Source organism: Callithrix jacchus, chromosome 7 (genome assembly GCF_049354715.1).
Source record: "Callithrix jacchus isolate 240 chromosome 7, calJac240_pri, whole genome shotgun sequence".
In the NCBI taxonomy this organism is placed as follows: Eukaryota; Metazoa; Chordata; class Mammalia; order Primates; family Cebidae; genus Callithrix; species Callithrix jacchus.
The window spans coordinates 96,252,857-97,406,289 of record NC_133508.1 but is presented as its reverse complement, the minus strand read 5'-3'; the positions used below and the strand labels follow the sequence as shown (position 1 = coordinate 97,406,289).

General features: G+C 38.8%; 4 protein-coding genes, 3 long non-coding RNA genes and 3 pseudogenes across 39 annotated transcripts; 5 read left to right on the top strand and 5 right to left on the bottom strand.

Annotated features, from left to right (window-relative positions):
* Positions 1 to 95,815: 95,815 nt before the first annotated feature.
* LOC100895294 (ras-related C3 botulinum toxin substrate 1 pseudogene) lies at positions 95,816 to 96,548 on the bottom strand (annotated as a pseudogene).
* Positions 96,549 to 155,147: 58,599 nt separating this feature from the next.
* Positions 155,148 to 204,263, bottom strand: LOC144577161 (uncharacterized). Of its 2 annotated transcripts, XR_013520503.1 has the most exons (3): positions 204,079 to 204,191; positions 159,255 to 159,279; positions 155,148 to 156,823 (listed from the first exon to the last, which is right to left on the bottom strand). It is a non-coding gene; the product is annotated as an uncharacterized LOC144577161 (long non-coding RNA). The 2 variants fall into 2 exon arrangements; XR_013520504.1 differs by lacking the exons at positions 155,148 to 156,823; positions 159,255 to 159,279 and adding an exon at positions 164,787 to 166,118 and having other exon boundaries at positions 204,079 to 204,263.
* Positions 204,264 to 296,401: 92,138 nt separating this feature from the next.
* On the top strand, positions 296,402 to 378,459 carry C7H1orf87 (chromosome 7 C1orf87 homolog). 2 transcript variants are annotated; one of them, XM_002750886.6, is made up of 12 exons: positions 296,402 to 296,455; positions 297,474 to 297,606; positions 315,223 to 315,457; positions 328,288 to 328,428; positions 329,229 to 329,492; positions 331,178 to 331,293; positions 335,579 to 335,744; positions 343,601 to 343,698; positions 358,871 to 358,935; positions 367,027 to 367,106; positions 370,385 to 370,592; positions 378,020 to 378,459. In XM_002750886.6, exons 2-12 carry the CDS (start codon positions 297,500 to 297,502, stop codon positions 378,178 to 378,180), a joined length of 1,641 nt encoding a protein of 546 aa, XP_002750932.4. In that variant the 5' UTR covers positions 296,402 to 296,455; positions 297,474 to 297,499; the 3' UTR covers positions 378,181 to 378,459. The 2 variants fall into 2 exon arrangements, with proteins under 2 accessions (XP_002750932.4, XP_008999596.4); XM_009001348.5 differs by having other exon boundaries at positions 335,576 to 335,744.
* A 61,452-nt stretch (positions 378,460 to 439,911) lies between these two features.
* CYP2J2 (cytochrome P450 family 2 subfamily J member 2) lies at positions 439,912 to 467,382 on the top strand. 3 transcript variants are annotated; one of them, XM_009001346.4, is made up of 9 exons: positions 439,912 to 440,168; positions 449,593 to 449,755; positions 452,339 to 452,488; positions 452,893 to 453,053; positions 454,710 to 454,886; positions 456,702 to 456,843; positions 459,664 to 459,851; positions 463,147 to 463,285; positions 466,849 to 467,382. In XM_009001346.4, the coding sequence occupies exons 1-9, from the start codon at positions 439,971 to 439,973 to the stop codon at positions 467,025 to 467,027; spliced, it is 1,497 nt and encodes a 498-aa protein (XP_008999594.3). In that variant the 5' UTR covers positions 439,912 to 439,970; the 3' UTR covers positions 467,028 to 467,382. The 3 variants fall into 3 exon arrangements, with proteins under 3 accessions (XP_008999594.3, XP_008999595.3, XP_035107539.3); XM_009001347.4 differs by having other exon boundaries at positions 439,912 to 440,184; XM_035251648.3 differs by having other exon boundaries at positions 439,912 to 440,267.
* Positions 467,383 to 483,953: 16,571 nt separating this feature from the next.
* Positions 483,954 to 548,181, bottom strand: HOOK1 (hook microtubule tethering protein 1). 5 transcript variants are annotated; one of them, XM_054236325.2, is made up of 23 exons: positions 548,106 to 548,181; positions 547,735 to 547,883; positions 540,742 to 540,827; positions 534,751 to 534,823; positions 531,725 to 531,775; positions 530,370 to 530,502; positions 528,503 to 528,570; positions 527,008 to 527,070; positions 526,006 to 526,089; positions 522,564 to 522,730; positions 519,120 to 519,260; positions 517,780 to 517,981; positions 517,120 to 517,230; positions 502,149 to 502,236; positions 501,794 to 501,854; positions 500,463 to 500,603; positions 498,013 to 498,106; positions 496,295 to 496,329; positions 495,694 to 495,776; positions 494,991 to 495,091; positions 492,309 to 492,410; positions 489,186 to 489,254; positions 483,954 to 487,499 (listed from the first exon to the last, which is right to left on the bottom strand). In XM_054236325.2, the coding sequence occupies exons 2-23, from the start codon at positions 547,798 to 547,800 to the stop codon at positions 487,329 to 487,331; spliced, it is 2,190 nt and encodes a 729-aa protein (XP_054092300.1). In that variant the 5' UTR covers positions 547,801 to 547,883; positions 548,106 to 548,181; the 3' UTR covers positions 483,954 to 487,328. The 5 variants fall into 5 exon arrangements, with proteins under 5 accessions (XP_054092300.1, XP_078189149.1, XP_054092301.1 ...); XM_078333023.1 differs by having other exon boundaries at positions 547,735 to 547,880; XM_054236326.2 differs by having other exon boundaries at positions 548,141 to 548,181.
* Positions 548,182 to 593,379: 45,198 nt separating this feature from the next.
* Positions 593,380 to 1,032,646, bottom strand: FGGY (FGGY carbohydrate kinase domain containing). 23 transcript variants are annotated; one of them, XR_008472954.2, is made up of 17 exons: positions 1,032,547 to 1,032,646; positions 1,008,630 to 1,008,844; positions 992,724 to 992,835; positions 984,619 to 984,770; positions 959,956 to 960,044; positions 879,344 to 879,459; positions 824,625 to 824,753; positions 789,438 to 789,541; positions 743,431 to 743,538; positions 732,187 to 732,248; positions 721,933 to 722,080; positions 706,474 to 706,548; positions 700,039 to 700,159; positions 693,756 to 693,850; positions 686,935 to 687,056; positions 598,019 to 598,080; positions 593,380 to 593,601 (listed from the first exon to the last, which is right to left on the bottom strand). XR_008472954.2 is itself a non-coding variant. In XM_078331999.1 (17 exons), the coding sequence occupies exons 3-17, from the start codon at positions 1,008,828 to 1,008,830 to the stop codon at positions 593,520 to 593,522; spliced, it is 1,677 nt and encodes a 558-aa protein (XP_078188125.1). In that variant the 5' UTR covers positions 1,008,831 to 1,008,844; positions 1,009,942 to 1,010,063; positions 1,010,925 to 1,014,244; the 3' UTR covers positions 593,380 to 593,519. The 23 variants fall into 23 exon arrangements, 22 of the variants coding, with proteins under 22 accessions (XP_078188125.1, XP_008999589.2, XP_002750929.2 ...); XM_078331999.1 differs by lacking the exons at positions 686,935 to 687,056; positions 1,032,547 to 1,032,646 and adding exons at positions 1,009,942 to 1,010,063; positions 1,010,925 to 1,014,244 and having other exon boundaries at positions 693,756 to 693,871; XM_009001341.5 differs by lacking the exon at positions 686,935 to 687,056 and having other exon boundaries at positions 693,756 to 693,871; positions 1,032,306 to 1,032,646.
* LOC103794466 (HIG1 domain family member 1A, mitochondrial pseudogene) lies at positions 623,069 to 623,409 on the top strand (annotated as a pseudogene).
* LOC108592611 (uncharacterized) lies at positions 675,463 to 738,142 on the top strand. Of its 2 annotated transcripts, XR_013520136.1 has the most exons (6): positions 675,463 to 675,535; positions 682,313 to 682,355; positions 724,026 to 724,118; positions 724,983 to 728,452; positions 729,955 to 736,372; positions 737,607 to 738,142. It is a non-coding gene; the product is annotated as an uncharacterized LOC108592611 (long non-coding RNA). The 2 variants fall into 2 exon arrangements; XR_013520135.1 differs by having other exon boundaries at positions 724,983 to 736,372.
* LOC108592610 (lysosomal-associated transmembrane protein 4B pseudogene) lies at positions 984,790 to 992,711 on the bottom strand (annotated as a pseudogene).
* LOC118143244 (uncharacterized) lies at positions 1,032,204 to 1,081,369 on the top strand. 2 transcript variants are annotated; one of them, XR_001912820.5, is made up of 5 exons: positions 1,032,204 to 1,032,358; positions 1,033,398 to 1,033,530; positions 1,034,059 to 1,034,218; positions 1,049,360 to 1,049,544; positions 1,051,302 to 1,053,107. It is a non-coding gene; the product is annotated as an uncharacterized LOC118143244 (long non-coding RNA). The 2 variants fall into 2 exon arrangements; XR_013520137.1 differs by lacking the exons at positions 1,049,360 to 1,049,544; positions 1,051,302 to 1,053,107 and adding an exon at positions 1,080,353 to 1,081,369.
* Positions 1,081,370 to 1,153,433: the final 72,064 nt, after the last annotated feature.

Below are 1,153,433 nucleotides of genomic sequence, written 5' to 3'. Positions count from 1 at the left end.
ATGAACACAGCAGCCCTGGTGACTCATTTTAGACTTCTGACCTCCAGAATTATAAGATAATAAAAATTTGTTGTATTAAGTAAGCCATTTAGTTTGCAGTAATTTATTACAGCAGTAATAGAAAACTATACAGAATTCCAATAAAAACTTTATCCCTGGAAGTGGTAGAGAAAAATGGACTTTCTAAATTTATACACATAACAGTGATGATGTTTTGAAAGTAAATGTCTGATACTGCCTCTTCCTGAAACTAGCATTGGATATAATACTCTCATTTTCCTCAACTGTAATATAGGAACAATAATAATGGGTACTAGAGTACTAAATAGAAGTGTTTTGTGGATTATGATACATCAGTTAAAGTCTGTTATTGCATTAGGTCATTCTTGTGTAGCTATAAAATAATATCTGAGACTGGGTAATTTACAAAGAAGAGAAGTTTAATTGGCCCATGGTTCTGCAGGTTGTACAGCAAGTATGGTGCCAGCATCTGCTTGTGGTGAGGGCCTCAGAAAGCTTTCAATCATGGTGGAAGGTGAAGGGGAGCCAGTGCATCACATAGTGAGAGCAGGAGCAAGAAACAGGGAAATGCCACACTCTTTTAAACAACCAGATCTCATGTAAACTAAGAGCAGGAAATCACTTATGACCAAAGGAATGATGTTAAACTATTCATGAGTGATCTGCCGCCATGACCCAATTGCCTCCCACCAGGCCCTACCTCCAACACTGGGAATCACATTTCAATATGAGATTTGGAGAGGACAAACATTCAAACCATGTCAGCCATTATTATATATATGAAGTTTAGAGGTAGTAAAGTGTTCAATAGTGACACCCTGGACAGTTTAGCTGTGGGTTAGAAGATATGCTAAAAATTTAAAGAGAGAAACTTACATTAGAGAAATTTTAGTCCAAATAAATGTTTTTAAGAAATTTCTTCTTTAGGCTTAAATGGGGGTGTCTAAGAAAATGTAAAGAATACTCCAAATGTATTAAAGTGATTGTTAGATGTATGGAATTGTAGACTCTCACAGTTGGAATGGACCTTAAAGGATCCAGGATCCAGTTATTTGGTGAATGCTACATTTTCTGTTATGCATACCAGATAAAAGATTCATGGGGAAACAAGACTGCTCATTTGCATGGCATGTTTGTATATCTACCATTTCTTCAGTGGCTAAATCATTGGAATCCCACCACAACCCTTTGAAATAGATAAAGCCTATAGCAATGGCCTCTTGTTTAGGAAGAAGAACAGGCAGAAAAAAAAATAAAGCTTCTTGTCCAAATTTATACAATTGGTTAAAGTAATCTCAATTTCTAGGCAAATCCTTTCATGGCCTGGTTGCACTGTGTTTCATGGAAACCTAGGGTTCTATAGAAGAGCTGGGTGTGCTGTGTGAGGCTGGGTAATCAATGCTGAGCAAAACAGGCATAGCATTTGTCATTGTGGAATTCATAGACTAGTGGAGAAGACAGATAATGAAGCATATACAACACCACACAGGAATTTCAAGTAAACAGACCCAGTAGGTGACGTGGAATCACAGGTCAGTAAAGCCTCAACTCCTAGAATTTTGGTTCCAACTCCAGGTTATGATTCTTATACAATGTACCCTCTTCCAGAAGGCAATTAATTCACCAACTTGTCAGTGATTGACCTATTTGTGAACCTCATTTGCCTGTTCTCTTCCTTGGAGTGTGTGTAATGAAAGCTAAAATAATGGCAGAGGCAGGCATGATCAAGCCTAACAACATTGCCTAAATTCAAGAATCACTCCAAAGAATTCTACAGAATTAAGCATCCTGAAGACACTAAGAGATTTTTGTGGTGATGGACTCCTTGCAACTTGAATTTCTTGAAGTCACCAAGTTAGATAAGCTCATTCCTGGTGTAGGTGAAGGGAAGGAATAGTACTTTCTTTACATCTGGTTTCTGTGTTAAGTTGCCCAATGGGTACAAAATTATAGTTGGATAGGAGGAATAAATTTTGCTCTTCTATGCACAGTAGGGTGACTATAACTAACAATGCTGAATTTTATATTTCAAAATAACTAAAAGAGAAGATTTTGAATATTCTCATTGCAAAGAAATGATCAATGTTTGAGGTGACAGATATGCTAAATAACCTAACTGATCATTACACAATGTATACGTGGATTGAAACATCAGACTATATCCCATACATCTGGACAATTATTATATGAATTAAAAATAAAATAAAACTTTAAAAAAATCTCATGTAAACTCAGAGAAAGAACTCACTTATTACCAAGGGAATGGGCCAGGTCATTCTTGAAGAATCCACCCCATGATCTAAATACCTCCTACAAAGCACCACCTCCAACATAGGGGATTGTATTTCAACATGAGATTTGGGCAAGGGAAAATATAATTCTGCCATGGCCCCTTCCAAATGTTGTCCTTGCTACATTTCAAAATATAACTACTCCTTCTCTAAGTCCCCCAGAGATACAATGGAGTTCATGGCATTGCATAAACAAAAGGGAGAAATTAGCTAATAGACAGGGACTATAAGCTCCATATAAATTTGAAACCCATCAGGACAGTCATTAAATCTCAAAGCTCAAAAACAGTCTTCTTTGACTCCATGTCCACATCCCAGCACACTGCTATAAGGGGTGGATTAAGGTCTTGGGTAGATCCACCCCTGTGGCTTTGCAAGGTTCAGTCTCTAGGGCTGCTATCATGGGTTAGAGTTGAATGCATGTTGCTTTTCCAGAAATAGGATACAAGCTGGTGATGGATTTACCATTCTGAGGTCTAGAGGACAGAGATCCCCTGCTCACAACTCCACTAAACAGTGGCCCATGGGGTACTGAGTGTGAGGACTCCAATCCCACATTTCCCCTTGGCACTACCCTATTAGAAATTCTCTGTGAAGGCTCCATCCCTGCAGCAGCCTTCTGCCTGGCCACTCAGGCCTCCTCATACATCCTCTGAAACCTAGATGGAGGCTGCTAAGTGTTCTTTACTCTTGTCTTCTGAGCACCTACTGGCTTAATACCATATGGAAGCCACCAAGGCTTACAGCTTGTATTCTCCAAAGCGGCAGCCCAAGCTGTACATAGGCTCCTGTGAGCCACAGCTGGATCTAGAGTGGCCATGATGTGGGAAGCAGTGTCCTGAGGCTGTGCAAGGAAGAGGGACCCTAGGCCAGGCTTACAAACCATTTTTCCCTCCTACACCTCTGAGCCTGTGACAGAAAGGTTTGCCTCAAATGTCTCTGAAATGCCTTTGAGGTCTTTCCCCATTGTTTTGAATATTAGCCATTCTCCTTTTTAATTATGCAAATATCTTTAGCAAGTGGTTGCTCTGAAGCTTGCTTCAATTCCTCTCTTAAAAAGCTTCTTTTTTTTTTCTCTACCACTGGCTAGGCTACAAATTTTTCAAACTTTTACACTCTGCTTCATGTTTAAATATATATTCTAACTTTAAATCATTTCTTTGCTCCTACACCTAAGCATATGCTGTTAGAAGCAGCCAGGCCATATCTAGAATGTTTTACTGTCTAGAAATTTCTTCCCTTAGATACCTTAGGTCAGCACTCTCAAGCTCAATTTTGCAGATTCCTAGGGCATGAACAGAATGCAGTCAAGTTCTTTGCTAAGGCATAGTATATATGACCTTTGCTCCGGATCCCAATAAGTTTTTCATTTCTGTCAAAGATGTCAGCCTGTATTTCACTGTCCATATCACTAGCAGCATTTTGGTCACAACCATTTAACTAGTCTTCCAGAAGGTGCAAACTTTCCCTCAACTTCTTGTCTTCTGAACCCTTCAAACTCTTCCAACCTCTGCATATTACCTAGTTGCAAAGTCATTACCACACTTTCGGGTATCTTTATAGAAATGCCCACTCCTTGTTACCAATTTTCTGCCTTAAGCCATTCTTACATAACTATAAATAAATATTTGAGACTGGGTAATTTATGAAGAAAAGACATTTAATTGGCTCACAGTTTTGCACTCTGTACAAGCATGCCACTGGCATCTGACTGTTTTCTGGGGAGGTCTCAATGAACTTTTACTCATGAAGGAAGGTGAAAAAGGATCACATGTCTCACACAGTGGGAGTGGGAGCAAGAGAGAGAGAGTTGGGAGAGAGGCACCAGACACTTTTAAATGACCAGATCTCATGTGAACTTAGAGCAAGAGCTTGTTTATCACAAAGGGCATGGAGAAAGCCATTCGTGAGGGGTTTGCCTTCATGACCCAAACCCCTCCCACCAGGCCTCCCCTCCCACATTGGGGATTACATTTCAACATGAGATTTGGGTGAGAACAAATATCCTAACTATATCGCCCAGTCTCCTCTGTTGGGGCTATGGCTACAAACCCGCTTCAGCATATTTAAAATTTAGATTGATTCTTGACGCTGTCCTTTGAGAGTGGACAAATGCTAACATTGCTTAATTAATTCTGTAGATTAAGATAAGCTACTTTGGTTGCCAGTACTTTTCCCAGTTTCTAGGAATCTCTTTTTGACAAAATATATGTATGAAAGATATATTGAACAATTGAGTCTTTATATCTCCAAAGTGTTTGCCTCCCTGACCCTAGCCCAATTGAAGAAAACTAAAATGTAATATTAAGACAGATGTGATTGCCCTTTGCATTCTAATTTGGTATAGCACAAGCAACAGGGCATAGTGATTTCTTTTTCTTCCAAGTGCGCAAATTTCTCCACATGTAACATTCAAAAACTTGTCTATTTTGAGGATAGGCTCTTAGGAAATGTTCACTTATTCAATATGGTTTGAAATGTCATTGTTTTCGATTGGAAGATATACCTACTCATTTTAGAGCATTTGCAGACTACAGAATATCCCCCGACATATAATATAATTAAATAAAAACCTACTACATAAATAACTATTTTCCTGTGAAAGTATTCTTTGAGTGCTATTCTGTACCCACACATTGTTAGGCACTAGACAACAGCAACAGAACAGATATAAAGTTGTTGCTTTCATGGAGTTAGTAGAGGAGAAAGGAATTATATAAATAAAGAAACAAATCAATGATTAATTGTGATTAAAATTTGTGAAGACAGTAAATAAGGTGGTGTTTTTCAAAGTAATAGCAAACTAGATAAAATGGACAATATGCACTTTCTAACGTGGTTTCTGAGTGAAATCTGAAGAAGAGAATGAGACATCCATAAAAAGAGTTACGAGTAGCCTTTCTGGTGGTGGAAAGAGCAATTGTGGTTTAGGAGACAGAATCTTGATAAGAAAGAGAAAGGAGGTCAGAGTGCCTGGCATGTTGCATGCTGGGGAAAAGGATACGAGATTAATTTACAATGGGGGAATTAACATTTTGGGGTGCATCCTTCCAGTCTTTGTTCTATGCATAGGTATAACATTTTGTTTATCACTTTATCATGACAGGAAATGTTTTCCTGAAATGACAAAAGGCCTTAGCCAATGCACTGGGAGCTTTGGAATGAATATTGCCTGTCGGAGTTGTCCCTTGCAGGTACAGAATAATCTGGCCAACATATTCCTGATTTGCTCAGTCGGTTAAGGTGGAATACACTGGGAAGAGTGTGACCTAGGCTGAGGAAGACCCTGGAGGAGCTGACAACAGCAGAATGCTGTCTGGTGCTTACACTCAAGCATAATTAAGAGAATCAGATGAGACAATATGTAAGCAAGTGTGTAGTGCTAAAACTGCGTGTAAATGTTAGCAAAATCAATAAAATAATATCAAAGACATGCTCATATTTCTCAGCTTTAAGCTTTATTCAATATTACCCAAAGATGTATCTGTTAGCTTTTGGTACCTTACACACATCCTCCAAATATAATGATTTAAAACAACTATATTTAGCTTCTGAGTCTGCAGCTCAACTAGGTGGTTCTTTTCATCCAGGCCAGACCTGGCTGATTTCTAATGGACTGTCTGTGCATCTGCCATCAGATGGTGGGTTGGGTAGCAGCTAGTTGATGTAGAAGAGCCTTACTATATGTCCAGAAATCTGCAAGCTAAAGAACAAGTCTAGGCTAGCCTGCTAGGTGACAAATAACACATAGCTCAGTCATTTCCATCACTGAGTTGGCATCTCCATCACCCAGTAATACCCAATAATACCATTACTGGGTGTGCACCAGTAGGAAAATAAATCATTCTACCAAGAAGACACATGCACACATATGTTGATTGCTGCACTATTCACAATAGCAAAGAAGTGTATTAGCCAGGGTTCTCTAGAGGGACAAAACTAATAAGACACATATATGCATACAAGAGTTTATTAAGTATTAACTTACATGATCGCAAGGTCCCACAGTAGGCTGTCTACAAGCCTCAGGAGCAAGGAGAACCAGTCCAAGTCTCAAAAATGAAGAAAAGCTGGAGAACTTGGAGTACGATGTTCAAGGGCAGGAAGCATCCAGCACGGGAGAAAGATGAAGGCTGGGAGGCTAGGCTAGTCTTGCCTTTTCACATTTTTCTGTCTGCTTTATATTCACTGGCAGCTGATTAGATGGTGCCCGCCAGATTAAGGGTGGGTCTGCCTTCCCCATTCCACTGACTCAAATGTTAATCTCCTTTGGCAACACCCTCACAGACACACCCAGGATTAATATTTTGTATACTTCAATCCAACCAAGGTGATCCTCAGTATTAACCATAACAATATGAAGTCAACTAGGTGCCTGTCAGTGGTGGATTGAATTCAGGAAATGGTATGTATACATCACAGAATACTATGCAGCCATAAAAAAGAATGAAATGATGTCCTTCACAGCAACATGAATACAGCTGGAGGTCATAATAATCCTTATTAACACAGGAACAGAAAACCAAATATCATATGTCTCACTTACAAGTGTGAGCTGAACATTGAGTACGCATGGACATAAAGATGGGGGAAATAGACACTGCAGATTACTAGACAGGGGAGAGTGAGGAGAGTAAGGGTTGAAAAGCTACCTATTGGGTATTATGCTCACTACCTTGGTGACAGAATCATTTGTATACCAAGCTTTAGTTTGGTGCAATTTACCCATGCAACAAACCTGTACACATGCTCCTCTTTCCAAAATATAAGTTGAATTAGAAATTTTTTAAAAAAATTTTATTTGCCTCTATAAGGAACTGGCTTTGCAAAATAATCTCTCTTTCACATTCATTGCCTTTCTAAAAATAAGAACAACACTAAAAGCACATTTCCTTCAGAGTAGTTGTAAGGATCAAATTAGGTGTATGTAAAACAGCTGCACTAAGTTCGTGTTTAATGCATTTAGTAGATAGCACAATGCAGTAGGACAAATATGAGCTTCAAAAATCTAACAGATTAAAAAGAGTTCAGCTCCCAGCTCAGCATCTAACTGTGGATGAGGCGTTCCTCCTCTGAGCCTCAGGCTCCTTATCTATAAAATGGGAGAAAGAATTTCCCTCTCTCATGTAGGTTGTGAAGTTGTGGTGAAATCGTGTCTAAAATGCCTTCTCAAGCAGCACACAGTGGGGCTTATCAAATGTGACAAGAGATAGTGCACACCTGCTCTGCTTACCTAGAGAGTGTATCAACTTTCTTTTGTTGTCTTGATCTGATCACTTTCCTAGTTTCTCTGAAGAAGTGGAAGATGTGGCAGGCATGAGCTGGCAGAGGGCTTGGTGCTAAACTGCGTCGTGAAGACGTGTCATCCATTAGGAAGTCAGTTGCTTTGTAAATTCTCAGAGAGAATGTTCCCAAGAAAACCCAACCCCTACCCGCGGGCGCCTATGCACAGATTTTCAAAACTCTTTAACATGCAACTTTCATAGTGAGTAACAAATAGGTATTTTTATTTCTTCTATTTTATCCTGGTCACTGGAGTTCTCTCAAACCCCGGCCTGAACAAAATTTAACCCCGGTTGTGCAGAATTAGTAGCTGCATGAACATGTGATCTTCCAAAGGGGCACCCATTTTCTATCCCCGTTTTTTGCAAAATGCTTCACCAGCAGGGGCTTTGGGAAAACCTAGGTTCAATGCCCTGGGTGTGGCTTCTCTGCCTTCTCACACACAGACGGAGAAAGACAGGTCACAGAAAAGGCCAGCCTGGTAGCTACACAGCTCTCTGCTCTTGTCACAGGGCCATGCAACACGCCTGCTTTCTCTTCAACGCATCTTAGATGAGAAAGAAGCAAACTGCAGGGAGATCATCTCTTCTGCCTCAAGCCAATTACTGAAGATGGTAAGATGGGAGAGTGGCAGAGCCAGAAAAAGAAGCTGCCTTGACTCTGCCAAGCACTCATTCCTGCTGCCAACTCCAACTCTTTGTCTGTAGACAGTCTGTGCAGCCGACTAGGACCTGCCGCAAGCACCGCATCTGCCCGGGGCTCTTTCCCAGTATAGTTTCCTGCTCTCCAGCCCACCCCGGAGGATGTCACTTTCATATCTGTCTCCCAGTCCTCTGCGACAGCTTCCTGTCAGTTGACTCTCCCCCACAAGTCTTTTTTGACAAATCTCAGAGATGCAACAGCTGGTCACCCTTCAAGACTTCCACATGTCTCTGCTGCCACTTACACAGATTTCTTTCTTCCTTATTGATTTTTTTTTCTATTTCTCTTCTTCTGTTTTGTGGGTAATCAACTAACAGTTTACAGTTTCTTGTATTGCTTGGTTCTCTCTATTTAAAGTCCCTACCTTGTGGCAACTCCTGCACATATGGACCTTCCAATTATAAAATTTTAAGGAATGGTAATAGATATTAACTCGTCTCTGTTTACCTTCTGTTTTACTGTTAAAAAGGTATTTGTTCAAAAAGTATTTGCACAAGCAGTTGCATTGTAACTTCTCTTTGAGATAACCTCCTGGTGCAATTATTTAGTTTTAAATTTTTATGAAAGATCAAATAGCTTCAAAATAATAATTATAATGTCTATTTAATTTTATTTTTTGGGATGGACTCTTGCTCTGTCACTCAGGCTGGAGTGAAGTGGTGTGATCTCTGCTCACTGCAACCTCCGCCTCCCAGGTTCAAGCGATTCTCCTGCCTCAGCCTCCCAAGCAGCTAAGATTATAGGCTCCCACCCACAATGTCCAGCTAATTGTATTTTTAGTATAGAAAAGGTTGCGCCATGTTGGCCAGGCTGATCTAGAACTCCTGACCTCAGGTGATCGCGTGCCTTAGGTTCCCAAAGTTCTAGCATTACAGGTGTGAGCCACCACACCTGGTATAATTTCTATTTAATTGTAAAAAGCGTCCACGCACCTACCATCAAACTTATGAAACGGAATAGTATCAGCTCCTCTGAGTACCCAGGAACAGTTCTCTATCTCGGTGTCCTTCTCCTCTCCCAAAAGTCATGGTCATCTGGATCTTGAGTTTATGAATGCCTAACTTTCCTTTGTAGTTTTAAATATGTGTTCCTAAATAATTAACATCTAGTTTTGTTTATTTTGAAAGATGGGATGTAAGTAAAATTATACTGTTTGCATCTTCTCAAACTGTGCTATTTAACATGATGGCCACCAACCACATGTGACTGAGCAGTTGAAACATGACTAGTTTGAATTGAGATGCCCTGCACATATAAAATTCACATTAGAGTTCCAAGATTTAGAACAGAAAGTAATGCAATATATATCATTAATATTTTTATATTGACTACATGTTGACATGATAATGGTGAACATATTACCTTAAGCAAAATATAAATATATTGTTAAACTAATTTCATCTGTTTCTTATGTTCTTAATATGGCTGCTAGAAATTTTAACATTAAATATGCATCTCACATTTGCAGTTTGAATCATACTTCTATTAGACAGAGCTACTCTGGAACTTCTATTTTGCTTATTGCCTTCTTTATGAGACTTGTTTATATTGCTGTCTATAGCAGTATTCACTGTGTATCATAATATGTTTTATTCTTCTATTGTTGGTGGATGTTTGGATTTGTTCCATTTATGAATACTCCTGAAAGAATCAGCAAGAGTTTCCTAGAGTAATTCTAGGTACTAGGATTTCATCTTACTAGATAGATAAAATTGCTTTCCAAAGTGGTTGTGCCATTTTCATTCCTACAAGCAGTGTAGAACTCCCATGGTTTTTGTATCAGGTTCAGCAAACATTTTCTGTAAAGTATCACATAATAAATGTTTTAGGTTTTAGCATCAAGAGGCAAAATTGAACAACTATTCCCTGAAAAGCTAATAGTCTTTTTAAACTCTTCATTTTAAAATGTAAAACCGTTCCTGGCTCATAGGCTATACAAAAGCAGGTGTAGACCAGATTTGGCCCGTGGTCTGGAGTTCACCAACTTTGGCTCTACATCCTTGACAACACTCGATATTGTCAGTTTTTAATTTTAGCCCATCTTATGGATGCAGTGTGATATTCCCCTGTGTTTTTAATTTTTATCACCCTGATTACAAAGGAGGATGAGCATCACTTCACTGGTTTATTGACTTGTGATGTTTCCTTTTCTTCAAAAATGTTGGTTTAAATCTGTTCCCCATTTTTATTGATCTGGTATCATTTCATAGGCAATGGAACTTCATTTGCCTGAGAAGACAGACCACATGAATGTTCTAAGATCCCATGGCTGGAAGGAGAAAAATGTAAAGTTATCCTTTTTCCTCTAACTATAATGTCTTTAACACTCTCTTTAAAAACAAATTAACAAAAACCTCTAACACTGTTGTAGTGATTTACACTCTTGTTTGATACTGCTATTCACTTTACAGATAAATGTCTTGTTTTCTTAGCTTCTAGTAGATTTTCTAATGCCTGTTTGGATAACAGTAGTTACAGTTATATGATTCGAGGTGCGCTTTAGAAGCATCATATTGCTTAGACAGTGTAGCTGATTTTCTCATTGCCAATTTCACACTCCACGTCTTATCTAGTCTCCATTTACTCCTAATCAAGAAAGTCTAACTTTATATGGACAGTACTTTGCCCAGTGGAAAAGTCTGATTTTCCAGGCTGTCTTGCACCTTGTGATAGCCATTTAATATACATGGAAGTCCATTAAGTGGTCCTTCCGAAAATGATTTTGTTTCCCTGATACAAGAGAATATATTTAAGAAGCACTTTTGGTTCTTCCTCTACTTCTGCTTGGAGTTTAGCCTCATGCCCAACAGTGCAGGAGCCAATTTCAATCACAGAAACTAGAAAGTTCCTGGATTCTCAGTGGCTTCCTGAGCACCTGCACTAGCCTTGGACTACCTCCAGATGTCTTATTACCAAAGAAAAATAAAGCCTCTTCTACTGAAATAAGTTACTGTAGTCAGGCTTTTGCCAAAGCAGCTAAAGCCACTCTAATTGATGAAGGCAGAAACATGGGCTTGCAGAAGGTCTAGCTCGTGTCTGAATCACTTTTAGTGACTATTTTTTCAGGAAAAAAAACATATTCCAGAGAAGACACATCATATGAAGTCTTAAAAATCTTTATAGAATTATCATAATATTTGCAGAAAACATTTTCCATCTCCCTGACAGCATTTGCTCTGTAAAAACTAGGAAACTAGGCTGTAATACGAAAGAACACGGTGACTTAATTTTTTTTGCCTTTAGTTTTCTATGAAATGAATTCAAGACTGCAAGAAGAGTATTTCTAGAATCTGGGATGAGGCATTGGGTCACCATCTAAAATCGTAGAAGGAGATAAGCATGGTATTGGAGAAAAAGTATGGGATTTTGAAATTGATCAGACAGACCTGTATTCAAATGGTGACTGAATCATTTAGCAGCTGTTAAGTCTTTAGCTTTCATAGATTTATTTAGACAGAACGTTCTAAGGATTAAAGGCCTTTTCAACATCTATTACTTCTCTCAGGTCATCTTTCTTCTTCTGGGAGTGATTTTGGTAAAACAAACATACAATGAGTAAAGAATAATGAATGCTAGACATAACACATCCTGAAACAAATTGCAAATTGTTGTAAGGATACCTGACAATTAAATGATTAAGTTAAAAATAAAGAAACATATTGATTGTTCTTCAGCCTTCATTTTTGCTGTTTCTGATACTTAGCAGGCTTACATAACAGACACACCACCAACTACCCCTCCACATACACAGATTGTCTCATTAACGTCTTCTAATCCCCACTAATTCTTCTAGTCTCAGCACTGATTTCACTCAGGGGATGCCTTGCCTGGAGCTCTCCAACACCCCACCTTTTCATTTTGCGTTTATTCCTGATTTGTATCCTAATTTCTTGAGTTGTAATTGCTTGCTTACTTTCTGTTTTCTTTCCTAGACTGGGAGCTGCCTGAAGGCAGGGAGCATGTTTAAGTCCCTAATACCAAGCACAGTTTCTAACACAGTAGATGTTTAACAAATACTTCTTGAAAGTGTGAGTGAATGTTTGACTTCTACATGCCAGGTATGGTTCGGTCCACTAGTATGCTAGGTCAATCCAACTGGATTGCAACTAAAGGAGTTCAAATGTAATCGTGTGCGCTGTGAATTAACCCATTTGTGGAATGATTACATAACTGAAGGCAAAAGCATTGTATGAAGCCATGAAAAAACAGAGACAGAGTAATAATGTGAGGCTGGGTGTGGTGGCTCACACCTGCAATCCCAGCACTTTAAGAGGCTGAGGCGGATAGGTCACCTGAAGTCAGGACTTCAAGACCAGCCAGGCCAACATGGTGAAACCCTGTCTCTACTAAAAATACAAAATTAACCTGGCATAATGGTACATGCCTGTAATCCCAGCTACTTGGGAGGCTGAAGTAGGAGAATCCCTTGAACCCAGGAGACTTGGAGGTTGCAGTGAGCCAAGATTTTAACATTGCAGTACATTCTGGGCCGTAAGAGCAAAACTCCACCTCCAAAAAGAAAAGGAAGAATGTGCCTGTGTTCCTCCATTCTCCATCACTCTAGCACCTATCACAGGAATGGGAGCTCTCATTCAAAGAAACATAAAGGAGACTTCAGCAACAGTATCACTAGAACCTGAGATTTGAACATTCCTTTCATTAAAGAGCAATATTTACTTAGCAGCATTTCTGGAGCACGACAATCATATATTAAGAAACAAATGTGCCATTTGTAGGCTTGATCCACATAGTAATATAATATTTGCATGAAGATGATAAAGTAATATAAATAAAATATGTGTAAATACAAATATTTATGTTTATAAATCTATATGTATAATATATAATAAAATATTGTTTTATAGTTTAACATACTAATATTTGTATATTAATAGATTGTTTCATGTTTAAATTTTTGGTAAATTAACAGGGAGTAACCTTCTTAAAATGGTCTCTTTGTGTCGTTTGTAGGGACATGGATGAATCTGGAGAACATCATCCTCAGCAAACTGACACAAGAACAGAAAATGAAACACCACATATTCTCACTCATAGGCGGGTGATGAAAAATGAGAACACATGGACACAGAAAGGGGAGTACTAAACACTGGGGTCTATTGGGGGGAAAAGGGGAGGGCCAGTGGGAGGGGGAGGTGGGGAGGGATAGCCTGGGGAGAAGTGCCAAATGTGGGTGAAGGGGAAAAGGAAAGCAAAGCACACTGCCATGTGTGTACCTACGCAACTGTCTTGCATGCTCTGCTCATGTACCCCAAAACCTAAAATCCAATAAAAAATTAAAAAAAAAAATGGTCTCAATCAGAATTCTAAGCAGAAAAGCCCTATAAACACAGATATCTTCAACATCTCCTTCTCCATCCTGGTCTCAACTAGACAACCATTAAATATGTTAATATATTATAATAGGCAGAAACAAGTGTGTTAAATTTGTGAAGAAAGACTAAAATTGATCATGCACAAGAAACTATTAAGAATTCCTAATAAATATATAGGAATAATTCATGTACAAGAAACTATTAAGAATTCCTGATAAGTATATAGCTGTAAGGAAAAGTCTGAGGAAGAAAAGTTTTTGATGAACTTGGTATGCTTTACCTCTAGAATAATAACAGTGGGGTCAGAACAGTAATACGAGGAAAGCCTAGGAGATCTCACATCTTTCAAAATAAATTTCCACTGAGCTGAAAAGCTACATGTTAAAATAAAATAAAATAATAAATATGGTAATTTAAAAATATCTTATCAGAAGGGGAAGCCTTTCTAAATTTAAAAACATCTTAGGAACAAGAACAGAATAGTGAAAAAAACAGTAAATACAAACAGGTCCTAAGTTAATATAACCTATTTCTATTTCAATTGGCAATTACAGACAACAATAAAAAAAATTAAGAGAAATATATTTTAAATCATGACATAAATTATTTTACCAAAATAAATTTTAAATAGATAAATATATGATATATATAATAATCTTATATATATAAGAAGAGTTTAGCGAGGAAATCTGTGCAAATGGAGGGGTAGTTGGTGGTGTGGTTGTTACAGTCTGCCAAGTACCAGAAACAGCAAAGATTAAGGCTAAAGAGCAATCAGTATGTTTCTTTATTTTTTAACCGAATAATATATCAACATACAAAATGAGAAATAGATTGTGCATAGAAATAAGGGTCATAAACAAAGTTAAAAGGAAATTACTAATTGAGAATTTTTTTTACCACCTTAGATGCAACATTAATTATATTATTTAAAATATACTCTTATAGACAGAATAGAACAAGTCGATTTTGAGAAATGATCGAAGGGTATGACTCTCTGGTTCCCAGAAAGAAATAAGAAGACTTGTAAATGACCTTAGGATCTATGAGTAGATGTTCATCACACACATAATTAGGGAGATGCAAGTTAAAAGCAGGATAACTTCTTTTATTTAGAATAAAAGGCTTGATAAAACCATTCTTACCTAAAGAATAGGGAGACAGGTACTCAGCAATGTCTAAGTAAAATCAGTATGATCATAGTGAAGGGAAATCGAGCAATTTCTAATTTTTTTTTAAATGAGTACTAGGCTTAATACCAGAGTGATGAAATAATCTGCATAACAAACCCCCATAAACAAGTTTACCTATGTAACAAATCTGCACATGTACCCCTAAACTTAAAAGTTTAAAAAAAATGCATACTTGTCTTTTGACTCAGCAATTTCATTTTTAGAAATTTTGACTGCAGCAGTAACAGATGTGTTCACACATGTAAAAGAAAAATTAACAAAGATGTTTATTGTAATTTTGCATGAAATAGATGGTAACTGACAATGATGTAAATGTCAATTATTACAATAGAGGTACATCCATAGTATGTAATATTATACTGCTGTAGAAAAAGATTAAGTTTTTAAAAAATTAACCATATCTTATGCTTATTATGTGATGGTTAATCTTCATAACAATTTTATGAAATAAGTACTATCCATTTTAAAGATGAGCAAACTGAGGGGCAGATAGGTTAAATAATATGTTCAAGGTTGCAAAAGTTATTATGTGTTGAAGTCAGAATTCAGTTCTGGCAGCCTATCTTTAGAATTTGTCCTAATCACACAATAGTTGCACACAAAAGCTGCCTGTGAAAATTATATTGCTCATGTATACTTTTCTATAACAGTGCAGAATATGATTATCGTAAGCCCATTTGTATTAAATACATCCATATACATATATGCTTCTGAAGCAATTGATATCTCTGGAGAGATACACAAGCAACTAGTAACAGCAGGTATCTCTAAGCACTATGTTGGTAACATTTGCATTTATTGTTATAGTAAAATATTGGAAGAACTCAACTCTAAAAATATTTAGGCTATAATATAATGGAATTATTGTGGCCATTAAATTTTTTGCTTAAAAGAATTCACAGTAGTGAGGGAAAATGCCTGTATTATCACATCAACACAAAAATAGCATATATAGTATGTTCATGACCATATTACGTGGAAAAAGCGTACTTAAAATTATTACAGTAAAAAATGCACAAAAAATGACAGTCATTTCGAGGTAGTCTAAGGATTTTCCAGCTTTCTACATTTTTGTATTTCTGAATGTTTTCTATGTATTACTTGTAGAGTAACATACATTTTATTTACAAAAATAATGTTACCAACTCTGGGAAAAGCAGACTTAGAAGGCTTATGGTTAGCCTTGGGACTATAGTTATGTCATTAAGATCTATTAAAGATGGTATTCGGCCAGAGGATTTCAGTAATACCTGCCTCCCACTTCCCACTTTGGCCCTATGATTTCAGTAACACCTGGCCTCATTCCCCACTTTGGCTCTGTTGTAAGAGATCCCTCCCCACAAGGTCTTGTAGAGGGGCGGACAGGGGAATATATGTATAAGGAACTATGGCTATGCCATGAAACCTCTAATAAAAATCCATTAACTGGAAAAAGAAAGCCCAGGGCTAACATAAAGCATCACAGAAAATTCACTCTAAATTGAAACCATATGTGTTGGACGATGTTGGTCTAGATCATCAGAACAAAGGAAATGCCACTGCAAAAGAAGGCTAAAGAAGGAACTTTCTCCATGTTCCTTGTCAAAGGTTCTAAGATAAGTTCTGGCAAGAATTGCATGTCTTCGTTACATTACTTACCAGAGCAGCATATGGCTGTTTTGTTAAAGCCACATAGACATACGTCTGCTCAAATAAATTAATGTTCCCATCCCACTGGATGATTTGGCAGGAATAATACACTCCACAGCCAATGTGTAGACTGACCCACACAACTTCCCGAATGAAGGAGCTGAAGTGGAACATTATATATTATGTGTATACGCAGCTAAAAGCAGTACATTTTCTTTTAAATATTTTTCATAGTAACATCTATTGAATTTTCCCTAGCATGCAGTTTAGTGCACTTGTGTTAGAATTTGAAAATTCAGGAGAAGCTCTGGGAAATGATGCACAAATTGGGAAGGAGGACAAGATATGTGTTTTAAATTAACAGAATAAAATAATAGGCATCTCACTGCTTACCAAAAAAGAAAACTTTGTTCAAAAGGTGAGATGCAGGTGCACACACACACATCCACATTATATATTTATGTACATGTACCACTTACTGACCGTTTACCTGGAAAGTTTAAATGGATCTATATTATTGGAGAATGAACAAAACATATTTTGTATTAGGACAATTTTTTATCCATGCTTGACAACTTCAATTCTTTCTACACCTTATTGCTGGACTAAGCAACTTAAGGTATCCTCTGTTCCCTTCCTCAAGGGAGTATCAAAGTATTCTGTGGTGTCAGTGTTTTCCAGTTATCTGTTCTACTATACTGTGATAAATTGCAGTGTGCTCACTCTCTGATTTGCATGGGAATCACTATATAACTATAACTAAATATATTTGCTATGTATAGTGCATGAACTGAGAGACATAGTTATATTTCAAAAGGAGCACAAATTCTGGTATCAAACCTCAACTATTATAACCCACTACAGGATAGCAAAATGAAAGCTTGAGTTCAAATTCTCACACCTTTTCTTACCAGCTGTACGATTTTGGGTTGTCCCTTTATATTCTGAGCTTGATTCCTTTTTGGCAAAAGGAGGGTAAGTATCAAGGTTAAATACAATAGTACATATGGGAAATTGTCAAAATGCCTGGCACATATTGGTAATTCAGAGACAGGGTAAAAGGCTGGGGCACATTGAAGAGTAGGGCTAGTGAGAGTCATTCATGACCATGTTCAGGATTCTCAACTTTAAAGATTTAACATCCTTAAACTTGGTTAATAAACATGTTAAGGATTTTTAACACAATCTTAAGGGCATCAAGAAGCTGCCATTAATATCCAGATGCACTCTTAAAAGGCTTTTTTCAAGGAATATTTAAAAGGTAGCTAATGTGCAGTAACACTTTTCTAGGCACTACAGAATACAAGATAATCAATCAGTTGGAGCATCTGCTCTCAAACTGTCTGAAATTCAATTTTACTCAAATTTCCAATTTTACACCATATTAAGTATTTTGATGCCAACCAAGACATCTCTTTCCAATAAAACTAGTTTTTAAAATATTTTAAAGATAATACACCTCTCTGTGTCTCTGTCTCCATCTCTGACTCTGTCTCCTCCCATTCAATCCCCACCACCCCATCAGCTACATGCAATTTCCTGTCCTCCATGTAATGAAACCAAATCTCTGCCATGGTCTTTGGCTGTTGATAGTAATGTGTTTCTAGAATGTACTCATGTATCTGGTTCTGTCAACATGATTTTGCTTTGGATTACCATTTTTGGACTGGGGATGTGATTTAAAAAAAAAAATCTACCTTGTTCTTGTGCGTCCATAATCTTTCATACCTTATGAATGCTTTAGACTCTGAAAGGTAAAGCTCATGAAGAACTTGAGGTTTTAATGATACAACCTCAGAGCTTCAGAAACAGTTACTAAAAAACAGTGACTCCACCCAAGTGAATGAAGTTTTATTACTTTAGGACTGGACAGAGAAACTTAGGAGAGGAAACATTTAGACTTGAATTCTTTTGAACTTTAATTAAAACTACAATTTAATTTTTGAAATTTGCTTTCACTTTGGGAATTTAATAATTGATTCATATTGTTCAAACTAGAGGACTTTTTGTAATCCAGGCAATGCATTAATATAAGTATTTTTGTGTTGTCCTTTGAGCCTTTTACATACTCTGGTGTACTGTATCCAGAAATGTGCCTCCATATAATTTGAAATGTGATTCAGAACAGAATGAACTTCCAGCCCAGGGTGCAAGGTGGCCTTTAATCAATGTAATTGATGTACCCTGCTGATCCATATCCAAAAACGTATCCAAGATCCTTCTGGCTAGAGGGCTGTTGTGTGGGCTGTACAGATTGGGGGTAGGGATCCCTATTTACAGAGACCCTCATGTGAATGATGCTCCCTAGAGAAAAGTCTTAATGATCATTCCTGCTTCTGGGGCTAAAAGTTGAATTACCCACCAACCATCCCAGGAGCAGAGGTTGCTCTCGGTGGGAGAACCCCTCTATATGCTTTTAATATGGCCTCGCTAAACTTCAGACCTTTGCCTCAAGGTAGACAATCCACTGTGAGTTGACTTGGGCTTGAGTTAAGATCAATGAGTTGAGGACCCAGAACTTAAAGTATAATAATACTTTTTAAAAGTTAAAAATAAATAAAATAAGTTGAAGAAACAAAATTCAGGAATTATAGGAAGCGATGTTTTTCTTTCTCTTTGTTCTTGCTTCAGCCCATAAAATAGAAATCCTTTCCCTCTCAGAAATACTGAGAAGCAGCCTCTGTCATCCTCCCCTCCTCTTCCACCCCATGGTGGAAGAAAGGACCAAACCATTTTCTCCATTACAGCTTTATCTAATGACTGACATTTTGCTCATTAAAAGTTAATGCATCTGCAAAAAGGTATACAATTAAAAATTTTTAAACTTCATTCTCTCCACCAAAATCCCAGACATATTCTTTCCAGAACACTTCCCTGTAGATAGAAGTATTTTTGTACATATAAAACAAACATCTTGTACCTTTAGTGTATGAGAATCTTTGATCCTCAAACCCTCAAATATCATCAAGTTAGTATGATTATGAGGAGCTGTTAGTTCTAAAGAAGAGTTGATTTCTAGGGCTAGATGTTAACATAAACTGGAAATTATCTAGGACTCATGAAACAAGTTGAGGTGCTGTTGCCACTCTTGCTCTATAGAGGAGAAAACTGAGGACCAAGGAGATTAAGTGACATGCTCAAGGCTTCTGTGGCCAGTAAGTGGCTAGAACCCATGATTTCTAAAGCCAAATATTGCTTTTAGCTCTGTCACATTGCTTCCCTCACCTCTGTATCTTTCACTTGAATTCACAGAATAATCTGAGAGACATGAAAGGCATGATTCCCCTGTTATATTTCAGATTTGGCTTAATTGTCCTCCGTGTGCTTTAGTTAGGGCTACCTTGAGATGAGGCTGAATGATCAAATGTCTCTGAAGCTATTTGCTGCTTTACATAAATCACCACACAGAGGGGTCTTCCATTACAACCTCTCTAGCATATCATTAAAGGACTGGGATATTTATGAGAAGCTGTTATTTCTTCTAAAACAAGAGTTGTTCCCAGCATTTGAGGTGCATGTCTCCTCACCCAAATGTTTCATGCTAGAGCACCTGTTGGTGGCAGAGTAGGAAACAGTTGGCAGTGAACTATAAGTGTAAGAATTTGAAGGTAACTAGGTCTTATTACCGTATGCCTGCATACAAATATTATTTCCCTACTGTGGATGGAGGAACAGAAGCCTTGTGTCTGCAAAGATATGAACATTTGTTTGGGAAATTTATGTTGATATATAACAGCATATGGTCTTTTTCATCATGGATTTATATACAGGAGGCAAGCTTCATGTTCACAGTTAGAGGCATTAAGGCTGGGGCCACGTGAAGTGACCTTGCGCATGGTTGCCTTGGCATCTGCAGTAAGAAGCACTGTGCTTGGCACATGCAGGCTATCAACCACTCTCCCAAAGAGAAATGGTAAACATGACTCATTAAGATTTTGATTTTTGAAATTATCAAAGGGACACTTACATTACCCTCAGATACTGACTTTAGAGAGAACAATATCCCCAGTGTGTAAAAGAGACACCATATTTTAGAGAGGTTTTCTAGTGCTGTGGCCCAAACAAACCACATAAAGCTAGGAGAAGCAAGAATACCTTACGAGGTTTTGCCAAAAACTCAAAAATACTCTTTACGCTTGCATTTAAAAGTCAGAAAGTGGGAACCAAGAAGGTCTCTAGAAAAATAAGCTTGCTAATGCTTATGATTAATAAGCTTTGGGGTTGTGATATTAATTTACTGGTTTTCTGTGGTTGTTACGTTTTATCGATTTTTTTTGGTTCATGTTATTAGACAATTTAATATTTATTTCCGTTTTGTTTTTCATATTTATGCTATGCATTCCGCAAATACTTGTGGTGCTGAGAAAGACTGGTTACATTTAGAGGATGTCGGGCTTGAAAAATTAGAAAACCTGGATTCAAATTCCAGCTCAGTTATTTCCAGTGGTATCTGAGAGTAATTTATAAATTCAGAACCTCAGTTGTTTTATCCATATAGTGAGGTTAATTAATTGGCCTGCCTTTTAAACAAAAGTGTTATAAAACTCAAATACAGTAATATATATGAAAGTGCTTTTGGATTGAGGGAGGGAGGGAAGAAGGTCAAGAAGGGGTGGGGGGAGAGAGAGAGAGAGAGAGAGAGAGAGAATAAATGTGGCTATAAATATAAAAGTATGTGAGTAACCATTAGTTTCCTAGAACTGCTGTAATAAAATACCAGATTGGGTGGCTTCAACAGGAGAAAATTGTTTCCTCGTAATCCTGAAGGCTGGAAGGTACTAGCAGGGTTGATTTCTTCCAGAGCTCTTCTAAGGCTCTCTTTGGCTTGTAGATGGCCATCTTCTCACTGTGTCCTCAAATGGCATTTCCTTTGTCCACACAGATCCCTGATGTTCCTTTTTGTGTCCAAATTTCCTCTTCATATGAGGATGCCAATCAGATTGAATTGGGGCTCATTCTGAGAGACTTGTGCTAACTTAATCACCCAGTTCAAGGCCCTATCTCTAAATCAGTCACATTCTGAGGTACTGGAGGTTAGGACTATCACATGTGAATTTGCGGGGCACATAATTTAGTCCATAATAATACTGCATTTTTATTTCCTTCCCACACTGTATTTTGAGTTTCTGGTTTTGTGTAGGCATTTCGGCTTTCTGTTATCATCATTTATAACATAAAGAACTAGGCCACATGCTCCTTCTAACAATTCCATTTATGACTACAGGATAATACAGTATCAGTTTTGTTAAGAAATATTAATGAACATGGAGAGAATGAACATGGTAGCTTCGGTATGAAGCAAATAGAGAAAAGGACTACATCAATACATTCACAATCTGTGTAAAATTATTGTTGTCACATTGATATGTTTTTCATAAGTCCTATGAAGAAAACCTATTTGGGGAAGCATACAAGAAATATTCCATCAGAAACTTCACATTAACAATTTTAATGATAAAACACTCACTCTTTTACTGCTGCATTCTGTTTGATGTCACAAGGCTAACTCTCCTCTGCCTCCCATTCTCTGGCTGCATTCTTCTGGTTCTACAACTGTATGTAGGCTTCTACCTCTACATCCCCCTACCTCACACCTCCCCTTCCTCACCTCATGGCATGGTTCTTCCATAGACAGGGTGAAGCCAAAGACCTGCCCCAACCCTCTCTGGTCTCTCTTGGCACCTAGAATCTGCTGTGCACAGTCTGGCCCTAGATGTAAATCTAAGTAATTGTCTAATTTACTATCCACCTGCATTCATAGATCACGTACATGGAAAGCTACCACCAGGTTTACACAAAGCACTTACTTGTCCTCTCCTAGGTTTTCCTAGGTTTCCAATTTGTTCCCCCATATAGCGCCTGTACTTCTCCTTATATTTCCTCTATTGGAACCCTTGCCATATTGCATGTAATTACTGTTACAATCTCTGCCTTCCCTGCTCACAGTAGCTCCCTGGAGACAGAAAGCATATCTGCCTTCTTCACGGAGGTTTCCATTTAATTTAGCACAGTCTCTGATGCAAAGTGGTTATTGATTAACCTTCAAAATACAGGGTGATATAACCATTTAGAACAAGTATCCTGGAGTCAAACTGCCTTTATTTCTGCCAACCTGTGATCTTTAGTAAATTATTTATCACCTTTGTTGTATCTAAAGTGGAGTTAATAATACTACTTACTTGGCTGGGCATGGTGGCTCACGCCTGTAATCCCAGCAATTTGGGAGGCTGGGGCGAGTAGATCACTTGAGGTCAGGAGTTCAAGACTAATCTGGTCAACATGTCAAAACTCCATCTCTACTAAAAATACAGAAGATTAGCCGGGCATGGTGGGAGGCGCCAGCAATACCAGATGCTTGGGAGGCTGAGGCAAGAGAATCGCTTGAACCAAGGAGATGGAGGTTGCAGTGAGCAGAGATCATATCACTGCACTCAAGCCTGGGTGACAGAGTGAAACTCCATTTCAAAATAATAATAATAATAATATTACTTACAGACTTGTGAGGATTCCATAGATTAATACACCCAAGAATTTAGAACAATGCCTGGCATATAGAAAATTTCAGAAAAGTTTAGCAGCTGGGTATTGTTGTCAGCAGTTAAATGACTGAACAATGAGTTGGTGGGTTGAGGGAATCAATGGATGAACAAGTTTTAAGTCAATGTTTGGCAGTAAGTCTCCAGATTAGTATCACTAATATAGTTTGGAGTATATGTGTTTTTTCTTTAAAGGAAAGACATCTATAATGTCATTAAAACATGGTACATTGTGCTTCACTATCAAGTTATAATATGTGGTCTGTCAGAATCAATATTCTGGTATGAATTTTTAAGGGAATGGGCTAGGATACAGTTTTCCCTTAGCATTTCTGATAGTATCTGGAATACATTCACATCAGAAGTTTCCCTTTCACTGTATGTTGACTTTTTATCTTTTAAAAACTGTCATTCCCTATGGTGCTGGCACGTTGTAAGGTATTCAATTAACAATTGTGGAAGGAATGAGTAAATAAGAGAGGGCAAACAATTTGATGAATTATTACTGTTCATAAAGTTCACTGCTAGAAAACGCTGGAAAATTGCAACTGGCGAATCACTGGAGATGACCTTGGGCCCTAACTTTTTGAATGTATGAGGTTGGGGAGCTTATTTATAGTCTATGAACCTTGGTTTCTCTATGATAAAATAAAGATCATTGTATTCATTTTACAGTGGTATGGAAATAAAATGATATTATTAAGTTGAAATACCTGCTTTATCTGTAAAAAATTATATTTCCTTACCTCTGGTTAGTCATCAGGAAAATCAGGACATATTTTTTATATGTTTTTTAGTTTCTCACTGTCATGAGGGAATGGTGATAATTACTGAGACACTGTAATTATTGGTGATGAATATTTTCTATTTCTTTGAGACTAATTTTTAAAAATTTTCCAAGTTAAAAATGTTGGCTTTATGATAGAAAATAAATGCCAGGAACAGAAAAGCGTTTTCCAAAATATTAGAGTTTTGACCAATTGTTTGAATTTGAACTCTTGATTAGTTCGTAGATCTACAGATCAAAGAGTGTCTGTGAACCTGATCAAAACTTGAGGCCTTCAACTTGAAACAGACTGTCGCAAGATCAATACAAACAAAGCATAAAATTGGTTCTATTGCATTTGAAATTGTATTTACATTTTGACCTAGTTCCTCTTTAATTCTTATATACAAAAACAATGCTGTTATACATGTACATCTGTCAGCTGATGATGGCTATTATTGCACGTCAGTCAAAGGAAGTATGATATCCCGGGATGATGTAGACACGGGTTCCAGTTCTTGGTCCATCCTGATTAGTTGTGCACATCGGTGAAGTCATAGCCTCAACCTAATGGCCAGCATGAATTCAGGGCAGACTTTGTCCCCAAAGACATGAGGTTTTGTATAAGGAATGCCCATTCTTTCCTAACATGTTCCAAAAGCCCTTGAGGTAGAGAAGCTCAAAGAGGCAAAAGCTATGAAACCAGTGAAATTTTTAAAAATAAGATGGTTGGATTCATTTGTTGATAACTATCACAAGGAATAAGACATATTCAACTATTAATCTGATTCTAAATTTTTATTTTATTGTTGAGCATTTTTCTTTTTAAAAAATTACTGAGACAATACAGTGAAATGGAAAAGACACTAAGTTAGAAGGAATATTTTCTTGCTGGACTCAGCTTTACCATTTTCTTAGCATATTTATTTGGGCAAGTCATTTAATCTCTCTTTCTCTCTTTTTTTGATAAAAATGAATCAATTTTCTATTCTATGTAATTCATATGTCCTTTCTGAACACCAAATGTAATTTAACTTAATTTTGTCCATAAGGTGCTATTAGAAGGTGCCAGACACTGTTCCTTTATAAATAGTTTTATTGTTACATTCAACAAATAGTGCTTGGCACTCATCATTTGCAGAATACTATACTGGATTCTAGACTATTATTGTAGTAGTTATAATCTGGTGAGGAATGGTGTGTAAAATACTATGCAAGAAGTGTAAATATATCAAATAGGAATACAAGAGAAAGGATGGTTAATTATTCCTGGGGTAGTGACAAGGTCACCAAAGGCCTCAGAAAGGGGATAACATATAGGATGGGTCTTGAAGCATGAATAGGATTTTTCTAGGTGGGGAAAAGATTAGCAAAACAGAGAGTAGACATGAAAATACTTGGCAAAATGTGAAATTGTGAAATATTACTGCTATTATTTTTTAAGCTCTTACAGTGTTCTGTTCTGGACCTTGCAAACAACAGTGACTGTAAGTCTATCTTAATTAATCAACTGGTCAGGATGACAAACGAGAAAAGCCATCTCCTTTGACCATTCATTTTTCTTCTTGGTTGAGTATCCATGTGTGATCACTATTTTGGAATTGGTTGCACCAATTGCTTCTCCATTGTTTTTACCAATTGCTTGTATCATTGCCTCATTAACATTTATGAGGCACCTGTTATGTATAGGCATAGGCTATGTGCATAGCCTCTGTGCTGAGTGCTTTGCATATATTATATCATCTTTTTACTTACTATGATCGAATGATGGCGATGTTTTTATTCCATTCACAGAAATAAAATCTGGTGCCTTGTGGATTGATGTGACCTCACCAATGACATAGAATTGGTTAGTGATGGGTTTGCAAAACTGATGTGTCTGAGTCCAGTGCTCATGCAGCTTCCATATTTTGCTGATTCCCTAAAATTGGGTGTATAAGTCTATGGCCTAAGATATTGGGTATATATAAACATGTATAATCTGTAGTGAAGTCTGGTAGATTAGATAACCCTTCTGTAGCTGACTGGTCTGCAATGTTTTTCCCCCATTTTTTTAGAGTCGTTCCCTTCACAGAAGTGAGACTCCATTCCCAAGTCTTTTTGATGTGATCATGCCCCCTTGCCCAAAACTGACTGGCAAAGTAATAAGTTTCTTCCCCTTTGCATGCATTTTTTTTTTCTGTTTGTTTGACCTCAATGTGGGAACTAGTTAGTCTCTGGTGAAGACACCCACAATATATAACACTTAGAATTTGTCAGGGCCATTTACCTCAACCTGGGAAGAAAGTCATTCTTTTTTTATAATACTAGCTTTGTTTAGATATAATTCATGTGGTATAAAGTTCACCATTTTAAAGAGTATAATTCACTGGTTTTATTATATTCAGAGTTGTACAACTATCATCAGAAATTCTAGAGCATTTTCACCACCCTAAAAGGAAACCCTGTACCCAAAAGCAGGCTCTTTTATTTCCTCCTTCCCCCCAGCCTTAGACAACTATCCATTTGCTTTCTGTCTTTGTGATTTGGCCTATTCTAAATATTTCATATAAATGGAATCACATGAATAAGCTATTCTTTAGTAGAAGCGACTAACGTTGACACATAGAAGTACAGATAAGAAATAGGTATAGATGTATATATAGAGATTTTAAAAAGCATCTGCCCCTCTAATTTCAGTTGCTCTGAAACACACTTGCATTCCTGTTCTTTCTACAATTGTGTTGTTCAGACTGTCCTTTGATAGTCTGAGAAGATTAACTTGTTTAACTCAGATGTGCTGTTAAAGTTATTTTACCTATAAGTAATTTGAACATCCTCCTTAGCCATTCATTATTAATCAAGAGTAAAAGCTGTCCAATACAGTTTAAAGCTTGGTCTAATGCAATAATGTGAAACATCAGTTTAGCTAGTACTCAGACTCTTTTGAAGAAACATGCAAATCCTTGGCAATGTGAATCCTTTGGCTTGGTGGAGAGGGGATGGGCTTTGGAATCAACTTGTGCCAGATTTAAATCTGTGTTCTGTCACTAACCAGATAATCATCTTGGGCTAGTCACATCATTTATTCGATGCACAATTTCTTTTTCTGATAGTCAGGATAATGCTAAACAGAGCTTTTGGAAAGATTAGTAATTTAATACATGAGAAGAAGCTAAGACAGTGCCTATAATAAAGCATAAATGCCATTTCCTTTGGGAGTCTAGGCATATCCAGGGAATGTATGAATGGCAGAGTCTACTAGAAAGTAGTATTTCCCCCTCAGTAGTGTGGAATTGTTCTTTGCAAACTGGTTATGAGCTAACCATGAGCTCTCTGGTGGAATGTGAATGAAAGTGTATTACCCAGGGCCAGGGTTTAAAAGGAGCGGGTGTATCTTTGTTCTCTCTCTTTCCCCTTAACTGGCTCAAAAGTCCTTTGGGATGGCAGAGGTATAAGACTGTAGGAACTGGGTCCCTGAATTTCTGCGAAGGGAAAAACTGCATGCCAAAAAGCAGGAGGAGTGTTCGACTCTCATGTGAGTGAAGAATAAACTTTTATTGTATTAGGCCATTGAAATTTGCAATATATTGATTATAGCAGGTAGCATTACCCTGATTAACACAACATTCAATAAGCCCCTATCCTTGGGATCTCATTGAGAGAACACAAATTATAATATCCTAGGGTTCATGGCTTTGTTTCTTAATGGAATTCCAAATTTAATTCATCTGAAGAAAATGACATTTATGTTGTCTTTATGAGAGCATTTCTCAGAAAGATCAGTGAAATAAAACTACAAAATTCATGAGGGTATTCCATGACCCTTGAATTATTTTTTTCTACCTTCATTCAACATTCATTCAACAAACATTTATTGAGCACTTTGGTTAAGAGAGAAGAAATAGTGAAGTTATATCTTAAAAATCGATAGAAATACCATACTTGGTAATTGGAGGGGTAGTGCTCAAAGTAGGCTGTAGATCATAGGTGTATTATAGCAGCCCTTTGGAAAAATCCACTGACTTTTCAAGACATGTTTGATTATTATGCCCACCTTTAAGGCTTTAGCTGTTGCTCATCGGGTAGAATATCTTCTAATTTTTAAAAACATTTTTTCACCCCAACATCTTAAACCCGTGAAAATCCATTGTCAGAGGACTTTCCAGGGACCATGAGTAATGTAGTTATTGAGGAAACAGAGACTTTCCCCATCAGCTGAGTTTTATGGAAAGAGTGAGGCCTTGGAGCCACTGAATCCTGGGTTCAAATCCCATTTTCAACCTTTCTGAGACTCATGTTTCTCTTCTGTAAAATGGATAAATTAATGGCTATTTCATAGGGCTTTAGAGAGGATTTTGAGTCATTTACATACAGTGAGTATAGCATAGTAAATGTCCAATGAATGTTGGGAGGTATGGTATTGCTCCAAGAAGTCCCATCTAATTCACTACTCCAGATTCTCTGGTGACCTCATGACTCACAAGCTTTCTTATGCAATTTGGCTCCTCTGTTTTTCAGATAAACAGAGGTCTTTCTGACCAAGTCTGACATCAGTATATGGATGTATACACACATGTATGCATGACTGCACATATACATACACATACATATTCACATATGAACACACATGTGTGTGCACATACAAATGTGCACATATCAGTTCAGGGCACCTGCTCAGACACATTTTTCTTCTGTCATCATTCATGATGAAGGGTGTAATTTTTATGACCTGAAGCTTCTAAATATTCTGCTGTTTCTGCCTACACATGAAAGTCTCTACTCAGCTTCCTGAAAGATATTTGTTCATTTGTTTTCCTGGTACATGCTTTAGGTTTTTAATTTTCATTATTTAATCCCACAGAGGGGGAAAACTCAGTGTATCAAAGGTCTAGAATATTTAAAAAGTTGTCTTGATCAACACTCTATAAATAAGCTAAATTAGAATTCTTTAAAAATGATATGATATTTCTGGGAATTTAAAAGCCCTAGTGGAATTGACTGTTCCTTGGTTTTCTGTAAAAGCACTTGAGCTGGTGAAGTGCTTAATAAATTTTGACCTTTGCTCTGAAAGTATGTATCTTCTCTGGGTATGCTGTTAGCTCTTTTGTGCCCATATTACTGAAAGAGAAAAATAAAGGAGGGGATGATTTAGTTGGAAAGTTTGTTTGTACATGGTTGTCAGGTGGGAAAGCCCAATTTAAGACATAAAATAGTGGGGACAGCATTCCATATGCCTCTTTCCTGTTTTGTCTCACTTCCCTGACTGCCTTTCTGCATGAGTATAGCCTGAGTCTGATGGTACTTTCAGATTTAGGAAAGTTAAAAATTTAGTCCACTAAACGTACAGGAGAAAAACCACCCTCACTTTTCTGGATTTTATGATTCTGCACCCCATAGCGCATTCAATAAAACCAGTTTCAGAGGAAAGAAAAATCATCGCGCAAATGATCAGGACTAGTGTTTACATAACACTTATTAAGTAAGCATCTATACATTTTGAGCATCTCATTTAACTCCCAATATTACAAAAGCACTCTGAGGAAAATACTATTATTATTCATATTAATAGGTAAAGAAACAGAGACACAGATTAAATATTTATTTATTTATATTCACAGTTGAAACAGAAAAGTGGCTTGATCACTCCTTTTCCTTCAGCTCCTCCACTTGTATCATCCATGAAGATGTGGCCAATGCTCCACTCCTGGAAGTCCTATCTCAGCCCTGGACAACTGAACATCCCTCCCAAGCCAAAGGAGCCCCTGCTGTCGCAGACCAAAAGAGAGAAGAGAGAGAACATAGTACTAAGAAGATATACATACCTCATGGTGGACAGTATGTTCAGCCTCCCAGACTGCACTTCAGGTCAAAAGGACTTCTTTCTCCAAATACTGTCAACCTTCTCTCTTGACTGAAGACAGCTGCCTTGACCAGGGTTTTGCCTCTTTCCAGGGCCACGCTGTATCCAATGAGTAGTTGATAGGGAGTGACAATATCACCCCAGCTCAAAGGGCCATTCAATGTCAGAGTTCACCATAGTTGATTAAAAACTGAATTTCTCCCTGAAGTTCAGTTCAACCTGATTTTCTTCCACTTCTGTAGAGGTATGGATCCCAAGTAGTTCTAATACCTTCCTGTACCTACTCCCTGTCCCCGAGACTGCTTTCTAGGTAATCCAGTTTACAACAGATTTCTTCATTCTTTTCGCTGGTGGTTTTAAAATCATGAGCTTCAGCCCACTGGCCCCATTGTGTTCATGACTGTTTCCACAGAGGAAGGGCACCAGTTATGCAGGTAATAACGCACAATGGAGACTGTTGAAAAATGAAATGGTAGTGAAAAAATGGAAAGACAAGAGTCTTTAAAATCATGTAGACAAAGTGTACCTCCAACTGGTGCTATATGGTCTTGAGCAAAGCACAAAACCTCTCGGGGCCTATCTTACATACTTCATAAGATTGTTGTGACAATTACATAAGATCGTGCAAACTGAGAGCCTAGGGCGGTAAAGGGCTAAATTATTTGTAATTTCTACTAGTAGCCACAGTTTGCTTGATTCATCTTTTACATAAATGTAGCCGGAATAAGACAATGTACTTAAAGTATGTACTATTTTTCTAATTATCTGCTGGAATGTGATGTCAATTTAATGAGTTTCAATTAGGCTGCACTGGAATTACAGGAGGGTCAGAGAATTGAATTCTAATCAGCCAGAGCACATAGTTTCAATCAGTGTATGTCTATGACCTGGAATTGCCTGTGCTCTTATCTTAAGGGCTTCAACTGACCAGAGTTGATTTCCTTTGCTTCCAGTCCCTTGCACTAAGACTCAGTTATCTTAGACAGTATCCCTGCAGTAGTAGGGTAAGGGACATTGTAATAGAATGGAAAAAGCCCAGACTTCTCAATTATATTTGGTTTCTAATTCTGCCTCTGTTACGAGCTATACAGATTTGAAGTCATATAACCTCCCTGAGCATCAGTATCTCGAAATTGTGGTGATATGGTAATTAAGAGGATCTCCTTGATTTTGGTCCTTAGCCTTTCAGATTCCTATTCTGGTCTATTCCTGGAACAATTTTCTAAAGTATAAATTAGACCATGTTTTTTCTTTGTTAAAACTCTTCAAAAACTGGCTGCATCAGTGTTAGTTGTTGCTGGTGATTGTGGGGGATGTTGAAAATACAGGTTCTCTGCCCCCGTGTCAGACTTAGTAAATCATAATCTCCTAGCATGGGGCCAGGTATCTATCATTTCATTCAGCTTCCCTGTGAAACCGAGTGTGCACTCATTAGTGTTACCCCTGCATGGTCTGACCCCAGCCTACTGTCAGCATTATCTCACCTCCTCCGTGTCACTGACTATCTGTGGTCAAACTGACTGCTGACGGCTTTTGATATGCTATATGTCTGTCCTTGCTCATGCAGCTTCCTCTGCTGGAATGACTTTCATATCTCACTTTTCTATTTGGTAATCCCATGCACATTTCACAAGGCTTCACAGAGGAGATCTGTGAGGATTTTCCTGCCCCACATCCAGGAAGAACTGATTATGTACTCTTTTCAGACTCCCCAGTATGCTACACAGATTCTGAAAATTAAGTGCATAACTCCCTAATATAAACATTTGGCTTCTTGCTTGTGAGTCTGTAAATGGCTAGATATGAGTAGTATTATTTGCCTTTATATCATCAGACCCTGCACATAGCATATGGCCCAGAAAATTTTCATGAAGAAATACAGTCTACCTTTTGAAATTATGAGCCTTCTTACAGAGATGTGTAGGTTTGATGAATGAGGGCGCAGAACTGCAAGTTGTAAAAGATCCCTCTGCCTTTGTTATGGTAAGAAACAAATCAGTCACTCTCTGTAGATCATTAAACTTGGCCCATTTCATTTGGGGCTTTGGAGAAGCTGTGTCTATTGAATGCTGCCTTCTCCTCTTTAGGGCAGTTAGAGGTTTCAGTCTGCAGCTGTGACATTAATACAGGTGCTGACATATCAGGATGCTCAAAGAGAAAATGTTTTTTGAGTGGGAAGAATACCAAAGCTTTTCATTTTAGTCCAACCCACAGGCACAGGGATGATCTAAATAGCACGCTATTTTATCCATCTGCGATTGCCCAGGGAAGTGTGCTGTATTTTATGGACAACCTCATGGCAGGAGATATATTATCCAGTGGTTTTTCTACCTGCTGTTTGATTCACAATTGAAGGTCAGATATATTATGGCTCACCTGCCAATGCTAACTACCTTTCATAAAATTATGGTCCTGCTGAATGGATGAATGCCCCTTAATACACACTTTACATCAGAGTTTTGGAGGCAACGGTTACTGATGCCAGTTGGTTCTTGGCAACAGCAATAAACTTCAAACCATAGACAGTGAGAACCCTTGGACCTTCTGATGTGTGGCTCATGCCTTAAGATCTTTACAGGGAATACGAATGGTGATGCTAAATCAGATTGAACGTTCTCCTACTCGGCTTAAGCCTCTTTTCCTCACCAGTGTCATGTTTTGCTGCTATAAAAAAGTTAAGGATCTGACAAGTAGATATTTATTCTTTGCTGAGTCAGAAACTCACTCCATAACCACTCCATATTTTTTACACTTTTTCCATGTAGTAACAATGATTTTGGACTCTAGTTGGGTGATGAATTCTGTTGAGACATCTTATATGAAGAGGGTACATGCAAACTAAAATTAAAGTATAAACTTGGATATTATTTGGGGAATGAGGGACATAGGTTCACAATCCAGCAACTGTCACATTTCTATAGTTCTTGACCTTTTATTAATTTTTACCACTTGCATTCTGAAAAGTGATGCAGTAGAACGTTGTCAGCGTGTACTCTAAAGCTAAGCATAACTGAGTTGAAATCCTATCATTTCCACTATAAGTGCATGGCTTTGAGTGAGTTATACTGTATTCCTGAGAGATAATGGTGACAAAGTACCACATAGAGCATATAGTAAGCACTGAGTAAATATTAGTTATTTGTAATCATTTTATCAATGCCTACCTTCTTTTATGGTTATTAATAATATATTAATCCTTAATGTATGTCTCTGCCTCAACATTATAACAAGACAATAGTTCTATATTGACCATTTCATCTACAATTCTCCAAAACTATGCATATTGGTATTTTGATTATACTACTATACAGCAAAAGTTTGGTTATACTTTGATAGCATTCTAGTATTATTTCTAGAAATACAAGAATACAAGTTTCCTGGAAGTGACTTCTCTGGATGTGTTATATGACAAAGCATGTATAACAGTTTTCTACTAGGAAGACTTTGTGTTGCTCTTAACATGTAGCAAGATCCAGGAAACATTGAAAATGAGTTTGGGTTACAGCCCGACTTAAAGCATGGTGGCCACACCTTGGCTCCTTTAGTTATATTCTGTATACATTTGGGCCAATTAACCTTTCTAAGTTTTAGTTTCCCTTTTTGCAAAATGAGAACAATGAAATGTAACTACTTTTAGAAATTTATTGAGAATAGTTTAAGAAGAGCACAGGTGAAACACTTAGAATAATGTCTGACATACAGTAATTAATGAATACATGCTCACATCCAAATACCAGACTTGACCTGAAAATATCCGAAATCTAGTAGCTAAAGAGATAGACAAAATAGGAACAACAACAATTACAACATTCTTAGCAATAAGTGAGAATCTATAGAAAATGTTCACTATTATTTTCTAGCATCATTTCAAAGAACTTTCAGATTCCCCAGTGTGTTGGGGAAATGCCATTTGAAAAATGTACAGCAAAGTGTATGTGGAGTATTAAATAGGACTTATTAGAAATATTTTTCATTTACAGGCTTCATTTGCAGGCTTCCTAATAGTGATCCCCCAGGTGTAAAGTGACACAGCACAGTTCAGTGTTGTGGTCATCTGATCCTTACACTTCCACAGCCATTGCTGACCAAGAAAGAAATGAAAACTGAAATGTGGTCACTGGCAGGATGAATTTCTCAGTTGCCTAGTGACATAACCAAGAAATGACATTGAAAGTGAGAAGTCCAGATTTTTAATTTAGTGAGATTAATGCTCAAGAACTGGCCTACCCTTGAGTACTTCTTTGATTTAGCATAGCAGAACACAAGCTATGAAGGTGCTAATGAATTAATAGATGAATGAGTAAATAAAATGTGGAGATATTCAACAAAATCTACTTATATCATATGCTTTGCCAAAGACAAGAGTTCTAGAAATAGTTAATTCATTAATTGGTTAATTAATTGGGAGATTGGGACAGGTGACTCATAAACCCCAATGACTCAGGAATAATTGTAAATTGTCTTCATTATTTGAAAGCATTTCTCAAATAACCTTTGCTTTTTTACTGAATAATTTTGAGATTTTTCCAAATATTTACCAGCCAAAAAATGTCAGCATCTTTTCTACAACTTGGGCATTACTATAATGTGCAAGGAGAAGGGCAGGCTAATTTTTAAGATGGAATGTGAGAGTTTCCCTGTGGGGGATTGAATCACCCCGATGGTTCATGGTTCTTAGTGATTGATGTAAAAAAATTATTTGAGGTTGAAAAACTGTATATATTTTTTATTATACTTTAAGTTCTGGGGTACATATGCAAATCATGTAGGATTGTTACATAGATATACACACACCATGGTGGTTTACTGCATCCGTCCCCCTGTCATCTACATTAGGTATTTCTCCTAATGTTATCACTCCTCAATCCCCTACCCCCTGCTATCCCTTCCCTAACTCTCCCACCCCTCAACAGGCTCCAGTGTGTGATGGTCCCCTGTGTCCATGTGCTCTCGTTGTTCAACAACCACTTATGAGTGAGAACAGAACATAAGTGTCTGTTCTTGAGTCAGTTTGCTGAGACTGATGGTTTCTAGCTTTATCCATGTCCCTGTAGAGGACATGAACTCATCCTTTTTATGGGTGCATAATGTTCCATGGTGTATATGTGCCACATTTTCTTAATCCAGTCTGTCATTGATGGGAATTTGGGTTGGTTCCAGGTTTTTGCTGTCCTAAACAGTGCCACAATGAACATATGTGTGTGTGTCTATAACAGAACAGAATCCTTTGGGTATATACCCAGTAATGGAATTGCTGGGTCAAATGGAATTTCTGGTTCTAGATCCTTGAGGAACTAACACACTGTCTTCCACAATGGTTGAACTAATTTGTACTCCCACCAACAGTGTAAAAGCATTCCTATTTCTCCACATCCTCTTCAGCATCTGTTGTTTCTTGATTTTTTAATGATTGCCATTCTAACTGGCATGAGATGGTATCTTAATGTGGTTTTGATTTGCATTTCTCTAATTACCAGTGATGATGAGCATTTTTTCATATGTTTGTTGGCTGCAAAAATGTCTTCTTTTGAAAAGTGTCTGTTCATATCCTTCTCCCATTTTTTGATGAGGTTTTTTGTTTTTATCTTGTAAATTTGTTTAAGTTCTTTGTAGATTCTGGATATTAGCCCTTTGTCTGATTGGTAGGTTGCAAAACATTTTTCCCATTCTGTTGGTTGCTGGTTCACTGTAATGATAGTTTCTCTTGCTGTGCAGAAGCTCTGAAGTTTAATTAGATCCCTTTTGTCTATTTTGTTTTTGTTGCCAATGCTTTTGGTGTTTTAGTCAAGAAGTCCTTGCCTAAGCTTATGTCCTGAATGGTATTGCCTAAGTTTTCTTCTAGGGTTTTTAGGGTGTTAAGTTTTATGTTTAAATCTTTAATCCATCTGGAGCTAATTTATGTATAAGGTGTAAGAAAGGAGGCTAGTGTCAGCTTTCTGGACATGGCTAGCCAGTTTTCCCCTATGTTTTAGTTCTCACCCTTACCACTAGTCACAGCAATATGCCTAATTTTTTTTCTGCATGTAGGCCTTTAAGAAAAGTATCTTTATCTAAAATAGACCAATGATATCTTGACTTATTTTCCTGTCTCCTTTTAGCTTCAGGTTTTTAAAGGTTGGGGCTTCTTGTGTAGACCTTAGTCCTTCCTTCCTTCCTTCCTTCCTTCCTTCCTTCCTTCCTTCCTTCCTTCCTTCCTTCTTTCCTTCTTTCCTTTTCTCTCCCTCTTTCTTTCTTTCTTTCTTTCTTTCTTTCTTTCTTTCTTTCTTTCTTTCTTTCTTTCTTTCTTTCTTTTTCTTTCTTTTCTTTTCTTTTCTTTTCTTTTCTTTTCTTTTCTTTTCTTTTCTTTTCTTTCTTTCTCTCTCTCTCTTTTCTTTTTTTGAGACAGACTCTCTCTGTTTCTCAGGCCGGAGTGTAATGGCAAAATCTTGGCTCATTGCAACCTCCACCCACTGGATTCAAGTGACTCTCCTGCCTCCACCTCCTGAGGAGCAGGGATTATAGGCACCCACCACCACATGGACTCAGCTAATTTTTTGTCTTTTTAATAGAGACAGGATCTTACCATATTGGGCAGGCTAGTCTCAAACTCCTGACTTCGGTGATCCACCTGCCTTGGCCTCCCAAAGTGCTGGGATTACAGACATGAGCCACCACTCCTGGCCTTTTACATCATTTTTAAGACATGGTGTTCTTTTAGCCATCAGAAATAGTCAGAAACCTTTTGTGCTAACTTCAAGCATGTATGGGAACATTGGCTATCATATCTGAAAATGAAGTTTGCATGCCTAGCAAGGGATTAATTAATTAGTTTAATTAACACATTGAAAATGATTACTGGAATGAGATACAAAATTGCAATACAGGTCATCCCAGAAATGGTAACTCCCAAAGCTATAAAACTATAAAAGTATAATTTTTTTATATATATAATAGGTAGAAATGTTTTCTATGAGAATATTATTAAACAAAGACTACTGAAACTTTGAATTGGTTTCTGCTATTGGAGTTTTATATGTACTTTGATTCACTTAGGTTTTCCCACCCTTATTAAGAAAGTTCTATTGGCTAACCTTTTTAATACCAAGAATACATTATGCTGGTTTATAAAGGTCCATAAGCATTGTAAGAGTTAGTTAAAAGACAGATGGGAAGCCAAGGCAGGAGAATTGCTTGAACCCAGGAGGCAGAGAAGTTACAGTGAGCCAAGAACATGCCTTTGCAGTCCAGCCTGGGCTACAAGAATGAGACTCCATCTCAAAGAAAAACAAACAAACAAACAAAAAGACAGAATGTTATGACCCATTACTGAGGAGTCTAAAGTTGCACTGTCCAATATAGTAGCCCCTAGCCAAATGTGGCTATATAAATTTAAGCTTAATTTAGTTAAAGTAAGCAAAATTCCAAATTCAGTTTCTCAATCACAGTAGTCACATTTCAGGCACTCTACAGCTACAAATAGCTACGATATTGGACATCACAGTTTCCATCAGTGTTGAACATTGCATTGAACAGCACTAATCTAGGGTGACCAACAGAGGCATCTCAAATACAACAGACTTAATTGAGATCTGAAGGGTAAATCACACGATGGCACACTCATCACCGTTAGCTCAGGAAATCAGAAGAAAATGTATTTATCCTGAATGACATAGAGCCTTCCATAGTCAATTACTTGCATGTGACAGTTTTTGTCTTCCATGCTGCTCCCATTTCTTCAATTAACTCTTTGTTTCTCAAATATTTCTTTAAGAATGGCGGCACACTGTCTGATATGGGGTAAGGAGAGAAAGGAAAAAGGATTAGAAGGTACACTAATGTCTAAGCAATAAAACCCCAGTATTTTGGGTTGAGAAGTTCTCACATTGTAAACTCCTTACATTGTAAAGTTCTAAAGTTTCAGTTTGGAAAAAATAAAGGACTCATTACAGGGTTGATTTCTGCTTTTCCTGGCAAACCTTAACTTCCTGGTTTAAAGAAAAGACATGTATAAATGAGGCCCATAAGAATTCTTTGACATCAAATCTCTCTTACAGCATAACATTTTGATAAGTTAAGTGTAAATGAACCAGAAACGTATGGATTAAATTTCCCCGTGATAGTAAGAAGTTAGACAAATTGTGGAGGAAAGTGCCTGGGAAAATGCATTTGGGGGCTTGCTGGGCCCTTGATGCTTAAAAATCAGAGCATATCATTTTTCTGGAAGCAAAATGTAAAGTAGAACCAGTCACTTCAGCTCTGTTCCTTGTGCAAAGCTTCTGGGGGAAATTGGAAATTACAGTTGCATTTCCCTTTTAGCTGATAGGAATGATGATGTAGGTTGAGAGAGAGCTGGCATCCATACCTGGCACAGTGGTGGGAAAAGGGGAGTGTGGAGTGGGGTAGGGTGGAGTGGGGTGTTCCCTTCCTGTGCCAGTGAGTGTGAGTCAGCTGATAAGGTCAGGTGGCCACTGAGAAGAAGCAATATTTTGTGAAAGGCAGTCCTCTTTGTACTTGGATACATAAATACGGTCTTTCTGCCTCTTAGGTGCATCTGAAAGGTTTTAAGCTGGGGAAGTGACATGATCATGTCACTCAGCAGTCCTGGGGAGTGTGGCTATAGAGAGACTCAAGTAAAGGAAAACAATTCAGGAAGATTAGACAGAATTTAAGGAAAAATAAAAAAGTATTTGGGAAAAAAGAATGTTAGGGGTTTGTGAACCACTTGATATGAAAGGTGAAATAAGAACCTGAGGAACGAATTAAGTAATTTGCTCCAACTCACACAACTTTTTCACATCCAGCTCTTTTCACTCCCAACTTTCTGACATATAAATCAAGCAAGCAGCTCATTCGTTCACTCGTTCATTTGATTATTGGTAAGTACTTACCAAGTACATCCTATGTGCCAGACACTGTGAGGTGCTTGAGACAATGATGCTCAGCTTCGAACTGATTATGATTGTTGCAGGAATATTAGCTCACTACTATCTTCTGATATTGTCATCCAAAATCATTCCTGGAAACAGACCAGATAATTGGTGAAACTTAAACCACTCACACTTCAGCTAGACATATTCAGAACTTCTGATGTTATAGTTACAGTTATAGTTATAATTATAGGCTGAAGGTCTGAAAATAAAGCTGCCTGCTATGCTAAATCAGTTTGTCTATCTCTAATGAGCCCTTGGTTAGGGCCGCTTGGCTGGCAGCAATATCCTGCGTTAGAGGAAATTGCCATGTTAATACTTATAGGCCCTTGTAAATCACTCTCTTCATGCAAGATCTTAGGCTCAAATGCACGAAGTCATGCCATTGCCTCCAAGAAGCAACTTATTCTTTCAAAAAGCAACACATTCCCTTATCTTGTCAACAGAGTTTACAACACTTAGGTTCATGCCTGGCCTTTACCAAGAAGAAAAGCACCTCTGTTTTCCTTTTGATTCAAGATCATACAGTTTGATGAGTTCTCCTTTAACTGAAACTTATTTAAAACAAGGGCTGGAGGGATGACAGGAGGAAGTTAGGAGGATCTCCAGAACTTATTGTGCTGACCCTTGTACTAAAACAATAAGAAAGTGGTAGAGCTGGAATTTGAACTGTCTATATACCTTTCAAATACTTGCTCTTTCCACACCAACACAGTTTGTTGATTTGAGTATATATAAGCCAAATTAATCAAGTTATTCACCTCTCCTCTAAATTGTCTTGGCTAACAGGTGCTATAGAGAGAGTGGCAGAGAACAGACAGTCTGCACACCAAGAAGTTAAAAAAAAATGACAAGTCACCCCTAAAAGCTAAAAACTTCTTTACTCTACTACAGTTTTTCTAACACAGGTGAAGCATAGACATAAAAGACATGAAAGCCTCCTAATATATAATATATTCGCTGAGAATTTGATGATGTGGGGATTCTTGTATTCTTGACTGTGACTCTCTATGTGTTCCATATTTGGGGAAAGATTGTTACTTTTGCATCACTGTCAGCTATCAAATGCCATGTTAATATATGTTAGGTTCATGTTACCTACCTATCTTCTATGAGGAGAAAAAAACTATTTTTTCTTTATACAAAAGAAATGAGAATAGGCCAAGATGGCCAAGAGGAGAAAACACCAGAATGCAACTCCCAGCAAATGAGACACAGAGGGCTAGAAGACTTCATGATTCCAAGTGTGGTGCTGGGCTCATTTTGTGGGGACTTGAAGGACTCTGAAAGTAGCCCAGGGAGGGAGCCAAAGCAGGGCGAGAGCTGCCCAAGGAGAACGAACCAAGACAGGGCAGGGCATGTCCCCACCTGGAACTTGAAGCTGGCTCAGAGGGTCCGGGGACTTCACCCCCTTGGTGCTCTGATTCGGATCCTGTGCTTACTTCATCCCTCCTGTAACCCATGGTCCACAGGAGCCCTGCCAAACTGAGGGGCACTGTGGGTTGTTGATGCAAATCTGAATGATGCGCCTGCCTGGTGCAGTAAGTTGTCAGCCAGACCAGATGGAAGTTTGGATTAGTGCGAGTGGGATGATGTTCCATAGAATGAGGCAGAGTTGAAAGCCGGGAAACAGGTCATAAGGCCTGGAAATCCCCATCCCCTACAAAACTCAAACTGAAGCCTGTGCCAGAGAAGTTGGCAGCAAATCCACCAGTTTGACCCCAACCAAGAAGACTGAGCTCAGGGAAGGAGAGATGCCACTGGGAAGGCGGGGCTAATTTCACTGGCAAACAAACCCCAGGGGAAGACCACCCACCCAGCAACCTGACTGAATCTGAGGCAGCTCAGCAGCGCTGCTACAGGCCAAAAAACATATAGCTCCAACTGCAACAGAAAGGATGTCCACTCAGAGATTTCTCCCCAAAACACCAATTTCAAAGATCAAAGCGAGATAAATCCATGAAGATGGGGAAAAAAAACCAGCGCAGAAAGTATGAAACCTTCAAAGACCAGAACACCTCTTCCCCTTGCAGGGATCACAACTCCTCACCATCAAAGGAAAAAAACAAGACAGAAAATGAGTGTAACAAATTGACAGAAGCAGGCTTCAGAAGGTGGATAATAGCAAACTTCTCTGAGTTGAAAGACCATGTTCTGGCCAGGCGCTGTGGCTCAAGCCTGTAATCCCAGCACTTTGGGAGGCCGAGGCGGGTGGATCACAAGGTCAAGAGATCAAGACCATCCTGGTCAACATGGTGAAACCACACCTCTACTAAAAATAAAAAAAATTGGCTGGGCATGGTGGCGTGTGCCTGTAATCCCAGCTACTCAGGAGGCTGAGGCAGGAGAATTGCCTGAACCCAGGAGGCGGAGGTTGCAGTGAGCCAAGACCGTGCCATTGTACTCCAGCCTGGGTAACTGGCTAAAACTCCGTCTAAAAAAAAAAAAAGACCATGTTCTAACCCAATGCAAAGGCACTAAAAGAACTTGAAAAAAGATTAGATGAAATGCTAACTAGACTAACCAGCTTAGAGAAGAACATAAATGACTTATGGAGCTAAAAAACACAGCGTGAGAACTTTGTGAGGCATGCACAAGTTTGGACAGCCGAATTGATCAAGGAGAAGAAAAGATATCAGAGATAGAAGATTAAATCAATGAAATAAAATAAGAAAGCAAGATTAGAGAAAAAAGATTTAAAAGAAACCAGCAAAGCCTCCAAGAACTATGGGATTATGTGAAAAGACCTAATCTACACTTGATCAGCATACCTGAATGTGGCAGCAAGAATGAATCCAAGTTGGAAAACACTCTTCAGGATACTATACAAGAGAACTTCATCAATCTAACAAGACAGGCCAGCATTCAAATCCAGAAAATACAGAGAACACCACCAAGATATTCCTCAAGAAGAGAAACCCCAAGGTATATAATCATCATATTCACCAGGATTGAAACAGAGGAAAAAATGCTATAACAGCAGCCAGAGAGAAAGGTTGAGTCACCCACAAAGGGAAGACCATCAGACTCATAGTAGATCTCTCAGCAGAAACTCTACAAGCTAGAAGGGAGTGGGGGCCAATATTCAACATCCTTAAAGAAAAGAACTTTCAACCCAGAATTTCATATCTGGCCAAACTAAGCTTCATAACTGAAGAAGAAATAAAATTCTTTATGGACAAGCAATTGCTGAGAGATTTTGTTGCTACAAGACCTGCCTTACAACAACTCCTGAAGGAAGTACTTAACATGGAAAGGAACAACCAGTACCAGTCACTACAAAAATGTACCAAGTGGTAACTAAACATAGAAAGGGACAACCAGTACCAGCCACTCCAAAAACGTACCAAATTATAAACAGCATTGACACAATGAAGAAACTGCATCAACTAATGAGCAAAACAACCAGCTAGCATCAAAATGGCAGGATCAAATTCACACATAACAATAATAACTTTACATGTCAATGGGCTAAATACTCCAATCAAAACACACAGACTGGCAAAATGGACAAAAAGTCAAAAAACATCAATGTGCTGTATCCAGGAAACCTATCTTACACACAAGGACACACAGAGGCTCAAAATAAAGGGATGGAGGAAGATTTACCAAGCAAATGGAGAGCAAAAAAAAAAAAAAAAAAAAAAAAAAAAAAAAGCAGAAGCTGTAATACTAGACTCTGATAAAACAGACTTTAAACCAACAAAGATAAGAAGAGACAAAGAAGGGCATTACATAATGGTAAAATGATCAATGCAACAAGAAGAGCTAATCCTAAATTTATATGCACCCAATAAAGGAGCACCCAGATACATAAAGCAAGTTCTTAACAACCTACAAAGAGACCGACCCCCACACAATAATAGTGGGAGATTTTAACACTCCACTGTCAATATTAGACAGATCAACAAGACAGAAAATTAGAAGGATATCCAAGACTTGAATTCAGATCTGGACCAAGCAAACCTAATAGACATCTACAGGACTCTCCACCCCAAATCCACAGAATATACATTCTTCTCAGCACCAAATCACACCTACTCTAAGATTTACCACATAATAGGAAGTAAGTCATTCCTCAGCAAATGCAAAAGAATGAAAATCACAACAAACAGTCTCTCAGACCACAGTGAAATCAAATTAGAATGCAGGATTAAGAAACTCACTCAGAACTGCACAACTTCATGGAAACTGAACAACTGGCTCTTGAATGTTGATTGGATAAACAATGAAATGAAGGCAGAAATAAAGATGTTCTTCAAAACCAATGAGAATGAAGACACAACATACCAGACTCTCTGGGACACATTTAAAGCAGTGTCTAGAGGAAAATTTAGATTAATAAATGCCCACATGAGAAGCAAGGAAAGCTCTAAAATTGACACCCTATCATCAAAATTGAAAGAGCTAGAGGAGCAAGATCAAAAAAAAAAAAAAAAAAAAAACTCAAAAGCTAGCAGAAGACAAGAAATAACCAAGATCAGAGCAGAACTGAAGGAGATAGAGACACAAAAAACTCTTCACAACATCAATAAATCCAGGAGCTGGTTTTTTGAATGGATCAACAAAATAGACCACTAGCCAGATTAATGAAAAAGAAAAGAAAGAAGAACTAAATAGATGCAATAAAAACAATAAAGGTGATAACACCACCAATTCCACAGAAATACAAACTACAATCAGAGATTACTACAAACAACCCTATGCACACAAACCAGTAAACCTGGAAGAAATAGATAAATTCCTAGACACTTGCACCCTCCCAAGCCTAAACAAGGAAGAAGTTGAAACCCTGAATAGACCAATAACAAGGTCTGAAGTCAAGGCAGCAATTAATAGCCTACCAACGAAAAATAGCCCAGGTCCAGATGGGTTCACAGCTGAATTCTACCAGATATACAAAGAGGAGCTGGTACCACTCCTTCTGAAACTATTCCAAACAATCCAAAAAGAGGGAATCCTTCCCAAATCATTTCATGAGACCAACATCATCCTGATACCAAAAGCTGGCAGAGACTCAATAAAAAAAAGGAAACTTCAGGCCAATATCCATGATGAACATTGACACAAAAATCTTCAATAAAATACTGGCAAACTGATTGCAACAGCACATCAAAAAGCTTATCCATCACGATCAAGTAGGCTTCATCCCAGGGATGCAAGGCTGGTTCAACATACACAAGTCTATAAACATAATCCACCACATAAACAGAACCAAAGACAAAAACCACATGATTATCTCAACAGAGGCAGAGAAGGCCTTCAACAAAATTCAACAGTGCTTTATGCTAAAAACTCTCAATAAACTACATATCAACAGAACGTATCTCAAAATAATAAAAGCTATTTATGATAAACCCACAGCCAATATCATTCTGAATGGGCAAAAACTGGAAGCATTTTCTTTGAAATCTGGCACTAGACAAGGATGCCCTCTCTCAGCACTCCTAATCAACATAGTATTGGAAGTCCTAGCCAGAGCAATCAGGCAAGAAAAAGAAATAAAGGGTATTCAATTAGGAAAGGAGGAAGTCAAATTGGCTCTATTTGCTGATGACATGATTGTATATTTAGAAGAACCCATTGTCTCAGCCCAAAATCTCCTGAAACTGATAAGCAACTTGAGCAGTCTTAGGATACAAAAATCAATGTGCAGAAATCACAAGCATTCCTATACATCAATAACAGACTTAAAAGGAGCCAAATCAAGAATGAACTGCTATTCACAATTGCTACAAAGAGAATAAAATACTTAGGAATACAACTAACAAAGGATGTAAAGGACCTCTTCAAGGAGAACTACAAACCACTGCTCAGGGAAATAAGAGAGAACACAAACAGATGGAAAAACATTCCATGCTCATGTTTAGGAAGATGAATACTGTGAAAATGGTCATACTGCCCAAAGTAATTTATAGATTCAATGCTATCCCCATCAAGCTACCTATTATCCTCTAGACAGAACTTGAAAAAAACACCTTAAACTTCATATGGAACCAAAAGAGAGGCTACATAGCCAAGACAATTCTAAGTAAGAAGAACAAAGCTGGAGGCATCACGCTACCTGACATCAAACTATACTACAAGGCCACAGTAATCAAAACAGCATGGTACTTGTACCAAAACAGAGATATAGACCAATGGAATAGAACAGAGGCCTAGGAGGCAATGCCACACATCTACAGCCATGTGATCTTTGACAAACATGTCAGAAACAAACAATACGGAAAGGATTCCCTGTTTTATAAATGGTGTTGGGAATACTGGCTAGCAGTGTGCAGAAAGCAGAAACTGGACCCCTTCCTGACACCTTACACTAAAATTAACTCAAGATGGATTAAAGACTTAAACGTAAGACCTAACACCATAAAAACCCTTGAAGAAAACCTAGGCAAAACCATTTGGGACATAGACATAGGCAAGGACTTCATGACTAAAACACTAAAAGCATTGGCAACAAATGCCAAAATAGACAAATGGAATTTAATGAAACTCCAGAGCTTCTGTACAACAAAAGAAACAATCATTGGAGTGAACTGGCAACCAACAGAATGGGAAAAAATTTTTGCAATCTACTCATCTGACAAAGGGCTAATATGCAGAATCTACAAAGAACTAAAAGAGATTTACAAGAAAAAAACAAACAAACCCATTCAAATGTGGGCAAAGGATATGAATAGACACTTTACCAAAGAAAACATTTATGCAGCCAACAAACATATGAAAAAATGCTCATCATCACTGGCCTTTAGAGAAATGCAAATCAAAACCACATTGAGTTAGAATGACAATCATTAAAAAAATCTAGAGACAACAGATGCAGGAGAGGATGTGGAGAAATAGAAACACTTTTACACTGTTGTTGGGAGTCTAATTTAGTTCAACCATTGTGGAAGACTGTGTGGCGATTCCTCAAGGACCTAAAAACAGAAATTCCATTTGACCCAGCAATTCCATTACAGGGTATTTATCGAAAAGATTATAAATTGTTCTACTATAAAGACATATGCACACGTATGTTCATCGTGGCACTGTTTACAATAGCAAAGACCTGGAACCAACCCAAATGCCCATCAATGATAAACTGGATATACACCATGGAATACTATGCAGCCATAAAAAACTATGAGTTTGTGTCATTTGTAGGGACATGGATGAATCTAGAAACCATCATTCTCAGCAAACTGACACAGGAACAGAAAATCAAACACCACATGTTCTCACTCATAGGCTGGTTTTGAACAATGAGAACTTATGGACACAGGGAGGGGAGCATCACACACTAGGGTCTGTTGAGGGAGACTAGGGGAGGGACAGTGGGGGTAGGGAGGTTGTAGAGGGGTAACACGGGAAGAAATGCCAAATATAGGTGATGGGGGATGGAGGCAGCAAATCATGTTGCTATGCATGTACCTATGTAATAATCCTGCATGTTCTGCACATGTACCCCAGAACCTAAAGTGCAATAAAATACATATATATATATATGAAATGCTAGGGAACATTAAAGATCATTATACTGATATTCTTGCTATTTTCTCTTTTCTAAAACTTCCAAAGACTACCTATTATTTCAGAAACAAAAAATAAATATAAGTACCTTAGAGAGACAGAGTTCCTCAGGACTAGTGCATGTAATACAGAGAATACAGAGCCCAGTACTTAACAGCAGGAATATTAGCTCTGAAAATAGCCCCAGTTTGAGCCTCAGCTCTGCCAGTTTCCTACTGAGTAAACTTGGTCAAGTCACATAATCTTTCTGCCTCTCAGTTTTCTCATTTATATAATGGGAAAAATAATGGTGCTATGACATAAAGTCATGTGAGGATTAAATGATTTATTATACGTAGGGTCTTAGAACAGTGCCAAGTACGTAGTTAATACTCAAATGACCACTATGACTCTTTTCTCTCCTGAAGGAACTCCCAGCTGCCCCACCGACTACCCTGTGCATGAGGCTGAACTGCTTTTCATCAGTGCTAGTCTGTAATTGTCATTTCTTTCTGATACACATATTATTTTAAAACTCAGTAAAAATATAGGCTTTTCTAAAAAGGCTTTACTTGAAGATTTATCTCAATAATAGAAATTTTATTTGTATTTTTTCAATATTGTATCTTTTCTATATTTTTCACATTTTTTAGAGTAATAAGGAAACCCTTCAAATACATTTCTTGCTCAACTACTATTATTTCTGCTACTGTTAACTCCTGCTGCTGCTGCTGCTGCTGGCTGCCATTTCTTGGGATCTTACTCTTAGGCACTGTGCCAAGCACTTCATATGCATTATCCACTTTAAATCTTATGAAAACTTGAGGAGGTTAGTACTATTCATTCATTTAAATCATGTTTATTCAGGGATTACTTTGTGCATGTCAATGTTCCAGACACCAAAAATATATCAATACTGGTGAGCAAAACAAAGTTCCTATCTTTGTGCAAACTTCTTTCTGTTGCTCCCATTTTAAAAGGTATCTGAGTCTTGGGCAGTTCACAGAGTGGAAGAGGTATTACCCAAACCCAGAGCTATTGATTCTGGGTCCCATACACAGCCGCCTTTTCAAGGTGTCATTGAGAAATTTAAGTTTTCTTTCAGTTTCTGTTTTCTCCTTTTCCTTCCCAACATCTTCCATTTTCTGTTTGGAGATCCACAGGGATCTGAGGAAACTGATTCTATCTTAGCTCCAGGGATGGAGAATGTGACCTAGTCTAAGGGAAGTAGACCATGACTTTAACTCTGCAGACTAGAGACTGGGTCAGGACTACGAATGTGATCCAAGCTGGTCAAATCAATGAATCAACTTTTCTTGGATTAAGGGACAAAAGTACTCTTTCTTTCTGTGGATAGCATAATGTTTGTACATGAAGCCTGAAACTGCTATAGCCAATTTTGCCTCCATGAGAGAAGCCAGTGTGAAAATCAGTCAATTCATGGAGGAAGGCAGAGCCAAGACAGTTTCAGAGAAAAGAAATTAGAGTTCTAATGACGTTGTGAACTTCTGGTTCAAACTATGCCTAAAGCTCCTGTATTTCCGAAATTCTAAGAATCACAAGGCAACAAACTCCGTGTATTTTTAGCCAGTTTTATTTTAGTTGCCTGTATTTTAACTTTGTCTCTCTTTGTAACTGAAAGCATCCTAAATGATAGACAAAACAAAGGTCAGTGCCTGTTCTTCTCCTTGGCCCCACTCATTACTTTCATCTCTCCATCATCTCATCTTTACTTAGTATCTTTTTTAACTCCCCTTTCTTCTCTTCTTTTTCCTACTTCCCCACCCTTTCATTGTCCCAAAATTCATATGGCTCCTATCAACACTACTTGCAGGCACATTAACAGATGTAATAATGAACTCACAAAATATTTATTTCATAAAAAAATAGATAGGGCCAGAAGGGACTCTGAGAGATAATGTGTTCCAGCTCCATCCTTCAGGTAAGTAAGCTATTATTATTCTCACAAGGCAGATGAAGCCCAGAAAGATTACAAAACTGTTCAAGCTGGTTAGCACCAGACTGGGAAATCAATCCTAAATCAGAGCGTCAGAGAATCACAGCATTCCAAATCTGTAAGGCTCTCAGAGAGTTTCTGGGTTCAACCAACTCATTTTATACTGTGGGAAACTGAGTACTGGTGAGGTTTAGTGACTTGCTTAAATTCACATTGCTAATCTGAGGCAGGCCTAGGACAAACATAAACTTTCTGAAGCCCTCTCTAGTGTTATTTCCGCTACATTAAACTGCTTCTGCTTTTTAAAGTCATTTTTAAAACATGTTGGGTAATTATTGAAATTAATCTGCAGTACTTGAGGTGATTCAGTGCTTTATCCAAATGGCTTGTTAAATCCCCTCTATTGCCTTGATCTCGTGGGAGCTGGATTCATTCATAACACAAGGACCCAAGGACTCAGAAACAACTTTAACCATAAATCTCTAATATTCTTTTACACTTTGTTTAAATCAGTTAGTTTACTCAAAAAGTATTCTTAATTAATTTTTAATACACAATTTTCTTTCTTTCTTAAAATTAACTCCAGTATTTGTGGTGGGACAGGGGTTTGGTTAGTAAAAGCTAACTTCCCCACCACCACAGCACTTACATAGAACAGTCTGGATTTTTCTTATAAAAAGACTTCTCCAAGTAAAACACAACCACTTGGGGGAATTTTCTATCATTACAGCTGTTGAAACCTTGTTTCCATTGCTTTTGGCTTTAGTACCCAGAAACAATCTAATCCTATGACACCCAAAAAACTAAGCATTTTTCTAGACCAGTGGACTAGGCCCGATGCTGATGCCTTCAAATTACTGAAGCAAAAGTAACTGTTCTCTCCATTCTCCCTTCATCTACAACTAACACCACTGTGGATCAAAAGCTCTTATTCAGTCTCCCTTCCAAGTCCACAACTCTCAATTTTCTGGGTGGGGAGTTGGGAGTGGGAGGGATACTCCATTCCTCACTAGTCTTCTTAAGCATTCTTCATACTTGATGGTCTTCTCTAATGAGATAAGTTCTAATATACCCAATTGTATCTGCTAGGACTCTTATGTTAAGACTGCATACCAAAAAACACTCCAACTTCTCACTTGAATAAAGCAAGCAAGGTTTTTGTTTTGTTCTGTTTTCTGCTCATTCACGTTGCATATGCAATGTTGTCATCTGGAGATGCCCTTGTGTGTCCTCATTGTATGTGTTAACTACACAGACTGAAGGAGAAATCTGATGCTGCTGTAGCAGAGGGAAAAGAGCATTCTAGAAGGTCTAACCACAGGTGATACTCCAGCCCAAAAATAATGTATACATCACTTGTGTTCAAATTCATCGGTCAAATAAAGTCAAATTACCATCCTTAATTACAATCAGAGTGTAAGAGAGAGAAATGCACAATGTTTTCGTACCCTAAAGAACCAAAGACTACCATGCAACATTTAAATGACAATGTTTTTTGAAAAAATATAAATTGGCTGAGGAAGGCAGAGAAGGAGGAAGAGAAAGAAGGTGAGTGAACTTTAAGAATTTTCTTATGGTGCTTAAGTATTGTTTTGCTACTGCCTAGACTTTCCTATTGCAGCCATATAATATTTACAGATGCAGAACCAAATATTAGTTTCACAACTAGAATATGAACCTCTGGCTTTTACTGGGAGATAGGGAGCGTTTAGGAGCCCACCAGGTAGGTTTCAAAGATTGCTAAGTAGCCAATAAGAAAATTTAAGACCTCGGTCCTGTTTACCTCATTTTTTTTTTCTGTTCACTGCTACACTCTGTCCAAATGAAGATTCTTGAGTCCTTTTTTCTTTATTAGTGTTGTATTTTTATTTGTTATAATTATTTCAAATTTTCTCCAACCATTTTCTTAAGTCAACATATAAAAAACCTTATCAATTGAATGATTACGTTAAGATCTGCCTTCTGTGAATGAAATTGTTTTCTTACCTAATGTTATTTTGTTTTATAAATCTGCATTCAATTCAATACAGTACTTTAGAACTCTGTAGATTATTTTTAATCTATCATACTTACTAAACAAACATGTTTGGAAAATAATTAGTTTTATGCAAAAAAGGCCTATAAATTATAGATAAAACCCAGCACTTTTCCATCACTAATAAAGGTGACAATCTTAAAAAAGCTTTTTCTGGCATTTTCTTGACATTATTATAGGCCTCTTAATCTTTGGATATCTGTTAAAATTAAAAACCATTATAAAAATCACAGCCTCAGAGACAAATCATCTTATGTCACTGGATTATTGTTTTTAGTTAGTGTTTGGTTTTCTCATCTATCAATTCCTATTATTATTCAGCTTTTCTTGTATAATCACTACTTTTATTTTACCTAAATTTTAAAAACTGAAGACCTCCTCCTGAGGTTCTTAATTGGAGGCAGCAAACCACATTGCCATGTGTGTACCTCTGCAACAATCCTGCATGATCTGCACATGTACCCCAGAACCTAACATATGATAAAAAAAAAGAAGAAGACATACAAGTGGACAACAAACATTAAAAATGTCCATATCACTAATCATCAGAGAAATGCAAATCAAAACCACAGTGACATAACTCATACCAGTCAGAATGGGTATAATGAGAAAACAAAACAAAACAAAAAAAATAGATGCTGGTGAGGCTGCAGAGAAAAGGGAGTACTTATGCACTGTTAGTGGAAATGTGAATTAGGTTATCCTCTGTGGAAAGCAATTTGGAGATTTCTCAAATAACTTAAAACAGAACTGTCATTTGACACAGCAAAGCTATTACTGGGCATATATCCAAAAGAAAAGAAGTTGTTCTACGAAAAAGACACATGCACTCATATGTTTATCACTACTATTTACAAGACATGGAATCAACTTAGGTGTCCATTAACAGTGGATTGGATGAAGAAAATATGACACACATACACACACACACACAAACACACACACTGTGGAATATTATGCAGCCATCAGAAAGAATGAAATCATGTTCTTTGTAGCAACATGGGTTGCTGGAGGTCATAATGCAAAGTAAATTAACACAGGAACAGAAAAGCAAATACTGCATGTTTCACTTACAAGTAGGAGCTAAACACTGATATTCGTCTACATAAAGATGGCAGCAAAAGACACTGGGAACTACTAGAGAGGACGGGGGGGCAAGGATTGATAAACTGCTTGTTGGATATTATTCTCAATAACTCAGTGATGTGATCAATCGTACCCCAATTCTCACAATCAGGCAATATACTCATGTAACTAACCTGCTATATGTACCCCATGAATCTAAAATAAAAGTTGAAAATATTTAAAAAACAAAAACCAGAAGCCACTTTATACAGAGTCATGTATTAGAAGCAACTTAGTCACTTACTCTTTCAAACTCCCTTGATGCAGAAACAACCTCTCCATTATAAAAGGGAAGCAGACATCTGCTGTCTTTAAAACTCATCAAGTGATGGAGAATTTTCTAACTCAAGCATTTAGTATATTTATTTTTTTGGTGTAGTTGAAGAGAGACAAATTGAGGTAGGTTATAATGTTGAAATGAATTGAAATGTCACAATACTTATATTCAAATAAAATCTACCCCCATGCACCTCCACACATTAATCTTAATTCTGCTCTTTTTGCACACACAGAGCAAGTTAGGGATTCCTTTTTTATATTTTCTGTTCACATATTTGAAGTTAGCTGTCATGGCTCTTAAGGTTTTAATTTTCTTAATTTGTAATGTAAAGAGTCTTCAGATTTTTAAAAAATTTAAGATGGATCACAGTTTATATTGTTATCCTTTGGACACAGATGCTTGTCATTGTCACTCCTGAGGACACAGTGCTGCATGTGTGAATCTTCTTTTACTGGAATTGCACAATAACCTGCATGATGAGTTACTCTCATCATGCTTGGAGTATACGTGCCTTAGACAAACTAAGCATAAAGATGCCTTAGATAAAATTTTGTGGTCAAATGGGAATTGACTTACTCATTTCTTTCAAAAGGTGGTGTGGAGGTGGATTTGAGTGTAAGTATATAAATAAAATACAGAAAAGGGAATATTAGTGTCTGAGGTTCATAAAGACTGGACAATCTTTAAGACAAAATAGTAACTCCAGTAGTCAGATGACACCTTTGAAAACTCAACAGGCCCTTCAGTATGTATCCATGTAAAGGCAGGTATTTCCATTTTCTGCTGGACAGATCTTTTGTACTAGCATATACTAGCATAGGCTATATATTGCCTTTCTTTGGGTGCCTTTCTTTGGGTGGGATGCACACTCCTGGGCCAATAAGGCATGGTCAAGAGAGAGTTGGGACATGTGATATAAAACATGGCTTCTTTTCAATAAAGAGATAAATATAGTTTCCACCTTATAAAGAGCTCTGGTTACTGTGGCACTGAAGAGGAATTTTAAGTTTTGGGGGGATTAAAGGAAAATGGGCAGAAGAAGAAAACAAAGCTATATACTTGGATCAACAGACTGACTATAAGTAGTAATAAGACAACTTTTCAGGGCCTTTTCTGAGGACAACCCCCTTAGGCCTTATAAGGTAGGACCCTCCTATCTGTAAAGAAGGGCCATTGATTAGAAATGTGTTAGGTAAGGGAAGAGTCAATGGTATCACTACCTGGTACAAGAAAAGCTTCATGAAGACAGAAACAATCAGAGATACTTCTTTAAAGTATAAGCCCAATACTGAGCACATATATATCATTTATATTCCTTTTCATTATATATCCCTTTTTCCTCTTCCACTCAAATCAACTGAACAACTGTACCTTCATATCTGTTCAGATTCCTAAAGAAATCTATTTGGTCCATGAATCATTATTTTCTGCTGGACAGATCTTTTGTACTAGCATATACTAGCATAGGCTATATATTGCCTTTCTTTGGGTGGGATGCACACTCCTGGGCCAATAAGGCATGGTCAAGAGAGAGTTGGGACATGTGATATAAAATAAATGTTTATGGATTGGTTTAAAACACACACACACACACACACACACACAAAAGAACCCTTAAATTAACAACTGAGGGAGGCCCCAGGAATGCTTTAAATAGACGTTTCTAAAAATAAGAAAATTCGACCGGGCGCGGTGGCTCACGCCTGTAATCCCAGCACTTTGGGAGGCCGAGGCGGGTGGATCACGAGGTCAAGAGATCGAGACCATCCTGGTCAACATGGTGAAACCCCGTCTCTACTAAAAATACAAAAAATTAGCTGGGCACAGTGGCGGGTGCCTGTAATCCCAGCTACTCAGGAGGCTGAAGCAGGACAATTGCCTGAACCCAGGAAACGGAGGTTGCGGTGAGCCGAGATCATGCCATTGCACTCCAGCCTGGGTAACAAGAGCGAAACTCCATCTCAAAAAAAAAAAAAAAGAAAGAAAGAAAATTATTTTTTTCAATAAGGGTTGACATTGGCCAACTAGGAAGCAGGAGGCAACACTTTATGGCATCTGATTACCTAGTTAACATAGCATCACTTAGATTAAATAATTGTTTTTTTTTTTTTTTTCTAAAGAGTGGAAAAGTCAGATAGTTCAGTTGTCTCAGGGCATATTCTTGTATATATTATTTTATCTTAAATATTAAGCTTACTTTACATCATCTTGAAAAGTAGAACTTAAGACAATGGACAGAGGTTAAAAGAAGCCTGCCTTCACTTTAGTTTTTACTTTCTAGTGGTCAGAGATTTTAAAAACTGAAATAAGTATTTTAAGAGTAGAGCCTCTATCTCCAGAGGACTTCAGTAGAGGTCCCCTGGAATGTGTATTGTGAAGTGAATTCCAGTATCAAATGACTTTTAGGGTCCTTCTGACCTTCAGTGGCTCGTTTTCTTTTATTCCTATTCATATATTTTTTGTCTAGATCAGTAATGTCAAATACCTGACTCAACCATTATCAATCCTTTTCCCATACTCATGCCAGACATCACTAATAAATTACGGCCACTGTCAGATAAGTGGAGTTAGCACTGAGGATGAAAATTCTTTGATACTGACCTCAGCCTTAACTCATATCTGATTCTGTAGCCTCATTGTTTCAAATTCAGTATTTGGTAATGTTGGGTGTTTTTTGCCAAGATACTACAGTCTCAAATATCTCAAATTAACATTTATCGTGAAATCATTAGTCTTGGTCAGTTTCCTAATTCAATTATTTTACATTTTGACTTGTTTTTCCTTACCTATTTGGTGCAGTATCTCTCTCACTGTCTTTTCTTTTCTTCACGATTAATCTATAGATTTCCCAGCTAAATTAAAATCTATGTCCAAACCTCTGGAACTCAGTTTTATTCCCCAGATTGTATACTTTTTCATATTGTAGGAATTGAATGCAGTATAGCTGAAAATGTCATTTAGCATAAGTGCTAAAGGAGTATTTCTGTTCAGCCATAAATCAAGTGCAAAAAACAAACTGACTGACTAGGAAATGCATTCAGCTGATTATCAATAGAAAAGAGACCACCTATGTAAAAGGCATCTATTCACCAGGCAGGGAATTTCCATAATCCCCAAATTGATCATCTCTGCTGATCTGCTGATTTTGTACAAGCATGCACATGCGTGTACACAACACACACACACACACACACACACACCCGTCTGCTGGTTGTCTCCATCTGCATGTTTCACAAGAATTTCCAACCTAACATGCTAAATGTGGAATTCCATCATTTTCCTTTCTAAACTATCTCATCTTCCTACATCTTCTGTTGTTAATTAATTCAACAAACATTTATTGATAATTCACATGTGCTAGAAATTGCACAACATGCTGTAAATATACCAAGGGCTAAGCAGACCTAGTTCCCTGCCCCGTGAACTTGTGGCATAGTAGAATATACAGAGTAAGCAATTACACAGGTGATCGATTGATCACTAAAGCTAGAAACAGAGGCATGCACACTTCTGTCTTGCTCTCATCCCTAACGTCTAATAAGTCATTAAGTTCCTCCATATTATATCACCTAAATTTAAGTCAGAGCTTTCATATGCAATTTTATTTTGCCTAGCAGGGTATTCTCTCTTACCATCTCTCACCTGCATCAATATCAGGGTCACTGATATTTTCTTCCTCAAATGAACTTCTCACATATCCATCTCCAAAATGATATTTCTAAAATTCAAAGCCCATCTTGGAAATCTCTAATTATTCCTCATTCCTAGAGTACAATTTCCAATTTTTTACTAAATTTACAAGGACTTTTAAGATTGCCTAATATGCTAGCTTCTAACCTATCACTTATCTCACATTTTATATTCACACAAGAAACATTTTCCATGTGTAAATAATTCATGACACTGTGATTTTGCTCATGGTGTCCCTCTGCCTAAATGCCTTGCTCTCTGTTTGACATCACTAACTAAAAGTATCTCTAAAACTCAAAATTTATTTCTGAAACTTGTTCTGATTCTCCAAGGATGACCCTGGAGTTTCCTCATTGCACTTTCTGAGCATCTAGATATGTTTCAATCATTGCACTCACTCCTGTGTACTAAAATTGTCTGCTTATAAATCTGACACCCTCATTTGACCTTAAAATCCTTCAGAACAGGGACCCCATCTTTAGTAACATTGGGCCCCAAAACCCATTTTAAAGTTTAACAGGTAACAGGTACCCTAGAAATATGTTTAATGTATGGATGAATTAGCAGGTTGTAAAAAGAAGACATTCATATTTTGGAGATGAAGTATTTGTTGGTTGAAAGCTATCCATTTTTAATCGCAGCTCATCTGTCTGTCCTGCTCACATGCATAACAAATCAAGACTTGATGGCTAGGTTTCATGTAATCCAGTTCATAGTCGTTATGCAGGCAGGGCAGCTCTTTGGTTAATACACTGTACCTGATTAAAGAATCCCAGCTGATCTTTTAAAAAATGCACTTTTGCATCTGTTTTAACGTACTGTCAAGCTGTAGCCTATCCCACTTTATACTGACTGACTTGATTCATTCCTGTGCACTTTAAGTACATTGACTTCATCCTGCTCTGAATCCCTTCACCAATCAGTCCAAGTTGTGCCCACTCTTGAGTTGGTCTTGAGATCTACTTTGTCACTCAAACATATGCTATTTTGATATCTACATATAACTCTGCCATTCATAGAACAAACCAAATAAGAAGGTCAAAGATGGTTGTTCAGTGCCCATCTTCTTTCAGGTTCATGACAGGTACTATTTCCAATCTTCCCAGTGGCACAGATGCATCCTGTCTACTTATCTTTGGATGTCTTCACACCTAATTATGCCTTTGATGATTGAACTGCCAGTCCAACAGGCAGCCCTTTTAGAAATAACCTTCAAAATTTTGTAGAGAAATCACTAGACCATCGCCTAGTAATCATCCACCCATAACTCTAAGATGTAAATATCTACTTCTTTTCATATACATAATTTCTCCCAAGTAAACAGCAAAATGGCTGAAGTGATTGGCACCAAATTATTTGCTTAAAGAGAACTGTAGTCACCATTTATTTCTTCTTTTTGCTCTTTTTTTTTGTTTTTTTTTTCAATCTTAGCTCTGTGCTCAGAATTTCATGCAGATTATCTCTTTATGTCTGAAAAAGAACACTATGTGTTATACACTAGTTACTCACTTTACAAATGAGAGAACTGAGCTTTACTTTAGCAAGGTTAATTTACCTTACTGATGAGACACAGTTGATAATTCATAGGCTTTGTTAAAAAAATATGCAACTCTAGCCCTGCTAAATGGAGGCAAAAGAAACAGACATCAATAAACTCATTTATTTTAAACTACATTCTTCTATTGGGATAATATCTAGCATGTATAAAAGTTCAAAGTCATAGACTATGGAAAATGTAAATTACAAAAAAAAAAATCCTTTTGACGAATTATATTTTCAAAAAGTATTAAACATTTGGAGACATAGAAATTGTGTAGTTGATATAAAATAATATATTAAGTAATTCATTCCAGTAGGAATTTATTAACAATTTGGCAGTAGAGAATCTTACCAAAATTGCCTGATGAATTATGATTTCATTTTAAGCCTATTACTCATCTGCCAACAAAAATTATTTCAATTATATATATGTCTGTATGCTCATTTCTATGTTGTATTATATGTCAATCTATCTGTCATCTAATGATATCCTCATGATATTACCATAGTCATCTGATATGGTTAATAATATAAAGATAGAAAAGCTTCACGTTTGAATCATCATTGTTTGTAATACTTTTCTAACAGAATTTTACAAATAAGGTCTTAAGTGCAATTTCTTTTTGGGTAGCAACATGTTTATCACACTGTCTCAAGCGAAGTGATGTGATGATACCCAAGCCAGCAAGGGAAGATGAGGGAAACGCGATGGATCCTGAAACCAGAGTGAAAGCCAGGTTGAGCAAAGTGTTAAATATTACGGTTTGGGATTGAAGACTTTCTCTTGTTAGTCTCAGATTTTCAATTGCTGAGACTGGCTTTTCTAAAGTATGCTCTCTATTTGAAGTCTTCTCTTCATAGTTAATGTTCTTTTTATATTTGACATTAACTTTTTAATATACCTAATATTAACATATTGTATACAGATACTATGTACCATATGATAAATTCCAAATGAACAAAGATAATATTTTATTCATTTCTTTACTCAGTAATTCATTTAACAAAACATTTTTAAAAATCACCTTGTATGTGTCAGTCAAAGTTACAGACTTCAAATAACTTGCAATCTAGTTAGGAGACTGAAAAGTAAATCTACCCAACAAAAAGTTATCCATTCTCAGATCTGAGTTGCATGATCGGTAGGGCTGATAGGGGAGGATGCTAACTTAGGGTTAAAATGGATTGTGTTCAGGAAAGGAGTTTCCGGGCAAGAAGGCTAGTCCTCAGAAACACTGGGGAATTAGAGTATACAGCACATTTCAAAAGGTTATTTCAATAGAGTTCACCAGGTAGAATGTATGTAAGGGAATGCAGTCAGAAACAGAACTGGAGACAGTCAGTAATGGATTCCAGATAGATACAGATATCATGCTAAGAGTTTGTGTTTTAACCCAAATTAGGTAGGGCCACTGAAAATATAAAGAATGAGACTTGTTATAAAATGATCTCTCCTGCATCAGAGTGGAAGGTGTACTGGAAGAGGTTAGACTAGAATTGAAGAAACCACTAAAAGTCTCTGGAAACATTGCGGAAAAAATACAGATATATGTATTTTTAAAAGCATTGGTGGAAGGATTAGAAAAGAGAGGACAGAATCTCAAAATACTTAGGATTAGAACTAATGTAGTTTGCACATGGTGGTAGGAGGTTGAGAGCCAGGGATGAATAGTTCCACTCTCAAGGTCTAACCTCATGCTTGACACACAGAATCACTCAGGAAGATGTTTGCAGAAAGAATGAATAGAAAAGTAAATGAAGCCTAAACACCATCATTACCATCTCATTATCATCAATACCATTGACTAGAGGCTGATTAGACACCATGCCCTTATTAAGTTACTTGGATCTATTAACACATTGAATATTCACAATAACTCTGTTATGGTGGGATTTTATTATGCTCCCATTTCATGGCTAAGGAAACTGAAATTGGCTGAAGTTACTTAGTAAGTGGAGTCATAATTGGAGACTCAAAAGTGCAACTAGAAAATTCTGTCTTCTATAGCATTCCAGTAGGTTGACATTTATCTACTGTCCTTTGAATGTTCAACAGTGCTATGAAAAGCTTGTTTCAATTTTTTTAAGGAAATTCCCTTTACTTTTTTTTACTATGAAATTTTAATTTTTTTATTTTTAATTTCCAACTTTTAAGTTCAGGAGTACATATGCAGGATGTACAAGTTTGTTACACAGGTAAATTTGTGCCATGGTGATTTGCTACACAGATCATTCCATCACCCAGGTATTAAGCCCAGCATCCATTAGTTATTCTTCCTGATCTTCTCCCTCCTCCCACCCCCAACCCTCCAACAGGCCCCAGTGTATATTGTTCTCCCAATGATGTGTCCATGTGTTATCCGTCTTCTCCCACTTATAAGTGAGAACATGCGGTATTTGGTTTTCTGTTCTTATGTAGGTTTGCTAGGGACAATGGCCTCCAGCTCTATTCATGTCCCTTCAAAGGACAGGATCTCATTCCTTTTTGTCTGCATAGTATTTGCATATGTCTATTGCAGTACTATTCACAACAGCAAAGACATGGAATAGACTGGATATGAAATAGACTGGATAAAGAAATAGCCCACAAGTAATAGACTGGATAAAGAAAATGTGGTACATATACAACTTCAATATTTTACACAGTACCTTAGATTTTGCAGTCAGAGAAGTTGTCAAGATGGAATGCCATAGAATATGAATGGAACTCTGTCCTGGTGCAAGCCTAGAAACTCGGGAAAATACAAGATACATATGATAGATAGCAGTGTTTCTTTTCTTATGTGAAAATTAACTCATAGGAAAAGAAAACTAAGAGAAAAGTAAAATGGTGCTTTGTATTCAGTTGCTCCACTGTCACTAAAAATAACACAAGAGATGGTGCATTTTTCTTTTCTCCATAATGTATGACCTAACTGCATTTGGTAATTGCATAAGGCTGAAAATAATTTAATTGAAAATGAACTGTGGCTTTGCTTTTTGCAAATGCAGGCACCTTGGTTTTCGAATTAGTGTTTTATGTTTCTACCAGACCTTGCCCTTGTTTTTAATAAAAGGAGATCCCTCAACTCTTTGGAAATCCATGGGATCATAACTGACACCATGAATGTCAACAAGCCAAATGGTCAAGAGAGTTTAATGTTTTCTGTTGAGCTTTTTCACTTTCCTATTAACTAAAAAGCAATTCTTCATCATCATGATATCATCATCACAATTCCTGTACCATGTATAATGTTGGAGAATCTACAAAGCAGTTCCATTTATAATATCTCACTTGATAGCTTTGAAAACATATCACATGAGTAAAACAGATGTTTTATTGCTTATGAGAAAATAAAATTCAGCAAAGTTAAGTGACTTCCCTAGATGGCATATTTGAAGAGCCAAAACGTGAACCTAACAATCTAAATACAAATATTTTTCTACTGATTACTGGCCTACCCAAAGATTAAATAATAAGGAACACTCATAATATACATACCTTTAAGATGGATGAGGAAAGTTGCCATGAGGAATAGGCTTTATTATAATAAAAACATTTTGATTTAAATATTGAGGGATATTTCCAGGTTAAGACGATAGAATAAAACTACGTCAGGATTTTTATTTTCAAGAATACATAGTAAATGCAATAAAAATAACAAAGCTAAAAATTAAAAATAATCAAAGAAATCATCATCATCATCATCATCATCATCACCAGCACCAGAAGCAGCCAACAAGAAGGATAAGAAAGTTAAACTGAGAATCAAAAGATGATGGCCAAGGGCAGATACAGAAGATTCAGCACAGCAGGCTGAATGGTGCAGCTTCTTTTCTGCTCCAAACATTTTAAGCAATACTGAAGATAGAAGTTGAACAGGTATAATTGTGAGAATTCACACCTGTGTCTTCCAAATTGGAAAGAAGCAGACTGATGGAGAACTAATGAGCAGGCAGCCCTGGAAGATGTGAAGTAGTATTTCATTTAGGTATATAACATGTATTTTTCTCTCATTAAAAAAAATGTGTTAAATATGCATAACATATCATTTCAATCATTGTTAGGTGTGCAATCCAGCGATACATTCATATTACTGTGCACAATCACCACCGTCCATCTCCAGAACTCGTTTATCTCACAAAACTGAAGTTCTGTACACACTGAACAACTCCTATTCCCCAACCGCTACAAACCCTGAGACACCCATTCTATTCTCTATGATTTTGATACTCATTACCTCATTTAACTGTAATCATATAGTATTTGTTTTTAATGGTTGTTTATTTCATGAAACATATCTTCAAGGTTCATCCGCATAGTAGCATATTCCTGAATTGAATTTTTTCCCTTTTAAGGCCTATTAATATTCCATTGTGTGGCGTGTGTGTGTGTGTGTGTGTGTGTGTGTGTATAGATACACATGACATTTTGCTTATCCATTATTTTGTCAATAAACACTTGGGTTGCTCCCACATTTTACTCATTGTAAGTGAGTAAGTGCTGCTATAAACAGGGATGCAAATACATGTTTGAGTTCCGACAGACAAAAACTCAAAATATATGTTTAAATTCCGACAAACAGAAACTTAAATACATGTTTGAGGTCTGACATTTAATTCCTTGGAATATACATCTAGGAATAACGTTGCTTAATCATATGATAATTCTATTTTTAATCTTTTGAAGAAGGGTTAAAATTTACACAGTGGCTGTAATATATTACATTCTCTCTAAAAGTACACAAAAGTTCTAATTTCTCCACATCCTCACCAACATCTGCTATTTTTCTGTTTGTTTGTTTTTGTTTTTGTTTGCTTACAGTGGGCTATCCTATTGGATGCAAGGTGGCATCTTGTGGTTTCAATTTGCACTTACCTAATTATTAGTGATACCAAGCATTTAAAAATGTGTTATTGATTATTCATGTATCTTCTTTGGAGAAATATCTATTGAAATCCTTTGCCCATGTTTGAATCAGGTTTCTCCCATATTGTGGGTTGCCTTTTTCCTCTTTGAAGTGTCCATTGGCTTTGGGAGGCCCTGGCAGGAGGATTGCTTGAGCCCAAGAGTTTGAGACCAGACTGGACAACAAAGGAAGGCCTCATCTCTACAAAAAATATAAACAAAGTAAGCTAGGCATGGTGGCATGTACCTGTAGTCCTAGACCAGGAGGAAAAAAACTCCCACAAGATTATATGACAAGCTACAGGCAGAGCTGGTTAGAGGACTAGAGTATAAGTCATATTGGGAGGATAAAATGTAAATGTTAGGGAAGTTTTTATGTTTGATACAGTTTTTGTTATCAGTGACCAACCAAATACCTGGCATATATTAAATGTTTAAAAAAGTATTGTAAAAATAAAGAAAGATGCTGGGCATTGTTGTTCATGCTTGTAATCTCAACACTTTGGAAGGCTGTAGTGGGTGGGAGTTTGAGACCAGCTGGGGCAACATGATGAAATGCTGTCTCTACAAAATACACACACACACACACACACACACACACCAGCTGGGCTTGGTGGTGTGTGACTGTAGTCTCAGCTACTCAAGAGGCTGAGGAAGGAGGATCGCTTGAGCCCAGGAAGTTGTTGAGGCTGCAGTGAATCAGGATCTTGAGTCACTGCACCCAACCTGGGCAACAGACTGAGAGTCTGTCTCAAAAAAATAAAATAAAATAGTAAAGAATAGAAAAAAGTAGAATATTTAGAATATTCACAGAATATAAAATAGACCCAAAATCCAAAGTCAGTATTGTCAGCCCAGAAATAACTAAGGTCCCTTGTCTTCTAAGGCACTTCACCTTTGGCTTGATACCTTAAGTTCTCAATATACTATCCGGAATGGCAAAGGGAGAGAAGGGCTTAATTTGGACTCTTTGAAATTGAGAAGAATATTCCATTCCGGAAACCATAACTTAGTTATCCTTCAAGCTGGCCACTCAGGACCAATAGACCACAGGAAAATCCATTTTGAAAAGAGTCAAGTGAGGTCCATGAATAACAGAGGGTGCTGAGGAAAATAGGGCTGCAAGAAATTACTGACATTCTTCTGCTCTCCCAAACCTGTCTTTAGAGGGCCTCATATTTAATCTATGATGCAGTTTAGATTCTAAAGATAATGAAAGCTGGACCCAAGTAAAAGTGTATCTGTTTAGAATAATTCAATCTTGAGAGAACCAAATAGGAACTTAGTTCCAGACATCCAAGAATTATTAGGCACCAAGTAGGTGCCAATGGCAATGCAGCAGGAGATATATTGCAAAAGTTCATGATGGAAGGTGGCATTTACAGAACAGTTAGAGTAAGAACCTCCAAAAATATGTCTCTCCAAATAAGCAATGTCAGCATTGGCAAAAATGGTCAGAACCAAATTTTTCTGCACTCTGGAAATTAATAAAAGGTTTATAACAATCTGAGGACTTTTTTTCAAGAAAGTGGATGCATATTAATAAGAACAGTAAGCTTATTGATATTTTTACTTACCCTATTTCCATCTCTCTTATCTCAACCTTGAAAACCAACAGACTTTCAACTACAATCGCTGTGAAAACCAGCAATCCAGCAGCCTTTGGAAAGTTCAGAATTTTCTTAAAAGCTCCATCTCCAGCAAATTGTCACTCTTTAAACTATCCAGAAACACCTGAAAAGCTATATTTAACTCAGGTCTTGATCTGTGTTAATATCCCTGTGTTCAGTATGTTTGTCAAAAATAATCACTGGCAATTGGTTAACATTACAGCTGTTTGAGGTGGCAATATCAATTGAAGCTAAAAGAAGCCGGCGAAAAGAATTTAGATAAATTAGAGAATACAATGCCCCTAGGGTGCTCTGAAAAGCTCTGACATAGTCCGAGGAATCTAGAAAGTCACATGCATAAGCAGAGCTGTGTGTATGCACAGGAAAAGTCATAGAAGACCCTAATTTCCCACTTCTGGCTTACCTTGAAACTTTGCACAGCAAAAGGTGAAGATTAAGACATAATTATCAATTGCTTACCGGAGCCTTGAAGCCATATCTCAACACACCCACAGAGGCCCTCAACAAAAGTTAATTGGTTCCAAATAGTTAGGGATCTTGGTTCAATCATTAGCTGGCCACTAAGCTAATTAAAAATACATGACAAAGAATACAAACTTTACAAAATTAGACCAGGAAAGTCACTAAACAAACAGCAGGAGCTACTACAACACAAATAGCCCTAAGGAGGAGGAAATTTGCTTTATCTATTTACCACATTATATTACTTGGCATGTTCAGTTTCAACAAAAAACCATGCAACATGCAAAGAAACAAGAAAATGTGCCTGATACACAGGGGTAAAAACAAAATCAAACCAACAAACTGTCAAGGGAAACTATTTCTGAGAAGGTCCAGACACTGAACTTAAGAGATAAAGATTTTAAATCAGCTATTATAAACATGTTCAAAGAAAAAGAAAGTCATGTCTAATGCGTTAAAGAGATTATGAGAACCGTGTGTCATCACATCTAAAATATCAATTAAGACATAGAGATTATTTACAGAAAAGGAGAATAAATAAATTCTGGAGTTGAAAAGTAAAATAATTGAAATAAAATATTCATTAGTGGAGCTCAAGAGCAGCTTTGAGCTGACTGAGGAAAGAATCAATGAATTTCAAAAAATGGCCAGTTCAGATTTACTAGTGAGAGGAACAGAAAGAAAAACAAATGAAGAATAATGAACGGAACTTCAGAACAGAACAGAACTTGTAGGACACCACCAAGCATATCAATAAATATACAATGAGACGCTCATAAGAAGAGAAAGAGGCAGAAAGAATATTTTTTAAAATAAGGGCCATAAACTTCCTAAATTTGATGAAAAACAATCTGCACATTCAAGAAGATTAATTAACTCCAAGTAAGATAAACTTAGAGAGATGGATACCTCAGTGATGGATGGATAGTCAAACTGCTGAGAAATGAAGACAGAGAGAATCTTGGAAGCAGCAAGACAAAAGTGATTTATTTATTACAAACAGGGGATCTTCAATAAAACTAAAATCTTACTTCTTATCAGAAACTAGGAAGGACAGAAAGCAACGAGAAGACATATTTGATGTGTTTTGTCAACCAAGAACCCTATATTCAGCAAAACCATCCTCCAAAAATAAAGAAAAATTAAACTATTTCCAAATAAACAAAAACTTAGAGAACTCATCACCAGTACATTTCCCTACAAAAAATACTAAAATAAAAATAAACAAAGTAAGTGTTTCAGATTGAAATAAAAGAATATTAGTTGGTAATTTGAATCCACATAAAGACAGAGAGAACACTAGGTTAAGATAACTACATAGATAAATACAAAACACAGTATACATTTACTTTTTACTTATAACCCTTTTATTATGTAGTTTAAAAGATACACAAAGCAATAATAATAAAACTGTGTTGATAGGCATGTAAAGTATAAAGATATAATCTGTGTGACAATAAAAGCACAAAGGAAGTGGTTAATGGAGTTACATTGGAATGAAGTTTTTTGTAGTATATTGAAATTAAGTTGGTATTAATATTTTAAGATATTAATTATAGTTCATAGACAAAAGATTAATAACTCAAAGATTTATAATAAGATAAACAACAAGGGAATTAAGATGGTGTACTAGAAAACATATCCTTAACATAAAAGAAAAGAGTAAAGGAGAAATAGAGAAACAAAAAAATGTAGGATATACAGAAAACAAATAGTAAAATGTCAAAATGTATTCCTACCTTATCAGTTATTATATTAAAAGTAACCGAATTAAGCATCTCAATCAAAGGTAGAGATTGACAGAATGAAACTCAAAAACCTAATGTTATTATACTTTTTAGATTCAAAGTCACAATGTAAAATCTGAAGAGACTCCCTTTAGTTTCAAAGGCACAAATAAGTGAAAGTAAAAGGATGAAAAATTATATACCTTGCATATCGCAACCAAAAGAGAAATTGAATGGTTATACTAACTTCAGACAAAATAAACTCTAAAAAATTTTATTAGAGTTTTAAAAAGACATCTGATAATGATAAAAGACTCTATCAGGAAGATGTTACTATTATAAATATACAGATGCATCTAACAACAAAGCTCTAAAATACATTATACAAAATCCAAAAAAATTGAAGGGAGAAGTAGACAATTCAACAATGGAAGTTGAAGATTAAACTACTTTACTTTCAATAATGGATAGAAAAATGGGCAAAAGATTAATAAGACAAAACAAAACTTGTATAAAACCATAAATCAACTAGACCTAACAGAAATCTGTAGTTCACTTCAATCAACAACAGCAAAATGCATGTTCTTTTCACATGCATATGGAATATTCAGCATCTTTCATCACACACACACACACACACACACACACAGACACACGGAATAGAAAGCAATATCTTCCACTTGATAAAGACTATCAAACTCCCACATTTTTTTGCCATTAAGTATTATGCCGTTAACATCTTTCAAAAAAAGAATGAAAGATGTCCCTGTAAACTTAGAAATGCAATAAGGATGTCCACTTCTATTTAAGGTTGCACTCGAGTTTCTAGCCAGGGAAATTTCGAAAGAAAAAGAATTAAATGCATCCCAATTGGAAAGCAAAAAGTAAAGATGTTTTTGCAGGTCTTTTATATAGAAATCCTAAGGAATCTACAATGCAACTATTGGAAGTAATAAATGAGTTCAGTCAGGCTGCAAGATACAAGATTAGTATCCAAAAATCCACTGTATTTTTAAACACTGGTAATGAACAATCTGAAAATGAAATTTAGGAAAATTTAACTTATGATGGCATCAGAAAGAACAGAATGCTCAGGAACAAATTTAGCTAAAGAAGTGTAAGATATGTACCATAAAATATTATTAAAAGAAATTTTAAAAATCTAAATAAATGGAAAGATATCTCATGTTCATAGATCAGAAGGCTTAATTTATGTACAACACACCCAGCACAATCCCTATTAAAGTTCCATCTCTCTTTTCTGAATGCATTGACAAGCTAATACTAAAATTTTTATAGAAATCCAAAAGACCCAGAATATCTAAACAAATCTTGAAAAAATTAATTAGGAGAATTCACATTACCTGATTTCAAAACTGACTGCAAACCTACAGTGCTCAAGATCATATAGTACTGTCTGAAGAATAAATATATAGATAAATGGAAAATAATTGAGAATCAAGAAATAAACCCAGATATTTTAGACTCCCACTTATAAAAAACGTTCATAATAGGGAAATTCATAGAGAGAGAAAATGGATTAAGGACTGAGGATGAGACAAAAGTTTCAGGCAGTGACTACTAATGGGTTCAAAGTTTCTTTTGAGGGGGACAAAAACGCTATAAATTAAATAGTAATGATGGTTACACAACCCTGATAATATACTAAATAATATTGGAGTTTATACTTGGATTGACTGAATTTTGTGCTATATAAATTATATCTTGATACAGCTGTTATTTAGAAGGTAGGTTGACAAAAAATCTAACAAATAACAAAATAACAAAAAAAAGTTATACATATTTGTTAAAGAAGCTGTAAATGAATATAGGATAGTTTGACATAAAATTTAATATTCTCTAAATTTAGTATAGCAGTCACAATACACTTTATTGAGAAAAGGTTTTATTTTCCTCTTCCATATTCCTCACTCTTTTTTCATCCAGTCAATGAAGGTCCACTACTCTACTGTACCTGCCATCTCTACTCATTTCTACCGTCTTACTTTTGGTTCCTTTCCTCTTTCATGAGGATCTACTTTTAAAACAAACAAGTCAAGGAAATAGGATCTATTTTTTTTAAAGTCTTAGTTTGCTTTTTCTCAGACTTTCCTCCAAGAACATTCTCTGAAGTGACTCATTTGTCAGGAAGAACCTGCTAGAATGCGAGGAGGCTGAGGGCAACGGGTATGAAGGAAACCGCATTCACAATTTATCAAGGTAAAAGCATGGACACTGCATGTTCCTTTTAGAAAGATAAAGAATTAAAGAAGGAAAGAAAGCACTCTCATTGAAGTTCACATACCCTTTTTTGAATTACAAAAGAGGAGACAGATAGAGAGGTGGGTGTGAAAGTGACTATTGTAGCCCTGAGGTTGGAAGGACCTCAGGATTATTTCCTTCACCTCCTCATTTGCAAATGAAACTGAGGACTAAATGACTTTCCATAGTGACTGGGCAAGTTACTGAGAACTTCCAGTTTCTTTTTCAGTGTCTCTTCCACTTTATCCTTATAGCAAACATTCTCGCCGTTGCCAGTATTCATTTGTTTCCCTTTACATTTGGGAAGAGAATCCTCCGGGTTTTATAGAACACATGACCTACCACTATAGATATTGCACTTCCCAGTAGGGGAGGCTGGGAGATACGCAATGTATGCATCTCTTCCCTGAGGGGAGTCAGCTGCCTTCCATTGCTTTTGTTTTAGTTATTTTCAACTGTGATAAGGAAGAAAACTTCCTAGGAAATGACAAATCCATAGAGAGAAAAAAACTGCTTTTAGGTACAATTTTATGGGGCAGAGGATCCCTAACAGAACTCTCCAAACTGTTGCATGAAAAAAAGAAAAGAAAAAATACTTCTATCTTACCTAAGCCACTGGATATTGGGGTCTTTTGTAGAAACTTAATCTATACCTAACAAGTAAAAACATGAAAGATAATTTCTTTCTTCATGAAAGAAGTGCAGTCACTCATGCCTGTTACGCCAGAGCTTTGAGAGTCTGAGGTGGGAGGATCTTTGGGGGCCAGGATTTTGAGGTCAGCCTGGGAAACACAGCAAGAGCCCATCTGTATAAATATTTTCAAAATTAGCTGGGCATGGTAGCACATGCCTGTAGTCCCAGATACTCAGGAGACTGAGAGGATCGCTGAACACAGGAGTTTGAGGTTTTAGTGAACTACGATCGTGCCACTGCACTCCAGCCTGGGCAACAGAGTGAGACCTCATTTCAAAAAGTAATTTTAAAGAAACATATCCTTGGGAACAAGGAATGCACGTTGCCTATCTTAGCCTATTCTGCTACTATAGCAAAAATACCATAAACAGGGTGGTTTATAAACAACAAATATTTGTTTCTCATAGTTCTGGAGACTGAGAAGTCTAAGATACAAGTGCTGGTAAATTTAATGTCTGGTGAGGGCTTTTTCCTCACAGACAGCACCTTCTTCCTACATCCTCACATGGTGGAAGGGATAAGGCAGTTCTCTGGGGTGTCTTTTACAAGGGCATTAATCTCATTCGTGAGGGCAGATCTCATATGACCTGTTTTCCTCCCAAAGGCCTTACCTTCAAATATCATCACCTTGGTGGTTAGAATTCAACCTAAGAATTTTAGGGGAACACATTGAGACCATAGCACCATCTTTGCACTCCCAATGTTTAGCAGAGTGTCCAGTACATGGCATACATTTAATAAAGGGCACTCAGTAAAGACAAAAGTGAAATAGGGAACAAATAGGAAGGCTAGAAAAGAGAAAATGTATGTGGTGAGCAAAATAACAAAATAACTCGTTTGTGAAAACTAAAATTGCTTTTAGGGGAACAGTTCCATAGGACTTTTTATCTTTCTTTGCTAATTCTCACAATTTAAAGAGTCCACAGAGTTAGCTAGACTGAGCTGCAGAGGCATTTTGTTTTTGAGGAATTCCCCTGGTTTTCCCTAGTGGTTCCAGATTGCTTGCTTGGCCCCAATCCTGGATTTGAATCTTATCTTTTAACGGAAAGATACATTTGTAGTTAGTTTTTAAGAGTACTGCACTTGGCATTATTACAAACCACCTGAATCTCAGGAAAAGGTCCATCTGCTCCCCACAAAACTCATGATTTTCTTCAGCCTGTGACCAAACTTGTGTCTGAATACAGATAAATCAGACAGCCAGGCCTGGTCCATGAACTGATGATTGAAGCCAGTAAGTGATACCTCCAGTCCTTTCAAGGCTCCCCAGGGGGAGCTGATAAAGATGTTTGAATGTCCTCCCATCATCTCAATAGAAGACACATAATGTGCAAGAGACAGATCAGAGCAGAGTGTTTTACTCTGACCCTGAAGAGATGTATTTTAACTCTAGACAGCACTTTCTGTATTAATATTCAGCCAGTGAATGGCAGTGCTTTGAAGAAAGTAAAACTAGTGAAAAATAATTATTTTAAAGAAGGTAACAATCAAAACTTAATGCCCCAAAAGTTGTGCTATGGAAAGTAGGCCTTTAAGGGACATATCAATTTATCTGGCACATCCTTGGCCACTAATGGATTGTTCCCTGGAGCACATTTCCAATTATTTTAACCAGGCTACTTTTAAATGACTCAGGTGGAGAGGATTTTTACAACTTCCATTGGGGGAGAGTATTCTGCGGTCTGATACACATCACTGTTTCGAACTGGTTGGTTTGGTAGGAAAATTTCCTTTTAAAATGTATTTGTTTTGTTATTTTCCACTGAGAACCTGCTATATTGGGAAGAACTAGGTTACCACATGCTGCTTTTGTATCCTTTTCATTTCAGTGTGAATCTCTGTTCTCATGAAGTTTCAATCACACTTCTGGATATCACAGCCTGCTGCATCAATTCTACCCAGTCTCAAGATCCTTGGGTGAAACCCCCTGAGGAGAGACTCGCAGTTGCCATCAGGAATGATTTCGATCAACACCTGCAGGCATCCTTCTGGCTGATCCATTCAATTGTCCCCCTCCTCCTTCTCTAAGGGCTGATCCCTCCAGACATTGCCCTCTCCATACACAGAAACTCCAAGTGTTTTTGTGACAGTGTTCTTGAAGTTTCAAAGACAATGAGAATATACAGAATTATGAAACACTTGTAACAACATTTAATTAAATACTGCTACCTAGGTGTCTGTCAAACAGTATTTACTTATTCTCTCCAACACAGATGTCATGGGCAAGAATCATGTCTTCTACTTTTTTGTATCTCAAGTTTTTGTATGTCTCAGAGTTTGTATGCCTGCATGTAGCAGGCACTTGAGATGTAGTTTTAAAAAATGTAACTGAAAGATTGGGATTATCTGGATTTTTTCATGATTGTTCTAAGACTCAGGATATATAGTTGAACTGTATCACCTTAAAAAAATAGCCAGCATGTTGCTGTCTTCAAAATTAATTAATATATCTTCTAATTAAATTTGTATTTATACCACAGTCTCTCTCCAATGAGTTGTCATAGTATTAAAAAAAAAAATAAGTAGACCTTGAATTCAAACTGTCTTTGGTTTGTTATCTACTCAAAGTTGGCTAGATCATCTAACCTCTCTGAGCTTCTGTTTCCTTGTCTTCAAAATTAGCATAGCAATAATTATCCCATGACCTTGTCTTGCAGATTAAATAGGATCTCTTATTTGAAGATACTTAGTCTGGTGCCTGGCCTGTAGTTTTTAAGTTGAATCAATGAAGATGCCTTAGTACATGACACAGAAAGTCAAAGTCAAAGTGGATTAAATGGTAAGGAAAATTTATCTTATATTGTAAGAAGTGTGCATGAGGGCAGCTTCAAGCTCGGTGAATTTAATGACTCAACAATGCTCATGCTTGTGCTTTGTACCTTTCTGCTCCACCATCCTTCGTGTAATGGCAATATCTCTGCTTAGAATTGCAGAATGGCTGCCACATGTGTGCTTACAGAGACAAAAAAAAAAAAAAATAGGAGAGTCATTTCCTCTTGTGTATCTTTTCTTTATTAGAGAGTAATTTTTTTTTTTCCAGAGCCACCGACATATCTTTTCTTCATTTCCCATTGGTCAATATTGAGTTGTATGTCATGTCCCAGAGGTAAGAAATCCTGGAATAAGAGGTTTCTGTCATTTTCAACCTTTCTGAAGGAAGCAGAATCTGCCAGATAGGAAAAAACTGGGGAAAGGCTAGTGAGGGGCAAGGCTAGTGAGTTCTCAACCTCTTACCTCTCCAGGTCAACGACATGTCGACATATCCTATTTGATAGGTATACAGTAGCTTGATATATGCTTTAATGTTTACCAATTTTGTTCTATACCTGGGGAAATGAAGGAGATGATTATGTAGAAACACATAGTCAACCTCAATTGTAAACTAATCCCAACCCTGTAATGCAGAAAAGAACTCTAGAACTATACATTTAAATTATTTATGTGCCTACACATCTTCTTACCAGCTATGTAACACTGGGAGCCAGTCCTTTAATCTCCCTGATCCTCTGTTTCTCTAGCTACATGAATAATTAAATAAAGCCCTTGTCTCATAAGCTTATGGTGAGCTTTAAAGAAGATAATATTCACATTGGCATCTAAAATTGTAACTGACATATGATAGCCTTGCCTTCACCATGGATTCAAACCAAATCAAAGAGGTCTGTTTAAAGGCATTTGCCTTTTCCCCTATTATAGCTATTCTGAAAATCAAAATACATCATAGAAAGATGACTACTGAGACTGTGGACCCAAATCCTGTTTCTAGCTCCACTGTTTGTTCATTTCTGTGATCTTAGCAGGTAGATTTTCTGTCTCCCTGTTTCATAGGGTTGTCATAAGAAATTATATGGACCAGTCACTGTGCCTTGTCATGTAATAGGCACTTGACTAGTGAATGGATGACATCTTTGAAGTTTTATTTTCTTTTGGTAAGAAAGATGGAAAAATACCAGGTGCTGGTGATGTGGAAAAATGAGAATGCTCATACACTGCTGTAAAAATGTACAAGTTTGGAAAATAATCTGAGTTTCTACAAAAAATAAACATACCTACCACATTATTCAGCCTTTCTCTTCCTAGATGTTTATTCAAGAGAAAAGGAAATACGTATCAACACAAAGACTTATATGCAATATTTATAGAAGCTTTATTTGTAATTGACCCAAGCTGAAAACAACTCAAATACTCATCAACAGGCATAAGGATTAACGAATTGCAATATATACCTACACAATGAAATGCTATTTTGCAATATAAAAAGGGACTATTTATCCATGCAAAAACATGTATGAATTTCAAAATATGCTGAAAGGATTCAGTCAAAAAAAGAACATGTAATATATGATTCCATTTATATAAGCATGTAGAAAATGTAAACTAATTTCTAGTGACAGAAAGCAGATCAGGGATTACTGGTGGGGGTCAGGGAAGGACAGGATGGAAAGATTACCAAGGGACATGATGAAACTTTAGGAGGTGGCAGGTACATTCACTATCTTGATTGCTGTGATGGTTTCACAGTTGTATATATATGCCAATATATATCTGTTGTATACTTTAAAATGTGCAGTTTATTGCATGTCAATTATACCGCAAAAGCTGTTTTTTTCTTAAAAGATGTTAAAAGTCATAACCCAGTAGGTGCAATCTTCTGAAGCATAGAGACACAACCAAATGATTAAGTTAAGTGGACCAGGAACAATTACCATGTAAATGCATTTGTAGGTCAATGACTAACAAAAGTCTAATGAATTATTTTAACCTACATGAGAACTTTCAAGGAAAAGTGGCTTTGAAGCTAGGATGTGGGTCTCAATTAGAATCTTAAGCAAAATAGGGCGTGTCTAGACTCACAATTCTTACCTTACTTAATTGAAGTGAGTCTTGCCTTTGCTGTGGAGCTGGGAGCTTGTGCTTTCCATTGTTCCCATTTTACTTGATCCAAAGATCTTGATTTACTGTTAATCCCTCCACCCCCTTGCAATTGGATGGCCATGTTCTACTTCTCAAGCACCTCTCTAGCTTATTATTTCTTTAATTGCACCCCTTACCCATGCTGCTCTCCTTGGTCACATTTGCTCAATTAGTTTCTTAATTCTAGACCAGGGACATCACAGCCTTATATATCACAGTTTTTTAAATACCCTGTACACTCATGATAAATGAGGAATGTAAATACCTTTAACAGAAGGAGTTGCTCCCATTCCAATGTCAAGACAGACTTGCAATTTTTTAGATGCTCTTGTAAACTGGTATCTTATTTTAGAGGGAAAAAAGCAAAAACTAATAAGGTACTAGAACAGGGAAGAAATATAGCTTTCAGCATGGCCCACATGGAAATACAGGACAGATAGAAAGCCCAGATTTCAATTGCAGAAACATACAGTCTGCATGGAGCTGCCTATCTTGTGCTCATAACTGCAAAAGCATTTTCTGTTTGGACATCCTTTGGGAAGACATTTTATTTCCGATGTGCTTTAGGTTGCCCGTATCCTTTGAAAACAATCATCATTCTTTCCTCTCCTGGCAATAAATTGTGATAAAGAGAAGAATGTCAAGGTTCTGAGAAGAGTCGAAGACAGATAATTCAGAAGCCAGAAATAGGAGGTAACCCCTAGAAGAGGTGTCTAATCCCAGAGCCAGGATATCTTTTTATTCTGCAGGCACCATTTCCTGCTTTTCAAAACTCTTGGGGCAGGGAGTGTGTTTCATGAACTTGGAGTGTGGTCTTAAATTCTATTTGAAATCAAAGAATCTTAGAGATGTAAGAGTTTTTACTTAATCCAAACATTTTATCTTATGGGTGAAAAAAAACCTAAAGTTTAAGGAGAGAAAAGTATTTGCCTTATGTCCCACAGTTATTAGGAACAGCTGAAAAAACTGGGAGAAGAGAAACTTTTTTGACAATAGAAAACTAAGACAGCAAGCTGGGCCCATGACAGCAGGATGCATAACCAGCAGCTGAAGTCTGAAGGGCAGTGTGCAGGGAGCATAGGCTGATACTTAAAGCAAGGACAACAGAGGCTGATAGGGATTGACTGGACCAACCCACTGCTGGATGGGTCTCTTGTTGAATGTGGTTTCCTAATCAACCATCTCTAGTAAACTATACAATGAGAGCAAATACTCAAAATTCAAATCGATAATTGTTTCCTCTGGACTGTTGAGACGCAAAATTTAAAAATCCCCATAAATCTGGACTCCCATATGTGGTTCTCAGCTGGTGTGAACCCCTGAATGAATTACATGCAGCCAGAGAAATTAATGCTATACACATGGGGGCCCAACTTGAAAGGGAGAATTGCATCTAAGAAAAGTGCCAGGCATTAAGGAACACTGGAAAACAGAGAGTCCACATTGATATGGCATGCTACAGAGGACCCCCAGTGATGTTATGATCAAGCACAGGAATAATGCATAATAAATGAGAAATGACACAAATTGAAAGAAGATCAAAAAAGCAATAATAGAATGCCTTAATATTCAGCCTCTATTAGTTGGGTGGAACTAGGTGGGTGTTAACTCTCACTTTCCTGCCTGTCGGAAATGCCGCCATGTTTGTGTGAATTTAATGCTCTTTATATCAGTTACAGCCTGGAGCCAAATGATTTACAGTGACCCCTTTCCTCCTGGCCTCCTACTAATTGACTTGAGAGTGAGTTACAGTCCCCACAGAATAGCAGCCACACACTGGGTATATTTTTAATGTCAATTTCTGCAGGAGCTTTTATGCAAGGAAATTATTGTAACAATGATTCTGTCTATCCTAGGTCCTAAGATAGATATTGATTTTTAGCCCATTAGATGGGGGAATGAATAGATGGGAATATGTAAATGGAAAATGGGATGACAGTCAGTCACTTGGGTCTTTATATAAAAGAGTGATACCCAGATATTCAGGTGGTTGTGATTTTTGACCCCTCTTTAGAGAGTCCTATAGATTTGGAAAGCTGGAAAACAAGAAGGTTAAATGATTTTTATGGCTATTATCACAGGCTGGGAGGTAGAATAAAGGTTAGCAAACTCAGAAGTAAGGAATATCAACAAGTGATTACAGAGAGGCTTTCTTTCTGTCATTGATGGCGGCATTTTGCATCTATGTCTCAAACCTAAAAGTTAAGATTATTTAGATGTCCAGGAGACAGAACTGCTGTGGTGCACAACTCAAAGGACACAAATCACTAGCAAGACTGGCTGGAGCAACCACAGATGCTTGAGGATTATGTCCTGTAGTACCTTTTAGGTCAGAATAGAATAAGGCAGAGAAGGCATTTTTAAGATGTAATCCAATGATGTGTTAAAAAATTGAAATGAAAACTCCAAAGTTCAAAACTAATTTACTTAAAAAGAGAGCAAAAGTTGATTAAAGGTTTTCTGTATTGTGATATAAATATATTTTCATTTGTTGTTTTTTTTTTTTAAGCAGATGGAAGTGAAAAAGTGGAATATATTACCCAAGAGAGAGACAGCTTATGTAAGTTTTGGTCAGAGGACACCAAAAAAACCCTAAGTTACTAAAGGAGGCAACTTGAACAATATTGGCTGAAGAAATATGGACTCTGATGAACAGAAACAGACATCCATGGTACAGAGAGAAAACCAGAGCATATTTCACATCTTATCCAATGTCTATGTCCTAAAGTGGGTGAAGGGCCAAGTCGTAGAGGTCAATCAGAAACAACCTTTCAGCCAGGTCTCATGGCTCATGCTTGTAATCCCAACACTTTTCAGGCTGAGGCTGGCAAATCGCTTGAATTCAGGAGTTCAAGACCAGCCTGGGCAATATGGCAAAACCCTGTCTCTACAAGAAGTACAAAAATTAGCTGGACATGGTGGCATGTGCCTGTAGTCCCTGTTGCTTGGGAGGCTGAGGCAGGAGGATCACTTGAGCCTGGGAGGTTGAGGCTGCCATGATTGCTTCACTGTACTCCAATCCGGGTGACAGAGTGAGGCCCTGTCTCAAAACAAAGCAGCAACCAAAAAAAAAAAAAAATTACAACAACAACAACAAAACCAAGGAACTACCCTTACCTTTAAATAAAAAACTCAATTTTACCAGTAATTCCTAAAATCTAAGTGAAATGACAGTCCTGTTCATTGTGAGATAGCACTAGATACCTCATCTGGAAATGAGGAGATATAGTATTTTTGTCCAAGGTCATAAACTTAGTAATTGTCAGAAGCAAATGAAGAATCAATACTATCTAGCTTCTAACTCACATGATTTCTTCTGCTCCAGCACAGTCTTCCTACTGCAGAGGGGGCAAATCCCTGGCACATCACTTCCACATTATCCTCCAGGAGGTAGCTATTTCTTATCCGTCATGGTAGATATTTCTTATCAATCGGAATCCTCTCACTCAGCCTTGATATCTTTTCAGAACAGGCTTTCAGCAGCTGCTGTCATTCAATGGGAGGTGGCATAGGTGAAGAAAACTGTCTCTCTTTTTTTTTTTTTTTGCCTTAGACTAAGATGCCTTCATAATTTAAAACCAGGTTAATTTTTTTGCCCTTTTCACTTTCCACTTTGTTGGGATAATAGAACTAGATTGGTCAGCATCATTTGTGCTGATTTTACTTTACACCACTCTTACCAGCCTAGGGTTTTGCTGGAATCTATGATGCAATGGGGAAACGTTTAGCTCTTAAATAGTATTTCATACATCCTGGAGAGAAACCTGAAAAAGGGCATGAGAAGAGAAGGCAGCCGTATCTAAAATCATTTCTCTTTAAGAGTAACCAAATTTCCTTTTAAAGTATCAAATTGTAAACAAGGGGCCTGCATCCTCTGAGATTTTATTCTGAATCTTTAAATATAGTGTAAAATAATAACTGCCTATACCTTGCATCAGTCTGAACAGTACCTCCACTGGTCTCTTCATTGACAAATGAGTACTTCTGAAGAATGAGCTTTATTTACAAATAAGCTAAATAATAACTGATAAAGTCTTATGAAGAGAGGCAGAACAATGTGATAGAAAACAGTGAATGCAGAGGAAAAAACTGGTGTTTACACTAGCAACAGAGTCAGCTTTGTGCATCTGACTAATGGGAAAGGCAGTGAGGATCAAAATGAAGTTACTTTTACAATATATATAAGTCCTTATCTTAGTTATCATCACTATTATTTACTAAACTTTCTTTTTACAAAAATTATGTGATAATGAGGGATAATGATTTTCCTGCAAATACTAAGAGTCAGGCAGAGCTGGCATTTTCCTCATCACTGAGATGAGGAATCATAGGCTTAGAGACATTAAGTTATGTGGTTAGTAACTGGGGGAGCTGGAATAAGAATCTAAATTATCTGCCTGCACAATCAGGGCTCTCTCTGCTGTGGCTTGGTATTTTAGCATACCCGATCATAAGAACCACCTGGAGCTCTTTTTAAAGTAGAGATTTCTGGGCTCCATGCCTAAGCTTCCAAATCAGCATCTCCTAGAGTGGGATTTGTGTATCTGGTTGTTTCTCTAGTTCAAATAATGATTAGCCAGGTTTAGGGACCCAAGCTGGAGAATTTCTGTTAGTCATCTAATTACTACCACAAGATATTCTCATGCTGTTTACATTCACACAATTTGGAGCAGGCAGATAGAGGAGGGGTGTGACCTGTAAGGACCACCAGACTGTATACAAAGGACTTAAGTTCTGCCTCCTAACAGGCTGGGCAACCGCAGGCAATTTCATACATCTTCCTGGGCCTCTGTTTCTTAATCTGTAAGTTGAGTAGGTTAAACTAGATATTTTCTCGAGGACTCTTCTCACTCTTGGATCCAAGATTTTCTGAAAATAAATAAGGGACCAATTGCTAATTGTATTTACTATGCTCTAATAAGACGAGGTGCACACTCTGTTGGGGTCTTTGAGGACTGCCTGAAAATGATACCCTTCTTCCAACTTATGCTCCATTATCATGCTCTAGCTTTTTTCTGCTGCATGAGCATGCAAAGCTTTTTCTTGCTCTATGAACTTTGCAGTCTGTGACTCTCCCCAAAATACAGTATTCCTATGAGCTTTGCATGGCTGACTCCTTTTCATCATTAAACTCTCATTTCAACAATTAACCAATCAGAAACACTTTCCCTGATCACGTTATTCACTGTAGCCCTCTTTCAGCAAAACTGTGTCATCCTGTTTTATTTTTTTCCAGAAAATTTATCTCTACAGGAAATTATTATGATTATGTGTTTCTTTTTTTTTTTCACTTAGTCTACTGAAAGTTAAACTTCAACAGGAACCTTCACCAATGTATTCCCACCATATAGAAGAACCAGACACATAGTAGGTGTTTATTACACTTTTGTTAAATCAGTGACAAATCTTCTTAAATTTACTTGAATATGCAAATTAGCATATTACTCATTCTTACTGGCCTTTTTCATTTTGCTGGTTCTTCTTACCTTTTGGTCTTTGATTGTCCACTGAGGTTTAAACTGGAAAGCCTAGGGAACACATATGCATTTCCTCAGCTATTTTACAACTATATCTGCTTGATTAGGTGGATCAGATGAGCAGAATTTTTGGAGTGGCATTCTGTGAGGTGGTGCAAATGTAGCACATGGAGAGCTTCTCTCTCAGATGATGTGGAACCTGGCTTTGTCCTGCAGAACTACCTCCACCTTCCAACCACAGCAAACACCTCAATGAGGAAAGCGTGAGGGATGTCAACACATAAAACTTTCTCCTAACATGCTCTATTTTTTTGGACAGGTACTGTCTCGAATTTTGAAAGTGAGAAATGCAGTTGTCTATGCTCTTTCCAGGGAGAGGAGGAGTAGGATGAGGAGGAGGAGAAGGAGCAATTTGTCTTACTGCATATTCCTCCTCCCTGCTGCCACTTAAAGACCTTTACAATACCCATATTGTCATCCATATGTCTCCTATCCTCTTCTAAATTATGATCCAGACCTTCAGGGTTGCTGACAGACAGAATGGCTCCCATTTTTATATTAGAGTATCTAATGCTAGCTCTATTAGTCAATTTTCACACTGCTGTAAGGATACCACCTAAGAGCGGGTAATTTATAAAGGAAAGAGGTTTAATTGATGCACAGTTCTGCACGGCAGGGGAGGCCTCCAGAAACTTATAATCATGGCAGAATGGGAGCAGGCATGTCTTACATGGTGGCAAACAAGAGAGAGCTTGGGTTAGTGCAAGAAAAACTGCTATTTATAAACCATCAGATCTAGTGATAATTCACTCAGTATCATGAGAACAGCATGGGGAAAACACCTCCATAATCTAATCACCCCCCTCCCCGACATGTGAGAATTACAATTTGATTTGACATTTGGATGGGAACACAGAGCAAAATCATATCACTAGCTGTTTATGAAATCTCAGTGGCGTAACAAAGTAAACATCGGTAGTTGTTCACCTCACAGGCAATTCCAGTCAGTGGCTCTTCTCCAATAGTGACTGGATGCACACTCCTTCCATCATGTGGCTCCTCCACCTCCAGGATTTCCAAGATTTTGTGCTCTTAGAAAGTGGGCAAAAAAAGAGAGCCCCTGAAGTGGGTTGCTTATGATGCTTCAGGGCCAGGCTGGAAAGTGGCAAACCTCAATTTTGCCCACACTCTCTTGGCCAGAACTCAGTCAACCTAACCAAAAATGAGAGGGAAACAAAACATTCCAACATGCTAGAAAGTAGAAATATGCTTAGTGATTACCTGGCCAGTTGATCAAGTACTATATTGCAAGCAACAGCATTTCCATTTGCTGTATTTACCAAACTTCTCTTAATATTTTTGACTCATAAATTTGTTGAAATTCATTTTCCTCACCTGTAATGAGTTTTTCCTTTTCAAACTTATATTTTTTAATCTAGGTGAGATAAGTAGTAAAAGAAGTGTTTAGTCTGTTTTATCATCTTGAATTGAAATAAAATATCTCAATTTTTAAAGTCACTCAACCCTTCCCAGCAATGAGGATTTCTCATTGACTGTATTTCAGTCTTAAGCCTCTAGCTCAAAAATTTTAACTTTTTCTATCTCTACAGACTTTTTTTTCATGTGCACTTACTTCATCCATACATCTTTTCCTCTTTTCTCTCTCTGTCTCTCTTTTTTGGTAACCTGGAACACCACAAATTTTTTCTTAGGTTATAAACAAGGACAATTTTATTTCTTCTTCATGACTCTACTTTCCAGACCATCATCTTGGGGCTTAAGTTTTCACAATCAAAATGCATTTCTTCCACAGCATTTCCTCCTGACAGAAAATATGCAACTCCGCGCACAGGTAAGAAAGTTGAATATGTAAAGGCTCTGACAGTAGATCACAGAGAACTCTGTGTGTGTACCAGTGAGGAAACAAGGCTGCAGAGAAGAGATTGGAAGCAGTGGCCTTAGTTCCTGGATGACTTTTATTCTCTAGTTTTAGTGATAGCATGACCAAAATAAATATACTAAAATTCAATATTTGGAACTTAGAATATGCAAGAGAATTATAAAAGAATTACATATTATGAAATATTATAAGTTAGGCATTTATATGGTTTTTTTTTTTTTTTTTTTTTTTTTTTGAGACAAAGTCTTGCTCTGTTGCCAGGCTAGAGTGCAGTGGCACAATCTTGGCTGACTGCAACCTCCGCCTCCTGGATTCAAGTGATTCTTGTGCCTCGCCTCCTTAGCAGCTTGGATTACAGGCACATGCCACCACCATGCCCAGCTAATTTTTGTATTTTTAGTAGAGGCAGAGTTTCACCATTTTGGCCAGGATGGTTGCAATTTCCTGACCTCATGATCCACCTGCCTTGGCCTCCCAAAGTGCTGGGATTACTGGCCCAAGCCACCGTGCCTGGGCTTAGCTGTTTTCTCATTTAATCATTCAGCTTTGTAAGATCTATATCATTAAGTGTTATAGACTCAAATAATTTATCTAATTTTTAAAACCACACGGATAGTCAATTACAGTTTTCCTGTTTTAATGCCTGTGGACACTTTCTTCAACACACTTCAACATGTTGCTTAGAATCTGTATTCTGACATTCCGGACTGGTATTAAAATGTGATAAGAATAAATACTAGAATTCTGCAGCCAGAGAGACCTTGGAGCAAGGTCCAGGCTTGTAACTTACTATGTGACTTCGGGTAAGTGACTTGAACTCTTCAGTTTATTCATATATAAAATGATGAGGATTTTAATGACTTCATAGGCTTGAGATGGGGATTAAATAAAATGTAGAGAGACTAGCATAATGTTTAGGTTCAGAAGGCACTCAATAAATGTTAGGTATTATTATTTTTTTCCATCCAAGTATGAATTTTTGGCTCAAAGAATGGAAACATCCTTGTCAAGGTTATAACACAGCCAAGTAAATGACTGACCTGGGATGTGCAGCATTGTCTTCAAGCACCAGATAAACTCCAATCTGTCTTCCATGGCACTTTCTGCTATACAGGCCTTCAGCTAGCATTTTAACAAATAAAAGAGAATTGTCTGGCCCGGTTATAGATATTGAGCTGAAAGAAATTTGCAGACACCATTTTTATTCCATGGACTCATCCTTGGAAGTGCTTTAACATAATAGTTTTTCTCCTCTGTTCAAAAGAGTTTAGATGTCAACCTTTTTAGAAACATAAAGACATGGTAAATGAATTCTTAAGTGCATCTGCAGATACAGGAATATGAGCCTAGATTCAAAATAGACATGTTGTGTTTTAAAATTAGAATGGAAAGGCCTATTTGTTGAGCTTCAAGGACTAATAACTGGACATTTTATTATGATCAAAAGATTTTTCACAGGACTGGAAGAATACAAGTACCAACCACCGTACCCCATACTTTCTTTTTCTGATAATCCAAGGTCCACACACATACACACAAAGAAGAAAGTATATAAAGTAAAAAGTGCTCTGATAGAGGTATGTCTTGTACATGTGCACAAGCCCTGCCTGCCTGCCCACTCTCACTGGTGCCCATCCTCAAGCCACCTACATACACTCTTGGCAAAAGGAAAAAATAAACCCAAAAAACAAAACAAACCAAACAAACAAAAAACGATTTAAATATTTTTATTCATCTTTGTTGAATAGCTTTCTCCACCTGGTTTCCAGAATTCTTGTCTAACAATTATGGGATTCAGCCGAATCATTAAAAAAAAAATCCTGTCAAATTCTGTCATACTTCAGAGTTTAGAAATTTGTGAAGTAAAAATAAGAGCATAAATGAGAACAATTTAACTGACCTAAACTTACTGAGTTAACAGTGTGTTGAAAGATAAGTATTGGAAAGGGAATCATATATTTGAGATTCTGGACATTCTTTGACTTAAATTAGTCACTGTGGAGCAATTCACATCTTCTTTGGGTTTCAATTTCCTCATCTGTTAACAGAGTATCCCAATAATACTTCCTTCCCCATAGAGTTTATTCATTCATTCTAAAGCTTTGTTAGTTCCTTTTAGCATCTTCTTTATTCTAGTGACTGGACTGATTTCTACAGATACAACATGAAGTAAGACACAAATAGTTCTCTGAAGTAGCCCACAGTCTACTGGAAGAAAGTATATAAAGTAAAAAGTGCTCTGATAGAGGTATGTCCAGAGTCCATACGGGATCAGACACATCTCAAGGGATGCAAGTAATATAAGTGCATAGAGCGCTAGGTAAGAGGAGAGTGGGATATGTGTCCCACCAGTGTCTTAGCTCCTAATAGAGCTTCAGTTTCTGTTGTCCAGGTCTTCTTGGCCCTAGCAAGGCTCGTCCTTCTATGTCTAGGGCCCCACACCAGATTCTGGAGTCTTAAAAGTGGTCTGGACCGTTGAAAATGGATAGAAAAGGTCTCCAACGGATGGACAGACAGGAAACTGATGTGTTGCTGGGTGATGGGCAATGATGTAGATATTGTCAGCAAGTCATCCTCAACAGACTTCAGCGAGAATAAGGGTCAGCTCATTTTCCAAGAGATGCACAGTGCTTTCTCAAGCAGAAAAGGCTGCTATCCCAGAAAGCCCTTTGACGGCTTTGTGCTGTTCCCTGGCTCCAGCAGCTGCAGGACATTTGCTCCTAGTGAGTCAGCTTTCTCCCTATCTCTGCCTGACTGTCTTCTTTCCTGTGGAGGCTTCAGATAGCCAAGGGAAGGAACTGATCTCTTGCTCTTAACACCTTGACCATAGATCTTTAAATTGAATAACAAAGAATTTATCAAATGGTTCTGATCTAAAAACCTGCTCTGGGATGAGGATATGAAGAAGGGTAATTCTTATTTACCCTACCAAGGGAGATGGGGTAAATAAGAATTGAACACAGTGGTTAATTCCAAATATCATTCCATCATATGAGCTGTTGTTATTTGTGGTATTACTAGCAGCCAGATCCCACCATCTTCCCTAGCAATTCATTTAGCCCCTAGAATCACAGCTTTAAAATGGAATGGGGTACATTTCAGAGACTCACAAAAATCCAGCCTTCTTTATGTAGCACATTTATGTAAGTGATATGATTATTCATATTCATACAGCAGAACCAAGGGCAGATGTCGCTTTCAAGTTCTCTCAGATCAATTACTATTTTATTATATTATTCCAGACTAACATTTTGTTAACTACCAATGTCTCATTTGTTGCACAATCTTTAAAGTAAAATTGTTTTCTTATCCTGGCCTCACTATTTGCTAGCTGGTGGACTTGAGCAAGTCACTTTACTTTGCTGAACCTTATATTCTAATCTGTTAGATAGAGACTCTTATCTGGGAGAAATAATATATACTCCTTAAAATCAATGTGATGATTATATGACTTAATTTATATAAAGGTTTTAGTACAGTGACTTGTATATGATAATTGCTCAATAATCTCTTTTAACATTTTAGATAGAGTTTTTTTTTTTAGTGTTCACCTGGTTCTTGGTTTTTTTTCTCTCTTCTTTATAAATATAGGTATTATATGTCAATGTGACTGTTTTAAACACTATATAAGGGAGACTTTTTAAAAGAAGATTATATGTGATAGACATTATTTTCTAGGTTTTACGAATAAGAAAGTAAATATTTACTGGGTATATATCCAAAGGACTATAAATCCTTCTACTATAAGGACACATGCACACGAATGTTCATTGCAGCACTGTTTACAACAGCAAAGACCTGGAACCAACCCAAATGCCCATCGATGATAGAATGAACTAGGAAAATGTGGCACATATACACCATGGAATACTATGCAGCAATCAAAAACGATGAGTTCGTGTCCTTTGTAGAGACATGGATGAAACTGGAGAACATCATTCTCAGCAAACTGACACAAGAACAGAAAATGAAATACCACATATTCTCACTCATAGGTGGGTGAGGAAAAATGAGAACACATGGACACAGGGAATGGAGTACTACACACTGGGGTCTATTGGGGGATGGGGAGGGACAGCGAGGAGGGGAGCTGGGGAGGGATAGCCTGGGGAGAAATGCCAAATGTGGGTGAGGGGCAGGAAGGCAGCAAAACACACTGCCATGTGTGTACCTATGCAACTATTTTGCACGTTCTGCACATGTACCCCCAAACCTAAAATGCAATAAAAAAGAAAAAAAAACCAAAAAAATAAAAAAATAAAATCCGTCACTTTCTACACACATACCCCATAAGTATGTACTAATATGTAACAATGAAAACATTTTAAAATCCATCATTTCACAATTGCTTTACTATATTTTATTGCTATGTTTTTGAGGTTATTTATGTCTATTTTAAGCTTATGGTAGAATAATTATATAATGACATACTGCTGTGAATCTCTTTTCCATTTCATGTTCAATGGCATTACCTTGATTTTGAAATCATCCATGGTGGGAATATTTATGCCATGAAAATTGACAAATGCTATAAGTCAGGGCTTGATTTATTGTTTTGTTGATTTCTCTAGACTTGATAGGTTAATAAAGCTGTACTCTGTGACTAGTGAGTCAAAAACAACACAAAGAACAGGAAATATTTTTCAGTATTCAAACACTATCAGTGGATTTAACAAAGATCTGTCTGATTCCATTAACAAACAAGTGAAGCTTCAATATATGCTCTTGTCCATTCACTTCTTCGATCCTTGTTAACATAAATGAAAATATCAAGCAACATTCACATCACAATCACACTTGTTGATCAATGAAGTAACTTTTTTGATGAACCAGACAGTATTTAAGCACTTATTTGCAGCCTGATATTGCTAAATCATGTTTGGATTGCAATAATAGCTTGGCCATGAACACATGAGTTCAACAAAAATTCACTAACGTATTCCGTGAGAATGCATTAGCTATATGGAATTTATAGTGAAGATTATTATATCTTTTATACATATATAACATGTAAATTGTATTTCATGTCCTATATATCAGTAAAATTTATAATAAACTTATGTACATGTACATACATATGCACATATTTTCCCTCCAGGCAGCTGGTTGTTAAATATTTATTAGCACACTATTTCCCCCAATTTATATCTACCTTCTAGTCATCACCTCTCTGGCTTCTGAGCAGATCATAAACTCTAGAATCCAGACACCAGCCAGTGCAGTCTTCACAAGCCCTGCAGTACTTCTCAGGACCTGTTTTCCCAGGATGACCTTGTGTGAGCTGTGAGTCATCAAGACCTGGTTCCTTTGATCTGCCCTGGGGAGAAGGGAATTATTTATGTCTCTTTAACATGGACAAAACTCTCATAGGACCTCAGCTTGTAAATAAAGGATTAAGAGAAGTTGAAATTCATTGACATTCTGCAAGCTCAGAGCTAACAAAACCTGTAAGGGTCATCCCTTCCAGAACTTTCATCTTTATAGAATGAGTATCAGAACAGGCCAGTCTCGGGCTCACGTCTGAGTGATTTATCATTTTCATTCATCACCTCTAAGGCTGTGCGGGCCCCATTTTCCCTTGTCTGGGCTATGGATGTCCCCTGCTGGAAACCAGAGCTCACTGCAGCTCAGGGAATTAGAACAAATGCTGCAACTGCAGATGCATTGTGTGTATGTGTAAGAATACACTCGCTATCCGAGTGCCTCTAGAAGGAAACCACTCAGGAAATTCACTCTCTTGTCCTGGTTTTACAGGCCTGCCCTCATTTACTGATTTCATGTCCCAAATGATTGAGAATCATTATCAAGTGTTTTGCATAATGCCCACCACATGGTAAGCCTTCAATAAACATTTATTGAAAAAAATGAACATAAACTTGTCAGGTACATTATGCAAGATCTCATTTCATTCATAGAACAATCAAATAAAATAGGAACTATGTTTAACTCCTTTTTGTGTTCAGATATTGAGAATTCATGCCTAGAGGTTAGGTCACTTGCATAAGGTCACTTAGCGTGGATGTGATAGCATCAACCTTGGGGCATGAGTCTCCCTGTCTGCAGGTTCACTGCCCTTCTACACAGCCTGCCATTCAGTCTCCCACAGTTTCTTCTCCACAGCTTCTCCAAACACAAATACATGCTCGTTTTTGCTTTCATACTTCCCCACCCCCAGCATTCACCCAGGGTGAGTTTTGTCCTTTGTCCTGCTTGCTGGACCTTGGCCAAATCCCTTCCCCTATCAGAACCTGAGTTTCTTCATCAAATAAAATAAAAGGGATGGATTAACTGACTCTTAATTTTAAAACACCGATTCTAAAATGCCGACGCTTTCTGAATTTAATTTCAGGATAGACATGCTGAGGTCCAAATTGCTAGGGATTTCCTCTCTGGCCAACGAAACAAAACTCAGTCATGTACTGCTTGTGAGTTTGTATCAGGAGGATGAAATTAAGCCCCAAAATCTTCATTGCCCTTTGGGAACGTACTTTTCAGATCAGAAGCCAACGGTCACTTAGATGAGAGGTTATCAGTAGATGGACAAAAAGCACCATTTCTCTCTTCTCTTCAGTGAGCCAAAGCATGGTTGCCAATTCAGACAGCCAGTTGGGAGTTTTCAACATGTGACAAGCCCAAAGGCATTTCTGAAGCTGCCAGCACAGAGGCCTGTCGAATCTGCTAAGGAACCAGATGCAGCAGATAAATATCTTCCACAGCTTGGCATCTGGGGCCTGTGCTTGCCAGCTGAGCGAAGGGGCTGCGTTGCACAGTGCTGGGGGTGGGGATGGTAGAGAGATAGCAGCTGAACAAATCACAAACATTTCTCATTGAAGTAGGAAAAAAAGGCAATTCTAGAGAGCATTTCAAAATTCTGAAGGACCAGATTAAATATGAATGGTTACATGCAGGTTATTATTGTATGCGGGACTGAATTATAAATAGGTCAGTTATATACTGTGGCCTTTGACACCATTGTTTCATTCAGTCTGTTGATATTATTTTGCATTTCTACAATGCAATAGTCTTTATGCAATTACATTCACAAGACAATCTCTCTCTGTCTCTCTGTCTCTCTCACACATACACACACACACACACACACACACACACACACAAATCTTGGATATCTAGTTCTGCACTAAATAAAAATTACAGACATTAAGCATTCTTTTCATCATCAGGCAATAAAAGACTATGTGTTGAGTCATATGTCCAGACTTTGTTTTTTCAAAAATATATTTACCTTTTAGATTCTTCAAATGAATATTCAATTTCATTTATTTCCTCTCAATATAATTTGTAAGATATTTATTGAATGCCTACAATGGGCAGGACATTGCTTGGTGCAATTATTATGAAGACAAAGAGACAAACTGTTTTCAAGGAGCTTATAAAAATTCCTGGCAAACTAATAATCAATGAAATCTTCCTCAACCTCAATCTGATTAAGGGCATCTTGAAAAACCTCCTGCTAACATCACACTTGGTGGGGAAAAACTGAAGCCTTTCTTCTTAAGTTCAAGTGTAAGGCTGTCTACTCTCAACACTTCAATGTCCTATGAAGGTACTAGCCAATGCAAGAAAGTCAGACAAGACATGAAACCCATTCAGATTGAAGAGAAAGAAGCAAAACTATTTGCAGACAGCCTGGTTGTCTAAGTAGAAAATTCTAAGTAATCTACAAAAATGCTACTAAAACTAATATGCATGTTTAGCAAGGCTTAATGATATCAAGTCAAAATAGTAGTTCCTTCTTATCTGCAGGGGATAAGTCTCAAAACCCCCAGTGGATGCCTACAATAATGAATAGTACCAAACCCTAAATATACAACATATTTTTTCTTTTTTTTTGAGACAGAGTCATACTCTGTCTCAGAGGCTGGAGTGCAGTGGTGTGATCTCAGTCTGCAGATTTAAGCAATTCTTCAGCCTCAGAATCCCAAGTAGCTGGGATTACAGGCAAGTGCCACCATGCCTGCCTGACTAATTTTATATGTTTAGTAGAGATGGGGTTTCACCATGTTGTTCAGGCTGGTCTCAAACTCCTGACCTCAGGTGATCCTCCTGCCTTGGTCTGCCAAAGTGCTGGGATCACAGGCGTGAGCCACCATGCCCAGTCCAATATATTTTTCTAAATATACATATGATGAAGTTTAGTAAATTGTGCAGAGTAAAAGATGAACAATAATAATATAATAGAACAATTATGTCAATATATTGTAACCTACTGTATTAAAAGTCATGTGACTGTGACCCTCTCTCTCTCTGAATATTCTATTGTTACTATATGCACCTGTTTTCAGAACAAGGTTGACTGCAGCTGACTGAAACTGAGGAAAGCAAACCTGTAGGGGAAGGAGGACCACTGTGTATAAGAATTAATTGCATTTTTGTATACCAGCTGTTGTGGATTAAATTGTGTCCTCATAAAATTCATATGTTGAGACCTTGGTCTTCAATGAGGGTGTATTTGGAGAAAGGGCTATTTGGGGGTGATAAAGGTCAAGTGAGGTCATAATGTTGGGCCTTACACCAATAGAATAGGTGTCCTTAGAAGAAGAGGAAGAGCTACCACAGGCATATCTCTTCCCCTCCCCCTCCTGAGTATACTGAGGAAAGGCTGGTCACATGAGGACACAGTGAGAAGGTGGCCATCTTTAACCAGGAAAAAAAAAGCCCCGCTAGACACGAATCCTGCTAGCACCTTGATTTTGGACTTCTACCGTCCAGAACTGTGAGGAAATAAATTTCTGTTATTTAAGCCACCTAGTGTGTGGTATTTTATTATGCTAGCCCAAACCGACTAATGCACTAGCCACAAAGAACATAAATTTTAAAAAAAGATACAATTACAAAACATCAACAATATGAAATACCTAGAAATAAATGTAATATGCATAAACATGTAACATACATGTATAATCTTACAAAGTCAATATACAAAATTTCCAATATGCAAAATTTAGTCTCAATGACTGAGCATTATGAGTGACGTTCCCCTCTACATATTAGAAAGACAGAAGTGGATGGCTATAGATAGTAGAGAGTTACCATGAAGACTCACAGAGCACTGAGGAAGCTTGTGAATGCAGCTCAGTAGCCATAAGAACACCTGTACAAACCAAGTGCTTTGGTCATAGTATTCATTCAATTATACTAATTTCTGAGTATTTTTGGAATGAATGTGTGAAATCTTCCTATTTCTTGATATTTCCTCCAGCTGACCTCAACATTCCAAGTATTAATTAATTTAGAAAAGGCATCGGGAACCATGCCAGAGAGACCGTTTGTCAGAGTCTGATTATTAATCCGGAATGACAAGTAAGTTTCAACTTGAGAGCCAACTCTGATAGATTGGTAGTGACTACTTAGAGCAAAAATGTTGAAAAAACGATTTTGAAAAAACTTTATTTGAACTCAGTAGCAGGGAGGCCTATGGTCAGAGAGCTATGCATACTGTGAGGGTATCAATAAGCATACCTCATATTAGCCCTCCCTACCTGAAACCTCAGTGGATCCAGAAGGCAGAAGGAGGTTCTCATTTGGCATTAAATAATGCTACATATGATTAACTGTGACCTTCAGTGATCATTCAGTTTAGTTGCTATGTGCAGAAGAATCAAGATTTTTCTTGCCCTTTTTTACAATTGTTAAACCATTTGATTAGTTATTTTGCAATGTTACATAAATAAAAAATCCTGTTTTTTAATTTGTATACACACAGGGATAAACACACACACACACACACACACACACACACACACACACACACACACGCACAGAGGGGAGAACTAGGATTGACATACGTATCCTGACTTGCCCAATCAGGCAACGGCTAAATGACAAACCCAGGTCTAAAATTTAGTTATTTTGTTCCAAGTTCAGTGTGCATTTCAATGCTCCAAATATCTTCAATTTATAAGAATTAGAGCCACATATTAGAGCAAGGTGATTTGTTGAAAGGTAGAAAGTTATTGACTTGCCAAAGAACTCCACTGACCAATCTGGTTAGACATAGGATCATTTTTATTTTACAGTTAGGAGTCCTTTATGGGACATTTCCTCTACCCTAAAATGTTTCATGATGATGTTTGTAATTATCTATTTTCTTGTCTCTTCCCAACTCAATCATAAGCAACCTGAAACATTCCTTTAATCTCTATCTCTGTAGAGCCTAACACAGCACCTGGCAAACTGTAGGCACCCCAAACACTTGGTAAATGCATAAGTGAATAAATAGAAATTATTTTCAGTCTTTTACAAGATTTTGACAATTGTCAAGAAAGCAATCTGGGATTTTGAAGAAAATGTAATATTAAACCTCCATTGATTTAAATATAATCTATCATTTATTAACATCTGCTAGAGGTCCATACTTGAGTCAGGCACTTAAATCTGCATTATTATTCCTTGTTCACTTACAATGTTCACATAAAATGGATTTGATGTTGGTCTTTTGTGTAGATGAAGAAATTGATGCTCAGTGAGAACAACCAATAAATCTTATGCCACACAGTAAAATCCAAATATTTACCTTGAAAGTCCAGCTCCTCTTTCCAGCATAATACTAGTTAAACTGGGGGAATACAAGTGTGTTTTAAGAATTGCCTGGAATACTTCTTATGCTGATGGTAATCAGTATTCTCCATAGTTTCTTCAGAGATAAATATTTCAAATTATGAGATCTAAGAACATATTTGTGAAATATTTATCTTCCATTTTTAAACTAAAGCTTTCTTTGTATCTTGAAATTTAAAGTAAATTTAAAGTAAAACCTAGCAATGTCCTAGCAATATAATGTTTTCCTCTCCTAAGCCCTGAGCACATTCAACCACGTTGTAATTCAAACTTACAACAATTTTCCACTTGTACCATACCTTCCCTCCCCATTTTGTCCTTTGGATAACCTCATAATGACTTTTACTGTATTTGTGCAAGATCTTTCCAATTAGCCCATTGGAACTCTCAAATGGAAGAGAAACAGAAAAGAATGAAAAGAGGAAAGAAGAAAAACGATGATCTGGGGTAGTGTTTAACTAGCAGGAGCTTTTCACACTGTCAGGTCATAGAAACGTGGAAAGTCAGAAGGTCCTAGAGTTCTCATAATCCAGTCCCATAATATTTACAGATGTGTTTACTTTGGCATATGCAAAAGAACACAGGGTTCATAGGCAGTCAATCTGGGATCAAATGCTGACTTTGTTGCTTTCAGCTTTAAGAGTTTTGGTATGTTACTTAGTCTTGTTTTCCCTGATTATAATAGGAATGCTGACATCTAACTCATGAAATTATTTTGAAGATCAAATATGGTAATATGTAATCACTTATCCCGTGTATGGCACATAGGAAGGGGGCTCTTAGATGTGAACCCCTGTTGTCATTATTCTTGTAATACCGTGGTACATCATTGGACAATTCTAAATTTATAATCGGATGAGCACTACTTGGAACCAGCCCACAGATAGTCTTAGAGTTGTATGTCTTGCCTAATTTTACATTATCTTTGAGGCTCTACATTGTAACACCTGCCAATTATGCTTATGATTATTGGAGATCCAGCATGGCTTCATCCTTTGAAATAAAATAGATTTTACTTATTTCAATAGTAAATTAATGAGCAATTTAGAAGAAATGTGGGAGACGCAATTCCTGCTTGTATGGAGAAAGCAGGAAAAATTACCACAAATCCAAAACAAAAAATTCATAAAAGAAGCATATTTGTGATGTCTTATTATTGAGAAATAGACTGGCTCAAAAACAGTGAAAGAGGTATATAGCAGCAGATCAGTAATTGAAGGATATTTCCCAGGCGAAGAGAAAATGGGGGATTCAGCAAACATCTTTTTGTTCTGGAAATAACAGTGGATAAACTGAAATACTGGAAAGTGAAAAAGCGAGACATGCATTTACAAGGGAGTTGAGGCTTCTGAAGCCAAACTGGATTTATGCGAAGAGGAGAATAAGAGAGAATACATCAAAGAAATCCAGAGCTAACTGACCTAAAAGGTGAAAACAGAAAAATGGAGGATGTGGGCTGAGCATGTCTAGTTTATTCTTCCCAAATTCACCAATCAAATAAGTCACTCACCTTCCCTTGGAATATATTGAGTAAAGGGGCAGAGAGAGGTCAGAAGTAGAAGACTAGCTGAGATATCACCACCTGAAAGAAAATAAAAGCAATGGAGAGAGAAGAATTTTCTCCTAATACCTAACAGTGAAACATGTACAATAAGATGAGTGAAATAAGTAAAAATATAAGATTAAAACTCATGAAAGCATAGAACAGAAAGCCTAGTAACCATTAGTGTTGAGATAATTCATATATCTAATAATTGCGACCGTTTGGTTTATAATTTAGCAAAAATTTCCCTAGAACCTACTACATACAAGGCACTAGGCTAGTTACTATAGATGAATGGATGTAAAAGATATATTTCTACTTTCAGGCGCTTACAGCAAAATGATGAAAAAGTATATTAAGTGAATAACTTAAATATAATGGGTAAATGGTAATAAAGAGGTATTCACAAGGGGCTTTAATTTTTTTAATTTATTTTTTAATCATACTTTAAGTCCTGGAATACATGTGCAGAACATGCAGGTTTGCTACATAGGTGTACACATGCCATGACAGTTTGCTGCACCCATCAACCCATCATCTATATTAGGTACTTCTCTTAATACTATTCTTCCCTTAGCCCCCACTCTCCAACAGGCCCCAGGGTGTGATGTTCCCCTCCCTGTGTTCATGTGTTCTTATTGTTCAACTCCCACTTACAGGTGGGGGCTATACCTCCCCTAGTACCCTCCCCCTCAACAGGCCCAGGTGTGTGATGTTACCCTCCCTGTGTCCATGTGTTCTCATTGTTCAACTCCCACTTATAAATGAGAACATGTGGCATTTGGTTTTCTGTTTTTGTGTTAGATTGCTGAGAATGATGGTTTCCAGCTTTATCCATGTCCCTGCAAAGGACATGAACTCATCCTTTTTATGGTTGCATAGTATTCCATGGTATATATGTGCCACATTTTCTTTATCCAGTCTATCATTAATGGGTACGTGGGTTGGTTCCAAGTCTTTACTATTGTGAATAGTGCTGCAGTAAACATACATGTGCATATGACTTCATAGTAGAGAGATTTTAATACTTTGGGTATATACTCAGTAATGGGATGGCTGGGTCAAATGGTATTTCTATTTCTAGATCCTTGAGGAATCACCACACTGTCTTTGACCATGGTTGAACTAATTTACAATCCCACCAACAGTGTAAAAGTGTTCCTATTTCTCCACATCCTCTCCAGCATCTGTTGTCTTCTGATTTTTTAATGATGGCCATTCTAACTGGTGTGAGATGATACCTCATTGTGGTTTTGATTTGCATTTCTCTAATGACAAGTGATGATGAGCTTTTCTTCATACATTTGTTTGCCACACAAATGTCCTCTTTTGAGAAGTTTCTTTTCATATCCTTTGGACACTTTTTGATGTTTTCTTTTTCTTGTAAATTTGTTTAAGGTCCGTGTAGATTCTGGATATTAGCCATTTGTCAGATGGCTGATTTCAAAATCTTTCTCCCATTTTGTAGGTTGCCTGTTCACTCTGATGATAGTTTCTTTTTGCTGTGCAGAAGCTCTTGAGTTTAATTAGATCCCATTTATCAATTTTGGCTTCTGTTGCCATTGTTTTTGGTGTTTTAATAATGAAGCCTTTGCCCATGCCTATGTCCTGAATGGTATTGCCTAAGTTTTCTTCTAGGGTTTTTATGGTATTAGGTCTTACATCTAAGTCTTTAATCCATCTTGAGTTAATTTTTGTAGAAGATGTAAGGAAGGTGTTCTGTTTCAGTTTTCTGTATATGGCCAGCCAGTTATCCCAATACCATTTTTTTTATGATTCAAGGATTTATTAAGGCATACATGCAAAACATAGTGCTAATTGCATTAGCAAAAGATCAATGTAAAACACTCCACAATTCTGCAACTGTCAATTTAAAAAATGTTGTAGTGGCTGAAAGGTCCAATGTTGTATTCTTGCCAGTGAGTTAAGTTGTACAGAACATCGTCAGCACTAGCACAGTTTATAGAACCTCACAGACCCAAAGGAACATCATTAGTCAAAGCAACTACAGGAAGCGTGTGTCCGCGTGGGCGAGGTCAAGAGGGTCAGTATTGGTCAAGTGACAGTGTCGGTAATCCGTCAAGACAGTGATGTTAAGAAGGTTCATAGTTTAAGAATTATCTAAAATATTTTAAAAACTATAAAGCTGCAACGCATGATTTTTACATTTAGTTACTAGACAACTAAGGAAAGCGCTTATTAGCTCTGAATAAAGTAACATGGAAAGCACTTTTACTAATCTACAAAAAAAACTAATGCATTATCAGAAAGATTTTATAATACAAGGAGGCATATTGCTCAGTAAGAAGGGGTTCTATAAGAAAAGCACTTACTAAGTTAGCAACTAAGGGAACGACCAGTTTAAAGATGAATTAAATGCCCAATATGGGGAAGGATGGCAGGTGCAAGAGAAAGGAAAAGCTTAAGAAAACACTTCCTGATAATACCAACCTTTCTTTCATCATCTACTGCATTTGACAGAAATTAACCTTTTAGAGTTTTTACCCGTGACACTTTTATTCCTTGTACAGTGTAGTGTAACTCTCCACTTCGTATTTTGTCAAAATACCGTCTTCGTCCTTTGATCACACACACCCCTCCTGGCACACCCACAACCAAACAGAATACTTCGTTAGAGGAAACACATGAGTTCTGTTCAAAATCTCAGCAAAAGCTGATCAACTAATTTTTAGAAAACTCACTATGAAATCAAAAAGATTGATCCAAAGAACTGAGCTGTTTACACCCATTCCATTTCAGTACAGTGTTAGGTCGTGAACATGGGCTGATACATCACTGGTGAGTTTAATGGCAACGCTTCATTTGGGAGGCTGTTCTGCTTTGCATCTGGAAACTACTTAGAAAGTGTCTGCATCTCCTAACTGCAGAAGCTACGGTCTTCTGAAAGACGAAGGTCTTACACAGTTTAGTGCTCGGTGTTCTCAGCACAACAAAGCAGCATAGTTCAGAAGGTATTTTGACAACTCTTAATCTGAGCAAGAATAGGGGCTTTTAAAAAATAAGGCTTTAAGAAGGCTTGTCATTTTAGGGCTAAATTTTAATAGAATATGAGTCTGAACTCTTACATTTAGAACAAACAAAACCTTAAAATTACTGATTGGTTCAAAGTGGTTTTATGGAAAAATTAATCTGTAACAAAAAGTTGGCATTCAGTGCGAAGGCTCCACCGTTTTTTGAGCAAAGTGTACAAAGGTTCCAAGGGACAGGGCAAGAAGAAGGGACTGAGACATTTACAGCAGCAGGCACTTCCTCTTCCTCTTCTTCACGGGAGGTGGGCAGAGAACTGCTGGGATCGCTTCGTCAAACACTGTCTTGAGGCCTCGCTGTGTGAGCGCCGAGCCCTCCAGGTATTTTACAGCACCAATCTCCTTAGCCATGGCTAGACCCTGCGGATAGGTGATCGGAGTCAGCTTCTTCTCTTTCAGTTTCTCGATCGTGTCTTTATCATCCCTAAGATCAAGTTTAGGTCCCACTAGGATGATGGGAGTTTTGGGACAGTGGTGCCGCACCTCAGGATACCACTTTGCACGGACATTTTCAAATGATGCAGGACTCACAAGGGAAAAGCAAATTAAGAACACATCTGTTAGCGGATAGGATGGGGGCGTAATCTGTCATAATCTTCTTGTCCAGCTGTATCCCATAAGCCCAGATTCACCGGTTTTCCATCTACCATAACATTGGCAGAATAATTGTCAAAGACAGTAGGAATATATTCTCCAGGAAATGCATTGGTTGTGTAACTGAGCAGTAGGCAAGTTTTACCTACAACTCCGTCTCCCACCACCACACACTTGATGGCCTGCATCTGGGCCGCTCGCTGGGCCGCGGCGATGCGGCAGCGGCAGGGCGCTGAGAAGGGAAGCGGCAGGCTCGGGGCTCGGCGGACGGGCACGCGGCTTGTGGGCGGCTGGGGCTGGGCGCTGGATGCCGGGGCCGGGCGCTGGATGCCGGGGCCGGGCGCTGGATGCCGGGGCCGCTGTCCACGCCGCCTCGCCCTCCGCGGACTGGAAGCCGAAGCCCGGCAGCGGCCACCACCCAAAGCTGAGGAAAACTCCCCAATACCATTTATTCAACAAGGAATCCTTTCCCCACTGCTTGTTTTGTCAGTTTCGTCAGACCAGATGGTTGTAGATGTGTGGCGTTATTTCTGAGGCTTCTGTTCTGTTTCATTGGTCTATATGTCTGTTTTGGTACCAGTAGCATGCTGTTTTGGTTACTGCAGCCTTGTAGTATAGTTTGAAGTCAGGTAGTGTGATGCCTTCAGCCTTGTTCTTTTTGCTTAGGATTGTCTTGGCTCTATAGGCTTTTTTGGGTTCGACATGAAATTTAAAGTAGTTTTTTCTAAATCTGTGAAGAAAGTCAATGGTAGCTTCATGGGGATAGCATTGTATCTACAAATTACTTTAGCCAGTATGGCCATTTTCACAATATTGATTCTTCCTATCCATGAACATAGAATTTCTTTTCAGTTCTTTGTGTCCTCTCTTATTTCCTTGAGCAGTGATTTGTAGTTCTTGAAGAGGGACCTCACATTCCTCACAAGGGGCTTTGAGAGCACTTAACATAATCTAGAAATGGCTGAGCTTCAGAATTAGCTCTCGGCTTCTTGGCAGCTAGGGGGAAGATATAAAAATGGTGAATTTAATAAGGTTTAATATAAAGAAAAAATAGCACAAATGTGTCTCTTTTTTTCTGGCACTACATTGGAAAGAAGCTGTTTATGTGAGATTTTGTAAGAAACATTGAATGATGGAATGGGTAAAATTCTCAGCATCACTTATTCACCCCTTGCAAAAGTAGATATTATCTACTTGTCTTCATGAGTTTTGATGACAGCAAAGAAAATATTAATGTAGAATATTCATTAACAAATTTGTTGCAGAGCAGAATCATTTGGTCTTTTAAAAAATACATACTCCTAGGCATCATTAAATAAGTTCACCCTCATAATCTTAAATTCTCGGTTAACATTCTGACAATACCTCACTCTTTTTATCTTCTTTTACACTTTTATAACCACTACAGCTGTCTTTAGACGTTATAGAGAATGCCAATTAATGAATCTTTCCATTTCTTCCGAGTCTGTTAATTCTATCCTTAGTTCTCTTTCTTTTCCTGGGTGATTACTTGAGCTACTTTCTTTCCGGAATCCTCAACTCCTTAAGCTACTGTAGAACTACACTTCTTTAGCCACTACGTTGTAAAATGGTAACCCCTCTGTGACTTCTTTTTAATGGAAGTTCATAAACACATGGATGGAAGAAATAATTTCAGAATTGATCAAATAATGTTAAATTATCTTTAGGAAATGTCTCCAAATTATGAGTGAGGATATGATAATGATAAAGAGCACAGCAATGGCATGTGACACCTGCTTGCTATTTATGGAATATAATGGATTGAAAGATATGTTTGCAACATGCAAGTTACTTCAAATTGAGAGATAAGAGTAGGATGTACTCACTTGTATAATAGTCCTTTCCATGATGAACTGGAGGAAATAATAGGCTACATGAGGAGATAAAACAGGTAACAACAGTGAGACTTACTGAGCATCCACTAAATTAAAAAGTTTATGTTTGTAATGACTAAGCTTCACAATATCCCTATTTATCAGGTAGATTTTGCTATATCAACAAACTATTTCAAAACCTAGCAGCTTAAAACAGTCATTCTCAAAATGTGGTACCTGAACCACCTACATCAACATCACATGGGAACTTACAGATAAAGCAAATTTAGAAACCTTCATGCAAGACAAGACCTATAAATCAGAAAATCTGGAAGTCCATTGGTCTATTTTAAGAAATACCCAAAGTGATTCTTACATAAGCTAAAGTTTGGTAATTACCAACTTTAAAAAGCCATATGTATGTATGTATGTATGTATATACATGTGTGCGTGTGTGTGTATATACACAGTTCTGTGAAAAAGAAGTCACAGAGGTTTTATATATGTGTGTGTGTATATATGTATATGTATATCTCTCTATATATATATACACACACAGAGACAAAGAGAGGAGTGAAAATTGAATATATATGTTCGACTTTGTATGTATGCATGTATGCATACTTTGTAAGTCCAATATATACATTGGACTTTGTATGCACTCATGTAGGTATTTGTATATACATACATACATATGGCTGTTTTAAGTTGGTGGTTTCCAAACTTCAACTTGCATCAGAATATACATACATACATACATACATACATATATATAGTGGATGATTCTTCTCATTTCAGCTATGTTCCCTCATACATCTGCTGATGAATCAGCTGGGATATGGCTGATCTACAATGTCTTCAATTAAGACAGCTCACCTCTGCTCCATGTAGTCTCTCATGCATTAGGAAGGTAGCCTTGGCTTGTTCATATAACATTTGAGCAGGTTCTAGGAGAGAAAATGGGAGTCCACAAAGTCTCCTGACTCTAGAGGTCTATGTTCAGAACTAGAACACTTTCACATTTGTCACATTCTCTTGGCTAAAGCAAATCTCAAGAACAGCCTAAATTCAGGGAGTAGGAAAATAGACTCCACCTACTGATGAGTGAGCTACAAAGTCACAATGCAAAGGACAAAGATAGGGTTTGAAAATTGAGGCCATTTTGCCAGTGGTTTACAGCATGGTAGATATTTTTATACTTAATATGTAAGAACAAGAAAATACAGCTCAGGAAATTTACAGGGTTATCCATTTAAAACGTGGCAAATATCAAATTTAAACCTAAGCCTATTTGATTCTGACTGATCAGCCAATGTACAAATAGCTATAATATAACATAGTATGTGCTAAGTAGAATAATTAGCCCAGAAGAGAGATTGTAATAGTTCAAAAGACAGAGAGATGATTTCTGGCTGGAGATGCCAGAAAATTCTCAGTGAGAACAATGAAGTTTGAAGGATGAGCAATGTAGGAAGCAAAATAAGTTTGAGCATAAAACAAAACATTTGTTGAAAACTACCAAACTTCCATTGGTAAATACAGGAGGCTCCTTTAGCTGGAATTTAGGGTATTTAAAGAGAAAAAGAAAGAGTTACATTTAGAAAATAGTCGCTAATGTGGAGAACCTTGAATGCCAAGGTAAGGAGTTTGAACTTGAAGACTTTTGAGCAAAACTTATTAAAATAAAGTGTTATCATGTAAGTTCCAATTATATTTATCTTCATACAAATTATCTTTTTGTGGCTGTATCCATGGAAAACATTTTACTTTGGAGTGACTTTCCATTCACAATTTTCCAACTGCCTTCCATTCTTTTGAATGAAATATCATTTAGCGAATACAGATCTAAAAAGCTAATATGGCCTTACTCAGATCTGACATTAAATAGCTGGGGGGTTGAGTTAGGTCACACTTTCCTTAAATCAAAGTTTTCCTACTGGGCCTATGCAGTGTAACTTATGATTAATCGTCTCAGCTGGGAAACCATACTGACTCCGGAATGGCTGAAGGCCCCTTGGGTGGTTGCTTCAGGCCAAAGACTACTGTGTTTCTTCATTTTAGTGTGCTGTGTAAACATTAAGCATTATTATTTTCTGTGTATTCTATATGTATAAGTTAAAAGGCACCACCTTAGAGGCATTCTGTGACCAGGCTCACAAAGCACAGGGGATGGGGGAATATCTACAATGCTCCATAACTATGAAGAGACCCTGGGTGCATCTCAGAAATGTGTTTGTATTTTGAAGACTCCTAAGTAACTCTAATAGCCCACCAAATTTGTGAATCACTATTGTAGAAAGCTTCTATCCAGTAAAACTTGTCTCCTAATTTCTGGCTTTTGGTTCACAACAAACTATAATGGGGAATGTAATGGGTCCCATGCCACTCCAATTCTGACCTCAGCCCACATAATGGGTTTTCTCACTAAGCACCTACAAAGGCATTCCGTTTCACCTCCCTTTGTGCTTGTACTCCATGAGCCACACTTGGGATAACCTGAATTCTCTGAGAAGGCCAAACTTGGAAAGAACACTAACAGATATCCAAACACATCTTTTGATTTGTATGTGGCCCCACAGCCTCATGAAAGATAGCCTAAATCCAGACCCGTAGCTCTACACTAAACTGGAGCATTGTGAAGACCCCTAAACTGATGGAAAATAAGTTAACTTTCCTGAGAGAAAAATCACACCAAAAGAAGTAGCCTGGCAGAAGGAGACTGACTGGTGGAGACAGCTGTGGTTTCACTTATACTTGCAGATTCCATTTGAGCATGCTCACATCCAGAGCTTCCCTCACCACCATTAACTTGAGTCACCTGTGCATTCTGGGAAGAAGACTCATTTAAAGAGAAAAACAGTGTCACTAGAGCACATCAACTCTGTTTTAGAAGCTCTCATTGGAAAAGTTGGCTTTGTGAAATGGAAAGTGTTGACCTGGTGAAGGAATCCCAGAGGTAGATGCAGGGAAGAAGCAAGCAATAGGATGAACACTTGCCTCAGAGGGATGGGGTGCTGTTGTCTAGAGGAGGTCAGGAAGGGCCCAGGTCATGGCAAAGGCAACAATTTGTGGGTGGCAGCATGATGATGAAAGAGATTGCCTTCCCTTCCAAAAGGGGAATGGTGACTGTAGAGGATGGTGGAACGAAGGTTATAAAGATACAGGAAGCTTCGATCATATTTATTATTAATTTTAATATCAACTATGTATTACATGATTTAAAAGGTACAAAGTACTGTTCTAGGGTATGGATTTGTGTCAGCAATCAAAATTCAAAACAACAGAATATCTGTTCTTATGGTATTTACATTTTAGTAGATTTTTTATATGGAAAATCATGTCTCTCTGCAATATCCAGACAGAATAATTGAATGTAAGGACCTATGGAAGGTAGTTGTAGAAGGGTATGAGGTACAGCTGTATTTCTGGTTAATCAAATTACTTGGAGCTCAAAGCTTTGAGACCCAAGATATTATTACTTGCCAATGAAAAAAAATAACAAATTTTAATATTATCCCTAACAAAACACACTTTAAAGGGCAAAAATCTTTAAATCGTGATATATTCTAGTGTGTGATCCAAATATTTGGGGATTATCTCTTATGGATTATTTCAAACACTCATTACTGTATAAATACATAGAAATAACTGACTCAAAATCTATTCTAGCCATGAACTTCGAATGAGTCATTATTTCACTCTGTGATAAGTATTGGGAATATAAAAATTAACAGAACACAGCCCCTACCTTCAACAGGCTCATGATACATGGCATAAATCCATAGGAAATTCAAGGAATATCTATAGAAATTCATTTGTTCTGATTAAGGTATGTGCAAATTTCACTCTATCTGTGGGAATTCAGGTAAATAGCTGGTTCTTGAAAGCACAACCCAAACTGAAGTCCATCTGTCAGTAAAGGAGAAGAGTATCCCTGCCCGGAGAAACAGGATTTGCACAGGAGTAGTCATATGGAAAAATGTGGAATATGCAGAGAACCACAAAACAGTTTAATATGGCTAGAAAAACTGGGTACATAATATCTTTTCCCTAGATTTCTCCAGGCTTGCTTCAGTGCAATACAGGTTATGACCCTGAGATGTATCAATGATAGGCAGTTTTGGGTTGCATAATATTAGAAAGCTTACTTTGAAAAGGCTTATTTTTACCCAATATTTCATATAGAAATTTTATAATTTGAATGTCTATATTTTCTGTCTTGCATATATTCACATGATATTTCAATAACAATGTCATGATAAGTACTTTATGGTTACCATCCTATCTGCTGAGTAGAAGTTCCTAGTAGATTGTTCATTTGCCTAGTCACCCAGAAACCACATCTGAACACACCTATGACTAACCAAACCTTTTCATCATTAGTTAGAATGACTGCAGGGGCTACTAAATTGAGGCAGTGCTGTTTTAAGACCAGCAGGTGTAAATACATGTAATAAATCACAATGATTGCACTTGGGGAGTTTTTCTTCTTCTACCCCCATTTCATCACTTCAAGACAGAGTTGAATAAAGATGGATTAAACAGTACTTTAAAAGTGGAATGACAGGGTAGGACTGATTGGAGATTTCCTAGAACTTCACTCCAAATTATAGCTCAAACATAGCAATTAGGCTGGATGGAAAAGAGCTGCAGCAACCGTAGAGTGTTATGAAGACAGGGAGAATGAGTTTTATTTGCTATTTATAAAACACTTCTCTCTAGACTTGTAGTGTTTAATACAGCAGCTACTTACCAAATGCAGCTGTTTAAATTTGAATTTGTATTAAATGGTATTCAGTAGAATTTAAAAATCAGTTGTCAATTGCATTGTTTCAAGTTCTGAATAGCCCGATGTAGTGAGTGACTTCCATGTTGGATAGCACCAAAGTGGAACGTTTTTATCACAGAAAATTTCTATTGGGTAGCCCTGCTCCAGATTATATCTTTTTTTTTTTTTTTTTTGAGACGGGGTTTGGCTCTTGTTACCCAGGCTGGAGTGCAATGGTGCGAGCTCACCGCAACCTTCGCCTCCCGGGTTCAAGCAATTCTCCTGCCTCAGCCTCCTGAGTAGCTGGGATTACAGGCGTGAGCCACCATGCCCAGCTAATTTTTTGTGTGTGTTTTTAGTAGAGTAGCGGTTTCACCATGTTGACCAGGATGGTCTCGATCTCTTGACCTCGTGATCCACCCGCCTCGGCCTCCCAAAGTGCTGGAATTACAGGCTTGAGCCACCACGACCGGCCCAGATTGTATCTTAAATGAGGCATTCATTTATGTATTAGATTAAAAGGGAAAATGGTATACTTCTATTGTGTGTAGACCAGGTACATTTCTATTGTGTACCTATCAACTATGTTTCAGGCTCTGTGCTCTACAATAGGAGCACATGCGGGGGAATGGCAGAAGAACGGACATGTAGAGGATCCCATGTAGATGAACTGTTGGATTTTTAAATAGTTTTGGTTTTTGCTTGTTTGTTTTTTAACCTCCTTGGGGCCCAGGAGCATATTACATAGTAAAAGTTTAATAAATGTTTGTTGACAAATGTACCAGTTGGTCTAAAATAGTGATTTTCAATTAAATCCTTTCTTGACCATTTTAATATCTAATCTGCTGCAAAATCCATTAGGACAATCAATTGAATCATGTTGTAAAGACATCAAAATCCCACTAGATCACTTATTTTTCAATGCAGAACTTTTCACAGGACAAATGCCACACTGGGAAAAAGATATTAAGAGATATTGGATCATTTTCCTCTTATCCTCCTGGAGGATGCCATTATTCTTTACGAAGGCCTTGAAAATCACTGCATTCCCAGCCTCATCTTCCATGAAAATGGCTTACTCACTCATGACAAATATACCTTTCTCCCTCTTACCTCTGAACACCCCCTCACACAATTCCCCTTCCCTAGTATGTTTTATATCCCTTTCCCCAATTTCACCTATAAAATATACTATTCTTTAAGGACCTGGTCATCTCTTTACTTTCATTGAGTTTCCTCCTCCCTCACTTAGCCTAAAGGAGTCTCTTCCCCTCTAATTAAATCTCTGCTCAACAGGGTCTCCTCAGCATTTAGCATAGGGTCTTACTCATAATTAGTCCTTAGTAGATATTTGATAAATGAAAGTATATACAGAACTGAAAAATAAGTTTATAATTACAAATGTTGATACTTTTAAGTTTTTGAAGTACTTTTAACATATATTGTTTATTGTCGCAAAATTTCTCTGAATAACATTTTACTATGTCCATTTCACAGATGAGAAAATTGAGGCTCAGGCAGAAGTGTGTCAGTCTCTGTCTCAACATAAATGTCACACTCAGTGGGCTATGTGAAGAGAGTTGAATGAAGATATTCTGTGTAGAGTTGTGGGCAGGAATAGGAAAGCTCCTGAAGATTTCTATATAAGAAGCATTAACACCCTCACACCTGAAAGGACAAGGGGAGAAAGATATTATAAGAACCTGGTAAAAGCTATACTTGTAAGAGAACCACACTCTCCCACCCAGCTCCCAGAGCAGAGAGCTCTTAAGGCCTGGTCCAGTAGTTTGTAAGCAGTTAGGGGAAGATGAAGGAATACCTTGAATTCTTTACTTTTCTCTGATGCATCATATTCCCTAAGCCCAACAGAAAACAGATAGCAGGAGAGCCTAAGAGATGCAGTGCTTGGAGACCAGCCTTGTAGGACCCACAGAGAGTCATGGGGATGGGAGTATTCAGAGGGAAAATGGATGTAGAAAGAAAACTAAATTTTATCCAGTGTTTAGTCATGCAGCTATTGGGTTACAGATCATAATACAGGACCCCAAACTTCTGTTCATTTTACTATGCTTTAGCTTTGGCACATAAAAAAATTACTCTCTGTCAAAAAAGTATTTGTGTTTGTGTGTGCATGTTATATTGTCTCATTTAATTTAAAACTTCCATAAAATATAAAGATCATTGTGTGACCTTGAACAAGTGACTTAAATATATATACATCAGTTTCCTTATCTGCAAAGTAGTATCAATAGTACCTCTCATGGTGTGGTAGGAATTAAATAAGAAGATATTTATTAAATGTTATCACGGTGTTTGGCACAGGGTAGATGCTCCATATATTTCAGTCCTTTATTATTTGTATAACCATCCTAGATTCTCAGTAAATATATATTAATCAAATAGAAATTAATCAATCAAAAGAAACAAATCAAGAAATAAATATGATCAGAGTATCTTGGGAATATTGAGAAAGAAGTTTCTCACTATGGCCAAATTATAAGATTAAGTTGTTGCAGGTTGTTTCTACAGAAATGATGCCATGAAGGGAGTAGATGATCAGATATGATCCCCTTCCTTTAGGAGTTCTCTGTCTATCAGGGAAGAAGAATATTTAAGCAGCCTATTACAACATAGTTTGAGAAGTGGTTGAAAATAAGAAGATGAAACCTGGAAAGGGGAGAAAGTGCTTAGGGAATCAAAGAAATTGTCAAAGAGAAAGTAACATTTGAGCTTTAGAGAATGAAATGTGGCACATAAACACCATGGAATACTATGCAGACATAAAAATCAATGAGTTCATGCCCTTTGTAGGGACATGGATGAAACTGGAAACCATCATTCTCAGCAAACTGACACAAGAACAGAAAATCAAGCACCACATGTTCTCACTCTTAGGTGGTGTTGAACAATGAGAACACATACACACAGGGAAGGGAGCATCACACACTGGGGTCTGTCAAAGGGAAATAGGGGAGTGACAGCAGGGGGTGGGGAGTTGGGGAAAGACAGCATGAGGAGAAATGCCAGATATAGGTGATGGGGAGGAAGGCAGCAAATCACACTGCCATGTACCTATGCAACAATCTTGCATGTTCTTCACATGTGCCCCCAAACCTAAAATGCAATAAAATTTATTTATTTATTTATTTATTTATTTAAAAGAGAGAGAGAGAATGCGTAAGAGTGTGTTTGAACAATGAATGAGAGAGGGTAAAAGAAAATTCCAGAAAGAGGACAAAGATGAACTGTGAAATTAAAGGAGAAAATGTGTGCTAGATCATGTCAAATTTTCCATTAACTTCACTAACAAACATAAGTGAGAGAATGGTCCAGAAATATAGTTCTAAGCACCCATCATGAATGCAGTTTCTTTGAAGAAAGTTTTATCTTAAAATATTATGCCAGTCTTGCATTCTGTGCCACAATATCTTAGTGTTTTAATAGAAGAAATTGTTTGTTCCCGCATTTTCTTTTAAAAAGATGGGACAGATGTATAAGGTTTTTATAAGCTCTTTAAAAATGTGAGTTACATTATTATTTACAGACTTTAAACTAGAGTTGGAAAAGTATGGTCAGTCACTCTGGCCTTTTTAACCCCATGAGAAAAATGGTTTCCATGCTCTATTCTTCCTTCCAGAATTGGTCCAAGTTCAGTGATCCAATGGCTTATCGCCATTTAAAGCAAGAAGGAGAAAGTGCCTCTCAGTTTGGCCATGGAGTTTGGGAATTGGCCAGCCCAACTGACTTCAGCGATTTTAATGCAAAGCACTCAGCAAATTAAACTTGTTGATTATAAAATATTTTCCATTTGCCCCCACTGTTGGCACTTTTATGGAAAGTTTTACTTCCAATGAAAGAAAAGTGCAAACTAAGAATATGTATAGTTTCCAAACTCACAAGGACAGCCTTGAGGCAAAGGGCAAGATAGAGTGGTGCAACAAGTGGTCTGTCTCTTCCATCTCCAGTCCAAGAGAAAATCTCATTGAGTAGAACCTAAGCACGGGATTTCCAGTCCTAAGATAGGATGTAACTTAAAATGTAAGACTTGTCATCTTTCATGAGTTTATTCACTGAATTGTTATTAAGTAATATTTTTGGTACCAAGCATTATGCAGAAGCTGAGAATGCAAAGATGAGTTAGGATTAGCTTTTCAAGGAACTCACCCTATAATGGATGAGACTCAAAAATCAAATATTTATGAAATAATGTGGTAATAGGCATTCAGCACTCTAGGGCACCAAAAATAAGCAACTAGGCTAGCATTTGTTCGGTAGTGAAAGAGTGAGCTAGTACTTTAGTCCAGCTAGTACTAAATCGCTGGACATATTCAACCAGAAGCTGAAAAATTCAATATCAAGGTCACTGTAGAAAAATTCTACTTTGGGAAGAATATGAAGTGGATTAGATGTGGTTTTGTTGACAGCAATGCTATTGACATTTTGGGACGAATCATTCTTTATAGTGGGAGGATGTTCTGTGTGGGGGCATACGTAGCGGCATCTCTGGTCACTACTCACTATATGCCAGGAACACCTACTGTGCTATGGACTGAGTGTCTGTGTTCCCCTCACATAAACCCTAATGCCCAATGTGATGGTGTTTGGAGATTGCAAAGTGGCTTCTGAAAGACAAAAATCACCTTCAGTTGAAAACCGCTAGACTAGATGGTCTCCAATATTTCTTTTATTTTTAGCAATTGGACACAGTGGCCATCTGGCACTGTTGTAATACTCAAGGAAAACTTGCTTCTCCTGGCTGATATCGCAGCTACTTAGATTTGACCACAATTCTGACATGCTCCTAAGGATACAATCCTAATCTAGGAGAAAAACTCAAATCATTAGTCTCAAAGCCACGAATACCGTCTATCTTCAATGTCATCAGGCAGTCTTTGCTTGGTCAATGTAAATTGAATAATAATGTCCTGTGTTCAAGTAGTTATGCTTCTTGGAAACCACAGTTACTGACTGAGAGGAATGGCATTGTTACTCGGGCACAATCAGTACTTGGAATAAAAACATGCATTTAAAAATGTGCTCTATGTAACCCCTCCTCCCATCAGAGAAGTTCTGTCCTTTATCTGTTTTATTCATCTATCCTTCTGTGCTTATGTTAAGAGAGAAAACATATGGAAAAATTACTGGACTTAGATTTGAGGCCCTGGCTTTTGGTCCTAGTCAGGTTATTAAACTCACTGTGTTAATTTGGACAAATTACTTCATATATTGGCTTGGTCATTGAACAGATTTTTTCAAGTGCCTGCTTTACATGAGAAGCTCTAATGGCTGGCTGGAGATACACAGGGGATGACACAGCTCTCCCACTCACAATAGAAAAGGAGAAAAAGAACGCATCACATATTGCACGGGATGGTGTTGGTATATCACCCCTGCACCACTCACAGGGGAACTGCAATCAGTTGTTTGCTCCCACGTTGCCAAGTTTTTCCTTCCTGACGCATTCTCCATCAAGGTGACCAACATCCCTCTCTCTCTGTCTCATCAATTCATGTTAATTGGCGCTAACCATGCCCAGTAATGTCAGTGGACAGGTTATTCATCTGATGTGGTGTCCACACTTAAGCTGGTTCTGTGTTGTAGCTTGTTCTGCGTTTCTATCATTTGCTCCCTGGCTCCCAATGAAAATTTCTTGTTCTGCTTCCCAATTAAAGGAATCCTCGTCCAGTCCCCCCTACCTTCTCTCATCGAAATCACTTTTGCGTATTTTCTTTCTTTCCCCCCAATCTCAGAATTATCTAACCTCAGGAAATCTGAGTTTATACTATGGCAAATATGAATCTGAGAATTCTAGAATCTTCCTCTCTTTGAGAGCCCCAGCTAAACTGAGGTTTTTGTACCAGAGCAGCTAGCAGCCCTACCCTAATGAGAAATAAAATGGAGCTGAACATGAGTACTCACAGCATTTATTTCACAGGATACCTCTTTTGCCTGGTGGGTGGCCTAATACCTAGTTGTTCAACCTGTGATCCAGAGGCCCCTCATGAAAGACATTTGTTTATAATGGCAGATGCCCTTTTGGCTCTTGTCTCATCTGTGTCCAATTTATGCCTGCTTGACCATTGCTATGGTGCTGGGGGCCTGATCTTTTGTTCTCCATAGTATGTTGGGGAAAATTCAGCCTAGGAAAATTCCTCTTTCTTCAGATAGAAGGCACAAATTCAGTGTACCCTCACCACCAACGGAAAACAAACTCAAAGATTTTTACTTACAGATTCTGGGCAGGGAGGGCTGAATGAGTCTGCAGGGTAGTCTTCTGTCCCCAGGTCATGGGTCATGGGAGGCAGAAATGAAAAGACAGGAAGAGAAAGAGACAACGCACAGCAACTAGTAGTATATATAAGGAAATAGGGTGTGGGCCACTTAAAATTTGCAGGCAAACACCTAAAAGTCTATTTACAGGAGGTACAGAAAGCAAGGGGTCTAGTTTACTCGGAAGGAGGGATACCATTAAGTTTTATCTTTGGCCACTAGCTTGAACCATTTGTGTGTGGTGTGGAACTGGAAACTGTCAAGGGTGACTGAGTGCTGCTCTTGGGATGAGAAACTTAAACCTGTATTCAAAATGGATGCTGACTCAACTTAAAATTATAAGAATTCACTACACTGTCTCACAGAGGCAGTTTCTTTGAGTTTTAATTTTTGCTTCATTTTGAACTAGAAGTAAGGAAAATTATTCCGTGAGTGAATGGAGGATGAGGAAAATGTCCAGAAAACAGTGAAATAACTAGCAAGGTAGAACCATAACACTCTTGAGGTAAATGGTGTCATCAGCCAGCATGGTGAGCTCAGAGGCAGAAGTCCCGTGGCTCTTCCCAAGAAATGGTAGTTGGCAACTTGACCATCAATTCATACTGTATGTACTTTTTCTTTAGTGGCCAAGCACTGGTTCTGACTGATGTGAATGGATCATTGAAAAGTTATTGGCCAAGACTTCAAATAGCTTTTCATCTTCCCTTTCAGGGCCTCAAATATTCCCAATATGAAAATAAAACATTGATTAGGAACTCTCTCAGATCTGTGAGGGCATTAATATTATATTATTAGTATGACTGGAATTCCTTTTCCTATCAGCATCCCTGCTGCACCTTTCTCTCTTACTTAAGAATTACTGCTTGAGGCCGGGTGCAGTGGTTTACAACTATAATTCCAACACTTTGGGAGGCCGAGACTGGGGGTACAGGGGGAATCGCTTGAACTCAGGTGAGTTTGAGACCAGCTTGGGCAACATAGTGAGACCCTGTCTCTCTACTAAAAATAAAAAAATTAGCCAGCTGTGGTGGCACATGCCTGTAGTCCCAGCTACTCGGGAGGTTAAAGTGGGAAGATGGCTTTGGCCTGGGAAGCAGAGGTTGCAGTGAGCCAAGATCTTGCCACTGCACTTCAGCATGGGATACCACACCAGACCCTGTCAAAAAAAAAAAAAAAAGAATTGGTGCTTGATCCAGATTTGAAGGCTGCAAATCTAGGTAAAAAGAAAAGCAGAAACTCCATTTCTTAATTACTGGGTAGGTCCTCCTGAGCCTTTATCCTCTGGGTAGAGAATTTACCTGCTTTCAGAGTTTTTCTCTGAGCGGCTTATTCACCATCATATGAGCATTGCTGTCCTTTGTGATTCTGTATCATGGACTTGAAATCAAACCTGGGTTGATATCTTGGTGCCTCGGTTTACTTAGTATCCACTGTGATGCTGGACATAGCAACTGAGCTTCAGCTTGCTCATCTGTGAAATTAGAAAAATAAACATACGTTGCATGGTATTTTCAAGGCAGCCCTAGGTACTTTTACCCCTACCTGCCAGCATCCAGACTATAGTAGGCATACATGAATTGTTAGCTGCATTTACCTCCCACTTCTTAGATTCCCTTTTTATAGGGGGCTTTAATAGGCTTTTGTGTCAGGCCACAGAGATATCTTCTTCCTACCATAATTAAGCAACTTGAGAAATCCTGTGAGGTCGATAAATTTGGAAAACGCTTACATAAAACAGAATATAAAATGGCAAGCCCTGCCATAAGAAGCCAGTAAAAGTCAATTGCTTTATGCGACACCTCTACAAATGGCATTATGTCATTGCATAATATTAGTAAGAAATTGTAAGATTTTGTTCAGGCCTATAAAATGTAATGAGTCTCACATCATCTAGCAGTATAAAAATAAATTGAAAGAAAGTAATATTTAAAAATGAAAAAAAATAAACCAAGCTTCCAACTTCTTGGCTTTGTCTATGTTTGAGGAAATTTAGTCCATAAAGCAATAGATTGAAATGCTCGTTATTGTGGTTGGTTGGCTTTTTCTTTCTTTCTTTCCTTCTTTTTTCCCTCTTGATTATTTAAAATTTTCCTTTTTGTCTTTTCCATTTAACTGTGAACACACAAAAACTCTGTTTCAGAAATCAGGTGGTCTTGGCTGAAAAATTCTCCCAATACATAAAAAAGAAACATCAAATGTTCAAAAAATGGAAAGTCTTCCTGGTGCCAATAAAGAGATGGATTTATTCATCTGGGCTAAAGTTCAGGACATTAACTTTCTCAGATGCAGTGGTTCATCCAGAAGTTTATGCTAAACCAACCTGAAAAGTCTGTGCATCCAATAAAATGAGTGAAGGCTGTATGAGTCTGAGCTAGCAGTGGTTCTTCCTTTTTTTTTTTTTTTTTTCTGGTAACAAATAGTGATAGGGGAATCCAAAAGCTTACAAGTAGCATTTCTCTTAGGCAAGGTTGAATGCCCCTTGGTTCTGGAGCAGAAGGAACTGATCATTCTGATAAAATTATGCCACATTACCGAAACCCTGTCTTGCAGCTCTATTAAATATGATTTGGAAAAATAGAGGCAATAACGTCACAGCTCTTCAACAGTGAATTCCCATGGATGTGAGCAAACATACCCACTAGGAATAATATATAACAAGAGCTAAGCCGTTGGGCTCTCTAAATAAACTGTCTGCAAATTTGGAGAAGTGAAAAACAAATGTGATATGTTTGGCTCAAAGAATGAGCTGGGTTTTCTTCTTTGTCAACATTACCATTCAGTGGTGCAGGCAGGAAGGAGACCCCTGGAGGCAGGGGTACTTTGCTGGCTCAAAGTAGAAATAGCATGGAGTAGTTTAAGCCAGGAAGGAAGGCTTGGATTCATGTAACTAATTCAAGTCACTCATAGACTGAGATAAATTCAGAGTTAAGTTGAAACCTGTAGGTCATCTCTTCAGCCTTAACCCAGTGCTGAAATAGCATGGAGTAGTTTAAGCCAGGAAGGGAGGCTTGGATCCATGTAACCAATTCAAGTCACTCATAGATTGAAATTCAAATTTGAATTGAAACCTACAGGTCATCTCTTCAATCTTTAACCCAGTGCTGAAATCCTTTCTCAGATGGCTGAAAGAGGGCCATCTAGCCTTTCAGGTGGACATTTTCCAGGGACAGGGAGCTCATTATCTGTGAGTAGCTCTGAGCATAATGCTTAGTGTTTATTATTATTGTCATTGCCATGTGGATCATTACTATTTTAAACAGAACTGCAACAGTAGCAATAATCCCCAAGGAGACACAAATCTAGGATGGCTGTAGAAGCTCATTTCCTTCTTCTCTAGCTTTGCAAGAGCCATATCAACATTCCTGAGCTCTACAAAAACTGTCTGATACCAGAGGTTAAACTTGAACAGCCTCACTTTATAAGCAGGAAGTCACTGAGGTGACCCTTCTTTCTCCTCCCTTTGTGTCAAAACAGTGTTATGGGGGCAGGGTTCCCATCTATTGGAACATGTTTTGTGGTGTCCCCAGTAGTGCTGTCTGCCTGAGTCAACTCTCTATGGAATAAGGACCCAAGGCCTGTGTGTGCTTCCTTTCCACTTGTAAGTTTTATTCTCTATAAATCCTATTTCAGATTATACAAATGAAATATGCATGTAGGACCCCTTTGCATAAATCACTAACATTAACTGAGCACTTATAAAGTGTAGGCTTCAAGCTGAGCACTTTGGATTTATTATCATGTTTAGTCCTACCAAAGTCCTTTAAGCCTAGACACACTGATCCCCCATTTTGAAGAAGAGGAACCTAAGTCTCAAGATGACTCTTCATGGTAAAAGCTGAGCTTTTAGCCAAGGTCATGTTTTTAAACTCTGCTACATAGGTGGGCACTACTGGTTTAGTGGACAAAGGATAATCTTTAAAGTCAGTGAAGCCTGGGTTCACCTCCTCCTGCTTTTCCCCTTAGTGTCAGTGGCATTAGGCACTTTTTTTAGCCCTTTGGAGTCTCAATATCCTTGTCAACAAAATGGTAACAATATTTCTTCATATTTCTTTCATGAGAATTAAATGGGACCATGTATGTACCATGGACAGTAAGTGGGATATTTCTTGTTGTCCTCAAACTGGAAGACAGACCATCAAACAGAAGTAAATAGGCATTAAATTTCCAACATTACAGAGCAAAAGAAACCGAAGGGCTATCTACAACTGAGACTCTCTTAGGGCTGAGAAAGAAATAGGCACACAACTCAAGTACCACTGATGGTCACCTAGCTACCTCTCCCCACACCCCCAAAATTTAAGAAGGAAAATGATACAAAGAAAAAGTAAACATGATGAGTCACGATGAGTTGACCTAGTATGGAGAAAGCTGCTCACTTTTTCTCCTCATCCCAGAGGCAATGAAGGGCCGCAGGAGAATCAATGCTATAGAATGGGGGAGCACCTTCAAGAAGGAGAGACTTGCTTCTCATTCCCTAGGTAGACAACTGCTAATGTAGAAGATTATTTATTTCACCACTGTATCTTTGAGAAAGATAAAAGAGGGAGGGTAGGGAGGGATAACATGGGGAGAGATGTCAGGTATAGGTTATGGGGGGATGGAGGCAGCAAACCACCTTGCCATGAATGTACCTATGCAACAGTCTTGCATGATCTGCACATGTACCCCAGAATCTAAATTACAATTGAAAAAAGAAGAGGGTTAGAGGGAGATGGTGGAGTAGAGAGTAGAAATTTCAAACAGGTTCATGTCTACCACTTGATAAGGTAAGGATGGGGAAGTTTCCTGTGCATGAAGAACCCCCAGGAAAGGTGACTTGGATTGAATTATCTTGTCAGTGTCACCCAAGAGAATAATTCCACACAGGCATGGGGACCATGGCTGCAAGAGGCTGAAGCATGTTGCTGATGGTATTGCTGTAGGTATACTTTGTGGTGGAAAAACTGAGTAGGAACTGACTATTCCAATTACGAAACTGTCCAAGAACTCATATATGACCCCTATGAAAGCAGCTTTGTGTGGACAGCTGTCACACAGAATAATTTGTGTTAGCCTGAGGAGGAGTAGCAACATCCAGGAGAAGACACAACTGCAGACTCAATTAAATGTAAATGTTTTTCCCCATTTCCCAAAAACCTTTCCACCCAAGCAGATAGAACAAAAGAAGGAGAAGGACCACATCCCATCCCACATACACACACCTGCAATTCCCTGGAGCCATGGGTCAACCTTGAACTGGGAGAAGGAAGGGTGTAACTCATCAGTTTGGGAGTTAACTCTGTACTGGACAGAATTTTTAATAATTTAAAATAATTATAAAGTCATAGCACTCACTTCAGAAGTTAATACAAGATCACAATAAAAAGATTTACCATGATATATCTGGTGGTAGTGATTAGAAAAAAAATATTTTGTGTGTATACCCCAACTAACTTTATTACTGGTTTATTCAGTAAAATATGTCAAATACTGGGCAAATAATATCTCTTCAATAAATATTAGATTTCTCTTTTCTTTGTTATAGCATGTATTGCTTTTCTTCTCTGATTATAACATGAATTATAACTGTTTAGAGAAACAAGCTGGAAAAGGCAAAAGATACGAAGAGCACACTGAATGTAAGCCATAGCCCTCATCCTACCTTTAAAAGCACCATTGAGCAGCTCACATAGCAAGATTTTCCTTATTATGAACCTGCATCTGCTCCCTGAAATTCCCATCCATTGGTCCTAGAACTGCCTTTTGGAGACACAGAGATTCAGTTTCCTTCTTCCTCCATGTGACACTTGTCTAAATATGTAAAAGGAGATAGTTACTTTTGTTTTAAACCTCTCCCTTTTTTAATAGATGAGACATTTTAATGTCTCTCATCATTCTTTATAGATTCTGGTTTCCAGTCCTTTCCTATTCTAATCAATCAGTGTCTGAGGATTTCTTGCTGGGCCAATGTCACTCTTTAAATATGATACAGAACCAAGCCGAGCCCCCAACTTGACATGGGCACATTGTTACCTCCTTCATTTGAACACTGTTCTTAAATTTGTCATTAAGTACAGCCAAAGAACACAAAGAGACCAATTTGTCAGCTTGGAAATATTGCATTAGATTATGCTGACCTATTTTCTTCCTAAGAAAATCCCCCCCCCCCAAAAAAAATCCTGGTTGCTTGATTTTGAGATTTTACCAACTCAACAGAAGACATTTTGTCAGCCTCTTGAAAGCAATAGAGATTCCTGATATCTAGGAGTAAAAATGAATTGTTTCAGAAATATGTGCCAGGAGAGTTAGAAGTTCTTTTTTCTCCATGCAGTCATTCACTCATTGTAAATAAGAAGGATACATTCCACAGCTTATAGTTGACAAGTATATTTAAGGCTCTTTTCAAAACCCTGACCATGCCCATCACAGGCACAAGTCATCATTACCATCCTCATCATCCTCTCCACAGTAATCCCCACTGTCACTATCATCATTATTCACATTGTGAAGGGCTTGGCATGTACCAAGCCTCTTTCCATGGGGGCATTTATCACAGTTTTCTTCTCTGCCTTCTGCTTATATTAAAAATTATGAAAATTATGCAATTACTACTAATAAAGCACAATATTCATAAGAGTTTGCTAAGTTTTGCACAGGAACTATCTCATTTAAGTCTCACAGATGCCCAGTAAGGTGAGACTATTGTTCTCTTATCTTACAGTTGGGAAATTTGAGGCCTAATAAGAGCCAATAAGTAGTGAGCCAGTTTCATTCCCAATAATAAATGACATCAGAGTGTGCTCTCTTTTCCATACTTTAGTAATTTCAAGTGAAATAAAATATAGATGTGCTTTCAAGTATAGGTGGTTCAAAAAGATGTTAAATGCTTAAGGATGCTTCTAAGGTAAGCTGATTTACAAACCGATTCTTTAAAATAGTTGAAGGCAAAATTGAAAGTTGAAGGAAAATGGTCCCTGCCTCAATAGTCAGCTATGATTTGTTTTCTCCAGTGGTTTCCACAAGAAGCTGCAATTTCTGTAGCATAAGGGGGAATAATAAAACAGAGTAAAGATATGTGTTTTATGTGACTGGTCCACTCCTGTATTTATTCAACAATCTCATTTAAAGTGGACTACAACAATGCACATGCATGAACTATCTGAACTTGGAAAGACCATTTAAACGCTTTAAGTTTTGTTTTCCTCATCTGCAAGCTCAGTGTAATTAATAATCCCTGCCACGATTAACCTCAGTGGTTTTTTGTGACCATCAGATCAATTCATAGATGGGCAAACTTTGTCATTACTGAAGAGTTACATAATCTGTTTATTTTTGTTGTTACAGTCATCATTGTCACCAATATTATTACTTTAGGAGCCCTAAAGAGAAAGTAGAGGGAAAGTAAGTTCTGCACCATCAAGCCAGAAGACTTTACAATTTTTTTATTTTGTGCCTCTGTTTCCTCAAAATAACAATAAAATAGCAATTACAAGCCCAACATACCTCATAAAACAACTATGGTTATTCATGAAATTTTTTAAAAAATTGATTTAGAATTCAAACAGATTAACAATGTCTCAGTGCCTCAAGATATGCTGGCTGTTTACTGCAACAAGCTGGTTTCTTCAACACCATGCTCAGTTCTGGTTATACTCTTTATATCTAGAAAGGCCTAACTTCCCTTAAAAAGTCTGTTGGCTTGGCTGAGTGTGGTGGCTCAGGCCTGTTATCCCAGCATTTTGGGAGGCTGAAGCAGGTAGATCACAAGGTCAGGAGTTTGAGACCAGACTGGCCAACATGGTGAAACCCCGTCTCTACTAAAAATACAAAAATTAGCCAGGCATGGTGGTGCATGCCTGTAATTCCAGCTACTCAGGATGCTCGAACCTGCAAAGCAGAGTTTGCAGTGAGCCAAGATTGTGCCACTGCACTCCAGCCTTGGTGACAGAGTAGGACTCCATCTCAGGAAAAAGAAAATCCACTGGCTTCAACATTCTTGGAAATGTGTTTCCTGGCAGAGAGTGATTTTAAATGATAAAGGCTGCCATTTATTCAGTACTAATTATATATACCTAATAACATTTCTAATACTGTCCTATGAACTTGTTACTATCTTATTACTCCCACAAGAGGCTTCCATTTTAAAAAAGGAATGGAAGGCAAGGAAGTTATGTTTATTGAATATCCACTGTGTTCCAGGAATGTACTATATATAAATATAATATTTTATTTAATACTCATCATATATCTATGAAAGAAGACAGTGTCAAGTTAAATATATGGAAATTTTGTTAGAGAAATTAAGTGATCTGCCTATTTTGTCCTTCACTGAGCTAGTAAGTGCCTCAGTTGAGAGTCAATCCCAGGGCAGTCTAGGGCAGAGGCCATGCTCTTTCCATCACAGTGCCCAATGGGTGGTCGTACCATGGACTGTCTAGTTCAAATTCTGCACTTTACCCACCGTGCCCTTGAGGCCTCTCAAATTGTCCCAAGATGGAAGAGCAAGAGAGAGGCAGTTGTGGAAAAAGTCTTCTACACAGGTGTTCTGAGCCTAATTGTTGTGCTTCCCAAATTTATATGTTGAAGTCCTAACCCCCAATACTTCAAAGGGTGACTGTTTCTGGAAACAGGCTCTTAGAAGAGGTAGTTAGGGTTAACTGAGCCATATAGGTGGGCCCTAATCTGACTTGTGTCCTTACAGGAAGAGAAATTTGAACACAAAGAGACACCAAAGATGCTAGTGCAGAGAAAAGGCCATGTGAGGACAGTGAGAAGACAGCTCTACAACTGAGGAGGGAGGCCTCAGAAGAATCCAATCCTGGTGACACATTGATCTCAAACATCTAGATCCAGAATTGAGAGGAAATACATTTTTGTTGCTGAAGTAACACGGTCTGTGGTATCTTGTTATACCAGCCCTGCAAAACGAATACAGGTGAAATAAGAGAAGACGTGAGAAGACAGTGAGTGAGAAGGCTAGTTAGCAAGAGAAGGCCATTCATACACCCTCTGCCCTTCTAAATTTTCCTCAGAGATCATCACCCTGTCCTAGGTTCCATTAAAACCCTTAAGGGTAAATTTCCTGCTATTATCAATGTTTTAACATATAACAATTATAAAAAAATACCAAGCCATTCCCCCTGCCCTCTCCTACTCTGACTCCTAAGAAAGAAAGCCCCAGTCATATTGAGGTTTAGGGTTGGAGTAGAAAAGTGTTAATCTTAGGGGAGGGCACTCAGCAAAACTAAGAGAAACTAAATCAATATGCATTTTAACAAATGAAAGATACCAGGGATGTCATCTGTCCAGAGAGGAGACCTTCAGGATTGAGAAGAGTGCAAAGAGGAAAGAAAATGATGAGCCACTGCCTTGGGTTCTGAGACTTGGGCACCACTGACATGTAAAGCAGATTTTTCAGAACTTTCATTGCATGCTGTACACTGTATACACATAACCACTGAATTTTAAAGAAAACTTCAGTAATTTCTACAATACTTCTTGAATTAGATATTTGTTTCATTTTGATGCATTGCTTTGCTTTAAATGAATTAAAGACAATCCAGCATATTTAATTTATATACAAATATAATGATGGAAAAGAAGTTCTGTGTTTTTAATTGGAAATTAAGTCTTCCATCTTGGTTGTCTTTTCTATCATTGTATTGAAATGTCTGGGTTGTGTGTAAACTCTGTGAAGTAAAGGGACTGTATTTACTTTGAATCATCTAAGTATCCAGGCATCTAAATCCTACCCAAATGTACCTACTGGTTTCCCACTTAATTTATTCTACAGATAATTGTTGACAATCTACAATGCTAGAGATTATTTTCTATATAACAGATATAACATAAAAGTGTTTCCTGCCCTCATGCAGCTTACAGTCTTGACTAGATGGAAGATGGAAGATGTGTGGGGCAACAGTTCATCCAAATAAACATTCTTTGAAGAGAAATAAACTGGAATTTCTACAATATTATATACTTTGTATCTAATTTAATTGTCTCTTAAAACTGCTATGATATAGGTACTTAGTATGCCACTTACATGATAAAAATGCTGAAACTCAAAACCATTAAGTAATTTGTTAATTACACATCTAGTAGGAGGTAGGCTAGGTATAGTGTTCATTGGCAGTGTTCTTAAAAATATACCAATCTCTCTTCCTTAAGAGATTCCTTTGTCTTATACATTTTGAAATTCCTATTATGCCATAAAAAATAGCCCTAAAAGATAGGTTTAATTATTTGGGGTTGAATAACATCCTTTGCTAATAAATTATTGAAATCTCCTAGAGATTAGTCCATCTTTCTGGGATTTCTCTTCTCTACCTACATTAACTTCCTAGATTTTATCAAGTTCCATCACTTTCAACACATGATACCTACAAAATTTTTTACTCTAGTCATAACTGAATTCTGGACTTATATACCTAACTTCCTACTTGAAGTCTCCCTGGGATGGTTAATAGACATCTCCAACTTGACATGTTGAAAGAGAGTTCTTGATTTCTTGCTTCAGGCCAGAATTACCCCTTCCCACCCTGTTCTCTACTTTAATATATTCAGTAGTTGTGTTATTCAGGGTTTTGTAGTGGCACAGAACTAATGGAATGTATATATATATATATATATTATATACATGTATATATATATATACACACACACACACACACACACACACATATATGTATATGTATTCCTGTATTCCATGTGTATATATATATACATGTATAAATATACACACACACACACAGATGTGTGTGTGTATAGTAGGAAATACTCATGACAATTACAGTCCTTGTTTCTGCAGCTGGTCACATGGTTGTAGCCAGTATTGACGACTATCTTCTTCTACTACACATTCTGTATTCCCTTTGCCTTCAGCAAGCACCTCAGCTGGTCCCAGGTTTTTTTCCTGGTGACCAAATGAAGGTTTCCAAACCTTCATTTCTGAAGGGTATAGGTCATTTGTAGTCCTTCCTGGATTGGGATGTTGTAGTTTCCCATTGACCTTAATCACAGGGCATGGTAATATCAAGAGATACACTAATGAATCTCCTGTATTCCATGCATACTCTTCCTTACCTCCATCATGGAGTAGTAGACTGACTTCATCTTGATAGTCCAGGTCAGTCATCCCAGTCAACACCATAACTCCCTTATTACCCTGTTGACTTAAAGACAGGAGGAGCCCAAAGTGTTTAGGTGGCAATCTTAACTTCCAGGTTAATAGAATTGTTGTTATGAGTTCTTGTGGGTGCATTACTCCCCCTGGAACTAAGACCTCTAGGCCAGCAGAACATAATGTCACAGGAACAGGAAGCAAAAATTTTGCTAGTGGATCATGAGGGGTGGTCCACTTCCAATCCCATCCCTTGATTCCTGGACCCATGAATTCTGGCTATGGGAGAAACAGTACCATATATTGGACATGGATTCAGAGCATACATGGCCTTCTGGAGAACTTTGCCCCAGGCCTGCAAAGTATTGTCACCTAGTTGGCATTGTAATTTTAACTTCAAAAGGCCATTCCACCATTCTATCAATCCAGCTGCTTCAGGATGATGGGAAACATGGTAAGATTAGTGAATTCCATGAGCATGAGCCCACCTCCACACTTCTTTAGGTGTAAATAAAGTGAGTCAGAGGCAATGTTGCATGGAATACCATGACACTGGATAAGGCATTTCGTGAGTGCACAGATGGTAGTCTTGGAAGAAGCGATGCTTGCAGGATAGACAAGCCCATATCCTGAGTGTCTATTCCAGTGAGGACAAACCTCTACCCTTTTCATGATGGAAGAGGTCCAATAAAATCAACCTGCCACTATGTAGCTGACTGATCACCCCAAGGAATGGTACCATATCAAAGGCTCAGTGTTGGTCTCTGCTTCTGGCAAATTGGGCACTCAGCAGTGGCTGTAGCCAGGTCAGCCTTGGTGAGTGGAAGTCCATGTTGTTGAGTCCATGTGGTCACCCGGTCACCATAGCCACTTTGTTCATGGGTCTAATTGGGCAATGACGGGGTGGCTGGGGAAAGAGACTGAGTTGTGTCCATGGAACTGATCATTCTATCCACTTGATTATTAAAATCCTCCTCTGCTGAGGTCACCCAATTGTTGAGCACTCACATGGGATACAAATATCTTCAGTTTTTGGCCACTCAGAGAGGTCCATCCACATATCTCTTCCCAAATTTCTTTGTTATCAATTTTCCAATCATGCTTCTTCTTCCAAGTCCCTGACCATCTAGCCACACCATTGCCTACAGCCCATGAATCAGTATATAATTGCACATCTGGCCATTTCTCCTTCTATGCAGAGTGTACACTCAGGTACACTGCTCGAAGTCATGCCCACTGGGAAGATTTCCCCTCATTGCTGCCTTTCATGGATGTCCTAGAAAGAGGCTGTAGTGCTGCAGCTGTCCACTTTCAGATGGTGCCTGCATGTTGTGCAGAACCACATGTGAACCAGGCCCATGTCTTCTCTTCCTCTGTCAACTGATGATAGGGAACTCCCCATGAGGCCATTGGTGCAGGCTGGGGGAGAAAAGGCAGGGTGACAGGAGTGGAGACCATGGGCATTTAAGCCACTTCCTCACATAAATTATTTTTGCCTTCAGCACCTGCTCGAGCCTGATCACGTATATACCACTTCCATTTGATGAGAAAACGCTGCTGTGCATGACCTGCTTTATGGCTAAAGGAGTCAGAAATCACCCAGTTCATGATAGGCAGTTCAGGTCACAGGTGACTTGATGACCCATAGTCAAACATTTAGTTTCCATCAAAGCCCAGTAACAGGCCAAAAGTTGTCCCCCATGCTGTTCTGTTCTTGTGGTAGTGAATAAGTCTTACGAGATCTGATGGTTTTATCAGGGGTTTCCACTTTTGGATCTCTCTGCCTTTCACCTCCTGCCACGATTCTGAAGCCTCCCCAGCCATGTGGAGCTGTAAGTTCAACTAAACCTCTTTTTCTTCCCAGTCTCAGGTGTGCCTTTATCAGCAGCATGAAAACTAATACAGCTGTTCAAGCCAAAACCTCCTCATCATCAGCTTCCTTTTTTTTCACACTTTATACCCAGAGTATTAGCATATCCTTCAGGCTCCCCATTCAAAATACATCTTAAATGCTAACACTTCTCACCATTCACCTCTACTTCCACCTTCTGTATAAGCCAATCTTCCCCCTTCTCTCTTCTGGATGGCAGCAGTTACTTCTTTTTTTAAAAAAATTAATTGTTAAAAATTTTATTTTTAATTGGCAAATGATAATTACATCCATTTGGGGGTGCAATGTGATGTTATGAGGTGTGCTTATTTGCCTGCCTGCATCTGCTGTCACCTTCCCAGGGTTTATTCTCCATTCCCCACTAGAGTGTTCCTTTTAGCACAAAAGTCAAACCATGCCCTCTCCTGCTCAGAATAGCCCCATGGCTTTTCCTCCAAGAAATACGTTTAGTGATTCTTTAACCTTCCTGTTGAACCTCATCTCCTACCACTGTCTCCTTCGTCCCTTCTGCTCTTGCCACATTGGATTGGACTCCATGCTATTCTCAGAACACACTAATGTGATCTCATCTCAGAGCCTTTATCCTTACCCCTGTCTCATAACCAGACCCTACATTTTCACAATGGCTCCATTAAAGTTTCTGTTAAACATGATGTCCTCAAAACTATATATGCTTCCCTGTGTATATATGCATACACTACCGTAGAAGCATAATAAATGAATACATAAGATGTGTTAGGATCAGAAAATTTATGTACTAATTAATATTGGATAAAGCTGGATCTTCTTCTGTTGCTTCAAGAGCTCTTCTCTCTCTGCACTGTTGTGTGAGTGTTCATAATTACTCCTCTGCTACTTTCATCACTGTAGATCAGGTTCAGAAGCTGGCAAGGAGACCACATAAAACCTTACATCATCACTGCCTACAGCCAAGAAAGTAATGGTACATGTTTCCCAGGATCCATTTGCTTTTCCCATTTGTCTTTAGTTACAGAGTTGGCAGTCATGGGAGCATCGAGAACCTAGTTATGCTCTGGAATAAAACTGATTCTAGATGTGAGGTCAGAAAAAAGATGTGCTATTTGGAAAGGAGAAGTTTCTTGGGCAAAGTGCCAAAGTCAGACAGAGCTGGGCCATGTGCTGTTGTGAGGTGTCAAAGGAACATGCTTTTGCCTGTATCCTTCTTTCCTTCTGTAGAAGCTGAACAACACAGAATCAAAGTCACTTTCACACATTTGGATGAGATCCCAGCCTAACCAGCTGCATAAGAAAGGCAGTTTTGCTGTCAATCCTTCAGAAATGAAGTGTTGAAATACTGGACGTGGTACGGGCATATTTCTCCTCGTCCATTGTCTCTGAATTGTTGTGACATCCATTCATGGCTGGGTTGTGGTTGTGTTCTGGTCACAATGCATTTATCGTCAGTTCACAGGTTTACAGTTGACAGTTTGCAAGGCAATATACTTTACTCCTGGTTTACAGCTTTCTTTCCTCTAAAAACAGAGGGGGAGTTAATTAAGAAGTGTACCCAAGGGCATTTTTTAAATGTAAGAATTATTGAGCTTCAATTTTAATGTAGACTTTGGGACCAGAGAGTCCTGAGTTTGAATGGCTACCTCAGCACTTAAGAGCCAGAGGACTTTGGGCCTGTCACTTCTCTTGCCTAGCCTCTGTTGCTCCTCTCCAACAGGGTGATCTTGAGGTCTTAATAAGAAAGCACATGCAGGATACCTGACAAACTATATATCTTAAATCTTAAATAAGCATTATTTATATATCTATTTAACATTTTTTTACCTATCACCTACTATGGGCCAGGCATGGTAGAGAGCTAAAGACAGAAATAAACAAGACAAAGCATCTGTCTCACAGAACTTTAAATTCTAGTATGGAAGACAGACAATAAACAAGAAAAAACTAAATTCAGATTATATACATTAGTCTCCATTTTGCAGACCCTGAATCTTACGCTAAAATGAAAGTACCTCTGTTTACATGTGCATGCATACATATACATGCACACACAGAGAACCTGCTTCCCATCATACTCTTATTACTTCCTCATAGACAGAACTTGGTACTATTGTGTGTTCTTTTATTCTTTCATTCAAACAGTCACCTTTTATTCTTTCATTCAAGCAGTTGTTTTTGAAGATATACTATATGCAAGATACAGCATTGGCAGCTGGAATGAAAAGGTAATAAGAAATGTCTTTTCTGTCATTTGGCTCATGATTTTGTCGTAGAGACAAACCACTAAATACACAATTACAGTACCATATATTGCTTGTTCTGTGGAATGTGGTAGTACTCTGGTGACCTAGAATGTTTAGAAAAAAGTAAAGAACATCTCCTCATGTGACCCAAGAGAGGCCTCCACAAGAGGGTGAAATTTTTTTGTTTTTGGTGACTCAGATTCAAACACCTAAACAAGAATTTTCTAGGAACAGAGAAAAGTTTATGCAAATAAATAACATAAAAACAGTTTGATATGATTGATTATTAGGGAGCTTCCATTCAATTCAACATATTCTACTCCAAGTAATGTTCTGCCAGGGGAAAATAAGACCAAGGCACAGGGGAGTATAAAAGGCCAATGAACAAAGAGAACATTGTAATATGTGGGTGTTACAATACAAGGTAGCAAGAAAAAAAAAAAGTAGCAGGCCCCCAGAAGAATCTAAGATGAGAATGAGAAATTAGATGAAATTGTGGACATGGGGTCTAGAGGGAGAACTTTTGGGAAAGCGAGACTAACTCTTACAAGGAGTTTATAGTGGGAAACTGAGAAATTCCAGAAATTTTCAGTAATGTGTTATGACTAGAAAGAACTCATACTTCACAACTGAAATACCACTGTTTAAAGGAGGCTTTTCCTGAGCCTCCAGGCAAGCTAAGTGTCTTCCTCTATCCCCAGCTGGAAAGTGAATTCTGTGAGGATCAAGACTCTGCTTCTGTTTGATAATGTTCTCTGTTGCCTCTTGATGTGCCTGGCACAGAATAGTCTTCAATAAATACTGACCAAAAGAATAACTGGGGCGGGGTGCAATGGCTCATGCCTGTAATACCAGCACACTTACCCTAGAGAATAAACATTTTTAGGAACTCACTCCCAATATATGCATATTTGTTAATGTGTAGAATTGCATATTTTGCCCTAATAGATTATTTATGTTATAAAACATATTGGGTGGCCCCTCCAGTAGCAACGAAGAAAACCTGGACAAGTGGAGATTAAAATGAAAATCAAGAAAGTTCTGAGGTTTTACCTTTAACACGTTCACTAATGAGATGGGCAACAATGGGAAAATCACTCCCTCTCTGGGCTGTAGTTTCTTCATCTGTAAAATAAAAAGTAATAGCAGATGATCTCTAAGGGCCCTTGCAGCTCTGACATTTTATGGTTTCGATAAGGTATTCAGAAATTATTCTTGAGCTGCCTTTGTCAAAGAGCAATAAAATTTAATATAATATTTTAAAATCCACTATTCAAATACTAATGGACTTAATTGACAAGGGTGTTAAGAAGAACTAAATGAAAAGGTTCGGCTTTCTGACCTAATCAATCAACATAAATGGATGGCAGAACAGAGTATAGAGGATGGAATACTGAATATTATCAAGAAAAGTGACTTTTGAATTAGAGAGGCAAGCAGCCAGAGTTTACCAATTGTGAAAGATTCAATGTTAAGGATCATGTGACACCAGCTTCAGGAAGGGCAGGATGAAGACTCACAGGGGGCAGACAGTGATGAAAACAAAGGGGGAACAGATTTGGTAATGGAGGACAATGAACTGGGGATGTTCTGTGATATGAGAGGCAGAGTCTACAGAGCAGCCATGATCCAAAAATGCAGACCACTATGTGGCTGTGCAGACAGAGAGGAGCCTGCTGTTGGAATAGGAAGGCTTCCAAAGATGGTTAGATCTATCTTGCTGAACTCTTTCTTCGTCTGTTGGCTACTTTGAATGAACTACTCAACCCATAGCACTGATTTTAAATGATTACTTTATTTTAAAAAACTAATATACATAGATAGTGATAAATATAATGCATATGTGTATTTACACAAATATAAGTTCTGGACCATCTATTAATGTGCTTGCCTATTTTAGCATTAACATCATGATGAGCAGTAATTTAATTGCTGCAGCTTTGAAGCATTTTATCAGTTAGGAATTGCATTCTTCTTTGTGTAGCCTAATAACAGAAAACTAACGGCAGTAGCTTGATGAAATAGGAAGTTTACCATTCTCATATAAGAGGAAGCTGAAAGTTAGAGTCCAGGGCTGATGTGGCCCTTGTTGACATTAGAAACAGCAGTTTCTAACATTTTTCTCAAATATCCTTAGTGTGAGTTTCATCCTCATATTATTACTTTATGGTTGCCAAATGATTGCTTCACTTCTAGCAACACATTTCTGTTCCAGTCAAGGGCAAGAGAATAGGCTATAACATTACCTAGAAGTCTAGAAGTGACTTTAGAAGTAGCTAATGAGTAAAGACTGGAAGAATTATGATGTGCATGCTAGCAAAAAACCTAGGTTTCTGTGAATAAGGGATAATTCTGATAAGGGCTCAAAAGTAGAGAAAAGCTATTGAGAAAGCTTCAATATCCTTAAAGAATATCCAGTGGCATGAACATTTTCTTCATGGGAGAAATATAGATGGTAAAGGACATTCTGATAAGGTCTCAGATGAAAATGAGGAAAACATTATTGGAAACTGGAGGAAATACCATCCTGTTATAAAGTGGCAAAGAATGTGATTGAATTGTATTTGTGTCCTAGTGTTTTATGGAATGCAGAACTTTTGAGGGATGAAATAGAATATTTAGCTGAAGGGCTGGGCACGGTGGCTCACGCCTGTAATCCCAGCACTTTGGGAGGCCGAGGTGGCTGGATCACTAGGTCAAGAGATCGAGACCATCCTGGTCAACATGGTGAAACCCCATCTCTACTAAAAATACAAAAAATTAGCTGGGCACGGAACTCCGTCTCAAATATATATATATATATATATGTATATATATATTTAGCTGAAGAAATTCCTAAGCAAAGTGTGGAAGGTGGCTTCTCCTAAATGCTTATAGTAAAATTCAAGAGATAAACAATTTGAAGATGGAATTTTTAATCAAAAGGAAGCAGAGCATGAAAATTTGGAAATTCTCAGTTCCTATATATATGAAAAGAGCACAGAGGATGGAATACTGAATATTATCAAGAAAAGTGACTTTTGAGTTAAAGAGTCAAGCAGCTTTTTATATATATTGTTTATATAACTATATATTTAAATATATATATATTTGTTTGTTTGTTTGTTTGTTTGTTTGTTTGTTTTGTTTTTGAGGAGATGGTGTCTCACTCTGTCATCCAGGCTGGAGTAATCTCAGCTCACCGCAACCTCTGCCTCCCAGGTTCAAGCGATTCTCCTGCCTCAGCCTCCCAAGTAGCTGGGACTACAAGCCCGTGCCCCCATGCCCAGGTAATTATTGTATTTTTAGTAGAGACAGGGTTTTACCATGCTGGCCAGGCTGATCTCAAACTCCTGGCCTCAAGTTATCCACTTGCCTCACCCTCCCAAAGTTCTGGGATTACAGGCATGAGCCGCTGTGCCCAACTAAGCTCATCAGTATTGTAAAGAACAAGAAGTATTTGAGAGAGAACACGAAGGGTGTGTACATTTGATAAGAAGATTAGTGTAGAGCCGTGAGATATTTATTCATTGAGACAATGGAAAAATCATACTGAAGGCATTTCAGCATCTTCAATTCTCCTTTCATCATAGGCCTTAGGTGAATAATGATTTCAAAGCAGGCTAAGACATTAGGGCTTGTTATCCAGTCCTTCCTCAAAGCTCTCCTCTTCACCTTTCCATGCAGTATTCCTCAGTTGTTCCAGGTCTAGTTCCAGTGGGCCCAGATGTAGTGCAGGCCTTGGGGCCACACTTAGAGGATTCAGGCAGTAAACTTTGGCAGTGTTCATGCATGCTATCTCTGTTGGCATGTGGAATGTATGCTCCACGAGGATGAGGCCATCTCTGTTACCCCTGCCTGGATGAGCCACTTGCCTGTGATTCCAGCCTGGGAAAGCCTTAGGTGTGAGACTCTAACCCTAGAGAGCTGCAGTGGAAACAGGGCTGCCCAGTGTCACTGGGGCAGGCTTGTTGGCTCAACTCCTAATCAGCTAAGCTGTTGAGACTGGACGTTTGCCTCAGTAAACATGGAGGTGAGAGCATCAAATTAAAGCAAATTATTCCCCATCCTTAAAGTTTTAGACTTACTTGGGACTCATAATCCCTTTTATTTTTATTTTTCCATTTTGGAATGAGAATTTCATTCCTATACCTATGGTGCTATAGCATTTTGGAAGCACAAAACATATTTGATTCACAGGTTTACAGCTGGAGAGCAATTTGCCTTAGAATGTATTGTACCTTGAAACCCACCATATTGATTTAGATATTTAGGTGACTATATATTGATTTAGATATTTAGAGACTCTGGACATTAGACTAATAAGATGATGATGAGTTGAATTAACATTTTGGAGCTGTAGGGATGGAATACATGTATTTTACATGTAAGAAGGACATGAATGTTGGAGGGCCAAGGTGAAATACTATGGTCTGCACGTTTGTGACCCCCCTCCCCAAATATATATGTTGAAATCTTATCCCAAAGATAATGGTGAGATCTTTGGGGAGATGATTAGGTCACAAGGGCAGAGGCCTCAAAAATAGGATTAGTGTCTTTATAAAAGAGAATCAGAGAGTTCATTCTTCTCTTCTACCCTGTAAGGACACAGTAAGAAGGCACTGTCCATGAACCAGGAAACAGGCCCTGACTAGACACTGAGCTTGTCAGAGATTTGACCTTGGACTTTTTAGCCTCTATGAGAGTAAGAAAAAATTTCTGTTTTTTATATACTACTCAATTTATGATATTTTGTTATGGCAACCCCAAAAAACTAAAAGAGTGCTTGTCTTAGAAATAAGGTTAAGATTTCTTGTCATTTCAATATGTCCCTTTATATGCCAATGTTGGTAATTTTTAATTTTACTTTTATATCAGCTTTGCTGAGGTATAATTTAAGTGCAATAAATTATAATTATTTTAAGTGTACAGGTTAACAAGATATGACAAATAAAAAAAAAGCCTACGTAACCACTTGCCCATCAAGATACACAACATTTACCTCATTCCAAAAATTGTCCTCAAGATGCTTTTCAGTCTATTTCTCCACCTTCTGCCCTAGACAACCACTGTTTTGCTTTTCAACCCTTTAAATTAGTTTCACTTGTCTAAAAATTTCATATAAATGGGAGCACACTGTATTTACCATGTATCATTCTAATCAGTATAATGTCTCATTGTTTCAAAGAATCATTCTGTTTTTGAAAATCATTTATGCTGTTGTATGAATCAGCAGTGTGTTCTATTTAATTAATAAGTAATAACCCACTGTATAAAAAGACATAAATTTTTATTCATTCACCTAGTGAAGATATTAGGGATAGTTTCAGTTTTGAGCTATGTACAAAACTACAATGAACATTTGTGTACAAGTATTTCATGTACAAAATGCTTTGGTTTCTGTTTAGAAACTAATTAGTGCCAGAACTACTGGGACAAGTAGTAGTATATGGGTAACTTTATTTAAAAACTACTGACATTTTCCCAAAGTAGATAAAGTATTTTATACTCTTATCAGAAATCCATGAACCTTCCAGATGCTCTCACTTTTTGACAAGGCTTAGTTTTTGTAATTACTTTTAATTTTGGCCATTTTAGTGAATCTGTAGTGATATCTCCTTATGCATTTAACTTACGTTTTCCAGATAACTAATGACTTTGAGAATCTTACGTTTCCATTGGCCACATATACATCTTCTTTTGTAATGTGTCTTTTAGATCTTCTGCCTAGTTTTGAATTGAGCTATTTGTCTTTTGATCATTAATTTGTAGGAATTCTTTTTCTATCCTGGATATAAGGTCCTTGTCAATATGATTTGTACATTTTTTTTTCTGTCTCACAGCTTAATACTCCTTTTTTTGTTTTAAAAAAAATTTTTTTTTTACAAAATTTAGAATAATATGCAACACTTTATTTTCTTAATATCTCTATGATCAAAATTTTAAATTTTGATTAAGGCTACCTAATTATTATTATTTTATTTTATTTTATTTTTTCTTACCACATGTGTGGCTGGTAGCAATGCATCAGCCAAGACTGGAAGCACTGGACCTGGGTTTAACCCCTAGGCTCCAGGATAGCCCCATCCTCTGACTGCTTCTTGTCTAGCAACTCCTTTTTTTTTTTTTTTTTTAGACTGCCATATTGTATTTGTCATATCAATTAGAATTTTTTTTAAAGGAGAGAAGGAAACAAAGAAAAAAAAGGAGTGAAGGAGAGGAAGAAAGAGGAAGAAAAAGATGGAGAGAGAACGGGAATATTGCTTTATTCTAAAAATGGGTATTAATAATGGGTGATCAATACTTTGTGTATTTAAAGTGGAGAATGTATATTTTGTGTATTTAAAGTGGAGAGTTCTATAAATATTTATTGAGCTTACTTGTTCCAGATCTGAGTTCAAGTCCTGGATATCCTTATTAATTTTCTGTCTCATTGAGTCTAAATCTCTTTATGGGTCTTATGTATCTGGGTGTTAGGATCGTTAGCTCTTATTGTTGCATTGATCCTTTTACCTACCTTTGTTGCTTTGAAATCTATTTTATCAGATGCGAGAATTGCAGCTCCTGCTTATTTATTTATTTATTTATTTTTGCTCTCCATTTCTTAGGTAAATCTTTCTCCAACCCTTTTTTAAGTCTTTGTGTATCCTTGGATATGACATGGGTCTGGATGTAGCATACCGTTAGGTTTTGGCTGTATCTTTTGATTGGGGGATTTAGTCAGCTTAAATTTAGGGTTACTGCCATTTGATGTTAACTGGCTATTTTATCCATTCGTTGATGTAAATTCTTCTTTATGTTGATGCTCTTTACTTTTTGATATATTTTTAGAAAGGCTAATACTGGTTGTTCCTTTCTATGAATAATGCTTCTTTCAGAAGCTCTTGTAAAGCCGGCCTGGTGATAATAAAATCTCTGAGTACTTGCTTGTTCATAAAGGATTTCATTTTTCCTTCAATTGTGAATGAAGCTTAGTTTGGCAGGATATGAAATCCTGGGCTGAAAGTTCTGTTCTTTAAGGATGTTGAATATCGACCCCCACTCTCTTCTGGCGTGTAGGGTTTCTGCTGAGAGATCTGCTGTAAGTCTAATAGGCTTCCCTTTGTGGGTAACCTGACCTTTCTCTCTGCTGCCCTTAGAATTTTCTCCTTTGTTTCAACCCTGGTGAATCTAACAATTATGTGCCTTGGGGTTGCTCTTCTTGAGGAATATCTTTGTGGTGTTCTCTGTATTACCTGGGGTTGAATATTGTCCTGCTTTGCTAGATTGGGAAAGTTTTCCTGAATAATATCCTGAAGAGTATTTTCCAGCTTGGATTCATTCTCTCCATCACATTCAGGTGCACCTATCAAACGTAAATTAGGTCTTTTCACATAGTCCCATATTTCTTGGAGACTTTGCTCATTCCTTTTTATCCTTTTTTTTTTCTATTCTTTTCTTCTTGTTTTATTTCATTAAGTTGGTCTTTGACCTCAGATATTCTTTCTTCTGCTTGATCAATTCAGTGATTCAAACTTGTGCATATTTCGCTAAGTTCTTGTGTTGTGTTTTTCAACTCCATTAGTTCAATTATTTTCCTCTCTATATTGTCTATTCTTGTTAGCATTTCGTCAAACCTTTTTTCAAAGTTCTTAGTTTCTTTACATTGGGTTAGAACAAGTTCTTTTAACTCCCAGAAGTTTCTTATCCACTTTCTGAAGCCTACTTCTGTTAATAGAACACCGTCCTTCTCCATCAGGGCTTGTTCCATTGCTGATGAGGAACTATAATCCCCTGTAGAGGAAGAGGGGTTCTGATTTTGGGTATTCTCAGCCTTTTTAGGCTGGTTTCTTCCCTTTGTTATAAATTTTTCCATCTGTCATCTTTACAATTACTGCCTTTCTAATTAGATTTCTGAGTGGATGTCCAATTTATTGATTCCCAGTGCTGGAATCCGAGCAACCCACTGCGCCAGCCAAAACAGTGGCGTTAAGACTGGTGGTGCTCTTCTGCCCAGGAATCTCCAGTCTGGCTTTCTTCTTGAGTCCGTGATAAGCGGCTCTGCCTTCCCGGAGCTCCAAACATTGGTCAGAAAGGGAACCAGTCCCGTTTACTCTGCACCAAGAGCTGCCACGCCGAGGCATCAGCAAAACCGTTGCGCCCATCACAAGAGTCGCGCCGGCGACCTGTGGGGCTCCTCCACTGGGAATCTTCTGGTCCTTGAGCGACGAAAATTCATCTGAAAGTGTGGCATCCTCTCCTTCTCTGCACTTTCACTGGGAGCTACAATCCCGAGCTGTTAGCAATCAGCCATCTTGGATCCTCAGCCTATTCTTTTTTAAAATAGATAATTCTTTTCATGTCTAAGGGATCTTTGTCTAGCCTAATGTCACAATGAAACCAACCATACTGGTCTTTGTGCTTCTTGAAAAAGCATAGCTCAGGTACACCTATTAAACATAAATTAGGTCTTTTCATATAGTCCCATATTTCTTGGAGACTTTGCTCATTCCTTTTTATCCTTTTTTCTCTATTCTTATCTTACTGTTTTATTTCATTAAGTAGGTCTTTGACCTCTGATACCCTTTCTTCTGCTTGATCAATTCGGCTATTCAAACTTGTGCATATTTCGCTAAGTTTTTGTGTTGTGTTTTTCAACTCCATTAGTTCATTTCTATTCCTCTCTATATTGTCTATTCTTGTTAGCATTTCGTCAAACCTTTTTTCAAAGTTCTTAGTTTCTTTACATTGGGTTAGAACAAGTTCTTTTAACTCCCAGAAGTTTCTTATCATCCACCTTCTGAAGCCTACTTCTGTTAATGGCACACAGTCCTTTTCCATCAGGCTTTGTTCCGTTGCTGATGTGGAACTGTAATCCCCTGTAGAGGGAGAGGGGTTCTGATTTTGGGTATATTCAGACTTTTTGGCTGGTTTCTTCCCTTTGTTATACATTTATCCATCTGTCATCTTTACAATTACTGCCTTTCTAGTTGGGGTTCTGAGTGTACCTGAATACGATGAAGAGAATGAATCCAAGCTGGAAAATACTCTTCAGGATATTATTCAGGAAAACTTTCCCAATCTAGCAAAGCAGGACAATATTCAACCCCAGGTAATACAGAGAACACCACAAAGATATTCCTCAAGAAGAGCAACCCCAAGGCACATAATTGTTAGATTCACCAGGGTTGAAACGAAGGAGAAAATTCTAAGGGCAGCAGAGAGAAAGGTCAGGTTACCCACAAAGGGAAGCCTATTAGACTTACAGCAGATCTCTCAGCAGAAACCCTACACGCCAGAAGAGAGTGGGGGTCGATATTCAACATCCTTAAAGAACAGAACTTTCAGCCCAGGATTTCATATCCTGCCAAACTAAGCTTCATTCACAATTGAAGGAAAAATGAAATCCTTTATGAACAAGCAAGTACTCAGAGATTTTATTATCACCAGGCCGGCTTTACAAGAGCTTCTGAAAGAAGCATTATTCATAGAAAGGAACAACCAGTATTAGCCTTTCTAAAAATATATCAAAAAGTAAAGAGCATCAACATAAAGAAGAATTTACATCAACGAATGGATAAAATAGCCAGTTAACATCAAATGGCAGTAACCCTAAATTTAAGCTGACTAAATCCCCCAATCAAAAGATACAGCCAAAACCTAACGGTATGCTACATCCAGACCCATGTCATATCCAAGGATACACAAAGACTTAAAACAAAGGGTTGGAGAAAGATTTACCTAAGAAATGGAGAGCAAAAACAAATAAATAAATAAAAAAGCAGGAGCTGCAATTCTCGCATCTGATAAAATAGATTTCAAAGCAACAAAGGTAGGTAAAAGGATCAATGCAACAATAAGAGCTAACGATCCTAACACCCAGATACATAAGACCCATAAAGAGATTTAGACTCAATGAGACAGAAAATTAATAAGGATATCCAGGACTTGAACTCAGATCTGGAACAAGTAAGCTCAATAAATATTTATAGAGCTCTCCACTTTAAATACACAAAATATACATTCTCCACTTTAAATACACAAAATATTGATCGGCCATTATTAATAATACCCATTTTTAGAATAAAGCTACATTCCCATTCTCTCTCCCTCTTTTTCTTCCTCTTTCTTCCTCTCCTTCACTCCTCTTTTTTTTCTAAAAAAGAAGGAAGAAAAAGAAGAAGAAGCATAGCTCACTCTAAGCCTTGGGTACTTGCAACTGCTATTCAACCTGCCTGTATCATGGAATGCTTTTCCCCCAGATTTTTGCTTTCAATCAGAGTTCAATTAAATCAGTTTTCTGTTCAATATCACCATCTCAGAAAAACTCTATTCCTCCCAAGTTCTTCTGTTTTTCTATGTCCACTTCTAAAACCTTTGTGGTTTAACTCTTTAAGGTGTTTAAGGTGTGTTGATGATCTACTTTGTGTTAATGTTCTTATATGGTGTGAGGATAGCATCTAAATTCATCTGTCAATAAATTTGAGAAGAATTGCTATCTTAAAATTATTGAGCCTGCCAATCCAAGTCCTGACACAACTTTTAAAAACCATATTTCTAATTCTTTGTTTTTGGTGATACCATTGTGAATGAAATTGTTTTTTAATTTCATTTTTGGATTGTTATTGCTAGTATATAGAAACACAATTATGTGAGTGTATGATTTTATATCCTGATTGTGCTATATTCATTTGTTTTTTTGTAGATTCCTTAGAACTTCCTGGTTACAGGACTATGTCATTTGAAAATGAAGATAGTTTTATGACTTCCCTTCCAATCTGAATGCCTTTAATTTTACATATTTATTTATGTGTTATGTTTGTATGCATTTATTTATTGCCTTATTATTCCATCTAGAAACTCTAAAACTATGTTAAAGTAATGAGAGTGGACATCTTTGCCTTCTGCTGACATTTAATGAAAAGGATTTTAAAAACCTCTTTTATTATTATGAGACAGGAGTCCTCATCTAAAGTGAAAAATCTAATTTTAATTCCTTTCCTGTTTAAAGTTTTCAGAACTGTTTTTAATACTGACCAACATTTCTCTACCTTATCCAGCTTGGCCACCAGCAGCCATTTTAGTTTCAGCTTCATAAGATAGCTGGAGAGACTAGATTCCTTCCATCAGGCCTCCACCAGACATAGTAGAAAAAGAGGAAGCAATCTCAGGATTTCTCTCAGGTTCTCCCAGACACAAAACCAGGACTCAAGTGTCTAACCAAAGCAATGTAGGAAAAGGAAACAAGCAGAGAAAGGGAATGGTGCTTATGTGTTTTTAAAACTAGAATAAGATAACTTATATCATCCTGTCGGAAGTGATTCTACTTTATCCCATACTAAGTACTCGAATGGCAGCTTCTGATGTTGATATTATTACTACTATTATCATTAACCTTGTCATTACTATTATTATGTATTCACACTAAACTCTGTTCCCTGAAAAGGGGCTCAATCCTCCTACTTTTGTAGTAAAATAAAAACAGCCCATTAGAATTAAAATTTATTATGAGTATAACTGGTGGTGAAAATGTACAAATCTGTTGACAATTATGACTGCATGTCTCCTGTGTGCCGTTCCCAACCACAGAAGTGAATGGTCACCAGGGGAATGCAGGAGTGCTGACACTGTGAAGCCTCAACTCCATGGGCTGGGGTTGACCCCTCCCCAGTTGTGTGATGACAAAGCTGTCATTAGTTAGGGGAGCTCTGAATTCCAAGTGCAAGGACCTTATGCCATGCTCAAGAGATAGGAAATCACTCCTGTCAGCTGCAAGGAGAGTGGGCAAAGAGAGCCAAGGAGTGGAAAGTGGGAGGGTTTCTGTCCTGTCTGATCCTTGGTCATCTTCATATGAAGTTGCATGAAGTCTGCTCTGAGGATAATTGCACAGGCCTCCTCAGCAATAACAAGGAGATCTCCTCAAGATAAGGGCATTCTGTGGGTGTGAGCTCTCCTTGATTCCCTGCCAGGCAGCCATAATTTATTAAAGGTGGGTTTGTGAAGTTAGAGTTCTGCCTGGGAGAGATTGGCACAAGAGAAATAGAGGCAGCTAATTCTCAGGGGGTCGTCTTTGGCAAAATCCACTATTGAGGCCTCATGCTACTTGTGCTCATAGCTGTTGAAAACCAAGTGTGCCATCTGCAAACTGTGATTCATAAACACTCTGTCAGTCTGCCATCTACCCTGACATCATAAAATAACAAGAAGCTGCATTGTAATAAAGGGGAGGTTTGCAGCCTACCAATTAAACGCATCTAATTTATTTCTCTTACAGCTGAGGCTTTATTTATTAGTAAACAGCTGCATTTGTTACACTTTTTACTCAAAACGTGCCAACTGGCACTTTGGATGATCCATTAATCCTAAATAATCATCTGTGTGCTTTATAGATCCTAGATATATAGGTCTATATGTCTAAGAAGGGTATTAAAAAGCTAAAGCCTAAACTTGCCAGTCAGCTGGAGGGTAGAGCTCTAGGCATCAGGCTGGTGAGTTAGTGTGACATAAAGTATGTAGATACAAATGAGGTCTGGCTGAGATTTTGGAAAGATTTTGCATATAGCTTTATTTCTCCCTTTTCCCCAAGTACCTGTAGAGAAATGTGCATGTTAATTTTCTGCAACTGGGTATTGCTACATTCTTGTCAAAATCTAATTAGCTTGGTACTACCAGAAGCAGATTATAGGGTTACCTGTTTTTAATTGGCGGTGAAAGGATGCGGGATAAGAAGGAAAAGGTGTGTTCCCTCACCAGCTGAACTTTTGCAGACCCTGCTAACTGGTGTGTGCTTCTGAGGTTACAGTTATACCATTTTGGCAAAGTGAATGCCAGAACACACACAGTTCATTTATTTGAAAATGGCTATAGTACATGAGGATAAGATCCGATCTATTCCAGTTTTTGTTTGTTTCCTTGACACACAGGAAAACTAGGATATTGAGAATCATTGTCAGGAAGAAGAGTTGCATCAAGCAAAAGTTAAACGTTTTGCTGGGCCATCTTTAAAGGGAGTTTATTCATTGAATATTAATTTAGATGCATCCATAACCACTGATCATAAAAATAACGTTCCAGTTGCAGTGTTTTTTTTTATGCCAGTGGATTCACATTGAAATAGGTCATTGAAAGAAATATTTTCATCTCCAGAAAAGATTTGTCATCCTTCTGAATGTTTTGTTTTTATTTTCTGGGAAGTAATTATAAGTATAATCTACTCAGAGAGGTATAAATGACTGACTTTGGCCTACTTTAAACTCAATTAAATTAGAAGTCCTCTATAATGTGACACTGCACTTATAGTTGCTTAAATTATGTGGCTATGTGATAGTCACTGGCATATTATTTGCAAACAAATATTCTATTATGCTATTCTTGAATTAATGGGCATTGATGGAAATAATCAGACTTTCATTTGCTCTTTTGTTTTTATTTTTATTTTTGTAGTCATTAGCTTAGGCTAGGCATGCTATATAACTTAACTTAGGTTAAGCATGCTATATAATTTATATAACTTCAAATTTAATAAGAAACTGAAAAAGAAATATGGAGAGAGGATATAGATGAAAGAAACAATACAATTTGTAAGTTTTGATTTTTTATATCTTTCTCTTTTTTTCTTTGCTAAAAAACAAATTGCAGGTAACCTTTTTCATGGCCTACACTAACAAGATCATTACAAGGTATGTGCTAAAATCATGTCAGGAAATGAATGGATAACATCAACTATTCACATGTTTATTTGTTGGAAAACAATTACAAGTCAAATGTGCTATGTTATTTACAAAGCTGGTTTGCAGTGGTTAAAAATGTGGGGTTTTCAGCAAGACTTTCTAAATTATATTCCTATTTTATACACACTAACTGTGAGACTTTGAATAAGTTGCTTAATGATTCTAAGCTTCAGTTTCATCATTTAAAAAATGTAGTTAATCCCAATCTTTGTTTCAGGGAGTTATTACAGGGATTGGATGAGCTGAATCACGAGTGTTCAGTACAGTATGTAGGACACGTAAGCTATCAATAAACATTAAATTAACAAATAACTCAATCCCTGTTCAAGAAATAACCAGCAGTTAAAATTCCACAATGGGCCCTTTCTGAGGTCTCACACTGATAGTGGTTTTAAGTATTCAGGTGAATGATAATGTTACCAGGGTAACAGGTTACTTTACACAAGTCTCTTACATGACAGTATCTTCAATATAGTAGTGTGCTGGAGTACGTCAATTATGCTCATCTCTTCTTAATTCTGTGTTTAACAAAGTCTGTGTTTACTGACACCACAATGGTAGTTGGAAATTAGACCTGGTGAGATTATTCACACCAAGGAAATTAGCAAATGCTACAAATTTGAGACTTGTCCACTGCCCTGGTTTTAAACATTTATAGGTCAGCCTTCCTACATACAACAAAGTCCAAGTCTAGAAAATGAGCCCCTTAAGTAAAGCCACTGAGAAGACAATTAAAAATGTTGGTGGGAGTGTAAATTAGTTCAATCATTGTGGAAGACAGTGTGGAGATTCCTCAAGGGCCTAGAAATAGAAATTCCATTTGACCCAGCAATCTCATTACTGGGTATATATCCAAAGGATTATAAATTGTTCTATTATGAAGACACATGCATGGGTATGTTCATTGCAACACTATTTACAATAACAAAGATCTGGAACCAACCCAAATGCCCATTGACGATAGATAGACTGGACAATGGAAATGTGGCACATAAACACTGTGGAATACTATGCAGCCATAAAAAACAATGAGTTGGTGTCCTTTGTAAGGACAGGGATGAATATGGAAATCATCATTCTCAGCAAACTGACAGAAGAACAGAAAGTCAAACACCTAATGTTCTCACTCATAGGTGGGTGTTGAACAATGAGAACACATGGACACAAGGACGGAAGCATCACACACTCGGGTCTGTTGAGGGGCACTATGGGAGGGACGGGGGGAGGCAGGGAGTTGGGAAGGGATAACATGGGGAGAAATGCCAGATACAGGTGAAGGGGATGGAGGCAGCAAACTACATTTCCATGTATGTACCTATGCAACAATCCTGCATGTTCTGCACATGTACCCCAGAACATAAAGTGCAATAAAATATATTTTTTAAAAAAGAATTTCTGGGTAGTCTCCTACAGCTGACAATAACCAAATACCAGAATCCTCATAACCATCAAATTAATTCACAAGGGATTTTTGCCTCCCTGGCGAAATGTAGTCAAGAGATAGGCATTTGGATAGAATCATTTCAGGCACTTTCAGGGAACATGACTTGTGCCTCTTTGCTAGGAGCAATTACTGGCTAACCTGCTTGACAAGAATATAAAAGAGAGGACTATCTTGTTAGTTGAATTTATCTTGACAGAAAGAATTTGCTACATTGGAGGACATAATACAAGTAGGAACCAGCCTGCACGACAGAGTGAGACTTTGTGTCAGAAAAAAAAAAAAATCCTGAAAATGTGGAACCAACTTTGAAACTGGGTAACAGGCAAAGGTTGGAATAGTTTGGAGTATTCAGAAGAAGACAGGAAGGTGTGGGAAATTTTGGAGCTTCCAAGAGACTTGTTGAATGGTTTTGACCAAAAAAGTCCAGGCTGAGGTCGTCTCAAATGGAATGAGGAAATTTTGGGGAACTGTAGCAAAGATGATTCTTGCTATGCTTTAGCAAAGAGCCTGGTGGCATTTTGCCCCTGCCAAATAGATATGTGGAACTTTGAACTTAAGAGAGGTGATTTACAGTATCTGGCAGAAGAAATTTCTAAGCAGCAAAGTGTTCAAGAGATGACTTGGATGTTCTTAAAACCACTCAGTTTTATTCATTCACAAAATTAGGATTTGGAATTGGAACTGATGTTTAAAAGGGAAACAAAGCATAAAAGTTCAAAAAATTTGCAGTCTGACAATGTGCTAGAAAAGAAAAACCCATTTTCTGAGAGGAAATTCTATTTGGCTGCAGAAAGTTACATAAGTAACAAGGAGCCAAATGTTAGCCACCACGACAAGGTAAAAAATGTATCCAGGGCATGTTAGAGACCTTCACAGCAGCCCCTCCCATCATAAGCCCAGAGGCCTAGGAGGGAAAAATGGTTTCATGGGTTGGGCCCTGGACTTGTGGCTTTCTGCAGTCCCAGGACTTGGTGCCCTGCATCCCAGCCATGGCTAAAACAGGCCAACATACAGCTCAGGCCATTGCTTCAGAGGGTGCAAGCCCCAAGCCCTGACAGCTTACACATGGGGTTTGTCTTGTAGGTGCACAAAAGCTAAGAACTGAGGCTTGAGAACCTCCACCTAGATTCAGAAGATGTATGGAGACACCTAGATATCAAGGCAGAGGTGTGCTACAGCGTTGAAGTCTTCATGGAGAACCCCTGTTAAGGCAGTGTGGAAGGGAAATGTGGGGTGTGAGCCTTCACACAGAGTTACCACTGGGGCACTGACTAGTGGATCTGTGAGAAGAGGGCCACCATCCTCCAGAACCCAAAATGTTAGTGCCACTGATAGCTTGCACTGTGTACCTGGAAAAGCCGTAGACACTCAACACCAGCCCATGAAAGCAGCGAGGAGAGGAGTGATACCCTGCAGAGCCACAGGGGTGGGACTGCCCAAGATCATGGGAACCCACCTCTTGCATCAGTGTGACCTGGATGTGAGACATGGAGTCAAAGCAGATCATTTTGGAGCTTTAAGATTTGACTGCCCCACTGGATTTCGGACTTGCCTGGGGCCTGTAGCACCTTTGTTTTGGATAATTTCTCCCATTTGGAATAGTTATTTATCCAAGGCCTGTATCTCCACTGTATTTAGGAAGTAATGAACTTGCTTTTGATTTTACAGGCTCATAGGCGAGGGGACTTGCCTTGTCTCAGATGAGACTTTGGACTGTGGACTTTTGAGTTAATGCCGGAATGAGTTAAGATTGTGGGTAACTGTTGGAAGGCATGACTGGTTTTCAAATGTGAGGACATGAGATTTGGGAGGGGCCAGGGATGGAATGAAATGGTTGTGTCTCCACCAAGATCTCATCTTGAATTGTAACTCCCATAATCTCCATGTGTCATGGGAGGGACTCAGTGGGAGGTAATTAAATCATGGGGATGGGTTTTCCTGTGCTGTTATTATGATCATGAATAAGTCTCACAAATCTGATGGTTTTATAAAGTGCAGTTCCCCTACAGATGCTCTCTTGCCTGCCACCATTTAAGATGTGCCTTTCTTCCTCCTTTGCCTTCTGCCATGATTGTGAGGCCTCCCCAGCCATGTGGAACTGTGAGTCCATTAAACCTCTTTTTCTTTATAAAGAAAAAAAAATCCATGTAAGTGTCTTACTAAGGACAGATCTTGATGTTCTCGCTCATAGCATTATTACTCTAAGTTTTCACATAGAACTAACAAGTTTTATTATTTAGCATCTTTCTAACAGCACACTGGAAGAAGCAAACTAAAAGAGGCAAGGAAGTTGGCAATAGAGAAACACACACCTGAGTGACATGAACATTCAAAGACATAGGCAGTCTGAGGTTATTTGCTATAGGAAAAAAAAGCCAGGGTAGCTTAAAGTTATCTTCTCATGGCACTTCAAAACTCCTATGTTCACAATGAGCTCCTTAAATCAACAAGGAAAACAATAAATTATGTTTTAATTCTATTGCTTCCTCTGATAGATTAGTGTGAATATATTTAATCATAGTCTATGAGTTACAATACTAATGCTGACTGGGATCCTGGGAATCATCAAATCCAGCAGGTTTCAAATGTGTTAGCTATAGGACAATATTTCAAATAGTGTATTTATTACACGGAAGCCAAGCAGGTAAGAGAAGACAGCTTTGGTGGGAAAAGTGTTTCCATTTTGTAGTCTTGTCCTTTCACAGTGAAGCACGTTCCTTCTGTGAAGGCCTTTGGGCACTCGGGTATAGGCCCCAAAACACCCATGGAAACACCCACATTTTCTAGGCTTAGAGATCAGAGGAGATATTTATTTCAATCAACCATAATGTTTTAGGGACCCAATCTTAGCCTGACTTTCAGTTGGAGTAAGGAAACACGTGAGGTGAAGTTCCTGGGATTAAGCCAGGAATTGAAGATATTTATATTCAAGAAGTAACGGCATTGGGTTTGGATAATAGTTTAAGCTAACGATTGTTAATATTAATATAAATCATTGATATGTCACTTGCTGTATATCAGGCAGATAATCTTCAAGAATTCTATCTGATAATTACCATTTTAAATCCTATTTTACAGATGAGCTATCTGAGGCTTGGGAAGGCTAAAAAAACATCCTTAAGGTCACTCAGGTTAAGTGGCCAACTGCTCACAGTGACTTGAAAGCCCATGTCCCAAAAGAAGATGCTCAATTGTTTCCCCTAGAAGCTATGTTAACAAGGTGCAAAGTCTACCAATTGCTAAGATTGACAAATAAGGAAGGACCAGAGACAATTGTCAAATGTAGAATACAGAACTAGGGCATAAAGCTGGCAAGACAAGAGTGAGCTAAGATATTTGTATAAAGTCAGAAAACTAGGAGAATACTTGCTTTTATGAACTAGAAGGAGGAAGATACATACAAATGAGTTGTACTTAAAGAATTCAGATTGGATGGCAGTTTGTGGCAGAATTTTTGAGATGTTAAGAGACTTTCCTAGGGCCACATACTCAGTTAGCAGTCCAAGTCCAGTTGTTTATCAATTGCATCATAATTATGAAAGTCCTCTTGAAATTAATGTCATAATAGTAATATGCTTTGGAATTTAAAAAAAGACAACTTGACTTATAAGGAAAATTAATTTCTGTGAACCATATGAAGCCAAATAATTGAAATAATCCTTTGTCCCATTTTGAATTAGATTTAAATGTGTGTCACTAAATAATTTGAAATCTGGAGCATAGAAATCAATGTTTATAACCCTTTACTTGAATTAAGATTTTCGTCTATATTTATATTACTTGTCTTATCAGACTAGGAACAGAGGATCAGGAAAAGCGGATCCTCACAGTGGCCCAAACTAGAGGAAATTGCTGCCAGATAGTCATCTGATTTCTACTATCAAAACTGAATTAGGGAAATTTCTATATACCCTCTACACATTTAACAACACTAAAATTGCAGTTGGCCATAAATATTTTGCATTTTTCCCGAGAGTTCCACTTTAATATTCTGTATGGTGTTTAGTTCCCAGGTTACAGGTACAGATGAAAGAAAGTATATTCATCTGCTGTTTTGGCTACTCCTTCCCTGACCCTCCCTTCTGCTGATAAATTGTATTGTCCTAATCTAGTACTCTTTAGGTTTGATGGGGGCAGATGTGAGTGTGTTTTATAAAATCCAGCAGATTATCTTGCCCTTCTCATCTCACCATTTAATGGTAATCAGTAAGTCCCTGAAAGCCCACGCTGCCAGCAATATTGGTCCAATAAGTAAAGCGCACTTCCTAAACAGATGGGAATGATGTGTCTTTGCCACTGGGTGAAATTGCTTTAAAACACGTCAGCAACAAACACAGACGGAGAAAGATGAACCATTGCTGCTGGAAGTCCAGCAAATATAATACTTGCTGCTTAAAAATCCAATATTGCATTTGCTTCATTATAGTACTTTGTCCACCAGATCATTTGAGTCTATTAACTTAATTGTTCTTTATTAACAAATGGGTCATTCTTTCTGGCAGCAAAGCAAAGCTCAAATGCCAGTTAAATACTTTGATAAATGCAACGCCCCCTTCCATCCCTTCCATTCTGCTCCCTCCCTGAACATGCTGTGAATGCACACACACACACACACACACACACACACACACACACAGATGCTTAGTCAAATGTACTTACACAAAGGGATCATATCAAAAAGTGGTTTTTAAAGTTAGCAAGCAGAAAGGAAAGAGTTTATCTTTACAAGTAAATTCTACTACAATTGCGTATCATATTCCCTTTACAAATATGTGTCATGTCTTTGGTAAAAATGTTATCACTTTTTAAAAGGAGCTAATGTTTTGGCTAAAGTGAACAATGACAATAATCTGACAAGCTTTTTATAAAGTTCTCCTTTAAAAGCATGTGCACGTTTTCTAATTTTTTAAACTCAGTAAGTCTTTCTATTATTGTCTTTCAAAACTAAAATAAAAGAAAGATTTCCTATTGTCTTTGTGTATTTTGCTCTCCCTTTCCCTTTCCTCACAGCCCCCAACATACGTAGCCCTTCTTAGATGACATTATCCTACTCACCAAACCTGTAACTTTAACAGAGGGTGACAGGGTGACCTTGACGACAGATGTTTTTATGGCAACAGATGGCACTGGCAAACCCGAGAAGCTTCTGTATGCCGTCTCCGTGCCACCTGTGCCTGGTCAGATTGAGCCCATCAATTATCCAGGCTGCCCCATTCCCTGAACAGCCAGTCAGATGGATTGGCCCAGAGGGTTTGCTGTGTGCGTGACAGTAGCCAAGGGGCTGGTGAGGAAGCAGTCAGGTGAGAGGGTCCCCTTTCTCCTCTCTTCTATGTTTTCCACCACAACCCCCAAACCTCACTCACTCACTTATTTTGTGACTTGAGTGAGTCAAAGAGATTACACTCTTTTTTTCAGTGAGAGTTCACCAAATGACCTTTAAAGATAGCCAGCCATGAGGGTGGCTCACATGAAAATGAACAAATATTGCTATCACATTACACACAGGAGTGTATTTTTATTGTCCAGTGATTCCACCATGTTAGAAAGCTATTCTAGGAATAGATACATAATGTGTAATAAAGTTTTTGCTTATCATATTTTCAATTTGACTTCTTTTACATTCTGACCTTACTTTTGCTTTTAATCTTGTCTTGCTCCTCTTTGCCAAAGTTTAAGGAAATAAAGATGACTATGCAGATGAAAATGATAATAGTTACTACAAGTTTTCTAATCTGTTATGATGAGAAAGAGGTAATTTACTGGAGATTTTTATAGTCATAATCTTTAAGCTTTTCAACAAACGTACCATAGATATAAATATTCTCACTTTGTAGCTGAGGAAACTGAATTTCAGAAAGATTCAGAAACATGCCCAACATCTCATAATTAGCACATGGGTGAGGCAAGATTTGAACACAAGGCAGGTGGACTTTCCACTACAAAACGTACTTCTAGCAACCAGGGAAATCTCATGATTTGTTTGGTTAGAAATGGATTTGGGCCCCAACTCACATTATTAGCACAAGCATCTGGCTTGCCTTCTGCATTTTCAGCGACTATAATAATTATATTATTTATTAATAAAGCAGTATGTGATCTCCAGCAAGTAGGTCGGACATAAGTGTAACCTTTTATTATTTCTCTTTGAACAACAGGGTAGTTAAAGTCAAAACAGTTTGGCTTCTCTCTACCCGAAGAAAGCTGGAGTATTGTATGAAATCATCAGTAGACCTTAATCCAGATGGTGGTGTCATTTCTAAGAAATAGCATATGCTAGCTATTATGATACTTAAATGTAATGGTTTTATATCTCTCCAGTGGGCAAAGAAACCATACAACAGGTTTTAGTCTAGGAATTTTTAATGGTACTTTAGCCCTCAAAAAGAGTATTTACACAAAGAAATTCAATGGATAGAGCTTGGTTTAATAATAAAGGAACATAAATTTCTGTCTTGTTTCATGCAATAATAGGACAGCATCTGGATTTACTACTCTCTGAATCTGCTATTTTACGTAATGTTGCTGAATTGAGGATTATTACATGCTTTTTTGATTTTAGAAAAATTTCCTTGAAGATTATTTACACTCATCTTATAACAAAGAGGGCAATATGACTAATTTTATTCTTAGTGTGATTAGCCATGAGTCATTTCCTAAGAAATGAGTTTAATTAACCAGGGAAAGAAAGTTGTAATAAATCATGAAAGTTGACTGTTTCTAAGTAGGGTTAAAAACATCTTTTTTAAAACTGCCGTCAAATAAATCACAAACCCTAAGTTATTAAAGGGAAACATTTTTGGATTTTGAAAATTTCTGACAAAAGGGTAAAAAGAAGAGAAGAATGTGTGGCAGCAGAAGTAGGTTAAATTAGTTGGAATACTTTGAGAAACTGATCATACTCAAGAAACCACTGTGCTAGTTCAAGCTCTACTAATCAGCTGTGTGATTTTGAATATTCACTTACATTCTCTGTGATTTTTTTCTTTCCTTGTAAACAAAGGTGACTGAACTCATGGTTCTTAATCAGAGATTTTGGCATCCATTAGTGTTGTTCACAAATATTTCTATGTCTCCCTCATTCTAGGTAGATAGTGGAATTAACAATTCCCTACCACTTTGAAGGCTTGCTTTGGCCAGTGGAATAAAAGAGTGGCACTTCCAGACAGAAGCTTTAAGATCCAGAGCAGTGTTTGATCTATCTTCTTCCCACTGCTGTTACTGTCATAGTAGGATGTAACTTGATGAAAAATCCCAGTGTGACCAGAGTGATTAGTTTCGCTGCTAACCTTTATTTTCCATGTGACACAAGCAAACAATAAACTTGTGTTAAGTTATCAATATTTTGGTGCGTTGCTCTTTGTTGCTGTAGCATAACCGATCTTACTCTGTCTAATAAATGGGTAGATATTAGATTCACCTAGAGAGATTTTCCAGTATATAAAAGCCAGTGCTCATTCAGAACTCTTGAATCAGAATCTTCTGGTTTGAACTATCAATTTATGTGTTTTTCTTTAAAAGCTTCTCTGGTGATCCTGATGTATACCTTTCTTGGGAACCGCTGGAGATTGCATTTGTGAGTGGGTACATGAATTATAATACAGCTTTGATATAGTCTTTTAACTGCATATTACCCTACTGGACAAGCATAATCAAACCTCCCAATTGCATTTTGTGTTTCAGCTTACATAAGCACTTTGTGCTCCTCCTCTTATCTGGTAGTTAAACTATTAGTGAATTATAATGTGTGGCCATGACATCTATCAAAGTACTGATGATTTGAACCACTGATCTGACTTGCTGAGTTGGTCCCCATTCTTTCCCCACTAGCTGTTGTGCATTCTCTCAAAAATTGTCTGCTTAGTTGATGATGATACTCATCACAGTAATGGGAGACCTTTGTTCTACAAAGACAGAATAGTTGCCTAATCCTGCCTGTGGATTGGCTTTCTCTTTATGGACAACTGAAACTTACTGGCTAGGAACAGACTGTTCAAAATATTTTGAGTTTTGTTAAAAATATGTAGTTACTATTTCTATCTTTCTCTAATACTTATTTTTGGGACCTTCATATTTATTTTACTCCCTAGTTGTGTGTGAGAAACTGCCATCTTGAAAATGAAACAATTGAGCAAATATTATTAACTTGTGGTATCTTAAATACCACACTGAGGACTCCTAAATTTACCCCTGGCTTGCAAACAGAATGCTACATGTAATCTATTAAACTAAAATATATTGGCTGGCTCTCTATCTTTGATAAACCTTATATAGTTCTTACTATTTATAAGCAAAGATTATATATACTTATTCACACATATACTGTAAGTATAAGTAACACACAGACATAACCAAATCTTCCCTTTAATATTATCATTGAGGGTACAGACTCTAGAGTAAAACTTTGCATTGGATCCTTCACTTGCTAGCTGTTTGCCATTCAATAGGACATTTGAATTTCTTTAGCTTTTCTTTCTTTAATTTAAAAATAAGCATAATAATAGAATTTAACTTATGAAATTGTTGTGAAAGAAGAAAGGGAGAGAAGAAAAAAAGAAAGGAAGGAAGGCAGGAAGGAAGGAAGGGAAGGAGGAAGGGAGAGAAAGAAAGAAGGAAGGAAGGAAGGAAAGAAAGAAAGAAAGAGAGAGAGAGAAAGAAAGAAGGAAGGAAGAAAGAAACAAAGAAGGAAAGAAAGAAAGAAAAGAGAAAGAAAGAAGGAAGGAAGGAAGAAAGAAACAGAAGGAAAGAAAGAAAAGAGAAAGAAAGAAAGACAGAAAGAAGAAAAGAAAAGGGAAGGAAGGAAGGAAGGAAGGAAGGAAGGAAGGAAGGAAGGAAGGAAGGAAGGAAGGAAGGAAGGAAAAGAAAAGAAAGAATGAGAGGCTGGGTGCGATGGCTCATTCTTGTAATCCCAGCATTTTGAGAGGTTGAGGCAGGTGGATCACAAGGTCAAGAGATTGAGATCATCCTGGTCAACATGGTGAAACCCCATCTCTACTAAAAATACAAAAATTAGGTAGACGTGGAGGCATGCACCTGTAGTCCCAGCTACTCAGGAGGCTGAGGCAGGAGAATTGCTTGAACCTGGGAGGCAGAGGTAGCAGTGAGCCGAGGTCACGCCACTGCACTCCAGCCTGGCAATAGGCAACAGAGTGAGACGACACCTCAAAAAGAAAGAAAGAAACTGAAAATTAATTTAAGGTCAGATACCTTACCAAGCAACTTCCCAGAGCCTTGAATATCTAATATTCATTGTGAGTCTATTGAAACTTTGACCCTGGATGAAGGTGAGAACACTAGATTCAGGGAAGGCTTTCTGGAGAAAGTGATGCCTACGTTGCATCTGTAATTAAGGGAAAACATGTAAAAGTCAGAGAGAGCATGAAGCTGAGAGCTGGGCAGGGACCTGGGGCTGAGAGGACATTTCAAGCAAAGGGCGGGGCAAAAGCAGGGAGGTGTGAAACTGTAATGATGTATGAGGGCAGACTAAATACGTGAGCTTGTGAGGGCAGGGGCCAAGAGACTGGAGAAGTTGGCAAGGGCTAGATTTTAAAGAGCCTTGTTTTCCATGTAATGAATTTGAAATTTTCATCCTCTTGGCAATGGGGGGATGCATCAGTTGGGACCTTGGGAGGAAACAGATGGCACCTACAAAAATGTAATTGAGGAAATTGTAATGAAGGGACTGTTTACAAAGGAATGGGCAGGGCTAAAGGGAAACTACCAAGATCCAGGAAAGCATCCTAGGGCTAGCAACAGAGGGGAGGTAATACCTCCCTGGGCTTTAAAGAACAAAGGGATGAAAAACTTAACAGAATCTAGAGACAGCTCCGGACAAAGCTATAGATGAATAAGGTAGCACAACAGGAGCCATGGCCTTCAGGAGAAAAAGGCAGTTTCCATTTGTGTCCTGGCAAGGAGAGGATGGGAGAAATAAAGAGTTTACCTCTCTCTTAGTCTCTGGTGACAGAGGAGAAAGGTAGAAAGCAGTTAGGCTGGGGCAAACATAGAAAGTCCAGCACAGCCAGCAGAAAATAACATGGTCTGATTTGAATTTATATGAGTAACATTTGCAGCTATGTGGAAATTGATCAGAGGAGATATGAAACTCTGGAAAGGAAGACCTAAACTAATAGCCACACAAGAGATGAAGAAAGCCTAAGTCAGAGATACTCTACTAGAGAAAGAGTGGAAATAACAGATTTATAAGAACATTTGGATGTCAAAACTGGTGGAACTTGGTGACTGACTATGGCTAGTGGATAAGAGAGGTGATTTAAGGATTATTCTCTGATTTCATAGATTATTTTTCTAGTTTGATTGATAAAGTGACAAAGCAATATGGACAAATAACATGGTGAACACAGGAATAGAAGCGACTTTGTGAAATAAAGGAGGAATTCCATTTTGAACCCATGGAACTTGAGAGGCCTGATGAATGTTTATGTGGCGATTTGTCACAGGAATTTGGATATCAGACTCTGACTCCAAGTAAGAACAACCAAAGCAAGAGATACAGATTTACAAGCCATCATGCTATAACGCAGCCAAAACTATGAAAGTGGGTGATGTTCCCAGGAGATGCAAGTACAGTGATAAGGGGAGCCAGCCAAGAACACCAATATTTAATACCTGAATTTCACTGCATTTCTCTCGGGAACTTGGAAACACACTCAGTTCTTGGCTCTTCATTGCTGATCACCTAAATTTCCAGCAAGAGAGTCTCCTTGAAGTAATTGTGTTGGCCTGTTCTAGGAAGAGAAAGAGAGTTAATTTGCTGTGCCTCTGGCTTCTAGTGGAGACAGAAAATATCTTTATTTTAGACTTATTAAACTTAAATTGATGACTTTTTACAGGTCCACGTCACCTAAATGAGACAAATATTAATGAAAACATGTCTTCTTAGGTCTTAAAGTTTATTGGCTCCTTGTAATTAAGTTTTTAAAGAATGCCTCTTAAAAGTTCTGATCAGCTTGAGCCCAGGGGATAGAGGCTGCTGTGAGCTATGATCATGCCACTGCACTTCAGTGTGAGTGACAGAGACAGAGATTTTTGTCTCTAAAAATAAAAGGAAAATAAAATGGAAAGTTCTGATCACATGGTGTAGCAGTGGAGTAGCACGAGAGAGGCTGTCAGGCTTCAGCTCCTGTTCTCCTCACTCTCTCCCTACCCCATGCTTACCTTAGCTTTTCCCTACCTCCTGCCTGGACAGTTTACCATTGGAACACGTGAGAGCAATTATGATAACAGCAGCTATAGACTGGGTAACCCATGCATGCATGGGTTACTCAAAACCTCGCTTCAGATGGTGGAAAACAAAACAGTGTCTCATGAATATAATCATAGATAGGTAAATAGGTAGATAGACAAATAGATATAAATATTTATGTACATATGTATCTCATGGTTGTTTACATATATATGAGATCATATGTATTTACATACATGTGTACACATAGATATTAGCATCATGGATGTGCATGCATTCATGTGTATATGAGTATGAATATGTGTGCATATGTATGCCAGTGTGTTGTGTGTGGAAACGTGTGGGTTCATAGATGTATGTGAATATGTACTGATGCCTTTGAGAATGAACGAAGGCGAAAAACATGCCTGTCTTCCTGTGATAATGAGAAGACAGGAAAGGGTTAAAGCAATCACTTTGCAAACCATTTTCCAAAAAAGCTGCACCCTAAATTAATTTTGGCTGGTAATCTATATCGGGTTAAATAACTCCTCATTATTCTGTAACACAGCTGAGGCATCTCCAAATGTTTATCTTGTTTTGTAACTGGTACCTTCTGGTATATTCTAGTGCCAGCACTCCCGGCTCCTGCTATATTTCATTCTCACTATTTTTGGACCGAAGCTGCTGGTTCCAGGTGATTTAATAAATTGCTTTTTTTTTTTTTTTGGTGTTCCTTTTAACTTACCCATCTGCTCAACACATGCGTAACTTGCAATCTGTCGGCAGTTTGCAGAAAGACAAACTGTCAGAGCTGCATGCATTTGACAACTTTGTTCCCAATTAGATTAGTGGTAATTTTAACAGATTTCAGGGCAATGGAGAAAGGGATGGCATGTTATTAAAGCATCAATTCTGACAGACCCAAGCACATATGATTTCAATGTAAATTATTTTAAATGCTTTAATTAAAACTAGAGAAAGATTTACCCTTTTAAGCAGTAAGTGTTAGCAAGACAAATTTAAAGGGAAAGAGAGTAACCGAGTTTTCTAAATGGTTTATGTTGTGCAAGGCAGTCCAGCAGTCAAGATGACTGTAATCTATGGCAGTAATGTGGAGGCCGAGTTAATTATTCATTGCTTCCTCTCTGTAGCAGATGTGATTCAATACACGAGGTACAGTATTCAGGGCCTGGAACACTGTCTGTGAAAATCTCAGCTCAGGCTTCTTTTGGAGCCATCAGGAAATTGCCAGAATCTGTTTAACACGTTAAATATATTCATAAGAAGAAAAATCTTTTTTTTTTGGCTCTTTGTTATTCCTATGTTTCAATGCAGCTGCTTCTCTCCTTCACTAAACTCAGCATCCCCAGCATCCATATTCCCACCGCATCTCCGATCTAATACCCCTGAAGCACATGCACAGATGTACACAAGTGAGTAGATTAGGCAAACTAGGGGATTCTGTACCTTTGGTCACTTTACAGATGCACAACTCACCAGAAAATGCCCCATCTATAATTTAAATGTATTGCAGTAGTCACAATGCATGAGTGCAGAGCGTCATTGACTGAATGGACGGTGTTTGGGGAGGAAGGTCTCTAGAACCAAGGACACATATAGGTGAAAAGATTTCTCTGACAAATTTGACAATGTGCTTAATTTATTCAGCCATAAATCTAACCATTGGTTTAATGCTTTCCATTTGTTCTTAGACAACAGAGGGCATTTTATTATTGAAATCACCAATACATTAATTAAGGTTTAATATTTCCTGAACATAATTGCATAAAATTCTTTTAGTTGTACATTTGCTAGACACTTGGGAAGGGTTCACCATTTTATATATGGGTCTATTGAGTTGAGAGCTGTCTGCTTTTTAAAAATTATAGAATGGCTTGGCAAGGAAGGTTATTACTATCCTACATGTAGGTTTTCTTAAGTTTTTTCAAATCGTTTTTAAGTAGGTTATTGTATTGCATCTTTAAGGGCATCTTTTGGATAGATTGTTGAATTAGTTTGAATTCAGTTGAATTGATTTACACCTAGGCTGAGTTAGTTAGGATTAAATGTTTGAGGCAAACTGATTTTTATCTTCTCTATTAACATTACATATGAGAAGTGCATGTATTCACACTTTGCAGGAGAAGAAATTAGTAACAGCTTTTTTGAAGAATCAACACACAATAAATTTGGAGGATTATATGACCTGTGTATGATGAATCCATCAGAAACGTCATCTCAGGAATGATGTAAAATTTAGTATGCTGAATCAAGTTCGACAAACTGCAAACTTCTCTCCTTTCATTCCGAAGGACATACTGCCAAGCCCTTTCTCTGAATTTCAGACTCTCTACCACACAAAAGAGTGTTTTTCTTCTTTATGTTTGCGTTTCCATTTTTCTTTTTGTATTGGAAGAATATATCCATCAGCATCTGATAGAAATTTGCTGCTACCACCTCGTAGGTGAACGACCTTTGACAAGCTCTTTAATCTTACCCCAGGTTTTTCACCTGTGGGTGTAATGATGAATAGCTACATTGCAGACTATTTTGATAATTAAGTAAAATAATGCATTTCAAGTGTCAGGTATTTAGTTCATGTACCATAAATACAAATGTCCTCTATCCCACCAATCACATTTCACTGATGCTTTTACATAATTTTGTGTTTTTGTGCTTACATTTTCAGATGGATCAGAAAACACAAATAGGAATGACAAACTTTAGAGGAAAAGGGAAGTCATCCTTCACCTCTTCAAAGTGAGAATCACTACCTCGTAGGTATATACCTTCAGGACTACAATTAAACCAGTAAGTTGAAGCCAACTTGCAGCAGAAAGACAATATGAGCTTGTATATATTGCAATCAACCCAAGTTTCCCCTGGTGTACTAAACAACTTGGGCTATAAGAATGCCACACCTTAAATTTCTGTATAATCATTTAATCTACTTTCATCCTTTATTCTGCCCCAATTACAGTCATTATTGGAGCTCTCTTCTTACCCAATGTGGTAACCAGGCCTTGAGAGCCTGATACCTGGAATATTCAGGACAAGCATCCTGGTCTTTAGTCCACACTATTCACCCTGAAACACTAATTGCCTGAGACAGCATGGTCGTTTGCAGTCTTGGATCTCTGTTGTTCCCATCTTAAAGTTGGTCCTAGGGATTCTTGGCTGGCGGTAGGTGCCAAGGTGTCTAGTGTCTATTTCCCTTTGGAGATATGCCACGTTTCCAGGGTGTCATGAGAGAGGGAGGCAGAATCCTGGTTTGTTGCTACCTGGAGAACCTAAAACTAAATTTGTCTTCATCCAACAACTTTGGCCTTTGGAACTCCAAAACTTTCAATCTCCTCAGTTTGCACCAACCCATGTTGTTAAACTCGGGATCCCAGGGTTTAGTTAAATAGTAATAGTGACAACAATAATGTGTCTTAATGCTGAAGGCTGGTAAAGTGCTAGCTCTTGAGGAATCAAAACCCTGCTAGATCAGGCTGAGAGGAATGGCAGTGGCTCATTGCTGAGTCTTTCTGATGCTTCTACAGAAGGTAGAAGATAGCAAAACATGAAATTTAATAGCTTTCTAGCTTCACGTGTATGGTGGCAAGATTTGGAAAAAGCTCTTTATATATATTACAAAGATGGTCCTTTAAGTGTCACAAAATGAAATATGACATGAAGTCTTTATAAATCTTCCTAAAGTCAAGAATAGGGATGTTAGATATTGAAATTCCTCAGTAGCATCTTACATTCAATTGAATATAGTATTCACACATTTATGAATGTCAATTCTATTTCCTAACATTGATAGGGCATTTTCTATGTGCCAGGCACCAAACTAATAAAGTAAAGAAAATAAGCATATACACATACACACACACACACACACACACACACACACACACACACACAGAGAGAGAGAGAGAGAGAGAGAGAGAGAGAGAGAGAGAGATGAAGAGAATAGTAAAGAAATAAACAAAAAAAGAATAACTTAAATATGACAGCAGTACATATAGAGTGTTCTATGGAACACGAATCATGATATAATTAATTATTGCAGATAAAGAAAGTCTTTTTGATAAAGTAGATTGAGAATATGTGTCTTAATGGGTGACCAGAATTTTCTGAGGAATCAAGGTGTAATTAGGGGAGTAGAGATTTGAGATAAGATAGGGTAAATATTTAAAAAAGAGAAAATGCTTGAGCAAAGACACAAAACTGCATCCATATTTAAAGGACTATAGGTGATTTGGAGTATGATGAAGTGGAGCAAAGCAATACTGGATAAAAACCAGTCAGTGAAGAACTTGTTTATGATGAGAACATCAAAGGGGTCTGCAGAACTTGTAACACAGTGAACTAGTTAGGAGGCTTTCAGATCATGTGTAATGAAATAATCAAAAATGGCTTAAACAATATGAATTTATTATCTTAGATAACAACAAGTCAGAGGGCAGGCAGCCGTGGTTGGGTAATTCAGCAGAATTCAGAAGGCTCTGGGTCAGGTTCTCTGTGACTCTCTTAGATTTTGCTAAAGATTGCCAGGAGTCTGCTCACATCTAAGCATCACATGCCAACATGGTGCTATGAAAAGATGGTAAGCTTTCCGGTAGTGCATCTCCTTATACTGTGGAAGAGAACCTGTGCAGGAGCTTCCCAACAGATTTTTCGTTGCATATTGTTGACAGCATTGGATCACATGCCCTCTGGAAAAAAAAAAAAAAACTAAAAAATACTGTTATTAGCTATTGGCCTGGGGAGGAACCACATTTCTGGGGTATACTGCTATGCAATTCCTGAAAAATACTGAGGTTTGGTTAATGAGAAAGAAGATAAGAATGGTTAAGGGGTATCTACCGTATTTCAATACAACTGAAATTCAAAAAATGCTAACAAAATAAGATTTTACTCTTTGTCATTGGACTTTGGTTTAATTAAGAATTTGAAAGCTCATTCATTCATTCAGTCAGTCTCTTCATAGAGGTTATTTAAGCACTAAACAAGTGCCAGGCATTTTGGTAGGAGTACTAAAAGAATCAAAAAAAGATAAAAAGCATTTAAGAACCAGGGACTTACGTTTACAATGAAACAGAGAAGGTAGGGCATGTATGAGTCTACAATCCAGCAACAAGAGTGGCAAATGTCATAAGGAAGATGAATATGTGTGCTGGAATCAGTTCATGAAGACTGATAATGTCTAACTCTCCACACCTTTGCCTTAACTGCTTTCCTTTGCTAGTCGTAAATTGTTTGTGGCTGAAGAATTTACACCATAGAAATTGGCAAAAGCTAAAAATCAGAGCTTTAAAAAGTTTGATTTCTTTTCAGAGAGCCAGTTGCTAAATATTTATCAGCATGCTACTAGAGGTATAAATATTGTGTTAAGAGCATGTTTTGCAGGAGGGAAAGATCAATTATATTAAACATATTATCTCATCAACTAAAGCAAATGATGAAACAAACTAATGAACCAAGTCGAATTTCAGCTGAACTATTAATTTGAGACCCTTATAAAATGTTCTTTAGGCTTTTCATTTATGCTCTTGCAGCTCTGTACCTTTGTATGCTTGTTAGGCTGTGCTAAACATGAAGACTAGAAGTCATGAAAATCTCCAGGAAAATATTCACAAGAAAGTATATTCTTTCTAGGTTTCTGACCCAATTTGGCAAAACAGGTATCCCGGATTTCAGAAAACATATTGCTGAATAGATGTCTTCCAGCCCTTCAGCTGCCTCTATATTTACTCTGTCTTCTACATGCAATCTCAAATTGTGAATCTATTCCCTGTAGCAAGATCTCTCCTAATGGTTTTCACAAACAGCTCTGAATATTATCTGTACTCCAAAAAGTCATGGCCTCTTAGGGCTTACAAGGCCTTAAAGGTCATCTCATCCACCTCAATCTTCAGATAAGAACACTCTCATTCCTGGAGAAAACAGAGGTCATCTTATTTTGAAGACATATGGTAAAGAACATAACTTGCCTTTATTAATGGATGCTTATGATTAAAAAGCCTACATAGATATGAAATTCTTCCTTTGATCAATTTAAGTCTCGCGTTTTAGAATTCAATCTCTTCTTTGCTGCCCTGTGGGGATTAGAAAGCAGATGGTAATCATCCGGTAGTGTAAGAGACATTTAGACAGATGGATCTTCTTTTTCTGAAATGTTTTGGACAAATTACATTTTATAAATTTAATTGATTTCTATTTGGAATCTTCTCTGCATAAAAGAGAATCGGTTTGAGGGGTGACGAATCCTCTTGTGGAGTGATTGATTATCCCCTCATTTAGGTTTTATAAACATCAGTGTTCATATATTGGGTATTCTGAAAGCAAAGGCCTGTCTCTATGCTTGAAAACTTATAGTAAATCATCTTTACAGGATGAATAATTCTTGTTTCTTTAAGCCTTCTTCACAGATATCACTTTCTTACTACTTTGTTATCTGTTTTGCTAGGTGCAAATCCACATGTATAATAAACTTATTAACAATTTTGACTGACTTGATATATTATTAATGAAAGAAAAAAAATGGGAAATGATTTTATTAAGGACATGATTATATCCTGACTGACCTGGTTGGTCAACTCCATTACAGCAGATTATAAAAAATGATATTACTTAACACTTCATAGTTCTTTGTACTTTTTCTATACACCATCTTGTCAGATTCTCACAATAACTCAGTGGAAAGAGTAAGAAAATATCAAATGCACTTTGTGGATGAGGAAACTAATGTGAGCACATGTAGACTAATTCACTCAAGGTCACAGAACAAGCTAAAGGCATAGCCAAATTTAGACAAGTCACCAGTATTTTTGGTGTGTCAATAATATATCACATACTGTGCTCAGGAGCTCATTCATTTTCACAACATATCTATGAATTACTATTATCTACATTTTACAAATTGATAATTCGAGGCTTAGAGATGTAAAATAATATTTACATGTTTACATAGCTAATGTGTAAGAGAACCAGCAGTCAAACCTAGGTCTGTCTGACTCCAAGGTATGCAACCAGCAGGTACAGTGTGACTTAGGAGCCAACAGTTCTGGCAGCATCTTCCTTATCACCAAATTATACCTTAAGTGATGTGACTTTAGTGTCAACGTTGCTATGGTAGCTCTCAGGTGCCTGCATGAAGGATAATGTAGTGAGATCCTGGAACCAGCAGTTGGCCTAGTGGATTCCTGATGCTCTAGCTTTCTGATAATAGAAGAGGTAACAGTTCTCATGGAAGGCCAATTTTATAGTGATTTTGGAAAGTCATTCCTGTATGCCTGTCTTTTCAACAATGTCTTAAGAACCTACTTTTAAGTACTGAATAACTTCGTGTTTAAAACAGAGTGGTCTCTGTTATCTGAAACTAAACTCTAGATGTTAACAAATCTAATATTATTTTTACTTGTACACTTGGGCAAAGCCTCCAAAATTCTTTCATCTCCTCACATTAGTGAAACTAGAATATTATGTCATGCTCTGGTTCTCATTTGATTTGAATATGAAAGCAATATTTACTCCCGATTTCCATAGTTTTGAGTCAAGGGGTTAAGTCCCAAGCATGAACATAGTGTGGACAATTAGAGGATTGTTTAGAAAGGCAGTACCAGGAAGAAGGATCTCTGAGGCCATATTACTTGGAATTATCAGATATGGCTAATTCTATCAGCATTGCTGGTAGAAAGGCAGAAATTATTTGTATATAAGAGCTAATGCTACAGCCAGGATGAGAACAACTTGGAACTGATCTATAGAATAAAATTTAGAGATTAGGAATTAGGGACAAAACTGATCAATAGGATAGCAGAGTTCTAAATGAGAGAATGGATGGGCTTGAATTGAGGCAATTGGTTAGAAATGTTAAAAGATGCTTACTGAGCATGTATTGAACAGTATACTAAGTGCTGGGGACAAAGCAAGGAAAAACGCAAACTCCATCATTATTTTTGTGGACTAATAGTCTAGCAATAGACATCTTATTCTTAACGGCTAAATTAGCTGCCAAATCTCAGTATCCTTGTAGTCTCATGCTAACCAATTACTCTATTTTCATGCTGTGAATTTGCAATGTTGAATCACACTTCATTTATCTTCATTTGTGTTTTCAGTATTCTGAAATCCAGATGAACTCTGATTTTCTCTTTTGATATATTGTCCAGATTATACTCCAATGTTAGGAGCCATCTCTAAACTAATAAACAGATTCAAAATCCAGTTGATATGATGAATTGAGCAGAAGAAGGTGGGTAACCCTATTCAACTACCTTCCAATTCCATATGAAAAGTAGAAAGGATAGATGGACTATAAATAATAATTTCAAAATATATGAATGAGACTGGATATCTAAAACTAGGATCTTAAACTAGTTATCTGGATATCTAAAACTAGGATTTTAATATTTTCATAAAGTTATAGGCTCTCATGCACAGTGTGAAGTTGAGACTGACTTTCTGCTGTATGCTAGTAATGAATTGTCCCATGTGAGTGTTTATATCTAGAAAAATTCTACTTACCTGGAAATTTATCATCTGCTTTGATCTGTGAGTGAAGAAAGAACAACTATTAAATTTCAGAACCCAAAACTGATGCAATGTGTGGATGAAAATGTCCGAATTTGTACTAAAAAAATCCCATCTGAGAACACATTGGAGAAACACATAAAACCTAGAAAATTCATTACACTGGGTAGAATCAAGTAAAAATCCATTCATAATTATATATCTCCATAACCCAAAGCACAATTGCAAAAACTGAGCAAGAAATTTCTCAGTAAAAAATAGTGTATGGTTTATAAAAATGGTAAAGAATATGAGAAAACATACTACTGTAAACGAGAATTAGCAAATCAAATATGTGGAAAGAACTCTAACCTGAGTATTTGGAAATAATAAAATACATTGAAAGGAAACTTAAATATTTCAATTATGTTCAAATATATTAGGAAGGAAAATGTGACCAATAGAAAAAACTGGCTTAGGAATATAGAGGAGCTCTTTGTACTATCTTTACAATTTTTCTGTAAACCTAAAACTGTTCAACAGTTAAAGACATTATCTGAAAAAATAATGAGGCAAGTTCCTCAAACAAGAATAAGTCAATAAAAGAAAAACACAAGTAGGTTAGAAAAGAGAAATCAAAATTCTGGAAATAAAAAGTAAAGTAATTAAAATTAAAAATCAGTTGAATTATAGAGAGTTGAATTAGTTAATCTGGAAATAGTACTGACAAAGGATCAAAAATAGAAGAAAATACAGAAAATGTGAAGGACATATTAAGAAACATGCAGGAAAGAAAAGGAAGCTGCCATATAAATGAATTAATCAGGAATTCCAGAAAAAGTGAATAAAGAGAATGGGAAAGAACAAGACAAAAATAAAATACAAGTCATATAACCTGAAATAGGAGAGGAGCATTTAAGTAGAAGATGACTTCAAGTTCCTTGTCTTATTTGGGAAGATAGAGCTATAAAGTTTTCTAGTTGCTTACTTCATATCTATTTTTTCCATTTTTATTAGTTACATAAAGTGTGCTGAGATTGGCAACATGACTAAAGTTTCATATTTCCTAGCACCTCTTACAGCTGGGTGAACCTATGAATTAATACCTTGTCAATAAGAAATGAATATTTGTGAATTAATACCTTGTCAATAAGAAATGAACCTTTGTCAATAAGAAATGAATATATAAATATTTTGTGACATATTCATAAAGGTTTCTTAGGGGGATATGATTCAATTGTATAGAAAATCACTTTTTTTTTTGCCTTCACCTCCTCCTCCTTATTCATCAAGTGTTGGTAAAATAGCTCGAGTCCCAGCAACCACATTGAATGCTAAACTGATGTTACAGGTGGGAATTATACCCTAAGAAGATAGGATAGAAAAAAAAAATAGTCTGGGTACTCAGTAACCATGAATCTTCCACATCAGCTCTGTAAGGACCATTTCTGAAATCATTTTATGAGACAGATGGATATGGTTAGGCTTTGTATCCCCACCCAAATCTCAACTTGAATTGCAATCCCCATAACCCTTATTTCTCTAGGGAGAGACCTGGAAGGAGGAGACTGGATCATGGGAGCAGTTCCATCCATGCTGTTCTTGTGATAGTGAGTGGGTTCTCACAAGATCTGATCGTTTTATAAGGGGCTCTTTCTCTTTGATCCCACTTTTCTCTCTCCTGTGAAGAAGGTCCTTGCTTCCCCTTCATCTTCTGCCATGATTGCAAGTTTCCCAAGGCCTCCCTGAACCATGTGGAACGGTGAGTCAATTAAACCTCTTTCCTTTACAAATTACCTAGTCTCAGGTATTTTTTATAGCTGTGTGAAAATGGACTAATACAGAGATAAAACTTTGTGTTCAAACTGCTGCTAGTTTGGGTTTTCTCTCATATCCACCCAACCACAAACTTAACTGATACATAGAGAAGGGAAAGACAGATTAGCTTTAGAATTTTAAATATACCTGTATAGAGGAAACCCCTAAAATTGTAGAAATCATATGCAAAACTTCTAAATCAAAATTGAGATAAAAATGCTGCTGGGAGGGAGGTGCTTGGAGTATTAAAAAATGTGTTTATTTAAACAAAAATTAGGAAAAGAGAAAATAATGGCTCTTGTAATTGTAAAGACATTTAAGTCAAATATGCATGCAAAGAGTTCTAATAAAATTGTTTCACAAAATGTAAGCATGGAAAAAGCAATATGTGTAAATCATACTGTTATTTTGTATAATACATAATTTAAAAATATATGCATGATCAAATTCATAAATTAAATCTCATACTGTCCATAAAAACATACGAAGCCACGTCAGCCCCACTTGTTATTATAGTTCAGGACCCAGCTAATTTTTCCTTCAAACTCCTTCCTCTGCCATTAACATCCCTGGCTTTGAACTCTCCACTTATTTTCATACCTAATTTTAATTTCTCTTTGAACTTGTTGATTAATCTGAATTTTTCTGCCTTGACTCTTGGCACTCTGGAGACACTGGTTTTGAGCTCAATATATAGAACAGACAATTTTTTCAAGATCCACAATTTTATATTTTTTCTAAAATTTGTGCTTTCAGCCAACAATACTCAATGATATAGAACTTGAAAATAAGTATTTCATTTCTATTGAGTTATAATAGCACTAAAAGAAATGGGCTTTAGAATCAGACTAATTTGAATTTTAATCCAAAAAGATGCATGAGGCACATTTTAAGAGGTTAAGTATAAAGTCTGCCTAATAGAAATGTGGTAAAAAGTCATTAACAGGTAATTACTAAACATGATATACAAAGAACAAACAGATAGATAGATGATAGATAGATAGATAGATAGATAGATAGATAGATAGATAGATAGATAGATAGATGTTTAATCTTACTAGAGATTTTTAAAACTATAAATTGAAGTAAGGCAGGTTATCTTTTACTATCTCAGATTGGCAAAGGTTATAAAGCATGCTTCAATTCTGTTTTGGCAAGGTACGGAGTAGTCTCTGTTGCATGCTGGTAGACAGCAACCAGCTTTTTACTGCAGGTAATCCTTTCCTCTTAAGTCAACAGCAGGGCCATGTTTCTCTATATGCACACAGATATTCTGGATAATGACAAATGGCAGAAGTGATATATAACATCCCCTGACCTTCACCTGCCCCATCGCTCACCCATTGTATTAGTCCGTTTTCATGCTGCTAATAAAGACGTACTTGACTGGATGATTTATAAAGGAAAGAGGTTTCATTGACTTACAGTGCAGCATGGCTGGGAAAGCCTCAGAAAACTTACAATCATGGTGGAAAGGGAAGCAACCCGTCCTTCTTTATATGTGGCAGCAAGGAGAAGTGCTGAGCAAAAGGAGAAAAATCCCCCTATAAAGCCATCAGATCTTGTGATAACTCACTATCATGAGAACAGCATGAGGGCAACCACACCCATGGTTAAATTACCTCCCACATGTCCCTCCCATGACACTTGGAGATTATGGGAACTACAATTCAAGATGAGATTTTTGGTGGGGACACAGCCAAGCCATATCATACACATACAAATACATAAACATTTTTCTTTCCCTGTTGGCTGGATTTAGAAATTCAGGGAGACTTTGATATCATATATGGAAGTTGGCAGACTCCATCCACTTGGGTATGTCACTGACTGCATGGATCTCACAATGGACTCCATCACCAAATGAATTTTATTCAATTGAGAAATAAATTTGTCTTTTCTTAGGCCACTGAGATGTGGGCTTCTCAGTTTAAACAACTTACATTGCTTTAACCAATGCATATAATATGAAAGAATGTAAAAATTTATAGTAAATATAAAGGGCAGTCTGGTGATGTGTATACAATTTTACCCATGAATTTCACATCTAGATATCCAAGATAAGGAAACAATCAGATAAATGTAAAAAATATACATCTAAGGCGATTCATTTAGGCATTGTTTATAACAGCAAAAAGGAAAATATTGTAAATCTCCAAGAGAATTGGTGAATATATCATTGCATTCACATAATGAGCATTTTAATAATTCATTTATTCAGCAAATATTCAGTATATGTCATGTAACACCACTGTGATGAATACTAGGGAGCATATCTGTGAAAAAAGATAAGGCACCCACCATTGTGAAACCTATTATTTAAGAAATTATACTAACATTTATGATGTAATTTTAAAATTTGATTTATACCAAGTTGTTGTAAAGAAGAATGTGGAATGCTATGAAAGCATGTAATATAAAATGTGTAACCTGTGCTGTTGGTCAGGAAAAGCTTCCTAAATTAACAGATATGTCAAAAAATACAGCATAACTGAATAAAAATTATGTCTGATTTTCCCAATAATAATATTCCCTACCATCCAACAACCAAAATATTTCTAACTTACTTAAATATATAAGCTTGAATATATAATCGAAAGTTTACTTTTAGTATTTCATGTATTAATTTATATAATCAACTATAATATTATACGTATTAGGTAAAATAATAAGCAACATCAGAAATGTGACTTTGTTCCACTTTATCTTCATGGAACATTATACTGCCTGGGATTTTTTTTTTTTAATCTGAATTGATAATCTTTTAAGGTACAAATTTCAAATATGTAAAAATAGTTTCTACAAAAATGTCTTAAAAACAATTCTTGCCTCAACCCTAAGTAAAAAGGAGTTCAAAAAGTGTTAGAAAATTGTAATTTAGAGCTTATCCTCAAGCAATAGTAATAAAACCCCTTTTTCATATATATATATATATATAGTGGTTTGCTGCATCCATCATCTGGTCATCTACATTAGGTATTTCCCCTAAGGCTATCTTTCCCCTTGCCCCACAACCCCTGACAGGCCCCAGTATGTGATGTTCCATTCCCAGTGTCCATGTGTTCTCATTATTCAATTCCCACTTATGAGTGAGAACATGTGGTGTTTGACTTTCTGTTCTTGTGGGTTAGTTTGCTGAGAATGATGGCTACCAGTTTCATCCATTTCCCTGCAAAGGACATGAACTCATCCTTTTTTATGGCTGCATAGTATTCCGTGGTATATATGTGCCACATTTTTTATCCAGTCTATCATTGATGGGCATTTGGGTTTGTTCCAAGTTTTTGCTATTGTTAACAATGCTGCAGTAAACATACATGTGCATATGTCTTTACAGTAGAAAGATTTTAATCCTTAGGGTATATACCCATTAATGGGATTGCTGGGTCAAATGGTATTTCTATTTCCAGATCCTTGAGGAATCACCACACTGTCTTCCACCATGGTTGAACTAATTTGCATTCCCACCAACAGTGTAAAAGTATTTCTATTTCTCTACATCCTCTTCAGCATCTGTTTTCTCCTGACTTTTTAATGATTGCCATTCTAACTAGCACGAGATGGTATCTCATTGTGGTTTTGATTTGCATTTCTGTAATGACCAGTGATAATGAGATTTTTTTCATATGTTTGTTGACTGCATAAATGTCTCCCTTTGAGAAATGTCTATTCATATCCTTTGCCCACTTTTTGATGGGTATTTTTTTTCTTGTAAATTTGTTTAAGTTCTTTGTAGATTCTGGACGTTAGGCCTTTGTTAGATGGATAGAGTGCAAAAATTTTTCTCCCATTCTGTAGGTTGCCTCATTCTGATGATAGTTTCTTTTGCTGTGCAGAAGCTCTTGAGTTTGATTAGCTCCTATTTGTCAATTTTGGCTTTTGTTGCCATTGCTTTTGGTGTTTTAGTCATGAAGTCTTTTCCCATGCCTATGTCATGAATGGTATTGCCTAGGTTTTCTTCTAGGGTTTTTATGGTTTTAAGTCTTATGTTTTATGGTTTTAAGTCTTTAATCCATGTCGATTTAATTTTTGTATAATGTGTAAGGAAGGGATTCAGTTTCAACTTTCTGCATATGGCTAGCCAGTTTTCCCAGCACCATTTATTAAATAGGGAATCCTTTCTCCATTGATTGTTTTTATCAGGTTTGCCAAAGATCAGATGGTTGTAGATGTGTGGCATTAATTCTGAGGCCTCTGTTTTATTCCATTGGTCTATATATCTGTTTTGGTAACAGTACCATTCTGTTTTGGTTATTGTCGCCTTGTAGTATACTTTGAAGTCAGATAGCATGATGTCTCCAGCTTTGTTCTTTTTGCTTAGGATTGTCTTGGCTATGTGGACTCTTTTTGGTTCCATATGAAATTTAAAGTAGCTTTTTCCAATTCTGTGAAGAAAGTAAATTGTAGCTTGATAGGAATAGCATTGAATTTGTGAATTATTTTGGGCAGAATGGCCATTTTCACAATATTGATTCTTCCTAATCATGACCATGGAATGTTTTTCCATCTGTTTGTGTCTTCTCTTATTTCCTGGAACAGTGAGTGGTTTGTAGTTCTTTTTGAAGAAGTCCTTCACATCCCTTGTAAATTGCATTCCTAGGTATTTAATTCTCTTTGTAGCAATTGTGAATGAGAGTTCACTCATGATTTGGCTCTGTTTGTCTGTGACTGGTGTATAAGAATGCTTGTGATTTTTGCACACTAATTTTGTATCCTGAGACTTTGCTGAAGTTGCTTATCAGCTTAAGGATATTTGGGGCTGAGACAAAGAGGTTTCCTAAATATACAATCATGTCATCTGCAAATAGAGACAATTTGACTTCCTCTTTTCCTAATTGAATACCCTTTATTTCTTTCTCTTGACTGATTTTCCTGGCCAAAACTTCCAAACTATGTTGAATAGGAGTGGTGAGAGAGGACATCCTTGTCCTGTGCTGCTTTTCAAAGCGAATGCTTCCAGTTTTTGCCCATTGAGTATGATACTGTCTGTGGAGTTGTCATAAATAGATTGAATCCTAGCTCTGTCTCTTAATAGCTGTGACTTTCGACAAATTTTCTCACCTGTAAAATGGTGACAATAATTGTTACTATCATAAATTTTAGTGGTGATTTAGCTTTTAAAAATACATATTTAGAACAATTGCATGGCCTAGAATAAGTGCCAAGTAAATGTTAGCCATGGCAGTTCCTTTTTGTCTGCATCTTACCCTCTCATCTTGATTATCAATAGTGACATATGAAATCAGGTAACAAGCATCTTCATTTTTGCCTAAATCATTTGATATTTTTTACAACTTTAAGATGTTGTCACTGCAATTTTTATCTCAAGCAATAAATACTCATTTGCATAATGTTTAGCTAGTTTTAGTTCATTTATCCTGCAAGGTTACAGTCATTATCTGTACAATAAAGCAACTTACTTACTGTAGTGCTCTGTCTCTTTTCTTTCCTTCTCCCTCTCTATCATACTTCCTTTCCATTTTTCTAAATGCAATGTTTATTTTTTTGTCAAAGAAGATCTATTGATTGCATCTAAAAGTAAATATTTTGAATGAATCTTTTCAAGTAGAAGCTCATGTTTCATGTCCCTTTGATCTTCAATACCACCCCCATGCTACTTTTACCCTTAATTTATTCCCCAGATGAACGTCTCAACTAAATTTTAATTTATTTAGCTGTTTTATTCTCTATTCTGTATTTAGCTTCTTACTTCTAATAACATACTTATATTGCTTTTTCTTTATTTTTTCACTTTACACATTGTTTATTGACCTTTAGTACTAAAGACAACATTTTAGCTCTTTCACAATCTGTCCCACCTATCCTACATTTCTTCTTTTTGCATTCTCCTATGATGCATAGTTTTGAACAGTTTTAATAGCTAATTTTATATGGTCATACAATTATTGCTCATATCTGAACCATGTATAAAATTAAAATTACTTTTTCTATGTTGCATGAATGATAACGTTTTTTCAGAAAAAAGCTTTTTTTCTATAGATAGGGACTAGAAAAGGGGCTGCTCAGTGAGACAGAAAACTCTTAGATGATAATTGCACTACTTATTAAGATACTGAAGAAAACTGTGTGACCACCTTTACCCACACAAACAAAGGCCAAGTAGGGAGCCTAGATTTTCATTCTTAACAGGATATAGAGGGGACCCAATCTCTCCACTGGATTGGCGTCAGAGAAGTCTGAGTAGGGAGTTGGTACTTTCATTGTGCTGGGCAGAAAAGGGTTCTCCCCACTCTGCAGTTTTAGTGAATATAATCTGGAAGGCCTGGACTTAAACTCTACTTGTCAGTAACAAGTCACCCCTCTTCATGCATATTAGGGTATAGCAGAGAATGGCTAGTGGAAAGTCAGGGTTTTTATCACTTCCCAGAGGCAAAAAACATGACCACACATACATACACACATATACACACACACTCAGTGTTAATGGGGATGACATGGGAAATAATATAACACACTTCTTTGCCTCATATGCATCACAGAATCAGTGAAGCCCTAGTGGGGAGCCAAAATTCCCAACCATACCCATTAACCCCACCTTGGTATTAATGGGGGCTGAATGGAGAACTTATATTTCTCCTCACCTGGCAGTGATGAAGTAGCATCATTTTTCCTCTGACGGAGCAGTGTCAGAAGAAGTCAGATAAAACAGAACTTTTAAATAAGATCCACAATTCCATAGAATAATATCAAAAATATCCAGGTTTCACACAAAAATCATTCATCAAACCAAGATAAGGAAAAATTTCAACTTGATTGGAAAAAGATAATAAGTGTCAAAATTGAGGTGACAGTTAATTATGTTCAATTATCTTATCTAACAAAGATTTAAAGCAGCTGTATTAAAAATGCTTTAATGAGCATGTAAGAACATGTTTGAAAAAAAATTTTTAAGGTAAAATGCCTCAACAAAAATTGGGTGATGTGAATAATAACCAAATGGACATTTTAGAACTGAAAAGTTTAGAACTTGAAAAGTTCAGTGTATCCATTCTAGAGGACAGAGGAGAGAATCAGCAATTTTAAAGACAGAAATATAAATTACTCAATCTTAACAGAAAAACATAACCAGATCCTGGGAAACTGGTGAAACTCTAACAATAACAACAAAAATCTAACAATTATGTCATCCAGAGTCACAGAAAAAAGGAGACCAAGCTGAAAAAATATTTGAAGAAATAGTGGCAGAAATGTTCCTAAATTTGGCAAAAGACATAAACCTACATAATTGAGAAGTTGAGCAAACAGGAAAAAGAAGAAAATCCGAAGAAAGATACAACAGGATACTTAGTACTCAAACTTCTAAGAACTGAAAAGAAAGAAAAAAATCTGGAAAGCAACAAGAAAGAAAAATATACGTAAAAAATTACTTGGATGATAATGGATTTTTCATCAGAAATCATGGAGGCTGAGTACAGCATTTTTCAAGTGCTGAATGAAAAGAACTGCAAACTCACAATTCTGTACCCAGCCAAGTTATCTCTAAGGAAAGAAGAAATCAATGTATCTGTAGATGTACGAAAACTAAGAGAATTTGTTGCTATCAGACCTAACTTTAAAAATGGCTATCATTTAATTCTTAAACAGAATGAAAATGATAAAATAATAAATATTAGAAAATTAGGAAGAAAGAAAGAATGACAGAAAGAGTAAAAATATTGGTAAATACCATATGTTTTATTTCTCCTGTTGAGTTTTCTAAACTCTGTTTGATATTGGAAGCAAAAACGCTAACATTAATGTGGTTCTAAATGTATGTCGAACTATTTCAAGTAATTATAACTTGGGCATGGTAGAGATACAAAGGGAGGTAAGGATCTTTACACTTTTCTTCAATTGATGAAATGTCAAGAATAGTAAATAGTGATACATTATCCATGTATATAATATAATGAAATATCTATAGCTGTAGTTTAAGAACCTATACAGAAGGACACACTCAAAACCCCTGTTAAAATTCAGAAAATAGAATAATAAAAAAAGTTTAAATAACCTATAAGAAGTCAGGCAAAAGAAAGTAACAAAACGAAGAGAACCAACAGAAAACAAAACAAAAAAAATAAGATGACAGACTTAAGCCTGATTATATCAATAATTAAATAAACTGAGAATGATCTAAACTCACCAATTAAAAGATAAAGATTGGCAATGTGAATGCACTGGTGTGTTCATTGCAGCACTATTCACAATAGCAAAGACATGGACTCAATCTAGATGCCGATCAACAGTAGAGGGGATAAAGAAACTGTTGTACATACATACCATGGAATACCGTCTAGTCATAGAAAAGAACAAAATTATGCAGTTTGCAGCCACATGGATGCAGCTGGAGGCCATTATCCTAATTAATGCAGGAACAGAGAACCAAAAAACAATACCACATGTTCTCACTTTATAAGTGGAAGCTAAACATTGTAGGCACATGGACATAAAGATGAGAAAAATAGACGCTGAGCATTGAGGCCTACCAGAGAAGGGAGGCTGAGAGGATGGTGAGGGTTGAAAACTACCTTACCAGGTACAGTGCTCACTCCCTGAGTGATGGGATCATTCATACACCAAACCCTAGCAACACGCAATTTGTCTATGTAACAAACCTTCACATGTACCCCCGAACCTAAAAGTTGAGAAAAAGTAAATGAAATAAAATAAAAAACATAAACCAATTATATGTCTGCAGAAATTCAGTTCCAAATTAGCTACTTAAGTGGCTTTGCATAAAAAGAATTCATCCAAACATTAATCAAAAGAAAATAGGAATGGCTATATTAATATCAAATGAAGCTCCTTCAGAAGCAAAGAAAATTACCACAGACAGAGTAGGACATTACAGAATGATAGAAAGGTCAATCCACCAAGAAGGCATGGTAATCTTAAATTTGTATGCACCAATGCACAAGCAATAGAGCTGTAAAAGATGTGAAGCAACACTGATAAAACTGAAAGGAGAAATAGACGAATCCACAATTACAGTTGGAGACTTTGCCCCTCTCTCAGCAGTTGCTGGAACAACTAGACAGAAAAAGAGAAAAAATATAGAACTTGGCATCATCAACCAAGTGAATCTGGTAAACATTTACAGAATATGCTACCTAACAATAGCAGAATACACTTTTTTTTAAGTGCCTATAGAACATATAACAAAATAGACCATATCCTTGGCCATAAAACAAACCTGGGGAAATTTAACAGAAATGAAATGATGCAGAGTTTGTTCTTTGACCACAATGGCATCAAGTTGGAAAACAGCAACAGACAGATAAAAGAAAATGTCCAAACACCTCACACTTCAACAATACATTTCCAAAGAATTCAAAGGTTAAAGAGGACATCTCAAGAGAAATTAAAAAAATAAATTGAGCTGAATGAAGATGAAAACATAATATATGAAAATTTGTGTGACATAGTTAAAGGATTCTGAGAAGGAAATGTTTTACATTAGAAAAGACAAAAAATGAAATAAAAAATTATGTGTTTTCAGACTGAGAAGGTATAAAAAGAACAAAATTAACCCAAAGCAAGCAAAAAGGAAATAATAAAGGTAAGAGCAGAAATCAATGAAATTGAAACAGAAAATCAATAAAAGAAAAAGCTGGTACATTGAAAATATCAATAAAATGGACAAGCCTCTAGCAAGACTGACAAAAAAGATAAAGGACACAAATCACTAACATCAGGAATGAAACAGGGGTATCACTACAGACTCTGAACATATCAAGAGGATAATAAGGAACTACTGTGAACAATCTACAGATAAGTGTGACAAGCTAAATGAAATGAACCAATTCTTCAAAAATCACAAAAAACGCTATAAAAGATAGGTAATTTGAATAGCCATTTCACCATTAAGAAAATTGTATGCATAATTAAAAGAATCCCCCTGCCCACTCCAAAAATCTTCAGGCTTGCATGGTTTTACTAGAAAATCCTGTTAAACTTTTAAAGAATTAACTACACAATCTCTTTCATAAAATTAAAGAAGTAGGGATACTCTCAAAATCATTTTACGCAGCTAGTATTTTCCTGAAACCAAACCAAAACAAAGGGAATACCAAAAAGGAAACCACAGAATGATATTCCACATTAGTATAGACACAAAAAATATTTGTCAATAAAATAGAAATGAGCTATCTATATTTTTAAAAACTATATACCATGACCAACTAGGGCATGTTGCAGGGACTCAAAGCTAGTTCAAGACTCAAAAATAAGTTATACTAAACTAAATTATCCTAATTTTTTTCTGATGTTGAATTTGGGGTCTTTGTTTGTTTTCTAGCTACTAGATTGTTATACCTGAGGAGTTCTATATTGGTTTTAGAAGAGACTTTCTCTGTGATTTGCGACATAGTTGCTTACCTAGCCAAGAGTTAGGTATTCATCTACTCACAAATTTAGATACTCCAAAAGGTCAATATAAGAACTAAAGGCAAACCAAACTAATAAAAAAAAAGATGACTTTATATATAAAAAATTTGTTCCATTATGCAGGATAAATTTTAAGAAAAACACTGACCAACTGAATTACATTGAGCTGAGGACAATCAGGAGGGTAGTTTGTGAATTATATCTTGTTGAGTACATTAAAGGAAACTGAGATACTGAATTTTAAAAACAGGATGTCCAAGGAAGGCATGAAAGATGTCCTCAGACAGCAGAAAGGCACTTGAGTAGAAGGGAAGTTTTGTGTGGTCCACGGTCCGAACTAAGAGATTTTATATAATTACAGGTAAATTTTTCTAACAGTTAGAGCTGACAAAAACTTTTTTATGAATTAGTGAGTTTTGCATCTGCAAAAGTACTTGGGAAAATTCTGGAAAAGCACAGAGATATTATAGTGGGGCTCCCTGTTTGCGTGGGAGATTGATCTAGCTGACACCCTAAGATCCCTTCCAACACAGATTCTGTGATCTTAAGAGAGCAAGGAATTAGCTGAGTTATTCTGATTTTCACTGAGTAGGGAAATCTTAAGCCCTATGTCTAGCCTAAATTGTCCTGTTGCTTGATTTAAATGGTTTCAATTAGCTAATGTAGTGATGAGATTTAAATGATAAATGTTCACATTAACAAGATTCGAGATATGATCTTGACAGTTCTGCTAGACTGCTCTGCTGAAAAGCACTTCAGGAGGCCTACAAATAGCTCTCATTACTTTTCTCCATTTTAAAATGATGTTTATTTTAATTTCTCAGAATTCCGGGGTCTATAATTGCCTAAGGTTTATATGGCAGTGAACAGCCAATTAGTTAATTTTTTTAAGGCACTTTATTCATATTCAGTAATATATCCATCGCTTGCCTCTGGTGCTAACCCAAGTCCTGGAGTTCTTCCTCAAATTGCAGCTGATCCCTGAACAACAAAGGTTTGAACTGCACAGGTTCAGTTGCACACAATTGCCTTTCACCTCCACCACCTCTGATACAGCAAGACTAATCTCTCTTCCTCCTCTTTCTCAACTGACTCAATGTGAAGACAATGAATATAAAGACCTTTGATGACCCACTTCCACTTATGCTTTATAAATATATTTTCTATTCCTTATGATTTTTAAGTAACATTTTATTTTCTCTAACTTACTTTATTGTAAGAATTCAGAATATAATACTTATAAAACACAAAATATGTGTCAACTATGTTATTGATAAGGCTTCTGGTCAACAGTAGGCTATTAGTAGTTAAATCTTGGGACAGTCAAAACTTATAAATGCCTCCTAACTCCCACATTGTTCAAGGGTTAATGGCACAGTGCTTAACCTTTAATAATACTGGTTCATATAGTATTTCTTCCTCTGCTTCCTCTGATCTACCAAATTTAATCAGTGCCACGATCACCACAGAGAGGGACTGAGGTCTCAGTTCAAGAGCTGATGTGGAGAGATCGGTTTTGATCAGCTTTCATTTACAAGTTTCAGAGGAAACACAGACAAACCTTAACCCCAGACCTTCTGAAATGTAGCCTAGATTCAAATAAAAGTCTAAATAAGACTAGTGTATATTCTAAATTAACCTAATCGAATTTAATTTACTTCTCACAAAAGAAATGATTAACTATTATTTTCGTTTCATACACGTGAACACTGATGTTCACAGGGTTACATAACCTGTCTCTGAACACACTGATAGAAAGAAGCAAAGCTAAAGTTTGAACCTAGGTATGTCTAACGCGTCTCTGGAGATCTATAGAATTCTAGAATTATGGCAAGACAGAAATAAAAGAGAAATAAAACTTTTCAATTCATTATGAATTGCCTTTGGTACAACATTGTGTGTGAGTGTAGATATACAGGTACATGTTTTTCCATTGGAAACAATAATGTCACTGCTATGGTATACATTTTGTAGTAACATGCTTCTATTTCTAATTCTTTATATTAATACCTTTACCCTCAGCACCTGTTTTGTTTTGTGTACTTCAAAAGCATTGGAAAATCAGAACTCTGATTCAAAATATTTCCTTCATTGCTTATCTGGCTAAAGATCTGAAATCAAGCTCAGTTGATATAAACCATCTCCAAGACAATGCCTTGGCTATTTTTTTTCTTTGTTGAAATATTTTTTAAAATTGGGCAGAGAAAAAGTCAATGGACACAAATATCTTATTTACACATTTCTTAAACTTTATTCCTCAGTTTACCATTCCTAAGGGTTAGCTGTAGAAATGCCCCTTAAGAGCAGAGGCAGTGTTGCAAGCAGTTAAGCAGACAGTGGCTTGGAAATAGGGTGTATTTCTTAGGAGGCAAATGATCCAATCAGATCCAATAAGGTTTATTTCTTAGGAGGCAAATGATTCAATCAGATGATTGATCTGACTGATCCAATCCATCCAGAGGGCCTTAATGGCACAGTGGTGGTGACTGTGGCTCCTTCCTCTGCTTCTTTGGGCTGAGACATACAAGGCCTCTGTGACCTGGCCTCTGTTTACCTCTCCTCTCTCACCTGCCATGCTACTCCCTCCCACATAGTTTACTTTCCTGTTACACCATGCTGCTTCCACTCCTGGAACATAATCTTTTTTTCTCACCTCAGTGCCTTTGCACATAGTGTTCTCTGTGAGAGAAAGAAAAATCTCTACTCTTTTTGTGTCAGATATCTAAATATTCTTCAAGATTCTATTCTGCTATCACCTACCCTCTTCCTCCCTGTAGGATTTATATGCTCCTCCTCTGCATTCTGGTGGTACCCTGTGCTTACCTTGAAGAAATCTCTACAATACTATATTGTAATTACTGATTTACTGGTCTGATTTTCACATTAGATGCTAACCTTATTTTTGTTGTCCTAGCACCTAGCCCATCACTTGGAACAGGTTGAAAAAATAAGCAAAATTAGAAAGACAGTCTTTTAGCCACATACTTTTTCTTTGTAAAGCACAGCAGCCTGGGAGACCAGGAACCTGAATTTTAGTCATAGTAATGGCACTAACTTACTCTGTCAACTTTCAAAGTCACTCTTTGGGTGTCATTCCCCATCTGGAAAATGAGATTATTTAACTAGATAACGACTAGTCAATATTTTTGGTTAGCAGCAACACTCGTGTTTTTAACAAAATCATCCTGTAAAGCCCAAATAAAACACTGAAGCTATCCTGCATGGAAAACAAAAACAAAAACCTGTCTAGACCCTGCTCATATAACCTCCCTTTTCCCCTTGTCCCACTTCCATTCCCTCTTATGTTAAGAACATAGTTTGAAAACCACAGATCTAGGTGATACTTAATGTTCAGCACTTTCAGATCCCAGGCCAGCACTTTCAGATAATTGACACAGTGAATTGAACAGAACGCTTCCCCATGGCTGTACCCTTTCCCACGTTCTGAGGTAAATCTATACCGTAATTTGGTTTTATATTTGCAAACCCCAGTAAAAGAGTATAGAAGTCATGTGATCCTGGAAGTCAATATGCTTAGCTTTGGCATTCAGAATGTTTGTTGGCTGGTTTATTGGGATCTGTATTCCGTCTCATTAATGAAGAAAAGGAATGGCACATGTATCTTGGCTTTGAAATTGGAGCCACATTTTAGAATCCTGTGTGGAATCAAGGCATACAATGGTGGCTAGGAGCCAGGAATAGAAGAAATTTAAATGATTCTATATGCATAGTTTTTAATTCCTTGTGGTTTGAGAAAGATGCTAGATAAATTTATTATTAACCTAAGTAGTCAATTAAATGTTGGCACAGAAAGAACACCAGTGTATTCTTTTGTTATATGATGGAATAATTAAAATACCGTAATATGAGATCATTGTTTTTAACTTGCATCTGGTTGGTTGGTTGGTTGGTTCACAGGAGAGAAAATATTAGTTTAAAATTGACAGGAGAGAAATATAAGTAACTGTAGAATCTGCATCATTTTAAGCTATAATTTTTATCACTGCTAATTATGTGAATAGAATCATTTATCAGTCTTCTTCTGAGGACCAGGTTTTATATATCTGAATCCTTCTATTTGGATATATAAAGAGATTACTACTACTAGCCTCATAACATTAGTACTATTATGCACATGTTATAAATAAGGAAATTGAATCTTAGAGATGTTTAAGAACTTACTGTAGTTCACATGGCTTCTGAAGGTGGAATACATAATAGTACTGTCAATAGTACATGGAATAAACTACATATTATTTTTAATAGATGTTTTTGGTAGAGCAGTTTTAGGTTAACACAAAATCGAGAGGACAGTAAAGAGATTTCTTATTTCCCACATTTCCTATTCCCTTCCCCTACATGCTTAGCACCCCCTATTATAAAAATTCCCCACCAGGATGGTACATTTGTTGTAACTGATGAATCTTACATTAACACATAATTATCATTCAGAGTCCACAGTTTACATTAGAGTTTGTTCTTAGAATTGTGCATCCTATGGGTTTGGTCAAATGTATAATGATATGTATTCACCATTATAACATCATAGAGAGTTTCACTGCCCTAAAAGTCCTCTGCACTCTGCGTCCATTCCCCAACTCCTAACCACTGACTCCATAGTTTTGTCTTTTCCAGATTGTCATATAGCTGGAATGAAACACTATGTAGTCTTTTCGGAGTGGATTTGCTTTCATTTAAGCTTTTTTCATGTATTTTCATGGCTTGATAGCTCATTCCCTTTTAGGATTGAATAATAATTTTCTAGTATCTGGCTATACCACAAGTTATTTGGCCATTCCCCTGAAGGACATCTTGGTTGTTTTCGAGTTTTGACAATTACAAAATCAGCTGTTATAAATATTCATGTGCAAGTAGCTTTGTGCACGTAGGCTTTTAACTTCTTTGGGAAAATACTAAAGCAAGCAAGTGTTGGATTGTATGGTGACAGTATGATTAGTTTTGTAAAACATCTCCAAATTGTCTTTCGTGGTGGCTGTATTATTTTGTATTTCCATCAGCAATGTATGAGAGTTTCTGTTGCTTTGGCAGCATTTGGTGGTGTTGGTGTTCTGGATTTTGGTCATTCTAATAGGTTTGTAGTTGTATCTCACTGTTGTTTTAATTTGAACTTCTTGATGACATATGATGTGGAACATCTTTTCATATGATTATTTACCATCTATATATCTTCTTTGGTGAGCTGTCAAGATCTTTGGCCTAGTTTTCAATTAGGTTGTTTGTGTTATTATTGTTGAGTTTTAGAGTTCTTAGTCTGTCTTGGATAACAATCTTTATCTGATATGTGTTTTGCCAATTTATCCAGATCTGTGGCTTGTCACTTGTCATTTTATGATCTTGACAGTATCATTCACAGAGAAGAAATTTGTAATTTTAATAAAGTCCAGCTTATCAATTCTTTCTTTCACAGACCATGACTTTGGTGTATGTTTTAGTTTGTTTTGTGCTGCTATAACAGAATACCTGAGACTGGCTAGTCTATAAAAAACAGAAATTTATTTCCTCAGAGTTCTGTAGGCTAGGTAGTCCAAAATCAAGGTATTAGTATCTCGTGAGGGCCTTCTTGCTTTGGTGAAAGGCATCACATGAGTGAGAGAGAGAGCAAGAGGGCACCCAAACTCAACTTTTTATGAAGCAATCACTGCCATGACAGCATTAATCCATTTATAAGGATGGGGACCTAATGACCTAATCACCTTTTATGGGTCCCATTTCTTAACACTGCTGCATTGGGTACTAAGTTTATAATGCATGTTTGTTTGAGGGATGCATTTAAACCATAGCAGTTTTCTATCTAAAATGTCATTGCCAAATCCCTAATTATTTAGATTTTGTCTTTTGTTATATTCTAAGAGTCTTATGGTTTTTAGTTTTACTTTGGAGCTGTGATACATTTTGAATTAATTTTTGTGAAGGGTGTAAAATCTGTGTCTATACTCTTTTCTGCATGTGGAAGCTCAGTTGTTTCAGCGGCATTTGTTGAAAAAAAATTTCTCCACTGTGTTGCCTTAACTCCTTTGTCAAAGGTCAATTCTTTGTCAAAGATCAAATGGACTTGGTCTATTTCAGGGCTCTCTATTCTGTTTCATTGATCTATTTGTCAATTCTTTTACCAATACTATACTGTCTTGATTACTGTAATTTATAGTATGTCTTAAAGTCAAGTAGTGCCAGCCCTCTAGCTTTATTCTTCTCTTTCAATATTGTGTTGGCTATTCTGAGTCTTTTGCACATTCACATATATAAACTTCAGAATTAGTTTGTTATTATCCACAAAGTAACTTGCTGGAATTTTGATTGAGATTGCATTGAGTCAAACTGGGAAGAACTGACATCTTGACAGTATCGAGTCTTCCTACGCATGAATATGGAATATCTCCCCATTTATTTAACTCTTCATTGATTTCTTTTATCAGTGTTTTATAGTTTTCCTCATATAGATCTTACGCATACTTTGTCAGATTTATACCAAAGTATTTCATTTTTGGGCTTCCAATGTAAATGGTAATGTGTTCTTTCAAAATCCACTTGCTCATTGCTGGTCTGTAGGAAAGTGATGGACTTTTCTCTTTTAACCTTGTATCCTAGAACCTCGCTATAATCGCTTATTAATTTCAGAAATTTTGTCAATTCTTTTGAATTTTCTACATAAGCAATCATGTAATTTGTTAACAAAGGCACTTTTGTGTTGTTGTTCCAATCTATTGCCATTTACTCCCTTTTGTCTTACCACATCAACGAGGACTTCCAGTATGGAAAGGCAGTCATGAGAAGAGATATCCTTGACTTGTTCCGGATACTCGTGGGAAAGATTTGAGTTTCTTACTTTTAAGTATAATCTTAGCTTAGGTTTATTTTACATATGCTTTATCAAGTTGAAGAAGTTTCCCTCTATTCCTGATTTACAGAGAGTTTTTATCATCAATAGGTGTTGGATTTTGGCAAATAGTTTTTCTGTATTTGTTGGTATGATTATATGATTTTTCTTCATTACCCTTGTATTAGTTCATTTTTCTTTGCTGTAAAGGAATACCTGAGGCTGGGCAATTTATAAAGAAAAGAGGTTTATTTTGGCTCACAGTTCTAACTGTACAGGAAGCATAATGTTGGCATCTGCTTCTAGTGAGGACCTCAGGAAGTTTACAGTCAGCAGAAAGTGAAGGGAGAGCAGGCATGTCACATGGTGAGATAGGCAGCAAGAAACATACCAGGCTTTTTTTAACCAGCTCTCATGTGAACTAATAGAGTGAGAACTCACTCATTATTGTGGGGAGGGCACCAAGCCATTCGTGAGGGGATCTCACAATCTGCCCTCATGACCGCCTCCATCACCTACCACCTACCAGACCCCACCTTCCACATTGAGGATCGAATTTCAACATACTATTCCAAATATAGGAATATATTTGGATGTTTGGGAACAAACATCCAAACTGTATCAATTCTTTTGATGTAATAGATTATGTTAATTGATTTTTGAATGTTGAACCAGGTCTGCATACTAAAAATAAATCTCACTTGGTTATGGTTTACAGTTCTTTTCACACATTGCTGAATTCAATTTGCTATTATTTTATCGATGTCATTACATCTATACTCATGAGAGTTACTGACCTGTAGTTTTCTTTCCTTGTATTGTCTTTGTCTGGCTTTGAAATTAGGGACATGCTGGCTTTATAGAATGAGTTAGGAAGTATTTCTTCTGCACCTATCTTCTGAAAGAGATGGTACAGAATTAGTAAACTTTCGTTCTTAATTTTTTTTTGGTAGAATTCACCAGTGAATCCATCTGGGACTGGTGCTTTCTGTTTTGGAAGGTTATTAACTATTGATTCAATTTCTTTTATGATGCAGGCCTTTTCAGATTGTTTATTCTTCTTGTGTGAGTTTTGGCAGATCGTGTTTTTCAAGGAAGGGTCTATTTCATCTAGGTCATTAAATTTATGGACATAGATTTGTTCATAGTATTCCTTATTATCCTTTTAACATTATGGAATTTGTAGTGATACCCCACTTTCATTTCTGATGGAACAATCTGTGTTCTCTCTATTTTCATTTTTTTAGTTAGCTCATGAAAGACTCATCAATTTTATTGATTATTTTTCAAATAACCAGGTTTGGCTTCAAGAATTTTCTCTATTGATTTCATTTTTTCAATTTTATTGATTTCTGCTCTAATTGTTATTATTTCTTTGCTTCTGTTCACTTTGGATTTAATTAGCTCTTCTTTTTCTGGTGTCCTAAAGCAGAAGTGATTGATTTTAGATCTTTCTTCATTTCTAATATATGCATTTAATTGCAAAATGGCACTGATTTTTTTCTGCATTTCACAAATTTTGATGTTTGTGTTTTTATTTTACTTTAAAGTATTTTTAATGTCTTTCAAGATTTCTTCTTTGAGCCATGTGTTATTTAGAAATAGGTTGTTTGATCTTCAAGTACATTGAGGTTTTTTGGCCATTTCTATTATTTATTTTTAGTTTAATTCCACTCTGGTCTCTCAAGGTGCTTTGTATAATATTCATTCTTATTTTATTTGTTAAGGTGTGTTTTACAGTTCAGCATATGGTCTATCTTGATAAACATTTCATATGTTCTTGAGAAGAATGCATGTTCTACGGTTGTTGGATAAAGTACTCTGTAGATGTCAATTATATCTAGTTGACTGAAGATGCTGTTCAGTTCAACTATATCCTTACTGATTTTCTGCCTGTGAATGCACAGAGTCAAGAATTGGGGTTTGGGAAGCTCTGCCTAGATTTCAGAGGATATACAGAAACCCTTGCATGTACATGAAGAAGTTTGCTGCTGGGACAGGGCCCTCATTAATAACCTCTGCTACGGCAGTGCAGAAGGGAAATGTGGGGTTGGAACCCCTATCAGAGTCCCTACTGGTGCACTATCTAGTCAAGAAGAGGGTCACCATCCTCCAGAACCCAGAATGGTAGGTCCACTGGCAGCTTATACCATGTACCTGGAAAAACTGCAGACACCCAATGCCAGTCCATGAAAGCAGCCAGGAAGGAGGCTATACCTGCAAAACCAAGAGGCAGAGCTGCCCAAGACCATTGGAACCCACCTCTTGCATCAGCATGGCCTAGATTTGAGACATGGAGGCAAAGGAGATCATTTTGGAGCTTTAAGATTTGACTGCCATGCTGGATTTCAGATTTGTATGGGGCCTGTAGCCCCTTTGTTTTTGCTAATTTCTCCCATTTGGAATGGTTGTATTTACCCTGTGCCTGTACTTGCTATATATCTAGGAAATAACTAATTTGTTTTTGATTTTACAGGCTCATAGGCAGGAGGGACTTGCTTTGTCTCAGATGAGGCTTTGGACTCTGGGTTTTTGAATTAATGCTAAAATGAGTTAAGACTTTGAGGGATGGTTGGGAAGGTATGATTAGTTTTGAAATGTGAGGACATGATATTTGGGAGGGACCAGAAGCAGAATGATATGATTTGGCTGTATCTCCACCCAAGTCTCATCCTGAATTTGAGCTTGCATAATTCCCATGTTTTGTGAAAGGGCCAGGGTGGGAGATGATTGAATCATGGGGGCATGTCTTTCCCATACTATTCTCATGATAGTCTATAAGTCCCATGAAATCTATTGGTTTTAAAAAGGGGAGTTTCCCTGCACAAGGTCTCTTCTCTTGTCTGCTGCCATGTGAGATGTGCCTTTCACCTTCTGCCATGATTAGGAGGCCTCCCCAGCCATGTGGAACTTTAAGTCCAATAAACTTCTTTCTTTTGTAAACTCTCCAGTCCCAGGTATGTCCAAGACATAATAATAGAACTCATCCAAACAAGCACAAAGAAAAAGGTTGAAAAAATAATCAAAATTACAGTAACACGAGACACCATTAAGTATGCTAATGTACATTTAGCTGGAGCCCCAGAAAATGAAAGGGGATGGTCAGAAAAAATCATTTAAAAAAATAATGGTTACACTTTTAAATCAGTTTAATAAAGTCCCACATCCTTTTTTAGAAGCTAACAATAGAAAGATTTAAAAAAAAAACCCGAACGAAAAAATCAAATTGCTAAAAATCAGTAATTGAAAATATCTTAAAAGGAGCTAGGAAGGGGGATGTGGGAAGGCACATTACATTCATAAGAACAAAGAAAGAATATTTTAAAACTTTTCTTCAAAATAGAGGTAAAAAATACAGAACAAATTAGACAAATGGAAAATAAATAACAAGATGGTAGACTTATATGAAATCATGCCAATACATATATTAAATGAAAATGGTCTAAAATCTCCAGTTGAAAGGCAAAGAAATTCACACTGGATAATAAAGCAAGACACAATATTGTCTACAAGAAACTCATGCAAGTACAAAGATACAGACATAGAGTAATTGTAGCAAACAGGAGTAGCTGTATTATCAAAATAAAAGTAAGAAAGCTGGAATAGCTATATTATTATCAAAAAGAGTAGACTTTAAGATAAGGTATATGACCAGAAATAAGGGGCATTTCATAGTTATAAATGGGCCACCAACTCATTAATATGATGTAGCAGTCTTAATGTATATATATCTAATAACAGGGCTTCAAAATCCTTTTTGATGTTATCTAGAAGGATAAATAAACATATCCACAATTATAGCTGGAATTTTTATGACTTTTTCTCTAAATAATTAATAAAACGAGTAGACAGAAAATCAATAAGGATATAGAGGTCTTGAACAACACTATCAACCAACTTGACCTAATTTTCATTTATGGAACATTATAGCCAATGATGCAGAATACATATAGTTTTCAAGTGCACATTAAGCATTCATTGTAATAGATAATATGTTTGGCCATAAAGCAAGTCCATATACATTTCAACACGCTGAAATCACTCAGAGTGTCTTCTCTGATTACAATATAATTAAATTAGAAACAAACATCAGAACGTTTTATGAAAAATCCCTAACGTTTGGAAATTTATCTAAGGCAAATATCTGTGAAATAAATCTAAGATGTTAGGGAAAGTTAAGGTAAATTCACATTCAATAGCCTAATAATTCCAAACTAATAGTTATGTCTCCTCTTTACTGTCACTCATCATAAAACAGCTGATTTCCATGTATAGAGAACTCAAAAACTGCATCCATCCCCATTATTTGTACCAGTAAATACTGGTTTCCCAATTGGATATGATTTTATTTGAGAAACACAATTTAATGTTAAGAATATAAGAAAATATATGCACAGCTCACTTTATTTTATTTAAATATATAATTCTTATTATCTCATCCTGTACACTTTTTAAAAAGCACTCTTTTCTTTGTACCTCATTCATCACGTTAGTTAGAGTCATCCCAGTGTTCTAACCTATGGGAACTTTTGTATCTAATTTGACTATCAAATTGCCTATTATTTTCTACTTTGGGTCACCTTCTCATTTGAAAAACATCTTTGATTCTGCTCTCCTGTCATTAAAACAGATTTGTACAACCTTACCCTCTTCCCTTGGGTAAGCTCTTTCTCATGAGTCTCCTCAGACCATTGGGGGAATAGTTGTGACACTAGAGGTCTTTAAACTTTAATAAATAGTTCAAACACTTTAAAATCACAAAGCTATATTTCCCACATATTGCACAGAAGATGATCTTGAGATATCAACCAATCCCTAGCCAAAATCTTGATATACCAGTCTATGGCATTTATTTCATTTAATAGTGCTAGCACAAGTAGAAAAATGGGACAGTTGAGGGAGCGAGCTGGGGAGGGATAGCCTGGGGAGAAATGCCAAATGTGGATGAAGGGGAGGAATGCAGCAAAACACACTGCCATGTGTGTACCTATGCAACTATCTTGCATGTTCTGCACATGTACCCCAAAACCTAAAATGCAATTAAAAAAAAAGAATTAAGTCGTCTTATATAGCAGGTGTGAAGTACTTGTAAATTTGGAGTACTTTAAAGTACCAGTAACTTTAGAAAATGTTTATTTATTCTTCAATTACTGGCACACAGTGGCTGCTTAGTAAAGGCTTTTTGCCTAAAAAACAAAAAAAGACTGCCACCCAGCCACTTTGGGCTTCTCATGACTGAACCAACAGGTAAGTAAGGGAGTTACTGTAAAAAAAAAAAAAAATGGAAATCACTAGAAGGCAAAGGTGACCCACGGTTTATTTCCCTTTTATGTGTTAATTCAGCACTTTAAAATTCTGAATTTCTAGAAGGCTAATCTGTTGATTTTGTTTAGATTAAAGAACAATGCAGGCATCCTGTCAGATACTTTTTTTTCTCAGTGCAGCGTAGGTGAGCAATGGGTAAAGGATGATGGTTACACATTTTTATATTTGCCACTGGTTCTGAGATTGCTATCCATCTTAGGGGATAGAAATTTCAAAATTTCAAAACTAGTCACTTTCTAAAGCTTTTCAGACACTTATATTGGAGTGTATGAGTTAGAGAAATATTAGGGGTTATACTCAACAATGTGTGTTAGAGAAATATTGGCAGTTACACCAATATTAGTGTAAATTCCATCCACTGAGATTGGTTTCCCACTTTGAGAATGCCTAGCGGCTAGACTCATGGTCCTGTGACTCCTAAAGGAGCTTACATTTTTCAAAATGTATCTTTAGTCCAGAATAAAAAAGTGTGTGTTCTCTTCGGCTAATCTTAGATGTAAGACTTTCCGAGACAATGTATTTTAACAACTGAATTTTTAAGAAAGATAAACATGAAGCCAAAGTAATAAGATTCCCTTTTTATTTTATTTTAGAAAAAATATATAGTTTTAAAGTTATTGAACTGTCTTCTTTCTCTTTCAAGCTTTTGTATTTATACCATGAGTCATTGTTTATATAATTTAATTAACATTGGCTAGTGCTGGCAAACTGAAACACTGTCTTAAAGCATTTGCTTGAAAAGTCTCCTTGTCCCTGAGCTGTCATTTCTTAGCATGATGGATAATGGATAGAAATAATTACTCTGAACAAGGCTAGACAGCTTAAATGATTAGAGTTTCAAAGAATTAGCAGCCTTAGCTAAACATCTTATTTTTCAAGATGTATTATTAAAGGAAAATACCATAGAGGCTGTGATGAATCTGAAAACCTTCTTAAAACAGTTCCATTGTCTATGATGGGTAAGTTTACACTAAGTATATTTGCAGAGGCTTGTTTAAATCAGCTTGCCAAACAATACATCATAAATCCCTCCACCAAAGTGAGACTTGGGATAGCTCTGACTGTCCAGTGTCAATGCAGGACATACATGGAAATTCTGGGGCTTGTTTTATACATGCCAGAACCTTGATTTGTCTCTCACAGACAGCAATTTCTGTCTCTTCTGTAGGTCTAAATATGCAAGGGGTTTCTATTTGCCATGTGTGTTACAAGTAAGATTCAATATTATCCCATAACTAAGATTGTATTCCCCGACTCAGGCCCTTTCTCTTGGCTTGCATATAGAATGCCTCTGTACTGCCACTTGGAAAGATTTACCACCTTTATTTTATTAGAGCATTTTTATAGTTCAATAAAATTTTTTACTTTTATGTTCAATATTGTAAATGGTGAGGAGATGATGGAAAACTTTGAGGGCAATCAAATATCTAAGGGAGTAAGCAAATCAGTTTAATAAAAGCTGTATTATTTTCAGAATAATTTCTCAGACACACAGTGAGCAGAGCTACCAAAGGACATTTATGCTGATACTTCTTAATCATTTTCTTGGAAAAGAGAAGAGAATTCCTTTCCTCTCTATGGTCAAGAATAAGTCCTTTCACCAATTTTATGAACATTCAGTTTTAATCCCAACCCATTGGAAAACATTTTACAAATATTTAAGAGAAGTTCCTAGAATAAAAATTGAGGCCATGCTAGAGAAGTTGTTACCCGCTGACTTACGACTGTGAGGCCTGTTAATCATGATGTAATTTACTACATCTGTAACTATAGGCAAGCTATTGTCTTGTCAGAGCTCATGTTTCATTGGTAAGTGGGGAAGATAATATTTATTTCATATGGATAATCTAGGGTTCTAATTGGATTACACTTAGAACAGTATTTAGGCCACTTCAGGCAAAACAAGAACAAAAAGTTTGCTCACATTTTGTAATGAAAGAAATGTGATTAAAAAATATAAAACAGCATCTTGTTGAGATATAGAGGCAGTAAAGATTGCCCCAAGAAGAATTCAAAGACTCAGACATAATTTAGGGAGTATTGTTTCTATATCCATCTCCCACCTTCTAATGTATAATGCACTTATAAAAACTGTTAGTGTGCTTATAATTCTCTCTGATGATCAATCCTTTTTTATCATGAAGATCAAATTGGCCTAATACAATCATGATCTGTATTTCAAAATTACTTCTTGCCAGTTTATCTTCAACCAATAGAACTCTCCTTCCCTTAGAATAATGATTCTCAAATTTGGCTACATAAAGTAACTAACCTGGGGCTCTTTTAAAAAACAAAACAAACCCAAAAAGCCCAATGCCAGGATTCAACCCACAGAGATTCTGAGGTAATTGGTTTGGGTCTAGCCATTGGGATTTTTGAAAGCTCCCCAGATGATTCTAATGTTCAACTCAAATTGAGAACACTGCTTTAGAAGTTGATGTCAGGAAAACAATCTGATGGCTAATGCCAGTGGTTTTCACACACGAAAGTACATCAGAATAGTCTTGGGAGGTTTCTTAGAAATACCAATACCAGAGTATGTATCAGACCTAATGAATCCAAATTTCTGAGAGTAAGGCATAGAATATATATATATTTGCATGTCTCTCTGATAATTCTTTTTTTTGAGATGGAGTTTCGCTCTTGTTACCCAGGCTGGAGTGCAATGGCACGATCTCAGCTCACTGCAACCTCCACCTCCTGGGTTCAGGCAATTCTCCTGCCTCAGCCTCCTGAGTAGCTGGGATTACAGGCAGGCACTCTCAAATAATTCTTATACAGCCTGCACAGCACCAAAGTACAAGGAAATCTGATTACTCATTGTGACCAAACTATAAGTTGTATCTGTTTCTGAACACTGGTGCTTCCTAGTCTTTGTCCTTCCTCTCCAACTGCTAGCTGCTTAACATAGTTTATATGCATTATATTGCCATAGAAAGTAACAAAATACTGTTAAAAATTAACTAAGTTTTACAAAATGTTTACCAAACACCAAGAGTAGTAATGAGAAATTTGTGTGCCTTGTTTTATTGAATCATGCAATAATGCCGTGAATTGGGCCCATTTTATAGCACAGGAGACTGAGGTTTAGAGGAGTAAAGTGACTTTCCTATAGTCATTCAAGTGAAGGAACTTGGACAGGAACCCAATATGTCTAATTTCAGACAGTTGTTTTCAGTGTGGGACCCTTAGATCACCAGTATCAGTAACGTGAAAAATTATTAGGAACATAAAATCTTGAACCCTATTCCAGATTTACTGAATTAAAAATTCTGGGGTTAAGACCATCAGTCTGTGTTTTAACAAACCCTCAACATGATTCTGATGCATGTTAACCTTTGAGAACCACAAATCTATATCATACCATGCACCCACTGAAAAAACAATCTCTTTCTCCAAGGCACTGAAGAGCCTTTCAGTCTCATTGTCCTACAGAGACTCTGTGTGATTTTTCCCAAACAATTAGATGTGGCATGCATTGAGGTCCTAGATTCAGCTTCAGGTAGTGCAGACCAGATCTGTTAGAAGACAGGTGAGTGGAACAGAGATTGATGCCAATGTGAAAAGAAAAAGCTTAAACAAATTAATAGAATTTATTTGAGCAAAAAGTGAATCATGAATTGGGCCTCACTCTGAACTAATGGAGGTTCAGAGAACTCCACCCAGCAGCATGAATAGCAAATGTTTACAGGCCAGATGCAGAAGCAAAGTACATAAATCAACAGATTGGCAGCAGGTAGGCATCTGCATTGTTTGGGCATGCTGTAATGATCTAGTTGCCTGTGATTGCTTATCCAGCTGCTTGCAACTGGCCGAAACTGGGCTTTTTGTTATACTCCAAAATTAGGATTTAGTTAGTACTAACACTGCAGTTCACTACATAGCAAATCAGGGTATGGATTTAGCCTCAGGCCAAATTTAACTTGACACCACCTGACAGCAAGAAAAGGAACAAGAAGGGAGAAACAACTTCCTTCTCTCCTTGCCTTGGCCCCTCTCCTTAGGACTGTTTCTTTCCCCAGCTAACTCCTGAAATGCTGGAATTGGCAGAATACAAATGATAGTAATTATTTTCTTATTGCAAATGACTTACAATGTATGCCTAGTTATTAGAACACACAATAATAATCACACGCAGGATTATAAAAGCTTTTAGTTATTTCATTTCAGCCTTAAATCTTTCTCATTAAGGTATAGTCTCCCCAGAATCAGAATGTCTCTCATTATTTCAAACAGTTACAGTGAGCATGGCTTCTGGGTTTCTCTCTCTCTCTCTCTCTCTCTCTCTCTCTCTCTCTCTCTTTTCTATTCTCAAACTAGTCCAGTTAGTAGGGAGACTAAGGGAAACTAAATTCTACTCTATTCTCCTTTTTAAGAGCTGGCATAGTCATTGTAAGTGTTCATGTGTGAAAATGTGTGTAAGTATTATCACCACATATATATTTTTTCTCTGAGCTTAAGGTTACCACAATGATGTCTCTTCATTTTGGCCTTGTACTTTGAAGTCCTCCACTCTAGTGAAGAATGATAGATTATTCATGTATCTTGCAGAAAGCTGCTTTAACTGAATGTCAAGAGAAGGATGTGGGAGAGGGTAGTTTGCACATGGTAATGGATATCAGAAAACTCCATTCTTGCCTCCCTTCCCAGTGTCCTTTTAATGATGAAGTCACTGAATAAGTCTAACATTCCAGGACCATTTGAAATCTGTATTTGTTTGTGGAACAGCTGATTAATATGAAATGTAGGGCAAAAATGAAAACCACAGACCTAAGGACAAATAAACACAACCTGACAGTGAGCCAAATGTTGTTCTTCTCCTTCCTTCCCTCCTAATTAATCAAGTATTTATTGAATGTAGTCCAATGGAAAGAGGCTGAATTTGGAGTCACTCAGATCTAGGTATGATTCTACCTCTTATGATCCAAATGTCAACTTGTCTGGATATTCATTTATGTTATCTGTGCTTCAGCTTCCTTTGAAAAATGGGGAAATACTAGGTTATTAAGAAAATAAGGTGAATGAATATGCATGTAAAATCTTAGTATAGTGCTTGACCCATGATTCAATACTATATATTTTATTTATCTCTGCCCTTTCTACATAATTGAACTGTGGTTCTCTTCAAAATAAAGATGATCTTATGCTCTTCTTTAGAGGTTTCCAAGGGTGAGTGACCATCACAATCTTCTCCCTGAACATATTCTCTCATATTACTGTGTACCTCTCTGGAAATATGAACTCTGAAAATTAAAAGAGAATGGCCTCCCAAAGAGAATATTATTATATAACAAGGACTGTATTGGGAATTTCCTTCAAATATAGCCCCTGTTTTCTACTAGTTTGGAGCTGGCTGGAAAAATGAAGGGACTTTAGAACACAGAAAATATCTTGTATTTGCATACCAGTTTCTCTGTGATACACTCTGGTATCCTAATCCTCTTCTCTCTTCCCCTTCTGTTTTTTTTTTTCCTTCTTCCCTTTATCTCACAATGTTAAGCACGTGTTTCACATAAGGGAATGAAAGTAAGTAATGTGCAAGGAGAGAAAGCAATCAGATATATATTTAAGTATACATAGTCATCAGCCAGAAATGCAGAAGTTGATCCTGAGAACTAATGACCTACAATATTAAATGCTCTAAGGCTAAGATTTGAACTCAAATTGTACCCAAGAAGTAGTATCTTGTTGTGTTAGAAAAAGCATGAATTTTATTGTCAAGCAGACAGCACTTGCTTTACTTTCTGGCCATGTGATCTTGAAGCAAGTTGCTCAAAGTTCCTCTGAGTTTTAGTTCACAATAACACTTGTTTATAGATTGTTGTGAGGATTGAATAAAATGATGGAGATAAAGTGCTTGGTATTTGGAAGGAGATCAGCAATTGAAAACCATGATTATTTTTACTTGAGGTTATTTTTTTCTCGTCCTTTTATTTATTACTAAACTCCATATTTTAATCTGAAAAAGAGAATTTAACTTTATCCTGTAAGATACAATGAGTTGTCTCCAGTCAATTTCATCCAACATGGAGGTCAGTGTAAAAACTTAATGCCTTGTCTTTGATTCAGTTCCAACTCTCCAGCCCTATCTTTCTTTAACTGTAAAGTAAGAGAAATGTACCTAATGAATCTGATAGTGACACTTCTTGCTTTTATAGGGTTTGTAGCATATGTCACAATTATAATAGATTGACTGCTTATTTGACTAATGTCTTTTACATCAGATTACAAATCTCAATGAGAGATGGTTTTGTTCATCCCAGCATCCCCATACGATTAAATATAGTACCTGGCACATAGGAGATAAGATTTGCGGAATAAATCAGTGAATATAACATGGAGGTGGCATTTATATTAATTATTCTTTCACTCAACTCCTTTAATCATTCTTAGAATAAATATTTTTAATGTTTAATATGTGCAAAATCATGTGCTTTGTGGTTAGCAAGGCAATTTTCTCTTGGATTATCTCATTCAGCCTTCATAAAACCCTGTGGAGAGACTTTGCAATTGCCCATTTCCCAGATAAGGAAATTAAAAGTCAAAGACATCAAAAATTTCTCCATAGTCACACAAATATCAATGAAAAAGTATGCTAATGGGAGAGATTCAAGATGGCTGTCTAGCAGCACCTCAGGGTTGCAGCTCCCAGTGGAGGCACAGGGAGTGAGTGGACATGAGACTTTCAGATGAATTTTTGTTGATTATGGACCAGGAGATTCCCAATGGAGGAGCCCCACGGGTCACCAGCATGACTCTCTTGGCTGCAGGAGCTGTTTTGCTGGCGCCCCGGTGTGGTGGTTCTCAGTGCAGAGTATGCAGGACTGGGTGCCCTTTTAGTTGGTGTTTGGAGCTCCGAGAAGGAAGGCAGAGTCACCCATTCAGCTGATTGAGAGGGGGACTGAAGCCGGGAGCCAGACCGGGAGATTCCCAGGCAGAAAAGCGCCTTGAATATCAGTGCTGCTGTTTCAGCTGACGGGGTCGCTGCACGGGAAATTTCATAGATCCCGGTGCTTTTTTGGGGGGCGACTGGGGCACCTGGGAGAGAATTGACTGTTCAATTAGAAAAAGAAAAAAAGGGGGCTCCGAGGGAAGGAGCCAGGTGATCAGGCTCAGCTGGTTCCTTACAGCACAAAAAATAGCAATTGGAAATGCTGACAGTTGAGAATTTCACAGCAAGCACAGCTGAACCCAGGAAGGTCCAGCTCTGTGGGGGAGGTGTGTCTGCCAAAGGAAAACAAAGAAACAGAAATAACATCACCACCAACAAGCTGGAAGTCCACTCAGAGACCCAGTCTGAAAATCAGCAATTACAAAGACGACAGGTGGATAAATCCACAAAAATGGGAAGAAACCAGTGCAAAAAGGGTGAAAACATCCAAAATCAGAATGCCTCTCCTCCTTTAGGGGATTGCAGCTCCTCATCAGCAAGGGAACAAGGCCTGATGGAGAATGAGTGTGATGAGTTGTCAAAATCAGGCTTCAGAAGGTGGATAATAAGAAACTGCTGTGAGCTAAAAGAACGTGTTCTAACCCAATGCAAAGAAACTAAGAATGTTGAAAAAAGGTTTGACAAAATGCTAACAAGAATAGACAATTTAGAGAGGAATATAAGTGAATTAATGAAGTTGAAAAACACAACACAAGAACTTCTCGATGTATGCACAAGTTTTAACAGTCGAATTGATCAAGCAGAAGAAAGGATATCAGAGGTTGAAGACCAGCTCAATGAAATAAAACGAGAAGACAAGATTAGAGAAAAAAGCATAAAAAGGAATGAGCAAAGTCTCCAAGAAATATAGGACTATGTGAAAAGACCTAATCTACGTTTGATAGGTGTACCTGAATATGACGAAGAGAATGAATCCAAGCTGGAAAATATTCTTCAGGATATTATTCAGGAAAACTTTCCCAACCTAGCAAAGCAGGACAATATTAAACTCCAGGTAATACAGAGAACACCACAAAGATATTCCTCAAGAGGAGCAACCCCAAGGCACATAATCATCAGATTCACCAGGGTTGAAATGAAGGAGAAAATGCTAAGGGCAGCCAGAGAGAAAGGCCAGGTTACCTACAAGGAGAAGCCCATCAGACTCACAGCAGATCTCTCAGCAGAAACCCTACAAGCCAGAAGAGAGTGGGGGCCAATATTCAACATCCTTAAAGAAAAGAAATTTCAACCCAGAATTTCATAATCCACCCAAACTAAGCCCATAAGCAAAGGAAAAATAAAATCTTTTGTGAACAAGCAAGTACTCAGAGATTTCATCACAACCAGTCCTGCTTTACAAGACCTTCTGAAAGAAGCACTGCACCTAGAAAGGAACAACCAGTATCAGCCTTTCCAAAAATATATCAAAAGGTAAACAGCATCAACATAATGAAGAATTTACACCAACTAATGGGCAAAACAGCCAGCTAGCATCAAATAGCAGAATTAAACTCACATATATTATTATTCATCCTAAATTTTAATCGACTAAATCCCCCAATCAAAAGACACAGACAGGCAAATTGGATAAAAAGTCAAAGCCCGTCAGTAAGCTGCATCCAGACCCATCTCACATACAAGGATACACAAAGACTCAAAGCAAAGGGATGGAGGAAGATTTACCAATGAAACGGAGAGCAAAAATAAATAAACAAAAAGCAGGAGTTGCAATTCTCGCCTCTGATAAAATAGACTTTAAACAGCAAAGATCAAAAGAGGCAAAGGACATTACATAATGGTAAAAGGATCAATGCAACAAGAAGAGCTAATGATCCTAAATATACAGGCACCCAATACAGGAGCACCCAGATACATAAGACAAGTTCCTAATGACTTATAAAGAGACTTAGACTCCCACTAATAGTGGGAGACTTTAACATCACATTGTCAGTATTAGACAGATCAATGAGACAGAATATTAACAAGCATATCCAGAACTTGAACTCAAACCCAGAACAAGTAAACTTAATAAACATTTATAGAACTCTCCACCCCAAATACACAAAACATACATTCTTATCAGTACCACATCACACCTACTCTAAAAGTGACTACATAATTGGAAGTAAATGACTCCTCAGTAATTGCATAGCATTTCACAGGCTTAAATGAAATATGGGTTGGCTGCTTGTTTGATATTTTCCTCCCTTATTCCTTCCTGTCTCCATTGTTGAGCACAATTATTGGCATAAAAGAGGTTTTCAATACCCATTTTTAGACTGCATTCTAGCCTGGGCAATAAAGCAAGACTCCCATTCTCTCTCCCTCTTTCCCTTCCTCTTTCTCTCTTTCATTATTTTTTCTTTCTCTCTTACTTTCATTTTTCTTTTTTCTCTCTTTTTTCCAAAAAAAGAAAAAGTGTGCTAATAAAATATCTTTAAATTTAATAATATTTTATATAGTTCAGTATTTTATGTATATTAACTTAATCCTTATTAAAAAAGACAGAGTTGGTTACTGTTATTATCATCAGCTTTCAGAAGAAGGAAAAAGATATGACTTTCCCATGGACACAGAAATAAGTGGAGGTGTTAAGCAATTTGCCTTGGAACTCAGACAATAAATAGCAGAGAGATGATTTGAACCCAGGTATTCTGACTCCAGAGTTTGTGCTCTTAGACATTCTGTTATGGTACTTCACAGAAATCTTTACACAACTCCAAAGGAAATATCAAATGCTGCCATACTTCTTTTGGTTGGGGCCAGCTGAGTCAGTGGCAGGTGGCTAAAAACTGAAGCATAGTAGAATTGATCCTCGTATATGGTTTATGAAATTGTCTGAGGTTTATCTGTTTTTATGTCTAGCTTAACACATTGATGAACTGCACTTGGTACATGCTCAACAATTTTTTGTTGACATTATGAATTAAATAAACAATGTCAAACGTAACATAAGTCATATAAAGAAATTCAAAATTAAGAATAAATCAAGGCAATTCCTAGTTATTCAGCTGGAAAATGGTCTGCTTTCTTAGCAAAATATGTGACATTCCAAAATAAGAGTTTTAACAAGAGTTGGCTTCAAATTTATCCTCAACACCTTCAATTAAGTCTGGTTTGTTATCACTACAGTAAAGGTGTTAATCCATTCATCTAAAAACCAACCAACATTCCTTGGAATTGAAACTTTTAAGAGTGGAATTCTACTCTTTAATATCGTTATTGATACAGGATGAGAACTTATTCTTGAAACTTTGGGGGAAAGGGCAGGATTTGAAGTAACAACCTTTAAATTCAAAAGTAGGCTATACTTTAAAACAAGTTCACCTTCTAGCTTAAGGCGTTGGTTTTAGTTTATGAAGTTTCAGGAATCAGAATACCCTAAAATGTGGGTATATATCTCACAACCTAAGGTTTGTCAAACTGAGGACCTCTCTATCCCCTTTAAAAATAAACTGGCTGCAAAATTATGCAACTCCACTGTTTTCTTTCTAAGCAGTTGTAAAAGGTGATTGTGCCAAGGAAAATCTCAGAAGTAAGGGTGAAGGCAGAGAAAATAGGCTATAATGAACCTTAGCTTCTTACAGCTACCTTAGTTTCAGCTAAATATATTCAAATAACACTGGCCCAGCTGTATGAAATTCAAAAGGAAGAAACTCTTCTTGTTGTTGAGGTAACTTTGAGATCAACTAGACAACCACTGGGATATAAGTCAACAAATCTTGAGTTGTTGTTGCTTTTTTAATTTTCCTAAACCTGTGTTTTAATTTTCTCCCACTAGATTGTAACTTTCTACTTTAAAACTGATTGATACATCATGTATTAATGCATTTATTTCACAAACTTTTATAGCGTGCCTACTATACATAAGACAATATGAAAACTTATTTACATTTACCACTTTGGTACCTGCTGTGTAGCAGACACTCCATAGAAATGGTTTGAATAATGCAATTTTTCATCTGACTTTTACTCAGGTTTATCATGCTTAGAGTGTGTCAACATTTTTTCATTAATTTGATAAATCCTCATTGATGATTATCCTGCTATTATGCAGAGCACTGGGGGCATAATGATAAGTCAAAAATACATGGCCTTTGCCTTATGTGGCTTATGGTCAAAGGTTCTCACCAACACATGTACAATTTTCACTGAAGTATGGTACAGAAGAGGAATTCTCATTATTTGGTGTGGAGATAAAAATTTAAGTAGTCAGAAATTCCTAAGAAGTGATTTTTAACCTGAGATCCAAACAATGAGGACAACTTGTGTAGGTATCTGAGATAGGGTTCCCCAAATGTAGGCCCTGAAACACCAATTTCCGTGCTAGCAATTTATGATGGAGAGATGGGTAAGGGCTGGGGGAGAACAGAGAAGGAGAGGAAGAAAGCAATAATGTGAGTTCAGGCAAAATGGTGCAGAGTATCTTCAGCCAGATCCTTCAGGGAAATTCTGGATCTTATGCCTTGCTCAGAGTTGTTCTGACTTGTGGCAAGGTTGCTGGTCTTTCAAATTCTTTGACTTAGAGTGTTTGGTCAGAGGCCTCCATGGGAGGCAGCCTTAAAAAGCTTAGTTAGATACCTCCTGCCAGCAAAGTGCCTGTAGTAATCAGAGGACAGGACTTCAATAAGGAGCTGACAGTGGTGGGTGGAATGAAAGCCCACAGAAGGAAAAAGTGCACAGAATTGATGAAAAGCTTCCCAGGTGATGAAGAAGAGCCCTAGCATTATACTTTAGAGTAGATGAGGGGTAAGTGATCCAATATATGCAAAACTCCTATAGCTGACCAGAGCCTTGCCAATAGGAGCTACTGAAAGAAACATGGAATGGTTAGAGCCATCCAAGACTACAAGGTAGATTGGTAGCAGGTGGGCTGGAGAAGGAGAAGACAGGTCACATGTTGAATTACGACCATGACTTTTATCCAAAGCAATGAGAGTTTTAAGCAGTTTTAAGCAGGGAATCAGCACACTTGGATTTGCATTTTAAAGCTTTTTCCAGACACAATATAAAGATCAAACAGATGCTTGGCTGGAGGTAGACTAACACACTTGGAAAGCAATCTAGAAATGAAATGGTGATAGAGTAGAGTCAGGTAGTGGTAAAGAGAATTAGACAGAATGGATACATTTTCGGAGATCCAATCACTGAGAATTGGTGATGAATTAACTGGCAGAGGGGTGTGTAGAGGTATCCAGACTTCTGGCTTGCCTGACTACATGGATTGTGGTTTCATCCACATGAAATTAGAAACATTGAAATGCTAGGCACATAATCATGCTTAGGTGGAGGCCCATCACCCAATGGCTGTCTACTTTAATTCTGACAAGAGATTACCTGCCACCTGGATAATAGTTCAGTAACAAGAAGAGGAACCAGCAGCCACAAGTCAATTTCCAAATGGAGGCCTGGCAGATCTAGACAGGTTTTAAGTGGTCACCTTGCTCCAGGGAGGTACCATCACATGGATGAGATGGGACTGACTGAGAATACAGACCCGGTGTAGATACAGGAATTATAGAACAATTTGAGAAACAATAATAATATGTGTGATTCAACTATAAATCAAACATATCTCAAAGAAGTTTTAATTGAATGAAATAATCAAGATTCTAGCCTGTGGTTGGGCACCAAAGTTGGTTTCCATTCTTCTGCATTCTATATAATGCAGGAATGAACATCAAAGGGATTGTAGTAATATACATCACTAGAGTCTCTTGGACAACATAAAGACAAACATATTCATAAATTTTTATCAGGGTGTTAGCTGATGTCATTGGCAAGAACAAATATGCACTGAGTAGTTGGTGAGTGCCAGGTTCTGCAAACAGGGATAATGTTTATCTTGTTTATTGTGAAATCCTTAGCACGAAACACACCAATAACACAAAATATTTGTGAAATAGATAATTATTGAATGAATGAAGAAACAAGACTTGGAGCTATCACCTTAGGTAACTTAGACTAATAAGAGAATTAACCATCATAATATTAGATTTTGTTTCTTCTTTTAAAATATCTATCACATCTATAATTATTTGTATTTACATGTTTTTACTCCTGTATTATAAAGTCTGTGGTTGCAAAGACCGTTATCTATTCTGTTGCTGACTGTGTTCCCATTGCCTAGCATAGAACCTGACACATAATAGGGGCTCAACATATATTCGTGGCATGACTGATGGGTTGATACTCCCCAGATTCCCAGCAAGGTAGAATGTGTACAAAAATCATAGGAGGTGCAAAGAGATTTAGAAAGTTTAGGGATCCAGAATTTAAATCTTGTTTAAAGGAATCTACAAAATATGAGGGAAAAGCTGGCATTTGAGCTTGACTTTAAAGAATAAACAAAATCTTTACAGTATGATAAGAAAAACGGAAAGTGTATTTAAGGCAAAAGAATAGAGTTATCAACAGTATCAGATATGTTTCTGTAGGTTTTTGCAACTTTGTGCCTTTTGGAAAGTTAGTCCTATTTGAAGAAAAGTTTAATTTCAGGGACCCACAGCTGGTACCTTAAATGCCAGATGCTGGTTTTGTTTCATAGTTAATGGTGGCGACACCGCTTAATTGTATATTTACAAGCAAACACATGTTGTTTCATGAAAACTACTTGATAATTACACAGCGACTACTGGAACCCCTGATAATTACACAGTTACACGTGTTACTACTACCAAGTTATCTCCTGATAGCTGAGTAATTAACTTGTCAACTCAGCAAATGGAGCTGGAGGGGAGACATCTGAAACGTGTGTTCCTTTTCTTACAGATGTCTGTAGGTTCAGTCAGCACTTGTTGAACTTGATATCATTTTCCTTTCAGTCACTGAGTGCTTGACTTGGAGGACGAAACACTTTTTGTCTTTCTAAACTCCCTAGAGCTCTTTGGACTCCTTGTGACTTTTTAACACATTTAACCTTACTGAAAATTTTGGTAGTATCCGTCCATCCGTCCATCCATCCATCCATCCATCCATCCATCCATCCATCCATCCATCACATCACAAATATTCACTGAGTCCCAATTACGTGTGTGAGAGTCGCTGCTGCTGCTGCTTCATAAAGCAGTGTGGTATACCAGAAAGAGCACAAATCTGATTTTGAAATCTGGAACGGCTACTCTTCAGGTCTGTGATTTTTTGCAAGTTTCTTAATCTATAAATGGACTTAATAGTGGCTAACAGTGTGGTTCTTAGGATGATAGCTAATGAAAAACCTTGGTATAAAATTAAGGCTTAATGAATCTTACCTAACCACTGCTTGCTCCCACCCTGAGACCCAATTAGTCTTAATTGTTTCACCTTCTCAGCAAAACAGATCCTGGTATAACATCTACTTGAGATTGTTAACATTTCTAGATATGGTATCAATTAAAATAACTGCCTGTTTTAATTCTCAAAATTTAGATATATTAACTAGATCAACTGGGCATTTTTCAAAATACAATGCAATTAACAGATTTTGCTAAACGGCACCCAAAATACCTGAAATGGTAGGGGTAAGATATGTAAACCTTACATGTTTACTATTTAATAAAACCAGTTCCCAATTTAAAAACTGGTCCATAATCATGCAAAGTGTATCTCCTTAGAAGGTAGAATTCCAGAGTCCCAAGAGCCCCAGGCTGTTTGAGACTTCCTGTTGCTCCCTGTTCTAGCAGTTCCTGTCCCAGCTTCAGTTCATAAGGAAGCAGGTCTCTGAGAAAGGAGCCAGATACTGTGCAGAGACAAACAAAATAGATGGCAATATTAACACCTGCTTCTGGGAGGAAATACCATATTTTTGAGGCTGAGACAGATTAAATGACTTGTCCATGTTAATATTAGTAGGATGTGGCAGAGCTATAATTCAAACTCATCATTCAGACTCCCAACCCATGCTCTTTATACACCACCACCCTGCCTCAAGCTAATTTACACAGTGCCATGAAAAACTTGCCATCTAATGCTTAATTATTTGCTTATACTTATTAAGTGCCTGCCATATGATGATAAAATATTATGCCCCAGATAAATAAAAATGTAAAAAAAAAAGTAAAATTTACTCAATATCTGCTATGTAACAGGCACATATTTTCTATACTCATTGGATCATTTTAATGACAATGTAGGAAAGATGCTATTATCATTCTCACTGTATGTATAATGAAGAACCAAGGCACAGAAATCTGATATAACTTGCCTGAGGTCACAGCCCTTGCGTGGCACAAATGAGATTTGAACCTAAGCTGACTCTCTCCAAAGTCCACAGTTAGCTGCCAAGTTTACTCTGCCCTGTTTTGCTATAAGGCTCAGCATAGGGCTAAAACAAGAGCTCACAGTCTAAGAGGGAAGAAAGACACAGAAATAAACACCATTCAGTATGCTGGGTGTTATAATGTGTGGTTGTGATACAGCCAGCATTCCACAAATCCCTTCTCTGCTAGTTACTGAGGGTCTCTGAGAAAATATAAAAGACACCAACCACGTGTGCCCTGGTTATTCCTTGCCAGGGTTTTGTCTGAATCCCTGTCTACTCTGAGGAGCTGGAATAGACCCCATGTGAAATAAATGGATTAAAAGGAAACTTCAGGCCAGGTGCCGTGGCTCACACCTATAATCCCACTTTGGGAGGCCAAGGTGGGTGAATCACTTGAGCCAAGGAGTTCATTTCCAGCTGGACAATATGGCAAAACCCCATCTCTACTAAAAATACAAAAATTAGCTGGGCGTGGTGACACACATCTATAATTCCAGCTACTTGGAAGACTGAGGGGTGAGAATTGCTTGAGCCTGGGAGGTGGAGGTTGTAGTAAGCTGAGATCTTGCAACTGCACTCCAATCTGGGTGACAGAGCAAGATCCTATCTCAAAAAAATAATTGAAATTTAAAAACTAAAAGAAGTAAATAGAGGAGAACAGTAATACTGAGCTTGGAATCAGTCATAAGTAACTAGAAACCCTTATTCATTCTCCAGTCATACCCATCTGGTCCAATTTGGCCCTCTCAGTCTTGGTGACTCCCTAGCAAAAGGTATATCCAGGCTAAAATTTATACCCTAGCTACACCGAAGGATAGAGTGCCCCGTGGCAAAGAGCATTTTGACCTTTTCATTGCCCAAATAAAAGATCCTTCAACATTGCCAGAGCTCTCCTTCTAGTTAAAGAAAGCAGAGCAAGAACATGCAGTATTTCATTTTCTGTTCTTGTATCAGTTTGCTGAGAATGATGGTCTCCAGTTTCATCCATGTCCCTACAAAGGACACGAACTCATTGTTTTTGATGGCTGCATAATATTCCATGGTGTATATGTGCCACATTTTCCCTGTCCAGTCTATCATCGATGGGCATTTGGGTTGGTTCCAGGTCTTTGCTGCTGTAAACAGTGCTGCAATGAACATTGGTGTGCATATGTCCTTATAGTAGAATGATTTTGTTGAACAATGAGAACACAGGGACACAGGGAGGGGAGCACTACACACTGGGGTCTGTTGGGGAAAATAGGGGAGGGACAGTGGGGGGTGGGGAGTTGGGGTGAGATAGCATGGGGAAAAATGCCAGATATAGGTGAAGGGGAGGAAGGCAGCAAATCACACTGCCATGTGTATACCTATGCAACTATCTTGCATGTTCTTCATGTGTACCCCAAAACCTAAAATGCAATTAAAAAAGAAAGAAAAAAAGAAGAAGAAAAAGTAACATTGCTATACTTAAGAAAAAAGAAAGCAGAGCAATGGTGTGCGCCAACACAACAGAAGCCTGGCAAAATGCAGTGGAAGCCCAGAGGCACAACTACATGCATGGCTTTTGAGGAGAAAGAGCAGCTTCCAGAGAGGGGTAATGTCTGTCAGGTTTTAAAGGATGAACAGGAATTGCCAAACACATGGGAAGGTAGAGAATTACTGACAGTGAGAATACACAGAGACACAGAATGGAGAATGGTAAAAGGCTCAATGTGCACCTGAGTACCTGGAAAGGGAGAGGCAAATGATGAGCTATGGCAAAAGAAGAGATTGGCCATTCCAATTCCATAGAATTGGAATTGATTGTAAAGAATTTTGCTTCTCAGGTTGAGTAGGTCTAATTTTTCCTGGGATTTGTGGGAGATCTTGAGACATGGAACTGGCATAATTTATTTTAATGAGACCAGATAGGAAGACAAGCCAAGAGCCTATTCAGATGTTTCAGTGCACATGAGGTTGTGAATAGGCCAAAGACTGGACATAGGGGCTATTTATAAATAATAACCTTCAGGGTTTAGTGTCAGATATGGGGAGAGAGGAGACGGGGAGAGAAGAGATGCCTCCAAACCTTCAATAGGAAAGAAAGTAACACATCAAAACACAAACAGTAAAACCCTATAAATCTATTCTTAAAGAATTAAAAAGGACAAAGTTGCAAAAAAAAAATGGCCATACTTAAGCTTTGGAGCCTTGTTCAATGGGTAGGTGGTGCTGAATATGGGTGGCTGGGTAAGGGAGGGAGATGTTTTATTTTTTTGAGGCGGTGTCTCCCGCTGTCACCCAGGCTGGAGTGCATTAGAGTGCAGTGGCACAATCTTGGCTCACTCAACCTCTGCCTCCCGGGTTCAAGTGATTCTCCTGCCTCAGCCTCCCAAGTAGCTGGGACTACAGGCGGTTGCCACCACACTCAGCTAATTTTTTGTATTTTTAGTAGAGACAAGCTTTTATCATGTTAGCCAGGATGATCTTGATCTCCTGACCTCGTGATCCACCTGTCTCAACCTCCCAAAGTGCTGGGATTACAGGCATGAGCAACCTCGCCTGGCCAAGAGAGGGAGATTTAACTTGACTTCCAGGCAGAGCAATTCCATCGAAGTCCTGATGACACTCCCATTGTAGACAATAGTGTCCATTGTGGGTAGTTAGCTCACTCTGAGAGGAATAAACCTGTTCTGCCAGAATGCTTCACAGTGGCTTCTGACTTTCCTGCACTTGCACTACACTGGAATCTTAACTTTCTACCCAGCAAAAGTACTCATTAACAAAAATGCTAAAATCTATTCTTTAACTCAAAACATTATAAAAACAAAAGTATTACTGATGATGATTGAACTCATTCTCTGAAATTCTAACAGCTTGTATAGTAGCTAAGGTTTACTGAGAGCTTTCTTTGTTCCTGGCCCTGTACTACGGGATTTATGTATAGATTGCTAACACTACCTTTGCTGGATATATGAGTTTGAGTTTAGGTGGCTATTCTCCTCCCAAATTTGCTTGCTATAATTCCCCACAGAATTCTCAACTGCCACGGGATCAAAAATAAGTCCATTGGTTATTTGGGTCAAAATGTAATAGAACTTTTATGGCTAGAATTGCATGCAGTGTGGTATAATGATAAGTGTTTTGGGCTTTGAAGTTATAGCAAACTGGCTACAGTTCAGTTCAGTTCAATTCAGTATAAAAGACAGACTCTGAGCCACTACTACAGGAGTTTTAATAAACGTGTATTCATTGTAAGATAAATACTGTGCATGTGAGTAGGTATACAAAGAAGAATGAAGATACAGCCCCTGATGTTAAGGACCTTACAAGTTATTGGAAAAAGGAGGCAGATAAATGGATACTTTCAAAATAAAGTGGCAATATTAAGATAGTGGTAAAGAGCTTTCTCTGGAGAAGGAACAGTTTCATGGAGAAGGTACAGTTAAGCCAACCAAGATGGTCCCTGGCCTACATCTTAAAAGATAAGGAAGATAGATCAGCCAGGAATGGTGTGACTCAAATTCCAGGCATAGAGATTGTTATGAAAAAAGATCGAGAGGAATGATACATCATAGATGTATGAAAAATTATAAACAATATAAAATGGAAAGCAGGGCATATTGATTATGTGAGCCTAACACAATTTCCACACCTTTCCGAGCCCTGTTGTTTCATCACAAAATGATTATAACATTTAGCATTATAAACAAGATAACATCTAACATTACAAACAATGTCCATGTTATTAGCTTTTTGCAAAAAATGAAAAATTAAAAACCAACAAATTATCAAAAATTGTGTGTGCTTATATCAGAAATTTCAAAACAAAACTTATTTCACAAAAAAATGCTTGCTCTGTCAGATACTAATATATACTTTATTTTAGGTTCTATGGTTAGTCATGATATGGAAGTATGGAGTTGAACTGAGTACAAATTCTAAACAGATTTCTTTAAAACTAAAGCTTTTAATATGCTAAGTTTCTTTGTGAACCTTTAAGGATATGAGAGAGAATAGTCAGCTTTTCCAAAGCTTTTTTTTCCTAACTGAGCACCCTGAGGGACTCATGTTCCGTAATCACACTGGGGAATATTGGCCAAGACTGGACCAGCACATAGAATGCCTTTCACAGCTTCAGTCCACCTGACTCTTACCTTTAGAGAAATACTGTTTCATCAGTTCATATCAGTTCATCATTTTATTTGATGGCAAGAGTTTTTTCTAACCCATGGCAAGTCTAATTCTATGTCAACAATAATCCATATTAATGAAGAGTTCTATGTGTTGAAGTCATTGAAGAGTTCCCTTTCAATTCTTTACATAGCTGGTTCATGAGAAGGACTACACTTTAATCTTTGACCTCTTAAGTACTTGAACTACCATCTAGATCCTAACCTGCCACCTTGTAAGTAAGAAGGCAGACTGATGTGACGACTCTGAGTTTCACAGGGATGGAGAAAATCACTTAGATTGTCTTCTGGGCCCCAGTTTCCAATTCTTCAAAGAAATGTTTGTTATTGGTAATAAGCACCCCTCTAGGATTCTACAACAGTACTTCATCATAGGTCAATCTAGAGAGTACTCAATCTGAAACACGAATTTAATAAGGCAGGAAGCCACGGCTTAGAAAACAGAATTTCACAGTTCCAGGTGGATTCTATATTCTGTGATTGATACCTGGGTAGGAACGGAAGGAGTCCAAGCAAGAGAGAATGAGCCAAGTGGAAGAACAGTATTTCCAGCTAGCCTACGGTTCCCTGAAAGAAAATAGTGCCTAACAGTCAACATGTGTTAAATTTGTTGATGAAGGAAGTGGGAGTGGGAAGATCTGGAAGAAAGTTGTTTGCTTGAGTGAAATTCATTCAATTCAGGCAACCTCCAAATCTGTACCCAGAGTTTTTCCAAAGCTATAGACCCGTATATCCAGCTGCCCAGAAGACACCTCGACCTACTGATTCAACAGACACCTCCAACTTAATGCGATCAAAAGAGAACTTGTGTGTTTCCTCCTCTACATATCCCTGATATGGAGTTTAATATGTAGTTCAAGACAGTTCTCAGAGATGCTGAAGGTCTAGGGAGGCAATTTCTTCTAACAAATTGGATGGTCCCAATAGCCTTCCTATAAAAGTGAACAGGAGATATATACCAGGGACTTTGTGTTTCCTTGTTCTTCAGGGATTTCACTTGTGCTGTCTTATTTAACCCCTAATAAAAAATAATAATAATTAAATGTCATTATTCTTATTTTTACAACTTAGAAAAAGTGAAACTTTGAAGGAGTAAATGATTTCTCAGGCTTACACAGTTAGTTAAGTCTGGAAGCTGAAACTCTTACCTACACTTAACTCCAAACTCTGCATTCCTTTGACTAGGCTGTCTCCAGCCCTGAGAACATCAGAGAATTGGTACAGATGATGCTAGAGCACAGGGTTGCTGAGCTCTGGTCCTGGGGAGAGGCTGTTTGATGCTCTGCATTGTGCTGTCTGTCATGAGTAAGCATCGTAGAAGTGTTCATTGTGACTAGGAGAGAGTCATAGAACCATTAGGCAGGGAAAGAGATGTTAGGATACAGATTCAGCAACTGTCTCATGTGATGTATTAGGAGCATTTTACTTCCTGTACACATCAGCTGAGCAACACGCACACATACACATACACACATACTCCCCACTGTAGTACTTTCTCTCTCTGTCTCTCTCTCATACTCTCTCTCTCTGACTGGTTTCTGTGGAAAAAATGTACAAGATTTATGTTAAAATTAAAATCAAGAGCAGCTATTCCCAGCTCACATTTTATTGATAATTCATTTATTGAGGCATGGTAAGCTTGTGCTCTATAAGCCCAATCCAACTTAATTCTCACAGCATTCATCTGAAATGGATGTTACAAATGGTGCTTTGGAGATGAAGAAACTGAGGCACAGAAAGTTTAAAAATTGCTTGAGGTCACACAGCTAGCCAGGGTGTGGGGCAAGGAGAATGAGAATGCATACATGGATCTGTTAGGCTTCAAAGCCTAGGATTTCACCAGGACACTTGGCTGCCTCAGCAGGCCCAAGCAGTGTGGTGCTGGGTGGATAATCTAGCCAAGAGAGCTGGTAAAGAAAACTATTTTTTAAAATCATTGTTCTTTCCATTGTGTAAAATTTTACACACAGCTCAGCTGAGAAAGTATATACCTATACATCAAAGAGAGCTCTTATCCCTTCTCTCTGGAGCAGACAAAAACTCTAACAAATGCTATTTCACCTGAGAGTTGTATGGGGGAAGCACGAAACATTTCCTGCTGCCAAAGACAAGGCTCAGAATTCTCACACCAGTGCTGCAAGGCTGACACCATGTGGCCAAGTCAGCCTCCCAAGGCCCTCTCTGAACCACCTCCCTTATGTTGGAGGCTCGCCAGCCTTCTCAGAACTTCTAAGGAAGACACCTAAGAGGATAGAACAACAAAGAAGAACCAGTCACCAGGGCGGGGAGCTGCTGGTAGAGCCTATTTGCTATATACAGAAGGCAAACACTTCTGCAAGTAGCCAACTACAAAGCTGGGCTTTAGCATAGGAGAACAAGAAACTAGACTGGTTTTTTTTTTTTTCTAATTTCTGTATTTATTTACCTCTTATGTTGTTCCTGCATTGAAATTCCACTAGGTAATCCATTTTATAACTTGATGGGCAAGCTGAAGCAAGGGGAAACAAGGTAGAAATTTAAAACACACACACACAAACGCACATTTAAAATGAAATAATCTAAAATATGTATAACTAGAAAAGCAATACAAAGATTGGTTCCTCATCTTCTGTGTGCCAGTGGAAAGGATGGAGGCCTCATGGTTATAGTCTGAGATAAAAACAAACCATGAGCCAATGAAGAATACAACTGTTCCTAAGACTGCTAGCAGAAAAAAACAAAAAAAAAATTCTGAAGTCCTTTTAGAGAGGGCAAGATGTAAAGGTCATGAGCAATGTCAGTTCACAGATCAGCATAACTGACCCATATGATCTTTTGAGGTCAGCAAATTAGAAAGCCCAAACATGTCAACTCATCCTCTACTTTTCCATTCTTAAAATAGTACAAGACTGTTTTTTTCTCATTATTGGTTTTTAGTTTTTTGTGTATGTTTAGAATGTTTTGTGCTTCCCTTTTAAATGATTGCTACCAATTAGTTTCATTTGTCTAAAATGCAATAAGATTCCATTTTAAGAAGTCAATGCTGGGCTTTTACTGAGGAACACAATAAATTAATCATTAAATCAATTGTATTGATTGAACCTTGCAAGACATGAAAAATTGCAGAGCAAGGAGTATTTCCACCAAGAGGTAGGAAAGGACCTCAGCATCCTAGGGGAAGGTGAGTAAGTGTTCTAAAATACTGTTTCATTTCTTCCCCGGGATGTGAGCTTCATTTATCAACTCTACAATAAATATGGTGACCATTTAATTTCAAACATTTACCATAAATAATAGCTTCCATTTATGAAGTGCTCACTAAGCACTCTATACTATGCTTAGTGCTTTCATACATTATGTCACATAAACCTAACTATAAATCTTGGAGCACATCTCTATCCCCATTTTGTAGAAGAGAATACTGAGGCTGATGAACATGAATAACTTGCTCAAAGGGACCCATCCAATGAAAAGGAAGATCTGGCTTGGAACACATTTCTGAGTGAAACAAAAGCCCATGCCCTTAACAATGAATTATGCCTTAATTAATAAAGTAATAGAGAGACGCTTGAAATTCTTCAGCATGCTTCTCTACCTGTTTTCAGGGATGCTTGTGCCTCCTCACAGTGTGCCAGCACAGTGTTAGGAAATAGAGTGTTGGAGCCAAGATTAGGTTTTATTTGGAAGAAAATGAATATTGGTTACCAAAGCCAAGACACTGAGTAGAGTTGCAGGTTAAGAACTGAGATGCCAAGAAGCACTCAAAGCAAAATGCTGAGATGACAGCTGATGGACATAAACACCAAGGGAGGTAGAAGGCATGGGGTGGAGGGGTGTGTCAGAGTGTTTTATTATTCACATGAAGTGGCACAAAGAGCCTTTGGCAGAAACTGCCAGGGACTTTGGCATATACAAGCGTAGTTTTCAACTTTCAAGTCCATAACATGTATCTTAAGCACATCATTTAAGATTCTAAGCCTCAGTTTCCTCATCTATAAAATGGGAACAGTTACACCTCCCTCAAAGTGCTGCTGTGAGGTTTACGAGTGATAATGTATGTGAAGCTCTTAAAAGGGAGCATCTGGTAAAGAGTTGGTGGCCGAACAGGATGGCTTCTTTCTCCCTTCTTTTATACTCCCTTGGCAGTGCCTCTTGGAAGGACCTCCTGTACTGGACTTGGTAGCAGAGTGCTCCTATCCCCAGCTTTTCCCAACAGACCTAGTTGGCTTATCTCTAAACACTCCAAATAGCAATGCCTCAAGAAGGTCTCCCTTGGCCTGCTACCTGTGACCATTTACAAAAGCATTATCCGATAGACAAGGATGAGGAGGGAAAGGGATAGGAGTGATGCTGATGACAGGGTGTCTGCTTTGTCACCAGACTCTCTGCTCGTTTTCATGGGATAAAGCAATCTGCTTTCAGAAGACTGTCTTGATTCTCAAAGAAGCAAAGACAGACAGGAGGGGATCTACACTGGTCTGTCCTGCCACCTTCTTTCCTGGAATAAACCCTCTTCCATGCTTAGTGCCAGAAGTAGACTTCTTTTCAGGATAATTTGCATGGAAGGACTCATTCAAAAGGAAAAAGAGGCACTATGACTTAATGAAATATTCCCTCCACCCCCTCCCCACCCACCACACACACACATACAAATCAAGTGGGGTTTTATTTTGCTGGGCAACTTCTTTCAGGGTATAGACTCGTTGGCAGAGTTAAAATAAGAGTGGTTATTTATTCACACCACCATCTCTTGAAGAGGCCAGAACAAAAAGGAGAAGAAGAAAAGTCTCAATTACAGTTGCAGCAGCACTTAAGGGCTTGCTGAGTATTCAGTTGAGATTTGAGCTTGAAATTCTGGTACCAGTTACAGTTTAGGATTCTAGGGAGGAACAGGAAATGGCCTAGCTCAGAGTATTCCTTTTCACTTATTGAGTCCATTTATTTTATGGTTCTGACCACATGCCAAAGTCATTTGGAGTCTTCAAGAGTTTAAATAGCAATGTCCTATTAATAAGGCATAAAGCCCTGCAGCTTCCTCAACCCCATGCATTTAGCCAGCCCTTCTCCGTTCTGAATGTCTAATTGATAGGAGACACTTGCAGGCCTGTGCTTCTATATCTACACTGAGGATGAGAGCAGTTAGAGTGGCTTCCAGCATGGGTTCCTCTGCTTGGAGGCATTTCTCAACCCTATATGGAGCAGTCATGTCAAAAAGAATGACAGTTCCTCATGGACATTGTGTCTATGGTTGGAATAGAATGAAAGTTGTGGTAGTTTTATTTCCATCCGAGACATTCTGGAACACTTTAGCAATGAATTTGTCTTCTGACTTTTTTGAACTAAGAACTCCCCACATATTATTTTCATAATGAGACATTCTGCTGAGGGATTAATGAAATAGCATTGCAGTGTTCAAAGTGACAGTTAAAGCTGTTGGGTTTTTTTCCCCAGTGATGCATTCATCTCTTTGGAAATGATTATTTTAAAAAGTTCATGTTTAGACTTTAGATTTTACCTTTACTTGAACAAACTGGAAAGTATCTGTGGGGAAACAACTCTGTTCCAAGAACATTTGATTATATTTAATGGGAGAGTCCATTAAACTTTTCCTGATTTGCTTTTGTTATTTAACTGATTTTAGATGATAACAGGTATTCACTACCCAATTTAGAAACAATAATAAGCACTCCTTTGTTTTTTTTTTTTTTTTAACTAAGTCTTTTCATTTTGGGGAAGGGAGGAAAAAGATCTACAATCTCTTCCCTCTATAATTTGTAGATTACACAAATCCTTGTGCTTTTAATAGATGGTTCCTCATTGGACAGCACAACAGAATAAAATAATTGTCCTCTATTATCCTTGAGAGGCAGGGCCCAGTTTCCCCCAAAGACATTATCATATCAAACAACTGCATTAAACGCAATGCGAAACACAGGCTTTATGGGAAACCTTTGGATTTCTCCCTCCTGCCAAAGGGGTTCTAAAAGATGAGCCCCTTGTTATGGATGGCTCTGGCATTCCTCTAATAGGTGTACCAGATGAAAGATGACTAAAGACATCCCAGATGGAAGAGTTGGCTAACAGCAGCACCATAAATACCTGATGGATATACAAGCCTCTTGGCGTGAAATACGGTCTTTGTTCTGATTTACACTTTTAGTACATATTTAAAAGAATGCTACATTTGTGGGGTGAGGGGAATGGGCATTTTAAAAAACTAGATTGGTGGGGAGAGGTTAAAGAAAGCCTCTTTCTACTCCTTGACATGAACATTATTATGCTTTCCTCATCAGAGCCACATCTTTCTCTCCAGAACCTATTGAAAATGGGACATCTTCACTTGCCTGAACAGTTTTCTCTTTTTAAAGGCAGAGATGGCAAATTTCATTCTTCTACATTGATTCTGAGTAATGTTGTTGAATGGAAAGCTGTAATGTTGAGGAAATAGTGTTGACCCATGAGTCCAGAGACAGGACTCTCTACTTTCATAAATCTCTGTGCTTACCGTTGTTTCATTGTTGGCAACAGTACTATTGCTGGGACTTAGTAGGGCTCTTAGTAATAATTATTATTAAACTAAGCCTTGGTTTTCCCAGCTGCAAAATGGGAGCTAGTAATATCTACACCATAGAGATTCAACCACCATTTAATGGACTACAGTATGCTGTACTCCATGCTTAGCACTTAGTTCAAGAAATCTACCGATTGAAGGGAAATGAGTGACACACATCCACACACGTGAAATTATCATATGTCACTTCAAAGCTTGAATTCTGAAGCCAAGCAAACCTTAGGTCAAATTCCAGCTCTGTCACTTACTAGCTCAGTGATCTTGGGAAAATTATTTAACCTATCTTGGCTTCCAATTGTCAGTCAGTGAAATGGAATAAGAATATTTTCTACTTCATAGGGTTACTATAAAGATTAAATAAAACGATGCATTTAAAACTCTTAAGCAATTGCCTGCATATAATAAGTACTCAATAAATCCCAGTCAGTATCTTGGCTGTACTTAATAAAGCCAAGTGCCTAGAATGAACTCTTCACTGGTTTTCCCTGATCAAACCATATCTGGAATAATATTTTTATTCTTGGGTATCACAATTTAAACAGATGTTGGTATATCCAAAAAGTAATCTCTGAGTAAACGAAAGGTTTTGAAATTATGTCATATGATAAAAATGGTGGAATGACCTAACAATTTGGTTTAAGAAAAAAAAAATCTATCACTATAGACATATTTGAAGAGGAATTCAGGTCTTAAGGAACTTTTAAGGGCAAAACAGGCACCATATGGCAGGGAGGCAGACATTTCTATTTAGAAGAGAAGTTTCTGATACTTAACTGAAAATTGGATGTTGTGTTTCATGTAGAAATTAATACCCTACCATTAAAGTTAAGAGAGTAAACATCTTTTCTGTGACATGGATGCAAGCATAAGGTAGAAGATGGAAGCTTCTTCAACCTGAAATATTTTGCAACTCCACATAAGTATTAGAGGTCTGACTTTCCTAATGTTATATATTGGATGGCAAAATTCCAGGGACATCCCGACTCTCCAGCTACTTAGTGGTAAATGTGTGCTACAAATTCATTCTGCTAATTCCATTCCATTTTTAGAAAGTCATCACTTTACCACAGGCTTCTGTAAGTGTCCTTCCTCGTGTACAAGGCCAACTTCTTCACATTTCTTCTCGATTATGTTCTTTCCCATGTTCTCTAAGTTTAGATCTTAAATTTCTTCCCATCTAACTTTTTGCCTCCTGTTACCTAAAACCATGCTCAGAGCTTTCCAACAGGAAAGCTTACATTTCAGTTTTCATCTTTTGTCTTGGTCATAATGTGTTTCTGTGCCTCCAGTTACTCAATTCCCATTTACTTCTCAATCCACCAACATTCCCCATGCTGACTGAAACAGTCCAAGCAAAGGTCACTCAGAGATTTTCTATGTCAAGTCTAACAGACACCTTCTAGACCTTAGCATTATCCTCGTCTTCACAGGCTTGTATCTTTCTGCTCACCATCATCACACATTTAAATATGCTGGAGGGATAGAGAGTGACTCTCCAAACAGACGGAACAGATTATCATTAGCATACAGGCAAGACATTTTGAGAATGTTTAATAGAAATGGCGAATGGTTCATTTTGGCCTAAGTATATCTATAAAAAGAAACCATTTCTATTTCTTAGTGGAAAATTATCAAGATTTTAAATTACGATATATTGCATAAAAACTTGTGGCAGAAAGGCCATTTAGGAGGTTACTGTAACAGTCCAGACCCATTTATTTTTTCTTCACTTTCTATCTAGTGAACTGTGTTGTCTCATTTGATGAGACAGCATGCAAAGTGAGTATTTGCTTGATGTCAGAACAGAAGCTCCCATTATCACTACTATCATGAAAAGAGCCTCCCAAGTGTGGGCATGGATCTCCTGGATGGTCTGGGGGAGGATGGAGAAAGGGTATGAAACAGCCTTGAAACACATACTATAAATTCCAATTCTTTTGATTTGTTTTCCTCTAGAGAGAAAAATATCATTTTGGTTCTCTATATCTTTAGCCCCTCTATAACACTTGCTAATCTTCATTTTTAACGAAGAAGTATGCCTCAGGCACAAAGCCTTACAGGCACTAGACTCCATAGCAAGAATTTAATCACACTATTTTGTTTCCATTTATTCATTTCTGTTATTACCATCTACTTATGGCAAGTGAAATTGCTTTTCCATTTATGGTAGCATTATACATCTTCCTTTTAAAATGAATTTACAAAAGGAAAATTTAAGAAGGAAGAGTGTTGACATACAGAAAAATGGTTAAATAAAAGTAGAAGTGCTATGCAGACAGGGTGAAACTTGAAAGGGCACACCTATAAATTGAGTCTGGAAATATCATAGCTTGTTTAAAAAAACGTGGAATTTTGAGTCAGGCAAAATTGGTTTAATATCCAAGGTCTACTGAATAATTTACTTAAATTGTTTTGGTCTTAGTTTCTTCATTGGCAACAATGAAGAAAATAATACCTACTTAGTATGACTATTTGGAGGAATGAGAATAAGAAACATTCCAAAGGTACTTAGCATGACACAGTGCCTATAACAAAGTAAACACATCATACATTTCAGTTCTCCCTTTCTTTTCCTCTGCTAACTGCTGAGATCAGCCATTGCTTCCTTCCTCCCGTCCCCAGTTCACACCGTAACTTGTGGGCAAGCCCTGGTGTCTAACAGCTGCTGAGTGAGCTCTCTCCTTGCCAGTTTCTGCTGCTGACAGCCTGGCACAGGGCCTGCAGTCCAGCTCCCAGGGAAGATTAAATGAATGGCAGCAGGTGGCAAGGACTCCCAGACATGCTTACCCTGCAGACGTCTTTCCTTCTTCTTTGTCAAGAACTAAAATCATTCGTTCTTCCTCCTCTACCCTTCTATGTGCAATGCAGCTAACAATCTGTCCTGTTATTTGGGCCCCTATGGAGAAATTCAGGAGCTCAAATACATGCAGTCAAAACAGCAAGAACCAGCTGATTTTTGGCTTCCTAAGAATTCTTCCCCAGCTATAAAATAAAATACTATTGCATCTCTTACAAGCTTGAAGAAGGCATTTAGTTTCCTTGCCTGAGCCACAATTTTTTTTCTGCAAAACGGAGGTGTTATGGTCCTCTTTTGGGGATTGTTGAAAGAATGTAAAAGGATTCTAGCAGAGTGCCTGATTCCTGCATTTGAAAGTTGCTCTATGGATATTCGTCCTTTCTGAGCATTGCTACGTTTATGGACAACTACAGTTTCAGAGCTTAAATTCAGAAGAATTTGGAGATTATTAAATCCTTTCTCCTCTCAGAAGCAAGAATCTTCTTCATTCTTCAGCTTAATTATTTTTACTCTCCAGCTCTCTACCTCAAAGCCATTTTACTGTCATTGTTTGGCAAATTGCATTTCTTGAACATTTGATGCTAATACTGAGTCTAAATTTGCGTTCATTTACCTGTTATTCTTTCTAGAGCAGGACTGACAAGTCTAAGAGATGTAATCATTTATTCAGTGTTACTCATCTGTTTCCAGGTGGCTTCTGCTCTATTATTTCTCCAACCTCTCTGGTTCCTGTTGAGGATTTTCCTGCTGCCTCTGGTTTCTCAGCACCAGATGGTTTTTCCTTAACCTGTGGTTGGTCCCAGGAGCCTCATTACGGTCATTCTGAAAGCAGTGGATGCAGAAAGAACCCGAAGCCCTTCAGACAAATATCTTGCATTATTCTGAGATTTCTAGGCAACATATGAGAGTGGTTAATAAGCCAGCATTTAAATGGGAATAGAAGTTCAGAACTCACAGAAAGAAGTCATAGAAAGATGTCAGAAAGATTGAAGGAGGAGAGCAGCTATGTGGCAGGCTGGGGAACAAACAATGAAGAGAAGAGTAAATTCAGAATAGTATGCCCAGTAGACCGTAAATAGACCAAAATCATACCAGGTAGAACTGGAGGAGGCTTTGAATTCACTAGTGATTTCATTCTAATATTATTGGTGAGGAAGTTGAGAGCAGCCATGGAGAAATTATATGTACAGCCATTCCATACCCGAGTCAGATTCTAATTCTCTGGCTCCTGACCTAAGGTTCTTTCTCCCGTACTTTATTGTTCTTTGCCTGCTCACTGACACTCTTCCTCCTGACGGTTTCCCGCAGTCTCCAAGCCTCATTAGGCCACAGTCAGTAGACCCATTTTTAGTTTTACAGAATCTGCACAGGAATTAGACATCCAACAAGGCTCCTAAAGCCTTTAATCCTTAGAATCAAATGATATAAAAAAAATCTAGGAACTGGGAAGGAGACTTCAAATAGTTTAGTACAAATCTTTAGTTACAGAAGGAAAGAAAGGAGAAGAAAGCCCTGAATTTACTTTCCCCAGGTTAAACAGCTTGTTACTGGCAAAGCTAGGATGTAAGTAATAACGATATCTGATTTTACTGAATGGATATTATGTACCAGATGTAGTGTGCTTTGATTTCTACAATCATTTTCTTATTTATCACTCTGAAATTCAATGAGATATGTACAATTTTGCCCCCATATTTCAGATGAGAAAACAGAGGCATTGAGCAATGCCTTATTTTATAAGAGGTTACACAGTGAGTTGATGGGTGGCAGAGCTAAGATTTAAACCATTGCCCCAAACTATTCAGTATTTTTGCTATTCATGCTCCCTCCAAAACAGTAAAGCACTTTCCTATAACTACCTAAGACACAACCATCCTTGTTATTTCAAAGTCTCCAAGAGAATAAAAGAACTTTAGAGAGTCATACATTTGAAAGAATATGTCCAACGTTTCACACCATTAGAGTAATATTAAGGAATTACAACCTTGGACTGGAGATGCTAAATTTGAAAAGAGCATTTTTGATACATTCCTAAAGAATTTGAATTTACCTTGAGGCCAAATGACTAACCTTAAGCAAAATAAGGCAAGCTCCAAGCCTGCTCTTATCACCAAACTGGAAGTGAGGGATTTTGATTTTGTTCAACTCTGCTATGCTAATGCATCCGTAGTCAAGCAGGTGCTGTTGGAGGACAGTTGGTTTCATTGGTTTAGTGCAGAAAGTATAGGCTTTCTTGTCATCCATTTGTTCAACAAACTATATTTACTGAACATCTACTACACTTTAATATGTGATTTGCAGTCCCTGATCCCTTAGAGTGAATCACAATATAATATAGCAAATACTACTAGAGGAGTTTTGTCATTTGGCAATACTGATCATCAATGGTGAACAAGGCACTGAGGTAGGCGACGGAAATACAGAGACAAATAAGTAGAAACTGGACTTGCATCAAATTTGCTCACCGTAGTGGGGCAGGCAAAAATGTAAACTTGTGATATTAATTACCAGTGCCTTCACAGAGGTCAGTATCTATGTTAACAGCAGCAAAAAATTGTACCTAATTCTCCCTGGGTAAGAGGTCAAGGGTGGAATAAGAAAAAAACAGGAGGGCAACACTTCTGGTTTCCATCTTCTTACATAAGAGTCTTTGTTCAAAAATATTTTTGAACAAAATTATTTTTTTATGCCTGTGGTTAAATTAAAACATATTCTTTATATAGAAATAGTAGAACAGAAAATACAGACAAGTTGAATTTTAAAAACAGTATTACCATTGTTAACATCTCGCTGCATTTTTCTGATCTTTATATTGTTAGGGTTTTTTGCAGAGTTGGTTTTAGTATTCTCACACATAAATCAACCAACTCAACTAACATTTGTGGATTACCTTCCATGTGCAAGACACTGAAGATACAGAGATAACCTGACTTGCCATAATACACACGATCTGGTCATAAAGACACACACTTAAACAACTGAGTCTTAGATACTGATGAGTGCAACAGGAAATACTGATAGAGACAACTCAGGAAACACAGTAACAAATTCCCCTCTGGTCTGCTGTACATACAAATTTAAATCCTATTATCCCTTAAAAAAATATAACAAAGCCATTTTCCACTTAATGAGAACTGTTCTGTGAGAACCTCATACTGTTCTGTCAAATAAACTATTCTTTATTTAACAACTTCAGTTGTTTTGTAAGTTTCACTATTATAAATCACTCAAATGAACAACTTTGAGTATTACACGTTTTTCCCCTCTTTCCTTTGGCCTTAAAATACAATTAGTGGCTCAGTTTTCTTTCCCAAAAGTCATTTCCTGCATTTTATATACAAGCAAGCTGATGTTCAAAGGCATTAATTTGTCTGACCGTGTTAAAATAATCAACAAGTAGTTGGTCCAAGCCTGGAATGCTCAGAAGACAAAAATATTCTTCTAGGTCAGAAGTTTTCAATCTTAGTACTATCGATATTTGGGCTAGATAATTCTTTCTTGCGGGAGAGTTGCCTTTTTTTGTGGGATGTTTAGCAGCATCCTTTGTCAATAGCACCCCACATGCACACAAAAACTATTCCAGATGTTGCCAAACATCCCCTGGGAGATAGCAAAATTTCCCCCCTTGAGAGACACTGCTCTAGGGGAATCCCTGCTGCATAGATTCTGAAAGCTGTGGCAATGACCATCATTGACAGCAGTTCTATTAAGAAGTCACCCTTTTCTCTATTGAATAGGTTTCAATTCACAGCCATATGTAGATAAGTAGAGCAAGTGTGACTTACCTGTTAAACCTCAGCAAATTCAGGATAAAATATCTGCAACAGCCTTGAAGCTGGGCTACCCTAAAGAACAAGAGGAAATACATTATTCTGGAAGGATTTTAGGATTCAAGCTGGTGTCCAAGAGAATATGTGATACACACAGACAATAAAAGGGAGGAAAAGAACAAGGAAACAGACATCAAATCCATGGCTGTTATGGTCTTCCAAGCTGCTAATCTCCTGGGATTTCTCTCAAATGACAAACCATATGGAGAGCTCATCTACCTTGCAAAAGTGTTTATGAGTCCTAAGGTAGTTATGCAAGGCCTTGGGAAGACTCTGGCAGTCAGCGGGGAAGACTGTAAAGCTGGAGGAATTGCCTTCAGCTCAGGCACAGGTGTCTAGTTTCTTAGAACACAGAATTAAGAGAATCAAAATCTTATAATGGTTCCCCATATGTGGCTACTGACTGCATCTCTTGCCCTTCTGATTTCAAGGGATAATGAAAGAAGGGTGCTAGTGAGTCTCTCTAAACCCATTTAGTATAAAGTAAGTAGAATTTGGCACAAAGAAGCTTTGTTTGAACTTCTCTCATATGGATATAAAAAAATTGTCAGAACTGGGTAGAAATTGGCCTGAAGGTTTACCTTGAGATAAATTGCCATTCCACGTACAAGATAAAGTGTTTTGTCAAAAGAAGACTGGGCCACTGTTCTTTCTCATTCATCTCTGACTCATGTGTCTCCAATCTGATGACCAAATTCTTGACCAATAGCAAGTAGACTCTTAGCTGTGGCAGCAGGGAAAGAGGCTCTAGAAGTTACTAGCTGAGTGCTGTTGGGTAGATTTCATCACTTCTCTGAACTTCAGCTTATTTAATTAAACAACTACTTCCTCAGGTTGTTTCAGGATTCAGTGAGATGATAGATATAACTTATTTAGCACAGTATCTGTTATATGGTAAGCACTCGATATATGTTAGCGGTTTTTCCCTTTATCACTCTTTAATAGTCAGACTGTGCACTACTGAGCATTCTTCTTGTTTTGAAGGCCTTTTGGCATTTTGCTAAATAAACTCTTTAATTAAAATCCAGCACAGAGTGGGATAATAGCCTTCATAAGGGAAGGAATCATGTGTATCTTTTGCTTTAATATATTAACTTGGTGCTTGTTGTATATTAGAGGCTTGAGAAATCTTTGCAGAAATAATTGAATATATGAGTATATAAATGAACCATTGGATCATACAGTAAAATCTTGGTATTGGGAAAGGAAAAGATAACATTTATTCAGTGCCTATCCTGTGCTAATCATCTTGATATACACTCTTCAGTCACTGATCTATTCTATTTTCTCAATTTTTATTTCCTATTTTTGGAAGATGAAACTACAGTTTAGTTTTTTTTTTTTGTTTTTTTTTTTTTGAGGCAGTTTCGCTCTTGGTACCCAGGCTGGAGTGCAATGGCGTGATCTCGGCTCACCGCAACCTCCGCCTCCTGGGTTCAGGCAATTCTCCTGCCTCAGCCTCCTGAGTAGCTGGGATTACAGGCACGTGCCACCATGCCCAGCTAATTTTTTTTATTTTTAGTAAAGACGGGGTTTCACCATGTTGACCAGGATGGTCTCAATCTCTTGACCTCGTGATCCACCCGCCTCGGCCTCCCTAAGTGCTGGGATTACAGGCATGAGCCACCGCGCTGGCGGAAACTATAGTTTCATTAACTTGGCTAAGGCAATTTGGCCACTGAGGGGTTTAGCTGAGCTTGAAAACCAAGTTTGTCTAGACTCTAAACCTGCTATGGGAAGTCATGGGACTAGGAGCTACCCAAAGCGGGGAGCAATTCTTAACCATCTTTATATCTTGTTATCAGATAACTTACTTAACCTCCAAAGACATGATGATGTCCTAACCCATAGAACCTCAGAATGGGGTCTTATTTGCAAATAGGATCATTGCACATCTAATAGTTAAGATGAGACAACCCACTATGACTGATGTCTTTATGAGAAGAAGAGAGACACACAGGAAGAAGATGGCCATGTGATGAAGGAGGCAGAAATTGGAGTAATGCATCTACAAGCCAAGGAATGCCAAGGATGGTCAGCAAAAAATACAAGCTGGAAAATGTAAGGCAGGGTTCTCCCCTATGAGTTTCAGAGGAATCATAGCACTACAGACACCATGATTTCAAACTTCTAGCCTTTAGAACAGTGAAACAGTAAATTTCTGTTGCTTTAAGCCACCTAATTTGTGGTACTCTATTACGGCAGCCACAGGAAGCTAATACATAACCTCTGTACAAACAATTGACTATTATATTACAGAAGTTCATTGCATATGTATTGACTGCATTTCAACTGCTCTGGGAAGAATGCTCTTCTCTGTTGCTGGAGATGTGCAATTACAAGTGGGAAGACAGTTATAAGGTTATGTTATCAGGGGATTGGAATCATTTCTAAGGATCCCACCAAAACCAGCTCCTATGAACTTGAGATCTGAAAGCTTGAAGGGGAATCATTCTGGGGCTGTATTACTACATTCAGAGGTAACTCTGCCTAGTGTCTCTAGCACAGTTAGATTTGCATAAATATATCCGATCTTGTGATCTACAGTCATCAATAAGAAAAAGTTTTTTTTTTTAAATGCTGTTCAGGTCTTTCTCAATGACTTATTCATCTTCAGTGTTCATACTCCATGTGTGTTATGGCTTTAACTGCTTTGTCTGTATCTTGTGATATTTTTAGCCCTGGAAAGGAAAATGTATGTTTCAGATATAAAATACCCTCTTGAACTAAGAAAGGAATGACTGAGACTTGCCAAGCCTTCAACAGACCCCAGGCTCCTCACTTTCTCTTGGAACTTAAGAAGTATTAAATGACTACGAATGTGGAAACAACCAAAGCTGCAAATGAAGCAAACCATATACATTTTAAAATCCTGCTCTTGTGTATGCTCCTTGTTGGAAATAGAGAGCTCTTTCTTTTTATTTTTAAGGGATTATCAGTTTCTTTTGTTCTGATGATTCCCACTATTGAATATTGATTTATCATTTATATAAAACTGTAAATGGGAGCCTGATGCCTGAGACCAGTTGTGAATTATGGAAATGTGTTCATGTTATCCATAGGGATTTATCTTCTTATGGGGAGAATTTCACAGCCAAATTTAAGTGTTTTTCATAGGTTTGCAAGAAAGTTTGGTGTTCCTGGCTATCAGATAAGGAAGGTAGAGTAGAAAAGGACTAACATTCACTAAGAACTTACTAGGTACCAAGTCCTCTGCATGTTACTAAATTTAATGCTACTGACACAGAAAGCATAATTACCATCTGTTTTGATAGAAGACAAAATAGAGGCCCAGAATGGTGTCCAGACTTTCCCAGGACTACTGAAGGAGCAGAGCCAGGGTTCAAACCTCTCTGTCTGCCTCTAAAGTTTAATCTCTTTTCGTTCACTGCATTACCTTTCTGAAATGGAGTAGGAATTTCTCAGATAGGGGTGAATGGAGTAATATTTATTAATGTCGACCTAAGCCTTGTACTCTTCCAAGTTATCTGATAGATTCGCTCCAAGGAGCCATTAAGAAAAGCCATTGGTCCAAGGGCTATAAATTAACACTTTCCTCATACACAGCTATAAGCAGCTCTTTAAAACCTGAGTAATATCTTCCTTAAAATAAGTATCAGTTTTCTGGGCATTTATGTTCTATCACTCTTGGTTTTTCCATCCTTGACTCCATTAAAAGAATTCTTCTTAATTCCTTTTCTCTTTTTATGGCTTTGCAAGGAGCTAATTTGCAGGCAAAATTGCTAATTTTACAGCTGCTTTCTGCTTTGTCAGCATGAGACTGACTGAGGAGTTATTAATAGAGAGTAGGATTCCCTTTTCATCCTTTTGCTTTTGACTGTTGCAGGAGGTGGGACAAAAATCCATTATTTAATAACATTTGTTCTTCGTGAAAGGTTATCATTCCAGCCTCTTAGTTTCCACTAAACTGCAGCAGTATCAGCAGCAATAGCAGCTACTTTCTCTTCATGAAAGGCTTCTGGAATTCCTCCAGGTTGCATGGCTGGTATAAGACTGTCTTTGAGACCCACCTTGGTAATGGGGTCGATGCAGGAAAATTATCTACGTTATTTGTGTGCATTTTCCAAATAGTAATTTCTAGCCATAAGTATGTGTAGTCGCCCCCAGTCATTTGCATGTAGATTTCTGGTGCATAGGATAAATATGGTATATATCAGGAATCGCAGTTCGTGGCTAGTAGCAGAGAATAGAAATAGCAGTAGCCTAAACAAGAAAGAAATTTATTTTTCACATAAAAAGCCTTAAAATAGGCATTCAGGATTGGTATGTGACCTCACATTGTCAGCACAGACCCGGCTTCCTTTTGCCTTTCAGTTTTGCTGTTATGATCATGTGGTTTCCATTCTCACGGATAGTCCACGGTCTAAGAGCCACGTGATTCTAAGCAGGAATCAGAACATGAGGGTGAAAGGCAAAAAGGGACAGATCAGTTGGCTGTCCATCGCTTATGGGCTTTCCTAGAAGTCTTCCCAACAATTTCTGTTGATATCTTCAAGCTGCAAGGGAGGCTAGGAAACATCATCTTTTTAACTGGGCACATTGCTGCCTCCAATAAAACCGGAGTTTTCCTATTAGGAGAAAGGGAAGGACAATACTGGAGTGGCAAATGGCATATCTGCCACAGGGAACAAAGAGAATGACTAAGTAAATTAAGCCATAAAGCCTTTATTGAGCAGCTGTTTTGTGCCTAGAAATCAAAGAATAGAAAGTTTTGATTTATCCCTTTAAGGAACAAAAGCTTATTGCTCGTGTTGTCTCTTTAGCCTGGAATGCTTTCTTCTTCCTTGCTCACCTGGAAAACTTCAGTTAATCATTTAAGGCTGCTCTCAAATATTACCTGCTTTCTGATGCTTCTCTGAGTTTTCACCCTTTAATCCCAGAAGCAATTAAACAGTGGTTTGGCTGTGTCCCTGGAATATTTTATCCTCACCTCTGTTATGCACCTTATATCCTCAAGGGCAGTACAGCTACAGTGAAGATTACATGGGAGAGAGATAGTGCTATCTTCAACTCACATCCGTCACTTTGGGCTAGATACTTTTGCCCTTTGAGCTGTGGTTTCCTGACTCTAGAATACAGAACATTAATTCCCACATCAGGGGCATTTGTAAAGGTTAAATGAGATGATATGTGACAAACATGGCTGCAGGAAATTCTTAAAGTATAGTAGTTTACCTTATGTTCTGTCATATGCCTGTTACAACTTACAGAAAAATTTTTTAAACTTTCAATCTTATTTAAAATATTAGTATTTTGTAGGGTTTTGTTGTTGTTTATCACAGTTAGCTGAAATTTAACACATTAACACAGTCTCTGGAGATATATTATTCGCATAATGTTTCCTTAAAAACCTACTTGAAGATATACTTAATCCAAAAACAAAAGACAGCAAAATTCAATAATCGAAAACAGGAAAGTTTGATATCAAAAAGGATGCTAATGAATACTAATTTATGCAACTTTGAATTAAGGTTCAATAATGACAGTTACAAAGTGAGATTGTTACAAAACAGTCTCTTGAAAATAAAAATTAACATAAATAATGTGAAAAAAACAATAAATTAACTATAATAAATGGGTACAAAATTTCCAGGTTGCATAACAAACAAAAAAATAGAGTAAAAGAGTAGAAATGGATGAAAGTGAACCTACATGATTGCCCTTCTTTTTCACAGAAGAGACCTAGTAGACAGCAGTCTGTTGCTGAAGATGGTAGACTATGAAATGTTAATGTGAGCACATTACTTACAATTATAAATATAAATATGAATTGAGGTAAAACCAAAGTATACACCTTTCAGAATACTAGGTGAGAAGATCAAAGGGAAAATCTCAGAATATAGTTAGATTGTTTTAAAAGGGAGATAAAAGCAAGGACATAGTTTTGAAAAAAACAGATGTAAGACCACAATCATTTTGTGAAAATAATAATTTATAATTAAAATGGGATAAATGAGTAAATAGTATTATAAGTGCTTATACTATATCAAAATAAAAACTGATATGCCTAAAACAAAATATTTCAGAAAACACTGATATAAAGGAAGAATGCGGGGAAACCAGGCTAATGAAAAAACACAGAATACATTATTATTACTATTATTACCAAACAAACATGAAATTAAGGTAAAATGAATTAAATGTCCTCAACAAGGAGATTTACTGGAAATACAATATGTAATAGACTATAACTCTTAAAACTTTTTGAACATTGAAATAAATAGCATCAAAGTAAATGAAGCAAAACTTATTGAAATATGCAGGTTAGATAGCTTAAAAATTGTGGGCACAGAGACCTTAACCAATACAATAAGTAATTTGACATAATGGAAGTAAAGACAGTGAAATATATTGATCTCTAAATAAAAATAGAGCTAACTCAAATTTTACCATTTGTAAATATAAATATACAGTCTTTTAAATGGCTTATAGAATGTGTTTAATAATGAACATGTATTAAAAAATTTTTTAACCTCTATGAAATGCAGGAAATAAAACTACTACATCCTACATTTTCATACAAAATGCAATAGTGATAAAAACTAATAATAACAAGCAAATATAAAAATACTGAATCAGAGACCTGACAAGATCTTAATTTATTGCCATAGAAGAGACTATCTAGAAAATACACAGACATATCTGAAAAATTACAAAATGAAATACTAATGTTGAAATCTACCTAACTTTGCCAAGATGTACCAGGAAGAGTCAATGAATTTTAGTAAATTAAAACGTATTAATTATATACTTAAGATAAAATAAGTCAAATGGCATAATTGCTGAATAAAGCCAACAAGAATTCCCTTGAAGAAATAAATAAAACAAATCAGCTATTAGTTTACCTAAGAAAACTAAACCCATGAAATTAAGAATGAAATGAAGAAAAATATACCAAAGCTACAGGGGAAGTTATTTCAAATAATATTTGTAAAACTCTACTGTAATAATTTTTGAAATTCTGAATGAAATTGATTATTATCTAGGGAAATACATGGATTTAAAAGTAGATTCAAGAAATAAAATTTGTGATTTTGTTCTGTAAATATGGTATACAAGAAATCCTATGACTCCTCTCACTGTAAAACACTTAGAAATAATAAATAAAATAAGAAAAGGGTATATGTGGAAGCAGAATTGAGCTTACAAGACAATAATTAATCACCTAAAATAAGGTGATACCACTGACATTTTCTCTCCTTGAGGTGTGGCCCATGCAAAGGGTTTCTCACAAAAGTGACGTTTTTGGTGGTCACACATGGAAGGATGACAGATTGAAATATGAAGAGCCATAATATTCTACATTTTTTGTCCAAAATGTATTTGTTGCACATGGAAGGCTGGAGTTGATGAATTCCAAGGGTAGAATAAATTCTCCTTTACCTTTGGAGACAGGATCTTGCTGTAATATGAAGGCATGCTTAAAACCTACAGCCAGTCTTCCCTCAAGATAATTGCCAGACTTTGAAGCTTCAAGGGTGGAAGGCTAAAAACTGATAATTAAAACTTCCAAAGAGCAGAACCAAATCTCCAGCAATCTTTCAAGAATAAGCACACAGATACCCATTGACTGCTCAATCAAAATCCGGGAGGGCAGCACCTGAGGAAGTAAAATAAATAAAGGTCATTTCACTAAACTGCAACAGTCTGAATCCAGTTCAATGCATGTTTAGATTAAGGTGATTGACCATTATCCTACTTAGAAAACTGAAGCATAGACAGAAAAGAAAGAAAAAAAATAGATAAAGTATGAAAGACGTATGGGATACATCAACATAGGAAATATCAAGACATATCTTATTTGTGTCTTTAAAGTACCAAAACAGGAGCAGAGAGCAAAAGATACAAATAAAATATTTGAAGATCTCCTAGGAGAGATTTTTCTTTTTTATTACATTTTAGGTTTTGGGGTACATGTGCAGAACGTGCAAAATAGTTGCATAGGTACACACATGGCAGTGTCTTGCTGCCTTCCTACCCCTAACCCACATTTGGCATTTCTCCCCAGGCTATCCCTCTCCAGCTCCCCACCCCGCGCTGTCCCTCCCCATTCCCCCCAGTAGACCCCGATGTGTAGTACTCCCTTCCCTGTGTCCATGTGTTCTCATTTTTCCTCACCTGCCTATGAGTGAGAATATGTGTTATTTCATTTTCTGTTCTTGTGTCAGTTTGCTGAGAATTATGTTCTCCAGTTTCATCCATGTCCTTACAAAGGACATGAACTCATCGTTTTTGATTTCTGCATAGTATTCCATAGTGTATATGTGTCACATTTTCCCAGTCCAGTCTATCATCGATGGGCATTTGGGTTGGTTCCAGGTCTTTGCTATTGTAAACAGTGCTGCAATGAACATTCGTGTGCATGTGTCCTTATAGTAGAACGATTTATAGTCCTTTGGATACATACCCAGTAATGGGATTGCTGGGTCAAATGGAATTTCTATTTCTAAGGCCTTGAGGAATCGCCACACTGTCTTCCACAATGGTTGAACTAATTTACACTTCCACCAACAGTGTAAAAGTGTTCCTATTTCTCCACATCCTCTCCAGCACTGGTTGTCTCCAGATTTTTTAATGATCGCCATTCTAACTGGCGTGAGATGGTATCTCAGTGTGGTTTTGATTTGCATCTCTCTAATGACCAGTGATGATGAGCATTTTTTTTATATGTTTGTTGGCCTCATGTATGTCTTCTTTTGTAAAGTGTCTGTTCATATCATTTGCCCATTTTTGAATGGGCTTGTTTGTTTTTTTTTTTCCTGTAAATCTGTTTGAGTTCTTTGTAAATTCTGGATATCAGCCCTTTGTCAGATGGGTAAACTGCAAAAATTTTTTCCCATTCTGTTGGTTGCCAATTCACTCTAGTGACTGTTTCTTTTGCCGTGCAGAAGCTGTGGAGTTTGATTAGGTCCCATTTGTCTATTTTGGCTTTTGTTGCCATTGCTTTTGGTGTTTTGGTCATGAAGTCCTTGCCTACTCCTATGTCCTGAATGGTTTTGCCTAGATTTTCTTCTAGGGTTTTTATGGTGCCAGGTTTTATGTTTAAGTCTTTAATCTATCAGGAGTTAATTTTAGTGTAAGGTGTCAGGAAGGGGTCCAGTTTCTGCTTTCTGCACGTGGCTAGCCAGTTTTCCCAACACCATTTATTAAACAGGGAACCCTTTCCCCATTGCTTGTTTTTGTCAGGTTTATCAAAGATTGTATGGTTGTAGATATATTGTGTTGTCTCCAATGCCTCTGTTCTGTTCCATTGGTCTATATCTCCGTTTTGGTACCAGTACCATCCTGTTTTGATAAATGTAGCCTTGTAGTATAGTTTGAAGTCCGGTAGTATGATGCCTCCCGCTGTGTTCTTTTTGCTTAGAATTGACTTGGCTATGTGGGCTCTCTTTTGGTTCCGTATGAAGTTCATGGTGGTTTTTTCCAGTTCTGTGAAGAAAGTGGTAGCTTGATGGGGATAGCATTGATTCTGTAAATTACTTTGGGCAGTATAGCCATTTTCATGATATTGATTCTTCCTAACCATGAACATGGAATGTTTCTCCATCTGTTTGTGTCCTCTCTTATTTAGTTGAGCAGTGATTTGTAGTTTTCCTTGAAGAGGTCCCTTACGTTTCTTGTGAGTTGTATTCCTAGGTATTTTATTCTTTTTGGAGCAATTGTGAATGGCAGTTCATTCTTGATTTGGCTCTCTTCAAGTCTGTTATTGGTGTATAGGAATGCTTGTGATTTTTGCACATTGATTTTATATCCTGAGACTTTGCTGAAGTTGTTTATCAGTTTCAGGAGTTTTTGGGCTGAGGCGATGGGGTCTTCTAGGTATACTATCATGTCGTCTGCAAATAGAGACAATTTGGCTTCCACCTTTCCTATTTGAATACCCTTTATTTCTTTTTCTTGCCTGATTTCTCTGGCTAGAACTTCCAGTACTATATTGAATAGGAGTGGTGAGAGAGGGCATCCTTGTCTAGTACCAGATTTCAAAGGGAATGCTTCCAGTTTTTGCCCATTCAGTATGATATTGGCTGTTGGTTTGTCATAAATAGCTTTTATTACTTTGAGATACGTTCCATCGATACCGAGTTTATTGAGGGTTTTTAGCATAAAGGGCTGTTGAATTTTGTCAAATGCCTTCTCTGCGTCAATTGAGATAATCATGTGGTTTTTGTTTTTGGTTCTGTTTATGTGGTGAATTACATTGATAGACTTGTGTATGGTAAACCAGCCTTGCATCCCTGGGATGAATCCTACTTGATCATGATGAATAAGTTTTTTGATTTGCTGTTGCAATCGGCTTGCCAATATTTTATTGAAGATTTTTGCATCTATGTTCATCATGGATATTGGCCTGAAGTTTTCTTTTCTTGTTGGGTCTCTGCCGGGTTTTGGTATCAGGATGATGTTGGTCTCATAAAATGATTTGGGAAGGATTCCCTCTTTTTGGATTGTTTGAAATAGTTTTAGAAGGAATGGTACCAGCTCCTCCTTGTGTGTCTGGTAGAATTCGGCTGTGAACCCGTCTGGACCTGGGCTTTTTTTGTGTGGTAGGCTCTTAATTGCTGCCTCAACTATATAACCAATGTTTATGTGGTGAATTACATTTATAGTCACAGATAACCTGCCAGCCAATTCAAGAATCTCAGTAAATTCCAAGCAGGTTAAAAACTTATCTAATTGAATTTCTGAAAACAAAAGACATACTATATAGTGATAGATAAATGATAGATAGATAGATAGATAGATATAGAGTATATATGTATGTATATAAAATATGTTTACACACACACATACACATGCTTGTGTGTGTATAAGAAGAGGTAGAGAGACAAAGACAATACTAAAAGCAGCCAGGAATAAAAGACACATTGCCTAGCAAGGAGTAACAATAAAACTGACAGTACCCTCTTTAACAGAACCTATGGAAGCCAGAAGAAAATGGGTGATATTTTAAAGGGATGAAAGAAAAATTTGTCAACCTAAAATTTGTACCTAGCAAACATTTTTTCCAAAAAGGAAGTCCATATAGCGATATTTTAGACCAAAAAAAGCAGAGGTATTAATCAGCAGCAGATCTAACATTAAAGAAATGTTAAAGGAAATTCCATCTGAAAGAAAATGAACCCATATGGAAGAACAAAACTGTAAGAGAAAAATGAAGAACTAGAAGGGGTAAATATGTAGCTAAAAATAAAACATATGGACTCATTGAAACTATAATATCTTTACAAATTTATGACATACATAGAAGTGAATTATATGGGAATAATAGTAATATGGGTGGGAAGGAGGTAAATGAAGTTACATTGTTTTAAGATCTGTGTATTGTCTTTAGAATGGTAAAAGTTCTTATTTAAGATTATTGTAATAACTTAAGAATTAATGTTGTAGTCTCTAAGGTAACCACCTAAAAAAATAAATATACTTACATAAACTGAGTAAAAGAGGAAATATTGAATAATTCAAAAATGAGTATTCCAAAAAAAGGAGGAAAAATAAAGTAACATGGAACAGACAGTCCAAAATAAAAACAAATAGCAAGCTAGTAAAGTCAAATCCAATTACATTAACATTATTTTAAAAGTAAATGGATAAAACATTCCAGTTAGAATGCAGATATTGTCAGATTTAACTAAAAAAAAGTGCCTAACCATATGCTGTCTTCAAAAGACACTGTTCAAATAATATATTTTAAAAAGAAACTGAAAGAATGGAAAAACATACGTAAGCAATAACAAACAAGAAACTGGTGTACTTGTATCAGAGAAATCTAGCTATCAGACAATAATGATTACTAGAGCTAAAAAGACTTTTCTAATGATAAGGGGGTCAGTTCACAGAAATATATAACCATCCTAAATTTGTAAACATGTAATAATAGAGATTCAAAATATATAAAGCAAAATGTGATACAACAGAATTTAGAAATAGACAAATCCTTAATTATAGTTGAAGAGTTTAACATGCCTCTTAGTACGTGTAGAACAGAGAAACAAAAAAAATCAGTAAGACTATAGGAAACACAAATAATATACTTAAAGTAATTAATATCTATAGTATACTATTTCTTTTTAGCCTGTTTTCACAGTGCTATAAAGAGCTACCTGAGACTGGGTAATTTTTGAAGAAAATAAGTTAAATGGACTCATAGTTCTGCATACTGTAAAGGAGACATGTCTTGGAGGCCTCAGGAAACATACAATCATGGTAGAAGGTGAAAGGGAAGCAAGCACGTCTTACCATGGTGGAACAGGAGAAAGTGAGTGAAGGGAGAAGTGCTACAGGCTTTTAAACAACTAGATTTCTTGAGAACTCACTCACTATCACCAGAACAACATGGAGGAAATTCGCTCCCATGATCCAGTTACCTCCCACCATGTCCCTCCCCCAACTTTGGGAATCACAATTTGACATGAGATTTGGGTGAAGACACAGAGCCAAACCATATCAACATCCAACAACTGCAGACGGTACAATCTTCTGTAGTTCACATGAATTTTTTTTTAACTGGCCATAGTCTGGTACTGGGCAACAAGAGAAAAAAACCCGTTTTAACAAAACACATACTTGAGTATCTTGAAACACTCACTTTGGGGGAAGCCACCTGCCATGTAAGAAAGTCCAACTGCCCTGAGACCATTATGTAATACAGAAGGCTAAGCTAGTTAGTTGGAAAGGCAATGTGGAGACAGAAAAATGCCCATCCTCCCCCAGCTTCAGATACTTTAAGTGTTTAAAGGATGCTTTGGGTGACTCTAGTTTCAATGACTATTTGACTAAAATCCCGTAAGACACTCCAAGTAAGAAATGACCAGATGAGTTCAATCAATGCTCCAGAGCCATGCAAGATCATGAATTATGATCTCAAACCTCTGGGTTTTGTGCTTCTTTAGTATACAGTGTTTAATAAATGAACAAGCATTGCTATCAGTATCTCTCTACCCCTTTTACCCTCAAGCAGGAAGTAGGGCACTGTCTCCTCACTTCCAGTAAAGAGAAAGAATTTTCCTTCAATGTATATGCTCCCAGAACTTGGAATATGTCTCTGGCAATTAGGAAGACTTAGTAGACTTATGTGTGGTTCTTCCTTGAAAATCTAGAGAATGTGCCATTGCTGCTGCATCAGGATTGGCCTGCATTCCCAGAATTGTTCAGGGAAAAATATGTAAATATTTCCCATGGAATGCGAGAGAAAGTCATGTACAGATAGTGTTAGGTTTTGTATAATAGGACTTCCTATTGCACAGGGGAGCAAAGGGTCTACAGCACTTAGAAGCCACAGTAGACACACTGATTCCTAGGGGTTGAGGCCTGATCAAGAAATCCCCATAATTTGGGGAGCAGGGACTCTCAGCACAACCCATGGTTTTCCCACTGTAAGTAGACACATTTAAAGCTGGGACGAGAGGGGAGACTTAACTTTAATCTTAAATCTGCAGTGCTTTTGATCAGAGGGGTTACAGTTCATCTAAACTTTTTTGAGAACAGAAGAATATCCTTCAATAAATACAGTTTTAAAAAATAAACATGCTCTCTGATTCCATTCATTAAGTTCTTTTTTATACTGAAAGCATTCCCTTTGAAATCTGGCACCAGACAAAGATGCCCTCTCTGACCACTTCTATTCAATATGGTATTGGAAGTTCTAGCCAGAGCAATCAGTCAAGCAAAAGAAATAAAGGGTATTCAATTAGGAACAGAGGAAGTCAAATTGGCTCTATTTGCCGATGACATGATTCTATGTTTAGAAGTCCCCATCTTCTCAGCCCAAAATCTCCTTAAACTAATAAGCAACTTCAGCAAAGTCTTAGGACACAAAATCAATGTGCAGAAATCACAAGCATTCCTATACACTAATAAGAAACTAACAGAGAGCCAAATCAAGAACGAACTGCCATTCACAATTGCTACAAAGATAATGAAATACCTAGGAATACAATTAACAAAGGATGCAAAGGACCTCTTCAAGGAGGACTGCAAACCACTGCTCAAGGAAATAAGAGAGGACACAAACAGATGGAAAAACATTCCATGCTCCTGGTTAGGAAGAATCAGTATTGTGAAAGTGGCCATACTGCCCAAAGTAATTTATAGATTCAACATTATCCCCATCAAGCTAAAATGGCCATACTGCCCAAAGTAATTTATAGATTCAATGCTATCCCCATCAAGCTACCTATGACCCTCTTCACAGAACTGGGAAAAAAAAACACCTTAAACTTCACATGGAATCAAAAGAGAGCCCACATAGCCAAGAAAATTCTAAGCCAAAAGAAGCTGGAGGCCTTAGGCTACCTGACTCTAAACTATACTAAAAGGCTACAGGAATCAAAAAAGCATGGTACTGGTACCAAAGCAGAGCTATAGACTAATGGAACAGAACAGAGACCTAGGAGGCAACACCACACATCTACAATCATCTGATCTTTGACAAAGGTGACAGAAACAAGCAATGGGGAAAGGATTCACTGTTTAGTAAATGGTATTGGGAAAACTGGCTAGCCATGTGCAGAAAGCTGAAACTGGATCCCTTCTGACACCTCACATGAAAATTAACTCCAGATGGATTAAAAACTTAAACATAAGGCCTAACACCATAAAAACCCTAGAAGAAAACCTAGGCAAAAACCATTCGGGACATAGGCATAGGCAAGGACTTCATGACTAAAACACCAAAAACATTGGCAATGAAAGCCAAAATAGACAAATGGGATCTAATTAAACTCCAGAGCTTCTGTACAGCAAAAGAAACAATTGTTAGAGTGAACTGGCAACCAAGAGAATGGGAAAAAGGTTTTGCAATCTACTCATCTGACAATGGCTAATATCCAGAATCTACAAAGAACTAAAACAGATTTACAAGAGAAAAGCAAACAAACCCAATCAAAAATGGGTGAAGGACATGAACAGACACTTTTCAAAAGAAGACATTTATAAGGCCAACAGACATATGAAAAAATGCTCATCATCACTGGTCATTAGAAAAATGCAAATCAAGGCCGGGCGCAGTGGCTCAAGCCTATAATCCCAGCACTTTGGGAGGCCGAGGCAGGTGGATCACGAGGTCAACAGATCGAGACCATCTTGGTCAACATGGTGAAACCCCGTCTCTACTAAAAAAAAATTACAAAAAATTAGCTGGGCACGGTGGTGCATGCCTGTAATCCCAGCTTCTCGGGAGGCTGAGGCATGAGAATTGCCTGAATCCAGGAGGTGGAGATTGCAGTGAGCCGAGATCATGCCATTGCACTCCAGCCTGGGTAACAAGAGCGAAACTCCATCTCAAAAAAAAAAAAAAGAAAAATGCAAATCAAAACCACAATGAGATACCATCTCACACCAGTTAGAATGGTGATCATTAAAAAATCTGGAGACAACAGATGCTGGAGAGAATGTGGAGAAACAGGAACACTTTTACACTGCTGGTGGGAGTGTAAATTAGTTCAGCCATGTGGAAGACAGTGTAGCAATTCCTCAAGGACCTAGAAATAGAAATTCCATTTGACCTAGTAATCCCATTACTGGGTATATGCCCAAAGGAGTATAAATCATTCTACTATAAAGACACATGCACACGTATGTTCATAGCAGCACTGTTTACAATAGCAAATACCTGGAACCAACCCAAAGACCTGGAAGCAACCCCATTGATGGGAACCAGCCCATCAATGATAGACTGGACAAAGAAAATGTGGCACATATAGACCATGAAATACTATGCAGCCATGAAAAACAGTGAGTTCATGTCCTTTGTAGGGACATGGATGAATCTGGAAACCACCATTCTCAGCAAACTGACACAGGAACAGAAAATCAAACACCACATGTTCTCTCATTCACAGGCAGGTGTTGAACAATAAGAACATGTGGAAACGGAGGGGAGCATCACACACTGGGGTCTGTTGGGGGAGAACAGGGGAAGGACACCAGCGGGTAGGGAGGTTGGGGAGGGATAACATGGGGAGAAGTGCCAGGTGTAGGTGATGTGGGGATGGAGGCAGCAAACCACATTGCCATGTTTGTACCTGTGCAACAATCCTGCATGTTTTGCATGCGTACCCCAGAACCTAAAGCACAATAAAATACATATATATATATATTTAAACGTATCATAGTTAACCAACAATAAATATTTCAAAGAATATTTACAAAAATATTAACACTTTTTTCTCGTAGAATTTTCTCATAGTGATTTTTTTCTTCATTATGCTTCCCTTTCTTGTTTGATTTTTAATGATTAAATGTGCAGCATTTTTATCACAAGAATAAAAGGAGTTCCTTCCATTCTAGACTATAAATCAGAAGGTTGAACAAAAATATTGTGATAATATTTCCCAGATTTAAAAACTCTAGGCTACTAAAAAGCAACCAGTGTTTGTCCATAATATTTTCTGCCCTTGAAAATTCACTTACTTGAGTCTGAGAAGTCCATTGGCTGCTAGCAGAAAGGTGACTTGAAATCCCAGAGCCGGAACTTTACCAGAAAAGAAGTCCAGAAGGATCCTGACTTGGGAGGCCACTTTCTCTAAGTACTTTTGCAATAAGCCTTGTGGCCAACAGAAAGAGGATGCAGGTTCTAAAGTGTTTGGCCAACACCATCTCTTGCCTGATCTACATTGCTGAATCTCCACTTCAGCCATCTACTCACCTTCTTTTCTAAAGGGCAGTTTCTGATTAGTGTTGTGGCTAACATTAATTTTCTTTTCTTTAACTTTTTTATGTGCTATCATGCTTATTATTTATTGACCTATTATGCTATGCTAGTTGATTTTTATATATACCTTTTACCTCTTTTAACAACCCCTCCCATATTCACAATCAGAAAATTATAAATTTCAGTGAAATTTAGTTTTTTGCCCATTGTCCAACAATTAGAAGAGTGGACAAACTGGGGCTTGCAAACATCTAACTCCAAAGCCTGTGCTTTCTCCCCTTCCCTGTACTGGTTCACAAACGACTAAAGATGGTGCTCTAGAACATGTGAATCAATGAGACATTGCTGCCCAGTCTCTAAATGATTAATATTCTTGCCTGCTCCTGTTCCAACTTCTTGGAAGAAGGCGTTGGATCTTTGTGCTGTAGCATCTATCACAACATTAACTTCAAAGTGTACCACCTGGGCATTTCATCTACCAGTCTGCTTTTCTGACACATGCTGGAAAATAAAAGTAGGAAACCAGGAATGGTTTAGTCATACTTGTTAAACATTTACGGTGCCAGTCAGGAAAGATGTTGACCTTAAAATTAAGAATTAGAAGTACACATTCCATAAAAGAAATCAGTTCAATAAGAACCAAACCAGGGAGGCTGGGGAGAGGCTTCTGGGTGCCCACAGAAGACGTGAAGCATAAGCAGCCGCTAGATGATGTGTTTCCTCTTTCACTATTTATTGTGCAGCACCAGGGTGGTGCAGTTTCGTACTGTACACTTTTTTAATTAGAGAAGAGAGGAAATCATGCCATTTTTATACCTTCAAAGGCATGAGAAATAGGAAGTGGTTTCAAGAGGGGCAGAAAAAGTGCGCAGTCTACTGTTGCTGACTCCTCAGTGTGTGACGTGATGTTTAGACATCAGGCCGAAATCCCAACACATTTAGGGATTAGCTGAAGCAGGGGGTCACTTGCACAAAGAGTTTGAGGCTGCAAACTCCTTTGTGCAAGTGACCTCCTGCTTCAGCTAATCTGGCTGAACCTGGCTATGATCATGCCACTTTACTCAAGCCTGGGTGATGGAGTGAGACACTGTCTCAAAAAAAGGAAGGAAGAAGAAGAAGGAGAAGAATAAGGGGAAGGGGAAGAAGAGGAAGAGGAAAAAGAAGGAGGAGGAGGAGGAGAAGTGGTAGTGGAGAAGGAGAAGGAGGAGGAGAAAGGAGAAAAAAGAGGAAGAAGGAGAAGTGGTAGAGGAGTGGAGGAAAAGGAGGGGGAAGAGGAAGATAAAGAAGAGGAAGAAGAATGAAAAGGAGAAGGAGAAGAAAAAGAAGGAGGAAAACAAGAAAAAGAAGAACAAGAAAGAAGAAAAAGAAGGAGGAAGAGTAGGACAAGTAAACAGAAGAATTCAATCAAGTTGTTACAGACAGGTGTGACTTTGAGGTCACGTCTTTAACGTGTTTTTAGTGTGACAAAACATACATAAAATTTACTATTTTAACCATTTTTTTCAGTGCAGAGTAGTTCAATGGCAGTGAGTACATTCCCAATGTTGTGCAACCATCACCATTGTCTAGTTTCAGATCTCTTCCTTTATCCTAAATGAAAATTCCATATCCATTATTCATTTCCCATTTCTCTCTTCCCTCAGCCCCTGCCAACCATTAATCGCCTTTCTGTCTCTGTATGTTTGCCTATTCTAGACATTTAATATAAATGGAATCATACAATATTCGGTCTTTCACAACTAATGTCTTCTTTCATTTAACATCGTCTTGTGCAAGCACATTGGCTTATGCCTGTAATCCCAGTACTTTGAGAGGATGAGGGAGGGGATCACTTGAACCCAGATGTTTGAGACCAGCCTGGGCAGCAGAGTGAGACCCTATTCCTACAAAGATAATAAATAAATAATTAAGTTAGCCCATCATGGTGGCACACACCTGTGGTCCCGGCTACTCAGGAGGCTGAGGTGGGAGAATTTCTTGAACCCCGGAGGTTGAGGCTGCAGTGAACTGGGCTGTGCCACTGCACTGCAGCCTACGTGACAGAATGAGACCCTGTCAGGAAAAAAAATCCTGTTTTCAAGGTTTATTCATGTTATAACACAAGTCAGTACATTTATCTTTATGATTTAATAATATTCCATTGTAAGGATAGAGCACATTTGTCATTTGTCCACTCAGCAGATGCACATTTGGGTTGTTTTCACCTTTTGGCTGTTGTGCATAGTGCTGCTAGGAGATTCTGCCTGAATCTATTTGGCAAGTCTTGAAGAAAGTTGTGAGAACTCACACTTTCTCCCAAGTACCTCAAGGCTCCAAGCCTTTGCACAGGGTCTATCGGTTTCAATCCACAAAGCTTCATCAGTTCCAATCTCATCTTCTCAGAGTCTCTCTGCTTTCATCCTATGTAAAGTAGTTTCTGGACCTGCCAGTCTCTGTCTCAGGCTCTTCCTTCATCACAGTTGTCATAGTTTGTATTGAGGTTTGAATTTTGTTTAAACATCTGTCCCTACTACCAGAATGTCAGCTATTTAATTCTTTGAGTAGTTCTCAGCACTGACATTTCCTGTCAATTAGTAACTATTTAATAAATACTTGCTAATGGTAATATCGAACAAACTGGGCTTTTGAGATATTATCAGACCAGTCCATATCATTTGCTGGACTCTATTTAAACTTGGGGAGTCTGTTCACTCTGATGATAGTTTCTTTTGGTGTGCAGAAGCTCTTTAGTTTAATTATATCCTGTTTGTAAATTTTGTCTTTTGTTGCCATTGCTTTTGGTGTTTTTCACAATAGCAAAGACTTGGAATCAACCCAAATGCCCATCAATGATAGGCTGGATAAAGAAAATGTTGTGCGTATATACCATGGAATACTATGCAGCCATAAAAAAGGATGAGTTCATGTCTTTTGCAGGGGCATGGATGAAGCTGGAAATAATTATTCTTAGCAAACTAACACAATAACAGAAAACCAGACAAGGCATGTTCTCACTCATAAGTGGGAGTTGAACAACGAGAACACATGGACACAGAGATGGGAGCATCACACACTGGGACCTGTCAGGGGGTGGGGGGCTGAGGGAGGAATAGCATTAGGAGAAATACCTAATGTAGATGACAGGTTGACACATATAGCAAACCACCAAGGCACGTGTATACCTACATAACAAATCCACATGTTCTGCACATGTATCCCATAACATAAAGTATAATACAAAATATTAATAATAATAAAAAACTTGGAGAGTCAAATATGGTATTGCTTAAATACTGACTTCAGTGGATTGTTAAAGGCTGTTCCCAGTGTTGTGATGAGCATGGTTCTGATTGGTGCAGCCAGAGTCAGAGAACTCAGAGCTTTTTAAGCCAGATTCCCTCTCACGAATGTCCTTTCTTTAGATATTCATCTGGTTCACTGCCTCTTCTTTTTCCAGTCTTTGCTTCCATGGCCCTTTCTTTATGAGATATGCATTAACCGTCCTATTTCAAATGGGAGGCAATTTTCTTTCCTTAAATTTTTTCCCTTCTTTTTGAACTTGTTTTTCTCCTTTACACTTATCACCATCTGAGTATTCTATTTCCTATCTCTCCTCACTAAAATGTAGTCTAGGAGGGCAGAAATTCTGTATCTGCTTTGTTCACTGTTGTAATTCAGTGCCTCGAACAATTACTGTGCATAATAAAGGTTCAATTAATATTTGGTGAATGAATGAATAAACAAATGGAATGACTTTTTTCTTAGGGGCAACGGAGCAATGTGAGTCTTTAAAAATTTTTTTTTGCAGAGGAGTAATCAGATCTGCAATATTTTATCTCTGAAGATTACAAGAATTTTGTAATTCCAAATTTCAGACCACTGCCCTCTCCCACTAACTTGTTTTCTGACAGTGTAGGTGTGCACTAGAATCAAGTGTTTTCTTTCCATCCAACTGTCCATGAAGGAAATAGGCAAACATCTTTTGAGCTTGTTTTTAAAGGATTTACTTGAGTAAATACAGAAACCCAGACAGAGTTTAGCAAATGAAAAATAGCTACCAATTTTAAAAGTTACTACAGACTAGAAACCCATACAACTGAGAATAATAGTTCCCTTCTATATCTTGGTTACAACAGGCCAGGAATTTATGCAAAGTACTTCACATATTTTATGCTCATAAAAAATGATCTAGGCACTATTATTATGTCTATTTTATAGATAAGGAAACTGAAGTACATATGAATTGGAGGGTAGATTTGGGACTTAACAATTCTAAATCATAATTCTAAACATCATACCTATGTTTCTCTCTTCATCCTATTACCCATTGAGAAATATACACTCTTGTTCAACAGGAAGCTTGGAGCTTACTGAAGGCCAGTTAACCAATAGTAAAACCGTAGTTAAAGTCAGATTTTTCAAATGTCAAAATCCTTTCTCTTTTCAGTATACTGTAATTCCTCCTCCAACAAACAATTGGAGGAAACAAAATACATAAAAATGTTATAGGTATCAGGCTTAATTGTCTCTGTTCTATATGAAAATGTGAATTATCTCTCATTCAATAAGCATCCCCTTCATGCCCTTGGAATAAAGCCTACCAAAACTCCACTTTGGAGAGCAAAGTAGGCAAAATCTCTCAGCCTTTTATCAGTACTAAAGGCAGGTTGGCACCCCTGCCAGTCTGTAGATTTCTCAATCACATCTAGACCGGAATTCGGGACTTTATGACTCCTGGCTTTGAGCCACTAAGTCTTAGCAGTTATCCTGGACATTTTGGAATCTATTCTGGTTCCAAACTATCAGAAGCATGATGTACTTCCCTAACTTGTACCCAGATACTTCTCTCCTGAGAGCCGCACTGCTCCCCTTCCACAGATGTCTATGGTTCTAGTTCCTGCAAGTCATAATATCTATTATGAGCTATTTCTATCTTTTCTGAGTGACTTGCCATGATCAGTCCTACTAGGGAATAGGAAATAACATCTGTTGTGTACCAGGTGTCATATAAGCTATATATCACTTAACTGTGGCAGCAATCTTAGGAGTCAGGTAGGTATTATTTTATCTCTTTTATAGATGATAAAATAAACATTTAGAGAATTTAATCCCAAAGTCACCTAGTAAGTAAGAAATGAGGTTCAGAATGAACCCATGTTGGACTGTAAATCTGCAGTTAAAATTATCCACCCTTGGATATTTCATTCGTTTTTCTGTTGCCGAAACAAGCAAGCCTCAAATTTAGCAGCTGAACACAGTATCTGTTTTTAAATTTTACAGCTTTGTAGCGCTGAGGTCAGGTACTGAGGGTTCCCTGCTCAGGCTGAAATTAAGGTGTCAGGTGGCTGTGTTCTCATTTGGGGCTCAGAGACTTTTTCCAAACTAATTCCCATTACTAGCAGAAGTCAGTTCCTCGTGATTGTAGAGACTCAGTCCTGTTTCCTTTCTGGCTTTCAGTTGGGGTTGCTCAACTTGCAGAAATTACTACCATTCTTTGCCACGTGGCCCCCTCTAGTTTGAAGCTGGTAACAATGCATTGAATCTTTCTTAACTAACTAAGGAGAAGTTAGTTAATCTTTTAACTTCTCCTTCTAATAGCAGTCAAAAAAATTACTTGCTTTTAAAGGGTTCATGTGATTATATTGGTGCCACCCACATAATTTCTTTTTAGTCATATAATATATCATGATTACAGGAGTGATATCTTATTCTATCCACAGGTTCCATCAACACTAAGTGGGGAGGATAGTTGAGGATGCAGCTCATTGGGAATCATTCCGAAAATCGTGCCTATCACAGATGTTCTAAACCTGAAACTGAAGGCTTGTGTTTCACTGGCAGCCGCATGGCCTAAAAGCAGGTATCAATATCCTGGGAGCTTTCCTGCAATCCACAAGTTTCCTAAAACAGGTAAGAGTAGATTTCCATCTTTTTTTGTTTCTATCTCTTCCAGTTTCATGAAATGCCTTCATTCTCTCCATGAGTTGGCTGGGCCAGACAGAGACTGACGCCAGTAACAATGTTATCTAATACATACGATGATGAGAAAGTGGTAGAAGAGAAGTAAAAGTTAAAAGATACGTTAATTACCACACTTCCTCCTATAATTTTTGTAGTCTTGTTGAGTGTCATGTAAACTTCAGACTGCCAGAACGAAAGCTCCACATTGGTGCCCACAAGATGAAACGTAAAGTGAAAGGGCTACCAGCTATTGGTGCTAATTGTGATTCAAAACTGAAGATAAAGAGGTCTCTTCAACCGGAACAAAGGGCACTGCTATCTACAAAGCTGCTGGCCTCTGCTTTCCCCTACCCACCATCGCACACAACTTGAGACAACACAGCTGTTTCAGATTTTGATAAGTGTCCCTGAAGGAGCATACAGAAGGTGGGCATTCTTACTTGAAAGAACAGAAGGATCCCATAACATTCCAAAGTGGAAGAATCCCATAACACTCCAAAGTAGAAGGGCACATCCTGGTGGAACACATTAGCCAATAAGAAGTTTCTGTCTTCCCCAGGATTTCTTGTCATCTATCAAATAACCGACAATTAAATGGAAATTTATCACTGCTAGTTTTCTAAATAGATCTCCTCTGTAGCCTTTCCTGAGACCCTGAAAACTTCCAGAGTATTGTTCTCAACTCTTTAAAAGACTGCGAGTCTTTTCAGCTTATCCTGTATTGCCATTATTTTTCTTATCACCTCTGCAGGTCTATTGTTACTTTCCTGGATGTGGAAACTGCCTAATTGTATATTTGTATAAAACTCAATGTATGGCACATAATTGATTAACAAAATATTTAATAACCTACCACTAGTCAGATCAGTGTGTTCTGTGTCGTTTTTCCTGTTGTGCTGTTTTATTTCTAAATATCCTTTAAGAACAAGGTTACTCCTAAGCAAATTAACACAGGGACAGAAAAACAAATACCACGTGTGTTCTTATTTATCGGTGGGAGCTAAACATCTGGTACTCACGGACATAAAGATGGCAACAATAGACATTAAGGACTACTAGAGAGGGAAGGGAGGGAGGGGGACAAGGGCTGAAAACTGACTGTTGGGTACTATGATCAGTATCCAGGTGATAGGATCGTATATATCTCAAACTTCAGCATTACACCATATACCCAGGCCACAAAACTGCACATGTACCTTCTGAATCTAAAATAAAAACTGGTAAATAAAAAAAGGATTTGTTGTATAACCAAGAGAAAAAGACCTAGGCTACATATTGATGAGTTAATGGGTTGTGTTAAGGTACTAATTATTAGGGGACGCTAATCAGAAATTTAGCTTCTGTCTTTCCTTGCAGCCACAGTGTGAGCTTGTGAAGAGCATCTGGGATGGATTCATAAAGATCTAGTGAAAGAAACAAAACCACGGGGATGAACCAACAAAGTCCAAACAGGGACAGATAAATCCAGAGAAATGATGAGCTCCAAAGGAGGGCTCAGTGTGAGTACCACCAACCTCTTGCACTACTCGGATCCATTTGTTCTCTTATTAATATAAGAGCGCCAGCTATACAAAATAACTCCATATTTTAAAATAAAGGCGTTCTCGCTCTTTCTCTTGGAGGAGAAGTGGAGGTCCAATAATGCACATTCAATGTGGTAGCCAGTTGTGATCTCCTGGAAGACTAAAGCAAGGGAGTTTATAGAACAAGCTACAATACCACTGTAGTATAGTTTGTCTAGAGGGCACAACTGTATTTCTCCACTGCTATCTCCACTATCCCTTCTAGTCTCCCCTTATCCTTGTCTAGCATGTTAGCTGGTCTGAGCTGCTTGTGTTGTTTGGTGATCTCAACCTTAATCCTAAAGGCCTGAGTGGTTATTTGTTCTGCCCTTGTTCAAGCATGCTTGCTGAAGTTGCTCACAGATAGTCATGACCAGGCGTGGAAGTATGACGAGACACCCCAGTGATTTCCACAGATTCCAGATTGGCCTACAGAGTGTGGCCATCTCCCTTTCTTTTTATAGTGACAGGATAACCTACCACAGCCACTACAGTAATGCTCTCCCTGGACTATTGCTCTTCTAATATATGATGAGCTAAAAGTGATGAGATGGTAGTCACAGCACCCAGTTTAGCAAAACTATTGTATTACTGGAAATGAGTTTGCCCTCCCACAGAACTAGGATCTGTTTCCTAGCAGAACCTAAGATTAAGGAAATGAAAACACAGATTTCACAACTAGATCTCTGAGCATAAGTCAAAGTGGTAACTCTCAGTTTCATCCCTTGTTTCCCAGAGCTATAGATTTTAGCTAAACAAGACAAAGAACTATCAGTTCAAAACATATGCCTTATCCTGAAGGGTAGCATCCCACCCCTATAAGCATTGTCCCACACCCTGTATCTGAGCAGACCCTTCAAAAGCCATCCCACCCTTCTATGAGGCTATTTCTTGGTGATAGGGTGCATAATAAGAACACTAAACCCATAACCATGAGCCCACTGTCCTACCTTCTTTGCTTTGAAGTGGGCCCCTGAATCAAAGGCAATTTTGCGTGACACACAGATGAATGGATAAGACTTATTGTGAACTTTCAGATGGTAGTGATGGAAAAGGCTTCATAGGAAAGTAGTCAAACTCGTATCTGGAATCTGTGTCAATTTCAGGAAAGATACATGACTTAAATGACTTCTTATTCCAAGGTAAAAAGGATTTTCATGCCATGATCTGCCACCAGGTGGCTGCCTGGTATTCCTAAGTAATTGTGCCCTGGTATTTGCTACTACTGGATTTGCATTTAGCAGTGACAATGGCTAGAACAGTCTCAGTGAGGGAGAGCTTATATTGTTAAGTCCATATATAATCTATGTACCTGTCACCATGGCCACCCTATTGCACAAACACTGGTGCCAAGAAAAAAATATGATTGACATCCTAAGCCAGATAATACTATCCTCTTGCATTGGATATTCTCTGGCGGCATTAAATGTGAGACACAGAGTTTTGTACATTCTGACAGTTGTGCCTCCATCATGTTCTTAATGATACACATTAGACAAGTCCTAAAATTTCTTTGGTTTAAGGATTTTTTTTTTTCAGATCTAGACTTGTGCTTTTCTCTCAGCATTTGACTGACACCGGACTCTAATTATCAACCAAGAGATAATGAAAAGTAGTATGGTTGAGTCTTGAAATTTTTAAAAAAGGATGATCTTATGAGGCATATGCAATTATTACATGATCTCTAAGGAAGAGGCGGCTAGCATCTTCTGGAGAAAATGAAGGTGCTGATTTTACTGGCCAAAAGTTCAAGAGAATTTGGGGACTCAAAATTCTCACATTTGCTGATTCAATTCTTACAATCCCAGGTCTCATGGTGCTACTTTTTTGAAGATTCCCTGTCTTTGGCATTGAAAATCTCCTGAGACTATGTAGGTATCTGCTTTGTAGCTCAGTCACTTTTACATTCAGTTCTGAGCTTGATTTTCATCACAGTTTTGCCCTACGACTGCAGGAAATAAGACTACTTTTTAAAGTTGTCACAGAATCATTCTAGTTTTAGATAATACCTTGAGTTTAAATGGACTCTTCTGTGTCTTTCATTTTTTAAAGTAGTCTCTGGTGCTATGAAAAGCAGTCACATCAGTTTACAACCTTTATAAATAATTTTGTTTTCATACCAAATAAGGACCACAACTTCTTAGTTTTCCAATGTCTTACCCTCAAACTGTACTATTGCAATTATAAGTAACAACTCGAATAACTTCAAGGTGCACCATCTTACTATCAGCAATGGATTCTTACTGCTTTTTGACAAGAAAGCAATATAATTTTAGAATTTTGTTTCCTAGACTCTTTTCTAGATTTAGCTGACTCTCTATAAAGAGGCTGAGACAAGTGATAATATTTATTTAATTTAATTTTTATGGCTTATACTCAAATATACTTACTTTTTATTTTTCTGTATGGGTTATAAGTCCAGATTTCTTAATGCACATATTTTGTAATGATAAAAATCTGGGCTTTTGGTGTATCCTTCACCTAAGTGGTGAACATTGTATCCAATAGATAATTTCCCAGTCTTTACCCGAAACCACCCTCCCACCTCCACAGTCTCCAAAGTCTATTATTCCACTCTGCATGTCCTGGTGTACCTATTGTTTAGCTCCTACTCATAAATGAGAACATGCAGTATTTGACTTTCTGACTCTGAGTTATTTCACTTGGGTTAATGACTTCCAGCTCCATCCATGTTCTTGCAAAATACACAATTTCACTGTTTCTTATGGCTATGTAGTATGCCTTGGTATGTATACAGACATACATATATATATATATATATATACATATACATACGTGTGTGTGTGTATATATATATATAGTGTGTGTATATATATAGATATGTATATAGATATAGATATAGATGATATATGAAAACTTTTCTGTATCCAATCCTCCACTAATGGACACAGATAGATTTCATATCTTTGCTATTGTAAATAGGTGCTTTGATAAACATAAGCACAGGTATCCTTTTGATATGATTATTTATTTCCCTTTGTTTATATATCAAGTAGTGGGATTGCTGGATAAATAGTAGTTCTATTTTCAGTTCTTTGAAAGATTGCCATACTTTTTTCCATAGAGGTTGTACTAATTTACATTTCCACCAACAGTGTATGAGGGTTTCCTTTTCTCCCCAATCTTACCAACATCTGGTGTGTGTGTGTGTGTGTGTGTGTGTTTTCACTTTTTAGTAATAGCCATTTTGACTGGTATAGGAGACTATCTGATTGTGGTTTCAATTGGCATTTCTTTAATGATCAGTGATGTTGAGCATTTTTTCATATATTTGTTGGTTGCTTGTACGCCTTCTTTTGAAAATGTCTATTCATGCTCTTTGCCTACTTTTTAATGAGGTCCTTTTGTTGTTGTTGTTGTTGTTGAGATTTTTGTAGATTCTGGATATTAGCCGTTTGTCACATACATGATTTGCAAATACTTTTCTCATTCTGTAGGTTGTCAGTTTACTCTGTTGATTTTTTATTTTGCTGTGCAGAAGCTTTTCATTTAATTAAGTCTCATATGTCTACTTTTAGTTTTGTTGGGTGTGCTTTTGAGGATTTGGTCATAAGTACTTTGCCTAGGCCAATGTCCAGAAGAGTTTTCCTTAGATTTTCTTCTACAATTTTTGTAGCTTCCAGATATTACATTTAGGTCTTTAATCCATCTTGAGTTAGTTTTTGTATATGGTAAGGGATATGGATCCAGTTTTATTCTTCTGTGTGTGTCATTTCATTTTTGCATAACCGTCTATTGAGTTGGGTATCCTTTTCCCAATGTCTATTGTTGATTTTGTAAAACATTTGTTGTTGGTATGTGACTTTATTTCTGGATTCTCTATTCTGTTCCATTGATATATGTGACTATTTGCATGACAGTACCCTGGTGTTTTGGTTATCTAGCCTTGTAGTAAAATTTGAAGTCACGTAATATGATGCCTCAAGCTTTTTTCTCTTTTCTTTAAAGAGGTGATACTTCATTTTTAGAAAGCAAGCCTATAGATATGATGGTCAGGAAGAAAAGATGAAACAAGGCAAGAAAATATGGGAAGCAATATAATGCATTAGATCACACTAGCCACCCTTCTCAATGTGCTAGGAAACCACATCGCACCTTGTTGTCAGATGAGTTTCCCTGGCCTTTGGGACTTCTTTCAAAGATCAACAAAGAAAATCTTCACCTCAGAGAAATCCACAAAAACAATAAATAAATGAGAAGAAAGCTGACTAGCTCCCTTTCATCTTTCATTTGTCATTGCTCTTGGTTTGCCCTATTGCACTAGATGAACTCCTGCAATCAATACAACTGCAGCATCCTCTTTGTAAATATATCTAACCTGGAAAGTAACCAAATGTTTAGAAGACATATACATTAATAAGAAAGCATAATACAAAATAGACAGATATAGCAACTAACTTTTACCTGAAGTATTGTAGATGGTTGAACGTCTAGGAAAAATACTGGGGAAGAAAGAAACTATGTCACCAGAAATGCATAGAGAACTCTTGCGAGTTTTCTTTTTTTTTTTTTTTTTTTTTTTAGATTTTTTTTTTCTTTTTTTTTTTTTTTTTTAATTTTTTATTGGATTATAGGTTTTGGGGTACATGAGCAGAGCATGCAAGACAGTTGCGTAGGTACACACATGGCAGTGTGCTTTGCTTTTCTTCTCCCCTTCACCCACAATTGGCATTTCTCCCCAGGCTATCCCTCCCCACCTCCCCCTCCCACTGGCCCTCCCCTTTTCCCCCCAATAGACCCCAGTGTTTAGTACTCCCCTCCCTGTGTCCATGTGTTCTCATTTTTCATCACCCACCTATGAGTGAGAATATGCGGTGTTTCATTTTCTGTTCTTGTGTCAGTTTGCTGAGGATAATGTTTTCCAGATTCATCCATGTCCCTACAAATGACACGAACTCATCATTTCTGATTGCTGCATAATATTCCATGGTGTATATGTGCCACATTTTTTCAATCCAGTCTATTATCAATGGGCATTTGGGTTGATTCCAGGTCTTTGCTATTGTAAACAGTGCTGCAATGAACATTCGTGTACATGTGTCCTTATAGTAGAACGATTTATAGTCTTTTGGATATATACCCAGTAATGGGATTGCTGGGTCAAATGGAATTTCTATTTCTAAGGCCTTGAGGAATCGCCACACTGTCTTCCACAATGGTTGAACTAATTTACACTTCCACCAACAGTGTAAAAGTGTTCCTTTTTCTCCACATCCTCTCCAGCATCTGTTGTCTCCAGATTTTTTAATGATCGCCATTCTAACTGGCGTGAGATGGTATCTCAATGTGGTTTTGATTTGCATCTCTCTGATGACCAGTGACGATGAGCATTTTTTCATATGATTGTTGGCCTCATATATGTCTTCTTTCGTAAAGTATCTGTTCGTATCCTTTGCCCACTTTTGAATGGGCTTGTTTGTTTTTTTCCTGTAAATCTGCTTGAGTTGTTTGTAAATTCTGGATATCAGCCCTTTGTCAGATGGGTAGACTGCGAAAATTTTTTCCCATTCTGTTGGTTGCCGATCCACTCTAGTGACTGTTTCTTTTGCCGTGCAGAAGCTATGGAGTTTCATTAGGTCCCATTTGTCTATTTTGGCTTTTGTTGCCAATGCTCTTGGTGTTTTGTTCATGAAGTCCTTGCCTACTCCTATGTCCTGGATAGTTTTGCCTAGATTTCCTTCTAGGGTTTTTATGGTGCCAGGTCTTATGTTTAAGTCTTTAATCCATCTGGAGTTAATTTTAGTGTAAGGTGTCAGGAAGGGGTCCAGTTTCTGCTTTCTGCACATGGCTAGCCAGTTTTCCCAACACCATTTGTTAAACATGGAATCCTTGCCCCATTGCTTGTTTTTGTCAGGTTTATCAAAGATTGTATAGTTGTATGTATGTTGTGTTGCCTCTGGTGCCTCTGTTTTGTTCCATTGGTCTATATCTCTGTTTTGGTACCAGTACCATGCTGTTTTGATTACTGTAGCCTTGTAGTATAGTTTGAAATCCGGTAGTGTGATGCCCCCCGCTGTGTTCTTTTAGCTTAGAATTGACTTGGCTATGCGGGCTCTCTTTTGGTTCCATATGAAGTTCATGGTGGTTTTTTCCAGATCTGTGAAGAAAGTCAACGGTAGCTTGATGGGGATAGCGTTGATTCTGTAAATTACTTTGGGCAGTATAGCCATTTTCACGATATTAATTCTTCCTAACCATGAACATGGAATGTTTCTCCATCTGTTTGTGTCCTCTCTGATTTCGTTGAGCAGTGGTTTGTAGTTCTCCTTGAAGAGGTCCCTTACGTTCCTTGTGAGTTGTATTCCAAGGTATTTTATTCTTTTTGTAGCAATTGCGAATGGCAGTTCGCTCTTGATTTGGCTTTCTTTAAGTCTGTTATTGGTGTAGACGAATGCTTGTGATTTTTGCACATTGATTTTATATCCTGAGACTTTGCTGAAGTTGTTTATCAGTTTCAGGAGTTTTTGGGCTGAGGCGATGGGGTCTTCTAGGTATACTATCATGTCGTCTGCAAATAGAGACAATTTGGCTTCCACCTTTCCTATTTGAATACCCTTTATTTCTTTTTCTTGCCTGATTGCTCTGGCTAGAACTACCAGTACTATATTGAATAGGAGTGGTGAGAGAGGGCATCCTTGTCTAGTACCAGATTTCAAAGGGAATGCTTCCAGTTTTTGCCCATTCAGTATGATATTGGCTGTTGGTTTGTCATAAATAGCTTTTATTACTTTGAGATACGTTCCATCGATACCGTGTTTATTGAGGGTTTTTAGCATAAAGGGCTGTTGAATTTTGTCAAATGCCTTCTCTGCGTCAATTGAGATAATCATGTGGTTTTTGTTTTTGGTTCTGTTTATGTGGTGAATTACATTGATAGACTTGTGTATGGTAAACCAGCCTTGCATCCCTGGGATGAATCCTACTTGATCATGATGAATAAGTTTTTTAATTTGCTGTTGCAATCAGCTTGCCAATATTTTATTGAAGATTTTTGCATCTATGTTCATCATGGATATTGGCCTGAAGTTTTCTTTTCTTGTTGGGTCTCTGCCGGGTTTTGGTATCAGGATGATGTTGGTCTCATAAAATGATTTGGGAAGGATTCCCTCTTTTTGGATTGTTTGAAATAGTTTTAGAAGGAATGGTACCAGCTCCTCCTTGTGTGTCTGGTAGAATTCGGCTGTGAACCCGTCTGGACCTGGGCTTTTTTTGTGTGGTAGGCTCTTAATTGCTGCCTCAACTATATAACCAATGTTATTGGTCTATTCATAGTTTCAGCTTCCTCCTGGTTTAGGCTTGGGAAGACACAGGAGTCCAGGAATTTATCCATTTCTTCCAGGTTTACTAGTTTATGTGCATAGAGTTGTTTGTAATATTCTCTGATGATGGTTTGAATTTCTGTGGAATCTGTGGTGATTTCCCCTTTATCATTTTTTATTGCATCTATTTGGTTGTTCTCTCTTTTCTTCTTAATCAATCTGGCTAGTGGTCTGTCTATTTTGTTGATCTTTTCAAAAAACCAGCTCTTGGATTTATTGATTTTTTGCAGTGTTTTTCGTGTCTCAATCTCCTTCAGCTCAGCTCTGATCTTAGTTATTTCTTGTCTTCTGCTGGGTTTTGAGTTTTTTTTATCTTGCTCCTCTAGCTCTTTCAATTTTGACGATAGGGTGTCAATTTTGGATCTCTCCATTCTCCTCATATGGGCACTTATTGCTATATACTTTCCTCTAGAGACTGCTTTAAATGTGTCCCAGAGGTTCTGGCACGTTGTGTCTTCGTTCTCATTGGTTTCGAAGAACTTCTTTATTTCTGCCTTCATTTCGTTGTTTACCCAGTCAACATTCAAGAGCCAGTTGTTCAGTTTCCATGAAGCTGTGTGGTTCTGGGTCAGTTTCTGAATTCTGAGTTCTAACTTGATTTCACTATCGTCTGAGAGGCTGTTTGTTGTGATTTCAGTTGTTTTGCATTTGTTGAGCAGTGCTTTACTTCCAATTATGTGGTCAATTTTAGAGTAGGTGTGATGTGGTGCTGAGAAGAATGTGTATTCTGTGGATTTGGGGTGGAGAGTTCTGTAAATGTCTATCAGGTTTGCTTGCTCCAGGTCTGAGTTCAAGCCCTGGATATCCTTGTTGATTTTCTGTCTGGTTGATCTGTCTAATATTGACAGTGGAGTGTTAAAGTCTCCCACTATTATTGTGTGGGAGTTTAATTCCTTTTGTAAGTCATTAAGAACTTGCCTTATGTATCTGGGTGCTCCTGCATTGGGTCCATATATGTTTAGGATCGTTAGCTCTTCTTGTTGCATCGATCCTTTTACCATTATGTAATGGCCTTCTTTGTCTCTTTTGATCTTTGTTGCTTTAAAGTCTATTTTATCAGAGATGAGAATTGCAACTCCTGCTTTTTTTTGCTTTCCATTAGCTTGGTAAATCTTCCTCCATCCCTTTATTTTGAGCCTTTGTGTATCCTTGCATGTGAGATGGGTTTCCTGTACACAGCACACTGATGGGTTTTGGATTTTTATCCAATTTGCCAGTCTGTGTCTTTTGATTGGTGCATTTAGTCCATTTACATTTAGGGTTAATATTGTTATGTGTGAATTTGATACTGCCATTTTGATGCTAAGTGGCTGTTTTGCCCGTTAGTTGTTGTAGATTCTTCATTATGTTGATGCTCTTTAGCATTCAGTGTGATTTTGGAATGGCTGGTACTGGTTGATCCTTTCTATGTGTAGTGCCTCTTTTAGGAGCTCTTGTAAAACAGGCCTGGTGGTGACAAAATCTCTGAGTACTTGCTTGTTTGCAAAGGATTTTATTTTTCCTTCACTTCTGAAGCTCAGTTTGGCTGGATATGAAATTCTGGGTTGAAAGTTCTTTTCTTTAAGAATGTTGAATATTGGCCCCCACTCTCTTCTGGCTTGTAGTGTTTCTGCCGAGAGATCTGCTGTGAGTCTGATGGGCTTCCCTTTGTGGGTGACCCGACCTTTCTCTCTGGCTGCCCTTAGTATTCTCTCCTTTATTTCAACCCTATTGAATCTGACGATTATGTGCCTTGGGGTTGCTCTTCTTGCGGAATATTTTTGTGGTGTTCTCTGAATTTCCTGCAATTGAGTGTTGGCCTGTCTTGCTAGGTGGGGGAAATTTTCCTGGATGATGTCCTGAAGAGTATTTTCCAGCTTGGATTCATTCTCTTCGTCCCCTTCTGGTACACCTATCAAACGTAGGTTAGGTCTTTTCACATAGTCCCACATTTCTTGGAGACTTTGTTCATTCCTTTTTGCGCTTTTTTCTCTGATCTTGGTTTCTCGTTTTATTTCATTGAGTTGGTCTTTGACTTCAGATATTCTTTCTTCTGCTTGGTCAATTCGGCTATTGAAACCTGTGTTTGCTTCGCGAAGTTCTCGTATTGTGTTTTTCAGCTCCTTTAATTTATTCATATTCCTCTCTAAGTTATCCATTCTTGTTATCATTTCCTCGAATCTTTTTTCAAATCTTTTTTCAAGGTTCTTAGTTTCTTTGCATTGATTTAATACATGATCTTTTAGCTCACAAAAGTTTCTCATTATCCATCTTCTGAAGTCTAATTCCGTCATTTCATCACAGTCATTCTCCGTCCAGCTTTGTTCCCTTGCTGGTGAGGAGTTTTGGTCCTTTCTAGGAGGCGAGGTGTTCTGGTTTTGGGTGTTTTCCTCCTTTTTGCGCTGGTTTCTTCCCATCTTTGTGGATTTGTCCGCTGGTCGTCTGCGTAGTTGCTGACTTTTCGATTGAGTCTCTTTCCGCGGACACAACGCGAGCTCCAATCCTGGGTTGTTCTCCCAGCGCCATCTTGAGTCCTCCCTCGCGAGTTTTCTTCTGATTATCATGAAAATACGTTTAGCTATCCGTAATTATTTTCAAAATCAAAAAAGAAAAATCGTAGCATCTTTTACAGAATTATGAAAACAAATGAGTGGCATTGGCATGGAAATCAATTTACAAAAATTTAAAAATATCATTTACTTAAATAGTTTAAAAAAAATTTTTTTATTCCTTTAAAGCAAAGCAATCACTTGATGTAAGGTGAGGCAAAGGGACAATGTAGGGAGTACCCACTCTTGAGTGACCTTTGGGCCCATACTAACATTGTTATATTTTTTATCTAAAACATGGCCAAAAACTCACAGAGTTCCATCATGGATATGTACATCTGTGATATTACTACAATATTATCTAAAAGCCAATACATTGTATATTCTGTAGGAGCATAAGCTGTATGTTTTAGTAATCAATGGATATACCATATCAAACTTGGTAAGCTGTCAATTGCTATTTATTAAATGACACAATTTGTCAATTGATCAATTCAAAAAACCCTGAGATACCTTTCCATATCTCAGGAATTAGAGAAATCTGATTTTTCTTGGATCACTCTTCTTGAGGTCTTAATTGTACATCCAGTACAGATTACATTTATTTATTAAATGATGTTTTAATAGGCCTTCCTAATCGTTCTCATAGCTCTTCTTCACTGTAATAAATATAAACACTGAAAATTGTATAAATCCATGGCTAAACAATGAGACTTCTAAATGTCATGGGTTTAACACATGGGTTGGGGATGGCTGAATTTTATTCAGAGCATCTTTAAAGGATCTATAATATTGTATCATGTCACTGTTTATAGACCTCCAAGGGAGATTTGATTTCCTTATAAGTAAATAAAAAGACAAATACCAGATTGCTTGTTTTGGCTTATTTAACAAATCATTCATACTGGATTCATATTCTACCTAACACGGGCCAATTTTCCCTATTAATAGTACTTTTTCTTCCCACCATCCTATATGTTTTAGTTCACAGTTATTACCCGTAGAAAAGTAAACCTATGCCTTAAAAGCCATCATGATTCACAGTCCAGAGCACAAATTGGATGATTCTGTACACCATGGAACAGAACTGGAAATGAACAGGTAACTGACATAGGCTCAAAATAATGAAAGTGTACTAAGAATTCCTTATCCAGATTCAGCATGTTCAACATAAGTTGATGTTGCTACACCAACCAAACGAGTGTCGACTTTTAGAGTTGATTGCTGGAGGAATGAGTGGTCAGGAAAGTTCTTAGAGAACTGCGTAGGAATGAAAAATGGCTCTCTGGCCAATAAAGCCAATAAAGATGTAAAGAGAAACAAGACATTAGTCATAAACAAAAGAAATTAAGTGCTTCTCATCCTTGGTGACATCAGACAAGAAGCCCATAATATTTATGCCTCAGGTGGGAAGTGATGCTAAGCAGATAACAGCTAATTGGGCTTCTTGGTAAGCAAGGTATGACAGGATCACAGCTTGGGTAACATCAGTGGAACCAGGCCTGGTTAAGTGGAAAGATGGTAGTTATAATGGGACACAGCAAAGTTTTCTTCTTTTACCCAAAGCTAAATGGACACAGTGGAGTCTTGGGAAAGCTGAGAGTCTGAATGCAGAAGTCTCTAAAATCTTCCATGCCTGCTCAGGAAAAGGACTAAAGCATCAATTGTTTGAATTAGTCGAATATCTCTTGAAGATTTAAGTTTTCCAGCAATTATCAGAGCCTAAATTACATTTATGCATTTCTCATTTAACTAGAATTGCAAAGTATGATCTCTTGACTAAATTTCTTAACATAGCTTTAAAGTAAGAACATTTGCCTATTATTATAGCCATTCTCAGAAGTAAATACTGCTCCTTCCCACATTCCATGAAGGTAAGAACCTGCAGATGTCAAAAAAGATTTCCCAAAACCTATAATCCAATAAAAAATTAAAAAAAAAAAAAAAGAAAAATGATAATTAAAAAAAAAAAATATTTCACAGGCTACATTCCTGTTTTTAGTGTAGACAGATAAGAACATTTTAGCAGCATTCTTTTCTCCCACACATTTCCTCCAACTGAATTATTTAACACTGGATTTTCCCCTCTCTATTATTAGAGAAGTGATAAATATTCTTTCTCCCATGGAATGAGTAACTTTCAGGGGCCCTCAGGCTGCTATCTCTTAGTCTATATCTCCAAGAGTTAGTGTGATGTAACTACAAGGACCTCAGGGCTGAAGACAAGGACAAAAAGAGTGCTAATCTCAGCTCTGCCAAGAGCTTATTATGTGATCTTGAACCAACCACTTTCTTTTTGTAGGTCACAGTTTTCTAACTTGTCAAAGGAAGAGGTTTAATGAGGAATTTGTAAGCTCAATTTACAGCTTAAAGGTCCTTTAATACAAAGAGTAATTTAGAGTCTAGATTTCCCTGATATTTTCAGGCACTTCATTTACTTCAACAAAAATTAGACATTCTGGATATTAAGTATGGTTAATGCCATGGATATGAAAAAAATTGTTAACTGTTGCAATTTGTGAACTCTTCCACCTTGACTTTGGGTACCTTTGAGAAACGCTGAAATAACTCATTTGCATATACAACCTGATATTGGCCTGAGTGACTGGAAACATGTCTCTCAGGTAGACAAATCATTTCATTCTCATAAATGGGTCAGTCCCTGTTACACCTCTTTGGGAATAGCCTTTCTGCTTAAGAATATTTAAGAAGGAAATGGGAGCAATTCAATGCCCTGTGTCTTTCACACTCTGCCTCCCAGGTCCAATGGACCTTTAGCAAGTACCCAATCTGAGAGAGAATCAGGGAGTTACTAAGACATTTTGCCAACAAGAATGCATTTTGATTTAGTAATTAGTGCTTCTCAATCTTTTATTGTGCTCACTATGGCTGGTTGAATGTGAATGCTTCATATATAGTTACCCAGTGGCTTTTCCTCTTCTTGTTCACAGACTCCAATATATAAAACATAGAAAGTTATGAAAAGGTCCCTCAGGCAGTTTAACTCTTCATATATTGGTGAAAAATGCTTCAAATTTGGCAAATGGCCAATTTCTAAAGCCCTTTAGTATAATGCTTGAAGGAGAGAGCTTATGTGATATCATATGCTACAAACTCTCAGCTCATGTCAATAAGAGTAGGTTTTCAATAAACGTTTTCTCTTGCTGTCATTATTATTATTTTCAGGAGAAATATCAATGTCAGAATTGGCATTCTGCTTTATGCAACTGTTTTCCCCAGACCATGTTCTTACTGGAATTCTAAAGGTTAAACTTCACACATATGTGTTCAATGCCATCTCTTTCTCCCCCATATTCACTCTCCGCCCTTCTGCACTATGTGGTCCAGAAGGCTGACCTGCATAAGCCATTAATGGACTAGCCTGCCCTCTGACTTCCAGTTCAGTTTGGCCGAAATGGGCCCCCAGCAGGAAGTTAGAGAGCAAGAGCAAGATGACGCTGAGTGTTTATTGATCTTCTGTCTACCTGTAGGATTGTGGGTGAGTTAGTTGCTATGAACCAAAGTTCTTATCCTCTATCCAGTAGTTATCTTCACACAACTATCCCTGTCTCCAGTTTTGGTGTGGCATGACTTTCATACCACTACTCTGCCAATATACATTGTCTCTAGACTATTTAATTCCATAAAGACAGTACTCTCTGTTCTGTGTTCTTTGTTGCTGTACCCTTAGCACCAAGGACAAGGCCCGGCATATATTAGGCATTTAAGAAATATTTGTTGAGGCCAGATGTGGTGGCTTACGCTTATAATCACAACACTTTGAGAGGCCAAGACAGGAAGATCACTTGAGGTCAGGAGTACAAGATTTTCTTGGGCAGGTAGCAAGAACTCTCCTCTCAAAAAATAAAAAAATTGGCCAAGTGTGGTGGCACATGACTATAGTTGTAGCTACTCAGGAAGCTAAGAAAGGAAAATCACTTGAACCCAGGAGGTTGAGGCTGCATTAAGCCATAACAGCACCCCTCCAGTACAGCCTGGGCGACAACAGAGCAAGACTTTGTCTCCAAAAAATATAATCATCATTGAGTGAACAACAACTGTTTTCTAAATATGGCTGTAGCATGGGTTTTATGGGTCCAAAGGCTTTCACAATTTTAGACGTTTTCTTTAAAAAAAGAAAAGAAAAAAGAAATGGGTCCTAAGACCTAAAATGAATCCCATGCAAATGAAGGGTCCTAAAACCTGTGATTCTCTATCTTCAACCTGCTTTTACTTGCATCTTGACTCAAAGTTTCAAGGACTCTGTCAATTACTTTCACACAATTATAATGCAGAAAGCACAGAATTGGGAGTCACATACACACAGGTGGGAATTCTACTCCTTTACTTATTAGCCATGAACTTGGATAGAAAGTTTAACCTCCAAGAGCCTTGGTCTACTTCCTCTATAATACAGGAATAAAAAGTCTTCCCTTAGGGTACTGTAGTGAGGATTACTTGAGGTACTTATAGAAAGGACTCAGTATTTAATAGGTGCTTGAGATTGTTCAGTCTTACCATGGTGAAGGCAAGAAGCCTCCCTTCCAGACTTCTCCAGTCTTGATTCCTATTTTTTAGGATCTATTATTTCCCTGATGAGTCCTCTAAAAACCAGCCTAAGAAGCTGCTACTTCAGGATGGGGCCAGGGCCCTGTTCACATCAAGTCCTGGAGTCAATATTTGCACAATGGAAAGTCCAGCATTTAGCAGTGTGCCTGCTGCCAAACACCCAACCCTGCTTGCCAGGGATTCCTTTATGTCATCAGCCATAACTCAGCCTGATCTCTGAGGCACCATTTGGATGCTTCAAGCAAATTTTTTTATTGCTTTCTCAGAGGAAAAGTCTCCCCATATTTCATTTTCTAAGTGATCTTCAAAGACGTGCCAGTGGCCTTCTACATAAACATTTTATTGTAGAGTTGACTAAGCCATATTTTAAAGCCTGGAATATTTTTTTAAATTCTATGTTCTCTGTTATTAATGTTTCCTCTTCCAGTTACTCAAATATGAATTACATCCAAATCCTTGCTTAAACAATGTGAACTTCATGAAGATATGAATATGTACCTTATCTATCATTGTGCTCTCAGAATAGAGAATAGTACCTGACATGTAACAGACAATAAATATTGCTGAAATAATCAATGAATGATTGAGTAAAGCATGCAGAATGCCATATCATAGAATGATCTGGAGGATATGGGTTTAAGATAAACTCAGAAATCAAATACAGGAAATGTTTTACACCATACAACTACAAGGGTTAAATATTTGTGAGGCAGTGAGTTCTTTATGACTGAAGGTACTCAAGTAGAAACTGGTGAACATCTGTCAGGAATTCTACAAGAAAAATCCTGCATCAAATCAAGGGTAAGAATTGGTTACCTTTCATTTAAATGCCAATTCTGAGAATATATGATTTCATAAATTCACACTGCCTTCTAAGTAGTGGTTTGTAGCAGTTTGGGTACCTAGTTGACCTTGGAGCTGAATCTAGTTCCACTATACCAGATTTGGTTCCTTTACCACATTAGCTTCAGTTGCTGCATCTATAGAGTGAACATAGTACTGACTTCACAGGATGATTACAGATTAAACGAAATAATAAATGCAAGAGCCCTCTACCACCACTCTAAGTACTTATGAACTGTTCAACAAATATTAAATTTCTTCTCTACCTCCACACCTCAAAATCATGCTCTTATCAATAAAGCTAGAATACTTGGGACATTTTCAAAAATATAATGCAAGGAAGAGGCTGGAACTGCAGTTTGTAAGACCTGGTCTCTTAGTCTGTCACTTAGCGAACCACCTTCACGATTTTCAGCAAGCCACATGTCATCATCAGCCTCTTATTCTTCAGCTATAACATGAAGGCCCTAGATTAAATATTTCCTTAGACTCCCTCAAGCCCTGAAGATATGATATTTCTTCAGAAAGCTCAATTCACCTACATTTTGGCACTCCTTTAATACAAAGAGTAATATTAGATAGGAAAACCTGCAGGTCCCTGTTGGGTTTTCTGACCACAATAGGCAGGAGCCTGGGATGTGGCTGAACCTGACTTGGTTTCATGAGAATATTATTGTGTGCTTTGGTCTTTGTGAAATGCAACAAGTCATGTGTAATTCATTAGCCATAATCAACCTGTCTTCCCAGGTGACCTCTCTGAAGCAGATCTCTTTCACAATACCTTCATTTTTTCCTAGAATGAGACTGAAGAATTGATACATTGCAACTGTTAGGATTATAGTTCAATTTTTCAAAAAACAATATTCTTACCATGGGCCTGGTATCTCTCCTGCTGCTGCACAGTGGGGTTTCCCACCTCCTTCTCTGAGCCCTCCTTCAAAAGCCCAGAAAACTCATTCTCTGCTAAACATATACTTCCTTAACTATCATGGGGAACAGGTCATTTTAGCCTGTCTGGAAACCCTGCAGTGCATTGTTGTGTCTTCCTAAAATCTGATTAGTTCTTTGAATAAAGAGCCTGATACCTTATCATTACATTCTTCTCCCCCTGGGATAAATTTTCAATACTAATAATATGAATAAGAAAGCATAACATTAAAGCAGGGTGAGATGAAGAGCCAGGGTCAAGAAAAGACTTTTTTGCCTCCAACTGGGAAATTAAACTGCCCTCTCAGTTTTGGTTAGGAAGGGAAGAAAAAGACTTCACTCAACTGTGAAGGCAAAAGATTTGATTGATAGAGCTGTTATCCTTGGTTAGCTTTATAATGACTTCGCTTGGATGGGTTGATCTTAAGAAAAGATGATTTTGAAAATATGCCTCAGCCTCCATGTATGTCCATATTTCAGTCACAGCTTCCCTCTCTCCACCCCAGAGCACTTTCTCATAGCACTTTCATCATTCATGAGTAGTGTTCAGGTTCCAGATGATTTCAGGCCTCAATCTATTTTGTGGGTACACTGACAGATCCCGGTTGTATTAAGCTTTAAAATGTTCTTACCCAGAGATTTCAATGAGAAAGACATGTTTTGGCCACTGCAACATCTCCCAGAGTCTGCTACACTGACACTTCTTAGGGACATTATATAGACTCAAGTGACCTCCAGCTCAAAAGATCCCTTTGGCTACCACAGGAGCTTCAGTTCAGAAGGCACAGGAATACTTTGGGCCAAAAGAAAAGACAGAGAGAGGACCACCATAGGGACACCATCCTTCCAAAAAGGATTTTGGAAAACAACCTCAATCTAGAAATCAGTGTGCTTGAGTATCAGAAGCAACAAGTACTGACTGAGCACTCACTGTAAGCTGGAGCTGTTTCATGTTATTTCAACACCAAATCTATATTTTAAGACCATCATTAGTATGTCTATGTTTTAGTGAAGGGAGTGAATTTTAGAAAGGTTACATGACTGTCTTGAGGTCACAAACATGTTTCAGAGTTAAAATCTGAATTTATATCAGCCAATACAGGTCTCTGTTCTTTTTGCCATTTTATATATGTGTTTCCCAAATAAGATTAAAATTCTGGATCTGCTACTCAGCAGCTGTGTGGCTTTGGTGAAGTCACTTACTCTCTCTGAGACTTCTATAAAATGATGAGGATGGACCTGAGGACTACTCTAGTCCATGATGCACCAAAGAGGAAGAATTCCCGGCCGATCTGGCATGAAAAGAATTGTTACAAATAGTAACCAGTCGTTACTGAAAGAATTGTCAGAACTAAAGGAAAGTATTCAAATTACTCTTTAACAAAGATTAATATCACTAATCACTAAGTGAAAAGTGCCTTGCAACCTCAAAGATCCAAACTTTCCAATGACCATGGCTGCCCATAGCTTTCAGGATGAAGTTCAAACTTCTTACTTTAGCCAACAAGCCCCTTCATTCCTGACTTTCTTCCTCTCCTCTGCCTTCCTTTGTCCTTAATCCACAGAAGTAGATCTCCACAGCACTTCCTGCTACCCAAGCCAGTAATTGCAATTTTCCAGTACACATGCCACTTCCTTGCCTAGAAATCTGTCTCCCTTCATTCATTCAGTTAACTCAAATGTAAATTTAAAAATCAGCTCCATGGTGTCCTCTTCCCAAAAGCCTACCTTGACTCCAGCTTAATTTAGATGCCTCTTCTTTGTGTCCTCACGCATTCCGTGGAGACCTTCCTGACAGCAGTGCTTCATGATGGCTGATTGACTTGTTTTGCCCCTTTACCAGATTCAGAGCTCCCTAAGGACAGGGTTGAATTTAGCTTGTATGCTTCAGCTACAGTAACTGAGACATAAAGAGGAGATTGATAAATAATTCTGAATGAGTAAATGATTAAGACAAGAACAATCCAGAAATGACTTTTCTTAGAAAAAAGGAAACAATTTATATTTCTGAGAAACCCAACTTTTTCAGCCACAGTAGGGTTTTCTCTACCTGTACAATTCTATGTATTGCTCCCTGCTGTCCCCTTCTCCCATCTTATAACAGAAAGAACATTATCTGAATCCATTTCATGATTATCTCTGATGTGTTAAGGTTATGCTCTCAGCTTTCACAGACACTATACAAATTACTCTAAAAACTCACCACTGCTTCTTATGAATTCCCACAATAGGTATTCTTGTAGAGTTTAGCCCTAGGAAAGCTTAATTTCCCATCATGAATTGGTATCCTTTCTCTTATTTGACAATGTAAGCTATATAATTAGGTGTAATTTCATTTTAATGTTAGCTTCTAGAAACTTCAGAGTCAAATTTCTCATCCAACCATAGCAACCATACAAACCTTCTGATTCATACGGTTTGTATTTTTACTTTATTTTCTGGTCTAAATCAATTCAGCCGATATTTATTGAGATCTTATTTTGTGCCTAGACTGTTCTGGAGACTTGGTATAAACCAATTACCAAACAGGAATAAAATTCTATCCGCAAAGAACTTACCCAGTTTGGAGGTATAATTTTTATGTACTTTGTATAAATCAATTCCAGAATTAATGCAGTATATATGATCTAAAGTTGATGGTTTTAGCTATTAAATACCTGGTTCCTTCTTCCTAAGTGCCTTCACTTTAAATATATCTCTCATCTAAATTTTATAAATGCTGACATTCACAGATGTGAAATTTGTAAGAAAAACATAAACTGTTGGTGGAATTAGAATCAATTCATTTCTGACTTTTTAAAATAATGGTAATAGAAAGTTTATAGGCAGCTTCAGTAATCCCTAATCAGCATTTTGTAACACATTAGCAGTTGGTGTCTGGAGTCTGACATTTGCTGTGAATGAGTGCCTGGCAGCTTTTGTTGTAAGTTTGGGATGCTTTTGCTTAGTAATCTGTTCCTTGCTGTCTAGGAGGAGAGAACTTTACTTTCCAAGACGCCCTGTGCTGTGAATGTCAACCTCCCAACTCAGTGCAGGGCTCACCCTCCACACCCAACACTATTCTGGGGGTTTCCTGACTATAGGTCAGATATGACTTGTAGTGTGATTGTGAATGCCTCTCCTGAGATGTACTTGTCAGTCTTCAAAAAGATCCAAATAGCTTTTTATTTACTCAGGACCTCATAGAGACAGCAACAGCTTAAGTTGAGAGTCGAACCTCCTTCATGGACTGAGAACATACAGTTTGTGATATGGTTAACAGAAACATAATACATATCAATTATATGTATGATACAGTAGAAACCTGATATTTATGTCCCAGTTAACTTCCCCAAAGGGTTAGTGAAAACCTCGAGAGTGAAATGGATAAGGGAATGAGATCGATTCTATCTCTCCTTTTCCTTCTTTGGTCCAAGCTGTTGTCTTCATCCAGGGCCCCTGCTGCTCTTGTCCAGCACTGCACGTTCTCTCAAAGTATCCACCAATGGAGGCCTAAGCTGAAAATTATCTCTCACTACTGAGAGAAGTGAAAATCCATTCATGAAATCTGACCCCACCTACTCCATCTCTGTTTAACTATTTCTCTCTCATTACCGTATAGGTTACACATACAACAATGCTATCTAAACCCACCTAATTCACAGAGCAAGAATTTAATGAATTATTACTGGGTATGCAAAACACACACAAAATAAAGACAGAATGTAGATAGAAACAGTGGTAAAGACTTAGATCTGTTTGTAGGTCACACCTGCTTATGTCATTGAAAGATGTTGTCACCTTTTGGACGAAAGAGTTCAGTTTATTTGTTTTGTTTCTTACATATTGATGGAAAAATGTGGTTTTTGTACTACAGCAAATTAAATATCTGCTTCTATTTACTTTTATTAAATATACCACATTCCCAACAGATTATTTTCTTTTCCTTTCAGATAACTGGTAGGAAAATGTGCTCCCAAGCTTCTGATAATGCATTAACATATTGCAAATGCATTTACGTCACAGAATTTTGAGACCCATTAAAAAAGTTTAATGAGAAAAAAAATGCATTTACTAGATCAAAGAAGCCAGTCTCAAAAGATGGTATACTGTGTGAATTCATATATAGAATATTTAGGAAAAGGCAAAACTGAAGAGTGGAGAACAAATCTGTGGTTGCCAGGGTTGGAGGAGGAATAATAGGCTTGTACAAAAGAAACAGAGCAAGGGAATTTTGACAGGGGGAGGGGTCATCATTAGGGAAAACTGTTTTAGGAGTGTTTGTATGGACCCACGTTTTTATATTTAAAAAAACACTGAATGGTATAGAATCAGGAATAAGTTGTATTTTATGTAAAATAACAAAAAATGTTTAAATCCATGTTATTTGTTTGCATGGGAAGAACTTTGGTTAGGTATCTCATAATTATGGATTAGCCACGCTACTTAAGATACCATAGATTTACACCATGTTTAGTTATTAGTCTTGGGATTACAATGTCACAGGCAATACTAGAATTTTACTAAGATAGACTCAATTATTTAAGTAACATATAATCATAGAGGATTCTTGAGAGTACTTCATCATATTAACAGACTAACAAGGAAAACGGTATAATCATCTCAATAGACTAGGAAAAATTAACTATTTTAAATATCTAACATTCAACCCTCACTTTAGAAAAAAAAAAAGCTAGGTATAAAATGGAATATCCTTAACCTGATGACAGGCATCTACATAAAACCTAAAGCTAGCATTATACATAACGGTAATAGATTATATGTTTTCCTTTAAAATGGAGAACAAGACAACAATGTTTGTTCTCACCACTTCTATTCAACTTTGTGGTTCTAGACAGGGACATGAGAAAATTGTGGGAAATAACAGATAGTTCATTATCTTGAGTGTAATGATTTTTTTCATGAATATATATATACACATTAAAACTTATCACATTATAGCCTTGAATGTGTGTAGTTTATGCCAGTTATACATTAACAAAGCTTTTTTAAAAAATGCAATTTAAGTGCAGTTCCTCTACCTGATAGCAAGCAAAGCCTAATCAAGTTTTTTTTTTTTTAACTTTTGTTTTAGGTTTGGGGGTAGCTGTGAAGGTTTGCTACATAGGCAAATAGGTGCCATGAGGGTTTGTTGTGCAGATTATTTCATCACCCAGGTATTAAGCTCAGTTCCCAATAGTTATCTTTTTTCTCCTTTCTCTCCTCCCACCCTCCCCACTCAAGTAGATCCTAATGTCTGTTGTTTCCTTCTTTGTCTTCATAAGTTCTTATAATTTAGCTCCCACTTATAAGTGAGGATGTATGGTCTTTGGTTTTCTGTTCCTGCATTAGTTTGCTAAGGACCATTGCCTACAGCTCCATTCATGTTCCCACAAAAGACATGATCTCTTTATTTTTCATGGCTGCATAGTATTCCATGGTGTATATTTACCATATTTTCTTTATACAATCTGTCATTGATGGACATTTAGGTTTATTGCATGTCTTTGCTATTCAGAATAGTGCTGCAATAAGTATTCACATTCATGTGTCTTTCTGATAGAATGATTTATATTTCTCTGGATATATACCAGAGATTGCTGGTAGAACTAAAACTACCATTGCTGGGTTGAATGGTAGTTCTGTTTATCAGCTCCTCGAGAAATTATCATACTGCTTTCCACAATGGATGAATTAATTTAACTCCCAACCAACAGTGTATAAGTTGCCAGCATTTGTTATCATTTGACTTTTTAATAATTGCTGTTCTGACTGGTTTGAGATGGTATCTCATTGTGGTTTCTATTTACATTCCTCTCATGCTCAGTGCTAATCAAGTTCTTAGAGTCTTCATAGTCTGTCTATTTTTCCTGGAAGTAGCCAGGAATTCACTGGGTAGAGGTAGACCTGGTAACTGATATATAGCTAACCATTACCTCCTGACAAATAGAACAGAGCAAGTCAGACTTCCAGAAATTCTGTTCAATGGGGGCAGAGACAAACCATAGGATCCAATCTCACTGAGAAATAGGAAATTATACTATTAAAAGAAAAAAGAAAAAGACAGATTTGAAATCAAATTTTTAATTCACCAATTCCTGTTTCTATTATACTTTCTAAGCTTCAGTTCCCACTCTGTGAAGTGAGAACAAAAATACTTTCTTTTTTCTAAAAGGTGCTATGAAGAACAAATAAATTGTTCTATGTTATGTGCCTTATATATATGAGGCATTCAATAAATGCAGAATAAATTCCCCTTTCTTTCATCTGTCTTTTAAGTCTTTAGTGCTTCTATGTCTGTCTCTTAAAAGACTTATAAATAGGTATTTATCCAACTACTTATTAAGCATGTTCTTTCTATCAGCTCCAGTGCCAGGCAGTGGATATAATGGAAGAATCAGGCATGGCTTTTACCTAGGAGAAGCTCACCATCTAGTAAGGGAAAACAGTATATAAACAAATGCTATCTCGCCATTCTGTAGTCAAAGTCTGTGCTACAAAGAGTAGACCCACACAGGTAAAGTGACTAGTTTTGCTCAGCTGTCTTAGGCAAGGGTTTTTAGAGAAGGAGCGAAAAGCGGGTCTTGAAAGATGGATGAGAATTAACCACGTTTATATGGATTTGATTGTGGAATCCAAACTGAAACAACAAAAGACATACATTGAATTCATAACTATTACTAACAAAGTATTTTTTATAGCTCATACTGTGTGATGTAATTCTGAATTCATATGCATTAAAAACAACTTCAGGGACTCCTGAAGCATAGTAATCTGCCCAGAAACTCCTCGGCCCAATTAGAAAGGAGTGATCATTCTCTATGATCTTTATTCTCCTTGATCTTTCTTGGGCTCTCAGAGAGGTTCAAACACTCAACAATCTAAAACTATAGAAAGGTTGTCCCCTGGAAGGACAAGGTCCCTGCTGAGTTTGTGTTTATCACAACATTAACAGCATTTAAAGGCACCATTGGAGAAGTTGCAGACCTCTTGGGCGTGTCAGATATAGACGGACGTCTGAATGTTATTTTTTCCAAACAATCTTCAGAGTGAATGAAACAAATTATCTGCCTCCAGGGAGATTGCTGAGCACCTTAGACAAAGGTATCACATAATCACACCCCAACCAGCAAATTGGAAACATCTGGAATCTGAAATTTTTGTAATACACAGCAGAAGGTATATATGGAATAGTCAAGAGAGTGTCCTCTTGCTAGACAAGCTAATGTGATTAAGAGCCGTAAGCAAGCTGTTTCATCTCCGTTGCTGTCTCAGGCAACTCTTTTCTTGAAGACTGTTGTATTATGCTGGTTGGACCTGAAGTTTCCTGGCCGCGAGAGGCATCCATGAAATCCTGCAAGTATCAGATTCCTTATTTCAAGACTTGCACTTATTTCACTGCAACATGCTGCTTCTGACAGAATGAGCATTCTTTTGTCCCAAATCCCCACCATACATCTTATCACCCTGAGTATACAGAACCCAGGATCGCTAAATTTTCCTGGGAAAAGGGGAGAGATTAGAGATTAAGAATGTGACTCCAGGATATGCAATGAAGAAACTTTCTACAATAAAAGAAACCTAATAATTACAAGTAGCTAAAAAGAAGCAAAGGAAAGAGAATAATTATGTGTTTTCTACTATGCTAATTATTTAATTAAAGCCAGTGATAGCTATTAATATATCCATTATTAAGATAAACAAACTGAAGCTTAGGGTAGTAAAATGTTTAGTTAAAGAACACTATTAATACGATTCAGAGTAAAGATTGGAATTTAAATCAACTTGACTCCAAAGTAAATGCTCTTAACCACTCTTCTATTCGACAAAAAAAAAGGAAAACTAAATTGTTTATACAGTATACTTCAGAGTATGCCATGTGCACTACACAGTGTACAGGGACTAACCAGCCCACAGCCAAGAATGAGCTCCTGGGCAGAGACCACATTCCCTCCAAAGTCATAAAGTCACTCAACTCTGCTCCTGAAACTACCTGGACACCATTGTGAGTGTGGAGTGAAGGAGGCATTTGGAATGACTGGCCCTTTAAACTAGTAGTGAATGTATAATGCACAAGTCTCCACACTGGCAGCAGGAGACATACTGTGATGAGACAGATTAAAGTGGAGTTTGCCTGCTAAGCCAGCAGAGTGGCCACTCCATGGAAGGATCAGATTCATTACTGAAAATGTAGTAGCTACACTGTATATCAGAGGCTACGCAGTATGAGGCTACAACTCCTTACTAAACATGAATGACACTGTAATAAATATAGTGATGTAAACACACAGAGACCCACACAAGTTATGACAGAGAAACTTCAACTAATTTGTGGGCTTGGGTAAGGGTGTAGAGGTGATATGTGAGCAGAAATCAGAAGGAGTAGGAGATATCTCACTAACTGAGTTAAGGGAGCACCCTAGGCAACATAACAGTCTACAGGCAACAGCCACCAGAGGTAGGAAGAAGCAGAGGAAAGCCAGAGCCTGAACTTGTCACCATTTACAGGTACTTATCACAACCAAAAGTGCTTTAAAGAAATTTGCTGGGCCCAGCACGGTGGCTCACATCTGTAACCCCAGCAGTTTGGGAGGCTAGGGCAGGAGGATGGCTTGAGCCCAGGAGTTCCAGACCAGCCTGTGCAACATGGAAAGACTCTGTTTCTATGAAAAATTTAAAAAGTTAGCTGGGTGTTGTGGCACATAACTATAGTTCCAGCTACTTCAGAGGCTAAGGCAGGAGGCTTGCTGGAGCCTGGGAGGTCAAGGTTGCATTGAGCTATGGTTCCACCACTGCACTCCATCATGGACAACAGAGTAAGGCACTGTCTCAAGAAAAAGAAAATGTGTTGAATAAAAAACAAATAAAATTGTCTTTTTTTTCTTTTTGAGATGGGATCTTGCTCTGTCACCCAGGTTGGAGTTCAGTGGCGTGATCTCAGCTCACTGAAACCTCTGCCTCCTGGGCTCAAGCAATTTTCCCGCCTCAGCCTCCTTAGTAGCTGGGATTACAGGCACCCACTACCATGCCCAGCTACTTTTTATATTTGTAGTAGAGGCAGGATTCCACCATGTTGGCCAGGCTGGTCTTGAAATCCTGACCTCAAGTGATCCACTCATCTCAGCCTCTAAAAGTGTTGGGATTATAAGCATGAGCCACCACGCCCAGCCATCTCAGGACTTTTAATCAGCCAATTGGTTAAAGCTCTCTGCCCAACTTTCTCTATACTTAGTCCTACAGAGTGACCTGATTTCTCTTCCCGACACTAACTCATTAATCAGTAAAATCAGCTTGGCTGACTTTCCATCCAGCCCTCATTCTGGTTATTTTAATGTTTCAACATAGCTGGAAGTCACAAAGTTTCATTTGAGTCCTGACTGTATGTCCTCCATTTCTGCCGACATAAAAGGTGGGGCCACTGCATGCTGCAAAGGCCATGCTGATAGAAGAACATGAGGCTATGCTGCTACAGGACCATTTACCAAGACACACAGCTAATTAAAATCTATAACCTGTTCACTCTTCCTTTTTGAGTTGCAATTTTGTATCCTCTTTGAAAGAAGGCTTAAACTGTCACAAAGCTATGAGGCTCTTACAATTATCCTAATAACCTTATCTAGATAGCACTTAATAGTATACAATATGTTGTTAAATTCATTCTTTGATTTGTTTCTCCCACTTTTTTTTTTTTTTTTTTTTTTTTTTTTGAGACGGAGTTTCGCTCTTGTTACCCAGGCTGGAGTGCAATGGCGCGATCTCGGCTCACCGCAACCTCCGCCTCCTGGGATCAGGCAATTCTCCTGCCTCAGCCTCCTGAGTAGCTGGGATTACAGGCACGCGCCACCATGCCCAGCTAATTTTTTGTATTTTTAGTAGAGACGGTGTTTCACCATGTTGACCAGGATGGTCTCGATCTCTTCACTTCATGATCCACCCATCTCGGCCTCCCAAAGTGCTGGGTTTACAGGCGTGAGCCACCACGCCCAGCCCTCCCACTTTTTTTTTTTTTTTTTTTTTTTTTGAGACGGAGTTTCGCTCTTGTTACCCAGGCTGGAGTGCAATGGCGCAATCTCGGCTCACCGCAACCTCCACCCCCTGGGTTCAGGCAATTCTCCTGCCTCAGCCTCCTGAGTAGCTGGGATTACAGGCACACGCCACCATGCCCAGCTAATTTTTTGTAATTTTTAGTAGAGACGGGGTTTCACCATGTTGACCAGGATGGTCTCAATCTGTTGACCTCGTGATCCACCCGCCTCGGCCTCCCTAAGTGCTGGGATTACAGGCTTGAGCCACCGCGCCCGGCCGCCCTCCCACTTTTAACTGTGTGAAGGGGTCAAGACAGCTACTACTGTTCATTCTATTTTATACATTCTCATATTGGCACATAGAGTTTTAAGGATTTTTTCTAATTTATTGCTGAGAAAAAAACTATCTCAAAACTTAGTAGCTTCAAACAAAAACTATCTTATTATATCTCATGATTTTGTAGTTAAGTATTTGAGCCTGGCTCAGCTGTGTGACTCTTCTGCTCCAGGTAGCATTGTAATCTCTCGGTGGTATTCACCTGGCAGATGCACTGATTTAGAGGACCAAGGACGGTCTCATTCATATGTCTTGTGCCTTGGCTGGGATATCTGGAAGACTGGAATCAGCTGAAACTTTAGACTAGAGTATTGCCACATGGCCTCTCAAGAACAGTGGTCCCAAATTAGTTCCAAAAGATAGTGTTCCAATGAACTTGGTAGTGTTCTGCTTAGTTCCAAAAGATAGTACTACCGCATGACATTTGTGATCTAAGCTTGAGGTTCATGTTATAATTCTCTCATATTCTATTAATCAGAGAAGTCAAAAGTTCACACAAATTCAAGGGGAGAAAGCAAAACCTCTATTATGTTTTTCTTAATTTTATAGTGTTGGGGAAAAATTGTCTATCATTAGTTGGGAAGAAATGTCAAGGAACCCGTGATTATGTTTTAAGACCATCATAGGCTCACAGGAAATGCTGGAACTGTGATTTAAATCCAGGACTTTGACTCCAAATTGGGTTGTTGGTGACTATATGAAGAGTCACCAACAACCCACATGCCTGTAGGATGTAGAGACATGAGGGAGGAGGCTGGCAGGGAACTGTGGCAGACCAGAAAGCATAGACTTAGGGGCTGACCAAGACTCTGTGGCCAGTTGTGTTGGCTTACCATAAAAAGCTAAAAATCCAGATTTTTATATGAAATCTCTCACTTTTAAAATATTGATAAGTAGTTCATATTTAATGCACAGTTTGCAATCTCTGCCCTATATCACACTATTTGAGCTTTTCTGTTTTGCTGTTTGTCTTGAAGAAAATTACACAATTATTTGTTTACTTTAAAGCAAGAAGTGGCTGGGCACGGTGGCTCATGCCTGTAATCCTGGCACTTTGGGGCCAAGATGGATGGATCGCTTGAGTTTAGAAGACCAAGACAAGCCTCATCAAAATAATGAAACCCTGACTCTACAAAAAATTAAAAACAAATTAGCTGGGCATGGTGTCATGCACCTGTAGTCTCAGCTACTCAGGAGGCTGAGGTGGGAGGATTGCTTGAGCCCGGGAGGGGAGCCTGCAGTGAGCCAAAATCACACCACCGTACTCCAGCTTGGTTGACAGAACCAGACCCTGTCTCAAAATATAGAAAATAAAAAGTAAGGCAAGAAGTATAGATTAAAAGTTCAGATTGTGATTCAGGCAGCCTCAGATTCTAGTTCTGGTTTTGTTACTTGCTAACTCTGTGCCTGATAGTAAGTCACTTTTGCTCTCTGAGCATGTATCCTCCTATGTAAAATAGGGATAATAATAATAACCCTGTAGAACTGCTGTGAGAACAAACTGAGGCAATGTATGTAAAAAAGTCTAGCGTAGTTCATGACACACAGAAGATGCTCAGTAAATTGTACTTATGATTACAGAGAGAAAAATATCCTACCACACTATGATGTGAAACACTATGAAGAACATTGACCAGGAATCAAAAGTCCTGAGTTTTATTCCAGGCTCCATCTCTGGATAACATTCTGAATTGTATCATTTCAATCTCAATTACTTCATCTATAAAACTGGCATGGAAATATCAACGCTACCTACCTCAAGATGCTGGGGGATCAACAAACTACCTGTGTGGAAGAGCCTTGTAAATTGCTCCCAATGTTTAAGCCACACTTAAAATACCACCATGGGTCATTAGACGTCTTGAACCTCATCAGATGTCAGCATTAAAGAAGCAAAGAGCACACTGGTGAGATACAAGTCTAAGCTATGAATCAGCAATCAGGGACGCTAAAAGGTAGGAGGCCACTACAGAAGCTCAGTCTATTTCAGGCTGTGAATGGATATTTTAGTCCATTTTGTGCTGCTCTGACAGAATACCCAAAACTGAGTAATTTATAATTAGCAGACATTTACTGGCTCACAGTTCTGGAGTCTGGGAAGTCCAAGATTAAGACAGCAGCATAAGGGCATGAGGCCTTCTTGCTGTGGCATCATATGATGGAAGGCAGAAGAGCAAAGACAGGGTAAGATGAGACCAAATTTGCCCATTTATAATGTTATCAACACCACCCAAGAGAGTGGAGCTCTCATAGCCTAATAACCTCTTAAAGGTTCAACTTCTTAATACTGTCACAATGGCAATCAAATTTCAACATGAGTTTTGGAGAGCACAAACTTTCAAAACATAGCAATAAAGTACATGAAAACAGAAGTTAAGATCTGCACAGAGGCTGCAGGAATAGGTGAGCCACATGGTGGGCACTGGACTTCAGTTCTGGCCATTATTTAGATGACCTTGGGAATATCACTTAACATCTCCGAAGCTTGTTTAATTCATCACAGATATTATGAATAATATAATCTCCTCTAGAAAGGGTTAATGAGCAGATCCACTGAAAAAGCTCATGTTAATTATCTGAGATTTTCTCATACATACTCTTAATGAATGTTTATTGAATCTGACTCTGAGCCATTCTGAAATCAAGCAGAAGGCTAAAAATTTTGCCCCTTTGAAACTCAGGAGAATACACACACACACACGCACACACACACACACACACACCCCCCACAAATGAGTGCAGAAAAACTGATAAAACCTGAAAAACCTTTGTGGATTGTACCAATGTCAATTTCCTGGTTTCTATATTGCAGTAGTATACTTATGCAAGATGTAACCACTGGGAAATAAACTAGATGAAAGGCAAGCATGAGTCTTCTCTGTATTTTTTTGTGTGACTTCCTAAGAATCTATAATTGTTTCCAAAAAAAAAGTTAAAAAAATCAATAGAAACAGTGGAATGTAAACGAGAGAAAGAGAGAGAGAGAGAGAGAGAGAGAGAGAGAGAGAGAGAAATTAGCAAGACATTAATATCAGAAACAAGGCAAAGAAGAGAGTTGAAAAGGCCAGGAAGGTTGTGGTGAAGGAAATCCACAGATAGAACAACAACAAAACAAAACAAAACAAAAAAACCTCAGGACCCAGACAAATCCATGGCTGCAGATAAAATTAGGTAAATGTGAGCACATTTACCTAGGGAAGGTATGCTATGAAATTGGGGGAGGAAATGGGAAAAGAATAGAGATTACTGGAAAAAAATACCAAAAGTGGATCATGCATCACACTGTGTGTGGTTATTCGTGTGTGGTTATTCGTGTGTGTCCTGGAGCTTGTTCTGAGGCTACGTTTTGCATGGTACATTTGTCTTTCTTACAGATTTGTGACCATTTTCTTGTTTATTCAATCCATAGAAAGGTTAATTATGCTAGTGACTGTGGTTGGAAAACAATTCTTGGAAAATACTTTGGGAACAACAGGTTGGCAGTGTATGGAAACCATCTGCTTCCTACAAATGTTAAGGTAAACTTTCAAACTTGTGGGGTTAACAATTACAGATTGTATAGTAGTTTAGTGGAGTGAAAATACATGCTGTGTTGATGCAGACTTTCTGGATCTTCTTGACACCCAGCGTAAAAGGAACACCATGTTATAAGTATGGTCTTTGGGCATATCAAAACTTTGAGTAAGTCATCTTTGTTTGCACGTATTAAGGCTAACAGAACAAGAGCATCACACAAGGGAATATAGTATTTATACTGAATGTCTCCTAAGTAAATTAAGTCTCTCTGGTTTGCTCTTGCCTTGACCCACTAATGGGAACAGGATCATAGATGGAAGATTTGTTTCTCATAAAAATATTCTGTTTATTCTACAAAGGAACATAAAATGCTGTTCCTCTGACCTCATGGCATGAGCTACTCTCAAGGGCTGCACTTGTGGTGGTTGCAGCTGCTTTGTCATAGAGCTGCCCAGTCTCCAGTTCTAATGGCAGAGCTCTCCACCTCCATTCTGGAGGAGAGAAATGAAAATAGCTAATGTGCTCCCAACTTAGTAAATGCTATCAGGGCTGCTAATCCATCACTCTAAGGGTACTCCTCAAAGAAACACATTCTTGTTAAAACCATTCAGCTGAAGCTGAGAGGGAACGTATAAGTAGGGTGGAACTCAATATTATGAATGGCAATGGAGAGTGGACACAAATCATATTTGCTAATGGAAGTGAAAAATCTAATAGGTCCCTTGTGGTTTCAGCTGCATAGCAACACCTTATAATGCCTAGACCTTAGGTGGCTTATGTCCATTACTTATTGAGGAATGGCCATACATACATATAAATTAAGGTCTTAGGCAATCCTAAATCTATAGGTAAGTAACACTCTCCACACAACATTCTCACCCTGACTGACCATTTGTAATGTATCTGTTGAGGTCTTGCAAAGCCAGAATAAAGATTGTGTTGTCTACTTCAATTTGTATGAATAATTATAAAAATTGAAACATATATCCCAATAAGAAGACTGTAGGGCATAATTAAGAGCCCTAAATTTGGAATTAGAAAATACTTGTTTGAATACAGATTTTACCTCTCTATACTTAACCTTGTGCTGGGTTTTTAAACTCTTTGACTTAGAGAATCTTCCTAATTAAAACTAAACAGATGGCCATATATCTCACATAGAATCACTGTATGTGACTAACAGCTATTTCATTTTGTGACAGATACCTATTATTCCCTCTTTCTTAGTTAATCAAGCCCCAAATTTGCTTAGGTATTCATATTTACCCTAGCTACATATTCAGAGAAATGAATCCTCACCAAGCTTAAGTGGAAATTCATGATCAGTCTAAGCCAAACATGGTCACCTCCACTTCCTCTGACAGAATCTGGTCTAGGCATTAGTATGTGACAAAATTCTCGACAAAGAGGCATATGAAAGCAAGACTTCAGGGGAAAGAGGTCTCTAGCAAATGGATTATTCACTCTCATATAGAGCCCCTTGCAGATAAACTTCACTTTCCTTCCTCAGGATATAGTCAGCTATATGAGATACCTGAAACTACAGCAGCCATAGAGAGTCATGAAAATAAAACCAAGATAATTTCAGAGAAGTCAGGGTAGATCAGTGGCTCAATGACAGAACAAGTCTATGAGTTAGTAGCCCAAGAACCATCCTATCTCTGGATGATAAATTTATTCTGTCCAAGCTACTTTTTTTTTTACTTGCAGCAAAGAAATCCTAGCTGAAGTAATGTAGGAATCAAATAAATAATGTCCTGGAAGGCTACACTCTAGATATGGGACACAATAGAGGTAAATGGAAGCGTTCTGAAGTTGCAACCAAGCTTCTAGTCGTCTCAGTCCTAGACTGTATTAAAGTGACCTGTCCTCTATTTACTGTCTTGAGGATATCAGGAATTCACTCTGGAGGAAAATGACATCACTCAGAGATTCCATAAATTCCTATACACAGGTTGGGCACAGTGGCTCACACCTATAATCCCAGCACTTTGGGACACCGAGGCAGTCAGATCACGAGGTCAAGAGATCAAAACCATCTGGCCAACATGGTGAAACCCCTCTCTACTAAAAATGCAAAGTTAGCTGGGCATGGTGGCACACACCTGTAGTCCCAGCTACTCGGGAGGCTGAGGCAAGAGAATCACTTGAACTTGGGAGGCACAGGTTGAAGTGAGCTGAGATTGTGCCATTGCACTCCAGACTGGTGACAGAGCAATTCTCCATCTAAAAAAAAAGATTCTATACACAGTGTCTGGCATTCAATTAAGCATACATACAAGACAAATCAACAGGCAAGACTAAGAGAAAAATAAAAACAATAGAAAAGAACCAGAGATGACCTAGTTTCGGGAGTTATCAGACATAAACTTTAAAATAACTGTGAGTAATATGTTTCAGACAAATAGACAACAAGATAGAGAATGCAATCAGTGAACAGAAACCTATAAAAATAAGATAAAATTCTATGGCTAAGAAATATAATAATATAAATTAAGAATTTAATATGGACATAACAGTGAAACAGGAATTAGGTTAATAGAAACTAATTCAAGCTAAAGAAAGAAGAACAAAGTAGCTGGAAAAATTAGAAAATATTATGAGATATGTATAAGATAATTAAAAGGTTTAGTTTGTATTGTAATTTATACATAGTATATATAGTTCTATATATATATATTATATATGTATATATATTAGAGTTATGTAAAGCAGGCAGAAAAAGAAAAAGTCAAAGCCAACATTTGAAAGTTACAGCTAAAAATTTTCAAAACTTTATAAAAGACATTAAGCCTCAGATTAAGGCAGTATTGATATAAAGAAAACCACACCTAGGAATATCATAGTAAAACTACTAAAATCTAAAACCAGAAACATTAAAGCAGCTAGAAGAAAAACATTTACTTTCAAAGGATCAGGAAATCTGATGGCTTTTCAGAAACTGTAGAAGCTTTAGGACTATAGAAATGTTATCATTAAGGTAGTGAAAGGAAATAGCTATCAATCTCCAAATCCAAAATCAGTAAAAAAGTTCCGCTTAAGCTGAAAGCTAGGCTTGGTACCCACAGAAATAACTATTTATGTCCTACCAAAAAATATGTACAATACTGGTCATCACAGGTTTATTTTTAATAGCCAAAGCTGAAAAACAACCAGTGTCTATCAATAATAGAATGAATATGTAAATTGTTTTATACTTATATGACAAGATACCTCATGGCAATAAAGAAAAATAAACTACTTCTATTTATAAAATGTAGATGGATATCACAGTCCTAAGGTTGAGTAAAAGAAGCCAGAAAAAATATACACATATTACATGACTCCATTTATATGAAATTCAGTAACAGACAAAATTAACTCATGGTAGGAGAATACAGAATAGGAGTTACTTCTGTGGGAAATATGAGGGGGCTTACTGGAGTGCTATATATGTTCAAAACGTTGACTTCAGTAGTACACATGTAATAATTCAAGCTGAACATTTAAAATTTGTGCTCTTGAACGTAAGTTAATCCTCAATATTACTTACAGAAAGAAGAAAAAAGCAAAGCAAAAATACACGCAAAGAAACAAGTTCTTAGAAAATTTGTTATCAACAGAACCACAATAAGAAATGCTAAAGGTAGTTCTTTAGACAGCAGGAAAATCATCCCAGACAATGAAATGAAAAATGTAGAAAATAATTAAGGGAGATGAAAAAAGCTATATAAGTAGGTAAACCTAAATAAATATTGTCTGTACAAAACAGTAAGAATGTTATCTGAAATCTTATATGTATGTGTTATATTGCTTCACATGATAACATCAGAAGGACAGCAAACATGATATAAATGTTTTAATTGTTAGCAAGGTCCAAAAAGTGGTAAAAGACTAATTTATATTAGACTTTAATTAGTTAAGAATTTTTTTGTAATTTTTAGGATATCCACTAAAACCCTGATAAAAAATGAATAATTAGTTGAGTCAAAGTAGTAAAATAATAGACATAATAGAGAAAGTAGAACACATAAATATGCTAGTTAATGCATTTAAATATAATTGGACTAAACATTTCAATTAAAGACAAAGATTATTAAATTGGATAAAACAAAACATAACAGTATGTTCCCTGTAAGAAACACTGTTTAAATGCAAAGACATAGACAGATAGTGAGTAAAAGGATAGCTTCTTATGCTGGAATTCCAGAGACGCAGGCTCTGACAAAGGAATTTGAGTGCAAGCACTATAGTCAAGTATCAGGTGATGACCAGATCATATGCAGGGGAGAGGGAAAATCAGACAGAGAAAGGAAGGAATACAGGATGCCCTAATGAACAGTTTAATTCTTCAGGCAACTGTAACCGAATCTTGCTATAAACCACTGAGAGGTGATATATACATCACAGTCATCTCAACTGAGGCATTAGGAAGCTGGGGTATTTATCCCGAAACACACATATCTCAGTATCTCAGTGGTGGAAGATTGCGTTTGGAGAACTACTAACTTCCCCACACTTCCTGCCTGCTCCACAAGTCAATTAAAAGACAACTGTAGGAGGTGCCTTCAGAAGCACTCAGTGGAATACTTTGACACATCCTAGAAGAGTGAGTGCTAAGTAGCTACCACCACAGTTTTAAAAAATATATGATACAAACGTTAAAAATTATGTAGCCATTCCAAAATCAGAAAATGTAGGCTTAAAGGCAAACACATTGCTAAAAATTTAAAAAGCCTATTTCATGAAATAAAGAAAATATTTTACACATTAAAATGAACTCAATTGCATAGCTTCACAAAGTATGAAATATAAATTGAAACAAGTAAAAGAAGAAATAAATCTACAATCATAGAAATATTAATAGAACTCTCTTAATAATTGACATATTGGCTGACAAAAATATCAGTAAGAAGAGAAGATTTGAATAACACACTGGAACTAATTGACAAATTAGTTTACTGCAAATGAAAGTAGTGACAGGATACATCTTCTTTTTAAGTGTACATAGAACATTTATCAAAATTGACCATATGCTAGACCATAAATACATCTCAACAACTCCGAAACAATTAGAGTCATACAGAATATGTCCTCTGATGTCACTGATTCATAGCTAGAAATCAATAACCGAAATCCTAAATAAAAAACCTCTAAGACTAGAAATAATGCAAAATATTTCTAAATGGCCCTTGTGTCAAAGAATAAGTCACAAATGAAATTAGAAAATATTTTGTATTGAATTATAATAAAACATAATATACAAAAATTTGCAGGGTACTGCTAAATTAGGCTTAGATGAAAATATGTATCCTTCCCATTCAGGGAAAAAATAAATGGGCAGCTTGTTGCCAGTGGCTCATTTCATTTTACATAAATATGCTCTTTGAGGCTGAAGGAAATCTGACTGACTTTCAATGTGAAAATAAAATATAAAAACTGTTCTTAGAGTTATTTCTAAACAGAACTTGTTACTAATCCTAATGTAACAGAAGTATATATGATGATCACTATTTAATAACTCTTCCGTGTGGTAAATTTCAAAGCACCCAACAACACAAAGCAGAACATCACATTCTGCACAAAATATGATCTGACATCCTCATCGTTGTGCCAGCAGCAAACTTTGCAACTACCAGTTAGATTCAGTTTCCCTGATGTTTGTGGTATGCTATTGGGGAAATGCCTTCCAGACAGGTGAAGAGATGTGACATCTGCAGAGCACCGAGGACCTCAAAGACGTTGCTGCCTTGCCTTGTGATGCTTTTCCAACATTCTTTCCATCAAGGTCATTCTATGCATGGCTCGTTGTGTGCCCAGGCAATCCTTCTTGAGCAGGACATGGGAGTTCAGCACTGGAATGCTTAGAAAGTGGCGAAAGAATTTATTATATCAGACCTTGTGCCTTTTGCGCTCAGTTGGGTAAAGAAGTGAGCATCTGATCATCTGAGTCCACTGCTCTCATATTCTCATTATAATTCACAATGACACATGGCTTCTTAGTTTTCTTTCCATTTCTGTTGTCTACTTCAATCACAGTATTATTGTGGAATGTTGACAACATTGTCCCCTCCTTCTTGTCACACTGTTTTTCTTGGGGTAAAAGCTGCAGCCACAAGTGCCACTAGCAAGTATTCTTGAGGCAAATGTGTATTGGGTTAAATGCATATATTGAAAGAAATTTTAAAAAGCCAAAACTCAGTGGTCTAATTAATTCAAAAAGTAAAAGGTAGGAGATCAATAAAAAGCAGAAAATAATGAAATGAAAAAATACAATAGAGAAAATAAATTAAAATGATTAGATTAAAAGTGAATAAACATCTCGCAAGATTGATAGAAGAGAGAAACATGATAACTAGGTATGAAAAAGTATATTACAACATATATTTGTCACCCTTTTTTAAAAAAAATAAACTTTTTGAAAACATAGATAATGAGAGGATCTTATGAATAGTTTTATGTTAATAAATGTTAAAGTTTACATACAATTGCCAAATTTCTTTTTTTAGAAACTCCTACACTGACAAAAGAATAAGTAGAAAATAATCTATATCTATTAAGAAAAGAAAATCTCTAATAGTTTAAAACATTCCATTAATCTCTAGGCTCAGAGAGCTTCACTGGTTAATTTTTCCATGTATTTAAGAATTAAATATTATGAATCTTCCACAAATTTTTCTAGACATAGAAAAGGTGAGTTAATGTTATAAGGCCAGAATAACCCTGATACAACTTGGCAAGGTTGTTATTGTCAGGGCACTCTCTCTTGAGACGATATAAAAATCATGAATGATATATTGATAAGTCCAATCCAGTGTTATGCAAAAATGATAATACACCAAAGCCAAACAGGTTTTTTTTTAGTTCCATCCATTTAAGACAACACATTAATTAAATAAAGAATAAAATGATATAATAATCTCAACAGAAGAAAGTATTTAATAAAATTCAACACCCTTTATTCTAAAAACTCCTTGCAAACTTGGAATACAGTGAACTTTCTTAATTGAACAAATAATATTTTTAAATTCTTATATCAAATATCATATTTAAGAGTGAAATACTGAAGACTTTCTTTCTAAAATTGTGAATGAAATAAGGTGCCTGATATTACCATTTCTATTTAACATTGTACTTGTTGATTTGGCTGGTATAACAATGTAAGAAAAAAAAATAAAAGTAAGAATTGCTATAGAGGAAATTAAAATGCCCTTGCATATAACATGATTGTATGCAATAGGCAATCTAAATGAATATACAAATAGAACTAGCAAGTGAAACAAGTGAGATTAATTAATTACATAACTGATTTTATGTAACAGTAGTAAATGGAAATAAAATTTTGGAAAACATTACCATTTGCAATAACATCCAAGACACAAAATACTTAGGAAACATTAATGAAAGATGCAAGACTTTCACACTCACAACTATGAAACATTACTGAGAGAAATTAAAGAAAATCAAAATAAAGGGAGAGATATACCATGTCCATGAATTTGACAACTCACACTATAACAATGTTAATTTCCTTCAGAATTGATCTGTATACTATCTCACTCAACATCCCTAGTAGAATTATTTATTTCTTTGGTGAAAAAAGACCATCCGTATCTAAAATGTGTGTTGAAATGCAAAAGGCTAAGTATAGCAAAGAAAATTGTGAAAAAAAAGACAATACTGAGATATTTACCTAAGAGTTTTCAAAACTTGTTTACATCTACATTAATTAAGACATTGAAGTTTTAGTGTATCAATAGATACATAATTAGAACAGAAGAAAGAGTTCAAGAATATATTTATAATATATGGTCAATTGATTTTGACAGTTATTTCTCTGAAGTGCAGTTGAGAATGATTTTTGCAATAAATAGTACTGGCTCAATTGGAAATTATTATTTAAAAATGTGAATCTCAATTATTTCCCAACAAGAAATAACAAAAACAATTATCAGTGAAAAACAGATCTAAATATGAAAATGTAGAACATTTTCTAGAAGAAAACAAAAAATATACTTTTATAATCTTAGGGTAAGAAACACAAATTTATTAAACAGAACACAAAATCAATAATATTAAAAATTATAAATTAATAACTCTTATATACCAAAAAAGTATTTAGAGAGTGGAAAGTCAGATCAAGAGGCTTTGGGTGAGGAAAAAATAAAAAATAAAAATAATTAATTTTAAAAAGAAAAAGTCAAGTGACAGAATAAAATATGTTTGCTATATATAGCAAAGAACCCATATCTAGATTAAAAAAAATCCTAAGTCTACAAAGCAAGAAAAGGTACAACCAAAATAGGCATTTCACAAAGGAAAATGTCCAAATGGTCAATAAGCATATGAAAAGATGCTCAACTTCATTAGACATTAGAAAAATGCAAATTGAAATATCAAAAACAGTACCATTAAACATCCAATAGACTAGGTATAAAATTTCAGACATTACCAAACTTTGGTAAGTATGTAGAGCTACCTTCTACCCGATGGGGAGAGAGTATATTATTTGAACTACTCTGAAAAACCTTTAGGCATTATCTAACAAAACTAACAAAACAGATACTCTATGACCCAGACTTCAGCTTCTAAGTATATAGTCAACATAAATGTGTTTCTGTTTCATCTGTATATCAAGAGGCAAACACAATAATTCATAGATCCTCCCAAAACTGGAAACAACCCAAATGCTTTTTAATAGGAGAATGGATTTTTTAAAATTGCAATACAGCAGCAATAAAGAACAAACTATACCACATGCAATAACACAGGTAATGTTGCAAACATAATTGAGTAAAATAAATCTTACCTAAGAGAATAAAATATGCAATTCCACTTAATTAAGTTCAAAAACAGGCAAAACCAATTCAAGCTGCTGGAACTGAGAAGAGCAGTGACTTTTGACTAGGATGAAGCACAAAAAGTATACAAGAAATGCCCTTCATTCTTGGTCTTGGTGCTGGTTAAATAGGTGCATTGTACTTTCTAAAAATTATTGTTCACTAGTGATTTGTGCATGTTTCTGTGTATATATGTAACAACATGTACTAAAATAAAACAAAATAAGTGTATATGAATATGTTTGGTAAAATGAAACCTATGTAGAAATTAAATGAATGTGTGTTACAGTACTTTGTAAACAACTTTTGATTGCTCAGCTACAGGGATATGGTTAATTCTCCAAATACGTTTGATAAAGAAGGAAAGAGGAAAAGAAATATACCAGATGATCTGAAAGACAGGTAGAAAGGAAAGAAGAGAGGGAAATAGAGACACGAACTGCCAATACAGCCAAGGATATATACACCTTGAGCAGTCTTTACCATGCTAGCTATCAGATTCACTGACATAATCTGTACTTGCATGCAAAATATACAATTGCAGCAGTCCAATAACTCAGTCCTGCAACGTAGGCATTTTTATATCCATTATATGAGGCTTAAAGAGGTTAGTTCAAAATCACAAACTTAGGGAAACCTGAAGCAAGAATTTCAATCATGTCTTTGTGACTTCCAGACCATATTCTTAACTTTTATCCTCTTCTGCTAACACAATAGTCAATAGTTATCTATGTAGACTTACGCAAGTCTAAATAGATAACAAGACCTAAGCTCTCCCACTTCCCAAATTTGTTTCTTAATTTTTATCTTCCTTTATCTCTGATGAACAGTGAAGTTGTCACTTGACAAAGGAAAAGCAGCAAAACATAGCACAACAACATGGTTTCCTACACAGCAGTCTGGAAATTGGTCACTAGGAGAAATGTTTTCAGGATTCGAACTTGCAGGTGAAGACAGTGGAGCTCTAAAATCATGTTTGTATATATGCTGAATGCTAGTAACTAAAGAAAAATATTCCTTTGCTTTCAAAGCAAACCCTGAAAGTTTCTTTCCACCATTGAGAAAGATCTCCTTACTCTGCCACCTGTAGTATCAAGATCACACTGAAGACCCTTCTGCATGGCATCTTTATCCTCCATGCACATCTTTCATGAAGACAGCATTCAAGATTTCACATATCTCTTTTCAATGCTTGGGTATTCAGTTGCCCACCCTTCTGAAAATTCTTATTAAAATCATGTTTGTTGCTCATCTACTGGGTGATTTTTATGACCTATCTCAATGAATCCTCATGACATATCTATGGGGTAGCTTACTGGTTTTCATTTTTCAGAGGACAGTGATGTAGAGAGATGTCGAGGGGTGTGTTCAAGGTCATACAGATATTAAGGGCAGAGCCAAAATCTGTTGGATACTGAGACCTGTCTTCCCTTTCCATACACTGTCTAAATCAGGCCCACATTGCACATTGCAATCTGATATAAACATCTGGAATGTGAAAAAAGAGAGAGAAATGTGAGCAATTCTAAAAAGCAGACTAAAACACAAAAAGCTTAGTGCCCTGAGGCTAAATGGCCTATCTTTTATAATTCCACAGCCCTTAAAGCCTTAGTAATTGAATTACATTATAATATTCAGGTTTGTTTTACAATTACTCAGGTCTACTTATACATGCATTTATTGATCAAACCTTTAGTTAATATCTTTCAGTTACCACGTACTGGTCTAAGAACTGGGAATTCAAAAGGGACTATTACTGATATTATTATTATTGTTATTATTACGACGATGACGACAGCATGCTACTACTCTCATGGATGTTATAATCTAATGAAAAGTCACAATTGGGCTAAGCCACTTACCAGTAAGATGTCCCTGGGAAAGGTACTGAAGACCTAGACCTCAGTTTCTCCATTGTTCAGTGTTGACAATCATAAACCAAATCTGCCTTCTTTTCAACCAACCACATGAAATTAACGTTTTGATGAAAGATGTGTTTGAATGTCACTTCGTGCCCTACAATTGTGCGTATTTATCACGAAGCCTTGTTTTATCAGCCAGTAGCAACTTATAAAAAAAATGAAATTATCCCTGCATAATAACACTCTCGTTGGAATAATAAGGGAATTGGAACCCACTTATAAAAATCAAGTGGCAAAATGTTTTAACTGTTGGTCAACTCCAGCCTGGGTTATGCTGTGGATGGGAAATGGCTCAGCTTTGAATGCAGCAGATTCTGCTTGTTTAAGTAGTACATCTAATTGAAGCATCTACGTATATTTTCCCTCAATCACAGTGGCATATTGCCTTGATATTTCAACCGTTTGCTGGATTTCCATCCCTCCAAGATATCCAGCATCCCATTCATGCTAAATAGAAGCGTGAAGCATGAGTAGGCCAAACTAGAGAAACCAGTATCTATGAGCCTATTCAAACCTTGTAAAGATTTGATCAGCAAATATGCCAATTGATACACCATGTTTTACAACTGAAGTTGTCTTGGTCTGTAAAACTTATTATAATTCTGAAGGGATTTCTGCTTTCCTTGCAGACATTTCTGTTTTACTGCCACCGAGTGGTCTAGATTAAAACTGGCAGTTGGATTGCTTGGAGCTTCAAGAAGCAAGGGAGTATTTTTATTTGTAAGTATAAGATACAAATAAATAATCCAGAAAGACATCTTTCTCTCTTGCCTGATTCATTCTATTTTCTCCATGTAAATAATCTAAATATCTCCCCCAGTATACATACACATGCATGCACACACACACACCGTACTATCTTTTTCATCTAAGCCATCTAACTAGCTTCCCCAGTACACAGACACACCCCACACACACTATGCCAGCCAAAATCTAGAAGACCCTAATTTGGATGATGGCCTATAGTATCAATGGGCTATTCTACCTATGTGACCATGAATAATCATTCTGCTTTTCTTTTTAATATCATCCCATTTGTTATGAGCTGGATTATGACCTCCAAAAATTTATATATTGAAACTCTAATCCCCAAGTACCTCAAAACATGACTGTATTTGGAGATATGGTGTTGAGAGGTGATTAAGTTAACATGAAACCATTAGAATGGGCTGTAATCCATTCTGATCGGTGTCCTTATTAAAAAAAGGAAATTTGTACACATAGACTACAGAGATGCAGGCACACAGAAGAAAGACTATATGAGGCTACAGCAAGAAGGCAGCCATCTGCAAGCCAAGGAGAGAGGCCTCAGAAGAAATCGAACCTGCCAACACCTTGATCTTGGGCTCTGGCCTCCAGAACTGTGAGAAAATAAATGTCTGTTGTTTAAGCCACCCAGTCTGTGGTACATCATTATGGCAGCCCTAGCAAACTAATATGCCATCTGAAGCAAAGATATCAAATAATACATAATGTATAGACTTTGAAGCAAGCAACTGGTGTCTTGTTAAAGAGTCTGCGGCATGAAATTGCCTGAATCTCCAATCCTAAGAGGTCTCAACTGAAGATGATTGAAAACTAAAAGCTCCATCTGTGTAACTATATATACCTACATAGACATGTATATTTATATATGTAAATATGTATATTTACATATATGGATATATATTTATATATGTAAGTATATATGTACATACACATGCAAAATGATATATATATATACACACACAGCTTTGAGAGTGAGACAAACTTAGGTTCAAATCCAGGCTCTGTCACTTATTAGCCGGGGGGCCTATGCAAAATACTTCTCTAAGACTTAGGACTCTTGTTTGTAATCACACAATAGGAAAATAGCAAAGTGTAATGGTATAATGAAGTAACACGTAAGTATTAAAGGGAGTAATCTTTTTTCTTTCTTATCCATACTCATACATCACGTATTCATTAGTCAGGGTTCTCTAGAGGGACAGGACTAACAGGACAGATGTGAATATGAAAGGGAGTTTATTAAGGAGTATTGACTCACATGACCACAAGGTGAAATCGCACAACAGGCCATCTGCAAGTGAGGATCAAGGAAACCAGTCCGAGTCCCAAAACCTCAAAACAAGGGAAACTGACAGTGCAGCTTCCAGTCTGTGGCTGAAGACCTGGCAGCCCCTGGCAAACCACTGGTGTAAGTCCAAGAGTCCAAAAACTGAAGAACTTGCAGTTCAATGGTTGAGGACAGGAAGCATCTAGCACAGGAGAAAGATGAAGGCCAGAAGCCTCCGCCAGTTTAGTCTTTCCATGTTCTTCTGCCTGCTTTTATTCCAGCTGTGCTGGCAGCTGATTAGATGATGCCCACCCAGATTGAGGGTGGGTCTGGCTTTTCCATTCCACTGACTCAAATGTTAATCTCCTTAGGCAACACCCTCACAAACACATCCAGGAACAATACTTTGCATCCTCGATTCAACTGAATTGACACTCAATATTAACCTTCACACCTCAGATCATGAAGAAAAATACTTCCACTCCTCTCTACACCCCAGAGGAGGTGCAGTTAATGCTGATCCTGAAAACTGATATAGATTTAGACCTGTTTTTACAAGGAGAAGAATGACCCAGCATTAAGAGGAAACAGCCTCTCTTTCTCCATTATGTTCTGCTGATGACCTAGCCTGTGAACCAACAAGCTCCCCACTAATTACATGTATTCAGCATCTGTTCCGCAAGATCAGCTAGATCCACAGGCAGGACCTAATCTTAACTTGGAGGAAGTAAAAAGATCCCAAATCTATTTTTGCCAAAGATCCCTGATCTTTCATATCTACTAGGCTATAAATAAAGATGATATTTTGGCTCCCAATTTGACGCCATGTTTCAAAATCTCTACTAGTTGGAATCCAATGGAATGAAGTTTCCAGTCTTCTGACCACATGGACCAAGAAGTCAGTGGTGTCAAGGGACCTAAAGATGGGTTCCTCAGGAAAGCACTGAGTTGATCTTGGCAGAGACTCATTGCCCTGGACAAGCACACTGGGATGTCCAGTGGAACTTCTTTTTAATTTTTATTATTTTTTTTAATTCAATAGTTTTGGAGGATCAGGTTGTTTTTGGTTACATGGGTAAGTTCTTTAGGGGTGATTTCTGAGATTTTGGTGCATCCATCATCTGAGTGGTGTACACTGTACCCAATGTGTAATCTTTCACCCCTCACTCCCTCTCACCCTTCCCCGAGTCCCCAAGTTCATTATATCATTCTTATACCTTTGCATCCTCATAGCTTAGCTCCCACTTATAAGTGAAAACATACAATGTTTGGGTTTTTCATTCCTGAGCTACTTCACTTAGAATAATGGTCTCCAATTCCATCCAGTTTGCTGTGAATGCCATTATTTTGTTCCTTTATATGGCTGAGTAGTAGTCCATGGTATATATATATGCCACAATGTATGTATCAACTCATTGATTGATGGACATTTGGGCAGTGAAACTTCTTTCTGTGAGATTTAAGAGCAGCAAGCAAAGGCAGTAAGAGAAAACCCCAGCCACATTGTACTCAGCATATAAAGTGGGGGAAAGGTCCCATTCTACTAAGGCTCTACGGCTTCCTATGGAAATACTGGTTCCAAGGCAGCACAGCAATGCTTAGTCACATCAGATTAAGGATTTTTCATCCCAATAGAGTAGCATCTCCACAAAGAGTATTTAAAATAAAGGGATGTGTTTTGATGGTCACAAAAATGAAGAATGCAGTGCACTCTGGGCATCTGTTCTCAGTGGCTGGAGTTGCTAAATGTCCTGCAGTGTTCTAGACAGTCCTGCAAAATGAAGCATGTCCCACTCAGAATGCCAGTATGCCTCCACTGAAGAGCACCCCTGTAACTTGAGGATTGGGGCAATTAGTTATTCTTTCTTTCATTGTTTAATATGAAATTTTCTGAGCTCCTTCATATTAGGCCCTGAGTAAGAATCAATGGACCTGATATTAACAATATAGTCACCCGTACATTTCAAAGCATACCAGTGGATATTCCATGCATTCTCACCACCACACCAACACACACTACACTTTTGTTGAATTTTTTTTCTCCCTTGATAATATCATGGAAGCCACTTGAGAATAGCACTTTGAGGGTGTTCTCCAGGAGGATGTTATGATAGTTACCTGCCAAGGATGCTATGGTCCAAAGTGCTCAAAGCATCAAGCCCTCAGGAGACTACAACGGAACTGCATTCCTTAAGATTCTCACAGTGCTGATGCCAAATGGGCTTCATACCAAAGAATGAGAGATATATTTGCTTTTCCCTTTTATGTAACTCTTTGTCACCTGTTCACTAAACAAGTGCTACTTGTGTTCTCGCATCTCAGAATCTCCTCACATCACTCCTTTATCATCCACTTCTAGCTATGCATAGAACAGACTGGGGTACATGAGCAGAATACCTATATTTCAGGCAAACACTCTAATGTCCAACCTTTTAAAGACTCTGTCCTAGGTACCACATAAAATCACATTAGTTTTCTCCTTCAATAACTCTTTTCCACCCATGGAAAAAAAACTTTATACAAATCCACTCCCTAAGGCTTTACTTACCAGTTCAGTTTATCAGATACATGTAAATCCTAGTTGGGACTCAAACTGGAATGCCCCCTCCTACTATATATGAACTGAATTAACTATACGTTCTTATACATGTTGCGGATTGACATAGATTAGATAACTAGAGGACAGATCCAATGACAGATAGAGAGAGGGAGGGAGGGAGGGAAGAAAAGAGGGAGGGAGAAAGGGAGTGAAGGAAGGAGAGAGGTAGGGAGAGAGGAAGGGAGAAAGGAAGGAAGGAAGGGAGGAAGGAAAGGAGGAAGAAAGGAAGGAAGGAAGGAAGGAAGGAAGGAAGGAAGGAAGGAAGGAAGGAAGGAAGGAAGGAAGGAAGGAAATAAAGGAGGAAGAAAGTTGATGGGTGCTTGGCACACACCAGACTCTCAATTAACTTTGACTATTATTAGTAATACATGTTTCAACAATTCTGTTATCAATGTCATTTTTAAAATGAAAAAACTGAGGCTCCAAGTCACAGGTAATTAGTCTGTAGCTTTAGGATTCTAACTCATCACTGGCTTCAAAGCTCAGGCACTTCTGATTAAATTCTACAAGCCCTACATTCCACCCTATGTAAAACTCAGACATTTTGAGGCCATGTGACCATGTACCACATATAGAAGACTGTACGAATACCCATTAGTTATGTGTGCTTCATTCTGTAAGCATGGGTTTCAGTCTCATCACATTCTGACAAGGAGGTTAAATTATCATTGTTGGACTGCAGTGTGCAACTGAAGCCAAATGCTGTGTCAGCTGCATATCAACAAAGCCTACTTCACACTTGAGGTACACCAATTTATGCTATTCTAGAGATAATAACAGGCAGATCACAGAAACAAGTAGGTATCTTTCTTCCACATGCACTGTGGGTGGATAAACTGTAAACAACATTTTCTTTATTTGAAAGTGGTAAATGCAACAGATGGGAAAATTTCTGTTAATAACATATCAGCAATCATGCATATCTATATTTTGTTTGTAAATATAAATTTGTTCTGAATCATAGTGAATTTTCTGCAAGTGTGGGTGTGATAGACATTACTAGGGCTCATTATTATCCACTTCTCTCTTTCCAAGCACAGGGTATAAGGGTATCATTGATTCAGACCAATGGAGTGCATACAGCAACAATGTGAGTGTCTCTCCTAAGGCAAAGCACTTCACTCCAGGTGGGTGACCTTCCAGCACTTTCTTGTTTTGCCACAGGCATCATGGAGGCATGTGTTGAGAGGGAGGTACTGTAGGGTCCACATAGACCAGATTGTTGAGCCAACACATAGAGGATAATCATCCTGGAGAATTGCCCAAATCCACAACAGAATTTGTGTGAATGAAAATTACATTTTTGGTTTCTTAAGCCACGAAAATGTAGGTGTTGTCTGTTAACACAGTGTAACTTTGCCTCTTCTGATTAACACAATGGTTGAAGTTATTTCATTCATACTGTAAGATAACACATACATCTCTCTGTTCCAGTCAAAAGTAACATATGCATTGTCACCTGACACTCAAAATCTATAATCTAGCCCAAACCTACCTTTGCAATTTTGTCTTCTGCATTCTCCAAATGAACCTAGATGTGATTGCTTGGCCACATTCCATTTCTTGTTTTTTTATGTTTCTACTTACGTTATTCTCCTGTTTAGTGTATTACCTTCCCTTCTCCCATGTCTATGACTACCTGTCTTTTAAAGATTCAACTCATCTGTTAACTCTTCAATAAAATCTTTCCCAATCCTATGATTTTGAAGTGATTTCTCTTTCCTTTGAATTTTCAAATTTACTTTTTGTTACTCTTCCTTACTGTATATCATATCTAATTATTATTTATGAGCATGTTTTATCCCTCCTGCCAGCAATCTTGAGAGGGGCATTTGAATCTGATTCATCACCGTATCCTCAACAACTTACCATGGTGCCTTAAAATTACATTCAATAAATATTTGATAGACGTAGAGGTACCAGTATTATGAATTTAGTAAGTTTTACCAAAAAATCAATTTGGGCCACTTGGGGGTGTCTAAAGGGGTCAAGAAGTATTCCTTTACTCAATCATTTTTTTCCTTCCCCTTTTAAAAAAGGGAGAGCATTATCCTAACCAGGCTGTGTTTATTAGTGGGTGGCGATATTGAAAAGTCCTGTATATACACAAGACCTCTCTTCTAGTCCAGGAAGCAGTATCAGGAAATAGAGCCATCTTTCCTCTTGTCCCACAGCATTTAGGAACTGGGAAGTTTATGGCACTTGGGCTTGAGGGCTGGTAGTAAGAAAACTAGAACTGAAAGAAGAGTAGCAGCAGCATTAACTTTATTGGGAATGCAGAGTGTACCAGGACCCGTGCTAACTGCTTTATGTATGTTATATCACTTGCTGTTTCCAAGAGCAGCAGGGAGATGGTATCATGTGGTGGATAATGCATAAGCTCTGTAGCCAGACTGCATGTTATTAAATTCCAGCACCATCACTACCTGAAATCTTGGACAAGGCACGTGACTTGTTTCTGACTCAGTTTCCTTAATTGAAAATAATACTCCCTATCTATTATGATAATAAATGTGTTGATAAATAAAAAACACTTAGAAGAAGGCCTGTACATGATAAATGCACGATAAATACTGCTTTAAAAAGAATAATATTGCTGTTATTAAATTCCCTTTACAAATTAAGATACTAAAGCATAAATGCTAAGCTCATTGCCCCAGGACTTGAGAGTAATAATTGGCAGAGCCAAGATTTGAATCCAAATCTTCTGGCCTCAGAATCAGTATTCTTAATTTTTCTACCATACAGCCTGAGGCCTTCAGCATCACTGGGATAGAATGTTACAAGGAATATTCATGCTCTGCCTGGCTGGGTGGAGGAATGGCCAGACCCGATAACCGGTGAGTTTTATTTCAACCTTGAGTTTCTCAGTGTCTTAGTCTGTTCAGATTACTATAATAAAAATACCATAAACTGAGTGGGTTATAAACAACAGAAATTTATTTCTCACACTTCTGGAGACTAAGAAGTCCAAGATCAAAGTGCAGCAGATTCAGTGTCTGAAGAAGTCCTGTTTCCTGGTTCATAAACAGCCTTTTCCTGGCTGTATTTTCCCACGGTGGAAGGGGCAAGTGAGCAGTGGATTGTCTTTCATAAGGACACTAAACCCATTCATGAGGGCCCTGCCTTCATGAACTAACCTCCTCCCAAAGGCCCCATCTCCTAATACCATCGCCTTGGGGGTTAGGGTTTCAACATATGAATTTTGGGGAACACATTAGTATGTAGCACTGTAGTTCTATTCACAGATGCTAACACTTAAAAGCAGGTAACATTCTTAACAATCTAGAGCAGAGTAAGCTAACGGCAGAGGTGGCCAGATGGTCTTTATTTGGTTTAGAACTTCTTCTCTGTGGTCATTCTCTTGAACTTTATTACAACCACCTTTTCCAGGCCTCTATTGTTATACCATAGAATTTTAAAACATAATTCTCCAACAAGATGCTTTGGGGTCAGGCACATGTGAATTTGAATCATTGCACTACCATTTATTTGCTGTAAGATCTTGGGCAAGTTATTCAACCTCCCATCAGGTTAACCTCCATTGGGTTCCTGCACCTTATAACTGTCTGGGTACTAACTCTTCCAGTAGCTCCTACTAACAATTTTGTACATGATTCTACCACCCACCAGCTCCATCCCCCCAGTACAACAATTCATTGGTTCAGATATTTCCTGACCCAATTTGGACCAACCATAATTTCTCCTCTAGCAAATGGAACTAAGAAATTCTAGGTTTTGCCAGCCCCTTGGGCAAAAATAAAACTTGTGAATTATGATTAGTGACATTCTTTCTGGTGATTATTTATGAGCATGTTTTATCCCCTAGCATGTGGCCTGGGGAATGAGAAAACCCTAATGCTTGCTACAGAGAAGAATAAATGAAGCTGATAAACAGAGGAACAGAGACAAGAGTCCAACAAAAAAATTCCCCTCCATAGTCCCTGACTGCTCCAGAGGCCTGGGTTCATTTCTCTACTTAGTTTCATGAGAAATTTCCTTTTTGCTGCAGTTAGCTATAGTGGAGTTTCAACTATGTACAACCAAGGTCCTGGAAAATTCAACCCTCTGAGATTAGATTCCTCATTAGTAGAACAGAGAAAATAATACCCTACATCTCTTATAGGATCGTTACTGAAATTAATTGAAGTGTCATACATAAATGCCTCATCCAATGACTACCCCATAGTAAACCTTAAATAAATTGTAGCTGCTATGATAATGTGCTTATTATAATCACATTATACTACTGGAAGTCATCCATCATATGTTTCTTTTCTCTCATGTATGTTATATACATTTGTGTTCACGTACTATGTACTATCACTGTGTTCAGAATCGGCTATGTGGGGAGTAAGACATATTTATTTATCATCAACAATTGAGAAGGAGAGAAAGATTCTAAAGCCATAATTACTATCAAAATAGTAGTTTAATAAAACTGCTGGTTTACTAAAAAGTGTGACCCATCTGACTGGGGGCATTGAGGATAAATGCCTTTGCAGGGTCAGTAACATGGACATGATCTTAAAAGCCAGAAACCGAGTCACACAAAAGACTTTTCAGGCAGAACAACAAAAAGACTCTGCAAAGGCATGTCGGGGTAAAACTCTATGGAAGGCTGAGGAATGGCAGGTAACTCTTGCTGAAGTTTATTAGGTTGGGAGAGAACATGGGACATGAGTTTGGGGAGGTGAGCAAAGCCAAATCAAAGAGGCCATAATAAAGAACTTGAACTCCAGTGTTCTTTAACCCTGTAGGGTGACTAAGGTTCACAATAATTTACATATATTTTCAAACAGCTAGAAGAGAAGATTTGGGATGTTTTCAACACAAAGAAAGAATAAATTTGAGGCCATGGACACGTTAATTATGCTGATTTAATCATTATACATTGTACACAAGTATTGAAATATCACCTGTACCCCATAAAATATGCACAGGGAAAGAAGTAACACTAATAGCAGTAAACTCTTGCAGTACCAAACACTATTCTAAACATGTTGACTCATTTTATTCTCACATTATGGTACATATTGATATTATTCATGAAGGAATAAAGTCACAGAAAGGCAAAGTAGTTGCCTGAAATAACATCACATTAAATGAAAACCAGGTTTTGGACCCTGTTAAGGGTTGAATGGTGTTCCCCTCCAATTTTTTTGTTGAAGTCCTAGCTCTGACCATCAGATCTCACAACGAGACCTTATATATAAGTAGGGTGGTTGCAGAGGTAATTAGACACACGCACAGGGAGAACACCATGTGAACAAGAATACGAAGATCTATAAGCCAAGCAATGTCCCAGACTTCCAGCAAACCCTCAGAAGCTAGGAGAGAGGCATGGAACAGATCCTCCTTCACCACCATTTGAAGGAGCCAACCCTGCCAATATGTTGACCTCAGACTCCTAGCCTCCATAACTGTGAGACAATGCATTTCCGTTATTCCATCTACTCACTTTATGGTACTTCATTATAGCAGCCCTAGAAAACTACTACAGGGACCAAAGTCAGCCCATCTAATCAGTATGCTACACAGTCTTGTTTTTCCAGAGCCAAGAGAGCATTTTAAGGAGAAAAGAAACTTGACCATATTTGCATTCTATTTGAAGTCAGCCTGCCTTTGCTTGTCTTTTTACCTGAAGTTTCCCATTACTCATAAAGATTAGTGGCCTGGGTCCTGCATGTCTCTTAGAGAAAAACAAATGTAACACCCCCATATCTTTGTAATACAGCTCAGTTTAGCATCAGTATTTGCCTCTCTATTTGGACAGCGACTTCACCGCAAAATGCCTCAATTTTATACATCTATGATTACACTGTTCAAAAGAGCAGTTCTTTATTGCTTCCTATTTATAAACTCATTCTACTTTGACTTATAAGGACAAAAACAAAACATTGGAGACCATTTTTTCCCTTCCTTATCTGCTTGATGGTAAATGTAAAATTGTGAAGTTTTAGGTGGGGGTATTCTTTGGTCCCCTTATTACAGCTATTCATCTTTCTTTGGAACGAAAAGAGAGAGTGCTGAATTGGATAGAGATGTTTCTGTAGAATCTTTCTCTGGTGACTCGTAATCTAAAGCTGTTGAATCCAGGAAGGCAGCTTTAACCACAGTATTTAATCTTATGGAGACATTTATTGCACAGCTTTTTTTTTTTTTTTGCCTTGTTTAATATAAACCACTGGAGAGATGTTTCGTGGTTGTGTCATTTCATAAAGTAGAGTGTAAAGTAGAAAATGCCAGATAAGAAAAGACCACTCCTTAGGAATTCTGTCTATCACAGAATCTGCCTTAAAACATCAGCAATAAAAAATATTAACATTAATACATATTTATAGTAACAATGGCTGACTAACATCCACAAAGGAAGTATGGAGGAGGGGCTATAGAGTCTATTTCTAGAATCACCTGGATTTTTTATTGTGCTTCTTACTTTTCCTGGCTACATTCCCTTCAGTAAGTTCTTTTTTTTCTTTTTCTTTCTTTTTTTTTTAAGATGGAGTTTTGCTCTTGTTGCCCAGGCTGGAGTGCTTTACCTTCTCTAAACCTCAGGTTCCTCATCTCTGATATGAGAAAATACTCTCATATAGTCTTTTTTCATAAGGTTGTTGTGAAGATGAAAAGGGATGTTGAATGAAAAGCTCAGCTCAGTGTCTGGCACATACTAAATATTCACTAAATATTAGCTGCTGTTGTTATAGATAAGAATATAATTTATTACAAGCTATTGCATGTCAGGGGCCTCCAGGTACATTATCTCTAATCCTGATAATACACTTAGAGGCTAATTATTATTGTCTCTACCTTACAGATAAATTCAAGGTCACTTGGCTAGAGAGCGGCAAAGCAAAGGTTCCCTCTGGTCTGAAAAATATATCAGATTTCACCTGAATACCATCAAACTGGTAGAAGAACTGCCCAATAGAAAGCCTCACACCAATGCCACTATTTTTCAAGTTGGTATTTGTAAAACCTATTGAGTCAAGACAAGGTCAAAGGATAATCTTTAGTAGAAAAGCTAATTTAGTCAAAACCAATTTGCTCCTTCAAGCTTTATCACAGAATTTATAAAAAAAACTCAAAATGCTATCCAATCAACTAACTGTATCCCCTAGATAAAATTTAATAACCTGATTTTTTTTTTCTTTTTTTTTTGAGACTGAGTTTTACTCTAGTTACCTAGGCTGGAGTGCAATGGCACGATCTCGGCTCACCGCAACCTCTGCCTCCTGGGTTCAGGCAATTCTCCTGCCTCAGCCTCCTGAGTAGCTGGGATTACAGGCACGCGCCACCATGCCCAGCTAATTTTTTGTATTTTTAGTAGAGATGTTGACCAGGATGGTCTCGATCTCTTGACCTCGTGATCTACCCGCCTCAGCCTCCCAAAGTGCTGAGATTAGTAACCTGAAATTTAAGAGTCTCTATGTTAGGTCTCTTTGAATAAAGATTAATGAAACTCATCTACTATCAGGCATAGATGAATCCAGGCTCTTTGCTTTCCTGTCCTTCGCCACACTGGCTCTGTTTTCAGTTCTGCTTTTCCCTGTTGGCTGGCTTATTCTTCCTCTCTGAAAAATTGCTGTATGTATTGATGCAGACATTTGCTAAAGGCATCAACACCTTATCCTCACAGTCTGGTAATCTTAACAGATAGACATTTTTTTCTTCCTATATGTATATACAATTGATCCTTGAACAACATTGTTTGAACTGTGCAGGTACACTTATAGGCAGATTTTCTTCCAGCTCTGCCACCTCCAAGATGGCAAGATTAATCCCTCCTCTTTCCCCACCTCTTCAGCATATTCCATATGAAGATATTGAGGATAAAGACCTTTATGATGATCGCTTTCATTTAGTAACTACATTTTCTCTTTCTTGTAATTTTCTAAATGAGATTTTCTTTTCTCTATCTTACTTTATTATAAAAACATATTATATAATACATGTAACACATAAAATATGTGTTAATTAACTTTATGATATTATCAGTTAGGCTTCCAGTCAACATCAGTCTATAAGCAGTTAAGTTTTGGGGGAGTGGAAAGTTATATGCAGATTTTCACTGCATGAGGAGTTATCACTTCTAACCTCTGTGTTGTTCAAAGGTCAATTGCATTGGTCACCAGTAAGAATTCGGGCTTTTTTTAGCCATAGAGCATAATCGGTTATATGAAGAAGTGAGATGGAAGCCACACTTTGATTGACAATGCCTACAATGACTCCTTGAAATGGGAAAAGAGGTTCCCAAAGAAAGCATTTGATTTACAGAAAGAAAGAATAGGGAAGTGTACTAAGTAGACAAAACTCCTGTGAGTACCATGTTCATTAGAGTATTTTTCAGAAAGAAATTTTAATATTTAGTTTTGGTCCTGTTCTCCTTCATTCATTCAGTCAAAACATTTCAAAGAGCACATTGTAATCTAGCCACAGTTCTGGATATTTAAAAAACACAGAGAAGAATAAGAAAAGAATAGTCCTTTCATAGCATGACATTACATTTTCCCATGGTTGCTATAATAACTTACCACACACAGATGTACTGTCTTACATTTTTGAAGGCCAGATGTCCGGAATCAGTCTCACTGGACTAAAGTCAAGGAGTCAGCAGAGTAGATGCCTTCTGGGGGTCTCAAGGAAAATCAGTTTCCTTGCATTTTCTAGCTTCCAGAGGCCACCTGCATTCTTTGGCTCATGATCCCTTCCTCAAATCCCTGCATCCTCTTGCTCCCATTGTCACAGATACTTCCTCTTCGGTCATCAAATCTCTCTCACCTCCCTCGTATAAAGACACTTGTGATTACATTTAGGGCTTATATGAAAAATTTAGATAATCTCCCCCTTTCAAGTTCTTCCCTTACCCACATCTGCAAAGTTGCTTTGGCCATATAAAGTAATATTTACAGGTTCTGGGGATTAGAAGGTGGATATCTTGAGGGAGGGGCATTATTCAGCCCTCCACAGCATAGCACAAGCAGTCACAACAACCAAAGCAAATGAATACCACGCTTTCAGACAAAGAAATATGTATTTCCTAAGAGAGAAACCACAAGTCATCTACAGGATGAAGGTGCCACTTGCAGCTCTGGAATCCAGTTGGCTTCTTGCAAAATTATAGCTAACATTTATAGTGCTCATTATGTGTCAGGCATTTTTCTAAGTTCCTTTCTTATATAACTTACTTAAACTTCACAAAAAGTCATCCTCATTGTATAGAAGAAGAAACTAAAGCACAGAGATAAGTGATTTGCCCAAGATTACATTTAACTAGCAGGGCAAGGATTTGAACTCAGGGTATGTAATTTCCAAGTGCACATACCATTTGAGATCCAACTTAAAGAATGGATAGACAGACTGACACAATGAAAAATGGAAGGACATTATAGGCAGAGGAAACAAAGTGAACAAAGACACAGAGCCAAAGATATGAAAGAGGGATTCAGGCCAGTGAGTAGACTGGATTGGATGCAGCATAACAAGCGTAGGAGAAGTAGTGGGAGATCAAGCTAGAGATCTAGCTTGAAGTCAGGTAGTGAAAAAGTCTTGAAACCACAGACACCTGCTGCGGCTGATGAGATCTTTCAGACATTTGAGTAGAGGAGGAGGCTTGTCAGAGTTTGGCCTTTGGAAGACTGATCTAGAAGCAACATGAAGGCGGGGAGGGAGGAGTGAGAAAGGAGCTATCTAGGCTCCTCTACTCCTTTAGTACTCTGTATATCATAGAATGTGGCCGTGTGTCTCACCCACTGGAGAGTGAGCCCCTGGAGGGGAGCTGAGTGTGCTGTCCACCTCTGGCTGCTTGTCCCAGTGGATGATACATTTACCTATAAAGCACAATACAGCTAGAGGTTAGGAGGCAGCAGTACAAATGCTGGGGCTACTGCTGCCTGTGCTGCAGATGAAAATACTTTTTGGGAGTCCATGTAAAATGTCTTTACCTATGTCTGCTGAAGTTTCTTTTAGTATAATAACAACTGTCTGGAAATTTAGAATATGTAGATCTATATTCTAATCTTAGCTCTGTACTTGATTTTGTGTGGTTTGGGGTAATTTACCAACACCCCAACTTGTTTCTTTTCTCTTTAAAATAAAATAAGACTATTTTATTTGCAACTATTAACTTGTGAAGTGAGAGTTATTCAGCTCGCCAAAGGGATCTGGCATAGAGATAGTACTCAACGTTATTATTATCAATCTATGATATTCTGATTTAATTTAGTCGCCAATTCCCAGTTAGGTTCTGTTATTATTTTGCCCCATTTTACAGATGAGGAAACAATCTCAGGAAAAAGAAGGGATTAACTCAAGCCATTACGTGGAGACGTCTGGATTTGAACCTGGAATCTAAACTATGTGCAAACTCGCAAAGGGAAATTAAGCCTCAGAGGAAGGGCAGGACAAGGGTGACCACACAGGTGAGCCAGGTGGGTTTCTAGAAGGACACACGCAGATCTCCGAGGAAGACAGAAGGCACAGATCAAAAACACCTAGGCTCTTCACCCGTCAGCAGCCACAACCTGGGTTCATTGCCTCGGAAGTGGAGGAAAACCTGATCCCCGCCCAGAAACAGCCTTCTGCGTCCTTAGCGACCAGGGCGGAACAGGCGCAGCCCGCAAAGCAGGTCCTGTGATTGGCCGGATTCCTGGGCTCAGTCCCCACGCCCCGTCCGTCCCCCAGAGGCACGGACCGCGCACCTCTGAGCTGCCGGGGTGGGAACGCCACCCTAGCGGTAAGGACCCCCTCTGTTCTTAGGGGAAAGATCTCAGGGCCGACGCGCAGCTTCGGGCAGGGAGGGGACTTGAGGATCACTAATTCTGGGTCTGGACGATTCCAGACAGGTGCAAAGACGTTGCAGGTCCCTGGGATGGGGGGTTGCCCTCTCACAGCAGGTCTTTAGTATTGGACTTTGGGGACGAACCGTGGCCTAGCCATCAGACCCAAATACTGGAAACAGCCCTGCCCTTCATTCTTTCCGCGATCCTTGTCAGATAACACACTCTCTCTGGGCCTTAGTTTTCCAATCTGTGAAGGAGCCTTTGCAGTAGAATTATTTCTAAAGCCCTTTCATTCTCTGGGTGATTCTAAAAGGGAGTGTTTGTGGCTAGGTTTACTGAACTTCCGAGTTTCCCTTGGCATCACTCTGTTTAAACACCCAGTGCTTATCTTGTGCAGGAATTAAATTTCGGATTCCTTGGATTGTTGTAGAAAGAGATCAGTGATCACAACAAAAGTCTCTCTCCGTTGTGTACGGTTTTCCTTCAGATGAATTATCTCCTCGAATTCATTCCCACATCCCTGAAAACAGACCCGGAATTATGCTGATCTCATTAATGGGAAAACTAAACATCAGAACTGAAAATGGATTCTTCATATGTCAAACGAATGCCCTAGTTTCTGCTCTGACCTCACAGGAATCCCATCCCGTAGCACAGAAAGGTAGAGTCACCTAATGACTCAGTAGATCTGCTGTGCAAACCTCTTAGGTGAGATTCCCAAGTCTGCTAATTACCGGTGATGTGATGCCATGTGAGTAAAGTCACATAGCTACATTTTGTCTGTTTCCTCAACTGTAAAACAAAAATGATAACAGTAATTAAAAGTATCTTTCTCATGCCTTTGTTAGGAGTGTTAAGTGAGGTAATATAGGAGAAGCACTTTCTCCTATTATTATTGTTTGTTGTTATTGACAAGGATGATGCAGTTCCCTAATGGAAAATCAAGAGGAATAATTTATTTTCATCCCTAAGGATTTGAAGGGATTTTTAAGAGAATCATGTCTGCAGTGTGGAAGACTCCCCGTGGATCAGATGCAATGCCTGAGATTATGGTGAAAATCATTGGAAGTAAACATTTTAGATACCTCGTGGAGAAGCCAAAGATGTAAGTCCATATTTGAAAAATATCTATGTTGCTTGGATAATAATGAAGTTTTATTATTTTTTTAACCCAGAAATTTAAAGTTAAAAAATGCCATCCATGGAAAACAAAGTCATTAAGATGCAACAGTAGAAGTAAAATAGTGTTGATAACTTCCATGTACGCTGTTTTCCTGATATTTTTCATCTTAATAATTCCCCATACTCCTTAATTACTTGGGCTGATTTTCCAAATAGATGGGAAATATGAGCATTGCTACATTTATAAATATTAATGGAGCATTGCTGCATTTTCTCATCGAGTTTGTAATCTACCACATATAGTAATTTTGGGGGGAGTGGGGGAGGTTTATTAGTCAATTTATTGTGGATTAAAGGAGTAGGATTAACACAGAATCATAAATTGTAAGGTTTTCACTTACTCCTGTTTTTATTTGATACTCCTCTAAGCAGGGGATTCTCAGATTATGGCTAAGATGTCTTTCTTCTCTTCCAAGCCCATCACAGTCACATTTAAGAGACAACACTCAGATCTCTCTAATATTTGCTAGATGTTTCAGCACTAGCTGTTTCTTACAGAGCTTTGGTGGCTCAAAAAAGAAGGGAAGGTACTAGATCTGTCTTTCTTACAGTAGACATTCCATAAGTAGTAGCTAGTAAAAAATTGCTTTTCCGTCCTAGGATTATTTCCTTGGCTCTACCTTCTATTTCAGAAACTCATTGACTGAACAAATATACAAAGATATGGTATCATTGAACATAAGTGCAAGAAGCAATTTTTACTAAACCTGGCTATCATCAGAATCACCAGGAGAGTCCTTAATAATAAAGATTCAGGGTCCAATTTAAGGTCTGCTGAATCTAAATCTCTGAATGCAGGTCATCAAGACTGCTGTTATGAAGTACAAGCTTTAATAAGGCTTTAGAAAGGCACATTAGTTCTACTTCCCCTCCATCAATATTGTAAAATCTAGAAAGTTTCCAGAGTGACTGCTATAATCAGTTAATGCCTGCCACTGCATAGGAACTGAGGTTTGTAGCAGGTGAGTCATACATTTGGGATCCCTACCGAGCTGACAGGTGTGAATTTGAATCTTAGATGTGATTCTTTCTTGCTTTTTGACATTGGAAAAATGAATTAACATCTTTGGCCTTAGATTCTACATATATGAAGTGGGGATAAAACAACGCCAACTAGTAACAGGTTTATTGTGGGGATTAAAGGAGAAAACGTATACAAAGCACCTTTTCAGTGTCTGTCGTGAACAACATGCTTAGTAAATAATTATGCTATTATTATTGAAGTCTTTCTATAGATATAAAACATGTAACAAAAAGAGCAAACCTCTTTCTGGGAAATGCTTGATGTCCGTTTTATATTCTATGCCTATGACGCAGTTTATGTCTGTTTTGTAGATGAGGGAACTAAGACACCGTCACATGATAAGTGATTATTTTGAGATCTGTCAAGTCACTGTCAAGAAAAGTAAATAAAATTAGTTTGGACACCTGGCTCAGATCTTCTACCTGGAAGACTATATTATTTCTAATTCCATTCTTTCCTTAGGTTGTTTGTTTAGCCTTATTCTCTCTGAAACCCCTTGCTTTTTCCAAGGGTATGGAGCTTAATATGTTTTTAAATGGAAAGTGGGGAGGAGTCCTTAATTTTTTAAATAGTGAAGATTTAGCTTTGTCTTATAGGAAGGTGGCTTTCTCCATTTTGTTTTCTAAACTTCAGAAACCAGGGGAAAAAAACAGTGAATTAAATCAGCTAAATTAATTGTAAAATAAAAGATGCAGTTCTCTCTCTCCTATTATACTATAAAAACGGGTATTTTTTAAGGCAGTAAGACAGGCCCTTGGTTTGTTTGTTGTGTTTCCTATAGATTTCATGTTACTGTTGCTGGGATGACATAGGATAACTAATATGCATTTCTAAAATATTCTTGTGTGTTTAAAACTAAGCAATTCTTAAAAGGCTTCTTGTTGCTCAGGTAAGGAAAGCACTGCCACTGTCATGTCATTCATGTCACAGAATCTGTCTTCCCAAAAGTGTTTGTCCTCATAAACCAGGGCCTCAAGAGGGTGTTTACTTTGGGTTGAATAAGTAGAACCCATCAGTAAAAATCAACTTAAGAAGCATAAGTAAGCATCAAAAAAGAAAGGTGTCTCCAAAACGAAAAAAAAACATACACAATTTCCTGTAGGATATGTGTTGATGATGGGATAGTATAACAGACCTGAAGGTGGCCTTTCAGATGCAGCCCACTATGTTAGCTTACTAGGGCTGCTGTAATCACATACAACAAACTGGGTAGCTTAGAACAACAGATGTTCATGGTCCCAAGTTCTGGAGGCCAGAAGTCTGAAGTCAAAATGTCCATAGAAGGTGCCTATGAAGATGCCAGGGAAGAACCTATGTGTCCTAGGCCTCCTTTTGCTTCTGGCAGTTACTTGGCTTGTGTAGCATATCTCCAAGTATTACATGGCTTTCTCCCTGCATCTGCATCTTGTCCAATTTCCCCTTTTTATAAAGACACCAATCCATTAGATTAGGGGCCGACTCTCATCTAATATGACCTCATCTCAACTCATTACCTCTGTAATAACCATATTTCCAAATAAAATCATATACTGAGGTATGGGGTTAGAATATAAACACAGGAATCTTGGCAGGGCCATAGTTCAACCCATAACAACCAGTCTCTCATTTTTCAGATAAGATGAGATAACTAAGGCCTCAGTGGTCTTAAAGTGAGCTCCTGAAGTTCCCAGCTGATTATTAAGAATTAAGACTGGAATGGAGCTCTCCTTCCCTCTTTCCTTAAGTTAAACTGTGTAATTGTTCACAGATCAAAGAAAAATACTTATCTTTAGTGTACATATGTTTCATAAAGGAGATTAATCTGTAGGCTTCAAAGAGTGAAACAAGTTTCCTCTCGTTTGTGCCATCATCGTCTTTCTCCTACATCTCTATACAGCTTCCAACCTAGTTCTCTGTCTCCAATCTTCAGGGTCTCTAACTGAAACTCAAGCTTTGCTCCTGAATATGTAGTCCATGGATCTCCAGCATCAGTTTCCACTGGGAACTTGTTAGAAACAGAGCCTCAGCTCCCTTCCTCATGTATGAATCAGAATCTTACTTTAAACCTGGATTTTCTGGTGACTCCCCTGCACCTTCCAGTTTGAGAAGCCCCATTCTCAAGTATGGGCAGTGTGATCTTTCTAAAATGAAAATCTAATGATGTGCTGCTACCACCAAACCCATATTTGCCTGCCCCACCTGGGGGTACCTGTAACGCCCGTAAGGATGAGTATATGCTTACAACTTCTTATGCATTTTTGTCTCCCTATTTTACTGTAAATCATATGTGCACAACTGTATCCCCAGAACACAGGATAAAATCTGTACATGGTAAAAGCCCATTAAATAAATTAGACTAACATGGCTGCCAAGAAAAATAAAGGTCTAGAAATATAATGCTTAATTACTTTAAATAAATCCAAATCTAAAGGCCCATGCTGTTAAAATAGCATGCAGATGTTACTATGGAACCCTTATGAGTAACGTGCCATGTGACAGGAGACAAGTATTCTCATTTTCAAAAAGGAGATAGAAGCTAGTAATAATACTACAGAGTCAGGGGCCTCTGGGCAATTTCTGGCAAAACTTTAGGCCAAAGAATTAAATATATTGGTTGTGAAAATAAAACATGAAAGTGATGATCAACAGGAGTAGGTAGGCATTGACTAAAATAGATTATGCCAGAATGGTTCCATTCCCATCATGGCCCAAATGAAGAGAATGTTAAAGACAGTAGGCGTTGATTTGCGAGCCATTGGGCACATCTTTTTCACAAAGGCCTGAAGAAGCAAAGCAGATGACTCTAGATTGATAGTGTTGAGATAAGTGATACACCACCAAAATGGTGATGGAACAATTGATATAAACACAACTTGCTGGAGGTGGGGACGATTTTGTGTGTCGGATCCTGTTCTTATTCAACAGTTTTTAATACACAATCAAAGGAAGATAGACAAATTGTTTTAGTAAATCTACAGGTAGCAGAAAGCTGAGAAGCTTTGGCAGGGAAATAAGCTAACCAACAAGATTAAATAAACAGAAATATAAGCAAAGGTTATCTTTGGAGAAGTGTACATGGAAATGGTTATATGGAACAAACGTTCAGGTACTGCCTTTCTTCGAGCTTAGCATGAGTCAAGGGTATTAAGATAGAGGGATGTGGAGGCTCACGCTACACAGAACTCAGTGGAGTACTGCACACTTTAGTCTGGGTGCCACATTTTAGGCGGAACCCTGGCACATTAAAGGTGGGGGCAGCAGAGGGCATTATGAATGATCCATTAAACAGAATAAAGGCCTCAGAAATAATGCCACACATCTACAAAAGTGTAATCTTCGACAAACCTGACAAAAACAGCAATGGAGAAAGGAGTCCCTATTGAATAAATGGCGTTGGGAAACTGGCTAGCCATATGCAGAAAACTGAAACTGGACCTTTTCCTTACACCTTATATAAAAATTAACTCAAGATAGATTAAAGACTTAAATGTAAAACCCTAAAACCATAAAAATCCCTAGAAGAAAATCTAGGCAATACCCTTCAGGACATAGGCATGGGCAAAGACTTCATGACTAAAACACCAAAAGCAATGGCAACAAAAGCCAATGTTGACAAATGGGATCTAATCAAACTAAAGAGCTTCTTCACATGAAAATAAACTATTATCAGAGTGAACAGGCAAATTACAGAATGGGAGAAAAAAATTGCAATTTATCTATCTGACAAAGGGCTAATATCCAGAATCTACAAAGAACTTAACAAATTTACAAGAAAAAAAATAAAAAAACAATTAACCTTATCAAAAAGTTAGCAAAGGATACGAGCAGACACTTCTCAAAAGAAAACATTTATGCACCAACAAACATGAAAAAAAAGCTCATCACCACTGGTCATTAGAGAAATGCAAATCAAAACCACAATGAGATACCATCTCACGCCAGTTAGAATGGTGATCATTAAAAAGTCAGGAAACAACAGATGCTGGAGAGGATGTGGAGAAATAGGAACACTTTTACACTGTTGGTGGGAGTGTAAATTAGTTCAACCATTGTGGAAGACAGTGTGACGATTCCTCAAGGATCTAGAATCAGAAATAGCATTTGATCCAGCAATCCCATTACTGGATATATACCCACTGGATATATATTACTGGATATATATCCAAAGGGTTATAAATCATTCTACTATAAAGACACATGCACACATATGCTTATTGCAGCACTGTTCACAATAGCAAAGACTTGGAATCAACCCAAATGCCCATCAATGTTAGACTGGATAAAGAAAATGTGGCACATATACACTGTGGAATACTATGCAGCCATATAAAAGAATGAGTTCATGTCCTTTGCAGGGACATGGATGAAGCTGGAAACCATCATTCTCAGCAAACTAACACAGGAACAGAAAACCAAACACCACATGATGTCACTCATAAGTGGGGTTTGAACAATGAGAACTCATGGACACAGGGAGGTGAACATCACACACCAGAGCCTGTTTGGGGGTCGGGGGCAAGGTGAGAGATGGCATTAGGAGAAATACCTAATGTAGATGACAGGTTGATGGGTGCAGTAAACCACCCCTGCATGTGTATATCCATGTAACAAATCTGCACATTCTGCACATGTATCCCAGAACATAAAGTATAATAATAATTTTAAAAACAAAACATTGGTAATTCATGGGAGGATGTCAAAGTAGCAATATTAACAAGAGTTTGGAATAGGTTGAATCATGCATGACTTTGAGGGTTCCAAGACTTCGGTGGAGGAAGTCACTCCAGGTGTGGTGAAAATAATAAGAACTAGAATTAGAAGTGGAGCCTGAAGATGGGACTGAATTGCTGCAATCTCATCATAAAACTTGGGTAGATGAGGAGTTGCTTCTTATAGATGAACAAAGAAAGTTGTGTTTTTTTGTTTTTGTTTTTTGTTTTTAGTTTTTTGCAATAGAATCAAGTCCTGGCAAAGATGCTGTGAACATTGTTGAACTGACAACAAAGGATTTAGAATATGATATAAACTTAGTTGATAAAGCAGCAGCAGTCTTTGAGGAGATTGATTGCAATCTTGAAAGAAGTGTCCCTGTGGGTAAAATGCTATCAAACAGCATCATATGTTACAGAGAAACCTTTTATAAAGTGATGAGTCAATGGATGCTGAAAACTTCATTGTTGTCTTAAGAAATTGTCACAACCACCACAACCTACAGCAACTAAAACCCTCATCAGTCAGCAGGCATCAACACTGAGGCAGGCCCCTCCACTAGCAGAAGGGTTAGGACTTGCTGAAGGCTCAGAGATGATTATTGGCATATTTTAGTAGTAAAGTATTTTTAATTAAGGTATGTGCATTGTTTTTTAGACAGTGCCATTGCACATGTACAGTACAGTGTAAACATAAATTTTATATGCACTGTGAAACCAAAAACAAGTATGTGAATCACTTTATAGTGATACCTGCTTTATTGCACCACTCTGGAACCAAACCACAAATCTCTGAGGTTTGCCTGCAATTTGCATTGATATTTATAGCCAAGAAATGAAAAGTTCTGGCATTTTCCCATGTGATTGCCCTAGAGCCCATATTCTTTCATTTTCGAATCCCCCAAAATGCTTTATAATAATAAATTCTTTGTGAGTTGTCTTAAACATCTTTAAGTGTTAATGTTAACAGTTTTAGAAATTATTGCATACATAGAATTCCATCCACTTCTTTTTCACAGATATTAACTGAGCATCTACTGAGTGCCAAGCCTTGGAGACACAGAAGTGTACCTAAAGTTCTAGTGATATTAAACACATAATAGACAGATAAACAATGACTATTCATGTAGAGATAGTGCAATAAGGAAAAATAAAAGAACCTAAGGATCTATCAGCTCTTAAAGGGTGTTCCCAGAAGCTGTCTCTGAGCAAGAGACAGTTGAACTGAGACAGTGTGGAGATAAGCAGCTAGAATTATGCAACGAGAATTATCCCAAGTTAGCTAGCAGTGAGCTAAGAGTAGTCCAGCCTTAATCCAAGTGGATATGGCTCTACCAGATTTAAACTCTCCGTAAAGTTAATAGTATCTTCTTCCCTCCACTGCTCCAGAAAGAGGCTGCAACTATTCATGGGCCTCAAGTTTGCCAGATATTGGGCATCTGGCATTCTCATTATTAACTGTTACAAACAGATGGCACCTAAGTTGACCACCTGGAGCCAAAGCAATATATATATATATTTTTTTTGTATAAGGTTGCCTCACGCTTGCCTCATTACATTAGTCAGGAGCAGAACTAATAGGATATATATATATATATATATATATATATATATATATATATATATGAGTTTATTAATCATTAACTCACATAATCACAGGGTCCCACAATAGGCTGTCTGCAAGCTGAAGAGCAAGGAGAGCCAGTCTGAGTTCCAAAACTGAAGAACTTGGAGTTCAATATTGGAGGGCAGGAAGCATCCATCAGGGGAGAAAGACGTAGGCTGGGAGGCTAAGCCAGCCTAGCCTTTTCATGTTTTGCTGTCTGCTTTATATTCTAGCTGTGCTGGCAGCTGACTGGATGGTGCCCACCCAGATTAAGGGTGGGTCTATCTTTCCCAGTCCACTGACTCAAAAGGTAATCTCCTTTGGTAACACCCTCACAGACACACCCAGGATCAATACTTTGCATCCTTCAATCCAATCAAGTTGACACTTATTATTGGCCATCACACTCATAAAAACTAGAACATCATCCCTCACCAGGAGTACAATGCTCAGTATCAGGGAACCCATATACCTGCTGCTTTCCTGCCTCTGAGGTCCAGACTGCACTAAGTGATACTACAGGTGTTAACCTCCATCCTAGTGACTCCACAGACCTACAGAGGAAGTAAATCATCCAAATAGCTGAAGAAAGAGCATTCTAAGGAGGGAGAATAGTCAAACAAAGCCTCTTGGTATGTTTAAGAAAGAGCAGGAAAACCATTGTTTGTGGAGCACATTGGGGAATGGGGAGAGGTGCAGGAAATAAGGTCAGAGAAGCCAGCGGGGCTCAGATCACAGCCAATGTGGTCATAGTAGGAACTCTGGATTTTGTTCTAGGTAGTCTGGGAAACCATTGGAAAATTGAAAGCAATGATCCTAACATTGTATTCATGTTTCCTAAAAGATGCTTCTGCCTGCTAGTCGGTGAGTAACTTGGGAGTGACACAAACAAAAAGAGAGAAAGCATTTAGATAGTTATTATAATAATCCAGGCAGGAGATGGTAGCATTGAACACTTATAGTCCCTACATAAACTATGGGAAAATTTTGTGATTGAAAAATGTAAGTATCCCATTTATTATTTTTTTAGAAATAACTAATCAATAAACCTTATCTTAGTTTATTACTTTTCTCACTATGTAATCTACACAATAGCTGAATATCTATGAACTCAATCTCTCATTAAAACTGAACAATAATATCACAGAAGATAGTTATCTCAATTTTTACAAGTTCAAAATGATAAAGTAATACGCTAAAATCATACCTCTATTAAGCCCTTTCCACTGCGTTAAACTGCTTCTGTATTAATATCCTAGAATCATTTTTGTTTATGTGTTTATTCTAGGCTCTGTGAGAAGTATAAAGAAGCATAATATACTGTTGTTCTGGTCATAAGTCTGTAAATAAGAGTACAGAGCATTGTGTGAGCGAATGTTAGTTAAATGTTTCAGAAAACTTGTAAGCGCCCATTGGTTCCAAATACTGAGACTATGAGGTCACAGTTACTTTTACCATCTAAATCGATATGTTTTTAAAAATATAATACAAAGTCAAAGTCAAAAACAAAATACTGTTTACAACATATGAGACAGAAAAATAATTAACTCCTAAATGCATAAAGAGCTTTTCCAAATCTATGGGAAAAAGATAAACAGCCTGATTTCAATTATGGGAAATAGACCTAGACAGGCAATAGGAGAAATAAAAAGAAACAACGGTTATGTGGGAGGAGATTCAACCTGCATGACAATAAAAGAAATCTAAATAGTCATGAAATATTATTTTTTATAAATCAAATTAGGAATGTTTTTATAATGAATATACCCAGGACTGGCAGTTGTTTAGAGAAAATACTCATGATAATGTATTTTTTAAAGTGCACTTATTGAAAGCCTTAAAAATGTACGTGCTGCCAGGCGCAGTGGCTCACCCCTGTAATCCCAGCACTTTGGGAGGCTGAGGCGGGTAGATCACGAGGTCGAGAGATTGAGACCATCCTGGTCAACATGGTGAAACCCCGTCTCTACTAAAAATACAAAAAGTTAGCTGCGCATGGTGGCACGTGCCTGTAATCCCAGCTACTCAGGAGGCTGAGGTAGGAGAATTGCCTGAACCCAGGAGGTGGAGGTTGCGGCGAGCCGAGATCGCGCCATTGCACTCCAGCCTGGGTAACAAGAGCAAAACTCCGTCTTAAAAAAAAAAATATATATATATATATATATATGTGTGTGTGTGTGTGTGTGTGTGTGTGTGTGTGTGTGTGTGCGCTTTAGCCTAAAATCTGTATCTAGGAATCAATTCTGTGGAAAGGATTATGGATGGGTGTAATGGTTTGGTTTCAAAGATTTACACAAAAATGTGTATTGTGTCTGGGTCCCAATAGGAAACAGGTTATACACTCAAACCAGCATGGCTTTAGTTTAAAAGGACTAATTACAAAGATGTATGCTGAGATTAAGCGAACTGCAAGGTATGTATGGTGCGGAAATCGTGGACTAGAAGCTGCAAGGTTGGTAGGAACACTAGGTCTGAAGAGAGGAGAGGAGGGGAGTACTGCCGAAACTAAAGGAAGTATTCTGTAGCTTGGGCCATCTTGAGAAAAGTAGAGTGACCTTTGGTCAAGAGACACAGGTAGCCTGAGTCAACCTTGCAGGGAGGAAAGCTTCTCCTGCCAGGGCTACCTATTGCCCCAAACCACCAGAATCATGACATAGACACTGTTTTTTCTCAGAAACAGGATCTCAGACCATCACCCAGGCTGGAGTACAATGGAGGGATCATAGCTCATTGCAGCCTGAAACTCCTGGGCTCAAGCAATCCTCCTGCCTCAGCTTTCCAAGAAACTGGGACTTGCAGGTGTACACCACAATGCCCGGCTAATTTTTTTTTTTTTTTTTTTTTTGGTAGAGATGGGGTCTGACCAAGTCATCCAGGCTGGACTGGAGCTCCTGGTTTCAAGTGATATTCTTACTTGGTCCTCCCAAAGTATGAGATTGTAAGTGTGAGCCACTATGCCCAGCCTCACGGACACTGTTGATAGCGTAAGTTCACCAAGGTCAATTTTCTGTGGTTGAAAAGGTTGGTCAGGATATAGGTGCAAAAGCAACATCTCCAGCAGAGCAGCAACATTTAAATTATAAAAATTTGGAAGGCCGGGCGCGGTGGCTCACCCCTGTAATTTCAGCACTTTGGGAGACCGTGGTGGGTGGATCACCTGAGGTCATGAGTTCTAGACCAGCCTGACCAACATGGAGAAACCCTGTCTCTACTAAAAATACAAAATATTAGCTAGGCGTAGTGATGCATGTCTGTAATCCCAGCTACTTGGGGGGCCGAGGCAGGAAACTTTCTTGAACCTGGGAGGCGGAGGCTGCAGCGAACCAAGATTGCGCCATTGCACTCTAGCCTACGCAACAAGAGCAAAATAGAAAACAAAATTTGGAAACCAAATTAATGTTCAACAATATAGGACAAGTTAAATAAACTCTTGCACATCTATATTGTGAAATACCATTAAGACATTTAAAATGTTGGTGTAGAGATAGAAGTATTGGCCTGTAGATATCTGCATTATTTTGTCAATTGGAAAAAAGCAGGGTCCAGCCCTGCAGGGTCTCATGAGTGTTCTTTTGTGTGCAGAGATAAGAGAGTAATTCAGCTGGGCTCGGGGGACCACTACTACCGAAGGCCAGAGTCCAGCAATGGCCCCGAATGCCTGGACACGCTGATATTTATTGTATACAAGGCAAGGGGGCAGGGTCAGGAGAGTGATTGGTAGGGGTCAAGCAAATCACATTCTAACAATACAGCAGGGCCACGTGGGTATGGTTCAGGGGGTCACGTGGGTACAGTACAGAGGGCCCCTCTCTCTCAGGTAGCCACTTCAAGGAGGGGAGGCACACACGTCACTATCTTTCTATGCACTTATCAGAAAGATCAAAAGGCCTTTAGGATTCCTCTATTCTTATTTCTCGCAGCTTCTAAAAATTTACAGGGAAACATCTGGTGGGAAAGTGGACAAGGATGGTGACCATTGGAGTACAGCATCATGGAGAGGTGTTTAAACCCTTGGATGTCTGCAGGCTGGCCTGACTAGTGTCCGACCTTCCTCAAGAGCTGGCAGAGCACAATTTTCTCAGAAACTCCCCAGTGAAAGGGAAACTCCCCCTCACGGCCTGCTAAGCAACTGGCGCCTCCCTAGACGCTGGCTGGTGTTACTGCAAGGCCTGCCTGCTAAGTAACAGGTACCTTCCCAGGTGTTAGCCTTACCGCAAGGCATTTATTCTCGCCTCCTGATCACTTCTCACAATGTCCCTTCAGTTCCGAATTATATTTCACCCGATTATGTCTATAGTATAAGACTAACGTGTTCCTGCACTAAAGCAAAGATTAATAGAGAATAATGATGTAATAAGATTGATTATATAATTGATTATGCGATTGAATCTAATATCTATTTGGTGTCATTTCTATAACTAAGTAATCAGTAAATATATAATTGCTATAACTAAGTAACCAGTAAATCTATTTGCTATCACTTTTATAACTAAGTAATCAGTTATTTATTATGCTGGGACAGATTGTGCCTTCAGTCTCTTGCCATAGTATCTGGGCGACTTTCTTCCTGCAGAAAAATTTTTTAAGAGATTAGAAAGGTTGATTACAATCAATCTGTGTTTCAAAACAAAACGAAACTTCCCGTGTGTGTATATGGAAGCTTTATATAAAGAAATACAATAATATTTGGCCAACTTTAGTTTTGCCAGCTAAGATTTTTGAGATAACAGATTTATATTGATAGAGTATATTTTTTTAAATCCAACATCTTTTTATATATTCCTGATTTAGTTCAATCTGATTAAACAAAATAACATAGCAATAATGATTGCTCCTCATTCCCATAGACCATGTGAATGCATCCAGACGTGATGCAGAGAACTGTTTATGCTGCATCCTTTCAGAGTATGGAGAGAAGACCTGGCTCAGAAACTGTGCCCTACGGCACAGAGATCATTGGTGTACAGGCCAGGCAGTTGCACCATCATTTTGCTTAGACTTGCAAAAGCAAAACAGGAGAGAATGCAAGTACAAAAGACATTCAATTTCAAGCCATTAAATATTGGCTCCAGGATTTACATTTTAGCTGATAAACAGTGGCTCCAGACTGGCAAAGCTGCACTGTCCGTAAAGCTCTTGGGAATAATCCACCTGAGAAAGTTACGATGCAACAATGTTTGGTGTTTTGTTTTGTTTTGTTTTCTGTAAAATTAAGGAATGTGATTGAGAAGAATCCGGCTTTATCAGAACAGATTTTTAATACAAATGAATCTTTGCTTTTTATAAGGGGGGTGATTTCTAAAATTTGTATTTACTGTGTTTGGTAAATAACAAGGTGGCCAGAGAGATTGCATTAATTATCTCTCTTTTTATCTATTTGAATAAATTTTCTTCAGTTTCTATCTATTACAAAACCTCGACTTTTTGAACTTCAGTTTTGCCTGTCAATAAAGAAAGTTTTGGGAGTCCAGAGAAAGAAGCATGGCTTTGTACCTGAGTGATGAGGAGTGTGTATATAAAGGAGCTAGCCCTTTAACTCATGATTCACATAAAATTGCTATTTGTCCAGGGCTGGTGGAGAAACACCAGGCTTGGTGCTCAATATTTTATACATTTTATCTTGATGAGGATTATTTTTTCCCATCTTGCAGCTGAGAACCTGACAATCAGAGATTCTCAAAGTCACACAGCATGAAAGAATTTATGTGTGGTGGCTGACACACACAAGCATCTAGATAGAGCATATTAGCTAAAATAATTACATTGCTAACAAAATAATTCAAGTATAGATTTGGGAGTTGAATGAAAGTATTTTTAAGATCTTTCTGAAGACTAAATTTCTGTGATATTAGTACATGGTATGGCTCCATGGCATAAAACAAAGAAAAAAGAAAAATCCTTTATACTTAGACACAATAACATTAGCTGCATTAGCACAGGCTTCACATTTCAGCTTCCCTGTGGCGTTCGGTGAGTTTTTTCAGCTGTACTCCCCTCCCATTTCTGATTTTATTTTTTATTGTCTTTTTAAAAAGAGAAAAGTCTAGTTGTCTTGATTATCTCTTATTACTTACAAATAAGAACATGCTTTCATTTACTGAAATTAGATCCCCATTCACTGTGTTGGCACACTCTAGACTGTCTTCTCCAGAGGGTTTAGGGCCTGTTAGATGGCGCACAGTTGGAAATTGGTGGCATTGAGTGGCTGCCAAGGCTGGCAGACCTTTAAGATGGCATCTGGTGACCTTTTGCTGAGCCCCCTGGGTCCTTCATTTGAGATTTTATGTTCTCAGCAGGGGTGTAATTCAAATCAAATGTGAGATCTGGTGAGCTGGAGTTATATGGGAGGTGGGGCCAGCGGGGGATCCCTACCTTGCTTTGGGCAGAGGATGCTACTAGACGCCTATGCAATGTTTCTTTCTAACCCTGAGACTCTGTGCTCTAGTGGAGGGTGACTCTGATGGGCTGGTTTGTGGAAAGAGCCCAGCGAGAGAGGGAATGATTGGACAGTTTTCTCCTCATTTATTTATCATCCAGCAACACAGTAATCCTCACTAATTGCTCTCATTCCTGGATGACACTAAACTCTTCACAGCACCCCCAGAGCAGCAGCTGAGGTCAGAAGTACATATGCAGAAGCTAGCTGTGTCTTGCTTCCACGATAGTATTGATGACTTTTTTTCCCCCTTCTTTTGAATGGCAAATTTCTATTTCCAGTAATGTAGGTAGATAGTACACAAGCCCAGAAGAAAGACCTGTGAGTTTGTGAACAACATAACAACCAATGCGTGTTGACACATTGTTTGTGCTAACCACAGACACATGCCGTTTCTCAGCTAGAGTCATTTTCATAATTTTGAAAGGGCTATGTATTTTTTTAAATACAGCTTTTACTTGAAACAGATTTAACAGGTTATTTTTGGTTTTACATCTACAGTGGCTGTTTTAAAAGACAGGCAGATACATTTTACATTTCTCCAGCAATTCTGTCCTGACACTGCCCACAAAAGGATTTTGAAGGTGATTAAAGCAAAGATAATCCATTGTCCTTGCTTTTATCCAAAAGAGTTAACTCCCTGCCCCATGACCATTTTTGCCTTCAAATCTTGCACTTCCTACTTTGGTTACTTGCTCCTGTACTTTCAGCTCCTCACATAATCCCAAACCTCCATGGACCTTCCTCTGACTCTACTGGCAATAGGATCGGAGTCTGTGCAATGAAGTAGACAGGTTTAAATCCTGGCTCCCCTACTGAAAAGCCATGTAAATGGAATTAGGCCAATCACATCAAATTTCCTGGTCTTATTTTTTTCATCCTAAAACAAGAATAATAGGGACATCTGACTATAGTGTTGATTTAAGGAATACATAATCTAATGTATATAAATAAGTACAGTGTGGCTGTCATGTTAAATGTTCAGCAGTACTATTATTTTTGTAACCATTGCAAACCACAGTTATTTCTGTCTCTTATGAACTTCAAATAGTACTGAATCCTTGCAATGGCCATTTGGCATTTATTTATGTGCTAACTGGATATGTTTCATATTACCTACATAAATTTTATACCAATCTAATACTTTATAGAAACATAATATACCTATGTTGATATAAAAGTATGCATCATAAGTCTACCACTCACTGAATTTTCACAAATGTGATATACTCGTGCAAGGAATATCCAGATCAAGAAACAAAATAGTACCAGCATCCCAGAAATCCATTAGGCTTTCTTCTGGGCTATACATCTCCCCTCAAAGGTAGCCACTATCCTGACTTCTAGAATCAAGTTTTACCAGTTCTTAGCTTTATTGTTTGCATTCTCTTCGGGCAACCAAATGAAATTTGAATTTCTTAAGGGCAGGGAACATATATGTTTTCTCTCACTGAAGAAACTATTTGTCAAATATACAATCTCCTTCTCATATTCCTATCTTGCATTATTATCATTTGAGTGTGTTTTTCTGGCAAAGCCCCAGTTCTGTGCGAGCCCCACTGTCTGCCTTCTCTGCATGTCCACTAGGACTACTGGGTGAAGTGCTCTTCACTCTCTCAAAATGATTTCACAAAAATCCAGTCTCCAACCTCTACTGGCCGCTCAGTTAGCCCAATCAACATGTCTTATTTTTCTGATTATCTCTCTTCCACTCTTCATAGCAGCTCTCCTGAACCATCTGCCCTTAATTCAGACTTTTTATCCCACCCCAGAGACCCAAGGTAACCATACCTTGTTATCAGAGAGAAAATTCAAGCTGTCAGCAACTTGATCACTCTCTTGTCACCAAATGTATGCATTTGCCTACATCCTCACCTATTTTCCTACAACCGTATCCTGAGGTTTCCTTTCTGCCTCTGTCCTCTCAATGACTCCCATATCCTTTGGTCAAGGTCCATCTTATATCATCAGTGATATCCTCTCCTTTTCTGTAGTTCAACTGGATATTCACCATTGGCATTTCAACAGGTTAAACTCCCTACCATCTTTGCACATGATAGTAACAAAGTCTTATCTGAAACCCTAAATTCCAGATCAATCATCACCCCCTCTTTCTCCCTTCGTGCAGCCAGACTTCTTCAGAGAGGTCTTTATAGTTCCTGTCTACAGTTGCTTATCCCCGCTCTTTCTTCAACCCACTTCAGTCTAGCACCCACATTACCTCATTGAAACTCCCCATACCAAGATTCCTGACTCCATCCTTATGGCTAATCCAACGGACTCCTCAGAATTTTCCTTTCTCAGCAGTATTCAATACTGTTGCCCTCTCTCTGGAAACATCCTCTTGCTTTTCTACGAAGTCTTCCTTCTACTCTCCTGATTTCTACTTCACTGGAAATTTTTTAAACCACTTTTTAAGGCTCTTCTTTCCTCTTTAAATGTGGGTGTCCATCAGAGTTCTTTCCTAGGCCTTCTTTTCTTCTTGTGCTACCACCACCAAGAGGGTGGCTATAAAAATATAAAATATAAAAATATAAAAATACTTGACTTATTCAAATCAACAAGTATTGGAGTTCAATAAGTATTATTTAAATCGATGAATATTATATTCAGATAACATGATATGCTTGTAAATGGATATTTTCCATTGTATCTATAAATAACAGCTAGAATGTATAGACTGCCTTGTAGGTACAAGGCATAACTACTTTGAAACTTATTTTTTCTGATTATAAATAGTATTTTCTTATGTAGAAAATTTAGAATAATAATACTATAAAATATAATACGACGTGATACAGTGTAATACGATGCAATGTAATACCCTGAGTTCTACCACCAAGAGTTACTTACTGTTAACTTCTGGCATGTTGTTTTCCAGATTGAATAGGCACACATATTACACACATGCATTTTACACAGCTGAGACAATCATATTTTCACTTATTTTTATAAGTGGACATATACTTGTGTCATTAAATTATTCATAATTGTTTTAATAACCATACACACCCTATCATGAGCAAAGAATGAAATAGTCAAACAGCTACCTATTATCAACTATTTAAAAGTTTCCACATTTTTGCATTTTTTCCCTTAATACACAGGCTTAAAGATTGTTCTACAATGTCAGAACTTCCGCTTCTTGACCCTTAATATGTTTTGCCAGGTCACCCACTGTAAGAACTATATCTGTCTTCTGTGTTTAAAATGGTACCTTGTTACTGTTTTGACTGGTAAGACTTTATGTTATTAAATAAGGTTGAACCTTTAACTTCACTTGTTATTTGAACTACTTTGAATGGTCCCACAGTTTTTTTTCTTTCTTTTCTCTGTTTAATATTAAACTTAAATGAAAGGCTACCAGGAGAAAAGGACGTGTCAAGGGGAGAGGCACAGAGCAGAAGTGGAGCTGACAAACTGTTTTTACTTTCTTTTCTAAGGCTGAAAATACCTGTTACATTTACAAGTAAGAAATGTGATAACCTTTAGGGTTCAATTTTTATACTGACCATTGCTTACAGTAAGGGCTTGGGAGCAGATGGATAGATTGTGAGTATAAGGAAGAGGGCAAGGAAAAAGGTAAAGACTGAAAAGATAATATTAATAACATGTTCTTGCTATGGTTAATGATACATAGACGAATAACCAATGTTTACTTCCGCATTCCATTGTGCTGAGTTACTGCTGTTTACAACACCAAAGTAACACTTCCGTTCTCATGCCAGCCTAGTGCATGAGGAGTCTGCCTATGAGTAACAAAGTACAAAATTCTTCCTTCATAGCAATGAGAATGAGAACTTCATTACAGAAACTCAGACAATGCACCAGGAACCAATGACTGATAATGCAAGACAGATGAGCAGAGATCCCCCAGCTCCCGTTAACTTCACTGATCAGCAAACCAATGATAATCCAGATGATGTGAAAGAGAACAAGCACACAGAGAACAACCAGAAATCAGAAAACAACCAGAAACTATTAACAGGAGTACATAACAGCAGATTCCTGGATGTAAAAGTGAGTAACAAAAACTAACCAAGTTTATCAACGTAATTTATTAGGAAAATGCAAATAAAAACAGGTTCACACAAAAACACACTATACAAATGTCCATTGATACATTTTGCAGGAGATAGAAATTAGAATCATTTTTTCCATATCAAAATGAATTTCAAGGTCATTTTGTATATTGTATCTTTGCTGTCCAACAATGGAGTTGGTCATGACCACCAATGAAGTTGGGCATAACAACCAATGGAGTTGGTCAACCTATTCTGCCTGTGGTTAGCGCAGTGATACTCAGTAATACAGTGATAAGTGTTACTATACATGCAAAGTTGGGGCGTGTTGGAGGGTAAGAGTCTGTCTGCTTTTACATTATAAAAAAATAATAATTTATTTATAAAATACAATGCAATCACGTCTAATTACAAAAAAAATTATAGACCCCAAACTCTCTTGATAGAAATATATATCACTGCACTCTGTTAACAATCAACCAAGCAATTCATAACAAACTAACTTGATAATGATGAATCTATATGATTAGTAATTTGTAATTAAAAAGCAAATAAAGCAGCAATTGAAAACTGGATCTAAATCAAGGGAAAACTAATGATTCATTGATAACAAAGTACCATTTCCAAAATTGCTGAAATTGCAATTAAACAGATACATAGAGTAGGAGTTTTGCAACGCTGCCAAGCATTAAGTGGCAGCCAGATATTTTAGTAAAATACTGAATTAGAGTCTGCAGTAAACTCTAACATAACTATTTTTAGTTTGTAATTTTAATAGCCCTTTTCAAATCACTGAGCAACTAGCTAGTCTTTAGTCATATGAGAAATGAATGCCTATGGATTTGTGATCTTGTGCTCATAAGAACCATGCAAAGGATCAAATTTTGGAGTGGTTAGCAGCCTATCTATGGACCTCAGACTATACTCTGTAAGTTCTAGTTGCACACTGAAGACCAGAAATGAAAGTGACTTTCCCAAAACATGAGTGGCACAGATGGAGCTGACACTGAAGCCTCTTAGTCTCCATTTGGCTGAGTCCTTTTATTTAGGCCTTGTTTACAGCAAAAGATAGTGAATCTGCAGACGTGATATAATCCATTATGAATTTCCAAAGACCTTGGAATTTTTTATCCTAATTTTGATTCTGGTATTAATATATTTGTTGTTTTTGCTCCCAAAGAATGACCTTGGTAATATGGTTGTAAAAGACTTTATTATTGACTGATTGCTACCAGGTAAATTTTATTATCTGCTCTTTTAAATCAACCCTGTGAAGCAGATGACATTGTTATTTCTACCACCATGGCATAGATTATAAAACCAACATTCAGAAAGGATAAAGCAACTCATAAGTGTGCAGATAAGATATTTGTCTAGGTTTTCCTTTTCTTCTTTACTTAAATTTTTAATGCTCTTTCTAATTATGAAACATTGCATAATCATGTAGCAATTTTTGAAAAACAGAAGGCAAGTGTAAATAAGAAAAAAAGGATCAGCTAGAGAACATTAATGGTTTTCTTTCCCTTTCTTCCTTTTTCCTCCATTCATAGATATAGAATGAGAATCATTATGTATACTCTTTGTTATCCTACTTGATTCACTTCATATTGAAAATTCTCCCCTTGGCATGAAAAAAAAAATCACCCTACGCATCATCTTTAGTGGTTCTGTGAGAGTTGTACTCAAAACAAACACTTAGATAGATAGCATTTACTATGTGCCAGGAACTATTCTGAACTCTTTACAGATATTAACTAATGTACTATTTCCAAGCACCCAGTGAGATAGAAACTCTTACTATCTTTAATTCATGGTTAAGAGAGCTGAGAAACAGAGAGATCACGTGCCTTGCCAAAGTCATAGAGCTGAGAAATGGCAGACCCACCATTCAAGCCCAGGTTCTAGGTCCCTAGTCACCAAACTGTATACAGTCCTTTCTACAGATATAACACAGTTAACTTAACAAACGCCTTACGGGCACTTAAGCCATTTCTAGTTTTCCTCTTATATATAGAAATCTGTTTCTTGACACTCCTCCTAATACATCAAGCTGCTCATTCCTTCCATGGACTCTGCATTCACCATTACCATACATAGTATGTTCATTAGGTAAGCTGTTCTTGACCTCCATGATCTGGATTATTTGCTAGCTCTGCAGTACAGGGAGAAAATTTGCCCCTCCCCTCCCAGAATTCAACAGGGTTTCTGGTGGGAGGCTCAGCGGGGGCTAACACCCAGCCACCAAACAAGGAAGGCCTTGTGGGAGGTGTGGGGACCGACTAATTGGTTCTGTCTGCCGGGCGGGCATGTGGTGCTGGCCTGCCAGATGGCAGTCACAGTTGCCTGGTACAGAGACCTTCATTACCAGCTTGACTAAGTGGTAAATGGAATCCTGCCGCAGTTGCAAAAGCACACCAATCAGAACTCCTTCTACATCCTTATCAGTCACATATAGATGAAAATAAGCTTTCCTGCCTGGGACGTAACAGGCAATCTGGACCAGCTGAATTTGCTCCAAAAGAGAAGTTGCTGATAAAGATTGAGCTAACATGCGTGAGGACGAGCAAGTGTGAAACTCTTTTCCAAATCACAGAGTAAGTTCGAAGAGTCTCACTGGTAGGAAGTAAGTAAAACTGAAGATGTTAAGAGAATCCCTCGTTTTGTGTATTTAAGAGTAGCGAGATATCTTAGAAACAAACAAGTACAAACCTTCCTTTCACAAAGGAAGAATGAGAGGACCAGGGAGCTGAAATGCTCCAAGGTCTCACAAGAAAAGAACTTGGCTATTCTGACTGCTAGCCCTAGGATCTTTCTGTGCCTCCAAATTCTGCTTTTATGGGTATTTTTTTGAAAAAAATATGTATTGTTTATATCATTTCTCAGAAGTATCAGCTCTGCTTTCTCTCAGAAGAATAAAAAAGAATGTATGACTAGCAACAAACTCAGTAGCAAAGTTTCAAAAATAAAATTGGAGTATGCTTTTGCAACTAGCAGCATGAAAATGAAAGTGTTTGTGCTTCAATTTTAATAATTGTCACAGTTGATTGGGAAGGTGTTCTTTTCCAAGCCCTTTTGTGTGTTTTCCTTTGTTCATTCTCCACAATAGTCCTGCAAGGTAGGTAAAGGCAGATTATACTATTTTTTTTTTTTTACAGATGAATAGACAGATGTCAAGGACATTTCTACTTGGCTGTGCATTTGTAGCTCAGATTCAGCAAGCTCAAAATAGAGCCTTTGATCTTGGACTTCTGGTGGTCTGTGTCTTACAGAATGGTCTCACCCCTCTCTCAATTGCATCAGCAAGATACCTGAACATACCTCCTCTCTGTCCTTAACCCTGATATCCAACCAATCACAGAGTTCTTTAAATTCTACCTTCTTCATGTCTCTCAAATCTTCTCTTTCTTTTGTTTCCGCTGTCATAACCATAATCAGACCACCATTTTGTCTCACTAGGGAGATTTTAATTATCTTCAAACTGACTTTTCTCTCTTTAAATGTCCTCTGTATTGGTCAGCTATTGTGATAAATACTGCTGTGTAACAAATCACCTCACTACTCAGTGGTTTATAACAATAATCATTTAAGCTCACATCTGCAGATGTGAGCTGAAGCAGCTTTTATTTATCTAAGTTGGTTTTGGCTGGGTTTGGCTCTAAACTGTGGATTTGATTCAGCTCTGCTTTGTGTTTTCTTGTTCTGAATCCAGTGAGCTCCTCAAGGCATGTCTTTCTCATAATGATGGAAACGTCGTAAGAGAAAAAACTCAATCACACAAGTACATTTTAAGTCTTTGCTTTTTACTTGTGTCAAATCCACTAACATCTCATTAGCCAAAGTAAACCACATGGCCAAGCACAACATGCATGGGGCAGGGATATATATGCTATCTTTTTTAGGAGGAACTACTTGATCAAATATAGACTCTGCTTAAAACACTTAAATGCCATCATTAAATCCCCAGTGCCCTGGTATAAAGTTCCAATTCCTTGACTTAGCATTCTAGCTCAACTTTGTCTATTCTCTATTTCACTTTCATCCCCATATCTCACTAAACTGAAATTATATTCCATAGAGTTCTGTTCTTTTTCACCTCAAATCCTTTGCCTATGCTATTCTTTTTAGGTAAAATTCTCTCCCCTCCATCCTTATTTGATTAACTCATAATTATATAAGTGTCTGAACTACATAGCAGCTCTATCAAGAAGCATTACTGTCTGATTTCCAAGACTGAGGTAAATGCCTTTCCTAATGTATTTCCAAGCCAATCTGTGCATACTTCTATGGTGAATGTTGTCATACTATTAAAATAAACTGTTTCCTTCTCTGTCTCCTTCCACAAATCTGTAAGACCACTGAGAATAAGAATTGTTCCCTGTTCATTCTTGTTTCCAAATGCTTTTCTCTGTATATTGGTTCAAAGTCAACATCTAATTTAATGGGAAAACACTAGAGACTTTCTCATTTCAGTTTGAAAGAATTCAAGAGTGCCCTCTGTCTCCACTGGCTTTTAATATTATGCTGGAGGTATTTGCCAATGCAATTAAACAAGAGAAAGAAATTATAGGCATATTACTTATAAAGTAGAGGTAAAACTATTTTCAGAGTTTAAGATTGTATTTCTAAAATCTCAAGATGGTTAATGAAAATACTACTACAACAATTAAGAGAATTTGGCAAACCAGAAAGTTATCAATAACACAAATCATTAGCCTTCGTATATGGGAACAAAAATGAATCAGAAGATAAAATGGAAGAAAAGGCACGATTTACAATAGCAAATAAGTGTAGAAGTAAATTGACTAAATAAATCAAATCCCCAGGCATAAACTTAACAAGAAATGTCCAGCCTTTATGAGAATGAAACATAAAGCACTCCTGAAAGACACAAGAGTAGATTTGAACAAATGAAAAGCACGCTGTTTTCTCATACATAAAATGTTAACATAATCAAAATGTCAATCCTCCCTGAGGTAATTTATAAATTTGGTGGGATTCCAATAAAAAAATAGTATTCGGTTTTTATTTTGTTTTGTTTTACAACTAGCCAAATTGATCAGCAAGTTAATTTGGAATAACAAACAAGCTTGGATAGTCAGGAAAACCATGGAAAGAAGAAAACACAATGAGTAATGGGTAAGATACCATTCCCAGATGTTAAAACAAGCAGTCTCTGTATTTAAAATAATGTGGTTTTGGCACATGAATACATGGAAGACCAATGGAATTGAAAAGAAAAAATCAGTAAAAACCCACTGGCATATTGTAGTTTTGTATATGAGAAGTTTTAAGTTTGGTCTGCTCCTAATATACCATACATATACAGGATATATATTAGGATACATTCCAAATGCATCAGAGATTTAAGTGTAAAGAAATAAAAATATTTAAATAGTACAAGTAAACATGAGTGATTTCCTCTATATTCTGGGATAAGGGGAAATTTTCTTAACTATGACTCAAAATATAGATACAATAACAGTAATAATTTTCACCAAAAGAGTGATTATTTTCACCATATGCCAGAAACCCTGTAAGCAAAGTACATAAACACCTGACAAAGTAGGGGGGAAATCTGCATCTTGAATCATTGACAAATACATCTCTCATCTATTGAATATTCTATTTAAAATAAAGAAGAAAAAGGGCAGTAAACTATTAGAAAAATGGGCAAAATATATGAACAGGTGATTCACAGAAAGACAAATGTAAATGTTCTTTAAACATATCAAAAGATGTGGATTTGCTTTTAATAACTAGAATGTAAATTAATTCTATCCTGAAATATCATTTCTCATTAGCAAAATCCAGGAAATTGATAACATAAATTGGCAAGATCCATATATTGATAATATACTTCATTGAAAGGCTATGAGGAAACAGATAAACTGCTACAATGATAAAAAAAAAGTTAAATGGAAAAACCATTTTGGAAGGAAAATTGACAATAATTAGCAGCACTACATCTACATTTATTTTTTGACAACAAAATCTCACTTTCAGAAATCTATCCCAAAGATACATTTGAAAAATATAATATTAAAAGATTTATACTGAAGGTATGTACCAAAAAATTATAAACAACCTAAATTCCCATAGATAATGGACTTTTTGAATAAACTAAGGTACATCCATATATGGAGTACTATGAAATTGTAAAAAAAAAAAGTAGAATATATATATATATATATACACATATATATATGTGGAGTAATATAATGGGATACATTATTAATTGAATAAAAGTGAGATAGAAAAAATATATATAGATTATTCTACCAGGTATCTCTATCTCTCTATATGTATAATCTACATATACCTTATGTTTTTTAAAATGAAGGGATTAATTAAAAACATTATTAAGAAGTGGTTTTCTCTTTGGGATAGAGGCAACATGATGAAAGGGTAAAAACCGTGTAGGTTTGGCTTTGCAACCACATAAATATTTTACACTATACAATTATAAAGTAAAATTATATGTTAAGAAAATCAATTTGTAAAAATCAAAAACAAAATAAAATGAATCTGGTTTTGTTACCTTTTGGTGTATAACAAATTTCCCTAAAACTTATTCACTGTAATCAATACACATGTATTACCTTCTACTGTTTCTCAGGGGAAGGAATCTAGGAGTAGCTTAGGTGAGAGATTTTGGTTCAAAGTCTTGTAAAATTTTACCTCAGATTTCACCCATGGATGCAGTAGTTTGAAAGCTTGGTCCAAACTAGAGGATCCACTTCCAAGCTCATTCAAGTGGCTCTTGACAGAGGCCTCCTGGCTGTGTCCACAGTCTTCGGTTTTTCTCCTGTCAGCTTCTTTCTAGGCGATAGCTGGCTTCCCAAAAAATCTGAGTGACATTGATTGTACACAATCAAATTGGAAGCTGCAATAACTTTGATAACCTAATCTCAGAAGTGACGTACCATCACTTCTACAGTATTCTATTGGTTGCATAGACCAATTTTAACTAAACGTTGGGGGGATGAAGGAGACTACAGAAGGACATGAAATCAGGAAGTAGGGACCAATGGGGCCACCTTGAAAATTGGCAACCACATGAACTTAATTATATATTAATTGGCAGTAAAATCAAACAGAATGGAACTATTATAAATAATTTTAAAACACGATGACTTCATAGTATATCCCTAGTGGAATAATTACTATATGGAAAATATTTCATGAAAAAAGATATTTAAATGTTTTAAATGACCGTTAGTTGATAATGTTATTCTGTGTGTGTATATTTTGTGTGATAAAGCAAATGAGTCATTATCTTTGTTTTTATTGGTGAGGAGGACTTGTGATTTGGGGTATAGAATAAATAAAATATAGATATAGTATTCATAAAATTAAATAAATCCCCTATGGTTCTACATTTGAATCGAAAAATTAGTATGAACTCTTTTTCAAAATGTATTTCCCAGTCTGGCCATAGGAAAAATTTAGAAACAGTGACTAGTCCTAAAGCAATGAGTAGCCTTGCACCTGCATTATGCTTGGTAAAATTCCAAGAGCTAATTGCAGCTTTGAGCCTGGAGTATCTACTTGTTCCAAAAGCAATAAAGATATAAAAGACTTCCTAAGACTTGCCTAAGAAGATTCAGGATCTAACCTGAAGAGTCTCCCACAGTTGAAAGTAGCATAATTTGGGCATCAACAAAAATAATAATTGCAATAGATTGAAACACATTAAATATGCTTAAATGTATACATTCATAATAATTTTAAAAAACAAAAACTCATTGGTCACCTCTGAAGAATGTTAAGGAACAAACATTCCTTATTTGAAAAAAAAAAACAGTAAACAAAAAACCAAGCATTTATTCAGTTTGCCATTTTCTATGCAAACTGTACTGAAGTGATAGTTGAAGGGACGTTTCCCTTTAAAGAACTGTTTCTGTTAATAAATGAAGAAGTAATGGGGGGATAAGATTATCAGCATTTTGCAAAGACCTAATAAAAAAAAGAAATTAAGCAATGCATATAAGTGCTTGTAAATATGACCCAAAAAGACAATCAGACAACATTTGCTTCCATGGGGAAATATACCACATATAAAAATGTCTTGCCAAATAAAAGTGAACTTGAATACAAATAAGACTTTAGATTTAACTACTATTTTACAGGAAATAAGTGGAACTTTTTCAAAAAACAGCATCGGGATGCCAGAAACAAAATCCAGACTGTGTAAAACTCTGCAGTGCAGACAACACAGCTTCTTCAACAATTGCAAGAAAAAATAGTAACTAAAGGGGCAGCGTGTGAAGACTAGACATTTAAAAAGATGTAAGGCTGGATGGAGTGGTTCATGCCTGTAGTCCCAACACTTTAGGAGGTCAAGGTAGGAGGATTGCTTCAGGTCAGGAGTTCAAGGCCACTCTGGGCAACATAGCAAGACTCCATCTCTACAAAAAACTAAAAACGTTAGCAGGTGTGCTGGTGTGCACCTCTAGTCCTGGCTACTTGGGGGCTGAGACAGGAGGAGGATTGATTGAATCTAGGAGTTCAGACCAGGCTGCAGTGAAAAAGAAAGGAAAAGAAAGAGAGAGAGAGAGAGAGAGAGAGAGAGAGAGAGAAGGGAGGGAGAGAGGGAGGGAGGGAGGGAAAGGGAGTGAGGGAGGAAGTGAGGCAGGGAGGGAGGGAGGGAAGGAAGAAGAGATATTAACCTATTGCAACATATTGTTCTTATTATGAATGTACAAGCTATAAAAATAAGATTTACCAGACAACTAGGGGATTTTAAACACTGATTAGACATTTGGTGATATTAAGGAATTACTGTTAATAATGAGAAATTATTTTAAGTGTTATAATGTTATTGTGTATTTTAAAAGAGTTCTTATTCTTGGGGCAGTGGTTCTCAAACTTCAGTGTGCATCAGAATTATCGGAGGACTTATTCAAACACAGATTTCTGTGCCCCATCCCACAACTTTTTATTTAGTGGGTCTGAGAAGGGTCTCAAGAATTCTCATTTCTCACCAACTCCCAGGTGAAGCTGAAACTTCAGACCCAAAGACTACACTTTAAGAACCACTACTTTATAAACACATGCTGAAATAATGTGGACATATAATACCTTGTCTGGCTTCACTTAATCTCTTGTAGGGGTAATGCGGGTTTAAATAAATTAAGATTGTCAATTGATCATTGAAGCTTGGGGATGAGCACAGGGGGTCTCATCATGCTGTTATCTCTACATGTACCTGCGCTTGAAGTTTCCAAAAGTAAAAGTTAAAATGTAAATAAAATATACATTTTTACAAATATGAGTAAAATAGTCAAATGATTAATATTGATATGTATTGTATTAATTTGTTTAAAGCACATTTCAAAATCATGTTACATATAATATTAATTTGGAAACACCTTTTTTCTAAGTCTACATTTCTTAAAAAAATGTATCAGACCTTTTAATTGATGTTTCTCATGGCTGTCTTCATTATCACTAGTGCCGATTTTTGAGCCATTTAACAGCTTTCTGGAACACCCCAGTACCTTGGTCTAAGTGTTGAAGAAACAACTTTTCACATCTGCAATTAATGCTCTGTCTGGAAATTTTCTCCCAAACCACAGCTATCCATTGCATAATATTAAGATGATTTGTTGTGTTCACTTCTCTCGAAAGAGAATGTGCATGATTCCACACACACTCAAAAATAGTTTTATTTATAAGCAATCTTTAAAAGACTTGTTTACATTTCCAACTCTTACAAGTTCCAACACCCCCAGAAGAGTTAGTAAATCTGTGTTAGATTTCTGTGCTTCATTTGCACCAGTTCTTTCAGGCAAACATCACACAACTAGGATTGACTGAAGTCACTTCAGGCTATGGTGTTGGTCCCCAAGTGGTATTTTGTGATTCAAAGTAAACCAAATGAGGGAAACCTATGATATTAGAGACTTTGTAAGTGCTCTGACAAATCCCAAGTTCAGAAATGGAGAATATTGATAAAATTTCCCATTTTATCTTTTTTGACATGTTGGGAACACTCTTTGCTTTGGAAAAACAACAGCCCCAGGTGACTTAAATCAAGGGAGAAATCTGAAGCCCAGCCTGCAGCAGGCCGGCACTCCTGCACCAAGAGCTCCTCCCTATTCTCCCATGCTGTTACTCTAGTCTTTTAGCAGATTCAGGGCTGTTCTGGATGTAGGGGTGTCAGCCAGGCGCAAGACAGAGTCCTGAGACACATGGAGGTCATATTATGGGAGGGAGATACACAAATTACAGCAAATAAATATATTATAAGCTTTTAGAACATATAAAATATTTAAAATACATAACACCCATTTTTCACAGCATTCCTGGAAGTACGGTATATTTTCCTCTTTCCATAGGTGAAGCCCAAAATTCAGTCTATGATGTCTAGAACTATAATGGAAGGAGTCACACCTGCCTTGTTCATTTGTGTCTGTAGTGACAAGAATAAAGGCACTTAATATATTTTCATGTTTAAATGAAAGCAAAGGCAACTGAAAGATACCTTGACCCATGGAATGATGAAGTATTGATAACACTTCTTTAAAACACCATCACATAGAAACACATAAACTCTCAGAGGCAAAAAAAAATATTTTTGAATGTGGCTGAAAATTGAAATATTTTATATTACAAATAATTTGCAAAGAAACATATTGTCCTGTGAAGAATATGTCTGAAATACTTAGCCAAATATTTCACAGAGTGAAATTGCTCTGTGGACTAAACATTGAATCTCTCTCATCCTAGGGTAATTGTGAAAAGCAGGATTCAAATGTCGGCACAATTTACTAGGCAGTAAGTTTTGGACAAGTCTGATCTAGTCATTGCTCTATTAATAATATTTTTATGGTTCCCACTGCCCTCAGAATAAAGCACAGATACTAACAAGGCTAAAGGTAATTCATTGCCTTTCTCCTGCCTCTCTCTCTCCAGACTTACCTTTTGCCTTTTCCAAAAGTCAAACTATGCTCTGAAAGCATCATCTCTCTCTTATGTACAGGTATGCACTTTGGAGGTTTTCTATATCCAGTTCACTCTTCATGTAACCCTCTTGTCCTCTCCTCCTCTCTCCCCACTTGTTGGCCTATCCAAATCCAAATCTGACTTATCTTGCAAGCCTAGATTTAGATGCCATTGCCTTCAGACCTGGACCACCAAGTCCAGATCAGGTGGACCCATGGACTTTTCTGAGAGTGGCCTGTAGAATCCCTTTTCTATTATCACAATTACTTGCTGTGCCTCCCACCATCAGCAAGCTCTGTGAGAGCAGGGACTGAGTCTGTTTGTTTTCACTGTAGGGCTTATGACAGTGCCTGGCCCACACTAAACAAACCATAAATGTTTCTTAAATGAAGGAATAAAATTATTTAACTTCTGCAAGCCTTGGCTTTCCAAATGTAAAAGTGTGCTAGTACTACCTACCTTGTATCTCAATTTGTACTGAGTTTTTGTTTTAATCGGATATGGTGAGATAACAGACTTGGAGACAATTGCCTTTGAAACAAGAGTTCATTGTTTTTATTTCACAAGAGAATGAGGGATTCCACACCACACAGGGCCACTTGAGGACTTCAAGGAGGCAGAAGGAGGAGCAAGGAGAGAAAAGCACAAGCCACAGCCTTTCTATGGGGTTTACATGGGAAAGTCAAAGCAGGGCACAGCAAACAGCTTAGAACTGGCACATTGGAATAATTCCACCAACTCTGGGGCAGAGTGACTATCCCTAGTTGTCTGAAACTTAGTCCTGGATTTATTTAGGACAAGAGAATAAAGGCTTGGTGTGTGGGAGTTAAATAAAGGAGGTATTTGGGGGTTTCAGCTCAGGACTGGTTTGCATATGAAAGGTGTGTTAGCAGGCAAGTTGTATGTTTACTTCTCTAGGAGTTAGCTAGTCCTGGCAGGGACAGTTCCCGCCAGCCAGCAAGGCCCACTTTCTCAAGATGTCAAAACACCATAAAACATAAATGATTTAAAAACACAATTAATATACCATGCTCCATGGCAAGAGAGAACAGGATTTTATTATTGATTCTACTTCTATCATTTATTCTATTGCAACTTTTAATGACATTATTCCTGGCCAGGTGCGGTGGCTCAAGCCTGTAATCCCAGCACTTTGGGAGACCGAGGCGGGTGGATCACGAGGTCAAGAGATCAGACCATCCTGGTCAACATGGTGAAACCCCGTCTCTACTAAAAATACGAAAAATTAGTTGGACATGGTGGCGCGCACCTGTAATCCTGACTACTCAGGAGGCTGAGGCAGGAGAATTGCCTGAACCCAGGAGGCGGAAGTTGCGGTGAGCCGAGATCGTGCCATTGCACTCCAGCCTGGGTAACAAGAGCGAAACTCGGTCTCAAAAAAAAGTAATAATAAATAAAAAAATAACATTACTCCTGAAGTATAATATTCTGAGCTTTTTCATCTCTTGTCAAAGTTAACAATTACCTTTGCTTCCCTCCTGAACCTGCTAATTAAAACAGCCTAATGACGCCCTTCTCTATCTAATATTAACCTCACATTTGCCTATACATACCTTATGTTTACCTATTTTTCTTTTTTTTTTTTTGCCTATCACAGATACTTTTCTGCCCAAATGAGACATGCCTCCTTGTGAATATATTTATCTAACATGTGTTAATGCATAATGCTGAAATTGGTGTGAAGGCAAGCTTTCCTCAGTGATGATTCAATGACTTGATGATACATGGGCAGAAGTTCGTTTAGAACTACGACTGTGCTTAAAGAAATTGGTTGGCTTACTCATTTTCTCCCTTCTTTTCTCTTTCTCTTCCCTGCGTCCTCTTCTGCTCCTTGCTTCCCTTTGTCCTTGCTCCGTTAAGATTCCCGGTCGGGCAGATGTCTACTGCTGCTCTGTGCCAGCTGGAGACCAGTCCCTATCCTATGTGCATGGCATTCCCAGGAGAAAGCTTAGAGACTGGTCCCTGGAACAGATGGTGAGAGGTGGCTCTGACCAACATGAGGTGTGTATTCTAAGAGTTGTTGTGTTGTTTCTATTGTGCATGAAGGAGTATTATTTGTGGACAGTATTTTTTGATGTGGAGCAGATGATAAGACAGTCTGAGGGCTGGTCATAGGGGCTCACACCTGTAATGTCAGCACTTTGAGAGGCCAAGGTGGGAGGATTAGTTAAGGCCAGGAGTTTGAGACCAGACTGGACAACATAGTGAGACCCCACCTCCATAAAAAAAAATTTAAAGACCGTCTGAGAATGGACAAATAGACACCAGACTTTGTTTATCCAGTCAGCTTTCCAGGAAGTGTCCTGGGGAGTCACAGGCAAATCTTAAAAATTTCAACCGAACTCCTCATCTTCCTCCAACCTTCTTCCTTTTCTAGGAATTGCTGAGCTCAGAAGGGCCACGATGCTCCCAGTTAACTCAGTCAGGTTATAGATATCGTCTTTGATTTGCATCACCCACGCTAAACTCCCAGTGCCATGGGTCTCCAAAATGTGTTATTCTAAATTCTCATACCATCAAAGCAGTTATTTTGAAAAAGGCAAATGATGTATGTTAAAGCATCTTCTACCAGACCATATACTCTAGGATTTGCTTTCTTCTCCTGAAGGAAAAGAGCTGATGCATTGTAAATAATGAATACACCAGATTGAATGCTCACCTTCAGTGCCACTGACTTGTCCTGCTCCAGGCCAGGCCTGAGAGTGGGTGCTCAGATACCAGCCCCAGTGTGCCTCTGCTTCCTTGCTTTGGTCTTTACTGGCTAATTGAAGAGTCCTGCTCTGTGTTTCATTGTGTGTTAGGATATTGGCCAGAGGCCAAGAGGGACAACAAACGAAGACACTTTTCTTCTTGCTCTGGTCAGAAGAGAACTCAAGTCTCGTCCTTTGAGATCCAACTTATTAGAAAAGCTTCAGACAGAGCTGAAGATCCTGGACCCAATATCTTCAGGATTTCTTCTCCAATCTCAGCTGAGCCATCTCTTTTTGAGGCATGAACTCCCTCTACAGTTACCAACAGTCAAAATCCTTTGTCAGAGATTTTCTAAGAGGGGCTCTCCTGAAATGGTATGGCCACCTTGCTATTGGAAGTGTGGGTTCCTTTTGTTTCTTTAATTCATACCCACCAGGGTAACAGATGAAGAAGTTAGCTACTTTCTTGCAGTGGTAACACTGACTATTATGATTAAAAGCTTATTTATATTCATGTGTAGAAATTTCTAGTTAGAATAGAAAATAGATTTAGGTCTCTTCAATCTGTTTAATTTATCTTTAAAGGGTCTCCCTGCCCCAACTTACATTGTCAGCCTGAACTAAGATCTCCTTCTTATCATCACAATTTCCTAGAAAGTTACAAGTGGGAGGTATCTTTGAAATTTCCTGATTAGGGAACTGAGGCCCAAAGGTTTTGCTGGAACTTGCTCAGGAGACCCAGAGAATTAATGGCAGACCCAATGCTAAGACACAAGTTCCCCAATGACAGGGCCAGAGTTCCTTGGGCACTGTATTTTCTAAGCGCATACCTATGTCTGAATATAAAGTATAGTCCAAGTGTCACCAAATTCAGGGAACCAGAGGAAAATACCCTAAAATAGGAAGAAGTAATAGCAATAAGAAAAATCATTAGTGAGCATGTATGAAGAGAAAGGCAAGAGACAGCACAGACCTTAAAAAAGAAGGCCTGGACTTTAATCTCAATCCCACCATCATTAGCTCTGTGACACGGAGCACACTCTACTTAAGTTCTCCCGTGCCTCAATGATCTCATCCAGAAAACCAGGCCAAAACCAATCTTGCAAATTTAGTCTTGGGATTTAGTAATGCGATAAATGCAACAGAATAGAATTAGTTATATATTTATGAGAAGTATTTAGCAATGCAATATGAATGTATTAGTACAACCTATTTGAATATTCAGTTCACCCAAATCTTCTGGCCTGAGAGCTAGTTTCTATCAGGGACCCTATCTAGCTTTTCTCTCCCACTTCTCACCCCTCTGCTACCCTGGAGCTGTCTGTCCACCAGAGTCCCTGGGATGACATCCAGCTTAGCAGTGGAAATGATGACATTCCTTCAGTCCTTTCCTATGCAGAAAAAGGGTCTTCAGATTTTTCACCTAGCCTAATAAATTTTTGTCTTCAGATTATCTGAATATATCTGCTCAATATATCTAAATATATCTGCTGAATATGCCATATATAATAAAGAGTGGGAAAGAACAAGGGAGAGAGTCAGGGGAGAGGTGAGAATAGAAAGAAAGGCTAAGGTTAGGTTATGCTGTAGTAATGTTTGTGGCTTACAGCAACAAAAGGTTGGTTTTTTTTTTTTTCATTTATATTTCCATAGAGCCAGCCATAGTTCTTCTCAACACCATCATCAGCTTAGCTCCAGGACCCAGGATGATGAAACAGCCACTTTAGGATAGTTTAGGACAGGACAGCAGAAGGGGAAAAAGAGCCCTGGAGGTCTCATGTCAGCTCACAGGGTCTCTGTTCTGCTTATAATACACTGGCCAGAACTAGTCACATGGCCTTACCCAACCACAAGACAACCAGGAAGTACAATTTTACCATTTTTTCAGGAGGGTGAATAATAATCCTTGCTAAAAAGCACCAATAATTATGATATCATATTTTAAGTGTTTTTTTAAATGTTTAATTGTTAAAAATTTGCCAAATACATTTTATCTCAGCAGGTCTCTTTCCTTACTTATAAATTAAATGAGGATGTTCTGTTTCATATTTAATTTTTAGGTGAATTATGAGAAGCTACTCTGGTTTTTAAACAGTGCAGCTTCAGACTATTCGCAGCAAAATAAAGCAGTTGCAGACCAGAGGAAAACTGAGAGTCATGGCAATCATAGCCAAAGGTACTCTTCTCCCTTTTTGTGGGCATATTGTTCCCAGGTGTCTTAGGCTGTGTGGGATGCTATAAAAAAGTTCCGTAAATTGTGTGGCTTATAAAGAACATATATGTATGATTCACAGTTCTGAAGCAAAGCCTGAAAGTCTAAGATCAGGGCACCAGCATGGTTGAGTTCTGGGGAGGACTCTCCCGGGTTGCACACTGCTGACTTCTCTCTGTACCTGCCCCATATGGCAGAAAGAGAGTGCACTGCCTTTCTGGCTTCTCCTTACAAAGATACGCTACGAACTTCCCAAAGCTCATGTCTTGGAAACTTAATCCCTAATGCAACAACAGCACTGGGAGATGGGACCTAACAAGAGGTGATTACATCATAAGGCTCTGCCTTCTTGAATGCATTAATGTCATGATATCAGGAGTGAGTTACTTACAAGAGAGTGGATTTGTTGTAAAACTGGGTTTGTCTCTCACCCTTGCCTCTCCTTGCTCTTCCGCCTTCCACCATAGAATGACGCAGCAAGAAAGTCCCTGCAAGATGCATACCACCAACCTTGCACTTCTTACCCCTGTGAACTGAAGAAATAAAACATCTGTTCTTTATAAATCACCCAATCTCAGATATTCTGTTATAGCAGCCCAAAAATAGACTAAGCCAGGCACTAATCCCACTCATGAGGACTCATGACCAAATCCCACAGGCCCAGCCTTCTGATACTATCACATTGGTATTAGGATTTCAACACGAGAACTTTGAGGGGACGCAGTCAGTCCATGGCACTAGACTCCTAGAGCTGGCAGGGATCTTGAAGGCGTTCACTCGAATACCTCACCCAATGCAGAATCACTTTGCTCTTCCCCAGCACTTGGCTTATGCTCAGAGTTTTCTCTCTCTCTCTTTTTGTGCACAGGCCAACATAAAAAGTTATTTGCAGCAATTGCATATGTTTTTTAACATCAAGCATGTGTCTTTTTGTGAGGTTGCTGTGTGAAAATGAAAAACCTCATTATGAAATAAGAAATGATTGTGTACGAGTGCACAGCTCATCTATAAAGTGTGATTCCAAAAAGATGTTCAGTCAGTCAGCTCCTGGGTTGCAGACACTAGCAAAAAAAAAGGTTTGGGGTTCAGGCATCAATAGTCACTTCATATAATTGCACAGGAAAGAAAGTACTCAAAATAAAAATAGGATGTGAAGAATATAATCAGAGATGAAATGCAATAAAGTATGAAATTCTCTTGTTTTCAAAAAAAAGGTGACAAATTGCAGTGGTTAGGAGCACAGACTCCGTTGCAGAAGCCTGGCCTCAACTATTGTCTTTGCCATTTTGGGGCTATGTGACCTTGGCATTTCTGTGCTTCTATTCTCCAGCTGTCAAGTGGGAATATCATTGATTTATAAGAGTAACTGAGTCAATAAATGCAAAGTTCTAAAGACAGTGCCTGGTACATAGTAAGTACTATGTAAGTGTTTTTATTATTTTTAACTGTTCTTCTAGAAGTGACTCCTTTCAGCTACAAACAATGTGACATGGTGGTTAAGAGCCATGACATTGGAGTTAAGTGTTTTACTCTAGGAAAAAGGTGGGGTGTTTTCGTTGTTTTTTTGAAATGTCTTTGGACCAACTGTTGGACTCGATTCTTTCCTACAGTGTGCCCTCTTTGACTGTGATACCTTCACCACTTATTGAATGTGAGCTGTTTGCCAGGCTTACTTTGCTGGGCACAGTGAATTCCAGGATTGACAGGGCCTAGTCTCTTCCTTTAGGGCTCATCTATAAAGAAAACAATACTGCCATGTGGGCACTCCAGTCAAATATCACTCTGGGAGCAACTGTCTTACTGAGAGCCATAAAGCCCTAGACATTTTTACCAATCAGAAACTACCCTTCACACAATACATACTGTAAAATTTTGGCCCTGAGAGGTCATAGACCATGCAGTAGAATACATGGCCACTCCCTGGCAGATAAGGTCTTATGAGTCCTAGACTGGAAGCTTTTGCTGATACCTAGATAAGGTTAGATCTCTGTTATATAGTCCCATAGCCCTTCTCCTTCATAGCTATTATAGTATTTTCAGTTATTTATTTGACATTTGAGGTTAGGAATCATGGCTGTCCTGGCTAACTCTGTGTCTAGCATAGTTCTAACATAGTTCCTGGCATACAGGAGATGCTCAATAATATTTGTTGAATGTAACTGGCACCTCCAATTATCTAAAGAGCTTACAGAAACTTACTTTCAGGGATACCTGGATATCTGTTCTACAGAAGAGGCACAGAAAGAAATGATTTTGAGCTCATCAGAGAACGCGCTGCTTTATAAAAACCATACAGTATATTTGTAGAAATGCACAACTTATAGCCTGTAATAAAGCCAGGCCCTTCATTAGTTAATGTCTGCATCAGGAAAATTCCCTTCCCATGTTCTGTCAGGTAGAACCTCTAATAGGGTAGCTCTGTGATGTTTTAAAAGATTCCAGCAATGCCAGTGGCAGCAGGGGTAGCAACAGCTCTCATCTCCTAAATTGGACCAGACGAAACAAATTCCTGCCAACAGGCCTTCTAACCCTACCAGCTGCAGTAAATGGGTTCCATACAACACCTGCCTATTCAGTACTCAGTGTACTGAGCTAGGGACCAAAGCTTCATGAATTCCTATCCCCAGAAACTGTCCTTGCAAGAAAAGAGGAAGGAAGACTTACGATTCAGATCTGTAACAGAGACATCTGATTGGCAGTGTTTGGGTTATGTGTCCTTGCAGCAAAGTTAGCCTGGTAAAGCAAATAGTTGGCATTCTCCTCTGCCATAGTGAGAGGTGGACCATCTCATGAGCTGGGGAACTTTTTGGACAGGTGAGTGCACATGCAAAAGTTGGTGACCAAAATAAAGATATATGTCCACTATTTTTTCTCTGTACCTAACTTTTGGAAAATATGTATTATTAAGTAGTTCAGAAGAGTATAATTTGTAGCCAAACCTTGTATGAGAGTCACAGAGCCAAAAGAAATAAGAAAATAAAATAATATAACCTTTAGACAAAGTTATATACATCTGAAATGAATCAATTCCAGGTACTGTACAAGATCCCCAGGGAACAGTAAGGAACAAAAGACTTGACCTCTTAGAGCAGACTACTAGGGAAGTCAGACTTGAAAAAAATAAGGAAATAGAGATGTGATGGCAAGTTGAAGGAGATCTATTAAGGGAAAGAACAAGGCACTATGAATAAGTGTATCAATCAGGGGTGTGCCAGAGCCAGACATGAGGGCCGATGATGCACACCTCTTCCCAACTCCTCATTTAGCGATGCACAGTAGTAGCCTGAAATCAGCCATGGTGGGAGTATTTACACCAGGGAAATCAGTAATGCAACAAATTAGGGCTTTATCTTGTGGAGCTGATTGTTAAAGATTTACCAGTATACCACCGAAAGAAACCCAATTTAGATGGGTAGAAGTTGGGCAATGTCATGGACTGTCCCTCTAGGGAACTTGGTGTTTAACTTGAGACAATGGAAAACAGAAAAGCTTCACAGAGGAAGCAATAGTCCACCTGGATCTGGAGGAACAAATACCTTTGACTGTGAGGGAGTAAATGTATCAAATCATTTCATAAAATCAGTGGCTATAACATCTCAGTCTGTTGTTTTTCAACTATTATTTAAAATAATAATAGTCAGTTAGACAGACCATCTTAATAATTATGTACATTCACATGCCAGACTGTAAGTAGATAATTACTCCCAAACATTTCTGGGTTTTCAGATATAAGGAGCAGAGTCAAGGTTAATGCAGGATATTCAGCTGGTTCAGGATTTCCTCCAAGGCAACTAGATTCCCTTGGTATGGGGATCTGGTGGAATCTTCTTTGCTTTGCTTGTGGCAATGAGCAGTTTAGACATTTCATTTGCCATCAGTAATTATCTGAGTTGAAGAAAAGTATAATCAAGCAGCTAAAGTAAACCACTGCGATCCCTTATTTTCTGTCTCAACCTAGAAAAAAAAAAAAGATATAAAGATAAAGAATTTTGGCCTTTGTTGTAGACATATTGGTTCGTGCATCTTGGAAAAGAGATGGTAGAGCTCACTCAGATGGAGCAGGTTTGAGTTAAGCTATGAAATGTCTGCATGCACCCTGATGACCAGGTTCCCAAGACTGAGAAGGCCTTCGTGGATGGGCTCTCTGGTTTCACAGTGTGTAGCAAAGTTGAGAGATGTAGTAGGAAAGCATGCAGCTGCTTTGAGTGGATCATCCTTTCATAGCCTTCTCCCTTTCCCCTCCAAGCAGCACTCCACCTCAACACTCCAGCACACAGCCAGAAGTCAACAGGGGTCTGTTGGAGATTTTGAAGATGGCACTAAGGACAACCAATGGCAAAGTCAACATAGACAATCTCAATCTGAGTTTTCAAAAAGAAGATCGCTCGTTCTCTGGCTGCCTCCCTCCACCTAAGGTAACCAAAATTCAATTTCAGATTTGTTCCTCTATAAAGGATACTTCAGGGCATTGGGTCTATAGTAAGAAGGCACAGGGCTGATCTGTATTCTGCCTGTGGATCATATTACACAATTGTTTGTTTTCTTTGCCTGAGAAAAACAAGGCAGAAAAGAAAAATAAGGCTGACAAATTGTGAAATATACAGGAATTGTGAAATTAATCCAGAAATTACTTATATTGGGTTTTGTTTTATGTTAATAATAGAGAATATGACAACATCCAAATAACATCTCATAATGGAAAGCAAATATTTTTTCAAGGCCAAGTGTTTATTTCTCACACTCTTTCCTGGCTTCCAATGAGAACAGCATGTGGTGTGTCCCATTCCTTAGGAAAACCAAATTTTAGGGACCGATGTAATTTACTGCCAATACAGGTTATCATGCTGTTTTGGAGCATTAATTAGCAGTGCAGATGTGCTTCATGGAAGAGAATTCAGAACCATATTAATTTGTGGAACTTCTGCAGCCAAATAAATCCCATTATAAGGCTACCATAGATACAGGTAAAATAATAATTACCACCATTACTGTAACTCTATTAACAACACCTCCTCACCACTATACTTTTACTAAGTGCCAAGTGCTGTGCTAAATGCTTTGCTTACATTATCTCATATAACACCTACAATGTTAATTCTGTACAAAATGCTACAAAATCTAGGCAACCCTTATAATACCCACCTAATAAATTTTAAAAACTAGTCTCAAAGAGGCCAATTGAATCACCCAAGAGTCACAGCTAACAAGTGGCAGGGCCAGGATTCAAAGTTAAGAAGAGTTATGAAAACGGAGAGCCAGAAATGGCACTTCATTAGGTAAAGATATCTGGATGAGTCCATTATGTCCAATACACAAAAGTTAGAATTCCAGAAGTTTAGAAAGAGTTGGAAATTGTAGCCCAAAAACTTCCTGTTAGAAAGATTGGAAAATGTCTTTCATCTAGGTATACAGAAGTTAGAATTGAGGGAGTCAGAGAATTTAAAAGAATGGTGATATTTACTAAGGAGCAAGCACATGATATGCTGAAAATGGGTTATTATTCTAGGACAAAAGCATTTTTCTCTTAATTTCCATATTTAAAATCAACTATGCAAAGGCAAAACTGTGTGTGTGTGTGTGTGTGTGTGTGTGTATGTTTGAATATTATACATGCAAGCATATTTCATGGGAAGAGAGATAGAGCATTGCAGGGAGTCCACACATCACATATGGCCTTTACTTGCTTGTGAGAAGATCTACAGAAATAGACTCTTAGTCTAAAAATTCTTAGCAGCAATTTTTTCTTAGATTAGAAACCACATAACCCAATGGTGAAGGTTGAATATTCTCAGATGATACTCATAGAGTGAAACATAAACAACTTGAAAATCAAAATATATTTACTAAACCTCTATGAGTCTCAGATTTTCCACTGGAAAATCTGGGTCCCAAATATCTACCTCCTATGTCTGTGTGAGGATTAAATAAAATAAATATGTGAAGGCATTTAGCATATTATCTGATTTACGAGCCCTCACTGAATATGCTTCCTTTCCTTCTTACATTAAAAAAAAAAAAAAAAAATCAGTGTTTGGTGAGTCTTACTCCCAAACAGCCTAAAAAAGAAGAATATCCCCACAGTCAAGTGATGGCCTCATTGAGGTCTGGTTTTCAGGGCAGACCGTGAATCTTGAATGTTCTTCTCCTGATAACTGGCCCTGAAAGCTTGACTTTATGGTTCAAATCCAAAGAAATGGGCTACATTTTCCTTGAAGCTGGTCTGCCTTTCGTGAGCCATCTGGCATCTCTTAAGACATCTGGAACTCACTCAGAGTATAGTACCGTTCTGGGAGGCGTTAAATAGAATTCTGTTTCCCCAGAACATGAGGCAAATTGAGGCCCAAGGAACATTGGAAGCAAGAAGCAGCCACTATCATACCTCAATTCCTTTACTCCTGAACACGGGACTTCGGATGGACCAGGAAAGGTTATGTCTGAGTTAAAAGGGTGTTTTTTGATGGGGGGGGTTGTTTTGACCAGTAGCTCTGAATTTTCTTTGGGTACAGGAGAGAGAGTCATAGAATATGAAAGCTATCCATTCTCTCTCCAGGAAGATTAAAAAAAAAAATTAAAGCACATCCACACAGCCACCATTTCAGATGGTTCACAGATCATCTGTAACTCTCAAGATAAATAAATGCAGTCTTAAAGGAAAATTCTGTGGGTCTCATCACTAAAATCAATGGAATTTGACCATTCACAAAGATCAGTACTCATCCTGTTCCTCTAGCATACCTTCAATGCAATGATGGCTTTTGTCAGGACTGCTGAAGCAATGTGGATACACATTCATTTATTTAACTTCCCTGACCATCACCCAAGTCAGGTGTAGCTTCAATCGGGTTGTAGAACCTAAGACATTCTATGCATGCAGGCTCAGTTTAACCTTTTTATACACAATCCATATTCTTCACCATTTGAACTCATTCTCTTTCTGCTTCACAGTACAAACCCCTTCCAAAATACTCCCAAACCTGCCTCCCAGAAGAAGCTAGCTATGCTCTAGCTAGCTCCTTCTGTTTTAATTACTGTTTTGTCTTCATTTTCATGTAGCTTCTTCATTATTATTGGGAAGGAGTCCTCTTACTGACAAAGCCTGTGTTGGTGAGTGTGAAGTTTATTATTGTGGCAAGACTGTAGCTAGGACATGTATTTAAGCAGACCAGGACCTAAAGACCTCCTTCTGTAGTTTGTCAGGTTGTTTTTTCATATTTAGTATTTTCCATAACTGTACACTCTGCCTTAAAAGTATAAAAAAAGATTTTTACTGACTTTGAGTCTTTCTCCTCTTTCAATGAAACAGCCACCTTTCTGATAAATATGGCATATTTAATCCATTCTTGCATTTGACATAATAATCACTCAGTGTGTTCTGGGTACTGTGACAGGCACTGGGGACAACAGACTTTTATGGTTTGGGCTCCTGAATTCTCCAGGAGCTCAGGAGAAAGGCAATGTTTTAAACATGTCATCACAATTCTGTGTGATAGGCAGTAACTTTGAACACAGAGAAGGAACACCAATGTGCCCTCACCTGAAAGCTCTCCAAAGGTGATATGTAAACACTGAATCTTAAAGGACAGGCAAGTTTGGCAAATAATGGGGGGACAGGGGGCCGGGCATGGTGGCTCATGCCTGTAATCCCAGCATTTTGGGAGGCCTAGGCAGGCAGATCACGAGGTCAAGAGATTGAGACCATCCTGGCCAACATATGGTGAAACACTGTCTTTACTAAAAATAAAAAAATTGGCTGGGTGTGGTGGTGCACAACTGTAGTCCCAGCTACTCGGGAGGCTGAGGCAGGAGAATCATTTGAACCTAGGAGGCAGAGGTTGCAGTGAGCAGACATACTGCTACTGCACTCCCACCTGGGTGACAGAGCGAGACTCTATCTCAAAAACAAAACAAAAAATGGGGGGACAGGGGTAAAAGTCTCAATGTGAAAGCACTGACATGAGAGCATGGCTAAATCGGGGAACTCTAAGTCCTGCTCAAGTCAACTTTAGAATGGAAACTAGGAGCCAGTTTATTAAGGGTCTTTCTAAGAAGTGTGAATTTTATCCTAAAGGTCCAAAGGAATCATCAAAGGATATTAAACAAATAAATAATATGATCAGATTCAATGGGAAAAAAGAGCATTCCAATTGAATTTGGAGAATTGATTAGAAGCAAGCAAAACCAGGGGCCAAGAGATCTTTTAGAAGGCTGTTTCAATAATCCAGGTGAGATATTATGAGGGTTTAAGCCAATGCAGGAACAGGAGGGATGGAGACACCAAGGAGGTAGAAAAGCAAGTCTCGATGACTAATTGGATACAGGCCCTGACTTAAGAGAAATTGAGAATGACTTGCAAGGTTCTAGCTTTGGCAACTTGATGGTTAGTGGTGCCATTCTCTGAAATAGGAAACAGAAAAGGAGTAAATTGAGAGGGGTAGACGAAGGAGTGATGAGTTCAGTTTTGAACATGTTGACCTTGTAGAGAGGTGAAGACTGAATAGTGACTTAAAACTTTTAAATATGGAGTGGAATTCACAGTAGTTAAGGTTAACCAATGACGTAATGGCAAATGAGAATGGAAGAAGGCTGAGGAGAGCACTCACTGCCCAGGAGTAGGTAAACAAAGAGAAGCCAACAAAGAAAATTCAAAACAGTCGAAGGTGGCACAGGAGTGCTCAAAAACACAAAACAAAACAGAGTTTGGAGAAGGATGGCATGATCGGCCGTGTCCCACACTGCAACGAGATCGCCTATAAATAAGATAGAAAAGTATTCACTAAATTTAAAATCATGGAGGTTGTTAGTAACTTGGTAAACAGTTTAAACAGAATGAAGGGATAAAATGCAAATGAAGCTACCTGTGGGAAAAGAGGGAGCTGAGACAGTGCACACCGCTCTTTCAAGGACCATTTTGGGAAATAAATATTTATTCCACATGTTATCTTTAATAACAGATGTTTTACTTCTGATTAAAAACATTTCCAGCCGGGCCCAGTGGCTCAAGCCTGTAATCCCAGCACTTTGGGAGGCCGAGGCGGGTGGATCACGAGGTCAAGAAATCGAGACCATTCTGGTCAACATGGTGAAACTCCGTCTCTACTAAAAATACAAAAATTAGCTGGGCACTGTGGTGTGTGCCTGTAGTCCCAGCTACTCAGGAGGCTGAGGCAGGAGAATTGCCTGAACCCAGGAGGTGGAGGTTGCGGTGAGCTGAGATCGCGCCATTGCACTCCAGCCTGGGTAAAAAAAAAGAAACTCCATCTCAAAAAAAAAAAAAAAAAAAATTCCTTATTAAACAGAAGAAACTACATAGAAATATTTTCTTACCAAGGGTCATCATTATGAATATTGATGTTTTAAAGGATTTTAATAATAATCGTGATTAACGAGGAACTGCTGTGATTTTCTGGTAGACGTTTCTGTTGCGCCTCTATAACCGGCAGCAGTCAGTTCTTAGCAGCTATCAATCAGTGTGCTTCTAGGAACCCTGATGTACTATTTCTAACATGCTGTTCATTTTAGCCTAAAGCAAAACTCAGTGTTGCCAGAAGTAAGTGATCTGTTTTTAGAATAATCTCTTAATATTGATGTTTAAAAATACGTCAATATGTTCTAACCATGAAGATAGTGCAGTACTTATTTATAGAGTAAAATGGCATAGTGTGACCAATCTGACTCTTGAACTTTATTTTTTGCTAGCCTCCACCCACGCACACTTCTCTCTTCAGTGAATTCAACTCATGCATTCATGCCCTCATTTATCCATATATACATTTATTCAATAATTATTGAGCCTTTATTTTCCAATACTGTGCTAGGCAATGGTGAAAGAAAATGAATGAAACCCAATCCCAGCCCTGAATAAGCTACTGCCTTGTAGAAATGCTCAGCAAATAGCAGATAACTGCTGCCCAGCCTGAAAAGGGATATGATAGCAGAATGGATAGCGTCAAAATATATGCTGCTTCTGTAAAGCACCATGCTCTGTCTCACCCATTATTTACACATGGTTTTCCTCTGCCTGGAATGCCCCCAACTCCTTATTCTTCTAGCAAACTCTATTCATTTTTTCATGTTTCAAATCAATCTTTTTTTTCCTCTTTTAAGCTGAAATTTCTCCTCTATACATAGGAATATGCAAGTTTCAAACCCAGATTGGTTGTCTTTCTTTTCATAAAGACAAATGAAGATGAGCTTTTTGTTGCCATTTTAAAATGTCATTTTTATGATTATTCTGGTATGGTGAGACCAACAGATCAGGAGATAAAATGATTGCTACTGAAAAGATAGTTTGTTTCTCATGGTTGCTGAGAGGAGAGGGCACGCCACACCACACAGAGCCAGAGGAAGTGCGAGGTTCTGTCAGAAGGCAGAAAGAGTGAGGTGAATGTGGGCACAAGACTTTTTTTGTGGGTTTTTGGGAAGGAATGAACAGAGCAGGGTAAGCAGGCTTAGGATCGGCTAGCTTGCATAAACAGCAGGCTCTGTACCTAGCCCCAGGGGGATTGCAGCAGGGAAATAGTGGCTCTGTGAGAGCATCCATAAAGGAGATGGCTGGAGTATGGGCTTTGGTAAGTTGCTTAGCTGATGAAAGGCACACTTTAGGATGGGCAGACTCTCCAGGGTCAACAAAGCCCCATGAAGGTTGAAGCATCAATATAAATGACACGCTTAATACAGGCACTAGACGGAACTTCCTCAAAATAATAACAGTGACTAAAAATAAAAGTCAAGTATCTCTTGTCTGAAATATTTGGGAGCAGCAGTGGCTTGGGTTTTGAATTTCTTGTTGGATTTTGGATAGTTATATATACATAATGAGATACCTTGGGGACAGAACTTCAAATCTAAACACAAAATTCATTTATGTTTCATATGTCACTTATACACATATCCTGGAGGTAATTTTATATAATAATTGTAATAATTTTGTGCATGGAATGAAGTTTGTGTTAAGTACTAATATGTGGAATTCTGCACTTGTGGTGTCCTGTCAGCATTCAAAGTTTCAGATTTTGGATTTTTGGATTAAGGATGTTCAACTGTAGTTATATTTGGACTAAATAACGATTTAGTAACTGCTATTATTTATTTATATATTTATTTACTTACATAGTAATTATTAGAAATGTCTAATTTAATGTAAATAGTCCGAACACTAAACTCTACATTTCTTTTTCCTTTCCTTCTCCCCTTCCTTCCTTCCTTGATACCTCCCTGACTCTCTTTCTCCCTCCCTTGCTTTCTCTCTTCTTCCTTCTTTCATTCCTCTATTTCACTTCTCTCCTCTCCCCTCTTCTCTCTTCTTTCCTCTCTCTCCTTCTGTTTCCTCTCTCCTCCCTCTGTCTTTTCTTCATTTCATCAAATGTTGATCAACTGCCTACTAAGAGCCCTGGCACTCTTCTAAATGCTATTTTTATCATCAGTCCTCACAGAGTCCTGGGAAGTAGAAAGTACTAGTCTCATTTAGTAAATGAAGTTGTAGGACATAAAAAGTTTAAGCAACTTCCCAAGGTCAGAGAGATCACAGGCAGCAGATGTGGTGTTCAAATAAGATTTGCTTGATTCTATTGTTATATGTTTAACCATTGTTCTAAATATACAACAAAAGTTACTGCACCCTAAAGGTTTGAAATATTTGAGTCTAAATGTCACTTACCCACCAACCTGAGAACTGACCTAGTGTGCTCTAGTTCAGAACAAGATTTCAAACATATTATGAACTTCAGAAACTTCACTGATACCTCATTCATTCATTCAACAAATATTTATCTGAACATCTGCTTTCTAGACTAAGTTCTATAAATTATTAGCTATGTGACATTAAGAAAATACTTAGCCTCTCCAAGTCTTTGTTTCCTCATATGTAAAACGTAGAGAGTAATATTAATCCCACAAATACAACAAGCTTGTTTTCCAAATCAAAATGGATGATACAAAAACATTTAGCAATTTATCTCTATAATGAAGTACATATAATTCATAGGCATTGACTACGCATTCCATGGCTGATAAAAGTGTAAGATCAGAATTTCAAAACCCAGTACCTTCTGAGTAATGAAGTAATACTTCTGTGTCAACTGAATAAAAACTTGCTGGTAAGTACTTGGTTGGACATTCTTGCCCTAAATGATATCCTTAAGGATCTCTCAATGGTAGAAAGCACTCCTGAATAGTAAATCTTTGTCAAAATCATATAGCTTCTCATTATGAGAAAAAACACAAATACTGATTGTATTCTATTGAAACATCAATTTTGTTTTTTAACTTGCAGGTCAGGGCTATATGTGGGAAGCATGGATTATATCTGCCCCTGAGCCTGCTGGAAACATTGCTTAGCCATCAAGATTTGGGCTACCAAAATGAAATAAAGTAAGTGAACTTCTGCTAAGAACTGAATATTTGTATGTACCACCCCTTCCTAAATGATATGGTGAAGCTTTAACCCCAAATATGATGGCATTTTGAGACTGCCTTTGGGAGGTGATTAGGTTTAGATTAAGTCATAACAGTAAAACCCCATGATGAAATTATTGTCCTTGTAACTAGAGCAGATATGAGAGTGTCCTGTCTCTGCCATATGAGGATACAAAAGGTAGACATCTGTAAGACAGGAAGAGGGCCCTCACCAAGAACTTAACCTGCCAGCACCTTCATCTTGGATTTTCTAGACTCCTACCTAGTGATGACATTTTGTGATAGCAGCCCGAATGTTATATTCACTCTGTCTTCTGTTAGGATACCAAACACATAGGTCTGTCTTCAGAGTAGGAGTTCTATGTGTGAAACAATCAATTACATCACTTGACAGAGTTAAGCATGTTTGCTTTTACTGAGATCAAAGGGTCTTGCCATAGAAAAACAAAGCAGGAAACTTCCGCTTACAACCTACAACTATCAGGGACTAGATTTACCATTCCACCTTGAACAACTAAAAATGGGACAAAATATATGAAGATTCTCAGACATCGAACAGCAAGCAGCACAAAACAACGACTTCTGGGAAAAGAAAAACAAAGCAAGTGAGCCTTATTGCATAGGAAGGGGGAATTCAAGCAGAGCCCAGCATTCTCCGAGTTAAAGGGACAGAGTTTCAAGTTCAAAAAGGTCAAATAGGCTAAAATTGCAGTACAGAGGAGTAGAGAAGCAAGAAATCCCCAGGGAGTCCTTGCTGGAGATTTCCAAGAGTTACCCCTAGATCTTCATTTGAATGCTGGCAGATACATTCATTTGAGACAACAATCCAAGGCCAGAGAAAGCAACACCCTAACAAAATGAAGTGGACACATCATTAGATCTTACATGGGATTGGTCCTACTTCATGTTTCCACCAGCTAGTGAGGAAATCTCGTAACACATGTGGTATTGAGTAGAAACCTTAAAAACGCACAGCATTGTAATGATGGGGCCAAATTACCCCAGACAAACTCAACAAATCTTAAAACTCTAACAAAGCTTAAAAATGATCAAAATGTTTTTGAGTAATTTAATTACATCTAAAAACAAAACCCCCAGTTTCAAAGGAACAGAAAATATTGAACAATCAACAATATAAACATCGCAATTTCTAAAATGTATTCAAAAATTGCAAAGCACCAAGAAGCAGGAAAAGTAGGACCTATTATTCAGAGAAAAACCAATTAATAGAAGCAGATTCCTAAACAACACATACAATACAATTAGTAAACAAGCATGTTAACAGAGCACTTATAAATATACTTCACATGTTCAAGAAGGCATAGGAAAACATGAACATAATGAAAGACATGGAAGATTAAAGAAATCCAAATAGAACTTCTGAAGATAAAAAATACATGTAGTAATGTGAAAAACACTAAACAGTTCACAACAGAGGAACATTCTACACAATGCCTAGCCAGTGCTCCACAAAATTATGAAGGCCGTTAAAAATGAGGAAGATCTGAGAAACTGCCCCAGCCAACAAGAGCAAAAGAAGACATGAAGACTAAATGTAATGGTTTAGCCTGGAGGAAATCTGAAACAGAAAGGGAATATTAGGCAAAAACTAAGGATATTGGAATTTTGGACTTCAGTTAATCATAATGTGTCAATATTTGTCCTTTAACTGTAGCAATAGTATCATACTAATGTAAGATACTGACAAAAAAAGAAACCAAGTACGAAGTATGTGAAATTCTCTGTACTATCTTTAACATTTTTTCTGTAAAATCTAAAACTACTCCAAAAAATAAGGTTTATTTTAAAAATAGAGTGCCTAAAGGAAAAAATGATGGAAGCAATGGAATATAAAACACACAGTAACAAATAAGTGGGCTTGATGACATAGACATAGACAGTATCTAAAATAAAACTCAGTGTGAAAAAAATTAAAGAAAAACTAACATCATTGAGCCTGTGACACTAGCAGCCTAATACATGGGAAATTGGAGTCTCAGAAAGGGAAGAGGGGGGTGAAGGGAAGAAATGTATGTTGAACAAATAATAGCTGCAAGATTCTCAAATTTGGAGAAAACTGTAAAGACATGGACCCAAGGATCTCGATTAACTTTGGACACAAGAAATTTGAAATAATCCATGCAAAAGTTCATTGTAATCAAATTGCTTAACTCAGTGGTAAAGAAAAACCTTAAAAGCACACAGAGAAAAAGACAAATTACAGTAGTCTTCCCTTTTCTGTGGTTTCATTTTCCATGACTTCAATTACCTGTGGTCTGAAAATATTAAGTGGAAAATTCCAGAAATAAGCAATTTATAAGTTTTAAGTTGTGCATCGTTTTGAGTAACATGAACAAATCTTATGCTGTCCTGCTTGGATCTGCCTGGGACATGAGTCATTCCTTCATCCAACATATCCATGCTATATATGCTGCCCCATGTTGCTCAGTAACTGTCTTGGTCATCAGATTGACTGTCGTGGTGTCACAGTGCTTGTGTTCAAGTAATTCTTATTTTGCTCATTAATGGCCTCAAAGAAAAAAAGTAGTAATGCTGGCAACTTGGGTATGCTAAAGATAAACTGTAAAGTACTTTATTAAGTGAAATAGTGAAAGCTCTCAATGAGGAAAAAAATTGTATGCTGAAGTTGCTAAGATCTACAGTAAGAACAAATCTATTTCTACAATTGTAAAGAAGGAAAAAGAAATTTGCGCATAGGGTAAATAGGCTTCAGTACTAGCTGTGGTTTCAGGCATCCACAATGGGTCTTGGAATACATACCCTGTGGATAAGGGAAAACTAATTTCTTTCTTAAATTTTTGGTAGAAATTACCAGTGAACCCAATTGGCCCTGGTACTTTCTGTTTTGAAAAAATTATTAATTATTGATTTAATTTATTTAATTAGGAAATCAACTCATGTCCAGAATCTGGTCCCCTGTTACCCCCTCTGTTGTTACTTAACTATACCCATTCATTTTTTTCTCCTGGATTCCTGTACTAGCCTCCTAACTGAACTCCATTTCTGCTCTTATACCTAGTTTATCTTCACTTGGTCAGCTATTGTACTCTATTAAAACACCCAAAAGAGTTCACATGATTGCTCTGCTCAAAACACTGCAAGAGTATGTTATTACACGTAGAAGGAAGAAAAAGAAAAAAAAACAACCAAAGTCCTCTACACTAGCTCCTCCCCCATCACTTCTCTGGCTCCATCTAAAACTTCCTTTCCCTAATCTGTTCCAGTTGCACCATGCCTCTTGTTTTCCTCAAACATACCATGCAGACATTCTCCTTAGCTCCTATCCGTTGAATACTCCCTCTGCCTTGAAAGCTCTTCCCACAGATATCCTTATGCTAACTCCCTCACTTTCTTCAAGTGTTTGCTCAAATAGCTCCTGTCAATCAGGCCTACACTAAACATCCTATTTAAAGCTGTGGTCCCCATCCTTTGTTCCCCTTAAGCTACTCTCCTTTTGTTTTCTTTTATACACTTATCAACCTCTAATGAATTAGGTAACTTACTGATTTATCATGTATATAGCTAATATACCTATCTACCCGGTAGACAACAGTGCCATGGGGAAGGCAGAGTTTTGGTTTATTCATTGATGTATCCGAAGTGTCTAGAGCAGTGCCTGGCACATAGTACTTTCTCAGTAAATATTTATTGACTTTAACTGCATTGGAGGTTGGGGATACATTGACTTGAACTGAATTACAGGGATAATTTCTCAAAATATTCTCAGGGAGGCAGATACATAAATTCTTCCCAGTCTTTATCTCATGAGCAACTTGAAGAAGGCCTTTCTTATTCACCTCATCAAAATCAGGTTTCTTGTGCTATACTCTATGATGGTACCCTATCATTTTATTTGCTAACACTTATCACTATTTGTTATTGTGTGTGTATTTGTGTGATTTGTTAGTTTAATGTCTACATAGTGATCTTCATGCTAGCAAGTAGCATGACTATTTTGCTCACACTGTATTTCAAACATCTGGCCTAGTACTTGGCTATATTAGTCTGTTGTCACGCTGCTATAAGAAACTATTATCTAAGACTGGGTAATTTCCAAAGAAAAGAAGTAATTGACTCACAGTTCTGCAGACTGTATAGTAACCATGGCTGGGAAGCCTTAGGAAATTTACAATCATGATGGAAGGCAAAGGTGAACTAAACAGGTCTTATTGTGGCAATGTAGGAGAGAGAGAGAGAAGTGAGGGGGGAAGCGCCACAGTTTTAAACCATCAGACCTCATAAGAACTCACTAACCATCACCAGAACAGCATGGGGGAAATCCGCCCTCATGACCCAATCACCTCATACCAGTTCCTACCTTCAGTACATAGGGTTTACAATTTGACATGAGATTTGGGTGGGGACACAGAAAGAAACAATATCATTCTGCCCCCAGGCCCTCCCAAATCTTGTGTTCTTTTTACATTTTAAAACCAACCAAGCCTTCCCAACAGTCCCCCCAAAGTCTTAACTCATTCCAGCATTAACTCAAAAGTCCAAGTCCAATGTCTCATCTGAGAAAAGGTAAACCCCTTCTACCCTTGAGCCTGTATAATCAAAAACAAGTTAGTTTCTTCCAAGATACAGTAGGAGTACAGAAATTGGGTAAATGCTCCCATTCCAAAAGGGAGAAATTGGCCAAAACAAAGGAGCTACAGGCCCCATGCAAGTCGAAAAGTAAGCAGGGCAGTCATTAAATCTTATAACTCCAAAATAATTTCTTTTGACTCTATGTCTCACATTCAGAGCATGCTGATGCAAGGGATGGGCTCTTAAGGCCTTGGACAGCTCTGACCCTCTGGTTCTTCAGGGTACAGCTCTTTGGCTGGTTTCACAGGCTTACATTGAATGCCTGTGGCTTTTCCAGGCACATTGTTGCAAGTTGTCAGTGGATCTACCATTCTGGGGTCTGAAGGATTGTAGCCCTCTTTTCACAACTCCACTAGGTAATGCCCTAGTGGGGACTCTGTACAAGGGCTCCAATCCTACATTTCCCCACTCCACTGCCCTAGTAGAGGTTCTCCATGAGGACTCCACCCCTGCAGCAGACTTCTGCCTGAACAGCCAGGCATTTCCATACATCCTCTGAAATTTAGGCAAAGACTCCCAAACTCTTGCCTTCTCTGCACATCCACAGGTCCAACACCCCATGGAAGCTACCAAGGCTTGGGATTTACACCCTCTGAAGCCATGGTTTGAGCTGCACCTTGGTCTCTTTTAGCCACAGCTAGAGCAGGCACCATGTCCTGAGGCTGCACGGAACAGTGGGGCCCTGGGCCTGGCCCATGAAACCATGTTTTCCTCCTAAGCCTCCAGGCCTGTAATGGGAAGGACTGCCAAGATCACTCAAATGCTCTGAAGACATTTTCTGCATTCTCTTGGCTATTAATATATACCTCTTCATCACTTATGCAAATTTCTGCAGCCAGCTTGACTTTCTCCCCAGAAAACATGCTTTTCCTTTCTACCTTCTAGTTAGACTACTCATTTTCCAAATTTTATAAACTGCAATTTTAGACCATCTATTTGTAAATGCTTATGACTACACTTCTAGAAACAGCCAGGTCACATCTTGAATGCTCTGCTGTTTAGAAATTTCTTCTGCCAGATATCCTAAATTATCTCTCTCAAGTTCAAAGTTCCACAGATATCTAAGGCAGGGCCAAAATGCTGTCAGTCTCTTTGCTAAAGCATAGAAAGAGTGACCTCGTCCTCATTTGAGAACACCTCAGCCTGGATGTCATTGTCCATATTACTGTCAGCATTTCAATCAAACCATCCAACAAATCTCTAGGAAGTTCCAAACTTTTCCTCACATCTTTCTGTCTTCTTCTGAGCCTTCAAAAATGTTCCGACCATTACCCAGGTCCAAAGTCACTTCCACATTTTCAGGTATCTTTATAACAGTGCCCCCAGTTTCCTGGTACAAATTTTCTGTATCAGTCTACTTTTATATTGCTGTAAGGAGCTACCTGACACTGAGTAATTTAGAAGAAAATAAGTTTAATTGACATATAGATTTACAGCATTAACAGGAAGGATGACTGAGAGGCCACAGGAAACTTAGAATCATGACAAAAAGCAAAGGGAAAGCAAGCGTATCTTACCACAGCAAAGCAGGAGAAACAGAGAGACAGTGAAGGAGGATGTGCCACTTTTAAACTATCAGATCTTGTGAAAACTATGAAGAGAACAGCATGGGGGAAATCTGCCCCCATGGTCCAATCACCTGCCACCCGGTCCCTCCTTCAACACATGGGAAATACAATTTGACATGAGATTTGGGTGGGGACACAGAGCCAAACCACATCATTGGCACATGATAGATGTACAGTAAATGTTTGAGAGATTTACTTATTCATTTCTTTAGCAAGCATTTACTGGGTGCCTACTATATACCAGGTACTACTCTTACATACTAGAAATATAGATATGAATAAAACAAAACCCCTTTCCTCATAAAACTTATATTCTAATGGGGAAGATAAATAATAAATAAGTTAGAATATATGGCATGTCACATGGTGATAAGAGCAATACAGAAAAACAAAGGCCAAAAATTTTGGAGCACATCAACCAATGAACATGTGAATAATGAAGTTATGATATTGAGCTTAGCCAATGAATTTTCACTGTTCCAGCTTTGGACATGAGAGTCTGCCTTCTTTAAAACCTTGGGAGTGGTTTGATGAAGGTGAGAGGGGTGGTTAAGTTGGAAATGCAGGAAACTGAGCTCAGAGCTTAGTAGAAAATTATAAGACTAAAATTAAGAATCCAAAAAAAGCACCAATCTAAAGGAAGAAAAAGCAAGTATCCATTATACCTATACATAGTAGAGACTCAATAGATACTTGTTGATTAAAAATTGAGATCCAGAACCAAAATCCTAAGAATCAGAAATATGAGACCAAGAGAAAATGGGATCAAATAAGGTTAGGCTACTTATCCTATCAACACTCTGAGTTTCTTGCTATTTTTGTGCAGATCAGAGAAGCACACAGATTTCTTTATTCACCTATCTTTGACCTTTAAATGTTCAAGGATATCAAAACCATAAGAACTAAAAAAGAATTGCATTTACAAGAAATAAGCCTGTTTCATCCCTAAATAGTCATTGGCTAAAGCATCCTTTGCTGAATCAAATCCATTCTGTTAAGGGCTTTGTATGCAAACCTATATCCTTAAGAGATTAAAGATGCAATTTAGACACACATTTTAGAAGCTGAATGCACGAATCATTATTTTAGTACATATTGTCCATTAATCTGCTGTTCAATTGGGAATCCATTTGGAATGTGGCTGCTTGCTAATTAGCAGGATTCTAGTGCTGAGCTGCTTCCTGACTAAATGTCCTTTAGAATCAATAAAACATCAGGAGAGATTATGGTGATGTGGGATTAGCACCATCTAACAAAATAAAATGAGTTGTGCTTCCTCCTTAAACTGTCATGTTGTAAGAGCTGACAAGAGAAGCAATTTCACAAACCCTTTTACAAAGTTGTTGTTGTTTTTTTTTTAACATTGAGGTTTGTTTTTTTGCCATTTGCCTACCAATTAGCAGAGACATCAGTGAATGACTGCCAGGGTAAGGCGATTTTGAGAAAGACTTGATTACGATTTCAAATCTCTACTCTGAATCACCCTTAAGTAAAATGAGTTCAGGTTGTGTTAGATGGAAATTATTATCCTTGTTCTTGGCCGGGAACATGTAAATCAGAGTTAGCATTTAATGTTTCTGTGTGACTTTGCAATAAATGGTAATTAAGGAGGGCAGAGAGAGAACAGGAGGCAAACTAATACTCTAAAATTGTATTGGCAAAATTAAATGCTTCAAACCAGTTTAAAACACATGCACACAAGCCAAATCATGTTGGGGGAAGGGATAAATAATAAAGCTGCTATGGAAGCTTCATGAATAGAGGGGAGCAATTGACACAGCCACAAGTAGGACTTATCGTACACATCTGGCCCATTATTGAGAGTGCAATTAAGTTGAAAAAGACTGGTTTTGCTAATCCCAGGAACAACCAGAGGATTTTAGAAGATAAGGGAAATATGAGGTGTTTGATTCAGCAATTACTTTTAAAGGAAATAGGAAATGTGTTAGGTAGCAAGGTATTAGAGAAGTGGTATAGATCTGCCCATTGGCTGTGCCTTAGAAATTTGACCTGCTGTCTTTTCTCTTCCAGAACATAATAAGTACTTTATAAATATTAAGTCTTTTAATTTTTGCAACTTTCCCATGAAATAGTTTTATGATTTTTCAAGTGAGGAAACTGAGGCACAGAGAGGCTAAAACCAACACACAATTGATAAATGAATTCATTAGTAAGGCTAAGTCAAATGCAGGCTCTCCACCTTCAGTCTTGGCTCTTAGTCACTACACTATACTGATTCTCCTACAAGTCCTGTGAAACTCAGCTTATAAGATAATGGATAGGCACAGAGGCTTTGGCCAAACTGCCTGAGTTCCAGAGCTGGCTTCATCCTTGGCTTGATGCTGAACAGAGTTCTGGATTTGAGTTTAGTATCTCTTGCCCTCTCCTCCAGGACCCAGGAGGCAGGTAAGTTATGAATACCAAAGAGGGAGACATTTAAGCTCCAGGGGCAGGTATGATCCAAAGAAGCCCAGAGCTTGGAGGCAACATTTCCTTACTGGTATAGCCTTTCTGTCACCTCTTCAGCCCTCATCTATGGGGAAACCCAGCATGAGTCCTAGATGGCAATCTGGCTCTGAAATACGTTGGCTTTGGGAACTTGAGTAAGTAACAAATTTCTCTTCCTTAATTTTCTCATCTGTCAAATGGGAAAAATAAGAATTCATTTGTTTAGATTTCAGAGTTTATTGTCTCTATATCAAGAAAGAGCTGTACTTCTCTCAGTTAACTGAAAGGTGGAAAGAATACAACTTAGTACATGAACGAGAAGTCTAGAACAGAAAAACAATGCAAGAGAATGAGTATCTCAGTATCAAGGTTAAACGATGTGGTCAAAATAACCTCCTGACTTGATTGGGTAAAAATTAATGAACGTGCACCTAAAACCTCCCATGCATGGGGCTAGATGCTCTATATGGCTACAAATAATGGTATCAGGAGCCCCATGAGTTGATTTTCTTTTTAGAACCACTTCACAGATGAGTAAACTAAGGTTTAGAGACATTAAATAAATTATTCTCAAAAGTAAGGCTTCTTTGACTCTTACTTCTTTCTAAAAGGCCTGTTAAGGGCTGACCTGTATCCCTCCAAATTTCACATACTGAAGTTTTAATCCCCAGTACTTCAGAATATGACTATATTTGGAGGGCCTTTTAAAGAAGTGATGGACTGGTTACAGTAGCTCACACCTGTAATTCCAACACTTTGGGATGCCAAGGGGTGCAGATCACTTGAGGTCAGGAGTTCAAGACCAGATTGGCCAACCTGGGGAAACCCTGCCTCTACTAAAAATACAAAAATTAGCTGGCATGATGGCACATGCCAGTAGTCCCAGTTACTCTGGAGGCTGAGGCACTTGAACCCGAGATGCAGAGTTTGTAGTGAGCTGAGATTGTGCCACTGCACTCTAACTTGGGTGACAGAGTAAGACCCTATCCCCAAAATAAAATAAAAATTAAAAAGTGATAACTGAGTTAAACTGTTAGGGTGAGTGCTAATCCAATCTGAATGGTGTCCTTCTAGAATGTGGACATTTGGACATACAAAGAGACACCAGGGATGCAGATGCACAGAGGAAAGACCATGCACAGAGAACACAGCAAGAAAGTGGCCATCTGCAAGCCAAGGAGAGAGGCCTCGGAAGAAAATAAACCTACTGGCACATTGATCTTGGACTTCTAGCTTCCAGAACTGTGAGAAATAAAGTTCTGTTGTTTAACCCATGTGATCTACAGTATTTTGTTATGGCAGCCTGTCTTAGACCATTTGGACTGCTATAACAAAATACTATTGACTGGGTGCATTATAAACAGAAATTTATTTCTCACATTTCTGGAGGCCAGGAAGTCCAGGATCAAGGCACAAGCAGATTTAGTGTTTGGTGAGGGTCCCTTTCTTTAGAGACAGATGTTTTCTCACAGTGAGCTCCTATGGTGAAAGCAGAAAAGGGTCTTTCTTGGCCTCCTTTATAAGAACACTCATCCCACGCATGAGGGCTCTGCCCCCATGAGCAAATCACTTCCCTAAGACCATACCCCCTAGTATGATGGGAGTGAGGATTCCAGTACATGAATGTGGGGGAGAGATAAACATTTAGACCATAACACAGCGCCAGAAAACTAATATAGTCCCTAAAGGCTAAAGGCCTCTTCAGTAATCTTCCTGTCTGGCTCCTCCTTCTGGCATATTTTGTTTCCCTTAGCTGAAGTAAATGATTACAGGATTCTGAAGGGAATTCTTCAAATCATGGGACTTAATTTCTGATCCTGGCAGTCTAAATAGAGCTGACTCTTTAGCAATATTCTATGCTATGTCTCAGCTGAGCTTGGTGAAATTTGTAGGAGCTAACCAGGTGAGAGATGGGGAAGAGTATTTCAGAGAGAACAAGCAGTATGTGCTGAGACAAAAAGACAAACAAAAATAAGTTTGGAGAACTATAAACTGTTTATTATAACTAAAGCATACATTTCAGGAGGCCAAAAAAGGTAATGGACTTGGGAGGTGAACATCAGCAAACCTTTTGACTCAAGCCTTCATAACCCTCATAGAAGAGCATACCAACTGAAACTACCTTCATCAATATTACAAGGATGTGTCAATAAAATAGCCTACATTTTGTGTGTTTCATACCTTTAGGTTTGTTTGGTTTTTTAATATGTAAGGGTTTTCATATGAAATGACATGTACCTAACAACGTCTAACTAAAATTTCTATGAAAAAGAAAAGAGACAACACATGAGTAGCCAAAACTGATTAACAGGCACTCTGGTATCAGAATGTACCAAAAAAACTTCACTAACTATAAATAAATGGAATGTGGGAAAACCAATGAGTTGTTTGCCCCAAGCTGTGCCTTACCCACCTATAAGAAGTGCAAAAAAACAGAAGATACTTCATCCCTTCACCACAATCTTCCCCTTGATTTGGAGACCCCAAGTCTTGACCAACCAGAAAATTACACAAGTGCTCTTTCCTTGTGCAGCTTGAGCACTATGGTTCCTCACATCTCCTTTCCCTTCCTCCCCTGCCCAAGCATACGCACATGTATGCTTAACTGTACACCACTCTTCTGTGCCTGTTTGGAGAGCTCAGCTGTCAATAATGACAGCAGAAAATTGAAGTAAGTGAGGTGAGAACGGAAAAATATGACTATGGTGCTTGCAGCTGGTGAAGGTAATATCTGATAATAAAGTTGTAGAGGTTTGAACAGAGAGGAAGATCGCTGTCAGTTGTATATGATGAGGAGCATATAGCTTATGGCATACTATACCAATTTGGGGTGTGTGATATCCAACAAATGTGGCAAGAAGATGCTATCTCTGTTCTACCAAGGTGAAATGCACCAGGTGTATGCCTGAGAGACACCAGGAATGGATGAAAGTTGTCATCTGCCCTTGACTTCAAGTCTAAGTGATCAGCGAGCAAGACCAAAGGAAATCAATGCAACTCATCTGTTAGGTTGTACTGAATGTGAATACATACTCATTTGAAGCACAATACCTAATTAAACACACACACACGTGCACGCGTGCACACACACACACACACACACACTACAAAACATGGAAAGGGAGCCACAATTCTGCAGGTTCCAAATCTCAACAGAATTTTGAAATTGATCTACTCTAAGAAAAAATTAAAAAACCATTTTTTTAAAGAGTATAAGAAGCCATGTCCTCTATATTTCAGAATTGGAAAGTAATCAACATTATGAGACATTTTGTGTCCAAATGACACAAAAATGAAACTTAAAAAGCACAGAGCATGAACAGAAGAAACTAGAAAGAACTTTGGTAAACATGGATGGTTTCAAGAAAAATAAAACTGCTACAGCAGAATTAAGAGATAACCAGGAATCAATATATAATGTCAGACTTAAGAGGCTTTCACAAAGTCTAGAGGAAAATAACAAAGAAGAAAATTAGGATAGTAGATATAAAAGAATAAGAATAGAGATTCAACATAAGAGGTCTTGGTATTGTGAAAAAGAAAACTAGAAAAAATGGAAAAAGGAAAAGGGAAGTCCCAACTAAAGAAACTTTGCTGAGCTGGTACAGCTGTACAGACTGCGGAGACTCAGTGTTATGTAAGCTAAATTAAGAAAAATGTATGCACATCTATTCAACAAAACTTTTACATTACAAAGACAAAGGCAATTATTCAGGGACCCAGGCCAAAAACCCAAAAAAACTAAACCAAAGCAAATAAAGAGAAAACTAATTATATATGACCAAAAATCAGACTGACATCAGACTTCTGCAATAATAAATGTCAGAAGACACTACAGCCATGTACATGGACTGCAAAGATCACAAAAATGTAACTGAAGTTAAGTCACATTATGGTCGCATAGATTTGGAGTCAGGGCATAAATCCTGGCTGTCCCATTGATATATGTCCCCTTGGGCAAGTCACTTATTGGGCAACCCCTAAGATGGTTGTCTCAATTAAATAAGACGTGTTTGTCTCGATTAAATGAGATAATGCACAAAAAATATTCACAGAATATTCACACCATGCCATTTTAACTTGATAAACTCAGTTAAGTTGGAATTGAACTCAGGTCTGCCTGAGTCTAGAATGAGGCTCACAGAAGTCCTGCAGTCCTGTCCTGTCTGGCTTGACATTGGAGGTTTGGTACTTACTTTTGTTATTAGAATTATAGTGCCTATTATGGCAACTAGAACCCACTCCCACATTTAAGTTGTGAACAGCACTTTGAAGGTCTTGGGGTAATGTAAAAAAACATGGGAAAAAATAAATATTTTATTTTTTTCTTACAAACGAGGTCTACGTTTATATCTACATTTTTAACAAATGAGTTTGAAACCTACTTAAATTTTTTGTTTAGAAAAAAATTTCTTTATTGAGTGATAATTTGCACAGTAAAAATACTAATCTTAAGGTCAATCGAGAATTTTTAAGCAGTAGAAAATTCAGTTTCCAAAATTTTTTAAGTCTTTAGATATGGGAAAAAATAAATATTTTATTAGAAGAATCTTAAAAATTTTATTGGTCGTGTTAAGTCCTATACCATTCAAATCAAGCAATATCCAAGTTAATACTTAAAATTTTTTCCCTCAATCTGCTTCCCCTGCTGTCAGCGTATAATCAAGAAGGAGCAGGAAAGTTTCTGGTGCCGTTTTATACAGAGCATTATGTCATATTATACCTGATATCTAAGAAAACACTACCTGATAACTCCTAACAGATCTGAAAAAGTAAATTTTGTATAATGTGTAAAGATTAATAAATATAGGTTTGTTGTTGTTGTGTGTGATTTTTTTTTTTATCAAAGGGTCAGAAGGTTCTGTAGCCATAAACCTGGACTTTTTAAAGGGTCTGAAAATAAATTGCAAGAAGTGCAGAAGACAGGAGATGCTTCTATTGTAGTTTATTTGCAGATATGTGCTAATATCAGCTCTTTATATAATTATTAATATTCTGCAAGTGTCCTTGCTATTTCTTGTTCAACTTTCTCTTACCTTCCTAGACCTGCAGCGTCTGATACAGTCATCAGTTTATCTGACTGGCAGGCCTGCGTATTCATCACTTATTTATTCATGTACCTAAAATGGCATGAAACTCTGGAGGCCACATGTTCAAAACCCAATGTCAGGATACTTATCCGGACCAAATAATTTCTCTAAATGTTATATCATATATATAAAAAGTCTTCATAAAGTATAAGCAAAATAAACTTGTTACCTATTTAACTTACCATTTTCTTTAAACATAATAATATCATACAACATTAGAACTTCTCCTTTACAAACCAAGCTTGCTGTTTACTTTTGCTTGACTTCTTCTGATGGACAAGATGGAGAAAGATAAAGATACTTAGTTGAGGTCTGGTTGCTAGCAACAGAAACTGTCTTTTGCTAACATAATCAAGAAGAAATATTTTCAAAGGATATAAAGTAACACAAAAAGGAAAATAAAATTTCAGGAAGGACCAGAACCAAAGATTAAGACAGAGGCAGAGACAGGGAGAGAGAGAAGAAGAGAGGGACAGATTAAGGGAGGGAAGGATAAATAGATTGAGATTAACTAAAGGTGGTGGGTCACAACATTGGCTAAGGTAGGATATAAGACTTTGACTATATCATAGTCCTATCCACACTGTATCCAAAAGGAAACAGTAGCTGTCACCCCAGAGAAGAGTATATTTATATATAAATGGAGGATGGATGCTGGACAAGCAAATATAAGTGATTTTCAATGTTGAAGTTTTACTAAAATACTTTTTAAGCTTTAAATGATTACCTGGTTGTCACTTGCAGACATATTACTCAATGCAATTTAAACTTGGAAATTTACTGACTATTGTGTTCTTGCACTCAGCACCCATATTTATCCACTTCTATGATTTTTCTGCTTTGCAGTGCTTTCCATGCTTATGAAGGTTAAAAAGAACCTTTTTGAAACCCTCTTGACACTAAGCTCTAGAATTGCTTTAAGTTCTATAAGTGAGATGCAATTTCATGAGATTTGAAAGGCAGAAGCATCAGTGAGAGGCCAGTGGTACAGTTTACTTATTTATTTATATCAACAGCAGTAGCAACTCCAGAAACTGGCAAGTATTTGTTTCTCCAGTGGCCAGAAAGCAGTGCATACTACCTGATGACAACTTCATAGCTAGGGGCAACTGAGACATCAGCCAGGCTTTCCTGCTGTTCCCTGATCTCTGGACCACATCTGCTGAGGCTGGATCCTGAACTGAGTGACATACTCCAACTTCCGTTCTAATGGCTTTGCAATAATTTCCTATATCAAAGCCTTTTCTAATAAAGATATATAAAGTAGTTTCTGTTTCCTGCATTTGACCCTAAATGATAGAAATATTAAAAAGCGTATTCAATGTCACTAAAATATAAGCAGAGTTTCATTGGACATTTTTTCAGGGCAATCATATTGATTACCAATTTATGTTTCCTTTTCTTGCACAGATGGCAGAATTTTGTTGAGATACTGAGCAGAGCTTCTGCTGATTTGTTATCTGATTTGCCTACAGGTGGGTTCCATTATTTTTTTGCTCCAGAGAGACCTTCTATTTTCCATAGCTGTTGTTGACTATGCTGCATAGCTTGAGTGGTTTTCTTGTTGGGTTTCATCTCATTTCTCTCAGAAATGTAAACAGCTCCCCAGTGAAGGAAAAATGGGAGTGAAAATCACCTTAATGGCTATTTTTTAGCCCAGTTGGATCATAAAAGGCACAATTCTCCAATTTTATTTTATCATGAGACATTCTCTAGTGGTAGCCCTTAAAGATGAATGCAGAACATTTATAGATGTTAGTATTATTTATTAGAATTTCAGATGCACAGTCACTTAGATCAAAGAAGCTCATAGCTAGGTATTTATTCTACTGATGTCTCAACAAAAAAACCTCTGAGGTGTGTGTGTGTGTGTGTGTGTGTGTGTGTGTCTCTGTATGTTTAGTGTAGCTTTTTTTATAAATATTTTTTTAAATGGAGACAATAGATCCTCCATGGACTATTTAATTAAATTATAATATAACCAATTGATAAACTATGCAGTTATAAAATAACATGACTGGGTTGCTATAGGAAGATTTCCAAGACATATTATTAAGTAAAAATTATAATGATGCATGGGGCAAAATATTTAGCAATTAGTAACTTTAAAATATGACGTGAAAAAATATGCATTGATATTAATCTGCTGTTACAGTTTTTCTGTTTAGTACATCCATCAACCATTTACTGAATGCCCTATGGATCAAAATACAAAGTACTGAATGTGCGTGCATGTGTGTGTGTGTGTGTGTGTGTGTGTCCAGGATCAAATAAATCAGTCTGTATCCAAGTAGAAAAACCTAAGAAACCTTACTAGGTATTTCAGACAGAGGGAATTTACTACAGGGGATTGGTTATGTAAGTATCTGAAGGCTGAAAGATAAAAAAGGATATGATGAGTACGCTCATTTCCCAGGGCTGCCATACAAAATACCGCAATCTTGTTGACTTGAAACAATAGAAGTTTATTTTCTCACAGTTCTGGAGACTGGAAATACCAGGGTGTATGCAGGACCAGGCTCTCTCTGAACACTCTAGAGAAGAGTTCTTTCTTGCCTTTTTCAGTTTCTAGTAGCCCCAGGCCTCCTTTGGCTTGTTATTGTGTAACTCCAATCTCTACCTTTGTTTACACAAGGCCTTCTGTCTCCTCTGTGTCTCTATATCCAAGCATTCCTCTTCTTTATCTTATAAAGACACCAGTCATCCCAAGTACGGCCTGCCCTAATCTAGACTGACTGCTTAACTTGAGTACATATGAAATGATTGTGCTTCCAAATAAGTTCAGAATCACAGATACCAGTGATTAGGACTTGAACATATTTCTCAGGAGAATATAATTCAATCCACTACAGGAGGTAATCCAGACATTAGTAACCATAGGAAGCAGCTACCACCTTAAGGCTGAGGGTACATGGAGAAAGGGGTACTACCATCAGAATCTAGTAGCTAGAGTCACCACACAGGTGATTCTAGGGTTTACAAGGAAATGTCAAGCAGCTGGAGGAAGGATTTCAGAGGGGATTCCACGGTGCTGATTCTTGGACTGCAACATAGTTTAAGGCTCTAAGAAGGTGGCTGTGCTTGGATCTCTTACAAAGCATCATGCTGTCAATAAGGAGACCATTGAAGTGACGCCATGTGGCTGTTCATCTGACCTGAGGTTTCACACAGGGCTAGGGCTGAGAGTGCTGAAAAACGTTGTAGCAGTAGCTCTTTTCTGATGCTAGGATCATCTGATAGGTCCTCACATGGCTTTCCTGTGTGTGTGTGTGTGTGTGTGTGTGCACGTGCGTGTGCATCCCTGGTGTCACAATAGGTCTAAATTTCCTCTTCTTATAAGAACATCAGTCACAGTGGAGCCCACCCTAACACCTTCATTTTTACTTAATCACCTCTTTAAAGGCCCCATCTCCAAATTTGGTCACGTTCTGAGATTAGGGATTCAACATATAAATTCTGGAGGGGGGAGGGGCATGGAACACCATTAAGACTACAGCATATGGAATAGCAAAAAAAAAATGTAAAAACATAAATTGAAGTCTCACAAAACTAAATAACGATTACTTTTGGAAATATTATTTCTCTCTGACTCATTTTTCTCATCTCTAAAATGGGAAAATATATAAAAGAAAAATGCAAATCTGCCCTGTTGATCTTATACACTGATCATGACTCTGACAAACAAAATAGGCAACACTAATTTTTTTAGGCAATGCGTCACTTTCCAGAGCTATATAGTTGGAGTTGTTGCATTGTTGCGAGAGCTCACTGCTTACTTACTTAGGCAATGTCTTGGTCTCTTCCCATTTCTGTACTGCTGGATCTATGACGACTAAATGGTCTTAAGCACTGAGTGAGCCATTTTTTCTGCCCCTTCTTTAGCTCCACAGGTAAATGTTACGAAGGTGAAAGAGGGCCATTGTACCGAAACTAAAGAAAGTTACTTTTTATGGATGTGTGGAATTGTGAATTTTCTCTTTCCTAGGATCCCTCTGCTCTCAAAGATGCTATGATAACCTAATTAAAATGACTCATTTTATGTATACTGCCTTTATTAGAAAATTTATATGATTAGGAATCATAAAAATCCTGGGAACTTGTTTTTCAATGTATACATAATTTTCACATAAATACTTAAAATCTATGATTTACACTAATGACAAGGAGAGACTACTTTCTAGCAGGCAAAACTTCCTGGCAAGAACAACTAGAAGATTAGATAAAATACAAAAGAATATTTGTTTGAGACTCTTATTTGGAATTCAAATTAAGCTACCAGATAGAAGAGGGAGAAAAGCTCTCTATGGAAGGAGGTATGATACAAAATCGCTTAATTTTTCCACACAATATGTCCACCTTCAATTAAAAATTGCCAGGGATGACATAAAACAGGACATAGATTTTGAAATAACAGTAATTAATATGTTCAAGAAAATAAATGACAAGATGGGGAATTTTCAGCAAAGAATTTAAATCAAATGGAATATCTAGACTTAAACATATAAAATTTTAAATTTAAAAACTCGACAGATGGGTTTAACAGATTAGACATCACTGAGGAGAGGACTAGTGAACTGTAATATAGTTCAATAGAAAATAACCAGATTGAAGCATGGATGAAAAATTAGGATGTAATACACTAAAAAGTATGTAAGAATCTGGGTGTGGTGGCTCACACAGTCCTAACACTTTGGGAGGCTAAAGTGGGAGAATCAGTGGAGCTCAGGAGTTTGAGACCAGCCTGGGCAACAAGGTAAAATCCTGTCTCTACAAATAATAAAGAAATTAGCCAGGCATGGAAGGAAGTGCATGCTTGTGGACTGAGCTACTTGGGAGGCAGAGGTAGGAAGATTGCTTGTGCCCATGAGGTCGAGGCTACAGTGAGCTCTGGTTACATCACTGCACTCCAGCTTGTGCAGAAGAGTGAGACCGTGTCCAAAAAAAAAGTATATAAGAGATGCCTAGGAAATGGTGACAACATCCAACACACATGCAACCAAAGTCACAGAAAAATAGAAGAAAGAGAATAAAGCTGAAGTTGAAGCAATTGTAACTGAGAAGTTTCCAAAAGCAGTGAAAGGCTTTAAGCCACAGAGCTAAGAAATATGATGAACTCCCATTAAGACAGAAATAAAAAGAGCTTAGGCACCTCTAAACATGGTAAGGTCTAAGGTCTAAAATAGTGTTTCACAAAAATGAAGTATGACCTCAAATTTGAATCTCTTCACTGTGGAGCCTGTGAATGAGAGAGAGGAAGAAGATGACACAGAAAGCAAAAAGCAGAGCTCCAGCATGGCTGCTGACAGGGACAATTCAAAGGAAATGAAGAGTAGCCAAAGAGGCTCATTGACACCACTCAAACATTTCTTTAAGACTTATCTATAACTCAAGAAAACAGAAAAATGGCCACCCTTTTACTAAGAAAAAAAAATACTTATACTACTTACTAATGAGTACTACTTCTATTGAAGGGACAGAAAATCAAACTCGGTTGGCTTAGACAATATAGAGATTTTGGTTTATTTAGCTGAAAATCCTGGCAGCAACAAGGGCTGCAGGAATGGTTTGGGCTGTAGCCATTCAAATGTCAAAATCAAAGATCTGCCTTATTTCTGGCTTTCTGATCTGCTTTGCCTGCTGTTGGCATCATCTTCAGACTCTACATGGTAGTCTCTCCATTAGACATTCTACAACAGCAAAATAGCTATGGTAGCTACAGTCATCACATCTTCACTGCACACTCTTTAGACAGGTGTTCTCCCAAGAAGGAGAGAACTTTGCTATCTAAGAAACTGTAGCAAGTATTTCTTCTCAAATAGAGGCTCAGATTGAGTTTTATGTCCATCATTGAACCAACACTGTGATTGGGATATCAGGATAGGGTTAAACTAATCAGAGATCAAGCCTGGACTTGGAACTGGAGAGTCAGTCCAACCAAACCATAGTGCACTGGGGAAGAGTAAGAGTAGTCACCACAAAGCAAAACATGGTTGCTATCTTCAGAAGGGGATAATGAAGGAGAGAATCACCAGAGGAAAAGAAAAATGAATGCTGAGAAGCACACACACTCACACAAACACACACAAATCAGCTTCAGTCACATGGCATGACCCATAGGGCTTTTAAGCCCTGTGAACACTTCACCCCCTTCTCTTCCTTTTTCATTCTGCCTCACCCAGGCTCTGCTCTCAGTTGTTGCTTGATGCACCAATCACTCCTGCCTCATGGCCTTTGCCTTTGCTATAACATTTTCCTCCAGTGATCTTTACCCATAGATTTTCACAGCTTGCTCCCTTCTTTCTCTCCTGTTCAGGATTTTATTTAAATGTCACTTCTTTAAAGAGGTCATTGGTAAATTCCCTATCTACAATGGCAACTTTCATTACTTTCCACACCCCAATCACTGGTTTTGGTTGTGTCTGTAGCACTTACCACTACCTGACATTCTTTGATGCATCTCTTTGTTCTTACCACTAGAATGCATACTCCATGAAGGAAAGATTCTGTGCTATAGTGCCTAGCATATAGTAAACACTTAAATGTTTGTCACATGAATGAATTAGTTCAAGTCACAGACATAACCCTGCTTCTGTCATCTTAAGGAGAGAACTAAAACGTTCATTGCCTCAGTTTCCTCATCTGTCAAATGGGGATTTCTACCTCACAGGGTTAATTCTTTAGAATATGTGGAAACGTCTGCCATTTATAGATATTTGACATATATGAGTTTCCTTCTCACAAAAGCTTCATTCAGTAGGTCCACTGAAGCCAGAAGCTTTTATTAAAGTCAGTTGTTCTCTACCCTGGTTATACTTTAGAATCACCTAGGGAGGGTAAAAAGTACTGAGCTGGGTTCTCACCTCCTGAGATTCTGACTTAATTGGTCTGGTGTGACGCCTGAGCACTGGTACTTTTCAAAGCTGCCCAGGTGGGTCTAACATGCAGCCAGTGCTAAAGGCTACTGATTTCAAGTCATTAGTGAGAGTAGACAGGAGTGCTGGCTATGTGACTATCAGAACCCCTGGCAACCCTGTAAAACCTGGCCCCTCCCACACCTGGAAATCTCAAGAAGCCAGCTTGGCTGATTTCCTCTGGTACAAATCTTCAACTGGCAGACTAGACAGATGGTTATTATTTATCCTTCTTTGCTGTATTAGAAAGAAAAAAAATAGTTCTGCCTCAGGTTTTTCAAACAATTTTTACATGTGCAAGCCATTATATGCTATTAGGTATTAGGAAGGAGAAAGGGAAGCTTAAAAGAGACCAAATAGGCTAGTATGTGTTTTTTCCTAATGGAAGTTTTAGAAGTGCAGATAGCAGAGAAGAACTGGACGAGGACAAAGTCTAGGTTCTAGATCTTATTTTTGAAAGAATGATGCATTGAACAGTGTCCCAAAAAATGTCTGGCACATCATAATTCATGTTAGTTTCTCTTCTCCAGGCAAGCTCAATTTGCTTAAGGGCATATAATAATAATAACACAACAACAGATAAGAATACCTTGTATTGAGCATCCGCCCTGTGTTAGGCATTTTACATAGGGTTTTTGTTAATCTCCACAATATTATTGCAAATTTCTGTAATTTCACAAATTAAAGAATTAGGATCCAAAAGCTTGAAACTGGTAAAGAGAAGAATCAGGGTTAGATGTTAGGTCTGTCTGTTCGTCCTCCTCCCCTTACACCACATACTCCTTCCAGGATCCCTTTCACTGGAGAGCTGTATGATTCAGAGTATTTTGAACCTTTTATCCCCCATATTAAACAGAAAGCTTTTCTTTCACATATTGGTTAAACTAAGCAGTAGCCAATACTACTAGGTGAGAATGGGTTCTCATGACAACTTAAATGTTCAACAGATCAAATAAGATCTGCCTTGGAGGGGCTGCTCTAACTGGATGTCATGACACTCTTCTTTTAGCCACTATTATGGTTTGCTCTATATAGCATCTGGAGTAGACATGAGAGGATAAAGAAATACAGAGAAAAATCACTCCTTTCCCAGGACTGGAAAAGGAATTAGAGAAATGACACTATATATCTAGTGACTTTGTTTTTTAAACTTTGTTTAGGACACATGATCATTCATTTATTCACCATGCATTCATTGGGTATTTAATTCTAATGATGGGTGCTGGGGTTTCAAAGAAGATAATGAAATCCCATGTCTTCTTCATCAAAAAATTGAGGGAGAACTTTCGTAGTGATTCATAAGTGTAACGTTAAAAGCCCATCTAACTAAAGGCTTTAAAATTGTTAAGTGAATTTGTGTATTAAAAAAAATATCCTTACCTAGACAACACTATTAGTTAACATTTACTGAGTACTTGCTATGTTTCAGGTACTTGCTTTACACTTTCTAGTCCATTTTACCCTTACAATGGCCTATAGGTATCATTATCCCCTTGATACAGAAGAGGAAACTGAGGCACAGAGAGGACAAGTAATTTGCTCAAGGTCATGTAGCTAACAAAGAAAGAAGCCAGGAATCAATGCCAAGGCATCTAGTTCCAGAGCTTATACTCTCAACCACTGTGTACACTGCCCCCTTTGTTTAAAATACATTGATTAAATAAATAATTTTTACTAAAAACAGTGAGACTCAATTTAGAAATAATATATATTTGTTAATGGCATATCTGAATTATGCACTGAATAATGAAGCTGAGGCTCCCTGGAAATCTGCTCTGTACAGTCATCATACAGACTTGCAAAATACCTAAGTCACCAAGTCAGATGGAAGGTACTAAGTGATCAACGAAGGATACCTACAATAAGGCTTAGAGGATTTCCACAGGTCTTAATGTCTGTTTTTTTCCTGCATCCCACGGAAATTTCTTCTATTCATGAAGCAGCAGCCTGCAGCAAGTAATACCTGCAAAACAGAATCCACTGGATTATGGATGAGGCTGTTCAACCTCTTCCCATGCTGTACCACTGACCATTGAAAGGAGCAAGGAAGGAAGATGAGGAAGCTTGTGCCTGGTCCTTTGGGTGCACATGTGTATAAAAGGAGGGGCAGAGGTTCTTAAGAGGTAGAACAACAGGAAGAGGTCCCTTCAACTCCCTAAGTGATAAAAGCCTTTCTTAGTCAGGGCCTTGCCACAGGCTGTTGTCTCTGCTTTTCTGAAACTCTCTGCTCTGTATGCATCACTATCATCACCTTTGACTGGATAATAACTCCTATTCAATAGTGATAATGCCACAAACACAACTGAAACCAGTCCTTCAGTTTGCGAATTTGTGTCACTTCCTCTGAAACCCCCACCACTGTTACTCCGCCCCCAAATAAGTTTAAATATGTTCATATTTTCTCATTTTTTTATTTATAGTAACTTGTAACTAAATAATAATTTAGAGTCATTGTTGGCCATCTACTTCCAAATCTGAGGTCCACTAGGGTGGGAACCAGGTTTTTCCCACTCATCAGTGTGTTCCCATTACATAACACAGTGCCAACCACAGAGCAAAGCCTCCGTTTTTGTTGTTGCTGGTGTATATGTGTGTGTTAAATGAAGAGACCAGGCTCAACCCTTCCATTTTTTTTTTTTTTCCATTCTTGTTCAGGGAAGAATGAAAAGAAAGCCTCTGCCCCTCCAGTGGAGCCTGAAGTCCCTGAGTTGTCTCAAAGCAAAACTGAACATATGGTATGTACCTGGGTATATAGAGGTTGGGGGAAGATTTTCATGGATACTTGGCCTTTTCTCTGATGCTGGACAGGGCCCTCTCCTGTGGGTTTTGGTTTTATCCCAAACCCTTGATGTCAGACTGCCTTTGACTTCAAGATTCTCCTTGGGCAAAGAAGGGAGGCAAAAGAACTCCTCGAGTATGGGTTAGCTTCTGTCCTCGCTGGTTTGCGGAAACCTATTACCATCACTTGGTGATGGGTTTGCCGACTGCCCCAAGAAGCTGGGCTTGTAGCACATCTCTGGATGTCCTTCCAAAGCTTGTGACCAATTCACAAACTGCCATTAAAATAAAGAGTGACTATGAGCTCTATTTTAACATCTTAATTCCAACTTCCAGAAACTGGGGGTGACATTTTCCCCAGACATCACATTTTAAAATGTAATAGCCTCTCTGATTAAAAAGAAGAAAGAAAAAAAATCTGGCAAGGAGTTAAAACCCATTTTAATATTCCCAGCATTTCGCCAGGAGACGTTGTAGACAGAATTTAAAAACAGGCTGAGTTTTTCTGTTGTTGTTTTTTAAATGCCCGGATTAGAACATAATTCATCTTAAAATGACGGGAGGCCTCCTCATGCACTTCACACGTTGAAATATTTTAGAAAATAGTACCCATTTTGGCAAGCCTCTTGCCATGCAAGAAACAACAGCAAATGCTTTTCTCCTTGAGTGTTAAGTCTGTTGTGAATAAGATTATAAAAAATATACTTTGCTCTTTTATTTTGCCTCTTGTTTAAGGAATTTATTGCATCTCTGTGATAATTGATTCTTCTCACATTCCCATACAAACAGAATTGATTGCCCCACTTTTTAGAAAGGGAAACTGAAGCAGGAAGTTGGTAAAGCAAGTTTCCTATTGTCCCTGAGAAAAATCACTCATTTATTCACTTATTCATTTATTAAACATGTCTTGACAACCTACTGTGTTGCAACCACTAGCCAGATCCCAAGGATACCTTAAAAACTATCTCACACAGGCCCAGCCTCTGGATCTCTATTAGAGGTGATACTGAAACAGACATAGACAACATCCAGTAGGAATGCTGTGATGGATTGAGGGACTACAAGGAATTGCCTCTTGCCCTTCCTGGGGCTGTTGGTGAAAGCTTCCCACAGGAAGTAAACAATTAGCTGAGTCTTGAAGAATGAGTAAGAACCCAAACAATCAAGGCATATATGGCAAGAAGGGCTTTTAGAACTGAGGTAACCGCATTTTAAAGGCAAAAAGGTATAAAACAGCTTCAATTTTTCAGGTCTTTCTGGCCAAAGAAGAAGCTATATATATTTTTTAGTCCTATACACATATATAGGACTAAAAGAAGATAAGCTGGGAGATAAGCAAGACCTAGAATATAAATGGTTTTGTGTGCCAAGCAAGGAATGTGAACTTCAGCTTGATACAGTGGGACCAAAGCAGTACACGGTTTGTTAGTTACTTTCTTAGTTACTTGCTTGAGCCTGATTCAAGTCCCTACAAATCTCCCCTTTCCCTTGTCTTCAGTGGTCAAAGAGTGAGTGTTAAACTATCTAAAAAATATAAAACTACTTAAAATTAATTTCTCAGATCCCAGGCCACCTGTAATCTCTCTAAACTCATCCATCAAAATGTATGCAAATGTGCATTAGTCTGGTCAGATTTCCTAAAGCTTTCATCTGATTTCTAAAGTGGTTCAATGCTTTAAACAAAGTATAAGAATCACTACTCTAACTTACTATATAAAAACTTTCTGCTTTTCCCAAAATTGATTCTATCAAAGTAGAATTCTTTTTATAGGAATTCCTCAAAACATACTCATTGTTTGTCATCCATGTGAGTACAATTTCATATAGCAATCCATGATCTCAAACAAAAGAATTCTTTACATTCCCCAGCAGCAGCTTAATCCATGTTTGTTAACCAACCCAGAACTTGGCTTCTTACTGCACTTACCATTCTTTAAGACTCTGGGATTCTCACAGCTTATATGTGAGAAGTTTGAGACAAAGGTACAAAATTGGAAAAATTTAGACATTTGAAAGTTGGGGGAACACAGATGGTATACAAAAGTTAGAGGCATAATTTTATGGTGAATTAGTTAAGAATATTTAGATTGCAATGAACAAAACCAACTGTACTAGCTTAATTTATTGGAATAATAGAGAAGCATATTATGCTCCCAAAGCACAGAAATGCAACAATGAACTAAAACCAGAGATTCTAACACCAAGACTTCCTATATCATTTTTTCTTCTCTCTGTTGTCAGCTTCATATTCTTTCTCCACATACCAGCTTTTTGTCATTTGCAGTGCACAAAATGGAAAGCCTGCTCGAGTTCCAGTATCTCACACAGAATCGCCTCCATTTTTCTCTCACAAATAGTACCAAAATTCCTGGAAAATGGGTTTATCAGCTCATTTTGCATTAGATGCCCAGTCCTAAACTATGCAGATAGAACATGACAGTTCTTTCTACAGCTGTGTGGATCAGCAGGAAGGGCAATTTCTGCAAAAGGTGGGCTGGGCAGATCAAATAATAGATGCCCACTCTCTGCCCATGGTAAATGTCAGGATGCCTTATATGGCACTGCTGGTGCTGACATGTCTATTAAATTCTAAAACACCTCTATTTTATACTGGCCATGAGGTTAGGACACTAAGGTGAGCTAGCCTATATGCCCTGCTTCTTGTCTTGAGTCTACTATAAGACGTGTGTGATCTTAGTAAACTGCTTGTACTTTCTGGGTCCCAGCTTCCTTTGCTAAATGAACAGGACTGGCAGACTAAGAGTGCTTTAATGTCCTTTAAAATAGATCCACAAGCCTAAGATAATATCACTATTGTTTCAATCATCTTTTGTCAAACACCTCAAACTCATGAGCCAGAGGCATTTCTATCAAGAGGTATGAGCACTGTCTGAAGTCCACTAGTCTGTACTCCACTAGTACAAAATAGAGTAGAACATCATGAAAAGTTTCAGGCAGTTACAAAGTTCTTTGCTTCATGCAAGTCAAAAATGAAAACTGAATAAAAATCATAATGTCACCCTTCTCTTTAAACACACACACTTAACATGTTTGTATCCAGTAAGATTTGGCAGATATGATCTTATGGCACTGAAGATTTGAAGCTCATCCTCTTAGCTTTCCAAAGTCAAACCTTGCAATAAATCTTGCTAGTTGTGTGGCCTCATCTTCGGCCAAAAGACTGGAGAAGCTCTGGGTGGTGAATGTGTTGCCAATGCTTGTGTTGTTTTGGTAGAAAACTCCAGAAGAGGAGCTGCAGCCAGAAAACTCTCCTGCTGAAACTTCAGCCTCCAAAGATCCACTGAATTCTTTAAAGATCAGGCCAGTCTCCCAGTCCTTGGTGAACCCAGCCATGAAGAACGAGGTTGAAGAATGTGAAACGTGGATAGACAGGTTCCGGAAGCTGGAAAACGCCCTCTACCTGTGTGATCTGAGTAACACAGGTGAAGTATGAATTTTAAAGCTGGCATAGCTTTCTAATTGCGGTCTAGTCTAAAAGCAGGCACCTCATTTTCTTTCACCTCTTAAACAAATGATACAGTTAGTATATAAACCACATGCCCTGCACTGTGCTGAACACATCGGGAAATATGAAGATGAATCAGACCCGAATCCCATATCAGGTTGATTATAATTTCTTTGTGTTCCCGGTGCCTTCTGCACCCTACTGCCAAAAAGCAAACCCGCAATCCAATTTTATAATTCCCCTGATTAAAATACTTCAGAGACACCACACTGCTAAGAGAATGAACTCCAAACTCCTTACCAAGGCTGTCTGGTCCCTATCCACCTGGCCAATCTCTTCTCCTACTATTGATAGTCTCTCAGCATGTCCTGCCCAGTCATAATGAATAACTTACCCTGCCTCAAGCAGGCCTTGTCTCACACGTGCTTGTGCCATTTCTAGCTCCCAGCCTTTCATCTGAGCTGTTTGTTTCCCCTCTACCTACCCCACCCCCTGCCAACTCCCCATCTTGTCCTCTTGCTAATCAATGTCTTATCATCTTTTATGTTTGAATTCAAACACGATTCCTCTGAGACTCCCAGACAGATTTAGGCCAACTTTCCTATGGCCTCTTAGGATTCTTTACCATTCATCATCATTTGCGACATATTGTATATTTTTATTTAGGGACTTACTACTATCTTGCCAGTACACTATATTCCTTTTTTATCCCTGGCACCTTGCATAGTGTATTTATTTTAGGAAACAAATACGTGAGCCAATGTGCATAAACAACCAAATTCAAGGTAGATGGTGATAAATGTTTTAGAGTATGCTATGTGGGCATTCAGAGAAAGGTGAATTTCTTTCTGGTGGGGTTATCAGGGAAGGCTCTGTTAATGTTAAATCGATCACTAAATTTAAAATGCAGTTTGGTCACAAAGGAATGAAGTAGCCTTTTCTGGCAAAGGTGCAAACACTGTGTGTGAAGCTCAGTGCAAGGTGCTCAATATAGGGGCTATTAAAAAGAATACTAAATGATAAAGATGGAAATAGAGAATGGGGCCAGATATTGAAAGATTTTCAATGCCAGACTAAGGAATTTGGAGTCAATTCAAAGATAATGAGAGCACAGAGAGTTTCTAAGCAGAGTAGTGGTGGATAAAGTTGAACCTCAGAAGGATCCTTGATGACTATGTGCAGAATGAAAGAGAAAGTAAAATAAGGGAAAGTGGAAAGGAGAGAGAGAATGAAGTCTAGAACCAGGTCGGAAACCTGGGAAAAGAGGGAGCAGATAGAAAAGCACATGGTCTCAAACTGTCATATTTACTTACCTAGCGTGGTTCATGAACAGTTGGTGTACACATTAGCACAGTCTAGAAGTAACCATATGGCAATAGCCATGTCTGTCTTTTCATTCTCCTTGTGTGTTTTTGTTTTGCTTTGAATTTCCAAGGCAACTTAATTCTAGACCACAGGAAATATAATTGCTATACCAAATCCAAGGACTCTTAATAATTATACCAAAGAGAAATAAAACCTGAAAATTTTAACTGAAAGACTCATCTGGTTGAATTATAAAGTTATTTATTAAAAATATGTTATGAGCCCAACACTGTGTTAGAGGGTGAACCAAGAGGAAAACCAGAAAGGGTGAGACATGATCTCTGGCCTCAAGGAGCTTACCTTTAGGTAAGACACAGAGACTTGCAGTAGTTCAATGCCAGTAAACAAACAAAGAAAATTAAAATACAGCATTAAGTATTACAAATGAAAGCACGTGACTAGGCGTGGTGGCTCATGCCTGTAATCCCAGCACTTTGGGTGGCTGAGGTGGGAAGATCACTTGAGTCCAAGAGTCAGACAAATGAAAGCACAAATGACAGTTCAAGAGTCAAAAGGAAAGTGAAGGTCTGAAAGGAGGCTCACCATCCAGTGCAAGGCAGGGACCCAGAGAGGGCTCCACAGGAGAGAAAGAACTCGAGCTGAGACTTCAGATGACATAGACTTTGGATAGTCAGACAGGTCATTCCTAGTTTGACGTCGTCTTCTACAAAAGTTAAAAGGTGAGAATGTGTACGATGGAGAGGAGAGTAGGAAGACAGGATTGGAGGTGCACATTGGATGCATAGTAAAGTTGAGAACCTATTATGAACCCTGAGGGATAGGATGAGGCTTCATTCTGTACCCAATATCCAGAGATACATGCAGAGGAGGGCATAATGTAAACTAAGATGGATGATTTAGGGACAGTACTGGAGAGAAGGAGATGAAAAGTTGTTGAAATAACCCTGAGTCTAGCTATTCATACCAGTGCTATGAGAGTGGTGATGAAGTTACAAGCAATAACAAAAAAAAAATTTTTTAAGACACTTCTAAAGAAACAAATGCTTAGTTGTGACAATGGATGATGGATCATAAACTTCGTTGCTGAGAGACTCTCCAAAGACTGGGAGCTTTCTCGTACTTCTGAACCGTTCTGAGGAAAAACGGAGTTTGTTGACTTTGGAGGCAGATTGCGACAGATTTGAAATGCCTTTCTCATGGCCTCTTCACTGTTTATGCCTGTTTTCTCTGTTTCCATGAAATTCATTAGTTCCTCAACAGCCAAGGGATGTGTCAGCCAGATCTGGGAAAATCTACAACTCTTAATGAGGAAAGAGGATTAACTGAGGTCACTTTGTTGGTTTATTAACCCACAGTACTTAGCAGACCACAGTAGCCCCATTCTAGATGCTGAGCAGATGATACCTGCTCTGCCCATAGATGAATCACTGTTCTTTATTATGTGCAAAGAAATATGTAGGCCAGCATGTTCTTCATCCAGGATGAGGACAGGCTATCCATCATCACATCAGTGTTTCTGGGAACCTACTGGGCTTATTCTCTAATGGGGGTTGTCAACAAAATAGCCTTGAGGAGAAGGGATAAGGAATGACTATGAATAACTGGTCATGTTTTCTAAAGAAAAAAAGAGTGGTTGAGATAAATGTCTGGGTGAATGTTGCATCTGGAATTTTCCCAGTGAACTAAAGGCTAGATAGAAAATGTTTTAGAGTTCAAGGAGGAAGAATGCAATGAGAGCCTTAAAGAAATCCCTCTGCATGAGTCTGGACTTTACATACACTACATCACTAAATCCTCACATCAACAACATGCTGAAGGATTAGTATCCTAATTTACAGAGGAGAAAGCCAAGCTCAAAGTAGTAAAATAACAGCCAGGAGGATGGTGAGCCATACCTCAAGCCCAGCTCTCTGTGAATCTCCTCTACACCCAAGTCCTATGACATACTAAAAAGAGCACAAGATTTTGCTTTTTTTTTTTTTAATCAGAAGATTTAGATTCAAATCTGGACGCCACTAGTTGTTGATCCATAAAAGCCAGTCACTTACATTCTCTGAGCCTCTTTCCTCATCTATAAAATAATACTGATAATAATGAAACCAAATTCCCAGATTTAAGAAAGGATCAAATGAGATAAGAGATTGAAAGTTCTTTGTAAACTGTACAGTGAAGTGGGTTTTAAAAAGGTTCTTATGGTCTAGTGTGGTGGTTTATGCCTGTAATCCCAGCACTTTGGGAGGCTGAGGCAGGTGGATAGCCTGAGATCAGGAGTTCAAAACCAGCCTGGCCAACATGGTGAAACCCCATCTCTACTGAAAATACAAAAATGAGCCAGGCATGGTGGTGGGTGCCTGTAGTACCAGCTACCTAGGAGGCTGAGGCAAGAGCATCACTTGAACCTGGGAGACCTGAGAGATGGAAGTTGCAGTGAGCCGAGTTCGCACCACTGTTTTCCAGCTTGGGTGACACAGTGAGACTCCTTCTCAAAAAAAAGAAAAAAGAAAAAAAGGGTTCTTACTATTTCTTTCATTTTGGTTTTGGTTGGAAAAGACAGACTTTCCAACACTAAGATGGATTGTAAGGTCTATTTTATGCAGCTGTTCTGGGCATCCCCTAATGACAGAGTAAATTAGATAGATGCAAATTTCATTCTTTTGGACTTTTTGCTTGACTCTGGGAATCTTCTATCAAGGATAGAGCTTAGAAGACAGAAAATACCACTGTGATTCCTGGATGTATTTTTAACATAACTTTTCATTTTTAATTAAAATATAAACTAAATGATATAAATGTTAATAATAATCAATTATATATAATGTTTATATATTTTAAATAATATTGATGATATTATTATAATCACATTATTGAGTGCTTACTAATACTGGATACTGTATGAACTTAATATTTTATTGATTTTCACACAATTTAATTAGCCCTATTTTCTCTTTCCTCTTTCTTTACCTCTTTTTTTTCTTCTTCTGACATTTATTTACTTGTTTATTTGAGACAGGAGCCTCACTTTGTTGCCTGGGCTGGAATGCAGTGGCATGACCATGGCTCACTGCAGCCTCAACCTCACAGGCTCAAATGAGCCTCCCACCTTAGTTGATGCATGCCACCACATCCAGCTAATTTTTCTTTTTCTTTTTCCTTTTTTTTTTTTTTTTTTTTTGATAGATATGGGGGTCTTGCTTTGTGATACAGGCTGGTCTTGAACTCCTGGCCTCAAGCAATCTTCTCATCCTTGACCTCCCAAAGTGCTGGGATTACAGACCAGCCACCACATCTGGCTACTTTCTTGCTTGTTAGGCAGGATCTTACTGTGTCACCCAGGCTAGAGTGCAGTGGCTATTCACAGGTGTGATTATAACACACTATAGCCTTGAACTCCTGGGCTCAAGAGATTCTCCCATCTCAGCCTACTGAGTAGCTGGAGATATGGGTACACATCACTGTACCTGGCTAATTATCTCTATTGTAAAGCTGAGGAAACTGAGCCTCAAAAGTTAAAGTAACTTCCCCAAGGTCTTATAGTCATAAACTTATTCAAAATCCACACCTTGTATTTCCAGAGGCAGGGTATGAGGAAATGGCCAGAGGAAGCAAACCTAGACAGGACTGAGAACAGCCATCCTAACCAGAGAACTCCGAAGATGCAATTGGCCAACTCAAAGAATAAGGTTTACATAAATTAAAGGACCACTGTTTTGATGAGAGAGGTAGAAAATAAATAGGCAATGGACAAACCAGAACAGAATAGAAAATAAGCATACTGGAATAGAACAGAATAGATTAGGACCCCACCTGTTGTGGCCTACTGTTAAGAATAACCATTAGAGAATAGTTGAGAGGGTGGCACCATGCTCAATAGTACTTGCGCATTTGAAAACGAGTAATATTTTGTATCTTAAACTGAGATGATTGGTACCTGCCACTGCCCAACTCTAATGGACTAGTAGTGGCTTTCTGCAAAGTGACAAGTCACTGCCTCTGGATTCTTTAAGGGAGAATTTCACTATCACTCTTACAGTTATGCACACATAAAGGAGAGTAAAGGAGGTCAGGCACCGTGGCACATGCCTATAATTTCAGCACTTTGAGGCCTAGGTAGGAGGATTGCTTGAGCTCGGGAGTTCAAGACCAGTCTGGGCAACATAGTGAGACTTCATCTCTACAAAAAATAAAAAAGTTAGCTGAGAGTTGTGGCACATACCTGCAATCCCAGCTACTCATGAGGCTTAGATGGGAGGAGCACTTGAGCCCAGGAGATGGAGGCTACAGTGAGCCATGATTGTGCCTCTGCACTCCAGCCTGGGCAACAGAGTAAGACCCTGTCTCAAAAAAAAAGGAAGTAAAAGGATGACCCCTACTTGAAGGAATCTCTTCGCCACCATTTCGTAATATACTGTAGTGGTTAACCTTAGACAATCAAGAGACTTGCAGTCTCTCGGCTTTAGTTTCTCCCTGTATGAAATGGGTTATTGTAAGGATTCTATTAGTTATTATTGGTGAAATGCTTGGAGTAATTCCTGGGACATAGTAAATTTTATATTTAAATATTGGTTATTATCATTATTATTGTACCCCGGTTAATTTTCTGCATAACTTCTCTCTCCCGTGGGTCAGAGAACTTCCAGAGGTAGCGTAACAATTCTCTAAATCTCCTATATTCCCAAACACAGTATCTGACACACAGAAACTCACAATTAGGGGCTTGTATATGACTTATTGATCTTCCGTGATGCCGTGATCCACACTGCAATTCCTCCCAACAACCATCAAAATCGACTTACCCAAACTTAATGTGGAAAGCATACTGACATTGGTACTGGTGTATATAATGTGTAGGTACCAGAGCACATCCGCAATCATACACGTTACCACCTCCATTATGCAGATTCAAACTCTGAGCTATGAGAAGTTAGATGCTGGCCGGGTGCAGTGGCTTGTGCTTGTAATCCCAGCACTTTGGGAGGCCGAGGCGGGTGGATCACGAGGTCAAGAGATCAAAACCATCCTGGCCAACATGGTGAAACCCCGACTCTACTAAAAATACAAAAAAATTAACTGGGCGTGGTGGCATGTGCCTGTAATCCCAGCTACTTGGGAGGCTGAGGCAGGAGAATTGCTTGAACCCAGGAGGTGGAGTTTGCAGTGAGCTGAGGTCCCACCACTGCACTCCAGCCTGGCGCCTGGTGATGAAGTGAGACTCTGTCTCAAAAAAAAAAAGGAGAAATTAGATGCTTTACTTGTGATCACAGAGCAAGCTGGAGGGAGTCACAGTACAGTCAATCCTCTGCATCTTCGCATTCTGTATCTACAGATTCAACCAACCATATATCAAAAATATTTGAAAAAGTAGAAATAAAATACAATATTGTGACAACAAAAATAATACAAATTTTAAAACACAATATAACAACTATGTACATATCATTTGCATTGTATTAGGTATTACATGTAATCCAGAGATGGTTTAAAGTACACAGGAGAATGTGTATAGGTTAGATGAAAATACTACTTTATTTTATGTTGGGGGCTTGAGCATCCATGAGTGTTGCTATCAGTGTTGGGGAGACGAATATCATGGACCTAATCCCTGCGGATGCTAAGAAACATCTATAAATACGTTTAGAGAAATGTATTTTAAATATAAGCTGTTTAATCCCTCCATATTTCGGAATGTGTTTGGAGACTTTAACAAGATAAAAAGTAATCAGGACAATTAGCGATTACTTTTACTAGGCAGCCCCAGTTTTTCAAAAATTGGCCATTGGCTTTACAAGTTTCATAGCTACAAAGAAAAGTTTAAGTTGGTTTAGAATTTATCTACGGCTCTTACTGGATCTCACCTTGTTCTCTCTCCCCTGAAATCACCCTCAGATTCTTCCTGAAATCTGTGATGCATACCCACAACTACAAATATTTTTAAGATGTCACTTGATTTTTAAGAAGCTTAAAGTTGCAAAATATTAGCATTTAGTCTTTACCTGGAAGTCATTCAAGCTAATACATAGTTTTCTCTGTTTTCCCTCCGTCCTCTTTAAAAATCCTTCCACCAACCCAATCTAATCACAGGAGTTCTGGAGAAGGAACGAGCCAGACGCCTCATTCACAACTACAATCTCATTTACAACCTGTCCCTGAGCCCTCGGAAAATCGACCAGGCCTTGCGCAGATTCCGTTTGGGAGAAAATATGCTCTTGGAGCCAGCACTGCGGTACTTAAAGGAGCTATGATAACAAGCCCATATTGTGAGAACAGATGTTTCCCTTATCTCCCTTTTTACCCAGACACGTGTTTCTCCCCAGCCTGAGTGCAGTGGCGGAGGCATTGTCAGAGTGGAGGCCAATGCAGCTATTGTAGATGCTTTTGATTTGGGCTTGGTTTCTGGCTGTGATGCTTGCACATAAGCAGCTCAAAGTGATCAAAGGAAACCTAGTTTTGTCTTCTGATGTGGCTAAAACCCAGCTACTTAGAATCTCCTTCTGTTTTAATAAAGCTTATTATTAATATTACATGTTTGATTTTTTTCTACATTGCTAATCAAACGATGTTGTTTTGAACCCCACAATTCCACATAGTAAAAAACACATTACTGTTTCTTCTTCTTCTACTTCTGCCACTTCCCCACAGTGCCTGGAACCGAGTAGACCTGTATACATCATTTTGGATAGGTAAATCATCTTTTCTCCTGGTCATTATTCTAGGATGGATTTCCATATTAGAAGAAAAATAAAAGTATTACCAATACATTATCTTAATCTTAAGCAATTGTAGAAAATTTTCAAGGGCGATTTTCTGAACAAGTCCACTGTTTTCTATAGTACAAAACTTAACAATGTTACACTGTCTCCAGGGATATTTTCCCAAAGTCCCAGATGGAAGTTTTGAGGAAGGACTCCTTGGGACAAAGGGTTTTGGGAATAAGTAACATCCTCTGCTCTGTCTGGGCAGGAAACCCAGGTGAAACTTTTCACCAGTTCCCATAGTTCTTCTGTTCTTAACATCCCCCTGACTTTGAACCTCCCACCCAGCACAAGCACACAGTTACACACGTATCACACCATCCAGGTAGCATGAGCTCATTGAAGAACACTGGCCTGGAGCTTCAGAGACAATGTGCTCCTAGCACCATCACTAACACTGGGTGACCAGGGTGCTGAGTTTCCAAACTGTGTGTGAGACAAAATGAACAAGTTCGGTCAAGGGAGAAATCAAACAGAAAACCCTCTGAGTATCCATTTCTTTCCATTTTATAAAATGAGGTGCTTCGTGTGCTCTTATGGACAAAACCTCAAGAACAAAACTATGTGGGTCCACTAAAATCAGTGCTCTTTAAGGATCTTCTAGTCTGACCTGCTTTGGTTTTTATAATCCTTAATTTGCCCAGAAAAATGACTCTCGAAGCCAACTGTTGAAGCCGACCTTTCTAGAACCCTTGGACTTTTTAGCTGCCTTTTAGTTCAAAAGAGTAAACAAATAGATATAGCTTTTTCATTCTACCAAAATACCAAGTAAGGGAAATTAGAACAGCAGGTCAAAAAACTTAATATGCATTGAGCAACTGTTGAGTTTAAGGAACCTGACGTATGTTGTTTGGTCCATCTCTGACAATTCAATAAGACAGGTTTCACAGCTGTTTCACAGATGAGGAAACAGGCTCAGAGACGCGAAGATAAGAAAACTGTTGGGTTGTGCCAGTTAATATTTGTCAGAAGGTTAGTGCTTCCAGGGAAGGACTGGTCAAATGATAGGGAGAAGGTCCCACTTTACCCCTCTTTTCTGAGAGTAATGGGGTTTGGGTAAAAGAAGGCCCTAAACCTGAAGTTGGGGTTATTAGACAAAATCATAAGGTCCTGAACAGCAATGATTTTACCTTCTCCAATTCTTAGTATCAAGTATCTAGTATAGTTTCTGATAAGTAGCCTCAGCATCACCAAGCAACACAAATGCAGGGGCTGCATTTACACAGGAATACAGCACGAAAAGTGCCCCAGAGCCATGTGACCACAGGTGATGCATAACCTGTATCCCATAGTCTTGGCAAAATGAATACTTCTATAAGTGGGGTAACTTTTGCCAGATCTAGATCCACAGTCACCCAACCACCTCGCCCCCACTCCCGTATTTCCACAGAGAGTAGAAGAAGAAGAAACAGGCTTCGAAAACAGCCAAAATCTAGCTCTTGCACTTAGTGGGTGGCAGCCTTGACAAGTTGCTTACTCCCCTGCAGTTCAGTTTCTTCATCTATAAAACAGAAGCAATTGCATCTGTTTGCAGGATTGTTATAAACACTGAGAGCAATTTCTTTTGGACAGTTCCTTGCATGCAGTAGAGATAGACCTTTTTTATGTCCTTTCTCTTAGGTGCTGAACATTCAACAAGTTTCCAAATAACTAAACAATGGACTATGTGAAATGACATAGGGAAGTCAGGCCACTACTACAGCAAGAACAAATTTTGAGATGTATCTGCCTTCTAGAGTCAAGTACCAATTACTTTTGCATCATCTCCTATCTGTAATTCTCCACTATTTTACCCAAGGGGTGTGTGTGTGTGTGTGTGTGTGTGTGTGTGTGTGTGTGTTAAAGAAAAATTTATTCTGACTTGTTAAAGTCATAAGGCAGGTTTTATTCAGAACTATCCCAATAGTTATTGGAAGTACTGCAGTAGAGTTTTCAGCAGGGGAGAGATAGTGGGCTCAACTCTAAATACAAGAAAAAGTGGGAATTATAAAGAAAGGGCACTGGAGAGGGGTGTTGGTGCATAGAAAATTACTAAGAAATGCTAGGAAGTCATTATGCTTCAGAATATCATAATGACCTCTATGCTGGAACTTCATGGTTTAGTTAAAGAAAGTCTGTTACTTTTTACCCCTTTTTCTCAGAGTTGTGTCATTGTGAATTTCTAATAAACAGTGTGTTGGGAAAGTCCAGTGTCAGTATTGACCAGTGTCCTCCAACAAAACCTTCCTAAGTGGGTGTCTGTGCATAGTGGACTGGTTAACCTTCAGTGCACTCTGGAGATGCTTGTGTCAATTGGGTATGTCCCAAATCCCCCAAAAACCTCAGCCTTTAAGGATGGAAAGGGCACAGAATGACAAAGGCAAGATCTCACCAGCTGGGCAGACTCTTTCCCAGACGTCTGACCCTGCACGAGTCACTCCTTACCCAAAAGCTTCATTCATATTAAATGAGATAATACATGCAAATTGCCTAGCACTATGCCTGGCACATAGGCATGCTCCATAAGGGAAAACTAGCTTATTTGAGTCTTATACAGCATTTCGTTTTACCCCGTCCAATTGGCCAAATGGTTGAATGCCTTTTCCAGGTACAGACATCTTCCAAGCCCACAGATGGTTCACCGACTGTGTGGTCCTGGAGGGCACAGAATATGTGTTCTCCATTCCTGTTTCTCATTCTCTTTTCTATACTTACTCCACAAAGTAAACCAACAATGTTAGCATTACCTGGCCTATTGTACAGGGGAAAAACAGAGGCTCAGGGTAGTATATGTACTTGCCTAAGGACTTATAGCTATGAGTGACTGAGCCAGGATCAGAAGCAAGTCTTACATAACTACAAGCTCCTCAATGCTGTGGTGGCCACAGTTAGAGCAAATAACCCATACAATTCTCTTTAGCATGTGTGGTCTGTCGCTCCCAGCAAGTCTGGAGGTGACTGCAAGCCAGGGCCAACATCTTCCTGGCTCTGTGACCAACGCAGAGTTCAGACGCACTGCTGAGTGGGCACCTGGCAATCATCTGCTGAGTGGAGCCCCCACAGGAACATTTGGAAAACCCAGCAGCTTTTTGCCCTCTTCTCATGATCCATCTTCATCACTGCCTTCTGGGAACTGAAACAAAGGCGGTTTTCAGGACTCTGGCGTGGTATGTTCACACTATCAGAAGCACAACTGTAGAGCCGGTGCAGTCCAAAGAGTTTGCTAAGTGCTTGCTGACTCTTCTGTGGAATTTCCCAAGATCATTAAGAGAAACAATAACAGGGGATTTGATATTCTAATTGGGATCAGAAATTGGACAGCTTTGGAGCTGGCCAGAGAACTGTGAAGCTCTGAAAACAAATACTCTCCTTTCTTCTCTCCCTCTCTTCACTTCCCTCTCTTCTAAGAGCCTTTCAGCTACAGTTCCAATGCTCCTTAGCAACAAAGGCGGGGTTCCCAGAGTCGGGTGTGCCTTAGGAATGCCAGCCATTCCTCTCATTAGCATTCAGGGACCCTCATCTGCCTGCACAGTTGGCCACGGGACTGTGCAAAAGGCAAAGTGGCTTGTGGGAGGCCCAGCATTAAGCATGGTTTTTTGGGAAATGGGAAACCTCCACAAAGAGTTTCCAAACAAAAGGCATCAATATTATTTGTGGAGCCATCAGACTGCCTGGGGCACAATATGGCTCTGGCTGGGCCACATGCTCTCTCTCCAGGTTCTGTGTGAAGGCTTAGTGGGGCTCCCCAGATACCTCTTGGCCAAGAATGCTAGCATATTGGAATGTCTCACACCTCTTCTTTTCTCTCCTGTCCTGTCTCTCTCCAGACTCAGTTTACCCAGGATGGACAATGGGTGGATTCCATGGGTGAATTCCAACTGGCAATAGGAGTGCCAGAGGAAGAAGTTGACAAAGGGTAAATGGTCAGATGGTAGGACAATCGCAAACAGATGGTGCTGCTGGGAATGTATTCCAGGCAAATTCACAGGCAGATTGAGCTCTGACAAAGGCTGATCAAGACTTAGCTGGTAAAGAGAAACTGGCGCTTTGAACCAAGCTCTTGCTCAGAACACACACCCCACTATCCCACACTATCTTCAACTGCTATACAAGGGCGACACCTAGCCTGGTTCTGACTCACCCAGATTCCAAAATACTGATCAATAGGCCAATCTCTGGAAGATTACAATCAGCAAAGCTATTTCCCAACATTCTCATAGAACCCACCCTAAGCAGGGTTTCCTTCAGCCTCCCTATGCTTTGACACCGTAAGGGACGTGGATCATGCTACTTGTCATCTTTTGCTCCCTGGACAGCTCCAACTTGTTCTTCTAAAACAAGTCCCTCTTCTAGCCCCCTTTTTCTCTACCCTGTGGCCAAAGAGAATGCAAAACGTGATCACTAATTGTAACAACAACTAACTCTGTGCCTGGCCCTTCTAGGCATCAGGGATAATTAAAAAGAAAGAAGGAAAGGAAACCTTATTTCTGTCCTCCAGAACTGACTTAATTTGGGAGGGATTTGGTGGGGGTGGATTTGGGGGAACAGATGTGTAGGCAAGTGTATCAGTTTGCTAGGGCTACCATAACCAAGTACTGCAAACTGGGCAACTTAAACAGCAAAACTGTATTATTTTGCAGTTCTGGAGGCTAGAAGCCCAAATCAAAGTATTGGAAGGGGTTGATTCTGAGGGCCACAAGGGAGAATCTGTTTATGCCTCTTCTTTGGCTTAATGTCTTCAGTATTCCTTGACTTGTTGAGGTATGACCTTGATCTCTGCCTTCACCTTCACATTATATTTTCCTTCAGTATGTGTTTCTCTCTATGTCCAGATTTCCCCTTTTCAGTATGACACCGGTCATATGGAATCAGGGCCCACCAGAAGGATGAAGGACCTCATTTTAACTTGATCACCTCTGAAAAGACTAGTTCCAAATAAGATCACGTTCTGAGGTGCTGAAAGTTAGGACTCCAGCAGAACTTTCATGCGGGGGTGCAATTCCACCTATGACAGCAAGGAGGTAAATAACTGCACTTGTGTGATGAGCATTTTCTTACATGTACCCCGGGAGTAATGAGGGCCCAACAGAAGGAATAAATGTCTCCACTTGAGTGAATCAATGGGAGCGTATTGGGGGACAAGAGGCTTGGGCTCAGCCTGGAGTGTTGAAATGGATTTTGCCAGGTGAGTGAAGGGAGATGACTCTTCCAGGAAAGGGAGGAGCATATGCAAGCCACATCTTATCTCTTTTCCACCTGATGTTTTCTTATGGTCTGTTGTCTACCCTCCCACAACACACAGTAGTTCCCTAGGTTGGTAATACTATGCTCCCCCTCCCTCGATAAGCCAGGATTGGGATCCTTTCCTCCCCATGGGTGCTCCCCTCCAGAGAGTATTGAACACAGGACTCCAGAAGTACTAAGAGCAGCCCCAAGCTAGAGGAATTTGACCTCTGACATTCACGTGACTGAAATATAAATCATCTATTTCACAACGAGTGACTCCCAGCAATTGAAGGGTGACTATTGCCTGAGGTTGGTGAGCATTTCCATAAGATCTTCCAGTGCCCTAACCCCAAAAGGTGATAATTCTGAGTCACCTGTATGGTCTATTCTATTAGCTTGCAAAATAACCGTTGTTCAATTTTTTTCCTCCACTCGGAGGATGATACTTTCCAGCCTCATTTAGGTCAGTCGTGCTTGGCCCATGACTTATGACTTGCTGCCCAGTGAGAGAACTAACCCCACTCTGTTGAGCCTGCTCACTTTAGTCAGTGAAGCTTGGTAGAAGTAACACGTAACTCCTAATAGCAGCTTTAAAGGATATTGTGTGGTTCTCTCGTGTTCTCTTTTTCTTCATCGATAAGCCTGTGATAGCAGCCTAGGACCCGAAGGAAAGACAACATGGAGCACAGTAGGAGTCAACATCATGGACATCAACATGAATATATACATAAACAAAAATAATCCTTTGAACATAAGCAAAAAATAAGCCGCTAAGGATTTGAGATTGTTACCATGGCAGAAGCTTACTGATACACCCTAGCAAGTAAGGGGAAAAGGAACATAATTCCCAGCAAGAGTCTTTTACATGCTACAGCTTGAAATGCCCATTTGAAATCTTCTGGCTTTCCCTCTCCAACCCACTCATGGAGTCTTTGTTTCCTTAGCAAAACTGGCAGAGATAGCTAGCTGTCCACCAAAATTTGTGCTCCTTCTCTCATAACGGGTAGTCAAAGGTGGAAAGTAGCTGTCAAGCAGGGATTCATTTCCAGTCCTTCTCACAAATAGACATGGCTTCTTGGCTAGTTCTCAGCAGTGGAATGTGAACTAAAGTAAGAGCTGCTGCTTCATGGCTAGATATTATGAGAAGCAGCAGGACCTTCTCCACTCTGTCCTTCCACCATGCCCTTAATGACAAAAACAATTCTGCTTCTTTATTTACTTTCAGATGCCTGTAGATGTGTCTCAGAGTGTGTTCCCTGGAATATTAAAACCAGGTGATGCTTTTCCAGACAGGTGTTCAATGATCAAGTTTGGGAAACATGGTAGCCTATCTCCCTCCCGACTCAGTAAGTCTCAATGCCCAAGGACTAACACAATAAAAGCAAAACCAAACAAAAAGTCAAATTATTCTTGTTTAGTCCAAATTAATTTGACCAAAGTTTTTTTTTATTTTCAAATATACCATTTTAGCACTTTTCAGAATTAGTGCTCTATGCAAGACACTGTAGGAAATGCTTTCCTAGGTGAAGTTTCAGCACCTTAAGTCTTTGAAGTCACCTACCACACTTATTCATTTAGCAAGTACATTTAAAGCATGCTCTATGTCCCAAGCCCTGTGGTCCCAAAGTGTCAGGGCCTCAAATAGGGCCTAGCCTAGAGGGAATATCAAGTAAATATTGTTAAATAAATTGTTTATATTAGTGTACAAAACTGCATTCTAATTGCATGGCTGCCATTACCCTCCCAATAAGACAAACTGCAGCTTGGCTAACATATTGCTAAAAACAAGCAGCTCATTGCACCCTTTGCCTCATCACTGCCCATCCCTCCTGCCTCTGTTTTCCCATCTTTATTTCAGCCACATGGACAACTCACTGCTTCTAAGACATTATGCATGTTCCTGGCTTTTTGCCTTTGCACATGCAACTTTCTCTTCTTGCAATATCCTTTCTCTCACTTTCAACTTTTAAATTCCTTTTTATCCTGCAAGAACTAAATCAAAGATCCCCTATTGTATAAAACTTCCCATATCTCAAACCCTGACCTTCGCCTTCCATTTTTAACTTCATATGTGTGAACCTCTGAAAAAACAGCCCATCCCAATTCAGTCATATCATCTGTTCCCACCAGGGCTGACCTTACTTAATAACACTTTCTACTCCTTACTCAGCCATGGCACCACATGCCCTTAAATTCAGCATGTGGGAGAGAGATTAAAGGAAAAGAAAAGCAGGTAGGAAAAGTATTCTGCTCTTTAGGAGCCAGGAGTGGAGGTAGGAATGGAAGAAGTTACAGAGAACTTGACTTTGAATTAATCTGAAAAGACATACTAACAATCAGAACTGATGAACAATGAAGTAGGCTACTCTATAAGGTTGGTTGCTTCCTGAGATGGACCATGATGGATGAAAATTGATTCATGATGGGAAAGATCAGTGGTCCCTTTCAAGTCGGGTTATGAAAGATCTGAGAATTTGCCAGGTCTTGGCCTCATAATCCAATGGCAGAAGGTGAGAGATAAGGTACCACTACCCCTGGGCTAAATTCGTGGACTCTGCTTTTTTGTATCCATAGTCATTCTAGTAACCATATCAACATCTTCTCCAGCTGACTTGTGGTCCATAAGGCCCTGTCTAACTAAACCCCTGCTATTTCTCTGCCATCCTTCGAACAAAGTACAATGCACAGTGAGAGTTTCCAGAGCCTGAGATCCAACTTAAACTCTGACTTTTGAAGGAGCATCTAGATGCTCCTTCAAAAGTCAGAGTGTAAGTTGGATCTCAGGCTCTGGAACCTCCCACTCATGATCTTCCTACCTCCTGGAGGGATGAATCTCTAACCAGGTCAACCGTGATGACCTCAGCATTATCTGGGGCATGTTTCCAAGCATGTCCTCTATCCTCAGAACAACACACAGGAACAGTCGGGGTGGAGTGGGACACAAGAAGAATGGTGACCATCTGCAGATGCAGATGCAGAGACTCAGAGAAGTTCTGTGACTTTGCTAAAGTTACAGGAGGAAATGGAGATAGAAGCGAAGACTGCTTTCCTTCTGTACAGGTCTTGGTGCCCATTATTTGCTAGATCCACCAGTCCTACTGCATCCTGTCTTACTATCCAGCTTCCAGCAGCAGGTTTGCCCTGTTCCAAGAGCCAGGTTGGCAGAGTGCAAGAAACTTTGTTCCCACTCAGTGTAGCTTGGGATTTGTTTCCTGCTGACTTGTGCCAAGGTTCACTGAACGTAAGGCAAGGAAAGGAACTCTCAATATTGAATGCACACCATGGGCCAGGTTCCATGATCTAATCTAATACTAGTGACAGGCCTGAGAGGTGGGAATTCTTTCTACTTTATGACTGAAGGGGTGAGGCTTGGCAAAAGAGGGGTATAGCCATTGCTTAATCACAGATCTTCCCAGCCCCAAGGCCTGCTTTGGGCTGCCTGGATGTAATGGCCTGGGTATAGCTTCTTTCTGGAGCTTCTAGTTACCATGGGCCACTCTCTCTGGAAGGAAGAGGAGTTCAGCTCTGTCTAATTCTTTCTTTTTTATTCAATGAGCATTTACTGAGAACCTATAGGCCTCCCTATAAGGCCTCAGGGAATAGTTTGAGTGAATTTCCAAAGATATGTCCAGACTTCCTTAGCAATGCTCTTATCCAAACACCACCAGACTTCCTTCCAATACTGACACTTACCTGGAATTGGTCTGTTGATAGCTTTTCTCGCTAGTACTTAAAGGATCAGAAATTTATGACCATTTCCATCTACCTCTCTTCCACCTCAATCTGTCTCATCCTGAGAATGTCAATCAGCCAACACCCTGGATTTCCTCAGCTGTTTCTGGGATCCTGATGAGGCATTGTGACTTATTCCTATATAGATAGCTTAGCTGTTCATTGATGTGAGGTCATCACAAGTACTGCAGACATACCACATGTACATTTTAGAACAAAGCATTTTTCATTCTTATCCATCCATCCACTTGTCAGTTGAACACACACAAACCCCTCACTGTGCTTGGTGCTGTACTGGGTACTGAGCACACATGGATGAGAAAGGCAACATCACAGTCTATCAGAGAAGGCGGATACTAACAACATTGAGTACGATGGTGTGCAAGTGTTGTGTATGAGGAAAACCAGGAATGCTCAGCCACAGCAGAAGGGCGCATGGCTCAGCCCAGTAAGAGGAAGGCAGCTGTTGCCAGGAAAGGCTTCCTGGAGTATTTAGGACTAAGCAGAGTCCTGGGAAAGAAAAAGCAATTGGCTAGGATGGGGGTAGGATGGGGTATTTAGGTGCCAGGGATAAATTTTCCAGTAGAACAAACAAGATAATAGTGCCTCTGAGACATGAATTTGCCCTCTGTTCTGAGAATAGTAAACTATGGTTACCTACACACGTGAGATGCCAGGTGAAAGTGAGGGAGGCAAAACCAGAGGAAATAGGAGCAGATCTTAAAGACACTTGATGCCCTTCAAAGACCCCAAACAGGCAGCAAAGGAGTGTGATGTGGTCAGATGAATGTTTTGATTACTTGGGGATCATTTGAGGAGACAGGTAGAGACTCAAAAATGAACGCAGGAAAACCTGTTATGTACTACTTGTGTGACTTGGTTAAAACATTTAATGATACTGAATTTCAGTCTCTTCATCTGTAAAGTAGGCCTTTGCAGGAGCATTATAAGGGTTGGATAAGACATACAGAAAGCCTTACACAGTGTCTAACACTGAGCAGGTCTTATAATGGTAGACGTGCAATTTATAATTTTCATGTTCTGTAATAATCTGATCATAAAGACAAAGGAACTTGCAGTGAGATCAGCCTTTCTTAGGAAGAGCATCAGCAGAGCAGCTTCAAGGGAGTCACTGACACACATGAGTAAATAATTTATGCTTTTGGACCATTTTTTAAAAGCCCCATTATTATTCCTACTCCCTGCCTCACAGTGACGCTGGTAGTCACAATGCATTAGTTAATTTCATGGCCCTGTTGTGAATCTTATAATATTTCATCGCCTTAATTCAAAATATTCATTCCAAGTGGTTCCAACTTTGCAAATAAATAATTCCTGTTGGAAAATGGAGTTTTTCCATCTGCCCAGCCCATTTTCCATCTGTTCCTACAAGCTCATGGCAGGACAGAGCTGGGTCATGAGGCCCTGTTGATTACTCCTGACTTAAGAAGAAATGGCTTTCTCCCAGATGGATTGTGCATTAGTGATAAAGATTAGTTTCCACTGTTATCAGTTACTATGTTATGAGACAGTTTTAAAGATCTGGAAAAGAATCGAAAAGTAAGCGACAAATAGAAGAAAGAAGAGAAGTGTTATATTGATTTAGCTCCCACGATGAGCTTAACATTCTTCTAGGTACCATACACACCATCCATACATCATTTCATAACTGCAACAACCCAGCAGGTATATGTGATTATGTCTATCTGACACATGAAGGAAGTAGAGATCAGAGGGACCTAAAAACCTGCCAAAGTTCTCATAATCTGTAAATAAGACAGCTAGGGCTGATTGCTTCAAAACCCAGGCTCATTCCACAACACCAGCATTCAAAGAAGCATTGTGCTTTGAGAACAGAAAGTACATTGGCCAAAGAATTTTGATTCTGCTTTTTTTCAATAACCATGCAATATAATAGATGACCCCATGAAATAAAAGCAATTCATTTTCAGGTCTTTATGACAATGTGGAGCTAGACAGAGGAAGAGAGCCACTTCCTGATAATCAGAACACAGACAGAGTCTCATCTTAGAAAAAGCAGTGACCTATGAATTGGGAAACTCAAACTCATAGCCTAGGATCCTCAATTTTTTGTGTTACCAGCAAGGGCAAACCACCTAACTGTGTGTGCTTTGGTTTCCATAACTGGAAAGGGACAGTTCAAATGGTGTTGCCTCTTCCATACCTCACAAGGTCTAGAAGGTCACACATCTAAGAAGCATGTAGGACTGCCGAGAGTAGTAGTTTGTCAATGATAACATTCCACGCAAACATTAGATTTTTATTTGTGTCCCTGCCTGCAACAAAATAAGGAGCTTGTGTCAGAGTGTAAATCTACGCATTGAGAAGGTCTGGCCACAAAAAAATAGCAGCTGAGCTTAATGGTCTACTTAGTGATGTAATTGATTTAATTCAGACTAAGCAAATGGTCCATGGACCAATGCAAGCCTGTGACCCCCATGTTGAGTCTTACTGTATAGACAACCTTGAAAAAAGCAGTGTGTGAGCACCGACGACAGAAGGCCTGGGAATGCAGTCTCAGTTCATTTCTTATGACCTTGATCAACTTACTAAATCTCAGTGTCTTCTTTAGAACAGAGTTAACAATGCCAAATTGGTAGTTATGAAGATGAAATGAGAATACATGTGGATGCTTAGAATAGAGCCTAGGACATAATAGCCAGTGGTGGGGGAACGTTATTTATTATTATCATCACCACCATCATCATCCACCCAAAGCACCGGTCCTCCTGATCTACCATAGTGTGTGGATTCCCAAAATTCAGGTATATCCCAGCTGTTTCTCAAACCTCAAGGAGGTTGTGCCACTGACATCTACCGAGTAGAGGTCACGGATGATTCAAAACATTATCCAGGACAGACCCTGGCAACATGGACTTATCCAACCCACAATGTCAATAGTGCAGGGGTTGTGAATTTGAGTCATTCCTTTGGGTTGAGTGAGGTCTCTGGCAATCATATCAAGATTTAACAACAGATTTCAGGCATACCAAACTTGTGCTTTCATATTATTAGCGCTAACAGAGATCTCTGATATTATATGGAACCAAAATTTGTCTTACTGAAAGTAAACCTCAGAAGAACAAGAATTTGTCTTCTACCTTTCCTATCCAGTGCTAAAAATGACCCTTCTGTTCCTTCTTTCAATCATCCCTCCTAAAAGCACACTGCCCCAGATGGTTTAGAGAGAGCCAAGGTCAAGGCCATATGGCTACCAAGTGAGAGAACTCTAATTGCATCCCATGTTTCTGGATCCAGTGGCTGAGGCTGAAGAAGGGGAAAGGTAGGATAGCCCAGGGCGTCTGTAGTTCAGAGACCAACCCTCCATATCTCTTGACCCCTCACCCCACAGAATCAGGCACAGTGGAGAAGGTGTTCATAAAAGAGTATAGTAGTAAAATGCACTAGGCTTTGATGTCAGAAGGCTTAGAACCATGTACCCTCTCTCTGACACTTTCTCTGTGTTGTTGGCCAGTTATATGAGGCATAGAGCCCTAAAATGTTAGCATTGAAATGACTTTAGACCACTTCAGGTGCACAGTTAGCTAAGTTCATTCTATCTCTATCTATCTATCTATCTATCTATCTATCTATCTATCTATCTATCTATCAATCATCTATCTGTCTGTCTACCTATCTAATCTATCTGTATTTCCATCTCTATCTCTCTCTCCTTTAAAAAAAAAGTGTCATGAAATGTACTCACTTCATAGAATTGTCTGTAAGATCAAATGGCACTAAACATGCAATACAAGTTGTTACTAACTCTTCAAAGTACAGACTTTGGAACCACACTGACTGAGTTCAAATCCTGGCTCTGCCAATTACTAGCTGTGTGACCCTGAGGAAGTCACTTAACCACACTGTGCCTGTTTCCTCATCTCCAAAATGGGCACAGTAATATCAGTACCTGCTTCATCCTGTTATCGTGAGAATTTAGTGAGTCAGGATACCTAAAATGCATATAGTATAATGCCTAGCTTGTACCAAGTTTTATGCAGAGTATTAGCTGTTACTGTAACTGACTATCCTGTGTCCTAGTTCTTCCTAGTAAAGCTAAAAAGCCAACCAAATGCATTTTTAAAGTAAATTGTAGAACTCTGCAATGGCTAGTAAGAAGGTAATTTTCTTCTCCCAAACTCTGCCATGCTCACCTTCCTGCCAAATCTTATTTTAGTATTAGGAGGCAGCATCGCCCTCTGCTGCCCAGAACTGAAACAGCACATTCACCCCCGTGCCGACTTCGTTACTATCCTGTCCTTTCTGCTCTGCCAATCTTGCCTCCTGAAAATGCACTTCCCAGAGAGATGAGATGGCTTCTACGTACTAATATCATCAGCAGGGTATTTACTTAAGCAGCCAACTCATGACTTTTTTTTAATCAAAAGGAACTATCCTTCTAGGCTCTAGTTAAAATGAGAGGAGCTGCCTGTTCTCCAGTTCCCAATAGGAAACAACATTCTGGAGCTCTGGGAGGGCACTCTCCCCACCTGCAAAAAAGATGAGGAATTGGAGCACTATAACAAATTGTATCCATCCACCAATCACTTTGTAATATGGCTGTTTTCAAGGTAAACTCATTCGCCTTGTTGAAGAGATGGAAAGAAAAATCAAATTCTGTCTGCATATGTGACTCCCTTCAGAAAACTCTATCCCAGATTCAGAAGTGGGCAAACAGGCTTTTGACTGAGATGAGCCTGATAGCCTGAGTAAAGTGGACTGTCTCTGTTTCCTCAGAAAGAAGGCCAGCATTCATTTAAAACCTACTAAACCAGACATTTTATGAGTGTTATCTCATTCCATCCTTCAATAGCCTTGTAAGCAAAAATTCATCATGCCCAGCAATAATGCAGAAACTGAGGCTCTGAGAGATTTGAAAATGTGTCCCAAAGCCATACAATTGATAGATGCTAAAACCAAGAATTTTGGTTTGACTCTTGCTGACTCCAAAGGTCACCATACCTCAATGCCTCCCATGGACTCAAGGTCACATTGGGAAAACTGTGCCCTGCAGAGTTAAGAGATAGCACTAGAAATGATCAGAGAGGAGGAGTGTTTTATATGTGGTCCATAGAAAAGGGGATCCTCTATACTCCTATTCACAGGGAGTTTCTCAAGTGTCTGAGGTGGGACATCCCTCCAAGCCTTCCTCAAGAAAGACTTGCAGTCATCAGGAAGTGTGGGAATTCACTCAGGGTGGTGGCAAAAATATTAAGGGGAAAATATTAAAGAAAGTCATAAAATATAGTCTCAAACTCTTTTAAAAGGCCTAAGGGTTTTTTCATAGTTTCAGTAAAAATTTCGGCTAATGGCAGCCTAAATTTCTTTTACATTTAGTTAATAAAGAAAGCAAATAGCCAGGGTATGTGGAGGAGTTTATCTAAATAACTTGTTTATTCACGTTGTCTTAAAACTAACCTTTAAGCCAAATGGCCCTCTCAGGGGAGGTCAACCAGGAATAATACCCACTGATAGTGTTTGCTTTGGGCATCAGAACCTGTCCTTTAATCTTTAACCTCTAGTGGTATTAACTAGAGGTAAGCCTTTGTCAATTAAACTTTGCTAAATAAATGCAAGTCTCACTGGCTGGTGGGGGCTTGTGGTTGCAACTGTTTACAACACTCTCCACGGAGTCTGTAAGCAGCCTGGTCACTCAGCTAAACTAAACTGTACTTGATTCACCTGTCATTGAATCAGAGTCTGTAGGACAGACCTCCACAGGTGGTAACCCCAACAAGGAAGGACCATGGGTCATCCAGGGCTGCCTAGAACATGAAAAACTTTCAAAGGGTTGCAGCTTACTGGAAAATTCTACCAAATGTTTAAGGAAGAGATAACATCAATTCCAGAATAAAGAAGAACCTTTTCAGAATAATATAGAAGAGGAAGAAGAAGCACAGCCCAACTCATCAGCTCATGTTTTACCCAGGTACCTACACACCAACAGCCCTCATGAATATAGACCCCAAATCCTTCACACCAGCAAATCAAATCCAACAATTAGTAAGACGCATAATACCAAGTGGGGTCTCTCCTGGGAATGCAAGGCTGATTCAACATCCTAAAGCCAATCAATGCAATTCACCATATCAACAAACGAAAGACCAAAAAAATCAGATAAATAGACAGGAAACAATGGACTCCAACTCTGACATTCTCCAGATGAGAAGCCCAAGGACCTGCAGTGAGATGAGATGTTCCAATATCACAAATTACTGACAAATCTGTATGCAGAATCTAGCTCTCCAGATCACAGAGCCATGTGAAGCTGTTGCTCATGCCAGGTGCAGGGAAGTATTTAAGTATGAAGGAGCAGTCACCAAGAGACTTTATTCACAGCTCTACATGGCTGTAACTGAAGGGAGGGAGTGGGAAGCAGCTGGCTCCAGCCCACATCAGAAATATATGAGATTCATAGACATGAGCATCAAGGGAGCATTTCATGGGAGGTAGGGGTTGTTTTTTCCCTGCAACTTCCCAAAAGAGGTGCAAATTTTAACTGCTGAAAATATGATATAAGGAATTCACTTTTACATGTGGTATATGTGAAGTGCCTGAAGTCCCAACTACTCAGGAGGCTGAGATGGGAGGATTACTTGAGGCCAGGAGTTAGAGACTCAGCCTAGATCACACTGCAAGACCTTCATTTCTAAAGCAAACAAACAAAATTAGCCAGGCATGGAGGCACATGCCTGTAGTCCCAGCTATTCTGGAGGCTGAGGCTGAAGAATTACTTGAGCCCAAGAGTTTCAGGCTGCAGTAAGCTATACTCACAGGGTGCCCACACTAAATTCAGCATCAGTGTGATGACCTCCTAGAAACCAGGGATTACCAGATTGTGTAAGGAGGGGTGAACAGAGCAGGTTGGATACAGAGGAGACCAAACTCCCATGCTGATCAGTAGTGGGGTTGTGCCTGTGAACCACTGCACTCCAGCCTGGCAACATAGTGAAAAACCATCTCTTAAAAAGAAAAAAGAAAAGAAATGCACTTCATAATTCAAGAAATACAAGCCACAGTTGTATTTCTTTTTAAACAAAGTTTTCAAAAAATTATGGGACTTTTCATCAAGACACAAGGAAAGGCTACAAATACTTATGTATAACTGTAATGATGGGGACTTCTCAATCTCACCACCTCCAACCCAGTGGGTTTCAACTCTCTGACCTTCACAAATGTTCACTCTTGTCAATACCTTACTTTAAATCATTTGGTTCCCATCTTTTTACTCCTCTTTAGTAACTTGATATCTTGGTCACAATGACAGAAATGGTAGTTTATTTACTCTTAGCTGTGACTATTGGAAAATGTCAAAGTCACAATGTCTTTTTTTCCCTTCCCACCCCAAAATCACAGAGAGAGAGAGAGAGACTCACACACACACATGCACGCATAGTTCTCTCCCTTCTCTGCCCCTTTCTTTTCTTGGTTTGGAACTCTTGGGTAAGGTGTATACAAACTTACTTTTGTATATGGGGCAATAATCAATGGCCAACTAACCTCAGCCCCAGAATCTTCAAAGTGAAGTGGAAATTGGATGTACTTCTCTGTGTGTTTCCTCTTAAATTAGTCCTTTTAAGTCAGACCAATTAGTTTTTGAGCTTTATCATTTAAAAGGTACTCCAATACTTAATGCTCCCAATGATCTTGTATTCCCAGTTTACAGATAAGAAAACTGGAGAGCATCAAGGTGAAGTAAGTTTTCTCTACCTGCTCAGTTGGATAAAACAGGAGCCAGGCACTTGGGTCATGCTGCTAGATACAGAGGTATTATGGCATTCAACCCAAGAAGGGCCATCTCATGGACAACATCAGGCAAATATATAGTGACTTCATCGTAGCCACCATTTAATAGGTTCTTACTGTGTTCCATGCACTAAGCTACATGTTTTTCTTCAGTAGCTCAGTTAATCCACACAGCCACCCCATGGAGGAGGTATGATGATCCCCATTTCACTGAAGGAGGAACTGTAGCTGGGAGGAGTCGTTTAACTTGAACAAAGTTATACCTAACCAGGAAGTGGCTGAATCTTGAAAATTCAAGGGTCCTGAAAGAGAGGCAAACAGCATGTTATGGGGGCAAGTATGCTGTGGGAGTAGGGGTGTTAAGGAGGCAGTTTATGGTTGAGAAGTGACCTCATATGCTTGGGTAAGGGTATACCAAATAACATTATCTGGCAGTTGACAGGTATCTTGATAGATGGACTGGATTTGAAAAGGTAGAGCTGAATGAGAGAAGAAGAGAAAGTTTCTAGATAAGGCAATGGTGCAAACAGAGGCTCAGGGGTAGGAAAGTGTACTTTGTGTGCAGTTCATCATAAACCTGTTTGGAGGGAGGACCAGCTATGAAGTGTTTGGCAAGAAATATGACACTAAGGGTCAAGAATGGGAGTCTGACTTTATGTAATTTTCCATGTTCATTAAAGTCAAGATTATTCTTGTAAATATCATGCTTCCTGCACTCAAGAAACTTGCATTCTGTTCGGGAGATAAACCACTAAACAAGAAATTACAGCACAGCAGCAAATTCTATGAAAGGTTAGGCAGAGAGTGGTCTTTCTAACTCAGACTTAATGGAGGCACGTGACAGAGTGATGTCCAAGCCGAGAACTGAGGGGCACGTGGGTGTTGCCCACACAATGAAAAAGACGCGGAGTACCAGGTAGAGGGAACAGCTTGTGGGAAGGTTCAGACTGGAATCAGACCGTACATCGCTTGTTTTCGAGGGCTGCAGGTGCTAAGAACAGCAGAAGATGGGAGAGCAGGTGAAAACTGATAACGTATGAGGCCGGGGGCCTACACAGGGTCAGTGCATGATGAGACTGTGTGCCATGTTAAAGAGAGTATGTGATAAGCCGCCCTGGCCCAGCGCAAGCATGGGCTGGCTTCCCACTGCAGTCAGCAAATCAATTACGTCCTCCACCGACTTTCGCCTTGTGTATTTAGAATGCATGGAGTTAGCCTGCCAAACATCTGCTCTCGCTATTAAGCATGCCATGGTAACCATTGCACTCCCATGCGTCAGCGCCACCAGGATTGGTAATAATCACAAGTGTCAAAAACGAGAAAGAATGGAGAAGGAAAGCTGTGCAAAATCCAGCGGCAAGATGATTGGGCTGGCAGCTCCACTCCAGGGCCCCCGCCAGCTGCACCTTCTGCTGCCCCTGTTGGGGGCAGGGGAATTGATGCCGCTCTGGCCTCCTCTTGCCCCTTCTGTTGATCCCTTTCCCTGTATTATTCATCCGCTGCTTCCATCTACATTGGAAAATGTGCCGTGCCTTTGCCAGAACAACATATGTGCCCCTGCGTCATTGCATGTGATAGATAAACCCGCCAGCAGTTCCCCAGACCCAGGGGGCCTCTGGGTGAAGACCCCGCATTGACACAGGCAGGCAGCATGGTACCCTGGCAAAGGTGCGGTTCTGAAGGCAGACAGATCTGGTTTAGGATTTCAGCCACGCCACGGCATCGCCTTGAGACCTTGGGCAAAACTCTCACCCTTTCTCAACCCCACTTGCCTCCTTTGTGAAATAGCTGCAGGAACACTTTCCTTAGGACTGTTGGGGGCTTAGAGATAATGAACAGCACCTTTCACAGAATCAGAGTTCAAGGTTAGCGACTATACTGTTTTTTAAATCGAGCTGTCATAAATAAAATGCTAGGCACTATGCTGAGATCTTTATTCAAATTATTGAATCTCCACAAAAACTTTGTAAGGTAGACATCATTATCGCCATTTTTCAGCACTGAGGCTAGAAAGGTTAAGTGACTTTTCCAAGGCGTGGAGGTAGTCATGGCAGGCCAGACGTGCGTCCGGGGCTCCCTCCACACTCCACCGCTTACTGCTTAACCCATGCGGTCTTCCACATCTGCAAGGTTCTTCCCGTGTGGAGCTGAACTCTCCCTGTTGATGCATATTATATGTAAGTCCAGCTCTGCTGCTAGAGCCACATATAATAAAATCAGCCTATTTCCTCTTCCAAACCAAAGCCCTTCAGAAAGCAGGGCGGGCTCCCATAGCCCTGGAATCCTCTTTTTCCCAGGACGAAGGGTCCTGAGTCCCCAGCAGGGCTCAGGCAGCCGGGTTCTCACACAGCCACTCCCCACAGGGTACCCTCCAGGCTGGCCAGTGTCTCTCTCAGAGGTGAAGCCCGAGTGGGGTGTGTGTCTTTCCTTCCAGCCCTAGGAGTCACTGCATCTCGGGGCGCACACAAGAGGACGTGGGCCTGGAGCTGGCGGGGCTGGCGCCGTCATCCTGCACACACCCCATCGTTTTTCCGCCGGTCCCTGGACTCGGCCTCCCAGCAGAGAGCGCGGTAACGTGGGCTCCAGCGCCCTCTCGTGGGACGCGAGGGAAATCTGCGGTCGAGGAGTGCAGGATCAGCGTGGGAAGAGCAAGAAAGAGGCCGGTTGTCTGCGTGGAAATCGTAATTGTTAAAAATGCCCGCTCAATCCGCCCCCGGAGCTGCCGTTTGTTTGTGTCTAGATTGAATGTCGGTCTCGCCAGGTTAGTGTGAGATGGGCGACTTCCCAGAGAACTGCTATTCCTAAAGTCAGTCAGGAAAGAGGCAAAGGTGTCCCCGCCTCTCCTGCCTTTAACAAAACCTCATTATCCACCTTCTCCCTAGCGTTCCCTCAGCTATGCTAAGGATATACGGAGAAGCCACATGTCCGGCTTGGTACCGCTGCCGCATTGGCTCATGGAGGGAATGACAGGAAGGAAGGGGTGTGACAGCTATGACAGCAGGAAGGGAACATCCGAGGTAGTAGTGGAGGATTATTGGGAACAGCATGAGGTCAGAGAGCAACTTGAGTTGGTGCTCAGGGTTACTGAAATACCCACCACTGGCCCCGTCCTCTTGCCTTACGCACATGAGTGGCTTCCTTCTCCACCAATAACTTTCTGGGGGTCATTGGACAAGTCGTTTCACTTCTTGGGCAAGGTAGTGCCAGAGGTCCTCCCTTCAGTTGTAATATTCAAGGGGCTTTAACATCACACGGTCACCAAATCAATTTCAGCCACTTAGCAGACTTCTGCAAGACTAGGCCACAGGACTACTGCATTTTTGTAGTGAACTAAAACACACAGAACTAGAGCTATCATCAAATATCTGTTGAGTACACCCAACTGATGCAGCACTGATGCCGTGATTTGCTTCCTTTATGGTAACAGTGCGGTCTTCCACCAGCCAAAAATGAACAAACACATGGAGTTCTGTTTTTTTTTTTTAATTGCTTTCATTTCATATCCTTGCAACCAGGGGAGCTTAGGTCAGGAATCAGGCTCAGAAATTACATTGTCTTATACCTCATACACAGGGTTATATAATAACAGCTTTCTTAGATTAAAATTCTTCAAAGGTTTCAAATTTTCAGAGCATATCATGAGCCACTGAGTTACAACCTTGGCTGGAGCAGCTGGTAGAGGCACATGCTCATCACAAAGCTGCCACAGAATTGTTGTCTCAGTGACCTGCAGATGCTGGTTGGTACTCGTCAGGCCTTTGACACCTGACCACCCCTCCCACAGCTCCATCCTCTAGTGTCACCATCCATGGAGACACACAGACTTTTCATGCTCTTGTGGCCAATGATGATTAATGGAACTGGGATGCCCTATGGCTCTGCAAAAAACTCTCTGCGAGGAGAAATCCCCTGGAGTAAGAGTCAGCGATCAGCTGCCCACTCAGACTGTGCACCCGCCCCTCATCTCTTCTCCCTGGGACTCCAGGTCTTGCAAGCATCCTGAGAGCAGGCCTCAGCCCGGAGGGTCCAGGTACTTAAGTGTGCGGGAAGATTGGGACCAAGATTGGGAAAGGCGGGCTGTGGGGGAGGCAAGGCAGAAAAAAAACAAGGGATTGAGGAGAACGACAAGGGAGAGGAAAAGGGAATAATGTGGGAAAGACAGTGTTATAAAATAAATCCAAATATTTTCATCTGACTCCAGTCAAATAATCTCATCTCTTGTTTGGATGCTTTGAAGATCTGTTTTAAAGAAACTTTTCTGGGAAAGGAAAGAGAGTCTGGCACTATCAACTTCTTCATGTGAGCTGTAGAACTGGTTTCAAATAAGCCACTTCTGATTTATCTCTGTTTCCTTCAGTGGTGTCATTCACAGCTGGAGATCTCAGTACAGAATCGCCTGTGTCACTTTCAGTTTACCTTTCGCTTGTCTGCAAGAACAGAGAATTCTTGCCATAGAAGCTGCATGATACCACAACCTGCAAACCTGGGACTTACTGGAAATGTGAGACCCACACGTGTGGCCAGGCTGGTAGATGGTCCAGCAGTTTGTCTGTTTATACACAGCGGAAAAGTTGAGTCTTCAGTCTTGATCTTAAAACACAAATGATTCTGATTTTAGATTTAAAGAAATACAAATAAACAATTTTATTAAAAAGGCCAGTGTTTCAGTACTTACAAATAGCATGTTACAGTGTAACATGAGATAGGGACATGAAATGAACTTTGCTCCATGACTGAGACACAGGAGGCAGAGGCTTTGGTAAGTGTGTTTTCTGTCTCATTCAAAATTAGAGCCCAGAAAGCCTAGCCTTGCTCACGGATACATGCTCAGAGAGACGGCACACACAAAGGCAAGTCTGGTCTGCAGAAGGCAGATAACAAGGCAGGTGCAGGCAGGCAGAGGCCCCGGCAGCCTGGAAAGGAAACTCAACCCACAGCACGCCTTGATAACAGAATCCCCATCTCTGCTGCTTGTGGTAGGCCATGTTAATGCAGCTTAAGGGTTATTTTCTCCTTTAAAGAATAGGCCGAGTTTTAAAACCCCATCTTCTTCCAGCCGACAGGCTCATGCTTTGCCAAGCTCTGTTAAACACTGACTCATTGGAAAGGAACAGCCTTTCCAAAGAGGAAATTGGATGTATATTTGTGTAAACCTCTTTTAAGAAGTTTGCATAAACCCCTTGTGATTACATGGCCTGGAGATTTGTTCCTGGCTTTGTGGCTCCTCGAGCAAGAGCTTTCTTTAGTGGTTATCTCAGCTCATTCTTAAAACTTGTGTAAGCTTTTGTATCTGGAGTTCTCAGCCTAAACCATAAAACTACATCTGCTCAAAGGCTGGCTGGTTCAGAGATGGAGGCCAAGGTCATATTTCAAGGGGAGAAAAACAGGGAAAGTTGAATATACATTGTAAAAGCAAAATGATTAGTTTGAGGAGGAGTTTTGCTTGAAGAGCTTGGATTTCCTTAATCTAAATAACTTGTACCTTTCAACCACCCACCACCAATACTTAGAAAGGCTGTGACTTCACGATGAATAAACAACCATTCAGAAAGTAACAAATTCAGTCAAATGTGTTCAGTTTGGTGATATGGATAAAAATGTACACCACTTACCTTTTTTGCTTGGCCAAAGTGAATTCAACCAAATTAGCTGGTGTGTGGAGACAGTCACGGATTACTTTCATCTTCCTCTACTGACACCTACCTTTTTGCAAAGATGTTGTTACTAAAGAAATTCAGCTGCCTTTTGTTTTTTTAACCTGCTCCATCTGCATTTTTTCTATTAAAACCTACTTAGTCCTCACCAACAACCACCCAGCAGTTTTGTTACATGTTTGTGCATAGCACATTTCATATGGCATTAGGCAAAAACGGTGTCATAAAGTGGAAAGATCACCAGCTTTAGAGTCAAAGACCTGTGTTTGGGTCCCAGTTCTTTCATTTACCAGCTGTGTAATCCACACGACCTTCAGTTTCCTCATCTGAAACTGGGAACGGTAGGAAGAAGAAATATCTACACCATGGGGTTGCTGTGACAATTCCGTAAAAAACTTTAAATATTTTTAGGTACCCAGGACATAGCAAGTCTCTCACTAATGTCTCCATGAAAGGATATAAGTAAAGAATGCCAGGAAGGCCCTCCTTCGGAAAGAGATAAAGCTGAGGCAGGAGAGGAGTGCTATAATGAAAAATTTAGTCAACATGATGAAAAGTCTGGGCTGAGCATATGTTACCGCCAGACTGAGAATCAAGCTGAATCACTATTATTTCTGTCTGCCACCATCTTGTTCCTGGACCAACTAATGACAGGACAAGTAGAATCTATGATATATGTGATGGTAGCATCAGATCTGAAATATTGCAAGTCTTCCAAAATAAATTAACCCTGCCACACACTAAGGACATAAGAGCTTGCCAATGGTGTTACAATTGACTCAACTAACCCAAAATCACAAAGCTTCACAATCATCAGAATCCCCAAGTTCACCGCTGGTCAGTGCTTTCAATCTACTGAGCACTCATCCCAGGACAACCACATGACAAGTGCAGGAAAGGGGTGTTTGGGAAAGTCCATGTTACCAACTTTGCCGAAGCTGCACCACTTGACAGTGGATGACAAGTCACTGTATCTCTTAGGCTCCGTGTGTGTGTGTGTGTTTGTGTGTGTGTGTGTGGTTTTCCCAAATGTAACAAATGTCTTGTATTCATGGTATGGAGTTGGAGGAGCCCAGGGCTCAGCCCTCTGAACTCTGTTCTTTATCGACATTCACTCTCTAGTTGATTTCATCTAACCCAGGCTTTGTATTTTGAGATGGTAGAAAACAGGGATTGAACAGATACCTGTACATCTATGTTCATAGAAGCATTAATTACAATAGCCCAAGGGTCAAAACTACTCAAATGTCCAATAATAGATGAATGGACCAACAAAATGTAATATATACATACAATGGAATATTATTCAATCATAAATAGGAATGAAGTTCTGATATAAGCTGTAACATGGATGAATGTTATGAACATTATACTAAGCCAAATAAGCCACAACATGACAAATGTATGATTGTCCTTTTATGAAACATCTAAAATAGGCAAATTTTCAACCACAGAACGTTGATTTGAGGTTACCCAAAGATGTGGGAGAAGAGGTGGAGGAGTTATGGCTTAATGAGTACAGAGTTTCTGTTTGGGGTGATGAAGAAGTTTTGGAATTACATAGTGACAACGGTTGTACAACATTGTGAATATAATTAATGTCCCTGAATTATACACTCAAAAATGGTTAAAATGACAAATTTTTCATGTGTATGTTTTCCCACAACTTAAAATATTAATAATGTAATTCCACAAGCCACTGAACTTGCTCTTTAAGTGGGTGAATTGTATACCTCAATGTGAGATTATACATACTTAGGTATTTGAATTACATCTCAATAAAGCCATTTAAAAGCAAAATGTTCTGATAAAAATGGAAATAATTTTTAAAAGCATTAAAATATTCAAAACGATGGTATCTCACCCATTCTCCCTCAATGGAGTCAGTTAGTTGAGAAAAACACAAAAGCATTCAGAAACTGGATGGTTGCAGAGCTGGAATTGACTTTTCTCAAAGATTGATGGGATAATTCGTTTGTTTACTCAATGGTGGAGCCAGATGTTATACACTTTTAAACTTGTGAAATGCAGTGGCAACATAGTGTTCTGGTAGATATTGATCTCAAGGATACCCAGATTTCAATCTGACTTCAGCCATGTAGCTGGTCTGTTGCATTGTCAGTGGTCAATTCAGCAATACCAATTATATCCCTATTCAATTATAACATTAGGACCATGTACATGTTGTTCACTGCTGAGCCTAGTAGTCTACTCTGATTACATTTCCACTTTGGTGGATTCTTTTTGTCTTTCTTGAATTAATAATTGACTATATCTCTGTTTGTTGGATTTTCAATACTACCAGCTCTAATTCTTTGCTAGCTCTCCAAAAGTCAACTCTAAGCAGTATTTTTCACAAAGACCAAATATATAAACCAAAAGACATTTTTCACCCTGGAGTCATCCCTATGGGAGCTCTTCTCCCCTGGATCCTTTTAAGCAAAGGTTCTTCACAAGCTGGCTGCATGGCTGCCATCCTGGGCTTCTCTTTGCTGCTGTCTTACATGAGGGACCCAGAATTATGAGTCGTTTAGGTCATAGGTTTACATATGTCCAGGTTGATTCCATTGCCTCAATGCAACATATCCTTCAGTAACTTCCTAGGCAGCAATTTCTGCCTGGTCAATTTTTTGGAAACATAAAGTTCTACAATGTTTCCATTCTGCCTTCATTCTTTTTTTATAACCACAGCTTTATTGAGATATAATCTACATACCATAAAATTTACCCATTTAAAATATACAATTACATATTTTGGGCGTATTTACAAAGTTGTATGGCCATCACCATGATCTATTTTTGGAACACTTTATCACTGCAAAAAAGAAATCCCTTGCCCACTAGCATCAGTCCTTATTCTCTATCTCACCCACCCTAGTCTCTACAGATTTCCCTATTCTGGAAGTTTCATATAAAACAATCATACTGTATGTGGCTTTTTGTGCCTGGCTTCCTTTGGTAAGAATAATAGTTTTGAGGTTTATTTATTTTGCAGCATGCATCATTACTTCATTTCTTTTTATTCTTTTTTTGGATGTGGCACATTTTTATCACATTATAATGTTGTATTATATGGATATGACATATTTTAAATATCCACATTAGTGGATGGATAATTGTGTCATTTCTACTCTTTGGTTATCCTGAATAATGCTTCTGTGAGCATTCACGTATAAATTTTTGTGTGGACATGTATTTTAATTTTTCATTATATATAACTGTGGAATTTCTGGGTTATATGGTAACTCTATGTTTAAGATTTTGAGAAACTATCAGAATATTTTCCAAAATGGCTTCAAAATGGCTTTTCATTCCCACCAGCAATGCATAAAGATTTCATTCTGTACACGTTCTCACCAATAGTTCAGCTGTGTGTCTTTTTGTTACAGACACGCTAGTGGGTGTGGGGATCTCATTGTGGTTTTGACTTGCATTTTCCCAATGACTAAAGGTGCTGAACATCTTTAATACTTCTTGGGCACTCGTACATCTTTGGATAAATATTTATTTAAATCCTTTGCTCATTTTTAATTGAGTTATTTGCTTTTAAATGATTTATATGACTTCTTTGTGGATATGAGTTTCTGATCAGGTATGATTTGCAAATATTTTCTTCTCTTCTGTATGTTGTCTTGGCACTTCCTTATTGGTATCATTGAAACACAAAAGTTTTTAATTTGGATGGAGTCCAGTTTATCATTTTTTTTTTATTTCTTGAGCTTCGGATATCGTCTCTAAGAAATGATTGCCTAATCCAAAATTATGCAGACTTAGCTCCGCATTTTCTTCAAAGAGTTTTATAATTTTAGCACCTACATTTAGGAATATGATTCACTTCATTAATTTTTGTGTATGGTATGTACGGAGGTCAAAAGTCATCCTTTTTTACATGGATATCTAGTTCCACCATTTATTGAAAAACCTATTGTTTCCTCATTGAATTGTCTTCACACTTTTGTCCAATCCTTTATTTATTGATTTATTTATTTTTGAGGTGGAGTCTTGCTCTGTCACCCACACTGGAGTGCCGTGGTACAATTTTGACTCACTACAACCTCCACCTCCCGGGTTCAGGCAATTCTCCTGCCTCAGCCTCCTGAGTAGTTGAGATTACAGGCCCCTGCTACCACACCCAGCTAATTTTTGAATTTTTGGTAAAGACGGGGTTTCACCATGTTGGGCAGACTACTTTCAAAATTCTGACCTCAAGTGATCCACCTGCCTCACCCTAAATCCTTTATTCTTGATGGATAATTTGGCTGAGTATTCACTTCCAAAAATATGTGATAAGCCCCTATTAATTTCTGGGCTTGCTCTGTTCTCTGGATATACAGTGGCCAAAGATTGATAAGGCTCCTATACAGCAGGCACAACTGGTGCCTTGGACCATTCAGCACACCTCCCACTGTGTATCTACATCTGAAAGTGCCATGGAATTAACAGCTTCCTGCAGCATCTCCCAACCAATAGCTGAGAAATGTTAATTTCTATAATTACCCCAGTTCTCTCTTCTCTTGGACGGGGTAATTCTATAATATTTGTTTTATTCCATTTCCCAGAGTTTCTCCATGAGAATTGGCTCCAGTCATTCGCTAGGATAGTTAGCTTAATAACGCATCCTTACCAGCTATTTTCCCTACTCTATATCACTTTTGCACTTCCCTGCATTGTTCTCTACAATTTTCAAATAAACTCTGCACTCAAGTGCTTATCTTGGGGTTTGCTTTTGGAAAAGCCCAAATTAAGATATACCTCACTTCTCGGAGCTCACATTCTTTTTATTATTATTATTATTTCAGTAGGTTTTTGGGGAACAGGTGGTGTTTGGTTGCATGAATAAGTTTTTCATGATTTTTGAGATTTTGATACAACCATCACCTGAGCAGTGTACACTGTACCCCATATGCAGCCTTTTATCCTTCGCTCCACTCCCATTCTTCCCCCAGAGTCCCCAAAGTCCATTGAATCATTCTCATGCCTTTGCATCCTCATAGTTTGGCTCCCACTTATAAGTGAGAACATACAGTTTCTGGTTTTCCATTCCTGAGTTACTTCACTTAGAATAATGGTCTCTAATTCCATCCAGAACATATATATATATCATGTTCTGTCTATTCATTTGTTGATTGATGGGCATTTGGGCTGGTTCCATTTTTTGCAATTGTGAATTGTGCTGCTACAAACATGGGTGTGCAAGTGTCTTTCTAACATAATGACTTCTTCTTTTCTGATGACTTACCCAGTAGTGGGACTGCTGGATCAAATGGTAGATCTACTTTTAGTTATTTAAGGAATCTATACACACCATTTTCCATAATGGAAGCTTACGTTCTAATGGAGAAGGTGGGACTACAATACATAAGAGATTTCTTGGAAGAGTTTTACTATACAAGGATTATAGGAAGAAAATAGCAGTTAGAGACAGAGAGTTGAGAGATGCTCTTTATCATGCTTCATAATATTAAGGCATGCTTGTACCCTTAAAGAAATCATCCAACATACAGGGAGAGATTAATCATGTGAAGGGCAAAGGGCCTAATTGCAGGAGGGAAATCTTTGAGAAGGTGAGAGGGATCTGAGCATACATAAAAGCAATGGCTTTAGGAGCAGAGCCAGAGGAACAGGAGGAAAGCAAAAAAAATATATTAAAATTATAGGTTAAAAAGTGGGCATATAAGGTAAGTGAATGAATTAGAGAAGCATAAAGTGTTGAGGCAATCAAGAAAAAATATCAGAGATGGGATACTGGAAAGATGGAAGAACAGGATGCTAAAAATTGAGATTTTTGGAGATTATTCACATAGAGATAATTGCATGGTCTAGGGTATAAGTATGGGAAAGTGTGGCTAATGTGAATAGATCAGATTCTTGATGGTAAAGAGGTTAAGGAACTAAGCAATTAAGGTGTTGGATGGAGAATGAATCATATCTGTAATATGGAGGTTAAGAATGATGAAAAAGAGAGACAGCTAGCTGTCAGGTCAACAAACAAGAGCAGCAGACAGCTAGCTTGATGGTGACTAACTACAGAGCTGTGGGTTGGAGTGGACTGGGTCTTCCAGAGAATTGGGATGTTCTAGGAAGGAAAGGGCAAGTGGCAATGAGATGCACCCCGGCCCACCTCCAGTTCCAGTGATACCAGGGCATGAGAGGACAAAAACAGCTAGCAGAACTGTAGCCAAATGACTATGGAGAGGCTGTATTCCCAGGAGAGAGCCCACTTTCAGTTAGAGCAAGAAATTGAAGACCTCAGTTGTACAAGAGGTTAAGGATATGGAGAATTCTGTTGATAATAAACTGTGAATTCCAAAGGGCACAGTGAAAAGATAGGGGCATTGGGTACAGGTGAAATGTTTGGCAAATCTTGATATACAGAATGTATAGGGGATACAAGTCTGAATAGTGTGAGAAGATCCAAGATCGCAGGGCTTCTGGTGACAGTGTTTAGAGCGGCAGAGCAGAGCGAATGTGTCCTGATGTGGTCTTAGGAGAAATTGGGTAATCAGTTCTAATTTTAGCTTCCTTCATAGAACTGTTATTTTAGGCAGTTTTTAGCAGTAAAGAGAGAAATATTCAGAGACCATATTGTCTTGTCAAGAGCACAGAGATCTGTGTTCCTTTCCATCAGTTTAAATCCTGCTAAGCAGTGTGCCAAGACAATATTCATGGTATTGTTCCATAATTTCCTAGTATTGCTTCCAGAAGGCTAATGCCATTATTGTATTTTATTCTTTGCAAAGCATCTCATTCCCAGCCTATGGTATCTCTTAGGGTAATCTGTTTACCCTGATGCTCTGAAATTTTAAGACAATGTGTCATTGTGTGGGCCTTTTTCATTCTTTGAGTTTGATAGTTAGTAAACCTTTTGCCTTTTTAGTTGGGAAATTAATGTTCGTGTGTGTGTGTGTGTGTGTGTGTGTGTGAGAGAGAGAGAGAGAGAGAGAGAGAGAGAGAGAGAATATTTCTCATAATGGAATTTCCCTTATTTCTTTATCATGGCTAAGAAGGAGGCACTTCAAAATGGACTGGAGGATATGAGTGAATGGGTAGAAGGGAACTGAGAATTTCACTACAGACCTTTACTGAATCCTCCTGGTTTTCATGTAGCAGCTCTCAGGGTGTGCTGTGCCTGGAGTTGTCAAGTTCAGAGCTCTTTTGGTTCAATTTCTCCACAGGGCACACGTCCTATTACTTGCTGGAATAAAGGAGGGGTAACCATCTGGCTCAAAGGAAATAGAATGACTTGTTTACAACATAGAAATAGCTGGTCCTCCAACTTCTAGATCTTTCCAAGATTCCATGTTGTGAATTGAATTTCTTTTTGCTGCCACTTCCCTTCTGCAGATCCTACTGTTCAGCCCTCTCCTGTCTTTCAATACCTCCACCTTCTTTCCCTCTATGAGCTGGTTACCTATCGTGTGTTGAATAAACCATCCTAAAACTTAATGGTTAAAAACAAAAACAATTATTTTCTCTTCTCTCACAGTTTCTGTGGGCCCAGAATTCTGGAAGCACTCAAGCGTGGGGGTCTCTGCCCTGCAGTTTTAGTCAGATTGCACTGGAGCAGGCATGATGGGGACAGGCCAGGATTGCCCACCATGCAGTCTTAGGGCTTTTCCATGTGATCTCTCCACATGGGTCAATTTGGTGGCCTGAAGGTAATTGGGCCTCTTACATGGTGCCTTACGGCTAAGATAAGCAGAAGCTACATGTGTGTTCTGATCCAACATCAGAAGTCACCAAATGACTTCAGCTTTCCTGTTGTCCCACCAGTTAGCAGATTCAAGAGGAGAGGGCATAGAAATTCCATCACTCAATGGAAAAAGAGTTAGATAATTTCCAGCATGTTTTAAACTGATACATTCCTTTTAAAATTATTTTTCCTTATTTCTTTTCAAGAAGATGAGGTTAGAAACAGCTGTCATTTAGATGATGAATATCTGTTGCCAGCCTTTGAAACAGCAGGTAAAGTAAGTAGGAATTAATTAGCATTTAGAAAACCTGTGTACTGTATCACACCAACGCAAGGAAATGCCTGTTGTTTCTTGCAAATTACTTCATCTATTAAAATTAGTTTGGATAGAAAGACAAAAACGTAGCCAGAAGTTGAAACATTCAAAAAACAGAAGACAGTCCTCTTCTCTTTATAAAACACTATATTCATATTCATATTCATAAGTCCAAAGGGAACATCAGATAAAAAATACGCCTGAGTTTACTGCATGCAGGAGCACCTATAAGTTCACATTCAGATGGAGCACCCAATACACACTTCCTCATGACCTTCTCCAGCAATGACCAACACAATGGCTATATAGACATTTTTTCTTTACTTTTTATTTGAAAATGATTTCAAACTTGTAGAGCAGTTGTAAGAATAAAGATAGTATATTGAACACCCAGATGCTCTTTACCCATTTGCACTTACTATTAACATTTTAATCTATTTGACATCTGTTTTGTAATTTGAGTGCCTTCTTTCTTTCTCTTTCCCATTCATTCTCTCCCCATACATGTATGTACATAGGTAGGCATATGTATACATCTCTGTTTATATAAATGCATAGTAGTTTTACAAGCCACGTGAGAATAAAGTTGCATGAGGTAATGACGCATGCAACTTTACCTTCAGATGGTTCAGAGAAAATAAATACACATTCACACACACTTGATTATTTGATGTTCTTTTTTTTTTTTTTTTTAAATGAGAGGTGGTCTTGCTCAGTTGTCCAGACTAGAGTGCAGTGGCACAATCTCAGCTCACTACAACCTCTACTTCCTGGGTTCAAGAGATTCTCCTGCCTTAGCCTCCCAAGTAGCTGGGATTACAGGCACCTGCCACCGCATGCAGCTAATTTTTATATTATTAATAGAGATGGGGTTTCTCCATCTTGGCCAGACTGGTCTCGAACTCCTGACCTCGTGATCCACCCGCCTCAGCCTCCCAGAGTGCTGGGATTAAAGGCTTGAGCCACCACACCTTGCCATCCTTTATAGCATTTGTTTCCATGTATCATCTCATGATTTCCTGCATATTAGAACATTTCCCCAGCCTTTCTTTTTCTTTTAAAGCATTGACATTTTGAAGAATATAGCCAACACCCTTCTTCACTTTTTAAATAAAACCTTCCCTATTTTAAGCTTATCTAATGTTTCCTCATACATAGATTAGGTTCATGCATTCTAGCCCAGAATACTACAAACATGATGTTGTATAGTTGTCTCGGTATCAAAATCAGAGGCATAGAATGTGTCCCTCATTGGTAGTGTTTATTTTTATTACATCTTAGTGTTGCCCAGTACCTCTGTTGTATGGTAGCTATTTTTCCTTTGCAAGTAAAAATCAATCCGTGGGCAGGCACTTTAAGATCATGAAAATATCCCCCTCCTCATCAAAATGTCCCCTTAGATTAAGCACCCATTGATGATTCTTGCCAGAATCAGTCTTCATCATGATGGTATTATTAAATGATTAATTTCCAGGGCCATCTACCAGTTGGCACTCAGAATTCTCTAGTAAGCAAGAGCCCTTCTTTATCCCTACATATGTATGAGTACGTACATATACATGTGCATCTGTACATATTTTATTTACTTATTTATTTATTTTAATTTGGGGAACCGTCTTGCTCTATCATCAGGCCAATATGCAGTGGCACAATCTTGACTGGCTCACTGCAACATCCACCTCCCAGGCTCAAGCAGTCCTCCCACCTCAGCCTCCCAAGTAGCTGGGACTACAAGTGCGCACCACCACACCCAACTAATTTTTGTATTTTTTTGTAGAGAAGGGGTTGTGCCATGTTGCCCAGTCTGGTATTAAACTGGACTCAAGTGATCCACGTACCTCAGCCTCCCAAAGTGCTGGGATTACAGGCAGGAGCCACAGCACCTGGCTACATTTTAAATATGTAAGAAATCATGAGGTCAAACATGCCTCTAAATGTAACCCAGCTTCACTAGATTTCTTCATGCCTTCCTTCATTCCATAGCTTTATGTCTCCTCCTTCACAATGAGAATCTTGGTTCCCCAAAACAACACACTCATGGGCTTGACCTTATATTTAAAATATTTTGAAAATTGCTTTGTCCATATCTCTGCAACAAATGAAACTCCTAATAATTGTTTAGGTTTTGTTTGTATCACTCGCTCAAGACTGATGATATATTATTAAGTATTATATTCTTGTATTCCTTAGATAATTTTCCCCCTTCAAAATGGTCATGTAATTCATTCAAAATAAAATATGTTCCTTTTTTACTCTGCATTCATTTGTATGTCTTGTCATCTATTATCTGCTGTTTTCTCCTCTTCTACTCATGTCCAATGTTATGTCTTCACTCTCATTTTAGTGGAGTTTGAAGAAGATGTGGACAGATAGGCAGATTACTCACAATATTAACTTAACCAAAGTGATTTTTGAACAGGTAAGTCAAATTCAATGTGTGTTTGTCAGAGTAGACTTAGTTGTGCAGCAGAACAATCACGAAATTTCAGCACTTAACATCATCTTCTTTTTTCTCATTCCCTCTGTGTATACTGCATGGATAGCTGCGTCATTGCAGCGACTCGGAGTTCCAGGCTGATGGAGGAGTGGATATGACACACTTCCGTGAATATCAGGATGGGGAAAAGAGAAAGTGATAAATAAGGCACTGACTCAAAGACTTTAGTGAAGCATGACATATGTTACTCCTCACATTTTATTGGCTACGACTAACTTAAAAGTGGGCTGAAAGGTGTAATCCTACCATGTGACCACAGGAAGAGGGAACATTTGTGCACCGAGCTTTCAACTGCAGCAGTAATTCTGGTCCCACGTTCTCCAGTGTCTTTCTGTCACGTCTAAAATAAAATCCACTCTCCTTACTAGGGTCTAAAAGCTCTACATGATATGACCCTTACTACTACCTCAGGCTCATCTTTCACTACTCTCCCCACTAGATTGTACTCCATACCAGCCTCCTGGCTATTTTTCAGAATTACCAAATTTTTCCTACATCGAAAACACTTTGCAGTGCTTCCCTGCTCTGGAACACTTTCTCCAAGACCCTCACGTGGCCAACTGCCTCTGTTCATTTAGATTTCCATTCAAATGCCACCTCCCCACAGAGGCTCTTTATGACATATGTTACAGCTCATGTTTTCTCGGCCATGTCTAACTTAAAATCACGCAAGAAAAATGTAATCGCCCTCTATAAGCATGCACACGCACACACACATACATACGCTGCTGTCTCTCTCTATCCACATATGCTACTTAGCTTCTTTCATACCAATTATCACTGTCCAAAATATTACCATATATTCATTTTTTTCTCTTCTCATTTGCTCTTTTTCCCTAGAATAAAGGCAGGCTGTTTTCATGGTGTTTATATACATTACCGCAGTAGTCCTAGGACCTAGAACAGTATCTCACACAGAGGTGGTGCCCAATAAATATTTGTTGAATGCGTGATTAAATGCTCCATACACTTGTCACTAGATTAGGCCCCATCACAAGCCTCATTTAGACAGGTGCAGAGGGCTTAGTGAGCAATCAAGTAGACAACTTGCCTGGACTCTGACACAAAGGGCAGCCACCCATTGTCATACGTGGTTTGACCTTCTTTGCCTATGACCTTTTGCATCATTTGTATCCCCACACCTGGAAGAGCGACTAGGCCGGCCAGAGGAGAGCTTTTTCTTGACCTTCCGAGGTTTTCTCTAACTCTGTGGTCTTACTTATTTCTCTGACAACATACATTTGCATTTCACTCTCTTCCAGTTGCTAAATATCCTTTCCATGCCTTACTTACTGTGTAGCTGATCCTCTTTCCCTAAAGCTAAGTGAACCATTTCTTTTGCTTATTCTACTGCATGAATGCACTTAATCATTTTCATGCAAAAGAAAGCTAGGAAGAGGAAGAACCATGTCTTGTTGGCTGCTATATCTCCAGTGCCTGTGTGCGTTGGATGTGGCCTGGTGCACAATAGACTTAACACACATTGGTTGGATGAACACATGAATACGTGATGAATCCCAGTTTATATCTGCTATACATCGATTGAGTACTTGTATTCCTGATGTACTGTGCCAGATACTGAGGACTCAGTCACAACTAGTCTTTATTCTAGAGTTGTCCTTGACTTCCCTGGTTCTGTCTGGCTCACCGAGTAGCAGTCTACCCCTTCCGAGAAGGGGTCTTCCTAATACCCCCTTCAGCTGTCCTCACTGCCTCCAACACCAATTAGACAATGCCTGATAACTTTCCCTGGCATTCTGCATGTTGGCATCTGGATTTCCCACCCCTAACAAGTCCCATGCCTCCTCTTGAATCTGCCATTGCTAAGCACTAGCTGATGATTGCCCAGACAGAAGCCATCTGCTGGTGATTAAGGAAAGTTAAATAAGCAAAGGAGCTCCTGGAAAGTTTAGCAAAAAAAAAAAAAAAAAAAAAAAAAATATATATATATATATATATATATATACATGCATACAGAATTGGCAACCAGTTGGCCCCTGTGACACAAGATTCATTGCAGCTATGTTAGGCATGCATCCGCCAGGATTACTCATAGCTTACTGGCTCATGGGAAACCCTCCTGTTGAAGCCCGCCCTCATGCTGCTCCCTAGCACAAAGGCAGCTCCCAGCACTTCATTAGATGCTTCTGTCATTCACTCTATCTGAAACACAGTCTCACTTGGGACCAGGGTGGGCCTGGTTAAGGGCGTCGGTTCAGTGCTAGCCATATAGTATTTAGTGAACTTTTATCGGGTAATCAACAGTGAACAAAACAGACACTATCCTTGATCTTATGGAGACGATAATAGAGTGGTCAAAGCCATAGTTTAGATGACAGAGATAGGAAGTGGGGGAAGAGATCCGATCAAAAGTGTTGCTCAGAGGGCAATAGGGTCAAAACCAAGAATGTCGAAACCAACAGTTAAAACCTGAGCCAAAGATATGGTATGAAACCAAGGGCCAGACGCTAGCTGGACTTGGAATGTGGAAAGAACAAGGTCAGGAGAGAAGCCCGGAGGGTCCTTGGTGACTAACAAGGATGGGACTAAGACTCTCAGAGTTTACTTCTAGTTACCATACGTTTCCTGGTGCACTTAGAGGTCAGAAGGGGTTTTCAGAAATAAGGTGGCCTCATTCCATGCCCAGTCATTTAGTATTTGTTAATTATTACCAAGTACTAGTCTTACACTATATGATCCAGGACATAGAGATAAATAAGACCCAAACCTAGTCATAGCGTTGTTAACAGGCTTATGAGAAAGAGAAAGGCCACATATATTGATTGAAATATTGAAACACTCAAAGAAGGTTCCATTTCAGTTATCTAATTTTTTGCTTTATCTTTTTTTTTTTAATGTGAAGAACCTTAGGAGAAATGCTGTGGAAGTTCAAGCTGGAGGACTATTTATTTCAAGCTTAGAAAAATAGGAAAAGTGACATTTTTCTGGGCCTCAAAAACTATGTAGGAATTGGACATAAAACCATGTAATCAGGAGAAGCATCAGAGGTAAATAAAAAAGGAAGTTGTAAAGCAATTGAGTGCAGAGGTAAGGAACACGAACATGGGTATTGAATTGATCAAGGTCCAACCTTGGCCCAGCTACTTATCAGCTGAGTGACCTTGAGCAAGTAACTTAACCCTTTCTATGCCTCAGGTTCCTCAGCTAATATGGAGATTGTTTTCAAAAGTGGCCACACTTCCTCCCATACTCCTTACAAAGTGACGTTGCCATTCTTTCCTTCAAGAAGGGAATCTAGTTCCCCTTCCTTTCATTTGGGCTGGGTACTTGCTTTGAGGAATAGAATCTGGCAGAAGTGGTTCTGTGCTGGTGCAAGCTCAGCCCTTAAGAAGCCTGGCAGCTTCTGCTTTCACCCTCTTGGAAGCCAGCCAGCATGGAAATAAATTTTAGCTAGACCACTGAGCAGTCAGAGACCACTGACAGAAGGGACATGTAGAGGAGAATTGAAGCGCCCAGCAGACGGCCAGCATCAATGCCTCGGATGTAGATGAGACCACGTTGGAGCTCCCCATCTTAGCTGAGCCACAGCGGCCAGTGCACACAGGCTGAGATGAACAGTCTTGCTGAATTCTGCCCAAAGTCCTCGCCCATAGAATTCAGAGCAAAGAAGTAGCTTTTGGTCAAGCCACTATGGTCAGGGGTGATTTAAATACCTCCTTTGTTGTAAGCAGCCCAACTATCTCCTTTGTTCACTACCTTATTACCACAATAGATGGAAAAGTTTGGTTAGCAATGCAGAAAAATCTCCAAGTATTCCAAGTGTAAAGAACTTAACCATCCACTTAGAAAGCTGGGAAGCAAATGTCAGGGAAGCCAACATGGAAGATTGAGCCTGAGGATCTGAAATGGGCTCTGAACACATCAAGTCGATGAAATACCAAGAGCTCTCAGAAGCTCTTGATGGTGCTGTCCTGTTGCAGCAAAGCAAATGGTCTTGAGGGCTCATAGAAGAACCTCTCTGGATTCTGTACCTGTCCCTACTTCAGGCTGCAATTGACTGAAGAAGAGCAGCGTCTCCATCCCTTATCCCTGCCAAATCTCCTGCTTCTACTGCCTTTTGGTAAGCTCTAACCCAAACTACATGGGAAGGAGATTCTGAAAAATGGAGTCCATGGCTTCTTAGAGTCTTTTGCTGGAGTGCTAATAATACTGAGTTGACAACAGACAATTCAGCTCAAAGTGCAATTCATTAGTTGTTAAGAGTCTTCATCTATTCAGGTCTTTGAATTGGACTATGCCCTTCCCCATTCCCAAAAGTTTCATCAAGTCAGATGATACAGAACAACAACAGGGTGAAAAACAACTAAGTATCCAAGATCGTCAACAGAATATTCCCCTCCTTCTCCCTTGAAAGTAGTAAGGCAGACAATAGCAGCAGTCCTGGGGTAGAACTGAGAGGATGGAGCACAATACTCCAGGTGACTGGACTCATTAAAAATATATGCCGCTGGGCTTGGTGGCTCAGGTCTGTAATCCCAGCACTTTGGGAGGCCAAGGCAGGTGGATTCCCTGACCTCAGGAGTTCAAAACCAGCCTGGACAACATGGTGAAACCTCATCTCTACTAAAATACAAAAAATTAGCCGGGCATGGCAGCATGCACCTGTAGTCCCAGCTACTTGGGAGGCTGATGCAGGAGAATAGCTTGCATCACGGAGGTGGAGGTTGCAGTGAGCAGAGATCGTGCCACTGCACTCCAGCCTGGCAACAGAGCGAGACTCCGTCAAAACAAACAAAAAAAAGCCTAGAAGGAAGGCTTCTGGGCTTCTGTAAAGGAAGGGGAAAAAATATCTGCTGAAAGCTACTCTTCCACTCGATAAAGCCTTGCAGTCACTCTAGACACAGGCTTCCAGACACAGATCAAGATATCTGACTAGAAAAATTAGTACCTGCTCCCTCTGGTGAGTGGGGGTTACTGGGGTTTAGTCATGATGGCATTGTCTGGTAGATGTACTTATTCTGCAGACTTTATGAAAGGTACTGGTATTCACTTATTTACTCCACAAACATGTTTTGAACTCCATGAACTTGAAAGTTTTCAAGGATATACAGTTTCTTCCCTCAAATTTGGCAGTAAATTGATACAAATAAGCCAAAAATATACAACGCTAAAATATATATATTTAGTCAAAGGAAACATAAGGATGTTATCCAAACACCAAATGAGGAAGCAGTTGATTCTAGGGATTTGGAAAAGCTCTAAGTCAAATGGCTTTTATATCTGTACTTTTGAAAAATGACTAGAAATCCATAGCAGACAACGAGGTTCAAGGAATTCCATGCATATGCAAACACATAGAAACAGCAAAGTGTGTGGCAATTCATGGACTCATAAGTTGTGCAATAGGTCTCAGATCAAGTATGTCAGGAATACAGGCGACAACAGAGACAGGGTAGAAGGAGGGGTAAGACCAGCCTGTAAAGCCTTCTGAATGCCATCAGGAGAGTGTGAATTCTGTTCTTTCTCTTTCATTTCTTTTTTTCAGAGACGTGGTTTCACTATGTTACCCAAGCTGCAGTGCAGTGACCATTCACAGGCACAATCATCGCACACCACAGCCTCTAACTGCTGGGCTCAAGCCATCCTCCTGCCTCAGCCTCCTGAATAGCAGGGACTACAGGTGTGAATCACTTCACCCAGCTTGGATTCTCTTTTTAAGTCAGTATTTTTCAAAGTGGATTTCCATTTGCACCAAGGGTTGCATTACATTCTCCATTGGGATGCTGAAAAACTTTTTGATAATGGTAATATTGCTACAACAGTCCTTTAAATGAAGCACCCAAATAAATTGAAGGTAGAATGGCGCAGGGTTTAACTGAGGTTTTCAAAAATAATTAATTGCACCCAATTGAATTGCTGCCATCAAAAATATAATTATTAGTACAATAAAGTGTTGTATACTTTTAATATTAGTTTGGTGCAAGAGTAATTGTGGTTTTTGCAATTATGGTAAAACTTTTTGCACCAAACTAATAATGTGAGTATTAATATATTTCTATCCTTATTTCTTTAAATTTTATTTTTATGTTTTACAACATATATAATTTATGACCATGGTAGTACAGGTATATGATTTATAAATGCCTAAATAAATTTATGTCATGGGTGCATGCTGAAAAGTATTTTACAAATAGATGTGCATAATGAAAACATTTGAAGACCAACTCTGGCAAGTGATGGACAGCCATCAGGGGATTTCATATAAAACACTGGCCTCTTAATGTGAGTTTTTGGACATACCACTCTCATACCTGTTTAAAGAATAATTGAGGGAGAAGAGGATGGATGCAAGGAGACTACATAAGACTAACCAGGTGGGAAATAGGGGTGCCAGATTTAGCTGGTTTTGATTATTTAAAGCTCTTGAGATAAAACGCAATTAAGACTGTTTGAAAGCAAAGGGCACCAACTTTCTAGTAGGCGCCAACTTTCTATCTTCATCCTGACAGAGAATCTCGTGCAACCCCTGGTGCAAATGCAAATCCACTTAATCTCAGGGGTCTGGAAGATGCAAGGCCAGAAGAAGCATTGCATTCTTCCCAAAATAGCTCATGCTTTTGGTGGCAGAGACGGAGGGGTTACAGGTAATTTTTAAGCTAGGTTTTCAAATATCATGGATACTTCTTCCTTCCAGTAGAAAGGGATTCATAGGGCATTGCAGCCCACAAGATTATACATGCAGAAGTACAGAGCTATGAGAGTGCCTCACATATGCAGGAAATAGAGATGCCCTTAAAAGGAGCCAAGGATGGGAAGTTAAACTGGCCCAGATAATGAAGGGCTAGGAATGCTGTGCTTTCTCAGGAATTTTAAACCTTATCATGCATTCAGTTTAGACAATGAAGGTTCTCTAGAAGTTTACTGGCACAATCATTTTTGTCAATGGAGACGTAGTGGTTGGAAGGAAACATGAAAACAGCCAAGCTCTCCCAGCAACTCTGGGAGCTGGCTTGCTTCTGTTGTTGTATCTCAAGACCACTAGGGGGCGGACTCAACACATCGCATCCCAGAAGCGCGCTGGCTTAGCTCAGAACTTGAACCGAATTTCACCTAAGCTCTCCAAGTAACTGCACTCTTGGGTGCCATTCTATATATTGCCTGTCCTCAGGGGAATGCACTTTTTCTGCAATTAATGATGTTTTATGGTTTTTTTCCAAATAGTCTTTGGGATTCTCCAGTTCAAATTCTAATCTGTTGTTTTGGTGTTTTCATTTTCGAACCACACAAATGACATTCCATGGGATTTGGCAGTGCAGCTACTGACAGACCTTGCAAACACCATTTTGCTTTACAAACTTTAGCACATCATGTAACCTAACCTCATACCCTCCATGTAGTAGACTAAAAATAAGTCTCAAGAAGGAGAATAATACAGTGGAAAAATAAAAGTGGCTAGAGACAACAGCAGAGTGGTCTCAGGAGACACACTGAGTGGGTCTGAATCTTGTCTTCATCACTTAATGAATGAATAGTTTGGGGCTATCCCTCACTCCCGTGTCTTCCTTTCCCATCTTATCTCCCTCAAATTAAATTACGTTTGTTTTTGTTTTTGTTTTTTTTACAAAATGCTTTTAAAATGCCTCAGAAATGGCCAGGAATTAATAAGAACCATATGCATTAGGTATTAACATTATAAGTTCAAAGATTATATTTCATATTTTGAAATTGTACTTGTGCTATTGTAAATATAAAAATTATTTTTTATTTGTAGACTTCTCCATTTTTAATATGAAATCTAATCTCTTTATCATCTTATATTTGGCATACCTTAATATCTCTTTCAGATTGCTTTATTTTCTGTCCTTCTTAGACTGTGAATTTTTCTGTTTTGTTTTGCATCTCTTGACTTAGTCAACAAATGTTTACTGAATGTTTACTATGGTACCAATCATTGGCAACACAGCAATGAACAAAACAGACAAAAAGCTCTGCCCTCATGGAGCTCACATTCTAGTGTGGAGAGCAGAGAGAGAATAAACTATCAGTGTATGTCATATGCTAACGAGAATTAATGGTGTAAGAAAAAAATTAAGTAGAAAAGAGAGGAGTTGCAGTTTTACATGGAGTGGTCAGAAAAATTCTTATGAGGTGATAATTTCTGAGCAAAGATCAGGAAGAGATTAGGAAAAAAGGACATACAGATATCTTGGGAAACAGCTTTGCAAACAGAGGGAAGAACAGGGGCCGAGGCTCTGAGTCAGAAGCCTACCTGGCACATTTAAGCAGAGCAGTGTGCCAGCAGTAGACTAAAAGAGGGAGAGAACCCTCAATCAAGTCAGAGGTCACAAAAGCCAGGCCATGTAGGGCCTTTCAGAACATCATGAGGATGGTGGCTTTTACTATGAGTAAGATGGGAAGGCATTCGACAGGTGTTTTAGCAATGAAATGATGTTATCTGGTTGTTTATAAACTCTGGTATGATTGTGCGTGAATGTTCACAGGGCAGCCATAAAAGCTGGAAGACTGTAAAAGCAGGCTTTTGCAATAATGGAGATGAGAGATAAGGACGATTTGTGAAAAAATGCTAGCAGTGGAGGCAGTGAAAAATGATTGGCTTCTGGATATTTTCACAAGGTAGACTCCACTAGGTTTGCCAATTTACATTTGAAGTACAAGAATGAGAAGAAATAGGATGATTCCAAAATTCTTAGCCTGAGGAGCCAGAAGGATGGAGTTTTCATTTCTAAGATGTAAAAGACTGAGAGAGGAGCAGGTTCGATATGAACCTATTCAAGTTGCCAACAGGACTTTTCTCGTAATTGGCTAGAGCAGCTGATTCTCAAGTTTATAATGAAAATTGAAATCAAAAGAATAGCCAGGAAATTCTGAAGAAAAGGCAATTGGGAGGTAGGGGGACTAAGTCTAAAATTTATGGAAGATCATAATTAACCTTATACAATTTAAAAAATAACGGGTCATATTAGCATATAAGTAGATAGAAAGCTCAAGAGAGCCAGTGGAGGTCCCAAATAGCTTTAACTGGATAAATAGATAGATAGATATATAGATAGATGACAGAAAGAGATAGAATTTTAGTTTCTGATAAAGATAGCATTTTAAATCAATAGGAAGCAGAGAGATTAGTTAGTAAATTGAATAGCCATGGGAGAAAAAAATGAAGTTACATCTCTGTCTACATCTCATAACAAAATAAGTGTCAGAAGAGTCAAAAATATTACAGCAAAAATTAAACCACAAAAGAATTTGAAGAAAATGTGGCAACACTATATTATTGCAGTAGAAATGACACTTCTAAGCATGACACAAAGCTGTGAAGCCCAATTCCCCAAAAAAGTTTGATAATTCTGGCTACATTTTGAAAACAAAATTTCTACATGGTAAAATACTGTAGTCAAGGTCAAAGACCAAAAAAAAAAAATGTGGAGAAAATAATAGCAACATAAATGGTAGATAAACATCTAGTTCCCTTAGTGTATTACGGTATATACAAACCAACAAGAAAGAGATTAACTATCCAGCAGAAGAAATCTGGGTGAAGGTCATGATTTCAGAAAAAAATATGCAAATGTCTTTTTTAATGGCATTTAAAATACTGCAATTAAAATAATGCATTGTTTGAAATACAAACTTTTTGAGCTTTAAAATAATGCAATTAAAAATAATAAATAATAAAACTGAAACTTAGTCATTTTTTACTAATCTAACTGGCAAATAACCACAAGCTCTGAATGGGCAAGCAGGGGAGAAACAGATGTTCTTGTACATAGGCAGTAGAGACTCTTGGCAAGGAATCTGGTCATATTTATCAGTATTTAAATGAAAATACCCTTTTGCCCAATAGTTCTCCTTTTGTGAATTTGCCCTACAGATATACTTAAGAATTTTTAGGTCAGGCACGGTGGCTCATGCTTGTAATCCCAGTAATTTGGGAGGCCCAGGTAGGCAGATGACTTGAGTCCAGCAGTTCAAGACCAGCCTGAGCAGCGTGGTGAAATCCCAGCTCTACTAAAATTACAAAAATTATCCAGCCATGGTAATGCATGCCTGTAGTCAGCTACTTGGCGGGCTGAGGTGGGAGAATCTCTTGAGCTTGAGAAGTCAAGACTGCCATAAGCCAAGATTGCACTACTGGAATTCTTCCAGATCTTGTCTAAGACCATCAAAACATTACCTCTATGAGTCTGCAAGAACCACAGTGCTATTGTGCTTGGGGTAACCCCTAATGCAAATACAGCTTAGATCATGACATCTAAGTTTTTTCAGATACCTAGAACTCCTTCCCAAGAAGAACACACACGAACAAGCCCAGACTGTGAAGACTACACTAAATACCTAATCCTTCAATGTCCCAGATAACCATCCACAAGTATAAAGACAACTCAGGAAAACATGCTTTCACCAAATGAACTAAATAGACACCAGGGACCAATCCTAGAGAAACAAAGATATGTGACCTTTCACACAGAGAATTCAAAATAGCTCTTTTGAAGAAACTCAAAGAAATTGAAGATAACGCAGAGAAGGAATTCAGAATTGCATCAGATAAATGTAACAAAGAGATTGACATAATTAAAGAATCAAGCAGAAATTCTGGAGCTGAAAAATGTAATTGACACACTAAAGAACACATCAGAGTCTTGTAATGGAAGAGTTGATCAAGCAGAAGAAAGAATTAGTGAGCTCAAAGACAGCCTATTTGACAATACACATCAGAAGTGACAAAGAGCAAAGAATAAAACACAATAAAGCATGCCTACAGAATCTAGAACATAGCATCAAAAGGACATGTCTGAGTTATTGGCCTGAAAGATGAGATAGAGAAAGAGATAGTGGTAAATAATGGCAAAGGGTTAATAACAGAGAGCTTCCCAAACCTAGAGAAAGAGATCAATATCCATGAAGGTTACATAGAACAAGAAAGTTACAGAACACTAAGCAGATTTAACCCAAATAAGCCTATGTCAAGGCATTCAAAAGTCAATATAAAGAAAGCATCCTAAAAGGGGCAAGAAAAAAGAAGCAAATGACAGACAGTGGATCTCCAATGTGTCTGGCAGCACATTTTTCAGTGGAAATTTTACAGGCCAGGAGACAGTGACATGACATATTTAAAGTGCTATGATTTTAATCTGGCAAAAAATCCCAAACATGAAGGAGAAATAAAAGACTTTTTCAGACAAGTAAAAGTTAAGGGAGTTCATCAACACCAGACCTGCCCTACAAGAAATGCTAAAAGCAGTACTTCAATCAGAAAGAAAACGATGTTAATGTGCAATAAGAAATCATCTGAAGGTACAAAACTCGCAGTAATAGTGAACACACAGAAATACACAGAATATTATAACACCATAACTGTGGTGTGCAAACTACTCTTAAGTAAAAGGACTAAATAAACCAATCAAAAATAATAATTATAACAAATTTTCAAGATATATATGAAAACAACAAAAAGTTAAAAAGCGAGTTAAGATGTTGAGTTTTTATTAGTGTTATTTTTGCCTGTTCATTTGTTTTATTAAGTAAACAATGTTAAGTTGTTATCAATTTAAAGTAATGGTTTATAAGATAGTATTTGCAAGCCTTGTGGTCACCTCAAATTAGAAAAAAAGAACGTTAGAAACACACACAAAAGAAGTAATAAATTAAATTTTATCACCAGAGAAAAATCACCTTCACTAAAGGGATTATAGGGAGAAGGAAAAGAAGAAAGAGAAGACGACAAAACAACCAGAAAACAACCAAATGGCAGGAGTAAGTCCTTTCTTATCAATAATAACATTGAATATAATTGGACTAAACTCTCCATCAAAAGACAGAATGGCTAAATAGAAAAAAAAATACAAGAGCAAATCAAATGATCTGTTGCCTGCAAGAAACACACTTCACCTGTGAAGACACACAGGCTGAAAATAAGGAGATGGAAAAAAGATATTTAATGCCAATGGAAACCAAAAAAGAGCAGCAGAAGTCACTCAACTTTTATCAAATGAAATATTTGCAAACTACCCATCTGACAAGGGATTAATAACCAGAATATATAAGGAGTTCAAACAACTCTTTAGGTAAAAAAATTCTAATAATCCAATAAAAAATGGGCAAAAGATTTGAATAGACATTTCCCAAATGAAGACGTACAAATGGCAAACAGGCATGTGAAAAGGTGCCCAACATCACTGCTCATCAGACAATGCAAATCAAAAATACAATGAGATATCATCTCACCTCAGTTAAAATGGCTTTTAATCAAAAGACTAGCAATAACAAATGCTGGTGAGGATATAAAGAAGAGAAGACACTCATACACTGTTGGTGGGAATGTAAATTACTACAACCATTATGGAGAACGGTTTGGAGGTTTATCAATAAACTAAAAATAAAGCTACCGTATGAGCCAGCAATTTCACTTCTCAGTATATACCCCCCTGCAATAAAAGGAAATCAATATTTTAAAGAGATATCTTCACTTCCATGTTATGGCAGCACTATTCACAATAGCCAAGATTTGGAAGCAATGTAAATGTCTATTAGCAGACCAATGGGATAAAGGAAAGGTGGACATCCAGACAATGAAGTACTATTCAGTCATTTAAAAAAAATGAGATCCTATCATTTGCAATTACATTCATGGAACTGAAGGTCATTATGTTAAGTGAAATAGCCAGGTGCAAAAGGTAAACATTATATGTTCTAATTTATCTGTGGGAGGTAACAAAACAATTGAACTCATAGAAACAGAGTGTAGGATGGTTACCAGAAGTGGAAGGGGGAATAGTTAACGAGTATAAAAAAAAGAAAATAAATAAGACCTAGTATTTGCTAGCTCAACAGGGTGACAATAATAAAATTAAATAATTTAACTGTTCCTTTTGAAATAAGTAAAATAGTAACATTAGATTGTTTGAAATAGAAATAATACATGTTTAAGGTGATGGATAGACTATTTACCTTTAATTGATTTTTTTTTTTTTTTGAGACGTAGTCTCACGATGTTGCCCAGGCTGGTGTGTAGTGGTGAGATCTCTGCTCACTGCAACCTCTGCCTCCTAGGTTGAAGTGATTCTCCTGTCTCAGCCTCCCGAGTAGCTGGGATTATAGGTGTGTGCCATCACACTCAACTAATTTTTGTATCTTTAATGGAGATAAGGTTTCACTATGTTGGCCAGATTGGTCTCAAACTCCTGACCTCAGGTGATTCACCCGCCTCAGCCTCCCAAAGTGCTAGGATTACAAGTGTGAGCCACTGTGCCCAATCTACCCTTAACTGATTTTTACATATTGCATGCCTGTATCAAAATATCTCATGTAATCCATAAATACATATATATACTATGTACCCACAAAAATTTTAAAAAGAACACTGTTCACATCCTTTGCCCACTTTTTAATGAGATTATTTGGTTTTTTTCTTGTTGAGTGGTTTGAGTTCCTTGTAGATTCTAGATATTAGCCCTATGTCAGATGTATAGTTTGCAAATATTTTTTCCATTCTGTGTCTGTTCGCTGTTATTTCTTTTCCCATGGAGAAGTTTTTTAGTTTAATATACTCATATGTGTCTATATAATCCCTGTGCTTTTGAGATCTCAGCCATAAAGTCTTTGTCTGGACCAATGTGCTGAAATGTTTCACCTACGTTTTCTTCTACTATTTTATAGTTTCAGGTTTCATATTTAAGTATTTAGTTCATCTTGAGTTGATTTTGTATACAGTAAGAAATTGGGGGTACAGTTTCATTCTTCTGAATGTGGATATACAATTTTCCTAGCACCATTTATTGAAGATGGTGTCCTTTCCCCAGTGTTTGTTCTTGACACCTTTATCAAAAATCAGTTGGCTGCAAATACATGAAATTGTTTTTAAGTCAGTTTGGCAGTTCCATTGGTCTATGAGTCTGTTTTTATACCAATACCATGCTTTTTTGGGTTACTCTAGCCTTGCAATTTATTTTCAAGTTAGGGTAATCTGCCAGCTTTATTCTTTTTGCTTAGGCTTGCATTGCCTAGCCTGAGCAAAAAGGTCTTTTCTGGTTCCATACAAATTTTACTACTGATTTTTCTATCTCTGTAAGAGAATTTCTTTTTGATAGGGATTCCATTGAATCTGTACATTGTTTTGAGTAGTATGGTCATTTAAAAATATTATTATTTTTTGATTCATGAACATGGACTGCCTTGCCATTTGTTTGTGTTTTCTTCAATTTGTGTCATCAGTGTTTTGTAGGCTTTTATTTGGTAGAGGTCTTTTATCTCCTTGGTTACATTTGTCCCTAGGTATTTTTTGCAGCTATTGTAAATGGGATTGCCTTCTTTATTTCTTTCTCAGCTAATTCATTATTAATTTATAGAAACACTATTGATTTTTGTATATTAGTTTTAACCCTGCGAAGTACTGAATTTATTTATCGGAAGTTTTTGGTGGAGTGTTTAGGTTTTTCTAAATATGAGATTGTATCATCTGCAAAAATGGACAGTTTGACTTCCTATTTTCCAATTTGAATGTCTTTTTTTTTTTTTCCATTTTTCTTGCCTGATTGCTCAGGCTAGAACTTCAAGTACTATGTTGAATAGGAGGGGTGAAAGTGGGCATCAGATGCCATTAACTCATATTATGAGTTAAGAAGTATTCCTTCTGCTTCTACTTTGCAGGAGAGATTATAGAGAATTCATATGTTATCTTTTTTAAATACCAAAATAATTCACTGGTGAAACTATCTGGAGCTAGTACTGTCCATTTTAGAAGATTATTAATTATTGATTCAATTTCTTTAACAGATATGAAACTATTTCTATTATCTATTTTTCCACATTTGAGTTTTGGCTGATTGCATCTTCCAAGGAATTGGTTTATTTCATCTATGTTATCAAATTTTTGAACACAGAATTGTTCATATATACCTTTATTATACTTTTTTGTTTTGTACTTTTGGTTCTGGGTTACATCTGCAGATCATGCAGGATAGTTGCATAGGTACATAAATGGCAAGGTGATTTGATGCCTCCATTCCCCACATTCCCTATATCTGGCATTTCTCCCCATATTATCCCTCCCCACCACCCATTGTCTCTTCCTTAGCACTCCCACAACAGATCCCAGTGTGTGATGCTCCCCTCTCTATGTCCCTGTGTTCTCATTGTTCAACACCCACCTATGAGTGAGAACATATGGTGTTTGATTTTATGTTCTTGTGTCAGTTTGCTGAGAATGATGGTTTCCAGATTCATCCATGTCCCTACAAAGGACACAAACTCATTGTTTTTTATGGCTGAATAATATTCCATGGTGTATCTGTGCCACATTTTCCTTGTCCAATCTATCATTGATGGGCATTTGGGTTGGTTCCAGGTCTTTGCTATTGTGAACAGTGCTGCAATGAACATACCTGTGCATGTGTCTTTCTAATAGAACAATTTATAATCCTTTGGCTATATACCCAGTAATGGGATCGTTGGGTCAAACAGAATTTCTATTTCTAGATCCTTGAGGGATCACCACACTGTCTTCCACAACAGTTGAACTAATTTACACTTCTACCAACAGTGTAAAAGTGTTCCTATTTCTCCACATCCTTTCCAGCATCTATTGTCTCCAGATTTTTTACTGATCACCATTCCAACTGGCATGAGATGGTACCTCAATGTGGTTTTGATTTGCATTTCTCTAATGACCAGTGATGATGAGTATTTTTTAATATGTTTTTTGGCCTCATATATGTCTTCTTTTGTAAAGTGTCTGTTCATATCCTTCGCCCACTTGCACATCTGTTTTAGTTCTTTGTAGATTCTAAATATTAGTCCTTTGTCAGATGAGTAGATTGCAAAAACTTTTTCCAATTCTGTTGGTTGCTGGTTCACTCTAATGATTGTTTCTTTTGCTGTGCAGAAGCTATGAAGTTTAATTAGATCCCATTTGTCTATTTTAGCTTGTGTTGTCATTGCTTTTGCTGTTTTAGTCATGAAGTCCTTGCCTATGCCTATGTCCTGGATGGTTTTGCCTAGGTTTTCTTCTAGGGTTTTTATGGTGTTAGGTCTTATGTTTAAGTCTTTAATCCATCTGGAGTTAATTTTAGTGTAAGCTGTCAGGAAGGGGTCCAGTTTCTGCTTTCTGTGCATGGATAGCCAGTTTTCCCAACACTATTTATTAAACAGGGAATTCTTTCCCTATTGCTTGTTTTTGTCAGGTTTGTCAAAGATCAGATGGTTGTAGATGTGTGATGTTGCCTCCAAGGCCTCTGTTCTGTTCCGTTGGTCTATGTCTCTGTTTTGGTACCAGTACCATGCTGTTTTGATTACTGTAGCCTTATAGTATAGTTTGAAGTCAGGCAACGTAATGTCTCTAGCTTTGTTCTTTTTGCTTAGGACTGTCTTGGCTATGTGGGCTCTCTTTTGGTTTCATATGAAGTTTCAAGTGTTTTTTTTTCCACTTCTGTGAAGAAGGTCATTGGTAGCTCGATAGGGATAGTGTTGAATCCACAAATTACTTTGGGCAGTATGGCCATTGTCATGATATTGATTCTTCCTAACTATGAACTTGAAGTATTTTTCCATCTGTTTTTGTCCTCTCTTATTTCCTTGAGCAGTGGATTGTAGTTCTCCTTGAAGAGGTCCTTTACATCCTGTGTTAGCTGTAATACTAGGTATTTTATTCTCTTTGTAGCCATTGTGAATGAGAGTTTGCTCTTGATTTGGCTCTCTGTTTGTCTGTTATTGATGTATAGGAACGCTTGTGATTTCTGCACATTGATTTTGTATCCTGAGGCTTTGCTGAAGTTGCTTATCAGTTTCAGGAGACTTTGGGATGAGACAATGGGTCTTCTTTTTTGTTTTTTGAGACGGAGTTTCAATCTTATTACCCAGGCTGGAGTGCAATGGTGTGATCTCGGCTCACTGCAACCTCTGCCTCCTGGGTTCAGGCAATTCTCCTGCCTCAGCCTCCTGAGTAGCTGGGACTACAGGAGCACATCACTATGCCCAGCTAATTTTTGTATTTTTAGTAGAGACGGGGTTTCACCATGTTGGCCAGGATGGTCTCGATCTCTTGACCTCGTGATCCACCCGCCTTGGCCTCCCAAAGTGCTGGGATTACAGGCGTAAGCCACCACGCCCAGCCGGGGTCTTCAAAATATACAATCACGGCATCTTCAAATAGAGACAATTTGACTTCCTCCTTTCCTAATTGAATACCCTTTATTTCTTTGTCTTGCCTGATTGCTCTGGCTAGAACTTCCAATATTATACTGAATAGGAGTAGTGAAAGAAGGCATCCTTGTCTAGTGCCAGATTTCAAACCAAATGCCTCCAGTTTTTGCCCATCCAATATGATATTGAATGTGGGTTTGGCATAAATAACTTTTATTATTTTGTGATAAGTACCATCAATACCTAGTTTATTGAGAGTTTTTAGCATAAAAGGCTACTGAATTTTGTTGAAGGCCTTCTCTGCATCTATTGAGATAATCATGTGATTTTTATCTTTGGTTCTGTTTATGTGATAGTTTACATTTATAGACTCGGGTATGTTGAACCAGCCTTACATACCTAGAATGAAGCCTACTTGGTCGTGATGAATAAGCTTTTTGATGTGCTGTTGCATTCGGTTTGCCAGTATTTGATTGAAGATTTTTGCATAGATGTTCATCATGGATATTGACCTGAAGTTTCTTTTTTAGTTAAGTCTCTGCCAGGTTTTGGTATCAGGATGATGTTGGTCTCATAAAATGAGTTAGGGAGGATTCCCTCTTTTTGTATTGTTTGGGATAGTTTCAGAAGGAATGGTGTCAGCTCTTTGTACATCTGGTAGAATTTGGCTGTGAACCTGTCTGGACCTTGGCTGTTTTTGGTTAGTAGGCTATTAATCGCTGCCTCAACTTCAGCCCTTGTTATTGGTCTATTCTGGGTTTCAACTTCTTCCTGGTTTAGTCTTGGGAGGGTGCAAATGTCCAGGAATTTATCCATTTCTTCCAGGTTTACTGGTTTATGTGCATAGAGTTGTTTGTAGTAATCTCTGATGGTGGTTTGTATTTCTGTGGAGTCTATGGTGATATCCCCTTTTTCATTTTTTATCGCATCTATTTGATTCTTCTCTCTTTTCTTTTTTATTAGTCTGGCTAGAAGTCTGTTTATTTAGTTCAAAATATTTTACATGTCTCTCAACAATTTATTAAATTGTACACTATAAGTGTGCCAGTTTATCATATACCAATTATACTTCAATAAAGTTATTTTTTTAGGACTGGTATATTATATTTGAAGACATAAGGAGTTTGGGATGCTTTTTAAATTCATGACTGACCACTTGATTCTAACTAGCTTTAGAACAAAGTGAGATATTTTGGTGACTATTTTTCCACACAGATATCTGCATAATTGTGTCCCCACCAGAAAGTGAGTATAATGAGCAACATTACAGCACAATTAGGCTCGTAAGAAAAACGAAAAAATCTGAACTAGACTTCCAGCTGTGAAAATCATAAGATAGCAAGGGCTCTCAGGGCATGAGATACAATGATATGTACATGACAGTAGGCTTCAACAGAGAGGAACCACTTGAAATATATAAGGACTAATTCTATATCTGAAAACTCACGTTCTTTTGGGCATAGCAACTAGATTGTAAGTTCCATGAGGACAGGAACTTACCTATTTATGCTTACTGCAGTATATCCGTTACCCACATGCAGCCTGCCACACTGTAGGCATTCAATGTCTGTTGAATGCACTTCCACTATAGCAGCTAGCTAACCAAATAGTCATGAACTATAGACATCTGTCTACGCTGCTGAGGCACCTTATTGCAGAAAAGCTGCAAAGCTCTTCTCCCTCTATAGTTTCCTTAAGATATTCAGTTAGGCCCAATACTCACTGGGTTTTAAAGAGTGAAGGCACAGGGGTTCTTAAGACACTGAGTAAAGAGGTGATTCTGGAAGCAAGGTCAGAGACCTACCACCTACATTTATAAACCCTTATCCAAAATGAAATAAAGGACAAGGAGGAACAAACTAAACTGGATGACAACCAGAAGACTCTTGCTGCCAAAGTAATGTTCCTGCTGTTTACCTCCCAGAGAGTAAGCTATGCCCTAACCCTACTCAATATTTTGAGTTTATTGAAGTATCAACCTAAAAAATTAAAAGAACTATGGCTCTTAATCTCCTAATAAAGGTCATGACATTAACATTGTTAAATAAAGCAAATGGTGTCCCCTGGACGTAGGAGGAAGAGGATCAAAGGAAGAGAGTCCCACTGCAATGTCTGGCCTCTGTGCTAGTAAGATTGGCAGAGAGATTAAGGTACTATGGTAGAAACAGATACATACCAGTCACATATGTTTGATGCATACCTTTAGACACAGGCTAATCAATCTTCATTATTAAAATAAAAACAAGTGAGGCATGAGAGAAGGACTTCTTGCTGCCATTCTCTTGGTACTAAGTTATGTGGAACCCATAGTTTTACAACTTTGATCCAAGCAAACTACTTGAATTCTGACTCTGACCTATAAGATTTCTAACTGTGTATAAGTTAGTTCCCAATGAGTTTGGCACACAGCCTATGGCTAACACTAATTACTCCCCTAAATATCGATTTCTCCTTTTTTTTCTTTTAGTAATAGTATGCCTAGGGTTTTAGATAGACACATGGCTGCTAGCTGAAAACTACATTTGCCAGTTTCCCTTACCAACTAGCCATGGCCATATTACTAGATTCTGGACAATGGGGTATGAGTGGAAGTGATTAAAATAATTTTCAGATCAAGGCTTTCAAAAAATAAATGCTTGCCATCTTAACATTTTCCTTCCAGTAGACTAAAATATAGCTGTGGTGCTGTTGAACCGCATATGCATGTGGGGACAAAGACTACACCATAGGAAATGGAGAAGTAACAAGATGGAAAGAAACTGGAACCCTGGAGGTTTCATGGATCAGAAGCACCTATCTGGTGGCCAGACCAACTGCCAGTTTCTGGAATGTTCTGTTAGAGACAAACTTTAATCCTGTTTGAATCACACTTATTTGGGGTCATTGCTACAGCAGCTTACCCTATGCCTGAGCATTGGTTTTTTGAAAACCAATAAGTAACCTAAGTTACTCTGAGTAGAAATCAATTTATGGTTATGATATGTGATGGTAATAACTGAACATTTATTCCTGGAGTTAGTATGTAAACTGTTTGACAACTCGCTGGCCAGTTAACAATTCCTCTGAAAACTAGTTCTGGATATCACTCCATCAGGGAATATCTGATCCCATGTCTTGGGACAGTGAGCCTTTGACCTGGCCCTTGATGTTTGCACAGTATTTCAATATTAATTCTAGGCAGAGACAGCAGGGAAATAAAAGCAAATAATCAAGATAGAGCAAAGTACAAAAAAGCACAAAGTTCTGGAGGACATAGGACCTAAATTGAAGATGATAAGGATTTAGATAAACAGCAGGACTAGAGATGGCAGCCCAAGGAAGTCCAAGGTACATGTGTTTAAAGGTAAAAATATTTATGCAGATGAAAGGGGGGAGTCACTGGGAATAAAGTGCATCTTTCAAAATAATTGATGATTCAATCAGAGAGTTAGGCTGGAGAGGAAGGGTGGCATGGTTATAAAGTTTTGGGAGACTAAGCAGAGGTGTTCACATCTGACATAGGATAAAGGAATTCACTCCTGATTTTATACTTCAGGAAAACAACACAAATTCTGCTCTCAAGCAGAGCTGTGTTTGAATTTTTGCTTTGCCACTCACTGATATTTTAAGCTTGAACAAATGATTTCAAATGCACAAACTTTTGCTTTCTAATCTGAAAAAGTAGGACAGTTACACCTACATCTCAAGCCTGTTCTAAGAATTTAGTGAAATAGTAATTGTAAAAGTCCCATTATGACATTCGGCATATAGGTAACTGGAGAATTAATATTCACATCTAAGTATAAAAGAGTATATTCTGGGCCAGGAGCAGTGGCTTATACCTGTAATCCAGCACTTCGGGAGGCCAAGGTTGGTGGATCATCTGAGGTCAGGAGTTCAAGACCAGTCTGGCCAAACATGGTGAAACTCTGTCTCTACTAAAAATACAAAAAAAAAAAAAAAAAATAGCCAGGCATGCGCCTGTATTCCCAGCTACTCCAGAGGCTGAGGCAGGAGAATCAATTGAACCCGGGAGAAGGAGGTTGCAATGTGCCAAGATTGGGACATTGCACTCCAGCCTGGGTGACAATAACAAAAAACAAAACTCCATCTCACAAAAAAGAAAGGGGGGTGGGGGAAGGAAGGGAGGGAGGGAGAAAAGGAGGGAGGGAGTGAGGGAGACTATATTCTACTCAGAACTTGTGAAGTTTTTCCAGGCTGAGAAGAACTGACATCTTGATGATGTTGAGTTTTTCTACCCGTGTCCATGGACTATCTCTCCATTTATTTACACTGCCTATGATTTCTTTCATCAGAGTTTTGTAGTTTTCTGCATATACATTTTTTCCTGTTTTGCTAGATACATACCTAAATATTTCTCTTTTTTTCTTTTGGATTATCTTTTATGTTTTTCTGCTTTATTGAAGTATAATTGGCAAACAAAATTTGTATATATTCAAGGTGAACAATGTGATGCTTTGATATAAGTATACATGATGAAGTGAATACCAATATCAAGCTGCTTAACATATCCATCATCTCACATAGTTACATGCACGTGCATGTGTGTAGATCCTTAAGAGCTACTCTCTTAGCAAGTTTCAAGTATACAATGCACTATTAACTACAGTCACCATTTTGTATGTTAGGTCTCCAAACTTATAGATCTTATAACTGCAAGTTTGTACCCTTTGACCAACATCTCCCCAGTCCCCACCTGCAAACCCTGGTAAACTGTGCTTTCCATTCATTTCATTAAGCTTGACTTTTTTAGATTCCACATAAAATTGAAATCATACATTATATGCCTTTCTGTAACTGGCTTATTTCATTTAGCATAATGTCCTCCACATTCATCCATGTTGTTGCAGATGGCAGGATGTCCTCCTTTTTTTAAGACTGAATAATATTCTGTTGTGTGTGTGTGTATATATATATATAATATTTTCCTTATCCCTTCACCTATCCGGAGGCACTTAGGTTATTTCCATATTTTGGCTGTTGTAAATGATGGGATAATGAATATAGCAATGCAGTTATCTCTTCAATACAGTGATTTCATTGTCTTTGGATATATAACCAGATATGGAATTGCTGACTCATGGTAATTCTATTTTAAATTTTTTAAAGCACCTTCATATTTCATAATGGTTGTACTGATTTACCTTCCCACCAACAGTGCACAAAAATTCTATTTTCTTCACATACTAGCCAACATATATTATCTTTCGACTTTTTAATAATAGTTTTCTTAACATGTATGAGGTGATACCTCATTATGAGTGTGATTTTCATTTCCTTTTTCACCCACCTGTATGTCTTCTTTGGGAAAATGTCTATTCAAGTCATTTGCTCATTTTAAATCACGTTATTTGGAGATTTTTTGCTATTGATTTGCAGGAATTTCTTCTATTTTTTTATATCAACCTCCATCACATACATGGTTTGCAAATACTTTCACTCCATTGATTGCTTCCTTTGCTGTGAAGAAGCTTTTGTTTGATGTATTCTCACTTGTATAATTTTGCTTTTGTTGCCTCTACTTTTGATGTTATATCCAAATCATTGCCAAGACCAATGTTATGAAGCCTTTCTTTATGTTTTCTTCTAGAAGCTTTATGGTTTCAGGTCATATGTTTAGGTTTTTCATCCATTTTGAGTTGATTTTTTGTCTATGTTGTATAATAAGGGGCTCCATTTAATTCTTTTGCATGTGGTTATACAGTTTAGTCAACCATTGTTGAAGAGACTATCCTTCCCCCATTATGTAGTATTGACATCCATGTTGAAGAACATTTCATCATATATGCATGAATTTGTTTCTGGGCTATCTATTCTGTTTCATTGGTATCTACGTCTATCTTTATGCCAGTATCAGATTTATTTGGTTACTGAATCTTTGTAATATTTTGGAATTAGAAAAGTTTGGTGCCTTCACCTTTGTTTTTATTTCTTAAGATTGTTTCAGTTTTTCATGGTCCTTTGTAGGTTCATACACATTTTAGAATATTTTTTAATTTATTCTCAAAAAAGGAAAAGTCAAGAGGATTTTGATATGATGACATTAAATCTGCAAATTAGGTAATATGAACATTTTAACAATATTTAGTCTTTCAATCTATGAACATGGGAGGTCTTTCCATTTAATGGTGTATGTTTTAATTTCTTTTAGCAATTTCTTGCAGTTTTCAGTGTACAAATCTTTTGCCTCCTTAGTTAAGTCTATTCTTTTTAATGCTAAAGTAAATTTTCTCTCTTCACAGATGACGTAATCTTATATGTAGGAAATCCTAAAGGTTTCACACATCAACCCCCAAAAACTATTAGAACTAATAAGCAAATTCAGCAAAGTTTCAGGATACAAAATCAACATGCAAAAATCAGCTATGTTTCTGTACACTAACAACAAACAATTCTGAAAAGAATATTTTTAAACCACTTTGAGAAACTATATTTCTTAATAAATATATTTAGGTCACTGACATTTAAAATGATTATTGAAGTAGTTGGGCTAATATCTACCCTATTCTTACCTGTTTTCTAAGAAGGATTGTTAACTTTCTGTTTGTTCAGCTTTTTTCTTGTTGCAAAGATAAGAGTGATGACTTCCAAGCTCCAGGCACCCTGGACTGGAAATCAGACATATGTACAAATACTCTTTATAGCAGTTAAGAGGAGAAAAGAGAAGAAATACACATGTATGCCATCTTTTACAATCACATAATTAACTTTGCAATTGTGTTCCCTCGTGGTGTCTAATTACTAACTAAGGTCAGTTCCTTTCAATCTAAGGACATTCTTAAGTCTTTCTTAAAGTCTGCTAGCAATGAATTCTCAGTGGTTGTATTTTTTAATTTGGAGATAGCTGTTTTTGCTTTCATTTTTGAAAAAATAAACCATATGCTGCATATAAGATTCTTGGCTGATGCTTTTTTTTTAGGGAGAAAACATTCACAAATCATACATTTGATAAGATTAATATAGAGAATACATAAATAACTCTCATAAACAGTAAAAAAATCAAACAACCCAATTAAAAATTGTCAAAGAACATAAATATATATTTTTCCAAAGAAGGTATACAAATGACCAACCAGAACATGAAAATATATTTAACATCACTAATTATTAGGGAAATTGAGATCAAAATTACAATAAGATGCTACTTAACACATATTAGGATGAATAGCATAACAAAAATAACAGAAAATAACAAATACAGATGAAGTTGTGGAGATATTGAAAATCTTGGGCACAGCTTCCAGGAATGCAAAATGGTGTAATCACTATTAAAAAAGCATGGTTTTTCCTAAAAATATTAAAAATAGAGCTACCATGTAATCCAGCAACTCTATCTCTTGGAATACACTCAAAAGAATTGAAAGCAGAATCTCAGAGATATTTACACACTCTCATTTGGAGCAGCATTGTTCACAGTAACCAAGAGGTGGACCAAACTCAACTGGGTTAACAGTTTTCCGAGTTTTTTTCTTTTCTTTTAGCACTTTGAATATATCATACTACTGCCTTTTCGGCTTCATTTTTTCTGATTACAAGTCAGCTGTTAATCTTTTTGGAGTTCCAATTTATTTGAATGAACTGTTTTTCTCATGCTGCTTGTAGGATTGTCTCTGTGTCTTTGTCTTTCAGTATTTTTACTATGATGTATTTGAGTGTGGATTCCATTGCATTTATCCTATTTAGGGCCTATTGAACTCTTTGGATACATAGAGTAATGTTTTTCATGAAATTTGGAGAATTTTACAGCCATTATTTCTTCAAATATGTTTCTGTTCTTTTCTCGCCATTATATTCCATGGTATTCTGATTACATATATGCTGGTGTGTTTAATGATGTTCCACGTTTTTTTCCGTCTCTGTTCTTTACATTGCATAATCTCTATCGAACTATCTTCCAGTTCATTGATTGTTTCCTTTTCTACTTTACATCTGCTGTTGATCACCGTAGTGATTTTTTTAAAATTTTAGTTATTGTGATTTTCAATCCAAAATTCCTCTTTTTCAGTATAATTTCTATCTCATCATCGAGATCATCTATCTGTTGAAACATTGTCTCATACCTTCCTTTACTTCCTTCACACAATTTTCTGTAGTCCTTTGGACATATTTATAATTCAGTTGCTTTACAGTCTTTGCTAAGTTTGACATCTGGACTGTCTCACAGGCAGTTTCAGTTGCCTGATTTTTCCTTATTGGGTCACACTTTCCTGCTTTTTAGCATGTATTATCATTTTTTGTTGAAAACTATACATTTTAGATAATACATTATGGCAATTATGGCTAATGATCTGCCCTTTTCTCCGAGTTCTTTTTGTTTATATTTTTATTTGTTTATGGACTTGGCAAGAATAATTTAGTGAAACATTTCTTTCTCTATAGTGTAAAGCCTCTGATGTCACTTTTCTGAGGACATGGACTTGGGTGTGCACCAGTCACAACACAATGACATTGGTTTTAGAAGAGCTCTCTTTGACTATCTTTTTCTGTTCTATATTAAAACTGTCTGTCTCTGTTGCTATTACACACTGACTTCCAGCTGATTGCTCTATTGTTTTCAACAATGCCTTGGAGCATATATTTCTTCACAATTTCATCCAGTTAAATTTGGGCTTATTCTCAGGAATAGTCTTTGAGGCCATTCTTTGAGATTTGTTCCTGCCCAGGAAGGCTCTTCTTGGCTATCTCTTGTGCTGATTGACCCTGACAAACTTCTAGTAACCCTATGGTTTAGCTTCTTGTTCTCATGGAACTACCAGACTCCTCTTAATTGCTTACCACCAAAATCTCTATTGTTTCTGGCATTCATCTCTGGTGTTTGTGGCTAACCTCTCCCAGTGTGGAACCTCTATCTCATGAGCAAGCTGAGATGAGGGAAATCATGGCTCAGTATTCCCAGCCTGCTGGCCTGGGGTAGGTATTATTTCTGCCTTACAAGTCAGAGCTGGACAGAGGAGGTTATCCCTAGACCTCTTAGCCAGTCTTGTCTAGAATAGAATTTCTGCAACATGAAATTCTGGGGGCTGGGTATGAGAAACGCCAGCAGATTTTTCCTCTCAGGGAGATACTGTAGCCTTCACCTGGGAGCTAGGAAAGTGTTCTTTGATATAACTGACTAGAATGGGGTTTCTGTCACATTGATCTGGTGACTAGGAGAAGGAGTGGGTCATGGTTCAAATGCCACAGACTCTTACTGTATTTACCAGGGTTTAGTAAATTTTTCTTAAATAAAATTTATTTATTTACTGTATGCCTTTAGAACAATTTTCAGGAACTTAAATTATTTTAGTTTTATAAAACAGTTTTTAGAAATCACAATTTTTTACCAAGAAGAAGTACTGTGGGGTTTCTCATGCTGCCGTTATGGAAGTCATTCCCCTGTATCATTTTTTAAAGCAAAAAATAAAAGGGAAGGAGAGTTATAACAAACCTGATTCCCATTGATATGGAAATGAGCGAATGAATTGTGGCATAATAATAGAATACTATCCATCTATTAAATTAAATAAATTAGAGACACATATATCAATCAGGATAAAACTCAAACATACAATATGAGAGAGAAAAATACAGTTGTAGAATAATTCTTGTAAAAAATATATGAATATTAGAAATACTGTATGGATGCATAACAGCTATAGTGAAACAGGAAAACGAGGACTAGAAGGATACAAGCTAAGCTCTGACCAGTATTTCTCTCTGGACCTTAGAAAGAGAGCAAGAGACTTCAATTCTCATTTCATTTCTTGCTCATGCCCTGTGATCCTAGCACTTTGGGAGGCTGAGGCAGGTGGATCACCTACAGTCAGTAGATCGAGACCAGCCTGACCAACATGGCAAAACCCTGTCTCTACTAAAAATACAAAAATTAGCCGGGCGTGGTGGCATGTGCCTGTAGTCCCAGCTACATGGGAGACTGAGACAGAAGAACCATTTGAACCCGGGAGGCAGAAGTTGCAGTGAGCCAAAATCATGTCACTGCACTCCAGCCTGGGCAACAGAGCAAGACTCTGTCTCAAAAATAAATAAAATATTGTAAGCAGAATATGTGTCTCTATGTTAAGTACATGAGTGTGTACTATACTATTCCAAAACTATGTTTTGTGTTTTGAGTCTCACCATTTGTGAGACTCAAGCAGGCACTCATCAAACGGTATGAAAGGCTGGAACCTGGTGGTCCTACAGTCTTGGGGCTTCGGAGAGGAGCCTTACAGAGTAAACCAGTAAGGATCAGGACTAAGAAGACATTTCTTCAACAAATGTTAACTAAGCACTTATTCTGGACGCTGCTCAGTGCTAGCAGCTTTGATGTAGCGCCTTTTAATCTTCCAAACACTTTCAAATACAGGACCTCTTCTAGATGTCTTTCAGAAGGGTGGATTTATTTTTTGACCACATCCTTAGTACTTAACTTTTCTGCTTCCTCAACTACAAGATGAGACTACCGAGAGCATCTCCTGCATAATTTTATCAAAATGAAATAATAATGTATGTAAAGAGGTGGATATGCTGCCTGACATACAGTAAGAGCCCAAGAAATGTTAGGTACTGCTGTTGTCATCACTATTTACCAGGCACGGTTCCAATCGCGGGAGAGACGATTAATTGAACAGAGGCTCAAACGTCTGTGGCGCTCTCTGTAAACCCATGGGCTTTCTAAGTGGAAAAGAAACTGCTTCTAGCCTGGCCTTTTCTAAGTCCGGTGCGTGTCCTCCCCGGGAATCCAGCGCCTGGCGTCTCCGTTGGGTGCTGCGAAGAGGCGGGGCTGGGAGGCGGGGCGGGCCTGAGAGTGAGGCGGGCGGGGAGGCGGGGCGAGGCTGGGAGTGAGACGGGGCTGGGAGGCGGGACGGGGCTGGGAGGCGGGACGGGGCTGGAAGTGAGGCGGGAGCGAGGAGGGGAGGCAGGGCGAGGCTGGGAGTGAGACGGGGCTGGGAGGCGGGGCGAGGCTGGGAGTGAGACGGGCCTGGGAGGCGGGGCGAGGTTGGGAGTAAGGCGGGGCTGGGAGGCGGGACGGGGCTGGAAGTGAGGCGGGAGCAAGGAGGGGAGGCAGGGCGAGGCTGGGAGTGAGACGGGGCTGGGAGGCGGGGCGAGGCTGGGAGTGAGACGGGGCTGGGAGGCGGGGCGAGGCTGGGAGTGAGGCGGGGCTGGGAGGCGGGGCGAGGCTGGGAGTGGGGAGAGGCTGGGAATGAGGCGGGGCTGGGAGGCAGCGGGAGGCTGGGAGTGAGGCGGGGCGGGGAGGTTCTGCGGGAACCGTCGCCTGCTCTGACCGCAGAAGAGCAGAAAGTCCGGACCGTGCTCGCAGCGATGGGCTCCCTGGCGGCTGCCCTCTGGGCAGTGCTCAGTCCTCGAACTCTCCTGCTTGGCACTATCGCCTTTCTGCTCTTTGCTGACTTTCTCAAAAGACGGCGCCCAAAGAACTACCCGCCAGGGCCCTGGAGCCTGCCCTTCTTTGGCAACTTCTTCCATGTGGACTTCGAGAAGTCGCACCTGGATACTCAGCTGGTAGGAGCTGGAGAAGGTGCCTGGCGCGATCTGACCCTGTTCTGCAGGACGAGGGATGTTCCGGGAACGTGGGTGGGGGGGGTTAAAGGGCAGAAAGAGGTATGGCTTACGCTTATAACCTCGTAAAACCCGCTTTGAGTTTCATTTCCTAACCCATTAACTGGCATGATTCCACCTGCACTTTCTAGGGATGGAATGTTATTAAATGTTTACTATTTTGCATGTTGTCATGTTAAACATTATTGGAACACCTTATTTATAATGTGATTACCTTGGCCTCTTTTATATGATTGTCCTTAAAAGCGCTATACTTTCTTTCTGAGAAGCTTCGTTGCCCTTAAGTAAAGTGGTCATGATGCTACCTCAGTCTTCATCATTTCTCAACTGGGTTGTTGCCACTACACTAAATGAGTCCTCCACCTTCAGCCTCCTTCCCGTGCAGTGCACTCTCTCACTAAGTAATTTTCAAATGTTCTCCCTCTGTTTAAATTTTTGCCAAACGGTGTTCAGACTCCTGACTTCAGACACCCACCTGGGACCCTTCTCGACGCAGCCTCTTCCACCTTTATACAACCTCCTATCAGGGCTCCCCAGCTCTGGTGACAGAATTCTTAGAAGTTCTCTCAGACTTCAAACCCTGTTTCAAGAAACCAATGCTGGTTTTCCTGCTACTCAGCGCAGACACCTTGCTGAGAGACAACACTGTGACAAGTAATTATGAAGATTAAATAAAACAGTGAATGGTCCATATTGACATGGCTTATAGTTGATACATAACAAATATTAGTTTCCCTTTCCCTACACATGCAGTACTTTAAACACATGGCTGTACATTGTACTCAAATACTGATAGACCAAGCTTTATCACTTTATGGGAGAAATACCCCATTGGTAATACTAAGTGACTAAGTGACAGAATTAGTCACAGAATATTAAAGCTAAGCTTCCAAACCTTTGCCCTTGTTTAATAAATGTGTTGTTCAATTTCCAAGTATATGGAGATTTTCCTGTTCTCATTCTGTTAATTATTTTCAGTTTGATTCCATTGTGGTCAAACATCATACTTTGTAAGATTTCAGTTCTTTTAAATATGTTGACTAAATGACACAAGATATAGTCTATCTTGATAAATGTGCCATGCAGGCTGGAAAAAATGTGTATTTGACTATTGTTGGGTGAAGTAATTGATATAAATTATTGTTGGTGTAAATATCAATTTTATTTTATTGGGCAATGATATTGTTTGGTTTGCCTATATCCTTGTTGACTTCTTATCTACTGAGTCTATCAATTACTGAAGGAGGAATATTGAAGTTGCAAAGGGCAATTTAGAGTTTATCTATTTCTTCATTCAGTTCTAGTAGTTTTTCCTTCGTGTATTTAGAAACGCTTGTTTTGTGCATACACATTTAAGAATATCATGTCTTCTTAGTGAATTGATCTTTTTATCCTGTAATGTCCCTCTTAATTCTTCATAATTTTATTTGCCTAAACTTTAGTTTATCTGATATAATATAGCCACAACTTTTTTTCTGATTAGCATGTGCATGGTATGTGCATTTCTATTCCTTAACTTTTAACCTACTTGAAATTGTACTTGAAATTAGCCTCCTGAAGACAGCATATACTTGGGTCATTTTTTCATTCTGCCAATCTCTTTTAATTGGTGAGTGTAGACTATATTTAATGTAATTATTGACATATTAAAATTTGTCTACCATTTTATCATTTATTTGGTTTTTTCTTGGTTTTTTATGCCTCTGTTTTCCTTTTCCTATCTTTCTATGAATTATTTGAACATATTAAAAATAATTTTATTCTTATTTATCTGAGGTATTTTTTAGCATCTCTCTTTATATAGTGATTTACTAGTTATTGCTCTGAGGATTATAATATGCAAATGTAGCTGACTGCAGTCTATTAGTGTCAAAATTTTACCACTTTAAGTGAAATATAGATATCATGCAACCATTTAGTTCCTTTGCCCTCTCCACTTTATAATTGTCATAAGTGTTACCTCTATATATATTGAAAACTACATCAGATAATATTATAATTTTGCTTTTAAATGTTAAATGCAATTTTGAAAACTCAAGAGAATAATGGTCTATTGTATTTATCCATTTATTTACCCTTTTCATTTATGTTTTTTCATTTCTGATGTTTTAACTTCTGAAGTTTAACATATCCTTTCAGATTTGAAGAACTTTCTTTAGTCATTAGTGCAGGTGTGCTGGCAAGAAATTCTCTTAGCTTTCCTTCATCTAATAATGCTTTAATGTCACCTTCATCTCTGAAGTATATTTTCACTGGACATAGAATTCTAGATTGACAATTCCTTTTATTTTTATGAAATGTTTCATTTCCTTTCATTTTAAAATGTTATGTTCATTAGCATATGTTTTTTCGGTTCCTGTTAAGAAATCTACTGTCATTTGAATTGTTATCCCCTTATGTAATGAGCCTTTTTTCACTGCCTTCCTTCAGGAAATTTTCTTTGTTTTAACTTTCAGAGGTTTAATTATGATAGGTCTTGGTGCCATTTTCTTTGGATTTATCCTGTTTGGTTTCTGAATCTATAGATTTGTCTTTTGCCAGATTGGGGGAGTTTCAGCCACACCTTCTTCAAATATTTTTCAACTACGCATTCTTTTTTCTTTCTTTCTTGTACTCTTGGATACTGATGGCACAAATGTTAGATCTCTTCTTATGACAAAAGTTCCTGAGATTCTGTTTTTGTGGCTTCCAATGTAATTTCTCATGTTGTTTAGTTTGAATATGTTCTTCTGACCTGTCTTCAATTTCACAGATTCTATCATTACAATTCTGCTATTGAGCTATTTTATTGAATTTTTAAATATATTCTATTGTATTTTCAATTTTAAAATTTTCACTTGGTACTTCTTTACCTTTTATTTCTCTGTTCGAATTTCTTAATGTTTTATTTCATAGTTATTGGAAAAGTTTTATAACAGCTGCTTTAAAATATGTAATTATTCTATATTTTCAACATCTGTGTCTCGGTGTTGGTGTCACCTCATTCAAATTTATATTCTCCTGATTCTTGGTAAGGTGAGTAATTATGAACTATATCCTGGACATTTTGTATATTTGTTATAAGATTTACCCTGGACACTGTACAGATCTTTGATTTTAGCATATAGCCTATTTAGATTCTGAATGCTCACTTTTGTGGGTGGCTGTTCAAATGTCAACGCAGGTTATAAAGCCTCTGCAGTACTATTCTTGTCTACTTCACTTTGTATTACCCTCTCCCAGAGGAATCCATTTCACATTCCCATCAGTGCAAGCTGGGGAAAAGGAAGATGGAATAGAAGACAGAGATCCCTTATTATTCTTATTAAAGAATAAGCTATAGTAGCTTATTATTTACTACAGAGGGAAGAAAGTCAGAGATCTGCCCATATCTGCTCCAAGAGGAAGTACACCTCCTTATTACTATGGAAGAAGGCTGGAAATCCTCATTTGCCCTCTGACTCCTACAGGGAGTTTCTTTACTGCAGCTTAGGAATAGAAGTCAAAATTCAGCTCACAGACTCAGCAGAGATGGGTACTACCTCGTTCTTGCAATGCAGGGTGAAAAGATAAGGCACCATCCATGTACTCCAGTACTGTAGGACCGTTAAGAGTTAGGAAGGTTCATATGTTTTTCATGGTATTTGCCACTACAACAAAGAAGCAAACAGGAAAAATGGTTTCTGTCCTGTCAGGCTTCCTTTTCCTGGTCCTTTGGCTAGAGAGAGTAGACTTTTCTTGAAGATATGTTTGTCTGTGTTAATTGGTGTCATGATTAATAGAAGTAAAATGGAATGCTTTTATTCGGTCTCGTCTGAAATAAGAAGCTTGGTCTGCAGCTTTGTTGTATTCCTAAGATAGGTGTTTCTAGAGAGGTTAAATGACTTGCGTAATGTCACAAAACTAGCCAGTGATAAAACTGAGACTAGGATCTCATCCCTGGCCCTGTGACTTTTTATCACACCATCACTGTTTATTTTTATTTTATATAGATTTGCATTTTTATATTTCTGGGTGTAAAACAAATGAGTTAAATGATGTAATTTAGTTATAATTAAATTTACATTCTTGCGATTGGGAAACATTAAGTACTAACTAATAGATTTTACATAAGGATTTTTATGTTAATTTTCACTGCATCTTCATGATAGGCATACAAGTTTAGTATGCTTTGGTGGTGCTTCCATTTTACCAAGAAGAAAACTGGCTGAGAACAGTGAACTGCGCAGGTTATTCCTCTAAATAATAACAAACAAGGACTTGAACCTGAAACTATTTGATTTGTACATCTGTTATCTACTTTATGCTGCCTGACGTTTTATGACATGGTTAGAGGAGAGTTGATGTATTCTATTCATTCAGCAGACATTTATTTAGTGCTTATCATGTACCAGGCAAAGTACAAGGCAGTGTATGATTAAATGTATAGTGTAGACTCTTGGTAACCAAATGGGATATCAGGAGACTGGATCACTGAATAGAAACTGTGGGGATAACCTTTAGTAGAATGTTGGAATAAATTGTGCTGAATTTTAAAAGAAATTTTGATTTTTGGCAAGTGACTTAATGGAGTAAAGGGACAGGAATTTTTAATAGGGGAAAATTATCTAAGCCATAATAATTTTATTATTAATTTTAGTATGATTACTTATCATAACAATACTAAACATGGAAACTAATACTAACTCCCATTTTATAGATTTGGAAACTAAGATGGGAAAAAGTTAAATAACTTTCTCTCAAATCACACAGAACGTAAGAAGCAGAACCTGGATTCAAACAAGTTTGTGTAACTTCAAAATCCTAACTCCTAAGTACTCACTTACTTAAACAACTCTCCTACACAAACAACTTAGAATTCTGAGTGAGAACCAAACAAAATCCAAAACATTATACCTAATGTTAAGACTCTCCTCAGCCTAGCTCAGATTCCCTTGTCAGCCTTGTCTCCCATCCCCCTTATCAACTGTGAATATGCTTTTCCCAGTAACCTGCCTCAACCCTGGATCCTTTATGTGATTCCTAACTTTCTCCCACCAGATATTGTATTGTAAACAATGGTAATAATGAGAAGTGATTATTTATCTATATGTTCCATTTGATTGTGAGCTTCTTGAAGTGAAGGACTCGTTGCATTCCCCAGCACCTGGCCTTGACCTGCCACATGGTCAGTGCTCTTTAACTAATGAACCCTATGCTTCATTCAGACAAGGTGGCTTTCTTGCTCCCAAACATCTTCTGCATTTCCCCTTTACACCTACGTATGATGTTCCCACAACCTAGAATGCCTTGGATTTCTTGCTACCTGTTTTTTATTATCATTGTGGTTTGGGCGTTGTTGTTTGTCTGTTTGTTGTTTGTTTCTGGTGGCATTATGACCTTCATTTAAGATCTGGCTCAGATACCATCTACTCTTTAAAAATATCTTTTTCTTACATCTGTGGTGGAAAGTCATCTCTTCTTCTAATAACTTTATGTCCCTCTCTATCAGAATAATAACACAGGTCATCTGCTGTGCATTCCAATTTTTTTTTCTGCACAGTCTCTCCCAGGAGACTTTGACCCTTTAGAAAAACATCATATCATATTGACCTTACCTCCACATATAATATACCAGTGCCAGAAGTTTCCTGGTCACTCTTAAGCATCTCATAAAATCCTGTTAAATTGAATATGAATTTGATTTCCACAGCCCGTTCTCAGAAACCAGCATAACCCAAGAACTACCTGTGAGACCATTATTCTTAGAAGGAGTTCATGGGCCACAGAGGACTGGCAGCTCCTGAAACTGCATGCAAAGCTGTTTATGTGTATAGTTATGTGTGCTTTTCCTGGAGAGTAAGTCTATGATATATATTATATTTTCAAAGGATTCTATAACTCAAAAAGGTAAAGAACCACTGTTTTAAAGCTTTATTCCCCCATTTCCTTGTTTATTTTCTTTTTTTTTTCTTTACTGGATAAAACAGCTTTTCTACTATAAAGCGAATACATACACAGTGAGACAACATATTAAAATACAGTTTAACAAGAGAGAGAGACTGTTACCTGTCCTTTTGCTCACCCTGCAACCACTGTTCACACACACACACCCACACACACACACACACTTAGCAGTACCTCTGTAGGACCTTGGTAGATATCTTTCCAGATTTTCATGTAAATGAAAATAAAATTATATTTCCAATTTTTTATCAGAAATTCTACATATCAATGAGAAAAATATTGAATACCTTAATACAGAGTGTTTGAGAGACATAAACATGTGACTTCAAAAATACAACATCCAGATTGAGGGAAAGATGTTAAACCTTAGAGAAATATAGAAACAGCATGCATTTTCGTGCCTATTAGGATCACACACACAGGCACACACACACACACACACACACACACACACACAGAGCTCAGTGTTGGTTAGAGTTCAGGAGAACAAGCCCTCTGACCTACTGCTGGCAAGAGTGTGAATTAGTACACTCTGTTCCTGTTTTTCTTTTCCTCTTTTCATGTCTTTGTTCTGTTGATTCTTAAATTTAAGAATTTAGATTCAGTGAAATCTCTGTCAACTTTATATCTCTTGGTAGCCACAGTTTGGTAGTTCAATCTTATTTCCCACTAATTCTTTACTTCTTCCTTTTTGCTGTAAACATTGATTTTGTTTTTTAAGTGCTAATGCCACATTTGGAATTTTTATTCTTAGCAGTACATTTCCTGTCTTCTATTGCTTTTGTTTGACTTTTATAGATTGTGTTTCAGTTCTTTTCTTTTTCTATTTTCACTTCTGATTTTATGCCTGTTTTTGCCTTCCAAAGCATCTTATTTTTACCTCGTTTTGTTTCCTTATTCTGTTGAGGGTTTTTTTCATGGCTCAATTAATGATATACAATTGAAAAGTGTGCTCTACATTACAAAGTCTTCTCAGAGGCCCTCTGTGTCACTGAATTTTTCTAAAATAATTGGTATAATGACTGACAGGGTACACATAATAATTGCTAGACATCGCCATCCTCATCCCAGGGCTCCTACCTACGCAGTGTTTAAACAGTTGATGATACCATACAAGTTTTTGATCTAGCGCTGTTTAACTAGAATTATGCTGTGGCAGAATGTTGGTATAAATAAAATATATGAAAGTTTATTTCAGTAAATAGTAATGGAGTTCTGAATCTCTCCCAAGTATAAGCTGAGATTCTAGGCTGTGTACTTTGTCAGTTAGAAGTCATTTAACTTAACCTGAGATTTTTCAGGTATTCAAAAAGCATTTTTATTTAATGTTCTACATTATTCAAGAAATCCTTCTTGTCAGGCCTAAGAAGTTCATCTAGGAATTCAGCGAGGGAACATAAAAAAAAAAAAAAATGTGCTTAATGCGTATGGTCCTGTTACTGCCATTTCTTAGAATCAAAGACTCATACTTTAGGAGCAAACTGACTTGAGATTGAATCTCAGTTCTGTGCTTTCTAGCAGGACAGTACATGCTATGTAGGAGATAAAGACTGATCAAAGACTCTCGGTCAAAAGTATACAAGGACTGAGTTGAGGCTTGGTCTTTAATGTGGGAGCAAGGTGGTGGGATGAGACTAAATCCATTGTACTTGCTCTGATGGGGACCATTAGGCACAGGACTCTAAGAGGAACATGGTGAAGTGTAAGTGCAAAGGCATCTGGATTGGGGAGAAGAGGCCATACACATCTGAAGGAAATGGAGCCCTTTGGATTGTCACCACTGCCTGCAGCTAGACACAACCCAGACAGACAAAAGGCAGGATGACGGTCTACTTCTGCCCTTTCGTTGAATAGATAGATTAGGAAGGATTTTGATTCATGATAGTACACTATCCTCCAACCCATATTTGCAGATATTTGCACCCTTGTGCATATTCATGAACATACACACCCCCATTCTCTCTCTCTCTCTCTCCCATCCCAGCTCTCTCACTCTCACTCATTCTTACTTTCACTCTGTCACTCCCACTAAACTCTATGGTTCTGGAGCCATCTCAGATTCATGTCTTTGTCCTCAATTCTTAACACCATGCCTGGAAAATTCCCTGCACCACTCAATAGCTTTGTCACCTTGGCTATGTTATTTCCTTCTTGAAAGATGAGAAAAATTATTACTACTATAGGGTGGTTGTGAGATTAATGAGATAAAATATGAAAGGTGCTTAGCAATGGCTGGCTGTGACCATGAATGCCTTCTTCCCACACACCAGTGGGCTCCTGTCATCTCTGCCACCATGAGAATGCATCTACAGCCCTTTGCACACAGAGCTCTTTCATTCCTCAGAGACTCTCTGGGTGGCTGTGCGCCTGGAATCAGAAAACAAAGTGCCTTTCACATTGCTGCTCTCATTCTTCCTTGCAGAACCCAAAGAGGGATGAATAATTTTCTCTCTTTTATAGCTGGGGAGCTGAGGGTCAGAAAATAAAGCAACTTCCCCAAGAGCCTAAAATGATTGAACTATACAGCCCAGACTATTACATAACTCCAGAGCTCAAGGGCTTTTCTCCAAGCCTTGCCACTGCCCTGTAATGCACTTTCTATTATCTAGCATATGTTTCTATTGTCTACATTCAGTCTAGGAAGGGGACATTCTCTTTTGGTTAAACAGCTATTTTTGATTTACTAAAAAGTCCATGGTTGGTACACCAGATTAAGACTAATCATGTGTCAAACTTCTTAAGTGGCTGAGACACAATTAGTGTTCAGATGAGAATTCAGATATGCTGAATTCTCTCTATTCACTAGACTCTAGGATACTTGGGCTTAGAAATCTTGTTTACTGTGTCTATAGATTGAGACAGGCTCTCACTCTATCATCCAGGTTGGAGTGCAGTGGCACGATCATGGCTCAATGTCTCAGGCTCAAGTGACCTTCCCACCTCAGCTTCCTGAGTAGCTGGGACCACAGGCATGTACCACCATACCCAGCTAATTTTTTATTATTTTGTAAATACAGGATCTCACTATGTTGCCCAGACTTGTCTCGAACTCCTGGGCTCAAGCAATCTGCCTACCTTGGCCTCCCAAAGTGTTGTGATTACAGGCATGAGACACTGCACAAGGCCAGAACTTATCTATTTATTACAGTTTTATCCTCATGCCTTTCTCTAGAGACACATGATAGATGCTCACTCAATTCATGCTGGTTGAATATATAAATAGATACTTTATAAGGAAACTTTCACATCCTGAAGTGAATTGAATCTGATCCTTGTTGATAGGAGGAGAAAAGGAAATAAAAGCATTCCCATGAGACTAATGTACACATTCACACACACACACTACTCTCAATATGAGCCCCCCAGCTACACACACCCATCCTCCATCTCTGAACAAGTGAACATGTGAATATTCACCTATCGCTATTTAACTGTTTTTCAGTTTGTGAAGAAATATGGGAACCTTTTTAGCTTGGAGCTTGGTAACATTTCTGCAGTTCTTATTACTGGCTTGCCCTTAATCAAAGAAGCCCTTATCCACATGGACCAAAACTTTGGGAGCCGCCCAGTGACCCCTATAAGGGAACGTATCTTTAAGAAAAATGGTAAGTTTCTTGGCCAATGAAAGGTGGGTGTTTGATGTTGATATTCCTATAGTCTGTTGAAGGCATCTTGGTGACTAATTTTCCAGCACTCCCAGAAACAGCCCCTTTGTAAACTTCCTGCCACTAAAAGAAGCTGGATATTCACATTCCTTGATTGAAGACACTCCCTCAGAGGATTTGATAAAACCATCCCTAACTTGGATTTGGGAGAAGCCACATGCCCTGCCCAAACCTACTCTGGATGCTTTTATAAGGAAGTAACCACGTTACCCATTTATAGCAGAGGAACATGTTCTCTCTGCTTTCCTCTTCCAACCCTATTCCCTTAGGAAAATGGATGTGGCTCTGCCTCCATCTGCTGCTGCTTTTTCCTGTCTCTATTTCCTTATTCTCTTTCAATAAGGTTGTCGCACACAGATGACCTTGAGCTTTCCAGTCCATGTTAGAACAGATTGGCATGAACAGTGAAAATTACCATTAATTATACTGAAACATTTAAAAATTGAAATGAAAATCTCAAATCTATGACTCTATCAAAGAACCACTTTTAGTTGCTTCTCAATTCTTTGAAATATTTCATCAATTAATTCTATTTCCATTCACTGTATTATCTGCTTTGTGATGCACAGTACTGGGCATGAGTGATATAACAGTGAGTAGAAGAGATAAAATCCATGTCCTATGTAGCTTATGTTCTATGCAGAGAGAAAAATAGTATCAGTCAACTGTAATAATTAGAAGCCTACAGTGTTACAAAGTCAAGTGCAGGATGTACTTACTAGTCCTAGGATGCAGAAAAAGTAAGTAAATAACTATTCATTTAATAAACTGGTAAAACAATCTGGTAGACAGGATAGACTATGAAAGTCACTGAAGTGAAAAGGACAAGGAACGTGAAGAAATGAAAGGTGGCCAACGTGGCAAGCATGGGAATTAAAAGGAGGTAATTAAAGACAGACGAAGCTGCTGATCTTGGTCAGGAGTAGTTCATGCAAGTTCCTGTTAAGAATATTAGTTTTTATCCTAACATTAATGGAAGCTCTTGAATGGCTTTAAGTAGAGGAGGGAATTATCATATTTACACTGTAGATTTCTATGATTTATTGAGGCTGCCATTTAGAGAATAGAAGAAAAGGAGCAAATTACTTTTGTAGCATTTTAGGTTAGAGACAGTGGTAGCTCGGGCTAGGAGGTCCGATAATAGTAGGGAAATAACAGTAGGTTAGATCAAGACAGTGGCAGTGTACACCTGGATTTTAGATATCCAGGAGGTACACCTCGTAAGACATGATGACCTGGGTGCAGAGAGAAGCAGGTGCTGAGGTGACACTCAAAAGGGTAGATGATGGAAAGAAGGAACACTTAGAAGAGGACAAGGTATTTGGTTTAGCTGGGCATGGGTGATAAGTCTTATGGAGAAAATTGTGAGTTCAATCATGGATATGCAGAATTCAAAATGCCTTTAAGTCAGCAAAGTCAAGTAGGCAGTGTTGTATATATGCTTCTGGAGATCAAGGACAGAAATAGATGGTCACTATCGATAGATGTTATTTACAATTTTAGGAGTTGATAAGATTTCTCAGAAATAGAGTATAGGGTGAGGGAAAAAAGAGGTTTTAGATGCAAAAGTTCCTGAGGAACTCCACCATTTCAAGATTTAATAGATGAACCAGCAAAGATATAGGAAGTTGCTGGCAGAAATTAGGAAGGAAATTTGGAGAGAGTGGTATCCTAGGCACACTGGAAGGCAGTATTTCAAGAAAGATGTATCTAATGCTGCACCAGGTAAGAAGAGGTCAAAACGTCTCCCTGGATGTGACAACAAGGAGGACCAATTCATTGGGTGAGAAGGCCAAAGTCAGATATTAAAAGGTGTTGAGGAGTGCTCTGGAATTGAAGAAATTGAAAGGAGTGTGGCATTACCTGTGTTATAAAGCAAATGATGGTCTGTTCAACACACTAAAAAGTTTATTTTCTTTGCTTGTTCTCTTCTTTCTTCATGGAACTTTCACTTACTCTCTTGAGCCCTTCCATCATCTCTTAATGTCCAGCTTAGATAGGACCTCTCCTACAAAGCCTTTCTTAGCCTCTTTAAGAGTATAGGCATTATCTTATCCGGTAGTGCATTCCTAGTGTTTAGCATAACATAAATATAAATTTTACTTATAAAACTAATCCAAAGCATGAGCTTTGGAATTAGGCAGACCTGAAATTGAACGCCTATTTAGTTGCCTACATACTGTGAGACATTGTAAAGTGTACTTTATTCTTTATCCCTTGTTCCTCAGTTTTTTCATTAGTAAAATCAGTGGGTGGGGATGGTAATAATTGTACATATCCCAAAGAGTTTCTATGAGTACTAAATTATATAATGCACAGCAAAATACATATTAAAGTGCCTGAGATTGCGAGAAATCGATAAATGTTAGCCGTTATATTCATTGCTCTGGTACTATTTCTCTGGGCAGTTTTCAAGTGCCTTAATGATCTTCTCCTGTCCTTTATCTGATACACGTCCCCATATCATTTGCCGGATATACACATTATGGTATCAGAATACCACGTTAACTTTCTTTTTCCCAGGACTGATTATGTCAAATGGCCAGGTATGGAAGGAGCAAAGAAGGTTCACTCTGACAGCACTAAGGAACTTTGGTTTAGGAAAGAAGAGCTTAGAAGAACGCATGCAGGAGGAGGCCCACCACCTCACTGAAGCAATAAAAGAGGAGAACGGTGAGCATTGCATATGACAGATGTGAGAGACTGTGGCCCGTTTGCTCATTGGACAGATACTTACTAAGTGAATAACTGCTTGTTCTATACCCAGCACTGGGCTAGGAATGAAGATAGAACAGTGAGCAACTTAACCACTACTCTGTTCTCAAAGAATTTTAGAGGTAAATACACAAAGATGGGCACTAAACACATGACTGAATTTAAGCCCTGGTCCACAGTTGGACTTTCCTGGAATTGACTGAACACTTGTTGTATGTCAGACCCAGTGTAAGGTCATGTGACCAGAGCCTCGTATATGGTTCTGCACTAGGTATGTCTTGTGCAATATAGAGTAGACTCTCAATAGGAAGCAGAGACAAACCCATCAGAAGGATCCATCTCTGTACTTCCTCCACCTCCAGGACAGCCTTTTGACCCTCACTTCAAGATCAACAATGCTGTTTCCAATATCATTTGCTCCATCACTTTTGGGAAACGCTTTGAGTACCAGGATGGTCAGTTTCAGGAGCTGCTGAAGTTACTGGATGAAGCCATACATTTGGAAGCTTCAAAGACATGCCAGGCAAGGCAGCTCTCTTTCCATATCTTGGTTAAGCAAATTGGGGTCAATGTCAGACACAGATGGGTTTTTCCTTGTAATATTTTGTGGGTTTATGAAGCTAAAATATACTCTTTCAAAATTGATTTCAACCACAAACTTATTTAAAAGCAATCTGTTACCTTTAGTTTTTTAAATAATATCAAATATTTATATGCAAAAACCATTTCTAACAGGCATGTAAAGTACAACATGTTATATGACATACACCTATCCACCTATGTTGTTCTTTTTAAAAAGAACAACAATATTGCCATTGCCCTTGAGTCTCTCTTCCTTGTGTCCTTCCCCAACCTATCCAGTTCCATCCTCCCTCAGAGGTTCTCTTCTGTATCCAGTTTCTTCCTCAGCAAGTTGCTTTGAGATTCATGTGTGTTGGTTGCCCTTTTTTAATGCAGATTAGTATTTCGTTGTATGAATGTGCCACTGTCTGTTAATCTATTCTGTACTGATGAATATTTAAGTTGTTTCCAAGTTTTGGATACTATGAATAAAGCTGCCATGAACATTCCTGTGCAAATGTTCTTGTGGTTACATCCACTCATTTCTTTTATATATGTATCTGGATATAAAAGTTATTTGAAGATTTCCAAGCTCATTGCATTATTTGCATGCCCACCAGCACTTAATATCATCCATCTTCTAATTCCATAGAGTGTAGCCCTTTAGGGTTCAAACCTCACTCCTTCCTTGGTGGGCCCTACACCCCAATTTTTGTCGCTCTAAGCCTTTGAGTCTTTGTCAAAAACTCTCCTCAGCTTCTTGGTCTATAAGACACTTTGCTGAATTTGGAAGACATTTCTGGGAGCAGGGATGTGGGGGAGAAATTGACCCCAAGTATTGAGTTCATCCTCTGAGCTTTCTTCTTCCCCTAAGCCTTATCCTGGAAACTACCTCACCACCTTGCTTTGTATGTATGTGTGCTTATATGGGTACACATGTATCTTTTTCATCTTTTTTGATGTTCTCAGTAAAAAGAATGTCCTTGAATTATGCAGTATGCCATTACAAAATTAAAAAAAAAAAATTTTGGTTTAAAAAAATTTGGGGGTTTAAAAAAAGGACTTTACTTTTGAAATTACTAATGTATATAAAAGAGAAAATACAATCATGAATCACTGTGTACTCATCATTGACTCACGTGGCCATTCTCATTGTATCTGCATCTATGCCCTACTACCACATTCCCCCGTCCCTGAGTTATCTTGGAGCACATTACAGACCTCAATTATTTGATCCATAAATATTTCAGCATATATTTCTAAAAAGACCCATTTTAACAAAAATAAAATGCCACTGCACCTGACAAATATGAACAATAATTATTTGATGCCTTCCAACACTCATCCAGTGCTCAGAAGTCCCCAGATGTCTCATAAGTATTTTTTTTTTTTGGTGGCACGTTCTTGGGTGGTGATAAGTGGTCTGAAACTGGATATATTTTTGACAGAGAGCTGAACTGTTTTGCTAGAGGGGTGAGAGAGAAAAGAGGGGTCAAGTATAACCAAGGTTAAGTGTGAGCAAAGAAAAGAGATGGAAAGAGAAGATGGTTTCTGTTGTCTGAAAAGTGGGGAAATGGCACCATGTTATCTGCATGATTGTTCTGTTTTTGTCAATTAGCTCTACAATATCTTTCCATGGATAATGAAACTCCTGCCTGGACCCCACCAGACTCTCTTCAGTCACTGGCAAAAACTGAAATTGTTTGTTTCTCATATTATTGAAAAACACAGGAGGGATTGGAATCCTGCAGAAACAAGGGACTTTATTGATGCTTACCTCAAAGAAATGTCAAAGGTGAGAAAACCAAAGTCATTTTGCATTTTGTTCTTAAAGCACAAATAGGAATATATTAGTTTCCAACTGCTGCTGTAATAAATGATCACAAACTTGGTGCCTAAAATAGCACAGATTCATTCTCTTACAGTTCTGGATGTCAGAAACATGAAATCAGCTTCACCGGGTTAAACGTAAGATTTTGACTAGATGGCTCCCTTTGGATATGCTGGAGGAGCATCTGTTTCTATGACTTTTTCAGCTTCTTAGAGCTGCCTGTATCCCTTGGCTTGTGGCCCCCTCCTTCATCTCCAAAGGCAGAAGCACAGCATCTCTCTTCTCTCTGGCATCTGCTTCCATCCTGACATCCTTTGTCTCTGACTTTGACCCTCTGATTTCCCTCTAATAAAGACTACTATGATAATACTGGGCCCACTGGGATAATCCAGGATAATCTGCACATCTCAAAATCCTTAACCACATCTGCCGAGTTCCTGTTTCCCTATAAAGTGACATCCCTAGGTTCCAAACATTTGGATGTGGATGGATATCTTTGTGGGTGACTATTCAGCCTGCTACAGAACTAAATATAGGGACAATATTTCAGAAAATGTAGCATTAACTCAAGGATTGGTGATGAACTTAAAGATAAAGATGGGGGTTAATGGCATTTGGTTAGAGGACCTGTGCATGCCCAAATACTACCTTTTCATCCCCATCCCCTACTCTCTACTGTTATCTGGAGCTATAAACAAAGAGGGAACATAGCAGTTAATCCTCAAAGCCATGTTTTATCATTGATTGGGCCTGGACCCAATTACCTACCCCTTTCTCAGCCCCCATAGAGATCACAAGTAAAGCTGAGTTGGATCCCAGAGTTTAAAGACCAACCTTATTAAGGCCTGAGTTTGGCTTTTGCCTTCCCTTTTGTCTCGTACCATTCACCTTCCAACATTGTAGACCAGAAGTGAGGAGGAAACCACACTGGATACATGGCCTTCAACACAGTTACCCCTCTGGTTACCATATATTACTGCATCAGTACTGTAATCTTTACACATCAGGTATTTAGTCCTCCTTCTGGAGTGGAAAGAATGGTGGATTTCTTTCCCTGTTATTTTACCTTATTGGAATGACATTTATAGAAGTATTGTTTTCTCCTCAGAGGTGGAGACTCTCTATATGTTGTGCAGGTAAGGAAGGGCCCATTTACATCAAGAGAAACATTAGACAAATTGAAGCTTCCAAAGGATGGTGGTAAAGATGACAGAGTATCATGAGGAATGCTTGGTAGAATCAGTGAGCTTCAAATTGGAAAATAAAAGATGAATGAGGAGATATGAGAATTGTTGTTCTTCATTTGTCCTTTCTGTTATCAGTACAAACGTTTGTTGAGTACTTGCTATGTGTCCTTGCATTCATATAATTCATAATGCCCTCTTAAGGGGTGTGCGTTGCTATTTCCAGTTTATAAAAGAAGAAACTGAAGAACAGAGAGGTTAAGTAACTTGCCCTAGGTCATACAGCTACTAATTTAAGTGGTTAATATTGAAAGCCAAATCTGTCTTATTCACATCCTATTCTCCTTGCACTATACTAAAAGCTTCCCCAAAATTACAGACATAAGAAAATATTTGTCTTGACTTTCATCTATCCAAAGGTGTCCAGAACTGGGAGCAGAACAGTGCTAATAATATTGCTGTAATAAGAGTCTGCCTTCTGAAGAGGCCAAAGAAAAAATTGTTTCTTTTGGGGACCTTTTCTTCCAAATTTCCTCCTAGGATGAAGTCCCTATGTATTAGGGCGATAAATGACATGAAATGTTGACTTTTCTAGCACACAGACAATCCTACTTCAAGTTTCCATGAAGAAAACCTCATCTGTAGTGCCCTGGACCTCTTCTTTGCTGGAACTGAGACAACTTCCACTACACTGAGATGGGCTCTGCTTTACATGGCCCTCTACCCAGAAATCCAAGGTGAGCATGTCAGTGAGTGAGCCTGGACCAGGACAAAATAGTGCCTCCTGGGGCGTGCTACCTGAAGTCAGGGCCAGAAGGTAGCACTGTAGGATGAAAAGACAGAACACTCATGAGGTGATGAGGACTCAGAAACTGCACGTTCTTCACATTTTCTGTCTCAACTGTGATGGGCCAGGTAATACAAATGTCAGAAAGAGTCCCTGTCCTCAAGAAGCTCAGAGGCAAGAGGAAAATCAGTAAAGTCAGTTGACTTCTGTTTCGCAAGACGAAAAATTTCTGGAGAGTGACTGCATAATAACATGAATATATTTAATACTACTGAACTGTTCATTTTAAAATTGTAAGATAATAAATTTAGGTTATGGGTATTTTACCCCCATTTAAAATATTTTTCAAAAATGATAGTTTATTTCTCTTTAAGGTAAGAAAACATCCAAACTAGACTTTGCAAAGCCATTAGGGTTTCAAACTCCTTCCAACTTGTCGCTCTGTTGTGACTAGAATGAATGATGTCCTTGTTAGCACTCTGTAGGATGGCTCACCAAAAGGCTTTCCACCAGTAGAAAGGGAAACGTGGGGAGGAAGCACATATCCCTCCTTTAAGAGCTTGTTCTCAATGGGGAAAGGAGTCCCTGTTTGATAAATGGTGTTGGGAAAACTGGCTAGCCATGTGCAGAAAGCAGAAACTGGACCCCTTCCTGAAACCTTACACTAAAATTAACTCCAGATAGATTAAAGACTTAAACATAAGACCTAACACCATAAAAACTCTAGAAGAAAATCTAGGCAAAACCATTCAGGATATAGGCATAGGCAAGGACTTCATGACCAAAACACCAAAAGCATTAGCAACAAAAGCCAAAATAGACAAATGGGACCTAATCAAACTCCACAACTTCTGCACAGCAAAAGAAACAGTCATTAGAGTGAATCGGCAACCAACAGAATGGGAAAAAAATTTTGCAGTTTACCCATCTGACAAAGGGCTGATATCCAGAATCTAAAAGGACTAAAACAAATTTACAAGAAAAAAATAAATGAACCCATTCAAAAGTGGGCAAAGGATATGAACAGACATTTTACAAAAGAAGACATACATGAGGCCAACAAACATATGAAAAAATGCTCATTATCACTGGTCATTAGAGAAATGCAAATCAAAACTACATTGAGATAACATCTTAGGCAAATTAGAATGGCAATCATTAAAAAATCTGGAGATGACAGATGCTGGAGAGGATGTGGAGAAACAGGAACACTTTTACACAGTTGGTGGGAATATAAATTAGTTCAACCATTGTGGAAGACAGTGTGGCAATTCCCCAAGGACCTAGAAATAGAAATTCCATTTGATCCAGCAATCCCATTACTGGGTATATATTCAAAGGATTATAAATCGTTCTACTATAGGGACACATGCACACAAATGTTCACTGCAGCACTGTTTACAATAGCAAAGACCTGGAACCAACCCAAATGCCCATCGATGATAAACTGGACAGGGAAAATGTGGCACGTATATACCATGGAATATTATGCAGCTATCAAAAACAATGAGTTCATGTCCCTTTGTAGGGACATGGATGAATCTGGAAACCATCATTCTCAGCAAACTGACACAAGAACAGAAAATCAAACACCACATGTTCTTACTCATAGGTGGGTGTTGAACAATGAGAACACATGGAAACAGAGAGGGGAGCATTACACACTGGGGTGTGTCGGGGGGAAATGGGAGAGGGACGGCAGGGGGTGGAGAGTTGGGGAGAGATAGCATGGGGAGAAATGCCAGATATAGGTGATGGGGAGGAAGGCAGCAAATCACACTGCCATGTGTGTACCTATGCAACAATCTTGCATGTTCTTCACATGTACCCCAAAACCTAAAATGCAATAAAAAAAGCTTGTTTTAAGGATTAAACATCACTTCTGCTTACATTCTATTAGCCAGAATTTACTAATATGATCAACTTAGTTGCAATAGGATCTGCAAAATATATTCTTTAACTGGACAATCAGATCACCAGCTAAAATCTCTATTGCTCTAGACATAGAGAAAAGAGATAGGATTGCTACCAATTTCTGTCATTTTCTATCATTGGTTAGGTGAGCACTCAACCAATGAAAGAAACTGGTAGCAATCCTATCTGTTCACACAAATCTCCAAACATCAGTTCATGTAAATCTCAAAACATCCTTAAAATGAAGGTAGATTTATCCTCACTGATCAAATAAGGAAACTGAGGTTTAAAGAGTGTAAGTAACTTGTGGCATCAATATTGTGGAGCAAGAGTTTGCAACTCAGGGCCCACTTTCCACTCTTATATGTCTACCTGAGAACTTACAGTCTGTAGATCTGCTATAGATTGAATATTTGGCCCACCCCAGCCCAAATTTACATGTTGAAACCTCGTTACCAGTATGATGATACAGGAGATGGGACCTCTGGGAGGTGATTAGCCTTCAGGAATGGGAGTCCTACTGTTATCAAAGAGACTCCAGAGAGCTGCCTCACTCTTTCTACTATGTAAGGACACAGTGAGAAAGTGGGTCTTCACCAGACACCAAGTCTGCTGGGGTCTGATGGAGTTTAGCCCTGTTAATCTTGATTATCCACCACATAGCCTAACCAGGCTCGAAAAGATTTAGAGTTTGTAGTTTTCTCAATGAGCCTTGCAAAAGGATAAGAACCATTTTATTTTTTGCAACCTGGTCACTAATTGAAATACAACAGATGAGATCTTGGAGACCACTCAGACCTCTTTAAAATAAAGCATAATTGTTGAAAAAATAATAGAACCCTCCTTTCCTTACCAGAAAAAGTACAAGCTGAGATTGACAGAGTGATCGGCCAGGGCCAGCAGCCGAGCACCGCCGCCCGGGAGTCCATGCCCTACACCAATGCTGTCATCCATGAGGTGCAGAGAATGGGCAACATCATCCCCCTGAATGTTCCCAGGGAAGTCACAGTTGATAGTACTTTTGCTGGGTACCAACTGCCCAAGGTAATTAAGCGTGCTTGGCCTCAGGTCTTCAAGCCCATCTTTTAGATGGTAAAAACCTGAACTTGAGAAGTGACATTTATTCTTGTCCTAAGGAATCATTTAAATGGAAGAGAAAGATATCTTATACCTGATATAATACTAAATTTTCTTTATGTGTAGTCTTCAACTATATATAAATAGGTATGGCGGGGAAGGGAGCAGGAAGGATTCCTATGTCAATTATGTTTAGATAAAGACTGGCTTTCCTTTGCTGTGGGGCTTCTCAGTGTTTTTACTATGCTAGTGTGCATTGTAAGTCTGTGAGCCCATGGCAGGCAGCAGTTCTAGGTCAGACTTTATCATAGAACATGTTTTTTGTTTGTTTGTTTGTTTTTGTTTTGGTAGAACATCCCACCGGACTAGGGATCTGCTGAATTTTGGGAAATTCTGCTTCCCGATCCTGGGGTTCTAGAATGTTAAAATGTGAAAGGACATTTAAGACCACCTGGGCCAACATCATATTAATGCTGGTGTTTTTAACACCACAGGTATTTTTCCAGTTTTTTTCTTATAGTCCCATGATATGTAATTGATTATCTTACAAGGAAGCCAATCCAAGCATGTGCAATATTCATTACTGGAAAGGGAAAGAAAGGAGCGAACATTTATTAAGCAATGATTATGGGTCGTGGACAATGTGACCTCTTTCAAAATGTCTTACTCCATTCTCTGAATACGTTTACTGAGAAGAAGCTTGTTATTATTCCCATGTTATGGATTGCGAAGTCAAGCCTCGGAAAAATTAGGTTTGCCTGAGATCTCTCCACTACAAAGAGTTGGGATCTGAAAGCAGATCTGTTTTTGTTTTGTTTTGTTTTGTTTTGTTTTGCACAACACCGTGCTCCCTTCACAGGAGTTGCTTTAGTTTACTTTAAAAGCATCTCCCTGCTATTTTTTCAGTTGCTCTCGGTTAAATTCCCTGTACTCGCAAATGGAACTGTTTCTTTTTCTTTCAACTTTTGTCATAGGTTCAGGGAGTGCACGTATAGGTTTTGCTACAAGGGCACACTGCATGATGCTGAACTTTGGATTACAATTGAACCATTACTCAGGTGGCTGGCATAGTACCCAATTGGTAGTGGTAGTTTTTCAACCCTTGCCCCCCTCTCTCCTCCAATAATCTCCAGTGTCTGTTGTTCCTATCTTTATGTCCATGTCTACCCAATGTTTAGCTCCCCGTATAAGTAAGAACATGCAGTATTTCATTTTCTGTTTCTGCAACAAACAGAATTCTGATGTCCCCCACTTGCCACTCTTCGGATCTCTACAGACAGTCATCCTGTGCCCTCTAGTGCTCTCTCCACACACTGCACATCTTCGGTTCCTTTCCTTGCTTTCTCACCACTACGGTCAGCCTCCGTGGATCTCTTCCAGTTTGTCTAAGTACCTCTGAGTGTGTCATACCTGGGGAAAATCTCAAGAAACAGAATCGGAAGAGTTCACCCATTGGACACTGGTTACTCTCCCTGAAGAGCCAGGAAAAGCAGCTGTTACATTTACTGTTTCCTTACGGATTGACCATCCAGTGGGAAAAGGCTGAGTTCTAAATTCCCAGGTGCTGTTTGCATTTTTCTAGCAGTTTATTTAACTCAAGGAAACCAGCTCAGCTCAAGAGACTTCTGCCACTAATTTTTGTCAGCTTTAATAGCCATCTTGGGAACTGACAAATTGAAGTAACTGTGTGTTACACAGTCTACGTAAAACCTATCGCTTTGAAGTCAAATAGACCTAGTTTAAACCATGGCTCTGCCTCTTCCTACTGTGTGACTCTGGGCCCATTTTTTATCTCTCAAAGCTTCAACTTCTTCATCTGTAAAATGCATTGAAACCTACCTTACAAGATCCACTTGGAGATAAAATGAAATCATGCGTGTAGGCCATTTAACCTAGTGCTTAGTACAGAAAGTGCTTACAATAGCAGTTATTTCTATTATTGACAATTATTGACATTCATTTCTTGAATTAATATATTAATATGTTAATATTTGAATAAATTCAACAAACACTAAGTACCTGAAATGCTCAGGTCTGGCAAAACAACCCTGAGAAAATTAATCATGCAAGTACATATTAAGAAATATGATAACTGCCTCCCCCCAAAAAAACTCACTGTGGTCTTTAAAAACACAGACTAGCAGGAGTGGTCAGGGAAAGCTTCTAAAAGGAAGTGATATTTGAGCTGAGGATTAACAGATGATTAAGAGTCAGCTTGATGACAAAGTGGGGAGGAAGAACATTCCTGGCAAGGCAAATAGCATTTAAAAAGCGTTTTGAAATCAGTAGGAACACAGCATCTTTGAGAAACTGAAAGAAGGGTCCTGTAGTGGGAGTGCAGGCAGAGGAAGAGAGTGGCCCAGACAGGGACCAGGTGATGGGGCTTTGCCCTGAGAGCAATGGGTAACTATTGAAGTGTGTCAAGTCCTAGGTATGAGCAGTGGGAGGCTGTGGGGGCCGGGGAGTGACGTGACTAAATCATGCTGGAAGCTCACTCTCTTCCAGAGGTTGAAGCAGATTGAAAGAGGCAAGAGGCTTTGGGGCATAGAAAACTATTACAGGGGTCCAGGAAGCCAGGAAGCAGTCTGGGCTAAGTGGGCATGGAGGACATGGAATGGAGGTAAAAGCAAAATTGATCAGTCTCTCTGATGGATTGGATAAAGGCGGAGTGAGGGGAAACCTCCCTCTAGGGATTCCTGTGTTTCTTAGTATGTACCTGGATGGACAGGGGCTCCTTTCATGGATCTACCTGATCTATTATTAAACATACTGTGGGGAGTGGGGTGCGAGGAGCCGTGTACTAGACACTGGAGGAAAGAGAATGGCAAAGCCAAGATGAATGTCTGTTACCTTGGTAGGGCTGCCATCATTATAGCTTCACTGAGCAGCTGGGCTGGTTTTGGTACAGTGCAGACTGACTGTTGCATTTTTATCTCATCAGTATATTCATGTCCCCTCCTTCCAAGACCTACCTAAACCGACCTGTCCCTGTCAGGAAGACTCATCCTGCAGTCAACAGTAGCCAAACACCTCTGTTAAAATTCCCAGCAGGGAAATCCAATCTAATTTGTAAGCAGTCCCAGACAAAGAGGAGGGCCCTGGGTTCGGGGGTACAAGAGACTGTGTACCACAGTGGGGGAGGGTGGGGCAGTTCAGAGTATGGTCAGGCTCCCAGCATGGAAGCCCGAGGATGGCCACCCCTCTGCATAGATGTGTTTTTTCATGGGTCAAGCCTTGCCTGAGTCTCTGCTGCCTTCTCTAGGGGACCATGATCCTGACCAATTTGACGGCGCTGCACAGGGACCCCACAGAGTGGGCCACCCCTGACACGTTCAATCCAGAGCATTTTCTGGAGAATGGACAGTTTAAGAAAAGGGAAGCCTTTATGCCCTTCTCAATAGGTAAGTTGTAATAAACAGGCGGATGGGAGTCCAGGGCACCTCTCCCACCCTCCCCTGTCCTCTCCCACCCTCCCGTGTCCTCTCCCTGTAGTCCCTTGCTTTCATTGGAATGTCTCCAGACAGCCTGGCCAGTGTGACTCACTCCATCTTGCTGTTGGGGACAGCCCTGGGATTTCCAGGGCTGGGCATTGCTTCAGCCTGCCCTTACTTCCTAAGCCCTCTCTTGCCTCTGCTGGAGATTGCAGCTTTTCTTAGTTCTCTCCTCTGGAACACTGGAGACCGAGACCCAGATTCCACCTCCAGCTCACAAAGATAATTGGGGGCTGCCATCTGTATTTTTTTTTTTTTTTGAAACGGAGTTTTACTCTCATTGCCCAGGCTGGAGTGCAATGGCACAATCTCTGCTCACTGCAACCTCCGCCTTCCCAGATTCAAGCAATTCTCCTGCTTCAGCCTCCTGAGTAACTGGGATTACAGGCGTGCACCGCCATGCCAGGCAAATTTTTTATATTTTTAGTAGAGACAGGGTTTCACCATTTTGACCAGGCTGGTCTGGAACTCCTGACCTCAGGTGATCCACCCGCCTCAGCCTCCCAAAGTGCTGGGATTACAGGCATGAGCCACCGTGCCCGGCCGGGTGCTGCCCTCTTTACTAAATTTTAAAATGTCCTCAGTTCCTTTTAAGGGCTGCCCACTCATACAGAAATAGAGCTGATCTATAATAGGAGATAGAGAGGAACAAGGGGAAGGAGAAACTTATTTGCCACATGGGCATCAGTCAGTGGCTTAAGTAGATTGGATTCTACTCTCTAAGGACTCCCTTGAAAAGGTTCTTTGTAGTTTGTAAATTTTAATTTCTTTTTTTAAATCTAATTAGTACATTTATTTAATATGTAACTTGAAAATTAGGAAATAAGAGGCAGTGAAAATTCTTTTTTTCTCCTGTTTTTAAGATAACCAGGTCCAAAAAGATATTTTTAACTCATGACATTGAAAAATCAATAACAAAAATTCTTAGTATATTCTAGGTTTTGAGTTAGATATGTTGCATAGATTGTTTCAAATAATTTCACAATTCTTTAATTCCATCAGTATTTACTGAGCATCTATTATGTGTCAAACATTCAGCCCTGGCGGTATGACAATGAATAAAACAGAAAACAAAGCAAAACTGCTGCCATGATGCATATGTTCTAGTGTAATTATATAAAGTTTCTATTAGTGATAAGGAAACTGAGGCTTATCCAAGTATAGAAACTAAAGTCATTAAACTCATATGGCAGAGCTAGGATCAAAGTCAACCAGACTTATCAAAAACTAAAGTGTGTGTTCTTCCTAACACTATCTACTGAAAATAACTAAATGCCATACAAACCCACACTGTGGAACCATGGTAGTTTGCTTATTGTTAATTTAAAGTATGTATTGATGTTCTGAGACAAGATCATTTTGCTGAGGATTGACACTACATTTCAGAAAGGGCAGAAGTGGAACAACCCACGTTGGTGTGACTCCAAAGCCCATGCTCACCCCATGTGCTGTGTTGCTTTAGGTGTCTCTGGGCTGATTCTGATGATAGATTCTGCCTTTGTCTTTCTTCATCTGATTCTGTCACCTGTGCTCACATTGGACAATTCACTTTGAATAGGAAAGCTGATATAGGTTGTAGGAATATCTTCCAGTCTTCCTGTCTACAATGGTTTCAAGTTTTGTATTACAGCACAAAGTTTCAGCTGTTATGTTCCAATTATGATAATTAATTATTCCTGTTCTTTGGCTCTTGCACCACATCCATGTGGAAATGCTAGCAATGTGACCTTCTCTGCATTCCACAAAAATGCTTCACCCAATGCTAGCTGCATCTATGATGATGGAAATTTTGTTGAAGGCCATGGCTTTGAAAGGAAAAAGGATCTCCTAGGCTAAGTGATGCCTGGATACCTTTTCTTCACATGACGAAAATCTCTTTCTCAGAGTTGTTTCATGTATCCTGTTAAAAAAAATTATATATATACACACACACACATACACACACACACACACACACACACACACACACACACATATATATCTTATCTGCATTAGCAGTAGTATTTTTAAAAACTATACATGGTGGCTCTCTGCTGCTTTGTTATTGAGAGTTTTATTGCACTCTCTTAGATACTTCATTTGCAGTTGTTAATACATAGGAAATGGATCGGCATCTCCTTTTAATTTAAGATAACTAAAAATAAGAGAGAGTTGTTTCTTATCCAGATTATATGCTCAAGGAACTTGCAGAACAGGACCCAAAACTCAAGTTTTTATATTTTAGTATAGTGTTCTCTCTAGTATGACTAGAATGTAGCTTACTTCCCCATTTAAAGGCTTCTCTACTTTAAGATTGACCAATTTCATAACATATTCATCAGTTAGCATATTGCTACATAACAAAGAGTCCAGAGCTCTGCAGCTTAAAACATTAAGCATGAATTATTGCTCACAAGTCTAGAAGTCAGATATGTGACTCTGCTAATCTTGGCTGGGTCCCCTTGGTCTCTCTGATCTTGGCTAGAGGTCAACAGGCTGATGGCTAATCTAGGATATCCTCAGCTGGGACAGTGGGGCTCTTCTCACATTATCCCTTATCCTCCAGCAAGCTATCCTGGCCTAGTCACATGATGGTGATAAGGTCAAAAGGGGAGAATGGAAGCACCCAGGCCTCGTAAGGTCCAGATGGGAACTGACACACCATCACTTCCATTGCATTATGTTGGCCAATGCCAATCATAAGGCCAGCCCCAGTTTCAGGGGAGGGGATATTACTACAATTTTTGATGAAAAGAGCTATGACATCACATTGCAGATGATGTGGAGCCAAGAAGAGGGAGAAATTGAAGCTATTTTGTTCTCACCATCTCTTTCTCTGACTGAGAAGAATGAAATTCATAGAAGGCAAGCAATTTATCTGAGGAGTCCCACAGAAGATGTGAAAGGATGAAGACCAGTTAAATGGATCAGGAGATAGTAGTCTGAAGGATGGAGGCCAAAGCAATCCCAATACAGAGGCCAGCCATGCCAGTAGGCCCCCCATGATTAAGGAGGAAAAGTGGCACAAGGAAAAGATGGTTTATACCTTAGGAATTCTCTTCTGACATTGACTGCCTTATATTTTGAACAATTTCCTTTTAAGGATTAAAAAAGTTAACATGTTTGGTTGCTTTTGTTGTCCTTTTCTGTTCATATTTGTTAAATGATTTTTTAAAGCCTTTAGGCTAAACACCCACTTTCTAGCTCAGCCCAGGCGTTCCACTTCTATGGTCCTACGCCCTGCAATTTCACCCTGGAAGCTCGCCTGCCTGACCCCTGAAGGCATTTGATTTTGTGTTTCTGGACTTCTGCTTAATATGCATTGGTGAACCCAAGTGGTTGTCAGACTTAAATAAGCTGCTGGCCAGAAAGCCCTGGAGCCTACAGGCCCTTACTCTGCTCTGGTTTTTTTTGGATGTGATTGAGGATACCCATCTCTGCTAGGCACCAGTGCCGCCTGAGAAGATAACTTGTCTTTTGATTTTGTCTTACAGGAAAGCGGGCATGCCTCGGAGAACAGTTGGCCAGATCTGAGCTATTTATTTTCTTCACTTCCCTTGTGCAAAAATTTACCTTCAGGCCCCCAGACAATGAGAAGCTGAGCCTGAAGTTTAGAATGGGCGTCACCATTTCCCCAGTCAGTCACCGCCTCTGCGCTGTTCCTCGGGTGTGACGTTGTCGGGGAAAAAAGGGGCAAGGAAAGTAAGAAGACCTGGCATGTGTTCTGAACCCAAGACATGGCATGTGTTCTGTGCCTGCTCAGATGTTAAAGGACAAAATGAAAGCGACTTTGAGGAAAGATCGAAGGAATTTGACTCAGAGAAAACTAGATACAAATCCCAGCTCTACCATCTCCTCCAAAGCCGTGGGAAAACCATCTATGTGCTACATGATTTACTTTTTATCTAGGAGATGAAATGAGGATAATGATTCTTTCCATAAAGAAAGTTCTTATAAGAATCAAAATAAATGGTGAACTTTAAGTGATTTGTAAACCATAAAGCACATCATAAAATTTCTATCTGTAATGTGTCTCCTTCCTGCTTCTTCCGTAAGATATCTATTTGCTTCTGGTCTGTTGAGAAGCTCAGATCAACATGTGCAAAATAGTTGATAAGAGGTAAAAGTAGGCCTTAGGAGCAGCCACAGAAGTGAGCTATGGAGGTCCCCCATTTGGTAGCACTGTGCAAGCTTTATCTTATTTCTGTCTGAAACTGATCCTCTGAGAAGTCAGCAGGACAGGTTTTATTCCTCCTTCAGAGATGGGGAAAGCAAGTGTCATCAAAGCAGCTTCTGTGGTTTACATAAGCAAACACTGCCTTGGCCTTGAACCCAGGGCCAAGTGGGATGTGACCACAATTAACCAACCTGGGAAACAGGCCTGAGGAACAAATGTGGAAATACTTCTCATCTTTAACAATACCTCTTGCCTTTAATCCTTCATCAGGCACTTATTCACAATGGCTTTAACCATGGGGAGTGTGATCTTTTCTTGCAACTAGATTGTAAGCTTTTGGTGGTTAGTATTACCAGCCTAAACTCCCTGGGCCTTGGTATTTTATTTATTTATTTATTTTGAGATAGATTCTTGCTCTGTTGCCCAGGTTGGAATGCAGTCATGAAATCTCGGTACACTGCAGTCTCTGCTTCCTGGGTTCAAGAGATTCTCTTGCCTCAGCCTCCCTAGTAGCTGGGATTACAGCCACACACCACCACGCCCACCTAATTTTTGTATCTTAAGTAGAGACGGGGTTTCGCCATATTGGCCAGGCTGGTCTTGAACTCCTGACCTCTGGTGATCTGCCCACCTCAGCCTTCCAAAGTGCTGAGATTACAGGCTGAGCCACCACACCCAGCTGGCCTTGGTATTTTATAGCAGGGAAACAAAAATGCCAAAATCCTGCTCATTCCTTCTAGTTGTGGCTGCTGAAGGGAGGTAAGGATTATAAAACAGAGGGCCAGGTATCACTGATAGTACACGAAGTTTTGACCCCAATACCAATGCAAACAAACAAACTCCCTGGGAAACTGGGCTAAGCCTTATAAAAAGATCATTTTTCCTAAGGTGGTGTCTTAGTCCATTTTCTGTGGCTATAACAGAGTGCCTGAGGCTGGATATTTATACAGAAGAGGAGTTTATTTGCCTCACATTTCTGCAGCCTGGGATGCCCAAGGGCATGGTGGTAGCTTCTGGTGAGGGCTTCCAAACTGTGTCAATACATGGCAGAAAAGCAGAAGGACAAGCACATGCATGCAGAAGACAGTAAGCAGGAGGTACCAGGCTCACTTTATATCAGCCCATGCTCACAACAACGAACCTACTCCCACAACAGTGGCATCCATGCATTCACGAGGGCCATGCTCTCATAACCCAATCACCTTTCATCAGGTCCCACGTTCCAACACTGCAGCATTCAGGACCAAGTTTCAAATAAGTTTTGGAGAGGACAAACACCAAAACCGAAACAAGTAGTTAGACCTGAGTAATTTAACAACTTAAAAAAAATGCGCCATGAAGTCTTGGGGCTCTTTCTTCTTGATGCTTGGGATTCAGAGAAAAGTCAATTAAACTGACGCTGTGAGAAAGGGAAGCAGAAAAGGATGGGAGGAATGTTTTACTGCTCCTGAGCTAGCTGGGGGAGCCAAGAAAAGGGTATGTCTGGAGGACATGGTTGGGTTTTTTAATGTTTGTGGGGAGGCTTTGTTCCTTCCCTAGTAAAAGAAAGAATGGAAGTGAGAGCCCCACCAATGTGCCTTTATTTTTCTTTGTAACCCACCAGAAATTTGCATCTCTAGAAAACAGGCCAAGTGGTATTCTGAGAATAAAACTAATCCAATCAGGCCCCAAACTTGAACTTCTCAAACACCCAGGATCTTTTCTTCCATTTTTCCCCAATCAGATCACGCAAGTAGGAGACTGAAATGGACAGCCAAAATACATTATGTGTCTCAGTGTCCTCATTTATAAAATGAAGGCCTTTGAAGTCATCTGCGTTCCATTTCTACTCTGCTGTGCATTTTCTATGATTCCAAATGGGCAGTACACACCTGTTACTTAGGGAAATAAGTGTAAAACCACCGGGAACTCATCCTGACCTGATAAATGCAATGGGATCCAGGGCCAAATAGGATGTGAGCACAATTAACCAGAAACCTTGGAGAATAGATGAGTGTGAGTATCTACATTTTCTGGCCATATAAAATATCTCTTTTTTTCTCAAAGCTTATCGGAGAGGCTCTAAAATATGAGCCTCTCCGATGAGCTTTGGTGGAAGACAAGACAAAAGAATTTCTTTCTTCCTATTTCGTCCAAGCACTTCCTGTCTTACACAAAGATTTTGTTCTATATGCACTTTTGTAACTCGCTTTTCCCCCATCTATTTTGGAAGCTCCAGGGCCCCTGACCCCCTTCCCTTGTATCATTGCCTGATGACACATGGTGTACAAGCAATATAACATGATTTGTGATATTATGGATGAGGCATGGATTTACCAAAAGGCACCCAGGCTGTGAATCTTCTTTCCACCACTCTCCTACAAACAGACAAAACACATTATAAATTTAAAACCAGTTTGGAGGTTGAGGAACTTACAGCAGAGGAGGAGCGGGGGACAAAGGATACCCTGAGTTGTTAGGGAAGTGTACCTGGGTTGGGCATAGTGGGGCTGCATCCACCCAGGAGAGGTCCAGGAGGGGAAATGTCCTCACAGTGCCTGATATGGTTTAGCTGGGTCCCCACCCAAATCTCATCTTGAATCGTAGCTCCCTTAATTTCCATGTGTTCTTGGAAGGACCCAATGGGAGGTAATGGAATCATGGGGGCAGGTCTTCCCATGCTACTCTCATGATAGTGAAAAAGTGTCAGGAAATCTTATAAAGGGGAGTTTCCCTGAACAAATTTACTTCTTTTGTTTGCTGCCATGTGAGACATGCCTTTCACCTTCCACCATGATTGTGAGGCCTCCACAGCCCTGTGGAACCTCTTTCTTTTGTAAATTTCCTATTCTCAGGAATGTCTTTGTCAGTAGTATGAAAATGTCCTATATAGTAAATTAATACCAGTAGAGGGGGGTGCTGCTGAAAAGATACCCAAAATGTGGAAGTAACTTTGGAACTGGGTAACAGGCAGAGGTTGGAACAGTTAGGAGGGCTCAGAAGACAGGAAAATGTGGGACAGTTTGAAATGTCCTAGAGACTTGTTGAATGGCTTTGACCAAAATGCTGATAATGATACGGACAATGAAATACAGACTGAGGTCGTCTCAGATGGAGATGAGGAACTTGTTTGGAACTGGAGCAAAGGTGACACTTGTTATGTTTTAGCAAAGAGACTGATAGCATTTTGCCGCTGCCCTAGAGATTTGTGGAACTTTGAACTTGACAAAGATGATTTAGGGTATCTGGTGGAAGAAATTTCTAAGCAGCAAAACATTCAAGAGGTGACTTGAGTGCTGTTGAAGGCATTCAGTTTATAAGGGAAGGAGAGCATAAAAGTTGGGAAAATTTCCAGTCTGACAATGTGATAGAAAGGAAAATCCCATTTTCTGAGGAGAAATTCAAGCTGACTGTAGAAATTTGCATAAGTAACAAGGAGCTGACAATGGGGAAAATGTCTCTAGGGAGTGTCAAAGTTCTTCACGGCAGGCCCTCCTATCACAGGTCTAGAGGCCTAAGAAGGAAAGATGGTTCCATGGTCTGGGCCCAGGGACCCTCTGCTGTGTGCAGCCTAGGGGCTTGGTGCCCTGCATCCTGGCCACTCCAGCCATGACTAAAAGGAGTTAAGGTATAGCTCAGGCCATGGCTTCAGAGGGTGCAAGCCCCAAGTCTTGGCAGCTTCCACATGGAGTTTAGCCTGTGGGTGCACAGAAGTCAAGAACTGAGGTTTGGGGAACCTCTGCCTAGAATTCAGAGTATGTATGGACACACCTGGATGCCCAGGAAGAAGTTTGCTGCAGTAGCAAGGTGCTCATGGAGAACCTTTGCTAGGGCAGTGTGGAAGGAAAATGCAGTTGAAGCCCTCACACAGAGTCTCCACTGGGGCACTGCCTAGTGGAGTTGTGAGATGAAGGCCACTGTCCTCCAGATCCCAGAATGGTAAATCCACTGACAGTTTGCACCATGTGTCTGGAAAAGCTGCAAACACTCAACGCCAACCTTTGAAAGCAACCAGGAGGGAGGCTGTACCCTGCAAATCCACAGGGGCAGAGCTGCCCAAGACCATGGGAACCTATCTCTTGCATCAGCATGACCTGGATGTGAGACATGGAGTCAAAGAAGATCATTTTGGAGCTTTAAGATTTGACTGCTCTTCTGGATTTTGGACATGCAGGGGGCCTGTAGCCACTTTGTTTTGGTCAATTTCTCCTATTTGGAACATCTGTATTTACCCAATGTCTGTACCTGCATTGTATCTAGGAAGTAACTAGTTTTTCATTTTACAGGCTCATAGGTAGAAGGGACTTGCGTTGTCTCAGATGAGACTTTAGACTGTGGACTTTAGAGTTTATGCTGAAATGAGTTAAGACTTTAGGGGACTGCTGGGAAGATGTGATTGGTTTTGAAATGCAAGGACCTGAGATTTTTGAGGGGCCAGGGCAGAATGATATGGTTTTGCTGTGTCCCCACCCACATCTCATCTTGAATTGTAGCTCCCATAATTTCCCCGTGTTGTGGGAGGGACCCAATTTGAGATAATTGAATCATGGGGGTGGGTCCTTCCTGTGCTATTCTTGTGATAGTGAGTTCTCATGAGATCTGATGATTTTATAAAGGGGAGTTTCCCTGCACAAGCTTTCTTCTCTTCCACCATGTGAGATGTGACTTTCACCTTCCACCATGATTGTGAGACCTCCTCACCCATGTGGAACTATGAGTCTATTAAACCTCTTTCTTTTGTAAATTGCCCATTCCTAGAAATGTCTTTATCAGCAGGATGAAAACACAGTGTCCTACATATACACAGACTGGAGGCAGGGCTGATTAGGTGATAAGCAGCAAGGACAGTTTCCTGGGTGAAGAAGCGGCTTTGTTAGAATAGGGAAACTGCACACACCCCTAGTGTCAAGTTGTACACCCCTTGAGCTCAGTCAAGTCTGCTGAGCCAACTTTTTTCTTTTCTTTTCTTTTTTTCTTTTTGAGACGGAGTTTCACTCTTGTTACCCAGGCTGCAGTGCAATGGCGCAATCTCGGCTCACCGCAACCTCCGCCTCCTGGGTTCAGGCAGTTCTGCCTCAACCTCCTGAGTAGCTGGGATTACAGGCACGTGCCACCGTGCCCAGCTAATTTTTTGTAATTTTAGTAGAGACGGGATTTCACCATGTTGACCATGATGGTCTCGGTCTCTTGACCTCGTGATCCACCCGCCTCGGCCTCCCAAAGTGCTGGGATTACAGGCGTGAGCCACCGCGCTCGGCCCCAAGCCAATTTTTTTCTAAGCCTCCAAAAGGAAAGAGAGTAGGATATTAGGTATGATTGCCCAGGGTTATCTTCATTTGTCACTCCACAGCCCCTTACTGCGACTTTGAGCAAGACATTTAAACCTGCAAGCCTCCAATTTCTTCCTCTAAAACAGTACGTCACGATGTGGGATAAGGATAAAATATGAAAACATGAAATCCTGTCTGTGTAACAGATTGAAGGGCATAAGACTCATTAGAGTGCAAGACAAAAGTGGCTTTATTTCCACCCCATCCCCTGAGCACAGTCTGTGAACTATGTCTTTATTCCCTCTGAATGAAATTTCAGGCAAGTCTCATTATATTTCTTATATAACAAACATCCGTGTCCTCACACTCCTTCCTAAGTGTCAATTTGGTCCTTATAATTTGCAGCCCAATAAATATACAATGTATATAACTTCATACATTTGCTGATTTGGCTTCCCTGGCTCAACTCAGTTTTAGAATTGGAAGGTTTCCAGGCTGGGTGGGCAGAGGTTCACCAGCACTTCTCTCTGTACCATATGCTCCCTCCTTCATGGACACTCCTATCTCACCCACCACCCCGCCCCCATCCCACCAGGGCCCTTTGTGTGCAGCATCCTTGACATGGGCAGTGTTTGTTCCTTAGCTTAATATTTCTCTCCCCCTCTGGGGCATCTGCCAGTGCAGCTCCTCTTCAGGACACATTATATCTCTAGGAGTCCTCTTGTTGGTATCCGACAGCCCCATGCTAGCTGTGCCATGGGGCCCACTTGGAGTCCCACAGCCTCATGGTAGCATAAGAAGTAGTGCAGATTCCTCCAACAGAGCCCCCACTTCTCAGCCACCACAGGAGTGTCGCCCAACCTCTTGCTTAGAGAAAGTTTCAGGCTTCTGTGAGCCACTGATTCTTGCTGCCCCACACAACTACAAAACACAGGCAACTCTCTCTTGGCTGAAGCCTCTCACCTGGTGAGGGGAAACCATGTACCTTTCCCATTTTGTGGGAGACGGATGGAAGGTCAGGAGGACTTGCCTGTCAAAGAAAACCAGAGCTGAACTGCATTTAAAGCAGTAAAAACAAATTTTAGCCAGGAACTAATAATGGAAAAAATACTTCAGTATAGAACTGGGCTCAATTCCAAATACAGTATGGACGACAAGTGGCTATTTATAGTCAAGAAGTTGTATTGGTGATAAAAAAATCTAAGAGGAAGTATCAGGGGTAAGGACAGATTCTGGCTAGATCCACTAGACAGGATTCTTGCTGAAGGCAAATCCGAGTGATCAGATACCAAGGGTGGAAGATGAATATTTGGATCAGATATCGAGAGGTCAGGGGTTGCCTCTACACTAACTTAGCAAGATTCTTGCTGCAGCTGGGTCGTTAGTCCCAACATGGATAGATGCCAAGGTCAGTACATAGAGGGTTTTGAGAAGCTGAGTCTTTGTCATTCCTCACCACAGAAGTCTCTTTTCCTCTTCCCTTTGTCCTCTACATAGACAATGGGCTATAAAGGTCACAAAAACAGTTATCTAAGGCCCCTGTCGCAAGTCTCACATAGACTTTCAAGTGCCCTACTTTACAGCTGTGGGTTTAATAGCACTTGGCATGTACTATTTGCAGTAACTGGGATGCCAGGTAAAACTGAGAAATTAAGAACCCCATTTTGATATCCTGTTACAAATATAATATCCAGCTCACAGTGAGACCCTAAAGAATGTGATTTCTCTCTGCGTGTTGAAGAAAGGAATGAATAAATGACTCACAGGACACTTCAGGACCTTGCCGTGGCCCAGAGTTGGCACTGTGAACAGCAAGAAGAGGATAGAACTATAAATGTGGCAAACACTGGACCCTGCTTTGCCAGGCTGTGATATATACTATGAAGGATTCCTTGCCACATTTTCTTTTTTTTTTTTTTTTTTTTTTTTGAGGCGGAGTTTCACTCTTGTTACCCAGCTGGAGTGCAATGGCGCAATCTCGGCTCACCGCAATCTCCACCTCCTGGGTTCAGGCAATTCTCCTGCCTCAGCCTCCTGAGTAGCTAGGATTACAGGCACGTGCCACCGTGCCCAGCTAATTTTTTGTATTTTTAGTAGAGACGGGGTTTCGCCTTGTTGACCAGGATGGTCTTGATCTCTTGACCTCATGATCCACCCACCTCGGCCTCCCAAAGTGCTGGGATTACAGGCATGAGCCACCGCACCCGGCCCACGTTTTCAATTTTACTCTATCACGCATATACATGGGAGTTTCTGCCATTAACTACCTGAAAGTACAGTTCCAAGTACATCTGCAATGGAAGATGCTCCTTCCTTTATTCTGATTAGTTCTGAATGTATGACAGCATCATTTGGCTAATAATATTTTCTCACTTCGCAAAATTGCATTGCTTCCCTCAATACCCCCATATACTGGTGGTATCTCCCTAAGTGCGGAAAAACCAAATTTTATGAATTGCTTCTTCTACTTGGAAAGAGAAAATGGAGCTGTGCTCTTGGTACCAAGCCTTACATTAACAGTCGTTTTAAGTCAATTCAACAAACACTTATGAATCAGATAGTGGTTAACAAAGGGAGATACAGGACCAGTCTTTCCTAAAAGCTCATTCCAGTGCTGATGAAAGTGAGAAATGGGAGATTACAAACATACAAATCAACTGACATTAGTGGACCCCACTGGGTTATGAAAGCCAAAGGAAACGTTTCTGAAACACACATGGCTTCACATCTTTCACCAGTGTTATCACTGCATAGCCATCTTTGGGGGAGGAACAGGTGTTTTAACAAAGTCCCCCAGCTTGACTCCTCTCCATTTCACTTATTCTTGAAAACCAGCACAATGTATTATGCCTTGAATTCTCTCCAGATTTTCTCCCTCCTCCTCTCTTTTTCTTCCATCACAGAATGTCTTAATTTTGCCTTCACTTTTCAATACAAATTTCACCAGATATAGAATTATAAATTAACAGGTATTTTTTATAGCACTTTGAAGATGTCATTTCATTGTTTCCTGGCTTATGTTGTTTCTGATGAAAGGGCCACAATCATTCACATCTTTGTCTCCTGATTCATTAGGAGTCATTTGTCCTCCAGCTGTTTTTAAGATTTTTTTTCCTTTATCTTTACTCTTCAGCAATTTGGTAATAATGTGTCTTGGTATTGTTTACTTGTTGTTTATCTATTGAACTTCTTGTATTTATGAGTTTATTGTTTTTAGAACATTTGGATAAATTTCAGCTATTATTACTTTAAATGCTTTTTCTGACCCAGTTCCCTGCTCCCAAATCTCTGAGATTTCAGTCAGATATGAGACCCCTCAATGCTGAATTATGGCCACTAAGGTCCTGCTAATATTTCCCAGTCTTTCTTGTCTCCTTGCTTTAGTTTGGATAGCTTTTATTTCCCTGTCTTCAAGCTGACTTTTGTTTTCCTCTGCAGTGTCTACTTTGTCATTAAGCCCACCTATTTTTTTATTTCATATATTTTATTTTTCTAGAAGTACCAATGCATCTTTTTAAATATATTTTCTATTTCTCTGTTATTTGTCTTTAGACCTTTTAATATACTATCCATTTAAAATTGCTTGTCTGTTGTTTGTGTCTGTGTTTGTTAACTGAGTTTCCTTCCTTGTTATAGGTCACATAGTTCCACTTCTTCATGTCTAGTAATTATTATGTAAGTTTTTCATTGTTGAATGTTTACATTGTCTTTCTTTCTTTTTTTTTTTTGGAGATGGAGTTTCGCTCTTGTTACCCAGGCTGGAGTGCAATGGCGCGATCTCAGCTCACCGCAACCTCTGCCTCCTGGGTTCAGGCAATTCTCCTGCCTCAGCCTCCTGAGCAGCTGGGACTACAGGCCCGCGCCCCCATGCCCAGCTAATTTTTTGTATTTTTAGCAGAGACGGGGTTTCATGTCTTTCTTTAAAGAGTATTAAGTTTTATTTTGATAGGCAGTTAGTTTACCAGTAGGACATCTTAATCCTCTTGAAGCTCATTTTAAAGCTTTGTTAGAGTGGGTCTGAAACAGCCTTCATTCTAGGCCTCCTAAAGAGTAATCTTTCTGGAGTCTGTACCGATTGCCTGAGGTATTCAATGTGGTCTCTTCACTCTAAATAAATATAGCTAATTCCAACCCTGTAAAAGCTATGGCAAACTTATAAATTTGTTTACGTTCCTTGTAGATTCTGGATCTACAAGCCCTTTGTCAGATGGATAGATTGAAAAAATTGTCTCCCATTTTGTAGGTTGCCTGTTCACTCCATCAATAGTTTCTTTTGCTGTGCAGAAGCGCTTTAGTTTAATTAAATCCCATTTGTCAATTTCGGTTTTTGTTGCCACTGCTTTTGGTGTGTTAGTCATGAAGTCTTTGCCCATGCCTATGTTCTGAATGGTTTTGCCTAGGTTTTCTTCTAGGGTTTTTATGATTTTAGTTTTATGTTTAAGTCTTTAATACATCTTGAGTTAATTTTTGTATAAGGTTTAAAAGAAAAAAACAAACAACTCCATCAAAAAGTGAGCAAAGGATATGAACAGACACTTCTCAAAAGAAGACATTTACGTGGCAAACAAACATATGATAAAAAGCTCATCATCACTGACCATTCGAGGAATAAAAATCAAAACAACAATGAGATATCATCTCACGCCAGTTAGAAAGGTGATCATCAAAAAGTCAGGAAACTACAGATGCTATTGAGGATGTGGAGAAATAGGAACACTTTTACACTGTTGGTGGGAGTGTAAATCAGTTCAACCATTTTGGAAGACACTGTGGAGATTCCTCAAGGATCTAGAACAAGAAATACCATTTGACCCAGCAATCCTATTACTGGGTAAATACCCAAAGGATTATAAATCACTCTACTATAAAGATGCATGCACCCATATGTTTACTGCAGCACTATTTACAATAGCAAAGACTTGGAACCAACCCAAATGCCCATCAATGATAGACTGGATAAAGAAAATGTGGCACATATACACCATGGGATACCATGCAGTCATAAAAAACAGTGTCATGTCTTTTGCAAGGACATGGATGAAGCTGGAAACCATCATTCTCAGCAAATTAACACAGGAACAGAAAGTCAAACACCTCATGTTCTCACTCATAAGTGGGAGTTGAACAATGAGAACACATGGACACAGGGAGGGGACCATCACACATCATGGTCTGTTGGGGGGTGAGGGAGCTAGGGGAGGGAGAACATTAGGAGAAATGCCTAATGTAGATGACGGGTTGGTAGGTGCAGCAAACCACCATGGTGCATGTATACCTAAGTAACAAACCTGCAGGTTCTGCACATGTAACCCAGAACTTAAAGTAAAATAATAAAAAGTAATTTTTAAAAAGCTATGACAATCATTAAGCTTATAGCTCTCTGGTAGGTGTTTTCTTCCTGGTAGATGTTCTTTACCCAGCCTCATGGAGTCTTACTCTACACACACAGAGGTTGGTATTCAGCTGATCTCTTTCAAAATATCTGGAGCTCTTTCTTGCTGTTGCTTCCGCCTTTCTCTATTCTATAAATTCTAGCCATGTCAGTCATCCCAAACTCCAATCTATTTTCTCATCTTACCAAGACTACTGTGTTCTGATTGTTTCTCTGCTTCTTGAAATGGAGTCTAGTAAATCCCTCCAGGGAGAAAGCCAGATATTGTAGAGCTCACTTCATTTGTTCCTCTCTGTTGGGAAGCACAGTCCTGCAGTTTCAGTTTTCCAATATCTGAAAAGTTTATTTACCTTGTCCACTTCTTTGATTTTTCTTGTGGTCGAAGGGCTAGTGCAGTCCACTTACTGTCACAGCATGTAACAGAAGTCTCTCTACTGTTGTATTTTTCATGGAACTTAAGACTGGCTGAGAGTTATATTTATCTGTAAAAAGAGGCTACAATAATTCCCTTCCTTGTATATACAGCCCTTGAAATGTGACTTTACAACTCCTCGGAGCTAGCGTCTACTCACAGTCTCCTTTACTTGGGGCTGGCCTGGTGGTGAAATGACTTTCCTAGCTGACTCCAGGGCCAAAGAGGCTGTGTGTGCTTCTGCTTGCTCTTGTGGGACTCTCCTGTCACCATTTAAATGAGCCCACTTTACTCTGCCACATGATGAGAAACATGTGGCTTCATCATTGACATCACTTGCCCCAGCTGATAGTGACCAGTCCCCAGAGCTGTGCATAATTACCTGAGATGAGTTGGATCCAAACAAATCTGGAAGCTAAATGCACATGCATAAATGAGCCCAGACAAGAACTGCCTGAGCCAGCCTAAATTTCCAACCCGAGATTTGTGAGTTAAATACATGGTTATACTGTTTTAAGCCACTGAGGTTTGAGGTGCATTTTCACATAGTAATAGTTAATACACTACACTCCCTGAGGGCAGGGGCAGTATCTATCTTGTTCAATTCTGAGTCCACAGTATTAAGAACAGTGTTTGTAATGTGGTAGAGTTTAATAGTGAATTAACGAACAAAATCATTGGAATCATTGTGGGTTGCGGCTAGGTGGGACCCATTACCAGAAGTCACATCTCTGCCATTACCCCTCTGTTCTCATCATCTCACCCCATGACCTACTTCACAGCCCTCATGCTAACTTCTATTATAAGCTTTCAACAATGCAGTGAAGGAGCACAGGCTCCTGTCTTACCTGACCGTTTCAGTCCCAGCTGGTCTTCTGGAGTGGGGCCACCTAGCCCATTTCCCCATGCTTGTTTCTCACCAACAGGCTGATGCCCTGGATAAAGATTTTGTACTTTCTGGGTCATACAGTTTTTGTGTATTCACCACAAGCTGTTTGTTCTGCTCTGGAAAGCTAAGAACCTTTTCTTCTTTTGAAATAGGTAAGGAATTAAGTTAAGGGTCACTTCCGTAGACTTTTACTGTCATTGATGATGTCCGTTATGATAATTAGGGTCAGAACAGAGGCTTCTCTTTGCCAAAATACATCCAAAGACATCACAGGGCTCTGATGCACACAAAACAACATTAAACAGACTCAGCAGGGTAGCATTGGGAGTCAAATGAACCGGAGGTCAGATCTCTGTAGCTAAGCTGGCCTGAATTCCATTTGTGGTTTTTGCCATTTGTTACCTTTTGCTTGAGAATTAAACAGGTTACTTTACTTTCCTGAAATTGTTTCCTAATCTGAAAAATAGAATCACACCTGTTGTGGCAGAGTATATTGACTGGTCAAAAGTCCACTGTCCCTCTCTGGGGTGCCTCTCCTTGTGGTGCTCCTCCCTGTGCGGTGACTATGTATAACCACCCTCATGAATTCAGGAATGGGCATGTAATTGGCTTTGATCCAAAAATCAGAGCAAAAGTTCCACGAGCCACTTCTAAGTGCTTGAAAGCTGGCTATAGTGCAACATGTTTCTTCTCTGCCATCAGACCACCAGTGTTCTAGATAAGGGTCTGTCAGCCTATGTCCAGTGTGACAAAGACACGAAGCAGAGTCACAGCTTATTCAAGATGAATATATGATGGGAGAAATAAACCTATTTTGTTATTAACTAAAATTTCAGAATTGTTACTGCAGCATAACTTACCCTTGGCTGTCAGATACACCTGCATTGTATTTCTCATGGAAATATGAGATCAAAGTAACATGATCAATTATGGTAGTATTGCTGTATGGTTATTTCAGGAAAACTTCCATTTATGCAACCAGAGAACTTATTTCTAGACCTTTTTTTTCTCCTCAGGCAATTTGATCTTTCCTCACTGTGTCCACAGAACAAGATATTCTCCCTGCTGACTACAGGATAAATTACAGATTCTTCAGTAGGGCTGGTATGTTGTAAAACCCCAGGCTGCCATTCACTTGTAATCTAGGTGAATGGTGCCGTCTGGAGTTGGAGCATGTGGAGCAAGTTTGTCCAACCCATGGCCCACAGTCTACAAGTAGCCCAGGATGGCTTTGAGTGAGGCCCAACACAATTCAGAAGCTTTCTTAAAGCATGAGATTTTTTTTTTTTTTAGCTCATCAGCTATCATTAATGTTAGTGTATTTTATGCGTGGCTCAAGATAATTTTTCTTGTTGCAACATAGCCCAGGGAAGCCAAAAGATTGGACACCCCTGATGTAGGGCTTATACAGCCATATGCATGAACCTACTCCTTAGGTGGAAATATGGTAATTTTTGTGATCTGATATCTACTCACCTCTTGAATTACATCTCTTAGTACTTCTCCTGCCAAACTCCTGAACTATTACTTCCCTGGATAGGCCAGATCCTCCATCATCTTCATGTCTTTATACAAGCTAGTTTTTCCACAAGAAATGTTCAATTATACCTGGCACACTCCTACTCATCCTGTAAAGGCCAACTTAAATGTTAACTCTCTAATGACATTTTTCTTGACTCTCAGTTGCTCCTTCCTCCATTCCCTGAGAATTTAATTAAAAAGGTTTTATTTCTTATTTCCATATAATCTCCCAATTAAAATGAGCTTTTCAGAGGTGACTGTGTCTTGTTCATACACATTCAGTACCTAACAGGTTTCATGCATAGCAAATGTTCAGGAAATGTTTGTTGAACATATAGTGGGGGTGGGGAGGTGAGGAGTAGTAGAGAGCAAGCAGACAAGTGACATTAATGCTGCAGTGTGCCATAAATTTTTGGTAGCTATGCAACAAGTCCTCCACCTCTATATTCCTTAATTTCACATTCTGAAAAAGGTGGGCTTTAAATATTGGTTATTAAGGTCACTCTTACTTCCAAATATCTGACTTGTGGAGAGATCTTCTGAAATGGTAAATTAAGGAGCTCCAAAAATCCTTCCATAAAAGCACTGAAGTATGAGCAAAAATGGTCAAAATCAACATTTCCAGAACAGTGAAAATTACAGTCTTGCAACAACCTGAGGATTTGTTTAAAAAAAGAAGAGCTGCTCTCAGTAAGAACAGGGAGCTGTTTTAACTTGCCCAATGCCAGATCTCCTCTCCCCAGCTCTCAAGTATCCTTAAAAGCAAGTCTCACAATTATGGTAGCTGTGAATACCAATAATTAAGCAGCCTCTGGGGGGAAGGAACAGAGTGGATTTAGAGCACCCCAAAGGTCCCATTCCCAGAAATCTGTCATTATGTGACCTCTCCGGCAGTTCGTCGAAAAGCCCCATTCTCAGAAAAGCTCATTCTGTGTGAACCACACTACAGGACATTTGTTTAAAAAAAAAAACACAAAAAACTGACAATTATGCAACATTACGGTAACCCAAAGTAGCAATACAAGTTGGAGCTAACAGAGAATTAAAAGGATACACTGATAATAGAGATGCCCACTGGGGCTTTTAATGCTCTGAGATGCCTAGGAATCTAGAAGGCAATGCACATGTGAGGGCTACCTGCATGCCCAGGAAAAGACCTGGAATGACTCTAATCTCTATCTCTGGCTGACTGTGAGGGTCTGTGTAAGCAGGAAACTAAGGCTATAATAGAATTGTAAACTACCTGCTGGAGTGTTAAAGGTATAACCCAAAACATTTGTAGAGCCCTTTGGGAAAGGCTGAGAAACGTATCCGTTCAAAACATTTAAGGAAATCTCTGTCCAAAATTAGCTGAATACTATGCTTAAAAAGCAAAGAATTCAGTGACTGCACAGGATAAAGAATGGGATTTTTATAGAATTAGTTTAAGTCTCTAAACAAAAGGCAACAATAGTAACAGTAAACCCTGTGGTGGGGTCTGATTTCCAGAGTTTCCACATATTATTTTTAAGACCAAATTTCCAATAAAAAATTATGATTCATGTGAAGAAACAGAAAACAACTGCTCATACACACGATAAAAATTACCGGAAACCTGAGAAAGCCCAGGCACTAGATTTACTAGACAAAAGCTTTAAGTATGTTCTGTGAGCCTAAAGAATTAAGTTAAATATGAGAATGATTTTCCACTGAATATCAGAATACCACAATAAGGAGTTAGAAATAAAAAGAAAGCAGCAAATAATACAAATTCTAGAGTTGAAAAGTACAATAACTGAAATAAAAAATTCACTGGAGAAACTCAGCACCACATTTGAGTTGGCAGAGAAAGAATCAATACACTTGAAGATAAATCAATGAGATGATCTATTCTGAGGAATGGAATCAAAAGGGAATGAAGAAAAATGGGCAGAGCCTTGGAGACATGTGGCACACCAAGTATAAACAGGTACATAATGAGAGTACCAGAGAAAAGAATAGAAAGGGAAAGAAAGCATGTTTCAAGAAATAATGGCCAAAATATTCCCAAGTTTAAAGAGAAGCATTAATCTGCAGATTCAAACTCAACAAACTGCAAGTAGGATAAATTTGAAGAAGTCCACACCTGGATCCACAACTGACCATCTTTTGATAGTCAAGCTGTCAAAAGCCAAAGACTGAGAGAAGCTTGAAAGTTCCATATCTCCTGGGACTTCAAAGGAATGTGAATTGCGTATGTTCAAGCTAGGTATCAGAAAAAAGCTGTAGCCCACCTAGTCACATGGGAATCTGGGAAGCACAGTTTTGGTTTTCTTTTTTTTTCCTGGATGATATGATAATGGAACAAGCTAAAATATGGGATTCTATCGCTAAAGTAACAGGGGTAGACTGGATATTTAGGGATAAATAGGAGTCTCTAAAATATTACCCAGGAATGACTTTTTTCTTTTTTTTGAAACAGAGTCTCACTTATCACCCAGGCTAGAGTTCAGTGGCACAATCTCAGCTCACTGCAACCTCTGCCTCCCAGGTTCAGGCGATTCTCATGTCTCAGCCTCCCAGGTAGCTGGGACTACAGGTGTGCACCTTCTCACCCAGCTAAATTTTGTATTTTTAGTAGAGATGGGGTTTTTCCATATTGACCAGGCTGGTCTTGAACTCCTGGCCTCAAGTGATCTGCCCTCCTCGGCCTCCCAAAGTGCTAGGATTAAAGGCGTAGCCACCATGCACAGCCCCAGGAATGTTTTGATTTTGTGTTAATGCAAGATGCCTAGGTTCCAGAGGTGAAATTGGAAACATAAAAAGACACATCTCCAAATCATTTAATATATCTTTTCATTCCCCAAAAAATTTAAAGGAAGAACAAAATTAGAAGAATTAATGCAATTACTTTTTCTTTACCAACCTAAATATTTTCAGTCCTCTATTACAATGCAGCAAATAAACATGGATTTATGCCCACTAAAAACCCATCAAAATCAACACACAGAAGCATAAAGTTTATTTACTTAAATCATTTCATAACTATTATATTGATAATGGACAATCATTTATTTAAAATAATATCCTAAATACTTACAAAAATAAATCAAATATTCATTCGATTTTTCAAGTGTCAAAGTCTTTGCTATAGAAAATAGAAAGGACCTTTTATAAACTAAACATGACATTTGTGATACATCATTTAATAACTCCACACTATTTTCTTTTATGGTTTGTGCTTTACAAATTTCCAAACTACTTCTTCACAATACACAAGTGCACAATAAGAATGTATGCATACATTCATAAACACACATTTTTACATAGGAATATATCTCATTAAATACACATTTAGAGAACCTAACACAGACACTACTGTGGCCTAAAAGCCACCCTCAAGCCCCAGGGTCAGATGTACTCCTAGAAAGAAATAGGTATAGATGTGGAAACGTTATCTAACATTCAAATTAGCACTCTCTCAGAAATGATGGCATAATGAGGAATACTCAGTTTAATATTTCTAAAAACGACATCATGAATCTATACTAAATCGTGTGACAGCCTTATTCATTGAAAAAATAAACTTCAAATTTTTCTTAATACATAAGTTAATCTCAATATAGACATCACTGCCATATGTACACACCTTTAGCATTAAAAAGAAAGGGAATTTTAATCTTAGAGCAAATGCTAAACATTGACAATCATTTCCAAATTGGTCTGTAGTTTTACTTTATAATCACTAGGACATTTAATTCCTTATCAAATAGACAAATGCTGAATATCTCTTCATTGGTATATGTACTCAAGCCTCCCTTATAACACAGATGTGTATAAATCATGGTTCATGATGAAATATTTATAATGCTTTACCACCCACAGGGTGTCAACTCACTACATTAACCAGATGTGGAAAAGAATCTCACTTCTGATCAGTTCCTGAATTTCTGTATGATTAATCACAATTATACAGAACTTTAAATTATATTAGTCTTATATAAATACTTACATATGAAACATTTTAAATTCTACTTATCAACTAGAAAAGTGATAAATCAGAAAATTTGCTTTTCTCTATTAAGTAAAATGTAACTAGCCTTAATATCCTTATTCAGAAATTGCATGATTTAGAAATTCCAAGTATAATAGTTGAAAATTTATAAGTAACCAACCTGTGAAAACACTAATTTGTTAAAGTCAATGTTTTACAATAACTTCCATTAAAAGGGAGCTTTGAAGGGCTCGTAAAATTTCAGTCATAAGCAAGTAGAAACACCAAAAGGGCAGATGTCTTCACTGACTAAAATATGCCAAAATGCCATAATATTTAGAAAATGTTAAATACCATGCTAAAATATTTTCAAAGGTTTATTTTATTTTACCAGAAGTCACAGGCAAGCAGAGACTACAAGAATATATGAAAATGAAACCCCACAATATAATTGTATCAAAATCTAAGAGGTAGTCAACAGAAGTAACCCTGATAGAACAAAATATCCTGACAGGTGCTCCATAATCTCAGAGATGCAAATGCAGTATGAAATTTTTGTATTTTTAGTAAAAGGTTACCAGGCAAGAATCTAAAAACCAGGTACCTAAAAAGGAATAATACTGTAAATGGAACAGTACACTGTATTTGCAAAGAACAGCTAAGAATAAAATTTAGACCACAGCTCTACAGCATGCAAGCGAAATCCAGCCTACTACCTGTCTTTATAAATACAGTTTTACTGAAACACAATCATGCCCATTTTGTTTACATACTGTGTATGGCTACTTTAACCCTATAGTGGTAGAGTTGAGTAATTGCAACAAAGATCATGTAGCCCACAAAGCCTAAGACATTTACTAAAATATTTACTCTTTGACCATTCACAGAAAGTTTGCTGACCCCTGGTCTAGACACATTGCTGAAAGGTATGTGTGTTGAACAGCACTGAAACGATTAACTATGATTGTCACAACATAAGGTATTCAACTGTATGGAATGTAAGATGCTAATTATGTTACAATTCAACTCCTTTTTATATCTGAAATCATCCTAACATTTTTTTTTTTTGGTCTAACATCTAATATCAAATTGTATTTCTAAGTTACTATAAAAAGATTTATTATGGTGCTGTCCAATAGAACTTTTTGCAATGAAGGAAGTATTCTATAGCTGCCCTGTCCAATATAGTACCCACTAGCCACATGTGGCTACTAAGCATCTGAAATGTAGCTGGTGCAACCAAGAAACTGAGTTTATAATTTCAATTAATTAAATTTAAATTGTCACATATGGCTCATGGCTATGATATGGACCAGCATATATTTATCACAATTAAAATTCAAAAGTGGTAACTTTAAAAAATGACCCCAAAAGTTCAAAAGTAATACCTTTTAAAATAAGAGTTTGGGGCTGAAATGAACTGAATACCACAAGCTGAGTCCAAGATAAATTCCTTAATAAGTAAACAAAATCAAACTGATCCTACCTTGTTTCATCACTGCAACATTTCTTTTCAATGAAGCCAAATTATTATATGATACAATTTTTAGCAGAAGCTAACTATAATTTTATGTTTAAAAGCAATAACTGAAATCCTCATTAATTACCTTAAAAAGTATGCAGACATTTCACAAAAGGTATTTATATTTTTGCTTGCTTTCCATCAGAAAGTCCTCTATTACAAATGTCAGTTTATTTCCTATGCTTAATATCAGTACCTATGCCCTTATTTACCATAGGTACAAATAAGAACTATGAGCTTCTCAGAATATGTAAAATTTCCAATCAATCAATTTTATTATTCCAAAGTCATTTCGATTGTCAAATCTTCCAAATGTTATATCTTCCATGACATGACAAGGTAGAGATAGGTACACATTCAATGGAAGAATTAGGGGACAGAAGTAAAGCCTTGTATATATTAAGTCAAAGAAATCGCCCTTGCATAGTTCACCATGTGCCTGCCTCAAGACTGTTTTTATATGAACCAAAAAAAAAAAAAAGATAAAACAAATCTAGATAACATTTTAAGATTAAATATTACTAAATATCTATTGAAAATTGTTACGAGTACAACTGAAAACATTTAACTAAAATATACAAAGTTAATTTGAAATTTTAATACTCTCAAAAGACAAATGTTTATTTGAAATGTGTGTATAATTACATTTCCAATTATTCAACGGTGCTCCCCCAGACAGACAGCTAACTCTATACTCTGTTTTTGAAGTCAACTGGCAAAATTAATCTAATGTATGTGGATTTTAAAATACCTGATATCCAGCATCGTAAACTTCTTTTTCAATCTAGTAGTTAGTTGAAAGGTACAAAATATTTTAAGGGCACTTCTATTTATGGTTTTTTGTTTTTTTGTTTTGCAGTTTAATCAGATGTTGTAGCAGGAACTTTAACAGAGAGATTTCTTCTGGTGTTGGTGATGTGCCGTTGCTGTGCTAAGAAAGATCGTGCAGGAGTGCAGGCACCAGTGTCATTGCAGGTACCACCGCCGCTCACAAGTCTAGATTCCATCCCCAGTTTCTGGAATGCTAGACTCTGAAAAAAGAAATACATAACTTTTTCTTATTTAACATGACTAAACAGAGTTTGCCAAGTGCTTTTCACATGAATACATTTAATCCTTAAAACTAACCTATAAAGCTAAGGCTTTCCTCATTTTTATAATGGAAAACAAGGGTTCAGAAGCTGATTTATCTATGAAATGGTAATGTTAGTTAGAAGGCACAAAATCCAATTTCTCTATTTAATCCACTAAACTTAAAATCATTAAAAAATAGTAGCTTAAAATAATGGCCTGGAATTAGATTTAATTATACCAACTTTTTTGGCCATGATTCTACCACCTATGAGCAAATCTGTCATAATAGAATGGCTTAGATCAATGGTTCTTGAAGTGTGGTCCTTGGATTAACAAGATTAGCGTCACTGGGAATTTGTTAAAAATTAAACAGTTTTTTTTAGGGGCCTTACCCAGACCTACTGAATCAGAAGCTCTGCCAGTGCATCCAGCAATTTGTGTTTTAACAAGTCTTCTGATGCATGTTAATGTTTGAGAACCACCAGTAGAGTAATGTACTGTAGTCTATCTAGATACTGATACCTGACAAAGTACCATATTTTGGCTGCTGGATTTCTTATAAGGGAAGTCATTACTCTCTCACTAGACCACATAACAAAATACAATTTTACTGAACTTAGCATCACTAGTAACTAGTACAGTACATGGATAATAGATGCTCAACAAATATAGGTTGAAAAAATGAATCAATCATGGACTACTTGGCTACAATATCTTCACTGATTTACGTATCAAGAGGTCTCGGAAGAACAAATGAATGATACATGGTCCCTGATCTCAACTAGGATGACTGACTCAAGAAAATTCTGTGAATACCTCACACATAATTTCCTTCAGAGCCCTTTAAGCCACATTTTACCCAACAGAAGAAAGAGGTCGGATGAAAAGCATGGTGTCATGAAAGCATGAGGCATATTTCAGGGAGAATGACTAGTGCTTTCTGGTGGAGCACAGCATTCACACATGGGAATTTTATAAAGTGATATGCCTTTGTATAAATAAGAAGAGACAAAAGTAGATAACAGCTAAGTTATTACCTATTCTGGCTGATTAGAATAACCCAAAAGAACCATATACATAATGAAATGCTATTCTTGAAAATATCCCACTACACTACCAATGACAAAATAAAACACATTTCAAACTATGCTATTTTCTCCTTGGTAGGACAAAAGACAATTATGAAGAGTATCCCCTGGATAAAAAAATAAAATAACAAATACAGTAAAGGACACACTGAGGCTTTAGAGGATGTTAAAATAAACACCAAGTACTCGAAGCACTTAATTTTGTATTACACAGATCTTCATATTTCTTCAGAAACCCTTTATGGTCACAAATTGAATGTTTCAGCTCAATGTAATTAAAAAAATGCTTATGAATTATTTCACCTATGCTTTGTATGTATCAACTAAAGGCTGATGAGTCACAAAATCAATTTAGTGGATTAGAATCAACACTAAAAAAGAATGTAACAAAATATCTGAGTGCAATACACAGGGTAACTTGTTTCGGTCATATACATAAACATGCTATGTCTTGGTTTGTGATATAAAATAAAATATATTTCCTTATGTTGTACTTGGTCAAAAAAGTTTGATAAATACTGCTCTCATTCAATCGTTAGCTGAACCTCAGCTCACCTTATTATACCAGGCAGAAACAATGAGTTTTTCTTCATAATCACGGAATTTTGCTACTTTACATTCACTCTGAAAAAAGATATGAGGACAATTAAAATCCCGGAAATTACCCCAAGTTACTAAAAACAGAATAATTTCTTCACTATGCTCATTACTGAGAGAATCTAAAGAGTGCATTTGTGAGGCACACGACATAGTCAAATGTAAACTGAATCATGCACAAATGCATGCAGAACACCTTTAGGAAAGAGTAAGATTTGTAGCTAACAAACCTTTGTTTCAAGAAACTTACTGTTAGAAGAGAGTGATTTAAACACACACATACACAACTAGTGATTTTTAGACTACTGCCCAGCATATCTAGAGAAAAAAGTAACAACTGGCTTAGGTAAACGAAACAGAGCTGCACCTGTGGATGAGTCAAAGCTAACGAGAAAGAGGACGTAGCCAAAGATATCTAGAAAAATCTTTTTAAATTGCCTATAAAGCTTAATACAAATAAATATTATTACAAATTTCTCTCTTAATTGTTGGTGGCCTGTGTACTAGATTCCATAGCCATATTTATATGCCATCATAGAGACTGACGTGCTTTTCTTAATTACTCAAATATAGCTAGTTTTGTAATTCTGCTGAGTACCACAGCAGAATTATATAAATACTGGTTTATATAAATACTATAATCTTGATACATAGGATGCTCATGATGCAAAAAGTATATAAGACCCAAGCCCAAAAGAGAAGTGATGGTCTTCTTCAGACTCACACCAACTCCAGGCACAGAATTCCCAAGAGGGATGGCAGCTAGAACAGCCTCTACTACTTACATTTCTCCTCTCCTCTTTTTGCAGTGTGTGTCCAGATGAATACACACAAATTAACACCCATGTCCTGTGGCTTAACCTACGCTTTTCCTCAGTCTTAAGGTTAGATGGACTATTTTCTCATCATATCTGTTGGGGATGTACATTTCAAACATCAACAATGGTGTATATTCTGACTTTCACTGGGACATAAACAGAGCAATTTAAGATTTCAGCGATTATCCAGTCCCAGTCTCATCATCTTATAAATGAGATGATGGCCAACCAGAGAGGAGAAGTACCAATTTTAAGATAAGAAGTTACTAATAATACTGGAACCCTGGCTTCTGATTTATGAAATATTTAATGTTAGGGGTACAGGGATAAAATATACAGTCTTTGTCTATATATTTTATATATAGACACATCCACATGTACCAAAAGGAACACCAATGCTGTTGTGGAATAAATTATGAGTTCAAAGCACATGGACTCACTATGGAGAGACTACTACCTTTCCCTAAGGAAAAGAGGAAAAGTTTAAAAAAGAAAGAGATATTTGACTTGGAACTTGAATAATTAATAGCATTTCTTTAGACAAATCTGCCTACCCAGTGCTTTTGAGAACACACAACATAACCTGGACAACACTGATAGTAAGGACACATTGGATTGGTGTTGTACCATGGATGTAGGGAGGAGGGGGTGTTAAAGTCTTTAAGTCTTTAAATAAAAATATTTCTACCACAGTTCATACCTACTTGTTCAAAAACCAAGGAAAAGGTACATAAATAGAGTGCATTTATTTGAAACATAACATTCTTAGAAGATTTAAAAAGAAACTGAGGCAGGGCGCGGTGGCTCACGCCTATAATCCCAGCACTTTGGGAGGCTGAGGTGGGTGGATCATGAGGTCAAGAGATCGAGACCATCCTGGTCAACGAGGCGAAACCTCCTCTCTACTAAAAATACAAAAATTAGCTGGGTATGATGGCGCGTGCCTGTAGTCCCAGCAACTCGGGAGGGTGAGGCAGGAGAATTGCCTGAACCCAGAAGGCGGAGGTTGTGGTGAGCTGAGATCGTGCCATTGCACTCCAGTCTGGGTAACAACAGCGAAACTCCATCTCAAAAAAAAGAAAAGAAAAGAAACTGAATATGGTTAGGTGTGGTGGCTCATGCCTGTAGTCCCAGCACTTTGGGGGACTGAGGAGAGCAGATCACTTGAAGTCAGGAGTTCCAGACCAACCTGGCCAAGATGGCAAAACCCATTTCTACTAAAAACAAAAATAAAAAAATTAGACGGGCTTGGTGGAATGCACCTGTAATCCCAGCTACTAGGGAGGCTTAGGGAAGAGAACTGATTGAACCTGGGAGGCAGAGGTTGCAGTGAGCCGAGATTGTGCCACTGTACTCCAGCCTCGGCAACAGAACAAGACTTCATCTCAAAAGGAAATGAAAAAAAGAAACTGACTACCATTTATGAGAATCTCAAGGCCAGTATGTAGAATTCAACATGGCTCTGCAATTATGCATATATTATTAAAAGAAAGTATATATTTACTTCAAGAATAGTATCAAATCTCACTACACTATTATATATAGTTTTGTAAAACACTTTGCAAAGGAAACTGGAATGTGCTCAATTATAAATCTAAGAATACATAATTCCATAGTGACATACTAATCTAAGGCTCATAAAAGTAATATAATCACTAACACAAAATTATCTTTTAAAATTTAAAGATAGCTAATTAATAAAAGCATGCCATTACTAAAATAATTTTGCATGATTAATAACTAAGATTGTCACTTTAGTTCAGAAGTTCACTGGGATTCTGTGAGTACTTCCTTCTCCCGGAAATTTCACTATTAATAAGTTTGTTCAGGTTCAGGTGAGAAACAGGCTGAAGATAAGAAAAACGTAGTTGACTGAATCAACATAGTATCTTTTGTAAATGGTAAAGGTCAGGGTTCCCTCCCCCGCTCCACCACAATGAAATCATATTGCATAATTTTTAAAGGAACATTATAGCAGGACTCCATTAGAAAGTCAGGAATATCCAAATATTGCCTGTTACAGACAATATATGGATATTGTTACAGGAGAGATACAACACTGCATACAAACAAGGTACATGAGCTATACACAGTCTATCTATTGGTGGGCCAGTGAGATGCTTTGCAATAAACACATTGAGTGTGAAAACATGACATTTGAAACTTCTTGTAAAACTTGATCATTAATGGCAAATACAGGACAGCAGTTAATTACCAGAATTCTACAAAATAATTAAGAGATGAGTAAACACAGAAGTTTTACCTCCAGAATCTCAATTCGTCTCTCTTTCTCTGCCAACTGCTTTCTTAGTAGCATTATTTCAGCTGATGCTGGATTTAACTTGGGATCTAAAGTTTTGATTACCTGTTTAAAGAAAAAAAATGTTAAATTCACTTTAAGGTATTAAAACATATAGAACATATCTTATAAAAACTGTGCAAGTCGGGTGGAAAATAATCCACAAAGTCATCCAAGAGCTAACTGTAGCTTGTTTTACAATCCTAATTGGGATAACAAAAACAACTCATTCTATATACAAGAAACAGTATAAGAATTCAGTATAAAAATATGAACATCCCCATTCCAAAATCAAATTTCCCTTCTCCAAAGTTCAGTACACGGGATAGTTATTTAGCTTTTTCACTACTCAAGCTTTAAGCATTGAAGTCTTGAAATAACACTTTCTATATTTATTTGACTTGAGATTTTTTTTAAAAAGTCAAATGAATTTAATAACTCTAAGGGAATTTATCGATTTTTATAAAGTAAGAATAACACAGAAAAAATTCTTAGCAATAATCTTTTTTACTATTATTATCTAGTCAAATGCAGTTCAATATATAAGATCAATATAACAAATGGTGGTGATTTTATTTGCAAAAGGTAGGGTGCTGAAGCATACTTAGGTTAATTACTAAAAATTGAGTAAAAAGAAATGTTTGACCTGAATGTAGTAAAGAGATTCAGCTAAACTATGGAGCTAGATATGTTATGTTAGAAAACCAATTCAGAAATGTCAAGAATATATTTCAAGCAAAAACCACACATTTCCAACAGGGACATCTGTATTATGTAGTTATAAAACTATTAAAAATATTTAAAATTATTTAATGAGTAGGAAAATGTCATCTATATTTATAGAGGTAAAAGAAAAGAAAAAGACTGGATGGTAATATACTAAAATATTACTGTGGCTCCTTCATTCATCCAAAAACCATTTACTGAGTGTTAACTATGTGGTAGATAATGAGAATTCAGCAATGGGAGACATGGTGCCTGCCCTCATGGAATGCACACCATAAAAGCAGAACATATTAAATAATTTATATCAATTTAACTACAAAGAGAAAATCATAGTTTATTATTTCTAAATGATAAATGATTTTATATTTTCTGAATTTTCTACAATGGACATATGTTATTACTTTAGACAGTATCTTAACCATTAATTAATTGCCTCAAATAAGGTAACAGGAAAAAATTATGTTTATGAAAACAAGTAACTGTCTTTTAAATGGTATTATTCAATGGTGGCAAGAATATGGTATTCATTGTCATAGTTTTGTTCAATTAGTTATAGTCCTTTTAAAATGTCATTTAGAAATATATATCAAGCATCTTATGGTCTTACTCTATGACCCAGTACTTCCATTTATAGAAAATAAGGTTAAGATAATAAACCAAAATAAAGAGAAAGCTTTCTGTATAATTATGTTTCCTATAGTCTTATTTCTAGGAGTAAAAAAGGAAAAGGAAATGAATACTAATTCTAGTAGTAGGATAATGCTTAAGTAAACTATGCTATATCCCATACAACTATTACACAGGCATTATCTTACTTTTGCAAAGTCTGTTCCATAAATGTAGTGCCTGTCTGTCTTATTCACTGTTGTATTTCTACCTAGTATTTAGCATAGTAAGTGCTCAATAAATACTAAGTTTAAAAATACAAGTTTTATATAGGTATATGTGTGTTGTATACACATACACACACACGTTACGATCACCCATCAGAGAAAATATACATAGAAAAATATGAACTGTTAAACAGAAAATACTCTACAATGTTAACAATGGAAACCGTCCTATATTTAATATTTTCTACCACAAACATTTATACATTTGTAACTGAAGAAACGTAGAAACTGCCTGTATATTTACCAAGCCTATTTCTCTTTTCTTCCAGAAACATAGCTGTACTTCCTGAAGCTGGGTGTGGTCACATCCCTTATCCAAGGTGGGAGTGAAAGTGATTTATGCAGTTTTCAGGCCATTACATATCTCCTATGCAATCTAGGTTGTCTTTCCTCATGTACTAGTTGGACAATGTCAAGTGAACCTGGGACCCCTATGCTGAAGAAGGCAGAGCCTCTGTTAGCTTAGGACTCTGAATGACTACATGGAGCAGTGTTCCTTCCCCATTCATGATTGGACTCAATGTGACTATGAAGTAAACTTCTATCTCGTTAAACCTTGAGTCCGATAAACATTTGAAAAGTGTTTAACTGTCTAATCTAAAACTAAATACTACAACAATTTTAAACACATTTAAAAAGCTAAATTTTTACAAAAGATAAAATGTTCATTTTGCTATTCCTAGAAAAATTATATTCTTAGCAAATTTTCAAAGATTCTAGCAAATAAGAATTCTAGGCTTATTTTTCAAGAACTTAACATTCCATACATTATAGCCATCGCCTCTTGATGTCACTACAGTCTGTGTCCAAACAGTCCCTATTAGTTATGGTTTATTTTATCTGACACTGATGAGTCAGACTAAGAGTATGTGAACTGATCTGGAAATACCAAAGAAACCTGACAGGCAAGGCAGTACAGTTAAAAGTGATTAGATACAGATACGAGAATGGCAGAAAAGTCCGGTGAAAAGGGCCTCACTAAAACATGGACCCTCAAGGTTTGAGCTCTGAAAGATAAGTCACTCACATTTCTGGCTTTCTCCAAGTACATTTTGTATCTTTCTTCCATTGCTTTCATATCTTCATCTTTCTTCTGAAGAGCAGCTTCAAGTTCATTGATCTTTTGTACTATTAGTAAAAATAAAATGAAACATGACCAGTTATTAATATTTACTATTAAAATATTTCATCCTTATAATATTTATTTTCTAAAGACTGATAAGAGAACTTAAAAGAGAAGCCTGCTATTTATTCTTTGTAGTGAATTCTTATCTAAATACAACCAATACATCCTCAATTATTTATTTGTTCCTTAAAAAAAAATCTACAATCTGCTTTATTTAGTTCTTTTTCTGCTATCAAGTATAAACAGCAAATATACCTTATAGTAAGCACAACCACAAGAAAAATAAAGTGTTTCTACACAATGTTTTGAAGTTCATATCAATCTGATTTGAAATCATGTTTATCCACATTTCCACAAATTCTAATTTATTTTTTAATGTTTGATACTCCCATATATCCATCAATTAATTTAATTAGTTTTTTTTTGCTTTAATAATATATCATTTATTAACTACTTCAGCACTAAAAATTATCATGGTCCTTTTTTACAATATATGTATCTATGCATTGTGCAAAAACTTACACATAGACCTTGCATCCTTCAACAAAACAGGGTAAGTCCTTATATACACTGCTGTCTGATCCAAGTTTTCACAAATACCTACCATTTTGATTTAAATCTGGCTGAAGATCTTCAATGAGCGCTTGTTTCTTCTGTAAATCTTCATGGACCTCTGTGAGCTTTTCCCTAAGTGGTGGAAAAAGTATGGAGCTTAGAGTCAGACAGACCTAAGAATGAAAACTGGTTTTTGCCACATAACATTTGTGGACCTTAGGCAAGCCACTTCCTGACCTTAGTTCCTCACCTGTGAAATGGGAATACTATCTGCCTGACTATAGGGGTCGTCATGAGGAGGTAAAGTCAGGCACATAGCGGGTGCCAAAAGGTTAAATTGTTTCCCTTGCCATCCCTGACTCCTAAGAAAGTAAAATATTTTATAGGTTTAACATCCCATTAATCTAGTTGTGATAGTTATGTTTCTTTAAACTTTTCAAATGATATTAAATGAAAGATGTAGGAATTTAGGGTGGGTAAGCAGGCAGGCTGAACCTTTAGCATGCTTTTCACTTTTTGCAGCAGGTGTGAGTGTCAGTTAGCATTGAGATATTTGCTTTTCTAAACAAAATCTGAAAAGGAGATTAACTTTAGAGGCTTTTACAACCCCTCCCCTCTCATATTTGAAAAGGAATATCAGTTTTACTTACATATGAGCTTCCAACTTCTGCTTTAATTTGCTGGACTATAAAATTTAAAAAAAATTGCTGTAAGATGACTATCTTGACAAAAGTCAAATTTCCAGACATCTAAATCTCTTTACCTCCTTTTAAAGGTATACTATGCAAAATTGTATTTTTAAAATTTGTATTTCTAATAACCCATTTTTAAAAGCATGAAATTTTTAGGTATTTTTTTTTACTTCCAAAAGGAAAAAAAAAATAGAAAATGAAATTTAAAAGGGTACAACAACAGAAAGAAAAATGCCTCATATTTCTGAATAAAAACTGAACCCGAACTTGAAAAACGGCAAATGCAAGCTCAATGTGCTATACTGAGGAGTATCAAACATTAAAATATTAAAGAATCATTTATTCAGAACACAGATTTTAAGATTTTGGGCCTCTTATGAGGAACAAAGAAAGATCTAAAATAATTATCTTTATAATAAACTTATTATAATTGCAAATACTTTAATAATGAACACCAAAATGAAGCAACTGAATACTGCTAAAATGCAAAACTTTAAACATACAATTTCCGCGTTTAAAAACCAGTACTTAAATTGCCATAGTTGTTCCGTACCTACTGTATAGTTGAAGTGTTTAAAATATACAATCTGAAATACGAGTTGGATACCAATATATTAAAATAATAAAGACATTTATCTTTAAAATACTGCAAGCCAAAATGTGCTCCCCCACAAAGACGTCATTTTAAAAGTATTCTCTAGTGTGGCTTAAAATAATATTTGTATTAGAGAAGTTACAATACCGTATATATGCACATATGAGATGCCGCCATGCATGAGACGATTTCTATTTTCCAAGCCCCCAGGGAAGAAAAAAGAAAATAATATAAAGCACATAAAAGACAGAAAGGAAATGCAACCCTTTCAATTTTCATCTATTTACTTACTTGGCAGACTTTCCTCCCCCATCAACACAGGTATATCACCTAACATTCTATCTAATCGCAATCAATCAATATATCCCTAACACATATCTAGTCCTTTTTTCTTTTATTTTTAATTAAGTACATCCCTCTCTCAATCATTACTTCTTTTCCTCTTCACATACAAAGATCAAACTATAAAAAAGTTGCTAGGCAAAGTCAGATTTAAGCAAAGTTTGATTTCTTTTCAATTCTCTTATCTCTGCCCTCACAATATCTGCCATTAAAAACCATCAGAAAATGGTAAAGCCATGAATCATTAAGTAAGGAAAAAGAAATGAGCGACACTTCCAAGACTGCATTAAAGTTTCTGTCCTTCAGAGACAGGTATAATCCATTTTTAGCATGCTCTTTTGGTAGAAATCATTTCCCCATTCTCTCTTTTCCCATTAGAAGGTTTCATCAATTCTGACTGCTAATAACTCTCATTTGGGTTTTTCTCAGGCCAGCGCTATTGGAATTCCACCAGAATTATGAAGGCCTCAATTGTAATACGCTCTCAGTGAAGAATCATCATGAACTTTGGTATAGCTATTGAAGTAGGACAGATAGAAATCACCTTCCAATGTACATGATCAACTGATAGACCCCAAGTTGGCAAAATCACTGCATCTATTATGCAGATATATACGGTATTTAAGGGTACTCTCAATGATAAGGGCTGCACTTTCAAATACAAGATTAATTCGGGCATCATGACCTATTAAAGAGAAGCCAGACACAGCAGAATTATTATAATTTCTAAGTTACTTACACTTTCGCCTTCAGACTTGGAACCTTGTTCCTGTAAAGACTTCTGGAGGTCCTCAATCTGCTGCTGCAATTCTCTAATACGCTCTTTGCTCAGCCTATTGTAAGATGAGTCATAAGCATTTACTTGTATTGAAAGTCAAAGTAGTTAAGGATCTACAAAGGTACACTCAGTTAGCAAATTAACTAAAACATATTTTTACAGCAATGACAAATGCACAACAATTAACTGTGCCTAGTTATAACATGGAGTAGGGTAGACTACTTCTAAGGAAATACTTTTAAAAAGAAAACTTTTTTTCCTAGAAGTATATAAGCCTACATTTAAAATTTTAAGAAACTTAAATGTCGATGGCAAAAACATTTCTACACTGTACTCACTGTTAGAAAAATCAGAAAACCAGCTCAATTTTTCAACAGTTGTATTTTTAATGAATGAAAACTAGGTTTCTGTCTTCTGTTTCAGATTTCACAGTGTATTGGAAGAAGAAGGCCACCATTTTCTAACCATTTCTACATGGTTTTTAAAATTTAAATTAAAGCGACTGGTACTAGCAACTAATTCAGATTCCAGCATAGCAAAATCTCATTCTTTAAAACTCTGCTTAAGAGTTACTTCCACTGGAAGTTGCCATCAAGAGTTAGTATCTCCGTCTCCCTCTATATATATATCCACACACATAAACTCACCTACCTGTTACAATACTCCATTGTTGCAGTTATCATATAATACAGCAATTATCTATTTACATGTCTACTTTCCTATGTTAATTCCTTAAAAGCTGGAATGGTTTCCCCAGTGCTAACAACTGGTATAGAACTGAGTAAGATAGGAATATTTAATGGTCTCTTCAGAAAACTAAATTGTTATTCTTCCTTTAACCACAGTTTTTGTAACATTATACACGCAAGTTTGAAAAAGATAAGATTCACGTGTGTCTAAAATTTCTGTTGGTCTCTAGGATTCAATAAAGGTTAAATAAATCCAAATACCCTTATAGTAAGAGTGCTATTTATAACAGGCAGGTTACTATAGTAGTTAAAAGTAAAGATTCAGAAATCAGATTGACAGAGAGTTCATTATGCAGGATCCAAAACTACTAGCTATATAACTTTAGGTAAGTTATTTAAATTCTCTGTACCCATATTCCTTGTCCATAGAAAAAGACCTAACCATAGTAACTATTCCATGGAGCTATTATGAGGATTTACTGAGCTAACAGCAAAAAAGTACTTAGAAAAGTATATTATTATGATTAGAATAAGTTTTGAGCACTTCATTGGTACCAGATAAGTACATCGTTGGCTTTAAGCTCATTATCTATAGTCTTCCTAACAACTTGTATTTACACTTGAAAACACTAAGTTTAAGTTTAAGTAACTTGTCCAGAAACAGTTAGTAAGTTAAATTAGAAGTAGGATTTAAATTTGAGTCCACAATCTACATCTCATCTGTGCATGAGTTTTAAGTAGAAAACCAAACTGTCACTTACTCATTGTCAAATTTACTGAATTGTAAACATATCTAAACAAAATTCAAGAATAAGTAGCCTGCTGGGCTGGGAACAGTGGCTCATGCTTGAAATTCTAGCAACTTTGGGAGGCCAAGGCAGGTGAATCACCTGAGGTCAGGAGTTCAAGGCCAGCCCAGCCAACATGGTGAAACCCCATCTCTACTAAAACATAGTAGTTTTAGAAATTGGCCAGGCGTGGTGGCTCATGTATTTTGGGAGGTAACCCCATTACTTTGGGAGGCCAAGGAGGGCAGATCACGAGGTCAGGAGATTGAGACCAGCCTGGCCAACATGGTGAAATCCTGTCTCTACTAAAAATACACAAAAAAATTAGCCAGGCATAGTAGCACGTGCCTATCGTCCCAGCTACTTGGAGGCTGAGGCAGGAGAATCACTTGAACATGGGAGGCGGAGGTTGCAGTGAGCCCAGATCGTGCTAGTGCACTCCAGCCTGGGTGAAAGAACAAGACTCCGTCTCAAAAAAAAAAAAAAAAACAAACAAAAAACCAGAAATTAGCCAGGTGTGGTGGTGCACATCTCTAATTGCAGCTATTAGGGAGCTGAGGAACAAGAATCACTCATACTGGGGAGGTGGAGGCTGCAGTGAGCGGAGATCATGCCACTGCACTCCAGCCTAGGCTACAGAGCAAGACTCTGTCTCAAAAAATAAAAATAAAAAGAATAAGTAGCCTGGTTAACCAAGACTGCTGAAATTAATGGATTATCTATATATTTTATAAATATAAGTGAAAAGAATCACTTGATTTCTTTCACAGAGTGAAGCTTATAGTGATGAAAGACTACTAACAAAAAAAATCAAACTATTTCTAGGTAATTCTAATTACTTTAATTAAGATAATATTTTCCACTTTTGTGAATCAAGATTTTGTGGTTTGCTAATTAAATCACTAAGATTTTCAATTACTAAGGAGCACATCACCTCTGCTCAGTTTCCAGTTCATTCATCTTACGATGTTTCTGTTCTAGCTGCTCCTGAAGTTCCTCAATACGTTCATTCTCAGAGCCTTCTTGCTGTAAGCGAAGCATCTTATTTTCATGTTGCAGTCGAATAAACACCTCCCTGATGTTACAAAGCAAAATCTTTAATTTTTAAGAATTTGAGTCATTATATTCTTTAGTTAAAAAAAGGAAATTCCTGTCCATTCAATAGCTACCATTTTAAGATGCAAGCAGGTCCAGCTAACACAGCTGGTAGGGCATAAAACTCTTAAACTACAAGAAAAACTTCTGAAAGTGTTAAGAAAAAAATTATGTACACTGCAATACTGTGCCTTAAAAAAAAAAAGCAGTAAAAATTTTAAAGGTACCATATAGGTTATAAATAATTGTCATTATTATGCCATTCCCAAAGAGATAATAGAAATTATTTTACTTTGGTAATTTAGAAACTATTCACCAAAGGAAACACATAGTATATTCTTAGAAAACACATAAAAGAAAAAGCTTTAAGGAACAATAGTTTGACTAAAATTTTAAGAGATACTTTATAATGGCAATATGACGGTTTCTAAATCTTTTGTTTCTAAAATTTTTCATTAAAGTTTTACATGTACTTTTAAAAAATGCAACTTTTTATTAGTATTATTGACTTTACTTTATTATTATTTGTATTAAATAGGGAAGTCATACTCTCCCTTAGTTGTTTCCCTGCCAAATCCCATTCTTCAAAAGCAACTAATTTCAATTAATCCCAAGTTTTGTTCTTCTGAATGCCAATACCATAACTCTTTTTTTTAATTGTACTTTAAGTCCTGGGGCACATGTGCATATCTTGCAGGATTGTGCCAATACCATAACTCTTTCTTAAAAAGCTCATATGGCTACTTTTTAAATTACTAATTTTAACTTAATGAATGACTCCCCACTACGCAAGATAAGTAACTATTCTCACTTTATACATTTACCACTTTCCCCATCAAAGGCTTATTAAATCATATTTATCTTTGTCTTCTAATAATTTTCCAACTGTAAAGTATATACTTATACCTCCCTAGTTAAAGCAATTTTGTATTATGGGGGTCATGCCATAAAAATTAGAATATGTTATTCAACAGGTCTGTGAGATTTTACTTCCGATAAAATTTTAAATTGCTGTGGTAGCAATAATAATCTGATTTGGAAAGTTTAAGTAGATCAAACAGTAATTTTCAGCTCTATGATTCACAAAATAAGTTTTTAAAGGCCAAGACATTTACAAAAAAAAGTTATAATATTAAATATAATTCTATCAAATGACAGAAACAAATTTACCTATATTCCACAGGCATAATCTCAGCAGCAAGATTCTCATAACTTTTCGTAGCAGATGCACCTAAAAAATAACAAAAAATAAATTAGCATTTCAGTATTTCAACTATTTTAAAAGAATTCTTTCTTTTTCTTAGAGATAGGGTCTTTCTCTGTCACCGAGGCTGGAGTGCAGTGGTACAATCATAGCTCACTGCAACCTCAAACTCCTGGACTCAAGTGATCCTCCTGCCTCAGCCTCCCAAGTAGCTAGGACTATAGTCATATACCACCATGTCAGATTAAGGTTTTATTTTTTGTTGAATGGGGTCTCACTACGTTCCCCAGGCTGAAACTTTTAAAATCTAACAAAATTAACCTGTTTGGTTTAGGTGATCCTGTTGTACTTGTGAACATCGAAGCTCTTCATTTGTTTCTTTCAAAGTATCACGCTGCTCAATTAGTCTCTGAAAAGAATTGTTGAGGTCAGCAAAATATATAACTCTGTCTGTAAACAATGTACTTTATGCTTACAATAATTTATCTTAACTAGCTTGATAGTTGTTGTTTAATTTTAAGTGACAATGATTTCATTTTAAGGGGCTTATTTTCTGTTAATTTACATTAATAATATGTGTCTTTATATAATACATGGTTTTGACTTCCCCATCAGATAGTTTATCTTTGAACAAAATGAATGCATTATGTAACAGAGGACAGATATGCAACTGGGGTAATAAAAGAGACTTTGGAGGCATAAAGACCGTGGGTTGAATATCAGTTTTACCACTTCCTGGGAATACTGTCTTATGCAACTTATATAACTCTTTGGCTTTAGTATCCATAACTTCAAAATAGGAATACTGATACATAAGACCTTGGAAAGGTGTTTTGAGTAACAAAGGTGGTAGTCAAGAATCCAGAATATAGGTTGGTGTGTAAGAGATGCTGGAGACTAGTTACTTCTTTTTACCACTATTGTGAAACTCAACTGAAGGAGTGATAAGTAGTATCCTGGAGGAACACATTGGTGGAAAAACACCATTTCCCAAGGACAGCAAACTGGTAACTTATGTCACTGACAATTTTATTTTAGAGTCTACACCAATGACAAACTTCTAGGTTCCGGACAGAAAGCTCATGTTTAAATCGTTTTTCCCACAAGCTGAAAAGTACTACTGAACATAAAACCATCTATTAAATGCTATGTTCAAAGTCAGTAAACTAAGCCCTAATTAATCCATTGTGTATTTCAAATCAATTTAGCCGTAAACTGGTAACTGATTCAAGGGGTCCGTAGGTGCCTTAAGGATCTCTGAACCCTAGAGGTTGGAGATCTAGCAAGAACAGGCACAAAGACCTCTGTAAATCTGTTCCCCCATTAATGTAACACACACACACTAGCACATTTGTCATTATCAACTATTTCAGAACTCTGGGAACAAACCAAAGGCCTACAACACTCTGATGAGCATTTATTTAAATAAAACTGCTAAACCTTGGTTAGAATGCAAGCTTTTTGCTCTTTTAACTTTTCTAACTACTATTCCCATCTCCCCAGCTCTGAAGTAGCCTTGAAAACCAGCAGCCTTTCAATAGCCATACCCGTGAAAACCAGCAGCTCTAGCAACCACCACGCAGACTGGATATGTGGCTCCCTTTAAAAGCCCCATCCACAGAGAACTGTCACTGTTTAACCTATCTTGTACCTCCCTAGGCCCCATTTATGGGGACTCTTCAGGTTTGACCTAATTCACTGCTTGCTCTACAGGAAAAGTCCTACATTATTTCCAAGACATTTGGCAAACACAATCATCAGCAACCATTTACAACCACAGGTGCTGAAGGCTGTGATAATGCCTGTGGTACACAAGAGCCTGGCCAAAAATTTACAAGAAAGATCTGAGAAAAGATGCCCATAGGAATCTTTAAAAAGCTCTGACATGTCAGGCTCTGAGAGTTATTTACTCAAGGCATCTATGGTAATATCTGATCAATCACGAACTAATCACAGCGGTAACTGAGCAGAAACTTCAGTGGCTACACAATACAAAGAATGTAGGCTTTGCAGAATTAGTCCAAAAAAAGTCACCTAAAAAAACAAAGAGCAACAATAATAAACCCTAAGACTGAAAAAAAATCTGATTTCCAGATTTGAAATTTTATATTATTTTAAATGTCAGACTTTCAACAAAAATACAAAATACACAAAGAAACAGGATAGCCTATACACAGGATTTAAAAAAAAAGAGAGAGTCAACAGATACAGCCAGTGAGGGTCCTAGTGGGTGGATATACTAGACTAAGACAGTGAGCTATTCTAAGTGTGTTCAAAGAACTTAAAGCAAACTATTTCTAAAGAATTAAGGGAAATTGTAACAATGTCTCACCAAAGAGAGTGTAAGAGAATTTATAAAAAAGAATCAACTAGAAATTTTGAGTTGAAAAAACAATGAATGGTATAAAAAATTCACTATAGGAGCCGGGTGTGGTGGTTCATGCCTGTAATTCCAGTACTTTCGGAGGCCAAGGTTAAAGGACTGTTTGAGGCCAGGAGTTCAAGATGAACCTGGCCAACACAGTGAGTCCCCATCTCTCTCTCTCTCTCAAAAAAAAAAAAAAGCAAAACAAACAAACAAAAAATTCACTATGGGAGGCTGAGGTGGGCAGATCACTTGAGCCCAGGAGATTGACTAGCCTGGACAACATGGCAAACCCTGTCTCTACAAAAAATACAAAAACTAGCTAGGTATGGTAGAGTGTGCTTGTAGTCCCAGCTACTAGGGAGACTAAGGTAAGAGGACTGCTTCATGCTCAAGAGGTTGAGGCTACAATGAGCCGTGATTGTGCCACTGCACCCCAGCCTGGGTGACAGAGCAAGACCATGTCAAAAAAAAAAATCACTAGAAGGGCTCACTGCAGACTTCAGCAGAGGAGTCCCAAGATCTGTAGGATGCCATTAAGTGGGCCAACATATACAAAACAGGAAACCCAGAAGAAGAGAAAATGGCTAAAAACTTACCAAATTTTATAAAAATTTATAAAATCCCCCCATCCTTTAACATTGGCACATGCATACAAATGTTCACTGCAGCACTATTAATAACAGCAAAAGCAAATTCATGTAATCAGTCTAAATGCCCATTAATGACAGATTAGATAGAGAAAATAATGTGGTACATATACGTCATGAAATACTTTGCAACCATAAAAAAGAATGAGACCATGTCTTTTGCTCAACATGGATGGAGGTGGATGGAGGCTATTATCCTAGCAAACTAACACAGGAACAGAAAACCAAATACCACATGATCTCACAAGTGGGAGCTAAATGATGAGAAACCATGAACACAAAGAAGGGAACAATGGACATTGGAGTTGTCTTGAGAGTGGAGGTTGGGTGGAGAGAGAGGAGCAGAAAAAAATAACTATTGGGTACTAGGCTTAATACCTGGTTCAGGAAACAATCTGTACAACAAAACCCTATGACATGAGTTTACCTATAAAACAACCCTTCATATGTATCCTTGAACCTAAAATAAAGTGTTCCATTTTGTTTAAAAAAAATAAAGTTTAATTCTTTGAACATACTTTGAATAGCTCCCTCTCTGTCTTAGTCTAGTATATCCTCCCACTAGGACACCTCACTGGCTATTTCTGTAGACTGCTTTTTGTTGCTGTTGTTGTTTTATCATGTATAGGCTACCCTGTTTCCTTGCATATTTTGCATTTTTATTGAAAACTTGACATTTAAAATAATACTTCAAATCTGGAAATCAAATTTTTTCCAATCTTGCATCATCAATCTACAATTTTAAGAAGTTCAACAAACTCCCTGTACAATAAACTTAAAGGGATCCACACACCTAGATATATCAAAATGAAACTGCTGAAAGCCAAGGACAAAGCAAAAATCTTGAAAGCAGCAAGAGATAAAGGATTCATCATATAAAATGAACTTTAATAAGATTAACAGCAGATTTCTCATCAAATAATGGAGGCCATAACACAGTAGGATGATGTAAAATGCCAAAGGAAAAAGACTGTCAAACAAGAATTTTATATCTAGCAATAAATGTTTTGAATGTGAAAGATACACTGAAATTTTTCCAAGATTAAACAAAACAAAATAAAGAATGTGCCATTAGCAGACTTTCTTGACAGAAAAATACTAAAAGGAGTCCTTCAGGTTGAAATAAAAGGACACTAGTGAGTAATTTTAATTTACCCAAAGAAAGAACACCAACGGAGGTAACCATATATACAAATATATTTTAAAATTTAATGTACTTTTAACTCTTTTAGTCTTTAATTTTTTTAAAAGACAATAGTGTAAAGCATTAATTATAAAACAGCATTGATAAGTTTATAATGCATAAACATATAATTTGTATGACAATAACAGCATAAACCAGAGGGGAGGAAAAGTTTTTATTTTGGAATTTTCAGTATACTATTGAAATTAAGTTACCATTTACTCTAAATGAATTGTTTCAAGGTAAGATGCTAATTGGAATCCCCCATAACAACCATTAGAAAATAATTTTTAAAAACTTATAAAAGAAACTAAGGAACTAAACTAGTATACTGAAAATATCTAATACAAAAGAAGGCAGTAGTAGAGAAATGGAGGAGAAAAAAGACATATAGAAAACAAATAGCAAAATGGCAGACCTAAGTGGTATTTTTATCAGTAACTACATTAAATGTAAATGGATTACAAACTCCAATCAAAAAGCAAATACTGGTAGAATCAATTAAAAATGATCTAGGTAGAAGAAATAGATCTTAGTATGAAAGATACAAATATAGGTTGAAAATAAAAGGGTGAAAAATTGGATGCAAACATTAACCAAAAGAAAGATAGAGGACTATACTAATATTAAACAAAACAGACTTTAAGATAAATATTGTAACTAGGAAAAAAAGAGACATTAGAAAAATCAATCTATCAGAAAGATAAACAATCACAAATGTAAATGAACCTAACACAACAGACCTAAAATACATGAGGTAAAAACTGACAGAATTAAAGGAAAAAAGAGATAATACAACAACACTAATTGGAAATATCAGTATCCTACTTTTAATAATAGATGGTACTATACAGAAAGATTCAAGGTAGAATACTTGAACAACACTATAAACCAACTAGACCTAACTGACATGTATAGCACTTTATCCAACAGTAGAATACACATTTTTTAAAAATCCACATGGAACACTCTCCACAACAGACCATAGGCAAGGCCATAAAACAAGGCTCAATAATTTTCAAAGGATTGAATGCATATGCACTCTGTTCTCTGACCACAATGGGATTAAATAAATCAATGGCACAGGGAGATTTAGGATATTCACAAATATGTGAAAATTCAGCAAGATACTCATAAGGAGCCAATGTGTCAAAGAAGAAATCATGAGGGAAAGTAAAAGTAAATTCAAAAGAATTAAACAAAAATGCAATATGCCAAAACACAGAATACAGCAAAATAAATCCTGAGGTAAATTTAAAGCTGTAAGCATCTATATAATTTTAAATCAATAACTTTTAACTAGGAAAAAATAAACCTTAAATACAAAGGAATTTGTGTTCCTTTACCAATGAATTATTAAGGATTAGAGTAAAAATAAATAAAATAGAGAATAGAAAACAAATTTAAAAGCCACAAGATAGTTCTTTGAAAAGATCTACAAAACTGACAAATCTTTAGCTACACTAACCAAGAAAAAAACAGAGAAACTCAAATTACAAAATCAAAAATAAAGGAGAGGATATCACTACTTACCAAAATTCTCTTGTTTGTCACAGAAATAAAGAAGAAACAACAATAAACAACTGTAAGCCAATAAATTAGATAAATTAAATTGACAAATCTCTAAAAAGAGGCAAACTAGTAACACTAGCTCAAGAAGTCACAGAATATCTGAATAGACCTAGAGCAACTAAAAAGATTGAATTAGTAATTTATTAACTGCCTATAAATAAAGCTCAAGCCCAGAAAACTGAACTCCACAAAACATTTAAATAAGAATTAATACCAATTTTCACAAACTTTTGGGAAAAAATAAAAAGCAGGGAAAATTTCTCAAATCACTCTATATGTCTAGTGATATCAAAGCCAGTTGATGACCTCACAAGAACATTACAAACTGATATCCCTTATAATACTGATGGAAAAATCTTCAATGAAATATTTGCACACTGAATCTGCCAATACATTTTTAAGTATACATTATAAACAAGTAGAATTTATCATAGTAATGCAAGATCAGTTTAACAAGCAAAAATCAGTGTAATACATCATATTAGTATAATAAAGTACAAATACTATATGTCATCTCACTGACCCAGAAAAAGCATTGACAAAATCCAATACCCTTTTATGATAACAGCATGCAACAAACTATGAATAGAAGGAAACTTCTTCAATCTTAGAGAAGGCATCCAAAAATGAAAAGTAACTCAGAGCTAATATCATACATAATAGTAAAAAATTCAATGCTTTTCCCCTAAGATCAGAATTGAAAAAATCATATCTGTTCTTGCCACTTTCATTTAACATTGAACTGACAATTCTAGCCAGTACAACCCAGCAAGAAAAATAAAAAAGTATCAGGATTGCAAATGAAGAAGTAAAACCAATTTTATTTGCAGAGCTCCTAATATTATATATAGAAAATCCTGAGAAACTTACCAAACAACTGTGATAACCAATAAACAAATTCAACAAGGCTGGAAGATTTGTGATCAATGTACAAAACTCCATTGCATTTCTATATATTAGCAGTTAACAAATCTAAAAGTGATACTGATAAAAGAATTTTATTTAAAATAACAACAAAAAGAATGAAACACTTAGGAATACATGTTTAAAAGGTACCAGTCTTGCACACTGAAACTACAAAATATTGTTGAAAGATACTTAAGATCTAAATAAATGAAATGATATCCCACATTCATGGATCAGAAAAAGAATACTCTTAAGTGACAACACTTCTAAATTAATCTACATTAATCTATAGATCAGTAAGTTTTTATCAAAATCTCAGTTGCCTTTTTTTTTTTTTTTGGCAAGAATTGACAAGCTGATTTCAAGATTCACATGAAAAGCTAGGGAATCAGAATAACAAAAATAACCTTGAAGAAGAATAAAGTTTCAAAACTTACCCTTTCTAATTTCAAAACTACAAAACTACAGTAACCAATAATCAATATATGAGTGTGGTACTAGCATAAGATTAGATATAAAGACCAATAATAGACTGTTGAAAACCCACAAATAAACCCTTATGTTTGTGGACAAATGATTTTTTAAACCTTTTTAATTATTAATAGAGGTTATTTTCTGAGCAGTTTTAGGGTTTTGGAAAAATTGAGCATAAAATAGAATGTCTTTATATTTCCCTTACCCTCTTCTCACTCTCAGTCTCCTTTATTATTAATATCTTGCATTTGTATGGTAATTTGTTAGAATTGATAAGCCAATGTTGATACACTGTTATTAACGAAAGCCCATACTTTATATTAGGGTTCACTCTTTTTGTTATAAACCCTATGGATTTTCACAAATGCATAATGACATGTATATACCATTCCATTAAAGTATCAAGGCCAAACGATTTTTTAACAAGAATACCAAGGCAATTTGATGTAATAAGAATAGTTTTATCAACTGGTGATTATTGGGACAACAGGGTATCAACACGCCAAAGAATAAAGCCAGATGCTTACCTCACACCATATACAAAACAGATCACAGACTAAATATAAGAGCTAAAACTAAACAACTTTTTAAATGAAAAACACAGGGTAAATCTTTGTACCTTAGGTTACCCAATCATTTTTTTTTTAGAAACATCACCAAAAAAAAAAATATAACAAAACTTAAAACAAGTAACTCTGATCTCATCAAAATGTAATACTTAGTGCTGCAAACTATATCATCAAGAAAGTGAGACCACCAGCACATAGAATAGAAAAAAAATTTGCAAATCATATACCTGACAAGGAACTTGTATCTAGAATATATAAAAAAACTTTTCAACTCAATAATTAAAAAGCGTATAACGTATGTAAAACATGGGCAAAGGATTTAAGAGACATTTTTCCAAGGAAGGTATACAAACGGATAGTAAGTACACAAAAGATGCTCAACAACGTTAGTCAGTAGAGAATGCAAATCAAAAACACAATGACATTTTATTTTATATCTACTAGGATAGCTAAAATCAAAAAGATAATAAGTGTTGATAAGGATGTGAAGTTAAACATAGTTACCATATGACCCATCAATACCATTTCTACATATATACTCAAGAAAAATGAAAACATATCTAAATCAAAATTTATACATAAACATTCACAGCAACATTATTCATAACAGCTAAAAAGTAGAAACAACCCAAAAGTCCATAAACTGGACAGTGAATAAACAAAATGCAGTATATCCATCCAATGGGGCATTATTCGGGAATAAAAATAAAGCACTGATACATGCTACAACATGGATGAACCTTGAAAGAGTCAGTCACAAAAACCACCAAGTGTATGGTTACATATTCTAGAAAGACTAGGAAAATCTGTAAACAGCAAGTAGATTAACAGTTTCTAAGAGTAGGACTGAGAGGAACAGAGTGCTGGGTAACTGGTGATGGGCATGAGATTTCGTTTTAGAGTGATGGCAGTGTTCTAAAGTATAATTAGGTTGATGGTAATACAACTCTGTGAATATACTAAAAACACTGACTTGTGGGAGACGATCCAAGATAGCCAAACAGCAACAGCTCTGGAGTGCAGTTCCCAGCAAGAATGCAGAAAGTGAGGGATCAGTGCATTTCCAAACGAACTTTTACTGCCCACAGACCAGGAGATTCCCAGGCAGAAAAGTGCCAACAGTCTCCAGCACAGCTGTTTCAGCTGGTGCTGCAGGTCTCAGCACAAAAACTCACACAAATCTGAGCAACCATTTCAATGGCACCTGGACTGCCTGGAAGACATAGTAGCCCATTCAACTTAAAAAAGGGGGGCTGAAACAGGGAGCCAGGTGATCTGGCTCAGCGGGTCCCACCCCCACAAAGACCAGCAATCTGAAACGCTCTGAACTGAGACTTTCACAGCAACTGCAGCTGGACCCAGGATGGTCCAGCACTGTGTGGGAAAGGGCATCCACCATTACCAAGGCAGTCCACCACTACTGAGGCAGTCTGCCATTACTGAGGCAATGCACCATTACTGAGGCAGTTCTAACTATACCTCTATAAACAAAACCACAAGTAACTTCACACAGCAGCTGGGCAGAGCCCACAGCAGCTCAGCAACACCTCTGCTGGCAGACTGTGACTAGGCTATCTCCTCACTAAGCAGGACAGCTCTGAAAAAAGGCAGCAGCACATCAGGAACTTATAAATAAAGCCCCAATTTCCCAGGACAGAGCACCTGGGAAAAATGGCAGTTATGAGTTCTGCGGCAGCAGACTTAAATGTACCTCCCCAGGAGCTCTGGATGGAACAACGGTGCTCACAGCTCAGCACTTGAGATCCTATAAGAAACAGACCGTCTCCTCAAGCAGCTCCCCGACCCCTGTATATCCAAAGAGACATCTCATAAAGGAGAGCTCAGGCTGACATCTGGCAGATATCCTTCTGGGACAAATATAACAGAAAAAAAAACTGGAGCAACCCTTACTATTCTGCAGCTACAGCAGGTGATCCTGGGCAAGCAGGTTCTGGAGTGGGCCTCTGGCAGTCCTACAACAGAGGGGCCTGACTGTTAGAAAAAAAAACTAAAAAAACAGAAAGAAGTAACTTCATAATCAACAAAAAGGATGTCCACTCAGAGACCCCATGCGAAAGTCACCAACTACAAAGACCACAGTTAGATAAATCCACAGAGATGGGAAGAAACCAGTGTAAAAAGGATGAAAACACACAAAACCAGAATGCCTTGCCTCCTCCAAGGATCACGACTCATCACCAGCAAGGGAACAAGGCTGGATGGAGAATCAGTCTGATGAATTGACAGAAACAGGCTTTAGAAAGTGGGTAATAACAAACTTCTCTGAGCTAAAAGAACATGATCTAACCCAATGCAAAGAAACTAAGAACCTTGAAAAAAGGTTTGACGAAATCCTAATGAGAATAAACAGCTTAGAGAAGAATATAAATGAATTGATGGAGCTGAAAAACACAACACGAGAACATAGCAAAGCATATACGAGTTTCAATAGCCAAATCCACCAAGCAGAAGAAAGGATATCAGAGATTGAAGATCAACTCAATGAAATAAAACAAGGAGGCAAGATTAGAGAAAAAAGAGTAAAAAGAAATAAACGAAGCCTCTAAGAAATATAGGATTATCTGAAAAGACCTAATCAGCGTTTGATAGGTGTACCTGAATGTGATGGAGAGAATGAATCCAAGCTGGAAAACACTCTTCAGGATATTATCCAGGAGAACTTCCCCAACCTAGCAAGTCGGGCCAATATTCAAATCCAGGAAATACAGAGAATACCACAAAGATATTCCTCAAGAAGAGTAACCCCAAGGCACATAATTGTCAGACTCACCAGAGTGGAAATGAAGGAAAAAACGCTAAGGGCAGCCAGAGAGAAAGCTTGGGTTACCCACAAAGGGAAGCCCATGAGACTCACAGTGGCTCTCTAGAAGAGAGTGGTGGTATTCAATATCCTTAAAGAAAAGAACTTTCAACCTAGAATTTTATATACAGCCAAACTAAGCTTCATAAGTAAAGGAGAAATAAAATCCTTTAGGAACAAGCAATTGCTCAGAGATTTCGTCACCACCTGGCCTGCCATACAAGGGCCCCTGAAAGAAAAGCACTAAATACAGAAAGGAACAACCAGTACCAGCCACTACAAAAATGTGCCATATGTTAAAGAACATCAACACAATGAAGAATCTGCATCAACTAATGGGCAAGACAGCCAGCTAGCATCAAAATGACAGGATCAAATTCACACATCATAATATTAACCTTAAATGTAAATGAGCTAATGCCCCAATCAAAAGATACAGACTGGCAAATTCGATAAAAGTTAAAACCCATCCGTGTGCTGTATCCAGGAAACCCATCTCACATGCAAGGATACACATAGGCTCAAAATAAAGGGATGAAGGAAGATTTACCAAGCAAATGGAGAGAGAAAAAAAAAAAAAGCAGGAGTTGCAATCCTAGTCTCTGATAAAATAGACTTTAACAAAGATCAAAAGAGACAAAGAAGGGCATTACATAATGGTAAGAGGATCAATGCAACAAGAAGAACTAATGATCCTAAATATAAATGCACCCAATTCAGGAACATGCAGATATATAAAGCAAGTTCTTAATAACCTACAAAGAGGCTTAGACTCCCATACAATAATAGTTGGAGACTTTAACACTCTACTGTCAATATTAGACAGATCAATGAGGCAGAAAATTAACAAAGATATCCAGGACTTGAACTCAGATCTTGACCAAGTAAATCTAATAGACATCTACAGAACTCTGCACCCCAAATCCACAGAATATACATTCTTCTCAGCACCACATCACACGTACTCTAAAATTGACCACATAATTGGAAGTAAATCACTCCTCAGCAAATGCAAAAGAATGGAAATCATAACAAACAGTCTCTAGGACCACAGTACAATCAAATTAGAATTTAGGATTAAGAAACTAACTCAGAATTGCATAAGTTTATGGAAAATGAACAACTGGCTCTTGAATGTTGACTGGATAAACAATGAAATGAAAGCAGAAATGAAGATGTTCTTTGAAATCAATAAGAATGAAGACACAATGTACCAGAATTTCTGGGACACATTTAACGCACTTTCTAGAGAGAAATTGATAGCAACAAATGCCGATATGAGAAGCAAGAAAAGATCTAAGACTAACACCCTATCATCAAAATTGAAAGACCTAGAGGAGCAAGATCAAAAAAACTCAAAAGCTGGCAGAAGACAAGAAATAACTAGGATCAGAGCAGAACAAAAAACCCTTCAAAAAAATCAATAAATCCAGGAGCTGGTTTTTCAAAAACATCAATAAAATAGACCGCTAGCCAAATTAATAAAAAATAAAAGAGAGAAGAATCAAATAGATGCAATAAGAAACAATAAAGGTGATATCACCACAGATTCCACAGAAATACAAACTACCATCAGAGATTACTACAAACAACTCTATGCACATAAACCAGTAAACCTGGAAGAAATGAATAAATTCCTGGACACCTGCACCCTCCCAAGTCTAAATCAGGAAGAAGTCAAACCCTGAATAGACCAATAGCAAGGGCTGAAGTTGAGGCAGCAATTAATAGCCTACCAACCAAAAAAAAGTCCAGGTCCAGACAGGTTCACAGTGAATTCTACCAGACATACAAAGAGGAGCTGGTACCATTCCTTCTGAAACTATCCCAAATAATACAAAAAGAGGGAATCCTTCCTAACTCATTTTATGAGGCCAACATCACCTTATACCAAAACCTGGCTGAGACTCAAGTAAAAAAGAAACTTCGGGCCAATATCCACCATGAACACAGATGCAAAACCCTTTAATAAGATACTGGCAAACCAACTGCAACAGCACATCAAAAAGCTTATCCATCACAATCAAGGAGGCTTCATCCTAGGGATTCAAGGCTGGTTCAACATATACAAGTCTATAAATGTAATTCACCACACAAACAGAAACAAAGACAAAAACCACACAATTATCTCAATAGATGCAGAGAAGGCCTTGGATAAAATATAACAGCCCTTCATGCTAAAAACTCTTAATAAACTAGGTATCGACGGAACATATCTCAAAACAATAAAAGCTATTTATGACAAACCCACAGCCAATGTCACACTGAATAGAAAAAAACTGGAGGCATTCGGCTTGAAATCTGGCACTAGACCAGGATGCACTCTCTCACTACTCCTATTCAATAAAGTTCTGGAAGTTCTAGCCAGAGCAATCAGTCAAGAAAAAGAAATAAAGGGTATTGAATTAGGAAAGGAGGAAATCAAATTGTTTCTATTTGCAGATGACATGACTGTATATTTAGAAGACCCCATTGTCTCAGCCCCAAATCTACTGAAATGAATAAGCAACTTCAGCAAAGTCAGGATATAAAATCAATGTGTGGAAATCACAAGCATTCCTATACACCAATAACATACTTAAAGAGAGCCAAATCAAGAACAAACTGCCATTCACAATTGCTACAAAGAGAATAAAATACCTAGGAATACAACTAACAAAGGATGTAAAGGACCTCTTCAAGGAGAACTACAAACCACTGCTCAAGGAAATAAGAGAGGACACAAACAGATAAAAAAACATTCCATGCTCATGGGTAGGAAGAATCAATATTGTGAAAATGGCCATAGTGCCCATAGTAATTTATAGATTCAATGCTATCCCCATCAAGCTACCTATGGCCCTCTTCACAGAACTGGGAAAAAAACACCTTAAACTTCATATGCAACCAAAACCTGTATAACCAAGTGGATTCTAAGCAAAAAGAACAAAGCTGGAGGCATCACACTATCTGACTTTAAACTATACTACAAGGCTACAGCAACCAAAACAACATGATACTGGTACCAAAGCAGAGACATAGACCAATGGAAAAGAACAGAGGCCTTGGAGGCAATGCCCCACATCTACAACCATCTGATCTTTGACAAACCTGACAAAAACAAGCAATGGGGAAAGGATTCCCTGTTTAATAAATGGTGTTGGGAAAACTGGCTAGCCATGTGCAGAAAGCAGAAACTGGACCCCTTCTTGACACCTTACACTAAAATTAACTCCAGATGGATTAAAGACTTAAACATAAGACCTAACACCATGAAAATCCTGGAAGAAAATCTAGGCAAAACCATTCAGAACATAGGAGTAGGCAAGGACCTCATGACCAAAACACCAAAAGCATTGGCAATAAAAGCCAAAATAGACAAATGGGACCTAATCAAACTCCATAGCTTCTGCATGGCAAAAGAAACAATCATTAGAGTGAATCAGCAATCAACAGAATAGAAACAATTTTTGCAATCTACCCAGCTGACAAAGGGCTTATATCCAGTATCTACAAAGAACTAAAACAGATTTACAAGAAAAAAAAAAAACATTCAAAAGTGGGCAAAAGATATGAACAGAAACTTTTCAAAACAAGACATATATGAGGCCAACAAACATATGAAAAAATGCTCATCATCACTGGTCATTAGAGAAATGCAAATCAAAACTACATTGAGATACCATCTCATGCCAGTTAGAATGGTGATCATCAAAAAATCTGGAGACAACAAATGCTAGAGAGGATATGGAGAAATAGGAACACTTTTACACTGTTGGTGAGAGTGTAAATTATTTCAAGCATCGTGGAAGACAGTGTGGTGATTCCTCAAGGACCTAGAAATAGAAATTCCATTTGACCCAGAAATCCCATTACTGGGTACATATCCAAAGGATTATAAATCATTCTATTATGAAGACACATGCACACATATGTTCATTGCAGTACTGTTTACAATAGAAAGACCGGGAACCAACCCAAATGCCCATCCATGATAGACTGCACAAGGAAAATGTGGCAAATATACACCATGAAATACTATGCAGCCTTAAAAAATGATGAGTTTGTGTCCTTTGTAGGGACATGGATGAACCTGGAAACCATCATTCTCAGCAAACTGACACAAGAACAGAAAGTCAACCACCACATGTTCTTACTCATAGGAGGGCATTTAACAATGAGAACACATGGACGCAGGTAGGGGAGCATCACACACTGAGGTCTATTGGGAGGGACCAGAGGAGGGACAGCGGAGGGTAGGGAGTTGGGGAGGGATAACATGGGGAGAAATGCCAGATATAGGTGACAGGGATGGAGGCAGCAAACCACATTGCCATTTATGTACCTATGCAGCAATCCTGCATGCTCTGCACATGTACCCCAGAACCTAAAGTTCAATAAAATATATATAAAAAAAAACAACACTGACTTGTATACTTTAAATAAGTGAAATTATAGTATATAAATTAAATTTTAATAAAGCTGTCACAAAAGAATTATCTATCTATGGTCCTTCATCTCAAGCAATTGACAGAGTTATAAAATATTCATTGAGACTTATGGCCTTGCCTCTATGATTTCATCTACCATTGTGAAGAAAACTAAAAAAACTGAACAAAGAAGCAAGTCATTTTTACAAGACTCTTTTATGTCAAAAATTTCAATTTCAAGGAAGACAAAACTGGTAGACATCATCACCATTACAGAAACAGCAAGGATAGTAAAAAACTAAAAGACAATGACATATTCCTTATCAATTATATTTATGTTTACCTCTTTTTCCTTAAGTAAAGCTTCGTGTTTTTCTTCAAGCCGTTTCATTTCAAACGCTAGTGTGTCTGCCCTTTTGGATTCAGAGGAAAGTTTAACGTGAAGATCTTGAACCTAATATCAGAAACAGAAGGAAAAAAAGTCCTTATAAACATATAAATGTATAAATGTCAACAGTCTTTTAGAATTGAGTAAATGAAAAACTGATTAGGAATAAAATATCTATACTAAAATTGCAGTCTAGTTCTAAATATTTGCAGAAAATAACACATAGATAAGAATTAACATAAAATTTAAAATATTCAAATAATAATTCAGCCAAAAAAAATTAAAAGTCAGCCTCCTAATGTTATTTCGTAAATAGAAAACATGTTTTAGGTTACAGCTCCATTCACCAGGCATTAACCCTGCTTACCCGAAATGCTAATAAACAATAAAATCTCAAAAGAAAAAATACCAAAAGGCAGTAAAAAGGTAAAAGACCCAGGTAACTCAAACTTAATTATCAATCCTTGAATTAAAATTAAAGAAAGAAATTTATCAGAATAAGTTCGCAGATTGTAAACAATGCATCTTAATTTCTGTACCATTCTTAAGAAATCAAAAGGAATAACAAAGTTAAACTCTTGCATTTTATCAATTAAAAATTAAGATGTTTCTTACCTGCCTTTTGTATGTTTCTAATTGTGTACGTGCTGCATTTGCTTTTTTTAATTCTTCTTCTAAGCTGACTGTATTATGCATATACATCATGTTAGTTTCCTGTAAAGTTTTCACCTGCTTGCGAAGGTCATTCAGATCTTGTAGCTTCTGACGATATATCTCAACTGTTGACTCCAGTTTATTTGCTTTATCAGAAGTAGCTCTATAATAATAAAGACTAAGCATTACTGTATAAAAACTAGCATATACTCATAATTTTACTCTTCCTGTAAAATGAATCTTCCAAACTATCACAAAAAAGAAAAAAGAAAAGTAAATGAGAGTGACTGAGAAGAGGAAAATGTGAGAACTCTGGAAACAGACTCTGGGCTAAATCCATCTAAAATTCAACCTCTTTGGTACAAAGCCATCAAAATAAAATGCTTCAAATATAACACACTAAATTATCAAACTGTTTCATATATTAGCACAATGAATTTAAAAAAATGATTTTATACATAAAACTAAACAACTTAGCTGCTCTGCAGCATACAGGCCAACCTTGATTTGTGTATAATATTCAGCATAGTTTTGTTCTAAGTATCAGACATACTGTATTTAGAAAGTTGATTAAATTAAAAACTTGTCAGGCAAAGCACTTCCCTTTGGAGCTGTGCTTACCTGACTTAAATACATAAATAAACCAATAAACAAAAAAACCAAACCACTTCACTATCACAAGCAGGCCCAAATTAATAGTTATACGAATTTTGTTTCAAATGAGTGTTTGGAACTACAAAAAATAACTAATTAAAAATCAATAAAAAATATAAAGGTCATGTGAACAGACTGTTTACTGAGTAACATTTCATAGAAAAAAGTAAACATAAATGTTATATTGCCAAACAACAATCCTCCCCCAAAAAAAGTTAGGATTCTTGTCTATATTTGATTTATAGTTTATCAAATGTCAAAATACAGATTGAGAATATATTCCCTTACACAAAAATTTCACAAAATATAATGATAGGTATAAGGAGGTCAAGTGAAATGTATCTATAACTACTCTGTTTGCAAAATTTTAATTAAAAGTCTCATTTGGGAGTTATGGGTTCTAATGTGAAAATGTCCTAATAGGAATTGAGTATGTCCTCATAAAAACTGAGTATTATCCAGGAACCACAAGCCCAAACAACAAACATAAAAGAAGTTAAAACTAGATTAAAAACTGGATTAAAAACTGATCAATACCTGATACACAAGAATAATCCTACAAATCCCTGAATAAAATATGAAATACTCAAATTGACTAAATAATAACTTAGAAATGGCATAATTATATTTTTAAAGACATGCCATACCTAAGAACATCTATTTCATCTTTCAGGGCTCTTGTTTCTTCCGCAAGACTAGTCAATTCATCATTCCTATGCTGGAATTCGATTAGCTGCTTTTCAAGTTCTTCACAGTGAACACGGTAATCATCTTTTGCAGCTTCAAGCCTTGAACAAAAAAAAAAGTAAGTATTTATAACTTCCATAATTTGTTTTCTGACCAAAACTTGAGCTTAGAAGAAAATATTAAAATTGTTTAAATTCTATATTCCAGAAAGGACAAACTAAAGGAATAAGATATTTTTCAGCTGTTAATTTTGAAACAGACATGAGAAGTAAACTTAATGTTCTCAATTTTTAGTTTCATTCCTGAAACACTGTATTTAGTTATACCTAGTTCTAGCAAATTTTAATTTCAAAAGATGAGAAATATCTTGTGTATTTTAAAATACACATTGCATGTAGAGTAAAAATATGAACTGTATAGATTGCGATAAAGACAAATTTAGAAGCTCTAGAGCAACAACAAAAGCAAAAACTAAAATAAGAATACAGCAATTACAATCAATATTTAAAAATTATTTGATTAACCCAAAAGAATGCATGACCGATAAAAAGAACACGAGAACAAATGGGACAAATATAAAATAGCAAATTAATAGATCTAAGTCCAACCACATCAGTAATCACAAAAAAAGATAAATGAATAAAACACAAGGTAGAGACTATCAGAGAGAATAAAAAAGCAAAGTTTAAGAATATGCTAATTAGGAAACATTGTACTATAAAGGACAGAGAAAAGTAAAGATGAAAAATAAAATGTCATGCAAGAAGCAAGCAAAGAAAACTGGGGTGATTACATTTATTTCAAATAAAGTAAGTTTTAAGACAAAAAGTACTACCAAAAATAAAGAGATATTTCATAATTTTCAAAGGGTTAATTCAGTAGAAAGACATATCATAAATGCATACACATCTAAAAACCAAGTTTTTAAAAAAAATACCAGCAGCAAAAACTGTTAAAACCAAAATTAGAAATCCACAAATCCATAATCATTGCTGAAATTTTTAACACATCTCCCAATAAATGATAAAACTAAATTATCAGTAAAAATACAGAAGCGATCTGAATGATATTATTAACCAGCTTAATATAACTGACAATTATAGAACATTTAAGCCTAAATTTACAAGGTTCATATTTTTTGCAAATGTATAACACTCAACACAATAAAATACATGATGATAAATAAAATATGTATCAATAAATGCCAAAAGTTTGAAATCTCATGGAACATGTTCTCTCATAATAAAGGTTAATTAAATTAGAAATCAGTCACAATAAGAAGTCTAGAAAAGCTTTAAATCTATAATTAACACATTTCTTAATAACCTATGAGTGAAGAAAAGAATCACAATGAAATTTACATAGCCTGTAGATTACATAGCCTCTGTTCCTCTAAAATTCATGTTGAAACCTGATTCCCATTCTGGTGGTATTAAGAAGTAAGGCCTTTTGGGAAGTGACTAAGTTATGAGGGCTCTGCACTCATGAATGTGATTAGCACTCTTATAAAGGCCATTAAAGGGACCTAAAGATGCAGCAAGAGGAAGCCATCTTGGAAGCAGAGAGCAATCCCTCAGACAGACACTGAATCTGCCAGTGCCTTGATTTTGGAGTCCCCAGTCTTCAGAACAGTGAGTGGTAAATTTCTATTGTTTATAAATTACTCTGTCTAAGGTATTTTGTTAAAGCAGCAGGAATGGACTAAAGATTTTTTTTAAATCTAAACACACTACTAGCTAAATAAGTGAATCAAGAAACTTTGCAAGATACGTAAGTTTCAATATATTTAAGATATAAGTTTCAAGATATAAGTTCAAAGTTTCAACATATATATCTATCTACATTTTAGCAGCAAATTTTTATAATTCTGAAATTGCATTTATAATAGCATCAAAAACATAAAATACTTGAGTATAAAGGTTTTTAATAGAAACTGACTAGTTGATTCTCAATTTTATGGTAAAATGCTAAACACTTAGAATAACCAAAACAAATTTTGAAAAGAAAGAACAAAATTGGAATACTTAACAATACCAGATCTCAAAAGTTATACTCTAAAACTACAATAATATAGTGTCATATAGGCATGAAGAAATTTACTAACAAATATGAAATAAGAGTCCAGAAAAAGATCCCAATTTTAATGGTTATATCATTTTTCACAATAATGTGAAAATAATGTGGTTTAAAAGAGAATGTCCTCATTCTTAGGATATATGCACTGAAATATACTGGGGTAAAGAGACAGGTGTGCAACTTACTCTCAAATAGCTGAGAAAAAAGTATGCAAATAATGACTATATACAGAGACTGCTAAAGCAAACGGAGAGAATGTAAAATAATTGTTGAATCTGAGTAAAAGGTGTAAAGAAGTTTCTTGTAGTATTCCTGTAACTTTTTGTTGTTGTTAAGTTTTATTTTTATTTCCATTTAAGGCAAATACATATTTTATACATACAAACACACACATATATATTATATATTAATATATCAAAATAATATAGTAATATATCAATATAATACATTAATATATTATATATGAATAATTTGTATATTAATATATGTTGATATATCAATATATTATATATTGATTTGTTATATATATTATATATGTATGGAACTACCTTGGCCATCATTTTGTTTGTTGATAAATTCTTTTTCCCTTAAAATAACAAGTAAATGTGGGCCAAAAACTTTTGCTTTTGGAATTTGTTGTAGAAAAATAATCTCTCCTTCACTTTTTTTTTTATCGTACTTTGGGCTCTGGGGTACATGTGCACATCCTGCATCCTGCAGGATTGTTGCATAGGTACATACATGGCATGGTGGTTTGCTGTCTCCATCCCCCCCATGCCCCCAATGGTAACTTTGTGAGTTTGAAGTTATATCAAAAATAAGAAAAAAAATATAGGCATAGTACACTTAGAGTGCCTGTCCTCAAGGTCTTCTAGTTTAAGGCTCATTGGTAAGCACACAAAAGATAATCAATGTTTGTTAAAGATAAGTATTCATGACTTTATTAAAGAAATATACAAGTTAAAATGAAAAGCATCTACTTAGCTTATGATTTATATTTTTTCCATTTATTATAGGGTTATCTCTCTTATGTGAGAATCTCCCCATTCTCCCCAGGTTTCAGCAATCACTCCCTTTAACTCCTATGGGCTTTCCTATGGCCTTGATTTGGTCCTTAGTGTATATTTAAATTGTTTTGTTTTTACGTGTATCTCCCACTTCCTAACTGGATCATAAGCCCTGTGAGAGCAGGAACCACTTATACCGTTTGGTATTTTCAGGAGCTTAATCAATATCCTAAAAATGCTTAACAATGCTTAATAATTAGTTGTTGATACTGTGATTTTTTGCTACTAGCATAATAGAATGATTTCTATTAAAAATGCTACCTGAAGTTTTCTTCCTGTAATTGTTCTAGTTGTAACTGTGCATGAAAATACTTTTTTGCAACCACTGTGTTTGGATCATCAAAAGAGCCATCCAACTGGTCAAGTTTTTCATTCATCATCTCATTTTCAGAAACTAGTGAATTCTTTTCATCTTGAAGTGTAGTCACCTAAGAAACACACATATATAAGCACCAGTAGAAAAAACAAACAAAAACTCTTTAGTCTGGAGTTCTGAATTCTAAATCTGACTGAGCCATTAATTAGCTTGGTCTGTCATGCTAGATGAGTTCTAAAGATCCTTCTGAATATAGAATTCAGAGTCTAGGAGATTTAAGTCAAACAAAAGAAATCAAATCAATACACATATGGAGAAAATAGAGTAAATATATCTTTAAAATGCTATGCCTGCCTTTGGGGAAGAAAACGTATTTAAGTCTCTAAAATTTGTTGCACAAATGAAACTTCAAAAAATTAATTTGTCCCCCCTTTTAGGTATAAACTAATTTTTAGAATGCTGTTACCTACTAAGCCAAAATATACACACATATGTTCAAAGTTATCATGATAGGTTCAGATTATAAAATTATTTGTCACACATCACATATTCAAGAAATAAGCACATTTGGTTAATGAATCAATAACAAAAAGCTGTTTCCATTTGCACATTGAAACTGCTTATGATTTAAAATGGATAAAAACATCTTAGCATAGAACCACATCAATATCAGTACCTGGAGCAATTTTTTTGTATTCATACTTTTAAAACAAACATGATTTTCTCTCCTAGTTCTACTTCTTTTCCATTTAAAAACACCTTTAAAAATGTATAGCTGGGCCGGCTGCGGTGGCTCAAGCCTGTAATCCCAGCACTTTGGGAGGCCGAGGCGGGTGGATCACGAGGTCAAGAGATCGAGACCATCCAAGTTAACATGGTGAAACCCCGTCTCTACTAAAGATACAAAAAATTAGCTGGGCATGGTGGCGTGTGCCCAGCTACTCGGGAGGCTAAGGCAGGAGAATTGCCTGAACCCAGGAGGCGGAGGTTGTGGTGAGCCAAGATCGCGCCATTGCATTCCAGCCTGGGTAACAAGAGCGAAACTCCGTCTCAAAAAAAAAAAAAAAATGTATAGCTAAGGATGTGTCTTTTCATAAGAACAGAACTTTTACATATGACTAAGAATTAGTTTGAAAAACCTATTCTGATTTCCAATATACTACTGGGCAAGTCTGTTATCCACATTTTCAAAACATGTAATTCAACCCAGTTATGTAAATATGACTACATGTTGACACAAAGAACTAATAGGAAATTAACATCAAGTGATTGCCCTGAACACAGTACTCAGGCAAGTTACAAACACTGTCTTCTAAATGAAAAATACAAAGTCTGGGAAACTGTCCCTGGGCAGACAATATAAATAACTTTCTGTTCACAAATTCAGTGCATGCACCCATGCCTGTTATGTAAGCCATTTAGTGACAACTATTACCTGTCATGCATGATAATTCTAAGTGATTCAGATACAAAAAAGAATGAGTTTCTGCCCTTAAGACCCTTAGGGTAGAAACATAAACAATTATATAAAATATGTTGAAGGTGCTTTGATAGAAGCACACCATAGGGTAAAGGTGGGGCACAAAGAAAAGAATATCTCATTCTAGCTTGAGTGTAGGGGCTATTATAAAATGACTGACAGAGGAGAAACAACACCCTCAGTCACCAAAACAGGGTAGGACTCCTCTAAAAAGAAACACGACAAAGGGCAAATTTTAGTTTTCAACATCTGGTGAATAACCAATCGTGTTCCTATCCATATGCTTCAGCATGGCTCCAGAGCCATCTCTGGTACAGACATGACCAATGGGGATGCAAGACAGGGACATTCCTTGTTCCCACCCTAGAAGCAGGAGTTGGAGCATGGGGTGGGGGTTCCAGGCAACTCCTTCAACAAGCTCTCATGGTGATAAGTTCAAACTGCACCTGCATCTGTCTCTCTCTGTTTAGGATTTCTGCACTTTTCCCCTAAAACCAGATCATATACCCTTCATTTTTTGTTACTAACACATAAATCTTTTAATGTAGAATTTTGTGTTCTTTATTGAGTAAGAATTTCTCAGAAAACTGTACCTAGATCCTACAAGAGAATGATAATAGCTCAATAGCTCAATCTTCTATTCTTCCTATGAAGTATTTTACAGGGTGAATATGACCCTATTTAAAAATAACACATTTCAGGTACTTTGCATGTGTTTAAAGATGTATGTTACAATGTGTAGTTAGGAAAGTTGCAAAGGAGAACAGAATAAATTTCCCCTACTTGAGATGCTTACTTCATTCAAATACAGAGGACTGGTTTTTACAGATGAAATTAGAAGATCTAAATTCTAGTGCTCCCACTGCCCTAAGTGGCTAGTCATCCTAACCAAGTCTTTACCTTTTCCCTATTTGCAAACTCTTGAGGGTTAGAAGCATTATACAGCCCTGTCATTTTAGATGTTTACTTCGTCTAGCAAGGGTATTGCTACCACACCTTTGCTACTTGCCCTTACACTTTTCAGAGAATCAACTACATATTTAGATCATTATTTAAACAACAACAAAAAGTCATTTATATACAGCATATTATGAAGGTACACTTAACCTTCTGTACACCTGTTTCTAGACTTATTGCATAATATACACACTTGTATTTTGATGTAATGGTAACAACATATGCAAACAATATACATAGCACTTCTGCGCCAGGCTCTAAGCACTCATGACCCCAGTGACCACTCTGGGAGATACATGCTATCATCATTCCATTTCTCAAGAGAGAAAACTGAAGTACAGAGTAATTGTATCTGAGAGCATATAACCAACTAGTAACATGACCAGGTTCTGAATGTAGGTAGCCTGGTTTGAAAATCTACCCTCTTAAACACTAATTATTGTTGCTCATGCCAAGTTCATTTTAAAATACATGTGCATATAAACCCAAGAGTATACATACATGTTCATATATACATACATGTTAGCAAAAACTTGGCATGAGAGACTACATACATACATATAAACATATGCTTGAATTTATTGGGGGAGGACGTGTCAGGTACCACTTAATGCTTCCATAAATTCCCTCTAGTTAATATTTACATACACAATATGAAGTAGAAATGTTAACTTTCCCATTTTACAAAAATGAAAACTGAGTCTTTATCTAAATAGTTGAAATTCTACAATTAGTAATTTTCTCAAAGAAAGTTAAGGCAGCAAATTTCAACTATCAGAGAAAAAATATTTACAAAATTAATGCTCGAATATTCAAGCCTGTAAGAAATCCTTTTAATATTCCCTACAGGAAGTGAAACCTAATTTATAAAACATACCACCAGCTAAGGAATTACAATAAAAAACTCCTGCAAACTTTAAGTTTTCCTCAGCTCAGGGTTTTTCCCATACCTGCATATCCAATTCTTCGCATCTTTGCCTCAACTCTTCCTTTTCTGCTAGTGCTTCCCGAAGTTCTTCCAAGACTCTTTTAAGCTGAAATATTAAGTGTCCTAAATCTTAGTAAATTGTGTTTGGACACAAATAGAAAAATATACTCTTCTCTTAACACACATATACACTGATAGGGGAAATAATTTTTAAAATTTACCTATTAATAAATGAATCTTAATTTGTTCTCTTTGTGTGAATTTTATTTACATGGCATCATTTACATTGAAGGCTATGGTCCCACAGAGGTAAATTTTATGTTAATCCCTGTTAAATATTTTTACAAGTATTAGAGGAGGCATTGTTTAGTTTTATTACAGAAAAAAAGTTTAGAAAAAAACACAGCATGTTTACATTTAAATAAATTATTTCTTTAAACATGCTCTTTTGAACTACTACTTGAGATGACTGGTTACACTCATAAAAACAGAAATGTCTAAAAATATAACAGAAAAAATACTTAACGCATTTGCCTCTCCTCTTATCATTTACCCTATAACCAAGATAGGGTTATAAATGGGAGAAGAGTGTCCTTTCCCTCTGTAAAACAGTCCTGAAACAGAACCAGGGAAAGGAGCCTTGAGTATAGGGCCTTTGAGCTGTTTCTTCAAAATCAAGTGAGAGAATAGCAACTGGGAAAAAAAGTACATAATTAGGTACATTAAAACTTAGCAGAGTTTGTCTTTAATTGTCCTCTATTTCACTGTATAACCATACAGCATGGGCCAAATACACATTATGAGGTCAGAAGCAACGTTCAATGCCACTCGACTCTCAACATGATCACAAAATCTCTGGAGACCAACACCACTTCCATTCAATTGGGATGTTACAGAAGAATAAACTTAATTTCATGGAGGAAAATATCCTTGTATATGCTCTCTTTGTAAGCTTTATGAGAGTAACTGGCAAAAAACCCACAACATTGCTTTCAACATTTTTCTTCCATACTAAAATACTCACCTGTTGCTCCAATTCTCCAACAGCATCATTTGGAGGAGAGCTCAATATTTCTTTACTCATCAACTAGGAAATTAAAATAGTAAAATTAAGTATAATAATGTGATGTTTATGAAGTAAAATATATTTTCTTGAAAGGACAGTAAAATGGTTTATATTTGCCTTTTCCTTGTCTTAATTTGAAGGTCCTTAGAACATTATTCAAATAAAAACTTTACTAGAGGTTTAATTTAATAACAAATTGAAACACATTAGTGAGGACACTATAAGTAAACTGTGCTTTAAATACATATATTCAAAATACTTGTGTACTAAAAAATTTCAATACAAGTTCTAAAAGACATATTACTAATGAAGAGTGAACATATTAAATATTTTTAAGTGATTCATATACATTATAACTTACTATTTTTTAAATGCAGCCTTTTTGAGAAGTCATTTTAAAAGCAGAATTACAATTATATGAAAAAAAGATGCTGTAAAATAACTCTTTGAGATGAAAGGCAGATTTATTTATGTATAGAAATGTTCTGAATCCAAACCAACAATGTAAACTCAGGGAATACAGACTACCAACGTCCTGTATGATGTTGCCCTCCAAGTCATGCCCCTTCCAAATGCTGCTTTTCCTAAGGTTACCTCTGCACTTCACTTCAGCCTTAGGCTGATATTAAGAATCAACACTGTACCACATTAATTCTGAATCCTTCCTGGCTCCACTTAGATAACCAGACTAGCTTTAATCCAACTTAACCTGGCTCTGAAATCTAAGTACCACCATATTTGCTCACAGATCTAACATTTTGAAAATGCATATGGTGAAAATGAAAATTTCAGGAAAGATTGTTATAACAGGCTGAAAGAAAAGAAAAATGAAAAATTCCTGTCTGGTCAAAGACTGTTTATCCTGTACTTCCTGCCTACTTGAAGTTATTTAAAGGAAGGGTCCCCATCCCCTGGACTACAGACCGGTACCAGTTTGTAGCCTGCTAAAAACTGGGCTGCACCGAAGGAGGTGAGCAGCAGGCAAGAGAGCATTATCACCTGGACTCCTCCACCTCCTGTCAAATCAGTGGCAGCATTAGATTCCCATGGGAGCACAAACACTACTGTGAACACTTCTTATGAGAATCTAATGCCTGATTATCTAAGGTGGAACAGTTTAATCCCAAAACTATTCCTGAGTGCCACCCCGGGTCTGTGGAAAAACTGTCTTCCACAAAACCGGTCCCTGGTGCTGAAAAGGTTGAGGACCACTGATTTAAAGAAACTTCACAATATTAATTTATTAACCAGCTTTTAAAATGAAGAGACACTAAAATTGAGCTTAAAGGCCTTTTAAAATATTTTTTTGTGGGAAAAAAGGAAGACCCACTAGCTAAGGGCAAGTAGGCCCACAACAAAGAGCAAGTTTATAAAAAGAAAACCATAAAGTATGAAAAGTTTTATATAATTTGGTTTAGGATTTTTATACTCATAGGAACATGATATAATTTACCTCTTGAATAGCAGTCATGACCACATGCTGAACAGACTCTTCCAGTGTCATTATATTTTGAATATGTTCTGTGATTTAAAAAAAATCAAATCTGAAAAAAAATCTATTCTTTACACATGTCACCTTAGCCATCAAATTAAGAGAGTATAAAAATTCATTTACCCACAGATAATCCTTTATGTAAATACATTATTTGTCCAAAAGTATGTCTTCCTTCCTCACCAAGATAAACTGAGTAATGTTAACCAAATGAGTCCATTCTTTCAAGACTGAGATTGTTGCAGTATCTTGAAATCATTTTGAAAATCCATTCATATGGCAAAGTACAAACATGTGAAAGCTTTTATAAAGTTATGTATACAGGAATAGAATTCCTTTTAAAAATCAGACAAAATTGCTCAATAATGCTTAGAAGTAAATTATGGAAATATTACATATAATATTAAAAATTGTAAGATACATAAAAATAATCATTTTGAGGCAGAATCAGCACTTAACATGTCAATTACAGCTTGCAATAGGAACAACTGATTAATTCACAAGAAAAACGAATGAGATAAAAGAGAACAACAAAATTAAAAAGCAAAACAAAACAGAATCAAAGCTGAAAGTTTGCTCTTTGAAAAAGATAATAAAACTTTCAAACCTGGTAAGATTAATTAAGCAAGAATAAGTTATAAATAACTAGTAATTAAAATATTAACAAAGCATTAATCAATAAAAAAATAAGAATCACAATTACAACAAAAATTACTAGATTTATATGTAAATTGCTATTTGTCAATTTATGATTAAATATTTAGAGAAGTGTTAACCTTCTATGAGCAAATGCCCCTGCTTTTATGAAAAACCCGATATACAGATCTTTAACATTATGTATAAGTGAGAAATAAAAGCCTATAGAGAAATACTGGCTTGTCCTAGTAAAAAAGCTTCTAGTAAATAGTAGAGATGGACTAATATAAAAATTCTCTGACACCCAGTCACTGTCCTTTCATAATTGATAAACTAAAATTAATTTCATGTATTTTATTTTTCTCCTTTCAGAGTTTGTTATCAAATTTATCCCAACTTATATCCTTTCTTCATTAGTTAGACAACGTTGAATGTTTTCCAAGGCCTTGGCTTGAAGTAGTTTGCATTTTGCAAACTTAACCACTCAACATTATTCTTTCATAAAGGTGGTGTACTAAGAACAAGTTTGGATGAATCATACAAAAAGAAAAATCAGCATCAAAAGTCTCACCACCCAGACAGATTCAAGCCCTCAAGGAAAGGAGGTCTGGGCCTGTTCAGTTCATCATTTATCATTACATGCAACCAAATATGATCCTTTTGTACTCAGCAAAATATGGATCACTGTGTTTAGATATACCAATATAATGCACCAATTCCATTTATATCATTAGACTACTTATCTGGAGCATATATTGGACAGATATGCTTCTAAAAAGAGCAGAATATTAGCTTAAGAAACCTGAATTCTAAATTAGTAGCTGAATATTTACTTATGAAAACTGAATCCACATAAGGTTCTTACATGTAAAATAGACATAATGCATCAGATGATTAAGTACAATTTTTATTGACTATCCACTAAATCTTAATGTACTGGATATATTAAACTAATTAAACTAAAATATCTTTAATTTAGCCACTGAATATGAATATCAAAATCCAGGTACAAATAGGATACTCAGGGTGTGCCACTTTTCAGTGACAGAGTTGGGCTAGAATTCAGATCTTCTGGTTTACAACTCAGGGTGCTTTCTGCCAAGCTTTATTAGTGAATTTTAATGCTAGCTTGTATAGCAATGTAGATTGTTTTTAGAAAGTAGAAATCCTCAAATGATTGAAATTCACTTACCTTGCTTCTTTTCACAGTTGATTGCACAACCTAAAATAAGCTGGAGCAACCTCCCAAGCTCCACTGGATCTGAACATTCGGTTATTTGGTTTAAATCAGGGATAAGTGCTTCTGAAATCTGCTGCCCCAAAAACTACAATATTAAAATAAATTAGATCACTCATTTATGTTGGCTCCAAAGAATTTGCTAAATTTAATATTATTACAGTTAAAATATAGATTCATGAAAAAATTCAGATAAAATAACAAATGAGACAAATCAATAATTATTGATTAAAACCAGTTAGCAATGTTCAGGCAACATACCAAAATTCTGAGTAACCAACCAAAAGCACTAGATTTCCTTTTGGTTTCACACCAAATATCCTTTGATTCCACTGTCAGAGAGAAGAATTTAATTTAAAAAGCACTTGGCCCAGTCTACTATGATAAAACTTATGCCTGTCCATTAAATAATAAGCTTATATTAAGCCAAAGAATATTCAGAATATTTTGATATATAATCAATTAACAGAGACATACAATGTAAACCACTGCACTTTTACAAATGAACAACAAATCTAATGAATTAATTTTTTTCCTGGTCTTACCTTTCTTTTTTTATTTTTTAGCTGATTAAAAAGATTCTTGACATTACAACAGCTTCAAAATCAGTTTTAGGTATTTAATAAATTGAGAAATTTGGAGAGTATTAAAACATTTTTGGAAGAAATTATAAATTTAATTGTGTGACGACTTTAAAAAAATAGAAACAAAAATTCTTTAATAGAAAAGTCATTCAAAAGCTGCCAATCATTAAGCAATAAATTGTCTTATATGAAAAACCCTACTACAGAACTTGTTATGATGCTGAGTAATAAAAAAACAAACTACTTGATTAATGTACTATCTAGGATGATTTTATAATTGATTAATGTACTATCTAGGATGACTTTATAATAACACTTTCCCTTTGCATTTTTTCCAATTTACTTTATGAGCATAATCTCAGTTATGTCTTTGCTATTGTTTACACTGGGAAGAAATGTCAAAATAATGCTTTAAATAGAAAATTAATTCCATTAATTATAAAGTCTACTTCATAGAATTGGACAAAATCAAATTATATTAAAGCTAAAGGTAATTCTACCTCAAAATAATCAGTTGAGAGAGTATCAATACCTAAGCAATGTTATCTCACAAATCAATATATCTAAGCTTAAGCTTGTTTATTTTCACAAATGAGTGTCCTATAAAAATGGCAATAAAACATTTTCCAGTAAAATATGATAAACTGAAAACCAAGTGATGTTTCAATCTGAAAGTAATTATCATATCGCATTTTGCATTTAAACAAAGTCAGATGTTTTTCATACCTCATGATAATAACTCATAATTCCTTGAAGGACCTTCTTTAAATTACTAGCCTAATGTGAAAAAAAGAGAGATTCTTATTTCAGATTAATAATGAAAGAAAAGTTAAAGCACCATGAAAGACAATAAAAACTTTCCCCTAATTAAAAAGGACAACAAAAACATTATAATAGAGGTCTAGAAACACAAACACATGATACTTTTTAACCATCAGAGCTTTAATCAGTGGTTAGTTAAGTAGGATGACTATATTTAAAGTGGGCCACAATGAACTCAAGGGCCCACTTTAAAAATTTATATATGGGCATGTCCACCTTCAGTCATGAGCAAATTAACTGGGTTTTGATTTTCTCTCCTGTCACTAATAACTAGAAAACAAGACAAAATACATTAAACAATTGTTTTCAAGCTTTAAACAAGTAGTACAGTCCTCTGCTTTCTTAAGGAAGGAAAACAAACAGAAAATTAGCCCTATACAAGTTAGTACAAGCTTTCTATCTTTAGGCAATTTTCAGACTACAGCATAGGGAGGTAGAAACCAAACAAAGCATGATGTTTTCATCAGAAGTTCAGGAAGGCCTGGGCAGTTCGAATTAGCAGGGCAGACAAATGAAAAGATGGGAGCTATGGAAAGAGTGAGGTCTGGAGGTTTGTGTAAAATGGTTCCTTTGACTCTTTGGCTAAATACCAGCTTGTACGTGGATGGGTGAAACTCAATTTTCTTTCCAAAGAAATAACAATCCAGGGAAATATAAGCCGAACCATTCCCAAAGATTATACAAGCCAAAAAATTTTTGAAATTCTTACTAGCCAGAATGAAAACACTATGGTACACGCATGAAGCATTCACTAAAGGCTCCGTAAAGGTCACAGCTTAGTAATGGGTCTAACTTAGTCCTAAAGGGAAGAGTATTTTAGATATATCCCCCACCATAGCCAAAAACAGGCTTTAAAGGATCAAACTGATTCCAAGTACCTAAACTACTTGCAAGAACAAAATATAACACTCCTCAAAAGAATATACTTAAAAATCAGTACTCAGTAATAAAATTCATAATGTCTAGCATCCAATTAAAAAATTACTACACATACGAAGAAGCAGGAAAATGGGGACCAAAATTAGAAGAAAACTCAGTCAATACATATGAGTTCAGAAATGAAAGATAAGAGAATTGGGAGACGATGTTAAAACTTCTAGTTTAAAGATGTTCAAGAATTTGAACAAAAACATGGACATAAGAAATAGGTTTCTTTAAAATAAAGAATCAAATAGAGTGTCAAAATGGATAAAAATTTAAGACCCAACTATTAGGTGTCTACATGAAACACCTTCAATGTAAAGACATAGGCAGATTAAAAGAATGGAAAAATAAATACTAATGAAAAATATAATCATAAAAATCTGTAGTGACTATATTAATATCATATAAATTTTATTTCAAATCAAGGAATATTACCAGGGATAAAGAAAAGCATTTCATAATAAGTGAATTCATTCAAGAAATATAGTGTGTCATAAACTTAACAACAGAAATTCAAAATACACGAAGTAAAAAGCAAAAAAAAATGCAAAGGAGAAATCAACAATGACAAAATTGTCATTAGAGGTTTAAGGACTCTCTACAGAGTCTGTACTATACCATACACATAGTATAATAAGACAGAATATCAATAAAGATGTAAAAAAAAATACCACTATCAACAAATTTGACAAAATCCATATTTATATAACAACTGTAGAATGCATGCTGTTTTCATGTACACATGGAACATTCACCAAGACAGACCATATGTTCAGTCATAAAATAAGATTCAGTAAATGTAAAATAATTTCTCAATGAAGAGTATGTTCCCAATAAATAAAAGAAAGGCAACTGGAAAAGCCTCAACTATTTTGAATTTAAATTACCTACTTATAATTTACTCATAGATCCAAGGAGAAAACACAAGGGAAATTACCAAATATTTTGAACTGAACTGAAAATAACATCACAGTATGTCAAAATATATGGGATGTGGCTAAGACGGTGCTTAATATTAGGGGGGAAGAAGGTCTAAAGTTAATTATTTAAGCTTCCACCTTAAGAAGCAAGAAAAAGAACAGAATAAATGAAAGGAAATAATAAAATCAGAGAGAAAAATCAATGGAGTAGAAAATGTAAGCTAATTCTTTAAAAAATAAATAAATTGAAAAATATCTAGCCAGACTTATCAACGAAAATAAATTCAAAAGACACAAATTACCAATAACAGGAAAAGAAAAGAAAACATCATTAAAGATCAGTTATTAGCATATTATTAGCACAGTAATTCAGTTAAGAACTGTATATCATCAAATCATACAACCTATATGAAACCAATGTCCTAGAAGACACAACAAAACTAACTGAAAAACAGAAAATCAGTTTGGCAGTTTCTTATAAGGTTAAGCACATATTTACACAAGTTAGCAATTCCACCCAGAAATTCATCCAAGAGAATTAAATATGCATCTATGCAAAAATTCATGTATGAATGTTTATAGCTACTGTATTCACAATAGTCAAAAATAATAAAAATTCAAACATCCATCAACATGGGAATGGGCTAAACACACCACAATTTATCAGTCTAATTAAATACTATTTAGCAAAAAGAGAACTACTAGTACAGGCAACATGGATGAGACTCAAAAATTAAATTGAGTGAATGAAGTTAGACAAAAGAGTACATATTATATGATTCAATTTACACAGAATTCCAGAAATGAACTCTCCATAGTGACATGAGACAGATCTATGGCTATGTAGGGCCAGAATGAGGGCAGGGATTAATTGAAAATGGGCCTGAAGTGCATATTTTTGGTTAGTGGGAATATTTTTTATTTCATTATGATGGTAGTTACATGAAAGAATACATGTTTTAAAACTCAAACTGTACACAATAGAAAGTCCTATATGTTAATTTGAAGAAAAAGATTTGCTTGAGCTTAGTGCTACTTTTAGAACCACTGTTTGAATCAAGTACTTCTCCCATTCATTCTGCATACCTTTATTCTCCAGTTGTCCCCAACATCCTCTTTAATTCGGCTTAACCAAGATTCATTGAACCAAGCTACATCACTGAAAGAACAACACATAAAATACTAAAGATGAAAGTGTTCTTATTACATAAAAAACATTAAATAGAGCCAACAGAGAAAGTTACTTTATGTCTTAAAGCCTATCCTTAATAACAATACTTAATATTACTTATATAGTAATAATTTATCATATTATTTAAGTCATTGACACCTTCAATTTAACAAATATTTACTAAATATATAATAGTAGGTGTCCTGCTACCAGAAAACATAAAAGTCTCAACTCTGAATAGGTGAAAAACCAACATTATAATGAGTGTCTACTCTGTATCAACCACTGTGCTTGATGTTTTTCCAAGTTATTTCATGTACATATCATGGTAACTAGGCAAAGACTCCATTATTATATCCAGTCTTACTATTCAGGGAATTGAGGACGAGAGAGTCTAAGTAATTTGCCCTGAATGATACTATTAACCGTACGTGGCAAAGCCCAAAATAAATCTATTCAATTGAGTAGAAATAAGCAGAATGAGTTTAAATGAGAAGTCTACAAAGACAAGTTTAGTTTTAATGAAAAGCAAAGTCCTATATTGATACTGGTATGGCCAAGACAAAGAATTGCTATACTAAATTTTAGTGTATTTAATAAGGATTTGAAGAACAACATTTGACTATATACAGTGAACTACGCTAATAGACTATATTCTAAACAAATATCTAGATGCTTTATCTGAGTAAGGAATTGAGCGAGATTAATATGATGATAATTTACCATTTTGACATTTTGAACAGTAACTAATAAAGAAGAAAAATAAAAAGCACAAATAATTACACTCAAAGGAGAATGTGATAAATGTTCTAAGGGTAAAACAACTTCAAAATCACAGAACGTTAGTGCTGGAAGAGGTCTTAAAGGTCTCATCTAAATTCTTACTTTACAGGTATGCCAACTAAAATACGGGAAAAAATAAAGAGCTTCTTTTCCAAGGTTATGACTTGAAATAAAGAATCCAAAACTGAAACTAGAACACAGTGCCCAGCTTTTTAGAAATCTTTCTGCTTATATGTTATAAAAACAGAAGATAACACTTCTGGCTATGATAACCAAAAAAAAATGACTTCACCATTTTCAATTCATTTATTTGGAATTTGTAATCATTTTATTTTTTATTCATGATGAACACATAGTAATTGTATATAACCATTTTCTATTGAGCAGATTAATGTTAATTGTGCTCAACTTTTCACAGATGCTAAAGCTGCAACTACCAAAACAATTTACGTAAATGTAAATGCTATACCGCCAACCAGGCATTTACTTGAAATGACTGAATGAACTAAGTTAATGAGTCAAAACTGTCCAATTCACTTTCGTTTTATATCAGATTAATAAAAATTCCTAACCAAAAGAAGTATGCCAGTTGTGATGGTTAATGTTATGTGTCAACTTAGCTAGCCCAAAGTAACCAGATATTTGGCAAAATCCATCTGGATGTTGCTGGGAAGGTATTTTCTAGATGAGATTAATATTTTAATAAGTAGGCTTTGAATAAAGCAAACTACCCTCCATTATGTGGGTGGGTCTCATCCAATCAGTTGAAGGCCTTAAGAAAAAGGCTTACCTTCCCCAAAGAAAGAGCAAATTGTCCCAGCAGATGGCCTTCCAAATTTAGCTGCTCTTCAGCCTGCTGGCCTACCCTGCAGAGTTTAGACTTGTCATCCCCCACAATCACATGAGCCATTTCCTTCAAAATAATCGGTGTGTGTGTGCACATGTGTGTATATTCAGACACAGATTATACACACGCTCACCTTCTATTGGTTCTTTTTCTCTGAATCCCCTTGACTACTACCCCAGTCTTCTAACTGACCCTAAAATGATCCAAGTATATGATTCTATGCTATAATTATCTTTAGAAATTGGATCTAGATATAATTGATTTTTCTCAATTTTTTCCAAGAAAATTCCTTTTGTCTTTACATTCCTCATCTTCCCTTCTACGTCAAATCAACTTTAGCCCAGAGAAATACTTTCTTAGTAAAAATATATCTCGTTTTCTTATACACGAATTCACCCTTCTCAAACACTTATAATGGCAGTCAACCTTTTCTACCATTAATCTTGATCTCCAACCTCAGAAATCACAGGGCATCTTTTTTTTTCTTTTGTGTCACAACCTCACATAGAGTCTTGGCCCCCAATAATTAGCTCCTTTTCTTAAATTTCCCAGAACTTCAATAACACTCAAGGGATATCAAATAAGAAATGGGACACAGGACTAATGAACCAAAATATGGTTCAATTATTTTCTAATAAAACTAAATAAGAATTACTATGTTTTAACTCTATCCAAGGTATTCATCTACAACAATTTTACCAACTGAATTCAGGCAGTAAGTAATACCTACAAGTTACTACAAACAATATTGTTGTGTCACTTCAATGTACACCCAGAGCCTATTCTTCTTGAAATATCCAAAAATCTTCTCTATTAATCCATCAAACTGTGATCTATATTCTCAACAGTTGTGTATAAAGTAGAGATAGATGTCCATATAAGTATGTCCATGGATAGATGTCCATAGATGTCTGTACTTATACGGACATCTATCTATATACACAACTGACTTTCATTTTACTAATGCTCCAAAGTAAAAACTTACACAGGTATCTATCTATTCTTTATAAACAACTGACTCTCATTTTATTAATACTCCAAAGTAAAAATCTATTGGGATGGTTTCAATACATTTCAATGATTACAGCTAGTTGAGAACACTGAACTTGGAGTAAGACCAAACTGACGCAAATCCTAGCTTTGCTATTTATTCATTATTTAACTTCAAAAAGCAATTTCAACTTCTTATGCCTCTGTCCTCTTCTATAAATTGAAGGTAAAAATAACACCTACCTCACTAGACTAGTAAAATTTAAATGAAATAATGTCAAATGAGGTATACGATGATGGCTTTATTTAGTAAATACTCAGAGGTTGGCTACCACGGTTTATCATGTAAAATGCTCAAATATCTTCTAAACAAATAAACAAATGAATGCATGATGGTTAAGGTCTCTGACTAACCTACATTTTCTGTCTCATTCTTCTCCCTCTTCCAAAAAAAACACTTAGTCAAAGACAATAGGAACAGAGAGTTAACTGGTGCTTAAAGTGACAAGGCTAAGCCTTTCTTTTAAAGATATGGCATGCACAATTTATAGTTATTCTGGAATGAATCCTACCTTCAAAAAAAAAATGTTTAGGTCCTAACCCCTGTGAACATGACCTTGTTTGAGATAAGGTCTCCAAGTACATAATAAAGGTCAGATCAGGTCATAATGAATTAGGATGGGCCCTAATCCAATATGCCTGGTGCCCTTAAAAGAAAAGAGACATAGACAGGTAAGACGGTCACGTGAGGACAGATTAGAGATACACTGCCACAAACCAAAGAATGCTTGAAGCTACCAGAAGCTAGAAGAGGCCAGGGTGAATTGTCTCCTAGAAGCTTTGGAGGCAGCATGCCCAGAAAATAGCTTGATTTAGAACTTCTAGCTTCCAGAACTGTGAGAGAAATTAATTTTTCTGTTTTAAGACACTTGGTCTGTGGCACTTTGGTACAGTAGCCCTAGGAAATTAATACAGTTGTACAGTTTTCTTCCCATGTGTTTTTAAAATAACTGAAGCTTCCAAATGCATTTGAAAAGAGAGTTACGTGTTACATATTCAAATTGAAGGGAATGATTAAGGAACTGTAGAACCCTAGCAATAACTCCATGACTCTTCTTGTCTAAGTTAAACAGTTTAGACACCACTTTTTAAAGATATTACTATTTGGAAAAATATCTGCCTCAAGTAAACAGAAAAGAACTATGGGTTAAATTTTGCTACTTCCTTAAAATGCAGAATTTCTCTTCTTACCTTCAGTAACAATTTTGATGTGATCTGATGTCAGCCACAATAGCCATACATGCAATATGTTCAAAATAGTAACATATTTAAAGTGCTTTGAAATGTTTCAAGACATATGGTAAAATTAACCCTTTTAACTGGAATAAGATATACTGGTCCAAACCAGGGACAAAATGTATGCTTTACGTCTCACTATCCAGATCCACACTTGTGAAAAGTTCCAAACTGGAAAGGAGTTTAAAAATAAAAATAAATACAAAGTAGCCCCTGGATGATAAGGAGGATCAGACACCTAAGAACATGTAAAATTGAGTAAATGAAGCAAAGAGAGAGGGAGAGAGAAAGAGATAGTTAGGGTTAATTTTAGATCATTGGCCATTTGTTTAATTAAGACAGAGAATTTCTGATTGGCTATTTTATTTTTCCTGCAGAAAAGTTCTTAGAAGACTATAACAGACACAAGAAAGAATAAATAAAGAAAATGCAGAGAGAGGGAAGATCAGCATTAACAGCATAATCCAACAGACTGTGGAAAAATGAGTTGGTGAAAAGTATATAGTTTAGCTGACTCTATTTACTGACTCTACTCTAAACATCAGGTCTAGTGCTAGAATATAGGAGGTCAAAGAGCTTTGTGCATCACCTCATGGTAAAAACAGGTCTCTTTATTCTGGCATAAAGCTACTAAAGCCCACCAAAACATAGAAAGGACAACTCTGAATGGAACTGTTAAATGAGTGAATGCATACCAGCCTTACATTAATACCAACCACAATGTTGATACATCTACACCAATACTTACAACATAGCATGATGAGAAGAAGGCAAGGCCTAAATTCTTAAGTGACAAAAAACAATGATGACTTTCTTAAATCATCAAAAAAGAACTATGTCCAGAATGCTTGACTCTGATTAATTAAATCATTTCAAAATCAACTAAGATATAAATAAATAAAACATTTAAGAAATATTATAAAAGAGAATAAGAGTAAGACATATTTTAGAATAACTGTCACCCCCCTCAAAAGTTAACATGTTAGTTAAGTTTGTCTTTTAAAGTGTTAATCATAAATCAGCCATTAAATTAGTCTATTCACAATAGATCATTTTGAAGATTCTAAATAAGTAGGATTTTTATATCATTTTAATTATGTTTCTAAGACAGGCATAGGATTTTTGCTAACCCATCTAAAAGGCTTTCAATATCAATCATGGTAAATCTATATAATATGATGGTGACAAATAATCTGACTATAAAACAATGAAACAGAGAGAGGATTCTGTCTCAAAGTAAGCTAATATAAAGTTGTTATAATTATTAATTAATAAATTATGAGTGCAGAATTGGCCTTGTTTGTCCTACTTAGGGTACAGCTTGTATTATAGACTGTAACCCTAACCATTACACGATATTGACAAATACTAAGGGGAAATGGGATTTAGAAACCTTTGATATTATATGCTCATATGAAATAGGTCTAGCCCAAACACAACCACGTTTTTAGTTAAGGTTTCCCTGTACCTGTGACTTCAAATTCCATTCATTCCTCATTTCATTATTGGTAAACTCATACATTAATAATATTCATTCAGAAATAAATTTTAAAATTTAATACTTTAAAATGTTTTTCCAAATTCAATATTTTATGCTTCAATAATCTCTAAAATAATAATCTCCATGCAACGATACCTTAAAATGACAACAGCACAACCAAAGAAAACACCATAAGCAATTCTATCTCTCACTTGTTTCTTTTATAGTTTAAAAATAGTGTGAACATGCCCATAACAAGTTCAAAATAAATTATCCTGAATAAATAAGAGTCCTGATCAACATGTTTGGTTAAGATGTATCTCTATGAACAAGCAAGGAATAATGTCCCTAGTTGTTCCCTAGTTGCAAGAATGCTTTGGTGCCATATTCCTGAATATGTCACTGGATAAGATAAAGTTTTGATAACCTTTGGAAGTCAAGTCTAAGTTTTCTTCTTTGGTATTCAATGGGTTAACAATGCTTTTCAGGGAGAGTCTAACCACTACTCACATTTGATGAAGAACTTGTGCCATGGCAACTCCATTAGTCAGCTGCTTGACATCTTGACAAGGTGAAGCAGTGTTGAATGTCTGCAGCTAAAATGACATAAAGCAAATGACCTTACTGCTTCTTTATGCCTACAAGGTAGCATTACAAAATAAAAACATAAATTGAAAACAGCAAAAAAAAAAAAAAAAAAAAGGTCCTGTTTGGTTTAAACGTAGACCTGACAAACAAATGGAACTATGCTAATATGTCTCTATGGCTGTGTAACTTTGTAAAAATAAACTAAACATGTCACAAAATCATGCCTAAGACATTATAACACATTGATGCAATGGATAAGGTAATACAGAATTTGGAATAATACAAAGCCAGGTATATAACTCTATTCTTGTGTTTTGTCTATATTTAGCAGAACATCAAAAAAAGAACTTAAAGATAACCTAACATTTGCAACTTAAAATTTCACTCACATCATTTGATAGAAAAACAAAGGCTAGAAATGTCAAGTCTAAAGCTACTTACAGTTTATCCATGAGCTCTGAAATAAGACAGGACTTCTGCTTCCTATCTAAAAATTAGCCTTACATCTTGAAGAGTCAAGGCCTATCTACCATGTCGAGTTATTTCTATCTGTTTCGGCTTTAGGTATACTAACTTTTCACATGTATCTGTTTAGGTATACTAACTTTTTCACGTATATCTATTAAATATTCATGTACACATTGAAGAGAAGTGGAATATTATCTTTTACAATAAGCAAATATGAGATAGAAAAAAATTTTAGAAAGGAGATTACATCAGAACTAAAATGGATCATATGTTTTCTAGAAATGTAATCTCAACCTATAAAGACCTTAAAGTAAATATACTATGATTCTCTTTTCCCACACATACCCACTTCACTGTTCAGTAATAATTTCTTAGTTTACCATTTAACTATCTTAATCCAATAAAATTCTCTCTCACCATAATTCACTTTTAATGGTTTTGTGCATTTTGCAATTCGGCAACTGGTGATTCAGATCTCCATTATCTAACAACACAGATGAATGATATCGGCAAATGAAACATAGCCAGTTACTTTCAAAGCACACAGAGACACTACTAAGCTCCTACTCTATGTGAGACGCTGTGGTATATGATGTGGCTACAAAGGACAATCACCAGGTTTCTACCTTTAAGGTAGCTTCAGTCAAGAGTTAAGGAGAGGAGAAAAAGACATAAATCATTTCTAGACAATATGGTAAGTTCCATGATTATAGTATGCACAAAATGTTCTGCAAAAAATGGGTTTGTCAATCTAGTTAGGGTTTATATTTAGGAAAGACTTCCTGGAGATGATTTCTGACTGGAAGGGCTAGAGGGGTGAGTAGCATATTTTCTAAATAAAGAAAGAGTCAAGGAAAGAAAGCTTCGGGAAATACAGATATGATAAAAGTACAGATACATGAGAAGAGATATTATTTTTAGGGAACACGCAGTTGAGTATCACTGGATTTGCAGTGCAAAGAAGGCTGAGGAAAAGGTGACAATTAACAGAGTTAAAGAGACAGGCAGGAGTCCAAAGGGCCATCACAAGAATCTTAGACTTATTTTATACTTAACGGCATTATCTACATAATGGGAAACAGAATAGTTTCTACCTCACAAGATGGCTGGGAAATTAAATGAAATAGCAAACATACTTATATCAGGGCCTGGCATGTGGTATGGGCTCAACAGCTGTTAGCGCATAGGTATGAATCAGGGTTTCTCCAAGTATAGGGTCTAGAAACAATATCCATCAGAATCTCTAGACATATTAAATAAGAAAATCCTCAAGTGATTCCTAAATATGTCATTTTTTGAGAACCATTGCTCTGGTTAATGAAAAATCACTGAAAAGTAATAAGACTGACATTCTTTAGTATATTTTGGAGAGCCGCACAGTGACACTGAGTAGCTTCATGCTTGAGTTAGGCAGACCAGTTAGAAGTTTCCTGCAACGGCTCTGATGACGAAAATAGCATAGAGGGAATCAGCATAATGTTGACTGAGAGGATATGATGAATTAATAGAATACTTAAAATATAAAATAAGAGGTATTTTGCATCTGGGTGGATGTAGAGGGAAGAGAAACTCCAAGAATTGGGGCATCTTTAAAAGGAAAATAAACTGTGACTTCCACTTTTCAGTCCTTCCAACTTACATATTAACTTTTAATATGTAACTTAGAAGTGACATCATTAACTTTTTACAAAATGGATATAATTCATGATTTTAAAAGAATGATTTCAGAAGCACAGAATATTAGGCAAAATAAGGAGTACACATAGTAAGAGACTGCCTCCATGACCACTATGTTCAGATTAAAATCAATTTCCCCTCCTTACAGCCATGGACATTGGAGCGCCTCTGAGAAGTTCTTAAAATAGCTGCAAAATTAATTAGAAAACGGTGTGTAATTTCATTTGGCTCAATTGAAAGGCTTACAACCAAGAACAGTGAATAAATTAAAAAGCTTAGTGGGGAGGCCAGGAGCAGTGGCTTATGCCTATAATCCCAGGGCTTTGGGAGGCCGAGGTGGGACATCACTTGAGGTCAGGAGTTTGAGATCAGCCTGGCCAATATAGTGAAATTCTGTTTCTACCAAAAATACAAAAATTAGCCAGGTGTGATGGCACACACCTGTAATTCCAGCTACTAGCGAGGCTGAGACAGGAGAATCGCTTGAACCAGGAGATGGGGGTTGCAGTGAGCCAAGATCGTGCCATTGCACTACAGCTTGGGTGACAGGGCAAGACTCCGTCTCAAAAAAAAAAAAAAAATCTTAGTTGGGAGAGTGAGGTCAAAGCTCAAAGCAGACAGACAAAAGAAAATGTATTCCTTTTTTTTTTTTAGGCTGAGTCTCACTCTGTCGCCCAGGCAGGAGGGCAGTGGCACAATCTTGGCTCACTGCAAACTCTGCCTCCCAGGTTCAAGGAAATCTCTGCCTCAGCCTCCTTAGTAGCTGGGATTACAGGTGCCCGCTACCATGCCCAGCTAATTTTTTTCTATTTTTAGTAGAGATGGGGTTTCACCATCTTGGAAAATGTATTCTTTCAAAATTAAGTCTTTTTAGTGAGTGACCCAAAAAGGACAGATAGGGCTTCCACAGGTGTCCATCACTAAACACAGTCTGGCAAATAACTACTTTACTTTCTTCTATATTAATAAATCAAACAAATAATCAGAAATGTGGAAATGCTGTTCCTAAATTACTTCAATATAAATGTCACAGAAATCAAGAAAGATGGAAGTTTTCACAACTGGCAGCCAACAAAAACTCAATCTTAGATCAACTTTATTTTCATATTTTCTTCCTCTAGTTCCTCATTACAAAAAGACAATCATTGCTTTGAATATTAAGATCTTCATAAAAATAATTCAACTTTTAATAATATTCTAAATTTGGGTACATATTATTATTCTTTCCTTCATCTGCCTGTCAAAGTATGCAAGAACCAAGAAAAGCATTTAAAAATATTTGGTCCAACCTTTTAATTTTATTGGCGAGAGGAAGGTCCAAAGATATTAAACAAATTTCCCATGTCACAGAACCAAGCAGCAGAATTAAATTTATCTTTATATAAACATTTCTTCAAACTCTCATACATGTCCTCCACCATGTAAATAATGTCCATATTTACCGTTTTGCCCTGAATTTTCTAGTAATTAGCAGTATAATATTTCTAAGAACCAATTATTTTAAGAAGGTGAGTTCCAAATCATAAAATGTAATTTAAAAAAAAAAGTCACAAGACGCATCCCTTCACCTAACCAACTTTTCTTGATGACTTCTCTCATTCTGTTGTTGGCTCCATTCTCCTCCCAGTGCTGAAAAAAGAGTTATTCCCAACTGTCTTATCTCCACGATTTGGCCCCATCATAAGGTTTTAAAATCCTCTATCTCCCGGCCAGGGTTATCATGACAAATGTATATGCTCCACTATCTCCGTCTAATCTGTAGCTGAAGGAGACCATTTGTTTTACTGCTAGTGGATCTTCCCTGTGTCTGGAGAACTAATTTCCCCAATTTCTACCTGCTGAAATCCAATAACCATCTATGATCTGGTTAAAAATCCACTCCCGAGTATTTAAAAAAAAAAAAAAAAAAAAACTAAGCTATATCATACTTAATGACAAAATACTAGTCTCTGAGGTCAGAACCAAGGCAGTGATATTTACCATCACCACTTTGATTCAGTGTTGGTGTCGTATTGGCAATGGTTGTTAGTGTTCTCCTAGGGACAGAGCAGAAAATATGTCATGTAAGAGCTCTGATCCCAAACGCCAACTGGATTACTTTAGAAAGTACAGTGTTATAGATAAAAAGAGAAAGAGGTTAACTGGTTACAGCGGGATAAGGGTGGGAGACAAATAGGTCACTACTTTTGAAATAGCTGTAACAAAGAGTCCCTGAAAAGCAACATCAGCCCCAAGATCTGAATGATGGAAGCAGTCAAACACTGGAAGAACTAGAAGGAGAACATTCTACGTACAGGGGAAAAAAAAATCCCTGATGCATTATAACAGCTTAGCTTCTTCGACAAATAGAAAGTCAATGCAGCGTGATTGGGCTTGAAAAGTGAGGTGAGTTTAGAGAAAGTTGGGTAGGTGAGGTAAGATCAATAATGCAGTTGCTGGCAAAGGCAAAAATAATCAGTTAATTTTTTTAAAAAAGAGTAAATTTCACTGGGCGTCATCTAAAGAGGATTAAAAAAAATAAAAAAGCAACAGAGAACCAGAAATCAAGACAATATAATTTCACAAAGGAACCATCAAGTGAGAAAAGAATAATATAACACTTACTGGATTTAGCAAACTGGTAATAAAGTGAAAGCCACAGAGGAAAGAAACTCAAGTGTAGTGGGTTGAAGATTAAACGAGGGTGAAAGAAGCATAAAGGGTGAGTATAAAACAACTCAAATTTGACTGTGAAGGAAAGGGGAAGTACAATATGATTTTAACATGGAGTGGTGGCTCTTTGTTCTTTTTTAAAAAGGGGGATTAGGTCAGCAAGTTTATATGTAGAGAGAAAGGAGCCAATGGAGAGAAAGTAGATGTAAGTACAGAAAGGGAACAAATGATACAGTAACATTTAAGAAGATGTGGAAGGGATGCAGTTTAAACCCAGAGCCAAGGATAAGGAAGTGGTCACTTGCCCGAGAGGAAGAAGAGTTGGGGGCACAGACAGAATACTGATGAAGATCTGCTAAGAGGAGTGTGAGAGAAACTGGTTATTCTTAGGCATGGGCAATCTTATGAGAAAAGGTGCATTTGGCAGTAGCAGCATTAGTAGAGGCAACAGTTTGCAGTCATTCAGTTTTCTCCACAGTGCTCAGCAGTCCAAGAGAGGACTGAAGCAAATGACCAATTTTACTTTGTTATCTATAATTCTTTATCATTTGGTTTAAAATATTTTTGTAGCCTTTAAGGAATTTTACCTTCCACTGTAATTACACACAGCTCTGGCTACCACTCCAGCCCTTCGCAGTGCCTAGCTCAACAGTGGAAGTCAATCAATTCTGGTTAAAAGAATGGATACAGTCACATTATATTTTAAAATATTGCAACACAAAAGAAAACTCTGTGTTTCTCCACCACCTCACATGTAAGTCAATGACATCATAAAGACTAAGTTTAACACTTCAGTCAGATGAGGTTTACAACAACAATGTAACAGATTCGGATATACCCTTTAATTGGCCTGTTTTAACAAAACAAACCATTAAAAGTAATGTTGCCTTGTTTCATGACAGTCTTAAATACAGCACTTCCACCCTAGTAACTCTTTCAAATGAAAATACAGCTGAACGGTTAGCTAATTGCTTTTAACTCACAAACCCTAAATATTTGCATTCCACTAAAAGCAAAACTTATTTACTCACAAAGTGTAAAAGTCGCTTTAAATTATGGTTATTTCCAATAGACTTCACACACTTCCATAAACCTAACTTTCTCATTCTTTCGAATTAGATGCGTAGGAGATCACTACGGAATCTCAACCGATTACAGCCTCCTCATCCAGTCTGTTTACATTCCATTCTGCACACACTCCCCTACACACAACTCAACAACTGCTTTGGGATAAGCATCATCAACAGCACCTTATGGATCATCAAGCACCATCCTTGCTCAATATGGGTTAAGAACCACACCTGAATGCCAACACTGACATCTAAGTAACTCTAAGAGGTGGGACGTCGTTTTACTGATAGGAATACTGAAAAATCTGGAGACAGACATGCCTGTCCAGACCAAACACAAATTAACAAAAATCCTAAACATTCATAAATCCTAAAGAAAAATGCCATCTCATTTTCTTTAAAGAAAATGCTGTCCATTTGGAGGAAGAGGGGGCCAGCGAGAAAATAAGCCCCCCACTCCTATCTTTTTCTCCAGACAGAAAATACGTGGAAACATATCTTTGAAGCGGCTTCCACAAAATAGGATGTTCTAAAGTCTTGAAAGAGCACTAGTCTGGGAACTAAAACAGCCAGCCACCTCCTGGCCACCTGTGTCCAGGTAGAGCAAGGTGGTTTGGGGCTGCAGGGTTAGGTTTAAGGGGTCTTCACGCCCAAGCGGACGAAGGCAAGAGAGTCAGCGATCTAGGAAGTCCGGGACTCGGGGCGCTGTTCAGGGGGAGAAAATGGGCAGCGGGGAGGAAAGAGGATGGGCACTTGGTTCATCCCTCAGCTGTTAGGGACACCATGCAGGTCGAATCCTCTGGCTGAAGCCGGAGCCTCCACCGTTACAACCCCAGAGCTTCCTTTACCCCCACCCCCGGACACCAACCCGTGCACACACACCTGCCCGGCGACCCGCAGGTGGCACCCTCTCCGTCAAGGACGACACGAGGCGCGAAGGGCAGGGCGCGCCGGGACCCCTGTGCAGGTGGGCCCGGCTCACCTGGGAGAACTGGGCGCCCGAGCTCCTCGCCTCGGCCCCCTCGCCCCTTCGCCTCCTCTCACTCACCCAGATCATGAGGCTGTCGCACAGCGGCAGCCTGGGCTGCGGCGGCGGCTGCTGCGTCTCCTCCATGGCCGGTGCCGCCGTCGATGACGCCGCGGACACCGAAGCTACCTCCTCCCAGCGCTCCTCCAAGAGCAGCCGTCGACGACCTGCTAGCCTCGGGGAAAGCTCGGTATCGGGCCCGGCCCGCGCCGCTCACGCGCGAAACCTCGCGCTGCCAATGTGGCCGGCGTCACCCCCTCCTCACCCGCCCCCGCCTCGCTCCAGCGTTAGCCCCCTCCCCCGGCTGGGTCCCGGCTGCGCAGCCGGGCACCTGAGCCCCGCCTCCTCTAACCCCTTCCCTCCTCTCACCCGTCCTGCCCACTCCTGCACACCTCACCCCGCCGCCCTGAGTGACCCGAGCGCGCACCAGTCACAGAGAAGATAGGTTCCCGGCGGGGAGGGCGAAGCGGGGCGGGGGCGGGAAGAACCGGGATAGGTTGCGCAGGAGGGATTGCTGATTGGACGTGCCCTCGTGGGCTCTGACCAATCAACGTGAGACAAGCCTGAGCTTTGGGAAGGGAGCGAGAGTGAGTGGGAAGAGGTTTATGACCTGGCAGGTGCAGTGAGGGCGGGGGCGGGAGGTTGCGCGCGGGAGGCGAGCGCGCGTGCGCGGCGGGGATTGGTGAGGCTGAAGCCTGCACAGCGGAGTGGCCGAAGTGACAGAAGGGGCGGCAGGGCCGGCCGGGGTCAGGTGTTTTCCCGCCTTCTTCGAGGTAGCACACCGCCTGGCTGCACCTGTAGAGGCCCACACTCTGCTTCCAAATTGTCTTCAGAAATAGATCTTACAAGCCGTGCGCCGTGGCTCATGCCTATAATCCTAGCACTTTGGGGGGCCGATGCGGTGGATCACCTGAGGTCAAGAGTTCGAGACCAACCAGGCTAACAGGTGAAACCCTATCGCTACTAAAATTACAAAAGTTAGCCGAGCCTGTTGGCACATGCCGGTAATCCAAGCTACTTGGGAGGCTGAGGCAGAAGAATGGCTTGAACCCGGGAGGCAGAAGTTGCAGTGAGCCGAGATCGCGCCACTGCACTCCAGTCTGGATGACAGACTCTGTCTAAAAAAAATGAATGAATAAATAAATCATACCCATGAATTAAAACTCTTCTAGGAAGGAAAAGCTGATTTCCTCCTAGGCACTCATTGGAAATGGGTGTTTTCATTTGCACACATGGCAAATGCGCCACATTTATAAGAAAAATAAAATCCGTCAATGCTTCTTAAATAAGCTCTCACGGGACCATAGATCATAGCAATTTTACTTTACATTGGGGCAAAAGGTAAGACCGTTTCAGGTAGCAAAATAAACGAAATGTTTTGAAAAACATGGAAGATATCAGTGTACCCATTTTCCTTTGGTAGTTGAAAATTTGCTTTTTCTGAGAATGTTGCAGGGTAGAAGGGGCGCGGGGAGGTGACCTAAAATTGGAAGCTCTCCAGGGTACCGATAGATGGCTTAGGTTATTGAAAAGGGCTAGACTATTTTTAGTTTTGCTGTCACTTCACTCATTCATAAACTCATCAATTCATGCTCTGAGTAAGAAAACAGCTGTCTTTTTTTTAATATTGCTGCGTTTTTATATTTAGACACTGAAAGTTTAAAACTGATGGACGACTGCAATTAAAAGCCCCCAAGTGCAAATCAGTCTCATTCTAAAAATACAGTACATGTGTTTGCTATTAACTCCCTTAACATTCTAGAACTTTCTTAACGCCTCCAGAGTCACTTTATATGCTAGGAACATTGGTAATGTGATTTAATGAAAACTACAAGATTTAGGAACTGAAGACCTGGTATGAATCCTGACTTTATTCCCCACTGGTTGTTCTCCTGTAGCCCCCAACCTCCACATTCCTAAGATCATTGTAATTAAAATGTAAATATACATGGTAAATGTAAATTGTAAACTTTGCAAGTGAGTTACTATAAACATATATACATATGGGAACTTCTCAACATATTTATAACTGAGAGCCACAAGTGACCTAATTACTCAAATAAAATAATTCATGAGAGTAAGTAAGAGGCAATTAAGTTATGCTTCTGGACTTTATAGAGAGTAAGTTATCAGGGAAAGGAAAATTTGACAATCTTTATCAAGAAACTTTAAAATATCCATATCATTTAAACTCATTATTCCAATGGATTCTGCTTCCCAGTCATAAATTCTACCAAAATCATAAGTGCATTCGGAGGCTTTGAACAATGATATGTATGGCAATGCTGTGTATTAATCAATTGTATAATCGATTGAAACAATCAATGCCCAATAAGCAAGAAAGGCTAAATATTTTACAGCAGATTCCTGTTTTGGAGAATATTTGATAACTCAGGAAAGTTGTCACAATGTATACTATTAAAAAAAGATTAGACGAAAGTAACCATATGACCTCGATATTATAAATATTATTTATGTATTTATTATATACACAGCAAGGAGACAAAGGAATGGTTAGATATAAACGAAAAATGATGATTTTTGTAATCGTTCATATTTTCTAGGCTTTCTACAATTAGCTTGTATTACTTTATAATCAAAAAAATGTCTTTAGAAGAAATGTTAAATACAACATGGGTTATCATTTACATTAAACTGGCATTAATCCTTTAGAAGTTGGCATCCATGTTTGGAGAGTGGAGTGAAACTAACTCTTCAACCCTAGCTGTGGGATTATAAATTGGTAGAGTCTTTCTGAAAAGATTTTTGACAATATATATCAAAAAGCTTTAAAATGTTCAAAGTCTTTAAGCCAACAATTTCACTTCCAGAATCTATTCTAAGAAAATAATCATATGCCAACAAAGTTATTGATTGCAGTACTATTTATCAAAGCAAAAAGAAAAGAAACAGCTATTAAATGTCTGGCAGAGAAGTGATTAAACACAGTAATTTACATGTATACAATGAAATGTATCATAGCATTAAAATATTTTAAAATAAGTTTACTCAGGAAAATGCTTGTCACATAACGTTAAGAAAAAAAGTCATTATGCAATCTGTGCATACAGCATAGATCCCAACGTATACATAAATACATAGGCCAGGTGCAATGGCTCAAGCCTGTAATGCCAGCACTTTGGGAGTCTGAGGTGGGAGTTTGTGATCAGCCTGGACAATATGGTGAGACCCCATCGTTATATTGAATAAATAAATAAGTGTGTGTGTGTGTGTGTGTATATATATATTTATATATATGTATATAAGTATACATATATATACGTATATATATATTTATGTGTGGATCACTATTTGGGTGTCCCTGGGTATATGTATATAAATTGTATGCATACACACCCAGAAAGAGCAAAAAGGAAAGAGGCTACAGAAAATATACCAAGATGTTGATAGTGATGATGATAATGTCTAGGTAGTTTTACCTTCTTTGTAATTTACAGTGAATTTGAAATTTTCTACAGTGATTTTATTGTCACAAAAAGGAGTAAAGCCTGAGAATGTTTAAAATTATGAATATGGTAGAATCTCAATTGTGAAAGGATATATATAGGAATAAATGCACACATACACATGTGTGCCCAGGCATGTGTGCATGCATACGCATCCATACATAGAGACACTGAGAAGAGAGTTGGCGAAAATTAAGCACAAAGCTTAGTGTTGTAGAGACCTGATATCACTTATTGAGCAAATGGCAATTTCAGTGTTCAGTTTCAGCCTCTCTAAACTGGGATCATACTAGTATATTTGTGTGTTTTTAGATTGAGTAGGATTTTTTTTGGTGATAAATTGGAGAAACCACACCTGGTAGCTTTTTTTTTTTTTTAAGGTTGTTGGAAGGATATGAGAGGGTTCACAGATTCAGAGGAAGAGCTGAAGAACCCAGCATGGGAAACTGCAGGTCCCAGAATAGCTCATTGGATCTGGATAGCAAAAACTATGGGAGTCTTTTTAGGATACCACCACCTGGATGAGTAGGATAAAATGGCTGCTCAGTCTTTCTGCATCATTCTGTTCAAGATTCCATTTCCAGGGAGAGCATCTGATTCGCCTGTTTTGGGATTTGTGTCTAACCCTTTTCCAGAAGAGGATAAAGCACCTAGACTGGCTGCTCCACATTGACTGCAGATACAAGGCAAGATCACAAGGCTGTTGCCCACTGAAAGGAAGAATGATTCTTGCAGACAAAAACAAAACCAGTTCTTTCCACATGACCTCATAGGGATTGTTGTCAGGATAAAATGTATGTGAAATGCTTAATATAAATCTTAGCTTATAGTAGTTGCTCAATACATTTTAGCTATTCTTTATACCATACGTGTGTGTGTGTGCACATGTGTGCACTGCAAAGAAACCTGAAAGAAAATATTAAAATATTAGTAAAAACGCTATTCATGGTAATTATCATCTTTTTGTATTTTCCAATTTCACCAAAATAGATGAATATTAGTTTTTTACTTAAAATTAACTTTTTTGTATGTGTTAGAGAGAAAGGATCAGGAAGAGATCTTTAGGCTCTGAGTTGGTTTGTAAGTAAATAGATAAATGATAAGAGGAGAAAATTCCTAGCTCGGCACTTTAAATAGAACTGTAGTAGGCTCTACTTGTAAAGAGGATATCTGTGTCCTGCATATACATGTGATGAAATTAAGAAATGAAGAATTCTAAGGCTCTTTCTGCTGATTTCTAGGTAACTGTGAATGTCTCCGAATGGATATCATCTAGAAGACTCTGACCTGGACAGGCATAGATGTAGTCACACAGTTCCTGCTAGTCCTGCTAGTAGAGAGACCATGCCAGCAGCAAATAGTGCAATTGAATGTCAGCAGCAAAGCATTCATTCCAGAAGCAAATTATTGAACCCACACATAGAGAATTCTGACAGCATTGTTTAGGTAACGCTTTCCCTTCTACAGACCCCCAGACACATGTCCTGCAAATGTTGAAGGTAGGAAGGAAGGAAAGATGAAGGCATAAAAGAAGGGAGGGAAGAAAGAAGGAGGAAAAAAAATTGCAACATAGGCTCAATCTCAGCAGCCGAGACAGAGGCAGCCAGAATGATATGAGAGCCACCATAGGGATTAGTTTGCTTTTCTAGATGATGCTCACAAGAGTGGTGTGCCATCAAACATGCAAAGATGTATAGCAAATATCAAACGCAGGCTGCTTCAAGTCAACATCAAAGTCCAGAAGCAGTTGAATGCAGGAGCTGTGACAATTTTCAGAATCTAGGAGGTACTTTGGAGTAATAGCATCCAGGCCCTAGGGGAGGAGATTTATATGCCCTAGGCAGAGTCATAGGAAGAGAGACAAAAATGAAAATTGACATTTTACAACACCTCCTTGTTCTTAGGCCTGTAACCACAGTGGGCACAAATACCTAAAGTGTATTTGAGCTCCATCAAATACCATACTAGGTTTTAGGGAAGCAAGACCAATCCCAGACATCATGCCTAAGATTTAGCTCTCTGTTAAGGGAACAATCTTAAACATACTTGACTTGGATCTGAACGTTTAGGTAATGGAACTGGGAAGATAGGACAAATAGCCTATGGATATTTTCAGCCAGTGTAACTATTAAGGTAGAGACTGGAGAAAGATGAACAAGGATGTGGATTCCTTCCCACTATGTATAAAAATAAATACTCAGTTACCTTTCACACTGGCTTGAAACTGACTCATTATGAAATTAATATTCATTTAAAACTGGATGAGGTACTGGAAATTTTACTTCTAGGGCTTTGTAGACTTACACAGATTTTGTATCACTTAATGAAACTGCCTTTTAATGCATTTTACTTCCAAGAGATGTTATTGCCAACCTGTTGGGCTGACCAAAGAGATTACACTAAGATTTCAATGGAGAAATTGAAGCCAAATGAAAGTTCAAAAGAAGGGAGAAGGCATCTCTGTCACTGAAGAATGCACATCCATAGAGCAAGAAATTTTAAAATTCTACCATAAACAGAAAAACAAATCTTAACTTTAAGGACTTCTGTTATTGCAGCCTGTTGTAAATCGGAGTTTCCAGGAAGCAGACCCTGAGATGGTGATTAGCATGTTGGAGGATTATTAAGAAATGCTCTTGGAAATAACAGTTGCGAGAAAGGAGGGAAGGAAGCAGTAGTGGGCAGAGGGAGATAGTGGGCTGTGGTGCAGGCTCAATGAAAGTCTCAACTTCTCCCTGGGAAGTGCTGAAGCTGAAATGTTCCTTCCAATTGTTCCAAGTTTGAATGAAGGGAGCTTGGTCTGTATGCTTTCATGTTGACAAATCATTCATTGCATGTGGGCTGCCCTGGAGAGATGGCATGGCAGCCTAGGCAATTCACAAAGAAGGCTGATGGCTGATGGTTGTCTGCTGGAAACACTCCCAGATGCTGGAGATATCCAGGTAGCACAACACAGTACACTCTCTAGAGCAGTAGCACCCACAGTCACTTTGGGTGGGGATGAGGGTGCCATCACTCAGAATGGGAAAGAATGGTGTTTAAGTGTGGGCAAGTATGACTGACAGTGTGGCAATAGATATCATAACCACAACGTTAAAATAGTCACAGAGGAAGAATGCTGGCAGCTTTGGTTCTTGGAGTAGAAGGCTCCAAAATGAGGAAGGATTGTAGCCATAGTTATAATTTCATGTAGGGGATTAGTGTCAGCTAACTGAATGAATGACACCTTGGAGGATTTAAGACTGGGGTTCCTGGGGAAACAAAAGTTACAAAAAAGATAAATCACTATATGGAGTAATTTTATCAATTATGTTTTAAACTTACAGGGAAAAGTATTTAGCTTGCCATTTATTAAGTGAAAATAAATGTCACCATTTCATTGATTAAGCATATGTAAACTCACCCCAAAACTCTAAATCAAATATAATCACACCTAATTTATCTTGTCCTTAATAACTCTGATGAGAAAAAATTTAAATAACAAGATAAATGTAGCATTTTTTTCAAGTACTTAAAAACATCAAGTAAAAATAGGCATTTTTAGTAAAAATGCACTGATAATGTAACTAATCTAAAGTATCATAAATCCTGGAGTTTATATCTCAGTTTATCTGAGTGAATCACAAGACCTGTCATCATTTTACACTCTGTTAGAAGAGATGATCCGTGGTTCTCATTCAGTTGGTGACCTATTTTTTATGTACAAAAATCCTTCTAATCCATGTAAGCAGGTTTTTAAAACAAAGACCAAACAGTGACACATAGTGAGTGTCTAATCATTTAATCCACAGATGTTTGTCTCTAAAAAGCAAGAATTACAGAATAAAAGGTTACTTCCTATTTTGTTGTTGTTGTGTGTTTGTTTGTTTTTTGAGACAAGATCTCACCATGTCAGTCTTGAGTGCAATATAATGATCATGGCTCACTGCAGCTTCAAACTCCTGGGCTGAAGTGATCCCCCCACCTCTGCCTCCTGAGTAGCTGGGACCACAGGCACATGCCACCATGTTCAGCTAAATTTTTAAATTTCTTGTAGAGATGCAATCTTCTTATGTTTTTCAGGCTGATCTCAAACTCTTGGGCTCAAGCAATCCTCCCACTTCAGCCTCCCAAGTGCTGGGTTTACAGGCATGAGCTACCATGCCTGGCTATTCCTATTGTTCTTAAGTGATTTGAAAATTAATTTTTTTAGGTTAAAATTATTTAATTACACTATATATATGGAAAGTAGATAAAATCACATTTACAAGACGAATTTCACAGATTTAATAAAAACATAATGTTTAAGGATGATAGAGATCACTATGTTAGAAATATTGCTTATACTTTATTATCACTTGAGAAAACTACATTTGAAACTATTGTTACAGAATGTGGTATTCTGAAGCCTCCACATGTATATCAATTGAAAATACATTAAAGTGATATTTGCCTAAGGAGCTAGAATGTCTTGCCTTCCTTCAATGTGTTAGATAAGTATCAGTTATGTATGATATAATACATTTTAAAATGCCAAAATGATAGAGGGAAGAACTTTATGTGATCATTTATGGACATTAGAAAAGGGGGCTACTTAATCATAAACATTAACAAATTGTGCTGTAAGAACAAAGAGCAAAAATGGGAATGCCAGGAAAGATGTGCTGAGGGTTTACTAAAAGCTCCTGCAGAAAATTCCCTGCAATTCAGTCATGGCTTGTAAAATTTTCGAAAAAAATTTAACCCAGTAAATAAGGACTTTCTAATGTGGTTTTGGAATATTCCCCAGAGAGCTTTAAAACAAAATGACCAAGAAATAATGAAAAACGAAACTAAGTAGAAGCTAGCTTTATACAGAAAAGAGGGAGGTGCACATTTCATTAAAGGACTTGCCCCTATGAAAAGGTTTCATGTGAACACGATTGGTGATGACAAACATATCCAATCATAAAACTATAAACAATAATAATAATAGCTAAAATGTATGGAGCACTTATTAGGTGCTATGCACTATTTAATGTACTTCACTTATGCTAGTTCATTTATCCTTAACTACCTGATAAAGTAAGTAATATATTTTTATTTTATCTTACTGATGAGGGACTGATGCATCAAGAGGTACCTGAGCTCATACAACTAATAAATTGCATACCTCATAAAACCTCTTTCCCAATGTGAAAAGGAGAATCCTCTTTGGGGAGATCAGAGCTGATTTTTAAAGACAATCATTGCAAATAAAACAGAACATATGAAATCCTTCTTCAATCATTGCAGTTTCTATATTTTCCCTTGTTATTGAAATAGTTCTTCAGGGAGTCAACATTCTGTTCGTTAAACACCATGAAACAAGAAAAGCCATCGTGTCTAGATGAGTGAAATTAATGAGAATTAATTGGAGAATCTACTGACTCAGGTTCGTGACTATAGTAAATGACTCAGGGCCCTTGAATATGTAAAGCTTTTGGAATTTTGTACCTGAAGATGAGGTTGAATTATTGTTTTTACCCATTTTTTCATATAAACCTCAAATTTTTTGAAGAATAATTAAGTTGGCCATTTGGATTAAATAACTAGCCTACTTGTGAGGCTGTATTTTTTTTAAATTACTTGTGAGTCGATTTTTAGGTTGTAATTACCACATTGATAGAGAGACAGAAAGACAAATGCATATAAATAACTCAAGAATAACAGAAATAATTACCCTTTGCCCTTTAATACTTCAGTATATATCTCTGAAGAATAAGAACATTCTCTTACCTAATCACATAGAATTATTGTAGTTGGGAAAATTAACATTGACATAATAGTATTGTCTAATGTGCAATCCTTTAAATTTATCTAATAATCCACAATTATTTTTTTCTTTCTCCTCTTTTGTGGTCTCAAAGTCAAGGAATCAGGATTATGCACTGTGTTTGACATCTTGCTTCAGTATCCTCTAATCTAGGCCAGTTTTCCACTCTGTGTGCGTGTGTGTGTGTAAGTGTGTGTGCACGCATGCGTGCATGTGTGAAAGAGAGAGGAGAGAGAAAGAAAGAAAGATTTTTCATGACAGCAACATTTTTGAAGAGTCTAGTAGATTTGTTGGATTGTTCTTTTGTGATCAGATTTGGTTTAACTATTTTTGGAAGATATTATATTGTGAGCTTAGTGTATCACATTAGCAGTACCATGGTATTAGATTGTCTAATTACTAAGGACATTAAATTTTATCATTTGATTAGAATGATGTCCACTAGATCTCTCCATTATAAAGGTATTTTCCCATTATTATTACTAAATATAATCTGAGAATGTGTGTGCATATATTTTTACACCCAATTTGTTTCACTCAATGCCTTTAGTACTATTAATACTTATTACCAGAATCAAGTATTACTATGGTGGTTGTAAAAGGGTAGTGATTTTCTATTTCCACTATTTCTTTGATATATATTAGTTGATATTGTTCTATAAAAAAACAGTTTTTCCCCTTTCTTCACACCCATCTTTAAGTTTTTTTAAGTGTAAATATGGACTATAAATATATTTTCACTCAGCATATTGCAATCCATTCCTGACACAATTCATTTTAATAATCAGTCTATCAGAAGGTCAGCCTGTGGGAATGCCTTCACATTGGCTTCTGTATCTTTTTTGCATATTATTTTTTGTGTACTTCCAGACACAGGATATTACAGGCTCATTTTGTACTTTCTTTGATCCTACCCTGCAATCAGCCTTTTCTTCAAGGATCCCTGGTTCCATATTGCGGTGAATGGTGTTTATTAAGACTGGATGTCTATGAGCAAAGCAGGCCCCATTTCATAATTTCATTCCTTGAAAATGAGATTTTAGTCACCTGTTAAAATAGGGTCACTCTTGTAAAAACTATAATATTTAACCTAAGGGTCATTTACACTTTAGGGTAAACATATTTATCAGCCTGTTTATTTCATAAAGGGTAATGGTGGCAATGGTTAAGTTAGAGGGCCTGTGAAAGAAGGACCAAAGCTAGTATCAATTTCTTCTATTCCAGGCACCATCACCTACATGATTTAAATTAATCCTCATAAAAATCTTATTTTTGCAAGTGAGGGAGTCACTTGTTCAAAGCTACTGTTTGTATTATAGATATCCCAGAATTAAAATCCTTATTCGTTTGACCCTAAAAGCTTCATCTGTGACCTACTGCCACAGGCCATTCTCCAAGTGAAGCAAGTAGGTCTGGGTGCTGAGAATGCAAATTTCACCCACTTCAAGTTTCAAGGAGGGCAAACTCTGGTCATGCTGTCTTCTGGGTTTCACTTGAAGCTGTTCATCATAATCTGCATGTACAGCCATCCTCGCATTGTCCTTTGGTTAAGGTTCAAATGTTTTTCCCTATTGCTCAAAAAGTCTGTGGGAAACAATTTCCTATTTCATCTGCTTTCAGTGTTTATTCAAAAAGAACAGATAGGCATCTCAAACTGAATGCTGTTTCAGTTGGATTATTCATTACAAGTACTATCTGTTGCCAGAAGTTAGTGCTGGTGGTGGGAAAGCTTGTTGTAGGCTTGTAAATGATAACTGAAACAAGCTGCCTGAGAAACAATGTTGGGTACAAAGCAGAGAAGAACATGTTTTTGTCCCCTCTTTATTATTATCTTGGTCAAGTTCCTGAACTCTGTTGGCTCTCAGTTTTCTCACTGTAAGTGGAGACAATAATAGTTTGCCTGCCTGAAAAAATGAGGTGAGGTATCTAGTACAAAATCAACAACCACATGTTGAATATCCTCTTTAGATAGAGCCTTTCCCTTGACATTAGAAATGTGGAGAAATATAAAACAGAGTTCCTTCACATATTATGCTTAACATCTAAGACTCAGGACTTGCACCTTAAAAGGACAAATAAATAACATGGAGACATATTTGTAGCACAGTGTGTGAGTATCAAAGACAAGGAAAAGGATTACTCACCAATAACATTATAAGCTTCTCAATTTAAAATAATAATAAAGAACACTTTTCTCTTTTTAAAAAAAAATTAAGTTTAGGGGTAGATGTACAGGATATACAGACTTATTACATAGATACACCTGTACCATTGTAGTTTACTGCACAGATCATCCCATCACCCAAGTATTAAGCCCAGCATCCATTAGCTATTTTTCCTGATGCTCTCCCCACCCAACAGATACCTAGTGTGTGTTGTTTCCCTCCATACGTCTATGCATTCTCATCATTCAGCTCCTACATATAAGTGAGACCATGCAATGTTTGGTTTTCTGTTCCTGTTTTACTTTGCTGAGGATAATGGCTTCCAACTCCATCCATGTTCCTGCAAAGGACATTATTCCATTTTTTATGGCTGCATAGTATTTCATGGTGTATATGTACCACATTTTCTTTATGCAGTCTATCATTGATGGATATTTAAGTTGATTCCATGACTTTGCTATTGTAGATGGTGCTGTAATGAACCTATGTATGCATGTATCTTTAAAATAGAATGATTTATATTCCTTCTGGTATATACCAAGTAATAGTATTTCTGCCTTTAGGTCTTAGAGAAATCACCACACTATCTTCCACAATGATTGAACTAATTTACACTCCTACCAACAGCGTGAAAACTTTCTTTTTTCTTCATAATCACTGCAGCATCTGTTGTTTTTTTAATGTTTTAACAATAGCCATTGTAACAGGTGGGAGATGGTATCTCACTGTAGTTTTGATTTGCATTTCTCTACTGATCAGTTATGTTGAGATTTTTTTCATGTTCCTTGGCCGCATGCATGTCTTTTTGAGAAGGATTTGTTTATATTCACTTTTTAATGGCTGCTTTTTGATGGGTTGTTTTTTTTTTCTTGTAAATTTGTTTAAGTTACTTGTGGAGTCTGGATATTGGAAGACACATAGGTAGGTAGATAGATAGATAGATAGATAGATAGATAGATAGATAGATAGATAGCAAAGATTTTCTCCCATTCTGTATGTTGTTTGTTCACACTGATTTTAGTTTCTTTTATTGCACAGAAGCTCTTTAGTTTAATTAGATACCATTTGTCAATTTTTGATTTTGTTGAATTGCTTTTGATATTTTAATTATGAAATCTTTGCCCAAGCCTATGTCCTGAATGGTATTGCCTAGAGTTTCTTCTAGGGTTTTTATAGTTTTGGGTTTTATATTCAAGTCTTTAATCCATCTTGGTTAATTTTTGTATATGGTGTAAAGGAAGGGGTCCAGTTTCAATTTTCTGCATACGACTAGCTAGTTCTCCTAGCACTGTCTATTAGTTAGGGGATCCTTTTCCCATGGCTTGTTTTTGTTAGGTTTGTCAAAAATCAGATTGTTGTAGGTGTGTGCTCTCATTTCTGACTTCTCTATTCTGTTCCATTGGTCTGTGTGTCTGTTCTTGCACCAGTACCATATGGTTTTGGTTACTGTAGCCTTGTAGTATATTTTGAAGTTAGGTAGCATGATTCCCATTAAATTACCATTGATCTTCTTTGCAGAATTAGAAAAAAACTATGTTTAAATTAATATAGAACAAAAAAATTGCCTAAATAGCCAAGTCAATCCTAAGCAAAAAGCACTTTTATCTATTCTCCTATCAATGTTCTAAAGAAGAAAATAAAGAATAAAGAAGGAAAGACTACAGAGACGACAAAACAAATGAAAAAGGAAGCAGAAGAGGAAAAAAATACAAAAATATCAGTAAAAGTAGCTATGTAGATAAATATAAAAGTCGGTATTAATGTCTTTCTGTTTGTAACTCTCACTTTTTCTTATGTGATTTAAATCCAATTGCATAATTCGAAAATTATAAATCTGTTTATGAAGACACAATGTTATTTGTCACAATAATAACGTAAAGAGAGGGATAGAGTTGTATAAATACAAACATTTTGTATACAACTGAAACTAAGTTGAATTGAAATTAGATTGCTATAAATGAAAATGTTAATTGTAATCCTCAGGGAAATCACTAAGAATACAATGTTAATGACCAGTGATGATGAGCTTTTTTTCATATGTTTGTCGGCTGCATAAATGTCTTCTTTTAAAAAGTGTCTGTTCATATCTTTTGCCCACTTTTGATAGGGTTGCCTGTTTTTTCTTATAATTTGTTTAAGTTCTCCCTAGATTCTGGATATTAGCTCTTTGTCAGATGGGTAGATTGCAAATTGTTTTCCCATTCTGCTGGTTGCCAGTTCAGTCTATTGACAGTTTCTTTTGCTGTGCAGAGGCTCTTAAATTTAATTAGATCTCATTTGTCTATTTTGGCTTTTGTTGCCAATGCTTTTGGTGTTTTAGTCATGAAGTCATTGCCCATGCCTATGTCCTGAATGGTATTGCCTAGGTTTTCTTCTAGAGTTTGTATGGTGTTAGGCCTCAGGTTTAAATCTTTAATCCAAGTAGAGTTAATTTTTGTTTAAGGTGTAAGGAAGGGATCCAGTTTCAGCTTTCTGCAAATGGCTAGCCAGTTTTCCCAACACCATTTGTTAATAGGTAATTCTTTCCCCATAGTTTGTTTTTGTCAGATTTGTCAAAGATCAGATGTTTGTAGTTGTGTGACATTCTTTATGAGGCCTCTGTTCTGTTCCATTGGTCTATATTTTCGTTTTGGTACCAGTACTGTGCTGTTTAGATTACAGTAGTCTTGTAATATAGTTTGAAGTAATGATTACAGTAGTCATATTATATAAAGATAGCATGATGCCTCCAGAAGAAATGTAATTCAAAACCACATTGAGATACCACCTCACACCAGTTAGAATGGTGATCATTTAAATATCTGAAGACAACAGATGCTGAAGAGATGTGGAGAAATAGGAACACTTTTACACTGTTGGTGGGAGTGTAATTAATTCAACCATTGTGGAAGACAGTGTGGCGATTCCTCAAGGATCTAGAAATAGAAATACCATTTGACCCAGCAATCCCATTACTGAGTATATACCCAAAGGCTTATAAATTGTTCTGTTATAAAGACACATGCACATGTATGTTTATTGTTGCACTGTTCACAATAGTAAAAACTTGGAACCAACCCAAAATGCCCATCAATGACAGACTGGATAAAGAAAATGTGGCACATATACATCATGGAATACCATGCAGCCATAAAAAAGGATGAATTCATATCCTTTGCAGGGACACGGATGAAACTGGAAACCATCATTCTCAGCAAACTAACACAAGAACAGAAAATTAAACACCCCTTGTTCTCACTCCTAAGTGGGTGTTGAACAATGAGAACACATGGACACAGGGAGGGGAACATCACACACTGGGGCCTGGGGAGCGAAGGGGAAGGCTAGGAGATAATTGGCAGGGGCTGGGGGTATTGGGGAGGGACAGCATTAGGAGAAATACCTAATTTAGGTGATGGGGCAATGGATGCAGCAAACCACCACCATGGTACCTGTATACCTATGTAACAAATATGCACGATCTGCACATGTACCCCAGAACTTAAAGTATAATAAATAGTTTAAATAAAAAGAATATAACCTTAAAATGTGTAGACAAAGAAATAAGAAAGCAATCAAAAAGGTATACTAGAAAATAGGTATTTAGTACAAAAGAAGGCAGTAATGAAGGAATTAAAGAGCAAAAAACATAACATATAGAAAGCAAATAGCAAAATGTGATTATACAAAGATGTGATTGTACCACTGTACTACTCAAACCTGAGCAATAGAACAAGACCCTATCTCAAAAAAAATTGTTACAACAGACAAATAAAGATATTACATAATAATAAAGGGTAAATCCATCAAGAACATATATCAATTATAAACTTATAAACAGAGCCCCAAAATATATAAAGCAAAGATGGACAGTTACAGACAGAAGTAGGTAGTTTAACAATAAGAGTAGGACATTTGTATACTTCACTTTCAATAATGAGTAAAACAACTAGGCAGATCATCAACAAGGACATAGAGGACTTGAATAACACTATAAGCCCACTAGACCTAAGAGATATATATATATAAACACTCCATTCAACCACTGCAGAATATATATTCTCAAGTACACATGGATCATTCTCCAAGATGAACCATATGTTAAACTTTAAAACAAATCTCAATAAATTTTAAAAGATTAAATCATAACAAATGTCTTTGGAATGAAATTCAAAATTATAACAGAAGGAAAACTGGAAAATTCACAAATATGTGGCAATTAAACAACATACTCTTAAATAACCAATGGGCTGAAGAAGAAATCACAAGGGGATTTATAAAATAAATATGAATGAACATGAAAACACAACATACCAAAATCTATGGGATGCAATGAAAGCAGTGCTCAGAGGGAAATTTATAGTGTTAAATGCCGGCATTAAAACAAAATCTTGTATCAATAACCTAACCTTCCTAAGTAAGTAACGAACAAACAAACAAACAAAAGGCTGAATAAACCCAAAGCAAATGGAAGCACTGAAATAATAAAGATTTTGAGCAGAAATAAAAGAAATTATACCAAAATTTGTTTTCGAAAATATCAACAAAATTGCCAAACTTTTAGCTCAACTGATGAAGACCAAAAGAAGATTCAAATTACTAAAATAAAAAAGGAAAGCCATAATATTATTATTAGCTTTATAGAAATAAAAAGAATTATGGGAAGTGCTATAAACATTTCTATATGAAAAAAATCATATAACATGGACAAAATAAACAATTTCCTGGAAACACACAAACTACCAAAATCGATTCAAGATGAAATCTGAATAGACCTAAAACAAATAAGGAAACTGATTCAGTAATCAAAAACTCTTAACAGATACAAGTTCACAACAGGGTGGCTTCACTGGCAAAATCTACCAAATATTTTATGAAGAACATCAATTCTTTTCAAAAATCCAAAAAGAAGTGGGGGAAATACTTCTGAACTCATTCTCTGAAGCCAGCATTACCCTGATATGAAAGCCAGACAAAGACAGGACAAGAAAAGAAAATGGCATGCCAATATCCCTTATGAACATAGATGCAAAAATTCTCAACACAATACTAGCAAACAAAATTCAACACTAGATTAAAAGGATTATACCTCATGACTAAGTGGAATGTATTCCAGGGATGCAAGGGTGCTTCAACATATAAAAAGAAATCAAATTAATGTATTACAACATTTATGAAAGAAAAAGTAAAACTCCACACAATCATCTTAACTTATGACAAAAAGCATTTGACAAAATTCAACAGTCTTTCAGGATGAAAACACTCAGTAAAGTAAAAATAGAAGGCAGTTTTCTCAACATGATAAAGACCATCTGGAAAATTCCACAGTTAACATCATACTGTATGTTAAAAACCAAAGCTTCCCATGTAATATCAGGCACAAGACAATAATTTTCATTCTTGCCACTTCCATTCGACACTGTACTGGAAGTTCTAGCCAGGTCAACATGGTAAGAAAAAGAAATAAAAGGCATCTTTATTAGAAAGGCAGAGGTAAAACTATTTCTAGTCACAGATGACATAATTTTATATCAAACAAAAACTATTAAAGCTAGGCGTCTGTTTTGCATTGCTATAAAGGAATACCTGAGACTGGGTAATTTATAAAGAGTTTTCTTTGGCTAAGTTCTGCAGGTTGTACAAGCATGACACCAAGATCTGCTCGGCTTCTAGTGAAGCCTCAGGAAGCCTATGCTCATGGCAGAAGGAAGGGGGAAGCAGGCATGTGACATTCTGAGAGAGGGAACAAGAGAGAAAGCACCAAGAGGCCCCAGGCTCTTCTAAACAACCAGCTTTTATGTGAACTCATTATTATGAGGAGAGCACCAAGCCATTCTTGAGAGATCTGCTCCCATCTCCCAAACATCTCCTCTCTCTAGGCCCACCTCCAACAATATAGTTCATACTTCAACATGAGATTTGGAGGAGCCCCACATCCAAACTATAGCAAACTAATAAAGGAATTTAAGGAAGTTGCAGAATATAATATCAAAACTCCAGTGTATTTCTTACAATGGATGTCTGTATTGTTTATAAAACTCCATTGTATTTCTATACATGAGCAATTAACAATCTGAAAAGGAAACCATAAAACAATTACATTTAAAATAACATCAGGCCTGGTGTGGTGGCTCATGCCTGTAATCACAGCACTTTGGGAGGCCAAAGTGGGTGAATCACTTGAAGTCAGGAGTTCAAGACCAGCCTGGCCAACATGGCAAAACCCTGTCTCTACTAAAAATACAAAATTAGATGGGTGTGATGGTGCATGCCTGTAGGCCCAGCTACTCAGGAGGCCAAGGCAGGAGAATCACTTGAACCTGGGAGGCAGGGGTTGCTGTGAGCTGAAATCATGCCACTGCACTCCAGCCTGGGAGACAGAGCAACACTGTCTCAAAAACAAACAAACAAAAACAAATAAACAGAAAAACAAAAAATAATATCAAAACACTAAAACATTTAGTAATATATTTAATTGGAGAAGTGTAACACTTGTGCACTGCAGACGATAAAACTTTGCTAAAGGAGATTAAAGAGGACCTAAATAAGTAGAAAGACATTAGAAGTTCATGATGGGGAGGAAGGCAGCAAATCACACTGCCATGTGTGTACCTACGCAACAATCTTGCATGTTTTTCACATGTACCCCAAAACCTAAAATGCAATTAAAAAAAAGAAGTTCACGGAATGGAAGATATAATGTTAAGATGGCAATACTCCCCAAATTGATCTACTGATTCAGGGCAAGCTCTATCAAAATTTCAACTTCTTTTTTGAAGAAATTCACATGGAATGGCAAGAGATGGAGAATATCCAAAATCCTGAAAAAGAAAGCAAAAGAGCTTAAACCCCCTATTTCAAAACTTACTACAAAGTTACAAAAATCAAAATAGTATATTACTGGAATAAGGGTAGATATATAGTTCATTGGAGTATAATTGAGAGTTCAGGAAGAAATCAAGATATCTATGGATAATTGATTTCTAATAAGGATGTCAAGACCATTCGATGGGGGAAAGAATTGTCTTTTCACAAAATGATGCTTGGACAAACAAATGTCCATATGGCCAAGAATGGATTTAGATCTTTACCTCACGCTACATACATAAATTAATTCAAAACAGATTAAAAAACTCAAATGTAAAAGCTAAAACTACACAACTTTTGAAGGGGATCATAGGTGTAACTTTTTGTGACCTTAGATTAAGCAATAGTTTCTTAGCCTTGGTGTCAAGAGCACAAGCAACAAAAGAAAAAATAGATAACATAAACTTTATTAAAATTAAAAACAAAATAATTATTACAATGTCATAATTATACATAATTAGTAGGTACAGAGTGACATTTCAATTCATGCATACAATGTGTATTGATCAATCAGGGTAATTAGCATATCCATCATCTCAAAAATCCATTGTATCTTTGTGTTGGTAACATTCAACATCCTCCTTCTAGCTATCTGAAATGATATAACATATTACTGTTAACTGTAGTCATTCCAAAGTTGTATAAAACACTAGAATTTTTCCTCCTAGCTAGCTGTAAGTTTGTATCCATTAATCAATTTCTCTAACTCCCTCCTCCTCCTAATGCTCTCTGGTAACCACAATTATACCTTTTGCTTCAATGTGCTCAGCATTTTTAGTTCCCACATTGTGAGTGAGAACATGTGGTATTTATCATTCTGTGTCTGACTTATTTCACTTAACATAGTATCTCCTTGGATCATCCATGTTGCTGCAAATGACAGAATTTTCTTTATTTTTATAGTTAAATAGTATTTCATTGTGTTTTACATATATATATATATATATATATATATATATATATATGACATTTTCTTTATCTGTTCATCTACTGATGGATCTGTAGGTTGATTCAATATCTTGGCTATTGTGAATAGTGTTACAATAAACACAGGGATGCAGATTGCACTTCAGCATATGGTTTTCCTTTCCTTTGGATATGTACCCAATAGTGGAATTGCTAGATCATATGGTAGTTCTATTTTAAGTTTCTTTGAAGAACTTCCATACTGTTTTACATAATGGCTATACTAATTTATGTTCCCACTAACAGAATATAAGAGTTTTCTTTTTTCTGTGTCTTTGCTGGCATTTTTTTGTTTTGTTTTGTCTTTTTAATAATAGCTAGTCTAGGTGAGAAAATATCTCATTGTGGTTTTGATTTAAATTATCTTAATGATTTGTGATGTCGAGTACTTTTCATATACATTGCCATTTGTATGACTTTTTTAAAAATAAAAATCTATTATGATCATTTGCCCATTTTTAAATCTAATTTTTTGGTTTTTTTTTGTTGTTGAATTGTTTGAGTTCCTTGTATATTCTGGATATTAATGCCTTATCAGGTGAATAATTTGTAAATATTTTCTCCCATTCTTCAGGTTGTCTTCATTCTCTTGATTGTTTCCTTTGCTATACAGAAGCTTTTGAGTTTGACATAATCCCATTTGTCATTTTTGCTTTTGTTGCCTGTGCTCTTGAAGTCTTATCATTAAATCTTTGCTCAGAAGTGTTTTGTTTTTTTTTTTTTACGTTTTCTTCTGGTGGTTTTATAGTTTTGTGACTTACATTTAACTCTTTCATCCATTTTGAGTTGATTTTTGTATATAGTGAGAAGTAGGGGTCTAATTTTATTCTTCTGCATATAGATATCCAGTTTTTCCAGCACCATTTTTTGAAGTCTGTCCTTTCCCCAGTGGATATTCTTGGCACCTTTGCCAATCAGTTGGCCATAAGTACATGAATTTATTTTTCTGTTTTCTGTTCTTTGCTGTGGTCTATGTATCCGTTTTTATGCTACTACCATGCTATTTTGGATAGTATAGCTTTGTATTATAATTTGAAAGCAGAAACTATAATGGCTTCAGCTTTGTTCCTTTTGCTCAAAATTAGTTTGGCTATTTTTAGGGTTTTCTGTGATTTCATACACATTTTAGGGGTTTTCTTGTTTTCATTTCTATAAAGAATGCCATTGAAATTTTGATATGGATTAAATTGATGCTGTAGATTACTTTGGGTTATATGGTCATTTTGACAATATTAATTATTCTGATCCATAAACATGGAATTTAAAACATTATTTTCCTCTTCATTTTTTTAATCAGTGTTTTGTGGCTTTCATTGTAAAAATGCTTAACCTCTTTGGCTAAATTTATTGCTAGGTGTCTTTTTTGTAGCTATTGTAAACAAGATTGTTTTTTGGATTTTTTCTTCAGCTAGTTTGCTATTGGTATGTAGAAACATTACTGATTTTCATATGGTGATTTTTTTTTTATCCTGCAATGTTAAGAATTTTTTTTACTAGTTCTAAGAGTTGGTGGTGTTTTCAGGTTTTTCTCTGTATGAGATCATGTCATTTGCAAGCAAGGACATTTTGACATTCTCTTTTCCAATTTGGATGTATTTTGTTTCTTCTTCTTGCCTGATTCCTCAGGCTAGGACTTCCAATGCTAATTAAGCAAGAGTGTTGAAAATGGGCATCCTTGTCTTATTCCATTTCTTTGAGGAAAAGCTTTTTTTTCCTATTCAGTATGATATTAGTTTTGAGGCTTTATTGTGTTGAGGTATGTTTCTTTTATATCTAATATGTTCAAAGTTTTATCATGAAGGCATACTGAATTTTGTCAAATACTTTTTCTGTGTCTATTGAGATGATTTCATGTTTTTTGTCTTTCATTCTGCTGTTGTGTTGTATCATGTTTATTGCTTTGCATATGTTGGACCATCCTTGCATCTCTGCAATAAATCCCACTTGTAATAGTGTATAATCTTTTTGCTGTGTTGTTGGATTTAGTTTGCTAGTTTGTTTGTTTGTTTTGAGATAGAATCTTGTTCTATTGCCCAGGCTGGAATGCAGTGGTGCAAATCTCGGCTCACTGCAACCTCCACCTCCTGGTTTCAAGTGATTCTCCTGCCTCAGCTTCCCCAGTAGCTGGGACTATAGGCATGCACCACCACAGCCAGCTAATGTTTATATATTTTTAGTAGAGACGGGAGTTTCACCAGGTTGGCCAGGATGGTCTTGATCTCTTGACCTTGTGATCCACCCACCTCGGCCTCCCAAAGTGCTAGGATTACAGGAGTGAGCCAACCTGCCCAGCCGTTTGCTAGTATTTTATCGATGATTTTTGCATCTATGTTCATTACAGATATTGGACTGTAGTCTTCATTTTTGTTTTGTTCTTTTCTGGTTTGTGTATCAGCATAAGGCTGGCATTATAGAATAAATTTGGAAGAGTTTCCTCTTCTTTAGTTTTTTTAAAACAGTTTGAGAAGAATTGTTAGTTCTCTTTTAAATGATTGACATTATTGAGCAGTAAAGTTGCCTGGTCTGGGCTAGTCTTTGTTGGGAGATGCTTATTACTCGCCATTTGTCTATTCAGATTTTCTGCTTCTTCTTGGTTCAGTCTTGGTAGGTTTTATGTGTGCAAGAATTAATACACTCCCTCTAGGTTTTCCAGTTTTTAGCATATTGGAATGATTCTTTGTATTTCCATGGCATTGGTTATAAGGTCTCTGTTTTCATTTCTGATTTTATTTATTTGAATCTTCTTTTTCTCTTAGTCTCTTTTCAACAAATCAACTGTTTGTCAATCTTTTGTATTTTTTGTCTCTATTTCATTAAGTCTGCTTTAATTTTTATCGTTTGTTTTCTTCTATTAATATGAGGCTTGATTTGTTCTTGTTGACTAGTTTTTTGAGGTGCTATATTAGCGAAGTTTTAAATTTATTGATTTGTTTACTCTTCCTGCTTTGTTGATGTTGTCATTTATTGCTGTGAACTTCCCTGGTAGAACTGCTTTTGCTGTATCCCATAGGTTTTGGTATACTGTGTTTCTATTTTCATTGGTTTCAAAAAGATTTTTTATTTTCTTCTAATTTCTTCATTGAACCACTGATCATTCAGAAGTATGTTACTTAACTTCAATATACTTTCACAGTTTCAAAAATTCATTTTGTTATTGACTTCTAGTTTTAGTCTATTGTGATGTAAAGAAAACCTTAATATGATTGTAATTTTCATAAGTTTATTGAGGCTTGTTTTATGCCCTAACATATGATCTAACCTGGAGACTGTTGCATACACTGATGAGAAGAATGTAGATTCTGCAGCTGTTGTTGAAAACATTTGATAGATATCTGTTGAGTCTATTTGACCTATAATGCAGTTAAAGTTCAATGGTTTTTGTCGATTTTCTGTATAGATGATCTGTCCAATGCTAGGAGTGGAGTGTTGAAGTCCCTACCTATTGATATATTGCAGTGTATCACACCTTTTAACTATAATTTTTACTTTATATATCTGAGTGCTGTTGTGTCGGATGCATATATATTTAGAATGTATATCCTTTTATGGAATTAATCGCTTTATTCTTATGCAATAACCTTCTTTGTCTCATTTTTATGTGTTTTGATTTAAATTTAATGTATTTTGTCTGATGTAAGTAGTTATAGCTACTTCTACTCAGTTTAGGTTTCTGTTTATGTAGAATCTTTTCCCCTTCTTTTACTTCAGTCTATGTGTATCTTTACAGGTGAAGTGAGTTTCTTGTTGACAAAATATAGTTTGATCTTGTTTTCTTTTTATCCTTTCAGCTAGTCCATGTCTTTTAATTGAGGAATTTTAACTAATTACATTTGCAGTTGCTATTGATAAGTATGGATATACTCCTGTCATTTTATTAATTTTTTACTGGTTGTTTTTGTATTTTTTGTTCCTTTCTTTCTCCATTATTGTTTCTCATTGTCTGGTGGTTTTGTGATAATGTTTGATTCTTTTTTCTTTCTTCTTTGTGTGTTTGCTCTGCTAGTGAATTTTATACTTTCATTAATTTTCATGTTGGTAGTTATTGTCTTTTCACTTCCAGATTTAGGACTACCTCAAGCATTTCTTATATGGCTTGTCTAGTGGTGATATGTTTCCTCTGGTTTGCTTACATGTGAAAAATGTTATTTATCTTGCGTTTCTGAAGGAAATAATTGCTGGGCGTAGTATTGTTGGCTGGCAAGTGTTTGTTTGTTTGTTTTTCTTTCAGTACTTTGAATATATCATCCCATTCTCCCCTGGACTATAAGGTTTCTGCTGAGAAATTTTCTGTTGGTCTGACAAGGATTCCTTTTCATGTGACTTAACACTTTTCTCTTGCTCTTTTTAGAATTCTCTTTATTTTGACTTTTGACAGTTTGACTACAATATACCTTGAAGAGGGACCTTTTGTGTTAAATCAGTTTGGGAATCTCTGAGCTTCCTGGGTCTCAATGTCGCTATCTATCTCTCTCAAGATTTGAGAAGTTTTCAGCTGTTATTTAAATAGATTTTCAATGTCTTTTTCTATTTATTCACCTTCTAGAACTTACATAATCTGAACATTTGTTCACTTAATGTCTCAGAAGTCTTGTATGCCTCTTCATTCTCTTAAATTATTTTTTCTTTTGTTGTCTTACTGGGTTATTTCAAAAGACCTGTCTTCAAGTTCAGAAATTCTTTCCTCTTGATACAGTCAACTGTTGAAGCTGTTGATTATAATTTTTATTTTAGTTTTTGAAATCTTCAGTTCCAACATTTCTGTTTGGTTCTGTCTTATAATATCTATCTCTGTTGATGTGCTTATTCAGATAATCAATTGTTTCCCCGATTTCATTGAATGGTCTATTTGTATTCTCTTATATAGCACTGAGTTTTTAAAAGATAATTATTTTAAGTTCATTTTTAGGCATTTCATAGATTTTCTTGTTTGGAGTCTGTTACTGGAAAATTATTGTGTTCCTTTGGAAGTGTCATTTTTTTTTTTTTTTTTGCTTTTTCATACATCTTGTGTCCCTATGTTGATATCTGCATATCTGGTATAGCAGTTGCCTTGTCTCATTTTATCATTTATCAAGAAACTTTTATAAAGAAAGAATTTTTTCTGTAGCTTTTTCCTATAGTGTTGGTTGGGTAATGTTTTGGCTTTGGTTCCAAGTGGGTGCAACAGTTTAGTCTCTGTGTGATTTTGTTTGGTATATTCACTGTTAGCAGTGTCTGCAAGTGCCTCAGTGGCCTAGGCTGTGAGAGTTTGTGAAGGCTGTAGTGCAGCTTTGCAAAAGGTAGTGGGCCCCCAGTGGGCCAGATCTCTGGCCCCTGAGAGGGCTCATAGGCTTTTGGTAGCTCTGTTTCTGGAGTAGGTAAGGTTTCCAGAAGTGGCAGACCCTGAGGGGACCAGTTCTTAGATCTGGGGTGTTGCACAGGTATTCAGTGGCTTGGCCACTGGAGAGGATGAGGTTGCTACCAGTGGTAGGTATTGGGTGGGCCAGTCCTCTAGCCCCTGGGTGAGGTGTGTGGTGATTCAACTGCTGGAATGAACAGGGCCACTAGCACTGACATGCCCTGAATGGGCTGGTGCTTGGGCCTCTGGTGGGATGTGTGTCAGCACATGGTGGCTATGTCACTGGGTGATTTACCAAGAAAATAGACAACTTACAGGACAGAAGAAAATATTTGCCTATTATAGATCTGTTGAGACTTATATCCAGAATTTATACAGAACTCTTACAACTCAATAACAAAAGACAATCTAATTCAACAATCGGCAATGGATCTGAATAGTCATTTATCTAAGTAAAACGTACAGATGGAAAATAAGCAAATAAAAAGATACTCAGCATCATCAATCTTTAGGGAAATACAAAGGAAAACCACAATGAGATACTTCACACTCGCTAGGATGGGTAAAAGTAAACAAAACAAAACAGTGACAACAAAACAAAACAAAACGCAATGTAATGAATGTTGGTGAGATGTGGAGAAATTGGAACATTTATACATGGCTTGTGGGAATGTAAAATGGTGCAGTCACAGTGAAAAAAATAGTTTAGTGGTTCCTGGAAAAGTTAAACCTAGTATTATCATAAGACCCAACAACACTACACCTAGATGTAGTAGTTTGTTCTCATACTTCTATGAAGAAATATCCAACACTGGGTAAGTTATAAAGAAAAAGAGGTTTAATGGGCTCACAGTTCCACCTGGCTTGGAAGACCTCACGATCATGATGAAAGGTGAAGGAGGAGCAATGGCATGTCTTATGTGGTGGCAGGAAAAACAGCACATACAGGGGGACTACCCTTTATAAAACCATCAGATCTCATGAGACTTATTCATCATCACAAGAACAGAATGGGAAAAACCAGCCACTAGGATTCAGTTACTTGTCACCAGGACCCTCCCACAACACATGGGGTTTATGGGAGCTACAATTCAAGATGAGATTTGGCTGGAAACATAGGCAAACCATATCATTAGGTATATACTTAAAATAATTGGAAAGAAGTGTTTAAACAAATCTTGTACATAAATGTTCAGGCAGCCCTATTCTTAATAGATAAAATGTAGAGAGAAACCAGTGTCTACAAACGGATAGTTTATCAAGATGCAGCAGATGCCTACAATGGAATGTTATTAAGCTATGAAAAGAAATGAAGTACCAGTTCTTGCTACAACAAGGATGAACCTTGAAAATGTTATGCTAAGTGAAAAAAGCCAGACACAAATGGCTACATATTATATGGTTGTATTTATATAAAGTATCCAGAAGAGGCATAGAGACAGAAAGCAAATTAGTGGTTGTCACATGCTGGAGGAGTCAGAGTAAATGCAGAGGCCAGTGACTACTCAATGGGCACAGGTTTCTTTCTGGATGATAAAAATATTATAGAATTAGATAGTGGTAATAGTTGCCAACCACTGTGAGTGCACTAAACACCACAGAATTGTACACTTTAAAATGTACTAAAAATTGTTCACTTTAAAATGACTAAAAGGGTGAATTTTGTTATATGAATTTTATCTTAATTTTAAAAATAGACAAGGAAAGAAGAAGCATTTTAATTATTTCATGTTTAGCATTATGCTAGTGATTTTCCTTCTCTTATTGATTCAAGTGGATATTTATCCATGAACAGGTCATGATTTGATTGAAAGAAAATTTCCAAACTGGACTTTTGAATTTTCATTTAAACTTTTGAATTTTCTCTGATTCTACCTCTTTGGTGAAGCCTTTTTGAGCTCTCCTAAAACAGAACAAATGACTCCATTCTATGTAATACTTCTTCCATTATTGTAAATATTATACTTTGGCTTTATTATTTACATTTGTAATTTGTTTCTGCCTTGTAACATGTTTGTTGTTACTCTCTTTTACTAGTTTATGAGCTCTTCAAGATTGGGCCTTGCCCTTGTGTTTGCATTTCTGGAGTCTGAAATATCACAAATAGCCCAAAGTACATACTCAATATAAGGTTTTCCTGGCCAGGTGGATTTACATATTCAGTGTCTGTAAGCACTACATTAATGGCTTCTAAAATAGCCCTGTTTAACTTGTCTGCAACACTGAGCATTCACTTCCAGAATGAAACTAGGTCACATCTGGGAGACATGAAACATTTTAACAATTGTGTTTGCAATATAAAACCCTTAAATGTACACCAAAGATACCCTGATCATACCAAAAAATTATAACTGATAAAAACTTTATTTCATTATTAGATTTTTGGTCTTTGCTCTTTTACTTTTTTGTTTTAGCAAAGAGACTGGTGGCATTTTGGCCCTGCTATAGAGATCTGTGGAACTCTGAACTTGAGAGAGGCAATTTAGGGTGTTTGGTGGAAGAAATTTTTAAGAGTAAAGCATTCAAGAGGTAACTTGGGTGCCATTAAGGCATTCAGTTTTAAAAGGGAAACAGAAAAAGTTTGAAAAATGTGCAGCCTGACAATGTGATAGGAAAGAAAATCCCATTTTCTGAGGATAAATTCAAGATGGCTGCAGAAATTTGCATAAGTAATGAGGGTCCAAATGTTAATCCCCAAGACAATGGGAAAAGTGTCTCTAGGGCATGTCAGAGGTCCTCGTGTCAGCCCCTCTCATCACAGGCCCAGAGGCATAGGAGGAAAAAGTGGTGTTGTAGGCTGGGCCCAGGGTCCCTGTGCTGTGTGCAGTCTAGGGACTTGGTGACCTGTGTTTCCAGCCACTCCAACCATGGCTGAAAGGGGCCAACATAAAGCTTCAGCTGTGGCTTCAGAGGGTGGAAGCCTCAAGTCTTGGCAGCTTCCTCGTGGTGTTGAACCTGCAGGTGCATGGAAGTCAAGAATCGAGATATGGCAACCTCTGCCTAGATTTCAGAAGTTGTATGGAAACACCTAAGTGCCCAGCCAAAAATTTGCTGCAGGACAGAACCCTCGTGGAGAACCTCTTCTAGGGCAGTATGGAAGGGAAATGTGGTGTTGAAACCCCCACAAAGAGTCTCTGCTGGGGCACTGCCTACTGGAGCTGTGAGAAGAGATCTGTCAACCTCCAGACCCCAGAATGGTAGACTCACCAACAGCCTGCACCATGTGCTTGAAAAGCCACAGACACTCAACACCAGCCTCTGAAAGCAGCCAAGAAGGGGGCTATACCCTGCAAGGCCACAGGGACAGAGCTGCTCAAGTCTGTGGGAACCCACCTCTTGCATCAGCATGGCCTGGATGTGAGACATGGAGTCAAAGGAGATCATTTTGGAGCTTTAAGATTTGACTGCCATGCTAGATTTTGACTTGCATGGGTCCTGTAGCCCCTTTGTTTTGAACAATTTCTCCCGTTTGGTATCGTTATGTTTACCCAATGTCTGTACCCCTACTGTATCTAGGAAATAACTAGCTTGCTTTTGATTTTACAGGCTCATAGGTAGAAAGGACTTGCCTTGTCTCAGATGAGACTTTGGACTGTGGACTTTTGAGTTCATGCTGAAATGAGTTAAGACTTTGTAGGACTATTGGGAAAGTGTGATTGGTTTTGAAATGTGAGGACATGAGATTTGGCAGGGGCCAGGGGTGGAATTACATGGTTTTGCTGTGTCCCCACCCAAATCTCATCTTGAATTGTAGCTCCCATAATTCCCACATGTTGTGGGAAGGACCCAGTGGGAGATAACTGAATCATTGGGGCAGTTTCCCCCAATACTGTTTTTGTGGTAACAAATAAGTCTCATGAGATCTAATGGTTTTAACAGAGTTTTCCACTTTTGCAACTTCCTCATTCTCTCTTTGCTTGCCTTCCACCATGTTTATGAGGCTCCCCCAGCCACATGCAACTATAAATACAATTAAACCTCTTTCTTTCTAGACTGCTGCCATCCATGTGAGATGGGATTTATTCCTTCTTGCCTTCATCCATGATTGTGAGGCTTCTCCAGCCACATAGAACTGTAAGTCCAACTAAATCTCTTTCTTTTTTAAATTGTCCAGTCTCAGGCATGTCTTATTCAGCAACATGGAAACAGACTAATACAGCAAATTGGTACCAGTAGAGTGGGGTGTTGCTGAAAAGATACCCGAAAATGTGGAAGCAACTTTGAAACTTGGTAACAGGCAGAGGTTGCAACAGTTTGGAAGACTCGGAAGAAGACAAAGACCTCTTTGTTTATTTGAAAAGAATTCATGAAGCAGCATTATTATCCACATTTTGTAAATGAAAATATTGAAGTAGTCAAGTTTAAATAACTTGCTGAAAGTCACATAGCCCCTAAATGGCAGACCTAGGTCTTAAATTCATGTTCTAGGTCCACTTAACATTCTTTTATGCCAGAATGTCTGTCTTACATTTTATGTATAGGACCTGCCTTATATTCAAGACAGTCTGAATCTTGTAAATAATTATGACTTTTGTTTTTAATTGGACTATCAGGAAACTTAGGGTCAAATTTTAAGTCCCCTTTGCTAAGTGTGCAGGATTTTATGGCTTGCATTTCTTAGTGGTCTTGTCTTAATTTTTGATTTTACTTTCTCATTGCCCTGATTTCTTTTTGACTGTGTATTACCTATATTTTCTTCCATATCATTTTGATGAGGGGAATGATAAACAAATGAATAAATAGTTCTGTAACCTTGAGCTTGTGCTTAGTCAGCCTTTTCCCTAATATAGATCCATGACTACAACTATATAGGCGTTGTGAATCCCCCAGTTCCACCCTAAATACACATATTTATGATCTCTGCTTTAGAGTTGGTTTTACAATCACAACCTTTTTGTAACACAGTGTCTCCAGTAGCCATTACCAATGAATTAGTATTGGCAGAAGAGTTAAAGCCAATTTGATATGCTTGGTGTAATATAACCAGTAAATTAACAGACAATACTGTAGGATCTTTAATGTGGTAATGCCCTATGAAGAGCTGCTACTGTGTTTAATAGAGGACACCCAGAAAGCTTTTAACCCAAGCTCCTTGTATGTGATGAGCAACATTATAGTCTGAATGCTTCCCATACTTCAAGTACTTAAATAAGTGGCAAATTGAGCAATATGTGAACGCACTCCCTCTTCTAATAATTAATTTTTCTTCCCTAGACTCAAATTTGTGGCATTATTCCAAGGATATCTCAATGTTTTCTTTAAAGTGCTGTACTATTTAGTTCTTTCATCCTAGATAAAGAGTTATTTGGCCTTATTAATATGGTTAGCTCTGCTAAAGCTGTAGGGTCACAATTCCATTATCTAATATCCTTAAGTAGCACTATACCACCATTCAGGAGAGAGCAGAATTAATTTAGGCAATTCAAGACTTGGATTCTATTCAACACCATTTAGTGAAAATTTCCAAAGAACCATTTAAAGAAGCTTTGCCCATAAGATTATAATGACATAAGTCACTATAATTATCAAAATGTTACTAATGTATAAGTTTCTCATAGTTTTATAAATATTTACACATTGTAATGTGTTTTCACTTATATTTTCTCATAACTCAAAGCTTTAACAAGTTTCCTTTTAACATACATATCTCTCTATGTGTATATGAATATATAATCAAGAATTTGATTCTGTGGGGTAAGTATCAAAACTGGCTGATAGGCATCATTAAGATATTCTTTTAAGCAAACTGGTCACCTTCTATTCTGGTGCGTGAAACTCAGGTGCATTGGCCTGTGAGCCTTGCTTAAGCTGACAGCCTGGCACTTTCAGTTTCTCCCCCAAGGTGAATATATGAGACTCTGACATTGACACAGATATGGCTATTTCACCTTCAGAAACATTCTATTCCTTGACATGTTTGAGAATTAAAATTAAGAAAATGTTCAGAATTTTGACCTCTTTCAATCTAGTGTCTTTCTCGATGTTCTTTTCCATGTTTTCCCCACTGTTCCAATTGTTTCAAAGATGAACAACAATCATTTGATGATGTTTTTACTTTTTTTTTTTCTTTTTTTGAGTTGGAGTCTTGCTCTTTGGCCCAGGCTGGAGTGCAGTGGCCTGATCTCAGCTCACTGCAGCTGCCTCCCTGGTTCAAGTGATTCTCTTGCCTCAGCCTCCTCAGTAGCTGGGATTACAGATGCACACCATCATGCCTGGCTAATTTTTGTATTTTTAGTAGAGACAGGGTTTCACCATGTTGGTCAAGCTGGTCTTGAACTCCTGACCTCATGATCTGCCCACTTCAGCCTCCCAAAGTGCTGGGATTACAAGTGTGAACCACTGTGCCCAGCTGTTTTTACATTTTAAAGATTTCCCCTTTATCACCTCACTATATTTCCATATCATTCTGTGTGGTACTATCATGACTCACATTTTTCCAATGAAAATATTAATGTTATGACATTCAGAACCAGACAAGCTTCAGGAGGACTGGCAGACCCAATGGTGCCATGCTCATTGGTGTTCACTGTTTATTATAGATTCAAAGACAGCTGTGGACAACCCATTCCAGACATTGTGAGGAATACAAAGATAGACAGAACACATCAGTGAATGTCCTCTATGCTCCAGGAGTAATTTGAAGGCACCATACTTCTTACTTCCAAGGCCCTCCCTAGTGCTATTTTCTCTGCTTAAAAGACTAGCTGGACACAGTGGCTCATGCCTGTAATATCAGTACTTTGGGAGGCTGAGGCAGGATTATTGATTGAGCCCAGGAGTTCAAGACCAGCCTAAGCAACATAGCGAGACCTTGTCACTTCAAAACAATTTAAAAATTAGCCACGTATGGTGTGGCCTGTGCCTACTGTCACAGCTACTTGGGAGGCAGGAGCAGGGGGATTGCTTGAATCTGGGACATCAAGGTTGCAGTGAGCTATAATTGCACCTGGGTGACAGAGTGAGATCCTGTATCTAAAAATAAAAATAAAAATAAAAAAACTCCCCCTAACTTTTATTCATTCTTCTTCACTTCTCTATACTCCACGAAGAAAGTATCAAGTCTCTAGTAATTACTGTCTTCACTTCTCTATATTCCATGAAGCAAGTATCAAGTCTCTAGTAATTACTGTATTCCCTGCCACTAGCACAGTACATTGGTAAATGCTCAATTAACATTTGTTGAATGACTGAACTCAGTCTATTATCTTGTTGCCTTTTGCTGACCCTGTAGTAATTATATTTCCTTGCTGCCCTTGTAACAATAGCACACATTTCTTTTGCTCTTAGAGTCCATAATGTTGTTTCTGCTTGACTCTGAAACAAACTCTTGAAAAACAGAGGACACAGAAGATCTCAAGAGTGTTTCCCCATGACAATTTATATTAAAACTCTGTCTGGACCCACTGTCAGTTCAGAATAAGAAGAATCAATAAGAGGTGACACTGGGAACTAACTCAGAACCTGTTGGAATTCACTAGTTAAATAAAATTAGGTTTGGCATGGTGGCCTATGCTTATAATCCCAGTACTTTGGGAGGCTGAAGCAGGCGGATGCTTGAGGCCAGGAATTTGAAGCTGCTGTGAGCAATGATCATGCCACTGTACTCCAGTCAGGGCAACAGAATGAGACCCTGTCTCAAAGAAAAAAAAAATTCACCAGTTTCTGACTCTTCTAACTAAAAATAATAGAATGATATATTGTATCCTGTTTACAAGATTTTCAGCTACATCATTTAATTAATAACATCCAATATATAATATCTATGATAAAGTTAGAATAAAATTATTGCTTCCAAATGAGTAAAATATAGTCAAAAGCTTTATGGGAGGAAATATCATAACTCCATTATATACTCATGCTGTTACATTGGTATAAGATAAGTACATTTTAAACATATAAAAGAGTGACATAATCATCTTCATAATCTATTGAAACATTTGCACATTTCTGGCATGAGCACAGTACTCATCATAGAGTGTATGTTTGATAAATTTTTTTGAAATAAATGAATAGATATACTATGACTGATATTTGACAAGAACTTTATGGTGTGCAAAGCCATTATTTCATTTGAACCTCATAACAACCCAGTGAGTGGGTAGAGAAGTAATTACTACCAACTCCCCCTTAAAAATGAAGAAAAGAGCCACCCAGAGGGATTAATTAATTTGTCCAAGTCCACACAGAGATAGTATGTAGTATCACTGTATTTCAGATCCAACTCTTAGCATCTAAGATTCAAATCTATTCTGACTTCACTTTCAAACTTAAATTTATGTATGGTAGGAAAACTAAGAATTCCTTAACATTTTAAATGACATTCAGCATATTTCTAAAACGTCAAAATAAAATTACTCTAATTTTACTAAACTTAGAGAATCATAATTCTACATAGGATAGACACTATTAAAACAAATTTAGGACATGAAAATAATTGAATAATTTGTCTTAGGACTAAAATGAGAGAAAAACACAGAATGTGTGAAGCAAAAGCAATCATATTATTAGTGAACTGTCAGCATCTCTTAGTACCAATTAGTGAATAATTATCACAAAAGGAAAGAAAAATTAAACCATTATTAAGCCTGCTTATAATAGTATTCCTCTGGGGATAATTATTTGTCTTTGTTGCATTCTACTAGTACTACTTTACATATTATATAAACTCTTCTATTTTTATTTTTATATTTGATCCATGCTTTTAATAAACAAACAGTTTTCTTAATGTGTTTTGAACTTAGTAGAACAACAGACCATTGTTTATTCATTTGGTTCTACAATCAATAAACATTTAATAACTTTATAGTAATTAGAACTGTTGAGAAAAAAACAGAGCAACCTCAGGGGTTCCTTGTTACCAGAATCCTCATGCTGAGGCTGTTAGTGGTGTTAAAGAGAAAATTCCTTCATCAAATGGCAGAAAATACTTCCTTTTTTTTTTTGCTAATTTAAAAAAATGACATAACTGTCCTAATTTCAAAAAGGTCTTCAATTAGCTTACAATAAAAGTACTGGTACAGTAAAACAATCCTAGTATATTCTAAAGACAAGTAACCAATGAAGGGGAAGGAGAGAGCTATTTTATCAAGAATTTACAGCTGAGGAAAATATGATTGTGTATATTAAATGTATTCATGAGCTCCTTGGCAGCTGAAGAACAGAGGAAAACGCTATTCCTAATGTTTAGTAGTGGATCCTGGAGTTCTGGGAGGCAGTAGATATATAGTTCCTAGAAAAGACTGTGAGTGAATGAACAAATAATGTAAATGAGAGAAAATTTTACAATAAAGGTACACAAGTATTTTTCATATAAGTCATTTTATAGATGTGGCCTGGTAAAATCCAAAGACCAGAAAGGTAAGACTCTAGTGTAGACCAGAATGATGTGGCCAACTGTAAAGCTTCCTGGAGATGGGTGCCTTCCAGGGAAAACCTATGGATGCTGGGGTGGGCACTGGGGAGCTGAGGAAATTGAGGTTTCCACTTCACATGTGAAGTAGAATGCACTACCCTCCTCTTTTAAAAACCCATCAGTGGCATTCCATTACACTCATGACAACATCTGAATTTCTCATCATCGCCTTCAAGGTCTCATGTGATCCAGCCTTGGCCCCCTTGTGATCACATTTCCCCTGGGTCATTCTGCCATCACCACGATGGACTTCTTCCAAGTCTTCAAACACTTAGCACTTGCTATTTAGTGTTCTTTAAATGATGCTTCTACCTGAAATGTTGTCTCTCTGCCCTTTCACCTGGCTAACTCCTAGTCATTAAATAGATTTCACCTTAAGCATTTCTCTACAGAGAAGACCATCTTGACCTCTGCCTTACCCCATTTGTATTAAAACATATCTATAACCCTTTTATAATGAATCTGGGCAGTTTCTACAAGGGAACTCGATTTTTTGGTATTTAGACACTAAAATCTTTACCCTTTGATTGCTAATTGATACTGGCTTGTCAATGCTTCTATGTCTTCTTGGTTAAAAGAGTTAGCGATTTTACAAAGCAAAAACAAAAAATTGATACTGGTAATTCCTATTAAAATTAAAGATTATAGTGTTTTAACTTTTTATTTTATATTTGTATGCCTTTTATTTCTGGCTAAAAAATGTTGATTTCTAAAGGAATTAACATTTGCTTAATGAAAAATACATCTTAATATATTTTTTTAAATATGAATACTAATATTATTACTAAGAATAATAGTATTAAATGTATTTAATTGTATCCTTGGTATATATCCTATGAGGTATGGGAAGATAAAAATACAGTTTTGAAAGCCGAAGTAATCATTCTCTTCATAGTTATGCCACAACTTAGTATAAATTTAAGTATAACTGTACCTTTAATAATGAAAAGTAGCCAGATCAGATCTGTTACCTATGAGGAAGGGAAATTTGATATCACAGAGTTGAGGGCTGTGAAAGTAGAAAAATTAAACCATTTTATAAATATACCACATCAAGTTCAGGCTGATCGATAAACATGTTAAACTTATTTTAAAAAGGAAAAAAGAAAAACATCAAGAGAAAAAAATTGATGGCGAATTGAAAGAGAGCTTGGGACAGTCAAATCTACATTCGTATCTCCTTTCTAAAGATAAAAATATAATGTTTGCTTGTTCATTTGTTATAAGTGCTTCTTACTAAGTTATTACTAAGTCGTCTGCTTCAAATTATACATTTATTTGGGAGTTGTGAAACATTATAATTCCCAAAGTGGCATCCCTTTCCCTCTGGTTGATACGTAGTAGCTTTCGGAAAGCTACTAAAAGAAATTTCCCCACTGCCTTGCTGTTTGCACTACATTTATGAGAATGCCAATGACTGCACTTAGGGGACTGGTCCTCAATACTCCCAAAGCCACTACCCCAGATGCCAGAGCAGAGTCTGGTACACTACAGCCTGCAGGCCACATTGCAGGACCACCTGTTTTTGTAAATAAGGCTTTACTGGAACACAACTCTGCCTATTCATTTACGTATTGCCTGTGTCTGTCTTCTTGTTACAATGGCAGAGTTAAGCAGTAGTGAAATAGATCGAATAATATGAAAAGCCAAAAGATATTTACTAGCTAGCCCTTTCCAAAAAACATTTGCTGACTCTATAGCAGTGCAGCTTGTGTTTGGAGTTTAAAGAGTTAAAAGCATAGCCCCTCTAGCAGTAAATCTTCACTCTTTCTGAGCAATTTTAAGTGTCAAACAGGTACTATATACTAATAGCATCTCCAAGCATTCTTATTATTTTGATTTTTATTTCATGAGGTCTCAGCTTTTCCCGCCTCTCCTCTCCTAGTCACAGGACACCAGTGCCATGTAGTTTAAATGGGGCATCACATCATCTATCTCCTACCACTGATATTTTAAAAATCTGAGGTCCACCTCAGTCCCAATTATCTTTGACACTCATAAGAGGTGGTTTAGTGCCACTTGCCAGTGTGTGACCTGGAACAAGTAATTTCATGTCTTGGAATCTCAATTTCTTCTTCTGTAGGACAAGATATTATTTAATCTTGGGGCTATGGAGATGTAGTGAAATAATGCAAGTCCTTGGAACAGAATTTGCATCCTAGAAAGCTGTTAATAAGTGTAAGGTAATGGTTAAGAACTTCGGCCAGACATCTTCGGTGATCTTGGGCAAGTTATTTAATTGCTCTTTGCTCTGTTTTCCTCATCTATAAAATATAAATGATGACAGTGCTGATTATTTAGGTTTGTTATAAAGATTAAGTGGGATAAGACGCTTAGACCAGAGCCTGCCCATGGTGAGCACTTATCTACTGTTAGCTACCATTATTACTATTAGTTATTCCTATTGGTATATTAACTATTTATTCTTACAACTAGAGTTGTGATTAAAGTATAGTATGAGAAACAGTACTTTTTAAAACACAGAGTTGAGTTTTTGTACAAATGTAAAAGGGTTTTGGGGAGAGTAAAAGAACAAGAAAAAAATGAAAAGAGTAACACATTGTTATCTAATTCTACACTTACAGTCATAAAGGTTTATTTATTTAACCACTTCCTTATCAACTCAATCACCTTATAACAAAATCAACATTGTATTTATTTCCTGTAGATTCCATAACCTCCCAGAGTTTCCTTCTAAGTCTTTCTACAAAAAGAGCATGTAAAATCAAGGCCAAATATATGTTCCTGATATAAATAGCAGGAAGTCAATGAAGTGTTTATTGTGAGAAGAGTAGGATTGAAACATATGCTTGAATACCTACAAGCACAATATGTTCTCCAGCTCTATGTAGCACCTGTGTAGAACAGCTAAGCCATATGTTTCAGAAATTATACCTTAAAAAATACTATGTATATGTCAAAAAGGAAAATGCACATTTGTGAAAAAAAAAAGTTTACTGTTAAAATAACTCAACTTTATGGTTTCTTCAAATCCTTTGTAACAAGTTTTTATCTTGTTACACTTATGGAGAAACTTCTTACAAAACCATTAAAGTAAATAAATAGCTTAGAAGCATATTGTCAAAATGATATTAAAATATCTATACAAGGTTTAAATTTAAATCAGCACAACTTTAATGCAACTCATGACATTTAGAATTAAAAACTCCACATGTCACAAAATAGCTAATGTTAGCTACATTGTTTAGTATTTGCTTGATCTCAAGGAAATAACTTTTTACTCTTTTTAGCCAAAGACCTAATAATATGTTAAGGTTGTCTGTGTTCTATGTATGTGTGGTTAGGGTGTACACAAGGAGGCGAGGCAACTGGGAGGGGCATGATATTCTGGCCTGCTGTGTATTACTAGGGAGTTTCTTACCTGGAATACAGAATAAAGAGAAGAAAGACTTCAAAGCTAAAAAGGATGGAAATACTAAATTTAAAGATTACAAAGAAATGCATGATTGTATTATTAATATGTAACACTTACTTGTCAATTTAATTTAACTGAAAGGACAACTTTCGGTTGAAACTTCTTATATTTCCAAACAGAGGTCTTTCTGAGCCTATTTCTAATGACCAATTTAGACACTGATAATTAACAACATTCATTTGTCAGGCAATAATTGATATAGTAGTAAATATCATTTTAATTCTGTAATTAGATAAAATAACCACATTTTTAATTATAGGAGCTATTAATTTGCTGAATAAACCTTCGAACAGATAACATGAAAGAAAAGCATCACACAACTCAGGTGAAAACATGATGATTTGGTTAATTAGCATTCAAAATACTATATTTGTTCAATTATGTGCAATCAAATGCTTTCTACAAAAACTTGCCTAAAGGAGTAAGTCTGGGAAATGCTTCACAGGTTATTTTTCTCTAGGAGGCTCACAATGCATACGAGCATATTATAAATTATTATAAGATATTCTATAGTAACACGACATATTTAACTCAGTGTTTCCCAAAGTTAGTTGACCATGGCTCTTTTTAAAAAAGGAAACCTGGTGTCATTTTTGTAAATAGTGTTAGCTGCTTACACAAAAGCCTTTTTAATAGAACCATGATTTCACTGGAACAGCAACACACCCAGTCCCAGGGAATCCATCATGAGTTCTCTACAGCAGTTTTAGCAATCTGTAGTGGCTGGAGTATGATGCAGAATTTGGCCAATGAAACCTAAGGAGAAGTCTGCTGAGAGGCTCTTCCTCGATAAGAAAGAAAACAAAAAAAGGAGGGCATAGAGAGAAGATTCTTGTGTTTTGGATGCTGTGAAAATAAGATGCCTTTAGAGATGACAGCATCTTGCAATCAGAAGTAACAAAGCTGAGGTCAGTAGCTAGCTGATGGAGACTGGAGGAATAGGAAGATAAAAAGGGCTCGGCTCTTCGATGGAACTGTTGAATCCACAAGTCAACCTGACAGCTGCCTGTCCCTGTATTTCTTATTGAGAAAATAACAACTATCTTATCATATTAATTTAGCTGTCAGATGAGTTATTACTTGCACCTAAACACCATTCCCATTAATAAACCTTTTCTTGGGAAACCCTGGCATAGAGTAAGAGAGTGCTCTCCTGATTTATGAGATTGGGAGCCCAACACATGCTAGTCAGGAAAGGGAGCATGATAGAGTTGTTCAGAGTTGGGACCAAAGGGATCCACTTAGCTGCAAATTTTGCCCCAAGCAAGACTGAGCCAGCTGTTTTGATCATGGCAAATTTAGCCTCCCTATAGGTCAGTGAGGCTCTCATGGCATAAGGTACATCAGTTATGATATATATCTGTTAGGATAGGCTAGATTATGCTGAGGCAAGAAACAAACTTAAAACCTCAGTGTTTTCAACAGACAACAGTGCATGTCTCATCAAGCCGCATGTTCTCTGTGCATTGGTTAGGGGCTCTGCTCACAGCCATCCTTTCTCTGGAACCCAGGCTGAGGGAGAATACCCATGTGGAGCATTTGTTCGTTGTTGTGCAGGAGAAAAGAAAGCTCTGAGGATTCTCACACTGACAAAGACTTGTTCCAGAAATCACATACATAATTTCTCACAGTTCATTCAACCACAAGGAGACTAGAGAATAAAATACTACCTCATGCTGTGGAACAGGAAGCATTCAGAGAACATCTTCAATAGCTGTCATTCACATCAAGAGTGGCTGGCACAGAAGTTTCTAAACATGAAATATGGTTTAAGGCTCTTGGATTTTCTATGGGAGGTCTGACAGGATTAAACAAGGCCCAAGTTAGTGGCTGGAGAATTACAGGGAACTGGATTTGGCCCCTGGGGGAGATAGCTGATAAAAGCTAGATAATGTATCAGGGTTCCATCTAAGCAGCCTTTCATATAACATTTGGCCCTAGCAGGAAAACTGGAGGGCAAATCAGATATTATGGGTGTAGACAGATAAGCCTTCCATATGGTTTAACTTGAGATAGGGCTTTCTGGGGCCAGGTGGGATGGGAGAAATGATTTACAAGTCAGACTAGCATGAAGGAAAATTTAACCTATGCTTAAAAGAGAGCCAAGGAGACAGTTTTAAAAGTCATATTTGTAGGGAGTGATGAGGCCAGAAATGAGATAAGAACATGAGCCTGAGGCTGGGAGCCTTTCAAACAGAATGAAATGTGATGTGAGGAATACACTTTCACTAATGGCTTAGAAATAATGCAGCAAACCAAGGGAGAAGAATTAATACTTTTCTTTGTGCCTAGGGTAAGGATAGTGTGGCAGTTTCAAGGGGTTCAAACCAGATTGGACAAACATGTTTGTACTTTTGGGGAGAAAGCTGCCATTTGGTGTGGCCCCAGGTGCTCAGGGCTTCATGTCAGAGAGAGGATTCCAGTTCTACTGGCTGGGAAGTGTTGGGGCTGGTCTGAACTGCATGTTCCACACTGCCTGCCTCAGGCTAGGTTTTCTCCAGGTGGAATAAAGCTGAGGCTGCTGACAAAAAGATTTTGAGTACCTGCAGCTTAGCAGAACTGAGAAAGGCAAGGCTGCACATGTTTCATCTTTCATTATTTCCAGATGACCCTTTCCAGACACACCTATCAGCAGAGGCATTCAGTGGGCCACTGGCACAAGATTACCATGGTTCTCAGTTCTTTATATATGTTCCCTCTCTCTTCAGCCCAAGCTGGCCACTTTATGCACCATGCAACAGAGACCATTCCAGCACTCTGGACATAGTAAAAGCTCAGTAACGGTTGGTCTTGTTGATGGAACACAGCATTTATCTGTAGAAACTGTATATAAAGTTGTCCAACTTGAATGGAAGCCATACTTCTAGAAGTTCTATATAATAAATATGAATTAGTTGAGGAGAAAAATTGATTAGAAATTTGTTCCCTTTCTAGTTTATGTCATGTACTATGCCAGACACTATGCGTGTTATCCCATTTAATCCTCACATTAAACATGAAGCAGATTTTATTTTCTCCCACTTGATACATAAGAAATAAAGACTAAGAGGTTAACTGGCTTGTACGAATTCATAAACCGTGTAGATTTGTAAGTAGTGAAGCTCTGATTTGAGTGTAGGACTCAGTGATTCCATGGTTCAAGGCTTTCTCACTTTACCTTTGCTTGCCAATAGAAATAATTCAGTACTTTGATGAACCAATGAGTATCAAAAGGGGCCTCCTAGATATTTATACATCATGTAATGAAGGAAGGCAGGGAAGAGTGAGCAATTAGGAAACTAATGAATCATCTGCTGTTGCACAAATAAGCTAATTTAATTTATTTAGGAAGGAGCAGCGGAGTGGTTCTGCATCTGTGTTCCAGCTACACAGTCTTGGACCAGTCACTTAAATTCTTGGAGATGTGCTTTGGGTATTTGCAACCTGGAATCCCACTTTGTCAGGCCTATCCCAGCAATTTATTATAAGGGGCAGATGAGATAACATGTGCAATCAATACGGAAACTGTAAAGAAGTATTCAAATGGAAGGCATCCCTATTGATTTTGCCTAAATAACAGACATTAATAAAGAATGTGTTTAAAATTAAACAGTAGGGAGTAAGGCTCACTCCAGATTTTAATAAGGAAGCACTTCCAATCATAGCTTAAGGCAGGACTTAAATAAAAATTAGGTCTTTAGAAATATTTATGCGAACATGTAGTTTTAAATGATTTTCTGTGCATAAAGGAAATTGACCACGAAATTAATGGGCAAGTTAATGCTAAATTGAGAAGTCTGAATTTATTAGCAGAAGTCTTTGCTTTTATTTAAGTTACTTTAGTTTTACAAATTTTATATGATTGTCAAATATTCAGAAGTACTGGGAGAAACATCCATTTAAAAAATGTAATTGTTCTTTTAAGTTCTCCCTCCAGAAATCATAAAAGGATAAAAAAAGCTTTTCATATTCAAGACTACCTCCTATTACTGTCAATAGCAGTTAAGTGTATTTATGGAGACATGAGACAGCACAAAGATTCTTCTGTGATTCATCAGAAGTCTCATCTTAAGTATAATTACATTACACAGCTCTACTCAGTCATTAGTTTCTTGTTCAGCAACAATGTCCTTCATTTTAAATTCTTGATGGTAATTATTTGTAACTATGCCCTTGAATTCTGAAAGCATGTGTCCTGCAGTCCTCATGAACAATGGGTGTTTCTGGACTACAGCACCTCTGGCTTCCCATAGGATATCATGCAGGAAATAGTCTGCAACAACGTGGAAAACTTGCAAAAGGTTCTCAGCTTGAGCTACAACCCAAAATAAAGTAGTGTAGTTATGCACATGTGTATGTGCAATAAAAAACTAAAAAGCAAGTCATTAGTTATAAGGCATGATTTTTAAAAATCCTTACTGACCAAATCATGTTACAGTGTTTGACAGTGGCTTAAATTAAGGCATGTTAACACTTACAGAAGACTGACCTGAAATTGAGATTTCTTTAGTTCTTCTAGTGTTTTTTTTTGCAAAATATCTTGTGTTTGTGTATTTAGTCATTTCTGGAACACCAATTATGTGCCAAGAACTGTCTAGGTGCAGAGAACAGGATATAAGATATTCTGAGCCCACCAAGAGCTCACAGGCCAGTGGCCAGGGGAAAAAACAGAGAAGTAAATCTAAAGAACTTGATTATCCTCAGGCCTGGAAGAAAGAGCAGATCATGCTAACAGTAAAACCTAAGCATTCTAGCTTGTTAACTCACCGCTGATTGGGTACCTTCTTAAAGCTGGGAGTTTCCAGGGTTGCCTTACAGTATTTTTACTGCTCCTCTTGGAATTTATGCTCCCCAGTGCAACTGGCAACAACACAGATTATGCTCTGAATATAAAGACCAAATGCTGAGTCTTGATTACTTCTGGATGCCTCACTGGGACTCCAGCTCACTGTGGCCTCGGGTCCTGTTGTTGACTGTAGCTCTGCAACATGCCACTCCATTCTGTCATTCTTGTCTTTTCTTCCTCACCTCCCCCAGCTTTTGTTCTCTTTAGCTCTTTTGAAAGCCACATTTATGTTCTTCCCATATGGGAAGTATTTTTGGTCAAAATTTAAAACCTATAATGTGTTCCTTGGCAAAATGATTTGCTAAGCAAGGCTGGCTTTAACTTGAAAGAGAAGCTTTCAGTAGGCAACAAAACAAAAATCCCACAAACCACTCTGGCCACACGGCAATTCTTAATCATCAAAGCTAAATATACTTTACAGGCATGTATTAAATAAAACCTCCTTTCCCAGTGCACGGAGGTGTGTAGTGGAGTGATTAAAATTTTTATTATTCAGCTACATGTGGTTTCTAATAGAATTCTATATAGACATTTCCATTTTTTCCTAACACACTGGCTTTATAGTAGGAACCTGAATGATTTTCTTAGGGATTAACCTCCTAGCTAGGAGGCCCAGAAAGAACCATGGAGAAACAATATTTGTAGACTGCCTATTGTCTGAAAACCATTGTGCTAAGGGCTTTATCCACAGTTTCTTTTTTTTTGAAACGGAGTCTTGCTTTGTCACCAGGCTGGAGTGCAGTGGCAGGATGTCCACTCACTGCAACCTCTGACTCCCTGGTTTAAGCAATTCTCCTGCCTCAGCCTCCAGAGTAGCTGGGATTACAGGCACGTGCTACCACACCCAGCTAATTTTTGTATTTTTAGTAGTGACGGGGTTTCATCATGTTGGCCAGGATGGTCTCCACCTTCTGACCTTGTAATCTGCCCGCCTTGGCTTCTCCAAATGCTGGGATTACCGGCGAGAGCCACCGCCTCCGGCCGTTCTTTCACTGAATCCTTACCACCAGCGCTTGGAGGTAGGTAGCAGGATGATCCCATGACAGAGGGGAAGACTGAGGCTTAGACAGGTTAGCTATCTTGCCCAAGGTCTTTCAGCCCTTCTCCTTTCTATCAAGCTGCTTCTCACTGTTGAGATGCCAAAGGTGTCCTAGTGTTGCCATTTTTTTTTTTTTTTTTTTGCCTCATTTGTGTGTGTTTTCCTTTTCCTATAAAGCAGTGAAAACCCAGGTCAGGTTTGTTTGAATATGAGTTTGCTTAAAAGAATGGTCAACACCAGTGGCTTGGAACCCATAACATGAGCACTGCAACTACAGAGCAGGTGGTGGGCAGGATTCCTCTCCAGCTGTTACAGAAGGGTGATACCTAAAGTCTTGCACCCAGGCAGATCTGGATTTAAATACTATCTCTGCTACCATCTGGTGATTCCAGGCAAGCTGTTTATCTTTTCTGACACTCAACTTTCTCAACTATACCTTTTCTGAAACTCAACTTTCTCCACTCTAAGGTAGGGGTAATGCTGCCTACCTCACAGTGCAGTAGGTAAGGATTGGAGAGAACATACAACAAGGACTTGACAGATAGTTGGTAATTATTCATGGTATTATGCCTGCCTTTTGTATCCACAGACAACTACTGCATTCACCAGGGCTTTGTGTGAGCAGGTCCAGGCCTGCCTGTTTCTCAGTCAGTGATAAACAGTTTTTGTAGCTGAAGCCTGTTTGACCACAGACCTGACATCTTGCTTAGATCCTGTAACCCAACTCTTCTTCTGTAGTGATCCCCAATCCTCATTCATCCCTAGGGCAACCTCTGGGCTTCCTTGTGCTGCTAGGCCTGCTAGATCAGACACTCACACCCACCTTCACTCTGGGCCATGCCTAAGGTCCCTATATCCTTTGGATACTGTAGAATGCTATTGTAGAGCTGGCCTTCATGACTGGATGTGCTCACCCTTCTCCATGATTACTACTGTTATTATTCTGAGCATCTTCTAGGAGCAGAGCCCTGTAATAACACAGCCATGGTCCATGCAACTGAGCTGAGTACTATCTCCTTTAGCCTTCATTATAAACCTGTAAAGTAGGTACTACTAAAATATTCATATGCAATACATATTCATTTCAAAATGAGGAAACCAAGACTTAGGAAGATTAAAGACCTTTCTCAAGTCACATATCTAGGAAAAAAGAGGTAAAACCAGGCCTAGGATCCCAGGTCCAGGGCTCATAGCTGTGATACCATATTGTTTTTTATCTCACCTGAATATGCTCCACGCAGCAGGTACTTTTTCTTTAAATTGTAGCATCTCTCACAATGTACCGTCATCAATGTATTTGTCTATATCTCTCATTAAACAGCTTTCTGAAGGCAGTAGCCATGTCTTATTTATTCCTGTTCACCAGTGCTTAATACAACATCTGGCACAAAGTACTCCAGAGGATGTCTGTTTACTGAATTATACTGGCTTTTTCTTTTCTACCTGCTGTCTTTTGCTGAAGTCTTAGCATGTCCTCTACCCACACTCTGGAGCTATGACACTCTCAAATCAATGTTAGTAGTTACTCTGGGGTCTGGAATTATGTATGAGTGCTTACATATGTATGTGTGTGTATGTCTGCGTGTGTCTGTGTGTTTGCTGTGGTATCAACTAAAACAGCTATAGTTTTCCAAGTGCTTGCCTACATCAAAAGCTTGTAGCCATCATGTTTCTTCAGTTTCCTTTAATCTGGAAACTTTCCACAGCCCTTCTTTGTCATTATGACAAAGACATCTTTGAAATATACAGTCCCTTAAAATATAAAATGGTCCCCATGTTGGGTTTGTCTGATGTTTGCTTCTGATTAGATTCAGACTCTGCATTCCCAGCTAAGTAATGCTGTTTTCTTTCCTCAGGCTATCATATTTGGAGGTACATGATGTCCATTTTCCCATCTGAAGTTGATTTGGATCACCTAATCAAGATGTTGTCCTGTTTCTTCCCTATATACTTAACATTCTTTTTCCTCTTCTAACTAAAAAACAAACGCTGAAGACATATTTTAAGACGATGCATATATCCTGTTACTCTTCAAAATTCCATCCTGGATCCATCGAGGATTCCTGTCTATACTTGTCTTTAATATGGTGATTGCAAAATGACAATTCTGCAAATAAATGTGGTATGTGACTAGATCCTGCAAAGGAGGGGAAAATGCCATGAAAGACGTCAAATATACATTAGATGTCCTACCTAAAGCAATGTAAGTTTTTCATTTAATAGCTGACATTTAATTGAATAAAAAGGTGCAAGCCTCCCCTGGATTGGATGGCCCCCAAGGTCCAATCTCACATGAGGTCCTATGACCCTATGTGAAACTTCTGTTACTATGATGGTACCTGTATGGAAACTGAAACTAAATAATAGTGGTATTTTGAAATGGAAGACTCGAATTCTGGTTGCACGTTTGTTTTCTTTATTAAAAGGCAATAGAGAAAAGATGAAGCAATACCTCAAGGGTCTTGAACATAGATGAAATGACAGAGGTCTCTAATGCAATGGCACAGAACCTTCTGGTATCAGCACCTGCAAGCCCCATTCAGTCGTCATTCATGATCGCCAAATACTCCATCTGGTGTTCAACCAGCTTCAGGAATACTTGATATTTCTTATCATAGTATCTGTGGGAGAAACATAAATATGTTGAATGATCTCAAGACAAAACTGCAACATGGCTTCCCTGTAGATTTAGAAGAATGGGAATGTATCTCCTAGATTCTGAACGCTTACAGCATCCCGGGGAATGGATTAGCATGCTTCAGACCTATTATATGTAACCTGCTTGAAGTTTTATTATCTCCATTTTAGAAATAGGATTTAAATCCCATCTCTACTAAAAATACAAAAATTAGCCAGGAATGGTGGGGGACGCCTGTAATCCCAGCTATTCAGGAGGCTGAGGTAAAAGAATTGCTTGAACCCAGGAAGCCAAAGTTTCAGTGAGTGGAGAGGGTGCCACTTCACTTCAGCCTGGGTGAAAGTACGAGACTCTGTCTCAACAAAAGAAAAGAAAAAGAACATTTCTAAATGAGAGGCATATACAAAGTAGTACAGTTAAAAACAGGCAGAACTGGAATTCAAACTCATGTCTGTCTGACTTCAAAGATTCTACTCTACATACAAAAAGGCCTGGGCTTAATGGAGATCCTTTCACACTGCCAGCTTCAATAAATATTTCCTATATAACTAGCCCCAGATTTGACGACTGGCATAAAATCACAGCCTGACAAAGGATGAGACTGAACATTTTAATTGCCCTTTTGCAGATTCCACATCTAGGTTTCCCCCGTGACTGCTCTACCCAGGAGTAAAACCACATGGAAATGTGGCTAATGCCTTCTCTAGAGCTGTGCTCGGCCTTCCAGGCATTGCATAGCGGCCCTTGCTCTCCCTGTCCTCTCTGGCTGACTCTTCCGGTAAGGCCTGTTAGAACTGATATTAACCATGAATCAGATAGCAGAATAGCTGAAGCTGCTCTAACATCATAATCCTGAAAGGAATAATTGGAACTGAGACAAATTATACTTGTAGCCTTGCAACTTTGTCTTTACTCCTCTTGGTTGGGAAGCTGACATGGAGTGAGGGGATGAAAAAGCCAGTTTAGCATGTCTTGGTCAATTCTGGGGTGCTCTGAAAAAGAGTCCTTATAATGGAACTTTGGTGCAAAGTTGTGTACTGGGGGAGAGCGGTTTTAAGTGTAATCCTGGATATACACTGGGACTTCTACTTGTCATACATAGTTATGTTAATAGGAGTTCCCTCCCCACTGTTTATTATATCGTAAACATTCTGGTAATGTAGGAGTTGTGATGGGGCCAAGCACGGGTTAGGAGGTGAACTCTGAAGCCTGGGTTGAAATCTCAGTGTGTCCCAATATTAGCTGTGTGACTTTGGATATGTTCCTTAATCTATTTCTCCCTAAATTTCTCCACCTGTAAATGGGGATAATTATGGGATCTACTTCAGCAGAGCTGTTGTGTGAACTAAATGTGGAAATATACAAAAAGCATTTGGAACAGTACCTGACTCAAGTAATAGAAATGCTAGTTATGGATTTTTAGATAATTTTTAATATTATCATTAATATAGCTACATGTATGTACTACTAAAACCTACTCTATGAGCTTTCAAATTTATTCATGGTAGAATTATTTTAGAAATCATTTGCTCCTACTAATGATGTTCCATGACAACATAACGGTAAGCAATTCTTTCATTACATGAGATGGATTTCTTGACTTTAGAATCTCAAAATTGCTAGAAGGGAGTTAAGGTCAGCACCCCTTCCTCTATACTTGAAGATTTACAATGTTAATTCTGACAACTTTGCTGCAACTTTGTCCACTGGCCTTACTCTTTACGTAAGCAGAACCGGACAGTATTTGTCTCTTTGTGGTTATCTTATTTCACTTAGAATAATACCCTCAAGGTTCACTGATGTGTGGCATGTCAGAAATTGCCTAAGGCTGAGTAATATTCCATTGTATGCATGTGTCATTCTTAGTTTCTATGTTCATCTACCAATGACCACTTAGGTTGCTCTATGAGTAATGTTGCTGTGAGCATGACTGTAGAAATACTTCTTCCATACCCTACCTCCAGTTCTTTTGGGTATATACCCAGAAGTACAATTCCTGAATCACATGTTAATTCTATTTTTAATTTCTTGAAGAATGGCCACACTGTTTTCTGCAGCAGCTGTACTATTTTGTATTCTCACCAACTATGCACAAAGGTTCCAACTTCTCCACATCCTTGCCAACATTTGTTGTTTTCTGTTTTAAAATAGTAGCCATCTTAATGGGTGTGAGGTGGTATCTCATTGTAGTTTTTATTTTCCTAATAGTGATGCTGAGTACCCTATCACATGCTTATTGGTCATTTACAGATCTTTGGAGAAATATCCATTCAAGTTCTTTGCCCATTTTTGAATTGGGTTGTTTTTGCTTTTTTTGTCATTGTTGAGTTTTAGGGGTCCTTTATACATTTATATACTCTGGATATCAATCCCTTATTGGATGTATGATATGCAAATATTTTCTCCCATTCTGTGAGTTGCCTTGTTAGTCTGTTGACAGTATCTTTCAAAGCACCAAATTTTTCAAAGCACTTTTAAGTGACTCTTCCAGAGCCACATATAAATTTGGACTGGGTATAATGAGGAGATTTGGGGTCGTCCTAAACATTTACTCAGTAAACTATAGTTACTAAATTACACAATCTGTGATTGTCAATTTTAAAATCAGTCAAATCCCCTCTCTTCCAGATTTGCCTCAACTCAGTCCATTGCTTCTGTGTGGCAGAGGTCTAAGTAAATGTCCCACATCATTAACAGTGTGAGCAATGAGATGAGTGACTCAGAAGGAAACTGGCTTCTCCTGTCGCCTTGCAAATCTCTGGGCTGCCTGAAGATGGTAGTATAGCACCGTGTATGCCACTTCCTTCACAGACAACAGCTGCCAGCTGCCAGCAAGAAGCCAAGGACTCTCTTCTAGAGGAACACGTGGGGTTTACAGAAAGGACTTAAAAACATCCCTAAAAAGTCTTGGGAGGGTCACGGAAGAGACGGAGAAATAAAATCTTTCTAATTTCACAAAAAGAGGGATGCTCCAGCTGCTTCCAGGGAACAGAAACAGGGACAGCAGCCCATAGCTCCCACTGCCAGTGGGAACTCAGATCTCTCCATCTTCCCCTGCATGGAGCTCCCCTATGCAAGCCCTGCACCTTTGACCGTAGCATTTAGAGAAGGGTTTATATTCGGAGGGTTAGCAGCCTGACTCTATGTGGAGATGAAGGAAATGAGAAGAAAGTGGATTGCTTTTCCATGGACATTTCCAACTCTGTTAAATACTGAGCCAGCTTCAGTGGGATCTGCACCTTTGCCTGTTCATCATGTTAGGCAGAATTTGCTTTTAGGTCTTAACCTTGAATACTTCCCTAAAATTATAAAGGCACCTCCACAATGGCCTCTTCCCCTTCAAACTCACTACCAGTGAATTAATAGAGGTCTTTTATATCTTTAGTCTGGATTATTGAAAAAGCCTTCTATCTGGTCTCTCTATTCCTACCCTGAGCCCCCTGTACTGGATCCCCTAAGAGGGATCTTTCTGATCTGCATCTGACCAGGTCTCACCACTTCTTAGAATTCAGCATCTCTGTTTTGCCTATAGGATGAGGTTGGAGGTCTTTGGCATGGCCTCCAAGGTATTTATGAAACCTCTCCCTCCCCAATTCTATCCTTCCCCAGTCCTACTTCCTGCCATTCCCCATCTCATACTTTTGTGTTTTTGAATTAGAAGTTTATCATAACCAGAATGTACTATGCTGCTCCCACTTTTATAACTACACATTTCTTCTACTACGAATGTTCTTTCCCGCTTAGGCCTGTCTACCAATTTCTTACAAGTGCTTCAAGTTATAGCTTAGACTTAACCTCCTCCCTCCAGGGTTTCATCCCTTCCTTCCTTGAACTACTTTGTCACCTGGCAATACTTCAATTGTGGAATTTATCCCTTTGTTCTAAAATAATCTATGTGCATAAATCAGATTGTGTTTTATTCCCCTGTAACACCTGCCTGGAGCCCAGCATAATGCCTTGAATATAGCAAGGATTACATCAATTAATATTTTTTTGAGTTGGGATTAAAATACTAACCAATATAATTTTTTTATCCTTTGATGCCAACTGATACAAAGGGTAAAAGAATGAGCAAATGCTACTGGGTCCCTTGATGGAGATGTAAGAGATCCCTACTTTAGAACAGAGAAGAGAAGATTTGCTGCCAATTACCTAGGAAACAGAACATTGGTCTGAGAGTCCAGAAACTTACATTTGATCCCCAGCTCTAGCTCTACATAGTTCTGCAATCTTAGGTAGGTGAAGGTGACGTTACCGCCCTGGAACTTAATTTTCTTAACCACTAAATTGAAGGACTAAATTAGCTGACCACATAAGTTTATTCCAGATCTATAGTTGCCTGTGTGTATGTATAGTCTCGATTCCTTAGCACTGCATATATATAAAAAATACACACTTACTTTTTATCTTGTTGTCTTGGGAACACAACTTTCCCAACTTTGCTCATTTTTGCCATTGCTTCCTGTTAAATGGAAAACAACACAGACAGCTGAGTTGGAAAGTGAAATCCAAAAGGAGGCTTGTCACAGGCAAAACATTCTAATTAGAATTTGCTTTCCTTTAAGATATTTGGTTAGTCCATTTTTTTTTCCAACTTATTTTTCTCTGGTAATAAGAATAAAACACAGTGAACATTTGAAGTTTCAACTATGACCACACATCCTGGGCTTACTAAATACTTGTGTATCGAGGCCTTCGGGGCATAAACAACCCAGAAGTCAAAGCCATTCTGTGACTGCCTCCAGGAGTCAGTGGGAAGAATTATTTCCCCTCCTCACTACCTGGACACAGGGCAGAAGGGGAACAAAACCAGCCACTGAGTACACTGTCTACTTATCTAAGGATAACAACCACTCAATGAAACTCACTTTGCACCTGTACCTGAGGATAAAATATTTAAGACCTTTTCAGTTCAGCTTCTGCTCCTTTTTCCAGCAATCTCTGAAGTTGTGAGTACATACAGAGACCTCTGGGCTGAGTCTAAGTGATCTGAGTTCTGGAATGTGACTTCAGGACATTCTTTTCTTTACAATGGGACACTCAGGGCAGATGACATGTTACAGCATCTGTGTAGATGTGGTATGGTGTGTGCAGCATCAAGATTACCCAGGGATTGTGCTGGCTCCCATGAGCAGAAGGGTAAGGTTTCCTTAAGCAATCTCCTAAGGCTGTTAAGGTCACAAGAAAGTTAAGGAGAATGCAGTGAACTCAAACTTTGGAGTCCAACAGACCTGGCTAGGGAAGATTACAAGCAACAGTATGACAAAGCTCTATAGAACAGTCTTAGAAATGGCTACGGAGGGGAGGACTCAAGATGGCGCTGTGAGAACAACCCAGGATTGGAGCTCTCGTTGAATCCGCAAACGGTGAGTCGGAGCTGCATTTCCAGACTGATCTTTGTTGCCCACAGAACGGTGAAACTCCCAAGTATAAAAAAGACACGGGACGCCAGGCAGTAGGTCTGCCTGGCGAAGCCAGCAGCCGGGGCGGCGGCGGCCGGCCCTACCCAGCAATCCCCACAGGGCGCGTTTGTCCGGGTGCCCTGTTGAACCGGCAACCTGAGACTTGAGAGGGCTGGACTTGAGACTGAACGAGACTTGGACAGTAGGCCAGCCCAGGGGATTGCAGGGACCGATCGTTTGGGATACCCAGTGGGACGAACAAAACCGTGATTTCAAACTATCCCGAGCAGACGGTCCGAGACGCTCTGTGGGGGAGGGGCGTCCACCACTTCCGAGGCAACCTGCCCCAACTGAGATACACGCCCACTGCTGACGCAGCCAACCGTTGCCGAGGCAACCCGTCCCTACTGAGATGCCCACTGCTGACGCAGCCTGCCGTTGCTAAGGCAACACGCTACAATGAGGAGACTCCGCCGCAGGGTGTGGCGGAGACCACAGCAGAGCCTGCAGGAACAGGGCGAAGCACACAACAGCAGGGCGGAGCCTTGGCAGCCAAACAGTGGCTAGTCTGCCTTCTAGCTGGGCAGGACACCTCATCGGACATCGAAAAATAAAGCCCGAACACCCCAACACAGAGCATTTGAGAAAAAAAGGGTTTTTTTTTAATGAGCTCTGTTGCAGCAGAATCAAACATAGCAGCCTAACAGCCCTGAATGAACAACAGAGCTCACAGCTCAGCAATTGAGCTCCAAAAAAGTACAGACTGTCTCCTCAAGCAGCTCCCTGACCCCTCTATATCCAAAAGACTGACATTTGGCAGGCATCATCCTGGGACAAAGATAGCAGAAAAAGAAACGGGTAGCATCCCTCACTGTGCCACAGCTGCTAGAGGTGCACCCCAGACAAGCAGGGCCTAGAGTGGACCTCAGCAGTCGTACAGCGAAGGGGCTAGGCTGGTAGAAGGAAAACCAAGTAACAGAAATACTTCATCATCAACAATCTGGGTGTCCACTCAGAGACCCAATCGAAAAGTCAGCAACTATGCAGACGACAAGTGGATAAACCCACAAAGATGGGAAGAAACCAGCGAAAAAAGGAGGAAAACACCCGAAACCAGAACACCTCGCCTCCTAGAAAGGACCAAAACTCCTCACCAGCAAGGGAGCAAAGCTGGACAGAGAATGACTGTGATGAAATGACGGAATTAGACTTCAGAAGGTGGATAATGAGAAACTTTTGTGAGCTAAAAGAACATGTATTAAATCAATGGAAAGAAACTAAGGAACTTAAAAAAAGATATGAGGAAATGATAACAAGAATGGATAACTTAGAGAGGAATATGAATGAATTAAAGGAGCTGAAAAACACAATACGAGAACTTCGCGAAGCATGCACAAGTTTCAATAGCCGAATTGACCAAGCAGAAGAAAGAATATCAGAAGTCGAAGATCAACTCAATGAAATAAAACGAGAAACCAAGATCAGAGAAAAAAGCACAAAAAGGAATGAACAAAGTCTCCAAGAAATGTGGGACTATGTGAAAAGACCTAATCTACGTTTGATAGGTGTACCAGAAGGGGATGAAGAGAATGAATCCAAGCTGGAAAATACTCTTCAGGACATCATCCAGGAAAACTTCCCCCACCTAGCAAGACAGGCCAACACTCAAATGCAGGAAATACAGAGAACACCACGAAGATATTCTGCAAGAAGAGCAACCCCAAGGCACATAATCGTCAGATTCAACAAGGTTGAAATAAAGGAGAAAATACTAAGGGCAGCCAGAGAGAAAGGTCAAGTTACCCACAAAGGGAAGCCCATCAGACTCACAGCAGATCTCTCGGCAGAAACACTACAAGCCAGAAGAGAGTGGGGGCCAATATTCAACATTCTTAAAGAAAAGAACTTTCAACCCAGAATTTCATATCCAGCCAAACTGAGCTTCAGAAGTGAAGGAAAAATAAAATCCTTTGCGAACAAGCAAGTACTCAGAGATTTTGTCACCACCAGGCCAGCTTTACAGGAGCTCCTAAAAGAGGCACTACACGTAGAAAGGAACAACCAGTACCAGCCATTCCAAAATCACACTAAAAGTTAAAGAGCATCAACATAATGAAGATTCTACAACAACTAACAGGCAAAACAGCCACTTAGCATCAAAACGGCAGTATCAAATTCACACATAACAATATTAACCCTAAATGTAAATGGACTAAATGCACCAATCAAAAGACACAGACTGGCAAATTGGATAAAAATCCAAAACCCATCAGTGTGCTGTATCCAGGAAACCCATCTCACATGCAAGGATACACAAAGGCTCAAAATAAAGGGATGGAGGAAGATTTACCAAGCAAATGGAGAGCAAAAAAAAGCAGGAGTTGCAATTCTCATCTCTGATAAAATAGACTTTAAAGCAACAAAGATCGAAAGAGACAAAGAAGGCCATTACATACTGGTAAAAGGATCGATAAAACAAGAAGAGCTAACGATCCTAAACATATATGGACCCAATGCAGGAGCACCCAGATACATAAGGCAAGTTCTTAACGACTTACAAAGAGACTTAGACTCCCACACAATAATAGTGGGAGACTTTAACACTCCACTGTCAATATTAGACAGATCAACCAGACAGAAAATCAACAAGGATATCCAGAGCTTGAACTCAGACCTGGAGCAAGCAAACCTGATAGACATTTACAAAACTGTCCACCCCAAATCCACAGAATATACATTCTTCTCAGCACCACATCACACCTACTCAAAAATTGACCACATAATTGGAAGTAAAGCACTGCTCAACAAATGCAAAACAACTGAAATCATAACAAACAGCCTCTCAGACCATAGTGCAATCAAGTTAGAACTCAGAATACAGAAACCAACTCAGAACCGCACAGCTTCACGGAAACTGAACAACTGGCTCTTGAATGTTGACTGGGTAAACAATGAAATGAAGTCTGAAATAAAGAAGTTCTTCGAAACCAATGAGAACGAAGATACAACATGCCAGAACCTCTGGGACACATTTAAAGCAGTCTCTAGAGGAAAATATATAGCAATAAGTGCCCATATGAGGAGAATGGAGAGATCCAAAATTGACACCCTATCATCAAAATTGAAAGAGCTAGAGGAGCAAGATCAAAAAAACTCAAAACCCAGCAGAAGACAAGAAATAACTAAGATCAGAGCTGAACTGAAGGAGACTGAGATACGAAAACCCTTCAAAAATCAATAAATCCAAGAGCTGGTTTTTTGAAAAGATCAACAAAATAGACAGACCACTAGCCAGATTGATTAAAAAGAAAAGAGAGAACAACCAAATAGATGCAATAAAAAATGATAAAGGGGAAATCACCACAGATTCCACAGAAATTCAAACCATCATCAGAGAATATTACAAACAACTCTATGCACATAAACTAGTAAACCTGGAAGAAATGGATAAATTCCTGGACTCCTGTGTCCTCCCAAGCCTAAACCAGGAGGAAGCTGAAACTACGAATAGACCAATAACAAGGTCAGAAGTCAAGGCAGCAATTAAGAGCCTACCACACAAAAAAAGCCCAGGTCTAGACGGGTTCACAGCCGAATTCCACCAGACACACAAAGAGGAGCTGGTACCATTCCTTCTAAAACTATTTCAAACAATCCAAAAAGAGGGAATCCTTCCCAAATCATTTTACGAGACCAACATCATCCTGATACCAAAACCCGGCAGAGACCCAACAAGAAAAGAAAACTTCAGGCCAATATCCATGATGAACATAGATGCAAAAATCTTCAATAAAATATTGGCAAGCCAAATGCAACAGCAAATCAAAAAACTTATTCACCATGATCAAGTAGGATTCATCCCGGGGATGCAAGGCTGGTTCAACATACGCAAGTCTATCAACGTAATTCACCACATAAACAGAACCAAAAACAAAAACCACATGATTATCTCAATTGACGCAGAGAAGGCATTTGACAAAATTCAACAGCCCTTTATGCTAAAAACCCTCAATAAACTCGGTATCGATGGAATGTATCTCAAAGTAATAAAAGCTATTTATGACAAACCAACAGCCAATATCATACTGAATGGGCAAAAACTGGAAGCATTCCCTTTGAAATCTGGCACTAGACAAGGATGCCCTCTTTCACCACTCCTATTCAATATAGTTCTGGAAGTTCTAGCCAGAGCAATCAGGCAAGAAAAAGAAATAAAGGGTATTCAAATAGGAAAGGTGGAAGCCAAATTGTCTCTATTTGCAGACGACATGATAGTATACCTAGAAGACCCCATCGCCTCAGCCCAAAAACTCCTGAAACTGATAAGCAACTTCAGCAACGTCTCAGGATATAAAATCAATGTGCAAAAATCACAAGCATTCGTCTACACCAATAACAGACTTAAAGAAAGCCAAATCAAGAGCGAACTGCCATTCACAATTGCTACAAAAAGAATAAAATACCTTGGAATACAACTCACAAGGAACGTAAGGGACCTCTTCAAGGAGAACTACAAACCACTGCTCAACGAAATCAGAGACGACACAAACAGATGGAGAAACATTCCATGTTCATGGTTAGGAAGAATTAATATCGTGAAAATGGCTATACTGCCCAAAGTAATTTACAGAATCAACGCTATCCCCATCAAGCTACCATTGACTTTCTTCACAGAACTGGAAAAAACCACCATGAACTTCATATGGAACCAAAAGAGAGCCCGCATAGCCAAGTCAATTCTAAGCAAAAAGAACACAGCGGGGGGCATCACACTACCGGATTTCAAACTATACTACAAGGCTACAGTAATCAAAACAGCATGGTACTGGTACCAAAACAGAGATATAGACCAATGGAACAAAACAGAGGCACCGGAGGCAACACAACATATCTACAACTATACAATCTTTGATAAACCTGACAAAAACAAGCAAGGGGGAAAGGATTCCCTGTTTAACAAATGGTGTTGGGAAAACTGGCTAGCCATGTGCAGAAAGCAGAAACTGGACCCCTTCCTGACACCTTACACTAAAATTAACTCCAGATGGATTAAAGAGTTAAACATAAGACCTGGCACCATAAAAACCCTAGAAGGAAATCTAGGCAAAACTATCCAGGACATAGGAGTAGGCAAGGACTTTATGAACAAAACACCAAAAGCATTGGCAACAAAAGCCAAAATAGACAAATGGGACCTAATGAAACTCCACAGCTTCTGCACAGCAAAAGAAACAGTCACTAGAGTGGATTGGCAACCAACAGAATGGGAAAAAATTTTTGCAGTTTACCCATCTGACAAAGGGCTGATATCCAGAATTTACAAAGAACTCAAATGGATTTACAGGAAAAAAACAAACAAGCCCATTCAAAAGTGGGCAAAGGATATGAACAGACACTTTATGAAAGAAGACATATATGAGGCCAACAATCATATGAAAAAATGCTCATCATCACTGGTCATTAGAGAGATGCAAATCAAAACCACATTGAGATACCATCTCACGCCAGTTAGAATGGCGATCATTAAAAAATGTGGAGACAACAGATGCTGGAGAGGATGTGGAGAAAAAGGAACACTTTTACACTGTTGGTGGGAGTGTAAATTAGTTCAACCATTGTGGAAGACAGTGTGGCGATTCCTCAAGGCCTTAGAAATAGAAATTTCATTTGACCCAGCAATCCCATTACTGGGTATATATCCAAAAGACGATAAATCATTCTACTATAAGGACACATGTACACGAATGTTCATTGCAGCACTGTTTACAATAGCAAAGACCTGGAATCAACCCAAATGCCCATTGATAATAGACTGGATTGGAAAAATGTGGCACATATACACCATGGAATATTATGCAGCAATCAGAAATGATGAGTTTGTGTCGTTTGTAGGGACATGGATGAATCTGGAGAACGTCATCCTCAGCAAACTGACACAAGAGCAGAAAATGAAACACCGCATATTCTCACTCATAGGTGGGTGATGAAAAATGAGAACACATGGACACAGAAAGGGGAGTACTAAACACTGGGGTCTACTGGGGGGAAAAGGGGAGGGCCAGTGGGAGGGGGAGGTGGGGAGGGATAGCCTGGGGAGAAATGCCAAATGTGGGTGAAGGGGAGAAGGAAAGAAAAGCACACTGCCATGTGTGTTCCTACGCAACTGTCTTGCATGCTCTGCTCATGTACCCCAAAACCTAAAATCCAATAAAAAATTAAAAAAAAAAAAAAAAAGAAATGGCTACTGAATTCCTTTTGTTAAGGATGCAGTCATTCTGGGGTCACGTGTACAGCTTCTTATTCTACACATTTACTAATCACTTATAATGTACCAGACACTCTGCTAGGGATACAGATTTGCATACAACATACTCTTTATACTGGAGAAACTCACATACTAGTAGGGGAGGAAAAAACATTTAAAAAGCTGCATACCATACAGAATATGAGAACCCCTGGGTATCTTCAAAACCTTTCCAAGTTTCCCTGACTATCTTTGCCGCCTTACTGTAACTGACTGACTGATTTGCATGCCACTAATTTCCTTCTGCTTCTTTGAATATTTACTGGTATATGTGTTCATTATCTGCCTTCTCCACTCCTTGCCCCTAACCAGAATGTAAACTACACAGGGCAAGGACTTGTCTGTTTACTAGTGAATCCTGATACCTGGAATACTCATAAAACATATTGAGTCCCTTTGATGTGCCAAGTATAACACTCAATCTACATGGAATACAGAGAGGAAGATTGCATGGGCCTTTCATCAAGGAGCTCACCATAGAGTGGAAAAGGTATTTACTGTGATCAAAATAGAGTGTGATAAATACTACTCTAGAAGTGGATAAACTTCTTCCCATAGTTATTTGAGGGTTAGGTAACCTGATCATTCTTTCAGCTGCTAGCTTACACGAATTTCCACTCCTGATAGGTTGCTCTGCAGACTCTTCCACAAGGATGGCATGTTCATTCTGAACTAGTCATCTGGCTTCCTAGGTCTCAATGGATTTGAATGTACTGATTGGGGACCAGAGATGCTAAGAGTAGCCAACATACTGACAGCAGAAAGAAATGGCAGCCTAAAGTAGGGAGGAGATTTTTAAATGATGATAAATTACTGACAAGGAAACCATGGAGAAAGACAAAGACTAAAAGGGCTGTCTGGAGTCATTTTGTGAAGGGCCAAACTGTCAAACACCTCTTAGTGAAGCTGCTGCCATTCCACTTAGCGGGGCTATTTTTTTTTTTTTAAGACAGAGTTTCGCTCTTGTTGCCCAACCTGGAGTGCAATGGCGCTATCTGGGCTCAATGCAATCTCTGCCCAGGTTCAAGCGATTCTCCTACCTCAGCTTCCCAAGTAGCTGGGACTACAGGCATGCACCATCACACCCAGCTAATTTTTTGTATTTAGTAGAGATGGGGTTTCACCATGTTGATCAGGCTGGTCTCAAACTCCTGACCTCAGGTGATCCACTGCCTCAGCTTCCCTAGCAGAGCTATTCTAAGAGCTCTGCTTACCCAGAACATTTTCCTTCATAGACAAAGTCTTGATTCCCTTAGAGCAAGCCCAGGTATTGTTGCGATGGTCTGAGCAATCTTCATCATCAACTGTGTCACTCATTCTTGTTTTGTGCTTCTTGTCTCTTCCTTGAGTTGTGCTCTGCTGTGCTTTAGTGAAGACCTTGCCTTCTATCACCAGCTCGGAATCTTGAAACTGCCCTTGGGAAATGCTCCTCCTAGCTGTGCTTTGGCACCAGACTTGAGACAACATTCCAGGATCGCCTTCATGGGTGGGATCCAGGAAACTTCTATTATAGAAGGTACTCCATAAATGTTATTTGCCTTCCCACTACAACAGATGTGCACACAAATGGCAGACATCAGGGAATTCTTCCTTCCTTTCTCCACATTACCTTTGCTTTTTTAAAAAATAAATTGAGAAGCAAACACCAGCAAGAGAGATTTCAATGGTTTAAAAAGAGGTTATGCTGTTTCTCAAAAAGTACAGATTTAAATGTTAAACTTAGCTCAGGTATCAGCTCTACTGAGATTATTTTCTGACTCATCCCCACTGCCTGCCTCCCACCTATATTGAGTTATGTGCTCCAGCAGCAACTTGTGCTTCCATCTATCATAACGTTTATGACATGGCACCATATTTTTTTGTTAACAGATCAGCCTCCCCAACTAGACTGTGAGCTCCTTAAAGCAGGAATTGTTATAATTATTTTCACTGCCAAACTCGGCATCTGGCATATCGTATGCACTCAGGGAATGTCTACGGAATGAATGAACTTAAGGATAATACACGTGACAGAATGTTAAAATGGAAGTTTTGGCTGAGATTTAAAGATGACAGATATAAGATACCAAAGCGAACTGGAAACAGACCACCCTGAAGAATGTGCAAGAAGGGTGCCTGACGACCCATTAATAAACTCTTAAATCTTTCATCCACATGGAAGGTCAGACAGAGATGGATTTTTAAGAAAGAGCTGTTGGTTTATTGTCTATCAAGGCTATTTCCAGGGTGAAGTATGAAGGGAGCCTCTCCCTTCAGGAGTCAAGAGGACACAGACCACAAGAGAATCTGCTGCATGTCCCTGAGGTTGTAGCACACGGTGGCTTGTGTGTGACTCCTGTCTAGAAGAGACAGGCTGGCTGGCAGCTGCAGTGTAGAAGTGAAGGAGAAGTTACCCTGGAATCAAACAGCACTGCCAGAGTCTGTCCAGATCCCAAAGGCAAAGGTTTCTCATAGAAGACCCCGAGTGGCCCGCGTGTGAGAGAGTTGCCAGGGTTTCTTAGATCCTGTCCAACATGGCCGCCTAACGAGGTGGAGGATTCTCCATAAAGAAGCTTGATGTTGAGCTGGGTGCAGTCGTTCACATGTTTAATCCCGGTACTTTGGGAGGTCAAGGTGGGTGGATCACTTGAGGCCAGGAGTTCGAGACTAGCCTAGCCAACATGGTGAAAACTCTATCTCTACTAAAAATATATTAGGGGCCGGACACGGTGGCTCATGCCTGTAATCCCAGCACTTTGGGAGGCCAAGGTGAGTGGATCACGAGGTCAAGAGATCGAGACCATCCTGGTCAACATGGTGAAACCCCGTCTCTACTAAAAATACAAAAAATTAGCTGGGCACGGTGGCGCATGCCTGTAATCCAAGCTACTCAGGAGGCTGAGGCAGGGGAATTGCCTGAACCCAGGAGGTGGAGGTTGCAGTAAGCCGAGATCGTACCATTGCACTCCAGCCTGGGCAACAAGAGTGAAACCCCATCTCAAAAAAAAAAATAAACAATATTAGCTGAGTATAGTGGCATGTGCCTGTGGTCCCAACTACTTGGAAGGCTGAGACATAAGAACTGCCTGAACCTGGGAGGCAGAGGTTGCAGTGAGCGCAGATTGCATCCACTGCACTCCAGCACTCCAGCCTGGATGACAGAGCAAGACTCAATCTCAAAACAAAACAAAACAAAAAAAAGGATAAGGATTCCTGAGAAATTAAGAGTAAGCAACCTATGAGAATAGAGACATGTTAACCAAGACAAGAATATTTCAGGTGAGAGGTTTTCAGAGGCAGAAGGTCTCCCCAAAAATCTATGATGTGCTTATGAGAATCAGAGCTAGCTGTAAACACCTATGAGGCTAAGAGAGCATGAAGCCTATTATGACAGTACTGATCAGATAAGAACTTTCCTACACTCTTAACTTTTCTTCCCTTCTACTCTCTAACCATCTCAGAGGAGCAATAAAAAAGCTAGTATGCTGGAGAGAAAGTGAGTGAAGAAGAAAGAGGAATCTGATTAGGACTACTTCTCATTTCTGCCACACTCTAGCTGGAAGAACTGGGAAACGTTTTACCTTTGCCTTTACATATTCTTTGATACTTGAATGTCTGAATTTTGGCTATGTCTCACAACTTAAAGGAACCAGAAAGTTTATATTATTTAAGTGACTTTATATTTATCTAAAAAGGTGATGGAACCACTAGAATTTTTAACCAGGGCAGGGAAAAACTAGCTCTACTACACAAATGTAAAGGGATAATGAGAATAGAAAATAAAGTTATAATTTTTTATTTCATCCCAAGAATTGCGTTTGTGCTACATAATTTTTTGTTTGTTTTATACAACTTGTTAAAAATAAGTTATATATGCATAATAAAGGTTGGATCAATATATATTTAAATGTTAACAGGTTGGATAGCATGGGTGACAGTTTTTTTTTTTCTTATCAAGTTGCTTATTATGTTTTCTAAATTTTCTACAGTGGCATATGTTAATTTTATATTTGTAGGGAAAACATGTAATGCATTATGTTTTTAAAGTTATGCTTACAAAGGCAGTCAAAATAACTTGGGCTCACCTTACCCTCTCCTGGAAGGCAGGGCTCATTTATGAGTCCTTGAAACAATATGGAGAATATCCTGAGAATCAGTGCTATCATCAGAAATAGCACTGCTGAGTTTTCCAATTTCTCCAAATAATTAACACAAAACTGAAATCTCATGATCCCACTTGGCTGCAGTAAATCTGGAAATTACCACAACATAACAATAAGAATTTATTGTGGAAATGCTGACACATGCTAAATATAGTCACCCCCACAATATATTTCTGTTCCAAAGGGTTTATTTGAAGTTGGCCTCCAAATTCATACTTTATGTCAGCAGGCAGGAGCTGGACAATCTTAATTTGCAGCACGCTACCCTCTTTGTTTGAGAGTCTAGACAGCACAATGAATACAGTGACTTTTCTTTATCCTTTTTGCCCACACAATGAAAGCTTTTAAAAACAAAATATTTTGTAAAATAGCATTTTAATCACTTCTTTTCTTTCTCTCTATAAGGCAGAGCTATAAATAAACCATGAAAGTTCACATTTGATCATCACTTCTGAAAGCAAGTGAAGGGTTTCTGTAGGAAAAAATAGGGGCCCTGTACCATGGCCATGAAAGACTGCATTCATGGCTTTGACCCTTCCCTGGTGTGTCGAGGCCCAGATACCAATCAGCACACACTGCTCACCACGTCTCTTGTGGCAGCACTGGCAATAGCCAGGCCTGCATATGGGCAAGGGAAACACCCCATTCTCATGTGTAATGGCCTGGCTTGTGAGCTACCAAAGGGCTGTGGGCCATGCTGGAGTGAGTTACCAGGGAAATCAGGTTAAAGGAAGGAACGAGCTCTTCAGTACCCTTGGAGAGGATGTGGATTCCATGAGTGGTGATGTTGGCAATTTTGGGAGCAGGGGATCTGGTACCTTCTCCCCTTTCCTGAGGAAGGGAAAAATGGCCTTAAGGCTTTTGGGGGGAAACTGTCAAGTAGTTTAGCCCAAGTTACCACAGGGTACTGCAAGCTGGGCAATTCCAGAGTCACCATCTATAGGGGAGAATGAAGCAGAACCCAATGTGGTGGAAACAAGCTATATATAAACTCCCAGAAGGCAGGAATCACTTCACTGTAGGCCTAACATCTAGCACAGTCCTAGCACCTACAGGTGCTTGGTTAGCGTTTGCAGAGTTGCCAAAGGAAAAAGTGATGACAGTGTTTCTTTTTTTTTTCATATATATATATATATATATATATATATATATATATTTTTTTTTTTTTTATTGCACTTTAGGTTCCAGGGTGCATGAGCAGATCATGCAGGATTGTTGCATAGGTACATACATGGCAATGTGGTTTGCTGCCTCCATCCCCCCATCACCTGTATCTGGCATTTCTTCCCATGCTATCCCTCCCCAACCTCCCTACCCTTCACTGTCGCTCCCCTATTCCCTCCCAACAGACCACAGTGTGTGATGCTCCCCTCCCTGTGTCCATGTGTTCTCATTGTTCAACACCTGCCTATGAGTGAGAACGTGTGGTGTTTCTTAAGTGGCATCCATATACTCCAGGGAATTCTCATTAAGATTCCAGAAGAAAATACTGGAGGCGCCATTTATATGATTTTTTTTAGTCTTAAGAAATTAATTACACTTTACCAGCATTTAATATATGGATTGTCACTAGATAATTTATCAGTTTGGCCACACACCAGTCAGTCATGAGTCACATAAGATGTGTGAGGTTCTTGTGAAGAGAATGGGAGCTCTGCAACTCCAGAGATGACCCTACGGCACTCCCTTATATGTCCTCAGCTTCCAGGATTGCTACATGCTGTCGTTTGCATGTTCCAGGTTAGTGATGAATAGGTATTAACTAGTTTTATTTAAGCTAACCCTCACAAAATGGGCAAGTAGCTAAAAAAGATTCAGTCAATGGTTTGCAAGTGATGGTGATAATGATCATCGGTTCATCATTCAGATTCAAGTAAACAAGAAAATGGTGATGTTTTTACTCAGTACTATCTCCTCACATTGTAAGACAGAAACAAAGAAGACTTAGTCAGATAAGATAAGAATTGGGAAGAAAATCAAAATTATCAAAAGATTGTTTGAGATTTGGACACATAGGCACATACAAAATCATTGAAAATCATAAAAAATCATTTAAAAAGTATTGAAAACACACCTGGTCATAGACATATAGAGTACCTTTACACGTTGCTAATATTAGCAAGAAGCCATCATGATAAATAAACATATTGGAAATACGTTTGTTCAGCTACGTTTCACTTGTTTTATAGAGTAAACAATGTATGAACACAGTATAGCATATCATGCTTTTTCATAAGTAAGTTTTCATGTACTGAGGATGGATGCCTAATCAAAATTTATTTTAACGGATGGGGTATATGGTTCAAAAACACTGTGGTGTCTATTGACTTAGTGGCCCACTACCACTGCCATTGCCATATTACTGGTTTAAGCTTTGTGCTCTGTGCTGTGCTAATTATTTTAAGTACATGACCTTTTTAACCCTCAAAATGACTGTAGGACACAAATCATCTATCCCTCTTTTCTGAATAAAGGAACTGAAAATAGAGAGAATATAAGTAATTTTCCTAAGGTCATAAAGCCAGAATTCAAGCCCAGTTCTGACTCCAGGCCATGCAAACCTTATATTCACACAGTGATATCATTCTCCCTGTCATGAAAACAGCCTGATTCTTGAGTGCCCTAGGCTGGAGTTCAAATCCTACTTCTGCCTCTTATTAGCAGGTGTGATCACCTAGAATGAGAAGACTGTGTGTATTGGTGAGATGCATCAGTATAGCACACTGTACCTTTTTTCACAGATGCTGACACATAGCTCTAAAATACAGGAATCTGTCTTCCTGAGGAACTCTGACTCATTTTACTGGAACAACAAGTTCACATGCTAATGTGTGGGCTGAGGCACATGACCCCTCCATAGAAAAACAGAAAATGTATCAGTGTGACTTTGCTTCAACAAGCATTAAAAAATGGCTAGTTGTTCTTCTATTTATTTTGCTTTCTTTTCTTTTTGACACAGTCATCTTTTGCACCTGGTATTCTGTGTAACCCCCAAGAACTGGAGACAAAAATATCAATTGAGAAGCAGGAAGAGATGAGAGAAAAGAGAGTGGGAGAGGTCTTTATCATTAATCATGAGATGAAAACTGGCACCTCATTTATAATTTTAATTACACTATCTACACACATTTACATGTCTTTAGAGTATTGACTATATGGGTGTATACTTTATCAAACTTCATCAGACTGTACATTTAATATCTGTGGATTTCACTTTATGTGTACTATATCTCAGTTTAAAGTTTGCAAAAGAAAAAATAAAATGAGAAAGCAAAAGTGCATGTCAGTAAATTCATATTTTGATTTATTTTCAATTATAAAAATGCCTATCAAGCAAAAACAAAATTTTTAGATGCTCAGTTCTCTAATTTTGACTCTAAAACATACCTCAAATTAGTTTCTTGGTCATAAAGAAAGGGAAGAATGGAAGCTTTCTAATTCTGTAGGAAATGGAGACATTAGCAGAAAGATACTAGGTTTTAGAGATAAAACCCAGTTTGGCTTGGGGTTGGATCCAGGCTCTGCTACTTATCAGAAGTGTAAACCAAGCCTCTGTTTTCCCATTTATTAAGTGAGAATAATACTATCTACTCAGTTGTTGAAAATTCCAGTATCTCATTCTCGGACCTAATGGGCCTCTTGAGTTCCACTTTGGTTTTCATTATAGCTATCAGAACCAGTCTGGGTGATTTTTCAGAAAGAGAGAAAATATAATGCAGTGAGTAAAATAATAGACTGATTATAACAGATTTCAGAATTTGAAATTGGATTTTTGCATTCACTAGCTGCATAATTATGGACAAATTACTTAATTTCTTCATGCCTATTGCCTAGTCTGAAAATGGGGATAAGAGTATATCTTTCATAGGGCTGCTATGAGAAGCATGTGAGTTACTGGAGATAAAATACTTGAACAATGCCAGCACATAGTAAATGCTCCATAAACCTTACAATTTATTATCCCATTAGCATGCAAGCTTCATGTAGCCAGGGGTTTTTATTGGATTCATGTACCACACCAAGAACTGGGCCTGGCCAGAAGAGGTAATCTATAATTATTTGTTAAATGAATCAATGAATGATTTGATATCTCTGGGCTGTTTTACCTGCAACACTCCTGACACCAAATGTGTGGGTTTTTCCTCACACTAACCAATTCTCCAACTCTCCAGTCACCAACTGCATGACTTACAATTCAATTCAATTCTGACACTAGCCCCAGGTAGTTGGTGTCAGACCCCACAGCTTCAGGGCTCAGTCCAGCAAGACTGCCCATACTTCAGATGCCAGTCATAAGTCCTGAGTCGCCTGTACTTCGACCAGCTGATTGCATATTGGACGTTTCCACAAACTCTACCCCCAAGGCTTGATAATTTGCTAGAATGGGCCCATGGAGTTCAAGACAATGGCTGACTTACTATTACCAGTTTATTATAAAGGATACAACTCAGAAATAGCCAAATGGAAAAGATGCATAGAGCAAGGTATGACAGGAGAGAGGTGCAGTGGTGCAGTGAGCTTCTCTCAACACCTCCATGTGTTCACCAATCCAGAAGCTATCTAAATCCCATTATTTGGGGGTTTTTATGAAGGTTTCATTACTTAGATATAATGGAGTAAATCACTGGCCATTGGTGATTGACTTGATCTCTAGCCCCTTTCTTATTCTGGAAGGTCAGGGGAGGGGCTGTAAGTTTAACACTCTAATCATGCCTTGATCTTCCTGGTGACCAGCTCCCATCCTGGTGCTATGGAAGGGCTCTCAGCCATCAGTCATCTCATTAACATACACAAAGACACACATCACTCTAGAGATTCCAAGAATTTTAGAAGCTGTGTGCCAGGAACTAGGGACAAAAACCAACATTTATTTTTTAACACATCCTTGCAACAGGGTTCCATTGCTTTTTGAACATAACTCAGATTTCACAGGGTGGGCTAGAACTTCAAGATGGAGTTTGTGCCGATGTCTCCAGTCTCATCTCATGCCCTGCCTACTGGGCTGGCCATGCTGGGAACACATCGGCCATCTTGCTGCTGACTGAACATTCCAATCTTGCTCCTGCCCAAAGCCTTTCTGCCTCTTTCAGGAATGGTCTTCTCCAGGATCTTTGACTGTCTGGCTTTTTCCATGATTTAGGTCTTTTCAAACATCATCTTGAGACTGCCCTTGGCCACCCTTGGCAGAAGCAGTGCACTCTGCTAAACATCTGTGACATCATTTCATTTTCTTTTCCTCATAACCCTTGAAAGCACATCATCACCTGAAATTATATAATTTGTTTATTGTCTACCTCATTCTCTGTGGTCCTCACCTCTGCTCTTCTCCCTTCTGAATCTAGGCTCCATGAGAGCAGAGTCCATGGCTTTCCTTTCTTTGAGATATCCCTAGCTTTTAGAAGGGCATTGGTTAAATGTAAGGTGAAAGTGCAAATTTATTGAATGCCTGTTTTATGCCACGTACTGGTATATACATCTTGCCTCACTTGATCCTCACAGTCTCTGAGGAAGGTCTTATTATCTAAATTTGCAATAAGAAAATAAAGGTGCAGAGAGGTTAAGTACTTGCTTAAGTTAGTAAATGGCTAAGCCGGGATTTGAAAAACTTGCTTTAACTCATGAATAAGACCTGGCTCATTCCTTAAGAGGCTCACAGATCTCCAGCTTTAGTTCATGACAATTTATCTTCTTCTGATGACTTTGGGGCCCTGTAAAACCCTAAAAGCCTGCTTTCTTCACTGTCAAAGACAAATTCAATTATGGTCATTATATTGTGCTTACAAAGGCAGGAAGGTGGATTCACTGATGTATAGAAAGACTGTTCATATTAATTATTGAAACAAACAAAATTACTGCCAGCTGTATGACCTTGAGCAAGACCCTTCCCTTCCCTGGGACTCACTTTCTTTATCAGTAGAATGAGGGGGTTGGAGTAAATTACCTCTAAAGTCTTTGCCAGCTCTGCAATCTGTTGGTTTTGTGCACATGTGGTTTTCTGATTAACTCTCAGTTGACAAGTTACTCCTTATTCCCAACAGTACATTCTATTAGGGTTTTGGTCGCACGGCTGCAGCAGAGAATATACCCACAGTGTTTTCCCAACAGATAAAGTTTCATTCCAATTCAGTCATGGGCAAATACAGAACAGGGGAGTGGTTTTATACTAGATAAGGCCATCAACTTCTGTTGTGATATTCTGAGGTGGGGTCCTAATATATGGACTGGCTCAAAAGGGGTTGAATCCAAACATGAATAGGGAGCAAGTATCATCACATCTACATGAGTTTGACTTGCTTCTTACAGGTTTTCTAAAAGTAAAAATGGCAAGCTTCTTGCTAAAAGCATCAGATAGATAATAGGTTAGAAAACTGCAAGCCATCACTCATCTAATAATCTATTGTTGGCTGGAAAAAAATGATCTTGCTGATACATGTGGCTGACAGGGTATATAGTACTGCAGTGAGCTGTAACTAAATAATTATAATAATAACTCAATAACAACAATTATGATAGCAACTGATATTTACTGAGTACTTACCATGGCCTAGCACTCTATCTCTAGCCATATTATCCCTATATTATTAAACACGTTACCTACTTTATATTCCTAGTTCAAAGACAAGGGAACTTACAGCTTTGGAACCTATACTTTTAATTATTTGTTGTGAAACAAAGATTTCAATGATATATGGATCATAATCCAAACTCTAGTTCTGCCATGTAACATCCTGAGTCTCAATTTTCTCATTTTAAATATGGAAATTTTAGGCTGGGTGCAGTGACTCACACCTGTAATCCCAGCACTTTGGGAGGCTGAAGTGGGAGGATCACTTGAGACTAGGAGTTTGAAACCAGCCTGGGCAAAATAGTGAAATCCTATCTCAACAAAAACATAAAATAAAAATTAGCCAGGTGTGGTGGTGTGTGCTTGTAGGCCCAGCTACTCAGGAGGCTGGCTGAGATGGGAGGATCCCTTGAGCCCGGGAGGCTGAGGCTGAAGTGAGCCATGATTGTGCCATTGCACTCCAGTTTGGGTGACTGAGTGACATGCTGTCTTAAAAAAAAGGGAAGTTTTAACACCTATTTTATAGGCTTATTGAATGGAATAAATGCTTAAAAGTACAGATATTGTTATTATTACTATTTACCTATCAACTAAAATAAACTTTATTTTCCCAGAAACTTTATTGAAAGGTATGAGTTGGCACGTGTGTATGTTTCAGGTGGGCTGGGGAAGGTGATAACTGTCTCAGGCCTTCTCATTATCATTTCAAGACAAGTATTCCTCCAGTTGAAGGCAAAAAACCCTGTTCCTCTGAGGTTTATGCCACCTACTGATGGAGATACAATGACACATGTCTCCCCTGCATCTCACTGCTGTCACTGTCAGCCTCTTGATTCTGTCCCTATGTTAAATGAGACTAAGGCTCCTAGATCACAGCCTCCCTATCCATCTGGAGGTTTATCATTGGACAACTTCAGAATCTGCTCATAAGACCCATCCAATGTTCCACTGTTAGGGTTGTTTCAAAATGTTTCCACCTCCAGGACCACCATCTCCTTTTCACTTCAATACTCACTCCCACAGCCACCCTGAGACTGCTATACTATTAGTAATTACAATATACTAACAGTCATTTTTTAACTTCAATTGCCCTTCAGTCCAATTCTCTCATGCACTCTATCATTCTTATCAAATGTCCTTCTGCACCTTAAGGCAACTTCCAGAATCTCCATCACTTCCTTTTCTTTCAATTCATATTCTCTGTCTGGCTCTAATTTCTCCCATAGCTAGCTTAGAGTTCATCATCTTTTGTGCCATTTACTGACAAGAATCTGCAATATTCTCTTAACTGCCCAATTCAATAGCTACTTCCAGTCCACAACATTTAGCCAGGATATCTTTACTTTTGTATAAAAGGGAAAAACTCTGCTTAGGAAGGAGCAGGTCAACAGGAGACTGCAACTCAAGAAAGTGAAATATCCTGAAACCTCTCAGGATCTGAACACTTTCGAAATTTGCACTGCCTACTTCAGTGTTAATTCCTTCCCGTGATGATCCTTTGACCAGCAAATCAGAAACCAGATGGACAGCAAATAATCAAAATGTGTGACAATATTAACATAATGAATAATGATTGAGTTGCAAATGTTGAATAGTCACTAGGCCAACTGCTCTGGGTTAAGGCAGGTAAATGATCTAACCTAAGACGCAGGGTATCCATCCATCCATCTATCCCTCCTTTTCAAGTTCCCTGCTTTGGGGTCTCCAATTCTTCTAAGTGAGAGCCATTTTGGCAGCCTAGAGATTCTGGCCTAGACTTTGGGACTAACCTTAGACTGATTTATGATACAGAATCCCTCCAGTTAAGCCAGAATCCATTACAAACCAAATTCTGGAGGGAAAAGACAAGCAAAGACATTGAATCTGAAGCCAGGAGTTAGGGAGGCCAAAGATGGTACCAAAGTAAGAGAAGGTCTAGAAGCCAGAAGGATAGGGAGAGAGCAGAGGTCAGATGGAGAAAGGGAGAGGTATGGAATACAGGTCCAAGGCAAATCACTGCTGTGCCCCTTGAAACTCTCTTTATGTGTTTGTAATCTCTTCCGTATTCCCAAACCCCCTGGTTTTCCTGTCTTACCATTCAGCACACAGTAGAATAAATGTTTTCTTATATGTCTCCCCACTGGACTATGAGATGAAAAAGGGTAGAAGCCATTAACTTTCTCTCTACTCCCAGCAATTGATATAAATAATGCAAACATACAATAAATGCATGTTGAAAGAATGAAAGAATACATAAGCAAATGGATTAATGAATTAATGAATGAATCAGGGGGAGGATCAAGGATATCTGTATACAGCAACTTTGGGATCTCTCTCAGTTGTACTTTTTGGTATTTCCTGTCAGATCAACACATTTTTCATCATCAAATGTCAAATAGTTAGGATCACAGGCTGTAGACTGCCTAGATTAGAAATTTGACTCTTTCACTAGCTAACAGAATGGCTTGGGCTGGCCGGGTGCAATAGCTCACACCTGTAATCCCAACACTTTGGGAAGCTGAGGCACGCAGATCACCTGAGGTCAGGGGTTCAAGCCTTGCCAACAAGGTGAAACCCTGGCTCTACTAAAAATACAAAAATTAGCCAGGTGTGGTGGTGGGTGCCTGTAATCCCAGCTACTCGGGAGGCTGAGTCAGGAGAATCGATTAAACCTTGGAGGTGGAGTTTGCAGTGAGCTGAGATAGTGCCACTGCACTCCAGCCTGGATGACAGAGACAGACTCTGTCTCACAAAACAAAACAAAAGCAAAACAAAAACAAAACAGAATGGCTTAGGCCTTAACTAACCTCTTTGTACCTCAGTTTACTCATCTGTAAAAGAGAAGTAATAAAAATAATACCTATAAAGTTAAAAAAGAAAATGCATACAAATCACTGAAGTTCATGCCAGTGACAAACTAATAGCTCCAAAAATGTGAGTTATTTTTATTCTAAAAATTATTACATCAATCTCCACCCCAACACTACACAGGATCTTGTAATATTCTCTTGAGTGCTACTATTTAAAGACAGTACTTCCTAATCTGCTGCTGCACGTGACATGCCGCCTGGGCAGGGGAGTGACAAAGAACATAGAATGCAGAGACCATTCAGCATTGAATATCAGCTGATGCCTGTGGTTAATGAAGGGAAGGAAGATGAACAATGGGCAGAAAGGAGGCTGCAGGGAATAAAAGTTGTAGATGCTTCTTGGTTTGGAAACATAAAGTTTATTTTTGGGTTGTACTTCCAGTCCTTTTACTTAAAACAAACAAAGAAAACCACCATGTCAGCTGTGTTTACAAATAAGAACTTGCTCTGGCTTTTACAAGACACAGGGAATCCAGTCTTCTTCCTTCTGGTTACTATATTACAGATAGGCACATGATGTGCTGGAAGAAAAAGAAAAACTGATCTGGAAATCAGGAGGCTCCAGCCCTGTATTAATCTTAGTCTGGGCTCTGTTGTTTTGAATAAGTTGCTTCCTTCCTTTGGATCTCAGTTTCCTCTTTCTCAAAATGAGAAGTTTGAGCCAGATAATATCATTTTCACTGTGCAACAAATACTTACTGAGTACTTATTGTGTGTAAGGCATTGCGCTAGACATTATGGATAGAGCAGGCAACCAGATAGCTCTGATCCCTGACCTCATGGAGTTTAGAGCCTACTGGGACAACACCAGTGCTCATGGGAGACTGGAAGAGGAAGACAAAACTACTATGGAACTTATGGAACCAGTTGGAGGTTAACAAGGGAGTTGGCTGGGTAAAGAAAGTTGATGAGGAAGGTTCCAGACTGAAGGAAATGCATATTTGAAGGCCCTAAATAAAGAAATATTATGTATTTAAAGGACCTACAGACGTCCAAGATGACTGGATAGAATAAAGGGAAAGCATATAGGAGATGGAGCTATAGATGAAGGCAGGAGTCAGATTTTAGATGGCCCTGTACATCATGTCAAAGTGTTTTGAGTTATGCCAAAGTCAAGGAGAAGCCACTGGAGAGTTTTAAGCAAGAGTGAGCTTATTCATGTTTGTTAAAGATCATTTTGGTTCATTTGTAGAGAACAGAGAATGGTAAAAGTGGAGGAAGGAAACCATTCAAGAGTTCCTTGGAGCAGTCCAGGTGAGATATAAGGGTGGCCTGGACTAGGCTGGTGATGGTAGAATTAAAGCAAAGTGGAAGAATTCAAGAGACATTGGATGTAATTTAGAAAGAAACCGTAAGAGACTGATGTGGAGCAGAAAGACAGAGTGGGCTCAGAATGTCCTTGAGGTTCTGCCAAGAGTGAGTAAGGACACATTGTGCCATTTGTTGATAAGGCTACATATGGGAACAGTGCCAATTTTGCAGGCAGAGGTAGAGACGGTGGGTTCAGATTTTAACATGTTTAGATTGAGATCGTTGTGAGCCATTTAAGTGAAGAGGTTATATAGACATATGTAGATCTGCTGGCATATAAATAGTAAATGAATCCGTGTAAGTGAATGAGCAACGTTATGGGTCAGCACTAATGACTGAGGCAGCATGACTTTGGTGGAGTTTCTGTACTGGAAGGGAGATCTACCTTGGTTAAGGAGGCAGGGGTGGTGGTGAGAAAAATCATGAGAGATACCTTTTAAAGCAGTCTTGACTGTGAGAGGCAATAACTAGGGGAGCTAATAGTCAGAAGAAGGGATTTTACTTTATTTTTTGAGACAGGGTTTTATTCTGTCACCCTGGCTGGAATGCAGTGGCATGATCATAGCTAACTGAGGCTTGAACTTCTGGGCTAAAGTGATTTTCTTGCCTTAGCATCCCAAGCAGCTGGAACTACAGGTGTGCATGACAACACCTGGCTGTTTTTTACTCAAGCTGGTCTTGAATTTCTGGCCTCAAACGATCTTCCTGCTTTGGCCTCTGTATTAGTTTGTTCTCACACTGCTATAAAAAAATACCCGAGACTGGGTAATTTATAAAGAAAAGAGGTTTAATTGGTCCATGGTTCTGCAGGCTATACAGGAAGCACAGTGGCTTCTGCTGAAGGCAAGCACGTCTTACATGGCTGGAGCAGGAGGAAGTGGAGGGAGGTGCGACACACCTTTAAACAACCAGATCTCCTGAGAACTCACATGTAATACCAAGGGGGGATGGTGCTAAACCATTCATGAGAGCTCACCCCCCAAATCCAATCACCTCCCACCAGGGCCCTCCTCACTGGGGATTACAATTCAACATGAGATTTGGGCAGGGACACAGATCCAAACCATATCAACCTCCCAAATTCCTGGGATTACAGGTGTGAACCACTGTGCCTAGCCAGGGATTTTATTTTTAAGATAAAAGGTTTATAGCAGCACTGTCCAAAGGAAATAATGTGAGTCGCACAAGTAATTTCAAATTTTCTGGGACCCACTTAAAAGAAGTAAAAGTGAACTGGTGAATTTAATTTTAGTATCTTTTTATTTAACCTATTATACCCCAAATATTATCATTTCAAGTAATCAATACAAAAATTATTCATGGATATTTTACATTCTTTTATTCATATAAAATGTTTGAAATCTGGTGGATATGTTACATATTACAATTTGGACTAGCCACATCTCAAGGGTTCAATAAATACATTTAACTAATGGCTAATGTATTGGATAGCACAGGTTGACAGCATGTTTAAATGTTGATGAGAGGGAGATAGTATTGAAGGAGAAGCTAAATAAACAAGAATGAGAATGGATAATGAATTAAGTGGATTGTTAGAGGCAGTGGGAGATGAAAGGGTCTCTGATAATAAGTGGGCCATCTCTTTCATTGTAACAAATGTGAAGGAGAAAAAGCTGTGTTTGGATATAAGCAGTGGTGTGCTGATAAATATTCAATACTAGCTGTACGAAAAAACAGAAAGCCCTAATTTTATCAATTGCCAATTCCTGTGTTGTAAATAATTCCATCTTGGCCAATTTCAAGCTGTGAATGTGATGGAATGGATGTGAAGCTGGGAAGAGATGTGCACAATCTGCTCTTGTGAGCAGGGCCGAGCTAGCCCCCAGCTCACTACTGGATCTAAGAAAGTTGGAGGATTTAATGGCAGGTGTCTTTCTAATGGCTTTTCTCTTAGAAGTACTTGGTGGCTGAGAATAAATAGGAGGTAATCTCTCTGAACACGAGAGGAAAGATGGGGATGGGAATTGGCACTGTTTGATAATAGTCATTGCAGAAAATGGGAAATTGAGCTGACATGATACATTTATTTAAGTTCTTATTAGGAAACAGATGGAAACTCACACTGAGTAACTGAAGTACACTTCAGAAAGGGTTCCTTTAAAAAGTTTAGGAAAAGAAACCAGTACCTAATGACAGGCAACAGTGGGGAGCCATTACAATCTCTTAGCCTGAAGGAGCACAGGGAGAGAGGAGTGGTTCCCATCATGTAGAAAATTGTAGGGAAAGGGCCACACACAGGAACTGTGGTCCACTCTAGAAGTCTGGTAGATGGAGGCAGCTAACCTGCAGCAATGCAGCAAGGGGAGTGCTGGGGGAATAAACACCTTCATTATCCTCCAGACTCCTGCTGAAGCCTCCCATTGGCCAAACCCAACTAGAAACCAAGGCTAAGAGAGACTGGTAACAAGAAGTATAGAGTGGTAGAAGCCTGCCTTATGTTTGCATGGCTTTGATTTATAGTGTTCACAAAGCTGAATTCATCTTGGATTGGGCTTTGGTAAACAACAATGGGGGAAAAATAAAACAGCCATGTAGAGATTGACCATATAGAAAAAGAGAAGATTGGTAAGAGGAAAGTGAAAAAAAAATTCTCAAAACAGCCCTTCCGCATACATTTTAGTGAGAAGGAAACTAAAACTCCTTGGGCTTGCCCAAGAGAGCAAGTTTAGTTAGTGGTACAGTTCTGTTTAGCTGGAAAGCACTTTCCACCTTACCCTCCCACCAGCAAGCAATTAATGGTTTGGTTGAAACCATTCTCCCCACACCCCTGTACCCCTCACCACCTAGTTTCTGTGTCTGGAAGAGTAAAACTCAAAAGAAGAAAATTTCTGGTCAGACGCGGGCTGGCATGGGAGAGGTTTCCTCGTTCTGGAACCTCATAGAAAATTCTCAGGGAGATTCTTCAAGCAACCACTATGTCAACAGACCCAGATATTTCCCTTTCTTCATATGATGAAGATCAGGGATCCAAACTTATTCGAAAAGCTAAAGAAGCACAATTTGTACCCATTGGAATGGCAGGTTTTGCAGCAATTGTTGCCTATGGGTTATGCAAATTGAAGAGCAGGGGAAATACTAAAATGTCTGTTCATCTGATCCACATGCGTGTGGCAGCCCAGGGCTTTGTTGCAGGAGCAGTGACTGTTGGTACCGGCTATTCCATGTATTGGGAATACTGGGCAAAACCTAAGCCTTAGAAGAAGAGATGCTGTCTTGGTCTTGTTGGAGGAGCCTGCTTTAGTTAGACATCTCTTTATTGAAGTTACATATTGTTGAAAATAAACTAATTTGTATGGGTTTAGATGGTTAAAAAAAAAAAGAAGAAGAAAATTTCTTTGAATGAACGTTTTTACATACGGCCAGATAGGCGAGATGAAGCTGTGTTTGGTAGTCTGGGCAGAAAAATGTTTGCTAGTTTATTTGCAGAAGCCAAACTTATCTCTACCAAGTAATTAAAAAATAATCTGTCAGGTTAGAGGCAAGGACAGAATGAGATACATTCTGAAACTTTATTAGAATTTTCTACCTCCAATATATAAACTCACGAATACCAAAAAGCAAATACTCACAAGAACTGTCTTCATTACTGGTGCTCATGGCAAATGTTCAAGGTAAGAGGTGGATAAGGAACGTGCAAGGGTGTCTTTTGTGAAATAAAAGTGAAGTCAAGTTTTGAGGAATGCTCTGTTCCCCAATCCATGTCTGTTCTGGTAGTATCTGACCAGGTGACCTTCTTACTTAGGTCCAGTGGTTTGAGCAGGAAGGGCAGAGAGAATGTGCTTGGCTTCCCCTGTGTCTGGTACTTAGGTATAACCCATTGCTCTTCCCAGGGGCTCAGCACATAGTCAGTGCTTAGGAATCATGGGGTAAATGGAATCTTCCAGGGATCATGTGTTCTGTATCAAATATTAAATGGCCTAATAACAGGATAGAAGATTGGAAATCAGAGCAAAGCTGGGAATGGAGCAAAGAAGCACTTGCCACAGCTAGGATGGCAATCCTGTGCTGTGACCTTGGGGCCTAATCTCTCTTAACCCATTTATGAAATTCCCTCATTTATAAAATTCGGCCAATACCTAATGGGTAATTGTGAGGATTGTACGAGGTCAAGCATACAAAGCTCTGAGCACATGTGAGTGTTCAGCAAAAGTGGATTCATACCACATTCTTTCTGCTCTCTCATCCTAGCACTTTGATTTAACCATTTCTTTCATTTCTCAGGATAACCAGTTTCTCCTGACATGGGATTCCATTCACAGAAGATAGCAGTGGTTTTCCTAGAGCTTCCCAATCATGATTATTCGGGTTTCATTTTGTTTTATTTGGTCACTTTAGGGCCTTGGTGACTCCAGGTGGCCATTCTGGAGAAACCACAGCACTTTGGATCATCATGGTTTTTCCCCCCATCTTTGAGTAAACACCAAAAGCTTTCTTTACCTTTTATTCCGAAACTCATTTGCCATCTGGTGCCTGGTTTGGCTGCATCTGTGTTTACTTAATGACTTTAGGCGAAGGCCGAGTTTACATACGGGAAGAATAAGAGGCTTTGGTGATTCCTTCCATATGTTCATTTGTTCATATATTATGATTTTTGTAATCTCACCAGCATAGATCTCTTCAGACAATCCTTACCCTGTTCCCTGGAGACCTACTTCTTTGTGTTTGAAGCTGGGAGTTTCCATGAGAACTTTTTTTTCAATGCCTATTACCTTTAGTACAGCTCAGTGAGGCTTTTAGATGGGCACAAAATTAATGTTCTTGAAGTTTCGTCTTTTTGAAAAGGAAGGCTTATTTGACTTGGGTGCTTCTGAGGACTCAGGAGACCTGGTTTCTAGGCTCTTCTTTTCATTTGTAAATTGTATGAATTCAGACAAGTTTTCTAACCACTCTGGTCCTCAGTTTGCTCTTGCCCCCACGATTCAATTACCACCCACGGGGTCCCTCCCACAACATGGGGAATTCAAGATGAGATTTGGTTGGGGACACAGCAAAACCATATCATTCTGCCCCTGGCCCCTGCCAAATCACATGTCCTCACATCCCAAAATTAATCATGCCCTCCCAACAGTCCCCCAAAATCTTAACTCATTTTAGCATTAACTCAAAAGTCCAAAGTCCAATGTCAACTCTGAGACAAGGCAAGTCCTTTCGGCCTATAAGTCTGTAAAATCAAAAGCAAGCTAGTTACTTCCTAGATATAATATGAGTACAAGCATTGGGTAAATATATCCATTCCAAATGGGAGAAATTGGCCAAAACAAAGGGGCTACAGGCCCCATGCTAGTCCAAAATCCAGCGGGGCAGTCAAACCTTAAAGCAAAATGATCTCCTTTGACTCCATGTCTCATATACAGGTCACACTGATGCAAGAGGTGAGTTCCCATGGCCTTGAGCAGCTCTGCCCTGTGGCTTTGCAGGGTACAACCTCCCTCCCAGCTGCTTTCATGGGCTGGTGTTGAGTGTCTGCAGTTTTTCTAAGCACATAATGCAAGCTGTCAGTGAATCTACCATTTTGGGGTCTAGAGGTCAGTGACCCTCTTCTCACAGCTCCACTAGGTGGTGCCCCAGTAGGGACTCTGTGTGAGGGCTTTAACCCCACATTTCCCTTCCACACTGCCCTAGCAGAGGTTCTCCATAAGAGCCATGCCCCTGCAGCAAACTTCTGCCTGGACATCCAGGTGTTTCCATACATCCTCTGAAATTTAGGCAGAAGTTCGTAAGCCCTAGTTCTTGACTTCTGTGCACTTGCCAGCTCAATACCATGTGAAAGCTGCCAAGGTTTGAGGCTTGCACCCTCTGACGCCATGGACTGAGTTCTATGTTGGCCCCTTTCAGCCATAGTTGGAGCAGCTGCGACTCAGAGCACCAAGTCCCAAGGTTGCGCATAGCAAGGGGACCCTGGGCCCTACCTATGAAACCAACTTTTCCTCTTAGACCTCTAGGCCTGTGATGGGAGGGGATGCCATGAAGACATCTGACATGGCCTGCGGACATTTTCCCCATTGTCTTGGGGATTAATATTTGGCTCCTTGTTACTTATGCAAATTTCTGCAGACTGCTTGAATTTCTCCTCAGCAAACAGGATTTTATTTTCTATTGCATTGTCAGGTTGCAAATTTTGCAAACTTTTATGCTCTGCTTTCCTTATAAAACTGAATGGCTTTAACAGCAACCAAGTCACCTCTTGAATGTTTTGCTGCTTAGAAATTTCTCCCACCAGATACCCTAAATCATCTCTCTCAGATTCAAAGTTCCACAAATCTCTAGGGAAGGGGCAAAATGCCACCAATCTCTTTGCTAAAATGTAACAAGAGTCACCTTTGCTCCAGTTCCCAAGGAGTTCCTCATTTCCATCTGAGACTACCTCAGCCTGGACTCTATTGTTCATATCATTATCAGCATTTTGGGCAAAGCCATTCCACAAGTCTCTAGAGTTCTGAACTTTCCCGCATTTTCCTGTCTTCTGAGCCCTCCAAACTGTTCCAACCTCGGCCTGTTACCCAGTTTCAAAGCTGCTTCCACATTTTTGGGTATCTTTTCAGCAGTGTCCCACTCCTGGTACCAATTTACTGTATTAGTCCATTTTCATGCTGCCGATAAAGGCATACCTGAAACTGGGCAATTTACAAAAGAAAGAGGTTTAATTGGACTCATAGTTCCACATGGCTGGGAGGCCTCACAATCATGGCAGAAGGCAAGAAGGAGCAAGTCACCCCTTACATGGATGGCAGCAGGCAAAAAAAGAGAAAGTGTGTGTGCAGGGAAACTCTCCCTTATAATACCATCAGATCTTGTGAGACTTAGTCACTTTCCTGAGAACAGCATGGGAAAGACCTGCCCCATGGTTCAGTTACCTCCCACTGGGTTTCTCCCACAACATGGGGGAATTCAAGATGAGATCTGGGTGGGGACACAGCCAGGTCCCAGGGTGTGTGCTTGCCCTTTTCCCAGGTCCTGAGCATAGTATATTTAGAGGAAAAAAATATATAAGAAAGGAATTCCATCACCTGCATAATGCATAAATAAAAGAAACTGATATTTAAAATGTCATTTTGATTTCTTTTTCCATAGTACGGTTGAGATGCTCTTAGCCTGGAGACAGAGACCTGGTTTTGAAACCTGCCTCTAATATTACCTGCTTGTGGTCCTGAGTAGTTTTCTTAAGCTCTGCCTTTTTTTCTAAATAGATAAAACAGAAGTCATAGCTGCCTTGTAGAGATAGTGGATTGATAAATAATCACTAATTCTTAGCTTGGTGCTTTGCAAAAAGCAGATGTCACAAATGTTGGTTACCTCTGTTTGCAGTGGATTCAATTATGAAAACGACACAGGTCTGAGAATGCTTTCATAGGAGTAAACCAAAAAATACTCAGAGAAGATCACAATATTACTCAGTGTCAAGCCGAGGACTAGAACTCAGGCCTCCTGACTCCCAGGCCATAGATCTTCCTCAAGAGCTAAAGAGGGTGGAGAAAAATGGAAGGCTGGATGGGGTTCACTGGGGTACAAGATGTTAACTAAAGGAGGAAGGTAACCTAAACCCCTTACCTCAGAGGGCTTGTCAGTGGAACAGAGATTCTCAAGGAGGCCAGAACATGTGTGCAGTGAGTGGGTGGGATTAGCAACAAGGAGAGTAAGGGCTTTTGGGTGTGTAAGTGTGTGTGAATGTCCTCAAATCACTGTGAGAGGTCTTCTCATTCCTCTCTCTGCCCTGTCCGCCACCACCTGGTCTTTGTGTCTTGGAGAGTGAAATTCAGAAGAACAAAATTTCTTTTAAGGTTTTGGACATGACCAGATAGATGAGGCAATGCTGTGTTTAATAGCCTGGGCAGGAAATCTTTTCTACTTTATTTGCAGAAGTCAAACTTATCTCTGTCAGATAATTAAAAAATAATCTATCATATTAGAGACAAGGGCAGAGTGTAAAAGGATCTTGTTCATAGCCTCTGGGTGCCTTGGCCCTCAGGCCTTCTCTGCTCAGAAGCAGGAGGAAGAGTAGCACTGCAGAGGTGGGCCTACAACCAGCTCTCCGGGCCTTAACTCTGTGGGAGGGCGGTCCCTGTCAGAGTCTGAGGGATGAGGGCCCTCTCCTCCCACAAGGGCCACTTCAGGGCACTGAGAGGGCAGAGGAGGATCTCAGCATTCCTCAATCACCTAGGTTGGGCCGAATGGTATGTATGTCTCTGTCTATATGCATTCATGCTTCATGCATGTCATAGCTTAGTTGAGACTGAAAGGGTACACAGGTATTAATGGCTGAAGGAGGGAGAAGCATGTATCTAGAAGAGGAGAGGGCCACATGGAAAGAGGAAAAAAAATGACACTTGAACTCAGGCCTGTAATCCCAGCACTCTGGGAGGCCAAGGCAGTTGGATTGCTTGAGCCAGGAGCTCTAGACCAACCTGGCCAATGTGGCAAAACCCCATCTCTACCAAAAAATACAAAAAATTAGCTAGGTGTGTGATTCATGCCTGTGGTCCCAGCTACCTGGGAGGGTGAGGTGGGAGAATCACCTGAGCCCAGGAGGTGGAGGCTACAGTGAGTTGTGATGGCTCTACTGCACTCCAGTCTGGTTGCCAGACCAAGACCCTGTCTCAAAAAAGAACTTATTCATGCAAACAAACAACACCTGTTCCCCAAATCCCTACTGAAATAAAGAAAAAGAAAAGAAAAATGACACTTGAGGAATGAGAAAAGCTGTGTGGTTGGAGCAGATAGAGTTAAGGGAAGTGTGGGTGAAACAGAACTGAGAGGCAGGCAGGGCTGTACCAGGCAGACCCCACCATCTCCCTTCCAAGGGCCCTGAGAAGCCAGAACTACTGTCACCCAGCAGCTGTGCTGAGGTCAGCAGGGACCCAGGTGCAGAGGGCCTGGGGACATCAAGGTGGCTCTCTTATCACCCAGATATGAGAGGTGATTAGGAGGCAGATAACATGCTTCAGTGACAGAGCAGATGGGGGTGTTATGGGGAGAAAGTTATTAGAAGTAACTAACTCTTAGATTTCTGGGCTTAAGCACATGGCCCAGTTAGGGGGAGATGCAGAGTTGAGTTTGTCCTTACTGCTGTGTGCACAGAGCTCCCTTTTTTAGATCCCTCAGGGCTTAATTCAGGGACATGGAGTAACTGAGAGGGAGAACCTCAGCCTTGCCTTGTTCTGAGAACAGCAGCAACAAGGAAATAAAGCAAGAGAAATAATGTTGCAAAAATTCCTCACAGACCAGGCCAAAGCTTACACCAGCCAGTCATGTGGGTTTTAAGCTTGATTATTCAGTAAGAAATGGATTTGTCCTTGTAGTGTTACAAGATCTGCCATTTATACCTGAGATGTGAAGGTGCTTGCCTTTAAAAAACAAAAAACAAAAAAACGGAAGTTCTGAATAGTCAGGAAGTTTAAATGCAGCACGGGACAATCAACACAGAGCCTAAGGCTCAGACCTTCCCACAGAGAAATCACCCAGTTTCCTGAGGGTAGTGAGGAGGAGATAGGGCAGGGGATACAAAAATGTGCATCAAGCCAGAGATATGAGACCTTCCCATGGTCTCCACAATAGGCCTTTCCATGGTCTCATGTCTTCTGGCTTTATGCACATTTGCTAGGCTTTATGCACAGTCACTACGGCCATCTAGAAACACAGAAGCTTTTATTTGGGAGTGCATAGGCCAGGGGACTCCATGAGGACAGTGTGTACGACTTGGACAGGGAATTCTAGGGGAGCTCAGTAGGTGTTTAGACTGGAAGGGAGATGGAGAGGCCTGTAGGGAGTAGTAGTAAGTAGAGAAACCTGGATTAAACTCAGGCAATCTGGCTCCCAGAGAGAAAGGCCTTTGAAGCAGAGGGCATGAACAGAAGCCAGCAGGACTGAGCAGTAACAATTACGGGGAACAGGAGAAGGTGCATCCAGGTAACTGGGGGCCATGTGATGGGTTTTGGAATTTTGTCTAAATTCCATGGTGGAAGCTCGTAGCAGGGATGTCAGGGTGTAAGAATTGCATACAGTATCTCCTAACTGGTCCTGTGACCTCTCTGGTTCCAGCAGGAAAGCAGCCTGCAAATGTGAGACCAGTTAGGAGATACTTTAGTGGTCTAGGTGGGGGCAACAGTGGTCTGCAAAAAGTAATCACCTAACCAACTAGCTAAGTTCCTGAACACCATCCTTCCCTTCCCCTTTCTTCCCTCCCTTTCTCTACCTGCTTTGCTATCTCTGACCCCTCTTCTCTCTCAGCAGAAGGCAGAGGACACAGCGATAGGAACTCCGCCCTCCTCAGTTTGCCATGATATGGACAGACTTTGCTATTCCCTCATCTTTATCTCTGAGGTGCCCTCCCTGCATCCCCCCACTCAGGATCATCCTTTTCTGTGCCTGCATGCTGACAGGGAGCAGCTGCTGGTATCTAGAACAACTCCCAGCTGTTCTTCCAACTTTTCTCAAGTGTTTCTTGGTGTCAATGCCTCTAATTAGTTAAAATAGGAAGAGGGGTGGTAAACAGAGGAGCACAAGAGAGGCCTAATTTTAGCTGTAGCCAAAAGGACTTTCCCCTAAATACACTGTGATCTCAAAATACTTAGCTAAGCGCATATGTATATGGCGGGGAAAGAATTTAAAGAGCTATAGAAGTAAAATTCCCTGGTCAAATGGGACAGCTCTCCCTCTTCAAATAACTGGATTAAAGAGGAAGGGAATGAAAATAAACTGAAATTTCACTCTGTGCCAGGAACTGGACCAGATGCTTTGTGTGCGGCAACTCAGCAATTCATTTAATCCTCACAGCAATAGTATGATGATGGGACTGGTATTACCTCCATTTTACAGCTGAGGAAACTGAGACTCTGTGAGGCTGATGTTACTCTGTGCAAGATGCCACAGCTAATGAGAGAGCCAGGATTGAAACCTGGGCCTCTCTGGCTTAACTGTATCTAGCAAGAGGAAGATGCAGCCTCAAACCTAGGACTAAGTGGGCATTGGGAAGACAACTTAAACAGGGATTTGGGGCAGGGGATCAGAGCCAGATTCCAGGGGATTCTGACTCTCAGAACACTCAGATACATCATTATAGGAACTGGCAGGGCTCACTCAGTGCCTCAACTTTATCCAATCCAGAAATCCCTCCTAGCCCTCACAAGGTATGCTGGAGGAATGACCAGATTGCCACTAACAACTTATAGATAGATAAATCATATGGTGAATGCCCCCCACCCATCTCCACTTCTCAGTTCAGCAAAAAAAGGAAAGACAACAACCAAAATCAACAAAACTCCATTGCTTTCTATAATCAAAGGAGATACAATATTTAGCAAAGGAGTAAGAACTGGCTAATCACCCAACCTCCTACAACCTTCTTAAGGTTAGGGTAGAATCTGGGCTCCTTCAGAAAACAGGCCACCCGATAGGACTCATGGTGTCAGCTTCCTTCATCTCATTTCAGGCTTGAAAGGCCTCTTCACTGGGAAGCTCCCCAGTGAGGTTTTCCACGCACATCTGGAGACTTTCCACAATAGGCCTTTGAAGAGGTCTGAAGTATTCCGGGAAAGTCTGCCTCACTGGGCTGAGGTTTAAAGAGCAGAAGCCCACATTTATTTTTCTTTCCCGCCTTCTTTGACAAAACTCCCCTCAGTGGTTTGCGGACATTTGCAAAGCAGTCCTGATTTTCAGCTCCCTACTTCTCGGGCTGAAATCTTAAAGAAAAAGAACAACAATAGAGCAAATTCAAAAGGACGTGGGTATCATCAAAGGCTGTTTATGTGTTCTGCTCCTCCAGCAGACTCTGAGTCGTGCTTAGTCATCTTTGTAGCAGGGAGAAAATGGACTTTGGCCTCAAGCCCACTTGCTCCATCACTCAGCATTGGTGACATTTTGTCGAGTCACTGAAACTATCTGAGGCTCGGTTTCCTGACCTGTGAAATGAGTTAACAGCAGCCTGCCTTGTGGGGGCTACTAAATGCTCATGAGGTGAGTGAAGAAAATCACTTTGCATGTTGTCTGACGTGGATTTTGACAGGTCTGTGAGGCTGTCTCCTTGGCGGGGTCCCTCTCTACTATACAGGCTAATAATAGCTATTCCTTGTTTACAACTCAACTCAGGTGATTGTTTTCTTCTCTAACAACGCTTTACTTCTACCTCCCTCTTGCTTGCGCTAAATGAGGTACATGTCCTCAGTGCTTTAAAACCTCCTTATTCTCTGATCTGAGGTTTACTGTTATTTTAGTTCTAAGCGTATGTCCAACATGCCCTGCCCCACACCACTGTAACAGTGTAGGCAGCTGATGTCTTTCTTTTTCATTGTTGTATCTCCATACTAAGCACAGTGCCTGTTATGTTCAATGATTGCCAAGAGATTAATCAGTCTATTAGCAACTATTTATTGGTCACTTGCTTTGAATCAGGTGCTATTCTAGTGACTGAAGCTGTAGCTATAAATAAAACTTATTTTATTAAATAAGTTTACATAAGCTTACATTCCAGTAGGGAAAGTCAGGAACAAAGCACATCAAAGACCTGTAAAGACTTGTGGTTACAGCTCCAACATGTAGAAACCGTGTAAGTCATTAAAGCCCATCCTTACTACAAAAACAAAAAAAAAAGCTAAGGAACTGCAAATCACTGATTTTACAGGACAAACTGTCACCCTGAAATCTAAAGAGAAAGGACAACCCAGACAGTCACAGCTGAGACCTTACTTGGAGGAGCAGCTGCTGGAGTTATAAACTAATAGGGACACTTCAGTGGTAATTTGAAGTGTTGGGGGCTGAGTGTAGATGAGCAGGAAAGCAAGCAACTTCTGAGGGTAACAGTCTAAGTGGAAAGGGGCCCACACTTTCATTGGCTTTACCTCCAGGAATGCAGAGTCAAGAATGATCCCCTCTTGGCTCTGGCAGGGGGAGGGATAGAGTAAACACTGTAAAATACTTTTACAGTGTTTCTCCATAACAGAGAGTTCTCCATAACAAAGGCCTTCTCTTAAGAGGAAGAGACTTTACCAATGCCTACTGCACCCAGGGGAAGGAAATCTCTCCAGCTCTAGTGCCTACAAGCCTTCCTGTCTCACTGAAAGGAGTAGGAGCTAAGAACATCTATGAAGCTCACAGCTCAGGGACATCGGTCCACTAAAAGACAGACTTAATCAAAAGATTATAGAATGTTTTTCCTTCCCCATACCTTAAAACCATATTGACATGACCCCAGTATAATCTTAGTGAATTACAACTCAAAGAGCAGCAAGACAGGATCTATCTAAGGAGGAGATCTTAGGGAAGCCCAAAGACAATAGCAGGGAGGAAAATAAGGACAATGGAAGAATGTGAAGCCTCTGACACGTACAACTACAACAAACATTAAACAGTCTAAGGCCAGGTGCAGTGGCTCACGCCTGTAATCCCAGCACTTTGGGAGGCCAAGGTGGGCGGATCAATCACCTGAGGTCAGGAGTTTGAGACCAGCCTGGCCAACATGGCAAAACCTCGTCTCTACTAAAAATACAAAAATTAGCCAGGCATGGTGGAGTACGCCTGTAATCCCAGCTACCCAGTAGGCTGAGGCAGGAGAATCACTGGAACCCAGAGGGCAGAGGCTGCAGTGAGCCAGATTGTACCACTGCACTTCAGTCTGCATGACAAAGCAAGACTCTGTCTCAAAAAAAAAAAAAAAAAAAAAAAAAGGAACACAGTAGTCCAATTTCTATCACAAAATGTCACATACAGACCTAGTTATCTCAGTTCCTCTTACCAGATACATCATGTCCAGGTTTCAACAAAATATTAAAAGGCATGTTCAAAAGCAAGAACACCACAGTTCAAAGAGAGAAAGCAAGAACAGAACCCAACTCAGATATAATACAAATGTTAGAGTTATCAGAGAATTCAATGCAACCATGATTAATAAGTGTTCTAATGAAAAAAGTAAACAATATGCACAGATGGGCAATGTAAGCAGAGAGATGAAAATGCTAAGAAAGTATCAAAAGGAAATACTAATAATAATAATGATAATAATAATAAAAACACCAAAAAAAAAACAAAGAAGGCCTTTATGGCCTTAACAAGGCCAAAGAAAGAATCACTGAATTTGAAAATATATCAATAAAAACTTCCCAAACTGATAGGAAAAAAAAAAAATGGAGGGAAACACCCAGGACATCCAAGAAAAATTTCAAAAGGTATAATATATGCACTATTAGAATATGAGGAGAACAAAGAGAATGGAATTGAAGAAATATCTGAAATAATAATGGCCAAGAATTTTCCAAAATAAAAAACAAACATCAAAAACAGATCTAGAAGTTCAGAGAACACTAAGTAGAATAAATATCAAAATATCGAAACCAGAGCAAATCATAATCAAAAATAAAACCAAAAACAAAGAGGAAATTTTGAAAGAAGCTGAAGGGAGCAAGAAATCCACTTTATCTATAGAGAAATAAGCACAGGAATTACAATGGACTTCTCAGAAAACCATGTAAACAAAATGAGAATGGAGTAAAATATTTAAAGTGTTGAAAGAAAAACCTCACTAACCTAGAGTTCTATGCCCAGTGAAATTATCTTTCAAACATGAAGGAGAAAGAAAGATTTTCTCAGACAAATAAAAATTTATTGAAAGGAGAGCCGCACTACAAAAAATGTTGAAAAAAAAGTTGTTCAGAGAGAAGGAAAATGATATAGGTCAAAAACTTGGAACTACATAAAAGAAAAGCATCAGAGAAGAAATAAATAAGGTAAATAATAATATTTCATTTTTCACTCTTAATTGATCTATAATTACATGTTTAAAGTAACAGTAAAATATGTTGAATAATTATCAAAGATGAAATAAATTACACCAATGTCATAATAGATAGAAGGAAGGCACTGAGTGTACTTTCTTATAAGGTACCTGCTCGATATGTAAGTTGTATAGTGTTATCTGAAGTCAGATTAAATACATATACCACAAACATTAGGGAAATTACTAACTTTTTTAAAAAGTATCATTGATATGCTAAGAGAGAAGATAAAATGAAATCACATAAAACATCTGATGAAAACCAGTGAAGGCCAAGAGAAAAAAGGTAAACAAAGAATAAATGCTACAAATATGAAATAGTTACAAACACGGTAGATAATCAACTATATCTATAATCACTTTAAATGTGTCATCCAAATATACTGATTAAAATAAAGAAATTGCCAGAGATGATAAAAAGAATAAGGCCTATAAAGAAACCCACTTTTAACTTAGATAGGTTATAAGTAAAGGGATGCAGAAAGCTATACAATGCTAACACTAATAAAAATAAAATTGTAGTAGTTACATTAATTTCATACAAAAGAGACACTGGAGACAAAGAGGGGGAAAGAGTAGTAATTTAAGTCTAAAGAAAGCAGAAGACAGGTATTGTGATATCTCTGGCTTTGTTCTTTTTGTGTAGAATTGCTTTGGCTATTCAGGCTCTTTTTGGCTCCATATGAATTTTAGAATAGTTTTTTCTAATTCTGTGAGAAATGATATTGGTGGTTTGACAGGAATAGCACTGAATCTGTATGGCAGTATGGCCATATTAATGATATTGATTGTTCCAAGAACATGGAATGTTTTGCTATCTATTTCTATCATCTCCAGTTTCTTTCAGCAGTGTTTTATAGTTCTCCTTGTAGAGATGTTTCACCTCCTTGGTTAGCTATATTCCTATGTAATTCATTTTATTTGTGAATATTATCAAAGAATTTAAAACAGAGCTACCATTCAGTGTAGCAACCTCATTACTGGGTATACATCCAAAGGAAAAGAAATCATTTCACCAAAAGGATACATGCACTCGCATGTTCATTGCCATGCTATTCACAATAATGAAGGCATATAATCAACCTAGATGCTCATCAGTGGTTGCCTGGATTAAGAAAATGTGGTACATGTATATCACAGATTACTACGCAGTCATAAGAAAGAAAAAAATCATGTCCTTTTCAACAACAGGGACGTAGCTGGAGGCCATTATCCTCTGCAAATTAATGTACAACCAGAAAACCAAATACCACATGTTCTCACTCATTAGTGGGAGCTAAACACTGAGCACACGTGGACATAAACATGGGAACAAGAGACACTGGGACTTCTAGAGGAGGGCAAGAGGGAGGGAAGACATGGGTTGAAAAACTACCTATTGGGTACTATGCTCACTACCTAGGTAACAGAATCTGTACTCAAACCTTAGCATCACACAATATACCCATGTAACAAACTTACACATGTAATCCTTGTAACTAAGACAAAAGTTAAAATTAAAATTTTTAAAAAGCAGAAGAAATAATAAAAATTTGAGCATAAATCAATGAATTTTAACACAAGAAAGCAATAGAGAAAAATCAATGAACCCAAAAGCTGTTTCTTTAGAAAGATCAATAATATTGCCAAACCTTTAGCTAGGGTAATAAAGATAAAAAGAAGTTACTCATATGAACAATGAGAATACATGGACACAGGGAAGGGAGTACTACACACTGGGGTCTATTGGGGAGAATAGGGGAGGGACAGCAGCGGGGGGGAGCTGGGGAGGGATAGCATGGGGAAAAATGCGAAATGTGGGTGAAGGGGCAGAAGGCAGCAAAACACACTGCCATGTGTGTACCTATGCAACTATCTTACATGTTCTGCACATGTACCCCAAAACCTAAAACACAATAAAAAAAATTAAAAATTAAAAAAAAAAGAAGTTACAAATTACTAACATTGGTAACTAAAAATAACTTAGATAAAATGGATTATTTTCTTGAAAGACAAAAACTATCAAAATTTGCACAAGAAATAAATCATCTGAGTAGAGCTGTATCCACCAATGAAACTGAATCAATAATTAATTAACTTTCAAAAATCAAAGTGCCAGGCCCAAATAGTTTTACTAGTGAATTTTACCAAACATTTAAGGAAGAAATTATACCAATTATCTACCATGTCCTCCAGGAAAACAGAAGCAGAAGAAAAACTTCCTGGCTCATTCTGTGAGCATTACTCTATTACCAAAACCAGACAAAGACATAAAAAAAGAAAGCCAAAATCCAATATCTCTCACAAATATAAATACAAAATAGTCTCACTATAATATTAGCAAATCAATCCAACAATGTGTAAAAGGAATTATATGCCACAACCAAATAGGTTTAACTCCAGGTATACAAGGTTGGTTCAACATTAAAAAACTAATCAATCAATGTATTCCATTACATCAACAGATTAAATAAAACAATTATATAATCATATTAATAAATGCCAAAAAAGCATTTGAAAAAAATCTAACAATCATTTTTGATTGTGATTAAAAATTAAAAATTCCCAGCAAACTACAAATATAGAGGATTTTCCTCACCTCGATAAAGAACACGTATAAAAAAACTCCACAGCTATTATTATACTTGATGGAAAATTGGATGCTTTCCCACTAAGATCAGAAACAAAGCAAAATGTCCTTTCTCATTACTCCTATTCAAGATTGTCCTAGAAGTCTTAGCTAGTGCGAAAAGACCAAGAAAGAAATGAAAAGGCATACGTACTGGAAAGAAGGAAATAAAACTTTCTTTATTCTCAGATGACATGAATATCTATGTGGAAAATCACAAAGAATGAACAAATCAACTACCCAACCCAATGACAACACCAAATCCTGGAACTATTAAGCAAATAAGTAAAAGTATAGGATATAGGTTTAATACACAAAAGTCAATTTCTTTCTAGCAATTTGATTTTAAAAATACCACTTACAATAGTATGATGCAAAAAAGCCCCACAAAACACTTAGGTGTAAATCTAATAAAGGTGCATAGAACCTATGTGTGGAAAATTACAAAATGAAATAAATTAATAATCTAAATAAGTAGAGAGATATTCTATATTCATGGATTAGAAAACTCAGTACTGTTAAGATGACAAATTCTCCTAATGTGTTTGATAGATTCAGTATAATACAAACTGAATTCTCAGCAAATTATTTTGTAAGCATCCATAAAATGATTCTAAAATTTTTATGGAAAGGCAAAAGATCTATAATAGTCAACATAATACTAAAGAAAAAGAACAAAATCAATGAATTGGTACTACCTAACTTCATGACTTAGTATAAAACTACAATAATTAAGACAGTGTTCAGCTGGGGAAAGAAAAGACAAATAGATCACTGAAACCAAGGAGATAACCCAGAAATAGACACAAATATAGTCAACTGATTTATTTCTTTTCCAACTCCTTTGACAAAGGAATAAAGTCAATTCAAATGATATAGTGTAATCTTTTCAACAAATCATGTTTGAAAAATTGAATGTCCACATGCAAAACAATGGATCTAGACAGTGACATTATATGTTTTGCAAAAATTAACTCAAAGTGGATCACAGACATAATTGTAAAACACAAAACTATAAAAGATCTAGAAGATAACAGGAAGAAATCTGGGTGACTTTGGGTTAGGTAGTAAGTTTAGTTACAAAATCAAAAACGTAATCCATGAAAAAATTGATTAGCTGGATCACTAAAATTCTAAAACTACTCTGCAACAGACACTGTTAACAGAATGGAGACAAGCCATAAACTTGAAGAAGTTCTTTATCTGATAAAGAACTTGTATCCAAAACATACAAAGAACTCTTAAAATTCAAAAGTAAGTAAACAAGCAATGCAGTGAAAAAGTGAGCAAAATATATGAACATGTAGTTCACCAAGGAAGATATATGGATGGCACACAATATATATAAAGATACTTGACATCATTTGCCATTAAAAATTGCATATTAAAACAGCAGTGATATTCATCTGTAAACCTATTAGAATAGCTAAAATTAAAAATAAAGAAACTATGACAAATGCTAAAAAGAAAATGTGGAGCAAGGTTCCAATTATGTGACATTCTGGAAAAGATAGAACTTAGAGGCAATAAAAAGATCAGTGATTGCCAAGGGCTTAGGAAGAAAAGAAGGAAAGTTAAAGAGGCAAAACACAGGAGATTTTTTACTTTTATTTTTTAAATTGAGATGGAGTCTCACTCTCATGCCCAGGCTAGAGTGCAGTGGTGTGATCTTGGCTCACTACAAACTCCACTACCCGGTTTCAAGAGATTCTCCTGCCTCAGCCTCGCTAGTAGTTGGGATTATAGGTACCTGCCACCACAGCCAGCTAATTTTTGTATTTTTAGCAGAGACAGAGTTTTACCATGTTGGCCAGGCTGGTCTTGAACTCCTAACCTCTGGTGATCCACCTGCCTTGGCCTCCCAAAGTGCTGGGATTACAGGCATGAACCACCATGCCTGGGCAGGATTTTTAACTTTTAGGGTGCTGAAACTATTCTATATGATATTATAATTGAATATGCATGACATTAGGCATTTATCAAAACCACTGAATGTTAGAGCACAAAAAGTAAATCTTAATGTATGTAAATTTTAAACATTCAGGAGGTAGGGGGATCCCATGATGGAATGCAGTATGTGAAAAACAATGCAACTGTGTTACCAGTGTATGAAATGATCTCTCTGGGAGCCGTGGGTGATCAAGGTGCTGACCTAAGTAACTTCAGAAATTAGTAGAGTCTGAAAAACTAGATAACAAAACACAAAAACAAACAAAAAAAAACCCCAAGAAAACTGTACATAAGTACTGTCTTCCAGTTAATACAGTTGTATTCTGCAAGGGTATAGGTTAACAATTCTGGTATTTCTATACATGTATATTGAAATTGAACAATTAAGTAAATGGATGACAGATAGTGGGAGCTAGTTTTCTCATGATTTGAGGTGGAATTTAAATATAAACAAGGGGAAAGAGCTAGAATGATCCATGTGGCAATAGATTACACTAGGAAACCAGTATAAATTCATGTTTAGCTTAACATAGAAAAGATGATTACATAGAGAAATATTTATAGATATGGGTATATACATGGGTTAGGGTACACACAGGTTTCCTTGCTCTTTTAGCTGGGAGGGCCAAGAAGCAACAATAGCCCAAGATCAATGAGCACACTTAGTGCCCAAATCTTGGTTTCTAACATCAGTCTCCAATAACAAGAATCAGGCTCTTTGGAGAAATAGCTAATTCCACAACTGGAGCAGGAAATATGCAAAATGAGCCTGGAGCATTTTGTAGTGTCAGTAAGTAAGACCATAATAATTTTGAAAACCCTCACAAGACAACACACAATTATGGGATTATGTCAAAGGGTTATCATTGGAGCCAACTGAGGAGCTGCCAATGGCTAAAAATGGAACGACTGAGTATCAAAACAGAGTAGTACTGGATTATAACCTAAAATGTAAATATCTATGAGCTATCAGATGCATGAATGAATTCATAATTAAATGAGAAGGCACAAATCTCCAAAACAGAAGAATTCCAAATTTATGTAGATATTTCTCCCATGAGAAGGTGGAGCATAATTTACTTCCCACTCACTCCTTAAGTTTGAGCTATGCATAGTGACTTCTTTCCAAAGAGTACAGTATAAAAAGGAAGGAGAAAGAGTAATTTTATAGTGGAGAAGCCTGACAAACACTACCTTATTCAGGTGACCAAGGCCAAACATCAACAGTGATAAGTTACACTGATAGTAAGTATCCTTGATATGATATGATGAGAATGGTACTTTGTCTCCTTCTGTTTTCTCCCAAAAGACCAAAACTCCAATCATGAAAAAAATATCAGACAAATCTCAACTGAAGGACATATTACAAAGTATCTGACCAGTACTTCCCAAAAAATGTCAAGGTCATCAAAAGCTGGAAGAGCTTAAGGAGACATGATGACTAAACGTTATATGGTGCCCTAGAAGGGATCCTAGAACAGAAAAGTGATGTTAGGCAAAATTTAAGGAAATCTGCACAAAATATGTGCTTTAATTAACAAAGGTCTTGCTTCACTTCTATTACTGCCCTCACAGAAGTAAACACTCTCAGATATCACTGTCATTGGGGAATCTGCAGAAGTCTGTGAATGTTGATACAGCTGTTAATCCTGGGCCCAGCTAACACCTTCAGTTACCTGCCAGGTGTCTTTCACTGTGTTTAAAAATGCACTGCAGGCTGGGTGTGGTGGCTTACGCCTGTAATACTAGCACTTTGGGAGGCCGAGGTGAGTGGATCACCTGAGGTCAGGAGTTCAAGACCAGCCTGGCCAACATAATGAAACTCTGTCCCTACCAAAGATACAAAAAAATTAGCTGGGTGTGGTGGCAGGCACCTGTTATCCCAGCTACTCAGGAGGCTGAGGTAGGAGAATTGCTAGAACCCTGGGGACAAAGGTTGCAGTGCCGATATCACACCATTGCAGTCCAGTCTGGGTGACACACTGAGATTCTGTCTCAAAAAATAAATAAAAATAAAAATACATTGCATTCCAAACTGGTAAACAAATAAAATAAAAAAATAATAATGTATACATATTGGTTCATTAATTGTAACAAATGCACCATACTAATGCAAGATGTTAATAATAAAGGTAACTAGGTATGTGGTTTAGAAAAACTCTCTGTATCTGCTGGGTGTGGCGGCTGACACCTGTAATCCCAGCCCTTTGGGAGACCAAGGGAGGTGGATCACTTGAGGTCAGGAGTTCAAGACCAGCATGACCAACATGGTGAAACCCTGTCTCTACTAAAAATGCAAAATTAGCCGGGTGAGGTGGTGTGCACCTATAATCCCAGTTGCTAGGGAGGAGGAGGCAGGAGAATCACTCCACCACCAGGAGGTAGAGGTTGCAGTGAGCCAAGATAATGTCACTGCACTCCAGCCTGGGTGACAGAGCGAGACTGTCTCAGAAAAAAACAAAAACAAAAACAAAAAACTCTCCGTATCATCTTCACAATTTTTCTGTAAATACAAAACTCTTCTTAAAAAAAGCTTATTAAAATAAAATATATGATCATGTTTATCAAAGTAATACATATGTTCAAGCATATATATATATCACAGGTGGTGGTAAGTACTAGGGAGAAAAAACATCAAGTAGGGCAAGGGGGACAAAGAATGGTAGGTGTAGAGCAGGCAGTTTGTATAGGGTGATTAGGAATGGCATCTCTCTGATAAAATGACATTTGAGCAGAGATCTAAGGGAATGAGGGAGTGAACAATGAAAAAAATCAATGGAAAGATGATTCTACACCGAGGGAATTGTCAGCTTGAAAGCCCTGAGTTGGGAGCATGCTCAGTGAGTGGAAAGAGAGCAACGAGGCCAGACCTGCTGGAGTAGTTTGGGCAAGTGGCAGAAGAGCAGGAGATGAAATTGGAAAGGGAGTGAGCACCAGGACAGGTGGGCTTTGCAGGTCCTGAAAAGGACTAAATAAATGAATGAATGAATAATATGAGTGGAAACTTCCTCTTAAAAGTTTACTCGAAGTATTCCAGTCTTTTTTTTTTAAGTCACCCTTCATAATATACCTCTCTCCCCCAGGCATGCACATGGATTCTATCATATCAATAACAAAATCAATCTTAGCTGCAGTTGTTGCAACAAGACTCTCTAGTCTCCTGGAAGATGCCTAAGGCATGTCATCTCCTTTCTGAAACAAAATTTGAGTCTGTTTCTAGGCAGGCAAAGTAAAATAAAGGCTAGAGGTCAATTTTTCTCATAATTTAATATATACATATATAAAACTTACATATGCCTGAAATCTTTAGATAATGGAAAGAAAAGTGGATTTTCCTTTCTTCATTATTAAAGTAATTGGCTCAAACTCTCATTTCATTTTGCACATGTAGGTACAACCCAGTCTGTAATTAGTTTCAAACCACCAAAGTAGAAACAGAATAAAACCTCAGCTAACTGAAGGACCTCTTTTTTCTCCTGACATACTTGGTTTTCAGTGGCTACAGGCATAAGGCATGAATCCAAAAGCAAGATCATGACTGGGACTTGCTTAAAAAATAAAATAACTTGCAAATCATGCATTGGGTGAGTTCACCATGAGCCCCTTACCTGTTGCCTTTTCTATCTCTATTTTCAGTCCCACATAATGAGAGAAGGTATCCTGAATGATGATGAAATCCCCAGTAATCAGAGGAGAAATCCCAGGCTCATTGCTGACATGCTAACAAAGGCACAAGAACACTCACTTCTTACAGAGATTTTTACCAATGAGAATAAAACCAAAACCACTTCGCTCTGACCTTGACTTTAACCAGAAAGTTATATAAAGGCATTTTATTGCATGAACATGAGAATAAATTGTGGATCTCTCAACAGCCGGGACTTGAACTTAAAATATTTTGGTTTATTTAAGGGTGGTGGATGCCACACTCAATCACAGGACATGTCTTTTTGGGGATAACCTCTCTGAACCTCAGTTTTTTCATCTCTAAAATGACAAGTATAATTTCTGCCTGCTTGCAAAGCCCTTATCAATATTAAGTGAAAGAATACTCCTAAAATGCCTAGAACAGTGTCTGGTCTATAATAAGTGATTAACATGGATCGCCTCTTTTTATAAACATAATTATACATCCCATATTTTCACTTGGCATGGAACTGGAAAACTGCAGGCTCTCGATAAATGTTTGTTGAATAAATAACTGAATGAAACATCTCCAGAAAGTCTTAAAAGCTACTTTAATAATATTTAATATAATACTGATAATGACTATCATTTATTGAGCACCTATTGCTTGTCACATGCAGTGACATATGCTCACATACATCATTTCACAGAATTCTCATGACTACCTAGTAAAGTAGCCTTTTGTTTAGCTCCATTTTACAAATGAGGAACCGAGGTTGAAAAAGGTTAAGTAATTTCCCTAGGATGACACAGCTAGCAAGTGGCAGAACTGGATTTTTAACTCACATCCTTCTGATTTCAGAGGCCATGCTCTTAACTGCTGTAGCATCCTATGCACTATTTTAAAACACTTTTTTAAAAAAGCTTCTGTTGACTTGTTTGTTAAGAAAGACTCAACTAGGGTGAAGAGGTCTTCTTGCTTCTTCCCAGAATAGCCTCATCTTGTTGGATTGGCAGCTACTAGGCTATGAACAGGTGGGACCAGTAAAACTGCCAGGGACAAGCCCTTGAGAAGGTAGCTGAACAAACTGACCAGTCCCTTTCCAAGTCTAGTGCGGATGGTTCTCTCACAGGCTGGTGGGTGGATCCTGGGTGCTGAGCTGGGATGCCACCTTGAACAAAAGAGGGGTAAGTTCCCCAGGGGCAATAGTCAATTGTTCTGAGAGAGAAGCCAGTGAAGTGGTACTGGGTGCCAGGGAAGGCAATGAAGTGGTACTGGGTGCCAGGGAAGCCAGTGAAATGGTACTGGGTGCCAGTTGTATGGGGGTCAGGAAGCTAAAGCCACAGACACTGGGAGTAGCCACAAGTTAAGGAAACCAGGGGCTGAGAGTCTTCGGGAGAGCAGTGAAAGCCTCAGACAGGCTGCAAGCAATTCCAGTCTTGGCAAGGAGCCTTTGTAGGCTGACCCCATGGTATAGAGAGGGAATGTCAATGTGTTAGGTGAAAGGGTGGTATGGGACAAATTCAACCTCAGACTGCTTCTCTGGGTAAACTAACTTTGGAAGTGAGGCAGGTGACAAGCTTACAAAGAACCAGCATCATATCACCATCCCAGGTGATAATTTATTTAGTTGTCTGATCTTTAGTCAAATCCCTTATGCACTTGGACCAAGTCTCATCATAAGTAAAACTGGCCTCGTAACAACTACCCTGTTTTCTCCTGAGAGGTAATGTGACAGTAAGTAAGAGCATGGACTCAGGGGCCAAACTGCCTGGGTTCAAAGTGTAGTTTCTCTATATACCAGCAGTGTGATGATAGGCATGTTACTTTTTTTTTTTAAAAGAAGGAGAGAAAGAAAGAAAAAAAAGGAATGAAGGAGAGGAAGACAGAGGAAGAAAAAGAGGGAGAGAGAACAGGAATGTTGTTTTATTCTAAAAATGGGTATTGAAAACCTTTTTTATGCCAATAATTGTGCTTAACAATGGCTGATCAATATTTCATTTAAACCTATGAAAAGGTGTGATGTGATACTGATAAGAATGTATATATTTGTGTATTTAAAGTGAAGAGTTCTATAAATGTTTATTAAGTTTACTTGTTCTGGATCTGAGTTTAAGTCTTGGATATCCTTATTAATTTTCTGTCTCATTGATCTATCCAATATTGATGTTGAAGTCTCCCACTATTATTGTGTGGGAGTCTAGGGAGTCTAAGTCTCTTTATAGGTCTTTACATAAGACCTATAGGGTGTTCCTATATTGGGTACGTATATATTTAGGATCATTAGCTCTTCTTGTTGCATTGATCCTTTTACCATTATATCTTTGTTGCTTTAAAATCTATTTTATCAAAGGTGAGAATTGCAACTCCTGCTTTTTATTTATGTATTTATTTTTGCCTCCATTTGGTTGGTAAATCTTTCTCCATCCCTTTGTTTTGAGTCCCTGTGTATCCTTGCATGTGAAATGGGTCTGGATGGAGCATACCGTTGGGTTTTGGCTGTATCTTTTGATTGGGGGATTTAGTCGATTTAAATTTAGGATTACTGCCATTTGATGTTAGCTGGCTGTTTTGTCCATTCATTGATGTAAATTCTTCATTATGTTGATGCTCTTTACTTTTTGGTATATAGGCATGTTACTTTAACCTTTTCTGTGCTATACAAAGGAGATGATAATACCCCCAATCTTACAGGATTCTCTGAAGATTAAATTAGTTAATATATGTTAAGTTATTAGAACAGAAATTGAAAAGTGCTAGCACACAGAGAGTGCTATTGATGGGAAGATAAAATATGTTACATAACTCAATCAGCATATAATTCTTTTTTTAAGAGAATAAAGAAAGGAAGAAAAAGAAAGAAAAGAAAGAAAAAGAGAGAAAGAAAGAAAAAAAAGAATAAAAGAGAGAAAGAAAGAGGAAAAGAAAGCGGGTGAGAGAATGGGAATCTTGCTTTATTGCCCAGGCTGGAATGCAGTCTAAAATGGGTATTAAAAACCTCTTTTATGCCAATAAATGTGCTTAACAATGGAGACAGGAAGGAATAAGGGAGGAAAATAACAAACAAGCAGCCAACCAATATTTCATTTAAACCTGTGAAATGCTATGCAATTGCTGAGGAGTGAATTACTTCCAATTTTGTGGTCACTTTTAAAATAGGTGTGATGTGATACTGAGAAAAATGTATGTTTTGTGGATTTGGGGTGGGGAGTTCTGTAAATGTTTATTAAGTTTACTTATTTCAGGTCTGAGTTCAAGTCCTGGATATCCTTGTTAATTTTCTATCTCATTGATCTGTCTAATACTGACAATGTGATGTTAAAGTCTCCCACTATTATTATGTGGGAGTCTGAGTCTCTTTGTAAGTCATTAAGAACTTGCCTTATGTATCTGGGTGCTCCTGTATTGGGTATGTATATATTTAGAATCATTAGCTCTTCTTGTTGTATTGATCCTTTTACCATTATGTAATGTCCTTCTTTGTCTCTTTTGGTCTTTGTTGCTTTAAAGTCTATTTTATCAGAGACGAGAATTGCAACTCCTGTTTTTTTTCTCTCTCTCTCCATTTGTTTGGTAAATCTTCCTCCATCCCTTTGTTTTGAACCTTTATGTATCCTTACATGTGATATGGGTCTGGATGCAGCATACCGATGGGTTTTGGCTTTTTATCCAATTTGCCTATCTGTGTCTTTTGATTGGGGCATTTAGTCCATTTAAATTTGGGATTGATATTGATATATATGAGTTTAATACTGCCATTTAATCCTGGCTGGCTGTTTTGCCCATTAGTTGATGTAAATTCTTCATTATGGTGATGCTCTTTACCTTTTGGTAAGTTTTTGGAATGGCTGATACTTGTTCCTCTCTATGTGTAATGTTTCTTTCAGAAGCTCTTCTAAAGCAGGCCTGGTGGTGATGAAATCTCTGAGTACTTGTTTGTTCACAAAAAATTTTATTTTTCCTTCACTTATGAAGCTTAGTTTGGCTGGATATGAAATTCTGGGTTGAAAATTCTTTTCTTTAAGGATATTGAATATTGGCCCCCACTCTCTTCTGGCTTGTAGGGTTTCTGCTGAGACATCTGCTGTGAGTCTCACAGGCTTCCCTTTGTGGGTAACCTGACCTTTTTCTCTGGCTGCCTTCATTTCAACCCTAGTGAATCTAATGATTATGTGCCTTGGGGTTGCTCTTCTTGAGGAATATCTTTGTGGTGTTCTCTGTATTACCTGGAGTTGAGTATTGTCCTGCCTTGCCAGGTTGGGAAAGTTTTCCTGGATAATATTCTGAACGATATTTTCCAGCTTGGATTCATTCTCTTCGTCACATTCAGGTACACCTATCAAACGTAGATTAGGTCTTTTCACATAGTCCCATATTTCTTGGAGACTTTGCTCATAATCTTTTATCCTTTTTTCTCTATCCTTGTCTTCTCATTTTATTTCATTAAGTTGATCTTCGACCTCTGAAATCCTTTCTTCTGCTTGATCAATTTGACTGTTAAAACTTGTGCATACTTCATGAAGTTCTCATATTCTGTTTTTCAGCTCTATTAATTCACTTATATTCCTCTCTAAATTGTCTATTCTCGTTAGTATTTCATCAAACCTTTTTCAAGGTTCTTAGTTTCTTTGCATTGGGTTTGAACATGTTCTTTTAGCTCATAGAAGTTTCTTATTATCCACCTTCTGAAGCCTGATTCTGTCAATTCATCACACTCATTCTCCATCAGGCCTTGTTCCGTTGCTGATGAGGAACCGCGATCCCCTGTAGGAGGAGAGACATTCTGATTTCGGGTATTTTCAGCCTTTTTGTGCTGGTTTCTTCCCATCTTTGTAAATTTACCCACCTGTCATCTTTGTAATTGCTGACTTTCAGATTCAGTCTCTGGGTGGACGTCCAGCTTGTTGGTGATGAAGTTTTTTCTGTTTCTTAGCTTTCCTTTGGCAGACGCCCCTCCCCCACAGAGCTGGACCTTCCCAGGTTCAGCTGTGCTTGCTGTGAAGCTCTCAATCTTCAGCACTTCCAACTGCTGTTTTTTTGTGGGGGCACTGCGCCGGCTGAAACAGCAGCATTGAGATTCATGGCACTTTTCTGCCTGGGAAATCTCCCAGTCTGGCTCCCCAATTCAGTCCCCTCTTCAACCAGTTGAATGGGCAACTCTGACTTCCCAGAGCTCCAAATGCCAACTAAAAGGACACCCAGTCCCGTATACTCTGTACTGAGAACCACTGTGCTGGGGCCCCGGCAAAGCAGCCACGCTGGCCAAAAGAGTCATGCTGGTGACCCGTGGGGCTCCTCCACTGGGAATCTTCTGGTCCATGGGCAACAAAAATTCATTTGGAAGTGTGGTGTCCACTCACTCACTGCGCTTTCACTAAGAGCTACAATCCTGAGCTGCTGCTAATCAGCCATCTTGGATCTCTCTCCAATAATTCTTGCCTTTTCTCTTCTTCTTCACATAGTACCAGTAGCAGTAAGGCCAGGACTTGAGCCTAAATCTCCATACTTCAAGTCCTATGTCACTCAACTATGGCTAAGTCGTAAGACCTAAGCAGTGCTGTTCATGGCCCTGTCAATCTACATGTGTGCCTTCTCTTCTTGGCATGTGTTCTTCAGCCATCCCAAACCCACACTCCAGGTGTTCATCCCCAGATTGCCTCTCTGTCGTGAATCACTCTTCTGGGTTCACACTATTTCCTCCTCCCTGTCTTCCCCATCCAGCCTGACTTTGAGAAATAATTGATCATTTTCATTATGGCATCCTGTGCTCTAAACCATGCCATAGCTCCCCATTGCCCATAGTGGAAGATATCTGACTGGTCCAGGTAGTGTAAGGTCTTCAATTCATGGCACTTTCCATCTGAGTCCATGGGCAATTGATTATGGATAACAGTGTTAGATCAAGCAGAACCTATGATTGTATGATATGGGTTTACAGGATATATGGATTATGCTATAAAATCTCAACAACAAGGCTGGGCGTGGTGGCTCATGCCTGTAATCCCAGCACTTTGGGAGGCCGAGGTGGGCAGATCACAAGGTCAGCAGTTCAAGATCAGCCTGACCAACATGGTGAAACCCTGTTTCTACTAAAAATACAAAAATTAGCTGGGTGTGGTGGTGTGTGCCTCTAACCTCAGCTACTCAGGAGGCTGAGGCAGAAGAATCACTTGAACCTGGGAGGCAGAGGTTGTAGTGAGCCAGGATTGCTACCCTGCACTCCAGCCTGGGAGACAGAGTGAGACTCCATCTCAAAAAAAAAAAAAAAAAAAATTTCAACGACAAGCACATGTGCCCAAGGAAGAAGGTAACAACACAAAAGCCCTGCACTGTTGAACTAAGTAAGCACTGTGGAATATCTCTAAATTTCCCATCAACTTTTGATTGCCACAGTCTGAGCCTTAATTTTCATATCTGTAAAATAGGATGATACTTACATCACAGAATGGACAGGGAAGGTTAAGGGTGAGGTTATCCTGTATCATGTGTTATGATGATCACTGTTATTAATCTAAAACCCAGGTACTCTCTCTGGCCTTCAAAATCCTGTACAATCTGTTCCCACATTATTTACCTACTCTTGACTTTCTACAATTCCCAGGGATTTGCTGATCCTGTCCCTCTGAGAGTTCTCACCTCCATTTCTGCATCTTCCCTCTGTGGTTCCTTTCCCTACTTCCATTCAGGCCTGAATCTAAGCCTCTGCTTTTTAAATTTGGTCCATCATTCAAGGCACAGTTCACATTTGACCAGGAAACTTGAGAGCCCTCCCCTCCCCTGTCCACTCTCTTGTTCCCAGCTCTCTGAATTCACACCCACTTACAATCTGTACTAAATAACTTACTTTAAAATGCCTGCTGTTGTCCCAGTATTTTGGTTTTCTCTCCTTAATTAGGTTGTAATCCTTTCTCAAGCAGCCACTGAGATATTTTTTCTCTAATGCTCGTTTGCCACATTAAACAAATGTTCAAAAAGTCCCTAGCAATGTTTCCTCTGAGGGTCCCCAAATAGAGTGCAAAGACTCCTGGGAGCTCAGAGATCAAGGAGTAGTTTCATCTTTTAAATGAAAATAATGATACCAACCTCATAGAGTTATTGGATAGATTGAGATCATGGACATAAAATTCACCAAAAATATGCTGATCTGAAATATCTGGCAGAAGAGAAGGAAAAGTAACTGGAATTGATAGGAACCTAGGAAAGGAGGACAAGGGAAAGGGAATACCATGGGAGAATGCAGAGGATTGCTAATAAAACAGATTTATTAAATATCTCCCATGTGCTAGGTACTGTGCTAAGCATTTTATATATATTTTATGTATGATACTAGTGACTAACACAAGGTCTGGAATCAGGCTGTTTGATTCAAATCCCCAGCTAACCTACTTAAAATAACTTTTAATACCTTTGACTTATTTCGTTCATCTTTAAATTGAGACAATTTAAAGCAGAGGCAAACTTTTTTCCATAAAGGGCCAGATAGTAAGTGTTTTAGGTTTTATAGGCCATTTGGTCACTGTTACAACTATTGAACTCTGCAGTTGTAGCACAATAGCAGCCATAGAGTCTATGTGAATGAATGGATATGACTGTGTCTCAATAAAACTTTATTTGCAAAAACAGGCAGTAGGCAAAATTTGGCCTGTGGGGAGTAGTTTGCCAACCTCTATTACAGAATCTATTTCCTAAGGTCTGTATGAGGATTAAAAAGTTAACATAGACTGTGCTGTTAGCACAGTGCTCTTGCACATAGTAATTACTCAACAAGTGTTGGCTGTTGTTTTTGTAATGGACCCATGGATTAGGTATTAGTATACCCTTTTACAGGGAAGCAAACTAAAGCTCAGAAGTAACTAAATAGTTTCTCCACAATCTGACACTTCATAGTGGCAGAGTCAGAGTTAGAGCACAGGCTTGACTGACTCTAAAGCCAGTAGTTTTCTCACAGACATTTTTGTCAACTTAAAGTTCATATTAGAACCAAGACCATATTCCATTGACCCAAGGGGAACCAAGCATTTTGGGACTTGACTAAGACACTGAAAACCTATCAACTGATTATGTCAGGCTGGGGATCCCAGTGAATGTTGCTGGAAAGTGCACGACTTGTTGCCCTTGAATCCTGATTCCAGTCAGTAGGGAACAGGTGTGGAATTCATGTTCACCACCCTCTTAGGGTGCTCACAGTCTTAGCCTTCTTTGGCCTCAGCACTGGTTTCTTATGGCATCAATGGATCAGTGCCTTGGTGAGCTCTAATTAAGTGCACAAATAGGGCAAGCTTCCCAAATCCCACATTAGTTCTGCTTTGGAATGCCAGACTTTTCAACCATGGAAAAATGCTTCATGCCCTGACTCTTAACAAATCCAGCAAGTTCAAATGCATTTCTGGGAGGGACAAGAATCTCAAGCTGTTATGTGAGAAGGCAATGAAAGAAAGGGCTTTTCTTGAAAGGGGGAAACAAAGGGCATCCAGAAATGTCACCAAAATGCCCTGCAAACTCTCAAGCTTGCTCCAAGTTGTTCTTTGTTTGAAGGCCTTGGAAATATGATGCATGTAACTCTTTCCAAGGTCAAGGATAGCACACTTAAACCTGACCATCTGAAGCCAGTATCAGCAAAGATTTCTTTCCATATGTCAAATACAAGGAATAAAAAAGAAAAATAACTCATGCTAAATGGCACAGACTTTGTTTCAAAACTCTTCACCTATTTGACTTATTTTTCTCTCTTCTTCCTCTTTCTTCCTCCTTTTCTTTCTTCTCCTCCTCTTCTTTTCTATACTTACTCCAAAGTCAAGTCTAATAAGCACTTGATTCTCTGATTCTGTAGCTAAGACACAGTAATGGTTGGTTTTATGCATGTGAATTTAACAGCAATCAGCTGTTTGTTTTATATTTAATTCCACATGTGCTGGAGTAAAACCATTTAGGTTATAATCCCTAAAAGGCACCGCATGTCTGTCTATTCCCAGAGTTCAGTGGACCACTGTGTTGACATATTTGCCTTCATCAAAGGAAAGAAACTAGCTTGGCCTTCAACTTGATGCTCCCAGAGACAACGCATTGATGGAAGCCACAACGATTCATCCACCACTAGGTCTTTGAAGTCCCGGATCCAAGTGGATCCAGGCTTACTCTGGCACCCAACCCAGGCCTCTGGCAAGTGAGACATGATCCTTCCAATGGTCATCCTGGCTTCTTGTTCAAAGAAAGAACAGGCTCTTTGGGACTTGCTGGCTCAGGAGAGCTGAAGCAGCCTTTAGTTAAGGTGGCCATAGGTTATCATCCCAATGAACTCACCTTTCAGTTCTAGAGAGTTTACAGAAGGAAAGGTGACATTGTTATTAATAATTATGCCAAGATATAAGACATTAGGTATGTCTGTCCTGAATGTATTATTACCCTTCCACTTCATTTCCAAGGAGCTGCTGATGGTTTAGAGAAATGATTGTCACTGGGCACTTCTCTCTTAATGATAGTAAGAAACAGAAGTTTCAGACTTCAAATTTTGATTTTAATGCCTCTATTCTGTGTTGCTTCTTCTGAAAGACTCTACCAGACATTTTAGACTTCCAAGAAGCAAAGATGTACCTAGAAAATATGGAAGTATGCAACAAATACTAATTGTATCCAGGGCAGAAGCCTTTCTGATGATGGTGAAAGGGAAGAGGTTCCAGCCCCACATGTGCAAAGGGCCATCTTCTTGGAAGGCCTAGAGCAGGAGTTCTCAAACTTTGGACTAATAAAATATCCAAACTTTTTGGAGACCTACAACATAATTGTCAGCTTTTTATTTGGTTATATAAGGACTTTAAACAAAGCAACTGCTCAACATTTACTCTCACCATTATTTCATAACAAAAAGGAGATTTTAACACCAAAAATGTGGTTATGATATCAGAATAAAGGAAAATCATTTAAATAGTCTACATTCAGTTTTGTTAAAATCTCAAAACCCTGTCATTATTGTTCCATTCTCATGGACTAGTGAATCTTTGTGAAGGACCTGCGGTGGGGGCCAGCTACACACGTATGTCACACAGTAAACTGGTATTAATAGAGTTGGGCGTTGCTTAAAAGATATCCAAAAATGTGAAAGCAACTTTGGAACTGGGTAATAGGCAGAGGTTGCAACAGTTTGAGGGGGGCTCAGAAGAAGATAGGAAAATGTGGGAAAGTTTGGAACTTCCTAGAGACTTGTTGAATAGCTTTGACAAAAATGCTGACAGTGATATGAACAAGAAGATCTAGGCTGAGGTAGTCTGAGATGGACATGAGGAACTTGTTGGGAACTGGAGCAAAGGTGATTCTTGTTATGTTTTAGAAAAGAGACTGGTGTCATTTTGTCCCTGTCCTAGAGATTTGGAAAACTTTGAACTTGAGAGAGATGATTTAGGGTATCTGGTGGAAAAAATTTCTAAGGACCAAAGCATTAAAAATGTGACTTGGGTGCTGTAAAAGGCATTCAGTTTCAAAAGAAAACAGAGCATAAAAGTTTGCAAAATTTGCAGCCTGACAATGCAATAGAAAAGAAAATCCCATTTTCTGAGGAGAAATTCAAGCCAGCTGCAGAAATTTGCATAAGTAATGAGGAGCCAAATATTAATTCCCAAGATAATGAGGAAAATATCTCTAGTTCATGTCACAGGTCTTCATGGCAGTCCCTCTCATCTCAGGCATGGACACCTAGGAGGAGAAAGTAGCATTGTGGGCCGGGCCAGGGTTCCCATGCTGCATGCAGCTTAGGGACCTGGTGCCCTGTGTCCCAGCCACTCCAGCCATGGCTGAAAGGGGACAACATAGCGGTTGGCTTCAGAGGGTGCAAGCCTCAAGCCTTGGCAGCTTCCACATAGTGCTAAGCCTGTGAATGCACAGAAGTCAAGAACTGAAGTTTGGGAACCTCTGCCTAGATTTTAGAAGATGTATGGAAATGCCTAGATGCCGAGGCAGAAGTTTGCTGTAGGGGCGGGGTCCTCTTGGAGAACCTCTGCTAGGGCAGTATGGAATGGAAATGTGGGATCAGAACCCCAACAAAGAGTCCCTACTCGGGCATTGACTAGTGGAGCTGAGAGAAGAGGCCCACTGACCTGCAGATTCCAGAATGGTAGATCCACTGACAGCTTGCACTGTGCACCTGAAAAAGCTTCAGACACACAACACCAGCTCCTGAGGGCAGCTGGGAGAGAGGCTATACTGTGCAAAGTCACAGGGGTGGAGCTGCCCAAGACTATGGGAACCTACATCTTATATCAGTGTGACCTGGGTGTGAGACATAGAGTCAAAGGAGATCATTTTGTAGCTTTAAGGTTTAACTGCCTTGCTGGATTCTGGACATGCACGGGGCCTGTAGTCCCTTTGTTTTGGCCAATTTCTTCCATTTGGAATGGCTGTATTTACCCAGTGCCTGTACCCTCATTGTATTTAGAAAGTAAATAATTTGCTTTTGATTTTACAGGCTTATAGGCAGAAGGGACTTGCCTTGTCTCAGATGAGATGTTGGACTGTGGACTTTTGAGTTAATGATGAAATGAATAAAGAGTTTGGGGGACTGTTGGGAAGGCATGATTAGTTTTGAAATGTGAGGACATGAGATTTGGGAGGGGCCAGGGGCAGAATGATATGGTTTGGTTGTATCCCCACCCAAATCTCATCTTGAATTCCCCCATGTTGTAGGAGGGGCCTGATGGGAGATGATTGAATCATGGAAGGCAGGTCTTTTCTGTGCTCTTCATATGATAGTGAATGGGTCTCGCAATATCTGATAATTTTAAAAACAGGAGTTTCTCTGCACAAACTCTCTCCTTGCCTGCCGCCATACATGTAAGATGTGTCTTGATCCTCCTTGCTTTACGCCACGATTGTGAGGCCTCTCCAGCTATATGGAACTGTAAGTCCAATTAAACCTCTTTCTTTTGTAAATTGCCCAGTCTTGGGTATGTCTTTATCAGCAGCATGACAACGGACTAATACACCCTTGCAAGGCACATAACTCTATCGAGAAAGGGCCCAAGCTGGGGGTTTAATCATTTGCAGTCAATTTCTTTCAATTCCTTTTTTGAAATATACTTTAAGTTCTGGGATAAATAGGCAGCGTATGCAGGTTTGTTACATAGCTATACATGTGCCATGGTGGTTTGCTGCACCCATCAACCCATGATCTACATTAGGTACTTCTCCTAATGCTATTCCTCCCCTTGCTCCCCACCCCCTGACAGGCCCCAGTATGTGATGTTCCCTTCCCTATGGCCTTATTTTCTCACTGCTGAACTCTTAATTATGAGTGAGAACATGCAGTGTCTGGTTTTCTGTTCTTGAGTTAGTTTGTTGAGAATGATGGTGTCCAGCTTCATCCATGTCCCTGCAAAGGACATGAACTCATCCTTTTTATGACAGCATAGTATTCCATGGTGTATATGTGCCACATTTTCTTTATCCAGTCTAACACTGATGGGTATTTGGATTGGTTCCATGTCTTTGCTATTGTGAATAGTGCTGCAATAAATATACGTGTGCATGTGTCTTTATAGTAGAATGATTTATAATCCTTTGGGTATATGTCCAGTAATGGGACTGCTGGGTCAAATGGTATTTCTAGTTCTAGATACTTGAGGAATCACCACATTGTCTTCCACAATGGTTGAACTAACTTACACTCCCACCAACAATGTGAAAGCATTCCTATTTCTCCACATCCTCTCCAGCATCTGTTGTTTCCTCACTTTTTAATCATTGCCATTCTAACTGGCATGAGATGGTATCTCATTGTGGTTTTGATTTGCATTTCTCTAATGACCAGTGATGATGAACTTTTTTTCTTAAGTTTATTGGCCACATAGATGTCTTCTTTTGAGAAGTGTCTGTTCATATCCTTTGCCCACTTTTTGATGGGGTGATTTTTTTCTTGTAAATTTGTTTTAAGGTCCTGTAGAATCTGGATATTAGCCCTTTGTCAGATGAATAAATTGCAATTATTTTCTGCCATTCGGTAGGTTGCCTGTTCACACTGATGATAGTTTCTTTTGCTGTGCAGAAGCTCTTTAGTTTAATTAGATCCCATTTGTCAATTTTGGCTTTTGTTGCCATTGCTTTTGGTGTTTTAGTCATGAAGTCTTTGCCCATGCCTATGTCCTGAATGGTATTGCCTAGATTTTCTTCTAGGGTTTTTATGGTCTTATGTTTAAGTCTTTAATCCATCTGGAGTTAATTTTTGTATAAGGTGTAAGGAAAGGGTCCAGTTTCAGTTTTCTGCACATGGCTAGCCAGTTTTCCCAATATGGTTTATTAAATAGGGACTCCTTTTTTATCTTTGAATCTGTGTTTTATAAGTGAAAATTTACGGGAAAATGGGACTGCTCTCCAGGGCCAGTTCTTGGCTATCCACTCCGTCTTCTGCTTCCCCACCCCACTGCTGACCATGCACCTGTGCGTTGCTGCAAGGTTACGTGGCTAGGGGTGGGGGCATATTTTGCTCTTACCCTTCTCCTCATAGAGATGAGCACAGGTGTGGAAAGAGTCAGGTCAGACATTGAGCCTCCTGTGTCTCAGGATGGGCCAAGGCACTAACCCCAGCTGCCCACCACTGCCATGGAGTATCAGGCTGGCAACATGGAGAGGGGTTCCATGTAGAATTTGGAAAGCCTTTGAAGTCACCTGTCAGCCATGGGTTGAGGCATCAGGCCTGTTGGAATGGGTGACTCTCCTAACCCTGGTCAGGGACCAACATTTTCATTTGCACTGGGTGCCCCAAAGTGTGGGATATACAAATTGTAGGCAGCCCTGCCTGCAGTAGCCCTCCAGTGACATTTGAGAACTACTGACCTAGCTGATAGATCCTTGCCTCTAAATATCTCCTCCACTCCTCTCACTTGTAAGTAGATTGGATGATGGCTGTGGCATGTTGACAGCCACTTCATTCTTGGCCTGGACTGAGTGGCTAATTGTCCACCTGTGGGCAGCATTTCACAGTTTGGAAAGCACCCTTCCACTGTGTGTGTGTGTGTGTGTGTGTGTATGATATAGTTTCATTCTTTGTCTCTTTGCATGATGGCTGTGACATCACAGCCACTTCATTCTTGGCCTGGACTGGGTGGCTAATTGTCCACCTGTGGGCAGCATTTCACAGTCTGGAAAGCACTCTTCCACTGTGTGTGTGTGTGTGTGTGTGTGTGTGAGATATAGTTTCATTCTGTGTCTGCACCTAAATCTAATCCCCATATATTGAGGGAAGGACCTGGTAGGAAGTGATTGGATCATGGGGTGGTTACTCCATGCTGTTCTGGTAATAGTGAGTGAATTCTTATGAGAGCTGATGGTTTAAAAGTGGCAGTTTCCCTGTGCTCACCCTTTTTCCTGCCGTTTTGTGACGATTGTACCTGCTTCCCCTTTACCTTCCACCATGATTATAAGTTTCCTGAGGCTTCTCCAGCCATGTGGAACTGTGAGTCAATTAAACTTCCTTTATTTATAAATTATCCAGTCTCAGGTAGTATCTTTGCAGCAGTCTGAAAATGGACTAATACAGAATGAGTGTGTGTGTGTGTGTGTGTGTGTGTGTACACATATATTCATCTCACTTTTGACCTTGGCAAACTTGAAACAGCTTAAACAGGTTTAGTTTAACAGGGTGAGCCCTTATCCATAATTCTAGGAATCAGAAGTGTTTTGAATTTTGGATTTTTTAATATTTGTATTATATAATTATTGGTTGAGTATCCCCAATCCAAAACTGGAAATGCTCCAATGAGCGTTTCCTTTGAGCATGACCTTTGGGTGTCATATCAGTGCTCAAAAAGTTGCTGATTTTGAAGCATTTTGGATTTAGATTTTTGAATTAGTGCTATTCAACCTGTACTTTGGATTTTCAGACAAATCTAGGTACAAGCCCCAACTCTCTCCCTTTCTGACTCCATGGTTTTGAGAACGTGAATTACCTTTCTAGACATCTAGTTCCTCATCTGCAAATGAAGATAATAATATCTACCTACCTCACATAACCTCCTTTAAAGATTACTATTTATCCCTTTCCTCTTTCTCACCTGCACCTTAGAGGTTGAGAATTGACACTTGGAGGCAATGTTTTAACCAAGAATACCTGTTTAATAGGGGCCGAGCCTGGCATTCCTCTGGTCAGGGTCCCTTCCATTGTTCAAAAGGCAGCCAGATCGCAATAGGGAAAAGCCCTGAAATAGGTAAATAGCAGTAACTCTGGAAATCTGTAGTCTGATTCTTAGGGAGTAAAAACTGAGCACATGAGACTGTTTAGTTCTGACAGACGAGAAAAAAAAATACTGAAATGGGAGAAAAAGAATAGACTGGGAAGGTAGAAAGCACCAAGGACAAACATAACCTCTTTCCCATTTCTAACGCATTGCAGTCCCTCCCTTTAGAGAAGCCCAGACGTTTTGTCCCCATGTCAGCTGCATTCACAAAAGCAGAATCAGACACGTTTTAGACTAAGAATCAGAAGACCTGGATTTTATCTCAGATTCTCTCTATATAACCTCAGGACAGTCACATCCTACTCTGGAACCAAATGTTCCCATCTTTTAAAGGCATTGGACTAGATGACTTGTTAAAGTCCTTTCTAGGTTTGATACCATTTTTTAATTAGAGAAAGTATAGGTATACAAACATTCTGTAAAAAGTGGGTAAACACCCATTCAAACAGACTGGGTCCCTTCAAAGCAGTGGCTCTGGGAAGGCCTGCTTTGTATGGAGTCCATGGATGCCGATTCCTTAGGTAAAGCCATTTGCTGGGAGTCTATGATGGCTGATCATCTACTGATTCTTGTATCTCTGTTCACATCCAAGGAGGCTTCACTCGAATAGGCTGTGACTGGACTTCATGAACAGTAACAGACTCAGCCATTTTCATGCATGGTGTTTCAACATTCATCTCCAAACAGAAGGAATACAGTGGGCTGTTGTGATGAAAATTCTGTGGAGAACTATTTATGGCTGTGTTTTGGTTTATCCTCAGCCTAGTACACAGGGTACAGTTGAAAACAGCCTCAGCTGAAAACACTCTCTTGTCTTTCAGGGCAAAATTTCCAAATTTTTACGTGAAGGCCTGTCAGCTCCAGGCCTATTGCCCCTGTGGCTGCCTACTCTGTTCACCCTGAGAAACACAGTCATCCCTCTCTCCCCCTCCTCCTCCAGTTTGGCCTCTGAGTCATTCCCAGCAGAGGCAAGGCATGTATTAAAAGCATATCATTAGGGATTTAGAGTTGGACAGACTTGGGCTCAAATCCCAGTTTTTCTCCTTTTTAGCTATCTGACCTTAGACGAGTCACTTAACTTCTCCAGCTCTCAGTTTCACCAGGTGAAACTGGAAATAATTGTATCTTTCCAACGAAACTGTTTTCAGAATTAAAATGAGACTGAAATGGGAGAAAATGGGAGAAAAAAATACTGCAATGGGAGAAAAAGAATAGACGGGGAAGGTAGAAAGCACCAAGGACAAACATAACCTCTTTCCCATTTCTAACGCATTGCAGTCCCTCCCTTTAGAGAAGCCCACAGACATATTGCTGCAGATAAATCCTGATGGATATCTTTCGTTGTGTTTATCTCTCTCTCACTGTCAATCATTTTGGCCTGATCCATAGAAACCAGGCTTTGATCTCAATTTCCCTTCCTTAGATTTGATCCTCTTTCTTACCCTGTGCTATGGACTCCCCAGAGTTGGGGGGTGGGTGCAGGGCTCTTCCTGTGCTGTCATCACTTCTGCCCAGGGACCCCTGACTGCAAACAGGAATCTTCCCTTAAATGGACAGGAAATACAGGTAATGATAATAATTAATTTTATTAAGCATTTTCTATGAACTCAATTAATTATTATTCCTTCTTCATAATGAACCTAGAGGTAGGCACCATTATCAATTTAATTTTACAGATCAGGAAACTGAATGTTGAAGAGGTTAGGTCCAAAGTCACAGGGCTAAGAGTGTGGAGGCCACATTCTACCCTAGTGTCTGACTACGGAGCTTTCTTTTAACCCAGTCTCTTGGCTTTTGAGAATTAGGATATTCTCTGTATATTCATTCCTGTCTTTTTTGATATTCATCACCAGAGTAGCAACCATTTCTTGGGTACCTATAATCATTACACACACTATCCCATTAGACTTGCCCTGCAATCCCATGAAGTAGATATTTTCATACTCATTTTACAAATGAGAGAGTTGAGGTTGGAGTAAGCACATTATCCAAAGTCAATAGGCTGTGAAATGAAGAGCCCCAAATTCAGCTACCACATATGATTTATTAGTAGCTCCCTGAATACTGTCCTATTTGTCAAGTACTTACAAATAGTGGCCCACATAACAACTCTATGAGGTAGATAATATTAACACTCTCATCTCAAAGCCAGGGAAACAGAGGCAGAGAGTAATTAAGAAACTTGCTCCAGGCCTCACAAGTAAAGAGTGAAAGAGCTGGGTTATAACTCCAGGCAGTCTGGCTCAAGAGGCTAAGCATTCAGCCTCTAGTGCTGTGTTGCCTTAAGATGAGAAGGATGCCAAGTTGAGGTGAGGAGAAGAGGAGATGATCTCAAAGGCAGGGGGGAATTTATTCCTGTATAGGCAGGAGGCTCAGTGAGTTTATGAACTACCAATGTTCTGAAGAAAGAACTCTCCACCCACGTAGACAGGAGCCATCCCTCAGAGCCCTGGCTTCCCTCCTCCTAAAGGGGATGGCCACCGTGGAGAATTTTCCAGCATTAAGCAATGGTGTAGGTGTTTCGTTTCCTTTAGGTCCGCTGAGATATATCATCAGGAAATTGCCTCAGACTCTCAAGCTAGATATGCCTCCACCATTTGGCTACAAAAATCCTCAGAAGAGATGGAAGTCAACAGTTTTAGATGACCAGTTACATTCAAAGGTCCAGGGGGATAAAAGGTCTTTAACCAGAAAGGGCAAAAACAGACATGTACTGAGCAGATACCAAGTGCTGAAACATGGGAAATGTGAAACCTCACAATATCCCTTTGAAGTTGTGATTAGCTCCATTCTACAGAGAAATAAACTAAGGCTCAGAGCAGCAAAGTTATATCTCAAAGTCAAGTGGTAAGCAGAGGAAGCTGGGTATGATCCAACGCTCAGATGACTTCAGGTTACATGCTCAGTATCCAGCTCCTTGCTTGCCTGTGGCTGATCCTGAGGGAGTTTTAGAATTTCCCCATAATTAATGATGAAATTACTAAGAACGTCTTCAACAAACACAGAGACCTGCCAGCCTGGTGTATTCTGATCAAAGCTTTGCCTTGGGTAAAACACTTACCTCCTCAGTCCTTGGGCACTTTTTACTCTTGGGCACATAAAAGTCTAAAACATTTTCATTCTGAAAAACACAGCTTCAAGAAAAGAAATAATTTCAAGGGAACATTTCCAAGAAATCCTGATGTCATAAAGGAAGAAATTCACAGATGAAAGTTTATGAAGATTTAAAACTTGTACATATCATAAGCAAAGGTAGATGAGAAGGGACATACTATAAGAATGTCTTCAATATGTAATGACAGAAAAAGAATTGGTATGTAGAGTAGATAACTCCTCTAAATCAATGAGGAAAAAAAAAACAACCCTATAGGAAAATGAAGAAAAGATATTAATAGGCCATTAACAGAAAAGTGTTTGATGTGTACAAAGAGAATGTTCATTCTTACTAGTAATGGGGAAAGTCAAAGGAAAAGAACAATGAGCAGTCATTTTCTGCCCCAAAATTGGCAAAAGTATTAAACAACTGACAATATCCAGTATTGGCAAAGGCACAGGGACATCATTGGCAGGAATACAAATTGGGACAGCTTTTTTGGAGGACAGTTTGGCCACAGTTAACAAAATTTTAAATGCACAAATCCTTCCACTAGACATTCCACTTTTTTTTGTATTTTTCCTAAAGAAATTCTCATATTTGTATATAAAGAACCACACCAACAATGATCTTTGTGTCTCTGTTTGTAATAGCTAAACACTAGAAACTACCTAAAGGTCTAACAACAGGACATTGGTTAAACAGTTTTCTACATATGCAGATTCTGGAATTATTGTCAGTATGTAATAGACATGGGGCAGCTTTATATGTATTAATATACTTTAAAGTATCTTGTAAATTAAAAAAAGTTCATCTCTTTTTCATCCTCTACTATTTGAATAGTACAGTATTCTATTATACAATCTCTACTATGATCTGTATATGTGTGTGTGTATATATATATATATATATATATATGTCTGTGAATACATCAAAAAGATAAGACAGACATACAAAATGCAAAATAGTGATTACTTTTGGGATCAAGAGAGGTTTCTGCCTTTCACTTTTACTCTATATTCCTACATTGTTTGTGTTTTTACAAAGTGAGTATATTCCTGTCATTTTTCAATTATCTAAAGAAAAGCAAGCTGGTAACAGAGACAGAAACACTTGCTTTGTGCTGGGGGTTATCTGCTGTTCACCCAGGATTGAGAAATCCTCTGACTCAGTCCCAGGACTGGGCTCACTCTTCTGCTGACAGGAATGGTAAAGATGCTCAGCTGGAATCCATCTTACCCTCATTCTCTCCTGTTTCTGTAAGTGCTCACACATCTGAACATGTGCACACATATACACATTCCTGTCTAGTGCACATACTCAGAGAAACTACTGCGTAGGCTAGTTCAACAGCCTGAGAGCTTTTGAATCATGAACCAGAGAAATTCTTGTCATCTTGATAAAACACGTACACAATCACACTCCAATATAACTACAACAAAAATAACAAATTGTCAGGCCCCATAAGCAGAAGCCTTGATTTAAACCATAGAGTCCAATGAGCACACACTGGATGTGAAGCTCCTTAAATAATGGCTCTGCTAGCCTAAAACATATCAGATGTTCCTTTAGCCTTAGCTCACCCAAGACATAAACTATGTGTTCAGGGGAAAGCAAAGTCAAATGACTCATGACAGAGTTTGTTTTTAGTATGAATTATTTTTTCTGGCTCCTTGCTTTTAAAGACAGATCCTTTTCAGATGGGCTGAAGCAAGGACTGCTGGGAGCTGGGCTCACAAGACTAGCTTTCCTATTCTTCTGCAAGTTGGAAGGAGATGCCCAGGGAAGGAGAGTTAATTTCCCATTATGCTGAATCCCATGATGCACTGCTGCTTCTTTTTCCTTTCAGAACCGTGCAATGGCAGCTAGCTGGGTGAAATGGTGGAAAGAACCCTGGATTTGGAGTCTGAGACTGGAGCTCCAATTCCCACTTTGCCATTTACTAATTGTTTGATGCTGGGATGTCACATGACTTTTCTGTTCTGGGCTACAGTTTCCTTAAAGATGAAATGGGAATAGTAAGTATTGCAATGGCTTGTGGTGGGGGCTCAATGATTTAGTCTAAGCAAAGTGCCTGGCACATGGAAGGCACTTAGTAAGTAGTACTGGACAGAACCCCTCAGGACAGAGATGGTGTCCTATTTACTTTGGTATCCCTTGCGCTTGTCGGAGAACCAGACAGAAAATATCAGAGGAATAAAGGCAGCAATGAAGGGCTACAGGGATAATCATGACAAATAGTAATGTTCTTTGTATTTATCATGTGTCAGGTACTGTTCTAGCTGCTTTACATGAACTCATTAATTATTACAAACAACCCTCTGCGCAGAGGCTCCCTATGTGGAGTATAAGGAAAGGCAACATCTGGAATAGCCAACTTCTCAGATCACTTTAAAATAACAGACCTAAGTGGGGAAGGAGAGTATCAGCAGTGTGTTCAACATAGGTGGTGAAGAGCCAGAACCCTCCCAGGCATATAATAGATTAGAGCAGCTTCTTAAGGTACTCTGGAGGAGTGAATGCCCCAGGACAGAGCTGCCATCCAGGGACCATGAGGAAGCTGCCCAGCTGGTGCCCATATACATTCAATACCTCTCTCTCTTCAGCAGTCATAACTAAGATGAACACAAAATTCTAGAGTTGGTAGACACTAAATTTAGACATTGTCTAGCATAGTTCCACTTTACAGGTTTGAGGATGGCTAGTTGTTCAAGGTCACACCACAGGTAAGTGGTACAGCGGAAACTATAATCTGGTCCCTACTTTCCAAGCCATCTCTCCACCTCTGGCATCTAGACCACACTAAGAGCCTCTCTCTCTTCTATGTATATCCTTGACATTTTGACTTATTTTTTCATTCATTTGTTTATCCCGTAGCTCTCACCTAAGCAACATTCAGGATAAAAAGAAATATTTGTCATCAGCTATGTGCAGCTCCATTGATAAAACCATCCCTAGAATAAGATGAATGCCTAGCCTTTTATCCTAATAAATCACTGAATAATCTACTTGGCAAGCACATTTGTGATAAAGATATAGGTCTCCAATGAGTCTGCCTAGATAGAAATAATGGGCAGAATTTGGAATAGTGATTTCCTAGGGTTACTTACTAAAAATGCCTTTTGGCTTTCTGATATACTTTGGCTCTGTCTCTCCACCCAAATCGCATTTTGAAATGTGATCCCCAAGTGTTGAGGGAGGAACCTGGTGAGAGGTGATTGGATCATGGGGGCTGTTTCCGCTATGGTGCTCTCATGATGGTGAGGGAATTCTCATGAGAGCTAATGGTTTTAAAGTAGCAGTTCCCCCCTGCTCTCTCTCTCCTGCTGCCTTGTGAAAAAGGTGCCTGCTTCCCCTTCACCCTCCACCATAACTGTAAGTTTCCTGAGGCCTCATCAGCCATGCAGAACAGTGATTCAGTTAAACATCTTTTGTTTCTAAACTACCCAGTCTTAGGTAGCATCTTTATAGCAATGTGAAAACAGACTAATATAACCTCCATTTCATGAGTTGCTTCTGTAACATATGTGGAAAAAAAATCACTCACTGATTCATTCATTTATACATTCATGTACTCATTCATTCACATTGTCATCCAGTACACAGTTGAGTTCACCTCTGAGTTCATGAATCCTTTGTCCCCAAGGTTTAAAATTCTACACCCACTCTCTACCATCTCAGACCCTCCACACATACATACAACACATGCACACATGCACATACACAGACACACAAACACACACATTCACCTTTATTTACACCTCCAAGTCCTGACTGGACTCAACTGTCACTTCCTTTGGAACATTTTCCCTGCATCCCGAGAGCTGAAGCATAGCACGCTGTACTATACTATACTATTTTATGGTATTACTCTTCTGCAATACTGTTGAAAACTTGAGAGCAGGAGCTGTGTCTTTCTTGCTCAGAATCGTATCTGTGAACAGAGAGATGGGCCTAGTATGAGTGGTTGGCACACAGATGGCACTCAAGAAGTATCTATTGATAAAATGAATGGAAGAAAGAAAAATAACTGAAGAATGATTATTATATAAGCTCTGTCCTCAGTCAATTTCCAGTGTAATGGAAAAGCAGACATAAAAAAGAGTCATCATACTTGTGTGAAGCATATCTGAGGTCTGTTCTGTGCTGTGGGGCACTGAGGATGAACCGTGCTGGGATTCCACTTGTCTTATGTTCATCTTATCTGACTTTGCAAGATAAAAACATGTGGGGCTATGGGTATATATGGAAGATACTCAGCATATAACCTTTCTTAGGCTAATGCTCTTGCCTGTGTCCCTCTATCCCCAACACTCCTGGTGGATGACATCTCAGGACTTTGCCATTCCAAATCATTTCTTTGAATTCAGAGCCTAAGACAGAAAACACATGAGTGTTGGGAAGGAGAGGAAGAAAAAAGACAGAAGCCCCATAGTATCCTCCTTACTCAACACATTCTAGCCTCCCTGCTCTTTTTCACACATGTTCAATTTATTCTTGCCCCAGGGCCTTTGCACTTGCTGTCCTCTCTGTCATTCAGGGCTCATCACAAACATCCCTTCCTCAGGAGAGCCTCTCTTCGGCTCACACAGTCAGCCCTTCACACCCAGTCTGCCATTCCATTTTGCTCTCTGGTATCACTTTTCTTTCTTTTATAACATTTCTTGCTACCTGAAATCAATCTTACTTGTTGTATTGCTGTTTCTTAGGATATTCCCAACTAGAACGTAAGTTCTATGAGGGCAGGTGTTGCTGGACAAAGCTGGACACAATCAGTGAAGAAAGGAAACAGGTATCAGACAGGAAAGGAGACGTGCACACTCCAAAGGGAGAGAAGGCTAAAGAGACTAAGAAAAGTGACTTTGACTCCCATGCAGTTTAAGGAAAAATTAATAAGAGAAACTCTTATTGCACACTACCTATGATAAGCTCATGTTCTACTTTATTGAAGTTTCCTTTTTGGAACACATAAGTATTCTGTGAATGTGTGTAAAATTGGGATAATAGTAGCTCCTCTCCTATGGTGACTGAGTTAATTCATGCAAAGTGGTTAGAACAGTTCTTCACATATAAAAACATCAGTAAATGGTGCCTACTATCATTGTCATCATTATTATCTATACAGAGATAGGACAGACAGGTAAAACAGGTCTGTAAGAATTACGTGCATTGTAAATAATTATGTGCAAGCAAATATAGTGTATTTGCTTATTTTCAAAATGACACTTAGAATTTCTACAGTGTACAAAGTTAAACATGTGCCATCTATTTTGAACTTAAGTAGTACAAAAACAGTTTTATATGAATTGTTTATCAGTGTTTATGTAATCAAATAATTTTAATGTGTTTGTAATAGACACATTTATGATTGTTTTGATCAAGAATTTAAAAGTTTCAAGACATATAAACATGGAGAAGCATGTAAGGACTCTGAGAAGCTAGAAGAAATAATGGTATCAGTGGAGAGAACAAATAGGCTAAAAGTCTGAATGACAACTTCATGAGGGTGAATATGGATATAGATATTGAACAAGAAAAACAGAAGAAATGGAGATGTGAGAAGCAAGACATTAGCACAAGGACAACAAGACTAAGCGCTGCCTGCAGTCATCACTTCTCTGCAATCACTGTGGGAAATACCTGTTACAGAGGCAGGAACAGCAGGCAAACTGCTGCAAATAAGACCAATAATTAAACACATTAATAAATATTATGTTATTTTAATAACTTTAAAAATCTGCTAGAATACTGTATGTTACTCCAAGTTTGGCTAGTTCTTTATTTTTTTAAGAAACCCTCTTTTTATTTACCTCATTTTTATGTTTGCAGATTAGAAGCCTGGTAAATAAAACTGGAAACCTGCCTCGCCCAAAGTACCATTTACCTTCTTTCTCCATCAGCCCCAATGACCCACAAATACTTTGTCTATCCATGTCAAAGAGCAGAGGGATTGTTTTTGAAAGATATTTTAGCAGCCCATGCAATGTTCCCTGATGCCCCTAGGTGTCACTATTGCAAAACTAACAGAAGCCTGAACCGTCAAAAAGAAAAAGTACATTTAATATAAAACGCTTTCAATAACTATGCATAAGGCAGGCATCATTTAATACAGAAGCTACAAAGAATTTAGTATCTCTAAGAGAATTTTTAATTCCCTTTTAAATTCAAAGGCTCACCCCAAGAAGAAGAAAAATATCATTTTTTAGTCAGAAAAAAAAATCTCTGTACTGTTCTTTCTCCTAACATTTACACTGAGGGATTCAGCTGAAACTCATGATACTGAGAGTTCGTGGTATAACTTGTTTTATACTCAAGATTGGCTTGATAGTACAAAAGAACTAGCTTTCAGAGTAAAAATATAAGAGAGTGAATGAGGGCTGGCTGGAAGGAAAAATGCAGCTATGTTAGTTTGATATTCAACCAAAAGCTTTAATCGTATTAAACATATTTAAATATGGTTTTCATTTAGATTTGGCAGCTTGATTAATGGGGATGTATTAAGTAATACCTGGCTGCTAAGGGTATATTTAGGAATCAGTGCCACATAAAACATACATGTACAATTTGGTTTCATTATTATTTAAGGTTCTCTGTTCTCTTGGCTGTGGGCACACACATATTAAAAATTAAGTACACACACTCAGTGTATGCTCAGTGCTTTTAAAAGGCTTTCTCTTTAAACAGAAACATGAAATGGAAAAGGAACTCAGCTCTGGTGAAAGGTAATGGATTCATCCCTTTGGGGACAGCTGTCCTGTTTATCAAAAGAAAGGAGAGAGGTGGGTCAGAAGCGGAAAGAAAAAAAATATTCCCAAGTGGTCAGCAAAGAGAGATGCCCAACTTCAGAGAGGAGCTGAAATCAGTTTCTATATCCAGGCTTACTTCTTTGTCACAGTTGAGAGGTCGAATGAATGGTATGTTTAACCATGAGGCCACGGCAGAATTGAGATGCTGACTAATTCCCGGTGCATTATAGAAACGCTTTGATAACAGGGAGTTGAGGATGGGTGGGAGAGGTTGGGGGCGGGGGTGGGAAAAAACATCTGTAGTTTTTCAGGGCATAATGCTAGGTACTGATCAAGGGGTGAGAACTGAGGGGAGGGCATGGTTCTGACTATCTGGGAAGACAGAAAATTATGAGGTAAAGAACCACGTACCATAATAGAGTTCTCAGTGTTTTTGATGAAAAAAAAAATGATACAGATGATGTGTAGAATCTTATCAATAAATTAGCTTTCTCTCCTTTCAAATGACATGAGATTCCCTAATAATCTTTGGGCTGGAACAAGACATCTTAGAGTGGCCAAAATATCATATATCACATTACATTTGTAAACAACCCAATGGGACATGTAATAGTATTAATATTTTAACTTTGGAAACTATGCTGAAATCCAGAAAAATACAGAAAGCATCCCAGCACTCAGAAGAAAAAAAAAAAGCACACTTTTTTGATAAAAGTATTATTGTCTCTATGTAGTTTATAGAACTGAGGCTCAGAGAGTTTAATCACGTTACCCAAGATTACATAGTAAGTTTCAGAGGTAGGACTGGAACCCAAGGCTGTTATTTGAAAACCCACTTTTGAAATCTTTGATTCTCATGGCTTCTCTGTGATTGACTGAAGACTTGGGCAAAAGAAACAAAGAAAATTGGGGGTGGTGTGGAGGGGCACAGCAGTTCTATTTATCTCCCGTGTCACCTATTGTAAAAGACTGGAAGACAAGGGTCTGATTTCTTCTCAAACACTGCTTCCCATTGCTGCTATCATCCACAACTGAGCTATCTATTTCCACCACTGGAAAGAAGTCACAAAAATGTTAAGCACACCAAAGTCTTCCCAGTGATGATGGTTATAATCAGCAGACCACAGAGAACAAGCTATGTTGCATTAAGAATACAACAAAGAAGGAAGGAAATTCTGACACATGCTACAGCATGGATAAACCTCGAGAACATTATGCTAAGTGCAATCAGCCAGTCAACAAAAGGCAAATGCTGTATGATTCCACTTATATGAGGTATCTAGAGAGTAGTTAAATTCAGAGACAGAAAGTAGAATGGTGGTTGCCAGGGGCTGTGGGAGGGGCAATACAGAGTTATTGTTTAATGGGTACAGTTTCAGTTCTACAAGATGAAACAAGTTCTGGAGATGATGGTGGTGACGGTTGCACAATAATGTGAATGAACATAATACCACCAAACTGTACACTTAAAAATGGTTAAGAGGATACATTTTATGTTATGTATATTTAAAACAAACAAATGAATACAACCAGGACCACCTTCTCCAAGGGTCCTTTACAATTATTTACAATGTTCTCTTCTTTCCTGGCATAATATGAAGCATGACTTTTGACATTTTCAAATTTTTGGAAGTAAAGGTATTTTTGTGGTACTTTCTTGCCACTTCTCTGGAAAGCAGGCTATCTGGAGGTAGAGGTTGTTTTTATTTTTTTTCCATGTAATTTTATATTTGCATGTTTCATATGGATGCTAGTCCTGGTTTGATCAGCAATGAGTTGTCTGGCCATGCACAAAGCACTTCCCTCTCTGGGTCTCAACTTCCTCATCTGCAAAAGGAGGGTCTGTGTGGGATGATCTCTAAGGGCCCTTCCCATTCTCAGTTCAGATTCCTATTTTTCCAAATGCTAATAGTGTCTACACTCTTAGGTATACATTGCTTATTATTTATACTCATCAGATCCTTTTTGCAAGCCACTCATTTCAGAAATACCTCTACTTGCTGCACTTTTCCTGGGGGTTAGACAGAGAGAGGAAGGACACAGTGTGAGATAGGCAGATAAAAAGCAGACAACTGAAGGGTGTCTTGGAAGGAGCACTGGACTGGGAGTCTGATGCTATGAGGTTTGGTCCTGGGCCCTTGCCAATTGCTCACCACGTGAATCAGGAAGAAAGAAAGCATTTACTGGGGCCTTTTATGCATGAGGCACTTTTATATATATTATCGTATTATTTCACACATTTTAGTAATTCAGGTCCTATCTTCACAATTATTTTCTTTTCCCAAGTACTACCTATAGTATTTATTAGTCATAAAATATTTTTATAAATTCTGGAAAGAAAAAAAAAACTTTTCTTTCTTTTTAAAATTGTCTCAATCTATGCAAAAATGTTCATAAAACCCAGGTTTAATGTTAGTTACATTTTCTCTAATACCTACTAAAATGATTATTTAGCCATTAGAAAAAGTGTGTCTACAGACTGGATGCGGTGGCTAATGCCTATTAATCCCAGCATTTTAGGAGGCCAAGGCGGGTGGATCACAAGGTCAGGAGTTCAAGACCAGTCTGGCCAACATAGTGAAACCCCATCTCTACTAAAAATATAAAAAAATTAGCTGGGTGTGGTAGTGTGTGCCTGCAATCCCAGCTACTTGGGAGGCTGAGGCAGGAGAATTGTGTGAACCTGGGAGGCGGAGGTTGCAGTGAGCTGAGATCGTGCCATTACACTCCAGCCTGGGCAATAGTGCAATACTGTCTCAAAAAAAAAAAAGAAAAAGAAAGAAAGAAAGAAAAGGAGTGTTACAAACTAGTATGTAGAACGCTGAATGTCACTGGTGGGGTGTGTGTGTGCATTTTGGAAGATGCCACTGGATCTTAACTTTATCTCCATTTTTGGCTGCTAGTGCCCATAGAATTTACCAATTCACCCAATTTTGAACCAGCAGAACTCACAGCAATCTGCTGGTTCTTATATCTCTCATCATTAGAATGAATATGTTCTAGAAAGTTACATAAACAGAACTTCCAAGATTTTTAGAATTCATACATGGTAACACTTCCAAAATGACTTTGGAGACTAACCTTATAGGGTTAGAAAGTTTATTTTGCCAAGAAAAAGCTTGAAGTTTTCTTTTACAAGATATACATATACATATACATGTGTGTGTATGTATGTATATATATATATATATATTATAAACCCACAGGACTTCCTACATCAAACAGTTGGGAGGGGAATGTCTCAGGATAACATAAGTCATTTAAGAAAAAAAAAATTAGCTTAAGGAAGAACTCAACATTCTGCTCACTCCTCTGCATTTCTGACTAGTAAAAACTTCGTCATGGACCAGCCACTGTCCAGGCCCAGCACTGACTAACCATGGTTTAATGGGCTTTGGAGTCAGGCAGATCTGAAAGTCCTGGTTTTGTACTAACTACATGTACAGCGTTGGGAAACCACTTAACTCCCGTGAGCCTCAATTTCTCATTTGTAAACTGAAGATATTACTTATTGCTGTTAAGAGTAAATACAATAAATTTGTAAGATGCCCAGCACAGTGCCTGACTCATTGTGTAGAAACTCATTAGGTGGTAATGACCACTTAATAACTTTTTCCATTCTCATTGCATCTAGCAAGAAAGGCTGATATGAGGATACAATATGGAATGCATGGGCGAGTGTGCTACAAACTCCTATGTGTTGTACAGCTGTAACTCCTCCTTTGGGTCTCTGCTGAGAAGTTACTTTCCCAGGGAAACTTTCCTTGACCCATCAGGTTGGGTAAGAAGCCTCTGTCCCTGGTATCATGGCACCTGTCCTCTCCATCTTTTCCCTTGTCACTGCAATAAAATTGCTGGCCAACTTTTTCCTCTCCCCAGTAGCCCTATCAGAACTATCTTGCTTGTCACTGTTTCACCACTACCTAGCACATAGTCACTGCCACATACAGAACTCTTTCAATTTGTTAAATAGATATCTGAATTGATGGAAGGATTAGTAGGAGTTTTCAAACCTGTTTTGAGGTACTGTGCTTAATGCCTGACTGTCTTGGCTATGGGCTTACATCAGCATTTTTCCAATTTTGGTACTTGAAACTTAAGCAAAGTAAGATATTCCATGAAAAACTAATTCTTTGATCAGGTAAATTTGGGAAACACCATATTCTACATGGCTACCCAACCTAAGAGATTCAAGATGAATGTTTACATTTTAGTCTTAACAGATGTCTTGCGATAAAGACATCCAGTTGGAGCTGGGTACTGTGAAGTGCACCTACAGTCCCAGTTATCTGGAAAACTGAACAGGGAGGATTTCTTGAGCACAGGAGTTATAGTCCAGACTGGGAAACATGGTGAGACCTCATCTCTTTAAATAAGACACCTAGTTATCTTGAACATCTTAGCATTTTTCAAACTAATTCTTTCCAAAAATACTTTTTAATACATCAAAGAAGACTCAGAGAAATCCTGGCCCATAGAGACCTTGGTCTCTGATAAAATATTTCTCATGACTTCTATCAATTCTTTGTCCTGGTTCTCCCTTCCCAATGAAAACTGTATAGCCAAGGATCAGAGGTGGCATGCATACTGGGCTTGATGAAAAGGCTATGTAGACAATATAAAATTTGAGAAAACTGATAGATATGTGAACCAGTCCAGGAACTGACCAAACGTGTTTTGAAATCGACCATGGAGGTCCTCACTTATATCACATGGAGCTTCCACAGTTCTTTTTTATTTTGATTTTTTTGAAACAGGTTCTCACTCTGTTGTCCAGGCTGGAGTGCAGTAGCATAATATTGGCTCATTGCAACCTCTGCCTCCCAGGTTCAAGCAATCCTCCCACCTAAGCCTCCCAAGTAGCTGAGGCTACAGACACACACCACCACATTCATCTAATTTTTGTATTTTTTGTAGAGACAGGTTTTCACTATGTTGCCCAGGCTGGTCTCAAACTCCTGGGCTCAATCAATTCACCTGCCTCAGCCTCCCAAAGTATTGGGATTATAGGTGTGAGCCACTGAGCCTGGCCAGCTTTCACAGTTCTATGCACAAATATGATTTCAATTGCTCCTCCTCCTCTTCCTTCCTCTTTTTCACCTCCCTCTTCTTCTCCACCACCACTACCATTACCACCATTAACATGGATAACACACTGCCTGTGCCAGGCACTGTTCTAAATGTTCTCTCTATATTAACTTATTTAATCCTCACAACAACATTAGGAGGGAGGTGCCAGTGCCATCTCCATTTTACAAAGGGGTAACTGAAGTGCAGAGAGGTTAATTAAGCCACAAGTTTGTAAGATGAGTAGAACATTTTACCTATTTATACTAAGAAATTTTACTGACAGAAAACAGACTGAGCATGTAAGCGATGCGTCCAGACAAAACAGTCTGTAAACAGTCATGTCTGTCTTATTCCAGTGCAAGCTCTTTCTACCACATCAAGCTGTCTCTTGGTGTTAATAGTATATTTGTGAATTACTTTATAGTTTACTAAGCACTTGCACATCTTTTATTTCATTTAAACCTTCTCACAATGCTTACACAAATATCTATCTTTCAGATTGTGAGACTGAATCTCAGAGAGTTCCCATTACTGGTAATAATAATGATGATAAAATTAATAACTGTCTTCTACTTTTGATGAACTGACCTGCTTAGGGCAACAGAGCTCAGCACGGGCAGATGTGGGACTCAGACTCAAGTCTTCTGAGGCCAAGTCCAGAGTTTGTTCCACCCTTGGAAGATGGGTCTCTCTAATATGACTATAGCACGATTAGCCTAGCTGAGGCAGAGGAGAGAGGTTTACAGCATCAGCTTGGCATTCAGTCGGTGTGGCTTTTAAAGTGACTCAACATCTGCCATGAATTAGACTTCCTGTTGCCATGGTGATAGTTTATTATTGCTAGGCTGATAAGATGACCAATGCAAGAAGACTATCTTCCTCTTTTTCCCTCCAACTCTACAGCAAAGTTTCTCCCCACCTTTTTTTTTTTTTTTTTGGTCCTCTCATCTAACATAGTGGACCTTTTGCCATATGATAATGATATAGTAGTTCCTAAATTGGGAACCCTGTTGGACTCCTGATGATAATCTTTGGAGTTAATGAGAATTTTTTCCTTTTGCTTAAAACAGAGGATTTGTCAGACCAACTTTGGTTCAATTCAATTCATCTCTGACACTCATTAGCTCTCTGATCATGAACAAATTATGTAATTATCTTCCCTGGACCTTAGTTTTTCATTTGGACTAAGTGATAAGGAAGCCTAACTGGCAGTGTAATTTGGAGAATTTTCTGTAATAAATACAAAGATGTCAGCAATGTAGAGGGTAATCAAGAAATGACAGAAGTTATGATAATTAAAATAATAGTAGTGATTATTTATAAAGAGGTGAGATGAGACAGAGATTTAGAGTTGGGAGTTGGGGTCATTTACTTCTGTTCATGTACCAATAATTCTAATTTTTCCTTCCATTGAACCTTTTCTTTCCCTTTACAGCATTTAACCCAAGATATATTTATTTGTACTCTTTTTAACTGTCTCTTCCAGTCAACTGCAGACATGTTAAGGATTAGGATAGTTATTTTGCTTATCATTATACCTAGGGGGGTATTTGTTGAATGAATGAACACATATTTACCAAGCAGCTACTCTATGTCAGGCTCCGGCTTAGCCTTTGGAGATACAAAAATCACTTGAGCAAGATTCTTACTCTTGAGGCATTTGCATAAGAGGTCTGTGAAAATAACAAAAATAAAGTAACTGAGGCATTCATCTTTGAATCCAAAAGGGTTTTTTTTTTACAAATCCAATGACATAAATGGAATTAAATCTTCAGTAATCTTTTAGCATGAAGGACTGATGTTGGGGTGGTATGGATTATCTCAAGGCTCTAAGTACCAAGAAGAATTCAAACTGGTGGTGTTAAGTCCCCAAAGTAATCAGACTTCCCCTTTGAAACATACAGTTAAAAAAAAGAACAAAAAAGAAAGGGAAGGCTTTTCTGAGGGCCAGCTCATTGACTCCTCCCAGAACAGTCTGATCCCCTCTGCTAGTGAAGCAAGAGGTCAGATCCCCAGACGGAAAATCAATCTCCAAGAGTGGCTGGATAGAATTTCTAATTCCCCAGTGCCACGACACGCAGTCTGTTTCCAGCCAAGGAGAATGAGGCCCAGAGGCGTTAGCTTTCCCAACCCACTGTACATGATCAGGTTAAGCTGACACCCCTCCCTGCCTGGAGCACACAGTGTCTGACAGTCACACAGACAGGCACAGCGGTCCCATGGTGAGGCCTTCCAACCTGCTTTTCTCAAGGTAGGCTAGGCTATTTTGAAGTGACTTTATTACTGAATTATTAAGTATCATTATTAAACATTTTAAACATTTTGGGTTATTTCCTTTGAAAAGATCTAGTCCAGTGCTTATGTTCAGCAGAGACCCTCCAAGGCTGCCAGGCAGTGGGGAAAGAGGGTGTGATAAATAAGCCAGAGGCACAGTTCACCTTCTGTTTTATATATTGGCCTCCCAAAGGTTCCACTGCTTTATATTTTTGAAAACCGGAACCTGATTCTTTCAGTTTAAAGATGAGGAAACTGTGTCCCAAAGATGTAGACCTCTTGTTCCAGGTCATACACTGAGTTACTAGTAATGGAACAGACTCTAATGACTGAGGAGTCAGTCTTTGAAAAATTAGAGCAAGTGAGAATCATTAAGGAGCAGTTTAGAGTCAGAGCTAATGTGCACAAGTAAGATTGTTTCTGGAGACACAGATCAGATTTTACCTGCTAGCAACTTTAAAACTAAGTCCATACCCAGCAGTGCCACTGCTTAAGTGGCTGGCTTTCTGTGTAACTAGTCATAGGTGGCTGCTTTCTTAGCCAGCTTCAGGGAGATTACAAAGTCTCTGTAAAACTTCACCTCCAGTCTGCTGCAACACACACGTATCCAGCACCGACTACTTCCTAAGGATGAGTAAGACTTGGATTCTTATCTGGAAGCTCACACTTGAGTACGGTCAGCAAACACGGCAACGTCTAAGGCCAGAGCGAGATATGGGCACATAGGGGTAGGGCTGTACAGAGATGGGCCTCACCAAGGTGAGTTTCCCAGAGGAACTTTACAGAAATGGGTTTCAGTATTTCATAGTGAACTGACCACAGAGTTAGAAAATCTGGGTTCGTATCTGAGCTTCACCTCTTACTAGCTATCTAACCACAGGGAAGCACTTGCTGTCTTTGTGATTCAGGTTCCTTGTGTGCAAAGTACAACTAATATCAGGGTCTTATGGGATCGTTGTGAGGACTAAGTGAGTGAATAACCAAAAAGGGCTTAAATGACAGCTGGCACATACTAAATGAATCCCCCCTCATTTTTAGGGGCCCCTTGAAGACAGGAGTCCTAGTGCCCCACCATACTATAATATGCTGGAAACTCACAAAGGCCTGCTCTTTCCTAGTCATTGAAACACTTGCTTCAATCTCCATTTTAGGATTTTCTATAAATTTCTCCTCCAGCCTCTGTAGTGGTTAGTCAATTTACTGAGATAAAGACAACTGCAACAGTCCAATTATCCAAACCAGTCTGGTTTGCCAAGATCCCTCTTCATCAGAGACGCTGACAGGTGAAAATGAGAGAGCCAACTTGGTAGGAATTTCACTGCCATCAACTCCATCCAACATACAGGCTCCTCCAGGGCTAGGTGTCAGGGAGGGGGCTGGGGGGAGGGAGGAGGGTTTAGATTTTGAGCTGGTACAAAGTGGCTTGCTCCCCATCTCTCAATGACATTGCTTCAGAAGGTGCCTTCTCCATCCTGAAATTCTCCAATGTCTTATTTTATAACACTCTGTATGCAAAGGAACTGTTGTGAAAGAGGATAGCATTTCTAGGGATATTTAAAGAGTATTCCCCTTCTATTTCAGAGACTCTTCAAAACTGTTAGAGATAAGTAATAAACTTTTATTATTACTCACAGGTTGACTTTTTTACAAGCTATTTTTTTTTGAAGCAGAAAGCAGTATTATCTAAGAAGCACTTAATGTTGTTAATTTTTTTTAAAGTGAGACTATCAGCTTGCAACATTTTTTTAAGACAGTTAAAGGATGAGGGAATACTGAGCAACAGGTACTCCCAAGACTGCTGATCAAATTCCTAATTGATCTGTTTGTGGTTAACAACCCTCACCTGTAATCAGCTGTGGTCCTATGTATCCAACTTTCTCTTTCACTACTCCTGAACTAGGACCTTTCCCAGGAGTTACGGTTGATCTCCGTTCTGTCTGCATCTGTTCCTTTGCTCTCACCAGCACCTCTATCTAAAAAGCCCTTTTCCTGCTGGTTTTCTACCTTTCCTAAGTTAATGTTTCCACTCCAGCCCATTTCAAGCCCCATTTCTTACACAAAACCAGGTTTCTCTTTCCTGCTGGTAGTCACTACCAGAGAGTAGATTATGCATTGGCACTCTCTGGTTTCAGGTCACTTTACATATACTTCTCTAACCCAACTGTCTGTTCCTGGAAGATGGGGAACCTGGCCTTGCTCCCCAACCTTTAAAAAAATTTCTAAGCTGGGTGGGGTGGTTCACACCTGTAATTCCAGCACTTTGGAAGGCCAAGGTGGGTGGATCACCTGAGGTCAGGAGTTCGAGACCAGCCTGGCCAACATGGTGAAAACTCCATCTCTATTAAAAATATAAAAATTACCCGGTGTGACGGGGGCACCTGTAATCCCAGCTACTCAGGAGGCTGAGGTAGGATAATCATTTGAACTCAGGAGGCAGAGGTTGCAGTGAGCCAAGATCACGCCACTGCACTCCAGCCTGGGCAACAGAGTGAGACTCCGTCTCAAAAAAAACAAAAAACAAAAAACACAACACTTGGTCTTATACTACATGTAGTCCAGTTCTTGGATGTCACCAAGTGGAAAGAGCATGTGCTTGGGGACAGAAAAACCTGCATTCAAATTCTAGGTTGAATATAAACATTCAGTGTGAACTTGGGTAAGTTCCTTTACTTTTTTGAGTCTGCTTTCTCATCTGTAAAAAATGAACACAATAAACTTTCCACATAAACCTGTTCTGAGAATTAGGTGAATAAGGTTGAATATTGTTTCTGTAAGGTCATTTCTATCATACCAGGGTAATATGAATTATGTATGCAGTTTTCTTATTATCTGCTTTAAAACTGACAAAAAGCTTAGAAAACTCTGAGGAACAGATATAAGTTCAATAAACACAGGTTCCAGGATATACAAATGTAAGTTGCTAAGACTACTTCTTAATAGTAGTGTGACTCTGGGCAAATCACTTGCCCTCTCTGAGCCTCCATTTCCTTATTTGGGGTATGAGAATAATCACATACCTATTATAGTGACTCACCTAGAATAGTGAATGGTCCAGGGCTCTGGCTCAAGAAAGAGGAGTTCCTATTCCTTATGACTAGACACTACCTCGTACTGCGCTTGGCTATGACTTGTACTGAAGTCTTGTCTCCTCAGAGAGGGGTAAGCTACCTGAGGTTCCAGGCCTCAGTGCCAAACTCAGTATTGGCAGTATTCATCAAAGATGCTTAGGGCAATTTCTTGTCTTTTGAGCTTTAGTTAGTACATCTCTGTGATAACCAGCCATCCCTTCTCCAGTTGGCTTGGCTCATTCCAACATGGAGAGGAGAAGTGAATTCTCTGTAAGGACTACTGTCTCTTAGTATTTAAAAGCAGTGATAGCAGTCAGAGTCCAGTCACAATAGCTGAAACTATGCTAGGTCTTTCAACAGCAGGAATTAAATATAAGAATTTAGTTTCATTGGTGACATAAGAAACTTAGAAGCCAAACAGGTTGTTGAAGCCACACACAGGTTACCAACAGCAGACAGCTGCTACCCCTCTTAGGAATCAAGCGATGATAGGAGGCAGTGGTGGGACCAGAGCCAGGAGCAGGGAATGTCAGCCTAGAACAGAAACCAAAGAAAAGCTGAGTGGCCAGAACTGGGACCTGAGAGAGTCTGGGAGCTGGAATCAGACAGAAGATGCAGCTGCTGCTGTAGCGAAGTGGAGAAATGACCTAACTTCTGCCTGCATGTCATTCTCCTACCAGTATCTCCCCTTGGCCAAACCTGCCCAGAGGTCGGGTGCAAGAGAACCTAGAAGTGTAATACACAGCAGAGCAGGGGAAGAGGCACTTGCCGAGAGCAAACAGGCAAAGGACCAGCCCAGCTATCTTTCAGTAATGTATGTAAAGCATTAATACAGCATGTAATTTATAGTCAGCTAATAGTAATGATAGTTATCATCATAAATATTACTAAAACTTTGTATACCTCTCATTGAGAGTTTATTTGTACCAGTAACTGTGCCAAATACTTTATACATATCATCTAATTTTCACAACAATTGCATAAGGTAGGCGCCCTTAATAGTCTTATTTTTATACATATGAGTAAGTAGGCTTAGAGAGGTAAAAGGACTAATCCGGTGCACAGCGACAGGATTTGAAATACAGCCCAATTTATTACTTATAATATGAATCATACTGCTAATAGTAAAAGACAGGGTACTAGATAAGCTGAACATGAAACTCCTCTCAATTACTGAAGACCTATATTTCCAGGGCTGAGAGCCTAGAACACTCTGTGAGCATTAAGTTTGCCCTTAAAAAAAGTAGAGATTAAAAAAAAATAGAGCATAGCAGACCATCTTTCAGGCAAAATATTTCATAGGGTAGCAGTTGTCCAAATGAAAAAAAAAATGCATCACTTAATGTGGTTTATAAAAGTCCACAGTGTTCTCTCTTAAAGGCAACAGGGTATTTTTGCTATGAGGATTCCAAGTTCAGCAGTCTCTGTGGGCTTGCTGTTTACTGATATTTGATATGCTTCAACATCTGTTGCCCTTCTCGATTGATGGGTGCTTCATTTTAGCACTTCTCTGATGCCAGGCCGGTAAAAAGCTTTAGTACTGAAGTCCTGTGAGATACTCCTAGGTCAGTAAAACAGCTTTGTTTGCAAAGCTGGCCAAAGGAAGAAATATTCATGGAAAAAAGGTGAAAGGACATGCTATCTATCTACCAAACTGGGTATTCTTGGTTATATCCCTAGGTCAAGCGACATCTCCAAAAAGCTATAAACCCAGGCTATCCTAGACACAAAGTCAGGTTTCAAGTTATGATCTGGGCTCTGGCAAGGTTGTATATAACAAGTTCTTCTGTCTTCTTCTATAAGAATTCCATGGAAGGATTTCTAAGTTTATTTTTAAAGAAATAATAATGTTAGAATTTGGTATACGGAAAAACGTGGTCTCTTTTAAAGAACAGGTACACTTCCTTGACTCCATATGACTTGACGTATTGCCCAGTTTTGCCTTGGTTGCCTGAAGTTCAAAGTAATCCCTTAGAGGATTGCTTGAACAGGTGTTTGAGGCTGCAGTGAGCCATGATTATGCCACTGCACTCCAGTCTGGGCAATAGAGCGAGACCCCATTAAAAAATAAGAAGAAGAACTGCCTAGTCCAGGTCAGGGACCCATAGGTATGCCAGATCTGTCCCATAGATATTTGGTGTGACACTCACCAATCCAGAGTTAAAACAACCTGAATTTCAACATCCTGTGGCAGTACTTTGAATACAAATATTAGTACTCACACTTTTCTAGTACTTTTTTCTTACCTAACACAGAATCGAATCACCTTGTCCTTTGCTGGTATCTTCCCATGTTTGTATGGCCTGGGTGGCACCTTAAGGCATTTGAGTTAGAGGATGTCCCACCTAGTATAAGGGATTGGTGTATTTTCCTCTTTTTACATTGTTTCTAACTTGTGAGTTTTATTCCAGTAGCCTACTTAGCCCCTTTTTGTAAGCTTTCTTAAATCCTTTGTGGAAGCAGAGTATGAATAATAAACAAATAAATTGTTTTGTTCACTAAGCAAAACTGCCAAGATCAGTGCAGTAGCAGCATTCCTACTGCATCCTCGGGCTAATGCTCCCTCGTGAGTCACTTGTGCCTGCTCTACCTGCCCCACCTGTCAAAGGGTCACTACAGCTATAAGTTCTGCCCCATCATTCCCTCAAGCAGAAAGAACTTCTTCCTCAGTAGTGAGTGAGAGGTCTGGACATACTTGAGCAGTATCTACCCTGACATGCAAATCTAGCATGTGACACACAAATCAGCTATAGGTACCCTCCAAAGCATGGGGCTGTGGGAGATATGCAGAGAGCAGGGCTGGAGCCAGACCACTTGAGTTCAAAACCATTTTTCTGCTACTAACCATCTAGGTAAACGTAAACTTTTCAATAGCTTGGTGCCTCAATTTTTTGCTTAATAGAGTGGCACGATGATACCACCTATCCCTTATGACTGTGGTGAAGATCAAGCGAACACAGGGATAATAAAAGTACTTTTCTGCTGAACAGGATTGTGCTAAATGTGCTTTCATTCACAGAATACTAGTGGAAACTCAATCGGGTCAGTGAATATGGAACTGAGCTTGGAGAAATTAAGTAGCTTGCCCAGCCAGGTTTGCTCACACAGCTAGTAAGTTGAGGAGATGCCATCACCATGGGGTTCAGCAAGGTGACTTAGAGGGCTACTTTCTGCTGCTCCATTTGATTTCCTCTTACCCTGCCTGCGATGGACTCAGCTCACTTACTCTTTCCACTCCTTGCCCCACATACTTGGCAGGTAGTTGCCACGATACTACAAGACTGAGGATCCAGCAGTAATTACTAATATTTACTATGTTGAGCTGAAATGGAGAGAGATTTGTCCCTAGTTGAGGCCCAAGCTCCTTCCTCTGCTTTCAGAGGAGGCACTTTGCAGCCAAGATGAAAAGCATAGGCCTGGGGGTCCCACAGCACCCTGAATTCTAGCTCTATCACCAGCTAATCCTCAAGGCCCAGTTCAAAGGTTGCCTCCTCTGGAAGACTTTCCCAGCCCTCTTAAGGCAGTGGAAGACACTCCTCAAATGCTCCATCATTCCATTGCAGAGTAATTGCAATTTAAACCAAAATAGCCAACATTAATAAGACTATTTTGCTTTAGGTATAGTCACGTTTACTCCTTACAACATGAGTTATGAGATAATATATCTCTGCTGTTATCTTTTACAGATGAGGCCTCTGAGGCATAGAGAAACTAAGTAAGTCACCCAAGGTAAGTGTAGAGCCAAGATTTGAGTCCAAGCAAATAGTCTTTGCCTTTACACCTTAGAATTTTTCATATCTGTATCCATCTGTGTCCAACCTCCCCCCAACCTGTAGACTGGAAATTCCTTGGGTACCAACATTATGTCTAATTCTTTGATGTCCTGCTACCATCTAAGGCTGTTCCTGTCACATGTAGGCTTGTGTTGATAAGCCTTGGCTTAAAAAATAAAACAGCCATCCTTATCACCTACTTTGAATCGAGGCCCCCACACATGACTTTTCCAGATCTAGTCTACTGTCATCTGTCAGCCCAGCTATCACAGCCCACCCAATCTCCAGCAGCGGAGGAGAGCAGAAAATGCATCCTGGTATTACAGGAAGGACCTGAGTAAAAGGTGCATTAATGGGGGCAAAAACAAGCCAGTGGAGTGATTAATTTGGCTTCCCCTTCAATATTCTGTTTACACAAGTTCATTATATAGCACTTAATTACTAATTTACCCTACTTAAACCAAGAGTGCTTTTAATTTTTAATGAGATAAGGGAAGAAGATGCCTTTACTTAGTAAGGAGCAGCTATTTTATTTCCTTCTCTTGTTTTGCCCAGCCAATTAATAACATTTCTAAGAAAACGCATCCTTCTCATGAATTCTTTCTCCCTATCTTCTTCCCGACTTCCCAGGCTTAAAAAGTGATGGCAACAGACAACCCCTTAGAAACAAACTGGATTCATCTCTGACCTGGTTAGCTGGGCTGGGCAAGGCTTTGTAACATGGAGTAACATGGTATACATAAACAGTGCTATCTGATTGAGGGGAGCTGGGTTGTATCTATTCCCAGGAATCATGATTAGCATATGTATGAGGAACAGAGTCATAGGTCTCCATATAAGGCAATCCCCCCAACAACCCTGCTTCATTTCTTGGTGTTAATGTCAGATAATTTTAAGCACAGTCATGGGATAGTCTACAAACAGTGAGGGGCATGGACTTTGGAGTCAGATCTGAATTTGATTGCTGGCTCTGTCACTTGCTAGCTGTTAGACCACAGGCATGTTACTTAAACTTTTGAGCCTGTTTCTTGTCTGTAAAGATGAAGTGAATAATCTAACTTGCAAGAATTAAATGTCATCTAAAGTACCTTAGCACAGTGCCAGTCTCAGAATAGGTACAGGCAAATATTCATTTTCTTCTTTTTAGTAGAAGGTAAGGTAGGAAAATCCAAGGAGGGAAAGGGACTCCAGCATGTTTATCATTAACTACAGAGCAAGGAATCTCAGTCCTATTCAAAGGGCTCCTCTGTAATGGTGAAAGGGGTTTGCCCCAGGATGTAAGCCAGCACACGGATTCCTTCATTGAGAACATCTTGCTGTGAATAAAATGACAGCTGAACTAAACAGTACACTTGGTGACATAATTGATTTACATTCTGATGCAAGTTCTTTGTTTCATAGCAAATCTGATCAAACCATTTAGAGACTGGCCTCTAGTCTGCAGACCGCTCTGAATAGTCCAGTCTGGGTGACTCAGTTGGATGTCTCCAAGTGCTTCTGAAGATCCCTCCCACCCTCCTCTGAGCCTAGAGATGTGGCCTTATACAGAATATATCAAAAGCCTCCCTTGCTCTCTGACTCTGATTTCAGCCAACGGTGAGGCTGGCAGGAGATTAGAGAGAGAGAGAATAAAGTGCAGTGCAGCCCTTTTCTTCCAGGGTCACTGTGCAGTCTCCACACAGCCCTCTGTTCTGGGCTTCCAGTAACTGCACTGTTTCCTTGCCTCTACAGGCCCAGCCATTCCAAACTCCAGGCTACCACATTCTCCCTGTGATTCCTCTATGTCTCTATGACTGCAATTTTGTAAACAGTCCCTCTTTTAAACCCTCTCAAATTGCTCTGATTTGAGGGTGCTCTCTGTTTACCAGTGAGGACACTAACATTTACCAAAGAGATATTTTAATATACATTTAAATTCTTGTCATCTATTTCTGATACTAGTTTTTAAAATAATGGTAATCACTTAGCCCCATAAGAGTCCATTTCCACTTGTGGCTGAGCTCAACAGTCCTTGCTTTGGGTGGTAGGCTAGGACTTGGATTCTGGCTCTCTCACTATCTAGCCATTGGCTTTGGTAACTCACTTAACCTCTCTAAGCCTGTTACCTCATTTATAAAATTATTATGATAATAGTGTAGAAAATGTCTTTATATACAACGTTGAATATGGTATAACTTTTTTAAATGTTCAAATTTCTTTGAAATGCATACAATTAAAGACATGCTATTCAAGATTGTGATCCCATGATAGTTTCTTATGGTTCATTGCAGAGGATCAAATACCTCTGTTAGGAAACTATAATTATGATTTCTTTCTTTTTCTTCTGCATGTTCTTGATCATTTGCCTAAATGCTTCAACTGAAACTCTTTTAAGACACTGTACCTTCCACGGTCTGAACTGAATATCAAACTTTTTCTAGTAGTATGTATGTGTTTGTGTATGTGTGTGTGTATATGTGTGTGTAGTTATTTTTCAAGGCAATTTTTCCAGTCACAGAATATTCCTGATTTAACTAAAAGCTTTGTCTTTCCTGATCTCTTATTTGAATCCATAGCTTAATTTACTGTGCTGCATATTATACAGCATGTATTTCACTGTTATTCATGAGTTATTTTAGTGTAGAGAAAGAACAACCTATTTCTAGTTTATTCTAACAAGAAAGTTTATAATAAAAATAAAGGCATAAATAGTAATTAGAGTGAAGAATTAATTACTTACAGACACTTGTTTCTATGAGATAATCTTATACTTTTTTTAGGTTTACATGAGTATGAAATACCATCTTGAATAAAATCAAGTCAAATAGGCAAACCTTATGATAGAGAGTTCTGTAATCCTTCAAAGTTTCTAAGAACTTAATAGATATTTAGCCATTGTTTGCTTTTATAAAAGCCCAATTCTCATATTCCTGAATAAAAATTGTGGGTGGGGAGGTGAGAGAGATATTTGGGAAAATACGTTTTGTTAGCGTAATTCTTTGTGTTAGTAACAACAACATTAAAGTATCTTTTAATTCAAGTTCTTTTAATCTATCACAGTATTCCTTAATCTACTGTACTTCTTTATTAAAGTATTTCATTCATGTTCTTAAAGTGCTTTTTATATCTACGTAAAGTGCTTTTTTAAATCTACCTTGTTTATATCTATAAAAAGTAAACAGGCATATATTATAATTAAAAGCAAATAAATAGAGCAAAATAACACTGGTGAGTATGATCATTCTCTAATGCATTAGAATATTTTAATACCAAAGAGGGCAACCTTTTTATTTTTATTTCTATGTTGGACACTCAACCAAGCAATGATGACAAATGTGTGATGCTATTTTTATAAACCATATCACCTTGTGAGAGGTAGCTGAGTTGCCACCCCTAGCAATGTATATATATTTATAGGATACGGGCTGATGGAATACAAAGAGCATGGGCTTTGTGTTAAGCAAGTTATACAACATTTCTATGCTTCAGAGCCCTCATCTGTGCAAGGGTCGCTGCTAACAACCCTGAGTTGCTTCAAGGATTCTATGAATGACAATGGATGGAAAGTAACAGATCCTGCTCTTGGATCACTCTGTAGGGAAGAGGAGAGGCAAATGATGTGTATCTTCTATTGAAATAATTTCCTTAAAAAATTATAATTTTGAGCTAATGTTTTGACTTTTATATCCATGGTACCACTCTGCAAACTGGATTGGAGCCAGAAGTTTTATAATTAATCAGAACCTGATCTATTTTTGTTTTATTCTTTTTTTTTTCTGGAGGGGTAGAGGAAAGTCTTTAAAAAATGTCTCATTAACCAGGTGTGGCAATAAGAATAATGAATGTTAGGGCCATCATATTCTTAACTGAATTCTTCTTTTGACTATTAATTATTATACCATTCTAAAGTTTTCTGTTGACTTTCTGAGGGACCTTGACATACGGGACAGGATACTCAGAAAATTCAATCAGTAATCTGAATCTATTTAATTAGGAATCAGAATCTCATCCAGAAACACACGCTTAAGCAGCAAAGGGCAAAAGGCTACTAAAAAAAGCTGATACTATCAGGACCATATATGAAATGAGTAGGATTATAAGAGGCCCTGGGGATGAAAGCTAAATAGAACTAAAATCCACGGCAAGAGATTCCTTATACACAAGAAACGTAAACACTGAGTTTTCACACACTGTTGATGGGAGTATATCTACACTATATATCAGAACCCTAAATGCTGGGCACACTTTTTGCATGCCTCCAATTTTATTTTACTGATATAATTTAGGATGTGTGAAAACATTTAGTCACAGAGATATCAGTTGCAGCATTCTTTAAAAACAATGGAGAAACCCTAAATATTCATGTCTGGAGGACCGGTAAAATAAGTTAAAATATATTCTGGCACGGCAAGGTGGCTCACACCTGTAATCCCAGCACTTTGTGAGGCTGAGGTGAGTGGATCACGAAGTCAGGAGATGGAGACCATCTGGCTAACACAGTGAAACCCCGTCTCTACTAAAAATACAAAAAATTAGCTGGGCGTGGTGGCACGTACCTGTAGACCCAGCTACTCAGGAGGCTGAGGCAGGAGAATCACTTGAACTCGGGAGGTGGAAGTTGTAGTGAGCCAAGATCTCTCCACTGCACTCCAGCCTGGGTGAGAGAGTGAGACTCAGTCTAAAAAAAAAAAAAAAAAATATATATATATATATATATATATATATATATATATATATATTTTCTATCATGTAGAAAATTATGCAGCCTACAAAAATGATAAATAAAGAGGTTTACTATATATTCTGGGGTATAGGAAAAGGTCTATAAAGATAAAACTTTATGCACTGTATGAATACATTTAATTAAAAAGTTTAAAATGATTTTAAAATAGGTACAAAAAGACTAACACAATAGAAAGCATAATATTAAATAGTTAATAATTAAATAATTTAAAATAGGTTATTTTAAGATAAAAAGATCAATGTTTTCATATTTTCTTTCATCTTAATTAAATTTTTTAATTTTTGTCCCCAAAGAACATGAATTATTGTTTGCATTCCAGAAAAATGAAAAAAAAATGCAAGCAAACTAAATTGAATGCACCAAGAAATGGGATGGTTTCATACTTCTGAATATCTACAATATTTCAGTCCTTCCTAATCTCTAGAAATTAAAAAAATGATAATCAGCTTTTATTTTGCAAATAGCAAAACTGGTATTTACGGTGAGAGAAAGCCAAATAGAGCTAAAAAAAATCATAGAAAGTTGACTTACAAAATAAAACAGAATGACAGACATAATATATACAAAAATCATAGGCTCTGAAATGCATAACAGGTGATGAGTATAACTGGCTCTAAATGAAGTGAATTTCATGAAAAAGAACAGAAGGAGAGGCTTCGGCTAAGCAATGAGGATGTTTGCAAGGACTGACCTCCAGGGTAGACCAATGCAGTCAGCATGGATGGTTTATCTTGTGGGCACCCATTACAGAAAGGGTGAGTAATCACAGCTCTCAACTGGCCACTTACATGTATTGGTCTTGAAGACACAGGAGTCCGTCTGGAACATGACAGGGAAAGTTGATGGTGGGAGTGCATGGAGTCAGTGGTTTACAGGGGTGGCAACACTCACGCAGTGGGAGGAAGGAAGGTTTGTGATTAATTGGCTGATTCCAAGGGCTTATTTTCTTTACACTGGTACTCCCCTTAAATGACTGCTGAATGCATTTTGATCTCATCACTGTCTCCTTTTACTGACTTTTGCTTCAGATGCTTCCTCAGTTCCTTTTTTTCAGGGATGGGGGTAGTCGTTAAAGTCAAATAGCACTGCTGGAATTAAAGCTTGTTTTGTCTACATAGACTTGAATAAAAACTGCCCCTGAAGATAAGAAATTATAGAAAGCTAATGACATCTGCAGGGGGCCTGAAGGAAACAGTAGAGAGCCATTTCATATTGCTGTCTCTTTGCCATATGACTGAGTTTTCTCTCTCACAATGACTTGAAACTGCTTCTTGTTTTATTTATCTGTCCTTATATTTCTTAGAATCTTTTAACTGTCTGTGCTTAGAAAATGTAAGCATAGTGGTATTTCATAAACATATTTTTTCCCACTTGTTGATTTTCCAGGACCTGGGAGCCTAGAAAAGTGTTATGGAACAATCTCAACTTCTAATTATAATTATTTGTTTTCCAAGATATTCAGAATTATAGAGCATCATTTTGTACTCTACTGATGATGGGGGAGGGATCAAGTAGAAAGGTCACAGAGGTCAAGACTATAGGGATTCCACATTCCTAAGAGTAAAGGGAGCGGAAGTGGACTGCCTTCCTTGTGTCCCCTCCCACCTATTCAATAGCTAATCTTTTACCTTGAGAACAGCATATCTGTGGTTGATTCCATATTATTCATTAAGCTGCAGATATAAAGGTGATCATGATTTGCCCTCAAGAATACTTGTCCTCAAGGAAACTGTACTTTTTAGTAAAGACAAAGTTTTGAAAACTACTAAAAAGAAAATACCTTTTCTAAAGAGGGACAACTCTTTAAGATAGTCTGAGTCATTCTATCCTTTAGAATGAATGAATGGCTATATCAGTATTCTCTGTGAGATCTGAATTTGGCAAAAAAATAGAAGAGAGAGCGGAAAGGACAGAGGAAAAGAGACAGAGAAAAACTAAGAGAAGGAGAATCTGAATGGATAGAAGAACAGAAGGAGAAAGCTAGGAACTGTCAGCTTATTTCAAAATTTGCAATATCAGTAGATTTTGTTGTTGACCAATCTTTTATTAAGGCCCCACCAGAAAATTCTATCCAGTCTCCCTTCCCCTGATAAAATTCTCCCAGAATTGAGATACACAGAGTCTACAATGCTATAAATAAAATCTACAGCTGTGGATCCATTCTGATCCATTGGTATCACCCAAGAAAGGTATAAGACTCTACCCCTGGCTGAAATAATTGATCAGGGGCCTAAGAAATTCAGAAAATTTCAGAAACCCGTCTCCTCAAGCACATAAAATTGTTCCCTACATCTACTATCTGGGTTCTCTGGATTCTTCCTAGCCTTGCTAGCATCTGAAGGAGATGACTCTGTCTGAGCCTACCAAAGTTGGCCTATCTAGATAAGAAGTGAAATCCTCCATCTAACCACCAGATACGTCGTCTATGGAAGATAAAACATCTGGCTTGCTGGAATAGTTGAGATGCAGGAAGGAATTGCTCAACTTTCTTGAAGAGGGAAAGGCAGGCACCCTACAAACCAAGCCAGGATCTCTGAAGTTCAAATAAAAGACTATGTTGAAGTTCAGGATGAAAATATGAATCACAGAAAGAAAGCAATTCTGTTTTGCCTTACCTTGCCTGAATCTGGAGCTGGTCCCCAGGCCTGGGGCACACGGGTTGGCCCTTGTTCTTTGGAGGAGAGCAAATGATGCCAAGTCTATATGCATTTTCATTTCTAAAGCAGTTCCAGACATAATCATTCTAATGACATTGGTTACACCTGAGAGATCACTGGAACTTTAAAAGTCTCTTCTTTTCAACAGTCCCATATGAGTGGCAATTCTTATTAAAACATTTTTTTAAAAAATACATAAAACAGACAAGCAAATAAAACAAGCACTCAGAGAGAACAAGTGACATTGTCTGAGGATACATAAGCAAGCACAGAACTCCAGATTATGGGGATTCCGTCAAATAAGTGATGACAGATAAGACCTCAGGCCTCTCTCAGCTAGGGGTTCCCTTTACTAGATTGTGTCTCCTGAAAATGATCAGGACAGGCACATACATCCTTGGGCTGAATAGGAGACATGAGCTCGTCTTTACAATGCTGTGAGCCTTGTAGCTGCTACTCAAGTCATCAGTTCCAAATCTGATCTACCATATCTTGGATTCTGTTCCAGAAGACTAATAGCAACTCTCTCACGTAGCCAAGATGTCAGTGTGGAATTAAGCTGAGTTTCTCATTAGGGGAAAAAATGAGTGGAATTCCTTTGGAGCTGGAGATCACAGTTTTGAATATCAATGAAGTGGCTGGGCAATGGCTCACGCCTGTAATCCTAGCACTATGGGAAGCCAAGGCCGGCAGATCACAAGGTCAAGATATGGAGACCATCCTGGCCAACATGGTGAAACCCCATCTCTACTAAAAATACAAAAATTCGCTGGGCATGGTGCTGCGTGCCTGTAGTCCCAGCTACTCAGGAGGCTGAGGCAGGAGAATCCCTTGAACCCAGGACGTGGAGGCTGCAGTGAGCCAGGATCGCACCACTGCACTCCAGCTTGGTAATAGATCAAGATTCCATCTCAAAAAAAAAAAAAAAGATATCAATGAAGCCATAAGTCATGGTATGAAGTATCTGGAAGTATCTGACAGAGCAGCCTCATCTTGACACTATCTCTGTTTGAGCTACAGACTATCTCCTGATTTGTGTCCTATGGCATTTCTTTTCAGAAAATACATGACTGAACACTTAAGAAGCCAGAAAATATTTTTAAAGAAAAAAATAAATGGAACAAATTAGAAAAAGAATGACAATCGGCTGGGCACGGTGGCTCAAGCCTGTAATCCCAGCACTTTGGGAGGCCGAGGCGGGTGGATCACGAGGTCAAGAGATCGAGACCATCCTGGTCAAAATGGTGAAACCCCATCTCTACTAAAAATACAAAAAATTAGCTGGGCATGGTGGTACGTGCCTGTAATCCCAGCTACTCGGGAGGCTGAGGCAGGAGAATTGCCTGAACCCAGGAGGTGGAGGTTGCGGTGAGCCGAGATCACGCCATTGCACTCCAGCCTGGGTAACAAGAGCAAAACTCCATCTCAAAAAAAAAAGAAAAAAGAAAAAGAATGACAATCAAGACAAGATATAGACCCAGAGAGACTTTCATTTCAATTCTGCTTCTACCCTTTCTGTGTAGCCTTGGGGAAATTATTTAGAACATCTCTGAAGCTTGGTTTCCTATCGCAGAAGGATAAAAACATACATTCTGCAAGCAGGAAGACTGTCAAGATTAAATGAGGTGTCTTAGCTTAGGCTATTATTACAAAATACCATAGACTGGGCACTTAAACAACAGAGATCTATGTTCTCACAGTTCTTGAGGCTCAAAGTCTGAGATCAGGGTGCCAGCAAGGTCAGGATCTGCTGGGAGCCCTCTTTTGGCTTGTAAACAATTGTCTTCTTGCTGTGTCCTCACATGGCAGAGAGAACAAGCAGGCTCTCTGGTGTCTTTGTATAGGGGTCCATCAGACCATCATAACCCATCAGACCAGGCTCCTTCCCTCATGATTTCATCTAACCCTAATTATCTGCCAAAGACACACTTCCACATACCATCACATTGAGTGTCAGGGCAAATTTTGCAGGACTACAAAATATTCAGTTCACAACACAGGGTAACCTCTGCAGAACAGTAGTAAAAGCGCCCCTCCTGTTTTAACTATTATAATTTGTTGCAGGAAGGACAAGATATCCGGTTGTGAGAACATCTCTGTCAGCTGATACATTAAAAGAATAAGTGACAATTCATTGTTATTTCAACAACAAATATCTCCATGTGCTATTTTTGAGAAAGGACCAGACTATCCAGAAAAAAGTCCAGAATTGAACCATACCATCTTTGTTTAAAGACTCACTTAGAACCCACAAGTATTCATGATGGATTTAATTCCTTATGAGGGAGATTTCACAGTCATTAGTTTCAGAGGCTTGGACAGTATGTAGTGTACCACGTTTTCCAAAATGCCGTACAAACAGCATCACAGTTTATATCTGTCTGTTCCTAACAGTGTACCCTTAAGTTTTTTAAGCTTTCTGGATCTCTGTTGCCCAATTTCTGTGGCTCATGAGCATTGCAGTAGGTATTAGGAAGATTATCCTAAAAGCATCTAGCACAGTGTCTAGCACATAAGAGGCTCACAATAAATGAAGCTCTAATTACTGAGCTACTAGTGAAAAACCTGGCTTGTAGTCCTAACCTTGAGACCATGGGCAAGTCATTTGGGCACTCTGCTTCTTAGCTGAACAGATATCTCTCAAATATTCAGTTAAGAAATTAGAGCCAGACTTCTTGTTTCTGGCATTTACTAGCTGTTTCATTTAGGCCAAGTTATTTGGCATCTTTAGGCCTCAGGTTCCTCAACTATAAAATGGGGATAACAGCTGTTGCAGAGACTAAATGAGCATGCTTGACACACAGAAAGAACTCATGATGTGCTGTCAATTACTATTATGAATAAAGAAGTGGAGGTGCAGAGTAGAGTGTTTAGGCCACAAGGGATGGTGGGTAGTCAAGCTATGATTTGTGCCCAGGTGGTCTAATGCTAGAACCTGTATGCTCTTAGCCTCTACATCACATTCGTTCTTTACCTTTTTGTAATATTTTAGCACTCAAAACCTCTCCACAAAGCCCGATGTGTGCAAAGTCTTTCACAATCTGGTGGGAGGAAAAGTTTTGTCTTTCACCAGAAACTAGTATGTTTCCTCTTTTTGAAAATAAGAATTATGCAATTTATCATGGGTTCTTTTTTGTCTTGGCTGCCAAGAAGCTCAGAGCCAAATTATGTGTTTAATCACAGCCACCAAATTGTTTCCTTCTTCCTATATCTCTGTTCCTTATTTACCTTTTTAATTCCTTTTTTATTTAATACTAACATTTTCTTTCTTTTTTTTTTTTTGAGATGGAGTTTCGATCTTGTTGCCCAGGCTGGAGTGCAATGGCGCGGTCTCTGCTCACTGCAACCTCCGGCTCCTGGGTTCAAGTGATTTTCCTCCCTCAGCCTCCCTAGTAGCTGGGATTACAGGCACCTGCCACCATGCCCAGCTAAATTTTTATATTTTAGTAGGGGTTTCTCTATGTGGGCCAGGCTGGTCTGGAACTCCTGACCTCAGGCGAACCACCCGCTTCAGCCTCCCAAAGTGCTGGGATTACAGGCATGAGCCACCATACCTGGCTTAATACAAACATTTTCATTTTTTGTCTTGTTGATAGAGGCCATAAAGGTATTTGAAAAATGGTGGGGTTGACACAGGCAAACAAAAATCTGAAATACACATGAAAAATTGAAGTTTTGAGCCTTACCTGTTTCATGTGCTCAAAGAAAAGTGGTCAAGGGGAAATTTAAAATGAATAATTTATGTTAAAGAAGAAAGGAAAAAACCAACTGAAAAACAGAACAACCAACATGAACTAAGGCCAAGTCAATGCAATAAATATGCCTGAAGCTAGAAGTGTTTGTGCTTTCCCTGGCTGGAACCTATAATTTCTTAATTATATCTTATGAGTGTTTTGTAAAATGTGAGTTGCTGTCAAGAGGAAGGATGGCCTCAGACAAAGGAGGAGCCACACCCCACCCCCTGGTCCTCACATACCTGTACAGAAGCGAAATCCCCTGAGGCACAGGCACCCAGAATAGCAGCACCCACAAGAACAGACTCCACCTCTTGCGACAGGACCACAGGCATGCCTGTGCAGGATAAGGCCACACCTTGGTTAGGGAGCAGAGCCAGGGGGGTGTTAGGAGCCAGCAAGCAGCCACAGTGGCAAAAACACCTGACATCAGGGCAGCGGCAGGCCTCCCTCCCAACTCCCCACAATCCTCCCTTCCTTGTTCCTTGGGATTACTTGGTTCTAAAAGATTTCACTGCCTGTGCCTGCTGGTGCAGTAGCCAAAGGCCCGAGAGAGCCAATATCATATGTATCAACTCACGAGACCTCAGTGCCCAGGTTTTTCAGGCTCCTGCAAGCTGCTACCTGCCATTTGGTTCAAGTTCAGATCCACAGATGTTTATTAACTGCTTTGCTGGCCTAGGGAATGCTGAGATGAATTGGACTGTGCCCTTCTATTCAGGTTTCAGAGGGAGATGGATAAGAGAGATGAAGGCTATGGAGAGCCTGGTTCCCTAACTGAGATGTGCTAAGGGAAGGGAGGTAGCAAGAGAGGATGTGATTCATCCCTCCAGGGGCTTCTCCCCTCTCTCACGGTACATGCCATAGCCCTTACGGTGGCTGACAAGGGGCCCTCCCTCCTGGATCTGACCCCACTTCTCCCACTCTGATCTTCTTGTCTCCTCTCCTAGCCACGTAGTCCTGTCCTCCGTGCTGCTTCCTGAGTGTGCTTCGGGGCCCTTGACCATGCTGTTCCTTGTCTGGAACACTTCCTCTCAGATGCCTACATGGTAACTGCTGGCTCCTCCCTCAGGTGTTTCTGCAAACATCACCTTCCTATTGAGCCTTCCCTGGCCATCAGATTTAAAATTATACTTCCCTCAACACTCCTTTTACCCCTTAACTGCTTCATCCTCACCTTCCAACATTGTATTTTACTTACTTATCTTGTTTAATGTATGTCTCTTCTGCAAGAACTTATGCTACATGAGGGTAGAAACTCTGTTTTGTCTACGGCTGCATCCCTGGCATCTAGAGCAGTATCTAGCACATGGTAAGCAACTGAATGATGAGAGAACACATTTCTGGGGTAGCGGTCATCACTGATCACCATGGAGATGAGGCTTAAACAGGCCTCTGAAGGGTGAGCAGGGGTCCACCAGGCAGGGAGGAACCCTCTGCATGCCAATGCCGGGTCGTTGAGGGTTCATGGTAGGTTTAAGATTAATAGAAATAATTTAGGATTCTTGGGTCTATAATGTAGCTTGATCTGCTAATCAGGAGATGGTAACAAACTTTACAGAGGTTTTGCTGTGAAACCTTCCTCTACTCAAGCCATAGGAGTTATTTTCTCAAAGCTTAGATTTCTTTTCCTATCTTGCCTGAGAAGATTTCCCGAGGCACTCTCTTTGCATCCCATTATCTCCTCATTCAGATCTTTCCTCCAGCTACACAGACAACGAGGGCAGGGAACTAAATTCCCATAGACACCTCAGAGAATTTAGAAATACAAGGCCCCAGCTGGGCCAGGGCTGGAGACGTTGCCAACATGGTGTCAGGTGGGGTGGGAATGCTGGGAGAAGCTCAGACCTGAGTTTGTTTCCTGGTTGCACTAGCTCAGTGTCCAGCCAGTCACTTACACTCCTTTAGCCTTGGTTTCCCGAAATGTAAAATGGGGATGATGATAAGACGTACTGCACAGATGTGTTGTGAGGCTTAATGAGAGGGCACACACTTGGTGCTTAGCACATTTCCTGACCTTCAGTAAGCCCTGGAGAAATGATGGCTGGTACTATTAGAATTCAGATGGATGGCAAGTGAAGCCTCTCCACATGTACAAGACCGGGGCTAAACAGTGGATGAGTGGGGAAGGGACAGGAAAGGTTCCCATCCATCATCCAGAGGGGAAGGACAGATACCAGGCCACACTGAAGGACTGTGCTGACCCCAGCAGGAGAGAGCACTGCAAGCCTTTTAAGAATCCTAGGAATGGTACAGATGGGTGTGTGACTGTGACCACCCAGACTTCCCTATGGACCTGGGACATTTTAGAAGACAGTGCCTCCAAACACCATTTACTTCCCAAGCCTTCCTTACCCTGCCAAAAGCTTCCCCAGTTGTAAGCAGGGAGGAGCTACTCAAAGGCCCCTTTCTTTGGGAACCAGAAACCAGAGTGAACCTGGTGAATCCCCTATCAGCTTTCAAGTTGCTGTCCAAAGTGCTCTGAACCCAGACTGCCAGGGATTGAATCCTGGCTTCCCCACTGACTTAGCTGTGTGATTCTAGGCAAGTTACCTAACCTTTCTGTGCCTCAGTTTTCTCATCTGAAAAATGGGGTTACAATTCCACCTATCTCAGAGTTGCTGTGAGAATTAAAACTGCTATTATAATGAGGCTCTTAAAATGGTGCTTGGCTTAGAGAAAGCACTAAATTAGCATTAGCTGTTATTCTTAAAGTTTATCTTACTTCTGAAGTTTCTCCTCACACCTGTTACCCAGGGTGGAACCAACCCACTGCTTCCATTTGCCTCTCAGACCTCTTCCCTTCCTCCTTCCACCTATTCTGAGCCTGGAAGACTGGCCAGTGGGGATCACAGCTGTGGCCCCCTGCCCTCTGGTTCCATCCTTGACTAAGCTCCTGTAGGGATGCCCTTTTCAGACATTTCCCCCAGGCTCAGATTGGGCACTGCTCCCTGCCCTCACCCCTGCAAGTCCAGGGTGGAAACACTGCTGGCATCCTAGGGTACTTCTTGGTTGTCTGGACTTCCAGTACCCTGACCACGGCTCTGCACACTGACTCTTTATTCAGCTTCCCTCTGGTTAACCTAACTGGAGTGTGTATCTGTTCCCTGCCTGGACCGGACTGACACCGACACATTTTGTCCTCTGAGTCCCCACTCTACTCATTCTGGATATTGATCATAGGACCAAGGGCGCTTTTTCTGTGTTTTATAAAGAACCTCTTGGCAGGATATTACTGTTCTTCTTAGCATCCCTGTGCCAACATCAGGGCTTGGCACACTGGTGTGCTCAGAGAATGCTTCTGAGTGAATAAATGAATGAAGAAATAATTAAAATAATGAGTAAGACAGGAAGAGGGAAACCCCTACTGAAACTGCCAGTACAAAAAAAAACAAAATTTAGAAGAAGGAACATTTAGTCCCAAGTCAGTGGGGGAAACTTAAAATTACTTAGTACACACCAAGTATTTCTTGAAACCACAGTTAATCAAATGACCAGGGTACAAGGAGGTTCTTCCTCCCCATGTAGACAACACTTCCCAAGCTGCCAAGGCCCCACTTTCCCTGCTTATACAGAGCAGGCTGTTTCAAAATAATAAGCTGCTTTTTTTCTCAAATGTCCCTCTTCCTTTTTGGCATGCGGCTTCCTAGAGGAAATAAGAGAACTAACATTTATTGATCACCTACTTGGCTAGGCACAGAGCTTGGTGCTTACACACTCATGAGCATGTATTCCTCAGTGGTGATCTACATGAGGGAGACAATAACTTTTTTGTTTGTTTGTTTCAGAAGAGGGAACTGAGGCTCAGAGAGGGAAAGTAACTTGCCCAAAGTCACAGAGCTGATCTCTTGTTTTTTCCACTACTCCACACTATCTCCAAAAAAACCTCCCAAATTCCAGTGTGTTTTTCACATGTATTTCTGAGAATCCTGTGCCAGGTCGACACTCTTCCCTAACTCTGTCTTTGTAGGAAAACTAGAGCAATACAATGTTTAAAGGCACCAAAGACAGTACGTCTATACTGGCTACTTGTGTACATGCCTTTTATGGGGACAAATGCAAATGTGTTCTTTTCTCTGAGTGCTGGGTGAAGGAGAGGAAGAGGGCGGCTTGCCTGGAATGTGAACTATTTTATCTGATGCATTAATGAGTTTAGCAGAACCCAAAGCATTCAAAGGCAGATGCACTTTGCCATCACTTGTCAGTCACAGGCTTCCAAAGGCAGAGGAATTCCAGGCTAAAGAAAAGGTCCCTTTGTCTGGAACTGTAACTGGTCCATAGTTAGAGACAAAAGGTCCAGTTTCAATCGGAATCCAAATAACGATTAACAGCCTTTTCATTCAACAGCCTGGAGGAGAACAGTTTCCAAAGCAGAACTTTCTGTGAAGCTGCTGCATTCCCCCTTGCTTCTGAGTCAGCCCAGGGATGTAGGGCCTAGAAGATGACCCATTTTCACAAAGTCCAGGGCTGCAGTGCCAAGTCAGTGCCGGGGTCACTCCCAGCTGCCCTGCTCTGGGGGGGTGGGCCCTGTTTCTCATTTTCAATAGTACCATGTTGTTCAAAGCTGACTTTCATCTTTCCTCTTGCATCCAGGTAGGAAGTATTTTGGCTATCAGAAGGCTGGAAATTGGGGCCGGGCACGGTTGCTCATGCCTGTAATCCCAGCACTTTGGGAGGCCAAGGTGGGTGGATCACTTGAGGTCAGGAGTTCAAGACCAGCCTGGCCAACATGGTGAAACCCTGTCTCTACCAAAAAAATACAAAAAAAAAAAAAAAAAAAAAGGCTAGAAATTGGAATGTCACAAATCAAATTTTAAGCTTCAATGTTATCTGAACCAGCCAGATGACTTTTAGATAAAATTTTATAGATAGTTTTTTTCCTGAGGACAATTATAAGGCAATATGGGCTCTTTTTATGTCTCTCCTTCTGCTTTAAAATAGCCCACTTCTATAGGGTTTTGGACACCTCAGGAAAGAGGGGATATCATTTAAATAGTTACAAACTTGGCAGAAAAGTGGAGAAACCTGGGTCAGCAGTACAGTATAAAAGGACAGTGGGTCCAGACACACCATGGTTACAATATTGGTCCTGCCAGTACTTTAATTCACCTACCCACTCCTCAGTTTGCTTGTCTATAAGATGGGGCACCAATTTCTACCCTTTGGTGGTATGGGAGGATTAAGTGTCCACAATGTGATTCACACTGACCCATAGTAGCTGCTTGGTTAATGGTAATACTTTCTATACTTCACATCCTGATAGTTCTACCCTTATGCTTTTCTCACTGTCATCAGACTTGTGCCTCAGTCTACTTGTCTCTAAGTTGGGAATAGGTGACTTGCTTCGTTTCATCTCCTAATGTGCAGAGATCAGTGATGTCCATAATGTTAGACAAGGCTCTCATCTGCAGGAATCTGTGTGACCTGGAGGGGGAAGGGGGAGATAATGGGGTGGAGACTTTGACCTGCCCACCAGTCAGAGGTAAGAAAGCAGGGGATGAGGGAGGGCAAAGGATCATAATAAATGGAGGTAGGGTAAAATGGGCTCTTAACAGTCTGGAGCTGGGACTATAGGCAGGGTACAGTCCTCTCCCATCTTTCCTCCCCTTGCCCTGCCCTGGTGGTACCTGGCCACCCAGGGATGGGTCCTGGGAGAGAACACCAGTCCCTAGGAGACACTAGGAGAGGCGTGGAGTAAAAGGGGTAAGGGCATCAGGTCCAGAGAGACAGAGGTACAGGTCACTCTCTGTGAAACCAGCAAGCCTCCTCCCAATGCAGCCCCTTCCTTGGGGCTCTGGGTCTCTGCTAAGGATTCTCCTTCTCTACTATATGCTGATATCACGAAGAGCTCTGCCCATTATTTGGATTCCCTGCATCTCTATCATGATCCCTGATTGTAATGAGCTGAGAAGTAATCACGGCATCTCAGAGTCTTAGGGCTCAAATTCCCAGTCTGCAACCAGACTCACAGATCCTACAGCACCCAGCCTCTGCATTCTTTCTTCAAGACAGCTTTCTAATCCCTTCTTCCATCCCACATACCCTGAGCTGACATCAGGCCCGAAACTGGACGAGGTGCCCCACTGTGTTTCCATGAAAAAGTACCCTGTACTTTTCTCACTCCGAGCTTTTGCCGTACTATCCTTAATATGCCTGTTTGCTATTTCCCTTACTCAGTAGACCCCGAATTCCTGGGTCGTGGGGAGCAAGAGCCATGCCTTATTCATCCTCATATCTTCAATATCCTCTACAACGTGTGGATCAAAAGAGGTCTCAAAACTGTTGTGTAAACGCTTGACTTAAGATCTAGTCCTGGCCAACTTCTCTTGTGTTATTTCTCACCATTATTCAACAGTTGGATATATGTAGAAGTCACTTTCTCTATCATGAATATAAAGACTTCAGGGTTATTTCAATAATCTGGCAAAACAGGTATATCTCCCTATTCTCACCTCACCCAGAACTTGGTCCTGCCCATTTGCTGCCAAGCCAAAAATGACCTTCTCTCCTCCTTCCCAGACTTACCAGTAATGTCTGCATGCATTTGCACAAAAAGGGGATTCTTGCTGAGGCCTCCACACAGGAAAAGAGTACTGATCGAGTGCCCTGCTGCCTCCATGGCTTCTATAATGAAGCGAGTCCCCAACTTGAAAGGAAAAGCAGAAGATAGCATCAGTATAGTCACAAAAGTAAACATTAGGGAACACTTCTTAAGTGTTTACACAGCGCTAGACACTGCACTAAGAGCTTTAAATACACTATCTCAGAAAGCTGAGACTCACAGAGATTATGTTGTCTATGATCACACAGTTAATTAAATTGCAGAGTGGGAATTTCAACTTGGGCCTGACTGATTCCAAAACCTTCTTAATTATACCATTTGCTTCCATCAGTTACACAACACTGACAAAAACAGTTGACAATATTAACACAGTTAATGGTAACATAGTTCATTCAAACAGATATTTAATGAGTGTCTACCAAAGCCCAGGCCCTGTATTGGGTACTGCCAATCTGAGTGATTACAATACTACTCTGAAACACAGTCAATGGTACTTTACGAATTGGGAACTAAAGCCTTTTTCCTTAGAAAAAGAATGAAAAATTCCAGCAGCAGAATCATGGAAAGAGGGTTCTAATGGCATAAAGAAGGTGAGATCCAAGGCTTTAGGGTGGCTAACGGCTAAAATTACCTGTGCTATTGCCTGAAACCAGGTAGTGGTTCTCTAAAAGGAGGCTTCTGAGCCAAAATCCATTCCCTGGTTGTTTCAGGGCTTCACTATATTTTCAATTCAGCCTTGTTTCTCAGTCCTTGTGTGTTAATATCTTCCTAAAATGCATTATCCTCATCCTTGTCTTGCTAAGTTCATTAAACTCAGTAAAAACCATCATTGTTTGAGAGGAGGACACTGCCTTAGAGTTACAGAAATGAATTTTAATGTAGAATTCTTTAGTTTTTGATAGGATATTTAAACATCTGAAAAATCTTAATTTACTTGAGAGTTCAAAAACTAGAGTTCAAAATCAAATTTTGTTTCTTTTTTTGAGACGAAGTTCTGCTCTGTTGCCCAGGCTGGAGTGCAGTAGCACGATCTTGGCTCACTGCAACCTCCACCTCCTGGGTTTAAGCAGTTCTCCTGCCTCAGCCTCCCAAGTACCTCAGATTACAGGTGTGTGCCACTACACCCAGCTAATTGTTTTGTATTTTTAGTAGAGATGAGATTTCACCATGTTTGCCAGGCGGGTTTCAAACTCCTGATCTCAAGTGATCTGCCTGCCTTGACCTCCCAAAGTGCTAGGATTACAGGCGTGAGTCACTGCACCTGGCCACAAATCAAAATTTATTTGGGATAAGGACTAAAAACAAAAAGATGAACTGTGATGTGGCCTTCAGGAGGCAGCCACATGGTGATGTTTGAGGAAGGGGCTCCAGAAAGAATTGAGAAAGAGGATTTTTTGGTGGGTAGCAAGTCTTTGAAATGTTTAGAGATTGGGCAATGTGGGGAGATGTCAAAGTCCTAGTTGTAGACCGGGGAGTGAATTGCTCAAGTGGAGGGAAGTCAGAAGAGATAAGAAAGCCAAGGATCTGGGAGGCCAATGTGTCTCCACAGCTGGTGTAGCCACCAAGAAGAAAGCATGAGCCAATATCTTGGTTTTTAGTGAAAGTGTGACAGTATTGTTCAGGTTGGAACCTAGGAATGCAGTGAGGGAGAGGAGGTATTTTAGCTGAGGGCAAGAAGAATCAGAAGTTTGGCCAAGGTAAGGAATAGGATTTTGGAAGTCAGCAGGATGCTGCCCTGACTTCAGGTCCTGGGGGTTGAGGGGTTTAGGGGAAATGAAGCCTCTTTTGACAAGGCTGTCTGGGGAGCTGTCACTCTAGGGGACAGGGGTACCTGGGGACAGGAGTGATCAGAGAGTGAGCTGGGAAACTTAGGACACGAAATCCTAATTGCTTTGGCATAAATCATGAGGGACAGGGGCAGTTCAGGAGTAAAAAGCACAGCAGTTCTAGCTCAGAGGTCTTTAGGGTTTGTTGAAGCTATTCATGAATCTGGTAAAAATATGGATTCGGTAAAACCTGGGCCTCCAAAAATAATCCACAGATGTAATGTGTTTAAAAAAATTAAAACATGTTGTGCCATATAAGGCCAGATCCTACATACTAACTAGGGCTGATTATTCCCAGATGTTCTTTGTTAAGCTTTTTGGGGGGTCATGAACCCCCTTGAGACTATGCCAAAACCTATTGACCTCCCCAGAAAATAAAGTCACATACAAAGTAGTACTATAAATAATTTCAGGAGGTCTACAGATGCCCTGAAGTCTACCATGGATCATTTGATGCCTGTGAATTCCAGGCAACCCCAGTCTGCTCTAATGGCATGAATCTGTATTAGCTAAGAGCATGAGTTCTGAATTCAGAAAAAACAGACTGGCATTTAGGAATTTCATATATTTCTTGTACCTTAACCTTTCTATAACTCAATTGTCATTTTTTTTTTTTTTTTGCCATGGGAATAATAGTATCACACTCATTTAGTTAAAAATTCTATAGATTGTCGGAAATGTCAACATGAAAAAAAATTTAAACTGTGGTCTTAGACTTGATGAAATCTAGTAATACCTACCTTACAAGGCTGCTGCTACAGGCAGCATAGGTAAAACTTGCATATGAGTGTCCAGCTCACAAAAGGTGTGTACAAGGAGAGCTCTTTTGATATGCGAGGCACTCTGCTATGTACTTTTACGGCACCTCTAATCTTAAGGCAAATATGAAACCTGCATATTGTTATCCCACTTAGGAGATATATAATTTGACTAAGCAATATAGTTTGTATGGGATGGGAGAATAGCTGTCTCCTAATTTCCATGGAAATGTCAGGCAAAATTGGTATTTTTGATATTTCTAAAACCAGAGACCTAAGGGCACGTGATTAGCAGACCTAAGACAGGAATAAAACAAAGCACATTTCCTGGGAAAAGGAAAGAAATGATCTGAATAAGAGGCACTCCCTCGAGAGGGTCTGTGACAGACAGCCTGTCTCTCCCCCATGTGGTATTGTCGGCTGGAATTTCCCACTCAGTCTGGCGGTTCCTTAGAGGACATTCCCTTTTGGTGCCCCAGACTCCAATCTGTCTAATACTCCACCCTACTGAAATGCCCCACCAAAGGCTTTGTGTGAAAATGATTTTGTGCTCACCTTTCTGGAAAAAATGTTTTCACAGAGAAATTGAAATTAAAATTAGGCTATTCCACTGGGAATGTACAGAACCAAATGCAAATCAAGAGACTTCAAATGCAAATAGTACCTTTTAAGGGTCTGTACTGAAAAGAAAACTATAGATGAACAGGCTATAGATAAACTGGGTGGTTGACAGGTCTTTCAATTAAGCATAATCAGAGAGAATTTTACTTCATGGAGGGTTTTGCACAGTCGCAAGTTAACTTCATTTCAATCTTCTTTAATTTCATTTCTACAAAATAGCACGCAAAGATATGACTATATATAGAGAGAAATTTGTTTAACTTTCACTTGACCAACAGCAAATAAGTGCTCAGGCAATATGCAGGGCTAATGAAACAAAAACATTTTTCCCAAGTGGAACATTATGGGAAAATATCTGTTATCAGAATACCTCATTAAAATGCACATTTTTTTGCCTAAAAGATCAGCACACCCAGATACATTTGCAAAACAGACTGAACCCCTTACAATTCACTTGACTCCACAAAAAAACCCTTATCGAAAAAAAATCTCTGTCTTAAAATGCCTTCCTTTCATGGTATTATAAAGGTCATTAAACAATGGACAGAATAAATATGATAGCTTTTAATACATGTACAGCCCATTAAATACAAGATTGATTTTCCATGTGTGTGGTACTTGAGAAAATGTAGCTGGCTTTTTTTCTTCCCCTCTCCCTCCTGCATTTTTAACCTCATTTATACATTTCTGGACTTCTGGACTACTTTCCTTAGCAGGAAAGGGACCTCTGTAAGACAAGCTTGGCCAAATTAATGATATTTTCTAATATGTATTAAGTAAAAACGATTCTTAGGAATGTCTGAAAGCTTATTTCACCGCTTTTATAAGAAGATCAAAGAGAAATGCAGCATGGTAAAGTGGAAAGAACAGGAGCCTGGGAGTTAAGACGGGGAGAAAGGTTCAGATTCCAACTACCATACACTAGCTGTTTAACCTTGGCAAATGGTCCTCCCTCTGTCTGTAAAATGAGAACAATCCCATCTACATGCAGGGTTACAGTATTAAGTGACCATTAGGCAAGTCACCCTGTTTGATGCCGGGCATACAGTCATGTCTGGTGAAAAGTAATGGTCATGACCACTATGTGATAGTGCCCTTTGGTCCATCCTGTTTGGCCTCATACTTCATGTCCTCCTCTTTGTGCTCAAAAGGGGAAGCATCATACCACTCTGATTTTCCAAGATTACTCATATCAATATAGGCTATGCATTCCACTACATGATTCTTCTCATACAATAATATTAACAAATCTGAAAATAAAAGTTCCCCGATACAGTCATGTGTCCTTTCACCATGGGAAAACATTGTGAGAAATGTATTGTTAAGGCGATCTTGTCATGCAAACATCACAGAGTGTACTTCCACAAACCTACATGGTACAGCCTACTACATAACTAGGCTATGTATAGTATGGCCTATTGCTCCTAGGCTACAAACCTATACTGCATCCTACTGTACTGAATACTGTAGGCAACCATACCACAATGGTAGGTATCTGTGTATCTGAACATATCTAAACATAGAAAAGGTACAGTAAAAATACAGTCTCATAGTCTTATAGGGCCACCGTCATATATGAAGTCCCTCATTAACCAAAACATTATGTAGCACATGACTGTACTTCACATGTCTAGTTTTGTTTTAGAATGCTGGGGTTCAAATCCTACCTCTGCCACAAGCTATACAGCCCTGCACAAGTTAATTAATCACACAGAGACTTAGGTTTCTAGTCTGTGGAATAGGCAGTATAATATCTGCCTCATAAGGTTAAATCAGATAATGTGAGTAATGTATCTAGCACAGTGCTTGGCACATATAAAATATCTCCTAACTCATTTATCATCATCATCATAAAACAGAACAGCTAAATATGTTTACTACTGATGCACACTCTTTTCTCCATATTTATCTCACTATTCATTTCCTCCATATTTATAGATGTCAGAACTGTTTGCTTTCGACAAAGTTTCCATGCATAAAGATGTTTAATGGATTTCACTGAATTGGCCAAACTATTAGACCATTAAGAAAGCTGTTTCAAGAAGATATAGTAAAACTAGTGTATAATCCAAAAGGGCTGTTTAATCAAGCTGGCTGATTCCATACTTCTATGCAGTTGCAATAAATAAGGTATATTTCTTGAGTATTAGTATTATTGTGATTTGGGAAGTTCCATTCTTTATTGCACATACATGGTGCCTGGACAAATCTGAGCATTACAAAAGCACCTCTGTTGGTGATATGAATAAATAGACATATAGTTCTATTATTTAAAGGAATAAAGTTACGAAAACAGTTGTGTAAAGAAACAGAATAACTGACTATCATATATGTACATATAGCATTAACAAACATATTTTCTTAAACAGGTGTAAGTGAAAAATACATTTTGAATCAAAATTAGATAAACTGATTTTTCCTCTGTTAATTCCTGTTCTCTTTTCAGAAGTGGCTAAGCCTCATTGGATTAACTTAATTTCGGGTACATACCTGCTGTGAGATCCTGAAAGCCACGATCTACTCTCCTAAAATGCACTTTGTAACATATGCACACACACAACCTTCCATATGTGATTTCAGGTTCTTGTAGACCACCTATAGCCACCTCTAGATAAGAATATTCCTTAGACAATGGTTAAACTTTTAGGATTTCATTTCCATTTTTCATTGATCTTTAGTTTAGAAACTCCTAACATTTTATATTTAAATTCCCCTCTTCCTCCCTAATCATCCTAACCTCACTTAAGTAGCTAATTATCTAAAAACAAATACTTTCATGTTCCAAGGAAGCTTACTATTTAAAAGAATCCTATTATGAACCCTTTTGAAAAGTGAACAATATCATGTATTTTATAAATCAGACATCCTTAACAAGTTTTCTTAATGCAAGCATACATAGCATCTGCTTGCTTGCTTCTATTTCATTAAATTTAGAAGACAAATTAGACAAATGACAAGTGTGTGTTCACATATTTTAACTCCTTTCAGCTTTTAGTTATGTGAGGTTATTAGCTAAAGCACGTGAGGCCCTTCATCAACATCTCCTTCCAGACATATAAGAATATATTTTTGCAAATAATCTTTAAATTAAGATTTGCTGTCACAAAAGCATATGCTATATCCTGGGGAGCATGTGGCCTAGTGTACTCTGATAGCTCTAAGTCTCTTTAAAAATGGCATTACAGTATCTTACAGCAATGGCTTGAACTGTGGCCAGGTAGAGAATGGCAAGATCATCGAGGTCCTGAGACAGTGTCAATCCGGTGACCTGCAGGGATGAAGGGAAGAAAAGAAGAAGATGGTCAAAAGAAGCTGCCATGGATATAGATAGTTCCCATGAAATACGTTCAGATGTGTTTTCTTGCCGAAACAAGTTCATATGCAAATCCCCTTTTTGTGAGCAGAACGTGAAATGTTTACTAAATTGTTTAATCTCCAGACCTGGGAAAAACTATCCCTTCTTCAAAGAAAATAACTTGACCTTACATTAAACAAAAACGAAACAAAATAAATACCACAGGAAGATTATGTTTCTTAGACTATAATTAAATACGTTTTATTTTAAAACATTCTTTTTTCTTACAAATACCTATTTTCTGTGGCTTACATGAAATCAACACATAACAGTGGCATTCTAGTACAAGATGATCTTGTTTTGAGTTCTGCTACTATCAGAATTCAGTGTAACAGTGTTCAGTGTCCAATCCAGGGTAAAATAATATGTCTCCTATAAATATTATACCTACTAAGGGATAACTTAGAATCTGTGGGTTGCAAGGGAATCCCATGAAAGTCAATCAGAATTAGAAGCTTATATGTAGTATGCCAATCTCTGAGACAGTCCAAAACTGAACAGGATGCCGGATTTGTATGCTATCAGGATTTGTTCACAGTCCTGCTTTCATATTCCCCACACATCAAGGTGTTCTCTTGGGACATTTCTAGAGCATGAGGGCTGCTGGTTTCTTAAAGCCTAGCCCAAATTGTGGGCATCAGTACCACAGTTCACTTTAGATGATCACATTATAAAATGAATTCACCAACATTCATTTACTTAGTTCCTATGGTGTGTGTTGTCCTGAGCTCAATCAGGTATGGATATGCAATTTGCATCACAACAGGGAAGCTGAGTGGTCTACCTAGGTCCCTTCCTTCATATTCTCTGGCCCCATTTAATTACTCTTTCCAGATTTCACCCTCAACCCCACTGCAATTGGCCTATTACAGGGCACAGGTACCATTCAGTTGCCCAAACCAGGAAACTCAAGAGCCCTCTTTCTTTTTTTTCTTTTTGAGACAGAGTCTCGCTCTGTTGCCCAGGCTGGAGTGCGGTGCTGCAATCTCAGTTCACTGTAACCTCTGCCTCCCAGGTTCAAGCAATTCTCCTGCCTCAGCCTCCCAAGTAGTTGGGATTACAGATGCGCACCACCACACCCAACTATTTTTTTTTTTGTATTTTTAGTAGATGGGGTTTCCCCATGTTGGCCAGACTGGTCTCGAACTCCTGACCTCAGGTGATCCACCTGCCTCAGTCTCCCAAAATGCTGAGATTACAGGTGTGAGCCACTGCACCTGGCCAGGAGCCCTCTTTCTTGACTTCTCCCTATCTTCCCGTATTTAGGCAGTCTCCAAGTCTTATAGGTTTGATCTCCCAAATCTCTTTTGAATGCATCTCCTTTTCTTCATCCTTACTGTCATTCACTTCCTTAATTCAAGCCACCATTATGTCCTTCCTAATTGCTGACAGGCCGTGAGCAAATCTCACTGTTTCTAATCGTGCTCCTTTCCACACTGGAGCTAAACTGACTTCTCAAATGCAAATCTGATTGTGTTACTTCCTGCAAAAACTTCTCCCCATTGCCCTCATTTCACAGTAGAAATGCCTTCACTGTCTCAGTGTGCTTCTTCCTGGGCTCCCCCTTACTTCTTCTCCAGTGTTTACTCTTGTCTTCCCTTACTCCATAGCCTGTGCTCCAGCTATGCTGAATTATTTATCTAAGTCTGTTGATGCAGGGATTCCTACATTTATTAGAGCTACCTGCTGACAGTTTTTCTTGGCAAGTAATTGGGCAATCAGATTAGAACCATGGCTTTCATTTTTAATAGACAAGAAGAGGGAAAATTTAAATGAGAGACTCGAGAAAAACTCTGGGGCTGTATCATCCTAAGCCATTACCTGTGAAAGAACATCCTGCACAAAGGTTTCCCAGAGACCTAAGCATATGGTAAGAATTCTGGAACTCAGAGAGACCGTAAACAATGTTGACATTATATAACTTCATTCACAGTGAGGAAATAAAATGCCTAAGGGAACACAGAGAGTGGAAACCAGAATTTTAGGTGTTCTGATTGTCTTTGCTTGTCTTACCAAAGGAACTCCAGTGCCCAGTGTTGCGCTTGGAATATAGTAGGCACTAAGCTAATATTTGCTGAGTGACAATTCACTCAGCACTGTGAACAAATGTTCCTTTTCTCCTTTTAGACACCACTCTCTTTCCTTATGTCCTATCCTTCTTTTTTAAATTCTACAACTATAGGTGGACAAAGTTTACTGACTCAGCTCCTTACACAATCAGAGAGGAAGTGACTATGCCCCAAGAGAAAAGCACACTGGAATAACACTTTTAGCCACTCGCTCCATGCTCCCAGCTGCCCTCCCCATCCCTAAGCTTACCCTTCCTCATCAGAGAAGTGGCTTTTATGAGAATAGGGTAAAAGGAAGGGACCCTGTAGCTCATATAGAACTTTTGTGTGAGTTTGAAAAAGGCATCCCATCTGGAAGTAGGAATTATAAAAAGGTGCAGAGTAAACCGGATTTCAGCCTGGTCATAGCCCCCCGAGGTGAACGCTTTCTGTGAGCTGCCTGTGCTGTGGCATGTAGTGGTCCTGGTAATGATCACGAGTCATGAACACCAGTCACGCATGGTTTCTCTGTCTCTCCTGCACTGGCCTGACCTCAATAGTACCTCTGCTATTAGGTCTCCTGGGGAAGTTGCTGGGCCATGGCTTAGTGCACTGTTCTAGAGCCTGTCCAGGAGGCTGCCTCCCTTTGGCCTCCTCTCTCTGGTCATCGATAGGAAGTAGATCAAGGCATGATCCTATGTGTGGCTGACCTACTACCAGAGACCAGATTTGGATAATTTGTGCTGGGAGTGGCTGACTTTGTATATAAGATGCATTCCCCTAACAGTATTTATTAGGAACCCCAGTGCTTTGTATAATAATACTGATAATGTAATCATTCTGATATTCCTTTCAATTAGTAAGAATCCATAATAGAGAAAGGGTGTGATATAGCCAGATTTAACTTGCTTAATCCCAGCAGATATCCATGAGACTTTTCAAAAAGCAATGGTATTTATGCAAAAAGATACCATGGATCCTTCTCTAAATTTCCAGTGCCTCCAGAGCTCAGAAATCATAGAGGAGAAAAGAGAGGATATTTTTTTCCCCAGACACCGAGAATGAGATAATCAATGTAATTGAGCACTAAATTTAAATCCTGAGCTTGCTAGCAGCTATGGCAAAGAGGGACACATGATGGGTAAAATAGCTTTTCTTTTTCTGATAAATAAAACATAGCTATCCTGGAAGGAAGACAAAATTATTCCTGGGAAGAAATTCTAGAAGAGATTTATTGCATGGATTATAATAAAGATAGTATTTAGTATCAAAAGGGAAGCAGCAAACACAATTCTCACACAACCATTTCCAATATTCCCTCACCACTAACACTAGAGCCACTGTACTGAAATGTGACTTAGCGAAAGATATTTATTTCTGAAGTGCCAAGATGCTGTGGACTGAGGTCCCTGCTTCCTTGACATCTCATCTGATATGTAGATAATGGTTAAGTCCATTTAATTTTCTCTCAAATACCAGGGACCTCAGCCCAGTCAGCCCATGACAGAACTTTGCAAGGAGTGCCATGTAGACTCCTTGAGAGGCTACAGAAGACCTCGGGGAGTTGTCTTGGAAGGGAGGTGATGACAGTGCCCTGGGAGTTCCAAAGAAGTCCTGGGGGAGACAAAGCTTTGAAATGGCTGAGAAGGCTAGGGTAGGGGCCAGATGAACGGATTCCCTAGCTGAAGGCTGAATGGTTCCATTAAGAGGAAGTCGAGAGAAAGCATGAGTAGAAGGAGTGTGTTTATTCATGTGCATGTGCCTATTTTGAATGTTTGGGCGAGACAGAGAAATGTGTGGGGAAGCCTGATGGGAGACTTGCAAGGGTAAGCACGTTTTATTTATTTCGGCTATTGTATAATGAAGAGAACTGTAAGAGAAAGCTCTTACAGTTTAAGAGTTGGATGTGTGAAAGCTATATATAATGATCAAAAAAAATGCAAACAACTGCATTGCCTAATTTTAACATCCTAGATTATGAATATAAAGCACTTATGTAAATATTGGGATTTTTGAAGTTAGAAGTATATGCAAATTGAAAGAATGAGCTTTAGAGGAAGGCACCTGGGTTTAAATCTTAACATTTTCTCTACTTTAGCTGCATGACAATATATGAATTGTGTAACCTCTATGAGCTTCATTTTTTTCATCTGCAAAAAAGGGATAAGACCTCAAATCATTTTTTGTGAGGATTACATGAAGTATCATTTACAAAGTGCATTACTTTTTTCAGTAAGCTATACTGAGTTTATAAGAGCTATACAATCCTGTAATTCTTATGGTGCCAACTGTGCACATAGGCGGCATGGCACTTAAGTGTTCATTTTCTTAATGTGGTATATATATATATATATATATATATATATATATATATATATATATACCATGGAATACTATGCAGCCATAAAAAAGAATGAGTTCATGTCCTTTGAAGAATCATGAATGAATCTGGAAACCATCATCCTCAGCAAACTAACACAGGAACAGAAAACCAAACGCCACATGTTATAACTCATAAATGGGAGTTGAACAATGAGAACATATGGACACAGGGAGGGGAACATCACACACTGGGGTCTGTCAGGGGGTGGTGGGCAAAAGGAGGGAGAGCATTAGGACAAATACCTATTCATGCAGGGTTTAAAACCTAGATGACGGGTTGATAGGTGCTGCAAACCACCATGGCACATGTGTACTTATGTAACAAACTGGCACATTCTTCACATGTATCCCAGAACTTAAAGTAAAATAAAAAAAAAATAACATAAGAGTTCATTTTCTTTCCCTTTCTCTTAATAAGTGTTCATTCTCTTTCTCTTGAACTGCATGACGGGCTCACTCCCATTCATTTATTGGGATATGGCAATAAAGTATCTCCTTCCCCATGCTATGGGTACTACTGAGGATATTAATGAGGGGCACTGGAGACTGGTGGCTGTTCAGTGTAAGGAAGCCAGGGCAGAAGCTGATCATCAGCACTGGCACCATAACATTAAAGGTACAGGAATGTAGGAGTATGGAGAAGCAATGTGCCTCTGAAGGCCCAGGCACAGAGAGAGGGGGACTCTTGCAAGAACTCCTTCTTGAGGAAGCCTTAGTACTTATCAACCTACATACTTCTGTTCACTGTAAAAAGAAGAGACAGATGGATCCTCTCCACCCTGGACTTCAGCTTAAATATTGCAACTTAGTACCTAAACTTGGGAACCTTCTTTAATTCTTTCCTGGAATCCCAGTTGAGCCTATATTTCCTGGGATTCTACTCTAGATTTACTGAACTTTTGGTGTGGGTCCAGCAATTTGCATTTTACCATGGTCCTAAAGCACAATAAATTGTGGAAATGATTGCTCTAAACCTTGGTATTATAATTTATAGGTTCATAGGTCCTAAATTATTTGAGATGATTAATCAATATATTAGCAATTAAATTTTCCCCTTCCTAGTTGTTAAGGGAATTGAAGTGATTACATATTAGTAAGGCAAAAAAAAAAAAGGGCTTAAAAATAGTTTCCCAAGGGATCTCTAAAGATTACAAAAGATAAGAAAATGGGATTCACAAGTCCTGAGATTTTTCTAGGGTCATCAGAGCTTGATGGGGGTAATCCAAGTCTTGGGGGAATTAGTTGAAAGCTTTCCAGAACACAATGGAGAGGCAGAAATGCTCTGTTTGCTTAGTCAATAATGAAGGTGAAGCTGATGGACAAGGCAATGAGGAGGATAAGAGAAAGATTTATAGGAAGCCTCTGGAGAGAGGAGAGAGATTGGAAGGCAGGTCTAAGATAATCACCTGCTTGGAAGAGAAAGGGGGACAAATCTTCCCAACAATATTTAGAGGTTTCAGTAAGTGTCAGGAGTCTAGGTTAACACCTGGCGCTGCCTAAATCCCAACCACATTTGAGAAATGCAGATGACTGTGCTACCACAATGTGGTAAACAGAATCCTAAAGATGTCACCTGAAAACTCTGTACCCTGGTTATTCAATCAAACACTAACTGAGGCCCTGCGGTAAAGGAACAGGGCAGATAGAATTATTTACTAGCCAGATAACCCTAAAATATCACATGAGCTCTTAAAAGCAGAAGAGAAAGGCAGAGGAGTCAGTCAAGAGACACAGTGGAGAGGAAGACAGGAGAGATGAAGCAGAAATAGAAATCAGAATGGTTCAAAGCATAAGAAAGATTTGACCCTATCATTGCTGGCTTAAAAGATGGTGGCAGCCGGGCGCGGTGGCTCATGCCTGTAATCCCAGCACTTTGGGAGGCCGAGGCGGGTGGATCACGAGGTCAAGAGATCGAGACCATCCTGGTCAACATGGTGAAACCCCATCTCTACTAAAAATACAAAAAATTAGCTGGGCACGGTGGCGCATGCCTGTAATCCCAGCTACTCAGGAGGCTGAGGCAGGAGAATTGCCTGAACCCAGGAGGTGGAGGTTGCGGTGAGCTGAGATCGCACCATTGCACTCCAGCCTGGGTAACAAGAGCGAAACTCCGTCTCAAAAAAAAAAAAAAAAAAAAAGATGGTGGCAGGGGTGATGGGCCCAGGAATGCGGGAGGCCTCTGAAAGCTGAGTAGGACCACTGGCTGACCTTTAACATGGAAAAAGGGACCTCGGTACTATAACTGCATGCAACTACATTAGATCAACCACTTGAATGAGCATGGAAGCAGATTTTTCCCAGACTTTCCAATAAAAGCCTTTGATTTTGGACTTGTAAAAAATTTCTCTGATTACAGAGAAACAAGTAGAACCAACCTAGATTTCTGACCTGCGGAGCTGTGAGAGAATAAATTTAAGACACTAGATTTGTGTAATTTATTATAGCAAGCAACAAACAACTGATACACACAGTATGGTTAGATGATGGATGGACATTGCCCCTCATGACCTTATTCTATTGGGGAATTCTACACCACACAGCACTAGTTTGTTTGGTGTTTACCCAAAGCACCAGGCCCATCACACTTTGTCTGCCTTGCTTCTGAGGGTTTAAGTCTAAGCCATTTTGATATGCTCATGCACTGTCTCTCAAAGCTGGTCTGTACAACTCTTCTGGCCCGTACTTGCTGTGGTCTCACCCTGCCTTGGGTCTGCACACCAAGATTATACACATGGACTCTATCCTTGGTCCTCTGGTCTTAGTTCCTTTGCATTGTTTATGTCTTGGACCTTCCCAGTAGATTCCACCTGATTTGCCCTCCGTCTTTTATCATACCACATGGTTTTGGGAAACATTCCTGCCCATAGTCCATCCCCTGGTTTTACTTGTTGTTCAGTGTATACAGGAAAGATAAAGGAACAGTAAGAAAGGAAAGTCTGATTCTGTGATAGAATTTAAAAGTCATTAAATGAAAAAGAAATATTGCAGGTATATTAAAAACAAAGCAGAAGCAATGAAAACAACAATGACAAATATCTAGTTTTTTATTTTTATTTTTCCCCAAAGAATGTCATTGACCCACATTTGAGTTCACTGTCTCTAGTCCCACTGGAAGTATACCCTTTTCTCCTCTGGGTAAATTACTTAAACTCTCTGAGCCTCAGTTTCTCTCTTCTTTTAAATGGGACAACAACATTATCTTGCAGAGTTGTTGTGAAGGTTGTTGATGATACATGTAAAGCATCTACCACAGTGCATGGTGCATCAGGTGCCTGAAAAATGGTACTCATTAAAAATCACAATACAAGCTGGCAAATTAGTCACTTCAGTAAAATATATATTTTTTTCAGTAATATATATATTAAATAAAATGTAAATATATTAAAAATATATATTTTTCAGTAAAACACATATTTTCAGTAAAATGTGTGACTAATTTGCCAGCTGGAATTGTGATTTTATATATATATATATGTATATTACATATATATATTTTATATAAATGTATATTATATATAATGTACATTTATATATATATTTTATATATATGTATATTATATGTAATCAGAAAACCAGTTAAAAGACACTGAGAATATTAAGCTTTATTATCAGATTTGATCTTTCATAAGTAAAAATATGTAAAAAAAAAAAGGCTGAAAAAACTGGTGAAATAAAGTTTGGAGTTTGATTCATAGCATTGTGCTAATGTTGAATTCTTAGTCTTAAAAAGTGTATCATGGAAATTTAAGTGTAAACAACAGGGAAAACTGAATGAGGAGGTGTATGGGAATTCTCTTTACATGCTTTGCAACTTTTCTGAAAATCTAAAATTATTTCAAATGAAAAAAAAAAATAAAACCTTGAATATATCAGTGATAACAGCGAAAACAGCCACAAAATCCTATCAAAGAGTACATGTATTTCCAAAGCTTATAAATACATCACTTGAAAGCTACTTCAATTAGCTCATGAGCTTCCAGGTCTATCATCCATCTCCCTATCAGAAAAGTCACAGGGGTGCAACCTCTGCTCTCTATTGAGCTCTTACAGATACCCTGAGTTGCTGACTCCCTCCACATCTGGATCTGTTTAGCGATGCCTACCTCTAGCTGAGATTCAGTCCCTTGGGAACTGGCTAAGATCTCCCAGTGTTTCCTCCCTGACTCCCTCCCAGTTTTCCACGTACACACTTTCTCTTTGCTTGCTTTGACGAGTTGTTTGAGCAGCACTCAACCTCTCCAGCAGTTTGAGCAGCATATTCTCTGATATTAGAAGTCACAACTCTTCAAAGAAGCAGAAAATCACTTTTTGTTCTGGGTAGTACTATTAATCTGAAGCAGAGAAAACATGTTTCAACCAATGGTGAATATGGTGCATTAGGTGTGTTTTCAGGGACTGATACATCTCCAAGGTCATTTGCTTTGTTGAGTGGTTGAGTGGTTATTTCAGGAAAATAATTTTAAAAAAATCTCAAACACCACAAAACAAAGGCCATGCCAATTTTTTCTGAATAGAAACTGGTCATGCATACAAGAAGTCAAGGACTCTTCCAAAATTCCTACAATGCTAGCTATTCCATAAGGTACATCGAATTTGCGTTTCCTGTTATATTGATGAGGAAACTGAAGGCCAAGGACTTGAACAAAGAAGATCACCCTCCAAAGCTGTATAAAACTGCTTTCTGTGAGGACCACGGGACTGGTGAACTTCTCTGGCTGGCTGTTTGGACTGATGAGTCTAGTCAGTTCTGGGGCTATGGTGGGAGGCCTACAGCTGGCTGCTCTGGGTTCAAAAGCCACACAGGATCCTGCTGGCCATCTCTTAAACATGCAAGTAAAGGCCACTAAGCAGGAGCTGCCAATTCAAGGACATTGCTGTGCCATCTGTCTATTGTGCCAGCCCCTGCCATCTGTCACTGACAGCGACCCTGCAAGGAAGCCTGGGCCACTCCTGCCTCCTCATGGCAGATCAGCTGCACAGAGCTAATCTGTGAAAGGTCATACACTGGTATAACTTCAAGACATGTTCAAACCTAAGTCCAATTTCAAAACCTGGGCTCTCTTTACTGCTTTGCAGTGGTAAAAACTATCCAACAAAACATTTAAAATAAAAACAACCACACATTAAAAATCCCTTAAACATGTAACTATTCCTGATGGTGAGTATCTTCATCTATCTTTATGTGAGATCATGTAATTTTCTAACTTTTAAAGTAAGCATTTGAGGGAGGGAGGTTGTCTTGCTTTTAATGAACCTAAAATCACCAGTGTTTATTGTTTTGAGATTGTTATTACCTAAGCTTCTGCTTCTTTTAAATAATCAAATGGGCTGCCCTCAACTTTCTGTGCTTCATCTATCAAGTGGAAAGGAGAAATATTTACATAATGGGGTATTTAGTCCAGCCATGCTGTTAGGCTGCTCATCCCCTACCTCCTCCACCTCTCTTCAGTCCAGTGCTTTAGGTTGATATTGTATCACCAAAAGAAAAATGAAACAGCTAGTCACATGACAGGACAAAAATAAAATGATATTATCAAGCATAAGGAAGAGATTCCTGGGTTATGTCCTGTTCCTACTTATGAAGGAGGAACTCCCACTTCCTGGAGTGGAAGACATTAGAACCAGGTCAAACCACAAGTGGCTATTATTTTTGAGATCTAAGTCAGTGAGAGTGGGAAGGAAACTAGTATCTTACCAAGAAGAGACAGGTCAGAGTTTAAATCCAAATACCATGGTTAGAGTAAAAGTGGGAGGATAAGTCACAAGGTTGGTGGTCAGAAGAACAGAGGGGCAAGGACTAGCTTAAGGAATGTGGTTCACTATGAAACCATCTATAATGGAAACTCCTTTTCTTAATAGTCCTCTGTGCTTTTTGCAAAGTCCAGAGTTTGCATTCTAAAAGGATGGTGTGTGCATCCTAAAAGGCAAGCTCTGCTGCTTCTTGGCTTTGTGACCTTGGACAGGTCACTGTTCATTCCTCATTTGGAAAACAGTGATTGAAATAACCGTTTGACCATAAGGCAATTATTTGGTGCCAGCTTCTGACCTAAGAACTATTGAGATTTAAAAAACTAAATAAGCCACAGCTCTTGGCCTCAAAATGTTTTTCCTATAGAGTAAATTTAAAACATATGTTATGTCTTATAACAGCTCTGATCTTATTTTCTTCAGTGAAAATTATACTCCCTATTGCTTTCAATGTAGGTTTTAATTCTTTGATTGCATTTTTAGTTGTCTTGTGGTCTTTACCATTTCCCCTTTCTTCTCATTCCCTTGTTCTTTCATCTTAATCATTCTTTCCTAATAAATTTCTGGCCTATTTCATAGAGATATGCCTTTAAACAAAAATTCTGGCTAGGAACAGTGGTTCATGCTTATAATCTCAACACTTTGGGAGACCAAAGTGGGAAGACTGCTTGAGGCCAGGAGTTTGAGACCAGCCTTGGCAACACAATGAGACCCCATCACTACAAATTTTTTTTTTTAATTAGCTGGGCATGGTGACATGTGCTTGTATAGTCTTGGCTACTTGGGAGGCTAAGGTGGAAGGACAGCTTGAGCTCAGAAGTTCAAGGTTACAGTGGGCTATGATTAGGCCACTGCACCACTGCATTCCAGCCTGAGTGACAGAGAGCAAGATCCAGTCTTTGAAGAAAAAAATTTAAAAAGATTCTATTCGATATGCTACAAAATTCTCTAACATTTTCATTTGGTTTCAGTAGTTAATAGTTTTCAAGAGGGCTTTCCTTTAAGTGTTCACAATGGTATTTCTTTTCCTTTGTATGTAATGATTTTCCCATGGACTATTATTTTCAACATTTATTCTAACTAGACAGGTATACATGTTCAGTATTTCCAAGCATACAGTACACATGATTTGCTCTTATTCCCCACTCACTGCATACTTGAATTTGCCTCTTCAGATCTATAGCTAAATGCCAATTCCCAGAGTATAGCAGTTTTTATTTTCTGTAGCTTTGTTAGACTGACGTAGATCAGCACTGCCTGGCTTTCCAAGCCTAGAACTAGTACTGCAGACTACACCCTTTCTCCCGTTTACACAACTACTAAGGCTTTTCCTATGTGGCCCATTAACAGATCCTTAGAATGCAAGCCATCCCCATCCTCCTAATTCACACTTCCTGCTTGGGTGAATTCTTGGGCTGGCAGTTTTCAAATGGATTGAACTGAAAGGGTGGCTGAGAAAAGGGTCGTGGGGGGTATCTAGGAATTTAAACTCACTGGCTGCTTTCCAAAAACAAAACAAAAAAACCAACCATCAGCAGTAAAGTAGAGGGATAGCTGTACTGTTTTTAGGTTTAAAAGAACCTGTGCTTTTATGCTAGGGAGCAGAAGGTGGCAGGTCCAAACTCTTTCCATGTTGGATCACACATTAACTTTGTTCTTATGTCATATATTATGTTATCAAACAAGTTGCATGCATTATTTAGATACCAGAAAATCCACCCAGATTTTCTTTGGGAATATCAACTCTAGTTTTCCTGTTGAACATCATCCTAACTCCTAAAGCCTGCATGAGTTCATGACTTTTTTGCATTTTTAAAAATATTTTCAAGTGAAGCAGAAAAAGGCTATATCAGGGTTTGCTAGCCCAATGCCATATAAAAACAATTCAAAAGTCAGAAACTTACTGAGCATCTCCTTCAGCTTGCACTGATTATTACAGAGATCACACTGTAAAATGATTATATATACACACATACACACACGTACAATAATTACCTCCCCTCCTTTTATGTGAACTTAGGACAGGTACTTTTCCTTTTTCTTTGTATTACCTGGGCTTAGCACAGGCCTGCACATAGCAGGTATACAAGAAAAAAAAAACCACAGTGAATGGGTAAATGTTTAACAAAGCAAGAAAAGCGTCACCTGAGCAGAGAGTGGAGAAGTAGGAGAATCCAATGCTGCCGAAGCAGGACTAAACAGATATCCAGTGGTTTTCCAAGAAAACGTTTTCTTTTTTATCATTAAGGTAAAATGCTACAGGCAATCTACCATTGATTAGACAATGGCACCAGGAGCCAAAATTGTAGACATTCACATGCCATGCTCTCTTGCCTCTAGAATACTGCACACGCTATGATTCCCTTAGCTTCAAACCCCCTCCCAGCTTCACTCAATGTCAATGTTACTTCCTGTATGGAGCCTTTCCTGACTGCTGGGACCAGGTTGGGAAATTGTCTTCCATGTATCTGGAGAGCCTTGGGCGGTGAAGGACATCTGGAGCTTAAAACCACCTCTCCATTCCCTGTTTATATATTCTGTCTGCCTCCCAAAGATGGTGATATTCCTGAGGGCTGGGATTGTGTCTAGTTACTCTTATATTCCCCACCAACTGTAACGGAGCCTGTATTTGTTTGATGAACAAACATTCTCATAATTATGATTCAATGGGAGCTTATCTTAATTTACTTGGATATTAATATTGGTATTAATGGATAGTAAGATTAAAGTATGGATAGTAAAGATTAAAGTAGCCATTTAATTCACTAGGTATAGTAAATTCTTCATATGTTTGTTTTATCTAAAGCAACAAATGACCTCTTTATTATCTCCATGTTGCCTATAAATTATAAATAAGTACATACTGAGCACTCACTATGTGTCCAGGAAAATGTTTTAGTAGCCAAAAGAATAAATTGCGTATAGATCTTGCTTTGTTGCAATTTTCCTGCAATTCCAGTTGCTATTAATGTTTTATCAAGCACTCCCCCACCCCCAACCTTAAACATGCTGCATAAAGGTAGGTATTGTTGTACCTCACTTGTATCTACAGCAGTGCTTGGCACACAATAGGCACCCAACTAGTATCTGCTGAGTGAGTGCTGGAGATAAGCTTAATTGTAGGTCCCGGCAAAAGGATACAACATGATAATAGAAGAATTTCAGGGTGATTATTTTGATGTTTTCTAAAACTGGACTGAAGGAAGGAGATTTGGAGTGAAGTATCTAGGTCAGAATTGCCTTCCTTCCATCTTATGTAGGTCATGTCCTCCTCCCAGTGTTGTGATGCAAGTTAATGGAGTGATAGCTATTCCACTGTGGCCCAACCCAAGGACAGTTATACAGGGAAATCATTGCCAAGAAATATCAAGTGATGTATGAGGTATGTGAACAAGCATACAACTTTTGAATAAAGTAAAAATACCCAGGATTTTGAGATACAATTGGGCACATGTCCCCATGTAAGAAGTTCCTTTTGGTGTGTACACACTTTCTCATGATATGAGAATTCTTCCGATCACTCCATTGATTTCATTGGAATTACATTCTGCATTTGGGTCAACTTTATTAGAATATCTTCTGATGATAATTCTTAGGTCTTGGATGTCAGGATTGGTTTTAAGAAATTAATAAAAGCTACTAGGAGACATGAAGCCTGACATGCTGGGTATTGATGTTGGATATGACAGATGTTGGCTAGGGAAGGCCCCAGGTCAGTTTTATCTAAAGCAACAAAGGACCTCCAGAGCAATGACCATTTTACTGTGCAACACTGCTTTGTTTGGGGGTCATTTAAAACACTGCCAAGCTTCTTCCTCAACATTTTAAGTATCTAACTGTATTTGGTTTCAGATATTTGTTTCTGATTAAGACACTTATTTCTGTACCCATATGAAATGTGTTCTTCCCCTACCCCCTGCTTACACACAGAATTGGTTATGTGAAAGCACGGCTTTCTAGGTGTGGCCTGTTGTCACATGGCCCTCTCTGGACATTCCTCTTCTGCCTCTATAAACAAGGACACCAAGCTCTTGATTTGTTGTGAAGGCATGCCTCACGGACTCCAGATCAACATAACCTTTGCCATGTCTAATATTCTGTTATTTTCACCATGACTCTCTTTTAGTAATAAAAGTTGATTATGTCCATAGGTAATGAAAGTAAATTTCAGGTCTTCCTGTTGGCATCATAAAAATATTTAAAATAATCTCAATAAAACTAACCACAAAATTGTAGTATTTTGAGTCTTGAATTCTTGATTCCTTCAGGCCTGCTTCACTGTTACGCAGCTTCCTTTGCATAAGCCTTGCCTTGTTTACAGCCTCTGTTCTGAACTCTCTGCCTTAACATACCTCACACCGTCTCAGCTTTATGACACTTTCCTGGTTCCTGCATTCATGGCTTATTTTCTTATCTGTGGCCTCAGCTGGACCCTCCTCTAGCTTTGACCTGCTTCATCACACCTCAAACACGATTCTTCTGGTATTAAAGATGTCATTATTTTATATCTCAACTACGGTGGTTGAAAGTTCTCCCACCAAGTTCATCTGGCTCCTCTAGCAGGGCCTAGAATATCCACAGAGGAAGTGATTCTAAAGGCCACTAAGAGCAGGATTTATTCTCCAACAGAAGTTACAAATTGTATTTACTTATGACAAAGTTTAATCTGAAATCCTAACTATATTAGTGTAGACTCTGACCAGCCCTGACTCAGAGCCTAGGCAGATGTATGACTGTGACCAGCAACACCATGGGTGGTAATATTTACTGGGCAACCTAAAGTAGCAGTTGGAAAACATGACTTGACAAACTGATGTAAATGCCAAAATTACATAGGCGTGACTTTTAGCCACTCCACAGGACAAAGAGGCAGCAGTAGCTGAACATAGGAAATGCTGCTTTTAATGCTTTCAAGGTTGGCTCAGAAACAATGAGAACTTTCAGCAGCTCATCTCAGGGACAGCAACCGCCTTCACAACAGCAATGCATCTGCACAAAGCCAGTGGATTGTTGGCCTGTTTTATTTTTCTCCTCTTCCTTTTTCCTCACTTTGCCTCTTCCAAACTTGGTATCCCTTTGGCCTGCCTTCACACACGTGCACGCACTAGCTGTTACTTACCATGCCCTTTAGCGTCAGATCTGCTAAGGGAGACCGGTTGCCATGGAAATCTGGCCAAACATGTAAATCAACAGTAAGGAAACCCACAGGCTGAGCTTTCTTAATCAGATCCAGGTGACTGTTCAAATATGCATATATACTCTGGCATCTGGAAGAGAAGTGAATTTTATTTTTAAAAGGGGGGTGGGGTCAGGGAGCGAATCATTGTATAGAAAGACACCATTTGTACTTCCATATCAGATCCAGGAAAGTAAGCAGGCTTCTAAAAGCTTCAGAGAAACTAGCAAACTGTACTCTAAATGACACTATACTATCACCAAGAAAGGCGCCACGGCCTAGCAGAAAGGCTTGGATTCAGAAGACTGGATCCAGGAATGGCTTTACTCTTAGCGGGTGTGCGGCCATGAGAAAGTTATTCAAACTCTCTCAACCACCCTCTTTTCATCTGTAAAAACAGCTATCGTAATCCCTGTCCAACTTACCTCATAGGGTTACTGTGAAGATCAGAGAAGATTATGGATGTGAAGGCACAGTATTTTATAAACTGTACAATACTGTACATATGTCAATAATTTATTAACATCAGTATTCCTAGTTGTAATAATAATGATGAGTTGACTAATGAAGAGAAATATAAGTTCCCACACTGAGGATAGGATTTTGCTAAGGAAAGTGACTGAATATTATGAATACAGTTAGGATCAGAATCAGAGAACTGACTTCCAACCTAAACCTACCAGATGTCATTGACATTGTGTACATTTTTACCTCTTTTCTTACTCTCTCTCTCTTCTTTTTTTTTTTTGGAGACGAGTTTCACTCTTGTTGGCCAGGCAGGAGTGCAATGGCACTATCTCGGTTCCCTGAACCCCCTGCCTCCTGGATTCAAGTGATTCTCCTGCCTCAGCCTCCCCGCCTGGCTAATTTTTTTGTATTTTTAGTAAAGATGGGGTTTCACCATGTTGGCCAGGCTGGTCTTGAACTCCTGACCTCAGGTGATCCCCCCATCTTGGCCTCCCAAAGTGCTAGGATTACAGACATGAGCCACCACACCTAGCCTTTTTCTCCTTTTTAAGTCTCGATTTCTTCATGTGTAAAATGAGGGAGTTAGACCAATTCCCTCATTCTTCACATGTTCAGGTGAAAAGGAGGTGGAGCAAAGATGATGAGCATGAGAGCTCTGCTCGGTTCAGATCTTGGTACTACCTATCTTAGCTCAGTAACATGGGCCAGTGACTTAACCTCTCTGATCTCCAATTTTCCCATTCATAAAATAGTTTAATAACACCTACCTTGCTGGGTCAAATCACACCACATGGCACAAAGATTAAAGCTGGTCAGCCTTCCCCCTTAAAAGGTGCTGCCCTTCTAAAAGTTGTGAACCAATGATTTCAAAAGAAAGTGGGTATTCCAGCAGTTGGGCTCTGTGCTACTTCCCACTAGGGCCCTTGGAAGTCTCTTTAAAGGTTAAAAACATGGCTTGTATAATGGCAGAAAAAAAAGTATAGGAAATCAATGACCAAAGGAGGTTATCTAAAATACCTAAGGCATTATTTATGTTTTGCATTTTAAAAGTGTTTTAGAAGGAAGGCTCAGCGATTTCTAGTTCTAGTTTGTGGTCAGGAGAGTGTCCCCATGGATCCCATGAAGTTGCCAAAAGTTTTCTAAACTTGGTGTAAGGAAACAAGTAAATGTTAGAACAGTAATTTTTAAACTCTCTTTACTTCCCCTTTATCAGAACTCTTTTATTAAAAATTTTATGTGAATATTCAATGTAAAAATACCAAAAAGCAAAGGTGCTCTGTGTGAGCATGAGTAAATGTGAATACATGTATATGTGTGTGTGTGAGTGCATGTGATGTGTGCTAGTGTGGTGGTGAGGGCAGCCCTATCGCCCTACCTACTAGCAGTTTATTTGCTTCTTGCTGTAATAGCTCATTCGCATCTGCAAAAATCTTCTTCCTTAGACCATATTAGGAGCAATAAGATATTACTGGGAAAAGGCTTAACAACTACAGCTGCCATTCCCTAAGCATACACCAGACCTTCCAGCACTGCCCAGTGTGGGAGGTATCACTAATATCTCTTTACAGGGGAGCTGCTTGAAGGGGTGAAGAGGCATGTCTGAGTCCGGATTTAAACCTTTCTCCTTGTGATTCTGAAGCCGTGGGCTCTCTGTATCTTAGGTAAGAAGTTGTTTATCAAGGACCCAAAAAGTCAAAACCCTGTTTTAGAATGATTGTATTATGGCTTCGGGAAAGGAACTTCTGAAGCCTCCATACAAGGCAGAGCCAGGACATCAGGGAACATGAATACGATAATCTCCCGGCTTTCCAGCTCTTTGCTCTCTCTGCTCCTGGTCCAGCAGGAATCACATTCATAAGACAAGCCTCGAGAAACATCTTTTCTAGCCAAAAGTCAAGAGTCTGCACTAATTCTTGCAACTTTCCACTTCAGAATAGACACTGCTCTTAAAGTAAAGGGATTTTTTTTAAGGAAGCAAACATCTATAAATCTTTTCATTCTGCCTCTCAAGGCATCTGTGAGCAGGGCATTTGGTTTCGGACATCTGGGTCAATAAGAATCTATAGGCCTAATTACTATTGATTCGTCATTGTCCCATTTACTTCAGGTCTTTGCAAACAGTGAGATTCATTTAGCCTCTACATATATGGCCACTCATGCACTAATGAGATCCCTGGGGGATGGGGCATATGCTTACCCCTTTGACTCCTAACCTCCTTGCAGCTGTATGTTTATTCTTTGAATGCAGCCATTCCCCTACATGTTTTTTCAATTATACCTTACCATGTGTGCTATCTGAGTATATCATTCAAAATGAAATGCACTTGGAAGACATTAAACTAATGCACATCATTATTCACATAATTGTAACCTTGTATGATGCCTTTTTTTGGTTGTGATTTTGTTTCATTTTGCATGTTTTATCAATTCCTTCTCAAATGGCAGCCTGCCCTCTTCTAGCTAGGTAATCACACATGAACTGTGATCCCAAATGGATCACTCTCCCTCTCTCTCATGAACCCTAGGCTGATATATCCTGTCTCAGAGGGAGAAGGTTTTGCTGGCCACATCCCATTGGGTATTACGAAGAAAATATAGTTTCAGTAATCATAAAGTGACTTCACCATGTACCAGCTGGATGATCAGGTAGGCAAACCCTCTCTGATCCTATTTACTTTTCTGCTACTGGGGCTAATACTCTCTCCCCAAAGACTGCTGTGAAGATTAAACATAGAGCCCTGAGCACTATAACATGACAGGTTATCAATAAATACTTTCCTCTTCTTTGCCATCATAAGAAACTCATTTCCAGTTTAAAGAATCAAGGAACATTTTTTTCAGACCTTATTGTTTATAATCTTAAATGCAGACAGCATCCCTGAAATCTCTCATGTCCTCCCCGTCTTCATAAATCACCTAATTCATTGGGTTCACAGGCTTCCCGGAGTATGGTGGCCATACTGTTAAACCAAAAAATCAGAACACATGGTATAACAAAAGATACTTGTGCCCTTTCTAGCAGTAAGAGGAAGTCTTAGAAAAGAAGTTTCCATACTGCCTGTCTCTAGTTCCTTACTTCTTAACCCAATACCTTGTGCATTCTGCCTCTCCCATTCAACTGAAACTGGTCTCACCATGAGGAACAATATTCCCCTTATTTGTGCCCATGAACCATTTTCTGCATTTTACACCATTTGACCACTTCTTCCTCATTTGTCCTCTTGTTTCTGAAACACTATACTCTCTTGATTTTCCTCCCTCCTCTTTAGCTGGTTCTCCTTCTTCACTTGTTCATTAAACATCTGATGTCTTCCAGAGACCTACTGTCTTTGACCATTTTCTTACTCTTTATTTAGCCTTGGATGATCCTATCCTCTTCTCATGGCTGCAGTTACCATCTAGTGCTGAGGACTTTCAAATGTATGACCTGCTCTCCCATCTATTTCTCTCTTATATGTTCCACATTAAGTATCCAACTACAAGTATCAAAAGTGCCTCCTCTTAGAAGTCCAAAGACAACTCAACTAAGAATGTCCAGTCAGGCTCTCTGCACTCTTTCCTGTCCTCAAAGAAATAATAGAAGAATTCAGGAAAGAAGGAAAAAAGAAAGGTTGAGGGAGAAAAAAAATATGCACAAGCTCATTATTCTAAAACTATGAGATCCATTATACTTCAGGTCTTAGAAAAAAATAGGCATAGCAAAGACAATTTTAAGGGCTTTGAAACTAGTGTTCTGTATCTCCTTGTTTATCTCTAATTTTCATCAGAACATTTATAAATGGCTGGCTATATATGTATATATGTGTGTATAAGTATATAGTATGCATATTTGCATGTATGTACATGTATATATGTATATGTGTGTATATATTTTTATGAAATCAAAGACTTTGCTTGGTTCATTCATGTATCATTAATGCTCAAAAGATACTCATTAGACAGATGAGCCACAGAGCCTGGATTTTAACTTTTGCTTTGCTGCCAACCGTGAATCTAGTACTTGTGGATTATGCCAATAGCTTCTCACTAACCCCTGTTGTTACCAGAACCTCATTCAGAGAAACTGTTAGTTAGGGTTCCCTAAGAGAATCAAGTTTGGAGGAAAAGAGTTAAAGTTTATGATCAACATAAGGTGATCTCTGCTAAAGACTGAAATATCTGCATATTTGGCCCCATATAAAGAGAAACTTTGGTTACCAGTTACATGTACAGGCACATCTAGTTCTTGTTTACTTAATTTATAAGCTCACAAAACACTTCTCTTCAGAGATGGGGCATAAGACGATTGTGGTAAATCAAGAGTATAAAATACGCAATCTGTTTATCAACACTTGTTTCCACAGTTTCAAACAGGATTTGCTGACCCTAGGCTCTGAGATAGGGGTGACCTGCATTGCTGTTTTCTGAAAGCCTCAAGTCATAGCAAAAGAGATACATGGTTCTTGATTCAAAAGGAGTTGCCCTCCCTTCCAAACAGCTAACTTCATTTTAACTACAGCTATGCCTATTTCTTTCTAAGATCTGAAGTATAATGGGTCCCATAGTTTTAGAATATCGTACTCATAGATCTAACGAGATACAGATGCACTTTCCTTTGTAAGATAATAAAAGAAAAGTGAAAGGAAGCAGGACTAACATTTACTAAATACCTATTAAGTATCTGGGCTGGATGCAAAAGAGTCCTCAAAATATAGAAAGAAATGAAGTCAAGAACATAGTTGAGATCACCTTGGAAGAGATGGCAAAGAGAGAAGCTATCTGTGATAAACGTTAATGTTAATGGTCAAGAAAAGAAGTATAAACTCAAGAAAAGCAGATTCGAAAGGAGGAATCAGAGATATAGGAAGAAAACAGAGAGGGCAACATTCCAGAAAGCCAAGGAAAGATAATGTTAAAAGGAGGAAAAAGTTATCACTGATGTCCCATGCTGCTGAGAACTCAAGAAACGGAAATAAGAAACATCCTATGGACTTAGCAAAATAGAGGTCACTGATAACCTTAATATGTAATGTTTCAGGGGGCTGATGGTGACAGAATTCAAACTGAACTGGGCAAGGAAGGAGTAGAAAGTGGGCAAATAGAGACCAAGAGTACAGGCAATGCTTTGGCGAAACTTCACTCTAAATAGAAGGAGAAATACAGGAAGTAGCTGGAAGTATAAAGTTATGTGAAAAGAGGTGAGATTTAAATTCAGTTCTGACCCCATGACTGAATTCTGTAAGTTGCTGTTTCTGAACCACCTTATACTGTTGTTTCTCTGTGTTTGCATGCTAATCCATAAATTCTGCCCTCTTTTTATTATGATTTGCAACAGAAGCTACTCAAATGAAGTTCATCTATAGAAAAAAGTTCTGGAGTTTTTGAGTATGTCATTGTAAAACTAATTATTTACTAAGTCTGTGTTAAGCACTAAAATGTTCACATACAGACATTCCTGTAACCTGCTTTCATCCTAGTAAGGCATGTAAAATGAATTAAGTTTAGAGGAAAAGAGTTAGAGTTAAAGGGTAGTATTATTGTAATTTATGGGTGAGGAATCTAGGAGTCATTGAGACATTCATGGCAGAACTGGTACAAGAACCCAAGCCTTCTAATTCCCAGTCCCTGTCCTTGCTATTCTTCCATGCTTTCCACAAGAAGGCAGGCAGGGTATGAGTTACTGACATCTGCTGCTTGAACCCAGAGCAACCACCATCAAAACTTCCTCCTCTTATAATCATTAATAGTAACAGTAGTAGGTGATATGATTTGGCTGTGTCCCCACCCAAATCTCATCTTGAATTATAGTTCCCATAATCCCCATGTGTTGTGGGAGGACCTGGAAGGAGGTCATTCAATCAAGGGGGTGGTTGCCCTCAGGCTGTTCTTGTGATAGTGAGTGACTTCTCAGGAGATCTGACAGTTTTATAAGGGGCTTTTTTCCTTTTTGCTCAGCACTTCTCTTACCTGCCACCATGTGAAGAAGGATGTGTTTGTTTCCCCTTCCAGCATGATTGTAAGTTTCCCGATGCCTCCCAAGCCCACAGAATTGTGTGTCAATTAAACCTCTTGTCATTATAAATTACCTAGTGTCAGGTATTTCTTCACAGCAGTACAAGAATGGACTAATACAGCAGTAGTAGTTGTAGTAGTGGTCATCATCATTGTCATAATTCAGTTTACAAAGCCCGGCAAACTAAGTCTCCTGTCAAATGTATTACCTCTTCTAAGCTAAAAATAATTCCTTAAAGGTATCTCGGTCTGATTCTTCACTACTATTCTATATTATAATGAGGAAAATGGGTTTCACAGAATGATATATGTTGGAGCTGAGATTTGAATCCAGATCTCTGAACTATAAATCTAGTGCTATGTTCTTTGGCTTAGTGATTTTGTAAATGCTTAATCCCTTTAATAAAATAATGACCATTACGGCCTCCTTCACATAAATGCATGCAGAATTATGTAATCAACAAAACAGGGTACAATTTCAAGAGGTTAAATGATGATCTGAAATTAGGAATCCCTGTTCTAGGTTATAGGTCTCTAGGCCAACTAATATGCTAGTTGATAAGGTTATGTGGCATAATCCCTCTCAATGGTAATTGCAATTAATGACTAATTGCAATGGCATTGTAACTAAAGACATTCCTAGAAGGGAATGCTTATGAAGCTTTTCTCAAACTCCTTATCAAGATCAGTCCTCCTTTTCTACACACCCTGATGACACACTACTTATATTTTAGTAGAGTATGCATTAATTCTGCTCTATGTAGGTGTGCTGACCCTTTTAGAATGTAAGTCATTAGAATGGAAATGTCTAATAGACTAACTACAACAATGATTTTTATCACTACCATTTTTTAATGGAACATCTATTACAGCTTGACGCTTAATTATCACTCTGTCAGCCACTATTCTAATTCATTTAATTTTCTCAACAACCTTATGAAGCATTTACTATTACTCCCTTTACAGTGAGGTACTAAGGCACAGAGGTTAAGTAACTAGCTCAGAAACACACAGTGAACAAGGAGCTAAGCTGAGGCAAAGGCAATTTGGCTTCAGAGTCTATTAATGGCCACCTCAGACTATTTCTCTTTTGTCCTATGCTAGCTACATGGGTTTCTCTGATAATTCTATAAAAAGTATCTTCCTTTTCTTAAACAGCCTGACAATGGAGCATTATTATCATGAAATTCATTAATTTATTATTTTTTAAACTTTTTCTTTCAAAATAATTTTAGAGTTACACAAAAGTAGCGTTCCCTTTTACCCATCACCTAATAAATTAACATAAACAACAATATTATTAATCTCTATTTGAATTGCAACAGTTCTCCTCCACTAATGTCCTTTTTCTGGTCCAGAGTCTAATCCACTATTATATATATTGTTTCTAGTTGTAGTACCTCCCTAAGTCTCCTCCAATCGAGAGTAGTTCTTCAGTATTTAAGTTCCTTAATTTTCCTTTGAAGCAAACTATCTAATAGCTTTGTGGAATGTCTCTCAATTTAGGTCTGTCTGATGCTTCCCATATTTACATTGAGTTTAATCAGTTTGGGCAAGAACATGGCAGATATGACGTTGTGTCCTCATCGATGCATCATAAAAGGAGACACGTGATTTTACTACATGTTATTGCTGGTGTTGCTAACCTTCATCACTTGGGTAAGGTGGTGTCTGCCATATCTATTTACTGGAAAGTCATTATTTTCCTCTTCATATTAATTAGAATCTTGCGCTGAAAACCTCTGGGATTATGACAATATCCTGCTTCCCACTTTTACTCACTAATTTTAACTTCGATTGATGGTTCTTGCCTGCAACATTTATCTCTGTAGTGTTTACCTAATGATTATTTTCTATTTCCATTATTTATTCTATATTTATTTATTTATTTATTTTTGAGACGGTGTCTTGCTCTGTCGTCAGGCTGGAGTGCAGTAGCATGATCTTGGCTCACTGCAACCTCCGCCTTTCGAGTTCTCCTGCCTCAGCCTTCTGAGTAGCTGGGACTACAGGCACAAGCCACCACGCCCAACTAATATTTGTATTTTTAGTAGAGACAGGGTTTTACCATGTTGGCCAGGAAGTTCTCAATCTCTTGGCTTCATGATCCTCCCGCCTCGGCCTCCCAAAGTGCTGGGATTACAGGCGTGATCTTCTACATTTATTAATTGTAAGGCTACTGTTCTGACAGTGAAGAGGAAGACCTGTCCTTTCTTTCTCATTTATTTCCTTCTTCAGTAATTTACTTATGGAGTTATTTACTTACCGACTTATTTCATGCTATTACTGTTTATTTTATTCTGAGTAGGCCACTGAGAGATTCTTAAAGCTAGTTCAAATGTACTTTGAAAATTCCTTGTGGAGTAACTTATTTCTTTCTGGCACCATAATTTTACTGCCCCAACTCTAGACTTAGCCAACTTTTTAAGAAGTCCTGATTACTTTTACTGGAGAAATGGGAGAATGGTATTTAGAATCCAGTATCTGGGAGCTAGGTATACACATTGCTACTACGGTGTCATTGCTTCCAGGCCACCTCAGCACAGAGAGGTAGGGAGCATATGCATGTTTATTCATGCATGAATATATATATATCTATATTTACTTATATATATATATATATATATATATATACACACAACTGTGTGTGTTTATACATATACACATATATAATCATAAGTTGCTACTGACATCTTCAGGTTCATTCTAAGCTTCTCCTTTTCTCATTTGTGAGGTACTTGGCTCTCATTATCCACAGTATATTGATTTCTTCACTCAGTTGTAGCATACACTTAAAGAGATGTCAATACAGCTAACCCAGATATCTATGAAAAACAAATTTACCAATTAGAGTATAATATTTATGGATGGTTATTTTTCTCTTTAGCAATATCGTGTACATCAAAATATTCTTTCCCAGATTTACTTAGGTTCTTTTTTTTTTCCCAACCCCCTTTGTAATACAGTAGGTTCAGTTTTTACTGTGTGTATTTCATTTTGTCCACCCCAGCATACACATATATCCTGGCTATTTATCTATCATCTATTTATCAAGCGATTGGAGACATGAGGCATCACAATGATTCTAAGAGTTACAGTTATATAAAGATGTATACTCAGAGAAGCGTCATTTCTTCCTGCTACCATGTTCCCATTCCCACATTCCTTCCACCACATTCCTACCATACCCTGTAAGTAACCAATCTTATTAGTTTCTGGTTTAAACTTCCTGTATTTCTTTTGCAAAAATGAATAGATACACACGTATTTCCTTATGTCTTTCTTTTTACATGAAAGGAAGTACATTGTAAGTACTTTTCACACTCGATTTTCTTCAAAATATTCTAGAAATCACTCCATATCAGATATTATCTTCAGTTTTACAGATAAAGACACAGGTGTAAAGAGGTTAAGTAACTAGCTCAAGGTCCTATGTCTATTAAGGAGTAAGGATGGGATGTGAATCTAAGAGGTTTTGACTCTAGAATCCATGCTCTTCCTTCTACATCAAAGTTTCTTATCCATAGTTCTTGGGGAATCTCTAGGTTCTTTAAGTTCTCTTACATCATTTAAAGAATTAATATATGTATCTTCTGGATCATCCAGATGACTATCTTTTAAGCACTAACAGGCATCTTTATTGTCCATAGGATCTGAAAATCCCCCAACAGCCCAAAGTGAATGCTCTCAGTACAGTCACAGAAGGAAAGCTTTAGAGTAAACAGAGATAGCAGTTACCTGGCTGTGGCCTTCGCTTGTAGTTCTGGGAAAGCAGCATGGCCTTGTACCATGTGGTCTATCTGAAAAGTAAGAGATGGGTCAATTTTGTAGCTTCTTTAATTTACATAGGAGATAGAAAAATTTACATTAAAACGAGTGTATGTTTCTTTCAACTCTTTGTCCACACAGGATCTAAGAACATTAACATGCCAATGTGGCAAGTGTGCCTCAGCTAAAATAAATTTAGCTTTGATTAACCTAGTGCTAGTGCTAGCCTCTTAAATATATAAAACAAGGAAGTTTAGAGAGAAGAGTAAAAGGAAATGAAATTCCCAAGGCTAAACTGGTAAAAGCAGGTTAGCAACAGGCTCAAGAATGAAGAGTAAGGAAGAAAGGGTAACTTAACTCAACTGGTGGGGGGTCTGAGTGTCAAAAGCACTAACCTTTTCTGGATTACATCATCCAGGCTGTCATCCCTGGGCAATGTCAAACCGTGAATTACTCACTGTGTCTTACTAATGGAGAAGATGGATAAAGACTATGTCCCTCATTTAAAAAAATTTTTTTGAAACCCTTAGTTAAGGATAACAGAAAAGTGAGATGGCCCAGAGCTGTCAGGAGAAACTCTTCTGACTGAAAAATCATCACATGGGAAACACAGCTCTCCAAGGACAGAAATATCTGAGCTCTGAAGACAATCATCTTCTCATTTGAAATCCCAGGTCTAGGATCTTATTCCTTAATCCACTTGGTGGCTCTAAACAAAATAGTATGAAATAGGTATTAGGACAGAGATGTTTCTCCACGCACACCCAAGCAACACTGTGCTTGAATTCCTGAACCTCATCTGTGTATTTTCTGAATGTTTACTTGAGTTTCTAGGATGCTAAAACAACCATTCTGATAGAGTTATTTTCATTCCAACTAGGAAAAGACTTGCTCTTTTGGCTTCACAGGGATAGGCCCTCTGAGCATGTTTCCTGAGAGCTAGGGCTGTATAAAGAAGAAGATTATTTGTTCAGGAGCCACAGAGGCCAGGTGTGGGTTCTGGCTCGGAATTTCACTAGCTGAGTGACTTTGTGCAAGTCACTAAACTGTTTTGAACCTTCATGGCATGCTTTTAAACAGGATTTTGAGGAAGTTAAGTGTGTCTACTTGACATGGTTTGTCTGTGTCCCCACCAAAATCTCGTCTTGAATTTTAGCTCCCATAATTCTCACATGTTGTGGAACGGACCTGGTGGGAGACAAATGAATCATGGAGGCAGTTTTCCCCATATTGGCCTTGTAGTAGTGAATAAGTCTCATCAGGTCTGATGGTTTTATAAGGGATTTTCTCTTTGACTTGATTCTCATTTTCTCTTGCCTGCTGCCATGTAAGACTTTCACCTTCTGCCATGATTATGAGGCCTCCCCAATCATGTGGAACTATGCGCCCATTAAACCTCTTTTTCTTTATAAATTACTTAGTCTTGGGAATGTCTCAATAGGCAGTGTGAAAATGGACTGATACACTACTACAGTGCCAACAGTAGCATAAACGATATCACGTGAAAGATACTGACTCATTTGCCATATATCAGCACTAACTGAAGTCTTATATGCACATTATTCTATTTTGTTTATTCTTTAGACCACTCCTATGAAGAAGATACTATTCTTCACTATGGAGATAAGGAAACTGAGCCTAAGGCCACAGAAAAGTAATGACAAATCTAGGTCTCAAACTGAGGCCTCTATATTTTAAGACCTTGTTCTTAACTACTATGTCATATTGTCTACTGAACTTCCAGATATAAGTTTTATACCATTGGTGGAGTTTTTGTGGAAATGTTTCAGAATAATATCAAAGACACTGGTCATTTCAATGAAAAAAATTCATGCAGTTATTGAATATTTATTTTCTCTGGGTTCAACTTTACATTACTGTGATGATGGATACCTTCATCACACTCTGGATCCCCTGAGTTTGCAATCCATTGAGAACATCAAGATAAACTCACTGGGAACAGTAATGGATAATTAAAGGCATTACTTAATTTGACACTTGTTTTTATGGGAAGTGCTTTAGGAGTTCAGAGAAGAGAGAAGAAAAAGATGGACTGGTGACATATTTTGGAGGTGGAACCCTCAGGACTTACTGATGGATTGGATGCGAGGAGAAAGGGGAAAGGAAGAGTCAAGGATTAATCCTACTTTTTTCTCATGTTTTGGCTTTAATAAAAATATAAATGATGGTACTCTTTACCAAGATATAGAAAGATAATGCAGAATCAACTTTGGGAATGTATCAGTCACTACAGTCAGAAAATGCAGTAATTCTTGACTCCTTCCTCCCTCTGACTCCAAAGCATCAAATACACCTTCACTCATTGATAGCACTGCTACACTCCTTAACCCTTGGCCCCTTTCTTCTGTACACTTCACACCTAGTCCATCAGGGTGTGAAGGTCAAGGTCAAGATTTGAAGGTGGCTGTACCTTCAAAATACATCCAAAATCTAAGCATTCTTTACCAGCTCCATTCCATTATCCTCTTCTCTTAGCTGACTTACTGCAATAACCTCTTTCTGGCTTCTATGCTTCCCTCCCTATACTCTCAACCCATAGTTAACAACACAGTAACCCCACAACAATACAGTAGGCAACAATAAAAATGATTCTTTGAAAACCTAAGTCATCTCACATCACTCCTCTGCTTGCTATTCTCCAACAGTTTCCATTTCACTCAGAGTAAAAACAATTACTGTGGTCAATAATGTAGACCCTATTACCTCTCTGAACTTGTTCCCTGCAACTCTCATTTTGGTTCTCTCTGCCCCATCCATTATGACCTTCTTGCTATTCTCATAATATCCCAGGCAAGCAACCCTTTTCAGAATCTTTACAGTGGTTTTTCCCTTGACCTGGTATATTCTTCCCCTAGGTTTCAAAATGGCTAAATTCCTTCCTTTCCTCATTCTTTGTTCAAATGTCACATGAGTGAGGTCTGCCCTGACCACCCTATTTAAAACTGCAACCTTCATACCATAATTGTGGTTTATTATCATAAAATTGAATTTATTTCTTTATCATTTATATATTTGTGTATATATTTGATTTTTTTTTTTTTTTTTTTTTGAGACGGTTTCGCTCTTGTTACCCAGGCTGGAGTGCAATGGCGTGATCTCAGCTCACCGCAACCTCCACCTCCTGGGTTCAGGCAATTCTCCTGCCTCAGCCTCCTGAGCAGCTGGGATTACAGGCATGCGCCACTGTGCCCAGCTAATTTTTTTGTATTTTTAGTACAGATGGGATTTCACCATGTTGACCAGAATGGTCTTGATCTCTCGACCTCATGATCCACCTGCCTCGGCCTCCCAAAGTGCTGGAATTACAGGCGTGAGCCACTGCTCCCAGCCTTAATTTTATTTATTTAATAAATATATATATTTGTGTATATGTTTATTATCTATGTAATTTTGGTATACATACCATAAAATTAAATTTATTTATTTATTGTGTATTATCTGTCTCCTCCTGTTAGAATGTAAGCTTGAGAAAGGTACAGAAGTCTTGGCAGGGTGTAGGAGGCTGCAGGAGGGGCTGTTTTACTCACTGCTCTTTTCTCACTCAGAACAGTACCTCAAATATAGTAAGCACTCGGTAAATACTGGCTGTATAAATAAACATCATTCTAAAGAATTCAGACTTTATTCTAACGACAACTGAAGAGCTATCACGAGTGACAGACTCATAACTATGTTTCAGAAAGACTTCTATAGTTACAATGCAAGAGCAAGATTAGAGGGGGAAAGATTAGAGGCAAGAAGCCAATTAGGAAGTTGTGCAGCAATCCAGATGAGTAAACAAAAAATACAGCAAAAGCCAGGGCAGGAAGAGGGAACAGGGAGACATTTGTTAATGCAGAGTTAGTCTTTGTATCCATGAAGTCATTCTAACTAGCAAATGTGAAATGCTGGGGACACACCTACATCTGTCCACAGGGCTTGTCAATACTGATGCATATACATCTTTCTCCCATGGACTTACAAAGCCTGCCAACTGTATTTGCTTCAAGATGCTTAAAGAGAATGTCATGTTAACGGACAACAGTTGTTTCTCAAGGGAGTCTACAAGAGAACTGGATGAAAAGCTCAGAAATGCAACTCCACAGAAATCAGATTCAGTTCTGGAAAGATCTTGGGCCTCTGGTGGCCAATTTGGGTTTGTATTGTGGCTCTCCTACTGATAACTGCAAGATTTTGATCAGATTACCTTACCATTCTCAGCCTATTTCTTCATCAATAAAACTAACATAAGAACACTGACCACATACACATGCTGTGAAGACCAAATGAAATACCAAATCTTAAGGGGCCTAAAAGTATTCAGTATATAATAAGTACTCAGTATTAACCTCTATTTTTCCAGTCGGTGGTAGTGATTGTACTATCTATTTTTATGTCCTACAATAAATTATAATGATCAGTTCTGTATCCAACTTTTTACTTCATGACGAACTACTGGAGTGACCATATTCTTGCCTGGCCCAGTGTAATCACCCAGGAAATCTCTGTCACATGATGGAAGAAGTGAATGAATGAAGGGATGAAATCATTATCTCCATAACCTGTACTACACTGGGTACACTCTAAGTTATTCATACACCCCTTTATAGCAGAATGGCTTCCATCTTCCATAAGTGACTTCCTGAGGCTAGTCCCAGCCTTCAACATGAAGCAGGGGGCTGATAGACACTCACAATGTGTACATCCTAAAATCCCAAGAGCACATAGCAACTTGTGGCATTGTAACTTTGTGACTTAATCCAAGCCTAATTGTTCCAGAAAGCGAATGCCACCATAGCAGTGGCTTAGGAACTTGTCTTAGCCTTCTTTATCTAATGCCATCCCCAATAAAAATGACTCCATGTGAGGCAAAGAAGACCACTTGGAAAGGGTGATGGCTGAGGTCCAGTTGGAAACAGGATTTGGTATCTTGATGCAGGAACTGCATGGGGTCAGTGTTCTGTGGATAAAGTCTGGGCAAAGGCAATGCTTTTTTGCACAACTATTCTGTAAAGAATATTGGCAAGCACGAGACAAGCCTTGATGCATGATGAAACTAAAATCAATCATCCTTGGGAAGGGAGCATGTGCTTTTCTAAGAAGAAGTAAATATCAAAAAAATATCAAAAGATCCTGTCCTATTTCTTTTCCTTCATCCTGAGGATAACCAGATGTAGTTTTTTCTTTTTAATAGCAATCTATTCACATACTTAGAATGAGATACTTGCTTTGTAATAGAAGATCTGTATTTAATTGTAAAAATGAGATGAAATATCTTTTTCTCAAATCTATGGTTTATGTATATTTTTCATTTCTTTTCCTTTTCTTTTTTTAATCTTCTTTACCTTCTTTTTTCTCTCTTTTCTCATTTCCCATCACTTCTGCTTTAGTGGGTGTATGTATGACTGTGTGGCATTGTTGATACCATAAACAATGTACTACTGGAGCAGACACTCTCAGATGTGGCTTAGTAAAGAAGTATATATGCAACAAGGAACAAAAAAGATGCAGCTTTCTCTTATCATTTCCTATGTGACAACAATGTGTTTAAAACCAGAGACTATAATTTACAAGAGAATAAACAAGAATTAGTCAACGGTAATGAAAGGTGAGTAGTAAATAAACCATATTAAAAAGCCATCAATGGTGGGTGAGGAGTCTCTCCAGCTGTGATTGCTACCTTCACCTAAGTATAAAATACAGATACTGACTGTATCTATAGGTATAGTCATAGGACTTTTGAGAGTATTAATAAAATAATACATGAAAAGTTCTTAGAATTAAGATTGGAAACAAGTCTTCAAAATAACATTAGGCATGGTAATTATGGCCGTCATTCAAAGTTTAACAGAATTATGTGTATAAATCCCTCTAACAGAAAAAAATTCAGAAAGCTACAATTATTACAATTAACACTACCATCACAATAATATTTTTTTGTCTGTTTTATAACTGGCATCTCTCTCTTTGCGTGTCCTCTTTGGACTGATGATGGACAATATAATTTGTTCTTGATTCAAATTTTGTTCCATTGTGCTAGATTTTGGATTTCGTAAGATTTCACTCTCTGTAACCTATGAATCAATCAAGTCGCATGCCTATGTCCAATGAAACTACGTTGCCCAAAATGGAGCTCCGAATGAAGCTTGACAGGTTGATGGTGCAATACTAATGAAACAGATAAAAGCTAACAATTCCCATGACTGCTGTCAAAAACCACAGCGGAATATTATGATTTGTTGGTGATAGCAATGAAGAGGTCCCATTTTTTATTTAAATTCAGGCTTATGAAATAGGTAAAACCAATTTTTGTCCACAAAGATATGTCATAACATTTGGAATAAAATGGATTATATACATGGCAGTGGAGGAAACTTTGAGCCAAATGCTGGGGAAAATATTTCTGACTGATAGGGATGTTCGATGTGTATATCAAGTCTCTGAAAACCTACTGATGGACAGGTTCATGACCAATGCATTCTGCACAAATAATTGGTTTACTGGATCATTTTCCTTATTACAAAAAGCTTCTGGCTTGTGTCGTCTATGAGTTCTGGGTCTCCTAAGGGTGATTATACTATGATCGGAGGTTTAAAAGGGCTATATTTCAGTCATGGGTCCTCAATGTGCCACAAAAAGAGAAAGAATATTTAACTTAAAAGTTGTCCAGGAACAGCTGGGGGAGGGGGAGGGGCCAAAATGGCCCACTAGAAGCAGCAGCAGTCGGAGGCTCACATCAAAAAGAACCATAACAGCTTGCGAATCCTGCAGCAGCAACGGATGTATCCAGATTCTGTCATCAGAACTGACTAGTTGGCTGGTGTGACACATAGAGAGGAAGGAAGAGCTGTGTGGTGTAGTGGCCAACCTGAGAGCCACACGGGTCAGGAGAGTCCACAGTACCCGGCTAAGGGAAGCAGTGAGTGAATGTGCTATCCAGCCTGAGAAACCATGCTTTTTCTAGGGAAATGTGAAACACACGGATCGGAAGATCCCACTCATGAGCCCATGCCACCAGGGCCTAGGGTTCCCAACCACGGAGCCACACAGATTCCCAACAACCACTCAGCTAGAATCTGCTTAAGCCTGCTGAGCTCCTGAGAGGTGGCCAGCACCACAGCTGTGGCTGCCTGCTATCTAAGCCATTTGAGCTCCTTGGGGCAGGGAGCCAACAATGGAACTGATAGCTGCAAACACACTAAGTTCCCAGGGTGGGGGAAGGGTAGCAGCCATCTCTATAGCTCCAGGCCATGCTTTTCCCCTCCTGGAGCCAGGGAGGCTGGATGGCTTGGTCCCAAGAGGTATTCTCCACAGCCCAACATACCAGCTGTGGCAGACTGCCGCCAGAGTGCCTCCTCAGGCCTGATCCTGACCCATCCCTCCTTACTGGGTGGGGCCTCCCCGCAGGAACTCCAACAACTCCAGCCAGAACTCTGATCTCCCTGGGCCTGAGCCCCTAGCAGGAGGGGTGGCCACAGTCTCTGCAAACTTAGTCTTTTCTCCTGCTAGTTCTGAGGAATCTGGGCAGCTCAGACAAGTGGGCTCCACCCCCAATGAAGTACACCCCCCCCACCAAAGGACACTCAAAGTGCCTGTTAAATGGGGATCCTGCTCCCCTAGTGCACCACTGGGTGAGACACTTTAACAGGGGTTGTCAGACACCCTATACAGGAGTGTTCCTACTGGCATCAGGTCAGTGCCCCTCAAGGTCAGAGATCCCAGAGGAAGGAGCAGGCATCCATCTTTGCCATTCTCCAGACTCCTTGAGTAACATTTCCAGGCACAGGAGTGAACCACATCAACAGGGCCTGAAGGGAACCCTCAGCAAATCACAGCAACCCTACAGAAGAAAGATCTGACCATTAAAAGAAAAACAAACAGAAAGGAACAAAAGCATCAACAAAAAAAGAGTCCCCACAAAAATCCCATCCAAGGGTCAGCAGCCTCAAAGATTGAAACGAGACAAACTCATGAAGATGAGAAAGAATCAACAAAAAAACACTGAAAACCCAAAAGGCCAGAGTGCCTGTTCTCCAAATGATCACAATGCCTCTCCAGCAAGGGCGCAGAACTGGACAGAGGATGCGATGGACAAGTTGACAGAAGTAGGCTTCAGAAGGTGGGTAGTAACAAACTCCACGGACCTAAAGGAGCATGTGCTAACCCAATGCAAAGAAACTAAGAACCTTGATAATAGGTTACAGAAGCTGCTAACTATAATAACCTGTTTAGAGAGGAACACAAATGACCTGGTGGAGCTGAAAAACACAACATGAGAACTGTGTGAAGCATACACAAGTATTGATAGCTGAATGGACCAAGCAGAAGAAATGTTGATCATAATTTGAAGACCATCTTGCTGAAATGAGGCATGCAAACAGTTATTAGAGAAAAAAGAATAAAAAGGAATGAAAACCTCTGAGAAATATGAAATGATGTAAAAAGACCAAACTTATAATTGATTGGAATACCTGAAAGAGATAGGGAGAATAGAACCAAGTTGGAAAACACACTTCAGGACATTATCCAGGAGAACTTTCCCAACCTAGTAAGACAGGCCGACATTCAAATTCAGGAAATACAGAGAACACCACTAAGATACTCTAAGAGAAGATTCACCCCAAGACACATAATCCTCAGATTCTCTAAGATAGAAATGAAGAAAAAAATGTCAAGGGCAGCCAGAGAGAAAGGCCAGATCACCTACAAAGGGAAGGCCATCAGACTAACAGCACATTTCTCTGCAGAAACCCCACAAGCCAGAAGAGAGTGAGGGCCAGTATTCAACATTGGTAAATAATTTTCAACCGAATTTCATATCCAGCCAAGTTAAGCTTGATAAGTGAAGGAGAAATAAAATTCATTCCAGACAAGCAAATGCTAAGAGATTTTGTCACCACCTGGCCTGTCTTGCCAGAGCTCTTATAGGAAGCACTAAATATGGAAAGGAAAAACCGGTACCAGCCACTGCAAAAATACACCAAAACATGAAGATCAATGACACTGTGAAGAAACTGCATTAACTTGTGTGCAAAATAATCAGATAACATCATGATGACAGGATCAAATTCATATATAACAATATCATCCTTAAGTGTAAATGGGCTAAATGACCCAATTAAAAGACACAGACCGGCAAACTAGATAGAGTCAAGACCTATCAATGTGCTGTATTCAGGAGATTCATCTCACATGCAAAGACACACATAGGTGCAAAATAAAAGGACAGAGGAAAATTTACCAAGAAAATGGAAAGCAAAAAAAAAAGTAGGGGTTTCAAACTCAGTCTCTGACAAAACCGACTTTAAACCAACAAAGATCAAAAAAGAGAAAGAAGGGCATGACATAATTATAAAGGGATGAATTCCACAAGAAGAGCTAACTATCCTAAATATATATGTACCCAATACAGAAAAACCCAGATTCAAAAAACAAGTTCTCAGAGACTACAAAGAGACTGAGACTCCCAAACAATAATTGTGGGAGACTTTAACACCCACTGTCAATATTAGACAGACCAACAATATAGAAAATTAACAAAAATATTCAGGACTTGAACTAAGCTCTGAATTAAGCAGACCTATCAAACATCTACAGAACTCTCCACCCCAAATCATCATACTACCTTGTTCTCAGTGCTGCATGGCACTTATTCTAAAATCAATCACATAATTGGAAGTAAAACACTCCTCAACAAATGCAAAAGAAGTGAAATCTTAACAAACAGTCTCTCAGAACACAGTGCAATCAAATTAGAACTCAGTATTAAGAAACTAACTCAAAATCACATAACTACATAAAAATTGAACAATCTGCACCTGAATGACTCCTGAGTAGATAAAATTAAGGCAGAAATAAGGAAGTTCTTGGAAACCAGTGAGAACAAAGAGACCACATATCAGAATCTCTGAGACACAGCTAAAGCAGTATTAAGAGGAAAATTTATAGCACTAAATGCCCACATCAGAAAGCTAGAAAGATCTCAAATTGACACCCTAACATCACAATTAAAAGAGCTAGAGAAGCAAGAGCAAACAAATCCAGTAGCTAGCAGAAGGCAAACTAAGATAAGAGCAGAACTGAAGGAAATAAAGACATAAAAAACACTTCAAAAAAATCAATGAATCCAGAAGCTGGTTTTTTTCTTTAAAAAAATTAACAAAATACAGAGATAGCTAGACTAATAAAGAAGAAAAGAGAGAAGAATCAAATAGACACAAAAATGATAAAGGGGATATCACCACTGACCCAGAGATACAAACTGCCATCAGAGAATGCTACAAACGCCTCTATGCAAATAAACTAGAAAATCTAGAATGAATGGATAAATTGCTGGACACATACACCTTCCCAAGACTAAACCAGGAAGAAGTCAGTTCACTGCAACCTATGCCTCTTGGGTTCAAGTGATTCTCCTGTCTCTGCCTCCCCAGTAGCTGAGATTACAGGTGCCCACCATCATGCCTGGCTAATTTCTGTATTTTTAGTAGAGATGTGGTTTCACCGTGTTTGCCAGGCTGGTCTTGAACCCAGACCTCAGGTGATCCACCCACCCTGGCCTCCCAAAGTGCTGGGATTAAAGGCATAAGCCACCGTGCCCAGCAGAGTCCTTGTCTTTAAGGAGCTGAGTGTTCTAGAAAGAGGATTAGTAACCAATAAGAATAATAGAACATGCTAAGAGCTGGAGTTGGATCTTACAGGACAAGTAAAATTATTGAGGTGGTAAAGAACTCCCCAAGCAGGGAAAGAAGCATGTATAAAGGGGCAGAGAAGTGAAATGGCAGGAGGTATGGAGAAGCTGTGAGGAAGGCAATCTAGTGTAAATAACATGCTCATGTGTGGGACTGGAGGGGATAGACCATGAAGTGTATAATGTAGCCAGAAGATTATCTGAGCCACGTCTCGAGGGCTACAGGGAAAATTCAAGGATATGGGCTGGGGACTAACATGCCATTTTCACAAAATAGAGTATCACTCTCATCATCCTGAGAAAAATGGATTGGTGTGAGGAAAAATCAGGTGAGAAGGGCTGGTTATCACTGCCTCACACATGCTGCACCTGTATAACAGGTTAGGCTGTGCACTAAGAGGATGTTAACCCTGACTCAGGGGTCTGCAAATCCTCCAGATACTGGGTATATGGGCCATGTAACAAAATGGACTCATCAATGACATAAAATTATCCATGACCCTAGTGAGAAAGTGTCAACTTACCAATTTTCCAGTAACGCTCTGACCACCTTCATTCAGCCAGAACCCAGGTACCATGGCTGAGAAATAAGGCCCCCAGACCCCTGGTACAAAAATCGGGTCTTTGCTGATCTGAAAAGAAAGACAGAAAATAACATGAAAATACTGTCTTTCAGGGGCAGGGGGAGAGTTCTCCTCCTAACTAATATTTCTATGACCATGGAATTCGGCTTCATACTGAATGACTTTTATGGTGGGGAAGTCGCTCTCTCCAAAGAAAGGCCATGGCTCCTTTTTTAAGAAACTTTCCTGATAATTCATTTAAATGTCAAGGTAATAAAAATGATCATTTTGGAAAGAAACTGATAAGATGTTTCCTTGCTGGCTCCCTCGCTATGGCAGAGATTGCAAAAGTGGTCCCCATTCTCCATTCTTCCTGGGTCAACACCATTTGCAATGAGACTTTGCAGCTCCTCACCTTGGGAGGTGGGTCTCTCTCCCTACCTCATCAATCTATGCCAGTGTTGTGACTTGTTTTGCCAAGAGAATGCAGTAGATGTGACACTGGGCCAGTTTTCTAAGCCTAGGCCTCAAGAGGCCTATGTGCTTCTATGCTGTCTTTCACTCTTCAAACTTGGCCACAAGAACATGCCCTGACAAAGATGCTGGGTGACAAGAGATGTGCAACAGAGCTGAGTCTGTTCCACTGTCTCAGGTATTGTCCCAGATATATGAAAGAATGCAGGCAACACCAGCAAATCTTCCTAGGTGACCAGCATTGACTAGCCCAGCTCATCAGAATCACCTAGCCAACCAATAGACTTGTGAGCAAAAATAAATGTCTACTGTTGTTTGTCACTAAGGCTTCATATTTGTCTGCAACTTAGCATGTGAGAGATAATAATAACTTATATAGTTTTTTTCTTTTACAAACATGTACTGCTACCTAATAGCAATCCTCTTCCCACTGGGAAAGATGAATAAGAGTTTTTACCTTCAAGAAACTCCCATCTAGTGGAGGAACTATACAAATAAATAGACAAATAGAATATGGCACGGCCCATGAGATGGCAAAGACAAAATACAGAATATTATGGATGGGCACAGGGGGTGAGGAATGTGCTAAAGGTTATACAAAGACAGAAGCCATAGTTTAACTATATACCCCAAGGCCAACTGCCCAGAGTCAAGTGGTGAAACTTAAGTCATTCTGCTTTCCCTGAGTTGCTAGTTCTAATCATAAACAAAGCACAAAACATAAGTTTTATGTCCCTGTCAGCATGATTTGATGAAATTAAAACTTAAGCTTTAGGTCCTTGTCAGCATGATTCAGGGAAATTAAATCAATCAGCTATAGACAAATCAGTTTAACAGTCGTATTTGCCCTAAAAAAAAAAAAATGTTAACATGTAATAGCCAATTACTAAAAAGGTCAAAATATTTTCTCCTTAATGCTTCATAAACTGTACTGTAACTGACATAAGGTGAGCCTCTTACCATTTGAAGTCTTGCTGAGGGCAAGCTGTACTTTTTGTTAGATAGTAAGCTTCCAAATTTCCCTAACTTGTTCTCATTTTATTTTTGACAAGTGGAATGGTACAGCAGTGGCTTGTTTGAGAACAGGACATAAGCTAAGTTTGAAAAGACTAGTGGGATTTTGGTAGATGAAGTGAAACAAGCATTTCAAGTAGAGGGAAGGGCTTGAACAAAGCCATGTCAGTAAGAAAGGTGCTCTCAGTAATCAAGATAGTGCAACGTTTTTTTTTTCTTTCCTTTTCTGTAACAGACCATAGCAGCCCCTTCAACTGTAAGGAAACTATATAAAGAGATGAACTAGAACAGGTGGGGATAGACCATGTGTTCACTCATCTGCAATGGAATGTGCTTCTCATGTATTCAGCAGTAAGGAATGTTGAAGTCACATTTATGGTCACAGAAATGTTTTGCTAGAGGGTAGGGAAGAAAAGGGAGTTAGGTATACAAGGTGTATTCCAGCAGGTTTTGAGGCTGGGCAGATAATCCATTCATTTATATATTTCACAAATATTTACTCAGCCCTTACTATGTGCTTGGTAATGTGCTAGGCCCGGAGGATACAGAAGTTATGACCAGCATTTTAGCATGGGGACAGACCTTATTTAATTGTCTTGATCTCAGCTACCCTGGTTCTCTTTTTACTAAACTAGCAATTCCTCAAATCAGTAGGATTCCCAACCCCAAAATGGGAAGGAGGTGAAGGAAGGCAAAAACAAAAACAGTGTAACATTGTCAAATTTAAATTTTGTCAAATTAGGACAAATTTTCATAATGAGCATTTTAATTTCTAAAATAGGAAGAATAATCTCAGGGAGAAAAAAGATAGGCTTTCACAAGAAAAGTAAGTTCAGCTTACATTAACATATACATTCATTTCTTTACTGGTTCAATAGATGGTTCCTGAGTTTCTAGTCTAGGTCTGTGCCAAGCACAGAGATAAATGGTAAACAAGAGCACAGTCCCTGTCCTCATAAAGCAACCAGTCTTGAGAGGGAAGCAGACCAGGGTGACCAATTACACAGGTTTGGCCAGGACTCTCCCAGTTTCAGCACTGAAAGTCTTGCCTTCTAGAAAACCCCTCAGTCTCAGCCAAACTGAAACAATTGGCTACCCTAAGACAAACATTAATCAAATCATTACACGAATATGTAATTACCAACTGTGAGAAGTAAATAAGGGAAAGCCAAAAGGTATTATGCAAGCACACAAGTGAGATGTCTAATTCAGTCTAGGTGACAGAGAATGCTTCTCCGAGGAAATGACATATGAATTAATATGTAAAACATGCATGGAAATTATGCGGGTAGGTGAGTGTAAGTGTGGTGTGTATATGAGAGAGAGAATGCACGAGTAAGCTATGGAGAATGTTCCAGCCACAAGGAGCACATACTAACTGGTACTTTTTTCACCACTCTGCCTTTCTTTGCCCTGAGAAAATTTTATCACATGCCAATTCTAGAAGTTTATTATTCTAAGTCCCAGAGCTTCTTTGGGGTGAATGAGGCAGTCCATATTCATTCACTCCGTTTGTGCCCACTTAGGACCCAGGGTTTGCAAAGGCAGAGCCCATGGCTTGCACAGGTACAGCCAAAGCCAAGTCATCTCTTTCTGTGTCCACACCCTCTTGCTTCCAGAACTCCTGGCCCAATTTGACAGATTTGTCCCCGAGTGGTTGTGTAAGTTGTCCATGGTGAGTACATGAATGACCACAGTGGGATCTGAACTGAGGCAGATGTTGATCTCAAACTCTATGATAATGCTCTTTACTTGTATACATACATTGCTTAGGAAGGATACACGTCATCTCCCTCCTTCCTACCCCCTGTCTCACAATTTGGGACATCAGCTGCAGCAAGACTTCATTAGAAGATTACGGCTTTGCTGCTCAGAAATGTCAGAGGATGGGTTTGCTTGGCTCTGTTCAGGGAGAAAGTTTTGAGTTGATCTCTGTTTGTCCCCACTCATCTGGAATATCACATGCTTCTCTTCAGACATGCTGTGTAAAGCAATGAAACAAAGAGTACTTCTAATCACTCTCAACCCTGTGTTCTTAGAAGAATCTAGGAATAGCGTGTTTTGAGAGAGAAAGAGAATGCACATTTGTGTACTTATGTGTTGTTTAATTCTTTGCAACAAACCTAAATATTTAAAAATCTTTTTGTGAAAGCTCCTTCCATGCTGATTGCTATCTTGGCCTGGAGGCTGCTCCATGACCAAAGGGAAGCTCATTGTACAACACTGATGACAGGTGTCCTTACAGGATACTGACTTCCCAGTAATAACGGTGGTGTTGGCAGCAACAACAATAGGTAACACTTACTGTTTACTTAGTAAAGGCCTGATTCTAAGCATATTACAGGTATTAAATCACTTAATCTTCACAATAACGCTAAGGGAAAATTCTGTTATTATTCCTATTGTACAGATATGTAAACTGAGGCAGAGAAGTAAATAACATGCCCAGCGTTACAAAAGCTAAAAGCAGTCAGGCATCAGGCTCTATATATTTGTCTCTGCCAAGTTATGGTCTTATTTTTAGGCTACAATTACTTTTTTGAGTCTTTCATCTGTCTTTGAAGAGCATAAAGCAAGGGCCATTAGAGCCAACATAGATTTACTCAAACTGAACATAACCTCCTGGCCTTCATGACAAGTAGGTTAGGGCATCTTCATTTCTAAAAAGTTTCAATAAGTCTTTCCTGATATACCAGCGAACAACAGAGGAGAAAGCATGAGTTGGGACAAAGATCCATTGTGATTCTAGTCCTGACTCTGCCAAATTCTCAGCCAGGTGATCTTATGCAAGGTAGCCTTTCTGAGCCTTAAGTTTCCTCAACTCCAGAATGGGAGGAACGACATGAATGCTGGAGGACTTTTGTGAAGATTAAGTAAGCTGCCACGTATAAATGGTTTATTATATATGTTAAACACCAAATAAATCTTAGCTCTCCTTGAAATGAGGCTTATATGATGGAATTGTCACATGACTGGCTGAACAACCATAGGCAACAGTAATCAAAACCATGTACGGGGGTCACTAGATTCCTCCTTGGTGTTATTTCAGTCAATATACTTTATAATGGAGTAGGAGATGATATAGAAGAAAAGCTTATCATATTCTCAGATGCTAACACTTGGAAGAATAGCTTATTATGGGACATGTTCAAATCAAGATTCAAAATTACCTTAAAGAGCTAGAACACTAAGCAAAATTAAGAAAACAGATAACATTTATTTACTTATATAGTTAAAAACTTACATGTAAAAGGTATTGCAAGTATTCTCTTTCATAAGCTTGGTGGTGGGAATACTGGTGTTCATTTTGGTATTTTGTTTAAACTATGCTTAGACATTTGGTGTACTCTTTGTGCTTGATATAAATATCATTATAAAGACTTCAAAAACAACAAATAAAAACATTTGGTTGTATACTATTGAGCTCAATAAGGCTGTAAAACTAAGGCAAAATACTACTACTAATAATAAGGTGGCATAGTCCCTTTCCTCAAAAAGTTCCTAATCTGACAGGGCAGCCAGGTAGAAATAAAAAATAAAAAAACATACCAAGTGCTACAAAAAAGGTAAAAGAGGAGTGTGGTAGGAGCCCAAAGAAAGGAATAACTCACTGCCTGGGAAAAGAGTGAGCATTTCACAGAGGTGGCCACTTTGAAGCAAGGCCTTGAACTGGGAGGACATACTTGCTTGGGCAGACAGGGAGGGCAGCCCAGGCAGAAATAGCTGTAAGACAAGGCTCAGAGTCATGAAGCTGTGCACACATTTTAATTTTGGGGGGGGGGGTCCATATAGAGTTCTGCATTTACTTTAAATAAAAGATCACATGGTTTGAAGGATGGGTATAGTTTTGCATCAACAGACCCTACTGTTGATAATTATAATAAATCATATAGAAGTAATAAAATAGTCAGTTATTTGCATTTTTCATGTTCCACAGACTCTTCCATGTTCTTCACATTTAATACTCATGACAACCCAATGAGAGAGGTCCTATTATTGTATATATTTCACACATGAGGAAATATAAGCTGTAGGAGGTCAAATAGCTAGTAAATAGAAGAGAAGGGATTTCAGGATCCAAATTATGATCCAACAACTTATTTCCCTCTCTATAACTAACTCCCCTCAGCTATAAAATCAATTGATTGGACTAGAAATGCTTAATATCTCTTTTGTCTTTGAGGTTTTCTAAGACTGCATGAAGTTGAGTCATTCTAACCCAGCTGGTCAATCAGAACTCTTCAGCTAGCTATTTCAACACAGACTCTGCCCTCACATGGTGGGGGCTTCATGGGATTGTCTTGGGCTAACTCCTGGGGCTTCTCAAAGTACTCACTTTGCTTTATTATTAGTAGTATCTCTAGTACTTGTTTTGTTCCATAACCTGTAGCCAAGATTATTGTGGGTTTTTCTGACTGTCAGCTTCATCAGTTGCATTTAGTAGCTACTATCTAAAATATCTTACATGATTAATTAAGTATTTTGTAAATATTTATTGTATACACGAGTTCAAATTACCATTTTAAACATGAAAAGATATAGAAAGATAGATGCCAGAGCCAATAAGTGATGTATTCCCTGTCCTCCTGAAGTTTATAATCTACAGGGACTTGGAATTCAGTATGGGCTGGGGCATAACTCAGGTATCAAGTGATTTGTAGGTGTATATTTGCATTCAGACTTAGAGTTACCCTGACAGTCTACATAGAGTCAAACACGCTCAGCCCATATTATAGTTGAAGACACAGGCACGAAGAAGGTAAGCAAATTGCCCAGGATCATAAAGATCAGAAATGATGAAGCTAAGCTGAGATTAGAAGCCTCTTTCTATGTGCTTCTGCCTCTCTTTGTGTCTGTGCCCAAGCTGGCTCCATGAGCGCATGCCACTGGCTTAGTTTCATCTAAGGCAATGTGCCTGTCAGCTGAGTTCTCCTGTGGTGACAAAGCCCAGAAGCCTGCTCACACCTCTTCTGGGAGAGATGACTGAGCTCAGAGCGGGGAGCTGCTCCAGCTCCGTTTGTTCTGCCTCCCCCCAATGCCATCACTCCGAGGCTGGCCTAAGCTTCTAGCAGGCGCAGGAGGCAGGCTCCAGGCGCCAGTCGTCCTGGGAGGGAACAGGAGGTTTTGTTTTGAGCGCCTCCAGCCAGGTTGGGAATTTTAGAGGGTAGCCACAGGCATGTGTGGGACCGGGTATTTCCGTGGTGGCTCATCTCTCCCTCCAAATGGACCGTGCTATCGTCTTACTAGAGAGAAAACATTTATACACAATCCAGCCAACTCCCAAATCACCACATGGTACAAAAAAAAAGCATAGAGAATTTTGTTTATGAATGGGGGCTCTCAGCATTCACCTTTATTTCTACGTTTCTCAGACTGAATTGTAATGTTCTGTTAATGTCTGCTTCTCCTATGACATAGTGAGGAGCCATATTTTATCTTAAAGGCAGGAAACATGGTTTAGTAACATGAGCACAGACTTAGGAGTCAGGCAAACTTGGGTAATTCTGGTCAGGTCATTTGCTGACCTGAGACTCAGTTTCTTTATCTGTCAATTGAGATCATCTCATTGACCACAGAGCTCTGTTTAAGTCCTAGATGGGGTAATGTATATAAAGATCCTAGGACACAGTATACTCTCAAGGCATGTTAAGCCACAGATGGTTTAATTCTGCTCCTTTTTTTGAGACAGTGGAAAAGTTTAGTGTCCAAAGAGCTGGGTGAAGGTTCAACCTCTATGCATTTTTAGCTGTCTCTTTGGTAGGATCTTCCTTCTCTTCCCTCCTGGATTCTTCCCCATGTTCATTTCACTCCCTACATCTCTTAGGGTCAGCTCATCCAGTCCTGTGTGTGCAATGAGAATTTTTATCCCACACTCAAGCCTTGCACCTGAGCTCCACACGGGACCTTTGACCTGGATGGCTGATCCACATGTCTCAATCTTTAGCTCTGGGATGTAGGACATCACATTACATTTTGGACATGTTGGACGTATCTCTGTCTCAGGATACCATTCATGATTTCCTGATCATTCATGACTCTCATCTGCCCCACAAGAGGTCATAGTCCTCTGTCAAATATTTCTCAAACATAAGTCTTCTTGTTTCCACCTACTGTCATGATATTCATCTAACCCTTCATTTTTTGCTTGGATTATTACAACGGTGATGAAACTAGATTAAACTGGTTTCCCTGACCCAAACAGTGTCCTCCATCCTGTACTCTCTTAATCCTCACTCAGAGAATCTTCCATATCTTCACCACAGTGATCTTTCTAATATACAAACCTAATTCTATCATTTCCCTTACTAAAGTCCTAGAGAATCTTGGCACGACATACGAGACTGTCTGATCTGGCTTTTACCTATTTGTCTTATGTAATCCCCTATGTTATCATTTACCAACCCTCTGCCTCCATCATTTTTTATTGCACAAGCCCATCACAAGCTAGGCCCCAGACTAAGTGAACAACTCAAAATTTCCCAAGTATGTCATTTGCTCTCTCATCTCTTAGTGTTCATAAATTCCTCTCTCTCTCTGATTAGTGGGCACTCCCTATCGCCTTCCCCTGGCTAACTTCCACATACTTTTTTTTGTTGTTGTAGGCTGAATCTCGCTCTATCATCCAGCTGGAGTACACTGGCATGATCTTGGCTCACTGCAACCTCCCTCCAGGGTTCAAGTAATTCTCATGTTCAGCCTCCCAAGTAGCTGGATTACAGGCACCTGCCACCATGCCTACCTAATTTTTATATTTTTAGTAGAGACAGGGTTTCACCAATGTTGGCCAGTCTGGTCTTGAATTCCTAACCTCAAGCGATCTGCCGGCCTCAGCCTCCCAGAGTGCTGGGATTATAAACACGAGCCACTGTGCCTGGCCACTTATATATATTCTTTTAAAAACATGCATAACCCAGCACTTTGAGAGACCGAGGCAGGCAGATCATTAGAGATCAGGAGTTCCGAGACCAGCCTGGCCAACATGGTGAAATCCTGTCTCTATTAAAATTACAAAAATTAGCTGGGTGTGGTGGCATGCACCTATAGTCCCAGCTCCTTGGGAGGCTGAGGCAGGAGAATCATTTGAACCCAGGAAGCGGAGGTTGCAGTGAACCAAGATCACGCCACTGCACTCCAGCCTGGGCAACAGGGTAAGACTCTGTCTTAAAAACAAACAAACAAATAAGATCAAACTTAATGTTATCTCCTCTGAGAAGCCTTCTATAAATCCTGACTTCTACCACAATGCTGGGTTAGGTACTCCTTCCTTCATCGTCTCTTAACTCTGTAATTCCCTATTTGTAGCTTTTCACAACACACTCTGTGTGTGTTGTAAGTGTATATCCCTATAAATACATCTGTAATGTGTATTAACAGGTAATGTGTACCTGTTTGTAAATTTAATCACTAAACAAATGCAGGACATGGCTACCATTATCATTAACATGACAATGACACTAACATTATGAGCAATCGTAAGACATAAAACACACCTAATATTATTTGTAAGCAAGATATGGTTAATAATCAGGTTTGCCAAATTTTCCTCTCCTCTAATTGGGGGTTTCAAAAACGTTAAGAGTCTTCCCATAAAGTTTGCCCTTCCTAGAAACCCAATCTCTTTATATCAGTCTCAGCAAAACAAGATATACACAAAACCTATCTACAGATACCTCCCGAGGCTTAGCAGTTTGAGTGGGCAGGGAGGGCAGTGAGCAAGTCTGTCACCCTACCAAATAGTCCTCAAATTTGGATACAAGGAGGAGCCAAATGTTGCCTGCGATGTCCTGAAGAACTTGCAAAGTATTTTGGATTCCTTAAACCCTGAATTCCTTATGCTTTATCATTCTTGAAACTCATATGTGATCACAGATAAAATTTAATCCATATGTTTCTCATTCATTTATACTTAATGCACCCAGATTGCTTTGCAAGAGAGAGAGAACAGTCAAAAAAACTTTGAAGGCTTCCAAAAGTTCCTCCAAATTTTCTCTTTCCTGCAGACAAGAAGCCATACTTAGCCTTCTGTATACAAATGCCTGACTGGCTCCAGTGAGCTCAGACTGGTTTTCAGCTTTGAAACCTCTGAGAGCTATGTGCCTTCAAAGATAGAAAATTATATCAGGCATCTTTTTCACAACCCAAACAATCTGTGGTGGGTAAACACATATTGGTCTATTCTATGGATCATGCAAGGGAGGAGGAGTGGGTGGGGCAGAGTAGGTGCAAGGGAGAGAGGTAACAAGGAGGTAGGGTGCCCTGTCTGCACAGTACTCATCAGTTGCAGTCTTAGCTCTGTTGCTCTGATATCATGTAGTGAGGTGGATCCTGAGTCAGAACCATATCTTCTATTCCTGTCAAATCCTACAGGAGTGGGCACAGTACTAATTATGCATAATATGGCATAACCAACGCTTTCTTTTGGTTCTAAACTGGCCGGTAGGAAAACAGCTCCCTCCTGTAGACTTTAGGGTTCTATTAAAAGGATGCCTGTGGGCAGTCTCCAGCCAAGAGTCTCTGTTGTGTGACTTTGATTTTTGGGGTGTTCATCTGAATTATGAGAAAAATAAGACCTCTCTTACAGACCTGTAAAGATTAAATGTGGCACAGTCTATTACTAGACTTGGTACAGTGCCGGGTACATTCAGTGACCCAGAGAAATGTAGCCTGTATTAATATCATCACCTCCATACAAGCCAGGGTGAATTTCTTATTTATGGATTGGAGCTTGTGTGGGGGTTTAATTTTTTTTGAAAGACTTGACACTAACTTGACTAGAATTCTGAAGTAGAGTTCAGAGGTTATACTGGCTTTGAGAAGACAGAGAAAGAATGAACACAATCACTCAGATGGGTTAATTTCTACTTGTAAGATCTGTCACTGGGCATAAATAAAATTGAGGATTTACCCTGTTTACCACATATTGTATAAAGGCAAGGAGAGCATCTATCTGAGCATCTTTTAATAAAAGTCAGAATTTCTGTGCATAAGCATCAATCTTTGCCTTTTGGAAGTGTTCCGCAATAGAACTCACTCTTGCTTCTCAGGTTTAGCTCAGAGGAATTCAGGATACATCCATACATGTCTAGATCTGAAGGATACTGACCTTCAGAACACTTTCTCCATTTTTGGCCTGATAGAAAATGAGAAGACTGAACTGAATAGGCAAAAATAATTCAAAACTCTCCACAGACACATAGCTCACCTGCTTGGTTGCAAAAGTATTATGAACTGAGAAGTGGTTGTCAAATATTAGTGGAAATGATGAGGGTGAAGGAATTTAAATGTTTCGTCTTCTCTATAACAAAGTGGATTGATGAGAAGATTAAGAAACCACATTGGTTGGATGGGAGGAGGTCAGCAGAAGAGAACTGAAGAGAGAGGGTCTGAAAGCCTACATTCCCAAGCCACCTGATACGTTACCTGGAACACACACAGCAGGGCGTGTGCCAGCACATCTGTGGCAGGCAGAACCGCTCATAACCTTTTTCCTGCCAGGTCTGGACTAAGCCTGTGCACCTACCAGAGCTCCATCTGCACAGTACTCATCAGCTGCAGTCTTAGCTCTGTTGCTCTGACATCACGTAGTGAGGTGGATGCTGAGTCAGAACCATATCTTCTATTTCTGTCAAATCCTCCAGGAGTGAGCATAGTACTAATTATGAATTAGCTCTCTAATAGAGCATAACCAATTCTTCCCATGCCTGGTTCCCTGGGAGCCACTGCAATCAGCAGGGTGATTGCAGTGAAAGGCGGGCCACCTTCACACACAGTCTTCCAGCTAAGATACTGGGCAAGCCTGAGACACTCCCAGTTTTGATGGAAAAGGAAACTGAGCTTCAGAAAATCAACTCAAGTTCCTTCCTGGGCTTACAAATAGGGAAGAACCAAGACTGAGACCCAAATCTGACTCATGAGTCCATATCCTTCCTAAGACACTTTTTTTTGGGGGGGCGGGGGGGGGGAGAAAAAAGATTGAAATAAGGAGAAGCAAGGACATAGCAGGCAGACAGCACCTTCTTCCACATTAGGTGTGGAGGCAGCCCAGATCCTTCCGTGCCCTGAATTGAATATATCCCTTGGTAAATACAAGAGACATAATGAGATTTTCCTATGTCAGGAAAAAAGAAAAAAAAAAATCACACATTTCGGTGGTATCTTTTCCCTCGTCTCCATATTCAACATTCTCTAACAATATTAAGTGAGCCTCATGTTAAAGAAAAAAAGAAAACACTTAAACATGGTTTTTCTATTTAAACGAATTTCTATAAAAGAGAAACGGTTTGTAACACTGAGGGAAGGGACACTAAAAAAGAAGAGCGAGCCCTCAGAGGGAAAGTGGATCCAGGAGGGCTTAACCTCTGTCTGTGCTCTATAAAATCACGCTAATATGGAAGGTATGTAAACGCTGCAGAACAATCAGAAACAAATGAAATGATGGCTTCAGAGTAACAGCATTGAGCTGTGGGCAACAGCCAGGAGGCAACTTTGGTTATGAACAGATCATAACAAAATGCCTCCGATGCAAAGCAGGCTTGATTTTAACCCTTGGAATAGGCTATGTAGGGTATGAACATGTATCTGGGGCCCATCTGGACTTCCTTAGAAAAAGAAAAAAAAGAAAGAAAAGCAACTGTCTGTGAATATATGACATGATGTAGGGTAGAGTCAGTCCTGTGAGAGTGGCTTAAATAGAGACTATATATATATTTTATATTTTGCTGTTGCCCAGGCTGTAGTGCAGTGGTGTGATCTCAGCTCACTGCAAGCTCTGCCTCCTGGGTTCAAGCAATTCTTCTGCCTCAGCCTCCTGGGTAGCTCAGACTACAGGCACGTGTCATCATGCCTGGCTAATTCTTTGTATTTTTAGTAGAGACGAGGTTTCACCACATTGGCCAGGCCAGTCTCGAACTCCTGACCTCATGCTCTGCCTACCTTGGCCTCCCGAAGTGCTGGGATTAACAGGAATGAGTCACTGCACCCAGCCAGATATTGTGTATTATTAATCTGTAACATATTTAGTTCATAGAGCAAGCTATACCTATAATACTTGCTCTTACTATTTCTTTTTTTGAAGAAAGGCATTCATTACAAATGAATGTAGCAGGGGAAAAGGGAGGGAAGGCAGCTAACATTTGCCAAGCAGCTACTACGTGCTGTTTATGTCATAGATATTCTTATCTATAATCTTCATGATAATCTACCATTTCCTTCAGTTTATAGGTAAAGAAACCATGGCAAAGAAAAGGTCACAGCCTTGCTTGTTGTCCTTCAGATACCAAGTGTCAGAATGGGGATTTGATCTGGTCTGATCCCAAAGTCTGTTCCTTCTATACCCAGCTGCCTCTCAGCTACTTGGAAAGCTGGAAAGTCAATGAATGTAGGGGCATCAGTGGAACCAGCTCTTTCCCTTTCCAGACATTTTAGCTTTTGTTGTGTGTTTACAGAGAGGGGATCAAGGGTCAGGGCACTGCCCAAGGGTATTCCCAAGAGCAAACCCAAACCCCATTTCTGGAGATCTGTGCACTTTCCTTCTCTCTCTCCACTATCATGTGGCAATCAGAAACAAGATAAAATGAAACTGGCTACCAGGGTCAGCCTGGCTTCCAGGATGTGTGAATCCGGCAGAACCCTCTGTGTGTTGATATCCTCTGTGCATGGTGTGGCTTATTTGCCATTGACCTGGCAATTTGAGAATTTGGCTCTCACCTGCAGGACAGATGTCAGAGTCAAGAGTGAGAGCTATTTTTCCATTTCACTGCTTGCTCTCATACAGTGGTGACTGACCACTCAGCCTTGGTAGGAGGAAGCAGCCCTCCATGCCTATTGCTGTTTGCTGAGGATTGGGAGCTGGTGGAACTGATTCCTTGGGTGCCTGGTGCCAGTAAGAAGCACCAGGGGCATACCCAGGTCAGGAATCACAGATCCATGCAGCAAGTTATGAGGCCCTCCTGAATCTTGGCTTCTTCCCATGTAAAAGACAAGAAAACACCTTTTAGGATATTCGAAAAATTAAGAGGCAATTTTAGACAAACCCTACATATTGCCTTCATAGAGTAAATAATCAACATGTGAGAGCTAATTATTTAACTTTCTGTACTCTATTTTTTTAAGCTAGGAAATGTTTAATCTACATGTTTCTGAGTTCAGAGTCTAGACTAGTATGGTAAATCCTGGTAAGATAAAAACAACAAAGTGCTGGTAGAGGGGAGGGGATGACTACAAATGCAGTAGGTTGGGGTGAAAGAAATCTGGATTTTATTTTTCATGCCAGACCATGAGGGTTGCTGGGTTCAGTTTGTGTATGTAGTGGGTTGATGCAAAAGAGGCATCAGATGCTGGCTGGGCATGGTGGCTCACACCTGTAATCCCAGCACTTTGGGAGGCCAAGGTGGGTGTATCACAAGATTAGGAGTTCAGGACCAGTCTGGCCAACATGGTGAAACCCCATCTCTACTAAAAATATAAAGATAAGCTGGGCATGGTGATGGGTACCTGTAATCCCAGCTACTCAGGAGGCTGAGGCAGGAGAATTGTTTGAACCCAGGAAGCAGAGGTTGCAGTGAGCTGAGATTGCACCATTGTACTCCAGCCTGGGTGACAAGAATGAGACTCTGTCTCAAAAAAGAAAGACATCAGATGTTTACGCTTGAGGGATTTTTGTTAATTGTTGTCAGGAGTTTACATAATAGCTGCCCCCAAGGTTGCAGAGCTATGAACTGCAACCTTATGTGCAGACCCCCTGGCTTAGTAACTGACACAGAGTAGGTGCCTAAAATGGGATAGGAGAGTATGGGCCAGAAAGTATCTGAGGCTCTTGGGAATCAAGATTCTCCAGAACAGAGACACTTCACATGTCCCTTTGGCAAACATTTAGCTGAGCACCTTCTATGTGTCAGGCCATGTGAAAAAGAGAGATGAAAAAGATACTGTCCCCGTCCTTGTTTTCCATGCAGTTGAGATACCTGACAGTTAATTCAAGAATGGCAAGATACTCTGATAAGCACCTCAATAAAGATGCAAGTTGTTAGTATAATATCAGCTTGGAGAAGGCATGGTTTGGCTGGAAGGCAAACTATAGTTTTTTAAAAACTATAATTTAAAAAAAATCACAAATGTTGAATTGGCATATGTGTGTTCAAAAGACAGTGGCTTTATTTGCCCTCTCTCATTTTATAATTATCACAAACCTATAAGATAGGTATCTTTATCCCATTTTAACAATGAGAGAACTGAGAATTAGTGGGGTTATATAACTTGCCAAAAGACAGGCAGCCATGGAGGAGATGTGAAAATAAAATGTCAGACCTAGGAGTGGAAGGGCAGGTAGGTGTCCGATCCTGAAGAACTCTTTATGATATGCAGAAATAGAATTCTGCTTTTCTTGAAGGCAATGAGAACATGATCCCCATTTATATTTTGGTTGCCTTGTAACTAGACATCCGCAAACCTACTGCAGACCCTCGCAAGCATGCATTCAGGACAACCCAGCTAAACTTGCACATTGGTTCATTTCTGTTTGTTTTGATTTGCTCAATAAATGCTCAGCGTCTGTCCTGCTGCCGATGGTTCTTGTGGTCAGAGGCCACATAAATGGGCCTTCCCTAACTCTCTGGAGCTACTGGGCTCTAGATCAGCTTCGGGGTGTGTCAGTATGTGTGGTTTCTTCTATTTCACCAAATCAGCAGTTCTACACAGAGGAAAAGAGGCTTTGCCCCAAATGCATTTCTACAAAAATTCCTTCACTGCCTCACCTCATTCTGTCCATCTACTCTTCCCCAAATTCCCCTCTCCATCACTTTCTGTTCAGGCGTTGAATGTCCCAAACCTTCTCATTTCACCTGGTCTTTTAAATCACCTGAGCAGCCCAGGAACAAAAGCCAACAAATAAGTGGTGAGCCTTGGACACTTCCGAGTGGCAGGGGGCAGCTGTCAGCCGCACAAGACCTGGTCCCGCCCTGCACTGTCATATCTCTCTCATTCATAACAGGTCTCATCTTGAGAGTCTGCATTTGAATTTGGGCCTCTCATTCCTCACTCTCCTTGATACCTTTGGCTTAGATGTGCTTCACTGGCTCTCCTGGCTTGAGGTATCTTGGTGAGGGCTACCGTCCAGAGATGGATTCAGATGAGGGCACTAGCCTGGCACCAATACCTTGGAGGTGTGTGTGCATGTTGCAAAGGGCAAAGGTACTCTCCCATTGAGAAATGCCCCTCAAGAAATGCTCCCCATTAAGCTTCCTCCACACCCAGCCCATTTCAAAGTCCCTAAGATGCTGCCACACAACCTAAGTTTTCTAGACAGCTTTCATGTTCAACCAATCCTCAAGATACCTCCATAAAGCAGAAAAGATTCTCATTTTTGTAGATGAAGAAATGAAGCCTCTGAAATATCAAATGAATTATTCAAGTTTACCTAGATTGAAAGTATCAATATCACAAAATAAGACCTTTATTTTTATTTCTAAGGCTAGCAAGTTTTCTGTTGAGATAATATTGACAAGGAATGTAGATCATTTCAGAGAAGGCAGAATCACCCTTATAGTTCTCCAATGCCATCATCCTACCAGTTTCTTGTAGGATGATGTTCCAAAGAGAACTTTATTCATTTAAGCTTTGATTCAGGTAAAAACAGAGAAGTTGCATAGGGATGCTTCCTATAGTTAGCTACATCATATTATAAAAGGACCTGCAAGTATTTATTTTTCCTTAGTGGCAGTGAACAGACACTATGAGATCATCAGCATGGGGTGAGGAGGCTCTCTACATAGCCATGTCAGATCTTCCTACCGATGTTCCTGGTAAAGCTCACAGACAGGACTTCAGCATTACAGACAACAGTACGCATCTGTGAGATTACAAAATGGTAAACTCCTTTGGATCCTCGAGTGTGGGAGAGCCTTCAAAATATCAAAAAAAGGTGAGCATTCAATACCATCACATCTCTGATGTTTGCCTCACTTCAGACCTGAATTCAGGTGAGTAATTATTTTGTTGAAAATTTCCTGAAAGCTGACTTTGTATGAGGAACTGTATGAGGCCCTGGTGGTAAAGAAATGAATGCTCCACAATATCTGCCCTCAAGGAACTCACAGCAAGGAAGACATAAGCCAGGTAACTAACAACACAGAAGTACATGACAGAGTCATGTACTGTGGGAGCACATAGATATGCCATCTAATCTAGTCTGAAAGCTTCCACCAAGAGGATCTTAGATGCCTGAGCTAAATGTAAAGGGTAAGTAGGACTTAGGAGAAGGAGGGGAGGGAAGGATACTATAGGCAGAGGGACAAAAAACAGAGAATAGAGTGTCTTCTATGCCACAGATGAAGGACAGAGCTGTGAGGAGTAACACTGCAATGTGAGGCTGGAGAGGTCATCACAGGCCATACCGTGCAGGGGATTATCAGACTTTTTAAGGATTTAAAAGTAATTGCCATAATGACAATGGAAAAGGAGAAGAAGAATAACATGATTCCAACTGGTAGAAGAAATAATGGCCAAGACCTTTTCCCTTCTGGGACTCAATTTTTGCATCTGAAATTAGAATACTCAGTTGGGTGATGTGTGGGATTTTTTTTTTTTTTTTTTTTTGAGATGGATCCTGCTCTGTTACCCAAGCTGGAGTGCAGTGGCAGAATCTCAGCTCACTGCAGCCTCTATCCCCTGGGTCCCATGATTCTCCCTCAGCTTCCTGGGTAGCTGGGATTACAGGCATATGCAATCATGCCTGGCTAATTTTTGTATTTTTAGTAGAGACGGGGTTTCGCCATGTTGGCCAGGCTGGTCTTGAACTGATTTCAGGTGATCTGCCTGCCTCAGCCTCCCTAAGTGTTGGGATTTCAGGCATGAGCCACCACGCCTGGCCTTTCTTTTTCCATTAGAGAAAGAGTTTTCGCTATGTTGCCCATTCTGGTCTCAACCTCCTGGCCTCAAGTGACCCTTCCACCTTGGGATTACAGGCTGAATGATCTTTAAAGTTATTTTTGGGTCTATCACTCTGACAACTTATCAAATAGATGATCACAGCTAAATAAATATTTTTGATGTTGTTAGAGTTGATAGCTAAACATAATATATCGGTCCCAGAAAGATCACTTAAGCTCTAATAAAGGAGAAATGACACAAATTTTTGCTTCACGTGGCTTGAGTTCAAAGACAGGTCTGCTACTTACTAGCTGGGTAAATTGCTTATGTACTTTCTCTCATCTGTAACTACGGAATAACAATGCATTTTAGGGTCACTATTAGGATTAAAATATACCAAATATTTCAAAATGCCTGGCACATAGCAGTTATTCAACAAATGTCCACTGACTTTTAATTGGACAGGGTCAACTGAAGCTCAATATAGTCTTTCCATTTTTACTGTATGTCTATTACATGCCAGTCTTTGGGTATGGAGAGATGAATAAGCCACAGCTGCAGCCCTCCAAAGCTCAAGAACTCATGAGAGAGACACACAATTAATACATTTTTAGAAAATAAAATGTTACGAATGCAACAACAGAAGCAATGTTATAATGAAAAGGTGCTATTTAAGCTGGTGACCAGTAGCTTCTAAACAAGCTATTTAAGATAAAATTCAGTGTGTGTCACTCAGAAGACATTGTGAGATAATTTGATAGCCAGGTTCCATTTTCTCCAATAGAAATGTTCTCAACTAGGGATCCTGATTAAATTCCCCCTCATGCAAATGGTCTCTGGGAATAAAAATGGGAAGGAATAAAAAGATAAAAAATAAGAAAAAGCATTTGTTCATCTGTAAATTTTTAACCTTTCCAAGTTTTATTATAAAATATCACTGTCTTCTTGGCCAAAAACCGAATGCAGACCTCACTAGGGAGGCGCAGCACTAAGGTGACTGATTGGTCTTCTGCCTCAAAGCATTTCAGGGAAGACATGAGAAGACTTAATGCGCTCACCAGCCAATGTCATTTCCCCCATGTATAAATCACATGGAAAGTTTATTAAACTCCTTATAGGTCACCACCATTTAGCTTTGTAGTACAAATGGTAAGGGGCATTTCAACTGCTAAACAGGCCAAGGAAGAGAAAAGTTGCCAACTTTCTATAGTCATAGGAAAGGCCACTCAATGGAAGAGATGGACTTTTCCCTAAACTATTAAGTGAAAATGCTTAAAGAAAATGAATAACGTATAATATGTGGTTGGGACTTCTTTTATGATGAAGAGGAAGAGGAGAAAAAGAACAAGAAAGGAAAATATATGCAGTAGGAGGCAGGGATTGAAAATTCTAGTTTTAGAATTCATACGGTTGCATGCAATTTAAAGACAGCGACTTTACAATTCTACAACATGAGAAGGACCTGCGGTTGCTGAGTTTGTCATCTCTAAAACCTTAAAAACAAGAAAGAACAAGAGTCTGAGAGGCACACAATGTAGTGGTTAAGGGTACAAACTGATTAAAGCAAAACAAAACTGAAAACTATGAGTTCTGGGGAAAGAAGAATTAAATCTGACTCAGGCAGTATCACAGAGGAGGTGGTATGAAACTGGAGTCTCAGAAGATGCAAAGGATTCTAACAGGCTCTTTTAGGGCTAGGGTGTAAGGTAGGGGGATAAAGAGAAACTCTCTTGCCAAAAAGAACAGCATGTGGAAAGGCTAAAGCAAGTTAGGAAGCATCCTCCATTCGAGAACTATCTGTGAGGGTCTACTACATGCAAGGCACTTTCAAGGGGCTGGGGACTCAGCAGTGAAAAAACAAAATCCTATCTTCATGGAACTTACAGTCCAGTGGAGCAAGGGATGATAGTACTGTGCAGAAAAATAAAGAAGGATATAGAGTTTAAGCAGTGAGTGAAGGCAAGTGTTATTATTTTAATATAGTGTGGTCTAGATAGACCTTAATGACAGGTTACATTACAGCAGAGACTGGAAAGGAGTGAGTGAGTGAAGCATGCAGTTAGGAGTGATGCAGGTAGAGAGATAAGAGCAAGTGCAAAGGCCCTGTGGCAGAGATGGTACATGCTATTTTATATAAGCAGCAAAGAATCAAGGCAGCTGCAGTTATGAGAACAGTGAGACAGGGAACAGAAGATGTGAGCTGAAAAGTAAGATGACTGGAACTTTTATTTTTAAGGACACTGGCTTTAATTCTCAGTGAAATGGAAAATTATTGAAAGGTTTTGAATGAAGGAATAACATAATCTGAGGCGTGTTTTCAAGCGGCCACCCTGGTTGCAGTGATGAGAACAGACTCCAGGGCCCAGTGGTGGAAACAGGGAGATAGTCAGGAGACTGTGGCAATAAACAAGTGGAGGGAGCAGCGCTGCTTGAACTAGGTGGTCCACAGTGGACCGTCAGTAGAACGGTCTGTCAGTAGAACTGACAGCATTTACTAGAGCAGAATATTAGAAAAAGAGAGGGGCTAAGGATGGTTTCAAGGTGTTTTGACATGGTAAGTATAAGAACAGAATTGTTCTTTCGTGTTCTAGGAAAGACAGTGAGAGGAGATTTCATGGGGGCTGAGAGGAATTAGGCTTTTGACATGTTAAATTTTAGGTATCTATTAGAAAGCCAAGAAGAAATGCTGAGTACGTGATTAGATATATTAGTCAGGTTATCAGGGTCAGGGTGCAGAGATATATTTGGAGGTTGCACTCTACAGATGGTATCTTGAAGCTATGAGTCTTAATGAGGTCACTGAAGAAGCAAGGGTGGATAGGCAGGGACGAGGTCCTGGACAAAGGCTTAAGGTATTCCAAAATTTAGAAACTGGTAATGGAGAGCAATTAGATGATGAAATCAAAGAGGCCATAAGGGAGAAGAATGCGAGAGTCTACTACATGCAAGTAAAGAGTTTTGAGAAGGGTGGGCTCAGCTGTGTCCGATGCTGCCAACTAGAATGATCTGAACAAGGACTGCCCATTGGATTTGGCAACACAGACAGTGGTCACAGGTGCCCAAAACAAATGCTCAAGGGCTATTTTCATGGAGAAGTTCGTACAAATGTCTGACTGGGCTCAAGAGAGAGTGGGAGGGGAGGAATAAGATTACACAGCACTTGAGAAGCTCTGTGGCAAAGACAATAAATGAGGGAACAGGAGGGTGAAATACAGGGTCAAGGTTTTTCCCTTCCCTCGCTCTCACCCTCTCATTCTTAAGATGGGAGCTATTAAAGCAAGCTGTAGTCTTACACATTTACATAGAGACAGAGATTTGCTAATGTAGGAGAGGGACGAGAGAACAACCCGAGCCTTGTGTGTGTTCTGTAGTACAGCTTTGGGTGTACAGGAAAAAAAAAGCTCTAGTCTCATCTCCCTGGTAAATTTGTCCCATGAACTGTTTTTCCTCATTCCTGGGATGAAATTTCGGGGGGATCCACTGTATTCCTACACTCTTCAATTGTAAAAGTCCTCAGGCCAACTTCTAGCACTAAATATATGCACTCCATTATAATAATGAATACTCCCATTTTGGCTCATTGAAAATTCTCCCTTCTGCAGCTACGGTATATTTCAGACTTAGCATACACACACCTCAAGAAGGGGACTTGCTGGCTTCTCTCTCTCCTCCCTCTACCTTTTCCTGCTGGACAGCTGAGTGTTTGGGGATTCCTTCACACAGGGATCAATGTGCTAGGGGAAGGTCTCACTTGACAGATATGGGTTGTTATCTGGCTTCATTAAGTCCTCAGGGTGTGGTGCATGTCCAAAGCTGGCTATCTATCTCTCCCACAACTCCCTTTCAGTCGTGGTCTTCAGGTGATCAACTCCTGCTCTGGGATCATAACTGCTTCTCTAGTCAAACATTTTGGATGGGGTCCCTTTTAAGATATCCCCAGCTGGCTCCCTCGTGCGGGACCCACATACCTTTTCCTTGTCTTCACTTTTTGCTCTGTCTCTCAGATACAATCATCAGCCTCAGCCTCCTTCCTTAGTCTTGACCTCTGACTTTTTATACCCTCAGGGTAATGTTTAACACAAATTTTACAATCTTTTTTTTTTTTTTTTGAGACAGAGTTTTGTTCTTGTTGTCCAGACTGGAGTGCAACGGTGTGGTCTTGGCTCACTGCAACCTCCACCTCCCAGGTTCAAGCAATTCTCCTGCCTTAGCCTCCTGAGTAACTGGGATTACAGGCATGTGCTACCATTCCCAGCTAATTTTGTATTTTTAGTAGAGACGGGGTTTCTCCATGGTCAGGCTGGTTTCGAACTCCCGACCTCAGGTGATCCGCCCACATTGGCCTCTCAAAGTGCTGAGATTACAGGCGTGAGCCACTGTGCCAAGTTTTACAATCTTTTAGCAAGCCCTGCATAGGTGATCTGGGCTCTGGGGCCTCTTCGAAACCTCCAAAATAGGAAGAGTCCTATGGTAGGATTCTATTACATGTGGCTGGAACAGAGTGTACATGGTGGGAGAGGAGGTGGACAGAGCTGACTAGGGCTAAATAAATTTTTACTCTCCAGGCAGGCAACAAAGAGTCATCAAAGGCTTTTGAGCAGAGAGTTACAAGTAAGGAAAAGTTAATCAATTTCTGGACACTAAAATTCTAATATTGGGCGTTACTCTAACTTATGAAATGAAATACCTTTTGAAATAGGAAGAACATATATGATTATAGTCATCATAAAGTATTTAAAACTGTGAATATATTCCTGCTTAACTGCTTGTTTGTTGATAACCAACCTCTCTCCCTTATTCACCAATAAATCTAAATACAGCCTTACTCAAGCATTCAATAATTTTTTTTTTCAGGTAAACCTAAGGTTAACTACTATACCCAACCCCTCTCTTCAATTAATACTGGAATTCTGAACCCTCTAGTCTCACACTAAGACTCTTTGCCAATAATTTTGGCTTAATTCAGAATAATCACTTTCAATACTTCACAGACAACATGTATAAATTGAAAGACAGTGGCCAACTTTAAGGAGATGAATGGCCAACTTTAAGAAGAAAATGTAATAAGCAATTATTCCATTAAAGAGAGTAATCTTTTATTTTTGTCCTGATTAAATCATCTTTAACCACCTGGCTTCAGTTCAAATAAAGTTCAGAATCTTTAGGGGCAAAGTCTATTAACTGGCAGCAGAATGCTCTGTAATTGACTCATTCATTTATTCCTTCACATGTCAAATGACTACTGACTGTGCCAGGTGCTGGAAGAAGGAAAGGATGACAGCAAAATGAGCCCAACTCATTGAATAAAAAAAATGGAAAGTGGTGAGACTTTTGGCTCCTGTTAAAAAAAGAATTTGCTAGCTTTGAGAATGAAACAGATATTAAGTATTGTCCATCCATTCATTCATTGAGTGGATACTGAATGCCTAACTAAGTCACAGGCATTGTGATAGATACTGTGTATCCAATGGTGAGTGAACAGTCCCTGTCCTAGAGAAGTTTACAGTAAGGATACAATGGTGAATAAATAGTTCCTGCCCTAGAGAAGTTCAGTCTAGTGATAGAGTTCCACAGCCATGGAATGGGACAATCAAATAAAATAATCCTTAGGGTTATTAAAACACGGGCTGCTGACTATTTGCCCTGAATGCTTTGGAAGATCATTTTCTCACTTTCATAAGGAAATTTGTGTGTGTGTGTATGTGTGTGTGGTCTGTGTGTGTGTATGTGTTGTGTGTCAATAATTTCTAGCAAATATTCTTACTGGAAAAATTTTACATAAATTCCCTCTAAGATTAGAAATAAGACGAGAATGCTTATTTCTTTACTTATTATTTTGCTTTAAGTTCTGGGATACGTGTGCAGGTTTTTTACATAGGTATATATGTGCAATGGCACTTTGCTGCACCTATCAACACATCATCTAGGTTTTTTTTTTTTGAGACGGAGTTTCGCTCTTGTTACCCAGGCTGGAGTGCAATGGCGCAATCTCGGCTCACCACAACCTCCGCCCCCTGGGTTCAGGCAATTCTCCTGCCTCAGCCTCCCGAGTAGCTGGGACTACAGGCACGCGCCACCGTGCCCAGCTAATTTTTTGTAATTTTTAGTAGAGACGGGGTTTCACCATGTTGACCAGGATGGTCTCGATCTGTTGACCTCGTGATCCACCCGCCTCGGCCTCCCAAAGTGCTGGGATTACAGGCTTGAGCCACCGCGCCCGGCCCCATCATCTAGGTTTTAAGCCCCACGTACATTAGGTATGTGTCCTAATGTTTTCCCTCCCCTTACTCCTACCCTCCAACAGGCCCCAGTATGTGATATTCCCCTCCCTGTGTCCATGTGTTCTCATTGTTCAACTCCCACTTATGAGTGAGAACATGTGGTGTTTGGTTTTCTGTTCCTATGTTAGTTTGCTGATAATGGCTTCCAGCTTCATCCGTGTCCCTGCAAAGGACATGAACTCATTTTTTTATGGCTGCATAGTATTCCACGGTGTATATGTACCACATTTTCTTTATCTAGCCTGTCACTGATGGGCATTTGGGTCGGTTCCAAGTCTTTGTTATTGTAAATAGTGCTGCAGTAAACATACATGTGCATGTGAGAATGCTTTTTATCACAACTGTTCGACATAATACCAGAGGCCCTAGCAAAAACAATTAGAAAAGAATTAACAGCAAAAGAAGATATAAAGAAGGAAAGAGAGAAGCAAAATTTGCAGATGATATGATCTAGTATATATAGCTCATGCTGTCCTCGATGTTTGGACCATTTTTTTCCTAAACAAAATATCACAGATAATCACTTCCTTACAGAAGCCTTCACTGACCATTCAAACCATATTAGAATACCTAGTGCTCTTCTTGAAAATTACTGTGACATTCATAATGCATGTAGAACTTGTATAATCCATACACATTTTAAAACAATAAATAAGAGAGTTTAACAAAGTTAGTGGGTATAAAATTAATTTTTCAAAAATCTGTGGGAACATAAACTAGTACAGCCATTTTGTAAACCTGTATAGAAGTTCCTTAAAAAAAGAAAAAGATAAATTACCATGTGATCAGGCAATTCTACTTCTGGGTATATCTAAAGGAAATGCAATCAATATGTTGAAGGGATGTCTGCACTCTCATGTTCACCGCACCATTATTCACAATTGCTGAGATCTGAAATCAACTTAAATGTCCATCAATAGATCAAAACAATGTGGCAGAGAATCAAAAGGAAATACTATTCAGTCTTAAAAAAAGAAGAAAATTCTGTCGCTTGCAGCAACACAGATGAACCTGGAAAACATTATGCTAAGTAAAATAAGCCAGGCACAAAGGGATAAATACTGCATGATCTCCCTTATATGTAAAGCTTAATAAAGTTGAACTCACAGAAGTAGAGAGTGGAATGCTGGTTATCAGGGTGGGGTTGCCAAGGGGTAATGCAGAGATGTTGGCCAAATTGTACTAAGTTTGAATTAGACAGGAGAAATAAGTTCTGAAGATCTATTGTACAGCATGATGACTATAGTTAATAAAAATGTATTGTATATTTGAAAATTACTAAGAGAGTAGATTTTAAATGTTCTCACCACAAAAAACTATGTGACGTAATGGATATGTTAATTAGCTTGATTTAATCTTTTTATAATATACACATATATCAAAACTCACATTGAACCCATAAATATATATAATTTGTATTTGTCAGTAAGAAATAAATGATAAAAAATACATTAACATATAGTTTGTAAAAACCATAAAAGATAATTCTTTTCCTCTGGCACCTATGCTAAACATAATTAGCACTGATTTTAGTATATTAACATTTGGAAGCAAATCTGACCTGTAAAACTTTGCTTCCTTTCATTGGAAATCTCACAGGTATTATTTGTTCACATTAACAAATGATTTACTTTCTAAAAAAATCAAACCTATTTCTCTACTCCAGAAATAACTAAATAGGAAATATAACAGAATCTTCAATGTAATGTATAAAAGCAACTAAAAATCACTAAACAGAAATTTGATTTCTTTTCTTCATCTGTGCTCCTTCACTATACACAGAGTATAGATATTTTACTTTTATTTATCTTAAAAAACATATTTAAATGTCATTTCTTTCAATAAAGGATATGGTAGGCTAAATAATGGCTCCTGAAAAGATACCCATGTTCAAATCCCTGGAACCTATGAATGTTAGTCACATGACAAAAAAGAAAAAAATGGAACTTGCAAATGTGATTAAGGATCCTGACATAAGGAGACAATCCTCGATTATTTGGTTGGACTAAATGCAATCATAACTGTTCTTCTAAGAGAGAGGCAGAGGTAGATGTGACCACAGATGAAGAGAAGGCAATAAGACCACAGAAGGCAATGTTGGGATGATGTGGCCACAAACCAAGGAATGCCAGCAGCCACCAGATATTGGAAGAAGCAAGGAACAGGTTTTTCCCTGGAATCTCCAGAGGGAGCATGACCCTGTTAACACTTGATCTTGGCTTAGTGAAACTGATTTTGAACTTCTAGTCTCTAGAACCAGAAGAAAATATACCTGTGTTGTTTTAAGCCAGCAAGCATATGGTCACTTGCTACAGTAGAAGCCATAGGAAACTAATATAAAGAGTTTGAGCTATTTTATCTACCACTCCCTCAAACATACATACACAGATATTATAGTACGGAGTGCCTAGAAACAGTAATGCAAAGCCATTACAACAAAAAGAAGAATGGAAATACGCTATGTAGTACAAGGCTCAACAGTTTAGGTTTAGTGTTAAATTTTTAATTCTGAGCTTCCTGGCTTCCAGGGCCAGAAGAAAAATGTAATCCATTATATAGCTTTTATTACTTGAAAGACAAAAATACATCATTTCAGATTGAACAACGCCTTTCCAAACAGTAAATTCTAAAATAAATTCTATAGTGGAATTTTTATATGGGGTACAATTAGTGGCATATTAACTCATGGTTATACCAAATATAAGCATGGCCTTAACATGACTATTGCCTTCTTTGTAAAAAATTTTTTTAAACTCTTCATTAAAAATAATTTTATACTTACAAAATAGTTGTAAAAATAGTACAAAGAATTATTGTATAACTTTCACCTAGATTCTACCAATGTTTTGCAAACATACTGTTCATAAATACATATGTGTGTGTGTACATATGTGGTTTCTTTTTCTGAACCATTTAAAAGTGAAAGATATAATGGCCTTTTGCTCAAAAATATTAAATAATTCAGTGTGTATTTTATAACAATAAGGATATTCACTTATATAACCATAATACAATTATCAGGAAGTATACATTGATACAATACTATTATCTAATCTACTGATCTTATTAAAATGTCATCTATTATCCACTAAATATCCTTTACAATAAAAGTTTTAAAAAAAGGTTATCTAGTCTTGGATCCAATTCAGCATCACACGCCCTTCAGTTATCACATCTCTTTAGTCTCCTTTAATTTTCCTGTAGTTTTTCTTTTATGACCTTGGCATTTTTGAAGAGTAGAGGCAAGTTATTTTATAGAATCTCCCTCAATTTGGGTTTCCAATATTTCCTTATGATTAGATTCAAGTCAGGGAATTTTGGCAGGATTACTACCAAAGCAATATTGTGTCCACATGGCTACTTCTTAAGAAGACATTTCATAAGAGACAAGGGTAAAATATTTAAAACAACCTAAAGAGAAAACTGAAACGTTAGTTTGTTTAGTGCAAACTAAAAACGTTTCTCTCCAGTGAATCCAGTCTGCCCAAGGAATGCCTGAGAGACTGCTGGTCTCTCTCCAGATATCTCTACTCACTGGGCAGCAGCTAATCTTAGAAGCTTGGGTGAGATCCCTAATAAGCCTCTATTGCATTTGCCCTGCAACCTCAACAGTTTTCACACCAAAGAAGCGCTGCTGATTTTATCTTCTAAATATCTTTCAAATATATTGATGTCTCATCTCCCCTACCACAATCTGTTACCATGATAACATCTCTCATGCAGACTCCCAGTCTTCTGGTCTCCTAGTATCCACTCTCGCCTCTTGCCAATTTGTTCTCCAAACTGCAATTACTTCCATCCTTTGTAACTCAATTATGTTGTCTTCTGTGCTTAAAACCTTTCAGTTTCTCTTACATAAAAGACCAAAGTCTCTCAGAAGGCTTACAAGCCCAGCATTTCCTACCGCTTTTTGCTTCTCCAGCCTTTACTTGTACCACTCTTCTCTCTTGCCCCACACCAAAGCTGCCAATTTCCTTCTGCTTATTCTGCTGTACTCTCCTCCTGAACCATTTTTTCTCTTGACCACTGCCATACAGAACTCTCTTTCCTCCCAATCACTTAGTTACCTAATCAAAATCTCTCAGCTCAAACATTACTGCCTTGCCTTCCAGACCAGCCAATTATATGGCACTTGGATCTATGTTCTGATTGCTGCTCTGCTTTACAGCACTTATATATCATACATAGAGAAGAGTGTCTAAAACTTATGTGAACATTTTAAAAACTGGTAAGTATTCGTGTATCCTTCACAAGCAAATGCTAGTTCCCCAAAGCCCTTCCTGAGAGTACCTTTCTACCTCAACAACTTGCACTTCCAAGCCCAGTGTCCTGATATTTGTGGTAATTATTCCCTTGCTTGTCTTTCTAAGCTTAATGCCTTGTAGGCATTTTTTAAAGGTATTGCCGTTTTTGCCTCTTTTTGAATTTTCCATGAATGAAATAATTCTGTAGTTATTTCTCTCATGTCTTGTTTCTTTCACTTAAAATTGTTTGATTCGTCTATGTTGTTATTTGTAGATGTAGTTCCTGCATTTTAAGTATGTCTACCACTATATGAATATAATACAACTTAGTTATTCATCCTATTATTGGAGACATTTAAATTCAAATTTGGAACGAATATAAAAAATAATGCTATGAATACTCTTGTACTTGTCTCCGGGCACTTACTGGTACACAAGCACAATTGTTTCTCAAGGTTCCGACCTATGGAATTGGTAGAGTACAAGGCATGTACACAGTCAGTTTATCAGACAATGCTTCACTGTTTTCCAAAGTGGCTGCCCAATTTATACTTCTGCCAGCAAGGCATGAAAGCAAAGAACTTTTCAAAGTCTGTAATTATACATTTTTGTAATTGTTTGCTGAGTATTTATCTCCTCCACTAGACTGTACAGTCTAAGTCTACTTCTGCTCCCCATTTTCTCTCCAGTGCCTGGTACAGAGTGCTTTAAACAACTGGCTGTATAAAATAAGGCAGTCTGGTAAGAAAGCTTAAGTATTTTGGATGTGAACACAGATCTGTCTGACTTTAACATCCATGTGTTTTCTACCAGACTACACTTTCCTTATTTCAAAATGCTGATGATTATTTGTATCCTACTAATTATTTCCCAGTGTAATAGTAGTAATAAAATGAGATTACAGATGTCAACGCAATGAACACAGAGTACATATTAAGCATCACCAATGTTCCACTACTCTGCACCTGGACCCAAAGGTCCACAGATGGGATATATGAAAGATGGTTGTCAATGACAAGGGCTTTTTGAATGTATGTGGATTAAGATTACTTTGTGGAGGAAGATGGTGGTTTCAAATATCACTGCAGGGAAAACAAGGAGACCAATTAATGCTTTCAAACTCAAACTGCACCTGTGTCCCAAATTATTCACTAGCACAAACAAAAGAAACTCGCTCTAAGACCTGATCAGAACAAACATTTTTTAATGCTGTTACCCAGGTGGCATCATCTTTTATCCATGCCCAGGCTTAAGGAAGGGTTGGGTAGAGAGCTGGATTAAACACTGCACTTCAGCTTGGCACTGTGGGTTCAGAAGTAAACTCTGACTTCCTATTTACACTGAAAGATCCCAGGCTTTTGTGGTTTCCTGTTGCGCCCTGGTGTGTCTGTGCTCTGGTTTCTGGGTTTGTCTGCACATAGCTACAAACAAGATCTCTCACTGTTTCACTCCATCCTGCTTTTCATGAAAAAGGAATTCCACAATCTCTAATTATCAGCAGATTCTACCAGGTGCTTTGTCCAAGTCACGACTTCTTAGTATGTCTTACCCAGACCTACCAAGAGATATTTTATTTGAAAGGATGGAGATAAAGGGATTCCTTAGTGTGCCCCAAATCTGGCAGGAACAGACTGATTCTGAAAGTGTAATTCTCAATTACATTAATTACATTTATTTACTTCACTCTTATATTCATCAAGTGTAAATTTAGGGTGCTGTCTATGTACAAGGCACTACTGAAACAGTGAAGTAAAGATACAATTGCTACTCTGAAAGAACTTAAAGCAGTTTTTCTGAAAGTCTTCCATTAGAGTCACCGGGGCACATGTTAAAATTACAGATTCTCATATACCCCTTCCAGCAAGACTTACTGAATCAGACCCTGAGGGGGTGGTGCCTGAGAAATTGCATTTTTAAAAGGATTACCCAGGCATATGCACATTAACTGACTGTCATTGGCCTGCAGCTCAATGGAGAATTCACAGTCACAATGGAATTAGTGACAAGGAACCAGGAGCTCTTCCTGCAATGAACCAGACATTCACCAGCCACAGGATCCTTCCATTTAAGTAAATGAAGATGAACCAAGTACTGCAAGATTGCAGTGGACATGGTTCAGAAGTCTGCTCAGATATCACTTATTAGCTGTCGGACACTGAACAGATTATTTCATTTCTTTGAGTCTCATTTGAAAAGTAGAAAACAATATCTGCTCTGACTGATTCACTTGGTTATTCTAAGCATCAAATTCCATAAGACATTTAGTAAACTCTAAAGCACCAAGAAAAAGTTAGCTAGTATGGTCACAAAAACTTTCATAAACAAAAAAATCATTGAGCCAACCTGTGACGTTTCTGTTAAGCAATCAGAGCCACCCTGTCTCTCTTAAGAATCTCAATCTTTGTTTGTGGAACCCACTTTCTCTTGAATATTATAGCTGTATTATGTGGTTCTTCCAGGTCCTAACACTTTTTCCAAAAGCAGAGCTCAAAACTAGACTCAGTTCTGAGGAAGAAAAGCAGGATATACTTCTGGTACCATGTTAACATATTCAAGGAATGGGTCTAAAAGACCATGTACTAGCCTGTAATCTCTTTGACCTCAATTCTATCATCTCTTAGATGTGGAAATATATTCTATTGTGCAATTTTATGTGACTGTCCTCTAGTAATGTTTAATTTATGTTTAATCTGAATATATTGGTATCATTATACTTTACTCTTTTTATTCTAATCTAAGACATGGTTACTATATCTTTCTCTTTCTTATATAGCTATAATTTTTGTCCATTCAGGGATTTGACAATTAGCCTCACATATCTGTTGTGAGGATTAGAAAGTATACACACAGACTGCCTAGCAGAGAAACTGGTACACATGAAGTATTTAATAAATCCTAGCTGTCTTTATTCTTAAGTATAAATGTGTTTTTTGCCCATCCTTGAACTGTTGTCCACAAATTCCTCTTCTTTATATACCATGCATAAAAATGATCAGCCTTTTCTTTTGTAAATCCAAATTTTACATCCTTGAACTTGTGATTTGGTGTTTACTATCTATGTCACTAAGGATATAAATTAATTGTTACCTGTTACCATATCACTTTAAATTAACTTGATTATAAATTATGTGCTGACTACCTACTATATGCCCTAGAGATAGAACACTGAAGTAGATAGTTTTTCCCAACTACTCAAAGAGTTCAGCCTCATAGGAAAGACCAAGAATGACAAATAGTGCACCAGAGCTATGCATAAAGAGCTGTGAAGGCCCAGAGGAGGCACAATCTATTAAACATGGTGGAGGAAGGGAAGAGGGCCTTGGGAGGTGACACCAGAACTGGACTTTAGGAAAGACACACACACAGGACAGTGTAGTGACTAAGAACCCAAGGTTTGGTGTCTCCATACTTTGGTTCAACCTCACCTCTACCTCCTTCTAGCTCTGTGACCTCTCCAAGCTTCAGTTTCCTCATCCAAACACTAGGGGTGGGGACGTAATACAATGAGGACCCCCACCACAGAATTTGCTGAGAGTAACAAACAACATAGTAAGTGCTTATCATATGTGATGATGATTCTGGTCATGATGCTACTTAATAGGCAGAGGGAGATGTGGCCATTCGAGGCAGGAAAAACAGCATGCCCAAAGGCCAGATGTATAAGAGAACACAGGCTCTTTTCAAGAAAAGCAAGTACAGGTCTACCACACTTCTTCAACCCAAAGCATTTCAAATACCAAAAGTGTTTTCATAATTCACTTGATGGTAAAATCGGATCTGAATGGATCAAGTCATTTAAAGATGATTTAACCTGTTTGGTGTGAATATTCATATGTTTTACTGTAGAGATACTAATATGTATGATTCTGGGTGCTGCCCCAAACTTCACGGGCAGTGTCATGCATTATATTATATATATATACAATATTAACTGTCTAAAATCTGGTCATCCTCTATTCCCAAATATCTCTGGTTCCATGGAATTCAAACAAGGGCGTTCAGATGCCCCTGCCAGAACACAGCATGAATGGTAAGGGATAGCATGGAATGGTATCAGAGGTGGGCAGGGGCAATAATGCCAGATCTCATATGCCCAGCTAACATTCAGGAGACTTGACAAAGGATTTTTATCAGGAGACTCAAACCATCAGACTTCATATTCAGAAACATTTTCACTGTGAGTCTATGGAAATAGACAGGTCCAAGCAAAGTGGTGTGCTACACACCACAGAAGAAGCACACATACATAAAAATAACTGACCATTCTCTCTGTGGGCACCTCTTCTTTTCCCTGGGCCATTAATAATTTCCTTAATTCCAGAGAACCTATGCCCTGTCTTCCAAAATCATAGCAAATATATCTGCTAAAGATTACACAAAACCTGTAATTTTATCATGCAAACAGATGATAGGAGAATGAGTCATGGAAGTCCCAAGACTGCTCTATGTCAAGTAGCACCTGGGGAGCTGAACATTCATTCAAAAGCGTCCTCCAATTAAATATTTCCTAAACCATGAGAATTATGGCTCGGTCTTTGTCTGGTTCCACACAAGTCTACAACAATCAACTAAATAGCCCAAATACAAATAGGCAATTAACTGCTGTTAATACTTTTGAATCAGTTTTATATTTTTGTTTTTGGCCTGCTTCAAGGTATAATTCAGTGGACAACTCAGTTGTGCCTGGATGGAATTGTGTGACTGAATTGACCAATGCTGCTGTGGCATGCGGGAAAAGTCAGGTAATCAAGGAAAGAACCTAAAGCCTGACCAGCATATAAACTACTCAATGACTGGACCAAATACCAGTTGCAAACTGGTATTTTTCTGTCTATCATTCTGACCATGTATACATCTACCATTTAATGTATACCTACTGTGTGTCAGGTACATGCAAGTAAATGGAAATATACTATTGTGTGATATCCTTCTGTTATTCATAGTATCATTCCATAATGTAACCTAAAAAATGGGCAGTAAGTCTCCTCTTTCTCAAATATCACTATACTTAATTCTCTTGAAGTTTTCAAAATACAAAGAAGGGGATAAATTTCATAGTATGTAAATTATCTTTCAATAAAAAAAATTCACCACAGACATGACAGTATCACGGTAACTTTCATTTAGGATTTAAGACTTCAGTTCTTTTCAAATAGAATATATCCAAATCCATAGGGACATAGCCAAAAGGTCCACTCGTTGTCTCATTTGAACTTTTTTTTTCCTATTAGCAGTAGAAAGCCATTGATGGTTGATCAGGATGGAACTTTCAACCTCATTCCTTCAGTGATGATTGCCCAAAAAGCTTTCCATTGGTTCTTCTGAGATCTTGGATCTCACTGTTACTTCTTTTGGGACACTAACCACTGAGTACGTGAAGGAGTAGAAACTACCTCAAATTTCTGATGGCTCTTGGGGTACTTTTAAAAGATATAAAAATGCAATTAACATATACAAAAACAGACATTCGGAACACACAAAGAGAATGGAAGAAGAGGATGAAAAACTAAGAGACAAACAAGGCACAAATACTAAAGCCTCTGAACTAAATGTATGTAGAACGATATGAGCTCATGCAACCAGGCACTTGGCAAGAGCCCTAATGCTTGGTTAGGGCTGCACCAAGACTGCTTTTATCATCTACTTCATCCACACCAAACTGCTGGAAAAGCACAAACCCGCCCCTTACTATCAGGTAACCCTCAACAGCCACAATATCAGAATCACCCACACAGCAGATGTGTGGCAAATAAGAAAAGGAAAATAAAAATCAATGTGGTTTTCATCATGTTCTCCCAAACAAATAGAAAAACATCTTCATGAGTTGGGAAGTCAGTCGCATGTCTTCACATTGCTAAATTTGGTTCCTGACCACAGCACAGCAGGAAAAAAGGGAAGATTAATAAATACTCTCTTCCCAGGGGATGATGGTGACAAGTGATGTTGTTTATTTTTATTGTTATCATTGGTGGCTTCCTGAAAGGAAGTGATTTGGATGACTGGGAAGAAGGGAAAATGAAAGCACTGTGGTCTAGCTGTGATCCAGCCTAACTCTGCAGTTTTCATCAGGCTCTTGGAAAGATCTGCCTTGTAATCACTCTGCCTCATTCCCACAAAACACGTGTGTTTATGGTCAAACCACCCCACAGCCTACATCTCATCATTCTGATTATTGTTGAGAGTCTGAGCTCTGGAATCCAACTGCCTTAGTGGCAAACCTAACTACAAGATATAACTATGCAGGCTTGGGTAAGTCATTTGTCTCTCTGAGCCTCAGTTTCAGTCCCTGTAAACTGGTAAGATAATTCTGGTAACTGTATAAGGTTATTTTGAGGGTTAAAAAAATCCAAATTTCTTAGACCATGATCAATATAGAATAAACATTAGCTGTTATCGTCATTCCCTCTAATTTTCCTCCACCAAGGCAGTCCTCTAGAACTTTCCGCTCCCATCTACCACCCCCATCCCATCCCACTCCCTTGTACCCTTGGGAGAAGAACCCATGCTGCTCATCAGGAGGGAGCTAAAACACAGCTGCACCATTTTCTTCCTCTACTTCTAGAGGAAGAACTTACACTATTCTTCCAGGCAAGTTGCAGTCTTTTGTGGAAAACTGGGCTCAGGCCAGCTGACAAGTAGATTTCCCCTAAAAGCTTTTGTTCCTGACCTTCTGAAATACCTTATTTCACCTGACTTTGCTGTGTTATTGGTGAGCTTCAGAAACATGGGGCCATACATTCCTGCCCAGCTTTTATGGGATGGAATCATTCCTATAAAATCAGGCGGGAGGAATATCTCCTGTGGGGTGGGTTGACCATAAACACACGGATCACAGGGTAGATGTAAGTTTTAAGAAACTGCTAAACTGTTTCCCAAAGTTGTTGCACTATTTGACATTCCTGTAAGTGGTGTGTGAGTTCCAGTTCCCCACATTCTCTCCACAACTTCAGCCATTCTATTAAGTGTGGAGTGGATCTCACTGTGGCTTTCACTTGCATTTCCCAAATGACTAATGATGTTGAGCATCATCTGCTCCTCTAACAAACACACCCTGTGCAGTGCCGCACAGTCCTGGGTGTAACATGGGCCCTCCAGGACCAGGCCACGCCCTTGGCCTCTGGGGAATGTTTTCCTTGGTGTTCTGAGGAAGCTGTAGAGTGCTGTTATAGACATCACTCAGAGAACAAAGCTCTAAGAACATGGTACGGTCTGAGGGGTGGCTTTTCTGTGGTTAGAGCCCAAAGACACTAAGGCCACAGTCTCCCTAACTGATTTCTGAATAGATTAGGCTATAGAACCAGTGAATCTAAGTGCATCCTGTTGAGTTTCAGGGGGAGGAGACAGTTTTCTCCTCCCAAGGGCATGGAGCAGTGGCAGGGGATTGGGATAGAAAGTTCTAGAGAGCCATTTTGGTGAAGAAAAGAAGAGAGCAGAGAGTAGCTGGTTTATCACCCAGGTCCCACTGAAGTAAAACTTCAGTGAAAATCTTACTTCGCCAAAAGGCCAAGTGAACCCCCGATTTCCCTTGTGAGATGGAGTTGGGGGTGTTCCTTACAGCACTGCAGACACAGGGGACTACTCCAGATCAGTCAGGACTCATGCAGCAGAAACAGGTGACCAACAGTGACCCCACTGGATGAGGAAGGAGTAAGAAGAGACTTAAGGAAAAATCCAAGCACCTGTATACTTTCTCAGAAAGGAAAGACAGTTCAACTCTGCAGTTGCTAAGCACCTACTATGCCCCTAGCACTAAAGCAGACAGGATGGGACGGGGGAGGCTCAGGATACATGGACCAGCAAGTCCTCCTCCTCTGAGATACAAATCTGCACCATGAAAACAATTCTGATAACTGTATAAGGTTATTTTGAGGGTTACAAAAGATAGCTGTTTAGCAGTGTTATAAGCAATAACACCTACTGGTCTGTGCTGGAGGCCAAAAAGGTAGAATGGAATATGTCAGAGTCACCAGAGGATTCAAATTGGAAAAAAGAAGTGAAAACTAATATTTACTGATCACTACTATGTGCTATTTTTAAAATGAGAAGTCGATCATTTTTATAGCTATATTTAGAATAGTGCCTGGAATATAGTAAGCACTACATGAGAGACTGCAGTTACTGTAATTTTTTTCTGTTTTTAATTTTTTTAAATTATACTTTAAGTTCTGGGATACATGTGCAGAATATGCAGGCTAAATGTGCCATTGTAGTTTGCTGCACCCATCAAACTGTCATCTACATTAGGTATTTCTCCTAATGCTCTCCCTCCCCTTGTCCCCCACCACCTCAACAGGTCATGCTGTGTGACATTCCCCTCTTTGTGCCCATATGTTCTTATTGTTCAATTCCCACTTATGAGTGAGAACATGCAGTGTTTGCTTTTCTGTTCACATTAGATTGCTGAGAATGATGGTTTCCAGCTTCATCCACATCCCTGCAAAGGACATGAACCCATTCTTTTTGATGGCTGCATAGTATTCCATGGTGAGTTCCAGTCCCCCATAGTATTCCATGGTGAGTTCACAATATTGATTCTTTCTTTACCCAGTCTAGCATTGATCGGTATTTAGATTGGTTGCATGTCTTTGCTATTGTGAATAGTGCTGCAATAAACATATGTGTACATGTGTCTTTATAGTATAATTATTTATAATCTTTGGGTATATACACAGTAATGGGACTGCTGGGTCAAATGGTATTTCTAGTCCTAGATCCTTGAGGAATTGCCACACTGCCTTCCACAATGGTTGAACAAATTTACACTCCCATCAACAGTGTAAAAGTGTTCCTATTTCTCCACATCCTCTCTAGCATCTGTTGTTTCCCAACTTTTTAATGATCACCATTCTAACTGACATGAGACGGTATCTCATTGTGGTTTTGATTTGCATTTCTGTAATGACCAGTGGTGATGAGCTTTTTTGCATAAATTTGTTGGCCACATGAATGTCTTCTTTTGAGAAATGTCTGTTCATATCCTTTGTCTACTTTTTGATGGGGTTATTTTTTCCTCGTAAATTTCTTTAAGTTCCTTGTAGATTCTGGATATTAGCCCTTTGTCAGATGAATAGATTGCAAAATTTTTCTTCCATTTTGTAGGTTGCCTGTTCAATTTAATCATAGTTTCTTTTGCTTTGCAGAAGCTCTTAAGTTTAACTGGATCCCATTTGTCAATTTTGGCGTTTGTTGCCATTGCTTTCGGTGTTTTAGTCATGAAGTCTTTGCCCATGCCTATGTCCTGCATGCTATTGCCTATGTTTTCTTCTTGGGTTTTTATGGTTTAGGTCTTATGTATAAGTCTTTAATCCATCTTGAGTTAATTTATATATAGTGTAAGGAAGGGGTCCAGTTTCAGTTTCTGCATATGGCTAGCCAGTTTTCCCAACACCATTTATTAAATAAAGAATGCTTTCCCCATTGCTTATTTTTGTCAGGTTTGTTACAGATCAGATGGTTGTATATGTGTGGTGTTATTTCTGAGGCCTTTATTCTGTTCCATTGATCTACATATATGCTTTGGTACCAGTATCATGCTGTTTTGGTTACTTTAGCCTTGTAGTATAGTTTGAAGTTAGTCAGCATGATGCTTCCAGCTTTGTTCTTTTTGCTTAGGATTGTCTTGGCTATATGGGCTCCTTTTTGGTTCCATATGAAATTTAAAGCAGTTTTATTCTAATTCTGTAAAGAAAGTCAATGGTAGTTTGATGGGAACAACGTTGAATCTATAAATTACTTGGGGCAGTATGGTCATTTTCATGATATTGATTCTTTCTATTCATGAGCATGAAATGTTTTTCCATTTGTTCGTGCCCTCTCTTATTTCCTTGAGCAGTGGTTTGTAGTTCTCCTTGAAGAGGTCCTTCACATCCCTTGTAAGTTGAATTCCCAGGTATTTTGTTCTCTTTGTAACAATTGTGAATGGGAGTTCACTCATGATGTGGCTCTCTTTGTCTATTAGTGGTACAATCCATGACATAAACAGAACCAATGACAAAAACCACAATTATCTCAATAGATGCAGAAAACGCCTTTGATAAAATTCAACATCCCTTCATGCTAAAAATACTCAATAAACTAAGTGTTGATGGAAAGTATCTCAAAATAAGAAGATCCATTTATGACAAACCCACAGCCAATATTATACTGAATGGGCAAAAGCCGGAGCATTCCTTTAGAAAAGCAGCACCGGACAAGGATGCCCTCTCTCACTGCTCCTATTCAACGTCGCATCAGAAGTTCTAGCCAGGGCAATCAGGCAAGAGAAAGAAATAAAGGGTATTCAAATAGGAAGACAGAAAGTAAAATTATCTCCGTTTGCAGATGAAATAATTGTATATTTAGAAAACCTCACTGTCTCAGCCCAAAAACTCCTTAAGCTGATAAGCAACTTCAGCAAAGTCTCACGATACAATATTGATTTTTTTGTTTTTTAAAAGCATTACTGAGCTATTAGCATTCAATAAACTGTACATATTTAAAATGTCTGATTTGGTAAGTTTTGACATAGCATACAGCAGTCAAGATATTACCACAATCAAGGTAAACATACACAAATATTTCCTTGTGCCCTTTTTGATCCTACTCTCCTGGCCCTTGTTGTGCCCATTCCATGATTCCAGGCAACCACTGATCTGCTTTTTGTCACTATATATTTGTTTGCTTTTGCAAGAATTTTAAATAATGGAATTATGCTTCATTTAAGAAAGTTGCATTTGTTTCTGGTGCAATGACTTTGGAAAACAGTTTAGAATTTTCTTAAAACTTACATATACCTTGTGATCCAGACATTCTATTTCTATAAAAGCTGGGCAGGGATATCTGGCCTCATGTTTCTGGAAGCTCCTAGGAACATGGCAGTCAGGTGAAACAAGGCATCTCAGAGGTCAGGAACAAAAGTCTTTAGGGGCAATCTATCTGTCAGCTGGCCTGAGCCCAGTTTTCCACAAAAGACTGCAAGTTGCCTGGAAGAATCAGTGGCTTCTGTCACTCAGCATAATTATTTTGTGTGATTAATCCATGTTGTATCTTATACTATGGTTCATTCCCTTTTACTGCTCAGTAGTATTTCATTCTCTTGATACACCAAGAGTTGATCTAGTCACTTCTGAAAGACATCTGGGTTGTTTCCAATGCTGGACTATTACAAAGCTTTATTTGCTGGTATGAACATTGCTATACAAATTTTTGTATGGATACATGCTTTTGTAAGAGTGGAAAGACTAGATCATGTAGTAGGAATATGTTAACTTTGTAACTGCTAAATTGTTTTCCAATTTGGTTGCATCATTTTACATTCCCACCAGCAGTGTGTGAGAGCTACAGTTCCTCACCTCTTCACCACAATGTCTACCATTCTGAAATGAGTGGAAGTAGTAGAGGATCTCACTGTAGTTTTATTTTGCATTTCCCTTATGACCAGTGCTTTTCATTCAAATATCTCCTTTGGTGAAATGTCTATTCAAATGTTTGCTCATGTTTGCCCATTTTAATTGAGTCTTTTCTCCCTTTCCGCTAGGCTTATGAGGGAAGCTATTCAGGTGAAAGGGAGGAGGAAGGACTCTGGGGTCAGTCCTCTAGAGTGCTCAAAGTGTCCCCTTCCTGCACACAGTTAACCACTCTTTGCCTCAGTCTCCTAACTTGTAAAATGAAGGATGGTAATGGTGCCTACTTCATAGTATTGTTGAGCTGTTTACATGATACAAAGTTGTAGTAAGATGCTTGGTACACTGTCAGTGGTCAACAGATGGTAGCAAGTAGCATTACTGCTTATCTTCTCATGAGGACTGAGGCTGGGGTGCTATTGCCTGCGGTCAGAGATACTCAGTCCAGCGCAAGTTTCTATAATGTTTCTCAAATATCTTGAGAAACAAGCTACCTTGAGCTTTTTGAGTGCCTAGTTTGTCTCTCATTGTCCACTGAACCACATCAACCCTCTCCTCGCCAAATCAATGCCTAGCATAGTTTGTTTTCAATACATGCAGTCCGAGAGCTAATCTTGAAACAGAGAGTGAGTGTCCTGAGAAGACTGGTTCCTAGAGGGCTCATGACAGCAGGTCCTGGTAAACAAAGAGGAAGTGGGGCACTTTCTGAGCAGCACCTCAGTGCTTTCATTGTTAGGTGTCACAGAGGTCTACTGTACCATGTGGAATCCTGCCCCAGTCCACCCCTCAGGTAACTTCTGCCAAAGTCGCAAGAGACCATGACAGAAAAACTGGTCCCACTTGCCCACTCTTCTCAGCTACTAAAAGAAGACCATTAGTTCATGGTACACAGCTGTTCTGTCTCCTTGTGGTGCCCTCCCAAAGGGCTCACACACACCCACATCCTGCTCTGGCCTCAGGGGAAGTCAGCTGTGAGGCTTTGTGGACACAGCAAAGAAAAACAAAGTGGAGAAGACTGAGGAAAGGGCCTACTACCAGAAACTGGGCTGGCAGGAACAGTGACTCAGTGGGGGCTGGGAAGCCATGATCCTGCAAATATCTCTTTGTATAGAAAAACCTCTTCATCTACCTAGGACTTGAGACGGCCACTTCTTCCTATTTCTACCACACTCCAGCCATGCATTAACTATAGTAGTTACCATTTTGTATTGTAGTATCTCCTTTTCTTGTCTGTCTTTCTCAATGTGCCTGAGCCCCTTGAAGGCAGGCATGATATTTTATCTTACTAAAGACTTTTAGCACTTAGCCAGGTAAATACAAAAAAAAAAAAAAGGTTTTCTTTTTCTTTTTTTTAAAATTAAACTTTAAGTTCTGGGGTACATGTACAGAATGTACAGCTTAGTTACATAGGTATACACATGCCATGGTGGTTTTCTGCATCCATCACCCTGCATCTACATTAGGTATTTCTCCTAATGCTACCACCCCTCATTCCCCCAGTAACATACTGTTTTGATTACTGTAGCCTTGTGGTATAGTTTGAAGTCAGGTAGCATGATACCTCCAGCTTATTTATTTATTTATTTATTTTTCTTAGGATTTTTTGATTCTATATGAAGTTTAAGGCGTTTTTTCCAATTCTGTGAAGAAAGTCAGTGGTAGCTTGATGGGGATAGCATTGAATCTATAAATTACTTTGGGCAGTATGGCCATTTTCAAGATATTGATTCTTCCTAACCATGAGCATGGAACATTTTTCCATCCATTTCTGTCCTCTCTCATTTCCTTGAGGAGTGGTTTGTAGTTCTTCTTAAAAAAATGTTTTATGTGTGAAAAATATTTTTTAAATAAATTGTTAAATTTTAGAATAGTTTTATAATATAAGATGTTTGTAAAAATCTTATATGCCTCATATCCAGATATATTTCACCTATCATTAATATCTTCTGTCAATTGCATATGTCATAGTGAATAATGATATATTATCATAAACTGAAGATCACAGTTTACTCAAATTTCCTTAGATTTTACCTCATTATTTCTCTGCTCTAGGATCTCACATTACATTTAGTTATGACGTCTCTTTAGGCTCCTCTTGCCTGTGATGGTTTATTTGACTTTCACTGTTTTTTGATGAGCTGGATGACAGTTTTGAGAAATACTACTCAAGTATTTTATAGAATTTCCCTTAACTAAGATCTGCTTGATGCTTTCCTGGTAATTAGACTGGGCTTATAGAATTTGGGGATGAACAAAACGAAGACAAAATGTCATTTTCATCACATCATATCAAGGATATATACTATCAACATGACTTATCATTGTTGACGTTGACCTTGTCACCTGGATGACAGAGTGTCTCTCATATTTCTCCAATGTAAAATTACTCTTCCCTCATTTTCCATACCACATTTTGTAGAAGAAAGTCGCTATGTGCAGCCCACACTTAAGGAGTAGAAAGTTACGCTCTACCTCCTTGATAGTGTTTACTAACCTGTACATGTATATGTATATGTTAAACTAAATCTAAGTTCATACTGATGTCTCTAATTCTAATCCATAACCACATGAATTGTTCATGCATGATTAATGACTCATTTTTAATAACATTGTCACCACATTTTGTGCCAATACAATGCCATATCATTTACAAAGATGGCGTAATTTAAACCTGAACATAACTTTCTGGGTAAATACTATTGCTCACATTTAACAGATGCAGAAACTGAGGCACTGAAAGATGAACAGCTTCTCTAAATTCACATAGTAAGTGGTGGGGGCAGTATCTGAGCCTATGTCTTTGAGTTTCCATATTCATTCAATGATACAGAACCAATATCTCTACATTCATTTAAGACCGAGAAAACTTCAGTTCTGAGGGATTTAAGATGCAGTTGTAGTTCCCAGCTCTCTTCGAGTATTATTCTACTCAAACCTTACCTCCTCAATGCTCCTCCCTACCCCAACCCCCCCAGGGTCCTCTTCCCATCTGACATGCAAACTGGAAGAAAAGTTGCCAAGTTACAACCCGACTTGACAGCTCAAGAAAATGGTGCTGGTGCAAGGGCAAGGATCAGCTACTTCTTACTCCATGACTTTTCAACCTCTGGCTAACCCCTGCTGTGTATTATCTGGGGTTTTGGTAACTTGGTAGTAATTAACTCTGAACAAGCAGCTCTGCTTTCATGGAGTTAAAACAAGCACGGCATTTTTTTCCTTGTTAATTAAATCATCCACAGGAAGATAAATGTGCAGCCCATGCTTGTATCTTCTAAAATATCAAAGGCCTTATTAGTATGTCTTATGTCCAACCTTGGACTTTTTCTCCAGATTCCTGGAAGTATCAGGAACCTGAAGGTAGGAAGCTGCTAAGTATTTCACTTACGTGGTCATTCTTGCACTCATTTATGCTTTTTGGGTGATCTAGAAAGAGGCAACCTGGATCGAGCACAAAATGTTTCAGGGAATGTTGTCTCCATTAAACTACTAAATGGGAAACATAAGAAGTGAGCAGACAAGAAGAAAGAGAATCCTTTAGATCATGCTGAAAACCACTTTTTAAAAAGCCCACAGCCCCCTTTGGTCCCTGTGTTCTGTTTGGTGAATTTTTCTTCACAGTGGCAGTTTTATTTGCCAGAACCACAACAAAGGGGGTCCTTGAGTCTCCCTGGGAGTGTTTCCTCAGACCTGCACGTCTCCTAGACCTCACAAAGGTGTTATTGTTGCTGGGCTCCCAGCACCTGAGGGAGATCAAAGGCACTTTCCCATGCCAGCATGACCACAGTCTCGCCCTCATGACATAACATTAAAGCTGATGATTAATCCCCTTGGCCCAGAAGGCCCCTTCCCACTCCCAAGTACAAAGCAGGGTGGGGGTGGGGACTTTATTTCCAGCACAACACAACCATCATAAACTGGCATTTTATGGCCCTCATTCATCGCAACCAACTGCAACTGCCCATCAAACTCGTTAAAGCCCAAACAGTTGTTTCATGTGAGCCATTTACATCACTAGGAAAGTTTCATAAGAATCTCCACCATTTCTGAGTGTCTGCTATGTGCTAGGTACAAACCTACCTAATACATGTTACTCAACAACCCTGTGAGACTGGCATCAATATCCCCAATTTGATGGATGAAAAATCTGAGGCTCAGAGAAGTTAAGTAGCTCACTCAGGTCAGAGGGCCAAAACGTGCATGAGCAGATGTCCAAGCTTGCCTCTGGACAACATAAAAGCCCATGCTCTCACCATTCCTCTATGGATACATCATATTCATGCACAATTTAGGGAGGCAAGGAGGTGTATGAGTTTTGGAATCACAGTGAGATTTGAGTTTTCAGCTCCAGAACTTCAAAGCTTTGTGACTGGGAAAATTACTGGACTTTCCTATATTTTAGGTCCAAATGTAAAAAATAAACAGAGTAGGGAAAGCCAGTCTCATCTCCTTTGAGAGACAGTAAGACTGAGAAGCAGTGCATCACAGAGACACTTGCATCCATTTAGATTTGCTTCTGTTCAGAAATCGGAATTGAGTGGGGTAAAAATGCCTGAAATTCAGGTCTCCCAGGAGAAGCCTGATTAGATGTATTCCTGTGAAAATATGAGATAATTTAAACAGGATTAAATCAGTATTCAGTGGAGACAATCTAACAAGTGTAGACTCACATCAAGGGAAAGAAGGGCAGGCTCCTGGGCTGATGCCTTCTGGCTTAGAGGCCTCAGGCCTCTGCAGATCTCTCCCTTCAGGGACAGCTAAGCCTTATAAAAGGGCTGCTGCGTGGAAGAAATATGCTACAATTTTTTTGTTTGTTTTTTGTTTTTGAGACAGAGCTTTCACTCTTGTTACCCAGGCTGGAGTGCAATGACACAATCTCCGCTCACTGCAACCTCCGCCTCCAGGGTTCAAGCGATTCTCTTGCCTCAGCTGCCCAAGTAGCTTGGATTACAGGTGCCTCCCACCACGCCTGGCTAATGTTTTGTATTTGTAGTAGAGATGGGGTTTCACCATGTTAGCAAGGCTGGTCTTGAATTCTTGACCTCAGGTGATCCACCTGCCTCAGCCTCCCAACGTGCTGGGATTACAGGCATGAGTCACTGCACCCGGCCAAATATGCTGCAATTTTTAAACTTAGACAAGTTCCATTCAAGACTGCCTAGACCCCAGACAAACAGTCCAGTAGGAATGTCACCTCAAGAAGCTTCTGTCAGCCTTCACCCTCCCAGGCAGAGTCAGCCACTGTCTGTTTTCTGCTCAGTAAGGATAACTCCCCTAGTGATTAAGAGTGAGCCCTTGTGATGTGCTTACTGACCTAGGGATGGCATCCCTAGGTCACCATTCTTACTACTACTTATCACAGAACTCCAAGGGTGAAGGAGAGGATGACTGGGAGTGAGTTCCTAGTAATAGAATGCCAAATAGTAGAGGGTTTCCCATAAATTGTAGAAATTCAGGCTGGTTAATATTACCTCATTTAATCGTCACAGCACTGAGACAGATGCTGTCACTCTCTACATATTGCAGATGAGGAATCTGGGGCCCAGAGAGTTTAAGTAACTTGCCCAATGGCCCATAATTAGTAAACTGAGGAAGTGGGACTGGAAACTTGGGCTGGCTCCCCCGCTATACAACATGGGATGTCACGGGCAAGAACACCTCACAGAATACACTGGCACATGATGGATGCTTAGTATCATGAGTTCGATTTGTAGCTACATTCAGGGGCCTCGTATTATATCGTAATACCTGTTATGACTTCATCTCATCAATGGTAGGGTCCATGTCATTCTTATATCCACAGTTTAGCACAAGAGCATAAGTAAATAAATACATGTATTCGTACGCACTCAACCAAAATATCCGATGGTGAAAAAGTCTCAGAGATCCCTACAGTTGCAAAGCAGTTTCACATCCCATATAATTTCCTTTATAGCTGCTCTGATTCTGCCCTGGGCTGTATCTGCTCTAATCTCTGCTCATCTCCCTCTCCTCCCCCACTCTCCTCTCTATTTTACTCATCTGGGAAAATTCCAAAGAGTTGTCGATTTAAGTTTAACAGAGTAATGACTTTTAAATAAAAATATGGTAGAAATGGGTACTTATCGGAATGGAATGCTTTTAGACTCATGCATTTAAAGAAGATATAAATTTTAGGGCAGACACTAAATTTTAACTGCAATCTTAGAGAAAGCCTTTCCACTAATTCATGGAGAAAAATTAACAAAGTGAAAATTGCTTATCAGTGTTCTTTTGAAGTCATGATATGCAGGCTAATTCTATAGATCATTAGGACGCTCCCGGGGAGATAGATTTATATTGATTGAGAGAGAGTTCCATGGCCAAGGAAAACAGACACTCTTTGTGGAGAAGACCCCACTACCCATTAGGGACAAATCAGTCTGGAGGAGCTAGACTTTGCCACCTTGGGATCAGACGTCACCATTCATGCCTGGGCTCTCTGGCCAGCGTGATGTCAAAAAGAGCACTCAATCCTTGTCACGCTTATTAAGAATCTGGCCCCTACAAAAAGATCCAGCAAATGTAAGCAAGGGTGTTAGAGTGGGGAGCTGGGCTTCTGGCTAGACAAAGCACAAGCGGCAGGCAGGGAAGAGTGGAAAGAAGTGCAGAGGTAAAGAAGCCAGCACTCAGGGTCTCCTCCCAAGCTGCCTCCTGCTGTGTGGTGGCCTTCCCTTTGTGCTCAGTGGACTCACCCCCATGTGACAAGAAGACGTTCCACAGATGACAGCCAGCCGTGACGTCACTGGCTGCCCCTCACAGACGAGGCCGTGCCCTCTCACATCTGCCCCAATCACTCCTGTGAGAAAGGAAAACAAAACCAAATCCTCTTTAACACATAAAAAAGAGGGAGAGAAAGCGAAAAACAGTCATAAACAAATCTTCTTTTTAATAGTGAAACAACATGCAGGAAGAGTCCTGTGTGTCTGGCAGTCTCAAAGGGTGTATTTGCCTGCGTGGGAAAACTAAGAAACCTGCTCAGATTTTGCTTTGTTCTGATCAATGTATAGCACCCAATGTTATAATACTGACAGTAACTGTGATTGTCATAATAAAAGCAGCAGTTATCAGTTATTTTGTGCTCACTAAATGCCAGGCACTATACTACATATTTGCATACATGGTCTTATTTAACACCATCATAGGTATTATAAATGCTAGACATCAGAGGAGAAACTGAGGTCTGCAGAGTTTAAGTGACTTGCCCAAGGTCACACTGCTAGGAAGAAGCACAGCCAAATGGAATCTGGTTTAACATATCACATCTCAATCCCAAAGAAGCAACAGCAATGGAACTGTCTGATGACTGAATCTTTTTGGCATCCCTAGGTCACCATTTTTACTACTACTTATCGCAAAACTCCAAGTGTGAAGGAGAGGATGACTGAGAATGAGTTCCTAGTAACAGAATGCCAAATAGCAGAGGGTTTCCCATAAATGGTAGAAATTCAAGCTTCTTCCCCACGGGGCTCATATTCCTTGATACTTGCAGGGCAAGCGAAGTTACAAATGTGACAAGAGAGCTAGGAAGACTGTTTAGGGCCTGGAATTGTACTCGTTTTCTCAAATATCCAACAAGCCCCTTCTATGCACAAAATGCACTATACTAGGTGTGATGTGAAAGCCACAAACCAGACATGTAGAACTACAACACAAAGCTGGGGGTGGAAAGTGCTCAGGCAGGACACAGACACTGGGTCGCAGGAGAGAACAGCTCCTGCTGACCTCATCAGCTCCCACGCAATGCCACGTTTGCTGTCAATTTCTGATCTTCGATGCTTTTCCCCACATCAAGACCTTCATGCTTGTTCTTCCCTCTGCCTGGAATGCCATTTCCCCAACCTCTCTGTCAGGCCAACTCCTATTTAGAGGGCTTCCCTGATCCTCTAGGACAGGTGATTCTCCCTGTTAAATAGTCTCATGTACTGGACCTCCCTAGCACAAAAGACACTGGTAATTTCAAAACATCATACAATCATACATCCCATCTGCCTCCCTTCTATAATAAAAGTTGCTAGGAGCTGACACTGTCTTACTCTCATGCTTAGCCTAGGACCTACCACAGTTGCTAGCTCAAAGCAGGAAGTGAGAATATGAATGCTTGGGAATGCAAGGATGAAGAAGGCAAGCCCCTGCTTGGGAAAAACAGGAATGCTAAATGGAGCATTTCAATGCAGGGAAATCAGTATACCACAGGAAGGGCCATAAGGCCGGAAAACCTACCTATAGGGGCCCAAGGAAGTTCAGTCTATACTAAATTCTGCAGAACTCAGCCAGGTAAATGGCAGGGTGGGAGTGTCTCACCAGGCCACAAATTCCCAGATATTGAAGGCACTGCCTGCTCAGCAGCAGCCCTTTCTAGAAAGCAATGTGAGAAAAAGGGCAGAGACAAGCCTCTTACAGCTTTCAAGGGTTTTCCACTGCTTCTTCCAAATTCTACCTTCTGGGGCACAGCAACTTGTGAATGTCTGCTATTGTTCAGAGGTCCAGCAGCAGGGGGAAGTAAGACTCTTTCTGTGTTAGTTATCACAGTAGTTAGATATCAACAACTAGGTGATAGAGGTCTGAGACTTTCATCTGCAAGAATCCTTGGCCCATGTGTTTTCAGATCAAGTCCCCTGCTCTGCTCAGTATTGTGGGGCTGCCCCTGCAGGCAGCACTTCCCAGACTCAAATCAGCCAAGGTTGGCCCTGCTGGGACATCTGGGGCTGGAGGAAAGGGAAAGCAAGAGTCTACCTCCTTCTCTTCTGTCTCAGGCAGGAGCTGCTTCCCCTCCACCATTTGGGCTCTGGTGGCAGGGCTGCCATGGCTCCAGCATCTGCTGGTGCCCTTTGCCCTTAGACTGTGGGAACACCACCTCCCTCCTTAGTCCCTCCAGTCTGGGGATGGTAGCAGCTTCCACTTTACTGATCTCTGATTTGCTTCAAAGGGAATGTAGCCCTTCTCAGCTCCTCTGTCATCAGAGTCACCATTTTTTGAGTATCAAATTATCTGGTTTTTAAACATTTAGAGTGGTTTATGTCTGGCTGGGTGGATCTTGAGTGATACGATTCCCCGTTCAGGGTACAAAGTCTTTTGTACAGAAATAACCCTAGATATGAGCTCATTTTAACTGAGCTCTTTTTACATGCTCTTTCTATACATGTCCCATTTTATTCTTACAACAAGCTAATGTGATAGGTACTAGTATTATCCTCATTTGACCGATAAGAAAACCACAGCTTAGAAATGAGCAGTAACTTCACCAGGGTCACACAGCTCACAAGGAACAGGGCTGTGATTCACATTCAGGTAATCTGATTTCAAAGTGCTAGTTCTTTGCCACCAAAACTCAAGGGTTTTTCTCTAGGATAAAAATCCAATAGCCAGGCAGTCAATATTTACTTATCTATATATCTCAAAATAGTGGGATCTTAAATATATTGATTTTTCAGATCCATAATAGCAAAGAAGTTGGCCACTGCTGGTCCACAGTTTCATAAGCAAGTTCGAGGAGTTCCTGAGAAACACCAACATTTACTGGTTACATACACAAAAAATACAGGCAAAGTTAATGTTACAGAGTCACTCAATCCTTAAAAGGAATTAAAATGAAGGAAAAATACATTTGTAGGAAATATTTATTTGTTTCTTCTCGGGTTAGGAGATTCATTGCTGCTATATCTAGATTTAGAACTTGAGAACTAGTGTGCTATTATGAGAAAAGGATAAAATTGGGAGACAGAAGGACCTGCTATAAAATGAGGAAAGTAACAACATCAAATGGTTGCTTTGATACTGCAGAAACGCTTTAAAAATTTGATTAACGGTAGCTCTGTCAGCATCAGCACCACTCTCTCCATTATCTCCATCATCATCATCATCATCATCATCAACATCATCATCTGAATCCCCTCTCAAGAGACAATTGGATTCTTCCTTCTTTTCTAGTAAACATATCAGACATCAAAGATGGGCTGGATACTGTGCTAAGCTCTTTGAATGTTCTCTCATTTAATCATTGCAACATCCATAAAAGGTAATATTCTTTCTTCCTCTCAATAGATGCAGAAGCAGAAGAACAGTGTTCAGTTAACCTGCCCAAGGTCACACAGATTGAAGAAGCAGTGCCAGGGTTTGACCTTGTTCTGTCTGACTGCAAATCTTGGGTTCTTTCTACACTCCCTCACTTTATGATGTTATAATTGTCTCATATAATGAAAACATACTTGGAAGTGCTAGTTCATCATGAAACACAGTGAGAGCCATGGGCTAAGAGTTAGAAAAAATGACTATTCTGCCACAAATGGCCTAAAAGTTTGAACTGGTTCTCTTATCTCCACAATGAGAAAAGTGAACTACAAATGGAGGTCCTTCCTCAGCCATTCTCAGTATATACACAGTTCTTCTCCTAAAATATGAGGTAAGATGTCTCCTTATCTAAAATTATGTATATTGAGCAGTACTAGCCTGATTTCCCCTCAAGAGAAGTTCTCTATGCTCCGCCTAATGTCCACCCCAATTCAGCAGCCATGCATAGCTGATGTTCACTTCAAGACCACATGAATAGGAGAGCTGACATTTTTCCTCTGGCCACACAGTGCTTTGATGGGCTATTCCTGAGAAAAGAGGTTCAGAGACAAGCAGAGAAAAGGAACAAAAGGTGGGAGGAGCTGTCTTCTTTCTAGAGAAACATATTTTGCAATCCATAGAGGAATCACAGACTGCATCTGTATATCAGGAAACAATTCACAAGATGTGATTTTGACACAAGTGCAGCCCTCAGTACTACTGGGGCCCTTCATATGATGATATCAGTGTCAGTTTATTCTGCAATCCTTGAAATGTTTAAGGGGCAAAATTAGCAGGTCAAGAAATGGGCATAAAAAATAGTGACATTATTAACTGTGTTTTCCCTGAAACTTGCACAATGCTCAGCCGATGGTGGTGGCTCAATTAATATTTGTTGAATTAAAAAACAAATAGCAGAAAATCAGGCTTACTGACTCAATGAATTAAATGTCTGCCACCCCTCAATGCAACACATATAGTTCTTACCAAGCAATGTTTAAAAAGAATGTTAAAAAAAGGAACATTTAAAACTTCATGAACAGTTCTCTTATTTACTTTAATATGCTGTCTCCTCCTTTCCTCTCTCCCATTCATTCAACCAACAATATGTCCACCCAAGCATTGAGTACCTACTAAAATGATGTAAAATAAAAAAGACTCTGCAAATGTTATGATTAAGAGTACATTTTCCTATAATTTATCAAGCTACGGCAGTTTTGAAAGCTTACAGGGTTATATAGAAGAAAAACATCCTGAGTTCTCGCATTTGTGTTATAATTATCTCCCACTTTTATAGCCATATAAAGTACTTTATAGCTTGCAAAGTATCCTCAAACACTGTAACCTTCAATTAGTCTTTAGAAAATCCTGTGATATGATTTTATTTCCAGTTCACAGTTGAAGAAATTGAATTTCAGAAAGGTGAAGTAATTTAGTTGAGTTTATTTAGTGACTTAGAGGCAGAAGTTGGGCTCAGACTAGGATTTTCAGTCTCTGAGTCTGATGTGTTGGCATCTTGAAAAAGATTCTCTTAAAATAACAACCTTAGGCACCTTCTCTGAAGTCTCAAAAAGGATAAGAAGGGTTTTGAACATTACTTAAGACTATATCAATTTGAGACTCTTGATTCAGCCATTTGGATGAATGAACAGACTGATAAATCATATCCAATGAGTTTCTTGCCAAAGCTGGCTGGGAGGTTCCTGGAGAGGAAAGTCTCCAGAGAACGCTCTCAAAAGACCACCAGCTCCATGTATGTAAACTGACAACTGTATGCTCCTGGAAGAATCATATCAAAGACATGTTCTCTGCAGAGGACTAACACCATACTACATACAAATAGACACTGAATTCTATTATTTTGACTAACATTCATTTATGTTATACAGAATTCATTATATTGGGTTAGAATTATAGTGCAGTGCTTAAAAATAATAACTCATTCATCATGTGATTTTGGCTAAGTTTCTTATCTTTACATCTCAATTTCCACATCTCTACAATATGAACAGTATGTTCTTTACAGTATTATGATAAGAATGACATATGTTAATATATATGTAAAATGCCTACAACAGTGCCAATAAGAGCATTCTGTGATGATGGAAATGTTCTATATCTGCACTGTCCAATACAGTAGATACCAGACACATGTGGCAATTGAGGCCTGAAAATGTGGCTAGTACAACTGAGGACTAAATTGTTTATTCTATTCTAATTAATTCACATTTAAGTAGCAACATACAGCTAGTGGATATTATATTGAACAGTACAAATTAAAACCTGCCTAGTACCATATGAACCTTTGCTATTTTTACTATTTTTATTATTGTTATTGCTGCTTTTGTTACTTTACCTACTTCTTCAGAGTTGGACTTGAATCCCTCTTCATCCCCTTAGGCAAAAATGCCTGGATCCCTTAGAACTTCAATTTCCATAAAGGAAGAATTTAGATAGCAATATTTACCCACAAAGTTGCTGTGGGAGAATTAAGTGAGATTTAGGTGGAACACATCAGTATTCAATAAATGGGAACTGTTCCTTCCAGGACCTACAGAAGTGCCTGGTACAAGCAGGACTCCACATGGGTGGTTCCTTTTCTCCTTATTCCTGAATGTGCTTTGCTGGTCCTTGGCACTAAGCATTTTTAATTTGCTCGCTCTGCCTAGGATATACTTTTCCACCAATACACTTCATCCCATGACAATCCTAGGGAACAGGGACTCCATTCTGAAAACTCAGTTGCAGCATCAGAAACCTTTCCTGATCACATCTCCCCACATCCCCAAAACACCCCAGCCCAGCAGAACTGACCAAGCCTCCTTCCTTTGTACCTTATCTCCTGACCCTCTGTAGATTCTATCACTGTATCTGTAGTTTATGTGTTTGCACAGACAATATAAACAAATCCCTCTACTAAATGATGGGCAAACAGAGGCCAGGCCAAGTCTTCACACGGCAGTGGCTCACTATTTTTTTGTTGTTATCACTGATGAATGAATGAATGAATAAATAAATGTGTGTGGCAGAAGTCACATACTAGTAAAGCACAAGACATTTTGTAGTTAAAAATAGCACACTTATTCAAGGACAAAGGCTCTGTGTCTTAAATATGAATAAAGGTGAAAAATATTGATGGGTTTTGAGTGACAACTCATGGGTAATAATGTAATTACTGGAGCTTCACAACATACCTTGTCAAAAATCACTGGTAAAGACTAAAGGTTCTAAGATCCTTGATTATTGGGAGATTGCTTTGTGCTTGATACTTTGCAAATATTATATTTGATTCCCACAATGATTTTGCAAGGTATTTATTATCACATTGATATACAAATTGAGAAAAGGAGATGAAGTTTTTCAAGCAACTTCTACAAGGTTCCACACTGCTACATTGCAGGGGACCTGGGGGGTGGGACTATATCATACCCAGATCTACCTGACTCTAATTCTGTCTTATCTAACATTGTCTCATGGAGCCCACAGAAGCTAGTTCCTTTCTTTTCAACTACTTACAGGAACTCTAAGTATTACCAGACAATAGCATAGCTGAACTCAGATCTCTTAGAGGACTTACTGTCAAAATACCACTAAAGCAAACCCAAAGGGTTAACCTCAAGCTTAGCAAATGAAGGGGAGTAAAACAGTCAAAAGATAATCCCGATGTTTCATGAAGTATTGCTTTGACCTTGAAAGAAACATTGTCTAGAACTTACCCCAACTAAATCCTAAAGTAGGTTTACTTTAAAAAATAATCCTATGCTTTAAGTCAACAGAGAAATTTTACACACCTTGACATTGCCACCGCCCCCTCCCCCTCAACCCTCCCACCCTCTGCAGAGCAAGAAAGGTAATAGGGAAGGCCTTTGTCTACATGAGATGTAGACAGACATTTACTAGATATCTGAACTAGTTAGGGTGTAATGATTCAAAGCAAGGGCTCTGGAACTATACTGCTTGGTTTCAAGTCTGGCAAGTAAGTCAAATCACTTAAGCTTCCTAGTCTCAGTCTCCTGACCTATAAAATTGGAATGATGATAGAACGTAGCTTACAGGGCTATCATGAAGATTAACTGAGTGGAACAATGCCCGGGACACAGTTTACTCAATATAGTTTCACCATTATTGTTACTACTGACAACTTCCAATCTTCGGTGTTAATAGCAAGGCTTGGCTGACAGTTCATTTGCTTTCATCACAGTGTGTGCTTTGCAGAGTTATTTGGGTTTACTTAGATTGATTGGAACATCTGTTTTGTGTCCTTGACTACACAACTGATGACAAAATAATTGGGGCCCAGAGGAATAAGGAAAATGAGGTACCAGGTAGTAGGCAGAATCCAGGCTAGCATTTTAAACATTAAGAATAAACCAAAATCTGTTTATTTCACTAAAGCCACAATTATATGTAGCACCATGCATCTTGCAATTTAACTTGGGATGGCATTCATCATTTCTGTCTTCATGCCACACTCCTCCATGACTTACAGCAATCAGAAGCCAGTTCAAGAGGCTGGTTAGATTGGAAGGAGTGGAGAGAACAAAGAACAGACCCTCTGATAACTGGGTCTCAACTCCTCAGTTTCTCCCTTCTACCCAGAAAGATCAAATCTAAAAGGTAGGCTAATAGGTATGGCTTGGAAATCTGAGACTTTAGAGAAAACTAGAAAAATCTATAGTGAGGACAAAGCAAAAACTTGATTTCAGAAATTCCTTTCTTCCGAACCTCAACACAGCCTCTACATTACTTAGACGTTATCATCTGTGACTTCAGAAAAGACCATTTTTCATTCTTAGACATTAGGCACAGTAAAGTATCAGGTTGAAATCTAATCGAAACAGCCAAGTTAACTCATGAAAATTACTTTGCAAAAATTATAAACAGGAACAAAATTAAGAGAACTGGGCTAAGCACTGCAAATGTATCTTGTAGAATAAGTTCCTTAAATAGATCTAATACTGTGACTGTAAAGCACACAAATGCCTCCTGAAAATTTATAACTTTATTAATTCAACAGCTATTTACTGATCCCCAATTATAAGCTAGGAACTATGCTAGGTGCTGTAAATCTAAAGATGAAAGTTGTTTCCTTGTATTCTACAAGATTCCAGTCTAATAGTGGTAGAAAAATACACAGGCAGGCATTTATCAGACAATGTGGAGTGACCAGTGTGACTCAGATCTGAATAGGAAAGCACCATCCTTATATCTGGAGATGAAGAATCACAGGGATGAATCTGAACTAACAGGCTTTGCTACATTCCCCAATTTATTATCATTAAATCATGTCCTTCTTGCCCTGTCATATTTTTCCATGTCTGTCTACACTTCATCAAGCCTAACATAAAAATACTCAAGTTTAACTGTTCCTCTGGGTCTGCATTTCTGTATGATGGCTAGCATGTCACATAAAACATATTACATAAATGTGTATGCTTCTCTCTTGTTATTCTATCTTTTGTTAAAAGGGCCCCAGCTATGAACCTCAGATAAATAGAAGAAAAGATAACTCTCCTCCTCTACACTCTATTAAGTCCAGGGCCCAAGGAACCCCCCTTATCCTGGGGCAAACTGGAATAGTTGGTCACGATATGTGTAAGGCAAGAGGCTTGTGCTTGGGATATAGGCCCTACTTAATAAGTGTTAGCGGGAGAAAGCAGGACTAGGTTGCCTTCAGCAACCTTATCTTGCTCCTAGACAAATGGTCTCATTTATAAAATTATTCAAAGGCTCCTTGAAGGTAGAGAAAGTAATCAGCACCCCAGATAATCCCCTAAAAAACATAAAACGAACCAGTGAAATGCTTCAGGAAAACACCAGGAAAGAGATGGGAAGTAATAGGACAGGTTCTTTAGGACATTTGAAATAGAAGAAGCCTGAAATTTAAGGAAAGAAAAATCTTAATTAACAGGCTAGCTCTCTTCTCTCTCCAGCCTCTGATGCCAAACTCAGTACCACCTTACTTGATATGAGTTTCGGTTGCAACAGAAACTTCCAAAGGTTTTGTTGGGGTTAGTTGAACATTGACAGATTCTTCATAGCTTGGAATTAACTCTGAGAGCCAAAACCAGGCCAAGTTTCTATAAAGGCTAGGATTTTTCCTGGGGAGGGTCAGAGGGCTCTCCCACAACTACACTGATTAATTTATCCTTGACCCAAGCTTTGGACAGTAAGAGCAAAAAGACAAATAGATCCTGAAGTTGGATGTTGATTCTATTCCTTGCCTGTCACCACTATTCCTAGGAGACTGGAGATGGGAATGTAAGGTGAACCCCACCACTGGGTAAGTGTCAGGCCAACTCCTCGGAGATTTAAGTGATATGCAGAGCAGCTAGGGAGAAAAAACAAAGCAAAACAAAACCCTAACCAGGATAAAAAGCCCCAGGTTGTAGCACAATGAATGACATGTGGCTGACATAGTTTCAAAGAGAATAATGGCTTAGATAAGCAAATAGTGTAGACTATGAGAGTAAACATGAATTACAGAAAATCTCATGAGGTATGCACTGACATTTATCAAACCTGCAGTTGAAATGACATCTCTGCTTCTATTGAGGACAAGATTTAGCTCTCCGCTCCATCTCTGCACCTGCTCTTGACATCTGCCCACCTTCTCTGGATAGCAGCCCCAGCCAGGCTCTGCTCTCCTTTCTCTGTACCTATCCTAGGTGCCTTAGGGAACGGTTGTCTGTGAGGAAGGGCACTGGCTTTGAGGGAGACATTTCTAAATATCACCACTTATATGACCTCACACAAATGAGCTGAGTTACCTGGGCCTCTGATGATATCCCATCTCTAAAAGGAAATGATGATTTAAAAGTAAAAAAATCTCCAGGTGCAGTGGCTCGCGTCTGTAATCACAGCACTTTGGGAGGCTGAAATGGGCGGATCACCTGATGTTGGGAGTTCAAGACCAGCCTGACCAACATGGAGAAATCCCATCTCTTTAAGTACAAAATCAGCCAGGTGTCGGGGTGCATGACTGTAATCCCAACAACTTGGGAGGCTGAGGCAGGATAATCGCTTCAACCCAGGAGAAGGCAGTTGTGGTGAGCCAAGATCGCGTCATTGCATTCCAGCCTGGGCAACAAGAGCAAAATTCCATCTCAAATAAATAGTAATAATAATAAATAAATAAATAAATTTTGGCTTGAAAGAACAGTGCTGTCACATGTTCAGCCCTGATTAACAGTATCTCCTTCCTCTGTTTAGAATTATTCAATTCAGTAAACATTTACAGAGCACAACTTTACATCAGGCACTGTACTCAGCACTGCTGGGAAACTAAAACTTGAAAAAAAAAGTAATCCCTGTCCTCAAAGAGCTTATAATCTCCTGAGGAGCCAAGGACATGGCAAAGGCAGACTCACGGCTTCAACAGAGGACAAACAAGTCTTCTGGCAAGAAGTAGTAATTATTGCTGTATGGGCCTAAGAAGGCTTCTTTACTGAGACCCTCTTTCCTCTGAACTTACGATCAGAAGGATCTCCTCCACCCTGGCTGTGGCTGCTGACTCCCGGCCACAAAAATGGCTTAGCTGTTATCATCACCATTGGCTAGTAGTTGTATAGTATTTACCCATCTTAGGTGCTGTTTTGAGTGCTTTAGGTAAATTAACTTACTTAATTCTCTAAACAGCTATGATGCCCATTTTGGAGATAAAAACCTTAGACTCAGCATGTTCAGTAACTGACACATGATGACAGAGAAAGCAGGTGACAGCATGGAAAATATACTTAGGGAGCCTGGCTCCAGAAATCATACCTTTCTAACCATTATGCTGTTGAAATGGTATTATCTGCATCCCGTACATGGTTTCTGGTACACTCAAGTACACATTTCTGTTGGATATATTCTGCATATCCATATTATTTTTCATTTTCCTTCTGCTTTTTCTTTCAAATTCTGTATTTCAAAGGAAATAATTTAAAAAAAATTTTTTTTTTTTTTTTTTTTTTTGAGATAGAGTTTCACTCTTGTCACCCAGGCCAGAGTGCAATGGCACAATCTTGGCTCACTGCAACCTCCGCCTCCTGGGTTCAAGCAATTCTCCTGCCTCACTCTCCCAAGTAGCTGGGATTACAGGTGTGTGCCACCAAGCCTGGCTAATTTTTTATATTTTTAGTATAGAAAGGGTTTCACCATGTTGGCCTAGCTGGTCTCGCACTCCTAACCTCAGGTGATCCACCCACCTCAGCCTCCCAAAATTTTAGGATTACAGGTGTGAGCCACTGGGCTCAGCCTCAAGATTTTAAAAATAAAATTCAATCCACCATGTTGAAGTACCACTAGGCAAACCTGGAATATGTCCAATTAGTCCTGTTTTCTTGTGAGCTCTTTGGAAATGGTAACTCCCCAGACTCCCTTCAGCAATGGCTAGAGGTAGTAACTGGGCCAGACAAGATAGAGCAGCTACTTTCTTGCCAGGATTTCTAGCTCTGCACAGGCCTAGCAGCACGGCTGTGCTGTCGGAGGGCACTGTGCCCTCAAATTAGATGGTCCTTTTCATTGTCCATATCCTCCCTCCATTAGCTGTCTGCCTGCCAATCTACAGCTGAAATTCAGGCAGGCTGGCAGGTGTTCTTTCCTTCTCCTCCTTTCCACCCTCTTTTTATGGGGCTGTGTGGCCCAAGGCAGAGACAAAAAAGGCTCAGAATCCCTGGTTATATATACAAGAGAAACTCACTGTAATAACATTCCACGGAGAAAGTAATCACTGATGAACTAATTTCGGCTGAGGAAGTTGCAATCTTATCTAATACATTGTTTGAGAAAGGCTCACTGTTAAAGATACAAAAAAAAAAAAAACCCAACTTGTCATCACTATCACTAACATGGATTGTGCACTAAAAATGAGGATTCTTAACATAATTTCCCCTTTCTTGATTACTCATGATTATCAGTATAGCAAGTGGGAGTAGAATTTAACATTTATGAAGCACCTAATACAGGCAGGAAGTGTGTTGAGTTGGGAGTTGCTCCTGAGTGCTGACGAATAAAGTGACATATCCTGACTTCACTTCTAACAAAATCCTTCTCTATTTGCCTATTAATTACCAATCACCTCCTCCTCTCCATTCTTCACAGCCAGATTATTTCATACTCATGTCTGCATTCCCAGTGCCTAGCACGAGACTGCCTGAAGCTTTTGATATTTTTAATAAACTTTATCAATGAAGCATAATCTATATTATAAAGCTACAAAGTTTAAGTATAGAGTTTAGTGAATTCTTGCAAAGTAAACATACCTATCCAGATCAAGAAATAAACCCCTTCATGTCCTTTTCCAAATACTATGTCGTACCAGAGATAACCAGTGTCGAGATGTCTAGACCACAGGATTTGCTTAAACCATTCAGGGTATTTTCTTTGTGCCAGCTTCAGTCACCCATGTTTGTGAGATTCAACCACATTGCTGCATGTAGCAATACTTGGTACATTTTTGTTGCTGTATAATCCTCCACTCCATGAATATACCAAACATTGACTAATTCTACTATTGATGGGAACTGGGAGGTTTGTTTCCAGTTTTTGCCTACTGAAAATAATAATTTTATGTGTATTATTGCATATGTATTTTTTTCTGGTACACATTTCTCTTGGATATATGTCTAAGAATAGGATTGCTGAATCATAGCACATCAGGATACTGCCAAACTCTTTTCCAAAGTGTGGTCATACTTCCACAGCAATGCTTGGGCATTTTAAGTGTTTCATAACCCCATCAATGCTTGGCATTATCAATCTTTTTGATTTTAGCCAACCTGCTGGGTGTGTTGTGATATCATAGTATGGTTTTAATTTGGACTTTCCTAATGACTAATGAGGCTAGAAAACTTTTCATATCTTATTGTCTACTTGTATATCCTCTTTTCTGTAAAGCCACTCAAACATATATGCACACATTTATATACACACATATATGCACACACACACACATATATATACATAAATTTAACCATTTTTCTGTCAGCATGATTGTGCTTCTCTCATTAATGTGTAGAAATTCTTTATATACTCTGGATATATGTCTTTTGTTATATGCATTGAAACTATTTCCTTCCACTTTGTGGCTTGCATTCTCACTCTTAGTGGAATCTTTTGATGAAAAGAAGTTTCTTATTTTAACAAAGTCCCATTTACCAATCATTTTCTTTATGGTTGTACTTATATTAATGTCCTATTTAGGAAAATTGTCTGTCTCGAGATCATGAAGATCTTGTCTTTTAGGAACTTGATTTTTTTACATTTCATACTTAAGTCTCTAATCTATTTGGAATGTATTTGCATGTATGGTATCAGGAGAGGGGCCAAAATTCAATTTCTTCCATACTGATAGCCAATCAGCAGAGCACTATTTCACTGAAAAATACATTCTTTCCTTACAGCTCTGAAACACCACCTTTGCCACAAATTAACTGTCCATACATGTGTGAGTTTGCTTCTGGGCTCCTTAATCTGTTTTCCTCTGGTTTATCTGTCTGTTCTTGCTTCAGTACCAGTCTTCATTACTTTATAACAAGTTCTAATATCTGTCATTATGAAGTTCTCCCAACTTTGTTCTTTTTTAAGATTGTCTTGATTATTATTGATTGTTTCGTTGCAAGTTTTAGGATGACTACGAATTTCCATCCTCTCACACATAAATCTGTTAGAATTTTGAAGTGGAGTACACTGAATCTATAGAACAATCTGGAAGGAACTGTCACATTTATATTGTTTTCCAATCAATGAACATCATATATCCCTCCATTTATTTATGACTTCTTTAGTTTCTCTCAATGTTTTATAGCTTTCTGCATATGTATTACACATCTTTATTCCTAGGTCCTTAATATTTTTATTCTATTGTAAATCATGCTATTTAAAAAAAATTTTATTTTCTAAATGGTTGCTTCTGGACTACAGAAATAAAATTGAATTTTGTATTGACTTTCTGCAATAGCAACCTTGCTAAATTACTTAGTATTTTTAATATTTTATCTATGGATTCTCTTGATATTCTATATGTGTATAATTGGGTCATCTATGATGTTAGCTTTATTTCTTTCTACTTCTTATATTTTCAATTTATTTTTCTTGACCTGCTGTATGGGGTAGGCTCTGTGGAATAAAAGTGGTAAGAGTTGGAACATTTTTTATATTTTTTATATTTCACCGTTAAGTATGGTATTCGCATTAGATTTTTTCTTTATTGATATTCTTAATCAAAATAAGTTCCTTTCTACCCCTAGTTTGCCACAATTTAAAAAAAATCATGAATATGTGCTAAATTGTATCAAAAGCACTTTTAAACAACTGTTAATATAATGTATTTATTCTCTTGTATCCTTTTAATATGGAATTGAATTAATTGAATATTCAAAAGTTAAAATAATTCATTTGAGTTCTTTTACAAGTTTTGAGAAAGTTTTGGCCAATATCTCTTCAAATATAGCTTCTATATATTATTTATTATCTTTCTTCTCTCATTCTTGGACTCTACATCTCAGTTATACCTCTTTACCATGCTCCATATAGCTCAGATTTGTTTGTGTATTTCATGTATTTTCCATCCTTCTGTATATTAGCTGTAGTATGGCTAGTTTTTTCAGATCTGTGTTTCAGTTCTCTAATTCTCTCTTCAATTATATTGCATGCTGTTGACTTTATTCCATCTATTCAGTTCTTAATCTCAATTATTAGTTCCACTTTTATAATTCCCATTTCTTTTCCTATTTCCTAGGTTTCTGCTAAAATCTCCATCTTCTCCTATAATTTCTTGATCATATTAATCACAGATATGTTAGAGTTCAAGTCAAATACCACCAGCATATGGATTTTCTGTGGGTTTGTGATTTTTGAAATTGTTCATATTTTACATGCTTATTTTCTATTGAATGCAGACATTACATATGAAACCTTTTTGGTATAACTTGAGCTTCTGATTTTGTTACCTACCTCTAGGAATGATATAACTTTGCTTCTTGAAGTTAGCTCAAGTAGGGCTAATCTGAATTTAATCAGATGGTGATTTAATTCAAAGCTGGGCTTTGGCCTTTGTAAAGCTTCTCTATTTTTAGTTTACGCTCATTTTCAGGGTCCCAACTAACACCTAGAGAATTTATTAGTATTCTCTCTCTTTTTAATGATGCTCAAACTCAAATATTTATACTTCCAGCCTGCAGACTTCCCAACTGGTGTTTAGCTTCTTGGCCTCTGAGTTGCAGATTTCGACTCAGCAAATGCTCAGAGTGTATTAAAAAATGGTAAAAATGTTGAGTCCAAATCTCAGCAAATCAGCAAATGCTCAGCATGTAAAAGGGCAGAAATGTTGAACCCAGCTCTCTAGTCTTCTCTTTTGATTTTGGCCTCTCAAGTCTTTTAGTAGCTCTCTGGTGCCCTCATACAGGTTTGTTAGTGAGTTATATATTTGGGTACATTTAATTTTCTCCAGCTTTTTGTTTTTGGAGACCAAGAGTATACTCCATTGTTGCAAGAAAAAAATTCAATAAATGGCAAGTGAATAAATTAATGAATTAAATACTGTCTATTTGTGATCACATTTATTCCAACACCACCATTTCAATTGCTATTGAAGTTTTGGCATATAAAAGCAGATATAATAGAAGAAAAAGCATGAATTTGATCTTCTCACCTATATAAAAAAGTGAGGTTTAAAGAAGTGACTTGTAGAAGTTATGTAATTGGTAAGGGCAGATTTGAAACTTACACTCAATCCTTCCTGACCCATAGACTCTGCTTATTTCTGTTAAACAGTGCCATGCCAAGCAACAGTGCACTCTTGCTTCAGAGAGCTATATATGTTGCATTTTCTGCCCATGCATTAGAGGATCCTATCACTGTTCATCAGCTTATGTTTAATTTTCTAATGCCCCCTCCTGTTCCATTGATACTGCCTTGGTACTGCGATGGCTCCGGCCTTCAAGATCTCTTATAACAGTGCCGTCTTCTGATCCATTAACCTCACCGCCTCCAAAGTCTCTGTTTACAAGCTAGTACCTTAAGGATAAAAAATTCCAAACTCTTTTAAATGATGTTCAAGGCCCTCAGAAACTTTATCCTCATATATATCTCTCACACTTCCATCTCAGCATACTCTGCACTACAGTATACTCAGTATTCTGCAGTCAAAGGGGTACCCTCATGCTTCTGAATCTTAGGGCATACTACCTCCCTCTGCTTCCCTCTCCTTCTCACCTTCCTCCTAGCCTGGCCATCTTGTCCATCTGATAATTTCCTGTTTCTCCATCCTATTCATCTTTAAGTGTCAAGCCAAGATCACTTTTAGGGGAAGGGGATGAAATTTTACTAACCTGCTCAGGCAAAGTGAGTTTGCCAAACTCACTCCTCTAATAGCCCAAACATGCTTTTGTCAGACACTTCCCACATCATACTAGGATGGCTTACTTGTCTGTTTCTACAATTAGAATGGGAGCTCTTTGAGGACAGAGATTAAAATGTGTTCATATTTATATGTTTGGGGCCTAGCACAGCACCTGACATGAAAGGAAGATATGCCACCTGTTGGTCGCAGCTAGGAGAAAAAAAATATTTTTGCATAGTCAGCTATTAATGATTAAAACTACAACATATTTTATCTATAATTCTAAGTCAGCAGTGCTAGGTGACAGCCAGAGAATAATCCTTGTACTTGCCTAGTGTGTGGACTCTGTGGCAAGTGTTTTCTCAGCTTTGGGAGGTCTTTTGCTTTGCTTACTTAACTTCAGGATTTATTGCTCTACTTTAAATGAATGAGTATACTCCATTAAATGGATATCTCCATTAAAGACAATAGATTTAAATGAATACCCAATTTATAGACTGGATGAATTACTCTGACTGCCTTGAAGTTAACAAGTTATTATTATCTCCTAACAAATATGAGACAAAATCCATTTCAAATTAAAAAGGAAAAATATTTTTATACATTTAATTTAGTAATAGCTAGGCAAATAAAAAGTACTAGGAGAATATAAAGAACATCAAAAATTTTAAATAACTCTTGCCTAATGCGTGGATTTGTTTTAAAAAGCTGTCAAACTCCCTGTCTTCTTTTCAAGGCCCACTGCCACAACCCTATTTCAGGAAATCACTTTGCCTTTTCCCCCAACTAGTGCATATGAAATTATATAAAGCCCTGCTTAAAATGAATCTCTGGCTTAAGATCACCTTCAATGGCTTCCCAATGACTCCAGGGAGAGAGAGGAAGCACAAACTTTAAAATGGTACTCAAGAGGGGACAGACTCCCAATCTATCTCCACCTATTTGATCATTACATCCTCTTATTCCAGGAATCCCTTAGAAATATCATAGGTTTCAGCCAAACCGAAAGGCTTACCATTCCACGACCTCACTTCAGTGCCTTCACTTATGTTATGCTCTCCTTCCAGAATACTCTATGTTTCATTGCTGCCAATGGAGAATATACTGATTATCCCAGATTCCTTCAAAGGCTATCCCTTCCCACTTCCCTGACGGACCATGATAGCTAATCTCAGGGGGTTCTCATTGCCAGTTGTGTGACATTGAACAAGCTGCTAGAGCAATATGAAGATTATACATGCACACTCTCCAGCATATTTCTATCATGAAGGTCCCTCAGTAAATATTAGTATTTTTGTCTTTTCTTTGCCTGTTTCAACTGAAATTGATTTCTCCCTTTTTAAAAGTCCTACAGAACTCAATCCATTTGTCTCTATTTCTTTGTATCACTGTATTTGCCACAGTAACTAGTCTATGAATATGTGCATGAATGAATACACGCATGAACAAATGGATTTGCTTAGCATGTTAAGCAAATCCATTTGTTCATGCGTGCATTCATTCATGCACATATTCATTCATTTACTGAGCTAAGAGCTACAGAGACGAAGATAACCAGATTTCATTGCTCGTAGTCTAAGTGGGGGAAGACAGCTATATAATCATCTATTTAGGTGTTTAAATGTTATTGTCTATGTTTCACATTCAATGATAGATATGCATAGGGGAAATAATTAGGCCATATGCATTGAATGAGAGCTATAATGATACACCATAGTAAAGCAAATAGTATATGAATTCCTTTGAAAAGCCACATTGCTGGGCATGTTTAATATATTTCACAAAATCCAATTGCATGGGTTTTTCTTTACAACTTTCAGCTGTGAGAGGTCACAATCCAGAAGGCATATAAAGTTTTCATTCATATTATTGATACCGGTAGGTGACTCCTGTCTCAGGGTTTCATGGTGATGAGTCACAAGGCTGATACACATTTAATTCTCGAAGCTAAATTCAGCCCAGGAACCTGTAACAATACAGATCGACAGCTTCACACATTCTCTTTCAACAAAATAGAAAAGACTTAGCTTTCCCTGGAACTCAGCATTTGATTAAAAGATGATCCATGTCTTCTGGTTTTAGAACATTAAAAGAAAATCATCTATAGCTAACTTTAACGCTGGCTTGGGTGAAGCTATATAATGGTGAGAGAGAGAGTTGGGGCCAGGTAGACCAAGGTTCTCTCTGTTCAACCACACTAGCCACCTGAGTCTAAGTGAGTCTTCTTCCTCACTTTAAACGGAGGGGTTGAGAATGTGCACAGCCATAAAAGTTGTTGTCCATATTAAGTGGCATCTAGGTTAAAAGGTACTATCCAACTCATAGGAGGGTAACACACTGGAAAAACTTTTTATTGTTCTGCTTTTGAAACACAAAAATAAAATGCAGTCTTTCAATTAGCCTGGATTCAACTTTGCTCTTTCTAGATTATGTACAGACAATTTTTGATAGTAACCAACACGGTTTTAGTCTGCCCCTCTTGCTATCTTTTAAGGTACCACTGGTGAAGTTAATCAGGCTCACGTGTGGACTGGAAACAGTGCAGATATTTAGGCCCCAGTTAAAGCCACTGATCAGAATGAGTCGTGGTGGTGGTGGGGACCAGCCGTCTTCATTTTAACTAGTTCCATGAGTGACTATGCACATGCAAGTTTGAAAACTGCTAGAAGAAGTAATAAGAATGGAAATCAGATTATTAAAAAAACCTATAAGTCATTCTAAGTTTAAATTGAAATACCTTTTTTATTTGGTTATCTGTATTATGAATTCAATTTATTATGGATGATTGGAAGTAATCAAAATAACCTATTTTCTCATATTGCCCCTTCACATATTTTGCATTCTCTGTCTCCAGTAAACAGTAATTTCTAACTAAAACGGGAACAAAGGGAAGTCATGTAGGGTAATTTGTCACCACCACCAACAAAATAAAGATGGGAACATTTATACATGTGAGCACAGAAATCCTACAGGCTCTAAAAGAACACTGACCAACTCAAACTGCAGTGAATATGAGCAAACTTTGTAGATTTACTGTTTGGATTTGAAGACTGGAAAAGAGACAATGAGGTAAAGAGAAAGGGGCAGAGATAAAATTCCTCTCACAAAAGACACTGGCAGAAACAGGAGTGGGTACGAGAGAGTGAAATCAGCACTGCCCACCCTTAGGCCTGGCAGATGAGAAACAGTGATCGTGAAATACTGAAGGTAGAGATCCAGGAATACACAGTTTCCTGTCCAACCATGACTCTGCAGGGTAAGTGCGGTTGCAAAGATAAAGTGCTAGGCACGAGCAGGGAGTGAATAATTTCAGAATCCTCCCCAGAGCCTGGCAAAATAAATATCTGCTTAATTTCACTTAAGTAAGCTTTTGGGCTAAGCTTAAAATGAGATGGTATCTTTTTTAATGGAAAATCATCCATTAGTATTAAAAATTGTAACTACACTAACAAGGCACTTGCTTGATAATGTAGAACATTCCACGTATTTTTCACATCAAAATCAGTGCTGAGAAAGCTATTTGAGTAGATAGGTTTGCTCCAAATTAATTTTAGCATCCAATCTCTTTGGCTTGGAATTTAAGGCCTTTTACATTCAAACTTCCAACCAGGAGTAGCTAGTACTTGTTGAGTGGTCACAATGTGTCAGGAGGAGGCATCTATACAATAACCATATGAGGCACTATTCCCATTCCCATCTTCAGAAGGGAAATCTGAGGTACAGAGCAGGTAAGCACTTCACTAGTAACCGGCGAAACAGGGATTTGAACCCAGGCAGCCTGATTCCAGTCAGTGTGCGACACAAGCTCCGTCTTCCCGGCTGCCTCTCACTGCTCCTCTCCTACATTCGAATGGCAAGTTGGCCACACCAAAATGCTCCTTGATTATGCAGGGCATTTTCACATCTCTGGGCCTCTGCACATTCTACTCCTGCTTCTTAAAAGGCTTATCCAAGTTTTCACCCCCTAGGAGTTTTCATCTCCTAACTCGTCCTGGCAGAGCTGGCCGATCCATTCCTTATACTCTTATAACACTTTTCTCACCACCTGGAAAAGCAGTATGTAAGCTGTCTTAGGATTTTTCTGAATACAGATCTCCCTTTTCCAAGACCAGCTGCTGAATTCTCTAGAGAGGAACTGGGTCATCTTCATCCTGGTATCCAAAGTGCCCAGCACATGTTTGAGGCAAAGTATGTGCTCAATATATATTTGCTGATTGAAAAAAAATCTCTGCCTTGCTTTTTATGCAATGAAGTATTTCGTCTCTTCATTAAGGTATGTTTCCTCAAATGTCCCATTCTAGAGTGAACTTTTGTGATCTGTGTATACCGGCAGCACCTCCAAGAACTTTCCATCACTTTAATCAGGACTATTCTTCATAACACTCAGCAGTACCCTATGCAGACACATGCATGCATATTCACTTACATATACACAAATACCTATATATGGACACATGCATATACACACACGAACATTAGAATATACACACATACACATAAACAGACACATCACATATACACATACACATCAGACACACATATAAATGTACCCATAAACAGACATACACATGGGGCATGCAAACATGTGCATGCAAAATATATACACATCCACAGACATTCACAGACACATGCATGGATGCATATGCACAACAAATATGTACAGATATACACATGTAATACATATACATGCAAAATATCATGTTCATGCATAAACACATGCATATGAAGACACATAAATATGCACGCATATATACAGAGACACACAGTTATGCACACATACCATACACATATGTATACTTACATATACATATAAATATAAATATATATGTTTAAATGGGAGTTGATGAACTTCCCCAGTAGGAGAGAAGTTCTATAAGAGAAGGAGCTTGGCTTTGTTTACCACTATATCTAACATGCCTATAACAATGCCTGATACACAGAAGGAAGACGACATCTATCTGTAAATGAAGAAATAAATCTTTGCTTTTCTCTTGCCCACTGCTACTATTCATAATGTAAGTCTACTGCAATCACATTAATCATAGCTAAACACACACACAGTATAGCCAGACATTATTCAAAGTGCTCTACAGATAATACGGTATGCTACAGTAATAAAGCTCATTTATTACTATGCAACAGGTATTATTATTCCCATTTCTCAGATGGGGAAACTGAAGCATGAAATATTGTCATGGGATCCCTGGGGTGTCACTTGGCCAGCCAGAAACCTCTGTGGCATCTTCTGCTTGAGTGTTGCTCGCACCTGCTGGGCTCATTCCACCTACTTGGCCCAGCAGGCTGGGCTCAGATCATGCTACCAGCCCAGATCTCACACCTGCTGAGGGTGGGCCAGGCAGGAGCAGTAAAGGCTGTGTGGGTGAGCAAGTGCAGAGTTTGTCCACTGCACACAACCAGGCACACCAGCTGCTATGGTGGGGCAGGCAGCTACAGGCGCTGGAACAGGTGCCAGCTCCATGTGAGGCTGCAGCTGGATCCAATGTACTGCATGTGGCTTCTGCTGGGGGCACTCACATCTGGATGAGGGGAACATGGGCATCTGGTGGCTTAGAGATGCCATGAACCTCAGAGCCTTGAAGATAGTGTCACAGACCTGGCTTGGAGAGCCCCTAGGTCTGAGCTCCCTGAAGAGCTGCAGCTCTTCTTTCCTTCTCATTGCCCACAAACTAACAAGCAGGCTGGAGGGATGTGTTTCAGCCCTGTTTATATTACAGCTCTTTCAGTCATGCTTGTTGGCACCCAAGTCCAGAGGGCCCAAGGAGGTAGGGGGCTGGCACGTCAGCTTCAAGTCAAGCACATGTACACCTTGCCGAGTTGTGACAGCCACTACTTTGCCGCACTCCAGAGCAGACACCAGGAATGGGAGAGGTCAGGGAGTAGGAGCAGGCATTTCCAAGCCTGGGGGCATGGGGTTCCCACCCCACCAACTTGTTAGGGGGCAGGGCTCCTGCCTGTTCTGGCCCTAGCCAGCTCTGTAGAGCACACTCCTCCACTGCAGACAGCGTCTTCCCAGTGGCTGCTCCAGACAGGTCACTGCTGCCATTTAAACTACCAAGGGTAGTTTAAAAATGGCAAGTTAGATGACTTCCAAGGGCAAAGAGACAGCTGGTGGAACAAGTAACATGTTTTTAACTATCTTACTGTGTTTACCTCAAGCTTTTTAATTTTTACCATCTTCAGAGAGCCAAATTCTTATATGAAAGTCATAGTACAAAGCACAGATAGAAATTTAAGGTATGGAAAGGTGGGTTGGGGACGCTGCTGTTGAATGATGTAACTGGAGACTAGTGTGGTTTTTCTATATTCAGAGAAATTTCCCTTCTTAGTTTCCCCAGGTATCTATACCAGCTACAGAATGTACTGAGGCAATCCTCAAGATGTCCATATGGAAAATTTCAAAAATTATTTCTCTTTGCTCTTCACAATGACTGATACAAATGCACAGTTAAGAGAAAACAGAAAACAAGGAAACAAATCAGGCCTGTGGAGAGATAATAAGGAAGAAGCCAGCAGTTTAGATGCGAAGCTGCCGCCTTGGGGCAGTAACTAGAGATGTGTATTTTCCCACCATCAGCTGCTGATGTGCAAGGTCCAAAGTAAACATTAGTGCTTAGAAACAGTATATGGATGTGAAGCGCTATGTGTTGAGTTTTTGTGCCATGAAAAACAGTGGACCTGATCCTGCTCTCACAGCCAGTGACGCAAGTGCAATCTTAGACCCTGGGCCCCCAAACACATACTTTTCCAGCAGTCTCTACCTTTTGAACTTGGAGTGGGAAGTTCTCCTAACAGGTGCTTGGCAGTGTAAGAATCTGTGGCTAGATTATTCTTTCCTTTTTGTTTTTGTTCCCAAGTTCAGCAAAGGAAAACATCAGCTCATTTTCTCAGTCATATACTAATACAGGAGAGAATAAGTGAAACCTTCTGTTTAAAAATGGCCCCAGAATACCAGATACGGTTCTAGAGTAGATGAGATGATCAGAGGTTGTTTAAAATGAGAGGCTCTGGGCTCAGAATAAGACACCTTGCTCCATTTATTAGGTAGTACTTGTTCCATTGTTTGATGGAAGGGTTCCCCAAAGCTGATGTGAAGACAGGGGCACACAAATAAGGGTGTGAGTCTTGGATCCAATCTTTCCTCATCCTGTAACCTTAAGCAAATCCCTTCAACTCCTCGAGGGTCAGTTTTCTCAACCATTCGTGAGAGGTAAAAATACCTTCCCTGTTCCAAGGGTAGTTTTAAAATGGCAAGTCACTACAAAAAGATTAAGATTAATTTTTGAGATTGACATTGTCAGCATTGACAAATTTAGTATACACAATTAACATCAACATTAATATTGTTGATCTCTCCACCACATAGGCCCAATAGCTATGTATCCCATTTCTACCCTGATCTAATAACCTTGGCCTTATTCCCCATGATTGATGGAACCCAGACGCTTGTGCTGCTTTAAATATCCTTTATTAAAGTCACTTCTCCACTCTGGGCCTAAACTTTCTCATCCATAAAATAGAGCTACAAACATCCAGACAAATATTAAATAGAAGCTCTATCTTCTACTATAGATATAAATATGCACTGGTGTAAGTATGGGCTAACATAAGTAAAGGCACAGCCATACCTAGACACACACAGATTCACTTGCCAGGGTAAACAGGGGAAAGCTCATAGGCTCCGCAGTCAGTGGGTCCTGGAACCCAACTTTATAGTTCATTAAAATGTAACCTTTGGCAAGTTCTTAAACCTTGATTTCTTTGAATGGTAAAGGACAAAATAATGGTAGCTCACAGTGTGGTTGTGAGCTGACAATAGTGAATAGTCAAATACCTAGCAAAACATTTGGCACAGCATAGGTATTCAACAAATGGTAGGAGAAATAAAAATAACTGCTTTGAGCTCTTTGGGAGCAACTCAAATAGCAGGTGTTTTTATTATTTCCAGCTCTGGGGTAGATTCTTTGGAGCTTATTGTAGATTGTGACAACACAACAAAGAGATTACTCAAGTGTGGCTTAGAAAAACTAATTTACCTATTTAATGACCACCAGGGAAACTGGCTATAACCATTAAATGGAATCACAAATCAAGAGTCATTCCCTTGTCCTTATCTGGAGACAGGGTAGCACAATGAGGCAGGGACTCTGGCTGATGAACTAGGTCACTCAGATTCTAAATTCGACTCTGACAGTAATTTGCTAGGGTAACTTTGGATGACTCACCATTGTCTGGGCCTCAGTTCTCTCATCTGCAAATTGAAGAATTTGGTATAGAGAATCTTTGAGCAGGCTTTTAGTTTTAAAAACTATAATTATTCATTATCCAAACAGGAGTGCGTGTATTAAACTCAAAATGTTATGGTTTCATGGCAGGTTCACAGCCATATATACTGATGTGTGGCACAAGATTTAAAAATTGGGGACACATGGGGAGCTGGCAATAGCCCTAGGGCCTGGATTCCTCTCAGTTTTCTTCCACAGAGTCAAAGTCTGGTCTCTCAGCTAAGGCCAGCCTTCTGCAGTCCAGAGGATCACAGCACTCCAAGAAAGCCTTGGAGCCTGAGAGCAGGAAACTCGAAGTTATCCTTCCCCCACGTATGCTGTCTGCCCCTCCGCCACGTGAGCTGTTGCCACGGCTCATGCAACTGCCGAGGTCTCAGGCAGTGGTGGTTCACATTAAACCAAACTTCAACTTAAAATAATAAACTTGTAATCTCATTAATATGTTCCTCTCTCCCCTCTGTGATTCACATTCGGAACTCCCGGAGTTGTCCTTGCTCTATCTGCCCAGGGACTGGCACGGTTTTCTCCTTCCAGACTCCACAGCATAACTTTATCTACATTTCTAATCCCTCCACCCACAATTTCTTGCAGACCGTCTGCCTCCTTGGACCATATTCTCTCCTGTTTTGGATAAGCTGCCTCCTGCCCCCAGCTTTTGGCCAGTGCCTGGCCTGGCTCCTGCATTGCACAGTTCTGCTCTGGTCTGATCTGCCTACTTGGCAGAAACACATCACTACTACTTCTGACCCCTGTGTCCTCAGTGCCAGCTCATCCCCCAAGGCTGTCTCCTCTGGGTACCAGGTGACATTTTCCACACTTAGGACAAGATTCCAGGACCCACCCCAGGCATCCTCAGCAGGGTAGGGTCCAGGATTCCATATTTTCTTAAAGTCTCCCTCACCTAGATTTACCAATTCCTATTTTTGATTTTTCAAAATCCTCTCATAATTATTATCTTAATTACTAATCAGAGTAATTAAGTAATTACACTGATTTACTGAAGACTGGCTACCTGGGTTCTTTGCTGGATAATGGACATACAAAGGTGAACATAATTTGGTGAAAAACCTGAAATGGTTGTAAAGTATTTTACAGATACAGTGTAGAGAATGACTGATGTTTTTCTAAGAGTGGATTAAATTTGGAGACGTTTCCACAAAGTAACATTTAGACTGAGTGCTGATGGATGAGTAGCAAAGGAAAGGAGGTGGAATGTGCGTGATATGCCGAAAGAAGGCCAAGCCGTTCCATGTGGCTTGACTCTGAAACAGTGGGGTGGAAACCAACCTGTCCTCCCTACTCCTCAGGCTTCACTTTTATTATTTTCTTAATCTCATAACTACTTTTACTGAAGAGTCAATTTCACAAAATATATTTCAACAAATACTAATGTATCAGCAAAACCCTTATCGTGGGCTGCTTTTTGGCTTCTTCAGAAATAAGATGAATTGATGAAGGGAAATAATACCACTGGAGGTGTTCCAGGATAGAGCAAGGTTTCTTAGCTTCAGGGCTACTGACATTTGAGGCTGGATAACTCTTTGTTGCAGGGGGTTGGCCTGGACATTGTAAGGTGTTTGGCAGCCTCCCTGGCCTCTACACACATGCCAGTGCCATTTCCCTTCCCCCAGATGCAATAAACAAAACCATCCCCAGACATTGGCAAATGTCACCTGAGGGGTAAAATCACCCCTGGTTGAGAACCACTGGCCTAGGGAAAAGGAATATGAACCGTGGAGGCAGAGTCAAGTTCAAATCTTGCTATGAGATTAGTTATGTGATTGTAGAAACAAAGAACTTTAACAAATTTACAAGAAAGAAACAAACAACCCCATCAATAAGTGGGCAAAGGATATGAACAGACACTTGTCAAAAGACATTTATGTAGCCAACAAACATAAAAAAAGCTCATAATCACTTGTCATTAGAGAAATGCAAATCAAAACCACATTGAGATACCATCTCACGCCAGTTAGAATGGAAATCATTAAAAAAATCAGAAGACAACAGATGCTGGAGAGGATGTGGAGAAATAGGAACGTTTTTACACTGTTGGTGGGAGTGTAAATTAATTCAACCATTGTGGAAGACAATGTGGTAATTCCTCAAGGATCTAGAATAGAAATACCATTTGACCCAGCAATCTCATTACTCATATATACTCAAAGGATTATAAATAATTCCCCTGTAAAGACACATGCACAAATGTTTATTGTGGCACTGTTTACAATAGCAAAGACTTGGAACCAACCTAAATGCTTATCAATGATAGACTGGCTAAAGAAAATGTGACATATATACACCATGGAATACTATGCAGCCATAAAAAAGAATGAGTTCATGTCCCTTGCAGATATGAATGAAGTTGGAAAACATCATTCTCAGCAAACCAACACAAGAACAGAAAACCAAACACTGCATATTATCACTCATAAGTGGGTGGTGAACAATGAGAACATATGGGCACAGGGAAGGGAACATCACACACTGGGGCCTGTCGGGGGTAGGGCGGCTAGGGGAGGGATAGCAGGGAGGTAGGGGGACTAGAAGAGGGATGTGGCCTGTCAGGGGATGGGGGGCTAGGGGAGGGATAGCATTAGGAGAAATACCTAACATAGATGACAGAGTGATAGATGCAGCAAACCACCATGGCACATGTGTACCTGTGTAACAAATCTGCACATTCTGTACATGAACCCCAGAACTTAAAGTATAATAATAATAATAATAATAATAAATAAACATTATTCTTTCTGCCTTCAATTCCCTTGTGTGCAGAATGGGGAAACAACCTCTACCTTGTAGGCTTATTGTGAGGAGCAAGAGATAAAGTATAAGCAGTATCAGGTAGAATACTTGGCACATACGAGACCTGTAAGAAATGGTCATCATTTCTTATCAGTCATTGCCAGTCAGAGTGATGGTTCTACTTGTTCTAATTAATGATGTTACTATTATTTTATATTATAAATGAAGCCTAACTGAAGTTTAAAAGTCACAAAAAAGAAATAAATTCCACTTTACCAGTAAGCAATAACAGATAAAGAAATGTCATAATTACTGGCAATCACTCCCTCTAGGAATCCTTTAATAGTTTTTAAGTCTCAATTTTAGGCCCATTTGATGTTTTTCCAAAGCTTTCCATACATGGCACAAATAAATGTAATTGTTTATTTACTTTTCTTTACTAGAATACAAATTCCCAGAAGTCTACTTTTCTCTCATAGTCACTGTCTAACTCCATCAACTAGTAAAGTGAGTAGTCTATAAATATTATTGAAGACCTTCCTTTTCCAAAATTTGTTACTTGCTCACATTTTAAGGGTCAAATTAAAGAACAGAGTGGATCACGTTTACAGAGATAGGCCATTCTTCATAACACAGTGATAAGTGTGCACAAAGCATGGGCTTAAGTCATGCATCTCTGACTGCGCAGCTTTCAGAATGTTAGGTAGTCTCGTGAGCCTCAACTGTCTCGCCTGACAAATGGAACAAAATAACAGTATGAATAAAGTTGCTTTAAGAACTAAGTGTAAGATGACAAATAAGTATCTATTCTTGAGTCTATAATACACTGAGGCTCAGCTGTTTGCTGTGCAAAATTAGGGTACACATCCCTGTCCTAGCTTCATTATAAAGTTGCTATGAGGAGCAAATTCTATAATGAACACAGATGTGTTTTGTATTAGTCCATTCTTGCATTGCTAAAGCAGAATACCTGAAACTGGGTAATTTATTTTTAAAAAAAAAGAGTTTTAATTGGCTCAAGTTTCTGCAGGCTGTATAGAAAGTGTGATGGTATCTGCTTGGCTTCTGGGGAGACCTCAAGAAATTTACAATCATGGCAGAAGGTGATGAGGAAGCAGACACTTCACATAGCCAGGGCAGGAGCAAGTGAAAGAGCATGGCGGTGCAACACACTATTAAACAACCAGATCTGAAGGGAACTCATGCACTATCATGAGAACAGCACCAAGGGGATGATGCTAAACAATTCATGAGAAATCCACCCCCATAACACAATCACTTCCCACCAGGGCCCCCTCCAACACTGGGGATTACAATTCCCATGAGATTTGGGCAAGGACTCAGAACTAAACCATAACAAGCTTCATTAATCGAAAGTGTATAATTGCAAGGGATTATTGCTAATACGTATATTTCTTTGTCCATCATGCTACATTTAGTATATACACTACTTATAAATAAATGCTCCCCACAAATCACGTTATCTAAAGTTGCAGCCTATCTACCCTATCTTCTGGAACACTGATAATGGTGAGACAAGTATTGGCATGTTTTATTGCTTACTGGAACAAACTATGTGTTGTTCTAGGGCAAGAACCAAAGGCCCTTTTTGCAAGCCTGGCTCAGTAAATTCTTCCACTAAAAAAGAAAAGAAATTCAAAATCCTCATTTTGGCTTGACTCTGCAACTCAAATGAGCAATTTAAACCAATTCAACATCTGGCCCAGATGAGCAATTTAAGCCATTTCAACACCTGGCAAAGAATCCAATATTGGTAATCAAACAGTTGTGCTAAACCAAGGAACAAAGCTTGCTCTTGGCCAGAACTTGGTAACGTGATGAGGGCAAAAAGGAGACAGATTTCTAGACATCTAAGAGAAACCAAACTTTTGCTCCTGCAGAAATGAGCCAAATATAACTATTGCATAGAGACAACTGCCTTTGAATGAGAGGTTTCTCTCTCTGAGTTGTAATATTCATCCCTCATGGAGGGAATCCCATTCATTCAGTCATTCACTCATTCACTAAATATGCATGTGTTAAGGGCCTTCCATATACAAAGCACTCTGAAGGCTGCTGCAGTGGGAGGATGAAACAACAGGTGCCCAAAGAGTTTATAAACTAGTAGGTGAGACAATGTGGCACACACAAACCTGCAAGTGCAAGACACAGTGAGTAGGAGGAAAGAGGGAGGGCTTAAGTCAACGTCGGAAGTCAGGGAAGGCTTCCCAGAGAACAGGATGCAAGATTTGACGGATAACGAGGAGTCTGTCTGACAGATAAGAGCAACTGAGAGAAGGGCCTGAGACGGAAAACAGGTTGCTATCGCCTTTCAGGACAGTTGGGGTGCTGGAGCCAAGAAGAGACCTGGAACAAAGTTAACGTTATTTTTATAAGCTAGAAAAATATCAGCAGCAGGAGTCCTGGCCAGAACCACCCCCACAAAGTGCAAACAAAGCTACTCCTATCTTCTGGCTGTCTGCTGGAGAACTTATTAACCAGTACCTTAAGAACAAAATGTTCTTTTATCATCAATTTTAATTCCTACAAAGTCCTTCCTCCTCTTTTTCCAGAACTGGAAAATCCATGGGTTCAGTTTTGCTTGCTTCTTTGATCTTTATTCTCCCTTCCCAGGCCTCCCATGGGAGTGAAAGTCCAGGGGTATGTCTCCAAAGCAGAGTGCTGACCCCTCATACTAATCAGAATGTGGGTCTAAAGCAGGCCATGCCAGGTCGGCATTTGAAGTGACTACAGTTGTCAGGGTTTGTTGGTGAGAGGCCAGCATAGCATACAATTACGAATCCAAAGTTGGGTCTGTACTTGACATTCAGAAATCTCTTAGTACAGAGTTCATTTAGCCAGTTCTTGAGGCCATTTCTGACCTCAACCTATGCAGAATCACAAAGTAGTGCCTCCTGCATTCTGTTGTCTCTAACTATCTCTCACTGCGTAAGAGGAAACAAAAGTTCTGAGAAGCACTATATTTGTAGGCAGAAACACAATTTAAACCCAGAACTTCAGATTCCATGTTGAATGCCCTTATCATAGCATCACAAAATGTTTCAGGGATTAGCTGTCCCAAATCTAATCTGTTAAACTACAAACATCAGGCAGGGGAGAACAATGAAAATTTTCTCTCCAAAATGAGTGGACTTTGCCTGATTTGTTCACTGCTGATAATTCCCAGTGTCTAGATCAATAACTGACAGGTTATACTCACTCAATATGTCTTTAGTTAATATATAGTTGGACCCATGGAAACCTTTTCAAGATTTTCAGGCCTCTTTTCTCCTCTACATCCTAATCAGGTTATAGTAAGGGGAGAAATGAGAGGAAACAGTTGTCTCCAGGCCTCCTCTCCTTTTTAAGATAACCTAATCTCAGACTGGCTGTAAGGTGAAGAGTAAATGAAGAAGCATAAGAAGGCATAATAAGGATAAAACATGGTCAACGTTTATTAGGTTAAGTCTGTACTATCCCATCATCGTGGAGTATCACCTTCCTGTGCCCTTCCTAGCCACTGCTGGCATCTAAGTTCAGGCCTTAAAGAATCCAAAGTTCTTATTTTATCTTTCCATTAAAAAAAAAACTATTCTATCTTTTCATTAAAAAAAATATGGGGAAAACTTATTAACTTACTGTTTTAGTCCATTTTTATGTTGGTAATAAAGACATACCGAGACTGGAGAAGACAAGAAGGTTTAATTTGACTAACAGTTCCACATAGCTGAGAGGTCTCATAATCATGATGGAGGGCAAAAGGCAGGTCTTACATGGTGGGAACAGGAGAGAATGAGGAAGAAACAAAAGTGGAAATCCATGATAAACTCATCAAATCTCATGAGACTTAGTATCATGAGAACATCATGGGAAAGACCAGCCCCCATGATTCAATTACCTCCCCCTAGGTCAAATTTTAAAGCTCCAAAGTGATCCCCTTTGACTTCATGTCTCATATCCAGGTCACACTGATGCAAGAGGCAGGTTCTCATGGTCTTGGACAGCTCTGCCCCTGTGGCTTTGCAGGGTACAGTCACCCTCCCACAACATGTGGGAATTCTGGGAGATTACAATTCAGTTGAGATTTGAATGGGGACACAGCCAAATCATATCATTTTGCCTTTGCCACCTCCAAATCTCATGTCCTCACATTTCAAAATCAATCATGCCTTCCCAACAGCCCCCAAGTCTTACTCATTTCAGAATTAACCTAGAAGTCCATAGTCCAAAGTCTCATCTGAGACAAGGCAAGTCCCTTCCACCTATGAGCCTGTAAAATCAAAAACAAGGCCGGGCGTGGTGGCTCATACCTGTAATCCCAGCCCTTTGGGAGGTGGAATTCAAGATCACAGGGTCAAGAGCGCAAGACCAGCCTGGCCAACATGGTAAGACCCTGTCTCTACTAAAAATGCAAAAAAAATTAGCCAGGTGTGGTGGCAGAGGCCTGTAATCCCAGCTACTTGGGAAGCTGAGGTAAGGAGAATGGCCTGAACCAGGGAGGTGAAAGTTGCAGTGAGCTGAGTTCACTCCACTGTGCTCCAGCCCAGGCAACAGTAGGAGACTTTGTCTCAGGGGGGAAAAAAAAAATTAGAAACAAGCAAGTTACTTCCTAGTTACAATGGAGTACAGGTATTAGGTAAATACAACTATTCCAAAAGGGAGAAATTGGCCAAAACAAAGGGGTTGCAGGGCCCATGCAAGTCTGAAATCCAGCGAGACAGTCAAATTTTAAAGCTCCAAAGTGATCCCCTTTGACTTCATGTCTCATATCCAGGTCACACTGATGCAAGAGGCAGGTTCTCATGGTCTTGGACAGCTCTGCCCCTGTGGCTTTGCAGGGTACAGTCACCCTCCCAGCTGCTTTCCCAACAGTCCTCCAAAGTCTTAACTCAATCCAGATAATTCTGGATTGAAAATTAAAAATTGAAAAGTCCACAGTCCAAGTCTCACCCGAGACAAGGCAAGTCCCTTCCACCTATGAGCCTGTTACATAGTCCAAAGTTGCTTCTACATTTTCAAATATCTTTTCAGCAATGCCCCAGTCTACTGGTACCAATTTACTGTATTAGTCTGTTTTTATGATGCTGATACAGACATACCTGAGACTGGGAAGAAAAGGAGGTTTAATTTGACTTATAGTTCCTCATGGCTGGGAGGTCTCATAATCATGGCAAAGGGCAAAAGGCACTTTTTACATGGTGGCAGCAAGACAGACGAGGAAGAAGCAAAAGTGGAAACCGCTGATAAGCCCATCAGATCTCGTGAGACTTATTCACTATCATGAGAACAGCATGGGAATGACCGACCCCCACGATTCAGTTACCTCCCCCTGGGTCCCTCCCATAACACGTGAGAATTCTGGGATTTACAAGTCAGTTGATATTTGAATGGGGACACAGCCAAACCCTATCACTTACAAGCATTTGCATTTTACAGGGAGCAAAAGGTTTAAGCCACAGCTTCTAAGGGTAAAACTTCTGCCACTGAGCATCTCTGTTTAGGAAAAAGATGAGGGTCATCTGGCAGTCTCCACTCCTGGAGGGCATAGTGAGTCCTGGGCAGAAGTGAGAAGGTATGTTTTGGCATGTCCCTGAGGGAAGTCTGAGAAACTGACAAGGAAACTGTAGTGCCTGTGGCTCTTCAACAGTAGTCCTCTTTCAGCGTATGCTGGACCCAGCCAAGTGCTTGTCACCCAGGTAAGGGTGGATGATTGATATGGTCACCCCAGGGATAATTTTAAAAGCATGATAGGAAAAACTGTAATGGCCTCACGAATGATCTGGAATGTCAGGATTCCTAGGGGACAGAAACATTCCATCCTCAAGTTCTCTCTATGCTTGTATGTAAAAATCAAAATCTTAACATTCCCATCAAAAGCACATATTGCTCACAATGAAAAGTATTTAGACAGAGCCTTGCCTGTAATCAGAAATATATTACATACCATTCAACCAACCTATATATATTATAAGTTGTTTACTAATTCTTAGGCACTATTTTAGATCCTGAGGACATAGAGAGGAACAGAACAGTCATGTTCATAGACTGATGAGGGCTATCCTGCTCTGGAAGTCCATGTAGTATGTAGAACAAGGAACCATTTAATAATCTGTTGCATAAGAAAACTCTACTGTTTAAAGCCATCTCAACTTATTCTTGCCTTAATGTGACTGTTCATTTAATAAACTTAAAAGCCCCTATAGGAACCAGATAAAGGGTTTGGCATGAAGGATACAGGATGAATAACATAATGTTCCTGTTCTTAAGGAGTTCACAGTCTAGTGGAAATGATAAGCAGATATATTAGAAATTACAACACAATATGATCATTTCTTCAAATAGTTTGCTGAAAGAAGCATAATTTAGAGAATCTAAACACACCTGAGTGTTTCATGGAAGGCTATGCAGAGCAGAAAGCATCTGATATAGGTCTTGTATTTAGAGGAGGAGTTAGCCAGCTGGAGAAGTGGAGGACCAATCACTCTGGGCAGAGAACATGTGTGCCAAGTCACAGAAGTGTAAATGCATGGGTAGAGTAGGGGCAGGGTCAATGCAAGTGTCTGAAAGTGTATGTGCATAAAATGGAAACACAGCTCCACAAAGCAGTGCCTTCTGTTACTATGTAAAATGTACTCTGATGTTTTCCACTTTGTTCTATTCAATTCTGTTCCATTCAATTGTGCATATTCAGTGGTCATGTCCTGTTAAATTGTTAGAATGAAAGGTTAGGAAAAAAAAATATGGCTATAGTTGAAGTGAGAGACACTGAGAGCTAGAACAACTTCCCCTGCAAAAAACACACAAAAGCTTCAATAAGGATGAAGAAGACAACAGTCATCAATCTTTACTGTAATTATTTGTTTCCCTGTCTTGTTTTCCCACTAAAATCTGGGGAAGAGACTTTGGTTTTATTTTAAGTTCACTGTCTCCCAGCACTATGCCTGGACATGGTAAGTGTTCAACAGGTGTTTCATAAATGAACAAATGAATACATAAATGACAGGCTTGATTTAATGTATAAGATAAAATCAAGACTACAACCAAGGAACTGGATAAAGAACATAAGCCAAATGTATTATTAAAATAAATCTATGAGACTTATAAGGATTCTGGAGTACCATTAGAAAAAAATAGTGCAGGTAAGTATGGCAGGAAATTAACATACGTTTTTCTAATTTTCAGTAAACAAAAGAACTACACAGAAATTTATTCAAATAATTTTTTCCTATTGCCATGCATAAAGAAATTAATAAAATTATAAAGAAATTCTATCATTAATGAAAAGTTCTATAATTCTATCCAAATGCCTAGCTGTATAAAGGATTTTCATTATTATATCCTGAAACTCCAAAGTCCCTGATCTTTGCTTTAAAAACAGAAAAGGAGTGTCTTTGGTTCTAGGGAATATTCCATTTGAATTCAGTTTTGACTCTAGGCAATGAATAAGAGATTACCTAGTCCTCCTGCATGGGCATCAATGAGTGAGGCTGCGACCGCAATCCCAGGGAGAAGGCCAAGGTCTCTTGCTGCCTCTGGTGTGAGCCCATTTCCAAGAGAAGCTCCAGGAGGTAGCACTTGGTTTCCTGGGTAGACATAAGAAAAAACAACCACCACCAGTTTGAAAAACACAAAAGCACTCATAGGCTTTTTGTAAGAGAAACACTTTGTTAACTCCTCCCTCCTCTGCACTTTCTCACTTTTGCAAAGATAAAAACCATGCAGTCATCAAGAGTCCCTCTGCTCATCCAGTGACTTTGGTGTATGTGCTTGGTACCTATGGGTCATGCTCTGGGGTGCTTTACAAATAGGGAGCTCTAAAGCATCATTCAAACCAGACAAAGATTCCAAAAGTAGGAAATTTCAAAAGGAATATAAACACAGCAGCCTCTTAAATATAAGATTCAAATGCTCAAACCTTTCCAATGGGCTTCCTAACACAGCAGATCTGCTAGTCTACTTAAACACACATGCTCACACACCCTTACACCCTCTCTAATGAATGCATATTCCTAAGTCAAGAAAACATATACTTGTAGTTGCTTCCTGGCAGAAAATAAGGAGAAAGCGGCGAGGTGTATTTTGTACCAACAAATAATTTGTTAAAAAACTTGTACTTCTTGGAGGGAGTGTAAATTAGTTCAACCATTGTGGAAGACAGTGTGGCAATCCCTCAAGGACCTAGAAATAGAAATTCCATTTGACCCAACAATCCCATTACTGGGTATATATCCAAAGGATTATAAATAATTCTACTATAAGGACACATGCACACGAATGTTCATTGCAGCACAGATTACAATAGCAAAGACCTGGAATCAACCCAAATGCCCATCGATGATAGACTGGACAGGGAAAATGTGGCACATATACACTATGGAATATTATGCAGCCATCAAAAATGATGAGTTTGTGTCCTCTGTAGGGACATGGACAAACCTGGAAACAATCAGTCTCAGCAAACTGACACAAGAACAGAAAATCAAACACCGAATATTCTCACTCATAGGCAGGTGTTGAACAATGAGAACACATGGATACAGGGAGGGGAGCACCACACACTGGGGCCTGTTGGGGGGAAATAGGGAAGGAACAGCGGAGGGTGTGGAGTTGGGGAGAGAGAGCATGGGGAGAAATGCCAGATATAGGTGAAGGGGAGGAAAGCAGCAAATCATACTGCCATGTGTGTACCTATGCAACAATCTTGCATGTTCTTTACATGTACCCCAAAACACCTAAAATGCAATAAAAAAAAGTTTTGAACCCGCCCCCGCAAAAGAAGTTTTTCTCAGCTGGAAAAGAAAGTCCAGTCTAAACCTTTGCAAATGTTCCAAAGCTGCCACTTGCACAACCATATAATACAATGTGAATTAAGTTCTTTGGAGTTGTGCAATGCTGTGACCCTGAATTTTCAAGTGATCTTGAATTCTTGTAATCAGTCAGGCCTTCAGTTAAGAATTTATTGATTGTCTTGCTTCGTGCAGATGCTGTGGGGCTGTAAAAAATAGTCCTTGTCTCCAACCTAGTTAGGAAGGCAAGAAAAGGACACAGAAACAGAGAACCATGTAAGACAGAATAAAATGAAATGATCCATCTGCTCCTAGGTGTTAAACAGAGCCTGAGCACTCTCTCATCCCCCAAGGAATTCTATAGTATTTCTGTACTGCAGGGAGGGGCTAAGAGTTGACCCATAGGGATAATAAGATCCCTTTGAGCCCCAAGATTCCAGGACTCTGAGTGCATGATCAGCAATTTTTGCATGCTAAGATACCACTTGTTAATTGTTCCATGGAGCTCAATAGCAGGGCAGAGGTGCTCCAGGAATACCTCTTGGGGTAGAGGTGAGGTTGGAGATTGGAAGAGGAGTCACAGGGTGAACAGCTTAACCACTCTCCTCTAAATGGAACCAAAGAACCTCCCGACACCATTTTTTAACCCATTTTAAGTAAAGAGCTTCTATCTATAATTCAATATGAAAACAAATTTAGCTAGGAAGGGGAAGACTGAAACCTCTGCAGTGAGGTTTTCTAGAACTGTGTTGTCCATTATGGCAGCCACTAGTCACATGTGGACTGAGCACCTGAAGTATGGCTACAATAACTCAGGGACGAAATCCTTCATTTTATTTAGCTTTAACTTCCATTTAAAAACTGATAATTCAGTTACTGAAAAACTTTTACGTAGGTTTGGAACAACTTGGGTATGAAAATCTACTTTTTCTATATTAATTTAAGAAATCTAAATCAGATATTTCCAACAAAAATCTAGTGTCTGAATTGAGAGGTGCTAAGGGGAAATTACACACCAGATGTCAAAGATTTTATCTGGAAAAATGAATGTAAAATATCTCAATAATTTGTATATCAAGTGTATATATATTAAGTTAAATAAGAGATGTTAAAAATTAGTGTCACTTTTTTTACTTTAGCATGGCTATTGAAAAATTTAAAATTATATATGTGGCTCATATTATATTTCTATTGGACAATGATGGTCTGGAGGATAAGATGCTCAAAGGATGGGGCAGAGAGCAGAAAAATCTTAGTCTGTTTTGAATGCTAAAGTAGCAGAAACATATAAAAGAGCAGTGCCGTTGGTTTTGAATAACACAGTTCTGGACAGTATCTTAATTATGTCACTATGTCTAGTATCTAACACAGGAGAGACTGCACTGCAATTTGCTGAGCACTTCCATGCTAGGGACTGCACTAAGAACACAGCATGTATTTTCTCATTTCATTTTCATATTAACCCTCTGTGAAGAGTACAGTAGTACTCCCACTACCCCCATTTCATAGACAGATGGGAAAATTGTGGTTTATAGGGGAAAAGTAAACTCCCTGTAACAGCTTAAGAGCTGAAGACAGGCCATGGGTTCTACTCTGACACCCAAACTTCTCTTATTCATTACATTACCTTTTGGAGTAAATGTTTAAAAATACATTCTGAATGAATGAAGGGATCAAAAGAAGTATTTTTAGAACAAGCATTATGTATGTTTTCAAAAAAAAAAAACAAAAAGGAGCACCAGTTTGAAATCTTGCCTACTAAAGTGAAATTTTTTAAAAAGGGTTTTCATAGGGCTTCATCCCCAATTTTCACAAACATAAAAGGTGTCATTTTTATAAAAAAGGTTCCAGACAGGATTAGCAGGGTAGGGCACTCTTCCAGGTTTTCTCTATAGTAATTTAGGAAGAAACCTTAGCTGGTAAAGGAGCTTAATTTGATTCCATGTCCTCTAGGCCTGGAATATGAGGCTGAAGACCACTGTGAGGCAGACAGAGTCCTGGGCATGCAGGAAGGAGAGCTGGGGTCTAATCATAGCTTGTAGAACGACAGGAAGCTTCATCACTAAAGGATGCATCTTGAGCAAGGACAAGAAAAAAGGGTGAAAGGGCCCCTATGGGAACTATCAAAAGGGCTAGGTAAACTGGAACATAAGCTGGGGTGTGAACTGGTAGGGGGTGGGTGTTGAAGGACAGAGGAGGCTGGGGAGGCAGATAGGGGCAGTAAGTGCAGGGCCCTGTAATCCATATTAAAGTGTTTGAACTTAATCATGAAGCCCACTATAAACCACTGAAGGAGCTTTAAGCTGGGAGGAAGGTGATTAGACTTTCGTCTTTTTTTTTAAAGCACTCTCCGGCAATATTATAGTAGAGGATAGACTGGGGTTAGGGAAAACAGCTGTGAAGCTATTTCAGTAATCAAAGAAAGAGAGAGAAAAAAGAATCTTCACTGAGGTAATGGTAATGGAAATGCAGAAACAGAGGCAGACAGGAGACATTCCAGAGAGCAAGAAATAACAGGTCACAGTGGTTGCTTGGATATAGGAAGAGACACTGAGATATCATGGCCCAGACTCCCCCTTAAGGATGGAGTAAAGTCAGCAGACAGCTGCCAGCTCCTCTACCGCCTGCTTTGGTTGCAGAGAGCCACCTTCCCGAGGTGATGCCCCTTCCAGGACAGCCAGCACCTGGTGACTTAGCAAAGCAGGGGCAGAAGGGCTCTGAGGAACACCACTCACTCCAGACACTCTGCTGGGTTCATCAAGGTGTCGCAGGAATGCACCTTGGTTCAGCTCTTCTCTCTCTACCCGGTCCTTCTCTCTCTTCCTTCCTTTCACAGCTGGCCATCCCTAATACACACCTATACCCCCAAATGTGTCTCAGTCTTTGCTTTGGAAAACCCAACCTACAGTAATGAACCAGGCTTCTCCTCAATCCAGTGGTCTAGGGATGAAAATAAATATATACAAAGACAAACATCTCATCTTTCATTTGGAACTACAGCGTTCAGGAACAGGCTATCTGGACTCTGAGCAGGAAGGAGCTTTGTTTATCTAGAGACCAAAAGAGACGAAAGAGGATGATAGAAATAGGTGAGAATCCCTGAGAAATAACCCCTTCAAAATCACACTCTAAGTTTATCAGCCAGAGGTACACCAAGGGCACTAGAGCTGTGTCAGAGCAAGCATTAGTGCCTCCTGACAACTTTTCCCAAAATAATCCTTGTTTGACTTTTCTTTCACCATAAAATTAAATTATTCACAGCATTGCTTTTCCCAGAGTTAATCAAGACTTCACTGCCCAAGCATTTGCACTTCCTTCTAGGCTTCATTCAACCATTCATTCATGCATTTTAACAAACATTGCAGTAACAATAGTGCTAATAGTACTAATTAGTACTAACAATAGTACTAATGATGGCCTGCACCAATTTCTATCTACCATGTGCCAAGCTCTAGGTGCTAAGGTCTCATATTGTGGTTTGGGACAAAGACGATGAAAACGTAAGACTCTTAGGACCATGTAGAAAATGCTAGAAAGGTGAAATGTGCACATGGTGTTCCCAGAGAACTGAGGAGGGTCCAGTTAGGGTGGCCAGTAGAGTGAATACAGTCTTTAAGGTAAAGATGACATTTTGAGCCTGTTGTGAAAAGGCAAGTGGGGGACTGCTGGTTTCAGCTCTGAGGAAAGGGATGACAGCAAAGCAAAAAGTGAGTTCACTGTAGGGAGCCCTGAGGAGCATGGTGTGTTTGAGGCAATCAGTATGTAGCAAACAGGACACCAGGGAGGAACAGAGAATTGGAGCAGTGGGGACAAGAGAGGCAGCGGAGGGCTTCAGGCACGGCCAGGCAATAAGGAATTGCCCATGGGGGCATGGCTGTGAGTGCTCAGACTGGGTTAAGACAAGTGTGCAGTGTAAAGAAAGGCTTGGAAAATAATTATCTTTAAAACAGTCAAGCCAAGTGAAAAATTCAGGCTGCAAAATATTATGTAGTATATGACTTCCTTTTGTTATATTAAGTTTAACTTAAAGCTGTCTCTTTGTCATTTCAGCCTAAAGGTTTCTTCATACATAGTGACTGTAACCTAACTGGATTTGTAAACACACCGTAACCTACTCTTATAACTAGAAGCCAAGTCTCAGCCAATCACAGAAAACATACTTCAACCACCCACAGGCAGCCAACTGTTCAAACTCTGTTCAAATAAGGCCAACACAGAGCTGTACCCAATCCAGCTGCTTCTGTATTTCACTTCCATTTTCTGTGCCTCACTTTCTTTTTTCTGTCCATAATTTCTCTTCAACCATGTGGCAGAGGAAAAGTCACTCTGAACCTATTCTGGTTGGGGACCTGCCCAATTCATGAATCATTCTTTGCTCAGTTAAACTGTGTTAAATTTAATTTGCCTAAAGGTTTTACCTTAACAGTTTTAAGAACAACAATGAAAGTAGGTAAACTATTTGTAAAAATAAGTTCGTAGGGGGGAAAATATAGGAAATAGGTTTTCTCTGGGTGGATGCAGTATGAGTAATATTCTTTTTCCTTTCTTCTTCTTTTTTTTTTTTTTTGTTGCTTTTTACTAATCTATAACTTCTAATTGGTCTATACTTCTTGTGTAATTTTTTTCTAAGACAGTCTCACTCTGTTGCCCAGGCTAGAGTGCAGTGGCACAATCTCAGCTCACCACAACTTCTGCATTCTGGGTTCAAGTGATTCTCATGCCTTGCCTTCCCGAGTAGCTGGGACTGTAGGCACATGGCACCACACCTGACTAATTTTTAGATTTTTAGCAGAGACAGGGTTTTGCCATGTTGGCCAGGCTGGTCTTGAACTCCTGACCTCAAGTGATCTACCTACCTTGGCCTCCCAAAATGCTGGGATTGTAGGCATAAGCTACCATGTCCAGCCTCTTGTATAATATTTTAAAAGATGATTTCTCCCTTTAAATCTAGTCAGAATCCCACCTTGCCATTAAAATGAATGAACCTAAATTAAGGCATAAACGTGTAACTCCAAGATAAATTCAGAGAAAATGGCAAGATGCAGAATAGTATTCTGAGTATGATCATGTGATTTTTTTTTAAAGTAAAGGTTACAAAAATATAAGTACATAAACTTCCAGAAAAATCCTAGAATTTTATCACAGCATGTGCTGGGATCCAGTGTAGGGTACTCTTCTCTACTGTTTGTGCTTCTTCCATCCCTTGACCTTGTATGTCTTTTGTGATCAAAACAAACTAGCTCAAGTTGAAACAAAAACAAAACAAAGGAGAATACTGGGTACTTTTTCCAAACTCTGCTCCACAGTCTGAAGGCAGGAAAGAGACCCAAGAGCAGCTCACCTATTTTATTGATCTGACTGTCTCTGTCTCAGTGTACAGACCTTCCCCAGGGTATGTAAAAACACGATTGCTCTGAGGGCTCTGAGGCTCAAGTTTGCTGAATTCCCATTTGGATGGGCAGATTCAGTCTGAGTGGTCAAAAGCTCAAATCTACAATTATCTGGTGGTTGCCGTCCCTCTTCACAGGCAGGGGCTCCTATTACACCAAATCTTCCCCTACCAGTTTTTCAATTATCTATGACTAATGAGCACTTTGGGAACAGTTTCAGACACACAAATAATCCTCTTTCCTGATGTCAGCAGCAGAAATTAATGACTATGTGGATTGCTGGGAGACAGAAAATGCATTATAATGGTCAACAGAACTGTTATCCTCTCCAGGAAGGGGTAAGTGGGGGTGGGGTGTTGAATTAACTGGAAGGTTCAGTGTTCTTTTGTCTTCCTACATATAGTGAAATGAATCCAAGGGAGAGAGTTGGCTCCAGGCACATGGAAATGTCAGAAAGAGCTTTGGGCACGGGTGGCCTGTGACCCTGGTTCCTCTGTGCTTGGCACTGGGGGGCCAGCCCCAGGTCACTTTTGCCAAAGTCAAAAGGCCAATCAGATTGGCTGGGAGAGTAGTAAGTAGCATCCTGCCTTACCAGCAGAGAGGGTCCTGGAGTCATTTCAGACTGAACCTACAATTTGGCTTAGGGGTGGGTGAACAAAACTTTATGATAGCCTCATCAATGTTTACTGAGATACAGAAATGTTTATTGAGTACCTGATATGTGCCAGGTACTATCCTAATGCTAAAAATGCATTAAGGAACAAAATAGACAAGGTCTCTACCCTCAAGTAGCTTACTTTCTGGTAGACACTATTCCCATCCAATACCTCTTCTGATTCCATCTTGTTATTCCATATTGTAAGCGCCTATGCGATCTGGACTGAATTTTATATAATGTTATATACCTGACCCTATAGTCTGGCCTAAAACAGGTGTTTAATAAACACACCACATATTTTTAATCCAACTTAAAAATTACTTCCCTTATTTTGTGTTTCATTTTTTTCCCTATTTATACCTCGATCTCTCTTTGGCACTAGACAAAAAATACTTCAAATTATTTTATCTCTATATTCATTTCCCCTCAGCACAATGTCCAGCAGTGTCTAGAGCGTAAGTTCTTAGCAATGTTCATTTAGCTGAACTTAGTTTTTTTTTTTTTAAGAAAAGAGATCATTAGACAAAAATCAATCAATTTAGACAAAAACATTAAACAGACACTGACCCAGGAAGGTGAATATCAGTTGGGAGAGTAAAGAGTATTATTGCATTAATACTTGATCTTGAATGCTACTGGGACAAGAAATCCGTTTTCTAACATATCCCACCAGCAATACATTTTCATGTCTCTATCCTATTACAATGGAGTACGTCAAGGCTGTTTAGGGAAAAACTCTGAAACCAAGTTTTTCCTCTGCTCTTACACAACAGCAATCACCCACATAGAAGATGACTTCTGTGACTAAATGTGACTAGTTAAGTCTCATAGTCCTTAACTAGTTAATATATATGATATCATATAATATATATATATATATATATATATATATGCTTTTGTGGTGTTATTTTATATATCTATATTTTTTCCACCCATGATTCCTGGCTAACTCTCATAGTCCTTATTACATATTTAATAAAAAATTATATTTATATTTAATTAAAAATAGCATATATATAATTATATCTATATCATGTGTGTGTGTGTATGTGTGTGTGTGTGTGTATGTGTATGTGTATATATATATATATAAAATAACACCACAAAAGCCAATGTATGTACCTAGAAAATAGGTGACCACCAGCAGGCCCACGCATAGCAAATGCTACAGCGGCAATATTTTTAGTGACATAGAGGTTCTCAAATTCTTTGCCTGGTCAAGTCTGGCTCAAGAAGTCCAACAAGCAACTAGTAATTATTGTAGGTCAGTGAACAGAGGACCAGTGTACACAATTTGTATTTTAACACAATAAATATAATAGTAATAATGCTCATTTATCAAAATCTGTGAGTTTTTAGTCACTGCTCTTCATACTTTTCAGCTGCTATCACCTTCACTGCTAAACCAAACCAATGGTATTAGAATTAGATTTTATAGTAATAGAATTAGATTCGCTACATTAGAGTCCATGGTATTGCAACTTATTGTTTTACAGTTGTAGAAACACAAGCACAGAAAGATTATATAATTTGTTCAAAGTCACCATGTAATGGGACATGGTCAGGTTTCAACCCAGGATTCTCTGACTCCATGGTATGGCATCTCCCTACTATACCATGTAGGTTAGAGCAGGTAGGCATAGAATGTGATGGGTAGAAAAGGAAGACCACTTCATTTACAGGAGGCTTCCCTGGTAGGTCATGTCAAGGGACAAAACCACAAGAGTCATGAAATCTGAACGTGCTGACTTTTTTACCTTCTTCCAATCCTGTCCTCTCATTCCTTCTCTGTTCCAAAAACAGAGATACAGGATTTCAAATGGCCCTTACAGACCAACAACTTTAGCATATGCATTTTACATCAGAGAAAAGTGAACCCAGAGAAGGAGGTAGCTTCCCTGGAGTTGACTACTTGCAGAAGCAGAGTCTAGACTGAACCCAGAGCTTCTGACTCAAGGAAGCCTTCTTCTACTTTGCCAGCACTCTCTGCCATGGCAGCACTATCCTGCATCTTCCCCCACCTGAAGAAGGAAGCTTATCCAAGCCAGGGCTATAAGTCACATAGAGAACAAGGGAGCTGGCAAAAATTCAACAGATTCCAGGGGTGTGGGGAGCCAATTCTGAACTATTCAGAGCATAAAGTACAGTCTTTTTAGCTTGAAATCATCCACTTTGGCACCCACAGTGACCCAATTCTCTAGATAATTGCTGGTGCCCTATTTTGTTCTCACGTAGCCTAAGGCCACCTGCAAATAGCCTTCCCTGGGTAGATCATAATTAATCACTCTTTCCTCTACAATCCCACAGCATGTTTTTTTGGAATTACATCATTCTGTTCTACATAATGGCTTTTTCCCTTGTGCCTCTCTCTTCTAATTTAGATTATAATCACCTTGAGGGTAGAGCTCTTTTTGTAGATGATATAGTCATAAGAGGCAGGTGGTAGCATAGCACTTGGGAGTTCAGGTCAGAGGGTTGGATGGAAGTGGTGGCTTCAAGTTGGGGTTCCTGAGCTTGTGACCTTGGCAAGTGATTTAACTTCCCTGCAACAGTTTCCTCACCTGTAAAAAGGCTATAATAATGTTATTTTTCTCCCAAAGTGGTTATGAGAATCAAGCAAGATAATGCAAATAAGCATTTTAGCATGTTGTCTGCCACATGACAAATGCTAGACAAAAGCCAGATAATATTATGGTTATTATGACTCCCTATTCCCAGCGTACTGGACATCACCTGACACACAGAGGGTATTCAGCTCATTCTGGCTGAGCTTACGAAGCTAGAGAGATCCTTGATGTTACAGCATGTGAAGATATATGCTTTTGGGGTCATGAGAGCAAACTGCAGAAGCTGTGAAAGCTGTTACAATATTCACAGTGGTGGAATTCAGTTTTCTAGAACAAAAAGTTTCTCCCTATAGTCATGTCTCCATGGCATGCCTTCAGAGTGAAATGTTTTCAAAGTGCAGAAGGTGTTCTCTTTGGAGTTATTTTAAGAACAAAATGCTTGTTTCAAAAGGAAAATTCATTCTTTTGTCAGCAAAATACTTGACTATTAAGATGACCAATGCTTTCAAGACCCATGCAAACAGTTCTGCCATGAACAGTTACCCCACTTCTAGGAAAGGGAAAACTTGGGAAACACATGAAAATATTTTAGCTGTCATTGTGCTAAAAGTATTACAAGGTTTAAAGCAGTGGTTTCTACAGTTTTGCTTTGTTTTTTCACAATCCAATAAAAAGATCACATAAAGAAAACTGGGATTTATAGAGGTTTCTAAATTTTTTTATCCTGTCTCATTTACTTATTAAAAAAAATCTTACAATCCGGATTTATTTGACACAAAATTTTATCACTAACAACATAGGAAGGAAAGGATCTCAAAATAAAGGACGTTCTTTTTTAAGGTAAATATACCTCCCTTTATGACCTTCTATATTTATTCCATCACATACCAGTGAACACTTTGTCAAGGGCCAGTGTTGGTTTCTAGTCTGGACTACTGTTTGTAAACTGCTGATTTACAAAATGGTAACAGCCTCCTAACAATGGGCGAATCTACAGGGTGTCAAACAGCAACTCTCAGGTGAATCATTCAGTCAGTGGGTCTGGTGTTAACCATACAATGCCAAACACCTGGTGATCTGAAGACATCTGGTGCTTTTCTATTAAGCAAACCAAACATGATTCAGGTAATTGACAAAATTTTTCACTTCCCAACCAGATGTCTTACTCGCATAGAAATGAAGCCCAACTTGTACTTTCATGTGTAAATAGTCTAGACACAAATTCACCCCTGAAGACAGGATTAATTGCTTATCCTCAATGAATGCTAAATTACATATTATTTCTTCTTCTATTTCCAGCTATTTTACTTTTGAAGAAGGTTTTCTGCTATTGTTTTGAGAAGCACACATTTCACCTTAGAAATGGACTGTCTTTTTACATGTTTCTTCCTCATTTTTTTGACAAGGAGGCAGTATGCTACAATGAAAAGATGTGATCTTAGAAGCCAGGAAAATCTAAGTTCCAATTCCATGCACCTACTTCCCCAAACTTTAAGAGCCTTGGAAAAAGGCAATTAAACTCCCTGAATTCAGTTTCTTTGTAGATATACATCATAAAAACCGTCTATAAGAGGCACTGTGAAGAGTTGAGCTCATTTATTCCTATAATATGTATTGGGTGCTTGCTCTGTGCCTGGTACTGAGAGACCATGAAGAATCACAATGTCTGCCTGTCCTCCAGGGGCTCTGTTGAGAGACGTAGCAAAAAACTCATGCCTAACATGCTGGAATGACAAACGTACCATAAAACTAAGGTGATGTCTTTATTCAGGATTTGTAATAAAATTATGAGCAACTTCAACTGTATCTGATCCTTAAAGGTGAATATCAAGTTTGTAAAAGGAAGGATGTGTCTGAAACCTTTCCTTTTCCTTAAATCTACTTTCAAGCATACCCTGGAATTTGCTCTGATCATGTTTGTTTAAAGAATTCATGTGGTTATCAATGACCTTCTACCTTCTATGCCATTGTCTTGACAACCAAGCATTTACTAGACAGAATATGGAAAGCAGACAACAATGTGTCTCTTCAGTCAGGGTTAGTAGGCAAAACTCAGCCGTACAGAGACAATAATCAAATGACTACAGTCTTTGTGTTTGAAATCCTTACAGGGAAATACAAACACACACACAGACACACACACAGACACACACACACACACACACACATACACAAATACACATATACATGAATAAAAGGGAGTAAAGATTTTACAGAGAATTTACTTGGGCAAGGAGAAGCTACTATGTAGGACTCACCTGTACTTTAATAGCAGCTATGTTTCAAGAGCCAGGGCACAGGTAATACTGTACATAAGGAGGAAGGGCTAAGTCTGCTGTTACTGTTTGTTCAGTTACCCTAATAAGATGCTAGGTTCTTTTTACAACCTATGTTTCACCAAAGCTCAGAAGTATCTCAACCATATGAAGAACCAGAATACATCTATATTCATAAAGTTTTTTTCAAGGACCAAAACTTTTTTTTCCCAAATGAAATCCTTTATAGCCCTCTGGTATAGCAGTCTCCCCTTATCTGCAGTTTTGCTTTCCATGGTTTCAGTTACCCATTGTCAACTCTAGTTCAAAAATATTAAATGGAAAATCCCAGAAATAAACAATACGTAAGTTTTAAATTGCACACCATTCTGAATAGTGTGATGAATTCTCATGTTGTCCAGCTCGGTCCTACCTGGGATGTAAATCATCCCTTTGGCTAGCAAATCCATGCTGTATGCACTGCTTCCCTGTTGGTCACTTAGTAACCCTCTCAGTTATTAGATTTAAAAAAAAACATAGTATATATACATAGGGTTCAGTACTACCCATGTTTTTAGGCATCCACTGGGGGTCTTGGAAGGTATTTCCATGGATAAGGGGGAACTACTATAATTTTCTCTGGTTCAAACAGAGAAGAAAATGTCCAGGAGTGATACATGCAACAGCTCTGGCACCTGAGGGACATCCAGATTTGGGGGGCTGAGGAATAGAGATCCAAATCTAAATGTTAACCTATGGTGGAGAGACTGTCCCTCTCGGAATCACTGAAGAAGGGAGGGATGGTAATTTGAAACTGTAAAATAGAGCTCCTTGAGGCTTCTACTATAGTACAAAAGCTGAAGAAGCAGAAAGTGTCCACTTTTAACCACAAAGATAATGACCTCACTCCTGAGTGAAGAAGGACACTGGCACTTGCAGTCCCTCCGGGGGAGGAGTGGAATTTGCCAAGTTGGCATTTAGCCAAAATGCTACAGTAAAATCCCTGAAGCCCTCACTCATGTTGACTTGGGAATTTAGCAGAGAAAGATTCAAAACATGATGCCATAACTTAATGACACTTAAAGTTCATACCTAGGTCACCCAGTTGGAGGAGGAGGGGATCATACACATATTAGAAAAAACGCTCAACTGCTAGGATGGAAGCTTTAAGCTTTGTAAATAAAAGAAAATCTCATTTCTCTTTTTTTTAAGTCTCATTCTATAGACACAGTATCTAGGAGAATGAGCAGAGCTTAGGCACAATGAAAAAGGAAGACTGGCTCAAAGCCCAGAATGTCACCAGCCTTCCTGTCCTCTTACTGTGGCCACAAGAAGAGTTTCCAGAGGAAGCACTCATGGCAGACAGAGGCAGTCGTAGTCTCAAACAGGCTTTGGGCCTTGCTCTAGAAGGAGAAATAGTTGAACTATACAGGGTGCCAGCTTTTGGAGCTGTTTCTAGGGACAGATGACACTGGGAATGGTACTACCTCTGGAAAGTAGTCAAGGGTAGATATCCATGAGGCCATTCCACTAGGTCCTAGTTTGTATGGTAAAGACTGACTTGTTTTAGAGCAAAAATTGAGATCATGAAGCTCTTATGCTCTGTGGTTTTCTTCAATTGACAAAGATAATAAAACTCCATTATAGATAATTGAAACAATACAGATAGAAGCAAAAAATTCCCCTTAATTTTCTCCTCTCAGAGAAAACTACTAATATTAGAGAATATAATTTCAAAATACTAAGATACACATGAATTTAACCTTATGTAAAAGAGATAGTATAATTATTCAATTTTGTGGTCTCCCTTCTTAACTCAATGGTATTTCCCACACTTTTCCTCATCAATGAGTAAAGTATATCCTTCTTGAAAATGTATAATATTCTATAATCTGAATGTGCCATATTATTTAACCAATCTCTTAGTATTGGACAGTTTGTTTCTAATTTAAAAACACAGACTTAGAAAGGAGAAACTTGTTTCCAAAGGATGACTGCAAAAAGGGAGGGGAATTACTGCAATAGGGAGAATACAAGGTCTGTAGGAGTCTCAAGGGTTAGGAAAAAAGGGTTTTTCTTTCATAAAGAGAAGCAAACAAAACAAGAAGAAATGGGGTGTGGGGAGATGGGATGAAAGTGTGATGTGTCTGGATAGTAGATCAGAGAATGTTTTACGCTGAGGCCAGCCTCCTTTTGGAGAGGGACATGAGGAATAATTATACGTGTTAACTTGATTGGAAACAGGGTGCCCAGATATTTGGTCAAGACATTATTCTGGGCATTCCTGTGAGGGCATTTTTACATGAGAGTAACATTTAATATGAGACTGAGTAAAGCAGATTGTCCTCTCTAATGTGGATGAGCCTCATCCAATCAATCAGCTGAAGGCCTGAACAGAACAAAAAGGCTGTCCTTCCCCTAAGTAAGAGAGAATCCTTCCTGCCTGGCCTTCAAACTAGGACACTGACTTTTTTCCTGCTTCTGGACTACAAACATTACACACACAAACACACACACACACACACACACACACACACACTGGTTCTGTTTGTCTGGAGAACATTATATACATATATACACACACATTATATATATATATATATATATATATATATATACACACACACACACATATATATGTATAACATTATATATATACACACACACATATATGTATGTATATATGTGTGTGTGTGTGTGTTTCTTATTGGTTCTGTTTGTCTGGAGAACACTGCCTAATTTAAGGAGGAGCTATATGCTGGCTCAGGCTGAGGGTGGGTGAAAATTCAGGGCATGAGGTAAGGTCAAAATCTTAACCAAAGTTTGGCTAACCACCATTTTGTTCCAACTGATCATTGGGAACAAGCAGCTGAACTAATCGCTCATAAGACACAGATCAGGAATGTGGTGGGTCTATGTCTGGCCATGTCCTAGGTGAAAAAGGGATGCATGTCCATGAGTCTTACCTACATCATATGGGGAAGGGTGGTTCTTTGCAGGAGGCCACATCCTGGAACACAAAGTATGGGGATATTTCTCAGTCTTCGCTGTTTTCCAGGTGTACAGAGCAAAGGTAAAATTCAACATTGTCATTTCTTATGACCCCCATTTCAAATAATACTATCAATAACATCTTTGAATATGCATTCTTGCCCACATAGTGCCATGGCTTAATGAGTAAAGAATGGCATCTCTGTTGCCCCTCACTAATAGGGGAGGGATAAGTGTCTGGTATCTTCCAGCTCAGTAGCTCACACCCTAAAGTTAATAAAAATCCAGGCAAAAGTCTGAAAACTTTTCTGTAGCCAGAAAGATCAAATCTGAGACAACCTGAATTTCCTTCCTTAGATGGATGCTTCCCAGGCTCCTTGATCAGGCAGTGAGAGAGGGTGGAAGGAGCCCAAGTATTGAATATAGGCACCCTCAGGTTCAATTTACCAATACTGTTAGAATTTGGGTTATGTTTCTAACTTTTCGATTTCTTCTTACCTAAGATGGAAAGAACAGCAGGTAAAAGGAATGTTGTCAAAACAAGTAAGATGACGAATGTAAAAAGGCCCAGCATGCTGCACGGCATGTAATCAATTTCTATAATATTTCTCCTTCCACATAGAGGAAGTTACATTAAAAGCATAAACTAGTATGAGGGAAGGAGACTAAGTTGAACTAAGTACCAACTTACTAACTGTGAACCAAGCATGGTATAATGTACTTTATAGCTTTCACCTAATTTAAATTCATATTAGTCCTGTGAGGGAGGGGAGGTCACCCCAAATTATAGGTAAAGAAACCAAAACGTAGGATGGACTTTTGTAACTTGTCTGAAGTTACACCAAACAAATGGCAGGATCTGAGTTTGGATAAAGTTGCTGCAGTTATGAAGCCCATTCACTTTCCGTCAGCCAGATGAATGTAACACAGATGGCTACTGGTTCTACCCTATCCATGTGGGAAAATGATAATATACTAAATGTTGTGCTTGCAAAGTCCATCAGTAAGGTTCTGTGTGGTAGCCTCTAGGCTCACTCTCCAATAGAAGGCTGGCATTTCTTTCTCCCAGGCCTAGAGCCAATGCCCCAGCCACAGAACAGCAGAGTACCCAGTGGATGCTCCAGGACCCTTGCTGTGTTGCTACCTCACATTTCTTCATAGGAACAACGAAAGAGCATGCAAAAGCAGCAGCAAATGAGACACCAGATCTAACAGGCCAAGATAATTTACAAAATGAACTCATACTGTAGATGACTTCCACAGCTCAAAACAATCTTCTAAACCGAAGACTTCAAGTAAAGGTGGATTTTTTTAAAGGAAAGGTAAAATTCATATCCTGAGGTAAGTGGAAAGGAAGAAGATGAAGACTGAAACTCCATTTACTAGATGCCTGGAAGGCAGCTGCTAGCATTGCCATGCTTCAGCAGAGGAAACAGAAGCTCAGGGCCTTGATAAGCGGTAAAACTGGGAATTCCTACCAGCTGTCTGACTCCAAATCCCACTCCAATCTATCTCCTTTCCTATTTCTTGATTAAAATGCTTGGTAAGAACCAAATAAAACCTCAAAGGCAAAAGAAAAGAAGGAAGGGACGGAGAAAGGGAGACGGAGGGGGATGGAGAAAGGGAGATGGAGGGAGACGGAGGGAGAGAAGAGAAGAAGTAGAGAGAGTGTGTGTGCAAGAGAGTGCTTGAGAACAAATGCAAGCCAGAGCAAGAGTGAAAGCAGCATTAGGGTTGTATCCTAACACTAACTGCCCTGTTCCTACTAGTTTTTGTTCCCTCATTTTCAGCTTCTGCGTTATGAGATTAATGTCATCAAAGTAGGCACCCCAGCTAGCAGCATGAACATCCCTTGGGAACTTGCTAGAAATGCACATTCTCAGGCCCCACCCTAGACCTAATGAAGCAGAAACTGTGGAGTGGGGCCCAGCAATCCTCCCTCACCAGGCGATTTTGATGCACACCAAGGTATGAAGAGCCCTGCATTAGAGTCACCAAGAGAGCTTTTGAAAACAGCAATTCTTGGGCCCCATTCTTGACTTCTGGCCAATGGTTATAAAGTGGAACCCTAGAATTCTTATTTTTAAGAGCTCCCAGGTAATTCCAGAGACATAGGCAGAAATAGACATAGAATCCAAGAAAATAAATGTTAACAATGAGAACATTTATAAGCATTATGTACTGGATGTGTGAACTTTATAAGTGCAATCTAAGATTGAACAATGGCCTCTCTTCTGAGTTGAATGACTTTGGGCAAGCTACTCTCCAGCCTCCTTCTCCTTATTTGTAAAATACAGTTAATAACACATACTCTAGGGTTGTGAAAATTAAATGATAATATAAAATTCTTGGTATGGTATCTGGCGCACAGTAAGCATTCAATAAATGAGGTCAATTTTTATTAATCTCCTAATAACAATAAAGAAAAGCTAACTCATGTAGAATCTCTGTTACAGCAAGTGGCACAGGTTGGTCTACAGGAGGGAGACCCTCTGGCATCTGTGAAGCTGTCTTACTCCCTTGTGTCCTGCTGTGCCTGATAATATGCTCTTGCAGGGAAATGTGACAAATGTGACATCCTCTAATTATGCTGCCTTGCAAAAATCAGGTGCAAAAAAGGGCCTGGAAGACTGTAGAGGGAAAAGTGGGGCAGTAGTGTAAGAGTATGTTGAAACAATGCAAAGACAGAAATAGCAACACCAAAAGAGTTGCAGGTACTAACAGGAAATCCATGCTTCCAGGAAGGGAGAGCCAACTGATATGGGGGAGAACTGTGCACTCTGTCTGGCCTGTATGCAGAAAGGAGACAGGTGAGAGTCATAAGAACAGACTGGCAACAGAGGATGGAGGCCTACTGCAGAATAGAAATGGGCAATTTATACTGAAATCCAGATGAGGAGAATTGCATTCTACTCTCGTTCTTTTTTTAAGCAATTATTTTCACTAAGGTGCAAAACCAGCACACTTAAAGCATTTCTTTTCCTTTTCCTGCTGGAAACTTTCAAATCTATTTTCCAAGGATAATGACATGGGATGTTTGGGTCTTCATATTGGTGTTCTGGCTTTTCTCTCTATGAAATGCCCTTCTCTCCTCTTCACGAGGCTAACCTCTCTACTCCTTTTGGAAGGAATTCAGGGGTCACCTACTCCAGGAAGGCAACTCTGAATGCTTAACTGTTCCACACCCAGAGCTGTGGTAGGTAGGCCCCCTCATTATTGCCATAACACCCAGCATACAGTTGTCATGCCTTAAGTCAGTGTTTCCCAGAGGAGTTTAAAAAAATGTTAAAATATATTATTTTAAAGATGCTATTGGTGCGAGTATGTCTGGGAAATGTAAAGTTGAAAAAGTGCACAGGTGTCTGTAATGCAACAATTGGGACTGTAATATGCTGGTATGCATTGAGAATCTCTAAGAAAATATGAAATGAATCCCCAACCTGATTTTATTGTGGACATTTTTTTTCTCTGCTCTACTAGCCACATTTTATTTATTTATTTATTTATTTATTCATTTATTTTTTTTTAACTTTTATTTTAAGCTCAGGTACATGTCTGGGTTTGTTAAACAGGTAAATTGCATGTCATATCAGTTTGGTGTGCAGATTATTTCATCACCCAGGTGATAAGCACAGCACTCCATAGGTAGTTTTTCGATCCTCACCCTCTTCCCCACCTGCAGCCTTAAGTAGGCCCCAGTGTCTATTGCTCTCTTCTTTGTGTTCATATGTACTCAGTGTTTAGCTCTCACTTTTCAGTGAGAATAGGCAGTATATGGTTTTTTGTTCCTACAATAGTTCGCTTAGGATTATGGCCTCCAGCTCCATCCATCTTAGTACAGAAGACAAGATCTTATTCTTTGTAATAACGGTGTAGAATTCCATGGTGTTTATGTAGCATATTTTCTTTATCCAGTCCACTGCTGGTGGGCATCTAGGTTGATTTCGTGTCTTTTCTATTTTGAATAGTGACACATCTAGGAATACAGCTAACCAGGGAGGTGGAAGATCTCTACAATCAGAATTACAAAACTGCTGAAAGAAATCAAGAGATGACACAAACAAATGGAAAAACATTCCACACTCATGGAAAGCAAGAATCAATATTATTAAAATGGCCATATTGCCCAAAGCAATTTACAGATTCAATGCTATTACTATCAAACTACTAAGGACATTTTTCACAGAATTAGAAAAAAAATATTCTAAAACTCACATGGAACCCAAAAAGAGCCTGAATAGACAAAGCAATCCTAAGCACAAAGAACAAAGGTAGAGGCATCACATTATCTGACTTCAAACTATATTACAAGGCTACAGTAACTAAAACAGCATGGCACTGGTACAATTACAGACACATAGATCCGTGAAACAGAATAGAGAGTCCAGAAATAAAGCCACACATCTACAACAATCTGATCTTCAACAAAGTTGATAAAAACAAGCAATGGGGAAAGATCCCCTCCCACCTTCAATAAATGGTGCTGGGATAACTGACTAGCCATATGCAGAAGACTGAAACTGGACCCCTTTCTTATATCATATATAAAAATAAATTCAAGATAGATTAAAGATTTAGTTGTAAAACCTAAAACTATAAAAACAGTAGAAGAAAACCTGAGGAATACCATTCTAGACATAGGCTCTGGCAAAGATTTCACAATGAAGATGTCAAAAGCAATTGCAACAAAAGCAAAAATTGACCAATGGGACCTAATTAAACTAAAAAACTACTGTACAGCAAAAGAAACTATCAACAGAGTAAACAACCTACAGAATGGGAGAAAATGTTTGCAAACTATGCATCCAACAAAGGACTAATATCCAGAAACTTTAAGGAACTTAAACAAATTAACAAGCAAAAAATAACCCCATTAAAAAAATAGGGAAAAGAACATTTTTCAAAAGAAGACACGGAGTCAACAAACATGAAAAAGCGTTCAACATGAGTAACCATTAGAGAAATGTAAATCAAAACCATAATGAGATACCATCTTATATCAGTAAGAATAGCTATCATTAAAAGTCAAAAGATAACAGATACTGGTGAGGCTGTGGAGAAAAGGGACCGCCTATACACTAGTGGTGGGAATGCAAATTCATTCAGCTGTTGAGGAAAGCAGTTTGGTGATTTCTCAAAGACCTTAGAGAACTTCTTTCTCAAAGAACCATTTTACCTAGTAATCCCATTATTAGGTATATACCCAAAAGAATACAAATAGTTCTACCATAAAGAAATTTTTTTTCCTAAAAATTACCTCTAGTACCCCAGCATGTACACTGTGGAATATGCTGCTATATTTTGCTGGCACCCTCTGCTCTTTCTTCCTCACCAGACCATAATTTCCTTGTGGGCAACAGTACTATGTATTGCACTTCTGGTATCAACAACCTACCATCGGCTATGCAGTAGAAAGAAAGTGAAAGCCAACTTAATGTTAAAAAGTAAGATCATCATTTCCCTTTGAGACCTCTCTAGTGTCTTTTTGTACACCCAGGAAAGCTTTGGCTACTTTACTCTAAGACTCACAAGGTTCTACATTTTTTAAACCTCTTACCCCATCACTTGTCCTTCCCCTTCCTCACTACATTCTGCTAAATTGATCTTTTCTAGCTCCTCAAACATGCCAAGCTTATTCCCAGCCTTGGGCCCCTGTTCCTGCTGTCTTCTGCCAGGAACACTCCTGCCCACATGTTCACGCTGCTTAGGCCATCTCCACATTGAGGTCTCAACTCTGAAGTCTCCTCTTTGGAGAAGCCTTCCCTACCCACATTTCAGTCAGCATTTTATTTCCATCATAATAATTAGCCATATTTGCATTTGTCTTGTTTATGTGTGTACTTGCTTACTCTCTGGTATCTCCATCTCACATGGTAATGTGATGTAACCTTACTGTCTTGCTTACTGCTACTTTTAAGAATACTGGAATGAAAAAGGTTCTTTAATGCTGGCTCATGAAAGAATAAATTGAACTCATCTACGTATCACAGCAGATATAAACCCTGCCTTCCTCCCAGAACTGAATCAAACCCTAGCCTGACAAACGATTAGATCTGTGATCAGGGCAAGTGAGTTAGCCTCAAAAAGCTTACCTTACCAGTAAAATAAGAAATAATAGACTTAACTTTTAAGCAACATATTGAATACATTAATTAGTCTCTGTCTCCCCTGAGAAGGGAATGAAATAAATGTAAAGTATAATTATTTTTCATTATTTTTAAAACTTTTTAAATTGTGGTAAAATACATGTAATATAACATTTACCATCCTACTGTTTTTATGTATACAGTTCAATGGTATTAAGTACATTCACATTTTCATGAAATCATTACAACCTTCCATTTTTAGAACACTTTTCATCTTGCAAAACTGAAACTCTATATTCATTAAACACTAACTTCTCCTTTCCCCCTTTCCCAAAATCCCTGATAACCATTATTCTACTTTCTAACTCTCTGAGTCTGACTACTCTAAGTACCCCATACAAGAAGAATCACAGAGTGTTGGTCCTTTTGTGACTGCCTTATTTCACTTAACACAGTAGCTTTTAGGTTGACCCATGCTACAATATGTGTCATAATTCCTTTCCTTTTTAATGCTGAATCATATTCTGTTATGTGTATATATCACGTTTTGTTTATCAATTCTCCCACTAATGAATACTTGGTTTGCTTCCACATTTTAGCTATTGTGAATGATGTTTCTATAAACATGGGTGAACAAATATGTATTTGAGTTCTTGTTTTCATTCTTTTGGGTATACGCCCAGAAATGAAATGTTGGATCATACGGTAGTTCCATTTTTAACTCTTTGAGGAACTACCACCTGTTTTGCAGCAGCCACACCATTTTACATTCCCACCAACACTGCACAAGGCTTCCAGTTTCTCCACATCTTCACCAACACTTACTTTCTGCTTTTTTTGTGTGTGTGTTTTTTTTCTTTCTAATAGTAGCCATCCTAATGAGTATGACATGGAAGAGGTATTTTTTAAATATACAAACCCACTAAGACAAAAATATGACAAAAAATAATAGCAGTAACAAAATCATGAAAGTGAGAAAGTAAAATGATAAATGGTAACCAAAAGCAATTTGAAGCCTTGATTGTGATGAAAGCTAAGTAACCCAATTTGCCTATAGAACCCCAAAGTGCCTAGGAATTTGGTGGCAGATGATATCTCTAGAAGTGACAGTAAAGAGGGGCAGAAAACAGGAAAACTGGCAGAAAGCCTGTTATATCAAAAGGCAGACTCAGTACTGACTTGATACTGATGTGACCATCGCTTTTGTCAACTTGGCAAAAGGCTCGAGGTTTATTCCCTGGAAAGGGAGAAACAGAAGGCATCTGGATAGTGGATACCAGGCAGCTGAAAGTAAAAAAGTTAAAGTGAAAAAGGAGGATTTAGTGAAAGTTTTCATAATGTCTACTGGAGTCATCCAGCCTCTTTCCTATGCTAGCCCCTTCAACTCCAGCAGCCAGGCTTTATCCCTACAATCAGATAGTGAAAGATTGAAAGTTTTGTTCTGGGGATGTTAATTAAACCAAGAGAAAAACCCCAGAAATACTGGCAGAGGATTTCCCTGGTGGGATTCACTCAGGGTGAAATATTAAGGGAAATATTAGGGAAAGTTATAAGATATAGTCTCAAACCTTTTAGAAGGCCGAAAGGTTCTCATTAACTTATAATAATGGAACAGGCTGAAGACAGCCAGTTCTTACCTTAGAGCATTAGGTAAAGATTAGGGATAATGGAAACTTCCCCAGTTAAGTCTATTTATCCCACATTCCTTTGTCTCTACTCTAACTTGTATACTCATGCGGTCTTAAAACTAACCTTTGAGCCAGATGGTCCTCTAAGGGAGAGGTGAACCAGGGAGATTATCCTCTAATGGTGTTTAATCTGGGCATCAGTACCTGAGCTTTTTTTTTTTTTTGAGACAGAGTCTCACTCTTGTTGCCCAGGCTGGAGTGCAATGGTGCCATCTTGGCTCACTGCAACCTCTGCCTCCCAGATTCAAGCGATTCTCCTGCCTCAGCTTCCTGAGTAGGTGGGATTACAGGCATGCGCCACCATGCCCAGCTAATGTTGTATTTTTAGTAGAGATGGGGTTTCTTCATGGTGGTCAGGCTGGTCTCGAACTCCTGACCTCAGCTGATCCACCCACCTCAGCCTCCCAAAGTGCTGGGATTATAAGCATGAGCCACCATGACTGGCCTGGTACCTGAGCTCTCATCTTCCAAGAACTACTCCCTTAACCATGTTAATTATTCACAGGTGTGTTTACTCAAAGCCTTTGTTATTAAATCTATACTGAATAAATGTGAGGAGGAAACTAGTAAGGGATCAAGTAGCTGTGATCGCTCTCTGAGAGCAGCTGATGACCTCCCTAATCCACTCTTTCACTGGACTCTGTGTGTGAGTGCATTTATTCATCTGTCACAGAGTCAGGGTTTGCAGGACAGACCCCCACAGGTGATGATCAACGTCTTAGGTGGTGACCTCGATGTGACCTTCACCACATTCCCCTGCTAAACAACCCATCCAGATCACTGTACAAGTATAAACCACTGTTGATAAGCCTTATGTATGAATAGAGTTTCCAGGCAGCTTTTTAGTTAGTATCCCATTCTCAAGCATGAAACAGCTAAGGATCACCTGATCATCTGAAGAGAGTCCCTAACATGAAAGACAGAAACCCAAATAAGCAAACAGATTAAAAAGTTAATGGAAATTTGGAGGAAATGAAGGAAACAGACTACCGAGAGAGACGTAAGCTCTCTTGATGAATAGATTATAGTGGGGTACCAGACAATAAGTACATAAATAAATGAACAATAGTAATTATCAAAATGATAGGAACAGAAGTGAAAGGTAATCTGGTAACTGGCTCTCAAACAACTGAGACTTGAGACATTAGCTTTATCACCTAAATATATTGTCATTTTCTTATGGTGGCGCGTGCCTGTAATCCCAGCTACTCGGGAGGCTGAGGCAGGAGAATTGCCTGAACCCAGGAGGCGGAGTTTGCGGTGAACCGAGATTGCGCCATTGCACTCCAGCCTGGGTAACAAGAGCGAAACTCCGCCTCAAAAAAAAATATATATATATATATTGTCATTTTCTTATAGAACTCCGGAGTCAGAAGGATGATGTCTCAACAAATGACATAGCCCAATTCCTTGATTCAGTAAGAACAACATGCAAATGTCTATTATAACTTTACAAGATGGAAAGCAGATACAGAAAAATTTTGAAGTTTTAAGACTTAAATTTTGTGGTACTATATGAAAAACAATGGATCAGAAAATTCTAATATTCATGTCTTATTGGGCTCTATTCCCTCTACCTTTCTCATATGCCACCATAACCACCTTTAAAATGGATATCTACATACATGTCAAGAACCTTTGAATAAGCTAGAGCAACTAGGTAAGAGAAAAAAAAATAAAGGACACCCAAACTGGAAAGAAAGAAGTCAAATTATCCCTGTTTGCAGATGACATGGTCATATATATAGAAAAACCTAAACATTCTACCAAAAAACTCTTAGAATTGATTAACAAAATCAATAAATTTTCAGGATACAAAATCAATGTGAAAAATCAATAGCAGGTTTATACATGAACAACAAACTAGCTGAAAAACAAAGCAAGAAGGCAATCCCATTTACAACAGCTACAAAACATAATTAAATACAATAATGTAACCAAAGTAATAAAGATCTCTACAAGGAAAACCACAAAATACTAATGAGAGGAACTAAGAGGACAAAAACAAATGGAAAGACATCCCATGCTCATGCATCAGAATAACTAACATTATTAAAATGACCATACAACCCAAAACAACCTACAGATTCAGTGCAATCCCTATCAAAATACCAAATGACATTCTTCACAGAAATAAAAAAAATCTTTATGGAACCACAAATAACCCCAAACTGCCAAAGCACTATTAAGCAAAAAATTAAAAAAAATAAAAAACCTGGAGGCATCACACTTCCAGACTTCAAAATATATTACCAAGCTTTAGTAACCAAAACAGTAACAGCACGGTATTGGCATAAACACAGACACACAGACCAATAGAACAGAACAGAGAACACAGACTTTAATCCACCTATCTACAGTCAACTGATTTCTGACAAAAGCACCAAAGGCATTCACTGGGTTTTCAAAGGACAGTCTCTTCAATAAATGGTGCTGGAAAAACTGGTTATCTATGTACAGAAGAATGAAGTTAGAGCCCCACCTCTTACTCTATGCAAAAAACAACTCAAAATGGATCAATTACCTAAATACAAGACCTGAAACTATAAAACTACGAGAAAAAACATATGAGAAATGCTTCAGGACATTGATCAGGGAAAAGAGTTTATGAATAAGACCTAAAAAGCACAGGCAACAAAAGCAAAAATTTAAGAAAAAAGGAATTATATCAAACTAATTACCAAAGAGGACACAGCAAAAATTCAACCTATAGAATGGGAGAAAATGCTTGCAAACTATTCACTGGACAGAGAATTAATATCCAGAATACACAGGGAATTCAACCTTCACTACAGGAAAAGAAACAAACAATCTGATTTAAATAGTGGCAAATGGTGACTCATACCTTTAATCCCAGAGACAGGAGGCTGACGCTGGAGGATTGCTTAAGACCAGGAGCTTGAGACCTGCCTGGGCAACATAGCAAGACCCTGTCTCCAAAAAAGAATTTTTTTTAAATTAGCTGGGTGTGGTGGTATGCATCTGTAGTCTCAACTACTTGGGAAGCTGAGGTAGGAAGATCACTTGAGTCTAGGAGTTCAAGACTACAGTGAGCTATGACTGTACCACTGCACTACAGTCTAGGCAACCAAGTGAGATCCCATCCCTTAAAACTAAAAATAAAATTTTTTAAAAAGGCCAATGATCTGAACAGATATTTCTCAAAAGAAGACATAGAAATGGACAACAAATATATGAAAAAATGTTCAATATCACTAATCATCAGGGAAATGCAAATCAAAACCATAATAAGATATCATCTCATCCTAGTTAAGATGGTGACTATCAAAAACACACACAAAAAAATAACATGCTAATGAAGATGCAGAGAAAAAGGACTTTTATACTACTGGTGGGAATGTAAACTAGAATGGCCACTATGGAGAACAGTATGAAGGTTCCTCAAAAAAACTACAAAGAGAATTAATATATTATCCACCAATCTCACCACTGGGGCATTTATCCAAAGGAAATATTATCAACATACTAAAGACATATCTTCACTCCCATTTACTGCAGCACTATTCACAATAGCCAAGATATGAATCAGCCTAGGTGTTCAACAATAGATGAATGAACAAAGAAAATGTGGTATATATACACAATGGAATACTATTCAGCCATAAAAAAGAACAAAATCCTGTAATTTGTAGCAATATGGATGGAAATGGAGGACATTATATTAAGTGAAATAAGCCAGGAACAGAAAGTTAAACACTGCATGTTCTTTTTACTCATATGTTGAAGCTAAAAAATGTTGATCTCATCGAAGTAAAAAGTAGAGGATATTAGAGGCAGAGAATGGTAGGGGCAAGAGGGGAAGAGGGATATTTATTAAAGGATATAATATTACAGCTAGATGAGAGGAATAAGTTCTAGTATTCTATACCATGATAGGATAACTATAGTTAACAATAACATATCTTTTCAAATAGCTAGGAGGATATTGAATGTTTCTAGCATAAAGAAATAATAAATTTTTGAAATGATGAGTATACTAATTATACCGACCTAATCATTATACATTATATGTACTGCAACATCACTATGTACCCCATAAATATGTATAATTACATATCAATTAAAAAATAAAAAATTATTTTTAAAAAATAAACTTCAAATATTCTTAGCCTTTTAAGTATCTAGACAATTCACAAAAGAAAATGTACATAAATAACATATGAGGAAAAAGTTCAACCTCATTAAAAATTATCAAGATAGATATTAAAACAGAAAGGACATGCTATTTTCCATTGCTTTATAATCTTATAGACTGTTGGAAATGCAATTTGGCATAATTTTTCTGAAAAAGAAACTTGAAGAAGAGTCTTAAAAATATTTATACCTTTTGACTTGGTAAATCCATTACTGGAATCCTAAGAAATAATATAAAATGTCGACGAGGTATGTATACAAACACAATAAAATAGAAGAACTTAGAAAAAGTTTAAATGATATACGAAAAGTGTTTTAAAATCATTACACAGTAAATTAAAAGTTGTATATTTGAAGAGCTTTAACAACATGCATATAAATTATTTCAATTATGTAATGATACATATATAGTATGAATATATAAATATATTATAACTTTTATTATAATACATATTATATATATACATAATACATGTCATATATATATACATACATATACACATACATTAAAAAGACAGAAAATATACAAAAATGTGGCCATCTATTTGAGATAAATGCTGGACAAAATACTTTTCTGTATTTTTCAAGTATTTTACACTAAATATGCATTAAGTATCATCTGAAATAAAAATCTATTATAGAGAGTTTGTATTTTTTTCCTAGTAATTCCATTTCTGCCAATCTGTAAGATGAAGAAAATAAAAAGATTCCCTGCAGTATTTCTGTGTATTTGCACCATAATATTTATATACTAGAGAAAAAAAGGCAAACATTTAAGTGTCCAACCTTAATAGAATGCTTTAAAATATCATTATATTATTCAATGAAATATTATGTTGTTATTGAAATTATGCTTATAAAGAATATGAAAAAATGAAAATATAAATATGCAATAATGTCACCTTAAAACTGCACACTACAAACTGGCGTATAAGGCATGGTTTCAACTGTGTTAAAATAGCACACAAAAAAAGGCAAAGTGAACTAAAACTGTTTTGGGGTACTGTATCAGAGTGATGAGATTGTTTTTCTGCTTCATTCACTTTCTGGCTTTTCTTTAGATGATTTTACTTTTAGATGCTTTTGAAAATGAAATTAAAAATTAAAAAGAAAATGATGCTTTTGTTACCAGACAGCCTTGTCAGACACCAACATTGACATGTTCAGGATTGTGTCTCAGTGAAGATCCCTTGTGAAAGAGCCTCAGTCAGCCAGGCTGGGGAGGGGCCTTTGGGGCAAAGGGGAGGCAGTGGGAGTGGGGGTGGTGAGAAGAGCATTTAGAGGTGGGGGAGCTTAAGGAGGTGACAATGAGTTACGGCAGTCCAAAGCTCCTCAGGCCCCCAAAGAGATCAAGTATCTCTGGAGAAGCATCCGTTTCAGGGGTTTCTGTATCAAAGAAGCACCAGCCCAGGCAGATTTTAGCTCCTCCCTAACTTAACTGAGTGCCTCAGCAACTATAGATCTCAGTGCCCAGTAATAGAGAAAGAAGTTGGGTGGACCATCCAGAAGGTGGGTGAATTAAAAGCCACAACAATGTCTATGACAGAACCTCTTGGAAAGACTGTGTGCCAGGTATCATGCAGGTGCTGGGCCACTGCAAGTAATGAGATGGACATGGCCCCTGCCCTCATGGAATATATAATATGGCAAGTACATTTAACCTATCGTTACAAAGAATCCATGAAAAATTCAAATGTGGCTAAGCGTTATAATAGGAAGTGAAGATCTGCCATTTGCAGAGATAGACACACACAGCCAACTGCACATAGGCTTCAGGAAGCAAATGAAGGAGATGCAGAGAGAAATTAAACAATATAAATAATGCAAGTGATTTATTTCACCAACCTACACAGGGAGCTCAACCTTAGACTGGAGTGTAAATCAGCTCTTTCCTGGGTTGGCTTCAGTTTCCATTTTCTTTTAGTGTGAATATCTCCTTTTGCTACATCTTACCCTAATACATCCACTGTGTACAGTTCTATATGCACCAAAAAACCTCAGGGGTGTGTCACTCACATCATGGTCTATGTACATGACACTCCTTGGAGTGTATAACCTACAGCTTGGCTACATGTGACCTAAAATTTTTTCATACAACCTAGACTTTAAAATAGGACAGCTATCTCAAACAGGGAAAAAAGAAATAATGTAATTAATCTGTTGGACTTAATGGAGATAGCGTATGGTTTCCACTGTGGAGATAACTCCCTCAGGGATTTTCAAAGATCCTCTTGGCTGATACAATGTTCACAGTATGCACTCGTTTTAGAACCATATCCTCCATTTTGATGGAATTTCAGTACACAAATAGAGCAAATAAGTGGGATGTGGTCTACTTAGGAGAACCTCCATACAGGTCATTTCTTCTGAGACCAGAAGGATAAGAAGCTAGCTAGGATGAAAGGCTGGGGAGGCGTCCCAAGCTGACAGGAAAGTATTTGTGTAGGTACTGAGGCAGGGGAGCAGAGAGTGTGTTCCAGGAACTAGCCCTGGGGCAGAGAAAGCAAGAAGGAGGAAGAGGAGCCTAACTTCCCACCATCTCCCCAAATCTTACCAACTACAAGACTCCTTCATTTACTGGCACAATCGACACAAACCAAGACACTTACTGTGTGTCCCTGAATCCTTTAGACGCTAAAGCTCCCCTTTTCTTTTGATTCACAACCTTTGTTTCTGCCTGCTCACGGAGACTTAACAAGCATTGTCACTTCGGTTCCAGGGATATCCACTTGTTGCCAGCCACATATCAAGCACCAAGAACTCTGCTGGATATAGTGACATTGTGGTTCTGCATTTCCCTTGCTGTTCCTTGGCTTAAGTGTTGAGGCGTTGTCTGCTTGACCAACAGTCTCCCAGAAAGGGCGGGATGTCATTCACATATCTGTGTGTCTGGCACAGGACCAGGCTCAGAATGGATAATAAACCATGATGAGGTATTGTCCCAGGTCTCTTATTAGTGTTAAGTCTGAGGCACAGGGGCTCAGTGATGTGCCAGAGGCCAACTCACATAATTAGCAGCAGGTCTAGGAGACAGATGTCCTATATAGGGAAAAGTTGGAGTCTTTAAGTCAGCTTCACTTGTTTTTAGCATGTTGTGAAGTCACTTCATCACAGTGATTTAGAGAAAGTTCAAGAGCTAGACTGACTAGTTTTAACTCCTGGCTTGGCTCTGTGACCTGGGGGCGTTAGTTAACCTCTTTGTGACTGTTTCACCATCTGTAAAATTGGGGTAAGTCTTTTAGAAGACTGTTGAATGAATTTTTTTTTTTAAATTTTTTATTGGATTTTAGGTTTCGGGGTACATGAGCAGAGCATGCAAGACAGTTGCGTAGGTACACACATGGCAGTGTGCTTTGCTTTCCTTTTCCCCTTCACCCACATTTGGCATTTCTCCCCAGGCTATCCCTCCCCACCTCCCCCTCCTGCTGGCCCTCCCCTTTTCCCCCCCAATAGACCCCAGTGTTTACTACTCCCCTTTCTGTGTCCATGTGTTCTCATTTTTCATCACCCGCCTATGAGTGAGAATATGCAGTGTTTCATTTTCTGTTCTTGTGTCAGTTTGCTGAGAATGATGTTCTCCAGATTCATCCATGTCCCTACAAACGACACAAACTCATCATTTCTGATTGCTGCATAATATTCCATGGTGTATATGTGCCACATTTTTCCAATCCAGTCTATTATCAATGGGCATTTGGGTTGATTCCAGGTCTTTGCTATTGTAAACAGTGCTGCAATGAACATTCGTGTACATGTGTCCTTATAGTAGAACGATTTATAGTCTTTTGGATATATACCCAGTAATGGGATTGCTGGGTCAAATGGAATTTCTATTTCTAAGGCCTTGAGGAATCGCCACACTGTCTTCCACAATGGTTGAACTAGTTTACACTCCCACCAACAGTGTAAAAGTGTTCCTTTTTCTCCACATCCTCTCCAGCATCTGTTGTCTCCAGATTTTTTAATGATCGCCATTCTAACTGGCGTGAGATGGTATCTCAATGTGGTTTTGATTTGCATCTCTCTGATGACCAGTGATGATGAGCATTTTTTCATATGATTGTCGGCCTCATATATGTCTTCTTTCGTAAAGCATCTGTTCATATCCTTTGCCCACTTTTGAATGGGCTTGTTTTTTTCCTGTAAATCTGTTTGAGTTCTTTGTAAATTCTGGATATCAGCCCTTTGTCAGATGGGTAAACTGCAAAAATTTTTTCCCATTCTGTTGGTTGCCGATTCACTCTAGTGACTGTTTCTTTTGCCGTGCAGAAGCTGTGGAGTTTCATTAGGTCCCATTTGTCTATTTTGGCTTTTGTTGCCAATGCTTTTGGTGTTTTGGTCATGAAGTCCTTGCCTACTCCTATGTCCTGGATGGTCTTGCCTAGATTTCTTTCTAGGGTTTTTATCGTGCCAGGTCTTATGTTTAAGTCTTTAATTAAGTCTGGAATTAATTTTAGTGTGAGGTGTCAGGAAGGGGTCCAGTTTCTGCTTTCTGCATATGGCTAGCCAGTTTTCCCAACACCATTTGTTAAACAGGGAATCCTTTCCCCCTTGCTTGTTTTTGTCAGGTTTATCAAATATTGTATAGTTGTAGATATGTTGTGTTGCCTCTGGTGCCTCTGTTTTGTTCCATTGATCTGTATCTCTGTTTTGGTACCAGTACTATGCTGTTTTGATTACTGTAGCCCTGTAGTATAGTTTGAAATCCGGTAGTGTGATGCCCCCCGCTGTGTTCTTTTTGCTTAGAATTGACTTGGCTATGCGGGCTCTCTTTTGGTTCCATATGAAGTTCATGGTGGTTTTTTCCAGTTCTGTGAAGAAAGTCAATGGTAGCTTGATGGGGATAGCGTTGGTTCTGTAAATTACTTTGGGCAGTATAGCCATTTTCACGATATTAATTCTTCCTAACCATGAACATGGAATGTTTCTCCATCTGTTTGTGTCCTCTCTGATTTTGTTGAGGAGTGGTTTGTAGTTCTCCTTGAAGAGGTCCCTTACGTTCCTTGTGAGTTGTATTCCAAGGTATTTTATTCTTTTTGTAGCAATTGTGAATGGCAGTTCATTCTTGATTTGGCTTTCTTTACGTCTGTTATTGGTGTAGACGAATGCTTGTGATTTTTGCACATTGATTTTATATCCTGAGACTTTGCTGAAGTTGCTTATCAGTTTCAGGAGTTTTTGGGCTGAGGCGATGGGGTCTTCTAGGTATACTATCACGTCGTCTGCAAATAGAGACAATTTGGCTTCCACCTTTCCTATTTGAATACCCTTTATTTCTTTTTCTTGCCTGATTGCTCTGGCTAGAACTTCCAGTACTATATTGAATAGGAGTGGTGAAAGAGGGCATCCTTGTCTAGTGCCAGATTTCAAAGGGAATGCTTCCAGTTTTTGCCCATTCAGTATGATATTGGCTGTTGGTTTGTCATAAATCGCTTTTATTACTTTGAGATACGTTCCATCGATACCGAGTTTATTGAGGGTTTTTAGCATAAAGGGCTGTTGAATTTTGTCAAATGCCCTCTCTGCATCAATTGAGATAATCATGTGGTGTTTTTTTTTTGGTTCTGTTTATGTGGTGAATTATGTTGATAGACTTGCGTATGTTGAACCAGCCTTGCATCCCCGGGATGAATCCTACTTGATCATGGTGAATAAGTTTTTGATTTGCTGTTGCATTTGGCTTGCCAATATTTTATTGAAGATTTTTGCATCTATGTTCATCATGGATATTGGCCTGAAGTTTTCTTTTCTTGTTGGGTCTCTGCCGGGTTTTGGTATCAGAATGATGTTGGTCTCGTAAAATGATTTGGGAAGGATTTCCTCTTTTTGGATTGTTTAAAATAGTTTTAGAAGGAATGGTACCAGCTCCTCTTTGTGTGTCTGGTAGAATTCGGCTGTGAACCCGTCTGGACCTGGGCTTTTTTTGAGTGGTAGGCTCTTAATTGCTGCATCGACTTCTGACCTTGTTATTGGTCTATTCATAGTTTCAGCTTCCTCCTGGTTTAGGCTTGGGAGGACACAGGAGTCCAGGAATTTATCCATTTCTTCCAGGTTTACTAGTTTATGTGCATAGAGTTGTTTGTAATATTCTCTGATGATGGTTTGAATTTCTGTGGAATCTGTGGTGATTTCCCCTTTATCATTTTTTATTGCATCTATTTGGTTGTTCTCTCTTTTCTTTTTAATCAGTCTGGCTAGTGGTCTATTTTGTTGATCTTTTCAAAAAACCAGCTCTTGGATTTATTGATTTTTTGAAGGGTTTTTCGTGTCTCAGTCTCCTTCAGTTCAGCTCTGATCTTAGTTATTTCTTGTCTTCTGCTGGGTTTTAAGTTTTTTTGATCTTGCTCCTCTAGCTCTTTCATTTTTGACGATAGGGTGTCAATTTTGGATCTCTCCATTCTTCTCATATGGGCACTTATTACTATATACTTTCCTCTAGAGACTGCTTTAAATGTGTCCCAGAGGTTCTGGCATGTTGTGTCTTCGTTCTCATTGGTTTCGAAGAACTTCTTTATTTCTGTCTTCATTTCATTGTTTACCCAGTCAACATTCAAGAGCCAGTTGTTCAGTTTCCATGAAGCTGTGTGGTTCTGGGTTGGTTTCTGTATTCTGAGTTCTAACTTGATTGCACTATGGTCTGAGAGGCTGTTTGTTATGATTTCAGTTGTTTTGCATTTGTTGAGCAGTGCTTTACTTCCAATTATGTGGTCAATTTTAGAGTAGGTGTGATGTGGTGCTGAGAAGAATGTATATTCTGTGGATTTGGGGTGGAGAGTTCTGTAAATGTCTATCAGGTTTGCTTGCTCCAGGTCTGAGTTTAAGCCCTGGAAATCCTTGTTGATTTTCTGTCTGGTTGATCTGTCTAATATTGACAGTGGAGTGTTAAAGTCTCCCACTATTATTGTGTGGGAGTCTAAGTCTCTTTGTAAGTCATTAAGAACTTGCCTTATGTATCTTGGTGCTCCTGCATTGGGTCCATATATGTTCAGGATCGTTAGCTCTTCTTGTTGTATCGATCCTTTTACCATTATGTAATGGACTTTTTTGTCTCTTTTGATCTTTGTTGCTTTAAAGTCTATTTTATCAGAGATGAGAATTGCAACTCCTGCTTTTTTTTTGCTCTCCATTTGCTTGGTAAATCTTCCTCCATCCCTTTATTTTGAGCCTTTGTGTATCCTTGCATGTGAGATGGGTTTCCTGTATACAGCACACTGATGGGTTTTGGATTTTTATCCAATTTGCCAGTCTGTGTCTTTTGATTGGTGCATTTAGTCCATTTACATTTAGGGTTAATATTGTTATGTGTGAATTTGATACTGCCATTTTGATGCTAAGTGGCTGTTTTACCTGTTAGTTGTTGTAGATTCTTCATTATGTTGATGTTCTTTAGCATTTAGTGTGATTTTGGAATGGCTGGCACTGGTTGTTCCTTTCTAGTGTAGTGCCTCTTTTAGGAGCTCTTGAAAAGCTGGCCTGGTGGTGACAAAATCTCTGAGTACTTGCTTGTTCGCAAAGGGTTTTATTTTTCCTTCACTTCTGAAGCTCAGTTTGGCTGGATATGAAATTCTGGGTTGAAAGTTCTTTTCTTTAAGAATGTTGAATATTGGCCCCCACTCTCTTCTGGCTTGTAGTGTTTCTGCCGAGAGATCCGCTGTGAGTCTGATGGGCTTCCCTTTGTGGGTGACCCGACCTTTCTCTCTGGCTGCCTTTAATATTTTCTCCTTTATTTCAACCTTGTTGAATCTGACGATTATGTGCCTTGGGGTTGCTCTTCTTGCAGAATATCTTTGTGGTGTTCTCTGTATTTCCTGCATTTGAGTGTTGGCCTGTCTTGCTAGGTGGGGGAAATTTTCCTGGATGATGTCCTGAAGAGTATTTTCCAGCTTGGATTCATTCTCTTCGTCCCCTTCTGGTACACCTATCAAACGTAGGTTAGGTCTTTTTACATAGTCCCACATTTCTTGGAGACTTTGTTCATTCCTTTTTGCGCTTTTTTCTCTAATCTTGGTTTCTTGTTTTATTTCATTGAGTTGGTCTTCGACATCAGATATTCTTTCTTCTGCTTGGTCAATTCAGCTATTGAAACTTGTGCATGCTTCGTGAAGTTCTCGTATTGTGTTTTTCAGCTCCTTTAATTCATTCATATTCCTCTCTAAGTTATCCATTCTTGTTATCATTTCCTCATATCTTTTTTCAAGTTCCTTAGTTTCTTTGCATTGATTTAATACATGTTCTTTTAGCTCACAAAAGTTTCTCATTATCCACCTTCTGAAGTCTAATTCCGTCATTTCATCACAGTCATTCTCCATCCAGCTTTGTTCCCTTGCTGGTGAGGAGTTTTGGTCCTTTCTAGGAGGCGAGGTGTTCTGGTTTCAGGTGTTTTCCTCCTTTTTTCGCTGGTTTCTTCCCATCTTTGTGGATTTATCGTCTGTGTAGTTGCTGACTTTTCGATTGGGTGTCTGAGTGGACACCCAGATTGTTGATGATGAAGTATTTGTGTTACTTGGTTTTCCTTCTACCAGCCTAGCCCCTTCGCTGTACGACTGCTGAGGTCCACTCCAGGCCCTGCTTGTCTGGGGTGCACCTCTAGCAGCTGTGGCACAGCGAGGGATGCTACCAGTTTCTTTTTCTGCTATCTTTGTCCCAGGATGATGCCTGCCAAATATCAGTCTTTTCGATATAGAGGGGTCAGGGAGCTGCTTGAGGAGACAGTCTGTACTTTATAGGAGCTCACTTGCTGAGCTGTGAGCTCTGTTGTTCATTCAGGGCTGTTAGGCTGCTATGTTTGATTCTGCTGCAACAGAGCTCATTAAAAAACCCTTTTTTTCTCAAATGCTCTGTGTTGCGGGGTTCGGGCTTTATTTTTGGATGTTCATTGAGGTGTCCTGCCCAGCTAGGAGGCCGACTAGCCACTGTTTGCCTGCCAGGGCTCCGCCCTGCTGTTGTGTGGTTCGCCCTATTGCTGCAGGCTCTGCTGTTCTGCTGTGGTCTCTGCCACGCCCTGCGGTGGAGTCTTTCTGTTGTAGCGGGTTGCCTTGGCAATGGCAGGCTGCGTCAGCAGTGGGTGTGTATCTCAGTAGGGATGGGTTGCCTCGGCGATGGCTGGCTGCGTCAGCAGTGGGCGTGTATCTCAGTTGGGGCGGCTTGCCTCGGTAATGGTGGATGCCCCTCCCCCACAGAGCGTCTCGGACCGTCTGAACGGGGATTGTTTGAAATCGCGGTTTTGTTCGTCCCATTGGGCTTCCCCAAACGCTCTGTCCCTGCAATCCCCTGGGCGGGCCCACTGTCCAAGTCTCGTTCAGTCTCAAGTCCAGCCCTCTGAAGTCTCAGGTTGCCAGTTCAACAGGGCACCCGGACAAGCGGCCCTGTGGGGAGCGCTGGGTGGGGCTGGCCGCTGCCACCCCGGCTGCCAGCTTCACCAGGCAGACGTACTGCCTGGCGTCCCGCGTGTCCTTTATACTTGGGAGTTTCCCCATTCTGTGGGCAAGAAAGATCAGTCTGGAAATGCAGCTCTGACTCACCTCTCCGCAGATTCAACCAGAGCTCCAATCCTGGGTTGTTCTGACAACGCCATCTTGAGTCCTCTCCCAACTGTTGAATGAATTATGTGAGCTACTACAAATAAAGTTATCAGAACAGTTCCTAGCACACAGTAGATGCTCAATAATGATAGCTAAATTTACTGTTAATTTAAATGTTGTTTTCCCAAATCTTATGGGTCACCATTTTTATTATGATTAAATATAGCTAAAAATCTATAAATTAGTGAATTTTTTAAAAAGCAAAACAACAATAAAAACAAATAAGCAAATTTTCTGCTCATGTAAACAAAGTCCAGAAATAGTGAATCCAAGGTGTTATGGAAGTTCCACAAAAGCTCACTGTTCTGCCGTCCCTGGAGTATGGTGTCTGTCCTCCTTATCCAAAATTGTTGCTACAGTCAACCTATCTGACATAGACCCAGGGGAGGGAGAGGATGACCACTGCCCTGTCTCTGTACAGAAGACTTCTCAGGAATCCCACAGGACACTTGCTTACACTTCATTAGCCAAAACTTAGATGAACATGTGTAGCTGCAAAGGGTGCTGGGAAATATAGTCTATAATGAAAGATCCTGATTATCCCTAAAAGCCTAAGTTTTGTTAATAAAAGGGATAAGAGTGTAGATTACATGGGAATTCAGCATTCTCTGGACTACTGGTAACATACCACCAGCTAGTGAGAAAGTTCAGAAGTTGATTCCAGTCTTATCCTATTTTGTCAAAGCTTTGAGGTTCATAACAAATCAAAGGATATTTTCTAAGCACATTTTCTCAAGATCTATAATCCTGCCCCCTCTACTTTAATTATTTTGAAAGCACATCCCCCTTATGTGTCTGATTCACTCTAAATTATTGAAAAATTGATTTTTTAAAAAGGTGTTTGCTGGCCAAGACTTTTGAACCATTTTAAAGAGCTGGAAAAATAGTAAAACCACTCTTTCTTTTGAAGAGTAGAATCATGCTTTTTAGAAAAGAGAGAAAGAAAACTGAATGCTAAAATTAATGGGTCTACATATTCCTTAGTGATGGATAACCTATCTTTTATAAGTCTCTGACTTACAAAGAAATATAAAAGCCCATAATCTCATCACTATCATGGTGAATTTTATTTGAAAGCACATATTATTTACTTCATATTAATTATGGATTATCAATAATCTGAGTACTTTTTATTACCAAATCTTTTAAAATAATGCAAGTGAGAGTGACTCTTCATGGAGGCATTATTTACTGATGCATTTTTCCAATCACAAGGAGATATAATGAGGCTCATAAAAACGTCATTTCTGTGATTGAAAGTCCCGTTCAAATAACATTGCAGTCCTAAAAAAATGCGCTTTTTACACCCTGGCAAGCTTACCAGATTTCTACTGCCTCATAGAGACAGTCCACAAAAAGGTGTTCCTTTAAGGCCCACAGAAAGAATATGATGGAGTAGGTGGACCATAATAGAATAGGGAGCAGGGAGAAAGATGATATAATGGAGAATGCAGAAGACATATCAGATCTGGCCTTGTTCAGTGAGATGAGTCAGAAAGCCAGGAAGCCAAATGAGTCAGCATCATCCCTATGAAAAATGCATGGATTGAAATGATTAGAGATGTAATTTACTGGTAAAAAGCATGAGAGTTTGGAATCAGGCCTGCTTTTGAATTCCTGTTCCTCCATCAAATAACCATGAGACTTTGGGACAGTTATCTACCCTCTGTGTGCTTCAATTTCCATATCTGTAAAAGGAAGATAATAATAGTATCTATACCTCATTGGTTACTGGGGAATTTACCTTATAATTCATGTAAAATTTTAGGGGACAGTCCCTGGCACATAATGTACACCCAACAAATGGTAACCATTATCAGTACACTATTTTCTTTCCCTTTTTTTTTTTTTTTTTACAGTAGACATTCTCCCTTTAAGTGCCCTGCTTCATCTTTTTTTTCTTTTCAAGAAGCCAAACTGTTAGGAGTAGGGGTGGGAGTAGAGATGCCAATCGGAATTCATCTCCCTATGACTTCTCATTTCATTGAAGTTGGAATAACAGTGAGGAAATTGCTTTAGACAAGGGTTTCTGCTTTTGCTGTTGATTTAAACTGTCACTATATGCTAAAAATAAAAATGCAAATTTTGAACAAAGCTAAGGTTTCATCTGGGGCAGGAAGGTAATGTTTATGTTGGTAAAAATTAAATAAAAATGCCACTTACTGACCTGGCCCAATAAAGAAATACCTCAAAAAGCAAAGAACAAACTAGATACAGAGAATAATTTTGGACCACAGTTAAAAAAAAAAAAAGAAAAGAAAAAGGCTGCTTAGGAAAAGTTTGAAGTTATAATCACAAATCCTAGAGACATATTTTATTCTCATTGGTCTCAGCATTTCCTTTTAGTGATAACAATAAACTATTCATCTGTTTTCTCCACAGTCTATAGGCACTTTGCAGGCAGAGGCCAAGTGTCTTCACATGTGGTATCTCCAGTATCTAGCACAGTATCTGCACAGGGTATACTCAATAAATATTTGTCTAGCAGATGAGTTAATACATACATGAAGGAGTGATTTTCATCAGCATTTTCCTCCATTCATGTTGAGAATTTTCCTGGCTAACCACCAAACTTGGCCAAAGTAGTAGGAAAGTCACTCCTACTATAGTATTTTTGGTTATGCACCAGTAAAGTTAGGCAGGTCACTGACCTTCCAGGATGTAACAGCTGGAAGAAACTGGGAGATCATCTACTCCAATGGATCTCAAAGTATGGCTGGGAACCACTACCTGGGAACTTGTTGGAAATGCCAGTTCTTAATCGCTCCCAAGAATTTCTGATTCAGAAACTCTAAGCAGGCCCAGCAATCAGTGTTTTTAAGAATCCCTTCAGGTGGTTCTGATACATGCCCTGGTTTGAGAATCACTGAATTCAATCTTCCTCTGATTATAGAGGAGAAAATGGAGGCCCAAAAAGGAAATGTCGGTTAAGTTTGTTTTTTGAAAATCAACTTTTGTAATAACTAGATCATTTAAAAAGTGCCAAATTCACCAAATCTTAGCTTTGTGATGTTATTTCACCTCTCTGAGTTTCAGTTTCCTCACCTATAAAATGAGAAGAACAACAGCACTTCATGATAGTGATTATAATCAAATGATACTATATATAAAAGACACAGAATATAGTATACATATGTCCACACAGAGAGACACACACACACACACACACACATATACAGACACACATGTATAAATCTATAATTCTCCGTGGAAAATGTAGTCAAGATTCTTACATCCAAAAAGTGTGTGTGTGTGTGTGTGTGTGTGTGTGTATGCAGCCTCTTAAATAAGTGGTCATTTTTGCTGGGGCAAAAACTTGCTTGAATGTGAAAACATTTGTCCATGATTCATATAATTGTGCTTGAGGTTAGAGTTTGCTACCATGAAGGCTACAGGCTTCATCTGGCAAGCCCACAGGAGTTTCTAAACATCAGGCTGGTTTCTGAAATAATTCCAGGGTGACCTAAGCCATTAAAAGAGGACTCAGCTGGTGATAAAAGGATCTTGGTAAACATAATCATCAACTTGACAAACACATCTGTTTGGAGATGTATAACCCTTGGTCTGTACCCGTGTAAACTGAATTTTCAGAATAGTTTAGTATACCCAAGAGAATACAGACCTTGTTCACCATCTGGTTATTAGAGTCCCTGTCTTCCTGTACTTGAATAGCTGGGCTGATGATGGCATGGGCAAATAAATCAGTTACACTAGTCAAAAAGTAATTAGCAAAGTCCTGAACTAGTATTCACAACCTCAGGAAATAGAATTCTATAAATCAGACTTTCTTTTCATATCGGTTTTTATAAGATACTCTGTGAAACAGAGCCAAATACACATTCCCATGGGCAAACATGTGTTTTTTCCATATACACAGGGGTAAGATAAAGTGGAGCCGTGTACCCCTTAGAAAGTCTCTATCTTACAAAGTCAGAAATCTGTTCAGTTCACTCTTATTTAGCCTGCTGGCCTTGCAAATACAATACCTAAAATATTGACATTGTACAATGGAGTGTCTCAGCTAAACTACTGATGGGTCTGGCATCATGAAAACAGAACCTTCCAAAATCAGTGCCCAGAGACTTCCAGGTGGATTGCTAAAGGGTCAACAGAACCTAAGGCTAAATGGGTGATTCACTTTTACAAAACAGATTTCTTGGTTTCCGTATCTTTTAGAAATATGCACTTTTACTCCCCTCTTGGTTCTCACACATCATAGCTCTGATGAGAAGATATTTGCTGAAGAAAAGGGATGTGCATTCAGGAAGAGAGAAAGCATTCTACACAGGGCCACAAAGAACCGCTGGGAAGAGATGAGACCCAGGTTGGATGGAGCTCCTGCTCGGCCACAAATTAATGGCTCTAATTATTTAATCTTCCTGGGCCTCAATTATATTACTTATAGCATTGACTCGATGCCTAATATTTCTAAGTAGTAACATTCTAAAATTTTTTTTTTTAATTTAAAGAGCTCTATAGGTGGAAAAAAGGGCAAATCAGATCATATTCAATTTGGATCACATCTTTTCCTTGTTTAAAATTCTTTAATAGTTCCCTGATGCCTAATGCAATAGTTTCTAAACATTTTGACTGTGCATGTCACTAAGATGGATTCACAACATGGCTATTTATTACTTATAAATTGTGTATAATGTGCTTTCAAATTTATAAATTACACATGTGTATGTCAAGAAGCATACCTAAAAATAGAATTTAAACCAAATGAAATAAAAATGCAGATAAATAAAAATACCAATATTTCTCTCCATACCCAGTAGACCATCTTGCTTGACATCACCTGGCATGTAAGACCTCATTTAGAGACTACCGCACCACATGGGATGGAGTTTAAGCTCCTCAGCTGGAATAGAAAGGCATTATGATTTTTTGGTGTGTGCCTACTTCTCTGTTTCCTCCCTCCCTTTAACTCAGTGTTCCAGCACCTTCTTCCCACACCATATTGCTCAGCACTGAACTTTATTCATGCTGTCACTTCTGTCAGCATCCCCTTCACTCAATTCTTAACCTGGAAAACACCTCCTCATTGAAGATGGGACACCAGGTCGCTTACCTAGTGCCCCTCCTCCTCGTCTTTTTAAATAATACAACTCTTATTTTATTGGAGGCTAAGACGTGACTGGTGAAAAATCTATCTTTTCTCAGCTTCCCTTGCAGGTAGTGGTACATAATATGGTTCTGGCCATTGACATGTAGGCAGAAGAGACTGGGTGAGGCTTCAGAGTTAACATCGAAACAGAAGCAAAGTCCATACTTTTCCCCTTTGTCCTTGTCCTTCTTCCTGGAACATAGACTCAATACTGGAAGGAAAACGAGACCATGAGAGCAGGTCTTGTGGTAAGCAGGTTGTTGTGTGCAGAAAACTGAAAGAGGGCAATTGAGACTGGAGGTCAGAGATCAATGGGAACAGTGGTGCCAGAAGGGGAGACCATAATAGAGTTTTTAGTTTTTGCCAAAAAAGCATTGGGAAGACTTGGAAAGGTTTAAGCTGGGAAGTCACAGGATTAGATTTTCACTATAAAAAGTTCAAGCTGGATGCAGTGTTCGGGATGGATTGAAAAAGGCACTTTTCCACTCAGTGACATGTGTTAGAAGCCTGCTGAATAATACAGGTGAGAGATTATGGGAACACAGATGTGATAGCATTTTGAGATAGAGAGAGTTAATGAATTATAGAGGTATTTGGAGCATAAGGCCAACAGTACTTGGTAACTGATTAGATTCAGAATATAGAAGACAGAGTGGTGTCAAGGGCTTGCAGAACAGACCATTACTATTCACTAAGATTAGTAAAACAAAAGAACAACCCTTTCCTGTGTGCTTACAACCAGATGCTGAGTGCTGCTGGAGAAAATCACACTACAGGGCAGATTAATAATAAATTCATGATGACCCCTAAGCAGGGTTCTGTGTACCATTTGATAATCCTCCAGGTTTTTAGTCATCTTTTCCCCTGTTCTCTGTACTTCTATTTTAAACCTTTTCCACTTATTACACATTTCTGACTCTTACTTGCCTACCACTGTGTCAGAGGATCATCTCACTTTCTACTTCACAAAGAAAACAGAAGCCACATGAAGGGAAATCCCTTAACTTCCCACTTCTGAGCACATGCTGCTCCCCAGATCTGCACCATTTTTGTTTTCTTCTCACCTATTAAAATAGACAGTCTATATTCCAAGGTTAATCCCACCTGCCTTCACTGGACCTACAGCCCTGATTCTTCCTTCTCTCTGGGTATCAGCAACCTTCACTCATTACCAGAACCTTCTTATCAGCAATCAGACATGCTCAAGCAAATCTCCATCTTCCAACAACCAACCAACCAAACAGCAGAACACTCCCCCTATTTCCAACCATCTTCCTCTCCTAGTGACCACCCATCTCTCTCTCCCCACACCCCGATCAAATGTCTTGAGTTATCTAAACTTTCTGCCTCCATTTTCTCAACTATGATTCTGAGTCCTGACATCTGTCTTGGTTTAAACCCAGCTATATGACCTTGGTGATTAACTTCTTTATGCCTCATTTTTATCTTCTGTAAAAAATGGGAATGGGATGAGATGACTACACATCTCATCAGGTTATTGTAATATAATAGTCCACATTAAGCATTTGCCACAGCATCTGTGCTTAATGTTAGCTGTGGCTGTTGTACAACTTTATCTTCTACATCACTATTATAAGCAAGTGACTTTCACTAAGGTCTCCAAGTCACTGTATCAAATGAACAGTGTCCAGTCCTTATCTTCCTTCCTTCTTCAGCATCCTTGGAGATTGTTCCCATCTCTTCTAAATCTCCTCATTATCTCCTTGCCCTTGGCAGGTACATCCTTAGCCTCCTTTGCAGGCACATCTTGCTCTACCTGGCCTTTTGAGTACTGAAATTCCTCAAAGCGTTCTCTCTCACAGATTCGTTTCTCTCTTCCCTCTAGAGTCTCTCACACATATCTATGGCTTCAAATATCATTGACACTGATGGCTTCCAAATCTCTATTTCTAGCCTTTTTTCCCAGCATAGATCCAGATGCCTACTCTACATTTTTATTTGGATATCTCAAAGGCACAAACTCATTATCTTGCCCTCTTTTATTTAATTCTCCTTTGAATCATATTGTATGGGTATCTCTAACGCTTATTTATTCATTCATTTACCAAATAACTCTTGAGTACCTACTATGTTCCAGACACTTTTCTATGTGCTATGTTATAAAATATTTCAGGCAGCTTATAACTAGTAGGCAAATATAAAATGAGTAAGTGGGATTAAATAAACTGAACATGGAAACAAAATAAATTGAGGTGATGTTATAGCTTTATACCAATGGCTTATAAACCTACTGTAGATGAGTCTTCAATATGCTGTCAATTCTTAAGCAGTCAAAGGGGTAAGGTATACCTTGCCAGTTTCCCCACATGATGCTCATGAGAGAAAGAGAAAATAAAAGTAATTACTCAGAACAATTAGGAGAAACCAAAAATCATCTGGATATCCGGATAAGACAAGACTTTTCCCATGATGCCTGCACTGGGAGGTCTCTGTGTGAGGTCATCCAAATTACCAGAGAGAGGTATTACTTTCCTAATCTGGCAAGTGGTTGAACTGAGTGGCCTTCGGAGGTTAAGTAACTTGTTTGATACTAGTCACAAAGGTAGTAAATGGCAGGGGCAGGACTAAAACTCATATATATCTGGCTCCAAAACTCATGTTATTTCCATCACTCCAAAGTGCATTTAAAAAATAAATACCACTCCCCAACCCCATCCCCAGCTCTGAGTCAACAATAGTTCTCTACATACAATGTCCATAACAGACCAACATATGACCTCACAAAAGCTCTGGATTTTAAAGATCCCCTGGCAATTTCTGTACTTTCAGTTTAAAGACAAATGGGGGAGGGAAGCAGAACATGAAGTATTAATAAACACCGTAAAGTCATTACCTGGTCCCTTAAGTAGCCTCTGAAGTAAGGGTAGTGGGGGGAAATTACAGTAGGGTTTTTTTTCCCCTTCTAATAGATTGTACATTTCAACAGCTAAAAGGGTATGAAAATTTAACGGAATTTTTAATGTCTTTCTAGGTTTTATGATACCACAAAGAGATCATCTTCGTTCTCCTCACCACAAGAACAGATGGGTGGCAGAGGTGGTGGCTCCATGACTCACTACCTCCTCATGCCCGCAAAGGCTGTCTAAGCAGCAGGCAAACTTCTGGGATCAATAGTGTTCACAGCAATACAGTGTCTGCCAGCAAACCTTGGAGGAGGCCATTAGTCAACTAGTGACCTGCACCCTGACCACTGCAGCCCTCTGATGCAGATTCTCAGAAAGGTTAGCCAGTGCTGGGAAACTTAACAGGTCACGGGTATCTTGGAGTCAAAACTCCAAAGAACCAGAGTGAAGAACAGTGCAGAGGAGCTACAAAGTCAGAGGCAAGGGCTACACCAGAGGTCAGAGTCACCACCTGCCAGCTGTGTGACCAAGAAAAGCTAAGTGGAAGAGCTACAATGTGTCACATGCAATAGAGAAGACCAACAACTGGGAATGGCCTTTCAATAACATTGAAATAAATGACCTCTAAATGGATGACAATAATGGCATGAGGTCAGATGTCAACTAAGATCCAGAAGCAAGTCCTAAGTCAATAAGTTTCAAAAACAAGAAATAATAAGTCCAAACTGAATTGTGAATTTTAATGCTATTAAGACACATGAAACTTTGCAAGGTATCATACTGTTCACTTATTCTTCTCCTAGAATTTCAGAGGAGCCAAGGTGGTTCTAATTATTGGACAACCACATCTTCGGCCCTCTTCTCCCTGTGCTATTTCAAAGAAAGGTAGGAAAGAAGGAACCTCTGAGGCAGCACTTATCTTCTGTGGTCTTGAGTAATCCCAAGTCAGCATTAAGGAGTGGGGTATCAGACAACTCTCAATTAAAATCTAGATCTATAATTTACTAATATTTTGACAGTCAGCAAGTAATTTGATGAGACAACCCAAAACTGCTCAACTGTTTCTCAAATTCACTGGCTTTAAATTATGTTTTTCATCTGGGGCCCTGTGGCTTCTTTGTCAGTGGCCTTCACAAATGTGAGGCCCAAAATGAAACATGTGACTTCAGATCTCATTGGACTATGACTGGGACTTTTGTTGAACTTGGTCTGAGAACTGCAGCTGTATCATCGCAGCCCAAGGCAGGAGACTGCAGCTTCATGGTCAGATGTGCAGGATCTTAAGCAGTCCTGTCTCTGGCTCCATTACTTACTGTGTGACCTTGAGCAACTGATTTGACCTTGAGCAACTGATTTAACCTCTCCTTGCCTTAATTTCCTCATCAGTAAGATGAATATAGTAGTACTTGTCTAGACTGGTTAAAGGCATTAAACAAGTTATTATCCATAAAGTATCTAAACAAGACTGATTGATTTTGGATAGCGAGGAGTGCTATCAACAGAGAAACAGTATACTGCTGGAGTAGAAGAAGAGAGTGTTGGCTTGGGTAGTAAGGGAAAGTTCTTCTCTGATGACATTTAAGCTGAGATCTGAACAAAGAGAAAGAGACAGTCCATGTAAATATTTTTGAGAAGGGCCATGCCAGACAGAGGGCAGAGTTAATGCAAAAGGCAAATACACTGGAAATGTCTAAGGGACAGAAAGAAGGTCGCTGTGGTTGGATGGTGATTATGTGGAGGCATGGTAAGCAATAAAAGTCAAAGAGAGATCACACAGGACTTTGTTGAACATGGCAAGGAGTTATTTTTTCCCCAACTGCAATGGGAAGCCACTGGAGGAATTTAAGCAGGAGAGTAACATGATCTGATTTACATTTTTAAAATATCACTCTGGCTGCTGGGTGGAGAATGGATTATCAGAGGGAAAAACAGAAATAGGAAGACCATTTCAGAGGCTAGCAAATGAATACAGCAAGAAATAAAACTACTTTGAACTATGATACTAACAGTGAAGAGGGGCAGGAATGCCTCATTTAGGGTCCACTTGGCAGCACAGCAGAAAGGACTTGTTGATAATATGCTTATCTTCATAATATACCAATCTTTATAATGTACCAATTGAGGCTGAGAAAGATCAAATAACTCACCCAAAGTTATATATGGCAGAAATTTCATGGCTTACAGATGACAGTCAGGATTGAAGCCAAGTCCATCTGACCTGGTGACCAATCTCTTAACTATTGACATAGGCAACCTTTAACATATTACTTATTTATTCTAGTCTACCTACATCAGTCACTTAAGAGCTTGATCAGTGTGTTCTTAGACCTAACATCTCTGACTTGGGCAAAGTCCAGTTCCTACATTTGCATGACTGAAGATTGTACAATGGATTGGATGAATGAATTCACCTATGTAAATCATTCCCTCCTTGACATTCTTCTAGTGGTTAGTCTCATTCAAATGTCAGTATCCAGATTGGCCAAATGTCCTCAAGTTGTCAAAAAAACTCAAACAGGAGAAGTGGCAGGGAGGAGCAGAACCACCACAAAACTGGGGGTCAGAAGACCGACCTAGTTTCTGTTCGGTTCTGTCATTAAAATGCTGCAGGATGAAGGAAATTCACCTCACGTCCCTGAGTCTCAGTTTTTCAATCTATAAAATGAGTACATTACAGTAAAATCTTTATGATCTCTTTCAGCTTTGACAATTGCTGATTCTCCAGCAGTAGGAAGAAAAGTTGGGGGAAGAAAAGTCCCCCTCATTTTTGGGGGACTTCCAATTATATTCCAGATGCCATACTGAAAGGAAGAACAGTTCCATGAAACTTTATAAATAGTAAAACCTCTGAAAGCTATTACCTTGTATCACTATGATGTGGTCAACACTACTCATTTGCCCTTCTTGCTCTTCAGGGCTATTCCTGGAAGGGCCAGCAGCTGAAAACGGTACTTCTGGGAATCTAAGTAGTGGGAGCGCAGTGTTGGAACAGAATGATGTGGGAGTGAATTCTTGTTCTCCAGATGCCAAGGTATACTTGCAAATGTTTAGGAACTAACATTTCTACAGGCTTCATAAACCACACTGCCCTGTCACATCTCATATCACATTTCAGCTTCATAATAAACCTTCATGGAAGGGAGGGTAGCTAAGGGGCAATGTATGTGATTTTAGAAAAGAAATGGGCTTCACACACACACACACACACACACACACACACACACACACACACACAGCTTCACAGGAGCCACAAACATTCTAAAATGGCTCCTACTGCCCTCAAGTTTTATTTACAGCATTAGCAGGAGTAGTAATTAGAACCATCTCTTGAAAGGAATGGAAAGAATCTTGCCATGTCAACTCTCTCATCAGTAGCTCCATCTTCAAGGAAAGACAGAAATTTCATTAGAAATTAGTCCCTCATCCACTCTCTTATCTTGCCCACCAGCATTCCTCTCCACCTCACTTCAGGTCCTCTGTGCTCCAGCCACACCCAATAGTTCACACACACCCTGCACTCTTCCATGCCTCCATGTCTGTGCCTGCACTGTTTCTTCTGCCTTGAAAGCCATTTCCCCTCGTTTGTGGTAAACTAGCACTCATATTTTCCAGATACATAAAATGCCACCTTATGAGAAAATTTCCTTGATACCACCACCAGTGCCAGTGACTTCCTGCTCTACTTCTCCATGGCACCTTTGGACATCTGTAGACTTACTTAAAAACCTTGAAACTACTGATTTATTTACCCACCAATACTCCTAGTAGACATAAGTTCCCCAAGGGGATAGACCATGATGAATTCACTTTTGTATCCTTAGTACTTAGCCCAGCACCTGGCACACAGGAGACACTCAGGGAGTGTGCCTAGATGGATTCATGACTGGATGGATGGCAAACTGGCATGGAGACCTCCGAGTCATTCTTTATCAGGCAGTAGTTTGATAATAAAGAGTAAAAATAAATAAAATAAGTAAATTAAGAGGATACGTACTTTCCTTCAGGTACTGTAAAGACCTGGTTCTATCGCGTAGACGGTGAGAAGGATGATAAGAGGATAAGGTAAGCTCAGAAGCTCAGGGTGACAGGCAAAGGCAAATCTAAGTCCAGAGCACCCACAGGGATAGCCTCTGTACTAGTCCATTTTCACACTGCTATAAAGAAATACTAGCGACTGCATATTTATGAAGAAAAGACTCACAGTTCCACATGGCTGGGGAGGCCTCAGGAAACGTACACTCATGGTGAAAGGAGAGGGCGAAGGAAGGCAGGAGACAGCAAGAACAAGCAGGGAAAATGCCAAACATTTATCAAACAACCAGATCTACTGAGAACTCCTTCACTATCATGAGAACAGCATTGAGGAAACAGCCCCCAGGATCCAATCATCTTCTACCAGGTCCCTCCCTCGATATGTGTGGATTACAATTTGAAATGAGATTTGGGTAGGGATGCAGAGCCAAACCATATAAGCCTCCTTCAGAACAGGGGAGGTAATGGTGTGATGGGCCCCATTTAACCTCGAAAAGGCGGGATTACCTGTAGTTAAAGATTTCTCCAGACCTCTCAATATAAATTAGTAAAATTGGCACTTATATCACATGATACAGAGATGAAGCAGCACTTCAGCAAAGCTCTGAGGACAGAAATAACTGAATTATATGGCTCATTCACATCAAAATGAAAAACAAACCACACACAGTAGAGAACAAAGAGATGAATCCTTGTAAACATGTCCAGTTTTACTGGAAAAATTCCAAACATTGAGTATTAATTCCCCTAAAAAAATTCTACAATATCCACAACTATGGATGGAATCACTGGAGTCATAACGCATGTTGTTTGTGAAAACCCCGATGGTTTGTTTCCACAAGGGAATTTACTCTTCTCTTCCCTAAAATGAACTAGTATTGGTGTTAACTCTTCCATTTCCTGCTTTTATAATCTCCCTTATTCCTTCCATGAGAGAAGGAATCATTTAGCTGGGTCCATGAGACTTAAAAAATTCTATAACAGTATACATGAGGCCATGTTAAATGGGAAGTGGGGCCACAGTCCTGAAGTGGAGTCCCTAAAGACTTGGCATGTGTCTCTGTGATGGTTTGAATGTCCCCTTTGAAAGTCATATTGATATGAAAAAAGAACTGAACATCACTGATCATTAGAGAAATGCAAATCAAAACCACAATGAGATACCATCTCCTACCAGTCAGAATGGCTATTAAAAAGTCAGAAAATAACAGATACTGGTGAGGTTGTGGAGAAAAAGGAAAGCTGACACACTGTTGATACACTGTTGGTGGGAGTATAAAATAGTTCAGCCACTGTGAAAGACAGTGTGACAATTCCTCAAAGACCTAAAGACAGAAATGCCATTTGATCCAGAAATCTCATTACTGGGTATATACCCAAAAGAATATAAATTATTCTATTATAAAGACACATGCACATGTATATTTACTGCAGCATCGTTCGCAATAGCAAACACATGGAATCAACCTAAATGCCCATCAATGATAGACTGGATAAAGAAAATGTGGTACAAATATAGCATGGACTATTATGCAACCATAAAAAAAGAAAAAGATCATGTCTTTTGCAGGGAAATGGATGGAGCTGGAGGCCATTATCCTTAGCAAACTAACACAGAAACAGATAATCAAATACTTCATGTTCTCACTCTTAAGTGGGAGCTAAAGAATAAGAACACATGGATACATTGAGGGGAATAACACACACTGGGGCCTTTTGGAGGGTGGAGGGTTAAGGGTTAAGGGAAGAAGAGGATCAGGAAAAATAACTAATGGGTACTAGGCTTAATACGTGGGTGACGAAATAATCTGTACAACAAACCCCCATGACACAAGTTTATCTATATATGAAAACTGCACTTGTACCCTTGAACATAAAAGTTAAGAAAAAAAGCTCAGCATATCAAAACAAAAAAGTCATGTTAAAATTTCACTGCCATTGTGATAGTATTACGAGGTGAGACTTTTAAGGTATGATTAAGCCATGAGGGCTCTGCCCTCATGAATGGATTAATGCCATTGACTTAGGAGGCGCTTCTGATAGAATGAAGCCCGGCCCCCTCTTGCCCTCTTTCATTCTTATACGTGCCTTCTCACACCCTTGCACCCTTTGCCATGGGATGATGCAGCAAGAAGACCCTTGCCAGATGCACAGAAGATATTGGCACCCTTGGACACTGCAGCCTCCAGAACCATGAGCTGAATTAATCTCTGTTGATTATAAATCACCCAACCTCAAGTATTCCATTATAGCAGCAGAAAAGAACTAACACTCTCTTCTTGAGCTACCTGTACTCAGCCCTGTGGGCTCTCTGAGTTCATGAATCAAGCTGATGAAGTGGAGCTTGCTTCAGGCAGGTACAGGTGGCTTCTTTTCTCTTTGTCTCAGCTTCTTGGCTTGCCAATGGGTGGATAAGTCAGTATTGTGCAGGTTCCAGGGTCTAGCCAGATTCCAACAAGAGGCAGGAGATCCCTGAACTTTGATTCACTGTGCCAATACTGCACTCTTGCCCCAGGTGGTGATGTTCACTGGCGCATTTATGTCCCCAGCATATACCTATCATTAGTCAAGATACTTTTACTTATAATTTTAAGCCCATATGACAAAAATACCTAAAGTGTAGTTTCATTTAATGTTGGGTTTATTTTACTCTATGGAAAAATGAAATTCCCAACCTTTCTAAGGTAAATTCTTGTTTTCCTTCTGTGAAGGATCTGTGATATTTCCTATCATGGAAAAGCCTCAGAGAGATTTGCTATAGGAATGAAGTAGAATTGCACTATCATTCAACATAGGGTGTATCTTCCACAGGGGCCCCTTCTTATGTAGAGGTGTTCATGAAAGATGACTGTGAACACTGAATTAAGGAAATGCATTCATTGTCTGTCACTAGTAGTATCATTTAATATCAAATTCTTAATTCAAATACATATTTACTCATTCAACAAATATTTCATTAGTATCTACAATGTGCCAGGTGATTGTGTCTTTGGCGTCCAACACCTAAAATACAGTCTCATAGGGATGGAGGAAACCTGTTTAAAAAGCAGCCTCCCTCCCCTCAAGAAACTGTATCCTGCCCTTTATCTTCGTTTCTGCCTCTCACTTAACATTTACTGACTTCTTGGACTTGAAGTTTACATTTGTTCTTTGCCTGGCTTCCCTGGCCCCAAATAAGAATGATCTATAAGCTAATACGCTGAACTACTTTATATGACAAACCCTCTTAGTAATGCAAATAATCACTCTATAATTCAGCCATGTTGAACATATGAATTTGCATAAAGTGGCCTACCCCAATAATAGAACAAATAGTTTTTCCCAGGAATTAAAAAGGCAACCAGGGCATACTGAAATGGCACCTGGATAATAAATTAGAACAGGTAGGATGTTGCTTATCTTCCTAAGGGTCCTTTCTCCCTGCTAATCTCTTCCTTCCTGTTTGCTTTTGATAGATGTTTAGGATTAGATAGGTAACTTGGGAATTATTCACGTGGAACTAGAGGTCAAAATTCATTGACACAGATCATCTAGTTGGATCATTTTACTGAATACAGATCATTTTATCTGTAAGGGTATATAATCCCCTACCAAAAAATTGCATTTCGTTTTTCTCAATCACTTCAGAATATTAAATCAACTTACACAGTTTTAACTGTAATTTCCATTCAATTGTAAAGAAATTTCTACTATATTCTTTTGATTCACAACACTATTTCTCTTTACTTTGTATAATGTTTCCAAACCAAACCATCCAAATACCTCCTTGAAAGAAGGCATTAGATAGTAACATTTTAGCTTTAGAAATGTGCATGTAGTTACTTAAACCCTTGTAAATTTTTTCTCCTGTCCTTGAAATGCACCATATAAATATTGCATTTGATCCTTAACTTACACTTCATAAATAATTCATTTCAAAAATATTTCTCCATAAGACCATCAGTTGCTGAGGTGTTCAGTTTTCGGGGAAAGCATTTATTTACTGCATGAGCCCAGGAAGGCTGGTAAAGCCTTGGCTAAAAGCTCCACATGGAGCAAATTATGGTAATTGTATCAATGCTCAAATCCAGGATGCTCAATGCTCAAATCTGCTAAAAGGTTTTGCACTATATTGCCCACATCTTGACAAGCAATGAGGCCACTGCAAATGTGTAACACTTCATAGAGAAGCTTCCGAGATTCATTCTTCATAGTTCCAAGAACTGCTGAAGAATGTCTAGAGGTAGCTTCCAGAGGAGTTTCTGAAAGTCACAACTGAGAATAAACAGCCTCTTAAATATCTTCTACTTTGGGTTCAGACTGAAACTACAAGCTCAAGTCCCCAGAAGTGAAAATTAAAGGAAACATTACACAATTAATTTTGATGAATGAGTAAGTTTTAATTCATGTACAGCAATATTCTGCTTAATGATATGTCTCCTTAGGACAGTCATTAAAAATCCATTAACTTAACAGGGAAAAATCTAATAAAGTTACTCTGCAAATTTTCTGCTAGATTAACATTATGTACTTCTAATGAATATTTCTTATAGATACTGCTCCGTTAGCAGAGCTAATACACTAATTAAACGTGTCATGTGTGAGGCAGGAAAGAAGAGCAGTGAAATATAAAAATAATCAGAAAATCAAAGTTGAAGTTGTACCCAATTGCCAGAGATAATGCTAAAGTCAGTAAATGTCATTACAGATTTTAAAAGTAAAGAATAACAACCTGCTAGTAACAAACCTCTCAATATTTTAATCAAAAAGTCATTGAGATATGAAAATATGCCATGCCCTGTGTTAGGACAGGAAATACAAAGAGCTCACAGTCTAGTGAGGAATCAAGACACATATACAGATAATATATAAGCTAGTAAAGCTATTTTCAACATACCAGGGAATATTCAGCAAAAAATAACTAATTTTTTGAAGGGCATATACATTTTACAAACCACTTAAACAATGAGATAACTTGAAGCTGAAATTAGTGTTTCAGTAAAATACTGTTCCTTCTAGGTCCTCTCACTGGGAGAATTTCAATCCTGGCTTACCATTTCTTGATTCCATGCCTGGTTAAACAAGATTACTAATCTCTCTGATTCTCATCTGTAAACGTGTAACAGTGCTTTTGTCAGCAGTTGTGAGAAATATATAAAACAAGGTACATGAAAGCACTGAGAAATGTGCTTGGGACACAGAAGCTGTGCTTTACTACCCAAATAAAAGGCCTTAGTCTAAGACCCTAAGGCCTTAGTTAGGAACCACTGACTCATGTTCCATTTTCTGTCTCTAGATTTTCTAATTTTGACCTTTTTAGCTTAACTTTTACCTATTCATAGCCTTGTCTTGTCTTGTGAACCTACTTTATGAAATTATTTTCCTACCACTGACTGGAAGTAGTCCATAGATAGCCCTTCGAGTATGCTATTCTCAAGCTGCTCCTTTCAAATATCTTCCTTGGTCCAACTCAATTTCTTTTTCTTTTTCTTTTTTCCTTGAGACAGAGTTCCTCTCTGTCTGTTGCCCAGGCTGCAATGCAGTGGCACGATCTCAGCTCACTGCAACCTCCTCCACCTCCCAGGCTCAAGCAATCCTCCCACCTCAACCTCCAGAGTAGCTGAGACAACAGATATGTGCCACCAGTCCAGGCTAACATTTCTAACTTCTTTTGTAGAGACGGGGTTTTGCCATGTTGCCCAGGCTAGTTCCGAACTCCTGGGCTCAAGAAATCTGCCTGCCTCGGCTCTCAAATTGCTAGGATTAGAGGTATGAGCCAGTCCAATTTCTGATTCTATATTTCAGTGCAAATTTTCATAGCATATGTCTCCACTCAGTTCATATAAATCCTAAGGCAAGAGCCTATAAGTCATGGCATACCTGTCATAATTAACTTATATGTCTTGGAAAAACTGGACTTTATTCCTATATTTTCATGCATACAAAAATAAGAAACATACAAACCACAATAACAATAAACCAGCCAAGATACTCCAATGCACATAATCACTCTACAGTTGTTTTATTTTTTTACCTATTTTGCTGTAATTATCTGCAACGAAGTCTTCCAAACCAACCATTTTCCAGAAACTGTCGTCCCATCCTTTCTCTGCTGAGTAGGTCCACTTACACACCAGAGAGCAGAGAGACCTAAGAAAATAGGAGAGATATAGAACCAATAATATGCATGAGGTTTCCTTTATGTTTTGCAAAATACCCATCCAGATGTCTGCAGAGGTATTAAAGAAGTGGAATAAACCAATGTATATAATGACACATCCCTGCTTAGGTAAAAAGTCTACACAGATACCCGTTAATTATGGATAGTATCTGCCTTCACTTTCAAAAGTCTCAGCCCTGGCTGGGCAAGGTGGCACACACCTGTAATCCCAGCACTTTGGGAGGCTGAGGTAGGTGGATCACTTGAGGTCAGAAGTTCGAGACCAGCCTCACCAACATGGTGAAACCCTGTCTAATACAAAATTAGACACACATGGTGGCAGGCACCTGTAGTCCCAGCTACTTAGGAGGCTGAGGCAGGAGAATCACTTGAACCCAGGAGGCAGAGATTGCAGTGAGCCAAGATTGTGCCACTGTACTCCAGCCTCAGCAACAGGGTGAGACTATCTCAAAAAAAGAAAAAAAAAATTCTCAGTCCTTTATTTGGATCCTGATGAAGCAAACTGTATATGAATATTTGTATTTATATTTATATGACATTTGTGAGATAATTAGAAATTACAACCTTGCTATTTGATAAAAATTTAATTATTATGAAATTTTAGATATAATATTGGTAGTTGTGGTTTTGTTAATAAAATGCTCCTTATCATTTAGAGATACATACTGAAAATGTTTGTATAAGATGATATAGTGTCTGGAATGTGCTTTAAATAACATGAAAAAGGGAAGTAAATGGCATGTGGCTAAGGGCAGGATTGGTCATGGGTAGTTGTTGGGACTGAGTGATGGGTTCATAAGTGTTAATTATACTACTCTCTCTACATGTTCAAAAGTTTCTATGATAAAAAGTTTTTAAAGTGCTTGGTGGAGATAATAAATGACATGGTCATCCCAGTCTAAAAAAATATTTAATAGGAGAAAGATTTGAATGCTAGAAGATGTTTTCCTTTCCAGCTTCATTTATCATCAAGTCACCCTTAATATTCTATAGTGTAACAATAAAAAGTCATTTGCAGTTCTGTGAAGAAAGTCACATTCTTGCATACTTCAGAGCATTTGCCCTACCCACGTCTGTTGGGAAAGCTCATCACAGCTCTTCACTATGATAATTCAAACTCTTACTTTAGCCTGGGCTGAGACCCCAGTTCTAGGTTAGGCACTCCTCTTCCGATTTCCCAGAGCACGGAGTACATCTTCTACCATAGCCCTAATCACACTAGGTAAGTAACTGCTTCTTTATGTCATTCCTCTATAGTCCTATTGCCTTCTAATCTCTTCTCCATATTGTACTCAGGGCAAACTTTATAAAATAAAATCTTTTATATCAATCTCTGATTTAAGATCCTTCAATTGCTACTCACTAACTTCAGGACAAAGTGTGGTGCATAGCAGGGCTTAAAGGACCCTTTGTGATATGGCTGTGCCCATCTCCACAGTCACTCTGTTCAGGCCATTTCCACCCCCTTCTCACTCTGCAATACTGAATTATTTGGAGTTTGCTATATTGAGCCTTGATTTCCCATTTCCCTGTGCAATAAACCCTTTGCTTCATTCTTCCTGGAAGAGTCATCCCCATTATGCATCTAACTCTTAGTTAGCCTTCATGACTCAGCTCAGAGTGTCCTTTGTCAGGAAGGCCCAGTGAAGAGCAGACTGAGTGAAAACCTTCTTCCCAAGTTCCAGTCTGGACATACCCTTATCATAATTTACCACAGTAACTGTCTTTGCCCATTATTTTTACCATCTCTCCCACTAAACCAGCAACTCCATCAGCACAGAATCAGCCTTACTCTTCTGTGTATCACAAATACCTCATTTGCATTCAGGATTAAAATAAGCCACAATGAATATTGACTGAATGGAAACACTGAAGAATGAATGCTTTGTCCACCACATGGTAGGTAAATGGTAAAACTGGGAGCTCATGCAATTTTAAAGACAACCCAAAGGATAATAGTCTAGGTATATCTCATTCAGTCATTCACATAGATTCATGTATTCACTCACTCAATAAATGTTTAGCATTCATTTACTATGATCCTGGCACTAGGCTAGGACCCAGGAAACCAGTGGTATACAAAATATCTAGTCCTTTGCTGTCACAGAAGCTGGAAGTGTAACTGGGGAGACAGAAATTGATGAAACAATCACAGCTAAAATCATATACTAACAAATAGATATAAATACTCTGAAGGAAGTAGAAGGAGAAATGAAAGCTTTTGGCAGAAGAACCTGACATATCAGGTGGAAGATAGGGGAAGAAAATATCAAGGAGGTGTCCATACAAGAGGTAGCACTGAGTGAGGCCTTAATGTCTTTTGAAAGCCAACAAATGTCACTTATCATTAATGATTTTTTTTTAGATGTGGTCTAGATCACAGAACATACTGACCTATGCATGGCATGAATATACTGAAGGAATGCTAGCACCTATAGAAACATGCTAAATTGTTCACATTTTTCAGCAGTATATATTGTTAATAAATGGAGAAGGCAGCCCACCTATGTAACAAGTTCTGAAGAGTACACAATAGGCTAACACCTCCAGGCATGACATCTGAAATTCTAACTTTTCGGGAGGTCTGATAGCTCTCTGCCAAGAGTAATATTAGGGAGCAAAAGGTGGCATAGAAGGATTGTTTCCAATGATCCAATCACATAGGGTAACTCCTCAATCCCACATGCCCCTATTCTTATCTGTAGACTACTGTGCCTCTACTTTGACTTTTCCTTCCTTCTTAATGGATTATTACTCCTTTCTTTTTTTTTTTTTTTTTTTGTTTAAGTTTTTAGTGACTTTTTATTTCATTTATTTTACTTTAGGTGCAAATTATATCTGGCATTTCTTCCCATGTTATCCCTCCCCAGCCTCCCAACTCCCCGCTGTCTCTCCCCTACCCACCTCAATTGTCCCCAGTGTGTGGTGCTCCTCTCCTTGAGTCCACATGTTCTCATTGTTCAACACCCACCTATGAGTGAGAACATGTGGTGTTTGGCTTTCTGTTCTTGTGTCAGTTTGCTGAGGATGATGGTTTCCAGATTCATCCAAGTCCCTACAAATTACACGAACTCACTGTTTTTTATGGCTGCATGGTATTCCATGGTATATATGTACCACATTTTCTTTGTGCAGTCTATCATTGATGGGCATTTGGGTTGGTTCCAGGTCTTTGCTATTGTACACAAGGCTGCAATGAACATATGTATGCATGTATCTTTATAGTAGAATGATTTATAGTTCTTTGGGTATATACCCAGTAATGGGATTGCTGGGTCAAATGGAATTTCTATTTCTAGGTCCTCAAGAAATTGCCACACTGTCTTCCACACTGGTTGAACTACTTTATACTCCCACCAATAGTGTAAAAGTGTTCCTGTTTCTCCACATCCTCTCCAGCATCCGTTGTCTCCAGACTTTTTAGTGATCACCATTTTAACTGGCATAAGATGATATCTCAATGTGGTTTTGATTTGCATTTCTCTAATAACCAGTGATGATGAGCATTTTTTCATGTTTATTGGCCTCATATATGTCTTCTTTTGAAAAGTGTCTGTTCATATCCTTTGCCCACTTTTGAATGAGGTTGTTTTTTTCTTGTATATCTGTTTTCATTCTTTGTAGATTCTAGATATTAGCCCTTTGTCAGATGGGTAGACTGCAAAATTTTTTTCCCACTCTGTTGGTTGCCAGTTCACTCTAATGATATACTGAAGGAATATATACAGTTTCTTTTGCTGTACAGAAGCTCTGAATTTTAATTAGATACCATTTGCCTATCTTGGCTTTCATTGCCATTGCTTTTGGTGTTTTAGTCATGAAGTCCTTGCCTGTGCCTATGTCCTGGATGGTTTTGCCTAGGTTTTCTTCTAGTGTTTTTATGGCGTTAGGTTTTATGTTTAAATCTTTAATCCATCTGGAGTTAATTTTAGTGTAAGGTGACAGGTAGGGGTCCAGTTTCTGCTTTCTGCACATTGCTAGCCAGTTTTCCCAACACCATTTATTAAACATGGAGTCCTTTTCCCATTGCTTGTTTTTGTCAGGTCTGTCAAAGATCAGATGGTTGTAGATGTATAATGTTGCTTCTGGGGCCTCTGTTCTGTTCTGTTTGTTTATGGCTCTGTTTTGGTACTAGTACCATGCTGTTTTGATTACTGTAGCCTTGTAGTATAGTTTGAAGCCTGGCAGCATGATGCTTCTGGCTTTGTTCTTTTTGCTTAGGATTGTCTTGGCTATGTGGGCTCTCTTGTGAATCCATATGAAGTTTAAAGTGTTTTTTTCCAGTTCTGTGAAGAAGGTCATTGGTAGCTTGATGGGGATAGTGTTGAATCTATAGATTACTTTGGGCAGTATGGCCATTTTCATATTAATTCTTCCTAACCATGAGCATGGAATGTTTTTCCATCTGTTTGTGTCCTCTCTTATTTCCTTGAGCAGTGGTTTGTAGTTCTCTTTGAAGAGGTCCTTTACATCCTTTGTTAATTGTATTCCTATTTTATTCTCTTTGTAGCAATTATGAATGGGAGTTTGCTCTTGATTTGGCAGTTTGTCTGTTATCGGTATATAGGAATGCTTGTGATTTCTGCACATTGATTTTGTATCCTGAGACTGCTGAAGTTGCTTATCAGTTTGAGAAGATTTTGGGCTGAGATGATGGGGTCTTCTAGATATACAATCATGTCATCTGCAAATAGAGACAGCTTGACTTCCTCCTTTCCTAATTGAATACCCTTTATTTCTTTTTCTTGCCTGATTGCTCTGGCTAGAACTTCTAATACTATATTGAATAGGAGTGGTGAGAGAAGGTATCCTTGTCTAGTACCTGATTTCAAACGAAATTCTTCCAGCTTTTGCCCGTTCATGATATTGGCTGTAGGTTTCTCATAAATGGCTTTTATCATTTTATGATATGATCTGCTGATACCTACTTTATTGAGAGTTTTTAGCATGAAAGGCTGTTGAATTTTGTCAAAGGCCTTCTCTGCATCTATTGAAATAATCATGTGGTTTTTAACTTTGGTTCCATTTATGATGGATTAGGTTTATGGATTTGTGCATGTTGAACCAGCTTTGCATCCCTGGGATGAAGCCTACTTGATTGTTATGAATAAGCTTTTTGATGTGTTCTTGCAATCGATTTGCCAGCATTTTATTGAAGATTTTTGCTTCAGTGTTCATCATAGATATTGGTCTGAAGTTTTCTCCTTTCACCTCTACTTGTCTGCTTGGTAAACTCTAACTCATCCTTATAGTCCAGTTCCAATGTCAGCTCCTCTGTGAAAGTTTCTCTACAACCTCACGGTTCTCTCTCTTGAGGTACCATTGTAACTTTAAATTATTGCACTGTATTTCTCAACAACTGATAAAGGTTGAGTTCATGGCCCCAAGTCTTCATCTCTCCACATACCCACACTCTTTGCCATGTAACTTCATAGTACTATATCCTACTCTTCCTGTCCCCGACACTGTAGGCAGGGCTTCCTTTCCTACCTCAAGACTTCTGATTTTGTCACATGACTTAATTTAGCCAAAATAAAGAAGCAGAAGTAACTGGATGCCAGTTCCTAGTTTAAGCCTCGAGAGATTCTGTGTGTTTCTGCTTGTTGTCTCATACCTCTGGCACTGCCACAAGATCATTCTAGACTAGTCCACCCGTCCCATGAGGAGGATAAGAGAAACATGGAGCAGGGCAATAACCAGCTGAGTTCAATCTGGATCAGATACCCCAGGATGTCTTGGATCAACTTGGATCAGTCAGCCAAGACCCCAGTGAGTGAGTCCATCTGAGACCAGAAGAATCACTCAGCACAGCACAGGCTAACTGAGTTGTTCATGAGTCAAATAAATGATTACTGTTATAAACTAACAAGGATTGGTTGTGATTCATAATACAGCAATAGTTAAAAAACTCAACACTTCACAGCATAACTCAGCTTTTCCAAGGAGATTTTTTTTCCCCCAATAAAGGGAAAGTTAGGGATGTCTTGGTCTTTACAAGAAGTTAAAATAAGAGAGTATGCCTGGAGTGAAGATCACTACAGAAGTTTTATGTTTACAGATGCCTCTGGCAACTGCCTCCTTCATCAGGATTATTCAAACAACATTAGGGTCCAATTCATTGATTCTCTTTAAATCAAACTGGTGGGTAATATAGATATAGGGCAGAACTGGTAAAGTGTAGTGAGTACAACTGAAGCCACATGTTCTCCAAAACTCTCCAGGAGAGAGAGAAAATGTAGGACTTTGTTTATATTGTTAGTGGGTAAAGGCAAGGTACTAGTAGCAGAACAAAGGGCTTATCCCTCCCTGAGGCTTCTATTAAGACCAGTTTTGATATTTCCTGATGTGTTTTAGTGGGCAAATTGCCCTCTTTGGATAACTATTCACCTTTAGGCAAGTTGTACCTACTAGTCAACCCTACCCAAAGGTCTGTAAAATCAGAATTAGAGATAGGGGCCTTACAAAGTCGGGGCTACACTGGCAGTCTGAGTTGCTTCTAAGATTGGCAGCCAGAGAGAAGTGCTGCTTTCACCAAGGGTGCTCTAAGAGGAAAGAAGGAGCCACTCACTGTTGGCTGTTTGATTCACTACCAGCCCAAATGGCAGGGCAGGAACTGCTGTAACTTTCACTGCTTTCAGATTTGTTAATGCAGAATAGATTCTAAAAACCGATATGAAAGTCAAAATAGCATTTATCAATGAGCAGGCAAAACAAAAACAGTAACTAACTTAATGGAACTAGTTCACCTGAGAGATCACATAGAACATCTATAAAAGGCAAGTCCCACTGAAGTAAAAATGATAAAAAATATGGTAAAATATTTCAATGATGAAAACAATGAGAAATCAGAAGAGTGCAAAAAATACTTTCTGGAAGTATAAACACTGGTTTTAAGTTTAAATTTAAAGTTTAAAATTTCCACAAAAGAACTAAAAAGTCACTGACACTGATGAAAATCAAATTAATGATCTGGAGGACCAGGTAAATGAAATATCTCACTACAAGTAGCAAAGATACCAGGAGACTGAAATAATGATGGAAGAGATAAGAGGCTTGGAGGACAGATTCCAGCAGCCTAACATGAGAATAACAGAAATTCCAGAACAGATTTTTTTAAGAGAGAGAGAAGGGAAAAAAACAAAGAAAAGAACAGATGAGGGAGATATTATAATTAAATGAATACAGTGGTAGGTATTTTATTATACTGAACTGAAGTAAGAGTTAAGCCCACAGATTAAAAGTCTCATTAAGACCAGGAAGTAAATCCAGGAAACACTTGAATTTCAAGAGTAAACAGAAAATTATACAAGCTTCCAGACAGAAAGAATGGATTACTTAAAAAGGATTCAGACAAGCTAAAGTTGTAATTCTCATCTACAACTCTGGAATGTAGAAGAAACTAGAATAATGTACAAACCATTAAGAGAAGCAGAGTAAAGAATCCTACACCCAGACAAAATATTATTCAGCTGTCAGGGGGAAAAGAAAAACATTTTCAACACACAGGTATTTAAAAAGTAAACTTCCCATAAGCACTCTATGAGGACAATAGTTGAGAAAGAGCACAACCAAATAACAATTGATTTGGAGCAGCTTTCTCAATATGGTAGAAATCAAAGACTAGTTGTGTGTGTCTTTCATGCATGTATGTACATGTATGCATGTATGTGCATAATATACTTAAACACATACATATATGCATAAAATACACGCATACACATATTTAAATCTAAGTGGATAATAGTAGTGTAAGCAGGAATGTGTAATGTTGAGTTCCTTAAAATGCAATAGGCATACTATTCTACCTAAGAAAATCCCCAAAACACAAAAAACATAGTAACAGCCTGGAATTGAAAATAAATATTAAGTAAGCAAATATTAAGAGACTAGAGAAGGGGTACACAGAAAAAGTTTCTTGAAATACATTACATGTTTAGGCAGAACATAAGCTTATTGTTGCTTGCAAGGAATAAGAATGTAACCACTAGTGGAAACAAAAACTTAGTAGAACTCTCAGAGTAACAAGGAATAAAAGGGAATAAAGACAAAATTAACAAGCCAATGAAACCAATAAATTACACAAAAGAAAAAGAAAAGGGAATAAGGAGTGATGTAATGTAAATAGAAAACAAAATAAGATAGAGGAAATAAAGTCAATTATCTTAGTATTTCGTCAAATGTGAATGGGCTGAATTCCACAACCAGTTAAAAGAATAATCTTACTGTGGTTAAATTAAGCTAAACTTTGTTTATAATTTAGATTTTTTAAAATGTGATACAGTTTTTTCTCTAAAATGTTCTACCAAAAAATAAATACAAAAAAAATATTTTGATGACAATATAAGTATCGAAGTAGAATCAAGATTAAAAATGTTAAACAAGGAAAAGAAGAATATTTCATGATGTCAAAATGGTCCATCCGAGAAAACTACCATTCATAATATTTTATAAACCAAACAATGAAGTAGGAAATACAGGAAACAAGAGCTTCTAAAATTTAAAAAGCATTTGAAAAAAGACAATTCTATTTAAAGATTTTATTGTATTTCAGAATGTGAAACATGTAAACTATTAAAGTAATAACAGCCATTATTATTGCTAATGAGGAATTAAAGGGTATTAATACAATCAACAAACTCAATTCTATATATTCACATAGGAGGAGGGAGAAGAATATTTTATAATTCAAGCAGAAACTATATTGGTTAAAGATACCAAATGGAAACATGAATGTAATGGAGTGAAGAGTATCAGAACTGCTAAATATGTGAGTAAATATAAGCAACATAAATTTTTCATTTTTAAATTTCCTTAAAAAATAATTGACCTTACATCTTTTTACAATCCAACCTATGAACAAAACATATGACAATAATAGCACAAAACACAGGAAGATATGAAAGTATATTTTACATAACGAGGCATAAAATTATTTTAAGGTTGACTGTGAAAAGTGAAAGATGCATATTAAAAACTGGCAAAAAAAGAGGTAAAACTAGAATAAATTTTTGGAGATAAAATGGAATACTAAAAAGTATATAAGTAATCTGGAGAAGACTGGAAAAGGGAAGAATTATATAGAATATATGGAACACAGAAAAAGAAAATAGATTAAAACCCATCCATTAAATGTAAATGACCTAAAATCTCTAATGCAAAGGCAGAGATCATAAAACTGAATAAAAATAAAACCCAACTATATGGAATTTAAAAGAAACTTATTCTATTTTTCAGAGAGGTCTTACTGTGTTGCACAGACTGGGGTGCACTGGCCTGATCAGAGCTCACTGCAGCCTTTAACTCCTGAGCTTAAGGAATCCTCCCACCTCAGCCTCCTGAGTAGCAGAGAATATAAGCACATACCACCACGCCCAGATAATTTTTTCTTTTTTTATTTTTCGGAGTTGGGGGTCTCACTATGTTGCTAAGGCTAGTCTCTATCTCCTGGCCTCAAGCAATCCTCCTGCTTCAATTTTGTGAGTAGCTGGAATTATAAGTGTGAGGTGAGCTATAACGCCTGGGTAAAGAAAAAACAAAACAACAAAAATAAAACTTATTTTCAATATAAAAACACAAGATAAATTAAAAAGTAAAAAAATGCAAAAATATGGCATGCAGATGCTAATAATTAATAAGCTGAGGTGGCTATATTAATATCAAAGTAGACTTCAGAACAAGAAATGCTACCAGGAATAAAGAAGTACATTACATATTGAGAAAGGGGTCAATTCACAAAACAGACTTAGATTCAAGAAGAAATCATAATTTTTAGAATGGCTACTTTAACTTAGCTAAACTTAGATCTTTTTCCCTTTTTGTTTTGGCCTCGCACTAGTAAACATGTCATGCAAAAACTGTATATGAAATCAAGGATTCATGATAGACCATGGTCACCTAAAGCTTCTCTTGTTTTATAGATTTGCCTGAAATTCTGGTGGTCTCAGCAGCCCTTGGTGATGAAAGGAAGTGGTGGACTGAAGGAGTCCAGAACCATGGACTATTTTAGGCATGAGTGTGTATGAGTGGAGAAGACCAGGCACTGAATGATCTATCTCATTATCATAAAAGAATGTTATTATTTTATTTTGTTTGATTTCTTGATGCTCTATATGGCCTTCTGGAAATTTCAGTATATAAGGTCAGGCCACAACCTCCCAGAGCAGGGTCCATATCTGCTTTATTCATCCAATTATAACAATCCCAAGCACAGTGCTACTCTGGCAAATTTTGAGAGCTCAATACATGTTTCTTAAGTGAATGAATAAAAACCTTCAGATCTCAGTTATAGAAGGAAGCTTTCAGGTTCCTAATCACTTTTTAATTGCTTCTATTATAAAGCCTAGATCTTTAGATACTGCTCTGTGTGCAGGCGGGAGAAGAGACAAAAGTTAGATTCCTGGAGCGGCCAGAGGCAGCAGTAAGTAGAGCACTGGGTGCCTTGCATAGACTATCCACCTCAGTGGAAGCAGGACAGCTTTCTGACAATGCTCTCCTGGTTTTGCCTACCCCACATTCCTCCCATCACCTACTGCCCAAGACACAAAAACATGCCAGATCTCTAGCAGACCTTCTTTCCTATTTCAAAAAGTACGAAAACAAAAAGAGGCTTCTGGTTAAAGATGCCACATTGACTACACATGTTAACCTCTGCGCCCTTTAAAAATTCCAACAAAATGGCTGTACAAGAAGGTTTCAAAGAGGCAAAAACCCACAATGAGAACAGGATAGAAGACGACAGCATCGAAAATATAAAATCTAAAAGCCAAAAAACATGGTAGTAGTAACTCTCTTGGTAGACTTGAGAAAGATAAAACCTAAATAGCAGCAGCAAAAACCCAGAAGCAAAATGATTACCTTCCAGAGACCCCAAAAGTTCAGTGGGTGGTGGCACTCACCACTCATAAAAGTGGGGATAAAAGTGAGGCTAAAAACAGCAGGATGAGGCCATGTGCAGTAGCCGACGCCTGTAATTCCAGCACTTTGGGAGGCCAAGGCGGGCAGATCATGAGGTCAAGAGATTGAGATCATCTTGCCCAACATGGTGAAACCCCGTCTCTACTAAAAATACAAACATTAGCCAGGTGTTGGTGTGCACCTGTAGTCCCAGCTACTTGGGAGTCTGAGGTGGAGAATCACTTGACCCTGGGAGGCGGAGGTTGCAGTGAGCCAAAACTGCACTACTGCACTCCAGCCTGACAACAGAGCAAGACTCCATCTCCAAAAACAACAACAACAACAACAAAAAAAACACGGCATAATGGTTCAAAAAGTATGTTCAGGAAGTAATTAGATCCCATGTGACCTTACTATGAGCAACCAGGGTACTACTTCTCCCACAGCATAGAATAGGACTAAGGTCCACTGTATTAATCCATTTTCATGCTGCTCATAAAGACATGCCTGAGACTGGGTAATTCATAAAGAAAGAAAAAGAGGTTTAATGAACGCACAGTTCCAAGTGGCTGGGTAGGCCCCACAATCATGGAGGAAGGTGAAAGGCACACCTTACATGGCAGCAGACAAGAGAGAATGAGAACCAAGCGAAAGGGGTTTCCCGTTATAAAACCATCAGATCTCATGAGACTTATTCACTACTATAAGAATCATGCCCCCATGATTCAATTATTTCCCCCTGACTCCCTCCCATAACACATGGAAATTACCAGAGCTATAATTCAAGATGAGTTTGGGTGGGGACACAGCCAAACCATATCATCTGACCTCAGAGAGGGTGGGGTAAAAGGCCCAGGTAATGGTAGAATATCTTGGCAAAAACAGACTGATTCAGTATCTGCTTTTTTTTCAGGCCAGCCCTCAAGTTCCTTTTCCCAACTCAGCTCCCGGAGCTCTGGCTGCTAGGTTCACACCCTGAGGATTTATTTTTGGGGAATATGACCAGAAAAAAGAAAAAATATAAAGCTAATTGGGCGAGCAGAAAGTATAGAGAAAATAGCCCAGCCAGGTCACTCTAACCTTAGGAGGATTAAAATGAAGGACTATAAGTAAAGCTCATTTGTTATGATAAATAAGTGGTAGCTACTATAATCAGCATCTTTATTTTTATCACCTTAATTTTCAATCAGGAAATAGTTACTAAAGGTATTTCCATACACACACACACACACACACACACACACACATACCAGAGTTTTCCTAGGCAGGTAAGAGCCTCCAGACTCTATCAGAAACAAAGCAAAAGGGTCACCAAAATCCCAGCCAGAGACCATGAAGCAGCCTCAGCACAAACAAGAAGAACTTTTTATTCTCCGCTTTCACTCAGAGCAAGACGCACATCAAAAGCACATGCCTGCTGAGTTCCAGCGGCCTGATCATTCTCATGCATTTCTCTACCAAGATTTTATAAAAATGAAGTCGGCACTGCTGCATTATTTATAGGCAGCTCACTGTACTGACATTGCCAGGCCCCCACTTTCAAGGGAAACCTTTTGTTCTCTTCTGAGGGAAGTCTGAACATGGAGAGTCTCAATTGAACCAGCTAGTAAAAAACAGAATAATTAGAGCTGAGAGTGGGGATAAATTATCAAGATATTCCTGGCTGCAGCCTTTGGTACATCATAGGCCTCTGATGGCTCTGATTTTCTAAGCCATGCAACAGACTGAATTACCAGCCCTGAAGATACAGCGCTTGGGGAGATAAAATGATTTGGACTGGATTGCTAATTGTATCAACAAAGAGACCAAGAGGGCCTTAATTTCTGAAGAAATACCACTGCACCAATTGGAATGGCTTCTGTTAAAGAGCTGTCAGATTTCAGGCCTGTGACTATTGGCTCTGCACTTCATCAAGACTTGCTGACAGGCCCTTGACAGGCCGAAATAATATATGCAATGATGCAACACAGGGCAATATTAAATTGCCTTTTCAGTTAGACTTGCTGATAACATGATTCAAACGTGGCCATGACAATATGGGGAGCATGAAAGAACCGAATAAATAATCAAGTTGAGGGAATTTTCCCATGCCCCCAAAAGAAAGAGATCTAAGAGTCAGAAAACAAGACATCTTAAAGTCACCACCAAAATATTCCAAGATTGTAATGAAGCCCCTGTATTCACAAATTTTGATCTGCCCCCTAAAAAATCAGGATGGTACTAATTAGAGGCAATATGCGAGAAAGGAGAAAAATGAGGGAGGAAAGGAAAGAAAACAATTGACAGCTTATTTAGTCACTATTATACGCCAGGCCAGTATGCATAGGAATTTTATGTGGGTTACTGAATGTCACAACAAACTTGTGAGGGTATAATTATTAGTATTTCCATTTGACAGAAGAGAATATTGAGGCTCAGTAGGTTGAGTAAGTCATTGGAGATTGTATCATTAGGAAAGAGCAGGACAGAAATTCAAAACCTGCCCTGATCAATTAAAAGTCTATGCTTGGCCGGGCGCAGTGGCTGAAGCCTGTAATCCCAGCACTTTGGGATGCCGAGGCGGGCGGATCACGAGGTCAAGAGATCAAGACCATCCTGGTCAACATGGTGAAACCCCGTCTCTACTAAAAATACAAAAAAATTAGCTGGGCATGGTGGCGTGTGCCTGTAATCCCAGCTACTCAGGAGGCTGAGGGGAGAATTGCCTGATCCCAGGAGGTGGAGATTGCGGTGAGCCAAGATCGCGCCATTGCACTCCAGCCTGGGTAACAAGAGCGAAACTCCATCTCAAAAAAAAAAAAAAAAAAATCTATGCTTATTAACTACATGCTTATTCAGGCCCGCTCAGGGGAAGATATTTATAAAACATTGCAAAGGCCAGTTACTCCAAGTGAAAAAGTACAGTAATTTTGAGGTATTTGATTTCTCATGTTTATCTTGTCTGTTATCTCCTTCTTAATAAAGGAAAATATGAAAATAAAACAGATGGAAGAGCTCAAGAAACATAGAGCTGTAGGAAGCATAGAGGTAGCTGCCTTAGGTTTGCTATGAAGATGTTCTGGTAAAAAAGGGTGTTCAGGAGATGTGTGCCATAAGCAAGGACATAGGGACAACAATGAGATGTTCTCTCAAGATGGGAAAATGAAGTCTGGTTTTGAGAGTTCAGTAAAGTCAATCCATAATGAGCAAGAGTAAAATATCCAAAATTATAAAAACAAAAACAAAACAATGACAAAAAAGAATGGCTTCCAGAACATTCAGAGCTCACAGGAACCATACTGAAGGTATTCAGATGGTTAAAGAAAGAATGTGTCAGTTAGTTAGGAGGATGATTATGCTGCAGGAGACCAGAGAAAGAGGAAGAAGCAGAAGTGGAAGCAGAGCCAGGTGCCAGCAGGGAGGGGGAGGACTGCACCAGGTGGAAAGAACTACATGTGCACAGGGCTGGGAGTGAGGCAGCATACAGACACATACGTCTCAGCAAGAGCCTTGCTGTGCATACCTCAGAAGCTGAGTGTTGCCCCAGCATGAAGAAAAGGATCAAAAGAGCCATTTATTTCCCTACTCCCTCTTTCTCTTTCTCCCTCCAAAAATATTTAGTAAGCTCTTACTATGTACCAGGCACAGATATTATCTCTTCCCTCGTGGAGCTTGGAGTCTAGTAAAAGAGAAAAATCCATGAAGAGCTCTCTCTAAAAATTACTAGGAAGGATAGGTATAACGGATTACTATGAAGGATAAGTAAATATTATAGGCTATCCATAGAGCTTATGGTATCAAACTGACATGTAAAAAGATAGGGAGAGATCTATTAAAAGATACAAAATTACAGCTAGATAGGAGGAATAAATTCTAGTGTTCTATACCAGCAGTCCCCCACCTTTTAGACACTAGGGACCAGTTTCATGGAAGACGATTTTTCCTTGGGTGGGGAATCAGGAGGATGGTTTCAGGATGAAACTGTGCCACCTCAGACCATCAAACATTAGATTCTCATAAGGAGCATGCAACCTAGACCCCTTGCGTGCACAGTATATTGGTACTAAGACCTATTCCCAATCATAACTATTTCCCAGTGCCACTCAGAAGAGATAGAAACATATGTACCTATCTCAGTCTGACTCAGATAGGAAAACCTTTCTAAATATTTTACAAGCTTCAATATTAAAATACCTCTTCCAGCGTCAACTCATTTTGGCCTATCCAATTATGGGACAACACAGCATGTATCAATAAGGACAGACAGTGATGTCTATATAATCCTTATCTTCCAATATTCTTCAATCTTAATGGCATCCCTGACTTGCCATTTGTTAAGTTTAGCACTGAGGTGACCCAAAGTTATCTAAAGTGTGCATAACTGTAAGCTTGGAATCTAGTGCTACAGACAAGAAATAAGTGAAAAATAGCAAAGCTATTCTAAAGCCACTTGGTAGGGGGTGGCGAACAAGGAAAAGCAAGTTATCATATTAATATATGGTCATCTAAGGCTGCTCTGCCTTAAAGAGATAATGTATGGTTCCTGGCAGAGGATGAAAGAGGGCAGACTCAAATGGTGTCTGCCAAATGGCCTAGTCCATTCCAATTCTTTTTGGCTATTAGGCCCCTTTATGATTAATATCTGGCCTCTGGAACATGTAAAAAAATATCATCTTAACTTGAGAATACTCTTCAATATAAATAAGCACACGAACAAACTGTAAAACAAATATTTCCTTGATAAGCTAGGATTATCTCTACAAATTCTCATAACTGTACTATGCTATAGTGTAGCACAGTCCCTAGCAAGCTGCAGTCACTCAACAAATATTATCTTTTATGAGACACTGACAAGTCTAAGAGGTACTGAAAAGCATTATCATTTCCCTCATACTAAACATCCTAAACTGCTCTCCTTGATTTTGCTGTGATACCATCTGCAGATATTTGATACTTCAACCCCCAACCCCTCACCCCCCGAGAATATTTAGCAGATCTTATGGTTCTAGTCTTTTCATTCTATCATTTTCGTTTAGGGTCTAGAAACGATGCCACTCTTTTCCCATAGTGCAAAATACAAAAGCGTTGGAAGCATTCTTTCCCTCTTCCTGTTCCTGCCTTTGTCAGGCCCACTGTGTTTCAGGTGGCTGTGACTGCCATCATGACAACGGCCATAAGTGAAGGGCACCATGGTGATGCTCTTCTCAGATACGGCATCAACTGTCCCATCACCCAAGGAGCGGCCTACTCACATATCTCTCAGAGCTGAGAATTTTAACATGAACTTATCTCTTTGACACAATGCAGAAAGAGTGAGATTAAGATTTTCCACACAGGCAAAGAGATAAAAATATTAAAAGAAAGTTTGTGAAGAACAAGTATAGACCTGAAGATTTCATAGCTTTCAAAATGTCCTGTCTCTAAGAAAGGAAGGACAGGAAAAGAAGAGGGAAGGAAAACTGAAATGATGGGGGGCGGGGGGTGGGAGAAGCAAACAAACAGGAAAATGGCCTTAAAATTAGATTTTCAAAATCTTTCAGGGATCAAGATCCAGAAACTGGCAGAAGCAATACATCAGCTCTTCAGAAGGAGGATAGATTGAGACTTGCTATAAAGGTCAAAAGCATGACAATTGTGTGACTTAGCCATTTAAGAAATTCTTGCATATATCATCTGACCTCAAGGGATTAGTAGTTTGTCAGGGGAAGAGAATATCATATTATTTAGCTAATAAGGGAGAGCTAGAGTTGGAACCCAGACAATTAGCTTCAAGGTTCATGCCTTGAACAACTATACAAACTGCCTCTAGGAACATATTCTCTGCATGATTGGTAAATTCCATCAGTGAAATATAAGAATATTTAAGAGGAACAACAGAGGAAGAGGGCAATTCTACCTGGGAATATTAAGGAGTAGCAGCTTGAATTGTGAATCCTGAAATGAGTAGGAGTTCACCAGGTGGACAAAGGTTGTGGAGGATACATTTCAGGCAGTGTACCAAGGCATTCAGTTCAAGCATGATCCTGCCTCCAGATGTGAAATGGAATAACTGACATCCTAAAGACTCTTCCAGACTTGATTTTACTGCTGCTATGAAGAAGACATTAAAGAGTACAGTTTGGATCAGACACAGTGAAGCCATCATTCACTAGTGAGTAAGATATACTCCTTGCTCTTCATTTTCTTCATCTGTTAAGAAGGGCAATAGTAGTAATTATCTCATAAATTCATTTAAAGGTTAAGTGCTGTGTTAATTCACACAGCACATGCCCAATAGAAAGCAGCTGTTCTTGTTCCCATTGTTTTCTTCAGCATCAACATCATCTCCTAGCTTCTTCTGAGAAAGAAAATACTAATGAAAACGAAATGTTCAAATGAAAACCCACTTTAAGACACTGCTAAGAACACTACAGGGAAATGAGATAGGTTTTTCAGCTAATTTGCCAGCTATTATCTGAACTAAATGAAATAATGACATAAGCAACTCAGTTCAACCTTGCTCAAGTGTCAACATAAAATTGAGTTGAGAATCAAATTCTTGGTTCATATCTTGAATTGCAAACCAATATTGGGCCCAAACTGTGCCACTCCTGCACAGCTAGAAGCAAGAACACTCAGAATGCTCTAGTCATGCATGGAGTGATTTGTTAATTCCCAAACAGATTTCTGCCGGCACTCAGCATGGCACTGCAGAAATATAGAGGGGAGTACTAGGTCCTCTCCCTTGATTAGCTCAGAGGGTAGATGGGACAAGACATATGGGGGAAATGTGAAAAGTATTGTAAGAAAGTTTTAAATATGGGTACATATATAAAGCTTTATGGGAGCACAAAAGACTACATAAATTAGCTCTGTGGAGGTCCTCAGAACTTCAATAAATACATAGCAGAGAAAAACGCCAAATGTCCCTAGAGTCTGCATCCTGAGGAACCCAGGATAGAATACTTAAGTTTTCTCATTTGCCTGTTCTCTGGCTGAAACAAACTCATAGTGTCTTGAATGGGTCATGTTCCTACTCACTTCTGTACTTGGTCATGCACTCCTGAAACACCTTCACCTTTCTTAACCTTGGTAAATCCTAACGACCTTCTGGTGTCAATTCCTCTTGGAATTCATCCAAAGGTGTGTTCTTTGCCCTTCCACTGTGCCTTCAGTGCTTCCTATCATGGCACTTATGACATTATGATCACCTGCTCAATTCTTCTCTCTCCCATACTACACTGCACACTAGAAGCAAGTATGGAACATTCTGCATTTTGGTCTTCCTAGAAAGGAGGACACATAGTAAATGTTTAATATTTACTGAATCAATAATTATCACTGATGTCTTCTTTGATCTACTACTACATACAAAAATATTCATTTGTTTTTGCATAGAAAGTCTACTTTGAGTGTTGAACTGGAGCTCTACCTTTGCAACTCAGTCCATAAATTTAGTTTTTAAATGAGGTCATATCAAAAACAAACAAAACCACCCACAAACAAAAGAGATTAGAGGCCCCTGCTAAACGGAAATCAATATGCTTGCTAAACTTAATGAGGAAAGGAAGCTGCCCATTTGCTATCCTTTTTAATTTGTAAGAAAGAGCTTTGTGGGGTTTCTTAAATGTGAAAAGGTAGAAGTGCACTTGGAGTATACATGTTCCTTTTTTATCTCCTTTAGATTTGCCATGTGTTTTTCTAATTGAGAGCACAGTTAGGGCTTATTTAAAAAACAGATATGAGGGAAAAAAATGGGCTAAATTCAATCTAATTCTCTTGTGTATCATTTGTTTTTTTTTTTTTAACCTCGCAAAGCAATTTATAACAAATAAATTATGTCTTATAAATTAAGCAACTGGAGAAACTGAGATCGGAATGGTTGATGGCAAGCTTAAAAGATACTGCCGCATATCACCTGGGGTCACAGTATTCCAGTTACCCACCAGCCTGGCTGGATTGACTAGCTTTAATGGTGTGAGACATATTCCTCAGTACATCTAAAATCAACCATCACTTACTAATCATACCCAGTCCAAGTTTTTTTAGGCAAAAGACCATAAGTTGAGAGAGTACTATTCAATGGTTTCGAAATACAGAACAAAAAGGAACGCCAGATGGAAGGGAGAATTATGCCTAGGGAAGAGAAGGATACAGAATAATGGAATAACCATCTTTTGGAAGAGAAATATTTTCAGTTAAAAGCAGCTGCTTTTCATTTCTCTGAAGGCAATGAGCATAAATTTCAGGAAGGGAGGGTTTCGATTACCTGAGGAAAAGCTGCCTAACTTGCAGGGCCAGAAGGCACGATGACATGGTATGGGAGAAAATGACAGTCTTCTTTAAGAGGCTCTTTAAGGAAAGGAGAGCGCCATCATTTTAAAGTGGCTGGGAAACTGCCTGTCTTTAAGAGAGGGGAATGGATTACACAGATAATTTCTGGTGTTTTTATTAGTATTGTTGTTACTCTGGTTCAAAGGTTCTGTGATTCATTCCATTTACTATAAAGCCAATCTCTTCAATCTCAAGAAAAGTAAAATATTAAAGAATAATGTTTCTGAGAATTTCAAATTCATAAAAATAGTTGTGCCTATTTTACAGTCTTGTGTAAATAAAAACACACAAGTTTCCTTTCAAATTTCAATGCAATAAAATCTAGCTGGGCGTGGAGGCTCACGCCTATAATCCCAGCACTTTGGGAGGCCAAGGCGAGTGTATCACAAGGTCAGGAGTTTGAGAGCAGCCTGGTCAATATGGTGAAACCCTGTCTCTACTAAAAATATAAAAATCAGCTGGGCATGGTGGCAGGCACCTGTAGTCTCAGCTACTTGGGAGGCTGAGGCAGGAAAACTGCTTGAACCTGGGAGACGGAGACTGCAGTGAGCCAAGATCACAGCACTGCACTCCAGCCTGGGTGACAGAGTAAGACTCCATCTAAAAAACAAAATGTATTGAGAGGCTATGAGATGCAAATTCTGTGCAAAATTTCAGGCACATGGAGATAAAACACAGTCCCATTCAGTCCACTGGAAGAGAGAAAATGAGCCCTTCCATTACTACAGTGTTGCTGAAATACAATAACTAACATTAAAGAATCACAAACTGCCATGAAGTGACAAAAAATAAAAAGACAACATCCAGTTGGGCTGTCAAGTACAAGGAAAAATAGAGGGGGGAGTATATTATGAGGTAGATATAAAAAAATCATAAGATGGTAAACGTTATAAATATTATAGACAAAGACGCAGACTGTGGATATTTAAATCATGCCTCGGAACAGGGACTGGCCTTATCCAGAACTAAGTTAGGTGTACTGAGGAAATAAGAAAACTTGAGAGTTATTTTGGGTCATGCAGCATGTAAATTTCTAAACGCAAGACAGAAAATATTATCCCAGAGTCAAAATAAATTCATTTCCAAACGTTTCCCCCTCAACTGAAATACATCACACCAAATATTGATATTAGTTTTTAAGAGAATTCCTAGTACTAAGAAGTTACAATTTAGGTAATTAACTGATATGTGCCAAACACAAGTAAAACTTGTTAGTTTCCCAGGGACTACAATGCATCCATAGGGAACTAATAGGAGTTTTGATTACCTAATGGACAAACAGCTAGTAAGATGAACTTGGCACTTTGAAAGTTTAGAAAAGTTGTCACAATAGGTATTAGACTCTGACAAATTTTTCCAAATCACAAGGAAAGAAACACCAACATTAACCACTTTTTAAAATCTGTGATATGCATAAATGTGAGCACTGGCTAATTCTGCAGAATTTGTGAAGCATTCTGGGTTGTATATTGAAACAAAGGAGGAAGTAAATAAGTTCCCAACTGATACCTCTCAAGTAAGCAACCAGAATGTTTTAAGATGCCATGTAGTCTGATGGAAAGGGCAAAGGCTTTGCAAACAGGCTAGCTTGGATTTAAATTCCAGCTCTGCCACTTGCTATGTGAATAGTCCTGGGCAACTCTCTGAAACTGAGAGAGTCTGGGCAACTCTCTCCATTTTCTCACATCTATAATGGGGGTAATAACATTGAACTAAAAACCTTGTGAGGAATAGACTGTAGTCAAAGGACCTCCTGGCACAGCAACTAACCCATATAGACCCTCAATAAACAATAGCTATTATCAATAGCAGTCATATTTCCTTAACCTGACAAATTTAAACATACACACACACACACACACACACACACACACACACACACACACACACAGAGAGAGAGAGAGAGAGAGAAAGAGAGAGAGAGAGAGAGATGACAAGTTCTAAAAAGCCTTCTCCTGAAATCTGTGCATCAAACTTTATGGATAGTCTCTGATTAAATGGTCTCTTCTAAAACTCCAATATCTCTTCCGGACTGGTCAGAGGCCATGTGGGAAGGGTGGATTTTTCATCACTACAGGATGTTCCTGCCAGCCTATAAAGTGGCTCAGATTCTCTCAAAACAGTTAGTTCCCTCGAGCCTACTACTACTCTAGACTGAGAAGGAATCTGAAATATTCATGTGTTTGGTGACATTTATGTAAAAACTCCAAACAGAACATTTTAAGTGTCTATCCCCATACTAGTGGACTAGAGCAATCACTGACATGTGCACATATATAACCAGATATAATCTTCACAGCGAGCTGCATTCTGACAATTTATAACATCAGTGTTAACATGAATTAAGCATTTCCCTAACTCTTCCCCCAAAGCTGTGACTAGACCCATTGCTTTGAGAGCAAGATCAAGACAAATATATTTTTGGCCCCTACATGTAATGGGTATATGGAATTTCATTATACTCTTTACTCTTGTGTATGTTCGAAATTTTCCAGAGAAGGGACCAGTCTAAAGTGGTACAAACAAAAGTAAAAACAAACAAAAGTACTAGACTTAATGACACAAAGGTGACTTAATGTTGACATTAGTGACATTCAATCTGAATGCCCATTCCATGCCAGTCACAGAAAAAAATAAGACAGACATGATATCTACCATCCTGAACTCAGGAGAAAGCAGGAGAGGCCAGTACTCAACACATAATTGCATAAATACTTACAATGCTTGTAAGTGGGGAAAGTGCAGAGAATCATGAAATAATATTGTAAGAGGAGATAAAATTGCTCCAAGAAGTCAGGAAAAACTACTTGGGAAAGGGACATCTCAGTGGAAACCTAAAAGATAAAAAATTAGGTGTCCCACGAAGAGTGAGGGAGGAAGACGGAGAGGACAGAATTCCAACAGGAGGCAGCCATAAAGACCAAGTGTCAGCTCTGAGCCCAGCACCCTGTTTTTGACACATCTGACTTTTGCCTCTCAACAGTCTTGTCAAGGAGAAACAGAAGGATCTGAAGTTGCACAGCCAAGATTATACATTCACTACTATCAGCAAATGCAATTTCTTTTCCAGATCTTCTCAAACAAATATCAGTTGCCTAACATTTTTTAATTCCCTAAAGATGTGTATATAGTGAGGGAGAAGTATATAAAGTTGCTGTGTTTCTGGGATTAAAATCACTAATGTTCTAGGTCTCTGATACTTTTATTAGCCAAAAAAGCAAGGGCTTTTGTGCCTGGCTGAGGTACTGAAAAGGTACAGATCTGAAGACAGGTGATCTGCACCTTACCGTGACAGACACTGGACCAATCAAAAGTGGTGCAGGCTGAATGCTTAGCACAGTGCCTGGCCTGTGATGAGAGTTCTACCACTGGACCAGTTGTGTTACTGTTGTTATAGGGCAGGAGTGGGTTTATTTCTGCCCCCACACTTTTTATTTTCTGGTTGACTCTGTCTACAACTGGCTCCTAAACACCAATCTAGCAGAATACCCAATCTGGTGGTCATGGCAGACATCATCACACATAGTAGGAATTAAGCCACAGAGCTCCTCAGGAAGCAATAAAAATCTGATACACATCCGATCTCCAATAACCAGGAGGAAGAGGAGAAACTGTCAGGAAGGTGCAGGACCGGGCAAGAGTCTGGGTATGAAGGATGAGGAAGAACAAAGTTTCCAGGATGACATCCTAGGGTCTGGATCTTTCTTCAACAACAAGTCCAGCTCCTGAAGTTCCTTCTCTGCTCTAATTAACAATGGGTCAGGAAAATGAGGGTCTGTGGTGTAGTGTCATGAGAGAGTTTGAAACAGGACTTGTAAACACCCACCTGAACTGAAGTTCAGTTTCTCCTGACCTTTCTGCAAGGACAGTGGCCTTAGGCAGTGGTAAACCTGCCTAAGGTTTACCCTTAAAAAGATTACCCTCAAATAGCTAATTTTAGTCCTGTTTATAACAGTAAAAGCCAAAATGCTTTCCCTTTGTGTGATGTGACAAGACAACACAAGGCTCCCTGCAACCCTGTCATTCAACTTTACCCAGTCTCCATCCACAGGCTGAGATCTATAAAGAGAAGTGATGCTCTATGCTGGGGAAATCCTATCCTGTGTGAAAGTTCCCAGAGAAGAGAGGTGGCATAAAAGCAAAATCAGGAACTCTTCATTCACTTACTCTCATTCATTCATCCAACAATTTATTCATTTCCTTGACAAACGTTTATTTAGCACCTCCTACCTAACAAGCCCAGGGCAGAAGAATAAGATGAACATGCTGCTGTTCCGGGGGGCCATGGACAGAAAAGCTAGAAATTAGACAGTAAGTCACAAAAACTGTAAAGTGACAACTGTGATAAATGCAATGAGGCACTTGAGGGAGTTACAGTCTAGTCCATGGGCTTGGAAAAGGTTTGCCGGTGGAGGAGAACTGAAGTTGAAATTTGAAGGACAACGAAGAGACAGCCCCATAAAATAGGGCAGAGGGTGTCTATTGTGTGAAGAGAGCATAAGGAAGGGCAGGGATAGACAGAAGACGGGGTGACTGAGGGGTGGCGAAGTCAGTGCTGATGGAAAGGGGCAAGGGAGGATGTGCAGACAATTGTGGTGATGAGGCTAGAAGTGCTTCAGGAGCCAGACATCAAGGTTCATCATCCATGATAAACACCAGGGAGTCCAACCTGAGGGCAATAGGGAGGCAATAATGGGATTCACGCAGGATGTGTCAGGATCAGTTCAAATCCCAACTGTACCACTTCTCACCAGTGTGACGCCAGGCCAGCCAGTCTCTCTGACTGAATCTGCCCCATGAAGTCAGCTCCTCCCATGTGCTCACTTACTCAGTCCACACACATTGCTTGTATTTCCTTCATGCTGGCCACTGTACCAGGCAATGGGATGCAGCAGTGAACGCAACAAAAATCTTTGTACTCCTGGAGCTTACAGTCAAGTGGGGGCATCAGACAATATGCACACACACATACACACATACACACACACACACATACACACACACACATGAGGGAGGAAATAAGCAAGTGGCAAAGGAGAAAGTAACCCAGGAGGCCATCTTTGGGCAGGGTGGGCAGAGAAGGCCCACTCTGAGGAGGTGACATTGAGCTGAGGCATGAAGAATAAGAAAGGCCTTGCATAACAAGGAGACACTGGTAAAGGGGAGAGTGGCTGCAAAGGGGCGAAGGGCTTGTCTGTCTGGGCAAGTGAAGCTGAGCATACAGCATGGGGGGTGGGCAAGGCTGGCGAGGGAGGCGGCATCCAGAAGGCACAGAGCCTCCATGGCATGAGATTGTTACTGTACAAACATCAGGACTAGTCTGTGCCATGTTCAAAGTTGCATTTTCAGATCCCTCAGGAACCTTCAAATGGAGAAGCTGGAGGGGCAGGAGTGGAACTGGTGAGATCTAAGAGGGGGTTTCTGTGCTTCCTTTTGTCATTGGACATATGCGTTACATTTTATTATTCACCAGCTACTGGCTTCAAAGCCTCAGGCAAGATACTCAATCTCTTGATGCCTTAGTGTCCTCACTATAAAACAGGAGATATAACATCCACCACCTCATATTGGGCTGCTGTGAGGATTAAATACAAGTTATCATTTGTAAAGGATGTTGGGCAGTGCTGGGCTAAGCTCTCCATGTATCCTGGCTGTTCTCATTGTCTCACTATTAATTTCCTGTCCATCCCTGCTGCTGGATCCTGAGCACCTCATCTTTATCTACCCCGCACCTGTCCCAGTGTTTATCTGAAGTACTTTGTCAATTAGGAGTTGTAAAGTATTGCCTGAAGACTTAAGTTGGCCCAAAGACATATTTTGTTTGGCTGATGCAGAGACTTCAAAATGTGTTACTGTGCATGTCTTTAGGCTAGCAATATAGAAAATGTGTGTATCCCCCTCAAAATTCTTATGTTGAAACGTAATCCTCAAGGTGAGGATAATTGGAGGTGGGGTCTTTTGGGAGGTGATTAGGTCATGAAGAATTAGGGCCCCTACAAAATGGATCCCAGAAAGCTCACTTACTCCTCCTGCCTTTCGAAGACACAGAGGAGACAGCCATCTATGAACCAGGAAGTGAGCCCTCACCAGACACGGAATAAGTTGGTGCCTGGTTCTTGGACTTCCCATCCTCCAGAACAATGAGAAATAATTTTTTTTCTCGTTGCTTATAAGCCACCCAGTCCATGGAATTCTTTAATAGCAGCCCCAAAGGACTAAGACAGCTCAGTATGTCCTCTCCAGTTCCCCTGGGTCCCTCCCCACCCTGTCTTGTCACCTGTCTGCCAGAGTGCTAATTGTGTCCTGCCTCTGCAGGCACTCACTTGTGACCCCAAATAAATATCAGGTGAACCCTTAAAAATGCTATTGTTTAAAATGTCTGTCACAAATACAAATGACACAAAGCTACACAAACCGTTCACTCACCTCCTTCCAGCCTCGACTGGTACAATGAACCACAGAATCTGACTTCCCAATTTTTTTCATACTTTCATTCACCAAATATTTACTGAATACCTTCTAGGTCCTAGAAACTAGCAGGAAAAAAAGAAAACCCCACAAAATCTGCCATAACTGAACGGATAATTTGGTGCTCATGAACAATGACACTGTAGAGTTTTCTAGGGTGCAAAAGGTGTACGAACAGTATATCATACTAGGGAGTTTAAGCCTTTTGAGAAGATTATCTTACTGTGTTTAATAACAATCCCATGGAGGTAGACAGGGCAAGTAGGTTACTCTATTTTGTAGGCAAACAAATCAAGGATCAAAGAAGCTAAGCAAACTGAAACAAATAATAAATGGCAGTTCTTAAATTCATGTCTCTGTCACTAACAAAAACATTGCAAGCATAAAAGGGTTAACTCCATTTGTGTAATAACCCATAAAGTTTCCTCCCTAAAGCATGCTACAGATCTAGAATTTAAAAAGTTAAACTGACATCCAAGCACTGACCAGCAAGTGGGCAACGTAACCTAGACTGGCTTAGATGGTGGGAAAATCATGACAGCAGGGCTGGCAAAGAGTGAGACACTTGAGTTTCCAACAGAGTTCTCGTTGGGCTGTATGTGTCACCAGTGACACATCTGGAAATAAAAGAGAGAAATCAGGAAACAGAATGTGGCCCCTGCTTTGCCAGGAAATTTATAAAAGCATATTTTTGGTTAAGGCAAAGAGATTTTGCAGGTAGTACCATGCCAGACAGACAGTCTGCATGACCCAGTGAGAGCTGCTCCAGAGGGACCCTCTCTGGTATTCCCTGTGAAGGCCTGGCACACTGAGATCATCACAGCCACCACTACAGGCAACCTGTGCTCCAGACACAGAAGGCCTGGAAAATACATTATCATCCTTGAGAGATCCAGCAGCCTCAACAGTTCTGAAAATGCCCTTTTGGGATATGAATACTACTCGAGGCTCCTTGGCCTTCATTTAATTTAAATCAATGGTTCTTAATCAGGGGGATTTTGCCTCCCAATGGATAGCTGGCAATGTGTGGAGATATTTTTGGTTTATCTGACTGGGGGTGGGGAGATATGCTACTGGCAATTAGTGAGTAAAAACCAGGGATGGTGCTACACATACTGTCATGCACAAAGGGACAGCACCACGACAAAGAATTATCTAGCCCAAAATGTCAATGGTGCCAAGGTTAAGAAACCCTGATTTAAATGTCTAAAACTGAAATATATACCCAGCCTTTGAGCTAGGCCCTACAGTTACAAATGTGAATTGGATATGTCCTTTTCCTCAAGAAGTTCAGAATCTTGTAAGAGAGGTTATCATATGAGGAAATCATTGTCGTTCAGTGTGATTGCATTGAAAGCTACCCATGTCTAGTGGTGAGCTCTGAAGTAAGAGAACTCTCAGTGAGAATGATAGCTTTGCCATTTATTTATTAACTATGTGACCTCAGGCATGTCATGTAGCCTTCCAATCTCTTCTGAAACTTGGCATGGGAAATCATGACACCACTCCTACACCTCTTCTTCCTACTACTATTACAGCTTCCACTGGAGAAGCACCACTATGACTACTATCAGAATTGCTGTTGCTGCTATTACTTTAGAGGTAGAGTACCAGACAGACAGGAGGCACAAAAGATTGGGAAATAAGAGATATTTACAAACTCTGGAAACTGCCTCTAAAGATACCCACAATTTTTATACCACATGTGTAAAGGCTTTTCCCACACTAACCAGTATGTTAACTCTTCAGAAACCTGATAAAAGGGTGTTGTGGGAACCTCCAGTATGTAGCTGACTGGTCAGAAGTATGGAAGGTCTAGACTTTTGACTGGCATCCAAAATGGGAGGAGTCTTGGACTGAAGCCTTAACCTGTGGGATCTACCCTTACTCCAGGTGTTTCTGGTGACCAAGTCCTATTCTGACCAAGTCCCATTCTGAAGTTATCCAGGAGCCAAGGAGTTGCTTCATTAAAGCAAAAGATGCTCTATCACTTGGGAAACTCCAAGGGATTTAGGAGCTCTGTTAGGAGCCAGAGTCAAAGTCTAAACAGTACAACAAAAGATGCTCCTAGAACTCCAGTCACTCAGGAAATTACAATGCTTTTAGGAGCTCTATGTCAGGAACCTGGATAACAAATAAAACTATATTTGTTATTAGTCACAGCACTAAAAGGGAAAAGGTGAGTTCCTTCTTCATCTATTATCCATCTTACTGCCTGGAAGGAAGCTGTGGTTGAAAGCCACTTTGGATCATGCAGAAAGGGACATCATGTTAAGCACAGTACAATGCAGAAAGTACCTGGGCTCCTGGATGATCTCATGGAAAGCATCTATGTCTGGACTATCCAATAAAGAAATAATCTAATTTATTTAAGCCACATCTAGAACTATAGCCTAATAATACAGAAGCATAGGAGTCGGAGGTACAGGCCAATTAAGAAAGGGCATTACTAGCAGAAAAATCACATGTGCAAAAATACAGAGTTGAAAGAGAATAAAAAGATCCATGGGGATTGATCCATGGCAGTATGACAGGAGGTGAGATTGGAGAGTCAGGGAGCAGCTAGATCACACTGCACCTTATATTCCTTATACTGGGAAGTTAGGACTTGTTTCCTGCCTGCAGTGGGATACTACTAAAGAGGTCAAATAGTTAAATACTATCAGATTTTCCTTCATCAGATGTATGAAGTATTGTTTTGGTGGGGGCGGAAAAGACAGGGGCAGGTAGGTGACGTGGGGTAGAAGTTGGAGGAAAGGCCAAGATGACTGGACTCAGGGCGCCCAGTTAGAAGGGCAATGGATCCCAGTGATATCTGAAGCAATATAATAGATCGTCCCCCTCACTTAAGTAACAGTAATGGATATGGAAGATATGGATATACCATCAAGGTTTCTTGTTTGAGTTACTGTATCACAGCACCTTTACCATGATAGAAAACATAGAAAGAAAAAGTGAATTTATTTAGGAAAAATGAGTTGCGCCTGGGGTGTCTATGGGCTAGCAGGTAGGGCTGTTTAATGATAAGCTTGCCCTTAAGGCTGGAGCTCAGGAGAGGTGCAAGGCTGACATTCAGATAAGTCATTACTGATGAGTGCTGTCTGAAATCATGGGAAGGCATGACATTTTGTTGTACTCTGATGACACTGAGATATATGACCAACTGCATTCAGGTAAAGTTCTACTAGCAAATGGAAAAAGTGTATCATCTCCTTTCCATGTTTGTTGTGAACCAAGAGATTTTTATTAAGTCTACATCACAGAGAATAGAGGCAGCTGGGCAAAGTCTCAAAATAGAAAAATGCTAGTATAAAATGGGTCCTTATGAGAAACAATACTCAGCTTAGACCACAGCCTGCTTCTAAAAAAAAAATCCTGATTGGAGCCTACCTTAAGTATGCAAGCAGGGCCTGTGAACATACATGACACCTGCAAAATCCATTCATGTCTTCCAGTGTGGTATGAAATGTCTCCCTGCACTAGGATTTTGCACCAAAAAAGACATAAAATGAATCCAACTCCAATATTCAGGGTGGCTTGCACCAAAATGTACCACAGAGAACATTCAGATATAGCTTTCAAGGCCCCTGGAGCAATACTTTGTTTTAAATAGAAGTAGGCGTTGACATCACTGTGAAAGATTTGCCAGTGGCTCCAGTTATCACAGGGCAGAAAAAAACAAGTTATTATTTTCTCCCCAATTATGGCTAATTCTTTGCAAGTTAATTCTTGGCTTTTCTAAAATGGGATGAGAAAATTAGCTGTTCACATGCAAAACTGAAGATACAGGACCCAGCAGGAGCTTATGGCCTGGGATTTATTCCTGATTACTTTTTAAAGTGTGAGGAAGGGGCAGGAAGTGGTGTTTTGATTTAGGCACCATTTAGCCAAGTGGAGAGAAAAATCTCCCTTCAGCCCTGAAACAGGATCATGCAGCTATAAAATTTATTGGACACAACTGAGGGAAGGGTGTTGGGTAAAAAGAATCAAAGAAAGAACTATGGGCTGAGTTCAGAAGGGCGAAACAAAATCTGCACCTGTTGTCACTCACTTATTACTCCAGATCTCCCAGGCAGCTTAGATTTAAACCAGACAGTCCTGAGGCCCAGCCTAGCCAATACTGGCCTATTTATTAGCACAGAATAAAATATGTGTGTCATGTGTCTGTGTGCATGTGTATACATGCACATGTGCACACCTGTGTAGGCATGGATGCACATGCATGTGTGCTGGAAATAAACTGAGAGGGAGGAGGCCTGGAGGAGACAGACTTAAGAGTTGTGTGTGTATTGGGGAAATGAGGAGACAGCAAACTTTGCCAGTAAATTACTTTAGCCTAGAAAATGCAAATTCCAGATTCCCTGATATTTGCAATTTGAGGGTTGGATTTTCATGTCTGTTTTGATCAAATCCCCAGAATAGTCTTCACCAAGGAAAGCAATAGCACCAAATGAATTGAGTCGATTTGAAAGAAATTTACCCAAGGAAAAAAATCAAGAGGAAAAACTATTTCTATAAAGAAAGATCCCACCTGTACTCTGAAGATCTGTTTCCACATGAACTTTAAATCTCCTCATGTATATTTATTATTTTTTAACCTCTAAGTTTCTAATATAGGAAAAAAAACAGAATTATTGAAATTAACTTTACCAGGACTACCAAGAGATTTACTTTGCTAAACATCAACTCTAGGTCATCTATTTGGCATATCACTTCTCTTCAACCTTTTACATTCAGTGCAGCCATACATGTGATTGTCTTGTACTTCAGTTTGCAAGAGCGTGAAAAAAGATGTCTGCTACATGGGTGGTGATCACAATGAGTGGCCTGCTACTCATCATATTTACTGAGCACTCCTAGATTAGAGAAAGCCCCAACCAGAGAAAGGTGTACAGCAAGTAAGGTTTCCTCCTCTTTCATTCTAGTAGGCAAGGGCCAGGATTTTCACCAAGTTCTGGATAATAGAACAGACATAAGTGAGAGGGATCCTCATGCCGCCTTTCATATTCAAAAGCACCTCCAATGCTATCTTATGGTCCACTTGATACTCACTTGTACCAAAACCAATAGGTGCCATCATAGACTTCAGAGGTGGGCAGTCTTCAGCTTAAATCCCAGCCACATGACCTTGGGGCAACATAATATAAACATATACTGAGTGCTATTGACATCTTGGGCACTATAGGATGCTTTACCTGGATTATTTCCTTTGAACTATTAAAAGCTATGACCCATTTCTCAAATAAGATAACTGAGACTTAGAGAGTTAGATAAACTGCCCCAAGGTCATGTGCACCTTCCTCAAATACGGTATGCTCAAAAGAACTGGGCAAGCAGACATTAATGAATCTCTCAATCATCTTTCTAATTTCTGTGTACTTATAGGCAAAGCCATAACATTGGCATCTATGATCATACTGAGTTATTTTTCAGTTGGAAAGTAGTATAGGGTGGCAGTTCAACACTTGGGTTTTGGAGGCAAACACACTGGGGTATGAATTCTAGCTCCATCACCTATTACCTGAGTGACCTTGGGCAAGTCATTTAATCACTATGAGCCTGAGTTTCCCTAAGCATAAGGATAGGGATTAAGTGATATAATATACATATGGTAAACTCTCAACTAAAGTCTGGTTGCATGTTCCTCATCATTGTTAATAGATTCCTGAGTAATTTTTAAGACTCGAAATGTTTCATGATCCCTCTAATATCACTTGCAAGATACTTGGAATCATAAAATCACAGAGGCAGAAATGATCATCAAGTCCCATAATTCCAGGCAGATGTGCCACCATCACATACTTGGCAAACATCGATAGTTTACTGCTCTTTCTTACTTAGCTGAGATTGGCTTCCCAATCATCCCCACACTGTACTCTGGACAGCAATTTCCAATCAGTAAGACTGAGAGCTAATCTATCTGCTGTCCTCAATCCAGTCCTACCATCCTACATAAGAAATGAGGAAGTGGAAGGCCTTTGGGGTTAAGCAACTGGAAAGTCCCGTACCTAGTAAGTGACAACCCCAGCCCCTGAATGTAGACCACCTAACTCCTCATGCAGTGTTATTTCCATCTCCCACTCTGCCTCTCCAAGCTACCGACACATTTTCAGGGAAATGACGGAAGGTACTTTGACTGCCTCGTCTTCTTCCTTAGGGCTACACAGAGGTGTTGCTGCACTTAGCAGATTAAGTGTCATCTAATTCAGACAGGCCCCCTTCTGCTACCGGTACAGTGGAAGGGGGAAAAATAAAGCATCTCTCAAATGCTTTGATTGAAGACAGAGACTACAGATGTTCCTGGCCAACTCTGATTCTCGGGAGAATGAGCAAAAAGAAATTCCCCAGTCCAGAGAGCCTGCACTGAAATTTAAGCTACAGCAATGTGAGTCATTTCAGCTAAGGAGGGGATGCAAGCTAACTAACTCTTACTCTTACCTCCACCATCTCGTGTCTCATTCGGTCATGAGTAAAGCAGGAGCTATGCAGTTAGTGTCACCAAGAGATCAGTGGCTGCCTGATGCCATCTGTTTCTGTCAGGCAGGCAGATTCCCAGCATGCACTGGTTCCAACTGGATTTTTGTGGGGAGGGAGGCAGCAAGGGCCACAGCTGCTGTCACCAGACAGGGAGGCGCCTTCTCTTCACCTTTGTCCTGGGTGCCCGCTATGGACCTGAGTTCCCAGCTGTCTTTGTGGCTAGAGTCTCTTCTTGCCTGACTCAGAATATTAAATGTGCCCTCTTTCCAAAGGGAGAATTGAAAACCTTTTTTGTGTGTTTGTTGATTCATATCTGTGATAGGAAGAGGTGGGTGAGGTAGAAAGTCAGGCTTATCCTCTTTTGCAGGTGGCACCATCTGTTGAAAGATTTTTATGCTTGGCCTCTGAAAAAGGTTTCAAAACAAAATAATAATCATGATCATAATAACCAAACCTGTATAAGCATTGCCTGGCCTGGCTGACAGAATTACAGGCAACCATAATTTTTTTTCAATGTTACTTTCATCCAAAGCAACTTAGATTACCACAACCATCTCATCCATCTGTTCAATAAATATTTACTGCAACCAAGGTTCTAGATACAGTTCTAGGCACCGGGAGCAAGCAGGCAGGTCCCTGACTTCATGGAGCAAAAGTAAACAATATGCTTCCAGAGAGTAGTAAGTGCTAGGAGGACATAAACATATTAACATAGGGAAGGCCTGTGAGTTAGAAATTCAGGGACAGCGTCTCCAACAGAGGAATGTCTGAGGTGAGACCAGGCTGGATAACAATGATAAATACACTATCATTTTTTGAAATTAAAACATTGTGAAATTTATCACAATCCTGAATCACTGGTATTTCAGAGGGTCAAATATTGTTATTCCAGACATCAGTCAGCAACTTCATTCATTCTCCTCGGACTCTTCCAACTCAATTCCTCCCTGCTTCCCCTTCCCTGGGTCCCCTTCCCATCCTGGATATCCCAGTGGAAGCCTTCCAGGACACTCTATGCCATGGAGCTCTGTAATTCCATGCCCCCAACCCATTTCTGCTAGGGAAAGGGAGGAATTCAACCCCAGAAGAGCCATTTCTTCTGAACTAGAAAGGACAGAAATCAAAATTATGGGAACTGAAAGCTGCTGACTAAAAGTAGAATTGCCCAGAGGTGGTGGTGCTGGAAACTCAGGTAGAATTGGCTGGGAGGTGGGTGTGTTAAATGCCCTCCACCCTTCTCCATGCAGGAGACAGGAGCTCTAAGGGTAATCCAGGACAGAGGGAACTGATATCAAAAGCAGTATTCCACTGGTGTCCAGAGAAAAGTTTTGTATCATGTTCCTAAGTTTTTGTATTTGAAATTTATTCAATTTCACAATTTTTATTTATTTCATAAATAAAAATTTATGAATTATAAACGCTCTTAAAATAATATTCCTTGGAATTATGTGGAATAAACACTGAAAAACCAATTCCATTATTTGGCTCCAATACCACCACAGGATAAGGAGTCAGCTGATGTTCTGAAAAATGAAAACAGTCAGAGGAAAAGAATCTCAGTCAAAGGGAACAGTAAATTCAAAGAACCTGAGTCAGAAAAGAACTTGACATGCTCAAGGAACCCAAAAGAAGCAGAGGTGGCTAGAAAACAGTGGGAAGAGGAAAGATGGTACAAGACAAAGTAGAATTAGAGGCGAGAATTATGAGCATGAATGAGAGCTTTAACTCCAGTGACCATGGGAATACAGGCAGCGCCTGTAGAAGGAAAGGCAGGGAATGTGGTTTGTAACTGGAAGAGTAGCTCTCATTTTTCTACCAAAACAGAAAGCTCATTTCTGTTTCCCTCCTCTACTCGTTTTGTTCACCCTGCCAGAAAAGCCTTCCCTTCACAAGTGTAATGGTAGGGGCAAGATCTATATATCAGATAATTTGAGGGCACATAACCACTTCCAATTTTCCAATGTTAAAAAAGTACAAAACTGTGACATAAATCCCCAAAACACATTTAAAAGGCCACAAAAACACTGGAATCTATTATAATTCTAATTGTTCTGTGCCAATATAATAATCATGCAAATTTAATCAAATTTAACTATGTCATCCAAATAATCCATGTTTCCCAGGTATATAATCTATATCTAGATATCAGCTTTTACTTACCATTTATTGAGAGCCTAATGTCTGCTAGGCATTATGCTACATGCTTTATATATGGTATCGCTTTTATTGCTCATAAGAATATTCTAAGGAAAGTAATATTGATCTCATTTAATGGGCAAGGAAACTGAAACTCAGAGATCTTAATATCACATAACAGATAAGGGAAAGAGTCCAAATTTGATCCTAGATGTCTTTGGTCTTAAACCCATATTCTTTCCAATAGAGCAAGAGCCTTTCTAAAAGTCTAACTCTGAAGAATAAAGCTCACAACCACCTCCACTGCTTCTTCAGTGCCTACATCCTTTACAACTGACTATGTGTGAAGCCCTCCTTGACCACTTTACCCCACACAAATCATAACTTTCTTTGACCCTAAACAGCACTTAATGGTGCCTACCATCCATTTACCCATTGCACAACATACTGTATACCATGTGGGAAGACATAATCATCATGACAAGGTCCCTGCCCTCAGGGAGCTCACAGTGCAAGAGGGAGACCAATAATCAACACATGGAAAATAAAGTGTTACTAGCACCAAACAAGCTGGAACTAAATTGCATATTTTCTTGGTTTTCTTATTTATTCATTATATGTATTAATTCTACTTTTCAAATGGGCTGGGAAGCTGCCAGGTGCAAGCACTCTGGCTGAACCTGTATTTGCTATGGCATTTATAATGGTACTGATGACATACAAGATCCTCAAATATCTTTATACATTGATTATCAACTTCTTTCCAGTTATCGGCCTATCATGGTAACCATCTTTATTTGCCTATTCATTCAAGTCCTCCTTTAGTTATTACACACTGACTGTGAGTGTCCTATATAGTAAGTACTGTGAATGATTTGAAAACAGCACCTTGCCTCCCCTTGGAGGGCACCATAGCCTAGAGAGGGAGGCAGACAGACATCTATGAACAGGAGAGACAAGGTGATAGAGTTGTGTAAAGGAATAAACTGCTGGAAACCTTCATGGAGGAGTAGGATTTAAAGAATGCATACAAGTTTGTCAGGCAGGTCAAAGAAGGAAAGAAACTCCAGCTGGAGAAACAGAGAGACATGATGCCAGAGGCAAAGATGCCAGGCTTCCAAGGCATCTTTGGTGAGCCATGGTAGTGCAGCCTGCCTAAAGCACGCTAGGTGGAGATGGAGCTGGAGAAACAGGGCCAGACCAGGAAGAGTCTTCAGTGCCATGCTCAGGGACTCAGTTTTTTTCTTCAATGAGTGGGTAGTCACTGAAGGGGCTTAATAATGGAGGAACATAATCAGATCTGTATTTCAAAGAGGATCCTCCTGAGAAAAGTGGGCTGGAAAGCAGAAGACAGGCTGCAGGTAGAAGACCAATACGGAGGCTGCTGCAATATATCAGGTGAGTGGCAGTGAGGGCCTGGAATTTACTGCTGGAACTTTGCATCTAACATTTTGATCTTCACAGTGTCAGAGAAAACTGACATACTGAATGGTGTCCACATTGGCACAAAATTTCAACATTCTTAGGTCTGTTACAAGGTGCCAGGAAAAAACCATCAGATATGGATGAACCAACTAGGAGAGCCTTCTGTGCTTCAGCTGCCACACTTGTTTGCCAAATAGTTTCCCAGAGATCATACCAGGTGTTCTGAGCAGAGACAAAGGCTTTCAGTGGGACTTTTACCAGTACTGGACAGAGAAAAACAAACTTGCTGGTACGATCCAGTAAAGGAAGCTCTGGCATCCTGCCCAATTGGTCCAGTTTCCTGATCTCTAAACAAATTTTCTCTCCTGCTACACAATCTTGAAAGAATTGAGAAAAAGGCTGGAATTTTCAGAAAGGCTGCCTGGCACAACAGCATTCAAACACCCCTGCTGTGACATGTTTACTATGTGACTTTAGGAAAAATACTATACCTCTCTGGGCTTTAATTTTATTCAATACAAAACTGGGCAATAATCATTGCGTTCCAGGGCTAAAATTGAGGAAGAAAATATAAATTATGAGCCAAGTTTATTATAACAGTCAGCATTCAATAAGTATCAGTTGTCTTTCCTTTTCCTGACTTTCCTTTTAGTATTTGCCATTCATTAATATTTATCTAGTCTTATGCAATAACTGCTATATGGAAGGCCTTATTCATAAGTAAGTAATCTTCCATTTTTTTCTTTTTTGAGATAGGGGCTCACTGTCACCCAAATCAGAGTGCAGTGCATGATCACAGCTGACTGCTGCTCTACCTCCTGGGTTCAAGCAATCCTCCTACTTCAGCCTCCTAAGTAGCTGGAACTACAGGCATGAGCCACCTTATCTGGCTACTTATCCAATTTTTCAGTAGAGACCGGTTTCTCCATGTTGCCCAGGACATTCTCAAACTCCTGGGCTCAAGCAATCCACCCAACTCAGCCTTCCAAAATTGCTTGAACTACTGGAGTGAATCACAGCACCCAGCCCAGCAAGTCATCTTCAATAAAAACATTTAAAAACGATAACACCAAAAAAAACTTGCCACATTCTTTTTTTACAAGGCAGGACTACATAGAAATATAACTTCAATCTGCTCCTGAGCAACTGAATATATTAGAAGGCACTGAACCTGGTAAATCACCAAACTATTTGAACATGAGAATCATGTAGAAAGCTGATAAAACTACAGATCTCCTTAGATTCTATTTCCACCCAGACCTACTGAATCAGAATTCCCAGAGGGTTATCCAAGTATCATCACTAATTTTTTTTTTTTGAGAAGGAGTTTCACTCTTGCTACCCAGGTTGGAGTGCAATGGCGCAACCTCAGCTCACTGCAACCTCCACCTCCCCGGTTCAAGTGATTCTCCTGCCTAAGCCTCCTGAGTAGCTGGGATTACAGGCATGTGCCACCACGCCCAGCTAATTTTGTATTTTCAGTAGAGACAGGGTTTCTCCATGTTGCTCAGTGTGATCTCGAACTCCCAACCTCAGGTAATCCACTCACCTCACCCTCCCAAAGTGCTGGGATTACAGGCGTGAGACTAAATTTTTTCAGAATTAAACTTAAAACCCCTCCAGGTGATTCTTGCCATCAACAACTTACTTTCTGAGGCTAGTTTGGGATCCAATGATCTAATCTCTTTTGCTACACAGGCAATGATTAAATCAGAGCAATATCACAGCAGACTCTCAAAGCCAAGAGCTGACTCCAAGTCACACTAACAAAGTAAGGGTGGAATCCCAGTATCTCCTTTAAAAATCCAAACTAATAATAAAAAGGAAGTGTCCTTAACTTCAACCCAAATCCTTCACAGTCTCATCATGGCAATGTTTTAAAAAACAGACCACAGTGGCTGACTGTGGGGTGGTAGTCTAGTCAAGTGTGACCTCAGCCCAGTAAGGCTACTCAGAGGTCAAGGCCTGCCCTAGACATCTGCAATACCCATCTTAGTCTCTAGGAAGTGCCAGGCCTTTGTGTTACTAAGACAATACATCTCAAGTATACCTGCCAGACTGATATAAAACATGCATCCTCTTCTTTTCAGCCCAAATGAAGTCCAGAAAAAGAGAAGAGAAGGGAAGAGATGCTATAGAAGAAAGGAGGGGAAGGAGGGAGGGAGAGAAGAAAAGAAGGAAAAAAGAAAGAAAGAAAGAAGGACAGAGGGAGGAAGAGAAAGAGAGTTTCACCTCTACCATACCCTGGTTCTTTTTAAACAAATTCCAGGCTTTTAAAATTTTTTCTGTAAATATGTCAGCATGCATCTATAAAAGGACATATCTTTCAAAAACTAACTGCAAAACCAATATCATAATTAAAAAGAATAATTCCTTAATACCATCATATAGCCATTCTGTGCTGATATGCCTCCTATGTTTTACTTTTCTCAACAGTTGTTGTTTGAATGAGGTTCAAATAAGGGAGACATACCACGGGGGCTCCATATGTCTCCTGTCTCTTTTTATTACAGGTATCCTCTCTATCACTCTTCTTTTCCCCTTTGTCACTTCCGTTAATCAAAGAAACTGGTCCACGAGCTCTAAGAAAATACTTGGGAAACTTTATTTTTCTTTTAATTAATGATTGTAAGATAACACTGGATTTTTTCAAAAACAGCTTTTATGGTCAGGTAAGTGTAAAGCATTATCAGAAACATGTCCTAAAACAGCAGTGAGCATAAATATCCCCCCAAAAATACCTATGTCCAAGGCTTCTTGGTGGCCAGGCATTTGGGGTGAATCTGAGCCTCTCTGTGATTACCGGGATCACCAATTTCTGTTAGTCTCATCAAAGAGAAAAAAAAAAAATTCAAAAGCATCTTTCTAGACTCCAGAGATCTCAGAAATATAATATTTTGATCACTTCAGGGTAGAAGAATTAGAAACATATGGAATACATTTCCCTTAATGGACACCAGGGTACAGGCACTTGGAAAAATACATTTGGGGAAGTCTTGAACCCTACAAGCTTGAAAAATAATTTGACAAACTTCGTGAACTCCAAATGCCCTAGAGTCAGTCTCTTCTGTTTAAGTACACTGGACTCACAAAATGGATGAGGTTCCCTCATGCCTCTCATTACACCTCCCCAAAACAATGTCAAAGAATGAGATCCAAGGACAAACACAACCTCTGTCTTTGGGATATTTCTGGCAAGGTAATAGAGCCCTGTTTTCCCAACACCCGGGAAGTACATACCCACCTCCCTGGGAATAATGACTTCACTAACATGGGCCTTGTCAAAGGGTCACTCTTTTCTAATGTTATCGCCTCTGTCTGTTTCAATATTGGAAATATTCCTAATTCCCTCTGGACATAGATCTGGCCACCCAAAATCAGATTCAGGAGACATTTTCTGGTGCTCACAGCATTTGGAGTCAGGATGTGCAGAGAGAGCGAAGGTACACACATGAGATGTTCATTTACTTCCACACCAGGGGTAAGGTACAATTCTTCCTTGTGAAAACCTCAAAGCTGCTTCTTATAATAAATTTAGATTTCATAATTTCAGGAAATGGTGAGGATTTGACTAGAGAATGAGCCAAGGGGTTTTCTTGAAGAGGATGATCACAGAATGAAAACTGTCAAATTACTACACATTATCCCATTTTGAATTAAACTTCAAAATATTATGAACTAATAGGCTTACAAATGGAAAAGCCAATTTATCAACAGCTTAGCAGCATTTACCGTGCTTGTTAGTTTGCAAAATTGACTTTGAAAATACCCTGTGTGCTCAAAAGCTAAGATTACCATGTTGAAGAAAAACTATTGACACATAATTTGCATGTGTGATTTCTAAGCCCACATGGATAATTCATCTTCACTGATGGCAGACAGTCTCGGGCAAACTTCCATATTATGCCTCTGGACCTAAAATCATTAATTAGTAGTTCATCGAAGATCCTGTTCTCCTCTCAGGGCTTTTTAGAACTGAGCCATGGAGAATAAGTTCACTACCCCATTTAGAAGCCAACTCTTCCAAGGCCACAGTGAGTCTCCCCATATAACTCCAATCTCATAACTTTCTGAAAGTCACAGATATTCTCAGATGAATACTTAGCACCAGTTCTCTGGGTTTCCAGGGTGATTCCCCTGGGATATAAAAAGAGTATATCCAAGTCCCACTCTTCATACCTCATTTAAATCAATACTGCTTTTAACCCAGGTCACAATAAGTAGGTTAGTCAGGATAAGAATTATCAGCTTGGTGGTCTATGTCTCTACTGATGCGATTAGCAAGATAATTACCAGATCTTTATTTTTATACAAAATACAAAGACATAACTTGTATCACAGTCATTGGTACACTGTAAACAGCCTATTATCTGTCATGATTAGGAGATAGGTAAACTTATTAACAGAATTATGTTGTAAAACTGCTTTTGTTCAGGCTCTTCAACAGCTTAACTGGTCTTTTTTTTTTTTTACCTCTAGCCTCATTTCCTCCAATATTCTTTTCACAATGCTGCCAGAGGGTTGTCTAAAAAGCCATAATCATATAATGTCCTACTTAAAAATCTTTGATGGCTTCTTGCCACGTAGAGGATTTTAAAAACCACCACTACCACTGGCACCACAACCACCACCACCAACAACCAGAACAAAACAACTTTGATATACACTGCAGACCATTTATAATCTGGTTCCAGTCTCTCTTCCTAGCCTTCTCTACAGCCATAGCACCTACAGTCAATTTCCAGCCATACCGAGTATCGTTTAGTTCCCTCTATTTTAGCATGCCAAGCCCCTTTCAGCTTCCATACTATTCTATGTATTGTCCCTAAGTAGCCCAAATGTGCCTCCTACTAGTTTTTGTTAATAAAGTGCCATTAGAACACAGCCATGTCCATTCATTTATGGCCTGTCTCGGGCTGCTTTTCACTACAAGGACAAAGGTGTGTGAAAGTTAATTAAAATCTTTGAACCCCAAACTCACTATGCTAAAGAAAATTAAGCTTGGAAACTGAGTCACACAAACACACACAAAAAAAACCCAGAACAAAACAAAAAACTGCCATCCTTGTGTTCCCAAATGGGTTGCTGTAACTTCACATGTCTTTATCTTATGAAAAATGTAGATTTACTCTACTGACTTTCCCCCACTCCTCTTTTCACATGTAAACTGTAGATTCAGTGAGCACTAATCAAAGTCTCACAAGAATGTAACAACTTGCCTCATCACCTAAGCTCCTCACACTTTTTTTTCTTTCCTCCTTCCCTTCCTGCTCACTCTTTCCCTTTTAAATACTGAAGTCCTGACAACCCTCTTTGAACAAAACACCAACCACAGATCCTTATTTTCTCAGGTGCTTCCTCAACACTGGCAACATAAACCTTTCTAAATTGATTGAGATCTGTCTCAGGCACTTTTTGGTTACAGTTCAATAGTTGAAACAGATATCATATATTCAGAAAAGCCAAAATATTTACTATCTGATCCTTTGCAAAAGACATCTGCCAAACCCTGGTCTAGAATTTCGCCCTCCCACTCACCTCCTGCCCCACTTCTTCCCTTGGTAAACTTTGATGCATCTTTAGGAGATACAAACTGAGTCTCCATATCCACCTTTTCTGGGACCAGGACACCTCACTCTTTCTGGAGTACCAATCCTTCCTTAGCTTAACAAAACCTCAGTTTTATTTAGAGAAGTCATATGCCCAGCTATCAGTGAGCAATCATGGTGATTCTAAGCCAATGCTGTCTAACAGAAATTTCTGCAATACGGAAATTATTTTTATCTGCAACTGTCCAATAATGTAGCCACTATCCACACACAGCAACTGACCACTTGAAATGTGGCCAGTATGACTGAGGAATTAAGTTTTTTATTTTATTTAATGTTAACTAATTTAAATTAAAGAACTATTACAATTCAACAATAAAAAGACAATCCAATTTTACAATGGGAAAATGATCTGAACAGACATTTCTGCAAAGAATATATACAAACGAAAAATAGGCACATTAAATATTCTCAACATCAGTAGTCATTATGTATAAACAAATCAAAACCACAGTGAGATACCACTTCACACCACTAAGATGGCTATAATAAAAACAAACAAACAAATAACAAGTGCTAGCAAGGATGTGGAGAAATTGGAATCCTTACACATTCCTACCAGGATGTACAAAATGCTGCAGTCACTTTGGAAAACAATTTAGTATTTCCTCAAAGGGTTAAACACAGCGTTACCATAAAACCCGACCATTCTACTCCTAACAGGCTCAAGAGAAGTGAAAGAAAAATCAAAACTATATTGATTTAAAAATCTGTACATCAATTAGTGTCATAGCAGCATTACTCATAGTAACGAAAAAGTGAAACAACCCAAATGTCCATCAACAGAGGAATAAACAAAATAGAGTATTATCAGTTAAAACAGGAACTGATAAAAAAAATTACTAATACATACTACAACATAGATAAACCCTTAAAAAATTATGGCAAGTGAAAGAAGCCAAACGAAATGTCCAGGAAACTCCACAGAAAAAGAAAGCAGGTTAGGGGTTGCCAATGGCTAAGTGTAGAGGGATATGAGGAGTTACTGCTATGGATATGAGATTTCTTTCGAGGGTGATGAAAATGTCTTGGAACCAGATACTGGGGTATGGTTGTGTAATCCTGTGAATATACTAGAAATATTATACTGTTTATGTAAAATGGTAAATTTTAGATTATATGAATTATATCTCACTAAAAAAATTTAAATAGCTGTATAGCTAGTAACTATCATATTGGAATGTGCAGGTCTACTAAGCCAACTATGATAATCTTGTTTTACACTCTCCCTGCTTCTTGCTGCTAAGAGTGGCCATGGGACCTAATTCCAGCCAGTAAGACCTAAGCAGAAGTCTAGTAGGAAAAGAAGGCTCCTGGGAAAGATTTTGCTCATCTCATTTGAAAAACAAAACCAAAAAAAACCCAACATGCTCTTCTCTCCAATTCTTCCAGCATCAAAGGAGAATGTAGTGTCTAGACATACAGCAACTATCCTACAACCATGAGGCAACTAGCATGAGGGAAAATCCAAAGAATTAAAGATATGCTGACCGTGACATGGTCAAATCATCTTTGTACTTGTAATTTAGGAGTGTGAGAGTGGGAAATCAAGGCTATTTGTATTTTAGCCACTGTAAAATGGACATATTGTGAAATGTTTAATATAGTATATGTAAGGCATTCATAACAGTTCCTGGTGCATAACTGCTAAATAAGTTAGGTATGATTACTGTCATTATAAATCACTCTCAAACTTTTTTTTTTTACCATCACCCCACTATGGAACCTTTCCAGGCAGTGTTTTCCTTTTCCTCTCCACCATAAAATTTTAATACTACAGACAGATTGTGTATCTATTTATGCTGTTAGATAAAGATAAGCTTTAGAAGGCCACAAACAATTGTAACATCTAAGACTTTTTTCATCCCCCAAGAACCAGTTTTTGCTCCTTTGTAAATGCATTCCTGATACATATTTCTTCCCCACTGCAAATGACTGATTTAAATAAAAGCAGTTTTGCATTGTCACTGCAGCTGAAAGCATTCCTAACTGATTCATTCTCTTCTCCACTATAACTAATTAATTTAAATGACACCTGTAATGGTTGTACAGATACTGTCCTATTGGCCACACAACAGATTACCCTGGGAATGGGCACTTGACCAAAGCTGAGATCATTGTAATATACCTCTCCGTGGGCATAGTTGGTTCAAGAAGGGATGTAGGTAGACCTGACCCAAATGAAACTCATCAGAATTCTTCCCCAGGACTTTGAAAGGAGAAAGCACAGTCAGTTGCTCTCTGTTGTAGAAGCTGTGCTGTGTGAGCTTGAGAACTCCTTGTGGCCATGTAGTAAGAGCTGGGCAACTTGAATAAAGGTAGCATTTACAAGACAGTGCTAGAGACAAAACAATGCTGGTGACATGGAGATGAATAAAATGCAGTCCTGGACCTAGAGGAGACCACAGTCCACAGTCTAGTGGAGAAAGTAATGGCAAAACAGTGTGATAAGGGGCTGCAGAGCTCAGAGGAGAAGCATCTGAGGGGCCAAAGGCTTCCTGGGGATGGGGGCAGTAGACCTGAACCCAAGAACATGTCATAAGAAATGACATACATATTTACTATAGTCTGTCCACAGTCAAGCCAGCTATGCTCCAGCTGCAAATTCACAAACCTCAGTAACCCAGAGAAGGCAATATTAGCCAAGAGTAATAATTTGAAGGCAGTACTAACATCTTTCTAAATAGCACTTATGTCTGTTTTTCTAATGATAGAAAATCTGGAATACAGAAAAATATAATGAAGAAAAAAAAACATTTGTTGTGAAATCACAACACAGTTATATCTGTTTTATACAGAAAAACAACTTTATTGTATATTGCTCACATTTTAATAAAACTTCTTTCAGCCTTTTCCAAATCTGCAAATAGGACTTAAGTATTTTTATTTTTGATCTTCCCAAAGCTTTCTGAGAGAGGCATTGTCCTTGTCCCCACCTGACAGCAAAAAAATAGGTGCCTGATGAACCTAGAGCTGAGGGTTACTCAGTTAGCAAGTGGGGCAGATGTGATCCTGTCCCAGACTCACTGACTCCAAAGCACAGCCACCACCACCACCTCACTCCTCCACAAACATCTGACCACAAGAACCAACCACTCAGAAAGAATGCCCAAATGTCCCAGACATCTTCCATATGCTCTTAAAATTCAATCTCTAACTTTCTCCACCCTGCTTCTGAGCCAGGACGCTGGTGGGTAGGGAGCACACCAGAAGGCTCTCCTGCTTCTGGCCTCCAGCCAGGTTCAGCTAATGGAGGACACAGAGGGATATCAGCAGACTAGAAGAAAGTGTGGCATAGCTGCAGCTCTCCACCAAAGGTCACAAAGGTAAGTTACCTTCACAAAACAATCTCTCCATGGTCGGCTCATAGTCCCTCCCCTTGTTCGTTAGGCCCAGAAGGAGTACCAGCCCCACTTTTGATAGCCAAACATCTTGCACTACCCCTGTGGTTTCCCTACACTTGCCCACTCTTCTTGAATTACCCCATTTAAAGATGCCACCTGTTTAGTGCAGTATCCATGGCTGATACACTGACAAACAAAAGGGACACAGGTACCAAACAAAAGGGGGTTCTGAATGAACTCCAGAGGGTCCTCTGCCACCTTAATGCCTCCTCACAATGGCAGCTTCCAGAGGGAGAAAATAAAGAACAGCTATTCTTATGTAAAGATGAAGATTAAGTGCACTTTCCATCCCCCTCCTCGAAGTCCTGCCCAATCTGGATACCCCGAGTGAACACACATTTCCAAGTAACAAGAACCGGGGTAAAGTGCTATTTATGGTGAGAACTTAAAGATGGACTAGAGTGTGCGAGGTCACCATGAATCAACCTTTCCTTGCCACCTGCACCCCAGTCCTCTTTCTGGGCCTTCAAAAGCTAAATTTTCGGCACCAATAGAATAGAACAAATTAATTACAGTACAAGGAAGGTAAAAGCCATTAACCTGAAGTTTCATCTTCCCTTAACTAGTGTAAACAAATGTCAAAACTGGCATGACTAGAAAACTTCAACATATTTAATACAGTTATCCTAATAATTTCCCACTTTCCAGTGGATTTTTATACCCAGTTCCGTGCAGGAGAAGGGTCCAGTACTGCAAAATCTGCTTTTTGGGGTTTTTTTGAGAGAAAGTCTCACTCTGTTGCCCAAGCTGCAATGCAGTGGTGCGTGGTGTGATCTCAGCTTGCTGCAACTTCTGCACTCCGTTTTCAAGCAATTCTCCTGCCTCAGCCTCTGGAGGAGCTGGGACTATAGGCATGTGCCACCATGTCCAGCTAATTTTTGTAGAGATGGGATTTCGCCATTTTGCCCAGGCTGGTCTCAAACTCCTGGCCTCAAGCAATGTGCACACCTTGGCCCCTCAAAGTGCTGAGATTACAGGCATGTGCCTGGCCTCAAATCCGGAAAGCTGCAAGTCTAGGCTTTTTATGTTTGGTACCTAAACGAATTTCTTAAAGACTAAATAAATAAGCATAAAATAGCTGAAACAATATGCATCTATGAGCAGAACTTGCTGGTTGCCACTCGTTAGTTATGCACTGAGACTCTCTAAGCATTTATCACAGTACTCCATGAATGGTTATACTCCTGTCTCACCCACAAAGGGGACAATGTCTAAAGGTCACGTCACTGTCATTTATTCACTGGATCTTTCATTTATTTATTTTAACACATGTATTATTTTTCTTCTTTGTCCCATGTACTCATCCATTCATCCATCTAACTCATCAACAAACAGATTTAAATCCCTATAATCACTTTGTTGAGAATGCCAGTAAATGCAGTCCTGCCCTCAGAGTGCTCCTAGTTCAAGGAGGAGAGAGGCAGGTGAACAATTCTAAGACATACACTCATGTGACTATCACAAATGAATACTGTGCTCAAAGCACATCACACCCACAACAGAAAAAAACACTTAAAATCTGCCTGGGGAAGGAGAGCTGCTTTAGATGAGATCTGAACTAAGGATAGAAATCTGCCAGCTTGATAAGTCAGAGAGGGCATTCCAGGTCAAAACAACAATCTGTGCAAGTGCATGGAGGCTGGAAGAAAGGTGGCACAATCTGAAGAATCACAGAAATGCCCTTCTAGTGAGAAACAGAAAATGAGGGCTCTTGCACTTCCTCTTCCCTGTGAATAAATCGGTCTTCTCTCAGCTCATTTCTTCTTGCTGACCTCTTATCAGTTCAGATGTTACATCCTCACTGGTAACCATCCCAATGCCAGGCCCCAGGTGGCCCATTCTCTGCCCTCTCCCTGCTGCATTTTCTTAAAAGCACTTATAAATCAGCTGAATTGGCTTTACTTAGTTACTTCTGCCCCCGCAAATAAAATAACCTCTATAAAATGAAGGTTTTTGTCTACCTGTACGCAATGTCTCACACAGAGAAAGTCTCAATAAATAAGGTGTAAATAAATGAATTGGAATGAGTGAATGAACATGTGATAGGGTGGAAGTTAAGAGATTATAGAGAAGGAGTGTTAAACACTGAACATTGCCTGGGTTCCAAGAAAGCAGACCCTGAGCAAGAGGGTTTATGTACTAGTATTGCATCAGGTAGTGCAATCTTAGGGAGCAGGAGAGGACTGATGGACAAAGGGAATAAAACAAATAATGAGGGAAAGGCAAAATGAAGTTGTGGTATCAAGTTGGCCCCACTAGGAGTGACTCATTCTCTATTCCACAGGACCATCCTCAACCTCTCCACACCCCAAGCCACATGAATTGTATCTCAAAACTATCCATGATAAAGAGCAAGGAAGCATTCATTCTCTATCCAGGTTGTATATGTGTGGGCACAGAGTGAGATCCAGAGGTAGCATTCACAAGGAAACCCCATGGAACCTTGCAGGGGTACCCCATGGAACAGCAGGTAGCACGAGGTAAGGTACTGTCAGCTTATACTGTAGGAAGTTTTTCAGAATCTATGCAAACTTGGTCATGGCAGCTGGAACAAGAGATGATACAATTTCCCTTTACTATCCTCTTGAGAATATTTAATATGGGGCACAAGAGATGTCTGACATGCAGTAAAAGAAGAATTAAGATATCTACTGCTTTAGCAATGACCTAAGTGACAGCAGTGTCGGTGCACTGGAGAAAGTGGGAATCATAGTGCATGAAGGAGTGACTGAAAGGAATGGATGCAGAATGGCAAAAGGAGGCTTCTCTCAGGGCTGGAGCAAGTAAAGCATAAAGTGGCATCTTCTGGCACCAAAAAGTAAATATGTGCCTTTAAAAATATGGAGACACGTCAGAAGGACAGAAAAGCTAACTTGAAGGCGTTTCCATTAGTTAAAAGGACTATTTGCAAAACAAAATAACAATAGTAATGAATTATAATCTAGAGAATAAAATAAGAACTTGTAAGTACATACTGATACAAATAAATAATTGAATAAATAAATAAGTGTATGGCAAGGAGAAAGCCACCACAGAGTTCCTGTTAATAAATACAGAAAGAATTAGAATCACAGTAAAACACTGTATGGAAAAACACACAGGAGTAATTGTTTCAGGCAAGAATTTACAATAGTTGCTAAAATTGGTGGACAAAGGTATAAGAAGCATTATATTATACATAATCTCAAAGTATCTCCCCACAAGGTAATCATTAATTGCAAATGGAAAAACAGTAACTTTACAGTGGACAAGCTGGAAGATACAACCTGAACCAAGTGACTCACCTGTGATGTGATAAATCGTTATCATGTGCCTCCTGCTGTGATGCACTGTGAAAGGCACAACATCATTTTTGTAGCTTCCATGCCAAAAAAAAAAGTAATTTAAATTTAATACTGCAGAAACAACATATCAACCCAAAGTGAGGAACATTCTACAAAATGCCTGGCCAGACTCTTCAAAAACGTCATGGTCATGAAAGACAAAAGAGTGAGGAACTATTCCAAAAGACAAAGAAGATGACAAGCAAATGCATTGTGTGACCCTAGATTCTGGTCCAGGAAATCAAACATTAGTATGAAAACTGGTCAAACTAGAATAAAGTCTGTTAATTGGGTAATAGTATTGCCAACATTAACTGCCTAGTTTTGATAGTTATAATGATTATGTAAGATGTTGGCAGGATAGAAAGAAAGAAGCTGGAATGGAGAGAGTGACACAGAAGGTTCCCATAGTAACTAAAACTAGTAACTAACTCTTCAATAGGTGATAGGTACATGCATGCTCATTATATTATTCTTTATACCTTATATAGACATTATAGTTATTTTGTATGTATAAACACGTTATAATATTTTTAATAAGAGAATATACTAAAATACAATAAAAACAAAGAATGTCATCATGTTCTTCCAGATTCTATTACCTGCCCGAGCCTCAGAACCCAGGCCCTGTTCTCTGTCAGAAAGTTGTAAAAGGCATACTGGCACCTAACTGAGACTTCCTCCTTCATATAACCAGATGGTTATAAGACAAGGGAAAGGAAATCACTTTTTTACTACGGGTATCAATGTTCTTTAACACCCTGTCCCTATACCATCGTCAATCATCTTATGGACCAATTATAGTTCCCACATGTGCCCTCCGGGATACATGTCCCATATACTGAGTGGAAAGAGTATAATTTTATTGTAAGAAGTCTTAGGTTCAATCCTCACTCCTCCACTTACTAGTAGTGTGACATGGGCAAGCAAGTGACTCAACCTCTCTGAGTGCTTTCTCAGATATAAATTTGCGAAAACTGCACAGAGTTTTCATAAGGTTAACTTAAAAGAACATGTTTAAAGACCAAGTACCATGCCTAGTACACACAGATATTCACATATGGTAACAAGATCCATCATCATTGTTGTTACTAGTTTTTTTTCTCAGAAAACTGAAACTAAGAAAGTAAGCCCACCTCTGCTTTAAATCCCTATAGTGCTAGAAATGAAATGAGATTACAACAGAGCATGAAACACAATACCTTTGCATTGATTGCTACATATCTACCATGTCTATTTTGAGTGGCCTCATACCAATGGCCCTTCTAAGGACAGCTGGTGTGGTGGGCATGATAGAAGTTCTGGAATCAGACCTGGGCTCAAATCCTAGTGTCACCTCCTGTGTCCTGTGTGATCTTGAGCAAATTCCCTAACCCTCTATATTGCAGGGATTTCCTGTCTAAAATGGAGGTAATACACTTTCTTCACATGGTTCTTATTAGAATGTGCACTACATACATGCAAATTGCATAAAACAATGCCTAACACATAGTAGATATAATAATAGATACTCCATAAAACTTATTATAACATATAATAATAACAGATACTCAATAAAAGTTCTTTCATTTAACTAAGATATTACCAGAAGGAGATTTCCAAAGAAGGGTCATGTAAACTAAGGAGGAAATGAAGCACATGATGAAACAGAAAGACAATCTACTAACTGATTAGTCTCAAGGTAACCCTAGTTAGACCTTAAGTTTCTATAACCTCCCAGAGCTTTAGTTGCCTCATCTGTCAAAATACACACACACACACACACACACACACACACACACACAACTGTTTCTTCGTAGGCTTGCAATAAGGGTTAGTTGAGGTGTGAAAGTACTTTCAGTAGTGCTGGAGACACATTTGGAGAACCATGTTCACAAGCTGGAGCTCAGAGAAGCTGCATGGAAACTCTCCAAGCCTCCTTATGCCTCCTTATGCCTCTTGCTCTCTTTCTCAAGGCCTTGAATAATGGCTGAACATTCAAGGCTGAAGGTCTGGAAGCAGTTATCCCTTCAGTCTTTTCCTGTCTAAACCATCCACAGCCCAGGCCCCTGGGCCTCTTGCAGAGGAAATAAAAGTCCATATGAAGGGGGCAAATGAAAGTGTCCTTATGCTTTCTAAAACCCACACTCCCCTCCAAGCTGCAGCACAACTTTCATCAATTTTTTTTTCTGAATTCTGCAGTCTAAAACCTTTGTCTAATCCTCCTAAGCAACCCAGAAAAAAATAATAATTCTATGTGTGTGTTAGCTTTCAGATACTTCCTAAAGCATAGATTTAAATGTCAAATCCTGACTTTGAAGGAAAATCTAAGGACAAAAGAGGGATTAGGAATTGTGAGATGGGGGAGGATGGAGATTTGAAAATGAAGCTAGGCAGAAGTTACATGGATAAAAGTTAAATAAGAAAACAAAAGTCCAGTTAAGGCTGCCTTGGTTAAAGTTACAAATAAAAGCAAACACTTCATAGATCTCCAGTTTGCAAACCCAAGAAAGCTCTGTGGAAGCTCTCATGAGCTTGAACAACAGGCTAATTTTCAAGCAGAAATCAAAGTGGTTGGGCCTCTGGACAAATAGCTTGAAAGCCCATACATAAGCCCAGTCTCAGAGAGTTAAAAGGAATGCAGACTGCCCTAAAACACACCAGCCGTTTGTTTTTTCTGCCACCTTTCCAAGGGTCATGTCTGGAGTGAGGATAAACAGTTCTGGGGGAAAAAAATGATGTGAAGTACAGACTTTAAGAAAATAAAACATTAGAAAAACACTTCTTAAAGAGTTATACATGTGCCTGCATATACGTATATGTTTACAGAGATAGAATATTTATACATATACATGTATCCACACATATGTGTGCCAAAATTATCCAAACTCTGTAGGTTTTTAGGTATAAATAATAACAGCTAAGACAAACCTCTGAAATGCTGTTATATTTTTTAAGCAAGATCAAAAATGTTTACAACGGCATTCCAAAAACAGCAAAGGGTGTCTGAGCAACATTTCAGTTTTATTTTATAAGTAAAGATTAAGCTGAGTGTTTTGGTTATTATTAACAGCATACTAATAGCATATTTTATTCTAGGTTGCTTAGAAATGTATTTGGAAAGTCCCAAATAGAAGACCTAGGAGAAAGAGAGAACCTACTAGGTGCCAGGAATTGTGCTCAGTGCTACTTACGCAATGTTCCATTTTTCCAGCACAACAAACATAAGTGGTATCAGGTTCTCAAGCCAACATAGCTTGCAGGTGGCAAAGCCGACTGCACTTGCCCCAGAATCTGAGTTTTTCTCCATGATGACACCACATGGCCTCCCAATGAAATGCTGAGAGTCAAGACAATTCTTTTCCAGTACTACTATGAGAACAAAGAAATATCCCATATTCCTGGGACAAGAAACTACCACAGCAAAGTAAAAAGTACCTTTCCTGTGATTTCCGCTTTAGCAGAAAACAGACATGAAGACTTTTAGTCCAAGAGTTAAAACAAGATGAACAATTTACATGTAGCAGGCAATAAATATTTAATGCCACTTGGTACAGCGGTTCTTCAAAAACGTCTTTCAGCTCTGAAGGCCTTTCTGTTAATGCACACTTCAGGGGATGCAGCCATGGCTTTGAGAAAATACATTTTTAATAAGGACTGTTCCATACAAGGGGCTCAAAATGCTGTATAGTGTTTCAGTTTTTAGAGCCCTCAGGGAATCTCACACTCTGTGGGAAAAGGGTCCTAATGAGAAGAAGTGAATGAAAAGAGGCCAGAAAAAAATTATATTCTAGGGAAGGAGGCCCTGTTAGAGCCTGGTCAGGATAATTAACAGAATTTTTTTCTCTCTCCCAGTGGATGAGCTAGTCAGATTCTAGGGAATCATATTCCAGACAAATAAGCTCAGAACAAGAGGCAGCGGCTGCTTTCCAAGCATCGATGGCATCTCAGCTGCTTAATCGGTGCCTGCAGAACTGCAACATCATGCACTCAGTGTAGGCCTGGTGTCGAACCGCCGCCTCCATCCTTTTCTCGGGCTTTCTTGTAAATTATTGGATCTTTGCTACCATTCTCTCATTTTTTGTCTTGCCTTGGCTTTTGAATCTGATGCTTTATCCAGAGGACAGGGAAGAAACTCAGAGATCAGCATCAGCAGTAAGCTTCTTCCACCCATCAGCTAAAAAGACAAAGGAAGAAGGCAGGGCTAAAGCTCAAGACCCAGGACCAACCAGTCGATGAGAGAGCCATGGAGGACCCACCCAACAGGTGGGAGAGCTGTGTAGGGGCCACTGCCGGAGATGTTGCCCAAGGCAGAGAGAGGGAAGGACATACCCCAGCTTCTCTTTCTCTTGCCTTGCCATCTCCCACTGATGTCAAGTTGTCAGGGGACAGCGGTCAACTCCCTGTAACATAGCACACAGCAGGGCAAGGGTAACAAATGGATCTCAGTGCATATTGCCCAAAGGCCACACAATCATAAGTTAAAAGACAGGTCACAGAATAGTGTATCATGTGATATAATAATTGCCAAATATATGCATATATAACATAAGCAAATAAATGCATGCCATATACACAGAGATTGAGGTGTCAAGAGATAAAAAGCTTAAGAAAGAGCAAGGAGAAAAGGAGAGAGATAATTGGCTGGCTCTTATTATTTTTGGTAGTCTCCAGAAACGCTGAATTAGGGAATACCAGACCATTGCTCCTAGGGGAAATACAGGGCTAGGTTCCTTCAAGCCTCCAGTTATATTTTTGCCAACTCACCAATACACAACCCTGTTTGATGTGTATTCTTGCTTAAAACCATCTCGTTTAATATATATTGTTGGCTCATTAACACTGAACTCACAGCCAACAGCACTTAACGCATGCCTGAATGAAGCTTATCTAACACACAAGTAAGGCACATTGCAGCTTTCTTGCACTAAGGAACAGTACACAGCACTTTTGCACAATATTTGGGGTGCATTTTAAATGGTAAAATCACCAACAAAAAGCACAAAAAATAAGAAAAACATGGCACTAGTAGACTTTGAAAAAGATACTTGTTTACACTATGACAGCTGAAACAAGAAGGCAGGGTGTTATCTTATTTGACATCAGCTAGGAACATGCATAACGAGAGACTCAAAAATTATCCTCCACTGTGCATTTCTGTGAATGACTATGAAAATGTCGTGAGTATTGATTTGAGGGTTCCAAATAAGATTTAGTGAGTAGGAAAATTTGCAAATAAAGAATCTGCAAATAATGAGAATCAACTGTCTATCAACAGGCTTAAAAAAGCTTTCTTTAAAAAATTTGTTCCTGGAAAATGTAAGATAGAATGCTTTTTGTTTCACTACATATTTGCCTTCCTTTCTGTCTTACTGTTCTCTAGTTTTTCTTTATTGAGCTCGTAATTCAGTAAGGGAGAGGATTTTAAATATCAGATTTCAAAAAGCAAAAAAAAAAAAAGCTAGGGGGAAAAGCATAAAGAAGTAGAATCACTTAGTCTAAGAGGAGATCATCCTAATACAGCACCAGAAAGCAGAGCTGGTCATCCTCACTATGTGACATGTGGAGCTGTCTCAAAGTGTTTCCCACTCCTCCAAATTTCTACCACTCCTCCTGCCAACCACCCAAGTGGGGCCAATGACTAAAGTCAACTGAGGAGTAGGCTAAAGGTGGGGGGGTCATATAAGTTACCTTCCTGAGTAGATATCTAAGATTCCCATGGGACAGCTTAGCCTGGACTTATAGACTTCCACCTTCCCGTCCACCTCTAAGAAAATCCTTTATGCTCATTTGATGTTTACTAGTGAGAAGATGTAAGTTTCTTTTAGTTCAATTCAATAAGTACCACTAAGTGCCTACAATGTAGAAATTATTGTACAAGGTGCTAGAACCCATAAAACACCTTTTTTCATCAGGTTTTACCTGTTTTCTATGTACAAATCTACTCTAGTAACTAAAAAACTTAAAAACCTAATTTGTGAGATTCTTCAGCTTCCAACCAGGAATAAGTTGCAGAGTTGAAAAAGCATCAGGATATTACAAAAGCATAGTAATTTAGCTCTCCGTTCATTCCTTATGCCATTAACGAGCAACTTTTAATCTTTAATCCTGCCTCACTAAGCTGCTTTTACTATCCCATCTGCTCCTCTTGCTCATGCCTTCAAGGATCTTCTAATTAAAGTCTAATTAAAGTTTAAGGCATGTAATAAAGAAAACACTTGCGGAATGCCTTTGATTCAAGAGGCCAAAATAACATTTCAGCAGTTTGAAAAATGAATTGTATCCTTTTGCTTAACAAGCATCTTTAAAATGGAATTAAAATGGGAAATTCCAATCTTCCATGATTTCATCAGGCACACATTATGTAAATAAGCTCATCATCACTTGTTGCATTTAAGTCAGCTGAAAACAGCATGTAGAGAACTCCACCCAGCATGCACAGCATGAATGTGAGCTCAGCAGCAGTACATGGAGAAGACCTGTCCCAAACACCTCCTCGGCACCCCAACACGTGGACATTGGTGTGGGGCAGGTGACTCTATCTAGCAAACACCCAGATGCTAAAAGAACAGCGTTCCACCCCCTCATCTAACTGCTCACCAAACTCAATCAAGTCTACCTTACCAGAATCTTCCAAATCTGTCTCTTCTGCTCCTTTAGTTTAGTCCTCCAATATCCTTTGAAATACTTCAACAATTCTCCACCTCCAGCCTCAGCCCCCTGCTGCAGTCCATGCTCCACACTGCATGGACTTTCTTTTTTTTTTGAGATGAAGTCTTGTTCTTGTCCCCCAGGCTAGAGTGCAATGGTGCGATCTCAGCTCACTGCAACCTCCACCTCCTGGGTTCAAGCGATTCTCCTGCCTCAGCCTCCTGAGTAGCTGGAATTACAGGCACCTGCAACCATGCCCAGCTATTTACTGTATTTTTAGTAGAGATGGAGTTTTACCATGTTGGAGAGGCTGGTCTCGAACTCTTGACTTCAGGTGATCTGCCCACCTTGGCCTACCAAAGTGCTGGGATTATAGGTGTGAGCTACTGCTCCCAGCCCCAACTGCTGCCTCTCTAAAGCATCATTCTGACTGGGCTGCTCTACTGTAATCAACTTCCTGTGCTCTGTCTACATTAACAATTAGTGCCCCCCAGTACCTTATGGATACTTCTATACCATACTAAATAATTCTGATTTATTTAGTAGTCTATTTTTCCTCTAGTCTTTAAGCTGGCCTCTCAAGGACTGGCACGGTCCTCATATATATACTTTTCCTTATTTTAAGTTCTGGGATACATGTGCAAGCCATGCAGGTTTGCTACACAGGGAAACGTGTGCAGGGTGGTTTGCTGCATCTATCAACAGATCACCAAGGTATTAAGCCCTGAATGCATTAGTTATTTATCCTGATGCTCTCCCTCCCATGGCTCCTGCTGACAGGCTTCAGTGTGTGTTGTTCCTCTCCCAAAGGTATATTTTTTTACCTGTAAGAAAGGTAATTTACTTTATAAACTCAAACCACACTTATCAAACTCTTCCAGAAGCATCTAGTTCCCTTGCAAGTTCTATTTGATTTTATTTTTTGACTACAGGTTACAAAGCAAACATCATCATTATTGCTTATATAATTTTATCTTATATAATTATTAACAACTGATGTGCCAGACACTGTTTGAAGTACTTTATGTTGTTATTCAAATTCTCATGACCACCCTGTGAGGCATGTCCCATTATTATCTGAGATAAGGAAACTGAGAAACAGAAAGCTGAGGTTCTTGTCCAAGATCACAGAGGTGTGAAGTAGTGAGGCCAGGGCTTACAGTCATGCAGTCTGTCTCCAGCGTGCACACCAGAAACACTCCTTAAACCCAAAGCCTGAGTAAAGCACGTGAGGACTTTGCATTCTCTTCTCTAAATGCTCCACAACACATGACCTAAGATCTGGCTAGATTCATGTACCCAACGCTTTGTGGATACGCCAAAGTCTTTTGTGCTTCTGCCTTCCTGTATGCTTTTTGCCAGGTGGCCCCCATATTCACCTGGCAGATTCTTGCCAGTCCTTCAAGTCCTAGTTCAGTCACTTCATATCTTGTGAGGTCTTTCCTCACTCCCTGGATAGACCTGATTGCTCTTCCTTTTGCTACTACAGACTACAATCTGCCAGACTTTTGGTTAGATGCTAATTATATTGCAGTGCGATCACTTGGAGGAGCCTGCTTTCCACTCAGTGTCTCATAAACACAGGACACAGAGCTGGACTTTACTAAATATTTGAAGAGTAAAGAAATAAATGGGTTATCTACATTTGTACACTGGACATTGAGCATGATCTAGGCTTGTTAAAGTCAGGATAGAGAAAAATGTTACCTTCTCTGGTATGATTTATAGAGAGGAAGGCAAAAATAAAAAAGTAATTTAAAAACTCAAAGAACACTTGTCAAACTCTTTCAGAAGCATCCCACACACTGGTAACTCAGAGCTTGTTTTACTCTTTGACTATCAAAATGTGTTAGTTCCTTTCTTCCACAACTCTACAACCTTTAATAGGGGCCCCATCCAGACCATGACAAGTGGCAGAACAATAGGCTTAGACTCACACGTGACAGCCTGGACTTGACAGTGCGATCTGTATCCTAGCAATGAGTCCAGGGCCTCAGGAGCCCAGGGCCCCTACACCCAGGCTTTCCTGATGCTGGCCCTCTCTGGGAGGTAAGCATCTTCACCCAGACTTTGTACTCCAGAGCTCTACTAAGAATGAAGTCTTTTCCTTGACCCTATGCGCGCTGAGGAATCTTACTTCTTTTTGTCAAATAATCCTTCTCTCAAAGAATGTCACTCGCAAACTTCCCAATACTGGCTTGCTTCTGTTCCTGGTGGACCAGTCAGTCTGAACCACAGAGCTGCTACCCTGTCTCGTGGCTCAGTGTCTCTTATGCCCGGAAATCCCTAAGCCCTATTTCCTGTTTAGCAAATAATTATTGCTTTGTACTTGGAATAAACTTGATATGTACCAACAAAGAGTAATTTTTTCACATAGATGTATCTCAAATTCTTCATAGGTCTCAAAAACATATAATTATATTAACTAATCCATTCAACAAATTTTTTACCAAATGTCTACTATGCGACAAGCAAGATGATGCCAGATGACATGCCCACTATCACACAGCTGATAATTAGCAGAAGTCCAATATGCAAATGGATCTTTTTAACTTCTGTGATGTAGCCTGGCTGGCTCTTGAGCCTACATCTTTGTCCTTCAAAACATGAAAATGCATTAGGGAAAGGTAATGCACTCAGAAATCTAATAATATCACTTTTTACCATGGCATATAAGTATACACAGCTGATCCAACCCTTCACAATACCTCCAGCTACATGTCCATGCCCTGCCACTCCACACTATCGACCATTTCCTAAAGAGGCAATGAATGTTCACACCTTCTTTCATATTCATGCTTTTGTCCATCATGTCCTGACTTCACCTGTCCACTGTACTCACCCTCACACATCCAACTCATTAGCTACCACTTCCTGCACTAAGTGGTAAAGATACATGATTCACCTCTACTGTTAGAAAGCTCATAGCCTAGTGGGAGGTAAAGACAAGTAAATGAATCAAAGCACTGAATAGTATGCCCAGGACAAGGGCAAACACAGAATGCCGTGGTACCTTGGAGGAAAGGCCTGGGCCCCAATCATGGTGCCCCTCTCTGAGACCTCACTCTCCCCGATTCCTTCCTCCTCCTCTCCATAATCCTACCACAATTAACTGCTCCTCACATGTTCCCTTATTGTACTGTTCATTCCTTAGTTACAAGACTTTTCACACTGAGGCATTATTTATGACTTGATTATTTATCTCCATTACTAGAATCAATTCCTTGGGGGAAAGTATTAGTTTAACTGGCAAATACTTGTGGAGAGGCTTGCAGGACTGCAGTAGTTAAAAGCATGAGTTTTATCACTTAAATCCTGTCATTGACTTATTAACTATTCAACTCTGGCCAGGGTTACTTAGTATTTCAGCTTCCCAATTATTTTCCAAATCTCTAAAATGGGGTTCAACAAGAATACACTCAAGCTTAACATGGCAACAGTGTTCACCAAAATCGCTACTAGTTTTGTCTTTGGCCTGTCTTTGGCATTGCCTATTTCAACATGGGCATGATCAATGATAATGTAATAGCAAGGGTGTCCATCACATCTAGACATTGTTACAATGTCAGTAATACAAAGAAGTTTGGAATTTATTGTTAATAACATAATATTCACTTCCAAATACAGGTAAGCAATTTAGATCTAACCTAGGGTAAAAAAATCTATTTATGGGCTTTATATATTGAAGATGTATCCATTAGTTGAATATTATGAAAGAAAAATGTTATTAATGCTGACATTAAAAACTGTTAATATTATGTGCCTATTATTTAAAAATTTAAAATAATTTAACAGGATAAGATTGACAGTTAAACCGAACACCAAGAAAAATAGTATTAGCTAGTCAAGTTGAGGAAGAACATTGGATCTTTTTTGAGGCTATGAATTTTTATAAAAAGTCAAATAATATGAAGCAAAATACTAATAAAAATGAGATATTATAATTTTAATCTTTATGAAACTCCTTAGTTCCCATACTCATAACATATAAAATAATAAAATTTACAAAGACCAAGCATGGTGGCTTATGCCTTTGTCCTAAGTACTTTGGGAGGCTGAGGCAAGTGGATTGCTTGAGTCTGGGAGGTAAAGGCTGCAGTGAGCCATGATCACTCCATTGCACTCCAGCCTGGGTGACAGAGTAAGACCCTGTCTCAAAAATAAAAAATAAAATAAAATAAAAATAATTATATAAAATAGTTGGTTTAGTTATACTTATGTCAAGAGTCTTTCAAAAAAGCATTCCATTTAGGAATTCCTCATAGTTTATAAAGATGAGTTAAAAGCAGAATGTCAACCTTACTATTTCCACATTGCACAAGGAAAACTCCAAAATTATGTTACAAGAACACTAATGACAAATCACCCTGATATAAACTAAACAAAAAGTATAGAATACAAAAAATGAAGTTCTCAAAACATACTTTATGCTTGCTAAATAATCTCTAAAATTACAGACTTTAAAGTATGCCATAAGAGGATATTTCCTTAAAACTTTGAGGCTATGAAGGATGTGGCACTGATATTCAGGTGAGAAGTCATGTCTAGAATACATATTTATGACATATATCACAATAAGAAATCACTGGTGTTCTTTAAAGTAGTAATATAAGTACACAGCTTATATTGCAGGAAGTTGAAGAATAAATGGGTAAATAAATGAAAGGAATGGGTGCTTATCATTCACATGGAAGATGTGACTACAAAGAGAGAGAAATGGGGCAGTGGTCTGCAGCCCAATTCTGCATTGTTTTCACTTATTAGCTGAAAATATAGGCTGAAACATCACAGAATATATTACATCTGCATACACCAGTGTAAGGGATTGTTGCTGTTTCTGGTGCCAAAACTGTATTAATATATATAATACTGACTCCACCTTACTATCCAAAACATACTTGATTTCTATACGCTTAGCTTTAGCTGAGCCAGTTTCCTCAACAACTTTCAGAACAAATAGAAAAGAATCTACAAAGAACTAAAACAAATTTACAAGAAAAAAACAAACAAGCCCATTCAAAAGAGGGTGAAGGATATGAACAGACACTTTACAAAAGAAGACATATATGAGGCCAATAAACATATGAAGAAATGCTCATCATCACTGGTCATTAGAGAAATGCAAATTAAAACTACATTGAGGTACCATCTCACACCAGTAGAATGGCAATCATTAAAAAATCTGGAGACAACAGATGCTGGAGAGGATGTGGAGAAATAGAAACACTTTTACACTGTTGGTGGGAGTGTAAATGAGTTCAACCATTGTGGAAGACAGTGTGGCAATTCCTCAAGGACCTAGAAATAGAAATTCCATTTGACCCAGCAATCCCATTACTGGGTATATATCCAAAGGATTATAAATCGTTCTACTATAAGGACACACGCATACGAATGTTCATTGCAGCAGTGTTTACAATAGCAAAGACTTGGAACCAACCCAAATGCCCATTAATGATAGACTGGACAGAGAAAATGTGGCACATATACACTGTGGAATATTATGCAGCAATCAAAAATGATGAGTTTGTGTCCTTTGTAGGGACATGGATGAACCTGGAAACCATCATTCTCAGCAAACTGACACAGAACAGAAAATCAAACACCGCATATTCTCACTGACAGGCAGGTGTTGAACAATGGGAACACATGGACACAGGGAGGGGAGCACCACACACTGGGGTCTGTCGGGGGGAAATAGGGGAGGGACAGAGGCGGGTGGGGAGTTGAGGAGAGATAGCATAGGGAGAAATGCCAGATATAGGTGATGGGAAGAAAGGCAGGAAATCACACTGCCATGTGTGTACCTATGCAACAATCTTGCATGTTCTTCACATGTACCCCAAAACCCAAAATGCAAAAAAAAAAATCTTTTACCAAAAGAAAAAACTTTGAGGCCAAGACGTTTTCAGGTTCAACTCCATCCACGATCTTGAACATTTGTGATGTTTCTTACAAAGCAACCAGACTGAATATAATACACTTCTAGACTGAATGGAATGGAAAATACACATACACGCATCAACACCTGAGGGTATATATACTGCACCAGATCACAGGTGTGATCTGAAGTTCTCAGAAATGTAAGGATCTATTCTTAAGAACTGTCTTTTAATCTCTAAAGATACATGCATGGCATAAAGAATACAAAGAAAAAATTCTATTGTATGGAAAGCTCTAATTGGAGAGGATAATAATATCATCGTATATCATGTCAAGAATGCACCGTAAGTGCTAGGCACTTTATAGACAATATTCAGTCCTTACAAAGAGCTATTGTCAACCTTATTACAAATGATAAAACTGTGGCTCTGGGGAACCTAAGTAGGTAACCAAAAACAAGAATTCGAAGAGTCTGCTTTGCCAATAATCTAACTCTGTTACTATGAGAAAGTTTCTTAACTTCTCTAAACCTTCCCTAACTCATCTATAAAATGAGTATAATCATTCCTATTTAAGAAAGTTAAAGGAATAATGATAAATAATCACTTATATCCTGTGCCTAATATAATGCCTAACACATAAGCTATTATTCAATAAATAGCATCTGTGTTGATTGTTACTGTTATTGCCCAAGACAACACAACAAGCAAGGGACAAAGATGGGATTTAAACTCCTATTTATTAGACTGATTCTAAAACCAATGCAAACAATAGCATTTATTGAGAAATTACCAAACAACAGCATTTATTGAGGATTATCCCAGCATTACCGTGTCAATGCTTTACACATATTAACACAATCAACATCTCGGTAACTCTATAAAGTAAAAACTATTATCCCCACTATATAGATGAAAAAACTGAGATACAAAAAGGTCCCATAGTTAATATCTATTGGAAACTTGACAGGCTTCCTCTACACCCAATGTTAGGCACTTCCAATAACATATGATTCTAATAAATACCATCACTATATGCATTTATCCTTCATAATGATATATCCACATTTTGAAGCCACATTCATCACTACAAACATGTTTTGGGAAGAGTAGGGATTCAGAAAAGGACACTACTTTAAGTTCTTTGAGAAGACAGGCACTATATAAATAGAAGTTAATATCAGTATTACTATTTTGCAAAGACATGACCAAGTTACATTAAGAATTTGACGATTTAATCAGCAACTCAGGCTGTAGTATAACCAAATTGGATTTCTCTCTAGACTTTCTTTTTCATTCTGAAAAATTTCAGCATCTGAACTATTTAAAGTATACCCAAAGTGGTCCCCAAAACTGCACATGAACTGATGCTCACAACAAAAAGCCCGCAAATGGATGTACGCAGGAAGTCAACATATCCTTTTTTCCCATGGCAAATGGCCTCTGAAAACACTTTTTAAAAATACTTTTACAACCCAGGCACAGTGGCTCATGTCTGTAAATGCAGAACTTTCTAAGGCCAAGGCAGGTGAATCATTTGAGGTTAGGAGTTCAAGACCAGTCTGGCCAACATGGTTAAACACCATCTCTACTAAAAATACAAAAATTAGCATGCACCTGTAGTCCCAGCTACTCAGGAGGCTGAGGTAGGAGAACTGTTTGAGCCTGGGAGGCAGAGATTTCAATGAGTTGAGACTGTGCCACTGTACTCCAGCCTGGGTGACAGAGTGAGACCCTGCCTCAAAAGAAAAAAAAAACCTTTTACAGTAAAATGATTATGATCAACAATAATTAGACAAAATTGACTAGCTGGAGAAAAATGCTGCCATGAGTGGCTAAAACATGTGTGATGTGTAATAAAAGGACACAGGATCATCATGTAAGCTGAGGCCCCACTGACTCCACCCATCTACAATCCCACCTCATTAACAATAGAAGCAGCTGCTGGCTTCTCCCAAAACAAGTCCTGGAGGAACAAACTTAGAAGGCTCCTCATCCTTTAGATGAGCTCTTGAAAATATTAAGTTCTTGATCTGGATGGGTTTTTACAGACAGTTGACAGGTCAGACCTGAGTACATGTTATTTCAAAGATCAAAGAATTGGCAAAACAGATATGACTACCGTCAAACAGGAATCAGCTCTCTCTGAAGTCTGATGCTTAGATGAGCAGATTCCAAAGTACTCTCTGAATGAGCAAAGGCAAGGGTAAAAAATAAAATGCTGCCCTGTGTAAGCTGGGACCTTTTTTTAACTAATACAGGGTATACTGCCCTTCACTTCTATGGGGTACAACCCACCATTAAAATCTTGGTGAAAAGAACCACCAACCTGTGAAGTGGGATGGTGCTGGCAAATAGTCACAACAAACACTTCACTGCCTAAGCCCTGCAGATATCCATAAAAAATCCTCCCTCTAAGTCCTCCTACTTCCAGTAGAGTCCACTAGTATCTGCCTTACCCACTATTTACCTGTGCTTACCTACTTTGTTTCCTCCATGGTTTGTATTATAGTCTTTGGATAAATCTAGCCAAACTTGTTGTGATACCACCAAATGAACTGTTTCTGTGGCTGTTATTATTCAGGAAGTTTCACTATGTTGTTATCTGAACCTGCTCTTTCGGTTTAGTAAATCAGACTAATATTCCACCTCATAAATCAGAAACACAACGCTACGTTCCTTTTTCCAGCAGCCCTGGTAGCCATGGAATGGAATACCAGTGGAATTAAGGAAAGTTCCTACAGACTCAAATATCACAGAAATGCAATAATTTGTCTTTATTAATAGAAGGTCAAATACCATGTATCTCTGACAGTTGCATCAATATTTGTACAGTCCTTGGGTCTTGACTTTCAGCAATGCCCTCTTTAACACAAAAAACCTCAGTCTAAATCCTGACATTGTGAAATCACTTTTAGATACCTTTTTTAAAACAAGCAGATTTAAGACATAATACATTCAAACTGGTGCCTAGTTTTCTCTGCAACTGGACCTCCCAGAATTCTGTTCCTTGGGAAACCAGCCATTTTGGAGTACTGTGGATTCTTTGTTGCTCTGCAAAATCTATAATCCATTTCTTAGAACCCTCTGGTAAATATGCTAGTGACTACTCTATCTCTTATAGCTTCCTTCAGTACAGCTATAATTAGCAATGAACTGAGTGCTCACCATGTGTCTCCATAAATCCTCACATCATTAAAAAGTTAGTAATTATCCCCATTTTAAAGATGAGGGAACTGTTGGTCAGAAAAATTACTTTCCTAAAATCACATAGGTAGAGAGACTGAACTAGGATTCCAACTCAAGTTTGAAGTCCAGTGTTCATTTTCTCTACTATTTGTAAACGAATAGTCCAAAGGACCTGAGGCCATTTCTAGGAAGTGTGATGACATCAAATTTTGCTTCCCCACACACCAACTCTGCTACCGCTGCTTTCTCTGTTATCCCTGCATCTCTGGGCTCCTTCTTCACTCACCAGTTAGGGGAGCCTGAGACAGCATGGCTGAATGGAAGAAGTACTATATTTTTTAAATTTCCTCATCCTTTAAGCTATCAGGAGAAAATTAAAAAGATCAAAAAAAATTAACACTGTCAAGCTACAGACACACCTGAAACCTTCCAAATTTGTCAGAAACCTTGGCAGAATCATTCACTGAGGTTAGAGCTTAGTCCTCACGTAAATGTCACAAAAATCAGGGGTACACAAAAGTGAGATACCCAAAAGTATGACTTCTTAAAGAAAGCAAAAAGGGGGGCAAAATTCCAGAGAAAATGGCTGAGTCTTCACCAGTGGTTCTCAAACTTTAGTATCCATCAGATTCTTCTGGAGGATTTGTTAAAACACAGATTATTTGGTCCCACTCCGAGGAGTTTCTAATTCAGTGGGGTGGGAATGAGGCCACAGAATTTGCATTCCCAATGTATTGCCAAGTGATGCTGCTCCTGCTGCTGGTTTGAAGGCCACACTTCCAGAACAACTGGCTTAGGGTGATTATTTGCCTAACGAATGAACCCTTTACAGTAGAGAAATAGGTCTCTGCTGGATTCCTTTAATAATTAGTTAACAAACAAGTGCTAAGCTAATTAGTACTAATCAGAGGCAGTGTGCCATTATAGTAAACAGCCTGAATTCTGGAGCCAGACTGCCTGGGTTAAAATCCCAACTCTGCCAATCATTATATGACCACTGGAAAGTTCCTTAGCTTCTTTGAGCCTCAGTTTCTTTATCTGTAGAAAATAAATGATAATTATAATACATATAACATAAGGATATTGGGAAGACTGAGGGGTTAATATATCTAAAATATTTACAATAGTGGCCAGCACATGTTAAGTGTTCTATTAGGTACAAAATACAAGCACTATTATTATAATAATTTTTTCTACCTCTAGAACTGCCAATCCCTGTATTAAGACTTGGGGATAGAGCTGTAAACAGAACATATATGGTCCCTGCACTCATGAAGTTACAACTAGCAAAGAAGATACAACTTAAGTAGGTGTTTCCAGGCATTATATGCTTAAATGAGAAGGCTAAATGCAGGGAAGCAAGGAAAATGCTACAAAGTCATTTCAGATTGGAGATCCATCAGGCAATAAAAACTTCCTAAATTAGAATATATACCAATTAAAAAAATATAGCTTTTCTGGAACAAAATATTTTGGCTTTCAAAATATAATGGTATAAAAAAATAACTATTTCACAGAAATCACGTCATGTACTCTGCATCAAAGATATAAAGGTGAATAAACTGTAGTATCTTCATCCAAAGAGCTCCTAGCCTATTTTAAGAAAAATGTATATCAAGAAATAATTACAGTACAATGAGAGAAGTTCTAGAAGAACTACAGGAAAAATGAAACAGGAGTATGTAACTGACCAGAAGAGTCTGAACAGCTTCATACATAGTATCACATTTAAATTGGGTATCAAAGGGTGAACAGCAATTGACAATGAGAAAAAAGGGCAAATGACATTCTGCAGGGAGGAAACAGTATGTGCAAAGTCAAGAAGACATGAACAGGTCTGAGTTGCCCAGAAACTGGGGAGATGTCTGATGTGGCTGGAAGGTTGGTGAGTGATGAGGACCAGCAGGAGATGAGACAGCTTAGTCTCAGTGCTGTGAAAATATCACCAGTTTTCTGAATAATATGTATTTGGAGCTGTCTGGATAGAGGTTGAAGATGGTAAGGAAATAATTATGTAAAGTGATAGTCCATGGGTTTTTCAATGCAAATCTAAGGTTATCCTTGCACTATACCCTTTGGAAGGTGAACGTTTTAATGGTAGACACTGATAATAAATTCCATTTACCTGGGTCTTATACACCAGTAACAAATAATAACAGCAGCAGGGGCAGCTGATGTTGACTGAGTCCTCGCAGGTTGTACTATGAGCTTTATACACATGAACTCTTTCAATCCTGTAACAAACCCATGAAATATAAATAAGGCCGGGCAAGGTAGCTCACACCTGTAATCCCAGTACTTTGGGAGGCCAAGGCAGGTAGATCACAAGGTCAAGAGATCAAGACCATTCTGGTCAACATGGTGAAACCCCTTCTCTACTAAAAATACAAAAAATTAGTTGGGCATGGTGGTGCGTGCCTGTAATCCCAGCTACTCAGGAGGCTGAGGCAGGAGAATTGCCAGAACTCAGGAGGCGGAGGTTGCGGTGAGCCAAGATCGTGCCATTGCACTCCAGCCTGGGTAACAAGAGCATAACTCCATCTCAAAAAAAAAAAGAAAAGAAATATAAACAAGAAAAAGAAGTGCAGAAATGGTATGTAACTTGCTCAAGGTCACACAATAAGTCCCAGGGTGGGAATTTTACACCATAGCTGAAGTTCAACCACTCACCCTCGAGTCTCCTATCCTTCCTCCATGAAGAATGTTCTCGGATTTTTAGGGCCTGAAGCTTTTATATAAAGGCTATTTAAGAAAAGGAACATGATTATGAATATGAGATTAGGTATAATAGTGAATATTTATTTAAAGTAATAAAAAAGTTTAAAAACAAATACCTTGGGCTTTGAGGATGTAGGTCCCTTTTATCTGAGATCAAAAATGCTTATACAGAAATGCTTTCTGACTGCAATCCCTCCCCACCTTGAACATTCTACAATTCCCTGTGCAAGTGAAGGGCCCTGAAGCCTAGGCTTTGCTGCATTCACTTCATGAGATGCCTATCTCTGCCTCCCCCTTGCCTGACAATCTCTCAGACTTTTCCAAAACACTTTGACAAAGACCAGACCTTAGGGTCAAAGGAAACTGGTCGGTTCACTATGGGACAAAAAAAGGGGGCAGAGATGAATGTAGTGTGAGAAAAACTAGGGTTTTCATCCTTTCTCCTCTGCTAAAAACACAGGCCACAGCAATGACCTTGGGGCCATGCACACCTAGGTCCAGATCCAGCCTCTCAGCTCCTCAACAACTGTATGAACTTGAATGTGTTCTTTGACCTCTGTGGGTCTCAGTCTACTCCTCTGTAAAAAGAAAACACTGTAAGGACCAAATAGGACAATATGCATCATGCCTAGAAATGTGGGCTCTCTTCCTTCTGGATATGCCTTTCCTGTGCTTTCTCCCTCTTCCCTCTCACCCAACCCCAATTCTGGGGTAGATAGGTCCTTTCTCTCTATCCTCACTTATCCTGTGGAGACCTCCATCGTAGAACATCATTCTCTGATTAATGGAGCAAGTATTCCCCGGAGACAAAAATGAAGAGACATGCTACTATCTTCAAAATGTTCATGTGCAATGGACACTCACAGCTCATGGAACCTTTTTCTAACACTAGCCAAGATTCTCCTTAAGAGCTGGAGGCACTCCTTATTCTGATGTGGACCTTCAGAGGCAACAGGCACACAGCTCATGTGCAAAGAACCTAACATAAAAGTCTGCCATGAGTCCATCTCCAGTCTCCCAACTCTCAGCCACTCCCTACACCAGCCTTGCCCTGGTCCACTCACCTAAGTCTCCCAGCCCTCCTCTCGACAGGCTGCAGTGGCACTGATCACTGTACCCTCTGCATGGCTAGATTAATGAAGTTTGGCTGATAGGGCACTGGGCCCATTATTGGCACTCACCTCTAGAACAGAGAAAAATACTGGCCCTTCCAAGGCAAAACAAAGGCAGACTTTTCCCCCAACGGATCCCTTTTCCTTTGTAAGAGACATTATGCAGACCTTTGGTCCTCCACTGAACTACATTTAAAATAGCTTTTGTGAAGGACAGACACAGTGGCCATTCTTACATATGTGTGTGCAAGCAGCAAAGAAGTGATTGTAATATGAACAATGTGTACTTCTTCCCACTTCTGACAGAATAGACGACATTGTGTCCTGAGCCTGGGAGGGGGTTGCGGGCTGAAATAAAGAAACCAAACCTTAAGTTTTATTACATGAAATTCTGATAAAAAGCACTTCGAAGCCTCTTTCTCATCATCAAAAAACCACACTGGGCAAGATCAGAGCTTAACAGCCAACAAAAAAACACATTCAATCCCTGAGATCATTTTCCTGAAATAGAAAACTACATATGTTTCTCAAATTTCACATCAAGCCACTGCAGAGGCCAGACTGCAGGGCTGATTTGGGCCAAAGTAAGTAAGAGGGAAAGGAGAGAGGAGGGGGATGGGGTGGGAAAGGGAGTAAACAGGAGAAAATGAGCCCATTCTTCCACATCACCACATTTCTCTAGCACAATCTAAACTTACAAACACCCCCTGTTTCACAGAACTTGTAGTTAGGGTTGCTTATCGAGCAGCCTTTACTTTGTCAAATTAAGACACATTGCCTTGGATTAGCTAGACTCCTTAAATTCAAAATGACTTCATGGTTGGCTCAGAGTGCAGTGTCTCTAGGGCCAGCAGCCAGGAACGCATCCACTGCAGAGGTCCCTCCTCCCCATGCTGACCTACCTGACTTTTCCATGGAGACAGTAGAGCGAAATCCTAAGCAGACAGGCTGTCAATGTTAATTAAAGGTCCAAACACCTCTTTAGAAACTATCTCCAGCTCAATATTTATACAGAACATAAGACTCCTAACAGGCAGAGTTGGGGAGGAGAGGGGAGGGCGGAAATAGGTTTGAATGGCATTTGGAACCCATTAATTTTTAAAAGACAGGCTGCCACCTTATATAGACGCAGAGAGGTTCAAAATGTAACAAAACCAGGAAGATGAATGAGCTGAAGATTGTTTAGAAAGCCTGGAAAGAGTGCTCAGCTTTTGAAAAGAATAATATCTGGGCAATAATGACAGCTGACATTTTTTATTGGTGAATGCAGTTTTTGGCATGTTTTAACAATACAGGTTGACAATTTTTTGTATTTAACAAAAGGAAAAGCAATCTTCTAAATGGTTTGGGAACAAAGGGCTCCCCGACTGCAATTGATTAATAACATTTAAGAGTTCTCTTCAAAGGCCTTTGATAATTTACAGAGAGAAGAAAGAAAAATTAAGAAAAATATTAAAAGGAGGTATTCTTCAAAAAAGAAACAAAATAGAAGTAGTAAAGGAGAAAAAGGAGGAAAGGAAAGGGTACAGTATTTTAACATTAAATTATAGCGCAAAGCGTTGAATTCTAAGGTTTGACTTTAACAATCTCCTTTCAAAGGAAGGAGTTTTAAAGGAGAATCCAAAGGAGACTTTGGTCAACCCATTATATCCTACAGACTCAGAACTTTGGGCCTGGGCAGTACTAAATGAATCACCTAATCTAAGCACCACATTTTGCAGATGAGAAAAGTCTGACATGCGTGCCAGGGGCCCCAAGTTACCTGGTTAGATTAGACACAAGTCTTCCAAGCTCCAAGCCACAGCACTTCTGTATCTTGTGATGTAGGTCCTGAAACCGCCAAGCCTTCAGAGCTCTAGTACCATGGATTCCAATACCAATACCTTTAACCAGATTAACTAATCTGAATCTCTACCAAGGTTCTTCAGGCTACCAAGAATCACATAAATATAACATATTCAAAAAGTATGAAGTTCACAAAATAGCCCACTGACAGAGTTAGCAGCCTTGGGTAAGAAACGGATTTAAGAGTCCATGAAGACTGAGATGCCCAATCTATCCTGAGGAAGGCCTTCTTGGGTCAGGAAAAGGATCCCTGAGCAAGGCATTATCCAGGAATGTCCCCCTTAAAATCTAACTCTAACTCCACACACTTGCTTCACCCTCAGAACAGGACCCTTCTGAGTTTCAGTTCTGTTCCCTGAAAAATGAGATCTCTTTAGCATCTTCACAGTTCCAAAACATTTTCAACAGAGAATATACTATCCTATCTGTTTGTAAGTGAGGAATCAAATTCACAGAGAGTTCTACTTTAACATATTGAAAGAGCAAATGAAATTAAATTCCAAAAGTGATTCAAGGTCTCAGAGAAAATTGTTCAGTAAAGGAAAAGCTATATTGCTGCTCAGTTGCAAAATGACAGTCATGCTAAAGATCATCTTCCAGCCACACAAAATCCACATTTAGATGTACACAGCAGAGAACTGGGGGAAAAAACTTTATAGAAATGGAACAGATTCAGACTAGTTGTTCTCAGTGAGAGATGCACATCGTAATTGCCGAGGTCACACAGTTTTACCCTTTCCCCCAAAGCACAAAGAGGGGGATTCTCAACCTTTTCTATCCAGATTTGCTTTACTAATGAAAAGAGAAAGAAGCAACCTCAACCCTCCTCAGACTTTGCCTCAGTGTAGCAGAGGGAGGGACAGTCAGTGATGTGACAGGTGAGTACAAGTGCAGGGCACAGTCCCTGAGAACCTGTGCCTTAACTCATGCTTCTCATAATGTTAGCACCTTCTACTCCCTACTTCCCCCACAGCCCCCAGCCCCACTGACCCAGCATGCTTCATCCTCTCTCTCCTTCCCTGGACTTTAAGCCTCTGAACTCCGGCTGGGCTGGCCTGAAGTCTCCTGGACACCTACCCAGAAAAGAATAGGCCCTTATTGTTTTAGTCACTGTTATTTTAAAATTCCTCTTATTTCTACTATCATTAGTGAAGTGATAAGAATATTTATTCTGTAGAGAGTAAAAGCACTCTTCTTTCCCAAAAATAAGGGTAAAGAAAATCTAATATTTACTGGTTATTTCTCAGCACTATTAAATATACTAAAAAATAAGCTGGTGAGAGAGGATGACTGAATCCTTCCTAGAACTTAGAAGAGCTGCTTTAAATACCATTGTTCTGAGAAATCATCCTTCAACATAACCATAAAACAATGCAAATCAAAGAGCTTTAGCATCAAGCATCTCAGAAATAACTGTGCTTCTCCCCCTCACTCTCAGACATCTTTAATTTTTAATTTCATAACACTCTCTGGGGAATCCTTTCTTAAAAAAAGTTACTTCTAAAATGATATAAATTCAATCAATTTTACTTTCATTCCACAGATTTCTAATATTTAAAAAAGTCAACTCTAAAACCACAATAAGAGATTACTTTATGTATACTACAATGGGTATAATTTTTTTAAAGAAGGAGAGGGAAGTAAGAGAATTTTTTCTTAAGTTCTCACCAAAATTGAAGAAAACACTGAAATCCCAATGTAAACATTGGCAACTGACATAAGTAGATCATTGAAATATATAATACTAATTGTCAAAATTAGTAATTGACAATGACATACATAAATAAGTGGTTGATAAATATAAGAAAAATTAAGTGCATTCAATAATCAAAAATGCAAATTAACATAAGATCCCATTTCAAGCCAAAAATCTTGGCAATGACACAGGATAGAATACAGATATCAAAAACATTTTCAGATATTTATTAATATGAAAAATACAATAACATATTAAGTAAAAAATAAATCATACAAAGCATATTTCCAATTTTTTTTAAAAAAGAAAAATCAGTAGAATAAGAGTCTAAATAATGGTACTGTATTTGACATCCTATAAATTGTAGTTAGAAAATGACTACAGATCAATAACCCAACATAATCATCTCCTGGCAGATTAGTAAAAACCCAAGATTAATAACAATAATATCCCTTATAAACTCAAAACACAGAGAATGATACAAATCAGAAAAATAATAATTATTTTAAAGGGACTTCAGTTTCTAAAAGCCATAAATTCATCTCTTTAAAGAAAAAGGTAGAATATTTACTAACAACCCACACAGCATTGTATAATATAAGGGAAAGGAGAGGAAACGTAAAATAATAAACAGAATATGTAAATTTAATAAAAAGAAATACAAGGAAAAATAAACCTGAGATTCTAGAAATTCAACCGTTTTCCCATATGCACGGAAATGTCTCAGAAATTCTAACATTTAACATGTAAATGAAACTTACAGTGTCCCTTCTTTGTACATAAAAAGCCTGGTAAACCATTTATTTTAGTTCAAAGCCATAAAAAGAGGTGAACTGAGAAAAGACAAATCTCCCATAAAGAATAATTCAAAGTAATATATATAGATAGTACAGCCTCAAGAAAATGAAGCATAACTGTTCCCCATTCCTTATGTGTGAGGTGTGGACAGTGACTTCCTTCCAAGAAGTACAATACAATGGGGGTGGAAGAGTAACTTTATAGAGGAGAAACCTAATAAACAATATCTCAGCCAAGTGATCAAGTTGAACATCAACAGTGATAAGTTGTGCTGGGAGTGCATATCTTTGATATGATGAGAAAGGTATTTTATCTCTGTGATTTTTCTCCCAAAAACAAACTACCCAGGTCTCACCATGAGAAAAACATCAGACAAATTTCAGTAGAGGCACATCCTACAACATACATGACCAGTACTCTTCAAAACTGTCCAAGGCATCAAAAAAGGAAGACTCAGAAACTATCACAGCCAAGAGGAGCCTGAGAAGACATGACTATAGTAAAAAGGCCACTAGGTAAAAACTAAAAAAGTTAGAATAAAGTATAAAATTTAATTAATGATGATGTATCAATATCAGTCCATTAATTATGACAAATGTATCATATTAATATGTTAATGGGAAAAACAGGACATCAAGTATGTGGGAATTCTTTTATGTCTTCACAACTTTTCTATGAACCTAAAACTATTTTAAAATTAAAATTTTATTCAAAATTATAACTAAATTTAATAGGACATACTTTTAAATAATTTATATTGTCTACTGTTGATAACCTAGGATTAATTTCTCTCAAACCCTCAATGTTAGAAAAAGTTCTACTTCCCTTGAACAGCAGTAAAGCTTTTATCTGTTCACTTAGTTAATCTTGATCACGCTCTGTCTTTGCTTTGGCCACTAGGAAGCTTGGAAACAAATTTATTAGTACTTACCAATTCTTTAAAGGTTATCTAAAGCTCTTAGCTTCAGCTCAGTTATCCTATCATTATTTTCACTCCATTCTGATTTTTTTCTATTTTTTAACCACTTTTATTTTAGATTAACAGTCACCTCAAACCTCTTCAGAGGGAGAATTTATTTTATTTTTCTTTTTTTTCTTAACTGGCCTGTGTTGCCCAGACTGGTCTTGAAATCAAAATTGTAGGCAGTACCCACTTAATAGAAAGAATGTGGCAAATTACTAAAGCATTCTGCTTCAGTTCTTGAATTGTAAAGTGGTAATGATACGACCTGCTGTAAGGATGGCCATGAGGACTAACAGTTAACATTTGCTAAATATGCCTAGCACAGATAAAGGGAAGGCACTGAATAAATGATAATTACCATTACCATTACCATTACCATTATTAACAAAAATAGCAATAATTATTTTCATTAATATAAGAAAAAAAATGAAACTAAATTACAAAGTAATCATGGGCCAAATGGTGATTTTCTCAGTGACTCAGATAAACAAAAGTAGCTGCCATATTTTGAAGGATAAGAATAATAAAAGGGGGGGAATGGGGGAAAAACACATGAAAGAGAGGAGAGGAAAATAGAGAGAGAAGAGAGAAAGGGGAGGATGGGTTCTTATACACTGTCATTGCCAAAAACAAGTTTGAAAGCTTTAATACAAGGTGAAATCCAATTGCTTGTTAGTCTTGACTCTACTAGAATAATAAAAATATATTTTTTAAAAAGACCCTCTAGCCTTTTTGGCACTCATTTTCCCCAAAACCTCCCAAAATAATCACATGTAAGAGCCAAATAAATACCACATCTCAGCCTCTCCTTGGCCCAGAGGATGCCAAACTGGTGTTTTATTACCCAAAGTTTTTTTTAAAATGAGCATATTTAAATTCAGACCCTCGTCTTGCTTATTCTAGAATAGGGAACAGACAATGTGGATTTTTCATTAAAAGAACTCTTTATTGTGTAAATACTACGTGCTACATGTTTTACCCAAAGAACCTCTCTTTTAATAGACCTGAGTGGGCTTATGGATGAGGAAATAAGATTCAGGAAGGTAAATAATTTGCTCCGGGTTCTTGCAGACAGCACATGACGGAGACACTGAAACCAGGTCAGACTGACCACAAGGATTTCCCTCTTTCCACTATGCTTAATGTAAAGACTCATTGCCAAAACTGATACCAAAAGGGAACTAAATGAAATAGCTAATACCTTTAAAAAGCTTTCTCAGCATTGTGTTAGAAGCTTTCTCTACAATAACCCCATCGAGCAGGTGTTGTCATTATTTCCATCTACAATCCAGAAAGCTCAGAGGGGATCCTTTAACTTAATATGCAAGTAAAAACACAGAAGGGAGAAATATTGAGTAAATTAGAGAGAGAAAGACAGATGCAAGCTGTAAATGGGCCAGAGGAAAGGGCAACCTCCTTTGCTAGAGAAACCTGGTACCCAGGGTCCATAGGCTTTGCTCTCTGAAAGAGAGGGAAATGGGAAGGGAGGTTTCTGAAGGTGCTCACAAGTATGGGGTGTGTGGGGGAAGGAGATGATTAATTTATACTAATAAAAATAGAATGAGTCATGAGTGTCATTGCCAATAAAAATGGAAGGGATGACTAGACAGCCAATGAATCATTTCCAAGGATTAAACTTTCTGCTTCCTCAAGGTTTGAGATTGTCAAAGGCAAGGATAGAAGCCCCAAGCATGTTCTGATAAGTTAACAAGAAACCCTCCACTTTGTGAACCAAAAAGTATCTGAGACAGATCTCAATCAATTTGGAAAGTTTATTTTGCAAGGTTTAGGATGCACCTAGGACACAGCCTCAAGAGGTCCTGATGACAAGTGCTCAAGGTGGTAGGGGCACACCTTGCTTTTATGCATTTTAGGGAGACATGAGACATCAATCAATACATGTAAGGTTAATACTGATTTGATCTGGAAGGGTAGAACAACTCAGAGCAGGTGCTTCCAGGTCATAGGTAGATTTTAAAATTTTCTGATTGGCAGTTGGTTGAAAGAGTTATATTATCTGTAGAAAAGAACGTCTGGGTTAAGATAAGGAGTTGTGGAGACCAAGGTTTCATTATGCAGATGAAGTCTCCACTTAGCAGGCTTCAGAGAGAACAGATTGAAAACATTTCTTATCAGATTTAAGGTCTGTGTTGATGTTTGCTTGTTGGCTTTTCCTGAATTCCAAAAGAGAGGACTGACCCTCACCCTTCCCATCATGGCCTGAACTAGTTTTTCAGGTTAACTTTGAAATGCCCTTGGCTAAGAGAAAGGGTCCATTCAGATGGCAGGGGGCTTAGAATTTTGTTTTTGGTTTACAACTTTTAAATTCAAAAAACTCATTAGGCCTTTAAAACACTTCTAATCTCTCACTCAGAATCACATACTACCTTCATGTATATTCTGTAAGGCAGTGTTGTCCAAAGTTACCTGATCATACCACTACCTGGGCACTTGTTAACATACAGATTCCCACGTCTCCCATGGAGATTCTGATTCATTAGGCTGAAAACTAGAAGACCTGGGGATGTGTGTTTTGAACAAACCATTCAGGTAAATTCTTATAATCCAGCTAATTTGGGGAAAAAAATGCTTTAATAGGATTCTATCAAGAAATTTGCAAGATAGATATAACAATCCCTATGCTATAGACAAAAAGAGTGATACTCAAAGAAGGAAAAAGACTTGCCCAAGGTCACACAACTAGCATGACAGAATCAAAGCTGGTAAGTTATACTGTGAGTCCACCATGTGTGCAGGCCACCACACTTAACTCTAACTGAGCCATAGCTAGCGTCAAAAAGCCCACTCGTTGATGCCTGAATATGGTATCAGATACCAGAAAATGGGACACAGAATACCCAGGGCCATCAGAAACAATCAGGGAGGCAAAGTGCTGAACATAACATCAAAGAAAAAGAGAAGGAAAGTCAGGTTTTCCTCCATCTCTAGTTCCAGTTTTGAGTCCTCTAGGTTTGCAGGCTACGGGGGTATTGCCCATACACATGACAACTAACATTGCTTGACTAACAAGACCATTTGGCTAAAATGATTGAAATATTTCTTTCATGACTGTACAATGATAGAAAAAAACCTAGAGAAATATTCTCTCAGAAATAACTTTGAACAATTAACATCACACTGAAAGGGGAATGCTCAAGATGACGTCTTCACCTACACACTGCACTCCCCACTGGTGATAACTGTAACAGTGACTAATTACACCTTCCAGGGTATAGTAGAGACTACTCCTCCAGGGGCCTCTTGCCAGAGATGACATGTACCTGGGGTTTGCAGAGGCCATTTTCACATGCACATGGATTTCTCTGCCCCAGGACCTTTGGCTAATGATTGTTTCACTGCAAGGAGCTTGGGAGGAGCTGACATTAAGAATTACATGCTTGTGAAATGTTCTCTGTTATCTCCCTGCTGGAAGCCCCTGCTGCTGAATTATCACACCCTATCAACTCACTACAAAAGAGAATGAGCTAGGAGAAATGGTACTGCTATTTCCGGCTTCCCCTGAGTTCAAACAAGAAGGAAAGGGGGTAGGATTTGGCCCCTCACTCAATGAGCTGATTTTAAGTTGCAACACCTGCCTCCTTAATTGCTAGAGATTTACCTTTCCTCTGGGAAATGATTCCTTTCCTCACAGGTTTGTTCAATCCAGATTCTAAATCTTAGTCAAGATGAGAAGACCTGCCCTGACCTTATGCATCTCCTTAAATCTGAGGTCATCATGACAAGAGGCTTGTCATACTTACAGATTTCATGTCCAATTTGTCTATATATATCCACACATACATTCACTCCATTAATTATAGTAGCCATAATTTCATACTCAATGAGTATTTTATGCAAGTTTCTGTTATGTAGCACATGCTCTATTTTTAACGTTCATAATTTACTGAAATATAGTTGTTGACTTCAACATATATACCTCTGCAGTATGGAATGAGGTACATTTACATAAAAAGCAAAGAAATACATAACACACCCACCAGTTAAATCAGCTTCCTTGAAAAAATTATCTCCTGGTTAATATTGGAGGCCAAAATATGTGTACATTTGCATACACACACACACACACACACACACACACACACACACACACGAGTTATACATCTCACAATGACATTCCAGTCAATAACAAACTGCATATATGACAGTGGCCCCATAAGATATTAATGGAGCTGAAAAATACCTATCATCTAGTGACATCTTGATGATCCTGACCCTGTGTAGGCCTTGGATAATGTGTGTTTGTATCTAAGTTTTTAACAAAAAAAAAAAGTCTACAAAGTGAAAAAAAATTAATAGAAAAAAGCTTATGGAAGAACATAAAGAAAATATTTTTGTACAGCTGTGTGTTTTAAGTGATACTACAAGAGTCAAAAAGTTTTAAAGTTTATAAAGTAAAAAATGCTACGGTGGAGAACGATCTAAAATGGCTGATAACTAACATCTTTGGATTGTAGCTCCCAGTGAAAGCACAGAGAATGAGAGGATGCCACACTTTCAAATTTTGGTCGCTCACGGAGCAGAAGATTCCCAGTGGAGGAACGCACAGGTTGCCAGCGCGACTCTTGTGGCTGGTGCAGCGGTTTTGCCGGCACCTCAGCACGGCAGCTCTTGCTGCAGAGTAAACGGGACTGGTTCCCCTTCTGACCGAGGTTTGGAGCTCCAGGAAGGCAGAGTAGCCTATTACAGACTCAAGAAGGAAGCCAGACTGGAGATTCCCGGGGCAGAAAAGCACCATCAGTCTTAACGCTGCTATTTTGGCTGGCGCAGTGGGTTGCTCATATTTCGGCCCTGGGAATTAACAACTTGGACGTCCACTCAGAGACCTAATTTGAAAGTTGTTAATTACAAAGATGACAGGTGGATAAATTTACAATGATGGGAAGAAACCAGCGTAAAAAGGCTGAGAATACTCAAAATCAGAATGCCTCTCCCTCTACAGAGGATCACAGTTCCTCGTCAACAAGGGAACAAGGCTTGATGGAGAACGAGCACATCCCATGAACAGAATCAGGCTTCAGAAGATGGATAATAAGAAACTTCTGTAAGTTAAAAGAACATGTTGTAGCCCAATGTAAAGAAACTAAGAACTTTGAAAAAAGGTTTGACGAAATCCTAATGAGAATAGACAACTTAGAGAGGAATATAAGTGAATTAATGGAAATGAAGAATACAATACAGGAACTCCGAGAAGTATGCACAGGTTTAAACACTCGAATTGTTCAAGCAGAAGAAAGGATATCAGAGGTCGAAGTCCAACTTAATGAAATAAAACGAGAAGACAAGATTAGAGAAAAAAGGATAAAAAGGAATGAGAAAAGTATCCAAGAAATGTGGGACTATGTGAAAAGACCAAATTTACATTTGATAGGTGTACCTGAATGTGACGGAGAGAATGAATCCAAGCTGGAAAATATTCTTCAGGATATTATTCAGGAAAATTTTCCTGAACTAGCAAAGCAGAACAATATTCAACCCCAGGTAATACAGAGAACACCACAAAGATATTCCTCAAGAAGAGCAACCCCAAGGCACATAATCGTTAGATTCACCAGGGTTGAAACAAAGGAGAAAATACTAAGGGCAGCCAGAGAGAAAGGTCAGGTTACCCACAAAGGGAAGCCTATCAGACTTACAGCAGATCTCTCAGCAGAAACTCTACAAGCCAGAAGAGAGTGGGAGCCGATATTCAACATCCTTAAAGAACAGAACTTTCAGCCCAGAATTTCATATCCAGCCAAACTAAGCTTCACAACTGAAGGAAAAATAAAATCTTTTATGATCAAGCAAGTACTCAGAGATTTTATTACCACCAGGCCTGCTTTACAAGAGCTTCTGAAAGAAGCATTATACATAGAAAGAAACAACCAGTATTAGCCTTTCTAAAAATATACCAAAAAGTAAAGAGCATCAACATAAAGAAGAATTTACATCAACGAATGGATAAAACAGCCAGTTAACATCAAATGGCAGTAATCCTAAATTTAAATCGACTAAATCCCCCAATCAAAAGATACAGCCAAAACCCAATGGTATGCTACCTCCAGACCCACTTCACATGCAAAGATACACAAAGACACAAAGGGATGGAGAAATATTTACCAACCAAATGGAGAGCAAAAATAAACAAATAAATAAAAAGCAGGAGTTGCAATTCTCATAGCTGATAAAATAGATTTTAAAGCAACAAAAATATAGTGGTAAAAGGATCAATGCAACAAGAGCTAACAATCCTAACACTCAGATACATAAAGACTTAGACGCAATGAGACAGAAAATTAACAAGGATATCAAGGACCCGAACTCAGTCCTTTATTAAGTAAACTTAATATATATTTATAGAGCTCTCCACTTTAAATACACAAAATATACATTCTTGTCAATACCACATCACACCTACTCATAGGTTTAAATAAAATATTGATTGGCCATTATTAATACCCATTTTTTTTAAGAATAAAGCAACATTTCTGTTCTCTCTCCCTCTTCCTCTTTCTTCCTCTCCTTCACTCCTTTTTTTTCTTTCCTTCTCTTAAAAAAAGAAAAAAAGAAATCAACTTGTAGACCTCTAGATCCTGGTTGGCAATGTCTCTCTCATTGCTTGATTTCCTTCCTTCCCTTCTCTCCCTCCCTCCCTCCCTTCCTCCTTTCCTTCCTCCCTTCCTTCCTCCCTCCCTCCCTTCCTCCTTTCCTCCCTTCCTGCCTTCCTCCCTTTCTAAAAAAAAGAAAAAGAAAACCACTAACCATAAAAAAAAAATGCTATGGTAAGCAAAAGACAATAAATTTGGTAATTGTCTTTTGCTTACCATACCTACACGTACAGTGTTTATAAAGTCTATAGAAGTGTACAGTAATATCCTTGGCCTCTGCATTCAATCACCACTCACTCACTGACTAACCCAGAGCAACTTCTAGTCCTGCAAGCTTCATTCATTGTAGGTGCCCTATATATGTATACTATTTTTTTATCTTTTACATTGTATTTTTATTATACCTTTTCTGTTTAGATATACAAATAAGTACCATTGTGCACAATGGCTTACAGTATTCAGTATGGTAACATGCTGTGCAGGTTTGTAGCTGAGCATACCATAGAGTCTAGGTGTGTAGTAGAATACAAAATCTAGATTTGTGAAAGTACGATGTTTGTAATCATAATGAAATCACCTAACAAGACATTTCTCCAAAGGTATCCCTGTCATTAGGAAATGCATGACTCTGTGTGTGTGTGTGTGTGTGTGTGTGTGTGTGTGTGTGTGTGTGTATTTTTTCCTTTTATTCATCATGTAAAAGCACCTTTGGAAAAACCCACATTTCAGTCTGGATTTTTTGCATCTCCTTCAAATGTGACGGATTTTAATGAATGGTCTTCACCTTGGATACTCACATTCCAGGGCTCTTAGGAACAACAATGTTTGGGCATGTGCAGTGGAGGTGGAAGATAGATTCAAGATGTTTCATGTATGCAAAATCACATGCAGATGTACCAACAGTATATCCAGTCAAAGACAGTTAAGAAAGGAATATATATACAGACATCTAAGAATGGAAGAATGCAAATACAATCCAACTTGTAATTAACATACCGTGCTGTGACACCTGTTGCCTTCCATGATAAGAAGTCAGGGAGATCAAAGAAATGTCCCGCCTTATCCCAGCAAGTCTCTCTCAAGTTCTGCCAAATTAAATATATATTAGAATCAATTATGGGGTTTGTCTACCCCTCTCCTCTTTCAATAATGTTTCAAATTTTTCAAAACAAAAGCATAGCCAACAATTCCCATTAAAACATCTGTTCAGGGGTTTGGTCGGGGGAGGAATGATATAAAAGCGGTATTTACTCAAGAAAGGAAAGCTGACAATTCTTGATCCTTCCAAAAATGACCATAATTTCCCTTAAAACCCTCTTCACCAACCTGGAGAGATAGAAATTCTGTATTAATCCATTTTCACACTGATGATAAAGACATACCCAAGATTGGGTAATTTAAAAAGAAAAGAGGTTTAATTGACTTATAGTTCCACGTGGCTGGGAAGGCCTCACTATCATGGCAGCAGCCAAGAGAGAGAAATGAGAGTCAAGCGAAAGGGGAAAGCTCTTATAAAACCTTCAGATCTCATGAGACTTATTCACTACCACGAGAACAGTATGGGTGAAACCACCCACATGATTCAAATATCTCTCACGGGGTCCTTCCTGCAACATGAGGGAATTATGGGAACTACAATTCAAGATTAAATTTGGGTGGGGACATAGCCAAGCCATATCAAAAGTATACTCTGTAAGGTAAGCAATCCATCTTTCCAGTGAATGGTGAGATTGTATACTTTTAAGACATATAACAAGATTTCAACATTGAGCAGATATAAGCTGGAAAGAAGCTGTACTCAGAAATTGCCCAATGAAACTAAATGCGCCCTGCCATATAAAATTCTCCATATGCCAACTGGTTCCAAAGCCAATAGGAAAAAAGATGGTCCCTTCCCTCAAAGAACTTCCAGTCTAAGTCAAAGAGAATGGCCACATAATCAAGCCACTGTACATTTTAAAGACTTGGTTCTCTATATTACCAAATGGCCAGATTTTTTTCTTACTGCTGGGCATTTTCATTCCTTTGCTGCTTCTGCATAAAACATTCATTCCTCACCCAACACCCTGTGCCCTCCCAGGTTCCACATCATCCGCCTTCCTCATTTGGTGAACCCTACCCACCACCATTCCTTGGGAAGGGTTTCCAGGATCTCCTGCTCAAGTTTAGGTCTAGTTGTCATACAACCCCTACTACCCCCACAATTATTTGTGTAATGTTGATAATGTTTGGCTGTGTCCCCATCAAATCTTATCTTAAATTGTAGTTCCCATAATCCCCATGTGTCATAGGAGAGAACCTATAGGAAGAACTCAATTATGGGGGTGGTTTCCTCCATGCTGTTCTCATGATAGTGAGTAAGTTCTCACAAGATCTGATGGTTTTATAAGGGGCTTCCCCCACCTTCACTCTGCACTTCTCTCTCCTGCCACCAAATGAAGGATGCATTTGCTTCTCCTTCTGCCATGATTGTAAGTTTCCTGAGGCCTCCCCAGCCTTGCTGAACTGTGAGTCAATAAAACCTCTTTCCTTTATAAATTACCCAGTCTCTGGTATGTTTTTATTAGCAGCATGCGATCACACTAATACAAATGTCTTTCTTTACTGACAGACTGACTATAAGCTCTGTGAGGTCAAGGATCTTATCACTCATGTTCACCATGATATTGGATGATTGTCTCCCCTCCTTCACCCCAGCTGAGAGGACCCTCAGCTGCCACGTAGAAACTATGTAAGTCTCATCCCCTTACTACAAGCACTTGGTTGGACCAGGTTTAGACATGTGACCTAGATGTGCCAACCAGATTTCTTCTCCTAAGAACTTAGAATCAGGACCCAAATGGAACCCTTTCACTTCTGCCTGTGAATGGAACTGGAGGTAAGATAAACTTGGAAAGCATGAAATGGCCATTTTCTGCCAAGCACCTGAAGACGTAGAATTTCAAAAACAAAATAGTAAAGAAGACAGAAGCACTAGCAAGAAAGGTTTCCTACCATCCAGACAAATTTCTGTGTCCTGGTTTCTATTACTCCCTCTCCAAAAAGCTGTAAGTAAAATGAATTATAAGTATAGGAGTATCTCTGGGAACCTAAGGGCAACAATGCAGAAGTTCCAAAAGAGGCATATTTCAGTACCCGCTACAGGGTGACACAAAGTAGGCACTCAATAAATATTTGTTGAATTACTAAACAAACTGCTCAGCTTCACCTTCCAATTCCTCTTATGTGAAGAGTGCTTCAGTTTATAAAGGACTTCCACATGTATTATCTCCTTAGAGCAACACAAAAGTTCTGGCTGTTATTGTATCTATTTTGTAAACAACTGGCCTTTATAGGAATTCTGTGAGTTCTTCCTACATAGTGCTTCCCTAACTCTACTACATAAACACCAACATCTATTTACAGCAGATAAACAGTACTATCCCAAGTGCTAGCCCTACCAAAACAATATCAAGAGTTCAGATGTAAAAGGCAAAGTATAATGCCAATTCTCTGTTATTGTTGTTGTTTTAACTTTCTAAACATCTAGGTGAAAGCTTATATCTAGAAAGTGACCTGTTCTAAACTTCTCTTTGAATGCCCATACTAAGATGATAATGTTAAACAAAGCAAAACTTAAAGATACTAAATATTCCTAACACAGCTATGAACTAGTAGTATCTCTAAGTATCTCGATATACTAGCTAACAAGCCACAATCAGAAAATGGTCACCTTTGAAACTCTGTGAGTCAAACTACCAGAATGCCTTTTGGATAGTCCCTGAAATCTATTTCCATAATGTCTTGTGGTTTCAGCAATCAGTAGTCAGGGAGAGGAGAAAAGGCAGCCTCTTTCTAAAGGTTCCAGAAATCAAAGGCCAATGACCAGGTATGAAACGCCAGATCACCGCTGCAACAACCAGTGCTTCAAGCGGAAGCACAACAATCTTCTTAAACTCAGGGAAAAATAATTACTTCTTTTAGATCTTGTGTGCGGTCATTAAAGACATTACATAACAACAGCTTTTAGCCTGTAGTCACACAGACAGCCACGGTGGGACAAGGGAACCCAAGCAGAATGTCACAAAGAACTTCAAGCCTTTTGCCAAAAAGAGGCACTGAGAATAGGAGGAGCAAGGAGTCTAGGCATTCTTTCTTTCTGAGACCACACTAACATTCACCAATCAAAGGCAGATTCCCCCAGCTCCTCTCTAAGGAGATAACACATGCGGAAGCCCTTTATAAGCTCTGAAGCACCCTTCACAAGAGGAATTTGAAGGTGAAGCTGAGCTGTCTAGTAAGTCAATAAATATTTATGGGATGAGGAACTAGAAATAACATGTTGTGGGAAGTATGAGGTACTCTTAAGGGTGCACATGGTCTCAAAGGGAAGCTAGCAGTATCCCCTGCTTTCTCTATAAAAGGGAAGACTGGAGATACGCCAGCAAAGAGAAGTAAAGTAAGGGTTTGGATGACAGGAAATGTTTCCAGAAGCATGGTGGCATGATCTCGGCTCTCTGCAGCCTCTACCTCTTGGGTTCAAGTGATTCTCCTGCCTCAGCCTCCCAAGTAGCTGGGACTACAGGAATGCACCACCATGCCCGGCTAATTTTTTTCTATTTTTAGTAAAGACAGGGGTTTCACTATGTTGGTCAGGCTGGTCTCAAACTCCTGACCTCATGATTCGCCCACCTTGGCCTCCCAAAGTGCTGGGATTACAGGCTGAGCCACCATGCCCAGCCCCATGCAGATTTTTATATTAGGCTACCTTATTCAAAGTGCTTTGTCATCAAATGCCATATTGGTCAAGAGCACATTACCCTCATAGATGAATTTTTAGTCTACTTCGGCAGGAAAATCTCTCTGTCCCTCCTCTCTCCAGTCCACACAATCCCATCCAAAGGCCTCTATCTTACTGAATTAATTCTATACTTGTAACCACTGGGCCTACATTAGGACATAGTGATTATCCTCTAAATCCTCCACAGTTTACAACAGTGTCCTCATTTAATCTTCAGATGGTTCACAAGTGTGTAGGTAATATACAATACTCGCATACTAAGGAACTGGGGGTCAGACCACAAGGGCTTAGCCCAAAGTCACAGGGTTTCCCTCTCTAAAGTAAGTGATCCTTCCTTTCACAGTGCCACAGTTACCAACCTGACCCTCCCAGTCCAATCAGAGGTGTGGGTTTGGGCCTTCTGGAAATGTCATAATGGAAGCTATTGCCACTCTTTACAGTAGAAAAGACAAACAAAAGCCCTTCTAGGCACATTTCTGTACAATTTCAATCCTGTACAACTAGTGTAACTTCTACATACTTATCATTTCCCATGCACAAACGTTGTATGGATTAGAGAGTGCAAGGAGCAGGCCCTCAACACACACCAATTTCAGAAGTATCTCATTAGGTGATGGCCTAATAGAGTACAAACTAGGAGCTCTCTGTGCTGAATGAGTTAAGCCTTTCTATCCTCCAGTTACCAAGCAACTAACAAAAACTAGTCTTTTCAAGAAAAAAAGAAATCGGCAGTGATTTGGGGTATACGACTTGGCACAAAAGACTTCTGCATTCCAACAACAATCCTTTGAGCTAAGCAATCCCTCAGCTTAAAGCAACCAAAGAGAACAGCTTTTGTAAAAAAAGAAAAAATCATCTATTACTTCATCAAACCACAGCATTTCTTAGGAGGAGGCTACTACTCACAGCTCACACAGCTGCGGGTCTAAGCAAAGGGTGGAGGTAGGGCAGTATGTCCAAGATTCAAGGCTGCAGCCGCCCTGCCAGCCTCAGGACAGAGAGGAGTAGCTTTCACCCTTTCTCTCCCACTCAAGGGAAGCTGTGAAGTTTCTGCTGCTTCTTGACACCGAGGGAACTTGTGAGGGAAATGAGGCAGCCTCTGCAATGACACTAGGGTTGAGGGGCAACATGAGAAGTTAGGCATGACCAGTTAAAAAGGATTATCCAAGTAATTTACTATTTAATTGTTAAGGGATCCTATCTGGGCTATCTGCTGTGAGCAGTAAATAAAAGGGAGGGAACAGAGCTCCCTAATTCCCCACTCAATAAATAGTCTTGCCTGCACATTCCAAGTACTCACGCTGTTGTTTTCCAGCACAACTACCCAAGAAAGAGCAAGATCTTATCCTTATCCTATGTTCAAGACTCCAAATTAGGGCACAGGCTGTTAGCCCAGAGAGGAAAGATGTTTCAGGAAGAAACATAATGTTCAACATCATTCTTAAAAGAAATATGGCGCTGGAAGCATGGAGTAGGTAATAAACCCCAGCCAGAAACTTCTCAGAATGAATAAAACAATTGTGTGTTTCAAACTCCCATGAACAGACAGAACACCAGATAGACAGATAAGCTGAGAGGTTAGCACTACTAGAGGTATCTTTCTAAAAACAAAGTTTCCCATTCCATTCCTTTTAAAGATGGTTCAGTATTTCCTCATGGCCTAGAATCCCATTTTAACTCTGTGACCTGGCCCTCAGGACATTTAACCTGCCTCCAACTTGGCTGTGATCATTATTGTGATGACTTTCTGGGCTCATCTAACACCCCCCATTCTGTTCTCACCTCTTTTACTTTCCCAAATACATTACATTCTTTCATATTTCCATGTCTATGTTTCAGCTGGTATCTCTACTTGAATTGACTTTCCAATCTTCTCCCTTTATAAAACCTCTGTCCTTGATTCAAATCCAGCTCAGATGTCACCTTTTCTGTGAATCTCTCCATCACAGGCTGTATCCTAATTATTCATTCATATACCTAAATCCACCTTGAAATGACAAACTTCTAAAGGGCAAGAGCCAAGTCTAACTCATGAAAAAAAATGCAGTTTCATTCAGATATAAGAAAATCTAAAGCCAGGTCCTTTCGAGAGAAATATGTGCACAAAGGAATAGATAAGTAATAAGATGATATATGACAATAATGTAATGAGCCCGGTGCCAAGGTTTTGTGAGTCAGCCTCCTAACGTTATCATTATATTTTGTGTGTAACCATATATCTGCCTTTAATGAGTAATCACAGACAGGACTCAGAGGAGGGAAAGGACTTGGGACCTGGGGAGGCTGGAAAAGGCTTCCAGGGAGAGATGCAAGCAGAGGCCTAAAGGTCACGTGGAATAAATATTTATGTCATTGCTGAGAAAAACCCCAAAAACAAAAATCTGAATAGACAAGGCACATTACCCCCATTAGAGGAGAATCTGTTTAATGGTAACATCATACAATTTATTTGTAAAATAAAATAATTCTATTGTATAATTTATTTAATTTTCAAAAACTGGATTTATATGCATCCCTTTCCCCCACTTCTCCCGGAGTGGAGGCCTTTCCTCTTGTACAAAAAGGAAAAATCTACACTAGAGTTGACTTCCTAACCATAAAATATGTTATCATTTTAATGAAAACTGATGATATTCAGCAAAGCGGACCTTTCCAAGAGTGTGACACCACTGTAAGTATGAGGAAAACAAGGCTGCAGTAGGGGGGGTCTAAGAACTTTGGAGTCTGGCAGACCTGATTCTGATTACCGTCCTCACCACTTAACAGCTGTGTAGCTTTAGGCAAATTAATTTCTTTAATCCCCAGTTTCCTCAAATGCCACATTCCTAGCATCTTCCTCCAAGGATGCTGTGAGGATTAATAAAATAATATAAAGTGCTCGTTAAGTCAGTAAGATTTACTCTACTGCTACAGAGCTTCACAGTTTTCAAAGCACTTTGACATGCATGATCTCATCTTGCCTGTATAATTCTTTAAGGAAGGGAAGGCAGGAATCAGAAAACTATGCTTTCAGATTTTGAACCTAAAGTCTAGGAAGGGATCATGATTATCCCCAGGTCCCACACAACGGGTAAATGGAAAGTCAGACCAAAATTTGGATTGCTAATACCCAGCTCAGTGTTTGAGTTCAGTCATCTGCCTCTGTAAAACATAATATAATGCAGAAATGCATTTTTTATTTGAGGAAATGAGAGATGCCACAGTGACCTGGATCATGCAATGCCTTGTAGGTGGTACTAACTATGGAAGAGAGGGAGGCAGTCCTAACAGGAAGAGAAAGCTTTGGAAAGGGTGAACAGATCTTGGAGCAGAAATGAAAGAAAGTCAAAGACTGGGACAAAGGGAGAGATGAGGAAGTCTTCCTCAATATCTCATTCTCCTGGACCTTCTCATGCCCTTCTCATCAGTGCTTTTCTGTCGCCTTGATGGGCTCCTTTTCTTTAGCTGCTCTTTAAATGTTGATACTCCCCAGGGATCTTGCCTAATACAAAGTTTACCAAATGTTCTTCTCACTGTCCCCATGCTGTCTGAGAAATCTCAATCACTCCTATGATTCCAACCAACTACACTCTGAATAACATGCCAATTCTCAAACTCCAATTCAAACTCTCCTCTGAGACATCTCCTGGATGTCCCACTGCACCTCCAACTCAACATATCCAAGACAGAATTTGTTATCTTCCACCAAGTGTGTTCCTCCTCCTTGATTTCCTATGTCAGTTAATCCAGTTACCAAAGGAGTCATCTTCGACTTCTTCTCTCATTTCTTACATTCAATCACCATTCTAATTTCAACTCCCAATTAATTCACAAAGAGGTGCCCATCTTATCACCCTGTATTAGTCAGAGTTCTCCAGAAAAACAGAAGGAATAGTGTGTATATGTCTCTGTGTGTACACATGTAGGCCTCAACTCTGGTGTTTCCTACTCCATGAAATCACCCATGACTTCCCTATGCTGAGTTAGATGCTCTTATGCTATGCCCCTGTAATACTCTGTGAATACCCCTATCACTGCATTTCCCATCATCTGTTCATTTGTCTCTCTCTCTTGCTAGACTGAAAGCTCCTCAAAGTCAAGAACTATGTTTTTTATTAAATATCTCTACTCATAGGATACAATGTTGTGTCCAATCTATAGATGATGAGTAATGTTAGCTAATGAATAAATAAATGAATGAATGGGCAGACATGTATAAGCCAAATGAAAGTCTGCAGAAATAAAAGTAAGGAATGAATGGATAAATGAATAAGGTTGTGAATAAGAACTGTCCCAGTTTCTCTTTTTTCATTCAGGCTAATGGCTTTTCTCAGTCTGTTTTAGGAGCAGAGACATTCTAGGCAAGCCACACTGCCAGGAAGATAAATTTCTCCTCTCAGGGTGAGTAGGTCCTTTGGAGAAGTTTCATTTTAATTGGAAAATGGATTCATTCACTTCCTGGCTTGGACTCCCAGGTCAGTGCAGCACCACTGAATGGCTGCCAAGCACCAATGGAGATGGGGGCTGTGGCGGGGAGAGTGCTCCATCAAATGTTGAGCGCTCTGGGACACCTGAGGACAGCCTGGTGTCCGTTCCAATCTGGCTCACACAGATGCCCCTTCCTCTTTCTTTCTAAATGTCCTTCAGCCTGAACTTATCCCCAACCTGTAAAGGACACATGTACTTTACTGTTCCAACTGGTATTTCTTTGGAGCCTATTTGGGTATGTACATCCTTACTTATTCATTTACACCACTGTTGCAGAGTTCCACTGTGATTTCCTGCCAGGCATGGACAAGGGCCACAACAAAAAGCTCCTTCACAACTCAAGTAGCAGAATAAGATCAGAACTTAAACTCTTCCTGATGATGGATCCCTAACAGTACAACCTCACAGAAGATATTTCTAGGAAAATTTCTTGCATGGTTTGTTAAGGTCCTTGAGGAGGGCACTGGTCCTTTGTGACAGTTCCCAGCCTCCTCTGTAGCCTCACATCTCAACACCTTCACCTGTCAGGATCTCCACCGCCCCTGATTCTCTAAACAGACTGGTCCAACAGCAGTTCTGATCATGTAATAGGTTACTATATGCAGAAGGGCCTCTACATTCTGCTGCCTCTTCTCCAGAGCCAGACTGCAAGAGGGAATATCCTGGCTCTAGTACTTCGCAGCTATGTGGACTTGGGCAAGCTACTCAGCTACTCTTTATCTCAATTTCCTCATCCTAAAAAATTACTGATGACAATAATAGTACTTATGCCATAGGGTTGATGAGGGATCAAATACAAATATACGTAATCTGTTTAACAACTGGCACATAGTAAGCACTTTTTACTTATGATTGTTTTTATTATTAGAATGTCAGTTTCACTGTATCTTTACCTCTTCAGGAAAGAGTAGGGGCTTTAGAGTCTGACACACCTCAGTCGAAATGTTGGATCTCCTACTTACTAGTTGTGTTATTTTTGAATAGTAGTCACCTAATGTCTATGAGTCTCACTTTGTTCATTTGTAGCAACATTTAACTCACAGGATTGTTAGCTGAATTCAAGTCAATGAGATTATACATGTTCATGTGCCCATCCTTGCACACTTATAGTAAACATTAGTTTCCTCCACCATCCTTGTTCTTCTCAAATTATGTGTGGGCCTGTCACTTCTACTAGACTCTTAGTTCTTTTATTAGGAAAGAACTATAATTTGTTCATCTATCTCCCTAGAATTAGCATCAAATAACTATTTTTCCAACAAAATATTTCTTGACTGTGCAGAAATTGGTCTATAAGTCCTGGTTTGTGGCCAACTATGTGCTTGCTAAGTATGCTCACAGAAGAAGAAAGGATACTAGTTTCAATCCTCAGGTTACTTACTGGCTAGGTGGAACAAAGAAGCTATGCATATGAAACATGCAAGAAGAATGTATAAATAGTACAGAATAATTCAAGTTCTAAAATACATAATTTAGAAACTATGGATTCTATATGATCACAAAGGAGATAGTGCTGTGGGAAGGAGGTTAGTAAGGGGGTTACTTAGGAGGCAGTGTCAGATCTACGTGTAGAGGGAAGGCAAAGATTGAGGAAGATGGGATGGAGGTAAGGCCACATTGAGGCAATGGCCTGAGTAAAAGTGCAAGGAGAAGCATCAGCTGCATCCATAGCCATGGAGAAGGAACTATAGCCATGGAGAAGCAACAGGTCATTCTGAGAGACCTGTGTTGAGATGTAGTAAGAGGTAAATCTGGACTTGTATTAGATACTTGGGGCAGAAAAGAATGGGAGCCACCATCAGTCCTTGCATGGAGAGTGATTTGTCAACAGTTTTAGGAAGGTTAAGATAGCAATAAGCTGGTGGGAAGCCCAGAGGAGAGAAAAACTAAGAGGCAGAAGGATGCATTTCCATATACATTTCTGACACAGAGGGAGGATAAAGGGCATAGCAAATGGGAAAAATGGAAAATGGAGACAAAAGAGAAGTTCGGGAAAGAAAATGAAACAAAAAAACTAAATAGAAGAGGAGAAAAAATAAAGACAAAAGCAAAAGATGAACAAAGAAAAAAGAATGGGGTGAAGAAAAAGAACAGCTTAAACATAAGACATGAATAAAATGTGTAGGAAACAATAGCAGGACCATGACAATGTCCCCGACAAGACAGAGCATTGAGAAGGGAGGGCAGAAACCAGCCGTGTTTGCGGTCTGCACACGGTCTTACCTCTAAATGAATGAAGTCATGGCTGATGTCACTGCTTCTGAGTCACACACCACTCCTACCACCCAAGAGAGGTGGAAAGGGCCTTGTCTAGTATTCAGTCCCACCCTCTTGGACAAGTGGAGTTAATTCACTGCTCTATTCTCAGGCACACTGTCTACGCTTGAGACAACTGAAATGAGGAGAGCTGCTCTGTCTGCCCAGGGAGGAGGACGTGAGTGCTCAAAGCTCATCTTCTCCGGAGTTCTTAGGTCTAGGTCCTTGAAATAGAAGAGTCAATAAAAGGATCACAAATAGCTTCTGGCCTTTCTCTGATTGTGGCTAGGGCGAACTGGCTCTATTCTATGAGGTCCCCCTTCACACCTCCCCCCAAAATCCTGTAATTAATAGTATGGAATATATAAAAGGGACTTAAAGGAACTTTTTGATGGACTCACAGAGCTTCTTGTAGTCTACGTTCTCACTACTCTGTATTTGCAGCCCCACGGGGGTCTCATTTCCTCAGACTGTCACCAGACTAGCTTTTACAAACTACCTCACCTCAACTGCTTATTAGCCAACTCCAATTCATACACTGGGCCACAGCCTACATGTTACCTCCCCCGGCCCCTCGAACCTACCTGGGCTGTATTTCTAGAGTAATCCGAGTTCCTACTGTGCTAATGCTGTACTGTGACTTTCTCTCTTATCTCCTTTCTAAAACATGAGCATCCTGGAAATAGTGACTCTGTTTTCTTTATTGCTGTATTTCCAATATTTAACAAAGTATCTGGAACAAAACCAATTTTCAATAAATGTTTGCTGAATGAGTGAACGTCCTTGAACTACTCTGGCAGGAACTTGTTAGTACCACAATATTTTTATTTCGAAAACACACACCCATTTTCACGGCCACCACTCTGAGAAACTTGTGAAGGATATCCTATAAGGTATTACTAATAGTGCAAGTGGAACTTCCCTGGAAGCATTTGCTGAGGGGACCTTGGGATGGATTTACTGTCTCTGGCTCCTCTGCTCCCCTACACTTTGGTCTCTGAGCTGCTGTAGAAACAGCACAGGCTGGAGTGAGATCTGAACTGGGCCCCAGCTCTACCACTCAGTAGCTGCATGAAGTAAGTGTCTCTCAGACTGTTCCACCCACTCAAACCAGAATAATACCCTCTCCCTAAGTCGTCCGGATTATTAAAAAGCACCATTTTTTAAATTGCATACCCTTCAAACAATGTGAATTCCATTTCCCTTCACTCTTGAATTTCTTACCTGCCTCTAGAGGTAAGTCTATGAAAAACAGACCTAATTTTCTTTCAAAAAATCAACTTTTTCTGTCACTATCATCTGAAAATCTATCACTACCACCAGCATTCTACAATTTACCGAATACCTTCTGATACATAATACTACATCAACACAATTTTTTAGACAGAAAACGAAGGCCCTTAAGAGAATTGAATTGCCCAGATGATATAGATAACAGGTAGAAAGGCTGGATGAAAACCCTGGAAACATGAACTCCAAACTCAATACTCCTTCACCACTCTCCAGCAGCTGCTTCCCAGGACATGGGAGGTGCTCGATAAATACTTGCACAGGGATTCACTCTCTTTCTCAGGTCCATGGGCTTTGTCTCTGACCCCCAGCCAAAGCCAGACCACACAGCCTCATGCCAAGGCAACTGCAGTAGGCTTCACTGTAGTCCCTGGTTCTCTTCTCATCTCTCTCAGGTTCACAGAAGGCCAGAACTGAAGGAGACTTTCAGGGGTTACACATAAAGGTTGTTCCCAAATGCCAGACCAGGGACTGGTGATAGTCCAGGACCAATAGTTTTCACTAATCAGCAGTGAAATAATAATAATAATGTCATTATTAATAAAATTATGAATAATTAATGGGTAAAATGAGAGAGAGATTGTATTTCCTAATTGTTTGTCTTGCTTTGCTTGGGTAAGTGTCAATACTCTACACATGTAGCATTACTAAGAAAAAAATGTATGTCCATGCCACGGTTCAGACCCTTTAGCAAAGCCATTGAGAAACAGAGGTCAGGTAAGACAGAGCCACTTAGGCGGCTCTCTAATTTCCTCTGAATATTGCCTCGCTTTGCATTTTTGAGCCAAAAGACACTGATCATTGAGATTACCAGCCTAGAAGCTACACTGATGCAGCTTTTCAAGAGGGCATAGGTATGGGTATTGACAGGACCACAGAGTTAAGACCAGGTTTCTTTTTATCACCGAGGTCACTCACAAGTTTATCTAATCCATAGCCTCTCCATACAGGGAGGATTCAGAGAGACAGGAGCCATTGGAATCCAGAGTGGCCACACTGGATGAACAGACAAGCCTCCAGGGAGGTCTTAGCTATGTCAGTACTTCCAGGACCCCTGGGTTCAAAAGAGGTAAGAAATTCATTCCACCGTTTAGTCATTCTTTCTCATTACAAATATGTCAGGGGAATGCAAAGGAAAGGACAAAGTCAGCTCTTGGAGAGGTAACTATAAAGTGCTGGAGCACAAACAAAAGAAGCTCTGGGTCAGGGTTTGCGTAGTGGCGGGAAACAGATCTCAGCCACTCTCAAGTATGATTCTTTCATTTTGAGTCTAACTTTGAACACCTAAACGTTTAATAACTTGGATAATGTATTATTCTAGCATACATATTTATCTTAAAAATTTATGTCAAACAAATGTATACCTGGAATTTTTAACTTAAACCATCAGAAGTGGATTTCTCTGATCAGGGTGAAGTAATAATAATAAAAAGTGATAGAAAAGTAAACTGATTATTAAGAAAATAACTAATAATTAGTCAGTAAAATGACAGAAGTCTTATTTTCTAATTGTTTGCTTTGTTTTCCTTAGGTAAGCTCCAGTGATGTCTTATCTGTACCTGCATGATGAAGGCTGGCATCTGACCAGCTAACCTTTACAACAATTTTTCCAATTCATTTCTTAGAGTCAGAAACCTGGATTTGCATTCCAGCACTGCCAGAGGTAATAGAGTTGATAAATCCCTCCATCCTCAATTTCTTCATCTGCAAAGCAAGTGATAGCATCTACCTCACAGGATTTTCCTAAGAATAAATGGGATAGAAGATTTAAAAGCACACGGTGGATATTTAATAAAGTCTGCTACAGGTGCTGACTGTGTATGTGTATAGCAATGAAACATGGTCAATGTCTCAACTAAAACTTATTTAATCTTTCAGAAACGTAAACAACTTTTAATATTTCAAACTGCTTTCACAAGTGTAATGATCTCCCAACTTATTCCAAAAACATAAGCTGGATAGAGGAACAGACAGATGGAGACAACATAAGTGATAAAGCAAGAACAGTAAATGTCCATGGTAGGCTCTATGTGATGGCTCTGAGTAGTCAATGTAAAATTTTTTCAACTTTTTTTGTATGTTTGAAATTTTAATAATAAAACATAGAGGGAGGAAGGGAATGGCTTTCACAGCCTCTCGCTTTTAGTTCTAGATACAGGAACTCTTTGAGATAAAGGGTGAGCTTGGCTTCCTCCTTTCCTCCCCATCACCAGGCACAGTACTTTGTACACAGCATTTACTAAAGTTTGTTTCACAGATTAAATGAATATATCCCTACACTAACAGAACAATTATTGTCATTTTGGATTATAATAGGAAAAAAGAAAGTAAAACCAACCCAGGTGTTCAGAGAAATGAGATTTACTTACTCCTCCAAAAGAATGCCATTTTGCATCTCTTTGAACTTCTAGCCTGCCACCTTCTGTGCCTCAGTGGACATCCATTGACCCTGAGCCTCGAGATTTCCAAGGTGATAGCTTACATGCTAGAAGTCACTACATCACAACACACATTAAATACATTGTCTTTTTCAGTGTTGTTTCTATAAAGACAGTATTTTCCTTGCGTAAACGTGACTTCCATTTTAGCCACTGTGAGAAAAGAATTTTCTTCAATTTTTGATTGACATAGAATCATATCATGTGGGCATAAAGCAAGCCTAACTTTGCAATCCTTCCTCTCACCTCTCTGGTTACACTAATGACTCTTACAGGTTACCAACATCCCTGCATCAGGAAGACTGGCCGCAGGTAAGCCAGGCATGTGGTCTTCAGTACTACAGCCATATAACTCACTCCTGGCTGGCCAGAAGACATGAATTCATTTAATAAATATTTACTGAGTATTTTTTCAATGCCAAACACTGTGTTTGGCTCTGGGGATATATAACAGTAAGGGATGAAGAGATAGATTGGGTACATGCTCTTATGGAGCTGAAAATCCACCAACCCAAATGAGCAAGAAACATGGTATAGCAGAAACAAACAAACAAACCAAACAGAATTTAGAGCCAAAGGATCTTCTTTAAGATCCAAGGGACTTCATTTGACTCCAGTTTGAGCCCAAATGACTTTCACCAAGACTTGATACTGGTAGAAAAGTATTTCATCTCTTTGAGACTTGTTGTAAAATGTGAGAAATAGTAATATTTATCAACAAGGTTATGCCATAGATCATATAAAGGAAATATTTGTGAAAGTCTGCCATAGCCATAAAGTAAAATTATTAAAAAATATCATAATAATAGCTGACATTTATTAAATATTACAAGGTATCTGGCCAAGAACCTTTTTTCCTTTTATCTGCCTTTAAAAAATTAATTTGCTGGACTCTAAAATTAAAAGAATACAACATATATTTGGTATAAATCAAATATGCAAATGCGGAATAATAAAGAAAGGATTCACTGTCCGGCTAGATGAAGGCAGGCCATCAGCCTCAACATTCTGGGTATTTAGTTATAAGACCAGTAAACCACCCTGGAGAGAAAATCCACAACACATGCCCTCATAGCAGCTGACAATACTGTGTGCATTGCTCAAAGGCTGGGAGGAATCTGGTCTAACACACAGGTCCCTGGTATAAACACTCTAAAGAGAGGCTATTTGATTGCAAAGATGAGTCTTGGATTCTCCTGGGGGATGAAGGGAGCAACTTAAAGAGATATCCATCACAGGAGTCCAAAGACACAGTGGAGAGGCCCAGAGGAGTTACCATATCAATCTAGAGCCTTCACTTTGCACACAAAATAAGCTGTGACTCAGGTAATAGGACTGCACCCAAGGGGTGGCTCTAGGATGGAAAGGAACAGTAATGCTCAAACCTCATTTTCCACAATGAGGAAGAGAAAATTAACTTCTGTTGAGCAGGCAGTGAACCTTTAGTTTGGAATAAAATGATTGGACAAATGCACCCAGCAATCAAAAATGGCATGAGATGATTTAATAAGTTCATCCACTCATTCATTCACCCATCAAAATATATACTAAGTTTTTAATCTTAGATGTTAAGCAATGCCCTAGAGGCTAGGGACGCTAAGATAAATAAAGCACAGTGTAATGCAATAAATTCTAGGGTAGAGATAAGCATAGAATGCCCCAGGGGACAGAGGGTAGGACCCTAAATCAACACTAAGTCAAGGAAGGCTTCCTGGAGGAAGTGAAGGCTGAGTTTTGAACTATTATTATAAGTTTTCCTGGTGAAGAAAGAAATGACTATAAGCTTGCCATGCAGAAGTTAAAACCTGAGCAAAGACCCGGAGGTGTGAGAGAATACGAGCATGGGATCATGAGAGCCCTGGACCAAGAAACTCGCCATCCGGAATGTCTTTCCATTTCTCTAAGCGCTTGCTACAGGAAAAGTAATGATAGATTCCTTGAACGAATTCCCACAGCCTAAGTCTCAAATTCAAATGCTCACAAGGGTAGGGCTGGAAAAGGAAATGAATGCAGCAGGCTGGGTGGTGGCTGCTACAAAATGAAGAATGCCCTCCACTTCTAAAGAGGGCAGTCCCTGCTCAGCTCCAGCCGATCTCTTCCACATGGAAGTGTGGTCCCTGTATTGCCAGGTTCTTTCATTATTTATTAAGGAAAATAAATAACCTGAATTTTCAGATACAATTTCTCAATTTTTAAATATTGGAAACTAATTTAAAATTGTTTATTTTTTTCCCAAGCACACAGTGGGTCAAACAAAACTGGTCTGGGGGCCAGATTCAACCAGTGGGCTGCCAGCCTGCAGCCCTGGCAGGTGGGAAGAAATGAGTATCTTTTAAAAGCAGGCACTGAGAGGCAATAGTTAGAGCCCAGGAGCTGGAGGCAGACAGGACTAGGTGAGAATCTGGGCTCTACAACTCACTTGTGTTGCTTTGGGGATGTTGCTTAAGTCCTCTGAGTCTTGGTTTCCTCATACTGCCACACAGATACAGTAAAACAGCATGCTGTTATACCGTGTCACTGAAGGCCAGAGATGAAATTCTGCCTGTGAAATCCCTAGCATGGTGCTTTTTAGGAAAATAAGCCAAATAAGAAAAAAAAAATCCCTTGCTCAATAATGATGTGTTGTCAACCAGAAAGGTTAGCTATGACTACAAGCTTTGAATGGAAAATTACTAAGTATTAAAAGCATGAGCATTGTGCTAAAACAGTAGCAAACTATTTCAACCACGGAGAGTACCAGTATTAATGGTTTTTTTGTGTGTGTGTATACGGCCAGTCCTTTTTTTCTATACTGATAGTTTCTTAAAACAAATGTATTTATAAGGCTGTTCATTCGTCTTCTATCTTTTCTTCAACATTACAGTGTAAATTTTGTTGTTGCTATACAAATATTTACTATCTACCTAGCATGTATGCCAGAATGACTTTTTTAAAGTCATAAAACATGCTGTGTCACACCCATGTTTAAAACTCATCAACCATTTCCCACTGCTCTTGGAATAAACCCCAAACTCCTGCCCCTGGCCTCAAGGCTGTGTATGCGGCAGCCCTTGTCCACTTCGCCAAACCTCCTCCTACTCCTCTGTGCCTTGCTCATACCCTCCTGGCCCAGCTGACCTCCTCTACTGATCTCAGGAGGTACTTTCCTCCCCCACAGTGAATCTGCTGCTCCTCCTTCCTATCTCCTCATTCAGGTCAAACAAAAACTCCCAAGAGAGGCCCACACTAGCCATGCCAAATCTGTTCATCTGTTTTTCCTTCGAAGCATTTTCCAGAAAACAAAATCACTTTGTGTGTGTATATATGTCGGTCTCCTTGTCTATTTTCTGTCTCTCTATACTAGACTAAGTTCCCAGAAGCGTACCCTAGACCCCTCATCCCACTCATTCACCTTGGAATCCCCAGTGCCCAGCACAGTGCCTCTCATACAGGAGACACTCAGTATTTCTTAAATGAAACAATAAGCCTACTGCCCATTGTTCACAGCCTCAGAGCCTCCCGTAGCCATCACCCACAAATTTCTTCCCTAAACTAGTTTATGCAAAGCCTGCAAAGCAAACAATGAAAGAGGCAGTAGAGTGAAATGGTGATGAGCCCATACTCTGGATGTGAAATGCCAAAGTTCAAATCCCAGCCTTGCCACTTATCAGCTGAGTGATCTTGGGCAAATTACTGAAAGTCTCTGTGCCCATTTCCTCATCTGTAAAAGACAATAATTAGGCTGGGCACAGTGGCTCACATCGGTAATCCCAGCACTCTGGGAGACCAAGATGGGTGAATCACTTGAGCTCAAAAGTTTGAGACCAGCCTGGGCAACTTGGCAAAACTTCATCTCTACAAAAATATACAACTTAGCTGGGCATAGTGGCAGGTGTCTGTAGTCCTAGTTACTCAGGAGGCTGAGGTGGGTGAGCCACTCAAGCCTGGGAGGCAAGGTAGCAGTGAGCCAAGATTGCACTACTGCATGCCAGCCTGGACAACAGAGCAAGATCCTGTCTCAAAAAAAAAAAAAAAACCAATAATTATAGGGTAGCTGTAATGAGAAATAGGTAATGTGCTTAGAAAAGTATTAGATGTATTAACAAACACTGCATACACATTAGCTACTATTTTCATCTATTTTCTTGTTCTGCTCTTATTGCTTGGTTGCTCTGTATCTTTATTCTTTAACCAGACTAATTTCTTGGTGGCAGAGACCACTTCTGGATTCCCATACTGAAAGTGCACAGGTTCCCATAAGGCAGCAGATGGGGAAACAGAGCTATGGTGCAGATCTTGACATGGATTTGCTTATACAGTATGAGACCTCCAGTAACTAACTTTTTGAGCTTCAGTTTCCTCATCTAGTAATACAAAAAGAGATAATATGTGTGGCACAGACTGGTGTAAGGATTAAATAAAACAATTCATGTGAAGTAAAATAATTCTGGTGCTGGCAGCATTGGTAAATGTTAAGGGAAACAAGTAGAAGGTACTCAAGTAAGTTAATCAGCTTTGCAGCTCAAAGCTGCCTGCCATTGGCATAGGTATTACACACAGGATGTGGATGAGTCACATAAATGAATGACTCTGAAAATATGTTCTGCACTCTTCTATTCCCTATTTTCTATGACTGTCTCTAGAAACCTTGATGATGGTTTCTAAAATTTTCCTTAGTAAAACAGGAAAAACATACCACTCATTATGGCCAGCTCCATGAAATAAAATATTTTAGTCTTTAAAATTATCTCAAACAGTGATATTACTGAAATGCCCATCAGTAGAAACAAGCAGTTTCATTAAACACAGTGATAATAAAAATTAAAGTACTATTTGAGTATCTACTACAGAAACCACTTTACAAATATCTCACTCACTCATAACTCCACAAGACTGATATTTTTGTCCTCATTTTATAGCTTAGCACACTGAGACTCCGAGAAGTTGATTTTAGCTTGTCTAAGATCCTACAATTGGTAAGTGGTACAGAAAGATTTAAATGCAAGTGTGTTTGGCTCCAAATCCTGTACTTTTTTGTAGAGATTTGTGTTATATCTCCAAAGTTCCTCAATATCTTATATTAGCTCTACTGCTAAGACCTGAGGAACACAGTTGAATAACAAAGACAATAACTAAGAAAGACTAGTTTCCACCATACTGCCATCTATTTAAATGGTGTTATTTCAAGGAAATCAACTTATGTTGCCTATCTTTCATGAAGTTTCAAGACTAGACTAAGGTTTAGGGTAGAGAAAAGATGTTATTATAAAATCAAGAAGAGCGACAAAATAAGGCCAAATAAGGCATTAAAAATTAGCTCTCATATTATAGAAAGGACTACAAGAACCAGGGTTCCCTGACCTGCAGCAGGGTTTTCTTTTCAACAGTTGCTAGTGCAAAGCGATCAAGTGACAGCTTCCACAGCTAGCAGGAAGTTATCAAACTACCTCTCTAGCCATACAAACCTCTAGGTTTCCCCAAAGAATCTCAACTAGAGAATCATTTCCTCATTTTCCCAGTATGCTATCAGGAGAACAGAAGCATGGGGGCACAGACAGGGAAGAGAGGAGCAGCAAGTATATTTCTTGAACCCATCAACTGAACCCATCAACAAAATCCTGTGACATTCCAGACAGCTGGTTCCAGAACTTTGGAATAAGCAACGAAAATCTCAAACTATAAAATGATTAGCTTTCTGCACTGCTGACAACAACAAAAGAGGAAATGAGTTAAAAGACAGCTTGGAAGATCTCCATGTAGCCCCTACAAGCCATGCTAATTATCTCCCAGTAACACTGAGCTGTCAGGATCCACATCAGCTCTCCAACTCTCTCAACCTTCCTCAGTCTGCACCTTGTTACCCTACAATGTTTCATGTTTATAAAGATAGGAGACCCCGGCTGCTCAAGCCTGACAGAACTTAATTTACATTTGGCCTTCATTAAGATGAGAGTCAGAATCATTGAGACCAAATGGAAAAGCCAGACTGCTGGGGGTTATGAAAAATTCAAATGGCATTTTTCCTTTTATCTGACAACTCTGATTAAGGAGACAAACGTCAACCTAAAACACATAAACTTTAAATGAAAAGGACATGATTAAATTCCGTATTTCCAGGACTAGGACCCAGGTGACTTTGCCCAAGAGCTATCGTGGTCCTAGTACATCTCAAGATAGATAAAACCCCAAATATTGCCCAACCCCTTCTGACATCTGACTCTAGGCTAAGGACAGGGATAAAATAAATGACAGCAATAATAAAGTGAGTGGTCAGCTCTGACTCACTCCTCACAACCAATCAGTCTCAATGTCCTATTGATATTATTCTCTAAAGATTTCTAGAACCCATCTCCTTCCATCCCACAGTGCCTAATTCAGGTCTCGTTAGTTATCCCTGGAGTACTGCAACAGCCCCTTATTGAGTTACTGAGTCATTCAAATTATTCAGAATATATGTACTGAGCACCTACTATGCACCAGACATTTGATTAGGGACAGAGACATATCAAAGAACAAGGTGAATATGGTCTCTATTTTCCTGTAGATTACAATGGTTGGAGCAAACATTATATAAATCACCACACAAATTGATGTTGCATTACAATTTATGAAAAATACAATGAAGTAAATTAAGAGTATAATAACAAGGGACTCTGATTTATTTGAGGGTCAGTAAAGGCTTTTTAAGAATGCAAAAATAAAGCTGAGACCTCAATGATAATGAAGAATCAGTGGTGAGTAGAGGGAAGAACACTGTGGGTGGAAAACTCAACATTGTCAAGACCAGAGATCAGCAAACTTTTCATCTGTTGGTCCAGACAGTACACACATATTCTGACTTGCAGGCCATATAGTCTCTGTCTCAACTATTCAACTCTGTCATTGTAGTGTGAAAACAGACATAAACAACACATAAATGGATGAGTGTGGCTGTGTTCCAATAAAACTTTACTTATGGCCACTAAAACTGTAATTTCATATTACCTTCATAAGTCACAAAATATCATCCTTTCGATTCTTTCTTAATCACTTGAAAATGCAACACCGTTTACCTTTTCTCAAGCCATCCAATAACAGGTATAACAGGCAGTAGGCCACATTTGGCCTGGCTGCCATAGTCTGCCAACCTCTAGCCAAGACTCAGGTAGCAAAGAACTGTGTATGTGTAAAGAACTCTGAGTGGATCCCTGTGGATGGGATACAGTGAGATAGGAGGTAAAAGACAAACAGTGGGGGGGGGGGGATGACATCATGCACCATTTTCTAGTTCATGTTTCAGTTTTTTGAATGTATCTAATAGAGCAATGCAAAGCAATCAGAGTGCTATCATCAGGGGAATGAGAAAACTCTAGTTCTTACTCCCACACACATATTCTCTCCAATCTTTACATGTTTGCCAGTTACCTAAGCTGGCCCCTCCCTTGCTTAACAACCATCAACCAATCCCCATCACCAAATAAGCCCTTAATAAGCTGAACTCAGACTATGTACCTGGCCTCATCTCCTGCTATGCTTACTGAAGCACCACAGCTCATGCCCTGGGACTCATCTACCATACCACAGATGAACCAAAGTCTCTCTTCAGAATCTCTTTCCTATCTTGCCTACTAGTCAAAGCCTCCATTCTTATCTTGAGGCTCTTTCAAACTATTTGCCTTCAGGAAGCAAATCCTTTTTCCCAAAGCACTTTGTATACTGCTATATCACAATGCATAGTACATCTGATGGTTCTGTTTTCATGTCACTCCTCCCTCTACCCACCCCATTCCTTATGCTCCCCGACCACCAACCCAAGTGGACTCTGTGCAGTCCATGTCCCCAGTGCCTATCACAGTTGCTGGTTCATAGTTGAGCTCAACACAAATTTCAAAAATTAAAGAATGAATAAAGAGTAAACACATGAAAGCGCAATGAACTTAGAACACAGAACCTCATGCTTTTACTTCAAATGTGCACCTGAGCAGCTCTACTAAAGCTCTCAAACTTCCCTGTGTCTCCCATCATAGATTTAAAAACAAAGGTACCATTTCCTGACTCCCTACAAGGGGATGCTTTTCAGAGTAGGTGAACAGAGCTTTTGGAAGTATAAGTGGTTTCAAAAGTCCCCAGGCCAGCAACATTAGCATCACCTGGGAACTTATGTTAGAAATGCAAATTCTCAATTCTCAGTCCCTATCCTAGGGCTACTGAATCAGAACCTATAGCTCAGCAAGATCTCCAGGTGATTCATTTACACATTAAAGTCTGAGAAGCACTATAGCCTTTTGGTCAGGATTCAAGAAGGTGCTAAAACTGACTTTAGAAATCTCTTTAATTTTGATTTTGCAATCATGTTAAAACCAAATGAATTCTCAGCAAGAATTCCTGTACATGCTTACCAAAACACACCCACACTAGAGGCTTACTCAGAAAATTCTGAAAGAAAATTGATTTTTTTAAAACAAATTAATAGAAGATGCTTTCAGAAGGTCACAAACACTGGCATGTAATTTGGACCTTAACTATTTCCTATGGGATTTATTTAGTGCAGTTTGATCTCGTGTGAGACAGTAAGAATCCTAAGAGGTTCGTGCCAGATAAGCATTTAGATCTCCTAGAATATAGGCTGTAGGTGGCCAGGTGGCAAGTGCTCTAGAAGGCCTTGACACTGAACTAAAGACTTTCGGCCCAATCCTCTTTGTTTAACTCAGTGTAACTCTTCTTTTTGTGCTGCCAAAAAAGGTGATATATCTAACCTGTTTCTTCTCTCTTGCAACAAGTTTAGGCCAAACTGAAGAAGACCACTGCCATCATTCCTGGTCCTACCCCCAAGAGCCATGCTTCACAGAGGGATTTTAGTACTGTATGACATTATGGAATAAGCTGAGATTTGGAGCCTAGTAGACATGGAATTAAATTCTGGCTCTATTACCTGTTTGGAAAAGCCTCCTCAGGATCAGTTTCCCGTGCTGTCTACCAGGCAGAGACTGTTAGGATTAAAATCAACTAATGCCTATACAATTTAAAGCAGGGTGTGGGGGCAGTGCAGAACAGTTCTATATTCCGATTTTGTGTTTCAGTATATCTGAGTCAGGTTTTCACACTGGTTAAGCCAACTCACCCATTTTATAGATGAAAAAAGTGAGGCCTGAGATGAGAAGTGCTTTGACCAAAGCATACAATTGTTGACAGTAGAGTCAGAATTAGATTCTTGAAAACTCCTAAGAAACTCTGTTTTCAAACTCTTAGCAACCACAGATGCCTTTCTGTAGAATAAAACTTACAAAACATATAATATACATGTTTGTAATATATAAAGCAGATAACAAGCCAAGCCTGCTTTGATTGCTGAAGCCCTTCTTTCCTACCACTCTTCTGCCCCGTGATGGCAATCCTTGGGCATCTTCTAAGCACCCTAAGCTTTCCCCATCTCCAGTCACAATCTGAGTAATGGAAGACTCAGCCCACCTGAAATCTCAGAGCCAGTAAATGAATCACAGCAGATCATGCTCATTAGATGGATTCTCTATTTCTTCAGACCACCTAGAAGTTTTCAAGTCCTTGAGGTTTCCTAAAGCACTTGAACTTTCTCACACATCCACCTCTAATGGGAACCATTAAGCTGACACCACCATTCTCCACACTTCATAAAGGAGTCCTAACATCTGGAAATGGAAACCACCTGCAAGTGCTTTGACCAGAGATTGCCACATCATTCAAGGATGAGAAACTCAAGGAAGGGGGGATGAGAAAGAGGTACCATAAGATGTCCACAAGGCCAAATATTAATAAATTGGGGCTAACAGTATACAGAATAGGAAGGGCCTGGTCAGAAGGCATGGACTTATTTCCCACTTCTGCTGCTTTCTCACTGGAATGGCAATTAACCTCTCTGAACTTCAGTAGAAAACTGGATATTAAAAGAATTGATTTTGGATGGCTGGGAACAGTGGTTCACACCTATAATCCCATCACTTTTGCAGGATTGCATGAGGCCAGGAATTAGTAATCAGCCTCACCTACATAGTAAGACCAAGTCTCTACAATAGAAAAACTTTAAAATTTTAAAAACAATTTTGGAGTCAGCCAGTCTTAGGTTCAAATTCCGGTTCGGTCACATATTTGACACTTTGAGTGAGTTGTTTTATCTCTATGAACATTAGGTTTCTTGTCCATAAAACAGACACCCTAAAAAAAAAAGCACCACACACAAAAACACTTCATTGGGTTGTTGACGTTGAAAGAGATAGTGTGTACAATACTTGTCACAATGCCTGGTATGAATTAGGCACACAAAAACAGGTATGATTTAACCGCACTGGAATCAATAAAATGGGATCAACCTTCCTCTGAGTTGCTGAGAAAAATCAAAGGGAATCAATTTCAGCAGGGTGCCTGGTACACACAGATCCACAATAAAAGGGATCCTCTCCTATTGTTGGTGTTTCTTCTTAGACTCTATACACTCACCTCTTTCAGCCACAGAAGCTTCGGGGCCTGCATTTCCACAGACATCACCCCGCCGACGTACTGGAGAACGCTGTGCTTGGTCTCATTGATCCTATTGACCTGACTGACTGCTCGATGATCCAGCCACATAATGACGTTTCGACAGGAATCCCCTAGCAGAAACAAGAGGGAGATGCAGATAGACACACATTCTATTCCTTCTAATTCAAGGGAAAAACTATGGATTTCCAAGACTAAAATGCTATGTACTTTCTATAATTCCATGTATCAAGAATGAGCAAAGTGAAAGGACACCAGCAAGGCTGATGAGTGCACTGTCCCCAGGCCTGGAATTTCCCATCCAGTAATGTGTTCTCTGACCATAACCTTAGAATAAAATGTCTACATTAAAAGCAGAAAAACATCTACTAATTAATTACATTATCATGTATTCTCTCTCAACTTCTTCCCTTCCTTTCTTAACCCTTTTGTTCTAGAAAAGTTTTTCTGGGCATACATTCAGGAAATGAGTCTATGAAATAAGACTAAGACAATACTTTCTCTTTTTTTTCTTTTTAATTGCAAAAGACTTCATTTATAGCAATTTCAATAATAAACCAACAGGAGAGTTGCTGACTTTGGAACATATGAATACACAAAAATCCCTTGCAATTCAGGTAGTCAAGATAATAAGTGCATTCAAGGAAAGCAACCTTCATTTTTCTGAAAACTTTTACATTTTAAAAGGTGACTAGGTGTACTTGGAAGTTCCAAGCAGTAGAATGTACCTTGCAGAGAAAGGAGGAAGAAAACCCTTTTCCATGTTTTCAGGCAAATGTATATCAAATATATCCCAATTCCACTTGATAAAGTCAGTTGGATAAACTCCTTCAACCAGGCTAGGGCAGAATGCTTAGTAAAAGCGGGCCCTGGGTAGGGATGTGAATGCAGGAGAGGAGCACCAGATCCCATGCAGCACCAAACACATCCATCCCACCCTCTAACACAGATGAGGCACGTCACCCCATGTCACCCCACATCCCTGGACCCGGACGCAGGAGAACACTCATCAGATGGTTACTGCTCCCACAGCGTAGTGCTTTATAATCGTCTTAATTTAAGCCATGGAGAAATATCCTTTACCACCAAGTGCAAACTGTTATTGAACTTAAGTCATAAGGGAGGCTATGTGGCAAATTCTTGTAATACATATATAAGGACTTCTATTTACCTAATTAGAACAATGATTGCACAACTGACATTCCTGTTTTCATAAGGTTTTGTTCTCTACACTGGAATGGCTTAAAGTTGTCTACTTTTGGTTTTATTTTACACTTTCAAAATAGAGAGAGTAGAGAGAAAAAAATGTGACTAACTGCCTAACTTTGAAGCCCAGCAGGTACAAGAGTGAAACTTCTCTGACTCTGGGTCCATCAGATTTGGGGAAAGTATCCGTGCCTAGGGAAGGTTATGAAGCCCATTATTCCCCTAATCCTACAGAAAGAATTCTACAGCTCATCTATCACAGTGTTCTAGTAAAGCATATGCTGATAAGTACAGGTTTCAACCCAACATCTAAATTTTTAAAAGTAGCATTTCAACAACAAACAAGCTCAGAGAGAGCTCATCGCAAAAGTGAAATAACAGAACTATTGCTCAGATGTCAAAAAAGTCAAGCTGCTGCCCTCAGCGCCACTCAGGCAGACACATAAAGTGGCGGTGGCTCCTTGGCAGCAACATTCACAGTGGCATCATCATATGGGGTAGCAGCACCGTATCGCCATTGCTGGTCATGTACATCAGGACATCAGAGGAGTTCCTGCCATTGATGTATCAGTAGCAGTTCCCAACACAGCTAATCAAGTAACCCTTAAAAGTGAAGATAATGCTAATAAACAGAAGAATAATAAGGACCAAACAGGTAGGATTCACTGACATGACGTCATTTCTGTAGGGAAAATTAGGAGGCAGTTGTCATAAGTATTCCTGAATGGAGTTTGGATAATAAACAAGCAGTGATTGCAACCAAGGTGTTCAGGGCAAAATCAAAGATCTGGTAACAGAAGAATGGGATAATCCAGGCTGCATGTTGCTTGTATGCTCCGTAAGTAGCCATAGCACATATCAGAGTCATGAGAACAGAAATCGCAATGGTAATGCACACGTAGTTCCATATGGCTGGGGAGGCCTCAGAATCATGGCAGAGGGTGAAAGGCATTTCTTCCATGGCGGTGACAAGAGAGAATCAATACTTTCTCTTTTTAAGGTCTCCCTTAAATATGAATAAATACTTTGATGATATAATACATCTAATAGCTGCACAATGGCATTTAACTGCTTATATACCCACCTTTTTCTGGTCAGTTTAATTAAAATTAGTTCATTTAGGTGGGGTTTTTTTTCCCACCTCATTTGGTTGGCTTGCTTGCTGGAGTGGGAAGCTCATGAGTTTTGGAATTAGGCAGAACTAATGGGGAATGCTAATACTCTAAGTTACAGAAGAAGATATATAATTCAGGAAATTATTATACAAAAGATAATGTACATAAAGGATATGGCAAGTACTTCTCAGAAAGTAGGCCCTCAGGAGGAGTAAAGCATAATGAAGAGAATTTAAAACCAGTGGAAAAGGAGCACTGCCCCCATATCCTGCCTCTACCACCCTGTAGCCCACATAGTAATTCCTTGTCTCTCTCCCCAGCCTCTGTTAATTCATCCTGTACTGATGGGCAAGCCAGAAATCCTTTCACAGCCCTCTGACGCCTCTGATGGCAAAATGTGCAGAACAGCAATAAATATACCTGGGAGATTATTAGGGGAAAGAGAAAAGAAACCCAGCAGTTGCCAAGCCAGTTAACATATTATTTTATTTAACAGCAAAGTAACCACAGCACTACATATCTTGCTAATAGCAAATGTTTGTAATGTGTGTTTATGTGTCTCCCAAACCCTGTGCTAAACATCTTACATATATCGTCTCATTTAATCCCCAAAACAATCCTCTGATATAGGTTTTTAATCCCTGTTTTTCAATGACAGACTCTTGAAAGTGAAGATGAACCCAATGTCTCAAAGCTAGGAAATGCACGAAGTGTGTTTTGGAACTAAAGCTGCACAGAAAATAGATAAATCAATTGGTAAAATGAATAAACTAGTGTTAGACATAGCAAAATGAACAAGGACACCAGGTGAGATACCTTAAAACACAGAGTCAGCCCTCTATGTCTGTGAGTTCTACATCTGTGGATTCAACCAACTGTGGATTGAAAATATATATTTTTTAATGGATGGTTGCATGTGAACAAGTACAGACTTTTTTCTTGCCATTATTCCCTAAATACTATAACAAGTATTTACATAGCATTAGATATTATAAGTAAGCTAGAGATGATTTAAAGTATATGGCAGGATATATATAGGCTATATACAAATATGATGCCATTGTATATGAGGGATTTGAGTATCTGTGGGTTTTCTTCTGAAGGAGGTCCTGGAACCAGTTGTCCTCAGATACAGAGGAATGACTGTATACTGTTTGTTGCTGTGGGTATATATACATATGTAGTAAAAGCACCAAAACAATATGCTTATGAATAGCAACCACAGCAGAATGGCTACCTGCAGGAAATGAAAAGCTGAAGTTACAAATACGCTTTTTTTTTTTTTAAATAAAAGGAGGTGAGGCAAATATGGCAAAATGTCATGTTTATCCTCAGCGGTAGGTACATAGGAAGCTGCTGCTTTCTTTACTCTTCTACATCTTTGAAAAGAATTTTAAAAATTAAACAAAAAAAAAGCCGATGTAAATGTAAGAAGATATCTAAATAAGGTCATGGGCATAACAAGGCAGGGGCTCAGTTGCTGGTTTGCCTAACTGAAAAGATCTCACCTCCCACGGAAGCTCCACAAACAGTAATACTAACTTTAAAAATAGTACAGAGTCCATGGGACCTTCCACAGGCATGTCAAATAATTTTTTGTAAACAGAATGGTTCCACTATATAACAGAACTGCTCAAAGCTCTGGTTCTCAAACCTAGCTGTACATTAGTGTTGCCTTGAGGACTTCTAAAAAACTGATGTCCAGGTCCCATTCCAGAACCACCAATGAATCAGGATGCAGGTGCGTACACATTCATACACCTGTGTGTGTGGGTGGGTGGGTGAATATTGAAGGGGGCAATATCAGAATTGTTTCTTAAATACTGTACAGCACACACCTACAGCTACTTCAATGCAAAAATATCTGTTGCTAAACTTCTGCCTGTAGTAAAGATAGACCAATCAGCTACTACTGTCTCTATATAAAGATGCTCTCAAAAATGTAGTCAGAATACAATGAAAATTGTACAGAATCAATACTGTATTAGAATGAATAATTTCTAATTTTCATTTTAGATAAAAACCAAGAAATTAATCTTTTTTTCAGTTCTTATAGAAAAACACAAGTAAATCAATGGAAAGTTCATTTAATCTTTTATTGAGCATCTACTACATGCCAAGCACAGTGCTGGATGCCAGAATATCAAGAAGAATGTGCCGCAGTTCTGACCTTAAGCAGCATATGTTTGCATGGAGAAAGTGTTTACATTCTGTGTTGATTGCCAGAACAAGAGTACCAGACATGGGAATTGGGAACATGGAGGAGGAGCAGAGAGAAGGCTCTAGTTAGCTGAGCCTGGAGCTGCAAAGAAAGCTTCCAAAAGGCAGGAAAGTGTTTATTTAATTCTTCAAATGACCAGCCACTGGCTAGGCAGGTGAAGGAAGAGTGAGAAAGAGGTTCTACATGATGCAGCAGCATGGGAAGCAGAATGCAAACCCACGAAGATGTGGTCTGTTAAAAGAATTGGAGGTAGAGCAAAATTTGAGCTACCTCACTTTACCTAAGGGCAGATTATTCATCCATGTATTCACTTAATTGATATCTTGCTAAAATACAGGTTTATGTTCACAGAATGTGTTGTAGGCATACATGAGGAGAAAATTTATTATGAATCAGCAAAATATCTAAACATTAGGTTATCTGATGCACAGAGGAGACTAGGTCATAACTCCTTCTCTGTTCCTCTGCCTCCCAGGAGCTCCTATGGCTGAGATGACACAACCAGGGTGAGGCTCTGAGCTTAGTCAGTGGCAGGGGTAGGAGGCATTCAGCAACTGTGCTGCTGTCCAACCCAAGGCTGTTCTGATCTTTCTTTAAGGAAAAAGAGTCAAACAAGGAAAGGCAAGCAAGGAGACTATTTTATCATACAGCAATACTGTATTTACTTAAACTATGGTACTTAATTTATTTGTTTGTAATTTTTTGATTCACGTCTAAAGATGACAATACTTTTGCTGGTCTTATGGGTTTGGTTTTAGGTTATCTGCATGATTAGGGTTATCTGCAATCTTCCTGATCCCTCTCTGGGCTCCTCACAATTACTCCCATTAGCCAATCAATAGTCAGTCACTGCCATGCAGGTAGAAGAAGTCTCTCTCTAAAGAACCTTCAAACCACCTTTATAATTCTAATTTCATTTTCTTTCACAGGATAATCCATTTCAGATAAAAAAATCTAACCTTAATACAATCTGTTGAAAGGCAAGAAACTGATGAAGGGCACCTGCAGCTGGATGCATTTGATGAATGGGTACACTTTAACCTTTTAGGTAGAATAGAGTTATTTCAACACTTATAATTAGAGTGGTAACCTAGCTACCTTTTTAATAGAGGACCTGTTAACAGGAGGCCATTCTACCTACAATGAAGAAAAAAGCATCCAAAGGGGGTACATATTTAAGCAAATTTCACAAGTAACTATCTTCTTCCACTTCAAATGTTCTGTTCCTAATATTTTATTTCTCTGTTAATCTGTGCCCAGTGATTCTCTACATACTATGGTCACTGAGAAGTCCACACTCTAGCTCCACCTCAAGTCAACTGAATACAAATCTTGGGGGTAGGGCTCATGCATTGGCAATGTTTTAAAGATCTCCAGTTGATATTAACACACAGCCAGAGTAAATAAATAAATATGTACTTTAGCAGATCAGATGATACAAAATCCTTGAAGCAGGATTCTTAATATCTAAAATCCTACCTAAAATCAGGCTCTCTAACACGACTCTTGTTCTTAATGGAATTAAGTCCCCCACCTAACTCTGCCCCAACACCACCCACTTCATACCAATTGCTCTCCAAGCTTTTAATTTCTGAGACATGACTTCTGGCCTTTACTTCGCCTCTAAATCTCACTATCAGTAGTAAGAGACAACTGATCTATGGCATCCCCAACAGACAATCACCTGACTTTTACTTAAATAAAGCCCACAAAAGACATGCTGACAGCCTCCCAAAATGGCCAGGTCCATGGCTGGCCACATCTCGTAATTAGTGAATGCTTGCTGCTAGAGAGCTGAGGTCTGCCTCTTCACCACCCATGTTTGGTTTCTGCTTCCTGAAAAGGCTCAGAGCAAGGCTGTCCTGTCCTGGGCCACGACAGTGCCAACTGAGACAATTTATGGCCACAAAGATTAAGAACCATCCTGATTCATCTTTGAAGACCCAACATTTGATAAGACAGGGCTTGGCACACAGAAGGTGTTAATACATGTGGCAAGAAGAGAGAAAGAGAGAGAGAGAGAGAGAGAGAGAGAGAGAGAGAGAGAGAGAGAGAGAAAGTGTGTGTGTGTGTGTGTGTGTGTGTGTGTGTGTGTGTGTGTAAAACGGTCATTACCACTCTGCTCTAATCCTTCATCTATTTGCATCCCTTTTCAGCACATAGTGATTATCATTATTTATAGTAATCACTCATAGTGAAAAGGGATGCAAATAGATGATCATTTATAGTCATTATAATTATAATAATCACTTTCATACATTAGGTCCACAGAAGTGACCGGAACATTCTCTTAACTTAAAAAAATTCATCATCTGCTGGAAGAAACTTTTCTGAGTATTTTAGGTATCAATCTCTCACTAAATTGTCACAGCAAAGCTACTGATTCATTATTCAAATTCTTTCAGAGAAGAAAACTGAGAAACACAGAGTTAAGTGACTTGCCCAAGGTGTCACAGCTAAACAACAGCAGAGCTACAATCAGAGTCCCTGCTTAACTCTAATTCCACTGGGTACCAATGCACCCTACTATCTCACAGCCAACAGTTAAGAAAGATGCTGCTGCAATAGCGTCCACAACTAAGGGTTCTCAAACAGAATCTAGCCCAAAATATGTTTGCAATGTCTATCTTGGCAATAGCTAACTGGCAATGCCTAGAGCTAGCCCCACTCTTCAAATGGAGCATGCAATTTCCAATGCAATGCAGGCTCCACTGTTCTCTAACGTCTTCTGCTTATTACAAGGTTAATTATCAGTTGAAATTTATCTTCACACATGTGCAGTTGTTTTTCTCAAATCTGGCCTATTACTCATTTACATTAACTGTCTGACTAATGTATTAATTATTACATTAATGTATTAATAGACTTTTGGGTTTGTAATCCTAGTACTAGTTTTACTGGCTAAAATTCCCCAGAAGGGACAACTTTATCTGCTGTGAAAAATCTCTTACAATGGACCCAAGTGGCACTTGACATTTGAAACAGCTCATTTCTGTACTCACAATCTCTATTACGACACCATGCAATGTGAATGTCTTTTGGTCTGGTTATTGAAAATAGAGAGGCCATCTGCTTCTAGTTTCTAGTGTCACATGGCCCTGTCTACCATGTTCCATTTCCTTTCAAAGCACTTGATTCATCCACTCAAATAAGCATGGAATAGGAGCTTCATATACAATGAAACTGCAAGCACTGACACTCTCTTCCCAGAAAACATCAAAACCACCTGTGTGTTTCACGGTTTCTCACTCCTGGCTAACAATCTCATGTCCTTCCTTGACCAGGCTCTGTACTGTGGCTCTAGAGTTTTATAAAGCCAAGTCCCCCCAATCCAGCCTCAGTACCACCTCACTCATACCAACTGCTCTCCAAGCTTTTGACATCTGCAGCATGATATGTGTCACCTCATTCTACCTCTAAATCTATCAGCAGCAAGAGATGCCTGCCCTCCTGTTCCACTTGTGTCCATTGGATTAATCAGCCAAGTCTCCCACCACAGGGAAAAGGAAGAGACATAGTCTTACCTTCATGGTTGACCGGTAAAGGGTGAAACTGCTTATCCAAAACAACCAGAGAACACGTGGCATCAAACCCAAGTCCTCGAATTTGGTTTAAATCAATCCCTTGTACAACTTTCTGTTTTAAAAACAAACAAAAACATGAAGTAAAACACCACAGTCTTAAAAGATTGAAGACAGTTACAACTAGAAGGAAGGAATGATAGAATTGAAAATAATCTTTATAACATAAAACAGATAAAAGTATAGTATCACTAGAATATCAAGAAATCCTATAAATAAGAAAAAAGAGCCAATCTAATTAGAAATTAAAGCCAGGCATGAAGGCTTATACCTGCAATCCCAGCACTTTGGGAGGCTGAGGTGGGCTGGATTACCTGAGGTCAGGAGTTAAAGACCACCCTGGCCAACATGGTAAAATGCTGTCTCTACTAAAGACACAAAAGTTAGCTGGGTGGTGTGCTCCTGTAATCCCAGCTACTTGGGAGGCTGAGGAAGAATTGCTTGAACCTGAGAGACTGAGGTTGCAGTGAGCTGAGAGCACGCCCTTGCACTCCAGCCTAGGTGACGAGAGTGAAACTCTGTCTCAAAAATAAAATAAAATTTAAATTTAAATTTAAAAATTGGAAATTAAGCCAAGGAATAAAAAGTCGCTTCATAAAATAAAAAGAAATGGTCAAAGAGCATATGAGAAGAATCCCAACTCCGATTAGATAAGTAGAAACAAAAAGATACCAAACTATTTGCTTTTTGTATTGGCAAAAATATAAAAGATTAATAGTACAGGCTGTTACTGCTGATCTAAAATGCTTGTGATCAAAAGCATTTCAGATTTCAGAATTTTTCAGATTTTAGAATATTTGCATATACATAATGAGATATCTTGAGGATGAAACCCAAGTCTAAACACAAAATTCATTCATGTTTCATATATATCTTACACATGTGGCCTGAAGGTAATTTTATACAATATATTTAACAATTCTGTTGATGAAACAAAGTTTGTGTACAATGAACAATCAGAAAACAAAAATGTTACTGGCTTAGCCATCCATGTGTAGTGTCCCAATGCCACTCAAAAAGTTTTGAATTATGGTGCATTTTAGATTCTGAATTTTCAGAGTAGGGTTGTTTAACCTATATATAGCAGTGGCAATACATGCAGAAGTGGACCTTCTTGGAGATTATTCTAACAATGTAATTATTGAGAACAAATTCTGGAGAATAATTTGACATCTATTAAAATTGAAAATGTATGTATCTTATTAGCACAAGCAAGTAGAGTTAGATATAGAAGAAGGCTAGCTCCAGCACTGCTCAGAATATATTTTAAAAGTGCAACAACTATTTTTTATTAAATAAATTATGGCACATCTATAAAATGAAATGCTATACAGAATTTTTTTTTAAAGAGGTAGAGAGGCAACTTCTGGGTATGGTACTACGAAGAAGTCAAAAATCCTCTTAGCAAAATAAAACTATCAAACTGGACAAAATCATCAAAAACCACCATTTTGGGTTTATGGAAATTGACCAAAGCCATGTAAAAAATTGAGAAGCATCTTTTAAAAAAAAAATCCAATTTTTGCTTAAAACATTCCCATTAAAAAAAAAAAACTACAGGTCCAAATGCTTCACTGGGGAATTTTATCAAACATTTAAGGAAGACACAGTACCAATCCTACACAAACTTGTTTAAAATACATTGAAGAAGGAAAAACTTTCCAACAAATGTTACATAGCCAGTATTACCCTGACCAAAGCCAAGCAAAGACATAAGAAAAGGAAACTACAGACTAATATTTATCATGAACACAGTAAAAATCCTTAACAAAATATTAACAAACCGAATCTGGCAGCATATAAAACTTGCCTTTATATATAGTGACTATGTGGAGTCATCCCAGGAATGCAAGAGTTGTTTAATATACATTAATTAATTAATGTAATATGCGTGTTAACAGACCAAAGTACAAACACCAAATGATCATTTCAACAGATGCAGAAAAAGAACTGAATGCTCCAAATATAATACTCAATAAACCAGAAATAGAAAAGAGCTTTTACAACCTGAAAAGGAGCATCTACAAAATACTACAGTTAACATCATACTTAATGGTAACATGAATGCTTTCCCCCATCAGAAATAAAGCAAGAATGTTCACTTTCACCACTTCTATTCAAACTTATACTTGGGCTTCTAGCCATTGCTAGAAAAAGTAAATTAAAAGTATACAGATTAGAAAAGAAGTTAAAGTGTCTTTCTCTGCAGATGACATGATCTCATATGCAGAAAATCCTAAAGAATCTCAAAACTAAAAACATGAACTAATAAGCAATTTTAGTAAGATGACAGGATGCAAGACTAACATATAAATATCAACTGGACTTCTACATAATAGCAACTAAGAGATTAAAAATAAAATTAAGAAAATCCCATTCACAATAGTATCAAAAAGTGAAATACTCAGTGTGATGTTCAATATTAGGTATCAACTGGACTGAATTGAGGGATGCCTAGCTGGTTAGTGAAACACTGTTTCTGAGTGTGTCTGTGAGGGTGTTTCCAGAGGAGACTGATATGTGAGTCAGTGGACTGGGAGAGGAAGAGCCACCTTTGATGTGAGTGGACACCATCTAATCAGTTATGGGTACGATTAGAACAAACCAGGTGGAACAAGGGAGATACTCAGATTGCTTAACTTCCTCCCTCTCTCCCTTTGCAGTGAGGTCCCTTTTCTCCTCCTACCCTTAGATATCAGACTCCAGGTTCATCTTCCTTTGGACTCTGGGACTTGCACTAGCACCCTGCCCAAGGCTCTCAGGCCTTCATCCTCAGACTCACTCAGGATTGAACTGTTGGGCTTCCCTGGTTTCAAGGTTTTTGAACTTGAATTGAGGCACACTACTGGCAATCCCCAGTTTATAGATGACCTATTGTGGAACTTCATATTTGTAATCATGTGAGCCAATTCTCCCATATGTATACACATACACACACACACACACACACACACACACACACACACACACACACACATGTATGTATATAATTCATATTATTAATAGTGGTTGCCCCTGAGGGTGGAATTGCAGTTGGAGGATACAGATTTTACACTTGTCTGTATAATTTTTTAAGTTGTAGAGTAATAGACATCAATTAATTCTATTTCTTTTTATTTTTGTTTCTATGGTTTCCTTTATAGAGAAACAACCTTTTAAATCCCACAAAAGTTAACCTGAAAATGTTCATTCTCATTTAGTGAAATTCACCTTAAAATAGATAATTATTCTTTTTTTCTGTTTGGAAATACCAGACTTATATTTTAGAATCCAATTTCTTTTTTTTTTTTTTTTTTTTTTTTTTTGAGACGGAGTTTCGCTCTTGTCACCCAGGCTGGAGTGCAATGGCGCGATCTCGGTTCACCACAACCTCCACCTCCTGGGTTCAGGCAATCCTCCTGCCTCAGCCTCCCGAGTAGCTGGGATTACAGGCAAGTGCCACCATGTCCAGCTAATTTTTTGTATTTGAGTAGAGACAGGGTTTCACCATGTTGACCAGGATGGTCTCGATCTCTTGACCTTGTGATCCACCCGCCTCGGCCTCCCAAAGTGCTGGGATTACAGGCTTGAGCCACCGCGCCCAGCCTTAGAATCCAATTTCTTACTATTTAACATGTTCCTCAAACAAGAGCTCCACATAATTATTACAAATGTCCAACAAAGAAAAGCAGTAATATTTTCAAGTAATATTAATAAAGTGCTACCATATATTGAACATCTACTATATGCCATGTGTTTGACACATAGTATTTAATCCTTACAAAGCCCTCCAAAAGAAACAATACTTGTTTTTCACGAAAATCAAGTGGGGCCAGGCATGTTGGCTCACACCTGTAATCCCAACACTTTGGGAGGCCAACAGGGGTGGCAGGCGCCTATCGTCCCAGGTACCCGGGAGGCTGAGGCAAGATAACTGCTTGAACCTGGGAGGCAGAGGTTGTGGTGAGCAGAGACTGCACTACTGCACTCCAGCCTGGGCGACAGAGTGAGACTGTCTCAAAGAAAAAAATCACACACACACAAGTGGATAATTGGGGAGGGAAACGGTGAGCGACAGGCAAAGAGAGGTTAAGGAACTTGCACTTGTCACACAGCCAGAAGATTGCAGAGCCAGAATTTAAACTTGGAGACTCTGTTCTTTCTATTATACCATACTGCCCACCTCTGTCATCAGAAAATGTCCTATTGCCCAAGAGACTCATCCTGTGAAAAGGACATGTAATCTAGAGGAGAACATTTGCTACTGACCCATATGAGACTTCTGGGAGTGCCTTGCCCCACAGTACCAGGTGAATACTCTATATGCCTTCACCACACTAATCAATCTAGACTTAGAGAGTGAGGGCCAAACCCATTCCCTGACAGGCAGCATGGCCTCATGACAACAAGTCACAAACACTTGAATTCAAATCCTATCTCTGTCACCCTGGCTATGTGACTGAAGGCAAGTTATACAATTTTAGCCATTGCAACTCCTCTCTTGCCTTGCTGGTTCATGTTTCTATAGCATTTACAGGTATGGCTATTCCTGCCTAGAATGCCCTTAAAACTTGGCTTGGAAATCACTGGATAGTGGTTAAAATCAGTGGCTTGGGAGTAGACTTCCTGAGTCTGACATCTGTTTCTGCCATTTCCTAATTATGAAACTGTGAAGTCAGGTAAGCCGCTTCCTTGACAGTACAAAACTAGTACCTATACCTGCATCTCCTAATGATATGAGAAATCAGCAAAATAAGGTGTGATGAGCTCAACATCTGGCATCAGTGCACAAGAAGTAGCAGTTTATATTAGAGAAAATTCGTTGCTTCAAATCTTCCCACATGGGATACCAATCAATCGATCAATCAGCCCTAACTTCTACTTGCTATGTAGCCCAATTGGCCTCTGTGCCCAGAAAGTGCATGCCTGACTTGGGTAAGCCCATCTCAAACAGGCCTGCAGTTAGTCAAAAGAGAACTTGGGTGAGAAAATGTAAATGACTCAAACTCCACACCACAAGGCAGTTTGGGAACAGAAACAAATACAGGATGTGGTGTCCAAAGAGTTTCCTTCTGGTGCCAACTCCACCACTTGTGGGTCAGGTAATCCTGCACTAACTTCATCAACTTTCTGAGCCTCAGTTTCCTGAGTGAGAGATATCTACCAAGTAAGAATCAAAAGGCTTTGAATGGGATCAATGGGGTTTGAAATTACTTTGAAACCAGTAAACCTTAGAGAAAATGGGATAGGAAACACACTCAATGCCTTATTGTGTTCATGGAATGTTTTTATGTACAAAGCACAGCATGCTTGCTCTCTGTGTCAAGTAAGCACATATAAAAATGTCAAGCAAAAAGAATAGGAATAGAAAAAAAATTGTATAGCCTCCAATCTTTTCTAAGAATCATGGTGGAAGTAACCTAGTAGGAGCAAGGAAAATATTTTCCTCAATCTATTTTATGAATCCCCTCTACAGGCATACAGAGTGCTCAACATTACAATCATGGCCTTCAGTCACAAAGACTCAGTGTCTCTATCTTTAAAACAGAGACCTCTCATAAGAAACTGGAAGAGTAATTATGGCATGTATTTAAACCTGATCTGGCTAGGTAGCCACTATTATTTCCCCAGCCTTATAAGGAAATGCCTTATGATCATGCTCATCCATAGCTGAGGAACACCCCCATTCCCAACCCCTCACCCCACATCGTCTAAACCATCTTAGAAAGACGACTGTCAGGGTCACGCTACCTTAGGGCTTGACCTGGTGACCTAAGGATTCTTTTTTATATTCTTATTAATGGAAGAAGAAAGCAGCCTAGTAAGCTCATTCTAACAGCTCAGTATTAAGAGAATTTCCCTGGCTAGAGAGAAAGCACATTGCTCTTCTAAAGAATTTCCAGAGAAGGAGATTTCTGCAACCTCATTTGGTAACCTGGTCCATGTCTAACAACTGTCAACTTGTAGCCATGGGGCAGTAAACAAACATTTGGGGAGGGGATTCTGTATCACTTTGTTCTTATTGTGGGAACTGGTTCAATCCTGCATGTGTTTTAAATCAGCAAGATCTGCCATACTGGGTGGGGAGATGGTGTTTCTTAGAAACCCTCCAAACTGAGAACTGGAGGGTCAGATGCATACCTGGTTTTATCTTTAGCTCTATTTCAAGCAAGAGTCAATGCCTGGGGCCTCATGGACAGAATCCAGCTTGCAGTAGAGTTCTGAGTGGCTGGTACTGTATTCTTTTAAATCTTGATTTGAATGCCTTTTCAGCTTTGGAGGCATACATAGAGTTATGAAATCACCAGTTCCCTCAGGCTCCATCACTACCTGTTGCCTACACAATTCACTCACTCACTTAGCTGTCAGTCCTTAGTGAAAATAACCAAGCCTCTTCTAGGGTCAGGCTGATCAGGCTTTTCTAGGTATTGGAAAAACAATGGAGAGAAAAAGTTTTTTTAAACCTTGCTCTTTTGGAGATAAAATTTTAATAGGGACAGACAATAGCCAATAAATCAAATAAATTACATTGTGTAGATACAGTATACTAGAAAGTGATTAGTCAGAGGGATCAGGAATGCAAGGAGGAGGTAGTTCCTGCAAGTGAGATTGGAGGATACACCTGAAGGACATGAGGAGTGGACTTCATGGAAATCTGGGGAAGAGCATTCCAGGCAGGGGAACAGCAAGCACAGAGGTCCTGGGAGGGGGAACAGCAAGAAGACAAATAAAGCTAATGTTGGGGTATGCATTACCTGGAAGGCCCTTGAAGGCAATCAATTTTGTAAAAGCTACTCTAGTGACCAGTGAAGTAAAGAGACCCAGTCCTAATCCTTTACCTACATAGCATCCTAGCTTAGGTATGGTATTTCCAGTTGATAAGGAGGAAATAGAGGCCAAACACTTTCATTTATGTCAGTGACCCCAACATTTTGCCAAGAATAGAAACTCAAATAGCGTCTACCTCCTTTCTCTCCCTTGTCACCGAGTCATTAGGTCTTCCTTCCCAAAGCCTCTCAGTCTCAGCCCTCCTATTCATTCCTCTGCCAATAATCTAATCTAGCCATTTATTATTAAAAATATTATTAAGCACCTATATGTGCCAGACACAGAGAACATATCCTGAAAAAGAGAGATGTGGTCCCAGTCTTCCCAGAGTTTATAGTTTAAAAAAAAAATCTCAGCCTCTGAGACTCCTCAGGATGTCTGACTCCTGACATCCTTAAATTTAGTTTCTCTCTGCCAGCCATTCTGAATCTATTGCAAGACTGGTCAATCTCAAACTCAGGATGATCCCAGAGGAGCTCCCCATTGGCCTGAGCCAGCTGTCCCAGCTACCCCTCTATCATCAGTTCCAGCCTCCCTTTCCCTCTTCCTATTGGAAACCATGTATTCTGGGCAGGTGCAGTGGCTCACACCTGTGATCCCAGCACTTTGGGAGGCTAAAGCAAGTGGATCATGAAATCAAGAGAGCAAGAATATCCTGGCTAACATGGTGAAATCCCATCTCTACTAAATGTACAAAAAATTAGCTGGGCACGGTGGTATGTGCCTGTAGTCCCAGCTACTCAGGAGGCTGAGGCAGGAGAATCACTTGAACCCAGGAGGCGGAAGTTGCAATGAGCAGAGATCTCACCACTGGACTCCAGCATGGGCAACAAAGCAAGACTCCATCTCACTCTCTCTCTCTCTTTCTCACACACACACACCCAACCATCTATTCTAGCCAGGACTGAATCCTTGACATTCCCATCTCAGTGCTTCTGACCACTCTATTTCTCCAGTTATGAATGTCTTCTCTTAGAGTTTAAGAGTCACTTTTTGCCCTACATTCTTTCTCAAGTTTTCTTCAGTGGGTATGAGTAGGGAGGTCTCAATTTTTTTTTTTTTTTAGATGGAATTTCACTCTGTCACCCACACTGGAGTGCAATGGCATCATCTTGGCTCACTGCAACCTCTGCCTCCCAGATTCAAGTGATCCTTGTGCCTCAGACTCCTTAGTAGCTGGGATTACAGGCTCCCGCCACCACGCCCAACTAATTTTTGTATTTTTAGTAGAGACAGGGTTTCACCATGTTGGCCAGGATAGTCTCTAACTCCTGACCTCGTGATCTGCCCACCTGGACCTCCCAAATGCCCTCAATTTCTTTTGGCCCTTCAATTTTTTAAATTTCATTTTATGTTATTTTATTCTTGATTTATGGAATGATTTTATTATTTGATATCAAAAATGAGTGATTCATGAACCACATGGAGTTTTATGAAAGAAGAGTATAAGGAACCGTGAAAACATTTAATAAGTGTAATAAGACTTAGTTGGAGGTAGTATTGGTAGAGAAAATGCTCCTTCCTTGAAGAACTGACTTTTGAATTAAGATTTGGGCATCAATATCCAATGAAACTTTCTACAATAATGAAGTTATTATATACGTGCACTGTTCAGTATAGTAGCCACCATGTGGCTACTCCATGTGGCTACTAAGCACTTGACATTTGCTGGAGCAAAAGAGAAATTGAATGTTTAATCATATTTAATTGTAATACTGTAAATTTAAATAGCATTGTGGGTCCAGCAACTACTGTATTGCATAGCCTAGGTCTAAGGATGAACAAGAGTTAGATTTGCTGGTGGAAGGTAGGAAGGGCACGTAGCCAGAAGAAAGAATCTGGGTAAAAATTCTGAGGCTAGAGGGAGCACTGCATGTTTGAGGACATGACAGAAGGAAGGTATGGCTGGAATGCAGAGAGCCAGGAGAAGCATCATGAGATGAGCCAGGAATGCAAGTTGAGACAGATCATGCAGGGCCCTGAAGGCCATGTTAAGGATTCTGAGTTCTATCTTGTCTCCACAGGCATACCTCATATTATCACACTTTATTTTATTGCACTTTGCAGATACCGCATTTTTTACAAATTGAAGATCTGTGTCAACCCTGCAGCGAGGAAGTCTATTGCTGTCATTTTCCAACAGCATGTGCTCACTTCATTAGCATTTTTAGCAATAAAGTGTTTTTTTAATTAAGGTATGTATTTTTTAGACATAATGCTATTGTACACTCAATAGACTGCAGTACAGCATACAAAACATTTATGTGTGCTAGGGAAGCAAAAAATTCATGTGACTTCCTGTATTGAGATATTTGCTTTGTTGCAGTGGTCTGGAACTGAAACTGCAGTTTGAGGTATGCCTCGGGCATATCTGGTATTGCTGTGCTTTGCTTTACTGCATTTTTCAGATTTTTTTTGTTTTTTACAAATTGAAGGTACGGAGCAATTCTGCAAGGAGCAAGTCTGTCGGTGTCATTTTTCCAATAGCACATGTCACCTCGTGTCTGTGTCACATTCTGGTAATTCTTAACAGTATCTCAAACTTTTTCATTGCTATCTGCTATGGAAATCCTTGATGTTACTAATTACAATTGTTTTGGGGCACCACAAACTGCACGCATGTAAGATGGGCAAACTTAATAGATAAATGTGATGTGTGTTCTGACTGCTCCACGGACTAGCTATTCCCCATCTCTCTCCTTCTCATTAGGCCTCCTTACTCCATGAAACACAACAACTTTGAAATTAGGCAAATTAATAACCCTACAATGGTCTCTGAATGTTCAAGTGGAAGAAAGAGTCATAGTCTCTCACTTTAAATGTAAAGCTAGAAATGATTAAGCTTAGTGAGGAAGGTGTGGGGAAAGCCAAGACCGGCAAAAAGGTAGGCCTCTTGCACCAATTAGTCAAGCTGTGAATGCAAAACAAAGTTCAAAAAGAAAACTAAAAGCGCTACTCCAGTGAACACCTGAATAAGAAAGTGAAACAGTCTTATTGCTGATATGGAGAAAATTTGAATGATTTAGATAGAAGATCAAACCAGCTACAACACTCCTTTAAGTAAAAGCCTAATCCAGAGCGTAGTCCTAACTCTTCAATTCTTTAACATCTGAGAGAGGTGAGAAAGCTACAGAAGAAAAAGTTTGGAGCTAGTGTAAGTTGGTTCAGGAGGTTTAAGGAAACAAGCTATTTTCATAACATAAAAGCACAAGTTGAAGCAGCAAGTACTGATGTAGAAACAGCAGCAGGTTATACAGGTGATATGGGTAAGACAATCAGTGAAGGTGTCTACAGTAAACGCCACATTTTCAAGGCAGGCAAAACAGCCTTATATTGGAAGAAGATACCATCTAGGATTTTCACATCTAGAGACAAAAAGTCAAGGCCTGGCTTCAAAGCTTCAAAGGACAAGGTGACTCTCTTGTTAGGAGCAAAGGCAGCTGGTGACTTAAATTGAAGCCAGTGCTCATTTACCATTCCAAAAATCCTAGGGCTCTTAAGAATTATGACTGTCTGTGCTCTAGAAATGGAACAACAAAGGCTGGATGATAACATGTCTATTTGCAGCATGGTTTACTGAATATTTTAAGCCTGCTGTTGAGACTTACTGCTCAAAGAAAAGAGATTCCTTTCAAAGTGTTACTGCTCACTGACAATGCAGCTAGTCACCCCAGAGCTCTGATGAAGTTGTACAAGGAGATGAATGTTGTTCTCATACCTGCTAACACAACATCCATTCTGCAGCCCATAGATCAAGGAGTAATTTCAGCTTTCAAGTATTATTATTTAAGAATTACATTTTGTAAGGCTATAGCTGCCATAGATAGTGATTCCTCTAATGGATCTAGACAAACTAAAATGAAAACCTTCTGGAAAGGATTCACCACTCTAGATGCCATTAAGAATATTTGTGATTCATGGGAGGTCAAAATTGCAACATTAACAGGAATTTGGAAGAGGTTAATTCCAACCCTCATGAATGACTTTCAGTGGTTCAAGACTTAAGTGGAGGAAGTTATTGCAGATGTAGTGGAAATACCAAGTGAACTAGAATTAGAAGTGTACCCTGAAGATGAAACTGAATTGCTCTAATCTCATGATAAAATATGAATAGATGTGGAGTTGCTTTTGTGGATGAACAAAGGAAATGATTTCTTGAGATGGAATCTACTTCTGATGAAGATGCTATGAACAATGTTAAAATGACACAAACGATTTAGAATATTATATAAACTTAGTTGATAAGGCTAAGGACAGAGAGAACCCACTCCAATTTCGAAAGAGGCCCTGCCATGGACAAGATGCTATCAAACAACATTGCATGCTACAAGAGAAATCTTCTGTGAAAGAAAGAGTCAATCAGTGCAGCAAACCTTATTGTTGGCTTATTTTAAAAAATTGCCACAGCCACTTAATCTTCAGCAACCACCACCCTAATTAGCCAGCAGCCATCAACATCAAGGTAAACTCTCCAACAGGAAAAAGACTACAACTCACGGAAGGATGTGATGATCATTAACATAGTTTTTGGCAAATTTAAAAAATTAAGTTATGTACTTTTTTTTTAGACTAATGCTATTGCACACTTAATAAACTTCAATATAAACATAATTTTTATATGCACTGAGAAATTCAAAATTTCATGTGAGCTTTATTGTGATATTCGCCTCATTATGGTGGTCTGGAACTGAACTTACCATTATGCCTATAGTAGTGTGATGGCAGATGTTAAAGGGTTGTAAGCAAAAGAGTGACATGATCAGTGAGCACTAGAGGGGAAAAAAAACCCACTTCAAATGCAAAAATAAAGAAAAGAAAAATGAATATGAAGGCATGAGTTAGGTTATTAGAATAATATTCCGTGCAAAATATAGAGGTATATGGTGCCAGAGACAGAGAGAATGCATAGGTTTGACCTGTCTGAGTTCTGCCTTATCACATACCACCTGGGTGACCTGGGGAAAATCACTACTCTGGTCCTCAGTTTTTCAAATGGAAATGGAAATAACAACCCCTTCCCTACTTACCGTGCAACGGCAATCAAATGAAAATGAAGGTGCGCTGTGAACTATAATGATTCTAGGAATATAAGAGGTTAACATTATTGCTCAATACTACATGTGGCTACTCTTTCTTCTGTCCTCCTCCCCACAACCATTACTTATATAGATAATACCAAGAGAGAAAAAATGGTACTTTACTGGCTGTATATGTGTTGTTTATTTTTACCATACAATTAAGCTGTTTCATCTTTAAAAGCAGCAGGCTTCTTGTATAACTCTCCTCTATATGCTCCAGTGCTTAGCAAAGAGCATAGCACATAGTAGGTGCTCAATAAAGGTCTGCAGACTAAATGAAAGAATGATACTCAACAAACACTTGTTGGCTAAATGATTCCTCCAGCTTATCTTCTCCTTCTTCCTAATAGTAGTATGAATCATGCACTAATTTGAAATGTTCTCACCATTTTGGAATGATTAAGATTTGTGGCTCCATAAAGGAACCTTTAAAATCATGGACTGTGTGTAACCTCTATGAGTCGTGAGTTTCCATAAAACCTCTTAGGTATGCTGGGTATCAGCTCAACAAAACCTGTCAAATTTAGGGGATGTGGGAAGGAAGACAGAAAGGAACATTTGGAGCCATCTCACCAGGGTCCTGGTCTTATCTCTAATACTTGTTAGTTTCAGAGCCTCAATTTCCTCATATTTCAAATAGGAAGAATAATTGTCCTTCCTGCCCCACAATGACACTGAAACAAGATAAGGAATGCTAGATTGGATTTTGTCTTTGTTTTTAGCTCTAAGTAACATTCATTCAACAGCCATTAATTGAGTGCCTAATTTGTGCCAGGCAATATATTAGATACTAGAGACACAAAGGTGAATCTCTCTAAGAGCTCAGCTCATAGTTTAAAAGGGGCTAAATAAGCCAACAAATAAAGTGCAAAGACAAGGAGTTGATAATGATCTGGGTGAAGATAGTGGGTTCTGGGCAGTAGGAGGGGCTTCTCACCCTCCCTTTCTTCTGACTATCAGAAGTCATGGAGGAAGATACTCAGGAGGACAGGAATATTTAAGCTTACTTTGTAAGGAAGGAGTTGGGAAGGTGAGGAATGTAAGAGAATAGTATTCCAGACAATGTAAATGACCGAGATGTATCATTCATTTATGTACTCAACAAACATTAATTGAGTACCTTATAAGCAACGAATTCTAGAGAAATATAGATGAACTAGATATAACCTCTGCTTAGGGGGCACACACTTCCCAGATGAGCAGGAAATCAGTTAACACACTTGTAATCCAGGGTAACCTCATGATACCCCATCCTAAAAACTTCAGGCTACTTCTTATCAGTTCCAGGGAGGGTCACATGGAGGGAGACATGGTTGGAGAGAGACAAGGGGCAGAGGATGAGAGTGGCAACACTGGCAGAAGCAGAGTCCCTTTCTTCTTCTTACGCAGGAGACTGTGGGCAGGTTGCTGAATCTCTTCAAAGCTCACTGTTTTTCCATCTTCAAAACAGAGAGGACAATCAAAACTACCTTTAAAAGTAGTTGTCATGGGAATAAAATGAAGTGATGGGTAAAAGCCCTTCAGCATAGTACCTGGACCAGGGTGCCCAAGAACTGTTAGTTGTCATTGTCATTGTCACCACATTATTCTTACTATTGCTATAAGAGGAAAGTCATCTTAGGCAATGTGAATAACTTAGGGAAAAGGAAGCAGAGCAACTGCTCTCACGCTCTCAACTTCCTGGAGTCCATGAAGAAGAAAAGATAGGCCAGGACATATTTTATGCCACCCTTTGCCCTAGATCAGTGTTTCTCAAAGTCTTACATAGAAAGAACCAGGAGAGCGAGTGAATATTCCCAAGAAGCTCCTTCCCCGCCATGGACTCTGACTTTTCAATATTTGATCTTAGCAATTCATTATCCTCTATAATCTGCTCATTTGTGTCACCATCAGCACCACCACAGGAAACAACCCATACACGTTTCTAGGCAATGTTATGACATTTTATGTGCATTAATTCATTCAATCCTTACAAAAATCCTATGGAAGTAGGTACTAATACCATTTCCATTTTACAGATAAAGAAATTGAGGCAAGAAACATTGGTAACTTGTCCGAGATCACAAACTAATAAACGTTGGAAGAGGGATGTCAATCCAGGCAGTCTGGCTGCAGAATCTGTGCTCTATAACAGGTCGCCTACCTCTCTAACGTAGAAATGCTTCCCTCCTTAAGCCTCACGCCAGCAATGATGTTCCATATAGATTTACCATATTTATCCTGTGGCTTCTGGCACATGCTCACGTAACCATACTCCATGTGAGGAGAATCGTCTAAGACTCAAGAGCTTCATTCAGGTTTGCTATAGTGAGATAGCATTACTAATGACAAATGTCCACAGTACTTATGCAGCTAACAGGGCTTAAAGAGATGATAAGTTGGCCATCACTAGGAGATGATTAAAAATCCACTATTAAGCCAGAGTAGACCTCTGTACGTACTTAGAGAAGATCTTTTTTAAAGTAACTTTTCTTCAGGGGATTATATTTTCTTCTTGATAATTTATTTAATGGCAAGCAAGTCTATACGTTAAAAGAACAAAGAAGACCCAAGTGCAAAGAGGAGAAGATTCTTACCAGATTGGGGGCAGAAAGGAGGGGAGGGCAGAGGAAAATTAAACAGGCAGAGGAGAAGATGCATCCCTCTTTTACTCCTGTATAATCCTCCAGTACTGACTACCCACTCCCTTCTCTCTCTGCCTTCTTCTCTGAGGGTACTAACAGCAGCCCAGAATTCATTAAAGTTTAAACAGACTGATCAATAGGGACAGAATAGTGAACTTTCTATCTGCAAATTACCAAGCACCTCATGAATATTTAAGGAAATAAACCAGGAACAGGGAAAAGAAGGAATCCAGGACTTAATTTTTCCCTATGGAAAAAAAGACAAAAGGATCTCTGCCATTACTGATCACCAGGATATAAAATCAAACAGTCAAGTGAAACTTTAAAAACAAACAAAAATTGTACAGCATTCCATCCCTTCCCAAGCCAGCAGGATACATCCAATCCAAGGCCACTCAAGGTGAATATATGCCTGGCACATATGGGAGACACTCTAGTCTGACTTCTTTGCTTTCTCAGAACACACCATGCTTTCATGCCACCAGACCTTTGCATATGCTATTCCCTCTGCCCAAAATGCAGTTCATGTCATCCTCATTGGTCCACTTGGAAGGCAGGAGAGTCCACTGATTAAGAATGCATCTCTGATGCAAAGGCATAAGAATGTTACATTGGACTTTGGGGACTTGGAGGAAAGCATGGCAGGGTGGTGAGGAATAAAAGACTACACATTGGGTACACTGTACACTGCTTGGTTGATGGGTGTACCAAAATACCAGAAATCACCACTAAAGAACTTGTTCATGTAACCAAACACCACCTATTCCCCAAAAAACAATTAAAATTTTTTATAATTAAAAAAAAAGAGTGCACCTCTGGAGTCAGACTGCTTTGTTATAGTCCTGCCTCTGCTACTTACTGTGTAAACTTGAGTAAGTCACCTAACTTTTCTGTGCCTGCATTTCTCCCTTAGTAAAAGAGGCACAGTGATAGTATCACCTTTATAGATCATGTGAAGATGCAACTTACACAGTGCAAGTTAACACATTTTACACAGCCTTTGGCACACGTTAAAGACATGGTAAATGTTAGTAAGATGATCGATCAGTGAATTCTTCCACATTTGGTCACACCTGAAGCTGCCCTGTCTTCCCTGAGCCCCTCTGGTTAGCTCTTTCCCCAGCTCCAGCTATAGTTACTTTGCTCCCAGCTCTTATCATATGTTAGCTGTTTATCAGTCTCTGCCACTAGACTGTGAGCTTCTGAAGGACAAGGCCTATGTTCTGCTTACCTCTGCATCTAAAGTTACCCCAACATAGTTTGCAGCACCAGATGGACACACAACAAACACTCAGCAGGTAGGAACATAAGCAAGGAGAGAATGTCAGTTTTGCTCATACCTTTGTGACAACACAGCACGCAGCCCAGATGTCCTCGGAGGACTGCTCATGGTGGTTGAACTGGGGCTCCCACTTCTCAATTGGGTGGTCTGCAAAAGCCAACAGGACCCCACTCTGGTCCACCAGAGCTGCACGGACACTGCCTGTTCCAACGTCCACACCCACATAGTACCTCTTTGGTTTCTGTTCTCCACCAGACATTGCCGTTCCTCCACCTACAGTAAGCAAGTGTAAAAACTACATAAAGACCAAGTGGATCTGTAAAGATAGTCACAAAACATCTCAAAAGTAGAAATAAAAGAGATACCACTACCTAACTGGTAGCCATTTGTTATTTATTCATCCAACAAACATTTTTAGTGCTAACAGTATACTAATAAACATTGAGCTACATGCTACATATCTAAACAGGACAGATATGGCCTCAGACACGCATTTCCATTCTTGAAAAAGAATCAGACATCAAGCATTTACATACATAATTATTTAGGCAAACTTTTGATAAGTGCTATAAGGACAAGAACAGAGTGGTAGGAGAACTTAGAATCTGGAGGCAACAGAGATGAATTTATTCTTAGTGAATTTCAATCAACAGGGACAGGAGCCACGGTACTGAAAAGGAATCTTGTCTTCCTAGTCAGTCATTCATTCCACAATTACCTACTGAGTACCTCTTACTTGCAAGCACTGTGAAAAGTACATACATCCCCTCTACTTCTCACTATGACTCTAGAAAATGAGCCTATTTACATCTCTATTTTACAGGTGGTCAAAGTGAGACTCCAAGCGATAACTTTTTGCTTAATGCTAGCTAGATCTACTCATACATTCAAACAGTAAATGTACATTATTATAATGATATACACAACACTGATGAAGAAGCAGGTCTCTGAGAAGTTAAGGAATTTACTTAGCTTCAAGCAGGGGTGGCCTAGACCTAAAGTCCCACATTTATGCAATCCCAAGTCTCATGCTCTTTCCTTTGTTTCTCAAAGCTTTCGGTATAGATTTGGAAAAGAGGCAAATATATTGCAGCTGTGTAATGAAGTGACTGGGAATTGGGAAGGAACCCTGAGGAGACAAGATCAGGAATTAGTTAGACAATCTGTTTTCCTTACAGACCCCTTGTGAGTTACAAGGAAATCTGACCAGAGCACACTCAGGAATTCCTTGGCCTTCATGACTGCTCTAAGTCCCTTTGGTCAGATTAGCCCGCATGATACGGAATCTCATAGAGGATTTTATTTTACAGATTGGCCTTTGAAAGAATAAGAACAAGCCCCCAAGACAACTGAGCAGGTGAATGTCTTACAACTCTCCAGGTGAACTCAGGGCAGTCTTACCACCCAGAGTCTAATTTCAATCTGAGCAGCCTTCTGCATCCTTCAACTTCAGAAAGAAAATGTTTCCTTAGCCAAGTCAAACTTGGAGATTCTAAAAGAAAACCAACCAGCAGATGTTCAGTTACTGCTTCCTAGATATTTATTCCAGTAACAAATGAACCAATAAAAACAACTTCATTAAAAATAATTGCTTCTGTCTTAATTGCAATGCTTTCCCAACTGTATTGTCCCCCTTTTGGCTTTGTGGCTCATGAGCAAGTGAAAAATAAAATAGAGAAGCTACAGTAATAACGTTCGCTCCATTCATCAGAGCTTCATCAGGCCCCCACTAGTGTGTAATCTCAACTTTACTCCCTTGCTTACATTCCCCTTGGGGACATCCATATGACCATTAGCACCAGGTTTCAAATCATTCATTCCTTTATTTAACAGTGATAACTTTTCTTCAATCCATTATTTGAAGAAAATAAATAAAACAGATAAAAACAGAGATGCTATGGTTGAAGCAAAGATCGCCCTTGCCCCACCCTCCAACCCTTCCCCCAGCAGTTCCTCTGCTTGATCCTCTCTCAAAACAACTGAAAACCACCAGCTTTGGGCTGTGATATACCCCAGGGGCTCAGCACAGCATCTCAGGCCCTCTGAGGGATCCCTCTGCCTACCACCCAGCCCTGCCTAACATAGTCCTGTCCATTCTCACTCCAGGCTACAGACCTCCTCAAACTACTCATAAGCTCTCAATTGCCCCACACTGCTAAAAGCCTCCTCCATCCTTTGCTCATCCCTTCCTAATTCTCTCCTTTTCTTGTCTGCCTGGTGACCACAGACTTATATTTTGAGACCAGGTCAGCCATCACCTCTCTTTGGAGAAGACTCTCTTCCCTTTCTCCCCTTGCATACATACACAGGATGCCAACATAGTATTGTGTCCCTGCTCGCTTTTAAAACTCACCACTCTGGCATCACAATTTTATTTTTCTTTCCATATCTGTCTTCCTAACTGAATCTGAAAAAAAAAATGAACGTATTGATTTCTGCATCCCAAGCTCCTTGCACAGTGTCTGGCACATAATATGTTTTCAATAAATGTTTACTGATTGAACAACAGAATCAATGAATTAACAGAAATGAGGATGAACAGGTCCATGCTTTAATAGTTTGAATTTCTAAGTTTGTATTTATATGTGCTAGTGTTTTACCTTATTCAAATCTCTTATGTCCCATTCTTCCAGTTCACAAATACTTACTGTATGCAACAACCGCATTTTATTAACTCTAAGGCACTCAGATTTCCATATGTAGCTTCTCTAAAATCAGTGTGAATTTTACAATCAATGGTATGTTACAATTAATTGGTATCATTTCCTTCCTTACTTCATGGTATAAGAAATAATGGTGCATCTTGCAATCAGTGACATCTGAGACTCAGAAGAAATGCAGAAGTGACACCAGGAAGCCTGCTAAGGATACACTGATTGACAAAATAGGGACAATGCCTTCACTCAGAGTTTCCTCATTTTATTGCCTGCAAACAGGAGGAAGATTGAAGTTTCCTCATTTTATTGTCTGCAAACAGGAGGAAGATTGAAGCTGGCCACTCTGCCTTCCCTCTACCAACTTCTCACAGCTGCTTACTAGACTTGGAATCCCCTCTCTTGGCTTCCCACTGTCTCCACTGCAAAGACCTCCAGGGGTGCTGCTGCTTAACACTGATACAGCATGCTAACAACTCTTTGCCCTTGGCTAGACCTCTGCAAGACTACTATAAACAGGTAGGAAGAAACAAGGAAATAATAGGAAATGAAAAATCTATGTAACACCCTGGCTTACACAGACCTGGCCAGCCAACATCCAGGCTTGTCTCTACCCCAGCCAGCCCTGATGGCAAGAGAGACTCCCCATGGGGCTGGCCCAGGTGCTCAGACCTGGGTTCCTCACTTTTGATTCCCTCTCTGATGAAGAGATCAGATGATAAAAATACATAATCTTACCACCCTGCCCACATCCTGATTCCTTTCCAGTAAAACCCAAGGAGGCAGATTTCTACTCTATAGTTGGCCCTGGGCTTGCTCCAGTTCTGGTTTCTGAAAGGAGCCTACCTTTCACGAGAGCCCCCACTTCATATGGAGAGTGGAGCTGTATCATTAGACAATTAATTCCAGCTGCCGCCTGTGTCACAGCTGTAAGCCCAGTGCCTGGCATACAGCAGGAACTCAGTAAGTCCTTGTGACTCAATGAATGAATGAATGCCTTTAAAATTCATCATGTGTTTACCATGTATCTGCTATTCTGCTAAGCAGCTTGATTACAATGCCAGTTTTAATCCTGACCACAATTCTTGAAGACAATAACTATGATGACTCCCATTTTACTGATGAGGAAAATAAGTCCCAGACAGGTAAAGTAACTTGCTCCAGTATGTCATATAACTAGGCAGTAATACAGTTGATGGCAATCCATTCCCTCTGGTTCCATCAGCCCTAACCTCTCTCAGGATGCTCCACTACCTCCTGCTATTCCTCTATTTACTAAATGCCCATTTGTCAAGGACTTTGCTGGGAGACCCTGACTACTGTGCCTAAAGTTGGCTGACTCAGAACCCAAGCTGTTCGTCTTCAGAGACTGATCCTTCCACAACACTAGGTAGACTGCTTCCAGAAAACCATGGATTTCTATAAAATATTACCAGGGCACCATGCAGGAAATAGTTAAACTGTCCGAGCATCATTCACACACATCAACTAGTTCATGTTTTTCTATGAAACAGAACCTACCCGAATATTTCAGGTTCACCACTTTTCACATTATTATAGTTTTAACTGATCTCTTTGTGATTATTTCCATAACTGGAACCTAAAAGCAGGGACGTTCAAGCCCTCGGGCAGCTTCCCTGAAATCTGACCTGTGAGTTCTGGCAGAGGATTTTCTCCAACACAGATCCCCTGCTCTTCCCCGTCTATGCCCTTTGTTCCTGGGTCACGAGTATGATCTGCTGTGTCCTGGACTCCTAACCTTATGCAACCAGGACCCCTTAGCTTCAAAAAGTAAAGTAACTGCTACAATGGAAAACATTATTCCTTTTTCTAGTTTGTTTAAAGAAAACAAGGATAAGGATCCTCATCTGGTCACTCATTCCCACACAATGGTAATCTCATTCACAGAAACCCAATCAGTTTGGTAAACCTATTACCACTTTATTATACCTCAGCAGGGTGGGGTAATTTGCCCAAAGTGATACAAACAGTAAATGGCATCAGAACAGTCTCTTGAGGCAAGTTTAGGGCTCCTTCCACAATATCCAGCTAAAAGTGAAAGCCAAACCCTTTGATTACTTCTTCCAATAAGAACAACAAACGCAGCAAGGAATATCTATTAAGCTCTGCTCTGCAGATCACCGTGTGACTCCATGATTTCATTTAATCCTTATAACAACCCTGTGAGGTCGCAGTATGAGTCCCATTTCCCAGCTAAGGAAAGTGAGGTTCTCAGACAGGAAGCTGTTTAAAGTCGCATGACAAAGAAGCAAAGGGACTGGGGTTTGAGGCTAAGTCGGTGTGACTCCAAAGCCCGCATTATGAATAGTGAGAGTCGGAACTGAGGTTTCATTTCATTCTTTTTAGGCAAAGATAAATACTCTAAAAAGAAAAACAGCTGTTAGGGATGAGGAGGGTGGTCAGGTGTAAAGAAATGAGGGCACGGACTGTGGACAGCAAAGAGAAAGAAAAATAACAGAAATTCAAGCTGTGCTGCGCGCAAGTCTTGGGACATTCCTAACTTCTCAGTCTACAAGACGTTTCAAAGAACGGAAACAGCCCTCTGTCCAAGTCCCCAGCATGGACTGGACTGACTTTTAGCCCCTATTTATGATCAAAAGACTGTTCTGTATGGTAAATATTTACACAGTTCATTGCATACCAGCCTTTATAAATATTGTTAGAAATGTGCCACAGGAAACCACAGACTTTGTGGCTGATTCTTCAACAAATGTAAAAACTGCTCAAATGCAGAGTGAGAAAAGGAAAAGGGGACCTGAAAATAGGGGGCTGTCCTTTGTAAAGAGATTTTAGCAAGCCTAAGAAGGGGGTACAAGCTACAAATACTCTGGTAAAAAACGATCATGTGGGCATTGTTCTTTTAGTTTTCCCCTCCTTTCACCCTGAAGCATTCAAATGGCTGCCTATGATGATAAGCCCCCAGGAGTGGATGAGCTTACCCTATTTCTTAAGGAGCCACTCCTCCAGGATCTATTTGGTGACAGTCCACAGAAGCAGTGTCCCAGAAATCTGGGAAGGAATTCAATATCCTCTTCAACTTTGATCTTTGGACTTTGCTGGGAGTTGATGTACACAAGTCCTGTGCAATTTATTTGGTTAGTTATACTGCAATCAGGGGATTGCTAAGATTGGGAAGAAAAAAGATGAACAATGAGTTAAGCTTGCCTACCTCAGTCTTCTTAACAGAAAGGACTGAACACCACTTTCAACAATTCCCACATGCTCTAAGACGGTGGGAAATTTTTAAATGAGAAGAGCTGATAGTTGGTTCTCTATGGACTCTATCAACCCTACACAGAAAGAAAAAACCAGCTTGCTAACCAAAACTTTCTCTCTAATTGTGAAAATCTCTATGGCCTCCTCTTCAATTCTTTTTCAGCCTTTCACTCCAAAGGGAGACAATTCTAAAAGTTTTAAGGTTGCCAATACTGACTCAAAAGAAACCCAAACACTGCCATGGTTCCCCAAACTTTTAGAGTCTGTAGCAACAGCACAAGACATCTTTCATCTAGACATACCTGTGGCCTGGCATACTCTGTAAAAAGGAGTATAAGCATATTTTCAATCAAGTGCTCATTTTGTGGCATCTGAAGGAAGGAAGGAAGGAAGGAAGCAGGGAATCCATTCCCTGAATACCAAGAAGCTGAACCGGGCCCTTATCGAGCTCCTGGAAGAGCAGAATAATCCTTTATTCATCATTGATGTCTAACACTAATGCCTAACAAAGGACCTTCCTTGTTGCAGATCAAGGACAATTCAAAAGAATCTGAAGAAAAGGAAAAGAGGGGGAAAGGAAAGGAAAGTGTGGTGGGGAGAGGGAAAGAAAGGAAATGGGGCAAAGAAATGGGAGAAGGAGAAGAGAAAACAGAAGGGAGGATGGGGTAAGGAGGAAATTAAACTGGTAAGTGGAAGCCTCAGTAATGCACAAAATGAGAAACTATGAAATCCCTTGATTGATGAGAGGAGGGAGAAGAAAAAAAGCAGACATATACCTTGGTTAACAAATAACATCCACCAAATTCTTCCTGCCCCAGAAAAGTCTATTAACATAATCCAGAGAAGGAACAGATTACAAAAAATTGTCAGCTCCAAGAGACCCAGATGTAAATCCAAATAAAACACAACACAAACCAACGAAACCCTTTCTCTACTCTGAGGGTCAGCCACTCACACCTGGAATGCTTGCTGTCACCAACTGGACAGACCTCAAGACCCCTAGCACCAAGAAGTTCACATATGAGACCCATGACATGTAGGTTCCTTGAGTCAGCTGGCTAACAGACTCTGAAGATCCCAGACACCATAGAACATGAGAAAACAATATCACACACAGTCTCTGAGCCTAGAAGTTCTCAAAAGAAGCTCCAAGAAGGAGTACAGAAGTTATCCTGCTAAGCAGTGCAGGACTGTGTCTTGACAACTGAGGACATGAGATGGGTCTATCTTCTCCACCTCTGTATCCCCAGTGCACACACACACAAATAAATTTGGTATATAGTAGGTACTCAAAAAGGAGCTGATGAATGGAATAAATAGTCACTGCATTTGGGAGAAATGAAGATACTTCTTCTGCACATCACTAAAAAATAAATCTTCAATATCCACAGGGTAGAGAGTAAGATGTGAGGGTCACCATATTGAATTCAGAATAGGAAACCTGATGCTTGTCCTGTGTCTACCACTGACTCACTTTGGGCAAGTCCCTTCACTGATGCCTCTCTCCACAGGTATGAGACTCATGAATTCTACACTACTCCAAGCGGTTGTTGTGAAGACTAAAGGAAATAATGAGCACAGAGAGACTTTTAAAAGGGCAATTCCTTTATAATCAGAAAGAATCAATGGCACTGGGAGGCACAGAAGGAAAACTTGGGAGTAATAGTATAGCAACACCAAAGACATTCTACAGCCTTCTTACTCAAAGTATGATCCTCAAATCAACCTTCACCTCCAAAACCAAATCACCTCCTGACACCATTTTATTTTTAAATTTTTTTATTTCCATAGATTTTTGGGGAATAGGTTGCATTCAGTTACATGAGTAAGTTCCTTAGTGGTGATTTATGAGATTTTGGTGCACCATCACCCAAGCAGTATACAACGAACTCTGTTTGTAGTCTTTTATCCCTCATCCCCTTCCCACTCTTTCCTGCTGAGTCCCCAAAGTCTACTGTGTCATTCTTATGCCTTTGCATCCTCATAGCTTAGCTCCCACATATGAGTGAGAACGTACAATGTTTGGTTTTTCCATTCCTGAGTTACTTCACTTAGAATAATAGTCTCCAATTCCATTCAGGTTGCTGAGAATGCCATTAATTCCTTGCTTGTTATGGCTGAGTAGTATTCCATCAGATATATTCCACCATACACACACACACACACCCCACAATTTCTTTATCCATTCATTGACTGATAGGCATTTCAGATGGTGTCACATTTCTGCAACTGCTGACACCCACATCTTTTAATATGTGTTATCCACACCTAGGCATTCTTACCATATCTAATAGCTTGATTTCCAGTAAACCAATATTAAGTGCTTTCACTATGCCAGGATGCTAAGAATAAGAGGCTGAAAAGCACATTATTTCTAATTTTAATAAACTGACATTCTAATGTTACGGTCTGAATGCTTGTGTCCTCCAAAAATATATGTGTTGGTATTAAAAGTGAGGCCTTTTGACCCCTAAGGTGATGGTATTAAAAGTGGGACCCTTGGGAGATGATGATGTCATGAGAAAGGAGCCCTCATGAATGGAATTAGTGCCCTCATAAAAGAGGCCCAAGGAAGACTTTTGCCCCTTCTACCATGTGAGGACACAGCAACAAGTCAGCAGTCTGCAACCCAGAAGACAGTCCTCACCAGGTACCAAATCTTCAGTGCCTTGATCTTAAACTTCCCAGCCTCCAGAACCATAAGAAATACATTTATGTTGCAAATAAGCCACTGCATTTATGGTATTTTGTCATAGCAGCCTGAATGTACTAAGATTAATGTAAGGACCTGAGTTTTGAAAATCAAATCGTGATGACTCAAGTTATACCTCATTTATATACTTCAAGCAAAACCTAATGCACCTAGTAAAACTGCATGTGGAGGTAAAGTGGTTTCATGCTGCCACCAGAATTCTGGTCATCCATACTTTAGGAACCAGGCATCCCATACCAACTCCTCCTTTTTCCAAAGAATGAAGAGAAGTTAATGAGTTAATGGAGGTACCAGTTTACTGCCTTCATTACTGTTCCAACAGTTCTGACCTAGTAGGTCAGAAACTCAGTATTTTTCAGGTTTGGGGAGGATTCTTATCTCTTTACTGAGCCCATTTTTAAAGACTAACAAGAGGTGGTTGAAAGAGGGGCATGGTACCAAATCAGAAAGACAGTAGAAAAGTTGGGTATCCTTTTAAATTTACAGTTGGATTCCAAAAGGCAGAAAAGATAGAACCTACCAAATCCCTATGCATGCCTCACAATGTGGCAGCCACAAGAATCCAAACTGAGCCAGTCTTGGATGGTAAAACAGTCTTGAATGGTGGCCAAAAACCAACACCTTCCAAGAGCCACACAGGTAATGTCCAACAGTAGTCACAAGGGAAATATAAAATCCAAACTTGGCTGTAGCCAAATGTACAAAACAGGTCCTAAAGATATGGATGAAAAATCTGACTAATCAAATGACATTGCCAAATTCCACCAACAAACATCCCGTTAAAGAAATTAAACTTCAGCTTTCTCATACTACCATCCAAAAACTGTGCTTACTCCCTCCCAAGTGTTCTGTTGAACCCTTGTGTTCCAATAAAGCAACTATTTACTTGTTTATAATGCCTTCTTCTGTTGCCCTACCACGCCATTATTCCCTTTAAAGAGAAAAGGAGAGCGGAACTCACATTTATAAAACCTACCAAAGTATATGTTCTTTCTCCATCTACATGAGGAAACTGAAATGCTGAAAGAGTCAATATCCTGTTGACGGTCACAAAGCCCACAGAGGGACAAAGCCATATTGAAGTCCAGGTTTGCCAAAATCAATTGCAAAAAAAATCCAAAATAGACAGATGGGGTCTAATTAAACTAAGGAGCTTCTGCTGAGCAAAAGAAACTATCAGCAGAGTGAACAGGCAACCTACAGAACAGGGGAAAATTTTTGCAATCTACCCATCTGGCAAAGGTCTAATATCCAGAATTTACAAGGAACTTAAACAAATTTGCAAGAAAAAAACAACCCCACCAAAAAGTGGGCAAAGGATATAAACAGATACTTCTCAAAAGAAGACATTTATGCAGCCAACAAACATATTTTAAAAAGCTTAACATCACTGATCATTAGAGAAGTGCAAATCGAAACCATGATGAGATACTATATCACGCCAGTCAGAATGGTGATTAGTAAAAAGTCAAGAAACAGTAGATGCTGCTGAGGCTGTAGAATAAGAATGCTTTTACATTGTTAGTGGAAATGCAAACTGGTTCAACCATTGTGAAAGACAGTACAGAGATTCCTCAGGGCTCTAGAACCAGAAATACCATTTGACCCAGCAATTCCATTACTGGGTATATACCCAAAGGAATATAAATCATTCTCTATAAAGATGCATGCATACATATGTTTACTGCAGCACTGTTTACAATAGCAAACTCATAGAATCAACTCAAATTCCCGCCAATGATTGACTAGATAAAGAAAATGTGGCACATATGCACCATGGAATATTATGCAGCCATAAAAATATGAGATCATGTCCTTTACAGGGACATGGATGAAGCTGGAAGCCAACATCCAATGTTTATTGCAGCACTGTTTACGATAACAAAGTCATCGAACCAACCTAAATGCCCATCAGTGATAGACTAGATAAAGAAAACGTGGTATATAGGCACCATGAAATACTAGGCAGCCTTAAAAAGGAATGAGATCATGTCCTTTAGAGGGACCTGGATGAAGCTGGAAGCCAACATCCTCAGCAAACTAACACAGAAAGAAAAAACCAAACACCACATGTTCTCACTCATAAATGGGAGCTGAACAATGAGATTACATGGACACAGGGAGAAGAACAACATACACTAGGGCCTGCTGGTGGGTGAGGGATGAGGGAAGGGAACTTAGAGGACAGGTCAATAGGTGCAGCAAATTACCATGGCACACGTATACCTATGTAACAAATCTGCAGGTGCTGCACATGTATCCTGGAACTTAAAGTAAAATATTTTTTAAAAAGAATTAAAAAAAAAAACAAAAAAAACAGGTTTGTATCAGCCAGAGCTGAACCCTTTCTCCCGTCCCTGAAATGACTTGGCCTTCCATACTAACCAAACTGCCTGTGTCCTAGGCACACTCAGAATGAACTTTCACATCTGTTAATCCTATGAAACCCTCTCAGATGATCATTAGAAATGCCTTCTCCATGATCCAGTTAATACAGACTATCTGATGTCACAATAAATCCTACTACAGGAAACATTAAATGTTAACTGAAAATGCTCTGCCCCTACCTTCCTTGTAAGCACAATGTATTATAATGTAGTAATAAGGGGAATTACTGGGCTGTGGAGGAGGAGAGGATTATTAATATATAAAATAGCCAAATACCTTTTAAAATAAAAAGACCCTAAAAATTTTCTTCCTCTGGAGAGTTCTAGCAGCATTATGAGCAAGCCTTCTATGTGGCATGTGGCTGAAGACCCATGCTCCTCTTTGGGGCAATCTCTCTCCTGAGCAGGGGACCCCATTTAAATAGGAACACACACTGAGAAGAGAAGGAAGATGAAGAGAGGGTCCACCCGTCAAGTGAATCAACAGAGTCAGTCCATCTTCTACAAAACCAACAGACACCCTGAGTTCCCTACATTCAGATGTCTAAATGTGATAGTTTCTCACTCCTGTGCCAGGACCCTGGAGACAGAAAGGGAGATGGTGAGGGGCAGGGGGAGTTATTTCCTAATTCTAAATGCAGAGTTATTTCATTGTAATCCCTAATATGCCAATTACAAAAGTGGGCCCATAATGAGGAAAATGATATGCAAATTTAGTGATTTGTTCTTACACAGACTCCTTCTTTTGAAATGTGAATTCTTGACCTGAGTTCTGCATAATTAAAAAGCTATATATATATATGTATACGTATACATATATATAGTTTCTCCGCTCATTGCTCTCTTCTTCAAGAGGTTGTTGTTGATTTGCTGACATAATTAACTATAAAATGATCTTCTACAGAACCAGATCTTCAAAGCAATGCTGTTATCATTAGCATATTGGCCAAAATCCACAGTTTTTCCCAGAAAGTCACTCAAATTAAAACAACAAAAGAACCCACCAACCTTACTGACTGCTGTCAGATCTCAGCAAATTCAGGAGGAGGTGAGGACAGTTTCAGTTAAAGCAACAAAATCCATTCTCCATGTGATCATGCAAAATTCCCTCCTTAGAGACAATGCCAAGCCACAGACAGGTTGAAGTCTCTGGCCCATTCTTATGTTTACCTGTTTATGAAGCCTGATCTGGTAGCTTTTTTCCTCACTCTGTCACCCATGCTGGAGTGCAGTAGTGCATCTCCACTCACTGCAGCCTCTGCCTCTTGGGTTTCAAGAAATTCTCCAGCCTCAGACTCTCAAGGAGCTGGGATTAGAGGCATGCACCACCACACCCAACTAACTTGCTTTTGTATTTTTAGTGGAGACAGGGTTTTGCCATGTTGCCCAGGCTGGTCTCTAACTCCTGACCTCAAGTGATCCACCTACCTTGGCCTCCCAAAGTGCTGGAATTACAAGCATGAGCCAGCACGCTCGGCCCAGATCTGGTAACTTTAAGGCCAAAGGTGAAAGGCCTAAAGAATGAATTATTTGAAGATTAAACATTAGACTTGACCATCCCACAAACATGGCTCTGTCAAAAGTACCATGAACTAAAGTACAAGCTTAAACAGCACCAAATCTTCTTCTGCCCAAAATAAAGCCCATTATCTTTATTTGACCCACAAAGACCTCTAAGCTCAGGCCCCTGCCTGCCTCTCTAACCTTAACTCCCTACTTCTCTCCCTAACCTCAACCTTCATACTCCAGTGCTACAAAACTACTAGAAACTATTCAAAGGAAGGCTTGGTGTTTTTGTTCAAGCTTTGTTCCCTCTACCTATAACGCAAAGAATACAAACTTACAATTCACAGAAAAATAAATACATGGGAATCCTTCACCTCACAAATAGTATAGGAATGCAAATCAAAACAATATTAAGATACAATTTTACACCTAACAAATAGGCAAAAATTGAAAATTTTGATAATACCCACTTGGCAAAAGTATGGAGAAACAGACAGTTTCATACACTTTTCATTGAAGAGTGACTCCACCTTTGATAGAATAATTTGGTACTATCTTTCCATTTTTAAAATCAAGTATTTTACCCAACAGTTTAACTTCTAAGAATTTATGCACTGGCTCATCAAAAAGATACACAAAAACATCCACCACAACCTTTTTTTGTAAATACAAGAACATACCCACAACCAACCTAGAAGCAAATTAAATTATTATTAACAGAGGACTTTCTAAAATTGATACATCAGTAGCTGTTAAAAAGAATGAGAAAAAAGCTGCTAATTTTTATATTATTAACTAAAAAAGTTCTGAGATGGTACAGTATAACCCCATTTGTATTATTCTTTAATAAAGAATAGAGCAAAAGCTCTATTTTCTTCATGCAATACAGTGGTTCTCAAAGTTTAACTTTCTCAAGTTTTAACAGGGCCATTGGTGGTCTCTAGAAGAGCAGTAGTCTTAGAATTACCAGGGAACTTAGTAGAAATGCAAAGTCAGGCTCTACTGACTCAGAAACGCTGGGGTGGGGTTCAGCAGTTTATGTTTTAAAAGGGCCTCCAGATGATCCTGATAGATGCTAGAGTTTGAGAACCACTGTACTGCATAAAGACCTATCATAAAAGATTTCAGGAAAAACACACAAAACCCGCTTACTGCAGTAACATCCAGCAAAAAGAAATACAGTGGAGGTTTGGAGGGCATTCACCTTTCCCTCTCTGTGCTGTCTCAATGTTCTCAACAAGCAGCTATTACAGTAATAGAAAGGAAGACCTCTGTATTGAGTTGAACTCTGCTTGGTATAGCTTCTACCCTCTAGTCCTAATTTTTATCCCAAAGGATAATCCAAACAGCCTTTTTTATCCTTATACTTGGGCTATCCTTTAAATTTTTTAAGATGACTCTCATGACCTCCTATTGGGTCTTTTCTCCATGCTATACATTTTCAGTTCCTGTAACTTTCCTCTATAATATAGCCTTTTTTTCTAAAATAAAAAGAGAAGGAGCAGCATTAAGAGGCACTGACTATATTTAACTAGAGTGAGCTCAGTCACCCATGTTTCCACATGACACTGCATGCAGATGAGGTAAGCTGAGCTAGCTGCACATGGTAAGCACACAGGAAGTCTTCCTTTTCCCTCTACCTTCCTGGAGCCCCCTGGATGCAACACATGCTAGGACACATCACTGGCCCATCCAGCCCAGCATCTAATCTCTGACAAGGATAACTTGTTCTTGATAGAAACAAACTATCTATGACACTAACATGAAAAATAATCTGTGCTTTAAGGGAGAAGGGAAAGGGAGCTGAGGTGTCTTCACAACCTGTCTTTAAAGGGTAGCTTTGAGTTAATCCTCATCAAATACACTATTCTTCCCTCAAGTGTTCATTAGAATTAGTGTTATCTGTGTTTTATCAATATGTACCTTCATATGAATCCAAATGTTTCTTAGACTTACTTATATTTTGAACCAACCCTCATCTTACATCAATAAATTTTGTATCAACATTTACTCTGTGCAAGATATGGTGCCAGTGACTTAGTAGATGACCTTCCTAATCCCTCCTGCAACTTTTAGATAGGAAACCAAGGTTCTGAGCTATTAGGTGACCTGCCAGGGTCACAGAGTCAGTGAATAACAGAGAAGGATTTCAAACCTATGCTCTTTCTACTATGGCACGTGACAACTTTTAAAAAAAATCCTAAAAATAGCCTTATTCAAGTGTCAAAGATGCACATAATTCTACAATCCCAACATTTGGTTAAGTAGATTGACTTTGATCTGCCTAAATCACTCTTGATTTTTTTTTTTTTTTTTTTTTTTTTGAGACAGGGTCTCACTCTATCACCCAGGTTAGAGTGCAGTGATGCAATTATAGCTCACTGCAGCCTGGACCTCCTGGGCTCGAGTGATCCTCCCACACCTCAGCCTCCTGAGTAGCTAGACTACAGGCATGACTCATCATGGCATAATAATTTTTAAATTTTTTACAGAGATGGGGTTTTGCCATGTTGGCCAGGCTGGTCTCAAATTCCCGGGCTCAAGCAATCCTCTCACCTCAGCCTCCCAAAGTTCTGGGATTCCAGGCATGAGCCACTGTGCTTGATCTTCTTCATTGCAAAGACCTTGTCTTCCTCTCAATTTTCATCTTGCAATATCCAGTCAGTAACTGAGTTCTTTCTTAATCTCTCTGCCTGTTTAGCAAAATCCAAACTATTAAGCTCTCAGCCCAGTCTGCAATGGATTTCCGTATAGCTCAGCCCCAAATCTAGATGGTTCAGGAACTGGTAGTATATTTAGCTTGAACAATTTTTATTTGATTTTCCTATCTTTTCTAAGCCCACTCCATACATATGTCACTGTATACCCCTCCCTGACTACATATCCATTCTTCACCTTCTCTCCCAGCTATCTGTCCTGGAAACAATAGCATGAAACTCCAAGACTCTCTTATCTTCTGTCAAGACTCTCTAATCCTCTGTCTTCTAGTTGGGTTTAAGCAATGGAGTGCTCTAGCTGAAGGCTTAGAGAAAGGAGGAGAGTAAGGTCAGGGCTCCCTTCCTGTAGAGTTGGCCTGGGCCAGCTGCTTCTCTTGGGCTAAAATAACGATCCTCTCCAGGCAGCCTTCTCCACATGATTTCTCCTTTGGGGTTCTGGTAACCAGTCCTTCCCTCACCGCTTTGGGTCTAAGGATATAACAATCTTACTGTTACCAGATCCAGGCATTCAGTTTGCTCTCACTTTACTCAATAGTTCTTTTTTTGAAAATCATCCTAATTTAGGTATATCTTATGTTTTTCCCTCTGATATACTTCCTTCACCATGCTCTTAGCACCCTGAAGTAGTAAAAGTTCCCCTTTACTTCTAGTACCTGAGTACCTGAAAAATCACTTACTCAGATCTTCAAATAGTCCCTTCTTTATATTTTTCTCAAAAATTCTAGTTGAAGGCTTCCAATTCCAGCCAAGATGCAGTAACAGGAATCATATTTACCTCCCTACTTAAAACAACTGGGAAAAAATAGAAAACAGATTCTCATGACATTGAACATCAGGTAACAGAGTATAATAATCACAGAGAGATGGGAAAAAATGAGATTAAGTCCTTCAGTGGCTCAAGTTTAATGCCTAAGAAATGTCCGCAGACTGTGGCACAGGAAGTATGAACATAGGCCAAATCCAGCAGTCTCCATGAGTTGAGAAGACAGAGCTGAAAGTCTGTGGAGAGCAAAAAGGCTAGAATCTTGGGCAAGAGAGGAGACAGCAGCACAGAAGAATTCCAGAGAATTGCAAAGGTACTCCCCAAGTATTCAGGAGAGTATCAGTCATCTGTACTAATGCATCCATATGTGAAAACAATCTGAGGCAGAAGCACCAAAAAGGATTACAGTGAACAAATCAGTGGGCTTCACATAAGACCAGGAATAATTCCACTCAAAACAGCCAGAGTAGAAAGTCCCATAACTCACAGGGCATTGGGTAGAGTATAAATTCTACCAAACATTTAAATAATTAATAATATTCTTCTTGAACTCTTACAAAAAACTTAAAAGAGGAAGGAATACTTCCAAACTCATTTTATGAGGCCAGAGTTACCATAACCCTTACACTAAAGCTAGACAAGGACATTATGAGAAAAAATAATTACAGGCCAACATCCACAATGAATACAAATGCAAAAATTTCCAAAGAAATACTAGCAAACCAAATTCAACATCACATTAAAAAGATCATTCACCATGATCAAGTAGGTAACTATCCTTGTAATGCAAGGATGGTTCAACATATGTAAATCAATAAATGTAAAATACTACATTCACAGAACAAAGGATAAAAATACTATCATTTCAATAGACTCCACAGAAGCATTTAACAAAATTCAACATATGTTCACAATAAAAACCATCAACAAATTAGACATAGAAGAAATCTACCTCAGCATTATAAAGACCATATATGACGAGCCCAAAGCTAACATCATACTCAGCATTAAAAAGCTGCAAGTTTTTACTTTAAGATCAAGAACAAGAGAGAATGCTCACTCTTAACAATACTATTCAGCATAGTATTGGAAGTCTTAACTAGAGCAACTACACAAGAAAAATAAATGAAAGGCATCCAAATTGGAAAGGCAGGCATAAAACTGCCTGTTTACAGATGACATAATGTTATATATAGAAAACAACCCAAAGACTCCAAAAAAACTGTAGAATAAATTAATTCAATAAAGCTGCAGAATATAAAATCAATGTACAAAATTCAGCTGCATTTCTCTTCACTAACAATGAACAATCCCAAAAATAAATTAAGAAAACAATCCCACTTAGAAGGGCATCAAAAAGGAAAAAAATACTTAGAAAAAAATTTACCAAGGAAGGGAAAGATCTGTATATTGAAAACTATACCACTATGATGAAAGAAACTAAGAAGACACAAATAAATGGAAAGATATCCACATTCATGATTGGTAGAAATAATACTGCTAAAATAACCATACTACACAAAGTGATCTGCAGATTCAAAGTAATTCCTCTCAAAATATCAGTAACATTTATCAAAAAAAAAAAAAAACAGAAAAACACAATCATAAAATTTATATAGAACCGCAAAAAACTACAAATAGCTAAAGCAATCTTGGGAAAGAACAAAGACAGAGACATCACATTTCTGAATTTCAAATTATATTACAAAGCCATAATAATCATAACAAGATGGTGCTGGCATAAAAAGAGACATATACACTAATGATACCAATATAAAACCCAGAAATAAACTACTCATATACAATCAACTACTCTTTGACAAAAACACCAAAAATACACAGTGAGGAAAACATAGTCTCTTCCATAAATGGTGTTAGAAAAACTGGATATTCATGCAAAAGTGTGAAATTGAACCCTTATACTATACACAAAAATCAACTCAAAATGGATTACAGATGTAAACATAAGACCTGAAACCTTAAAACTCCTAGAAGGCAAAAAACTCCTTGACATTGGTCTTAGCAATGATTTTTTGCATAGGACATCAAAAGAATAGGCAATAAAAGCAAAAATAGTGAGGCTACATCAGATTAAAGTTTCTGCACAGCAAAGGAAACAATCAAGAAAATTAAAAAGCAACCTCTAAAATGGTAGACAATATTTACAAAGCATATATCCCAATAAGGGCGTAAAACCCAAAATATATGTTAAAAAATGTATTTAACACAAAATAACATGATTTTTTTAATGGGAAAAGAACTTGAATATTTTCCTAACGATTACATACAAATGCCCAATCGGTATATGAAAACATGCTCAACCAAGACCAATCATCAGCAAAGTGTAAATCAAAACCACAATGAGAAATCACTTCACACCTATTAGGATAGCTATTATCAAAAATCAGTGAATAAGTACTGAAGAGAATATGGAGAAAAGGGAACTGTTGTACACTGCTGGTGGGAATGTAATTGGTAAACCCATTATGGCAAATAGTACAGAAGTTTCTCAAAATACTAAAAATAGAACTACTATATGATAGAGCAATATTACTTCTGGATATACATCCAAAAGAAATGAAATCACTACTTGGTATGATAAAGTGTACTCCCATGTTCACTGAAGCTTTACTCATAATAACTAAGATATGAAAACAACTTTAATGTCCATAGATGGGTGAATGAATAATGAAAATGTTATACATATATCTGCAATGGAATATTGTTCAGCCTTAAAAAAGATTCCTGCCGTTTGCCAGGACATGGATGAACTTGTAGTACAATATGCTAAATGAAATAAGCCAAGCACAAAAAGACAAATACTGCATGATATCTAAAAAACACAGAATCTAAAAAAGTCCAACTCACAAAAACAGAGAGGACAATGGCAGTACCAGGTATTGAGGAAACGGAGAGGTTATTGGTCAAAGAATACAAACTTTCAGTTATTAGAAAAATTTCTGGATATATAATATACAACATGATTACAGTTGATAATTTGCTATACACTTAAAACGTGCTAAGAGAGTAAATCTTAAGTATTCTCACCACAAAAGAAGAGTAACTACATGAAGTGATATGATAATTAGCTTGATTGTGGTCATCATTTCACAATGTATATCAAATCATGTTGCATATCTTGAGTATGTACAATTTTTATTCAACAATCATACCTCAATAAAGCTGGGGAAAAAGAAAATGGATAACCTGAACATTCCTATGTCTATACAATCAAACCACATTGTATTTAACCTCCTGCCCCCAAAACAACTCCAGGCCCTGATGGCTTCACTAGTGAATCCTACTAAACAGCTTGTTTTTTTCTGGAATAATGAATGGCTTTATTTTTTTAAAACTTATTTAATAAGATTCAATTAAACTTTTAACAAATTGAATAAAATTGAATTTTATTTAAATACTTTAGGTTTGCATTTTTATATTAATTTTTTTTTTTCTAATCCTCCTTCCTCCTACCCCCAACCCTCAAGTAGGTCTCAGTGTCATTTCCCCTTTTGTGCACTTTTGAACATGCAGTATTTTTGGTTTTCTGTTTCTGCTTTAGTTGGCTTAGGATAATGTTCTCCAGCTTTCTCCATCCATGCTACTATAAAGGACATGATCTTATTCTTTTTCATGGCTGCACAGTATTCCACAGTGTATATGTACCACATTTTTTTATCCAATCTACCACTGGCAGACATTTACATTGATTCCACGTCTTTGTTATTGTGAATAGTGCTACAATAACATTTAAGAAAAAAAGAATACCAATTCTTCATAAACTCTTCTGGAAAAATCAAAATGGAAGAAATACTTCCTAATTCATTCTACGAGGCCAGATTTACCCAGAGGTCAGGTATTATGAGGATGGATACAAAAATTCTTCCAACTTTAGCTAAAAAAAGGATAGTATGCCTTGACCAATAGGGTTTATCTCAGGAACACAAAGTTTAACATAGGGAAAAAAAAATCAGTAAATGTAATTTACCACATTAAGAATCTTTTTTAAAAATATGAATGATCACAACAGTTATAGGAAAAGCAACAAAATTACAACATCTACTATTCCTTTAAAAAAATTCTCAGTAAAGCAGGAATACAATGAAAATTCCTAAACCTGATAAAGCGTATCTACAAAGATATGTAATTCAAATCATGCATCATACTTAATGATAAAATGAATGTCTCTCCTGCAGATCAGGAAGAAGGCAAGATGTTAGCTCTCATCAGTTCTATGCAAAGCAATGATTCTGGCTAGCGGAATACAACCAGAAAAATAAAAGGCAACCTCATTGAGAAAGGAAGTAAAACTATCTTTATTTGCAGATGACAGGATCACCTAAATAGAAAATCTGAAGGCATCTACAAAAAAGCTCTTAGAACTAATAAGCGCTTTAGCAAGATTTCAGGATACATGATCAATATACCAGTAACAAGAAAACAACTGGAAATTAAATTTTTAAAATATATAAAATATTAATATCATTTACAATATCATCAAAAACTAGGAAATACCAACAGATAATCCAACAAAGATGTGTAACATCTATGGATTGAGAGCTATAAAACATTGCCTAGAGAAATAAGGAAGACTTAAATAAATGAACAGATACACTGTGTCCATGGGTCAGAAGACTTGGTATTTCAAATGTCAATTCTCCCCCAAATTAATGTATGCATTCAATACAATTCCAACTAAAATCTAAATAGGACTTTATTTTGAAATTGACAAAGTGATTATAAAATTCATATGGAAATAGAACCTAGAATAATCAAAACAAATTTTAAAAAGAACAAAATTAAAGGACTTACACTAGCTGATTTCAGTACTTACTACAAAGCTATAATTATCAAGACTATGTGGTATTGCCATTAAAATAGACAAGAGATCAAATGAACAAAATAAAACACAAAACTGGGCCAATGTATACTTGGTAAATTGATTTTGGAACAAAGGTGAAAGGCAATTCAAAGAAGATAGGCTTTTCAGCAAATGGTGCTGGAACAACTGGATAGCCATATGCAAAAAAATTAACTTCATTCCATATTTCACGTCCTATACAAAAATTACCTTATAATGATCACAGGTTTAATATAAAACAAAAAATGACAAAACTTCTTTTTAAAAATAGGAATATTTGAGACCTTAGGTTAAGCAAAGATATCTTATATAAAACACAAAAAGCATGATCCATAAAAAATGAGATTGGTAACATTTATTTAACCAAAATTATAAATTAGACTTCATCAAAATTAAGAACTGCTTTCAAAAGGCACTGTTAAAAGACAAGCCTCAAAATGAAAGAAATATTTGCAAATTACATGTGATAAAGAACTTTTAAGAATAAAGAATTCTCAAAGCTAAATAAAATGAAAATACATGGATCATTTTTTTAAAGTGGACAAAAGATTTAATATATACTTTACCCTAGGGGGTATACAAAGAGGAATTAAAGAGGGCAAAAGCAATCTTTGGGGTATTAGCTAGCTATGTTCTTTATCTTGATGATGGTTTTCAGATATATGCATATTAACAAAACTTCTCCAACTGGACACTCTCAATATGAACAGTTACTGGATGCCAATTATTCCTCAATAAATCTGCTACAAAATAGCCCACTCAAGAATGCCTACTATTGACTACATTTCTTCTTACCCCTACATTCAATCAGTAATTAATTCCTAACCATTCTATTTTCCTAATCTCTCTCCATTGCCATAACTATTACCCTAATACGTCTCTAACCTGTATTACTACAATTATCTCTCTCTAGGCTCTACCAATCCAATCCATTCTCCAAATTGCAGCCAGAATTTTCCATAACGTATAAAGAAAATGACATAAGATTTCTGCAAAATGATATAACATTTTGCCCTGGAGATATATTTCAAACTTCCCTGAGATGATTCACCAGACCCCTCCTGATCTGGCCTTCACCCTCCCCAGCCTCCTGTCAGGTGATTTTCCACTTCAGCCTTTCTTGCACAGCCATACTAATCAACCATGTGCCATGCTTCTGTAGTTCTGCACATGCTGTTCCCAATTCATATAATTCCTCCCCTTTCTCCAGCCCACTCAGGCTTTGGAACTCAGTTCCAGTATTCTCTTCTGGGAAGTCTTCCACAAACCCCATACGGAGCCTTTTGCCCTTCTCTCAACTCCGGGGAGTCTTCTGCGTACCTTTTCACTGTACTCATCTCACTATCATGTAACCTCCCTCATCAAAGTGGACTGAAGCAAACTAGATGAAGGCTTAAAAGCAGAGACCAAGTCTTATTCATCTGCACTTTCCCAGAGACTACCATAGTTCAAGGCCCAAAGTATGTGGACAAGATGAGTGAACAAATGAACTGATTTGGATCTCTTACACCACCTGGGTTGACTCCATGTCCCTCCATTATAAAAATGTGGGCAGGTGAGAGGGTAAGTGATCTCTGTAGCACATTCTGGTAAAATATTCATTTCAAATCCCCTTGGGGGTGGGGGTAGAGGGTTCCACTCTGGCTGGGAGATTAAGGGCAAGATTCACTACCTCAAATTGTTTTAAAAAACCAGCTGGTAATTGACTGTGATTTAAACTATTTAAATTAATAAGTGAAAGGTTAGATAAAGGGAACTAGTTAAAAAGTGAAAGGTTAGGGGAAAGGGAACCAAATTCCAGGAAAAGACAGAGCCCACAGCAAAAACTAACACAGCCTGGAAGGCACAGTCTCCTCCCAGTAAATTTCTTAATTTCATCCAGAAAGACAAGCTCTCCACCCTCTGGGGTTATGCCCTTCTTCCAGCACACATGTTTTGACTTCCAAATCCAGCCAGGCAGGCTCCCAACCTCCCTCCCCCTCAAAATTGATCTCCAGGCCTAGCTCACCCCTCTGATCTGTTCCCCCAATCATCCTTAATAACAGTGCTCTGGGCCTCCCACTAGGAGGTCCTCCAAGAGCCAGGCCAGTGGCCATCAGGTCAAGAGCCAAGCATGAGGGCCCCATTAACAGGAGACTCCCAGAAGACCAAGCGGCAGTCATCTGGCTGGAAAACCCAGCAAGCAAGTTAAAAAGGAAAAAACTCAGGATATACACTTGGTGGATCATGGAAAAAAAGAAGAAAAGCAAGCAAAAACTATACAAAGCAAAACTCTACTATTTAAATAACAGCCACAAAATAAGAGACCTTCCCTTCTTTCATTCTGATTTACATTTCAAAAGCATAAGAACTTCACTCCTCCTGGTCTCATACTTTTAAATGTAACCTAAGGATAACTGCTTTTCAGACTTTGATCATGTCATGCCTGACCCTTCAGAAAAGAAATTTGTGTTAAGACACAGAAGTGCTTTAGTAGAAAACAGCCCATGATGAGGGAAATTCACCATTTTCCACTTTTTCAATCTTTAAATAAAAAATGGAAAGATACCCCTGGGCCTTTCCTACTGCGGATAACGGTAACAAAACAGCATTATCCGATCTAAACTCAGCTGTGCCGCAAACACTATCCTAAGTGCTGGAAGCGTTTAAAGGTACAAGCAACATTAGCCTAGAAATGCCTTCGGTAGCCAGACGTGAATCAAAAGGCTCCTCAGATGCCTGCGAAATGTCTTACACCGGTAAGGGGAGGAGAGAAAGAGAACTGAATATAGTTAAGTGGACACTGATCGGAGAGGAAGCAGCACGGGTTCCAGACACCTAACGGGCAGCCTTGGGGATGCAGTAAAGGCCAACCCTTTTCTTTCCTTCCCGTCCCTTCAGTGGCCGGACGCCTCACCCAGGAGAGGACACAGGGAACTCAACAACGTCTCGGGAGCAACGGCCCAGCGGGTGAGAGACCCAGCGGCCGGAGGAGGAGGAAGGGGAGGAGGAGGCAACGACTGTGGGAAAGGGGAGGGGAGGGCCAGGCCAGTGCGCTCCCGGGTTGGAGAAGCCTCTTCCCGGACGTGCGCGCGAAGAGCCTGAGCGCCAGCAAAAGCCCCCGGCGCCCACGTGGGACTGAGAGGAGGGTCACTTACAGTACTTGCCCAATCTGACATTACGTTTTAGCTAGAGGGATTCTGCACGTAGCCGCGCCGAGCCCCGCGGCGCCTGGGCAGGGCGGTCCCGGGAGCGGCTGCAGCCCCGCCTCGCGCGCAGCCCCTCCCCGCCGCGTCCTCTGTAAAGCTCGGCCTTATTGGCCCTTTGAATCGGGCCCGGGATTGGCCGGCGCCTGCCCGCCGGCTGCTGGAGCGTTCGCTCGCCCTCGCCACCCGCGGGCGGGGCTGGGCAGGGCTGGGCGGGAGGAGCGCGGACCCGAGACCGGCTCTGCTACGTCTGCTCAGGCTGCGAGTTCCCGGCTCTGAGGACTGGCAGAGCTCACCCAGGCGGACTCTTCGCAGCCCCGGATGTGTGTGTGTGTCAGACCGTTTACTGAACATCAGGACTGTTGTAGACGGGTGTTAAGAAATAAGAATATTGCGTAGTTACAATTCTTGAACGCTTACCTTGTATCTTGTTCCTTAATCTTTAAAGAAATTTTCTATTCCAGTGGCCAACCTAGGTACTTCAACGTATGACATTCTGTAAATCTACAATACGGATGGGTCCTTTGCCTTTGAGAAATGTTACAATCTAGTGGGTACTGGACAACGACCTCATTTAATTCTCACATGCCTTCCCTTTCTAATAAGCTGCATGTTGTGAATCCCTATTTTACGGAGGGCAGGGAATCCAAAATTTTTAACTTTTACTGGGACACAGCTAGGAAGCAACCAAAGGGAGAATTCCAGTCTGAGCTATTTTCATAAAAGGCAGGATCCCAAACTGAGGGAGCTCGAGATTTGGGATAGTTTAGCAGTCACTGAGACCAAACATTTTGTTTTCCTAGAAAAGGAAACGGAGGTCCAGGAAAGGGACGTGATTTTCCAAAGACACACTTGTGAAAGGTCATGATTTCATTGAACTGGTCCTAAGTGCCAGGTGCACTAAGATTGTCTGCTATCTTCACAATAACCCCCAAAGTAAATAAGTGCTCTTATCTTAGTCGTACAGGTGAGAAGAACAGCCCAGTGAGGCTGAGACCACACAATTAGCCCCAATCTTTGCACTGCCTCTCTACCAGGGGTCCTGATTTGGCTTATTTTCTTTCTTCTGCACCATGATTGTTCACCTTTCATTTCCAGCAACATATCTGAAGACCTAGCTGTAGACTTGTTAAGATGTTACTTAGCAGCTGTGTGAATCAAATATTCAATAGGAATAATAATGTTAAAATCAGGTCATCTTACCTTTTCAGAGCATTGTGAAAACAAATGTGGTAAGACATATGAAAATGCTTTGTAAAGTTAGATGCTTAATACACAGAAGACATTGCTTCCAGGTCTGCTTCAATGTATCCCAAGAATGGAATAAGTGAAATATTCTGGTTTCATGCACTATGGCCAGGGGATCTCATCTTGGCTAGCCTTGAATAAATGGATTTGCTGCCTGGCCTCTATGGATGGCTCTTTCTCTAAGCTTTTGTATATTTGATTGTTTATTTGCTCCAGCAGCCATGTTGAACCATGAAAGGACCTCAGGAATGAAAGCCACACACAGCAAAGCAACAAGATAAAAGAGGCATGGGTTCCTAATGCAAGAGGCACTGAACCAATCAATACCCACTGCCCTCCAGACCTCTACATGAAAGAAAAAAAACTGCTGTCCTGTGTAAGACACTTTTATTTTGTGTTTTCTATTGTATGGGGTCAAACCTAATCATAACAGATATATTACACTTTACCTTATAGAATTCTTAAACAGCAACCTTCTACAGTGATGCAAAAACAGGCCCAAAGAGTAAAAATAATTTGTTCAAAGTTATCTAGCCAAGTGGCCAGAGTGAGATTCTGACCTGAGTTTGTCTGAAACTAATTTTCATTATCTTCTTCACTGATACACTGCCTGTTATGAATGATTGAATTCTTTTTTTTTTTTTTCCATTTACTTCCATTTGATTCATTCCAGGGAGTGACACAATTTTTCTGTAAAGGACCAATAGTAAATATTTTAGACTTGTAAGCGATAGTCTCTGTTGCAACTACTCAACTTTATAATTTAAGAGCAGCCACAGACAATAGTAAATGAGTAGGTATGACTATGTTTCAATAAAACTTTACTTACAAAAGCAAGCAATGAATAATGTAGCCCGTGAACCTTAGTCTGTCAACTCCTAATGAAACTGGAAGAGTTCCCTTGTCTCCCTTACTGGGCGTGCGATGGGGGTGTGACTCACTTATTCAGTGCCCCACTGGCTGCACAAACCTCTAGGAAAGCATACAGCCGGATAGGCTGTGGAGCTCCAACCCCACATTCACTCCGTCTAGGGGTGAATGTTTACAGCTGAAGCCCCTGTGGGCATGTGTTATAGGGTGCTCTTTTAGTTTAGCTGTCTGTAGGTGGCTTGTGTTAGTCACCTCAAACCCCTGCCTTATCACAAGGACAGAGGATTTTCTGTGTTCCAGGGTTCTTGCCTTGGTGTACCAGAAGAATCCAATCACACATGGACTTGGAAATGATTGTAAGGTTTTATTGAGTGGAAGTAGCTTTCAGCAGATGGAGGAGCCAAAAGGGAGATGGTGTTCCCCCTGGAATCAGGGGCTCAGCAGCCCCAGCTCTCCTCTCACTGCCACAGCCAAGCTCCATGTCATACTGCCAGTTGGTGGCCTGGATAGGGGCATGGCAGGCCAGGGTGGTCTTGGAAAATGCAACAGTTGCACAGGAAAACAAAAATGCCTGTCCTCACCTAGGTCCCTGACACAGGCCTGGGAGTGAAGCCCTAGCAGGGGGCCACACCCTCCTCTACTCAGCATGTCCTGCTGCCTTCTGTATTATTTAGAGGGACAATGCCCTCCCTTTCTCAGTACTTCCATATCAGTAATTTATTCTATTCTGATGTTCTATCACAAAAGTGCATAGGGGACATATTATGGAAGGTCCCCCATCTTCTGTGACATTGTGAAATTGCAAGCATGCTCATACTGCTGTCCAACATAAGAGCAAATGACAGTGTGGTTCAGAAGATCCCTAAACTGATGGTCATGAGCTCTGAGCCATTAGTTCATATGTGCCATTGCTACGATTTGAGTGTGTCCCCCAAATAGCATGTGTTGGAAACTTAATCCCTAATGCAACAGTGTTGGGAGGTGAGGCCTAATGAGAGGTGATTAGGCCTTGTGGGCTTCACCCTCATGAATAGATTAATGGTGTTGTCTCAAGAATGAGTTCATAATTAAAGGGCAAGTTTGATATCCCAACCCCTCTTTCTCACCCTCTCATCTTCTGCCACGGGAAGACACTCTCCAGATGCCAGCAACTTGATATTGGACTTCCCAGCCTTCAGAACTGTGAGAAATAAATTTATTTATTTTCTTTATAAGTTACCCAGCCTATGGCATTCTGTTATAGCAGCACAAAACAGACTAAGGCAGCCACTGAAACCAGTTCTATGTCTGGAACCACCCCCATTTGCCTCAGTTTCTCTCTATAATAGGAGCAAATAATCTGAATGTTATCTATACTTCTCCATGACAACAGGGAGACTAAGAAAAGAAGATATATATAATCACACTTTGAAAAGATATAAATGTTATCCAACCATTGTTTCACATCAGGCTGGGCCATGTAGCTTCCTCTGTACCCTTTGGTTTCCAGTCTTATCTCAATCACAGACCATATATCAAATGCCTGGTAATTATTAGTGCATCTGTATATCCCCTATTCTTCTCCCCAACAATACATAAAAGGTTATTGCATTGCATTGAATTATAAGACTTGATTACTGGAAAGTCTAGACATCCACTCAGGGTCATTGTGGGGCAGCACAGTGATTATGCAGTGTCATTATCCACTAAGCACACTGGAGGTCACACCAATGAAGTAGCATGTCAGATGTAAGCAAGACAGAGCTGGGTTGTGAAACTCTGGAACCAGCTGAACCGAAAGTTTGTGTAATTTCCTTCCTGCTCAGACATCGTTCCATGTAGTAGATGGAGAGGAGACCTGGTGCTTCTCTAGTAACCTGTTGAGGCCCAGTAATGCTCTAACTGCGTTCTATGAAAACTTTTCCTGTATTTGCAACCTGCCCATTGCCAGAGAGAAGAGATATTTTCACTGAGATTCTTAGAATCCTAGCACAGAAATAGATCTTGTTATTCATTAATTTATTCCTACATCTATGTATTCATCTAACAAAGATTTATGGAGTACTGTTCTAGGCATTAAAGAGATAGTGTTGAGATGAACAGATATTTTTCTTGTCCTCATGGAACTTACAGTCAGGAAAAGACATTAAAGAAATAAGCATACAAATATATAGTTGATTCAAGTACAAGTAGAAAGGAAAATAGAAAACTGTAAGAGAGGAAACCTGGCTTTGATTGAGTTTTAATTTAGAGTGGTGATTTTGAGGAGGCAGATAGCATTAAACACATTGTCTCTGGTCTCAACAACTCTTTGAAGTGTCTATTACCACAACCATTGTACAAATAGGGACACTAGGGCTTATGGAAATTGGGTGACTGGGCTAGGGAAGCACTGCTAGTGAGTTTGGAGTAGGCTTTGCTCTCTCTGATATTCCATGCTGCGTAACACAAACCCAGAAGGTGAGAATTTTCCCACTTCCAAGCTTTGCACATCCCATGTCTACTTCCACCTAAAACACCTCTGCCATCATTCTTACTGGATTCATATTCTGCCCTCAGTATCTAGTTGAGGATCTGCTTCCTCTGTAAAGTTTCCCTTTCAAACTTAATAAATCTCTTTTCTTGTTGGATTCCTGCATCAATAACCAAATATTACTCACATGGCATTGAACCTAGGATAGCTTGTCAAGTTAATTGTCTTTTTCACATGCTTGCCCTGATGCTCTTACTCAGAGGCCTGCAGGTAGTACAGTGCCATTAGAGCCAGATAGATTTGGGCCTTCTCCCAGTTCTGCTGCTTGTTTGATGGATGAGCTGGAGAAAGTTTCTTAATCTCTCTGAACCTTAGATTCTTCTTGGAGAATGATAATATCTGGCAAAATACCTTTAAGTATTTGTCACAGTACTGAACAGATAGATAGTGTTTGATACTTCATCTTCTAACCAATTCCATGTCCTAGATTGGAAGCCTCTGGAGGGCAACAACCTGGAATTCTACTTCACAATCTCAGCAGTACAGTGCTCTGTAAATAGCAGGTGATTAATATCTGGTATATAATTATAGTGATGACAGCCCCACCTGCCTACTGGATCTCTCATTACTAATAAGGTTTGTTTTCTTCTCTATTTCTTCCTTTCTTTCTCTCACAATTTAGATTCCTTTAAGCCTCTCTGGTCAGAAACAGGGGCTGTTGCATATACACTCTCTCTGTCTTCCAAATTCACCCTGTCATATCAAAGGGAAAACTGAAATGGTCTACTATAAGACCTGACTGATGATCACAAACACGAAATCAGTGATCAGAAGGGCCTACTGAGCTCCCTACCCCGACTGTCACCTAGAGCTACATTTTACATATACAAAATCCTTGTTCAACTTTTCTGTCAAAGGATACTATTAGATCATGTCCAAAGATGGGAAAATGTTTCAACTTACTTCATTATGTTCCTGATACTTACTATTTTCCCTCCATTTTCCTTCCTGACTTCTTTTAACTCTTCACTCAACAAATATCTACCGAATACTGACCACTTGCCAAGTGCTAGGCCAGAGCTAGATGCTGTACTACGGACAGATGAAGCGCTAGGGGCACCCAGAGGAGGAAGAAGAGGGTGAACAAAAGGGGAGAAAAGGCTGCAACAACATTCATTGAACACTGCGTGCCCAGGTCTTCACATAGACTATGTCATTATTCTTTCCAACCACACCCATGAGTGAATAGGGGCTGTTGCTGAAGAAACAGAGGCTCATAAAGGTTGAGCAACTTGCCCGAGGTCATCTATCACAAGACACTACAAGTCAGACTGTGAAGAGGGAGTTTCTGCTGAGAAGTTGAGGTAGGCAGCACATATTGGCTATGAAGCTTGCCAAGGAATATTAAGTGCTAACGGTCCCTCTAGATCCAACCTGCAGCACCAGTTTTCCCTTCACATTTGAACCACTCATCCACTCCTGGTTCCAAGATCTCACTTTCCATCTAAACTAGTCCCACACCATCCATATGTTTCTCCACTAACACCACTCGATCACAACCTCACAGCCTCTTAGTAATGAGTCATTTTTTTAAAACTGCAAGCTATGTAATGAGCCATGGCAATATGCAACCCTAAACCTCAATGTGTGTTTTCCACAACAAGGCAACAGGTGGCAGAAGCTAGTCTGAGGCTGTAGGATGCTAAGGCAGGACTCTCTGGCTTGAGCTTTCCAAAAAGAGAGGTGAGAGAAGGTCTGCCTGAGGGAAGGCATGCTCAAGGCCTCAAGCAGAATCGAAGAAGGAGCCCACTGGAGGCTCTGTAGTGCTTGGACTTCAGTTAGAGGAATCTGCCATGAACGCCTCTGGAATCATGTCATTTTGGAACATTTATAGGACATCAGTTTTCAGACTGAGTTCTATGGGAAAGAACTGCCTGCACAACACAACAAAGGAGAGGCCGAATGGACTTTGGGTGTTCCAAAATACCCCTCACACTCACCAAGTTGCTCTCTGCTGTAAGACATCAGATGAGGGGGTCAGTGGAGACCGAAATCCATTCCCCACTCTGCTGGCCAATCCCTGTACCTGTGAGGCTGCGCTGTCCCACCAGAGAGGGCAGCTTTTCCTAATTTGCACCAAATACAGAATAGGATAGTGTAGCTTTATCCTTCTTCCTGCCGACAGCCACAGACACATCGACACATGCACACAAACAGCCACACGAATATACGTACAGGCACACACACATACAACACAGGCACATATATGTTTGCACAAACACACATGTAGACACAGACACAGGCACGAACCCATACTTATACTACACACACACATAAACACACACAGACACATGCAAATTAAGCTACAGTATAGCACATGGAGATACAGACACAGACACAAATACAGTCACATAGAGATAGAGCCACACAAACACACTCATACACACATATATGAAAATATACACACAGTCCCATTCACTTATATACAACTTCTGTACCATATGTGTATAAACATACACAATCATACATAGACACACATACACATAGGCACACAGACCACATAGATACATATATACACACAAACATACACACATACATAGATATATGTACACACATACATCTTTAACTATTTTTGTCAATTTTACATGATAGATTCTTTAAAAAAGGATTTTGTCTGGCTTGTGTTCTATTAAAAGAGAAAGAATGAATTTCTTATTTCAAGGATTCATGTTTTTTTCATTAATCCAATACTTGATGGCAATATATAGAAATAAAATAACAAGAGTATCCTCAGACATAGTAGTTGCAGGTCTCTTCTTGATCTGAACATTGTAATAGTTTTATTTTTTATTTATATCATGATTTAAAAATTTATTATTTTTAACAATGCTACATAATGTATGAAGCCAGGACTCCTGTTTTATTGGTCACACACTCTCAGGTAATTACACTTATTGCTTTCCACCCCATCTCCTTCACCTCCAAAGCACCTCTGAAGATTTGGAGAATGATGTGTTAACTTAAGAAACGGTACATTATTAAGAAGTACAGGACTTTTTGAGTTGCAAGAAATAAAAGTATAATTCAAATTTGCTTAAACAAATACATAAACCAAAAGGCTTTGATTTTTATAATTGGGCATTTCAAAGGGAAGTGAAATTCAGGAAAGGCTGAATCCAAAGATTCCAATTATGTCTTCTAGGATTATTTATTCTCCATTTTCCATCTCTTAATTTCTGTGTTGACTTCATACTTAAGTAGGTTATTTGGGTGATAGCAAAGATGGCAAGCAGTTGCTTTACCATCACAATGTCCTCAATCTTGGTAGGAGAAGGGTGATATGCCTATACACTCATATTTCTTGCAAGAGTACAAAGCAAGGCTTCAATTGGTCTAGTTTGGATCAATTGCCCACCCCTAGGGTTGGGTTGGAAAGAAATAAGCCTTAACCAGAAGGACTAAATGGTGAGGGGAGATAATTCCCTAAAAAGATACTAGGCAAAAAAGAAAACACATTTTTTCCTCTCCTTCTCCCAAAAAACTTAGTACTACACTTATGGGCCATCTATAAGTTAGGCTCTATGCTGGGAGCTAAGGGCACAAGAAAAAAAAAATTCACACTCATTCACTATAGGAGCCCACAGTCTAGTGATATAAGCACATTGTACAAGACAGAAACAACTAGAAAATAAAAAAGTTTGATAAGATAAACTTTATCAAGACACTGATAATGAAATAAATAGGTAAGCCAGAGTGGGAAGAAATAGTCACAAAACATGTATCTGCCAATGATGTTAATCCAAAACATATAAAGAATGTCTATAATTCAGTAATAAAAAGACAAACATCCAATTATGAAAATGAGCAAAAAGTTTAAACAAACACTTCATAAAAGAAAATAGATGAATGACCAATAAACCCATGAAAAAGTTTTCAATATCATTAGTTATCAGAGAAATGCAAATAAAAACCATAATGAGATATCACTACATGATGTCTAGAATGGCTAAAATTAAAGAGACTGACAACAACAAATATAGGAAAAAATGTGGAGCAACTGGAGTTCTCATACATTGCTGGTGGGTCTTACATTTAAGTCTTTAATTCATTTGAGTTTATTTTGTATATGGTATAAGATAGGGCTCTACTTTCATTCTTCTATATGTGGATATACAGTTTACTCAAAATCATTTATTGAAGAGGCTGTTCTTTCCCCAGTGAATGTTCTTGGTGCCTTTGTTGAAAATCAGTTGGCTGTATGTACATGAATTTATTTCTGGGTTATTTGTTCTGTTCCATTGGTCTATGTGTCAGTTTTTATACCAATGCAATGTTGTCTTGGTCACTAACTCTTTGCAGGATATTTTGAAGTCAGATGGTGTGGTACCTTCAGCTTTGTTCTTTCTGTTCAGTATTACTTTGGCTATTCAGTCTTTTGTGGTTTCATATGAATTTTAGGATTGCTTTTTTTATTTCTGTGAAGATTGTCATTGGTCTTTTGATAAGAATTGCATTGAATCTGTAGATTACGTTAAGTAGTATGTCCATTTTAACAGTATTAATTCTTTAAATCCATGAACATGGAATACCTTTTCGTTTTTTGTATGTCTTTAAATTTTTTAATCAGTGTTTCATCGTTTTTATTGTAAAAGTCTTTCATGTCCTTGGTTAATATTATCCTTAAGTATTTCACCTCCTTGGTTAAATTTATACCTAAGTATTTTATTTCTTCGTAGCTGTTGTAAATGAGGTCACTTTCTCAATTTCATTTTTCAGGCAATTTATCATTGGTGTTTAGAAATACTACTGATTTTTGTACGTTGATGTTGTATCCTGCCACTTTACTGAATTCATTTATCAGTTCTAAAAGTATTTTTGTGAAGTATTAAGGTTTTACTGTATGTAAGATCATGTCTGAAAACAGGAACAATTTGACTTTCTCTTTCTAATTTAGATTTCCTTTATCTCTCTTGCCTAATGGCTCTGACTAGTACTTCAAGTACTATGTTAAATAAGAGTGGTGAAGGTGGGCATCCTTGTCACAGTTCTTAATGTTAGCTGTGCGTGTTTTTTTAAAATACAATATTTTTCTGTGTTAAAATATGTTCCTTCTTCACCTATTAATAGTTCAAAGTTTTTATCATAAAGAGATGTTGAATTTTACCAAACACTTTTACTTCATCTATTGAGATGTTTATATGATTTTTGTCCTTTATTCTGCTGATGTCATATATCACATTTATTGATTGGTATTTGTTGAAAACTCCTTACATCTGAGATAAATTTCATTTGATCGTGGTTTGTAATCTTTTTGATATGCTGTTAGATTCAGTTTGCGAGTATTTTGTTGAGAATTTTTTTTTTTTAATTTTCTTTTTTTGAGGCGGAGTTTTGCTCTTGTTACCCAGGCTGGAGTGCAATGGCGCAATCTCGGCTCACCTCAACCTCCGCCTCCTGGGTTCAGGCAATTCTCCTGCCTCAGCCTCCTGAGCAGCTGGGATTACAGGCACATGCCACCATGCCCAGCTAATTTTTTGTATTATATTCATCGGGAATATTGGCCTTTAAGTTTTTTGTTGTATCTTCATCTACTTGGAATCAGGCTGGCTTTTCAGAATGACACCTTTTAAAGAAGGTGTTAGTCCTTTAAAAGTTTGGGGTCAGGTGCAGTGGCTTGCTCCCAGTGCCTTGGGAAGCTGAGACAGTAAGATTGATTGAGGCTAGGAGTTCGAGACCAGCCTAAGCCACTTAGTGAGAGGCTACCTATACAAAAAAAATTTTTTTAATTTTTAGCTTTACCTGGTGGCATGCACCTGTTAAGAGCCCAGAAGTCTGAGGTTACAGTGAACTATGATTTCACCACTGCACTCTAGCCTAAGCAATCTAAAAAGATTTCTGTTTGGTTCCTTTTTGTGATATTTGTCTCTGTTGAATTTCTCATTTGGGTCATATTTTTTTTATTATTGCTTTGTATTGTCTATCTGTGTTCTTTTGTATCTCACTGAATTTCTTTAAGATCATTATTTTCCATTTCTTTTCAAGAATTTCATAGATTTTTCTTTCTTTGGGTCTGTTCCTGGGGAATTATTGTGTTTCTCTGGAAGTGTCATGTTTTCTTGTTTGTCTATGTTTCTTATATCCATACATTGATATCTATACATCTGATATAACAGTTGCTTCTTCCAATTTTATGGAGTAGCTTTTATAGGGGATGACTTTTTCCTGTATATGTATGTATAGTGTCAGTTGAGTAGGGTTCTTTGGCTTTGGATCTGGGTGGGTGCAATATAGTCTTTGTATGCTTTTTTTTCAGCTGTAATAAATGTCAGTGGAGTCTATGAGCTCCTCGGTTGCTTAGGCCATGATTGTTTGTGAAGGCTATGAAGCATTTTTGCTGGGAATAAGGACACTAGGCAGTCTGGGCCTTGGGCTTCCAGGGGGCAAACATGGGTATGTGGTCTCCCTGCCCCTGGAGGGCGCAGGTTCACAGGTGGTGGCATTAGGCCCCAGGCGGGCTGGTCTTTTAGTCCTGGACAGTTCAGTAGGCCCTGGGCAGTCTGGTCTTTGGGTCTCTGGAAGGCACATACAGACATGCAGCAGCCCTGCCACTGTAGGGAGCAGTGTCACTGTCAGTGGAGAGATACCGCTCAGATTCTGGGGAGTGTGTACTTCAGGTCCCTATGCACCAGGGGCAGTCCCCCTGATGTGCTGAACTGATTTTGCACTGGGGTATAGGGTGCTGCCTGGAGTCAGGTGCCAGGGTCACATCTGCATTGCTGATTCCAGCTGGTGCCACGATGCTGCATCCTTCTGGGTATCTCTCTGTGGGGGGGGGGGATGTCAAGGTGTCCCCAGGGATGTGGAAGTGCAGAGCTGTTGAGCCCCAGGGCGGGATTTAGTCTGGTGGTGGCTTTGTTCGCCAAGTGATGCCATGCTGCAGCAGCCTGGGCCCCAGAGGTTGGGGGTGCAGTGTTGATTTCTTCTTTGGAACTGCAGTCATGTGGGCTCCATGCAGCTTCCTATACTAGGCTCATGACCTGTGAAGGCTGAGAGACTCTTCTTTACTCAGAATTGCAAGCATCTGTGGTGGAATGTGGACGCTAGGGATCTCTCGCTTACCACTGCTAGCTATGAGGAGTCCCTTTCGCCTCAGAGCTGCTTCTGACTGGCTGCTTCACTTCCCTCTCTGTGCTGCTATCTCAAGTTTCTGTGCCTCAGAGGGTCTTTCTCAATTTTTGATGAATTCCAGTGTTCTCCCTTCAATGTTCTATTTGATGTCTGGTTATCTATTTGTTGTTTTGGTCCTTTTTTTATGGACAAAGCCAGGGCTTGGTGCCTCTATACAACCACCTTAATGATATTCTTTGCACGAGTCTATGTGATTGCATTTATGTGAAGTTTTAATCCAATCTAAACTAATGTAAACTAATTTAAATTTATAATTTATATGAAGTCTAATCCAATCTAAACTAATTTATAGTGGAAAAAGTCATTTGGAAATTGCCTTGAGAGAGTAGAAGAAGAGGTTAGGGGCAGCCAAATTGTGAAGGAATATAAGAAAACTTTCTGGAGTATTGAAAATGTGTAAAATGTTGATGGGTTTGTGGGTTACCTGAGCATATTCATTTGCAGTTGTTCATTTCATTATATATAAATTTTACATCAAATGAATAATTTACTTGGGGTAGAGAGTGAGGGGATGATAGAAGAATTAGTAATGACAGGAAGTTTATGGTTGAAGCTGTATGATGGGAACGCAGACGTTCATTAAACTATTTTGTTTACTTTGCATATGTTTGAGATTTTTCAATAAGGAAAAGTTTTTTAAAAAGGTTTTGAAACAAATTAAAAACTCACAATGTGGTGACTTTTATGAGAGTAATAGGAATTAAGTGCTGTGGAACCGCAAGACCTGGAGCAATTACTTGCCTGGGGAGATAAAGAATGGGAAGAGCTCTTAAAAACACACACGCATCTCAGCAGAGGTGGCATTTGATTTGGGATTTAAAGGCCAAGAAAGACCAAAGCAGTTGGAAATGCCCAGAATAGATAGTGAGTGATTAGAGAACATTGTGGAGCTTCTAGATAGAGTGCATATAATTGCCAGTACTTTGGAGTCTTCTGGAATAATCCTTTTTTTTTTCATAGAAACAGTAAAGCAGAATGAACAGGACAGAGAGACCCAAGTCCGTCTATTCTACTCAAAATGTTCTTGGTTAATTTAACTTGCAACAGTTCTTTGCACTTTAGTTTTCTTATCTGTGAAGTGAGGGGATTCAACAAGGTTATACCTTCAAACATTTGAAAATTTTCTGAAGTCATAAGCTAGTGTGGCAAAGCAAGATACAGAATACAAGGTCTGAAAACATCTAATTCCCAGAACTTTCCTACAGCCATATTTCATGTATTCTGAGATACACATTTCCTTTTTTTCTCTCTCTCTTTATTGTGTGAGATTGAGTTTCACTCTTGTTGCCCAGGCTGGAGTACAATGGTGTAATCTTGGCTCACTGCAACTTCTGCCTGCCAGGTTCAAGTAATTTTCCTGCCTCAGCCTCCTGAGTAGCTGGGATTACAGGTATGCACTACCATACACAGCTGATTTTATATTTTTAGTAGAGATGGAGTTTCACCATTTTGATCAGGGTGGTCTCGAACTCCCAACCTCAGGTGAGCTGCCTGCTCCAGCCTTCCAAAGTGCTGAATTACAGGCATAAGGCACACACCAGGCCTGAGATACACATCCTTACTTAACTTCTAACATCATTGAAATCAGGGCATACCTTATGATTGATGATGTCAAATTTCCAATGCTATAGTGTCATTGCCCGCCTGCAAGTAGTTGGTTATAATTCTTGGACAGAATGACTACATAATGGCATCCATTGATGTTTTAATCAACAAACTACCTATAGACCTATGGAGGAAAAAATACTAGTTACAGTTGCTGTCTGGAAAACTTCCACTGGTATCTTACAGTAAAATCAAAAAAAGCATCAGCATCAAATTTCGCAAATTGGTACCAGTGGCTTGACAGAACATTCCCAAGAATATTCTGTCAATGTAACACTCTTTAAAGAAATTCTGCATTCTTCAATTATCTTAATGGCTCAGTTGACAGTATTGTGAGGAGAAACACATCAATAACTGAGTTAAAAAGTGCTTCAGAAGAGGTAAACCATTCAAAATGTGAAGTCTTAGTCTTAATGCATTTTGCTTATATTTCCTTTTTACGTATACAAAGGGACAATATGTGATAAGAGCATATGTCTGAATAAGTATAAAAGAGATTTTCATTTTAAAAGTTATGCCTACAGTCTAAAAACTATTTTCTCAGTATTAATAATACAAAAGAGAAACTCAAAGTAATTAAGTATCGTCATAGTTTAATTGACAATGTTTCTTCTTTCTAGGAGATATATGTAAAATGACAGTTTATCTGGTGGAGCCTTAACTTTGTGAAACCTGATTTCCTCCCCCAGCACTTTCTTCCTGTTTCTCTACACTTTTTTCAGCTTAAAGATTGTCATTCCTGAGAGCTTTCCATGTATAGGAACTATATCAAAGGCTTTACAAACATACTCTCCACCAATCTACTGAGAACCTTATGGGGAGATAACTATTATTATACCCACTTAATATTGAGGAGACCAAGGGGTCTTATAGCCACATGTCTTGTGACACATTCCTTTCTGAAATTAGTGGAGAACCACAAAAGGAACCTTCCCTGGCCCAGATAAACTTTCTAGAATCCATCAGATCCTATAATTTGGGGAAGCACAACAGAAGGTACGGAGGTTTAAATCAGTCCCCATGTACACCTTAAGAAAGGCTTGCAGTATGCAGTGGCATAACAATCATAAGCTTTGGAATTAGACAGAATCAGGTTTCAATATCAATTCTACCACTTACTAGTTGTATAATTTTAAGCAAACTATTTAAATTCTTCGAGTCCTGTTTCTTCCTCTATCAAACAGGTTTAATATCTACCTTTAAGAGTTGTGTAAGAGTTCAATAATTCAATCATTCATGTGTTCAACAAGTGTTTACAGAGTGCTGAACTCCTATTGGGAGTGTATGTCGTGTGAATGAATACTCTATGAAAGCCCCTAGCAGAGCACCAGGTATGCAGCAGGCACTTGGAAGACTTGTTATTTTGTTTTTATTTGTCTGGACCTATTTCCCCTTCATATCAGCCTGTCATTTATATTTTGGTGAGTCCTCTCTGCCAGTCCAGTCTACAGGACTGCTGTAATTAGATGCCCAGTCTTTTCCTAGCCTGAAGGTGAGCATGGGAACCAAGCCAAGTCATGGATACCCATCTCCAGAATTTGAATCTTCAGCCCAATGACAAAGCAGCTGAAGATGGTAGGAGTTCATGCCTTCCATCACTGCCAAAACTTTTCCACCTCAGAAGGAAGCTGTCTTATTTCCTATTCCTTTCCAAGCCAGATTCTCCAGTGTTGCTATTGTTTTTGCCAGTTTTGCAATGATGTTATCATTCCAAAAATTCCCTTTTGCTTAAGTTAGCCAGAAGCCATTTTTGTCACATGCAACCAAAGAAATCAGATGCCCACTTAAAAAGAAAAGTTAACTCCTCTTTCCCAAACATCTGTTGTATAGCTAGGAGAATAGAAGTACAAAAAAAGGATGATTAATGGTACAAGCATTCAGAAATACTCACTTTGGCAGCATATATACTAAATTCAGAATAGTTCATGTCAGATATTCTAAATAAAAATTCCACTGACTTAACTGGTGGGGGGCTTACTATGGGAGAGGCATGGCACACATGACCACATATAAAGCTCACGGGAACCTGTGTAGTAGGTAGCATCATCACCCCTGTTTCTTAGATGAAGATATTAACAGAGACATTAAGTAACTTGCTTACATGACCAACTATAGAATTTGTGGGGCCTATTGCAAAATAAAAATGCAGAGCCTCATGTTGGCTATTAAGAATTTCAAGACAGTGATAGCAGAGCACTAAACCAAATTCAGAATTCTCCTGAGCTTGCCCATCTATCCCGACCCCCAACCACATGTGACTGCACAGGTCACAAACTCACAAAGTTGGGCTTGCTAACTTAAGTTAGTAAGTGGAGAAGCTGAGACTTAAGCACAGGTCTGTTGGTCTTGGAAGTCCAGGATCTCAGTTAGTAAGTGTGCCTATAATGGGAATGCCCTAAATCCGGCTGAAACTGATAATCATTCCAGATCATTCAGATTATCTAGGCATTGGCCTCCATCTCCTACCCATAGAGCAGCTGGGGAATCACATAAAGGTTGATGAGGAGAACTTCAGGAACTCACAGGGAAAAGTACTTAATCTGGGCCAGTAGTGACAAGCCTTACTCTTCTCAGCCTTCCTTTTGTGTTATTTAGGCTCTACCCTTTGAAAGGGTCCTAGACCAATTATGGCAAATTTAGAGGAGCCTGAGCAGGATGCTGAAGGCACTTCATACAAGTGTTTACAGAACTGGGAGTGGTTAGCCAGGAGACCAGAAGAATCATGGCTGTCATCAAATCTCTTCTTCCCTGGGGCATTAGAAGCTTTCTGACAGTTCAAAGTGCTGTGGCAGGGATCTGTCTTGCTCATCATGATACCCCAAGTGTCTGGCATAGTGCCGAGGACGACACAGTTAATGCTTAAGAAATAGGAAATGAAGGAATTAATTAAAGAGCCTGCTGAATGTTAAGTGGGAAAGGGACTAGATGTATTTTGTTTCCTCCCTGTCAATGAGGAAATCAGTTTTAAAGTAGTAGGTAGATTTTGATGTTTGAATATAAGAAAGTTCTATAGCCCCAAGATGGAACAAGCCACTTATGGTCCTTTACATAAGAAGGTCTTGAGTGTGGAAATAGTGACAAGAATACGTGGCAAATAGGTTTCTACTCCCATGGCAGTTCCAACTGATTGATAGTGGCTACCTTTCTTTTGGGAAGAAATTGTGCTGTGATCAATTACTGGTGCTTGCCATGAGCACATGAATACCATTTTGATGTCTTTCTTTTTTTCTCTTTGAGATGGGTCTCACTCTGTCACCTAGGCTGGAGTGTAGTGGCGCGATCTTGGCTCACTGCAACCTCAGCCTCCTGGATTCAAGCAATTCTCCTGCCTCACCCTCCTGAGTAGCTGGGATTACAGTTGTGCGCCACCATGCCTGGCTAATTTTTGTATTTTTAATAAAGACAGGTTAATAAATGTTGGTCAAGCTGGTCTCGAACTCCTGACCTCGTGATCCGCCTGCGTCGGCCTCCCAAAGTGCCGGGATTACAGGCGTGAGCCACCATGACCAGCCCAGTTTGATGCCTTTCTTAAACCTCAGTATTTGTGACTCTGAATCTGCACATTTTATCCAACCCAGAAATGATGGGTAAGTTTAACTTTAGTGTTCCAATGTAAGGCAAATTAATTGAAACTGAGTTTACCAAAGCTTATCTCTGTGTGGTTAGACCAATGCCTAACTTTCTTGCTTCAGAGGCATTTTCCTACCCTAATTAGAAAATTGTTTGAAACACATTGTTGTTCAGTTCTCTTTAAATTTAAAGTTATGGAGGTTTTGAGGATTTTTGTTTTTTAGTTTTGAACTTGGCTACAATAAATATAATATCCAGCCCCACTGGGCAATTTTGGATGTCACATTCACTATACTTACAGATGTCTGTGGGGATAGAACTCTGAATAAATCTGTCTAAATAGTAATAAAAAATTACATGACTTCATAGCAATGTTAACCTTTGGAGGCAAAAGTCCAGACACGTTGAGGAATGGAAAATGAGGACACGGGGGATACAATTCCATTAGCTGTCATCAGAAGAAAAGGCCAAAAGGGGATTAAAATCTATAGCACATTCAAAGAGGGCAGAGAATAAACCCGTCCAACTTTGAAGAGGAAAGAGTGAATATTTGCCATTGTTTCCTGTTTCCTCCACAAAGGGGTTTATTAATTTACACTTAAGCCTCTGCCTACCTCAGTTAATTGAGTTTTAAAAATGAATAATGGACTCACTCATTTAAAACAAAGGAAGAGTCAATCACCCATACAGTCTTTATTTATTGTAGGCTGTATTTTATATCTTTATTCTAATCAGGTATTTTTAAACCTGGGAATCCAGGGATGCCATTTTTAAAATATAATTCAGAGGGTCACTAAAATTTTATTCAAAATGTAATGTGTGTTGTGAGTGTGTGTGTGTCTGTGTGTGTGTGTGTGAGAGAGAGAGAAATGGTCCACAACTAGCTTTATACTCCTGAAACAATTAAGAAATCCTAGATTAATTTACTCATTTTATCTTGATTCAGATATTTGTTGAATGCTGAGCTATGTGTAAAGACTAATCTAAATATTTTAACTAAAGATTTCTTCATTTACCCCTTCTGTGAAGTACCACATTTTCTGCACCAAGAAACAGAAACTCAGAGTTTAAATAACAATAATTGCTACCATTTATAGAACACTTCTAATGTACTGATTGTTTTTATATCTAATTTAATCTTACAACAATTCTATGAAGTACATGTTATTTCCTTCCCATTTAACCAATGATGAACTAAATGGTCAAAAAAGTTTGGTTACTTCAGGTTACTTAACTGAGGCTCTTTGGCTAGGTATCTGACAAATGGGTTTGAACTCAGGTATAATACCAAACCCCAAACTTTAGTCATTACACAATGCTATCTTTTCTTAATAGCCTGCAGCATTTGCACATAGGTATGCTTAAACCTAAATAGCAGGATATTATTTAATAGGAGCTCAATAGCATTCACTGCCTAAGTGACCATTCTTATTACCTGAATTAATCACACTGACTTCCCTTCCTTTCCATCCATACACATTTCAGAAAAGGCAATATATTTCATCAAATTGAAGTAACATAAAAATATCTTACAGCTTTCCTTCTCCAGAAGCTTTTCCCAGGCCAGCAAAAGTTGTGTCTACAAGTGTTTGCTTGTATGGTTCCTGTGAGACTGTCTCCCAGGCCTGTAATCTGAGCCCTTATTGGGACTCAGGTGAGGTTGTTGCTGGGTTGAAGATGAGTCTTCCAGGTGGAGATAAAGAAAGATAACAACTAGAAACTGATAGCATCATCAGGGGATTCTCCCCTTTCTATATATTTTTTATCTTTCAAGGCTCCACATAAAACTTCCTTCTCCAAGAAACCTCCTCCTGGACATTTGATCTCTTGAGCACTTGCAGTTAGTGCCACATTATAGTTGAAGAGTTGCCAGCAGGAAGAAGAGGTATGGACTACTTACTATAATAATCTTTCATTCAATCACCCAAGTTTTTTTTTCTACTCTGTAAAGTGTTAGATGCTTCTGAGTGAAATAGGTCTAATACTTCCTTACAGCAGTTAGAGGGGCCAAGTGTGAAAAAATGATTACAACAACGGTCTGAAGGGCTGTAATAGTGGCATTTTGCAAGTAACGTAGGAGCACAGAGGAGATAACAACAAAGTTTCCTGGGGGTGTTCAGGAAGACTTCACAGAAAAGTAATGTTCAAGTGTGGTTCTCAACAAAGAGTAGGAGTTTTCTGAGAGAGGAAAAAAAATGGTGATAAGGGCATTCCAGAAGGGGGCTAGAATAGAGTCTTAAACAGTTACGATGTATTTGGAAGGAGTGAGATTTTCAGTATGACTAGTCTAGAAGGAAATTGTGTTGAGGATAAAGCTGAGTTTTGGGTTTGTATTAGTCTGTTTTTACGTTACTGTAAAGGAATACCTGAGACTGGATAATTTATGAAGAAGAGAGGTTTAATTGGCTCGTGGTTCTGCAGGCAGTACAAACATGGCACCAACATTTGCTCAGCTTCTGGTGGGGACATCAGGGAGCTTTCAATCATGGTGGAAGGTAAAGGGGAGCCAACATGTTACAGAGCAGGACCAAGAAACGGGGAGGTACCACACTCTTTTACACAACCTCTTTTAAACAACTAGCACAAGAAGAACTCACTTATCACCAAGGAAATGGTGCTAAACCATTCATGAAGAGTCTGTCACCATGACCCATTCACCTCCCAGCAGACCCCACCCTCCAACACTGGGAATCACATTTCAGTATAAGATTTGGAGGGGAAATGACTAAAACACAAAAAGAAATGGCAACAAAAGTCAAAACAGACAAATGGAATTTAATTAAACTTAAGAACTTCTGTACAGCAAAAGAAACAGTCATTAGAGTGAATCAGCAACCAAGAGAATGGGAAAAAAATTTTTGCATTCTACCCATCTGACAAAGGGCTAATATCTAGAATCTACAAAGAAATAAAGCAGATTTACAAGGAAAAAAACCCCCATGAAAAAGTGGATGAATGTTATGAACAGACACTTTTCAAAAGAAGAGATATATGAAGCCAACAAAAGTGAAAAAATGCTCATTATCTCTGGTCATTAAAGAAATGCAAATCAAAACCACATTGAGATACCATCTCACAACAGTTAGAATGGTGATCATTAAAAAATCTGGAGACAACAGATGCTGGAGAGGATGTGGAGAAATAGGAACACTTTTACACTGTTGGTAGGAGTGTAAATTAGTTCAACTATTGTGGAATATAGTGTGGCAATTCCTCAAGGTCCTAGAAATAGAAATGCCATTTGACCAGCAATCCTATTTCTGGGTATATATCCAAAGGATTATAAATTGTTCTGATATAAAGACGCATGTACATGTATGTTCATTGTGGTGCTGTTTACAATAGCAAAGACCTGGAACCAACCCAAATGCCCATCAATGATAGACTGGACAGAGAAAACGTGGCACATGTACACCATGGAATACTATGCAGCCATAAAAAACAACAAGTTTGTGTCCTTTGTAGAGACATGGATGAATCTGGAAACCATCATTCTCAGCAAACTGACACAAGAACAGAAAATCAAACACCGCCTGTTCTCACTTATAGGCGGATGTTGAACAATGAGAACACGTGGACAGAGAGAGGGGAACATCACACACTGGGGTCTGTTGGGGGGAAATAGGAGAGGGATAGCGGGGGATGGGGAGGTTGGTGAGGAATAACATGGGGAGAAATGCCAGATATAGGTGATGGGGGCATGGAGGTGGCAAACTACATTGACATGCATGTACCTATGCAACAATTCTGCATGTTCTGCACATGTACCTAAGTAACAATCCTGCATGTTCTGCACATGTACCCCAGAACCTAAAGTGATATAAAAAAATATATATATATATATAGAGTGAGAGAAAATGTGGCACATATACACCATGGAATACTATGCACACATAAAAAAGGATGAGTTTGTCTTTTGCAGGGACATGGATGAATCTGGAAACCATCATTGTCAGCAAACTGACACAAGAACAGAAAACCAAACAATGCATGTTCTCACCATAGGTTGGTGTTGAACCATGAGAACATATCACACACTGGGGTCTATTGTGGGGTGGGGGTGTAGGGGAGGGATAGTCAGGGGTGGGAAGGTTGGGAAGGGATAACATTGGGAGAAATGCCTGATGTAGGTGAAGGGGGAAGGAGGCAGCAAACCACCATGACGTGTGTATCTATGCAACAATCCTGCAAGTTCTGCACATGTACTCCAGAACTTAAAGTATAAAAAAACAATTTGGAGGGGACAAACATCCAAATGATATCAGGGTGAGACTGTAAAGGACCTATGTGTAGGCTCTGCTGCTGACCTTATTTTGTCTGTATGGTATCATTTTCTTTTCAGTTATTGGACTATCTTACTGTATTTTACCTTATTCCATTATGTAAACAAGTGGGAAATAGGACTTAGAAAGACTGACTATGAAGATGAGAAGCAAACAACTATATAAGAATGCAGTTTTCAAAGATAGAAACCACTAAATATGTCTAAACCAATGATTGTTTTAGCTTTAATTAAAGACTTGTGGGACAAAAGTCTGTGCATACTGTGTGAAGAAAATGAACTACATTTAAAAAAATGCTTTTCCTTAAAAAAAAAGTTTAGGAGAAGAAGAAACCTGGAAGGAAACAACGGTATTTTTAGAGTGACTATTCTGTGTTGTTATTACACCAGAATTGAATTAATTATAACTTTTAGTTCATGATATACTGTCATTATGTTCATCTTTTATTTTATTAATAACATAAATACTGTATTTGGTGAACCTGCCACGAAACATTAAAACTAGAACATTGGCAATTACTTCTACCTTCCCAAGTGTTTCTTTTCTTCCCTTCTTTCTGTCTTCCCATTCAAATTAACCCCCCTTTTAACTCTCCTAACTCCTGTGATGACTATTCTCTTATTTTAATACCCCATTTATACAGATATACTATTACGTAGACCATATACATATACTAAGTATATATGCCTGTCTATATATATATATACACAGACATATATAATATATAATGTATTTTTATTTAAATTTTTAAAATTTCAATTGCTTTAGGGATACAAGTGTATTTGGTTACACTGAGGGATTGTACAGTGGTCAAGTCTAGGATTTTAATGTATCCATCACCCAAGTAGTGTACACTGTGCTCAATAAGTAACTTTTTATCCCTCCCCCAAGTCCCCTTCCTTCTGAGTCTCTGATGTCCATTATATCACTCTGTATGCCTTTATGTGCCCATAGCTTACCTCCGACAAATAAGTGAGAACATGAGGCATTTGGTTTTCAATTCCTGAGTTACTTCACTTAGAATAATGGCCTCCAGTTTGCAGAAGACATTATTTAGTTCTTTATTATGGCCGAGTAGTATTCCATGGTGCATACACATACCAAATTTTCTTTATCCATTCTTCATTTGATGGACACTAAGTTGATTCCATATGTTTGCAATTGTGAATTATACTGCAATAAACATACATTTACTGGTGACTTTTTGACATATTGACTTTTCCTTTTGATAGATAGGTACCCATTAGTGGGACTGCTAGAACAAATGGTAGATCTACTTTTCGTTCTTTGAGAAATTTCTATCCTGTTTTTCAAAGAGGTTGTACTAATTTACATTCCCATCAGCAGAGTATAAGCATTCCTTTTTCATCACACTCACACCAACATCTAGTGTTTTTTGTCTTTTTAATGGCCATTCTGGTTGGGATAAGGCAGTATTTCATTTTGGTTTAAATTTGCATTTCCCTGATGATTAGTGATGTTGACGATTTTTTCATGTTTGTTGGGCATTTGTATACCTTCTTTTGAGAAATGTTCATTCATTTCCTGTGCCCACTTTTCATTGGGATTGTTTGTATTTTTCTTGCTGATTTGTTTGAGTTTTTTGTAGACTCTGGATGTTAGTCCTTTGTTGGATACATAATTCACACACATATATTTATTATGAGATTATAAAGATTCAGTTATGCTGGTGCATAGAGTTGTAGTTTATTTTTTTTACTGCTGATTATATTTTATTATGTGAATATACCACCATATATTTATTCATTCTGCCACCAATGAGGATTTGAGTTCTTCCTTAATTACCTATCATATGAAGAAACTTCTTATATTTTTCTGTCACCATTTCAAATTTCCCATCAACTCACTGAAATGGTTATTTCTTTTCTTCATTTTCTGGGGTGCAGACACTAACCTCAGAGAGGGTATGGCACTTTCCTGATCACAGGGCCAAACAATAGCAGAACCAACATTTCAGTTTGCTTCTGTGCAAATCCAAAGTCTGCCTTAGAACTTCCTTCCTTCCTGGAGGCTCAATTTTGACCCAATGTGCTAAAGCCTCAGGAGACTTCCCCAGCTCATTCCTGTTTTTTTCTGAGCCCTTTTTATTAGTCATTGCTGGGGTGAAGAGGGAATTTCCAGAGCTACCCCTGTCAGTAGATATCAAAACAACATGTTCACTCAGGCAATTCCATGGGTAGTAGTCAGTTACACTAAAAAGTTTTGATCTAGTCAGTTGGGTGGGGCTGCATAGACACAGCAAGCTGCTTGAATGAATTTTCTCCTTTTCTAACAGTTGTTTTTTCACATAGGTAATAACAGTAATCCTTTACTTGTGAACTGAGTTGTCCCATTTCCAAAGCTCTAAGTAAGAAAAGTCCTGTAGGCCCCATTTTGCATCTCAGGAAACCAGATTTTAGAGAGACAAAGTGATTCAGCTACTAAGTGGTAGCTTGGAAAAGGGATTTCTAGTCCAGCACATTTTCTGCTTTTCCATACAAATATTTCCTACTTAGATTAAATATATCACTCTGCGATGGAATCTGAAAATCCAGTTCTTAGGACATTTCCCAAACACAGTCTTCTTCACTATTAAAAGTCCCATTATCTCCATTGGAAAGATACCCAGTCAGTTCTCTAACCCCCAGAATATTTGAAAATCACAAATTTTGCTAAATGACAGTCACAATAAAAGGAGGAAACAAGTGATAGCATGATGTGGTTTGAAGGTAGTAGGATAGACGCCTCCCTTAAAATCTCTTTCTGACTCTGTCACATAGAATGAAGCTCCACTACTTCCCCATTTGTACCTGGGTTGTTTTCAACCTTTAGAAGACCTTTATGAAAAGGTGAGATATAGTATAGATCCTACTTTAAAATATCAAAAATAAGACAAATGGTTAGCTGTGTGTTCTTTCAATATTACATCGTCATGTATTGTCCAATAGCCATACCCAAGTGTTATTTAATTCTCTGTGGAAATGCACCATTGTTTGACTCACTATTTTCTGCTGTTTAAGGTCCAGTCTCTGTGAAGAAACATAGTAACTTATAGATTTTTTCCAGCACACGTGCAAATAATTTTGCTTGGAAGAAAAGTAACACTAAAGACTAAGGTTTTATTTCCCTGTAGGATATTGACAAGTTTTGTATTTAACCCAGCAATTTTATACCAACATTCTTTTTTTTTTTCTTTTAAGTTCAGACTTACATGTGCAGGTTTGTTATATATGTAAACTTGTGTCATGGGGGTTTATCATACTGATTATTTCATCACCCACATATTAAGTCCAGTACCCATTGGTTGTTTTTCCTAATCCTCTCCCTCCCACCATCCTTTACCCTCTGATAGACCCAGGAGTGTGTTGTTCCCCTCTATGTGTCCATGTGTTCTCATCATTTAGATCTCACTTATAAGTGAGAACATGCAATATTTGGTTTTCTGCACCTGTGTTAGTTTGCTAAGAATGACAGCCTTGACCTCTATCCATGTTCCTGCAAAGGACATTATCTCCTTTTTTATGGCTGCATAGTAGTCCATGGTATCTATGTACCATATTTTCTTTGTTTAGTCTACCATTGATGGGTATTTAGGTTGACTCCATATCTTTGCCATTGTGAATAGTGCTGCAGTGAACATATGCATACGTATGTGACAAATAGGATCTAATTAAACTAAAGGGCTTTTGTACAGCAAAGGAAACTATCAACAGAGTGAATAGACAACCTACCAAATCGGAGAAAACGTTTGCAAACTATGCATCTGACAAAGTCTATAAGAAGCTAAAACAAATTTACAAGGAAAAAAAAACCCTAAACAACCCTATTAAAACATGGGCAAAGGATATGAACAGACACTTTTAGAAAGAAGACATACATGTGGCCAAGAATCATATGAAAAAAACCTCAACATCACTGATCATTAGAGAAATGCAAATCAAAACCACAATGAGATACCATCTCACACCCAAAAAAAATGGCTATTATTACAAAGTCAAAAAATAACATGGTGGCAGATTTGTAGAGAAAAAGAAGCACTTACACTTTTGGTGGGAGTGTAAATTAGTTCAACCATTGTGGAAGACAGTGTGGCAACTCCTCAAAGACCTAAAAACAAATACCATTCAACCTAGCAATTCTATTACTGGGTGTATACTAAAAGAAACATAAATTGTTATATTATAGAGACACATCCAACATTCCTTCTTCAGTACATATATATACCAATGTTTCACATGGTTTTTTTTTTAAATGATCTTTACAAATCTGCTTTTTTATTCATGAACTAGATTAATTTTGGGCATGTGTTCACATTATTTTTCTTTATAATTTTTTTAAATATATGTTGGTAGTTCTAATATTTTAATATCTAAATAAGAGCGTTTGAGTTATAATGTTGCATTACAAATTAACCTAAAATTAGCAATGTAAAACAGCAACCATTTAACTCGCTTACAGTGTTGTGGGTTAGACTTTGGGAAGGGCTTACTATGAAGTTTTTGCTTTCGGTCTCCTAGATTGCAGTTAGATATCTGCAGAGGCTATAACTATCTAAAGGCTGATTGGGCTAGATGTCCAAGATGGCTCATTCACATGGCAGTAGTTGATGCTGGCTCCTGGTTAAGAGAATGTCTGAAGCTATCAACAGAGGACCCTGTACATACCCTGTACATACATGGAGATCTCAGGAAGCATCCTAAGACAATCAGGTAGACCTACATGGCCTTTACTGACGCAGTTTGGAAAATCACATACTTTACTTCTGCTGTACCTCATGGGTTAAAACAGAATTAAGAGTGGGGACATAGATTTTGCTTCTTTCTGGGGAGAGTGTCAAATAATTTTTGGAGTATGTTTTAAAAACATCAAATGAGAAACCACTTTAAACCTCACAGAGAGAAGGAAAATTCATCTTTGAGCTATTACATTGGCCAAAAGATGGTTGAGAGCAGGTAGGGCAAGAGAAGAAAGGACAAATAGAGACGGAAGCCAGAGCATTTGTGTTACTTGTAGTTGAAATGATTAAGATCTTCATTCAAGATCATGAGAAGAGGAAGGAGGAAATGCATACTGAAGACAATTCAAATGAAAAATTGAAAAGATTTTGTAGCTGATTGGTAGTGTTTTTTTCTATTATTTCTGTGATAAAGAGTCTAACTCTCCTTATTTTGGTAATGGTTGATTGTTGCCAAAAGACAAAATTGCAACAAAGTTAAAGTTTGAATTGGCATTTATTTATGATTCTAGAATGTAGAATTTTGATGAACTGAGCAGAGGGGGTTAGTTTTATGGGCAAAAAAGGCTGAAGAAAGCAGAGAAAAAGAATGAAAAGAGAATTGGTCCTTTGAAAGTTATTTTTCTTGTAGGATTAAGTTAGAGGAGACTCCCTTATGCAGCTCCGGTAAATGGCTCCTTCTGGTTGGTTGCTATGATCCTCCTGTTTTGTTTTGTTTGGTTTGTTTTTGTTTAAACTGCTCTATTTCAGAGTGCAGCTTGATTACATGGCACCTAGCATGCATACGTCCTTTCTGGTTTAGTCTGGTCTGTTGGAATTAGTGCAGAAGCTCAGTCCAAAACAATGGCCTTCCATAAACTTTAACACGGCTGACAGCTTTTAAAACTTACCCTCCCTGTTCTCCTTTTTCTTCACATCTGGGCAAGCTGATAAGAAAGACTAGTAGCCCCTCCTTTGGCATAATGAGAAACTCAAACCATGCATGGGAACCCTCACCTCAGCCACACCCCAGTCACCATAAAAACCTCAAGTCTCTTTTCCTTCTCTCTCAAGCCACTTTCAGACCTGCCTGAAGGTCACCCTGACTCCCAAGAAAGCCTTATTAATATGAGTAATAACCTTTTCATTCCCTCTTGGGGATGTGTGTAATGCCATTACTTGTGCAAACCACATTTTGGGTAGGGGTCCATCCTGTATCTTCAGAGTATCTACAAAAAGTTCTAAGTCATGCCATATATAGTAAATTTGTTTTCTAAATATAAAAATAATAATAGTTATCCGGTATTCCTTCTATATATTAGGAACTGTTCTGGTGCTTTTTACATGTTAACACATTGAGTCTAAACAAGAGTCCTAGGAGGAAGATATTCTCCCCACTTTACAGATGAGAAAACTGGCCACAGTAGATCAATAGGTGGAAGGGAGGAATTGCTCAAGATGATCCTCCAGACTTGAAGTTTGGTTGAGAAGTTGGTGGCACCACTGACTATACTTGGAGAGAATTGCTGTCTATCGGAAGGAAAGCTGTTTTGGACAGGCTTAGTTTCCGATGAAAGAGGGGAATACAAATGGAAGACATTCTTTGGCATTTAGAGATAAGAAATGTATTCAATAAAAGTGTATCGAGTACTGATATGGTTTGGGTATGTGTCTCCTTTGAATCTCATATTGAAGTCTGATCCCTGGTCTTGAAGGTGGGAGGAGTTTGGGGCATGAGGCTGGATCCATCAGGGCATTTGGTGCCATCCTCACAGTAACGAGTGAGTTCTCACTCTGAGTTCACCAGGATCTGGTTGTTTAAATGAGTGTGACATCTCCCCTCTCTCTTTTTCCTACCTCTCTCCCCATGAGATGTGCTACCTTCCCCTTTGCCTTCTGCCGTGATTGTAAGCTTCCTGGGGCCCTCACCACAAGCAGATCCTGGTACCAGGCTTCCTATGCAGCCCACAGAGCCATCAACCAATTAACCTCTTTTCTTCACAAATTACCTAGAGTCTCAGATACTCTTTAGTAATGCAAAAATGGACTAATACAGGTCCATCTAAGTGACAGACCCCAGATAGGTGGTACCCAGCAGAGCTCATGGAAGGGAATGCGACTTGTAGATTCACCAACATAGTCGATGCGAGGAGCTGGGATTCAGGTGCTAAGTGAAAGAGAAAAAGAGCAGAGGGTTATGAACTCACATTTAGAGCATTCGAGGAGAAAGAGCTAGTAAGCTAGACAGAGAAAGGAGTCTAACTATAGTGGAGTGACTGATTAGGTGGATACAAAATAAATTTTTAAAAATAAACTGTCATTTAAAAATTGCCTCTGTCTAGGACAAGCCCTGGAAGCCAGTGGAGTCATCTCTTATTTGATCTGAGAAAGGTCCCTTCACCTGATGGCCTTTTAAGTTATGCAAACATAAGGCAGTGGGGACCCATTACCAGAGGGAATTCTGTAAGAATCTTCTGTGGCTTAGACAGGCTGCCTCCCTTGATATGCTGAGAGGATCACTTGTAATTTTTATGCAGATTCGCAATTGGCAGGGAAACCCAAATGGTCCAGGGCATGAAAGACTTGAGGTCTGGACTTTTCTTTGAATGATCAACTTTATTACACCCTTTCCAATGATTACAGATGCCCCCTTCTGAAGTCTACTGGCAAAAAGGACACTGATGTTTCCTAACAGAATCTGCCTATGAGGACATTTCTGAACTGATGATACAGGTTTAACACCAGCACTTAGATGGTCACAAAAGAAGGTTCATTTCAACCATATATGTGGCCTGTGCTTCTGCTGGTGGGCATAATTTGAGAATAGTTGGGAGCATCTGTGTGGAGCACCCTTGGCCAAGAATAACACTGGGAAAGTTGTGTTGTTCTTCTTTAAAAGATCTCCTGCAGCTTTGAATGGGACTAAGCTGGAGATAACTGAGGCAGGAAGTACGAATGAACATAACTGAAAAGGGCAGACTGTGATGACGACCTCATGTAGCAGTGTCAGAAGCTAAAGCTACTGAAAATAGAGCCATTCATAAACAGACCAGACTCTCCTAACTTCCCTTTGAGGAGTAAGAATAAAAACAAGATTCTAAGCCACCCAACTGGACTGCAATGACCATCATTTGGCCAAGTAGACCTCAGAGAAACCTTGAAAACTGAGCTTTTGGACATGACTTGGGATGGGAGGTCAGGCACACCTCATTATTCCCCCTCCCTTGCTAATTGCCATTAGACTTTCTTCTCTAAGGGCCAAACAGAAACAAGCCACTTTAAAAGACTCCACCACTGATAACCAACTTCATTATACTGCCCATTCTTTTGGCCTGATAAGAGACCATCAACCACAGAGTGGTTCTGGCCACACTACGGAGAATGCAGAATGCGCAGTAAGGTTTTTCACATCCACTTCTTCACCTTTTAATGATAGGGGTCTGAAAACTCCACCCTCAGATCATGCAAACATTATCATTTCCTTTATAACATGGGTTCCCTTGGGAAGCATGAAGCTTAATTGTGATGCACACATTTCTCCTTTCGTAAGTATTCACGACTCCTCCTACAGCTTATTGAATATGTATATTTGGTCACCCTGCTCAGCATAAATTCTTGTTTCCTTTGCCTCTCTCAAGGTGCCTGTTTCTGGCTTCTGACCAGAGGCTACACTTCTCAGCCTGTCAGAGTGTCCACCCTGTAGGCTGCAACACTATGAAAAATAAAGCTCTCCTTTTAAAATGTATGAACCTTGTCAGTCTTCACATGATAGGAATGTTACAAATAGTACTGGGCTTTTCGATTAGGAAAGCAATTTAAAAGGAGGAAGCAAAAAGAGCGGGGAGCCAGAGCTAAGCTCATCTTAATTTTAAATGATAATAATCTGACCTTAATTGCACCCCAAGTTGGTGAAGCAGGTCATACAGTTACAAGGACAAAGAAAGCATACTTATAAAAATCTTGGTACCACTGTTTGAATATTCACTATGCACGTTACCTTATACTGTTCCTGATACATAGATGATGGTAATCATGTAATCATGATTACCAAATATTAATAATGTAATATTAATATTACATTAATATTATTATTGGTTCTAGTGGTTAAAACACTAATTTTGACTAGGTGGCAAACACATTTCTGGTAGAATAATCAAGTAATGATGCCAATAGCCACCTGCTTTTTAAATCTCATTCCTTAAGTGAACTCTAAGCAGTGCAAGAAAGGCTACTGTTTGAGATTAGGAAGGAAAGGTTGCTGCAAAAGGCATCATCACAGCCCAGTTGTAAGTGCTGCCAATCCTTCCTGCAGCTGGGAACTTGACAGGAAGGCAGAGACTCACTCCTCACCCACTAGGATGGTTACTAATCAGGCCTCTGATTGGTAGCAGGACAGGCTTTGTTTGAGTATTTTTCACCCTCCACACACAGCTCAACTCTGGGGGACTCTGTCAGGGAAGAAAACAATTACTTGTAGATAGGGACAACTTGGCAAATCTCCAGATTTTGGAGAAGGATCTTCATCTTTCTCTTCCTCCTTTTCTCCTCTGCCTTTGTGGTCAACTTCTCTTTATCCTTTTTCTTCTCTACTTCCTTCTATCCTAAATTCAAATCCCACATATCCAAATAATCTCATCTATGTGATCTTGGGAGCATTTCTACTCCCACAGATGTTCTACTGACAATGGCTTTGTTAAATAGTTTTGAGAAACCCAAGATACCAAACACCCTTACTAGGAATTCACACTGCAACGTACCATGTCGACAGCTCTGAGAAATCTTGTCATGGAGACACTATTTAACCCTGTTCAACTTAGGCCATAAGCTTCTTTGTTCTCAAATACAATCATATTTAATTATTTTTTTCATATTTATTAAAATTCCTCAGCACTAGGGCTCCAAGGGCTTTGGATCAGGGCATTCCAAGAAGGGGGAAGAAGTATAAAAGGTACAGAGTTGTGAAACAATTTTGTTTGATGGGGATGTTGTGGTGGGGGTTCTGAGATAAAAATGTGAAATAAATTTGTTATGACTCTTGTGCACAGAAAAGAGGAGAGTGCAGATAAAGGCCTGAATCACCAGGAACTAGTTTATGAGGCACCCAGAAATGCCAATCTCAAAGCAAGTACGGAAGGTGGGTGAAAGATCCATTATACTAGGTCATCATCAAACTTTATATACTTCTCTTACATTAGAAAGAAGAACTAAAAGATTGTGGTGAATATGCCTGGAAGTGAAATTAAAGAGAAGACCTAAGTCGTAAATTAGGTATTTGAGTTTTATTTTCTTCAGTGCTTCTCAGCTTTTGTCACATCATGGTACACATTCTCCAGAGAAGCAGAACCAGAAGATAGATGATTGATTGATAGATAGATAGATAGATAGAAGAGGAGATTTCATAGGGGTATCCAGCTCATGTAGTTGTGGAAGCTGAGAAATCCTAAGATATATTATCTTCAAGCTGGACTGAGAAAAGCTGGTAGTATAATTTAGTACTTCAGTTTAAGTCTGAAGGCCTGAGAACCAGGGGAGCTGATGTGATAACTCCTAGCCCAAAGCTGAAGGCCTGACAACTATCCCAGGGAATGTGGATGTAACTGGAGGAGGGAGTATGCCCTCACTTGTCTACGTCCCTTAGTCTAAAGGTCTTAGAACCAGCAGCTTCAATGTTCATGGGTAGGAGAATATGAATGTTGAAGCTCAAGAAGCAAAAGAAAATTTGTTCTTCCTCCATCATTTTGTTCTATTTGGACCCTCAAGGTATTAGATGGTGCCCACCCACACTGGTGAGGGGACATCTTTTTTACTCAGTCTACTATTCAACTGCTAATCTTTTCTGGAAGAACCATCACTCACACACTAAGAAATCATGTTTTACCAGCTTTCTGGGCATTCCAAAGCCCAGTCAAGTTCACACATAAAATGAGCCACCATGGTACACTTAGAAAATTGTTGTATTTTTGGTTTTATAGGGTACACTGGAATAAATGGAGCAGGATGCTTAGCCCCAGGGAGAAGACTGGTATCTTAGGCGACTGTAAGCGCCTTGTGGCATGGCAGTGGGTGTTAGGGCAGTTGGGAAGTGCTGCAGTAGATAGTAGGTAGGGAGTGAGAGAAGAGCTGTAAGCAGGTAAGTTACCTGATTGGGAGAGCACTAAAGGCTCTTGTGGGCTTCAGCTGAGACCCAGAAAGATTAGAAGTAGCTGGTATTTTTAGAGCCACAGCCGTGCCATAGTCCTTCCACCAAAGGATCTTTGCCATGTGTCTTCCTTCTGCCTAGAATAGCTCTTTCCAGCATCCCTGATCTTCACCTTGTTATTGCCTATTCATCCTTTGAGGCTCAGCTCTAATGTCACTTACTCAAGACAGCTGTCCCTAATCCTTCAAACAAAATCAAGTCTTGTTTCCCATATCTTATATATATATATATCTCCTCCTTACCATTGATTTTAATTTATAACTGTGTACGTATTTTCTTGTGTGGTTATCCTATTTGTCATGCCGTTTGCATGTTCCCGCCTCTCATCTTCACATGCCCAAATCCTAATCTTCCTTAAGGTTCACCTTAAATTTTATTTCTCACCAACCCCCAGAGTTGGTAAATACTCTTCCTTTCTTCACTGATCATCTATAAACATGGCTTTTAGACATGACTAGTGGCTTCAAAAAACAGACATTTAGGGACTTCTGCCTACTACTGTTGTTTTTTAAGACTTGCCCCTCTTTACCCCTCCTCCATTCACATAGTTACTGTAAGATTGACCACATTAATGCTGTGTGACTCCAAGTGAGGCCTCATTGCTTGGTTCATGGGTGTAGACACTTGAACCCTGGGCTAATGCGTCTATTCCTTGCGGTTTTTAGGTGTGGGTTAGAAAGAGTTGTATTAACCTGTTACCTATAGCTGAAGCTCTAAGATACAGCTCTCTGAAGCTGTCAAGAGCCACGGATTTGCTTTGTGTGAAACATAGGCCTATAGCAAAAGAGAAGAATGAAGCTGTACATAGAGAGAAGCAGAAGTAAGATTGTGTCCTGTCAACATGGTCAACCTGCCAGCTGTGAGGTTCTATTTGTTCCCGAGCCCCAACTATATTCCACCTTCACCCAGCTTTGGAACTGTGAGATACCCATAGATACTTTCAATGCATTCTACATTTGCTTTATTTGGTTTAAGATGGGGTTCTGTCACTTTGCCACTAAGAACACAAACTAGTTAATATATGTTGATCACTTTTGAGAGCACGTTGGGATGGCATTTTATTGCTTGAGTTGATCACCAGGGTAGATGAAATTAAAACTGTGATGAAGCATCCTAGATTTTAACATATTGATTCTAAAATATATTTATCTAAAGTTTCCACTGGGAGATAGCACAATCTAATAGAAAGATCATGAGCCCTGGTAGCAGACTTTGGGTTCATATTTCCAAGCAGAAATTGTGATGTTGAGCTATTGACTGTACTACTCTGAGCCTTATCTGTAAAATGGAGATAATAATACCTACCATAGGGAGTTATGATCCCTATGGTAATGAATAAAGCATTAAAAGACTTGACACAGGATCTGGCTCACCACAGGCTCTTAGCATTTCACATTTCACAGAAGCTATGATATCATCAATTGCAATATGCATCATGATTTTATGTACCACTGAGAAAGGAGAAGCTGATTAATCAACTGTATGAGGCATTCTCATTTCAGAGCTTTTAAACTATGAAAAGAAGTGTGTCTAGAGTTGCTGAAATACATTAAGTTTATTGGGCAGAGATGATGCAAGCACAATGTTAGGCACTGGCCATATAAGAGGGAGCAAGACTGGCCCTGATTTCAAAGTGCTCAGGATCTAATAAGTGATTTATTTCAGATTTTCAACAGTACCCAGAATAACCTTAGAGGACAAGTTCATCACTTTCAAAGATGGCTGGAACCAAGAAGTAAAGCAGTGGAGAAATACTAGACTTTAATCCCCTTATATGTTGTTAGATCCTATAGCAGTTACATTTTCATGCTCTGCATATAATCCAAAACAAATTGTCTGCTTACAATTAAAATCCTGCTGAGTTTCCAACAGTCCAGCCCCCAGGGAGCTATTTGAACACCGTGTCTTATCCACAATGACGGAATTCTACTTTTAAGGGACAATTAAGGGGTTTCCTTGTAAGTCAGGCCAAACTTTCTCCAAAATACATGAAGGAAATGCCTGGAAAAGAAAACATTTGAGGCTTGTTTTCATACTGTCACTTAAGAATAACAATTTCCAAAAAGAACTGAATTTTCCTTTTATCAAATTTGGAAGGCTTGTGCTTTATAGCTCTTTGCAGGCTTTTGGTAGAACAGAACAAAGTCCCTTAGGAAACTTAATGTAACAGTAACCAAATGTCCTTGTTAAGCAGCCATTTATTGGTCTATTAAATCTGATCTGAACTGTGATATTTTGTGTTAAATCTTTTCTCCAACATAAATTGCTCATATGGACTTCCCAAGGCATCTACTCCCTGAGAGACAACTTCAACATCATCCCGGAAAAGGCAAATGTGTTTGCATCTTCTTGGGCAATGCTTCCAGAAGGGTGGAGGGGCTGAGGGGATTGAAAAAAAGAACATGTTCTTTGCCTCATTTGCTTAAGAAGACTTAAAAATTATTTTAGAGATGGTTCAATCTAAGTGCTTTCATGTTACAGATGAGATGGGGGACCAATAACTATTATATTAAGTATTTAGTGTAGACCAAGCATTATCTTAGAACCTGGAGATGCAGAGATAAAGAAGATGTTTTCTCAGCCCTCAAGGTGCTCCCTGTCCAGCGGGGGAAGAGAGATCAGTAAGTAGAGCAGTAAGTGCTGGGCAACCAAGGGAGTCCCCCTAAATTAGGGCTGGCAGCTGGGGGGCAGAGAGACAAATAATCTTCATTTTTAAAGAACATTGTCAGGTTCTCTGCAGGAATCAGAATTCATTCCTATGGTTTAAAGGGAGAGACTGTAATGAAGGACTAATGAAGGCAAAGTTAAGAAAGCAAACAATGGATTTTGAGGTACCCTGAGAATATTAATAGTGAGAAGACATTGTGTCCCTTAAAGTCAAAGTGTCCAGGAAAGAAATACTTATGAGAAGCCAGTAAGTGTGGAGAGGCACCTTTTCAGCAAGAGCTGCAGAGGATCCCATAGAGGGTCATAGCTGCTGCGAGAAAACAGTCACCAAAGCAAGGAGGGAGCAGCAAAGAAATGTCTCAGCCTCTCTCTGCTCTGGTTTTTCTATTTTCCATTGGTGCTTCCCATTGGCTGAACTCAACTGGAAGCCAGATTGCAAATGTGATGTAACCTGACAGGGTCAGCCTCCCTAAACACAGAGCTGGGCAAAAAACCCTAGAAGGAATGGATCAGGGAGAGAGGGCAAATGGAGATTAACCAGCACATCTGGGATTTATAATTTTTCAAGGGGCCTAGATACACACGCACACACAGGCATGTACATTTGTGCACATGCATGCATGCACACAGACACATACACACACCTCATTCATTTAGCAAATGCTTATCAAGTATCATTGGCCTTTCTTATCCATGGGAGTTTTGTTCCAGGGCACCTCAGATACTAAACTCTGCAGACGCTCAAGTCCCTGATATAAAATTGTATAGTATTTGCATGTAACCTATTTACAGCCTTCTATATACTTTAAATCATCTCTAGATTAGTTAAAATATAAGCTGTAATAAAAATTCTCCTCTATGTCTTTGCTTGTGCTAAGTTCTCTGCTTGGAACTCCCTCTTTCACCATTTATTTAAGAAAAAACTTGACAGCAGCTGTAGAGACTGCATATGAAGGGTGCCGGGCAAAATAAGAGGATGGCAGGAAACAGTAGTGGAAGTTGGAAGGAATTGGGGAAGAAAATCAACAGGAGCAGGGCTCAGAATGAAAAACAAGTGCCAAAGTAGTGGCAGCAATTTCAAGATGGAATCTGTGAAACAAAAAGTGTACAGGAGTATGTCAGTTTTAAATTTCCTTCTCTAGCCACCTTCAGCATTGTTTTGTGCTTGCCTTAAAGCTGTAAGTCTGAGTGGTTATTTCCTAACTAAATGATTTGTTCTTTTCCATTAGCATTCAGTAACACCTGAACACAGTTTGTTTCATTTAATAATCTGCTAGGGCCTCCGTAGATTGCTGATTAAAGTATAAACTATTTGGAAAGAACTTTTGTGACATCAAGAAACAAACAGTATTCTTTAATATCAGAATTTCGCTAAAAGTAAGATTAATAACTAACACAACTCAGTGCATAGTTTGTACAGATAATTATTTTAAGTCCTTTACATTATTAGAACAGTTAAACTCTATTAACTCTGTGAGTAGGTACTATTATTGTCCCCATTTTACTGAAGAGGAAAAAAGCAAGGAAAGTAGAGTTATAGAGTTGATGTGTCATGCCTCCACTTGCACAGCTAGCGATTTGCAGTGCTGGAATTTAAACCGATATCATCTCACTTCAGAGTTGGTTCACTTAATACCATATTACACTGCCTCTCCATTTATGTAGGCATATAGGTTAAGATCTATGCACAAAGGTAGGCATTACCATATTATTTATCCTGGGAAATATTTTTATCCTTTTAAAGGTGTAATTTACTTACAGCAACATGTTCAAATCTTAAGTGTTTAGCTCAATAAATTTAAAGTGTGTATCTCAATACATTTTTAAATATAAATATACTCATGTAGCCACCACACAGGTCAAGCTATGGGATCTTTTCAGGACTCCACATGCCTTTTCTTGTCAATAGTCCAGACCTAGAAGTAATCATTATTTAATTTTCATCAACATGGATTATTTTTGCCTTTTCAAGAACTTCATATAAAGAAAATCATATAGTAGGTCTTCTCTTGTTACTAATTCTTTCATCAAGCTTAATGTTTGTAAGCCTCATCCATTTTTGGTGTATAACAATAGCTGTTTCTTTATATTATTGTGCTCTATTGTATGAATCAGTCATTCATTGTATGTATCTATCGTAGTTTGCTTACTCATGCTCCTGCTGTATGCTCATGTTGTTTTTAGTATGCAGCCATTATGAATAACGTTGCTGAATGTTTTTTGTACATGTTTTTAATGAACATGTAATTTTGTTTTTCTTTAGTAATACTAGAATTGGAATTGCTGTATCAGTTTTAATTGAAACTAAGAAACAGTTTTCCGAAGTGCTTGAACCAATTTACAATGACTCCACTAATTTATAAGAGGAGTTCCAGTTACTCCACACTTGATATTGTCAGGCTTGTTAATTTTAGCCATTCTGGTGGGTTTGTAATGGTTTTTAATTGTGGTTTTATCTTGAATTTCTCTCTTATAGCTAATAAAATTGAATACCTTTCCATGTGCTTCACCATTTGAATAGCTCTTTTGTGCAGTACCTGTTAGATAATTTTGCCTTTATAAAATTGGGCTGTGTTTTTGTTATTTAATTTTTGAAGGAGTTCTTTATGCATTCTGAGTATGAGTGATTTTTTTGATGTATGTATTATAAATAATGCCAACCTGGGTCTCTGGGTTGCTTCTCTAGCCTCTGTTTGCACTTTTAGCTCTGTGCCTTAAGTATTTGCTTTTTGATAAACAGAAATTCCCAACATTAATAAAATCAATTTTATAAATTTCTTCTTTTAGGATAAATTCTTTTTATGTCATATTTAATACATTTTACCTACATCAAAGCCAGGAAGATATTCTTCTATATTTTCAGCTAGAAGCTTGATTGCTTTAGACATCACATTTTGGTTATTAATCTACTTCAAATTAATCTTTGTGCATGGTGTCAGGTAAAGATCAAGCGTCCTTTATTTTCCACACTGATATTCAATATAAATTCAATATAAACATAAATTGAGTGTTAATGTAGCAAATAAAGGAAACTTGTACCATTTATTGAAAAGGTGGTCTTTTTCATACTGAATTATAGAGTTTTAAGTCAAACAACCCTATGTTTGGGGATCTATTTCTGGAATCTGGAATCTATTTTATTTTTCTGTTTTTCTAACTTAGTACCAATACTGCACTGTCTTGATTACTGTAGCTTTATAATAAGTCTTAAAATTTGTTGAGTATTCCAATTATTTTTAAGATTGCTTTGATGGACACATTTTTATGTCCAATAATAAGGAAATAACTACATAAATTATAGTACCTTCATAAAATGCAATAGTATGTATGCAAGTCAATAAAATTTTGAACAATGCAGAAAAACACAAGAAATAATACTGAGTAAAGAAAAAAGAACAACAACTTGCATATGACCTCTATTATGCAAATGAAAAATATATAAAAAGGAGATGAAAGGCAAATATTGCCAGAATGTCAACTGTGGCTCTCTTTTCAAAGTGAAGTTATAAATATCTGTTTCTGGCATTTTCTTGTCAATCTGGGATCCATTAACCACTTGCTGTGATCTTCTTCCTATTACAAGGGGCTGAACCCTGCAAGCTGTATTTCTCATGCATATTTCCACTCTGTCACTCCGTTAGGATTGGCCAACAGAAGGCACTATACAGGAATTGGGAATGGGAGGAAGGAAGAAGACAGACTATTTTTCTACCCTTCTTTGCTTACTCAGGCAGCATGTCCAGGCTGTGTCTTTTCAGTGATTTCATCTCTCTCTTTGTGGCTCTGGCTTCTTAGTTAGTGATAATACCACTTCTTTCATTCATCTTGCCACCTTTAAGGGTGACAGGGGGTCTCTAGGTTGCTTCTCTATTCCTTGTTTGCACCTTTAGCTCTCCTAGGGCATAAGAAATTAGTTTCTTATGTTACATTTTCTCTGTTGAATTATTTGGAGTGATTCTATTTTTCTTAACTGGACTTTGACCTGGTAATTACTAGTTTTTAAATTTTATTTTCCTACATTTTTAAAAACTTGTGCAATCATGCATGAATAGCAATTATAATCTCTTTCTCATACATATTTTTATATATTACCTTTATAATCTCTCTCTTTGTATATATTTTTCTTCCAGTTTTTACCTGAGATGCTAGAAAAGGGAATCAAAAATTTGGATGATTTAACTAACACAATCATTGTGGCCAATCCATTGATAGATTTGTACCTGGCCTAGGGAAGGTACAAATCTATCAATGAATTGGCCACAAATGATTGTGCTAGATGCTGTAGATATAAAACATTAGACTGAGTTGCTATTAAAGCTCATTTCTGATCTGGGTTCTTTGTCTCTCATTTCTATGAGCCTCCCAAAAAAGGAAGTAGAAATTAGATATTATGTCACAGAGGAAAGGAAGCATAAAATAATTACTTTTTTTGTTGGTTTTTTTGTTTTGTTTTAGCAGAAAGGGTAAACAAAAATTGGTTTGTGCTCCAGAATCAGGTAGAATGGGCAGGCTTGTAATGATGACTCCTGGGAAGGAATCTAGACATAAAAGTCCTTTCTGGAAGATAATCCGTGAGATACAGAGAGAGAGAGAGAGAGAGAGAGAGAGAGAGAGAGAGAATCCAGGGTGTTTTTGTCATTGATTGAGCTGTTCTTTTAAGGTCTGGAGAGAGTACCCCTTCTTCCGTCTGCATTTTAGTGCCATTCCTGTCAATATAAACCCCACAAGGGTCATAGGCAGAGGAAAAAGTGTGTCTGTTTTTGTTTATCTTTCAGAAGCCACGGTGAGGATCAATAAAAACTATAGACCAAGAGAATAAAAGGCTATGGGAAGTAAGCAATGTCCAGGCTGATTGTGTTCCTGGGGATGGAGTCCTATGGGTCCTCTGTACTCTCTATGCTATACATCGTTGGACTGACCTTAGGACTGAGTTTCTTGCTTTCAAAAGTGGTTGCTCTGGGAGACAACATGGTGATATCTGAAAAACTTGGGACTTCAATTCAGAGTATCTAAAGCCAGGCTTTCACCCACAAAGGTGAGGTGGCCTGAGCATGTTATTTATGCTGTGAGCTTCAGTTTCTACATCTCCAAAGTTGGGGGCAATAATATTCACCTGATAGAGCTGGTCTGCGAATTAAATCTGCTGCCTTTTATGTTTCAGCAGTTCCTTACTTTCTTGCAGAGAGAGCCCACATCCTTTTGTCTGACATGTGAAGCCTTCATGTGACCCCACTCTCTTCATTCCATTCTGCTCTGAGTGTCCCATGATCAGTCATACCTAAGGACTTGCATTATTCTTTCAGTGTTTTTTCATAGCCCTCATTCCTTTAACAAATAACTTCCTTTTCATACAAAACCCCTTTCTGCATTATCTGGCTAACAAACTTCTCTTCCCTGAAAATTCAGCTCTTCTTTGGTAAGTTTTCCCTTGTTCCATAGGCCTAATTAATTGTGGCTTCTTTGCCAATCTATTTCATCTGTGTAAACCTCCAGTTTAGCAAGTATAATTATTTGTGTATCTATCTTTTCTGGAGAATGCAGAGTTTCTGTATTATAAATCTTTGTTCCCCCAGTGAGTAATAAGCCGAACTGTCCAATAACAAGTGATGAGTAACCGTGGGTTGAGTAAATACATACAATATCAGGAGTTTGGAGGCAAAACATTTCTGATGAAATGTCAGAAGCAGAAAGGCTAAACATGAGGTCTAGATTCTGATGCTGGCTCTCATCTTAAAAAGTCATCCTTTGTGGGCCTTGGTTTTCTCATCTTAAAGCTAAAGGATAGCACCAGATGTTCTCTAAGACTCCTGTCAACTCAAGTATCTTCTAATTGTTCTGCTTTTGTGAAACAGCAGAGATTCTAGTTTTTTGGCTAAGGGATCCACATCTGAAGGCAGTTAGAAGTAACCACAAAGTAGGATACGAGACAGACAGACTCTAGTATACTGGAAAGGGTGTTAGATTAGACTGGAAAATCCAGGCTTAAGTTTTGTCTCTACTGCTTCCTAACTATATGATTTTGCTCAGATAAATTATTTCTTTTCTGGGAACTTCATTTTTCTCATTTGCAAGCTGTAGCAAAGGGCTTGTCAGGATTAAATTGCTAATACATACTAAAACTCTAATTCTGTCTACCAAAAACAGAGAACTGCTATTTTGATTATTATCGCCTTCACCAATTTTGAGTCTTGAAAGGTCTACCTAGAAAACCAGACCGGCTTTTTGAGAGTTTCTTAAAAAGAGATCATTGATGTGAAATTACTGGCCAGGAATTCACACTCTAAATTTTGCAAAGTCTTCACAGTGTTCATTCTGCCAACTGCTTGATTCCACAACTACAGCCCTCAACCACTGTAGCTTTGAAGATAGGCATGAATTAGACTGTCTTCACCTGCATTGGGCTAAAATTATTCAGTGGTGAATTGTCTCATAAACTGTGGTCAAATGTACCATCAAACAACACAGTAGACTAAGCTGTGTAATAATTTCTCAGTGATGCTGGGATGGAGTGTGAGGGCTCCCAGGCCTCAGAGAAGTTGATACATATTTGCTCAAATAAAACACTGTTTTCTTCTTGATTTCATCAAGAATAAGCTCAGATGCCAGTTGTGTATCTCTCTGTCTGTGTATTTATATATGTTAGTTTATGACTCATATAATCCAGGAACCAAAAAATATAAAGTATTTCACAATGTTTTTATGATAATGAAAGTTGAAAAATATGTGGCATTCTCTGTTCCCTCTCAGAATCCATCAATTAACCTACAGCTGAACTTTCTAAATGACATGACAGTACAGGTGAGAGAAGCAGCCACCCAATTGTCTACATGGACCCTTAGTACCACTCATCCCTCCTGTCCCTATTAAAAACACTGAGAAGCAGCAAGCTTATGGTCTGAAAGTCACAGGGCATCACTCTGGAATTCTTGCTGAGACCATAGAATTGTAGGGCAGCCAGTAGGGTTCTGAAGTAACCCTAAGGCCCAGAGAGAAGCTGGACTCTGAGGAAAGTGGCCACTTGACTTCCTCCCTTATCTCATGTCCAACATATTCTTTCAGAGAAGTGGGAGAGGGCATAGGGAAAAGAAAAAGGTGTGAATCATTTCATAGTTTGTCAAGATAAGAATTTGTGCACCTAGGCTGAGCGTGGTGACTCACACCTGTAATCCCAGCACTTTGGGAGGCCAAGGTGGGGAGATCACTTGAGGTCAGTAGTTTAAGACCAGCCTGGCCAACATGGTGAAACGCTATCTCTACTAAAAATACAGAAAATTAGCCAGGTATGGTAGCAGGTGCCTGTAATCCCAGCTACTCAGCAGGCTGAGGCAGGAGAATCACTTGAACCTGGGAGGCAGAGGTTGTAGAGAGCCAAGATCGTGCCATTGGACTCCAGCCTAGGTGACAGAGCAAGACCCCATCTTGGGGGAAAAAAAAAAAAAAGAATTTGTGCACCTAATCTTTTTAGCATAATAGCATTGGATTTATTGTCTACTCGTTTCAATGGGTACTTGGCGAATTCTGCTTTCTTTTAGTGATTGTGTTTTCATATACAAAATATGAGTAGTATGGTATAATGGTGAAGAGCTGAGACTCTGAGATCAGAGAATTTCGGGTCAAATCCTGGCTCTGCCATTTATCAATTACATGACTTTGGGCAAGTTATAAAATCTTATTGATCTCAGTTCTTTATGTCTGTAGAGGGAGATCATCTTTTCCCTACCTCGTTAGAATGCTACGATGACTAATGAGATATTACCTGTAAGGCACTTAGAACAGTGCTCAGCACCTGGGAAAACTGGCTAACCATAAGCAGAAAACTGAAACTGGACCCCTTCCTTAACCTTATACAAAAATTAACTCAAGATGGATTAAAGACTTAAATGTAAAACCCAAAACCCTAAAAACCCTAGAAGAAAACCTAGACAAAACTATTGAAGACATAGGCATGGGCAAAGATTTTATGATAAAATTGTCAAACGAAATTGCAACAAAAGCTAAAGTTGACAAATGGGATCTAATTAAACTAAAGAGCTTCTGCACAGGAAAATAAACTATCATCAGAGTGAACAGGCAAACTACAGAATTGGAGAAAATTTTTGCAATCTACATATCTGACAAAAGAATTTACAAAGAACTTAAACAAACTTACAAGAAAAAACCAAACAACTGGATCAAAAGAGTGGGCAAAGGTCATGAAGAGACACTTCTCAAAAGAAGACATGAAATAAAGCCCGTCATCACTGGTCATTGGAGAAATGCAAATCAAAACTGCAATGAGATACCATCTCACACAGTCAGAATGGCAACTACTAAAAAGTTAAGAAACAACAGATGCTGGTGAGGTTGTGGGGAAATAGGAACACTTTTACACTTTTGGTGGGAATGTAAATTAGTTCAACCATTGTGATAGACAGTGTGGCAATTCCTCAGGGATCTAGAACCAGAACTACCATTTGACCCAGCAATCCCATTACTGAATATATATCCAAAGGAATATAAATCATTCTACTACAAAGACACATGCACACTTCTGTTTATTGCAGTACATTTACAATAGCAAAGACAGGGAACCAACCTAAATGCCCATCAATGATAGACTGGATAAAGAAAACATGGTACATATACACCATTGAATACTATGCAGCCATAACAATGAATAAGATCATGTTCTTTGCTGGAACATGGATGAAGCTGGGAGCCATCATCCTCAGCAAACTAACACAGGAACAGAAAACTAAACACCACACGTTCTCACTCATAAGTGGGAGCTGAACAATGAGAACATGTGGACACAGGGAGGGGAACATCATACACCTGGGCCTGTCATGGGGGGCAAGGGGCAGGAGAGCATCAGGACAAATAGCTAATGCTTTTGGGGCTTAATATCTAGATGACAGGTTGATAGGCGCAGCAAACCACCATGGCACATGTTTACCTATGTAACAAACCTGCATGTTCTGCACATTTATCCTGGAACTTAAGGTAAAAAAAAAAGAAAAGAAAAAATAATGCTTAGTACCTAGACTTTTTTCAGTGCATGTCAGCTGCTTATTATTCACCTTATGAGCTTCTTAAGGGCAGGGACTATGAATTCATTCATTCAGCAAACAATTACCAAGCATGTAGTATGTGCCAGGCATTGGAATTATGGAGATGGTTAGCACACTAGTGCCTGACAACAGAGTCTAGTGAAGATCACTAGGTATACTTCTACAAATATGGAGATGAGTCCTATGTGAGGAATATAGAAGATAACAAGGGACCCCAGTGTTAAAATGATTAATTTTGTCCAAGAGAACCAAGAAGAATTTAGTCTTGAAGTTGGAAAGGCCTATACCAGATTTGTAAGGCAGAGAGACCTTTCTAGGGGTAGTGCATGTTAGATACTTCCATGTATCTTGTGTGTGTATAAACATAGGAATATATATACATATATATTCAAGATTGAACATATGTATACATATGGAAGATTGTTAAATCACCTCTGAGAGATACGATTTTAAATTTCCCATTATGATTACAGATTTGCTGATCTGTCAGCATTTGTCCTATACATTTTTAGTCAATGTTAGGGAAATACAAGTTTATGATTATTATATCTTCCTGGAGGAGGTTCTTTTCATTATTATCTAGTATTCTTTATTTCTACTAATGCTTTATTTCTTAATTTGTTTTTGGTCAAATACTAATATTTTTACCAGCTTTATTTGATTCATATGTTATATCTTGTTTCATGCAATTAAGTTTCAATCTTTGGACCATTTTGTTTTGAATATGTCCCTTTCAGAAGTGTATAACCAGATGCCCTAAAAATCTAATGTGATAATCTCTAGCTTTTAATAAATCAGTTTAATTCATTGGCCATTATTTTGATAACTACTTTTTGGATATATTTTTTTCATTTTATTTTGTGTTTCTTTTTTCTTATTACTAATGAATAGCATTTGATGGTTCTTAAAGCAAGTCTTTATAGGTAACAAATACTCTACTTTTCTATGAATCTGAATATGGTTTTATTTTTCTTACTCCTTGTTATAGTCTGTACTATGTTTCTCCCTCACCCCCAAATTTATATGTTGAAGCTCTAATGCCCAGTACCTTACAATGTGACTGTTTAAAGACAGAGCCTGGAAAGGGGATGATTAAGTTAAAATGAAGCTGTTTGTGTGGGCCCTAATCCGATATGACCAGTGCCCTTTTAAGAAAAGGGAAATTGGACACATAAAGAGACACCAGGGATGTCCAAACACAGGAAAAAGACTATATGAGGACACAGTGAGAAGGCAACCATTTGCAGGCCAAGGAGAGAGGCCTAAGGAGAAACCGAAATTGCCAACGCCATGATCTCTGACTTCTAACCTGAAAGACTGTAAGAAAATAAATTTCTGTTGTTTAAGCCAGCTGGTCTGTGATATTTTGTTATAGCAGCCTTAGCAAACTTATACACTTTTGAATGACAGTAATACAGGATGTAGAAGTCTAAGTCAAATATTTTCCTCTCAAATGTTTTGAGGATGTCTGTTTTTTTCCAGCATAGATTGCTGCTAATGAATTACTTGCTGTCAGACTCACTGTCATTTTATGGTAGGTAATTGGTCCATTTTCTATGGTAGGTTTGAAGATATTCTTTGTATCTGTGACATTGTGCACCTTTTATTTTAGTATAAGTGTATTTTTATTTATCTTTCGGCCCTCCTATGTTTTCAGTCTCAGTCCGGCATCTATTTTCTATGGTGAAAAATTTTCATTCATTGTCCTTTCAAATACGGCTTTTCCACCCTTCTCTAGAAGTGAGCCAGTGGTAGATAGCTTGGCTCAAGTCCTAGTTGCACAGCTGTTCTGCTCCCTGCTGGAGCTTTATAGAAACCCCAACCCTGGACAACAGGTGGTGTGAGGTTAAGCCTCCTTTTGTGGATAGGAGAGTCCTCCCCTAGATGCTTTGTTTTCGTGCATGACAGCCAGTATGGTTCCCTGCCACATTTGGTTCTCATGGCCCCAGAAATTCACCTGCCAGCTGTCTTGGATAGTTAGGTGGAGCACACCTTTGGCTTCCTGATTACTGCTATGTTTTTCTTTTATTTATAGGCCACAGAGATGCTTATCTTTCATTCTTTTAACCATGATTTCAGAAAACTTTTATTTTAAAGTAAATTTGGACTTACAGAAGAGTTTCAGAGATAGTGTAGAAAGTTCCCATATACCTTTCACACAACTTACCTTAATGTTAACATCTTATATAACATGGTTAGGTTTTTAATTTTTTTTTCTTTTGGTACTGAATACTTGACACTCAAAGGCAGTGGAAGCATGAATGCACTGAGCCACGTTGACCAAAAGCTCAAAGCCAGAAATGTTCCCATTGATTAGCCATGTAGTCACCTATCCATTCAGTCAACAAAAATGTATTCAGTTTATGATGTTAGCACTGTCCTAGGCACAAGGGACATGGCAGTGAACAGACAAGGCAAACATTTCTGCCCTTATGTTGTTAAAATGTTAGTGTTAGAAATAATAAAGAATATAAAAATGGTAAAATCTACAGTGTATTAAACAGTGGTAAGTACTGAGGAGAAAAGGAAAGCATGGGGAGAGGATAAAACGTGTTGGGGGATAGTGAGGGATTGTTTGCAGTATTCAATATGAGGTTGGGAAGGCCTCTTTGAGAAGGACTATTGAATGAATACCTAGAGAGTGTGAGTGTGAGTTGTACAAACATCAGGGGAAAACAGTCCTCAAAGTAACCTTGAGAACGAGGCATTATAACCACAAGGCAACTGCGGTTTAGAAAAATTAAGAAACTTGCTTCTGCACACAGCCAATAAATGGAAAAACTATGATTTGAATCCAGGTCTTCCTGACCCCAGAGCTTATGCTTTTATCTGGGTAGCTAAGCACAGATTTACAAAAAGACACATATACCCTTCAAAGTGTGCATTCTGGTCCTTTTACTCACATAACTTAGTACAAAGCCATGGTGTTCTCATAAACCTTTCAAGAAAACCCTAGAAATCTATTTACAGAGTACTTGAGGTTTTTCAACAAGTTGTTTTCATTGAACTAACTGAGCTTTATAAAATATGACTTTGACCTTTCCAGACAGTGGTCCAGGAGCTGGAGTGGTCATGGCCAGTCTGGAAGGTGGTCAGTGCCTCTGTTCAGGGCAGCTTATTTGTCAGCTCCTGTACCAATAGGAAAGCTAATAATTCTTCTCCAGAGTGTTTGTTCTTATTTTGCTACATTTAGACACTCATATCATCCACTTTTCATCAAAATATGTCATGGGAAAGAGCCCTTATTAGTCGACCCTACTGATTCTTACAAAGCAGAGAGTCAACCAGTTTATGTTACAAGGGGTTTGGATTACAGGGGATTTTAAAGGACAGCACATATAATTTGTTCTCTAGATGCCATGTAACAATATTAATCTGCACCCAAGAGGAGGTCTCATGAGGTTTTTTTAGTGTTTGTAAGACTCTCCTGAAATATTTAAACATAGATTCCTAACCCAGACCTTCAGGAATTGGATTCAAGTCATTGAGGATGATAAGGCATCTGCCTATTCAGCACTTACCCCTCCCACAAGTGACCTTCTTTTTGGTTCAGAAGGTCAAATGCAGATTCCTCCTGAAGAAATTAATGGCCTCTCCAAGATAGACCCCATCCCACCTCACCAAAGATTTATAATGTTGTCACTGTCATTCCTCCCCCTTGCTCCTTATTCCTTACTCCTTCCCTGCATCATCCCATGTACACATGTTCTGACCATGGCACACTAGTTCCTATTTCCTTGAACTTTTCCACTCATATAGTTTTGTTCCAGTCAGTTGAGTTCCTTGACTGAAAATCTTTTATTTTCATCTCTGCATGTTACATTCCCACTCCTTGTTCAAGACACGGTTCACCCTATACGCCTTCCTAATCTTTTAGTTAAAATTAATTCCTCCCTTTTTGTGTTTCCATAGTTTGGAAAAAAGAAGAAGGAAGAGGAGAAAAAGAAGGAGGAGGAAGAGGAGAGAAAAAGGAGGGGGAGAGGGAAGAAAATAAAGACAAAAAGGAGGTGAGAAGGAGAGGAAAGATGAGAAGGAGAAAGAAAAGAGAAGAAGAAAATGAAAAAGGAAATACTGGTATGGTAGATCTTAACATGACTTGCTCTCAATAGGTCCAAATGGGTGATTTTTATCCTTTTGCTTTTCAGAGATCTAGCTTTTTGTTTCCTTGTTTGTTTGAAGAAGAACATATTTACTAAATTATTATTAACTCATGAAGAGGATTGTAAGTAATTAGCACGTTAATAGTGTGAAATAAGTAAAGTTCTAAGTGCTAAAAGTCATTGGTCTGCTATGCAGATGAAATGACCCTGCAATATCCTTGCCTATATACTTGTATAATTGGCTCAGAAATTCTTCTTTTTATTCTTTTTCACATTTCAACTTTTACCTTAAGCTTTAGCTTAGATCTAACTGGAATTCTGTGAAGTCACTTGGAGTTGGTCTCTGCATTCTTGCTGAGGCTGTGTAGTACACCAGGGTTAAGAGTAATAGGCATAGAGGCTGGGCATAGTGGCTCACACCTGTAATCCCAGCATTTTGGGAGGCCGAGGGAGGAAGGTTGCTTGAGCCGAGGAATTCAAGACCAGCCTGGGCAACATGAAGAGACTCTGCCTCTACAAAAGAATAATAAAAATTAGCTGGGCATGGTGGTGCACCCCTGTAGTCCTAGATACTCAGGAGGTTAAAGCCAGAAGATAGCTTGAGCCCAGGAGTTCAAGGCTGCAGTGAGCTATTATTGGCACTGTACTCCAGAGTAAGAACCTGTCTCTTTAAAAAAAAAAAAAAAAAAAAAAAGTAGTAACTATAGACCCTGGAGCCAAAACTTCCACGCATTGCCAAATTGCAAAATATGTCTTTTAGCAAAACTAGTCTGCTTTAGAAAACAAATATACTTCTTCTCCATTTCTTCTTTTTTTTTTTTTCCTTTTGTTTTTTGAGACAGAGTCTTGCTCTGTTGCCCAGGCTGGAGTACAGTGGTTCGATCTTGGCTCACCATAACCTCTGCCTACTGGGTTCAAGCAATTCTGCCTCAGCCTCCAGAGAAGAAGGGATTACAGACACTGCCATGATGCCTGGCTAATTTTTGTATTTTTTTAGTGGAGACAGGGTTTCATCATGTTAAACCAGGCTGGTCTCAAACTCCTGACCTTGTGATCCACCCACCTTGGCCTCCCAAAGTACTGGGATTACAGGCATGAGCCATTGCGTCCAACTTCCTCTCCATTTCTTAAAATGTGGATAATACTTCCCTCACAGACTTTTATAAGAATTAAATGAGAGAATGTATGAAGGATATTAACACAAAGACCAATTCAGAGTTAGTGCAAAATAAAAGGTATAATTATGATTCTAATTCCTAATGATTCCCCATCCTGAGGCACTGTCAGAAAAGAGCTATTCTAAGTGGGCCCATTTTCAGCCCCTGTACTTACACCACATGTGCAAAAGCACCTCTGCAGTTGCTCACACCTCTTTATGGTGTTTAATCTTCTCTGATTAACTTTATTCAAAGTGATTACCTCCTTCTCCTCCTGGTTCCTTCCTTTTCCAATTGAGTGATGGCATCCTGGCTTGGGTTCTGCCTCTTCCCACTTCTGAAGATAACAGCTCCTGGAATAAGGAAGCTGGATGTGGGTCCTCCAAGAAAGCACAACAATGGCATTCTACATATTAATTTTAACTTTGCACTTCAAAATAATTTCAGATTTACAAAAAAGTTTCAGAAATAGAACTTTCCTCTCCACATTTTAATCTGAATTCCCCAAATGTTAATTTCTTTTTCATATACCTGTTGTATAATAAATTTAGGGAAAAAATTGATACAACATTAGTATCTAATCTATGTCCCTAATGCAAATTTCTCCAGTTGTCCCACAAATTTTTTTTTTCTGGTTCAGCATCCAATCCAGTATCACACCATATATTTCATTGTGATGTCTCCTTAATTGCCTTTACATTTCCTGAGTCATTCTTTGACTTGATATGTAATGTATGACTTCATACTTTTGAGGATAACTGACCAGTCATTTTGTAGATTGCTCTTCAGTTACTCTGATGTTTTCTCATAATTAAATTATGGATTTGCATGTTTAGCAAGAATATGATAATATGATGTTGTGTCCTTCTAAATGCATTGTATCAGAAGGCACATGATGTCCATTTGTCCCATCACTGGTGATGTTAACTATGGTCCCTTCATCAAGGTGGTCTCAAAGAGGAGATATTGTGGGACTGTGTGAAGATTCTGTTTCTCATCATTTTTTGTTCTTCATCAATTTTGGTATCTATTGAAGATGATTGCCTGAAACAATAATTACTTTCTCATTGACAAATGGTGATTTCTATTTTCTTCATTTCTTTCTTAAACACTTCTTAGTTAGAATTCTACTCTAACAAAGAGATTTTCCTTTTCATTTTTTATTTATTCATATGTTTATTCATTTATATCAGTATAAACTCATAGATACTTAATTTAGTGTCTGTTTACAATTTTTATATTCACGATTTTGTGGCTAACATTACTCTAAACTTGGCCATTGAAAACCCTTTCAAGCTGGCCACTGAATCCTTTTGAAATGCTCTTACATTACTTCCTTGTTTTTCCTCCTGAAAATTGTGTGGAAGTTGTGGCAGATCAGGAAAATAAAGGCTTTCTGATCATCCTAGGGAATTTAAGCAACTCTGTTGGTTGCCCTGCCTTTCAATGACTGTAATTTAGCTGTGCCTACATGCTATTATACGTAACCTATACATGGTGTTATCCAAATGGTGTTTGTGTGTATATTTGCTTATTCAGTGATTGCTATGTGATCTATCATTATTTTCTCTCTATTGGTAGCTTTTATAACAATTTTATAGGAACCCAGCAACATAATTCCCCATGGCCTCTACAACACGCTTTTTTTTTTGCATTATTCCAGCACTGGATTCTATTTAATTAACATTTGATTTTGCATTGCAAGATGCTGATATACATTAAAAGGTCACTACCCAGTCATTTATCTTTTAAAGTAACTGGACTGGTTATTTTTTTAAAGTTCCATCAGGTTAAAACGGTTAGCAATTTTTCTCCTTGCAGTGTCCCTTCAGCATGGACCAGACAGATAATAGATCAGTGTAGGTTCAGATGCATTACAACATCAGTCATCAATTAGGTTTAAACCAGCACTGCAATATATCATTTATCTTGCCTGCCATGGCTCTTTTGAACATTTAATTTTTTAAGGCCTCTTAGGGTTTTTTTTTTTTTCTTTCTAACTGGCCTCCTGCCTCTCTCCTTTGTCTCCAACACAGCCATGTCCTTAAGGAACAATAAAAATTAGATTTGTTTGACCTGCTCTCAGGGTTCGTTTCAGCGAGATGGATTTTAATAGCTTTGACTGGTTGGGCAGACAGCTTTTATGTAATATTCCAGACATTTACGCACTGTCTTTTGCTGAACCCTGAGCAGGTGTGTACGTGAGAGGATGTGTCTGTGTACCACTAAGGAGCTCCTTAATATTCCTTTCACATCAAATAATCCTCTGGGAAATTGCTTACTCCTAGATATGATGGGCATCTCATTAAGTGCTCAAGTCATTGGCATGTCTTTCTCCTCCTAATAACTTTGTTTTAATCTCCGGCACTCAGTATTCATTGCTCTGTTAATGTTAAAGGGATACTGTTTGCTCAGTGCGGTCTTTCTGAGTTGACTTGGGTTGTGATGGGTTCTTACTGTTTTTTTCAGGTGGGTGAATATTCTACATAAATATTCTGATTCAGCATTTCTCATTGCAAGGTGGATTGTGGTCTTAGGGAGCACAAGAGTTTCTTAGCCATGTTCCCCATGTCTTGAATGGTGATTCAGCCTTTATCAAATGAGCTGCTGTCTGATTTCAAGCTGGTGACCTCCTCTTCCTGTGTCTCAGTGTCCATCATACTACAATAATGATAATACCTGTCTCACAATGTAGTCACCAGTTTTCAGCAAAAGTATGGAAGTCTCTGGAGTGCCTGACACAACAGCAGGGATTTTTTTTTCTTTTTTTTGGCAAGGAGAGTATAATAACATTCATTCCACAAAAATTTACTAAGTATCTACTTGGTTGCAGCTACTCTTGTAGACAGGGTAGCATCAGTGAACAAAGATTTCGACCCTCATGGAGGTTAAATTCTTGAGGGGCAGATCAACAGTAGATAAAGTAAAGAAGTAAAATATTTCTATGTTAAATAGTACTAGGCACTAGGGAGAAAAAGATAAAGCGGAGTTGTTGAAATGGTTAAATCAGGTAACATAAAAGGTTCCTAGCCGGTGTCTGGCACATAATCAATAGTCAATTAGAAATACTTATTTATATCAATTATCCATTCATTATTTAACATCTATTCAATGTATGTTGAAATCCCTCCTCCCTCTCTCGCTCCCTCCATTCTCTCTCTCTCCCTTCCTTCCTTCTTTCCTTCCCTCCTTTCTTTCTTTCATCTCTCCCTCCCTTCCTTCCTTCCTTCTCTTTCTCCTTCCCTCCTTCCCTCCCTTCCTTTCTCCCTCCCTCCCTCTTTCCCTCCCTCCTTCTTTCCTTCCTTCCTTCCCTTCCTCCCTCTCTCCCCTCCCTCTCTCTTCTTTTCCCTTCCTTCTTTCTTCTCTCTTTCTCCCCCTCCTCCCCTCCTTCCTCCCTCTTTCCTTCCTTCCTTCTTTCCTTCCATCCTTCCTTCCTTCCCTTCCTCCCTACCCTCCCTCCCTCTCTTTTCCCCTCCCTCCCTTCATTCCTTCCTTTCCTCCTTTCCCCCCTCTTTCTCTTTCTTACCTTCTTTCTTTCCTTCCTTATCTCTTTCTCTCTCTTCCTCCCTCCCTCCCTCCCTCCCTCTTTCTTTCTTTCTCTTTCTCTCTCTCTTTTTTTTTGAGACAGAGTTTCACTCGTTACCCAGGCTGGAGTGCAATGGCGCTATCTCGGCTCACCACAACCTCCGCCTCCTAGGTTCAGGCAATTCTCCTGCCTCAGCCTCCTGAATAGCTGGGACTACAGGCACGGGCCACCATGCCCAGCTAATTTTTTGTATTTTTAGTAGAGACGGGGTTTCACCATGTTGATCAGGATGGTCTCGATCTCTTGATCTCCTGATCTACCAGCCTCGGCCTCCCAAAGTGCTGTGATTACAGGCGTGAACCACCACGCCCAGCCCCCTTTCTCTTTCTCTTTCTTTCTTTCTCTCTCTCTTTCTCTCTTTATTTCTCTCTCTTTCTTTCTTTCTCTGTGTTTCTCTCTTTCTTTCTGTCTCTCTTTCTCTCTTTCTCTTCCTTCCTTCCTTTCTTTCTTTCTCTCTCTCTCTCTTTCTTTCTTTCTTTCTCTCTCTCTTTCTTTCTTTCCCTACTTTCTACCAGCACTTGGCCAAGTTACTAGGATATAGAGATGAACAGAGTAGGTCCCTGTCTGCAAGTTGTTTGTAGTCAGTGGAATCTCAGCCATGACAAAAACCAAAGAATCATGGAGACAAGAGGATAATTGGATAAGGGCATAGAAGGAGATTTAATTTAAGAAAGGCAGGGTGGGAGAAAGAACATCAATTAGAGAATTCTAGGTTCTGCAAGCTTCTGGCACAGCACACTTGCAATTTCCTGATGCTGTTGGTAATGTCTGTCAGTGACTCAGGCTGCTAGGTGACCTCTTCTAGTTAGTTAGCTATTTCTTTGAAGCCACTTCAAGATCCAATAACTGGATGCGAGAAGGCCTGGCATGTAGGGAGACTCAAACCAAAAGGCTTTACTATTAGAGAGGCCCTCAGGCTTCCTTTGGAAGAAGAGCTGTAAGCTACTGACTGACTTGAAATTTCTTGTGCTGGAAAAAAGATTCACTGGGGAAAATGAGTAAAATTAGTTGAGATGTTTTCATATTTTAATATATTGAGCTGATCAAATTTTAATTTTGACCCTGGCAAGAATTTGTTGTTTGAATGAGCACTCTGAAAAATGCAGTGGTTAGATTAAAAAATGTCTTCTACTAAAGTCAAAGAGAATTTAACAACAACAACAATCCTTCCTCAGCTTTGCTATGCAGCATAGTAGCCCCATGAATGAGACAGGACAAGTACAAACCCCCTTTGTTCCCAATCCATAGAAAAGGAAACCAGAGCCCTGAGAAATCCAGTAGGAATAGCAGATACTGGCCTGGGTGCTAGTAATACATGGTGAACAAAGGCAGTGGTCAACCATTTTACTTTGCCAAAGACTGTCTTGGTGTTAAAATGGAAAGATCAACATACTAGAAGACCCCACAGTCCTGAACAAACCAGGGCAGATGGTCACCAGGAATTCCTGTAAAATTGTTTCCACATCGCAGAACACTAAGTATCATGCCAGGTACATGAATAAAATCAGTAAGATTTACTGATTTGGGTTACAACAAATAAATATCCTGCTGAAAATCCTCAATTGCTTTCCCCCAGAGGCCTGAAATGTGTCTGGTGCTCTTCTTCACAAATCCCCAAATTTAGCTGGTTATTGAATAGACAGAAGATATTTGTTTCATGAAGATAATGGTGATGAGATAAAAACATTCTAACATGTTGTTACAATGGCTGATTTGGACCCCTTCCCTTCACTCTCTGAGTGCTGAATGGCAAGCTCAAGGACCACAGGCTATTCTTGGAAGGATATACTACTTTGGATATTTCTGGACTTTAGCTTTACTCTAGGTAAAGTGGTGGGGTGAAAGGGGAGACAAAATTACCTGAATGCTATGAATAAATCATTTTGCATCCCATACAACTCTATGCTTCTTGGAAGAGATAGCTCCCTGCCTCTGGTTGCTTTCTAAAACAGCATTATTCTGTGTCTGTTCTTTTTTAAAAAACAACAATAACACAAAACTAATGACCAGACCAATTCATCAAATGAAGAGCGTAGCGGACTGGGGATCAGAAAAAACTCAGGGTTTTTATAAAGTTTGAAAACTTTAGGATAGTTCATTTCTCTCCTGGGGTCTCAGCATTTCCACTTGGACAGAGGTACAGCCATGCCTGCCTCAACACCTTCCCCAACCTCTTGCAAAACGTCCTGTACTCTAGGAAGGAAGACCCAAATGACCGTCACTTCATGCTGAGAGTATTCTGTTTTCATTAACAAATAATCCTGGCTGCGGTATTAAATTGTGTATGACTTTAGACAGATGACATAGCTTTTCTGGGTTTCACTTTTCTCATCCACAAATTGGGGGATTGTAAACCAACAACAAAGTATTGTCATAAGAATTAGCAATAACATAAGTAAAGCTCCCCGCACAGTACAAGACCCTGGGTAAGATGTCTGGAGACCTTAGTTTTCACTCCGAGGATGTTGAGCTCTGATTTCATGAGACAATTATTCCATCAAAATTATATTCACATTGATGAATCAAATACTTTCTGGAACAAATAGTATTGATTCTGTTTGTGTTCTGATTGAATTTCTGTACAGCACAGTTCACCATTTCTCATTTTTCCCATTTTAATTTTATTATAATAACATATTTCTTTATAAATTATGAAATAAATATTTTGTGAATCAATCAGTATTTTTTACATGACAAATTGAACTGATTATAACTTCTGTCACTTCAGATTTTCTTTTGTGAATATTAATCCTATAAAAATTCAACTTCAAAGTCTATTCTTGTTTAACAAAAGTTGATATTTTTGTTTATGTGTAGTCACTAACATATTCTACTATATGTGATTTTCATCCATTACATTTTGCATCGAATATTTCTACAAGTAGTGTTCATGAAGAATCCAAAAATCATTGAACATAAAAGACTGAGAAATATTATCTGTGCTTTTTTAAAGTTAAGGATAGAGATCATTAGTATGACATAAGTCAGAGTCAAAGCATTGGGGTTAAAACATCCTTCTTTGTTCCTAATCTTCCCCTTACTCTCCTTCCCCCTGGACTGGGCTTCTGACACTGGCATTCACCTGAGCCCCGCCTGAGCTGGCCATACTCTTTGCACAACATTATTGAAGAGAAGAGAGGTATTAAAGGGCTTCGCATCCTTAATGCTTTTCCTGACATACTTCATGTTTGGAGACAGCCTTTTATTGCTTTTTACCAGTGCATTCCAGAGGAGCTTGCACCTGAGTTTGCAAGAACCTTGTTTTAGCAAAAAACCTGGTTTTAAACACAAATTTGTAGTGAGGAGTAAACGACACAGTGTTGACAAAGAATCTTGCATAACCTCTGATATGGTGGCCCTTAATCTATAGGAATTTGTTCTTCTATCCTTGCTCCTCGTCTTGTTCTTTTCTCAAGGATACAATGTGGTCCAATGGAAGGGGCGTGGGCTTCAGAATCAGACTGATCTGGATTAAAATCTGAATTCTCCCATTTGTTAGCTGTTTCTGGATGAGTTATTTCATTTAGCTGAGCCTCAGTTTTGTTAGTAATAAAATGGGAGAAAAATATTTTTTATATATGAGCATTGTTACAAAAGGCAAATGGCAATAAAGGTAAAACATTCACCCAGGAACTGGGAATACATGACACACATAGTCCCTGCCTACATATGGTGTAGGGAGGGGCTCAGACAGCAGCAAATTATCATCAAATTAATAAATTATTATAATCATGGTGACAACAATGAAAAGGGTGCTCTAAGGGCAAATAAGAAAATCTAATGTCATTGGAGCTTAGGAGTGTCATTCAAACCGTGGTACACATGATGGTTATGCCACATTTTCATATATGTGTGTGTAATAGTCTGTTTTTACACTGCTGATAAAGACATATCCAAGGTTAGATAATTTATAAAGAAACAAAGGTTTATTGGACTCACAATTCCACGTGCCTGGGGAGGCCTCACAACCATGGCAGAAGGCAAAAGGCATGTCTTACGTGGTGGCAGGCAAGAGAGAAAATGAGAGCCAAGTGAAAAGGACTTCCCCTTATAAAACCATCAGATCTTGTGAGACTTATTCACTACTCCAAGAACAGTGTAGGGGTAACTGCCCTCATTATTCAATTTCTTCCACTGGGTCCTTCCCACAACATGTGGGAATTATGGGAGCTACAATTCAAGATGAGATTTGGGTGGGAACACAGCCAAACCATATCAGTGTGTGTATGTGTTCTTGTGTGTGAACAGTGGATACAAGTGCAGTCTTTGTAATTAGGCAGATGTGAGCTTAAATTTTGAATTTTCCTATATGTAAGTGAATTTTGGCAAAGTATTTTATTTTCTAAATCTGAGTTTCTTAACTGTAAAAGGAGAGCACAATGTATCTACCACATGGAGCTGTCCTAAGCATTTTCCTCCCCTTCCTCCTCATATCTAACTTTTACTGAGTGCTTTCTGCATTCCAGACACCATATACTCGGTGGCTTACATCTATGTAATCCCACAGTAATCCCCTGAAATTGGGACTATTAATATCCTGAGGAAACTGAGTCAACAAGAGGTTGGGAAACTTGCCCAAGGATATACACTCATAAGTGATAGTTAGAAAGAATTTCTACCAACAATCTGGCTCACTAGGCTGTGTGTTTTACACAAGATACATGGAGAGAGAGCTCAACACCTGAGTGCTCTTCTCATCTTAATAGTTTATCATCATTTTTGTTTTCTCCATCAAGGGGATATAAATTTTCATTTTTCCTAAGCATCTGCCCAAGGTCCATAGAACACAATAGGTGCTCTATAAGTGCATTCTGAATAGATGAATGTACTGGACGTGGCAGAGGCAGTCCCGCTGTAGAGGTGGTGGGTGAGGTGGGATGGGATTAAGCACCCTCCCCCACTGCTCACCAGTACTTTCAGAAAGCCTTTCAGCACCCTTGATTGCTATGTACTCTGACAAATGCATAAAATATGGTCCCTTTCTAGCGGCTTGCTCCGTCTGTTTCTGGAGAGGTGCCAGCCGCCTATTTGATCAGCTTCAGGCAGCAGTGTGGTAGTCAAGGCTGAACGGAGTGCAGCCAGCTGAGAAAATGGGTAAATATTTTATAGACTGTACTGTAAATAATGTATACATTCAAAGAAACAAGGTGAATCTTTTATAGGCCTGAGCCCCTGTTAAGTCAGCAATTAAATGCTAGTGCTGGAAGAAATAAAAGCTAGTCCTAAATCTTCCTACCTTACAGAGAATCAAAAGCCTGCACTTAATATCTGGGCAAGAAGTCAGTCTCTATTCACTGATGCTGATTATTTTTTACTGTATATTTTTTCAGAGACAGCATTTTACTCTGTTGCCCAGGCTGGAGTGCAATGGGACCATCATAGCTCACTGCAGCCTTGAACTCCTGGGCCGCAAGCAATCCTCCTGCCTCAGTCTTCCTAGTAGCTAGGACTATGGGTGCATATCACCATGCCCGGCTAATTTTTACACTGTTTGTAAAGACAGGATCTCCCTATGTTGCCAGGCAGGTCTTGAACTCCTGGCCTCAAGCAATCCTCACATGTTGGCCTCCTTAAGTATTGAGATTACAGGCCCAAGCCATTTCTTCTGGCCTCTGTTTACTGATGCGGAGTTGCTAAAATTTCAGTATTTTTTCTGCAAAGAAAAAGTCCTTTTCTTTATCCCAATGCTACTTGTAGATATATATGCACAAATGTCTCTTTACTTATATTTGCATATATATATATATATATATATGTTTATGTTGAGTGTCTTATGTGTAGACCTTCACATATGAATTTATTTTAATCCTCACAGCAATCCCAGTGAGGTACATGTAGTAGGTACATAACACATATTTGGTTTCCTTTGTTTGTTGAGGACCTGCCTTGTGCCAAGCCCTCCCCTAGGTGGTATGGTACCATAAGCCTGGAGTGTACAATCTAATGGTAGGAAATAAGTAGTAAACACAAGTTTTGCATGGAGGTAAGTGCTGGGGAGGAAAATGAAGCTGAGTAAGGGGAACAGAAAGTGCCAAGCAAATGTGATCCTATTGGCATGATCACCTCTGAACAGACACTTGCCGTGTGGACGGTGGTGGTGAGCATGTTCCTATAGTTTCAATGGATTATAGCAAATGTGTTGTTTGGCCCAGATCAGGACCAAGGTATTTATTCCCTCAGCTTCTGGAAATTTCCTTGAAACTGCCCTCAACTGAAGGAACTGCCTTGATCAAGTTTTGTCCCCACTCTCTAGGGGCAGTTCACATCCAATGACTGTTGTTGCAGATTTTCAAAGACCTGACGCCTTGTGTCAATGGGAATAACCCTGAGTAAGCAACCTGGGTGGCAATGAGGACCCTGTCATTGATGGTATGTGAAGCCCTGATAGCTTTGGTATGCTCTAGTGGTGCAATTGATAATTAGTGGTGAAAGGTATAGGATACCAGTGGAAGGGAATGCAATAGTCATTACAATATCTCAGCTATTTAACAGGTTTGGGGGAAAGAGTAATTACAAGGATAATGGAAATGGATAGCTGAGTGTAATTAATGCATTGGAAAAATGCATAATGAAGGCTGGGGTGATTAATCATCAATGTATGACAAAATGTGGAAGTCAGAAATCCTTCTTGGCAGCATATGAAGCAACACTCACTGCAGTCAGAGAGTGAAAAAAAACTGAGGCTCAGGCCCCTGACTTAACTATAAAGGTAGCAGAGCTCTAAAGAAGACTGAATTCCCAACCACAGTTAAGCTGGCTACACCAAGGTCAGGCCCTTGATTGGGAAGGAGTCTTGGAGTGAAAACATCTAGGTTAATGCACATTAAAACCTAGAAACCCCAAATGTCTCTGGATTCTCCTGGCCTGTAGAAACGGAACATTTTTCTTTGTTAAAGGATAGTGCTCCATCTTTGCTTGAAGGTAATGCAGAAGCCTCTGCCTTGCAAGATGAAATCTCCCCATATCCCATTGCCCACAAAAATCTACCTCCTCTTGTCCATATGGCCACCAGGCCAGTAATGATGTCCAGTCATAACATAACCAAGCTGAGGAAGTGCTAGGCATGCTTAGGGAGGAAAGGTCCTATATCCTAGGAGTTGAAGAAATCAGACAATACGAACCAGCAGGACTGCATGGATACATTTAGACCTAGATCCAAAGAATGCTGATGGAGCAAGGAAAGCAGAACATACAGTGGGGTAAATGATAGCTTACTGATAGGAGAATACTATACTGTTTTGCAGAGTTTAATACCCTATGAAGGACCTTAGGAGTTGATACTAACATCCTGCTCTCATGGGTCTAAAAGCTTTGTATAAGTGGCAGGCAACACTAGGTAAAGTAGAACGAACAGAACAACCATGGAAGATGGTATAAGAAAGATCAAAAAGAAGTAGGTGTACTGGAGTGGACATAATAAGTCAGGAAAAGCCTCCAGTCAATTATATTTTGTAGAAGGAATCAGCGGACACTTGCTTACCAAGGCAATGGAGAGAACATACATTGTTGAAAAGCTCAGTTGGCTGTCGTATGTAGGTCTGAACTAATGGTAGGAGATGGTGTCACAGAACTTGGCTCCCTGGTAGCAATGGGGATGATAGAATCCCCAAATAACAGGGATCACTTGGTGGTGCTTAACCATCAGAAGAAAAGCTGTTGTAGAAAGATCAGGAGGATCAGCCTATAAAGAGTTATAGAAACAAGACAGATACACAGGCAATGCTTGTATTGCTCAATGTGTACTCAGAATAGTCAAGGATGAATGATCAGGGTTTCTCAATCTGCGTTCATACTCAGACTCAGAATCCACTGACTGAAGGAAAGGCCAGATCCTTGAGAGGAAAAAAAAAATCTCAGTAATACTAAGGAAGTGCATTTGTTAATGATTTCCCTAGAATCTCTCCAAAGGGAACTACAGTCTTTTACTTAAGTAATTACATACTGGGAACAGGGGAAAATGCAGGTATTTCAGAGGCTGCTGATCACAGGTTATGGGTTGGCAATTTCACCCAGGAATCAGAAGCATTATCAAGGCCTCCCTATTAAAGTAGCGGCATATGGAGACCACTATTGAGTAAATGGAGTCCTGGCCCAGGTTCAGCTCACAGTGTGTCCACTGGGTCCACAGACCCATATGGTACCTATTTTCTTGGTCCCTGAATGTATAATTGGAATGAATGTAATTTTTAGTTGGCAAAATCACCACATTGGGTTCTTGGCTTGGGGAGTAAGTTATCAAAGTAGAAAAGGGTAAGTGAAAGCCTCTGAAACTAACCTCCTGTTGGCCAAGGTAGTAAATCTAAAACAATATTCTATCTCAATAAGACAAGGAACAATAGAAAAAATTAGAGTCATTCTTGAAAACCTAAAAAAGGCAGGGGTGGTGGCCTCGATCATAACCCCATTTAATTCATCAATGTTGCCCAGTGGTATGGGATCTCATTCATAAAGTCTGATATAGCTATTGCTGCTGCCAAACATCCAACCAGATCACATCAGAGACCAACCCTGAGCCCCTGATATGGCATTAGTCCTTGAAAAGACCACCCAGCCACTTGGTGCTAAGTTTGAAGGGGCAGCGATTCATCTTGACTAGAATCAACATGTATTCTAAGTATAGGTTTGTCTTTTCTGCTCGTAGGTCTTTGGCCAGAACTACTATTCAAGAATTTCCAGAGTGTTTGATCTATCAACAAGAGATTTTACATAATATCAGATTACACGGAGAAACCCACTTAATAGTGAAGGAGAGAAGGCAATGGCACATGACAGAATTCATTAGTCCTGTCATATACTGTATGACTCAGAAGCTGTCACTTTGATAGAGTGAAGGAATGGCCTTTTGGAGAATTTTCTATAGTGGCAGACTTCAGATGGGACCTTTGAGCACCGTCTTCCAGGATGCAATAAAAATCTGTATCAATAACAACTATAGGTTGTTGTTGCTATGTCCCCAGTAGGTAGAGTTCATGGGTCCATGAGCCAAGGAGTAAAGTTAGGAGTGTCTTTCTTACCACTACCTCTAATGATCCACTTAGAGAATCTGTGCTTTCTATCCCCACTATGGACTCTGCAGATTTGGAAGTTCTGTCTCCCAAAGGAAGAAGGTTTCCCTCAGGGTACACTTCAAGAATCCCATTAAACTTTAAGCTATCACTATCTTCTGGTCACTTTGGGTTCCTTTATACCAAAAGAGCAGCAGGCAAGGAAAGCAATCACGACCTTAGTCAGGGTTGCTAACTGACCATCTGCAGGACGTAGGGCTGCTGTTACACAACGTGAGCAGGGAGGAATAGGTTGAATGTCCAGGAGATTAACTGGGGCATCTTTTTGTACCCCCTGGCTCAATTCTGCCATTAAGTAGATATGATGACCAGAGGCTCAGACCCCTCACAGATGAGGAGGAGTCTTGCTCTCCCACTTAAACCATCCAGATCAGCAGGGTTGCAAGAAGGTAAGGGGCATATGAAATGGGTAAGGAGAGAAAACCGATGAGTATCTGTGGCAGCTGAGAGACTAACTGCAATGACAGCAACTTGCTCATCCTACTTATCTGCCTCTTGTAAGCTTCCCTGGAAAAGAAAACAATCATAATCCCAGAGGATCTGTTCCAAGTTGGGTTAAACTTATATAAAGCCAGTGCATCTGAGTGGTACAACTGTAGAGGATGCTGTACTGTCCCCAAAGATCCCCTGTTTAGGATTGAGGCACTCATTCTGTTAGCTGCCAGGTGTCTGATGAGAATCCAAGCTGGGAAATTTTTGGAGAGGGCAGAGGCAATGGGTTGAATACATAAAAGAGGATACCTAATGGATCTCCAGTCCCAGCGATTCCAGAGATGTTGGAAAGGAAGCAGCCACAACTTGAGGCACTTACAGAATGTTGGAAGAATCAATTCTCTCTGTTTAACAAATAAATTAATAATGATGGATGGGATAGAAGGTAAGGGGTGAATCATCCAAACTCATAGAGGAGATTTGTAGTAAAAATGAGACTTAAATTCAAAGATTTTATTTGAGGTCATTTTGTCATCTCAAAAGGGTCTTTTCAGGCTTTTAATTCTAAGCCTTGGTTTTGTAATGGAGGAAACTAAAGCTCTGGCAGACTAAATGACTTATCTAAGACTTATAACCAGGTCTTCTGACTCAGAGACCTAGATTATTTCTTGGACACCATTTTCAGTATAATTCAACACATGCCTAGATATGCATAGTATCTTTTGAGAAAGGTTTTCAGAAAACAGAGTCAAGGACTGCCAGTGCCACCTTACTAGTCACCCAGGTCTGTCTGACTCCTAAGGCAGGGCTCTTTCAATTGTGCCATCTTCCTCTCTCTCTTGACAACAGTGATTGAGGATTCCAATCCAGGTCAGCCCATTGCAAGCACTTGCCACAAAGTAGTTGCTGAGTAAATGTTTGTCACTCAAATGAAGACAACTAACCTAATGGAAGGAGGTCAAGTGGGTGTGGGGAAGAACATGATGGTCTTCCGGCTGAGAATCGGGGCTTTGAGATTAGCTAAATCTGGGTTCAAATCCAGGTTCAAAACCATTTGCTGGTTGATTGACTTTAGGTAAGTTATACTCTCTTTGAATCCATTTCCCTTTTTGTAAAATGAAAATAGTAATATCTACCACAGAGAACTGCTGTATTATTAAATGGTGTCATGCATGTCATACACTTACACAAGGCTTGACACAAAGAAATGTTCAGTCAACATGAGCTATAACTAGTTTCTCTTGGTCTTGAATCTCCACTCTCTCTTTCTATACCCTAGGTTGCCTGTAAATTCTTCCTGTTTGCTCTGCTGCCAGATGAACGCAGTTTTGATACTTAGCACTAACTACTGGAATCCCATTTTTCTTCCTGCCTCATATCCACCCTAAATGTCATCTGCCCTCTCCCACTCACCTCTGGATCTAGGACTGGGCTCCTGATCTTGTCATGGGATCTTTGTCATGCACCTGGTCACTCTTTTTCTTAGAATCCCAGTCCAGACAAACCCGCACTTTCTGGCCATGCTAATTTAGTAGGATAACAACAATATAATTAATAGTCAACCTCTATTGTGCGTTTACTCTGTGCTAGGTGTTGTACTAAACGCTTGTATCTATCATCTTATTTAATCCCCATAGTAACCATAGATATAAACTCTGGTTAATCTCTTACAGAGCAAGAGGTTAAGTATGTGCCCAAGGCCCGTGGTTTGTAATTAGTGAAGCAAGGTCTCACACTCAGACTGTCTGACATCAGTACTGTGCCTCTAACCCCAGTAACTGTGAATTTCTCCTGCTGCCAGCCCCAATGCCCACCCAAGGACACATTTCCTAGTAGCTGCTGCCAATCTGTGGTCTCTGCCAGGCCTTCTGCCCTGCCACCTCCCTTCAGAATTCTGAGGACATCTTGTCTGATTCATGCAAATAAGTATTACCTGAAATATGCCAATGATTTTAATTTTTGTTCCTCCACCAGAAAGTTAGCTCTAAGCAGGCAAGGACGATTACTTGTTTTCTACTGTATCTCAAGTTTTTGGAACCAGCGGCTGACATGCAGCAGGTTCACAGTAGAGAGCTGTTGAATGTTTGCTGAATGAATCTCACAGAGCTTCCCACATCCCTCAAGCCCTACCTTCCCAGCACCAGCCCAGCTGGAGTGCTATATTCAGGCTCAGTAGCCAGGCCTGCTCTCTTGGCAGCTTTGCCTCTTGGCGGCTCCCATTCTCCTTTTATGTTGCTGGGAGAAGTTGATGCCTCTCTTCCTACCACCTTAGAGACCTCTAGTCTAGCAGATAAAAGCTAACCTCATAATTTAGATATATCCATTGAGACCCAGAGTGATTCAGAAAGGGCTTGAACCATGCATGGAGCACATGGCCATTCCACCCAGCTATCCTCTCCCAAATTATTCACTTTCATTGATGGAGCCACTCCTATGATGCTGCGCTAAAGGATTTATAACATTATTTCACTGATTTCTTTCAAAAATCTCAGGGAAAAAATATGTATGCCCATGTTCACAGAGATGCATTAATTTGTCAAAGTCACGCAGTAAGTGACAGAATTGGGTTTTGAATTCATGTCTGTGTGATTCCAAAGGTAGTTCTTTCACGTATTAAGCAGAAGTTTGAGACAATGTTAATGAGCTTGCCCTGGGAAAGGCCTTCTGCACCTAGAAAGCAGGGAGAGACACAAGTCGAGCGGAGGCCTACTCTGATGTTGCACCATACTTAGCCCTGAAATTCGGCCTGGGGACAGCACGGGGCTCAGCATGTGGCAAGTCCAGCTGTTCTCCTCTCTCACTCCTCCTGGAGGTCTCCTGGGGTGTGTCATATTCCTCTCTCTGACATTCTTAGAATATTTTAAGATTCATTTTTGAAGCATAAACTTTTTAGATCTTTTCCTGTGGAAGAATTTCTTTTTCCTTATCTGCAGGCCTGTATGGAAACTCACAGAACGTAGGTGAACAGAGAAAGAGGTCACCCTTTGCTTCTTAGTCTCCTGTTCCCCCAGTAAACTGGACTTCCTCTAATCTGATGGTTTCCTTGTTCTGGAGACCATCAAGACTGGAAGGAACTACATTTTTCAGAAAAGTGACCTGGCCAAAGGTACAGACAGAGGAGGTCAGTCTTTCTACTCTGAGTATCAGGTTCTTGGCAACTTCAGAAATCCATGGTGCCTGACTTAGTGTAGTTTACTAAAATAAATAACAAAATGAGCCACTTTATTTATTTTTTTTAGTTTGGTCAATTACACTCAAATGTTCACATAATGTTTTAAAAATTCTATCATTGGGGTAGAAAAGCTGAACTCAGTGGGTCCTGGATGCCCAATAAGAGATGAAAACTCCACAAGAAGAAAAATCTCTGGAGGAAGAATGAATACATGCTGCCAAAAATTATAAATATTTTCTTATTTGATGCTCTTATTAGCTCTGTGAGAGAGGCATTATTATCTCTATCTTAAAGCTAAGGGAACTGAGGCTCAGAGAATGCAACTAGCTTGCTAAAGTTCTCACAGCATATAATCAGGCCACCATTCAAATCTAGATCACTTAACCATGAAGCTTGAGGTCTCTTCATAGCTTTGCAGTCTTGATAAATAATTTGGGTCTTATAAAAGGTTGAACTTCTCCAGAACTGAAACGACTCCTTCCTCAGCAGCATGAGAAGTGGTTTGTATTTTCTTAGGAAAAAAGAATGGGATATAGTGATAGCAGCTGTTTACACCCCATTCCACTTCCCCATGCCCCACCCCTCTGACATCATGGGTGTCACCCATTTCTGGAAGGCCCCACCTAGAGAGGCTCCACCCAGTGGCCCAGCACCATGGAAATGAGCCATCCTCTGATCCCAAAGCGAAGAATGAAGCCAAAGGCTGCATGAATTTCAGGCCAGACATCAGAGACTAGGACCCAGAGGTAAGCTATAGGAGGCATCCAAGAAATTCCAGTAGTTCCATCTCCGTGACTTAAGATCACAGTTCTGTGGAATATTTTCTAAACGGCTCCCCACAGCATTCAGAATAAAGTTTAAACTCTTAGCCTGGCACATATGTCCCTCATGATCTAGTTCTTGCCTTAGTTCCTGTCTGTCTTTCTCACTCATAACTTTTCTTCAACCACAATAAAATACCACAAATTTTTCATGCCCCTGGCTCTTTTCACAAGCTGATTCTTTTGTCAGAAAGGATTTTATTCTTCTTGTCTTATTACCTCTTTTTTCCACTGTCTGTATAACTCTAACTCATCTTTCAAAAACTCAGTTCTTCAGCCATCATACCTTCTCTGGGAAGTCTTCCTGAAAGTCCATGTCTGGGTATGGTGCATGGCTTATCATCACAACCATCCTCTCTTATACTTCTCTATCTGCTAGTCTGCATCTCCCCTAGACTGTGAGTGACCCTAGAGCAGTACTGCATTCTTTTTTTCTTTTTTTGAGATAGAGTCTTACACTGTCACCCAGGTTGGAGTGCAGTGGTGCAATCTTAGCTCATTGCAACCTCCACTTCCTGGGTTCAAGCAATTCTCCTGTTTCAGCCTCCTTAGTAGCTGGGATTACAGGCATGTACCACTATGCCTGGCTAATTTTTATATTTTTAGTAGAGATGAGATTTTGCCATGTTGGCCAGGCTAGTCTCAAACTCCTGACCTCAGGTGATCCTTATGCCTCAGCCTCCCAAAGTGCTAGGATTACAGGTGTGAGCCACTGTGTCTGGGCCAGTGACTGCATCTTAATCCTTGTTGGTATCTGCAATGCCCAGCAAAGGCTGGCCTTAGTTATAGACAAAATATCTAGAAGAGCTTGCAGGTATATCTCATAATCAGAGTGAAAGTCCTTTTTAAATCTGATAATACATAGAGATGATGTGAAACATTTATTTTTTATCTCACTATCTTCCGCTTCTGAGTCCAATTCACACACACATTTGGGGGTTGTCTTCCTCCCAGTATCTCCCCTTCTTTTTCTATACCCACCTCCTACCTCTACTTCAGCCTCTGCCTGGAATCTGAGTGTCAACCCAGAGGGGCAGCATTAGATCTACAAAGCTTTAGGTGTATCAACACACCAAGTTAGCATTTCTCCTGTCAGCAATGACCAACTTTCTCAGCAACCTTCCATGGATTTTTGTGCTGCTAAAGCCTGTGTATCTTTATTCTGTACTACTAATAATCTTTTCTCTGTAAAATATGTGTGGCAGGAGAGAGAAGGGCATGAAGGGGAAGTAAAATGCTGTCTTAGTGTGTTCAGGCTGCTGTAACAAAATATCATAAACTAGGTGGCTTCTAAACAACAGAAATCTATTTCTTACAGTCCTAGAGGCTGGAAAGCCCAAGATCAAGGAGCCAGAAGATTCACTATGTAGTACAGGATGTCTTCTGAGTGCAGACTGCTGACTTTGTGGTGTCCTTACATGGTAGAAGGGGCACGAGTCTCTCCTGGGCCTCTTTAACAAAAGCACTAATCCTATCCATTAAGGCTCCACCCTTATGACCTCATCTTCTCCCAAAGGCCTCACCTTCTAATACCATCACCTTGGTGATTAAGATTCAGCATATAAATTTTTAGGGGACACAAAATTCAGGCCATAGCAAGTGCAATCTTTCATGTAAATATTTAAAGTACAGATGAATGGATGGATGTCTTGATGGCTGAATAAATGCAGGGCAGGATGTATGGTGTAATGAATGAATGACACACTCCTACTCTGGCCATAACCCCTGGTACCACAGTTATACCAAGCAGATTGTGCTTCTGCTTGATTCCTAGATGTAGTCACTGTCTTGGACCCCAGGAGCCTGAACTCAAATATTGACAGGGATTCAATTATTTGCAAAGAGTCCTAATCTGGTGCTGATCACTGACCTAGACATCCTAATATAATATTTCTTGATGTTGTGAGTCTCTACGCTTATCCACTTGTCAGTGCCATCCCTTCCTTGTCAAAGAATTCACAAATGGACATCAATTCATCAACAAATAATTATTAAGTCTCAGTTGTCAGACCTGCTATATCCTTTTTTTAGACTATAACCTACTGTCACCATAGCCTCTCAGAGTCTCATAGTTCCACCCACCAGCCTGAACCGCCTCTAGAATTTTTAGATGCACTATTTCCTGGCACCTGTCCACCCAGAAAGGGCCTTTCTGAAAACTGGGCTCCTCCTTGTCTGCTCAGCTTGCTGAATTTTTCCAGGCATGTCCTATATGGCACCTGGGCTGTGCAGGACAAAAAGTCCCTGAGGGACCACCTAGGAGACCCTCATGGAAGTGAGCTTAATGAAGAGGGAGCTGCGATGTGAAAGGCAAGGCTTCTACATTTCCAGAATTATAATGACAAGAAAAAGCATAGGAATTCAGAAAGGTAGAGAAGTGTTGTACTATTCCTTTATTTGTTTCCTTTTATCTCTCTCCATTCAAATACCTACTCTTTTCCTGATTTTACTTCTCAGCTTTGAATTCCCTTCCCCCACTCCTTAGGATTCAGTGTCATCTCCCCCTAGAAGTCCTCCCTATGCCTCTGTATCTGTTTTATGTGCCCACTCATTGTGATAGATATGGACTTCTGCTTGGGCTTGTCCAGTTGCTAGAAGTGTGGTCAGCAGGCAGCCTCCAGCTGTCAGCTCCTCCAGGGTCAGCTTGAGCTGCAGAAAAATGCTTTGTCTGGAATCCTGCACCTGCACTCACTTTTACTGAGCAAGGCAGTGGCATTAAGGCCTAACCATTTTAGCCTGAAGAAAACGTCACCATTGGGCAGTTAGCACTGGAGTTTCTTGCTGTGTTAGCTAAGCCTTGGTTAAGCTTGCATCAGGGTTCAACTTCTCCCTCTGCCCAGTCCTGCTTCCTTCCTCTTCCCTGCACAGGTGCTCATTACTACTAACCACTTTGTATTCCAAAATTAATCTTGGTGTCTGCTTCTTGAGACCCTAACTGTAACACCCAATCACAGATGGCACAGCATATTAGAAACAAAGTGAGAGCTCTGGAATCATATAAACCAGAATTGGAATCTAGTGTCCCTACTTACTATTTGTGTGACTTTGGGCAAGATGGTCAACTTTTGTGAGCCTCAGTTGTTCATCTATAAGATGGAGATAATAGTCTGTACCTCATAGGATAGTTGTAGTGATTATATCATAAATACATCCAAAGTATATGTACAGTAAGAATTCAGTACACATTACCTATTCTTAGTCGGTTTTATTTTCTTCATCATAGTACTTAATACACTCTATGGTAGTTATAAATTAAACTGTTTCTGTTCTTTGAAGGTAGAGACTTTTTTCTTATTTATTATTGCATCCTTTGCACCTAGCATAAATCCTGTAGATAGTCTGCTTTCAATAAGTATTTGTTCAATAATAAATTAGTATTCCTATTTTACAGACAAGGAATTGAGCACAGAAGTCACACTAATGGTAAATAGCAGAGCCACAATGCGAACCAAAGTCTGTCTTCTTCAAAGTAAATTATCTTGTATCAGTGCCTTTCAAAGCTGCAGATGAAAATGGGGCCTGCTCTTTATCATGAAGGCGGTGGGGAACCATAGCAGGTTTTGAATTGGGGAAATTTGTAACTCATAAAGAGGTTACAAAGGGTACAGGGTGGAGGCAGATAGAGAGAGGCTGGGTCTGAGGGAATGGAAGATGTATCAGTTGTCTATTGCTGCCTAACAAGTCACCCCAAATTTAGTGGACTGAACCAACAACATTCCTCCAGGCCTGGCTTATCAATGGGTGGCTTAGCTGGATCTGTCAGGGTCTGTCATAGTCTGCAGTCAAGAGTTGGCTGGAGCTGCAGCCATCTCAAGGCTTAATTTGCAGAGCAGAGCCTTCTAATCTCACTCACGTGGTTGGAGGGTTCGGTTTCTTGCAGACTATTGGCTGGAGGCCATCTTCATTTTGTTGTTATATGGCTAGGTGCTCTCATGTGGCCTAAGAGCAGCTCATTTCGTCTTCCTTGAAACAGAACTAGTGAGAAGACCCAGAGAGAGACAGTGTGCTAACGAGATGGAAGTCCTGCTGTTTTATAACCTGATGTTGGAGGTAACATCCCCTCATTTTTGCCATATTCTGTTCTTTAGAAGCAAGTCTGTTAGTCCAGCCCGTACTCAAGGGAATGGGATTTATACACGAGCATAAATACCAGGTTTGTGCATAAATACCATGTTGTGGTTTGAACTGTGTGCCTCATTTCCTAAATTCAAATGTTGAAGTCCTAAACTTACATTCAATACCTCAGAATGTAACCTTATTTGTACATCAGGTCTTTGCAGAGGTAATCAAGTTAAAACAAGGTCACTAGTGTGGGCCCTGGTCCTAGATGACTGGTATCCTTACAAAAAGGGAAAATATGGAGACAGACATGCATACAAGGAGAACATTTCATACATATAAACAGCAAGGTAGCCATCTACAAGCTATGGGATGAGGCCTGAAACAGATTCTCCCACACAGATCTCGAAAGGTCAACACATGGATTTTGGATTTTTGGCCTCCAGGCTATGAGGCAATCAATTTCTATTGTTGAAGCCACTCACTTTGTGTGGGACTCTGTTATGGCAGCTCTGGTAAACAAACACAAGGGATCACCAGGAACCATTTCAGAAGCTTCCTGGGATGCTTACATTATGTGTTAACCTGACTGGGCCAAGAGATGCCCAAATAGCTGGTTACCGGTTATTTCTGGGTGTGTCTCTGTGGATGTCTCAGAGGAAATTAGCATTTGAATTGGTGGACTGAGTAAAGATGGCCCTCCCCAAAGTGGGTGGGCATTCTCCAATCTATTCGGGGCCTGAGTAGAACAAAAAAGTGGAAGAAGGTAGAATTTCCCTTCTGTCTGACTGAGCTGGAACATTAGTGAGTATACACACACACACACACACACACACAAATATACACATATATACTCTGTCATTTCTCTGGGGAACTCTCACTGATACGCTGCCTATCACAGAAGACTAACGTCTGACAGAAACAGCCTAATGCTGAGGAAGGAGCTGATTTGGGAGATAAATACATGGAAATTTCAGGTGTTGACTGATGAACAGAGGGAGAGGGTAAGAAAGTTGTCTGCTGTGCCTGTCTTTATTTGTATAATATATTGATATGGTTTGGCTGTGTCCCCACCCAAATCTCATCTTGATTTCCCACATGTTATGGGAGGGACCTGTGAGGGGTAATTGAATCATGGGGGCAGGTTTTTCCAATGCTGTTCTCATGATAGTGAATAAGTCTCATGAGATCTGATGGCTTTATTAAAGCAAAGTTTCCCTGCACGAGCTCTCTATTTGCCTCCTGCCATTCACGTAAGATGTGACTTGCTCCTTCTGCCTTCCAACATGATTATGACACTTCCCCAGCCACGTGGAACTGTAAGTCCAAAAAACCCTTTTTTCTGTGTAAATTACCCAGTCTCAGGTCTGATTTTATCAGCAGCAGGAAAACGGACTAATACATATATGGTCTAGGTAATCATAGTGAGAACTGAGGAATGGGTGTTAATTAAGCAGCACTTTGAATGGAATTCAAGTTGTTAAAGGCAAGGACTGCCTGTAGTTCTGATCCCACCAGAGGAAGGTAAATGGCAGAGTGGCCTGGCTTCTCGAATCTTGCAGTGTCTTGGGATAGGTGAGAAATGTTCAGATTCAGCATTAAATGTTTATAAAACATCTTATCGGCACTGAAGAAACAGAGGCAAATGATCTCCCTAGCTCACAAATGTAGGTAGGAAAGCCTTCAACAAGTCACTGAAGAAAGTACAGGCTCCCTAACGTGGCATGCACAAGACCTGGCTCACTCTTTATGACCCAGCTCAGGCCTAGTGCTTGCTTATGGCTTCTTCTCTTTCTCCTCCCACCGAGCTTGACCTCCTCTGTTCCACTTCTCTGCATTTACTGCCACAGCCATATTATTGAACTTCACACTTGCAAGTTCCTAAATAAGATGGACCATTTCTGGGTCATGGCTGCTATTTCATTTTGCCTGCCTGCCTGCCTGCCTGCCATCCTTCCTTTCTTCCTTTTTCTTCCTTCCTTCCTCTCTTCCTCTCTCCCTCCCTCTTTTCTTTCCTTCCCTCTTTCTTTCTTTCTTTTCTTTCCAACTTTAAGGGTCTGCTTGGCTAACTTCTACCTTCCCCTTACCACTAAGCTGAAATAAAATCTTCCTCTGTGAAGCCCATCTTGCTCCTCTAGGTTTTCTCTATTTTGTGGGAGAGAAATCTATCTTACTTTTTTCTATTAGGCAGCAAACCCTTTGAAGGTGAGATCATTGTCTTTTTTCTTTGTGTACCTCCAGGGCCCAGGAGAGCTTAATCAATGGCCTAGAGTAGAGCTCAATCAATGTTAGTTTAATGAAATGAATGATTGAAGAAACAAGTAGGCAAACAAAATACAATTATTACACCCATGAGAGACAGGAAAGTAAACAAGCAATACTATAGCAAAGTGCCAAATACTTTAATTGGTAAATTCTAAACAAGGATAGAACATGTGCAATTTTCCTGGGGAAAGTGGAGGAAAACGAGGGCAGCATCCTGGGGAAAGGGACACTTATACTGAGAGTTAAAGGAGACCATGGCTTCATGCTGTGGTTGGGGAAAGGCATTTCCAGCTTAGGGACTGGTGTATTATGCGCAGGCAGGGAGACAGGGGAGAGCTCACTGACTCATCAGGGAAGACATGTCCTGAAACACATGGAACTGGCAAATGAAGAGTATAGACAGGTTGCAGGCACCTGCAGGATCCTGGAGGCCCAAAATATTATCCTAAGAAAGAGGATGACTCCATTGCCAAGCCATTGAATGCTGAACATGAAGAACCTGATGTGGGTCAAAGAGAATTTTCTTTGAGAATGAGCCATGCCAGAGGCTTATGCCATGGAGCCTATGGAGCCTATATTCATGGCCACCTCTACTCAAGCAGACGATGGGTGTTGGGGATGGCAGGGTTGAGGTTCTGTGGGCAGGATGTTTCTGAAAAGAGAATGAGCAGAGATGCCGAGCTGGGCATGCTTCAGCTCTGATCCCAATTCACCAATCGGATCAGGTGCTTTTTCTAGGGAGAAGCTGGAACTCTTTCACACACCCAGTCCTTCTGAGAGAAGGCAGAGGTTTTCTCTCTTCTCATCCACCCTTCCCTCCCTCAGGCCTGACACATAGCTAAGTCAGAATAGTAGATTAGACAGAGTTCCTTTGGGCATATCTACTACAGCAAACTTTGTCTGACAGTTCCCCAGTCAGGCCCTGGGTACTTGTCCCGGCGCTGTGCCTACACAGCTCCTTGAACCTACCTGCAACACTGGCATTCATCCTACTACATTGAAATGTCCTGTTGGAAGGCCTTCTCTGTCTCCCACACTATACTGTGAATCCCCTGAGACCAGAGTCTCATGAATTGGTACCCTTTTGGATGCCCAGGTTTTAGTGTAGAGTCTGGTGCAAGTTTGGGGTAAATGACTGAGGATTGCATGAGTAAACACACCTAACTTGCTTTGGTTTGTAAACTCGGGTCCTGTGCTTGGCTCTGTGAAAGTTCCTATTCCTTACTTATTCTGTCCCTGAGCGTGACCTGTCTGGTGAGGTCAGATGCTCAGGACAAATAAGTCCAGTGACTGTATGAGGATGCAGGAGCCTGGGCAGGTCAGTCAGGCCCAACGGCAGAGGCCCAAGGGACCAGATGGAATGCGTGTGATGTAACCACATCTCCAGGCCTGGTGTTAGACCCTTCTAATTTGGTTTTGAAAACATGTGGTTTTGTCCTTATTCAAATATTGATTTTAAGTAACTTGAGCCTGGCAGAAAAGGCCTCTGCTGGGGCCAGCAGGGCTATTTGTTGCCTTAATGACATTTCTGTGTGTTTGTATAACACGAACTGGCGGTCGACTTGTTGCTGTCAGGGAAGATTTACGGGACTTTACACTTTGGAAGATATTGAGGCAAACTGTTGATGAAGGCCTAGAGCATAAATCAGATCTGCTTGGGCCCACAAAGGACACTTTGGAAACTTTGCCAATTGCCTTCTCCCCTCATGTACAGTGAGGAGTTTGAATTAGGTCAGCTGGTTTTGGAGCATATGTTCTCTAATCCTTGGGTTTCATGGAGGAGTTTTGGGGGAGGCAGGGAAAAGGGGTATTTTGGGTGGGATGCCAGGCAGGCAGGGTTCCACAGCCTTCCAGAACTTTATTAGTTTCATAATTGGGGTTCTTACTAGATTTCTGTGGTAAAAATAAAATGTTTGAAAACCACAGGAATAGAAGACAGTGACATCCCTTCCAGACCTAAAACTCTAGTACTGAATTACCCTGGGTCCTAACAGGAAACATCCCACTCAGATAAGGTTACCGAGAAGAATTTGATGAAGGGACTATTAACGAAGGTATGGATGGAGTTAAGGGAAATAAACACAGGATGGTGAAGTACCAGGGGCTGGTAGCAGAGCCCTTAGAGAATGCAAGAGAGTTATGCTGGAGCTTCGGCAGAGGACTATGGGATTCAAGGCCTTTGTTAGAGGAATGTGGCCAGCCACTGAGAACCTGTGGTCCCACACGAGGAAACCAGGGAATACATACCCTAACCTCTGTCTCTTGCCCTCAGCTCTCCTGGGGATGCCTTCTCTTGGGCAAATTGGACTGGAATGCAGAGGGTTGATATGGTGTCTGAGTGGTAGGCTCCTGGGCTCCACAGAGACTGAGGGTGGAGAGTGAATTTGCAGGGATGAATGGAAACTACCCAGCCTATATCAGGAGCTTTGCAGACCACTGCGAGGTGGCAGGAGGTAGAAGGCTGTGCTTCTCCTTGGCCTTCTGTCCATTGACAACCTTCATCTTCTATCTTTACCTACCCTTTTTTATTTTCAATCAAATAGTAGTTTAATGAGTTCTTCAAATCTCTTCCAGCACTATGAAAAGTGATTCTATGTCTACCTAAATAGGGGAATGCTGGTTAGTAGAGTTTAAAGAGAAATAGTAAGAGATATTGACTAAGAACATGGACCTTGAGGTCTTACATATTTGAGTTTTGATATTGGTTCCATCTCTTAATAGCTGGGTGACTTTGGGCAAGTCCCATCACCTCTTAAGCCTTAGTTTCTCACTGGTGAAATGGAGACAGTCATAATACTTTACAGCATTGGGCCAATGACAAAGTAAATTTAAACATATGATGCACTTAGGATTAAACACATAGTTAGCAATCAATTGGTAGAAATTATTATTCTCAGATGAGAGCTCACTGGAAAACACTCTGTTATACATCGTCCTAATAGAGTCTTCATTCTGTATTGATTTTTGCATGCTTATTTCTTCTTTAACCCTCTGTCTTCAAATTTTCTGGTCAAAATCCAGCAATTTGGAGAGAGTTCTCTTGGGTTAGTACAAAAAGACATTTAATGATACCATCTACAACCCTTGAGCTGACCAGGGTACCTCAAACTTTAATGTCTGCCCTTGGGAAAATCTTATTACTGATCCAAGTCTCCAGTCTTCCAGCCCAGCCATTCTTGGTCATCACAACAAACTGTGTCATCTTCAGGGCATGCCAAAGTGTCCTAGAGCCCCAGATGAGCTCAGCAAGTCGTTGCTTTCTCTCTTTAGGCATACAAGTTTCAGCCAGGGCAGGCTAGCCTCAGCTGTGCTCCCTGGCATGTAAAATTAAAGATCCTGTCAAAGCCAAAACAAAGAGAGTGGTGGGCATGGGTGACCCAACATAGTTGCTGCCTCCTCCTGTTTCTACCAAATGCCATTCCTCTGGGTCCTGGGGAGACAAATGGCCAGTTTACATCTCAGCTGCTGGCCCTGATTGTAAGTCTGCACAATTTACCTTGGCTCTCACTGGCACTGAGAATGAGGTCATTGAAAGAGGGAGACAGTGGAGAAGACCTCTGGAAGGGCAGCAGTAAAGCACGCTGTCAGTGGGCGGGAGAGAACCCTTGAATCATGGGGTCCTTGGCAGCTGTCTTTGAGAGGTAAATAACTTCAAAAAATGCTTGCCCGGAAGATGAAATGTGTGCTTTTATGCCTACCAAAGGCCATCTTCAAGCTGTTTTCTCATTCAGCTCTTTTTATTGAATCAATTTCCTTAAGGCTCAGGAGTATAGTGTGGTAAAATGAGCAAGAACTAAGATTTTAAGAGGAACGGTAATAGATTTTCAGAGCCAGACAGGGTCTATGGCTGGCTGGGTCATTCTGTCCATGCCTGCCTCTCCCCATCACCCCCCATGTGCCAGCCCTGCTGAGCTTCTCCTGGTTTCTCTACCCACCAGCCTCCCAGGCTTGAGATCGGCACCCTCTCACTTCCTTTTCTGGGAAGCTCTTTCTTGCCATTCTTCTTTTGTCTAATTCCTGCACATTCTTCAAAATCTCAATTTTTATGGCACTTCTTCAGGATCCTTCCTTCATTCCTCATATTAGTGTTTCCTCCCTGGTGGCTGAAATGCAATTGCTCTTCTTGAAGTCTGAGCATCCGTTTTGGACCATGAGGTAGAAGCTAAAAGCTGTAGATGGCAGAACTTTAAGACAGAATGAGCCTGGATGCCCCTTGCCCTAACGTTTTCAGAAAGCTGCCTGTCAGTTCAGATTTCTCACCTCTGGATTTCTTTTAATTAAGGTAAAATTTATGTACCCATTTCAAAGTGTAAAACTCAGTGCATTTAATGTACATACTATACTGTACAGATGTCACATCTATCCAATTCCAGGACATCTTAATCACCTCAAAAGGAAATACCATACCCAGTAAGCAGTCAGTCTCCATCCCCCTCTGCTCAGTCCCTGGAAACCACCAGTCTGCTTTCTGTCTCTATGGATTTGCCTCTTATGGACATTTCATACAACAGAATTGTATGTTATGTGACCATTTGAGTTTGTTTTCTTTTACTTAGCATGTTTTTGAGGCTCATCCACATTATATTGCATGTCAATACATTTTTTATATTTTATGGCTGAATAATATTTCATGGTATAAATGAACCTTTTGTTCATCCATTAATTTGTTGATTGGACATTTGGATTGTTTCCACTTTTGGCTATTGTGAACAGTGTTGTTACAAAAACATTTGTCTATGAGTATCTCTAAATTTCTTTTATATAAGACAGAAACACATTTCTGTTTATCTCATTATATTTGAGATAAACAAGGGATCTAGCAATTATGATTTTAAAATTTGTACTTTCTCCTTATCTATCCTGTCTGGAAGGAAATAGTACCAAGAAGCTGAAAGATCTAAAATCGACACCCTAACATCACAATTAAAAGAAGTAGAGAAGCAAGAGCAAACAAACTGAAGAGCTAGCAGAAAACAAAAAATAACACTAAAAAATCTAGAACTGGAAAAATTCCAGTTTTTAGTTTATTTGCATAAAGGTGTTTATAATATTCCTTAATAGTTGTTTGTATTTCTGTGGGATCAGTGATGATAGCCCCTTTATCATTTTTTATTGTGTCTACTTGATTCTTCTCTCTTTTCTTCTTTATTAGTCTGGATAGCAGTCTATATATTTTGTTAATTTTTTCAAAAAACCAGCTCCTGAATTCATTGATTTTTTTGAAGCTTTTTTTTGTGTGTGTGTCTCTATCTCCTTCAGTTCTCCTCTGATCTTAGTTATTTCTTGTTTTCTGCTAGCTCTTGAGTTTGTTTGCTCTTGCTTCTCTACTTCTTTTAATTGTGATGTTAGGGTGTCAATTCTAAAATCTTTCATGCTTTCTTATGTGGGCATTCAGTGGTATAAATTGCCCTCTAAACACTGCTTTAGCTGTGTCCCAGAGATTCTGGTACATTGTATCTTTGTTTTCACTGATTTCAAAGAACTTCTTTATTTTTGTCTTAATTTCTTTATTTACTCAGTAGTCATTCAGGAGCAGGTTGTTCAGTTTTCATGTAGTTGTACAGTTTTGAGTGAATTTCTTAATCCTGAGTTCTAATTTGACTGTACTGTGGTCTGAGAGACTGTTTGTTATGATTTCCTTTCTTTTTCATTTGCTGAGGAGTGTTTGACTTTCAATTAAATGGTCAATTTTAGAATAAGTCCAATGTGGTGCTGAGAAGAATATATATTCTGTTGATTTAGGGTGGAGAGTTCTGTAGATGTCTATTAGGTCTGCTTGGTCCAGAGCTGAGTTCAAGGCCTGAATATCCTTGTTAATTTTCTGTCTCATTGATTGTTTAATATTGACACTGGGGTGTTAAAATCTCCCACTATTATTGTGTAGGAGTCTAACTCTCTTTGTATGTCTCTAAGAACCTGCTTTATGAATCTGGGTGTTCCTGTATTGGATGTGTATATATTTAGGATAGTTAGCTCTTCTTGTTGCATTGATCCCTTTACCATTATGTAATGCCCTTCTTTTTCTTTTTTGATCTTTGTTGGTTTAAAGTCTGTTTTATCAGAGACTAGGATTGCAACCCCTGCTTCTTTTGCTTTTCATTTGCTTAGTAAATCTTCCTCCATCCCTTTATTTTGAGCCTATGTGTGTCTTTGCACATGAGATGGGTCTGCTTAATATAGCACACCAGTGGGTCTTGACTCTTTATCCAATTTGCCAGTCTGTGTCTTTTAACTGGGGCATTTAGCCTGTTTACATTTAAGGTTAATATTGTTATGTATGAATTTGATTTTGTCATTATGATGCTAGCTGGTTATTTTGCCTGTTAGTTTCTGCAGTTTCTTCATAGTGTCAACGGTCTTTACAACTGATATATCATTACAGTGGCTGGTACCAGTTTTTGCTTTCCATATTTACTGCTTCCTTCAGGAACTCTTGTAAGGCAGGCCTGGTGGTAACAAAATCTTTCAGCATTTGCTTGTCTGTAAAGGATTTTACTTCTCATTCACTTATGAAGCTTAGTTTGGCTCGATATGAAATTCTGGGTTGAAAATTCTTTTCTTTAAGAAGTTGACTGTTGGCTCCACTCTCTTCTGACTTGCAGGGTTTCTGCAGAAAAAACAGCTGTTATGCTGATAGGCTTCCCTTTGTGGGTATACCCACCTTTCTCTCTGGCTGCCCTTAACATTTTTTTATTCATTTCAACCTTGGAAAATCTGACAGTTACGTGTCTTGGGGTTGCTATTCTTGAGGAGTATCTTTGTGGTGTTCTCTGTATTTTCTGAATTTGAATATTAGCCTGTCTTGCTAGGTTGGGAAAGCAGTCCTGCATAATATCCTGAAAAACTTTTCCAACTTGATTCCATTCTCCCCATCACTTTGATGTACACTATTCAATTGTGGGTTTGGTCTTTTCACATAGTTTCATATTTCTTGGCTGCTTTGTTCATTCCTTTTCATTCTTTTTTCTCTAATCTTGTCTTCACATTTTATTTCATTAAGTTGGTCTTCAATCTCTGATATCATTTCTTCCACTTGATCAATTTGGCTCTTGATACTTGTGTATGCTTCATAAAGTTCTCATGCTGTGTTTTTCCGCTCCATCCAGTCATTTATATTCTTCTCTAAACTTCTTATTTTAGTTAGCAATTCCTCTATCTTTTTTCAAGGTTCTTATCTTCCTTGCATTGGGTTAGAACACGTTCCTTTAGCTCGAAGGAGTTTCTTATTAACCACCTGCTGAAGCCTACTTCTGTCAATACATTAAACTCTTTTGCTGTCCTGTTTTGTTTCCTTGCTGGCAAAGAGTTGTGATCCCTTGAAGGAGAAGAGGCATTCTGGTTTTTAGAATTTTTAGCCTTTTTGCACTGCTTTTTTTCCCCTCATCTTCATGGATTTATGTACCTTTGGTCTTTGATGTTGGTTATTTTTGGATGGGGTTTTCATGTGGACATCCTTTTTGTTGATGTTGATGCTATTCCTTTCTATTTGTTAGTTTTCCTTCTAATAGTCAGGCCTCTCTGCTGCAGGTCTGCTGGAGTTTTCTGGAGGTCTACTCCAGACTCTGTTTGCCTGGGTATCACCAGAAGAGGCTGCAGAACAGCAAAGATTTCTGCCTGTTCCTTCCTCTGGAAGCTTCATCCCAGCAGGGTACCCACCAGATGCCAGCCAGAGCTCTCCTGTATGAGATGTCTTTCAACCCTTGTTGGGAGGTATCTCCCAGTAAGGAGGCATGAGGGTCTGGGACCCACTTTAGGAGGCAGTCTGTCCCTTAGCAGAGCTCTAGTGCTGTTCTGGGAGATCTGCTGCTCTCTTCAGAGCTGACAGTCAGGAATATTTAAGTCTGCTGAAGCTGTGCCCACAGCCACCCCTTCCCCTAGAACACTGTCCCAGGGAGATGAGAGTTTTATCTATAAGACCCTGATGAGGGCTGCTGCCTTTCTTTCAGAGATGTCCCACCCAGAGAGGAGGAATCTAGAGAGGCAGTCTGGCTACAGTAGCTTTGCTGAGCTGAGGTGGGCTTCACCCAGTTTGAACTTCCTGATAGCTTTGTTTACATTGTGAGGGGAAAACCACCTACTCAATCCTTAGTAATGGTGGATGCCCCTCCCCCCACCAACCTCAAATGTCCCAGGTTGACTTCAGACTGCTGTCCTGGCAGCGAGATTTTCAAGCCAGTGGATCTTAGCTTGCTGGGCTCCGTGGGGATGGGATCCACTGAGTTAGACCACTTGGCTCCCTGGCTTTAGCCCTCTTTTCAGGGGAGTGAACTTTTCTGTCTCACTGGCATTCCAGGAGCCACTGGGGTCTGAAAAATAAAACAAAACAAAAAACTCCTCTAGCTAGCTCAGTGTCTGCCAAAACAGCCACCAAGTTTTGTGCTTGAAATCCTGGGTTCTGATGGCATAGGCATCTGAGGGAATCTCCTGGTCTGTGGGTTGCAAAGACCATGGGAAAAGCATAGTATCTGGGCTAGAATGCACCATTTCTCATGGCACAGTCCCTCATGGCTTCCCTTGGTTTGGCGGGGGAGTTCTTCTACCCTTGTGCTTCCTGGGTGAGATGACACCCCACCCTGACTTGGCCCTCTCTCTGTGGGCTGCAGTCACTGTCTAACCAGTCCCAATGAGACGAGCCAGGTACCTCAGTTGGAAATGCAAAAATCTGCCTTCTCCTTTGATTTCACTGGGAGCTGCAGACCAGAGCTGTTCCTGTTTGGCCATCTTGTCAGCCACTCCCAAAGATACTATTTTTTCAATTGCCAATCTTGTTGCCACCCAACTCCGTCTGATCACCTGAGCCACAACAGTGGTTTAGACCCATACTATACAGTAGCTGTGGACCCATGGCACTTTTTATGGCTAGTCCAGTCTTTGCTTTACTCCTGTCGTTCCAGAAGAGAGTTCAGAAAGTTTCTTGGTCATAGGTACTCAGACTATATTTGCTTCATGAAGTGATTCCTAAAATAAAGACTTCAGCTGATCAAAGTCTTTTACCAAGGACCAAAACCTAGAGGCAAAACTCAATCTTGGTCTTGGTAGAATCTGGGTTGAAGATGGAATGGAAAACAATTTATAGACTTCTTTTTTTTTTTTTTTTTTTTAATTTTTTATTGGATTATAGGTTTTGGGGTACATGAGCAGAGCATGCAAGACAGTTGCGTAGGTACACACATGGCAGTGTGCTTTCTTTTCTTCTCCCCTTCACCCACATTTGGCTTTTCTCCCCAGGCTATCCCTCCCCACCTCCCCCTCCCACTGGCCCTCCCCTTTTCCCCCCAATAGACCCCAGTGTTTAGTACTCCCCTTTCTGTGTCCATGTGTTCTCATTTTTCATCACCCACCTATGAGTGAGAATAATTTGTTGAGCAGTGCTTTACTTCCAATTATGTGGTCAATTTTAGAGTAGGTGTGATGTGGTGCTGAGAAGAATGTGTATTCTGTGGATTTGGGGTGGAGAGTTCTGTAAATGTCTATCAGGTTTGCTTGCTCCAGGTCTGAGTGCAAGCCCTGGATATCCTTGTTGATTTTTTGTCTGGTAGATCTGTCTAGTATTGACAGTGGAGTGTTAAAGTCTCCCACTATTATTGTGTGAGAGTCTAAGTCCTTTTGTAAGTCCTTAAGAACTTGCCTTATGTATCTGGGTGCTCCTGCATTGGGTCCATATATGTTTAGGATCGTTAGCTCTTCTTGTTGTATCGATCCTTTTACCATTATGTAATGGCCTTCTTTGTCTCTTTTGATCTTTGTTGCTTTAAAGTCTATTTTATTGGAGATAAGAATTGCAACTCCTGCTTTTTTTTGCTTTCCATTTGCTTGGTAAATCTTCCTCCATCCCTTTATTTTGAGCCTTTGTGTATCCTTGCATGTGAGATGGGTTTCCTGGATACAGCACACTGATGGGTTTTGGCTTTTTATCCAATTTGCCAGTCTGTGTCTTTTGATTGGTGCATTTAGTCCATTTACATTTAGGGTTAATATTGTTATGTGTGAATTTGATACTGCCATTTTGATGCTAAGTGGCTGTTTTGCCTGTTAGTTGTTGTAGATTCTTCATTATGTTGATGCTCTTTAGCATTCAGTGTGATTTTGGAATGGCTGGTACTGGTTGATCCTTTCTATGTGTAGTGCCTCTTTTAGGAGCTCTTGTAAAGCAGGCCTGGTGGTGACAAAATCTCTGAGTACTTGCTTGTTCGCAAAGGATTTTATTTTTCCTTCACTTCTGAAGCTCAGTTTGGCTGGATATGAAATTCTGGGTTGAAAGTTCTTTAAGAATGTTGAATATTGGCCCCCACTCTCTTCTGGCTTGTAGTGTTTCTGCCGAGAGATCTGCTGTGAGTCTGAGTCTGATGGGCTTCCCTTTGTGGGTGACCTGACCTTTCCCTCTGGCTGCCCTTAGTATTCTCTCCTTTATTTCAACCCTATTGAATCTGACGATTATGTGCCTTGGGGTTGCTCTTCTTGTGGAATATCTTTGCGGTGTTCTCTGAATTTCCTGCAATTGAGTGTTGGCCTGTCTTGCTAGGTGGGGGAAATTTTCCTGGATGATGTCCTGAAGAGTATTTTCCAGCTTGGATTCATTCTCTTCGTCCCCTTCTGGTACACCTATCAAACGTAGGTTAGGTCTTTTTACATAGTCCCACATTTCTTGGAGACTTTGTTCATTCCTTTTTGCGCTTTTTTCTCTAATCTTGGTTTCTCGTTTTATTTCATTGAGTTGGTCTTCGACTTCAGATATTCTTTCTTCTGCTTGGTCAATTCGGCTATTGAAACTTGTGCATGCTATAGACTTCTTTAGTGTAAGTCTAAAAATATATTTCTAGTTTCCCTATTTCTCCCTAATTAATTATCTTCCCCTTCCTCCAAAATTAGCCACTTCTTGGTATATACAAATGATATCTTAAATTTGAACTTTTAAAAGTTAATAATATCTAATGAACATGTTATATAAAAGTTATCACATTCCAGGTACTGTGCAAATTCCTTTACACAGATCATCTTATTTATCCTTGCAAAATTCTATCAGGTAGATCACACAATTATTTTTATTTTATATGTGAGAACACTAAAGCTTCTCAGATTAAATAACTTCCAAAGTCTCACAACTAGCAAGGGTTTCACTCAGGTCATCTAATTTCAATCTGTTCACACAGCCACTCTGCATATGCAAGATGAAATGCAAATATATGCATTTATTTGCATACATCCATTCATTAATTTTTTTGTTATCTCTGCTAGGCCACTTGTTTAGGATAAAGAGATAACCAAGATGGGGTTCTCTTCAAGGCATTATAATATAAAGAATTTCAACATTATTATTTATGACATGCCTCAGTAGTCCCTTCCTGATTCTCAGTTTCCATCTCGAGATTTTTTTTAAATAATGAAATCCTTCTGAGACTCTCCATCTCTTTAATAATCAAAGGGAAGTTCATTAAGGCTGCATAATGGAACTCCAAGATATCAAGTCCTAATTCCTGGGACCTGTAAGTTACCTTGTGAGCAAAGGCTTTGTAGATGTAAGTTTAGGGTCTTGAGATGAGAAGTTGGTTCTGGATTATTCAGGTTGGTCCTAAATGAAATCAAAATTGTTTTCATAAGGGAGAGGTAGAGGGAGACTGGACTACACACGGAAGAGAAGACAGCTTGAACAGGAGGTAGAGGTTGAAGTGATGTAGCCACAAGCCAAGGAATGCTGGCAGCCATTAGAAGCTGGGAAAGGAAAGGCACAGAATTTCCCCTAGAGTCTCTGGGAAGACACTCTTATTTTGGACTAGTGAAACTGGTTTCTGGCCTTCAGAACTATAAGAGAATAAATTTCTATTGATTTAAGCCACAAAGTTTGTGGCAATTTGTTACAGCAACCACAGGAAACTAATAAACCACGTTACTATACTTTGCTACTTTGATAGCTCCTGGAATCATTAGAACTCAGGACAAATATGAAACACACAAAGTAGGAAATTGAGTTTCAGAAAAATAAATGGACTTGCCCAGGGTCACTCAGCTAACAGGCAGGGGAACTATTAAAACCTAGTTCTAATAGGATTAGAGGCTGGGCTGGGCCTTTGGATTCCCTGCCTCTGTAATCACATCCTCTGGCCTGGGATGGCTTCAAATGCTGGATGAGGAGGTCTTGTCATGAACCTCCTGCCCTCCTGGCTGCAGGCAGTTTTAGCTTATGAGTCTGATCTTTGGTTTTCCATGGCAAACCCCTTTGTAGAGGAAGCTGCCAACAGGCGGCCAAGGCATTGGCTCTATAAGACTGTATTATCCTTATTTAGAATTGCTTTCATTTAAACCAGGCTTGCTCTTGCAAAACATGTTTATTCTGGTTTCCTCTTCCTCCTGGCTGCCTGACCGGTGTAAGCCCAGAGCACAGCAGCTCCAGCTCTCAGACCTGGGCCAGCAGGGCAAGGCAAGGAGGAAAACAGGAGGCTCTGGAGAAAGGACACAGGAGGGCATGGTTTCCCTTCTTGAGTTGTGTGCCAGATGGGATGTGCACCCTCTCCAATAGTGTTGTAGTGACCCCTGGGGAGAATGTAGCCATTCAGAACACACCTTGTTGAGGCTGACCTCAACTCAAAGAGCACAAAAATTTCATGAGTAGAGCTTTACCTTTGGAAATTCAAATACTGATAAGCTAACAACAATAATCATGATGACAGTTTTAATAACATAGCAACTTCCTTTTATTAAATACTTACTGTAGACCAAGCAGTGTCAAATCGCTTATGTAGTTTATTTCATTTTATTCTCAGAACAGCTATGTTAGATAGGTATATTTTATTAATCCTGCTTCATAGATGAGGAAACTGAGCAAAGGTCAAGGTCATATAGCTCGTCAGCCACAGGACTTAAGATTTGAAGCCAGGTTTGCCTGGGTCAAGAGAGGAGGCTGTTCTCATCCAACACTCTTCTTTAGGGACCTCCTGTTCTCAGCCCCCTGAATAATGAGGTTCAGAGAGTGGAGTAATTTGTCCAGCGTCAGCTCCTAGCAAGGCCTCTTTTCCAGGATTCCAGGACACAGTTCTTTCTAATTGGTTACCCCAGTATGATCTGGGATTTTAAAAAGAAGTAAAAGACTGGCCACTTGATATAATTTGAAAGGCTTGTTTTCCCCTCCCTTCATCTCTCTGAATCCCGTTTCACAGATGTTATTGTCTTTGGGACCAATACATTTCTTTCATGTGCACATCTGGGTAGAAGCTCGCATAGAGGAAAAAAGAAAGCCCCACAGGTGAAGGGGAGCATGCCTGCCAAGTTCTTTGTAATAACTTCATCTGGAGAATGTTTTATGAAATGGATGTGCTGGAGTCATCTCATGGAATCTTCTCATTCTTCTGGAGAGTCCCCTCATTTTACAGGTGAATAAAGTGAAGTTCCGAGGCAATAAGTCAGTTGTCCAAGGCAAACAGCTTGGAAAGGGGTAAGCTGGTCCTTGAATCCTAGTCATCTGGCTGCCTGGGGGAAGTGCAGAAAAATGGTATATTAGCTGGGCTTCCTTCCTGGCCAGAGAACTCGCCTGGCCATCATTCTGCTTTTTCACCTTTTGGAAACGGGGATGTGTTGAAATGACTGATTTTGCTTTGAGGAGAAAGGGTGGGAAAAGGAAGACTCCCAAGTGCATTTTCTTGGTAGTAGGGGAAGAGGTGGTAGATGCGCAGGAAAGCAACCCCAAAAACGATCAGCAAAAACAACAACAACAAAAATACTTTTCTCTCAAGTCACTCTCTCCTGGGATCTAGATCACATATTTCCAAGTAACCTTTCTAAAACCTGTGCCATGCACAGATGGGAGTAGCCTTCTTCCCAATGACTGGACCTTTATTGAGTTCAGGGGCAGATGCCAACATCTGCATGAAGATTGGGATCAGCAATTAAAAGGGGTGGGTGAGTGGGTGGATGGGGGACCAGGGAGTAATCCTTCCCCGTGCAGTGGATTAAGGAGGGGCGGCTCCTTTGGGGGCCAGCCAGAGCCTGACCATTGAGTAGCTTGTTTCCTTTTCCTTCCCCTATGGGTTCTGCCTCACTCTTGTTCTCATTACCCACTGTTTATTATGTCCTTCTAGGGCTGTCATACTTTTTGACAAGGTTCACAGATGGCTTTACAAAAGATAGTTATGATGCCAGTTTAATTAGGATGAAGGACTATGGTCAAAATCTGGGCTCCCTTTAACTTTTCATTTCCTATATATCTAATGGCAAAGATTATGCTCAGCACACTCTCCCCAGAATCGTCATATAGCCTTAGTCCTTTTGCTAAAACTAAGCCTCAGTTTTCTTATCTATATAATAGTCATGATACTCTTTGCCTTTCCTATTTCATGTGCTTTTGAAGATCAAAGAAACATGGAAACTTTAAAAATTCTCAAGTGCTAGATTATTGGGCAGACTATGTTATCTGGAAATTTGCTTTCTCTTCATGGAAAAGAAAATCCAGAATATAAATTTGCTTAGCAAATTATTGCCATCCAGGATCTCTGTTCTGATTCTTAAAGAAGACCACAAAGGTGGGTGTGTGGGCAGTGAGTCTGTGGGTGACAGGTAGGAAAGTACTTCCCCAGTTGAATCAAAGCTGCTTTTCAAATCTTAGAGCTGCCATTTGCTAGCTGTGTGATACAAAGCAAACCACCCACTCTTTCTGAAGCTCAGTTTTTCAATCTGTAAAATGGGACTCCAATGCATACCTCACAGGGCTTTTGTGAAACTTAAAAAATAAAAATGGCTGCCTAAACTGTGCATTTGTTTTGTATCAGCTGTTTGACCTCAGCACTCACAGTGTCCTGGTAACCTATGTTTTATTAGACTTTGTTTAGAGTTAGAAAAATTGAGGCAGAGTGAAGTTAACCAATTTGCCTAAAATCATGAAGTGGAAAGAGCTAGAATTCTAACACAAATCTATTCATTTCAAAATCTAGGAATTTTCCATTCTTTCTCTTTGCCCTTCAGCAGTATATGTAGAAATACTTTAAAACAGCAAAGAAATTGCAGAAGGATTTGTTTCATGAGCAAATACTTACTAAGAATATATTATGTTGAGGCCCTGGGAAGCAGTTGAGTGATAGAGCCCATGGGTTCAGTTATTTCCCTCCTTTGGGATCTAGTTTACCCATCTGTAGAATAAAAGAAGACTGTCTTAGACCATCTTTAAAGTCCAATTTGCTCAGCTTGAACTTTCTAAAAATATATATTTGAAGATTTTTTTAAAGTAATGAGTTAAAGTAAAAATGGGGCAGAGTAAACTAATGTTCATTGTGTGTGCATGGTATGCCACGCACTTTGTGGTTGGTAGTATCCACAGCTGACTGCTCCCGATTTCTTCCCTTGCTGTGTATGCACACTGCTCCTCACATCAAGAGGTGAGGTTCACTTAAATCTTCCCTTTGACTCTTGGATGGCTTCAGTAACTTATCCGACCACCAGAACATAGGAGAAATAGTGATCTGTGAGCCAGGGCAAACTCACAAGAAGCTGAAGCTTTTGTGTGGGTCTTTTGTAGTACTAATCCTTGGAGCTCAGCCCCATTGCTTTGGGCAATCCAATCCATGACACATAGAATCGCCATGTTTATGTGCTTCAGTTGGCAAGCCTTGCTGAGCTCCCAGCTGGCACCACTGCCAGCTATATGAGCGCACCATCTTGGACATGTAGCTCAGTCAAGCCTTCAGATAACGTTAGCCCCAGCCAACATGAGAGACTGTAAGCAAGCGCAGTCTGGCTGAGCTCAGCCAACCCATAAAACTGTGAGAGCTAATCATTAGTTGTTGTTTTAAGCCACTAAAAGTTAGGGTGGTTTGATAGGCAGCAGCAGATAATAGAAACACACATCACTCAATTACCACAGTAAAACTTGTATTTTTAACCCATTTTATGGAAAGGACACCTGAAAGTCAGAGAGCTTAGCTTGTTTAAAGTCACATGGAAGGTGGCAAAGCTATATTCAGAAATTGAATCTATTTGATTCCAAATGCTGAATTTTTAACCAAAAGATCCGCATCAATGTTCATCATGAACTTTGGCCTGGAATTTTCTTTTTTAGTTGTGTCTCTGCCAGGTTTTGGTATCAGGATGATATTGGTATCATAAAGTTAGGAAGGATTCCCTCTGTTTGTATTGTTTGAAATAGTTTCAGAAGGAGTGGTACCAACTCCTCTTTGTACGTCTGGTAGAATTCGGCTGTGAACCTGTCTGGTCCTGGACTTTTTTTGGTTGGCAGGCTATTAATTGCTACCTCAACTTCAGACCTTGTTATTGGTCTATTCAGGGATTCAACTTCTTCCTGGTGTAGTCTTGGGAGAGTATAAGCATCCAGGAATTTATCCATTTCTTCTAGATTTACTGATTTATGTGCATAGAGGTGTTTGTAGTAATCTGTGATGGTAGTTTGTATTTCTGTGGAATTGGTGGTGATCCTTTCATTCATTTAGTTGTTTATTAGTGAAGCCATTAAATTGTGGTAGACAACTGAACCTAGATGCTGATATACACAATAACAAAATTTGGGGGAAATAACAAAATAATAGCTCTAACTTTCCTTTATTGTGTGTTATCTACCAGATTTTAATGATATTTGATTATGATCTGTAAAGCTAGGATTACTCTTCCCACATTTCACTGCTGTTTTGGCCAAATTGCTGGGCCATGTCTTGGGAAGTATTTACACATCAATCCAAGGGCAAACTCCTTTGTCTCTCCCCAGTACAGTTGTTCCCATCGCCAACTATGCAGATATCTCTACTACCTGCTGACTTCACTGCACCTGTTCTCTAAACCCTGAGAACTGGCCCCTTTATTCAAAACTCATTCTGCAAATAACCAAGTATTGATTCTGGGCAGGCACGCTTCTTGGTACTGCAGACTCAGAAACTGGAATCCAGACTACAGACAAGTAAACAAACAGCCATAATCCAAAATCAGGATGGAGAAGGTGAGGCCTGGAGGTGTTTGTGCATCTGCTCCTGATGACCTGTTGAAACACATTCCTTTCCATTTCCCTCCACTACACTGAGCAGACACTGAACTATTTATAAGGCTCTGAGCATGCCATGCTGTTTCTCACCTTTGCCTTTGCTTGTGCTATTTTTTTCTATGCTTCTTCACCTTGCAAGTCTCTATGTAGTTTTGCTATGCTTTTCAGCAAACTTAACAAATTGCTCTGTGATTGTCTGCTACTTTGTGTATCTCTCCCCTTAGATTGAGTTTCTTCAAAGCAAGAATTGTCTTTTTTCATTTTGTTTTCCCTGCTATTTATTTGTAAAACAATAGATCAAATTTATAACACGTAATGACCATTAATTAAAAACAATAAAGCTAGGCTAATGAATACAAGCGCGCTAGATCAGATATCACCCTGAGCACTGAATTTTCTTCTGCATTTTGTTTTGGTTGTTCAGTTTGAAAAACCTGAATTGCCCAGATGAGCAGTTATAAGACAGCTTTCAAAGAGCAGGCATTTCAATCTTAGAAAGAGTGCAGTTCACAGAGGGGGCAGGCAAATGCTTATTCGGAAGGTCACACAGAAACAACTTAACCTGGTAGCACACAAATTCATTAGATAACAATCATGCAATCAAAGAAATAAACAAGGTAAGCATAGATTGTGCTTTATGTTGAAAAGTAGAGAAAGAAGGTGGTGTTTCAGAGAGTAACTGGGATGCAGAGAAGAAAGAAGCTTTGGATAAGATACTGCAGAAGGCATGTTTGAAAGGTGCTATTTGAAGGGTTAAGTGAAGAGTGTGAATAATTCAGGAATGCAAAGAACTGAAGGAAGAACATTCTGGGTAAGGTATGTGCAAAGGCCCCAGAGCAAAAAAAAAAAAAAAAAAAAAAAAGCATGGGATTCTGTATGCACTTTCCCTTTAGAAAACCTAACCAGGGGCTTTACATAAGCTTAAATATTCTCAGTTGTCTCTTATAGATGCCTAACCTCTTTTCTCAAACAAGTGCCACTTGAGCAAGACTTGGGAGGTATTGGCCCCATTTTATAGCTGAGGAATAGAATGAGAATGTGATGGTCACATGCAGTTGGTTATTGACAGGGCCATAATGAGGTCTCAGCAACACTCTGACTTCAAGTCTAAGAGTCCTAACCACTGCATGGCTGTACAACCCCACAGTGAGAAGGTAGAGTCATTCCTAAAACCAAACCTTCTTCCAGAAGAAATTGGGGACTCTGTGCCAGGGCAGGATTTATGACCTAGTAACTGAGGACAGAAATAATTGGTCACATTACTGCCTGGCAATCCATCTGGGCTCCACTCCGGAGGGGCGGCACAGATCGAAATAGCTGAAGCAAGTTTACTTTTCTCTGCCCAGGTGTTCTCATACAGCCAACACAGCCCTAATGAGCTCTGCATATTCAAAGAACAAGTAATTGATGGTCCAATTTAAAGTGTGCAGAGACCAAATTTCTTTCCAGGCTCTGAAGGAAAAACACCAGCTGAGGAAGAATGAAGAACTGCCTGTTCTAAGTTATTCTCCCTCTGTGGTCATTCAAGCCCCAGGAAGACCAGGTTTGCCCCATCAAGTACCTCAAGAAATGAATCAATTACTTAAAGAAGTCAAGCAAAAAGGAAAGGACAAAATGAAAATCATGTACCAGGGTACACGTCAAGGCTCCAAGCTGGAATTAATATGTCCTTCAACATACTCTTTATCATACAGAAGCTTGAGTTCAGGACTTGGATTTTGAAGTCAGACAGACCTGGATTCAAAACTAATTCAACCTGTTACATATGTGACCTAGGTAGGATCTAACCTCTCTGTGCCTCAGTTTGCTCCTTCACTAAATGGGCATTAGGAGGACAGATTTTGAGGCAGTCTTGGATTTCAACCTCAGTTCCACTACTGACTGTGTCAAAAGGGCAAGTTAACAAACCTCCAATGTTAATTTCTTCTTCTCTAAATAGGAAGTGATTATATAGGTCAATTGAAAGACTATTTGGAGGACTGGTTGAGATAAGATACAAAATGCATATGCACAGTGCTCAGGAAAATTATTGCGAACTTGTTACATATCTTCTCTTAAGCTCCAGGGCAGTGGTTCTCAAAGTGTGGTCCCCCGACTAGCAGCAACAGCTTTATCTGGGGAAATGTGAGAAATGCAGACTCTCAGGTCTCACCCCAGACTCGCTGAATCAGAAACTCTGAAGGTGGGCCCAGCACTCTGTTTTAACAAGTCCTCCGAGAAATTACGGTGCATGCTAAAGTTTGAGAATCTCTGCTCTTGGGGCTAATTCAAAATGCACCTGAGACTTTCAGTCCACACACCACTGTCATAGGCTCCCAAGAACCTGTTCAAAATGATTCTTCAAAATGCGTTCTCTGCTCATTCTTTATTGCACCCAAACAGGGAAGAAATACTTCAATTCTCAGGATTTACCTCTGACACTAGGTAACATCTTCTATATGCTTCCTATACTCCAGGCATTCTGATGATAGTTTCACATAGATTATTTCAATTTATCTCTGCAGTAACCTTCTATGATAGATATTATTATCTCTGTTTTGCAGATAAGGAAACTAAAGCTTCATGAAGTGAAATAAATTGCCCAAAGATCTATAATTGATAAGTGGTAAAGCCAGGATTCAGATCTCTAATATTGTCTATTTCTGGAATCAATGCACTTTCTACCTCATCATACCACCTCTTTATGCCAGGATGATGAATCAGGGATGTCTTTCCTGGTGAAGAGAAGCATCCAGGGAGCAAGTGAAAAGTGTCTTCGCATATCGTACGGCTGTGATGATCACAAGAGTCAACTGGTTTGGTGTTCCTAACTGCAGAATATAGACCCAGTGGATGGAAACACAGGGAGACAGATTGTGGCTGTTTATGAATGGCTAGATTTCTTCTGCTAGGGAAGCAGCAAGATATGTATACATAGAGGCTAAGAGACCTGAGGGATCATCAGCAATACTCTTAACCTTTCTGGGTCCCAGTTTTTTTTTTAATCTATGTAAAAACCTCCTTACTGAGGTTTGAAGTATTCAAGGAACCTGGAATATGGTGTATCACATATTCCACCCCTCTCCAGCCCTCTACAACCCCACCTCGCTCTAACCCTCTACAGATTGTAACATGTCTTTCAGGGAGATGCATTTCTGAATAATCAAGATATCCTTTCCACTGCTCCCCACTAACCTCTAATCCCTGCCTTCCATCAAAACATAGATTTTCAATATATGGCATGTGATTGGCTCTTATATATTATATTAGTCAACAAGTGAAATGGAAATAAAAATGTGAAAAAAAGAAACAGAAAAGGGAAGGAAGAAAAGAAGGAAGAGAGGGAGGAGGGAGAGAGAAAGGGAGAAAGCAATTTACACACCCTATTTGCTACTGACTATCAGATAAGCACTGCATCCGGGTGGACAGTTTTCTTGGGCACACCACAGTTTGTGTGTGTGTGTGTGTGTGTGTGTGTGCACTTAACAGAATTGTCCACAGCATGCTATAGAATGAAGAGACCTATGGGAGAAGAGAGTCAACAGGAAAGAATAACTTGAACTAATCTCTCTATTATAGGCAACTAATTGCAGTTCTGTGGCTATTTGGGGCTGTTGTTTACTGTGGGATGAATGTGGCCTCCAGGGAAATAAGCCTCATACATGCTGATCTCCATCTTGAACCACTTTGATAGGAGTAGAATGTTTAAGGTGCAGATTCTAGAAGACTTAAAAGCAGATCTGTTTTTAAATACACCACTTATTGAACTTTCTCCACTATAGGAGGCAGGCCAAGTAGGGGTTTTAAAGCTTTTAAAGGATCACTGGCCCTTCAAAAAATGGCTGTTGTGGACATATGGTTTTAGAAGCTTTTAAGAAAGTCTTGTGGGCTTATTTTTAGAACATACCTTAACCTTGTAAAGCTTCTTAAAGGAGTCACAGAGGAGTCGCTCGAGCCCCCTCAGAGCACCAGTTTCCCAAAACAGCCTTTCCTTGTGCTTCATGGGACCCTATCTTAGCAAAGCCTAAGATAGGTTACCCCATGAAAGGATGTTTCTTTGGAGCGGGAAGAGCTAGGCCATAGGAGGCAGAGTTTGCTGGCTAATAAATGGAGACTCGAAGATCACGGACTAACAGAATTTCAAAGACTCTTCTGAAGGAAAGGAACCCTAAAAGTCATCCTGTCAATCCTGATTGGATGATAAAATCTCTCCTGAAACACACTTGTAAAGAGATGGGACTGTTTGTGTTTGCACACCTCCAGCTATGAGAAGAACATTGTGTAGGTATTCATTTCATTCAATATATTTTTAGTTGATTGAATACATATTATGTACTCAGCACTATTCAAAATGCTGGGGATATCAGTGAATAAAAAATAGATGCAGTCTCAATACAGACTAAAAACTGCTAGGAAAAACAGATGGGTCAAATGATCACACCTATACATAACTGCAAGTGAAAAAAGTGTCACTGAGACTATCCAAAGATTTATGAAAGCTTCTGATGGGATCTGAAGGATGTGTGAACGTTAACAAGGCAAAAAGAAGTCAAGAGAGGTCACAGAGGGCCGAGCAAACATCTCTGCAGAGGCCCTCAGGCAGGAGAAAGTGTGGTATTTTCGAATAAATAAAAGCAGTCCCAGTGTGATAGAAAGTGAGGAGAGACCTGGTTTGAGGCTGGAAGCATGCAAGGGGCAGAGCATGCACGACCTTGTTGGCCATGCTAAGGATTTTGATCTTTAACCTGACATATATTGAAGCCTCTGACTCCTTTAAAGCAGAGAGTGGGTAACTCATACCAGAGCTGCCAGTTCATTTTCATGTTGCTAAGTGTGGTGTTCTTAAATCAGGTCCATAATTCTCCTCCTTTTAAAAGGCAAAACCTAATTTCTCTCCCTTAAATGTGGGTCAGACTTAGAGATTTATTTCTAATTAATAAAATGTGGTGGAAGTTATGCTATGTGACTTATGAGACTAGGTCATAAAAAGGATAGCTTCCACCTGGCATTCTTTCTCTTCAGTTGCTTGCTCTGGGGGAGGTCAACCTCCATGCTGTGAGGACACAAGCAACTTATGGAGAAGCCTACATGGAGAGGAACCAAGGCCTTCTTCCTACAACCAACACCAAATTGTCAGCCATATCCATTTGAAGCAGATCCTCCAGCCCCAGTCAAGCCTTCAGATGACTGTAGACCTCACTGATATCTCAGTTGTCACCTCACGACAAACCCAGAGCCAGAACCACCTGGCTAAGATACTCTTGAATTTCTGATTCACAGCAACTGTGAGATAATAAATGTTTATGGTTGTTTCAAATTACTGACATTAGATAATTTGGTAATCAGCTAAGTTTCCAAACAAGGAATCACAAGGCAATGGGGGGAGGAAAGCTGGGACTTTGGGGTCATAAAGACTTGTATTTGAAATCCAACTCTTCCACTGACTGGTTGTTAGACGGAAGCCATGTTCCTTTGCCTCTTAGAACTCCCGTCTTTCATCTGTAACATGACATCATGCCCACAGAACCTCCGAGATATAGTAGTATATAGTAATTCTCAGTGTCTTTGTCCCCCTGTACTTTATATTCAGGGGAGACATGCCATTTTCAAGGTTGAGAATAAAAGAAAAAACAGATTGCATTGACAACAGGTACTGTAGAGTTGGGAGTATTCATTGCCCTAGAAAGAATGAGCCAGAGAGCTGTTAGTCTGAGGCTGCCTTAGGCCATGTTTCATGGTAAGTACTACAGATTTTAAAGCCTATTCCTCAATTGGGTTAATTGGCTTTAAGAGTTCATCTCCTGCTGTGTAAACATAATTGCCTTTTATTTACTTGAAATTTATCTCTTCATAGTTTCATGTCTTATTTTCTTCATTTGCAATGCAACAAGGAAATAGATTTATGATGAGTATTCACATAAAAGTAATTATGTAATTATCTCTTACTATGGGCCATATATATCATGAAGACATCTTAGTTAATTCTCAAAGCGCCATCCTAGAATATCTCTTATTTGTACCATTTTACTGATGAGAAAACAGATATAAATGCCAAGAATATTACTTTGCCACCTAGTATTATGCGACTTTGGCTTTTAGGTGCCTCTTACATCTTATTATTAAACCTCCTTTACATTTTAGTTTTCTCAGCTATGTAATGGAAGGTGAGAACAAAACCTTTGCAAAATGAGCTTGATGTGAATATTAAAGACGTTAACATGAATAAAATAATTAAAAGAGTGCATGGTATATTCTGATAAATTACTGGTTAGTTTCTATCATTATTTTTATTATTTTGTTAATCAGTATTTTAAAAGTTTAGAGCAAAATCTCTCTCTGTCATTTTGTTCTGTCCATATCTCTCTCCAACAATAATATTCCATTTTATAGCATTTCCCACATCCATTTGATCCTTTCACAATCCTGCAAGTGAAAAAAGTGTCACTGAAACTATCCAAAGATTTATGAAAGCTTCTGATGGGATCTGAAGGATGTGTGAACGTTAACAAGGCAAAAGGAAGTCAAGAGAGGGCACAGAGGGCCAAGCAAACATCTCTGCATAGGCCCTCAGGCAGGAGAAAGTGTGGTATTTTAGAATAAATAAAAGCAGTCCCAGTGTGATAGAAAGTGAGGAGAGACCTGGTTTGAGGCTGGAAGCATGCAAGGGGCAGAGCATGCATGACCTTGTTGACTCAGCATCACTATCATAATTTTTCAGGTGAACAAACTAATGCTCAGAAAGGTGAATGTGAATTTCTCCAAGTTCCTTTGGTTGCAAGCAACAGAAACCAAATAAAGTGAATATAAACTAACTAGAAAAATTTGTCGGCTGGGCGCGGTGGCTCAAGCCCGTAATCCCAGCACTTTGGGAGGCCAAGACAGGTGGATCATGAGGTCAAGAGATCGAGACCATCCTGGTCTCAGGTTATTAGAACAACAAACAGTAGGGGGAAACCAAAGACTCTTTTTACATGGTTGGCCTCAGAAGTCCCTCTCCCAGAAAGATGGACAAAGGTAAAGAAAAATTTTAAATTGGTATTTTCCTTTAGAAAAGTCACTCTGGGGAGCCAAGCATTAATTGAGTACTTGGTTATGAGAGGGCTGTGTGGTAAACTCCCTTGTTTTCAACAGATGTTGAAGGAGTCTGAGCCAGAGTTCAGGAAAAATGTTCTTTCTACTTATCAACCCCAGCCCCTGAGCTGTGATAAAGTTGGCTAAACTACATTCAGGTCAAGTAAGGCTCTGGAAACATCAAAATTCACTGAATGTGAAGTGGAAACATGAAGTGGCTAGAGAGCATCCAATGAGAGGGAGAAGAGGGGACCTAACTGAACTGGGCATCTATGCTGATTCCAGCTTGTGCTAGGAGCTTTGGGGCCTAAGAACTTCAGTTCCTGTATATATGATGGATGACATGTGTGGCCTAGAGGATGAGGTAGCTGGGTTCTCACTGAATATATACTCAGCAAGTTACTTAACCTCTCTGAAGTTCACCAGTTGCAAAACTAAGGGCAATCGTGCCCATCTTTAGGTCCTGTATATAGGTCTCACTGTGGCAAGACCATCCTCATGTATAACTGAGATCTGCCATGCTGTGGGATTCTGTGCTAATGCTGCCCTTCATAGTCACAGTGAGCAGCATCCCATCTCTGCAGTACATTTCACAGTTCAAGTGCATCATGGTCATATCCATTGGCCTATCTCATTTCAGAACTACCTGGGAGGAAACAAACAGAGGGCTATTATTCTCCAGGACTTCAGATCAGGACATGGAAACCTCAAGATGCTGCTTGGATTTGTGGTAAAATCACAGGCTCTAGAGTCTAACTGCCTAGGTTCAAAGCCCAGTTCTCATCAGCAGCATGTCTTTGGACAAGCCCCTCAAGCCCTGTAAGCCTGGGTTTTCTCATCTGTAAAATGGGGTTAATGATATTACATACTGAATAGGGCTATTGTAAGGACTAAATAAAAGTAAAATGCTTAACCTCTTTGTTACAGAAACTTCCCTTCTGCTATTGAGGAGGGAGAGAAGAAAACAGTGGAGGTTGAGTGACTTGCTCAATGCCACAAAATGGCGGCGCCATAACAAGATCACAGATATTCTCATGTTAACTCTAAAATCCCTTCCATTACCTTTAATATCTTGCATTCCTGGGTCTTTCAAAGACTGAAATTCCCCAGCGAGCCCATGTTGGCAGGGCTTGGCTGCACACTGTACTGCTCACAATAGGTGATTACACTGTGGTATGGTCAGGGAGTAGCTGCCTTTCTCAAGTCTCCTCAGCGTGAAATTGCTGTGTTAACATTCATGCCTAGGACTTAGGCTGCCCTTTTCCCTTCAGCCTCTTTTAAAATGCAAATACCCTAGCAGGGTAGGAGGGTAAAGAAGGGAACCCACGTTGACTGAAAGCCTGTCATGGTTCAACCATTCCACAGAACGCAGCTCTCTGCATGCTCACAATGTTTGTGCAGAGCACGGTGTTATTCCTGCTTCATATGTGAACAGAAAAAAGCCCAGAGAGATTAAGTAACTTACCTGGATCACAACTAGCATTGGATCGGATAAGGATTTGAACCATAGAATTATGATTCAAGTGTCTACACTTATAATCACTATGATGTAGCCCCTAATCGAATGCTACTTCTCTCCAATAGGAAGAGAAGATTAATATTTATAGAGGACTTCTCCTGCATAGCCCAGTTTATAGCTGTTTCGCCCTCCCTTGCTCATTCTCTGTTCCATATCAACACAGACATGAAACTTAATCCCTTTGTCATTTCCTACCCCTTCAAAAAAAAATGCTGCATACAGAGCATTTGTGTGTAGCAGACCTTCCCCAAATGTGCTGTTACATATAAATGTACATTGTCTCATCTGACCCTTCCAGCAACGCTACAAGATGAGCACCATTGCCCTTAGTTTTGCAGCTGGTGAACTTCAGAGAAATTAAGTAACTTACTGAGTAACTATCGATTGAGCAGGAACTCTGCTAGCTCATCCTCTAGGTCACACTGCCTCCAAGCTTGCAGGCAGTGTCTAACATTCACCCCGGGGGCCTTAGTCAGATTCTTTCAGGATGTCATAACAGGCAGCTGGGGCTGGGCAGGCCCAAAGTTCAGCGCCTCCATAAAGAAGCTTCATTCACCAGGGTGGGGAGGTCACTGGGGAGAAATGAGGGGTGATGGTGGGGGTATCCAACACAGTGGGTGGAGTAAGTTTGCAGAGAGTTTGGGATGGGAAGGAATGAATGCTACAGGCAGGCTGTCAGTGTCAAGAATTCCAGATATTTTCCAGAGGATAAGTTTGGCCCACTGTGGATCTTGGAATCCAGCTATGTGTGTATCCAAGGAAGCCAGAGATTCAACAGCGTATGGTCCACAGTAGGCAGATGTGCCCCACCAACAGCAGATGTTAAGGGCTCACAGATGGAATGAGGCCAAGGAAGAATCAAGCTGGGCCCCTCTTGGGGTATCTGGAGAGGCAGGGTATCACAGTGGTTAAGAGAGAAGATTTCTGACGTCACATTACCTGGGTTCCAACCTGAGGTTCTCAGTTTTTTATCTGTGTGACCTTGGCAAGTGACTTAAATCCTCTGTGTCTCATGTTCCTCATCTATCTAATGAAGAAATTAATGGAATTGAACTCATAAATGTATTATGGAGATTAAATAAATGAGAAAGAGAAAAGCAGTCCCTGACTTCTCATCACACTGTGAACTGGCCCAGCACTGAAAGCTAGGCCTCCGTGTTAGGTGCTGGCCTGGCACTCTTCGGCTAGGTTGAGGTGCTCTCCCATGGAAAATGAATAATCTCACAAGTGGGACAAAAATTTTTAAGAGACTATTTTTTAATTTTTTGACAAGCACAGACAAAATCAGAGTCACTGTGCAAACCACAAAAATACCAAATATCAGCCTCTCCCAACCTAATATGAGTGATTGCTGCTTCTTTTTTTTTTTTTTTGGAGATGGACTCTGTCGCCCAGTCTGGAGTGCAGTGGTGCGCTGTTGGCTCACTGCAACCTCCGCCCCACCAGGTTCAAGTGATTCTCCTGCCTCAGCCTCCCAAGTAGCTGGGATTACAGGCTCCTGCCACCACACCTGGCTAATTTTTTTTTTTTTTGTATTTTTTTAGTAGAGACAGGATTTCACTGTCTTGGCCAGGCTGGTCCTGAACTCCTGACCTCATGATCCACTACCTCGGCCTCCCAAAGTGCTGGGATTACAGGCATGAGCCACTACACCTGGCCTGCTGCTTCTTTACTAAAAACTTCTTCAGCCTTCTTCTAGTCTTCTTTCCCTCTAGATAAGATTCATTAAGATAATCATAGAATCATCCCCATTTCCTGGCAGCACCCAATACAGAGCAAACCCCCACTTCCTTAAACTCTCTCCATTATCGCCTAACTCAGGCTTGCATCATGTAAGTCCTTTCACTATCCTCTGCTGAGACACCCCATGAATCCCTATGACGTGAGTTTGCAACACATCAATAAGCTCAATTTTGTTCAACTACAGTTGCGTTCCTGGTGGTCTTTGGCTGGAGGGCATGGACATAAGTTAATAACTGGAAAGCGTGTAGAACAGTTCTTGGCACAGGAAAAGTATCATGTAAGGGAGGCCCTCATAATTACTGGGTAGGTTACCAAGGCAGACTCAGGTACAGGAGGGAAAGCAACAAGCAGGACAGAGGCCAAGTGGAATACTGGATTTAAGGCCAGGGGACTTCAATGTACATACCTTTCTAGTATTCATAATATTAACTAACATGCTAGCAAACACTTCAAAAGGGCCAGGCAAGATATTGATTATGTGATGTGGATGATCTCACATGTTTACTGTGGTACTAGGGGCAAGTTGCTTAACCTCTGTGAGCCTTAGTTTCTCCATCTGTAAAAAATGGGAAAAAGAAGAATACTTACCTCATAGGTTTGTCCTGAGGCAACAATGAGAATGTGAGTGTGCTGTAGGCTAGGAAATCATATTAAAATATGACTTAAATGGGCAAAATCTGGGCTACAGGCATAAGGCTGCCTGGTTATTCCAACTGAAATCCAAAGTTGGCAAGGGAGAGAGAGCTAGGCTAAAGTAAGTTCACTTAACTTTCTGTATTATTTTACATTTGTATTGTTGAGGCTGTTTGACTCTGAACTTTGTTGCTTTGCTGCTTTGCAACAAGCGGGAAAGGGCATCACTCTCATGATTCCCTTCAGTAGCCTCACGCTGCCATGGAGGTCCTAGTTTGGGGAGACCAGCAGTGATGCAAGCTTTGTTTCATGTCCGTTACTCACATAAGCAAGAAACTTGTTCAGGATCTGGTTTCTTGGACAAAATGAGAATAAATTTAATTTTTACTCCATATATTTGCGATGAGGATCAAAGAAGAAGGTGGGTATGAGACTGTTGTAAACTATGAGGGGACAAAAAAGTACCACGTAAGGGAGGCCATCATAATTACTGAGGTTACCAAGGCAGACTCAGTTGAGGACTGAGTTCTTGCCCAAGATGGTTGTTCATGTGTTGGTGCAAATTAACCCCCGCCATGTAAAGCCACAGCATTAGGTAGGATACTGGCTAAGTATACCAGGGATCCCTACACTGGGCTTATGTAAAACAAATGGACTTTATTTCTCTCTTACCTAATAGTCCAGAGGAAAGTAGTCAGGCAAATGGGGTGGCTCTGCTCCACAGGGCGCCCCAGGTGACTTCCAACTTGTTTCTGCACCGTTCCTACAGTGTTGGCTTCATCTCTGGTTGAGGCTGAGTGACTGTCTTATTCCATTTCCAGCCTGCAGGGAGAAAAAGAAGTAAATCCAGCATAAGGGACTTTGTTTTTAAAGAGGGTGACTTGGAGGTTTCAGGCATCACTTACCCTAAGTCACATCCCCACACTACAAGGAAAGATGAAAGATTCTCTAGTTGGGTGACCATGTGCCCAGCTTCCATTTGGTCATTTATTATTCTAACGTCAGGAGCAGAAATAGCAGAAGCAAGGAAAGCATTATGAGAATGAATACTGATCAGTTCACCCGCTGGATCACTGAGGCTGAGCTAGTGTCTATACTGAGTAAATACCTGGGTGAAAAGCAGAGAGAGAGTTATTCAGATATTCAAATTACACAATGCCAAAAGTCAAATATTTCAAACCACTCCAGCAAATCTACTTTTTTTGTGTGTTGTTTTCCTGAATATCTTGGCACTGGGCAGGCAGAACCTAGTTTACATAATTTACCACAGGAGCACTCACAGACACCCACACATCTACAGGCAGGCATGTACACACATACATAATATATACATATACACACATATGCACATGCAGATTTCATATGCAAAGATCCTGATCATGTAGTAAAGGAATGGAAAACATTACCTACCCTCCCTCTTTTCAGCACAATCATGAAATTGTTGAAAAAAAATGAAGTCTTAGGAGCCAGAGATAGGAGTTCAAGTATAGCCTATGACATTGGTACATGTCATAACTCTGGGCAAGTTACTCAATTTCTCTTGACTTTGGCTTCCACATTTGTAAAATGAGTATGATATTACCTGGTTTGAAAGATTGTTTTGAAATTAGATAAACTACCATCCTTATTTGCCTGACATAATGCTTTAAGTATAGTTGCTACATAATATCATATTAACTTATTTTATTATTGTCATTATTAGGCAAGTGAGGCCCAAGCAAGTTAATAGTAAACTAGGAATTTTTCATCCCCTGCTTCCTTCCTCAGTATAAAGCAAGATCCTTTTGAAACATGCTGCCCTCAGGTACACCTATGCAAACCACCATGGCACGTGTATACCTATGTAACAAACCTGCACGTTCTGCACATGCACCCCAGAACTTAAAGTACAATAAACAAATAAGTAAAAATATTTTTTAAAAACTTTGTAAGGTTTAAAGTAAATTGTTTATTGAAGTATAATATACATGCAGAAAAGTACACAAATCCTAATTGTATAGTTCACTGATTTTTTTCAAATGAGAATCTGTTCAAGCTATTAGCACTTAAACAGAACATTACTAGGGTCAGGAAACCCCTTTCATTATGTCCCCTAAGAATAACTGGTATTTTACCTTATAGACTAATATTGCCTTTTTATACTTTATACAAGTAGAATCGCAAATAGATACTCTTTATGTCTGGCTTTTTTTTTTCACTCTATGCACTATTTGAGACATTTATCGATATTGTTTTTGTAGTTGCAGCTTGCTTGCTTCTTCTAAATGCTATGCAATGTTGCCATGAATACACTACCATGTATTTGTCCATTCTACTGTTGATGGGCATCTGAGTTGTTCCTGGGTTTTGGCTATTACCAACAATCCTGTTGACAAACATTCGTTTACGTGTCTTTGGTGAACCCATTTCCACTGGGTACATACCTGCAAGTGGAATTTCTGAGTGTTAGGATTTTTACATGTTTACCTTCTGTGCATACAGCCATGAAGTTTTACCAAGTGGTTGAAGGATCTCCTACTTTTAACTCATAGGGACATGAGAGGCATTGATATTTCCATCTGCTCCTAATCTCTCCCTTACTGGACCTATGCTTCCTGGAATCCAGGAATTTTACTATTTGGACTCAGTAGCACCTGGGGTGACCCAATATATTAATTATTTATTGCTATGCCACAAATCTCCTCCAAACATATGGCTTTAAACAAAAATATATATTTATTATGTCTCAGTTTTTGTAGTTCAGGAATTTGGGAGTGGCTTGGCTGGTAGTTTAAGCTTGAAGTCTCTAATGAGATTGAATCAGATGGTGGACTAGGCTATAGTCATCTGAAGGGTTGCCTGGGTCTAGAGGATCCACTTCCATGGTGGTTCTCTCATATGGCAACTTGAGGGGGAGTACTGCCTGTTGGCAGGAGGCCTTAATTTTTCTGCATATTATTCTATCCACTGGGTTGCTTGAGCATCCTCACATGATGGCTGGCTTCCTGGAGAGGGAGCAATCCAAAAGTCCAAGGTGAAAGCAGCAAATGTATTTTATGACATTGCCTTGACATCACACACTGTCATTTTCTCAGTATTTTGTTGGCCATAAAGTAATCCTTATTCAATGTGGGAGAGCTCTATATAAGGACATGCACTCCAAAAAGTGATGCTCACTAGGATCCCTCTTGGAGGTTGGCTACCACATCATTAAGCCCTTCCTAACACCAAATAAAGACCTTTCTTTTGTGATAATTAGAGCTTAACACAGGAAACAGGTACACTGATAGACATGGAGAAAGAAAGAAGAAGAAATATAGAGAATAAGTTAAGTCCAGGGAGAAAAGCAGGCTTGAAAAAAGCATCCAAGAAGCAGCTGAGTGTCTGGGTAGGAGTGAATGAAAAATAAAGTACACGTGTGGTGGGGTTGGGGGTTAGGGACTGTAAGTAGAGGCCATAAAGTGCTTTCATTTACTTACTAATTAGATTATGACTTTCACCATGAAGACTCAACTTTGATATTATTTGGATAAAACTATTAGCCCAAACTCTTAGCAAGTTTTCTTGTAGGCCATGTAACTTACCTTCCATCCATTCATGTATCCATCTTGAATTAAGCATGCAGAAAACACCAGGTGCTATTCTAGAGGGTGATGGGGGATGCAGAAATGAGCAAATACACAAACTTTGATGTGGGGATGAGAGAGGGAACTAATATGTATTGAGAATCTACTGTGTCCTAGTACATTCACATTTATTGTCTTAATTCTCACAACTACTCTAGGTGGTTCCCATCTTGCAGATGAGCAAACTGAGGCTTGAGAGTTTAACTAACTTACTCAAAGTGAGAGCTGAAAAGTAGTGAAGCTGAGTGTGCTTGTGCAAAGTAGAAAGTGAGTAAATGCCAGAGAAAAGGGCAGATACAGTGCAACGGTGTTCAGATGATGGTGGAAGTTCTGTTGCTTGGGGAGGTAAGCAGCTTCATGCGATGGTAGCATTTTAGCTGAGTCTTAGCAGATGAGTAGGAGATAATGGAGAAAGGCCATGTGTCAGGAGTAAAGTATATCAAAAATAAAAGCATAAAGGGAAGATGGATAATTTAAAATAAAATTTATAGGACGCAGTTGGTTTGGACTGTGCTCCTGTACCAGGTCCAAAAGAGCAAACCAAAGTGGAATCATTGATGTTAAAGTTCCACCTCACCAAGCTGAGACAAAATTGTTTATCTGACTTTCTGATAAATCAACAGAGTGAGAAACAATAGCCAAATCCTCAAACAAGCTAGTTTTAGCTGGCACGCTAACAAAGTCCCCTCTGCTTTGACCTTTACAAGGAAAGTAACTTTGAAACAATCAATCTGCTTTTTGTTTTCTGTTTCTGCTTTCCTTGGCTCTTTTCTGTTTATAAAACCATCTTCTGCTCAGCTTATGGGAACACCAAAACTTCTTTATAGAATGAGGCGTTGCCCAATTCTGGAGACAAACAAAAGTCAGTTAGGATCTCTAAATCTGTTGTAATTTTGTCTTTTGACAATATTAATATGCACAGAGAGACACACATAGATATATACAATGTGCCCATAATGAAACATGCATAAAGAAAAGAAGTAGCTCATAAGGGTGAATAAAATGGGTTCAGGCCACACAAATACCTTCCAGATACCAGACATAGTCATTCTCTAAAACAACAGAGAGTCAGAGAAGACCAGATCAGCATTTTTACAACTATGAAGTCCCTTTCGTTCGTTCGGATAACATCTTCTTCTAGATTTTTCGAAATTAAATTATGAGTGCACCTTTGCATACACACAGCAAACATTGTAAATTGACAAACTGTGAGATAGTCCAAATTACTGAATAAAAAATGAGAAATACCATTGATCAATGACAATGCCAACAAATGTACTTTTATTAACTGAGTTGTGAAATCTTAGACAATGAGAACCCCAGAGTGAGGAGGCCAAGAAAGGGGTAGGATATAAGTTTTAAACATAAAATGGATTAGCAAAAGAAACAGCAAGGTTGTCTAATAGTCACGTTGCTGCTAGTTAGAGCTGAAAAAACTCCTAGAAAAGACAGCAGGCCTTGGGGCTACTGAGTTCCAGAAAAATCCAAGGATCTCAGATCTAAGAGAGGCTCAAGGAATTATTTACTCTACCTTTGTGATTTACATATGAGAAAACCGAGGCAAAAAAATAGGAGTAACTTGTCCTTTTAGAGCAGAGCGCCGTCTAAGACACCTTAGCCTCACGAGAGCAGGATATAATCCTTAACTTCAAGAAGACTGTGTGAGTGGAGAGCTCTCTGAAAATTGTTAGGTGTAAAACCTGACTGTTACGAGTAGGTGTGTGTTCTCTCCAAATTTAGAATTTGAAGACTTAACTTCCAGTACCTTACAATGTAACTTTATTTGAAAATAGGGTCAGTGCAGACATAATGGGTTAAGATGAGGTCATAATGGAGTAGGGTTGGCCCTGATCCAATATGACTGTTGTCCTTATTAAAAGGGAAAATTTGGAATGCGCACGGAGAGAATGCCACATGAACAGGAAGGCAGAGATTGGAGAGATGTGCACAAGCCAAGGAATGCCAAAGGTTGCCAGCAAACCACCAGAATCTAGGAGGGAGGCCTGGAACAGATGCTCCCTCATAGCACTCAGAAGGAATCAACTCCATGGACACCTTGACCTTGGACTTCTTGTCTCTAGGACTATAAACAATACATTTCTCTTCTTTAAGCCATCCTTGTTTGTGGTACTTTGTCCTTGCATCTCTAGGAAACTAATACAATAGCTGTAAGAAAGACAGATTACATAGGAGCCACAGGAAGTTGGCAGTGTGAAGGAAGGAACACTACATTAATAAAATGTTAAGCCATGCATTAATTCATTCAAACACTGAAGTGTGTATGAGACAACTAGCTTGGTCCTAAGGTACATACATGCAGAATTAGAATCAGACCCTTCCTGCCTTTGAGAAGCTCAAAGTGAGCAAGGTCCAGTGAGGCATATAACATTAGTAAATGTTACGGGGTCCTAAAGGCACGAGATAGGAAAGGTTCGAATGTAGAAAATGACATCTGAGTCAGACTTTGAAGAATGAGTGTGTTTGCTTGCTGGTTGGTTAATACAGCTGATTGTTTCTGCCACCAGAAAGGGCCTCTTAAAATCTTCTGTCTGGTCCACACAGCCAACAAAAGGGCAGCATCGCAGACGTGCTAAGTTTGTTCAATTCAGCAGGTCAAACAAACAACCCCAACAACCCATGACAATTGCTTTGCTCCCCTGCCCTAGTTGGACTGCCATTTATAGGAAAAATGGGAACAGAGATGCTGACCTCTGGCTGCTCAGGCCTGAGTCCCCCTGGAGCTTCAGGCTCGTGCAAGAACTGGCTTCAGAAAGTCACCCTTGTGGGGGGGTCTTCCTATTCTGGCTGCTCAGACCTCTCTGCCGTGCTAAAAAGTCAGATTGTGTTATTTATGTATTAAAAACATCAACAAAAATAACCTTTTCTTTCCAAATGTTCCATGCAAGGGAAGCCAAGACTACAGCAGGTCATTAATATGTTGATGTTTTGAAGGACTAAGCTTCCAGGCCCTGAAACAGGAGCCAGGCCTGCTGGCTTTTGCCTTGAGATCTCTTGGCTCTCGCTATTAAGGCCCCCCGCCCAGGCTCCTAAACTATAGCTCCTGGTAGCCACTGCTCTGAGCAATGCTGCTAAGAAACACAGCAAAGAAGAGAGCCAACTGCAACTGGAGCCACGTCTGCCTCTGTGATGAGGTCAGATGTGCTGAGGGGAATGAGGCCTCTCTTGACTCAAATTACCTCCCCAGTGGTCTGACATGTTCCCTGAAATTCCATTAAGATGATGGAGACTAGTCCTTTATGTTCTTTTTTTCTTTTCTTTTCCTTTCTTTTTTTTTTTGAGACAGGGTTTCACTCTTGTTGCCCAGGCTGGAGTGCAATGGCACGATCTCAGCTCACAGCAACCTCTGCCTCCTAGGTTCAAGTGATTTTCTTGCCTCAGCCTCCCGATTAGCTGGGATTACAGGCATGTGCCACCAAGCCTGGCTAATTTTGTATTTTTAGTAGAGATAGGGTTTCTTCACGTTGGCCAGGCTGGTCTTAGACTCCTGACCTCAGATGATCCGCCCACCCCGGCCTCCCAAAGTGCTGGGATTACAGGCGTGAGACTACACCCGCCCACACCCGGCCTCTGTTCTTAAGGGAGAACAATGGAACAGGATGGGAGCAGGACAGAAACCAGCAGTCTGCTTTGCTTGACTAATTGCATTGGTCAGGGCCTGCAAACTCGGTTGCCCCAGGTCCTAAGCTCGCTTCGGGTACTGCATCAGCCCCCATCCACTATGGTTGTTGCCTGCCTGGCCCCTCCAGGCATTTGTTTTTGTAACTCCTGCTCAACCCATCCCTACACATGGTTTTGACAACTACCTGGGTGGATATATTTCAAAAATTTTCATCCCTAGCCCATGCCTTGCTCTTAAAGCTATGACTCTTCTAATTGCTTGTCCCCAAGCGCTTCATCCTTTACTCATCATCATTCCTCATAAAACAACCCCTCTCTAGCTTCCCAAGTCAGAAACCTGGAAAGCATCCTTGAACCTTACCTTTCAGCATATCCAATTAATCACTACATTCGACTAACATTACTTTCTAAAAGTTGCTTATAACTGTTTTCTCCTTCTTTCTCTCATTCTTTCTAATACTGCCATAATTGGTAACTACATCATCTGCTTAAACTGCTGCAACAGCTTCCAAAAGGTCTCCCTACTATCAGGTCATCTCCATCCAATCCATTCTCTCCTTGATAGCCAAAGCATTTTTGTAAATGTAAATCACACTATAAAACTAGGAATAGAAAAAATACTTCAACACAATTAAGGCTGTGCATGAAAAACCCATATTTGACGTCATATTCAATGGTGACACACTGAAAGCTTTTCCTCTGAGATCAGGAATAAGAAAGATGCCTGCTTTTGCTACTTCTATTTAACACAGTAATGAAATTCCTGGCCAGAGCAATAGGCAAGAAAAAGAAAGAAAAGGTATCCAAGTTGGAAAGGATGAAGTAAAATTGCATCTGTTGGTGGATGAGATATGATCTTATTGAGAGAATACTCTAAATTCCACAAGAAATGGCTAGAACTAATAAACAAATGAGAAAAATTGCTGGATACAAAATCAATACATAAAAATCAGTTGCATTTTTATAAACTAAAGTAATCTGAAAAAGAAATTAAGAAACAATTCTATTTATAGTAGCATCCAAAAAAAAAAAAAAGGAATAAAGTAGAAACAAACTTGACCAATGAAACAAAAGGCTTACACACCAAAAACTATAAAATATTGCTGAAAGAAATCGAAGAGGACATAAATAAACGAAGAGACAACCTGTGCTGATGGACTGGAAGACTTACTATCATTAAGATGTTGACACTACCCAAAGCATCTCTGGATTAAATGCAATTTATATCAAAATCTCAATGATATTTTTTACAGAAATTTTTTGGATGTTTTTCCTAAAAATCTGTTCTAAAATGTATCTGATATCTCGAGGAACCCAACTAGTCAAAATAATTTTGAAAAAGAACAAAGGTGGAGGTCTCAGCTTTCTAATTTCAAAATTTATGGCAAACTATAGTAATCAAAACAGTGAGGCCGGGGTGGTGGCTCATGCCTGTAGTCCCAGCGACTCAGTGGGCTGAGTCAAGAGGATCACCCAGAAGTTCAAGGCTGCAGTGAGCTATGATCATGCCACTGCACTCTAGCCTGGGCAACAGAGCGAACTTTATCTTTAAAAAAAAAAAATGAACAAATGGGTCAGGCATAATGACTCACATCTGTAATCCCAGCACTTTGGGAGGCTGAAGTGGGTGGATCATGAGGATCGAGACTATCCTGGCCAACATGGTGAAACCCCTTCTCTACTAAAAATACAAAAATTAGCTGGGTGTGGTGGCATGCATCTGTAGTCCCAGCTACTCAGGAGGCTGAGGCAGGAGAATGGCTTGAACTCAGGAAGTGAAGGTTGCAGTGAGCCGAGATTGTGCCACTGCACTCCAGCCTGGGGACAGAGTGAGACTTTGTCTCAAAAAAAAACAAAAAGTGCACTCACAAAAAACAGTGATGTACTGGCATAAAGGTATAAAGATAGACACAGACAAACGGAATAGAATAGATAGCCCAGAAGTACACCCTTGCATATACAGTCCAGTGATTTTCATCAAGGGTGCCATGGCCAGTCAATGGGGAAAAGACAATCTGTTCAACAAATAGTATTAGGAAAACTGATTATCCACATGCAGAAAAATGAAGCTAGACCCTTACCTTACACCATATTCAAACTTAAAATTGAATGAAGACCTAAACAAAAGAGTTGAAAATACAAAACTTTTAGAAGAAAACATACGGGAAAGTGTTCATGATATTGGATTTGGCAATTATTTTTTGGATACGACATCAAAAGTACAACAAAAGAAAAAATAGATGTTAGATTTCATCAACATTAAGAAACTTTTGTGTGTGAAAGGCCACTATAAACAGAGTAAAAAGGCAACACATGAAATGGGAAAAAATACTTACAAATCATACATGATGTAAAGGATCAGTATCCAGACTATCTGAAGAACTCCTACAACTCAAAACAAAATAAACAATCCAATTTAAAACAAGGCACAGAATTTGAGTAGATATTTCTCCAGAGAAGATATTCAAAAAACCAATAAGCACTTAAAAAGATGCTCAATGTCACTAAATGTTAAGGAAAGGCAAATCAAACCCACAATGAGGTATCATTTTACACACATTAGAATAGCTAGTATGTGAAACTCAACCAACCAAACAACCAACCAAACAAATTTTAAAAATTCAGAACATAAGTTTTGTGAGAATGTGGAGAAATTAGAATGCTTGTACATATATTGTGCAGCCATTGTGGAAAACAGTATGGTGATTCCTCAAAAAATTAAACATAGAATTATCATATGATTTAGAATTTCACTTCTGGATATATACCCAAAAGAATTGAAAGCAGCACTCAAACAGATATTTGTACACCCATGTTCATGGCAAGATTATTCACAATAACCAAAAAGTGGAAGCAACCCAAGAATATACAGAGGGATGCCTGGATAGGCAAAATGTGGTGTACACTCAATTATGGAATAAATGCCAAATGTGGTATATGTAAAATAGAATATTATTCAGCCTTAAAAAGGAAGGAAATTCTGACACATATCTACAACATGGTTGAATCTTGAGGACATTATGCTCAGTGAAATAAGCCAGTCACAAAGAATAAAATACTGTTGATTCCATTTATATGAAGTACCTATAGTAGTCAAACTCGTGGAGAGAGAATGTAGAATGATGGTTGCCAGGGTCAAAAATGGGGAATTAGTGTTTAATGAGTACAGGGTTTCAGTTGGAGATGAAAAAGTTCTGGAGATGGATGGTGGTGATGGTTATATAATAATGTGAATATACTTAATGCCACAGAATTTTATACTTAAAAATTGTTAAAATGAAAATCTTTATTATATATATTTGACTACATAAAAATGTAAATCTGCTGGGCACGGTGGCTCACACCTGTAATCCCAGCACTTTGGGAGGCCAAAGTGGGTGGATCATGAGGTCAAGAGATCAAGACCATCCTGGCCAACATGGTGAAACCCAATCTCTATTAAAAATACAAAATTTAGCCAGCCTTGGAGGCATGCGCCTGTAGTCCCAGCTACTAGGGAGGCTGAGGCAGGAGAATGACTTTAATGTGGGAGGCAAAGGTTGCAGTGAGCTGAGATCACACCACAGCACTCCAGCTTGGCAACAGAGCAAGATTCTGTCTCAGAAAAAAAAAAAGAAAAGTAAATCTGGAATGTTACTCTCCTGCTTACAATCCGTAGTGATGTCCCATTACCTTTGGGGTAAAGGTCAATCTCTTTAACTCACAAACAAGGACTTTCTTCATCTGATCCTGTGTATATCTTCATCTCATAACTCCTTCTATGTTACCTTTCTTGGTCCAGGAATAAGTAAGTTCTAGTAGTTTCCCACGGAGGAAGGTGGTTTAGCCACCCTGAATGTACTCAAGCAGTTTCTTCTGCCGATCTTCATGGTTCTCAGCCCTGATTACAAAATAATATCAACTGGGGAGCTCAAATCAATACTAGTGCCTGGATACCACTTAAAACTTCTCTGGAGGAGACCCAATCATTAGTATTTTTTAAAGTTTCCCAGATTATTTGATGGACAGCCACTGCTTTAGAAGATAATTACCCACCTGTCAGAGCCTGGCTAGTTCATTCACTTATTCTTCAAAATTTGGCTCAGGCATCTCCTCCCCCAAGAAATCTTCCCTGATGCCACATGCTAGGCTGGGTCTGGTGTCTATGCTCTGGGCTTCTGTTGTAATTCTCACACTGCATTGCAGGTGTCATGACTTCTCACTCTCTCCCACCAGACAGAACTCCTTGAAGACAGGGATGATGTTTTACTCGTCCTACTTGTCTCTGTTCCAGAGCAGGGGGCCAACAAATGCAAACTGTGTTTCCCTTTCCCTTACTCACTTTGCCTTGATAAAGGTCTTCACATACATTTTCTCGTTTCAACAAAGACCCCGCCCACCTCAAAATGAGGACATCTGCCCAATGAGTCATAGCGCTGTGGCAAAGGCAGAATTAGAATGAGTTTCTCCACCAGTCCAGACCTCTTCTTACTTAACAGCCTAATACTATATGTGAAAATCAACCAAAGCATCCCTTAAGAACTTTCCCAAACTCTCCCTGAATTGGCAGCTGGAGGATGACTCATCCTGAGGAGTACTAAAAGGGCTTATCTTGAGGGTCAGTCTGCACACCTAGTGGAAATGCATGGTTCACTGCATGGGACTTGAAAATTGGGATTTAGAAATCAGGAGGCAAGAGTTTTGGGCCTGGCCCTCATACTACTTCTTAAACTTTCACAAATGAAAATACCTCTCTGAACTTCGGTTTCTTCATCTATTAAGTGAGGAGAGCAGTGCTTTGCTTTCTTGCTCACAGGGTGTTTTGAAAGTCTGAAATCAGCTTATGAAGACTAAATACATGGAGGTATATTCACACAATGGATATTATACAACAATGTGAACAACGTGATGAACCGACTAATTATATGCAATGTCACAAACATAATGTTGATGAAAGAAGCCAGAGATAAAAGAGTATAATAATTCTGCATGATTATACATATATAAAGTACCAAAGTAGACACAAATGGTCTATGCTGCTAGGGGTTAGTGACTGGAAGGAGGCATGAAAGGGCCCTGGTGTGCTGCATCTGAGTGCTCATTGCTAAGATTCATTCAGTCTGTGAAAATTCATCAAGCCATATCTTTATATGTGTACTTCTCCATATGTATATTATACTTAGAGTCTTTTAAACTCTAAAAACAAATGAGGCTGATAAAACATACAATGCAATATAATGATTATACATAATGATAATGACTATATAGGGATATATGAAGATAAATAAACCTGTGTATGTAGTATGTATGTAAACACACACACACATACACACACATAATCTACTTTTATGAATGTCTTCTATTAAAGGCACAGTGGCAAATATTTTACACATGTTATCTCATTTAACCTTTACAGAAATTCCATTTAACAGAAGAGGAAACTGAGACCAGAGAAAATAAGAAATTTGCTTAAGATTATTCTGATCTTGGGCAGAAATGGGCTGTTCTTAAAGTCAGGTTTCTGGCCAACTCGAAGTAAATAATTCAAAAGGCTTTGAGATCAGGAAGAAAAATCACTAACTCTGTGGACGTGGGTAAGTTTCCTAACCTTTCTGTTGATTCCATCTTCTCATCTTTAACACAGAGATAATAATACCTGACCTTTCCCAAGTCACAGGTGGTGAAGATTGATTAAAAAGAAATGGGGCAAAAGAAGAAGAAGAAGGAGAAGGAGAAGGAGAAGGAGAAGGAGAAGGAGGAAGAAAGAAGAAGGAAGAAGGAGAAGAAGAAGAAGAGGAGAAAGATCTATGACTCAGTCATTCAAACTCTCCTGAAATACACAGGAAAGTCAGAACATGACTTTCTTGGAGGCGTAAAACCTACTCTGGAAATGGGAGGAAATGGAAATGGAAACAGAAAGAAAATCAAAATGGAGGTGAAATCTATAAGAAACCAACATATGATAAAAGATTTTGGAAATTCTTTTGTCTCATTTTTTGATGGGAAAGGAATTATAAATATATGTATCATGCAAATTACCTTTAAAAATAATTTTAAAAAGAATTTCTAAGGTGGTATGATATAGTAGAGAGAGTACCCTGAGTTCTAATTCTGATTTCACAGCTTCAAATCCATAGTTACATTTGCAGATGTCATTTAAATGCTCTAAATATTTTGAATACTATCTGTAAAACAGGACTAATAAATACCTACCTGACTTCCTGTGGGGAATGAATTGAGAAAATACAGATACAAATAATTTGAAAGGTTAAAGTACCATTTGGTCCAGCTTCAAGTCACTTTGACTAGCCATATGACTCAAATCATTTCACATTTCTGAACCTGTTTACTCATCTGTGAAATGCATGAAGATGGAACCTGTGTTGCACAATTGTTTAAGAGATTAAATGAAACAATGTAGTTAAACGCTTAGTATAGTGTCTGGCATGCATTAAGGACTCAGTATGTGGCTGTGTTTATGACAGATATCAATGACCACAGCAATAGAAACATTACTGCTGGGAAATGTTTTAAAAGGTAAGATATATCAAGCATTTTAGAGAAAAGAATAATTCATAAAAATTTCAAAGTCCATATTTCTCAGACTTTTAAATTTGTCTTCACCCTGAGAAACTACAACAGACAGGCATGCCTCAAATAATGTGCTTCTCTGTGAATTTTCCTTGACTCTACAAGGTTAGAAGCCTCCCATCTCCTGTGATTGAACACTCCCAAGACATTGGATCATTTCCTGAGCTTCATTTATTTAATAACTAATCTTTTATTGCCTTCTCTTTTTTTAAAGCTGGCCAGTCTTGTTCCCACCCCCACCCCCTTTCAAGGTCTCACCTCTTTAATCATTTGGATAATGCTGAGACACACTACAAACCATTTTAATGGAGGGCTGATAAGTGAAGGCCATTTTTCCTCCCGTCTGCTTCTCAACCAGCAGTATTTCGGATGATTTTCAATAATCCCAGCAAATCACTCATGTCATTTTGTCACAGCCACCTAGTTAATATTCCCAGTCATCAGGTTTCTTTTGGCTCTTTTGTCTAGGAAAGGCTGCTATATACGACCCCAGAACACCAGAAAAATGAGTCTGTACCTGGAATTTGCAGAAACCAAGCCCTCAACTGCAAGATGAATATTTTCCCAAGTTAATAATAATAGCTACCATCTCTGAGCCATAATTCTGTGCCAGGCACTGTGCCAAGCACTGTACCTATATTATCATGTTTGATCCTCACAAAACCTACTACAGGATACCTAACATGTCCATGTTATGGGTAGGGAAACTTAAATGCAGGACAACGTTACTCAAAGTGTGGTCCTCTGAGTAACAGTATTGCCTGAGAATTTGTCAGAAAGCAAATTCTCCAGCTCCACCACAAACCTATTGAATAAGAATCTCTGGAGGTGGTGTTCAGAAATCCATGTTCTAATAAGCCCCCCTGGTGACTCTGATGCAAGCCAAAGTTTGAGAAGCACTGGACTAGAAAAGGTGAGTAACCTGCCAAGTTCACAGCACTAATGAGGGGCAGAGTGAGGCTTGGAAATCAGAGTCTGACTGACTCCTAAGCCAAAGTCACAGGGCTACAGAATACAAAGGTTCATAGAAGTTTTAGGATTTGAAGTAAAATTTCCTTGTATAAGAAAGACAGTTATTTTTTCATTTAGCAAGACGGGCAGAGGTAGATCAGTTCCAGGACTGGTTTAATTCGGCAGTTCGGTGGCTTATGACTTCAGATCAACAGCGTCGCTCTCATTCTCTCGGCTTTGTCTTCATGGTCACAGGAGGACTGCAGCAGTTCCAGACATCATATTTTGTTCCTCAATGCCAAAAGGTTTGAAGGTAGGGGCAGAGGGAAAGGCTCTGTCTCTTCTTCCATGTTTTTTTCTTAGGAGTGCTATTTGTATAAGAATACACGTCTTCAAATCTATAGTTACATTTGGAGATGTCATTTAAATGCTCTAAATATTTTGATCCCTAGCTGTAAAACGGGACTATTAAATATATCTACCTGACTTCCTGGGGGGAACAAATTGAGAAAATACAGGTAAAAATAATTTGAAAGGTTAAAGTATCATGCATTACTGTCCAGAGAGACGAGTTTTCCCCTCTCGTGTATTACTCTCCAGAATCCCATCCAATGCTCATTCCCTAACCAGTCACTGGGAAGAACAATGGAATAACATAGTTCAGTAAAACTCAACAAGATTCACCTTACCTGAAGCACGTGGCTGCTTGAAAGAACACAGTGGGTGGAAGTGCTAGTCAGAGCAATGGGTACAAGTAATGAAAGGGTTAACAAATGTTCAGATTCATAGGATGACATCAGATGATGGAAACCCATAAGGGATACAGAGCATGTAAAGTTTTGAGTAGGGGAGAGGAGCACATACAGGCACACATGCAGTGTCTGCTGGTGGTATGCAGGAGAGGTGGGCACTGGATGTAGGACTGGTAGATTACCTGAGGCTGTGGAGAGAGAAGACCAGCTGTTGCTGTGACCTTGGCAGAATTTGCAAAGGGCTTGATTTGGATAAGTGACAGTGAGTATGAAGGATGGGTAAACGTAACGGTCTTTTGGAAGGAAAATTGGCAAGAGTGGGTGGCTGACTGGCCACAGAGAGATAAAGAAGGGGCTGAGTTAGGATTATGAACTATCTCTGTATCTATGACCAGTTGTTCTCCTGTCCCTCTGAGGCCAGGATGGAAAAAAAGTTCCAAATCCTGCAAAGAGACTTTTAGCAAGTTAAAGGAAAACTGTGCATTGTATGATAGGTTATTTAGGGGCAGGTGCCTGAGTTCTTAAATTTGGTACTTGGCTCCATGATGTAACAATAACAGTGCCATTTATTGAAGTCTAATAAGTCCTGCTGTTTTTTATTTATATTATAATTTCAAACATGCATAAAAATAGAGAGAGTGGTATAATGAACCTGCATGTACCTATTAACCAGCTTCAACATGGTTAAATCCTAGTCAATCGATCTTGTTTCCTTTATTTGCTTACCTATACTCCCCTGCCTCACCCTTACCCAGGTTATTTTATGTTAAGAACAACTTTTCTGAGACATAATTCACATAATATGCAATATATTTATTTGAAATGTACAATTCATGGTGTTTAGTATATTTGCAGAGTTGTGCAACCATCACCATAATTTTAGAGCATTACATTATCCCCAAAAGAAATCCTGTATCCTCTATTACCCCTACGACAGTTTCCTCCACCTAGCACTAAGAAACCAGTAAACTACTTTCTGTTTCTATAGATTTTCTCATTATGGACATTTTACATAAATAGAATCATATAATATGTGGTCTGTTGTGATGTGCTTCTTTCTTTTTTTTAATTTTACTTAAAGTTCTGGGATACATGTGCTGAACGTGCAGGTTTGTTACATAGGTATCAAGTGCCATGGTGGTTTGCTGCACTTATCAACCTGTCATCCAGATTTTAAGCCTCGCATGCATTAAGTATTTGTTCTAATGCTCTCCCTCCCATTTACCACCACCCTCTGACAGGTCCCAGTGTGTGATGTTGCCCTCCCTGTGTCCATGTGTTCTCATTGTTCGACTCTCACTTATGAATGAGAACATGAGGTGTTGGGTTTTCTGTTCCTGTGCTAGTTGGTGAGGATGATGGTTTCCAGCTTCATCCATGTCCCTGCAAAGGAAATGAACCCATTCTTTTTATGGCTGCATAGTATTTCATGGTGTATATGTGCCACATTTTCTTTATTCAGCCTATCATTGATGGTCATTTGGGTTGGTTCCATGTCTTTGCTATTGTAAATGTGCTGCAATAAATATATGTGTGCATGTGTGATTGGCTTCTTTCAATTAGGATAAAGTTTTTGAGGTTCATCCATGTTGTAGCATATATCTACTTCATTTTTTATTGCTAAATAATATTCCATTGTATAGATAAACTACATTAATATTTGTCCATTTAACAGTTGATGAACATTTTAGTTGTTTGCACTTTTTGCTATAATGAAGAAGGCTGCTATGAACATTTATTTACAAGTGAACATACTTTCATTTATCTTGGATATATACCTAGGAGAGAATTTTCTGCATTATATAGTATATATGTTTAACATTTTGAGGAACTACTAGACTGGTTTTCACAGTGGTTGTACCATTTTACATTCCCACTAGCAGTGTATATGGCTTCCAGTTTCTCTGCATTTTCCCCAAAACTTGTTATTATCTGTATTTTTAATTATAGCTATCCTGGTTGTTGTGAAGTGGCATCACCTTGTGATTTTTATTTGCATTTCCCTGGTAGCTAAGGATGCTGAGCATTTTTTGTTATGCTTATTGGCCATTTGTATGTATTTTTCGCAGAAATATTTATTTAGATAATTTGCACATTTTTATATTGGTTGCCTTTTTATAATGGAGATGTATAAGTTCTTTATGTATTCCAGATACAAGTCCCTTATCAGTACATAACTTATAAATATCTTCTCAATTCTGTGGGTTGTCTTTTCTCTTACTTGATGATGCTCTTTGAAGCAAAAAAGTCCAAGTTATCTGTTTTTTCTTTTGTTACTCATATTTGGAGTGTCATATCTAAGATACGCTTGCCTAATTCAAAATTACAAATATTTATGTCTTTGATATTTAACAAAAGTTTCATCGTTTTAGCTCTTACATTTAGTTCTTGATGTATTTGAATTAATTTTTGTATATGGTATGAGGTAAGGGTCCTACCTCATCCTTTTGAATTTGTATATCAAGTTGTCCCAGAACCATCTGTTGAAAAGAATATTTTTTAAATGATTGAATTTTCTTGACTCTCTTATTGAAAAAATCAATTAACTTTTGTTGCAATTCCTTTTGGTATCTTCGTCATGAAACATTTTCCTGTTTCTATATCCAGAATGGTATTGCCTAGGTTGTTTTCCAGAGTTTTTAGAGTTTTGGGTTTTACATTTAAGTTTTTAATTCATCTTGAATTAATTTTTTATATGTATAAGTAAGGGGTCCAATTTTAATATTCTGCATATGGCTAGCCAGTTATCCCAGTACCATTTACTGAATAGGGAATCCTTTCCCCATTGCTTGTTTTTGTCAGGTTAGTTGAAGATTAGATAGTTGCAGGTGTGTGGCCTTACTTCTGGGTTCTCTATTCTGTTCCATTGGTCTATGTGTCTGTTTTTGTACAGTACTATGCTGTTTGGGTTACTGTGACCCTGTAGTATAGTTTGAAGTTGGGTAGTGTGATACCTCCAGATTTGTTATTCTTGTTTAGAATTGCTCTTGCTGTTCAGGCTCTTTTTTGGTTCTATATGAATTTTAAAATACGTTTTTCTAGTTGTGTAAAGAATGCTAATAGTAGTTTGATAGGGATAACATTGAATCTCTAAATTGCTTTGGGCAGCATGGCCATTTTAATGATATTGATTCTTCTTAACCATGAACATGGAATTATTTCTCATTTGTTTGCTTCATCTCTGATTTCTTTGAGCAATGTTTTGTAGTTCTCCTTACAGAGCTCTTTTACCCCCTTGGTTAGCTGTATTTCTATGTATTTTTTTGTGTGTATGTGGCAACTGTGAATGGGACTGTGTTCAAAAGCAAAAATGGCATTTAATTAAACTAGAGCTTCTGCACAGCAAGGGAAACTATCAACAGAGTGAACAGACAATCTATAGAATGGGAGAAAACTTTTGCAAACTATGTATCTGACAAAGGTCTAATATCCAGAATCTATAAGGAACTTAAACAAACTTATAGGAAAAAAAAAGAAGCAACTTCATTAAAAAATGAACAAAGGACATGAACAGACACTTTTCAAAAGAAGTAACACACACAGGCAACAATCATATGAAAAAATGCTCAACATCACTGATCATTAGAGAAATGCAAATACAAATTACAATGAGATGTCATCTCACACCAGTCAAAATGGCATTTATTTAAAAGTCAAAAAATAACAGATGCTGGCAATGTTGCAGAGAAAAAGGAATGCTTATACACTGTTGATGGGAGTGTTCAACCTATCTGGAAGACAGTGTGGCAATTCCTCAAAAACCTGAAAACAGAAATACCATCGGACCCAGCAATCCCATTACAGGGTATATACCCCAAGGAATACACATTTTTATTATAAAGAAACGTGCATGCCTATGTTCACTGCAGCACTATTCACAATAACAAATAATGGAATCAACCTAAATACCCACCAGTGACAGATTGGATAAAGAAAATGTGGTACATATACACCATAGAATACTATGCAGCCATAAAAAAAAGAATGAAATTGTGTCCTTTGCAGGAACACGGATGAAGCTGGAGGCCATTATCCTTAGCAAACTAACACAGGAACAGAAAACCAAATTCTGCATGTTCTCACTTATAAGTGGGAGCTAAAGATAAGAATACATGGATATATGGAGGGAAACAATACACACTGGGGCCTATCAGAGGGTAGAAGGTAGAAGGAGGGAGAGGATAAGAAAAAATAACTAATGATACTCAGCTTAATACCTGGGTGACAAAATAATCTGTACAGCAAACCCCCATGACACACATTTCTGTGTAACAAACCTACACATGTACATCTGAACTTAAAATAGAAGTTAAATTTAAAACAAACAGAAAGAAAATCAATGGACTATTTCCACCAATTATTTTGAAGCAAATCCCGAACATCATGTCAATTCACCTGTAAATATATCAGTACATATCTCCTAAGATTCAATTCTTTTGCATTGTATCTGTCTAATCCCTGATCTTTACAACAACCATCAAGGTACCAGTATTTACATTTAACAGAAAAAGATACTGAAGCTTGTAAGTGCTGGGTAGCTTGTCTAAGATTATACAGCTACTAAAGAGACAGAGCCAGATCCAAAGCAATGCCCTTCCTATTACACCATCATCCAGTGCAGCCAAAACACAGTGAAATATAGTAATAGCAAGGACAGCATGACTCAGGCAACCCTTGTCTTCAGTTCCTTAAAGGTATCATTTAACTTGTTTACTTTCTTCACTGGCATCATCACCATTTTTATTTGCCCTTCATCCAGTATTCTGCTCATCAGGAGACATAAAGCTCTCAAAAAACCCATAAATTACCTCCACAGAATGCAGAGAAAAATGTGAGGTAGAAAAATCAAAACCTTGGGGCAAAAGTCGGTGAATTTTTATCAATCTCAGATGTGATACTCTTCAT

Excerpts from the sequence above, each read along its gene's own strand:
- CYP2J2 (XM_035251648.3), top strand. The coding sequence starts at position 439,971 with ATGGGCTCCCTGGCGGCTGCCCTCTGGGCAGTGCTCAGTCCTCGAACT. Across the intron at positions 453,054-454,709 it reads AAGCTTCAAAGACATGCCAG|CTCTACAATATCTTTCCATG; the intron begins GCAAGGCAGCTC and ends TTTGTCAATTAG. Across the intron at positions 463,286-466,848 it reads CTTTATGCCCTTCTCAATAG|GAAAGCGGGCATGCCTCGGA; the intron begins GTAAGTTGTAAT and ends TTTGTCTTACAG.
- C7H1orf87 (XM_009001348.5), top strand. The coding sequence starts at position 297,500 with ATGTCTGCAGTGTGGAAGACTCCCCGTGGATCAGATGCAATGCCTGAG. Across the intron at positions 329,493-331,177 it reads AGAGGGGCTCTCCTGAAATG|GTGAATTATGAGAAGCTACT; the intron begins GTATGGCCACCT and ends TTTAATTTTTAG. Across the intron at positions 343,699-358,870 it reads GGCTACCAAAATGAAATAAA|ATGGCAGAATTTTGTTGAGA; the intron begins GTAAGTGAACTT and ends TTTCTTGCACAG.
- HOOK1 (XM_054236325.2), bottom strand. The coding sequence starts at position 547,800 with ATGGAGGAGACGCAGCAGCCGCCGCCGCAGCCCAGGCTGCCGCTGTGC. Across the intron at positions 496,330-498,012 it reads CCAAGTCTGAAGGCGAAAGT|TCCAGCAAATTAAAGCAGAA; the intron begins GTAAGTAACTTA and ends TAAATTTTATAG. Across the intron at positions 492,411-494,990 it reads ACTTGGAGAAAGCCAGAAAT|GTAATCAAAACTTTAGATCC; the intron begins GTGAGTGACTTA and ends TTCTTTAAACAG.
- FGGY (XM_009001341.5), bottom strand. The coding sequence starts at position 1,032,567 with ATGTCAGATTGGGCAAGTACTGTAAGTGACCCTCCTCTCAGTCCCACG. Across the intron at positions 960,045-984,618 it reads AGCTTCTGTGGCTGAAAGAG|AACTTGAGAGAGACTTGCTG; the intron begins GTGAGTGTATAG and ends TTAATTTGGCAG. Across the intron at positions 824,754-879,343 it reads AGATAATTACAGCAAAATAG|GAAACCAAGTGCTACCTCCT; the intron begins GTAAAAAAATAA and ends ATGTCTACCCAG.